Here is a 1,153,433-nt window from a genome sequence, read left to right as displayed (position 1 = left end):
TGCCATTTTATTTATAACAAACATTTTAGGCTCTGAAATGTGATAGAAACAGTCAACAATTCTCTGGTATAGGATAGTAAAATCCCATAAAATTGTGTATGATTATAATTTCTATTAAACTTTTAAATCAATGCATATGATTATTTCTGTTATTCTGCTGATGGGCATGTTATTGGGAATACAACTTCAAAGCTCTGGCCAAGTTTAATTATATTTAACAAAAGTTTGTGTGGGCAGTGTGAAACCTCTTTGGTATGACTCCAAATCCAGAATTAATATCCAGAAGTTAGGTTATTTTTATGTATTTCACATTCATACCAAAGATATTTAAGGTTTGTGAAACTTATTAAAATATTTATATATTTTTTATTGTGTTAATACTGTATATATTTCATCATGTGGTACAAAAAATTATATTTTATATTTTAACAAGTGGAAAAGCCACAAGTTAAAATATATCATCTTTTTAACACAAGATTAAATATGTTTGGTACCTTTGCAGGAACATAACAGTTTAATTTTTATTGCATAAAACAAAAATCTTAAGTCATAGGATTGAAGATTAAAGTCATTCTTCTGCATCATAAGACCCCTTCATAAGTTCACCTAAAAACTACATAATTGAATATTCTTAGAGTACTTCAGCTATAATGGCACAGTGGCCTTCATTTCAGTGGCATATATCAATTTGTCATATTTGGCTAATGCAACATAGGTTTTGCATGCTGTGTACATACCATGCTATCTAGAGTCATGAAACTTGGTGAGACATTGCATTTCGTTAGTAGGTCATTATGGCTCATATTCTACACTGATTTGGGTTTAAGTCTGTGTTTGATGCTTCTAGTATTGGCTGTCATTCAAAGGTTACTCAAATACTGTGACTTTCTCCCAGTAAAATCTTACATCTATCAGTAGCAAATACTAGCTTCAGAGGCAGATTTTAGGAGCAATTTTTTATTTTTTATATTAGCTCATTATAGCACCTTTACCTGGATATCTTAGAAAAGAATGTTTTTTTAAATCTTATCTTTTATGCAATTACAGTAGATAGGTAGTACATATGTCAGCACCATTCTGTGTTACAAGTCTATGCTCTTAAAATAAGTAACAAAAGAATGAAGACAACAAGCTCTGTAAAAATTTAACAAATAGTTTATTTCCCTAGAGTACAAAGTGAAAATGAGGAAAAAGAACTTACAGTATTTTAAATTAAATTCTGAAATAGTCCAAGAATTATAGACCAAGCCCTAATAATAAAAACCCCTGAATAAAACTCAGTTCAAGTCCTGAAGAGATCCAAAACTGAAGGCTATGATGTATCTTTTATAGCCTGCAGAGTGCTGATGTATCAACAGTCTCTTGTTGAATCACAAAAATATTATTCCAGGTTTGAATTCAGTATAAATTCCAGTGAATGTCTTCATCCAAGAATTTTATCAGAGCACTTTTGTATTTCCAGAGAAAATAATCACTTGAATTCAATAATTTGAAGGAAATAAAATTCACCCCAAACTGGTCACAACATAATACAATTTAAAGTGCTAGATGTTAAAGTATAACTTGTGAAATCCTGTCAGAAGATTAAGTAGTTTTCTGCTTGACCTTGGGTCACAATTAGCATTTTCTAAAAACAACCATTACCTAATGGAAAATAACCTAGAATGATCTAATGAGCCTTGTTTATTTACAACACTATAACCTATAAAATTCACTTAGGAATCTCCAAAACCCTAACCCAAATCAACATATTTAATCCTTCTTGTTTACCTGAATAATAATCCTGATAATGAGCTCATACACATAGAAAATACTGAAGCTATTATCAGTTGTTTACATAAATGAAATACAAAAAAGTCAGTCAGGTCAAGCAGAAATGAACTCGGGTTTTGGACAAGGTCAGGTCAAGCATACAGTGTTACGTTACAGTAACATGAATGGAATACAAAAAATTAAAAGTAACAAACAAACAATTAAATATATATAACGACTGGCTATATAGTACCAATTAAAAGTTAATTTTTATACATAGATGCTAATTTAAACACTGTATGGATGTATAATGTGCCATTCATGTTAAACGTGTAATGCAGTGTATGCCAAGCTCATAAGCACTAGTCCTGCAGTTTTTGATTGATTGGCATGGAACTTTATAAAAGTTATGGCCATCACCTGAAGATGAACATACTGACAAATCACTTCACTGTAACTAGTCCTGCAGTTTGTTTTGGAGTATTATATGGAACACTGAAACTTTGCACATATTATGGCTAATCTTGTTGAAGTGCATGACATTTTTTGTGAATGCAACTCCTTGCATTTTTGTGTGGATTGCTGCAAAATTTGGTACATATTATGGTTATCATCATCAGATGTGCACATTCACAAATCATTGCATTTGCATTCTTTTCGAAAGAGTTGTGTACCTTTCGTACCACAGATTGAACTTAATAGGGTAGGGATATATTTATGTGAGTAAAATGCTCACCATTCCACAAGGTAATGTTTATAATGGCCACAGGAGAGTACTGAAAGATTGATAGAGTTAAGCTATGGAATTGTTCGTTATACTCTGGCTTGTACATCATCTTCAAAACTTTCAGTCCAAGAATTTCACTCCTCATGTGCTATGCTTTCTTGAAGATCACATTGGTGACAAAGATGAACACTGGTGTAAGAATCTGTAAAAACTGGAGGCAATCAAACTTTGGATGGGTGAAAGCAAACACTTGCATGTGTCATCAGTGGGGATCAAACCTGGAATCACAGAGGTGCAAGGTGTTGATAACGGCAGCTCGCTGATTCAGTGCTGGCAGAAGAATTTGCCACATGAAACTTGTGATCATTGGCTAGGAGAATGTAGTCACAGGCAAGGAGAACCTATATAAGCTTTTAATTTACCATGAATTTTGTTTGCCTGGTATGTATATAGACCTATTGATGATTTTTACTAAATATACAGATTCTAAAGAAAAGCAATTTTTACTTGTGAATATATGATGAGCATAATTTCAAAAATTGAAAGAAAATTATGCACTGTGCTAGCTTTACATGTATTTGATCATATTGAAGTTCTAGGATTTGACAAGCTGGTTAAAAACAGGGTCTTCTGTGGTAACTGTGTATGATACTATCATCACTGAATAAATCTTCAGTGACAACTCCACTACTCCCAGGTAAATTCATTTATTTTTAGGTGTGTCCATCTTTGTCCTTTTGCTGCAAAATGAAATGAAATTAAAGATCCATCTGAACATTTACCATATATACTCAGAAGTCTGGTCCAGCTTAGACCATGATTTGCACATAACGTACAGGTAGATCAAGGTTTAAGCCGTTTCTTCTGATTAAGTCAAAAACAAACTGCACAGACCCAGATCTGCTTGCACATTATGCAAATGGTCTGTACAGTTTGCAGTTGGACCTGCCTTGAAAGTGAGTATATATGATATTTTTAAGCAAAATCACAAAATAGGATATCCATGAACATAATTATTTGGTTGACTAGTATCGGAGAAAATGCATTTAAAAATGAATATACTGGAATGATATGGATGCGGCAGGGGTTTATCTTCTTGACATGTAGCTCCTTTGTTGTTATCTAATTCTTGGCTTGTAACAGTAAAACAATTCCAAAAAATTAGTACCCACATATATAATTTACAAATTAATTCTTACAATCAAAGAATTTAGTGATAATACGTTTTTTTATCATGTAGAGAATAAACTTGTTGAATAAACTGCTGATAGTTCTAGGAACAAGCATGGCTTTGTAACCAAATAGTAATTTGTAACATATACATGATATATTAGTGTTGTACTAAAGGACAGTCATACTAATCAGTAAAAGTATTTTTTCCTCACTTTTTTCACATTTATATGACGGTTATATACCACACTATTTATATAATGGGTTCTGGAGCCTCAAGTGGTCGAATGTGCTCGCCGTTATGGATCACTGTCATCTCACCCCTGTCTGCCTGGGTTGGAGTCCCAGGCTCAGCTAATTTGGGTACATGAAAAAGCTTTCTAGTAGCTTCCCGTGCATGTGTGGTTTTCCCGCCCATAATTTTTCATTGTTCTTTCCCCACCAATTCTACTATTGTACTGGCGGCAACTTGTGCTGTATAATGGCATTAAATCCATAACAACAATATAATTGATTCTTTTCGTAGCACAATATAATTTTATTAACATTAAAGCACTCCTCCAGTTTGAAGTTTCTAAATGAGGTGATGGCAAAAGGAGCGTCCTGTAAAATTAGGTCAGGTTATGGTGAAGAAAGATGCATTTTGTGAACTAAAAGTGGCATTATTTCCAATTTTGAAATTTATAGCTTCGTCCTTCAGTAAGTAAAAGAAAATATACAAGGAATATTTAGAAAAACATAATGTTAATGAGAAGTTTTAGTCATGTGGAGAAAGACAGATATGATGGATTAAAGGGCAGAAGGCATGATAATAAAGAAAGGGCATTTAGGTTATGGGGTGTGATTACAGTGAGCTCTGTTCTAGTGCAGTCCAGCAGGTGCTGTGTGTCTCACTACAGTGGATTCTCTTGACTGCATCAATTATAATTATTTGGCTCTGATATAAGTAGAGTTGACATTTCAGATTCATTATGCAGTAAAAGGAATATAAACTAAATAGAATCTTGGCTTTATTCAAACTCCAGAAGTTACATGAAAAATGTTCAACTAAAAATAGTTCAGTTGAATGAGGTGGTGTTATGTACATTTATTTTTAACAAACTGATTGTTTGGCTGAAGACTACTGGGAAAAGTTAGAAGGTTCCCATGAACTTTCAATAACTCATTGTAGTTAGGGAAATGTATACTAGTGCGTTGTGAAATCCTTCAAAGGATATGGCCTTTTAGGGTGGTGGCTAGGATAGTAGTTGTATGAGCTTCTATGTGACATCCATAAAAAATAGCGTTACTGTACACTCGTAGGTTAACATACAGGAGCCATTATGGGGCATCGGGTGACATCGTATCTGGAGATACACTGTTACGTTTTTAGAGTTTATCTTAATACGAGTCAGTCTGGGTACGTACAGGAAGGAAATCCCATGTTTAAATCTTCTGAAGGTTAACATTTAGGAGGCACATGGAGGCACAGTGTAAAATCCTTCCAAATACGAAATTACCGTTGTGCCCTGCATTATTCAACTCTTGGGGTCTAATGGGAATTAACATTACGCCATAAGTTAACATGCAGGAGGCACTTGGTGGCACAACAAGAATGATAATGTTAATTTTTAGATACAAGCCAACACACTACATATATTATCCAGCATTTTTTTAATTACAATAAGAATATACACCCTTCCATCCCAAACCCACTTGACGATTATCACCCAACAAACATCTTCCCATCTAGCATCTATTTTTTACATAACAATTCCACATACTTGCCCTACTGTTCAGTGCCAGCTTTTTTATTACTATCATAACACACCGTACAATGCAGCAAACACCATACATGCAAATATAATATCACGCAAGAGTACGAGTGTTTATACACATGTTTATACCCACAAACAAACATACGATACGATCAGACACAAGTACGTACTGAGGTAGGAGCTTTTATACATGCGCTATACTTGCATATATACAAATATGGGTCGACGTGAATTGTAATCTGAAAAGTTTTAGATACTGTCCCATACACCTTGTTTTAATTTAGTATCCAAACACACACACACACACACTATTCATCACTTTTTAATTACTATCCATGCACACACCTTACTATCCAGCACCTTGTTTTCATTACAATGGCAAACATATCCTACTATCCAGTTGACGCTTTTTAATTGTAATCCAACAAACACGCTACTACCCAGCACCCACTTTTAGATTACTATCCCCCACCCACCCACACACTACTATCCAACAAATTAGTATATATATATATATATATATATATATATATATATATATATATATATATATATATATATATATATATATGCGCTTAACTTGCATACATACCAACATACTATCCAACGAAAGAGGTGAGTGTTTATAAACACGCTATACTTGCATGCAAACTATCACATAAGGGTAGGAGTGTTTACATACATACATGCATGCAATGTAATTTTCTAAGTTTTAGATATTCTCTATAACACACACTATTATCCAACACCCACATTTGATTACAATCCAGCAAACACCCTACATCCAGCACATAGGTTTTGATTACAGTCCCACAGATACCCAACTGCCCAGCACCCAGTTTTAATTACAATCCAGCACACACCCTACAGTCAAGCAGATGCCCTACTATCCAACGGAAATGATAGGAGTGTGTATAGACTCGCTCATTACTTACATACATACAAATATATCACGCAAGGGTAGGAGTGTTGTATTTGCACACGCTATACGTACACACACACACACACACACACACATACATACATACAATCACATCACGGGGGTATAGGATGTAAAAGATAATGAATATACGCATACTATCACGCACAAGCAAAAGGTAGTAGTCTTTGTGCATACATACACGTATCACCACGTCAAAGCAAGCGGTAGTGTTTATACTGTATGTTTTTATATACACTACGCCCACAATCAGAAGAAGAGGAAAAGATTTTAACGAAGAGGTAAGAGATATCCCGACGCAAGACTTCTAAACCTTTTATGTAGCACATCGATGTTACACATCGAGACGCAGCAGCAGTTATTACTACCACTACCGAAGTAGCAACGTCAGTATTTTCGTAAGTGTGTGTGTGTGTGTGTGTGTGTGTGTTTTATTTTGCTTTGATTTTTACTATTTACAAATAGCAACAGTCTTTTTTCCGGGTCACCTATGTCTCTTAGAAATGAGATAATATTCGGTGACCCCCAAATCAAATAAAACTAAAATCCCTCCATGATACAATGTGCGAGTGTGCTTGAGTACAATATTCATACTGAAAGAAAGACACTTCCGTTTACTGTGGTATGTTCTTGTGAAAAGCAGAATCACATTCCATCTGTCCCCTTTTTATCAATTTATCCAAAGCGTGAAATGCACGAATGACATTAATTTCCCCTAGGTCAGAAAATGTCTGAATTCCACATCATCACTTAACCCTGGCGGCAAACTCGTTAAGAATAAGTCCACAAAAAGAGTATGTTGAAAACGACAAAAGAGCGAATTAAAAAATCTACTACGCTTTTCAAAGGATCTAACGAACCTATCAACCTCTTCAACAACTTGAAGTGAATAGAATGTAAGAAAACATCACAGCCACAGGATACTGCAACGAGTAGGTCGGTGGTTCTTTCCGGGGTTTTCCGGGTTCTTCCTCCACCATTAATACTGGCCGCCATGTATAGCCTATCGTGCTGAAAAATGGCGTTAAACCCCACAACAACAACAACAACAACTGCAACGAGTAGATCTCCCACAAGTCCCGTACTTCCAACACTTGCATAATTATGGGAGACACTATGCTACCATGGAATTGTTTGGATTTAAAAGTCAATATTACCGAAATAAAATCCTATTCTGAAGGAGCATGATCCACTATAGGTGTGCCTTCAGGCGACCTTTTCAAGTAAAACCATATAGTTAATCTAACAAATTTCATAATGTACAGCACCTTTTCTAGAAACTCAGTACCGCTGTAGGAGTGTCCATCATGATTATTAACGACTCTTCACAGCCACGCTATAATCTCAATACCAGAATAAAAGCTTCAGCTGTTCGAGTTTTCATGCACAAAGCTTTTAAACTTTGGTCAAGATATCTTCCTCCAGACATTCCAGTCAATCAATTTGATTGAACAGATTCCAACACCTTTTTTTCTACTTGTCGAATATAACGGTTACCATATAATTTAGGGCCGCAAATATATCTACGAGAGAGCAAACAAATTAGAAGACTTTGCTATAAAACACAATCTGTGTTCTTTTATTCGCAAATCAGACGCGGACGTATAATATGTTGCAGTATCCTACTAGTTCTTCGATCTGTCCGTCTGCGATCCATCTCTTTTAGTTGGCTTCTCTTGTGAAGCTGGTGACGAAATTAGTGGTAGTGACCACTTTCCATTATATTTCAGGAGTAACACTCCCAAACCTCGAAAGCCAGGCCAGAGATGGAAAATGAATAAAGCAGACTGGGAAACGTTTCTATCCCTCTGTGAATCAAAGTCCTTTTGAGAAATTATACGGTCGGATACTCAGTCTCTGCTAGCATACTCCATAATGATGCTTGAAATACAGTACTAAAAGCATCGGCGATCCTAAACATATCAAGAACCATGGTTTGCAGATATTTGCAAAGATGCCACCAGGGAACCGAAAAAGATCGTTCAAAATTCCAATACCAACCCAAAAGGTGAAAATCTGCAGAAATGCTCTTTATACTGAGCTAAAGCTCGTCATACGAGTCAATAAAGCAAGAGGAAAACATAGAGATATTTAGCATATATTTTGGATCCTCTATTAAATCAGTGCGAAATATGGAATAGATAATCACTGGTTACAAAATAAACACAGCTGTATCAAACACCTAAATGAATCTGATCAATTGGTCACCACCGTAACAGAAATGTCAAATTTGTTGGCCGAAATATTATAAGACAACTCTTTTATAAGGATCTGCTAACGCTGAAGATTACAAAAAAGTTTGCTTTCAGAGAACACTACAAAAATCTCTTGATCAAGCTCATGATAATTCAGGAGGACCAGAACAAATCCAATATCAACATCTGAAACACTGAAACAACACTCGAATCACTAACATTTTCGATAAAAGTTATGAAATTGGTGACTTTCGACCATTATGTCAAAAAGTAATAGTGATACCAGTACCTAAACTGGACCAAACCAATATGCCCCTCAGCCTATCCTCCCATATCATTAGCATGTTGTACTTGAAAAACTATAGAAGAACGATAAACTACAAACCCTTTGGTATCTTTAGTCGAGCAAGCACTATCTGACTTTTAATATATATGTAGACGCCAGAGAAGCAAACAGGTCATCCAGCCAGACTTTTACATTTCATCAGAGAAGTTCACATAAAGAATGAAAAAATTTCTACTTTATAGTACCAATCACTTTTTTCTCGGAAAACGCTGATGACACCAAATTAAACTATGACATCGCGAAGGACCTGTTCCACACTGGTGTAAGGGGCGTATATCTACCTTTATATCTAACTTTAAGAAAGAAAGACTTTTCAGAGTTCAGGTAGAATTCATGACAACCAAAATCCTTTCTGAAAGCTATCCACAGGATATGAATGTACCACAAGACACTATATTTTCTGTCACCCTTTTTAGCACTAAAATTAACATTGAATAAGGAATAAGTAACCAACTTGATTTCTCTAAATTGACGTCAAGTTGGTTACTTATTCCTTATTCCTTATTCCCGATTCAGTAAGGAATAAGTAACCAGTTACCGATTGAATAAGGAATAAGTAACTGGTTCCCGATTCAACTATTTATAAATACATTTGGTTACTGATTCCTTATTCACATCCAGCTGGGTATTCATTGTTTTTTTTATAGTTCCATAACTAATTGGATATAACTTCTTGAAGATTAAAAGCCCTTCAGGCATGCATTAGTGTTATTCTAACCCAGTTAGAGAAATAAGAGTGTTCTTTGCTGCCAGCTATATATAGCTGACTAGAGACAAATCGCGGAATATGTGGAGGAAGGGGTTAAGATATTGATAGGTATACATAAGTACTAATTTGAAATAGGATTAATTAGTTGTTTTAGATGTTGGGGTCGCGTCCTGTTTTGCATGGCGCGAAATATTAGCATTTGTGTTCGAAAGCTTACTAATGGCTCAAGTAAACGTGAAACTACAAAAAACCATACAAGTGTGAAATTGGAGATTTCTCTTATGTGGTCATAATGTGCTTAGAGACGAATTATTTCAAGTATCTACGGGATTAGGAAGCCCTCAGTTGACATCGAATGTTATCTTGAAGTCCTTGGAACCGGGTAAACAAACATACGGGTAGGTGTATGAAACACGCTCTGTGTGAGGCAAATCTAATAATACTTAGTGCGAATTAAACCCGTACCTAAATGATTTCGATTGCAACTTCTGGTGAACAGTTTCTATTCAGGAATCTGTTCGAACATAAGTCAAAGTCATTGAAAGAATTTGTTTAACCTATTTCCAGAAATTGGAGCTACATAAAGGGGGTGGGTGGGTACTGCATAGGGTCGTCCATTAATTATGTCAACAAAATAGGGGGAGGGGTTTTGAAGAAGTTTGACAATTGTTGACATGGGGGAGGGGGGAATTCAAGATAAATTGACGTCAACAATGTTATTTTTTACAAAAAATCAGCCACTATGCCCATTATAACAACTGAGGAACATTTGGCTTCCCTATGGGAAGATGATAGAAGCTAGAATATAAACTCTCGATTTTTTCATGAATTCAAAGTGTTATAGTCAATTTGAAATCTGTTAAACAAGTAAAAAAAAAAATGTATTAAAATTTATTTGTAGACCTTTTAATTTCCATAATTCTATTTTTAGCGTAAAAGCCAGCCGTATAAAATATTGTTAGTTTGTGGGGGGGGGTAGACTTTTATTAGGGGGGTCACTGAAAGTTTGACAGTTGTCGACAAAGGGAGGGGGAGGGGGGTAAAAAATTGCCTAAAAATTGTTGACATAATTAATGGACGTACCCATATGCGGCAAGCATATAATATCTTAATTATACAAGTGGACCAATACGTTTCCTCTTGAAAGAGTTTTGACATGGACTTTTCACTGACATTTTGTCCAACCACGAAATAAGTCCTGATGAATCTAATCGAGAGGAATCAGCAAAAAAAGGGGACAACCTATGGGCACCTGGTATGAAAAAGACGCACAATCTGGATCGATTGAAAAGATTGTTATTATTGAACGCCTAACTAGAATATATCGATTTCAACGCCTCTCTGAGAATATCTAGTTAGGGATCTCTTCCAACTGTATGAAAAGTTTAAAGAAAATTCGTCGACCCGATTTTTGGAATCCGGAGATGAATATATGATAGTTGTAACAAAGTCCATTAGCAGATTACCTCTTCAGTCCATATCTGGTTCCTACAGTACACCAATAAAACGACATTGACATTTATTATTGTACAATAGATTCTAAAGAAAATTAGTCGAGACGATTTCAACGAATTCGTGGCTAAATAAAAGAGATCGAGGACAACACATGCGATCAGAATATTATACCTTACGTATATAGTTGGGCGGGCCTCTACGTCTCCTCTTTAGAGAGTTCTGACAATTGACCTTCCTTGATATTTTATCTCTGTGCGAGTCCATCCACGAAGGAAGTCCTGACGAATATCGTCGATAGGAAACAATGTTGGGTACCAGGTATAAAAAAAACACTAAAATATTCATAGATTGTATCAAACATTTGCGTTAACTGAACCTCTACTAATAACATTTTGATTACAACGCCTCTTGGATATTATGTAAATAACAGAAAGAAAAAGTGGAAGAAAACACGTCGAGCCAATTTCGATAAATTCTCGGCTAGATAAAGTTAGCACAACACATGATGTAAATCCTTTTATTACGCTTACATTTGAGCTAATACGTCTCCTCCAGATACAGTTTTTACACAGACCTATCCTTGATAATGTAATAAATTGAGCATCAACAATTTGCTCTAAATGTTAAGGATTTCATAGATTTAAGTGATCACATAGTTGATTTTGGGAAGTCGGTGTCCTCAGCCCGACTAATTAGCCAACTGCTAGGGCAAAACATCACAGACTGCAGTGTTGATGAGATTCCAGGATGGATGGTTATATTTCAAAGTGAGTGCAGGCCAGAGTACCATAAGTGTCCCTGGAGATGAGTAGTCCCTATTAAAACCTACCATATCTAACAATTATGTGAGTGCATGTGCAGTATTCGTGATGGATGACATGCAAATTGTGCAATAGAGTAATTCAGAGGGGACTGTTCCGTTGTCTAGAGACGTCTTGTGTTGATGTTAAAATGGTAGACATGGTGGAATGTTATAGGTGAAATGTGGCCTAAAAGTTTAATTTGACAGGCCTGAGGAGGTGCAGGTAAAATAGTACCCTGTCTAGGTGATAGAGTTGTATATTTTCATTGCGTGAAAAAATATCGATACTTTGCGGAAATGGAATCAGCAGAAACAGTGCAGCTGTGAAGTTCTCGCGAAAACAGCACAATAAGGGGCGTCATAGGGGGTACCAGGTATGAAAAACAAGCAAATATTAATAAACGGTATCAATAGTTTGTACTCATGGGAACCTTACTTAGAGAATTTTGATTTCAATGTCGCTTATACTGTTTCGAAATAAGGCCCTTTTCTAACAGCAGAAAAAATTTAAAGAAAATTCGTCGAGCAGATTTCGAGAAACTCGCGACTAAATAAAGGAAGTCGAGCAGGTCACATGCCGTAAGATAATATAGATGTGAGCCAATGTGTCCCCACATTATAGTGTCGTGTCTAAACCGTTTCCTTAATCCTCAGTTGGGTTGAATAATTTTACGTCAGATAATTTTGGTCAAGCGGCGGTGATAGTTAACACGTAATGTGATTCAGGTATATGACATAGTCATTTTTTTTTTGCAATTCAGTAGCTCGACATTTCTGATGTACTGGTTTATGTTCGCCAATGCGCTTAGGAGGTCGTTGTGTGTATCTCTCGTGGCGTTGAAGCTGGTCACCGGAATGGCGTACATTCCTTAATCCGACCTGTGTCAATAAACAGCCTCGCAGAAACAAATCCGTCGTCGTCAGCACACCTGACTTCAGGTCGTTATCGAGCGCATTTGCTATCCTTATCGGCCCTTCAGAATTTTGTGAATAAGGTGTAGTAGCCGACACCGTGGGCAATTCGGTGGTACGCGACTATCCCTAAGATCCATAACCATCCTTTATGTCACGCAATTTTTCGAGTTGACAAGGTTGACAGTGCCGGCCTTTGTACAGCTCAGCATGACAGATGTTCCAGTTCGTTACTCACGAAGTGGCCGGATAAGTTTTTTCCAGATGGGAGTTTCGGAGCCGTTTAAAGCTGGTGATGGTGCTCGCCGTCTCCCCATGGGGTTGATGAACTTTAGGGCCACACCAGCTAAAACGCCTAGTGGCGGACATGATTGTAGCTAATTGCACCGCGGTCACCGCCGCCCTTTCAGCAATAGTCAATGACGTGAGACAAGCAAATTTCGAAATCGAAAAAGATACCGACTTCTTTGTGATTTAAGACGGCAAGGAAATTTACTTTGTTGGACACCCGTATGCGAATATCCGTGGCCAATTTTCTAGGTTGCTAGCTTCTCCATATGTTAGAGGATGAGGACTTCAAAATTTCCTTTTGTTGGGCATCTCATGCATGTATGTGTCATGGGTGGACATCAAATCATTTTTGCTGCGGCAGATTGAAAAATAGTTTTCAGTTCTCCACCGCAAAAGAAGGACTGATGTTGTGATCTCCATTTGTTCTTTGTTATACATAACATATATTGAAACCCATATCTCTAGAAATCGGCCCCATAAATTTTCAATAAATTTTTCAAGTGATGGAGCAGATCCATAGACAGAAATTATCCAAGAGGCGCTGATATCAAACTTCTCGCTGTACAGTATTTGTAGGCACAAAATATTCATACAACCGACAGCCATAGAACGTGTTTTTCATATCCGATACCCAGAAATCCCCCCCCCCCATTTCAGTGATTTCTCTCACTTCGTCAAAATTTATTTCGTGGTTTCTACATATTACCAGCCATAAAAACTCAAGAATGGTCAATGTAAAACTCTGTAAAGAGGTATTAATGGGACTATGTATATATATTCGATTTAATCAGACGCCTTTTTCGAAAAGTGTTACTAAAATCTGCTAAAGGTCTGTAACACTCCACTACTGTGGTATCCATAACGACTTTCCCAGTAATCACTTTGTTCTCGATTAATGCAGTTAATATATCTTGTAGGAGTCAAACGTATCCATGTGTACAATCTTTCAAAAGAAAGATCGATCACGGGGTCATTTAGGCGAGAAACGTAGGATCTAGATAAGGATAGAAGAGGCAATGTCCTAGTGGTCATCGTTATAATGATCGTATAATGAGCTCCTTGGGTTTGAAGGGTTGTCATCGCCGGGGGCGGATATGGGAGATAAGCATCCACTTCCTTTAGAAATCTCCCAATGGCTTGCATCTGATAGAGCCTCTGACAACTACATCCAGCTCCAGGCCTTCACAAGTGGCGGAACCTGTTTAAACTGACTGGAGAAGGGATGACAGGCGAACTTCTAGCGCCTCAAAACCAGATGCTTCGGGCAGATGGGGCTCGTTAACCTTGGGTGGTCGCCCATCTAGGAGAAGGTAAACTCCGATTTCAAATCTTCGCTGCCTTGCGATTATACCCTCTCATGGGAAAGGCTAAGGGAGTAACCCTAACAGAAAATCCAGAAACGGAGTCCCTAAGGCGACTTGGCATTGATTTCAGTGTCATCTCGGCAACTCCTGCGACGCAGCTGGTGCCATGACGTATCGGCTTGTCCTTTCCTTTGGATCGATCAGCTGCGTGGAGAGGGGAGATCAGCTGCATGGGCAACAGTTGATTCTCCATATCACCCTCCCCAGGCTTCCGCCCTGGAGAGGACACTTCAACTTCGCTCCACAGCGTCGACACAACACGGGAACAAGCAGTTTACCGGTTATAAGTCACCGCTCGATTGGCTTAGAGCCAGACGCCAGGGGTTGCTTCTGTCGGTGGGAGAGACCAACATGTTTTACTGGACAGCTACCGCCCGCCTCAAACTGGGCAGCCCCCAGCCAATAAGGTGCCGTCCCGCCACAGTTTGCATGCCTTGCTGGGTGCGTAAGGCTTAAGGTATGCGAGTACCTGGCAAGCGGACTGCAACTATTGCACCAAGAAATAACAAAATAAAAATAAAAAAGAAGACTTCAGTCCTCAAGCATGGTACCTGGAATGTCCGGACGATGCTCACTGGGCTTTCAGATGATCTCCAGACAATCAGTGATGTTCGTAAGACTTAAGTCATCAATGACAAACTTGCAAGGCTCCAGGTCGACATTGCCTCACTACAGGAGACACGACTACCAGATTCTGGTTCCCTCAGAGAAAAGAACTACACATTCTTCTGGCAAGGAAAGAGCGCAGATGAAGCCGGAGAGTTTGGTGTTGGATTCGCTGTCGGGAACCCTCTGCTGTGGATGATAGAACCCTGCCAACAAGAAAATGGAAGACTGCTATCCCTCCGCCTCCACACCACAAACGGGCCTGTCAACCTGATCAGCGTTTACGCTCCCACACTAAGATCCTCCACAGATACCAAGGATGAGTTTTATGATGAGTTAAACTCGCTCATCGACAAAATTCCCAAGGAAGAGAACTTGATTTTGCTGAGCAACTTCAATGCTAGGGTGGGTGCCTATCATGACTCTTCGCCTTCCTGTCTTGGCAAGTTTGGCGTTGGGAAGATGAATGACAAACGGCAGCACCTTCTAGAGATGTGCTCGTCCCACGAACTCAGCATTACCAATTCATTCTTTCAGACAAAGCCACAGCACAAAGTGTCATGGAGGCATCCCCGGTCTAAACACTGGCACCAGCTGGACTTGATCATTACATGACGGTCAGCCATGAAGGGTGTGCTTCTTACCCGTACCTTCCACAGTGCTGACTGCGACACCGACCACTCCCTGGTGTGTTGCAAAATGAAGCTTCAGCCAAAGAAGATCCACCGCTCTAGGCAAGAGGGTCAACCAAGCATTGATGTCAGCAAGACATCAAATCCAGACAAGGCTGAGGAATTCACCTATGCTCTTTCCAAGACGTTTGACTCAGAACCCCCCAACGGCAGTGCTAAAGCAAGATGGGATCACATCAGAGAGACTGTATACATCACAGCCACACGGATCTTTGGTAAGAAGAAATCAAAGAACAATGACTGGTTTGAGGCTAACTCTGCCACACTCATGCCAGCCATATAAGAGCGTCGCAGTGCTCACCTGCAATACAAGCGATCCCCCTGCCAGAAGAGACTACAGGCATACAGGTCTACCAGAAGCAAAGTGCAGAGATTAGCAGGGCAGTGTGCCAATGAATACTGGCTTCAGCTCTGTCAGAGTATCCAGTCAGCAGCATATACTGGAAACATCAGAGGCATGTACGATGGCATAAAGAAAGCAATGGGCCCCACGAAGAAACTGACAGCACCACTGAAGTCTGCCACAGGCGGTATCATCCACAACAAGGGCAAGCAGATGGAGCGTTGGGTGGATTACTACTCCGAACTGTACTCCAAAGAGAACCACGTAACCAATGATGCCCTCAAAGCCATTGAAAATGTCCCTCTCATGGCCGAACTGGACGAGAAACCATCTGTAGACGAACTAAAGAAGGCCTTAGAGAAACTGTTCCTACGTAAAGCAACAGAGAAGGATGAAATCACAGCAGAACTCATCAAGTGCGGATGTAGCGTGCTGCTCACACACCTGCTCGACCTCCTACTCTGCTAGTGCTGGGACGAAGATGCAGTGCCTCAGGACATTTGAGACGCTAACATCATAACCCTGTACAAGAACAAGGGCGACAGAAGCGACTGCAACAACTACAGGGGCATATCACTTCTCAGCATCGTGGGTAAAGTTTTCGCACGCGTCATCCTGAACAGACTGCAGACGCTTGCTGACACAGTTTACCCAGAGTCGCAGTGCGGATTCCGCGCAGAGAGGTCCACAATCTACATGATCTTCTCTGTCAGGCTACTGCAGGAAAAATGCAGAGAACAACACAGACCCCTCTTCCAGGCCTTTATAGACGGACTCTTCACAATCCTGGCGAGAACTTGGTTGCCCTCCAAAGCTGCTAAGCATGATTCAGTCCTTCCACGATGACATGAAAGGCACAGTGCAGTATGATGGCTCAACATCAGACCCCTTAGACGTCCGCAGTGGAGTTAAACAGGGCTGTGTCCTTGTCCCCACGCTCTTCGGCATCTTCTTCGCAGTTCTGCCCAAGCACGCCCTTGGGACGTCCACAGAAGGGATTTACCTGCACACACGATCAGACGGCAGATTGTTCAACCTTGCACGACTGAAGGCAAAGAGCATAGTGCGTGAAGTAACCATCAGGGACATACTCTTATTAGACGATGCTGCTCTAGCCACCCACACAGAAGCTGAGCTTCAGCGCCTGATGACCCGCTTTGCTAAAGCATGCGATGAGTTTGGGTTAACCATAAACCTAAAGGAAACTAACGTGATGGTTCAGGACGCGAACCCCCCAAGCATCATCATCAACAACTGCAAACTTGAGGTGGTGCGTCAGTTCATGTACCTCGGCTCTACCATCACCAACAGCCTCTCACTCCAGGTTGTCGCAGAGAGTGTGGAACAACAGCATGCTGACCATGAACACTAAGATTACCGTGTACCGTGCGTGCGTGCGTGCTAAGCACTTTCATATACCCCAGTGAAACCTGGACTCTGTACGCCTCAGAAGAGAAAAGACTGAGCGCCTTTCACATGTGATGCCTACGACGCATACTCGGGATCACCTGGAGCGATCGAGTAACAAAAAACGAGGTGCTCGAGCATGCCAAGATTCTCAGCATGATCACACTCCTCTGCCAACGCCGCATCAGATGGCTGGGCCATGTACGTCGGATGGATGACGGACGGATCCCCAAAGACATTCTTTATTCGGAACTCGCCTCTAGCAAAAAGGTCGATCGGACGGCCACATCGCCGCTTCAAGGATGCCTGTAAGCATGACATGAAAGCCCTTGATATCGATGTCAACACCTGGGAAGAGCTCGCTCTAGACAGATCAAGCTGGCGACATGCTCTGATCACTGGTCTGAAAACCGGAGAGGAAAGCAACGCTTGCCAGCTGATGAAAGACGATCACAGAGGAAGAAGAAGCAGCTCCAACCAACACCAGACGCAACCTTCAAGTACAGCAAGTGCAGCAGGGACTGCCACTCCCGCATTGGACTACTTAGCCACATCAGACGCTGCACAACCACCAACCTGGACATCTCTCATGGTCGCAGTTCCATCGTCTCTCGAGACTAACGGATGCCAACAACAACAATGAGCTCCTTATTTATCGTAATCAGCTCGAAAATTCTCATTTAAATGTTTTCTACTGTTAAAATGGGTCCCTAACTAGATACTGTCCAACAGACACCGAAACCAAAATCCTCTAAGTAAGGGTACAATTAGTACAGTATTGAGATAATCTATGCTCAAGGTGGGTGTTTCATCTTTAGTACCGAAAAAGCGCCTCTTATTTTTCTGATTCGCCTCGAAGAAATTTGTTAATGCATACTTCGTGGGTCGATTCTACATCTATCTATCTATCTATCTATCTATCTATCTATCTATCTATCTATCCATCTATCTATATATGTGCGTGTGTGTCAAAGAAGGGCCCATGTCAAAGATGCTTAAAGAGGGGACGTAAGGGCCCAACTCGATACGTAAAATAAGACATTCTAACGGCATGTGCTGTACCGGCCACATTTCTCTAGCCGAGAATTTCTTGACAGCGGCTCGACATATTATTTTTATGTTTTCCTACTGTTGGAACAGATCCCGAGCTAGGTACTGTCTAAGAGGCGTTGAAATCAAAATCCCCTAAGTAGTCGTCAAATTACTACAGATTATAGATATATTAGATCAGGGTTGTCAAACACGCGACCCGCAAGGCCGTATCCTGTGCCCCGCAAAATGATTGGTGTCACAAGGTGTCATGAGAGATACAAAAATGGTGCGGCCCTTGGGCCATCACAAATCCCCTAATGCGGCTATCATGGTGGTTAGAGTTTGAGATCCCTGTATTAGATGTACATTGAGCGTGTTTTTCAAACCAGGTACTCACAGGGTGCCCCTTAATTCGCTGATTCCTCTCAAACAAATTCGTCGTGGGTCGACGCTGCCCCATAGAGAATAAGTGTCAAAGAAGTGTCTATGTAAAAAATTTATTTAAAAAATCTTCTTAATAAATGCATTGTATCCAACCCCTTGATCTAGCGGACAATTTCGTGAAATCGGTTCAATAAATATTAATCAGACCTTTCCTACAGTTGGAACGGATACATAGCTAGGCATTCCCGAAGAGACGTTGAAATAAATAGTTTATAAGTAGAAGTTCAGTTAGTAAACATATATTGATACAATTGATGCGTGTTTCTCATACTTGCACCCGCAAGATGATCCTTATTTCACAAATTCCTCTTCACGAAATTTATTAGGACTTCCTTGGTAGGTAGACTTCCTCCATTGTAAATAGGGTACGACGTAATGTCTCAACTGTATACATCGAATAAAATCTTCCAACGGTATGTGTTGTATGCGACAAATTCTCTACAAACTTTTCCTTCTGTGGGAACTGATTCCAAACTAGATGAAATCAAAGTCCTCTAAGTCATTTTATAGTTAGATCAAGTTTTAGCTTAATTTGATCCACATTTTGCGTGTTTTTCACAGATGGTACATCCTAAGGCGCCCCTTCATTCGCAGTTTCATCTCCACGAAATTCGTCAGGACTTCCTTCGTAGGTGGACTCGATCTCCTAGAGATAAAATATCCATGGAGGGTTCATGTCAAGACTGTCTAAAGAGTGGATGTAATGTGGCCCACATGTATATAATCTTAACGGCATGTGATCTGCTCGACTTCCTTTCTTTAGTTTCTCGAAATCTGCTTGACTAATTTTCTTTTCCCTTTTTATGCTGTTAGAAAGGGGTCTTATTTCGAAACAGTATAAAAGGCGTCGAAATCAACATCCTCTAAGTAAGGGTCCCATAAGTACAAACCATAGATATAGTTTATACACATTTGCGTGTTATTAATAACCGGTACCCCCTAAGGCGCCCATTATTTTGCTATTTCGTCTTCACGAAATTCGTCAGGACTTCCTTTGTAGGTGGACTCTATTTCCTAGAGATAAAATATCAATGAAGGGTCCATGTCAAAACTCTATAATGGGGGTACATAATTTCCCAATTGTATACGTAATGTAAAATCTTAAGCATAAGATGGTATATATATATATATATATATATATATATATATATATATATATATATATATATATATATATATATATATATACGTCATGTGTGATACCGAACTTCTTTTTCTAACCGAGAAAATCTCAAAATCGGCTGTCGACTTTTTTAAAACTTTTCCTCATGTTGGAAACGATACCAGGTTAGATATAGCTGAAGATGCGTTGAAATCAAATTCCTTTTAGAAGGGGTTTAAATATTACAAATATTTCACGAATCTGTCCACATTGTGCGTGAGTTTTCATACCCAATAACCATAGGAACCCGCCAATTTCGCTGATTCTTATCGACGAAATTCGTCAGGATGTCCTTCTTAGGTTGCTTCTATCCAACAGAGATAAAATCGTAAGGAAGGGTCCCTTTAAAAACTCCTCAAAGAGTGAAGGTAATGTCCCAACTGTATACGTAAAATATAATTTTCTTACGGCAGGCAGTGTACCCAAATCCGTTATACAGCCAAACGTTTCTCAGAATCGGCTCGACTAGTTTTCTATAACATTTTCCCACTGTTGGAGCACTGTTGTTTATATTTGACTTAATTTATATCTTATTTATTTGTCAGCTTTAAAATCTTTTTATTTTTTAATGTCATTATATGTCAAAATAATGTAGTTTCGTTTACTAGGAAATAGTATTTTTTCCAGAAAATAATTTGACCCTGACTCTTCATTTTTGTAAACATAAAGCTGACCTGTTTCTTGACCTTAATTCAAAATTAGCAACAGTCACGTGAACAAGTTATTTTTTATTTTTATTGTGGGAATAATAAGGTTGAGATCGTGGCTGTTTTGGATATATGAACCTCGACTTGTAAATAGCTTTTAGTGAAGTAAACAACTTTTATTCTCGGAGTAACAAGGATACAGGGGCTACGTGATATTTTATATATAAACATGATCAAGTGATCCTCTATTTTGTAATTAGACATTTCCGAAATTGCGCATTACTTAGATTAAATAGTGATGTTTAGAGATCGATCTCACAGTCTGGGCTTAAAAACGCTTGATGTCAAGTCGTTTCCTTCTGTTGTAGCCAGTTTTTTAATTATATGTTAATTTTTCTTCAGATTATTTGGATTCTAAAAGATTAATTCGTTTCTCTGGAAATATTTGTTGTGCTCATACAGAATTCTTGAAATAAGACATTTCGTAAAAATAATTTTGGGTTTTCAAAAACCGGAGGATTATTTCTTGTGTTTCTACAAGGAACTGTAGGCAACAAGATTGAACAGGATACAGCATACGTCATTGCCTTCCATCTTGGATTCTTCGTCGGGACTCGAACTTGAAATCATCAAAACACTTTAGTATTACGACTTCTAAACTTTTATTCGTGGATTATTCTTGGAGTTTGTTTTTTGGCTTTGATTCTTAAAACCGTAAGTTCTTATTCTTTTATTTTTACAGCATTTTCCCAGGGAAATAAATTATTTGTTAAATTTTTCAAAGTTTGTTGTTTTCATTCTTTCTTGCGATACTGTTTATTCGAGCCGAAACATGTAACATAAGAATTAGGGGCTCATCCGGGATTATGAATTTTGGCTAAAATATTTTAGAAAACTTTGTTGTCTTTTTTTTTTTTGAATTCCCTATGTTTTTGAAGTCTTAGTGAAATTGACCAACATTTTCTACAACGTCAACAAAAGTGGAAATCTTTTTTTCAAATCCTACCCAGGAACAATAAGATCTTTTTAAATAAGATGAATTGATTCAACTTTCCAGAAAATACGATATTTCTGAGGTAAAGACTTCCTTAACGAAACAAGAAATAAGAAATATTTTGGTTCAGCTTTTGGCAGAAAAGAATTTTTTGGATAAAAATGCTTTGCTTTCGATCAGTAAGTCTGTATCTGACTCTGAAATAAAAGTGAAGGAATTAGAATTAAAGTACAATATGGAATTGGAGTTGAGGAAGCTGGAGCTTCAGAAAGAAGAAAGACAAAAACAAACGCAAATACAAGCGGGTAAAAAGAGAAAGACAGACAAATGCAGTTACAAGAAAGAACAAATGCAGTTACAATATGAGAGAGAGAGAGAGAGAGAGAGAGAGAGAGAGAGAGAGAGCAAAAACGTGGAAACGTTATGCATAGCCATTCCGATCTATGAACTTACGATTGGCAATGTACAAGGATCTAGGCTTCCGACCTGTCAGACTTCCGATTCCCGATCATCCAAGCTTTGTAAGCTAGGGTTCAGGTAAAGGAAGATAACAAACCTTTACGTAAATTAAAATTACCGGAAGCCATTAGGGATATCTGCCGCGCAGATTTCAGAATGAGCAAAAATGTGACGCGTCTCTACGTGCAAACGCGAAGAAAGCATTATTGGGTACCGTGAGGAAGTATAAGAACGGGCGTTCCTCTAAATTCCTTACTTGAAAAATGTCTAATGTATAGGGAATACTCTACACTTGATAGGAAGTTCTTGCAACTAGTGGTCCCCCATAAATCCAGGTCGCATGTACTCAAGGTCACGCAGGAGTCGAGTATGGCGGGTCATTTAGGCATGAAGAAAACAACAGAGAGGGTATTAAGAGAATTGTATTGGTCTGGTGTCAATAGCGAAGTAGCGCGGTTCTGTCGCTTGTGCGAAGTTTGTCAGAAAACTGTCTCTAAGGGCAGGTTAACTAGAGTACCGTTAAGTCAAATGCCATTGATAGATACTCCGTTTAAATGAGTGGCCGTTGACATTGTGGGACCTATATGTCCAAATACAAATCGGAAAAACCGACACATCTTGACGCTGGTAGATTGCGCTACCAGATACCCCGAAGCCATAGCTTTGCCATCGATTGAAACCGAACGTGTATCCGAAGCGCTCGATGACATGTTCACCAGGGTCGGAGTGCCCGAAGAGGTTCTTACGGATTGTGGCGCTCAATTCACCTCAGATCTCATGGCAGAAATTAGAAGGTTGTTGTCCCTTAAACAGTTGCACACGACACCCTACCACGATATGTGCAATGGGTTGGTCGAGAAATTCAACGGGACGTTGAAGCAAATGTTGCGACGGAAAAAATCTAAAAAAGACCTAATAATGTTTCCTACCTTAAATAAACTCAGCATGTTTTTGTTTCTTCTATGTTTTTTAATTTCATGGTGTTTGTGTTCGTAATGTTATCATTATATATGTTTTTTCTTATCTTGTAGGTGTTGTCTAATGTTGTAAAGATTAGGCGCTATACAAAGTCCTTATTATTATTAGTAGTAGTAGTATGTATGTGGAAAGACCTAAGGATTGGGATAGGTATCTGAACGCAATTCTGTTCGCGTATCGTGAGGTTCCTCATAAAAGCTTTGGCTTCTCCGCGTTTGAACTATTGTACGGTAGGACAGTTCGTGGTCCTATGCGCATTTTACGCGAACTGTGGTCAAACGAAGTCGCGGACGAAGAAGTCGAATGACGCAAGACAAACTCGCGAAATCTAGTCGTAGGTACGCGAAGTACTACAACTGAGGAACGCGGAGTAAAACGTTTGATGTAGGCAATCAAGTGTTCGTACTTCTCCCAACAAATAAAAATAAGCTGCTATTCCAATGGAAGTCAAACAGGTGAAAGGCGAAATTGACTAAATCATTGATGTGGAGGGTAAGTCCAATATATTTCACGCCAATATGTTTAAACTCTACCTAGAAAGACCTAGACAAACAATAGATAAAGGGGTCTTGAATGTAGTATGCATAGCGGTGATACAGGATAAGTCGTGTGACGAATCGGAATCGTCTCCAGTACAGAAATGCCCCTTTAATACCCCACTGACGTAGGGAAAGAAGGTATTGACCAGATCAATGTATGCCCGAATTTATCAGTGGGTCAGCATACACAGATATTGGAGGTTTTGTCCCAATACCCTGACGTGTTTACGGACAAACCGGGCTGTACTGGATTGATTCAACACGAGATCAAGTTGAATACCTCTGAGCCGATCAGGATTGAAGAATATCCAATACCCTTTAATGCGCGGGAGACAATCAACGAAGAAGTGGGGAAAATGTTAAACAAGGAAGTGATCGAACCTTCCAGTTCTCCCTACTCATCCTTTGTTGTGTTAGTCAGAAAGAAAGACGGGAATAACCGTTTCTGCATTGATTTTCGGCAATAGAACAAAATCACCGTGTTCGACGCAGAACTAATGCCAGATATGGAAAGATTTTTTTCGAACTTGGCAGGTCATAAATACATTCCCAAATTAGACCATACCAAGGGATATTGGCAGATACCAATCGCTGTAATGCCCACGAATTAACGGCATTCGCGAATCCGAAAGGTCTTTATCAATTTAAAGTTATGCCTTTCGGTTTAGTCAACGCCGGTGCGTCATGCGTTCGTCTCATGCGCAAACTGTTAAACGGTATGGAAAACGACTACAGTTTTGTAGATGATATCTTTGTTTATACACATACCCATGTATGAACATGTTAAGGTATTACGGGATCTGTTCGATAGACTTCACACTGCAAATCTTATAGCTGAGCCCACCAAATGTAGTATAGGGTATTTTAGCCTAGAGTGTTTGGAACATCTCGTGAGTGGATTCGGTCAGTTGAAACCTCACCCAGATAAAATAGGAGCAATCAAAGATACACCTAGACCAGAAACTAAAAAACAAGTACGATCTTTCCTAGGTTTGATTGGGTTTTACAGGAAATGTGTCCCCAATTTTGCGGCTATTGCCAGCCCATTAACAGACTTGACTAGGAATGGGCAACCGAATAAAGTTCCCTGGGGGGTGTGCCAGGAAAAAGCATTTAATGCTTTAAAACAGAAACTGGTAAGTACACCAATCTTAAAGTTACCATAATTGAACAAAACTTTCGTGCTGAGGACTAATGCGTCCGATACGGGTCTTGGGGCTGTTTTACTACAGGAGCAAGAGGGGATGAAATTGCCCATTGCTTATGCAAGCAGGAAATTGCTCCCTAGGGAGCAAAACTACTCCGTGATTGAGAAGGAGTGCCTAGCCTTAGTATAAGGGATAGTAAAATTCCATACGTACCTTTTCGGGAGAGAGTTTACCTTACAAACGGACCATCAGTCTCTCTTATACTTGAACAAAGCAAAGGTCACCAATGCAAGATTGGTGCGTTGGGCGTTGTCCTTGTAATCGTATAGTTTCCGGATCGAAGCGATTCGAGGATCGGAAAATGTGGGTGCTGATTTTTTAAGTAAGGTGTAATTAGCAGATCATTTTCGTTCAGTATTCAAATTGGAAGTTTTAACAATTATTTATGTTCACATTCCGCGATTTTTCTAAAAGTGTTACCACTTTTTTTAGGTGAGAAGTATTGTCACGGAATTAAATTCTTTTATTTATTGAATACATGTATTCGGGTTTCGTTTTTTGTTACAACGATACCCGAGGATGATTTATGTATATTGTGTCGTATTTCGAAATAGTGAGTTCGGTTCATCCCATGCCGCACGTGCGAAGTGCTCTCGATGGGACGAACCAATGCATATAATGCACAGACTATGTTTGTGTATAAATACTTCACCGTACGTAAGTTTCTTTACAATACGGAATAGTCTTGTCAGCCGGCAGTCTGCTCCAAAAACTTGCACATCTTCAGCCGTCGAGGTATGCAAGTTTATTAATTTCTAGTTTATAACCTATAACTACTGTACTACCACCTTTATTTTTTAATCTTTGCTATGTAGCTTTGGTTTACGCAGTATAATGCACGGGTCTGGGAAATTACCCCCCGGTATATTACCCCCTTCCATTACCCCCCTATCAATTACCCCCCCCCCCCGTATATTACCCCCCTGCCATTACCCCCCCCCCCCATGTAATTGTTATATCCCAAGAGTAAATAATAAATTAAAATAAATTTCAAAAGAATTTATTTTAAATTTTTTTTTTAGTAAATGAATCTCAGCCTTGAAAACATATACTTGTCCTGGAATATTCAATAGTAAAATCATCATATCATAATGTTATATCACCATAAAATATGTTATATTTATAAGATTACAGCTGAATGTTATGTGCAATCCCTAGTAAGTATTCTAAGTGCTCTCTATTAGCAAAGTCATTAACAATGTTCATAATCCGAGCATTGCAGTCACGATATTTCTTTCCATTTGGTTCCGCTGGATGTCCACCAAGTTGCTGAGAAATTATCACGTTCAGGAATGATTGCTCTCCACGTATACTCTGAACTTTATACATGGTAAATATATTTCTGGTGATATATATTTTAAAGAACGTATATATATATATATATATATATATATATATATATATATATATATATATATATATATATATATATATATATATATTAGTTTTTCTGGAGCATGCGCATAGAAATAATTTTTGCTTGAAGTATATTCAATGAGGTAAGCCTTATCAGATTGTATTTGTGTACACTTAATTAGAAACCATTTCTGCTCGAAGTATATTCAGTGAGGTGAAGCCAACACAGTTGTATAGATGGACCACAGATTAAATTGCTAAAATCATTTTTATTGTTGTGAAGGCAATACTCTAATCAGATTGTGTTTGTGTACACTTAATTAGAAAACATTTCTGCTCGAATTTTATTCAGTGAGCTGAAGACAAAACAATAGTATAGATTGAGCACGGATTATCAGATTGTGTTTGTGTACACTTTAAATTCGTCGTATTTGCATTAGTTCGATTTTGTATCTGTATGTCTAAATGATGCTAATGGCAGGGGGTAATATGGGGGGGGGCAATTGATAGGGGGTAATATACGGGGGGGGGGGGTAATTGATGGGGGGGGTAATGGCGGGGGGGGGGTAGTTACAGGGGAGTAATTGACAGGGGGGGAATGCCCTGCTCCCATAATGCACATATTTCTATTCTCGTTTTCTACTTAACAAGGGATTTATATTAGTAAAGAAAAGCTACATTTTCTCAAAAAAAACTGTTTAATATAGTACGATTCTTATCGAGCAAGATTAGGTTTTTTAACCTGTCATTTTGTAATTATTGTGCTGATAATGTAATCTATATAACTTACCGTGTATAACGTCATTACGTTATTATGCCCGTGTCATGTATAGTATACGGTATTGGATATATTTTCAGCTGTCTGTGACTGGAACGTCTGTGACCGAAGTGTCTGTGTCTGTGCATGTGACCGGAGTGTCTGTCTGTGACCGGAGTGTCTGTGTTTGGAGTGACCGGAGTGTCTGATGTTGTGGCGTTCTGTCGTATTGGGGTGGGGTTCTCCCAATATAATTTAATTAAATTAAATTGAAAGTTCCACCCTGGCTCGTTAGGTTAGAAAGTTAAATTAGTGATGACGTAGATTTACAGCTCTGAGCCCCCAGTCAGCAATGCCGACGGTTAAATTATAAAGAACACGAAGATGAAATTCAATCAATAACAATTTAATAAATGTGATAATTTAAAACGATAACTTCCAATCACTCGTCTTTCTCTCGACCAAGTGACAGCCTAATTCATCCCGTGATTACAGTGAGTTCGATTTTTCCCCCTGTCCTTGCATCTACTCATCTATTCCCGCTGATTCTTCCTTCTTTCCGTTCCTCTAACTCCTTCTTTGTCTCTGTTTCCTCTCTACTATCTCCTACAGCTTCGCTCCAGACTTCAACTTCTCCTTTCTTCTCCTTTCCTCCGTCTCTACTATCTCCTCCTCCAATTCGCTCCTAGACTTCAACTTGTCCTGAGTTCTCTCCTTTCTTCTCTTTTCCTCCGTCTCTCTATCTGAGACTACGGGACCAAACTGAAACTGGTCTGCCCCTCAAAGCTTCCTGTGAAAAACCACAAGGCGTTAACAAATGTTTTATCGAACCTCACCTCACACTATAACGACAATTAACCATCAGATAGTTGTCACTGGTTCGGCCACGCATGCATACACAGCGAAATTCCCACACACTTCTTGCAGGGTAAACAATGGCGTAATAACACAGTATCAGCGAATTGTTATACAGACATCAATACATTGCGTCACGTCAGTATATACACATATATATTTAATCTCATCGTACTACAATCTGACAAAATCAGACGCATGTCTGTACATTACAAATATTCAACAATGGCAAAATCTATAATCATATGAACATATGTGTTAGTCTACTATAAAATACCCACATAGTAAATTACAATATTAACTCTTACGACGGCTGGCAAGCTATATAATTCTTTACAAATATCAACTCATTTCTTCAAAATATGCAAACATATTAACAAAACAAAGTAATTCTTCGTACTACGATTCTAGTAATAATAAAGTATACATACGACCTACAATTAAAATGTAGTCGCATTCCACAAAGACCGAACAAATATCTACTGACCCTTTGAAGCTTTCTGTACTTAGACCTTCCCGCTCTAAGATTTTCCCGCCAATAACGAATGGCTATTCGGAGTTACGCTAACCTCTTCTCTGTGTAATTTCTCTCAGCGAACTAACTTTTGCCGGAAAACGCAGGGATATCATTCTACCCAAATCAAGGTCTTCCCCCATCTCGATTCTGATTGGGTGGCGCTGTGCCCCTGTCCAATCGTCTTAGCTGCCAGTTCAACCTGTCTGTCTGTTTGCAGGGGAAAGAAGTTAGGACACTCCCACTTCTTCAGGCAATTTCTTTTGATCTTGGAAACATTTCGACACCTAGGTGATAATTGGCTGTCTGTGACTTTGCAACTCCGATGTCCGGTTCTTCTATTCTAGCCACGACAATCTTACGTAACGGATTAGTGCTAGCCTTCGGCAATGTTCGACATCAAACAATGACCCGTCAGAATTACCTTGATTATACATGTTTCAAACTGGGCTACTCTGGGTCGGGGTAAACATGACACCACCCCACCCCCACGCTTGAGAATAAAATCGGGATTTTATTCCCTCAAAATTACTTCAAATGCAATGGCATTAATACACGAAATAAAGAACAAAATTATCGCGACACTACACACTGAGTGCGAACATGAATATATATATATATATATATATATATATATATATATATATATATATATATATATATATATATATATATATATATATATATATATATATAGCGATCTATACCATTCCAGCGCTCCTGCTCATGAAATCGGCGCCTACGTTCTCAGTTCCATTCACGTATCTGATCTGCATCTGGTATTGTTGTAAGAACAGCGACCATCGCATCAATCGTCCATTCGACAATTTCGCCTGCGCGAGATACGCGAGTGGTTGGTGGTCGGTCTCCAAGATGAACTTCCGCCCGTATAAGTACCGCTCGAACCGTGATATACCGAACACAATTCCGAGGCATTCTCTCTCCGATACGGAGTAGTTCTTCTCGGCAGCTGACAACTTCCGACTGCCGTACGCGACAGGAAAAAGCGTCTCATCGTATTCCTGTAGTAGTACTGCTCCCAGTCCCGTGTCACATGCGTCGGTGCGAAGAACGAAGTCTTTTGCCAGATCCGGTAGACGGACAACTGCGTCGGATGTAAGTCTATCCTTCAGCGTTTGGAAAGCATGCTCACACGCATCTGTCCAAATACCCTTAGTCGGGGCACGTTTCTTGGTTAGGTCAGACAACGGTCCCGCAATCGCGCTGAAATTGGCCACATACCTCCGGTAATACCCTGCCAATCCCAGAAATGACCTCACCTCAGTTTTCGTGGTGGGCCGTGCGGCGTTTCTCAGCTGCTCCACCTTCGACTTCTCTGGGGACAGCGTACCTTGGCTCAGGGTATGTCCCAAATAGTCCAATGTCCGGAACCCTAGGTGACATTTGGAAGGGCGAGCTGTCAATCCCGCCTGACACAGCCGCTCCAAAACGTCAGCTAACAGAGTGAGGTGTTCACCCCACGTCGCTGTGGCTAACAAGAGGTCATCCATGAAGTTGTGGACACCCCTATCGCGCAAGGGTTCCAACAACTTCCGCATCATCCTAGTAAAGACTCTGGGCGCGTTCTGTATCCCGAACGGCATGACCAACCATTGGTAGGTCCCGTCGGGAGTAGCAAAAGCTAGCTTTGCCCTATCCTCCTCCCTTACCGGAATTTGCCAATAGCCCTTGGACAAATCCAGCTTGGAGAAATATTTCGCTTTCGAGACAGAAGCGAAAATATGTTCCGGGTCAGGTAGCATTTCGACTTGAAATTCTGTCACCTGATTTAGCTTCCGGTAGTCGACACAAAACCGATGGGTGCCGTCCTTCTTCTGCACTAGGACTACCGGAGAGCTGTACGGAGAGTCAGCGGGTTCGATCACTCCCAGAGCAATCATCTGCTCGATCTCCTCCCTTACGACTTGTCGTTTTGCGTGGGGCAAGGGGTAGGGTTTCCGCTGGACTGGCCGGTTATCCACCAGCTTTAACCCGAACTCGACAAGCGACGTTCTCCCGGGTATTTCCGTAAGCACATCGGAATACCCGGCCAGCAACGTATCAGTCTCTTCCCGCTGTACCGCAGTCAACATGGGGTCGCACTCCACGTCCGAGGGTGTCTCAGCCCTCGTTAACGGACAGCTCGGAACAGTGTTGGCACCTTCCGTATCGCCTTCGTCGTCCTCGGTGACTATCGTGGCGATAACAAAATCGCTGGCGGTCTCTCTTTCCCGGTATCTCTTAAGGAGATTGGCATGGTACAATTTCTCCTTCGTTGGTAGCCGTATCCGATATGTTTGACCTCCGACCTTCTCGGTGACAACGTATGGACCCCTCCAGGAAACTTGCAACTTGTTGTGTTCTTTGGGCAGCAGTAACAACACCTTGTCCCCTACTTCAAACTGGCGCGGTTTTGCGCGCTTGTTGTAATTCTTCGCCTGACGCGCCTTCGCTCGCTTGAGGTTCTCCTGTGCGAGGGAACAAACTTCCTCCAGTTTGTTGCGCAAGTCCGCAACGTATTGGTAGGTGGTGCGTACCTCCTCCACAGCGTGATCGTCCGTCCACAGTTGTCTCAGTATGGCGATTGGGCCGCGTACGGTCCTCCCGTACAGGAGTTCAAAGGGAGAGAACCCTAAACTCGCTTGAGGTACTTCCCGGTAGGCGAAAAGCATGGCAGGAATATACCGATCCCAATCCTTGGGGCGGCCTTCGCACAGCTTCTTGAGCGTGTTCTTTAGGGTCCCGTTAAACCGTCCGACCAGTCCGTTACATTGAGGGTGATACGGTGTAGTCGTGAGATACTTAATTGACATCAGTCGGTTTACCTCTGCAATCACGCGACTCATGAATTGTGTCCCTTGGTCGGTCAGGATCTCGTCGGGCACTCCAACTCTTGACCAAATCTCAAACAGCGCTTCCGCGACTGTTTCCGAATCAATATTACGCAGCGCAACGGCCTCCGGATAGCGTGTAGCGTAATCTACGACCGTTAAGATATACCGATTTCCGTGCGACGACGCGGGTTTTATCGGTCCGATCAAGTCCATCGCGACGCGTCTAAACGGTTCATCGATAAGGGGTGTACTCCCCAAGGGGACGGGTCGATGATCCGTTTTCGTTGCCATTCTCTGACACTTGTCACAGGAGAGACAGAACCGTTTGACGTCTCCCTGGACCCCTGGCCAGTAGAATCCTTTGACAAGACGGTCACGCGTCTTGGCAATTCCCATGTGTCCACCCATGAGACTCTCGTGCGCGAGTTTCAACACTTCCCCTCGCTTCTCTTTTGGTACGACGACTTGCTTAAAGTGTTCGTTACCATTCCTGGCGTAGCGATACAAGATCCCCTTCTTGTATGCGAACTTCACCCCGACATTTGGAGTTTCTCTCTCCGTCCCTGCTGCAGCGTGTTGGTGCAACTGCGCCAGAGTTGCGTCTTCCTGTTGCAGCTTCCTCAGCTCGGCCGGAAGAACGTTACTCACCGGTGTCGATGTAACTTCCATCGGATTCGCTTTCGTCTGTCGACTCTTGGATTTGGTTTCCACAGCACTCACCGGCATCGGTGTGCAGGTTTCGGGGTTCGGTTGTAGCAACACATAACGACATCCCAGTATGACGTCATGCGACAAACCATCCAAGCATGCAGCTTCAATTTTCCCCTTCACGTACGGTGAATCGAGGTCAATGACAGCCACTGGCAATGAGTCACGCGCGCTGTTCGCGTACTGAACTTCGATTACCTCCCCTGTGTAATCCTCGGGCTTAACGTACTTCTTGTCGACAAGGGCTGGGACGCTACACCCAGTGTCATACAAGATGGTGGCACCTTCTCCGTTGACAGTAGCAGACGCGAGGTTGGCTGGGTTACAGCTTGCCTCCGGCTCGCGCTCCTTCCTAGCGACGGCATTCACCTGGGTCTGCCTGCCCTTGGGACAGTCCCTGGCAATATGCCCCGGGCGCTTGCAGTTGTAACACGTCGGCGGCCCTCGCCGACCTGCAAGTCCCGCTTTCGTGGGTGAGGCCTGTCCAGGTCTATGGTTGGCATCCCTACCTGTAGATCCCCCTCCGACCCTCCCGTCGCCCTGACGGTTACGGACAGCCGGCTCTACCTCAACCACACGGCGCGACTCAGTGGGTCGGGGTCGGTTCGCACCCCCGGAACCTCCACTTTTCGAGTGTGCCTGCTCGTATCGCTCCGCCATGCTAGCGATTTCTTCGAGCGTCCGGTGCTCTCTCTCTGCTAGAAAGACTGTCAACTCGCGACGGTAAGTACTCAGGACATGTTCCTTGAGTATAACCTCGCGTAGCCCGTCGTACGATCGTTCGACTTCGGCCATCTTCATCCACTTCTCAAATAACCCTCGAACACGGGTGTGGAATTGAGAGTGGGTCTCCGTTGCCTTTTTCGCCGAGTCCCGAAAAAGTTTACGATATGTTTCGGCGGTCAGCCGATAATGGCAGAGAAGGGCCTTTTTGAGCGCATTGTAGTCGTCAGCATCGTCTGCAGCTAAGCCGTGGTAGACTTCACGAGCTGCACCTTGCAAAAAAGCTGAGACATTAATCGCCCAATGTTGTTCAGGAATTTTATGAGCGTGAGCGAGTTTCTCAAACTGACCAAGAAAATCGTCGATAGACTCCTCCTTATCGCTGAACCGCGGCATACTTATCTGGACCATTCGGTGGTCGATAAAAGGTCGTCCGGTCCCTCCAGAACTTGTGCTGGCGTCGTCCCTATCATTGTCCCTAGCCGCTAACCTGACCTTCTCCATTTCGAGAGTGTGAGCCAGTCTGGCCAGCTCTAGCTCTTTCTGTGTTTCTCTTTCGGCGGTTATCCTGGCCAGCTCCAGCTCTCTGTCCGCTGCTATCTTGGCCAGCTCCTTCTCCGCTGCTTTTTCTGCCTTCCATTCCTTGATTCTTTCTTCAATAAATGCTGCCAGGCGATCTCCCTCGTAGCCGAGATCTTCCGAACCCATGGCACGGTACTCCTTGATCATTTGCCTTTCTGTAGCCATATTGTTATACTAATAGGAAGTGATACCTTGTCTCGACCTTACTAACAATGGACAGATATTACAAGTTCCCAGCCAAATACTTACCTGTCGACAACAACTAATTTCGTTCAGGTAAGATATTTGCTCGATATTTGCTTCACAATTACTGCAAGTAACTAAAGATCTACCAAACATGCAAATATCAAATATAACAAATACAAGATGAGAAAATCATAAAAATTCAAAATACATAGGATGGAAAATATCTCACACTGTTCACTAATACTTCCTAACAAATAAACTTTTAGGTCGTAAAATAATATTTATGTCTAATTCAAATCCCGGACGGAGCGCCCACTGTGGCGTTCTATCGTATTAGGGTGGGGTTCTCCCAATATAATTTAATTAAATTAAATTGGAAGTTCCACCCTGGCTCGTTAGGTTAGAAAGTTAAATTAGTGATGATGTAGATTTACAGCTCTGAGCCTCCAGTCAGCAATGCCGACGGTTAAATTATAAAGAACACGAAGATGAAATTCAATCAATAACAATTTAATAAATGTGATAATTTAAAACGATAACTTCCAATCACTCGTCTTTCCCTCGACCAAGTGACAGCCTAATTCATCCCGTGATTGCAGTGTGAGTTCGATTTTTCCCCCTGTCCTTGCATCTACTCATCTATTCCCGCTGATTCTTCCTTCTTTCCGTTCCTCTAACTCCTTCTTTGTCTCTGTTTCCTCTCTACTATCTCCTCCAGCATCGCTTCAGACTTCAACTTCTCCTTTCTTCTCCTTTCCTCTGTCTCTACTATCTCCTCCTCCAATTCGCTCCTAGACTTCAACTTGTCCTGAGTTCTCTCCTTTCTTCTCTTTTCCTCCGTCTCTCTATCTGAGACTACGGGACCAAACTGAAACTGGTCTGCCCCTCAAAGCTTCCTGTGAAAAACCACAAGGCGTTAACAAATGTTTTATCGAACCTCACCTTACACTATAACGACAATTAACCATCAGATAGTTGTCACTGGTTCGGCCACGCATGCATACACATCGAAATTCCCACACACTTCTTGCAGGGTAAACAATGGCGTAATAACACAGTATCAGCGAATTGTTATACAGACATCAATACATTGCGTCACGTCAGTATATACACATATATATTTAATCTCATCGTACTACAATCTGACAAAATCAGACGCATGTCTGTACATTACAAATATTCAACAATGGCAAAATCTATAATCATATGAACATATGTGTTAGTCTACTATAAAATACCCACATAGTAAATTACAATATTAACTCTTACGACGGCTGGCGAGCTATATAATTCTTTACAAATATCAATTCATTTCTTCAAAATATGCAAACATATTAATAAAACAAAGTAATTCTTCTTACTCCGATTGTAATAATAATAAAGTATACATACGACCTACAATTAAAATGCAGTCGCATTCCACAAAGACCGAACAAATATCTACTGACCCTTTGAAGCTTTCTGTACTTAGACCTTTCCGCTCTAAGATTTTCCCGCCAATAACGAATGGCTATTCGGAGTTACGCTAACCTCTTCTCTGTGTAATTTCTCTCAGCGAACTAACTTTTGCCGGAAAACGCAGGGATATCATTCTACCCAAATCAAGGTCTCCCCCCATCTCGATTCTGATTGGGTGGCGCTGTGCCCCTGTCCAATCGTCTTAGCTGCCAGTTCAACCTGTTTGTCTGTTTGCAGGGGAAAGAAGTTAGGACACTCCCACTTCTTCAGGCAATTTCTTTTGATCTTGGAAACATTTCGACACCTAGGTGATAATTGGCTGTCTGTGACTTTGCAACTCCGATGTCCGGTTCTTCTATTCTAGCCACAACAATCATTACGTAACGGATTAGTGCTAGCCTTCGGCAATGTTCGACATCAACCAATGACCCGTCAGAATTACCTTGATTATACATGTTTCAAACTGGGCTACTCTGGGTCGGGGTAAACAAGACAGATGTCCGGCATGTCCAGAATGTCTAATGTCCGGAGGGTCTAATGTTCGGAGTGTTCCGAGTGTTTCGAAGTGTTCCGAGTGTCCAGAGTCTGTAGCAGTTGTGAAGCTGAACTGTAGCAGCCGTGGAGCTGAAACAAAGTGTACTGATGACGGAGTGTCTCCATACATGTAATTTGTTAGACGTTGGCTAATTTTGGGGTTCGTAAAACAAAGCGTATCTTTAGGGACTGTACAGATAAGTTGTATATCTGTCCCTCCTTTTTTATCACCATAATTTCGCTACCCGAATGAATGCATTTTACTACTTGAGTAAAATTTTACATCGTTTACTACCTGAGTAAACTATATCCATCGTTTCATTGCCAAATCGTTGTGAACCATTCACCTCTTGTCTTTGTATTTGCTAAATTAATTTTTTTATTTTTCATCAAGTCTGTGCGTTCTTATGTTAATTAAATCCAATATTCGGATTATATATACACGCACATATTCATAATTAATTAATTATTTATTAATTGCTCATGCAAGTCATCCATTATTAAACCTAGTAGTTATATCATCGTCAAAAGTGTTCTGTTGTGAATCCGAAAATCCCACCCGGTTATCTTGTTACACCATGGTGCGCCCTTATTTCGTTGTTTTCTTTCGACGAAATGTCAGGACGTCCTTGGTTAGTGGACTTTATACCCTAGGATTAAAATATCAAAGAAGGGTCCATGTAAAAACCAAAAACAGGGGACGTAATGGCTCAAATGGAAACGTAAGATATAATCTTACAGCATCTAAAGAGTTCTGATTGCTTTATCTAGCCGCGATGTTCTAGAAAATAGGCTGGAAATTTTTTTTTTCTTTCTAATTTTCATACTGTTAGGACGGATCACTACTTTCGTACTGTTCAACAGGCGTTGAGATCAAAATCCTCTAATCAGAAGTTTCAAAATCCTCTAATCAGAAGTTCAGTTAGTACAAACTCTTTGATTCAGTCTATTAATCTGTGCGTGTTTTTCATACCTGGTACCCGTCGGACGCACCTTATATCGCAGTTTGCTATCGACGAAATTCACCAGGACTTCGTTCGAGAGTTGACTCTATCCCCTAGAGATAAAATATAAAAGAAGGTTCCATGTCAAAACGGTATAAAGATATAATGTTCTCACGGCATGTGTCTTACTCGACTTTCATCAAGCAGTAGATTTCTCGTAGTCGTCTCGACGATTTTTTTTTATATGAAAAAAAGCTTTTACGTGTACCTAGTTAGAAGGAAATCAAAATCCTCTTAGCAGGTGTTAAATTAGTACAAACTATCGATGCAGTATATTAATATCTGTGTGTTGTTGTTTTTGTTGGTTTTTTTCGGGGGTGGGGGTGGGGTAATACCAGATACCCATAGGGCGTCCCTTATTATGCTGTTTCCTCTCTACGAAATTCGTAAGGACATTTTTGTGGACGGATCTCTATCCCCTAGAGATAAAATGTCAAAGAAGGTTCTATGTTATAATCTTACTATATGTGTCGTACGAGGCCTCCGTCATCTAGCTGATTTCTCGAAATCGGCTCAACGAAATTTCTCAGGACTTTCGTTACTACACTATCTTGTAGAGATAACATCTCATGAAGGGTCCTCGTCAACTCTCTTTAAAGATGATACATAACGACCAAACTGTATAAGTAAGATAGCGTCTTCTTGCGTCATGTGCTTTACCTGCCCTCCACTCCCATTTATAACCCCAGTTTCTGGAAATCGGTTACAAGTATGCTAAGTTCCCCAGTTCCAATGACTTCAAGACAATATTCAAGTCAACTGAAGGCTTCTTAAACTCGTAAATGCTTCACACAATTCTCCTCTAAGGACATGACGACCACACACGAGAAATCTCCAAGTTCACACTTGTATGTTTTTTTGTGGTTTCCCTTTTACCTGAGTCATTAGTAAGCTTTTCGAACCCGAATACTAATACTTAACGCTATGCAACACAAGACACGACCCAAATGCCAAACACAACTAATTAATCCTATATCAAATTACAAAACACGTATTCCTATCAATATCCTAAACCATTCCTACATATAGTCCGTGATCTGTCTATATTTAGCTTCATATAGCACTCTCCAATCAGGTTAGAATTACACCACTTCATGCCCTAAAAAGCCATCATCTGCATTAACTACGTGGTAACCAATTACACAGTGAATTGGGAATAATGAATAAAAAAATATTTTAAAAAAAACGTGTGAATAAGGAATAAGTATTAAAATGTATGTGAAAATATTTGAATCGGGAATAAGTAACTGGTTACTTATTCCTTATTGAATCGGGAATAAGGAATAAGGAATAAGTAACCAACTTGATTTCTCTAAAATTAACAGCATATTAAAATCACTTAATCCAGGAACTGAATGATCGTTTGACGTCAACGATGTTTGAATCTCCTATAGATCAACGAGCATTTATGCTGTTAAATGTCCACAACAGATATACATTAAAAAAAAGTATTCATATTGTTTAATGTCTATTTGAGTCACCAGGTATGACTCAACAAGTATTCATACGTTTAAATGTCTACTACAGATATGATTCAACAAGAAATCAAACTGATGAACATCAATGACAGATATGTCTCAGTATGTATTCATAATTGATGAACGTCCACGTCAGATTTGCCTCAACAAGTATTCATACCTTTGAACGTCAACCACAGATAAGCCTCAACAAGTATTCACACTGTTAAACTTCAAACACAGATAAGCCTCAAAAAGTATTCATACTGTTGAACGTCAACCACAGATAGCCTCAACAAGTATTCATACTGTTGAACTTCAGTTACAGATAGCCTCAACAAGTATTCATACTGTTGAGTTTCAATTAAAGACATGCATCAGCAAGTATTCATACTGTTGAGTTTCAATTAAAGACATGCATCAACAAGTATTCATACTGTTGAGTTTCAATTAAAGACATGCATCAACAAGTATTCATACTGTTGAGTTTCAATTAAAGACATGCATCAACAAGTATTCATACTGTTGAGTTTCAATTAAAGACATGCATCAACAAATATTCATACTGTTGAGTTTCAATTAAAGACATGCATCAACAAGTATTCATACTGTTGAATTTCAATTAAAGACATGCATCAGCAAGTATTCATACTGTTGAATTTCAATTAAAGACATGCATCAACAAGTATTCATACTGTTGAATTTCAATTAAAGACATGCATCAACAAGTATTCATACTGTTGAATTTCAATTAAAGACATGCATCAACAAATATTCATACTGTTGAATTTCAATTAAAGACATGCATCAACAAATATTCATACAAGTATTCATACTGTTGAGTTTCAATTAAAGACATGCATCAACAAGTATTCATACTGTTGAGTTTTAATTAAAGACATGCATCAACAAGTATTCATACTGTTGAATTTCAATTAAAGACATGCATCAGCAAGTATTCATACTGTTGAATTTCAATTAAAGACATGCATCAACAAGTATTCATACTGTTGAGTTTCAATTAAAGACATGCATCAACAAGTATTCATACTGTTGAGTTTCAATTAAAGACATGCATCAACAAGTATTCATACTGTTGAATTTCAATTAAAGACATGCATCGGCAAGTATTCATACTGTTGAGTTTCAATTAAAGACATGCATCGGCAAGTATTCATACTGTTGAGTTTCAATTAAAGACATGCATCACAAGTATTCATACTGTTGAGTTTCAATTAAAGACATGCATCAACAAGTATTCATACTGTTGAATTTCAATTAAAGACATGCATCAGCAAGTATTCATACTGTTGAATTTCAATTAAAGACATGCATCAACAAATATTCATACTGTTGAGCATCAACTACTTTTAGGCCTCAACCGTTTTTTGTTTTTTTTTGTATGATGTTTTATTTTTTGTGTTTGTTTTGTTGTGTTGCTTAGTTTTTTTTTTGTTAGTTTTTTTGTTTGATTTTTTTTGGGGGGGTGTATCTTTTTTATATAAATGTTCAGAAGAAAAAGGGTTGAACTATTAAAAACTCTTCGTTTGCACGTATGCCAATTACACAGAATTCATGACAACCAAAATCTCGGTTTTGACGGTTGCCTTGTCTGTTATGGAGGAGGAGATTAGGCCTGATTTCTTTTTGGGGGGTAACCATAAGACAAGTTTCTTTCCGTATTGAATACGAGCTGTAAGCAGATTGGGGACCAGACCAGGTCTTACTCTGCTTATACGGGATTCAAACAATCGATTTGTGTGTGTGTGTGTGTGTGTGTGTGTGTGTGTGTGTGTGTGTGTGTGTGAGACAGAGAGAGAGAGAGAGAGAGAGAGAGAGAGGGATTGGGTGGGGTGGGGAAAGGGAATCAAAGACTGGAAAAATGTAGGGCACACACTGAAATGTAGCAAAATTCAAAAGATGAATTCCGCATGCCTTTTGTAATCAGAAATTACTTGCAACTGATAATGCAATTTTATTTTAACGTAACTTTATTGCAGTTTGAAAATCTTAGAAAGCTTTAAGATATAATTTCGCTTATGATGAATTTTGAATTCATTATCTTCGCCACCGATATTTTTTCAACAGACAATTCCTGCATACAATGATCGGTGGACAAAAAAAATATTTCCGTGATAAACAAAGAAAGAGAAACGATTTATACCTCTATGCAGAATGATGTGTTTGTTTTGCGGGGGATCTCAAGTTGCTATGCTTTAAAGACAGACAATTAAAGTTTGAATATTTGTATTTATGGTCAAACATTTTTTACGGACTTGAAATTACTTCGGCCAAGGTTCATACGACAAAGAATTAATCAGTAAATGAAAAATAAACTTTTTTCATCTACTGAAATATTTGTATTATTATATAAAATCGTATAAATTCCTTTTGCTAGCAATTGCATTCTTCGCCACATACTTATGGGGTGTGTTTGAATAAGTATATAATTTACACGCTCAAATGTGCTTTAGAATTAATGAGAAACACCATAAATAACATGTGACGAGAACGTTGGGAATAGCAAGCATCATCATAAGAATTTCTAATTTTGCAGCCTCCCACCACCATATAGTAGTTACAAAATGGATACAGTGTAACATGAAACGAATCTTATCAGATGCATCTGTGTAGATGTTGTGGGCGTTATGAAAGTAAAACATCTTCCCTTTTGCAATACATTCATGTTATTTTTAAATCACGTGATCACCCTGAAGTGTGTTGCTTTCAAAATAAGTTTATCTAAACTTTCGTTATAAAATTCAACTTATCTGCAGTTAAAAAGTCAAAGCAGTGCTAAACACACGCTCAATAATTGCATTTTCCGGGAGAACCAAAGCAATTTATCCCCCCCCCCCCGCAACAAAAGTAGATCGCAACGTCCGACATCGATAGTGAAGTCAGTGTAATATTTGAGCCTTTCTTTCCACGGATGTAAAGAAAATAGAAGATTGTTCTGTTGTCATTCTGTTTAAAAATTCACAAAATGATAGGAAAGCTTGGGTAATATTTGTTTAAGTTGATAATAAATTTTGATTAGTTCTATTCTATCACAATCTTAGACACAGAAGTGTAATTAGTTCTCCAAGGAACGCCTTCAGGGGACCGTAACAAAGAAAACAATTAATCATCTCATTTTGTTTTGGAATAAATTTTGAATAAATTCAACAAGACATCAAAACATGAACAGAATGATAAATGTCAAGATCGTAAGTATTTTGTCCGGTGAAGTACGCTCGTGTATTAATAAGTACATATGACGTCACCTTGAAATTATTCCCTGAAGGCATTCTATGGCAAACAAATTATCCTTCTGCATCTCAAATGGGTCGATCGATAAAGGCGTTGGTTTTAAAAAGGCCATATCATTAAAATATATATATATATCTTTTTAAACAAATTCAAAAGATCTTTGAACTTGGGATACCCTGGAGGTCAAAAAAAAAAAGGATCAGCATCGGAAAAACTTCAAATTATAATTGAAGTTTCCAAAAGCGTTTAAGATGATATCATATGCACATGCTCGTGTCGTTTGGAATCGTTCATGTGTATCATGATCCCGTCTGAATTACACCTCAGTGACTTTCCTATTATAGTGAAGAAAGAAAAAAAACTAGTCTGTCTACATAAAAACGTAATTCTTATCAAATATCCACTGCAGAATGTTTAAGCATTGCACTACGAAAAAAATCTTCTTCTATGCATTACGATTATGTCACTAGAGTTTCAATGTTTGCTGAGAATTGAATAGTGGACCAGAATATAACATCAAATAATTATAAACATTTTAAACTTGATTTGGGTTTTGTTCTCATAAAACATGATATTGGGAAAATGTATATTATCCCCGCTGACCTTTGTGCGAAGGTATCTGAAATGTTCTGAATATTTTATTATATCTTTTTCTTTTCTGTGAACCTGTCAATAAATTTAACACTAATCGACAGACAAAATAACGTTCTTTAAAATGGTATATAGATGCACGTGCAGAACGCCGGATACCTACAAATATATGCGAGTGACTAACACAAGTATATGGCTGTCGTGCAAATATCAGAGAAGGAGAACAAATCTGCTCCTGAGCAACCAGCATACTGTAAAATCTGAGCGCTCTGGGAAATTCTCTCACTGATATCAAGGCGGACTTGGGATAACGTGTACGGTGTAATTCTGTGTCATATCTAGCAGTTTTATCTTGTTTCATCATATTAAAGATGGTCATACATTCATGGAAGATAAACCCCGTGCAGGAAGACCGTTTTATGCGATTGGTGAGCAGAAAGTAACCACTGTGAACATGAGCGATTGATGAAAATGTTCGATACACACTAGAAAATATTTAATTTATCACGGGCATTAATTTGTCAACTGTTTTTAATATACTGATAAATCATTTGAAGTTCAAACGGGTTTGCACAAGATGGGTCCGCATTGGTTGACGGCTGATTTAAAACAGAAATAGTCTTTGGTTTTAATCGCCAAACAGATATTCAAAGGGTCTGCAGAGACGTTTGAACAAGACTATCACAGATGAGGAAACTTGGTTCTACTTCTTTGAACACGACTCAGTGAGAAATTAGTGATGTTTGGATCGAAGAAAACGACCGCAGATCTCAAATTGTTGGACGAAGCTGGACCCTCTCTCTCTCTCTCTCTCTCGGGATCGAGAGAGAGAGAGAGAGAGAGAGAGAGAGAGAGAGAGAGAGAGAGAGAGTTTTATGCGCATTATTTTTCAATCCAAAAGACCGAGTTGTCCAAATACCTGTGCGTAACTCAGCTAATGTCACTGGATATTTGTGTGTTGCCAAAAGATAAGCAACTTCATCCAACCAGCCGTCCGCACACTGATACCCGGAGTATCCATCTATTCCACGACAAAGCATCGGCGCATAAATCCGCCTTCGTAACAGGCTTTCTGAAGGGGTACAGCATCACCAGCAGCAGAGAGGGTGAACAGACCAATTTTGGAAGCGTCCAAAAACCAAAATAAGCCTTCCTACGAACGATCGAAAAATAAAAAAGCGTCGACAGATTTTAAAAAAAAGCATCGACGTTACTGAGAAAATCTCTCCGGGGTTTGTCTAATTAATATTACTTCATTGTCGTTGGTGATTTTTTCTAGCTTATTATGCACGCGTTTTACACAATTACGTCTTCGCCGAGGTCCCCCACCCTCTCTGCTGCTATTCATCCAAATATTTTATGAAGTCCAACACGACATCTTGTTCTAGGATCATGCAACGCTAACATTATAAATCCATGCGGAGTAGCTTGCGCTCGTGAAAAGAAGTTTTTGAATTTAATTATATCCATGTCACCGCTACACCAAGTTTGATGAATATTTCTCATCGTGTGTGTATCAACACCATTAAACACAACTAAAATATTAAAGTTATCTCTGATCACTTTTGGTATTTATGTGTATCGTTGAGTAACATAAATGACATCAGTGTTTTTATGTCTACCTCGAGAAAATATTATAGCTGGATTTGATTGTTTATCCAGTATCACATCATCGTATACAACCAAATTATTAATAAATCCGTCTATGGAATCAACTGATGGTGCTTCATCAATATCGGTTATAAACTCGATAACATCGTTATCTTTATCTATTCGTGCGTTTTCATTAAAATCCTTGAGCACATTATAACATCGTTGATCATCAACTGACGGTGCTACCAAATACAATTTATCCCACTTTAACCATCTCATTAAAAGATTAAGTAACAACTGTGTCTTTCCACTTCCAGATGGTCCTATTATTATCATTCTGATGGAATTTGGTAACGCAGGATGGTGCTTGACAGGTTCTCGTTTTCTTGTCGCTGAAAAATCATCCATGCTGTATAAAATATCCATGGATTTATATTGTGTGAAGTGCAGGACGCGTACCCCGACGGATACACTAACAACTAATAATAGATCAGCGGTTACGGGTAAGCGTACGCCGTGTGGTACAAAGAAGTTTAAATTTATTCCCGGTGATAATTCAGGGACAAAGTCAGCGTTAAATAAAAAAAACAAAAAACAAAAAAAAAAAAAAAAAAAAAAAAACAGGAGGTGATATTGCAGCAAAATTAACAAAGTTACCGGGAACTCCGTGGGCTAAATACCCAGGAGAAAAACATCTACCAGGATATAATTATTGCGGTCCTGGTACTCGACTCGATATCAGGCTTGATAATCAGGATCAACCAAAACCAGGCGAGGAACCAATAAACGCTATTGATAAAGCATGTCATGCTCATGATGTTGCGTATAAAAGCAATGATCTACAACATGGGCATATTGCAGATGTGAAATTAATTCATGCGCTAGATTCTATAAAAAAATAAAAATATCAAAGAAAAATTAGCTAATTGATTAGTAAGATCCTTGATGAAAGGTAAATTAGCACTAGGGGCTGGTAATATATAAAATGGAATCGATTTATTATTCTCCAAGAGGATACTGGAAAGGTAAAGCAGCAATTAGTAAACTTGCTGATGCAGCAGCGGTTAAACATTCTACTGCTAAAGCGTGGTTATCCAAACAGGCAATATGGCAAATTTACCTACCACCACCTAAGCAAATTCACTTTGCACATTTCGATGTTAGTGTTCCTAATGAAGTTCATCAAGCTGATATTCTGTTTTTACCACATGATATTGTACGTAGAAAAACGTACAAATACGCGCTAACCGTTGTTGATGTTGCAAGTAGATATAAAGATGCAGAACCGCTATCAACGAAAACAGCATCTGAGGTAGCCGATGCTTTTAAACGAATTTATCAACGAGGACCATTACGATGGCCACAGCTACTACAGGTTGATCCTGGCAAGGAATTTCTTGGTCCAGTATCATCGCTGATGAAACAACATAATACCAAAATACGACGAGGACATACTGCAATTCATCGTGATCAGGCAATTGTTGAACGATTTAATCGAACACTCGCTGAGCGGTTATTTGGATATCAATACGCGAAGGAATTTATTCAGGATACGAGATCTCGTGAATGGGTGGCAAGATTACCAAGTGTGATAGCAGCGTTAAATAACGAGATCACTCGAACGACCAACATGAAACCTATTCATGCAATTACAAAAAAAAATATACCTACACAACGACGTGTTCTTTCAGCACAACCAGTATTAGGTAATATCACTGTAAGGTATTTATACGAGCCCGGTGAACTCGAAGGTGGTAAAAAAAGAGCGACTGATCCTATTTGGAGTATTACCACACACAAAATATCCACCGTGACAAGATCCTCAGGTAAACCCGCAATCTACAATTAGATTCAACTGCTCCTCAACGTGGATTTGTACGTGAACAATTACAAGTAATTCCCGAGGATACACAATTACCACCGCGATCACTTAACTAGCTCCGTTACCTCGATTACACTCAAGACAGGTCAACATGGTATTTTCCCGTGTATGACCAAGATTGTTATTTTTTCTGTCTAGGGCAAAATTGTCTTGGATCATTTTTCAGATACCGCCATAACATTATACAATTACAACTTGCACACTGATTATTCTGTTGTTGTTTCAGCGCAATGACAACGTCAGTGTCTAGATCTAATTCTCGATTATTTCTTTTATCAGATTGTTTATAACCAGCTAATTATTTTCTTATTATATCACTTTGACATTCGTCAATATCATCACTAATCACTGACTCGTCCAAGACAATTCGTCTCAATTGAGATATTTTTCTAACTCGAGACACTGCGAGATAAACTAAGTTTGACCATTCGATGTGATCATCGACGATCCAAACAACTGTATCAGAGATAGTTAATCCCTGAGATGAATGAATCGTCATCGCGTATCCTAGCGTCCACGGGGATTTATCAGCACGTAGAGTATCTTCAACAACATCAACATCAACTGCGACAATATCATTCAGCACAAGATTCTGTTTCTCGGTCTGTCCTGGTATATCAACATCAATATTCTGCCGCCGTGTATCAGCTGGTCGATAACATAACGGAACTGGCATCGTCGGGAACTTTTCTCGTTGTAACTGAAATAATTCCCGTTGAAGTTTATCACGAATTATCTTTCTACTTGCAACTATTAAATCGGTTGGTCGCCATGTTTGTAGAAAGTCGTTCATGGGTGTTTCTGAAATTATTCCACGCATTACTTCACATTGAATTTTATTCGGTTGTAGTCTGATTAATTTTTTAAACTGTTTCAACGTTGCATCAAGTGCTCTATGATCATCATTCATTTCTTCATAATAATCAACAAATTTCTTTAGCCATCCATGTGGAGATGGTCCAACAAACGGTGGTGGTTGACCGTGATCGCCGCACATTATCATAGCAGTATTTCTTGTTAACAACCAATCTAGAAATGTTTTTAATGTTTCCAACGACACAGTGCATATTTCATCCCAAATGATGATCCTTGGAATGTATTTCTCACCCATCCTTAAAGATGTCCATGTATCACCCTTCCATCGAAAGAAGCTGTGATAAGTACATGACTGTACTCCTCGTTGTTTCATCTCTCGCGCGAGTCTGTGTGTAGGTGTCAGCACGATCATATCTGATTTTTGAAATAGTTCGATCGCTCGAGTGGTTTTACCAGAGCCTCCCAGTCCGTTTATGTATATCGTTTTATATCTAGCTATTGAATCATATACCGATGGTAACAACGAAGTTGTCGATGATATATTTGATCGTTGATTTTTATAATAATCATCTTTGATCGTAATATCTGCTGATTCTGAATAATCAAGGTCATTTTATTTCTTTTTTCTCCATGAACCCCACGGTGCATCATCGTCCGTAAAATCATCCAACAACGTTGCATATTTCTTATCGATGTAGAACGAATCCGTTGCAACCCTAACTGCGGTATCAGGGAATTTATTTATCATAAATAGCAAGTTTATGCTCACGTAGGCCAACATCGATGATCTTAAATGTGTATACTGAGGCGATTCTCCATCCATATAGCTTACAATCGTACCTAATCGTGTTTCATTTGATAAATAAACATCCTCGCGGTTTATAAATATATTTCTCGCTGCTGCATCAGCAACTATAAAATCGTATTCGGTATCATCCAGTATTAATCGTGCGTGACTTTGTTTATGATCATATGCTCCACCTTGAGTAAACTTTCCTATTATTTTTCTTCCAAGATCCTTTGCTGTTTTATCGCTATTATTGAGTTTAATCTCGAGGATTCTAGAAGCTTCTTTGATATCATCCTTGAAAGCATCAGGACGTTTTTCTCTAAATTCTTTAATGACCTCATCGAGACTGATATTTTCCCTCGGTGGTAACCAAACCTCGGTTTGTTTCTTATATGATATAATTGCCTCACTAACCACCAACGATACCAATATCGCACAATCAAGCATATATCGTAATAAAACTATTGGTACCCAGCGTTTTTCTGAGAAATGTCTACCAAACCAAACATAACATATCGTATGAAGATCCATAGCAAACTCGAATGATTCAACACAAGCAAATCCAGTTAGATCAAAATCCGGCAATGGTCCATTTATCGATACTCGCGTCATTTCATGTATTGGATGACCGAACCTTGCAAAATAGTTAGAACAATCTCCGTATCCGAGAAAACTTCCTGGATAACACGCAACCATATCAACAGATATCATATCGTTGTAATTATATTTAGTATTCCACAATCCGCCGTGGCCATACTCGACACAACTTGATTGTATATCCGAAAGAAATTCATTTCGGGTTGGTATCCACGAATTTTTTTCTCTAGCAACATGAGCTGCAACAGATGGAACAGTAAAACAGTTGCTGAGCAACTCATCAATATGTTCTGAATATTTCTGAGCAAGATTTTTCATTTTTTCATGAAGGGATTCTTTATGATATATTTGACCGTTGGGTCGCACAAATTGATCATATTTTTCATCATCTGAGCTCTTAAATAACCACACTGACACAGGATCGTTTTTATTTATTTTGTTAATAAAATCAAACATGTTATCATCATAAAATTTAACAGTTCGATTTCGTGGAAACACTGTTACTGCGCTAGTCTATGCATGCGCGTTATAATCAATAATTTCGATCGAAGCTCCTTTTGATTTATATTTTGATTCATATAATATTTCTCCTGTTATCGTCGCTACGGTTATTGGGAATTTTCATTGTTTTCCTAACTCAGTGACATCTTTGATAGACGCCCCGGTATCTTTAACTGTTTCGCCCCACTCATTTATTATTTTACGTCTTTTATCTGTTAAACCGTTTCCACGGGCCGCGTATGTAAAATGTTCTATTACTCGCCCGGCTACACAATTTATTTTTTAAAATTTCATCGGCGCTAGTTTATCAACGCTAGGTTTTTCATTTATCACATAGATTCCATAAACAACTGCTGTTGCAGGATACGCTCGCTCATAATACGGTTTGTCAATACCGGTCAATAGACCTGGTTTGGAATTTCTACTTAGTATGACAGATTTTTTTATTACCGTGGACGGGATCATATTTGTCACGGATAATCCAGTTATCTGTTTCTGCAAGTATGACAAATTTTATTCTGAAAAGATAACTTCTATCATCGAGCTGCTCAATAATAGCTGCTGCTCTTTTGTCATTCATCGTAGCATCGATGATACCTTTGGCCTTGACTTTGTCATTGCGAATAATCTTGAACGTTGACCAGACATGAGATGCACCATCTGCGTGAAATTCTTTCTTGGCATCGTGAATTTTATTGATCAAACTTTTATTTTTCCGATCAACCAGATCTCGTATCGGCACGTCAGGAGATATCCTGTCGAGGTTGAATTTACTTGTTTTCCAAGGCTTGATTCTGGATAATCTCTCAAACTCATCCATATTATATTTCAGACAAGTATTTAAATAAAAAATATTATATATACAATGTCTCAATGCAAATGGTTGATGATCGGATCATTAACTCGTTGTAATAAATCCTGGAAAAAGGAATTCTGCGGACAACACTTGCAAAACGTTCACCGTGGAAGCTTAGGACCAATACCATGTCTGCGATGTGGTGCTGGAGTACGAGGAAAAATACAGTTGTGTGCGTGTTGTGGTGATAAACGATACAGAGAGCTTAAAAGATATTATGATAAAAAAATAATGACCCTGACAGAGTCAACGACAACGCTATAAAATCCGTGGAGGATTATCTAACTAGGCTTTCAGACAAATTATGATTTAAACAAATGATATTATTGTATAATGGAGCAAAATGAATTTGTCCCACATCCTATAATAACAAACTACGAATCAAATATTGATGGCATGATCAGAAATTGTCAGAAGAAAGTACCAGTTGGTTATATTAATAATCATGGTTATCTATTGTTTACTGCTGGGAAGAAACCTTATCTCTGTCATCGATTTGTGTATGAATGTCACAAGGAGTTGATCAAAGACGGTCTTGTAATCGATCATATTGACGGGAATCCTCAAAATAATTATTTATCCAATCTTCGAGCTGTTACACAGAGCGAGAATAATACACGTGGTAATACTGGGAGATGTAAAACAACCGGAAGGAGGGCGGTAAAATCTACAAACATAGAAACTGGCGAAGAAATTATATTTCAATCAATGAATTTAGCTGCGAAATATTTTAATATTAATCCGCCTTCAGTACAATTTGTCGCGGAAAATATAACCAGATCCACTCTTTCCAAGAAATATAAACAAAGAATCATGTTCCAATATTGTTAATGAGATAAACTATCATCACCACCTTAAATTATATTTATTAGCCATTTATTTAATTATTTATCCTTTTTGGCAAAAAGCCTCACTTTTATACTATTTATTTTTTGACTCATGTGAAAGGGAGATTATTCTCTAAATATATATTTATCCTTAGATTTCTGATTTTTATGATCGTAATTAGTCAAGTAACCATCTACGTCGTAATTAATATCAATAATTATACCAAAGAAAGATATTTATGGTTTTTAGCTTGCAAAATAGAAGAATAAACGTATTTTACGTCGTATAATATAGCGGAGTTATTTTTAGATCTGTTCGGAGAAATCGAGGCATTACACGCAGTTTATATCTTTACAATCTGTTTAGAAACCGCTGTTATAATACATAAATATATAAACCGATCTGTAGGTAAAAACGTTTGATAATGCAGTGGTAGTATGTAAATATATTTTATCAAGGCAGAACACGCTGTTTATATATTTACAATATATTCAGAAACCGCTGTTTTAATACAGAAATATTTACAATCTATTCAGAAACCACTGCAGAAATATATATACCTTACAATCTATTCAAGAACCGTGGTTATAATAATTTCTGAAACATATATTGTCAGATGATTCAATAGCTCAGTTGATAACGTATCTGACCGTGATACTCGTGGTCCCAGGATCGAATCCCATGACTGACAACCGTCGGTGGTTTACGCATATTTGCGATTTTTTATAATTAATTGGGGGGCTCCGCCTGAAGCCTCAAAACTCAACAGAAAAAGACACCCACCCACCACATCACTGGTGGTAGATACATGTTTTGTATCACCCATGGGCTGATTATATGGGTGGGTGTCAAAATCTGTTGAGCGTAGAGAAGGCTCCCCGTATATGTTGTGCCGTCCTTGTCATTCATTCATTGTATATATTCCATGTCATTCATTCATTGTATATATTTCATATATATTTGTACTGTCATTCATTCATTGTATATATTATAAATACTACGTGTTGTGCTGTCCTTAATTAAGATTTCATTCATTGTATATATTTCATGTCATTCATTGTATATATTCTATATATCCCTGAACTTGATAAAAGACTCGAATAGAGGTTCATAGGGGATTATCATTCATTGTATATATTCATCGTAGATGTTGTGCTGTGCCCCTTCCTGAACTTGCTAAAAGACTCGAATAGAGGTTCATAGGGGATTATCATTCATTGTATATATTCCATATATCCCTGAACTTGCTAAAAGACTCGAATAGAGGTTCATAGGGGATATTTTTTTCTTTTAAATATATATATATATACTAAATAATGAACTATGAAAATATCAATGATGTAATTGTTGCTATTAAAAAATTAGAAAAAGACAGTATTAATATATCTGATGAACTGAATCCTGAAAAGATTATTTCTGATTTTGAAATCTTACAAGAACGTAAAAATGATGGTGGTTTTACACTGTCGTCTGAATACAAGTTCATAAAACGAATTCAGGCGGCGATGTTCCGGTCACTAGCTGCAGTAAAAGACTTCGTTCCTCTCTCTCTCTCTGCCGCAGTAGAAAAAATTAGATCGGAGTTATCCCACGAATACGAGGCAAAGAAAACGATTAGTACTCGTATAAGACAATTAAGAAAAATCATGTTAGCGAGTAACTTCGTTACTGGTGAAACGATCCAAGGTAACTTCGTTGGTGAAACGACCGAACACGTGTAATATTATATATTTATTCTGAACTATTATATATTTATTCTGAAATATTATATATTGATTCTGAAATATTATATTTATTCTGAAATATTATATATTTATTCTGAAATATTATATGTTCATTCTGAAATATTTTATTTATTCTGAAATATTATATTTATTCTAAAATATTATATATTTATTCTGAAATATTATATATTTATTCTGAAATATTATATTTATTTTGAAATATTATATTTATTTTGAAATATTATATATTTATTCTGAAATATTTTATTTTTCATAAAATCTGATTGATTTTATTAATTTTAAGTACCAATCACCATATCAATTTCAGAATAAAAAATATTTCATAATAAAATATTTCTGAATAAATATTTAATATTTTTTGTAGTATTTTTTGCAAAACTGATCGATTTATACGATTTTGAGTACCTAAATACCCATCAGAATTAACAAACTGATCGATTTGCATGATTTTGAGTATCAAACACCATATCAATTTCAAAGTAAATACAATATTTCAGAATGAATACAATATTTCTGATAAAATAAAATATTTCTGATAAAATACAATGATTCTGATAAAATAAAATATTTATGATAAAATACAATATTTCTGAAAAATCTACGATAAAGTCTTACGACAGAAATTTTAAGATTTCACATACAGATTGACAATCAATTCCTCCCCACGCAAGTCAATTAATCGTCCTATGTGGTCTGTGAGTTTGAAATTTATTCGTGACAAATACTGATTGTGTGTGCGTAGATAAATAGGATTGGTTGGCTCTTGCACGATCAAATCCCCAGGGGGAACTTGTGGTGTGAACATGTATAAAATGCATCCTTGTTGAGCCCGATTTGATTTTCCGAGATCTTTTTGATAGCTACCATCGATCACATCACAAACTAGATTAACCGCGATCGTTGAGGTTATGTTAACCATTCCCGGGGATACATGTTTGGCGCCGCCATATGGATCATTATTATATCTAAGAACAGTTGCTGGCGGGGCTATTTTTCTCCATGCATCGAGTATTTTAGGAACGTTTTCGTTGATAATTTTGTTTAGTTTATCTTTTGTAAACTTTGGTACTATAAATTCGAGATTACCCGGTCCTTCATACTCTTTTTCTGATATTGTATAATGATTAAGAAATGGTCTTCTAGGACGGGGAAAGGAAAGAGCATGTTTAAGTGCTCTTCAACAAAAATATCATTAATATAATTGAGATCTGGTCCTACTTGATTTAGATGCTGTATTGACTCAATAATTTGTTGTTTTATATCCTCGGAATAATGCTGTAATAACGACAAAAACAGATTTTGTATTTTGTCAATTGATTGTTGGATCTCAGAATTAATAGGATTAGAATACAATCTAAAAACATTCATATAAGTTATATCATCACCGAAATTATAAATCCGATACGCATCACCGGCTCTATTCCATGGACATTTTTCTCTGTATTCTGGAGTTATTGTAAACTTTGTTTAATCTGTGACAAAATCATTTAACCCAGGTTCTGGTGATCCATGATATTCTGGCGCAATATCAGGCCAACCTAGTACGGATCTTATCGTGGACTGATAAAAATCTACAGCATAATCAGGAGAATGTATCTCAACCGCAGAAGATAGCGTCGGCTCATGAACATTAATCGATATTTTTGATTCTTTTCCGGTTATTGATTTTATTCTACGAGCAAATTCCTCATTGATTTGTTCGATCTCATAACTGCCAGTTGGTATTCCAACAACAACCCAGTCAGGTGTTCCATGGGGTTTATTCTTATTAGCAAATACAAGCGAATTATTTGCTGGTGTACCATTAAATGATTTCGATCTGATATTTAGCCAACTATGGTATACTCGTAATTGCGCTAGTGCAATTTCATTTGCGCGAATTGCAGTTGGAAAATTGATACTAAATTCAGGATTAATCGAGCTTACCGAGATCATCGTGGTCTTGTGCGGGGTTGTGTTTGTCACGATCTGCTGGAGTAATTCCGTCATTATTAATACTCGTACCTTTAATACCAGCGCAGTTGTATATTTTAATCATCTCTGAAAACTCAAAATCAGATATAATTCCATCACTGAGACTCGCTGATAACAACGAGGATAACTTCGAGTATGCGACCGTCGCTGTATGTAATCTTATCATGTAATCGGATTTTTCATTCGTGCAAGTGCATATTTTTTTTTGCAACGATATAGAGCACACCCGCAATCGTTATTGATGCTGAAATACAAATAGTTACAGCTACTGGTGCCATCATTGTCACCGCTGATAGTATCACACCGGTTCCAGCAACAACAGCGGATACTGAATAAACGATTACATCAACGATAACTAGTCGTCGTCGATATTTCTTTACTTTTACCGTGTATTGTTCGACTCGATCTTTCAACGCTGCCTGCCATTCACGCGCTTGATTGTACCTATAATGTTGCGATGCAACGTCGATATAGGTACTCGTTATATTTTATACAGTAACCAAATGAGGTGTTTCAGCTAAAAATTCCAAACACCACCAGTAAGATGTTGAGGTTAATTTCTTATCAGCTGCTTCCAGAATAAATATTTCTTCGTTTCCGCTATTTAATACAACAGATACAACCCCGGAAAACTTGTCGGTGGAATGACGCCATGGATACGTTGTAAATATTTCAAATTTTGCAGCACTGAACACAGGCAACCTGTACACGCCAGTGACTGTTGCGGTATATTTGATAGTTTTATTTTGATGCGACCATGTTGCAAATCCCGATGATACTGTGTATACGATGTTAGTAATATGTCCGGGAGTAACCCTGCTGAGAATTTTAATCAAAATGGTTTTATTAACGATCTCAGGAATCTCCGCTACGATGTCTTGCTGTGTCTGTTTAATCGTGTCGATGTTCGTCTTGATATCAACGAGTTTTACGTCAACGACCAACGGATTACCAAAAAGTTCCTCTGCGGTTTTATTAATTTTTCTAAAGTTTCTGCGAAGATTTGTAAACGCGTTTGTGTGAACGTCATACTCGGCCCGCAACGTGGATAATTTACCGTCAACGGTGCCATAGTTGACGTCAACGTACTTTTTTGTTGCGGCATCTTCGTCGGATGTTGGATCTCTTAAAACTACTATCTTATTCCCGTTCATGCTGAGTTCACCCGTCATTGTGTCACCGGTATTTTTCACGCGATTAGCAACACTTGCTGTAATTTGATCTCTGATGGTTGTAAACGATATATTTGAATCCCTGATTCTGCCGCTGTCAGTAAACACAGGGATGTTATCCGTAACTGCACCAAGTACTCGTCGAATTATATCATTCCATTTGATATTGCTGGTTTTTAGTTTACCATGTCGATCCTGAAAAATAACAACCTCATCTGGGTCAACTCCAGCAAGATTCATAATATCAGCGAGTTCATCTTTAGTCGCGTACTTTGACAGATCAATGTCATCGGACTTTTTCCTAACGCGTGAAGAAGATCTTCTTCCGTAAATATCAACCATTATATAAGATCTAAGATCTAAGATCTGTTTAAAACGAATTGGTTGCTTGTATAATCATGCACGACTTTATGTGGTGGTTTAGATGATTTTGATATAGCGTTAAGTACATGAATTACTTCACGGCCACATATTGGCGGATCTGTCATTGTTTGTGGGTAGCGTTGAATACCAAACTTGCGCGTGAAGTGGTGCAACATACTTGATAAATTCAATAGGTGGAGCTAACCCGTATGAATCAAAATAAACGATTCCACGTGGATCAACAGCGTATGATACCCAATGAGTACCAGGTCCTGAATTCGAGTCAAGATTAATGATACCTGTTTCAAGTTTGTTCGGTTGTTTCGGTAATTGATCTCGCATAAAAATACCTCTCAAGTTTTTTTATTTTTAATCGTTTAGCAGCATCAAGTAAATCAAAATTTGATGCTAGAGCATCTAACGAAGTGATCCTGGAAGCCTCAGACCTCTTCCCCAACGAGATCCCGGTAATCTTAGGCCGCGTCCCTTTTTTTGTACCCCTTTCCTGTTGCTTTTTTTAGAGCCATTCCAGCAGCTGTTCCAACAGCACCTAATGCGGATGCTTTTGCTACGGCTGGAGCGGCAGCAGCTATTAACGCTGGAATAGCCGCGAGAAGTGGAAAAATACCGCCTGTTTTAATTGAGTCTTTTACCGCACCCGCAGAGAGATTAAGTTTGACGCATGTCTTTGATTGTTTTGCGCCGTTGAAATGTTTAAGTTGACGTTCTGATAATGATAGTTTATTTTGACCGCCCGTGATCTGATCTCGCTTTAGTGATATTTTCATTCCGCAGTTTTTTGCTGAATTTGATTGAAGGTTTTTAATCCGACCAGGAGTCAGACTGACACTAACGTGATGATATGACATTTTATGATAAATACTTGCCACGCTCCAAATAATGATTAAAGATTTTCCACTGGTGCATCAACGACTCTCATTCGACACTACCACCTTCAAGTAGTATTGCTTTATCACTGAGTATAACCGCGATTGCTCTGTAATCAGCACCACCTGTATTTAACATTGCTTTAAGATGTATATCAACGACAGATTGTTTTGATAGATCAAGATGCTCCAGTGAAAAATAATAAATCGGATACAAAGTTCTGAAATCATGCTGTGATATTTGCAACCCAGTATCAACATTTTGATCACGTTCCATGAATAACATCAATCGATGATATACACGTCCTATATGATTTTGTTCATAATTTAGTTGTATATTCTCTGTTGGTTCTTGTTCTCCGTTTATCCGTAAAGAAATATCTGTGATACCTAGTTGGTCAAATATCATATGAGAGTGAACTTGTGAGCCTAATCAATCATGGCGCTGAAACGCAATAAAAACATGCCGTGGTGCAGAAACACCTTTTTGTGATGCTATATGCCATGTAAACTGACCGTTAACGTCAGTTTGCATACTATCTGTGCTTGTTGTTAACCATGACAACAAGGATTTACCACCTGTGTCCATGAAAGAAATCAACTTTTGTTCTTCTGCGATCGTTGGAGTCATTACCGGCATCCACAACGATAGTTTCGATAATACTACTCTACCAGCATCACCAGCAGGTATCCACAGAGCATCGTTATCATCAATATGCGATAGTGGAATTATACATGAAAAACTTATATTGGCACCTGGCAACATATTTCTACGTGCTGCAAATCCCAGGTTAAAATTTTCATTAGAGCCATGAACCACCGGCCACACATCAGCATCAGCGTTATTGGCAAAATTTCTTGGTCGTCTTATATTATATGGATCGCTTTCAGGGTGATTAGAATTATCTTTTACAAACATCATTGTGGGACCTGCTGATCTTATATAATCATCAGAGTATCTTGCTAGACCAATTATTGTTTTAGCAACGTCGACATCTTTTTGAACTGATTCAATATTTTTTCCATCAATCATATATGTGGCGCTATCAAATAATGCCATGATCCCGTTGTTGACAAAACCAAATTTTTACTTCATTTGCGTAATTAGTATTATCCGTTTTTACAATTGTACCTTCTACCTCAATAAAAGCCTCAGCGGGTAAAAAGTATTTACTTGTGTCATGAACTTGTAGTTCAATTCTTCCTCCACGTTGATCTGGTGTTCGTGCGTCATAAGAATAAAACTGATAATCACGTACCGATTCATATTTAAGGACAGGTGCTTCCATATCATATGCTTCGTCGGATACGCGCTTGAACATTTTATTATAATTATTTCCGTCTAACACGTAGATTACCGCGTTCGGGAAATTCCACTTCGGGAAGTTCCACTTCCTGATATCAAACTTGAAATATTATTTCCCGATTCACCGAGTCCCCGATCTGCTGACGCTGCCAGTTTTTGATTTGCAGCTTGATTTATTATTTTGCTGACATCTGCGGGCATAATTTCAGTACTTGATAATTTTACTGGTTGTTGTTTTCGTCTTATTAATCGTGCTAGTCTATCTTTGATCGCCGAGAACGCTTTACCAGCAACATTGATAATTGCACCAGGAGCTTTTTCACGAACAATATCAATAGCTTTCATTGATAATTGTTTTGCAATAGGCGCTGCTTTTGGGGCTAACCTTGTAAATAATCCCTGAATAACATCACCAAGTCCATCTCCGTAAATTGCTCTATAGATTGGTAATCGTGAGTTTACCGCTCTGACCTGTACGGATTTACGATGATTATTATGTATGATCATCTTATTTTATTTACCATTTATCTAAAAACTAGTCACTGTAATCATCAACAAGTTCATCGATAAGTTCTCGGTAAACACTGATATCCATGATACCACCTTGAAATAATTGCCGACAAATATCAGCTGCTTCATCGGTTATTTCTGGTGAGTTATTTCCGGCACGTTTTCCCCCTATGAGAACTTCTAACCGTGACACATCATTGAGGATATTATTAGGACATAAACCAGAACCTTTTTTATGTTCATCTTGAGGTGTTTTAAATACTAGTGGTTGCATTACCGGATAAAATGATTCAGTGGTGACCGGGTATGTGTCAGGTGAATCACTTCGAAATCCACGTGGTGAATCTTCCGGTGTAAATGTAATTACCGGCGCAGGAATTTTTTTACGTTGTAAAGGTGGAGGAAGTTGATATGAGGGTTCTTGCTGGGAGAGTTGTTCTTGTTCTTGTTGTTTTATTTTCTCTCTGTAAAGTCTTTTTACTTCTTTATCAAGATTTTTGTATTCTGGACCTCTAGCTTGTTTTTTTGTTTCTATATACGCGATATATCCATTTAATAAGATTATCATTATTTACTTTTTCATGACGGGTTTTTAAAATATTAGATTTATTAAATATACCAAATAATATTATTTCGGGTAAATTTTCTCTTTTAGTATTTTTAATATCTTCGACAAACCCTTTCCTAAATTTTGCAATCAATTCTAAGTTTTCTTCTACTGATTCGGGTTCAGGTGTATGTTCTTTTCTCACGTCGGTGACTTCAGTACGAAGTTTTCCAATATCTTCAAGTATTTCTTCACCAACGGGTGGAGGTTGAGCTGCAGCTATATTAGTTGGAAGATCTCGTAAAATCTTTTTTGTTTGTTTGGTTCTTCTTGCTATTTTTTCAGTCTGAGCTGCAGTTTGTTCTAATACTGGAAAATTACCCTTTTTTCTCTTCTCATCATCCTCAATATCTGCCCATATAGTTTTTTCAACAACCTCTGCATCTTTCTTAGTAGCTGCAGTGACGGGTTTAAACAATTTTTTAGTGTCTTCTTCATACTCAACTTGTGATTGTTGCTGCGCTGGTAAGTTTTCTCTAAATGAGTCTCTGACAGGAAGAAATGTTTTGATTGCTTCTAATCGTTCTCGAGCTATCCTTGCAGTATGAGATTCCGGATGTACCATTATTTTAATATAACATAATGATTTAATTATAGCAGCAGAGAGGGTGGGACCTCGGCGAAGACGTAATTGTGTAAAACGCGTGCATAATAAGCTAGAAAAAATCACCAACGACAATGAAGTAATATTAATTAGACAAACCCCGGAGAGATTTTCTCAGTAACGTCAATGCTTTTTTTTAAATCTGTCGACGCTTTTTTATTTTTCGATCGTTCATAGGAAGGCTTATTTTGGTTTTTGGACGCTTCCAAAATTGGTCTGTTCACCCTCTCTGCTGCTTCACCACATCATCCATACAGCATGATTCAGCTCCGAGTGATTTTTGTCCGAATCCCAATATCAAAGACTCGCAGAGGACCAGACGATTTGAAGGCCGCCATGACGTTCGAAGGGCAGTTTTCTACTTAATGAACGACTTCCCCAAGTGACTATAAAACCTCATGTAACTGTCTGAACAAATAAGCCGAGAAAATGCGTAGAGATGCATGGGTATTGCGTCAAAGTGGGTGCAGTAACGTCACTAATAAAGAACTTAGTTATACCACGCATTAATATTCAAAACTTGCTCAATATCCTGCGTACATTGGGATTTTCATTTTAGACCCGGTAACTAAACATTTAATTACATCTAACATGACATAAAAAGAAAGAAAAAAATTACCTGTTTTATTCATTAATTCAAGACAAACTCACTAGTCACTACCAGTACTCACTTGGAGTTACTAGAATTAACTGCGCTAAACAGTCATGCATGTCAAACAAGTTAGCTGCAAACATATTATAATTTTGTAGGCTTGTTTGGTTTAATTTTAAAATAAGTCTGAATGGTTTGTATTGATACATTGGTTGACTGATGTTATGACAAATATATCGACCTATCAAGACGAAGTCACTTCCGGAACCCTCTGCATTAGAAAGTCATAAATCAAATCAGTTTCGTGAATGTTTTGCGTATATTGGTTGTCTGACGTCATGAAAAATATAACGATCTGTCAAGACGAATTCACTCCCGGAACTCATCGCACTTCAGTCATAAATATCAAATCAGTTGTCTGCACACTTTCCACTTGTGTACATCGGTTGTCTGGCAGCATATACAATATAACGATTTATCAGTATAACGAACTGTACATTGAGAATTAGATGAAAGAGGGAATTATTAATGTACTCAAGTTGTGCGCTTCCTGTTGGCATGACAGTACACTACATTAGTCGTTCTCCTCTTTCTACAACTAGAATACACACTTACTAAAATTGTTGAAGCTACGTTAAAAATGTAAATCACACACACACACACACTCCACAAGTCGTATCCTGCAAACATCTGCGTTGACGGATGCCTATATATTACCACGAGTGTCAGCTTAATATAGTTGGAACACCGTTGTTAATGGCGTATTTCCCATTAGGCAGACAAGGCACCTGCATGGGACGGAAAAATTCAGGAAGTATTAAAGTACTCAGAGTATGAAAATCTGTCTCTTTTTAAAAAAAAAAAATTATTATTTTAAGAAATGGAAAAATAAATCATATTTATTTAAATTGTGTCATTAATTAAAGGCGTATAGGTCTTTCGAGGGTCCATTGTTTATTCTTTTGAAGGAAGGGACAGTTGAAACTCGGGCACTGTCTATATGCAGCAAAATCATAAATTGTATTTGTACGAGAGATCCACGGCTGTAGCACTAATTAGCAAATATTCGTTTTCCTCCAGATAGATCTTGGCTCTCTCCGACAGATTGGTATTTTTTTTTCTTGGTTTTACATTCTTATTTATTCTTATATATATAATGAAATACAATATAGAATATAGTTTTCCGTTTTCTTCTGTCTGAATTCAGGTATTCTTCTACAAAATATCTTAAATGCCATAACGGTTTTTAATTTTGTTCATTTTTAGTTTCTGTCCTAATACAGAAAACTTGCTCAAATATTATCAAGTAAAAAAAAGAGTAAAATTGTCAAAAAGTGAAAGTAATAATGCAATGTGCTGTTGTGGTTGTTGCTTTTGGTGGTTACAGAAAAGGCGAGACAAAGTTCTTAAGATTTGAAATTATATCTAACTGCACATTTACATTGTCTCACGAGTAATTTACATTGTATTTACCCACCTGTGCTACTAGATCACAAGGCAAGGGTACATTTATTTAGATGTTGCTGATAGCGCTGAGGTATCGGCTTGGTATAGAATGCGTGTGTTACTTGCATCACTGTTAAAAAGTGAGATTGGTTGTTCTGCAAAACACGCTGTATTCTTGATCCCTACGCATTTTATTTTAAAGCGTTGGGTAAAATTGTAATACCATCAGTCAGTCTATCCATGAGTATGTACCCGCTGTTAGTCCCACTCCTTTAGATGGATATTCAGCAGACTATGCATAGGTTGCCCATATGGTGACCATCTGCGAGAGGGAAATACATTTTGGATTTGTTACCTGGGATCAAAGGTATTGATACAAAATTGCATTACAGTGACATTTTGAAAAATATAGCAGAACTTTTAATATGCATTTCTAGGAGGAGTCCATGTACTATATTTGATTTGTTTGGCCTTACGACGTCTGGGTAACGCTCCTGACACAAAGCGTGGTCTGTGGTGTGTGGCGTCAAAGATGAAATAAAAAGCTTCAGGATTTTCCATGGTGAGACCTGGTCGAGCTTTAGGTTTGTCCCTGCGGTGAGGGTCAAAGGACAAATGGATAAATCTGTACATTACAATGCCATTCTAATTTTGTTTAAAACCAAACTCTCTCTCTCTCTCTCTCTCTCTCTCTCTCTCTCTATATATATATATATATATATATATATATATATATATATATATATATATATATATATATATATATATATATATAAAGCGACATACTTGCATTACGACTTTTGGGTCGCTTCTCTGGGCATGGGTGTGAGTGCGGCGTTGCGGTCGGGGAGGAGGGTAAAAAATAGGCAGTAATAAAGGCTGAGGATTTGCAATGGCGAGTCATTGCAGGTTTTCTTGTATTTTTTTTGTAGGCATTACGTTAAAAACTCAAATGAACACATTTTAGATTATTTTGTCTCTTACGTTGGTGTTATTCATGTCCTAGATTACGATGGTTATTTCTTCACAAATGGATATCAATAGTATTATTACTTCATGCCTCGGGTTGTTTTGTAATTCAAGCGTAGATGGGTAAATTATTTAGCGATATTAATAACTTCATTTAATTACTGTCATCTAATGGAAATTGTCATTGCTTACACATTTGATGTTGCACATGATTATACGTTATTCAATACTTGTATTTCTTTTCAAATATACATATCTTACAAGTCGCACACATGGACATGGAACAATAGCTTCGAAAGATTTTCATTATAACACCTCCTATTATCAAAATGTGTGTGTGTGCGTGTGTGTGTGTGTGTGTGTGTGTGAGAGAGAGAGAGAGAGAGAGAGAGAGAGAGATGGAGGGTTGGGGGTAGTTGTAAGATGGATGCATCACTTAGAACAATTTTTTACTAGCAGTAGAAACATCTGTTCATGTGAAATGTATCTATTAGTGACCTGGCATGGTATAAAAATAGGTGTTTCTCAACTAGTAAAGTTGACAAAACTCGAATGAGACATCATTAAACGTATAAATGGCGCGTATTTATGTTTTCGCATTATCTTGAGGTTTATGGAAAACAAGTAATTCTAATTATTAATTATTATCATCAAGTGTGTCCATTGTTAAAATAGTACGTTACCATGCTGAATTCTTGTCGATTTCGTGATTACATTTACTCTCTCTCTCTCTCTCTCTCTCTCTCGCACACCCAATTAAAGACAAACGGTTTGAAAAACTATATCAAAAATTATTTTGCCGTGTCGTTTGCAGTGTTCGAGTTCATTTAGTGGAAATGCTAAAGAACTACGGGGGTGGTCAGTGTTTACCTCGTGACAGGGACTTGTCTGATGATTGGGCATGATATGTAAGGGTAAAACAATATAGGGTACAATAACACATTTTGTTAATAAACCCTTATGATGTTCTTCAAGACCTCAAGGGTCTCTTCTTTTAGAATTGGAGAATATTTTGTTATTATTAACTATCTGTTTTCTAGGTACATGTATAGGGTACAATAGCCCCACCCCAATTTGAAAAGACATAAACAAAAAAGTAGAAAACCAAATGAGGGCACAAGTAGTGTTTGGTTACCAACGTTCAAACGGTTTGATTATCTTTATATATTTTCCAGAAAGTTTTATTGGGATTTTCTCTCATTTTTTCTAAAACGCAGTCAGAAAAAAATCAAACAAAATAACAACAGAATAAAAAGAAAAATAACTGAAACGGTAGTAACGCCATGTAGGAGAAATCCAAATTCGGATCCATGATGCGGCGCGTATGTTGGGCCTGAATTGGACAAAATTTTAATAATTTTACCCAAACCCCATCCTCCTGAATCACGTGCATTTTTTCCCCCTGTAAAATGGAGGAAATTTATACTTACAGTACTTACCCTTATGTCGTCTGCTTCACAGACCCGCGCTCTACAACAATTAGTAGTGAGCAAAAAAATAATTATTTCTTGAAGAGTTATTTTTACGTTGTGTATAGAAGATTTCTGTGTATACAATTATGATGCATACAATGACGAATACCTTCATCAATAGTACTTACTTCAATCTTCGTGGTAAAACCATATGCTCGGACAGCCAGGAAACGAGGAATTTTAAGCCTAACATATTAAAACCAAAGCTTGTTTATTTGCATTTCCCCCACAAGTCTTTAATTTGAATAGAAGGCTCATACAGACTATATTGGGGGTAATATTTTTGTGTTGTTTTGCTACTCTGCGTAGATCTAACGCCAGGAGATTTGGAAAATTAAGAGAAATAAAACAATTTCACTTGATCATAAAATACAAAAAAGGAGGATGTACTGTAAGGGTCAGAATGGACCACGCCAGAATCTAATACATCTGTGATGTACTGGTAAAGTAACGTTATTGGGTCCGAAAATAAACTTTGGGTCAAAGTCGTTTTACAGAAAACGTAGGAAGTTACAGTCAACCATACCTCGCTTAAATAAATGGTTAGTGCCGCAGAGCTTCTAGAAATTAAAGTAGCCCAGTACACATATGCGACCTGCCGCACGAAAGGGTTTTTATACCGAGTTTAGAAGTGTATCGCATCCCTCCTGTCACTCGCTGAATTCTCCAGCGTACGCAAAATTAATAGTGAAAAATATAATTTGTTTTCCAATATTTTCTCACACTGTGTAGTATATTTATGGTAATACTGCCTTTGATCACGTGACTATGAACTGGTTTAATCACAGCAAGTTAACTGAGTTCCTAATTTCACCCTCTGATTATGTCGACAGGGTTGGCTGACATCATTGTTTGAAGGTTGACGAGGTCGATCCTAATATTTGTAAGCATAAGTAATTCCGAAAGGAGTAAAGGCGTTAAATGACTATAGTTGGAAAGCAGCAGGGAAGTTCTACAGACCAGACTGTTCCAGCAAAATAAAGCCTCCTACGAGAACATTTCCCGTAGAAGCCTCAGATTTCAAAAATAAACCTTCCCACGAAAAACAATTTGCGTAAATTCGACCCCGAGTGCAATTTTTGTGTGCAAAATATATCATTCTGGACAAGGAAAAAACACAACTTTTCGGGGTGGGGGGGTGGGAAATTTATTCTGGTGTCGGTGATGTTTGCAAAGATTGGGCTGCAATTTTATGAATAAATTTGATCGAGACCGATTCGATATCTACTACGCGGATCATGAAGATTAATCGTGATAAAACCATGCGGTGTTGCCTGGGCGCGGCTGAAGAAATTTTTGAATTTGTTTATGTCCATATCGCCGTTACACCATGTTTGGTGAATATTTCTCAACGTGTGAGTATCGACGCCATTGAATACCGATAAGATATTGCAATTGTCCCTAATTACCTTTGGAATTTGCGTATATCGCTGTGTCACGTAAATCACATCGGTGTTCTTGTGTCTGCCACGCGAAAATATCCTAGCCGGGTTGGTCTGCCTATCCAGCATGACATCATCGAATACGACAAGATTATTAACATCGCCATCTAAATTTTCCACTGATGGAGCTTCATTGATGTCTGTGATAAATTCTATCGTGCCTTCGTCGGTATTGTCGCTAAATTCCTTTAATACTTGATAACAACGCTGATCATCAACGGATGGCGCAACCAAATACAATTTGTCCCATTTCAGCCATCGCATAATCAAATTTAACAACAACTGCGTCTTTCCAGAACCAGACGGGCCAATGATTATCATTCTTATCGAATTTGGTAACACCGCATTATGTTTTATTTGCTCGCGTCGCTTCGTGGCGGAAAAATCAATTACATTCATGTTACTAAAATATATGGATCTATATTGTGTTAAGTGTCGCACTCACACAGCTACGTTAAATCCAATCGAAATCGTCACACGCAACAACAGAAATGCAATCGCAGGAGAATGCGAAGTTTGCAAGACACGCAAGTTTAGATTTGTAAAAAAAAAAAGTAGAACCGGAGGAGATATCGCAGCCTCCTTGTCAAATCTACCCGGAACTCCCTGGGCAAAATATCCCGGAGAAAAGCATCTGCCAGGATACAATTACTGTGGACCCGGAACAAGACTCGATATAAGACTCGACGATAATAACCAACCAAAGCAAGGTGAAGATCCAGTAAACGCCATCGATAACGCGTGCTACTATCACGATCTTGCGTATCGTAGTGGGGATTTACAACAACGACATCTCGCTGATATCAGGCTAATTCACGCAATAGATGCGATTCCTAATAAAAATATCAGAGAGAAATTGGCAACTTGGTTGATAAAAGGCGCAATGAAAGGTAAATTAGTATTCGGTGCTGGTAAATAATAATGGAGCAGATATATTATTCTCCGCGAGGATTTTGGCGAGGAAAATCAGCAATTGCCAAACTTGCCAAAGCCGCTAAAGTAAAACAATCCACCGCTGAATCGTGGTTATCGAAACAGGCAGTCTGGCAAATATATCTTCCTCCGCCTAAAAAAATACCGTACGCGAGTTTCTCTGTCAGCGTCCCTAATGAAGTTCATCAGGCTGATTTAATGTTTCTTCCTTACGATACCGTCGACGGAGTCACATACAAGTACGTGTTGACGGTTGTTGATATCGCTAGCAGATACAAGGAAGCAGAACCGTTATCGAATAAAACAGCAGCAGAAATTGCTAAGGCGTTTAGCGAAATTTATTCACGATCCCCGTTGACATGGCCGAAGCTTCTCCAGGTTGATCCAGGTCGAGAATTTCTCGGCGCGGTTACTTCATTGATGAAAAAGAATAATGTTAAAATCCGTCGCGGTATTGTAGGTGTTCATCACAATCAAGCTATCGTCGAAAGATTCAACAAAACACTCGCGGAAAGATTATTCGGATACCAATACGCGCGTGAGTTTATTCAAGATAATCGATCTCATGATTGGGTATCAAGATTGCCTAAGGTAATTAACGCGCTAAATAACGAGACAACTCGAACAATAGCAATGAAACCTGCAATTGCAATTACAAAATCGAATATACCCCTAAAGCGAGATTCTACGATTCCGCCTGTACTAGGTAGCGTCACGGTCAGGTATTTGTATAAAGAAGGCGAAGCTGAAGGAGGCAGAAAAAGAGCAACTGATCCAAACTGGAGCGTCACAACTCACAAAATATCAGCCGTAACAAGATCATCGGGAAGACCAGCAATTTATATCCTAGATTCGCTAGCGCCTCAACGCGGATTTACCAAAGAAGAATTACAAATAATACCGAAAGATACTCAACTACCGCCAGCGTCATTAATGTGATTTACTCGAATTCTACCTAACTGAGATAATTTTCTTACTCTTGACACGGCTAAATATACCAAATTTGACCAGGAAATTCTATCATCGACGATCCAAACTTGGCCATCTACGGTCAATCCCTGCGATGAGTGTATCGTTGTTGCGTATCCTAGTTTCCATGGCGATCTTTCTGCGTTTATCGCGTCATTGACAAGATTAATATCAACGAGAATAATATCATTCAAGACTAAAATCTTTTCCTCTCCGCAGGGCAAAGTAACACTAATATTTTGTTTCCTGGTATCAGCGGGTCTGTAACATAACGGTACCTGCAATGTTGGAAATTTCTCACAATGCAGCTTGAATAACATATCCTGAATAACATCACGAACAATTTTTCTGCTAGCAACGATCAAATGATCGGGATGCCACAAATTTAGAAAAATATCCATCGGAGTCTCGTCGATTATTCTTCTCATCACATCGCATTGAAACTTATTCGGTTGTAATCGAATTATTTTCTTAAATTCAGTCAATAAACTATCATCAGATCTATAATCGGCGTCAATTTCCTCGTAATAATCAACGAAGTTCCTGAGCCATTCATGAGGAGATTCACCATCAATAGGATCAGGCTGACCATGATCGCCGCACATTATCACGGCGGTATTTTTCCCCTCCAGCCAGATCAGGAACGATTTTAGCGTGATTAAATTTACTGTGCAAATTTCATCAAATATTATAATTTTGTTGATATATTTGTTTCCCATGCGAGCTGAATCCCATAATCCACCGCTGTATTTGAAATAACTATGATACGTACTAGAACCAACGCCGCGCTGCCTTATTTCTCGTGCTAATCTGTGAGTTGGAGTCAACACGATCATATCAGATTTCGCAAATAAATTTATCGCTCGCGTTGTTTTACCGCTACCACCAGGACCATTCATGTAAACGAATTTACTGCGTGAAATCGGGTCAAATGCAGATGCAGCCGTCGATGTTTCTTCGCATTTATCTCGATGAAATTTATCGCAATCTTCGACATCGGCGTCCTCACAATAATCTAGGATATCCTCGTTTTTTATTCTCCAAGTTCCCCAAGAGCCATCAGCGATTAATTTTTCCAGCCTGTATTGGTATTTCTTATCGATATAAAACGAATCCGTTGCGACCCTTACCGCGATATCAGAAAATTTATTTATCATCGACAGCAAATTTATACTAACATAAGCTAGCATCGACGACCGCAAATGCGTATACTGCGCTGATTCTCCATCGAGGTAGCTGATTACGGTACCTAACTTCACTCCATCAATGATAATATTCTCTCTGTTGCAGAATATTCCTCGCGATACCGTATCGGCGATAATAAAATCCATCTCGGCATCATTAATAAACAACCTAGCGTGGCGATGTTTATGATCAACGGATCCTCCTTGAGTAAATTTGCCAATTATTTTTCTTCCGATATCCTTCGCGTTTTCACAATCTGTCGGCAACCACACTTCAGTTTGTTTCCTGTATGATATAATTGCCTCGCTCACCGTCAACGATATTAACATTGACGAATCCAGCATATATCTCAACAAAACCGTGGGAACCCATCTGCGCTGCGATAAATGCCGACCGAACCAAATATAACAAATTTTATGTAAATTTTCAGCAAACTCGAATGAAGTTACATAAGCGAATCCTGTCATGACAAATTCAGGTAACGGTCCGTTAATCGCTACCCTTGTCATCTCGCTGGTGGGATGGCCGAATTTAGCAAAATAATCCGCACAATCGCCATATCCAAGGAAACTTCCAGGATAGCACGCGCTCATATCAACGGAGATCATATCTTCGAAATAATACTTGGTATTCCACAATCCGCCATGGCCGTACTCGATACAGCTAAGTTGAATATCAGTGAGAAATTCATTCCTTGTGGGTTTCCACGAATTTCTTTCTCTGGCAGCATGAGCAGCAACAGACGGAACCGTAAAACAATTCGTTAATAACTGATCAGGATTTGACGAATATTTCACCGCGATATTTTTCATTGATTCATGTAATTTTTCGTCACGGTAAATATATCCTCGCGGCAGGATAAACTGATCGTATTTTTCTTCGCTCGAAAATAACCAAACTGATATTGGATCAGACGCGGCTAATATTTTGATATATCTGAACATAGCATCGGAATTGTCCTTTGCAGAATTTCCCACAGGATAAAATTTAACAGCACGATCTCGCGGGAATATCATTACCGACTGCGACCACGCATGTGAATTATGATCAACAATTTCGATTGGTACTCCTCGTGATCTATACGGCGACGAATATAATATTTCTCCCGATAGTGTTTTTACAGTGATAGGAAATTTAAGTTTCTTACTCAACACAGCAACATCGTCAATTGATGCGCCATCAACAACAGTCTTCGCCCATGAGTTAATTTTATCCAACCTCAACTGAGTCAGGCCAGATCCACGTCGTGCGTTTTTCATGTGCTCGATAACACGCTCAGTCACGCAGTTTATCATCGGTGATTCTTTCATCGCAGGTAGATTTTTCATGTCGGGATTATTATTCAGCCGATAAATTCCATAAACAACAGCACTAGAAGGATATGCCCTGGCATAATAAGGACCGTCAATTCCCAATAATAATCCTGGCTTCGAATTTTTATCAAGAATGACGTTTTTCTTACTGCCACGCACGGGATCTCGTTTATCGCGAATACTCCAAGTGTCGTCAGGCATTTGTGCAATAAATTTTATTCCAAAGATAAATCGTTCTTCTTTATGTTCGGATTTTATATGCTCGATTATCTTCTTGGCCCGTTCCAGATTCATCGTAGCATCAACAGAGTTAGTTTTCCATGTCGACCAAACATGAATCGCCCCATCATCGAAAAATTCTTTTTTGGCACGATCAACCTCAGGAATGATATATTCTGCCTCATCAAGATCAAATGCATCCATGATTATATTTTAGACAAATGTTTAAATTATAATGAATAAATGTTCGTGGATAACAATCGGATCAACAAAATCATGCGACAAATCCTGCAGAGGTGATTATTGTGGTGCTCACATATATGCAATTCGACGTGGCAGTAAAGGACCACAGCGATGTTTAGTTTGCCAAGTTGGCACTCGAGGAAAGACCCGATTATGTTTATCCTGTGGAGGGAAAAATTATCGAGAATTACGGAGATATTACGAAAAGAGATCCTCGTCGGTGATAACATGCGAAGAGGATTATATTAATCGATTCAAGGCAAATTATGATTTAGACATATAATTATTATATAATGAACTTGAAATCAATGATTCCTCCAGCAACAATCACACACGAGTTCAGATCTCATCCAACAATTACCAAGTACGAGTCATCATCGGATGGTATCGTTAGGCATATCAAAACGATGAATCGTGTTGGTCATGTTTGTAATTCAGGTTATTTATTATTTACCATCAGAGAAAATAAAAAACAAAGACATGAAGGTTATTTCTGTCACAGATTTGTGTTCGAATGTTTTCATGGACCTATTAGAGATGGGCTTGTTATCGACCACATTGACGGAAATAAACTTAACAACGAACTTTCCAATCTCCGAGCAGTGACTCCGAGTGAAAATTCAAGATTTGGTAATACCGGTGGCATACGGCGACCAGCTAAGGCAGTCAAATCGGTAAATCGAAAAACAGGCGACGAGCTTATATTTGAGTCGATAACAGCCGCTACGAAATATTATAATATTAATCCAGCATCGGTGCATCGTGCGGCAGAAAGAATAATCAACGCGACGTTTTCATATAATTTTGGTGCGTGGATCGAATTTTCCTATATCCCAATAATATTCGATTCGGAAAGTGAAGATTTTGAAGAATAATTGAATATTACAGGATTTATATATGGACGAACAGAATATAAATAACATCATCGAAGCTATCGATGACCTGAGAAAAAAAAATATAAATCTTCCCTCGGAGTTGGACGCGAATAAAATCCGATCCGAATTCGAGACGATTGTTCAGGGAAAACTCGAATATAAATACACGCTGCCGTCAGAGTACAAATTAATAAAAAAGATCCAAATTGCCATGTATCAATCACTTGCGACTGTCAGCGATGATCAAATCGAGGATTTTGTTAAATTATCGACGCTGGTAGAAAAAGCTAGGTTGATTTTATCAGACGAGTATGAGTCGAGAAAAATTACCAGCTCGCGTGTCAGGCAGCTAAAAAAGCTGGTCGATGAAAAAGCGAAAATCGCAGACTCTTGAATCTTGAAGATTTCTGCAACAAAAAAAAAACAAAAATTAAAAAAATATATTAATTTTGAAAATTTCCTTGGTTTTTATTTATTTTTTTGGCCTGTTTTTTTCCGTGGACAGATTTAAGAATCTTTGATTCTATGATCTTACCAGGAGATTGATACTTAGCGTTTCCCCGCGTATATCAAGCAAATGTCCATTTTGATCTGTTAGTTTGAAATTTATCCTCGACAATAATCGATTGTGGCATCGCAGGTAAAACGGATTTACTGGCTCTTTTATTATCAAATAACCCGGAGATGCGCTAGGTGAAAACGAATACAAGATAAATCCCAGCTGTGCTTGATTTGACACAGACGAATCCACGTTGTAGCTGCCCTCGACAACATCCGCGTGAAGATAAATCGCGATAACTTCCGTTATGTTAACGATACCTGGCGAGATATGCCGTCCCTGCCCGGCGGGATCGTTATTGTGTTTGAGAATCGATTCTGATTGTACTTTTTTAGTCCACGCGGCATGTAATTTCGGAAATAACTCATCGATGGTATCAGTGACGGATTTTCTCATTTCATCAGCATCAGAATTGGGAAATTTGAAATTTAGTAGCGTTTCCTCGGTTAATCCAAATACTCTCATGAATTTTTGTTTTTCTCCTGAATTTTTGATCAACTCGAATTTGCTAATAGGAAGAACATAATCGGCAATTGATATATCATCGACTATCGCCCCAATGAACATACCATGATAATATTCAATATCATTCGCGAGTTGATTTAAAATCTTCACGCGTTCGATAATTTCGCTACATGAACCTGATTTATTTAGGATGCATTCATGAAATGATCCCCGCAATAAATTTAATTGTAATTCATGTTCTTGAATAAATTCGTCGAGGGTTCTTCTTACCAAGATACCGTCTATGGGGGCTATTATCCTGTTAATGTTGGTAGCGTCGAAGATTTTCACACCGGGGGGAATTTTAGGAAGAGGCAACCACGAGAGAATTCTTTCGTTAATAAAAGTAAAAGCGAACATTACCAGGTTAAATTTGTGGTTATTCATGAGGTTGATGGCGCTGTGGATCAGAGGCTTGTGTTTGTTATCTTCCCTCCATACTTCGTCGGTGGTAAAATCTGATTTTTTTGGTTCCGGTAGTTCTGGAGGAGCTTCCTCGTGCCAACCTGGAATAATAAAATCTGGTTTTTCTGGTTTTGCTAGAGGTGCGATTTCAGGCCAACCTAGAACTGTCCTAATCGATGACTGGTAAATATCAACAATATACGGTGATTTCACTTCGATTATCGACGACAACGTTGGATCGTGTGCTAATATTTTTATTCCTGGAGTAGCATCGCCGGTTATATTTGATATTCTACTGGTAAATTCCTTACCTAGTTGCTCAATTTCGTAACTGCCTGTTGGTATGCCAACGACGATCCAATCGGGAGTTCCATCGGGGCGGTTTTTATTGGCAAAAACGAGCGAATTATTCGATGATATTTTACCGAATGATGTCGATCTAACATTGGGCCAGCTGTTATAGACACGCAGCTGCGTTAATGCAATTTCCTTGATGCTAATTGGCGTTGGAAAGTTAATGCTAAATTCTGGCTTGGTTGAGCTTAACGATATTAGCGTTGTTGTCAACGGCGTCGTGTTTGTCACGATTTGTGCTAGTTCGGACATTATTGATATTCATTTGTTCAATCTCTGAGTAGATGCTGATCATCGAGGAAAATTCTGGATCGGAGATAACGCCATCGTTGAGACTTTCAGAAAGCAGCGATGATAATTTCGAATACGCGTCATTGACCTTGGTTAGTTTATTCTTGTACAATGATAATTTCTCACTCGTGCACGAGGATATCTTTTTTGCGATGATATTGAGAACACCAGCGATTGTCGTTGTTGACGAGATTATTATCGTTGCAACGATTGGCGCTATCGTTGTTACCGCGGATAAAATTATTCCAGCACCAGCGACTACCGCGGATACCGCGTACACGGCAATATCAATGGTAACTAATCTACGCTGGTATTTTTTTATTTTTGTTTGATATTCGTCTAGGAGTTTTTTTAGCGAATCCTGCCATGACCTCGCCTGATTGTAACGGTAGTCAGATGCGGTCATTTATTAGTATCTACGATAACAATTACGGATTACCAATTGTGTTTATCCCGGAATACCAACTGTTTCCCATCCCGATAAATATTCGAAAATTACAAAATAGGGAATCGGTCCTGTGGTGGTTCTGTCTGGCGGTTCTAGATCGCATACCATATCGCTATCTTTACTTAGCGAAACAATAAAAAATCCAGGATAAAATTCGTGGATTTTACGGTTTTGTCCTTGTATCTTAAATTTTATCTCAGAGATAACATATACTCGATATACGCCAGTAATTGGCACGGTGAAATAAAACCCGATACTGTCTCCAGGGTCCCAAGTATAATTGTATGTCTTAAACACAAATGGCACATTGCAGTTAAGATTTTTTGTTACCACCTGATCCGGCACGTGAAAACGCGCCAATTTTGGAAGATTCAGTGGTGATATTTTTGTGTTAATATCGCTAATTTTTGTAGATGCGTCGAGAAGATCCTCGTTGACTTTTTTTATTTTCTCATCTGTCGATTCACGCGCCGCGTTAAACCCCTTAGTAAATTCGGGAATAACAAGATCGCTGAGTTTATTAATTTCCTCGCTGATTTTTTTGTTGAGATCGTCGATTGATGTTTTCTGACCCATCGAGATATTTACTTTGTTAATTTCGGCAAGAATATTAGTAATTTCCTCGTTGATTTTTTTTATTTTCTCGCTGAGATCGTCATGCGATGATTGATCGGCTTTTTTCTTTGCTAGTTCGTTTGCGGCGGAGGAAGTATCGCTGGATGTTTTTATGTCCTCGTCAAATTTTTTGCTAAATTTAGCTAAGGCATCGTCGAGTTTTTTAAGGTCGTTATTTAGCCTGTTAAATCTTTTTGTCATTCTGTCCTGAAGATCGTCGTGTAATGCTTTATCGGCCTTCAGAAGCAACGTTGCTGATAACTCTTTGTCGGATTTTTCCACATCCGCTATATTGGCCTTCAGGGGTAACTTCGCTATAATATCGGCGATATCAGCAATAGATTTTAATACCATCTCCGATTGGCGAGTAAACTGACTAATGTGATCGCGGTATTCGTCTCGCTTGATTATATCAGTTATTTTGACGTTGCTGGTTTGTAATCTTCCTTCGGTATTTTGAAAAACAGCAACTTCGCCAGGGTCCACCTCTGACAGCGATAGAAGATTGTTAATATCGCTCTTGGTTGCGAACTTTGATAGATCGACGTCAGTCACTTCTGCTTTTTCCTTCCTGTAGATAAATCTACCGTAAATATCAACCATGATATTTATCTATGGCATATTCAAATACAATTTTATGATACGGACCGGATGATTTTGAAATTGCATCGAGGACGTTAATTGATTCAGGGCCGCATATCGGTGGATCCGCTAATGTTTGTGTTGGAAGAGTCGAATACCAAACCGGAAGTCTCAGCGAAGACACATAGTTGATAAATTCGTTTGGTGGTACTAATCCGTACGAATCAAAATAAACAACTTCGCGAGGATTAATCGCGTAGGCAACCCAGTGTGTTCCAGGACCGGTATTTTCATCAAGATTTATTATTCCTGTCTCGGTAGGGTTTGGTTTTTCTGGTAGTTGATCTCGCATAAATACGCCTCTGAAAATTTTTTTTTTTTCTTTGCTTCGCTAAGTAGATCTAAATTTGAATAGGCCGTGCTAATCTTAGGCCGGATCCGTACGGGGGTCGTCTTAGGTAAAGGCCGGATCCGTACGGGGGTCGTCTTAGGTAAAGGCCGTTTCCCTTTTTTTTACGATATCTTCCTCCGGTAATTTTTCGCATTATTGTAGAGCCTAATTCAGAACCTACACCTCCGAGCGCGCCTAATCCTAGTGCCTTTCCAATCACCGGAAGAGCCATTTTCACTAGCCCCAATAGAGGAAGAAATCCGCCTGTTTTGACCATGTCTCTGATGGCGCCTATAGAAAGGCTCACATGAACACCGGAATTTGCTGATTTGGCCTTGGTAAATCGTTCACGTTGACCTTTAGTTAGCGATAGTTTGTTAGGTCCACCCTGAATTTGATCGTTTTTCAGGGTTAATTTCATACCGCATCGCTTTGATATCGCTGATTGGAGTTTTTTCATCTGACCCGGGGTCAGAGTTACACTGACGTGTTCGTATGGCATATTAATAATCGCTTAATCTAAATTTGGAATTTGTCACATATTCTCTACGGGTGCGTCAATAATTCTCATTCTACCACTGATGCCTTCCAGGATCATTGTTCTATCGCCGAGAATCACCGCGATGGCTCTTGCAGCTGCTCCACCTGTGTTAATTCTGGCTTTGAAATGGATATCGACAACGGATTGTTTTACCAGGTCGAGATGTTCCAAGGAGAAGTAATAGATAGGATAGCGAGTATTAAAATCCATCTGTGATATTTGCAATCCTGTATCGATATTTTGATCGCGGCCCATAAAACTTAGTAAGCGATGATATGCACGGGCCGTCGAATAGTTTTCAAAATCAATTGATATTTCCTCGGATGGTTCTTGTTGGCCGTTTATTCTCAATGATACGTTTGTTGCCTCGAATTGATCGAATATCATGTGACTGTGATTTTGATCGTATCTGTTTGCATTTTGAAGGGCAACAAAGATATGTCTAGGTGCCGAAGCGCCCTGTTGTGACGCAATTCGCCAGGTAAATATTCCGTTAATATTAACATCGCAGGAGTCGGTCATCGTTGTCAGCCAGGACATGACGGATTTTCCGCCTTGATTCATGAATGATAATAATTTTTCTTCCTCGAGCATCGATGGAACTATCGCTGGCATCCACAAGGTAAATTTAGTTAGGACAACTTTACCGACATCACCAGGATCTCGCCAGATGGCTTTGTTACTGCCAGCAGCGTCTCGAACGAAAGTTATCGTGTGTTTTGCTCCGTAAATAACTTTTCTGAAATGCCTGCAAAATCCAAAAATATGTGATAACGGAATTGCACAGGAAAATCTTCGTTCATTTCCCTTTAACATAGCTTTTCGCGTGGCAAATCCAAGGTTGTAATTGATATTGGGGCCAAGCACTACAGGGACGTTGGTGGCGTGAGCATTACCAGCGAGATTTTGCGGTCTGCCGATATCATACGGGGAATGTTCAGGGTCATTGGAATTATCCTTGGCGAACATCATACTAGGACCGGCTGACCTGGTAAAATCATCCGAGTATCTCGCTAGGCCTATAATCGTCGTTGCTATATCAACGTTGTCCGTGATTGATTCGATCTCTCTTCCGTCGATCATGTAAGTGGCACTCTTGAATAATGCCATGATACCGTTGTTAACGAATCCAACACCAAAATCTGCATCGTAATTGGTATCATCGTCTTTCACAATTCTCCCAACAACCTCGATATATGCCTCAGATGGAAGAAAATATCTTGTTGTATCGTGGACTTGAATTTCCAAGCGATTAGGTGTATTTGGGTCAACTGCGTCGTACGAGAAATACTGGAAATCCCGCACGGATGTGTCTCTACCTACAGGCTCGTCCATGTCAAACACTTCATTTGACACTTGTGCGAACATTTATTATTACGAATATCATCTAAAACGAAGACCGCTGCCTGAAATGAAGCTTGTATTTGCAACTTCATTTGCTAGATTTGCGTTAGCAACTTCCTTTGCGAGATCATTTATTTTTTTATTTGCTGCGTCGTTTATGGCTTTGCTGATCTCGGGTGGCATTTCACTGGTGCTAGGTAATTTGACGGGTTGTTTTTTACGTGTTAAATTTAATATTTTATTTTTGACAACATTGAAACCTTTGCTGGCCAAATTACCGATACCAGAAACGGCAGTCTCGCCGATCTTTCCTATTGCTTTTGACGCGAATTGCTTGATCGTGGGTCCGATTTTAGGTATTATTCGCGTAACGAGACTTCCAATGATATCGCCGAATCCATTGCCGTGGATATATTTATATACGGGCAATCGAGAGTTTACTACGCGGATCTGTCTGGATCTGCGCTGATGTTTGTGAACAATCATGTTATTTCAATTATGTTGTTTTAATCGATGAGTTCATCAACGAACTCCTTATAAATGTTAGAGTTGATGACGCCACCGCGGAATAATCGCTGACAAATATCTGAGGCCTCGTTGATTATTTCACGGGAGTTATTTCCGGCTCGTTTTCCTCCGATTAATACCTCGAGGCGAGATACGTCGTTGACAACGCTGTCAGGGCAAATGGTATATCCGCTTCCTGACTTTGGTTCTGGAGATTTCGGTGGCAATGGAGGGGGGGAGGAGCGAAAAGACCGACCTTCGTCACCTTGAAAATAACGAGGTCCCAGATTAAAACGACGCCGCCTACCTTCGCGAAGCATATCCTCAGTACTATAAGTACTTGGTACGGGGGGGGGGGAATATTCCGTTCCTACATCTAATACCGTTCTTTTTGCCTCAGGTGATGGTTCTGAAGGGAGGTGGAAGGAAGGGGGGGAAAACTGGGGGATTAATGTATCACTCGCCCTTGTAGATGATGGACTTGTCGGCATCTTTACTGATAATTTGTATTTACCAACATCCGATAAAAATTTTATAAAATTTTCATCAGAATAATCTATTGGTTTTCCTAAACTACCAAAATAAATTATCGCCCGCCAATCAATTTCTTCGACTTTATCAGCAATATCTTTTTTCAAAAATAATCTTTTATTTTCCGGAGAATTATCCGCAGCCATCATAATTCTTGAACCATCGTTACTAAGTAAATACAACATGTTCTTGTTCAAATAATTATCAGCGGATATTCTAGTATCAATTACTGACGAACCATTGTCCGCAGATGGTTTGAATTCGGGTGCAACTATCGGTTCGTCACTCTGATCTTTTTTCCTTCTTGATTTTCTCTCCTTTTTCTGAGGTGGAATTTTTTCTTTTGGTCTAGCTCCTAATTCCTGTGGTTGAATATCTTCTTCCTGTGGTTGAATTATTGGTTCCTGTGGTTGAATATCTTCCTGTGGTATTACTTTTCTCCTTCGTGTTTTAGCTTTTTCTTCCTTCTCCTGTTGTTTTCTTTCCTTCGCTTGCTGTTTTATATCTTCCGCTAGTTGCTTATTATAATTATATCTATCGTCTGCTGCTTCTAAAAATCTTCTAAAAAATGGATCCCTTTCGCTCGCCTGTGTTTTTTCCGCATAAACTTTATATAACATACCATACCAACTATTACGGGTTTTATATTTTCCCCTTCCTATTTCAGTCAAATATTCATTTCGAACACTAAACATATCTTCCGCAAATTGACCAATTCGATCTATGGTATACAGTGTCGAGAGCGGTCGTGATATTATTTCCCATCCCTCATCGGTGAAATTTTCTCTTAAATTCTCGATATTAAACTTCCCTTTTTTTACTCCCGGTTTTCCTACTACGGTTTTTCCCTTACTACCTATTTTATAAGCAATTGCAGGTTGTCGCCCTTGTTGTGCTGCAATTGCTAATCGCTCGGGTAATGTTCGTGATTGTTCCTCAATACCTTTCAACATAGGAAAAATTCCCTTTTTCCTAGTTTCCTGATCTTTTTCGTCACCAAATACAACTTGTTCGATTGTTCCGGTCACTGGCTTCAACCATTTCGACGAAACCTCGGAAATTCCATGTTGTACATCTTCGTAACCACGAACATTTCTCTTAAATAATTGTTTTGTCGGGATGAGCTTCTTTAATGCCGCTAATTGCTCTCGCGCTAATCTAGCAGAATGAGGCTCTCCAACTGTACTAGTTTTTGGACTCATATTATTTTCAACTATATTGTTTTAATGCGAGGTAAAATTAGGATCTGCAGCCCAATCTTTGCAAACATCACCGACACCAGAATAAATTTCCCACCCCCACCCCCACCCCCGAAAAGTTGTGTTTTTTCCTTGTCCAGAATGATATATTTTGCACACAAAAATTGCACTCGGGGTCGAATTTACGCAAATTGTTTTTCGTGGGAAGGTTTATTTTTGAAATCTGAGGCTTCTACGGGAAATGTTCTCGTAGGAGGCTTTATTTTGCTGGAACAGTCTGGTCTGTAGAACTTCCCTGCTGCTGTTGGAATAGTCTATAGTGGCATAACAGCATTAGCTTCAGTCTTTAAAGTCTATTGAGATGTCTAAGAGTGTCAGTGCCAAAACACCAAATTCCAAGCAACCCAAATATCACATGAAATTCAATGATGGCTGGAAACGTGAATTTTCAGAGGTTGTAACTAAGTTTAAAAGAGACATGAATATGCATACCGCTCTTCCTGTAAATCTGATTTTAAAATCTGTTACCGTGGCAAGAACAATAGTACGCATGATACATAACCCAATCTCATCCAAGCATATTAACTGTAATAACAAATATGCCATTACTGAAATAATTTTTCAGATCTAGTCAAACTAATTTTCCCGACTCAGAAATCATACAAAAGTTCTCATGCGAACGGATAAAAATTACTCACACAGTGAATATTTTATTGTTTATAAGAAATTGTAACTTAATTGTATAATAATAATAATAATAATAATAATAATCTACTCTCGTAAATGATCATCTCAGAAAGCGAAGAGCTACGACTGTTTTTTTTGTGTGTGCCAAAGAAGGCATTTTGACACTATAATGAACGACTGCTTACAAAAAGTTATATAAACACTACTCACCTGGATTTTGTCCTTTGTAAGCTTGAATGCAAACTAGATTAAAGTACATGACACTAAATGCCATTGTAATCTCTAATACCTGGGATGAACGAGATCTTTGTCTTAGTCCATAATACTTGTAAGTAACAGTTGTTTTCCGGATTTGATTGTTATTATTAAACAGTGGTGATAGTGATTATAAGACTTAAAACAAATGTGTCAGAGAATTAGGATTACAGTCGCAAAGGGTGTGATGGTATAATGTATGCATTATTGGTGCTTCATATGCTGAATCTTACTGACATTAAAACAACATTAGACCCAGACAGTACCAACCTTCTGCAGATCTGGCAGGCAAGCATCAGTATGAATCTACACACAGGCAGGAAACAATTTAAACTTCTTGGTGATCTCGGTAAAGTGGTACTGACATGGCACAATCCAATGCAGACACTGAAAGGACATTCTGCATTCTGAGGAAACTTCAGGCTGACTCTATAGGAAACCTGGATCCAGTAACAGTACCTCATCTCCTATGTGCTGTGATCAATAAATATAAGGACTACCACCAATATAATTATGCAATGATCCCCTAAAACATGCTAGAAATGTTCATGGTATATATAGGAAAAGTATGAATGACAACAAGCTGATGTGAATCGACTAATTAGACGAGATGATGTACATATTTGAATATTTAAAAAATGCATATTTGTTGAATAGTTGCAATTTTTGTCCATTAAAATAGAAAAAATTGGGTCAATTAAATTAAAAGGAAAAATTTTGAGGTCAAAACTTCAGACCAAATTTTGGAAATCTTCTGAGGTGAACTGTCTTTTCTATCAGATGAATTCCAATATGTACATTCTTTTGAAATGATAATAAAAATGGGAATTTAAGTGTAACCTAACAGTGTTTTATGAAAACTTACTGGTTCTGTGAGTGTCACGAAGTATTGTGACATGCTAAAACTGAGTAAACTATGAAGGTAATTTTGGTGACAATGAAGTTTCTTACATATTGGAGTATTCTATTTTTAAAGGGGAGGGGGTGAAATAGTATATGATTTTATGCATGAAATCAACCTATGTGGTAGCCATACTGGATGTCTGAGGGGCACCATTTTTATTTATGACCATCTGGCCCTTGCGATGAATGTGTATGTAAAGTTTCAAAGTAATCCCGCAAGTATTTTAGGAGTAGCAATAATATGGATAACATGACTTCCCATAAACTCTTCTGGTCTATGACCCGTAGATATATAAATCATATGTTATGCTTTCACCTATATAGTTTCAGTAAATTACCATATATACTCACTTACAAGTCAAGTAAAATGGAAAACAACAAAGATCCTGGTTTGCCATAACACAATGCACCTGCAGATCTGTGTCTATTTTGTTTGTTTTACTGATTACTCCTAAGAAACTGCACAGACCCATATAGGCCAGTGCATTATATAATGGGAGATCTGGGTCTGTGCAGTCTGCAGTTGGACTTATCTTATACCAAGTATATATGGTATGAGAAGTCAGTAGTCACTAAAGTGTCCCAAATTTCAACAGAACATTAATCTTCACATTAAGCATAATAATTCAAAATAATTATATAAAAAAAATGATTGCTTAAAATAAATGGAACTTTCCAACTTGTTTTGTGGATCTTAAATATTCTTGAATACCTCAATAAACATGTATCATTCTTTGCTCGAAAACGTTAGTTGTGAAATGTGATTCCATTTAGTGACAGAGATAAATAAAAATGAGACAAACTTCTATGCCATCTTATTTAATGGTAAATAAGACACGCTTGGTCAGTTTAATTTGGAGAGAGAGAGAAAGAGAGAGAAAGTGTATCAATTCATTTAGCCTATATGTGTAAAGGTTATCCTTAACATTTCTTTTTTCTGGATTACTTTGTCTTAGGTCTAAAGCGCTCTTCGTAACGGATCACTGCCATCTCACCTCTGTCTGCGTAGGTTCTAGTCTCGGATTCGGCCAATGTGGATATGTGAGAAAGCTTGCCAGTAGCTTCTCGTGGGTCGGTAGTTCTTTCCGATGATTTCCCGGGTTCTTCCTCCACCATTAATACCGGCCGCCATGTATAGACTATCGTGTGTTGAAAAATGGCGTTAAACCCTACAACAACAACAACGACTTTATCTTAGATTGCCATTAATGATCTCAATGATTATAACTGCGATTTGAGCAGTCATCCTTGAAATCAATTTGATTTAAGTGTGAGTGTGTGATTTGGATTTTTAACATAGCTTTAACAATTTGTCAGTCATATCACTATGATGTCTGCAGGGTGGCAGTTTATAGTGACGTCTACCACTGGGGCATCATGCCTCAGTCATATAGCATCATGTCCCACCCAGTCACATTATCCTGACACCAAGCCAACCAGTCCTAACACTAACCTCTTAATGCTGAGTGCCTAGCGAGGCAGCTGCTAGTACTTCCAGCATCCAAGGTGGATGCTCTAACAACTAGTCCACCCGAGCAGTCAATCTGATTTAAAACAATCAAATTCAGATCAACAAACAGATGTTGGTACAGAGTGAGAAAGCAAGACAAGCTGTTCACTTAATACTAATACTCTCTGCATGTGCATGTGGGTGTACGTGTGTGTGGTGAGTGTATATAAAGCGATTTTTTAAATAATCACTTAGATCAACAATCAGTTTGTTGCATGGATGTATTTCATGTTACCGACGAGATCTGACCTTTAAGGACTGATCCTGACAAGGATCAGATCCTGTATCATAGATGCAATAACACTATAATACTATTTATTACATATTTCATAATGAGATACTGAAATCTAGTATATATTTCATAATGTTATATTGAAATATATCAGCGGGAAAATTATATCGCCACAGCGGTGATATACAAGTGTGACCCCGCTATAACACGGTGGTTGGTGTCCATAGAACCCGACCGTGTTATAGACCAAACCGTGTTATAACCAATCAGATCCGTTTGCTGAAGAAAATTATGCATTTACCATAAATATAGTCGGGGGAGGGGAATAAAAGCTGGCGCAAAAATATGTGCATTTGATTAAATGAAAATAATCTAATCTGAAAAAACACTTGTATATTAACAACTTACATTTGTGTAGAATAATCCATAATCTGTTAAATACTGTACATTGCATGTAAGAAATCCATGAATTCGCGTATAGATCACGTGTTATAAATTTCAGGTATGACTCACATACCGTTAGAAAACAAATAGCACACATATAGAAAAATTGGTAGTCCTCGTATTGATCTATATCTGATTGTCACGAAACAATTCACTACAACTGTCGCAAAAACCACAAGGCTATATTTATTTACAGTTTACACATACATGTACTTAAATTAGCCCGTCATCTTGCCAAGGTTACCTAGGGAATGAGGCTATTGATAGAAAAATGAAAACGTGAACAAATTAAAAAGTTTAACAAACATCTATGCAAGATACCCGATCTTCAATTAACTTATCGAACAGATACCTGTAGTTTCAAAATACTGGAAATGTATCACTTTGGGAAGTGGAACAATCCATCCGATTTCATTGCTTTTATTTAAATTTGGTGCGACTTCCTTTGTTAATGTGTGTGTGTGTGTGTTATTGAAGTTACCCGCCAAGGACAGCTCAGGAAGACCAAACAGATGTCCGTTTCTCACTGCGGCGGCAACATAAAAAATAACTGTAGAACATTGATAGAGACGGTTTTTTATTTGCTTAGTATTTATGCAGAACAATCGGTGCTTCAAAGGTAATCAGTTTTCTTTGAAGATTCAGCAAAACTTTTTTGTGTACATTTTAAAAACAAAAGGAATTAGCAGTCATTTGGTAGATTGTAGCAGTTACTGTTCCTGCCTTTAAATGTTCGTCGACTGGAGCTAGTCCTGGTAGCATGATTACTGGATAGATAAACAAGTAGATCTCCGTTAGTTTGGGGTGGAGTGGGGGGAATATTTCCGGTAGCAGAGTGATGCTGCCTTCCATGTATGTGTCTGAAATTGTTCTTAAAAAAAAGGTCAACAGGTGTTCTGCTTTGACTGGGATTACTACATAAAATGTGAGTGTTCTGAAGAATTTAGTTTTGAGTGAAAAGAAGATGAAAAATTGTACTTGCCATCCACATACAAAGGTCAGTCTAAATAGATCTATTATTTACCAGTGAACTGCCGATAATCCGACACTACTTCATCCGAAAGATCCATTATGAGATAATGCCTCGTCCAGCTGATCTCCAATACCAGCATGTCAAAAAATATGTTAAAAAATGTGGAGATGTCACAGATACAGTACTCAAACACAACAATGTACAATAACAATGCACTGTTAAGATGGTTTGTGAATATGAACAAAAAGTTTGTTTATCTAACAATAAATAAATTCCAGTGTATTTTATATCAGGTCTGCGGTTTGCTTTCAAGGTGCCTCTGAATTTCATTCCTCTAGATCCAAGGCTGTATGTATCAGTATTAATGGCCAATAATGTCGCAAAAAAACCCAACTCTTCAGATGGTATATTTTGTCGCCAGTAAGGAACATAAATCGTAATTTGTGACATTAGCGAAGCCAGCGTGATCCCTGAATAAACATTTTACAAGTTATTTTTTTGTACTTTTAATAAGAAAAAATCTTTATCCGTGAACGAGAAGAAAAAAAAATGTATATGAAATTGCAAAAGCCATACTGCGTTCGTTTTGAATTAGAATTCATACATGATCTCATTCCCAAACTGATAATAAATATTTTACACATTACTTTTCGTACGTTTAAGATAGAAAACAAAACTTTTCGTGTATGAGAAAAATACATGCATATGAAATTTTGGAAGCCAAGTCAAAATCGTGTAATATCCTAATTCATGTTATAACGGAACGTGCTATAGCAGGGTCACAGTGTACTATGAAAAAATCTTCTGATGTGTAAAAACGTTGTATTGTCATTCATGGCTCTGCCATTTGTCAGAATACACTATTTACACTTTATTCATGAAATGTTTCCTGATATTCAAAATATGTAGAGATCCTCCATGTACTATGGAGTATTTAAAACTAAAAATGACTGAAAAGATGATCTTGGCTGTATTAATACAAGATTAATACCTACACATGTATGTAACAGCATCCTTCCTCAAAGAGGGAGAATATGATTATTATTGAATCAGCAGGTGCTTTGATTTTATATTGTTCTGCTGATTTCCAGAAGGCAAACTAAAGTAAATCTCAACAGTCATGTATATGCCTTTACTGATCTTAAATACTAACTGTTGTTCTAAAATTTAATACTCAAGTTGTTTTACCAAAGTCTATCCATTCCTGATTGTTATTCTAAAATTTAATACTCAAGTTGTTTTACCAAAGTCTATCCATTCCTGATTGTTGTTCTAAAATGTATTACTCAAGTTGTTTTACCAAATTCTATCCATTCCTGATTGTTGAGTGATCAGCATCTACGTTGTCATCACAAAATCTTCAGATGAAAATTATTGATGCTATGGACAAAACGTCTTTATACGCATACAGAGGAAACCAACACAGAGGCCTCATTTTATGGATGTTTTGCTGTATTTAATTTAAGACAATTAAATATACCATTAGAAAGTATTAGAAGACCAAAAACTTAAGGCACAATTACTCGCATTATTTAACAATTCAAAGCATGTTTAATAACAAATTAAATTTACATGCAAGGTATCAGAAGCAGCATTATTTCAAAAATACAAGACAAATATGTTTCTTTACATGTAAAATATGAACTTGCCAACAAAAGTTTTAACATTCTCCCCAAAAATTGTACTAAGATCACATAACAACTGAAGATACTACAATCTCAAAAAATATTGAAAGCATCAAGCCTGCAAAAAATTTGAGAAAAATATTCGTAAACTCTGGATGACCCATTTTGGAGCACATCACACAGGCTCTTTGACTTTGTTGTAAGGTTTAGGACAAATGTAAACAAGAACTATTTTTTGTGGATATTTTATTTGCTTTGACTTTATTGTAAGTTGCATGGACAAATGTAAACAAGAACTATTTTTGTGGATGTTTTACTTGCTTTGATTTTGTTGTAAGGTTTAGGACAAATGTAAACAAGAACTATTTTTTGTGGATGTTTTACTTGCTTTGACTTTGTTGTAAGGTTTAGGACAAATGTAAACAAGAATTATTTTTTGTGGATGTTTTACTTGCTTTGATTTAAAAAAAACAAAAAACTAACATGTCTACTGTGATCTACTTTCCATGAGTCCTTTTGTCAGTCCTCTGAAAGAAATCACATATCAAACTGAATGAATGTAAAATTATTAGATACACTGAACTAAAGCAAAAACTTAATCAAATTTTAAAATGTGTAAAATGTAGATCACAGTGACATACTTTGCTGAAGTGAACAATACTCTCATTTTTGTGACCAAAAATGGCACAGTTTAAGAGAAAGGAAGCAAACTTATGTAGATGCATAAGCAAACAATTACAATGACAATAAGATCCCAACAAGTTTTAATGAGACACTTGTTTCTTGCTTATGTTTTTGGTGAAAAAGAAAAAAGACGAAAGGTAGAAAAATTCATAATTGAATATAATGTAGTTTTCTATATCTGACATATATTAGGAAAATCTAAATTTTTATCTGATCATGGTGCAAAATTTGAGAGTGTCAAAAGATATATGTTAAAGTTTAAGTTTTTGTCAAAACCTAATTTACTGGGGAAAAAATTTGCATATTGTATATGATCAGGTTAGTATTTATACATAAACACTGCTATACATTCAAGCTATCCTCATGAATAAATTTTGATATTTTACCACCATTTGATTTATTTATAACAGTATATATTCACAAGTCAAGTGCACCTGCAAACAACACAGACCATGATCTGACATTGCAAAATGCAACGGCAGATCAGGGTCAAAGTTGTTTCTTCTTCTGTTTACTACAGAGTGTATAGTCCAGATCTGCCAGTGCATTATGTGATGGAAAATCTGGGTCTATGCAGTTTGCAATTGGATTATATTTGTGTGTGAGCAAATATGGTAGCTTTAATAGTTATGTCCTGCAAAAGCTGCAAGAATTTAAACTGCATTCCCTTCAATAGCTTATTCTAATCTGATATAGCCAACAACTTATTCTGATCTGATATTACAACAACTTTTATAATCTAATATTCCAACAACTTATTCTAATCTGATATAGCCAATAATTTATTCTAATCTGATATGGCCAACAACTTATTCTAATCTGATATAGCCAACAACTTATTTCATTCTGATATAGCCAACAACATCTTCTAATCTGATATAGCCAACAGCTTCTAATATGTTATTCCAACAACTTTTTCTGATCTGATATAGCCAACAAGTTATTCTACTCTGATATAGCCAATGACTTATTCTAATCTGATACAGTCAACAACTTATTCTAATCTGATATAGCCAACAACTTATTCTAATCTGATATAGCCAACAACTTATTCTAATCTGATATAGCCAACATCTTCTAATCTGTTATTCCAACAACTTTTTCTAATCTGATATAGCCAACAACTTATTTTAATCTGATATAGCCAACAACTTCTAATCTGTTATTCCAACAACTTTTTCTAATCTGATATAACCAACAACTTTTTCTAATCTGATATAACCAACAACTTATTCTAATCTGATAAAGCCAACAATTTATTCTAATCTGATATTCCAACAACTTATTCTAATCTGGTATAGCCAGTATCTTTATTGTAGCTTCCACCATATATTTAAAGGATTTTACATGTTTTACCTTTATCTTTTATTTATAAACCTTTTACAGAATTGTAACAGCTTTAGTTTTTATATTTTTTCTGGTTATACATCATGTTTTTACATTTATTTGAAAATGTTTTTCTCCCTTAAGATTTTTGTGCCATTCTTCAGTTTTAGTTTTAGAACTTCACTTTTATGGGCTTCACATAGCCACTTTTTTGCTAAGGTGTTGTTAACACTAATAAATTCATCATCATATTCAAGTACTTAGTCCAGTTTTGGTCTGTTTATTTACCACACTTGGTAATCTGGCAGCTTTAAAATGATACTACCTTATGTGTATAGGTCCAAGATTGTAAATATGTAAATTTTCCATCAATTTTCTGATATTTGGTTGTGTATGTTACCTCATAGTAGGTCAAAACAGATGAAATGGGGCAGAAAGACCACGTGCTGTCCACATTTCTCTGTAGAACCACAGTGACTCAGTGGTTAGTGTGTTCAAATTCCAAAAAGTCAGACAAATAAAAATCCACATCCCTTTGCCAATCCTCAGTATGCAGTTTTCAGTTGTACATGCCATACCAACCATTTTGTTTTGTGAGCACATGACAGGTGTGTGAAGAAAAACATAATGGAAATAGCTCCTCAGCATAGTGGTTCCCAACCTTTTCAAGTACCAGGACCCCTTCTTAATTTTACAAAAAAATTTGATGACCCCACATGTTAACAGTTGCACTTTTATGCTCCTTTGGAATAATATATGTCCAGTAGGAGTCTGCAGTCCACAGGTTGAGAGCCACTTCCTTAGCACATTTATATGCCAATATGCATACAGATCAGTGTAGGATTCCCAAATTTCAACCACCCTCTGTTTTGCTTTATTGCTTTAGGCATACATTTTAGCAAAATTGTTTATTTGACACTTTTTCAGAGAGCCACAAAATCAAACTGTACCATTTTCCCAGTTTGCCATTACAGCTGTATTTGTTTGGGAATGCAGCTCCAAGAAAAACATATTTTTCATTGCCACAAATAAAAATCATTCCAGTTTCATGAAAGCATCAGACTTCACCTGGAACTAAATTTTGTACTTTGGTTTATGAAAACGTTCATTCTGGTATTGAACATAAATAATAATAATAATGATAATAATAATAATAATAATAATGAGGACTTTGTATAACGCCTAATCTTTAGAAGCTCTAAGCGCTTTACAATATTAGACAACAATTGAACATAAATAATAATAATAATAATAATAATAATAATAATAATGAGGACTTTGTATAACACCTAATCTTTAGAAGCTCTAAGTGCTTTACAACATTAGACAACACCTATAAGATAAAAAACATATATAATGATATGATTACAAACACAAACACAATGAAATTAGAAAACATAGAAAAAACATGCTGAGAATATTTAAGGTAGGAAACATTAGGTCTTTAAGTTTGTTCTTGCAGTTGAAATAAGTGAGTTTTGACATACATGTTTACACATACCAAAATAAATTTTACAAAACTAGGAATTAAAATTAAGTGTGGCTGAATAAATGTACAGTTTATAAAAGAAAAATCACAGTATATTGTTGGGAAATTTTGTATAAAAGTAAAATTATTTGCATTCTGAGTGATGCAAAGCTTAATTTTGTAGACTTGGGGAGATACAAGATTATTATTTTATAGTTGAAGATAATTCTGACATAGCAAAGCAATTTATTGTGTGTTCACATTATATTTTATCACACTTTTACATTGCAAAGTAAAGTAATAAATAGAGTACTGTACATGACACATTATATGCTTACCCCATAACTAAAATATTTTGTGCAAAAATAATTTTTCTTCCTGTCAGTGACTTTGACTTTTGATTTCAAAATTGATAGGTTTCTTTATTCTGCTACATGCAAGACATCCAAAAAGTATGGTCTAAGTCTGCAACAAAAAACTATGGTCATCGTGTAGAAACCATTTTCATTTTCAGTTACAGTGACCTGGATCTTACACCTTTTGACCCTAAAATCAACTTCTTTCTTACTGCAAGTGTAAACTATCCAAAAAGTATGGTAAATGTAGATAGCAGAGAACTAGATTTATTGTACAAAAAACATTGTTGTGTCCAGTTATAGTGACCTTGCCCTTTAACCTTCTATCCACCCCAAACTGATAGGGATCTTCCAAATCCAAATTGCATCCTATCCAAATAGTCTGGCAACTGTAGATTTTGAGTCATCATGCATAAAACATTTTTCTTTTTCTAGTAGTGTCCTTTATCTTTGACCCTGAAATCATGATGGATCTTTCTTATCAGATATGCAACTTATCCACAAAGTTTTATAACTGTCAATGGTATAAAACTCAAAATATTGTGTGGAAACCAGTCTTTTTTCAGTCACATGGACCTTGACTATTGAGCTTTTCAGCTCCAAATTGATAGGTTTCTTGGTTGCCCCAGGTGCAAGTCATCCACAGTGTTTGGTAACTATAAATGGTGGACAACATGAGTGATTGTGCACATATGAAAAAGTGGTAGCAGACGGGCATCATCATAACAGAGTACACTCTGCCTTATGGCGGGTGTATAAATATTATCAACTTACATTTTTACATTAAAAATTCAAATGTAAAGATTACAAAATCATGTTAAACAGTACAAACCATATCAGATGAAAATGATATTACATACTGTAATTACCCTTTTATAGCACATAACCTATAGCAAACTGCATCCACTCAATGTACCATCCCATAATAGGCTGACATATAAGGGGTCTTTCATGTTTGCTTGGATTATAAGTATAATAGATAGCACATGCATGAGATTGAGTCTGAAATTTAATTTAGCTCTCTATCAGTCAAAAACAATGTTATAAATAGCACGGCGATTGCAATTGGATCCCTTAGATAAATTTCCCGATGTCGTTACACCCGGAGTATCATATTTAGTTTTGAACTGGAGCTTGTGGATCCAAACGTTTCAAGAAAATACAGCCAGATTTACTAGTGTAATAAGCAATAGCAGATCTGGGTCTTCAATTTGAAAAATTGGTGTCATGTTTTACACCACAAAATATGGTTTACGGTATAGTTTCATTAAGCCTGTGTACAACAATGCCACTTAAATGTCCAGGTTCAAGTTCATGTGCATGGGGCCATATAACTTCAAATAAGCACAGCAGAAACTATACATTGCAATTAATTCTAACTGAGGGGAGTATCGACTTTACATTATTTTAAATACAAATTCATAAAAATATTTAAAAATTGCCACTAGCAAATAATCATTGCATTTTGATTAGTGTCTCAAACTTGTCACATATAAAATGAAGTCCAAAACTTTTTTAAGGTACAGTTAAACCTGTCCTAATGGTCACCTTTACTCAGCAGTCATCTGTTCACAATGACCATTCTAATTTCTCCCCAGCAAATTCGCTATATAAATGTCCTGTATGTAACAGTCAACTATTTTATGTGGTCAGCGCCCAGGTGTTTCCTAACCAAGCTATGGTTTTACTCTCTGCTTTAAACCCTCAAAAGAGTGTATCCACATTGATTATTCATTCTATGCAATCTGAATATTTGCTTTATGAAGAACGCATTGTTTTGATAAAGGAATATCATGTGAATTGATGTGCAAACATTTCTTATCTTGCTTGTACTTGTAACTTCAGCCATAATGATAACAATGTTCAGTGCACTGTATTTGTTCAAAAAACAATTTTAAAAGGTGAACTTGTCAACAGTGATCACCTGTGTACAATGACCAGTTTTGCCTTTTCCTATGAGTGGCCACTAGTAGCAGGTTTGACTATTTTAAAACAACCCCCTATAAACATGTGTAAGAAAAAATACACATACTGTTACACCATAATGGTTTATGTAATCAAACCAGTGAACACCACTAATTTTGTAACCATCCACTTTAAAACTAAAATTAATTCAATATTTTATATAAATCTTTTGGGCTTTGTCATTTTTTGGTGAAGATTAGATAACTCAAAATGATGCAAATACTTGTTCTACTGGCAGATGATTCAACATCTGCAACAGCAGATCTGGTGTGTGTGTGTGTGTTTGTGCATGTGTGTGATAATACAGAATACAAAATCACCTTATCTAAATTCACTATGGGAAAGTCTGATGAGTTACAGTAAGGCAGTATGAACAGCAACAGGTTCAAAGTATATAGTAAAGATATAGCACTCTCTCACAATAAGTCCCTTCATTATAACACCATTCCCGTTAAAACATGACTATCATCATGGATCCCCTTACATTATGTACAGTAGAAATGAAATTATATATTTATAAAACTTCATTATAAGACAATCTCACTGTAAGGTCCCTCGTTATAACACTATTCCAGTTAAACATGGCTACAGTCTTGGATCACATTACATCATGTACAGTTGCAGTGAAATTATACATATATAAAATAATTCATTATAATGTGGTCTTGGTATAAGGAAGTAATCTCCTTTGCTCACAATAAGTACTGTAAATACTGTACAATACAAAGTTATTGGATGCATGGATCAGAAGTGCAAAGACCAATTATATTTGCAAATACACAAAAATATGATGCAATTTGAAAAAATATGGCAGCTATGCATCGAGTATGATAATTACAAAATAGATTGTTTTATTAACTTATTGTACATTCAAAACATGAATATTTGAGAGAGAATATACAAACATTTGATAATGACAATGTCACTTAAGATTAGTAATGTGCATGCCAAGCACATATTTAATTATCAACATCATGAAAAAAATCATATCTACTTTTCTTGCTTTTTGTTCTAAATATTTTCTTTACCTGTGTACAACCCAAACCTAACTGCAAGCACAGCAAATACTCATATCTAATGTACCAAAATACATCAGCAGACTGTGATCACCATATTGTATTGAGCCTCTGATCTGGTGACCTGGCACATAACAGTGTAACACATCTGGGTCTTTGCTGACCTGATACATGATAGTGTAACACATCTGTGTCTATGCTGACCTAACACATAATAGTGTAACAGATCTGGGTCTATGTTGACCTGACACATAATAGTGTAACAGATCTGTGTCTATGCTGACCTGATATATAATATTGTAACAGATCAGGGTCTATGCTGACCTGATATATAATAGTGTAACAGATCAGGGTCTATGCTGACCCGATACATAATAGTGTAACAGATCAGGGTCTATGCTGACCCGACACATAATAGTGTAACAGATCAGGGTCTATGCTGACCTGATACATAATAGTGTAACAGATCAGGGTCTATGCTGACCTGATACATAATAGTGTAACAGATTAGGGTCTATGCTGACCTGATACATAATAGTGTAACAGATCAGGGTCTATGCTGACCTGACACATAATAGTGTAACAGATCTGGGTCTATGCTGACCTGATACATAATAGTGTAACAGATCAGAGTCTATGCTGACCTGATATATAAAAGTGTAACACATCTGGGTTTATGTTTCTGCATTTGGCTGACTCCACCATGCACATTAACTACTGTACAATATACAGACCAGTGGATATTTTAATTGATCACGAAGTAAATGAACTTTTTATATTCTAATTGTGCACGCAAAGAAAAGAAAACAAACTCTGCAGCCTCATTAGTTCTAATCTTCATCTCAAAAAGAACAAGAAAAGTATCTCTTCTGCTGTCATTTAATGTCAGTAGTAGATAAGGAATTAAATTTTTTCTACAAAAATGTCTAACAATAAATGCATATATCTTTAGCCTTAGAATATTATTGATTTCATAAAATCACTCATTGCTGGATATAAAAATGTAACACAGTTGTTCACACGCTGGAATGCTTGATATCACTACTGTAAAATGTAAATGGAAAGAAAAACATTGTTTCTGCCAGTGGTGTGATGATTAATACCACAAAATTTGAGGACTTGTCAGTAAAGAAACAAGACCAAGCAATTGATCATAGTCTTCAAAAACCAACTATAAAAAAATAAAGCTTTTTCTTTGGAAAATTTTGTTTTCACACCTCCAATTTTAATGTTTAATGTCTGAGTGCAATGCAACTCAACAAGTTTCTCAGATCAATGAAAGACCAGTTTCTCTACATATTCTAACCAGTTGTTGAATCACCAGTATCAGCCAATGAAAGCTTTCATAACATAGCATTATGACAGTGATACTTCAGTGAATTCAGTGACACACAACATTAATCAGTATGTGAAAATGACACTTTCAACAAAAAATATAGAACATATCTCTTAATAAACTAAACTCCATGCTTAAATGGTTATGTTGAAGTAATCATCAGTCTTCAATTTCAACTGATTCCAACTTTCTATAACAAAAATGTTTTGCCTTTAACTAGTGCAAAGAATCTTAAATATTTAAATAACAATGGCTGATACTTTTGTTTCTGAAAAAGAAAAAATGTAAATTCATTTTCATTTTGTTAAGTAAAGTGTTTATGGAAAATGAAATTTTTTATCGTACTTTTGGAAATGTTTCTATAAAAGTGTTCTAATTAGTTGGCTCTTTAAATTTGTGATTTGAAGCAATCACAAAATCAACAAAAATTGGTACCCAATGAAATATAGTCAATTCACCACACCTCAGTCTGTCTACATTTACGAACTAGTTAATAAGTCCAGCCCAACTGCAAACTGTACAGACCCAGATCTACTGTTGCATAAGGCATTGGTAGATCTGGGTATATGCAGTTTCTTTGGAGTAATCAGCAGAAAAAGACAGACCCTGATCTGTTGACACATTACATGAATGCAGATCAGGGTATGTGTTGTTTGCAGTTGGACGTTACTTATAAATGAGAACATATGGTACTGCAAATTTACACAATTCTAAACTAATTAATTTTAGTAAATTTGTTATTTCAGTATATTATATGTAATGACATACAATTTTAACGAATAACCAATGGGCAAAAATAATTTTTTATTTTACAGTTTTTAGCAGAAAATAGCATTTAAAAAAAACATCTCTTGGTTAAACAGGTATTACTTCTATAAGCTAAAAATTGGCACTGATATTTAGGGTTTACATTATATATTATTAAGTACAATCTGATTCCAAAAATTGTATGTGCATAAAATTTTAGCAAAATTAGTCTCATTTAAATTTTTTCGCTCAAAACAAATGTATGATTTTCAATAATACCTTGCTATTTGCAATCTCAGATGAAGAAAAATGTCTTTAATAAAAATACTGAAATGTTTCATCCAGAACGACTTATACATGGAGCCCCCCTCCCCCCAAAAATTATAGAACAAATTATTGTCTATCCAGCTTGTTTTGATGTAGGTTTTGGAGGAGCAGAAGTGGTAGTGTCCCCTCCTATTTTTACAATTCCACCACCAAATATGACCGCTAGGACGATGGCAACAATTATAATGAAGATCACTATTGCGATGATAATCTTCATTTTCAAGTTCTTCCACCAGTATTTCTTTTTTATTTTGTTTGCAGTCTTTTGAAATGTGGAAGACTGAAAAAGAAATTAAAAAAAAAAATGTAACTTAATTATTAGCACAAAATGAGCTTTATTTACAACATTTACCTAATTAGAGATATGACTAACTACAATGAAATAGAAATGTGTTGATAGAAAACAAATGCGCCAACAAAGAACCTGAAAAACTGATCTAAACTTTAAACTGAACTGGAGGAAAGGACAGATGTGGTTACAAATGTCAGGTGTCTACTGATCTAGCATGAAGAAGAAATCCACAAACCAAATCTGATTCAATGATTTGTTTATAAAGTGACCAACGTGTACCATTTTATAATGTTTCATACAGCATTTATGAAAATAATATAACTTAAATATGTGAAAATTAATCAAGTAGGTTCCAAATATCTCTTCAATTATTGTGATATTAAAAGCTAAAATATAATCAAATACATGTGAGATCAATTATTGTGATATTAAAAGCTAAAATATAAAATCAAATACATGTGAGATCAATATCATGCTAATTTTCGAATTAAACTTGAGAAACGTTTTCACCAAAGTGACTTGTACTGGTATAGATTCATAAGTATGATATCATATCACTTTTTTATCATTTATATATCTCTCTTTTAACCAAATTTCAGAGTTTACACTGAATTTTTGTGGGTGTGTAAACAATGAATCTTCTGAGCTCTTTCTAAATATCTAAAAAATTTCAGTTGGTATTTTATCCTTTTAAAACTTAATTTATACCAACTGTTTTCGATTTCATGAAAACCAACATTTTTTGAACCAGAAATGTGAAGAAATCAATCAGCCATACTGAAATGGGATTGGAAAATATCAGCCTCAAGCTTATCATCTGTTGGCAGCAACTCAATAAAACTGGGGTCTCAGACATGCAGCTCGCAGCCCACATGCAGCCTGCCAAGCTGTATCATGTGGCCTGCCAAATGATTGGCATCACAACATGTCATAAGAGATAACAAAGGTGGTGCGGCCCATGTACCATTGAAAATACCCTTATGTGGCCCTCAGGGTGGTTTGAGTTTGAGACCCCTGCATTAAAACCTTATTCCCACCCTAGAATTATGATCCTATGGGAGGGATTGTCCCATTCCATATTCATAGATTCCATTAATCCAGGCCATGTGTAATTAGATGTTCAAAATATGCATTAATGTCAAAAGCTTTACTACATGATAAGATGTTTCTGTGTTCATAATGAACACTCCATCATTAATAGAGGGATCAAGATTTTTCATAAAAATACAATATCGTTCAGAGAGATCAAGAATTTTCATACTGAACACCCCATCATTCAGAGAGGGATCAAGAGTTTTCATACTAACACCCTATCATTCAGAGAGGGATCAAGAGTTTTCATAATGAACACCCTATCATTCAGAGGGATCAAGAGTTTTCATACTGAACACTCTATCATTCAGAGGGATCAAGAGTTTTCATAATGAACAACCCATGATTCAGAGAGGGATCAAGAGTTTTCATACTGAACACCCTATCATTCAGAGGGATCAAGAGTTTTCATACTGACACCCTATCATTCAGAGGGATCAAGAGTTTTCATACTAACACCCTATCATTCAGAGGGATCAAGAGTTTTCATACTGAACACCCCATGATTCTGAGAGGGATCAAGAGTTTTCATACTGAACACCCCATGATTCAGAGAGGGATCAAGAGTTTTCATACTGAACACCCTATCATTCAGAGGGATCAAGAGTTTTCATACTGAACACCCTATCATTCAGAGGGATCAAGAGTTTTCATAATATACACCCCATGATTCAGAGAGGGATCAAGAGTTTTCATACTGAACACCCTATCATTCAGAGAGGGATCAAGAGTTTTCATACTGAACACCCTATCATTCAGAGAGGGATCAAGAGTTTTCATACTGAACACCCCATCATTCAGAGAGAGATCAAGAGTTTTCATGATGAACACCCCATGATTCAGAGAGGGATCAAGATCTTTCATAATGAACACCCCATCATTCAGAAAGGGATCAAGAATGTCCAGATGATACACATGACAGCCATCCCTCCAAATGAATTTCCAAACTGCACTGTGCATCCAGATCTTGTAATAATTAAGAGTATTACATTCTTATATTGATTGACCTATGTGTTTTACAAAAACTAATCTACTTTATCAGGTGATTTTAACATATATTGTTTTTAAATTGTTAAAAAAAAGCTTAAAATAAATTCTTCTAAGCCAATTCCCTTAACATTCTGACAGCTAGCACCAGTAAAGATTTCCTGAAGTGGGAGCCTTAACATCCACTTTTTAGAGGCATTTTACATTTTTCCTCTGTTTTTTAGTACATGGCACTGATACAATGCTTGAGTTCAATTCAATACAGGGAGAAAAACATATCTAGAATGCTTAGGAAGAGAGGAAGTGACATACATATATCTACATGCTTGGGGTCATTAGAGACAGTGAGAGAAAGACGGACATATATCTAAATGCTTGGGGTCATTAGACACTGAGAAAGAAACATATAACATATCTACATGTTTGAGGTCATTAGATAGAGAGAAAGAGACATACACATATCTACATTTTGAGGTCATTAGACACAGTGAGAAAAAGACACACATATATCAACATGTTTGAGGTCATTAAACATAGAGAAAGAGACATACATATATCTGCATGTTTGAGGTCATTAGACTGAAAGAGACATACATATATCTGAATGTTTTAGGTCATTAGACAGAGAGAATGACACATACACACATAGAGAGTGTGAAGGGGCAAATTTCTGGCAATCTATGAAGAACACATTAGCTGAGACCAGAGAACAATTAATAAGATTTATGTGGACAGGTGCGAATCAAATCGCCATACTGCCATGATCGGTAATGTCTTTTCAAGGGGAGAATTTCATTCTTAATTAAGCATTAATTTATCTAGCACACAGAAGACTGGTGGAATCAAAAGCTAACATTGATTCCATAGTGTAAATGTCAAAATTGAAAGATCACAGAAACACTGTTACTCAAACTACAAGGTCAATTTAACCATGACTTTGGCATCTCTGGAAAAAGGCGGCATAGATAGTTGATTCTGATTGGTTAGGCTAAATAAGGGGCATGTTTCCCCACACTAAATTGCCTAGTTTTAATATCGCCATATCGAAAATTCTAATCAGTCTAAGCTTTTCTGCAAGAGAAAACAAGTGTAGAAGACACAGAGAGTAATTTGGGAGAAAAGCTCTTGTAAAACTGTTGTTGAGAAAAACAGACAAACAAATTTGGCGATAGAAGCGAGGAACGCTGAAAGCTCAAAGGTATTTGTGACAATTCCATGTAATTTGTTGATGCCATATATAATTCTCTGCTGAATTTATTTACTTATATTTGCATGAATTTAATTTCTACATTCGTATATCAATTTGCTTTATGAAGTATAACTGTGTTGAGTTTATGCATAGGAAGTCATACATTAATCTTTAGATAAGTTTGACGAATTGTTTAAATTGTTGTCTTGTTTGCATAGGAATTAGGTTCTAAGAATTTCATACATTACATTAGTTAATATGAGTTACAAGAATCCATGTGAATTCACTGAATTTAGAAAATTTCACGTATGACTACAGTTGACTTAGTAAGCCATGTACTGGATCTCATTCATTCACTTGTGTAAACTGAGGCTGGCTCGGGACCGTTATGCCTCATGTGATGCTAATGTGTGGTGTTAATGCTTGATGAATTAGCCATTAAACTAACTAGGGTCATTATAGGACATGTGGAGCCGACTGATGGCCTTAGCATCTGTTTAGCACAGATAGTAAGATCTGATAATGAGAGGGGGATAATGCAAGCCTGTTATCCTAAACAACAGAAAATTTAGGTTGTCTCTATTTATATTTTTTTAAAGGGAGAAAATAGCTCCTGTGACATATTATTTCAGAGACATATCCTGCGACATATTATTTCTGAGACATATCCTGTGACGTATTAACTCTGAGACATATCCTGAGACATATAGTGAAATGTACTTATCCTGAGATCCAGGTATCTGTGAATCTATGTGTTATGCACATAGTGAGGACTGAAAGCTGAAAGAGGCAAGACTGACAGAAGTCGAAGGAACAGCTACAGTGGAAGTGGAGTGAACGAAGAAACAGGTTATGCAATTGTACAACGCATTGACTTTGATTGTTCACTCGATCCTATGATAAACTAAATCTATCAGTAAACAGATCGGCTACTTTATTTAAATATATTTGTGGGTTTTTTTTGTAACTCAATGAATGTTTTATTTCTAGAAGCAGAATATATTCCTGATGTAATGAATTCTCACAGTTGTTGTATGTAATTGATTAAATTGTTGTTTACATGTATGGGGGCTCATGTTGGTCTGTTCTATATATCTGCTCAGATCTTTATCTATTCCACTTATAAGTTCACTTCTTATATTTATATTTACTCGAAATGGGTAATAACATCGAGGGTGGTCAACTCTAGATAATGAGAACCAAATTAATCAGACACCTTGAAAGAAGGTACAGTCTGCCAACCCACAGATGTCTTTCAAGAAGATGGGAACTGTGTGTAAGGTTTCTACAAAGTGGACCATGGGTACATTTACAGAAAGAAATAGACATACACATATCTAAATAATAATAATAATAATAATAATGAGGACTTTGTATAGCACCTAATCTTTAGAAGCTCTAAGCGCTTTACATTAGACAACACCTATACGAAACATAATAATATTATTACAAAAACAAACAACATGAAATAAGAAAAACATTTTAAAAAATAAATGAGAATCTTTCAGGTAGGAAACATTATTAGGTCTTTAAGTTTGTTCTTGCAGTCGAAATAAGTGAGTTTTGAGAGCCTTCTTGAATGTGATCACTGTGTCTTTGTGTCTAAGTTCAGTGGGCAATTCATTCCACATTGCTGGACCCTGGTATGGAAAAGAACGCTGTCCATATTACTTTGTTTTCATAGTGGGAATAATGAGTATACGATTGTCAGAAGAGGAGCATAAGTATCTTGCTGGTGTGTACACATGAGTGAGGTCAGATAGGTATGTTGGACTAGAGTCCGACAGTGAAATGTAGCACAGAGAACAAATTTTGTGTTTGATTCTGGATCGAATGGATAGCCAGTGTAGGGTACAAAGCAGCGGGGAGGTGTGCTCTGATCGTGGTACTCTAAGTATGATCCGAGCAGCTGTGTTTTGAACTCTTTGAAGTTTCTGGAGTAGATTTTGAGATGAACAAGACAGAATTGAGTTACAATAGTCCAGTCTTGAAAGTACTAATGAACACACAAAATGTTTTAGTGGCATCAACTGAAAGATATTTGCGAATTGAGCTGATGCGTCTCAGCTCAAGATATGCAGCCTTGCATATGTTCATGACATGTTGGTGCAATGTGAGAGTACTGTCCAGAGTAACACCTAGGTTTCATACTGATTGTGTGAATTTAATGTTGGCATTGCTGATATTTATTGTTTGAGGTAAAGGATGTGAATGGGAAAGTCTTTGTGTTGTGATCAGAATGGCCTCAGTTTAATCATCATTCATCTGCAGCTTGTTACAAGTCATCCATGATTTCACATCAGAAATGCACCTCTCTACACCTTGGATGGTAGCATCAACTTCAGTTGGGTGGCTAGATTTGTATATTTGGGTGTCATCGGCGTACAATTGGTGAGACACTGGATGATGATCTATGACACTTGAGAGCGAATGAGTGTACAGAATGAAGAGAACAGGTCCAAGAACAGACCCCTGTGGAACACCACAACATATATCAACTGGGCTGGAGAGTATTCCATTTGCAGACACAATTTGTGTCCTGTTGACCAAGTAGGACTTGAACCACAGTAAGGCTGTATCATGAATGCCAAATACATGCTGGAGACGGTGAAGTAATATATCATGGTCTGTTGTGTCAAATGCTGCAGACAAATCAAGGAGGGTGAGGACTGTAATCTTTCTGCTATCCAACACAGAAAGAATGTCATTAACTACTTTTAGAAGAGTAGTTTCAGTACTGTGGTAAGGGCCATATGCAGATTGTACATTGCTAAAAAGACTTTGAATTTAGATGAGATACAAGCTGGGATAGAACAACCTTATCTAAGATTTTTTAAATGAATGGGAGATTAGAAACTGGGCAGTCCTTTAAATCGTTATGGTCTAGTGTTGGTTTCTTCAGCAGAGGCTTTACAATGGCAGTTTTGAAAAATGATGAGAATTCCCCAGATGAGAGAGAGGTATTAATAACATCAGTTAGTGAAGGCAATACTGGATCTAAGCACTCAAGCAGCAGTGATGTTGGAATTGGATCAAGTTCACATGACTTTGGTGCACTCTTCATCATGACTGTATGTACCGGTTCAAATGCTGCTAATGGTTGCTGCTCAAATTCTGTATCCCAACTGTATGGTGATGATGAGTCAATTGAAATTGTAGTGTCAAGCTTATCTCTAATAGTTTGTACTTTGTCACGGAAAAAATTTGCAAACATGTCCGGAAGGTCGACTGGAGAGAAGGTAGTTGGAAGTGGTGTTGATTTGTTCCTTTACATTAGCTTGTTAGTAATCCTGAAGAGCTCTTTGCAGCTGGAACTTTCCATGATCTTAGTAGTGTAGTGGGCTGATTTCGCTGCATGGACTATATTTGTGACATTCTTCTTAGCGACTTCATAGATTTGCTTATGAATAGTGAGTCTGGTGGAAAGCCAGAGCCTCTCAGCTTTATGGCAGTCTCTTTTAGCAGTGCAAAGCTGGTCCCTAACACTGTTATACCATGGAGAACACTTCTGAATTGATACCTGTACTTGGTAGCTGGGGCATGTTTGTCAAGTAATGTATGCAGACAGTTATCGAGTTGTTCTGCGGTAGGAGGTAAGCAAGTTGTTAGGTTAGCTTGGATGTCGTGCATTAGTTTGGTTCTGTTTATCATACGGAGGTTTCTCTTAGTAGCATATAAAAGTGGAGGGTTAGGGACTGATATGTCAAGATGGCATATAATGCAGAGGTGATCTGATGCAAGGTCATGGGATACCAGGGAGGACCGTAGAATGTTATCATCAGGTCTATGAAGAATCCAGTCTAAAATGTGACCATGTTTATGGGTGGGTTGGTTAACTGGCTGTTTGAGGTTGAAAACAGTAATAGAATCTATGAGTTTTGATGTATTTGAGCTTCCGGGACAGTCAAAGTGAAAGTTGAAAACTCCAAGAATAATCAGGTTGCCACCTATCAAATTTCTATAGTCCAGGAGATTCGGAAACTGTTCCAAAAAGAGAGAGTCAGCCAGCTTGTTTGTTCTTCAAGGAGGAGGGCGGTAATCAGACTGGGGTCAATAGATATGAAAAAACGCAAACATACACATAGCTACAGGCTTGAGGTCATCAGACAGAGAGAAAGAGACATACACATATATACCTGTATGGGGTCATTAGATAAAGAAAGAAAGACATACACATATCTACATATGCATTTCAGTCCAATTCTGCTGAAAGATTGGGTTTAAAATTTTGTAAGAATATGTTAAAGGCCATCAGGTCAAGACATATTCATACGCAAAACAAGTCTTCCATGACTAAGGACAAAACATTAATACTTCTCCCCACTTTTCAAATTGCCCATGCCTCTTCCCACTTTTCAAATTGCCCATGCCTCTTCCCTCTTTTCAAATTGCCCATGCCTCTTCCCTCTTTTCAAATTACCCATGCCTCTTCCCTCTTTTCAAATTATGTAATCAAAATTCAAAGAAATTTTTATTTATAAAAGTTCAATTTAGTGCAGCTAAGAATAGTGAGCATCAGTGAAAACAAATGAATAATTCTAGTCTGAATAATCAATATAAAGAAACCGAATGTCAATATCATCATTGAACACCAAATCAAAAGTGCAAGATTAAATGGGTTTATAATAAAATGTTGGACCTGGCAGAAAATGGTAACAACAATCAACATTCTAGGACAAAAATTCAAATGTCTGATGTTTAAATTGTTATTGTTAATTGTTATTGATACAGAATTTCAGATGTAAATTGCTGTAGATCAGTCATTTGCAGTTGGTATGACTTTAAGAGTTACTCTTGTATTGCTGATACCTTTTCCTTGCAGGTAGCACGTTTAAAAAAACACCACTTAACACATTAACCCCTGAGCCAAACAGCTAGGCAGTCCCCTGCAGCATACTTGCAGAGATCACCTAGAGCAGTGTTAGCCTTTCCAGTGCCTGTATCCCTGAGACTAGCTGACAGCAATTGGCTTGCAGATTTTTATAGAGGGGGCTACTTGCAATTTTTACATGTTTGATAGTTAGCTTTTCTAGAATCTTGCATTCTTTCTATTTATTGGGTAACTAGTTCCAACATATTATTATGTCTTTTACTTAGACTACCTTATGTTCCTAGTATTGGCATTTGTATTTTCCAGGCCTCTGTAATGGGTGAGCCCTAAGATTTCATTTTAGATATTAAAGGAGTTAACATTTTTTATTACGAAGTTTAGACCAGTTTTTGAAGGGATAAAGATTGCTGACCAAAATATTCAGCAAACAAAATGTGAGAATCATTGCCAAGGAGAATTTTATTGTGGTTTACACTCTGAGAATGCATAATCAAATATATAAATTTCAGTTTGATGGTAATAATGAATTTCATTATCATAATATAAATCATAAGATTAGTGTGTGTGATTTGGATTTTTAACATAGCTTTAACAATTTTTCAGTCATATTGATACGATGTCTGCAGTGTGACAATTTATAGTGATGTCTAGCACTTGGTCATCATGCTGCAAACATGTAGCATGATGTCCCACCCAGTCACATTATCCTGACAGCAGGACGACAAGTCCTAACACTAACCTCTTAATGCTGAGCACCAAGCGAGGCAGCTGTTAGTACCATATTTGTAAGTCTTTGGTATGACTTGGCCAGGGATCAAACCCACAACCTTCCACTTCTGAGGTGGATGCTCTAACCACTATGCCACCGGAGCAGTCATCATAAGATTAGAAACAGTAACATAAAATAAACCAAGCATCTTTTCTTTGTAGTAATTTTCTTGCTCTATGCAGTAACTCTAATGACAATAATCAAATTACCCACTATCACAGCATCATGTTCAAGTTTCTTCATAATGCATAAACCATTACAAGTCTCCCTCTGTTAGATGCATATGTGTTGTTCTAGAAGGACCCTTGTGTATTTTTTTTCTATAAACTGAATCACGTGTGTTATTCTGGAAGGACCCATGTGTGTTATCTATAAAAAGATTCGTGTATGTTTTTATATAAATTGAATCATGTGTGTTATTCTATAAATTGAATCATGTGTGTTATTCTATAAATTGAATAATGTGTGTTATTCTATAAATTGAATCATGTGTGTTATTCTAGAAGGACCAATGTGTGTTATTCTATAAACTGAATCATGTGTGTTATTCTAGAAGGACCCATGTGTTATTCTAGAAGGACCCATGTGTTATTCTATAAAATGAACCATGTGTGTTATTCTATAAATTGAATAATGTGTGTTATTCTATAAATTGAATCATGTGTGTTATTCTAGAAGGACCCATGTGTGTTATTCTATAAACTGAATCATGTGTGTTATTCTAGAAGGACCCATGTGTTATTCTATAAAATGAATCATGTGTGTCATTCTAGAAGGACCCATGTGTGTTATTCTATAAATTGAATCATGTGTGTTATTCTAGAAGGACACGTGTGTTATTCTATAAACTGAATTATGTGTGTTATTCTATAAATTGAATCATGTGTGTTATTCTATAAATTGAATAATGTGTGTTATTCTAGAAGGACCCATGTGTTATTCTATAAAATGAATCATGTGTGTTATTCTATAAACTGAATTATGTGTGTTATTCTATAAATTGAATCATGTGTGTTATTCTATAAATTGAATCATGTGTGTTATTCTAGAAGGACCCATGTGTGTTATCCTATAAACTGAATCATGTGTGTTATTCTATAAACTGAATCATGTGTGCTATTCTAGAAGGATCCATGTGTGTTATTCAATAAACTGAATCATATGTGTTATTCTAGAAGGACCCATGTGTGATATTCTATAAACTGAATTATGTGTGTTATTCTAAAAATTGAATCATGTGTGTTATTCTATAAATTGAATAATGTGTGTTATTCTAGAAGGACCCATGCATGTTATCCTATAAACTGAATCATGTGTGTTATTCTATAAACTGAATCATCTGTGCTATTCTACAAGGACCCATGTGTGTTATTCCATAAACTGAATCAATCATATGTGTTATTCTAGAAGGACAAATGTGTGAATTATGTAAACTGAATGATGTGTGTTATTCTAGTAGGACACGTGTGTTGTTCCATAAATTGAATCATATGTGTTATTCTAGAAGGACCCATGTGTGTTGTTCCATAAATTGAATCATATGTGTTATTCTAGAAGGACCCATGTGTGATATTATATAAATTGAATTATGTGTCTGATTCTAGAAGGATGCATGTGTGTTATTCTATAAAATGAATCATGTATGTTATTCTAGTCAATATTTTTTATATTGTCCAGGTGATATACCCTTCATTTTACAGAGATTCTAATACTTATGATGTCTGAAAATATTACAACATACTGAAGTTACTGATGTACAAAAATATGCCAGACTTAGGAATGTAAAAAAAAATCCACCAAAAATTATTTTATTCCAGTAATAACTGAATGTCCTGAATTGTCTACAATCAGGTTGTAATTTGTTTAAAAAACGGGATAGGGTTTCAGTACCACCAATACTGTGATCACCTTCCTGCTTAATCTCTCAACAGGATCTGTCTTTAATTTTAACTTCTGTAGGAGCAGTAGTGGCTCTGATTTTAACATGCCAGACTCAAAACCAAAAGGGTGTGGTTTAAATCTCACCATCAAATTAGCACAGGTCAATTAACATAGTGTGTCCTTGCGCAAGACAAGTTACTACAACTGTGTTCTTGAGCAAGGCAACTTACTACAACTGTGTCCTTGAGCAAGTTACCTTGCTACAACTGTGTATTTGGGCAAGGCACCTTGTTACAACTGTGTTCTTAGGCAAGGCACCTTGCCACAACTGTGTGATTGGGCAAGGCACCTTGCTACAACTGTATCCTTAGGCAAGGCACCTTGCTACAACTGTGTCCTTGGGCAAGGCACCTTGCTACAACTGTATCCTTGGGCAAGGCACCTTGCTACAACTGTGTCCTTGGGCAAGGCACTTAACTCTGATTACCATGGCACTCAATAGCATACTTGTGTTGCTCTGCCATGAAACCAAAACAAACTAACAACACTCTTGCTGTGGTTTGCATGGGTGGTAAAGTGAAGTTGCTCTTCTAACAACTCATTATTTTTTGCATGGATGATAAAGTGAAGATCATCTTTATCAAACCACAAAATGCACATTTGTTGAACATTACTGTTATCAACATGTTCTTTCCATAAAACACCCATGAGTCCTGAATTGCTCAGATCATTAACACATTTTCTTTAACTGGTTATTCATGTTCGAAAAGTAAGTCAAGGGTAGAAAAAGTTTGAAAATCCATGGTTGTTCCTGGGCAACTAGATTTTAAAAATTGGTTGCCCACCAAGATTTCTCTGGTTGCCTGGTAAATTACTGCAACTGCCCCAAGATTGCTGCAATGAAAATCAATCAACAACTTATAGCATACAATGCTGGTAACTCACTATCAGCCTTTCTAATGGAAAAAGTCAAACATGTTGACAGATTTATTTAATATGTTCAAGATCAGCCAATAAAATATTATTTCGTTTTTTTGATGGTGTTTTGTAGTCAGATAAATCAGCTCCCAAAACTATAGAGGTACTGATGGGCAATAACAACACTCAACTGCAGAATAAAATGTTCGTCGCTAGAAAAATAGAAAATTCCATTGTAAGTTTTAACATGATCATTTTTCACAAGATTTTTTGAAGTTGCCCAAATAGACTTTCACACTGGCAAAAAGGGTTGCACAATATTAATTTTTGGTTGTCACTGGCACATGGCAACTGATTTTTCTACACCTTAAAAGTGTTCACATATTTAAGATGTTCATGAAGAAATCTGGGGTGTGCAAAAATGAAACTGTACTGTGAAGAAAGATGAACACTTCTACTTGATGTGTTCAAAAAGTGTTACAATTATAGCATGCAACATTTGTTCAATCTCTAAACAGACAATTATATAGTTCAATAATTTGGGTCAATAATAGCTTGACAAAACAAGAGTAAAAATTACCTGAGCCTGAAGTTCATCAGTTTTGTCAATGAGATCATCAAGTCTTTCCCCTCTTTCAATGACTTTTTCGATGTTCTGGGTCATCACCCCCTTCACCTCATCGACCTGGCTTTGTAGAACTTTTATGTTGTCCTCTTTCTTTGAGTATTTTTCCTACCATAATGGATAAAAACTATTGCATTTTGAACAAAGCACAAAAAATAGTCGCTGGAAAATTTGTCTAAGTTGCCAAAAATAATAGTCCTTAATTAAACATGTAAACTGAGACTGTAAGGTGAGATTAAACAATTCTGCAGTCTGGAAGAGTACCCTCTCCCAAACAGCAGAAGCAATGAAGAGTACTTTTGGGTGGGTTACTGGGAAGAAAAAAAGTACAGCAAAAATCTTCAATAAAGAAAAGGCAGGATACACCAAAAATATCCTGTACAGAAAGGTGATGCGATCTCTTTCAGATGAGTCTTTTATAAGCTTTACATATTTTATCTGTATTTTCATCTGTAGACTCTTTTTCCTTTTAATAAGTTGGAAAAGTTAGATAAAGGTCTAGTGGTATAAATATATTTGTGAGTCTTAAAAGCATGTTGATCGTGAGTGACTGAAGAAGTAAAAACATGCAATGAGTGAAGACACATAAGATTAAAATCTTTTTCAAATTAAATTTGACAGTATTGGAACCAAATTAGCATCTTTTGGCAATATCAGACAAATGTCTTTCATAGAAAGGACAGGTGAATAAAAGTTATTTTTCATGGGGGTGGAAATATTTGGGTATTTCGCAGATTTAGAAAAATCAAAAAGATAAGTTCTGTGCAATATCTCTATTGCTCATTTTTTTAAAAAATAAACTTTTACCCATACGAACATAACAGTGATTTAGACTCACTTGTAATGTAATGATATAACTCCATTTTCTCAGACTAGGTAAAATTTCAACATGACAGAGATATTTTTGTATTGATTATATACGAATTCCTTTATTAAATTTACTTATGTCTTTTTTTTTTTTTTTTTTTTAAACCATTCTCTGTATGAATAATTATTTTACGACTGTAGCATGTTTTTGCAACATATGCAAGTTTCTATGAAAAGGACAGGTTACAAACCAACCATGTTGTTATAAATAGAATTTTTAAGTCATTTATATATAAGACATGACAGGCACCACCATATTGCTTTCAGACAAAAAGAAGAAAATTGGATTGTACACAATGTGCTGTTTACACTGAACTATGTCTCATATTCTGTGATCTGTGTTGCTCTGCTCATATCAATGTGTACAAAATACACTCACATAAATGTAGAAATAATACTCATATCAATGTGTACAAATAACACTCATACCAATGTGTACATAAAAACATTAATATCAATGTGTACAAAATATCATTCATATCAATGTGTACAAAATACACTCACATAAATGTAGAAATATTACTCATATCAATGTGTACAAATAACACTCATACCAATGTGTACATAAAAACATTAATATCAATGTGTACAAAATAGCACTCATATCAATGTGTGCAAAATACACTCATATAAATGTAGAAATAATACACATATCAATGTGTACAAATTACACTCATACCAATGTGTACACAGAAACATTAATATCAATGTGTACAAAAGAGCACTCATATCAATGTGTACAAATAACACTAAAAGATAAACTATTAACCAAATTTTAGTAGATAAAACAAATAATGACTTGTTTCATAGTCTTTATGTACTTTAATCTGGGGAGGTTATTGATCTATTGGCTAAGAAGATAATTGTTTTTATTTATCAACTTAAATGCACCTAGCTCTGTTTATTTGTTTGTTGCACTGTGCAATCCTTTTAATTCTAAGATTGATTGGTGAAATAGAATTAGATGATCAATGACAACCTCAGCAATAATTAAATACAATTTTAAAATAAGTCAGAAAAACTTAAGGCACATAGTTGTAGTGAAGCTGATGTATTCATAGTGGATGAATTCCTGAAGATTATTTGAATTTTTATAGATTAAAAAATATGCATGTTTTTTAATTTCTTGTGCAACACCATTTTATCAGACATAAAACAGATTGCATGTGTCAAAATTGCCATGACAAGAAAATCAATAAACAAATTATATGCATTATACAGAATAAAAGTCAGTATGGGATTCTGAGAGCTATCTATGAAGAGGGTTACCTTTTTCATTCCCCCTGACTTTTCTATATTTAGATGTTCTAGCCATAACTTAATACTGAGGAAGGTAGAAATAAAGGCAACAATGCTTCATACAGTTTTTTGTAACTCTTGTTCAAGAAATAATCTACTATTAGTTCATGATGCATGCTATACATGAAATACTGAATATATAAATTACTTCAATTTCCACTTGTAGGAAGATGACATTGTAACAACCCTTTTGAATGTATAACAAAGTGACTTTCCACTAGGGAGTAAGGTATTATTTGCACCCTAGGAACATTGTCTTCACTTAACATACTGAAACATGGCTGTCATGTTATGACGTTTTTCTTAAGGGTTTTATGACACTGCATATGCAGGCTATTTTTAGGCACGAGGTAGTTATGTGTTGCATCAAATCCACCTATATTTTAACCTGCCCTATTAGTTCACTGGCATGGCAAGACAAACACACAAATTCAAATGTGATGTAGAAAAATCATGAGACAATTTTATAAATTTCTAGAATATCCTCTCCTTTAATCCTAACAGTTCATACATCAGAAAATTACCTAGGTCCACACCATGTAGTGGGTACAATACTTTCAACGTCATTTTATTCTTACTGTTCAATTCTGAAGCAAATACACTGAAATATGACCAATTAAATAAAGTAAAATTAACACATAGCATTCCAAAAAACAGCAAAATAATAATTGCCAAAAATGCTGTTCACCTTTTTAGTACCTTTACATTAAGGTATCCTTTATACTGAAGTGTTGTTTATCTTAAGGTATTTTATATCAGGTATCTTCATACAGGATTTTCCTATACATTATGTCATCCATTATATGGAGTATTATTTAAAGGGGTGGGAGGGCTTTACATTAAGGTATCCATTACAGGAAGATATCCACTATACTGAGGTGTTATAAAGGCAGGCTTGATTGTTATGTTTCTTGATTCCAATGTAGTTTACTTGTATGTGCTGTTTTGTCTCTGTCATGAGTGACCATCCCTTTTATAAGGCCACCTTTAGATTGCAGATGGGTAATCCTAAAAGGGGACACTATATAGTGAAATAAAAGAGATTACTAGTGTTGTTCTAATCATCGATTATAAATGAAACCAATTGGTTCAGCAAACCAATAAGATAATCAACTTTGAAACTCCAACCTTGACTGTGCAGAAAGGGAGATTACTCTGAAGCATTCAACAAAGATTAGTTCTTCCACTTCTTGTGTTTCAGAAGCAAACCAAGAATACCAAATGGCCATAGAAAAAATGTACTAGTTTCGTCAGATTAATGCGTCATTAAATGAAATTCCTCCTGCACATTTATTGACATTTTGAACTCTTGATTAAAGATATAACTGTATAGCAAACAAAAATTAAAAACTTGTTCATAGTAAAAGATCATACAAGATTATCAGTTGTTTAAGTGGAACCAATAATTAATTAAGAAATTCTGACTGATTCCCATCACTTGAGAGTGTTACTAACCATTTCCTGTCTCATAGTATACCCCATGTCTCCATCCAATTCGTGACCTGTAGCTGACACAGCTTTGAGTGCTAGGCCATCATTGTGGAATTTGTCTTTAATCTACAAAACATAAACAGTGTTGATATTTTGTTACAAGTCAATTGATACAAATCCATAATAAAGTAGGAAACATTATCTATCTGTATCAAACACTTAACAGACTAAATGTGATTAATTATAACTTTATAGAAAGTTATGTTTGCTTTCGTACAATTGTTACAACTAGTTGCTAAAGAACTCAAATGATAAATGTGTAAGCTTGTTTTTGAGGGAAATTAGTGGATCACAGTCTCATATTGGAGGATTTGAATAAGTCCATAGTGGTTTTAAATTAGTAACACAAATTCATGTGCTTACCATTTGGTCAGTAATGTCCATTCAGATAGTGATGTATCACTGGTCAATTGAGATAAACACTATTACACTTCACCAAGACAAGAATATGTTTATCATTAATAAATGCATATCTACATGACTGCACTTCCAGCACCAGTAGTCAAAGATTTTTTTAAAGAAATAGACCCAAGGCAAGTAGCTTAAAAAGAATCACTTGCCCTGAATCCAGATACCCAATGCCCAATTCGGACATACAGATACCCAATGCCCAATTCTGACATATTTTTTTTAGTACAAAATGTTGAAACTGCTATAATTTAAATACAAGAAAAAGGAAAGAAATATAAAAATGCTTTAACTCAATTCATTTTTTGTGCCTATTTGACTCTTACATGAGTTTACTTAGGACAAATAAATTGTGTGCAACCTTGTCATCTAAAATTAAAATATGATTTGATTTTGTTAAAAGAAAACTTTTCTCCAGGTCTTGATGTAAACCAGTGCTCAGTAGATTCATTTTCCGAACAATGCAATAAATCTCCCCATCTTTCTTAAACAGAGTTGAAAACAGAAATGATGTTGAGAAGGCATGGCTATGTTTCTGTAGTGATCAGTATAAACAATAGCTTCAAGTTTTGTAATTAGTTCATGTTACAATACTGTGGATGTGTCACAATTATAGAAAACACTCTATATATCAACAAAATCAGCTTTCTTAAGTAAATGGATTAAAATCCAATATAATTATCTCAGTTCTTTTTGGGTGAAAAACACTGTACTGGAAGCTTTATAAGCAATTAATTCTTAAGCATGGCTTAAGTGTCAAACAGTTACAATGTGCTACTTGATATATTTAACTAGTGGTGCATTACCAAGCAAGGGCCAGCTAACTATTATTCATGTAGGACAGCAAAGCACCAATTATCAATAGCCGATTATATATATGGAATACAGAAATAGTACTGTTCCCCATTCGATGGTTAGATCTTTTCACCTTCTACAAAATGTTTAAAGCTTTGATACATTCAACAGGTTACACAGAGGATCCTGTGAGGTGGAGGACGCTACAAATAGAGATCCAGCAGGTCACTGAATATCAATAATTTACCAGCGTCTTTCAAGAACTTCATTATTTAGAATATAGCATTTAGTTGGCACTTACTTATGGTTTCCTTAAGGTAAACCACCTATTTTTTCTTTATGAGTCTGATAGCGAACTCACTAAAATATGGGAGGGCCTGATCTAGATTTGAAGGACACCGGGGTTTAGGCAATCCAATTTTTTAGCTCTGAAATGTTAACATGTTGAAAAAGACTACCATTTCTAGAATTCTCACATCATGTCAATGTCTGCAAGTTACCTGGATGGTGTTGTAATATTCCGACTGTGCCATGCATTAACAGTTCATGCACTTTGCATTTATCTTTATTTTCACATTTTCACATTTGTCTCCTGTAACTGGATGATTTCAACTGCAATTTTGGAAATATTTTTGTAGAGGTGTACAGTATTACTGGTAAATAGTGGGTTTTTGCCAGGTGGTATTTACCACAGTACTTTCCAAAATACCAGTACTTCACCAATTTTTATCAGTAAGGAAGGTACAGAAACTCCTGAGTAATCTAGTTACTGTACATATTTAATGATAATAAAAGTATGTTTTATTTTCTCATGACAAAATAATTTAATTATTTAAAGTGTTACAAAAAAGCTGCATTTGTCACATACTATATTTTAATATTGCAAAAATAATTATATTTATGAACCTTTACTTATATAGTTGTCATGAGTCACTTATGCAAACATTGCTGCCAAATGTTGTGAAGGATATTCTGGCAAATTCCAACATTTGGTATTCTTTTGAATTAAAAAAAGAAACAAATCCAATATTCCATTTTTATTAACATCTGTTAAGTATATGCATTCCTTGATAGGTTTGTGAATCACCCTAAGACTTCAGTTTACTGTTTGAATAGTAGGTGTTTTCTCTAGTCAACTAAATATTTTTTTGGTTTGCTCAGTCAGCTTGTTTGTTTTGTTCACTGGCCATCTCTAATAAACATCATTCTTGGCATCATGCCTATTGTATGAGAAGCATCACTAATGGAACATTATCTTCTTTGTCAACTCTTTCTATATTTTTATGAACAATATCTCTAATGTCAGAATAATGATTATGTCCATACTGGGCATCAACTATAGTGTAAGCTGAACAATGCCACTTTATTTGCAGTGTTTGGATGACAACTTATGCAGCAATTAACACACACATACCAAATTTATCTACTGAAACATAATTTTGGTACACAATGGTATATAGTGCAGTATGTACAGAAATACCAATGATATTTTGCAATACAAAATCTTCTGTGGAACCCAACTCCATTCTTTTCATATCAGTTTTGCAGAAGTCTCTAAGTATACAATACTCATTCATAAGTACTTAGGAGAACTGTATACAAAGACTGATGAAATAATTCAGTGACCACACATGAATCAAATTATTAATGTCATGTTAATAGGTAACACCTGTCATCTGACAAAATTTATGTTTCAACCTGCTTGCAGTACAGTGTACCACTGATAACATGCAATAAAACAACCATATTTATCAAGCCATTGCTTGATGAAGCCCCTCCCCCCACCTTTTAAATTTTGTTGGCATATATTCACACGTGATACCTTTGATAAGCCCAACTCCTATTTTTGTTGTTGACAAATTTCATTATGAGAGAAACAATGCTGCCAATCCCTGTTCTAGGAAACAACACCTTTACCAGTATTTGCACCTGTCTGGCTTTACCTGTAAGGATTAATTGGGGAAAAAAATGATCAAGAAGGTTATTACCTCAGTAAGGTAACCATAACACTTGTTTGATGGAAATGAGGACTTGGCTGTACACATAAATATGATACCATTCTCCACCAAACAGTGCCACTTGTTGCTGGAATAGAAGATAAAAGTCTAACTTTAGCTTGCACAGGAAGAGATTTTACAATAAATGTACAAAAGATTTCTCAACTTAAATGAAGATGTCCAATTAATTGTATGATACATTGCATTAATGGACTTGCTAATTCAGTTACTTAATGAGAGAAAGAGGCAACATTTGTAAAGTTAGATTTGAAAGAAACTTCATTGCACATCATGATTTTCTCACTCAACTGACATTTGAAATTGTGTGGGCTTCATGAACAAAAGGTTTGTATCCTAACCCAATCTTTTTCACAGCATTCCATATGTCTGAAAAAAATGATAAATGTAGCATTTTACAACAATGTCAATAATTAGTACATCTTCAATTCTTAAATTTATTTAAAATAAACATGAATCACTTAAAACATTCTTGATTGTAATTTGTTTTAAAAATGAATTTTGGACACCGATTTCATTGATAAGACAGCTAGTAAAAACAGAAGTCTTTAAGCCAACTTCACAGGGTGCAAAATGTGAAGGTGAACACATGAACAATGTATATTATTTTTGGGCATGTTAACCAAACAATATCAGTCAAGGGTGCACTGTGCACCCAGGTTTTGAAAGCTGCTGGTGCATTGTGCACCCAAGCAAAATAGTTATGTTTGGAACCTTGCATACCCTACAAATACTATACGGAATCACAGGTTCTTGGTTTCAGTGCTACTAATGAAGAACCTGTATTGAGAGTCCATTCCTTCAACCAACAAAATCTCATCTCTCAAGACAAGTGATCTCTCAGTGGAGATCATATCTCAAAATAGCTGATTTGTTTGTGATCTTCAACCAATACAAATAATGCTGTTTAAAAAATTAAAATCATTATGGGCAATTAGTAATAGTGTACTTTTTCCCATACTTTTCCATGTGAATGTAATGACCCTAGCTTGGAGGTAGATATTAAATTACGAGTAGCACAAGAAAGTGCACACCAACCTATTATTGATTTCTAGCACTGGGGCATCATGCCATGTAAGTCCACCCAGTCACATTATCCTGACACCAGGCTGACCAGTCCTAACACTAACCTCTTAATGCTGAACACCAAGCAAGGCAGCTGCTAGTACAATTTCATGTCTTTGGTATGACTCAGCCTGGGTTTGAATGAGCAACCTCTTGCATCTGAGGAGGATGCCCTAACGACTTAGGCCACCAGAGACATCAATTTAACAACATTAAGCCAGACTGGAATTGCAGCAATACTGCTGTACCATTGATGACGATGAGAGCCCAAACTCAAGTTTTAATGGCGAAGTCCTATGCATGTCTGTTGTTACATTATGTAATGGCAGATCTGGGACGATGCTGTTGAAAGTCCTTGCCAGATCTGTTGGCACATTATGTAATGGCAGCTCTGGGACTACACTGTTAGAAGTCCTGTCTGGAACTGGAAGTATATTATATAATGGAAGATCTAGGACTATACTGTTAGAAGTCCTGTTTAGATCTGTTGGTACACTGTATAATGGAAGATCTGGGACTACGATGTTGAAATTATGGTGCAGTTTATAAAGAGCTCTCTGTAGGCATCTGACACTGTAAGTTCTGGACCCTCAGCCTAAAGGAAGTCTAGGTCATGATATGAAAACAAGACAATCTAGTTGAGAATGGAGGAAGGAATTACTGGGTATAGAATTGTTATATTGATGGCAAATTAATACAATCTTGCCATAATAAATATTACTGACTAAAATTATTGTAATCATTTAGTTTCATATATATATTTGTATTGTACACACTACTGTAAATCTGATAATTCTTTATTTAATTTATATATTTTTATTACATTCACTTCTGTAAATATGAGAACTCTTTAATATTTTTTGATGTAATTAATTTTTCTTGTGATGTAAGCCTTTTTATATAACCTATTTAGGAAAATGCATCTCATCTGGATTCTGAGTTTCAGAAAACAGAGGATGCTGAACTAAATACTGAGTGCCTACAGGATGAAGTCTTAAAATAGTGATAGTGCAAAACTCACATTTTAAGGTCATGGATGCATTGAGAGAGTTTGTTTTATGTGATCTTTCTTAATGTAATGGATATTGCTGGACAAATATTAGTAGTCTACGAATCTACATACCCACTTGCTGAGAATGTTTTCTTGCCGTCATTTCTGGTGGGAATGCTTGATATAACAGCTTCAGCTGCTTTTTCATAATCAGATGAAGAGTCGAGGGATTGGCTGCTGAGAATCGTGGATCCCCTCGCAATACAACTGTACAGGATTGTCATCTGAAGAACAGGAAAATACCATAAATCTTATTTTTGTTTCATCAAAGTTTTATAAATATAAAATATTTAACATCTGACATAATATTTACACAAAGTAATAATGGATTTTCAGGTGACTACAAAGAGAATATTTGCTTCAAACAAATGAATAATGGATATATTTCATCAAGCGGGTGAAAAACTTATGAGAAGAAATATATCCATTATACACTTTTAGCAAGCAAATTTTCTTTTTATTTTATATCCAACGTATTGACTAACAAGATGTCCTGCATAACAGATTGCGTTTTATACTCAAACACATTGGCTAGCAAGATGTCCAGTATAATAGAGTGTGTGTGTGTGTGTGTAGGGTTTTGGATTTTTCATGTTGCTTTAACAATTTTCCAGTCATATCGCTACGATGTCTGCAGTGTGGCAGTTTAAAGTGATGTCTAACAATGGCGCATCATGCCACAGACATATAGCATTAAGTCCCACCCAGTCACATTATCCTGACACCAGGCCAACCAGTCCTAACACTAACCTCTTAATGCTGAGTGCCAAGCGAGGCAGCTGCTAGTATCATTTTTATAAGTCTTTGGTATGACTCTGCCAGGGTTCGAACCTGCAACCTCCTGCATCTGAGGCAGATGCTCTAATCACTTTTTGATGCTGCAGATCTCTTACTGGATCCAACATGATGTCAGTGATTTATGATTATTCACACAGAAAATATAAACAGTTACATGAATCTCCTTCCCAATTTAACATAAAATAGCACATTAAGGAAAAAAAAATGTGTACCTTGTTGCCATATTGACCATTCACCCATGTATTCAGAATCTAAGAATTTCAAAGTAATCTTGATATTAACTTGGCAGTGAAATTATTTATTGTATTTCACTCCAGTGAATTATCACAATTATTTTACTTGGAAAATCCAGTAACTCACGGCACAGCATAAAATAATGTATTATCATGATGTCCATGAAAAAAGCCACACAAGCATAAGGTCTCATTGGTAAGGTCAGCTGATACAGAGATATATCATACATGGCATTACTACTCAGTAATAATAATAATAATTATAATATCATACCTGTATTATAAGCAACCCTTTACTATATAATGCCCTTCATTATAACATGGTTCATGTTGTAAATCGAGTATGCACATGGATGCCATTTCATGAAGTGATAGCAAACTTATATTATCATGCATCTCATAACAAGGTATTACTATATGGCTTCTGTGGACTGTGTTATAGTGAAAGGGTATTGCATGTATCATGTACTTCATTATAAGGCATTATACTCTATGGTTTCTATGGACTGTATTATAGTGAGAGGATAGTGTAAGTGTCATGTCCTTTATTTTAAGGCATTATACTCTATGGCTTCTATGGTCTGTGTTATAGTGATAAGGGTAGTGTATGTGTCATGTATTTTATTATGAGGCACTCTCACTATAAGGTGGTATTCTGTATTGCTCCCATGAACAGTATTATAATTTGGGAGTACTGTATTAATCATGTACTTCATTATAAGGTGGTCTCACTATAAAGTGGTATTCTGTATGGCTCCCATGAACAGTATTAATGTTTGGGAGTACTGCATTAATCATGTACTTCATTATAAGGTGGTCTCACTATAAGATGGTATTCTCTATGAGGGAGTACTATATAATGTAATTCGATGGGCCCAGAGTGGTCTAAAGCGCTCTCCGTTATGGATCACTGCCATCTCACTTCTGTCTGCGTGGGTTCGAGTCTAGGATTCGGCCAATGTGGGTATGTGAGAAAGCTTGCCAGCAGCTTCTTGTGGGTCAGTGGTTCTTCCTCCACCATTAATACTGGCCACCATGTATAGCCTATCATGTGCTGAAAAATGGCGTTAAACCCCACAACAACAATATAATGTACTTCAGAAAGGGAGTACTACAATGACGACCCTGTTAATCTGGGGCCCATGACACATTATGACGAATGAGAGTCCTTACTGTGAATTCATTATAATCTGTGTTTTGGCATGCAGACACTTTTAGGAATTAGAAAAAGTGGTCTTTAAAAAAATGGCTTCATAGCATAGATTCATTTCTTTAAACGTAATTTCACTGGGACCTTAACTTTCTATTAAAGCATAAATTCAATCTCTGAAAATACTGGTTTTAAACATGAACCATAAAATCTATTCCAAACAATGTAAAACTCCTTAATTTTGTTAAACCAAGAAAAGTACTAGTAGTGTCTAAGCTTAAGACACTTGATTGGGCAGTTATTAGTCAAGCTTAAGACACTTGATTGGGCAGTTATTAGTCAAGCTTAAGACACTTGACTGGGCAGTTATTAGTCAAGCTTAAGACACTTGACTGGGCAGTTATTAGTCAAGCTTAAGACATTTGATTGGGCAGTTATTAGTCAAGCTTAAGACACTTGATTGGGCAGTTATTAGTCAAGCTTAAGACACTTGATTGGGCAGTTATTAGTCAAGCTTAAGGCACTTGATTGGGCAGTTATTAGTCAAGCTTAAGGCACTTGATTGGGCAGTTATTAGTCAAGCTTAAGGCACTTGATTGGGCAGTTATTAGTCAAGCTTAAGACACTTGATTGGGCAGTTATTAGTCAAGCTTAAGACACTTGATTGGGCAGTTATTAGTCAAGCTTAAGACATTTGATTGGGCAGTTATTAGTCAAGCTTAAGACACTTGATTGGGCAGTTATTAGTCAAGCTTAAGACACTTGACTGGGCAGTTATTAGTCAAGCTTAAGACACTTGACTGGGCAGTTATTAGTCAAGCTTAAGACACTTGACTGGGCAGTTATTAGTCAAGCTTAAGACACTTGACTGGGCAGTTATTAGTCAAGCTTAAGACACTTGATTGGGCAGTTATTAGTCAAGCTTAAGACACTTGACTGGGCAGTTATTAGTCAAGCTTAAGACACTTGACTGGGCAGTTATTAGTCAAGCTTAAGACACTTGATTGGGCAGTTATTAGTCAAGCTTAAGACACTTGATTGGGCAGTTATTAGTCAAGCTTAAGACACTTGATTGGGCAGTTATTAGTCAAGCTTAAGACACTTGATTGGGCAGTTATTAGTCAAGCTTAAGACACTTGACTGGGCAGTTATTAGTCAAGCTTAAGACACTTGACTGGGCAGTTATTAGTCAAGCTTAAGACACTTGACTGGGCAGTTATTAGTCAAGCTTAAGACACTTGACTGGGCAGTTATTAGTCAAGCTTAAGACACTTGATTGGGCAGTTATTAGTCAAGCTTAAGACACTTGATTGGGCAGTTATTAGTCAAGCTTAAGACACTTGACTGGGCAGTTATTAGTCAAGCTTAAGACACTTGACTGGGCAGTTATTAGTCAAGCTTAAGACACTTGACTGGGCAGTTATTAGTCAAGCTTAAAGCTTAAGACACTTGATTGGGCAGTTATTAGTCAAGCTTAAGACACTTGATTGGGCAGTTATTAGTCAAGCTTAAGACACTTGATTGGGCAGTTATTAGTCAAGCTTAAGACACTTGATTGGGCAGTTATTAGTCAAGCTTAAGACACTTGACTGGGCAGTTATTAGTCAAGCTTAAGACACTTGATTGGGCAGTTATTAGTCAAGCTTAAGACACTTGATTGGGCAGTTATTAGTCAAGCTTAAGACACTTGATTGGGCAGTTATTAGTCAAGCTTAAGACACTTGATTGGGCAGTTATTAGTCAAGCTTAAGACACTTGACTGGGCAGTTATTAGTCAAGCTTAAGACACTTGATTGGGCAGTTATTAGTCAAGCTTAAGGCACTTGATTGGGCAGTTATTAGTCAAGCTTAAGACACTTGATTGGGCAGTTATTAGTCAAGCTTAAGACACTTGATTGGGCAGTTATTAGTCAAGCTTAAGACACTTGACTGGGCAGTTATTAGTCAAGCTTAAGACACTTGATTGGGCAGTTATTAGTCAAGCTTAAGACACTTGACTGGGCAGTTATTAGTCAAGCTTAAGCCACTTGATTGGGCAGTTATTAGTCAAGCTTAAGGCACTTGATTGGGCAGTTATTAGTCAAGCTTAAGACACTTGATTGGGCAGTTATTAGTCAAGCTTAAGACACTTGACTGGGCAGTTATTAGTCAAGCTTAAGACACTTGATTGGGCAGTTATTAGTCAAGCTTAAGACACTTGACTGGGCAGTTATTAGTCAAGCTTAAGACACTTGACTGGGCAGTTATTAGTCAAGCTTAATACACTTGATTGGGCAGTTATTAGTCAAGCTTAAGGCACACAGACTGCTAGAGTCTATACTTAAATCAAGACTTGAGTTCAGTTGGTAAAATCTAGACATGAAAATTTAGTATACTTTTAATGTCTCTTGACAAAATGTCCACTCCTTCACTAGTACCCTTCAAGAAATTGCCATATGTGCATGGTGATGGCAAATTTTGCTTTAGGCAAAGACATTAACTACATATAGTCTTTCTCTGTGTGTGTGTGTATATATATATATATATATATATATATATATATATATATATATATATATATATATATATATATATATATGCTTGTGGTGCTCATCAAATAATGTCAAGATGTATTACAATGTACATTACTTGCATTATAGACAATAAAATACATCAACCGCTCCTGTAACCTAGTGATTAGAGCATCTGCCTTGGATACAGGAATTTGTGGGTTTGATCCCCAGCTGAGTCATACCAAAGCTGCTTCACTTGGTGCTCAGCATTAAGAGGATAGTGTTAGGACTGGTCAACCTGGTATCAGGATAATGTGACTGGGTAGGACATCATGCTACATGTTTGCGGTATGATGACCCAGTGCTAGACACCACTATAAACTGCCACACTACAGACATCATAGTGATATGACTGAAAAATTGTTAAAGCTATGTTAAAAATCCAAATCGCACACAAAATACATCAAGTACATAAAATAAATGTTATCTCCGACTGGAAGCAGTTAAATATGGCAAATTTGTCTTTAAAAAAAGAAACTACAAAATTATATTTTGGGTTCAAATGGGTGTTAACATTTGTGTTTAAAAGCTGCAAAATATGATTTGGCGAGACAATTTCTATATTAAAATGTCAATGTATGTAAAATTATTATTAGACTGGTCTGATACCATGGGCCAACAGTAAAAAGAAAGTGGCTGTAAAATTTACCCTTGAAGAATCCCTATAGTAAATAGGGCATGCATCACTTAAAATGATGTTGGAACTATTGATTCATTATCTGCTATTTAAATATGCACAAAAAGATATTACTTTTTAGCAACTATAAATTAGTAATAACTGCAACAAAATACTGCAACTGACCAGGTCACATGACTTTCTAAAATCTAACAATAATACACCAAGAAGATTCTGGCATTATCTATTTCTTGAGATGAAGAATTAGTTGTTGTTGTGGGGTTTAACGCCATTTGTCAGCACACGCTAGGCTATCCATGGCGGCCAGTATTAATGGTGGAGGAAGAACCCAGGAAAACCCCAGGAAGAATCACTGACCCACGAGAAGCTACTGGCAAGCTTTCTCACATACCCACCATTGGCCAAATCCTAGACTCAAACCCATGCAGACAGAGGTGAGATGGCAGTGATCCGTAATGGACAGCGCTTTAGACCACATGGCCACTTGTGAAAAATTAGTAACATTTGTTCAAGACATTTGATGGGAGTGGAAATTTCTAAAAACCTGACTCATTATTGTAAAAGAAATAAAGTGTTGATAAAAAGTAATAAAATAGGTATAGAGACAAGAGAATTTAGTAATACTTAAGGTATGGGAAGTGCAGAAAATTTGATTCATCTTTTGCCCCATTTCTGAAGAGAGTTGTGACTTTAGCAGATGTCCAGTTTTTTTAAAGTGTATTTCATAATGGAGGCAGTGTTTTGATTCACATTTCAGTACTGTCTAAGCCATTATATCTACTGATACTCAATGGATTTCAACAATCTTAGTATATCTTTATTTTGAATGGGTGTTATTTTAAGCCTGGGACCTCTGATCATTTGATAGATACAAACTCGGAGAGTTTCTTTGATATAACATCACTTCAATATTTTCTTTAGAAACACTGACCAAAAAATTAAAGATATTTCCTATTTCTTTGTATCTGTAAAAAAAAAAAAGTATTACCTAGTTTATGTTGATAATGTTTCACACTTTTCGATTGGGTAGTCTCAGAATAGCAATTTAACAGTGCTGCGGCTAGAAAGAAATACAGGGGTGCACCCCTATTTTCCTTCAGTGCTTAACTGTCTGCCCTATGTGCTTCCTTTGCCCATCCCCGTTTTATATGTATTACGCTGAATTTTTATATTTATCTAATGTAGGATGGATACATAAATGTGTCTTTATCTATTTCAATTCACAAAAAGATGGCATTTTACATATAACCATCTGCATGAAGTCCTTTTTATCACAACCCCCCCCCCCCGGCCCCATTTTCTTTACAAAGAGTGCCCGTTTGGTAAGCAAAATTGCCCATATTACTGAAAGTGTCTGCTATGCCACTTTGTTCCTAGAAGTATATGTTCCTTCGAAATCAAAACCGAAGAAAATCCAACAACAAACTTTAATCTGAATGACATTGATAAGCAGTGCTTGATTATCGTGCCGTTGCACGAAACAAATGTATACATGCATGTAATATACTGGTACCAAGCTCGAAATATAAAACTTCCTTCTATAACGATTTTCTCACCTGAGCTGACGACGTTACAGTTCGCTTTCCTTTATGACAAAAATCAACAGTATAGAAGATAGCTCGATGATAGTCTGGTTAAACGAATGGAGTACTTGGTACTTCAGATCATTTCCTCAACATCACAGTAGAGAGAGCGCGACAACAATCAACAACCACTTGGTATGTTATTTGGCACCTGTTACGTATGAACAACAAGGGGGCGTGATCTAGGCCACAGGTACACGTTTTGCCTATTAGTTTCGGATTACTCGGCTGTCTTCACATTGGCGTTACAATTCTTGAGCCGAGTGATACTTCTTGACCAATAAAAAATAAGCTTTCCGACGTATGGCGGCAATGAGGATTAGCAGATGAAATTGTTCGCACGGCTATTAATCGTTGATTTTACCGCAAATGGCTTGAAATTAGATGCCGTGATATGTATTTTTAAAAATGTAAACGTTAATATATTCCGTTGTATAAAAGAGGATTAGTTTTAATACGTTCCTTAAATAGTGCAGATTTATGAACCTATGCACGTGCACTCCAGTTTACCATACCGTCATGATCAGCTTCGACGTTACTTCATCGTTAATAAACGTTTGGTAACTCATAAAGATTGCGTGCACATCGGTAGGACATTACATTTCTAAAATATTATGATCATTATTTGACAGTAATGAAGATATATTTGGCTGCATATAACAGTTAGATCCAAGTCAAAAGCGATAAGAAAAATTTGGGCAAGCCTACCAGTAGCTATGCCCCGGCCAATGTACTCGAAAAAAATTTATTTTCATCGAGTATTCTTTTTTATTGGCCTCACATTATGAAATTATTTTACACCACCATAACCCATACTATGTTATGTCAAGAGGAGATCAAAAGCAAATACATAAAAGCAGCACAAATTTAGAATTTCAGGAACTAAAACTTGGCTATCAGTACACTGCTGTCAGGCATTTCTGTGCACCTAAGGTTTTCATTTCCAATATTGAAGCAAAACGCATACCGAAATCGAGCGATTGACAAAAATAAAATACAGCAATGCTTACTATTTGAAAAGATGCAATTGTCATCAGAATATTCAGTTAAAAATAATATTAATTTTGGACACAGGATACCACCAGCCTGTTTTCCTGACTCGCGATATGTCGGTCTATTCTGCGCATAGCTTTGAAAAGATATAATGTTTATCCATCGGGCTACAGAAATGAAATATATTACTCTGGACTGTTTCTGTCAGCAGTTCAGTCTAGTAATTAGGTCAGGTTTATAGCTAGTTTTACAAAATTCAATGTAAAAATGCCAATAAATGGCAAGAGATATTAAGCAAACTAAACCAATCTTGTAAAAAAGTTAGTAAAGTTCAACATTTTATGAAAAATAAGCCATTATGTGGAAGAGAAACAACAATGAATAGGATGTAATGTGTTTACAACGTCTTGTTGATGGGGAAAAATTACTACAGAATTTAGAAAGACTATACGCCAGGGAATTTGTTGAGAATTTGTGTTCTAGCAGCAAGTACACATGTTGGGTAGTAGACGATTTTGTACGTGTGGGACAACTTCCTGCAAAATTGGAAACTTGGATTAAAATACAGTTTTGTTTTAAGGTACACATTTCCATCTTTTATATAATGTATTTTATTTGTATGATTCTAAAGGATGCCTAGTAAATCAGATTTTCTGAGTTACAGGTTCAAGAAGGTCATGGAGTGGGTCTTCACGTTGCCATTTAGAAATCACATTTTCATGTGCATTTCGAGTTTAAATGTGGGATATTTTTGTACACTTTATGAATATCACTTTTCTTAATTCATGTATGATTGTTCTTTCTGGATACAAAATGGATTTTTGACCCAAAATAGCACGTGATCCAGTGTTTACAAAAATGACGTATCGTTGCGCAGAATTGGCCGACATGGTGGTAGATTTTTCTTCAGCAGAGGGCAGTGGTGACACCTATCCAAAATGAAAATATTTTTATAATACCTTGTACTTAAGAAGATGCTTTGATATTCATCCATTTGATCAAGTGAACATAAATGGGGATGAAAACATCTGATGTACATTTATTTCGGGTAAATTGTTTTGTGTTGTTCATTATAATTTACCATGGTTTGATTTACTAAAAAATTAAAGCATAACCCAGAAAACAATCTTAATATGTGTTACTCTTCATTTGCACAATTTCATCTATCCTTGTACCTGAAAACACACTAAATTAAAAGTGGAGAAAATACTTAATACATCCCCAAGATGATGAAGGCTTAAATCTGTGGTCAAAACTTACTAGGTTGGCAAGAAATCAGCTCAAAAATTCACATCTTTTAAGTTGGCTTATCAGTTCTTTTCAAATCATGTATCAAATAATTGAAAAGTTATGCAAAAGCTCTCATGCATGCTGATTTTGTTTCAAAAGCTTAGATACTTTTGTTGTTTAACAATTCGAAGAGTGTAACAATGACATCATTAACTGTGTCCACAATGTTGGAAATGCATCATCAGGCTTGGATGACAAACCTGATAACTTAATTCAAAACTCAATTTCAGGCAAGGTGCATTAGTAACAATTGTCAAAATCATCTTTTAAAAGGGCATATTGCTTTTTCCAAAAATATATGCTTTGCAGATTAAGAGGATCAAATGCAGTTTGAACATGTCAGCTTTCAGTTACTTGCCTCAAACCTGTGCTAAAATTAGAATTGGGCCAGATACAGAAGATTTGGGGTATTTGCTTTGCATAAATACCCAATATTCTATTCAACAAGCAATCATGTGAGTATAAATTATGGTGAAAAAAACTGTTTTGGAAACCAGGTCCAATGCCATTTTCAAAAATCTGTTTACAGTTATTCACCTTTTGCCTGAGCTTATTTACTTTAAGGTTTTTGTGTCCTTCTTGGGCATTATACCATGTATTTTGGCCATATGAGTTCAGATGAGGACTGCAGATGCTATATATTGTTAATAATTCTGACAAATATGAGTACTAAAATGTATTGATGTAATTGGAAATAGCTATAAATAGTCAATCAGCTAACACCAGAATAAGCAATTTAAATTTTCTGCTTTTTAAAACTTCATCTTAATTTGATGAAGTATAACATATCCAAATTTTATTTTGAATTTACCCACAATGCATGTACTTGTTAAAATACAGGTCATTGTACACAACATCTATGACCTAACCTGACCACTATGGTTTGAATGGATGAAGACTTTTTTGTTTTAAAGACACCTGTACATATGCTTTCATGTACATTTTGTAAAGCGTTGTGACAAAATTATTTGGAAATATTTTCAGGTTGGTCGTTTTCTGGTGAAGTTTTTAAGCCCTGCAGAAAATGAAATTCCATGTTTATGATAATAATAATAATAATAATAACAATTTTATTTAAAGAAGCTTATTTGGTCAACTGACCAATCTTCCATGAGACCTTCTACAATGACATTTGTACAGATATATACATATAATGTACAATATTTACAAGATGGGGTTCTTTAGACAAGAAATGCTGTTAAAAACTCAATAACTGATCTACTGCTACAATAAAATATGTACAAGGTTTCAAGGATAAGTAAATACATGATTCATATGAATAATAGTAGCAAACATGTAAAACATTATAGGTGAGTCCATGATAGCAATCTTGTAAAAAGTAGTAGTGCTGAATAAAACAATATCATAAAAATTATTGTTTCTGTAGATGTTGACTAAGAAGCTTTTTGAAAGCTTGGCATGTGTCAGCTGACTTTAAGGTGGTATGCAGTTCCATAGTTTGGCTCCAGAAAAAGCAAAACTCTTCTTATATAACTCTGAATTTGGTTTAGGTAAATATAACATTTGTTTTACATGACTCTAAGTTCATACATGTGTCCATGTTTAACAAATTAAAAATTACATTTAAGATAATTAGGAGCCAAACCATGTAAGGATTTATAAACTAGTAAACCCTTCTGAAATTATGTTCTCGGCTGAAATGGAAGCCACCTTAGGGTTTTAAAACGATTTTGTTGATGGTATATCTAAATCAGCATCAGGGATAAATTTCAGAAATTTCTAAGAGGCAATTGAGTCCATATTTTACCTGATTGTAAGACTCTTTAGTAGTATTTATTGCAAGACTTATGCAGTCATTCCAGCAGCCCTAGTTTACCTGCTTTACCTGTTGTTTTTTATAGACTCCCTATTTTTCACTATTTTTTGCAGAAATGACTATACTATCCCTACTTCTGTAAATTTGATGTTAATATATAAAAATTGTTATTTTGCTAACTATATAATGAGAGGATTCTGTTTTGCCTTCCAGTTCGTTTCCTCTCAGTAGTTTTTAGCAAATGAAAAGGTTTGCTTTCCAGTTTTATTTAGATTCCTGTCTTCTAATCCCATCTGACTTAAAGTTCCATGAGATGTGATACATACAGTTTGGGAGGAAGGTGAGCTGAAGTTATTTAGAATCACCATATTTCCAAATGCTTGACTATGTGGGGATATCATCTGTAAATTGCATGCACATCAGCACTAAAATTTAATGATTTTAAACCTCAGATGCATAAAGCATGCTAGATACTGAGTATAGCAGCTTTGAATATTGCTTCTTAATTACGAGTAGTTAATGTGCTGATTTTCATAACTTTATTACCATTTCTACCTGCTATTTTAAACCAGTCATATTGATGCTTGTGTATAAAAATGGGTAACTTAACTTCTTTTGACATTTCGAAACAAATCGGTTCTATTTAATGGAGAGGGGGTGAAAAAATAACATACACCCAGAATAATAATAGAACAAGTAAAGAACTTAAGAGGTATAGATGGAAGTAGTTTGCTTTCAGGTAACTGAAAATTATCAAGATATCAATGAGCTTTAGTCACGGTGATTCATCTTCAGAAAAAACAGATTTTGGATTTGCAGCAAATCAGTTCATTGTGGACTTATGCAACAAATCAATTCAGTGTGGAAACAATGGACTTCAACAGAAGATCAATTCAGTGTGGAAGCAATGGACTTAAGCAGCAAATCAATTAAGTATGGAAACTGGACTTAAGCAGCAAATCAATTAAGTATGGAAGCAATGGACTTAAGCTGCAAATCAATTCAGTGTGGAAGCAATGGACTCAAATCAGTTAAGTATGGAAACACTGAACTTAAGCAACAAATCAATTATGTGTGGTAACAATGGACTTAAGCACTAGATCAATTCATTATGGAAACAACAGACTTGAACAGCAAATCAATTCAGTGTGGAAACACTGAAATTTAGCAGCAAATCAATTCAGTGTGGAAACAATGGACTTGAACAACAAATCAATTCAGTGTGGAAACAGTGGACTTTAGCAGCAAATCAGTTCAGTGTGGACTTAAGCAGCAAATGAGCCATGATACTGAAAGATAAAAACATAAGAGATTTCAAAAGTGACATTCAGCAAATTTTCAGACCATAGGGTGATGAAAGTAGCAGATCTGAAGTTTTTTGCATGTCATACATAGTAGCTGGTAGAGATAATTTAGAATGTAGTATCTAGCTGACTTTGCACTAAGCTTGTATGTATTTGCCAACCAGCACTTCTGCATTTCTGTTGTCCTGTCATAATACAGCTTTGTAATACATGTATTTAGGGAAAGTTTGATTATTATGCTGTTGCAAAATAGTTTGTTTCATTTTTTCCATATAAAATTATTTTCAATCCATATTATGCAAATCATTCAGATCATCATATCGTGAATGAGTTTGGTATTGAGACTTTTGTTAACAGTGTTGCCAATTAAAGATGGCTGAAGAGAAAGTTGAATCAGATAGTTGGTTTCATTTCAGGTCAAATTAAGTTTCAAACAGGTTTCTTCAGTTAGTGGCAGTGTGAAGGCTCTTTTAGGGAATATAAATGCTTGATCTTACTGTATTTGTACCATTTGAACACCACTATAGACCTTTTCAATAAGTTAATTACTTCTCTTAGAAAGGGGTGCTGTCATTAATTACGCAACTTCTGGGGGCTGCCTTTATTGACTTTGATTATAAAGTGTTACAATGAACTATTTAAACCGACAATGCTTTGGAAAGGTGTAAAATCCCAGAACTTAAACATTACCTAAGACATCATGGGCAGAATTTTTGTGGGAAAAAGGAAGAACTTTTCAAATGAGCAAAGAGAATTACAGGAATTACAGTGTTTGGCATACAGTATGTTAATTTTGTGTCATCAAATGATCAGAAAATGCAATCATGTGTCATTGTCAATGAATATTTGGACCCGCAATCAGTGTAACGTTCCAAAATTTACAATGACCTTTGCGTTCAGTTTGTCAATGAAGGCAAAAGCGACAGTTGAAGAGTGAAGAAAAAGACATTAATTTTCCTATCTCCTCAGATTGGCTTACAAATATAAAGCTGCTTATCCTGTACTTTTTGTTGCTGTATCTAAATATATAATTTCCGAGAAAAAATATACAAATACATTATTAAAAAATAATTTAGAATTGTGTGTTCTGTCTCATAAGATTCACTTGAAAAATAACTTAGAAAAGAGAAGAAAAAAACTATGACCTTACCTTCACAATATACCCCCACCCACCCCCTGATTAAATTCGAAACATTCATATATAATAGTGGGAGACTTTGTTGTAAATTATTATTTTTCTTCTTGACTCTCCTTTTACTCTTTTCAGGTTGGGTGAAGCCTGCTATTATAGTTCTTTTGTACATTAGACTTCAGTTTCAATGTAATCTTAGAAAGGTAGCATTAATATTTTTTTCAAGTGCAAGGACAATTGGCCATTACTGACAAGAATTTGTTTGATTTTGGGGTTTTGACCTTGAAGCAGCCACCATATATTCAGTGCATTCCATTCGTTTTAGAATTGTGGAATATTATTGTAGAAGAACTTTCTTTTTGAAAGGAATTGTTTCTAAAATATACACAATACATGTATGTGTGCTTAGAGGTGTTTCTTTGTGTGGTCAGTCAGCGTTGATAAGAAAAAGATATGAAGTGATTGTCAAATTAATGACATAAGGTGACATTTTAAATCATGTACAGACTGAGATTTGAATATAAGGTTAAAGAACAATATATACTGAAGAGTTTATATTTTTTATTAAGACTGCAATTGACATGAACATAAATTGTTTAGTAAATTAGTTGTAAATCTGTGTTGTTTGGTATGTAGGTGATTTTAAAAGTCAGAATTATTGTCATAGAAATTTGGAAAGTAATGTCATTATGCATATGGTCATAGCAGACTGTTGTAACACATAGCCTGCAGAAGTAGAATGGCAGTTAACACATGTGCAAAAGATACACAGACGAGTTCCTACCAGGGTGAGACAACACTTATTGAAAAGGCCTTTAAGATTTCATTATTACATGAATTCAGATATGACACAGCCATGTAATTGCAGCGGGCATTTCTTTTGCCTGCATTATGGGAAAGCAAGACACAGCAGTCACATTTCCAACTGGCATCATCCTTTGGGTCATCAATTTGTTAAAACTTGGGTTAAAGTGTTTCATTTGCTTATAGGTTTGCTTGATAGGTTCTTAGCAACCATGGCATGAGTCATTATGAAGGTGTGACACTCGCCCCTTTGACTTGAGGTGAGTGTCAGTCATTAGACACTTGCATTTTGGTTTTCTTTCAAGTTTGCGGGCTTTCTTATATTTCCTAAAGGCTCCAATGGATTTTCTCTTATTTACCATGAATCATTATGAAGCTAAGACAATTTATTCTACGACAAGCTTGCTTGGCACTTTGACATTTGATCAAAGTTATAATCATAAAAATATTTTAAGTTTTCTTTTGTTTCTCAGTTGGTAATATTTCTAAACCCATGTTTGGCTAAGGACATACTTGAGTTAAACCAGTATGAACCTAAGTCAGTTTAGTTGGTGATGTGATTTCTTGCACCTTTGACAGTGGGGTCAAGGTCACTTATATAAAATTTGCCTTAAGGTTTAGGTTAAAGGTTTTTATTTGCATATATTTCCTAAACCTCTTGATGGCTTTTCTTATTACATTCGATGAATCATTTAGAAACCATATATAAAATAATTGAGTCTGACATACTTAAGGTCACATAGATTTACAAAGTTGCATATTTTGCAAGTGTTGCTTTGATCTTGAGCTTGCATGCAGTTCCTGGCCTTGTTTGTATTTGATCCTTATTCACTAATGCTGCTCAAAACATCAGCCAAGCTGAGAAACAAAAATAATTAGTCACCAGTAAGTTTCAGATACCTTTGGCTTACAGACCACAATTAATGTTCTTATAAGTCAGTGACAATTTTTTTTGAGCATGGGGCTATGCTAAGCCAGATTATAACTGGCAGATAGTAAAGTTTTATTTACATGGTGTTTTATTTATTCCACTGCTCCCTTCTCAACTCAATACACATGCATCAAATTTTACATCATTCTCACTATGCTGCAGTTTGTTTCATGGTGAGTTAAGGACCCAAACTGCTGCATTATTGTGGGGTTCCCTTTTAATGTGAGTACACACATATACATATACTTTTGTCAAAAATGTTGCATGTAAAAATGTGGTTAATATTTACAGTATTTCCTTGTATTGTAAACTTGTGTCATTACGATGGAGAATTTATAATCTGTTGTTTGTATTTATTGTCAGCATGATTATTTAAGAAAGCGTGGCATGCATATGTGTATCCTTAAGGAATTAATGTGACTTTTGTGTCTTGCAGCCTGTCCTACACCAACTCCAAACTTTGGGAGATGATACAAGGTGACTGGCGGATGAACACGTTATGGTTAAGTAATTTTAACCATCTGTCTAGGAAGTTAAGATAATGATGCTGGTATTTGATGTGGGTTGTTCTTGAGAGGAATTTAGGGATTAAATAACTAAGAAAGTGTTGTGCTGTGTGGGCAATATTGAATTATTCTGCAGTCACTTCATTAATTGCAACTACAGGTGTAACAGCTATTTTTGTTAGTGTAATGTTGCATGCAGCAAATCATGAATAAGTAAATCATCCCATAACCTGTTGTTTCTCTCCAAGATGGATCTGGCCTTGATATTTAAGCCCCATGTGCAGCTGTTAAGTCATAGGATTAGACCCCATTTTCGATGAATTCTTTTGTGATATGGTAAGTTACAGCTAATATCTGCTTTGTGTTGGATCATGACTAATCAAGTCCACTGCCACATTTTCAGACAGAATAAATTGGGATTCCATTATGTTGGAAACTGTAGTCGTGACCTTGAAACTGAGAGTCTGGCTTGATAATCCTGTCATTGAGAACTCTATATTACTACAGCATTTTTGTTTTTTCTTTACTGGCTTAAAGCTATGTATTGATGTTATACAAAGTTGGTGAATTGTCATGTTAGAATTCTTTCCCCTAGATCACATATTGTACAGTGATGTTTTGGAGTTATCTCCCTTGCACTGTTAAAAAAAAAAAAAAAGTTATTTCATTATCAATTATATTTGTATAGTGTCATAAGCAAATGTTCTTGTACCAAAATTTTGTAGAATTAAATTCATTCTGTTTTTTGGCTTGTCCATTAGATATATTCTTAAAAAAGAGTGTTATTACCAATCAGTAGCCAGCCATGGCTTATCAAATTTTGTTCACATGTCCTACTTTACTTTTCACTTGTCCCAAAAATTTTAAATTTCCAACCTGTTCCAGCTTGGGATAAATCTATTGTTTACTGTAACTGCAAAACATCTTCACTTCTAAGTCAGTAAAATAAAGCCATGCATATCAATCAATCCAGTGTTGCTAAAAAAAATGTCTTTCAGTTGTGTCACATTTGACATTATTTGATGTCATAGATTCCGGCTTATGTCTCATGGGAGAAATAGTTACTTCCTACTCAGTTGCAGTTTTATTATATCCCTCCATTTTCACGTGAATTTTCCTTCTCCCAGTCTACCTTATTACCATCACTGCAAAATTATTTTAGTAAACTCATTTTATCCAGACTGTTTCAGTGGCCTAAGTGGTTAGAGCATCCACTTCAGATGTGGGAGGTCACAGGTATGAACCCTGGCCACGTTATACCGTAGACTTAAAAGTAGTACTAGCAGCTGCCTCACTTGGTGCTCAGCATTAAGAGGTTTGTGTTAGGACTGGTCGACTTGGTGTCAGGATAATGTGACTGGGAGGGACATAATGCAACATGCATGGCATGATGCCCCAGTGCTAGACATCACTGTAAACTGTAATATGCCCCAGGGGCATGAATGACCAGATAAAGGTTTATAAAATGATTAAAGCACGGAAATGTGGACTTGCCAGGCTTTTTAAAATAGGGGGAAAAAATTGTCAGACTTGAAAAATGCATAGTTCAGTACGTTGGGTTGTGAGATTTGTTCAGCCCTGGTAGCATTTAGTGTATCCTTTGATTTCATCCTTTTGAGAATTAAGTATTCTGTTGATACAGTGGCATATATTTCTTATTAGATAGATAGCTTTATTTTGGAGCAATAAAGTACATGAATGTCATTATAATGAAACCAGCTGGAAACATTTTGAGAACAATGGTCTTTCTGGTTGAAGCATACTCAATATGGTGCTGTCCCAAGTGGATTATTGCAACTTCTGGCATAAGAGAAAAAAAATCTGCATGTCATTTAGAATAAACACAATTGCTTATACCGAGCATTGGCTGCAAGGACCATTAATATTAGAAATGATAATCCCTTTAATCATTTCTATTTTACTTTGTTTGGAAACATTATCCCATGAGTGTACACACTGTGAGTAGCAGTTATAATAAGTAAAGACCTTGTACATCACTGCATGCTGGTAATGAGCAGACAGTGGATATGTATGTGACTACATATAATTGTAAAAAATATTGAAATTAAATTGAGTACATAATCAACTGTCTACACTTCCAAGAAACAAAGCAGGGCTTATTGCAACCCCTGAAAAATGCAATTAGTTGTAATAAAAGGCCTTGCATGATATAAAAAATAAATTGGCATGAGAAAATAATGACCTTTTTCAAGGAAAGGACAGCATGGCATGACATTGTGAAATGATCTGGTTATAACACTAATTAAGTTGCCACACTGCCATGAGAAGTTCAGATAAACAGAGACCTCCTTTATGCATCACCTTGTGGTGTTGAGCAGTGGACACTATGACTAGCCTGAGATTTGGGTACAAAAGTATGCCGCTTGTGGTTATAAGAGTTGAGCACAAAAGCAATTCATTTTTGTTAGTGAGACACTAAAAGGTACATTTTTCAACCACCAATAGGCAAGTTGTTTTATAAAAAGGGTCTGGTGGGATGTAAAAATAACAACCTGGTGCAGAAACAAGGTCTGACATGGGAATAAAACAATATGGCTTGATACTGTCCTGAAATGGCCCGTGGAAACAGTAGCAGTGCAAAAATAGGTGAAGATTAAAATTTACTTGCCCTTCATAAAATTATGATTGATTTCACTTAATATAGATTAATCTTGTCATATAATAATGCTGTATATTATACATAATGTTATTTGGAAAAACTTCACACTTTAGGGTAATGATGAAGAATTAGTCCCATATGAAGAATTATTCCCATATGAAATAATTGGTGAACTTATGTCATATCTTATTATATTGGGGTGGGGGCCTAATGGTCTAAAGCAGGGGTGGGCAAACTACGGCCTGCAGGCCGTCACAAGGGCTTTCGTGCGGCAATTATACTGGCTGCCATGTATTGTCTAACAAATAGTGTTAAACAAAAAACAACTACACATATTTTTGGGCAGGTGTCTTGTTCAGGATATAATTCCATATATACTTGCTTATAAGACAAGTCCAACTGCAAACAGCACAAACGAAAATCTGTCATTGTTAAACCCAAAAGAAGAACTTTTTAGCACGTGTCTTGTTCAGGTTATAAGTACCATATACTTGCTTATCAGGTGAGTCCAACTGCAAAAAACCCCCAGCACAAACCAAACTCTGTCATCGCACAATGTGCCAGCAGATCTGGGTCTGTGCATTTCATTAGGAATAATCACTAAAACAAACAACATTGACTCTGATCTGGAGGCAGATCAGAATCTTTGTTGTTTGCAGTTTGACTCGACTTATAAGTGAGTATAGACTGTATGTCCTTATAAAACAAATGCTGTTCTAGTATGGAAAAAATATGAAGCATTACACATATCTATCCATCAATCCTTTCAGCCTTTCTTGTGTCTTTCTGTCATGGTTATGTTTTGGCTCTGGTCAATTAATTGTGCATGCAGGTAAGGTCATGCTTCTTGGGTTCATATTTCTGATGCCTCTTGTAGGATGCAGCACCCTTGAGCCACAAGCAGGTCACTCTGACCTGTTTTTTGCTTCAAAAGTTAGGCTGAGGTTTGTGCAAATTTTTTTCTCATGTGCTTTTGACCCACAAATTTGTGCACTATTGTGTGTGTTGAACATATGTCTGGTTGTTCCTTGGTTGGTTGTGATGACATTTTCAATTCTTGTTTTCACTAGGTCATGCTCAGTAAGTCAGTAACACACAGGCAGTTGATCTGGGTTGTCGTGGGCAGTTGTCAAACCCACAGTCCTTGGATTATGAGTTTGATGGTATATAAACTTAGTTATCTCATTTTGCTCTGATCAAATTTTGAAAATACATCAATATGCGAAGGATACATGGGTCATATTGACATTTGAATGTCATAATAACTTGGCAGTTTTAACATCAGGTGTATATTGTCTTTAGTGCTTTTAATTAAATCTACATTCCTTGCTTCACCGTTCCAGTGGCCTAGTGGTTAGAGTGTCTGCCTCGGATGTGGGAGGTTGCAGGTTTGAACCCCAAGTCATACCAAAGACTTATAAAAATGGTACTAACAGGTGCCTCACTGGGCACTCAGCATTAAGAGGTTAGTGTTAGGACTGATCAGCCTGGTGTCAGGATAATGTGACTGGGTGGGATATCATGCTACATGTCTGCAGCATGATACCCCAGTACTAGACATCATTATAAACTGCCACATTGCAGATGTTGTAGCAATATGACTGCAGAATTGTTAAAGCTACATTAAAAATCCATATCACACACACACACACACACATATTGAAAGCTTTATCCCTGTTCTGTCAGTTCCAGCTGAAGGGATGCATTATTTAGAAAAGAATTCTCTTTTGTTTAGAGGTTCAGTTATTACGTTTTATACTGTTAAATTGCATATCATTAAATCTATCCTATTTCCTGCTCGCTTTTCATTGACAGCAGCGCACTGCCATTGTACGCCACTGGCAATAAATCACTCATATTCTGTTTCACTGTCTGATGGACTTATTATATATTTTATCTACATTTGACTCTTCCAACAGAGGCTATATCAAGATGGAAGGATTGAACATGTCTAACTCTGAACAGTATGTTTGGATTCTCTGTTATTTCCCAAAGAGGCCATGATTAAAAGCATAATTTATCATTCAGTGATAGAGAACTGATGTCATTATGTTAAATTGAAAGTTGGACTCTTTTAGTATTCAGTATAGGACAGAAATAATCAGTCAGTTACTGCACACATTTGTAAGCTTCTGAGACTCGTTTGCATATATAGTGAAATTGGATAGATTTTTTAGCTACTTGCAGATAAGATTGGGTATTGAAAATACTAAAAGAGAAATGTTACATTAAAAGCTTGTCAGAAACATTTAGTTTGGCTTTTTCTGCAAGACTTTTTTGTCTCACATTTTTCTGCAAAAAATGCAACAATGGTGTTACAGTGGAACCCCACTATAAGGCAATAATTGGGGTCTGAAAAATTGGATCGTGTTAATAGCGGGGTTTACAGTATTTTACTTTTTCAGAGAACATTGCATTGGCACATATATGTTTATTCATGTCTATGGTATATGATGAATAGGGTATCAACACCGTTTACTAACGTGCCATCGTGGCATGCATTTCATCCATAATGCATGTAATTCCATTGAAAAATTGTACACAGATTTAAAATATTCAATAGTTTTGTCACAGATCATTCTGTCTGAATTCAACGTCTAATATATAGCATGAACAGAGTATTAACACTGTTTTCTTACGGTCTGATATCGTAACATTGTGGCATGCGGTTAATCCATAATACATGTAATTCCATCGCAACAACTGCATACATGTTTAAACTATTCAGTAATTTTGTCACAGATCATTGTGTGTCTGAATTCAGTCAGAAAAATTAACAACAAAATTAGGTTAAGAAAGACGAAGCACATGTACTTTTCATTATGTTCCAGGGTCTATGAACGGTGTCTGTACAAATTTCATACTGTTAACATTTTCTTATATGCGTTTCCATGTACCTTATCCATTGTAAATTCCCAGTAATTAACACTTGTACGTCATTCATTTGAATGACTACAGCAAGAATAATTAACCAGCAACACATGCTTTCAGCGATCATATAAGTTCTACTTTAGATTTTGTGAAAATCGAAAGAATCATGTGAAAAATACTTTTATAAAGATTTTTAAGCTGAATGCATGTACAATTTCATACCCTTTCAATTTCCAGCTAATAAAATGTACATTATTTAGTGGTCAACTGATTGCGTCTATTAAGACTGCCAAGCCCAGCAAACATATTGGTGGCTTTCATTTTATTATGTTTATTAAACTGTGAGACTCTTTTATCAACCACGACATTGTCTTCTGCTTGGTTGTGTATGCAGTTAAAGAAGAAACACGTCAGCTATTGTTTGAGTAGCAATTGTATACAGAATTAATTGAAGACAACCACAAAGATGACTTACTGGCTTTACTCATGGATCTGTAATAAGTAACATTTCTGATAATGTTTGGCATAACACTTCAAGAACCTGGTGAAATTGTTAAAATTCAGAAGCCATGCCACAATCATATTGTATTTGAATTCATATGTGAACTCTTCCCTCAGATGATAATAAACATTTTACACACTATTTCACGTACTTTAAAAAAAAAGAATCTGGGTATGAGAAAAATACACATGTATTTAAAATTTCAGGAACCATGCTATGATCGTATTATATTCAAATTCATAAATGATCTCTTCCCCAAAATGATAATAAATATTTTATACAATAATTCATGTACTTTTTAAAAAATATTTTTTCATGTGCGAATGAATATATGAAATTTTGGGAGCCACACCACAACTGCATTATATTCAAATTTGTGCTATTGCGGGGCGCATTATAGCTGGATTGCCCTGTATTGTCATTGTGGGTGGCAGCATCAACTAAAGTGTTTTCTGCACTACTACAACAGTAAAAATACTGAAAGGAATATAATTAAGTGAAAGGAATATAATTAAGTTGCTTTACTTTATGTTTAGGGAGTGGGGAATGTTTTTTGCATGAAGTTGAATTCCATTTTCCCCAGAGGATAGTGCCCAGGATTGAGATGTGGAAGCTTTACAGTAATCACCTTTTCCACCCATCTGTCTCACCGTAAGTCCAATGGTAGCAGACCGTTTGTTCATTTGCTACTCATTCAGCATGTTCTGTTGCATTTTGGTATGAACATTGTCTCCTAGACTTAGACGTGCCTTGTATGCATTTTGTCTTATTTAGCTCAATAGGCCATAGGGCCTAGAGTGCTTATGGTATGGCCCTGTGTCTGTCATTCATCTGTCAATACTTGCTTGTTACCACTTGGGAGGCCAAACTTTTTAACACATTTTGATCAAACTTGGAATATTTGAATATTTGGTTGATATGGGTAGCAGATGACAAATATTACAGCTCATCTGTTGGACGTGACCAACAATATTTGGCATTTTGGAAGTGCTTATATACATATATATATATATATATATATATATATATATATATATATATATATATATATATATAAACTCATAAACATGTATGTACACACTCAGCATGGACCAGAATGCCATTTTGTGTCTCCAATGGGCAGCTCATTTGAAAGTAAGTCTGTTAGATGTGAGCAGCAGTCAATAAAGAAAAGAAAGGCATTTTTGGTCACCACATATTAACATTTTTCATTAACTACATTTCCTATACAAGTACATTATATTTATTGAGAGGCCAAGAAGAATAATAAACATAAAAGCTTTACATGGATAAGTCTGTATACTCAAAATATATTTAAAATGGAGATTGAAGAATGGTGAAGAATACATTTACCCTTCAAATGACACTATGCTACTCTTTGTCAAGGACCTGGGAAATATACTTGATACCCTTTCTGTTGTGCGTGAATAGATGTTAGAAAACTGTGTGGCCTGGAGATTTGATTTGAAGATTCTTTGTCAAGGACCCGGGAAATATGCTTGATACCCTTTCTGATGTGCATGAATAGATGTTAGGGAACTGTGTGGCCTGGAGATTTGATTTGAAGATTCTTTGTCAAGGACCCGGGAAATATACTTGATACCCTTTCTGCTGTGCATGAATAAATGTTAGGGAACTGTGTGGCCTGGAGATTTGATTTGAAGATTCTTTGTCAAGGACCCGGGAAATATGCTTGATACCCTTTTTGCTGTGCATGAATAGATGTTAGGGAACTGTGTGGCCTGGAGATTTGATTTGAAGATTCTTTGTCAGGGACCCAGGAGATATACTTGATACCCTTTCTGCTGTGCATGAATAGATGTTAAGGAACTGTGTGGCCTGGAGATTTGAATTGAAGATTCTTTGTCAGGGACCCGGGAAATATACTTGATACCCTTTCTGATGTGCATGAACAGATGTTAGGGAACTGTGTGGCCTGGAGATTTGATTTGATGATTCTTTGTCAGGGACCCGGGAAATATACTTGATACCCTTTCTGCTGTGCATGAATAGATGTTAGAAAACTGTGTGGCCTGGAGATTTGATTTGATGATTCTTTGTCAAGGACCCGGGAAATATACTTGATACCCTTTCTGCTGTGCATGAATAGATGTTAAGGAATTGTGTGGCCTGGAGATTTGATTTGAAGATTCTTTGTCAGGGACCCGGGAAATATACTTGATACCCTTTCTGATGTGCATGAATAGATGTTAGGGAACTGTGTGGCCTGGAGATTTGATTTGATGATTCTTTGTCAAGGACCCGGGAAATATACTTGATACCCTTTCTGCTGTGCATGAATAGATGTTAGGGAACTGTGTGGCCTGGAGATTTGATTTGATGATTCTTTGTCAAGGACCCAGGAAATATACTTGATACCCTTTCTGATGTGCATGAATAGATGTTAAGGAATTGTGTGGCCTGGAGATTTGATTTGAAGATTCTTTGTCAGGGACCCGGGAAATATACTTGATACCCTTTCTGATGTGCATGAATAGATGTTAGGGAACTGTGTGGCCTGGAGATTTGATTTGATGATTCTTTGTCAAGGACCCGGGAAATATACTTGATACCCTTTCTGCTGTGCATGAATAGATGTTAGGGAACTGTGTGGCCTGGAGATTTGATTTGATGATTCTTTGTCAAGGACCCAGGAAATATACTTGATACCCTTTCTGATGTGCATGAATAGATGTTAAGGAATTGTGTGGCCTGGAGATTTGATTTGAAGATTCTTTGTCAGGGACCCGGGAAATATACTTGATACCCTTTCTGATGTGCATGAATAGATGTTAGGGAACTGTGTGGCCTGGAGATTTGATTTGATGATTCTTTGTCAAGGACCCGGGAAATATACTTGATACCCTTTCTGCTGTGCATGAATAGATGTTAGGGAACTGTGTGGCCTGGAGATTTGATTTGATGATTCTTTGTCAAGGACCCGGGAAATATACTTGATACCCTTTCTGCTGTGCATGAATAGATGTTAGGGAACTGTGTGGCCTGGAGATTTGATTTGAAGATGATAATTCCAGCAGACAATGAGAGGCTAACCGGACCCTGCTTGAGAAGTGCATTATACTACCATCATGTCGGCTAACATGTAAGAACATAGTAAACAGTGCATTAACAAGGAATTAGATTTCTCACTAATGTATGTTGTCCATTAAAGACCTGGTTAATGTATCAGAGCACTTGCTTTGGACCTCTGCAGTAGGAGGTTTGTTCCTTCTGTCTGACATGTTAATAAGTATGTTGACATCCATCCCTATGTGACTTTAAGTGTCCGTTGGTCTCTGCTTTCTTTCTGAAATGAAGACCAGACAAACCAGTGCTATATAAATGAAAGGGTAAAGAAATTCTAAGTGAATAGCAACCGGCATGGAAACAAAATGTTATTCTCCTTGTCCTGCCAAGTTGGAATGTGTGAAATTGAAAACTTTCAATTACAGAGAAGAAAAAAAATCTTGTCCTATACTCCATTTTTTAGGATCATTTACTTACTTTATGTTGAGGGCAGAACTTTATACAATATTAGATGCATGTTTGGGGAATTTTTCTAATTAAAATTTTTTATTTTTCTAATAAAAAAAGTTTGGTATAAAAAAATAACACTAAGAACAAATTTCTTTGCAGTACCTCAAAAAAAAATTCATAGCTCATGCACAACACCAATATGGAAAGTTTTTTTAAACTTAGCTTTTTCAAGATAGATATTTTGGGATTATTTTAATTAACCTTCTTTCTGTGTAATTTTGTTTAGAAAATACAAAATATTATCTTTTTAGTTATTATTACAGTTTGATATGAAGTTTATTACTCATTTTACTGAAAGAATAATAAAAAAGAACCTTTTTGAAAAATAATTGAATTTATTTTTCTCACTCTGGAAGGTTTGCAGCAGTATTTTAGTTAAACAGATCAATTCTAGGCATTGATTTAACACAAATGTTCCTGTTCTATTTGGATCCATCAATGCTTGTGCAATTTAATAGAAACTGGATGACCTGTCTCACTCAAATTAAAGTCTCGGAAAATTGTTGTCAAGCAGCATTCTCAGTTCGGTGTTGGTATTGATTATTAAAATGGGTATGGGAATTGATTCGATTGAGACAGCTGTGTTATAACAGCTAATGAAAGTTACCACTATCACACTGGCGAGTCATCTAATTGTATTAGCTCTTGATTGATTTAGTTCCATTTACTGTCAAGCCCGTCAAATAGGGATGTTGAAGCTCAAATGATATATATACAATTGTAAGACATCCCTAAGCCTTGAATTGTTCTGTGACTGGAGTAATCATAACTGATGTAAGATGGAAATTAGTCACAGTCTGTGCAGGCATTTTTGGTTTATGTTCATTACAATATTTCTCCTAAGATAGCACTAGCACAATATTCCTCAAATTTTTTGAAAAGAAAAGTCAAGCTTAAGTAGAAATGAAGTAAACTTTGACAAGTTTGTTTATATTGATGCTGGAAATATTGAACTCTAACAATTTTGTCAACTTGGCTTAGTCAACATTAATGGTTTATGTTCCCACTGGCCATTAATTATGTCCTGTTTTTTGACTATGTAATTGAGTATAGCAGATAGCAGAAACTAATCATTAATTCTAACTGGTGGTAGTACCAAGGATACATTATGAACATTACAATTAGGTTAAAATATTCAATCAGCTGCCACTATTACAAACTATCTTTTTTTGTGTGTATTTTAAAACTAAATGAAAAATTGACACAGTAATCACATCAGATGGTTCTAAATTTAAGGGTCAACACCCACAAGATCGGTGACCTCTGTGGTTTGAATACATGTACACTCTGAAGACATTTATGCATGGAGTCCCCTTTACGTTTAAACCGGTTGTTTCAAATTAGCTTTGAAATATTTTGTACTTTTTTATTCTTTAATGAAGTTCTAGAAACTAACAAAAAAATAGTGTTTGAGTGGCAGTTTATTAAATATTTGTATCTGTCATCAGTTACAATAATGTAATCTAGGTCCTGTTAACAGTTACAATTAATTACATTGTATAGTTCATTTGAACTAATATGGCTAAAATAACTGGTGTAAAGACCAATGTGGGAACATAAAGCTTAATTACTGTGATGTATTTGTACTCCAAACATTATATCTAGTTTTGGGGTTATGAGCTTCGTGTTATAAATGTGTAGAGACTAATGCATCAGTGGGCATATGCTAAATGTGTAGAGAATAATGGGTCAGTGGGCATGTTCTAAATGTGTAGAGACTTAATGGGTCAGTGGGCATGTGCTAAATGTGTAGAGAATAATGGGTCAGTGGGCATGTTCTAAATGTGTAGAGAATAATGGCTCAGTGGACACGTTCTAAATGTGTAGAGAATAATGGGTCAGTGGGCATGTTCTAAATGTGTAGAGAATAATGGGTCAGTGGGCATGTTCTAAATGTGTAGAGAATAATGGCTCAGTGGGCATGTTCTAAATGTGTAGAGAATAATGGGTCAGTGGGCATGTTCTAAATGTGTAGAGAATAATGGGTTAGTGGGCATGTTCTAAATGTGTAGAGAATAATGGGTCAGTGGGCATGTTCTAAATGTGTAGAGACTTAATGGGTCAGTGGGCATGTGCTAAATGTGTAGAGACTAATGCATCAGTGGGCATATGCTAAATGTGTAGAGAATAATGGGTTAGTGGGCATGTTCTAAATGTATAGAGAATAATGGGTCAGTGGGCATGTCCTAAATGTGTAGAGAATAATGGCTCAGTGGACACGTTCTAAATGTGTAGAGAATAATGGGTCAGTGGGCATGTTCTAAATGTGTAGAGAATAATGGGTTAGTGGGCATGTTCTAAATGTGTAGAGAATAATGACTCAGTGGACACATTCTAAATGTGTAGAGAATAATGGGTTTCTGTGCATGTTCTAAATGTGTAGAGAATAATGGGTCTCTGTGCATGTTCTAAAAGTGTAGAAAATAATGGGTCAGTGGGCATGTTCTAAATGTGTAGAGAATAATGGGTCTCTGTGCATGTTCTAAATGTGTAAAGAATAATGGGTCAGTGGGCATGTTCTAAATGTGTAGAGAATAATGGGTCTCTGCATGTTATAAATTTGTTGAGAATAATGGGTCTCTGTGCATGTTCTAAATGTGTAGAGAATAATGGGTCACTGGGCATGCCTTATATACTTTTTCACAAATTTGAGGAGCTCTTGCCATTTGATAGAACCCCACAAACCTAAAATTCACTAAAATGGCCTTTGATTGTAACTGAACTTGTAATTGAAATGAGGCCTGTGGTTGTAGCACTCATCAGAAAATTAGAAATTTCTAAGGATACATTGATACCTAAAGAAAACAAAGATTTGCACAAAAGGCAGTGTCTGTCTATAAAAAAACACATTTGGAGACATTGTTTATTTTGACCTTTCTATAAAGAACCCTGTTTAATGTCAATAGAGTACAGAGATTTTTCCCTCATGTTGTTATTGTTGTTTTTATGAGGTTTAACGTCATTTTTCAACATACATGGCGACCCATATAACTGGTGGAGGCAGAAACTGGGAAAATTCCATGAAGAACCACTGACCCACAGGAAGCCACTGGCAAGATTTCTCATGTACCATATAGACCATGCTCGAGACCTGAACCCATGCAGACAGTGGTGAGATCTCTCATATGTTCGCGCACTGGCTTCCAATTACAATACATCTTGTGCAATGCAGTATTTTTTGTTATTTGAATGTATACAATTTTTTTCTGTCAAATATTGATTTGATACAAGGTAAAATTATGTGATTGACTTGGTGGCATGATAAATAATTCAGAAAATTGAAGACTGAATGGAAGAGCATTTGATTAAGAGTTTTTGTAATTATAAATGGTCCTTGTTTTCTTTTGCAATTTATTTTTTTACACCTTTAGTTCTAATGTTTTTACTATGTTGGAATGTAACATGAATTTGTTTGTTAAATGATTGACAATATAAGAAATGTACTTGTTATCTTTGTCAGTCATAGTATGAGAAATTTGGGCCTTTTGCAGAAAGAAAAATAAAGCAATACAAAATATATATATGTGATAATTTCTTCTCTGCTAATTCTTTAAGTGAAAACAAATGTGTTTCTGGTCAGCTGACTCCTGTTTCTCATTGCCAACCCTAGTACTTGTTTCCTCCATAATCAAAGAAAAACAACTGCAAAAATCTTTATAAATATGAATAATGTTTAAAAGAAATTTAAAAAAATAAACCAATCTGCCTACCCTAATTTTAATACCAGTGCAGTTGGAAACATATGGGGGTGGTGTGGGGGGCTTAAATTAATGAAATCTTGATGAAAAAGAAATAAAGTAAAAACCTCCATTTCAGATAGCCTTCATTACTGTATGCTAGGAGTGAAATATATAAAAGTATTTGTGAACTAGTTTCAATATTTTTTCATAACTGCATTTTCACATATGAAAAATATTACCTTGTGAAGATACATGATTTCATATTATGCTTGATTGTGTGTCGAGACAATTTTTACATGATGCAACAAAAATGACCACTTTGTGAGCTAGAACAAATAAATAGGAACTGCATTACCTTTTGGACATGGAATTTATTTTTTGCTGAACAAATTCTGTTTCATTATAACCATTGATGAACCACTGACCCATGGGAAACTACTGGCAAGCTTTCTCACATGCCCACGTTAGTTGAGTGGAGACTTGAATTTGGTTGTGATTTGTAAAGGTGAGCACCTTAGACTGTCATCTTTGGCCCTAGACTAGGACCAAACTCGTGTGGATGGCTTGTACATGTTATAAAAAGAAGCCTTTTGATTTTGGGGATGAAAGATCAAAGGTTAAGGCATCTCGGAAAGAAGAGAAGTGACTTCCAAACAAGAATTTATGTTCTCGACCATTTACTGTCTCTTATATTTGGGTGACTGCAAGTGCAGCAGGGTAAGAAAGAAGCCTGCTCATTTTTACCTGTGGGGATGTGAATGACATGCTAAATGACAAAACAAATTGCCAACATTTATAAAAATTTGGGGAGGGCATTATTTTCATGGATCTCATACAAATCTAGTAGATTTCTCAAAAGATTTATTTTTTGCCTTTCAGGAAATGTTTTCTTAGGGAATGGAAAAGACAGCCTTACCAAAATGTAACTTCACTCACAAGAAATTTAAAAAGCAAGCTACAGTAAATTTAGAGGACTGCTACATGGATTTGCGGTCATCCAGGTCAGGATTTGTACCTCTATTAACCTTTTATTTTTTAATCCCATTGTTATTTAATAAATTCTCTTTGTCTTCAGTTGCACTTCGTTGATATAAAATTTGATATCAATTGTTATCATTATGGTGAATTGAGTTGTACCTCATTTATCTTGAAGATTACTTAGTGCTTTCAGTTCGAGACGGGAAAATTGGTATTGATTTTAGACTTGAAAGTTACGGAAACATAAGAAGGGTCAGTACTGTCAGTGACTGAGTTTCTGAAAACTTGAGCACCAGTTTGATTTTTGCCTTTTAGCTTGAACAGGAATAAACATCTTTTAACAAAGAAAGCAACTTAGCATGCACCCATCTAAGATGCTGTGATTCTGATATGCTGGCATATAGTGAGCTGGCAGATCAGGGTCCTTCTGTTCTTCTAAATTATTGATCAGGTAATATTTTGCATGTGAGCTGTCTAGAGTACTCAAAGGTGCATTATGTTTTGTCAGTTCATCTAATGTTGTTAGCTCGAAAATATCTGCATGATCGGCATAGTTTCAACCAAATGTTAATGAGATGTTTTGGCATCACGGTCATTCAGTATTTTGTCATAAGCTAAAAGAAATATTAAATTTACTTTTCTCACCACAACCACACCCATTCATTTTTAGAAGAGATAATATTAGAGAACTGCTCAAAGATTGCCTATATTGCATCCCCCAAAAATTAGCACTCCCACAATTTGCAGAAACTTGGGGGTATTATCAATAAAATTACATGACCAATTTGGACAATAGGTCACAGAAAGGGGCATCAGGGCCTTTACATTTTGCACAGATGATACATATCATCAATTAAATATGATTGATTTTGCCTAACAATGGCAAAACCTTGTAAATAAATTGTTTCTTGAGAACCAATTGATGAATTTTAACTCAGAGTTTATCCTAGCATTTTGGTCTTTGGAAACAGGTATTGTTACTAGAAATTTTGAAACCCTGTTGATTACTACTTCATTGAACATATTTACAATGTACAGCCAAATTTGGTTGGAAGTATTGTAGAATTGCTTTTTTGATGCCACTTTAACAACTCAACATGATCAAAATTGCTAATCTTATTATCCAGTCCTTTTATGACTGAACAGAAGCTGAACAATTTTGCTTCAACTTTGTAAAGATGATTTTGATCCAGTTACTGATGCATATTCTATTATCGTAATGACCTTTTTTGTCCCAAGATTTATATGCGTTTTAAAAAATACGGCATTTTTGGTGTCCCAACACTTAAAGATGTTTTAAAAAAGACAAAATTGGCAAGATTGCCACACTGCGCCAGTGACTAGCTTTTGTTCGTTTACTACATCAATCAACTTATAAACTACTATGATTGTTTTTATGCTGTTATTTTGCATGTGCATATTTTCCAATTTTTCCAACATGAAATAAAATAAAGGTTAAAAAAAAACTTCAATAATTCACAGATGCTTACTGTTTACCAGGTGGCCGGGCTATATATAGTGTACACAACAGTACTTAAACGGTGGAAAATGTATATTCTTGTTGATTCCCAAGAAAATTAGATGCATTTTTGTTTTATTCTTCAGTTTTACAAAATCTCATTCTTCCAAATCACATTTAAAAAAGACATCAGTTGATATTTTATTTATTTTGACCCGCATGTTAAAGTGTAGCTGATTTTTCAGCAATATAAGCAATCCACCGAAGTGATGCAAATCATATGAAATGACACAGTTCTTTAATATTTAAGTCGCATAACCAGCAGCCAGTATACATAACTGATCATCATGGATATATTTTAGTTTTGTGTTTTGTTTTACCATAACACAAATTTGTAACTTTCATCACAGTATTCATTTCACCTTTGAATTTGGATTGCTGGCTGTTTTGGCATTTCCTTTGTTTATAATTGGCAGATTTGTCCTTTGTTTTCACACAGAAGACCAGATAATTGTTTAAACTATGAAACTGGTTTGTGGAAAGGTGGATTTTTGTCTGGCAGCAATGCCGATAAACCTTTTGTACTACAACATTAGTCCACACGAACTAACTGTTGTAAAATCTAAAGTGGGTTCAGCAGGATGAGATGCCCAGCATAATAGCAGTACTAAATTGGTTGCCCCCCCCCCCCCCTCCATTTATATTGGACTGACTAACCATTGACTGTCATTGTCAGTTAGTTAAGGTATGAACACTTGTTTGGTTCAGAAACATGTTTACCGCAGCCAAGTAAGCGGGTACTTATTTATGGTCACTTACATCAAAGAAAGCTACGTCCTCATGTTTTATATATTACATTTATTTTAAAAGCATTTTTTCTGAAATTTATTGTATTTTGGAGGGATTATTCAAATTTAGCACAATTGTGTGAGTAATTTTAATCTAAGGGATGTACTTAATTAAGTGCAAGTCAGAATCTTCAACATACATGTGGAGATGCCATGATGTAAACATGCTAACTAAATGCGAGCGGTGAACCAAACGTTATTGTTGTCTGTTCTTGTCATACTGGGAGCACAGTTATAATGAGTTAGGTATTTACATTTTCAAGGCAAATAAAAATGTAATTACTGGTTCATTGATACATTATCCTAATGCAATAATGCTTAAACAAACAATAATAAACTGAAGACAAAAGGGATAGATTACTGATGTAAATGCTTACAGCAACCTGCTAATGTTCAACTCAGAAATAAAGAAACAGAAGAAAATTTAATATATTTATTGACTTTTCAAACAAATGTTGAAGGTGTCCCAAGATTTATAGTACATGAAAAGAATTGCTATAATTTTGTGTCCCAACATTTATTGGTCATACAAAAATTACTTTTGAAAATAATTTAGGGTGTCTCAAGACTTACAGTGTCCCAAGACATAGTCATTACCGTACTGCTTAAAAAAAGAAAGCTTACAGGTAAATTAAAAAGGCGTACAGGTATAAAGTTTATAAAATATTATCTTGGTAATAACTTAAACATGATTGTGTTGGGGTCCACAGATCTTGCTGTATATAGGATACAAAATGTGTTCCCATATGTAATAAGGGTCCTTCATTGATAATATCTCATGCAGTAGTGAATTATCCTTTAGATTTTTTTGATCTTTTTTTTTATAGGGATTTTAATTTTACTATATTTGTTATCAGCCATTCTTCTGTCAAAATAAATCTTGATAGTTTAGTGAAATATTGCATAATACAAATAATAATAAAATAATATCTGACAGATAGCAGAGTGAAATTAAAATGTTGCACACAATTATGAATTTGGAGATGCAGAACTTTGGCACCACAGTGATAAATGTACAGTATATAATCTTGTAATGGTAATAAAATCTGAAACATTTATATTTGCATTGTCCAGACTGTCCTAAATTTGATTTGAATGAAAATGTTGAGGTCTCAGAATTGGAAAATGTGATGCAATAAGCAAACTATGGAATAATTGGAGAATGGTAGATAATCTGGACCAGCAGTCTTGTGTAAGTCTTGTATAATTACTATTTTATGTGTAATTATTTGTACCGTTAGATTTTTTATTCTTTCTTTTGTACCAAGAGCATTAAATTTGGAAGATATGCTTCAGAATCAGCTAAACATGGCATATTGTTCCTATTATTATTTATTCATGCCAGATCATAAAAATTTGTTTGCAAAAGTAAATTAAATTGCCTACTGTTTTTGCTTGAAAAATTTATTTATTCTTTAGCAGCCATATTTATTTTTGTGCTTTTTGGATCAGTTACTTGATCACTTCAGCTAGACTTTTGCTATTCTGTTGACAGTTTACAGTTGTATGACAGAACAATTACAGTTCTCTTCAGTACAGGGTAATGAAGATTGTGTTGAAGTTTGGTTTCCCAAGGATATTTCCTCCCCCTACTCTGTTTACTTTAGTCTATCTGAAAAGACATTGAATATTTACATAGAAATATTACTTATATACAGTTATGATGTATATATATCCATTTCTTTTTCTTTTTTTCTTCTTTTTCATATGCAGTGCATGAAATTTAACATTATTCTTGGCAGTTAAATTTGTTGGTATTGGAACATCTGTGCAGAAAGATGGAGTAAGACTATTAGTGTTAACTATCTGAAGCAAATGTTACATTATTTTTTTATATGCTTATGCTTCTATTTTTATTATGCATACATTGTTCTTTTTTAAAAATAAACTATGCCAAAAATCCTGACAACTTGTTTTCAGTATCATCACAAGTAATGATACATATCTTTTTTTTTTATTTTGATGCTAAAAAATGTAAACTTAACTTTTTCAAAATGATACCTGGTTTTTTAAAATATTAAAGAGCATTACATTTTCGTGTTTGTATCCCTGTCTTCTGTTTATCTGCTTCCCTTACGAGGGATATTAAATTGATTTAGGAACTCTTATTTGTGATAAATGCAATCACTTGTATTGTTGTGGATAGCATCTAGTAATGACAAGATAGGAAAAGGCAATAATTAAATTGTCTTATAAATTTTTGATGCAAAATGTTATTTTTACATCAGTAATTGGTTCACACTAATGTTTTGACTGTATTAGGAGTCCTCACCAAAACACAGTGTAGTTACATAATACTGTTCTAATCATTTCATTATACTCTCAGAAATTTAATGGCTACATCTTTTTCTCCAAAGATTATCAATCATAACTCAAAACTTGTTTTCATAAAAGCTTTTCCTTAAAAAGGGTAAAGATGCAAACAGACATTGTTGGGAGATCCGAAGATTTGTGTCTTCCAGTGAATGTAATTAAGTACAGAGGCAATAGGACTGAAAGTCTGTAATTGTATGGCAAATGATTTCCCAGTCATATGAGGCTCACAGCATGCAAATCAAGTTTCCTGAGAGTATTCTATCAGTTGCTATCCTTCTCATTACATTTATGTGATGCAGATAGTCAAGCCCCTAATTGACTTAGGACTGAATTATTGACAACTAAATCACACTGGTTTTATCTGCTTGTTTTCCCTTGTAGCCAGGAAGTTGCACTGTTGGCAGATAACTGTCCTCTTGGAAAAGATTAGAAGTATCCCAAAACTGTTTATCCTACATTAAGGTAAGATTTTCCAATATTTACATAGTTTTCTGTTATCAGTTGCAGTGTCTATTTACCACAGGTGTATTAAACTGCTGAGAACAAAAAAGTACCTTTGCAAACCAAATGTAAGAAAAAGATGTAATGTTGCATATTTAGCAAAGGTTATTAGCAAAAACATGCAGTTAATATGTTTGCACACTACATCTTATGTGAAAACCAATTACACCATTAAGTGTATATACATTCAACTCTTGTGAGTCTGGCAACAGTTTTATCTATAATCAATTTTGTACTGGATGAATATAAACACAGTTAACAATTTAAGCAGTTCAAAATACAAAATGTGTGTATTGGCCATTACTAGTACTTATAAACTAATACAGTTTTTCAAAAATCGAGGGAGGGATACATATCTATTGCTGTGAAAATAGAGGTGCTGACCTGTCAGATATTTGATGATACATCTGTATTGGAGGAGCTAAAAACTAAAGTGTTTCCAGTGTTAGAAGTCGACCTTAAAATCAAAAATTTAATTTTGACCTTAGAAACCTAAAAAGGTCTAAAAAAGTGGAAGAAAACCTAAATGTTAAAAAAACCGCTAAAAATTTGAAAAAATTATGAATGGCTATATGCCGGCTTCCACATAAGTGCTTTTTTTAATACTTTTTTTTGTTAGGCTAGACTAGTGGTTGAGAAAGCAAACAAATTTTTTAGCACTTTCTAGTAATTGTTTTTTAATTAGTTATTAATTTTCACTTTTATTTTCATTTTATTTAGAAACAAAATTAAAGCATACTTTATTAATTATTTGATAAATAGTATGCTCACCATGAAGATAATCCTATAACCTGTTTGTGTCTTGGACAGCAAAATAAATGTAAAACCTTGAAAAAACTGAAAAAAATCCCTAAAATTTTAAAGTTGAATTTCACTTCTAACCCATTACTTAAAATGTACATGAAAAAGCAATGGCAAGCTTTTGTAGGGTCAAGATGACTTCCAGTAAAGAAAAAAATAAGAGTTAAATTACACTTCTGATCCGGTAATGTGTATTCTGGATATGAATGGAATATGGATAAAATTCTAGAAAGCAAACTTTTGTAACTTTTGGCTGGGTTATTTCAAAAGAAATGTTTTCAGACCACCAACAGAAATTGAGCTCACAAGGTGGCCCTATTTGCTGTAATGGAATTATTATTGCACGTGTTGATTATCTTTCATGTTTTCCTCTTGTTCAGTTGAGTATAGTGAAATCCTGCCTTAGTAGAGACCACATATCTAGGGCATATGTTCATAAAGGACATTTTCCATGGAAATATATAGGACACCTGTCAATTTAGATGAGATTTGGTTATCCCTTGAGTGTCTTTTATAGATGGGTTGCACTGTATTAGCTGATTGTTGATTGCTTGCACTTTGATTAAGAAAGAAGCCTATTGATTTTGGTGAGAAAAGGTCAAAAATCATGGTTAATGTGACTGAAAGAAAAATGTATTCCCCACACTAACTTTATTTGTACATCTCAGACCCAAACTAAAATTTGTGGATGGCATTTAGCTGATTTTGGGATTAAATGGCAATGGTCACTGGGGCTGACAAATTTAAAATTGGTTTCTGCACAACCATGTGCTTTCACAAGAGTAGGTGCATTGTTTGCACATAGGGTGAGAGAGAAGTCTATTGATTTGAGGTTACTGAGACTGAAGGAATTAACAGTGGGCTTCCACATAGTAACTTTCATTCTACATCACAATTCTGGAACTAAACTTTGTGGAAGGTGTGCCCTTGGAGTAAGGTACAGAGGCTATTGATGATGGTCACTGTGACTGTAAATAAGGTTTCTGCACCATAACCATGTAACAAGATAACAGGATTGGATTTCAGATTTATAACAGAACACTTTTGATGGTGATACAAATACAGTGTTTAATGATGAATGACTTGAATGAGAAAAGAATTATGATTAATATGTGCGTGTATAAGATCTAAATATTGGACAAACTAACATAATCCGCAAGAACCTTATAATGCAACAAATGAAAATACAAATAAATGACCTTACACAGTACAAGTACAAGGGTGAATGATTCACTAATTTCACATGATAAAAAAATGAGATAGTAAAAATGAATTCACTCAAAAGTGAAAAATGAGGTATTTTACTCAGTAAAATAATGAAATCAAAGGGACAGATATACAAAATATCTTTTACAATCTCAAAAGACTGGGTATTACAAACCCCCAAATTAGCCCACGGCTAAAAGATTACATGTATGGAGTTGCACAATCTTTCACCAGCACGCTTGGCAACTAATCACACTGGTCAATCATGCAGTCAGTATTCCAGGTAGTCACTGACCACCATTCAGTTCCTTGGTCAATCAAGCAATCAGCACCCACCAATTGGTCATCAATGCTCGATCACCTGCTACTCAACCAGTAACGCTGTTCACTCAGCTTTATGGCTGCTATGGTTCAGCTTTACAGCTGCTATGGTTAACTTATGTGGTTAGCTCTGCAGCTGGTACCACATCGACTCTGATCAGCTGAAAACACATCTAACACGTGTACTATGCATGCATGGGCATATACAATAAAACGTAATGACATTATATATGATAAGCTATACAGATTACATTATCAGCACAATAATTACAAAACAATAAACAGGTTAAGAAGTGAACCTGCCCATGCCCAATAAGAATCCTATGGTACTAAGTGTTTCTTAAAAAGGCAACTTTATATTGCTAATATAAATCTCTTGCTAAGTCACAAACAAGAATAGAAGATATTTGCATTATACCATGTAAGCCAAAGCTACATAGAAAATATACAAAAATAGATGTGGTAGTACAATAGTTATAACATGTACACAATAAATAAATAAATAACTCGCATACCTCTACAGCTGAAGATGTGCAAGTCCTTAAGTAGACTGCTCACTGACAAGACATTCCGTAATGTGAAGATCTTAGGCTTAGGGTGAGGCATTTATACACAGACAATGCAGCCATTCATCGTCTGTGCACTTGAAGCATTCAGTTTTTCCCATCGAAAGCACTTTGAATGTGGGGCATGGGATGGACCTAATTCACTGTTTTAAAATATTGTACAATATACATAAATCACCCTTGGGTATTGTTGTGCACAAAAAATGAAAGCCAGGTACATGTTTTTAATAAATAAAGGGATTTATATAATTCTGTGACACTGCTAGTACCATTTTTATGTTATGACTTGGCCATTGTTTGAACCCACGAGCTCCCGCATCTAAGGCGAATGCTCTAACTGCTTAGGCCACCAGAATTGTCCTGATTTTAATTGTCTTTGCAGTCATGTATCTCTCCATCATAACGCTTACATTTCTGTTGGTTTCCCCAACAGACTGCTTTTTACAGTAAAAACAATACACATATTTTGCATATCATATTAATATATTGTTTAATGAATTTCTGTTCATTTTTAAGATTTTTACTGTGTCTGAATAATTGGAAAATCACACAGCTTATGTTAGATTAATTAGCAAATCAAACAGCTTACATACATTAAATTCAGACATAAAACAACCAGATTCGTTCATATTAGGTAGTTTGAATATGGCTAAAAAGTCCCTTATGTTCTTATTTTTAGTTTTAAGCTGTTAACAAAGTGCAGGTTATAAATGCTTCAGGAAATTCCTGTTGGCAATTGCTAATTTTTCTGTAGCAGTGCAGAGACTCAGCTTCTATTTAAAGTAATTATTTCTGATGCTTTGTTCTGAATATTTGTTTTTTTAATGCCCAAAGTTTAATTTTCATAAGTTCCTGATCTTTTAATCCCGTTCTCCGAGTCCTGCAAGATGCAGTGAATAAGTGTCATGAATGACTTGTTCAGTATTCTAAATCTAGCGAAATTAAACAATCCTTCTTGGATGAAAAAATATGCCTTGGATGAAAACTTTTGATGTATTAGTTGGATAGTGTCCGTTTCTTTGAAATATCCCATATTATCCAGATTTTTTCCCTTTGCAGAGTTATTTCCCTGTTACATTGCTACACTAAGAAGTCTACAGTTTGCTTACTGATTTTAATTTTAATTGATGAGTTGTTATATATTCAGTTAAGAAAATCTTTTGGTTGAATCTTTTTCTGAATAGACTAAAATAAAGCAAATATCATCAATAAACCTAACATGGGAAAATTTGCAGTTTCATAATCCAGTCATTTTGGATCCAGATTACCAAGCATCAGCAAAACCATGATCAAACTTGATGTTAAAATAACAGCTTCCCATATCTGCTGTAACCATAATAGTTTTTAGGAGGTTTAATTTTCTCCCTGTTTTTCCAGAAAATTATTTATTTATATATTTAATGATTTTTTTTTTCTTTATTAGCCAAAGAGTTTAAATACAGATTTGTTCATTTGGCAATATGCACAGTCCAGCTTGAAAGAATGGGCTTACATGGCAGAATTTTCAATTGTATAGTCAATATTCCACAGGTCTCTGAATTTTTTGAAAAATATAAATACTGGTCTTGAATTATTAGGAATAATATAGTAAGAGTCTCTCTGCCTTCACACAGTTTTCCAAATTCATGTTGAACTTCCAAAACTAAACCATAAATTGGTTTTGGAACAGATTGATAATATTACAAATCATTTCATTGTCACATCATCTGCTTTCAGCATGTACTGTACTCAGTCTATGACAGTGGTGACATTTCCCTTATCTACCTCTGTAATAAAGCAGTCAAAAGTTTAGTAAACATATAATTTATTGATCAAATCTGAGATTTTGGAGATAAAAGAAATGGGTCCTGTGTTCATCAAAAGGAAAGTTCCAGAAAGTAAGTTAACAGCTGAGAGATTTGTGCCAGAACATCCCTAAATTTCCAAAGATCTGCAGAGATGATCTTAAACCACTCATTTGCCTATCATTAATTACAGTTACTCTTTGGAAATTTGTTTGCAGCACTAATTGGCTAAATGTGTGAGTACTGTATCTTGGCACCAGGAAAAGATTTGATGTTTCTGAGGTGGCATTTGTTTTGCTGAACACTTGTTAAATTTGAAGTGTAAATTAGATATATCGGTAAGTAATAAGTAGGTAGATGTAGAGTTGTATATTTAAATTTTCCCAAAATAGTACCATGGCATTTGGTTGTGACATTTAAAGCCATGTTAATTAACTATATTGATTCAAGAGTGTAGTTGCACATTGATTATTAATCGTAAATAATTTTAGTTTTTAATAAATTAATTGATGGCATTTACGAATTGACATTTACTATATGACTCTGTGGTTGACTTAAGTTGTGTGGTCAGGTTTCTGTTATAGTTGAGTGTTGATGGTAGTTTACACCCTAACACAACACAGTAAAGAAGAGGTGTTAGAAAAGCTTAGTGAAAAGATGCTATATCTCCCAGTATAGAAGTGCTAACAGGTTTTGTGGTTCCTAATAAAAAAAAAAGTAAGAAAGGGATGGATATTAACAATGAAAGGAGGGTGGAAGAGCAGGTCAAGTGGTTGAATATTTGTTTGATAATCATATTTTGGAATAATTGTCAATAAACAGCTTTTCTAATGAAGTTTACTTTTCAGTATAAATAACTTTTATTTTAAATTTATCCAATCTTTGAAAGATCTTTCTCAAAACCTTACTCCAGTTGGTTTCACTTTAAGCAAACATCATTTGTACTAGTTGTTATGGGTAACTATATGATGTAATATTTTATAATATAGATTTTATTTAAGTCATTTGGGTTAATGACATTTTCTTTTAATTCTTTGATTCTGTGGCCGGACTGTACTGTAAGAAGACTACACGTATGTACTTTCTCCATTTATAAATCAAGGTTATTGACAAGTTCATGTCAACAACTGATTCTGTCAAATTATGCCACAAAATGGTTAAATGGAGTTATTGTCAGCATCATATACAGTGTGACCCTGCTATGACATGGCAGTTAGGAGCCATAGAAACTGACTGTGTTATAGACCAAAATTTTTTATAAGCAAACAAGTCAGTTAGCATAAGAAAATGATGCATGTACCCCAAAAAATGTGCGGGGGGGTAGGTAATAAATGCAGGTGGTAAAATACATGCTTCATCAGCACAGTTACCATCTTAAATCGATGCATGTTAAATGAGAAATACACCTGTCATGAAAACAGAGAAGGCATATATATACGTTATCTTTATCTTTACTTTATTGAGAGAACAACAGATTGGTACATATATGTGAATACTGTTTATATATACATGTCTAATATATAGCATGAATCGAGTATCAACAGCGTGTACTCACCCGCGAATCTCATCATATACATTGAATCCACAATAAAAGTGATTCCATCGAAAATATGCATGCACACAGATTTAAAATAGTCAATAATTTTGTCACAGGTCATATTGGTCTGAATTCAGTGGAAAAACATAGCACAATCACATAATGTTGTTGTTGTGGGGTTTAACGCCATTTTTCAGCACACGATAGGCTATGCATGGCGGCCAGTATTAATGGTGGAGGAAGAACCCTGGAAAACTCCGGGAAGAACCACCGACCCACAAGAAGCTACTGGCAAGCTTTCTCACATACCCACATTGGCGAATCCTACACTCGAACCCACATAGACAGAGGTGAGATGGCAGTGATCCGTAATGGAGAGCGCTTTAGACCACTCGGCCACTTGGGGCCCCATCACATAATGAATAACGAAGCACATTTATTTTTCAGTATGTCCATAGTCGGTAAAAGTCAGTTTGCATTTTAAACCGTCATTGGTAGTGTTCATAAGCATAAACTTTTTCCCTGCAAAAAGAAAACTTTTACAGCACAGTTAATGTGTTCCAGTCATGTTGGAAAATGCAAAAATCCATCAGATTCCGTTACTTTTTATTTAAGTTTGGTACTGACTACCTTTGAAGAAAAGTTCTTTGTTTTTATTGAAGATTGTAGTCGGCTGTCTTTGATGAAAGGTGCATGCGTTATTGAAGTTACCACTAAAGGATAGCTTTAGAGAACCAAACAAATGCCTATTTCTTATTGTGGCGGCAACATTAAATAATTGTATTGTGTGATTGAAACTGATATTTTTCCATCTGTTTAGTATGATTTCATAACAATCGGTGCTTCAAAGGTAATCATTTCCTTTGAAATTTCAGCAAACTATTTTATCTGGGTACATTTGTAAAAAGGAATTGGCCATCACTTGGTCTATTCCAGTTACTTTTCCTCCCTGCCTATTGATGAAACCAATAAGTAAGATGTGTTTTGTTTTTTGTTTTTTTTGTTAAATATGTGGTAGCAGCATGATGCTTTCTTCCACGCATGTATCAGAAATTTAACAAAGGGTCAACAGATGATAGGGATGCAGGTGTTCTGGTCTGATGACAAGGATTATTACAGAAAATGTGAGTGTTTTGAAGGATTTAATTCTGAGTGAAAAGAAGAGGAATTTTACTTACCATCCACATACAAATGTCAGTCTAAGTAAATATATTAATTACTAGCAAGCGGCTGAAAATCCAACATAAGATAGATTACGAGATGATGCCTCATCCGGTTGATCTCCATTACCAGAAATGTCAACAACAAAAATGCGGATATCTCACAACATACAGTACTCATGCTAGATGTCAAGATAAGCGGATTATGATATAACAATGCACTGTTTAGATGGTTTGTCAACATGGACAAAGAAATTGTTTATGAAACAATAGATAAATTTCAGTACATTTTTTTTTCCAGTGTGCGACTTCTTTTCATGGGGCCTCTGAATTTCTCCACTACTAACCAATGTTTGTATATACAAGCTTAAACAGCCAACAGTGTCACCAATAAAAAAATCGCCAGATGGTGAAGCCCTCCATGATCCCAGATTATTTTTTTTACATGTTATTTTTCATACTTTTAAGAAGATAAAACTACCTTTTCATACATGAAAAAATACATATAAAATTTCAGGATCCACGCCTTCATTGTCTTTGTTTATTCATACATGATCTCTTTCCCAAAATGATAAAAAAATTTTATTTACATTTTTGTTATTCCTACTTTTAAGAAAGAAATTCTTTTTTCATGTACAAGAGAAACACATGTATATGAAATTTTGGGTTCTACACCACGACCATGTTATATCCAAATTTGTGTTATAACGGAGCGTGCTATAGTGGGGTCACGCTGTAATTCTAAGAGAATATCTGTACTCTAGAGATGTTGCGCATGCCCTAGCTGCTGTTTAGCTCAATAATAAAATAAAAATGTCAAGTGCTGACTGTTAAAGATATTTCATAATGCAGAATATTTTAAATACCTGGAATCTTTCTAGTGATTTAGAATTGTTAATTTGATGTGTATATAGTGGTTATATAAAGGACTGAAATACATAGTGTTTCATTTTTCAGTTATGGTTCAGTCTTGTTAGAGTGTTTAGAGGATTCAGATTCATTTCTTGAACATTGAAATTGCAGAGTGGTAAACCATTTATTTTAAACAAACTGTGCTTGGTGGATTATTGTGAAAACATTCAAGAAAACAGAGTTTGTTGGGATGCTGAGAAACATTCAAGAACATGGATTTTTACTAATTTCCATGGGATACTGTGAAACTTTCAAGAACATTTGTGATATTCTACTTACACTGGATTGAACTTGAAGTAAAATCTGTTGTATATTAGAATGGTTATTCTCTGCAGTGTTAGAAAATAAGTAGACTTTAACATTGATTAAAAATACACCTCTCTCTCGATAACTCGTGCACAACGTGGTCCAAAAAGATAGACCACACTATAAGCAAGGGCATGAGTTACTGAGGGACCTCACCCTAAAAATCTGCTAGACATCCAGAAAACTGCTTGGTTAAGGGTTTGGGGTAGGAACTGGGCTGTTTAATGACTGAATCCTCATTTTATAATTGTGCTTAGAATAATTTCCAATAATTATCTGGTAAAGATGCTCTTTATTCATAGAATTTTTTTTTTTTTTAAATGGCATCCAGCAAGCAATGCATATCAGATGAAAGGGAAAATAAGCCTCCTGAAAAGTGTTAATAATCAACACAGGAAAAATAAAATGGAATATTCAGATTTTTGTGAATAAAAGCTGGAAGGGACACAGTTACGTTTAATGGACATCACATGCCGATTTGAGTATGACTTGTGGTGGGAAATATGATTGCTGACGTCATGTGAAATGGAAACAGAATTTCCAGGAATTATGTCACGTTGAGAGACAGCAAGAAGCCACTGAGCTGCATAGGGTTTGGAACTAAAATTTGTGCACTGTACTAGTGGTAAATAAAGTCTACACGTACTTTACAAACTTTCAAGTTGAACATGATGTTTACCCTTGCTGCATGTTCCGAATACCAAACTTTTAATTATGTTTTCTAGCTTTACAGTGACATTTTGTTACACCTTACTGAAAACTGGTCAAACTTATGGAAAAGAATCAACTGCCTTACTGAGATGGACTCGTCACGGTTGGCAGGTCTGCAGGATAGCCAAGCATCTGCTGCAAAATGGCATTAAAACACACAAGACAAGACAAGACAAATTGTGACAAGAAAAAACAGACAAGACAGTCAATTAGGCAATTGAAATGAGTTGACTTGACACTAGTTTGACAGTTAGCTCTTATGCAGGTAGAATTTGCTTGCCTTTTATTGCTTTCATTCTGCCCCCTTGTATTGATTTGATACCAAAAATAACTGATGCCATATTCCGATGCAGGTCAGCTATTAGTTAATTATAACAAGCAACCAAAAGTTTGATAAGTCAGAGATGAAAACAGTCATTATTTAATTAGGCTTCCATGGAAATACTTGCAGACACCAATGTGTTGATTGATTGACATTTTTCACATTTCAGTACAAGAGTGCACATTATAATTACATTGAAATGCAAATTAAAAGTTAAAACTGAAACATGAATTTCATTTGACAAGATTTATTTAATTGGTATTTATTTCCCAAGGTATTGTCACTAGTATTCATTACTGACATTTTAATCGATTGTTATTTCATCATATAGTTATACTATTGTAAATATTATTGTCACTAAAAGTTATGAATTTTATATTTTGGTGTCAACATATGAGCACTATCCACTGTTTTTGACATAAAAACAAGTGATATACCAAGGTTTCATTTACCAATTCTGATCAAATTTCTTCACATTAAACAAATAGGGGCCATATCTTATGGTATTTTCTAGAAGAAGAAAAAAAGGGATCCGCACCTGACCTCTTATTCTGTTTACAGAAGATACTCATTGAACAACAGTATTTTGTACTGAAATATTTTGAAATACTGAAATATGTTTTGAAGTGAAAGGTCCTTTATAACATATGTCCTCTGTATAGAGCTTTCTGCTAAGGCAAGTTTCACTATGTTTTTAAAAAAGAGTATTATGTACCACTGCCTTCATAAGCAAAAACAATCTTTTAAATGATCATGGAAAAGATTGTAGCTCTTTGTCAAATAATGCAAAAATATTGTTTCTCACTTGTCCAGGACCAGTAGAACCCTGCACTGTCCAAGCATTGTTCCAACAAATCCATACATTGGAGGCTTGGTTTCAGGTTATGCTGACTTAAGGCAAACATTTGACAAAGATCAAGCTTAAACTGGTGCTCCTCATATTGCATGCTAAATTTGCAGATTTCTGGTAGTGTGTTACAATACCAGTCTCTTGCTATTGAACAACTGACTCCTGCTTGTATCAGTACACTTTTATGACTCCTTTCCAGACATTTACACGATTCGCAGCACATGTTATTCAGCTTACAGTAACAACTAAGAAATATTAAAGATCTGGCAGGCTGTTGCTATTAATATATAAGACAGGTCTGCAGCCAAAAGAGATTTGTCCTGGATCTTGAACCATTGTAACTTTTAGGCCCCAGTCAAGTGTATTTTTCATAAAACTGTTCAAGGTTGAAATTATTGGGCAGAAAAACAATAAGTATAACTTTTTTCATCCAAAAGTCAAATTGTTGTTGTATATGAGCAGTTTCCATTTCACCACTAATTTGTATTTTGACCTTTTGTCCATTTTCTGTCCTTATTGTCTATCTGTTGCCAGAAGTTTGTTTATTGCTGCTAATACACTATTAGAAGGAATGTCATGAAACTTTAAAAAATACATTCATCCCAAGGTTTAGATGGTCCATAATGAAAATCGTGCCACTCTGTCTAGCTGTCATGGTAGCCATCTGGAATTTTGCTACCACTCAGAATCAATGTCATATCAACAATGGGTCTTCACTAAAAGATGTATTATGTCTTGCTAGTTGTTAGTCTTAAGTGAAATTGCTGTCACTAAATGGACATCTAGTGTTGTTATTCCTATGACACCGGAATGGAGGACCCACAGTAGCTCCATTGTAGAGTGTCATACTCATAATGAATACGTTGTAGGTTGGATGCCCACCAAAACCAGTCTGGATTAGCTGCCTCATGTTTTCTTTGGGCAAGGCACTTTGCTCCCATTTCCTCAGCATGATAACAGCCAAAAATGGTTCAAAAGTGCCATTAAAACCAAGAAAACAAAAGCAAACTCTTGGTTGGATGTTTATATCAATATACGGTAATGTTTCTCTAGAAAACTTTTTACGATGTCGTGTTGGTCTTTGATGAAAGTGGTGCTGATCTGACATCAGATGTTTCCACAGCAGCAGCCATCTTGAAATCCTTGCTATTGGAAATCCTGATGAGCAGAAAGTCATACCAGTATGGTGTTTTAACTGGAAAACTTCTTATGGTGACATGTCGGTCTTAAATAAAAATAGTTTTGTTTTGAAATCCAATATGGTTGCCACACCTGTCACCTTGAAAGTCTTATCACTATTTCTCTTAAATCAAAAGCCATATTAACATTCAGTTTTCACCAGAAAACATCTAAGATGTCTTGTTGGTACTAATTGAAAATGGTACCCATCTGATAAACAGTATGGCTGCCAAGGCAGCCATCTTGATAATCTTATTTTTGTGACTCCACATAAATTGTTGGGGATATTGACATGGGATTTTCATGAGAATAATTGTGATACCTAGTTGGTCCATATGCAAATAGTGCTGATCTTACCAGAAGATGGCTGCCACAATAAACATACTGAAAATCTTATTTTCCTGAATGGTTGGTCAAATCAACATAGAGTTTTCAACAACAGTTGTTTTTAGGTGTCAAATTTGTTCTAAATGAAAATGATGCTAATCTTACCACCAGTATGACTGCTACAGTGGCTAATTTGAAAATAGTAAAGCTCAAAAATGTGAGTTTCAATTTCCAGCAGTTAAAAAGAAGAAATGGTCTTGTCTTAAATTTTTGGATATTCCTTTCAGGTAATAGAGCACCAGTCCCTTCAAAGTACTCTTGCTAGTGTCCTTGTTATCATTTCTTTTTGTCAAAATTTTTACTGTTTCTATTCTTCACATTTGACAGGTACATACCCCATTTTACCTTAAACTGTGACATTTTGAAACATTCTTTATTTGAATAAATATAATGCCATATTAGAAGTTCTTCCCACTTTATTTCAATTGGGCCTATTGACTCTACCTTACATTCTTGAGGGAGGAATTATGGCCACTGATTGAGAGCATTCTGGTAGAAATCAACTTAATCATTGATTGCATATCTGGCTATTAATGTCAATATCTCATTGCTGTATTTGACTGCAAAAGCTGTAATCACTTTGTCTTGGAACTGAGGCCTGATTTCAAAAGTCTCTCTATGTAGAAAATCAATAAGACATTTCACCATTGTGATGATCATGGATGGTAATGGACATATAGAAACAGCTATTTGTCTCCTTATGGCATTTGACAAGCATCACTTTTTTAGGATTATCTCCCTTGATTGGCACCTTGTGACTTTGTGAATATCACAGCAGATTGCTTAGAGTGATTTGAAATAGACAACCGTGTGATGCAAAGATTGCTGTTTAACAGAGCTTAGAAAGCTGTACTTGAAATAAGAGACCATGATTGCTGTTATAGTTACTTGCAAGTGTTAAATACTGCTGTTCATTAATATGCTTTTCTTATTAAAAACATGTACATTTTTGGGATTAATGATCCACCCCTTTAATTTTCGATATGGTATGGCCCTCTGTCCATTGTATGTCGTCAGTCATGTTTGTCCATCAACAATACCATTTTACAAGTCTCAAATCCACATTTCTGATCTGATTTTGGTCATGTTGGAATATGGGCGTATATTAAAAATCTTCTACAAGTTTAATAATGATCACGATTCATGGATATTAATGAGGTGGTCTTGTATCGGATTGGTTGTGCTTGTTACCACTTTAAAGACTGTATTTCTGTTCTGTATTTGATCTGACTTGGAATATATGCTTATATCATTAAGATCTTGGATGAGTTCGATGAGTGAGATCTAAGCATTTGAAGGAGGTGGTCTTATATCTGATTGGCTGAGGGTGTTACCCTGTTAAAGGCTGTATTTCTGATCTGAGCTTGTTCAAACTTGAATATTGGCATATGTCATCAAGATGGGCAGAAAGAATGTGTTTGATATGGTGTAGGATTATGTCAAGGCCATATCAAATTAGTTCTTTCCCTCAACTTCGAACAAAGCACTTAAGTGGTTTTTTGTTTATTACATATGTCCATTTTATTCAAACATACTTTTCAATTTTTTAAATGCATATTTGTTAAAAAATGAATTTTGCATTTTGCATTTTACAAAAGATAATGTACAACCCTCTGAAAATTCCCTGTGTGACATACTTAACCAGGGCTAGACTTTGATATATACTGTCCGGTTTTATCATTGGTCTGTCAGCAATGCAGATATGGTGGTTGACCCTTTAATTTTGAATTTTTACAAATGTTGCATGGGAAATAGGAATGGATTTAAACTAGTCACAGGCAAGTGTACTTTTTCCTTTTTTCTCAAATGCAACCACTAAGTGACCATTTTTTCTTAATACCTACCATATATACTCACTTATAAGCTGAATAATTTAGGAAAAAATAAAGGCCTGGAAGAAAGGAGTCAGCTTATCCGCAGGCCAGTGTGTAAACTTGACAGTTTTTAGGTCTTTTTGTTGACTACTGTAATGGCTGTAAATCTTGGGACATGAAACAGTAATTTTTTCCATGTCCTAAGACAGAGGCATGTAAAATAAAAGTAACTTTTTGTGACCCAACAATTATTAAACTGTTTTTAAGTACTATGATTGATTTTGTTATTATTTTGTATGTGTTTATTTTCTGATTTCGCCAACATGAAGTTAAATAAAGGTAAATACAGACTTCATAATTCGCAGGCTGGTTGAGTTTACCAGGGAGACCATGCTGAACTATAATCTACAGTACATACACAGTGCAAAGTGTGCATAGTGTCAGTTAAATCCTTATTCCCAAACATAGATGCAGATTTTGCTTTATTCATTGTTTCGACCAATTGCTTCCTTCCAGATAACATTTCAGCACGTCCTTAATAGCTGTTTCATTCATGTTGAATCACGCGCTCACGAGTTACTAATTTTCAATGATATAAGCGATCCTACAAAATGAGGTAATATTTTAAAAAGGGTACGCACATTTATTTGTACAAGGCACAAAACCATCATAATTTACATGGTCACGAAGAGTGGTAATAATAAAGGCTAAAATTCTCATAGAGATCAAGTAAGCTCAACATCAATCAATTCTAGTTTTGTGTTTTAGCTGAACAAACATAACTTTCCGCACAATGGAAAGCTTGATGTTTCGGTGTCTCCTATGTTGATAGTCGGCGAATTTGTCTTTCGTTCTGCAATGGCAGTACAGGCCTGTTAATCATTAAAACCCTGAAACTGGCTTGTGATAAAATGGAATTTTGACCGGTAACTATACCAGTTTAACATTGGTATGTACGGTATAAAAATGCCAGGCGTTCACTCGTGTTTCTTTTGTGGGAATGGAGCTATATATATTGAAGTTAAACCATTCATAGTGATCTTTCTTGGGATTGAAATTAATTGTGGACAATTTTATCATTGTTTATCTTTTTGTTCTGGTTTATTTTTTATTTTTGTATTATTGTAGAGGTAAAGATAATCATTAATTTACGTGAATAATGTTTAAACATAACATTGTGTTTAGTGAAGAAGTGAATGCTTTATACTAAAATAATTATTTCATCAAAACAATAATTCACAGGTGATACAGCAGAACATGTAGGACTTTTCTTGTTTAGAAGAAATGAAAATCGAAGACATAATGTAATAATCAGGAGTTCTCTGCAAAAATCGGAAGATATTATGAAATTGGGAGGTAGGCTTGGAGAGACCCCAAAAATGGAGTTTTTAGATGCAAAGGTACATAACATTAATGTCTTCCTGGAGAATATGCAGTAGTTTTGAATAATATAGTGGTTAATATTCACATACCAAGACCTTAATGATTTACTCTGCCTTCAGCAGTAGCTATCATTATTAAACAAAGGTTGAGAGTGCTGTCACTAAAAATAGATTTGGCAATAGCATATAATTTCCAGACAATAACTAAAGCATTGCACAAACTATTTAAACGTGTTTGGCTATTGCATTTTGCTAAGGCTCGTATCTTAGTTCATCATCAACCAATTTCATGAAGCTTGGTGCATACTGTATTTACCATATGTCTTGGGACATGATAGAATTAAACCTTTTTTCCTGTCTTAGAACTTATGGTGAAATATTTTTTCACCTAGATCATATGTCCCAAGACTTAAGAAACAAAATAGATTGTATTCAGTGTATGACCACCACTGCATATCACAATAATATAAAATAAATAAAATGTTTATTTGATAATGAAATAGAACAAACTAACCTTGTATTGTTGTCATTTATTCATCTTTTTTGTTCTTCATTAGCAATTTTTTAAAGACCAGAATATATCCACAAACTCTGCATAGCTGATACATACATACATACATACATACATACATACATACATACAAAGCAGGCTGAAACTTTTTGGTTTCTTTTTGCTGGTATTCACAGGAATTTTGAAAATACATTGAAACAGTGGAACAGTTCTTAAAGCAACTAAATCTAGCGTTTTGTGCACAGACATCAATGGCTCAGCATCTTCCAGAAGATTTGGAGGCAAAAAAATCATTCCATGAATTCTTGAACATCAGAAGGGAAGAAGATTATTTCACTGACGATATGAAACTGCATTGTACTTTGATCTCGTTCCTGGATGGACCGTCAATAAAAAGGGGGTTAAAAGTGGGAGAATTCACACGACTTGTGCAGATTTAAAAAATCTAACTTTAGCCCATTGATAATTATTTGCAGCATGAGGGAGCTAAAGAATATTAAGTCACATGGATCATGTATGTGCAGGAGAAGGGTTGAGTTGATGAGGTGATGCAGCTGGATTAAGAGATTTATCTCAAGTACACAGTTCAATAGCTTTTTTCATAAAATTGGAGATTAAGTGGACTTTTTCTGTAATTTTCAAATGATTATAAAGGTGTCTTACAATTTAAAACTAAAAAAACCTGATGTGTCCCAGAACATATAGTGCACAAAATATTACTTTAAAAATTGATTTATGGTGTCCCAACAAATACGGTGTCCCACTATATGCAGTAGATATGGTATATAAAAATATTTGTACTTAAGATTAATTTGGAGTCTGTTTACTTGACATTTATGACCAATATTACTAACAATTTATTTGGCCCTTGGTTTTATATTTGGACAAGAACTGAACTTTAGTATAACTGAATGTTGGGGTGACACTGCATGTTTCGTTTTACCTGGAAAAAAAACTCGGAACAGCATAGTTATTGAGAAATTTTAGGTCAGGAATGAATCTCATATTGGTGTATATTGACCTACGGATTCTGTTGAAACCATTTTACTCTATATATTTTAATGTGAACTCTACATAACTACAAAAAATAGATTAAAACGAATTGACCAATGTTGGTAGTGTATGATGTGCTGTGTTTATGCTATGCACATCTTCATTTAAATTTCTTTGTAAAGTTTCTTTATGTTTAACTTATTTTTCATGAACTTTCAAATGAGGAAAGAGCATACAAATTAAAGTTTTAAAATAAGATTAATGCTTCATATTACAGTAATATCTTTCATTAGCAGCCTTCACTTGGAAGTGAGAAATGTGACTGCTGAAGATGTTGCTGAATTTGGGCTGTTTTAAAAATAATTTATTATTAAGAGACTGATAAAATGTCCCAGAAGACAAGTGATTGCACTGAAGCTTTTTTTCATATGAGAAAGACGTATCTTTATGGAAATACAGCTTGTATTACCCATTAAATATTGTGAATCAGATTCCTTTTTTTCTAAAGAGAACAATCAAACTAGTAATCTTTATATGAGACTAAGCCAGATACTTTCATTAGATGGCAGTGAATCTATTCTTGTCATATCCCATAATGATCTGGATGTTTGACAGTCTTTAAACAATTTTATTGAAAGTTTTTTTCTGTTATAGATTTTTGTGTGTACATCAAAGGAGATGAATGTTGCCTTTAATGACCAACCCACACGAATCATCCAATATGTTTTATTGTTGATAATGGTTATTAGGCTTGGCTTGGCTGTGTTCAACAGACAAATGTAACAAATGTGTTCATGCATATTCTGAGTGTTAAACAGTTTGATATTATCAGTATGCCATGGCTCATGCTTGCTTTGCATGATTGTAACTGTTCATGTCTGCTTCATTACTTGCCTTATAAGAGATATTTATTTTGATCAAAATCTACTCAGATATATGATTGCTTGATAATGTGTCATATGCCATTTATATACCTTGGTTTAAACTCAAGGTCACAGGAAGGTCATATCTGAGTTTTAGCTGAAGACCAAGTGACATTATGGTATGGTTCTTGTATCTTATGCATCAGCATTAGCCATTTTCAAATCTTTCTCAAAAACCAAGAGACGTGCATGGCCCATATATGGAAGACATGATCTTGTTATGAAGACCTTTCAGGTTTGCACCATTGATCTTGATTTGTGATACAATATGACTGCTGTTACTAAAAAAAAACTTCTGAGCAAATACCATTTGCGCGATTGTACACATTTAGACAGCATCCCAGTCTGAAGCCTTTCCATTTTATGAAAATGGTGTCCATCAGACGTCAATTCTGGCCACCATTGCTAAAATTATAAAACATTTAAATGACTTGTTCTCCAAAACAGCTCAGCAGAATTTGAACACATTTCAGGCAGTTTCCTGGCATAAAAGCCTTCTAAACTCATAGATATGTCAGTCTTTATTACAATTTTAAAATCCTTAAATGACTTTGTTACAGACCACTTGAAAAGTTTTACCAGATTTGACAGTGCACAATGTACACCTAATGCCAGTAAAGCATCCTGGCACAAATGCCTTCTGTTTCTCCTTATTTATACAAATCTTGTCAATTTGTCATCAAATATAACCACCCTTACTAGAAATGTTGTGTGGGTTCGAATCTTGGATTCGGCCAATGTATGTATGTGAGAAAGCTTTCCAGTAGCTTCTCATGGGTCGGTGGTTCTTTCTGGGGTTTTCCCAGGCTCTTCCTCCACCATTAATACTGGTCGCCATGTATAGCCTATCGTGTGCTGAAAAATGGCGTTAAACCCTACAACAACAACTAAAAATGTTATTTAATTTGCCTGAGAAAAAAAACTTGAGCCAGCTGATGATATGCAGCATTTCTGTTTTGAAGTTGTAGATCCCTTCAGATTGTATGTATTGCCTGCTTAATTGTATCAGAAGTTATACACTTTGTGTGTACAGTGATGCACATGTCCTATAAATGGCGAACAGTACTGTTACTCTTCTCTGTATTTTGTTGGTTGCCTATCATTACTTTTAACTTGAAAAGCATGAATAATCAAGCAAAAGCTGCCCTGTGGTCTTGCTTAGATGGTAATGCATTGCAGGTTAAATATTCAGAACAGTACCTTTGTGATTTCTTTGACAGTTAATACAGGTTAGGGATTAGTGACTTATAAAATCACAGAATACATTGTTGATCTGAGATCATTACATTTACCTAAATCCATTTAGTTCAAAGGGGTGGTGGCCCGCTGATTCTATTGATATGGAGTGAGTATTTTCTGTAATTATGACACATTCACAGTACTATCACATGAACTGATTATGAATTTGAAGCTACTGTTTTTAATGATGGGTATAAAATAAGATCAGTGCAACTCTTACTACATTTCAGTTTTCAACTCCCTTAGAGAAGCATGGAGATTATAGCAGCATCCCGAAAACAAAATTACAGCAAGTCTCCCAAATTTGTATCCTTAATAAAAGATTGTGATGAAATACAGACTTTACATGGACCTGAAGGCGATAGCTCTGGTAGCGTAAGTGATTGGAGCATCTGCCTCAGATGCAGGAGATAGTGGGTTCGAACTCCAGTTGCTTGGTGCTTAGAATTAAGAGGTTAGTGTTAGGAGTGGTTGGTCTAGTGTCAGGGTAATGTGACTGGGTGGGACATGATTCTACATGTCTGTGCCATGATGCCCTCATGCTAGATATCGCTATAAACTGCAGACATTGTGTCAGCATGACTGAAAAATTATTAAAGGTACATTAAAATCCAAATCACACCCACCCACTTGACCTGAAGGCAAGCCTAAAGACATACAATGAAAAATCACAAGACCAGTGGCATATGCTGCAATGATTCAGAATTTATCACCAGGGCATGCATTGATAGTAACTTTCTTGTCTGAATCCCTCTTCAGTAAAATGTGGATGAAGGTTCAGTTACCAATATTACAAGTATATTCTGGATAGGTTGGGTGTGCCAATAGTAAAAATATGGCTGTCTGGCAAATGAATAAAAAGTTGGGGCAAGTAATTTTTTAAAACAATGAGACTTGCCCTCAGCCTGTGTCTGAAAGTGTTTTCAGTATTGGAGCAATTGAACAATGTTTGGCATCAGGACATGGAGAAAAATGTTGCTTAATGTGAAATATTTTGAGGTGACTAAAAACAAGTCAGTTTAATATGAATTTTGTGTATTTCATTTCCTATTTTAGGTACAGCAACTTCAATGTTGTGTCAAAATATTAGTAAAAATATAGAGCCCTTTTGGGCACATGGAATTTGGTCAGGGCTAGTGGAATTTGAACCAAGTCTTGTGATGTTTTGAAGTCACTTGCCCTGGGCCTGTGATGGAAAAAAAACATTCAATAAGCACAGCACTGCCCCGTGTATGATCTAAGTACCTCTCTGATCATTTAATGGATGCCTATACTGCATGTTCTCTCTTGTTTCATGTCATGTCCATTTGGACATATTCAGTAGGTATATACTTCAGGACTGCTTTGAAGTCTATATTACAACTGTTGCAATATGCTTATGAAATATCATATAAAAAAGTAAAAAACTTTCAAAATAAACTTAAAACTCGAATTTCTTTTCTATAAGAAGATTTTGGAAAAATAAAGTTTGTACACAATTCCAAATAGTCTGTTCATTTACTTTGTTTTAAGTGTACCCATAGAAGTCATGACGTGTATGTAATTTGTGTAGAAGAGCAGATATTCCAAATGTGCCATTTTTATGATGAGGGAAATTTGAAGAGGTTTTAGGATAAAGGAAATAGCTCACCAATGCTCAAAGAATGAGAAGAACAGGCTGAGGAAGGAGGGTAAAGGGTAGAAGATTCAGTCACATCATGGTATGTTCTGACTGCATATGATGTGAAAAGCATGACTTGTGACTCCCAAACACCCTTGATATGTTCATAGATGAAAAAACACAATTTTATGTAATTTTGGTTAAGAGAAAGGGTAAAATGTAAAAAAAAATATTGGCTTGATCATGACCAGCAGCATGTGTGTGTGCGTGTTTATACAGTTGATTGTAACAGGTAATAAAAATACAAGTCTGAGATGGACAGCTACCCTTGCACAGATTAGTTAATTGACAATTGCTAGTGTAATCTTGTGTTAAGAATCCTTTCAGGGGAACCCATTAGGTCAGTGGTTCCCAACCTTTTTGGGCTGTGACCATAACAAATATTTTTTCTGAGTCTCACGACCTATTTCCACATTTTTTAAAGTTTTGTCACCTGAAAAATATTTCTGGCAACCCTCCAGAATGTCCTCAAGAAAAGTGGGCTTCAACCCTAGGGCTGGGAACCACTGCATTAGGTTAATTTGCATAGGTAAAGTATATGAAGTTGAACAACTCAGTTTGTTTAAAGTTAGGTAAATCAAAGAGACACCTGTTGAAGAAAGGAAAGTAATGGTCATATGTAAGCATTATTTATTTATTTAGAGAGCAATGTGTGAAAAAATTGGATTCAACATGATCAGCAGCAAAATTACTTTGAAGTCAGATTGTAGTGTATATATTATCTCAGGAGTTGGAATAGTGTAGAGGTGGGATTCTTTTAACCATTGAAGGCAGAATGTGAAAACATAGCTTTGATTCAGGAAAGAATGAGCCATAATCAATGCAAGCAAAGCCCAGCAATACTTAATTTTGCAGTACTTAATTTTAGATGTTTTGGTTGATGAGTTAACAAGGGGAAGCATTTTATTCTTATTGTCACACGATGAAGCCGGGTTGGGACTGGATTAGTGAAGACACCGAAAGCAACTGCATTAATAAGATGTTTATTTATAAACACAAATTTAAATATTACACCATTATAAACAAAAAGATAAGGAAAATTATAAAGTTCCTAACATGGAACTATCAACAAGTAACTGAACGATAAAAATTTTAAACAAACGTGAATAACGTCCTATCACCGATAAACAAATAAAATTATATGATCAACACCCCAATATAAACAAGGTCTTATTAAACACCAAGGGTGACCAAAGCATCTGATTTATGCACTTATCAGTATAATACTCATTTATTCATCAATCTATCAACTCATCAATTTATCAATTCATCAAGCGATATTGGAATATGTATGAATTTATGAATCTGTCATTCATATAACGATATTGAAATGGGAATGCATATAATTTTGCTCAGATAGCAATAGTGAAAATAACAATAACATGGAACACGTAGTATATATATATATATATATAAAACTATTGTGGCGCCCATTTGACGTCCAAGATGTATCTCCAGTTCACCCTCTCTAGTCAATGGTCAAAGAGCCCCCATGAATGGTTCACCCCTCCCTGTCTGTTGAAGGATCCCTTGAGAGCCCTCACATTCAACACAGACTCGATGGTTGCAAAGCCTTGGTCCCTCACATTGAGAACACCAGTACAATCTTCCAAACCAACGTCACCAGACACAGCATACATGTCACAAGAAACCACACAGAGTTCTGTGACTCCACATCACTAAACCATATACAAGGCAGCTAAAAGTATAACAACTAAACCATGTAGTACATATGACATGGTTAAGTACTTCTGCATTGATAAATGTTGCACATGCGTGCACATGAATTTGTTACCCATTACATTAATCATTCAATGCATGCAGGTTATAATTAAATTCAATCTGTCTGTTCAGTTACAACAAATAGCTAACTCAAACCAGACTATAGTATTTCTAATATCATGGCATTGTATAACCTAGGTATTGACTCTCTGTAGAATTTAGAATAAATTCTAAAATGTCTAATATATGAAACAATTCTGTCTTATAAAATGAATAGTAATAAAGAATACAATCTTAAGTTTCAATGCCTCTACAGCTGAAGATTTGCCCTCGTAAAGAGGTAAGCCTTCTGATAAGACTTGTCATAGTGTAATCTGTTTATAGAGAATTTGCTCTATATGTATACTAGCTGTGACAGATATGCACAGCTAGGTACTTAGGTTTTCACTGCAGGCAATTTGCACATGCAGCATGGGTTGAGTTGCGCTCAGTATTTCGAAATAACTAGAGCCGAAAAAAATAAACCACCCTCGGGTGATGCTGTATGCAGCAACAAAACCCCGAGTACATTTTTGATCACATATACATATTGATATAAATCATACACAGTTCCGTGACACTTATCACCAATTTGACACGTCATTCTGGAGTGTACACAATCTGTCAACATAGTAACAACATCCAGCATCAACAAAATATAAGTGCAGAGTTGAATCTCAAAAGTAAATACTAGTTTTGAACATAGTAATGCAGATGTAGAAAGATCACTTTTATTCTAATAAAAATTCAACAGGACCTTCAGGGATGTTTGAACAACTGTATCACCCAAACTCTGATGAGGGTAAAGATGGATTATAATGAGACTTCCATCAAACCCCTTGTTGAACTATTGAGAGCAATAAAGACTGCATTTAATTAGGACTATTCGACATCCAAGGTGTTTTATTTAAGATCTGTGTTGTGATTATATGTGTACACATGAGTATATATGGTGATATTTGACAGTGCAAAGTCTAGCAACTATTTTATGTTTCAAACTGTAGAGAAAAACAGGTTTAATTTTCTTTTATTAAAATTTGATTCCCTGCCTCCAACCTGAAAACACTTTTTGAGTCTCAAAATTCCCCTAACAGTGTTTAGGAGGTTTGCAGGTATGAAGAAAGTGAATTTAAGATTATCTCTACTCCCATTGTTTTAAATAATATGAATTTGCAGTAACTATTTCAATTTGCCCCTTCTGCTTAAAGTGCCTATATTTATTTCTTTCCTTCCAAACATTTGTAAGCTCATTCTGAATCCATTTTAGTGCAGTATAAGCTATTAAAATCTACAGCAGTGAAATGTCACACTTTTTTATGGATCACTCCAGTGGCCTAGGGGTTTAGAGTGTCTGCCTCAGATGCAGGATGTGGTGGGTTCAAACCCTTGCCAAGGGATATTTTAATACCGTAGTCATTTTGCACAACAGGTTGTCCACACAATAATAACAGCCAATAACAGGATTTACCCAGTGTAATATTTAGTAACCATGTGCTTTCTGTGGATGAATTGGTGCAAATGTTTGGGCACCATTCCGGTGGCCTAGTGGTTAGAGCAGGTCATGGGTACAAATACTGGCTGAGTTATATCAAAGACAGTACAAATGGAACTAACTTTTGCCTTGCTAGGCACTTAGCATGAAAAGATTAGAGTTAGGACTTTTTGACCTGGTGTCAGGATAATGGAACTGGGTTGGAAATGATCTACAAATTGTCTGCAGCATGATGCCCCAGTGTTAGACATCACTATAAACTGCCACACTGCAAACATCATAGATAGTGATATGACTGAAAAATTGTCAAAGCTACTTTAAAAATCAAATCTCTCTCTTTCTCTCACACACATACACACACACACGCACACACACACACTTTATCATTGTTAAAAATAGTGCTATGATTGAAATGTATTTACATTAAAGCTGTAGTTAAATAAATTTAAACTATTTAAATATTTTTTAATGTATTTATATTCATAGGTGACTTTGGTATAGGGCTAGTTTTCAAAATTCAGCAATTATTAACTCTACTGGTAAAACAGAACTTATGGAATGAACAGTTGTGCATCATGCAACATACCTACATCCATTAGCAAAAGTTGATGAAACTTCACACACACACGCATGCACACACACACACACAGTAGCCATCCTGAAAATCTTGTTGCCACTACTTTTCCTGAATGGGGTTGTCATAACAACATGTGGTTTTCAGTAGAGACTTCTTAAGATGTAGAGTGGGTCATTAGTGTAAATGTTTTCCATCTTTTCTTGATGGTTACCAATGCAGCCATCTTGAAAATCTTTTCACAACAGAAAGCCGAATGGATGTGTTTTTACCAGAGGACTTCATATGATGTCTGATTGCTCCTATTTGAAAATGGTTCTGCACAGACATCCAGTATGGCTCCACAGTGGCCATCTTGAAAATCTTGTTATCACTACTCTTCCTGAATGGATGTTTATATCAACATAAGAAGGGTTTTCACATAAGACATTTTTTTTGTCCAGTTGGTCTTAAATGATAATAGTGGTGAAAAGGCAGTCAGTGCAATCTTGAAGATCTTGTTATGGCAACTCATTCAGAATGGAATGATCAGCATGAGTGTTCGACTTTAAGAATTCATCATGTCTTGTTCCAGTTGGTCTTAAATAAAATGTGTGCTGATATGTCAGACAATATAGCCACCATGGCAGACATCTTGAAAATCTTATCACTAACCCTTCTGAAAGGAAGTCAAACTGACATGGTGTTTTAACCAGAATTATTATAATGTCTAGCTGGTTGTAAATGAAAATGGTTTGAACTTCAGTGTCCAATATGGCTACCAAGGTGGCCATCTTGAAAATTGCATTATAACTTCTACTGATTGGATGGTTCTGTCATTAATGGGTTTTCACTAAAAGGCTTTATATAATGTCTAGTTGGTTCTAAATCAAAATGAGGAACCACAGGATGCCATGGGGTCTAAAGTGCTCGCCTTGACTGAGCACTGCCATATCATATCTGTCTGCATGGGTTCAAATCTAGGGCTCGGCTAAAGTGGGTATGTGAGAAAGCATGGCCAATATCTGTGGTTCTTCTAAGGGTGTTCCCAGGATCCTCCTCCACCAGTTATTATAAATTGGCTGCCAAGTATAGCCTATTTTGCACTGAGAAATGGCATTAAACTCGAAACAACAACTGAATTGGAATGGTGCTTATAAAAGTCAGCATTGTCACAACTGCAGCCCTCATGAAAATCATCTTTGTACTACTCCTTAATAGATGGCCATGACAAAAGACCTTTTTATTAAGCCATGTTGGTCCTAAAAGAAAATGTTGCTAATCTGACATCCAATATGGCCACCATAGAAGCAGTCTTGAAAATTTTGTAATTGCTGCTTCTCCTGAATTGAACGTCATATCAGCATAAGGTTTTCCCCAGAAGAGTTTTTATGGTATTTGGTTGGTCTTAAATAAAATGGTGCCAATCTGATATCCAGTATGCTGACTCAGCCAGTGTCTTGAAAGCCTGGAAGGAAATTGATATCAATATTGTTTGTTTGTTTGTTTTTTTCACCAATGGACTTGTGATGTCTAGTTGTCAGGAAATGAAAATGGTGATAATTTTACATCAAGTATTGGCCTCTTTGGGAGTCATCTTGAAATCTTGTCATTGCTACCACTAAATGGAAAGTCATATGAAAGTGGGGTTCTCATCAGAATTAGTCTGATATTTTGAATGAAGATACTGCAGATCTAACTTGGAATATGGCAGCTACAATGAACATAATGAAAATCTTGTCACTAATTCCCCATAACGTATGAAGATATCAGCATGGGATTTGCAGCAAGTCTTCGTAATTGTTCCTCTAGTTGGTCTTAAATGAAATTGGAGTCTGGTTTTCATGCACTATGGCTAATTTCAAAATCTTATTGCTCAAGAATATCAGAGATGGCATCCACACTCTGCATTAAAAAAGAAGAAATGGTGTTATCTGGAATTCCAGGAAATTATTTTTGGACAGTAGAGAACTAGTCCCTTTGAAGGACTTTTAATTTGTTCTAGCTGTTTTAGAATACATGGTGTAGACAACTGAATTTTAATATTCACCTTTTTAATCATAATTATGTTTCTCTGTCAAATAAATTATATTATATTATTGGATAACTTGTTTTGCTACCTCCGGATGTTGGCCTACCAGAAATACAGAAAAACATCTGTCTATATATATTTATATATAGCTATTATACGGACAATGGGAATGAACTCATACAGATTAACTCTCCTTTCTATTAGGTTGGTGGCTGCCATCATACCCATTTTAAAGTAGCTTATGCTTTTGCTGCCATGCTGTAAACATGGCCATCACACAGTCCAGTTAAAAAAATGTTTTACAAAGTCAAAATGTTATTTTACATGGTGCATAAAAGAATTCAGTGAATTTATTTTATATTTTACAATTATTCTACAATTCGCTATTGTCATAAGATTTTGATCGACAATGTTCATTTCACTGGAGACATTTTTGGGTGCTGTACTATCTTCTTCATTACAGAGAAGACAGCCAAGTGGAAGAAATCTGTTACAGGCATATAGGATGGACATGTGTATATGCATAACAAATACTTGGTCCAATAATTTTTGACAAAACAGAACCTGTACATATTGTATCAATGAATGCATTACAAACATTGATTATTGTCCTGGATGATGTAAAAATTCCCTCCACTCCCACCCCCATACATATGCAGGAACAGTGCCAGAACATTCTGCATATGTGTATACAGTAGAAAGCACAGTGAAAACTTGGAATCACATGTAATCATTATGAATTAAAAGGTTTTGTTGTAGCTATGAAGACAACTATTTATAATTTGTAATCTTACTAGAGGTAAGCCTAGGATCCCACCAAGAAGTGAAGGCTTGCAATCAATGTGAGCATTTTGTAATTCCAATAACTAATTGAAAGAAATGGTTCCTCTCAAATGAAATTGAAATACAGTATTAAATACTACTGCAGACTAAACATAAACAAAGTAATAAAAATAGTATGAGGATAATAAGAAAAGAAGATGGATTTGATGTTTGACCAGTGTGGTATAGGATGGACAGTCTGTACCAACCATACCACAACAGGTGGCCAGTTTTTGGGATGCCATTCTGACAGCTGACCAATGCATGCAAATAAGCTATGTATGATTATAATGGTCAGGAGTCTGTTATCTCTGACTGACAAGTTGGCTAACCAGACAGAACTGCATAGTTGGTCTGACATATTAACTATACCTCGGCAGCCCTACAGGACTGCAAGGCATATTCAGAATTAATTGGAGCCAAGATGTTGACTGCTGACTAACTGGTCCAGCCATACAAATGATCTTTGTACATTTACAGTGGCAAGATTCTGTCATCTCTGATTGGCTAGCTGGCCAACTAGTCAACCAGACTGACCATTTCTATGAAATTCTTGCAAACATGCATTACTTATGAAGCAATCCAACTGAGCCAAGCTGCCCATGCAAGACCAGTATTCCATAATGTGATCACTGCTGGTGGCATATCCAAAATGGTGATGCATGCTGTTGATACTTCATCATCATTTCCGATTGATAAAGTTGGTGAAATGGAAATGCAAGAACATGCTTATCCAACAGTGGATTGAAAAAGCCACTATTGGTCATTGTTATTGTTTTTTTCTATTCACTCACTCCTTTTCAGTTCTCCACTTCTTTTAGGGCATCAAATTGAGGTGGTGGAAATGCAGGAGGCACAGGATTTGACTTTAAACTTTCAGTCCAGTCATCTAACTCTGCTTGACCCTGTTATGGAACATACAAGAGAAGGAATTGTTGTCAGAGAATTAGTTGTAGTGGTTTGCAATAATGGCAGGTTTTTCTTTCTTCTCCTGACTAACTGAGTTGAAGGTGGTCATATGCCCCTACTTTCACAGGCAGGAAGTAGGGGAGAGAGGAAAAATGTATCTTTCCTGAGGCATTCCATCAGTCATCAGTAATACAAGGTCAACCATGCCTTCTGGCAACCTACTTTGGGTGCCAGACTACTCCCTTTTAGTCAGATTTGGACCAGCCATTATCTCGCAAAATGATGGGTGATCCAAACTGTTATAGAGGATCTCAAGATTTCACTATTTGAAACCCTCCACTCTGGTCCTCCCTTTATGAAAATTTCCCAAGTGATACCATGTTCAGGATGTCCTCCACAGAAAATATGTACCATTCCTTTATGAGATGCTTCAAAACTCTTCAGTAAGTTTTTGGTGTTTGGTTCACAACATGAAAAACCTTCCCTCATCTGCAGATCAGGGTGGATAATTAATGTGGAGAAGTCAGACCTTATTCTTTCTCAGCATTTTGTTCTTCTATCATTAAAAATTAAAGTATCAAGCCTGGAACATATGCATATGCATCTGTGAACACATAAACATATATAAACTATCATCCTGCATCGAAAAATTCAACTGTGAAAATGATGCAAAATTACAGAAAAGCTGGTGGTATTTAATTTACTGGAACTGTTCAGTTGTCTAAAGATTTCATCCATTTGAGACATCGATTATGAAAAGAAGAAATGCTAGGAGCCTGCCTCATGTAACTTAGGGAATGTTGTTCCATTCCAGTGGACCATTATATTGAAAACATTTTTTAAAGAAGTCCTTCTTTGGCCTTGGTATAATATAATTTTTACTTCTTAAAGACCTTAAATTTGGAGTACCTTCAGCATCTCTTTGGTGAAAGATATTGCTTAGATATATAGGAATGGCTTTTCTGGATACTATATACATCAATCTGGTCTTTCTTAGAAACTTTCTTTCATGTTTTGTTAAAATCTTTATCTTATTAATGGCATCGTGGAAATTGTCAATACACTGATCTAGAATTATATGGCAAGCCCTCTTTTGGAGTCTTAAAAGTGTTATGTTTGAATTAGAGGTATTACCCCAAAATACATTGCAGTAGTCCAGATATGGCTGAATATAATTTTTATAAAAGATGACCCTATACTGAAGAGGAATGTATGTTTTGATTTTCCTCAGTAGCCAAAGATAAGAATTAACCTTTTTTTGAAACATGTTTAATGTGAATAGACCAAGTAAGATTGTTATCTACGAATATACCAAGAATTTTATCATGAGAGGTCATATTAAGGCTCACACTGTCAATAGAACCTGGAGTTTGTCGCTATCTGGTCTTGCTCATTTTTGTTGTGTTGTAACTAGTAGGGCTTTTGTTTTTTCTGTATTTATGATCATGCTGTTTTTCTTGCCCCATACTTTAAGTCTAAAGAGCATCTTGTAAATTATTTTGAAGTACCTTTTTAGTGTTTCCCATCTCAGTCAGTGTAGTATCATCTGCATAGAGGTCAGTTGAAGAAATTGAAGTTCCTATCTTAAGAAGTAAGTCATTGATAAATAGTATGAATAACAGAGGTCCAAGGATAGAGCCTTGTGAAACTCCACAATTAATATTTTTACTTTGAGAAAGTTGACCATTTAAAGATACTTTCTGCACTCTGTCAGTTATGTAATAATAATAATAATAATAATACTTTATTTATAGAGGGTGACTCATTAGTCAAGAGAGTATAACAATGCACATTATATGATGATAGCAATAATTATTGTTTATTTTAACATGTTTAGTATTAAAATACTAAATTCCATTATCTATAAGAAGCACATACATGCTTCTGATATCTCTTCTTAAATGCTCTAATATTTTCAGCAGATTTTACATGTAGTGGAAGCGTGTTCCACAGAACTGTACCTGAGTATTGGAAGCTCTTTTTAAATTGCGCTGTTCTTGGTTTTGGTGCTAGGTTTCCATATGATAATTTGATCTCAACTGGTATTGTGTTGAAAAAATCCTGAAAAAGTCCTGAAAATACTCTGGTGCAGTTCCATGTAGACATTTATATAAAAGAACTGCCTTGTTAAAATCTATCATGTCATATATTGTGAACCATTTGAGTTCCTGTAAATAATGCTTTTGAGGGATGATCAATAGATGCATCTAAAATTATGTGTGCTGCTTGTTTCTGCTTTGCGCAAGTGGTACTTTCTAAATCCTGATTGCACTGTATTAAATAGAGAGTATGTTTCAAAAAAAATTATTGACCTGAATTTCTACATGCTTTTCAAATAAATTTGACAATACAGGTAAAATTGATATTGGTCTGTAATTCCCTGGATCCTCCTTTTCTCCTTTCTTAAAGATAGGTGTAACCTTTACATATTTCATTGTTTCTGGAAAATTACCACTCATTATACTTAAGTTTATGATATGCGTTAGTGACTTTGTTATTACTGGTGCAGCAATTTTAAGAATTTGTGGACCAATCCCATCCAATCCAGAGGATTTATTAATATTCACCTTAATTGGCATATCAGCTTCACTAACAATAGCTCTTGAAAATTAATTATCATCAGGAATTTTAGCTCTTATAAATAATAGAAGAGCATCAAGTTTAGTTGGGATGTTAGTCTGGTTCTGAATACTGTTACTGGAGATGCTTATGAAGAAATTGTTGAACAAAACAATATTTTGTACAGATGTTGCTATATCATCATTTTGCTTAAGTCTAGGGGGAAGAAAACTGTTCCTGGGTGGGTTCACCTCTTTTAGATGCTTCCACAATGTCTTCGTATTCTTACTTTCATCTATAGCCTGTTTATAGTAATTCTCTTTTGCCTTATCTATGAGGTGCTTAGTTTTATTCTTCCACTTTCTATAGCTTTTCATGTCTTTTTGTTGTGGAAATTATCTCTTAGGTGCCTAGCCTGATTGATCTCAGGGGTATTCCACTTGGGTGTAATTTGGTGTTTAACCCTTTTTGTTTTAATTGAGGCATGCTTGTCTAAGGCTGCATTGAACATCCGATACCATTTGTCTAAGGCAGTGTTGATGTCAGCTATATTGCAGACTGATTGGAAGGGTTTGCAAACTAAATCGTTTAAGAACACTTCCTCATCAAACTGTTTAAAGTCCCTGTATTATAGTTCAATGTGTTGACCATTTGTAGATGATTAGGAACATGTCTAGTTATACAGTCTGTGTAGTGGTCACTCAGTGCATACAGTGGCACATTAATTTCACTTATGTTTTCAGGTTTATTAGTATAGACATGTTCAATGATTGTAGTACTTTTATCTGTTACTCTAGTTGGGTGTTAATTATGAGTAAAGTTGTAAGTTTCAAAGTTGCTTATCCATGTTAATGGTGGAGTTTTCATGTAATCAATGTTAAAATCACCTAATATGATAGTTTCAAAATCTTCCGTAATGCCTTTTGAATTTGCACCTCAGATCTATCAATCCAATAAGCTGTGGAACTAGGTGACCTGTAAACTGAGCATAAGAGTATTGGCTTTGATTGGGCAAGGGTTACTTCAATCCAGATACTCTCTACCCCAATAGTCTCTAGATCAACACGTCTGTTATAACTAATGAAACTGTCTACATAGAGAAGAATAATCCCACCCACCATGGATTCCCTATCATTTCTTTCAAAGTCAAACCTCTGTATCATCAGAAAGAAATGTTTCACATAGAATATTGACTGATCCAGTCTGCTGTAATATGAACTTTATCTCATTCAGTTTAGGGAGGATGTGTTGAATATTTAGGTTGATTACTTGCAGACCTCTTTTTAGGAGGCCAAAGACATGACAATTCCAATCAGAGGATTGATTTTCAGACAACTTAGGTAGTATGCAATGTATTTTTTTAAGACTTGACAGATTTCTTTTCATCGCCTTGATTTTTTACATAAACACATGAAGAAGATAACATACAGATCCATCTGTTGTACCATGACCACATGTAGTGGATACATGAGAATGTTCAATATGAGACTGATTTACATATCTACAAGAAGACATTGATATATTAGACACTTGAGGAGCGTCAGAGGGAGAATAACTTTAACAATATCACATAGTTGTTTACATGTTAACAAGTTGCACTTTGTACACAAATCAAATAGTGCCTGAAATCTGTTTATAGAATTATAATTATTACATGGAAAACTATACACATATTCTAACGCATTTTGTTGCTGGATATCTGTTGCATAGGCCTGCACATCATTCCCTTCTACCTATTGGTATGTGCACAACTTTTGCTTATGTCCTAGTTCATTACAAAGATGGCAACTAATCTGTTTTCCATGCAGTGCATTACTGTGTTACATGACTGTGCTCTCCACAATACAAGCAGTTTTCCGACTCATGCCTAACCCCTTTTATAAGACTTATGTACTGGTCTATATACCTAAGAAGCATGGCAGTACCTCTGTTAGACTAGTGGATTCGGTCTTGCTGGTATCATTGTTGGTTCACTTGATTGTCTTTGAGAAGAAAGTCCTATATTGTGGAACAAAGAGTATTTGGAAATTTTTGCACAATGTACTTAGGGTGTCATTTAGTGGAGTCATAAGTACATCCCTTCTTGGCAGTAGACCTGAGATGATTATTTTACATTCTGTGTTTTTGGACCTGATGGCATACAACAAGCTTTCATAATCATCCTCAATGTCCTTTAAATATTGGCCATTACTGTAATTATTGCCACCAATGAGAAGAATTGCAGACTATGATATGGTGACATATCCATTTCAAATATTTTTTCTGCAATATTATTAATAGTTGCACCTCTTTGTTTTTTTTATGTCAGTTTTATATAACCCTCTTGTTCTTACTCCTTTGATTATTGATGATCCTATGAGAAGAGAGTTCAGATACATTGCTTGGACTTCTTGATTTCCATGACTAGACTGACAGAGTTTGGTGACTGCAGTATTTAGTATTTGTATTTAATTAATAGCTTCTTGTTGTGGGTACTTGGTCCAGGTTGTCTTTAGAGCAGTTCCTTCTGTACCTGGTTTTGATGTTGAGTGAGACACATAATTGTCAGTGTTTACAGTATGTGCTTTAACTAATTTCTGGCTCTGCCCATCTAATACCTGTAGAAGAGAGTCATCTTGTTTAATTGGTGTGGTTGCATCTGTTTGTCTGTATAATGATTTTTTTCTAATTGCTGGTTTTGGTATGGTCTGAGTGCCCTGACATGTTCTTGTGTTTTGGTCCTTTGACATGTTTGTGTATCGTGTTGTCTGGGTTTCCTGGCACACTTATTTTGCACCTGGTTTATCCATTTGAACGCTGTGTACACTCTTTGATTTTAGTGCAGAGAGTTCCTGTTTTAACCTATCTATTTGGGCTTGGAGATTACCTATCATTATTGTGCACTGTATGGAGGTGCAAGTCTGGTTATGGGTTCCATGGAACTCAAAGGAATTTGTTGCACCTATCATAAACTGGGGTCCTGGAGTTTCCTCCACATTGATTGCAATCTGGCTTTCTTCATGTAAAGCTGTGTTTAACTGTTAAACTGTAAACCAGTTTAAGGAGTTTTCACTGCATTGATAAAATTTTAGTTTTTCAAGCAAAATTATTTCATGGTCTACAAGATCAAAAGCTTTACAAAAATCAACCATAATTGTGCCTACCATTTCTCCTTGCTCTAATGCTTTCATCCATGTATCAATCAAAGATATAAGTGCATTTCACAGGAGTGATTCTATTGAAAGCCAGACTGATTATAATGGATGAGATCATAAGTGTTCAAATAGTTGAAAAAAGAATCATGTACATGTTTTTCTTGTAATTAGGAGAGACAAGGAAGGATAGAGATGGGTTTGTAGTTATTTACATCATCTTTTTTACCTGCTTTATGCAATGGTGTAACCTTGGCAGTTTTCCATGCTTGTTGAAATTTATTAGACATAATATTTTCATTGCAAATGAAAGCTGTACTCTCAACAATTACTGGTGCAGCTACCTTTAGTAGCCTTGGTCCGATCATATCAAGTCCTGTAGCTTTACAATCATCCATTGTTTATATATAATTCAACACAATTCAGGACTCATATCAGAAATTTCAAACTTTATATTGTTTGGTAGTTTTGTAGCACAAAAAGTTTTTAAATTCCAGATGATCAGATAAAGTTCTGGGTTCTTTAAGTTTTTCAGCAATTTGAATGAAAAAGTCATTGAAAATATTGAGATGACAGTTGGATTATCGGTATTAATGCCCTCATGATTAAGGGAGAATATTTCAGTTTTATGCTTACATTTCCCATCAGCAAACTCTCTAAACACTTTCCATATAGCCTTCGGGTTATTTCTCTTTTCATCCAGCTTGTTTGGCTTGACGGTTCATAAGAGCACTGCTTGCTGTATTTAAGTGAACCAAAAATAACTCTTTGTTACTTTGCCTTTTTTGATATGTCAAGAAAAATTAAAATGCAGGACCTTGTTATATGAGACACATTGGACAATATCCACATCAGCTATGAATGACTGTTCCAGCTGCTGAACTCCATGAGTTGCTGGCCACTTGGCTAAAGGAAGTTATGAAATCTGTATACTCTGTACTTGCACAGTATCAAGTACACTTATGAACATAGCTCTAACTATGAGCAAATTTACCTCTGTGAAATTATCATGAACAATTCATGAACCAGCATAAACTGTTCAAGAATTATTCATGAATTGGGTTCATGAGCCACTCCTGAAAGTTCATGAAAAAGTAGAATATGCATGAACTGAAAATGGCCAATTCATGGAATTTTGAATTCATGAACCTGGGCAATGAGCCTGGACTTGATTATATATTGTCATAATTGAAGACATAGCAGAGTCAGCTGATTGGCATGCCCATTATGCTTTCTCTAGTTTCCATTTGCATGACATGGCCTTGCTAACAAGGGAATTGAATCTTGCTTGGTTAGTGGTAGCTGTACAGACTGTGTCAACTCTCCATTCATGAAAGCACAACCTTTCACCTAAAGATGAATTTGCCACATTCACCAGATTCACCTCGGAAACATTTTATGGTGAGACAGTAATAATAATAATAATAATAATGACTTTATTTAAAGAAGCTCATTTGGTCAAATGACCAATCTTCCATGAGGTCTTTTACAATGACAGTTGTACAAATATATACATATAATGCACTATTTTTACAAGATAAGGTGTCTTTAGACAACAGATGCTGTTAAGAACTCGACAGTTGATCTGCTGCTACAATTAGATCTGTATAAGGCTTCAAGGATGAATACATAAAGGATTCATACAAATAGTAGTAGGGAACATGTGTAAAACATTATAGATGACTACATGATAACAATGTTGTAAAAAGAAGTAGTACTATATTATACAAATTCAAAACTTTTCTGTAGATGGTGACTAAGAAGCTTTTTAAAAGCTTGGCATGTGTCGGCTGACTTTATATAAGGTGGTATGGAATTCCAAAGTTTGGCTCTAGAAAAACAAAACTCTTTTTATAAAACTCTGAATTTTGTTTAGGTAAATATAACTTGTTGTTTGAGATGGATCTTAGTTCATACATATGTACATTTTTAACAAATTTAAATTTACATTTAAGATGATCAGGAGCCAAAGCATGTAAGGATTTATAGACTCATAAACCCTTCTGAAACTGAGTTCTCTGCTGAAATGGAAGCCACTTTAGGGTTTTAAAAAGATTTGTTGATAGTGTATCTCTAAATCAGCATGAAGAATAACTCTAGCTGCTTGTTTTTGAAATTTCAGTTATCTTTCCTGATTTTCTATACCACTATTAACCCAGATAGAACAATATTCTAGGTGTGGCATGATATACACATTGAAAATATCTTTCTTTGTTCTTGAGGGAGATAAGATTTTATTCTATTCAAGAGGTAAAGCAGTCAATTAACTTTTTTAATAACCTTATCAACTTGTATTTACCAGCACAAGATACGGTCTATCATGATGTGAGGTACTTTTTCATTTTCAGACTGTTGTATATCCATTCCTTTTATCATTACTTTGAAATCATTTTTCTCAACTTTTACTCTTGCACAACTACCTATGATCATGGCTTTTGATTTGGCTGCATTTATCCTCATACCACTGTGTTCACACCAGTTATTTATTTATACCAAATCTTTATTTAATTTAGTGCTAATCTCATGGTCTGTTGATCCAATGTTACATAATGTATTATCTGCGAACATGCTGGTGGTGGATAGCTCAATGTGATATGGTAAATCATTGATGTACAGCAGAAAAAGTAATGGTCCTAAGAACTGATCCTTGTGGAACACCTGACTTTATCAGTTTCTTATCTGAACATTTATTTCTAATTGAAACTTGTCTGCCTTCAAGATAGGATCAAAACCAAGTTAAGCTTTCTTGGTTAACTTGATATATGCTGAGCTTTTCCAGCAGGATTTTGTGATTTACAAGGTCCAAACCATTTGAAAGGTCAAGAAACAAATTGTGCCTACAAGGTTGCCTTGATCTACTGTTGTTAACCAATCATCCACTATGTTAGTTAGTGTAGTCTGGCATGAATATTCTTCATGAAAGCCTGATTGTTATGTAGCAAATTAAATGATTCCAGGTAGTTTCTAAATTCATTACAAACATGTCTTTCTAATATCTTTGAAAGTGATTATAAAACTGATATAGGTTTTTAGTTGTTCATATCAGAAAGATCTCCCTTCTTATGTATTGGAGTTACTTTTGCCAGTTTTAGCTTCTTTTGGAAAAATACCTGTGGAAATACTTAGATTGAAGATATACATAAGTGAAGGTTCAATTGAGATGAGAGTTTTAGGAGTTTAGCACTTATATTATCTAGACCTGTTGCTGTTGTGACATCAAGTTGGTGTAATTCATTTCAAATGAATTAAGGTTTATTTTTATGGATTTTGAAGCACTCTTCTTTGCTAAGTTTTGAAGGAATTTGTTCATTTAATTTATCACTGGAGAATCTTTTGAAATCCACAAGCTTTTCATTTATATTCAGACAGTAATCATTGAGTGCATTTGCAATTTCAAGAGGTTTGTGCTTAATATCACCATTTGCATCACTAATACATGTAAATGGCAGGTTATTGACATTTGCCTCTCAAGTCATTGAAGGTTTTCTAGAGTTTTCTAGGATTCTTTTTTGTAATACTATCTGATATTTCATTGGAATAATAAGTTTTCTTTGCCTTTTGAATCACTGACTTGACTCTGTGTCTCCATATTCTGTAATTGTCCATATCTTTTAATTTATGAAATCTATCCCTTGTCTTAATAGCATTCTGTATATCACCTGTAATCCAATTTGGCAGATTTTTTTTCTTGACTCTCTTGAAATGAAAAGGAGCAGGAGTGCTTAGGGTGAGAGTAAACTTATCTATCCAGATGTCAAGAGCATCTCATGGGTCATCAAAACATTCAGTTACTGACCAAGGGACATCTTTCAGTTCTTTAAGGATTATTTGTGAATTGAATCTTATCATTATTCGATACTTGATATATTTATGATTATGAGTTTTACTTTTTCGTTTTATTTTCATGTACAGCATATAGGATAATGATCGCTTGAGGACTGTTGTCAGCATAATATTAGGATAAATATGATCATTATCAATTAGTGTTTCAGATACCTCTGTTATCCTAGTTAGTACATGGACAAGCTGTTGATAATTCAGAAAATTCATGGTCTTAATCCAGCTATGATTCTTTTGATAAAGCAAATTGTAATTATAGTCATCCACTAAACAGACTTTTTTGTTTTCTATGTACAGAGTTTCAAGGTTATTTTGAAATATAGTATACTAAGTATTGTCAGTGTTCGGTGGTCTATAAACACAGCCTAATACAAATGTTTTTTGGACATTATACCTAATTTCTAGCCTGATTAATTCCATATCAATTTCCTCAAGATCATATCAACGTTTGAAAGAAATGCCATCCTTAATGAAAATGATAAGTACACCACCGTTTTGGACAAGTCAGTCTTTTCTTTAAAATCTGTTGTTAGGAATTTTAAGTTCATCATCATGAAAAAGTTCATGTAGGAAGGTTTCACTGAGAGCAAAAATATCAATTACTGACTTATTTCCTGAGAGAAGTAATTTGATTTCATCTAGTTTTGGAAAAAGATAATGGATGTAATTCAGATGGCAGGTTTTGAGACCTTTTTGCTTAAGCACTGATTTTGAAAGAAGACAAAGTTTTGATGGTTTTGAGATGAATGATATGGAGTATCTGAATTAAAAAATTTACTATCAATTTATTAACCATATTTCTCTGAATTTTCTGTTATACATTGTTTTAAATCATGACTATCAACTGTTCCTTCAGAAGATTTTTCAATGACTCTTGAAACATTATCAAGAGACAGTGTCTGGACAAATCTCTTCTCGTGCTAAACTAACATTTAGTGATTATCCTTTAGTAGAGCATTCATTGTATTTGACAAAGAAATCAAATTTCTTAGTAATTGTGTTTCATTGACAACACTTGCCTGATCACATTAATAATAATAATCTGTCCCACCCTTTCCTGCAATGCAAGCATCCTTTAAGGTTTTGCTCAAGTAAAAATGTGTTTTAAACAGGTCATAACAAGGTAATCATGGTATAATGGTAGCCACATAGAGGGTAGCAAGGTGAGTTTACTAGTAAGAGCTGATTCCCTTTGTCCTCATAATATAGAGACCTTTTTCCGTCTTTTTCGGCTGGATTCAGAGGTAGTGAAGGAAGTCATCCTAATGTAATGTAATCAGTTAAGTATTCTTGGATAAACATAATGTACTAAAAAAAATGTGCTTGTGATGTCATTATTGTCATTTTTAGCTCTACTGGTCATAGACCAGAAGAGCTTATGTGATGGTTTGTTGTCTATCCTCCATCTGTTAGCATACATTTTTGTTGCTGCTTCTTATAAACTAATTGGCTGATTGCCATGAATGTTACACACATGTTCAACCCATGGTTTAGTTGGTCCTAAATGGAAAGGGTGCTGCACAGACATCCAGTATTGCCACCACTGACTGTAGTTCTCTTTTTTAGATCTTGTTATTGCTACATTGCTTGATGGAAAGTTGTATTAAGATAGGGTTTTTAAAAGAAGACCTTGCATAATGTCTAGTGGGACCTAAAAGAGAACGATGCCACTGGGACATCCAATATCGCTGCTGTTTTGTGGCCATCTTGAAAATCTTGCTATTGCTACTCCTCATGAATAGATGGTTATATCAACATAGGGTTTTGACTGAAGGACATTTTACTGATCTAATGTGAGCACGGCCACCACAGTGGCCATCTTGAAAATCTTGTTATGGATACTTCTAAAGAATGGATGGTTGCATCAGTATGGGGTTTTATTTACTAAATGGCCTCATAAGGTCTGGCTGGTCCTATATACATGCAACAGAAGCAAGATCTCAAACCAGTAGATTTGCAAATTTTGATCAGTAGATTGGCTTCAGAGAACCAAACAAAGCATACTGTTTGATGCAGAACAGTGTGTGTGTGTGTGTGATTAGGATTTTTAATGTAGCTTTAACAATTTTTCAGTTATATTGCTACAATGTCTGCAGTGTGGCAGTTTATAGTGATGTCCAGCACTGGGGCATCATGCCACAGACATGTAGCATGATGTCTCACCCAGTCACATTATCCTGACACCAGGCCGACCAGTCTTATGCTGAGTGCCAAGCAAGGCAGCTGCAGAACAGTATGTAACTTTCTATCTGATTTTATGATAACAGGTCCACTGTATATGCACATGTAGTAGATCAACAGGTATGTACGAGTGTAGCTAGGCAATTATTCTGGCCATGTATTATGACTCGATGGTCTTTAAAAAAAGTAATAGAAAAGAGTGAGAAGCAACAAGAATTGTAGACTTCAACATATAATTTATTACCCTAGAGTACAAGGTGAAAATGTAAAAATAACTTATAGTGTTGTGAAATAAATTCCAGATAGACCTAGAATTTCTAACACAAAATCCTAATGAATAAAGTTCAGTATAAAGTTATGGGGTATTTCAGATAATTTCCAATGCTGAAGGTGCTGATGTGCCTGTAGTCTTTAATGTTCTAATGTACCCAGGGTCTGAATTGTAATGATGTGCTAACAGTCTTTTGTTGAATCAAGTAATATAATCCAGGGTTTCCATGTTTGAATTTTTGAATTCAGTCAAATTCCCAGAGAATGTCTAATTTCAAGAATATTGTAGAGCACTTAGTATTTCCAGAGGAGAATAATTTGAAATATCATCCCGAATCAAACACTGAACACAACAAATGATTCTGCCTCAAAATCTTATGACACAAATAAATCATTTTTTGAGTAAACAAGATTATAAAGCCCTCTACTTCACCTAAGTAACAATTAGCATTTTCTTAACAAAATATTACTTTTAAAAAAATTCATTTTATAAGATGCTGTTGCTTAAATTATAATAAAGAACATGATCAAGACAATGCTCTTGACTCAGACCAAGATAAATATGTTTACTTCTTTTGATAACAATCCTAATAATAAATCACAGTTCACATAGAAAATATCAGCTAGAGTTATTTACAGAATTAAAAATAAGATCATTGATTCAGGTCAGGTAGACAATCAACTTGATTTTGGACAAGTTCAGCTACAAAATAGAATTTTACATAATGCGAAGCATATAATAAATAAATAATACCCCAGACAATGCAGATTAAATATACATGACACAAGAGAATATCCAAGAAATTTAAAACCTAGTTTTTTTTCTTCATTATGCAAGTTCAGCTGTATGCATCCCTAGCTAGGCCTCTGATTATACTACTGTACTGTGTAGTTTGTACATGTCAAGGTGTGAAATTGACACCTGGTTGGGTTTTATGGCATCAAGATATATACTATGAATTTGATTAGTGCAGTGACTTGCATGGTGAATGCAGCTTGGTGAATGTGATTTATACCCTCAAGATCTTTGATCTCTTTGGTCATGAACATGATACTTTGCCTATTAATTATACCATTATGTTAAGAAGAATTTTGTTTTCATGATATAGTAAAATAGGTAAAACAGGTACAATATAAAGTTTGGGACATAATTTACATCGATTGTTTTCTTATAATACTACATAAACCTGTTTAGTGAAATGGTCAGTTATTAAGTTTTGAGCCAGGTCAGTGGTATTGGCCAATTTTGGTTTATTGATGCCCCTGTTGTTTGAAATTGTATTTGGTTAGTTAAGAGCTGTTGGGAGCAACATTCAGAAAATATTAATAAGACAAAGTAAGGTTTTAAAGGGAATTTAAATAAAATTATTGTCCCTTTGACAATTTTCATAAGTGTAAGAGTCTGTTGTACAAGAAAATTGATACAGTTGTTCCCCATTAGTTCATTATATATTTTTTATAGTCAGAATTATCAATATTTGAATTTGTCAGATAATGTATGATTGCCCCTCATGAAGCACTTACACAGTTCTAATGCAGATGGAGTAATGCAGTAATTTACAAATAGCATGTGATAAAGCTGTTCACAGACTGATTGGAATTTTCAAACTCGAATCATTGACAGTATAATTGATGAAGATGTCATGATGATGATGATGAGTTCATTTGCAGATTTTTTTGAGCTCATTATAGGAATATTCATGTATTGTAAAATATGTAAATAATATAAAATATGTGGGAAGCATGTTTACTTTTTTTGTTGAGAATTGTCCTCAAAAGATGGAAGCTAGGATTGACAAGTGATACATATAAATCATGAAGGAAAACTAATGAGCAATGAGCATACAATTGTTTGTAGATTTGATAAGCACATTAAATTGCTAAGTTTTTATGTATTCATGTTATTAAAAAAAATTATAGCAATAACACTATTAGTAATTTGAATGAAAATTTAAGAGCTGCGGGTGATAATACAGAGAATATTTCTAATATTTTTCTCTTTTTGTGGATAAATGCTGTCATATTGGTTTTTACCAGAGACCTGTGTTTGAAATTTAATTAGTAATCTAAATCCATTCAGCTATCACAACTTTGCCCATCTACCGCTACACAGAAGTTTTGACTTTTTATTAAATCATGTGTATGCTGTTTGTATTTAGTATTTTGTCTGTTTAATGTGTTATGGCTCTATGGTCATAATTTATTTCCTTAGAATTCAAAGTGAGAATTTAAAAGAAACAGTATTGTGATTTAAATCCCAAATAATCCTTAAAGTTATATCGTAAGTCCAAAATGTTAGTGTTCAGAATAAATTCTAGTGGTGTTCTGAACGAATTTTAATCTTGAATGAGCTGATCTACCAATACTCTTGAATGAGCTGATTTAACCATAAGCATGATGCATCACAATGATATAATCCAGAATGTCTTTGAATGAGTCCTCAATAATCCCAAAGCAGTGCTGAAGTTAAAATGTTAATGAGCACTTTGTAATTCCAGTGAATTATTTAGATAAATAATTGCTCAGAAATTAAAACTGAATAAAAATTAAAACTCTCATCATAGATTCCCAAAAGACTGATATTAAGATAAGAATGAAATATTTTGATTAATATAACCTTACATAAAAACTGAAGGCACAATAAGATGACCTGGATGTGGGTCATATGTTCTCTTCCAGAACATGGGTCAAAAGGCTCTCTCAGCATGTTTACAAATATTATCTTAGAGTACATCCCGCAATCATGGAAAAAAGTTAACTATTTAAACATTTGTTTACAAATGATCATTATTTTAAACTATGACCTACAATCATGGGCAAGAAGTTAAGCACACAATGTAGATACACATAATTGAACTATGGTAGATTAATATATTGCTTTATGGTCGTACCAGCCATTAAGTGCATTAAATGTTGGATGAAATGAGAATGTATGGTTTCTCAAGACAGGTTTTACTGTAATTTCATAAGTTGTATAACTTACAAGTTCAAGGAAAGGAGTGTGTGATAGAAAGGGATAAGGATATTAGATTCCTGACTTTTAGGAGCAAGGCAGAGCAGGTGGTCAAATAAACTAATATGGTTTAAGTATCTTTACTGACATGTGTATGTGTGTTATTTGGATTTTTAACGTAGTTTTAAAAATAAAATCAGTCACATCATTATGATTTCTGCAGTGTGGCAGTTGATAGTGATGTCTAGCACTGGGGCATCATGCCACAGACATGTTTTAATACAGGAGCAAAATAAAGCGAGAAACATATAAAGACCTTTACAATGACTGTAGAATTAATTGATTTGGGGAAAAGTTGCTTAACTTAGAGAAAGCAACCTCATTCACATCAGTCATTATGTGTGGTAACTCCAGAGATATAACATAGGGCAGTAACCAGTATGCAAAAGCAAAAGCACGGTGACATGAGATCTCAGTATTAATGTCTTTGTTGGCATTGGGCCAGTTTTCACAATAGATAAACAGGAGCTGCTGTGCATCCATGACGGCTAATCCTTTAAAGGTGGAATGGTTAATTGTTACAGGAATTTTGATGGCACTATGATTGGTGTTTATGACAAGTACAACAATTTTATTTACAGTCTTAAGTATGCAAATTAACCTTATAAGTCTAGTGAAACTGGTAGCTAGACTCCTCATTTCATCTGTTTTTTTGTGCATTTTTCGTTTGAAACTGTTGGCATTCTTGATTAACAAAGGATCAAATGAGAGTTTGTAGTGTTTATATCTGGTTTTATGATACAGTGTTCATGGCAGTGTTGAAACACATATTTGCCAAAAATCATGGTAACTGGTCACATTTAGAAGGTGCATGCTCATGCCAGGACATTTATGTAGTACAATAAAATTTGTTCATGCGTGATGATTTTGAATGTTGTTGTTGTTGTTGTTGTTGTTGTGGGGTTTAACGTCATTTTTCAGCACACGATAAGCTATGCATGGCAGCCAGTATTAATGGTGGAGGAAGAACCCAGGAAAACTCCAGAAAGAACCACTGGCCCACGAGAAGCTACTGGCAAGCTTTCTCATATACCCACATTGGCCGAATCCGAGACTCGAACCCATGCGGACAGAGGTCAGATGGCAGTGATCCATAATGGAGAGCGCTTTAGACCACTTGGCCACTCTGGACCCCGATTTTGAATGTAAATGACAGATGGTGATTCTAGTAGAGATTGCTCAAATTTCATTTTACTATACAAGTGGATCGATGGATGGATTGATTGATGGATATATCAAAACAGCATGCAATTAAACTTTGTGCTGTCTTGAATATCATGGTATTGTCAGGGTAAAGGTTTTTCTGTCTCGAGAATCATTTGTCCTCTGACTTTCACAGAAGGTAGTGGTCATAGTATCAGCATTCCATTCATCTGTCTGCTTGGCCATTGCACTTTTCACATTGTGCAATAACCAATACCATTCAAGATTATGGGATTGAGCTTGATATATACTTGTACATAATCATTAGAAGGTGTGTCTTATGAAATTGAGACTCCATTATTAAGGTAAAGGTCACAACAGGATATGTTCCATTTTTAACATACTTTCCATTACACTTTATAACTTTGAAACTGTTCAAGATTAATGTATGAAACATGTTATACTTGTAAATTGTCAATAAAAGGTATTGTCAGTAAAAGGTAAAATGGTATGTTGCATGCCACACTAAGAGTCCTATTTTCAAGATCAAAGTCATGACTCAGAATTGAAATTTTCCATTACACTTGAAATTCCAATCTGTATAATTTTAGGCCTCTTTGAGATTAAGGGATGAAGGCAGTTGTCATGCATCACATTGGGAGTCCTGTCTTCAAGGTCAAGGTCAGAGACCAATATTTTAGGTTTCAGCAGCATTTCCCTTCCACTTGAGCTGTTTAAGAAAAATGAATGAAATTTGGTATACTTGCATAATGTCACTAGAAGATGTGTTCCACTCCCCTTTTGGGATCCTGTCTTTAAGACCAAGGTCACATATTTATATTTCATTCTTGTTATCTTCTTACAATTTGATTGGGGTTCTATTTGCACTTGTGTTTCTACACTTAATAGCAATTATGTGTCTCTCAGTCAGGGTTAATGTTCAAAGTTAAGGTCACTGATCAATTTCTTTACCTTTTCTGCACACAGGACATGAAAATTGTGTTCTTTCAGTGACTTCCTAGTACCTAAATGGTATTGCTACAAGGGTCACAACCAGACTGATTGTTTAGCATTGGTTACATCACTATGGTAAGTGAGTATACAAAAATCAACTGAATTTACTTGTTTTTGGCTGATATAAACCAAGCAGACAGTATTAGTGTGAGAGGTAACCCGATATTAAATCTGTAAATTATGTCATATGTTTATGTTCATGTGTCTATACAGAATATTAACATTGGTTCTGAACTCTGATATGCATGGGTTATTACTTACTGTATGTGTCCATTTAATGTAACAAATTGGCAGCAAAAGAATATAGCCAAACTCTTGGGAATTAAGTATTTGTTCTTATTTAGTATTAATATTTTTTTCTTCAGGAAACCAAATCCCCTTATCTCCAGAAACAAGAAAAAATTTCAGTCCAAAATTTCAGATTTATTCTGTTATGTTTGTATGTTTATTATCTAAGTGTGATTGATGTTACATTTATTTGTTTGTATAAAAGATCCACAGAATGTTGCTTGTTGTTTTGTTTTTTTAATTTAAATCCCCAGGCTTATTAATAAGGTATGCTGCCATACTTGTGATGCTTTGTTGACATACACTAACAAAATAGTATTCCACAAGTCAGATTCTCAAATTTGATTTTCAGAAACATGACTGTCATTTGGCTTCAATCACATGTCATGATGCCAGAATGACCAGCTAAGTGTTACAGGCTTGAACTGTCCTTACAGGATAGAATTACTATGATAAGAGAGTATGAATCTGTGCCAACACCTACATTGAAATTAACAGAAATTATACCGAGTGTATAAACATGAATTATCATTCATAATTAAAACAGACTTAAAGTAGTTATAAAAGTATCTGATTTGTTAGATTTTTCTTGAGAAACAGCCAAGTTTTTGTTAACTGTTTAGAAAACAAATACACACCTTCCTTAATTTGTGCACTCTTACACACACATACACAAATATTCTGTCTCTCTTTTAAGTCACATAAGCACTTATACAAATACATACTTTTCTGCAAAACCCTTTGTAAAGCAAAAGCTTCACAAGACCAAAAATTGAATTTGGTCCCAAGGTTTGTTGGTAATATAATTGCTTTATTCAGATGATGTTATCAGACATATTATTTTAATGAAGTGAAGATCTGTTCAAGGACATTGAAAGTTAACATTGATGGATGCAGAGGTCAGATGTTAAAAGTGATTGTATCTCAAAGAAAAATGCTTTTTTACAGAATGATGTGTGTTTTAGAGTAAGTTCCGTGGCCAAACTTTGTGGATGGCTTGTACTTAGGATAATAAAGAAATTTATTGATTCTGGGGACTAAAGGATTTGAGGGCATTGTCATTATAAGTCCAACAAGAAAATAATGGCTTCTGCAAAGCAAGTTTTGTTTAGCCCTTCATAACTTGACCAGAGGTCCAGGTCATTGAGGCTTGTTGGTCAATAATCTGCAGTCAGCCATGCAAAGTGTTGGCAGTCGGAACTAGCATCTTGTTTTCTATCCATAGAGCCTACCACATTCCAGTACATCATTTGAATTTTTCATTGTAGTCACATTATGTTGGCTGTGTAAAAGCAGTGTGTGACCTGACAGTGTCACATGATCTTAGGGGTCAAGATATTCAAGCCTTTGTCTGTACAGAAGTGAGACTATAATGGTATTATTTGGCATTAGGCAAGAAATATTGTATGTTGGTTCTTTTCTTATGTTATACTGTTATAGTACAATAAGGCAACTTCATGTCCATTGAATGGGCTCTGGGTGGCTGAGCTGTCTAAGGTGCTTTCCTTTATCGAGTACTGATATCTCCTGTCCACATGGCTTCAAGTTTTGGCTCTGTCAGTGTGGGTATATGGGAAAGCTTGCTAGTAGCTTCCCATAAGTCAGTGGTTCTTCCTGTTTTTCTTCTGCGTTTTTCCTCCACAGAATATGCTGGCTGACATGTATAGCCTATCTTGTATAGAAAAAGGCATTAAAACACAAGCTACAGACAAACATGTCCATCATATAAATGACATGGATTCATAAAATTTGTGTCTTTTATATCAGCAGTACATATTCACAATATTTTACCTTAATGTCTGCTATATGAACATCACACTGTTACAGTTTCATAGATTCCTATTTGTCTGGTTAACAGAACAATTTCATATTTTGTGACCAGAATAATATCATAATCATGTTTATTGACAGAAATTATACTGAGTGTATAAACATACCATATGTATTCGCGTATAAGTGGAGACAAACTAAAAACAATAAATGTCCTGATCTGCTGTAGCATAATGCACCTGCAGATCAGGGCCTATGCAGTTTGTTTTACTGATTGCTCCTAATAAATTGTTATACTGATTGGTCAGAATAAACTGCACAGACCCAGATCTGCCAGCACATGATGTTGAGGCAGATCTGGTCTGTTCTGTTTGCAGTTGGACTTGCGTTATGTGGACTGAATGTGTCAACTAATTGTTGAAAGTATTTGTGTAATCTCTGTTGTGTACCAAGTCAAAATTTGATCGTGTGGCTAGGTTGTGTCAGAATTGCACATGTTAGAGTGGGTTAGTATTCGTTTTCAGACATGTGTATGAGATTGTATTGAAAACAGTCCACTGCCAAACTACAATGGAAGTAGATAATAGCATGAACAAGAAGTAGATGTAAAGAAAATAAATGTCTTCACTCCTTTTTAGACAAAGGTATAATATATTGTTTGGGGCTTTTGTTTAAAATTAGAACAATAACAAGTTTTCTTAATCCAACAAGTGCAGTTTAGCAGAGAAAAGTTGACATTTTTTTTGGTAACATTTAAATGAGCTCATTATAGATGTATATAAATTTCAACAGTTATAATTGATTGTCCACTCACATACATTCTGTCGGGTAGTACATGGTCATATGTCTAATTCAGATTGTATGGGAAAGTCTTAAATCAATAGCCTTTGAGGTTAAAAGTACATCATTTTGAAAACCAGGTAGTTGTTGATTATTTCTGTAAGGGTCTTATGTAAACCTAAACCAGTTAAATTTTCTTTCATAAATTGATCTTTGCCACATGATGCACCTTAATTGTCCATTTTCCTGACTTTGGCTTCCACAGCATAACTTTACCAAAATGTTTTGGATTACTACCAAAGTTAATGTGCAGCTCTATATTGATGACTCCATGACATACGGTAATTAGATTTCCAGTGTTACACAACATAATTCCTAATGGCTTGTTCTTTGATGGTTTCTGCAGCATTAGTTTACAAATTAGTCAGGCACCTTTATGCTGACATAATCCCTTAAATGATAATCATTCAAAAGAGTTATTATCTAAGACTGCCTACTCATCTGTTTTAGGATCTGTATTTAAATTGTCAAGAGTAGGGGTCCTTTCTGATGCACACATTTCCCATGAGTTTTAAATTGTTTGAGCAATAATATATAGTCTTTAAAAGGGATGGGTAATCTTCATTTGATCATCTTCTTCCTCCTCAGCTTGAATCTACAAAATATGTGTGAGATGTGACATACTTGCAGCCATTGAGCTCATTGTTGGGTAGTAGCTGTGCAGGAAGTTTCAATCCAATATTGTCATTATACTGCCAGTTATTTGCAAAGTCCATGAGAAAATAGTACACTTGCTCTCCAATATTGCAGATTGATTCTTACTGTATGTATCCAAATAGTAGTCCATCAGATATAACTTGTATAGTGTAAACAATTAGCCTAGCAAAGAAGATCACTTAATTTCGGAATTTGATTGAGTTTTGGAAAGTTTTTTTTTTTTTTTTCATTGTCAGACTTGAATATTTGTTTTAATGGATTATTGTCATTACAGTTACATTAATGTTAATTGGCAGAATTGCGGGTTATGTGAATTCCACAAAATATATTGTCGAATGGAATGGCATGTATGTGCACTTTTAAGAATTCAGAGCATTCTGTTGATAAATTGTGTCTACATCTTGTGGAGAAATTTTGAAAGATCTGCAAAAGCAGCTAAGATTTTCAATTTGCTGAGAAATCTGCTGGTGTAAATTTACAACAGTCTCCATTCATCAGTTATTCCTTCTGATCTGAAATGCTTGGAGGATAGCTATGAAACTTGACATTTGACAGTGTCATTTTGACCATCTTGTTATTGCAATTTTACTTTATCAATGGTTATAGCAAGTTTGGGTGTTCACTACAGGATATATGTCTAATTGACATTGAGTAAAAATGGTGTCAAATTGACAGCCAACATTGAAAATGTGTGTGTGTGTTTGATTTGGATTTTTAATGTAGCTTTAACAATTTCTCAGTCATATTGCTATGTCTGCAGTGTGGCAGTTTATAGTGATGTCTAGCACTGGGGCATCATGCCGCAGACATATAGCATGATGTCCCACCCAGTCACATTGTCCTGACACGAGGCCAACAAGTCCTAACACTAACCTCTTCATGCTGAGCACCTATTGAGGCAGCTGTTAGTACCATTTTTGTCTTTGGTATGACTCCAACTTCCCTCTGCTGTTAAATCTGAGTAATAATTCCTCAAAAAGTGCAACATAGATTATTCTGGTTTGATTTTTTTAAAATTCTGCTTTGAATGCATTGTCATATCAACAATGCACTTTAACTAAAAGACTTTTTAACTATGGGTGGTCTTGGAAGAAAATGGTAACAGTTTGACCTCCAATGTGGCCCTCACAGTGGTAATTTTGAAAATCTTCTTTTTCAACTTCGTCTTAATGGGTATTTGTAATAACTTGAGTTTTCACAAAACGTTTCTTGTAATAAATAGGTGGTCCTTTTAGACATTGGTACAAGTCATACCTCCAGTGTTTAAAATGTTGCTGTTTCTCATGAGCATATCCTTGTATAGATTTGGGTCCTTGCAAAAAGACTTCTTATGGCATGTAGTTGTCAAAAATAAAAGTGGTGCTGACTAGACTTATAGCATGACTGATTTTGCAGCCATCTTGAAAATCATTATGTCACTATGCATTTTAAAGGGATGTTTTTAACAGTCTGTAATTGGTCATTAATGACAATGATGCAAATTTGAACTTTATGAAGCTGACTGTAGTGAGATTTTTTCCAGGACTTTGAGTTGCTGCTTTTAGAGTCTCAATTATAAAACACAATTTTTTAAAGCATCTTTTTGCCTAGTACATGTATACATAGTTGTGCCTATGTTAAAGTTTTATGCTGATGCAACCTCCGAAATGACTGTCTAGGTTGTCCTTCAGAAAATCTTTGTATGACTTCTTTTCCTAAATGTAGTTCGTTTTATAGGCATATCATTTTTAGGCCATCTTTTTATTGCTTTTCCTTTCCAAAATGAATGGTGACATTGGCATGGGTTTTCGCTATGTATGTATTTTGTTATGAACAAAGGCAGTACGGATCTGACCACCAACATATCAACATTTTTGTGAAGGAGAATGAAAATTAGATATGCTGCACATTGTTGAGTTTATGAACACAGTGACTTGCAAATCATTTTTTATCAGACTTTATATTTTGTATTGCATTCAAGTAAGCAAATTAATACCAGTATTCTGAAATTGATCATAAGGTCAAAACCCTGGAATAAAGTTTTTGTTGTATGATAAATGCAAATAACTATAACTGCATTTTTATCAGACCCAGTTTGTAAATATATCTGAAGAATGCCTTGAATGATGACCATTCAATACACATAGTTTGTGTCCCCATCCCTGGTAGATATAACTCAATTACCATGTGAATATATCTTGACATTGTATGAGACAGTTAAGTTCAGATATAATGATATCATGATCAGGGTCATTAGCTTTGAGAGAGAATTTTGTACTGATTTGTGGTTTAATGTTAACCTGAAGAATTTATTTTCCCAAATTTGGTATATCTGAGTTTTTCAAGAATAGGAGAGATGGTTTCAATACCCTGCATTTACTCAAGTTGTTCAAAACAGTTAGTTACCAAACTTTTGGCTGACTTGCACTTATAATCAGGATGAACCCTATTGATTTTGTGTCAGAAGCTCATAGGTCAAGGGCATTGTGACTGAAGGAAGAAAAATGGGGTTTATGCAGAACGTGATTGCTTGCAGTTGGGTCAGGTAGAAGTCTAATGATATTTGGGTAAGGTAGAAGTCTGTTGATATTTGTGCTAGACAGATGTTTTTGATATTTCTGTAAGGTAGATGTCTTTGATATTTGTGCTAGACAGATGTTTTTGATATTTAGGTAAGGTAGAAGCCTATTTCTATTTGGGTTAGGTAGATGTCTTTGATATTTCAGTAAGGTAGAATAAAGCTGTACCGATTAATTGGCCATACTCATAATCGGGCCGATTATTAGAACAATCTTTATAATTGGTATCGGCAGAAATAATCAGTGCTGATGTAAACAAATTTCCAAAATATAAATTCAGTCGTAACATTCATCTTGACATGGCTTGAATTTTAAATCAGAATTGAATAGTGGAAATTAAGGAATAAACATTTGATTTAGGGGTTAATTGAAAGACAATAGATTCTTTAAATTAAATACTTTTTAACACACTTGCTGTAAACTACCACTGATTGTCAACAAATCATCAATACTATTCTTGTATTCATCCCAATCACAGCAGCCAACCAGCCAATGAGGCCTCGTATGGCTGTTGAACTTCCAGCATACGCATTAGCAGATTAGATAGCTAGCAAAATTTTCAACTGCTATGAAACAATCACTCACTATAGTTAATCTGTTCTTTAGCCAGTACTGCAATGCTGATAATCAACAAATAGCGTTTGCACGCTGAAGCAGCTGAACGGTGACATACAAATATTATACAGCATTGATTTTGGCATGCCAGCGCCAGCAATGTTAACCCGGTATACACCAGCTGCTGAGCTGCTTCAACTCATGATTTGCACTGTGATGCGTTCGTCCATCCAGCCACGTGGACAACTTAGTAGTAACTTACTTGATTTAAAACATTGTTTCAAGAGCGCGAATCGATTGGATTATTAATATTGACTGATTGTACATTATTAAATTTACTACCAAGCCTATGCATAATGTCAAACTCGAAACACTCAAGTTTGGTCTGGAATTACTTCAAAGTAAATGCAATCGACAAGTCCAAAGCAAATTGCAAATTTTGCAAAGCATGCATTTCCAGAGGTGGAAAGGAGTCCAAAAACTATTCGACATCAAATCTTGTCCAGCACTTGTGCTGCAAGCACATCGTTGAACATGACCTGTTTCTTGCAGATAAAAAGAAAAGAATGCTGCGCAGTTAACCTCAGCATCTGCAGCAACTCCTTGTACTCTTGACTATTGATGCCATGCTGGATCGAAAGCTGCCATTTGCATTTGACGACCCAAGAGCTATAAGTTGGCACAAAGCTATTGCAGTGTTCATGGCAGTAGATGTGCAACCATTAGCCGTTGTTTAGACATTGGATTTCGACATCTGATGGCCAAGGCAGAACCGTGCTATAAAATTCCAAGTCGGAAGTAATTTTCCAAATACTTTGATACCTGACATGCATAAGGCAATACAAAGTAAGGTGTGTGATGTAGTTTCTGCCCAATCTGACCTCAGTTTGACCTCTGATGCATGGTCAGACCCATCCATTGGCGTAGCCTTGTTGAGTCTTATGGCACACAGGCTGACAGAAGACTTTCAGCTGAAATAGGTGATTTTAGCAGCAATGCCTCTCGATGAATCATACACAGGAGAATATTTGGTGAGCAAATTTTGTAAGGAATACAACATTCCCAAAACTCATATCCATGTTCTTTTGCATGACGGAGGTACAAACATGGTTAAAGCAATGTGTCTTGCTGAAAATCGACAGCATCAGCTGTTTTGCACACATGCTGCAGCTTGTTGTCAGTGATGGCATTCTGTTGCAGTGAGCTGTCAAAGATGTTTTGGTGATCTCACGATCCATAGTCAGCAAGTTCCAGCATTCTATCCTGGCACAATAGCAGCTCAAAGAGCAGCAGGAAAAAAAGAAACTCATCCAGGATGTCCAGACATGCTGGAATTCTACATACAATATGTTGGTTTCATTATAGCTAATCTCTATGACCTGCCTAGCCTAACAGCCCAACGGTGTGTCTTGATTAGCAATATTGTGGACACGTTACGCCCATTTGTGGACATTACCAAGGATGTAAGTGATAGACAAATATCAGTATCCATCATTCTTCCTGTGCTGAAAATTCTCTGAATGTTGCTGGCTCAAGAGCATGAAGCAAGTCAAGGTATTTAGACAATGTGCCGTGACATGTTGACATCACTGAACACTTGCTTTGCTGACGTTGCCAGCAACAAGAAGTTTCTCTTTTCCACCATCTTGAATCCACGATTCAAACATCGCCTATTCAGTGAAGAATTACTTGTGACCAGATCCAAAGAATGGCTTAGAGCAGAATGCATCATAGTTGCGTCAGCTGATAAGCAGGAGGAACCCCGACCCAAAAAACCAACTGAAACTGAAACAGACGCCACTGGACCATCAATGTCACATCTCTGGGATTTGTTTTCTGTGGCCTGTGCCTAACCTATCTATACCATCAACGAAACAACCCACATGGATGATGCTGTTGACGCTATGCTTGAATTGTAGCTGGTCAGCCCTCTGTTGCTACGAGAAGTAGACATATACGGCTAGTGGAACACTCACAGGTTTCAGTTCCCCATCTTGGCCAAATTAGCTGGACGCTATTTGTCTGCACGAGCTTCAGGCATTCCGAGCAAGCAGCTGTTTAGTGGCATAGGCCAGATTTTTTTGGATCGTCATGGATCGTTACTTGGCGAGAAGGGAGAAATGTTACTGTTGCTTAAATACAACCTACTTCAACTAGGCTTTCAGTATTAGATGCAGCCAGCGCACAGTGATGTCTAACTTTAGTCTTAAAGCATGCATATTTTTAATTTTAAAATATTTTTGGGCCATTGTTATTAACATTTTTTAGTCATTTATTGAAATCTAGTAAATGCGACCTGCATCACTGAATGTAAGTTAAAAGACTAGCTTAATACATTTTCATTCTTTTATATCTTGAATTGGCAAACCATAAGTTTTATCAGTGTTAGTTTTAAGGTTTTGTTATGCTTTGACTCTGTGTATTAGCAATTAAGTAATATCAATATTTTATAATGTTGAAGAGCTTGATTGAATGATAATATAAATATAGGTATGAAGGACAATCATTTTTATATATGATCATTGTGGTACATGTGTGTCAAAGGGTTTTGATCAAAATAACATTGGTTGATGTGGATCTTGTTGATACATCTACCTGTTTTTATGTATCTGTTAATTGTTAATGGGCAGTTAATTACATAGGATTGGACTTAAGGATTGCTTAGATTGGACCATTCTCAATCTTTTTTAATCATGCATGATAATTTTGGAAATTTTGCATGACTAATACATACATCTCCATAGCTCATTTCCACTCTTTCAATTACATTTTTCATTATCTTTACTTTAGAAAGGTAATTCAGTTATTCTTAATACGATTGTAATTGTAACTGTATGAACTTGTATTTGATTGTAATTGTTTCTTATTTCTTTTACCCTGTTCTATATTGGAAACATGATTGGCTGATCAGGTTCATTTATAAACATATGTACAACGTAATGAGCAAAAATTTAAGAAGACACTGCAGTAGTCCATATGAGTGAACAATCTGATAAATCAACCTGCAGAAGCTTAATCTTTTACAGAACATATTTAGAAAAAAATAATAATACTTATTTTCAAAAACTAATGAATAAATAAGCAGAATGGGTTATAATTGGGTCAGTCGAATGATACATGACACTGGTAGTTGTTAGATGGAGTATCGTCCCCTTTCAGTAGTGGCACATCTCCATTTTACTTCTTCTGTTCATGCAGTGATAAACAATGTAACTTGTGGAGAAAGTTAAATTTCTGTAAGAAAAAAAATGCTCCTTGAAACTTGAGTCCATGAAACTCCTTGAAAAGAACTCTTGAACTGTACAAACCAACATATTTTACAAACCAATGCTGTTAAATGCACATGTTTTTCCATACTCATGCTGATTAAATGAGAGGACACTAGTGACATATATCAGGTTCAAGCTGAGTACAAATGAGACCCCTGAATTTTATTGGCAGTCACTAATTTATCAATAATGGAGTGCTGTAAAGCACAAAATATTCACAAGTACAAAATTTGAATCGGCAAATATTGCTGAGATATCTAAAAGGATGAAAATTGTATTTACATTGTATTTATGTTGTTGGCAATATTGTTAAGTAACGTATTACAAAAGCTGCATAAATTTATATAATAAACCTGGTAAACTGACTGGATTTTTGTTTGGGGTGAATATGTAGATGCCTAATGAACTTGAATATGATTGCATGCATGGAGATGACAGTTTTTTGTTTGTTTTTGTTTTACCAGCTATTTTATTACTGAAATAGTAGTGAAATGGCAACTCAAAAATAATTCAAAAGGCTTTGCTAGCTGACTTGATCATTATATTGTGCACACGGGGGACGAAATGATTGACATTTAATAGTCTTATGTGACCTATTGGAAGAATAATTAGTTTTCACAGTAAGGAAGCTTTTACAAGGTAGTGTTTGCTATATTGAATTCATGTTTTAAAGATGAGTTGAGGATGATTCTGAATATCAAAATATAAAGATCAGTGAAACCTGCCTGAAAGGTCACCTTTCTAAAGCAATCAGCAATCTTAAATAGATAACATTGTGAAGGTCACAGAGGCTATAGGCCATATGTTTGCAGAAATAAGCTTCTTTTAAATGGCTACCTGTTTTTAGAGGACACATTTCTTGCTTGCAAGACATGCATTTTTAAGACAATCTCATCTGTAGATGTGAGAACAATGTTTCTTTAATTTTCAGCAGAAAAAGTATTGGTGAAGCCAATATATTGTGTTTACCTCTATTTAATTTACATCTATTTATGAATAGAGTAGACCCTGATTTGTTGCTGCAGTATGTTTTGGTATAACTGGGTACTTTGCTGTTCACAGTTCACTGTGTAGAATACAGTATATAGCTTATACAGTTTCAGATTGCTGACATAATCTGTTTAGGGGTGAACATGTTGGGGATATTTTTGCTGTTGTTATGAATAAGTGTCTATTACTAGCATGGTCAACTTCCTCCTGGTTGCATGCCAGATAAGTGATTTTTTTGCAACAATTTAAAGCAACAACCTGAATTGTAAATTAATGGAGAAAACCAGGTCATGGGAAAAATTTGGTCTAGTACGTAAAGGAATGAGCCTAAATCAGATTGTATTTACAAGATTTTCTGACCACATGCATACACCTTATCAAATAATATTTAACTATCACCTTTATTTCTGATTTGGTTCATTTTTAAGTAGAATCATCAAACTAAATGAATCCGTGCATCTCTATCAGAGCCTTATACGAAAAGGTTATTGTGTCCTACATTTAACATTTTACAGACCTAGTTTTGAATTTTTACATTTGGGTGGACTCTATTCACTATATAAGCTGTTTATCTGTAATTGTGAAACTTAGTGAGGGGATGTATCTTGATGATTGCTACACTCTTGCTACACTGTTCATGCAAGAGTTTTTTTAAACTAGATTTTAATTCCACACCTGTATAAGAAAGTTCACAGTCACATACATTTTGCTGTCTTCGTTTAAAATCTGCATTTAGCCGATGACCACATACATACAATGATACAGTCCTGTGTTAGAAATTATTGTCAGTCCACAGACCAAACACTGACTTATTTATAACAGGGCCCATGAATTTGGCAAAGAGTGGTCTTTCTGGCTGATGACTAATCCAGTGTTTAAACACCATATTTTATCTGGCATAGTGTATATGCAACAAGAGTTGAACCAGGTAAATTATATCGGATCATTCTTTCTCTAATCATTTGAGCAACTGGCTAATCCAGGTATTATATTCAATATTATATTTGAATTTTGAATAGCTGTTTCCAAGCCTGATTTATACAGTATAACTACTCCGAGAATCAGTCCTCTGATTTACAGTTGTATGTAACAGGTCAATTAGTAGTAAAAATAGTGTTTTGTCCTAATACACAAAATAAACTAAGTGAATATTTTAAGAGTAAGTAATTTAAATAATGGATGAATGTGAGCGGGAAGCAGTAATCTTGTATGGAACATACATTTTGGAGAGAACAACATGTATGCATATTCTATGATTTGGTTGAATAGTGGACATAGAATCTATTGATAATAATAATAATAATAATAGTAGTACATTGCATTTAATCAAAAACTGTTTTCAGAAGGTGAACTTGTAAATAGAGGTCATCAGTGTACAGAGGTCACATTTGCCTTTTCTCATTGGTGGCCACATTTGACAAATTTAACTGTGTAATGATACAATGGTGTATTAAGAAAAATCTGAAACCATAAAGGACCCATTTAATATGCACCCAAAATAACCAGTATAATTTTTTCATTAAAACAAAATTTTCTTCAAAAACTGGACAAAAATGGATTATAAACACTAAATTTCCAGTTAGTACTTTGCTATGTTGAGATTGGCTAATAAAATAATAATAATAATAGTAGTACACTGCATTTAATCAAAAAACGTTTTCAGAAGGTGAACTTGTTTATAGAGGTCATTGGTGTACAGAGGTCACATTTGTCTTTCCCATTGGTGGCCACATTTGACAAATTTAACTGTGTAATGATACAATGGTGTATTAAGAGAAATTTGAAACCATAGTGGACCCATTTATAATGCACCAAGAGGAACCAGTAATTTTTTTTTCATTAAAACAGAATATTCTTCAAAAACTGGACAAAAATGGATTATAAACCCTAAATTTTCAGTTAGTACTTTGCTATGTTTAGAGATTCTGTGGAATTGCTTCTTTGTACTTTATGGCCCGTAGTTATTTTATTGTTTATTGTTCTATCACATTTGTCAGCTTTTATGGACGCTTTATTCCTCAATGTCTTCTGAACAAGCTGGAACTCTTAATCTTAATTCTTAGGTTTAAGCACAAACACTATAGGTTACTAAGTCAATATTTTTTTTTATTCACTTCCCTACAAAGGCTGAATATGAGTTGATGGGTTCTAGATATTATTGACTTTCCAGAGTGCCATCATTCCGTACATAATTCTTATTATGTCTTCTGAAGGAAATGCTTATACCCAGTTTGTAATCATTTATCACTTCTTTTGTTGGATTAAAATTTATTTGATGCTGCAAATAATTTATTGCAAGTTTTGTGAGAGATAGATGTCTTATCAGGAGGTTTAAGGATTGTTTGGATGAGAGCATATACTTGCCATCATCAGCAACCAGTAGATCATTTGGATCTGTCTCTTGTTTGCGTCAAATCAATAAGCCTAACAAAACAGATTCTTTCAGAAAATCCATACTGGCAGAAAAGATCCTAAAATTGAATTTATGGATGGCATTTTCTCGGGAATGAAGAGAGCTGACGGCCAAAGCATTTGTATTCAGTGCCTCACTTGCTGAAGCCATCAATTACCAAACATTTATTACTTAATCATGGATACAGATTAAAATCAATGCAATTTGCAATGGCTGGCAATTATGGGGCAAAAGGATTATTTCTGTTAACTTGATTATTGTTTTAGTGTGTGATGCATGGTCTTGGTAACAGAAAATTGTGGGTTATGGAGAGTATTTATTCCTGGCTTTATTTGCCCAATTTTAGTTATCAAAACTGAAATTATATCATTTTCACAATAAATTGGCTTTCTCTCTGGTTTTTTTTCATGTTCCTTACATTTTTTCTGTATTTAAAATAAATGTATTACTCTCTCTCTCTCTCTCTCTCTCTCTCTCAATGCACAATCAATGAAATGTCATCTAGTTAAGCTGTGGCTATTTTCCAGAGGTCATTGTCTTTATAAGCCATGATCAAATCATACAAATTTTGGACACAAAGCTCAACATATTTTTTTCAGTTTTTTCTTCTTCAATGAAAAGAGAATGGAAAAGTCATTTCTTTTTATGTCTTCTTCTTTCACTGCTATTGACATGCACTGTACCTTATGTGTATTATAGTTTGAATGAAAAAGGCAGCAACTATTTCTGTTGTAAAAGTCTTCATTTGTTTATTTAATGAATTATCGGATAAAATGATTACTTTTATTAGTACTGGACCTAGGTACGACCAGTGAATCACAATTTTTATCCAATATGTTTACAAAAACTCTCTTATTTCACAGGTAATTTCAGTGATCATTTATGAATATCAGTAAAAAGTCTGTAGATAACGTGCCTGAAATGTTTAGTTATTACATATATTGTGTATGATATTAAGGGATTCATATATTCTGTGCCACTACCGATAAAAAGTATCTCAGTTACATTCGTTAAATATTGTGTAGCTTTTAATGAAAAGAAACATTTGATAACCTTTATTTTTCCTTCCAGAAACACTTCCAAATTTATTTAATAAGAGGAAAGAAACCCATGATGTAAAAAGAAAATCTGGAGAAATTTGGTTGATCAGATGGTCGGATTTGAACCTGCAAACTTCTGAGCACCTGTCCTGTGCCATAACCACTGAGCTACCACAGATCTTGATGATTTCCATAAGCAGGGTCCAAAAGGAGAGGGACAGACCCTGACATCCATGCTATGTAGATTAACTCCCCTTGTAATACCAAGTAGGTGTATATATTTTAAGAGTTATGCTATGAAAAGATTTTAATTTTGAATATGTGGGCTTTGAACAGATGCTTAGTTACGATTTCGGGCCAAGTCCTCAGGGGGCTGGGGGAAATCCATGGGAGAGTGGCGGATGTATAAACTACTTGTCCCTTTTATAAAGAAAAAGTGATTCTTTATATATGGTCCAAGAAAAAAACGTCAAGCCAACATTGAGACAATGTTGCAAGTACGTCCTATAAACGTTTCTTTCTTCGGTACAATTTTAGTATATGTTCCCACCATCATTGGCAAGCTGACATGTCAGTTGCCTAATTGAGAGATATTCATATATTCCACCATGATTTCACAACTACCAATACTTTGGTACCGGCAAAGATGGAAAAAGTTGGTACAATGCCACATTTTACCTGTACAAATGCCAATTAACTAGTACCATCAATACATGGTTTATCATTTGCATAAATTTGGGAAAATTATGTTGAAAGAAAATGAAATGTATTTCTGACCTTTACATGAGCTGTGATGATACTAGACATCACAAATTATCAGTGGTGTAACCACTAGTAAGAGCTTCCTCTTGCCCTGCCCTCTTTTTTTATAGAGATTTTGACATAAATAAGTTGGAATTTGTTGCCACTCCTTGATGGCAGCATATGATACCCGCTTACAAGTGGGCGTAGATTGGATCATATAGGATGATGATTTATTTTCTCTTTTGCCATCCAGTGGATTTTAAAGACAGAAACTTGATTTATAGTGTATGTTTTTATTTAATATCAGTGTGTTTGTGACTATATGAGTGTTTGCACATGTATATGAATGGTGTTGATATGTGACAATGTAAATATATTAAATGCTTGGGAAAAAACCCCAGACAAGTTAACTTGTTTTTTATTCAGATTTGAATTTCCAATCATTTTCTATGTTTTTTTGTTTTTTTTTCAGATTTGATTTTCCAATCATTTCCCATAGGTGTAGATAGCTTATTCTCAAGTGGATGACTTTGTTTGTGTGGTGACACACACTGCCCCCCACCACCGAAAGCACACTTTTGGGTCTAAAGAAAAACCCCATTGTCTGGGAATAGGGCATTTATGGATATTAGGCCCACATGAGTTGCTTGTTTAGCTTTAAAGCGAGATCATCTTATGGTGCGATCCTGGTTCTCCTCTGTATCATTTGCAAATCGATAAATTGTTGTTTTCATGTTTTTATAATAAAAAAAACTATGAAACCAGTTTCAACTAAGCTTGGCAGACAGCATCCTGGCATGAACATTGAAAGTTCTCCAAATGATACTGATCAGCCATCAAATATATCAAGTGGAATTTGTTTAAAGTTTGATAAATCAGTGATTGGAGTTGCGATAATCAATTTATTACACTTCATTGCTTTGAATGCGAATGTTTAAACCATCTTTATTAAAGATTGTTGGCTACTTCATGATCAGAGCAAAGTTTCTCTGAAGTAGGATTTTATTCCATACATTATAAAATTAAAAATGTTCTATTAGCATTTGGAATGTTAAAAGGTAGGACCAGTGAAACTGTATGAATGTCATTTACGTTTTAAAAGCAAGATATGAATTGAGTAGAGGTCAACAAAACTAAATTTCACATTTCCTGTTTGATGGAGTTTGATTTGGTGAAGTACAGCAGCAAGGGGCAGAAATTTTTACTTTGCACATACTGCAAACACTGTATGAACAGTCATCATTTTGGAATGTACAACAGCCATGGACATAGCAACATCACTCTTTATTGTGGCAGATGCAGAGAGGTCACTTTCAGTGCTGAAAAAATTCAAAACTATTCCACTGTTTAATGGATTTCAAAGACAAACTTTATGTATCTTAAGATAAGATTTATTTAACATTGGATGATTTAAAACAACAATTCAACATAAGCTCTAGTGAACCTTTTACTGGCATAAAAGAAATGAGTTGTTAAAACTTGCATGATTTGCAAGACATAGGAACACAACATAATACACAGATACAGTTGGACACAACACACAGCGCACACTTGAAACATTTGCAAGCAAAAAAAATATTAATAGGCAGTAATTATAAGTGTTTTTAGTGTCTTAATAAATTAAAACAATAATTTAGGATAATTTCCTAAAAAACGAAAGAATCATTGGCAAAAATTTAATGAAGAAGCACCAAACGAGACCTAAAAGAGCATGCTGCAGTACATAAGACCAGGACAGATAAACAAAAACACAAACAAAAGCATTTGCAATGGTCATGATGGTGAGATACGTGTGATGTACTATTTTCAGTCACTATCATTCCAGGAGAGAATTAAAGATCTAAATGAATTAAAACTTGAATGCCCTTAAAAATGATTTGGCAGCTCATTCCCTAGAATGACAGCTGTATATCTAAAACTCAGTAAACATAGACCACATGTTATGTAACTGCATGAGTTACCAAGAGACCAAAAAAAAAATTAAGAAGGAAATGCCGTCCCCACTAGACATTGAGAAAAGGTGGGTGGGTAATGGGATTGTTTAATGGCTGAATACTCATTTTTTAATCACGATGGGAATAATTGTCAGTAAAGAGCTTTTTGTAATGAAGTTCAGGGCTTTTCTATATAAATTACCTTTATTTTCTAGATACAAAAATAGATTGTTAACATCTTTACTCTAGCTGGTTTCAGCAACCATCATGTGCATGGAAAACAGTGTAGAACATCACCGCTTTTTCTTGTTATTGATTCACAGACAAACAAAATTCCTTCTTTTCAAAAATGGGGATATTTATATCATAAAATTACCATCAGCATCAAAACTTTTATTTTACTGTTCAGTAGTAAAATATTGATGCTTTAATTTCATTGCAGGTCATTGTGAAGCTTCAACTCAATCTTCAGAAAATCTCTCCAGAGCGCCAATTCAAAAGTTTTAAGTTTAATATATAATCTCTAAGTCCCTTCTCTTTAATAAACAATTTAAATTATTTGGGGCATAGCTGTGCAAGTAGTTTCACATTTTTTTCATGTTTAAAGCCATATTGCATTCATGATGATTACCATGAATCTGAATAGTCCTATACTAAAGTAGTATTGATGTGCTATCCAATATTGCAACCGTGGCTGCTATTGTTTTTACTACTCTGTGGAAAGTCATGCTGTTAACACCATATGACCTCTTTTTATTGATCTAGTTGGTACTAATTAAAATGGCGCCAATCTGACTTCCAAAATGGTCACTATGGGGGCCTGTTTAGAAATTCTAGTTGTAGCTACTCCTCTAAGAATTGGTTGTTAAAACTGGGTTTTTAAAAAAATAGTTCTTATGAAAACATGGTACTGATCTGACATCCAGTATGGCTCCTATGGCAGCCATCTTTAATATCTTGTTGTTGCTGCTTCTTCAAAATTAATGGTCATGTTCACTTGAGGTTTTTGCCAAAAGATGGTTTTTGATATCTTGTTGTTCCTAAATGAAAAATGATCTTATACCCACTATGGCTGCTACAGTGGCTAATTTGACCATCTTGTTATTTCTCAGAAGTATCTGAGATGGTGTTTAGATTGTTAACAGCAGTTATCAGCAGTTAAAAAAGATATGGTTGTCTTGAATTCTTGTAAATTCTTTTTGGCATACAGAGCATCAGGTCCTGTGACGGACTCTTATTGTTATAGTTACTGCCCCTTTTGTTTTGTTGCTTAATGCAGAGTACTACATAACTACATGAGTGCAACAGCTTCCCCAGTTTTTGAAGAATTGCCATGAAACTTTATAAACATTATGATAACACTTGGAGATGAGCATATAGACCAATCACTTTGCCATTCTTAATTTTAGCTCTCTGCTGCTCATAGACCAGAGGCACCTACGGAATGGCCTGTTGTCCATTGTTTCTTGTCTCTTTCTCTGTTAGTGCAAATTTATTATTATTAAATTTATTATTATTACTCCTCTGAAACTTCTTGTAGGATTGGTGGGACACTTAATACACATTTTTCATGCCAAGGTTTACTTGGTCTTAATGAAAATGATGCTGCAGAGACATCCAGTTTAGCTGCCACTGCAGCCATCTTGAAAATGATGGACAGATTTCCATAATGACATGGGGGTTTCATAAAATGGCATCATATAATGTCTAGTTCGTACTAAATGAAAATCGTGCTGATCTGACATCTTTTGACTTTCAGACAACAATTATTTTCCTTCTTCTTTTTTGTATATCAAGACAGTTAACAGATTGACTTGTGCGAAATAAAAAAAAGTTTGGACCAAAATGTAATTAGGTGACACTGTGCATATCACTGCCTTCATCACAGGGCAGACAGTTTTAATGATCTATACTGTTTTGTAAAACTTTGAAGTTTACCGTTTTATTATCAACAAATGAGGTCAGTTGTGAAACACATCATGGAACTTTTGGTACTATGTTTTGGAATATCTTGTGGTCTAAGGTCATGGGAGTCATCTTTTAAGGTTTTGATAAGGCTATCCCTTCTAAACTGGAAGTCATAGATTTAGGGTTTTCACCAGAGTAGTTCATTTAGTGTCTAGTTGGTCCCAAATGGAAATGATATCTTTCTGATATCCAGTAAGGCTGCCATATCAGCCATCTTGAAAATCTTGTTCTAGCTTCTTTCCTTAAAGGAAAGGCACATTGACATGGGGGTTTTGCAAGAAGACCTGTTGTGATGTCAGGTTGGTAATATTGATCTGGTAGTCCAGGAATTTCATAGATGGTTTCAGCATTTGGAAGTTAGAAACAAGAAGAGGTCTTATTATGGATTCTCAGGAATTCTTTTCAGCCAGTAGAGCATCAGTCCCTTTAAGGGGCTCTTGTTGTTAGAGTTACTACTGAGTTGTAGTTTGCTTAATGCAATGTATCACATGGTTTTATTAGTGTTATTTGTCCCATAGTTTTTGATGGATTGCCCTGAAACTTGAATTTTAAATCCATTACATGAGGATTCACATGTCAAGAAATCAGATTGCTCCTGCAAATGATGTTGGTTGTATTGCCTGTTGCTGTAGCTTGATGTAGAGTATGACACAATCTCATTAACGTGACTAATCCCCCATTTTGTATTGCACTTTGTAATGGACCACTGAATCCTGCAAATATACACATAAAGACACATTTTGTGATCCCACTATTTTAACTGTAGGTAGATGATTGCCGAATTTTGTGAATGCAGGTTCTTAGTGGGTTGTTATGAAACTTAGTATATACTATGGTAGCCATCAGAAGACGTTGACAGATCCTAGTACTTCTACTATTTTTAAAGAGTTGTGTGCCATTTTGACAGTAGATTCACTCCATCGTTTGGTGTGGATGTAATACAGGAGAGGTGGGATTATATTTACATGAGCAAATTTGCTTACCGTTTCTGTTTTGCATTTTTTTTACATCTTTTATGTCATGTCACAGTGTATTTATGTGTATGGTTTGCACAGATCTGGCTATTGTGCCAGTTTAAATTTAAAAGTTAAAATGTAAAGATAAAAAAATGAAGAAATATACTTTGCTTACAAAATTGAAGAATATTTGTTTTCAAGACCAGTTAAGTTTATTTTCTGCATGCAGATTTATGGGCACAGTAGCTAATGTAGAATACTATGAACTTCGCATAGGTGAGCCATGTACATGTAAATGTTGATTATGTGCTGGTTATGAAATCTCCAGACATTATATTCCTGGAAAAGTTAAACATGCTAGAGTAGTGGAATAGAAGCAATAAAAATGTTCACACTGTATATGTCTATATTATGTTATGTTGTAGTTTTTTATTATTATTATTCCAATATTTGATGTAGTGAACGACTTAGTCTGGCATATACACCATGATAGTAAATTCAAGCCACAGTTTTTTTTGTTTGGAAGTCAGAAAAATCTCCTCATGTTGCTTCCAGCTATTGTTAATTGAAAACTCCTAATTTACCGAAAGCCTGGGTTTGTTGTGTGGATCTTCATAATTGAGCTTTCTGGCAACATGTATGTAAATATATATTATGTGTAAATTATACTACAAACAGATTTATTACAGAGAATACAAGATTCTGTTTCATAAGATAGCATTCCATTCCCCAGTACATTTTGTTTTCACACAGAGTATTAATAATGAAAGTAAAATCTTTACTTTTGTGTCAGTAATTACTTAAAAGAGGATGTTTTATGATCTGATGCCAGTTTTGCTTGACTTTGATGACCTTAAATGCCAGAAATTCTATTGCTATATACAGAATTCCCACTGAAAATTCATGTCATCCTTCAAACATTGATTGAAAAATTAAATTTTTTCATTCTGTTATAAGCAAATTTTTACTCAGCTACACATATCCAGGACCATTAGTAATACAATTATTTTTTTAAATGCAATACATAATGCTAATGCATTATCGAAAGGAGATTATTTATTGAAACGTTTGCCATGCTTTGATAGTAGCCTTTTCTTGAGGTTGCCATTTTATACAATAAATGTGTTGAAGCAAAATAAAGAAGGCATAAATACTTCTATCAAGTTTAGTATTTCATAAGTATTTTGATAATAATAATTTAATCTGTCATGAAAATGTGCAAAAACAAAAGTTTAAAGTGACTATTTTAAACATAATAATAATAATAATAATAATAATAATAATAATATTAATAATAATAATAATAATAATAATAATAATATTAATAATAATAATAATAATAATAATAAAGACTTTATTTAGAGAAGGTAACTCAGTGTAACAGAGCTAATCAACCTAGAGGCTTTTTATTTGTTATGTATAGTATACACAACATGAATAATCTGGCTTGACACTAAATAATTAAGTGATTTTAAAAATCAAAGTATCAAGCCTGGAACACATGCACAAGCATCTGTGAACATATAAATATATATAAAATATAAAATATCATCCTGCATCGAAAAATCCAACTGTGAAAATGATGAAAAATTACAGAAAAGCAGTATATATTGTACTAGAACTGTTCAGTTGTCTTAAGATTTCATCCATTTGACACATTGATTATGAATAGAAGAAATGCTAGAAGCCTGACTTATGTCACTGGGAATGTTGTTCCATACCAGTTGACCAGTATATTGAAAACTTTGTTTTAAACAATTCCTTCTTTGACCATGGTAAAATGTAATTTTTACTTCTTATGGACCTTAAATTTGGAGTACCATCAGCATCTCTTTGGTGAAAGATATTGCTTGAATAGTTTGGAATGGCTTTTTTGGATTCTCATACTTGAAGTTTGTTGAGAGCATCTTTTGTAAGTTATTTTCAAGTAACTTTTTGGTTTGGCTTTTCCGGATATTATTCATTGCATGCTGGAAATTGTCTATATATTGATTTAGAATTATATGGCAAGCCATCTTTTGGAGTCTTAACAGTGTTGCTCTGCTTGAATTAGAGTTATTACCCCAAATTACATTACAATAGTCCAGTCATGGCTGAATATAACTTTTATAAAAGATGACCCTATACTGAAGAGGAATATGAATCGACCAAGTAAGATTGTTATCTTATGAATATACGAAGAATTTTATCATGAGAGGTCATATTAAGGCTCACATTGTCAAACAGAACCTGGAGTTTGTTGCTATCTAGCTCGCTTGTTTTTGTTGCAATGTAACTAGTAGGGCTTTCATTTTTTTCTTCTGTATTTATGATCATACTATTTTCTGTATTTATGATGATACTGTTTTCCTTGTACCATACTTGAAGTCTGTTGGGAGCATCTTGTAAGTTATTTTCAAATAACGTTTTGGCTTTACCCATCTCAGACATTGTAGAATGATCTGCATAGAGGTCAGTGCAAAAAATTGAAGTTCCTATTGGAAGAGATAAGTCCTTGATAAATAGAATGAATAACAGAGGTCCAAGGATAGAGCCCTGTGGTAAGATACTTTTTCCACTCAATCGGTTAAGTAAGAAGTAAACCAGATTAAGGAGTTTTCACTGCATTGATAGATTTTTAGTTTTTCAAGCAAAATTTCATGGTCTACAAGATCAAAAGCTTTACAGAAATCAACCATAATCGTGCCTACTATTTCTCATTGATCTAATGCTTTCAGCCATTTATCAATCAAAGATATAAGTGCAATTTCACATGTGTGATTCTGTTAAAAGCCAGCCTGATTATCATGAATAAGATCATAAGTGTTCAACACCAATTCTGGACTTGCATCTGCCTCAGATGCGGGAGGTCATGGGTTCGATCCCCGGCTGAGTCATACCAAAGACTTTAAAAAAATGGTTCTAACAGCTGCCTCGCTTGTCACTCAGCATTAAGAGGTTAGTGTTAGGACTGGTTGGCCTGGTGTCAGGATAATGTGACTGGGTGGGACATCATGCTACATGTCTGCGGCATGATGCCCCAGTGCTAGACATCACTATAAACTGCCATATTGCAGACATCGTAGCGATATGACTGAAATTTGTTTAAAGCTACATTAAAAATCCAAATTACATCACATCACACCAATTGTGGACTCATTTCAGGAATTCCAAACTTTATGTTGTTTGATAGCTTTTTAGCACACAAATGTTTGAGTTCTAGATGATCAGATGAAGTTCTGTGTTCTTTAAGCTTCTCTGCAATTTGAATGAAAAAGTCATTTTAAATATTTGAGATGCCAGTTGGGTTATTAATATAAATGCCCTCATGATTGAGGGTTAAAATTTTAGTTTTACTCTTAATTTCCCTGCACCAAACTTGATAAACTCTTTCCAAATAGCTTTTGGGTTAATTTGGTTTTCATTTTCATCGAGCGCTTTTTTGTAGTGCACTTATTTGGCTTGATGTATCATTTTATTAACTTTATTCCTCCAAACTCTATGTTCAGCTTGATTTCCTACTCATTTTAGGCAGTCTCTTTGCCTTATTGCTTCTAAAATTTCTTGGGAGATCCAGCCTGGCTTTTGGTCTTTCTTTATCCTGTGTGTTTTTAAAGGGGCATGTTTGTTCACTATACTGATGAAAAGATCTGTCCAAGTATCTGAAACATCATCAATATCTTCAAAGATTTGGATTGTATTCCATGGAATCTGTTTCAGATCTTCCAGCAATTTAAAAGTATCAAAGTTTTGTAAAGATCTACAAGTAATGGATTTATGGATATTATTTTTTGTTGATTTGCCCATGACTTTACATGTTAGAAAAATTGCAAAGTGGTCATTATACCAATCTTTGGAACCATTACTTCCAGAACATTTTCTTTTGCATTTGTATAAATATGATCTATAAGTGTTTTGGTGGTAGATGTTACCCTAGTGGGTTCATTTACTAGTTGCTCCATACCTAACGAAGCAATAAAATCCATCCTATTCACTTTTATTTGATCATTGAGAAGGTCTTTATTTATGTCACCTAGAATGTAAAATTCTTTCTCTTCATTTAAAATTGTATCTACTTGAAGTTCAAAATATTCACACCAATCAGCATGTGATGATGGGAGTCTGTACACAAAACCTACTAAGTAGGGCTTAGCTTTTTCTGGAGTGATCTGTAGCCAAATGAATTATATTTCCTGTATTTCTAGGTCTTCCTGTCTTTTAGAAATAGTACCAGTTCTAACATACCCAAGGAGTCCACCATCGCCTGCCATCAAATCCTTTTGATAAGGTTTGTCATAGCCATTGATATAAAATAAATTTTCACCCTGATTTTCTGCCAACATTGTTTCCGAGACTGTCCAAATAAATGGATATTATTATTTGGAGAAGAGGTTAGCAGTAACTTCACTTGATCGATCTTTCCACGAAAACCCTGAATATTTAAAAGACCTATGTGTAAACCCTTACTAGAAACTCCTTAATTCATGAGATTAACATCAATGCTATTAGACATACTCAAGGAGACATTAAAATTATTAAAGCTATGTTCACAATGATCATCGTTACAACTGCTGTATAAAAAATTAGTTTTTCTACAGCTGCATTTTCTACTTTATAATCATAGTATAAATCTGAACTAAATCTGAACTATCAGTCACATTTGAATATGTACAAGTAGCTGGTAAGTTTGCACATTCAGAACGTCTATCAGCAAGGGGATCAAATCTGTTTTGACAAGGGATGCCTGCTGTATATGACAGTCCTTGCTAGATAGATTGTTCCTCCCAGATAAATTTGGAATTTTCTGTATTGACTTATTACTTTTTGCCATCCCCACCAAAGTCTGGTTTTAGAGAGAAGTCAGTTTGATCAAATATTAAGAGTCCAGCATGGACCTTAGTTGATACTTCTGACCACTTTAAAAGATATAAGCCTTTGAAAGCATATTTAATTGATATCACAGATCATAGCTATTGCTTTTACTGGAGTGACATCCATTAGAAGTTCATCAATATAATGGATTGAGAAAATTTCAGCATCTTTGTAATTTATAGATCAATTGCAAAGGTAAATATTTGTACTGGAAATTGTACATTTAGAGATGTTATTATGGTGGCTGGATAGTGTATTTGATAGTGCATGTGATTTTCACCTGTGGATAGTAAGATTTGAATTTTAGTGCCAGAAAGGCATTCAGTGTCAATTGGATACTTGCTGAAAACTGTCAGTTAGGGATATTCATACAGTCATGCAGTTTTGTTTTGGATGCATGTACAAATTAAGAAAAAGGGTTCTTTAATGTTGTCTTTAAGAGCAGGTGTCCCATAAATGTAGAGGTGTAAGGTAAGGCAGGTTTGACAATACAATCCTGCAACTGTTGTATATACTCGCTTATGAGTCAACTCCAACTGCAAACTGCACAGACCCAAATCTGCCATCACATAATGTGCAGGCTGATCTGTGTCTGTGCAATTTGTTATGAGTCATCAGTAGAACAAACAACAGACTGATTTGCAGGTGCAATATGCTATGGCAGGTCAGGATCTTTGTTGTTTGCAGGTTTCCTTGACTTAGAAGTGAGTATAGGTGGTACCATTTGTACTATTTATTCAGAATAGCTTGTTAGAATTGTTTGATGATTAACCTTAAATTTTTATAAAATGCATTTGGAATTATCACATCATTTAAATATAAATACATTTGGCATTATCACTCCATTTCATTTAAATAACACCAATGACAGTGGTTACATTTTCCAGATAATCTTATGCAAAAATAATCTCCAAGCTTGGCATGTGTGAGATTTTCCTTGTGCAGTAGTTGAAGGTCATTGCAAACAAGATCTATTAAGATCAAAGCCACTTAATAAAGTTTTGTCACCCACTCATGCAGGCCCTCCAAGTGGCTGCAAGACCCTATTGCAGACGAGATAAATTTGACAAATTGGGGATGATAAGCAGTTACCATAAGTGTCCTAGTTCTTTGTAATTTCTTAACATTGTGTACAGCTTTTCAGGTAACAGTTACCTTTTGCTGTGTACCGGTAATCAACCACCCTCAGGTGAGCACTCAAACCTGCATTTGCCTATCAGTTGATCTTGAGATGTGGTACTTGTCTCTGGGAGCAAATTCAAACACTGACTGGAAGATTTATGATGTTTGTTTTAATGTAACAGTTTAAATATGTTACTTAATGCATGAACTGTAACCTTTTAAAGAATTTATGAAATAGTTTTAGTTAAAATTGGTATCTAATCATTTTGTTTGAACTTAGATCAGGTTTCAATGTTTGGTATTTGCTTGTCATCAATGGTAATCATTTTTGCAAGACGTGTTTACAAGAATGACTGCTCCAGTGGCCTAGTGGTTAGAGCATATGCCTCAGAAGCTGGAGGTCATGGGTTCGAACCCCAGCTGAGTCATACCAGAGATTTACAAAAATAGTACTAACAGATGCCTCGCTAGGCACTTAGCATTTAGAGGTTAGTGTTAGGACTGGTCAGCCTGGTGTCAGGATAATGTGACTGGATGGGTCATCATGCTACATGTCTATGGCATGGTGCCTCAGTGCTAGACATCACTATAAACTGACACACTGCAGACATTGTAGTGATAATATGACTGAAAAATTTTTAAAGCTACTTTAAAAATCCTAATCACACACTCTAACAAAAATGTTTAAGAGTTATCTCCCTTTGACCTTAGAGAATGATTTTATATATATATATATATATATATATATATATATATATATATATATATATATATATATATAACATATACACCTGACATTTTAACAGAGTGAACTGGCTGTGGAGTTGGTCAACTTGAAATTAATATGAATTTTGTCCTTAGATAGTGAATTTATGTCTTGAATAATTAAAATAGTCTGCCACTTTCTTTCCAGTCTATCTTCTATTTTATAAGATAAAAGTATTACTTATCCAATACTTAATCTGCTTGTTATGCCCCAGCATGACTTTTTTAGGGTATTTAGCATTGCCCTTGCATACCTGCCATAACATGGCATGTCAAGCTAAAACATGACTTTCTACTCCCAACTTCCGTGGTGTGATGAGAAAAATACGATGTTCAGTTATCTTAAAAGAAACCAACCACCTCCATATATGCGAGTAGCATGTATAGATGGCAAAAAGTCCTGGAGCTGATGTAAAAATATCCTTTGGTCATTTTAAATAGCAGCAATTAAAAGGCAGAAGTCAGGTATGAATCACCATTTCACACATTACTTCATTGGTCAGCAAATCCATTCAGATAATGGTCAGTATTTTGAAGACTTCAGTGGGTGAGCATACTGTGCTGATTTACATAGGTAAAGTTCACAAACCAAAACAAGCCATTATATGTAAATCAAAGATATACTGGATTTTACTACAATTTCTTGTCAGATTTTACTGGATATATAAAATACATGGCATGATTATTTAAGCTGTTGGAATAGCATTCAAGAGTGATTCATTTTGAAGGTGATTCACCAACACCAGCAGTGATTTGGAAAGGACTGGAAGCAAGCAGGCTGTGCTGACATCCCAGCCAATTGTATTTGATTCAGTCAATTCATTCTGTGATGAAACTGACCATTCCTGTGGTCTAAGTGGTTAGAGCATCCACCTTGGATACGGTCCGTCTGGGGTTTGAATCCTAGCCAAGTCATACCAAAGACTTATTAAAATTGTACTCGCAGCTGCCTCACTTGATGCTCAGCATTAAGATGCTAATTTTCGGCCTGGTCAGCCTGCATGGTATCAGGTTAATGTGACTGGGTAGAAAATGATGCTAGATGTCTGCATCATGATGCCCCAGTGCTAGACATCACCATAATCTGCCACACTGCCATGCTGCAGACATTGTAGCGATATGACTCAAATATTGTTAAAGCTACATTAAAAGTCCAAATCACACACACTATGATAAAACTTGTTTTATTGGTATAATGCATTTTGCGGAAATTTTGTAGTTCTATTTTTTGGATAAAGTGTATAATTCATATTAAATTTTATTTTCCTGATGTAATTGTTTAAATTGTTATATTTTACATATTGGGGCTCATGTTGTTCTTTTTGATGTGTTTGCTCAGATCTCTGTTGTTCAATTCATTAATTTCATATTTATATGTTATTTGCTTGATCCAGGCAGTAACGCCTTGGTCAGTCATCTCAAGATAATGATAACAAAAGTAACATAACAGGTGGGGGATCATACCATTTCCTCACAATTGTGTCTATCGCAAAAGTGCTTAGCTCCCATTTCCATGGCATGATATAGTCAATAATGTATTGATGGTGCTGTTGAAAACAAATCAACTTACCATCCGTCCAGCCAAACAACCGACCAACCACCAACCAACCATCATTGGTGACATTGATTTTATTTGGAGCACTGAGAATATGGTTTACAGTTTTATGCCTTTTCAGTATTTCTTTCAAATGCTCGTGGGTGCCGATGCACAAATTTATTTTCTGCTGTATAACATTTGAAGGTCCTAATGGCATGAAATTGAATAAAACCAACCTATGGGTTCATATCAAGGAAACTAGAGTCAAGTTTGGTTTTCACCTTTTACCATGCATATTTGAATTCCAGAAGTTTGCCCATGTATCAGTAACCAAGGTAGATTTCGTTTTGGTATGGCCACCCACATTGTCAGGGTTGGAGTCTATTCTAGGACATGTGGATGGAAGGGTCATACTTATTTCTAGAAATTTTGCTAAAATAAATAAATGTATGATAAATAAATGTATACATATTGTGCATCATATTTCAAGCCTTTCCTTTTTTTCTTCATTAAATCCCTTTATTATATAGAAAATAACCCCCTTTTTGAGATGGCAGGGGGGGATTTTCCCTTCATTATTTAATTCTATGACAGACTCTGATGTATTTCTATTTGTGTATTTTAACAGATCACCTGAACTCTACCCATTACTAGGTACATTTTTTCATGCATTATTTAAATTCCTCAGAACTGCTGACAGATTCTCATGTAGGTAAAGTGTGAATCACTTATTCCTATGTTCAGCTGCAAGTTTGTTGGGAGTGGAGTGGTCATACACTCTCATGTTTTAACTTGCTGTAATGCTTCAGATTTTCAACAACTTTTTATTAGTTTTCATCACACACTTGATACTATAAAATTATTATATTACTGTTATACATTTCATTTCTGATTTTTAAATGTTTTGATACAATTTTTAAAGATTTAATATTTAACTAACTATTATTAAATAGAAAAATATTAGGAGTTTTTTATTATGTTTGTAATATGCCTACCTTAAGACAGAGGATATCATGTTATGAAAATGTTAATGGATCCAACCACTGTACATGTCCTTCCCTGTATGTTTTTAAAATGAATTCTTTATTATCCCCGTAATAGGTTGACTGCTGGGTCAGCGAACACCATCCCAGGGTTACCCTAGAATCAAAACATTTCTGGTTATCAATTAATCTAGGGACAATAAATAATACACAAAAAAGGAAAAGACACACACCCTCACATACATGCATGCACACATGCCTATTGCACACAATCTCATTTGACACTAATTAGATAGGCTGACACATGTAACAGTGTATAGGTGATATACACTTCTTGGCAGCATATTTTTCAATGTTCATGAGCATACTGACCTAATTTATCCTCACTGACATTAAGGACGAGACCCCGTACATCTGCATTTTGCTTTAAATTTATAGCTACAATCTCAACACCAAGAATAAACAAATAAGGTGCATGAGTATCCCCTTGATGACATCCTCTTTCAAGACCAAAAAATGATGACATATTTCCATTATTTATAACACAAATTTTTAGAGTTATTACAAAACAGCTTAAATGACTTACAAACAGAATCACCAAAGTTAATAGATTGTGAAGCTTTTTCCACAAAGCTCCATTTAATTGAGAAGAAGGCTTTTTTGAAATCTATTAACAACAATAAACAGTATCTATTTTCATTCTCTGTTTGATCCATAATATCATATAATAGCCTGGTATTTTCTCCAAGGAATCTACCTTTCATAAATCCTTTGATGGAAGAACATTTTAATCCTAGTTGCATTAGCTCCCAAAACTATCTTATAGTCGATATTCAAGAGTGATATAGGTTTCCATTTCTTTAAAAATATCTTGTCTTTGACTTCTTTTGGTAGACATGTGATGACTCCTTAAGTCTGAAAATCTGAATGTTTTCCTATAGTATATCCATAATGTATTGATCTGCATAGAAATCCCATAATATCTTCCAATTTTTTTTAATAGAAATTGAGAGTAAATGAATCTGAGCAAAGACTTTTCCCATTTTCCATCTGTTTTAGAGATGTGCTGTATTTTTTCATTGTAGGTGGACCTTCGCATGATTCTTTTTCCTCTTGACTAAGTTTAATATTGTGATTAAAAAATCTATTTTGAGTTTCTTGAATATCATTAGCATCAAGCTGAGCAGTTTTGCTTTTCTATAATTCCAAGTAGAACTGTTTTGGGGCTTCTAAGATATCTATTTGGTTTCATCATGTAAAATTATTTTCTTTATTGTCTTATTGACATAATTTCATTTTTCAAGATTTAAAAAATAATTAGTACTTTTTTCTCTCTCAACTTTAGATCTTAATATAAACATTTTGTCCTAGATTTCTCTAGTTCTGCTTTATTTTTTCTAAACTTTCCAGCACGTCCCCTTATATGTGATCCGACATTCCCCTGTAAATTTCTAATATTTTCTGTTCAATTTTCTTTAATTTATCCTGTTTCTCTTTTGTTTTCCTAATATAGCAATCTGTAGTTTTCCTTCTGCTTCCTATTTTGTTTTTGCACAGTGACTGGAGTTCTCCACTATCTACCATTACCAATTTGTAAGTAGCTTACATTTTTTGCAAGAGATATCAGTTTTGTTCTCAGAAGGTTAAAGTTCAAGACAACAGGGTTGAAAAGAAGGAAACATGTTTCCACAGAGTAACTTGTAGATAGTTTGACCTATATTTATATAATTTGCATTCTAAACATGAAAAGTATATATTGATTTTGTATTCAGATATCATAGTGATTTTGAGGCATAAAATGGTTTTCACATAATATCTGAAGTTTTTTTTATCACCTTTTACTAAACATTCTGGATAGCTTTCATTGGGATAAGGATGCCTATTTTTTATAGTCATAATATAGAATATCAAGGTCACAGTGACTGAAAAAAGGCAAGAAATGATTTCCACTCAACTATGTTTTGTGCCTCATGTCTTTACTAAACTTTATAAATCACTTGTATATGGAACAGAGAAGCTGCCTAGTGAATTTGGAGTTGAAAGGTGTTACTTATGTTTAATATATATTGTGTACTTGACCTTTCTAATTGAGGATTGAAGTTTGGCCTGCCTATTCTCATGTCTAGTTCATGTCTGTAAGTCATAAGTTGTTTTACAGCTTTTTGAGATTGTGGTCTAGCCTTATTGACAAACTTAAAATGTGCTGGTAGCAAACTTGTGACCCATATCCTGATAATTTTATTGTGTCTTAGATTGTTATATAAGGTTGAGGTAAACAAATTTATTCCTTTCTGTTTTAAAGTTCAGTCTGTGGAATTTATTTTACTGTTTTCAGATATAGTTTGAGAGGAGTCACTTATTTCCTTATTCATTTTAATTGCAAAGTTCTCATTGACTTTTTGGACTAAAATTGTGGTCAAAGTGGGTCCCATTATGTATAGCTGATGTTGGTGACAATTTTTGTGAGTTCTCATTAGTGGGAAGTGAGTCGTAGACCAAAAAAGTTAAGGTTTTGGTTAATGTTTTAAGCAATGTTTTGATTGTGGACTTGACGTGCAGATCTTGGCCTTTTCGTTAATGATTAGCAAAAGTAAAGCAATAGTAAGTACCAAATTAAAGAAATATTGATTAGTAAAGTTGAAAAATAGTGATTAGAAAAAGTAAAGAAATAGTGCTTTTTCACCAAATTACATTTCCACTAGACCGTATATGGATTACACTACTTGCTACATCAAAAATAAAATAAAAATAGAGCAACAAAAAGTTGTTTTTGTCTGTTTTATTATTATCTCTTTAATTCCACTCACATAAATTTGAAAATATTCTTCAAAAGGTGCTCCATAAGAATAGCATAAGAGTAATTTCCTTATTTGCTATTTATAGCTACTGTATATGACCTGTTTCCACGAAAACAAATAGGGTTTCTTCAATAGTGAACTTTGCCTAACAGATTTATTTAAGAGTTTAACATTGTTTTTTCTGAGTTTATCCTGGTATAAACTGTCAGTTGCCAACTCACACAGCAAATAATGCCCAAAGGGCGTTATGTAAGTGCTGTGTGAGTCAGCAACTGACAGTTTATACCACGATAAACTCAGAAAAAACGTTAAACTCTTATAATTGAAATTTCAATTATTCGTTAATTGAAATTTCAATTATTCATTACGTTATTTTGTTTGCATTATTAAAAAACAGAATTCTTAATTGAGCGTAGTAATACATGTTTGGGGTTTTCTGTTACGTAGCTATTCATAGCACTTAGGATTGTCCTGCTCTATCATAATAAGGTCATCATAATACCAGTCCTTCAACCAATGAAAACCAAATTTATTCAATTTTTTTTTTTTTAAATTGTTAGAATGATCTTTTCCTTTAATGCTCTTGCCTGCCTTCACTGGCAGTGTTTATCTTATGCTGTACACGTGACTCTATTTATAGAAGTGGGTATTCTTAGAAAAGTAGTTCTCCTTACAGCTCATGCAGAAATAAATGCAATTCATTTTGATCACGTGGTAACATTCTGACCAATGGAAATGTTACTTTCTTTTACCAGTTACTGGCATTGCAATTATTTTATTGATAAACCAGTTAGTTGGTGAACGAATCTATATTTTTAAAGATAATGGTGCATGACGTTTAAGTGAAATGCTTTATGGTGTGAGTGTTGTATGATGAAAAAAAATGTTAGAACAGATGGATCGTTTCAAACTTCTGTTAAGAATTTTTGACCAGCTGCAGAACTGGTTAGTAGCAAGAATCTGTCTTCTTCATACATGCTGTAATTCTGGCATGTAATATATAGGTTACACTTTTTCATCCAAATTTTGCTTTTTGCCACATATTATAGCAATAATAATGCTTGTACCTTGGGTGGGGTGGGGTTGGGGGTTGGTATGTATGAAATGTAGTGATTAGCAAAAGTAAAGAAATAGCGATTAGCAAAAGTAAAGAAATAGCAATTCACCAAAGTAAATAATGTTAATTAGCAAAAAGAAGAAATAGCAATTAGTAAAAGTAAAGATACCATGATTAGCAGATGTAAAGAATTATCGATTAGCAAAAGTAAAGAAATAGCAATTAGCAAAAGTAAAGATATGATTAGCAAAAGTAAAGAAAAGTAAAGAAAAAGTTATAATAGCTTGTTTGTTTAACAGCAAATTTCAGTTTGATGGGAAAAACAATGATACACATTATATTCACATTCTCCAGCCTTTTCTTTGGGAGTGAGGTTAGTTAATGGTTTAAAATCATATTTGTTTGTGTCAAAGTTGTTGACCTCTCAGGTTGTGATTTTGTCAGTTACTTCAGTGGATAAGTAGTAATGTATACATTTGCATTTACCATGTTTTACATATAGAATTTACATCCCTCTACAAGTATCTTAGAACTACATCCGGTGCAGTGTAGAACACTTCATTCTGCATTGATTTCATTTGAGCAGTGTAGACACTGATATACTGGTGCATTATGTGATGGCAATTCTGAGTCAGCACTGTTCCTGTTAAGGTTGTTAATAGCTGTGCGTGAATATGATGGGTGGGAATTTTATATGGTAGTTAATCTGTCTTGGGAGAATTGGCTTTATATTTTATATTTCATATATTCCATCAATCTCTTTCTTTAAACATCTGTCAATCTTAACCATGTGTTTAGCTATCAAGTCAATAGTATCATTCAGGATCAACACATTATTTCCAAAATGTAAGAGGGAGCTGTGTGTTTATAATGACTGCTATACAGGTTGATAACATTCCAGCAAATGATTGTGTTATCAAGAAGCATGTAGTAACAAGACTGTCAAATTATAATTTTCCTACAAGATAACATACAAACAGAGGGTATATGTATAGATGATAAATAACCAGATAGAGTGTAAGGATTCCAACACCCTGTATTGTCACCTTAACAAAAGTAAATAATCTGTTGTGACCTTGCACTCATCAGTCACGAGTTGTGCTATTCACTTAGGTATCTGTCAGTTTTACCCATGAGAGAGAAAGTTAAACTATTTGTTTTGTTGTCATAACAATTTAACCTTGATATTATTGGCCCACTTTTTAAGCTGAAATGGAAAACTAATGGTGAATATTCAAATTTTTATTGCTACCTAATCAGTGTCAACTATCATTTTGTGAACACAGGTAAGTGTAATTTTACATACACCTCATTGTGTCAAGCCTTTGATAAACAAGCTGAATTGACTATGATGAGTATATTATCTACCTCATTATCACTTTCCTTGAAGATAATTGAACCTTTGAAGAGAGGCTCAATATCAGATATTCATTAGGTTTATCTCAGACAGTACCTGTGCATCACTTCTTTCTTTACCATGATCTGATTAAAGAAAGGAGAAAATGGACTGGAGAAGAAAGTTATTATTCAAGAACTGTATATACATAATTTGAGTATGCTGTTGATTTTATATTATGAAGTATTCTTAAGGCTGACAAAGTATTTAAGACAGTACAAAGATTAATCAGGACTGCTCTGGTGGCATAGTGGTTAGAGCATCCACCTCGGATGCGGGAGGTCATGAGTTCGAACCCCGGCAGAGTCATACCAGAGACTTACAAAAATGGTACTAACAGCTGCCTCGCTTGGCACTCAGCATTAAGAGGTTAGTGTTAGGACTGGTCAGCCTGGTATCAGGATAATGACTGGGTGGGACATCATGCTACATGTCTGCAGAATGATACCCCAGTGCTAGACATCACTATAAACTGTCACTACAGACATCGTAGCGATATGACCAAAAAATTGTTTAAGCTATGTTAAAAATCTAAATCACTCAAACAAACAAACACACGAAGATTAATTATAATGAGACCATTTTTTTTATACATGAATTGATGTTTAGGTAATGTTGTATTTTCACTGGTGTAAACAGGACCTATTAAGACAGGACAAGAAAATAATAATTACTCCTATTCCTCTTTTTTCTTTGTTTGCAAAATCTTTTGTAAAACAGTAAGTTAAGGAGTGAAAAGTTTGAATGATACAAATAATAAATATATTTTTTATGCCCAAGATGTATTTGACTTTAAAGTTTTTGATTTCCATTGATTGGTAATACTGGCACTGTGATGTCCTCCAGATGTTTTCCAACAATGGGAAATCAGCACACATGATTTTGGGGGTAAAATATTACTTGAAGCAGAATAATAATCATTATTCATTTTTTTATTTCAGCTGCATGGTCATTGTCTGACCCTGTGTGTGTTGTGTATTGTGTATTGTATGTGTCATCTGTTGTGTGTCATCCATTTGTCAATAATTGCTAATTACCAGTCTGGAGGTTGTGTTTCAGAATTAATTTCAATCAGAATTGGAAACTAGGAATCAATAAAAATCTTGGACAAATTCAATAAAAGGTCAGATTTATGAACATTAATATGTTGACCTGATTAACTTACCTTGTTACCACTCTAGAGCCATATTTCTGATTTGAATTTTGGCCAAACTTGGAATATACGTTTACATCATTAAGGTCTCAGTTGAGTTTGATAATGAGCAAGATGAGGTGATGTTGTATATGACTGGTTACTTTGTTTACACTCTGGAGGCTGTATGTCTGATTTGATTTTGATCAAACTTGGTATATAGTATTATGTTATTAAAATCTCATTTGAATATGAGTGAGATTCACACATAGTAATGAGGTGATCTTGCATTTGATTCTGAATATGAGTGAGATTCACACATAGTAATGAGGTGATCTTGCATTTGATTCCCTGAGATTATTATCTAAATGGAAACCATATTTTTTATCAGATTTTTTTATGAAACTTGAAGGTCTTTGATTGATATGATCAAGAGTGAGATTCACTTTATATTGGGGTTTGTGCTGAAGCAAGGAACTCAAAGTAATGAGGTTACATTATCTGTCTCACCACGAGGCTCTGCAAATAGTTGGCCTGGTGTCAGTATAATGTGACTGGGTGGGACAACACTATAAACTGCCACACTGCAGACATCATAGTGATATGACTGAAAAATTGTTAAAGCTATGTTAAAATTCCAAATCACACACACACACACACACACACACACACACAACTTTTAACTTCCACTTGACCAGTTTGCACCCAAGTTTACCAGGAGCATTCTGATCCTAGCATCAAGGTCTTTCAAATTTGATTTGTTTATGTCTCATCCAATACTGCATTACAGAACTTCTCAGTGCCCACTCTAAAGAATTGACCAACTTTGAAAGAAATCTTCCTGGAATAGAATGATTAAGATCCATTGGTAATATATATTATTTATGTTTTTTATTGTTTTGAGGGTTTAACACCATTTTCCAGTGCATGATAGACTGGCTATGCATGGCAGCCATTATATTTGGTGAAGGAAGAACCTGGGAAAACTCTGATGAGAACCTCAACCCATGGGAAGTTACTGGCAAGCTTTCTCACATATCCATATTGTCTGACTCAAACTCACACAGATAGAGGTGATATGAGTGATTTAGACTTCCAGGGCCCCATTATTATATACAAATAAACCTTCAAACAAACAAACAAAAATAAAGCAAGTAACAACTCAGACCAGATTTGATAAAGGAGTGAAATGCATTTTTACAAATGATGCCAATCTCACATTAGGGCAATTTAATTTTTTTATAAATGATGCTAGTAACTGTTATCAACTATAGCCACTGTTACTGAAACAAGAGGGGGCCCCGACTGGCTGAGTGGTCTAAAGTGCTCTCCGTTACAGATCACTGCCATCTCACCTCTGTCTGCGTGGGTTCGAGTCTCGGATTCAGCCAATGTGGGCATGTGAGAAAGCTTGCCAGTAGCTTCTCGTGGGTCGGTGGTTCTTTCTTGGGGTTTTCCTGGGTTCTTCCTCCACCATTATTACTGGCTGCCATGTATAACCTATCATGTGCTGAAAAATGGCATTAAACCCTACAGCAACAACAACAACTAAAACAAGAAAAACCTCTAAACTGGTCAGTGTCTCCTTTTTATCTCACCTATGCCAAATGTTGGCTGAATTTTAATTGAAGTCTCAAAAGCCACCATGGACCACCTTTGATTCCAGTATCACTTGTAACATCTCATGAAACATACCACATTTGGCCTTAAACTCTCCAGATTACAATAGTAAGGTAATCATTTAACAGCTTCTTGTGTACAGATGTTAGCTGTCTTAATCTGAATACTCAGCTACACATGATTGTGTCAGTTGTAGCATTGCTGTAACAGTCCACCATTAAATTGGTTCATGCTGTCTTCTGTAATATGCAGATAGATCTTGAACGTTTAAAAATAGTTTGGTTCTTTTCTAACCTTTATCATTCTTAATTTTCAAAAGTGGTAAATTTCAGCTGTAAAATCACATATGTTTACATTTAGTGAAACCATATTTGGGAGGCTATTCTTTGAAAAATCTCATTTAAAATCTCCACAAATTATCTCAAAATCAGATTTATCAAGGTCTTTCTGATATTCAGTTTCAAAATTGGTTAGATTGTCTTTGGGTTATCTCTATTTATAAACATTCAACTTCATCATTTTCAAGATCATGACACCGTTGAATCTGAAATGTAAAGGATAATGCAGCTTCTGCAACTACCCTATCCCTTTTTTCCGACTGGAAACCTTCAATTTCAAGTACATTATTATCAGTAGCTTCACTTGAGATGTATATTCCTTTCTTGACAAAACCAAGTTTTTTAAAATCTTTTGCATCAGATTGGTTTAACACATTAACCCCTAGCAACGACTTTACGGGGTAGGAGGTAGTAGCCTACTGCCGAGCTCTGTAGCGTCATGGTCATGCACGATACACTAAAGTGGGTGGTATTTTAGAAAGGTAGACAGATGTAGCTCTACAATGATACCAAATAATCTGGAATATCTAGTTGTACTACAAAATACAGATATAAAAAAACCTCATTTTTTGGACCCGACTTTTTTCTACCCCAAATTCGCCTGTGGTTGGAATCCGATTTTGTGTCCGGATTTTAGACTTTATGGTCTCAGATGCAAAAAATATGATAATAACATGGGCATTTGGAATAAACAGTGGTCTATATACAAAAATAACAGCTCCGTTGAGCAAAAAAAAAAAATTTCAAATTTTACCAATCTGCTCATGCATGAGTCAAATAGCCAATGAAAATTGATGTTTCTAACACAACTAGGCAGTATGTTATTGAAAGATCACCAGGGATTTGTTGTTTTTGGATCTATTCAGAAATAACTTTAAAAATGTGTTTCCTACTCGATTTTCAGGCAAAAATGGCAGAAACCTCCAGGGGTTAATGTGTTAAAGTGGCATCTAAACAATTGGAGATGCAGTTCATATCATAATCTTGTACACTATGTGCACATTACCTTAAAGACTGTGATGTATTACTAAGGTAGGATTACTGTCTGTTCATATATTTATATTATTTGGATTATCATAAATTCACTGTAAACTTAAGTTCATTGGGACTAAGATTGCTATTTAACTTGAATAACAATTTGTGCGATTACCATTCAGATGAAAAATGTTTCTATTCATTGATGCATTTGTAATAGAACAGCCAACATTCCTCTGAAGGTAGACATGAGAAGCATTCCTTTGCATAAGGCTAGAAGTCATATGAGTTAAAATAACAAAAGCTGTTGTGCTTCGTCAGGTGTTAATGCAGAATCATCATAAAAATGATACAAGCACAAACAATGAAAGAATTGTCTCAAGTTACAGTAGGCATAAACTTGTATATGATATGTGTACCTAAAAATCTGTATTGCGATATTTATCATATATTTTGGGACACATTATTTCTTGGGGCACCATCAATTAATTTTTAAAGTAACTTTATGTGCACTGTATTGTCTGGGACATGATTTTCAGATTCATAAGTTGTGGGACACCTTTTAAGTCATTGGAAAATTACATGTCAGAAAATGCACCCAATCTTAAATTTTTTATAGAAGATATTAAACTGTGTACTTGAAATAAAAGTATTTAGTCCACTATTTAGTCACCTCATTAACCCAACCCTTCTCTTGCACACATACAATCCATCTTTTCAGTGAATGAATATTTTTAGCTTCCACCCACTATGAAAAATTATCATTGGAGGTGACACATCGGCTGCAGAAACTACAATGACTAAGTTTGATTTTTTTTTTCTGCAGCAATCATGCAAATTCTCACACTATTTCCTCCCATCTTATTGACAGTCCATCCAGGAATGAGATCAAAGTACTCTGGAATTTTATCAGCATACATTCTGTTGCTTGAAATATTGATTCATTGTTGAATTTTTTTTCTCAAAATTCCCATGAATACCAGTGAAAAGGAACCAATGTTGGCTTCCCTATGTCATACTACTTTGTGTGTGTGTGTGTGTGTGTGTGTGCACATAAGTGTGTGCATGTGTGCACATTTGAAAGAATCCAAAGTTGGCTTCTGGGGTTGGCTTGCTTTTTAATAAAATAACCTTTATATTGGATATCCTGCCACTTAAGTTCAAACAACAAGTTCATTGCTCACTACCAGTTATGTTTATTCACCATCCAAACTTCTGTTTGATTTTCAGCTTCAATCATAATTGATACAAACAGGTATTGTTGTCTGCAGGATAAATAGTATAGACAACAGTAACTTCCTTTAATAGTACTTTTGTAACCCATGCTAGCAAAATGATTGTGATTTGCACACGCAGTGAAGGTATTTTGAAACAATGATTTTTATTAACCAAGATATAATACACTTTTGGTTAGTTCCTCACCCATTGTCATGCATAAATGGCAGGTACCTTCAAGCAATTAGTTGATATTTCTCACTCCATCTCTCCCCCTCCATCTCCCCCCCTCCATCTCTCCCCCTCCATCTCTCTCTCTCTCACTCTCTCTTATATGTGATTTTGTTGGATGCATTTTTCAGTCTGATAAGATTTTCAAACCTCTTGAGTACAACCATGATTTGTTTCTCTAGATTCATTATGGTATGGATGCATATGCTACATGTTCAAAGTTCATGGTTATATTTTTTCTTTACTAAATTGCTCATAACCAAAGCAAGAGGAATAGGTGTTAACAAGACAAGGGTAGTTTCTTTCAGTTCATTATCAAATAAACATTTGTTTATCTATTTTAACATGCAGTGATGATGATAAGTGGGCACAATTCAACACAAATTTATTTTGTTTCTAAAGTCTTGGGATATATGACCTAGGTGAAAAAAGTTTTACCATAAGTTCTGCCCCAAGATGTACAGTAAATATGATATATGTCTGTGTAATTGTTGAAATTTCATCTAAATGGAAACCATTTTACTCCAGATGACCTCTTTCAATGTTTACAGTTTTGCACATCATTATTTTCATCTCCAAATCACATATCATTACATTGTGGTAAATTTTAGAATAATTTCATTGTTTCTTTTATTAATAAAAAGATAAGTACTATTGTATATGATTAATACTGAAGTGTTCATGGAGATCATTGAGGACATGGCTGACATTGGTGTCAGAATGGGGCAATAAGCCTGATAAAATCTTGACATTTTATATCTTGAACAATTGATTCTGATCTGCCTTCATATATGGATGAAAATGCAGAAAATAATAGATTCTGTTTAGAATTATGTGCATCATTTATGCAGTCAATTGAGTTTTTAAAAAAGTTTCTACAGAAAGCTTCCAACTGACCCAGACTTCTTGACTAACTGCTGTTGGATTTGGCTATTAGCAGAAATTTAGGCCCAGTTTAGAGTATCTGTAATGCTTCACCCACTAATAGTTATTACCTTATGATCTGTATCATTTTGCATTTAATTCTTTTCCAACTATGCAAAATCAATTAAACAAACAAAAATGGACATTTAAAATTACTTAAGCTAGTCCTATTTTGTAAAATTAACTCTTACTCCACAGCTCAAAATGACATAATCACATTGACATCACTTTAACATTGCTTATTACCTGGATAGTAGAGTGCTATGAACCCTGTTAATGGTTGAATTTAAATGTCAAGGTTTAACTTCTGTCTTTTATCTAATAATGAATAAAAAAGTCAAATGCTTTTATGAGTTTAATAATTGCAGTTACAGTTTTGTGAATGAAAATGATGAAGTCAGTGTCAAGTACTGCTTAATGGAATTGTAGCAGCTTTAACGAATTGTAACAGCTTTAACGAATTGAATCTCATGAAAATATGTTCACCTGATACCAATCTGATTCTAAATTTTGACTTTTTTCTTAAACTCTTCAGAATTTGATCAGAATTTGAATAAAAGCAGGAGAGAGATACCAGGTCCACCTAAGCCTCTTGGCCTATTAGCTACGTAAAAATATACATTTTTCATAAAGTTAGGTACAGGACCATCATACTTAAGGTTTGTCATTTTCTCTTTAAATTTCTGTAATCTATCAAAAAAATTCAGATAAATTTGCTGAAGTGTAATCAATACATGCATCATGAGATGTCTAATACATGGACTGCTTGGTAAATTACTATTGGTTGTTTTAATCTACCTAATCCACAAAGTCATCCTTAATGTATTGGAATTAACAGTTCATTTTTTATTGATTAAAGTGTAACAATTTGCAGTATTATAAATTTACATGAGCTAGAATTAATTAAGGAGTTTGTCTTTAGTCAATATACTTAACACTTGAAATGGAGCATCCAGTGCTCTGCATGGTGTAGAAAAGGTGTGGAGATGTTTTAGCTTGAGGAGTTTCTATAAATGACTTTTACCTGTCAGTTTAGTGGGGCTCAGATAGCTGATAATTTATGTATCTCACTGTTGAAGAGCGACTAAGTCCAACACAATCTACTTGTTTAAGTCTTATCAGATATTTACCGATGGGGCTTTAATATTTGCACAATGATAAACTCTACTCAAGCTGGTTATTCTGTAAATAGCTGCGATTTGAAAAGCTATTTGATTTAAAGTACAGTTTCCAAGTACAACAGAAAGCTATGTATTGTGGCAGATATTTTGTAATGACTAAGATCTCCCAATAGTTTCAAGCGTTGTTAGTGATTTGTAATGCGTCTTCACATTGTGTTTTACTGTTCAGCCAGCATTGTACAAGTTTTGATGTGTGCTCTCGACTGTCACAGTTTGAGGGCCTCCTTGAAAAATGTTTAGAGAGGAAACTTGAATCAGACACAAACATTTGTCTGTAACAGTGAGGAAAAACTGGACATTTCCCTGAAGCTAATAAAGAATTTTCTTAATTACATTTATTATACATTTTAGAAATTGTGTAGAAATGACCCAAATAAATCTCCTTGAAGGCATTAACAGAATTATATATATATATATATATATATATATATATATATATATATATATATATATATATATATATATATATATATATAAGTAATTTGTATACCTTTGATTGAACAAAAATTAGGGCTATGTTTAGAAATGATACCATTGACCCAATCACCCACATTCATGTCATGCTTTTCTGTTTAGCAAACTTGTATACTTTTCAGATCCAGATTTCTGTAGTAAATGTTAAGTTCCAATTCTATGATGGATAGAAACACACTCCCATTTGTGGTCTAATCAAAATCCAGTCTCAGATGTTTACATTAACAATATTACCATACTTACAGAATACTTAGGCTTTTTAGCACTGGTTTTATGTCAGCCATGTTTATGTTTTTGAAGAAGGTGGAGAGCTGCTTAGAAAAGAAAATCAGCAGAAGTAAATGGCTGTTACTTCAGTGTCTTTGTTGGCACTCTACAGTTTTGTATTTTGCATAGGGTTAGAATTTGAAAGAAAAAGAATTTCTCTGGCTTTCCTCACTGGTTATACTGGCTATTTAAAAAAGACCTTGTATATCTTAGGTATAAATCAAAGAATCTTTAATTCCCTTTATTTTGGTGTATGATTGGCGGGTGTAATGTGGGTTATAGAGTATACAGCTTGGCCTTACTCAAGCTGTGCACCTTTCAAAAAAGTGCCAGCTCCACTTGGTCATTTTCACTTCCTTAACTTCAGAGGTAAATTGTATCAAAAAGAGATGATAACTTTTTATACATTTTATGTATCGGGTAAATTCATTCATTGCACTTTCAGAAGCTGGTATTGTCTAGTCTGGCAAAATTAATTTTCCCTATTTTAATAGCTGCTACGGATAGTGTATGTTAGACTAATTCAGACTGATTTTTTTAGCACAAGGGAGCAGTCATTTTAGTTAGCAGTGTGCTTAGATCTTGTACAGTTTCCAAAAGTACAATATCCAAAGAAATATCATCCACATTCCATTAATGTAGCATAGAGCTATGCCAACATTCTCTCTATTGTGCATGTTTTAAATGCAAACAACTTCACCTTACATCTGTCACTCTCTCAAAAGTACATAATGACTGGTGAGCGCTCCCATTGCTGTACCAGATATTTTCTGTGAATCACTTATTAGAGTAAAATTATTGGCAAAAACTTGTTTCAAACTCCTACTTGCCATAACAGGGCTTGTCATAGCTAAAACACAATGTTTTACTTCCATATACCCTGACACAGTCGTGTTTCAAAACCTTCAAGAAAAAAAACCCACTTCACTATATAATTCTGACATCTAGCACAGTTAAATAGTACACAGTTCTGACTGGAGCTGATGTAAAACTCTCCCTGTGGCAGTTTAAATAGCGACAATTAAAAGGCATGGTTTTTGGGTATAAACAACCACCATATTACTTAATTGGCTTAGACCAAGCAGGTGGATAAGTGGTTAGAGCATCCAACTCAGATGTGGGTGGTCATGGGTTCGAACCCCAGCTGAGTTTTACCAAAGACTTATAAAAATGGTACTAACAGCTGCCTTGCTAGGTGCACAGCATTAAGAGGCTAGTGTTATGACTGGTTGGCCTGGTGTCAGGATAATGTAACTGGGTGGGACATCATGCTATATGTCTGCAGCATGTTGTCCCAGTGCTTGACATCACTATAAACTGCCACACTGCAGACATTGTAATGATATGATTAAAAAATTGTTAACACATTAACCCCTAGCGAGGACTTAACGGGGCAGGAGGTAGTAGCCTACTGCCAAGCTCTGTAGCATAATGGTCATGCAAGATACACTAAAGTCGGTGGTATTATAAAAAGGTAGACACATGTAGCTCTACAATGATACCAAATAATCTGGAATATCTAGTTGCACTACAAAATACAGATAAAAAAACCTCACTTTTTGGACCCAACTTTTTTGTTGTTGTTGTTGTAGGGTTTAACGCCATTTTTCAGCACACGATAGGCTATACATGGCGGCCAGTATTAATGGTGGAGGAAGAACCCGGGAAATCCCCGAAAAGAACCACCGACCCTTGAGAATCTACTGGCAAGCTTTCTCACATACCCACATTAGCCGAATCCGAGACTCGAACCCATGCAGACAGAGGTGAGATGGCAGTGATCCATAACGGAGAGCGCTTTAGACCACTTGGCCACTTGGGGCCCCCGCCTTTTTTTTACCCAAAATTCACCCGTGGTCGGAATCCAATTGTGTTTCTGGATTTTAGACTTTTTGGTCTCAGATCTAAGGAAAACCAGTATGAACTGCAAACAGACAGATGAGCCTTTGCAAAAAGTAGGATAAGATGGGCATTTGGAATAAAGAATGGTCTCCATTTTAAAATAATGGCTCCGTTTCGCAAAATAAAAAAAAAAATTTTTTAAATACAAAATCCAACTTTTACCCTTCTGCTCATGCGCAAATCAAATAGCCAATGAAAAACGATGTTTCTAACACAAGTAGGCAGTATGTTATTGAAAGATGACCGGGGATTTGGTGTTTTCGAGTCTATTCAGAAATAGCTTTCAAAATGTGTTTCCTACTCGATATTCAGGTGAAAATGACAAAAAGCTCCAGGGGTTAATGTGTTAAAGCTATGTTAAAAATCCAGAATTCACACACAAAGACAATTGACTGACAATATCTTATGTAATGTGTTAAGTCCTTTGAAGACTGCTGTTTGAGCCCATTGTGCTAATTTGCATAGGTAAGATTCATGAAATGAAACAACCCAGTTCATCTTAAGATGTAGGTAAATCAAAGAGATGCTAGATGAATGTTGAAGAACAAATGTTATTACATATGAGTGTCTTAAATGAGATTGTTGAAGCCATCTGTATTATATATTATTGGCAAATTTGTGAACAGTACCAATGTTTCTTTGAGGTTCAGTTTTACTCCATTTATAAAACACAAAGCATGGTTTTTTGTTTTCAGCATTGTTAAAGTGGAATGTATATTTTTGAAGTGATTTAGGAAACAATAAGCTATCAGCAAAGCAAGTAAAGCTCAGCAAAAATAAATATCAGAACTCCTGGTTGACAGAGTTTTTCTTGTTGAAGCATTGCAGCATGGGGAAGAACTTAATTCTTTGCACGTACTGCAAACATACCGATCTAAGTCATTCTGGAGTGGACAACATATGATGAAATGGGAGCACCACCTGTATGAAACATTTGAAAGGCTGAATTGAATGTTCAGATTAGTTCTCTTATTATTATTTGCTATCTTAACTCTGTTAAAATAACAACTGTTAATTGACCTGTTTTTCAGTATGATTTTAGCCATGATATTGATTGAAAGGCAGTAATAAGCACATGTTCTTGTTTGCACAGTTGATTTGCATTGATAAAATGTGAACCCATACTGGACAAAATCATTTATTACTGCTGTATCACTTGTAAAGTCCCCATTAAACTTTAAAATATGTTCCCTCCTCCCCCCTTCCCTTGATTAAATGGTCAGTCTCAAATGTGATGTATATTAAGTTTCTGTGGAGGCAAGCATATCTCTTGATCAGACTGCAGGAGATACAGTTCTAACAATGCTAATAGTATGGCCATCAAGAACAGTTTGGTCCTGACCAGTGTTTGCTCAGTGCCTTCCAGTCTCTAGTGAGTGCATTGATGAACACTAATGATAAGGACACTTGCGTTACCTTCAAACCCTCTATTGAACTATTGACAGTAGCAAATACTGCATCTAGCTAAATCTGTATTTTGCCATCCAATGGATTTTTAAGATAAAAACTTGGTGTATCATTTTAATTTAATGTCATTGTGGTTGTGATTATGTACTGTTTGCACGTACGTGTATGATGATGATATTTGACAGTATCAAGTCTGACAACTATTTTTAATAAATGCATTGAACAAGACAGACAAGTTAATTGTTCTTATTCAGATTTAAATTTCCAATAATTTTCTTTAGGCTCTATGAAAAGGTTGCTTATTGTCAATTATCCATCACCTTTTTGGTTGCACTCGCTACCCCCACCCCACCATCAAAACACATTTTGAGACTCAAAACAAACCTCGAACACTGTTTGGGAAGATGGCTGACATGCAAAATGAATACTACTGCCATCTTGAAATATACCTTTGATTCAGTGCAAGTTTTGTTTATATTTTTGTAACAAGTGATCCAAATGCCCATGACAAAGATGGTAAGTTGACAACAAGACCAAGCAATATAAGTAATAAAAAGGATTACTACACACAAGACTGAGAAAGATCTATTTATCTTGCCTGGTTTTCTTTCTTGGTGCAGCTCTGACTGTTTCAAACATTTTGACCAAATGTTTCAGCTGGGAAAGATTTAAAGTTAATGGATAGTGTGTTTTGGATTTTTAATGTAGCTTTAAAAAATTTCAGTCACATCACTATGATGTCTGCAGTCTTACAGTTTATAGTGATGTCACATTATCCTGACACCAGGCCAACCAGTCCTAACACTAACTTCTTAATGCTGAGGGCCTAGTGAGGCAGCTACTTGTACTATTTTTATAAGTCTTTGGTATGATTCGGCCGGTGTTCAAACCCACGACCTTCTGCATCTGAGGCAGACGCTCTGATCCAAATGCCTATGATATAAGATGCTAAAGTTGAGCGCAAGATTAAGCAATAGTGACCTATACTTTAAACCAGATCGATGTTCTTGATAACAACTCATAAGAACAGCAGCAGAGACAATATTTAAAACACATTTAGCCAAATAAAACATTAAAAGAGTGGGATCCCTAGTTCTACTCATGGTATAAAAAAGTTCAGAAGTGTGGTAAGGGACTTTTTAGTGATCACTGTATGATAATTGAAACTTGCAGACTTGTTGTGAGCAAAAGTTGGCTTTCATCCTTGTTAGGATGTTTGATAACTGTGATAAACCAGACTGAACCACTGTGTTTTTTGGTATTATGCTTTTTTAGTTTTAAAAGCTGTCGGATCAAAATTGATGATAGCATGATTTGTTACACAGTTTTCATGTTCTGAATAACCATTATCTTGCACATCAAGTCTTTTGAGATTTACAGAAATATACATTATAGTTTTTGCAAGTGAACAAATTACATTTTGTTGATAATCGATCGTTTTCAACATTCTTTTCATATGATTATTAAGACACTTTAATATTCGATGATTTTAATCTTGATGCTAGAGAATGACCTTTCCAGTACTAAAAATGTTTGAAACAGAAGGTTGTCTCAGTAGAGGCAGGATAATCAATACATGGTTTACCATTGTAATGTTCTTAAATGTGGCATTGTATTGATCATAATTTGCTTTTTCTTTTGCATAGAATAATTAACCTCCTGTCAAACTTGGTGTTTTAAGTGAATCCTCCTCACAGAAGAGACACATTTTAGTATTCATAAGGTAGTGGTGCAGTAGCTTAGGTTTTTAGGTGCTTTGGTCACTTTTATATTGGCAGATACGGTTGCTGTTACAAAATGGTCCAAAGTGTAAGATTCTGGTCAACATTCTGGGAAATCATTGGAAAATTTACTGGTATCTGAGCACACAATTTATTGAATTGCTTCTAAATTAGATTATAGAAACATGTCTTGTGTTAATGCATTATAACACTGGAAAATGGAGTTATCTCCCTTTGATCTGAAACTAGTCTTAGGTTGAAAAAAGTTCTATTTACATAAATAAGGTGAACAGAACATGGCTTGTACTAATGTTCGTTATTCATTTTATTTAACATATAAATTACTCTTTGATGAAAAATCTTTTCAACAAAATTGTTTTTAATTGTTGGACATGGTATTATGACAGATGTTGCTTCTAATGGATTTAACTAACAAGTTGAAGATGAATTTAGTGGCTTGAAGTTGGTTGTTATTTTCATTAAATGTTTTACATAGTTTGAGCAGAAGATGTTTGTTTTTAACTGTTGTTACTATTACTAATACTATTACAAATAGTACTACTGGTGGTACTTTTACTGCAGTTACTTGTCATCACTTCTTGAAAATCAAAAAAATTTACCTTGTTAATTTATTATATTGTATTTTTAGGGTTCTTTTGTATTTAAACATTACATATTAAACTTATTTATTTTCTGCAAGAGAATTTTCCTGGGAACTCATGTATTTAACCAAATTTGGTATGCTGCTTTATGCTGAGGAGACCTTGCAAGAATTCAATTTCCTGCCATCTGTCATCATTTAGAGGAGTTGTGATGCCTGACTGCCTATCCCTCTAACTTTGGTGTCCATTAACTTTCCCAAAGATTGTTGGACATCAGTCTGATTTGGCATGCAGCTCTCTATTGATGAAACCTTAAATCATTTGATTTCCATTGTTTGATGTCATCATTTACAGCAGTTATGTCCCTGGTTACCATCCTCCTGACATGGTTTCTGCAGCATACCAGGTTCTGTTTGATTTCAGTAATATTTGATGCACAGTTTTATATAGCTGAGACTTTGAATAATTCATTCCAGTGTTCCCCAATAGCATCAGGATTTATGCCCCTTGATTGCACATCTTCTCGCCTTTGGTTTCTACAGTAAAATTTAATCAAAGTTTGTGTTTCATTTCAGTCAGATTTTCTGGGTAGCTTTACTTTGATGAGTTCAGTTTTCAGCAGTCTGTTGCATCATTTACAGGAGTTATGTTCCCAGATAGACAGTCCTGATGGTCTTGCTTTTCCAGAGTGTAATTGTACAAAGTATGGTGTGCTGCTTTACATTGTTGAGACCTGCAATGACCTTAGTTTCAAATGTTCCATTACATCCTTTACAGGAGTTACACCCCTTGTTTGCTTTCTCATAATTTTAGTGGGGCCCCGAGTGGCTGAGTGGTCTAAAGTGCTTTCCGTTACAGATCACTGCCTTCTCACCTGTCTGCATGGGTTCGAGTCTTTGATTCAGCTAATGTGGGTATGTGAGAGAGCTTGCCAGTAGCTTCTCGTGGGTCGATGGTTCTTTGCAGGATTTTCCCGGGTTCTTCCTCCACCATTAATACTGGCCGCCATGTATAGCCTATCGTGTGCTGAAAAATGGTGTTAAACCCTACAACAACAACAACAACATAATTTTAGCTGGGTGAGTTTAATTTTCAGCATTTTACAGCATTGTTTTCAGGAGTTGTGTATTAAAGATTTTAAAAAACATGATATTCAAATTCACTTTTTTTATCTCCTGTTTTAAAAAAAAGAATGTTTTAATTCGTTTCCAAAATGTTCTATAAACATTTAATATTTGTCAGAAAATGTTTACAGGCCAGCAAAATAAACAGTTTAGTTGTAATTCATCTTGGTTGTGTATTAGAGTATGGACATACCTGTGCTACTCCACACCCATGGAATTTTTAACTGCCCTAATCCTTGATTAGTCCCTTACAAATACAACCCCCCTTGGGGCTTGGAAGACAAATAAACCACAATTCCATTTAGTAAGAGGGAGGCAGCAAGGCATTACAGATAAACATTTGCTCAGACAGAAATCACCGGTCATATATGCCCAAGTAAATTTTACGTATTGGCACTTGTCATTTGTCACTTAAAAGCTTCAGCGGTCTTTACTAGCCTATAATTATTTATGGTTCCAGAGTGCACTAAACTAATTTTAATTAGTATGAATGACTTACTGTGATGATAGTTTAAAAAAAGTACAAAAGCAACTTCTTATCTTAGTGATTAGGCTTCTTTGCTGATAAATTTGTCTACACACATACAGGTTAATATTGCTATCACACCAAGTTGGGACAATTGTATTGATTTACATGATTATACTGGAAAACCACTTCTAATGCTTCAAGCTAAATAGACACAAGTGGCTGTACTTAAATAGAAATATATTTGATAGCAGTTGTGTTTGGTATTGTAAGCAGGGGAGATAATCCACTTGTGGCAGGTGAGGAAGATCATATACTTAATATTTAAGTTGACACATTGACCCCTTCAGACACTAAGTATTTGTCAGTAGCTAGAGACAGGGTATTTCAAGGGGAGATAATTTCTGATTTAGTCAAAGAAGTTGTTTGCTTGAAAAGTTTATTGTATGATTTAAATAATTCTCTTTGAGTTAGGCAGGTCCAAGTTGATTATTTAATTTTCTGATTTTTTAAAAATATATTTCTTTAATATATGTGTATCTGTATGTATGTATGTATGTATGTATCTATGTATGTATGTATGTATGTATGTATGTATGTATGTATGTATGTATGTATGTATGTATGTATGTATGTATGTATGAATGTATATGTATATATATATATATATATTTGTTAGCCCATCATCAGTAGGGCATATTATATTACAGTGGTTTATGACCTTCTGTTCATCCATCTATGAGCAACATTTACATATCTGGCTCATAACTTCATAATAGTTGCCGATATTTTCATGAAACTTTGTGCATAATGTATCAGTACCAGATGGTGTATCATGCACAGTGGCCAGGCCCTGTGCAACAAAGTCATGGTCAATGCAGGGGATAATGTAATTCAGTGACTTGTATCATTTTGTGGAATATAACTTTGGACCCTTGGATACATTCTAATGAATCTTCCCCCAAGTATCTATTTTGACTAGACGGTGTGTTGTGTATGATAGTCATGGCCCTTGCTTTCAGATCAAGGTCATGGCAAAGGAAGATGTAATTTTCTGACTTTTATCCTTGTCTGGAGTAAGACATTTGAACTGCTTAAGATACTTTAAATACATTTTTGCTAGTAATATATCATTTTCCACTTGGTTTGTTGTGTACCATAGCCATGCCCCTTACTTCAAGGTTAAGGTCACAATAAAGGAAAATGTAATTATATGACCTGTATACTTGCTAGGAACATAAAGCAATGCACTATCTTAACCTATGACCTCTAATCATATGTGGGTATTGCTTTTGAACCAGTGGATATAGTTTGATGAATCTTTAGCTTATATATCTTTAATTTACAATTTTGTTTCTTTGCTCATCGTCCTCATTCCCTCAAGATCAAAGTCCCAACAAGAGATAGTGCATGTTAGTGGCTTGTTTATTTAGGCTGCCACTTTTTAACCTCTACAAGATTATTATTTTTAATATTACCCAGGTCCACACCTTATACAAAAAGTTGGGCCCTAGCTTTAAGTTTAATGACATTTGTGGGGAAAAGTGCATGAGAAAGATATAATAGTTTGTGGTTCTCTTGTGTAAAATTTCTGTTTCTGCCAGTTACAGAGGAAGTCTTTCTGATGATTAATTGCATGAGTGGGTCTTTCGATATATTGACATATAATTTGCTTATTTGTATGAAACAGAAGAAAGTGCAGATACAATTGAAAACTCTATACAGCACACTCCATGATTGCAATGTCCTTCAGTTTAACTTTATTCCAGGTATAATGTTGTGCATCTCTGGATCCCAAGACCAAAATTAAACCATTGTTAATGTACTTGAATTGGTCAATCAGATGTATGGCAGTATCAACTGAAATAAAACAACATGAACATTAGTTATTACATGTATATCTTTATTTCCTTTTAAAATATTTTTAAATAAGAAAATCAAGGAAGGGCTGTATATGTGGCTTTTACCAGTTTTGCTCATAAGAAGTAGATCTGTATAAGTAATTACTATCAGATTTTAAAGTTGTTTGTGCTTTTTATAAAGAGATTAAATTGGTGTCAATGAAAGGGATAGACTTCCATGAGCATGCAGTAATTTGGTGTAATAAGTTTGACTGGTGTCAGTTTTGCTAAGAATGTGTCTTCTTTCATGTGTAGGCTGAGCCTTGATTCACAGACTGTTTTTCCTTTAAATTGTTGAATTTCATTATATTCTGGTTTTTAAAATCTTGTAAAGTAGCATTTGCTTACATTCTGTTATTAGGGTATTTAGGGACTTTGTCAGCAGTGGTCATGAACATATACTTATTACAATCTTATATCATATTGCAAACAATAAAGCCTTTACCAAGAATCTACTTCACAAATTCTGTTTTGATATTATTCGTACTTCAACACTTTGTATTAAATTGCAGTGTGCCTTGTCCAGCCTCTTTGCAAGTCCAACTATTATAAAGTAATTCTACACTTATGTGTTGATTATGGATTTTCACTCTGTTGTGTTGCAAAACTAGGATATGATGGTATATGCAGTACAGTTTGTAAACACAATATGGACAAATACAACAAAAACCAAAACGTACACAATTTTAGAATGGACTTTTTGTCCAGACCACCATGGTGGAAGATTGACATAATTATTCCATTTTTATGCCCTTCCACATATCTGTCTGCTTACAAGTCTGTCCATCCACACCCAAGATTAACTTTTAAATTGTAAAGATTTTTGTCTGAGGTACAGTTATCTATAGTCTTATTACAATACTTATCTATAGCCAGTTATCTATAGTCTTATTACAATACTTATCTATAGCCAGTTATCTATAGTCTGATTACAATACTTATCTATAGCCAGTTATCTATAGTCTGATTACAATACTTATCTATAGCCAGTTATCTATAGTCTTATTACAATACTTATCTATAGCCATTTATCTATAGTCTTATTACAATACTTATCTATAGTCTTATTACAATACTTATCTATAGTCTTATTACAATACTTATCTATAGCCATTTATCTATAGTCTTATTACAATACTTATCTATAGTCTTATTACAATACTTATCTATAGCCATTTATCTATAGTCTTATTACAATACTTATCTATAGCCAGTTATCTATAGTCTTATTACAATACTTATCTATAGCCATTTATCTATAGTCTTATTACAATACTTATCTATAGTCTTATTACAATACTTATCTATAGTCTTATTACAATACTTATCTATAGCCATTTATCTATAGTCTTATTACAATACTTATCTATAGCCAGTTATCTATAGTCTTATTACAATACTTATCTATAGCCAGTTATCTATAGTCTTATTACAATACTTATCTATAGCCATTTATCTATAGTCTTATTACAATACTTATCTATAGCCAGTTATCTATAGTCTTATTACAATACTTATCTATGGCCATTTATCTATAGTCTGATTACAATACTTATCTATAGCCATTTATCTATAGTCTTATTACAATACTTGGCACATGGACAACTCTTGATGTGTTCAGCAATTTATCAGATGTTCAGGGTTAGCCCCAGACTTAGTCCAGGGCCTCATTCTCACAATCAGACATCTATATATCTCTTCTATTATAGTGCATATGTGGTCATTTGTAGCTTTTTATACTCTTTTCCATCTCATCTCCAAACCAACAGGTTGAATGATCATCCATAATTGTCTTTCTTGGAAGGTGGAAATTTTGAAAACGCACTTCATTGACTGGGATAGCTTCTACTAACCATCTTTGGAATGCCTATGTTTGTTTTTTGTATTTATTGAAATTTGTTTTTGCCCAGATTGTTGATATCACTATCTGGCAATATTTCCAAGCCAGCATTAAATGATACTCAACCAAGTCATCCTTTTCTAACATTTTGACTCCAACTGTGACCTTGCTGTGCTGTAGTTTTAGTGCGTATGAAATTCTGCTGTTTTTGTAAGATTATACAATACAGTTTTTTCTGCACATGAAATATATTTTTGGGTGTTTTATGATTCCAATCAATCATTATTTTTTTTCTTGTGCAAAATCATGTGATGCCTATTCATGGAACTATAAATATAAAATAACTATTTTCTAAAGTTGTCAAGTTATTGTTTATAGTTAAGGTGATTAGAGCAATCATTGATGTAAAATTTTATGGATTATATCTAGTTTGTATCTGAATTGGTCATAGACTGGAAGAATATGTGGCATGGACTGTTATCCATTATCAAACAGTTCATTGGCACAAGTTAATTCCTGCTACTCCTATACTACTTGTAGGAGTTCCTTGAAACATTATACAGAGATTCTTTTCTAGGTCTAGTTGGTCTTAAATGAAACCGGTGCTGCTCTGACATCCAGTAAGTAAAATCATATTGCTGCTCCTCCTGAATGGATGATTATGAAAATAAAAACACAAGTTTCTGGCTTTAAAATCCATTATCAAACTATATTAGATTTCATTTAGCATCCACTTTCCGTTGTCTGGGATTTAGTTACAAGTTACTAGAGTTTAAAGGTCATGCAAGTTTTACTGGTGTTCATCTTTGCACTCATTAGAAAATGGATGATACTGTTGTTCAAACTTCTGATGAAGATCTTGTTGAATTTTTCTGAGCACTGAAAATATTTGATCTGCATTTTCATTGCTGAGAGAGAGTGTCAAACATACAGTGGACACACTGTTTGTTATATCTTGTCATTCCTAGTGGTAGATGACCACTTTGTGTCAAGAACTGAAATAACCTAGCTTAACTTTCTCTGATTACATGTATCATCATGAACCACCAATTAATCTTTGAAAAGGATGACTTCTTTAGTCTTATGCACTGGGCAGTGAAGTACAGTTGCCATTGTTTCTTCTACATTCATCTCTGATTTACAAAAATTTCCAGAGAATTGTGTTTTTTCCACTTTATGTACTTTACCTTTGCAAATAAGTATAATGGGCTCTCCTACACTTTGGCTGAAATGACTAGTGATATAACCACCTATATGTTGTCAAAGGAATTAAGTAATCTGTTAAATTGTGATTGTTTATATCTTACTGCCTTTACTTTTTAATTGCCGCAGTAACAATTAACTGTATAAACAGCTCAAGGGTGACACTACTCCATGAGTATTAAGTGTGAGGCTGTACTAATCTTGATTTTGTACTCTTTATGTCTGCTATTCCATGGTATCAAAAGTAACTATGTTGAGAACCTTTTGAATAACAATTATTGGGAATCGTGTTTTTATAATCATGAATGTGATGGTGGATAGGGTGAAAGCCATATTTTTTGTGCAAGTCACCATGCTATGACAGGTTCAGCAAGATCATGGTAAGGGAAAGTGTAATTATGTGACTTGTATCTGAACAAAAAGTCATTGACATGAAGTTTTCAGCAAGTTCTTGTGATGTGAAAATGGTGCCACTCCAATATTACCAACACAATAGCCGTCCTCAAAATACTGGATGGTTTCCTTGATGTGTCCTTCAGGGCAACTCCCATTTCCACTATATGATATAGTAAATAAATTTCTGAAAGTGCCACAAAGAAAAACAATATTCAGACTATTCCTAAACCATCAGATATCAGACACTGGCATCACTGAAAATTTAAGGTGAACAATTAAAATAATACTTGCTAAAAATTTTGCTGAGATTAAAACTTTGAGATGATCCTGTCAGTGTCATCAGTGGAGTAGGCTTATATAGGACAACAATACAGGTCAGCACCAAAATGAAGTCAGAGGGACAAAGAAAATATTACTGAAAAAAGGAATTTAATTCAGAAAACTATTGTGAAGGTCTTACATAGCAGAGTGGTTGGTTTTAAAGAAGAAATGTAGTAGTGAGATTACAAATCATTTTGCATTCAAAATCAACCATCTTAATGCTTCTGGTAGATCGAAATTGCATTCACTCATGTGTCTAACTTAACTCTGTTCAAATATGCTTAGCACTGTTTGTTGATTAAATTTGTGTCTGTAATTGAAGTAAAAAGTGTGTGATAATGTTAGTTCAACTATGACAACATCCTCTAACTCGTCAAAATGATCCAGTTTCAATAAAACTTGCATCTCTGATCAAATAACAGTTTTGCACATTTTGACTTATCCCCCACCTAACACCTCTATCATATGGAAGAACACACCTAACACCTATATGATATGAAATAAATTAATTTAAAGTGCTCTTTTCTATTCAATTTCATTACTCGCTATGAGACTGCACATATAAATATGATGAAGTACAAAGTGGGGCCTTACATATTTTAATTGATATTACATGCTGTTTATGAAGTACAAAGTGAGGCCTTACCTGTTTTAATTGATATTACATGCTGTTTATGATGAAGTACAAAGTGAGGCCTCACTTGTTTTAATTGATATTACATGCTGTTTATGATGAAGTACAAAGTGAGGCCTTACCTGTTTTAATTGATATTACGTGCTGTTTATGAAGTACAAAGTGAGGCCTTACCTGTTTTAATTGATATTGCATACTGTTTATGATGAAGTGCAAAGTGAGGCCTTACCTGTTTTAATTGATATACATGATGTTTAGCATTCTTTGATGATTTTTAATGTGTTTAAAAAGGACAGTTACAAATGACAGAATTACCTACATAAAAGGAACAGGTGAATAATGACTAAATAATTTATCTGTGGAGATGGATGTAAAGGCTGCTTATGTGTAATCTGTATTAATTTACAAAACAAAGTAGGTTTGTGGCTTGAGTACGGACTAAATGTCAAAAGTGTTAACTGGTCAGCAATGTAAAACTAGGTTCTGTTAAACTGTGAACCTTTTGAGTAGTTCATGAGTTTAGACACTTATCTATCAGGTTACAAATAAAAAGTTGTTGCCGAAAAACTGGTGTAAATTTTAAAAAAAATTCCCATTGCCAAATCATTTAAAAGGCAGTTTCACAATTGTAACATAATCAAAGAAGTCAAAACTAAGGAGATGTGAAAGAAAGATAAAAAGAAAGAAAAAGACAATTGTGGGAGGAGGTAAGTGAATTTTAATTTCCCTTGTTTTAATTACACAAACATATTGACTTTGTAATTTCCGATAATCAAAATTTGTTTTGTAATTAGTCAAAGTGGATGTTATTTTCCATACTGTATCAAGTTCATTTTCATTTCATTTGCTCATTTTCATTCAATTTTACATTATAGATATTTAGCATTTGAAGTATGCAAGTGTAGTTGCTATTTACTATTTTTGTTTTTATGTTAAAATTTATAAATATCACTGATGTAATGAAATTTAAAAAATGACTTTCACGTACAAGAAAATACTTATTATGCCATTTTCTGCAAAGTTTGAAAAGATTATGAAGTAACAAATTTCTGCTGCTTTCAACATATTGGTTTTTGTAAAATGCATTGAACTTTCTGACAAATTTTGATACGGGTCTCTTGCATTATTTACTTGTTTTGTATATGATAAATGGCGTATTACATAGCCTATTGCCCCAAGGTCAGGGTCACAGAAGAGGAACAGTGTAATTATTTTTTATCTTTGTCAAGAGTACAACTTTCAAACCACTGATATTTTGATAAAGAGTTCAGCCAGTGATATATCACGTATAGATGTTTTCATTATAGAATGTATGAAAAGTACAGTTGTCCAAGGTTTTACATATATTTTATATGAATGAAGGTATTTTAATGAAATTAGCATTCTATATACCTTTGTCTCACTAATTCAGTCAAACGCCATGCACAAGGTCAGGTAGTGGTAGTTACATGATTTAAGGCCCTGTAGCACAACACCAGCTATTTGATGCTGATTCAAATTTATATTTAAGCTCTGAAGACATAATTATAAAAAACTGTACAAGAACATAAAGGAAGATTAAAGCCTCAAGAAAATCCCCATAAGCACTGGGTAGTAAATCTGGGATTTAAAGTGTAGGTCTCAGCCCAAAACTATGCTGTTTTGAGTGGGTCATTGAGATCAGCCTTAATATTGGATGGGTGGAGAAGCTAACAAAACAAACAGGGGTTTAGAGTGGCCGAGTGGTTTAAAACACCGTTACAGATCACTGCCCTCTTACCTCTGTCTGCATGGATTCAAGTCTGGGGCTCAGCCAATGTGGGTACGTGAAAAAGTTTGCCAGTAGCTTCTCGTTGGTTGGTGGTTCTTTCCAGGGTTTTCCTGGGTTCTTAACCATTTATGCAACAACAACAACAAAACAAACCTGATCTTGGTCACCCACCCACAAAGGTTAAGATCTGTACTAAATGATAAAAGGTAGTGTCTAACATGTAAATAAAATGAAAGTAGATGAAACATGTGAAATCCTTATTATATACGATCAAAAGTTGTTATATATATAAAAAAATCTTTCACTAGTTGTGCATCATGATAAAGTTTCTTTGTCAAGTTCACATCAAATTAAAGGTCGAAGTCACAGCAAGGGATAATGTACATAAATTTCCTGTTTTCTTGTCCAGGCTTTCACTTGTAAATTCCTACAGAGATTTTGATGACTTTTTTTTCTTTTTCATGTTCTTACCTTGTCATACAATAGTCAAGTCACCTGTTCAAATTTCAGGATCATGTAGGGAAAAGGTGATGAGAGGGGCATATTAAGTGTCATGTGACGATACATATATGAAAGTTTCTTGGTTGCTTTTGCTTTTGCTTTGTCATCAATGAAATTGTTATATCTGTATGCTTCCTTGTGTTGCATAGTAATAGGATGGAAAAAGGACATCAGACTGATAGATTTCAACATTTTGACTAGTAGAGTGGTTCCAATATATTTTTTTTATTGACATAAATTTGATGCAGACCTGTCATCTGTCCTGATTTACCATAGAACATCCTGGATAAATGTGACCCAAAACAAATAATTTTATACCCAAAATATGTATTTTTTGCACATTCTGTGTTTGTTGAATAATGTTTGATCATTTTCAAATTCATCATTTTGGTCAAATCCTGTTGTTTGATATTCTTCATTTCTTTTATCAACAGCTGCTGTTGTGAAGTTGAATGTATTTAGTGTTCAGTTTATTATAATGGATACTTCTTTTTTAATAAGAAATGAAATTTGACAATGAACATTCACCTAAGAAAAAAGTTTAATTTTAAAGTCCACTATAGAAAGGAATGCACTGAGGAATTTACAATTATTTCATCCCGATTTCGTCCACTTCCAAAGAAGATACTTAGGATGTCATTCTTCAGTTCAAAACCACCCCATGAAACCCTGTCATTGATTCAGTTTTCATTTAATTTACAGGTCTGTTCATGAGTATTTAGCAAATCAAAACAAGTGCATTATTTTGTCATAATATGTATTCTCAAGTATGACACTGAAATTATGACTCCAGCACATATTTTCAACTTTTCTGTGCCAGTGTTTCTGTGTGTATGGGATTTGAGTGACTATATGTGTTCTATCTGTATGAAAGCATGAACATTTCTGTGCAGTCTCATGCATGGAAAGATAAGTTTTAGCATTGAGGAATGGTAATCTGTGTTCTGCCGGAAAATTTCCAAAGTCTCTGCAAGTGCTACTTACTCACTTTTGATTCAGTCTCAAACATGGCCTGTAGAGTAGATCAGTTTGTTGCAGAAGAATCGCTGCTTTTTTATTGTGTCTGCATATGTCTAGTGATATAATTTCTTCTTTCATATGTTATCTTCAGATCCTATTTGAATGAAACACACTGTGCAAACTCAGGACCTTTGATACTCACCTGTATAAATGTAAGCTCTGATTTCCAGACATAGCTCAACTTCTTGTAATTTTTCTGAGCAGTTGGGTGTTTTAGTTTCTGGGAGAAAGTGCATGTTGTGTCAGCTTTACATGAATTAACCCCCCCCCCCCAAAGATTATAAGAGCTGCACAAACTGTGTTTCTTTCAAAATCATTTTTGGTTCAGTCTATCCTTTTATCTCACCTCCACCAGATGATGGCTGATTTTTAATCAAAGACTTGAAAACCCTCATGGGCCATTGATCCATTTATAAACTTGTAGCACCTCAGATAACAGCCTGCCTTTGGCTTAAACTTCCAAATTGCAACATAAAATAATTAACCATTTGTGACAGTTCTTAATTAAATTACTTAGCATGGATTATTGCACCAATTGTTACACGGGTGGAACAGTTCTGGTTCCCATTAGACTGGTTCTGGCTGATTTCTGCAATTTGTGAATAAAATGCATAACATGACTCTTTCTTTTTCTGTTTTCGTGTTTAAAAATTTGTTTTTTCAAAAGTGGTAGATATCAGAGGTAAAATGATATGTATGGTAGATGGCCTTTAAATGGTATTTTTGTCCTACTGCTGGTAGAATCATGTACGGATATTAAAAGGTAGAGCTTTTAATTTTTTTTGCTTTACACTTCAGTAGATATGTACATCTTTTTGATGTCTAGGTGATCCTGTACTGCATCACCTTATCTGAGAAATATCAGATCACTGTATAAAAAAGGTTGACTTATTGTTATGGGATTAATGTAATTTTGTCAGCACATTATAGGCTATGCATGGCAGCAAGAGATCTGTTGGAGGTAGAACCCCAGTAAGAACCACTAACATGCGAAAAGCTACTGGCAAGCTTTCTCTCTTACCCATGTTTGCAGACACAATTTTCAAACCCAAGTATGCAGAGGTGAGATGTCAGTGGTCTTTGAAGGCAAGTACATTCAACCACTTGGTCACCTTGGGCTGCAGAAAATCAGGTGTCTGAATAAATATGTACAGCAATATTTACTCTTTTCCCATAGATTCATTTCTTTGAATGGGGAGCATATCCTGTACATAATTGCTGTCACATTAATGAGTATTAAAGCTGTCTTGTTTTCCTTAACTTGTTCATATTGCTACAAGATGAATGTTTGTAAATATAAATATCTAAGGTTGTTTGACCAGGAAATGTGCAGGATCAGGTCTTGCCAAAATAAAGCCAAGTCAGTGTAACTTTGATTGCCTTGGTATGATTTAACCTTTCATATATTTATGTACCTATAAATACCAATCAGTTTATCAATCATTCAAGCCCAATTATACCAACCATAAAGCAAGAGTATGTTATGTTGTGATGTTGCCTGTCTCTCCATTGCAGATTTTGGTAATGCACAGTGACTATTTGTCCACCATCAATAGTAACCAAATTGTATGGATGGCTTATACTTGAGGTATGGAGAAACCAATTGATTTCAGGCTCTCACTACTGATTTTAGAATCATTAAGTCGCAAAGTAATGGCAACTTTGACTGAAAGAATAAAAATGGTTCTGCATAATAAAATTAGTTGTGCATGACACACCTCAACCAGTTTTGATGGCTGGCTTGTACTTAGGCTATGGAAGAAGGCTAATGATTTGGGGATCAAAAGGTCACAAGTCAAGGTCACTGACTGAAAGAAGAGAAATGGTTTCTGCAGTGACATTAGTTCTAAACAACAGAGCTGGCACAGACTTTGTGGATGGAATGTACTTAGGAAAATGAAGAGGCCTATTGATTTTGGGTAAACTGACACTGGTCAGGGTCAAGGTCACAGTGATAAAAAAAATTTGTATTTTATGCAAAACAAAAGTCTGCATTGAGGACTACTGAACTTTGTTGGGCATAAATGGTGCTGTTTGCAGTATTCTTTTTATTTTAGAAGAAATGTTATAATCTTGGTTTACTTTATAGGCTTAACATAATTCATATAATTAGGAGAGACTTTTCTTGTAAAGTTTAAAAAGCATTGGCCCAGAAAATTTAATTTTACAGCTAGTGGTGAATGTTAGGAATGTTGAACCCACAGCCATGCATGATGTCTCTGATATCTGAAATAAAATAATTTCCACATGATTGATGATAATTGTTGTCAGCCAGGTGTTGCAAACTGTCACCAAGTACCATATTTTCTCTCCTATGATGTTTGCCTGTTTGGAAACATAGATTTAACCCAGAAATCATAAAACCTCTGAACTTGATATTTGCTGTTAACCAGCCACAAAGGGCTTTACTATTTTCTAGCACCATATTTGATTGGCTCAGAGTGGAACATGAATCTCCGTTCAAAGTTGTATGACCACCAGGATAGATATGCTATCAGGTAATGGACTGGTCTGCACAGTACATTCTGTGTCTGCAGGTGAACAGCAGTGACCCAGATTAGCAGGCGAATTATGTACTGGCAGAGCTGGGTCTGTATAGACTGCAAGTGTGTTGGGGTTGTACACTAGTCAAACTATATATTACCCTAACAGTCAAATCATTACCTATGATATAGGTAGTCAGACACTTAAGTAAACATGAAATTGATGTATGTGAAATGAAGACAGCAGCTAACTGCAGTTGTAAATTGTTTTATTGACATTTATGTAATGCATTACTTTTGATAGGAAATATATCATCAGTAAATATGTCATCAATACTTGATGATAGATCTGTCTGTTGGTGTTTGTACATTTTGATGCAATACTCTCAAGCAGTTTTTCATTGAAGGCAATGTATTCTAACATGAAAATATATCTTTATTGACATTGTCATTATATAGTGGAGATAAACCAGAGCATTTTAATGGAATGATAAGAGTGAAGTGGTCAAAAGTTTTTCGTCCAGTTTTTCAGATGTACAAATATTTATTGTAAAATATTAATTATATGTTTTTCAATCTTGTGCTTCCTGGGAAAGATAGGAATTTGTGTTTTACTTACCTCAGAAGTGTCATATGCTCTATATGTCATGTCCTCTATATTGTATTGCCATAATCATAAAAAGAACACAAAAGTTGAGGATACAAATTAGTTATAATTTTTATGACATTGATGGTGATTAAAGAGTATAAGCAATAGTGTTTTGTTTTGGCCACTTACATTGGTTTCTTATGTCTTTGTTGTACCAATCTGTAGTCTTGCTTATCTGTGTGAAATAAAGCTTCATATTATATCATATACAGAACAAATATAATTTCACTTTTCTTACCCAAACTTGCTTTCAATGATTTCAGATTTATATGTTAATGAGTGGAATACTTTCAAAATGTTGTATCTTATTGGGATTTTGTAATGTGTCTCAGTAGTATGCATGCTATGTAAGCAATGTTGAACAGAATTCTTAGCATGAACCTAAAGATCAGTTAAGCAAAGTATGTTTGGTTCTTGAATCATCCATCATTATAAAATATGTTGAACAGTTTCAATTTTTTGCTTCCTAGGAAAGATAGGAATTTGTGTTTTACTTATCTCAGAAATGTCATATGCTCTACATGTCATGTCCTCTCTATTGTATTGCCATTTGGATGAGAATATTGTATATGGACACTTTTAATTGGTCAATGTAAGAATCATAATGTAATGCTATCAAAAGGTGTAATCAAGAATTTGGTTTCAGGTGCCAATTTAATGTATTAAGTTCCAGCCAATTTACTTAGTCTAGACTTTTGCAGGAAGTTTTTGTGAATTGCTTTTAAAAGACAAAGATGATATGGGGATGGTTTTATAAAACTTGCTTTATTTAATAATAATGATGATGCTGATGCTGCTGCTGCTGATGATGATGATAATGACTTTGTTTAAAGATGGTAACTCGGTTACAGGAACCCATTTACCCTGAGATCCTCTTTGACACCCTCAATTATATGTCCATTGTGGGTTTGGGGATGTACAGTAGGGCTGATTTGCCCCTAATGTATGTCATAAGAGGTGTCTGATGAGGGCAGGGGCTGCAGTACCTTTGGTGGAGGGCATGCTGGATTCATAACAGAAAGGGTGCAGGTTTGAATCCTACCATTATATCAGCCTGGATCAACTACCATGGTATGTCCTTGGGCAAGGCACTTGACTCCACTTGCCCAAGCACTATTAACCTACATGTGTTGCTGTGTCACAAAACATACAGATACCATATTCTGTAAATAGTGTACATGTATACAGTACCATATGCCATATAAATTCTTGTACACCATGAAGCTATAAAATAATAAATGTATCTAATTTTTTTCACACAAAGAACTTCATCTTCAATGAGATCGTCTTAAGTTTCATACATAAAATGTTCTACTGTGAAGATTTACATTTGCAAAGCGATTGATTTACAGCAAAGAATAATATATTAAAATCATTATTGTTGTTGGGTTTTTATTTATCTTTTTTTAATCATATTTTGATGTGTTAAAATTGAAGAGAGGTTTCCATTTTAAAGGGCTAAGAAAATATATCGAAGTATGATTTAGGTACATCCAACAACAAGGTATTGTTTTGCCAAGCATATTTTAATTGGTGGTTAACTTTGGGTAAGTTCTTACCTGAGGATTGAATTGTGCAACAAAAGATTAAGACATAATAGTCATTGATAATCATGCAGAAAGTTCACTGATCATTTCTTTCTATTATTATTTTATTTTACCATATATTTTAATGTTTCTTATCTGAATCAAGAAGAGAAGTTCATACTTCAAATGGTTTGGGAAAAATATTGATGTATGATCTTAGATAAGTGAAAAAACTATTTTATGTATTGTTTGCTGAGTTTGTTTGGTATAATCCCATATGAAAAGTATAAATATTTCTTTCCTCAGTGAAAAACTAACCTGAAGCATCTATTAGCTTCATCTAAATATTTAGTGATGCATCCAATAATGAATAAAAGAATCAAGAAATAAAGAAATAATCGCCGGTTATAGTTGCACAAAAAGTGCTTTGATCATCATACTTGGAAAGGGCAACTGTTGTGTTAACGGAGAATCTATTCTCATTCGTCACATTGCCCTTTTATGTCTTATTTATCGGCAGGAAAATTTAATGACTGATGCATTTGGTCTGTTGTTGTCATTACAATATCTACTGTTCATTAACAGCACAATATGAGAAATTGTTTTGGATTAGGATTAATGTATTGACTTATTGTGAAAATCAGATAAACTATTAAGTCCATAACACATGAACATCAGTCAGTCATCACATAAATGTATATAAAATATGTTGTGTTGAAAATTCTTATGCGAGAAAGGATGAGAAGAAGTTTCACTATTAAATGCAATAAAATCACAATGTCAGTATTTTACTGATGAAAGAGTACAAAATAACAAACAACTTCATTAGAGATTATATAAAAAGAATACAAATCATATGGCGAATAACAGTCCTTTCAAGTGCACTGGATCCAGCAAGGGATCATGTGTGTCAGGGATTGATTAAGATAAATGCAATAAACTGACGACAAACAGTGCAAAACTAGTATCTAACTAGCATAAGCACTTTTGACTCTCATTGAGTCTTTTTCAAAGGCAAATACAAAACACAGACAAGAAAAACAAATAAAACACAAAATCTGTTGTGTTTGCAAAACTTTACATGGCTGTTTCTACAGGAATTACGCCTTTAAATGTATTATGTTTCAAATAGTTTAATTCAACATGTTGCAGATGCTGGAAAATATTTTTATTTACCTAGAAATTGATGAGCTATACCGACTTCTGTTGTTTTATGTAAATTTATTTAAGCACAAATTCTATCCTGGAAATTTCATTGTTATAGAAGTAATTATAGGCTAATTGGCAAATTTTGAGAATTATTTAAAAGAAAATGTGTCGGCTGCAAAAGATAATTTTATTTGTGCATGGCTATCTTTTTCTAGTCTTCTTGGTTTAAACTGCTTGATTTCAATGTTCTAAGGCGGTGTATCCAGTAAGATTCCTTTTCTTCCCTGGTTTCAGAACTCCAGTTGGGGTTTTGAGCAATTGCAGTAAGTGTTATATCACTGAAAGTGTGGCCAAGGGAGGAGAAGTGTTTTGTGACCGGGTTTCTGTACAGCTTTTTGTCATCCAATCAGATCTGTGAAGGTTGATCCTTTGTGTAGCTTTTCAGTTTCTCCGACATACTGAATTCTACATATCTTACATGAGATGAGATAAGTTGCAATTGAAAAGGGCTCATTGAGAGTCAAAAGTGCTTAGGCTAGATAGATGCTAGTTTGTACTGTTCGAAGTCAGTTTATTGCATTTATATATCTTTCATTATATTATTTATTACACATAGATTATTCTTCATATATTGGTAAAAAGTTTGATACAATAAGCTGAATGCAATGACATTTCTTCTTATGGAATCAGAAAGGCTTTCTTTTGTGTGAATTAAGGTCTTGCTCCAAACTAAATTACAATAGTTCAGATGTGACTGAAAAAAACTTTTATAAAAGATGACCCCATACTGAAAAGGAATGCTTTGATTTTCTCAAGTAGTCAACCTACTGGCCTTAGAGTGCTTTTCAAATTCCGCATAATAATAATAATAATAATAATATTAATGAGGACTTTGTATAGCGCCTAATCTTTAGAAGCTCTAAGCGCTTTACAACATTAGACAACACCTATAAGATAAGAAACATAATATTATTACAAAAACAAACAACATGAAATTAGAAAAACATTAAAAAAACAAAAAACATGCTGAGAATATTTCAGGTACAAACCATTATTAGGTCTTTAAGTTTGTTCTTGCTGTCGAAATAAGTGAGTTTTGAGAGCCTTCTTGAATGTGGTCACTGTGTCTTTGTGTCTAAGTTCAGTGGGCAATTCATTCCACGTTGCTGGGCCCTGGTATGCAAAAGAATGCTGTCCATATGACTTTGTTTTCATAGTGGGAATAATGAGTATACGATTGTCAGAAGAGAAGCGTAAGTATCTTGCTGGTGTGTACTCATGGGTGAGGTCAGATAGGTATCTTGGACTGGAGTCCATTAGTGAAACATAGCACAGAGAACAAATTTTGTGTTTGATTCTGGATCGAATGGATAGCCAGTGTAGGGTACAGAGCAGCGGGGAGGTGTGCTTTGATCGTGCTACTCTAAGTATGATCCAAGCAGCTGTGTTTTGAACTTTTTGAAGTTTCTGGAGTAGATATTGAGATGAACCAGACAGAATTGAGTTACAATAGTCCAGTCTTGAAAGTACTAATGAACACACAAAATGTTTTAGTGGCATCAAATGAAAGATATTTGCGAATTGAGCTGATGCGTCTCAGCTCAAGATATGCAGCCTTGCATATGTTCATGACATGTTGGTGCAATGTGAGAGTACTGTCCAGAGTAACACCTAGGTTTCATACTGATTGTGTGAATTTAATGTTGGTGTTGCTGATATTTATTGTTTGAGGTAAAGGATGTGAATAAGAAAGTCTTTGTGTTGTGATCAGAATGGCCTCAGTTTTATCATCATTCATCTGCAGCTTGTTACAAGTCATCCATGATTTCACATCAGAAACGCACCTCTCTACACCTTGGATGGTAGCATCAACTTCAGTTGAGTGGCTAGATTTGTATATTTGGGTGTCATCAGCATACAATTGGTGAGACACTGGATGATGATCTATGACACTTGAGAGCCACTGAGAGTACAGAATGAAGAGAACAGGTCCAAGAACTGACCCCTGAGAAACACCACAACATAGATCAACTGGGCTGGAGTGTATTCCATTGCAGATACAATTTGTGCCCTGTTGACCAAGTAGGACTTGAACCACAGTAAGACTGTATCATGAATGCCAAATGCATGCTGGAGACGGTGAAGTAATATATCATGGTCTATTGTGTCAAATGCTGCAGACAAATCAAGGAGGGTGAGGACTGTAATCTTTCTGCTATCCAATGTAGAGAGAATGTCATTAACTACTTTTAGAAGAGTTGTTTCAGTACTGTGGCAAGGGCCATATGCAGATTGTACATTGCTAAAAAGACTGTTTGAATTTAGATGAGATACAAACTGGGATAGAACAACCTTTTCTAAGATTTTTGAAATGAATGGGAGATTAGAAACTGGGCGGTAGTTCTTTAAATCATTATGGTCTAGTGTTGGTTTCTTCAGCAGAGGCTTTACGATGGCAGTTTTGAAAAATGATGGGAATTCCCCTGATGAGAGAGAAGTATTAATAACATCAGTTAGTGAAGGACATCACTGGATCTAAACTGACCTACTTAATTATATTTTGGGCTGAATTTTCTATCTCATAATATTTAGACATTTGCTTTCTATGAATGAATTATGTTCCTTAATTTATTTGCCCTATGGTTAAAAAAAAAACAACAAATGGACAATTTAGTGAGGTATTTCCTACACACAGTTATGTCCACCATTACTGCCATTTGACAAGTTCCGTTAAGGTTTCAAACTGATTTAATGAAGAAAATAGACCTAATGCAAACACAGTAGCTAAAATTACCGAAAACTTTGTGTTTACAGACAAATAAATTCACCATCTGATTCAGGTCAAACCAAAACTGAACTAGAAGGCAACTTATAAAGATGCTCTTCGCAGACTTGGAAGTATGGTGGAACAAAAATATTAAGATTATGACAGAAATAAACAAAAGAACTACTAGTTCAGCACAATGATATGAACCTTAATATGACACCTCATTAAAGAGTATTTGTTAAAAAGGCAATATAATATGGTCTATTCCAGAGGTTGGCAACCTGTTAAACATAGTGTACCACTTTTTTTCTGGATTAATTACAAAATCAAGAGCACCTGCCATCAATAAGAGAGTGACACTTAAAACTGAGATTTTTGGCTGCCCTTCACATCTCATGCAAAACCTCTTGACATGCCACCTTTATTCATGTTTTTATTGACTTTTGTTTCTTTTAGACCATTCTGATGGCCTGGTGGCTAGAGCATCGGCCTTGAATGCAGAAGGTCGCAGCCAAGTCATACCAAAGACTTATAAAAATGGCACTAACAGCTGCCATGCTAGGCGCTCAGCATTAAGAAGTTAGTGTTAGAACTGGTTGGTCTGGTTTCAGGATAATGTGACTGGTTAGGACATCATGCTACATGTCTCAGCATGATGCTCTGTGCTAGACATCAGTATAAATTGCCACACTGCAGACGTTGTAGCAATATGACTGAAACATTGTTAAAGCTGTGTTAAGAATCCAAAACACACACATACACACACACACACACACTTTTTTCAAAAAATTGTATATTCATGTTCATTTGACATGATGATTTTCATAATTTGTTGTCATAATGTTTCTTGCAGCAGCTGTAAATGTTTTATATTGCCTCATTGATCAAACCCATACTGTTTTGAGAATATTTTATGTGTTGAAAATGAAACAATTAGTTTTGGTTAAATATTATTTACTAAATGACAAAAGCTAACTAGAATTATAGGTTCTAGCAAACCTATTGGATTACAAACCTGATTTCATTCATTTACATACATGTAATTACAACATGAATTTCTGGTAGAAAAAATTGTCTCTTTCATAACATTACATAGCGTTGTAACATTTCAGCATGGGCTAATTTTCATGGAAACTTGATTTACTAAATTATGCTATAGCCAATCCGTATCTTTGTTGTTTGGACAACTCTGGTGGCCTAGTGGCTAGAGCATCTGCCTCAGATGTGGTAGGTCGTGGGTTTGAACCTTGGCTGAGTCATACCAAAGACTTACAAAAATTTCACTTACAGTTGCCTCGCTTGGTGCTCATCACTAAGAGGTTAGTGTTAGGACTGTTCAGCCTGGTGTTAGGATAATATTAATGTTACAGGGTGGGACATCATGCTACATGTCTGCAGCATGATGCCTTAACGCTAGACATCACTATAAATTGTCACACTGCAGACATCATAGCGATATGACTGTAAAAATGTTAAAGCTACATTAAAAATCCAGATCACACACACACACTTGTTCGTAGCTTGACTAATCTTATAAGGGAGTGCATTTGGTTAGTGCTTTAAGTCATGTTTCAAACACCATATCATTGATATAAACACTCATTAAGAAAACAACCCAAAACTAACAACTTTCCAATCATCAGTAACATGTAACATGGTATGACAGTAACATTACAAGACATTGTACATTTGTTGATTCACAGGGAATATAATTATTAAAATCAAAATACATTGATTGTGGGCCTAATTAATTGGTGGATTTATGTTTCAAATATGAAATGGACTTAATTCAAGATGGTAATCAGAGAAAACACAAAATTATCAGTTTTATAATGGTTTTAATAGATATAACTATTGCCAGCTAAAACTGCATTGTATTATGAATTATTTTATTGCAGTGTATAGAGGATCTCAAACGGGTAATGATTTTAATATTGAATTTATGACACAAGTTGAATAATGTCCAACTTTTGTGAGCCTGAACATTATTCAATGAGTTTGATATATCTAATATTAAATAGTTACCCATTTTAGATTCTGTTTATTTTATAGTTTTTATTTTAAGAGTGAAGGAAATAATTTCATTCATTCTGATTCAGTTGTTGCACTTTGTTGAGCATAGAAAATAGTCCATGGAATTTTTTGTGCTGTTCTATAACTAGTAAAATGTATTATTTTAATTTTACCAAGCATTATTCAAAGAGCAACTGTTCTTCCTAATAAACAGAATATTTAACTCAACATAATTTTTCAACACAGAATGTCTATGCAAGTTCGGTATGTCACATGTTTCAGTTTGCCTGGAGAAATATTTAGTAGTGAGAGTGTGTCACTATCACTTCTAATCATTCAAATTGTTGGATATGAGAAGGGATGATTATGGATGCAGATACTCCAGATTTACAGTAATGTATTTGTGTCCAGATATTTGCATTAATTAATTTGGATCAGTAGATTATAGCAAACACACAAATTTGGAATTGCTTCACATGATAAGAGCTATCTTACATAATAAAGTTGCTGTGGTTGGATAACATTCTTCTTTCATTTTTTTTTAGACCAATTTTTGTCCACTTTATTCTGTGAACAGAGGTGAATTTATTTACTCCTGTAAGTTAACATTTAAAGGATATATTCCATATTATTTGTATACCCCCACCCCTTTCCACATGCACATTATCATTCAACCAATTCCCTTAGTTAGTTGTTTTTCTTCTTCTTGTTTGGTGTTTAATGCCATTTTTCAGTACATGATAATCCATGCATGGCGTAACAAGCCCATGTGGGGTTAAATGGACCATATTCAGACAGATGTGATATTTTTTCTACAATTCCCTTTGGGCAGTTTATTGAAGAAACAAATTGGCCATCAAAATATTATTAGTAATTGTTAAAAACTAATAGTTTTAGTAGGTGGGTAATGAAATTTTGCCATGATCATAACCAATCACTAAAGAGAATACTGTGCAGTAATTTTATCAGCTTATTTGGACCAATCAGAATCGCATAAAGTGATATTTTACACATGGTCATATAAAAAATCCAAAACTGTACATAGTATATGTAAAGTTTACTGACTGTGTGATAAGTGTCAATTTTGAAAATCCATGTAATACCAGCTGTCAACTTGATTTGTTGAGACTGTAAATTTTAATAAAGAACATGTCCATCCAAATGTGTTTCGTCTTGTGTCTTTTGTGTTTAAATTCAAAACACATCCAAAATCACTCATAGCCCTCCTATTCAGCATTGGGCACACTATTTGGCTTTGTTCTTTTTCAATAGTTATTGACTGTCAGCCATGTTTGACTGGTTTTGGTGTCATTCCTTAATATCATGTAATGTTTTGAATAAACAAAGAAAGTGCCATAACCATTCAACTAATAGACAGAGTTAAAATAAAATGTAAGAATTTGTACCAGTTTGAATAAAAATATGCGAGTGTACTGATGCATACTGATATACATCAGTAATGTTACACCACCTTTATTGCATTGGCACATATGCACAATGCTTGTATAGGACTTCAATATCAGCAGTTTAGGTTATACATAAAGAAACATTTTGTATGGATATTTATATAGAACCTGTCCATAATTGCCAAGAGTTGTATTTGACACATCACATAACTTTTTGTTAACACTTCAGCTCAGATGTCACATCTGCAAATATCCGCTAAATATTTTGTACCATGCATGACAGATTATTTAAGGAATCTGCATATTTATTTGTGGAGGACTTAATTTTTAAAATCAAAATAGATTTATGCTTCAGAGAGGTATATCAGTCAAAATTTGTTATCACAACTGACAAAAATAATCACGCATTCTTATTATAGGGAATGGTAATTTCTCTTGCGAATCTGCATGCATGATACTCTTGTGCTTCTGATATTGCTTGTCCATATACCTGCCATATTGCCAGACAGTGTTTTGTTTGGGATGTTTGGAGACTCAAAAGTATGTTTTGTTGATGGTGGGGTAGGGGTGGTCAGTGCATGTGACCCCCCATAAATTGATGTCATCAAAGCTATCTTTTCAAAATAAGCCTCTAGAAATCTGAATAAAATAAATTTACTGTCTAATTTTCTTCAGAGCATTTAATATATTTACAGACTGACACTTGTAGACTTAGCTTTGTCAAATACCAATGCCATGTACCTTTGCAAACATTCACATAATCATAAACCACACTGACATTAAACAAGTACAAACATCAGGTTTGTGTCCTTAAAATCAATTGGATTGTGAAATATATGCTTAAGTTGATGCAGTCTTTGCTGCTCACAATATTCAATAAGGGATTCGAGATAATGCAAGTGTCATTAGTGTTCATCTTTGCATTCATTAGAAACTAGATAGGGTAGTTTGTTCAATTTCCCTACTGGATTCTCATAGAGATTCCTGGTCAGAATTGAGTTGTTTATCATGACCATAATGTCGGCATTGTCAGAACTGTATTTGATCCCACAATTTCCTTGTTTCAGACCTTGCTTGGAGCAAAGATACGGAAGAGAAATTCAACTATGTTGTTTTTTCTTCTGTTTTGTGCCTAATGGAATTGCTCTCAGAAATATGAAGCCTGAGCATATCTGAGAACCATACAAGTCAGTTTTTAAAAAAGATTCTCAGCATTTGAACTTTCACATCTTAAATAATTTTAAGTATTTTGAATCTCTGGAAGCATCTCATGGAATCAGCTTTGTTGTCCGCTAAACTTGGTGGTATTCTACATGAGATGGTCTGTTTTGCACATGTTTGATGTTACTACTTTATGCATCTTCTTGCGTTTTGTATTATTGAATAACAAAAACATGGTTTGGTCTACTTTAATGGCTAGATTACAACTGACAAAAACAGTGAAAACACACCAACTAGTTTCTCACCCAAATATTATCATAAGGCATATAAGGGCTACAACTGAGTGAGAGCCTGGAGCTGACCTTAGGTGACCTCTGTCAGACCATTTGTAGCAACAGGATGTTAATACAGCATATTACCACAACTCCCCCTGAAAACGAGTTTTGTACTTTTCTTTTAAATTCGCATATTCATTCCTTCTTTTCTTTCTAATAAATTTGTAAACATATTCAAAGTTGACAAAGTTATATTTTGCACATGAATATCTATTTCAAATACTTTCTGGTGAGTTGGACAAGTTCTACTAATTGTAGTTAAAATTAAGTTCTAGCCCTGTGACATTGACAATCATTCTTAAACAGCATCATTTTCTGAAATACTGCAAGACAAAACGGGCGCATAGTATGCAAGAATACTCAAGTGAAGAGGAAGAAATATCTTTTGTAGGAACAGTGACAAAGACAAACACAGAAATCAGTGACAAAGAATGATACGTTACTGTGACTTTTCACAAGTAAACATCATTCGAAATCACATTTTTGAAACAATGAACATTGACAACATTGAAGTAAAACCAACCAAGACACAAGCTACTCTGGTGACAAACTTATTGTCATAGGCAAATGCAAATTAAACCGCATGAATTAAGAACTTGATTTTTATATCACAAAAACAAACCAATCGCCTGTTCACAGAAATAAGGACAAAATCATTTTGTGAAAGAATTTCCCAGTGTATTCAAAGGTCTAGGATGCCTGAAACAAAAATATCTTATTGCACTTGACAAAAATGTGAAACCTGTTATAAGTCCTCCATGGAAGGTTCCTGCAGCTTTACTAGAACAACTTAAATCAACTTTGGAAGAGATGAAACAGAAAAATGTAATATGTAAAGTAGATGAACCAACACAATGGGTCAGTTCATTAGTAGCTTTTGAAAAACCCAAGTCGGGGAAAACTATGAATTTGTCTAGATCTAATAAATTTGAATCAAGCTATCAAGCGAGAGCATTATCAACTTTCTATAAGTGAGGATATAACCACAAGGATGGATGAAGCTAAGGTTTTCTCCAAACTAGATGCCAATCATGGTTACTGTCAAATACCCCTGGATGAGGAAAGCCAGGTATTGACAACATTTAACACCCCGTTTGGTAGATATTGCTACCTGAGAATGACTTTTGGTATTAAATCTGCTCAAGAAGTGTTCCAGAAATGCATGGCACAGTGTTTTGAGGACCTGCCTGGGGTGGAGACTGATATAGATGACTTAATTGTTTGAGGAACTTCAAAGGAAGATCATGACGGAAAACTGAAAAATGTTTTAAAGAGATGCCAGGATATAAACCTGACACTGAATGTGGAAAAATGCCAATTTGGACTAACAGAAGTGTTCTACATGGGACACATGCTGACTTCATCAGGTATTAAACCCAACTCAGAAAAAGTAATAGCAATCACAGAAATGCCTGCTCCGACGGACAAGAAAGGAATTGTAAGATTACTTGGTACAGTCAACTATCTAGTGAAATTTATCCCAAATATGTCTACAGTGACAGAGCCAGTCAGAGTACTTTTGAAAAGTGACACTGAATTTGTTTGGGAAACAACACAGAAACATGCATTTGAAGAGATCAAATCTCAAAGAACCTGTGTTGAAATACTTCGATGTTAAGAAGCCTGTCATTGCTAGTTGTGATGCATCAAAATCAGGACTTGGAGCAGTGTTAAGCAGAAACAAGATATTCACAGATCAAAAAAGAACTGCTTGCTGTGTTATTTGGTCTTGAAAGATTTGATCAATATATTTATGGTGGTCAAGTACAAGTTGAGTCAGGTCATAAACCTCTGGAGTCAATCCTCAAGAAACCTCTGTCTGCCACACCGCATAGACTGGAGTCAGTCCTCAAGAAACCTCTATCTGCCACACCGCATAGACTGGAGTCAATCCTCAAGAAACCTCTATCTGCCACACCACATAGACTGGAGTCAATCCTCAAGAAACCTCTATCTGCCACACTGCATAGACTGGAGTCAATCCTCAAGAAACCTCTATCTGCCACACCGCATAGACTGGAGTCAATCCTCAAGAAAAATCTATCTGCCACACTGCATAGACTTCAGAGAATGCTTTTAAGACTACAAAAGTACAGTTTTGACTTCACATATTGTCCAGGAAAAAAGTTCATTGTAGCAGATACATTGTTGAGAGCATACAGACAGACGAACATATCTGATATGAACATGGATATTAAATTGAGTGCACATGATTGTGTCAAACATACAGATTGCAGATACACAGAAGCAATAAAGAATGGATCTAAACATGATAATACAATGACCAAATTACAAGAAATGATTTAAAAGGGATGGTCAAATGATAAACATCTCGTACCTTTTGAAATCAGAAATTTCTGGAACTGCAGAGATGAACTTTCAGAAATGGATGGATTAGTTATAAAAGGAGAGAAGATTGTAATATTGGATGCTCTTCAGAAAGAAATGCTACAAGAGTTGCACACAAGTCATATGGGCATTGAGAAGACAAAGCAAAGAGCAAGAGACATTATGTAGTGGCCTGGCATGAATGCACAAATTGCAGACACAGTATCAAATTGTTCAAAAATAACCATTGTTGTGTACACAACCTACTGGATCATGGGAAATGGTTGGAACAGATTTATTCATGTGGAATAATTACAACTATGTCTAGATAGTAGACTATTGCTCCAGATATTTTGAAGTTGTCAAGTTAAAAAATATATGAGCAAGCACAGTAATCACACACACAAAATCAGTTTTTGAAAGGCATGGAATACCACAAGAAGTAAGGAGTGATAATGGACCACAGTTCTCCTCAAAAGAATATGGTCAGTTTGCAAAAATCGGGGGATTCAAACACACATTACGTCAAGGCCCAAGTATCCACATTCTAATGGTTTAGCAGAGAGAACCATTCAAACTGTCAAAGAAATTCTCAATAAGGCATAGAGAGATGGAAACGATCCATATTTATTGATATTTTAGTATCGAAATACACTAATTGATGATATAGAATGTCCGGCACAAATAGTGATGAGTCAAAGACTTCGATCAACTTTAACTAACACCAACATACAGCTACATCTGCAAGTTATGAAAGAAAGAAACCTAAAGTGGAAACTGTGTGAAAAGAAAAAAGAAAAGAAAATGGCACAACCAAAGAAAGCGGAAACAACATACATGAAAGTCAGACTCCAAATTATTCAACTATGGTAAGTGTGGCAAATTACATACAAAAGATAGGTAGGTATCCAGCCTATGGAAAAACTTGCTACAGGTGTCAGAAAACAGCATCATTTTCTGAAATGTTGCAAAACATAACATGGTGTCAGAAGTGAAAATTTTGGAATAAGTTGGATTTATACCATTAAGAATTATATCTTCATAACAATACCTAAATTTGGATGCACAAGTTTATGTGTTAATTGTGACGTCATGGAAAAAATCAATTACCTACCTGAAATGGACTTTAATTCCCACCATCTAGCAGAAACTTGGAGGAGATGGAAGCAGACTATGCAGTTTTACTTAGATGTTGTGCTTGCAGATAAAGTAGACAAAGAAAAATTCAGTGCTTTTCTATATATTATTGGTCAGGATGGTAGAGACATTTACAACATATTTACATCTGAGGCCAATAAAGCTGAAAAAAATTGATTCACTGATCAAAAAGTTTGAGGATTATTGCAGTCCGAAGCAGAACATTACAGTAGAAAGGCACAGTTTCAATACAAGAATCCAACTAAAGAATGAAACCATTGACCAATATGTAACTGAACTTAAATTGATTGCAAAGAACTGCAAATTTGAAAATCTGCATGATGAAATGAATATGGGTAGAATTGTCTGTGGGATTAATTCTGATAAAGTAAGAGAAAGACTTTTACGAGAAGATCAACTAACATTACAAAAAGCACTGGTTATCTGCAGAGCAGATGAAGAATCAATAAAGCAGATTCAAAATATGCATTAAATGAAGCAGCTGCATGTTTGTGTTGTGAAAAAGAAGAAAAAAGAAAAGAAAATGGCTAGATTACAATTGAATGAGAGCCTGGAGCTGATCTTCGGTGATCTGTAACTGTCAGACCATTTGTAACAACGGAATGTTAATACCATATATTACCACAATTATTATGTGTTTTTTTTGTTGCAAAATTTTGTAACATTAGTTACTTCATACATGATTTCTCTCCTACATACCTTTGTAAGACCTAGAGGCTGTATTTTTTGCCTTCATGGTAAAAACAGTATGTTGTATTTGACAATTTGCATTTATCCAGCTGACATATATTAATCTATGTGTTCTGAGTCAGGTTTCAATTTGTTAATAGACATGTAACTCACTGGTTTGCCTAACTCCTTTGCACTGAGCCAGGTGTTCACACAGTGCTGAGAAGAAAAGCTTGTGACTTTTAAAGCTGTTTGCTGCCCTGTGTAATACAAGCCCCATTTCTCACTAAATTGAATATCAGATTTAATAGAGATGGTTTATTGTACCACCCAGTTTAGTCATACAGAAGTAGTCATCCTTGACTGGAAGCAGAGGAGACGCCTGAGCCTGAGCCTTTAATGTTAGAATACTTGTATTATCATTATCTGGTGTAGACCTTTCAGTGTTGACAGCCATAGCAAGGTAGTATGATGGTTACCAGGCTGTATGTGTCTGCGTGTAGGTCCTTTGTTTGAATTCCATATTCAGGCAGCCTGAATACCAAGGCCATGAGTGACTATAAAATTTAAAGTAAGCTACCAGCTGCTCAATACATTCATATATTTGTCTCCCTACCTATCCATCCTTCTTCTCTTCCTTCTTTCTCATTCACTGAACAATTTACCCACATGCCTAGAAACCTAATTTCCTATCATTATACCTTTCTACCCATGTACCTATTTCTCTCCCATCTGACCTATTCTACAAACTCACTTCCTTTGCCATGTATACTTTAGGAACCAGTCTACCATTTGCTTTCTTTTTATTTTTATGCCTCTGATCTGTCCATTGAGGGGGCATATAGTAAAAACCCATGTCAATCAGAGCCATCCTATCCCATCCCATCCATGCAAATTTCATTTATGCTCAGGAGATTTGTAAGAACTTCATTGGCTGAAATTAAAAGTTTACTGCAGACTTTATGTAAATAATACACTGTCAGAGTCAGTTTTCACAGTTGTGAACCCTGTCCGACTTTGAACTTTGTTCTTCAGTTTCTGCTCAGAAACTACTGTGGAATTACCTGGATTGAAATTATAAAGGATTTCATGTACTGAAATCAAACTTGGAGTAAGGCTTTACATTAAAAAAACCAGGGTCAAATTTGATGTTTACTGTTTACTGGCAAAATTTAGAGAGTTATAGCTCTGTGTAACCTAAACTTTTGCATTTCAGTTTTGATAAGAAAACCTTTGAATGATCGTATGGATTGAAATCGATTTTGCATGAGTCTTTACAATAAGAAAAGCATTGAATGATCGTATGGATTGAAATCTATTTTGCATGAGTCTTTACAATAAGAAAAGCATTGAATGATCGTATGGATTGAAATCGATTTTGCATGAGTCTTTACAATAAGAAAAGCATTGAATGATCGTATGGATTGAAATCGATTTTGCATGAGTCTTTACAATAAGAAAAGCATTGAATGATTGTATGGATTGAAATCGAGTCTTTACAATAAGAAGATCAAAATCAACTTTGATTTTCAATATTTTCTAGCAAATTTGTACAGAATTACAGCCCCATTAATGCTTTTAAACTTTGCTCTTCAGTTTTCACTCAGTATTGAAGGATTTCATGAATTAAAATCAATTTGAGGCTTTACATTAAGAATAGCATGGTCCTGTTTGATTTTCACCTTTTGCCAGAAATTTTTTGCAGTTTCATGGCCTCAGTTTGAATTTGAACTGAGACATTCATTTTCCACTTAATAAGGACTTCATGGTTTGCTACACATACAACACTTGGAGGACTTCATGGTTTGTTTTATGCATCACATTTAAAGGACTTTATGACTTGCAACATGTATCCCATGTGGAGGACTTCATGCTTTGCTTCATGCATCACATTTGTTGGACATCATTGCTTGTAACATGTATCACACTTGGAAGACTTTATGGTTTGGTACGTGCATCCTTTTTTGGAGGACTTCATGGCTTGCAACATGTATCACATTTGGAGGACTTAAATTGGCTTGCTACATGTATCACATTTGGAATGAGGCTTTCTGTTAAGATGACCTAGGTCACATTTTATCTCTGCCAATTTTTGCTGTCTTTTAGGCAAGTTACGGACTGTATTTGACTTAGAATTTTTGTACATTGGTTGCATCATATTAGCGGGGCATCTGTGTCAAATGGAGAAAATTGTGGCTGAGGATTATCATCTGACTGTTCATTTTAGAGAAGATAATGGCCTGAAAGATCTGAAATACAAGGTTCCCACGCTTTTGGGAAATCGGGGAAAAAGTCAGGAGAAATGGAGAGAAAAAAAATCCAACCATGAAAAGTCCTTTAATTTTGCAAATATTGACAAAAGTCTGGCAAAACCCGGGAATTTTCCTCCACAACTTGATGCCATAAAAATTATGTAATTGTGTTGTAACTGAAATGATCGTGAGTTAAATTTTTCGAGTTCTAACCAGCATATTACAAGGTTGCAGTATGGATCATTTGGGTGCTTGCCATAAATATATTTGTTGAGACAATCCAAATGCTCCGTGGTTTAGATTCATCTAATAGACTTTTCTTTTTACAGACAGATCGATATCCGTATCTTTTTTTATATGGAATGTATGAAAACCAGTCTAGCATCACAAGAGGCCAAATGGTTGCGTTAAAAGCATAGCCGTTTAGCGGATGGGCTAGCAAACTTAAATGTTGTTAAATTGATTTATATGTGCATGAAATTGATATGATTTATACCTGCATGAAATCGATATGAAAATTACTTATTTTCTCAGAAATTGCAAATATTAAAATCATTGTGTCTTTAATCTGCTGAAAGACAATAAAACTAATATACGCTGATGAAATTTGAGCTGGTATTAGCGATTTTGATTGCAGGTTGCATGAGCACACAAAATCTCATAACTGTCATTTTCAAATATTGTAGAAAACAATTTAAACGAATGTTGTTAACTGGTTGTAATAAAAATACAAAAACGAAAGAGCACAAAGTTCACTATATTTATTCCGAGACCAACTTCCGGAGTTATGTTGTATCACATGACTACCACATTGACATGTGGTCTCTCACGCAGAGAGAAGCAGGGAACCAGACTACTCTGCTTGGTGAATCAGACTGACAAGTTTCTTGTTCTCGAAATTAATATGTTGAGAATTATATGTTCTTTCTGGCTTTTACAAAATGTATCAGACTTTCATATAATATAAATTTTGTATAACAACATTAAAAAGGAGTTTGTTGTTGATATCACATGACTATTGGACTTCCAATGTCATTGTTTGAGGTTTGTGATGTCATGTGACTATTAACACAAATGGCAATTACCGGGTCAGGTTTCATCTATGCCGAATTTCGTCTAGTCTGTCAGCGGATTAAAGACATAACGATTATTATACTTGCTATTTTTGAGAAAATAAATAGTTTTCCTTTGATTTCTTGCAGGTATAAGTCAATATAACATAGTTTAAATTTGCTAGGCCCGCTGGTAAGCTATCTTACAGTGGCGGCAGATTCCAAATTTTGATACGTACAAATTGGGAGGTATAATAAGACCCTAGTCCTACATGTAGGACCTCAATGCTGATATTTTTTGTGTGTGCATCATAGTACTAAAACAAAAATAACATGTGCTATGTCTTACATTGTAGGACTACTCTGAACCCACACTCCATCCTAAATGTCCAAATGTGAAAAATGGGGTTGGAATATTTTTGGAGGAAACTCAGATTAGAAAAATTTTGAATTTCTGAGCTGAACTTTGGTGCGAAACTATTACACAGTGTCATGTAGCTTGAAGCATTGGTTTCAGATCTTATATAGAACACAGGAGAATGGGACAGTGTTGTCCTTTTTATTATATGTTTTGAAATGATAAGAACTCATGTATCAATATAGGTTTTGGGACTGGTTTATAGAACTACAAGAAAAGTTAATTTTACAGAATATTCAGTCCTTGTGCCCTTTACCTCATGCAAGCATCTTTGGATGCCTCTACTCCATTCACATGGAAGCGCCTTTTGATGCCTCTACTCCATTCACATGTAAGCGCCTTTTGATGCCTGCTCTAAACATATACCATTTTAGGCTGGTTTTCATAGCGCCACCTTCGGGGGAAACCCCTATTAGATACTACATTCATTTCTGCAAATGACAATTATGTCAGATCATGTGGTCACTGTTTATGCTCTGGTCGATATCTGCTATTTAAAGTAACTGGGTCGTAATCTCTACTCTCCAAAATGGAGGTCACGGATTTCATTCAGTACTTATGAAGTTTTCACAATTAGAATCACAACTATGAAAGATTCAATAAAGGCTCTGATATTGATGTAGGCAGCAATTAGTTTTTATAAATTATCCAATTCAGATGACTTAGTGATAAAGACACAGGCGAAAAACTTGTAAATTTTGAGTATTTAAATGGCAGCTACGGTTGGTGACATGGCCTCACTGACATAATGATGAATGAGCTTTCTCAAGATTTTAAAGCACATAAAAAATTCTTCAGTGAAAAATAATTACACAGCTATAACAATCGGACTTTACTCTTAAATTTTTCCACACATAATAGATGTGTACCAAAAATGTAAAACGGTTAAAATTGCTGTTAAATGTACACTACTACATTGCTTAACAGTTAACAGGCAGGCCTATGTGTATGGAGTCGAATAGGTAACAGGTGTTCTATTTTCAGTGTGTTGCACTTTGTAACTATTCTGTATGAGGTAAATATATAATTTTTAAGGTCTTTTGTCAAAATTTTAATCAACCCTTTGGTAAATGTCTTTAAATGATGGAATTTTAACCAAATGGTCAGAGTTTAGGTTGGTTGAAAAATCTTGTTTGAGATTTTATTGGCACACATAAATTCAGGGTTAAACTTTTTTCACTACAAGATAAGATTCTGATACTTTGCATTTATTGTTTTTTTTTTCATACTGTGATAGGAAATGTTTACTTTGTATAACATGCATATATATTGCTCTAGAATCTTTAGAATTAAAGGTTTGAAAGGCAGCAAAACAATTTATGCTCATTATGTTGTTTCCACGTAGCAACATAATGCAGGTCAGCAAAGTAAAGTTAGGATTTGTATTCTGTACATTGAAATGGCTTTAAATGCCAATTTATAGGAATGTAGTCAGATTTGTTTTGTGTGACTCGTTTTGTGGTTTTGTACATGATCATCTTTTCTGAGATATATGTTTTGGAGACTCTGGAAAGATTTGGAAAATGCATGTTTTATAATCCAAAATGTTCTTTAATTCCATTCAGTAATGGTCATATATGATCCTTGAAAAAATTAATTTCATCCTGGAAAAATCCTGGAAAAGACCTGGAAATGTATATTTAGAAAGTGTGGGAACCATGGAAATAGCTAGGGTCCAGAAGGTTAATTTGGTCCAGTGTCACAGGCATCAGTCACTGTAATCTATTAATATCACATATAGTTTATCACATACAGCTACATTAAACTTTCACAAGACTAAATACAGTCTTATCAGATGCATGTCATATAAACTTTGGTTCTTATCACTATCTTGTGGTCAGATAGATCACAGATTAAAATTTGTATTATTATAGTTTCTTCTCATTACTCTTTTGAATATGTTGTGGTGAAAAGAATAACAAGATTGATTTTTGAATCCTGAAATTATCTTCAGTGACTTTTCTTTTGATTAATATCCAATGTTAATGACTGATTCCTAAACCAGTTTTCTTATTGTGTAAATAACAAAATAATTTGGCTTTTGAGAAAGTTGAATATCTTCTTTTCATTTTTCTTTTGATGTTTTGGAGTGTGATGTATTCTATCAAATTTGAATTGACAGATTGAAAATATTGGTTATGCTGATGAGGTAGGTACTTTTAAGTGGCAGGCAGTTAATTCCTTGCACGCCTTTAAAGGGAACCCTTTTATTTTGGGTCAACTTCCATGATATTGACCTGTGGGCAGAACCAAAATAATCAGACCCTCTCATTAACATATCATTTCATGTAAGTTTTTGCTTTGACATTTTTGGCTGTACCCCCCATGTGAATGAATAGGTATAACCTTGTGACATTTGTGCCTGTACTCCATAACCTTGTGACATTTTTGTCTGTAACCCCATTTGAATGAATAGGTATAACCTTGTGACATTTTTGCCTGTACCCACCCATGTGAATGAATAGGTATAACCTTGTGACATTTTGGCCTGTACCCTCATGTGAAGGAATAGGTATAATCTTGTGGTATTTTTGCCTGTACACCCCTCCCCATGTGAAGGAATAGGTATAACCTTGTGACATTTTTGCCTGTACTCCCTTGTAAATGAATAGGTATAATCTTGTGGCATTTTTGCCTGTACCCCCATGTGAATGAATAGGTATAACCTTGGAGAATATTCTGAAATTTAATGAAATGGCTTGAAAATTTTGAAGTTGTGACATTTGAATTTTGTATTGTCTTCATTAATATTTTTTTTCCTTGTTTCTTATCAAACTTTTGTAAGCAAATTTTATGTTGCCTTCGATACCATTGATAAATTTTCTTAATCAGTAATCTTTGTGTGAGAGTTGATATTATTGATAATAAACAGATCTATAGTACAGTGTGACTCTAAACACACTGTATCTGAAGAAAATCTGGCCATTACGGATAGTTTATGGAAACACAATTAAAAGTTCTGTGTAGCTGTCCAGCACAAAAGGACACCTCTCTAATGTGGAGAGAGGAGACTCGTTTTTGTTCCTGATTTCTGTTTTTACTGCACATAAAAGACACATCTGCTGTGAACAGAGGAGACAGTTTGGTTATAAATGACTATTTTTACTGCATAATTATAAAGGACATCTTTGTGAACAGGAGTCTTATTTTTTGTTTAAAACATATCAAGTTTTACTGCACATAAAGGACACCTCTATTGTGAACTGAGGATGCATTCATAGATCCCAGATGTGTCTGTGTTTATTGCCTATTGCCTCTATTTGTTCTGCAGGATACCTCTCCAATGTGAACAAAAGAGTATTATTTTGCTTCTAGATGGTTCTTGTTTTACTGAACACAATGGACACCGTTCTGAGGTGAACTGTGTTGTCTTGTTTCAGTATAGATATGTCCATTTTTTTAATTACTGCACATGAACCTGAGCACCTGTAATGTGAACAGAGAAGTCTTTTTTTCATTCCAGGTGTGTAGTTTTATTGCACATAAGTGACACCTGTCTGGCAAGATCAGAGGAAAATTATTTGATTTCAAATTTGTCAGCTTTTATTGCATGTAAACAGCTTTGCACGTTAAGCATGGGAATGCTGGTTTCTCACAGAGGTTTGTCCTATTTCCCCCGGGTCTTAACCTCAGTGCACCCACCCACCAACCATGGCATGTATTTTCATCAGGAAAAGAGTGAAAATGCACATACAAGTTTTCTTTAGTGGACATCCATCCAGATTTATGCTGGCACTAACAATGGCTAATGTTGCTGAATGTGATACAAGCTGCAATATGGCAACTAATATTCATTTTAAATAAATATGTCTGGTAATGAAAACATTCAGGGATTGTCATAGTTGGCTGACTTGCAATGTAAAATCTTTGATGGCTGGCAGTGTAACATGTTTTTGAGCTTATAGTCACACTACAATTTAATTTATTTATAGGTTTAATTAATAACAGGAGAAACTATATTTATTCAAATACACAGATTGTTATTGAATTAATGATTTATTAATTTAAAAAGACAAATATTCAGAAAAAACTTCAAAAGTAATAAATACTGGTGAAACATTTAAATAAGAGCAAGATTTGGAATGGAAATTCCATGGTGCAGCTCAGTTTAGGTTCAACAAATATTCAAACATATTAGTATTTTGATGAGTTACTTGAGACTGATTAAACATTTATTACAGTAATTGTCCAAGGGATAAGTGGTAGCTCAGTACAGATGACAAAGCTAAAGCAGCAAGGCTGTTAAAGGTTATAAGATTATCTTGTTGGTTTAGCCCTACTAGTGTGTTAAGTATCGGTACCACTGTTTGCCTCTGCTCCTTTGATATGTTGTGTGTTACCCAAATGGGTTTTCTGGCTCCAGATGTGTCCATATTTACTGCATATAAATAGTCCTTTTAATTTGAACATGGGAGATTTATTTTGGTTTAAGATATGTCTAGTTTTACTGCATATAAAGGACACATTGTTTCAAAATAATAATTGTGATTTTTAATATGTGATTTTATTTGTGCACTGGTTGACATAGTTGCTTAAACCTAGATTTGAGGCTCAGTTGAGTTTATTGAACATTTTCATTCCCCATGAATCTTGATGTACAAGTGCATTTACATATTAAACAGTTTATTACACATGGGTAAAAATATATACAGATTCACCATGCATCTAAGAGACACATTCATAAAATAATTACTTGCATATAATCAGAAACTTGCCTTGTCCATTGTCAGATAAAAAAATGGCTCAGAACTCCCAACTAAGCAATGGATTGATTACAACCTGGATGGATTGTATTGTGTATCCAAGATAAATGCTATCTTTACATATACTGTGTTGCTCCTAAAACAATCTGCAGGGGCTGCAAGCGGTATTTAAATCCCATTGTAGTGTGATGAGCCATTGCATCATTCCTCACATGAGTCACAATGCTAATGTTACTGTTCAGGGTTTGGCAATGATCAAACCACTGAGGAGATAGTGGTGAAACAATGTATTAATGCATCAATACTTTTCCCACATTGTTACCAGTATGAACACAAGGCATGAAGATTTTATACATACCCTACAAAAGTGACTTGAATCTAAAGCAGTCATGAATAATTATTAGTTGTTTGCCTTTTTATTCTTGAGAATTCATCTAAGACAGCTGTTGCAGGCTTTAATGCACTCATTTATGTTAGATTTACAGAAGAACTATATTCAACACCGACTTGCTTGTTCAAATTAATACAAGGTTATTTGAACTCGTGTGGTTTGAAATCAACCCCTTCCAACCATTTCCATGCAGATTATTTCATCATGTCAGCATGTTCACCACTGATAGCATATATTGGAGTAAAGGAGACATTCAAGACTTGTTCTTCATGTATAATACTTTACTGATCATTTAATAATGACTTAATAGCTATAGTTCAACATCACAGACTTGGACCAGACATTTTTGAAGGTTTGCATTTGGGTAAGGAAGAAGACTTTTTATTTTGGGATCAAAAGATCTTAGGTCAAGGTCACTGTGACTGAAAGAACAATAATACCTGGACAAAATTGGTCAGGTATTGACTGTGTACTTTCACCAAAGTGTGTGGATGTCTTTTACATTGAGTATGAAAGAAACCTATTGATTTGGAAGTCAAAAGGTCAAAGGTCATGGTCAGTATGGCTGAAAGAATAAGAAAACTTCATATCGACTGAAACAAAGAGCTATAATTTTTTCATTACATGATTTAATGCAAATTTGGAAATTCAGCTTATTTTATTTGAATGAATATGCCATTTTAATTGCATAATGCCATACAAGAACAATATACATTTTGATGTCATTATGGTGCAGTATCATGAATTTTCACAAACTGCATGATGCCAATCATATCAGTCAATAAAAATTGCCTCATAGAAATCATGTGGTTATTGTAATTGTGTGTTAATATTATCAGATCACCCTGATTTTCACATTCTACAAGGACATTTCCAAAATTGTTTGGTACAGTTATTCTGAATTTCTATAAGATATGGCTTTGTGAGACTTCCCAAATTGCACATGGTAATTATATAATTTGTAGAACATTTTAGATGTAGATATTAATACAAGAAAAAGTTACATTTTAATGGGCAGCTGCAAAGAAATTACAAAGGCATACGATAATAGGGTATGTTCTGCATAAATTATTTTTAGCTCTGCATGTCATGTATCAGAAGAATTTATGGGAATACCTGTTGTCCATCGACCATCCAGTAGCACAAGTTTGTTATCATCATTTCTTCCCCATAACTACTTGGAGCATTGCCAATAAACTTTGTATACACATTCATCACAAGGTATAGTAGTAGTTGGTCCTAAATGAAAATGGTGCTTTATGAATATCCAGTATGGCTGCTGTGGCAGTCATATTGTATATCATGTTATTGCTACTGCAGAATGTATGATAATATCAACATGGAGTATTCACTAAAAGACTCCTTTTAATTTGAAGTTGTCATAAATGAAAATGGCAGGAATGTGATGTGTGATATGGCATCTATAGCAGCCGTCTTGAAAATCTTGTGTGCTAGTATTGAACAGAAAGTCATATTGACACGGGGGAGTATTACCATAAGACTTCTTATGATGTCTAGTTGACCTAATGGAAAATGGTACCACTTGGACATCCAGTATGGCATTAACAGTTGCAATCTTCAAAATCTTGTTATTGCAACACCAGGAGATGGTCATAGCTGAATGGGATTTTTGTTGAAGGACTTTCTTCTTGCTTGCTACCCCTCCTGAATGGAAAGTAATATTGATATAGAGTTTTCACCAGAAGTCTGCTTTTGATGTATTGTTGATCTTAGTTGAAAATGGTGTGGCCTGAACATCCACTATGGCTAATCTACAAATCTTGTGACACTTCACTAGAATGGATAGTTGTTTCAGCATGGTTTCTTCATTAAAGGACTTTATATGATGTCTGGTTTGCCCTATATGAAAATGGAAATGGTGCAGATCTGGCAGTCATTATGGCCATCATAGCAGCCAACCTGAAAATCTTGTTGTTCTTCTTTAATGGAAAGTGATATCAATATGGGGGATTTACCAGAAGACTTATGGTATTTAGCTGGTTTTAAGTGAAAATTTTACTAATCTGACATCTGTTGGCTGGCACAGTGGCCATTTTGAAGATCTTATTACTGTTACTCCTTGATAAAAATTACATTGACATTAGGTTTTCACCAGAAGATTTTTTAAGATGTCTACTTGTTTCGAAATGAAAGCAGCGCTAATCTGACATCCAATATGGACACATTGGCAGTCATCTTGAAAATCTTGTTGTGGCTACTGCTTCTAAATAAAGAGTCACATTGACATGATTTTTTTAATCAGAACTGTAATTAAAATACACAGCTCCCATGATAACATGCACACAACAGGGTCCATAAAGATTGCTCTATAAGTGAGGGCATGAGTTCCAAATAATAATAATAATAAAGACTTTATTTAGAGAAGGTAACTCAATTAGTTACAGAACTAATCTACTTTGAGGCCTTCTATCTGTTATGTACAATATATACAGTATATACAAAATGATGTGAAGAGTCTGGCTTGACACTAAATAATTTGGTTAGGGTATGTTATATAAAAAAAGAATACAAGAGTGTGAAGTCATTGGAGGCAGGTGAATGTAGAGCATGGTGGAGTGGCAAGTTAGATTGAATACTCATTTTATAATCGTGTTCAGATTAACTTTGAATAAATACCTTTTAATAATGGTGTAAGTTTTCTTCATAAACTACCTTTAATTTCAGGATAAACTATATAGACAAGATTGTTAAAAACATTCCATATGGTTGCTGTACACTTAACGTAAACTGATGTGTATTATGTAAATGCTTTTCATGTTGAATTGGATACATTCTAGTTTTATTGTTCATTTAAAATTTTAAAAAAAAGATTACTTTTTTCATAGAAATTAATATTCATTTAGAGAAATAACATCAAAACTTGGGTTCATTTTTTATTCACTAGATTGATTGATTGATATATTTAGTTACAGTAGGATGTTGAATAATCAATGGACAAACATTTAATCATTTCCAAATGTGAATTTAACAGGTCGAAAAAATATTGTTTTAAAAAGAGTCAAATGAGAGCATGACAATATTTGCAGTTTGTGACACTTGATAAATATCACTTCACATTGCATGGCCTGATTGACCAAGCATATCTCTCAGAACATAAAATTTTGTTTTATTCTGTGTCAGCATTGGACTCTCCAAAGTCGTCCAAGACTTGACATGAAATAAGGGTCATTATCCACACATTTTGCCATTTTCTCTGCCTTGGCCTTACGTATTGTTCCTGAGATAGGAACAGGTGTACACATCATCTAATTCAATATCATTTGCACTCCATGCCTGTTTTTATTTTAACTCATCATCAAAATCAACATCCTGCAAGTAATCCTGAAATTTCTGCTCATCCTTGATCCAACATTTAAATGTTTTCAGTTCACTTCAAACCTTTAATCTCATTTCACCATTATAAATCATGTCTATGACACAAAGCTTTTCATTCACACCCATGTACACCATTTGCTCAATTCTTTTGCTCTCCATGATCACATTTATAAATGATTTGGATACATTACTGATTAATATACGTACTTTAATGATGTAGATGTAAGATTTGAAACTGTGTTTGGCTGGTCAAATAAAATGGATTGATTTTTGAGACATGATAGTGCTGTGCAGAGGATTAGCATGCCTTTAAACTGAACATGCCACAATTATAATGTTTACATTTTGAAACAGAATTTTAAGATTAAAACATGAATTTCACCTGAAAAAACGTATTTAATTGGTGTTAATTTCTTTCATCGTTTACACCTGTTTGCATTTACCAGAATTTTTTGGACCACTCTTTTGGCCTAGTGGTTAGAGCATCCATCTCGGATGTGGAAGGTCATGTGTTGAATCATTGGCCGAGTCATACCAAAAAATTAGAAAAATGGTACTAACAGCAATTGCTCAGCATTGGTGCTCAGCATTAAGAAGTTAGTGTTAGGACTGGTCAGCCTGGTGTCAGGATAATGTGCATGGGTATGACATGCTATATGTCTGTGACATGATGCCCCAGTGCTAGGCATAACTATGAACTGCCCTACTGCAGACATTGTAACGATATGACTGAAAAATTATTAAAGCTACGTTAAAAATCCCAATCACATGCATGCACACACTAGAATTTTCATTGATCACTATTTCACCATTTATTATTATTTAGTGTATTGAGAAAATATTTTACGTATAATATGTTGGGGGCACTCACCAGTTATAATGTACTTTTGAGAGAGTGACGTATGTAAGGTGAAGTTGTTTGCATTTGAAACAGGCACATTGGAGAGAATGTTGGCATACCTGTACGCTACTTTGATGTAATGTGGCTGACATTTCTTTTGATATTGTACTTATGGAAATTGTACATGATCTAAGCACATTTATTAAAATGACTGCTCCCTTGTGCTACAAAAATCAGCCTGAATTAGTCTAAAGTACACTATCTTTAGCACTTATTAAAAAAGGGAAAATGGATGTTGCCCAACTAGACAATACCGGCTTCTGAATGTGCAATGGAAGAATTTCTACATATATAAAATGTAAAAAATGTTAATGGCTCTTTTTTTACAATTTACCTCTGAAATCCAGGAAGTAAAATTGACCGAATGGAGCTAGCAGTTTTTGAAAGGTGCGCATCTGGAGTAAGGCCAAGCTGTATACTCTGTAACCCATATTATACCCATCAATCATACACCAAAATAAAGGGATTAAAGGTTCTTTGAACAATGCCTAAGATATACAAGGTCTTTTTTAAATAGTGAGTATAACCAGTGAGGAAAGCCGGGGAAATTCTTTTTCTGTAAAATTCGAAACCTATGCAAAATATGAAACTGTATAGTGCCATCGTAACAAAATATGTAGATTGTGAATTGGTTGATTTCGGGGCACTTATCATCATTTTTGACAATAAAATAAGCGACACATCAAGGTTTCATCTACTAATTCTGATTATGATTTTCTTCATATTCAATGGGGGTTGGTTTTTTTTTTTTTTAAATATGAGATCTACCCCCAGCCTCCACATTCTAAGTGGGTTTGCTAGTTATCATTATGTGAGTTATCGTGGGAGCAGTGTACCTACTTGGTTCTAAATGAAACTTTAGCTTTAGCCAGTCTTACCTCAAATGTGGTATTTTAGCACTTGTGCATCATAAGGCACCTCAGTAAAAGATGGGGATGATCATGGATCCCATTTTTTATATAATTGTAGTATGATGTATGAAAGACCTCGATTTAATATGACCTCACCTATAAGGCAATACACTTTCATGGCTCCAATGAACAGCATTAAAGTAAGGGAGTATTTTGTTATGACACCAAATGTATAGCAACATGCCTCAGTATAAAGGCCTCACTTTTTTGACGTTCTGAGCAATATTGTAGTGAGGGAACAATATGGCATGGTCATGTTGGATCATACCCAACTGTATGACTTAACCATAAGCAGCAATATAGTGAGGGAGTATGATACTATGATAACCTTGTTGGAACATACCTCAATATAATGTGGCTCCCAGATCAATATTATAGTGTAGGATTCACTTTTAACAGGTTGCTTCCATGTTTCCTGTGAACAGCATTATGGTGAGGGATAATTGTATTATGAGACAGCCTTGTTGGAACACACCTCAGTATAAAGTAACCTCATTTAAAACAAATCACTTTTATGACTCCCAAGAAAAGCATGTTTATGAGGGAGAATAGTATTATGATACAACCTTGTTGAAACACACCTCAGTATAAAGTAATCTCATTTAAAACAATGCTTTTACAACTCCCATGAAAAGCATTATAGTGACTGAGCACTGTGTAAATGGCAACTTTGTTGGAACATACTTCATTATAAAGTGACACTTACAATAGAGATTACATTTTAATTCCAATGAACTGCATTAAGGTGAGAAACTAATGTTAAAATGGAAAAGAAGATAATTTTCAGGTACGTGGTAATCAGTATTATGGACAGAATTAAAATGTAGACATTTAGCTGAATTTATTTGACTTTGTCAGTTTGAGAACTGCTTTAAGTTGTATTGGCAGAACATTGATTTTTGTTATCGCCATGAAGTATTCACATATAAATACATGTCTCAGTTCACATGTTTCCTTGAATGACCCATTTACCATCCACTATCATGAATTGAAATCAGTTCTGTATTGAATCAAGATAATACCTTGCATAATAAAAACAAATCAAGTCTTTTGAAAATAGTATCGTGGCAGGGAATTTTCCTTTACAGCCAGAAAGACTTTTTAAAAAAAAGGATCAAGGAAGAATTATAGAACCAGGACATAATTATTACCTAAATATTTGTAAATGAGTTTGGAAAGATGTTTTGAATGTATAATTTTCTAATGTAAAAAAGTAATTGTTCTATAAATTGTAGCAATAATTTTCATGAACCTGTTAGTGGTTAATCAATGTAGACCATAAAATAGGAAATCAGATTACAGAGTTTGATAGCCTATATATTATTTGGTAATTGATTCAGTCAATAAGGTGTGGAAATCATTGCACTGGTGGGTGGATTAATCTTCAGACAGAGATTTAATTTTCCCATGACAGCTGTGCACAGGAACTGTTTATGCCCTTTGATCTATTACCTGGTACTGTTGTGTCAAAAGTGTTGTCAGGGTCTGACTTTCATTGCTGAAAGGTCTGACAGTGCTTACAGGTGTGACTTACAGTGCTTACAGGTCTGACTTAACAGTGCTGAAAGGGCAGTTTAGTTTCATATTTCCAATTAAAAAGGTAGTAATGTTTTTGTTCCATGTCACAATGAGCTTGTGTATAAATGATTTGTGTGTGTGTGTGTGTGTGTGTGTGTGTGTAATTTGGATTTTTAACTTAGCTTTAACAATTTTTCAGTTGTAACGCTACCATGTCTGTGGTGTGGCAGTTTAAAGTGATGTCTAGCACTGGGGCATCATACCGCATGCATGTAGCATGATGTCCCACCCAGTCACATTATCCTGACACCAGGCTGACCAGTCCTAACACTAACCTCTTAATGCTGAGTGCCAAGCGAGGCATTCGTTAGTACCATTTTTGTAAGTCTTTGGTATGATTTGGCCGGGGAACGAACTCACAACCTCCCGGATCTGAGGCGGACACTCTAACACTAGGCCACCAGAGCGGTCGATGTTTGTGATGTAAAAAACATCATGCCAAAATCTCGACTTGCATTAGCATTGATAGAAGAAATACCTTCTAGTATCAAAACTATGAAATTATTTATATGGACGACATCTTAAGAGTTTAAGCTTAGTCAGAAATTACATATAGTATAGTACATTGAATTCATGTGAAAGAACATCTACCCATTTGTAAAGGTCACCAGTATACAAAGGTCAGTCAATGCTAGTGTGATACAAAACTTTTATAGACAGGTTTCAACATACATAAATACATCTGTTGAAGTTAGATGGTGTACAGTACACTATATCTAGCTGCCCATATCAAAGGTCAAGGTCATGGCAAGTAAAGTGGTAAATTTGTTACCTGTTTTTGGTATGTGTAGTATTTGAGCTTTTGAGCTATTGAAAAGATTATGGTGAAAATTACATTATGATTAGATGCTGTGTTGCTTGCCATCATTAGGTCCCCCAGCGGAAGGTCTCAGCAAGGGAAAATGCAAATTTGCATCATTGTCACCTAATTTAAACTGACATTTGAACTACCAATGATAGCTTCAAGGTCAGTTACAGTGAGAATCTTCAGATTGGAAATTTTCCTTCTTTTTAAAAAAATGAAGTATATATTAAAAGAATTATTCCTCCAGTAAAATCTACTGCAGCCAAATTCCCAATATTTGCCATTAAATTCTACAAAAGTTACCAAATGCATTACCTCCCTTGACTAAGGCATGTTTTGCTGTTATAGGACACAAGGTACTAATGGTATGGAAGAATGGGAACCAGCCTGGAAATGGGTGAACATAAAATAGAGTATATATGGGTTAGGCTGACCAGGATTGGTTAATAATGTAAGTTATGTTGTAGAAAAAAGAATCTTTTGAGAGCTTATCCTAATTGTAAATGAAAAAAAAAAGAGACATTGTTTTGTTGATGGAATTTCAGTCCTTTAACAGTCTTGAGTTTGGAACACTCATTACTAGAATTAGCACCTGACTCTTTGGTGCAGAATGAAAAACACATGTTTCATACACATGCAGGTCCAGAAAATGTTGCAGCTCATATCCTACTCTCTATACACAGAAGCTGACATCCAGGTTTCATCTATACTGATAAATGTAGGTTTGATCATGAGCAGTCAAAATTTAAAGTTATTGAATTTTTAATATCATGGCATTTGCATAGGTTTACTGTGGGAACTGAATTAGTACTGTGAGTCCTGCAGACAGCCACAGCAATACACAGTGACTCCACATATGCAGGTGCAATTTACTTTACTATAAATGCAATCACATGGTTCTATTTGTGAATAACAAGTAAAATTAATACATTTTATAAACTACAGAGTGACTCTAGGTAGGATATTAAATGCATATTCAGATATATCAACAATTGCCAAGAAGGGGGAGGGGGAACAGTGTGTAGATTCGACTATGTTAGGTGGAGTGTTTAGCACTTTGGTTTTTATCTAAGTGATGCATATATAAACTTTATACAATTTACCATTTATAGAGTAATTACAGTAAGCAGTATGATATTTCCTAGTTGTGTTTTGAAACATAATGATTTAGTTATGATGATTGAGCTCTTTCCACCATGCTTAATGGTGAAGACCTCTTGTGACTTTGCATTCCTCTAATTTCTTTCAGTGAATGTTTTGAAAGTTCATATTTTGCATTTTAATATACTTATATCTACTTAACTTTAGTTTTAAATTATATATCTTCTGGGGGAATTTTAGGTAATTTTTGTCATTTAAATCTCTTTTTCTATAATAATACATGTACATATAGATGGTCACCTTGACCTTTTACTCATTAATTACATAATATGAAAGGCTGGTAATATATTTCAGCATTAAATTGAAAAGTGATAAATGGTGATATTAAAAAAGATGATTCTTGTTAGACAGCTTTATTTTAATATTTTTTTCTTATTTTCTTAAATAAAGCTCAAATATTTAAATGTTGCCTGAAATGCACCATTGGTCTTTAGGTGAAGATGAACTTCCAATATAATGTAATATTCACAAATGTAATCTTTGACAAGCAGGACTATGCACATTGCTTACTTGTGTATTGAACCACTCACTATTCCTAGGACTGTCAAGAAAATCAAGGGTGAATATAGGACACAAGGTACTATAGGTACGGAAGAATGGGAACCAGCCTGGAAATGGGTGAACATAAAATAGAGTATATATGGGTTAGGCTGACCAGGATTGGTTAATAATGTAAGTTATGTTGTAGGAAAAAGAATCTTTTGAGAGCTTATCCTAGCTGTAAGTGAAAAAAATATAGACATTGTTTTATTGATGGAATTTCAGTCCTTTAACAGTCTTGAGTTTGGAACACTCATTAGTAAAATTAGCACCTGACTCTTTTCAAACACATGCAGTTCCAGAAAATGCTGTGGCTCATATCCTTTCCTGTACACAGAAGCTGACATTCAGGTTTCATCTATACTGATAAATATAGGTTTGATCAGGAACACTAAAAAATTTAAAGTTATTGAATTTTTAATATCATGGTGTTTGCATTGGTATATTTTGGTAACTGAATTAGTACTGTGAGTCCTATATGTAATGTCATTCATAAACAAGACATAAGTATATTTATTGCGGACATTTCAAGCAACAATCACATAGTTATTGTAGTATACTGTCACAAATTTTGATGAGAAAAAAATATAGATAAAGGCTATTGTTTTCCGTTTTATTTAAATTTGAAAATAATGATACAAAATATATAGATCTACCAATTATAGAGCATTGAACCTGGAAGTATTGTAATGAGCCTTCTGAGTATGCCTATTCAGATTCTACTCCCAAGCACATTACATGAGATCCAATCATCATAAATCATTTGAAACATTATAAAAGAATGTAGAAAAAATCATTTAGGTTATCATTGGAGGAAAAGGAGAGTGAGAGATTGTTTGTAGTAGTGATTTATGGCACCTCAGCACAGTATAATGCCAACTGAAGGTAAAATTGGAAAAATGTACATATTAAGAATTGGAAAAAACTAAGTAAGATAAACCCTTCCAAAAAAATGTAAACATTAAGTTGAAGATAAGGAAAGGTTAATACGTGAAATCCTTAAAACATGGTCATAATTTAGTACAAATCATATTTCCTCAAAAAATCAGATTTTCTCAAGTTATACATCATTGTGCAGTTTCTTTTTGAGCTGACATTGAAATACATTGGGGTGGAGGATGCTGTGCTCCATAAGAATGTGTTCTGCAGTCAGGGGACACTATGTATGCAATCTGGTTGAGGTTCACCCCACATGAATGAAAGATGACAGAAAGAGTATATATAGACATAAATACATACACACAGAAGAGGACAAATTCTGGAAAAACGATTAATCCTCTTGTATAAGATATAGAAATTTTAACTGCAGATAAGATTTTATTAAGAAGGGGAGATTCTTTTAATTTTTGTCTAAAATGAAAGTTGGAAAAATGTGTTTTTGGTTACTTGTGAGTGCATACTTGTACATTTATTTCCAAGAAATTGTCATTTTGCTGATACTTAGGTGCATGAAAGAAGTTTTTAATTGATTAATTTACTTGGGGTGTTTTTGCATTTTGGAAACATGGAATTTGTATACTGGCCACTTTTTACTCCAAATCTCAAACTTGTCCTACTTCTTGTAATGGTTCAGATGTCCTTGTGCAGTTCGGACTTGTCTGCTTTAGATCTGAGGCCAAAAGTAAAAAATCCAGACACAAATTCTGGTTCTGAAATCTGTACATTTTGCCTAAAAAGGTACTGGTTCACAAAAATTAGGTTTTTCCTGCTGTATGTTGCAATGCTTCTGTCTACTTGTCTGTAATGCCACCCAATTTGGTGTATCATAAATGATGTTGATGGTTCGGAGCATAGCTGTGACATACAGGATTAAACCTTTGCTTTACAGATTTATGATGGAGAAATATGAGCAGTGAATATCAAGTAGAACATGATGATATATTAAGTTAGGAGATATTGGGTTACATTTAAAGGGGGGCAGGTTGCCCCCCTCCCAAGTACTATTTCAAAGAACTGTAGTTTATTTTAAAGAGTTGTTGTAGATACTTTTGACTGAAAAACAGCAAGCATCCAATGTATTTATTTTCATAATTCTTTCCAATAAATATCATCATTTGCTTTCCTTCCACCATGGCTGCCATCTTGAAAATCTTATTACACTCCTCCTGAATGAAAAGTCATATGGACGCAACATTTTTATCAAAGGTTTAATATGATATGTAGTTGGTTCCAAATGAAAATGGTGTTGATCTGACTGGTTGAAAATTGAATAATGGATTCTTCTCCAAGAGTAATGGTTATATTGACATGGAGGTTTCACCAAAAGGCTTCTTGTGATGTTGAGTTGGACCTAATTGAAAATGATGCCTACTGTCTACTATCCAATATGCCACTGTGGCTCCAATCTTAAAGTTATTATTGCTCCTCCTCCTCCTCCTCAATGGAATATGTTACATTTATGTATATTGTTCGCTTGAGGTCTGTGCCTACATAACTTCTGTTATGATTCTTAGAAAAAGATGTATACTTCAATTTGAGTTCAAAACCTGACCTCATTTACAAGTTTGTGGGTTTTTCCATAGAAGATATATTATGTTGCAGGTCAAGTAACAAGAAATTTGGTAAACAGTTATTCATTATTTTTTTAAGAATAGTACGTGGAGTCACTTACTGTTGTGTCCAGATATAATTCGAGAGCAATGAATTATTTAAATTATTCTTTGGAATTATGAAGTGTTTATTATCTTTTTCGACTATACTACTTTGCGATTATGGACTCATTGAAAGACATTCTGGATTATATAATTCTGATACACAAGACATTGAAAACTACTGGAATTCTTTCAGAACATTCTATACTTCTGAACTTGTGATAGAAAGTTTAGGATTATGTGGGATTTAATTCACAATACTGTATGATCCTCTTAACTTTTCACTTTGTAGCTTAGAGAAAGAAATTATTGTTTGTTGCATTTTTGGCTTCACAAATGTCATGCTAATGTGGTATTTACACCAGAAGACTTCTTATAATCTCTAGTTGATTCTAAATTACTGCTAATCTGACCTCCGTTATGGCCTCCATGATGACCATTTTGAAAATCATGCTATTGTTACTTTTAGATGTTTGGCCATATTTATATAGGGTTTTCATCAAAAGCCTTTTTATGATATTTAGTTGGTCTGAAATGAAAATGATGCTGATAAAAAATCCAATATGGCTTTCATATCAGTCAGTTTTCAAATCATGTTATTACTGCTAATTCAAAATTGATGGTTTTGTTCGCATGGAGTTTTCATCAAAAGAATTCTTATGTCCAATATAGTTTCCACAGAGATGAATGTGAAAATCTTGTTATTGCTGAAAAATATCAGAGGTGGTTTTAGCACTCATTAGTTAAAAGAAAGAAACAATGGTCTTGTCTTGTTTGAATTCTTGCTAGTTCTTTTCAGCCATTAAATCATTAATACCTCAAGTGACTCTTGTTCGTTGTAAATCAGCACACAATAGCTGCAACAATCTTTTGTTGAATTGTAATTTATGATTTGCATATATTTCATTGGGTAGAGAATTTACCTGATGACATATGACTAGAATAGGATCTTTCCATTGCAAATTGTTGATGACTATTACGCCAAGGATTTTGCCATGGTTAACCATTTGTAGACCAATTTCATTCAGTTTTAGATTCAAATTTTTGTATTCCAATTGTGCTTTCCTTGTTGAATAGTAATTTCTGTCACGTTAGTTGCTGTTGTTGTTGTTATAGGGTTTAATGTCATTTTCCAGCACAAGACAGGATATACACAGCAGCCAGCATAAATGATGGAGTAAGAACCCGGGAAAACCCCAGAAAGAACCACCGACCCATGAGAAGCTACTGGCAAGCTTTCTCATGTACCCACATTGTGGTGGAGTAAGAACCCGGGAAAACCCTGGAAAGAACCACCGACCCATGAGAAGCTACTGGCAAGCTTTCTCATGTACCCACATTGGTCAAGCCCGAGACAAGAACCTACACAGACAGAGGTGAGTTGGCAGTGATCCGTAACAGTGAGCACTTGTATAGCCTATCTTGTGCTGAAAAATGGCATTAAACCCTACAACAACAACAACAACAACAATCACCACAGTAATTTGCCAATGAGCTGTTATTGCATCATGTTGTGGTGCCTAAGAAAACCATTAATATTTTTTTCCTGGAGTTTGCAAAACCAGTGAAGAATATTACTTGCATTTTGAAGAAAGCAAGTTAAAAACCCTAAACTTAAAAATAAAGTCTTTATTGATTTTAGCTTCATTGCATTTATGTAAGACGAAATTGGGCAGTTTCATAAATGTCACTTGGTTTAAAAATTCCAGTCATTGCATATAAATGCAACTATTTCCAGAAAATGATGCATAACCCTTGCTGTTATTTTAATATGTTGTGTCGACATTAGTGTCTAAATAATGGAGATACAGTAGTCTTGGTTTATCTGTACTTCTAACATTTGAACTGGAATTCTCAAAAATGTAGACAAATTAAGGAAATATATTGGTAACCTAATTTGTATAAAGGTACTTATAGCCAAGATGTAAACAACATTTCTTAATAAAGATTTTATTTAGAGAAGGTAGCTCAGTTAGTTAGAGAACTAATCTACCTTGAGGCTTCTATCTGTTATGTACAATAAATACAGTATATACAACATGATTTGAAGAGTCTGGCTTGACACTAAATAATTACCATACATACGCACGTATAAGCCAAATAGTTTATGAAAAAATAATGGCCTGTAAGAAGGGGGGCGGGTAGGCTTATCCGTGGGCCAGTGTGTAAGCTTGACAGTTTTTAGGTCCTTTTGTTGACAACTGTACTGGCTTTAAATGACAAAACAATAATTTTTTCTGGGTCCTAAGACATAGGCATGTAAAAGAAAGAGTAACTTTCGATGACCCTACAGTTATTATACTGTTATAAAGTACTATGATTGATTTTTTTATATTATTTTGCATGTGTATATTTTTTTATTTCTCCAACACAAAGTTAAATAAACATAAATACAGACTTCATAATTTGCAGGCTGGTTGAGTTTACCCGGGAGACCATGCTGAACTATTTTGTATACTACTTACACAGGGCAATGCATGCATAGCATCACTTAAATCCTTATTCATTCCCAAACATATTAGATGCAGATTTTGCTTTATTCATTGTTTCGACCAAATTGCATCCTTCCATATAACATTTCATCCAGTCCTTAATAGATATTTCATTTATGTTGAATCACACGTTCACGACTTTCTCATTTTCATTGATATAAGCGATCCTACGAATTGAGGTAATATTTTTAAAAAGGTAAGCACATGTAATTGTACAAGGCACCTAATCATCATAATTTACATATTCACAAAGAGTGGTACTATTAAAGGCTTAAATTCTCATATAGATCAACTAAGATCAACATCAATCAATTTTAGTTTCGTGTTTTAGCTGAACAAACGTAACTTTCCACACAATGGATTAGCTTGATGTTTCATCGTCTCCAATGTTGATAGTCGGTGAATTTATCGTCTTGTTTGGCTACAGCAGAACGTGCCAGTTAATCATTAAAACCCTGAAACTGGTTTGTGATAAAAGGGAATTTTGACCGGTAACTATACCAGTACATTGATGTGTAATTACCTTTTATTCAATAATATCAGCACGATTACTGTAGTTTTGTAAAACAGGGTGTAAGGCATACCTATAATGAACCTTTCAAAAGCCAAGTAGGGAGACTGAATAAAGAAAAAAATCTAGAATGGGACCTAAAATCGGTAGGTTTTTCATGGCATTTTTAAAGCCTTGTTTTCACTAAATATTGATTGATCTTCCTGGTTCAACATGTGTGAAATTTGCAGAGAGACTCGCTGTTTCTCCCTGTTATGTGTCCTATTTTCCCCCAGGACATGGTCTATTTTCATATTCTGGTCAGCTGTGGTCAAACTGCACAATAGCTAAAGATTCATCTTAAATAAACAAGCAAGAAAGCCAGTGCAACTAATTAAAAGTTAATTCTTATCCATGCAACTATTTTGTGAAATAATTGCCCCTCCGCCCTAATTCAAAGAAACCACATTCTACACTATTGTGTGTTATGTAAGTGCCAGCAATTGATTGGAAAATAAAGGATTCCCAATTTTATTGAACTAAAGGTACCAAAATTGACAGCCTGATGGTGCCATACATGTGGCAACTATTTTCCCCTCTTTGTACATCTGACCGTATTCCCTTTTTGTCAATTTGTACAGCATTTAGTATTGTTTATTATAAAACATGTATTCTGAATTAGTTTTTTGAGGACACATTTGCTGTGTGGTATGTATTTTCATTCCTTTTTATTTAACGATGGTAATTAACATTGGTGTATATGGTATAAAAATGCAAGTTTCTTTCGTGGGAATGGCACTTTAAGCATGTGCAGTTAAAGCATTCATAGTGATCATTCTTGGGATTGAAATTAATTGTGGATGATTTTATTGCTGTGGTTTACGTGTTTGTTCTGGTTTATTTTTTTATGTTTTTATTATTGTAGAGGTAAAAAATCATTAATTTACGTGAATAATATTTAAACTTAACATTCTATTTAGTGAAGAAGTGAATTCTTTATAGTAAAGTAATTATTTCATCGCAACAATAATTCACAGGTGATACAACAGAACATGTAGGACTTTTCTTGTTTAGAAGAAATGAAAATTGAAGATGTAATGTAATAATCGGGAGTTCTCTACAAAAATCAGAAGATATTATGAAATCGAGAGGTAGGCGTGAAGCGACCATTGGAAGTTTTATTTTCCTCCCAGTGTGAAAGTTGACAGGTATGGTGTAAGGTCGGTTACATCAAAGCAAACTATGACTCAGCTTTTATGGTATCAGCATCAAACTGTGTAGTTTGTGTTGTCATACTGGGATTTCATTTTAATGAGTTAGGTATTTACAATATCAAAGCAAAGTAAAAATGTAATTGATATAAAATGTCCAATGCAATAATGCATAAACAAACAATCGAGTCAAAAGGGAGAGGTAGTGTTATAGCAACTCGCGATTGCTACATTCTTGTCATCGTTCGATCAAATTATACACAAATCTAAATTAGGCAGAAACATTAAGAAAACAGAAAACTAAAATTACTTTTCAACCAAGTTTATACCATTTCTTTTTAACAATCATGCAAGCCAATCTCGAGATAAGTATACAAGTAATTTTTTTAAATATAAGTTTGCCTAAATAAATGTATGTATTTAGAACTTGCCTCGTGCATCTTGAGATGTCTCGGAGTTGTAGGTCGGCTTATACACGGGTCATGCACTTTTTAGTCTTTATACCTGTTCAGATTTGGCTTATATGCGAGTCTACATGGTAAGTGATTTTAAAAACAAAGTATCAAGCCTGTAACATATGCATAGGCATCTGTGAACACATAAACATATATAAAATATAAAATATCATCCTGCATTGAAAAATTCACCTGTGAAAATGATGCAAAATTACAAAAAAGCAGGCAGTATTTATTGTACTAGAACTGTTCAATTGTCTAAAGATTTCAACCATTTGAGACATTGATTATGAAAAGAATAAATGCTAGGAGCCTGTCTTATGTCGCTGGGAATCTTGTTCCATACCAGTGTACCAGTATATTGAAAATTTATTTTTAAACAATTCTTTCTTTGGCCATGATATAATGTAATTTTTTACTTCTCATGGACCTTAAATTTGGAGTACCATCAGCATCTCTTTGGTGAAAGATATTGCTTGAATAGACAGGAATGGCTTCTCTGGATACTTTATACATCAATTTGGCCTTTGTAAGAAATATTCTTTAATGTATTGTTAAAATCTTTATATTATTCACTGCATCCTGGAAACTGTCCATATACTGATCTAGAATTAAATGGCAAGCCCTCTTTTGGAGTCTTAACAGTGTTGTTATGCTTGAATTAGAGGTATTACCCTAAATTACATTGCAATAGTCCAGATATGGCTGAATATAAATTTTATAAAAGATGACCCTCAGCTGAAGAGGAATTCCTTGATCTTCTTGCTGTTAAATTTTTATTATATTCCATTTTTAAATTGAATGATATTCATATATCCAATGTATTGTCCAAAATATGTAGCTTAGATCTGTTTGCATAACAATAAACCTTTGCCTAATGACCACTCTGGATTTTAAAACCATCCTGTTGACATGATAGCAGTCTCAAAGAACTGAAGATGAGAATCAGTATTTTGGAGACCTGTTTACTGAGACCAACTTTGTATTAAGACCACATCTCAGGTCCTTTTTTTGGTCATATTAGAAAGGTTTTACTGCGTTTTCCTCTCAGTGTGATCTTTCTCTTTGAAAAGTTTGAAGTTGCATTCTGTAATGCTAAAGTAAAACCTGTCTTGAAAAACCTCTGCTATCCACCTGTCTTGAGGGACCACCTTCTTGATACATGGATTTCTTTATTATATGGTGTTGTAACTTGCCATGAGAGACCTGTCTTGAGAGATAATTATTATTTGGCACAAAGGATGGTCTTTCAATACAGGTTCTATTGTACTTTATTTCTGTATAGAAGACAATTGTATAACAGTATTCATATGCATTGTGTACTGTGTATTAAAAAGTTGTCATGTAAAGACAGAGTATTATTTCTAAGATAAACCAAGGGGTCCAAGTACAATTACAAAAAAATTCAAAGAGTAGGGGGTTCACTTGTTAAAAACAAAATATGGCACTCATTATAAGCCTGTTCATTTTATCACAGCTGCTGTTAGAGGGCAATCCTGCACTAAAAGGCCCATTATTATAATGTGGTTTCTGTTATATGACAGTCTCTCACTAAAAGGCCCTTTATTATAATGTGGTTTCTGTTATATGACAGTCCCTCACTAAAAGGCCCTTTATTATAATGTGGTTTCTGTTATAAGGCAGTCCCTCACTAAAAGGCCCTTTATTATAACATGGTTTCTGTTATATGACAGTCCCTCACTAAAAAACCCTTTATTATAATGTGGTTTCTTTTATATGACAGTCCCTCACTCAAAAGCCCTTTATTATAATGTGGTTTCTGTATTAAGACAGTCCCTCACTAAAAGGCCCTTTATTATAACATGGTTTCTGTTATATGACAGTCCCTCACTAAAAAACCCTTTATTATAATGTGGTTTCTTTTATATGACAGTCCCTCACTCAAAAGCCCTTTATTATAATGTGGTTTCTGTATTAAGACAGTCCCTCACTGAAAGGCCCTTTATTATAACATGGTTTCTGTTATATGACAGTTCCTCACTAAAAAAAACTTTATTATAATGTGGTTTCTGTTATATGACAGTCCCTCACTCAGAAATCCTTTATTATAATGTGGTTACTTTTATATGACAGTCCCTCACTAAAAAACCCTTTATTATAATGTGGTTTCTGTTATATGACAGTCCCTCACTTAAAAACCCTTTATTATAATGTGGTTTCTGTTATATGACAGTCCTCACTAAAAAAACCTTTATTATAATGTGGTTTCTGTTATATGACAGTCCCTCACTCAAAAGCCCTTTATTATAATGTGGTTTCTGTTACATGACAGTCCCTCACTAAAAACCCTTTATTATAATGTGGTTTCTTTTATATGACAGTCCCTCACTAAAAGGCCCTTTATTATAAAGTGGTTTCTGTTATATGACAGTCCCTCACTAAAAAACCCTTTATTATAATGTGGTTTCTGTTATATGACAGTCACTCACTCAAAAGCCCTTTATTATAATGTGGTTTCTGTATTAAGACAGTCCCTCACTAAAAGGCCCTTTATTATAACATGGTTTCTGTTATATGACAGTTCCTCACTAAAAAACCCTTTATTATAAAGTGGTTTCTGTTATATGACAGTCCCTCACTCAGAAGCCCTTTATTATAATGTGGTTTCTGTTATATGACAGTCCCTCACTTAAAAACCCTTTATTATAATGTGGTTTCTGTTATATGACAGTCCCTCACTCAAAAGCCCTTTATTATAATGTGGTTTCTGTTATATGACAGTCCCTCACTAAAAACCCTTTATTATAATGTGGTTTCTTTTATATGACAGTCCCTCACTAAAAGGCCCTTTATTATAATGTGGTTTCTGTTATATGACAGTCCCTCACTAAAAGGCCGTTTATTATAATGTGGTTTCTGTATTAAGACAGTCCCTCACTAATCTACTTTGAGACATTTTATCTGTTATGTACAATGTAGAGCGTGATCCCTCTATAACATGGTAGTTGGGAGCCATAGAACCCGAACACATTATAGACCGATCTGTGTCATAAGCAACCAGGTCAGTTAGCTGAAGAAAATTATGCATGTATCGGAAGAAAAAAATTGCAGGGAGGGGGTGTAGGTAATAAATGTGGGTGGTAAACTACGTGCTTCATCAGCACAGTTACCATCTTAAATCAATGCATATTAAATGAGAAATACACCTGTAGTGAAAACAGAGAAGACATGTATAATAGTTTACTTTATTTAGAGAACCATGAATGGGTAAATATATATGAATACTGTTTATATATACATGTCAAATGTGTAGCATGAATAGTATCAACACCGTGTACTCACCCACGAACCTCATCATATACATTGAATCCACAATACAAGTGATTCCATTGAAAATATGCACACACACAGCTTTAAAATATTTAATAATTTTGTCACAGGTCATATTGGTATGAATTCAGTGGAAAAATACAGCACAATCACGTAACGAATGATGAAGCACATTTACTTTTCAGTACGTCCCAAGTCGGTAAAAGTTAGTTTGCATTTTAAGCCACCATTGGTAGCGTTCATAAGAATAAACTGTTTCCCTACAAAAAGTAAACTTTCACACCACAGTTAACGTGTTCCAGTCACATTGGAAAATGCAAAAATCCATCAGATTCCATCACTTTCATTTAAGTTTGGTACTGACTTCCTTTGATGAAAAGTTCTTTGTTTGTATTGAAAGATTGTAGTTGGCTTTCTTTGATGAAGGGTGCATGCATTATTAAAGTCACCACTAAAGGACAGTTTTTGAGAACCAAACAAATGCCCATTTCTTATTGCGGTGGCAACATCAAATAATTGTATTGCATGATTGTATTTTTTCCATTTGCTGATTACGTTTTCATAACAGTCGGTGCTTCAAAGGTAATCTGTTTCCTTTGAAATTTCAGCAAACTATTTTATCTGGGTACATTTTTAAAAAGGAATTGGCCATCGTTTGGACTATTCTAGTTACTGTCCCTCCATGCCTATTGAATAAACCAATAAGTAAGATGTAGTTTTAATTTTTTATTTGTTATTTTTTTTACATTTGTGGTAGCAGCATGATGCTGCCTTCCATGCATGTGTCTGAAAATTAACAAAGGGTCAGCGGACGATAGAGATGCAGACATTCTGGTTTCATGACAGGGATTATTACAGAAAATGTGAGTGTTCTGAGGTGTAAATTTAATTCTGAGTGAAAAGAAGAGGAAATGTACTTACCATTTACATACAAATGTCAGTCTTTGTAAATATATTAATTACTAGTGAGCGATTCCTCATTAAAAGGCCCTTTATTATAACATAATTTTTGGTTATAAGACAGTCCCTCTCTAAATTATTTGTTTACGCCTCTTAGCTCTTTCTAAGCATGTCTTGCTATATAGGACTTAGAAGTAACACCCTGTTTTCCTAAATATATGTCTTGTATGTGTTTTCCTGTCCACCTATACAGTGTTTGATGTTTATTTGTTTTAGATAAATAATAATATTAATAGTATATGAATTTGGCAGGGTTGATTTTTGTTTCTTTATCCCATAAGCTTTGGGAATATTACGTACTCCCTTCCCTTTGCCCAGGTTGGCCTTGGGCCTTGTTTCCATTTTCCCTTGGCTTGGAGCTTTGGTCTGTACTCCCCACCCCTTAGAACATTTTGTGCCATGGGTGGGTTTCTGTCCCTTTTCCCATTGGTTGTTAAGAATGCGTAGTGACTTTGCCATAGTCATTTTGTCCTGTGATTGTAGTTTATGTCTATGTTTTGTTGTTTTTGTGTTATTGTGAGGACTAGCGCTATCTTGGTCAAATCATGTATTGGTCTGCATGCCCTATCTATTCCTAGAATGATATTTTGGAATATATAAGGATTTAAGCCGAAAAGGGAAAATAATAATAATATGTCTACTTGTTGTGGTCTGTATTGTGTGTGCTTGTATGCATTTCTGTTTATATTTTACTGTGTTAGTTCCGGTGTCATTTTGAATTGTATTTTGGAAGAGGCTTGTTGTTTTCCTTTTTTCTTTTTCCTATGAGTTTGGATGTAATATTGAAAAATTTGTTGAAGAGTTTAAGTTTGGGATTTGTAGGGTGATTTACTACAGTTGTGGGAGGCTCAAAATTTACGATTCCTTTTGTGATGGCTCAGCTAAGGATGGCCTTTTTGTATTTGAGCTTACCCCTTCAGTTTTCCCTGTATACAGTGTTTGGACAGGTAACGTCAGATAAAGGCTTTTTATTATAATGTGGTTTCTGTATTAAGTCAGTCCTTCACTAAAAGGCCCTTTATTATAACATGGTTAGTTTTATGGTGGTGCTCTGCAGTTTTATATTTTGCATAGGGTTTGATTTTTAAAATAAAAATAAAAATTTCCAGGTTTTCTTCACTGGTTATACTGGTTGTTTAAAAAGACCCCGTATATCTTAGTTCTTGTTAAAAGAACTTTTAATTCCCTTCTTTTTTGGTGTATGATTGATTGGTGTATTTTGGGTTATAGAGTACACAGCTTGGCCTTACTTGTGATGTGCAACCATCAAATAACTGCCATCACAGTTTGGTCATTTTCACTTCCTTAATTGATTCAAAGGTAAATTGGTAGAATAAAATAGCTGATAACTTTTTTCATCGTATTATTGGTAAGTCATTCATTGTACTTTCATAAGCTGATAGTGTCTTGTCTAGCAAAATTTGTTTCCCTATTTTAATAATTGCTAAAGATAATGTACTTTAAGTTAATTCAGGGTTATCTTTTGAACACATGGGAGCAGTCTTTTTGATTGGTTGTGTGCTTAGATTCATGTGTAATTTCCATATGTACAATATCCAGAGAAATTTCAGCCAAAGTACATGAACGTAATAGAGAAATGCCATCAATCTCTTCATTGTGCATGTTGTAAGTTAGAGCTGGGTACTGTGAAAAATGTTGTATTTCTCAATGTACCACAGTATATCACATCTGTAGCTGGGACCAATAATAATTCAGTGTTCTGGGGCAGGAGCCTGAAACATTTTTGTTTAATTCCATCCGACAATATTGGAAAAAATATCTTGCTCCAATTTATAGCAAAATAACATCAGATTTAATCCATGATATTATTAGGAAAATATATTAATTTTCTTGAAAAGAAAATATTTCAGCTCAGAAGCCACTTGCAGCCCCTTCACCCCTATAATTAGATGACCAGTACCTTACAATAGATAAATGTGTTATGTGTATGTTAATTGTTGTATAAATTGCAATCGAAAAGCTGTAATTACAGGGTGATGATTAAGCTTACACTATAGCTGATTATGTGAAAGACAGTTCTGACAGTAGTGATAAAAAATATAGTGTTATTAAAGAACCCTCATTTTTCAAAAGTGTGCATTGATAAAATAGGCAGGCAAACTTTGAGAGGGATAATTGTCAATAAAGTTCTTTTTACAAAGAAAATATTTGTTTTTCTGCACAAATTGCTATATTTTCAAGATGCCCATCATTTGAAAGATTGCTAACATTATTCCAACAGGTTTCAACAAACTTCATGTGTACACAAAAACATTGTGTATTACATCTCTGGGTTGTTTTTTTTGTTGATTCACTTCACAACCAAACAATATTCCTTTTTTAAAAACTTGGGACATTTATTGTTTGAAGCAACTGTCAACATAGAAACTCGCTTTTTTTAATTGTTCTGTTAGTGAAATGTTGATGCCATGATTCCACTGCAAGCAGTAGTGAAATTTCCTCTCATCTTTGAGGAAATCTCAGAGTTGCAATTCAGGAACTTCTAGTTAACTGCAAATCTGAATCAGCTTTTCACAATGAATCATATCTATAAAACAAAGCTTTCCATTTCACTAAGTATTAATTTCGCATGGTTGCCTTGCGAACTTTGATCACATCTGTTAATGAGTTGGCAAATTGAATTTGTTTAATTTTAGTACATACACAATAAAATTTATGACAGTATTCTATTGATCACTTGAAATGAGTTGACCTGACACACAGCTGTGGCCACTAGCTCTCATGCAGGTAGTATTTGCTTGCCTTTTAACTTTTTTTAAATTCCTGCCCCTTTAATTGATACAAAAGGCATAATTAACATGATAATAGAAAGTGGGTCTGCTTTTAATTAAGTGGAATAATGCAAAGAATGCTTATGCAAGTCAGATATCATAAACTTGGTTGGCACTTACCAGTAATTAGGTTCTCATAGCTCTTGGGGTAGATTGACATATTTCACATTTAAATACAAAAGGGTACATGTGTGTTTACATTATTACACTTAGACTGAACTAAAATATGGAATGGAAACACAAATTTCACTTGATGAAACTTATTTTTATTTATTAAAATGCTGCCTCCAGTTGGCATTAGTAATCATTTCGTTGACAGTGTGCTAATAATGTTGTTTTTAAAAAAATGTGACAAAAAATATGACTGTGTGAAAGGGCTAATTTCTGTTGGTCTATGAAAAACACATTAGTTTGGGCCAGAGAACAGTTAATTAGATTTATGGGGTCAGGCGCTTGTTAAGTCGCTATACTACAGTGATTCCAAATGTCTTTTCGGTAGTGGTAGTGATTTGTAACCCTTTACCTCATGCAAGCGCCTTTTGACACCTTTACTCCATTCGCATGGAAGCGCCTTTTGACGCCTCTACTTCATTTGCATGGAAGCGCCTTTTGACGCCTGCTGTAAACATCACCCATTTTAAGTGGGTTTTCATAGCACCACCTTTGGGGAAAACCCCCATTAGATACTACATTAATATCTGCGAATGACAATTACGTCAGATCACGTGGTCACTGTTTATGCTCTGGTCAAAATCTGCTATTTAAAGTAACTGGATGGTAAACTCCCGTCTCCAAAATGTAGGTCACGGATTTTGTTCAGACTTATGAAGTTTTCATGATTAGAATCACAACTATGAAAGCTTCAATAACTTGGGTAAAGGCTCTGATATTGATGTAGGCAGCAATTAGTTTTTATAAATTATCAAATTCAGATGACTTAGTGATGTAGATGCAGACAAAAGACTTGTAAATTTCGAGTATAAGAAATGGCAGCTACAGTTGGTCATGCAGCTTCACTGACTTGATGGTGAACGAGTTCTCTCAAGATTTTAAAGCACATAAAAAATTCTTCAGTGAAAAAAATTACACAGCTATAACAATCAGACTTTGCTCTTAAATTTTTCCACACATAATAGATGTGTACCAAAAATGTAAAATGGTTAAAGTTGCTGTTAAACATAATACATTACATTGCTTAACATTTAACAGGCAGGCCTATGCGTATGGAGTTGAATAGGTAACAGGTGTTCTATTTATAGCACACTGCAATGGGTAACTTTGCTGTATGAGGTAAAGGGTTAAGTGAAGCATTTGTTTACTTAACCATGAGACAGACTATTAGGAACAAGGCTAACTTCGATTTTATAGTGGACTATATTTCATCCTGATTGGTTATGCTAAATAGGGGCATGTTTCCCACATGAAATGTCCTAGCTGTAAATATTCCCTCCATCAAAAAATCTAATTAGTCTAAGCTTTGTTGCAATAGTAAATGTATAGGGGACTCTGAGAGTCAATCTGGAAGAAATTCTCTTGTAAAACATTTGTCTAAGAGACCTGATGTCTGGAAGATCGATGGACACAATTTTGGTGATATAAACAAACAACGCTCGAAAGCAAAAAAATGTATTTGCGTCAAATTCATGAGATTCGTTGATATCAATATAATATTTTGCTTGAATTATTTGATAATCTGTGCATAAATTTAGTTGTTTAAATTTGTATATTAATTCTCTTGGCCACTCCAGTGGCCTAGTGGTTAGAGCATCCTCCTCGGGTACAGAAGGTCGTGGGTTCAATCCCTGGCTGAGTCATACCAAAGATTTACAAAAATGGTACTAACAGCCACCTTGCTTGGCGCTTGGCATTAAGAGGTTAGTGATAGGACTGGTTGGCCTGGTGTCAGGATAATGAGACTGGGTGGGACATTATGCTACATGTCTGCGGCATGATGCCCCAGTGCTAGACATCACTAAAAACTGCCAGACTTGAATGTGTGTATTCTCTGAATATAAGGTACTTAAGCCAGGTAGTGAATTTCATTCATTCATTTGTGTAATTGAGATGAGAGCGGAACTTCTAAGTCTTGTGTGTTAATGCGAAGTGATGAATTAGCCATTAGGAAGTACGTTAATCTTATGAAACTAGGTTTGTTTTGGTCTGCCATGCTTGGGTCGACTAATAGCCTTTGGTATCTGTTTCAATATTGATAGTAAGATCTGATAACGAGAGGGGAGTAATGTTCTATCTCCAGTAGAATAACCGACAGGAAATGTAGATTGTTCTGTTTGTTTTAAAAGGGAAAAATAGAGAGAAAAAAGGTGAAAGGACAGAAAACCGCTACTGTGAAATTAGAGTGAACCAGAGATAAGCAGGTTATGCAATTGTACAAGGCAATGACTTTGATTGTTCACTCGATCATATGATGAACTAATTCTATCAGTAAAACAGATCAGCTATTATTATAAATATATTTGTGTTTTGAAATTCGGTGAAAGATTTATTCCGAAAAGAAGTGTATCTTCCTAATGTATTGTGTTATCACCTTTGTTTATGTAATTGATTAAATTTTGATTTTATTTGTACGGGGGCTCGAGTCATTCTGTTCTATATATTTGCTCAGATCTCTATTTATTCTACCTATAAGTTTACTCGATCCGGGCAACAACACCGAGGGCAATCATCTCCTAGATAACGAGAACTGAATAAAGCAGACACCTTGAAAGAAGGTACAATCCACCAATCAACCCTCACCCTTTACAAACAGAGGGGGCATTTTACAGACTACTTATGAAAACTTGAGAATTTTATCATAATGACTTACATTTCCAGGTACTATCTAGTATTTTTGACAATACAATAAGCAATATATCAAGATTTCAGTTAACAATTCTGATGGCAATTTTCTTCACATTCAACAATTGTGGGTCCGTCTTTGTTTTATTTTTAAGTAAGAAATGTTACCCATACCTGACCCTGAATTATAAGCAGGTTTGCGAGTTGCCAGGGCATGAGTTATTAAGGGAGTGGTGTATCTTCATCAGTCCCTATGATTATGAAAAAAGTGACCATATTCTGTATTGTTAAAATGAAAATATTCATCTTTCAAATGAATTTTGTTTATAAAAAAAACATTATAGAAGAAACATTGACATAATATTTTAGTTTCCTCATATACAAGAATCAGCCCATATAGATCCTCAATGCATCTCTGAGCATCTGATTGCAGAATGTCAATTCTAGATTTACAGTCTTTCTTTTTTGTAACATGGAAAGTAATTGCCTTGGATCTTCTGCCAGCATTTGACCTTTTAGCTGGGCTTTCAGCTCTCAACTAATCACTTTACAACTGATGGCATTTCTGTATTGAACTGAATCTGTTTCCTAATGGCTAAATATAATAAGTCCCCAGACCAGAATGGTAGCTAGGGGAAATAAATAATATTGGTTTCCATGGCAATGAATCTGGAGACAAAATATTAATTGGAGTGTTTGCTTTTTTTTATGCTGTTATTGAAGTCTACTTCTAATCAAAAGAGATTGGTCTGGGCAAACTTAATATTTAAAAGGCATGCTGAGTTGAGTCATAAAAGGCTCAGATGACCTTGTTGAGTGAAAGAAAATGGAAACAGGCACTATAATCGCCATCAAAAATATGCTTTATTTTGAAACCTGTAATCAAGAAGACTGAGGTTTTTATTTTTTATTCATATATTCATACATGCTTGGGCTAATTCATCCAGATTACTTCACACAATTTCATACATTTGTTATGTAGTATTTAACTTTTTGCATTGCAAGTTCGAGGCCAACGCTTTTCCAGTTTTTTTATTTTATTTCCTGACATGTGAAATATGGTTCACCATCAAAGAGTGACACCCTGATTTAGTCTGACATTTGACCTCAAGAAAGGAAGAGGAAAGGAAACAAATTTCCTGGTTAAGAGTTTCCTTACTTATGATATAAAATTTTTTGGGAAACTCAGGAAATGATAAAATAATCTCTAATGGCTATTCTGGTTATGGTGGTTCTTCCGGGGGTTTTCACAGGTTCTTCCTCCACCATTAATACTGGCCGCCATGCATAGCCTATCGTGTGCTGAAAAATGGGTTAAACCCCACAACAACAAGAGCAACAACAACAACAATATTCTAATATACATTTGGTATATCAAATCTTTGTTAAAGATTTGCTTAATAATCTTGTTCTTCGATGTATATGGTAGTTATGGTTGTATTGGCAAACATTATTTAACAGAAATGTTCCACTTGTATGCAAATTAGTCACCAGATAGTTAAAGTTTTCACTCAAGAAATGTCTGATTCTTAGGCTGCTCCATTGGCCGAATTGGTTAGAGCATCCACCTTGGATTTGGGAGGTTGTGGGTTCGAACCCCAGCTGAGTCATAACAAACTTATTAAAAAGATACTAGCAGCTGCCTCACTTGACTCTTAGTGTTAGCACTTGGACTGATCAGGCTGGTGTCACAATAATGTGACTGGGTGGGACATCATGCTACATCACTATAAACTGCCACACTGCAGACATCATATCGATATGACTGAAAAGTTGTTAAAGCTGTGTTAAAGATCCAGACACACACATGCTCTGATTCTTATTGAATCCCAAACAAATTGACATTAGACACCTTTCTGTCAGCATGATCTCAGATGAAGATATCCAGCCCAACAATGTAAGTAACTGTAGTAGGATATTACTTTGCCTTTTTTAACCTGTAATTTTCTGTGTGCAATTTGTGGATCTTTGGAGGAGAATGCGAAAAACAGCATTACCTTACAATTTACGTCCTATTTCTGAACATACAAAGTGTGAAAGTGTGCAAAATGGTAGTGAAATAAATGTGTTGAAAATTTGTAGAAGGACATTGACAAAAATTATAGTTGGTAGGTGATGACAATTATATCAAAATAAAATTCTTTTGAAGTAAAATTTAAGATGGGTGGAAATATTTCAGAATAATTGATTATTTTTTCTTTGTTGATGCAGTGGCACAACAAGTGTCTAGCCATAATGTGCAGCTGGTTTGTATTTTGAATTTTTGCAGCTGTTGGAACACATGAAACCTATGCATATTCATTTGGTAAAAATATCATCTGCATTGACACATAGCTCCAAATACTGTATCATTTTTCAGAACTGTGGAACACTTGAACATTTGATCACTGCTTTGGAATAGCAGACCAGATCTGTGTGTTTTCTTACGATGTCCAAATCACACAATTTCCATTTTTATGACATGTTTGGTTAGTTCCGCTTGAGTAAATATTTATGATGACATGCTATTATCATGGTAACTCTTCCTAACATCTAGGCAGTAATTTGCAAATGATTTCAGATGATTATTCATGAAATTTATGTGACGAGTTCAATGTCAAATATTACATTTGTGTGACAGTACATGTACTAAGATTTATTTGGCCCAAAATATTGTGTTGGACTGGTTTCAAAATTAGGATAGACAGGTCAGTTTTTGTTCTCCTTTATGTTCATGTTCATTAAAAATAACATGGCATTTAAAGTGTTGGCATAATATAAATTGGTATACTGATAATATTTGTATATCAAATTGTAATCCGCCCATGGTGCAATAATACACATATATAACATTCTCGTAACCGTGTGCTATTGATTCTAGATCAGTGATGAATTTCCATACATTAACCATTAGTGACATATGAAAATAATGATAAAAAGTGTTGATAATCCCCATTTTCTGAATGAACTGAATATGTTACACAATTTCGTCACAAACCTTTCTGCTTTCTGTTCACCTGTCCATTCTCATGCATAATGGGAAAAAACTACACAGAAATCTGGAGTGAGAGAGAAAAAGAATTTATGGTGAATGAAAACCTTGAAATTGAACTTGCACCAAGTAACCTACAAGAATATAGTTCATTGTAATGGTATGAGTCCATTTTCTTGGGATGTATCCAAAGTGTTTATGTAATCAATGATGCAAAGTTGCAAGCTCTGTCGACATTATACGGTAAATTTATCAATTACGTGGTACACCATACATTGGTGTATTTGATGTTTTGTTGTTGTTGTTAAATCTATTATAATGTTTTAAAAAATTATTAATTAAATATGAAATGGCTGCCCTCTCTCTCTCTCTCTCTCTCTCTCTGGACCAACGTAGCAAGATATGGAAGAAATTGTATGAAAAGACGAGTGTAGAGGATTTTTTACTGTGACATCCAACAATGTCTCTGTACTTGGGAACGATGGTAAAGGTTAACTAAAACCAACCAAAGGATGAGAGAGACAGAGGCAGAGAGTGTTGGTTAATAATAATAATAATGACTTTATTTAGAGAAGGTACGGTAACTCAGTTACAGAACGAATCTACCTTGAGGCCTTCTATCTGTTATGTACAATATATACAGTGAAATACAACATAATGTGAAGAGTCTGGCTTGACACTAAATAATTAAGTAACTTTAAAATTAAAAGTATCAAGCCTGGAACACATACACCGGCATCTGTGAAAACATAAACATATATAAAGCATAAAATATCATCCTGCATTGAAAAATTCAGCTATGAAAATGATGCAAAATTACAGAAAAGTTAATTAGTTTTAAAGTCAAACCAACCAAAGGTGGAGAGTGAGAGAGTTTAATGGTTTGTAGTACTGTTGTTGAAGCAGAATAATGACTTAGAACTGTACATATATTAAAATATTTTAATTACCTCTTGTTGGTTCGTTATTTCACTTAGATTCTATTCCACATTAATTTCCATGCAACAATATGTGAATGGCTGAGCATTCATCTGAATGGTGTAGCTAACCATGTGTTCATAGTGCTCTACTGTCTTCATTTAAACCATCTTTCATATTTAAACTGTAAGTTACATTGATCTAATCAATGTGAAAAAATAGAAACTGAAGAAAGAAAACAATCAATTTATCAGTATGCAAAGGTGATTGTGAATAGCCACAGAAGGCATAGAAGTACATTTTATAGCAGTCACACTCACCAGCAATGTCAGAATTTCATTCACTTGGTCAATGCATAGCTGCCTGTAGTAAATCTGAACTCTGTTCAAAGGGTGAATATATGTATTTGTATGTAATATAAATAAAATACATATATAGTATGTAAGCTGTATTGATAATACACCACTCATTGTATTCATTTTTCATTTAAAGGAAACTCGGCAAGCCTCGTTTCCTTTTAATGAAATATGTATACATGTTGTGGTTTATTGCTGATACAACAGTGGCCTAGGGTTAGAGCATCAGCCTCGGAATCGGGAGGTTGTGGGTTCGAACCCCGGCCGAATCATATCAAAGACTTAGAAAAATGGTACTAACAGCTGCCTCGCTTGGTGCTCAGCATTAAGAGGTTATTGTTAGGACTGGTCAGCCTGGTGTCAGGATAATGTAACAGGGTGGGACATCATGCTACATGTCTGCGGCATGATGCCCCAGTGCTAGACATCATTATAAACAGCCAAACTGCAGACATCATAATGATATGACTGAAAAATTGTTAAAGCTACGTTAAAAATCCTAATTGCACACACACACACACATATATAGACAGATTGTAACCCCACTATAACATGGTAGTTGGGAGCCATAGAACCGCATTATAGACCAAACTGTGTTATAAGCAACCATGTCATTTAGCTAAAGAAAATGTACCCCCCCCAAAAAAAAAAAAATTGAGGGAGGGGTAGGTAATAAATGCAGGCGGTAAAATATGTGCTTCATCAGCACAGTTACCATCTTAAATTGATGCATATTAAATGAAAAATACACCTGTAGTGAAAACAGAGAAGACATATATAATAGTTTACTTTATTTAGAGATCCACGAATTGGTACATATGCGTGAATCCTGTTTATATATAAATGTCTAATGTGTAGCATGAATAGAGTATCAACACCGTGTACTCGCCCACAAACCTCATCATATACAATGAATCCAAAATATGAGTGTTTCCATTAAAAATGTGCACATACACAGCTTTAAAATATTCAATAATTTTGTAACAGGTCATATTGGTCTGAATTCAGTGGAAAAACATAGCACAATCACGTAATGAATGATGAAGCACATTTACTTTTCAGTACGTTCCAAGTCAGTAAAAGTTAATTTGCGCTTTACGCCACTATTGGTAGCGTTCATAAGCATACACTTTTTCCCTGCAAAAAGGAAACTTTCACAGCACAGTTAACATGTTCCAGTCACTTTGGAAAATGCAAAAATCTATCAGATTCCATCACTTTATTTAAGTTTGGTACTGACTTCCTTTGGAAAAAGTTCTTTGTTGTTATTGAAAGATTGCATTCGGCTTTCTTTGATGAAGAGTGTATGCGCTATTGAAGTCACAGCTAAAAGACAGCTTTGGAGAACCAAACAAATGCCCATTTCTTATTGTGGTGGCAGCATCAAATAGTTGTATTGCATGATTGAGACTGGTATATTTTCCATTTGCAGAGTATGTTTTCATAACAATCGGTGCTTCAAAGGTAATCCATTTCCTTTGAAATTTCGGCAAACTATTGTATCTAGGTACATTTTTAGAAAGGAATTGGCTGTCGTTTGGACTATTCTAGTTACTGTCTCTCCATGCCTATTGAATAAACCAATAAGTAAGATGAATTTTTTTTTTAAATTAAAAAAGGGTCAATGGATGATAGAGATGCAGGTGTTCTGGTGACAGGGATTATTACAGAAAATCTGAGTGTTCTGAAGGATTTAATTCGGAGTGAAAAGAAGAGGAATTTTACTTGCCATCCACATACAATTGTCAGTCTTTGTTAATATATTAATTACCAGTGAGGAAGAAAGATAGATTACGAGACAATGCCTCATCCAGTTGATCTCAGTTACTAGAAATATCAACCACTCAAAACACATTTTTTATTGGGCCTTATGCATAAAAGATTTAAAATAATGCACCATACATCAATATTCATGAAAAAGTTATCATCTTTTATGTCCATTGATCAATTTGTCTGTCTTTTTATACTTTTTGTAACCAGGCTCTTCATCTCTTACATATAATTGGATTCAATTTAGTCACAAGTGATTTTAATGGAGTTATTACCCTTTGTCCATAAAACTAAATCTCCACTACAGCAGATTCCTGCAAGCAGCATGGATATGGACTCATGGAACATGTTCTAATGTAATTAGCCGTGTACATTGTCACATGGACCTGGATGTGCCATTTGTGGGTTTTGTATATTGATAGAATTGTGGCCCTTGATGATTAACTCCATATCTTTACACGAGATTTTGATAATAACTGGCAATGCTCAAGAACCAGTCATCATACTCCAATGCACACTGTCTTGTAATAATAATAATAATAATAATAATAATAATAATAATAATTAATAATAATAATAATAATAATAATAATAATAATAACTTTTTATATTTAAAGAGGGTAACACAATTACATATGAACTAATCTACCTTGAGGCCCACATACAAAGGAATTTATTTATTTTAGTTACATCTCTGAAGCCACTAGATATGATGGGTTTGGAAGAAAGAAATAGAGTGTGCATTTCTAATTTCAACTGGAATACTATTCCAGAGCACTGTTCCAGCATATTGGATTTTAAAAAAAAATAATTCCTTATTTGGTTTGGGGACTGTAGACTGTTTGGTAGAAATGGATCTCAGGTAGGGAGTATTGCCAGGTATTCTATACTGGAATAGTGATTGTAAATATTCAGGAGCACTATTATTAGATATCCTGTACCTTAATTTGGCTTTTCTCAAATGGATTTGGTCATTAATAGGTAACATTCTTAACTTACCAGCTAAATTTTCCTTGCTTTCTTTCTCGTTTGATATTAGCCCAAATGCTCTTTTTTGAAGATGTGCCAGCTTTCCTTGTTTTTGTCATTTGATTGCCCCATACTATATTGCAGTAGTCTAAATAGGTTTTTTTTAAATTGTTATAAAATAGTTTTATGTGCCTTTCAGGGAGAAAATGTCTAATCCTACTGAGAAGACATAAACTTGAATTTACTTTTTTTTTTATACTGATGTTTGATATATTCAGTCCATATATGATAGGTTATTATCTACCAAAACACTATATAGTCTATCATGACAGACCATTTGCAAATTTGCATCCTTCCATGTCAGACAAAGTTCATCACTATCAAGATTTGTCCTTTTGTGATAAGTATGCCATGATACGCAATTTTAGTTTTGTTTGTCAACAATGGATGGAGTAATGGACATTGTCACCTAACTTAATATCTTCATGGGGTGTGTAACCAGAGTGAAACCAGGTGGATGTGGATTAAGTGAAAACACTGAATATTATGCACATGAATGAGATATTTATGATAATAAAGTATGAGAGTCTTTAAAAGATTTGTACCACAAATATCAATGCATCAATCAAATGATTATGAACAAATATAAAAATGAAGGGAAAAAACACAAGAAAAATTCAAGCTATTTAGACTTCGAACTGGGACACAATGTTCATCGTTTGCACGAAGCATTCAATTTCCTTAAGAGATTTAATTGATTAGAGGATCATTATGCATAAATATGCTGTAAACAAAATATTTGCTCAATGTTAGATGTCTAGTATGTATACAAATTTCTCTGGATGATATTACGGTCAAACAGCATATATGAATTACTAACTGATCACATACAACTCATGCAGTTTTGCATTCACCTTGATGCAATGGTGTATTAATACAAGTATTAATACAAGTATAACCAAATGCATTGTTCAGAATTCAGAATTCACATTCGTTAAAAGAATTTGTCCTGGGGATGCTCAACTCTCTTTCTTAGCTGAATGGTTCCTTGGAATTCTTGCTAAGTCAATGTGGAATGCTGATATCTAATGAATATCAAGGTATACCACATCCATGTAGATTTCTCTGGTACTGGCTCTCCAATTTGATGAATGATTCTCCATGTCACACCAATAAACAGTCACCTATCCATGTATGACACCACTACACCACTCCCTCAATAACTCATGCCCTGATAACTTGCTTATAATGCGCGGTCAGGCATGGATCCCATTTTTTAAAACCAGAAAATAACAAATATCTGATTCCTATTTGTTGAACTTGAAGAAAATCTCGATAAAAATTGGTAACGAAAATTTGATATATTGCTCGTTTTATTGTTGAAAATTGTAATCAGCATTAGGAAATATCAACTTTAAAAAGAAGTCATAAATGTTTTTACATTTTCTTTCCAAATGACATTCTTTGTACACCGTAATTAACAATATTCAAGGAAATTTCAATCATTGAAAATGTCACGCCTAGTGGAGGCAGTACTTTAATAAATAAATACTGATTAAATCATTTTTTTATCAATTAAAATTTGTGTTTTAGTTCTGTTTTTTAGTTCCTTTTAAGTGTAATCATCATAAATGCATTGCCTTGTAATTAAACGTAAAATGTGTCAATCTACCATATCAGCTCTGTCTGTGAGCATTTCTCTGATAACCTAATTAAGTGCTGACTGTGTTTTAATAACGGACTACTGGAAGCATTTGTTGTATTGCTGTACTAAATAAAAAGCGGGTCTCCTATTCTATTATCATGTTAATTGCATCTTTTGGATCAAATAAAAGTGGTTGAATAAATAAAAAATTTAAAAGGCGTATAAATCCTACATGCTTAAGAACCAGCGGCCCTGGTCGTACGTTGGGAAAGGGTAACTAAATTATCAGTTCATCAATCGAACACTTATCAATGTTATTGTGTACGTAATCTAATTAAACTGACTTAAATTAACCTACTCAATCATAACTGATTAAACATAGCAAGGCAACCAAGCAAAATGAGTACTTCGTAAAATAAAGAGCTTTGTTTCACAAATACGGACCATTATGGGGAAACGAGTTTCATAGAATTCCTGAATTCACACATAGAGATATCCTCAAGGATGATAAGAAGTTCCAAAGTTACTTGGAATGAAATCACAGCTTCATTATTTTACTAATTGAACAAATCAAAAATTGAATTTCAATGTACACAATTGTCTCTCAAAATGTATTGGGGTTTTTTGTTGATAAAAAGGAATCTTGTTTGTTAGTGTATCAACAGTTAGTCTTGTTCCTTGCTTTGTAGACTCCTTTTTTCACAAAATATTCTAAACACCAGTCCGGGAACCAGACTAGTCAACAACACATATAGCCGTGACATAATTCACAAATGTTTTTGCGTACCCGTGTTGGTTGTTGAAATCGGTTTTGGAATCATGTTATCGATCATTCAGATGTTGGGCATTTGGAAAATACATGTAATTTATACAGAATAACGAACAACTTTATCAGAAAAAGCACTTTACTGACAGCTATTCTTGACACAATTATAAGACGAAGATTCTGTCATTAAATAGCCCAGAACCCCCTCCCCAATCCCACGGTTCTCTGGATGTCTAGCAGATTTTTTGAAGGTCCCTCAGTAACGCGTGCCCTTGCTTATAGTGCAATCTATGTTTTTGGACCCCGATGTGCGAGATTTATTGAGGGAGACATGTATGTTGCCAGCTAAATTGCTCTGTTGCCAAAATGTTGCTTTGCTGCTATGTTACTCTGGTACCAGCTCTGTTGCCCTGTTGTCAACTCTTTTGCCTACTTGCAAGCTATGTTACATTGTTGCCATTTGTTGCACATTTTGCCCAGTTACCAACTATGTTGCTCAATCGCCAACCTTGTTGCCCTGTTGCAACTAAATAAAATAAAGCAAACTAGCTTGTGTACTATTTTGGAATAAACATTGATACTGGATCAATACACTAATAACCATATTCACTGTAAATCTATGGACACTACAACTCTTGGGACACCCTTAATTATTTTCAAAAGTAATTTTTTATGACCTGAAAATTTAGCAATTTTTTTATGCAGTAGATGATGTGGGACACCTTCATTATTTCTTCTACTAATCTATCAATATCTTTTATACAGTGTAACAACAAAATATTGCTTCATGGTTGTTAAGGGACTATCATCATGAATTGTTACATGGAAATATAAGTTAATATAATTTGGGTGAAAAATCAATAAATTTATTTGATATTCCTGTTTTATTATTATTTCTACCTAATTAAGATGTGTATAATTTGATGGATGATAACAAAATTTGAGTATTTGTGGGTTATACATTTATAACATTAATCTCCTGTTTGCCTTTGATTTATTTTTGTTTGTTGATGCATTACTGCATTTCAGTTTTGTATCAGTGCACTAGTAATTATGTTTTTATTTTGCTTGGAAAGTGGAAATACCTAATTCATTAAAACTTAATCCTAGTTTAACAACAATGAAAAACAATAGTATTTGGTTCAACACTTAATTTAGTTAGCATATTTATTAAGATAATGGCATCACTGCATGTGCAATGAACATTTTCACTTGTGCTGAATGAAATACATCCCTCGGATTTGAATCACAGGCACATCTACTAAACTTTCATTTATTTCCAAAATACAGAAAGAAGTTTCAGAAGTTATGCTTCAAAAATAATTGTAAATACTTAAAAACTTAGTTGTTTGCTTTGATGTAAGCGACATACCATTAACACAGTTATGGTAATGGTGCAAATATTATTTAGTGAAAGGCAATTGCTATTCATAGTGCTGACATGTAGACTTGTGCTTACCCCCTATGGCTGTAGTAAGGTTGAGTACCTTTGCACCTCATGAAATATAGACATCTTGCTGTGAACTATCTACAAGGATATTTTGTTTATTAAGGATAAAAATAAAATAAAACTGTACTCTGTATGCATCCATGAAATCCATTACATATAGTTGTTCTCATAGAACATAAAGCTATTTGTTTGGGTACTGTTCCATGAGTTGATGCTGCTTCTGACCAGGATAGCTCTCAGCATGTACAGCTGCCATTTACAATGAATATTTTCTTTTAAACTTTCAAGTGCCTTGTATGTCATCAACACCTGGAAACTTGGAATAATGCCAGCATAGCTCAAGAACCACTGAATATATTATGATGAAGCTTGGTAATGGCATTGTCTCTTAGATCAAGGTCAAGATATTGTTATGTCCCTTGTAAATCAACTTATATCTTTACATGGGATGTTACTTGTAATTAGCATAGTTCAAGAACCATTCAACATGTTCTGATGCAAATTGACTCACAGTTTTTTTTTTAAGGGGTTTGTCATGCTTTCTCTGTTTGCGATAGAGTTATGCCCCCTGTTGATCAGTTTCATATCTTTGTATGGGATGTTCCCAACTCGAGTTCCTCTGTTCAAAGCCCAGTGGAGTCCATGCAGGGCTGTTTTTCATGCACCCATCACCAGTAGGTCCTGTTTGTAAATATATTTAACATATATAAAACCTTTCCAGTAGTTTGTTCATGATATGCAATTATTTTAAACTGGAAACTAGCATTCCATCTGGTGAATCTTTGGGGCTCATTTCATATCAGATTTGAAACATTCATCAAACTACAAGTGTCGAGAAGTACAGTAGAGAATTTTAACTAAGATGACAAAAGTTTGGAAATAGACAAAATGAAGAAAATGTTGAGATTGGACCACATGTTAAAGACTGCATTGATGATATCAGTAATTTAAATTAAAACTAAATTTTCTGATCCAGCACATTGTAATTATGTTGCCTTTTAAAACAAAAATCAGTTTTCATCTTCTAGATTGACAGTAATTGATATTAGTAGAGTAAATATCTGTTGAAACAATATACACTGTATATCAAACTACTGTACTTATTGTTAATTCAGATCTTAAATGTTTATAACCACAGATGTTATTCTTATATTTTCACCCATTAGGCAAAAAGATGTGTGGTTCTGGTTAAATTGAGAAGAAGAAAAATTAGGTATGTTGGTATACATTTTTTTGAGGGGTTGTTTGGTCTGGATTGATTTAAATGAATCACAAACTAGAAAATAAGTGTCATTCACACTATGAATTTAACTTCAGTCAAAGTTAGATCACTATGTTATTTTTTTCCCTTCCACATCCCCCCCTTTTCTCGATGTAGGGTCAGCAGGAAGAAATAGGATCATTCAGGTAATCAGAACCAAACATACTTTTTTATTTAAGTTAATGAAAAAAGGCCACTGTTTGTTACTCTGTGTCATGAGGTGGTGATGATGTGTGATGTCGCCTACTCATTTTGAGTTTTGGTTATCATTCGATCATGGTGTTATTGCCCAGGCTGAGTAAAAGATAAAATATTAAATGAATGGATGAAATAACAGAGATCTGAGCAAAGATAAGAAAAGAGTAACATGTCAGGGCTTTCCTTTCATGATATCAATCAATAATTGGATTCTTTCTGCATCAGATATTGTCTGTTAATATTCAACAGAACTAGCTGTGGTCATTTTGCACCTAATACACTCACAACCTTTAATGTAAATGTATGTCCTTTCTAGCTGCTGTCACATTCCTACTGAGATCTTTACATTATTAAACCGCTCAGATACTATTACTGCCCCGCTGTGACTGGCACACATTCCTCAAATCTCAGTTGAAGAGAATTCACAACTTAATTACACATGAATTAATGGACTTCACTCCTTGTCTTAACAATGTTACTTTGCTAATTATTGCTTCATTGATATAACATTTTCAGACATATAAAAATCAGTCCTCACCATAAATGAGATGAATCATTTTAGACAAATAGGTTACATATTCACTAAATTTGTAGCAAAAGAAATGCATGAAATCTTACACTATGTGATTTCTATTACATACAAACCAAAAATTCTGAACTACTTCATATAACGAAGTATGGTATGACATTCTTAAAACATATGAATCATGTTATATGGATGAATATTTCTGAACTGAATAAATTCAACAATAATTATAAACTTATATCAATGAACACATTGTTTGTAATTGAGACTAAGCTTGCCTTTATCCAAGCCCTTGTTCCTATCATCTGAGAATCCCTTTGTCTCTTTTCTTGATATGGGTCTCTAAGAGTTCCAGACCCCTGTCCCTTGGATGATTTATTTAATGAGAAGAGTACTCTCTGTTGGTCTTGGAGTCCATCAGAATTTTCCCCCTTGGTAGAAGAACTTGCACTGACTAATATTGTGATGGAGGTTATTTTATAACCCTTAATTCCATCTGGGAACACACACTCTCATTTAGCTTAGCCAATTAGGATTACTTCTTTAACTGCCAAACATTTGTATCATGCCCAACAGAAGTTGGAATAATCCTCTCTAGTCCACCTTTATTAATAACTATTCTGGAAAATATCTTTTTATGACACCTATTTCAAATAGCCACAATTTCCTCAAGTTTTCCCATGGATTGTCTCAACTCATTACTTCTATCGACCTTGTGTTAACCTTTTACCACATTGAGTGTATGGCTTTGTACTCGGTTCATATACAGGTACCATAGTTGCACAGTGCAGTGCACTATAAATTGAATGCTTGTTACCTATTTGACTCTATACACATAGGCCTGCCAGTTAACCATTACAGCAGTATAGTACATGTTACATTCAACATTTTAATCAATTTACATTTTTGGTACACATCTATTATGTATAAAAAGATTTAAGAGTAAAATTTGATTGTCATAGTTGTATAATTATTTTTCATGGAAGAATTTTTTATGTGCTTTAAAATCTTGAGAGAACTCGTTCACCATTAAGCCATTGAAGCAGTGTGACCAATCGTAGTTGCCATTTCTCATACTCAAAATTTACCAGTTCTTTGTGTCTACATATTAAATCACCTGAATTTGATAAATTATAAAAACTAAGTGATGCCAACATCAACATCAGAGCCTTTCCTTTATTGAAGCTTTAATGGTCGTGATTGTAATTGTGCAAACTCCAGAAAGTAATGAACGAAATCCCCAGCCTCCATTGTGGAGAGTGGAAAATCCAACCCAGTTACTTTAAATAGCAGATTACTACTTGAGCTTAAACAGTGACCATGATGAAATGGTCATTTATAGCAATGAATGTAGTTTACGATAGAGGGTTTTCAAAGGTGGCACTTTGAAAATCAGCCCAAAATGGCTGATGTTTACAGTGGGCATCCAGATACGCTTTCCTGTGAGAATTGCTTAGAGGCATCAAAACTTGCTTCCATGGGAATAAGGTAGAGGCATCAAAAGGTGCTTCCATGAGAATAGGGTAGAGGCATCCAAAGATGCTTGCATGAGGCAAAGTGTTAACACTACACTTTTATCTGGCTCTTAACCATTAACCAAATGAGTTCTAACTAAAATTCAATTCTTGCCCCAAACAGAGCAGTTCCATCCATCGCAGTCAACAATTTATGGCGAGTCTAACTCGTACATCAAATTTAATGTTTACATGTCATGCTCACCCAACAAAATTATCTCTATAAAATGCTGCATCCTTGCACTCAGGGCAATGCCATATCATGCATGATATCTAAGAAATCAATTTAAACTATTTTTAGCATTTCCTGCACTACTGTGTTTGTATTTGGACAGATTTTGTACATACCAAGGGTAGTATTTGAACATATTTATCATTTGAACTATGAACAGCTTTTGATCAGTTCCTGCTTAGCAGTGACCCCAGTGGACTGCTGACCAATCAGAATGTAAGACATCTGCAAGTCCTTACACAGTCATATGTGTATTGGGCTATGTTTTGGTGATGTTCTGACCAGGAACAACTTTCACTTTATTATTTTGTTGCCCATTTTCTTAACCTTGGATGTAATCATGTAATATCATTATTCCAACCAATTCGTTTTGAAAAAGCATGATCACTAGTGCATGGTGTCATCATATTCAGCCATACAGTTTGAATTGATGGAACAATGGATAGTAGATTGCTATCTTTGTTTCTACACAGTTGCTTTTGTCAAGGACTGGCTAGATTGGAGTTACTGGCCCCTGGCAAGGCACTTTACTCTAGTTGCCTTGCCATGATATAACCTTTATCTCTTGCAGTGCTGTAAAACACCAAGCCAAATGAAAATTGTTTTAATTCATATTATACTACCTTTTAAAAGATCTTCAGAGTCTCAGATATACAGCATGTGCTGTATACAATTTGAAATAATTGACAGGCAGACATCTTGCATATTATATGTTAACGACTTAAAAGATATCTGATGGCATGTTTGGTTATGATTTTCAAAAGAACGATCTTTAGAATGTGTTACATACCAATAAGTGATCTGCCCTTTGACCTGGATTGGTAAGTGTAGACAGACTGTCTGTCTATCAGCTCATGCTTGTGAATGGAAATAGGTAAGAATTATCAGGTTGGAAAATATATATCAGGTAAATAGACAGTAAATATTGTTGTATTATAACTTTTATAGTCTGACCCTTTCCGAGGAAAGTCATTATTTTTCATTTTTCTTATTTCAGCAAGGTGTAGCATAGAATCTGGCATTTTTGAAAATGTCATCAGTGACTGAAAATGGACACACCAGTCTACATTTCAATCAGTATCAAAATTTGCAGTTGTAACAATTGAATTTTAAACATTTTCTTCTCAACTGGTATATTTTGTCCAGAAAGATGGGTCACAGTAATGCTGTTACTCCAACTCTGAGCTAAATGGAATTGTGTTTGTTGAAGTGTTAAGAACTTTCACTTATTGACTGTAGGCTTGGTTGCAGTTTTAATGTTTGACCTGGATTTATCAGTAACTGATTAGTATATTGGAATCTACTTTATGCTGATCAGAGCTTATTTTATTCTTAACATTGACAAGTACTGCAGTGTTAAGTTTGTGTTGGGCAGAGAACCTGTTTTATTGGAATTTAGTTCCAGCATCACATGACTGTCATTACACATATGAAATATACTTCTCTTGTATGTATATAGTTATTTATTTTGATATTGTTTGCTCCCATCATATTCCATGGAGGGGACTACATACATGTGAACCTCCCATATAGGAATATTTAGAGTGTCTCATTTCCTTCCCATCACTCACTCAAATCTCCTGTGTTCACAGAATTATTGGTGATAAATTAATTTTTTTAATTTTTTGTCATATTCTAATTCATTGTAGTATTTTTACTGTATCACTGCTTAAGCTGGGCAAGACTATGTTGTTGATAATTTTTTCCTTTCATCATGTCAGTATGGTCCACCGGCTCCATTATTTGAAGTTTGTTGAGGTGGATTATACTGTGTATGAAAAAACTAATTTGGAAAGGATTAAAGATGTTAATTGATTATGGTTGGGTTACTAAAGACCCATTTAGTATAAAACAATAAACATTACTTTGAATCTGTGCACAGTGTATGTTCTGTTTAGCTGCTTAAAGTTGTTGAGATGAATTAGATTGTGGATAATCAAAAGTGATTTGGACAGGATTGAAGATGTTAATTGATTATGGTTGTTTTGCTGAAGAACTCGAGTGTCATATCACTAGGTTGGTTTGTCTTCGTGTTTAAAATTTGTTGAGATGCCATGGCATGAGAATGTCAAAACACCAAACTATCACTAAGTCCAATGATGGTTGGAAGCAAGAGTTTCACTGGTTGCAGTCATGTTCGAAGGGTAATGAACATGTATGTATTCTGCTCTTCCTGTAAAGCTGATTTTATAGTCTTATGGTGGCACAATGACATCACATGTCATGCAGAAACCCCATCTCATAAAAGCATACTTACCATGACAATAAATATACCATCGCTGAAATCCATGACCATAGAATCTGATTCATATGTTGATAATATTGGAACTGAAACTCTATTTGCAAATTTTTAGCTATAAACATAATCTCTAGTGATTGACCATCTGGAAATCATGTCCAGCATCACATTTTTTTGGTGAAATGTGCATTCGATATGATCAATGACCACATAAAAAAACACGGAGATAAACACCACTGAACTTGATTTAATCCTTTGTAAACATGAATATAAATGAAACAGAAGTGCATGTCACTAACTACCATTGTTGTCCATAATGCCTGGGATGTATCGGATCTTGGTGTAAGTTTATAACACTAGTAAGTGATAATCCTTTTCCTGATTGATTGTCATTATTAAAGAGTGGTGATAGTGATGATAATGTTAGTAACTAAGGTGCCTGCAAATTAGGTTTCAAGTCTCATGGGTGTGATGGTATAGTGTATGCATTCGTGCTTTATGCTAAGAATCTTGCTGACATTCAGACATTATTAGACCCAGATATTAAACAATCTTGAGCTTTTCTGGCAGGCAGTGAGCAGTCTCAGGGCACCCACAGGCTGGAAATTACTTAAATTTCTTGATGGGTTCAGTAGAGTTGTACTGACATTGTTACATTCCAATGAAGACACTAAAAAGTACATTTTCCATTCTGATGGAAATTCTATCTGACTGTAGAGGAAATCTGGATCCAATAACTATATTATCTCCTAATCTCTTTATGAGATGATGTGCATATTTTAATATTCCAATTGTTTTTAATATGTTCAAATTGTTATAATTTTTCTCCATTATTTGAAGTTTGTTGAGGTGGATTATACTGTGTATGAAAAAACTAATTTGGAAAGGATTAAAGATGTTATTTGATTATGGTTGGGTTACTAAAGACCCATTTAGTATAAAACAATAAACATTACTTTGAATCTGTGCACAGTGTATGTTCTGTTTAGCTGCTTAAAGTTGTTGAGATGAATTAGATCGTGGATAATCAAAAGTGATTTGCATGCTAAAAATAGGTAATGAAAATCCTCCCTCTTCTGAGATCAACACTTCGGACCAAATTTTGGAAATCTCCTGATATGTCCTGACCTGACTTGTCTTTTCTGTCACATATATGGAAGTATACTGGTGTGACCCATACCTTTTCATCACATATGTTATAAATCAGTTTCCACTCCATAACTTTTTAAGTTCCCCCAGGATTCAGAGGTTGTATCATGACAAGGCAATTGCAGTAAGGTGTCTTGCTCTGAGACACACCACAGTGGATGTGCTGTCCTGAAGGTGACTTACTCTGAGATACATGACAGTGGATGAGCTGTCCTGAAGTTGTCCTGTGCTGAGACAAACCACAGTGGATGAGCTGTCCTGAGGGTGGCTTGCTCTGAGACACACCACAGTGGATAAGTTGTCCTGCTCTAGGCAGAATTCAGATCTACCTTCTGGTTGTGAGTCTGGTATAGTAACCACTCAACCATTGTGGCTTCCAAAGCCTTTGCTCTGTGTTCCAGTATTAAGTCGACCTAGGTTAAGTTTGATGTCCACCTTATCCCATTCAGACTTTACCAAATCATGACCTGTTTTTGACTGATAACTTTGACCTTAAATGACTTTAAATCCAATTTAATATACAACTTGGCATCTGGAATAGAATAGGTCAGCTTTGATTTTCATCTCTTTTCATGAAACTTTGAATTATGGTCCCTGTTTGATTTTGAAGTTTGCACAGCATCTCAGACTTGCATGATTTTATCACGTAATGTTAAGGAGGGTGGGAATTGGCTTTCAGGAGGTTAAATGTGAGAGACCTGGATTCACCTTCTTTGCAGTTTAAATAAGATGCTTTTAAGGCAAATCATTTAGACCATTTTTAGCATTTGATTTCAAAATTGAATCCAGCAGAAAAATTTCTTGATTTTCCTCTATGCCCCTATGATGGTTCATTCACCATGGGCATTAAGAGTACTTTATATACATTGTCAAAGCTTGTTATGCATAGAAATTTAAATGTTGTTATGTAGTTAATGTCTAAAAAGTAAACAAGTTAATTTTAAAGCACTTATTTCAACAGATCCACTAATATATTTATGTTCTAGACAAGCTGTAAATGTGTACACTGCATTATTGGCAATGAGATTGCCAATTTTTCTTGGGAATGTCTGGTATTTCTAGACTGTGTAAAGTTTATTACCTATTATTACATGATGTCTGCAGATTGTTTTCCTATGAGAATTCCATGAAGGAAGTATTGCTTGAATGTTAATTTATCACCATAATGTACATGGTCCTCTCAGGATTTTATGTTACAGCATCTTCACCTAACTCAGTAGGTTCCATGTTTTCTTCCACTCAGTATAAAAATAGAAAATCTTATTAGAGGTTAATTTTAAGCAGTATGCTGTTTCAAGTGTTATGAGCACAATTCCTGATTGGATCTAAATCTTTTCAGTTGTAGCACCAGAATTACCTGCTATTTTTCCCCACTGGCTGCTAAGGAGAATACTTTAGATCTGTTTATGTTCTAGTCAGATTTACCTCCCCTGTAAATAGATGCTTACAGTCTTGTAGGACTCGCAGTACTAAATCAGTTCCCATAGTAAACCTATGCAAACACCATGATATTAAAAGTTCAATAACTTAACATTTTTTAGTGCTCATGATCAAACCTATATTTATCAGTATAGATGAAACCTGAATGTCAGCTTCTGTGCAGAGGAAAGGATATGAGCCGTGGCATTTTCTGGACCTGCATGTGTTTGAAATATGTGCTTTCAATTCTGCACCAAGGAGTCAGGTGCTAATTTTAGTAATGAGTGTTCCAAACTTAAGACTGTTAAAGGACTGAAATTCTATCAATAAAACAATGTCTATATTTTTTTCACTTACAACTAGGATAAGCTCTCAAAAGATTCTTTTTCCTAAAACATAACTTATATTATTAACCAATCCTGGTCAGCATAACCCATATATACTCTATTTTATGTTCACCCATTTCCAGGCTGGTTCCCATTTTTCCATACAATTAGTACTATGTGTCCTGTAGTCGCCCTTCTGAATTTTTTTATATATATTTAGATTGCAGAAAACAAATACTGATATTTACCTATGGGGGGAGTTCACATCTTAGTAGCTCTTGAGGAGTGCGGACTTGGCACTCCCTACACTTACTGAGGTGGTTCCAAAGCAGTCAACAGTTTTAAAAAATAGTATCTAAATTGTTTTGTACTCAACCTTTTTAGAACAATACATTATGGTAAAATGATTCACCTGTGCCATGTATCAATATAATTAACGATATACATTCTGCAATATCGATACACACATAAACATGATGATCTTCCTGTCTTTGAAAGGTAGATGGTTCCCTTTCGTGTATATTGACATTCTTGGTCGTATTTGTAGAATGCACTGATTTCAGATAGACATATAGTTATTGTATATTTATATGCTATTCTCATTGAGGACATGATAACAAAAATACTTTCCAACAGACTACCTGTTGGTTGTTGGTGAGTTTTATTCATTGTTTTAGGCCATTTAATGGTGGCTCCATTAACTCACTTTAGCCACCAGGCCCTTTGTTTTGCACAGCATGAATACTTTGAAAACATCTTATTACCAATTTATTTTTAATTAGGCTCAGTATTCTGTCCTTTCTACATTTAATTTTGAAATACCGTTGAAATGGAGATTGACCATCAAGCCATCTATTTTTGTCCATCCAATATGTAAATCTGACTTGTATTTAACACCATCTTCAGACTCAAAAATCACTCACTGGTATCTCTATTACCACTTTCCCAGCTCCAAGAATCCGATATACTTCATAAGTTTGAAAATTACTGTCATCATCACTACCATCAGCTAGTATTGAACCACGCTGGGAATCGGACATTCAGGGTTTTCTTTGTGGTCTCTATTTAAATATGCATTTGTGAAACTTCCTTCATGGAAGGTTCAAACTTAGTTATAATAATGCTGTTTCCATTTAGTTTAAAAACCATTCTTGTCATGCTTGAATTACCCATATGTGTGAACAGTTACCTACCCAAAAAGCAGATGCTATGACAAGATTGGTTAAATAAAAATTGTATACTTTGCTGAGCACATTTTCACATGTGGGACATTCAACTAATTTGTGCATCACTGTTCTCAAAGTTGGTGAATTTGTAAAAAAATTTAAGAGCATATCTGTTTAAATATTTTACATATCAATTACATGTAATGACTTCTGCATGAAGTTTCTCTGTTGCTTTGCCAAATGCTTCCTGTTTATCATGCAGGGAATAAGCTACATTTCTGATTGGTGGTTATTCTTCTAACTTGGACTGGAACAAGCAATAACCACTAATGAGAATTAAGTGTAACGTTTCACTGTGTGACACACCGGTAGAGTAGCTTTCAAATCGACCAAAGTAGACATGACACAATTCAATGTAAAAGCTTCACATAAAAGTGGTTATAAAGTTATGAGTAAAATACTTCATTATACACATCGAACATGTTTAGAATGTATCATATATGTTGAAAATGCTGCTGGGTTATGGATAGTTAGAATGGAATGGGTGGGGGACAGATTATGAACCGTGTCATTTTGTGGTAATTTATTGATGGTGAGTGAGTATTCTCAATAGTCTTTCTCATTTTTACTAATCAAAATGAGTACCTCTGACTGCAGATCTTGTTTCAGAGGAATTCTAATTTTAAAGAATAGTAAGGCAAACTAATCATAATTATTCATGACTGCTGAAGACTAAAATAATTTGCATGTGTTAAGTATCATATTGTATCGATTCTCCACCTCTTGTATTGATACATGTATCGTTACAGCAAATGTATTGATGCATCAATATATTGATGAATCGTGTCACCCACACAAACATGTAGAATTGTTAGTAACCTGATTTTCTACGACGTTTTTAATTTCAAAGTCTATCTGGTATTTAGATTTTATGTGTGTTTTTGGTTTAAGTAGGACTAAGTCATCAGTGGTGTCTGTTGCCAGTACCATTTCCATAACTATCTTGAATAGGTCATTGAGCCTGTTGAACCCACTTTGTTGTTGAAGGCTATGGAGTTGCAGAACCTGTAGGTTACTGACTACACAACCTTCATCAAGAGATGTATAATCCTTTTTAAAAAATCATAGAGCTTTGCACAGAGTCTGTTCAATAGATTGTATATCTTTGGCATGGTAGGGATTCTATGTAGATGAGCCATACTTGAGTATTGATCAGACCAAAGATATATGTGCCGTCTTCCTACTCTTGCCAGGGAAGTTCTTTAAATTTAATTTTAAGAACCCTGATGTAGAGTTGGTTTATGGTAGATGTTGTGGATAATGTGTGCCTCATTGAAGATCCTCTGAGATGAAGACCCCCAGGTATGAATTTGTATGTATCTTTCGTAGAATGGTGATCTTTTTTGGGTAAGATTTCATAGATTTGTTCCTAATGCTGAGTATGTAGTATTTCTTAGCTTTAAGTTGCATGCCCCATATTGATGCCTACTTTTCCAATTCAGTAAGGTCATTTTGAGGAATCTCATGATCTTGGATAGTTTTGATGGTTCTGTAGAGTATAAAATTATCTGCAAAGAGTCTAACTTGTGAGGAGATGCACTCTGGCAGGTCATTTATGTGGCACAGGAACAATAGGGGCCCAAGTACTATGCCCTGAGATACACCATTCTGCTGTAATGCTCTTCAAGTATTCTTCTTCAGAGATGACGTCCATGACTCGGTCTCCTAGGAAGGAGAATAGCCGCTTGTTGAGTTGTCTCTGTACTCTGTTGCAGTCTATTTTATGAAGAAGTTTTGTTGTGAGGGACTGTTTCAAAAGCTTTAGAAAAGTCTAAGATTGCAACACCAGCTTGTTGTTTTAGGTTAAAGGATTTAGGAGATTGTGTAAAGTGACCAGTAGTTTTAGTTCAGTAGAAGAGCCTGATCGAAAGCCATGAGTTAGTTTGGTATGGATTCTGTGTATGTTGAAGTGTCTCATCATTTGGTTACAAATGATTTCAAGTATTTTACATGACACACATCTTATGGATACCAGTCTGTAATTTTCTGCTAAGTTTCTATCACCCTTCTTGAAGACAAGGGAGATGTGGGCATTTCTCCAGTCATGTGATAGCATGATTGTGTCCAGTGAGAAATGAAAGATGTAGGATAGACCATTAGAAAGTTCATCTGCACACTGTTTCAGTCCACAATAACCATGTCATGATCTGAAATCCTAGGATCACCAATAGATGATTTGACCAGCGATGGATTAGTAGTGAATACAAGGTCAAGAAGCTTATCATTACGAGTAGGTTCCTTGTGAATTTGTACAGGGTTGAATTCACTCATAGTGTTTACTAGGTGTTGTTGGATGTTCCGATCTTTGACGTTGTAGTCACCAGAGACAGTGAATCACATTTTATGTCTGGGCAGTTGAAGTCTCTGCAGAGTATTAAATGCCTTGGTTTAGATGCATTTAAGAGTCTAATTTAATCAGTGAGTTTATCAACAGTAGTAAGTCGAAAGTGCCAACATATAGTATCTGTTTGGATTTTAGTGACATTTTGACATTTTCAATTTAACAGTCTGTAATAAAATCAATACATTCTGTGGATGTTATATTTGTCTGGACAGCTATAAATAGTTCTCCTTGAGTGCTCATGTCATTTCTGAAGATGTAATTTTCAGAAAAAATTCAGATTTTTTAAATGACATTTCCTTGTGGAGTTTTACCTGGTTTGATGCGTTTGAGCCTCGATTCAGTTCCAGATATGATGTGGGGCTTTGTGTAATGATTGGTGATTTAAATTCAGAGTTGCTTTCTTTAACGCTTCTGCAATCGATGTTCAAGATATGCAAGTTTTGTTTACTTGGCCGATCTGTGATAGGGTTTGTATCACTTGTATTGAAGTTGCTGATGGGCATCTGATATTTGGGCTTTTTCCTGAGGATGTATAAAATTTTGGTCTTTAGGGCTTCTGGTGTGTAGTGGGCTGAATACAGCTGAATGGAGTCAGTAGTAGAGTCAATAGAAGTAAGTGGTAAAATGGAGTTAGACATCTGTAGCTTGTAGCTACAGAAGGTGATCTATCACAGTTCACAAATGCATCATTTCCAGACAACACTCCATCGTTCTAGCACTCTGTTATCTTCTGAGTACATTGATAAATGCAAGCTTTGATGCCATAAATCCATCACAGGCAATTGCTTCTTGAGACCAGTTAACAGTATACTCTCCGATTGCACAGGGCCAGACAGTTTTGTACTTTCTGGGGGTCCTGGGTTTAGTTCAGTATCACCAGACAGTGTTAGCAATAAAAGTACTTTACATGTTGATGGTGTAGTTATTTTGCTATAACTAGCCAAATGGTTCCTCAGTATGTTTACATTTGCAGAAAGGTCCATGGAGAGTAAGTATCCTGCATGGATCAATGACTATAACCCTTGTGTAAAACACTAGAGGACATATGAAAAGTAAGAAGCTAAGTTTTTAAGTTGCTATAAAATCTGTTTTGTTGTGATTATTTGAAATTTTAGATATGGTCGCCATGATGTTTTGGTGGGTGCGTTATGGCACCAGGCAATATATTGTTAGGTAAGTTAGACTTACTTGGTTTGTGAATATTTTTATAAAAGCTGTGTCACAGAAGAGGTATTTGGGTATACTGTTTACACCAAACAATTTTACTTTAATTTAAAGTTCTCTGCTAATATCTCAAGTAATTTATTGAGCTGATCTAAACATGACTGTTATGTCCACCATTTTGATTCTTCTTCTGTGTATTATTATTGATAGGAACATCTTAATTGTGATAAATTATTAGTTATGACCACAGAATTTCATGTTTTTCTTGTATTAGGGTCCTGACTTGATCAGTATTCTTTGAATTCGACCAAATCCTACTGATTGAGGAGCATTATACAAGGGATGGGCAGATAATTTGCTATTCATAGCACTCTTTGAAAATTTAATGTTGAATATTCTCCAGCAGAAAGCCTTAATTGTATAAACTTAATGTGCATTGTTTCATTTTCTTCAATCACTCTTGGTGGCCACTTGTCACTTTTGATCTAGTCAAGCAGCTGAGATTTAGAGGGCAGGGCTACAATACACATATTTTTATGGTTGACTTGTAGTGAAGTTTAATATACTAGTGGATTATGCCCCGACCTCTATCTTGTTGAAACCATAAAATAAAAAATATAATAACTTACATACCTTTACTGTAACTTATATATACCATAATTAACAAGTCCCCAAATCAAAGATAATTTGCATTTTTTTTTAAGAGTAATTTTTTAATCATAGCAAAAACTTGACTAAGAATGTTTGACTGATTGTGAATGGATGATTTGAATTGATGTTATATAGAGCTCTCTATTGTTATAAAGCATAGCACCACTGTGGACTACATGAGAAGAATCATAACGTAAAACAATATTGGTTAAAGAAAAATATAATACTTGGTGATTATCATTTTTTAATTTTCAAAGCAAATTATTCTTCCTGCTATTCCACAATTGGCATTTAATGCTGTATTTTGTGGTCCAGTACATTCAATGTTTCCACTATAATGCAGTTCAGTACATGATGATGTCTGCAGTTCTATACTCCAGATAGCGTTTTATAATGCGGGAGAGATCTGTATATATTAAAACTGGCCAAGATGATAGACCATCACTTAACTACACAGCTTTGGAGACAAGGTCAACATCTGTGAAATTATTGTATAATAAATCAAACAGTCTGACTTGAGAATGGACAGTGGTCAACCCATATGTTGAATAAACTGCTTGACTGACAGCTAATGGTAGCTAGGGTGAATTTGTCATTTTGTTGTACATGTACACAAATTGTGCAGTATTTTGAAGATGCTTGGTCCACCTAAAATTATCTGATATTTTATGGAATCAGTTTCTCACATACATTTCTGATGGGAGGGAAATTAGAAGGATGATATACATTGATTTCAAAGGAAGTAATGATTGAAAGTCCATGATGTCATTTGATGAATTTCTATGGTCAATGACTTCAAGAGGAACTTAATTTAGAGGGTAGACTAAAAGAAACTTTGATCTAAGATATAGCCTTTTTCAAGACCCTTTACATTTTACTATCTTCGGCAAGCTTTAGCCAGTGTATCATCTACTAATTGGCACAGAGCATCCAAAGTATTTCTGTTTTCTGGATTTATCTTTTGTTTATTTGTTTTTCTTAGCAGCAGACATGTGGTCTAGTAATCAGAATATACAGTTTCTTGAAATGTTTCCAGAGTTCTTACTAGTTTATGGTCCTAATTGGCAAAGAAGTAGTCAGAATCTGCCAACCAGGTGGAATAATTATCTTCACTGTCCATTAATTACTTTCTTGTGGTGGTTAATATGAGTAAATAGATTTGCAGGAAGAGTTGCCTACCTTGCCTATAGTTTTCACAAATCTTGTGTCGCTTATGATATCTGGCAAAACATAGGGACCACTTGGTCATCAGTGGTGAAGAAGCTACATTGATCAGTCATCTATCTGAATTGGTATTTTGGGCAGGTGTTGAAAACATCGTCTAGTGTTTCCGCTGTTGGACAATAAGGACAGTTTGTGGTTTGGTTTATTTCTTTTTTGAGATGTTTTCCAAAACTGCTTCTTAGTAAAGTTTTTCCTCTTTTTAACCTATTAATAATGCATAGGTCAGTGGTTTCCTTGTCTTTAGGTGTCATGATGGTTCTGTTGACCTCTTTTTGCAGTTGGAATAAATGTCTGCCCTTGTTGGTATTTTCACAGAGTTGCTGCCATTTCTTGTTTAACTCCCAGCACTTAATGAATGAATGATAAAAAATTAAAGTCGCCTATGCACCGGGTGCTTTTATGACTGGTTAAGTCTCGAATGTCGAGATTCTTAATTAGTCGGAACTGTAGGAATGGTGCCGCTACAGTTCCATGTTTATGTGTGAGTGTGACACTTCTTAATTGGTCTGTCTGGACGTGGCAAAAGTGGAAAGAAATTTAGGATCGGCTCTCAAGCCCAAACAAACAATTTCCAATCTGCCAACTAATAAGAGCGTTTTATTAAATTCAGTTGGCATTTCCAGTCATAGTTAACACCAAATATTCTCAGCTAAAAGAATTAAGTTATTAGTTGTGAATTCAGCCCGCAATTGGATTTATTCAATCTTGGTTGCATATTACAAGTTAAATTTCTAAAAGAGTATTAAACTACCAATCAAATTTGAGTTAGTATATCAAACCATACAAGGTTTCAACTTCCAATCAAATTCGAGTTTACATACCTGATACCACCAAGCTAGAAAACCAACCAAAAGATTCAACTGCCAATCAGATTCAGGTTTACAAACTTGCTTCCTCCAAGTAAGTGTACGAACCAATATTTTCAACTGCCAATCAGATTTAGTTTTACTTAGTTATTTCAGTTAACATAATATACCAAGCATGCATTAATAGCCCTAAAATGCCAGGACGTATTTTATTTCAGATAAAGTCCAGTTGTGCTAATGGATAATAAATAAACCAAATAATGTGTAAGCTACTTGTGCAATTCTGCAAATTGCTTGAGTTTCAGAATTTTCCTATACTTTGACTGTTTGAAAAAATTCTAATACATAGTGTACATTGTAAATTCCCTAAGATTTGTATTTATTGATATGTCTAAGCGACTTAAAAATTTTTATAGTAACTATTAGTTGTAATAAGTTGTTAATTTTGAGGCGGTGGATAAAGGATCAGATCAGTGCATTGGTATTATCGAGTGGTAATTCCAAGCCAAAGTGGAATCACTTTGTTAATAGGCAACTTGGAGCCCTGAGAAGGGCTATTTTGGCAGGCTAGCTGAAAGTTCCCCTGTGGTCTACTGTTTATTTAATTTTCGCTGCACTTCTCTTGTCGTGTTTGATTGTATCTGGGAAGTGGTAGCCATGTATCATTGACACGTAGTTTGCCGCTTCCACAAGCAGGTAGACTGGATATTGCCTATAAGCATTCTCATAGTATTGAGAGAGAATTCTTACACCGTAGAACCATTCTGCCAGTCGGGGTCTGTTGGTGTCTAGTGTTCGCCAGGCTAGGTATTTTACGGCATTGACAAAGTGCCCTGCCTTTCTTACATCATCTAGTGCTGGTTCTAGTCCCATCTCTTTACACTGTTTTAGTTCTGGGTCAGTTTCCTCTTCTTATACTCCTGTTTCTTCCTCCATTTCTTCTTTCATTTCTTCTTCACTAGAGGAAGACATTTCCAAGTCAGCTACCAGTGTGTCATGTGGGATTTAATGCCTTTGTGATTTAACTGGGGTGTGAGTAACTTTGCTCGCATATGTCTGTAGTGTCTTCATTATTTGTGCGATGGAGTCATTGATCGATTTATCCTGGGCAGCCAGATTGCTAGGACTGTTCCCTGTATTTATTGTTGGTCCTGCTGACTGCTGGGTTTTGTTTTGGTGGTTCATAGTGGGTAGGCTGCTAGTCTGGGTCTGCGGAGTCAACTCTCCCTCTGTTGCTGCCATCTTCCTTTGTTGTTATTATCCCAAATTAGGAGCAGGGTTGTACATTTTTCCTGCACTCTAAGGCTCGAGCCTGAGGCTACTATCAGGCTGAGAGCCCTTAGTGCACTCATTGTTGGAGCAGGAATAATTTCCGTCACTAGCTCCATTTCTAACGTGTGGTTGTTCGCTGCTTCTGTTCGCTCCCTGGCTTTTTAAACAATACTAGCGGATCTCAGAAAGAGCATTCTCTGAAGACCTATTCTAGAACTAAACTTCTGGTCTGATTATATTAGGTGCAGACCCTTTATCTAACTCTAATCTACATATCAAAATGCACAGAATCTAAATTATGTACTCCAAAATAAAGCCATATATGTACTCTCCATACACACTCTTTTCCCACTGATACTGTATGTTAGAATTTCCAAAAATATTATATTAAGTAGGAAGTTACTTTATCCTTATGAGCAAATTAATTCAAAATTAAACTATAACTACCCAACTCTGTTTTAAGCATTTTATACCTACTAAAAGAGATTCAAATTTCCCTTCAACTGGTCACTAATTTTATTGTTTAAGTATTAAGACAAACTTGCTTTAATTGATTTTAATTAGCTTTACAAACACATCATCCAACACCTTTGTTTCAATTTCTCAGCACTGTGACTTGACACCATAGCATTTGAATAGCTGCTGATAACATTATATTGACCCCAAATCTCTGCCTCTAAATCTAACAGTGACTGTAGAGTTACTCCTCTGTCATAGACATACTGTTATTAAATTTATGGAGAGAATTTAGAAAATTTATACACAAATATATCTTCTCTTCTAAAACGTAGATAAATACCATAGCACCTGAAATAACTAAATTTAGCCCTATAATACCCCTTTGAAGGATTTTATGTGTTGATACCAATTTGGTTTGAGATTTTATACTAACAAGACCTAGATCAAGTTTGATTTTCAAGTTTTTCTTGGTTCCCTTTGAAGGATCTAAATGGTTGCATCCAAATTTGGTAAAGGGCTTTACATTAACAAGACTTGGGTCTGTTTTGATTTGAACCATTTTCCAGCTTCAATATTTTATAAAGTTGTGACCTCTGTTTAGCCTCGAACTCTTCGCTTTCATTTCTGCTAAAGGACATTTGAAGGACATGGATTGAAACCAAATTTGTAAGATGGCATAGGTTGGTCTTAACTTTTTCGGGGATAGTTTTGCTGAAAATCTAGAAAGTAGACTAGAGCTGAAAGAAATCACCGAACATTCAAGTCAACCCTTTTCTGTGACTATTTGAATAGACAGTTGTTATTGGAATATCTAGTTACCTGGCAAGTTTGGCAGCAATTTTGCACAAGGAAGTGTTTTCATTTAAATTATGCTGTGTTGAATCGGTTTAGAAGGGAACAACTTAAAACCAGTTAAATCGCCTGTAATTAAAATGCCCACTTGCATGATAATGAAAAAGACAAACTTCTTAATAGTCAAATTTCTCACAGCATTGCCATATTCATTGTCATTGATGCACTCGTAGAAAGATAACTTAATGTGGCAGATTGATGATGATCATTGTATTGAATAGGGGTCATATAAAAGTCCACAAACTTAATACATATCGATCAGATAAAGCTGTGAAAAGTGTGAAGTGTTGTCGGACGTTCATTCCATGAAGAGGAGTTGTCAATCACAGATACCATTATCACCCTACATCATGCAATGATCTTGCCATAGAAAGTCAACTTGAATGTATTTCCACCTTTGGTCTTTTATTCCATTTTATAAATCATTACACATCTATGGAATTACTAATATGCTTATGGAATTACCAATCTGCTTAAAATCTGAAACTATCCATTTCTTTTTTTTCCTTAAAAGTCGACAGCTCCGGTGGCCTAGTGGTTAGAGAGTCTGCCTTGGATGTGTGAGGTTGTGGGTTTGATCCCCGGTTGAGTCATATGAAAGACTTGCAAAAATGGTACTAACAGCTGCCTCACTTGGCACTCGGCATTAAGAGGTTAGTGTTAGGACTTGTTGGCTTTGTGTCAGGATAATGTGACTGGGTGGGACATCATGTTACATGTCTGCGGCATGATGCCCCAGTGCTAGACATCAATATAAACTGTCACACTGCAGACATCATAGTGATATGACTGAAAAACTGTTAAGCTAAGTTTAAAATCCAAATCACATACACACCTTAAAAATCCACGATGTAGACATAGCATTAAGATATACATGAGCCAGATGATATTGGAACAGAATCATATTTGTTGCAGGGAACAAGGTCTTTGCTATTATTATAAAGCTTCTCACTGTCTGTTTCAGCTGTGCATTAGTACAAAGCCATAATTATTAACATATGGTCTAATCTATGGAGCAGTTCTTTAATTTGTTTTTTTCCTTTTTCAAAATGATTTAACTGTTTTGTTGGCAATCCATCATCATCCATGAAGCCAAATGGTCTAATTCCAAACTCTGTTGAGTCAAGGTGCTAGTTCTCTCGTAACTTGCCCTCACTGAGGTTACATTATACTCGAGGTCATTTTGCACTTGTTGTAATGTACATTTTACATACATGATAAGATCAATATATATTTATGTGTTTCAGTTGAAATATTAAATCTTATGGCTGTGAAGAAACTTCCAATATCTGATTTGGGTATTTTACAGTCTGTCTTAAGGCTGGTTCTGTCTGACATGTCTCTCATATATGACCAATTATAGAGACATGTGATCAACATATCCACATTAAATTAAGTTGGCTGCATGTCTATGTGTGATCGATCCAGTTGCCTAGTGGTTAGAGTATCTGCCTCAGATGTGAAAGGTTGTGGGTTCAGTCCCTGGCTGAGTCATACCAAAGACTTATAAAAATGGTACTAACAGCTGCCTCGCTCTTGGCACTCAACATTAAGAGGTTAGTTTTAGGACTGGTCGGCCTGGTGTCAGAATAATGTGACAGGGTGGGACATCATGCTACATATCTGCGGCATTATGCCCCAGTGCTAGACATCACTATAAACTAACACATTGCAGACATCGTAGCGATATGACTGAAATGTTTTTAAAGCTACATAAAAAATCAAAATCACACACACACACACATGTCCATGTGATTTTAATTGTGTACAAATCACTTCTCAGAGAATATTTTAAATAATCTCCATATTTAACTGAACAGGTATTGCCCATCTTTTCCATCAGTACTAAAAGAATGTTTATTGTGGTATTGAGCTTGAAAAAAAAAACAGACAATAACACCAATATTTTAGTCATAATCATTTCTAAAAAGATTACTATGGACACCCAAAATGTGAACTCATTGGATTTAAATACCAGTACTCAAAGTGTTTTAACTTGGTGTTGAGTGTGCGTGTTTCTTTGTGTGCATGTGGGTGGGTGGGTCCCAGTAAAAAGCAAAGTAAATGAAGATGATGGTTTTATTACCTCTGTTAAAATGGGGTAATATTTAAAATCTATCTGAATATTCTAGTGTTCATTCAACTTTAATTTACACCCTGATCTGATATATATATATATATATATATATATATATATATATATATATATATATATATATATATATATATATATATATATATATATATATATATATATGGGTGGGACATCATGCTACATGTCTGAGGCATGATGCCCCAGTGCTAGGCATCACTATAAACTGCCACACTGCAGACATCTTAGCAAAATGACTGATTTTTTTTTAAAGCTATGTTAAAAATCCATATCACACACATATACTCATACAAGCATAATATATGGTTAGTGTTGTTGATCGGAGTTTTAATTGTCAAATTAAGCTAGTGCTAATGTGTCAGATAGATGCTGTTACTGATGGGCCACTCACTATCACTAGAAAAGATATTAATAAGCACTATATTATCACAGGTACAGTGTTAAGCTTGATGGACATTCCCCTTTAATCATTGCTATACAATATATTATACATAACCATTGACAAGTCATGTCTGATTGCAAACTGTTTAGACCCAGATTTGCCATTGCAAAGCACTGGCAGATCTTGGTCCAGTCTTTTTGCTAGTAGTAATCAGACAAGTGATATAGATTCTGATCTGCCAGTGTGTTATGTGATGGCAGATCAGGGTCTGTGTTTTTAGCAGTTTGACCAGACTTACAAGTGAGTATAGCAAGTTTACAAATGCAAATGGGAATAATTAACTTCATAATTTTATCAACCAATTTATTATACAATTCTCAGTATATACTTAATATTCTCCAGGATATTATTTGTGTATTAATCAAACGAAGTGAATTTTTGTGTGTGGTGTGATTTGCCAATGAATAGACATGTTTATCTCTTATGAGGATAAGTTAATTCCAAGTTATTCACCTATGACAGGTGGTGGTCAGTCATGATTGTACCATGAGTCAGTAAGGGACCATGTATGCTTGCTTTTATGTTGGGTGTGGCTAACTGCAAACATAGACCCTGATCTGCCATCACATAATGCAACAGCAAATCAGGGTCTATTTTGTTTAACTTATTGATTGCTAAAAAAAACTGCATTGACTCAGATCTGCCAATACATTATGTGATGACTGACCTGGGTCCATGCAGTTTACATTTACTTTTGACATTTTTAATAAAAGAGTATATACCGGTACTGTATTGTGTTTATATAGACTGTGGCTAAGATTCCCCAGGTTGCCTTTCAGATGGTTTTCTTATGTGGTGTGATTGAATATGTCCATGAACACAGTGCATATAGGTTTGGTATACCATAAATATTCACATACATGTTTCCTCTACAAACAAGACAGACCTTTATCAGTTGGTGTGAAATGCAAAAATTGATAATGTTCTTTTATTGACATATCAGTAATAAGAGAATGATGGTCTCCTAATTTTATACCAGCAGGTATGGGTTTATGCCACTATCAAAACCTAATTGGTTAGTCCTATATTTAAATTACTGTATTCTGAAAGAAATGGTCCAGGCTATTTTGTTTGTTACTTTAGGCTTCAATTGATTGGGTCATCCTGCAGTGAGAACAAAAACCACCTAGATGTAAAGAGGAAAGTAATTCAGTGAAGATGATGATATTGTACCCTAAAAGTTCAGTTCAGAGATATTGTTCAAATAAAATGATTTGATGTGATAGGGAACTTTTGGTAGGCGTACTAATTCTTTAGTTTGTTTCATTTTTTGTGTGGAAACTACATGGATGCAACAACTGTTACTATGAAAGTTACTTTTCCATTATTCTTGCAGCCCTTTGATGCAGGTGTTTCCAACTCTCAAACAAGAAAAGGTTGGCCTAATATGGTCGCTGTTAAATGGAACTACATGTACTGAAATGGAAGTAATGGATCCTGTTTCCTAAATCTTTGATTTTATTATTGAGATAGTTTTTGTAACAAATCTTAATTTTATATCCTTAATCTAACCAAATAATAACAATAATAATAATAATCTTCCACAAAGCCTATGTGAACTAGATATACCCTACTTCTGTAAACCATTCAGAAGTTGATAAAATCAGTACATTGTTACAAACAAGTTCTATCTTATTAAACTATGTTGATTTGATAGTAAAATCATTAATTGGTAAGTTTCTATAGTTAAAATCTGAGTATGCAAATTCATTTCAGTTTTTTTTTGGTATACTGGTCATAGACCAGAGGAGATTATGGGATGGAATTTTGTCCATCTATCCATCCATAGGTTTGTTATTGTTACTGCACATAAACTATTTGGAGGATTACAATAAAACTTTAAACACACATTTATCCTAAGGTCTGATTGGTCCAAATTGAAAATGGTGCCACTCAGACATACAGTGTTGTTGCCATAGAATCCATCTTAAAAGTCTTGTCACTACTTTTCCGGAACAGATAACCATATAAAGTCTTATAATGTCCTAGTGTCTGGACCCTCAGAGTTCTTGTCGTGACACAAATCATGACAACGGTAGAGGTTCTCAATGCTTATCACGACATATCTTTTCAAGTTTGTGAGTGTTTACACATTGGAGCACTTTGGCATGACACGAATAGTTGTCGAATCAAATTTAAGTCATACATGGGACCCTGGAACAAGCATCCTGTAGTTTTAACCTTGTAATCAAAAAATTTTTACAAGTACTTGTTAAATTATGGACTAGCCAGAAAACCCCATATGGTTTTCTCCAATACGGTTCATTTTCAGATGACAATTTCATTTGATAAATGCTGACTGATGATAGCAGTGAATTTGAATGTTTTTTAAATATATCAGATTATTGGAGCTCAGGGAAAGTGTTACTGGAAATACCAGTGAGTGATTTTGAGTCCCAAAATGATTTTGAATATAAGTCCAGTGTACATTCCTGATGGACAAAAACAGATGGCATGCCTGTCAAGTCACTATTCAGTGGTATTTCAAAATAAAATTAAGAAATGGTGAGTACCTAGCTTAAATAAAATAGGGGAAATTTAAAAGTAGGGTTTAGTTTTCATTTCGTTTCTGAAACAATTCAGCACTGAGGGATCTTTTGTTGCAAAACATTATAGCACTTAAAGGGTTAAAGAAAATGGTGACATCTTATATCCATTATTGCTACTACTATGGTCATCTTGAAAATCTTATTGCTCAAGAATTTCAGAGAAGGTAGTAAGTAGTACAGTAGTTAAAAAGAAGAGACTGTCTTATCTTGGATTCTCTGAAAATATTTTCAGCAGGTGGAGCAGGGATAGTTGCTTGTTTTTATCACAATATCACTGAAAAATATCATTGACATTGAATCTAAAAGAAGACAGCAAGTTGTGTTTAAACCATGATCATTGTTAAGGCAAAACAAGGTCTGGAATGCTTGGCATAGACCTACATTGTCAAAAGTATACTGTACGTTTCCAAGAATTAATATTTACTGCAACATATACAAGATCCATTTTTAAGACTGATTTAACCCTCGGAGTTAAGTACCATCAGGACACCAGACATGGTGGTAAATCATAATGTTAAAAGGGAGGTTTAGCAGCTGATGTCATCCCATGCAGCATGTTGGATGAAGAGAAGAGCGTGCATTGCAGCGTTTATTTTCATGCAGGCTTGTGGGATGTGCATGTGGTATTATTACTTTGAGTACCGGCATGTTGAATCACCATCTTTAGCTGTACAGGTGATAAACCAGAAGAGCTTATGGGATGGTTAGCCAAAAATTGTCTGTCATCTCTCAATCTCTTCTTTTGTTTGTCCAATGTCCATCCATCTTTTAGCATAAATTTGTATCACTACTTCTCCTGCAATGGGGGCCCCAAGTGGCCGAGTGGTCTAAAGCGCTTTCCGTTATGGATCACTGCCATCTCACCTCAGTCTGCATGGGTTCGAGTCGAGGATTCGGCTAATGTGGGTATGTGAGAAAGCTTGCCAGTAGCTTCTTGTGGGTTGGTGGTTCTTCCTGGGTTTTTTCCGGGTTCTTCCTCCATCATTAATACTGGCTGCCATGCATAGCCTATAGTGTGCTGAAAAATGGCATTAAACCCCACAACAACAACAACAGTCTTCTGCAGTGAAACTTTACACATATATTTTCCAAGATTTAGTTGGTTCTCAAGATGGCCACCATAGTAGCCTTTTTGAAAATCTTAGTATCACTACTTCTCCTGTGTGAATGCTAATATCAACACTCAAGACATCGTATGGTGTATAGTTGGTTGTACATAAAAATAATGTCAATCTGAAATCCAGTATGGCCAACATAGCATTAATCTTGAAAATCTTGGTATCAATGCTTTTCCTAAACCAATGATCATATTGACATGGGGTTTTCACAAGAAGACTACTTATAATGTTTAGTAGGTACTAAATGAAATGGTGCCACTTGGCAATCCATTATAGCCAACTCAGCAACAACTTGAAACTCTCGTTATTGCCACTCTTCCTAACGGAAGGTCATGTCAAAATTCGGTTTTCATTTGAAGACTTTTTATCATGTCTTGTTGGTCCTAAACAAAAATAGTGCACATCAGTATGATCCATATGGCAGTCATCTTGAAAATCTTGTTACTGTTATCCCTCCTGAACAGAAAGCCATACTGACATTAGGTTTTCACCATAAGTCTCCTTATGATGTCGAGTTTGTCCATAAATAGTGGTGATTTGACAAGTATTCTTGCATTCAGTGTCACTGCCACAAAGGCTACTTTGAAACTCGTTATTGCTCAAAAGTATCGGAGATGGTTTCAACACTTCAAAAAAAGAAACAATCTTATCTTGAATTCCAGAACTTATTTTTGACCATGATATCAAGCAGTGTTTATGACCACCAAGTCTTTTATGTACAAATAAATATATCTTGAATGGTATCTGTAGAACTTGGTCTTTGTACTTGGATGGTATTTGTATGCAGGTTGTCTTTATTGCACATTTGACTACTGTAAGGGTTTGTATTCTCTTCATTCTGACTCATTCTAACCCAGTATCAGAGAAATAGATTTTCAAAATCATATACTGGTTTTCAAAGGAATTTTAAATTGTATTCAGTTGTTGATTCTGCCTGACAATCATATAGTAGATGATGAGAATGGAAAATCAGAGGCCTTGTAGGAGGAACCATTGCATATACAATTGCAGGGGATTTAATATTGGACCTATGGGTACAAGGCATATTGCTTAGTTTTCCAGGTTTTCATAGCTATTGCATATCATCTCGGATGCCTGGTCCTGCTGGTAGCACAGAAATAACACATATACTTGCCTATAAGTCAGTACAAACTGCAAACACCATTGATCTGCCTGCAAATTATTCAGTAGCAGATCTGGGTATTTTCAGTTTGCTATTGGACTCCACTTATAAGTGAGTATATTTGGCATGTAGTATTTCTCCGATGATAACTCTAGGGAGCAAACCTAAACAGTTCTTCAGAAGTAGTCGGGTGAGCTATTTATCAAAGATGTCCTTAGTGAATGTTTGACAGAATTCTTGTAAAAGTTGGAATGTTTTTATAATATGACATGGGCTTGTCATTAGATAAATATTGATATTGTATCTAATCATGAAATAGTTCCTACTCATTGTAGCCATGTGACAGCTCAGTAATGTCAGATCAGGAGATTTATAAAATTTGATGACATGATTTAACTTCATATCAGGATGATTATCTTATTACAAATTAAGTGTTCAAAATAAGAAATATGACAATCATTAAACAGATTTCCACATATATTAAATATGATTAGGTAATGAACAATAAACATACATGCTGTTCTGTTGCACTGATAAAACAAATTTCATCATATAATCAAGTGACGGATCAAACTCAAATTGACGGCATGTCAATATCCAGTCCTTTCCAAATCACTGTTGGTGATAGGTCGGAGTTGCCATATTTCTTTTCCTTCTATCTTTCTTCCTCCTTGAGTCATCAGCTGTCATGGTTGTAGACTGAGCTCTTTTTCACTCTTTGCCATTCAGCTATGGATCTATTGTCCTTCAAATAAAATGTATCACCCAACCTAAGTATGTGTCAGGTTTTTCCCTTCTTGGATTGACCTACATGTATATTCCCACACTTCTTACTCAGATATTGTTTATCATAATTCAACAGAACTAAGCTATGGTTAGTTAGCAACCTGATACTGATAAACAAACTAGTTATCATTGTGAATTTATGTCTTTTTAGCGGTGACTCAGATTAGCGGTGACTATGATATAACTAGACCTCTTTGATGAATATTTCACCACATTGTGGGCTATAAATCACCAGCTAAATGATATCAGTTGACACACATTGAATTTAAAATGAATAAATTCAACTAATAGTTACAAACTTGCATGAGTGATCATATTGTATGCAACTGAGATAATACCATTTTGCCTTGCAGAGCCCTCACTTGCTTATCATCGAAACTTCCCTCTGTCACTTTTCTGGTTCTGAGTCTCTCATATTTCCAGATTCTTTGGACAGTTTATAATGGGAGAACACTTCCTACTCCCCTGGAGTCAAGTTCTTGTTTTGGCAGAAAAACTTGAAAATTTAAAATATTGTTGTTTATAATTAAACCATGAAAATTCATCTGGGGAATCCCCCCCCCCCCATTTAGCTCCATCAGCCAGGATGAACTTTCTCAGACTGCCAGAATTTTAACACTCCCATCAATGTCAGAATAACTCTCTCTATACTGCCTTTATTAATAACCATTCTGGAAGATATCTTTTTATGGCACCTGATTCAAATGGCTATAAATTTCCAAAACTTTTGGCTCTAGTTTGTCTTAGCTTTGTCATTTTCTGCTACATGACCTTATATTAACATCTCTGTGTCACCATTATCAAATGGACTCTAATTAAAATTTAATTAAGCCTCCAAACAAGAGAGGTTAACCATTACAAGTTACCAAGTTATTTTGAGCCTAGTTCACACGTCGGTCTTAATGTTTATGTGTCATACTGACCACGACAGAATGTACTGCAAAAAATATCTACCAAATTTTGCACCATTACAGTGTTTGTGTGTGTGTGTGTGTGTGTATATATATATATATATATATATATATATATATATATATATATATATATATATATATATATAGAGAGAGAGAGAGAGAGAGAGAGAGAGAGAGAGAGATCTTCAACATGGATACTGATAGGGCAATTAAAGCTCTGACAAAACTATATCCGCTTGCAAAAAAGGGCTTGCAGACTCACCCTTGATAATATTATCATCATCCCAAATGAAATTAAAAAAAAGTTAAAGTTGGTGAACAAATATTTTTGAGAAGCCTAGACCTCCATAACCTATTTTATGCTAGAAAACAAGGAAACACTCCCAATTTAAGATCAATTTCAGCTAACCACTTTTCAATCCCAAAACTAAATAAAGAACTCTTTAACAAAAGATTTCAATGTCCAGGATCACTAATTTGGAATGGAATCCCAAAGGAAATTAGAGAAAGTACATATGTAAATTCAGTGGATGAAAAGTGGAATCTGTTCAATTTGACAAAAAGATTACAACTTAAAGTATAAATTAGCAAACCTTCCACTTTGTTGATGCTCCAGTGGCCTAAGTGGTTAGGGCATCTGCCTTGGATGCAGGAGGCTGTGCATTCAAACCCTGGCCAAGTCATACCAAAGACATTTTAAAATGGTACTAGTAGTTGCCTCACTTGGCATTCAGCATTAAGAGATTAGTTATAGGATTAGTCGGCTTAGTGACAGGATAATGTGACTGGGTGGGACATCATGCTACATGTCTTTGGCATCTCCAGTTCTAGACATCACTATAAACTGTCACACTGAAGACATTGTTGCAGTATGATGGTAAATTGTTAAAGTTGACACCAGTCCTAACACTAACCACTTAATGCTGAGTGCTTAGTGAGGCAGCTGTTAGTACCAGTTTGATGTCTTTGGTATGACTTGGCTGGAGTTCTAGTCCATGACCTCTTGCATCTGAGGCAGACACTCTAACCACTTAGGTCACTTGAGTGGTCTAAATAGAATGAATAAAAGAGGTCTGCTGGTTTGAATCTTGTGGTATTTCACAATTAATATTTTTACTTTCTGGAAGGTGAGTATTTAGAAATACATTTTGCACTCTATCAGTTAAGTAAGAACTAAACCATGTTAGGGAGTTTCCATTACATTGATAGACTTTTAGTTTTTCAAGCAAAACTACATGGTCTACAAGATCAAAAGCGTTAGGAAAATCAACCATAATAGTGTAAACCATTTCTCCTATATCTACTGAGTTCAGATTTGCATGAATGATTATGCTAGCGAAAGCCAGAATGATTTTCATCAGTAAGATTTTAAATGTTCAAACATTTCATAAAAGAACCATGTGCATGGTTTTCTAGTAAGTTAGAAAGACAAGTAAGTATAGAGATAGGTCTGTAATCTATAGCTATTTACATTATCTTTTGCAATGGAGTAACTTTGGCAGGTTTCCGGATTTGTGGAAATTTATTAGACCTATTCCTGTTCTGTTATCTTTTGTCGGATGGACATGACTGACCTATGAAGGATGGAAGAAATGCCCTTCATCCCCACAGTGTACCTAAAGAATTGCAGAAATCTATCAGGGTGGGCATGCCTTGATCCCTGAGAAGTATGTGATCTGTCTCACATGGGGTAGAGAGACATATTACCACTGATGAATTGCAGCACTGTGTCAAGGTCAATGGCCCCGTGAAAGTGCCAGCATCCAGATTACACATCCCAGAGAAGGGAAAGAGCAATATCACTCTTCATTATCCAATGAAAGCCTCCCACCCAACCCAAGCTGGCCCTCCATTGTCTGACCAATAAATGGGATCAGATCAGCATCCATCCCCCCTTTTGTATCTTCCCTTGCAGTTTCTGTGGGATATGGGGACATCTCTTTCTAGGAAGCAAATTTTTCTTTTCATTAATGGCACAATAGGTACCATTGCCTTGGCCTCAAAGCATGTCAGATAAAGCATTTGCAGACATAGACCTTTGTTTATGTGGAGCCATTCCTCATGTGTCAGACAATTGAGATGGGATGAGAAGCATTCCCATCCCCCAAAAAAGTCAGCAAGTAAGGGCAATCTTCCCTTTCCCCAGTTGGAAGGGTGAAGAGCATTGACTCTCCTCCTAAAATGCTTGCTACTAGGGGCAGTTCCACCAGACCCAATGTGGATTTATGGGAAGAGGATATTCTTTCTCTCAAGAGTCTCTTTCTCATCAGAGTATAATTGGATTGGCCAGTCCCATCTCCCATCATAAGTAGGAGGAGGATAACCACCTTTCAGTTTTGGTTGACTCAACCAAATTCACTGAGGAACCAGCTGAGATGGTCTTTCCTCTCCTGTTGGATTCCCTTCCTCCAGAGGATTCGTGTGCAAAGACTTGTGATATGGAAGACAAAGCATTCTCTCCAGGTTGGAGAGACTCTAAGGGGCTGCATCACAACCTGATCTTTTATTCCCTCATTTGATCATGATTAAAGACACAAGGAATTGGCCAGGCAACATAAAGGGTGGTCTCTTTCTCCCTCAACACTGCACCGCTGTATTAGCATTTAAGTTTCAGGGCTGACTCAACTGCTTCACTTTGTAAGTCCCCAGCCTTGGAAGCTAGGGTGGGTGGGTTGTAAATGGGAATTATGATGGGGAGTGGACTCCGCTTCCAGTCAAGATGGGCAGCCTCCATCAACCTGCAAGATGCATAAATTCACATTACACAGAAAGTACCTGGAGTTTCACCAGGACTGGGATGTTTTCCAATTAATATTAGATAATGGAATAGTAGATAATGGAATTTAGTATTTTATTACATTAAAATTAACAGTACTTACTGTTATCTTTCATATAATGCATATTATTGCACTCTTCTTAAGAGGGCCTCAAGGTAGAAGAGTCCTTGGCTAAATGAGCCACCCTCTGTAAATAAAGTATTATTATTATTATTATGTTTATTATTCCTGGTTCACATTGACCTGATTAGGAATCATTCCAGAGAATATGAAGCAAATTATTTCTCATGATCTTACGTGGAAATGAATTTTATCACCAACCTTGGGCAAGTTTGTGTTCACTGGACAGCAGACCAAGACCTTGTTGTCAAGTCACCTATATATATCCCTATTAGCTATCTTGAACTCTAAACATATCTGATTGCCTATTGAGAACAGTAATTGTGTTCTCTCCAGTTTCTCCTGTGAGCTGGAAACCACACAACTCATTTTGACTCCGATTCCTCTTGGGTCAGAATTTGATTACCACTTGCACTAGTAACCATATAGGGACTGGTTTTGGGCTGGAGTTCAAATGCATGCCCCTGAACCCCAATCCTGTCCATTCACAGATTCAGAATTGGGGCACTCGCTTGAATCCAGCAGGGATTGTGAAGAAGCTACCCTTCACATAAATTGGAAATGAGGGCAGTAATTTTAGCACTACAGGGTGTGTGTCATCCAGATAAGGAGTTGATCTGTGATGGTCTACTCTGACAATGTCTTGGTAGTAGTGTATACTGGGTATCAAGGAGGCACATGTGCTCCTTCTCTCTGTGTAGACGTTTGAATTCACTCATTGGGCAGCCTCCCATGTTCTCCATATTCTGGGCAAGACTGACAGTCTGTCCAGGAGAAGCAAAGTTGTTCTGATGGAATGGTATCTGCACCAATCTGTAACAGAGTTTCTGTTCTGACTGTCAATAGACCCTTGGTGGATTTGGTTGTAACAAGACTGAACAAAAGTACCCCAGTTTGGTCTCTCCAGTCCCAGATCTGATGGTCTGTGCAATGGATGTCTTCAGTGTAAAAAATGAGACCATCTGCTTGTTTACACTTTCTCACCTTCCAGATTGATTCCACGAGTGCTTCTCAGAGTTGGGACCGTCACTGCTCAGTTTATTTTGATAACTCCTCTATGGCCCCAATGATTGTGGTTCATCAGTTTACTCAACCTCTTGGTAGACCAACTCAGGTCATTACCTCATCGGAGAGACCTGCTGTCATAGTCCTGCTGATCTCTTCTCCACAATGGATTCTCCAACTTCATGCTTGATTCATCTCAAGGGATCTATCTGCCAGGACAAGTTTTCAAGCAAGGTTGCCGACTGCATCATTCAGACCAGCAAATGGTCTGTGTCCAAGGTCTATGATGCAAAGTGGAGAATCTTTTCTGATTGGTGCAGTAGGAAATGTATTGATTTCCACCAGCCCTTTTCTGGACACACTGGCAGACTGCTTCTCTTCCTGTTTAAAGATGGAGAATGCTAGTTTTCTGCTGTTAAGGACTATAGGCCAACTCTAACCAATATGTTGGATCAGACCCACATCTTTCTGATCTTATGAAATATTTTTAGTTGCAGAGACCAGTATCTCTCTCACTAATGCATAAATGGAATCTCTAGTGTGTATTGTGGACTTTGTCAAAACCCCATATGAACCACTGGTTGAAGCTTCCTTCAAGAACCTTTACCTTTAGACTGTTTCCTGCTCTCCTTGGCATCTGTGAGAAGGAGTGAGTTTCATGCCATTGTTTTCAAAAATGTATTTATAGTTGAACATAAATTTTGAGTCTATTTCTCTCTTTTGTCAGCTGGGTTCTTTTGGTACATAACCAGGAACATTTGGAAGCTCCACTCCCTTTGGAGATCCCCAGTCTCAGTCATACCTGTGCTGGTGATGATCAAGGTAGAATTCTGTGGCCATTTAGAGGATTACAGTTTTATCTGGCTGCATCAGAAAAGAGAAGAAGGATAAGAAGTGTTTGTTCCTTCCTATCAAGAGCTCCACTGTTATCTAGGTATCCACTATTTCCAGGTGGATTGACCTCACAATCAAAAAGCACTTATCCATTACTCGCTGAAAGGGACCTTTCATTTATGACAATTAAAGCCCATACAGCCAGCGCTATTGCTATTTCTGTTTTTATAATTTGTCAATTTTATGAGAACAGTATGTTGGTAGTTGTACATTAGTTTCCCTTCATTTTACCTTCTGTCTTTGCAGCACAAAGGCATATGCATTATTTTTTTGCCCTATAGTTAATGGCACAAAAAGTGGTCCAACTTGGATTAGTGGGAACCCATATTGTAAGGGCCAGTATACTAATTTTATACTAACATTTGGGGCAAGCAGCCACTCTCTGAGCTGCAAATTTAGCAATGCAGAAGTGGCAGGTAAGGTATTACTGCTATTAAAATGTAGCATTTTGGGTGATAAAACTAATTTTAATAATGTGATATTTACCTGTTAATACTGCAAGATTCCAGCTCCAACCCCACTTTTGATGACCCAAGCATTGTTTGGGTTTGAGTGAAGGAGGAGGAATAGCTTGTATGGTCATCAGACTGGTTCTGGGTTCTCTGTGTTGTTCTTATAATGATAGGTTGGAAATTCTTGATCATATACCTTTGTCAGATGCTTTTGGATGTCTTCCACATTATGTAACAAAGAAACCTATCAATTTTGGGCTAAAAATGAAAGATCAAGGTCATATTTTTCCTGGAAGAAAAGTGTTTTTTGCATAATAACTTTAGTTCTAAACCCCATACCTTGCTCAGAGTTTGTGGAGGACATACACTTAAGTTATATTAGAGGCCTGTTTAATCAGGGGCCAAAAGATTAAAGATCATTGTGACTGAAGAGAAATTTGATTATGATTAAGTGATTTTCAAAAAGGAATATAAAAGTAAAATGGAAATAATCCCAGCTCAGGTTTCAATATATGCTGAATATAGATTTGTATTATTGCACAGCTGAAACTGTGTAGCAAGTTCTATTGTAATTGCAAACTTCTCAACCCCAACAGTTTAAATTATTTTATTCCAAAGTAATGTCAACTGGCCCATGTACATCATAGTGACACAGAGCTAATGTCAGCATTATTGACTTCTTAAAAAACAAAGGAAAGGATAGTACCAGATTTTAAGCATACTGGTAATTCTATTGCTGTACAATACCTTCAAAACTTGAATAAAAGACCAAAAATGGAAATATATTAGAGTCAAGTTTACAAGGTAAGGGAGTGTGGGTGGTATAGGTATGCCAGATTGACAACAACTGCTCCTGACAAAATGAATGTATGACAGGATTTAAGAATTTTTTTTAGGTCTGTTTTATTGATATGTAAAGGCTTTATTGACTTTATATGACCCCTATTTGTTCTTTATCAACTTGGTGTAGTATACATGTTATCATTTCAAGAGCACCTGAATGACAATGAATAGATATAGCGATGTTGTGAGCTATGTGATTATTTCAATTTTTGATGATTACCTTGTGAGTTGGGCTTTGAACTTCAAGTGATTTATCAGGTCTAAAGTTGTTTCATCATAAACTAATTCAACATTTTGTAGTTCACATTTCATCTTGTTTGTTTGTTTTATATATGCTTTCAGTTTGGCTAGGTAAAAAATGAATATTCATATGCTAATAATCTGTTTGAATATTAACAAAAAAAGTATTCAGAATAAAATATTTGGTTATTCATTTCAGCTCTAATATCATTTATCACATTGGGAGTTCCATTTTCATACTAAATGTTATATTTGAGAATAATGTCTCCTTCGTGTTTTGCTCTGCCATAGAAAACCAAGCCAAACTTGTTTTTAACAATTCTTTTAGACAGGTTTCATGAAATATTTGGTATATTTAAGTGCAGCTGCATCAGATTTTCTCTCTGGGACTAACTTTCCACTCACTAAGACTTGAAGAGTCATGAAATTGCCTATTAAGCATCAATTTCCTGTAGTCTACTCAGTTTTCTTGCTCCATTATTTGCTGTTCTTAAATTTACAGGTTGAAGTCACATATCCATAGCAACTTAATCAAACAAAATCCCCTGTGAAACAAAGTCTGTAAAACTGATGCATTTGCTTTGCTTTATACTGAAATTCATTTGCATCATTGATTCTTTCTTTATTTGATTTTCCACAGAAAACTGACAGTTAGGACTCCTACTCAATATTTTTGCAGCCCAGAGATTTGAAAGCCAGCAGAATCGGTAGATAAATTATCATTATGATCATACATAATTGATACCTGTGCAAAACTGCTTCTCAGAATTCAGATTCAGTTTGGATTTTTTTTTTTTGTACCAATTAACAGTAGCATTGTAGGATAGTAAAGAACACCAGTCTAGAGCCAATTAATTATTCTGCATTCCATAATGGAGCACTGGGTTAATCAAAGCAAGTTTCTGACTTTATTTGCAACATACATTAGACAACATCACTAGGGAATATTGCACTGAAGCCAACAAGAATTTTCCTGCCTGTTGTAACTATTTCTGAAGTAGCAGCCAAAAGATACTAGATGCATCAGTGTGAGTAATTGAACCTCATTTAGATCTGCTGGGCTTGTGAGGTTGATTTGAAGGTGGTGATAAACCATTGATCCATCAGGCACTTGTTTTAAAATGTCTCGCCTGGGACATGGCTCAGCACTAAATGAATTGAAAGAATTCAAAATAATCTTGATAAATGGATAATTCAAGCCCATTGTAATTATTGGGTGTAAGGGGAGAAAGGTTTTCCATGTCATCTTCATTTGATGGGACAAATTCAGGCTTTGCACAGCTATGGTCCAAATTGTTTGCTGGTAGTAGAGTAAACACTTCTATATTGTGTTATTACATTTGCCCAGTGTCACCTAATTTAGTAATATATACAGCTGCAGTAAACTACTGTGATCAGTTAATCAGTACAGAAAACCTCCACAATTATTCATGGGATTTATATTCATGTTAATAATTGATTATATTTCTTTGGTTAAATGCTATTGTGCAACTATATTTATTTCAGTTAAGAATAGTTTTGGTGCAGATTTCAATGTCTGCATTAATTTCCAAAAATGTTATGCTTATGAAAATGCAGTACCTGTATATTTCAGAGGTCATTAGATGATTTAGAGTAGACATTGTGATAAATTCTTTCCAAGATAAAAATGGCAGTTTATTTTCACTTTCAGGTAGGTTCTTTATTTCTGTATATATGGCTTAGAATCATCCACTTGAAGGGCAATTTATGCCAGTGACAGTTTATGACATTAGCATTCCATTGCATTATTTCTGTCTTGATAAGACCAAAGGAACAGTCTTCTTCAGTTTTTAGCTCACCTGGACATCAGCCCAGGTGAATTTGTGGTATGTCCCTATGTCAGGTGTGTCCCTTCCAAAATGCGTTGTTGGTCAGCATTGCTGTCTTTTTTAATTCTGATTACAAAAATGCTAAGCCAGTTTGAATCAAACTTATTAAGAATGTTTCCAAGGAAAAGCTATACTAAAATTATGTTTGGGGTGCTGCCCTAGCAATTAAGTGGCTTCCATGGTAACCTGAATTGAAAACATTTTTGACTCCTTCAGAATGGCATGGTCAGTTGTGAACAGACTTGACAGGAATATTTGTTAGCACATGATCGTCATATTTGTGTCTGGGTAACTCCCCAGGCAACTAAATGGCTTCTTTAGCAAACTGTTGGAAAACCAGTTTTTAAACTTAATGAGACTGAGCAAATCTTGATTAAATATGATAGAAATGCTTTTAGAGCATACTATATCAAAACTGTGTCTCACATAGCTCTGGTAGCAATGGTCTAGCTTCAAAAGCATTTATAAGGAAAACCTGTTCTCAACCTCTTTTCAGAATTGTTTCACTCAGACAGTGCAAATGTTTTCTTAGGTCCATGCTCTGTCAGACTTTTGTGTTTGGTGCCATCCCTAGCATGGATGTGGCTTCTTTAGTAACTGGTTGGAAAATCAGATTTCTACTTTAAAATGGATGTGCCAGATTTGATTAAACTTGCTTGGTTGGAGTCAGGGACGTCATTTCAGTTTCTTTCGGGGGGAGGGGGGGCAAAACTTGATTCATGCAAATATCAACACACTGGGTCAAGCTGAATAACAGATTAGAGAGATAGTAATAGCAGAGACGTCATTTCAATTTTTGGGGGGTCAAACTTGACGGGCTTGTTCATTTTCATATATCTAAGGCTACAGCAATTTTACAGCACCCTGCCCCCCGCCCCCCCCCCCAATAGAAGTCCCTGGTTGGAATGTTTCTTTGGCAGGTGTTGCTTCTCTAGTAACAGCTTGACTTAAATTGCAAGCATATTGAAAACCTATTTTCAAATTTTTCTCCAGAACAGTTAAGCCAAGATTTACCAAATTTGGTAGGAATATTTCTTAGGAGATTCTCTATAAAATATTTGTTTGGGGTGGTTCCCCTAACAACAGTGTGGCTTCCTTATCAACCAGATATGGAATACCTATTATAGCCTATTCTATTGAGCAGCTGAAACTATATTGTTGAAACTTAGTTGGAATGTTGATAGGATATGCACAGGGCTGTATAGAGTGATCACAGGCACTGGGGTGAGAAACACAAGGGCCTCTCCTAATTATTGTTCAAACAAAATATTTCTTTTATAAAATTAAAAATTGTTGTTTTGGCCTGGTGCCCCAGGGATATATCCCTGGTTGCCACCCCCTCTTGTTGGCCCTTGATATGTGTTATCAAAATTTTGTTCAGGATGGTCCATTAGTAATGGTAACAGCAATCATATGGAAAACCTATGGTATGCTTCTTCTCCAGAAGAGCAAAACCAATTTCTGTAAAACATGGACTGGTTTTTAGAACATGCTGTCAAAATGTTATATTAGGGTAGCTTGTTATAGCAACAACATGCTTTCCTTAACAACCAAGTTTAACTTCTCCATAATTGCCAGTTACTTTTGATAAGACTTGGTCTAGGTGTCCCTTAGTACATGCTCTGTCAAAATTGTGTTGTGGCTCCCTCAGCAATGTTTTTGGCTTCCACATCAAACATACAAAATCTATTGCAGCTTCTTAAGAATGGCCCTACTAGTTTTTATCCAACTTGATATGAATATTTCTCAGGACAAGGTCAGTCAAACTTTTTATCTTCCATCAAGTGACTATAATTTCTAATACATAAAAAGGATTGTTTGGAGTGACTTTCTGTTCAGAACTAACTTATCATATCAGACCAGATATGATAGGCTGAGTCCTTGCATGAACACCTTTCACATTCATACTAAAGATTCCAGTACACCATCTGGTTCATCTGAAGTTGCTTAAAGTAGGACATATATGTAAACAAAATGTCAGATGCCATCAATTTAAGCACAATAGCTGGAAATTACCCTGACATGAGTCTCTTTCAAGCCAAGGCACCTACCTCATTACATTTGCAAAGTTGACAAATGTATGATGGGTGAGCAAAGTCAGGCCCACTTGGGCCTCTCAGTGAAAAGTGGGAGTGAAATTTGCCAAAGTTGAGTGAGTGTAATGGATGGACTTGTCATCAAGCATGGGGTTTTAATGGGAGATGTACAGTTATTTATGTAATCTTTAATGGAAATCTTGAGCAATGCAAAAGAATCTGCAGTATTCATGAGCATCGCTTCTTAGGGATTATCATTGTGACATGAAATGCTTCTTACAGTAGACTCATAATCATCTGAACTGATAGAAAGTTATTAAATTTTTGGTGTAGCCAAATCAACAATATGGTCCCCAAACATTTCCACAATGTACCAATACAGATTCATCTCTTCTAATGTCCATTTATTTGAACCTATCCTGTGCTCCTGATGATTTTAAATAATTGAAGTTATACTATTTCTTTGAAAATCCAGCATTAGTTGGAATCTTCACTGTTTTCAGCCAACTCCTTTGCATGGAAAACTATACCAGTTATCCCCAAATCTTTACATTAATTTGAAAAACAATACTTGAAGGGGTAAGTAAGTAATGATGTATGTTATACTTTGAAATTAAAGCATGTGGGCAAACAATTAAGTGGTTAGATTGTGTAAAATGAAGATGCAGCCCTACCTCTCCACCAACCTCCACCCCCTCCAAAATAAAAATTAACAGCAGATTTTATAGTGTTGGTGTACCCAGGAATGTTCAATTAGGATATTAGGTTTTAAAAAATGCATTCTTTATCATGCTTTGTTAATTTAGAATTAACGTTGGTCATAATTTTCGAAATATTTACGCTTGATCCTTTGTTAAATTTGATGGAAATTTGAGATGCTCATTATATTGCATCAAGGTTCTTTTAATTTTAGATTTGCAAATTGTTTTTATTTTTGAGAGGGAAAGGGGAACATTATGTGACTAGTGGACAGTTTGTAATTATTTCATGGTATGAAACAAAAGGTGATGACATATCTGTAGACCATTGTATGGCAGGTCTTTTTATCTTCAAAATGATCTAGCTTACCTGCAGCCATTTGTGTCCGAATTTAGAGATTTTCCTAAAGTCTTTTTTCTTGGGGCGTTGAAATTGGGAAAATTTGATGCAATCAATTGAATTAGGAAATTTTCCTGGACAAAAGAATAATGTTTCCTTGGGTTTATTTTTGTTTGTTAGATGATTTTTGTCTGGTAAAGTTACAAATATTTGACTATGTATATGATTTAAATATTTCCCTTTCTTTGACTGAATTGAGAAATTTCTTATTAACATTGGGAAAATAGATATAATTTTTGCATTGCGAATGAGGCTAATATTTGACCTCAAAATTAATGTAGGAAAATCGGTAGAGTTGTAATAAATGATGTATTTTACACATGTATAATCCTCAAAAAATGTGCAGACAATATGGACCAAGAATATCAGGTGTTGTGTAACATCTTGTCAGATCTATGGTGTCAGCTTGAAATTACAATTAGAATAAGCAGAACAGTTGAAATCTATACAATTGCATTGGGGCACCCAGGTGGCTGAGTGATCTAAGGTACTTTCCTTTACAGATCACTGATATCTCACCTCTGTCCGCATGGATTCGTGTCTGGGCTAGGTCTATGTGAGTATATTAGAAGTCTTGCCAATAGCTTTCTGTGGGTCAGTGTTTCTTCCTGGAATTTTCCTAGGTTCTGCCACCACCAAAAGGTCTGGCCACCATGTACAATCTATCATGTGCTGAAAAAAATGGTGATAAAATCCACAAAAGCAAACAAGTTCATGGAGTTTTGAGAGTTCCTAATCTAAACAGGATGATGGATCTTTGTACATGAACATGGAATGCAAAATTCCATATCATTGTGCAAATATATTTCTTACTTCACATTTCAACATCTATTTTTATGGTACAAATAGAAAGTAATTTTTATTTGAAACTGGTCCAGTGAAGAAACATTACTATGATGCACCACCTTAGAAACTCATGGATTTTGTTTTGAGGAAAGCAGTTTATTTAACAAACCTTTGATCATATACTTTAATATTTTTTGGTTTTTACCATTATATTTTATTTGACTGAGTTATAACATCTTTAACTTTTATATTTTATCTTGGAGTACTTCATTTTTCTTTTTGTTTGGATGGGTTTATCTTCCTAAAAGTTCTATAAAAAAATTTTAATACATTTTTTAAACTTTGCTTTTAATTGACACCATATAGAAGTTATTGTGCTGTTAAACACTAATAGATACACGGCGTTTGAAACTGAGCAAAGTACGATATACAAGTAGTCTTATTAGACTAGTAATAATCTGAAGACTGTCCATCCAGCTGTACATAATCACATCTACTAAACTGTTTGGTGGAAATTAGCCAACATTGTACATAGTTTGCCAATGTGATAACTATTTGTAGGAGATTCAAATAGTTTTTGACCAAACATTAAACATGGCAAAAGGGTTTATTATATATATGTAATATGTAATGGATTTGGGGTTATGACCCCTGGGACAAGGTCAGTGATAAGTTGGTGGTGAGGGATATATGCAGTAAACGCATGGGGATTAGTGATTATCAATAATGGAAGTAGCTCTAATTTGACATGACATTAAAGCAATGAGTTTAAAAATGTTTGTTTCAAGCAAGTGTTGGCCAATTCTAATGTGTGTATTTGTTTTTTTTATATAAAGTTTGCTGGAGAATCTATGTATATATATATATATATATATATATATATATATATATATATATATATATATATATATATATATATATATATATATATATATATATATATATATATATATATATATATATATATATATATATATGAAAACCTGTGTCACTTACATGATAAATGTTTTTTTCCCCAGTAAACTCAATCTAATTATTATCTGATTTGGATCACTGAAAAGCCTTGCTGATTTAGATATACAGTGGGCTTCTGATATATCATACCTTCACTGATGTAATGTCTTGATTGGAAATGTGTTTGCCTTTGGTATGCAGTCTAATTGATTGGCACATATTAGATTTCCTATTTTTACCTGTTGCATAATGTGGTGACCAATTTTGGTCTGATCTGGTGGCCTAAAATCACAGATAGAGCATAATAGTGTTGACCCTGTTCTGCTGGGACAAAGATGCAGTGAAAGATATGGGTCTATAATGTTTGCTGCTTGCTTGCTAGGAATGTATAGTGTTCATTTGAAATCTTGATTCAGCATGTAATTTTTATTTTCTTGCAGTAAGGCTATGTATTTTATGTTACGATATCTGGACATTCATCCATCTGTTCCCTGTTTTGATTCCCAACAGTAAATTTACTTATCCACAATCTGCTGTTATTGAACCTTGAGGGAAGGAAAATGCTTATTTATTTGGTGATCACAGGGTCAAACATCAAGGTCACTGACTGAAAGAATAAAAATAGTTTCTGCACAACATCATTAGTAATATAGCTCAGACTGTGACCAAAATTTGTGGATGGTGTGCACTTGAAAAAAAAGAATGTTATTAATTTGGGGTTTAAAAAATATTAGAAGGTCAAGACCACATGATCTTGGTTTACAAAAGTCAATGGTCAAGACCACTTGATCTGAAAGAATTGAAATTAAACCTGCATGATAAACTCACAGACCAGGACTAAACTCTTGGATGACTTGTAGATGGAAGACATAAGAATCCTATTTTGGTTCAAGAGGTTAAAGATCAAGGTCACAGGGTGAAAAATGATTTTTTAAAGTTCCTGACCATTTATTATTGCCCAAGTTTGCGCATGGTTTACATATTGTATATGAAAAAAAACTATTGATTTGGGGTTCAAAAGGTCAGTGGTCAAGGTCACATTGACTGAAAGAAGAAAAATGTTTTTTTTACATAATAACTTTAGGTCAAGACCATGTATTTTGACCAAAGCTTGACCTTGACCTTTAACCTTTTGATCCAAAATCAATAGACTTCTTCCTTTACTTCCAATTTCAAGCTATCCACAAATATTGGTCGGGGTAGATGGTATGCTTGCTATAGTGTGGAAACAGATCAATATACAGATGGATCAATGGACAGTATCACAACACTGTACACTCCTTTTTTGGCCTGCATAGAGGTAATATTTAAAGAAAAATTTGTGTGATATGATTTGCACAGATATGGTGCTGAGCTTTTCTGTCTTAACAAAACTGAGTACTGGTAACACTTATTTTGATAATGAGACATTATAAGTTTTTTTGCTAAATGACATAGCAAACTATTTCTTCATATATTCAACACTTCATTCAATTTACTTAACACCTGATTAGCCTGAAGTTCCATAAATGTGTGTGACAAGCAAAGTTGCTATTTTTTTCCCTCTTATTTCAAGTAATTAAGACAACCTGAAAGTATCATTCATGCAATTTCTGATCAAAGGATCCACTTAAACAGGTGTAACAGATATACTTAGAGCAAATGCTATGATTTGCAGGATAAAATGTTTATAATGGGCACACAGTAAAAGAAAAAATCTAAATATTATTAAGGAAATAACCAGATAACACTAACATTAATCATAGTGTAATGTAACCTAATTCCTAGGTGTAAGCTGACCTTGAGGTGCACTTAGTGAAATCCATCATGACAGCATTCAAATTCACAGTTTTGCCAACATGTGCAGGAACACCATTGACACACAGGGACACCAGTGGCACACAGGGACACCATTGACACACAGGGACACCAGTGGCACACAGGGACACCATTGACACACAGGGACACCATTGACACACAGGAACACCATTGACACACAGGGACACCAGTGGCACACAGGGACACCATTGACACACAGGGACACCATTGACACACAGGGACACCAGTGGCATAGCAAGGTTACCATCATGATGCATCTTCCCCATGTCTCTATTAAGACATAAGTATGGATGACTAGAGATTACTGACCAAATGGGTCTCAGTGACACAGATGTTTGGTCAAGGCTAGCAGTCTGAAACTAAATGTACTGTACAGGAAACATTGTTTTCTTATTAGACTTGCCATGATCATTGCCTTGAATCTTTAGACCATACACTCTATAGTTTCTGTTTTATATTTTTTTCTTACTATAACTGCAAGCCATCCACAAAGTTTGGTCAAGGGACTTACTCTCAAACAAGCATAGTCTGAGACACTGATCCTTGACATTTCTATAATTGCTGGAGCCCCAAGTGACTGAGTGGTCTAAAGTGCTCATTGTTACAGATCACTGCCATCTCACCTCTGTCTTTGTGGGTTCAAGTCTCAGGCTCAACCAGTGTGGGTACATGAGAATGCATGTTTCTCGTGGGTTCAGGTCTCGGGCTCGACCAATGTGGGTACTTGAGAATGCATGCTTCTCGTGGATCGGTGGTTCTTTCCAGGGCTTTCTCTGGTTCTTACTCCATCGTTTATACTGGCTGCCATGTGTAAAGTCACCCTCTTAATAAGAGGGGTGGTTAATTGGATTTGGCTGGCATTATCTAGGGAATGACCTCCCTCGATTTTATAGCCCAGTGTGAGTGGATAGATAGAATATCAACAGAGAACTGAGGAAGAATATTGGGAAGAAATAATGCAAAACAAGCCCCCATTGACAAGAAAAATAACAAAAATTAATCAATAACAAATAATAGCGGCAACTCCAATTCAACTTATGTCAACAGAATTTAATAGCAGTGTCTAATTTAGATTTATTTCATCATAATAACAAGTGGTAAAAAGAGCACAGTGTCCACGGCTGATTGCATTACCTTCCTCTCTTGACCAGTGTATCACATCTTCCTATTATCTAGTCTTCCTATTCTGAATGCTTCATCTCTTCCTGGACTTCCTAGCTTTTTATTTTGAACATGTCATCTATTTCCAGACTTCCGACTTCCATCTTCAGACTGACCTGCCTCTCCCAGAAAGCTGTTTCCTTAAATGACAAAATTACCCCCAAATCTCTATAGGTATCACTTCCTATACATACATAAAATTCCCTCACTTACTGTACTCAGAAGCATAACTACCGGTAGCTATCCAAACAAAAATTCACAAAATTATAGCTCACAGCAATCCCTAACCTACACAGTTATTTAAACATTACAAAATCAGATATAAATATGTGATTATCATTAACTCATGATAACCAGTATGGTCCTAACAGACAAAGGAAATTAGTTCATATAACTCTATGAAATCCTTAATGTATGAAAATTTGGATAGCTATTAATATAGCTATTCAAGTCCAGTGTGGCAGTAATTGTTGATGAACAAACTCCAAAATAATTTCTCCCCTGTATCACCCTCAGTTATCTAAATAGCTTTCAGCTGATCATCACATTTGATTATGTTGTTCTGCCAGTACACACACTGACAGACACACATGGCAAATGTTATTATTCTGCTTTTGCAGGTGGGGTAAGAATTTAAATGTGAAAGCTAGTTCATTATAAAACACAGTAATACTTACACAGTATAAAGTCATAGCGAGTGAAAGCAAGTTAGATCATATTTTTTAAAACTATTGGTTATTCTTTAAAATAATGTATGGTGTAACCAAGACAAGTTTTTGTGAGAATGGTGTGTGGTGTGCTGTTCAGTTACAGCATCTTGGAAATGGGAACAAAATCTGTTTCTTTCATCAAACTTAACACATTAACCCCTGGTGACGAGTTTACGTGGCAGGAGGTAATAGCCTACTGCCAAGTTCTGTAGCATCAAGGTCATGTATGAGACACTAAAGTGGGTAGTATTATAGAAAGGTTGACAGATGTAGCTCTACAATGATACCAAATAATCTGGAATTTCTAGTTGCACTACAAAATACAGAGGGATAAACCTCATTGTTTGGACCCAATTTTTTTCTACCCAAAATTCACCAGTGGTCAGAATATGATTTTGTGTCCGGATCGTAGACTTTTTGGTCTCTGATCTAAGGCAGACTGGTATGAACTGCAAGCAGACAGATGAACCTTTGCAAAAGGTAGGATAAGATGGGCATTTGGAATAAAGAGTGGTCTTGATACGAAAATAATGTGTCCGTTAAGCAAAAAAATAAATAAAAAAGAACTTTTACCCTTCTGCTCATGCACGAGCCAAATAGCCAATGAAAAACAATGTTTCTAACACAACTAGGCAGTGTGTTATTGGAAGATCACCTGGAAGTTGGTGTTTTAGGATGTATTCAGAAATGGCTTTCAAAATGTGTTTCCTTCTTGAATTTCAGACAAAAACTATAAAAACCTCCAGGGGTTAATGTGTTAACAAAATCCCTGATGTTAGAAAGTAGATCAAAGTTGCAACAAGTAACATGCACTGATTGATGATCTGAAATAAGGCTGATGATTGAAGTGAATCTGTTTTGTGTAACTGAATTGGCTTTACTTTAAAAGAGATGTACAGAATATATTGACATGTACAGTTTCATGGCTCATTTAGGCACTGTATTTAATACGAGGTTGCTTAACAAACTTTTATCACTGCTTTATCAAAATTGAAACAGGGCAGATGCAATTTCAATGACTTTTCATGATTTTGATGTCATGGGGATGGGGTTGGTATGATTGGAATTTAAGACCCAGCCAAGAGTTTGTGTAGTTGCACCAATGTTGTTCATGGTGGCAAAATCTGAAAATGGGATCCAAAAACCCAGGACAAATTGTACACAGTCGTGTGTCCCCTTCTCCCCATCTAAATCTGCTTTTGAATTGTTATAAATTTATGTGCTTTTTTGTGGAGTACAATATTTCTAAATTGTGATAATGTACTATCATTCACTTGAATGTTTACAATAATGAAATACAGGAAAAAAGAGCAGACAAGGTTTGTCACAAACCATGTCTAGTTAATGTTATCTTATACAGATTTCTTTCTTCACAGTCTGTGCAGTCAGCAAGATAGACAAAAGAAAAAATGCTCAAGCCAAACCTCCTGCTGTGGGATCAGTAGCACTCTATTAAATGATTCACAAACATGCACAATTTGTCTTGGATGTTAAAAGAGATTTATTTATCACTTGAAGGGTCCTTTATCAACATTGTGTCTGGTTTCAGCCAGTAAAGGCAGGTATTTTGTTACAGATAGCTTAATAATTGTCAGCCTTACTGAAAGTTTTTATACCTTACTGAAAATGTAAACAATTACTACCCTATTTAATTGCTTATAAGATGAGCTCAGCTGCAAACTGCATAGACCTAGATCTGCAGTTGCATAATGTGTTGGCTGATCAGGGTCTCTGCAGTTTATTAGGAGTAATCAGTACAACAAACAAAATAGACCCTGGTCTACAGGCATTATGCTTCGGCAGATAAGGATCTTTGTTTTTACAGTTTGAGTTGACTTAAAAGCAGATATATATGGTAGTATATGTTGATCAGAATAGGACATTTTCTTTTGTTCAGTATTGGTACTTATCAGATATCTGTGAGAGGCCATTGTGACTCGTGTCTGTGTGTGCGTGTGTGTATGATTTGGATTTTTAATGTATCTTTATAAAAAAAATTGTCATTTCCCTACGATGTCCAGTTCTAACAGTAACCTCTTAATGCTGTGTGCCTTATGAGGCAGCTGCTAGTACCATTTTTATGTCTTTGGTATGATTCAGTTGGGGTTCGCACCCATGACCTCTCCCACATCCAAGATGGATGCTCCAACCGCTTAGGTCACTGGAGTTGCGGACACTTGCTGATATCAGTTTTGATCCATGAAAATACTGTATATCATCTTATTTCAGCTTCATTAAATTTTGACTAATTAAGGTAAATACATGGTGAAGTCTATACAAATTAATAATTAAAATTGACCCTACCTTGCTTCAGTTTCTGCAGTGGAATATCTTTTCCCTATTTCAGTTTTCACACTTATTTAAAAAAAAAAGATTACATGTATGAAACTTACCTGATTTTGTAGTAATTTGTACATGTATGTTTTGTGTGTGTGGGTGTGTGTAACAGTGCAAAATTTTGTAGAGATAATTTTGCTTTACATTCTGTTGTGGTCAGCATGACATGTAACCATTAAGTTTGTTGTATGGTCTAGAATTACCATAAATTTGATAACGGTCCAACAAATAGGTCAGTGTAAGGTCATGAAGTGGTCAATGACAGGAGCCTCGACAAACCAGAGCTGAAGTTAGGAGAACTTGGGCCATTGAAACAGGTGTTGTAAAATGATATTTTCCTGAATGGTTATTAATAAAGGTAGGCTAGAGAAGATTATTCTGACTTCAATGGGAGTGATAAAACTTTTTGGAGAAAATCATCCTGATTGGAAAAGTTAAATGAGGATGTATGTTTCCCAGATGAAATTCAAGGTTTTAAAGTAATCTCCCTGACGATATTAGTCGTCAGAGTTTTTCTGCTGAAAGGGGAAGCTTGAAAATTTGTGAGGCCCAAAATTAAAGAAGAGACAGAAGTTATTCTCTGATGATAAGTGAGTGAGGGCTCGAGAAGGTGCAGTATTATACGTTGATGTAAGTTTGTAATTATTTGTTGAATTTATTAATTATAAATTAAGAAATAAATTTTTCCTTGAGTTCAATAGTTATTGTGTGCATGTTTTTTTGGTCTCAAATATTATATGACTCGTGTATTATTTGAATGAGTTCAGATTTAGTTGTTTTTTATGTAATAGAAATCATGTATCATAAAGGTTTCGTGCATTTCTTGCAAGAAGTAAATTATCTGTCTTTAATGATTTATATCATGTTTGCTGAGAATTGATAAGTAGAAACTTTTTATTATATTTTTAAAACAGTATTATGAATTTAAAATCCACTTCTCCAGGGCTGTTTCTTCATCCATGTACAAAAATTAGTTAAGAGTTAGATTGTAAAAAAAATGACCAGCCTTTTTTGGCAAATAATCAGTTTGCTGTTATGTATGACACAGCTCTAGAATTGGGCAAACATCTGTTATTGTAGAAGTGTTTTGACAGAAACGTTATTTCAACTGAAAACACTGCTTTTTTGTGGTCACAGGTAGTGATAGAAACCTAATTAGGGTGAACTGTTTGTTTTGGGGGGATTTTTGAATGAAAATTTGTTGAGGAAGAAAGATACAGAATATATTGGTCAAGTGATTTAAAAGTGTGAAACCAGGCAGTATCATTAGGAGTTTTGCAGGTACTTTTCATTCCAAATGTTATTCCAAGTGATGTGTTGTGATTTGTATTTTTAACGTAGCTTTAACAATTTTTCAGTCATATCGCTACGATGTCTGCAGTGTGGCAGTTTATAGTGATGTCTAGCACTGGGGCATCATGCCGCAGACATGTGGCATGATGTCCCACCCAGTCACATTATCCTGACACCAGGCCGACCAGTCCTAACACTAACCTCTTAATGCCGAGCGCCAAGCGAGGCAGCTGTTAGTACCGTTTTTGTAAGTCTGGTATGACTCGGCCAGGGATCGAACCCATGACCTCCCACATCCGAGGCGGACGCTTTAACCACTAGGCCATCGGAGCGGTGTTATTCCAAGCATATTTAAATGTTGACAATGTAGCCATTGCCAAAATATGTCTAGGGGGCTAGAGATGATTTCTTGGCTTTAGTTATTCCAAGCATATTTAAAGCAAAGAAATCATCTCTAGCCCCCTAGACATATTTTGGCAATGGCTACATTGTCAACATTTGAGATGATAACATGGAAAAAGGAAAGAGAGATTGAGAAAAGAGAATATTGAGAAATAACAGTCTTCTTTCATAGAGTACAGGAATTACAATTAAAAGCAAATTGAACTTTTGCTTAACCAGCTGACATGGGAAAAGAAAGCAGCAAATGTCAAATAAAGTATGCTATGTTGTTAGAGGTAACAGGAGGTAGGCTATAAAGTATGCTATGTTGTTAGAGGTAACAGGAGGTAGGCTTAAAAATGGGGTGGGAATCTCTTTTTTTTATCTTGGTTAACTTGAGTGTATTCTGAAAGAGTTATTTACAAATAGTTGTGACCAAAGGTAGGTATCTTTTTGCCTTGCATGATATAAAGGTTAGAATAGCAAGCTGAGATTGCACTGGTGCTGTGGAATATTAATGCACCGTATTTTCACAATTCTTTTCAGCAATTCTGTTATTAAAGTCGAGGTCAGTTATTCCCTGCTGATAACTGTATTGGCTATAGATATATTATTGTTATTTCAGTGCTTAAATTTCAGTGCATTCACTGTTCATGCCACGGCTAAACATCAACTACTTGTGCTAGATCTCCACCTATTTGAGATGTATGTTTCTTTTCCATGCATATATCAGGGTGAGTTAATGCTTGATCCAAGTTTAGTGGTGTTAGAATTTTAATATGCAGTAATATGTAATATAATTGTATATGACCAGCAGATGGGGGGGGGGGTAAGGTGTAAAGATTTAAATGTGCCAACAAATCAGGGTCCACATTCTTTCTTTTTGTCATTTCAGAGGTTCAGTGCAAGTGCATGATCTGTCAGTATATTATGTGATCACTCATCTAGGCCAGTGCTGTGAGTGCTAGTATGCAATCTATCAGTGTATTATGCACTCACTCATCTAGGCCAGTGCTGTGAGTGCTAGTATGCAATCTATCAGTGTATTATGAGGTCACACATCTGGGCCAGTGTTGTGTTTGCTAGTGTTCAATCCATCAGTATATTGTGAAATCACATATTTGGGCCTGTGCTGTGTGTGCTAGTGTTCAATCAATCAGTGTATTATGAGACCACATATTTGGGTCATGCTGTGAGTGCTAGTGTGTGTAAGAAGAAGAGCCAGGTTGGGGTCAAATTATTGCAATGAAGACACTAAGAATGATAAACGAAAATACGATGTTTATTTATAGATGATTAAAGATAGAAAAATCCTACACCCAAATTTGTGTGCATATATTCCAAGACTCGATTTTTAACACAATCACTGAATGGTAATAAATGAAATGAAATTAAACAAAAATTAAGCACTAAAGGAAACAACAATTAATCAACAATGATACGTGAATTTCAAAACAATATGGCTTCACTCAAATAGTGATAACTGGTTTCATATTATGACTGACATGTTTTCACTCAAATAGTGATAAATGATTTAATATAAATTGGGATGTATATCTTGCAGTATCCAATTCATAACCACAAGGTATTTCCAGCCAGACCACTCTGCTGGATGGTCAAGGAGCCACCATGAATGGTCCACCCATCACGGTTTGCCTAAGGATCTATAGTAAATCTTGATCTCTGCAGACCTGTTGGTCCTGAAGCTTTGGTCCTTCACCTTGAGAAAACCACTGTCTTCCTCAGGGCTAACATCACCACCAACAGCAGCACACCGGGTATATGCCAACCCAAATTAGCACCATGGGTAAAACAACACCTTCAGTACAGTGCAAACACAAAAATACAGCAAAGCTCTGTCACTATCACTCTTTTACTCCATCATTCCTTCACTCCTTTAAACCCTTCACCCCATTTATCTGAAAATATAATATCTAAATCCGTGTAATACAATACCAGTGACACAGTCATGTATAACATGCAATGACATACGTGCCACATACATGTAAGTGGAGTTGATCATTTTATAAAATTATATCATCAGGACTGCCGTATAAGATTATCATAATAATCAGGTTCATATGTGAACCTGTATCTGACAAGAATCTTATAGAACTTGAAGTAACATCCTTTCGTCCCTCAATTCATGCTACATTAATGTGAATACAGTCCTTCTGTTCAGTTATATACTGACGGACTTGAAAACAGACTAAAATAAAACCTTACATTGCATTGCACAGTTTGGAACTATCAAAAATGAAGAATAAATATTAGAACAATAAAACAATTCTATCCTAAAATACAGATAGAAAAATACTATTCACATACCTCTACAGCTGGAGATATTGCTCCTTAAAGTGGACTGCTTACTGACAACACTTTCCATAATGTGAAGCTTGAATGTACCATGAGCCTATATGTACACTAGCAATGTAGCAATGCACAGCCTGTGCACTCAAGGGAAATCAGTTTTTCCATTGTAGCACTTAGCTTGTGCAGCATGGAGTAAACCAACTTACTACATCAATATAATGTATGATATAGATAAACCATCCTCAGTAAATACAGTACACAGAAGTGAAACCTGAGTACATTCTATTCCAAATATTCATGAACAATAAATATACACAATTCTGTGACAGTGTGAAATCTATCAATATACTGATATTAAGAGATCACATATTTGGGCCAGTGCTGTGAGTGCAAGTGTGCAATCTATCAGTGTATTATGAAATCACATATTTGTGCCAGTTCTGTGAGTGATAGTGTGCATTCTATCAGTGTATTGAGATCCCATATTTGGACCAGTGCTGTGTGTGCTAGTGCTCAATCTATCAATATATTATGACATCATATATTTCGACCATTCCTTGAGTGCTAGTGTGCAATCTGTCTGTATTATGAAATCACAGCTTTGGGCCTTTGCTGTGAGTGCTAGGTGCAGTCTATTGGTGTGTTATGAGATAACAGATTTGAACCAGTGTTGTCAGTGCCTGTGTGTAGTCTGTTAGTATATTATGAAAATATTATGAGATCACATATCTGGTCAGTGCTGTGAGTGCTAGTATGCAATCTATCAGTGTACTATGCAGTCACAGATCTGGGCCTTTTCTGTCATTGCCAGTGTGCAGTCTATCAGCATATTATGTGATCACAGATTTGGGCCTTTTCTGTCAGTGCCAGTGTGTAGTCTATCAGTATATTATGTGATCACAGATTTTGGCCTTTGCTGTTAGTGCCAGTAGCAGTCTATGTGATCACAGATTTGGGCCTTTTCTATCAGTGCCAGTGTGTAGTTTATCAGTGTACCTTGCAATCACAGATCTGGGCCTTTTCTGTCAGTGCCAGTGTGCAGTCTATCAGTATATTATGTGATCACAGATTTGGGCCTTTTCTGTCAGTGCCAGTGTGCAGTCTATCAGTATATTATGTGATCACAGATTTGGGCCGTTGTTGTTCACAGTTGAATTGCAGGTTTTATACAAGTAACTTTGGTAAATTACTACTTTTTATTGGTAGTGAACCAATTATTTCTTTTTTGTGTAAATTTCTTTCCCATTTTTAAAATGTCTTTCCATTAAATAATATTTATGTGATATAATTGCACACAACAGACAATTACTACAGATTATTGCCTGATGCAGTAATGTGTATTTTCAACTATTCAGGACATAAATGAGCCTGACTTCAAGCACCCCACTGAAACTGATCTGTTTGCAGACAGATGACAATTCTTGTTTTTCAGTAAGCCTTAGCTAAATTAGGTAATAAAACATTTATTTTATGACAGTGTTGGTTTTTAACAACCAGGTGTTCCATTGCCCTCAGCCTATGGCTTTAGGAAGATGAACACCTGCTTGTCCATAGCACCTCCAGGCAAATAGTTTAGTCTGTTCCCAGCATAGCAATTAAAATAACCTTGCAATATTATGGATTGAAAATTCACTTGCACAACTCGAAATGGCAAGTGAAAATTATTGCTACTTGTATACCACTTGGAATATTGTCATGAAACTTTACACACACATGATCCCATTGTCTAGTAATTTCAACAAAAAATGTTGCCAATCTGTTTTCCAGTGTGGCCACCACAGTAAAAATCTGGTAAATATCATATGATGCTTCTCCTCCCAAATGAAAATGGTGCTGATCTAATGTCCAGTATGGCTACCACAGTGATCATCAGCAAAATATTACACTGTTCCTTTTGAATGGATAGTCACATTGACATGAGCTTTTTGCTCAGACAAAACGTCTTGTGATGTCTAATTGGTCCTAAATGAAAATGGTGCCATTCAGACATTCATAATGCCTGATGCAATTACCATCCTGATGTTCTTATCACTGTGTCTACTGACTGATATATCACATCAATATGGTGTTTTCTCTGAAAACCTTCTTACAATGACTGGTTGGATGTAAATGAAAATGGTGCCCAACCAATGGCCAATATGTAAATCTTATCATCACTGTTTGTGCTAGATCGCTGGTCATATTGACATTGTGTTTTCTTCCAAAGACTTCTTATGAAAAAAACTTCTAATGATGTCAGGTTTATACTAAATTGAAATGGTGCCAGTCTGATATCAATTATGGCCATCATGGCACCCATCTTGAAAATTGTATTGTTACTCTTCATTAAGAGAAAGTCCTATCAACATAGGACTTCCACTAGAAGACTTCTTATGATGCCTTGTTGGTCTTAAATGAAAATGATGGCAAGCTGACATCTCGTATGTTCATCACAGCAGCCAGTTTGAAAATCATTTTATTGCTGCAGAATGTCAGAGATGGTTTCAGCACTCCGCAGTTAAAAGGTAAAAACATTCTAAAATTGGATTCCTGGACAGTCCTTTTAGCCTTAGAGTGACTCTTATTTTACTAACATTACAGAAAATGTATTTTGAGACACAATGATATTGGGGGGATAAAATTGGGAGTCCAAAACTGTGTTTTTAAAGTGACACTTGTTTTGGTAGGTATATAAGTACTTTTTATGGATATAATTCACCCTCGTTTGTCCTGATATTGTTTTCAGCTAATTATTGTTCTTATAACTGAGCATGTGCTTACTTCACAGAACATTTCCTCAAGGGGTCAGGCAGGATAAGTGATTTTTAAAGCTACACCCTATGACATAAATTAATGAAAATTTGTGTTTTGAGGAAGGATATTTTATTTTCTTCAAAAAGGTGGATCATTGTTCATTTAAATTCATTGTTTGTAGCAACTATGAAATTCATAGAAATTGGTACATGTGCACTCACTTATAAGTAGGGTCCAACTGCAGGCATTATAGAACCTGATGTGCCATTAGCATAATGTGCTGACAGATCAGTTTTGTTTGTTCATTGATTACTGCTCCGATATACATCTTCCATTGCATTATGTGATCACAGATATGGATCTATGCAGTTTGCAGTTGTCTCTGACTTTTACATGGGTACACATGGTACCCAACACATAATGGTTAAGTCATAGTATTTTAAGTAGCTGCTTTGTATCCACCCGTTCATTGTAATCTTAAACTTTAAGGATGTGTCTAATCTGTTACAATAGTAATAGGATTGTGTACTATATTGTTGCTGGGGGCTGGGCTCCAACATTTCTTTTTGTGTGTGTTTTCTAAGTCAATTATGATTCACTTGGAAGCTATTTGAATGGTTACTATGGGGTAGTTTAAATGTATACATATTTTTTTTCTCAGAAATGTGAAAATTATGCTGACCAGTAACTGTATTTTAACAAAATTGTATGTTATCTTACTGCAAGTCTTTGTCAATATTGTTTCAGTTTTTTAAAGGAAATAGGTTACCATGTATACTTGCATATCAGTCAAGTCAAACTGCAAACAATAAAGATTCTGATATACCCTAGAATAATGTGGCTGAAGATCAGGGTGTCTCTTGTTTGTTCTACTGATCACTCCTAACAAACTGCACAGACCTAGGAAGTTTGCAGTTGGAATCATCTTATAGGTGAGTATATACAATATACAGGTGGGCTATTCTAGGAATTGACTGAGATAGAACATGTCTAATTATCAAATTTGTGTTTATAATTACCAATTATTTACTGCAAATGGTTGGCATAGTTACTTCCAGGGTAGTGTGAACAATATAAAAATATGTTCGAAGCACTTTGAAATCAAGCAGACCATGATTATGTTTAATACAAAATTTATGTCACTTGCATTAAGTCTCCTGATGTTGTTTTGATTTTCTAGCAAAGATAAATAGGTCAAACCAGTGGGCTTCTCAAGGGTATGGAAGAAGTAGGACATGCCTAATTACTAAAAATAAAAATAATGGGCAGCAATAAATGAGCTTAAATTGAACAGTTTTTATCCAAAAAGGTAAATAAAGAACGATGAACTGAAATTATTAGATTAAATGTTTAATAATGATAAATAGATGAATTGTTGCATTGCTTGCCATTACAAACAGTGTTTCAGTTTAACCACTGAAGAGCTCCAAAAGTTAGAGGTCATTCAGAATAAAAGTCTCCATTAAGAAGGAATTTGATAATTATACACATATTTCAGCTATGCTAAACGAATGTTTTTGCACACTGTAAATTGAAAGAAAATTCTTGCATATTTTGTGCTTGAATAATTTTTATGAACCAAATTAATATGTTACTAAGCACAACATATGTTTGCCCCAATTGACTTCTGACCTGATCAAAAGGGATGTCACTTGTATCTACCTTCTTAGAAATGTTTGTCTATTATAATTATTGTTAAAGTTTATGAATGAATTCTATATTTCATACATCTCCTTGGGAAGCTCTGTCGAACTTTCACCTTTTCTGTGTTTGATTTTTTCAACACAATAATTAGGTTATAAAATGGTATGTGTCTGATAGGTATGCGATAGCCCTTGTGTTAGTATGCTTTTCTATGCTATTTTTGTATTCTGAAGAGAGCACTGGTCATAGTCTGAACCATTTCATAAACGAAAGGTTACGAACATTTCTCCTAAATAACATTAAATGATCAGAATGGTATTTTCAATACTGCATCTCTCTTTTTTTGTTGTGGACATTGCAAACATCATGGTCATTAATTTGCTGGTTTGAAAGTTTCATTTGTGACTCAGTAAACTTGTCCACAGTGTTTGCTTTATCATATCTGCTTTCAATAGATGTAACAGCTGATTTAGTTCATCTACAAACAAATCTAATAAAGTGAAACCTAAAGCCTACTACATGATTTGTTTACAAAGTAGTTCCTAATACACTATACTGTTTTTAGGCTTATATGACGTTCATGTACATACAATGTGAAGTTGTTCAGTATCATAGAATACTGCACGATTCTGACTGTAAAGTTAACACAGAAAAAAGGAGTATATAAAAATAGGGGTTTGTGAAAGGGTATGACTGAATAAGAACAGAACTTGTCACTCAGAATGAAAGGAAATGAGTGAAATGTGAACAAAGGTTCACTGGAGATAAAATGAACTAAAACTGAATGAATTGCAACTGATATTGAACATGTGAATTGAAAATGAATTAGAAGGGACATAAAAAATATTATCAGTGATAAATATGAATGACATAACTAGACATTTTAGTAAATATCATTGCACCCCAGTGAGCTGTAAATCACTAACTGGACTATCTCGGTTACAAGGTGTATAATTCTCAGTTGAAAAGAAATTCACAACTTAATTACATAAATGAATTGATGGACTTCATGCCTTGTCTTAACTACATTAATTACAAGCTAGCAATTCACTAGCATAACATTTCCAGACATAGTAAAATCAATCCTAGCCAGCGTGATTCATATCATTTATGACCAATAAATTCACACATTCTCAGCGTAAAATTCCTATTACAAGCAAATGAGTAAATTTGAGCAGTTCTCTCAAAATTCATATCAAGGTTATATCATATGACATTCATACAATAAATGAGTCATATAACATTCAACACAAAGGAATGCAAACAATTAACTTCCGAACTCAAGGAAAATTGAAGTATGAATTAAAATGAATACATACAATAAATAATTGCAAACTTATAACATTGATTGTATTTTATGCAATTGAGACAAACCTTGTGCTTTCTGAGACTCACTTTCTTTACTATGAATCTGAATCTCTTGTTTCCTTTATGTCCTATGTCTCCCAACTTCAGACACCCATCCCTTAAAAAATTTATAGCAAAAAATATTTGTTATTTCCTTTTGTTTAGAAGTTCTAGCCTTCCTACAGAAACATTGACTACTGTCACTAGGGAAATTACTTCATACATTGAATTTCATCTGGGAAACATGCACACTCATTTAATTTAGGCAATCAGGATTAACTTTATATAACCACCAACATTGTTTAACATGCCCATTGAAGTTATAACGATTCTCTCTATTCTGCCTTTATTAATTATTTCTGGTGAAATTCATTTTATAACACTTTTTTCCAAATGGCACAAATTGTTTCTGGATTGTCTTCACTTTGATATTTTCCACTACTTAACCCCAAGTTAGCATTGCCTTTTTATGTCAGATTGTTATCCCAGTGGGTTCTAATTAAAATTCAGTCACGCCACCAAACAAGAACATCACATCCATTGCAGGCTTGCGATTTAATGCAGGCCTAGCCTATATGTCACAGTTAATTGTTATGTCTCACACTGTTTGCAGCAAGATTGACTCGTGCATGTGTTGCATTTTTTAAAATCAAACTTCTTTTACAAGCAAGATGGTCAGTTTTTGAGGGTTGATATATTGAAATTGAAAAGGTACCTCCTGAATAACTCTGGCTGATCATAGTTGAATGGCCCCATGTGTCCAACTAAACCCAGTTCAAATGTTTTTTGTTTATTTTATAATTTCAGAATAACTATTGCCAACTAATCAAGAGGGTAAAATCTTTATCATAATAATAAATACATTTATGACATTGATCAAATAATGATATTGCATGTCATTATATTTTTGTAGAAAACTAACTCACTGAACCATTTCCATCACCTGTGTCATGGCCTTTTCTAGCAAACTGCATTACTTTTCACAAGATTGCACATGAGAACGTTATGATAACAAAAGAAACCAGGAGGTGAAGCTTTACCTGCTTGTATATCATGTGCTGTTTTGGATTCATTGATGATTTGTAATGAGCAAGGTGTTATTTGAAGAATAAAGATATATTTTAAAATAAAAATATTAAAAGTATATGAAGTGTTTTTTTCTCATAACAATTTTGATAACTTGTGAATTATGCATTTAAATTATTTTATGAAAACAAAATCAATTACATGTTACAGAGAAATAAGTTACAGTGCTAAAGCAAGAAACAGGACTGTTAAAATTGAATAAGTTCCTGACTAAATGAATAATAACTAAATAATACAGCCATTAAGAAAGGTGTAAAGGTCTTGTGAGTAATTTGTGTAATGTTTTAAAAACTCCATAACTGTTGGGTGTGGTGGTTGCAAACTTTGTATTGTTTACTGAAATGTTAAGATTTTAAATTACATGCTTTTTTTTAAAACCCTTTTATTGTGTTGATTTTTCCACACTACTTTTTACTGAATTTAGAAACAATTGTCCGCAGTGATGCTGTATATTATCATTTGATTACTTGTTGTCTGTTGGTCTACATGATTACTTCCCTTGTGATATATAGAGATCTCATGGTACTGAAACTCCATTAGTCATTCATTAAAGAAAGAAATCAACATTTGCTGACAGAGGAAAATTGTCCCACTTTAGTTTCTGTGATTTTTATCTTTGCCTAGCATTAAAATGTTTATATAATGTTTTGTTCATATTATATTTTATTTACCATTGCATAAAGAATTACCACATGTCAGAACATAATGAAAACATGTTGCATACTTTCTTTAAATTATCTTTTAAATTTATTCCAAGTATTTTTTCTTATAAAAGGTAATCTCAAAATCATGATAAAATTACTTGTTTTCGGGGGACTATTAGATTAATATCTTGTCTCGTTATGCTGTCATTTTGTACAATAACTCTCGATGTATAATTACTCTCATATGTAACCCATAGGTTAGATTCAAGGTAGATGCATTTGGAGATGATAGTGTTATATGGAATTTCTTTGCATGTTATCTCCAGGGTGATTTAGTTTTTGCAGTGTAATAGGAACAAATAAAGCCAGCAGTTTGTTGAGATGACTAGAGGATCCCATGTTTAATGCATGAAGCAGGTACAGTAAAACATCAATAATATGCCATGACAGAATATATGTACCTAATATGCAATGATATTTTGATAAACCCATATATGGATCAAGTAAAACCAGTCTTGTCTTGACCAGATAACAATGTACATGTGATTGGTATCACAAATGAAGTTGACAGAATGTCAACTGATAATTTTCATTTCATTGATAATTATGGCAAACCTGTCGACAAAGAGAGGTGTACAGGGGGTAGGCCTCCTAGTATATAAAAAATTGCACAATTGCAAATAAAAGGATTGATCTTGCAGAATAAGTTGAATAAATATGGATTCAGATCACCCCGAGAAAAGTCAAAACCCATTATGTGGGTTTTATGTATAAGCCTCCAACTTCAAATGTTGACTGGAACAAACATTTTAAATTTAAAATAGAAGTTATAAATAAAGAGAAACAATATTGCACATAAGGTGACATAAATAGTGAACTCCTTACAGAACAAATAAAGAAACACTGGATGGATTTTGTTAAACCTTTTGGGATTTTATATTTGGTTATTGAAACCACTGGAGTAGCAGCTACTTCAAAAGCACTTATAGACCATATATTCACAAATACCCAACAAATGTTTCAAATGTTTTGGTAAAAGAAATGGTTTGAGAGGTGATTGTGTAATTTAAGAAAAAAAGCAATGTTGTGTAAAAGTATGCCCATCACTGCATCACAAATAGGTATTGTACAGATTTCATTAATGATTCTGGTGATGTTTTAAGCACTTGGTCAGATCTTTTTATGGAAGTTGCCAATAAACCTTTGATGATGTATCCTATGGTTTATAGTATGCATTGAATTCAAAAGTATATATGTTTATGAAAACACAGGATTGTACATGGTAGGCAAAAGAGTTCTTAAGGCTGCTATATCTGTTGTTGCTGATATTGTTACCTTTTGTATGCAGTCAGTTTGCAAACAAAACACTTTTATTAATCTTGGAAAGCTACCAGTGTAATAGCACTCTTTAGAGCTGAAACAAAGAAAACTTTAAAACCAGCATTACTCCTCACCTGTTTCCAAATTAATAGAAAAGCATGTGCATAGTTCTTTTTGGGAATGATCTTAACACTTGCAATCTAATGCAGGAAAATCAATCTGGCTTTCTTAAACATAATTCATGTGAAACTGCACTTGTGTCCATGATTAACAAATTTCTAAAAACCTTAGATGTGGAAAGTTAGTAGGTACTGTAATGATTGATTTTCAAGACTCTTTGTAGATCATGAAATTCTTATTCTGATGTTAAAAATTGATAAACTGATCAGTATAGTGAAGATACTCATAACACTGGTCAACAGTGAAATCATTACTGACTTGAAAAGGCCCTAATCTGTAGTATTTTGGTGTGCCGAACACGAATATAACCGTGAAAAATTTGTATTGGCTCTCGTTTTGAAGATATTCATATACCTCATTTTCTATGTTTCACTGTGTAAATTTCTCCAGTAGGACTGCAGCAACATCCGGAATAATGATGTAACATTGCATAATACCATCATGCTCACATCATCCACAGTTGATTGCATCATTTTCTGATGCAATGCAATACTAATGCCATGCAGCTGCTGAAGTAAGTTGACGTCAGCAGTGTACTATACATGTGTAGGCCTATTATACTAATGCCAGGCGGCTGCTGAAGCTGACGTAAGCAGTGTACTATATAAAGCCCAATCAGATAGGTTCAGCATTTAAAATATTTTAGACGTTGTGCGAGACAGTTCAAGCTACTGTTAAATAAAACTTATTATTTTATCCATTTACGTACAATAAAGAACAGTAATGCCTCGAAAGTGTGTTAATACCGCGGACAATTTTTGCTATATTTGTGGGGAAGTGACATTTGCCAACCAGAAGAAAAGTATCAATTCTCAAGTGAAGAAGGCATATCATCTTTACTTCGGATGCAAGGTTGGTGACCAAGACAAGCCTTGGGCTCCGCATATATGCTGTGCTACATGTACAACACAGCTTTCACAGTGGTTGAATTGCAAAAGGTCATCAATGCCGTTTGCAGTCCCAATGGTGTGGAGAGAGCCAAGCAACCACCTAAATGACTGTTACTTCTGCTTGGTTCCTCCTCTTTCCGGCGGAATAACGAAGCGAAAGAAGTCGAGAATAGTCTACCCAAACATTCCGTCTGCATTGAGACCAGTTCCACATGGTGAGTGACTTCCTATTCCAGAACCTCCAGCAGAATATTCTCTTGATTCATCTGACGAAGACAAAGGTGAGTCGACCTGTTCTTCTCCTGGTCCATCAGCATGCAGTGATCCAGATTTTCACTGTGGTGCATCATCAACCCCACACAGAATAACACAGGAAGAACTAAATGACCTGATTCGTGATTTGGACTTATCAAAGAACAAGGCAGAATTGCTAGGATCAAGACTCCAACAATGGAATCTTCTAGAAGAAGATGTCACAATTACTGCATATCGAAAGCGCCACCAGCAATTGGAGCCTTTCTTCAGAAAGGAAAGTAATCTGATATTCTGTTTCGATATTGAGGGCCTCATGAATGCTTTTAAAATCACTCATGACCCACAAGAATGGAGACTATTTGTGGACTCTTCGAAACTGAGTCTCAAGGCTGTGCTTTTGCACAATGGAAACATTCTTCCATCTATTCCAGTAGCGTATGCTGTCCACATGAAAGAGACATACGATAACTTAAGGCAGCTACTGAATTCCATTGAGTATAACAAGTACAGCTGGCACCTCTGTGGTGATTTGAAGGTAGTTGCCCTTTTAATGGGACTGCAGCAAGGATATACAAAATACATGTGTTTCTTATGCGAGTGGGATAGCCGAGCAAGGGAAATGCACTACATGAGGAAGGAATGGACTCACAGGCAGAATGTAGCCATTGGAGAGAAGAATATCCAACACCCAGCTCTGGTTGAGGCTCAGAAAATCTTGCTACCACCCCTTCACATCAAACTAGGTTTGATGAAGAACTTCGTGAAAGCCATTGACCGGACTTTGCCAGCATTCCGATACCTGCATGAAAAATTCCCTCGACTCAGCGAAGCAAAGATTAAAGAGGGAGTTTTTGTGGGTCCTCAGATTCGAGAGCTTTTCAAAGATGACCGGTTCAACAACTTGCTGGAAGGTGACGCGAAACAAGCATGGAATGCTTTTCGCCTAGTTTCTACAAACTTCCTCGGAAATGTTAGGGCAGAAAACTATAAGGAACTAGTAGAAGACATGTTGATGAAGTATAAGAAACTTGGCTGCAATATGTCTCTAAAGATTCACTTCCTTCATTCCCATTTGGATTTCTTTCCTAGCAACTGTGGTATTGTTAGTGATGAACACGGCGAACGTTTTCATCAAGATATCGCAACAATGGAACAAAGATACCAGGGAAAATGGTCCACTACAATGCTGGCTGACTACTGCTGGACACTCCTCAGAGATGCTCCCGAACAGCTGTACAAGAGACAGGCGAAGAAATCTAAGATGTAGTCAATGACTTGATTTTTTATAGGTAGGCTATTACAGTTGACCTTTTACTATTGGAATGCATTTCGTTATGTAAACATTAATTTCTTGCAGATTACAAAAAAACTAGAGCCAATTTTGCAATTTGACTGTCATATTCGTGTTCAGCACATAAAAATTGATAAGAATTGACTAATTTTATTTCAGTAACATGACTTTTGTAAAAATTTGTTGTCCAGTGTAATTGATTCATATTCTATTTTACATTCTGAAGCAATAGATCTCAATAGGTAGTATGACATGGACACATCAGAAAGTACAACCGTAAGTTGTGGAGTACCATAGGGTCCTTTCTTAGGGCTCATGCAAATTTTTGTCAATTCATCAATGTTCCACCCAGAAAATAGGAGATGCAGATTTGTCAAATAATGTGAAATATTGATGAAATTTTCTTGTCTAGTGCTGAAATCAATCAACTTTTAACTTGAGAAAACTGTAATCAACAGACTCCATATACGGTGCATAGAAAAACGTATGATCCTCAGTACAGACAAAACAAAAGTGCAATTCATAACCACATGGCAGAATAGAGCAAGATTTCCAACCGATATGCTGCATGTTCTCCATGATAACATCATTTTGAAAAATTACATGGTTAGATAAAAATTCTTGGCGTGTTTCATCATATAATTGTACAGAAGCATGCAGGCATAATGATCTTTTGAATTTGTTTTAAAAAAATGCCAATCCACCATCAACTATGGCCGGTGTTACTTAAAGTAGAAAAACTATTTAGGGGCCTCTTGTCAACAACCACTAAAAAGAATTTGACCACATTTGGCTGAAAGCATTGTGATTTATAAAAGCATTTCATAATAGGACAAATGATGCTGATGTGCCATTAAATATGGCAGAAGATCCTCCCAATAAGAAATCTTGAAAAACATTTTTACAGAAAACAAGTGCTGACTCTTGACCAATGGTTCTTGTATTTGGCATTTTGGCTGTTATGTTGGTTTCAGCCAATTGAGCAATCTAGGACCCACTTAGCCCTCTTGTTATTATTTGCCTGTCTCTCACTATGTATGTTTATATATGTGCAATAGAGATCACCCTTAAAAGGTCATTATTATTAAAATATTGTTATATGCTGGCTGATAAGATGAGCCCACAACCATTAAAACTTTGTGGATGATATTTTAATGGTCATTGACCAGAAGAGCTTATGGGGATGACTGCAGTCCCATATCCTTCTAGGAAAAGATTTTTGTCATTACTCCTCCTAAACTACTTGGAGGAATGCCATGAAATTTTATACATCAGTTCATCCTAAGGTCTAGTTGATCCTAATGAAAACGGTTCTATTTGCACATTCACTGTGGCATCCACACTGGCCAGCTTGAAAATCTTACCAACATGCCTCCTGAACAGATTGTCATATCAACATGGGTTTTTACTAAAAGACTTCTCATAATCTCTTGTTGGTCATATATGAACATTGGGACAATTTTAACCATTGAAGAGCTCCAAAAGTTAGATCCTAAGAATCTTGAAAATCTTGTAATCATATTACTACTCCTGTGGGTCATATTGGCATTAGCTTTCTCACCAAGAGATTTCTTATGATATCTAGTTGGTCCTTATTGATGCCAGTCTTGTATCCAGCAATACCAACACTTTGGCCATATTGAAATCTTAATGTCATTCCTCCAGTATGGATGGTCATATTGACATGGGGTATAAATCAAAAGATTTATGATGCCTATGGGGTCCTAGTGAAAATGGTTTTTATCTTATATCAGATATGGCCACCACGGCAGCTACCTTTAGAATCTTATTAATACAGAAGAATATGAGATATGGTTTCAATAATGAGACTGCAGTTAGAAAGAAACAGTTTTATCACTTTTCACTGAAATGATTCTTTAGATGCCCAGTTCGACCTAAATGAAAATGCTGTTGATCTGGTTTCTGATATGGCTACAGATAGTGGCCATCTTGAAAATGTTATGGCTACTCCTCCTCAGTGAAAAGTAATTACCATGGGATTTTCATCAGAAGACATCACAAGATGTCTAGATCTTCATAATGGTGTTGCTTAGACTCCCAAAATGGCTGCTGAACTGGCCATCTTGATAATAATGACTTCAAGAAGCATCATATCATCATCGGGTTTTCGCTTAAAGACTTTGTTATCATGTCTAGTTAGTCAAAAATAAAAATTGTACCAGTCTAACTTCCAATATGGCTGGTACAATGGGTATCTTGAAAAATTTTTGATTACTTCACTAGATGAATGGTCATATAAACATTAACGCTTTCACAGAAAAGGTTAGTCCTAAAAGCGTCAATCTGACATGCATTATGGCAACAATAGCAGCCACCTTGAAAATCTTGTTACTTCTAGAAAATAGAAAGTCATATCCACATGTGTTTCCATGTGGGTTGATTTTAAATGATGTCCAGATTGAATGAAAATGGTTCAATCAGGTATTCACAGCAGCAAGTAATTTGAAAATGTAGTATATCGGTGATGGTTTCAACACATGGTAGTTAAAAACATGAAATGGTCTTAACTTGAATTTCTAGAAATTCTTTCTGCCCAGTAGAACATTAGTCTTTTCAAAGGACTTTAGTTCTTGTGACACCTAGTAGGCACAGTATGAAAATGGTGCAAAGTTTACATCCAATATGGTGGCCACAATGGCCATATTGAAAATCATGTTATCACTACTGAATGAAAGCAATATTGACATGACGTTTTTACCAAAAGACTTCTAATAATGTCTAATTGGTCTTAAAAATGAAAATGGCACTGATCTGACATCCAGCATGGCCACTACAGTGGCCAGCTTGAACATTTTTATATTTGTAAAGAATATCAACATTATGGCTTCAGCACTTGGCATTTAAAACAAAGAAAGGTCTTATCATGAATTTTTGTAAATTCTCTTTTGGAGAACAGAGCATGAGTTCCTTAAAGGGACTTTTGTCTTTATAAAGATATTCATGCTGCTGCTGGTTATAGTCACATGGAGTGTCTTAAAGATTTGTCCTCTGGTCGTTTAATAAGGAAGGATTTTAAATGTTTAATGAGCATAGTTTTTATTTGGAACAATATCTGGGAATACACCCCTTACATCATGTTTCAACACACTCGATGATATTCAACTTTTAATGAATACAGATAAAACTTGCAGTTGTTTATCATCATTATCGGTACAGTGTTATTAGGACAGTATGAAAGAGTAGAGATATTGCCACCGAATACCATAAACTGCATGTCTGCCATTGTTCAACCTTACCAAGTACTGTTGGTTAAAAGTTATTAATAACTAGTAAATGAATGACAGCATGTTGTTCAGTTGCCAAAGGTCAATTAGCAAGAGCTTGACTTTGGCAGTTGAATGAGAAGCCAGTCATCTACATAGTCTGATTAAGATTTGTTAATAATAATTAATGTTACAGTTACACTTGTAGCAAAGCAGCTGTGTATAATATTTTCTTGTGAGCACATAGCTTAAAGGGGGTATGGTGGTGGTAATTAAGTGTAGCCGAAACTTGAGCAGTTGTACATTTTGGAAAAAACATTGTATTTTCAATTACATGCAAACTGAGAGAAGGCAAATGTTCAACATAGTCCAAGGGCTTCAATTTGTTATGTTATCGATGTAAAATAATTGAAACACAACATACATTCAACAATGGTTCCATTGTAGTTTTATTTGTCTTTTTTGAAGTAAAGCAGTTGATTTAATAAACTGGTCTCCATGTTATTTTAACTGTTCAGTAGGTGTAATGTATTCATTATAGCGTATCTAACTTAGTGGGACTGTGCAAATGCTGATGCAAAAAAGAGGGATATCACTTCTAGACAAGCCCCAGTTTCAAAAGCTGGACTCCAGGCAACCTTTTATTAACATTATTAATTGATACTCTGCTGTTAATAGCACAGTGTTTTACACTGGTGATTACAGAACAATGAAACAGTAAAATTTATAATTTTAATCTCTATGTGTCATAGACAAGAAGAGATTATGGGATTGTGTCTGATGTGTAGTCTGTTCATCTGTCTGTGAGCTCCAGTATGTTATGATTACTTTTCCTAAGCTACTTGCTGGTCTGGCTTGAAACTTACACACATGTTGATCCTTTGATATAGTTAGTCCAAAGTGAAAATTGTACCACTCATAAATGACCATCACATTGATTATCTTGTAAATCTTGTTTTATTTGTAACCCTTCAGAATGTGTGAACATAGCAACAGTTTTCACCAGCAGACTATTTAATAATGTTTAAAATGAAAATGGTGCTGTTTAGACATACAGTGTGGATACCACAGTGGATCTCTTTAAATTCTTGCTATTGCTACTTTTGAATAGATGATCATCTCAACATGTGGTTTTGACCAGAGACTTATTATGATGTCTAGTTGATCCTTAATGAAGCTGGTGTGGATCCAGTGTCCACAATTGCAACCCTCTTGAAAATCTTGTTATCTCTGCTCAGAAATGGAAAGTCAGATTGACATAGGACTTTTATCAAAATACCTCTAGTAATGTCTATTTGGTGTTAAATGGAAATGGTGCTGCTTGGACAGTTGTTATAACTAACACAGTGGCTATTTTGAATTTCTTGCACTTAACTCGCTTCTTGAATAGAAAGTCTTATCATCATGAAGTTTTCAATAAAAGATTTCTTGGAATATCTAGTTGCTCCTAAATGACTGGTGCCAATCTGACATATAATTACTTAGCAACCATCTGGAAAACCTTGTTATTGCTACTCCTCTTGAACAGGTCAAAGTTCATCTTCACTAGCCAAGGTTTCGATATGTTAATCCTATCTACATCTTGGTGGATGGAGCAGATAATTTAGTGCTTTGTCCTAGTGACATCTATTGGGTTTCATGAGTTGCCTCCCTTAATATGTAATGCCATCTAACCAATAGCTTGTAGCAGTAGCGCATACATTGGCTGATAATGGTGGAGGTAATTGACTTAAGAAAGATACTTAGTTGAACATCCAGATTAAGACTACATACCAGAGAGAAGCCATTGCAAGTATATTTGAGTTAAAGGTATTTGTACAAACATGAACTGGAAGTGGAAAATTGCTTATATATGAGTTCATTTAAGTTGTGTGATCCCTTTGTCTCGATCATGTAGGAACAGTGTTCAACTGTGAGCAACATAATTTTGATTGAATGCAGTAGCTTGCTGCCACATCCAATGAAATTTACAGACCCGAAGCACAGAAAAATCTGCTCAATACTAACCAAGGTGTAAATAAGGTTATTCTATCAGAATCATGGCTAGTGAAGATGCAAGATGGTCAAAGTTATGGCAAATGAAAGTTTAATTCTGTGAATTGTATCTTTATCTGAAGTATAACTTTTTTACCAATATAGATATTTTAGTCTGTAGTGAATTATATAACATGCATAGATTGCTTGTTTTATACTTGAGATACTTCCCATGCCTTCAGGTCAAGGTCATGGCAAGGAAAATGTAATTTATTGATGTGGATCCTTGTTCAGGGCAAAACTTCTGAATCACATGAGTCACCTACCATTGTCAGGCTTCAAGATGAATGTTATGGCAAGGGAAATATAAATTATTGACCTCTATCCATTATTGGGTTTAACTTGATGAAAATATGAAGTTATGCACATGAAACTTTAACCTTTTCTTGATTGGAGAGTTTCTGTTATTCAGTTGTACAGTTTAATGTCTCAAGATAGGGTAACAACAAGGGATAATGCAGGTCAGTGACGTGTCTCTTTATTGAGGTCATGATAGACCAAAAAAGCTAATGGGATGGGCATTATTATCCAGTTTTTTCAATTAGCTCAAGTTGTTGCTGTTACTCCTCATAAGCTACTTGGAGGAATGCCATAAAGTTTTACATATTCAGTTATCCCTAGGTCAAATTGAGCCTAAACAAAAACTGTGCCAGTCTGATGTCTAACATGGCCACCATGCCAGCCATCTTGAATATCTGGTTATTTATTGTTACTTATTGTGAATGAAATGACATATTGACATAAGGTTTTCACTGAAATACTTTGTATGATGTCTTGTTAGTCTTAAATGAAAATGGTCTGATATCCATGGTGTCCATCTTGAAAGTCTTGTTATCACTACTCCTTCTGAATGGATTGTTATATCTACATGGGACTTTTGCCAATTTGAATAATTTTGATATCTAGCTTGGTCTTAAATGAAAATGTTGCCAATCTTCCATCCAGTATGGCCATCACTGTGGACAGCATGAAAATCCTGCTGTATTTGCATGATTTCAGTGAAAGGTCTTCTAATCATTTAACTGCATCAAAAGTTTTCTTATGATGTCTTGTTGGTGCTCAATGACAATGGTGCTATAAAAGTATCTTGTTATTGTTTGAGAATATCGGAGATGATTTCAGTATTCAGCTGTTCAAAAGAAGTAGCAGTCAGGTCTTGAATTCCTGGAAATATTTTCAGCCATTAGAGTGCAGGGTTCAAACAGATACTTGAAACTTCAAGAATGCCATATATTTAGGATGGTACTGTCAAGGCCTTAAAAGTGCTTGAAAACTAACATGTCCTTCAGTTTGAATGTCACTTGCCCAATTTTCAGGATTTTTTGCAGTCTGGTCAAGTACTTCATGTTTTAGAGGAAGGTTGAATGTCACATTCAGTTTTCTGGATTATTTGGCACTAGCTTGTTGAGTCCTTCACATTTTAGAGGAAGGTTGAATGTCACATTCAGTTTTCTGGAACATTTGCAGTTAGGTTGAGTTTTGACATAGATTGAAACATAAACATCCAGATTCTAAGTTTCACATCAGGTCCAGTCTATGAAAACAGATTCATAATTGAGCCATCATTTGTTATTTTTGCTGTTTTAGAAGTATACAAAGAAAACCCAAGAATTTAATACTGTCTTCTGATAAGTGATGAAAATTAGGTCCTTGAAAATTATCTTGTGTGTTTGGGAAAGTCTTAACAAGTTCTGGCATTTTATACTTTTATAGCTGTTTGAAAACTTGGAGTATCAGCCCATACAAATATTTTAATGAACCTGAACTCAGGTCCCCAACTTTTCATACAGTAGGCACTAGCTCAGTAGATAAGGTCAGCAGTAGAACAAAAGTTCATGAGCTTGACATGTCCTGTGATGTTTTTGGCATTATTTTTGTAAGATCTGTATGAAGCAACATGTCATATTTAATAATTAATTGACTTCCAGGTCTTTTGTCTAACATCTTCACATTTTACAGCAAAGATGAGTTTGTGTTGAATATCTTGTGTCTAATGGTCCAACTTTTTTGTCAGCAATGAAAAAATGCAGTTTGGATAGCAGCAAATTTACATGTCTGTCCAATGAACATTTTGAGTTCCTGGAGAAGATACGCCCTGTCAGTTGAAGTTTATTGAGAACCCTTTGTTATTGTATAAAACTATCAGTTGAAAATAAAAGCATATTTTTATCTTGGATTGTCTTTTTAAAATTGAGAAAAATCTGCATTATGAACTCCAGTAGTATTTTCTGTTTCAGGGATTACTTCATTTTCAATGAGTTCTGTAGCAGAGTGGCATAAAAACAAGGGGAAGGACGCATATATTGTACCACTCTACCCAGACGACATACAGAATTAAAGCATATTAGCTGGTTGGTATTTTTTTCTAAACTTGGATGAGATTCATAAAGTAAATTAGCCTCTATACAAAAGTGCTACAAGATTTAAGTGGTGAGCTGTTAGTTCAGTGTTAAAAATGGATATTGGAGGGCAGGTTACTAAGAAAATAATAAATTATTTGTATATGCCAGACAACTTTTATTCAGAAGATCCTCAGCATTTTTGAGCAGAATTGATTTCTTCTATAGTTTTGCACTTAAAATACTAAAATAAATGTGCATGCATTAAAGAGTGTTGTAGAAGATTATGACAGCTTATAAAGTAGATCTCTCTTACTGATTTAGGCATAGGATCGCTCCAGTGGACTAGTGGTTAGACGTCCACTTTGGATGCAGGAGGTCATAGCAAAGATTTTTAAAATTGGTACTAACAGCTGCCTCGCTAGGTGCTCAGCTATAAGAGGTTAGTGTTAGGATTGGTTGGCCTGATGTCAGGATAATGTGACTGGGTTGGACATCATGCTACAGGGGCCCCGAGTGGCCGAGTGGTCTAAAATGTTCTCTGCTACGGATTACTGCCATCTCACCTCTGTCTGCATGGGTTCGAGTCTCGGATTCAGCCAATGTGGGTATGTGAGAAAGCTTGCCAGTAGCTTCACGTGGGTTGGTGGTTCTTTCCGTGGTTTTCCTGGGTTCTTCCTCCACCATTAATACTGGCCACCATGTACAGCCTATCATGTGCTGAAAAATGGCATTATACACTACAACAACAACAACAACATCATGCTACATGTCTGTGGCATGATGCCAGTGCTTGACATTACTATGAACTGCCACACTGCAGACATTGTAGCAATATGACTGAAAAATTATTAAAGCTACATTAAAAATCCAAATCTCTCTCACACACACACACACACACACACACACACACACACACATTTAGCCATAAATAGCAAAATGATGACAAAAGTGTAACAAAATAAATTGTGATTAAACTTCTGATATAATGTCCAACAGTATGGTAATTGGTATATTTTCAAGAACAAATATTTTCCTAAGCAAAATAATAAATACTTGAAAACTTTGTTCTGATATTCTCTTGAGACAGTTTTCATTTTATGAGAAATTCTTTTTTATGATTAAGATGATTCATTAGTAAAAACAAATCATATTCTTGGAAAGTTTGCTAATTTACATAAATTCAGATAAAACATGGTTATGTCATGTCATGATTCCAAGTTTTTGTCATAGACGACCAATGTTTACAGATACATCTGTAAACATCAGCCAGGCAAATAGAAAAATAATTCAGTAAAGTTTCCAGTTACAATTTTCATCAAGCATAGACAACCTGCATCCTTAATAAATTGGCAGGTAGTAAAATTATTATTATACCTTTGAGTGACATTTTGTGTTTTTCTTGACCCATCTGACACTTATGCATTCATCCAAGTTTTAATCAATCTCACATTATAGAAAACTCCTGATTTATGTGTATTCAGCTTACTCAGTTCTTGCATTTACCTGAATTGACATAAAAGCAGATAATTACTCACCAAGATATGCATCAGTAACATATATAAACAAACATACAGCACAGTTTCCCAAGCAGAAACTGCCATATTTGTATGTGTTTGAATAGGATGAAAAGTTAACTCCCCATTGATGGATGTATTGAAGATTTTATCCATTTTGTATTTTTTGTGTTATTTCTTATATTGTTACTGAATAGATATGTTTTCAAATTTTGGGGGATAGTATAATAAAGAATTGGCTAAAAAAGATTTATTTTTTGGCACCTCTCGTGTCATTTATGTGAGGTCTATGGAATGCTAACCCTCACTTTTTAAATATATCCTGTGGGAATATTCACTTCGAGTGATGTGAATTTTAAGTTTTTCAGGAATGCATCGTAGATGTAAATCAGAGTTAGATGTAAATCAGAGGTTTACTGTACTGTTTATTTGGTATATAATGTCATCGGCAGTTATGGATCCCAACTGCCATGTTTTAGCAGGGTTCCTCTGTGTATATATATGTACACTGAGATCTAGCTGGTGTGTTTGGGGCTTGCCCATGCATTGCCATTCCTCATTCTTGCACTACTGTTTATATAACTGCCATACCGTTGATAAAAATTTTGAAAGTGCAATGCATGAGTCGATCAGCTAAATCTAGACATAAACCATGACAATAAAGTTTATTCAAGTGATTACTGGAAAATGACAAATAAACTGGAAATGAGATCATTGTTGGATCTATGCTGTAATTTTTTTTACACAATGCATTTTAATGAAATCACAAGGCATAAAACAGTAATCTGTCTTGAAAATTGCTTGGCTTCTGTTGAATCATGGTCTCTTTCACTGAGCATGTAAAGTGCAGAGAGGTGTCAAAATAATTTCCAAAAATGAAAATCTTTGTTAAAACTGCTAATTTAATGACATTTCTTTTAAATGTTTATCAGTTTTAGAGTCAAACTCAAAGAGATTCAGTCCTATGTGTTATGAGTCTATGCTTTTAAAATAAGTAACAGAAAAGAGTGTAAAATTCAATAAATAATTTATTTTCCCAGAATACAGAACTGTATTGCGAATTAAATCCCAAAATAATCCTAGAATGATAGACACAAGTCCAAAGAATTTAAAGTTCTGAATAAACTTTAGTAGTAAGTTCAATTCTGAAGTGTTGATGTGTCTGCAATGACCTGTATAATGCTGATGTGCCAAAAGTCTTTTGTTGAAACACAGTAATATGATTCCAGGTTTGAATTCACTATAAATCCCAGTGAAAGTCTCTGTCCAAGAATATTACTTTTTTAATGAGCACTCTGTTTTTCCAGAGAAAATTAACTTAAATTGAAAAGTTTGAAGAAATAAATTCATGACCAAATGAATACTGAACACAACAATAATACAGATTGATTCTGCTAGATCTTAAGTATGAATGACTATTTCTTCCAGTAACAAGATTATGTAGTCTTCTGCTTGACCTCAGGTCACAATTAACATTTTCTATTTTCAAAAATCCTTTAAATAATGGAAAATAACCTTCTAGAAAATTCTTAGTGTTTACCCAAAAAAATGTTTGCTATAATTAGCAGTCTGTTACTAAAATTATAATATATAACCTGAACAATGTCAGGTACACCAGGTAAATTGTACAGGAATCTATTCCCCAATAACCTCGACCCAGACCCAAATAGACATATTTACTTATATTAATCCTGATAATAAACCCATTAACATGGAGAATATTTTAGCTGTGTATTGTTTATGGAATAAAATAAAAAATCAATAATTCAGATCAAGTAGAAAATACACTTGGTTTTGGACAAGGTTAAATCCAGCATACAATGTTACATTACAATAACATGAAAATAAATTAATAAACTTAACTAATCAACAATGCAAATTAAATATACATATGAAAAAAAGTATGAGTCAAAAGAGGAATATTTAAAAAAAAAGTCTATAATATTATTACTGTATTACCAAAAGTAGAATTATTGACTTTAAATAAATAGAATGGAGGAATCTGTTGTGAATCCTCATATTAGCATCTGCTTCTGCCAATTTTTCATTTCCGTTGCATAGAAATATTGTTGCTTGTCGCAAACTAAGAGCACAAATGCCATTGTACTGGCAATTTTTGTGTATTTTACCTTTGACCCTCTCCCAGAGCCCCCATTGAAGGGGCAAAACTTCATTCCTCTTGCAGATTGTTCTATTATGGACAATCTGTCTGCAGAATTTGATGAATTGCTGTCCAGTGGTTTTGATGGAGCTGGAGTTATAGATCGGGAGGCAGATGAATGGACAGACTGTGGGTATTACCATATCCTGGATGCTAAACTTGCAAGATAATAACATAACACTCAAATGCTATGTTTCAGATGTACAGTATATACTTATAAATCACATCAAACTGCAAACAACAAAGATCCATAGCATGATGTGCCTGCAGATCAGGTTCTGTGGTGTTTGTTCTACTGATTACTTCATAACAAATTGCACAGACCTAGATCGCATTACATGATGGCAGGTCTGAGTCTCTGCAGTTTACAGTTGGACTTGACTTGTAAGTGAGTACATATGGTATTAATCATTATATAATCATAGCATAAGAAACGGATAAACATGGTAAATATAAATGAACTATTCTTTCAAACAGCATTTTTGATTGGTTGAATATTAGCAATGATAATATCATGGATTGTATCCGATAAATTGGGTTTATTTTCTTTTTCATTCCTCAATCCACAGTGCAATCACTAATTTCTCGGTTGTAAGCTAACTTCATAATTGTCTTGTCAGGGGTGTCTCTAGTAAATTGTGTGTTGATCATGATGACACATATAACATTGAAATGTCACATTTAGGTTTTTTTATTTTGTGCACAATCTTGAATCATGTCCATGTTTTGTTGGTGTTTGTTTTGCTATTTGTACAATCTGAGTTGTGAGTTCTGGTAAATTATTTACAAAGTTAGGCTAATAATAATAATAATAATAATAATAATAATAATAATAATAACAATAATAAATGTGATTTGAAAGATCACTGCTTTGGAAGACCACCTGTCATGATAGACCACATTTTTTATGTACAAAACAATTATTATACTGTAGAACCTGTCTTGAATGACCACCCCTTCTGCCAAAAAATATTGTCTCTCAAGACAAGTGGTCTCATAACAGGTCATAACTGTTTTTACTGTACAAAATGTGTTAGCCTCGAATGACAGACCACCTGTCCTTAAAGATTACTTACTGTTACTAGAGGTGGTGGTCTTTAAACATGTTTCTATGTAATAACAAGAAGAAACAGAAAAAGACAAATTGGGAAGATATAATTTGAATCTACAAATTTAATTGTTATAATCTAAAAAAGTAGGAAGAAAATTTTGCAACAAAGAATTTTTTTGTGTGTTATGAAGTTCATTAATACACATTTCTAACATGCATATTTTACCTTTTTAAGAAATTTGGCAATTTGTTGGCTTTCATCATTGTCACAGGGACATTTTATTGGTAAAATAGCTTACAGTTTATTTAGGTTTATAAATCTTTAAAAAAAATTGTGCAATGATTTTTGAATTAAATTCAGAAAGCATATTATTAATTAGTATTTTATGCAATGTAAAGAAAGAACAGCTAGTTCTTCAATTTCCTGATGAATCTCAGCATGTTTACTGAGAAATTATCAGCTTCAATTAAAGATCCTGCAGTTAAAGTCAGATCTTGAAATTTACTCTACACCGTCACTATCAATATTTTTACTGTCACTGTAGTCGAGGTAATCATCTACTAATCTCTTCAAGCTTGAGTGCTCTATTGGGGACATTCAAGTGCCCTCGCTGCCAGACAGAATCTCAGATCTGTTCTGCTTTGTTCACCATTTCTATGCCAGCAAAGTCTGTGCCCTTTCAACTGTTTATGTCTGTTTAGAATACACCAGTAAATTTACTTCTAGCATTTACCTGTTCACTTTTTTCTCCAAATCAAATCTTTCCTCAACACCTCTCTCTAAATTTACTTTGTTATTGTACCACATTTCAATTGAATGTAATAAATTCAATTTGACATAGCATCAGCGTTACATGACTAGCATTGTGTGAGATAGCAGCTCCACTGTATTGGCTGAATCGCTGGCTTTTATAGAATTGTAATTCATTGAAAATTATGCCATTTGAAAGAGACTTATTGATTTCCGCTGATGATAATTTGGGCTCAGAGAAAGTTGCCGGTCGTTTTTTGATAGCTATTGGATTGAATATCTTGTTGCTAAATTAATGTACTTAAGAGTTAGTTGGACTAAAAATATTTGCATTTATTTGTGACATCCTAGGTGGTGAGCTGCCGGGACGGAGGAGAAAAAGAGGATAATACAGGAGATTAGGAAACATTTACACACATTTCAACAGAAAGCGAGAGTGAACTACAAAAGTGACCAATTGAGAAGTGCTTCTCTCTGTCATATTATCAGCTAATCAGGTAGGCAGTGCTTCTTTGCATTGACAGTGTGGTAGTTTGATCAGATTTGTGAGCGAGTTAGTGGGGGTGATCATCTAAATTGAGTGGAATGGAATGGTTTGATGGCCTTTGTGTAGACAGCTAGTGGAGATTTTGTAACCTGACTCCAGAAAGGTAGTAATCTGACTACAGAAAGGTGTTTGGGCTCCTCATCATCACTGCATTATTTGGAGGTCAGGTGATAGGATAACCAGCTAGTCTTACCCCAACTTAATATCCGATCACAGTGATAAACAGCAGCTCAATAGTTTGCAGTGGAATTGAGGACAACCGTCATACTACTAAGCATGTACTACCGGTAGTTGTCAATCTTTTTATTCTTTGACAAATCATAGGCTCTTCATTCAAGGCACTTTAACTTTTTATAGAAGAGTTGACAACATTGTTTTGATTTGTTTGCAGTATATCAATTACATCCCTGCTGGTGTGGGGAGAATTTTTAATGCTACTTCTTAGGCATGATTGTGTGAGGAGAAAAGGCTACAATGCCACTATCTCATAACTGACATAAGAAGAAGCAGCCGAAAACTGAAAACTGAAACTGGCGAGTTAATAGCTTGAATAACTTGTACAAAGGATTACAAATTTCCATGCTACGGGGTTTGATTAATCATAAAACCACAGTGACTGCTGTCTAGTGTTGCCTTCTGCTCACAGGTAAAACCTTTTGTATTAGTTGTGTTAAAGCAGACATAAAACAAACAGTTATGTTAAGCAGACAGTAAAGTGTACTGTACATAGGTATACAGTTACATTATTGGCATAGTATGGTTGTTTGATATGCTCATTATTATCCATCTTTTCTCTGAGTGATATGTGCATGATGCTTACATGGTAATATCTGTGGTAGGCACACTTAATTACAGATGTCATTGATATGTTGATTTATGTCTCGATGTTATACAGCTCATTCACATGAAAATGATATACTCGTTACCAGTTGGGATTAGTGGAAGAAGAATTATAGCCCTGTAGTCAAATACTTGTCTCTACAGAAATACGACTATGAAGACTTAACATTTATTAATGATAGTATGACTTTTTTTTGTATACATGTGAAATTGTATATATTGAAACCTTCTATAAAGGATACTTGGGGACTTTACATTTTATCCTTTTTGGACCGGTGTCCATTATGTAGAGGTTCATTGTGTACAAGTGAAAAAGGGGCTCTTAATTTGTATTGTTCTTTAACATGAAATGTACAAGTCTTATTTCCACATGCATTGGTTGGCCAGGTATCGCATGTGTGTGGTTATGCATTTTGGATGTCTCAAAAATCAAAACTAAAACATGGTCAAAAATATTTTAGATATGTAGTTGTGAAATGAGATACCAAATCATTGTACAGGAGAGCTCAATTTCACTTTTGATCCCTAATTTTATCAGGGAATGGTAAAGTGTACACATGCATGGATGCATGCATGCACGCACACACACACACACACACGCACGCACGCACGCGAGAGGACAGTTGATACCTGTGTCTCCATTTGTTATTGTTTGAATAATTATAACACATTTTCTTTGTTTGTGTTTTTAATATATTATCTTGACTTGTTTCTAATTTTCACTGTGCTTCCCTTCAGGATACCTAGAAACAAAAGTTTATGGTATTGTCTTGGTTGGCCTCACTCAGTTATTTTTTTTAAAAACTTTCTTGTTAAGGTGCTTTGCTTAATCACACTTTCACTTTGTGATATCTGAGTTGTTTCTTATTATCCCCACAATACATCTGCCATAAAGCAGGTTATACATTGTCATGATGTTGTCCATCTGTCTGTCTGACTGTTACCAATCTGGTTTTTGTACATAGTAACTCAAGTAGTCCATACTTTGTAGTTACTAAACTTTGTGGATGTCTTGCAGTTTGGATCAGAAAGAATCTGCCTTTTGATTTCAGGATGATTAGTTCTTAGGTCAAGGTCACTGACTATAAAAAAATTGGTGTCAGCACATTGACTTTAGTTCAACATCATGTACATGTTTCAAGCTTTGTGGATGGTTTGCACTTGGGGTAAGGAAGAAGCTTATTAATTTTGGAGTGAAAAAGTCAAAGGTCACTTTGTCTGACAGAAAAGTAGGTTTTTTGGATAGTAATTTAAGTCCACTGACCAATGTTTGTGGAGAGCTTGCACTTCTGATATGGAAAAGGCTTAATTTATTTGGGGGTCAAAATATCAAAGGTCAGGGTCATTGTGATTCAAACAAATATAGGTTTTGCTCAGTAACTTTTGTTGTAGAATTAGTTCCTTTGCCAAACTCTCAAGATAGTTTGTGCTTAAGCTAGCAAAGTATTGTAGATTCTGGGTCTAAAGGTCAGAGGTCATGATCATGGTATGACTAATAAGAAAATGATAATTTCTGCACATTCAGTTTAGTTCAAGACTGATGAACTTGAACAAAGGTCAAAGTATTTGAGACCTCTTGGTCAGTAATCTTCCCATTCAACCTTAGCATACTAGTGCCTTCACAGAAAACAATTAACCACAGGGTGGGCATATAATGTGCAGTTCATGTTATCATGTTTGAAAAGGGGTGGGCTACCTTGCTTATGTGTACATACATCAGTCAATCGATCCATTAGCAATGTCATTTATGTTCTACTACATTGTTGAAGGGACAGACTTAAAACTTGGGGATGAGGGTTGTCTGTGGATGGGCACAGTGGCTTTAAAATTGGCTGTATGGACACCCCTGTCGGTGGGGCAAATGGGTTGGGATAGTTTGTTTAAATTATAACTTTTTAAGTATTATAGGTAAAGATCAGAAACTTGACATGTGTTGTTGTCAAGGCTTTAACATGTTTAATGGGGTGTTAGATTATGTCTATGTATTGCCCTAGGGAAAGGGAATACTGCCTTTGTGCTGCAACTTGGAAACTGCTGAGATCCCCACCCTATAACTGTATACTGGCTTGAAGGACATGCAAAGATGAAATCAGACATGACAACCAATTCAGACAGTAGGCCATGCCTCTGGGGTTGATTACACAGCTGAAGTTCAAATCCAACAGAGGTGTATTTATCTCAGAAGATATTGAAGATATTTTTGCAATGCTTTGTGCTGATGATGTTGCTAATTGTGCTGATATAGTTAAGCTAATTCAGAACAAAAAATGACATTGAACATTTCTGTAATAGAACTGGCATGATGGTCAGTCTTAATAAAACTAAAATCATCATTTTCAGAAATGTGTGATATCTGAAGCAAAAGGAGGTATGTTTCTTTTTATAGAAAGTCATACTGAGTCTGTGCCTTATTACAAGTACATGGGCCTATTTTTCACCCGAAAGTTGATTTGGATAAAGATAGGTAGATACTAAACTTCAAGGATTTTGAATTATTAAAAATAATTTGGCTGTTTTAGTGTAGAGCATGCTTTTAACATTTTTGATTCTGTAATAAAACCAATTGCTTTGAAGATATGAATTTAGCAGAGATATTCAAATTGTACGGCACAGCTTTTGCAAACAGTATTTAGATTTCTTAAGACTATCAATAATACAATTTTCTTAGGTGAGTGCATACCCATTTTGTACTTCATATTTCTGCAATGTATTAAATACTGGTTGAAGGTTGTAAGAATGCCTTCAACTTGCTACCAACAACAACGTTATTAGTGCTGAAAAGATTAGATGAAAATAACCATGTTGTCTGGGCTACCAAAGTTAAAGAAATGTTATTTCACTTCTATTTTGGGTATGTTTGGCTTAATCAAGATGTTGGAGATAAAAAAAAAGATTTTTCTCAGTATTTTGGGAAAGAGTTGAGTATTAGACATTCCAAAACTGGCACAGTGATATTAACAATTCACATAAATGTGTGTATTATAGCATGTATAAAACCTAATTAGAGCTGGGAAAATAACTCTCATATGGATTATCATATTTTCTTAGGAAGTTACTTGCTAAATTAAGGTGCTTAGTGCATACACTGAAAATAGAGACAGGTAGGCATAGCAGGATTGAGAGAAATAACAGGTATTGTGAATAAGCTGGAAAAGTAATGTCGATTTGGTAGAAAATAAATTCCATATTGTTTGTGTTTGTCAAGCTTATGGCCATTTATGAAAGAAATACTTTAATGAGGTTTATTATCTCTATCCATCTGTAGAAAAATTTGTATCCCTCATGAGTCATAGTAATATATTAATTGTAAGAAATCTTTCTTACACTATCAGTTTAGCTTTTAGTCTTAGACAATCTTTGATAACTTAAATGAATGGTGATTAATATACATATTTATAAAATAATGCACCAATCATGGAACATTATGTATGTATACTCACGATGAACACCATAATTAACTTCTTTACACCATGGCACACAGTATATTTACTTGTATTGTATTTTGTGATATGGGCTTTTACTATTACTACTGAGACTAATACCACTACCACTTTTACTATTACTACTGAGACTACTACCACTACCACTATTACTATCATTACTGAGACTACTACTACTACCACTTTTACTATTGCTACTGAGACTACTACTACTACCACTTTTACTATTGCTACTGAGACTACTACCACTACCACTTTTACTATTGCTACTGAGACTACTACCACTACCACTTTTACTATTGCTACTGAGACTACTACCACTACCACTTTTACTATTGCTACTGAGACTACTACCACTACCACTTTTACTATTGCTACTGAGACTACTACCACTACCACTTTTACTATTACTACTGAGACTACTACCACTACCACTATTACTATCATTACTGAGACTACTACTACTACCACTATTACTATTACTACTGAGACCACTACCACTTTTACTATTACTACTGAGACCACTACCACTTTTACTATTACTACTGAGACCACTACCACTTGTGACCACTTTTACTATTGCTACTGAGACTACTACCACTACCACTTTTGCTATTTCTACTGAGACTACTACCACTACCACTTTTGCTATTACTAATACTAGTACTGCTACTAATATTACTACTTCTGCTACTACTACTATTACTGCTGAGACTACTACCACTACCACTATTACTATTACTACTGAGACTACTACCACTTGTGACCACTTTTACTATTGCTACTGAGACTACTACCACTACCACTTTTACTATTACTACTGAGACTACTACCACTACCACTTTTACTATTACTACTGAGACCACTACCACTTTTACTATTACTACTGAGACCACTACCACTTGTGACCACTTTTACTATTACTACTGAGACTACTACCACTACCACTGTTACTATTACTACTGAGACTACTACCACTACCACTTTTACTATTACTACTGAGACCACTACCACTTTTACTATTACTACTGAGACTACTACCACTTGTGACCACTTTTACTATTGCTACTGAGACTACTACCACTACCACTTTTACTATTACTACTGAGACTACTACCACTACCACTTTTACTATTACTACTGAGACCACTACCACTTTTACTATTACTACTGAGACCACTACCACTTGTGACCACTTTTACTATTGCTACTGAGACTACTACCACTACCACTTTTGCTATTACTACTGAGACTACTACCACTACCACTTTTGCTATTACTAATACTAGTACTGCTACTAATATTACTACTTCTGCTACTACTACTATTACTGCTGAGACTACTACCACTACCACTATTACTATTACTACTGAGACCACTACCACTTTTACTATTACTACTGAGACTACTACCACTTGTGACCACTATTACTATTACTACTGAGACTACTACCACTTGTGACCACTTTTACTATTACTACTGAGACTACTACCACTACCACTTTTACTATTACTACTGAGACTACTACCACTACCACTATTACTATCATTACTGAGACTACTACTACTACCACTATTACTATTACTACTGAGACCACTACCACTTTTACTATTACTACTGAGACCACTACCACTTTTACTATTACTACTGAGACCACTACCACTTGTGACCACTTTTACTATTGCTACTGAGACTACTACCACTGCCACTTTTACTATTACTACTGAGACTACTACCACTACCACTTTTACTATTACTACAGAGACTACTACCACTACCACTTTTGCTATTACTACTGAGACTACTACTACTACCACTTTTGCTATTACTAATACTAGTACTGCTACTAATATTACTACTTCTGCTACTACTACTATTACTGCTGAGACTACTACCACTACCACTATTACTATTACTACTGAAACCACTACCACTTTTACTATTACTACTGAGACTACTACCACTACCACTTTTACTATTACTAATGAGACTACTACCACTACCACTTTTACTATTATTACTGAGACTACTACTACTACCACTTTTACTATTACTACTGAGACCACTACCACTTTTACTATTACTACAGAGACTACTACCACTTTTACTATTACTACAGAGACTACTACCACTACCACTTTTACTATTACTACAGAGACTACTACCACTACCACTTTTACTATTGCTACAGAGACTACTACCACTGCCACTTTTACTATTACTACTGAGACTACTACCACTACCACTTTTGCTATTACTAATACTAGTACTGCTACTAATATTACTACTTCTGCTACTACTACTATTACTACTGCTCCTACCATTACTACCATTATGACTGCCACTACTATTGCTAGTACTGATACTACTATCACTACTTCTGCCATAACTACCATTACTACTACTACTACCATTACTACCACTATGATGATTACTATTACTAGTCCTGATACTACTATTACTACTTCTGCTACTACTACTATTACTACTACTACTACCATTACTACTTCTATTACTACTACTATTACTGCCACAACAACTGTTTTACTAGTACTGTTACTATTATTATTATTACTTCAACTACTATGAATATTTCTACTACTGTTACTGCTACTATTACTGCAATTACTACTACTCTGAACCTTGGTAAGAAAATAAGATAACTACTTCAAGTAGCCTTGTTGGTGAAAATTATTTAAGAAATATTTCATGAGATGTATTAATTCCCATAGGATATGGTGAGGGAAATAAATGTTACAAATGACATATATTAATCTTTACAGGTCAATCAGTGCACAAGATAAACTAGAAATAGGAAAATGGGGCATATTATATAATATAGTCTAAATATTAGTCTGTTGGTCTAAAATGGATTTCAAACAAGCAGCCCATGGTGTTATTTCCAGCAGTTGTGAAGATGGATATAGCTGTAACATCACTAAATCAAATACTAGCCTCTTGACAGTATTTTCCTACCAATATTTGCTGTAGGTGTACAGTTCATCTTGGAACTGTTACAGAATCACACAGAACAATGCTGTTAAACCATATAGCAAATACCAATAAACCTGTCATAAGAAAAAAGTGGTCTCTAAATACGGGTGGTCTCCTAACAAGTTTGTGCAGGAGAATCCGTTTTCATGTTCAAATTCAAGTGGGTATGAGAAGGAGAAATACCCATAGTAACTGTACATACATATTGTTCTTGATTGATAGTTTTTGTTAAAATTATTAGAGGCATCATATAAAAAACCCAAATTATATGCACTAAAGCTGGATCATCATAAACATGTAGATTTTTATTGAAGATTCACATGTAGTCTATTTCTATAAGATTTACACACTTAACTATTAGGTAACATTTATCCTATCAGTAAATTTTGATGTTAGTTATGGTAATACATACTTGATAATTTATTTACAGCAAAAAGTCCAAGTCAACTGTGAAATAAATTAAAAAATGGATAAACTTGATAAACAAAAGGATGGCACCAATGCATGAAGGGGAACTGATGACAGTAACTCTAAACGAAGCATGTTGGACCTTGTGTGGGTTTTAATATCAATAGCATCAATAAAAGAGTATAAATGCTGTTACAATAACTTGAGAACTAAATCAAGCATGAAATGCAAATAACTTATGAGAAAAAGACAAGAAGATCACATTCACACAAGTCATTACCTATTATTTCTTGTCAGACCTATCATGCTACAGTGAAATCAGGATGAGTAGATCTCATGATGATATATGTAGGTTTTCAAAACACATAACCAGAAAAGGCAAACTGTTGCACTGACTATGGAAGTCCTTGATTGTTGATCTTTTAAAGTTGGAATGGTTAATTGTAATAGTGACTTTGACCACATTGGCTCTGCAGTGGTGACCGTGACTCTTACTCAGAGCTGGTTTAGTATGTGGCGTTCAGTTTTACTGAATAGATCAAATGGAAATTGTGATAAAAGTCAACTTTCCCACTTTTTTTGTGTGCATCTTGAATCAGAATAACTTTCACTCACCCGCAGACTCTACTCAACATTGGTAGTTACAAAGAATTCATTACAAGTCTAGTGTTTATTTCTTGTTTTGCGATATGGTCATTCATTATTTTGTAAGATGGTCATTCATTGTAGGGTGGAAAATTTGATTTGCATCATGGTTGCAGGTGGTTGCTGACATCACTGTATTCATATAGTAAACTAGATCAATGCACTTTGATTGCGGTTGCTCATTGCAAAAGCTGCTCAATTAAGATTTCACTATAGTGATGATGGATTCAGGTTATGGAAATACATAAGAAAACATCCGATTTGTGCTTTAAAAATCTATTGCAGGGATTTACCAATCCACTTGCCCAACTCCCAGGGCAAGCTCAGATTTGGTTCAGGTAAGCTTAGATGCAAGGCACTACTAGCCCATGGGCAGGTCCAAAAAAATTGAGAGAACGATACAGAATATAAGAAATTTTATTAAATGTTGGTGGTGTGAGTAAAGAAAAGTAAACTCTGTGCAAGTTAGTTTACTGACAAGCGATGGTGTTCAGTTTCTAATGCTTTATGTTTTTGCAAGTTTTATACCCTGCAATCTTGCCACAATTCACATAAGACCTTTATTTAATATTTATATGTAGTGCATTCTTCTTCTGTATACAGGTACTTGGCTACAGTTTCTTTTATCTGTTATGTGTCGTTTCCATCTTTTAATCAATATCAAGTTCACATTTTGTTTTTTATAAAAAGTTGTACCTATCCTTTTATCTTTCTACACCGCTCCCTCGATAACTCGTACCCTGATAACTTGCTAACATGCTTATAACGCAGTGTCAGGCATGGATCCCATTTTTAAAACCCGAAAATACCCCCAAAAATTATCCCTATTTATTGAATTTGAAGAAAATCGCGATCAAAACTGGTAATGGAAACTTTGATGTATCGCTTGTTTTATCATTGAAAATGGTAGATAGGACCTGGAAATTTTAATCAACACTATGAAATATCAAATTTCAAAATAACTCGTACAATTTTTTACATTTTCTTTCCAAACAACATTCTTAGTACACCGTAATTGTTTTGTCAATTGAAATTTGTGTTCTAGTTCCATCTTTTAGTTCCTTTTAAGTGTAATTGTCATAAGTACAATGTGTCTCTTGTAATTAAACCTAAAATGCATCAATCTACCATAACAGACATGTCCACGAGCGTTTCTCTGAGAACCTAATTAAGTGCCAACCGTGTTTTGATAACTGACTTGAGGAAGTGTTTGTTGTATTGTTGCACTGAATTAAAAGCTGGCCTACTTTATTTTATCACGTTAATTATGTCATTTGAATATAAAAAAAAGGAGGTGGAATAAAAGCAAAGTTAAAAGGCAAAAAAATTGGACTAACTTAAAATCTAGCGGCCTCAGTCGTATGTCGGGGAACTCACTTCATTTGATCAATTGAACACTGTAATAAATGTTATTGTGTATGTAACAGAAACTATCTTAAATTAACCGACTGTTTCATAACTGTGATCAAAGATAACAAGACAGCAAAGCGAAAAGAATACTTCGTAAAATAAAGAGCTTGACTTCACAGATACGGACCATTGTGGGCAAGCCAGTTTCAGAGAATTCTTGAATTGGCATTTAGAGATATCCTCAGGGATGATAAGAAATTTCATTATTACTTCCAATGAAATCACGACATTAACATTGTACTAATTGAACAATAAAAAATTGAATTTCGACTTAGACATGTCACGAAATGTCGCGTGTTTTTGATAAAAAAGGAATCTTGTTTGGTGGTGTATCAACAGTTAGTCTAGTTCCCAAATTGTGGACTACCGATTTGGGAAGATACTATTAAATACCACTTCGGGAACCAGACTCATCAAGAAAACAAAAAGCAGTGATGTAATACACAGATTTTTCACATAAACGTGATGGTTGTTCAAACCAGTTGGAACGATCTTTCATATCTTGGATATTTTGAGAGAAAAAAAATGTTATTTAAACAGAATAACAAACAACTTCATTAGAAAAAGCGCATTATTAAAAATCATTATTGATGTGATTGCAAAATGAGGATTCAGTTATTAAACAGCCCAGTCCCCTAACGCCGCCCCCCCCCCCCCAGTTTTCTTGATGTCAAAGCGATATTTTTTCTCAATTTTTGAAGGTCCCACATGTTGGGATATTATGTTTTAGGCAAGCTCAAATTTTGCAGATTCAATTTCAGTATTCGAGTCAGCTTGCCACAGAGCAAGCTAACTTTTAGACAATTTGTAAATCCCTGTATTGCTTGTCACTACATAAGATAACTATAAATGATTCATCATGCAGACTTGAAATTTTGTCGAGATACTGCCTAGATACCTATTTTTTCATATAAAATAATGTTTAAATTAATTTTGTACCTTCTAACAACTATCATAACTTCAGGTGACCTTTATGTAAGTGTCATTATTGTTCGTCTTTGTACTTGTTAGAGACAGGACAGTACTACTGCTCAAACATAACTGAAGGCCTTTTTGAATTTTGAAAATCTTCTTTCTGCATCAGCTTTGCTGTTGGGGATTGTGACACATCCTATGGCCACACTAGATTAAATGTAAAGTCTTTGTTTTCGTGAAGGTAGATGATAGTTTCCCATGTCATGTGTTTTACAGTACATGCAAAGAACAAAATGCTCTCACATGCTACTGTGCATCAACCAGGAGTTGTTAAATTTAGTTTGGCTGGACTTTGCTTTCTTCACAGAAGTCTCATCTGCATCTGGACATTTTGCTTTAAAAAATGAATCACACCTCCACCCTATTCCCGCAACTAAAATAATATTGTTTTGCATTTTATTTATTGAGGAAAATCCAATGTGGCATCAGTTGATGGATGAGGGTACAAAAACGAGAAAAACCTTAACTCCTGGTACATGGCCCTATTGGGGCTAAGGATAGACCCAGAAATCCATACTGACTGCACAGAGTAACTCGTCTTTTTCATGCCAAATGGCTTGGAGAAATACAGGGTACAAAATGACTTATCATTGTTATGCAGAGAAAGTGACCATATATATTGTCATTTATGGTCAAGGAAAGAAAATAAATCATATTAAAATTAATGCAGCAACTATGTGTGGTATTTTTATGCCTGCTCCACTTTTAATACATGTGTGAATTTACATTCACATGATGATAAATGTGAACTTAGAGCTGAGCAATATCACATCCATTTGGGCCTCTTGTTTCTGGTTGGAGTTTTTTTAGACAACAAAGCTAATAATAAAGACAATATCACTGCTAAAGCAAGACTAAAGTGTATGGGCCCATTTTCATATTTTCCCAAAATATCTGTTCAAAAATTTGATCAATGAGTATTTAGGTATGGACCAAATTAGTTATGTAAATGGATTTGGTCAGAAAGAATAATACAAAAAATTGTCCATACCATCTTGGATAAAAGCAGAAAGTTCATATGAACCTAATTCTAACTTTAAACTTCTTGTGGCAAAAGCTGTATAGGTGCACTTTTTCAGGACACTTTGGTCCAAACCAGATTTCTAATATGTAAATAGAGTTTGTGACACCTATGAAGTATAGAACTAAATTGAACATGTCAAATTGTATGGTCTGGACAATTTTTGTCAAGCCCAGGTTAGTGGGAAGTGAGACCCATCAGTCATTATTCTGGCGCCAGCAGTGTTGGTTATTTGTTTTGGTTTTGTTTAAAGGTTTTCAGTAATTCTTTGATCAGTGCAGGAGCTGGTCTTGTCTTTATATGAAGGGGCCTATATCTAAATATCAGCGGTGATCTTTCCATTTGTTCCATGAGTTCTCCAATTTCTTCTATTTTAATTGTTAGTGTACAAAAGTCTTTTCTTTCATACAATAGTTATCACTTGATGTAAACTCTTTTCAGTTAATATCGTCATCAGCAATATTTGATACCATTGATGTTTTTATCTATTGATATTAGTGGGTGTATGACAATTTAAATAAATTATTTGTATTTCAATTCAAACTTTAGAAAAGCTGTATTAATAGATTGTGTACAAAACAAGCTTCTATCCATGTGTACATTAGTAGTAATATGTGGGCTGATTTTGTCCCAGTATAACTTCTTAATGATATGGTGAGTTTAGTATAACTTTTAAAGCATCAGTTGCCAGCTTGGCATCCACACAGGTAAATTTATGATTATTAAGTCATAGCAGGTTTTGTTGATGACCTTCCTAGAGTGGAGTTGTTGTTGTTGTTGTTGTGGGGTTTAATGCCATTTTTCAGCACACGATAGGCTATACATGGCGGCCAGTATTAATGGTGGAGGAAGAATCCGGGAAAACCCCGGAAAGAACCACCGACCTATGAGAAGCTACTGGCGAGCTTTCTCACATACCCACATTTGCCTAGAATGGAGTCTAATATGGTTTTATTCCAAATTCCCAGTTGTAATAAATGGTCTCCTTTTAGCTCCAAGAGGACCATATTTACATCAGACAGTTCCTTTTTAAATTGTTCAAAAATGATTTCACTTAGCCCCATCCACACTCATGTGCATACAAAATTATTTCCTAATTGGATAAAAACCACTTAGTTTACAGCACAGTTACAACATAATCTAAGCTCAAAGTTAGAATGTATTCTCTATATTTTAGTCGAGTTGATGGGACCTTTTCAGTCTGTGGTACCTTGTGTGGGACCATGTCAGTCTGGGATCACAGAAGCTTGACCTATTACATGCTACTTCGCCGTCACTTGTGCCAGATAGAAACTGGTAGACCTGCTATTGGTCATAGATAAATTAGGTCACCATGTGCTAGCCTAGATAAGATTGCTCAGCATGGTGGAACTCTCCTTTTTGCAGATGTGTTTTGTTATGGTTTACCTTTCTAGAATCCATGATGTATCTGTGTGGTTATAAAAATATAGTACTTTTTATGTCCCTATTGACTGCAGCAAGGGCATCTTGATTGGGTCCTATCCATCCAGAGAAGATTGTTAGCAATATTGCACAAAATCCTTTCAAAATAGACAAATTAAATATAGCAAGTATATTTATATGCATATGTAGAGTAAATGATTTTACTTTCAAGCTATCATAAATATTTAAAAAATATTTAACATTTTTTTGAAAACATTTTTTTATTAGGACGATTTTTTGACAAAATCCTTGTCAGCGTGGTTAAGCACAAAATCCTTTCAAAATAGACAAATTAAATATAGCAAGTATATTTATATGCATATGTAGAGTAAATGATTTTACTTTCAAGCTATCATAAATATTTAAAAAATATTTAACATTTTTTTGAAAACATTTTTTTATTAGGACGATTTTTTGACAAAATCCTTGTCAGCGTGGTTAAGCAACATTACATTACATAATTCGACAGATATTTTTGTTTGCTTACATAGATGACCTGATTAGATTTACATGCCATTACAGCAATTTTCAATATTTTATAGATTTACGTGCCATTACAGCAATTTTCAATATTTTATGCATTTATATTTTTTTCTTCAGTGAAAATCTTGTTAGGAAGATAGAGCCAAACCACTTGAGAGAAATAAATGCAGTGTGGTAGTCATGTTTTTATGCATATAGAAATGCAAATAAACTGATTAGGTTGTCATACCTTTATAGCAATTTTTAAATTTCTATGGATTTTTGAACTTGTGAATTTTGACCTGCAGTGCAGATATATGTTTTACAAACAGAAATCTCAGTTGTTCTTCAAATTTAATGTTGGGTGCTTAACCAAGTTAAATTCCGTCTTCAACATCAGTGATATACTAAAGAAAAACATTAATATAAAAAAATAGTTTCTTTTAGTTGCAAATAGCCAATTCCTGTTTTTATGCTGAAATCAATGTTCATGTTTTGCTTGTCTGGTATGTTAAATTTTTGAGGGTGTAAATATCTACCATATATCAAGCTGATATGGTTCCCTGGTTGTTGATCTTAGGTGTGACTGATGTTTGAGTGAATACAGCAGAGAAGCCAGTCATGAGGTATAAGAGTCAGTTTTTTCACCTTATTATGTTTCTCTGATTAGGCATGAAATTGTCAGATTACACACAGAGGTTGGAATGTTCATACATCCTACAATATAGCTTGGCCCCATATTTGCACTTACAAGAATCTAATCATGTGAAATGACACTGTATATAGTTATCATCCAAGTATAATGGCTGTAGACATAATTTTTTACCACACTCATAACATTTCTGAAGGTAGTTATTTCTTTATCAGTCATTTCTGAATCATGATATTGTAATAGTAAATGTGCTGCTGCATTGTTGTGACACTATTTATCAGAACAATACAATTGTATGCAAGTATTAGTGAGGGTAACTAATAACAGTAAAAGTTTGATAATCTGGAAGTATGAGAAGACTTGGAGTTTGGCAGATGATTAGAAGTCTGAAAAACTGATATTTTATGCACAATAAATTGTGAATTCTGGGGATATTACCAGAATTCTAGATAAACAGTATATTTGTATATTTAACACAAACTAAGCACACATAGTTTTTTGAATATGTCAAAATTATGGAAAGCAGTTTAATTTTAAACCTGTAGTCCAGTGTTTAGGTATATTATCTCCTCTTCACCCCCACCTAGCCCACCAACTAAAGAGCACTTAACATTATATTGTCATGCATTTTATTAACAGAAACTGTGATAGAGAAAAGTTCCAGACATTTTGTGAAAGCTTGCCATAATAGTACTTAATAATGGTGATAACAGGTATTAATTCAAGTAGAGCTACAGTACATGCAATGCTGATTATGGATTGCCCACTCAGCAATATGGAAGTGGATCCAGGGGGGCAAGGAATTAAGTGTCCACTATGAAAATTGGATGACATTTTGTTTGGTGGATGTCCACTAAGCTTAGTGAACATCCACTCAATCTAGTGGAACTCTGCCATGGATTTGATTGTAGCCAGAGAGGGTTTTATGGTTCCCTTAATTCATTGTTTTGGATTCGCTCTGTGGGTCAGCATATTTTACAAACTGATGGAAGCAATCCCGAAGCAGTGAACCCAACCATGCTAGGTGTCAACTTCACATCTTTACCTGCACAAACTATAGAGCAGTACCATTGTAGAAAAAAATAAAAGGTTTAATTTCTTGAATATCCTCCCACCCTAGTTAGAGATACGTACAGGTGAACATGTGCATTGTAGAAGAAAATAAAAGGTTTAATTTCTTGAATATCCTCCCACCCTTATCCATGAGGGAGAGTAAATCAGAAATTGCACAAATGCAGTGTGCATCCTTGTTGATCGGCTAGTGTGCTTGTGGCTGATGGTGTATACACATGCAGAAATTTACATACTGTTCTGCATCAAGTGGTAATTTCGATGTTCTATCTCAGTAAATGCTATTTGATAAAATTGCTTGTTGTACTGGTTATTAATTTTTCAGTTCTTTTTAGTTTAAATACTGTTGCTAAGGCCCAATAGAGCAAATTATTGAAAGCAGTCATAGTTCAAATACATAATTAAAAGTGCCATCTTGTCACAAACACATAAGACATTCATTTAATATAGTTATCATTTATTCCATTTGTCCTTCAGATTAGATTTGAAACAAGTTTATATCACATAAACAGAGTAAATACATTTATCAAGTTGAATAAATGTCAGAGACATGATAATTGCTTAAAAAGAAGCTGAACTTTGACACTAAATAATTGTGACCAATAGCGATTACAATTGAATGCTTCACTATTTATAGCTTACATGTATACTGTATTTTCGTGTATATTAGATGCACCCAATTATAAGATGCACCCATATATAAGACGCGGGTTTTGATGATTTGTGTAAAAAATATTTTAAATAAGACGCCCATGAATATAAGATGCACTCGGCCTCGCCATCTGCCGAACTGAGCAAACCCTATATTGACTGCAGATGACACAGCGTTGATTTTTTATAACTTATAAGTTACTTATGGTATTGATCTGTATCTAATATTATTTTGTTAAGTGCTATTACATTATTGTTCCAGTGAAGTTTAATAAAATCTTTTGAATAATTCTATGTGTTGTTTTGTTCAAATATGTACTGGTAAACATCCGTTTTCAACCACAAGTGGCTACCGGTACTTTCCTTTGTCATAAACGCAGATATCTCCAATGTTTCGATCACTCACCTGATGTAAACAAGGCTTCATTGACTGTTTTGGCTGGAGTTCAAAGAATTGTTTGAGGCAGGGCCGCAGTGGTTATCGTTTGATCTTATCTTCCTTAAGTCCGCTAGGCCTAGGCTTCAGCGGCTGGGGTTAGTATATACCATTATATAAGGTATACGTGGGATCAATCTCTTGTTATAAATAAATGAGTGATCAATCTGTTGAGTATTTATAAAATTTATAAAATTTCCATGATGACGAAGTGAAAATCATATACGGATGATTTTAAATTAGACGTCATCAAGTTTGCCAAGGAGCATGGCAACAGAGCTGCTGGAAGAGAATTTAGTTGCAGTGAGAAGAATGTATGTGATTGGAAGTTGAAGAAAGAGGAGCTTAAGAAGATGAATCCAAGGAAATGAGCTCGTAGAGGTAGAAAGGCAAGATGGCTGAACTTGGAAGAAAATCTTGCCAGTTGGGTACGTTTGCAATGTGAAAGTAACTGTGCAGTTTCAACGATATGGATCAAACTCAAGGCTCAAATTATTGTATCAGAAATGAAGATCATTGACTTTCATGGCAGTGCGAAGTGGGTGTACAAGTTTATGAAACGGAACAACCTTGCAGTCTTGGCATGTACAACTGTTGGAGAAGCTTCCAGACGATTGGGAGAATAAATTGGATGTTTTCAACACCTTTGTTCAGAAGGAAATAACTGAACTGAAGTTGGCAGATGATGACATCATCAACATGGATGAGGTTCCAATGTCATTCCATATTCCAGCTAGCAGATCAGTGTCAGAGAAAGGAGTAAAGACAGTAGCGGTTGATACCATGGGACACGAATGAACGAACTTAACTGTTGTGTTGGCCTGCACAGCTGCAGGAGGAAAACTGAAACCCATGATCATCTTTAAAAGGATAACCATGCCCAGAGAAACTTTGCTAGCTGGAGTTGTTGTTGTTTGCAATAAAAAAGGCTGGATGAATACAGAGGTGATGCAGACCTGGATGGATAAGTGCTTCAGAACAAGAAGAGGCAGATTTTTAAAGAAGCAATCTCTTCTGATTTTCGACGCAATGGCTGCCCTTAAGGAGACAACTGTGCAGAAACACATCAACAGTGCTGGAGCCCACATAGCCATTATACCACGTGGTCAGACTTGTAAGCTCCAGCCCTTGGATGTTGCCGTCAATCATCCATTTAAGACTTTTGTTCATGAGGAATGGGATTGTTGGATGACTAGCGGTAAGCACACCTTCACGCCAGCTGGTTGACGTCGTGCAGCATACGTAGAGGTGTGTAATTGGGTTCTCCGGGCATGGGAGAAAGTGAAAACAACAACAGTCATCAATGGCTGATGTGGAATAATTCCAGAATCTGCCTCTGATATCAGTTCTTTGGACAACTCCTCGGCTGCATCTGATACCACTGCATGATGCCAATGAGGATCGATTAGCAGCGGCTATGAAGGTATTTGGCGACGAGAGTGAATTCGATGAAAGTTTTGATGGATTTGAAGCAGAAACTGATGACAATGAAGATGAATAGATTGATTTTAAATCAAGACAAACAGTATTTTTAGTAAATGTTTATTATATATAAATTGTTGACTGAGTTTTCGTTTGTGTAAAAAAATAATTTGATAAGACGCCCACAAATATAAGACGCATTTAGGGTGCGGGGTAAGTAAAATTTTATATAAGATGCGTCTTATATACGTGAAAATACGGTAATGAAATACAAAGGATATCAAGACCTTTATGTCATAATTCTTTCAAGTTTATTTGGCAGGAATAATATGGCATTGTATATTAACATACTACAAAAAAATATAGATGAGCTGACCTAGAAAATATTCTTCTTAACTTTATCATTTGGCTTGGAAAATGACATTGAGTTTTGAAAGTATGACAATTTCTTTAAGATGCAGAGTTCATCTACACTGTTGAAGTGAATTTAATGAACAAGGTTACTTTTGTTCATCACTTTTTTGTGTGAATCGATCATCAGGCATGAATTGAGGAGTGATATTCTTACTTTGAAATTCGCTACACTTGTTAACAATAGCAAGACTGGAAACTGTTAAGCTTTGATATTATTTGTTTTCAAAAGAAACATTAACTTCTGAATAAAATTTGTTTCTTGTTCTCATAGAACCAACCAAGAAACTAATGAGACATTAAGTGAAAATTGAACTTTGGACTCAAAATAATGATTTAGAAATGCTATGATATTAAGTTGCGATATTTTCACACAAAAAAATGGTTTAGAATAGTATATAAAACAAATCATTTAAAGATTTTCCCCCCATTAATCTTTCAATAACATAACATGGAATAGAAATCTGTATCAGCAAAACTTAGTAGTATGTTTAATGGATAGTCTACTATGCTAAAATGAGTTATTATATGCAAAATTGAGAGAGAGAGAGAGAGAGAGAGAGATGGAGTTTATGCATAACAACTTTAAATTGACATAACCCGTAAATTATTTTGCTGACTTACACAATGACTTTGATCATTCAGGGGTATGCAGTTTTGAATGTACTTCAACAATCTTCATTTCGTAATTTTGTTGACTGACAAAATATAGAAAGTTTTGATACCACTCTTTATTCAGAATAAGTAAGCAAGTAAATTGCTGCTTAGAAGTAGATCTCTTTTATGAATTTAAAAAAGAATTTATCTGATTCACTGGGTTATTAACCTGCTATTATTGTGCTTTTCTTATTTTCTTATCATGTCTAGTTTGGTTCTGTAGTCCAGTTTGGTCATAACTAACATAAGTGAACTAATGGCTTCAGAAATTAACAAATTAAAAGTTGAATGAACCAGCATTGCTGCTATGGATAAAGTGAACACCTTGACTGTATTTGTGACAACTGTAGCATTAATATGAAGGTTCACAACAAAACATGAAATAATTGGGATTTACAATGTCTAAGGCCAAAACCTGTTCCACCTCAACATCAGGGTGGATAAAAACGTTCTACCAGGGATACCCATTTAAAGCCATTAAAATATGAAGCCATGTATTAATGGTTAGCAGAGCAATTAGAGATAGATTTTATTGCCTTGGGATTCACATGGCTTATGAATTTCAGGCAATACACTGTATTGTTGACAGAGATGATGTATTCCGCTTATGGTAATACATTACAAAATTAAACAAAAAAGAACAAAGAAAAGCAGGTTATAAATAAAATGAAATTCTTCCTATATGAAACTAAATCCTCACCAATATTCAAAACTAGATTTGTTAATTGTGACTTAAATACAGTCATGTCTACTGCAGATAGATACTATTTCACAAGTAAGTTTGCATAATAGTATGCATTTCTGTTCAGCTTCAGAAGATGGCGATAATATGATGGTTGTCCAGGAGAAATTAACTGCAATATGGATAAAACATTTTTCCACCTCTGCACTTGCTAATTGTCCCCACCAATTTTTATGTGCCATATGCATGTTTAGCTTCAGGTATTTAAACTTGGATTGTTATTGCTTTTAATTCTACTTGGGATTCCAGCTTGCTCATGTGACTTTAAACTTACTTTTGTTGCTGAATAACGCAATGCTGTTTTTGAGATTCTTTTACTGTAATTTCACATGATTTGCTAAACCCTGTTGTATGTCTTCTTTGGTGACAACATGTTTTATCTGCACTGTTGCTAATTTCTTAAAAAGCATAATCAAATAAAATGTAACAAGTCTGTAAGTAAACTGATACAAATAAGACAACATTCACTTGACATCCAGGAACAGTTTTACATTATTTGTCATGTGTATTGGAAAGCTGTACCAATGAAATCATACATGCATCAACTAAACCTAAACGTAATACAAGTTTATCTCCTACTGAAACTATTTAGGATGTTATATTTTTTCATTACTTTCACCTGTTCGTTTGGTAATATAAAACTTGTTTGATGACCAAACTTAGAATCATAAGTATATTTGTTTGAACTGCTGGCAAAATAATAAAGCTGCATGTGCTTTATAGAGACTGCATACAAAGAGTAGGTCTGTGGTACAGGTAGATGTGTCAGATTCTTGTGAAAAACGCACTGCATGGATATGTGTATTTGGTGTGGATGTAATACACAGAGGCTGGTATAGAGGTTGTATTTTTGATAGCGCTGTATATAGTTTGTTGTTTGGGAACAAGTTAAGTAAACAGTTTAAAAGTGACTTGGGGGATGACCCACCCCCACCCCCAAAAAACCCAAACAAACATCACAACATTTCTCAGATTATTTATTTTAATAATAGACTAAATAGTCCATGCAATGTTACAAATTGCTTCAAAGTCATTATTTCCTGTTGTATGATCACACTAACAAATGTATGTGTGATTTCTTTTTGTTTCTTTAAAAGCCAAACCTATCTAAGTCTCTTATGGTTATTACGGGCCCTGAGTGGCCAAGTGGTCTAAAGCAGTCTCTGTTATGGATCACTGCCATCTCACCTCTGTGTGCCTAGGTTCGAGTCTTGGATTCGGCCTATGTGGGTATGTGAGAATGTTTGCCAGTAGCTTCTCGAGGGTCAGTAGTTCTTACTGGGGTTTTCCTGGGTTCTTCCTCTACCATTAATACTGGCCTCCATGTATAGCCTATCATGTGCTGAAAAATGGCGTAAAACCCTACAACAACAACAACAACAACAGTTATTAAAATGACAGTATCATTAAACTCTGACATTATCATATATACTTGCTTATAAGTTATGTCAAACTGCAAACAACAAAGATCATGATCTGCCATAGCATAATGCACCAGCAGATCAGGGTCTATGTTGATTATTCTACTGATTACTCCTAACAAACTGCGTTATGTGATGGCAGATCTGAGTCTGTGCAGTTTACAGTCGGTCTTGTCTTATAAGTGAGTATATACAGATTGTGAAGCACCTAAATATTCTCATTGGATTCTTTGGTGAGAAATATATCTTTCATCACTTGCACTATACACATGTCAATACATTTTACTGGGTGAGTCTTTAAATATTAAATTGCATAGTGTACATATTTAAAAAAAAAATAGCATTCTGCACTATCTAACAAAGCCCATCATATAGGTAAGTTGCACAAAATATAGTGGACATCACCTACATCAATTACACTGCTGTGACTTTCCAATCCATCCACTGCATGATTGGCCACTTTATCTGATGTGTGATGGACATCAACATGGATTGGATGGATCAATCTCCACCATAGATTTTCCATAATAGGCAGTTTGTGTACTGCATCTAATCAAGTTCATCTAACTTGATCTTTATCACCAAGACATTTGACAATTACTAAAAGTCTTAATTAAGGTCTTGATGATTAAGACATAATCTGGAATTGTAAGTTTGTTTTTGTACAGTGGTAACATAATGCCTGTCAAATTTTTGAAAAATGCAAATTAGTTTCAAATTGGGGGAGAAAAATGCAGAATTCATTGAAATCTTATCTTGAGTTATTGTTCTCGGTTCAACCGTGAAATCAATAAATGTGGATGACCAGAATCAGAATTGTCAGTGTTTTACTGTATTGGTATGTGTTACAAGCAAGCCTGTATTATACTGGGATCATTCGTACCCCGCACAATCTTTAAGTATATATGATGATGTGAAACCAAATAATACTTGCTTCTTGCCATCCCAAAAATGCAATAAAAAGTAAAATAAAATTGGCAAGAAATTAAATAACTAAATTTAGTGTGATTCAATCTGTGCCCCACCGATGTTCAATCTGTGTGTATGTGTGTGTGTATATATATACACACACACACACAATCCAAAGTGAGACTAATTTGTAGTTTGATAAGCTGAAGGTTTCGTGAAGTCTTCCTTTGGACTTGTACACTCTTTTTATTCACAAGTACAGGTACCGGTAACTTTATATTTACTTGATACAGTCAACTTCTAAGGTACAGTAGATAGACAGTTATGTAGTAATACAGTGCACAAACAATAAGACAATTATGTAGTAATACAATGCACAAACAATAATTTAGTACAGACCATGACATAGTATGTGCTGGATCTTTGACCTAATTTGCAGATTATACAAATCTTTATTGTGTTAATTGTTAATCATTATTGTTATTTGGTTTGTAATATATACTACAGTGTTGGTGCAGAACAAGAGATATTTAGAATTAATATTTTTTGGATCAAAGTTTTTTTTATAGTGTTGGAGATTTAACCCAATTACTTAAACATCAAATAAAATCTGATGCTTATACTTAAGTCGAAAGGGATAAAAGGAATGTAATATTACAGATTTTACAGCTAGTTGTTGATTGATTTTTTTTACTATCCTTATTTTGTGCAGTTCATAGTTTTTCATGTTGGTTCTAGACCATATGTTTGACAATTTTTATTGGCATTTGTCTCCTACCACCATCATCCAAATTTCATTACCACTACACTACATTTTTATAACTTACTGATATATATTACATAAAGCATTAGTTATAATATATTGATGTCCATGGGATCTTTTGAAACTGTTCTGCAAGCAAGGGCACCTTGTACTCAAGTGTGCTAAAAGCAGCTCTGTGTCATAATGAGGTATGTTGTATATTAAAACAAAAAAATGATACATTTATAGAAATGAAACCACAAATAATAATTCATTCTTGTCTGCAAAGAATTAAAATGTGATGAAAAAAAGAAAAACAATCATCAAGCTAAAATTAAGCTATTTGATTTAATGGGATACCAGTCCCTCCCTTACTATTGTATATGAGGAGCAGTGTTGTTTTTTATTTAAAAAAATTATAGAGTTTTTAAGGTGAGGGACCATTGCAAAATGTTAGCAAGTAAAGGTTGTACAAAATTCAATTTCATGAATATGATGGACATTGCAACTGGGCAACATGTTTGACATTATATTATTGCCAATAAATATCTTTATGCTATCATAAGAAAGTGGTAGTTCGATAAACAGAAATTGACAAATTGAATTTAGTCATGCATTTGTGAAAATTAAGCTTCATTGATGTCTGGAATGTTTCTTAGGTGGCGCTCTACAGTTTCATATCTTGCATAGTGTTAGAATTTTAAAGAAAATTAATTTCCCCAGCTTTCCTCACTGGTTATACTGACTATTTAAAAAAGACCTTGTTTATCTTATGAATAGTTCAAAGAACCTTTAATTCCCTTTATTTTGTTATATGATCGATGGGTGTACTATAGGTTATAGAGTATACAGCTTGGCCTTACTCCAGATGTGCACCTTTCAAAAAAGTGCCAGCTCCACTTTGTCATTTTCACTTCCTTAACTTCAGAGGTAAATTGTATCAAAAAGAGATGATAACTTTTTTGACATTTTATGTATCGGGTAAATTCATTCATTGCACTTTCAGAAGCTGGTATTGTCTAGTCGGGCAAAATTCATTTTCCCTATTTTAATAGCTGCTACAGATAGTGTACTTTAGACTAATCCAGGCTGATTTTTGAGCATAAGGGAGCAGTCATTTTAGTTAGCAGTGTGCTTAGATCATTTACAATTTCCAAAAGTACAATATATAATGAAATGTCAGCCACATTTCATTAAAGTAGCAATGAGGTATGCCAACATTCTTTCCACTGTGCATGTTTTAAATGCAAACAACTTCACCTTACATCTGTCACTCTCTCAAAATTACATAATAACTGGTGAGTGCCTCCTTAGGGATTCTGTTCTGATGGGAACACTATTGCCAAATTTTGACAAGAAACGATTGTTCAGTTTGTGCTTCTATCATTTGGGAAATGAAGTGTTTCTCTTTCAGTTTTGTCATTTATGTCTATATTATGTGAATTAATATTTTATGTTTATATCAAACTATTACAGACTATTGGCACATCAGCACTCTAGTTTGCACTTCATTCCGAACACCAATGAAACTCATTTGGAATATTTGTTACTTTTGAACTTTGACAGAACAATTAGGATTGTTTAGGATTTCATTCACCAGAATGTAAGTTATTTTTAATTTTTAACTTTGTATTCTAAGGAAATAAATTATTTGTTGAATTTTAAAACAACTTTTTCCCTCTTTTCTGTTATGTAGTTTAAGATCATAGTGTCATAACAGTTTTGTTGATGCCCAATTTGAAACAGAACTCTCTGTGGGAAAAGTTGAACATTCAAAACGTAGTTGTTATTAATTGTGTATTATTTTTCATCATGCACATATATGTATTAGTACGAAACAAAATCATAATGATCAGAAGGATGTTGCTCCTAAATGTCTATTTTCAACAAAATCGTAACTTGGAAATTCTGTCATCATATACAAGAAAGTTGCTCAAGGATTTATTTATTATCCACTACCAACATTATATTAGGGTTGTCTAGAAAGGCCTTTGTCTTCATGACTGTCTAGCCATCACACTTTTTGTTTCTGAAACATAACTCCAGAATCACTCAAGATATCTCTATGAAACATTGTACACTGGTTCAAGTCACAAGTTTTATTATAAAGGTATTTAAAAAAATTTCCACTGATATTTCCATCCATTCATCCACTATCCACACTTTTGATTCCAGAGGAAAACTCTTGAACCATTTAGATATCTCTAAGAAATTTGGTATACTTGTTAGGCTAGTGGTGTATATGCCTTTTGCTGTTGTAGATCATTCGTTTCAATGTTTGCAATATTTTTTTCCATTTGTCTATTTATAATTCATCCATCATACACTTTTTCTGGAGCTTTACCTTCAAACCATTTAAAGTGTCTCCAAAATACGGTACACATATAAAAATGGTTGTTCTGAAGTGCCTTTTTCTGTTTACAATTCTCAGGTTGCATTATTTTTTGTTTTTGACCATTTGTTTGTCCATCTGTCCATCCACACTTTAATTTCACTATTTAAGATATCTGCGTGATTCATATATTAAGTTAGTGGTATGAACATGACTTGTTCTATTCACAGTTCAAATATGTTTTGAGATTTTTTTCCATTTCTCTATTCATGTCCATAATTCATACTTTTATTTCTGGATCAAAACTTGTGATGCCTATCCCATCATGATGCATTTCCCTTGTAAATATGAATATTGTATAGTATAGAAATTCTTAACAGATTCTTGTGTTTTCTAATATGCATTCTGACTGGTCCTGGACTGGGGATGAATACTACTCCATCTTAAGTTTGGCAAGGATTGGGGGCAGAATGCCGGTGTTAAAAGAGTTGTTTTGTTTTCAGTTCATCATGCCTTTAGTTACCTAATATCACCTGAACTCTCTGAGGTCTCTTCATAAAACGTATCTATCTTGACTAGACATAGACATTGACATAGACATTGTATCTTGTAATAAAATGGACTCTTTCTGTCATGACTAGACAGTGTGTCCTGCAATAAAATGGACTCTGTCATGATTAGACATTGTGTCATGTTATAAAATGGACAGTGTCATGACTAACATTGTGTCATATTATAAAATGGACTTTGTCGATCATGTCTTGACATTGTCATATAATAAAATGGACTTTGTCTATCATGACAAGAAATAGTGTCCTGTAGTAAATGGACTGTGTTTATTATGACTAGACATTGTGTCCTGTAGTAAATGGACTCTGTTTATCATGACTAGACATTGTGTCCTGTGGTAAATGGACTATGTTTATCATGACTAGACATTGTGTACTGTAGTAAATGGACTTTTGTCTATCATGACTAGATATTGTGTCCTGCAATAAAATAGACTCTGTCATGACTAGACATTGTGTCCTGTGATAAAATGGGCAGTCTATCATGACTAGACATTGTGTCCTGTGATAAAATGGACTTTGTCTATCATGACAAGAAAGTGTCCTGTAGTAAATGGGCTCTGTTTATCATGACTAGACATTGTGTCCTGTAGTAAATCGACTCTATCATGACTAGACATTGTTTCCTGTAGTAAATAGTCTCTATCATGACTAGACATTGTGTCTTGTAGTAAAATGAACAATATCATGACATTCAGATCAGCATTTTTTATGAGTTTTCATCATTTATATTGCAAGTCATGTCAACATTGGTAAAAGTTACTTGGCTCCCATGTCCTTTTCAGTGTAGCCAGTAATATATTAAAAGTGATGCTAAACATTGTTTTAAAAAAACGACACACACAAGAACTGGCTATCCACCTGTCTGGTCATCTTTTACACTCTTCCTCTGTTAATATCTCCTGAATCGTTTGAGATATCTTCATGAAAGGTGGTGTGTATCTGAATCATGAAGTTTGTGTCCCAAATCAGATTTGTCTTTTTTAGATTCTTTCTTTCAGAATTAACTGTTTTAAAAAATGTGTTCATGCTTGATATATCTCCATAACAGTTTTGATATCTTTGTGAAGTTTGATATTTTATGTGTCATGACATGCATCTTGAAAAAGAATGGGCTCAGTCTTATCATCATATGAAGTTATACCTGTGTTTTAGCTCTAGTGGTCATAAATCATATCAGCATATGGTTTTCACCAGAAGACTTCTTGTGATCTCTACTTGGTCCTAAATGAAAATGGTGCTGATCTGACAGCCAATATAGCCACCATGGCAGACATCTTGAAAATCTTATTGTTGCTATATATCCTGAATAGAGTGTCATATCAGCGTCAGGTTGTCACCAAAAGTATTTTTTTAATGATTTATAGTTGGTTCCAAATGAAAACGGTTTATATCTGATACCTAACATTGTCTCCATGGCAGCCATCTTGAAAATCTTATCATTGCTACTCCTCCAGAATGGAAAGTCTTGTTGACCAGAAAACTTTGTATGATGTCTGGTTGGTCATAAATGATAAGGGTGTCAGTCTGATGTCCAGTGAGGCAACTGTGTTGACAATCTTCAATATCTTTTATTGCCACTCCTCCCAAACTGATGGTCATTTTGACAGGGTTTTCACCAAAAGACTTGTGATTTTGAGTCCTAAATGAATGTGGCCAATATTACATCCAGTATACAATGGCCATCTGAAAATATTGCTATTGCTGTTTCTCCTGAATGGATAGTCACAATGGGATAAGTAATCTGAAAATATCTTTGTTGGCTTTGTCACTCTGCAGTTAAATAATAGAAATGGTCTTATCTTGGATTCCTGGAATTTCTATTCAGCCAGTTGAGAAATGGCTATTTAGGGTACTCTTGTTTTTCACAAAGAATGTCTGTCCAGTTTTCACCATTATACTCTTGAGAGTTCATATCTTCAGAACCTTTTGACAAAACTGTATTTTCATGAAACTTGGTATGCAGTGTATCATGGGAAGAGCTTATGTCGTATACAAGATTGGCGTTCTTGTTCCATAAATAGTCCCTTGATTCTGACATGTAGGTTGAGCATGCATTTTTCATCATATCAGTTTTCTGCATCATAATATTGATGAGAGTTTTTAATGCATTCAAATTGTTCAAAACAATTTTAAGCATTTAGTCCAAAGTTTTCAGTGCATGCTGTTTCTGCTGTAATTGCAGTCCATGTTTTGTGATTGTATGTTCGATCGGTATAAACTGTGATATTTGATTATGTTCTTGATGTTTTTCCTTATTTAAAGTAATGGTTCTTGATCACTATGTGAACACTCGATAAAACAGAGCCATGAAATTGAATGCACCTTGAATTAGTCTTGATCACTGAGCCATTTGAGGCATTTAGAAAGACATCATTAACATCTTGGTGATAAGGGTTCAGTCTGGAATAGTAAGTTTTTGCTTTGCGGTGTACACAAAATATCCCATTGAATTTCAGAAATTGCAATGAATTCCAATCCAGGGAATAAAATACCAAATTTTTTAAATCTTTATCTATAGCATATGGTATAGATCCTGTTGGACTTTCGATCAAGTTTTAGCAGCTTGAAATTGGTTGCATATTGTGAAGAACAAAATTGGTATTATTTGCTAGATGTTTGAAACTATTTCGATTGGATCTTTTTCAGAATGTTAAATGGAGAAACAACAGATTTATCTGTTAATGAGAATCAATAATACCTGATTCATACTGCCTTTGGTTCTAATGCTAGTGGTATTCCATGTATCTATGCTGTACAATGAATGCCTCATATGAAGAGTTACAGTAGATCCTCACTTGAAAAACCACACCTGTTATGAGATATCTAATATGGCTTGGCTAGACCAACATGGATTCCAGTATTATTAAGGTGACATGTTTGGCACACCATAGTATTTTTGTAAGTGTACTTTTTCCTTGCATCGCATGATGCCTACATTGCTTGCCCAGCACGTGCGTAATAAATGTTACCACACATGACTGTATTATACATGCATACATACATACATACATACATACATACATATACACACACACACAGAGTCAGCTCCACTTAAAATGCATATCTCTTAATTGCATAGATCGCTTAAGTACATAGCAAAAATATGGTCCCATTTTATATTGTAAATATACCTGAATTCCGCTTAAATGCATACTCCGTTTATATGCATAGCTCGGGTCCGGTTCCGAGGCTATGCATATAAATGGAGTTGACCTGTATATATATATATATATACACACATTACTTAGGGATCTTGATGGGGACAGCCATTAAAGGTAAGCTCTTTGTACATTTTGCTGTCGGGGCGGGATTGCCATCATGTTTTGCCTAGTTCAAGCCAACAAGTTGGGTGAGTTGTATTCTTTTTAGTTCAAATTAATGTTCAGTTTCGCAAAACACGTTCAATGTTATAATATAGGCTTGCATTGTTTTGGCATACTTTTAGTTTAATTCACCAATAGTGTATGGCTTGTGTAATTTGGTAGTGAGAGATGGTACGTTTCAGATTATTGACAGGGATATTAACATATATGCAGTACTCCTGTTTGTAGGTTATTTTGTCGCTATTATAACTAATGTTGAAGATGTTTGTATATATATTAGAGTTTTAGCATATCATATTTTTTTTTATTTAGCCAATCAATGGTATGTCATTCGTACATTACAGAAAGTCATACATAAGGAAATATTTCAGGTGTGTTGATACTGGTTCGATCAAAACGCTCAGATGTTATTAATTTGAATGATAATCAGAAAGCAGATTATTTGGATAGTTGTTTTCTGGTATTCAGCTGACTAGGTGTGGATGACTAGGTGTGGATGACCAGGTGTGGATAACTAGGTGTGGATAACTGGGTGCAGGCTAACTAGATGTAGCTAGAGACTGCTGTAGTAAGGAGAGATGAAAGACGTGTGGGCATGGAAGGCCTGGGTGGTTAAAGTGACCAAGCCAGGGAAAGCGGGTCAAGAGCATCATATGAAATGTCAAGTAAACATTGGCCATATGTATGAGAAATGTCAATGAAGTGTTTGACTGTAAAGAGAAATGTCAGTAGAGTGGTTGACTGTAGAGACTAGAGGCACGCTAGTGTTTTACTATCTTAGACAACGTTACAGAGTCATTGAATATTCCGAATAATTTTTTATTTGTTCTTCATTGTTTTCCATTGGTCTATACTATGTACTCTTTTATTTATTTCAGTGTCCTGTTTCTTTATTTTATAATCATTTGTACGAGGGGATAATACATTTTTTCATTGTCACTCACATACGCGTTTGTTATTTCTTAAATCCCATTCAGTCTCAAAAGGGTGATAGCTCGATTATGTTACAACACCTTCTGCCAAAAAATTATAGTTTCTCAATACAGGTGGTCTCTAATAACAGGTCATACCACTATATAATCAATAAATCTGTAAATTGAGAATATGGTCTTTCAAGACAGGTGGTCTCACATAGCAGTGGTCTTTCAAGACAGGTTTTACTGTATTGTATGAAGTCTCCATGGATAAATTCTTTTGTTCCCAGTATTCAGTAATAATTGATTCCTTAACTACATGACTGCTGTTTGTGTTCTTTATATATCATAAACAACAAATAAAACCCCATCAAGGTTTAAATAAGGGATTTACAATTTAATTTCTTTGTTCTTGTTTAAATAATCTTCATCCGCATGCATTTTGCACTGACTAATTGTCATGAGATAATTTAAATAGTGACTGTTAATGGATGAAGAATGTATTTTGTTGCTGAATTATTTTCACAGGGGTGTGTACCTAAATTGTAGTTCAAAACTAAATTTGATATAAATAATGTTGAGTATACATTTTTGTGATTATATGTCAAAAAGACACTGAATTTACAAACTGAAAGGAAGTTAATGACCTATAAATATTATGATTGAAAACATTTGTTTTCCTTATTGAAAGTAGGCTACAAACATGTCTAGTTCTTTTATACAGCTGTTCGTAGTGCAAAAACAGCAGTTGGCTGTAATTGTTACACAGTAAATTGACAGCTGAAATATTTGATTGAATTTTACGGAGATTGCTACATTTTTTAAAGTTCTGCTCATCCTAATAAAACTTTGTAATACAATAGGAGTAGTTCCACTAAGAGGATTAACTTGTGTGTGCCATATTGGTTGAATTTCCAGAAATAACACCAATGTAATGATGAGAAACGAATTTTATTTATACCCTATTTTATGCTATATCAGCATATATACTACCTGTTCTTGCCTATCATACAACTATGGTTTAATTTTGTTTCCTCGTATGATCATTACTCAGTAAAATTAATTTAACTTTTTATTCTGAACAAATTAATGCATAGATCATTCGATTAAAAATATCATACGTTTTAGGTCATTTCTAAATAAAAGTATCTTAAACTGTAACGTGTTCTTACCCACACAAACTGTTTTTGTCTACTTTGACAGTGCTGTGATATTATCATTGTTTTGTTTTTATGCTTTTATAATTAATTATCTTTGTCAGGACAGTGTTGTGTCGGGATGTACCAATGATCTTAAAGTAACTTAGTAACTTCAATCAGTGAGTGTCCAGATTTTCACAAACTCATGGATATGAAAATAAACGAAGGTTAAATCAATGTTATCCATGGAAAAAATGCATTTGCTACACTTAATTTATTGCTAATAAATTTTTTCCTAAATGCATACATTTATTTACATCGCCATTAAAAAGACATATACAATAAAATAAGTGTCCTTTGTCATTTCCCCAATAAAATAAGTGTCCTTTGTCACTTCCCATTGTTTGTCTCCTACCGTGCATATGTAAATTCAATGCGTGCTTCCCCATGCAAAACTATATAAACAAGAATTCATTGTAAGTCATGCCAGCTTTTACAGAATGAGTATTAACATTTTTAGTAAAGAAGAGTTGACATAAACGTTTTGAACAATAATGAGAAAAAAATGGGCTTTTTATGCTAAGGGACTATTTTGAAGTTTTATTTTAGTTGTACGATTGATTAATTTGCAAACAGTTGGAAAAGGTTAGTAACACTTCTAGTTCTTAGAAAATGATTCATTTTAAATACATGCATGTAATTTCCAAGATCAAGTTGTTCATAATTATGACTGATTTAGAAAAGATGAATCCATTTGTACTTTGATCATGAACTGTTGTTATCCAACAACGTAGATTGCCATTGTTTCACTGTATTTCTCTGTTCAGCTTTCCCTGAATGACTTGTGAACAACAGGATCTAAAATTATTCACTGCAGCGTTAATGAGGGTGTGATTTACCAAGAGACCAAAACATTTATTTGTTGGGGTTTTTTTGGGTGGGGTAGGGTGGGATAGTGCCATTTTTCATCACACAGTACGCTGTACATGGCAACTAGTATAGCTTGTGTAGGAAGAATCTGGGAAAACACCAGTAAGAACCACTGACCCATGGGAAGCTGCTGGCAAGCTTTCTCACATAACCACATTGTCCAAACTCAAGACTTGGACCCACACAGACAGAGGTGAAATGGCACTGACTGGGGTGGGTGGCAGGTTATGTGGTTAAGTTCTTATAAGTATGTTGGGAATAATTGTTAATGACTAGCTTTTTGCAATGACGTTCTTCATGCTTTTGTGTTGAAATTACCTTTATTTGCTCCAAGTTGTTTTGACACATCACAGTGTACCAGCAAAAAACATTGTATATTGCATCACTGCATTTTTCATGTGAAACCATTCTAGTGGTAATGTAGATTCATAATAAAACAAGATTATTTTTTTAAAAAGTGATATTTATTTACAGAAATGATGTCAAAGCTACATTTATAAAACATTGTTAATAAAGTACTGATGCTGTCATTTTCACTGTAAGTTGTAGTGAAATTCCTACTCTATCCATTAGCAAATTTTTGGAACTTGCTTCTCCATATTGAACACATCATTGAGATTGTCATGTCTGAAAACAAGCAGGCATTCACATTTATGATGATCACATTGAAAATGAACTATAAGATAAAAATGAAACACAAATTTCACTTGACAACACTTAATTATTTATTTCATCAGCAGGCACTATAGCTACTGCTGTTTTAATTGAAAGATATTTCATGGTGTATTGCTACTCCAATCCCATGATAACTCGCACCTGGATAACTTGTGAACCCACTTTACACTCAGTTAAAAGCAGATCTGCTTAGTATTATCATATTAGTTATGTCTTTTGTATAAAATCAAAAAAAAAGAGAATGGAAAAATTATAAAAGACAAAAATTATAAAGGACAAAAGACATTCAGATACTACCTGCATAAGAGCTAGAGGTCATGGTCATGTGTCAGGTCAACTCATTTCAATTGACCACTCAAATACTGTTATAAATTTTAATTTTTAAATAACAATTAAAGTATCTTAAATTATCATTGTTATTTATGAGTTAGATCTTAGGTAGCAATGCAACCAAGCGAAGGTGTACCCGGTGAATTCTAAGCTTTGTTTGATAGATATTGTTCATTAGGGAGAAGTGAGTTCCAAAGATTTGCTAAGTGTTGAGCAGAAGATTAACTATTACTTGCATTGAAATCACTGCATCATTATTTCATTAATAAAACAATATAAGTTTCAATGTTGACAGTTCTTTTAATAAAGTAAACGTCTCAACTCTTAAGAAAAGGAGTCTTGTTTTGTGCAGCAAAAAGCAGCGACATGTTACACAGTGTTTTACAGAAACACAATAAGGTACACATGTACATAATGTATTGAAACCTCGTGTTTTTTAAATTCAAGATCCTTCGTAGAATGCTTATCTTGAAAATAAAGGGAATTTCTAATAAGAAAGGTTTATCACCTTTGTGCAGATGAAATTTGTTTATATTAGGAATTAAATTGGATTATCTTTTTTTAATAGAAAGTCAAAATATAACATGAGATTTTACTCATTAAAAGAAAGAAATACCATCTATCCTATGTGCTGATAAAGTTCACATGTACTTAGATAATTTAGCAAATTTAAAATAGTTCAGCTGCACATTGAGGTCTCAGCAGTAAAATAATATTGTGGTTGTAAAGACCATCTCCTAGCAAAAAACCAGGTTATTGGATTTTATGTTTTCATCCATCTGTCCATCCAATACAATTATGCTTTTTCAGTAATACTTAAAAACCATGAGTGAAAAATTGCTGACTTTTTATACCTTTCTAAGAGCGGTAGAAGGTGTGCCCTATACCAGATTTATTGTCCAACTTTTATGGCCATAGATCAACACTTTAGAATTTTTTTTTGCTGTTATTTGTTTCTCCTCCATATCTTGGAAACTATTTGGTAGATGGATTACATTACATTTCATACTCTGATGGATCTTGGATAAACTGTATGGTGTGTTGATACAACTTTCATGAGCATTTCTTCATAGTTTAGGACAAATGTTACCTTCCTTTTTTAGCTGGTGTCTAGAAAGTGGTGCAGATCTGTTTTACTACCCCTAATGTTGATGTCCACATAAGAATTTACATCTGTACATGTAAAAGCATTTTCACATGTACAACCTCACAGCATCTCAATAATTCTTTCTTTCTTAATTCCTTGTCAATAGTTGGGTGTAGATTTCTTGGCACTAACATGAGTAGGGTCAAATGGTCTAACTTGGTAAATAAAGGACTCCATTCATGGTTAAGTTTTATGTATTTTGATCATGACCATAGATTTTCATGCATCCTTTGTACATACAGTTGTGTGAAGAAATTATGAAGTTTGACAAGGTGATGTGTCTCACTAAGTACTATATCCTTATTACAAAAGTAGGTCCATGTGACCCATGTTTAATAGTTCACTACTAACATCGATTCAGTTTTATGTTTTAATTAAATTTCTGTGACATTTTTGTTCATATTAAATTCATAAACATTGATGATTGCATCTCTTGAAGTACCACATCCATAATAGAATAAAAGATGGTAACTGACATATAATGTGCATTTTATTAACTTTGGAAGAGTTTAGATATTTAGCTAGTTTTTCATGCAGTATACATACTAATCCTGTCTTGATAACATATGTACTACTAATGCATCATGATACATACTACTAATGCATCATGATGAGTCCTACTAATACTTCATGATGAGTCCTACTAACACATCATGATCAGTAATATTAATGCATCATGATGAGTACTGTTAATGCATCATATGAGTACTACTAATGCATCATGAGTAGTACTAACAACACATCATTATAGGTTCTACAAATTCATCAGGATAGATACTATGAATGCATCATGATATATACTACTCATGCATCATGATATATACTACTCATGCATCATGAGGACTACTAATGCATCATAATAAGTAGTAATTATGGATCATGTTAAATGCTACTCATGCATCATGATAAATACTACTAATGCATCATAATGAGTACTACTAATGGATCATGATAAGTACTAATAACACATCATGATATGTTATATTAATGCATCATGATAGGTTCAACTAATGCAGCCTAATGAATACAGTGTACTACTAATGCATCAGGATAGGTTCTACTATTGTATCATGATGAGTACCACCAATGCATTGTAAGTACTATTAACAAATCATGATGAGTACTAATGCATGATGATGATTATTACTAATACATAATGATGCATACTACTAATACATTATGAGAACAGTGTACTACTAATGCATCTGTTACACGGGGGGAGTGAATGTCCCTCCGTATTTGGTTTTCGTTATCTAGGGGTTGACCGCCTTCGATGTTATTGCCCGGTTTGAGTAAATATAAATATAAGGGGTGAAACTTATAGGTGGAATAGATAGAGATCTGAGCAGGTATATAGAACAAACCAACACGAGCCCCTGTACATGTAAACAAACAATTTAATCAATTACATACAAACACTGTGAAAATTCGTTATATCAGGAATGTACTCTGCTTTTAGAAATTTAACTTTCACCAAAATACAAAGAAAACGCAAATAGATCTAAATAAGATAGTCGATCTGTTACTGATAGATTTAGTTCATCATAGGATCAAGTGAACAATCGAAGTCAACGTCTTGTACGATTTCATAACCTGCTCGTCCTCAGTCTGTTTTTGTTTCCTCTGTCGCTGTTCAGACTCTTGGATCTCAAGATGATACTTTCTACCACCCGACTCAGGACACTCTCAAAATACTTCTTCAGAAATTAATACGTCGCAGGGTTGCGTCACAGGATTATATGTCTCACTGCACTCTTCTCTATGCTTCTCCGTATAGGTCTCAGAATAACATCACTCATTCGTTCATACGTCTCTGGAGCTATTTTCTCCCTTTTAAATAAATATAAATAGAGACAACCTAAATTTCCCGTTATTTATGAAATGGTTAATTCTTCATTATTCTCCCTCGTTATCAGATTTCACTATCAGTGCTAAACAGACGCTAAGGCTATCAATCGACTCCACATGTCCTATAATGACCCTAGTTAGTCAAATGGCTAATTCGTTACGCCTTGACCTTACACATTACCACATACACATAAATAAATAAATAGGATCCATCACGTCAATCAATTACTAGATCATTTCCGTCAATACACACTTATTCTTAATCATACGTGAAATCTTCTAAATTCGGCGAATTCACACGGATTCTTGAAATCATATTAACTAATGTAATGCATTAAATTCTTAGAACATCATTCTTATGCAAACAAGATGACAAATTCAAATAATTCGTCAAACTTATCTAAAGAAGATTAATGTACAACTTCCTATGCATAAACTCAACACAGTTATACTTCATAAAGCAAATTATTACACGAATGTAGAAAAAAAGATTCATGCAGATACAAATAAATAACTTCAGCAAAGCATTATATATGGCATCAACAAATTACATGGAATTGTCACACTACCTTTGCTGTCACGTTTCTCCCCCTAATCGGTAGATTAGTTCATCAGTTCCTTTCGACAATCGTCCCCTTTTTTTTGGACAACAGTTTTTACGGAAATTTCTTGCAAATTTCCGGAGTCATAACCTTTGGGTCTCATCTTGTAGGAAAAGCTTAGACTGATTAAAATTCGATGCAGGCAATATTAAAACCTATGAAATTTTGTGTTGGAACACGCCCTCTCATTTAACGTACCAATCAGAATCAAATATCTCTGCCGCCTTTTTTTTTTCCGAGGCGCCAAAGTCAGGGTCAACTTGACCCTGGTAGTTTGAGTAACAGAGTTTCTACATTCTCTCAATTGTGACAACTTGACCATGAAAATGAAGTTTTCCTCGTCCTAAATTGTCCGCCTGGCTGCTGTATAAACAAATGTTTAATTAGGAACAGAATTCTCCCTCTAAAGGGCATTACCATACACGGTAGTATGGCGATATGATACGCGCTTGTCTCCATAAATCTAATTAATGGTTGTCTGGTCTCAGCTAATGTATTCTTGTTAGATCGACATAAAATTTGCCACTTCACAGCATCATGATGAGTACTACAAATTCGTCATGATGAGTACTACTAATGCATCATGTTAAGTACTACTAATGCACCATGATAAATACTACTAATGCATCATGATAGGTTATACTAATGCATCATAATAGGTTCTACTAATGCATTATGATAGGTTCTACTAATGCATCATAATAGGTTATACTAATGCATTATGATAGGTTCTACTAATACGTCATAATAGGTTCTACTAATGCATTATGATAGGTTCTACTAATTCATCATGATGAGCACTACTAATGCATCATGATGAGCACTACTAATGCATCATAATAATTTCTACTAATCCATTATGATATGTACTAACAATGCATAATGATATATACTACTAATACAATATTAGAACAGTGTACTACAAATTCATCATGATGAGTACTACTAATGCATCATGATGAGTACTACTAATGCATCATGATATGTTCTAATGCATCATGTTAAGTACTACTAATGCACCATGATAAATACTAATAATGCATCATGATATATACTACTAATGCATCATGATAGGTTATACTAATGCATCATAATAGGTTGTACTAATGCATCATAGTAGGTTCTGCTAATGCATCATGATAGGTTCTACTAATGCATCATAGTAGGTTCTACTAATGCATTATGATAGGTTCTACTAATTCATCATGATGAGCACTACTAATGCATCATGATGAGCACCACTAATGCATCATAATAATTTCTACTAATCCATTATATGTACTAATAATGCATAATGATATATACTAATAATGCATCATGATAAATACTAATAATGCATCATGATAAATACTAATAATGCATCATGATAAATGCTAATAATGCATCATAATAGGTTCTACTAATGCATCATGATATGTACTACTAATGTATCATGATAGGTTCTACTAATGCATCATAATAGGTTCTACTAATGCATCATAATAGGTTCTACTAATGCATCATAATAGGTTCTACTAGTGCATTGTGATAGGTTCTACTAATGCATTATGATAGGTACTACTAATGCATTATGATGAGCACTACTAATGCATCATAATAGGTTCTACTAATGCATTATGATATGTTGTTGTTGTTGTTGTTGTTGTAGGGTTTAATGCCATTTTTCAGCACAAGATAGGCTATACATGGTGGCCAGTATAAATTATGGAGGAAGAACCCAGGAAAACCCAGGAAAGAACCACCGACTCATGAGAAGCTAATTTGCAAGCTTTCTCACATAACTACATTAGCCGACTTCAAGACTCAAACCCATGCAGACAGAGGTGAGATGGCAATGATCCATAATTTTGAGCACATTAGACCACTGGGCCACTTAGGGCCCCCATCATGATAGGCACTAATAACACATCATGATAGGCTCTAATAACACATCATGATAGGCACTAATAACACATCATGATAGGTACTAATAACACATCTTTGTAAGTTCTAATGCATCATGTAAGTACTACTAATGCAACAGGATAGCTACTAGTAATGCATCATGATGAGTACAGTGTACTACTAACGCATCATCATCAGTACAATGTACTACTAATGCATCATGATAAGTACTAATAATGCAACAGGATAGGTAATACTAACGCATCAGGATAGGTACTACACCCTCATTGCAAAAACAGGTATCCTGCAAATATTTTATTCTTAAGTGACTTTTTCAAATTATGTGTTTTAAGTTATTTCTTAGGCACAGCTGATAGTAGACACAAACTTGATGATTGGATGTATTAATATTAGTACCACACCATTTCAGCAGACAAAATCACTGTGTCCTATATTCATTCTTTAATTGAGTTTGGTTTAGATTTTGCATTTATTTCTAGAGCTTAGATGTGAAAAAATTGGTTCTCATGTAATTATATACAAAAAAACCATAGCATCATATAATTATATACAAGACCATAACATCATGTAATTATATGCAAAATGATAGCATCATGTAATTATATGCAAAACCATAGCATCATGTAATTATATGCAAAACCATAGCATCATGTAATTATATACAAAACCATAGCATCATGTAATTGTATGCAAAACAATAGCATCATGTAATTATATGCAAAACCATAGCATCATGTAATTATATAAAAAACCATAGCATCATGTAATTGTATGTAAAACCATAGCATCATGTAATTATATACAAAACCATAGCATCATGTAATTGTATGCAAAACCATAGCATCATGTAATTGTATGCAAAACCATAGCATCATGTAATTATATGCAAAACAATAGCATCCTGTAATTATATGCAAAACCATAACATCATATAATTATATACAAGACCATAACATCATGTAATTATATGCAAAATGATAGCATCATGTAATTATATGCAAAACCATAACATCATGTAATTATTTACAAAACCATAACATCATGTAATTATATGCAAAACCATAACATCATGTAATTATATGCAAAACCATAGCATCATGTAATTGTATGCAAAACCATAGCATCATGTAAGTATATGCAAAATGATAGCATCATGTAATTATATGCAAAACCATAACATCATGTAATTATTTACAAAACCATAACATTATGTAATTATATGCAAAATGATAGCATCATGTAATTATATGCAAAACCATAACATCATGTAATTATTTACAAAACCATAGCATCATGTAATTATATGCAAAACCATAACATCATGTAATTGTATGCAAAACCATAGCATCATGTAATTGTATGCAAAACCATAGCATCATGTAATTATATACAAAACCATAGCATCATGTAATTGTATGCAAAACCATAGCATCATGTAATTGTATGCAAAACCATAGCATCATGTAATTGTATGCAAAACCATAGCATCATGTAATTATATACAAAACCATAACATCATGTAATTGTATGCAAAACCATAGCATCATGTAATTGTATGCAAAACCATAGCATCATGTAATTGTATGCAAAACCATAGCATCATGTAATTATATGCAAAACCATAACATCATGTAATTATATACAAAACCATAACATCATGTAATTATATACAAGACCATAACATCATGTAATTATATACAAGACCATAACATCATGTAATTATATACAAAACCATGCCATCATATTCAAATACATATTCTTTTTTTTTGTTCTGAATAAAACGTATTCCCGAGCCCTTTTTCTAATTTTGTTTTTGTCCATTGTTTCATTTTACTCAGCCTGGATGAACAGTATCTTTTCAAATTTTTCAAAACTGCAGAATAATTCATGGGCCATGGCAAACAAAATTGACCATATTATTTCATTGCATCAGCTTTTAAAAACTATTCATGTAAACTGGCACAGGATTAGGGTGTGGCGTGGAATCTTTTGAAGTGGAACAGTGTTGTTTTAATGTCACTTTGAACACATTATTGGCTATATCATGCTGAGAGGAAATGGAAGGTAAGTGCCTTTGCCAAGGAAACACAGGAGCTGACCCTAGCTGGCCTGGGCAGGTACTGAACTATTAACCCATGGATTACAAGTTTGACACTGCCAGTTGTGTTTCTGTGGCTACATTTTGAAGTTTAAGGCAGCAACCATTTCATCTTGGATGAGATATGTTAATAATAAAAACAAATTCTGTAATTCCTTTGCTGGGATAAAAGTATATTTGCTCCTCCTGTCTGTCAATATATTCCATATTGTTCAATGAAAAAAATGTCAGTCTAAATTCAAGAATGCCATAATACAAAAATAATTCCAGCTTCAAAGAAAAGTCAGACCCTCCCCCACAAAAAATAAAATGCTTGGCACCTGAAGACAGAAAGGGCTGATAACAAGTGAAGATCACTACTAGAGGATGTTTGAGTTTTGCAAATACCATTTTAAAGAATTACACATGTGGCCTCAGAGTTTGAGGTCTAGTCACTTAACTTTGCTACTGAGCTATTTAGATAATTTGTTGATTTGTGTGTTGGATGGGTGATCTTCTTGGGCACATAGGGTTTGTAATTTCTTAAGATCTGTGATTGACTACATATTGACTGCTCACAGGGAAGATGTGAAATTTGCCAGGGATTTTAAATTGTTTGATTTCAACATTCCACTGAGCTTATCCTGCTGTGCTGGTGAATGGAAGACAGCAAAGGACAAAAACTGGGCAGGACAGTTTTCGGTGATAGGGGAGGGAACTAGTTGCTTATCAGACACATCTGTTGATTAATGTTCCTTAGTGAAGTGAGATTGTGTGTCGTATATCCACATATAGAGCTTGCTTACATCAATTAGTTTTCTTCAAAATGTATACATGTATATGGGTTCAACAGGGGACATCATTTTAATTTTATTGTGATCAAAAGAGCTTTGGGTAAGGTCTAGGGGCTGGAAGAGAGTACCATTTAGTATAAAATCATGACTTTAAATTTTTAATATTTGGTGGACATTTATTATGAAATATTGATACATTAAAATTAATAAAACTTTCAGAAATTTATGATTTGTGTCAAACCCGCATTACCTGGAAATGAAACAGAACAGTTACTTTTATGAAGGTGGCTGTAGGAAAGGTGGCATTAGTTTCATCATCAGCATCTAATCTTTGGGTAATGTTTTTCATCTTCATATATTTTTTAACCTCTATGATAGATTCTTGTCATACATGAGATGAATCACTCTGAAGCTGAGAGAATTAATTCCTCTTACTTTGGAGTCAAGGTCTCTGTCATAGAAAATTTGCATTAAATGAGGCTCTGGATACTTCTTCCATTCACATGTCTCTGGAAATGGACGAGTGAGTTGCAAGAGAGTTACTCATCATTGTCAACTTGATGCTAGATACAGTAAATTTCTTCACTATACTACCTACCCTCTGACCTCTCCGGTGGCCTAGTGATCAGAGCAGCCTCCTTGGATATGGGAAGTCATGGATTCGAACCATGGCCAAGTCATGCCAAATACTTATACAAATGGTACTAATAGCTGCCTTGCTAGGCACTCAGCATTAAGAGTTTAGTGTTTGGACTGGTCAGTCTGGTGTTAGGATAATGTGACTGGGTGGGACATCATGTTATATGTCTGCAGCTAGACATCACTATAAACTGCCACACTGCAGACATCATAGCGATATGACTGAAAATTATTTAAAGCTACATTAAAAGTTCAAATTAATTTACAATTGATGCAAACTAATGTTAAGCAATAATGAACTTGTGTCCTTGTTAAGGGCAGAAAATCCAGATTTATTCTCAGGGTGCAATATCTACATCCACTCAGCTCAGGGATGAGCAAGTACTGGTTAATTTAGCAGAGCCAGTTTTTACCTGGTAAAGCTTAGAGGACAAGTGCTTGTCCTGAGCCCTGCCTAAAGGATTGGTTAAATCTTTTCATTTGCTTTAGTTCTCCAATGTCTACAATTACCAGACTTTCTTTGTGGGGGAGGGTTGGGAAGGTCACTGATTGGGGTAGTAAAGCTCAAAGGTCAAGGTTACTGTGTCTGAAAGAAAAATAAAATTGGACCCTACAACAGTTGGAGTTGCAATTTGGATAAGGAAGAAGCTTATTAATTTTGAGTTTCTAAATGTCAAGGTAACTGACTGAAAGAAGAAAAGTGTTTTCTGCACAATAATGTTCGATGTTTATCACTACTGATAAAGTTTTGTTTGAAGTCCATGGTTACAAGCTACAGTTTTATATACAGTGTTATTGTTGTTGTTGTGGGGTTTAAAGCTATTTTTCAGGACATGATAGGCTATGCATGGCGACCAGTATTAAAGGTGGAGGACGAACCCAGGAAAACCCCTGACCCATGAGAAGCAATTGGCAAGCTTTCTAACATACCCACTTTGGCCGAATCCTAGACTCGAACCCACACAGACAGAGATGAGATATCAGTGATCCATAGCGGAGAGCGCTTTAGACCACTCAGCCACTCAGGGCCCATTTATGTACAGTGTCTATGTGTATAAAACATAGATAATAGCATAGACCCAGAATCTACAATTACACAATGTATTCTCCATCTCTGTTTGTCTGTCTGTGTGTGTGTCTCTCTCTCTCTCCCTGTGTTGTTAAAAAAATTTACATTAATTATTTGTTCATAAAGTCAGTAGAGTTGAAGCTTTATTTTCCAAGACTTATTTATATCTTGCAACATCTGTTCTCGACCTGAATCAGAAATCAAATAGTTTGCCTCACCGAGACCATTTAATTATATTTTATTGTTAAGAAATATAGTTATAAAATGCAAGATGATACTTTACATGTTATGATACTGGAAAACCTTTGATTTTAAATGTCAAGAAATGTTGCTGAAATAAATTGCTAAAAGTTACAGCATTACAAGTTGAGAAAAATATATTGACATGCAGTCATAAAAAGAAATGACTTCCCTTGAATAACCAGACTTTTGCACTTTACATGTAGTTCGACTGAATGAAAAAAATTGATATTTTAAGCAGAGAATAAAAGCATTGAACACTCTGTAAACAAATTGGAAGAATAATTGAATCTTTATGGTTGGTGATATATGTTTATATTGAAATAATCCTGTCTTTATGAATCTGAGAAGGGTTGGTGGTAGGGATGTGTAAAAATTGCATACTTTTTACTGTATATACTAACTGTTAGATCCAATGCAAATGTCACGGACCCAGATTACATAGTATATTTACAGATATGAACATACGCAGTTTTTTAGGACTGATCAGTAGAACAAACCCTTTTCTTCTGGCACATTATGCAATGGCAGATGGGGGGTCATGTTGATTGCAGTTTCACTTAACACGTACACAACAAGTGTATGCAGTAATCAGAAAGAGTTTAATATGATGGAATGCAGAATTCCTTAATTTATGTTACAGAACATACTGAATTAAATTTCTTTATTTTTCTAAATGGTTACAACTTTTATGGGAGTTCAGTGGTCCTTTCACTATAAAGTCAGTCATTGTACTGTTCCCGCCTTTATAATACTTAGATCATAATTATTTTTTATGATGTTGTTTTGATGCTGCTTTGTGATTCATTTCACTTCATTTTAGTGAGAAATAGAACAAGGAAAACTCATGTGGTTTTCCAAGGCTGGGGTACATTTCTGTAGGTTCTTGTGGAACGGTGATTCTTTCCAAGGTTTTCCTGGGGTTTTCTGGTTCATTTATTTCATGTTGGAAACTGTAAACCATAGATGGTAACTCATTTGATAACCATGGATGTCACATTTTCTTAACAAAAAGTAGTTCTTTCGCTTGTGTGAAAGTACAGCTTCACTATCACCTAATATTGTTCAATACTGGAAAATATTGAATAGTAACAAAGATTATTATTAAAGGAAAGGTTCAAAGTATATCATAAAGCATGTATTTTTGGGTAGATCATTTACACTTACTGTCAGTTTTATCTTTTGTGATGGATATCAACTGTCAGTTTTATTCTTTGTGATGGATATTTCTGCAGAAATATTTTTGTAAATGTGTATTTAGTTTTATCATAGAATTATTTGTGCTATTAAAAAATTGTAGGAAGAAGTGCAGTCTGGGATAGAACACATTGACTGTTTAGGGAAGGTGGCTAATAAAAGAGATAACTACAGTAACATTTATCAAAACTGGACACTGTGGGAACTCAAAATTGGGGCCAGTTTTTAGAGATAGTCAATATAACAAGGTTTCAAAGTTCAGTAAAATTGTCTTTTTTGAAGCAAAATCTGGCTAGTGAGTTTAGGAAGCCAGTTTATAGAAAGGACAATTTAGAGTAAGTTTCATTGTACATGTTACAAATTTGACAAACAATTGGCTGCATAGGAGACATGATAGCTTGAGAGAGCTGACCATAATGGAAAGATTGAACTGTAATTGTATTATATTAGACACTATTTAAATGACCATTTGTAAAAGAATGGGTTGCTTGGAGTTGCTGCTGAGAAGGCTTGGACTTCAAACTTGCTATCTCTCATCTGTTCTTTCTTTCTAATTATCTTAGATGGCACATGTAGATTAGTAGCGTAGAACATTATTGTTTATATAAGTCAAGGTAAATAATTTTTTGGAATATCTGTTCTGGAAAGCAAAACAAAGGGATGTCTATGCTTAAGTACCTACCGTGCTCCTTTCAACAGCTGTTTATGGGAGGCTTAAAAGTAAGCAGTGTTACCAGCGACATCATCTCATACTGTGGTATATGCCTTATCCTGTGCCTTAAGCAAGACTGTAACATGTCAAAAGTGAGATCACCTCATGCTGAGTCATATATCAGATACAAAAGAGAGATCATCTCATACTATGTCATAGATGAGGTACTAAACTGGTACTGCAGATATCATAAGTATGGTGACCTAATACTGATGTCATAATATGTCATAAGTGATATCATCTTTAAGTGTTCATACCATGTCATAAATGAGGTCACCTTATGCTAGTCTTACTATGTCATAAATTAGTTCACACTGTTGAAATACTGTGGCATGTTGCTTGCACTGCACCATAGCTGAGTTGCCACTTTGTATGCGGGTCATACCATCTGGTAAGTGATGTCACCATATACTGAGGTATGGTTTCTTATACTGAACAGTGAGGTCAGCTTTTGCTGAGGTCTTAAAATGTCATAAGTGAGGTCACCTCATATATGAAGCAAGGTTACATTATTCCGAGAGAGGAAAAAAGGGTATTAAATCATGATGTGAAAATGTTTCTTGATTTGTCTTCAAGAGCCTGGAGGTACAAACTGAAATGAAATACATTAGGTTGTCATTATAGAACAAAATCACACCAGTTTTATGGAATCTATGATCACACTGGCAGTATGAGAGGGTCAGCAGTATAATGAGAGACATTGTAGTGAGGGGCCACTAAAGTTATTTTTTCAATTCATGTGAATGAACATTTGTAATAGCAAGGATAGAAAAGTTTCACAGAAGATGGTCTCTGCATGAGGTATGGCCCTGTTAATGGGTTAATTCATTTTTTATATGAATGGCAAAGTATGGCTTAGTCACTCATATTTTGTAGAGAAAGATGTGATCTCTGAGAGATCACTCAACTTGCTGACACTTTCTGATTGATTTCCTTGTCTGCTTCCATTGTTTTTGTTTGCAGTGCAGGAATTTTCTACACAGACAGCAAAAGTGTGCTCAATGTTTATTTTTGTTTGTGAAATAATGGACATGAATTAATCCTGATCTGGGAATTCCTGTCCCTTCCTCCTTCCATCCTAATTCAAGGATAGATCCTGCTCCCCCTCCTCCCCATGTCAAATAGACAGCAGCACTTCATACTGTTAGGGTAAAAAGCAATAGTTGTATTCTCTGATAGATATGTTTCTTCTTTCCAGGAGGCAATGACATGTCTAGTCAGCCTGCCTGTTGGGTGTTGGGATAGGGTTGCAACCTTCCAAGGGAGCACCATTTTATTGCTGTTAAGGCTGCGTGTTTGACACATTCATTAAATACACCTCTCCATGCATATTCTTGCATGTGCTCCATTTAACCTAAGAGTCTTTTGTGCCTCCTGGCATTACTGTTAGGCAGTTAATGTGTTTCATATGGAACACACTGTGTAAGTGACTGGAACCAGCATCTCGGATGCATCAGGGATTTATTCAGCTTTAAGTAAGTAGAAATGCATAGGTGTTACTAGATGCTACAGATATAAAGGAATGCTGTTTATTTATTATCTTTTTTTCTGTTTCCTTGTAAACCTGTATTCTATCAGTAATCAATCTTACTGTTGTTGCTGCTGCAGTGACTTGATTGTTGTATAGAGCAAACTGGTTGTATATCTATGTTGTCACATCATTATAGTTCTTGATAGTTAATACAGATGATAGCATGCCTGTAAATCAGTCTGTTGGAAGATTATTTGCAGTTATATTGCTGCCAGCATAAGTAATCATGGAGATTGGCTAATTGTAAAACTGATTTTGCAAACCTGAGCATTATCATTATAGCAGATTTACTTTGAACTTCTGGCCTTTGATATGGGTGGTTATTAGCCTTTGATGGTGAGGGATCAGTCAGCATGGATTTGGTGTAAACACTTAGGAAATGATAATATTTACACATTCTGCCAGTTTCTTGCAGTTGATGTGTTAATTATATGTGTTCAATAAGATTTAGTTAGTAGGCTCAGATTTTATTCCTATTTTAAATCATTATACTAAAAATATCAATGCTGTGATGTTGACACTCAATTACCATTAAAGAATAAAAACTAAGGTATGCATATGAAATTCTAATTTGAGACATATTATAAAACAAAGGTGGATCTTTTGGATGCCATTAATTTAAAAAAAATGAGTGAACTTTAAATTATTCAGTTGTATCAGCTTGAGACTGTGAAAATACATCTTGTCAAAGTTGATCACCTTTTATCAAAAGAAAAATCCTTCCAAGATCTCCAATTGTTAGAATCTAATTTGCCAACACTTATAGTACCTTTTTGGAAAGATAAAAATAATTAAATTAACATTCGCAAAATATGACCACTATACAATATTATAAAGAACAGAAACCAGGGAAGTTTAGAAATCCTATTTTTTTTTATAGCTTCACTCGTCATAGACCAGATGAACTTATGGGATAGTCTTTTGTCCATCATTATTGTCTGTCTGTCTGTTAGGCCAAGTTTCTTAATACTACTTCTCCTATACTACTTAAAGCATTGCCATAAAAGTTTACGCACATTCTGGTCTGTCGTCCATCATCCACCTATCCATTATCTCAAGTTTGTTATTGCCACTCCTCATAAACTACTTGGAGGATTCCTTGACACACATATTAATCCCCTGTTCTAGTTGATCCTAAATGAGCATGGTGGTGCTCGGACATCCAAAATGGCTACCATGGTAGAAAATCTTATTTCTCCTCAAGAATGGATGGTGATATAAAGATGGAGTTTACACTAAAAGACTTTTTGTGATGTCTAGTTGGTCTTAAATGAAAATTCAACTGATCTGCCATCCTATGTGGCCCACACAGCAGCCATCTTAAAAATCTTGGAATTGCTGCTCCTCCTGAATGGATGGTCATCCAAACATGGAATTTTCACTAAAACACCTCTTATGATGTCTGGTTCATCCTCAAAAAAAAAATGGTGCCATATGATATCTAATATGGCCTCCACAGTGGCCATCTTGAAAATTTTGTTATTGCTAATTCTCTTGAATCGATATTTATATCAGCTGGGGTTTTGACTGAAAGATATCTGATGTCAGGTTGGTGCTAAATTAAAATGATGATGATCTGAGGTCTATTATGACACCAGTGCAGCCACTTACAGCTACTCCTCCTGAGCAAAAGTTATGTTGACATTTTGTTTTGATCAGAAATATTCTTATATAGTTGTTCCTAAATTGAAATGGTGCCACAAAGACATCCAGAATGGCCACCACAGTAATCGTCTTGAAAATCTTTCACTATTTCTCCCGAGTGAATGAGCACATCAACACAGGGTTTTTGTTGTAAGACTTATGATATCTGGTTGTAAATGAAAATGGTGGCAGTCTGACCTCCAATATGGATACCACTATGACCATCAAGAAAATTTTACCTTTGCTCTTTCTCCTAGATGGCTGGACATTGTGTTGTCACTGAAACACTTCTTATGATGTCTAGATGGTCCTAAATGGTAGTGGTGCAAATCTGATATCCAGTATGGCCACCATGCCATCCATCTTGAAAATCTTGCTATTGCTATTCCTCCAAAAGAGGAGGTAATTTTGACTTAGGGCTTTTTTCAGAAGAGTCCCTACAGTGTCTATCTGGGCTAAATGATAATGCTGTAACTCTTTGTACATCTACTCCCCCCCTGGATGGATGGTCCTATTGACATGGAGCATGGAGTTTTCATCAAAAGACTTAAGCTGCCTAAATGGTCATAAATAATAAAGGTGCAGATCTGACATTTAATATGTCCACCATTGCTGCCATCTTGAAAATATTGTTATCACTACTTCTCCAAAACGGAAAGTCCTATCAACATGGAGTTTGCACCAGAAGACTTTTTATTGTGTGTTGTTTCTAAATGAAAATAATGCAGCTTGGACATCCTATATGGCCACTGCAGTAGCTATCTTGAAATTTTTGTTATTGCTACTTCTTAATGGATGTTAGATTGACATGGAGTTTTCACCAAAAGTTTTCTAGGTTATCAAGTTCATCCTAAATTAAAATGGTACCAGTCAAACATACAAGATTACTACCACATTGCCCATCTTGAAAATCCTGCTGTAGTTTCTTCTCCTGAATGGATGGTTACATAAATTTGAGATTTTGACAAATAACTTCTTACAATGCCTTGTTGGTTCTTAAAAAACAATGGTGTTGATCTTACATCAAATATGGCTGCCATGATTGCCATCTTGTATGTTTAACAGGTACCATTTTAATTTAGGATGAACTTGATAACCCAGAAAACTCACTTGAGAATAAGGGAAATAGTTTCTACACTGCATAAAAAGAAGAAATGGTCTTATCTTGGTATTTGGGAAATTATTTTCTTTCATTAGAGCATCAGTCCCTTCAAAGGGCTCTTGTTTAATTATTATTATTAATTTGTAATGATTGTTATACCAGGAAGGGTACACATGTTTGGTTAGGAAAAAAATAAAAATAAAAACAACAGTAAATATGAAGGATCAGGCTCAGAACTTGTAAGGATATTCAGCCCAAATTTCAAAAACATCATTTTGTTGTTTGTCAGTACAGCAATGGCAATGGTAGGTGCATAGTTTTTATCTGTATCCATGTGACAGTTTCTCTGTACATGGTTAGGTTTTGCATTTAGGTCAGCTTTCAGGCACTTTGGTAGGGCATCTATATTCCATTAACATATTTCTAATTCATTAAAGGATAATGTTTGAAAGTAATTCTCATTGATATGTTTATTGCACCTCAATATCCTCTGTATGATAGAATTATTAAGTAAACAAATTCAAATCAGTTTACAGTTATAAAGAGCTGGAAAATGAATGAAAAGTAGGTAAGATTTATTTTGCAACTTTCTACACTTGGAATAGGCCTAAATAATACACACACACCCCATTGCATCATTTTGCTGATTCCATTTATGTTTTGAGTGGTAGGCCTAAGCTATGAAACTGTTATGATAAGATCAAAAAATTAGTCATTTCAGTTGATATTTCTGAACTTTTCCAAATCCAGCATTATTGATGAAAAATGAGATAAGCATTAAAGTATTATAACCTACATGTTGTATTCATATAAATATCACAATATGTGATGTGGTACTAATAGTTTTAAATTTTAAGAAAATGAGCACGTAAAACTTATATTAAGCAATAGAAATATGATCAACTTTTTTTCATCAGGGACATTCTCAGTCATCCAGTAAAATGATCTTTTATTGAAGAATTAGGGTCCACTATATCAAAACTGTGTTGAAGTTCCAGAAGAAAAATCAGTCAAGAATGTAAAAATTGGATTTATGGGAAATGTGATTACATAGGGATATTTTTGACTCCACAATGCAGAAAGTTAATTTTGGTCAATACCATCTAACACTAACTGAACACTAACTGTACCTTTTGGATAAATAAAATACATCTGTCAACAAGCTGACAGTTTTGACTGCTTCTGGTGGCAGAATGCACCCTGCAAGTTGGACTAGAGGAAACTAATTTAAGTCTGTGATTGATATTATTATGTAAACTGTAGCAGTGAAGGGATGGCTTTTGTCATGTAATCAGTGTACAACTTACATCTAGTGTATTTTGTTGGAGTGGCAGTTGTAGATAAATAACAAGTAACAGTCCATTTAAAATGAAAATGAGATACTAAAAAAGTCTGATCTAAAACTGAAAATTTAGCTGGGAAATTCTCACCTCTGTTTGGAAGAAAAGGGGGAATTTTCTAAATATAGAATGGATTTATTGAAGGAAAAAAATGGAAATTGAATATATAATGGGGGATTTTCACTTATGGTTGACTATTGGCTGCAAACATGCATCCTGGAATAGACCTTGTACTCTCCTCTTTGCAGCCAAGATTATTCATGATAATGATTTAAGATTCTTTTCATTTCCATTATATATGTAAAAAAACAATTAATTTAAACTTTTTTAAGAAAAGCATAAAGTTTTTATTTTAGACTATGGTAAAAGAGTCACTGAAATATGTTCAATTCTTTTAAAGTAGGTGGATGATTGAAAAAGACTTAATTGTAAAACTCTTTTTGCATTTTATTTCTCACCATTTGTGTCACTAATTACTCCACTTGGGAAGTTACAAAATTAATACTGCTTCAGACTGGGGGTCTTAGTTTATGCTGCACTACACTAAATATAGATGAGTTGTTGATTTCTACTTAAGCCTCTTGTTAGATTATGAAGTTAGTTATCAGTTACAGAGAGATGAATTGATTTGATTGGAGTAAACCTCTGGTTTCTACTCCATTAGCATGGCTGCTTCAGAGGGCATGAATTTCTCTGTGGTCATTATAACTGATGCACTGACTGCATAATTGGAGTAAATGCAGAAATTTATCCACAGACTGTGACCTTTAACTGCATATGATAGCAAACAGCACCTTGTGGGTTGGTCTTGAGGAAAGCAATTGAAGCTGCTGATTAAGGGTAATTTACATCAATTGGTGTCAGTAGTGGGTTAGCTCAGATCTTGTTTTCAAATATTTATGTTAACAAAGCTGAGCTAGCTAATGCTGGTGTACACGTTGTGGCTATCAGGCTCTCAGGGAGCCATCTTACAGGCAAGTGCTTCCAAGTGATAAGATCAGTTTCCTGCAGATAGCTGCAATTGATTGATGAAGTGTGTGAGATGTAACAATAAAAGACCATTGCAGGGGCTTGTGATAGTCTTGTTCAGGGCTGTTTAGAGAAGGATAAATAATTCATATTAAATGTAACTGGGAAAACCAGATTTCTTATGAATCCAATTGTCATGTCAGTGCTACTAGGCCACAGTCTCTCATGCAGTGCTTGTTGTGTCATTAAAACCATGGAAGGAACCTTTTCGGTTTTGTGTGAAAGAGAATATGTGGGGAAAATGACTTGTCAAATACTAAAATATATTTCTCTGTTTATGTATCATGTTAAAAGATCATAAAACAAGCATCACATCTGTTTTGTTATCTCAGCCAAATGTCTAAATGTTACAGTTTGGTGCTTCTGTTTTTGTCATGAAGGAAATTCACACTGAAAGAATATGCATTAGAGTTTAGAGGTGTGTCTATGTTTGTGTGTGTTACAAGAATATGCATTAGAGTTTAGAGGTGTGTCTGTGTTTGTGTGTGTTACAAGAATATGCATTAGAGTTTAGAGGTGTGTCTGTGTTTGTGTGTGTTACAAGAATTTGTATAATATATATGCTGAACGTTTGTTATTTAATCAGATGTATAAATTGATGAAAAATGAGTCAAACATGCAGCATTGAATATATTTTATTTATATTACATGGAAATGGACATATTTCCAGTGGAGTTAAGATTGACTAACTAAAGAAACTGTTTTGAGGGAGGGAGTGAACTCTACTCATCCCTGTCAAGTGTGTCTACTATAAAATGTAGTTCTGCAGTGATTGCAGCTATTCACAGCCCCATCGGAAATTGACATCGTTTATTTTTATTTTGTTTCCTTATTGATTAAATGAAAGACATTTATGATTTAAGCATTAAGGTTGGTTGAAAGGAACAAAGCATGGCAATGAAAAGAATCCTATTATCTGTCCTTCTTTCTCTCTATCTCTCTCTCTTAATTCTTTGCAAAGAGTAAATACAGTTATTCCGACACTGATGAGTATGTTGAACTGAGTGGGGAATACAGACTAAGCAAAATAAAGAACAAACAAGAGTTAATTCAGACATTTGAATTTAATTTCAGTGGATTTAAGTCATTATTTTGCTTTATTTACTGATCACTGCCAATGTGGGTATGTGAAAAAGTTTGCCTATAACTTTCCGTGGGTCAGTGGTTCTTAGTGGTATTTTCCCAGATTCTTCCTCTACCAGTTACACTGGCTGCCATGTATAGTCTCACTTTTACCAACATAGGTATAGAAACATCATTGCATGCTACAGGCAAAAACCAGCAATGTTTTGTTTTCACCCATATTTTGCAAAAGTGTGGGGGAGAGAGAGAGAAGGTGGGGACTGATAATAAGATTCTTTTTATTGTCAATCTTTCTTTTGCTCTGTTGGTTGATTTGCCTGTCAGTTTTACCATCATTGATCCAGTCTGTAATGCACAGAGAGAGAGAGCGTGTGTGTGTGTGTGTGTGATTTGGATTTTTAATGTAGTTTTAACAGTTTTTCAGTCATATTGCTACGATGTCCGCAGTGTGGTAGTTTATAGTGATGTCTAGCATTGGGGCATCATGCCACAGAATTGTAGCATGACATCCCACTCAGTCACATTATCCTGACACTAGGCTGACCAGCCCTAATACTAACGTCTTAATGTTGAGTGCCAAGCAAGGCAGCTGCTAGTGCCATTTTTTATAAGTCTTTAGTATGACTAGGCTTCGAACTGGCAACCTCCCATATCCGAGGTGGTCACTCTAACCACTTAGGCCACTGGAATGTAGAGAGGCAGAGAGAGAAGAGAGAGAGTTCCTGATTAATTGAAGTAAGACTGAGCTGTCAATTGTCCAACCAACACAGTGAGAAAGACAGAGATGGGGAGTGGGGCCTTCGGATATTTTAATATTGAAAAAATGAGTTTTTAGAAGCTTTTTACTTAATTGAGTGGTCTAAAGTGCTCACTTTACCAGTTACTGCCGTTTTACTTCTGTCAGTATGGGTTTGAGTCTCGGGCTTGGCAATGTGGTTCTGTGAGAAGTCTAGTGTGTGCTGGAAACAGCATTAAACCCACAACAATAACAATAATCAAAAAGCAAAAACAAACAGTTTTTATGTGCCACCTAACCAATAGATTTACAATAGAACCCTCTCATCTCAAAAGGCTTTAGCAACTTTGTATTATTGGTATAATGTAATACTGTAGAATAATCCAGTGGAAATCGTACACATGCCATTATAAAATCTCAGGTTCCAGTAGGTTACATGTAGTTTGAAGTCCAAGGTATTCATCCAGGTCAATTTGTTTTTCTCTCGTTCTCTTCATTTATGTGTTCTTACCCTTATGGCATCAGAGAAAGGGAAAGTGCATGGGATTTCAATGAAACATGTGAACCAGATCTAATACATTTGTTAAATTGGGAAAAATTATAAATTTTTTCTCTTGTTATTTTCTTATTTCAATAATGATTAATAAGTAGAAATTGATCACTGATCTGGAGGTTGTTAGTGCTATCAGCTACTGTTGAAACCATGATTATTTGCATATTCAAATGATGATGAATTTGATATACCTACAGTGTGTGTGTGTGTGTGTGTGTTTGTGTGTGTGTGTGTGTGTGTGTGTGTGTGTGTGTGTGTGTGTGTGTGTGTGTGTGTGTGTGTGTGTGTGTGTGTGTGTGTGTGTGTGTGTGTGTATATATATATACAAGAAAAACATTTTTCAGAAACGTTGTATTATAAGGAAGTTTTAATTTGGATAGTACCGATCACTTTCAGTATTTTCGGTCATTAGGAGACACCAGCCTTTTAAATGATAGCTGTGATGGAAGAATCAATAATATGAAAACCTATTGATTTGTTTTCTTTACAATCTTGACTTAGAAATTAATGCATGGTTGTTGTAGCAGTGTTCCACCTTATTTGAGCTGTCACAGGAAGATTGTATGTACCTCAGTCCTCGAATAAATGATCAGGATATGGGGGTTTATTCAGTTTGGGGAGATACTGGCAGTCTGGTGGAAGAATGTTCCTAGACTCTTTATGTGCAACACTGACTGTTATAATATTATTAAAATAATAGTTGACAGGTTACAAAAGCTGAAATACAGTACATGCAATATTGATTATTGTCAGCTCAGTGTATTGGATGTGGACACATGGGGCAAGGGATTAATTGTCCATTATGAATGGTGGATGTCCACATTATCAGATGAATATCCACTAACTTGGGTGAATATCCACTCCATTTAGTGGACCTGCATCATATATTTTATTACAGCTGAGTTTACTGTATTTACCTATCGTGTTGGCAACATAATAAAACAGATCCAGAAACCCTGATACCATAAACCTGACCAGGGCAGGTATCATTTTCACACCTGTAACTGTGCAAACTATACAGTAGTACCCTTGTGTGTTGTATTTATCAGTGGCTTGGCTAGGGATACACACAGATAAATATATGTAATGGAGAAAAAAGTAAAAGATTTAAAATTTCTTGAATAACCTCCCACCGCTGTCCATGATGGAGAATACACAAGTAGAAATGTACATATTGTTGTGGATCAAGTGGCAATTTTGATGTTCTTTCTCAATAAATGATATTTGATAACAGTACTTGTTGGACTGTTTATCAACTTATCATAGTTTCTATTTAGGTTCCATGAAATTCCCAAGGTCCACATCTTTTCACAAATATATAAGATGCAAGATAGGTACTGTACCATATAGTATTGTGCATATATTTCACTCATCTAAGCTCATAAGGGCTTCATTACATTTTTTAAATTTTCACACTGCATTCAACAATAGGGAGACCCTTATTTTCTCAACAATAATAATTTTAGCTAAATGATTATCCCTCCCTTTTGTGCAGACATCACACTAATATGTATTTGCTGATAGTTATGAATAATTGCATCATATGTTCTTTTTTGCTTTTTAATACAGTTCAGTAGTCACTTTTTGCTGCAGTATAAAATATTAATAAATGATGTAGTGTCTTCTTAAGAGTAGAAATTGCTAAAGGTTTTCAGCTAATACCTCCTAAACATGACATAATGTTTAGTCCTTTTCATGGTCAGAAGGTGTTGATATGCCTGTGGTGGCCTGTGTCATGGTGATGTACCAAGAGTCTGGATGGATCACAATAATACATTCCAAGAACAAATCTTGACTCTAGATTTCAGTACAAATTCAAATTTCCATTTCCAAGAATGTTATTTTTGAAGAGTACTTTGTATTTCCAGAGAAGAATCACTTGAATTAAATAATTTGAATTTAAAAACAATAATACTATCAATTCTGCTAAGATCTTAAAGCATGAATAAATAATGTTTTCCAGTAACAAGATTCACATCAGGTCACAATTAGCATTTTTTATAATAAAAATATTACCTAATGGAAAATAACCTTCTAGAATGATCATAATGTTTAATAGATAAAATCTCAGCTATAATTAGAAGGTCTGTTACTAAAATTCTAATATAGAATATGTAATATGTTAGGTAGGCCAAGTATATTGCAATAACCTAGACCCAGGCCAAATAAATATGTTTGCTTCTATTAATAATGATCCTAATATTAAACCCATAAACACAGAATATTTTAGCTATGTACTAGTTTACAGAATTTAAAAAAAAATATTCAGGTCAAGTAGAAAATGAACTTGATTTTGGACAAGATCTAGTCCAACATATAATGTTATATTACAGTAGCATACAATGAAGTAAACAGTGCAAATTAATTATACAAAACAGTACTTATATCATTATCAACCTTGGCCTCAGGTTGATATTAGCCTCTGTGCTCCATAAAATCTCATATTGCATTCATCTGAGTGCCATAATTGTATAATATTTGTTTTAAAATGAGAGACACCGGGTTCACATTCTGAGTCATTCAATAGGTAACTTTTTTAACATGAAGAATCAGTAGGCACATCAGCACAGGAAGTTGTTGTTGTTGTAGGTTTTAATGCCATTTTTCAGCACAGGATAGGCTATACATGGCAGCTAGTATAAATGGTGGAGGAAGAACCCGGGAAAACCCTGGAAATAACCACCGACCCACGAGAAGCAGCACAGGAAGTATTGTCAGTGATTGCCTTTTTAAATGTGCATTAGAGCATGGAATACTTCCACACATTCCCTCAGCTGTATTGTCATATGGTATTTTTTAATTATTACAGTCATATGTTGGAGAAGATAGTACCTGTTTTCTTATGTTTATTTTTATTGTTTGGGTTTTGTTTTATTTTTTGCAGGTTCATTTTCTTTTACTGTCAACAGATATATTATCATTTGTAATATTTCTCTTGCTTTCCTTATTGTACAGCACATGATTTTCACAGTCACCAGTAATCAAGATAATACTGGTGGCATTTTCTCATCGATCAAAAGTGAAGCTTACTCTCATGTAGGGCAGTAGTGGACTTCCATAGATGAGCAGCCAATTTAGATCTTATTTGGGACATAAATTGCTCTAGAGTGAGGCCTTTCAGAAAGAGTGAATAAATGAAACACTTAAAAAGGTAATATCATAAAGGCATTCTTATCCCTCAATATTACACACGTGATCCTGTTTCCCAGGCCAATCGCAATAACTTTAGCGAGTATCCTGTGCATCATCAAAACCAAACATCATTTTGATTTTATAAAAAAATTAATTGCCATTATTAGATTTATCTGACAACAAAAGTCAATAATTATACTGTAAATTATTTCCTAAATATAACTTTCTTTGGCTGTTTGACTATTTAACAATGTGGTTACAGGATGGAAAGAAAGAGAAATCTAAGTTTTTGCTAAAAGAAAATATGCCAAAGGATGACCCAACAGACTTGGCAAATGAACTGTATCCTGCATCCCCACTTAGAGAAGAAATGGGTATTTAAAGGAAATTTATTCAAACATTGATAGAAATTGTACACCAAATCCAGATACCATATCATTGTCATATTTTCAGGTAATTCATTTATTAGTTTTTAATATTTTCAATCAAAATATTAGAGAAAAATATTAACCAGTAGAAACAGCAGAAAATCAGGTGAAAAATTGAAAGCTGATGTGATTTCATTTGGGAGAATATTTTAGCACTTATGAATTGTCCATCACAGTGTCTGAAAAAGCTATGTTTTTGTGGAAAAAAATCAGTACTTGTTGTTCTTGGTCTGCTTTAAGGAGGCTGCATAAGTTGGTATATCAATTAAGAAAGGATTTGGAAATACGATTTTAAGAAGGAAACGTGGTTTGACCCAAGAAAAGGTTATAAATGAATAATCTTTGATATGACTTGTGATATTTTGTAATGTCCCAAAGTGCAGACACACCTTTCCCCTTAATTGGCTATTGTAAAATGTAATGATATGCATAATAATAAACACAGCAATATAGACAGGCTTTACACTGTTTTGTATATCCAGAGTTAAATTAAAATCCACATTGGAACCAACAAATACAATGGGGGGGAGCACAAAACTCACTGTAGATCAAGTTTGTCATGAAATGTGTTTTTTTATTAAAAAAATTAAAACATTGAGTGTGATTCAGATGAATGATCATTTTAAGTTGCATGCATGAAATTACGAGAACAGTCAATGAGGTGTCCCTCATATTCTTTGCGTTACACTGCTGTCAGGCAGTTGCTTGTACCATGCATTGTTCTCTATGTGCTTCAAGAATGTGAGACAACTAATACTGCTATTATTGATGCTTTTTGTATACATTGATGGTATATTGCCAGCAAGAGGGAAAAAAATTTTTGGTTACCTAAAATGAAATCTTTTCAAAATGAAAAAAAAAATATTGTTTTCTCTTAATCTTGCTGGCAGTTTTATGTCACCATCTACAGACCTGCCAACCCTAACAAGACCTTCTCAGTAAGGCAGCTAATTGTTTCTATAAGTTGGGCCCATTTTCAGTAAGGTGTAACAAACTTTCTTGTACTGCTATATTCAAGCTGGCAAACGTGCCTTTAAAAGTCTATAAGTATCATTCAGGACTAATGCAGCAACAGTAAACAATGTTTTCAACTCAGTTGTTTTCGTCAGGTTTACTTGAACCTTAACTACCTCCAGTAGAGTTTCACAAACTTATTTCCAAACCCTATGGAGCTCAGTGGATTCTTCATATCTCTCAACCTGACATAATCCTTTTAAAAAAAAATTTCATGCAGGCCATGGCGATGGCAATATTCTTTTCTGCCATGTGACAAACTCAAATCAATACATGATGTTCATTAAACTTAATTGCTGTCTTTCCGACCTTTTCCCCAGCAGTATTAATATTCCTTTTTATTCTTCTCTTTTATTGAAAGTTTTTAAGAGGCTTATTATCCCTTTCGTCCTGTCATAACACTTGTTACATGCCAGCTTTATCATGCAGACTTTTAGCATTACAAAATACATGCAGTTTAAAACATAAGAGGTACTCAGGTAAAGTTAGTCTCATTCACTGACCAATTCCATTGCATTTAAAATGAAAAACAGATCCAAATCAAACGCTGACAAGTCAGTATCTGGATTTTATTGCAAACAATCATATTTGTGTAATTTGGGCTTTCTTTCCACAGGTCCATATTTTAAGGGTCATTTCTGTTAGACTTATGGCAAAAACATAAGGGTTGGCTGGTCTGCATTTGTATGGTTTAGGGAAAGTAAAATTATTATTATTCAGTGCAGTATATTTTCATATAAATTTGGTTTAGACAATGATTTTACCCTTTGTTAATCAGAATGATACATAATAACTATGTTTTGTCTGTCTTTATTTATTTTATCCATTGTACCAAGTCATTAAATTAGGATGAATGGATCAGTGTCTTTGTATATATTCAATTAACAAGGACAATCTTGGATGATGCAGATTCCAAGATGCAGATAAGCAAAATCCTGTCTAGAAAAAAATACTCATTCTAACAACAAAATAATGATTCACATGACAGGTGGTCTCTGAGTTAAAATCATGACATTGTATTACAGAATTGATCTAGTCATGACAGCGTATCTCCCAATACATTAGTTCTTCATGTTACCAACTTTCATGTGTTATGTCCCCTTTAATGTTTTTTGCAGCATCTTGGAGTCGGAGTTCGATATCTGCCCTGGCCAGCCTGTATCAGCTGCCCTTGTTTCCTTGGAAAAGGGTACTTAACTCCCATATCCTTAGCATGGTATAGCCAGCCTTGTATTAAAAGTGCCATTAAACAACAATAACAACAACAAACACATCCTTCTGATTTATGGGGGTATGAAGCTTAGCATGCTAAACATAAAGTGAAAATGTGCTAGTATGTATCAAATCCTACCATTGATTCAGCCTTGTTTGGTTGTATTGTGTGTCCCTAGCAAAGCACATTACTGTAAAATATATGTGTTGCATTATAAAATACTAAAGCAAATGAAATCTTAATCTTTTCCTCTTTGTATTTTATAGGTTTTCCACACTGTATTGCAAAGCTGATGACCCAGCTCACAATTGTTGCATAACTTAAAGGTAACACACACATACACACATATACTCTCTTTGTCTGTCTGTCTGTATGTCTATCTGTCTTTGTCTCTGTCTGTCTGTCTCTCTCTCCAATCATGTATTTTTTTATTTTTTTTAAGTTATGTTCCAGATTGATACTTGACTTATGTAGCCAACCAAAACAGCATTCTGTACAAAGTGCCCTTGCAGATCAATTGTTTCTGTCAATTGACCAATCAGAAAATGGAGAGCTTCTTACTTGACGAGTTTGGCTTTCAGTATTATGAATTTCATGATGTCCACATGCCTTAACTTGAAAGGAAAATGTGTCTGAAGGGTTTGAATTGGAGAAATTCACATATGACGTGTCATTCTCCACAGGGGCTGCTCTTGCCAGCTCTCTTCTTAGCTCCGTGGTTCCAAGCCTTCTGACCCTCAGGTTAATGATTGGTGACAGGGAATTTGTATTTTTAAAATCTATTTCATTAGTGTTCCTTTCAATTGTCTACTTGATCATATACTTTCCATAGAGATATGCCAAGAGAAATAATACACACTACATCAGTTTTACTGAGTATTTTGAAGATTTCACTGTTTATTTTGTTGTTAGATTTGTTTCTCTTTCACAAAATTAATGAACCTTAATTTTTTGCTTTATTAATTTTGGTCCATTTGGTACTGAGATAGTTTTGCAATGAATTTATGCATTGCAGATTAGGGTTGATGGCAGGTTATTTATGTTCAGTTTAGCCAGTTCTCTGTTGTTGAAAAGTAATGTTGTATCCATCTGGACAAAAGTATATGGGCTGTACTTTTAAAATCCTTTAGAAAACTTTGAAAAGTTAATTAAGATAACAGTGATACAATGACATGCATGAAATATGTATTGATAGTTTTATATATTTTTGTGGAAGAAAACATTGTTGTCCCATTATATATACATCCAAACTGCCAATCCAAAAGATAGTTCTTTCAGGGAAGAGAATACAAATATTGACCATTTTAGCAGGGCATTCCATGAAAATTGAAAGGTCAGCTGAAAAGTTTTTAAAATTTCTGAGTGGTTTCACTAAAACTTCAGGCTACTATAAAATATCTAACTGTATTTGGATTTATTGATTGTTTTGTCTTCAAACATGTCATTTATTAAGACTCCAGACTTGTTTAACTATTTCAGAAGTCATAAATGCATAATTTGACTGGGTTGTCTCTGTGTCAGGCAGTGCAACCAAGTTTCTTTCTTCTTGTTGGGGGATCCATTTTTATCTTTATTGTTGAGGTGCTTAATTAAGGTTCCTTAACACATTAACCCCTGGAGCTTTTTGTCATTTTTGCCTGAAAATCGAGTAGGAAACACATTTTGAAAGCTATTTCTGAATAGACTCGAAAACACCAAATCCCTGGTCATCTTTCAATAACATACTGCCTACTTGTGTTAGAAACATTGTTTTTCATTGGCTATTTGACTCGCGTATGAGCAAAAGGATAAAGGATTTTGTATAATTAAAAAAAATTAATATCATTTTTGCTAAACGGAGCCATTTTTTTTGTGTGGAGACCACTCTTTATTCCAAATGCCGGGGCCCCGAGTGGTGAGTGGTCTAAAGCGCTCTTTGTTACGGATCACTGCCATCTCACCTCTGTCTGCGGTGGTTTGAGTCTAAGATTCAGCCAATGTGGGTATGTGAGAAAGCTTGCCAGTAGATTCTCGTGGGTCAGTGGTTCTTTCCGGGGTTTTCCCGGGTTCTTCCTCCACCATTAATACTGGCCGCCATGTATAGCCTATCATGTGCTGAAAAATGGCGTTAAACCCCACAACAACAACAACAATAACAATTCCAAATGCCCATCTTATCCTACTTTTTTAAAGGCTCATCTGTCTGTTTGCAGTTCATACTGGTTTGCCTTAGATCTGAGACCAAAAAGTCTAAAATCCAAACACAAAATCGGATTCCGACCATGGGCGAATTTTGTAGTGCAACTAGATATTCCAGATTATTTGGTATCATTGTAGAGCTACATCTGTCTACCTTTCTATAATACCACCCACTTTAGTGTATCTTGCATGACCATGACACTACAGAGCTCAGCAGTAGGCTACTACCTCCTGCCCCGTTAAGTCGTTGCTAGGGGTTATTGTGCTAACCTGCATGGGTTGTTCAGTAGTGTTGCATTGCATGACCACCTCGCAACATACAGTGAAGGGAGGTAACACCAGCATAGTTGGTAAACATCCAACTCTTGATACTACCAAGTGACTTTAACACAATTGTAAACATCTGTTAAAAAAAAAACCAGTAGATTTGTTAGTAGGTAAAGTTGTATATTTAGTTGATGATGGCTTGCCACAGCTGTTATATTCGACCAAGATTTATTAAATGTTTAGATCAAGTTGATGATAGTGTAATGTATTGTTAGCCTATTAGGCAAAAAAGTGGCCAGGACTGACTTTTAGTTAAATTTCTGTTCAATATTTTAAGGATTGTACCAGTTTTGTAGCATACCCTTGCTGGAAAGGTTGAAAAAGGCTAAAACTATACTTGTTCAGAATATTTCCCTTCTTACAACAAATATCAGTTTTCATTTAGGAGTACTTCAAAGTCTAATGCAAAACTTCCTTGGTTACAGTGTATTTTTTATAGTGAACATCTGGCTTGTAGATGATGAGTGAAAATGCCAATAAAGTTGATATTTGTTCATCTGTTTCTACAGTAGGTGGCACAGCTTAATTTAGTCATGCCTGGTTTTCATCAACAGAACTGGAGTATGGAGTTGAAATCTAGAATCCATCAATCAGGCCTCTTTGTACCAACTTGTCCAGAATCCATCAATCAGGCCTTATTTCTGCCATCTTGTCTAGAATCCATCAATCAGTCCTCATTCTGCCAGTTTGTCTAGAATCCATCAATCAGGCCTCATTTCTGCCATCTTGTCTAGAATCCATCAATCAGGCCTCATTTCTGCCAGTTTGTCTAGAATCCATCAATCAGGCCTCATTTCTGCCAGTTTGTCTAGAATCCATCAATCAGACCTCATTTCTGTGTTTGTCTTCTTTTGGATATTTTTCCACATGCAAAGTATACAAGATTTCAAACAGCAAAGATCCAGATCACATAATGCACATGCAGATATAGGTCTACACTGTTTGTTTACAATCACATGAAGAAATAAACAGTATTGATCATGATCTGAAGGCACATTATGCTATCACAGATCTAGGTCTTTGTTGTACAGTTTTGCCCTTATTAAGCTGTTGTAAATACAGTACAGTAAGTCATGATTTGTGCCTTTTGATTGGTCAGACTTAGATTTCATTCATTAAGGTACATTGACTTTAAATTGAAGTGTAGACTAAAATTATGTGATCTAAGCTTATTATGATGATATAGTTGAATCTGTCTACAGTAGTCACCCTTGGGAAAATGCCTTTGTAGACAGGTGACCTCTGAAGGCAGGTTAAGCTCTCAAACTTGTTTCATGACAAATGCATGTACTGTGCACTAAATAGCAGTAGCATTATTATTAGTAGTTGTATCATTATTATTATTTTGCATGTGTTATTGTTATCAGTAGTATAATGCTATCAAGATACATGTAATTAGTGTAGCTAATTAGCAACAGGAAAAACGACAAAATAAGAAAATAAAAAGTTCCACTCAAGATTTCGGTATCTTCGCTCTAATCCCTCATGGACAATACATCATCACTGATTCTCCTGTCATTGTCACATGTGTCATAGTTTTGATCAATTTTTATCAGTTTCCTTAATTGCATACAACTTTTACCTATGATTAGGAAACAAGGGACTGACCTTTTGTTTGGCCAACTGGTGTAATTAGGCATGAAAACAGGTGTTCACAGGTCAAACAATTGATGGATTAAACAGTTGCTCAAACTGACCAAGCTCAAAAGACAGTTGACTTTTATGAGAGACCTTTGATGATTAGCAAATAAAACAAATTTTCTGTGGCTATTGATTCATGTATTGTATCTTTATATATCGTGCCTTGCTTATCAAACAAAAGAAGTTTAATTTACATACTTAGGGCAGTCTCTTCTTATATTCTCCAGTGACTGCTAAAGGCAGAGTGAAATGCAGATTACATGACATTTATATTAGAAATTTGCCAGTAGGAAATTAGAATGTCCGTTGAGACCAGGTGACCACTGAACTCAGGTAACCGTTAGGACAGGTTTGACTGTATTAAATAAGGAAATGTAATGGCTGTCAGATCACCTGCTGGATGAAGTAGATCAGATATTGCTTTTTGTTTAAATCTGAAGGTTACAAAAATAGGGTTAAGTCAATAATTGTTAGATATTACTTTTGTTGTCTGGAAGGCTTTTTGACATCTTTTTTACATCTGTCAACAGTGACACCAGAATTTCTCTACTGTTAGTTACCACATCGCTGCTATTGATCAGTTCATTTACATATGAATAGTGACCCACTAGACTGTACAAAGTGAACAGTTCAGTTGCCAATCTCTGTTTTATGTGTCGCTGCTAACAATGAGTAATGTGGGATGATCTGATCTAATGTTGACCAGAAACATAGTCAAAAAGATATGGATGAGTTGAAAATAATGCTTGGATTTGAAAATGGGGAAGGGGGGGGTCCAGGACACAAACAATTGTAAGTTCCAGTCCAAAATCATGAATCCCTTGCCTTTTACAATGTAAGTCATCATTGGAAAAACATTCTTAGCTAGAGTTACGAGTTTAAATTTTTGTCAAAATCCTTCAGGAATATAACTATCAGAAACACTCAAGCTACATTAAAATTCCAAATCACACGCATACCAAAACGCATGCACATATTTATAAGAGTTTGTTCTTTTTCATTTCTGGTTGGCACAAGTATCACAAGTATCCACACCAGCTCTTAGTTTTTGAATTTACCTTCCTTGAATAATTCTCTCCCTCTAAAACACATTTTGAAGCTGCACCCTTTTCAGTCTGTCTGTCTGTTCACGCTACTTGTAAACATCACTCTAACAGGTAATTTGATGCCATTTGGTATTTGCCTATTAGACGTAGATTTTTCAGGTCAAGTTGTTGCCTTCAGATCTTGGTAACCAGCATGACTTGGAAACCATTGAACATAGTCTGATGCAATTTAGTGTGTACATTCTCTACTATTTAGACATGCTGATACAATTTAGTGTGTAAATTCTCTACTATTTAGACATGTTTTTATTTATGGGTGCTTGTTTTATCAGCAGCATTTTTAATACAGATATGGACCTTAACACATTAACCCCTGGAGCTTTTTGTCATTTTCACCTGAAAATCAAGTAGGAAACACATTTTGAAAGTTATTTTTGAATAGACTCGAAAACGCCAAATCCCTGGTCATTTTCAATAACATACTGCCTACTTGTGTTAGAAACATCGTTTTTCATTGGCTATTTGACTCGCGCATGAGCAGAAGGGTAAAAGTTGGATTTTTTTTAAATTATATTTTTTTAATATATTTTTTTGCTAAACAGAGCCATTATTTTTGTATGGAGACCACTCTTTATTCCAGATGCCCATCTTATCCTACTTTTTGCAAAGGCTCATCTGTTTGCAGTTCATACTGGTTTGCCTTAGATCTGAGACCAAAAAGCCTAAAATCCGGACACAAAATCGGATTCCGACCACGGGCAAATTTTGGGTAAAAAAAGTCGGGTCCAAAAAATGAGGTTTTTTATCTGTATTTTGTAGTGCAACTAGATATTCCAGGTTATTTGGTATCATTGTAGAGCTACATCTGTCTACCTTTCTATAATACCACCCACTTTAGTGTATCATGCATGACCATTATGCTACAGAGCTCGGCAGTAGGCTACTACCTCCTACCCCGTTAAGTCATCGCTAGGGGTTAATGTGTTAACAATTAATGTAATATCTTAACATGGGATGTTGCTTTTAACTGGCATAGCTCAAAAAATCCTACATTATGTTCTTGTGTACCCAGAACAGATTACACAGTTTCTTTTATAAATTAAACATCTTTAGATGGCTTTACAGGAAGATGATTACAAAATACACTGCACATTAATGCAAGAGCTGAACATTTATTACTGTACTTGATTCTTCTTCAATGTACCAGATAACCAAAGGTTACCATTTGAAACTGAAAGTTCATTCACTTGGACATTTCCATGTACCCTATGATTTTAACTGTTACATTCAAGAGATTAACCATATCCATGCAAGGCATTGCCATTTGCCCACCCCCACCCCACCCCCACTCTGTGCAATATATTGTGTAGTTGTTGTTTAATAAGTCTTGTATCTGTTGAATTGTTCATTATTGGGGCTGTTGTGATTTTAAGTTTGACACTGCTGATTCTACTGTATTTTCCATTAAGACCAATGAGACCAAGATCCACCATCACATATTGTACTGTTGGATCAGGAGCTATGCCATTCTTTCTCTTTCAAGTGAAGAGAGCTGACTGTGACCTGACAGCATGTTATGCAAAGACATTTTATGTTGACAGTATTATCAGTTAGGTAGACATAGCATACTTAACCTAATCAGATGATAAGTCCCCGTGGTTTTTATCTTTTTTATCATTACATTTGCATGCAACATCAAGCAGTTTAAGATGAAGCGTAACATTTTTAATGGATTTTAGGGTGTTTTGGAGATTACAGAATTCCTAATGTTAAAATTTCCTTTTCATGTTGTTAGAATTGCTTTATATACAGAACTACTTGCATTTCACCAATACCCTTTTAAGAACTTGCATTTCACCAATACCCTTTTAAGAACTTTCTGAAGAAGCATGGACACAAATGAAGAACAAGAACTTAATTTCCAAAGCTTGATTAAATGTTCTAATTTAATAAACATTGAGAAAGTTGGTAAATTTTTGATGAAGCTGAAATTCATTGTCCTTAGCAATCAGATGTTCACCCCAGTTTCAAACAGCTTGAGAATGGACAGGGAACACAAAAAGTGATGAGATAGACAAGGGAATCACAAGTGCCTGTATCAATTATATTTTTCAGTTTATTAATCACAGTTCTTATTAATTATGAATTGAAGCACTGTGTCAAAAGATGCTGATATTTAATTATCTCTTTCATTATATGGCTTGCTGTGCCAGAAATAACTGATTGTGCTCCATGTGAAATCAATGGTGAAACATCGTCCACAGGGACAATAGGAAGTCGATCTTGGAAAGTGCAGTCAGCATACACTGTACTGTATACCACAAATTCTACAAATTGTAACATTTCCAAGTTCTAAAGAGGTTTTATAATTTAAGTAAGTACTATTCAAGGTCATTGATGTAAAAAAATTCAGAAATATGAAATTTTCACAATTTTTATCGAACATTATGTGTCGATTAAAAATCATTCTCCAGTGAAATTTTCTCCAAATTACCCAAATTTTCCAGATGCAGATACATGTAATGAATAGTGAAGTTGTCCAAAATTAGTGATGGCATTACCTCCCTTTATTAAGGATTACTGGTAGTTAGTTGTTAGTGTGACATCATATTTTTAATTGCATGGTTTACGAAAATGACAATTTTTTGTACAACATATAGTTTCAAGCTGTGATCAAAAGCAGAAGACGGTTCTGTTTTCCTTTTTTGCTTTCTAGAGAAAGATAGGTACAGAAAATAGGGATTGTAATGTCGCCTTCTTAGTAAGAGGGGTGGTTAATTGGATTTGGCTGGCGTTATCTAGAGGATGACCTCCCTCAATATTATAGCCCTACGGGAGTGAAAGAAGAATAGAATTTCATCAGAGAACTGAGCAAGAATACTGGGAAGAAATAAAACAATACGAGCACCTTTTGACAAGAAAATAACAAATTTAATCAGAACAAATTGATAACAGCAATTCCAATTCAAGTTCGGTTAGAATTTAACCCTTTACCTCATGCAAGCGTCTTTGGACGCCTCTACTCCATTCGCATGGAAGCATCTTTTGATGCCTCTACACCATTCGCATGGAAGCGCTTTTTGATGCCTGCTGTAAACGTCAGCCATTTTGAGCCGGTTTTCATAGCACCACCTTCGAGGAAAACCCCCTATTAGATACTACATTCATTTCTGCGAATGACAATTACGTCAGATCATATGGTCACTGTTTATGCACTGGTTGATATCTGCTATTTAAAGTAACTGGGTCGTAATCTCCACTCTCCAAAATGGCAGTCGCAGATTTTATTCAGTACTTACGAAGTTTTCACAATTAGAATCACAACTATGAAAGATTCAATAACTTAGGTAAAGGCTCAGATTTTGATATAGGCAGCAATTAGTTTTTATAAATTATAAAATTCAGATGACTTAGTGATGTAGACGCAGATGAAAAACTTGTAAATTTCGAGTATGAGAAATGGCAGCTATGGTTGGTCACATGCCTCACTGACATGACAGTGAACGAGTTATCTCAAAATTTTAAAGCACAATAAAAATTCCTCCGTGAAAAATAATTACACAGCTATAACAATCGGACTTTACTCTTAAATTTTTCCACATATAATAGATGTGTACCAAAAATGTAAAATGGTTAAAATTGCTGTTAAACGTAACATACACTACATTGCTTAACAGTTAACAGGCAGGCCTATGCGTATGGAGTCGAATAGGTAACAGGTGTTCTATTTATAGCACGCTGCACTTTGTAACTATGCTCTATGAGGTAAAGGTTTAACAGGTGTGTCTACTTTGGATTTATTTCATCATCAAGAGCGCAATGCCCATGACCGATTTGCATCACCTTCCTGTCTGGACCGTATCAATGTCTCCTAATTCATCCTTCCTAAGCTCTGTGCTTTGCCCCTTCATAGACTTCCTGGTCCTTTTATTCTGACCTCATCCTTCTTTCTTTCCCCGTACTTCTGTCTTCAGACTGTCTCGTCTTTCTGTCAGAAAGCTGTTCCTTAAAGGACAAAATTACCCCATAATTCTGTATACCCCACTCTCTAGAGATACATACAATTCGCGTACGTTATAAATTCTGACTTAGTACGGTAGGACATTCACTTTGCTTTCCAGCGGCAGGTCTTAAATTACATTATTATTTTACATATGCTACTACATGTTCGATTACTATTGCATGAAATTCACAAAATGTAACTCACTGCATTCCTTAACTTACAGGATTATTCAAGCATTACAAAATCAGATATAATTAGGTAAGTATCGTTAACTCATGATATCTGTATTATCCTAACAAACAAAGGAAGTTATTTCATGTAACCCTATGAAATCCTACACATATGAACATTTGGATCGCATGCGATCAACTCTACCAATGAACTAATAACTGTACAATTAAAAGGTAAATTGCATAACATTTCTAGCATCAACACTTTCCATGAAATTGAATAAAACAAATTGCATAACAAATCTAGCATCAACACATTTCTATGAATTGAATAAACAATACATAATATGGAAACCTAGTCATAGAAACACATTTGTATAAAACAAACAATCAAATAATAGGATATTACGTGAAACTAGAATTGTGTACCTTATTGCTGTTCTCTTCAGAACTTGTGCCTCCTAGCACTAAACATGTCTTTCTTTTCACAAAACGAACACCTTGTCCCTTCCTTGTTTCACAAGTAAAGCACTAATCTCTTTATGCTTCCCATGGAGTAAAAACTAAGTTTCCTCTTCTAGGAAATTTTCAGACTAAAGAATTTCGACTAAGGTCGTCACTTTAAAGTCTGATTGCTCTAAAGTGTACGCCCTAATTTATTCTGCCCAATCATAGGCAGCAGTCCCTAATTTTTCCCAAAGAAATAATTCCTTTCATCATGTTTAGACAGCTCGGAATCTGTGAACGACAGTGTGAGACAATTTCCCTTTGAGAAAATGATAAGTGGACATAGGTTCCTACCAAGCAGTTAGGGTTGGTAGCTCAAATGCTTACTTTCTAAGGACTGTTAAGATACCCCGGTCAATTTCACTGAGCCGGAATGGTGTCCCTTTGAAGTTTACACTGACATGGGGGGGGGAGATGAATGAAAAAAGGACGAAGTGACCCTTCACAATGACTTTTCTGGTTTAAATGCGATAAACTTTTAATGCTCAATGCATTCAACCTTAAACTTTTCTGTAATTCAAAATTCAACACTTCACAGGGATATACCAATTATAATGTTGAGACCAGGAAGTAGTTTGAAAATCTTTCCAAGTAGGCACTACTGTTTCATTTTATTTTTTACAAACCTGCCATCAGCAATCTAATCATAATCCTTCCGAGCTTTGAACAAAGAATTTTTTAATATCATTCCAGCAGTCCCCTTGAAAAATGAGAGGTGGAAAGAGAAAAGAAGAAGAGTATTGAAAAATAATTCCTATTCATTTGATGCAGAAATTTATACTCTAAATGCATATGTTCATTACAACTTTGCTTTATGATTAAGAAATAAGAGCAGCAGGTGTCATGCATGACATAATGAAATATTATGTTTGGAGATACAGGATTATATTTAAAAGGGGTGGGCATCCTCCAATTACCATTTTAAAGAAATGCAATTTATTCTCAGAAGAGTTATTGTTGATAATTTTGATTTAAAATATGGATCAGATATATTTCTTTTCTCAATGTTGCATATATAATATAAAAGTGGAAAAATGTGAATCCTGGCTCACTGTCTGACTGTTATCTAAACATGGATAATTTTAATTAAAAATGACATTATTCTATAGTTAATGTATATTTTTCATGTGTGTGAAAGCACTTTTGCACATAAAAGGTCTCTCTTCATTCAGACTCCAATGTTACTGACATACCTTTCAGCAAGAACTGCTTATGCACTTTCTTTTTTATTATTTGTTCCTTTAATCACCGAGGAGCTAAACATTTTTGTTTTCTAAAATAAATAGCCATACTTATCTGATGGAAATTAGTTTCTGGTAAATTTTTTTCAATCTCCAGTTCATTCGGTATTTTTAAAAAGCCATAACAAATTTAAAATGTTTGATGTCAGCATCACTCATTCTTTTTCCTGCAAATTTAAGCACAGATATGTGACACATTCAAGCATAGATATGTGACACTAGCATTATTTTTGTCTGCTGAGAAAATCATTGCTCAGACTTGAGATGTGTTTAATTGTTTGATGGCTAAATGCTTCAAACTCTCAAGGCTATAATCTATATACATTTTATGCTGCAACATTTTGATTGATTGTAAATCTACCAGTGGCTCATGTTGGAAGAGATTTTGCAAGAAAATTCAAGATCATTATTTTCAAGTCGAGTCAGACTGGTCTATTGTGATATTTTTTGTAAAAAAAAATTTCTATTGATACCCATATTGACTCTTAAGTGTAGCGTTAGTCATTTAAATATTTTTTAATTTCCATGGGAACACTGGTCATTTCATAACCTATTAAAGTTCAATCTCAACACCTTTACGTTTTTTAATTTTCTGATTAACAAGTTCATCGTGCAGACAATATCTGTACCAATTTTTGTGAGGATCATACTTTTCAGTACATAAGTTAATAAATTATTCACTAGAAATTTTTAACAGCAAAGATGGAGTTTTAATATCAGTAACCTGTCTTAAAAGACCACACCTTCTGTCAAAAATAATTGTCTCCACAGACATTTAGTCTCTCATGACTGGTCATAACACTATATAACCAATAAATCTGTGCAAGGAGAATCTGGTCTCTCAAGTCAGGTGGTCTTTCATGACAGTGGTCCCACAAGACAGGTTTTACTGTACCATACCTGTTGCTATTGAATAGCTGGTACTTTTTCAGGCAGAAAATAACCTGATCATAGGATAAAAAATTTTCCTCCCAGTAGGATGAACCAGAAGATTCCAGAACACTGGATGACCTCTTGGAAACCCCATATATTCTTGCTTATGTGATTTGCTCCTTCCTTCAGTTATTTTGGTCAGCATGCTGTAATGTCTATATTGTTTATATTAGGGATTTGCTGTTGATTTGTGGGTCAACAAACAAATTTACTATTTCTTTTTGTGCATATTCCTCATAAATGTTGGGATTATATCTCTGACTGGGATTTACCTCAAAGATCTCATAAGGGTGATCAGCATTTGTTTTGTACACGTGTACAGCATGGCATTTCAAAATTGAATTTATATATATATATATATATATATATATATATATATATATATATATATATATATATATATATATATATATATATATATATATATAATATATCTGGGTGGGACATCATGCTTCATGTCTGCAGCATGATGCCCCAGTGCTAGACATCACTATAAACTGCCACATTGCCAACATCGTAGCGATATGACTGAAAAATTGTTAAAGCTACATTAAAAATCCAAATTACATCACATCACATAAAAATTTAATTTTAACCCATTACAGTTAGTTAGTGTTTCAAATTTGGTTGTACATTTCTCTAGCTATGGGTAGGTATTTTCTTTAATCATCTCTCACCTTGCATATAATGGGATCCTATGAGTCAACTTACAAATGCCAGATTTGGGAAGGGTATTGGATCACCAACCAATCCCTACATATTATCTTTCTAAATCCCTACAGGATATGGGGCCTTCCACTGCAGGGAAGCAATTGGTCTTTTTGCTACCTGCCTCACCTCCCTCTGGCCACATGGATTGCAGTTCAACAATCTTCCGTCTGGTTTTGGACCTTCTTAAGACAGTACCTCTAAGGAGAAGGCTAAAGTAACAGCACAGGTTCTGTTCTACACAACAGCCCACATAATCTCCACCTTCATGCTTGGCTCATCTCAAACAGTCTTTCTGCAAAGACAAGTTTTCTATCAAATTTGACAAGTTTATTAGGAGAGGATCAATGTCTAAAGATGTATGATGCCAGTGAAGAATGTTTGTGATTGCTTTAGTTGAAAGGAAGTAAATCAAACCTGTCCTTATATGAGTGCAGTGGCTGATTTTCTTCTCTTTTCACAGAGAAACAATGCATGGTTTCTACTATTAAGGGCTATTGAGCAGCCATTTTCAACACTCTCAAGTTTTCAAAAGGCCTGGTGATCAGGACAGATTGTCACTTAGCAGATCTGATAAGGTATTTGAGCTTCAAAGACCAGCATCTTGCTCTCTAATGCCTAATGAAATCTTTCTTGTGTCTTGCAGTATCCTAGTAAACTCTCCTATGAACATTTGGGTGAAGCTTCCTTCAAGAACCTTACCCTCGAGATGATTTTCTTGCTCACCTTAATGTCTGTGAGACAAAGGAGTGAACTTCATGCCCTACCCATAGAGCAGGGCTGTGTCAGGTTCAGTGGGAATTATGAATCTGTTTTTCTCCTTTGCCAACCAGGTTTCTTTTTTAAAGCAAAAAACATCTTCCATCAGTTGCTCCACTCCAGCTGAGATCCTCTGTCTCATCCTTATTTGTGATGGAGACTATCAAAAAAGACTTTTACATCCTGTAAGGGCCTTATAGGTTTTTTGGGCAGTCTCTGAAAGGAGAAGGAAGGGATGGAAGCATCGTTTTCTCCCTCTTAAAGGTTCATCTGATTTTTTAGCTTCAACCATTTCTAGTTGGATTGCATTAATAATGAAGCGAGCCTACCAGTCCCATATTCATAGGGACCTGTATTTCATGAAAATTAAAGCCATGAAGTTCAACCTATGGCTGCATCATGGACATGTCAAACTTGTTTTCATTTTTGGAGGATGTGATGAAGCTCACATTTTGGCATTCTTTTACCTTTGTTATTAACTCATTAGAGTGAAGGCATTTTCTCACTGTGCCCAATCGTTGACACTCAGAAGGTAGCCCTTGCAGATTCTATCGCTCACTGTCTCTTTCTCTTAAATGAAGGCGAGTATTCCTTGAGTTTGTATTTTCATTGCCAGTTGTGAGATGATATGTCATAAAATTTGAAGAGCATATTATTAAAAATTAAAATATAGTTAATTTTGAAATGTTCATTTCATATTTTTTAGAATCAGTTATTGGTATTCTGTGCTTGTTAACTACAATCCCTGCTCTTCTGTTTTGTGTAGGAGTTCATTATGCACATATTTATATGTACCTGCACCCAGTGATATGGCTAAAAGGTCTGTATGACAGTGTCACCACACTGTATCAAAACCACTGGACTAAAAATCTGTTATTCACATTTCAAACCAGATTTTGGTTATGAGAGATTAGACAGAGAGCTGGTGAGGTATTATTGCACACAAACAAACCAGAAGCTTGTAGACAAAGTATTATTCTATAGGGGTAGGAAACAAGCTTTTCATGTTAAGAGTATATTGTCCAAGAGATAATCTTTTACCTCAGAAGTGTAACTGTTTTAGATATTTATCATTCTAGACTGCACTACTATTTCTATTATTTAAGCAATAGCTGAAAATTTATGGGATGATCTGAAACCAGCCATCCCTTATAGTCTATTGTGCTGCTCCTGGGGAAACTCTGGCCCCATCATCTTAGATTAATTCTATGAAATAATATTATATTTTGTGAAGAAATATTATAAATTTCAAGAAAAAATGTCATACGAATCGATTCCACTAGAGTTTTGGGCAGTGAAAGAATGTGATCAATTGTTATAGCTCAGACTGAACTGGGCATATGACTATGAAAGAAAGTTAATACATTTTTAAAAAAATCAGCCTCCACCTTTTTCATACCAGAAGCACTTGCAGCTTCATTGAATGAAAATAAAATTTACCAACACAAGTTTTCATCTGTATAGTATGCAGATAAACTGGCGTCAATTTAGCTTTGTTAATAGCAAATACTGTAAAATCTGGCACATATCATATTCTGTATATACTCTCGCCCAGAGTCAGGTCCAGCTGCAAACTGCATAGACCCTGATCTGTCTTCTGGGTCTATGCAGTTTGATAGGAGTTGTGAGTGTAACATACAACATTGACTATGATCTGCTGGTTCATTGTGTGGCACTAGATCAGTGTCTGTATTGTTAACAGATAGACATGACTTAGAAGTAAGTATATATGATATGCTTTTTTTCTTCATCAGATTTCTTAAGTTTACATACACTTATTTTCCAACAAGTTTTTCTGTTTAGTAATATACTTTTCAGTATTCATGTTCCTTGATCAGATTCACAGCTTCTGGCATGCAGATGGTTAAGACACAATCAGAATAAGGTTAATGGACAAATAATGATGGTGATTACAAAATAAGGAAAAGAACAATAATTTGAAAAGCATATTTAATATTTTAAAAAGAAAAACATAGTTGGTAGCTTAGTATTATTATATATCATCACTATACACATCCAATATGTGCAAACACATAATCAAAACCACACCAACAGTAAATAAAAAACGTTGGCCACCTAAAACTATTCACTAGTCCCAAATTTATGCTTGCCTTTTACAACACTGTCTGAGTAAAGCACCATGCTATGAAAGTTATAAAGAAATCTAACAAGCTTTGGATATAGACTAAGTGGCAGTGAAATGCTTAAAACAAATACCCCATTTCGTGAAATATACTGTATGCATGAAAATTATAGAGAAGCTCTGTTATATTGTCCCCACAAGGAAATGTATAAATAAACAAAGTTATGATTTCATGAAACAAAGTTGCCTCTTTTTATTTGATTAGTTACAAGTATGCAACTATAGTTGTCTGAATAATTTGAAAGGATGCATGAAGCTATTATAAGCAGTGATACATTTTAAATGAAAATGCGCAGTATCACTATGGAACCTAACAATATTCAGGGTGTGCCATGTTAGAAAAACAGTCTGTATCTGGTTTTATGCAAGCTGATACTTACTTTCGTGGACATAATTCTGTTTCGCATGATGAGAGTCCATCTCACATTACAGATTTGTATATTTGTAACATTTAGAAAAATGTGGAAATAAAAAATATAGAAACTAATATAATTAAAAAAAATATGTTTTAAAGTTCATAATTTCACTGATTGATTAACTGAAGAAAATTTAAAAACTATTAGTTGTTAATGCTTCATTTGAAGCTGTTTGTTTTGTGTTATTTACTTGGATGTTTTATATAAATATCAACATGTTTTATGCATACATGTAATGAGTGTGTTTATTTTTACATGTATAAATAATGTCAGAATATAATATCCCATCAGTGAGTGCTTCATTTTGAAATTTGATGATTTTGTTGGATAAAGTGAGATCATTATTTTCATGCATTGCAAAACTGGCCTGTTGAGATCTGTTAAAAGATAATGAAATATCTTTTCATTAATCAAAACACATCCTTGAAAACTCATTCACAAATTCATTATTCTGTCATTAACTTGACATTACATTTGATCTAGACCTAAATATATCACAGCACTATGAACTCTGGGATAGATTGGATGCAAAATGGCTGGGACTTCTGTCTCATACTAAACAATTAAAAATAATTGTTCTTTATACAACGTTAATAATAATAAGTCAGATTAAGGTCACTGCTGTGCATTACTGTAAGTAGATTAAACAGTGATAGATCCTGATAAGACAGTACTTTGAGTTTGTAGGTATTTTATTCATTCTCCTCACAAGTGAATACGTTGTCGTGGTGATATCACATTTGGAATCCTTTATACACTATGCATATAGATAAGAATATTAAAAAAATGCAAAATGAGTCTTATAAGATGCATTTTTTTTCTTAGCAGGACGATGTCTTCTGATTTTACACAAAATCATTTTCCCATATTTAAGGAATCATATCTGCATTTAGGGAAATTGATGGAAGTAGCTAAATAATTTGGACATCTCTCATTTTCATATTGTATTGTCATTTATCTCAACATGTTGCAAATACCAGAGGCATTTTGGAAAGAAAATGAAATCAGTAGATGTGAGAATAGGTCAGGTCATGGATTAGGTGGATGTAACAATGCATAATGACCTCATGCCTAAAAAAAAGCCTGCAGTGTCTTAAATCCTTTCCAGAGAGAAATTATCATATTGAGTATTTTAAAGTCATTCTATTCTACAACTGAAAGGGTGGTTACAATCTCTCTCTATAAGTTGAAATAAAAATAAACTTATTATTTAGGCTACCATCCTGTAATACATACACAAAAGATCATTTCTTAGAGCATAACAGTCAGACATTAAGTATGAATTTTTGTCAAGCTAATAAATGGCGTATAAAACTACGATGAAATCAAGCTTTAGAATTTTTCTAATAATGGACAGGCAGACCTGAGTTTATCTAAATACATTTTCTCACTCAGTCAAATTTAAAAAAAAAGGAAATTATTCATCATCAACTGATAGCAAAGTATTTCTGGAATCATTCTGTGGAAATGTTACCTTCATGTGTACCTGCCTCTGTATTAAGTTTATGGCTAGAACATCCAGATGTATAGAAGTCCACAGGAATGAAAAAGGTAATCCTCTGCATAGATATTTGTCAGTATCCCATAATGACTTGTATACTTTATAATACATATATTTTGTTGAATGTTTTACCTTTTTATGCCAGTTTTGATACATATAAGTTTTTTAATATCTGAAAAGTTAACATATGGAAAGTTTTCGATTTCACCAGTCAGTTGGGTAATTAAAAGGAATGCACATTAAACTAGATGAAAAGGGGATGAAAGAATGATAAAACAAATAATAAATTAATGTAATTAAGATTGACAATAAGATAATAATTTACACATTGATGATAATAATTACAAGAGGATAATAAAGAACAATAACATTTTGCACAATGGACAATCTAATAGAAATGAAATCAGGAATAGAAATACAAGATTCAAACTATAACAGTGAATGGACGAGTGAGGGTTGCATTTACTGCCTTATTAGACCAAACAATAAAACAAGTGTCATCTGTTTTGATAAATCACAAATCTCCCCAAATCAGAGGACCTGAAGACTTTAACACAAGTTATTTTATTTTATCAACTGAATCTATTTTATATTTAATCTTTGAATGTTATTATGTACACATTGATATGAGTGTTATTTTGTACACAATGATATGAGTGCAGTTTTGTAAACATTGATATGCGTTATTTTGTACACATTGATATGAGTGCTATTTTGTACACATTGATATGAGCATAGCAACAATTTCACCAAGTACAAAACGTAAAACAATTAGAATTAGCAAAGCATGTTTAAATACACTAAGTATATAAGCATAAAGTGGATATAAAATGCATTCCCTGAATAAATTCTAGTGCATGTATTTCATTATTTACAATGAAAACTGCCGTTTCAGACTGTATGTAACGTCGCCCTCATAGTAAGAGGGGTGGTTAATTGGGTTTGGCTGGCATTATCTAGAGGATAACCTCCCTCGATATTATAGCCTGGCGGGAGCAAAAAAAGAATGGAATTTCAACAGAGAACTGAGTGAGAATACTGGGAAGAAATAAAGCAACACGAGCCCCCTTTTGACAAGAAAATAACAAATTTAATCAGAACAAATTAATAACAGCAATTCCAATGCAAGTTAGATTAGATCAGTAGAATTTAACAGGTGTGTCTAATTTGGATTTATTTCATAACGAGAGGTGAAAAGAGCTCAGTGTCCATGATTGATTTGCATCACCTTCCTGTCTGACCATATATCAACATCTCCTAGTTCATCCTTCCTAAACTCTCTGCTTTGCCCCATCATGGACTTCCTGGTCCCTTTATTCTGACCTCGTCCTTACTTTCCCCGTACTTCTGTCTCCAGACTGTCTCATCTTTCTGTCAGAAAGCTGTTCCTTAAAGGACAAAATTACCCCATAATTCTGTATACCCAGTCTCTAGAGGTACATACAATTCACTTACGTTGTTCAGAGCATGTTGCATCCACACACTGCATAAATTCTGACTTAGTACGGTTGGACATTGACCTTGCTTTCCAGTGGCAAGTCTTAAATTACTGTATTATTTTACATATGTTACTACATGATAACTATATCATCCTGACAAACAAAGGAAGTTATTTCATATAACCCTATGAAATCCTACACATATGAACGTTTGGATCGCATGCGATCAACTCTACCAATGAACTAATAACTGTACAATTAAAAGGTAGATTGCATAATAATTCTAGCATCAACACTTTCCATGAAATTGAATAAAAAAAATTGCATAACAACTCAAGCATCAACACATCTCCATGAATTGAATAAACGATACATAATATGGAAACCTAGTCATAGCAAACACATTTGCATAAAACAAATAATCAAATAATAGAATATTACGTGAAACTAAAATTGCGTACCTTAACTGTTCTCTTTCAGAACTTGTGCGTCCTAGCACTAAACATGTGTTTCTTTTTACAAGACGACCACCTGGTCCCTTTTCTTGTTTCACAAGGAAAGCACTAATCTCCTTATGCTTCCCCAAGGAGTCAACTAAGTTTCCTCTTCTAGAAAATTTCAGACTAAAGAATTTCGACTAAGGTTCTCACTTTAAAGTCTGATTGCTCTAAAGTGTACACTCTGTTCTGCCCAATCATAGGCAGCGGTCCGTAATTTTTCCCAAAGAAATAATTCCTTTCATCAAGTTTTGACAGCTCAGAATCTGTGAACAATATTGTGTGACAATTTCCCTTTGAAAAAATGATAAGTGGACATAGGTTCCTACCAAGTGGTTAGGGTTGGTAGCTCAAATGTTTACTTTCTAAGGACTGTGTTAAGATACCTCAGTCAGTTTCATTGGGTTGGAATGCTGTCCCTTTGCAGTTTACACTGACGTGGGGGGAGATGAATGAAGAATGGTCGAAGTGACCATTCACAAAGATTTTCTGGCGTAAATGCAATAACATTTTAATGCTCAATTCATTCAACTTTAAAATTTTCTGTAATTCAAAATTCGACACTTCACACTGTAGTCATGTGTTTTTCTTGTAAAAAATATAGTACTTGTATTTTTGTTTGGAAAACATTTAGATTTGTTGTTTTTATATAATTGGGAATGTACTCCCAGTACATTCCATAGAAAAGCGCCAGAGAGTAAGCAAATAATTTTGTTAAAGTATTTGTTTTTCTAAAATGAGTTTTGCTGTGATCATTTGTAATTGATCTCATTTTAGGTCCAAGGTTTTGTTCTTCTGACTTAAAATGAGATATTCCATGCAGATATTGAGGTCACAGTTCATTCTTTATTTTGAACTTTAATACGGACTTTTGGTTAGCTAATCGGTATTAAAATTTCAGCAATTTCAATTTATAGAATAGAATTCTGGATTTTGTATAAAATAGTAAATTTAGGATAATTCTTGCTGCCCTCTTTCAAAGTTTGTGGATTGTTTCAATCCTTTTTATCCCAACTTGTGCAGCAGTATTCCAGAAGAAGAAGAACGAATGGAATTGTTAAATAATTTCCAATAGTTGTAGATAACAAAATAAAACAACTCTGTTCCAAATGATGTAAATGATGTTCATCATAGACAATCTCTCAGTACACCATCTATATGCTCGGTTACTGCCAGAAATTGCAAAATTCTCGACCAACACAAAAACGGCATGCAATCAAGAGCATTTTTCAGTACTTGGGTCATACAGTTTTGGAGATGCATTTCAAATGAATCAAACAAGCCTCCTCCATTTTGAAACATTTATTTGCTGGATAAAATAATAATTTATATATCTTGTTAAATCCTCTTGCTTCCATGGCTTGTCATTGGGGAAGGCAGTATACAGCATGGTGTGTCACTTTGCAAGGCAATACACTGCATTGTATGTCACTTTGCAAGGTAATATACTACATAGTTTATCACTTTGCAAGGCATTATACTCCATGGTGTGTCAATGGTCAAGGCAATATGCTTCCATGGTGTGACATTAGTGAAGAAAATATAATCCATGGCATGTCATTGGGCAAGACATTATATTGCTTGGTGTGTCACTGGGCAAGGGAATGTAATTCATGGTGTGTTACTGGGTAAGGCAGTACACTTCATGGTGTGTCATTGGGCAAGGCAATGTGCTACAGTTGCCTTGCCAAAGAACCTACTTGTGTTGATGTGCCATAAAACTTCCAACTAAAGTGAAGATCCAGTTTTCGAAATGTATTTTAGTAATGTCTATGCAGGTGTCATGTATATACTTATTTTGAGAGAGTGAGAGAGTACATGCATGAGAATATTTTGCAGTTATGATGGATAATTCTTTGTGATTTGTGAATTTTATGCATAGTAGAGGGCCTCAAGGGATATAGCTGTATATAATAATAGAGTTATCCTCAATAAAAAATTGTATTATTATTATTGTTATTATTATTATTATTATTATTATTATTATTAATGTGTTTGCATGAAATTTTGGGTAGAAAAATAGGCATAGACCCTGATTTGTTGTAGAATAATGTGTCAGATCTAGATTGATGTAATATTTGATTTTATACCAAACAGTATGTTAAATTACACCAAGCAGATTCCCTCAGAAGACATTGTTACAAACAGCTGCTCAGTAATTTTCTGAAATTTCCAATTTATGTTATGTTGGAAAAACTGGAGAGATATTTTGGATAATGCTGCATCAAGTGTCATGGGAGGTATTTGCAACAGAATTTAATTGAAAAGTTTCTTTCTGCACCATTTGTACAAAAGTTGTCACTTAATTTTTGCTAACATGGGAATATGCTTGGTTATAAAATGCAGGTATTAGCAGATTCTGTTTCCTGAAATATGCTCATGCCCCAGAAATTTGACAAAGTTTCAAGAAATTGCACAAGAATTTATTGAATCTATTTATTACATGATAGTTGTAGGGATAATTGCTTCCATTGGCATTTATATGTATTGATAATGCATCTGTGCTAGAAATCCAAGACATGACCAGACAGTTTGTTCTTTGCCTGTTTGATTAGAACCACTTGTGTATTCTTGACAAGTGATATGTATTTCCAAATTAAAAAGTCATTTCTTCTGTGGAAGACTAAACTATGTATTTTTAAGTTTCCAAAGTTACTTGGAAACTACTTTCAGTCAAGATTGTAAGGGTAAATTTTTTTTGGGTAACATTCAGAGTTATATGTTAGGCATTTTGTGATGATTGTTTACTGAAGGGTACATGTATATACCTATTTGATGTATACTGACATTAAATTACATGTATAATGAATAATAAAAGAGGATATGGGATCCGTATTAGAGAGGAGGAGGATGTCATTTTTGTTAGTGATTTTCCTTGCAGTGTAGTTCTTTGAGAAGTTCTTGCTGTTTGTGTTTGAATTCAGAGTATTTGTCAGTATCAACAGTTCTTTAAATCATCTAAATATTAATTTATGATTGCTGTATTTTTGCTTTAGAAAAATGACATAATTTTCCTTTATTTTTAAAAGAAAATTCAATCCTTTTTCCAAAATATTCCTGTCTTATTATTGTTACTTCTACTGAATGGAGGGTCTTAAAGGTCTTGTTTAACTGAAACACTTGTTACGATGTCTATCTGGTCCAAAATGAAAATGATGGTGATTGTATGTGTGTGTGTGTGTGTTTTTAGGATTTTTAACATAGCTTTAACAATTTTTCAGTCAAGTCGTTACGATGTCTGCAGTGTGGCAGTTTATAGTGATATCTAGCACTGGGGCATCATGCCGCAGACACATAGCCTGATGTCCCACCCAGTCACATTATCCTGACACCAGGCCGACCAGCCCTAACACTAACCTCTTAATGCTGAGTGCCAAGCGAGGCAGCTGTAAATACCATCTCTGTAAGTCTTTGGTATGACTCAGCTGGGGTTCAAACCCACAACCTCCTGCTTCTGAGGCGGACGCTCTAACCACGGGGCCACCTGAGCGGTATGGCTTAATTTACAATCATGAATCATGGTTTATCCATCTTGGAAGGTACTGCTTACCACGTATAAAAGTAGGTCTTAGTGACTTTACAGTATTTGGAGGTTGTGCATAGTTGAGCAGGCAAGACGACATTCTCCTGATGTTTTGTTTAAAATTTGTTTGGAATATCCTCCATCTGTCCATCTTTTATCTGTTATCTTCTTCAAAATTCCCTGGGTGGTACAACTTCTGGGTTTCTCAGGGAGGGGGTCAAAAATCAGATGAACATTTTAAGAAAATAATAATGACATTTTCAAATATTTCCTGACTGAACTGTATATACAGTCCTTGGAAAAATACATCATAGAAGGGACCCTGAGTGACCAAGTGGTTTAAAGAGCAGGTCTTTATAGATCATTCACACCTCACCTTTGTCTGCATGGGTTCGAGTCTCAGGTTCAGCGAACATGGGTATGTGAGAAAGTTTGCCTCTAGCTGGGATGGTGTTTCTTCCTCAGGGTTTTCCTGGGTTCTTCCACGAAATATACTTGCTGCAATGTATAGCCTGTCATGTGGAGAAATATAGCATTAGCCAGACAAACAATAACAACATGTCATAGAGACCTTCACCTAATTTACCGTAATCTTTAAAGCTTCTATAACTGAATTCTGCATAAAAGTGGTACAGTAATGAACTTCAGAAATGCAGTACAGATTTTAGCAGAGCTAGTAAAGTCTATAGTTTTATAACTGATGGGTAGGGCTTGAAATTGTAGGTGGCACATTATACATGATCTTCAATTAGTCAAGGAGGTGAAATCTTGGGTATCTTCCTGTAGGAAAGAAGGGTAAAAATCAGGACATCTAACTGTTGATCTTGTTGTGCACAGAACTGTGAATGAAAAGTCTGGATAATTTGTATATAGATATTTGAAGTTTTATTATATTTATAGGAAAGACAAACTTCAGCACTTAGTCATGCATTGCACTGCCCCAGGTTAAATTTCAATACTTTAAAATGCTTTCTTGTTAGACATGCTACTGAACATTTTTTAAAAATAGAATAATTGTATCGACTGAGTATGAAGGGTTGCTTGAGGGAGACATTGAAAATAGTTTTGCTAATATTATCTACTGCCACTACATGTAATTCCAAATGATAGCTTATCGATAAAAGACTTTGAAAAGATTTTTGCTTATATACAATAGCTCTTGAAAATCTTGACGTAAATGCTCAGAGCCCTACATTTTTTAAATAGTTTTTTTTTATAGAATTTTCAGGCTAGAGACATTATTTCTTTGACTGTGAAAGATATTTGAATAATGCCAGGTATTTAGAATTCCTTTGTTTAAATGTAGTTATTCTGTACTGAATTGTCATTCGTGAATCACTGTGACTTGAAGGACAAATCTCGCTATTTTATCAGCTAAACATCCTAAGTGTAACTGTAATCATCATGTACATCATGAATCACGATTGTGATTGCATGAAAATACAAGTAATTTTAAATAAGACCAACTGATACAAATTAAGATTAAACTTTCTGTGCTAAAATCTTTGAAAAGACTTCAAAGAAAACAAGTTTGTTGAATATGTGTGATAAGTCAATATTATTTCAGTATTCAAATAAACCAGACTTGACTGCTTCTGTTGTGTTGGATTATTCAATAATATTGCTATCAAGTGTTTAAGCTATAGATTAAATTTTCATTCATCTGAAGGGGGTTTTGTTGGCATTTGCTTGCAAGGATATTGCCTTTGTCATGATATGTAGGTTAGACAAAATATTTACTTTCATTGGCAATTTTTCTTGAGAATGGTTAATTCTTTGCTACTATTTGTGTAGGGAGAGCACTGAACTCTTGAAAACTTATTTATTGGCCGGGAGTATTATATGGATAAATAGACTGCTCTGATTTTAGCTTTTCAGTCATCATAGAGGTCAAAATATCATAATTTCATAACTTCGTTTCTTTAGGGGTACTTATGGAGCTTATGAAAATGTGACAGTGATCTGACTGTCTCAACTCATGTATTGACTGTGAACACCAAACACATGTTGCCATTGATAGAAAAACTCGGTCAGGTCCCAGCCCAACCTGTTTATACCTTGTGTGTCACCTTTATATCGACCTGAATGTATGTACATCCAAAACCTTCTTATAATTACTTTCACTGTTTTTAGTCCTCAAAATGGCATAGAGAGCTTGTCACCATAAACTTGTGACATAAATGCTATAAATTTATGTGAGCATTTTTTGTATTTATCTGAAAAAAATAGTTGACAGTTGACCCTTTACCTATACTTGTACTTTCTTTAGAAAATAAAATGAATCCATTTTCATTAAACTCATCAAAAGATAGAAACTTTATAGATGCTGTTATTTAAAAATGATGATATTTGGCATCAATAGTCACTAAATCTGTTCTCCAATATATGGCTGATGGGCCAGAACTGGCCCGCCAAAGGTTTCTGTCTGGCACACCAATCTTTTACGACTTGTGCCTAACTACTGCATTATCTGTACTAAATTTGCTTACATGCATCATGGGTGAAAACAACATTGCAATGTGGACTCTTGCACAGAAAGGTTGGACACCCCTGAATAAGCGAGATGAAAAAGATGTTAATCAAAGAATTAATAAATTGATGACATACGATGATTATGACTAATCGTTAGCAAAGAAAATGAAATTAGACCTTTTTTAATGGCTACCACCATATTAAGGAGATCTCCTGATATAGGATAACATTAAAAAAAATTATGAGTTAAACCAAATAATAACCTTCATGTGAAGGACACCTGTCCTTAAAGGACTAAATATGGTGGTCACTTTGGTGTCCCCTATATACAGGTTTAAATAATATTCCTTTGAGTTTCACAATACTTACATGTTGACATTTTTCCCAGACGTGAACTTTTACAGAAAGCGAGAGCACTTAGGGTGATATATAGCATCAAAAAAGTTTGGTGGATATTTCGAGTTTCTTAAAAAGGAATGAAGGGTGAGGGTGCGGGGGCAATGCTGCTGTTAAAGGTTATTCATTTAGACCAGGCTTAAAATGGCTTAATATCCTCCTTCAGTGTCTGTATCTTGTTTCAATGTAATTTACATTTTCTGAATGAAGACCAGTGTGTGAAATATGAGAAATCAATAAGACAATTCCCTGGGCTTTTTAGAGGGATAAATACCATATTAATATCAGCATAGGAATGAAATGGATAATGGGTGAATAAATCACATAAAAAACAGTGTTACTAGCTGATGACAGTAATGAGATCATACCATAGTTATCTGCATATGGATGTTTGAATTAACAAATGAAGTGATAGCACTGTAGAAAGTGAAGGGACGACTTAATTTGATTGGTAAGACATTAGGTTTGGTTTGTTTTGATTTTGTGGGGTTTGATGCGATTTTTCAGAGCATGATAGACTATACATGACAGCTAGTATATTTGGTGGAGGAAGAAACTGGGAAGAACGTTTGACCCAGGGGAAGTTACAGGGAAGAACATTTGACCCAGGGGAAGTTACTAGCAATCTTTCTCACATACCCATGCTGACCATGAGCCAATGTGGACAGAGGTGAGATGTCAATGATCTGTAGAGGTTAGCACCTTAGACCACCGAACCAGCCAAGGCCCCTAAACACATTTGGCTTAAAACCATTCAGTGCATTTAGCCTATAAAGAACACTATAGTGACCATAGATTAGTATTCTTTTTAGTGACTTTATGTATGTAAGTTAAATTAAGAAAAATGACCCATAGATGTAGCAGTTTGAGAGTTTTAGGAGAACACAGGCTTTTGCTTTGTCATACCTTCCATAGCATAGTGTGTCAGAAGGTAACAAAAAACTTGGGCTCCAAAAATCACCAACATGGCTGTGTTTAGAAAGAGAAAAAAAACCAACACTTTTCACTAATCTTGGCAACAAAGAAACCAAACTTGAGAGGGAGAGAGAGGGACCAAGCTCTCTTTACCATCACAAGATACAATCCTATGCCACCACAAAAGAGACCTTTACCACCACAAAATACAGTCCTATACCACCACAAGATAAGTCCTATATCACCATAGCTGCCAACCCTCACAATTTTGGCATGAATTTCATGACTTTTTCAGCGATTCATGGATTCATGCTGCATGCAAAAAAATTCACAAATTCCACAATTCTTAATTATTTTAAATCTTTAATAAAATAACCAATTTTATGTTAAGCGCTAGTTGTGGTATCAGCAGTTACCATAACGGTCCAGTACTGCTAGTCACGATATTAGTGGAACTATAGCTGATTGGTACAGTTGGCCTGGTAGCAGGCATTTTAGCATATTTTAATCTATATGTATAAGAGTAGTTTTACAAATGCTTTTGAGAGAAACTGGGACCTAACCAGCACTACATCTTAAAAATGTCTTCACCAACAAGGAAAAAGAAATGTATTGCACAAAAAGTGAAGTTTAGTTTGGAATATACCAAAAATTGGTTGTGCATTCTGCCATCAGACACAGATATATATCATGCTTTTTGCATGCAGTGTGCCACAAATTTTAGCATCAGGCATGGTGGCAGAGACGATGTGAGGAAGCACATTGGTAGTAAAAAGCACATAGAGGTTTGGAAAATTAAGAACTCGCAGCAGATTTCAGCTGTCAATGGAAGACCTGCAAGCTACCAATGCCAAAGCTATGTTTGTGAGTTTCCTTGTTGAAAACAATCTACCTTCAGCTGGAGACCATGCTAAACATTTGTTCTGACAAATATTGCCAGACACGAAGATCGCTTCATGAATTCGTGTCACAATTCACTCATTTTTATCCCTATTTTCACTAATTGTGAGCCTGGAGGGTTGGCAGCTATGTACCACCACAAGATACAGAATCCTTTACCACCACAAAATACAGTCCTATACCACCACAAGATACAGTCATGACCTGTAGCCTGCATAAACAGTAAACAATCCTATTTGGTGCTCTTAATACAACTTACCTATGGGCAATTTTGATTTTCATAGAGGCAATTAAAAGGTAAGGCAGTCAGTCAGATATAAACAACCACCATTTAACAGACTTCTTAATTGGGTGACAATAGCTAGGATGATTGTGTGTAAAGTCATAAGAGGATTGCTGTGGTGGTGCTATTCAGACCCTTTTTTTTGTATAGGTAAAGTATACTAAGTGGAACAAAATTCATTATAAGTTAGGTAAATCAGAGATGTGTGCTGTAGAACAAGTTGTTTTGTTTCATTGTTTTGAATGAAAATGTTTTAGCTGTCTTTATCGAAGGTTATTGGCAAGTTAATGATCAGTGGCAGTGATTCTGTGAAGCTGCATTTTATTCTTTATGACAGAAAATGCTAAACACAACTGCTTGAACAGTCAGAATATTGTAGATGTTTGATTAATTTTTTAAGGCAATTTTAATTAATTTTTTGATGCAGCATTATCCAAAATATCTCTCCAGTTTTTCCAACATAACTTTTGGTCTCCTGGTTGATGGACTTTGACTTTTTTAAGCATAGCATCAAGATAGAACACTTTATTCTTTGCACATAATGGTACTTGGGTTCCTTTGCGGGTGTATCAAAAAGGAATATCTAGCCTTCTCATTTTGGTTCAGTCTTTTCAGACGAATATAAGGCTCAAAGACTAACAGGGTCCAGAGCCTATCCATAGGAGGGAGTGGAGTGGTGTGATGGGAGGGAGGAGCAGCACCCTCTTCAAGCCTGTATGGCAGAGTGTGAGGCAATTCCTCTCACAAGGAGCAGTTCCTTTTCCAAACCCAAAGGGGGGATAGTGATATATAACCCCACCCACCCCATAGAGAAGATCAGCACCTTCACCAGGTCCTTAGCTTGGTACTTTGCTATCTTTTTTCAGCTGCTATCTTTAGCCTGCAGAAGGAGAAAACACTGTCCCCAACTGTGCTTCAGCCACAGGCTCTCTACTAACTCCCTTTTCCAATGTCTGGTTGAGAACAACAATGTTTTTTTTTGGGGGGGGGGGTCACAAAAGGAAGTTGTTGATATCTGTTTTAGGAATATCTTCCTCTGACAAGCAGAATTGGTTGCATTTAAAGGAAGAAGTGCAGTCATTCCAGGAAGGGCACAGTAGAGAGGGTATTAAGTATCCTCAAGTATTTTGATGACTGGATGGTTCACAAGGATCTCTAAAGGCACCTCCTCATTCATCATTGAAGGATGTTAATGCAGGCCATGGTTTGGTGATCATATGACCTTCTCCTCCTACATTTGTTCCAAGGTGCATCTGAACTTAGGCATATATTCTTTAGAGCCTTTAACTGTGGCACAAAACATGGCTGAACTTGCAAGATTCTATCTCATGCAGTGGACGTTCCTACATTGTGTATTCCAGTTCTTAAGGCCCTTAGTCTTCCACTGCACTGGCAAATTAAGCTATGCAGTACCAATGAGTAAAATATTACTGGTATTAAACTATAGTTTGGGGGTGGTAAAATTAATTTTTATTATATAATACTTTCCAGTCTGTATTTTCAGGTTTTCAACCTCTCAGCAGGGGTCCTGGGTGGCCAAGTTCTGTAAGGTGCTTGACTTTATCAAATAATTATATTTTACCTCTTTCCTCAAGGGTTCAAGTTTTGGGTTTCAGTCAATGTAGATATGTGAGAAAGCTTGTCAATAGTTTCATGTGGGTTGGTGGTTCTTATAAGGTTTTAGACCTTTCGCAAAAAAAGGGTTTAATAAAAAAATTTAATCTTGCTTTGATGATCATTACTGCTATCATTTTATTTATTAAGAATAATTTGTAACCAAATAGCACATGGTCATGCGACATTGATATTTTAACACCCTTAGAGGTGGGAGCCAATCCTCCATTTTAGAGCACTCCAACAATTGAGCAATGTATTGTGTACTGTCCTCTTTTTGCCTTTCTCAGCTTGAACTCGTTACTTAAATAGTGCATATTATCAGGTCCACATAATTACTTTGGGGTCACACAATGTCTTATGATATTGGGAAAAAGTGTGTGTTTGTGTGATTTGGATTTTAATGTAGCTTTAGCAATTTTTCAGTCATATTGCTACAATGTCTGAAGTGTTGCAGTTTTTATTGTGATGTTTAGCAATGTGGCATCACGACACTTGGATTACTAGTCCAACACTACTGAGCTACTGAACCCACAACACTTGGATTACTAGTCCAACACTACTGAGCTACTGAACCCATGACACTTGCATTTCTTGTCCAAAACTACTGAGCTACTGAACCCACGACACTTGGATTACTAGTCCAACATTACTGAATTAGTACTGAACCCACAACAACTGGATTAATAGTCCAACACTACTGAATTAGTTCTGAACCCATGACACTTGGATTACTAGTCCAACACTACTGAGCTACTGAATCCACAACACTTGGGTTACTGCTCCAACACTACGGAATGAGTACTGAACCCACGACACTTGGATTACTAGTCCAACACTACTGAGCTACTGAACCCACAACACATGGATTGCTAGTACAACACTACTGAGCAACTGAACCCACGACACTTGGATTACTTGTCCAAAACTACTGAGCTACTGAACCCATGACACTTGGATTACTAGTCCAACATTACTGAATTAGTACCCCGAGTGGCCGAGTGGTCTAAAGCACTCACCGTTCCGGATCACTGCCATCTCACCTCTGTCTGCGTGGGTTCGAGTCCAAGGCTCGGCTAGCGTGGGTACGTGGGAAAGCCTGCCAGTAGCTTCTCATGGGTCGGTGGTTCTTCCCTGGGTTTTCCAGGGTTCTTCCTCCACCAGTTATACTGGCCACCATGTATAGCCTATCTTGTGCTGAAAAATGGCGTTAAACCCTAGAACAACAACAACAACAACAACTGAATTAGTACTGAACCCACAACAACTGGATTACTAGTCCAACACTACTGAAATACTGAAGTTTTTCAGTATGAATAAAGTATATTAGCTTGCTTGAATCATTAGGAGAAAAATATTTACGTCAGTATCCACATTTGTTCATCAGTCAGCATGCCACACCCACCTATGGTAAAAAAATGCACAGACCAGAGAATATTTGCAGCACAAGCAGCTATGGAAAAACAACAACAATAACAATAATAATTCTTTAATTAATACGGGTAGCTCAGTTTGAATACAAATGCATATAGGCTTTTGAAATCCTCAGCTTTCTAACAGTCCACATGCATGTATCTTGCTGTGTCAGAAAAAGAAAGTTTCTTTAGTAATAACACCACTTAAGCTGATATGGTAGTATCATCAGCAGATAAGCTTGTGTTTGTGTACTCTTTCCATAGAAGAAGGCCATTTATGAAGATAAAAAAGCAATGGGCCTAAAATAGACCCCTGTGGAACATAGTGCTTTAATTTCTATTGAGTTAGATTGTACATTTTCCATGCCAACTCATTGTATCCTGTCACATAGATAGGATGAGAACTAGATTATTGCATTAGTGTCAAGTTTATTGCAATTTTAATTCAGATAAAACATCACAATTGACTGAATCAGAAGTTTCCTGAAGTCTAGAAATCAACATATTTTGTTCTCCCTGTTTATGTCCAGTAATTAATAGTTCATAGTTTTAGTTAAATCAGCTTTGCATGAATGACCCTTGTGAATCTTTGATTATTATTCTTTGTGAAAGAGTGAGAATATATTGAAATATTCATATTCTTCATTAACAGTCAGTTTCTCAAACATTTTAAATAATGTAGGAATAATAGAAATGGGCCTTTGGTTTCTTGCTCATAATATTCTCTGTGTCATTTGACTGCAGTGAAAAAGCAATTTTTGATAATTTACTCCAGTGATTTATCAAAATTATTCTCTCGAAAAAATTCTTCTAATTCATGGAATTGCATTTACTAGCTAAGGCTTATGAAGCACAGAGATCTGTATTCTATATGTGTAAGTGTTACACAATAAGGCATTACATGTATGCCATAAAGAGCATAGAGGCCATTGGTAAAATTACACAATAAGGCATCACATGTATGCCATAAAGAGCATAGAGGCCATTGGAAAAATAATAATAATAATAATAATAATAATAATAATAATTATGGCTCTATTTAAAGAAGAAGCTAATTTTGGTCATCTAACCAATCTTCCTAGAAACCCTCTGCATTTACATGTATACAAATATATGATATAAAGTTTGTACAAGATGAGGCATCTTTAGACAGCCAATGCTGTTATACACAATAAAATAGATACACTGCTACAAGAAAATATGCACAAGGCTTTAAAGATGAGTACATAGAGGATTGATGCAAAGATTCTTAGTAAACCTGTATTAAACATTATAGGTGAATACTTGAAATAAAAATGTTTTAAAAAGTAGTAGTACTGAATTTTCACAAAATCTGACAAATGATTGTTTCTGTAGATGTTGAATAAGAAACTTTTCAAAGGCTTCCATGATTCAGCTGACTTTATATAGAGTGGTATGGAATTCCAGTTTGGCTCCAGAAAAAGCAAATGGATCCATGTTAGGCAGGCAGTTGAACATTTCAAGTGGATAAGCAAGTATACAGGACATACAGATGGTATGGTCACATGAAATTAAGTCCCCATGTTGTCATCCAGGCTACCTGTAGGTAGTATAGTTGTTAGTGGACACACATAGAACTCTCAGAAAGTATAGCAATTCCTTATTTTCTAAGAAGAGTTGACAAATAGGAACTTTAATTAATGCCGGAAGTTCTAATGCATCAAGGTTTTGTTTTGTGGGTTTAACTTTGAGGCCGGTATATTGAGTGAAGGAATAGCCCTGCAGCCCTGGAAGAATCACTGACTTGTAGGTAGCTGCTGGCAGGCTTTCTCACACACACATCTTAGTTGGTCTGAGACACAAGCTCACATGGATAGAGGTGAGATGTCTGTGATCTGTAATGTTGAGTGTTTTAGACCATTCAGCAGCCCAGGGCCCAATGTTGAATATGAAATATAAGTTGAAGGGCATCAAAAAAGGATCATTTAGTTACGTCAGTCATGATGCCGTAGGCTTTCATAATTTAAAAACCCTGTCCATCCTCCTCTCCACCACCTGTGTGGGTTCTTATGGTTGGGGTGGGGTGCTCCCAATATTTTATTTAAATTATTATAGAGGTCCCACCCAGGCTTAATTTTGGTTGGAAGTTAAATTAGTGATTAATAGATGTAAAGCTCCAAGCCCCCAGTCAGCAATGCTGACAGTTAAATGATTGAATGTACAAAAAAAGTGAAATTCAACGAATAACAATTTAATAACAATTCAATAGTCAAATGATTTCACAAGTACTCTCCTTCCACTCGACCATGTAATAGCCTATTGCATCACTTGATTAGTAGTGTCAGATAGATTTCTATCTGTCCTTGTATTATACTCATCTGTGTATTCTTCTTCCTCCCAACTTTCTCCAAATTCCTTCTCCTCCTCAACATCTCTATGCTCCCCCTCCTTTTCCACTTTCTCCTCCTCAACTCCTTTTCCTCCTCCATTCACCTTCTGTACACCTTCTCTCCACTGACTAGACTTTGGTTGACTCTGACTGTTCTACTAGTCTTACTTCCGTCTCCACCTCTTGGAGACTTGGGACTCAACTGAACCGGAAGTTCCATCCCCTAAAAAGCTTCCTGTGAAAACACAAGGATGGTACAATATTTTTCCTTAGCCCTCTCATCTCACACTACACCCAGCCTATCATCAGATAACGACTATTAAATTTCTTCGGTCATGCATTCATTCACATCGAAATACTCATGTTCTTGTATGGTAAAACAACGTGGTAATAAAAGCATGGTATCAATTAGATCTCATACATACATCAATAAATTGTGTCACATCAGTACATATTCCTAATACCATTATACTAAACAATATCACAACAATCAGATGCATTTCTTTACATTACAACTCATACAAAGTACACAAATGCTCTGATATATCCATACTTCCATAGTAACTAATTTTACACACTTCAACCATTTTCCAAATTCACAATTCAAGCATGTGTAAATTCTAACATAGCACATGAATAAATGTACTGTTTTACTATGAAGTAACCTAACAGCAAATTACAACATTAATTCTGACCACAAGCTAACAATCTACATAATTATCTACATAATACTCAAGCCCATTTCTCAAATACGCATGTAAATGAAACTCTTCAAATTCTATATACTGAACAATGCTAGTAATTAAGTATACATACTCCAAATAATTACAATTACAATGCCATAATATTATGCAAAAATCAAGCAAATAACTCACTGACCTTTTTGAAGCTTTGTCTTTCCTTAGAGTTTGTTTCGAAGTTTTACCCCCAAATTATGAGTGGCTTTCTCTGAGTAATCCTATTTACTCAGCAATCTTCCCAGGAGAACTACTGACCTTTTATGAAGGTTATAATTCTGATCTAAATTGTAAGCACATCCTCTATCTCAATTCTGATTGGATATCACTGTGGACCGGTCCAGTCGAACTTAGCAGATAGTGTCCCTTTTGCTGTCTGTCAGAGTGGGGACAGATGAGAACACGCCTCGTTCACTCCCCACAGGCTTCCATCTAATCTTAGGACTAAGCTGTAATACATAGGTGAAAAGTCGTGTGATCTAACGCCTGTGCAGATTCAATATTCTGGTCTTCTGGCTGGTGACAGTAAACTTACGTAAGAGCTTAACTTTAGACTGTGGCAATGTTTAGACATCAAACACATGGCTGCAGCAATTATACGTCTTATTACCTGGGCTTAGCAAATGTGAAACCACCCCAACCCATAAATTTCATATAATACCATAGGCATTCATAACTGAAATCACTGTCCTTATTATATTTTATATGATGACATAGGCTTTCATAATTAAAATCACTGCCCCACCTTCCTTCCATTACAGATTAATGTGAAAAATGGATTACATACAAATAGATTTCAGATAGCCCATGTCTTCTAAAAGAATTGCTTTTAAAGCATAAAATCATCATATACTGGTATGCAAGATAAATTTCTTTCACCTATTTTATAACATGTTACACAATTACATTTTATGTAAATATTAATGCAAAAGGAAGGATGATCCAAAGAATGTCAGACACCTGTTTCTAGAGGAGGTAGGTTGGATAGAAACTCCAGCCTTTGTTTGTCGTACCATATTTAATGTAATACATGAATTGTGGACCTGTTTATGCAAGCTTAAATCTTGCCCTAAAAATAATACAGACTTATTAGTCATATACAGTACCCTTGTTATGTAGGGTTCCTGGGTGACCAGGTAGTCTAAGGGACCTGTCTTTGCAGATCATTCATATTACACCTATGTCCACACGGGTTAGAGTCTTAGCTCAACCAACATGGGTATGTGAGCAACTTGCCATTTGCTTCCAGCGGGTCAGTGGTTCTTCCTGGGGTTTTCCTCTACCCAATATACTGGCCGCCACCAAACCCTATCATTTATATATACATGCTTGGAAAGTTAGCTCCCATTGTTCCGAGTGGTCTAAAGCGCTCTTCGTTATGGATCACTGCCATCTCACCTCTGTCTGTGGCAGTTCGAGTCTAAGATTCAGCCAATGTGGGCATGTGCGAAAGCTTGCCAGTAGCTTCTCGTGGGTCGGTGGTTCTTTCCGGGGTTTTCCGGGTTCTTCCTCCACCATTAATACTGGCCACCATGTATAGCCTATCATGCTGAAAAATGGCGTTAAACCCCACAACAACAACAACAACAACAACAAAGCTCCCATAGTGTATGCTGGGAGCTTTCCAGTGAGGAGAGGAGATACATATTCTCTGTTCCAATATGGTTATGCTGAAAGAAACTCTTGCATGATCTGTTTTCGAGACTGTTTTAATTCACACAATTAATTATAACAAAGACACTATTCATGCATGGTATTAAGGTGCAAGATGACCATGATGTTCATACAGGTTTTAGCTGTTTCATTTTTCTCATGATTCTCAAAAGCAGCTGGCATTTTATAATCTGCTTTTGTGTGAAGTTGAATCATACTTTGACAGTTGCTTGATATTCATTTGGAATCATTTATTTGACATTAGCTTCCAGAAGCACTTGCTCAAAATCAGCATTGCAAGAGAACTTCCAAATTAATTACTCATTATGTTTTGGTTAAAGTTTCCCCCATTGTCAGTAACACTGAGCTTAACTGGGCTTAATTTACCCTCCCTCAGACAGATGCACTTGAATAGGTCTATCAACAATTGCCTATCTTTCTAACAGATGTATCATAATATTTATGTTCAGCAGGAATGTGTTTCCCTCTCTCTCTTTCTCTTTCTTATTTCTACAGTTGTTGCTGCTGCTGCAGGTTTAGAGGGCAAAATTTTTCTCTGAGATCTCTTTCAGCTGTCATTCCAGAAACTACCATAGTAATTCGTTTGTTGGTTACTATATGAAGTTCAAGTTTGAACTTTAGTGTAGTGTTTATTTACATGCAAAAAGTTGAAAATATAGACTTTTCTAGTAAACCTGCCTAGTAAACAGCACTTCCCTAGTAAACAGCACCAGACTGACTTTCAGAATTGTTTTATTTCAGTTGTAGAATTGTTATATGTGCCCCATTACAGATCATGTAGACTTATCCAAGCATGATTAACAGTTGTTATATGTGTTCCATTACAGATCATTTTGGCTTCATCCAAGCATGATTACCAGTTGTTGTATTTGTTCCATTACAGATCATGTTGGCTTCATCCAAGCATGATTACCAGTTGTTGTATGTACCCCTTTAAAGATCTTGTTGGCCTCTTTCAAGCATGATTAACAGTCTTTTTGTAAGATAGGTACACCTAGTTTATCAGTCTGATTAATAAGTTGGAGTCAAATTGTTTATTCCTTGTTTTCATAAATGTGAAAGCTGTAGTCTGATTGTTGAATCAAATAGTCAACACAACATGCCTCGAACTGGTGTCCATCAGCTTTCCATTGTGTTGCAGATCTTAATTGTAATCAGATTGGATAGTTTACAAGCTAGCTTCCTACCCATATATAAAATATGGCCATTGACGGAGAGTTAAACAGACAGGGAGGTCAATCAGATAGAAACACATAGACTTACGTATAGAAAAGATAGACAGACATATTTTGTTAGGTTAGGATATACTTAACAAAGGGACCGATATGTATTAATGGACATTGTTGTTCACAACAAAAAATATGTGCTGTAATTAAACTGATCATATGAAATATAATTGTGCATCTTTTAAGGCCTAAATTTTGGTCAAGGAAGATCTCTTGCAAGCCTAATAAGAATGTGCTGGTAGATTAGGGTCTATTTTGCTAGCTTTACTCATTAGTTCTAACAAATTGCAAAGACCAGGGTCTGCTGCAGCATTATGGGTTAGCAGATTTAGACCTGTATAGTTTGCAGTTAGATCTGACTTTATCATTTATTGTCTGGTCTTTTTTTTATTCTCTTGTATCCATTTTTTTAAAACTTTTGTCATATACCAGCTAGTTTTGATAATAAAATACACTTTTGCATTTTTAAATTATTTGAGTAACAAGAAATTCTAAATGTCATACTGAATTGTGAGAACAACATGAAATTCATCATATGTTAACATGAAACTAAGAAGTTAGAGATGTATTGGGATATTTTTGTTTCGGGACTTACATGGAATGTATCACATACCCATTTAACCTTATATTACTGATCCAGCATTTGGTACAGATCTTCTGTCAATATTTCTGTATCAGTGACTTGGATTGGGACTGTTTTGCTGTTTTCTTTGATGTCTCTATATCAATATTCTTCAACACACTGAATTGAACAATTATAAATCCCAATTTATTTTCAGTTTCATTCACATTAGAAAACTAAAAATGTTTACAATGCATTAGAGAGGGGATATATAACAAATACAAAACAGCCATTGTGTTTTGTCTTGAGAATAGAAGCTCAGTGTGCTAGACTTGCATCCAAAAGGGTATCATGGCCTGAATCCTATCATCTGATGGTCCTGGTTCAGTTACCATAGCTACCACTTTACTCCAATTGCCCTGGCACTACTACTTTGTTCCAATTGCCCTGGCACTATTACTTTATTCCATTTGCCCTGGCACTATTTCTTTACTCCAGTTGCCTTGGCACTATTGCTTACTCCAATTGCCCTGGCACTATTACTTTACTCCAGTTGGCCTGGCACTATTACTTTACTCCAATTGCCATGGCACTATTACTTGCTCCAATTGCCATGGAACTAACTAACCTAATCATGTTGCTGTGCCATAAAACACCAAACTAACCAAATCAGAGTAGGGGGAATGATCTTGTGTGATATGGCTTATGAATACATAACAGCATCAACATATTGCTATGCCATATTGGACTCGTTTTCACTGACTCAGAACAAAATGCATAAGTAGCCTAATGTATACATAATACTGTGACATTGGTGGTGATAGACATCCCCAATGAGTAAGTTTGTACCTATAATTTTAACTACAGGTGCCATACTCAAAAATGCAGGGCCATATTATCCAAAAGGCACAGAAGGCACTGTGCCTAGGGCCTATGAAAACATGTTACAGAAAAGTGTAAATACCAAGAAGCAGTTCATGTCAATGTCAATTATTTTATTAGGGCCTACAAGGACATTGCTACAGTCATGCTATAATGTCTTGAGCACATGAGCTATTTTCAATAACATCACTCAAACTTTGCTCTAAGGTAGAACATCTGAGATTAATCTTACAGATGATATGTGCAGCACATATTTTTGACTCACTTACATAGGCATTTGGTGTTATGTGTATCTCTTTTCTTCTGACAGAGGTGTTAATATAGATTTGTGTTGAAGTTTCATTGAAAAGGTTTGTAAGGTAGACAGGGGCTTTATAAATCATGGCACTGATGAGGGGAACACTTGTCACATTTTTACTGATGTTGAAAGACTAAAATTTAAGTTTCTAATTTTAGAAAAGAAAAAGATATTGGAGCCTCAAGTCTGTTCCAACGCTTTGATTTTCATCTGCAGAGCAATTTCATCAATTAAGAAAGCAAAGAAGACATTTAATTGTACTGAATTGTAGCACTTGTTCAGTCTGTAATTAAACTTGTTTTATACTCTTGCAGGAATATCAACAGACATTGGATATGAATGGCATTTGAATCTGGTCTGCAGAGCAGATTGAGGCATGCCAAGCAATACTAGCATGCCTGTTAAAACAAACTTGTACTTTCATGTTCACTTAGCAAGTCTGCTTTTGTGGAAACAGCTGAAGGCTGACTGACTGTAGTACCACCATGAAAGACATGTTTATTTCTTCTCTCAGTAACTCTTACAACTCTTAATACATATAACATAGCTCTGTCATCTCCAAATGTTGCAGTGTGTGTGATCTGTCATGTTAGCATTGGATTGTTCATCTGCCTTTGATCTGTCATCTCATTGCAAGATGATTGCAGCATTGAGCATGTGATAAGTAATTTAAAGCACAACACTGAATAGTGCTATATCTGTCATTAAAGCGAATGTTTCATATATGTACAGTATAATCTGTCATTGTTTTCACTGAAAATGTAATGTCAAGATTCTGCAAAGGATCTATACACATGGTTAATACAATTTAGCAGGTTACATGTATTTACCTATATGTTCAGTGCTTGCTGCTAAAAAATACTTGTCTCATATGATTGACATAGGCTATTTTCTTTTTGAATTGTATAATTATTGTAATTACATTTGGACTTGTTTTAGCCTCATTCATTGACATTATCTATTTATCCAAAATAGCATGGACTATATTGTTGTACCTTCTAATTTCTCTTGAAACTGCTTTGGCAGAAGATAATAATAATAAAGACTTTATTTAGAGAAGGTAACTCAGTTAGTTACAGAACTAATCTACCTTGAGGCCTTCTATCTGTTATGTAAAATATATACAGTATATACAACATGATGTGAAGAATCTGGCTCGACACTAAATAATTTTGTGATTTTAAAAATCAATGTATCAAGCCTGGAACATATGCACAGGCATCTGTGAACATATAAACATATATAAAATATCTTTCAGCATTGAAAATTCAACTGTGAAAATGATGCAAAATTACAGAAAAGCAGGCAGTATTTATTGTTCCTGAACTGTTCAATTGTCTAAAGATTTCATCCATTAGAGACATTGATTATGAAAAGAAGAAATGCTAGGAGCCTGCCTTATGTCACTGGGAATGTTGTTCCATCCCAGTGGACCAGTATTTTGAAAACTTTTTTTAAACAATTCCTTCTTTGGCCTTGGTATAATGTAATTTTTACTTCTTATGGACCTTAAATTTGGAGTACCATCAGCATCTCTTTGGTGATAGATATTGCTTAGATATACAGGAATGGCTCTTCTGAATACTTTATACATAATTTGGCCTTTCTAAGAACATGTGTTGTTAAAATCTTTACATTATTCATTGGGGGCCCAGAGTGGCCGAGTGGTCTAAAGTGCTTTTCATTATGGATCACTGCCATCTCACCTCTGTCTGTGTGGGTTCAAATCTCGGATTCGGCTAATGTGGGTATGTGAGAAAGCTTGCTAGTAGCTTCTCATGGGTCGGTGGTTCTTTCCGGGGTTTTCCCGGGTTCTTCCTCCACCATTAATATTGGCCACCATGTGTAGCCTATCTTGTGCTGAAAAATGGCATTAAACCCTACAAGAATACATTATTCATTGCATCCATGAAATTGTCCTACATTGATCTAGAATTAAATGGCAAGCCCTCTTTTGGAGTCTTAAAAGTGTTGTTATGTTTGAATTTGAAGTATTATCCCAAATTGCATTACAATAGTCCAGATATGGCTGAATATAATCTTTATACTGAAGAGGAATGTATCTTTAGATTTTCATCAGTAGCCAAAGATAATAATGAACCTTTTATGAAACATGTTTAATGTGAATAGACCAAGTAAGATTGTTATCTACGAATACAACAAGAATTTTATCATGAGAGGTCATATTAAGGCCCACATTGTCAAATAGAACCTGGAGTTTATCGCTCATTTTTGTTGTGTTGTAACTAGTAGGGCTTTCGTTTTATCTGCATTTATGATCATACTGTTTTCCTTGCATCATATTTGAAGTCTGTTGAGAGCATCTTGTAAGTTATTTTCAAGTACTGTTTTGGTTTTACTGATCTCAGACAGTGTACTATCATCTGCATAGAGGTCAGTGCAAAAAATTGAAGTTCCAATTTTAAGAGGTAAGTCATTGATAAATAGATTGAATAACAGACATCCAAGGATAGTGCCCTGTGGTACTCCACAGTTAATATTTTTACTTTGAGAAAAGTTGACCATTTAAAGATACTTTTTTGCACTCTATCAGTTAAATAAGAAGTACACCAGTTTAGAGAGTTTTCACTGCATCAATAGATTTTTAGTTTTTCAAGCAAAATTTCATGGTCTACAAGATCAAAAACTTCACATAGTGATCTCTTTGGTGGCTATATACATGTCTGGTTGTATATCCATCTGCATGATGAATTAATCTTAACATTAAACATTATTTTACATTCCCTTTATTTCAGTTCAGTTTTGTCCTGTCCATTTCTAATTCAGAATATTGTTTCAGTACATACTTATCTTTTTATCTAAGTGAATAAATGCCTTCATTATTGAAGCTCATTGATACAGAAAAGATTTTTCAAAATAAAGTTCTGAAAATTGTAAGCTCATAAAACGTGATCTTTCATAACAGCGGTCTTTCAAGACAAGTGGTCTTTCATAACAGTTGTCTCTCAAGACAGGTGGTCTTTAATTTTTGTCTCAAGACAGGAGTCTTTCATAGCAGTTGGCTTTCAAGACAGGTGGTCTTTCATAGCGGTTGTCTCTCAAGACAGGAGGTCTTTCAAAGCTAAGTTGTCTCGCAAGACAGGTGGTCTTTCAAAGCAATTGTCTCTCAAGACAGATGGTCTTTCACAGCTGTTGTCTCTCAAGATAGGTGGTCTTTCATAGCAGTTGTCTTGCAAGACAGGTGGTTTTTCATAGCAGTTGTCCTGCAAGTCATTTGGCCTTTCATAGTTGTGATCTCAAGTCAAGTTATACCATATTAGCAAGCTAACCAATCATGTGATGTGTCACTCATGACAGCATGGAAATGAACATTAGATTATCCATGTGCTGCAATCGGAACAATTTCAATCTTTTGTTACATTTTATCTTTGCAAATTTTACATGGATAGTGAAAATATTTTTTTTAAATGTGGAGGCAGTTTACATTCTATCAAAGGATGCTAAAAATAATTGTTTGCAAACTGATCTTAAGGAAGAAATTAATGTGTCATATATGGATAAGAGCATGAAAACTATGCATGTTTGGTTTCATTTAAATTTCAGGCCAATAAGTAATTAAAAAAAACATTGCTGAGAAAGATTTTTGTTATTTTAATATCTTTTTAGATTGGGTGCTGATGTTGGCCGATAAATCAGCCCTTCACCCGTGATGACATTGATTTTCAGGTGAGGGGCTGATATCACCTATTCATTAAAAGCTGCAATTATCTGCATCAAAATTTGGCTGTACACATTGGTGTACATGTTATACACTTACCAGTGTTTCTTGTGGCTGTACAGCTACCATCAGCTGTAGAGTTCTTTTGGTGACATGTACATTATATTTCTGGAGCATATCATATGTTTGGTGACTTGTAAATCCACCTGGAATAGCACAATTATCTGTGGCCATTTTGAATTTCATGCTTGATATGGCTGTTACCAATTACTGGTATGTGTCTAAAGTGGATGCAGGTTTGTTCTGGAATGATTTGCATGCAGCAAAATTGCACATTTTAATGAACAGGTCACATCAGGCGTAGATATTGTCCATCACTATCAACACAGGTTTTGGGAGGGGGATGTGTATTTATCAGACTAGTACTGACAGAGAAACCCAGTCTGAAATCTTAAATTGGAATACGAAAGTAAAGCAACATTAGTTTGGTGCAAACTCATAAGACAAGAAATGGTTCTAAAAAACATATACTGGTATGCGCTAGTATTATGAGAACCTGGATTTTCAGAGAGTAAGTTAAGCATTGGTGAGGTTACATGTAGTTTAATTTTTGTCACTTGATTAAAGGTGAAACTTGGATCAACATAAAATTTTATTTTTCCAAATCAGTAATTTAAATAAATGACATATTCATTAGCAACATTAATGTTAATCTTGGTCTTCCATAGCAGTTGTGTCTCTTGACAATCATAAACAAAATTAAAAGAGCAGAACCAATACAAAAATATAATTATAAAAATTTTAAGTCACAGACACATGATTGTTTTGAAAGTCTTGCTGAACACTAAGTAAATTTCTTCAGTTTTGATCAGCTGCACATGACATCATTTTTTTCTTCATAAAATGTTCAGTCTTGTTTTATTGATTGCATAATTTTTGGTACACAAGCACTATAAGGATGGATAAGCCACAAACAAGGTTATATGATACACAAGCATAAAATTGATTGCCTATTTCAACACTTTTAAAGTGAGGAGTCAAAATTTTGAATAAAAGATTTGATTAAATATGAACTTATCATCCACTCTCTTCACCTTGTCAAAACACTCAATTTCACACCTCATCTACCTGGATGGAAAGGGTTTTAGGTATGCAATTTAAATTTCAACTTCACCATTAAAATATACCAGTAAATTATAAAATAGAAAATTACTCAATATAACTATTGTCAACAGCAAATAGATTGTAAAGTAATAAATAACTCGTTCTTTTGTTGGTTGTCAGTCAATTTTTCCAATCACTTAAATGTGAGTCAATTATCATACTGCAGACAGGAAATAAAAAGTTATTTATTTCTCACATAAAATGCTCCAGAGAGAATATTTCCTTTTGTTACTATTTTTCTAGCAGGAATGCAAATTGTAAAAGTATTTCTGAATGAAAGAAAAGCCTCTTAATAAATATATTACTTAAACTAATAAAACGGTAAATTTACTGTGATGGTTCTGACGATATTTGATACCAAACTCTGGAATGTTGCTAGCTGAATCTGGTACAGAATTACATTCTGTGCAAAATTTAAATAACCAACTTTCACAATGTGGGCATTTATATTAATTTCCATTATTATTTCTATTGATGTACATTTGAAAAAGTTTTGAAAGTTTCAGAAAATCTGTATACCCTCAAATTACAAATATTTTCCAATGATAAATCCAGGAATCACCTAGTTAGGAATTGGCTAATTGCATAATAGCCCTGATATTAGTAACTCTGGCTCAAGCTGAAATGGGGAAATGTCCACATAATTTTTTTAAAACAAACATTCAACTTTGAGATAATTTTGGGAGTTCAGAACTTCATGCCATCAAAAGCTGCAGAAATGTAGAAAATCAAAGAGGCAGGAATTTTTAACAATTTTAAATTTACAATCATTTCTTGATAAATTATATATTGGTGTGCAATCAACATGTATGGTCTGCTTTAATCTTAATCAAATAATTGTTTCTTAAACAAGATTGTTCTAAAAATATCAAGAATGCATTTTATTTTCCCTTACACTAGAAATGTGTTCAGAGAACAAAGATAAAATTCTATCCCTAAATCACTGAAGGGACCTATGATAGAAGGCGATTGTCTTGCAATGACAGAAGAAGGATGGAAAATAGATGAGGTTCATACTACATGCTACTTCCTGTTTAATTGAAATATCAAAAAAGGAAAATTAAAATAATAACCTATATAGCCTCAGTTATATGGTTTGGATGGGTCACAACCTTCTCTTAGCTAGCTTTTATAGATTCCAATTCATTTTGAATGTAAAGGCTTCAAATATTTGGAAAACATACAAGAGAAGCTGTGTTATAAATACAGTTCCATGTTCATGTTATAAATACAATTCCATGTTCATGTTATAAATACAGTTCCATGTTCATGTTATAAATACAATTCCATGTTTTATTCCAAGTCAGGAGCAAAATCTTGATTGGTATGGCAGATGAATATGTGTCAGCCTGATGACCACAATGTATCCCTACACCATATCAGACTCAGTCTTTCTGAAGTCTGAGTCTCAGAACAAAACATGTAATAGATATGTAGTCATGTAACTGTATTTGTTTAGAAAAAATTAAACAAGGGCAGTAAGAGCTATGAATAACACTAGTGTGACAAAGCAATGCCTTTGAAAATAAAAATGATATCATGAAACTTCTAAAAAAAAATCTCAATCTTAAAATATTTTACAAAACTTTCAAGGACCTTGAAAACATTTTCAGGAAATCAAACCTTTTCATGATTTCTGTAAATACAATGTATTTGGTATACCTGTACATGGTGGGCCTCATCACTACTAAATATATACTCCCTTATGAGTAGACCTAAACTGCAAACAGCACAGACTCAGATCTGCCATCACATAATGCACTGGAAGACCTTGGTCTATGCAGTTTGTCAGGAGTAATCAGCTGGCACATTATGTGATGGTAGATCAGTGTATATGTTGTTTGCAGTTGGATGTGACCTACAAGTGAGTACATGCGGTATCTCATCAAAGGTGTGTTTTTTCCCTCCAAACAGCTATCTACAACATATTTGTCTCTTGCTAATGAGTAAGAAAGCAGATAGTCGGGCCTCCATTGTGAGAAACATTTTAGCAAGTGCTTGTTGAGAGGGACTTGGGCAGAAATTGGTAGCTCAGCAGACAGACTGAGAACCCTATCATTACTGTTAAGCAGGCGCATAATTTGAGTGCTGCAAGGTATCTGGGCTGATCAGAAGATACTGTGGGTCAATTTTAGCTGGTTGGAATAGACACTGGTGTATTTAGTTTGACTTGTCCCACACAGACTGTTGTGTGTAGACAAGTTGTTATGACTATCCCACAGAGACTATTGTTTGTAGACAAGTTATGACTATCCCAGACAGACTATTGCGTGTAGACAAGTTGTTGTGACTATCCCACACAGAATCTTTTAAAAGTGATACTAATGTGTGTAAACAAGTTGTTATGACTACCCTAACCAGTCAGTCAGTCAGTAAACAACATCATTCAAACGATTAAATACCCAAAATACAACCAAAAAAAACACAGTGGAACATAGAGAGAAAATAGTGAAATAAATAATGTAATGAATTATAAATAAATATAAATAACTTTAAAATTTGCTCAACAAGTACACCCTGCTCCCTCCCATGTCCAACCCCTACCCTGATGATGGTGATTGAGCCTAGTCAAAAAAGGTGTGTAACTTCCAAAACTAGTCTTAGTACATTGATTATTAACATAGATATCTAAAGATAATGATGATTATATGTACAAAGTTTCACAGCAATCCAGGTAAAAATGCAAGGGTAGTTGCATTAATGATATTGTATCATAAATTACATCCAGCTGTTAGCAGAATGGGAAATAACTCTTACAGAAACTGATGGTGCACAGTGATCTGTCAGTATGTGCACCGCAACTCTTTTCTTTCTGAAAAAGTTTCTCATTCCAAAGTTTTTGAATTTTATTTTACAACAGGCAAAATTTAAAGTTGTTCAAGTTTTTTCCCCAGAACATTCTTGAGATAGAATCATGATCAATGGCTTTGTGAGCACAGCATCACAGTCATACTGTCTGTCTAAAAAGCACATTTCCATTTGAATTTGAAAGTAGCTCCCATCAGGGAACTGAATAGATTTTAGTTCAGTTCTGGTTGACTTGTTGTGTTTATACCTTCTGTTAAAAATCTGAAACTATCTTAATACATGTATGTAAATCTCAAACTATAAAGTATATACTTCTACAGTATCGTAATTTTTTTAAATAATACCAAAATGATATCCAAATATGATTTTTAAAGCTTAAATATGTGTTGGCAAACAAAACATTGATTAGTATCCCAGTAAATAAATAAATAAAGACACAGTGACCCTTTCTGAAATGTCAATCTTCCTTCCTTTGCATCTGCATATTGCATTTACCTATAGCAAATGGGAGGCTGTCGGCCAGCTCTTATGGGAACTGATCTCATAGTGGGTACTTTATCAATCAAGGATACCAAAAGGAGAACAGTTCCCAGGGAAAAGACAATATTAGATCCATAATTTGTCTGGTACAGTAACTTTGAACTGAAATAACTAGAAACAATATTGTTTTGATGTTGCTTAAAATTGGTAAGCTTTCTTTTATTTCCAAATTAAACTGAAAACAATTTCATGATATTTGACTCACCTGGCTATGAGATCAAGAGAGCTTATATTACCCTGAGTCTTGCATGCTTTGCCCATCATGTGCCATGCTATATACATTATGCACATCTATCAAATTTGTTTTTGTTTTCAGCATACATGTATTCTCAAATACCATTGGACCATTTTCAGCAAAGATAAATTACAATGCATTGAGTCCTTAAAAGTTTATACTGGGACACCGAGTGGCTGAGTAGTCTAAAGCATTCACTGTTATGGATCACTGATATCTCACCTATGTCTTTGTGGGTTTGAGTCTCAGGTGTGGCCAGTGTGGGTATGTGAGAAAGCTTGCCAGTAGCTTCTCATGGGTCAATGGTTTTTTGGGGGGTTCTTCTTCCACCATTAATAGTGGCCACCATGTGTAGCCTATCTTGTGCTTAAAAATGGCATTAGACCCTACAACAACAACAACAACAAAGTTTGCACTGATGATACTGATCTTCATTCCATCATAGCCATTGTTGATACAAATATAAAGCCTTTTAACAAGTTTCTGTCATAAAAACACCTAGCAGAGTTGGACCAAATTATAAAGTATGTATTCCAACATAAATAGCTTTCATTCTGATATCCCCACCATGAGATGGAACATATTATGGTTATTATGTTTGTTCATCCTTCCATCGGTCTATATATATGTTGCTAAAAAAATCTGCACAATAACGCAACACAAAATAATACATAATAAATCTAAGGTTACCAAACTCTTGGGATAATTTGTACATGGGTGAGGAAAAACCCTAATTTCAGCATTGAATGGTCAAAGGTCCAGGTCACTGTGACTGAAAGAAGAAACTTGTGTCCATACAATAACTGCATTTTCCACCATATAACAGTCATCAAACTGGGTAATTAAAACACCTAGATTTTTTTTATCACTAATTGAAGTTCAAAGTCACTGTGATTAAGAAAACAAATGGTCTTTGCACAGGAACATTAGTTCTGTATCACAGACCTCAACCAAAACTTCGTATATGGCTTGCATTTGGGTACGGATCAGTCATTGATTTGGGATTAAGGTCAAAGATTAAGATAATTCTCTTGGGCTGAAATAATATTAAAAAAGGAAAACACACAATAAGATTAGTTCAACATAGCATACCTAAAGGAACTTTTGTGGTTGGTTTGCACTTGCAGTAGGGAGGAAGCCTGTTTATTTGGGTGTCCCAAGGTCAAGGTTACAGTGTAGTAAAAAGAAGAAAAATGTTTCCTGCTCAAAAACATTAATTCTACATCACAGAATAGGACCAAACTTTCTGGATGTTTTATACTTGGGGTGGGGGAAGAAGTTTATCAATCTGGGAGTGAAAAGGTCAGAAGTCAAGGTTACCATGATTGAAGAAAGAAATTTATTTTTTGCCAAACAATTTCAGCATATTTTAAGGACCTTTAAATATAGTTTGGTTATCAAAATTTCCACTGAAGGTGAACTTGTTTACAGATTATGATGATCCACTATTCTGTATGGCCGCCACTAACAAAATGATAAAATCCTCTTTAAATGACTCTCTCTCTCTCATAGACCTTTTAGATTTGACCAGATTTGATGGAAAGTATCCTGACATGAAAACCCTTAAAATCTGTATGCTTTCGTTCAGTATGGCTATTGGAAAAAGTGACAATGAAAACTTGTATATCTTTTCAAAAACTGCTGCACCAAATTTGACAAAGCATTTTGGCTTAAAAGCCATTTAAATTTAAACCATTGATCCTGTTATTCTCTCCAGTATGGCTTATGATCCAAAACAATCCTTAAAATAATTTCTTCCAAAAAAATGCACACAGACACGCACAACATAATTCAATGAAATTAGATAGAAAGCATCTTTGCATGAAATCTGTTTAATTTGAAATACATTATGCCAAGCCACTATCAATTATGGCCACTATTAAGAAAAGTATTAAACCTTTTAAGCGACTTACTTCAAAACCACTCCACAGATTTTGACCCATTTTAATAAAAGCAACCTTGTATGAGGACATTTGAAATTTTACAATTGAGACCAATCCACTACCCAATATGACCATTGTTACAAAAAAACAAGAACGTTTTTAAATGATTTGACAGAACTTTTCTAAATTTTCAGAAAGCATCCTGATTTGAAAGCCTTTCAGTTTGATACAAATGATTCTAATCTGCCATTTGATATAGTTAAAGATATTGAAAGCTGATAAACCTTCAAAGAACCTGTTTAATAGCCATTCAATAGAAATTGAAGAAAGAAATATACCATACATGTACAGATTTAATAGCCATTCAATAGAAATTGAAGAAAGAAATTTACCATACATGTACAGATTTATTAGCCATTTGCCATCACATTTGGCTGTTAGACAGAACCCATCCAGGGAAGTCTTGCTGACCCTGTAGGCCCCTTATGCAAATGAGCATGGAGGTGGCCTGAAACATTTCAGAAAGCACTGTTCAATGGGGTTGCAATTCCATTAAAATCTACAGTGCATATGATGCAAATAAACTGTCCAAATTTTTTACGTTTTCTTGTTTTGGTTGAAGTTTTAAGAAGTTAAGATGCACCTGAGCTAAATCTCCTACCTTTGTGCACTAGCTTTGAACTAATAGTACACTAGAATATTTTGGTTTATAATGATCTCAGTTCAAATAATAGTGCACTCCCAAGTATAAATATAGTGCACTAGAAGTGCACATTGTATTAGGTTTTGCCAGGCACCAGTGCATCTCATAGTTGTGAGGGAGTTGTATTTGCTCAATTGGTACAGCATAAGGCTAATAATCCAAGGGTTGCAGGGTCAATGCCCACCAAGGCTGCATCATTTTGCCCTCCCAGGGTATGTGTGTGTGTGTGTGTGTGTGTGAGGTAGGCGCTTTGTTCCCATTTCCATGGTATAATGTAGTGGGCTATTTAAAGACAGCTCCAATATTTTTTGCATGACAGGGTTTTGAATGTGGAAACCCAAGGCTGAGGGGACAAGAAAACATTGAGAAAATCTGCAGCTACTACTGTCTAGTCACTTGCTGTTGCAAGTGACAAAAGAAATAAAGGTACAGATTAATGTTGTAGATTTTTGTGTAATGTGTTATGTTCATTTCAGCGGAATAACAGACCTGTCATATTGAGGCACAGGAGATGTGAAGTTACTTAGGCATTTTATCAGTGATTAGGGACCTTGCAGTCATCACCTCTACATGAAATTACATGTGTCACTGCTACTTTTATGTAATTGTAACTAATTTGTTTTTTCCTCATATGTCTCTGGAAAGTGACCTGAGAGTAAATAAACCCATTTTTCCTGTTATGGAGCTTACATTGGAATAATAAATAAGTGAATCAGCAGTATCAGTGCTTCTCAGCAATATCAGTAGGCCAATTAGACAATAAACTTTAAACTTTTGATGCCTTATGTAGCAAGCTGTTTTTGAAAGACATTCCAAAGGTATGTAATTTTTACTATACACTTGTCTTCAGTTGGACATATTGTGTTGTAGCATTGTTTATGTGTCTGTCTGTTAATATTTTGCTTGTCCAGGCCTTAAATTGTAATGGTTGGTGAGATTTTAAAAAAACTTTGCCAAAGTATATATAGTGGCTAGAGTGGCTAGGTCATGTGCTGCATGCCAAAGTCATTCTACCATGCCTCAAGATCAAGGTCATGGAAAGGGAAAATGGAATTCACTGACTTGTATCCTTGTCATGGTGTCTTATCTTAATACCTATCGATATTTTAATGACACTTTAGCCAATCAGACTCCATGTATAAGAAGGTTAGTTGTGAACCTAAGGAAGCCTCCCTCCCTTGAGGTCAAAGCTCATGGTACTGAAGAATGTAATTCTTTAATTTGTGTCCTTGTTTGGATTATAAGGTTTGAATCACTGAAGATATTCTGATAAAACTTCAACCAGTTATATATCATCTATGCCATAGCCATGCCACCTACATGAAGGTTAAAATCACAACAAAGGAAATCATAAATCAGTGACTGCTGTCCATTTATCAGTACAGTTTTTGATCCAATGATGATATTTGAATTAAATTTAATTTAACCTGTTATATATTTTCAGTTGGCAGTGCCTTGCATATTTTTTCTTATTCCATACTTCAAGGTCAAGGTCATCATGAGAATAATTAAAGTTATTGGCCAGTTTGCTTGTCCATGGTGTCTTATCTTAATACCTATCGATATGTTGATGAACGTTTATCCAGGTCTACACCTCATTATACCTTAGTCACGTTTCTAGATCAGAGGTCAAGGTCATTAATAGGGAAATAGTCATGAGATGATAGTATCATGCAGTTTGCAGTACTTTTATGCACTTATGCTTATGGTTATGTCCTTTGTAGAAAGTTTGTATACCCTCCCATTTAGGTAGAGGCCATAATGTAAAAAAAAAAAAATGATTTCGAAAGATAACATCAAATCAGGGTTTAAGCCATTCGTTTTGAAATAAACTAGAAAAATGGTAATATTGTTGATATATTAGAAATGGGTCTATGCCACATACAATCAAAGGCGAATCCAACATATTTTATATGGAGGGTATTTTTTATAAGTGTGGATAGCTTGGCTTAAATAGGCAAATTTCTCAATTTTTTTCAGTATAGAAAATAAACAAATCACATTTTACAAGTTTGTTTAGCACCCCTGAACCCCCTCTACCCTGATTTCCTTTCTCAAAATCACAACATAATATTATTAATCTGTTTTTTCTTTCAGTGAGTATGTTTGGTACTTTGATTCACTGATCATCCTTTTTTCCTATTTAACACCTTGCTTATAACCCCTGGGTAGCAAATGGGGCACTCTCTTCATCCTCACCCCTGTTTGTCAGATGACAACCAACAAGGCACCTGCAGATAAAGACTTGCTTAGTTCTCCAGTACAGGGGTGCCAGGTTGAACCAAACACAACAGGGTGGAGATGAAAATTTGGAGCATTTCAATCATATGCTGAGAAGATAAAACCTTTCAAAGCCAAGATAATTGACATTGAAAGCTAGAAGATCTCTTTACCATGGTTGAACTGTAGCACACTTTATTGTGCATTCTTTACCAGGGGTTTAACCCATTATAGAAAATGAATGAGCTCTTCCATTCATCTCTACCTATTGTAGACTGCCTTTTCAGAGATATAGTTGCAAAACATTGGTGATCACTTCACCTGATAAGCCACACATGTTAGTTGCAATACAGTAACACAATTGCTCAGCAGCAGATTACAGGTATTTACACTTAATGGATCTGGTAGTTAGGAGTGTGATCTATTGTGGAGCAGACGACTTTCTGCCTTGGCCAAGGGATGTAATTCTTGATAGACTCAAGCAGTATGTGTTCTGAGAAATCTTTCAGCAAGAAGCAATGGCTCTGAATTGGATTCATAGCAGGTGATATGATTGATTGATGTGATTTTTTTTTAGTAGATATTCAAGAATGAAAATGAGTATTAGCTCTGATGTACAATCATTCCAAAGGAAAGTATGTGCTATTGGAAAGGGAGATAACTAACTTCTTCTTTTGTATGAGATTATTTTGCAGTGATTTTTTGATTTGTACATATACAAACATTTTAAGAGTTATGTTTTTAAAGAGAAGTAGTTCCCATTTCTTACATATTCTCTTGTTTGTGAATGTCTTATGTGTTGAATACAGTAGTTGTCAACTAGATCACAATGGGGAAATAATCACTGTTTTCTTTTCCCTTTTTAGTTTGACCTGGTTATGCAGACAACTCATTTGTTTATACAATGATTGCTTATATGATGATTGCAAATGGGGTCTGGGTCCATCGTTTTTTTTAAAAAGAAAATAGAACAATAGGCAAATAATTTTTCAAGATTAAATTTCTAAAATTGGAAGCTGCTTATTTTGACCATTTTGGGCACCCTTCTCCTCATAAAGAAGTCCCTGTCCTGAACACAGTGATATTTTGTAATTAAATCTTTTAATACAACATTCTTGTCTTAATGAACACCTTCTGTGGATGGCCAAAAAGATCATTTTGACTTACAAACCTCTTTATTATAAATGATTTGCATGTACATCCATATCTGTGAAATAATAATCAGCAAGATCAGGGTTTGTGCTGTATGTTCAACTTTTAAATTGATGTGAATAGAAGAGACACTGATATTTTGGTGCATTAGTCAATGGCAGATCTGGGTCTACAATTTTCACAATTATGTACACTTTATACATTGATATATGGTACATGATGGACCAAACTCTAAATGTGTTTTGTCTTTCTGGAGCTCAGTATATACCAGAACAAGACATATTTGTTTTATTGGGTTTGTTTGCATTTTGCAGCACAGCTACACTTTGAACGTTATATGTTAAGGCTAGTGGTGTAATATGTTAAGACTAGTGGTGTAATATGTTAAGACTAGTGGTGTAATATGTTAAGGCTAGTGGTGTAATATGTTAAGGCTAGTGGTGTAATATGTTAAGACTAGTTGTGTAATATGTTAAGGCTAGTGGTGTAATATGTTAAGGCTAGTGGTGTAATATGTTAAGACTAGTGGTGTAATATGTTAAGGCTAGTGGTGTAATATGTTAAGACTAGTGGTGTAATATGTTAAGACTAGTGGTGTAATATGTTAAGACTAGTGGTGTAATATGTTAAGACTAGTGGTGTAATATGTTAAGGCTAGTGGTGTAATATGTTAAGGCTAGTGGTGTAATATGTTAAGACTAGTGGTGTAATATGTTAAGGCTAGTGGTGTAATATGTTAAGGCTAGTGGTGTAATATGTTAAGGCTAGTGGTGTAAAGCCCATTGCCCAAAGACACATCATTGATCCAATGGTGGGAATTGAACTCCCACCATACTGGTAACGTGCCCAACACAATAGCACCGGGCTTTCTCAGACTGAGATGTACTGTCACAGTATCATCTTCTGTTGATATTAAACAGGTGTCCTTTATATCAGATACATTTTTAAAGGGATTTTAATTGTGGATTCAGACATGTGGACACTATTAAGTATGTTTAAAAGGAGATTTCTTTGTGAATTGTAAAGGTGTTCTGTTATTAACAGCATTCCATTGGATGATTGTGTTCTTTATGTCCAGTTATCACTTTTTATTGTATACATCACAAAGGGTTTACTTTTTATCCATCACTTAAGGTGGAAAAAATTTTAAAAAGAAAATTTTACCAGAGTTTATAAATAAATAGTGTATTTACCCATTTATAAGTGGTGCAGACATCACTGATTCATATCTGCCATTGTATAATACACAAATGAATCCGTACTGTTTTCTTGAAGCCATGAGGAGAATGAATAGCCAAGACCCTCACTCTGTGATAAATCTTGATCTACATTTCAATGTGTATTATACCAAAAGGCTAATATAGTACATTTCAGAAAGTCAAGAAAAGTGTGTCATGGGGTATAGATGTATTCAAAAAGAACTTGAACATGACCCAATATCATCTGTTTCAACATCATAAAATCATCGTTTTTTTTTTAGTGGTCATGGAACAACTTTCAGTCACTTCCTTGATCAGTTTGCAATTCATATTTTTTCTTAAATTTTGAACAAATACTTGTATATAAATATACTCCTCCTGTAATGATTGCAACAATGACATGAAGCAACATGTGTTTCAACACATAATTTGCTGTTAGCTGACTGGTTAATCTCTGTATGCTGGTAGGCTTGCTGTTATTTATGGAAACTAATAGAAAGCTCAACAAATCTCTGTTATTGGAGTCATTTGTTTCTTCATTAGGATTGACTCTACAATTTACCTAAATACTTTACACATATAGCTTATACAAGCTCAGTAATCACAGTGGATAGTGCAATGTCTATATGCTGACAGCTTATTAAAGACAGCTTTTAACAAAATACATGTACATGGACAAGTTTAATTGACCAACAAAGTTTACACTCACATTGACATTTTCATTTGTATGAACCTTGAATCATTCTATGCCATCCATTATTGAGAATTTAGTTTTTACCTGAATTGAAAAGGAAAGATACACAATAATTTAAATCTTGTAATGTTTGCTCAATCTGATTTGAAAACATTGAGGGTAGAATGATATTACTTGTTCAATACTGGACTGGTACCAGGTCATCTCTTGTTTCTTGGTAACAAGTCTACCCTTTTGAGAGAGAGATGTGTTGCACAGTATAAGATTTACTTAACTTTTAAAAACTAGTGAAATGCAAGCTTATCTTTATCAACAAGAAGCTCTAAGTCGGAAGCTTTTTCTTTGTCCAGAAGAGACCACATGCAAAGATAGGACCTATTTGAAGAGATAAATGTTAAAATAAACTGTATAGACTTATACTACAGGGTAAAGTCAAAAGGTGAAGATCATTAATTTTGTCCTCAAATAGTTTGTCAGTTTACAAAATGACTTTAGGATGAACTCAGCTCACCTTAAGTTTTAATTCTTCAAGGAGATATCCCTAATTGTAAAATTGTAAAGTAGGTTTGCATACCTGTACTACAAGACCAATAGCAAAATACTAGTGATCAGTTTAGATAATTTAGAAGTTGGGTCAATATGACTTGAGAATTTGTCCAAAATAGGTGTTATGAAGATTTGTCTTCATTGAGTTAGATCATTAGAAATTGTGTATGTAATGTATGATGCAAAAATATGGTGCTTAATAATTTCTATTGCTAAGATTGAAAATGACCAATGATCCTTCTTTTAAAAGGAAAGGTTACAAAAAATATAAGATTTTGGCAGAAGACTTTTTAAAAAAAGTCACCTCTTTTTCTTATTAATCATAATCTAAAAATGTATTAATAATTACATATTTTTACAGAAATATTGGTCTTCACTACTTTGTTTAAAATACTGGAAATATAATTTTTTTTATTGTATTATTTAAGGAAGGTTGGTAATTGGTAAAAAAATTGTCTTAATAAATATAAAGAGATTTAAGTTCTGGAATTCGCATATTTTTAAAAAAGATTTTCCAAAGAAATGTGGACATCATTAACCAAAATGATGTGTTTTGTTGCAGTTTTAATTACACTTTATTCTGGTTGATTAATTTACCTAATAAGTAAGTCCTTATATAAGAATAGATTTAGTGTATGTAATTGTATGTAATTGTATGTAATTGATCTATTGGAAAAGAAACTGAATTGATAAGGTCTTCCAGTAGTGTGGACACTCCATTGCACACAGGCAAAAATGATCATATTTCAGGGTCAGACCAGATGATTAGCCCATTAACCCCTGGAGGTTTTTGTCATTTTTGCCTGTATTGCAATGTTTTTTGTTTTTTTTTGCTGTACATATAAAATTTGTGAGACAGGTCTCATTTTAGCAGCAGCTTTGGCAGCAACAACATAAATAATGTTAAAGTCTTTGTGAGTTAGATACACGGGAAAGATGTACCAAGACATGAATGTAGTTGAAACCCTGGGTTCTACAGGACACCTGTATAAAATTAGATATGGGTGGGATGTATGTAAATGTTCACTTGATAAGAAAGTGATAATCTGGATATTAGGGAATGAAGTTTGGATAAATGAGGTTCTGTTGCGCAAACACGAGTGTCAGATAGAACTAGTTCACTTTGAGTCATAGTATATTTGCCAACACTTTTGATACATAGTATATTGGCTAGCACTTTTGATGCATAGTATATTTGCCAACACTTTCGATACATAGTATATTTGCCAACACTTTTGATACATAGTATATTGGCTAACACTTTTGATGCATAGTATATTTGCCAACACTTTTGATACATAGTATATTTGCCAACACTTTTGATATATAGTATATTTGCCAACACTTTTGATGCATAGTATATTTGCCAACACTTTTGAATGGTTTGGTTTAATTTAGTGTCAGCATCACAAGTGGGCTTTTTAGTGCAGGGCAGTGGGAATGAAGTGCCATGCCCAGGGTCACTCTATGAAAGGTGACCTGGTTTGATCTGTTGGCAGGATTTGAACCCCACACTTTTGATAATGAGTATTTTGACAGAGAAATCATGTAATCAGAGATGAGTGGGGGTGGGTGGGTGTCAATCATTGCTTGATTTGGTGCTATAGAAAGAAATTGAACGAAAACATATTTATTGGTCCAGGGTGATGTCAGTTTTGTTTTCTCTTACATTTTAAGATTGTCACCTGTTGTTGACATGACAGTGTAATCATTGAAAATTTGTACTGAAAGTCATATTGTAAACTCTTACATTTCCATCATTTGGTTGGGTTGGTGAACTGTGACCAGTCATATACATCACAACAACTAATGGTCATGGGAGTCACTAGTCAATGATGATATCAAATCTTTTTGTGTAGTGGAAAGCCTGATGAGATGCATTTTGAAATCTGAGAAAAAAAATTACAATCCTGTCAATAAACCATTTTTCTGGATATTGCTGATGCCATTATGATGACCCTAGATATGGGTGTTAAAATCCCAAATGTCCAGGAGAAATTCGGCTCATTGGCAAGCATGTCATGCACATATCATTTTCTATTTCTAATTGTGTTAATTATGTTAAAGAGTATTTTATTTCTTGAAAATTTTCAATTTATTTATTAAAAATAAAATAAAAACAATCTCTGAAATTTATACACAATTGAAAAAGGAAAATCATTGAAAAGGAAGATAATCTGTCTTGTCTTTTCTTCACTACTTGCCTTTTTGCTTAGTAATTCTTGTCTCAGCAGAACGTATTCTAAAATATATTATTGACAGACCAATTTACTTCAGGGTAAAGTAACAGTAGGACACTTAAAGCACATGATCAATAAAAGTGAAATCTGGCTTACAAATTCAGCTTATAGATTATCACACAGGTAACATGTGTACAGATCAAATACCTGTTGTGTTCAGAGAACTATTCATTATGGGGATATTTAGTTCTTAATAAAAATCAGTGTCATTGCTATTAATGTACATGGGTCAGGTTGTTACTCTGTGAAAAATGTGGCTGAAATTCTATTTACAAGAGGTATGTTCATTATAAACTAGCTTTAAAAATTTCAAAATTTATTTGTAATTATCCAATATATAGATATATCCTCATCTCTCTGTAAATTATTTCCAATCCTGAAACTCACATTCTTGGCAGAGATAATGAGAATTTTAAGTATCTGGTACTTTAAAATCTGTTTTAAGTACTCTATTCTTAAAAATAAGTTCAGAGCTTGCACATTTTCTACTCCCTTTAATACGGAACTCAATTAAGCTAAATCTTATTGACCAATGAAATTATTTTCTTGAGCTGAAGATGGCTTTGCAAAAACTTTGCTTTACTAACTACCAATTTGCAATCTGCTGCATGGCAGGGGAGTTCGCAAACTGTTTTCTGCATGGCATGGGTATTTGTAGTCTGTTTACTGCATAGCAGGGGTATTTGCAATCAGTTTGATGCATGGCTAGGGTGTTTGCAATCTGTTTGCTGCATTGCAGGGGTGTTTGTAATCTGTTTGCTGCATGACAGGGGTGTTTGCAAACTGTTTGCTGCATGGCATGGGTATTTGTAATCTGTTTGCTGCATGGCAGGAGTGTTTGTAATCTGTTTGCTGCATTGCAGGGGTGTTTGTAATCTGTTTGCTGCATGGCAGGGGTGTTTGCAATCGGTTTGATGCATGGCAGGGGTCTTTGCAATCTGTTTGCTGCATTGCAGGATTGTTTGTAATCTGTTTGCTGCATGGCAGGGGTGTTTGTAATCTATTTCCTGCATGGCAGGGGTGTTTGTAATCTGTTTGCTGCATGACAGGGGTGTTTGCAAACTGTTTGCTGCATGGCATGGGTATTTGTAATCTGTTTGCTGAATGGCAGGGGTGTTTGTAATCTGTTTGCTGCATTGCAGGAGTGTTTGCAATCTGTTTGCAGCATGGCAGGGGTACTTGCAATCTGTTTGCTGTATGGCAGGGGGTACTTGCAATCTGTTTGCTGCATGGCAGGGTTGTTTGTAATCTATTTGCTGCATGGCAGGGGTGCTTGCATGAACAACAACAAAATGTGGTTTCTTGAATTCTATAGTGAAACTTTCCCTTACCCAGCATCCTCTACAGATTGGCCTAATGGTTTGGTCCCCGGTAAACCATTTTTTTTAACTGATAAAATTACTTTACGCAGGCATCTTTAAAATAGGCAGAATTCACGGTCCAAACAGAATGTTTGGTTTAAGGAAGTTTGACTCTATTTCAGTTAAATGTGCCCTCTGACTGCTTGATCTCTCACAGAATCTGTGCTGATGTGAACTTACCTTTCAAGACTGTAGTTTACCATAAAGTCCTAGCAAAATATTAAATTTTTGGCCATTTGGAGTTGCTTGAAAATCCATAAAGTTTACCATAGCATCATATCAAGAAGCTGCTTGAATGTGCATCAAGTTTACAATCAAGTCCTATCAATATGTTCAATTTTTGTTTATTGTGAGTTATTTGAAAGTCCATTGTGTTTAACTTGATGTCCAATCAAGATGTTCATTTTTTTAAAGCTATTTTGAGTTGCTTGAAAGTCCATTAATGGTAAAATTGTGCTTGAACTTTAGATTACTGAAGTTGTAGAATTTTTTACACCAAGTAGTATACTTTGCAAGGACAGTGACTCTAAATTCTTAAGCATTTTATGAACTTGAACTAAAACTCAAAGTTAGCAAGTTATCTTCCCATAATTTTACTCAGGGCAGTGACTCTAAATTCTCAAGCATTTTATGAACTTGAACTACAGCTCAAAGTGACAAAGTTATCTTACCATAGTTTTACTCAGCATATATCATAGAACTTTGAAAACCAGAAGGCTGTGGACTTTTCTTAAAATGTTTGACAATCCGTCATGAGTTTCTGAGTGTCCCAGACAAGAGACTATATGCCACGACTGTGCCAGTAGTGATGCAGAGTAGTTAAGCAATTGATATAGTATGTATCAAAAGTTTTACTGTTGTTAGAATGATTAATTTTCAAAATTATTACTACTTTCATATCTCTCTGTGTGCTGTATTTTGCACTACACGTATTTACTCCAAATACATACCAGAGATTGAGATTTTGTGTTGGAACTCAAATTGTACCCTAAAAGTTGTTAAGAAGACAGGAACTGACCCAAGTTAAATTGTATCTGTCTATGGGTTTGAAGCACACTGTTAAAGTGCTTCTCTCTTATCATTGAAAAGTTACATAAGACTCTCGTATCTTTTATTTAGTGAGTTTTACCCATCATTGGAGCCCCAAGTGGAGCATGCGAACGTGATCCTGGGCCACTGTGATGCCATGGGTCCCGAGTTGGGACCCAACCCCCAAGCCCCTGTCACCTTGACTGACATGGAGAGGCATGTTCAGCAGACCAATGACAGGCTACATTGTATTAAACAGGTAACACAGATGCATTTAAACTTTGTTATGTAGATATATGGTGATTTTGGTACCAAATGGGGTTTAAAAATATATAATTTTTGGCCAGAGAGATAAAGGTTTTGAAATTTGTTTGTGCCCATATCTGCAATACACTTATACCAGGGACTGAATATACAGCACAGGGATTGGAAACTCATTTAGGACACATGGTACTAATGGTATGGAAAAATGGGAACCAGCCTGGAAATGGGTGCATATAAAATAGAGTATATATGGGTTAGGCTGACCAGGATTGGTTAATAATGTAAGTTATGTTGTAGGAAAAAGAATCTTTTGAGAAAGTGAAAAAAGATTGAGATATTGTTTTATTGATGGAATTTCAGTCCTTTAACAGTCTTGAGTTTGGAACACTCATTACTAAAATTAGCACCGAACTGTTTGGTGCGGATTTGAAAGCACATGTTTCAAACACTTGCAGGTCCAGAATATGCCGTGGCTGATATCCTTTCCTCTACACAGAAGCTGACATCCAGGTTTCATCTATACTGATAAATATAGGTTTGATCATAAACATTTAAAAAAAATTTAAGTTATTGAATTTTTAATATCATGGTGTTTGCATAGGTTTACTTTGGGAACTGAATTAGTACCGTGAGTCCTTTATGCTGCTAGATATCCCCTTTTGATATGCAAATGAGATTCCCAGTGGTCAGTTGAGCAGGAAGACCAAAGGCAAAGCAGGGGTGAAATTTACCCTTTGTTATGGACCTAGCTAGAACACCAGAATGGCTGTTAGTCCAGGTGAGCTTATGGTGATTTGGTTCTTTGTCTGTCATGCATTGTCCATTGCCTGTTCACAATTGTCATTTACAGCTTCTTCTGTACAAGCTGCTAGACCAATGATCTAGGATTTTATAATGAGAATTTGGCAACAAGGCTTTTATCAATGATTCACTGGATGCTGATCCCTCATACAGTATGACCACCATTATTAAAAATAGAACTTTCAAACAACTTAATCACAAAAAACACACAGCAGAATTCAACCAAAATTAATAAAAGCATCCAGGTCTTTAATATTTGTTTAAATCATGTCAATTCATCATCATATATGGCCACTTTTACTAAAAAATATAACTGCTTTCAACACTTTTTCTGATAAGCTGCTCGACAGAATTTGACAGAAAGCATGTTGAATTAATAGACTTTCAGATTTATACAGCTGATGCCGATCTAGCATCAGGTATGACCAGAAGGTGCTGAGCAGATTTTGACACAAATCTTTCTGGTTTAAAAGACGTTCAGATTTATACAACTGATTTATACAACTGATGCTAATCAAGCATCAGGTATGGCTAGAAACTGCTGAGCAGAATTTGACCATATTTGATAAAAAGCATTCTGGTTTTAAAGGCTTCAAATTTATAAAGATGATACTGATTTACTATCAAATTTGGCTTCCATTAATAAAAGTAGAAAGTCATTTAAATGACTTGTCAAAAGCTACTCAACAGAATTTGACTAAATTTGACAGACCTCATCCAGATAAAAAGGGCTTTTAACATAATACAAATGATTAAAATCTGCCGTCAAGTATGGTTAATGTAAAAAAAAATAAAGAGGTTTAAATCTAAAAAGAAATGCATGCCAGAATTTGACCAATTTTCAGATAAGTAAATGAAAAAATATATTAAGTTCAAATCAGTACCAGTGCATTTTTCAGTGTACTAGGTGTATAAAATTGTAAACTCATATTTTTGCATCTAATTTTTTTCAAACATTTTGCTTCATTTTCCAATTAAATTACTTCAGTCTCTAACATCTTTTATCATAAAGGAATACCTATATTTTCTATGCTAATTGCAAAATATGAATGAGCTTTTCTGGCTTTTTCAATAAGTCCACCTTGTTGTCTTACAGGGTACTGTGGATCTCATTTGCATGACAGTAGGGTGTGAGTAATATTTTTTGTGGGCTAGATATGGAATTTCTAATCCCCACCCCCACCCTGTATGTTGGTTTATGTATTTTAAAAAGGTTGCCAATATCTGAAATAATTTTTTTTAAATTTACTAATTATTATTTACTTTGTTTAAATTTCACATAATTTTAACATCTTTACCTTTTATGTTTCATCTTGTAGTACTTCATGCTTGTAATTTTTTGGGAAGGATTTATCATTCTAAAGTTTATATGCAAATTTCTTTTCACTTCCTTTGAACTTTAAAACAGCACCTTGTTGCCATTATTGTGCTGATGTGTTGCAAATGCTAATACATACCCTGTATGTTAGTTGGAAGCCAGGGTAGCTCAGTTGGTAGAGTGTTGGACTTATAATCCAAAGGTGACAGGTATAATACCTGCCCCAGCCAGCTGTGGTTTTGCTGGGTTGGTGTCTCATAGGAAAGGCACTTTACTCCCATTTCATCACCATGTATAGACATTGCATACTGTGTTAAAAGTGCCATTAAAACTAGCCAACCAACCAGCTGTACCTTATTGTCATCTTGTACATACAAGCCTTGTTTGAAAAAACATGTTGTTTTGATGGACTTTTTGCTCATTTGGACTAATGGTAAAATTCAGTGTATTTCTACCCCCGTTTTGGTGGAAGTAATAACCATTGACCTTTAACAGCTTTTATTGTGACTAGCTGATTAACAATAGGTCAGTGCCAGGACATACTTACAAAACACTGAAGGAGAATGCTGGATGTATGTATTGCACAGGTACCTGGGCTTCCTTAAGGTGTACATCAGGTGTTTTACAGGCATGAATACAGTTGGACACTGTAGGTGACTTTCATCTGCCAATGGATGGTAGATTACTAGAGGAAAATATTTTGTCCAGTTGTCAGAAGTTTTGAAAAATATTACCTTGTATCATTTATGCTAGGTTACATACTTGTCGGAAATGTACAAAAATCTTTTTTAAAGTAAAGTTTTATCCAGGAATTAGTATCATTATTCATTATATATTCCCGTCATTTTTCTTCATTTTGTATGGAATCCAGTGCATTGGTTATAAGTTTAGGTACACCATGATTAACTTCAGTCACTTAAAAAATCAGCATAGAATATGTAGCATTTTCTGAAAATAGTTGCATGTGAATAAAATGATGTAAATTTTTAGTGCAGGTAACTTTTCTGGAACTGGCAGAATTACACCTCTTTGCTTAGTCATCTTATGCCACCGCCAAAATACTGGACTTGATAAGCATTTTAAATTTTGTTTGGGGTTTGGCGCTGTTTTTTTTGTTCAGTTGAAGTAACAGTCTTCACAGGTCAGCAAATATCAGTATTTTGGGGACTAGAGTTGGATATGATAACAAATAATGGACTGAATTAGGCTTGTAATGCCTGTCAAAACATGTTCATTTATAGTGTCCCTCCACTATTGAATGATATCGAGATCTTAAAGCCTTATATTTGATATTTAGCAAAGAACCATTGTCTGTGTATTTGGAGCAGGAATAAGAGATTTATATATCTGATTTTGTAAAAAAAGAAATTGTCTGGATGTTTTGCCCTTTCTCAGTTTAATAAGTAATACTTCTGACTTACCTGTCTACAGTACCTGCTGTACATGCTGAATACACATTAACTGTTAGAAGTCAAGGATATTTCCCTTACTGAAAATAGAGAAGGAATTTGATGACTTTTAACAATAGGCCTTATTGGCAAAATATTTGTTCAAAGACCAAAAATTTAAAAAAAGTCTTTCTTCAAATTTCATATTAACATACTGAACACAGTGGAAAACATCTCTAACTAGCTAAAAGTTGAATTTGTATAGGTCTGAGTAGGAACCATATGCACTATAGTAACATCCTCATATGGGGTTAATGTTTAAGATTATGGAGTTATTGTGCAAGAAATAACTCTTTGAACATAAGTAAGATTTCAAGTACCAATTGTATGAGGTGCAATTTTAGGAGTTACCTACAGTATTTGCTTTACTGTATATATTGATTTCCCATTAACTCCTCAAAAAATGAATAAAGATGTTGATATAAGTTGGCAAAAAGCTTAATTACACCTGGCAAGTCCAGAACAACAAAGCAACAGAACAAGGAAAGAAGTTAAAGTCAGTGGGATCAACCTAGGTAAATAATATTTTTCATGAAATATTTCATCAGTTTCTCCTTCATTGTTATGTGTCAGTATTCATCAGTTACAAACATGATAAAATCATGTACATGTATGTAGATAGTACAAGTATTAAATGAAATACTTGTGTCGCATTAACACACCAATTATTTACATTTTTTCTTTTCTAACTATAATATGCATGTATAGATTGTATGCTCCTGAGGACCTGGTGGAAGATTTGTCAGTATTTGCCTACCGGTAAATGAATTGAAACCTTCGAGAATAAAGTATGATTATCATATCACTAAGCACTCCGTAGCTTCTCCTTACCTTGTCAGCGGTGACCAAACCAAGTAATTCCATAATGTAACACAGCTCATCTTGAGGGAACACAAATGGACAAGGTCTGACAAGCTTGACTAAGATATAGAAAATGAACAGTTTTGATAATGCAAGGTCTATTTCTTGGTTTTAGCTCAAATTCTGACATATGCTTGCTTGAAATTAAAGCCACTTCTGGAAATTTTGTTCGGTTGAGAAAGATTTTTGTGTGCAGATGAATATGGGTGGGACTTAATAGCACAGAGTGGAATCACTACCACATTTTCTGTATAGCTTTGGACACATTTACAGACACCAAAATTCACAAATTTGTTTATGGACAAAATAATTTTTTCACACCTAATTTTTTGTTCATTTGTTTTCAAAGAATTTTATTTTTGCATTCATGGTTTTTCAGTCAGTTTTAGTTCTACACTGATAAAACAAGAGAGTTGGACAATACTACTGTCAGAAATGTGAGAAATGTTCTTCGGAAAAATCAGCATCAAGTTACATGTATGATGCATATTATAGAATACTGGAAGAATCTTGTTACTCCGTCCTAATAAATTACATGTAAACATTGGATTTTCCTAAATGAAAATGGTGCTGATCTAGCATTCAATATGCCTGTCATGGCAGCCATCTAAAAAAAAATCTTGTTAATACTACACCTATTGCATGGAACAATCATATCAATATGAGATGTTTTTTCCCCAGAAGACTTCTTATGATGGTCTAGTTGGTCCTAAATGCAGATGGTTCACCATGGCTTTTTGTTGCTGCTCCTCCTGAATGGACTAATATGGTCATGTGAGAAAGCTTGCCAGAAGCTTTCTATGGATTGATGGTCTTCATCCACAAAATATAATGACAGCCATATATAGCCTGTTGTGTGCTGAAAATGACTTTAAAGCCCACAAAACTGAAAGCAAACAAGCAAATTCTGTTGACTCTCAAAATAAAAAAGCATTTATTGCTCAGAATGTTAGTTTTACTGAAATTTCACGTGTATCAATCATGAATGACTTTTTTTCATTGGAAAAATTTAACTACCAGAGTATTGATGAAATCATAAATTGATCAGTATTTGTTAACTCTCAAACCCATTTATATTAATGCATCAATCATTCCCTAAACTGTTTGACATTTTATAGCACTTGAACCACCAATTTTAACCAACACAGCATTTGACATTTGATAAAGAACAAGAATAAAGCTGGAATTGGAAACTGTCTTGATGACATCATTAATCTATTATTCTGCAGCTGTATTCAACATGTGCTTGATGTGTTTTGTCTTAGAGTGTATTTCATCTTTTAATGAAATTCAGCAAGGATTGGTATAATGGCAAAGACTTGAGCTGTAACTCTGACTACCAGTAATACTGATACCATATATGGTTTTACTAATATGTATGTAAATCTCTCTTTACATACCTACAATTTTACCTATTACCAGAGCAGAGATAGTTACACCTATTTATTAGCAAAGGACAGAACATCAAAATAAATGAATCTGTATTATTGTTTGAGTATATATACGGAAGATATGACAATTATTTGAAAAATTGAAGTTTAAACCATTCTGATTATTATGTTTATACATAGTGCCAGTCAGAAAGGTGATAGGCATCAGACATGAAATATATTGAGATTTTTGTGTGCTTGTTATAAGCTAATGATTTTACACATTTTTTAGTGTTAATTTTGGTTGTAGGTACATAGGTTTCAGGGAATGTTAGAGTTTGATTGACATATGGTGATTGGTTAATTGATGGATCACCAAGTTCAGTGAGTCAGTTACCTGCTGTCAGTCGGTTATTTTCAACTCTGAACTATTTACTATCACAAGGGTGAATCATAATGTAATCACATAAGGAGTTCTAATTTTGTCAACCCTTTGGGCAGCTTGGTTAGGCATGCAGGTAATTTTCTAAATTAAAAATAATTGAAATTGTAATAAATTCACTTCTGTCCATTTTTTTCTCACTTTTTAACTTAAACTTCTGTTCATTCTTGAGTGAAAATAAAAAATACAACTTTATTTGGTTTATGCTGCTGAAGAAGTATGAATATCATGGGTTTGTTAACAGAATCTCATGTACCTTTGTTGCTATACCATTTGGGATCTATGATAATGGAATTATTTATGTAGAAGTATTATTTTCAGTGATAGTCATCTAACTTAATTTTCATAAGCATAGATGCAATTCATTCATACTCCTTTCCAAGTGAAATGTCAGACTGAGACTAACTGCATTGTTATGTTATCAAGCTGTTAACTCCCACTATATGTGTCTCAAGAGACAGGATCACCTTGGATGCTATTTCCATGAGAGAACTTGCTCCCTGGCCTTTAGTCAACAGTATTGTTCTATATTAGCCATCATTTTTCATAATTTTCTTCAGTTCCTTTTGAGAGAAAAATAATTCTGGGTAAAAAAATTTTTTATAATTTTAATCTAATGAATTATAATTTTAGTATAATTCTTAAGTATAGATATTTTAAACTCGTAATATAAAATATAGTACTTGTGCAAAAAATGAAAGGCAAATGCATGTATGAGTTTAGCTGGCCTGGTTATAGACTGGAAGAGATTGTGGGAAGGTATGTTGTCTGTAATCTGTTATCCAGTATCTGTCCATCTGTTAGCACAAGTCTTTTATTGCCATTCCTCCTAAACTACTTAGAGGATTGCCTTGAAACTTGACACACACATTCATCCCATGGTCTAATTTGTCCTAAATCAAAATGGTGCAACTCAGGTGTCAAATATAGCCACCACAGTGGCCATCTTAAAACTCTTGTTATTGCTACTCCTCCTGAATGGATGTTCATATCAATATGGGGGTTTTCACCAAAAGACATCTTATGATGTCTAGATGGATGGTCATGTCAATATGGGATTTTCACCAAAAGACTTCTTATGATGTCTAGATGGATGGTCATGTCAATATGGGGGTTTTCACCAAAAGACATCTTATGATGTCTAGATGGATGGTCATGTCAATATGGGGTTTTCACCAAAAGACTTCTTATGATATCTAGATGGATGGTCATGTCAATATGGGGGTTTTCACCAAAAGACATCTTATGATGTCTAGATGGATGGTCATGTCAATATGGGGTTTTCACCAAAAGACATCTTATGATGTATAGATGGATGGTCATGTCAGTATGGGGTTTTCACCAAAAGACATCTTATGATGTCTAGATGGATGGTCATGTCAATATGGGGTTTTCACCAAAAGACTTCTTATGGTGTCGAAATGGTCATAAATTAAATGGTGCCAGTCTGATATCCAAAATGCCCACATGGCAACCATATTGAATATCTTGTTAATCCTACCCTTCTTGAATGAATGGCCAAATCAATATGGGCTTTTCGCTAAAAGACTTCTCATGATGTCTAGTTAGTTTCAAATAACAGTAAGCTAATTTAATGTCCAGTATGGCCACCACACCAGCCCTCTTGTTAATCTTATTATTGATTCTCCTAAATTGATGGTCATATAAACACTGGGTCTTCAGTAAAAGACTTCTTATAATGTCTAATTTGGCCTAATGAAAATGATGCATCCAATATGGCTGCCATGGCAGACATATTGAAAATCTTGTGAAGGCTACTTCTCTTGGATGGATGGTCCCATCAAAAAGGGGTTTTCACTGAATGACATATTAAGATGACTGGTTAGTGATAAATAAAATGGTGTCAATTGGACATCTTATGTGGCCACCACAGGAGGCATCTTGAAAATCTTGTTGTTGCTACCCTACTCCTCCTGAAGGGATGGCCATAACAGTATTGGGTTTTCAGTAAAAGACTTCCCATGGTGTCTGTTTGGACCTAAATGAAATTGGCACTGATCTGACAGCCAGTGTGGCCATCATGGTAGCCATCTTGAAGATCTTGTTATCACACGTCTGCTTGAATAGAAAAATCATACTGAAATGGATTTTTTCACCAAAAGACTTCTTATGATGTAAATGGAAATGGTGCCAAGCTGACCTCCAATTTGTGTACCACAGCAGCTAATGATTTAAAATGTTATTGCTGAATAACAGAGTTGGATTTGACACTTGACATTTGAAAAGGAAGAAATGGTTTTATTTAGAATTACAGGAAAATCTTTTTCCCCACCGGTTCCTTTGAGGTACTGTTGTTACAAAATCATGAGGGTATTTTTGTTTTTAATATCCTCTGCTTTAAGCCCTTCCAACAGATATTCTTTTTTTTTCTTTGTTCATTTTAGTACAGGTATTGCAGTTGAAAAGAAACATTCAGAGTTATCAGTTAACCAGAGAAGCACATACAATCAAACTTGTCCAAGCAGTCACCTTTACTCAGTGGTCACCTGTTCCCAATGGCCATTCTACCTTCCCCTGAGCAAATTTCTTACAAAAATGTCATGTATTTAATGGCCACCTGTCTTAAGGAGTCACTGGCTTGTATCTACAGTGACCACTCAGTCTATACAAACTAAAGTTGTACTTCATAAAGAAGGGATTGTTTAGATCACATAATATCATGTCAATCAGTATGCAGGTGTTTCTTATCTGGCTTGTGCATCAGTCATGTTGACAAAGTAACTCAGAGGTGTCAAAATGTCTAATTCAAAAGTGAGGCAGCTTTTATCATTAGGGTAGAGCATCGAAGTAGTTCATTTGTTGGATGGTGGAAAAGTTGTGTTATAACAGCAGAAATGAAAGTCACCTTTTATGCCCATGTGACATGTATAGTTCCATATCTTCATCTATTTGCCTGTGAAGCGAAAAGTTAATGTTGGAGAAGAGACAGGAATTCCATCACTTTTCATCATGGTCAGGTGTAGGGTCAGCGTCATTCAGTATTTCAAACTTGTCTGTAAGGGCAAAGATTTAGTTCATGGGTCTCAGAGAATAGCCATATATGGATTCTTTGGATTTCATATTTATCACAGGCTTCTCACAAATGCTGGCTTTTGATCTCTGGGACTTGAGCAACTGGCAAAGCCTGATGCTATTTTTAAAGTGTGAAATGCAGTTTTCAAGATTAACTCGTACAAGTTGTCTGACAAAGTAAGACTGTCCTCGGTTTTATAGACAATGTGTAAGCAAAGCTGTTGATCATTATTGAAACTGTTGTTATGTTTTGCTGCATAAAACAAAGATCAGTGATATTTTAAGTTAGTGATGATTTTATTATAGGATGAATTAAAGTGAGCAAGATACAGTAACCTTGTGTGAAACATAAATTTGTAAGTGAGTAACATGTATGCATATTTTATGATTTTGTTGAATAGTGCACATAATCTTGATCAAATAATAATGATAGTAGTAATAATAATAATAATAATAATAATAATAACTGCTGTAATGTATAATAATAATAATAATAATAATAATAATAATAATAATAATAATAATAATAATAATAACAATAATAATAATAATAACAACAACAACAATAATAATGATAATAATAATTGTTGTAATGTATAATAATAATAATAATGTTGATGATGATAGCAACAACAACAATAATGATAATAATAATTGCTGTAATGTATAATAATAATAATAATAATAATGAAGATATTATGATGATGACATTTGCTATGTGGTATTGTGGTCTGGCCCTGAATTGATTGTGAGTTTTACATTGGCTGTTCATCAATAATCACTTGATAGCACTCAAACATTGATATTTCTGATTTGATTTCAGTCATGCTTCACCTTGAAACATGATTTGATATCACAATCTTGGACATGTTCTACAGTGAATGAGTTCTATTTCTGTTAATGAGGTGGTTTTACATGTGATTGGCTGAGTTTGTTGTCACTCTGGAAGCTGTAGTAGGGACTTTTATATGATTTAACTGTTTTCCAATTTTCTAGTCTTGTACATAGTCATGTTGAATAGAATCCACATCTTCCAAAACAATACAAGCAGAATCTTTACAGCACACTCACCCCATGACCTTATGGACAGTAATCATTTGGTTTAACAGGTCTAGCTCTGTGGTCTATGTTAGTGAGAACAGGCATTTGTGTTTATGCAAATTAATTAAATGATTATTTACAGGACTTACAGTTAGTTTTAGATTTTGAAAATGCTGATGGTATTAGAGAAAAGATAGTGGATTAAGCTTCTCTAATTAGCAAGAGTATCTTATATATAGATTTTAAAGAAATAGATATTTTATACTTGAACTCTGACAATCTTGCCAACCCTTACACTTAAACTACATTTATTTAACATTTATATTTTGAGGAAGAGCTTGAAAGTGAGTGTGAGTCTGATCAGATCTATTATAATCATTTATAGGTTTTCAAATCAACTTCTAGACAACTCATTAGTGAGATATCAGATGTTTAGTTTAATGTAGGAAACACAGATCTGTGTATCAGAAACAATCAAGCCAGTTATAGAAATATGATATCAGGATGTCTCCTGTGAAGTCCTCTAGGCTGATATATATATAGATACAGAAATGGTTAGAGAGAGCTTTTAAATTTGAATTAAATATGTAACCTAGATGTTTGTTTGTTGGCTCTACCAGCAAATTCCCCAATGTAACTGTTACCTACCCTACACCAGCCACAACAAAGCCATAAAATTTTATTTTGATCAAACTTAAAATGCAAGGTTATAGGATCTAGGTCTTGCATGAGTTCTGTAATGTGTGGGATCGATGAATATATGGTCTTGCAGATCTTGGATGAGTACAATTATGAGCAAGATCCATGCATTAATGAGGTCACATCCATTCATATTAATGAGGTCACATCCATGTATATTAATGAGGTCACATTGCAGTAAAACTTTTAACAACTTTGGCAAAACTTTTTTTATATTCATACTTTTATCCAATTTGGTAAATATGCTTGCATAATTAGGAAATATAATGTATTTTGTTATGAACAAGATCTTTGGATATTAATGAAGCAATCTTGCATTATGATTGGCAGAGGTTATTATCATTTGAGAGATTGATATCATATCTCTTATGAAGGTTTTATTTTACCACTCTAGAGATCTTTTTTTTTTATTAATTAGGAATTTGTTGAAATTGGGTAAAAATAGGTCTGTGTCATTGTTTGCAATAATTCGAGTTGTCGATCATTTATAGTTTCATGACTTTATGGACAGCTTACACTTGAGTTAAGGAAGAATCCTATTCATTTCAGAGTTAAAATGTCGAAGGTTAAGATCACTTACTGAAGGAATAAAAATAGTTTCTGCAAAATAACTTGAGTTTTCCACCATTGGTTACCAAACTTTCTGGGTGTCCTGTGCTTGTTTAAAAGAAACCTATTAATTGGGATATATCAAAAGGTCAAGGTCACTGTTGATGATAGAAGAAAACTGCTTACTGCATCATAAAATGAGCTCTGTGTCACAGACGTTGAACAGTATTGTGTGGATCTAAAAGTTAAAGGTTATGGGCATGGTAAATCTATTGAGAAAATAATAATTTCTGCACAGTACATTAAGCCCAAGATTGCAAATCTTCACCATAGGTCTAGGTCATTGAAATACATTGGCTAGTAATTTCCAGAGTGAACAATGTCCTGCTAGTGCCTACAAGGAAGCTTACTAAACACAGCCCTGGTGAAAATTGTGCTATACTTAGTACTTGTGCTTTTTCTGTAGATGTATTTTCCATCCTTGAATTTGCTTTCAGTTAGAGTGGATATGTTTCAGGAACTACCACTTGTATTTAAAAAATCTAGATCTTTGAAATGGGCCTGGATTCACCAAGCACAATTTGTGCAAGAAATCTGTTGATTTTCCTTGCATGATGTCAAGATCAGAAACCACACTTACCTTGGAATTGGCTAATCTTCATTCAGGTTTTTCTAAAATTGCAGACAAAATATTTTTCTCTGTCAATTTCGTAACAGTTTTTCTGCCCTGCTCTGTGGTTTTACTGGGTTGTTTTAGGTTTTGATTTATTAAGCAATTCAGGTCAATGTAAATGAAATTATGTATCAAAATGTTGAACCAGAAAATACCACACTGACACATTCCAGGGCCTATATTTCCACCACTACCATAACTATATTCACCATTGCAAATACTACTACCACTTTCAACCACACCAACAATAGTATCACAACAATGTTGATTTGTTTTTAAAAACTGTAACTTTTTCCTGACTTCTGTCCCATGGCTGACATACATTAACAACATTGGAGCAAATGTACAGCCAGCCCTATGAGTGTCTTTGAGAAAGGCACTTGACATCCAATTCTTGGCATGAATGAAAGAGTTGTTAAAACTAAAAAAGCACAAATCAACTTACATTTTAACTTATCAGCACTTAGCAATACTTGTAAAGCAACTGTATTTTGGGTGATAGTATATTTTGACTTATGAATCACAGTATGTGTTTTTCTAATGGAAAACAAAACAACTTATTCTATGTAAATTAAACAAGCACATTATATGCTGGATGAGCATTGCATAGAAAATAAATATGAAAACTACACAATCAGATAGCATGAAGTATACAAGGCATGATACAGACAATTTCTTGTAGATGACCTCTTAATCACCTTGTGATTCCTGCACTTTCAAGTTTACTAACAGTCTCCGGCAATAGTTTTATGAACTTTTATTTGGTTCTTATCAAATTAAAATAAACTACATAGGTAGGAGAAAAGGTAACGCTTCTATTATTAACATTTTTGGTATTACGCCAATTGGACAGCTTTCATAAAACTTCTGTAGGACATAATCTCTCTGTTTTTAACCACAAAGTGCTCCATGATAATCAGGGACCAGGCCTGATGTCACTTGAAAAATTGTAATAGAAATCTGATGTACTTTTGATTTTCAAATTTTTGGAATTTTATGAAGGCCCTACAAAATATAAAAAAAATAGCAGTCCTTAAACTTAATTTACTGGCTAGCAGTATAAAGTGAACATTGTTTTAATCATTGTTTTGGGTTTGAATATCACTTGGTAATTACTCTTGATTCATTGTCTTGGGTTTGATTGTCATTTGGTAATTACTCTTGATTCATTGTTTTGGCTTTGATTGTCACTTGGTAATTACTCTTGATTCATTGTATTCGCTTTGATTGTCACTTGGTAATTACTCTTGATTCATTGTCTTGGCTTTGATTATTGCTTGACACCTATTATTTATTCATTGTCTTGACTTTGATTGTCACTTGGTAATTACTCTTGATTCATTGTCTTGGCTTTGATTGTCACTTGGTAATTACTCTTGATTCATTGTCTTGGCTTTGAGTATTGCTTGATACCTACTCTTGATTCATTGTCTTAGCTTTGATTATCACTTAATAAGTAGTCTTGATTCATTGTCTTGGCTTTGATTGTCACTTGCTAATGACTCTTGATTTATTGTCTTGGCTTTGATTGTCACTTTATAATTAGTCTTGATTCATTTTCTTAGCTTTGATTATCACATTATGATTAGTCTTGATTCATTGTCTTGGCTTGGAGTATCACTTGGTAATTACATTTGATTCATTGTCTTGGCTTTGATTGTCACTTGGTAATTACTCATGATTTATTACCTTGGCTTTGAGTATTGCTCGATAATTACTCTTGAGTCATTATCTTGGCTTTGATAAGCTTGTTACCTACTCTTGTTTCATTGTTAGCTTTGATTATCACTTTATAATTATTCTTGATTCACTGTCTTGGCTTGGAGTATGACTTGGTAATTACTTTTGATTCATTGTCTTGGCTTTGAGTATCATTTGGTAATTACTTTTGATTCATTGTCTTGGCTTGGAATATCATTAGTTAAATACTCTTGATTCTTTATAAAGTGTAATGCCAATTGAGATTTTAAAAGACATTTAAAGAAAGTAAAAACTTACTTGTTGAATTTTTAAGATTTAGAACAAAACAAGTGAGGTACATACATGATTCTTGTTTTCCAATTAACATTTTTCACATTTTTCACATGTCTATAAAACATTTGTTGAAATTACTAGCATAAATTATGAAAATGATTTAACAAAGATTATTCTGATATTTCAGATGAATTTGATCTTCAGTAAAGTCAGATTTAGTCACATAACATTGTATTCTTGGTGTATTTTAGTCAACAATTTCACACTTCTCCTGTTCCTGTATTGCATTATTCAGATTCTGTTTCCATGGTAATAGTGTGTAACTAATAAGCTGGAGTGTATCTGCTTTTTCAGATGCTGGTATCCTATTTCTATGGATATTTCAGGCATTTTTAATGCATCTCAATTTTGCATACATCATATGTACCATGCATGCATGGAATAGTGATCATGGACAGTAAATTACTATGTTTTATTGGCACTTTAGGGTGGTACAGTGTTCTGGTTGCATTTGTCAATTTGTATTGTGGCAAAGCCTCAAAGAAAGACCAAAAACAACTTGATCGTTGATAGATAGAAAATTAAACATGCTCAGGAAGATAATGATAAGAATGAAATAATACTTGCTTACAAGTTGAGTCCAACTGCAAACATAGATAAAGATCTGAAATGGAATAATGTGCTGGCAGATCTGGATATGTGTGGTTTTTTAGGACAAACAACATTGACCCTGATCTACTGGCACACTACAAATTAGAGTCTATGTTGTTTGCAATTGGACTTGACTTAGGAACAAGTATAAATAGTAGATAGTATTTTCTGCATTCTAATTGGTTTGGTTTTGTGGGGTTTAACAAAGGTTTTGGAAATTTCTTATAAATTGTCAAGGAATGGCTAATTTTGTAATTTATGTGCAAGGTTGATGCACAAATGATTAAATATGCAAGGAATATTCAAATTTGGTGACATAATCAAGCTTCATCACAAGAGAGGCTTTGGATGGTGGCCAGTACATTTGATGGAGGAAGAACCCAGAGAAAACCCTGGGAAGAACAACCGACTCACTGGAAGATACTGGTAAGCCTTCTCACATACTCATTTTGGTTGAACCGAGACTCAAACTCACATGGCAGAAGTTAGATGCACGTAATTTGTAAATGAGAGCACCTTAAACCACTAGGCCACTTGGGCCCCAGTATTTTTTGGTGTATATCAGTAACACCTATTTAACTGCAAATGGGTTAAACTCCAGTCTGTTGATGCAGTAATAGACAAGGCTTGATACTGTTCATTCCACCCATGGTTTCAAGTCATCAGTTAGACAGTGATGTGCCAGTACATTACCATATTTATCCGATGATAAGCCCATGTCTGATGATAAGGCCATATTGATTTTTTAAAGTACAAATGTGTACTGAAGGTATCTTTTCTTGATAATAAGACCATCTCCTTCTTTTTGACAAAATAGATTAGACTGGCATATAGTTCTTATAGTGGTAGAAATACTGCTTATCATACTACATCAAGATCCCAGTCTGTGCTGTTTACAGATAGGTTGCATTGTACAGAGAAAAATATGAAGCTGGACAGAAACAGTTGTTAAAACCATTACAACAATATATGTACTAGGAAAACATGCTCTATGATTTATGCAGGCAAGCACAGAAATTTCTTCAGATTTCTATATTTCACTATCCCTTCAGTCTTTGAATGAAAAATATTTTTTTAAGGATTTTAATGCATGTAGGAGTTAAAAATGTAATTTGCTGTTGGTCAGAGGTCTGTTATTATTATTATTATTATTATTATTATTATTATTATTATTATCATTTTCTGAAAACTTTTCATGTGATTTATTGGTCATACTGATTAATGAATTGAACGTTTTTTTAAATGAGCTGGAAAACTGCAAAACTGAAAATGTATTAAAATTTTTATTTCATCCATGTTCTTTGCAGAAGTGTTCAAGACCTAGAAGAAATTTGTAATTTTTTCTAAATTCTCTGTGGTCATTTTTTGTTTCCCTTATGACAAATGTCAAATTAAGGGCATGCCAGTAAATTGATTTTGGATTTTGGTCAATTATTGGTTGTTTTAACCATCAGAACAAAACACTATGATTTCATTCATCAATTACACCAACATCATTTTGTTTGTAAATTATTTATGGATTGAAAATAACACTTTATTTTGTATTAAAAGAACCAACAATTTTTTAAATGCAGGTGAATATTTACTGTTTGATTGGTAACTTAGTACATGTAGCTTCCATTCTTAGGTATTTTGATAAAATAAGCTAACCACGAGGAAAAAAATGTTTTATGTACTTCATTTTATTATATGCCCATCTTAAGTCAGACATATTTTACCATGGTCTTTTGCCCATCCTTCAATGAATTGATATGTCACTTAACGTTTATTTTTATGTCCAGATCACAACTTTGCAATTCATGGCAAAAATGTATGAAACTTACCAGAACAACAATAATAACAACAATAATATCAACAATTACATTTATTAGAGAAGGAATTCAGTTAGTTACTAGAACTATTCCACCTTGAGGCCTTTTTTTAGCTAGTTTGAAAATCAAACAAAGTTATAAGCTCATGATGACTATATGGTGTCTTGCATGCCGTATAGTCAAGTCTCCAGGTCAAAGGTCAGTGACATATCAAGTAAAATAAAGAAAAAGCAAGTTAATGGAATGATTCCTTGTCCAAGCTATAACTTTTGAAGTACTAAGGATATTTCAAGTAAAAGTTACCTAAATACACATTATGACTAGGTGGTTGTAATCACCACAGCCTTACTCACTGCCTCAAGGTCAAAATCATGGTTAGAGAAAATGTAAATAAGTCACTTGCATCCCTATTCATAGCATATCTTTTTAACCTCTGTGGATATTTCAGTAACTTTGGCAACATATATGCTGTTACTAGATGGAGACTTGCAAATCACAGCCATGTCCTTTGTCCTAAGGTCAAAGCAAGGGAAATTGTAAATCTGTGACTTGCATCCTTGATTTATATTGCATGACTAGATGTAATGTCACATGTAACAGCCATGCCCATTTCTCAAGGTACAGATCAAGGTCACATCAAAAGAAAATAAACTTTATGGCTGGTCTTTGTTAGGTTTCTAATGAATCTTGTATAATCATGATGGGAAAATTTAACTGTGTAATATTTAGTCAGTGTCATTCATGAAACATTTTAATGAAACCTAAAAGAATTTCAATATGTTAGTAGCGGCATGCCCTTCAAGACAGTTGTTTGCTCTCTACATTCAAGATAGGTGTATCATGCCATATGCAGTGTTCTTGTTTATGGACAGAGTAAAGGATTGAAATGACCAATTAATCATTAATGATCAGCTCATTTTCAGAAGCTAATTTTCAGTTACATGAGAAACCTGCTATAATATGGTAGTTGTGATGTGTAGACTGTATCAAAGCAACAAACTGCAATATGACAAGAATGAGCAAAAATTACACAAGACCATGTATAATGGAGGGGGGGATTTTTAAAAATCCAGTAAAGCATATAGTAAGAATTTGAATATCCTTCAATATGTATAAAAATCAGTGATTAAGATTAGTGAAAATTAATGCCATCATCAAGATTGTACCCAGTGGGTATAGTATTTGCCTGGTACTATTTCTGAAATTAAACATCAAAGATGGTATATGTCTGGTTGTCTGATGTATGGATATATCTGGTATACCCTTAATGAGCAGGTTCGTCAGTCATCTTTTGAAAGAGGTGCATCATAAATTTAGACTTACACTGTTGCTGCAGAAATGCTACCATTATCATAAGATTGCAGAAGATTGATCAGACAGTGACCCAGACAAACCATAATTAAGTGGCATCAGCGTGTTTTCTTGTACCTGCATGCTGCAGTTAAGTAGTGCTGATTGTGTGGTTTTGCATCTCTCTCTCTTCTCTCTCTCTCTCTCTATTAATATATATATATATATATATATATATATATATATATATATATATATATATATATATATATATATATATATATATATATATATATATATATATATAAAATGGTTGGGTCCCCGAGTGGTCTAAAACACTCTCCGTTATGGATCACTGCCATCTCACCTCCATCTGCACCGGTTTGAGTCTCGATTCAGCCAATGTGGGTATGTGAGAAAGCTTGCCGGTAGCTTCTCGTGGGTAAGTGGTTCTTTCCAGGGTTTTCCCGGGTTCTTTCTCCACCATTAATATTGGCCACCATGTATAGCCTAATGTGTGCTTAAAAATGGCGTTAAACCCCACAACAACAACATATATAATGGACATTGGTTACAGGAGTTCTCAAATATCATTATATCAACTTGTCCTGGATTTATTTCTCCATTAATTTACCAATTAAACACCTTCATGACGTAAAATTAAAGGTTTAAACACATTATAGCCACAAAAGACAAGATCATGTGTGAAAGGTGATATCCAAGATATCTAAAACTCTAAATGAACGGTTGCCCTAGGGTTTATACCCCAGATGTTCCATTGGTTTCTGTCACTGTGTTTGAACAGAATATGTAAATCTTTGGCCCCAGTTAATAATAATAATAATAATAATAATAAAACCTTTATTGTCTTAGTGTCACTCAAGTAGTTAAAATAGAGACCCTCTATTATATAACAATAAAATACAGGCCAATAAAAGTATGTTCACACATACACACACACATCAACACACACAAGCAAATACACAGTATATAAAGAACTATTCACATAAATGCTACATTGCTACAGAAATTAAAATGAAGCAATGAAGGTTGGTAGTGTGACATGCACTTTAATATGTCCACCATTTTTTTAATTTTTTTTTAATCTTATGATTTCATCTTCTCTTCCTTCTACAATAAGTGTATTGGAGCTGATTTAATATCGTATGGAATTTTATTCCAATCAAGTGCACCTGAAAATTAAACCTATTTTTGAATAGCTCCTTTTTTGCCTTGTGTACTTTTAAATTCTGCCCATTTAATGATCTTATATTTGGGGTACCAGTAGATTCTCTTTCCTGGAAAATTGTGTTTACGCAAGTGGTGGATGATTTTGTAATAAACATCTTATACATTAGTTTGACCTTTCTCAGAAATATTCTTTCATATAATAGTAATGTTTGAACATTTTCTGTTTGCTGATCAAAAGTTATTTTACATTCTCTTTGCTGGAGTCTGGAAATTTTTGTCGCATTTGAAGCAGTTGTGTTCCCCTAAATTAAATTACAGTAGTCAAAGAGAAAATGATACAAGCAAGAACAGTTCATTATTATTATCATCTCTATAAAGACTTATCTGGGGACATGATCAAATCAAAATTCACCATCCTACTTTACCAGAAATGTCCATTAATTAGGTGCTAAGCATTTCTGAAGGAGTATGTCATCTTGTTGTTAATTATTCATTATTTTTGTTAAATTAGTAGAGTGGAACAAAATACTGTTGTTGGGTGAAATTCTTTAGTATAGTTTTCTGAAAGAATTTAAAAAAAATAAATAATTAGTTTGAAAATCAGTTAATCAAGAAAGGATAATACTAACACTACACAATCAATGAATCAGGGACTTAAATTTCTGGTACATTGAATAGGTGTAACAAAGTTTTCTTTTTTGTTACCAATTGTTATATCTCATTTGAGTGTTTTTATAGTAAATTTCACAAATCTATGGTGGTCACCTTGATTTTCAGGGGGAAAAATTGTCTGGCAAGAGCCATTAGAATTTCATCATTATTATTATTAATAATAGTTAGAACTTATCCAGTCTTTTTCAACCAGACACCAGAAAAATCTTGACCATTCAGGGTATGGTACAGTGCTTAATTGAATTCTGTTTCTAAAAGAATGTATTTCGATAATTCTTTGTTGATGTAAAACTGTTTAAAAATCACCCCAACAGACTAACATTTATTGTTTATGGGATACATCAGTATATTTCAAGCCTGAAAGTATTATGTGGCCAAATTGCTTGGGAAACACTAAAGTAAGGAATCACCTCATCTCATTAACCAAATTGCCTGGGAAACACTAAAGTAAGGAATCACCTCATCTCATTAACCAAATTGCCTGGGAAACACTGAAGTAAGGAATCACCTCATCTCATTTACCAAATTGCCTGGGAAACACTGAAGTAAGGAATCACCTCATCTCATTAACCAAATTGCCTGGGAAACACTAAAGTAAGGAACCACCTCATCTCATTAACCAAATTGCCTGGGAAACACTGAAGTAAGGAATCACCTCATCTCATTAACCAAATTGCCTGGGAAACACTGATGTAAGGAATCACCTCATCTCATTAACCAAATTGCCTGGGAAACACTGATGTAAGGAATCACCTCATCTCATTAACCAAATTGCCTGGGAAACACTGATGTAAGGAATCACCTCATCTCATTAACCAAATTGCCTGGGAAACACTGATGTAAGGAATCACCTCATCTCATTAACCAAATTGCCTGGGAAACACTGATGTAAGGAATCATCTCATTGCATTAACCAAAGAAATCACTTATCCAAAATTTGGGAAAGCCTCATTCTTTTATTGCCAGAAGAAAAAAAACTTATCTTTTTCATGGAGTCACTTGATAGCCTGGTTTAATAATATAGTGTACTTGCATTTATCTGGAAAATCATTTATCTAGATTAATTTCTATTAAGTTTGATATTAACATTAGACTTTACTAAATTTTGCACTTTTTTTCCAGAATACTGGCAGCTAATTTGATGTGGGCTGAATATTTCCTATGCAAATCATGAAATACTGTATTAATGTTTCCCAGTGTTAATAAACTGATTACAGTGACCTACAAGTACTTTTTTTCTCCAGTAACAGCCTTTTTTAGTTTTTTGTCAAAAAGAAAAACTGTGAGCTCATCATGCATTCTTTTATTGCCTGTCTATAAATGCAGCTTAAAGAAATTCATGGAAAAGAATGCAGAGGAAGCTGTAAACATGTATTTATAGTTCAGTTAGATTTATGTAATATTACAAATCTCTTTGTGTAAACCTCACCTGACCTGGCAAATGTCTACTGCTTGAGAGTTTTCATATAAATAACAAGTATGGCAGGATGTAGGAGGGTCACTAAGTGGAAATCTTCAACTATTTGTTGCATGAATTTGTTTTATGCTGAGCTTAGAGGCTGCTGATTTATTTTTGTAATTGAAGATGAAAAGCACATGTTATACACAGAGGTTCGGAATGATGATTTTCCTTGCCAATTGCTTGCTAAAAATGGGGTTTTTGTCGTAAATACCTGAATAAATCCTGTATTTTAACTTAATCACTTAGATATGGTTTTATTCAACTTTGTTTTTTATTGTCTCTACATTGTTGATTTTGAAATTTATGAAAATTGTTAAAAGTTACAATTTAGAAAGGTTATAACTACTTTTGAAATGAGGAGGAAATTGTCTTGCTGAATGACTTGGATAACTGAGCTAGATTAAAAACACAAACACCAATTTTTACAGTGGATAATAGAAGTCAGAATATGTCAATTCAGGAAGATTTGTGTTCCTTAATTAAAACATTGTGAAATACTGCACACAGGTTTGAAATTAACTATTAAAACAAATTATTTCTATATCAATAATGAAAATACCATTAGAGGAAATATACAATAGGGTTATCAACATTGATATGTATGGTAAATCTGTGCTTCCTATAAAAAGGGGTGTTTATTCTGTTATTATCTAGCTAGAGCTAATTTACTGTTATTCTTAACTACATTTCATCATATAATTATATGAAAGATAAGTGTTTTTTTCTCAGAAGTGTGCTGGTATGCAGTTGTTCCTTGCCAAATTTTTGCCATTAAGTAGAACGAGATTTGAGATAGATAAAAATCAGTGATTGGTGATGTAAAACACAGATCATTAAATGTTGCTGTATTTAAGAAAAACAATGTTCCTTCTGATCCATGCATACAAGTTTAACGGAATTTTATACCGTAGTTGCCCACTTATAAGTCCATGCTTTCTGTACTTAAAAGTTGGCCCTAGATAAGGGGTGAACTCTCAAGGTTGGGATATAATGGTAGAAATACAGTTCTGGCCTGTGACAAGGTGAACACATTGATTGTGTGATGGCCTCTCTCTAGAGAGGCTCACAACACGAAAACCACTGTATTAATATTATGAGAGTTGGATTATTTATTTTATTGATAAATATGGTTCTATATGTGGTAGAGTAAGAAGAGAATCATCATAAAGAAAGATGATAACAGCAAAGAGATGAACCATATTTATGTACAATGCATATTCATTTGCAATCATTGTAGACTTCAATCTGCTGCTTTTCCAGCAGATCACAGTTCGTGCTGTTTGTCTCTTTTTCATTTAAAGTGAACAGCTATACACTGATCTTCAGGCACATAGTATTTCATAGCAGAGTTTGATAGGCATTGTTCATACTTGGGTGTCAGGTAGACACAGGTATCTACAGTATGGTTCAATATTCAAGAGCTACTTTAATGTAAAGGCAGGTTGAACCTTGAAATGAACTGATGCAAGAAGGACATTTTAATTTGGATTTTTATATGCTTTTGTGGATGGGGGTGGGGTGCATGACTGGCTTTTGTGGAGGGGTTGGGGTGCATGACAGTGGATTTTGCTTCCGGTCTTTTGTATTTTCTAAATTCTGGTAACTGGCTAGTGCATGCTCAAAGTATTATTAATGGGTATTCCATGGATGGGTGTTACCATGTATGATAGTCAGTAATGACATCATAGGCTGTCTCAGGTCTCCAGTTCATTAGATCTAGAAAAACTGTGAGAGAGAGAGTTCAGTTTTTAGTATATGGAATAGCAAAAAAATGAAAAGGTAGACATTGAAAATTGCTTGTATGTTTTGTTACACCCAGTTTATGAACAGTGAACTAAAACTTAATGAACGATGAAATAAAACGTAAAATTGTGCAAGAATAAAATTTTAAAAAGCACTTGAAAATCAAGATTACAATTAGAAAGAGAGGATAGACTTTTTTTTAATTGATTCAGCGAATGACATGTAATAATGGACACTGGAAATTCCTTTGAAAATTTGTTGTATTTATCATGCCATACCATAAATGAACAATGGAGGAAACATACTACAAAAAAAACAAAAAAACAAAATAGCAATTGAAAGAAATCCAGATAGAAACCACTAACCTTAACAATTGCTTGATGAATGAAATCCATAAATATACCTCAGGTGTGATATAGTACAGCTGCCCGTATTCGTTTAACATACTTTAGCAATTTGCAGGTATAAATTCTGCCATCTTTTTATCAGATAAGAAAAGGAGATATTTACTTAAGTCAAGTAACTATGAACATACTGCAGTGGTTTATTATCAGTATCGGATGTTTCTGCACAATTAATATTTTTCCCTATTATTAGGATGGAACCCATAAGTACCCCTATGAATTGTCAATACAAAGTTTATACAATATTGTATAATACAATTTAACTATTTTCAAACAGATTTCATATTTCCCAATCCCAGAAAGACAGCTTAACTTATATACAACTTATGGGCTGGGGGTTGGGTAGTTTGTACAAAGCCATCCATAATCTCCACCAGCAAACTTTTTGACTCCTCTCCACTTTACCAAAAACTTCGCCAGCTACTTTATTTCTTATTGAAACCCCTGAAGAGTATATTAAACCTATCAAATGTACCAGTAATTAATATATTGACTACACAAATTCTGATTTTGTTATATCTGCATTGCAAACACAGCAGTTAAAACACCAACTCCAGAAACAAAAATGGAGGTCAGTTTTCCCCACCGCAACCCCAAGCCAAGCTTTTGAACAGTTTCGTTGAAAATTATTTTCTTCCTCCTAAACTTCAAAGTATTATGCTGTGATGTGCATCCATCTGTCCATCTCTCTGTTACATGTTTTCTTTCTGCACATTAACTTGAGTTTGCACAATCTAGCAGTTGTCAGGCTTTGTGGATGTTGCCCCATTGGGTTAAGAACCTTGTTGATTTAGAAGTCAAAAACTCAAAGCTCATGGTATTAGACTGCCCCCCCCCCCAAATGGTTTCTGTTCCATAACTCAAGTTGTCCACCATCTAAACTTACCAAACTTTGTGTGTGGCTTTTATTTAGGTAAGGAAGATCCCTATTGATTTTGGGATTATAAGAAGGTCACAGAGACTGCAAGAAGAAAAATGGTTTTTGTACAATGATATTACTTCTTCATCAGGTAGCAATAAAGATTGTCAAACAATTAGCCATGTAATTTATTTAGTACTAAGTTATGGATAAGTTGTCCCAAAGTATATCCATCATTTTTTGCAAAAGAAGGCATGAATGTATGTCCACCTCTGTTACCCCAAGCGGAACATCAGCTGTGTGCAGAAAAACTTTGTGCCATTTGGTTTTGAGATTAAGTTTAAGGTCACAGTTGTTACAGATGGCTCTCCAGTGAGCACCTGCTTGTGAATTTTTGCAGGTAATTTTTATTAATTTTTCATATCTTGCTCTTGCTGGATAAACCATTACTATGGCATTTCATAATTTCATTTGGTATTCACATAGAGCTGTTTGATTTTAGTTTTTACTCACTGTTGGAGAGTGGATGGATATGAAAAAATATATGTATTGACGATTGCATTATGGCTTACAGGGGTGGATTTTTATCCAATATGGTGCAGGCACATGGATATTGGCCAAAACTGTTTATTGCTACCTGACACATGGACCAGACTATGTCTGTGGCTTGTCCTTGGGATAAGAATCATGTCTTTCACTGAGGGGTTAAAAAAATTCAGGTCAAGGTCACCAAAAGAAGAAACTAGTTTTCACACAATAACATTAGTTCTACATCACAGACTTGGACCAAGCTTTGTAGATGACTTGAACCTAGGACAAGGAAAAAATCTATTTATATTTAGGTCAGTGGGTGACAGAGGAAAAGTGGTTTTTGCATGATAACTTTATTCTTTTAGAGTTGTGGAGGGCATGCAAATAAGTTTTGGAACAGGTCTGTTGATTTTGGGATCAAAATGTCAAGGATATCAATGAAAAGTGGGTTTTGCAGAATAACCTTGGTTCTCAAGTTAGTTCATTGACCAAACTGGATGACTTGTTCTTGGATAATGAAGAAACCTACAGAGTGTGTGGTCTGAAGGTCAGAGGTCAAAATCATATTAAGACTGATGAGAAAAGGATGTTTTTTGCTTATTAAATTTACTGTGTTAAGTGCCTGCATGAAGAACTATTAAACATTGCATAGGTGTATAATGTGCCATTCAAGGTACTCTTTTTGCCTCATGGAAACATTTTAATTTTTGAAAATAATTGCACAGTAAAAAGTTCTCAATAAATTTATGTATGCAGTTCACCCATTCTGAGAGAAGAGAGCCAAAATAGCAAATTTCCCTTGGCAAGGAAATTAAAAAATATAATAGAAATAGTTATCTACCCATGATTAAAAGTGAAAGTCGATTTTGTTTTTTTTTTTAAAACGAATTGTATATGATTACAATTAAAGACAAACATGCCACTTTTTTGAGACAAGTTCTTTTTGCAAAAATAATTTTTCATCTAAAACAAAAAATGCACTTCTTTTCTAAGGCTACATCTCAAAATAACATGACTTAGGCACTTTGTAATACAGTTGTTGTGTTTTCTAGCAATATTTGATGAATTTGTGAAAGAGACCTAAATGCCTGGGATATGCACATGTTCTTTAAAGTCACATGAGGCCAAATTGATATTAATATCAGGTATGTGTGTACTCTTTAAAAGCATAAGTAACTCACCATGTCCAAATTACAGAACACCACTCATCTTCTCTTTTTTGCCCAAAAAGTAAAATAATAATATAATACCCAACTTGATCAAACAAACATAAAGATTTGCAAATGTAAAAACTGTGTTGCTGGATAGTGTTGTATTTGGGCCAATGTTTGTCCTATTTTACAAAATATGATATCGTGACTGTCTGCTACTAAGTAGAGTACAACTGTTTGTTTAGGCGTCTCGATTGCAAACATTTAAGCTATTGCAGAGTGTATTGATGCCTGTTCTTTTCAGGTAAAGTGAATACAAAGAATATAATATGAATATCAGAGTCTAAACTTTTCAAAGGTAACCAATATCTTTGACTTGAATGAGCTAAAATACCCATGGATTGATAAAGAATTGCTGTTTTTTTTTTAATGTCTGTATGCTCACCTTTGTGATTTCATTATTTGTAGTGTTTCCAAGATGTAGCTTTGTGTTACTTTCATAGCACCGGATGGTGTTAAATTCTTATGTTTGTTCCTTTGTTTTCCTGTATAGTTTTCTTGCTTTTGAGGAGACTTTATCACTAACCTGGCTTTTGAATATTCTTTTGCTTTCTCCTTGCTGTTGCACTTTTTCATTAGGTTCTTTATTTCAGCCACAATATCCCTTGACCATCTTTTAGCACAAGTTTATACATAATTTGCTGTGTTTCTAAAGGCAATTTTTACAATGAAACATTGGTTATCCTGGCATTCATAACCCCTTATAACTTCATAAGCATCAAGATCTACATTCATTTCTTCCTGTATACTTTAATCATAAAGTCCCTCTATCACATTCAACAGCTCATGCTTGCTTTGATATTGATTCTTTTACTGTGAGCTTTTTAGCATGTATCCCAGTACTGATGACATGTATGTATCTACTGGTAATACACAGTGGACTTGGGCACAACCATTTTGATAAGCATGATACCTCTTACATGCCCAACCATTTTTTATGCCCTTTAGGTAGTGGGAGTTAAGTAGGTAGGCAGGTAGCCAATTATACGTTAACATTGAACATATTACAAAGATTAGAAGTTTAAAATAATCAGAGAAAAAAAATCTGATATTTTATGCTTAAAAAGGGGCTAACTTTATGTTGTCAGGTTCACTTTAGTTTGAACTTATTTTTGGCATGATCTTTGATGTTTGCAATGGCTGCTGGAAAGTACTTTAAGTAGAGGTGAGTTATGTAATGAAGGATTACGCTCTAGTTGATTACTAGTCCAAAAGATATAGACCATTTGTGTTTTGTTTTTTTATACCATCATCACTCATGTCAAATAAGATTAATGGCCGATATTTACTTTACAAAAAGTAAATATCTTGAGCAGATGCATGTAGATGTATAAATAAAATTTTGTATCACGTTTTCAGACAGATCTGTGAATTCATTACTCCAAAAATTTCATTTCCAAAAATATTATGTATATTAAATAACTCACTGGAAACCCACAAAAAAGCTTCTCAGGAATTTCACATTTTCATAACTATTGCTGGTAAATTAATTTAAGAGAGTGTTAAATTAAGAGTGATGGAGATAAAAAGAAATAACTACAGTGACGTAGCTCACAGTGTGTTCTGTTTTCATTGGTTGGTAATATGAAAATGTATTATTTTAAGCTACTTTTCAAAACATTTACTGTAGAATTCAAGAATTTCTTTACAGCTTTATTATCTCAGAGATATAGCACCAAAAATAAGGAATAAAATAAATATTGTATGAGGAAATAATGGTTGATCATATAAATATTTTTAGAAAGTAGCACCTTGGGAAGAAATGAACTCCAGATGACCTATGTAAAAGAAATACAATTCATATTGTGTTCAGCTATTTGCAGAACATAAAGTTTGCATGTACTTCTAAATTTAGGATATAAAAATTACTATTTACTATCTACTTAGTGAACCAAATGTATGCCTTTCTGCAATATTTGCTTGTATCAAAATTAATATTTGTAATTTGATTCTGGGCTACAAACCATTCCAAAAACTAGCTCAGTTGACATTGAAGTTCTCATAAATATCCAATCTATTTCTTGTGAATAATGGATTTGTGTTGTGTGAAAAAAGTTTTTTTGGGGGGGATTGCAAATATGGTAAGCAACAGTCATGTCATTATAATTTTCTGTCTTAAATGACTAAACATTTATTTCTGTTGATATTCATTTATCACTCTTAGTCCCTGACTTGCTCAGGTTCTTTTTGGGGGGGTCAATTAAGTGCAGATGACCTTCACTTTAATCTACCAGGGTGACACATATTTATGCCTGCTTGTTTGAGAATGAGCATATTACTAAATGTTTGTGCAGGCAGCTGATTTTAAAAGCAATTACAAATTATTTTTCTACCCCTTGAAGAACTTCTTCAAAATAAAGTATACTACTCCTTTGAAGTTAATGCACCAATTGAACATTAACAACGTAAGTCGGATTGAAGGAGAGTTGATCATTTTGACACATGTATGCACTCCAAACTACTCACCAGATATGTTTTAGCATTGTCAGAATAAAAATAAATGTGAAAACAGGTAAAGGGTTTGTCCCTGAAAATGTGCTTCTGTTTTTATGTTGAAAAATGATTTTACACTGATATAAAAAGTTAAGATTTTTCTACATCACAGTTTTTGAATTGATTTCAGTGGTGGAAGGGTTGTTATTCAATTTTTACTGAAGGTTTTGTAAAATGATACATGAGATGATCAGAAAAAAGTTAATTTAAAATATTTAAATGTTGCCTTGGACACCATAAGAATCACTTGGAAAGTTGTAAGTCAAGTGTTGAACAAGTTTTTACATTCAATACAGGAATTGAAGAAATGAGTCTGAAATTCTTATCATGGTTCTTGCTACTTTACTAATGTACATCTTACTTTGATTGGCTGTGACAGCTAATAGACACTTGCATCTTACTTTGATTGGCTGTGATCACTAATAGTCACTTCAATCTTACTTTGATTGGCTGTGACAGCTAATAGACACTTGCATCTTACTTTGATTGGCTGTGACCGCTAGTAGACACTTGCATCTTACTTTGATTGGCTGTGATTGCTAATAGTCACTTCTATCTTACTATGATTGGCTGTGATCGCTAATAGTCACTTCAATCTTACTATGATTGGCTGTGACTGTTAATAGACACTTCCATCTTACTTTGATTGGCTGTGATCGCTAATAGTCACTTCTATCTTACTATGATTGGCTGTGACCACTAATAGACACTTCCATCTGCCTTTGATTGGCTGTGACAGCTAATAGACACTTGCATCTTACTTTGATTGCCTGTGACCGCTAATAGACACTTGCATCTTACTTCGATTGGCTGTGATCGCTAATAGTCACTTCTATCTTACTATGATTGGCTGTGATCGCTAATAGTCACTTCTATCTTACTATGATTGGCTGTGACTGTTAATAGACACTTCCATCTTACTTTGATTGGCTGTGATTGCTAATAGTCACTTCTATCTTACTATGATTGGCTGTGACCACTAATAGACACTTCCATCTGCCTTTGATTGGCTGTGACAGCTAATAGACACTTGCATCTTACTTTGATTGCCTGTGACCGCTAATAGACACTTGCATCTTACTTTGATTGGCTGTGATCACTAATAGTCACTTCTATCTTACTATGATTGGCTGTGACCACTAATAGACACTTCCATCTTACTTTGATTGGCTGTGACTGCTAATAGACACTTCCATCTGACTTTGATAGGCTGTGATCGCTAATAGACACTTCCATCTGACTTTGATTGATTTTGGCCCCTAATAGACATTTCTAACTTGCTTTGATAGACTGTGGCCCCTAACAGACACTTCCATCTTACTTTTATAGACTGACCACTAATAGACACTTCCATCTTTGATAACCTGTGACTACTAAGAGACACTTCCATCTTACTTTGATATGCTGTGGCCACTAACAGACAGATCCATTTTACTTTTATAGATTGTGGCCACTAAGAGACACTTCAATCTTACTTTTATAGACTGTGGCCACAAACAGATACTTTCATTTCATGGTTCATTTCATTATACAGAGTAAGCTTTGAATCAGCAGACACTTGTTTATTATGTATAGAATGAGTTACCACCATTACTGTTATACTCTATTTCTTGAACCCTTCTCAATAGCCTTCTCGCCATTGCATCTGTCCATTCATCTTCCTATTTTTCCATTTGCCCATCCACTTATTTAGTAGCATTTGGTTCGTACAAGATAACTTTACTGAGAAGTTTTGGATTTTAAGCAAATATTGTGTAAACATTTTTATTGATGGGATATAGATTTCATTGTCTGACCAACTGTGTCATCACTCAGAAGTATTTAACAGAGCTCCTGATTGTTTTTTAAAAAAAGTTTGAAACAAATTTCCCTTAAAAAAAAATATTTTGAAAACCCTGATTCCGTCAGTGGTGCAGTGGATATACAAAGCATACAAATTGCATTAGATTTCTTTGTTGTTTGTTTTTTTTATTGACTTTCACCTTAGTAACACTTTATTAGCAAGGCTTAATTTGTTTCCAGGCCATCACAGACTTTGGTTTTTAACCAACCTTTGGTGTTTTAAAAGGTGTAAAATGTATAAATGTGCTATTGCCAAAACATTTTTAATTCCATATGATTTCTGTCAATATAATCATGCAGTAATGATAATTTCAAATACTTCTGTGCCATTCAGATTTCAATTGATGTGCTTTGACAGTATAATTAGTAAGATCCATTAATATGAAAGAAAAACAAAACATTATTGATATTAACTGACAAATGGGCATTGAAAAGCCATACAAAAGTTTGTTCATCAAGCATTGTGGAAGGAAATGTTTATTGTTGCCAAATGTTCTATTGACAATGCTTATTTTGGCATTCAGCTTGGATAACTGATGGAAGAATCCATGAAATGATATAATTCTTCCTGTATGTTACTGTAATATTATTAGAATTCCTATATTCTTCCTATAATTTTGGGATGTGTTCCATTTCCCTACATTTGTTTGTATTAAAATTAGCTTGACATCCTTTGCATTGCCACACTAATTTTTGTTTTGTTTTTAAGAGCTGTTCCACTTTGTTTATATTGTGGATGTTCTGTTTGCATGATGATAAAAGGTTATTGCTCTTTTCAAGGTAGACCACACATCATTGAAACTGACAGGAGAGGGGCATACGTGTCCTTCAGACACATATCTAGTTGATACTCAGATTTATGAATACACCACAGATAGTAAAAAAGATTGTATTGTCTTCATAGATTAAGTTTTTGGTCATGGCAAATAAAGTTGGTAGGATTACTTATTGGCACCCAATGAATAAATGTAAATTAAGTGCTTAGTTCAGAAATATTTATCATAAAATTCTATATGCTTGCTTTCAAATCTTCTGGTCACCAAAATATTGCTTCTACTTGTCTAGACCTATCAACTTAGTTTGGTTTAACAGTCATCTATGCATCACTGATGACTTCTTTGTCATATCTGAAAACAATTTGGAAATTCTTTAAATAATATACAATGAAACTCAGATTCCAATCCTAGGCCCTATAATACATAATCTCTCTCTCACACATTAGAGAAAGACAGATTTTTTTAACATCTGCAAAAATCTCAGTAAACCAAACCTTTCAAAACCAGAACAATTGGATCCCAAGGATTGTCAGTTTCAAGGGGTTTCATGGTACTTTGACATAATTGTTTAATGAACTTTAAATTAGCACTACCATAATCAAGTTGTATAAAACTGTAACAAATTTAGTGACGTTGCCCAATTTTCAATAATGTTTTGTAAATTGAAATGGATTTAAATTACAGTATTGGTTAATTTGGGTTTTTTTATTATTATTATTTCAGCACCTGTCTAACCCTGCTGCATTCCAGAGTGCTGCAAGAGAACTGTTGGAATGGTGTTCAGATCCACGTGCCTTCCAGAAGTCATTTGAAAACTCCCTCATTGCCTGCCTAACAGTAAGTCAAATTCATTCTTATTTGAATAAAACTGACATGCCTGTATGGATAAGTTTGGAATATTTTGATCAAGGTCAAAAAGGAAAATAGCTGTTTCCAGTTTCCCAACCATTTAATTTTTTATGATACTTTTTGTCAACGTTAAAAGTAGCATGAATATTTTATGGTTGTGACAAAGAATGAATCTAGTTTAACTTTTTAGTTCTAGTTGAGACTTTACATGCCATAGCCATTAATTGAAGGATCTCTTCAGCATCCATGATCTACACAGTGTGATCAAACTATAAAATGGCTATTGGCCATGCTTGTGACATCTGTAGTCAGCATTATTTCTGGTTAGCAAAATCACACAGAGCACAGCTTAAAAATATCAGTAAGCCTAACACTCTGATCCTCTCTAAATCTAGACCTGGCCCCTCCTGTATTCTATTTGAGTTACTGATCTGACTTTTCAATGAAAGTCTCATCTAAATTGCCTGAAATAAAAAAAAATTAAAAAAACGTGAGCACACTAATGAAAAGCAACATTATCATTTGATGTTCCTGAAAGACTGGTAATTTTTTTTATATTATCCATTTGTAGCTCCCTCCATCTTATGAAAATTGCTTAATCCTATCACAAGCTTTGCATATAAAGTGAAGCACATGACCAATGAATTGGGAACAGTACTACTTCTGTTCTTCATATTTCATTGGTTGCCCATAATGAGCACTTTCATTTTCTGCATGAATAATGAGTGAGGTGTCTGTTGCTAACACTGACTTAGTAATTCATCACTGGTTAACTATATCAAGTGTTACTAAAGCATCCATTTGGTAATTAAGCTAAGCTATTAGTGACTTCTTACAGCCTATAATACAAGGTTTGTCACCTGAAAAGAACTGAGATAATTGCACCATATTTTAATTCATGTAGTTCAAAGAGTTGGGAGCCGTAAGTTCTGTTGATATACAGAGTAACTCTTTTCTATAACTTTGACACACCCATAGTACTGTAACAAAATCTAATTTTTTCACTGACTGATATTAAATAAAGACCAGTGCTTCTCCATCTTCATCACTGTTTTCAGCCTTTGTTGAGAAAACATTTGGGGATTTTTTTTTAAGTGTTCAGAAAATGAAACTGCTGAGTACTAGTTTACACCCAGACCTGGAGAAGACATTGCTTTTATGAAATGAAATCAAATTTTAATAGACAAGATTGCATGCAATTTTGAATGAACTATTTTTAGAGGTAAATACAAACAGAAAATTACTGAATTTAAAGCATGTTTATATTTCTTATTGAAAGTATTGCAGGTTTTTTAACATGGAGTCAAAATGTAGTAAAATATATGACCATGTAGAGTAATTGGATTTTAAGTCAGGATAAGTGATTTCTTTTTAAAACCTTTGGCCCTGGGTCTTTGTTTGAAACCACCATCCCCCCAAAAAACTGCAGTCTAAACTATTTCATTAGGTCTATATAGACCATTTAATATTCTAGGAGCTGACTTAAGAATACCACTACCTATTGTCAGATTATAAAGAACATCAGCTTCAAAGTACATAAACCTGGTTTCTCTGCCACAGATTACCATTCATCAGTGCCCCCCCACAACGAATCATAATCCTTGTGTCCATCCTTCTGTTGTTACATCTGTCATGTAATTTTGTGAATATAGCTATTACTGCATTTATTTTTCCATTCTTGTCTGATTTGCAGGTGAATGTATTGCATGACAAATCTTGTCAATGCAACCAGTCTCAAAATTCACATTCTGTCCAAGTAAATAATATACAAAGCAACAGACCACTCTGGCGGCATAAGTGGTTAGAGCAAACACCTTGGATGCAGGAGGTTGCAGGTTCAAATCCTGGCCAAGTCATAACAAAGACTTACAAAAATGGTACTAGCAGCTGCCTTGCTTAGTACTCAACATTAAGAAGTTAGTTTTAGGACTGGTTTGCCTAGTGTCCAGATAATGTCATTGGATGGGACATGATGCTACATGTGTGCGGCTTGATGCCCCAGTGCTAGGCATCACTATAATCTCCCAGACTGCAGACATTGTAGTGATATGACTGAATATTTTTTTAAAGCTACGTTAAAAATCCAAATCACACACACAAAAACAAAGCAACAGAGAAGCTTTGCGTAAAAGTGGTTACAACTTTTCAGTAAAGTATTTGATTCATAAATATAGAACCTGGAATGTTTCCTTTACATTTAATACATTTTATACGATGCATGTATTTGACTGATCATTTAAGAACTATATTTACATTAAGTTTCTCTATTGCTTCCCATCTTTTCTACTTGGATAGACTTTGAGGGTTATAATTCAGATATGTCACACAGTGAAATATATCACATTCAGTTCTGATTGGTGGTCATTGTTTGTTCAAGTCCAAAGTAAAACACTGGCCAATAATCAGAACTAACTGTAGCTGATTCACTGCATGACACTCCAGAAATATTGAAATCCAAACTCTGTCAACATAGATACAGAGTAACAGAGAAACTTAGTGCAAAAGTGACTATTAAATGACCTGTAAAGTGCTTGAATTGTACATGGGGAATAGGTTTGGAATGTCTCATTTTACACTGATATATGTAATCACTGACTGAACATGCCAACAGGATTTCTAAAAGATTTATTTTAGAATCTGCAAAGGGGGAAGATTCAAGAATTGTTTGAGTTATAGTCACCTTGTTAATTTGTAAAAGGGATTTATGTGTTGTCAATAATTTCCTTTTTCGCTGATGGAAGTGAATGTCTGTGGCCACAGCAGTTGTTTTGCAGGAAGTAGTGTGAAGGATGTAGTTGTTAGTCATCTACACTCTCACCCTCAGACTTCTTTTGGATAAGATCTCCTTTGCACGAGGAAATCACACTTTTTCTTTGTTTTTGAAGAGAACACCAAAATACCTTCTAAATTTCATTGAATATATGAAATTAGCAATAAACTGTTTTAAAAGCATTTATACCGTGCAAAAGCTGAGATGAGTCCTGCACCTGATCAAATGAAACAGCATAAAATGTCATAAAAGGTGGAATAAAAGTCAGTGACACCTAACAGGTAGTCTGTTTTGCAAGTATGTTTTTTAATTTTGTAAAGGATGAGAAAGATGAATAATCTCTGTAATCTGCATACTGGAAATATAACATTGCCTATAAAACAGCACCACTGATAGACCTTCTAAAGATGAAAAGACCAGTAAATTCATGTGTATTGATTCAAAGGCTGTGTATAAAGAGTCATGTTGATGTGTATTATTTTGCAAATATTTGTGCAACTGCGATATTTATAATTTGGACTTGCAATTGGATGCAATGTGTGACAGAAATCAGTGAACTATCCATCCTATCAATAATTTATGTCATTAACAGTTTTGCTTCATTTTGTGACTATCTGTCTGAGATTAAGAGCTGAAACTTGTTATAGTTTTTATTGGTCACCATTATAAAGTGAGTCATATGCCTCACTTGGGGCTCTGTCTTGAAGTTGAAAGGCATGGCTCCTTGTTTTATGTTTTCCTTTATACTTCCACTTAATAACTTTCATGCTGTTCTTTTAGGTTAAAGGATGAAACTTGGTTACAAGTTCATCATTGTTAGTAGGTGTGTTGTTTACCATAATCTACAGGGTAAAGGTCACAGTCTAATATTTGAAGTTGTCTGTCACACTTTGGTTTCTGCTTTACAACCTTAAAAACACTGAAGATTGAGGGATGAAACTTGTTTACTTGTATATCATTATTAGAAGGTGTGTCACACATCACACTGGTGTCTTCTCTTCAAACTCAGGATCATGGATCAAAAATAATATGCGTTGTCTGTCACACTTTCCTTTCTGCTCAAATAACTTGAGAGTCTTTTGAGATTAAGGGATCAAACTTGGTATAATTATAAATTATCACTTTAAGGTGTCATGTACCACATTTAGGGTTCTGTCTTCAAGGTCAAGGTCAACTCATTATTTTATTTTTCTGCCACTTTCCTTTTTGATCAATAACTTTGGAGCTGTATGAGATTTAAGAATGAAACCTGATATACTGATATATCATCCCTCAGATGTGTGTTACACAACATTGGGGGACCTATCTTCAAGGTCAAGGTTACAGGTCAGTATCTAATTTTTTCATCACTCTTTGATTTCTCTTCTGCATAATTTAGAGCAGTTTGTCATGTTGGTGGTCATTCTTTAAAATGTTCAGTTTCTTTCTACTCATTAATGCTAGAGCCAGTAGAGATTTAGGAGTTAAAGATAAAGAATTATACAGTGAAATATCACTATACAATCTATCTCATTCCAGTACTCTTATAAATATCCATATAATGAGTTATAAAGTGGAATATCAGTATACTTGCTGTCTTATTCCAGTATTCTTTAAACGTCAATATAATGAGTTATACAATGGAATATCACTATACAAGCTATCTCATTCCAGTACTCTCATGAACATCAATATAACAAGTTATACAGTGGAATATCAGTGTACACACTATCTCATTCCAGTATTCTTATACACATCGATATAACAAGTTATACAGTGGAATATCAGTATACAAGCTATATTGTTCCAGTTTTCTAATAAACATCAATGTAATAAGTTATAAGTGGAATATCAGTATACAAGCTATCTTATTCCAGTACTCTTATAAACATCAATGTAATAAGTTATACAGTGGAATATCAGTATACAAGCTATCTCATTCCATTATTCATATAAACATTAATAGCAATCATAAATCCCATTGTTCTGGATGAATTTATTTGTGAAACTGTTACCTAATTGATGTTACATAATATTAGTTTTTATTTTATTGCAATCATTCATACTTCCTAGTTACATGTAAAGTTGCTTTAGTTCAGTATATGTGTATTTTTACTAGTGTTATTAATGCATGTGGTTGCTGAAGCATGATGTAGTAAAGTAAAGTGCTATACCACTGGTTGGTTGTTAACAGCACTTTCAATGCATTATTCCCTATATCATGTCAAGGAGATGGGCTTTAGGTGTCAGGGAAATGGTTATTAAGTGTCAGGGAAATGGGTGTTAAGTGTCAGGGAAATGGGTATTAAGTGTCAGGGAAATGGGTATTAAGTGTCAGGGAAATGGGATATAAGTGCCTTGACCAGGCAGACACAGAGACAACCAGCTCTGCAGACCCTTGGATTAACAAGTCCACTGATCTACAAACTAAACTACCATGACTCACTGGAGTTCAAATTTGCACACACCTATTCAGTCTTTATAAATGTGTATGGAAGTTTTTCTTGTTATCTAATTACTTCTGTCCAAATTCATTTGCAGTATATATTTATTGTGCTAGGAATTTAGGTATTATTTCTCCATCAATAGCAGGTACATATAATTTTTGTAAAGAAAAGATTTGTTTTAAATTTATTCTTGCCAATAATAAAGATAAATGACTTTTTGGTTTTTGACAAATGCCATTCATTTTCACCAGAATATTTCTGCTTGTTGGAAAGGTCACATGTGTCATTGTGTACCTCTTTACTACCAAAATCTTGGCTTAAGAGATTCATTTAGACCTAATTTCTCAACATTCTTAAATTTCTCTCACAGAGTTATTCATCTAAATTTGATGCACTTTCTCATGAATAAGGGCAAGTTTTATCCCAGATCCCTCATAAATCTGTGTGCCTTTTAATTTGCCCTGACATTTTGCACAAAGAAAAAAACTGTTTTCTGGCGAGATAAAAGAGTCAGAATCCAGTCCAAAGTCCCATGGAGGGGTGGATCAGAAATGTTCATTTCAGCTGTTCACTGAAAATATGTGCATGATAAGAACTGGGAAGTGCATGCAGAAGTATCAAATTTGAGAATGGCAGAAAGTAGTTAACACAGTATTTATACAAGGCTTAAGTTGTCTTGATTAACTGCCTGATAATCTTAAGTCCCCTCTCACTGAAAGAGGACTGCACTAACACAGAGCTATTATGGGCAGATTTAATACATTAGATTAAAATGTCTGGATTTTTATTATATTTACTTCATAATTCAGTACAAAAAGTTCTTTCTTGCTACTTATTTGCAGCAGATTATTTCAAACTGACAAAATTTCATACACTTTAACAAACTTGTGTGTGTGTGTGTGTGTAATTACAATTTTTAACATAGCTTTAAAACAATTTCAGTCATATCGCTATGATGTCTGCAGTGTGGCAGTTCATAGTGATGTCTAGCACTGGGGCATCATACCACAGACATGTGAAATGATGTCCCACCCAGTCACATTATCCTGACACCAGGCCGACCAGTCCTAACACTAACTTCTTAATACTGAGTGCCTAACAAGGCAGCTGTTAGTACCATTTTTGTAAGTCTTTGGTATGTCTCAGCCGGTGTTCATACCTACAACCTCCCACTTCCGAGGCGGATGCTCTAACCACTAGGCCACTGGAGCGGTCAACAGACTTGTTACTCCAGTCATCATACAATGTTGCAGAGACACTGACAAATTGTATATAATCATATTACCAAATGAGTTATTTCTAATGACTATATTATTTAAATTAGGCAGGTTCTTTATAGTCTGATTAATATACTGTCAGACAAAGCGGGTTTAGTATAGTCTGGGTAATACACTGTCAAACAAAGCAGGTTTAGTATAGTCTGGGTAACATCCTGGAAAATGAGACAGTTTTAGTATAGTCTGGTAACATCCTGGAAAATGAGACAGTTCTAGTATAGTCTGGTAATATACTTGAAAAAGAGTCACTTTCAGTATAGTCTGGTAACATACTGGAAAAAGAGTCAGTTTCAGTAGTCTCAGTAACATCCTGTAAATATGTCTGGGTAGCATCCTGTTAGTATAGTCTGGGTAATATACTGGGAAATGAGGCAGTTTCAGCATAGTCCAAGTAAATTACTGGGAAATCTCACCATCCTGTGTCACATCTGGATGACTTCAGGCTTTTCTGCATTGTCTTTAAATCACAACCAATTGAAATTGTTGATTGAGGTGTTTGAAACAATCAGTGCTACCCAGACAATAAAAACAGCTGAGATAAATTCCTGTAACTTTTGTGCCTCCAACCTTATAGCTGTATATTCCAACTTTGCATTTATCTATTCCTTCCTTACATTGGTTTACTCCATTCATACATTGGTTTACTCCAGGCTTACATTGGTTTCCTCCAAGCTGACATCAATGTACTCCATCCTTACCTTGGTTTACTCCAACCTTACCTTGTAGTACTCCAACCTTTCATTGGTTTACTCCACCTTTACATTGGTTTACTCCAACCTTTCATTGGTTTACTCCATCTTTACATTGGTTTATACCATCCTTACCTTGGTTTACTCCATCCTTGTATTGGTTTACTCCAACCTTTCATTGGTTTACTCCAAACACATTGGTTTACTGCATCCTTACAATGGTTTATTCCATCCATACATGAATTTTCTCCAACATTCCGTTGGTTTACTCCAGCCTTATATTGGTTTACTCCAGCCTTTTCCATGGTTTACTCCATTCTTACATTGGTTTACTCCAAACTTAGTTGGTTTACTCCATCCTTACATTGGTTTACTCCAAACTTACATCAATGTACTCCATCCTTACCTTGGTTTACTCCAACCTTACCTTGTATTACTCCAACCTTTCATTGGTTTACTCCACCTTTACATTGGTTTACTCCAACCTTTCATTGGTTTACTCCATCTTTACATTGGTTTATACCATCCTTACCTTGGTTTACTCCATCCTTGCATTGGTTTACTCCAACCTTTCATTGGTTTACTCCAAACTTACATTGGTTTACTGCATCCTTACATTGGTTTACTCCATCCTTACATTGGTGTACTCCAACCTTACACTGGTTTACTCCATCCTTACGATGGTTTATTCCATCCATACATGAATTTTCTCCAACATTCCGTTGGTTTACTCCAGCCGTATATTGGTTGACTCCAGCCTTTTCCATGGTTTACTCCATTCTTACATTGGTTTACTCCATCCTTACATTGGTTTACTCCAAACTTACATTGGTTTACTCCATCCTTTTCCATGGTTTCGAACCATACCAACTTGATAGGTAGCAAATTAGACAGGCAACCACAAGGTTCAAACTCTGCCCAGACCACAGACCAGGCTGAGTCAGTCAATCATCATGATGTCTGTTTGGGCAAGTCGCTCTACTCCAGTTGATTCAACACTATATGACCTTTCATGGCCATTAGCCACCAATCAATCTATATCCATGGTTCCTTGTAAAATTTTGAACCTCAGTGATTCAAAAATGATATGAAGCTTTGTTTGTAAAAAGAAGGAGGGGGTAACAAATGCAGTAATGCTTCATGACCACTTGCGTATCGAAACAGGACTGTCCCATGATTACTCTCTTTACTCGCTTATAAGTTGAGTCAAACTGCAAACAATATTGATATTACATAATGTGCCAGCAGATAACAGTTTTTGTATTTTGTTCTCCAGAATACTCCACACAAACTGCATAGATCCAGATCTGCCAGCATATCATGTGCTGGCAGATTTTGGTTTGTGCAGTTTGCATTTGTTCTAGCCTTATAAGCTAGCATATATGGTATTGTTGAATAAACTTTAAGGGAAAATACTCAAATGCTCACTCTTCAAAATGATCAAATAATGGCTTCTGGCTGGCTAAATACTAGGGATTACACTGATGATAAAAGTATGGGACATTATTGCAGCATTTAAAATTGATTAGCTTGTTGAACTTATCTTATTGTTGTAAATCATCTCCCTATACACTGAAAATGGATGTAAAGCAAATTCTTACAGCATAATGCCTCCAGACCATACACTGAATTAATATACCTAAATTTTTTTTGTCTATGTGTCTTTTCTTGTATCAGTCACTAATTTCTTGTTATGAGCATGAAATTGGAATTAAACAGTTAAAATTGAACAATATTTTAACTTAAAGTTGGATAGTTTGTCAGAAGGTTAGATGTTTTAGTGACCATTTTTTAATGCCAGTATTATGAATGGGTTGCCATGCATTTAAGGGGCACTGGGCAGTTGAGTGGTCTAAGATGCTCATCTTTACAGAACACTCACATATCTAACCTCTGTCTGTTTGAGTCTGAGTCTGGGCTCAACCAGGGTGAGTATATGAGAAAGCTTTCTGTGAGTTGGCAATTTTGATTGGATCTTCCCAAGGTCTTCCTCTACCAGATATCCTGGGCACCATACAGATCTTTTCATGTGCTGAAAATTGCATTAATCCCACATAACAAACAAACCATGCATTCCGCCTAGAAGCAAAACTAAAGACAGTATTTTGCAGGATTACAGAAACTCTGTGCATCATGAACAAAAAACCCAGAAAAGATGATGTTTTCTCATCAAGAAAGAGCTTGTGTACAATTTTTAGCTAACTCTGTTAGTTAAAATTGATTTCAGAAAAATGGGGAACGCTTTGCCCACTAGCATCTCTGTTTCTTTGAGATCTTTTTTCAATCAAAAATCTAAACTGAAAGAGCACTTGTTAGTAAAGGGGTGAACATTTCATGAAAATTGGATAGGAGTTGTTGAAATTATAGGTGACCAACCAGGTACATGTCCAACTAATTAATAAGTTATAAACAGTATTAAAAGTCTCATAGGTGACAGCTATGGCACCTGCAAACCAATTAATAAGTTACACAGTAAAAGCCATTTTGGTGACCAACTGGACACAATGACTTGTCCAGCCTCTCGATATGTAGTAAAAGCCTCGAAGATGACCAACTAGACACCCATCCAACCAATTAATAAGTTACATAGTAAAAGCATTTTAGGTGACCAAGTGGACACATATCCAACCACTCAGTATGTTATATACTAATAGCCTTGAAGATTACCAACTAGACACCCATCCAACCAATTAATAAGTTACATAGTAAAAGCCTTTTTGGTGACCAAGTGGACACATATCCAACCACTCAGTATGTTATATACTAATAGCCTTGAAGATTACCAACTAGACACCCATCCAACCAATTAATAAGTTACATAGTAAAAGCCTTTTTGGTGACCAAGTGGACACATATCCAACCACTCAGTATGTTATATACTAATAGCCTTGAAGATTACCAACTAGACACCCATCCAACCAATTAATAAGTTACATAGTAAAAGCCTTTTTGGTGACCAAGTGGACACATATCCAACCACTCAGTATGTTATATACTAATAGCCTTGAAGATTACCAACTAGACACCCATCCAACCAATTAATAAGTTACATAGTAAAAGCCTTTTTGGTGACCAAGTGGACACATATCCAACCACTCAGTATGTTATATACTAATAGCCTTGAAGATTACCAACTAGACACCCATCCAACCAATTAATAAGTTACATAGTAAAAGCCTTTTTGGTGACCAACTGGACACATATCCAGCCACTCAGTATGTTATATAGTAATAGCCTTGAACATCACCAACTAGACACCCATCCAACCAATTACATATACTAAATTACCTTGCAAAATTCTTTTAGGTGACCAACTGGAAACATATCAACCACTCGATATGTTATGTAGTTAAAGCCTCGAAGATGACCAACTAGACACCCATCCAACCAATTACATAGAAGAAATTACCTTGCAAAGGCCTTTTAGGTGACCAACTGGACACATATCCAACCACTCAATATGTTATATAGTAAAAGCTTCAAAGGTAGCTGGCTGAGCACCTGTCCAACCACTTGATCAAACTGTACACACATACACTCACACTGAGAGATCAAATATAGTTTTGTAAACATTCCTATCTAGCCAAGTGATTAGATAAGTGCGAGGGCCATTGACATGTCTATTTTGCAACAGCTGATTTAGAAATATTGTGCTAATCCCACAAGTCAAATTATTTGCACTATATGCTGCATCTTTCAGATTTTTATATAGATTTTAGGTATGTTTTATTATTTTGCGGAGCTGGTCAGACACATTTATGTATACAGTTTCCTTATGTACAGTCTTGCCATTTTATTGGAGCAGGTCATGTGTGTGTCTGTGAGACCTGAATTTTGAATGTAGCTTTAAAATATTTTAAGTCATATTGCTACGATGTCTGCATTGTGACAGTTTATAGTGATGTCTAGCACTGGGGCATTATGGCACAGACGTGTAGCATGATGTCCCACCCAGACACATTATCCAGACACGACGCTGACCATTCCTAACACTAACCTCCTAATGCTGAGCACCAAGCAAGGCAGCTGGAAATACCATTTATCTCAGTCTTCGGTATAACTCCATTGGGGCTCAAACCCGCAAACCCCTGCATTCGAGGCAGATGCTCTTACCACTTAGGCCACTGAGTGGGGGGTCCTTGGAAGAGGGCAGGCACTTTTATGTATACAGTTACCTGATTTATAATCTTTCCATAAAAATGTTTTTTTTAATGTCCATTCCTGTATGGTACAGTATTCCACCATTATAAAGCACTCATTGTAATGCAAGTCCAGATATTATGCCATACTGCTATGGACCCATGACAAATATCATACCAGTGTATAACAATTAAGGGATGAATAATACCAGGGTGAAACTTAGTCTTATATCTTCATTTCCTTTCTCAAAACACCATTATTTAAAAATTATGATCGTGCACACTATACAACAGTTATGTATATTATGTTATTTTTAATTATATTCCTGCTCTGTAATTATTGCATTACTTTGTATTGTGTGGTTTATTGAATAACACAGTCGGTGGTGATGGACCCAACTACTGCATTATAATGAGTCAGAGCTGTATTTGGGATCATCTTGAAAAAAAGATAATACTGTCATAAAGAAACAGTACTTTCACAAAAGGGGGCCTGGTTGGCTGAGTGTTCTAAAGCTCCGGCCTTTACTGATCAGTGCCATCTCACCTCATCAACATGGGTTCAAATATGGGGCTTGTCCAATATGGGTCTTTGAAAGCTTGCCAGTAGCTTTCTTTGAATTGGTGGTTCTTCTCATGGTTATTCTGGGTTCTTCCTCCACCATATATACTTGCTGCCATGTATAGCCCTATCATGAGCACAAACAAATGTTGTTAAACCCCACAAAAAAAGAACAACTATCACAAAACTTATAATCCTCTCCCACACATGTATCAATTACTTGAAGGTATAGCTATAATAACAGAACAAAAAATCTACAAAATCATATCATTAAGAATTGAAAGAATTCTAAAATTTTCTTTCAAGAAAGAAAAAGTAATCTTGTAAATTGATATCTTTATAACTGATAATGCACAGTTATCACATGTATTGCACAATTGTGAAATTTTGAGGGCAATTACTGACCTGAATAAGATGCAATCTATCAATTTTTCTCATGCCAACGTCATTGTTGTAGTTGTTTAAGTTTTGATTTGTCTTGATTTACTCAATAAAACATGACAAGTTTGTATTTCGATAGTTTTCACAAGAAGCAATCTTTTTAGTTTTGACAGGTCTTGATAAATAGAAAATGATATGGTCCCTAGTCTATTTAGGTTAACAGATGTTATCAATATATTTGAGACTTGATGATCAATAAGTTTTAATCAAATTATACCAGTTATTAAAGCAATTATGCTGTTCTCTGATAAGTGTCATTTAATCAGGTAGAATGCCAAGTTGAACTTGTTTCAAGTTACATCTGTAAAGATAATAAACATCGAACCAATATATGTATTTGATCCCTTTATGAAATTAGTTTTTGGAACAAAGTTTCTAATATAGGAGTGTAGAGTTCTTAAAGGTATTTTGTTTTTCTTCCAATACATGAATTTCATTGACATATGATGCCACATAGTTTCCAGAGTACTGAGCTGTAGAGATCTTCACAAATATATTTTCAGTAATGATATAATTTCATATTGGCCTTGTCATTGTGTAAATTTACTCAAAACATTGATAGACTTATTGACAATAATTTTCCAAACCATAATCATTTAACTTAAATACTCTTTCCTGCACAAGATTTAGTTATAGTTGGAGGCGCTGAAAAGTCGAATACCTTGCAAGCCAAGATAACTGTTCAAATCAAACTTTTCCATTGAAGGATAGATGTTTTGGTCTCTGGTCCTGAGTGACTGAATCTTTTGTCTTTTGATTTTTGTGGCACACAAGATAGTGGATTCCATTACCAACATTATTTTAATCATCTTTAGCCATTTAAGGTTTTGGTTAAAGTTTGTTCATTTGCATATTTCTCGTCATGCTTTACATGACTAATTTTGAAGTTAAGATTGATTAATTCTACGTATTCACATAATCACTCGCCCCATCTACATTTAGGTCAAGGTCACAATCATAGAAAAACTGTGTTCACATTTTGGTTGTAGATTTTACATTTGCTCATATTTTCTAAATGTAATGATGGATTCTCATCATGCATGGCATGAATCATTACCAAGCTTTAGCAGTTCATTGTACAACCTGCTCACTATGGCAGCACTAGTTTGTTAAGGTTTTGGTTAAAGTTTTTTCATTTGATCATGTTTTCTAAGAACCCCTTGATTGATTCTTATCATACTTGGGATGAATTGTGAATTTTTGTTCATTCATGACACACTTGCTAAGGGGCCCTGAGTGGTCTAAAGCTCTCATCATTGTGGATCACTGCCATCTTACCTCTGTCTGCGTGGGTTTCGAGTCTCTGGCTCGGCCAATGTAGGTACTTGAGAAAGCTTGCCAGTAGCTTCTCGTGGGTCAGTGGTTCTTTTTCCAAAGTTCTTCCTCCACTGTTTATACTGGCCACCATGTATAGCTTATCTTGTGCCGAAAAATGGCATTAAACCCTATAACAACAGCAACAACACACTTGCTTACACCTGTGACCTTATATTAAAGGTCACAGAGAAAATTTATGTTAAGATTTTTCATTTGTTTGTAATTCCTAAACCTATAAAATAATTTACATCTTTTTTAAGCCAATTGTACATACCATCTGTACTTGCTTATAAGGCGAACCCAATTGCAAACAACATTGATCATTATCTTCCACAGCGTAATGCACCTGCAGATGAGGGTCTGTGTTGTTTGTTCTACTTATTACTCCTTACAAAGTGCATAGATCCTGATCTGCTGTTGCACTGTGCAATGACAGACCTGGGTCTGTGCAGTTTCCAGTTGGACTTGTCTTATAAGTAAATACATATGGTATATTTTTGCCTCTTTAACCTTGGAGTAAAAAGAAATTCTGTTAAGGTTTTGGTTAAAAATTTATATTTATTTTGCTTATATTTTCTAAACCTAATGATGTTGTATCTCATCATGCTTGGCATGAATCATTGTGAAGCTAAGATAATATTCTGTGAGATGTTCACCCACCCCATTTACCTTGAGGTCACATCCAGTCATAAAAGCTCTGCATTGAGGTTTCGATTTAAGTTTTCATTTGCTTATGCTTTCTCAACCCTTTGATGGATTCTTATATATGACACACTCATTCACCCCACTTACCTTGAATTCAAGGTCACAGCCATAAAAAATGTGTATTAAAGTTTCGGTAATGTTGTATCAAATGCTTCTACTTCCTAAACCCCATGATGGATCTTCCTCATTCTTGGACTGAATATGGGTCCCAGGTGGCTGATTGGTCTAAGACACTCATCTTTTCAGACCACTCACACTTCTCGCCACTGTTCCTTGTGAATTAAGTCTTGGCTTACCTAACCTGAGTATGTAAGAAAGTTTGCCATTATCTTCTCGTGGGTAACTGGTTCTTGCCAGAGTCTTTGTAGGTTCTTCTCCACCACATATACTGGCTGCCATGTGTAGCCTATCATGTACTGGAAAATGGCATTAACCTCACAAAACCAAACCTTGGGTTGAATCATTCTGAAATTTGGATAATTCATTTCTGTGTCACATGTGCTTGCCCCCCTTTGACTTTTGGATCAGGGTCACAGTTGTGAAAAATTTGTGTAACCCATGATTGCATTTTATATTTTTTGGATAAATTATTATAACCTTGGGATTAATGTCACATTTAGCAGTCATGCTATAGTATGGCTTTACATGTGGACTTTGGTCCACTTGTTTCTTTATCTTTATTTTTCTTGTACTTCTGACAGACATCTAGATATCTCTGAACTGCATATCATTATTACATTAGAAATACAATGTACCATACCATCTCAGTTATCTGGTATTGTAAGTGATATTGCTATACTCGAATTAATGAATAGGAATAATATAAAAATCTTTTGTTGTATAAAAAGGTCTTTTTAATGACTTTCTGTAAGAACAGTCATAAGTTTCATAGCTGCAGACAAATTTGCTTTGTTATGGGAAGCTAAAAATAGTTGGGTTTTTTAGTTTGAACAATGGAGAATTTTTTATGTTCAGAAATAAGTATGTCATTAGTGAAAACATCTTGGCATCAGTATTAATTGTGAATTGGTTATAGATATTGTGACTGCATATGAACTATACAATTGAAGCTATGGTTTCATGCAACAACAAAAAATCTGTTTTAAACCTTGGACTGGGTCACATATCTGTTGAAAGAATCCAGTCATGACTGGTCCACATTAGTATTGATCTGTGCATTGTCCAACTCAACACAGATAACATTTTGGTGTATGTTTCTTTAAAGTCAATCTGTCCAGGTCATCCATCCATTCATCCATGCATTTATCTGTGTATTGTACCCATTTGTCCTCTTTTTTTTCTTCTTCCATTCATCAAGTAATAATTCCCCCATGTAACTTAAGTTAAGTGACATTCTTCTCAGCATGATCAATAATACAATTATAAAAGGTTTGCAAGTTTTCTGAATTAATTCTTCATTTACATGCCAAGATCAAAGTCAGTTAAAGGAAATTAACATAGGGTTAGAAAGGCTTTCATTCATGTCAGCAAATTAAGTGACATTGTATAATTGAAAGAATCCATTATCTTACTTCTGATTCTCCCATAGTAATAAAGAGAGAATATTAAAGTGCCCTGTGGAGATAATTTTCTTATACCATATGACTTTGAAATCAAAAAATTCTATTTATGTCTCATACTGAAAGTTTCATGTAATTGTTATTAGGAAAAAATAGAATTTTCTCCACCAACAAACATATTGTCTTTTTTTCTTACTATTTGATACATGCGTCGTTATCATTATTTAAGTGCATAGTTTTGTTTTGATTATGAACGATTAATATCAGATACACTGAAATATCTAAAAACGGAAACCCTGAATTCAAATCGTGTTTTAATTCCAAAATTTAATTCTTTTTCTTAATTAATTTCAGTAAACTGTAACTTTGTGAACTGAAATCCTTTTAGTCTGCGACCAAAGTGTATTTTTCTCCCAGATGTCAATTTTACACCGAAATGAGCAATGTAAAACCAAAACTTGATCGGAGCATGTTGTGAGCCAGTCTGTCAGTAAAACCCAAAATAAACTTCTATCAATTCAATGAAATCCTAATTATCACATCTTTGTTTAGAAGACTGATTGGTTATTGATGTTTTTATTCCAACATATGAGCATTTACTCTTGTATGAGAAGATGCCTGATCACAACTAATTTATAGGTAAAATAGTAAACTTCAAAACTGTTAGCCTTATTGCAGTAAGCCCTTTGAAGCCAAATTTTTAATTTGTTCTAAGGGACAGGATTCACCACAAAGGACTGATTCTCTATAAATATTGAAGTATTTTGCTTATTTATGTACCATTTGCGTGCAGTTTTATTTTATATATTTTAATGTTTATAAAAAAATCACAGCATGAATGTATATCAGTTTGGAATTTTTCATGAGTCCCATGACTCCAGCCAGAAATTGTATCCTGTGCAAGTGCCAAGTGTTGCAGATTTAGCCATTAAATGTTGATGATAATGTTGTTCTTTGATAATGGTGCCATTGAGTTTCTGCACAGAGGAAAAGTAAGGTCATTTGCCAGTTGGCTAACACAGGTTGCTAGGATTGGAAAGAAAGAAAAAATGTTGATTAAGTAATGAGTTATAAATAAATTTGTCATGCTTTCCATGTGTGTGTGTGTGTGTGTGTGTATACATATATATATATATATATATATATATATATATATATATATATATATATGGCCTTTGCCATGCAACATCATGAACTTGTTACAAGATGTATTTATTGAATTCATCAGATGATGCAAACAATCTCGTATGTAACTTTGAGACATCATTACAAGCTCTAGCATATTGCAAACTTAAAACCAAATAAGAAAATAGTTAACTTGTTATATCAAGGTAAACCTTTCAGCAATCTCATATTTTTTAAACTTGTATGAATCTGTGGAATTTTGCCCATTTTGCAGCTCTGTCATCGCACATCATCAGGCATTTAATTGTGCAGGGTCTGGCACTCAGCTGGTAGGCAATTTTGTTTTATCACAGCTCTTAAACCATTGAGAGGATGTCATGGAAACTTCACATACACATGTTGAGGATTTGTTGATCCTAAGGGAAAAAGTTGCCCCCCTTGGCAACCATTATGGTCACCATGGCAGCCATCTTGCAAATCTTTGTTATTACAACATCTTAAAAAAAAGATGGTAAAATTTAAATGTGGTTCTTATACCAAAGCAAGATATAATGGGTACTAAGTAATAATGGTGCCCCCCCCCCCATGACATCTAATATAGTCACCATGGCAGTCATCTTGAAAATCTTTGCTATCACTATCTTGAACAAATGGGGATCTCACCAGAAAACATTTTACAAGATGTACCAGTAGTTAGTCCTAAGTGAAAATGTTGTTGTGGGGTTTAACGCCATTTTTCATCACATGATAGGCTATGCATGGCAGCCAGTATTAATGGTGGAGGAAGAACCCGGGAAGAACCACCGACTCTCTCTAATGGACTTTAATATTGAAAGATAATAGATCTGAAGTCAGTTGAAGTCAATAATTGATCACAGACTATTAACAGAAATCAAATTGATATGCAGTGCTCACAGATTCTTGCAGTAGTAAAGTTGGAGCTGCTTCCCTTATAAGATTAGAACAAGCATGCTCCAACAAACTGTAGCTTCATCGCTGGAATTACACTCATAAACTGCAGGAGTAAACTTGTCAGTTAGTTTCCATTGGTTATTGTCCCAAGGTAATTATGTTATATGTTACTTCATTAAGCAGTAAAGGACAGTTGCATTATGGTCCCAAAACACTACATCCAGGTCACAAATACAAAAACTAACCGAAAAATTTAGAAAGACTAAAGACAAAAATACTTTTGTTATATTGAAACTTTCAAGTTTATTTTCAAATGTATCACTGCACATTCTGTGGAACAATCTGCAGATAATGCAAAAGCAATAAGTTGTTTATGGTGTGCAGTTTTGCCAAAAATGTAGGGTCCTGTTCATTCTGTTGTTTACTGAGCATTACTTTACAGGTGTCACAATGATATTGGCACCTTCTGTGTATTTTAATCAGCTGGTGATAAATTACTATGTTAAATGGCATGTGTTTTCATGTCAAATGACCATTAAATTTTAACCACTGTCACAAAAATATTGCTTAGCTGCTAAGTAAGTAAGTAAGTATATAGGTTCTTATTGAAAAGGTAATGGACATTATCATGAATGACAGTCAGTTGACTCTTTTCAAGTCTGAGTGTCATCTGCAATGTTTAACATGAAACCCCAAAAAAGTTAATTAATTTCTTAAGACACTTTGTAAGCTTATATCTATTCATTGCAGTGTTGGAACCATGCATTCCCCAACATATTTCTCTTGATCACTATTTTGTCTTATATAATGTTACTTACTGTCGAAATATTTTTCGTGAAAGATAATCTGACCAAAATATATGATTTCTTATTAAAATTCGTAGAAGAATTTCATGCTGTCAGTCTCAGATTAATGACATGTGAACAATAAAATGAGCAGTTGATCTAGATTCATTTACAAAGTTTTAGTGCGACTTTTAGAAGTAAAGTTAATAGGAGTCACACCATCTCCACAGTGTAATGAGGTTCGCAAGTAATCAGGACATGCTAAATTGAGTTAGCAGTAAATGAAAATAATGCTGGTCTGACATCCAACATGGCAAACAGTATCCATCTTAGAAATCTTGTTATCACTACCCAGTACTCCTCTTGAAAGAATAGTGGCACTGAACTTGACCACTCTTGCTTCATTTAGCTTGTGGACATAGTGACTTGTACATACATAATACATTTTGACCAGAGTTTGTACTTTTTTTATACACAAGTTGATATTCTCTACAGTGATAATGATTTCAGGGTAGGATATCTTGACTCTAGTTTCTTTATGATGGCTTGTGAACATGATAAAACAAACTAGTATAAATGAATTATTTATGAAACACAGTATTTGGATATATTAGGAAGAATATTTTCAATTATGCAAATTAAATAACTTATAGTTTCATGAAAAATATTATTTACGGTTAAAACCAAACTTGGCAAAGTGGGTACTTCTTAATTGTATCTGAGTCCAAGTTCAGTGATATCCAATTCAGTGTCAGAGGCCATGACAAAGAGGGGGCCTTATGTGACTGAGTGATCTAAGGCACTCACCTTTACAAACTACTTAGATCTCAACTCCATCCACGTGTGGTTTAAGCCTTGGCTCAACCACCACAGTTATGTAAGAAAGCTTGTCAGCTTCTTTCCATATGTGTGTTGTTTGTTCTGGGGTCTCTCTGCACCAAATATACTAGTTACTGCATATAGCCTATTGTGTGCTAAAAAATTGTATTAAGTCCCACAAAACCATATCATACAAAACCATGACAAAGATTTTTGTTCTGCACTTGTCTTGTGAAGATGTTAACTCAGTTTCATAAGAAAATAATGTTTTTACCAATTTAGGTACATTGGTGTTTCCCAGGAATATCTCAGATAATACCAGTAATCATAGGAATTAAAATAGATAAAAGGTGGGAGAAAAAAACTTACTGGAAATTCCTGCAAAGTCTTTTTAACCAATACAGTGTCACATCCCTTAATTGACACTTGCACCCTTATTGCCACCCCATATAAAATGATGCATTGTATCTTAAGGCGCTTAGATTACAGTCTTCAGATATAAGTGGTCACCCTGATGCCAGCAAAATAAAAATCTGTACATCCATCTGGTATGTACTGGTATAGAACAACCACTATCTGGAAGTCAACCTTTGGTCCTGCAGGGTCTGATGAGATAGCTGATTCCATATCCTGCCTTTTGAGTAGATGATGCTATCAGTGTGAAAAGTGAGTTTGTCTAGTGAAACCAGTCTGCAGTCATTTCAAAGAAACAACTTGATATTTAATCTCATTGTTGCACTAATTTTTTTCACTGCTGTGCACATCTCATAAACATCTAAGTCATAAAACATTAGATATTTATATTGATAATAAATGCTAAATTTCTGCTTGATTAAGGCATTCAGAATTATGATTCCTGTATTTTGTATCCTGTCCCCATGGGCTCAGGTTAGATGAACAGGTCCAGTGCACTCCTTAATGTCATAAGAATCTACCAATAAAGCGACCTTTCTGCCTGGGATGTATACCTTGATCATGTAATACTGTATTTTCTGCATGTTTTGAAATAGCAAATAATAATCACTTGTCTCAAAACATACAAAAATATTTAATTCAGTATCTGAAAACAAATGAATGAATAATACCACCCCAAGCAATAAAAAACCCAATACAAAGCTATCCTGTAAAGTCACACAGCAAAGAAACATTGCTTCACTTGTAATCATTGAAAACCAACATTGCTTGCCTTGTTTCATCTTATATATTTCAGTCCACAAGAATATGCAAGCATCTTTAAAACCACAACTTCACATGTGTAGCAAAAGAATCCACCATTTTAATCTCATACCCTTATGTGCCATCAATCAAAATATGCTCCATTTGGATGCATAGTTTTTCGTTAAATAAAAACAGAATGAATATAGATATGAGAGGATGAATCTTGATCGTAATTGTCCAGGTATTTAAATCAGCAGTTTATTTCATTGTGTTACAGATTGGGAGCTTAGCTGGTAGAGCACTAGACTAGTAATCCAAATGTCATGCGTTTGATACCTGCCCTGCCCAGACCAGCTGCTTCAATGTGTCCTTGAGAAAGGCACATAGTTACCATTTCCTTTACAAAATACAGCCAATAATGTGTTAAAACACCGAATCTTTTGTACTACACTTTTTTTCTTTTCAAAACTGTATTATTATCTGCCCCTGAAACTAATTCCTATAAACATTACTGGGTGCAGGTTTTAGCATATCTGCAATGGAAATTTACAAGCTGAAGACCAACTTGACAGTTCTAGTAAAGTCATTCATTGCTTATCATTCAAGTAAATACAGTACAACTTTGAATAGTCTAAAAAGATGCTGGCCCATAACTTATTTGTGCAGGTTTTTGAGGATGCAGGCTAGAAAAAGTCTTTTCACAAGGATTGAACAAGCTATTCAAGTGTCAATGATTAGATGAGAGATTTGAGTGATTGCTGTTTTACTGTGGCTGATGTGACGGGTCCTCAAGGGACTGTCTAATGGCCAGTTATACAGGAAGATCAATACGAATCTCATATTTAAAATGGAATTGTCAGGACAACAGTTTTCTAATCTTGAATTTTGCCAGCTACCATATCTATCTATATATCTATCTATATGTAACATGAACCTAACTGCAAACTACATAGATCCTGATCTATTTGCAAATAATGTACCATCATAAGTAACAATTTGAACAAACTGCATAGACCATGATCGTATGATCTGTTTGCACATATGTAATGTACCAGCAAAGTAACCAGGGTTTACACTATTTGCATGAGGTCATAAGTAGAACAAACAACAGGACCCTGATCTGTTTGCACATGATGTGCCAGTTTATAATCAGTATTTGCACTGATTTATATGAAATAGTAAATAGAAAAAATGGCATATACCCTGAACTTTTTGCAAATTATATTCCAGCAGATAATCAGGGTCTATAATGGTTTGCATGAAATGGTTAGAACAATGGCATATATACATTTTACAAACACATTATATAACAAAAACATGAGTTCACTTAAGTAGGTTGCAGGAAGTAGGAATATATCAAAGTGGCCAACTTACTTACTTAATGAATGTTACATCATTTGCATCAAGGCTGTACTGGGAATATTGTAGACAGAAATGAAATATAAGTAAATATGTCTTCTTTCAAAATATGTTGAGAATAGCTTAAATTGGGAGACATTGAGACACACAAATACTTCAGTAGGATAAATATTCAGTGTTAAGTGCTTTTGCAGAAATGTTTTATTACCATATATATATATATATATATATATATATATATATATATATATATATATATATATATATATATATATATATATATATATATATATATATATATATATTATAAGACGAGTCCAACTGCAAACTGTATGGACAAGATCTGCTGTTGCATAATGCTCTTGCAGATCTGGTTCTGTGTAGTTTGTTAGGAGTAAGCAATAGAAGAACTGGCAACAAAGACCCTAATCTGCAGGTGCATTATGATAATGGCAGATCAGGATCTTTATTGTTTGCAATTTGACTCAAGTTATAAGCGAGTAGATAAGGTAAGCACACATTGATTAAAAATAATATAATCTAGTATTGTTCCACATCTTGGCATGGGATGTATTAATTTGGAAGGAATTTTAGCCATTTTGTTGTAAATGTATGCAACATCATATATGAGAATGTACATTTTATTTGTTGAAGTATGTGACATACTGCTGCTATACTATACTTGTCGGTGTAGGTGGGCTTTTTGTCAAGCACTTACAGTTTGGTAAGAAGGTGTTAATTGCAGACTGGTACAGAATTATATTGTTGTATGCATATTTTATCTATGCCTAAAGAGCTTAAAAGCTGGCATGCATATTTATGAGCCATAATGATGTCTTAAGTAGTGTAGTAGGATTCTTAATGGGATCTGTATCTAGGGAATTTTGGGAATAACTTTATATGTGAGACAATTGTCACTTACAGTTTACTCAAGTCAGATTAATAGTCGGTTGGTGTGTAAAGGAAGAAACTTGCAATAGTACTAACTTGTTTAAGCCTGGTCATGCAGATGCATATGTGGAAAAGTAGGTCACTGCCTCTTTGCAAAAGTAAGTTGTCTTTAGAAAGCAAATTCTTGTACCTCCTCAGCAATTCAATTAATTCTTTAAGTAGATCACATTAGATACTTCTGCCTCAGATGGCCTAGTAGTTAGAGGATCTGCCTCAGATACAGGAGGTTGCGAGGTTGAACCCCAGCTGAGTCATACCAAAGATTTATAAAAAAATATTACTAACATCTGCCTTTCTAGGCACTCAGCATTAAGAGGTTAGAGTTAGGACTGGTCGGCCTAGTGTCAGGATAATATTACTGTGTGGGACATATGCTACATGTCTGCGGCTATGATAGGCTATACATGGCGACCAGTATAAACTGCCACACTGCTGACATCATAGTGATATGACTGAATTTTTTTTACAGCTATGTTAAAAATCCAAATCACACACAACACACTTACTTGTGCCCCCCCGCCACTTAAACTTTTCAAAACAATATTCTTTCATTCTTTCTTTCTTTCCAGATTAAACTGTGAATTAATGTAAATATGTCAGGTTTTCAGGCACTTTGGAAAAGTAATGCAGCTTTATTATTAGTTGCATGATTTGTTAGTGACCCAATATGCAGTGATTCCAAGTCAGTAAGAAACTTACCAAGAAGGAATCTTGTGCATACCAATTTACCAGAATGCAAAGAATTTACCCTACCAATGATCTTAACAATCATTTTACAGATTATTTCCTATCATTTTCAAGTGGAAGTATGGCTAGTAAATGTCGAACAAATTCATGACGAAATGTCATTTGTGATGTGACATCACAATGACTAGGTATTTTTCCTGCTGACCATGATACGTTCTCACACCAGGTCTTCACGCTACTCACTTTGACCAATGAGAAAGCAAGAAATTTGTGGTGTGGTATATGAAACTACAATGTATATTGAAAAGTCTTCAATGCAATTTAATTGATCATCTATTTACAGTATGTTAACAACTTTAAAAGTCTATATTTTGATGAATATGGGAGACGTATTTACTGAGGGACAGTAGGACCAAAGGCAGTTATCTTTTTGGACCATTAACATATCACATCTATCACAATGGTTCGAGTCTCGTCTTTGTCATCATGGGTATATACGAAAACGTGCCAGTAGTTTCCCAGTGGTTCTTCCAAGAGTTTTTCCCAGGTTCTTCTTCTGCCAAATATACTGGCAGCCATGTACAGCCTATCATGTACTGACAAATAAAATAGTGTTAAACCCACAAAACCTAACCAAACACTTTCATGTGTGCAAGATACAGGAAATGGTTTTTTGTTGTAACAGTTTTTACTCACATATGGTGCAGGAACAGCCCATAAAATATCTATTTGCCATATAAATTTGCAAACAAGTTGAGTCCAACTGAAAACAACATAAACCCTGCTCTGCCAGTGCATTATGTGATGGCAGATTTGGGTCTGCACAGTTTGCAGTTTGACGTGTCCTTCATTTGAGTAGTTATGATAGTGTATTGTTGTTGTTGTAGGCTTTAACATCATTTTTCGGCACATGATAGGCTATACATGGCGACCAGAATAAACAGTGGAGGAAGAACCACTGACCCACAAGAAGCTGCTGGCAAGATTTCTCAAGTACCCTTATTGGCCGACTTGAGACTCGAGCCCACGCAGACAGAGGTGAGATGGCAGTGATCCATAGCAGTGAGTGCTTTAGACCACTCGGGGCCACCTGTAGTGTATTGTAGTAACCAAGCTATTTCTGTCAAATCACAACAGGAATCCTGTTTGATTTGCCTGTAAACAAGTTTTGGCAACTTGCATAAGTGCTTTTGAAAATATGCAGCCATGTTTTCCATTATATAACATACACAATATTGCAGACAGTTAAGATCCAGATTTACTGTCACTTAATGTTCTGGCAGATCGGGGTTTGATATTGAGAGATCTGTGATACTGGAGGAAGGAGTTGCATTGATTTAGGATGAGCACAACAGAAACAGGAAAATTTCTACCATAACAGTTTTAGAGGATGGTACCTATCCTACTAAGGTCAGATAAGAGGTTTTGGTGGTCTTCTCAAGTTCAGGTCATTTTCATTTACTTGGATTTTATTTATTACCTAACACAAACAGATGTGTGTGTGTGTGTGTGTGTGTCAAAAGCTGTGGAATTATGTGCTGGGTTTATTATGTGCTTAAGATAGCAAAACATTATTTTAAGTAAGTTATTTGTTATTTCTTTTGGATATTTCTCAGAATGCTTCTTTTGATGCAAACCCTCAAAAAGTTAAGAAAATTCTGCAGTGTTTAATAAAATTACGTAATGTAGTCTGCTGCTTTTTTGTAAGCAACTTTTCTGTGTTGCCACAGAAAAATCATGACCAGACTGCACAAATCCAGATTTGCTATAGCATAATGCACCAGCAGATCTTGGGTTATGTATATTTGTCAGGTGTAATCAGTAAAACCAACACTGTAGATCCTGACCTGCCAGTGCATTGTGAAACAGCAGGACTGGGTCTGGTTTTTTTATAGATGGACTTGTCTTATAGGCATGTATACGTGGTAAGCACTTTGCAGTTCACATCCACATAGAAAGCTATATATATGGTAAGATAATTGTGCAGGAAAATCAAATCAGTTCCAAAGCCAATCACACAATGGAAAGATTAGCATGATGCCAGTGATCAGGAGACTAGGAGAAATTAAATACCACTGTTATTAAGGAATGCATTAGCACTGCATTTCCTGATGGAAGAGGGAACCATTCTTAACAGAAACACTTCATATCTGTGATTGCAAAACAAAATAAAAGACACACCCTTGATAAACATCATGTTTTTGAAATTTGTAGAGCAATGGCAGGACAGGAAATTACCATATATACCATACAAACTTCTTCATAAGTTGGGTCCAACTGCAACAACATAGATCCTGATTAGCCATTGCATACTGCACCAGCAGATCATGGTTTATGTGGCTTGTTCTACTTATTACTCCTTACAAAATGCAGAGACTCAGATCTGCTGGCACATTATGGATCTTTATAGTTTGTAGTTTGCACATGACCTATAAGCAAGTACATATGGTATTTTATCATAAATTAGCTAACAAACATTACTATTAAAAAGTAAATACACATTTTTAGATAATTCAGTCTTGTCTGCTCATTATTCAGCTTTATACATAATTATATTCATGAATATATGTGGTTTTGAAAATTTGAAGTTGTATAACTGGTATATTGTCATAATGGAATCTTATTGACCTTACAATTTGGTATGGCCCCCAAAAAATCTGCATTTCTGGTCAGCCAACTGTCCCAGTTTCTCACTCACAACACTAGCATTTTTCCCCCGTGATAAAAAAAATCACATTAAAAATATATATATAATGTTTAAAAATAAAAACAGACCTTCCTACCCTAATTTTAAAAGCAGTAAAATAGGAAACAAACATTTTTTTGCTTGCCTAATGGGGCATGTGTGGCCAATCGGTCTAAGGCGTTTGCCCTTGCAATCACTCGCACATTTCACTTCTGTCTGTGCAAGTTCAAGACTTGGATCAACCAGTGTGTGTACATGAGTTAAGTTGCCAGTAGCTTCCTGTGGATTGTCGCTTTTTTTTGGGGTCTTCGCAGATTCTTCCTTTACCAAATAAAATGGTCACCAATGTATAGTCTGTAATGTGCTGAAAGATTATGTTAAACCTCACAAAACCAAACCCAAAAAAAATGCTTGGTAACAATGCAGTTCAATTCACTTTGTAAGTGAATATACATGGTAGTCCATGTCCACAACTTTGAATCCTTGTCTTGTACTAATATATTGCATCTTAAAGGGCTCATGTTCATTAAGGATATTACTTATATTTGATAAAATATTCATTAAGAAAGGTATCAGTAATGAAGAAAATGTAGTGATCCCTCTTTAATGTGGCCACCCTTTTGTCATGCAACGGCAGCATTATTAAAGAGGTAGGATGTGATAATGAAGCGTGATAGTTAATTAATGGACTGTTATGGGGCTGAGCAAGGTTTCTTCTGGTTGGTAATAGTGATGGCCTCACAGGAGGGGTTACCATTGTATTGTTTTTATTCTAAAATTGTTTCAAGTCATTTGGAGAATCATCTCATGTTAGTAATGAAGTGCGAGTAGCATCATGTTCAAATGAATTAGTTGCCAAAAGACATCGTTCCACATTTGTACAGAAGAATTTTAAATTGCAAGATAACATTCTCAGTATTGTATTTACAAATATCATGCCTCTTATACATGCTGTTGTTAATAGTGCTTACTATATCTGATTTTGTTGATACAAAAGTGCTCCAGTTAGAAACAGAAATGTAAATTTCTGTCATACACTTTATGCCAGTATGATATGATATGAGTTGTCATAAAGATTCTGTTAACATTAGAATATAAGATGCATCAGTTTTGAAACAGCTGAATACTTATAAAAAACAAAAAGAAATAAAACACTAGCCATTCTTTTACGTCTGACATAATATAAATTATAGTGAAACCTGCACTAGCGTATACCTTCAATAAAAGTACTGTATATACTCACTTTACGTTGGATCCAACTGCAAACTGCACAGACCCAGATCTGATATCACATAAAGTGCTGGCAGATATGGGCGTGTGCAATGTGTCATGACTGATCAGTAAAACAACATAAACCCTGATCTGCTAGTGCATTATATGATATCAGATATGGGTTTATGGTGTTTTGCAGTTGGACCCAACTTATAGGTGAGTTTGTGTGTCATATAGATATGACATGAATGGCAGCACAAACAAACCGCCTTTTCTTAAGTTTTATTATATATTGACCTGCATATTAAGGATACCTGTCCTTGGAGAATAATAAGGGTTTTTTACAGACAGTTTTTGCTCTATACACTTATTCAGAAACTGAAAATAATTGTCAGAATACCATTTCATGGATTACTAATCTGAGGTCCACATTAATTATCTATAATTAATAATCTTATCCTCATGATAATCTTATCCCCTTAGTAATTATCTTATCCTCATCATTAGAAAAGAAAAAAAAAATGACCATGGTTTCATCTGAAATTAAGTCTTAATAATAAATTAATGAACAAAATGTAATAATGAATATGAATTATTTATTTTAAAAAATGCCATAGCTATTGTTACTTACACAGGAGTGCTGAAGATTGGTTTTAAAAAAATGGGCAAAAATTGCAGACAAATACTTAAAAATGAGATCTACTTACATGTACAAGTTGATCTGACAGGCACTTTTATAGGTTATTGTCCTTGAGACCTCTAGAATTCCTAGTGCACTTGTTTTCGTCAACATGTCAGATAAAGCATTGCTAGATAGAGTTATCATTAGAAATGTTACCTTTCAAGATGTTTTTAACTTCCATAAATGTATAACTTGTATTTCTTTGGTAAATTGAAATGTCAACAGGTCACGACCTTGTATTTGTGTCCATCAGATGTCTTTTATGTCAGAGAGCTTGATTTTACTAAAGCATTTCAGTTGAATGAATTGCATGTAATATATACAATACCATATATATCCATGTACAATTCATATCCAACTGCAGACATCGTAGACCAAGATCTACTGTCATATAATGCACCAGAAAAGCTGGGTCTATGCAGTTTGATAGGAGTAATAAAAAGAAAAAAGCAGCATAGACCTTCATCTGCTGGCACATTATGCAACAGCAGATCAGGGTCTATTTGTTTTGTTTGCAGTTGGACCTGACTTTAAAGTGAATATATTATTTTTACTTTTAATTTTGCCATAAGAACGGTCTATGACTATAACATTTTATGTGCTATCAAAATCTGAATAAGAATTTTACGCTAACAGGCTGCTCACATTATACGTTATCTAAGAATTGGTGAATTGGTGAAGTGCTAGTATCCAGCCATTCACTGTATACAGCAGGATGTAGGAAACAGAACAAAATGGCTGGTTCGAAACCTTTTTTCATCAGGCATCAAGATTACAAAGAATTCTCACTCAAACTCAACATTTTGACATCTTAGTGGTCAGTGATTTGACTTTAGCTGATAAGATGTGTGTGTCTGTGTGTGATTTAGATTTTTAATGTAGCTTTGACAATTTTCCAGTCATATCGCTACGATGTCTGCAGTGTGGCAGTTTAAAGTGATGTCTAGCACTGGGGCATGATGTCCCACCCAGTCAAATTATCCTGATACCAGGCCGACCAGTCCTAACACCAACCTCTAAATGCTGAGCGCCAAGCGAGGTGGATACTTTTGCCACTAGGCCTGATAAGATGTAAAACTGATGGTGACAGTGTTTTGGAAATTTGGAAAATTTGGCCAATATTTTCAGGGAGCTTTACAGCCAAATAAAAGTGCCTAATATTGTCTCTGATTGATTTTCAACAGCCAAATAAAAATTCCTAATAAAGTCTGGGATTGATTTTCAACAGCAAAGTAAAGATCCCAATAAAGTCTGGGATTGATTTTCAACAGCAGAATAAAAATACCTAACAATTATGTGATTGTATTTTTCCTCCGTAACATAAGAAGGGTTACTTACTGTCACAACTTTAACTTCCGTTCCTAGAATTAAACTTGATTAATTATGTAAGAACAGTTGATGGTTTGTAAAGGGACTAACGGTTGTATGTGAACATAGAACACAATTAATTTTACCAAATATTCTCTATATTTGTTTCTCAGTACTGAACTTTCCACTGTGTGACAATCAATACAAATCACGGTGAAGTTCTTGTCAAAGTTTCACCTGCATTTTTTTGAAAGGCTGGACTGTAAACAAACCAACATGCAGTGGAACACAGATTTCAATTCTGGATCATCACTACAACCTTATTACTTACTATACACTGTTGCTGAAACATACACAGACAACAATACCATAAGCTTATATTCTAAAGAATAAACAATTGCCTTTAAATCCATACAAAGAATGCCTAAATCTAACTCTCGTATCAACACCAAAAGGAGACAGGAAAAAATGCTCTAAAAATAGACTGCGACTACATTCGTGGGTATTGAACTTGAACTATTAATTGTGACCTGATTCCTGACAGGCCCAATTTTGTATGGTCAATTTTAGTCAAACTTTTATATTTGCATGCCACATCTATCTCAACTTTATACATGAAGTCTTTTGGAATTTCCTTGCAGACATGTGACAGCTGACAGAAAGTGTGTAGTGCTGGTATTCCACAGTGTGCAAGTTATGGTCCAAGTGTTCTTGAGTTATTGTTGTAGGGTTTAACGCCATTTTTCAGCACACAATAGGCTATACATGGCGGCCAGTATTAATGGTGGAGGAAGAATCCAGGAAAACCCCGGAAAGAACCAATGACCCACGAGAAGCTACTGGCAAGCTTTCTCACATACCCACATTAGCCGAATCCGAGACTCGAACCCACGCAGACAGAGGTGAAAGTGTTCTTGAGAAACCAAAACTAAATTTGCTGTGTCTTCCTTAATTATAGGAATTTTTCAACACAGCAAAAAACCTAATTATAGTACATGATAAAGCCTGCCTGAAACTAAAATTGAAATTTAAACATGTTGATCCATTAAATTTTAATGGAAATTTAAATAAACAGTTAAATTTTAAAAACTACATTTTATTGAAATATTTAATTTTCATACAATTTATAAAATTCAATTTGACATATTTTAGACAGCAAAGTTGACTAATGAATGGTATTGAAAACAAATGGTAGTTTGAGTCTGTACAGCTGAAAACATTTTTCCCGGGGATAGTGAAGCACCATAGCTCACCAGTGATTTTGGCAGCAAATTGCAATATGCCTAGATTTTGGCAGCAACTTGTAATATGCCTGTCCAGATGCATATAGATGTACACACTAAAGAAACAATGACAGGTATTATGTTCCACATTTATTATGTCAGGTACTTTGGCAGTTATTTTTATAACTAATAGCGCACTCAAATTTAAAGTTTTGACGGGACCACTATCATGCTTAATAGCAAAAATGCATTCCATTTCAATGTTGATGACTACAAAAGGCAACAACGTGATAGGAAAATACAATTTCAGGGATGCTTTACCTTATTGAACAATGGTGCGAATCTTTCTGGTGAAAATTTAAGCCATGTCTTTGAGATGCTGTATATCAGTGTGCTGATAGGAACTAATCTTGGTCACTTATGGGAGTACACTGCACATGCCCATATAAAACCTTGCTATCATCACTGGACTACTGGAGAGCTCCATACTGATCCAACTCTAACAGTTTGTTCCAGATACCAGGCTAGACCTGAAACGATATAACATGTTTCACTTAGTTCTAGAAAACAGCAAGATGTAGGTAAATGAAGTTTAAATGTGTTAGATATGGTGATTTCAAAATAACATTCAGGTTGAAAACATGGGAAAAAAAAGTAAACTTGACAGAGTGACACTCAACAGTGTGAAGCAATGGGCATGTATTAAAGTGATAAATGCACCCTAAATATATATGAGGTTTCTAAAAGCATATTTAGTCATTTACAGGTTAAATAACTAATCAGGTCGAGTATGTATCATAAAGTTTAAGGCAATGTTGGAACGGTGAGGTTTGATCATTAGTGCAAACATTAGTACATACCACTATACAGGAAAGTCAAGTGACAATGTACTAAATTAAAATATATTACTATTAGCAATCTTATTCATGAGGAAAATAATAATTTTGGATATTGCAAGTGAACACAGCCAAATGTGGCCATGGATCAACTATAGGTACCAATAGATACCTAATATCATCAACTGAATGTGAAATTCTGATCCCCACAACTTGTAAACAAGGCATTTGCATATGTGAGACAATGTACTTATTAAAAATCACATGTGCAAACATAATTCAAATGATCTTTGTGAACATTTTTAGTGTATTTTTAAGAGTGTTGGTTACCAGTTATTATTAGCTCAATGATTCAGTGGAATCAGATATCAGCTGATTCTACAATACTGCACTCTGTCAAAGTACTAAATTGAAATATGTTACCATACATAAGCATATTCATGATGAAAATAACATTTTGGGATATTTGAAGTGCACACAGCCAGAACTTTGTCTTACAGATTCACTATAGGTACAATGTCTGCCTATATGATGTACTGAGTGTCAACTTTTGATCCCAAACATTCTAAAATATATGGATATTTGTTCAAGTGTGATATGTAACCATATTAAGGTCAGTTGTACAAAGATAAATTCAAATAATGTTTGAATATTTCTTATGTAATCGTTAAAGTGCCAGTTAAAACATATTAGTAATTAATAATGCATAAAGCCAAATGGATCATTAGAATTCCTATAACATCATATAGGCCACAATGCTGCACTGCACCAATCAATATCTTAACCAAACTGAACAATAAAATGGGATGCATTTTGTGTTCAACTTACGTCATTTTGCTGTTTTCTTACATCCAAGGGTAAATATACCTAGGTAAAGCATATTTTATCCCTTTGACTTGTATTTCATTCTCTGACAGTTTAAAATGATTTAGTAGAGAACTTGAGTAGGTTCTAGTATAAAGTTGTCATCTCTGTCCTCTCACTAAATACCTTATAACTATGTTTATAAACAATTACTGAAAGATATACAAGCAGATATGTGTTAATCAGGAAGTCACCCCATCATAAACACATAAATTAACTGTTTGGACCCCTAATAAATGAATGACCTAAAGGCACAATAATAAAATAGAATTTTGTCTTCTTCTATTTTAAATGAAGATCTCATTTTGACGTACAAAGATATTTTCTCTGACAAAATTTGACAAATATCCATCACTGGAGCTTGTATATAGTGTAGGAATATATACATGCTGATATCTTTTAATATCATTCCCAGTAAATATTATATATATGCATTTTGGGGGGAAATTTAAATTTTATTTAAAATAAAAATTAATTTTTAATTTGTAATTGCATTCTTATATATTCAAAGTCAATATACATAACATTAAAATTTCATGTGTCAATCATTAATAATAAAGATGTTATACTAATTTAAAATTTACTCTTATACTTCACTGACAGGATATAGAACGCAATTGATTTTACTATATGTTCTCTACATTTGTTTCTCAGTACTGAACTTTTCACTGTGTGACAATGCAAAAAATATGTTAATCTAAAACCTTCAAAGATGACTTCACAAAGTTCTTATCAAAGGTTCACCTGCATTTTTTTGAAAGGCAGGACTGTAAACAAACTAACATGCAGTGGAACAAGATTTCAATTCTGGATCATCACCAAGACCTTAATACTCACTATACACTGTCACCGAAAAACACACACCATAAGCTCATATTCTAAAGAATAAACAATTGCCTTTAAATCCATACCAAGAGTGCTTAAATCTAACTCTTGTATCACCAACAAAAGGAGACAGGAAAAAATGCTCTAAAAATAGACTGTGACTACATTCGTGGGTACTGAACCGGAACTATTAATTGTGACCTGATTCCATATACAGTAATATGCACAGTGACTTGCACAGATTAAGTGACTAGTTTGTGACTGGCACCAAACATTTCACAGCTCTGTATTTATTAACCTTTAGTGTATTTAACATGTCATGTACACTATTAGGGATATTGATCTGCAGATCACAAGGTTAAAATGGTCAGCCAGTTGACCCATCAAAAGATATTTTATAAATTTTTTCAGCCAGTTGACCCATCAAAAGACATTTTATAAATTGTATCTCTTCACTGTTATCCTTTGTAATATGTGTAGACAGATCAAACCCAGTTGTTTTCCAGAGTTTAATAGAATTCATGGTAACATCACTGCTTAGTCACTGCTGAAAAGTTTAACAAAAGCAGGAAAATAATAGAAAAGTTGTAGCAAGATGTATTGTTGTACATGTTATATCGGCTCCAGGTGTCAGAGTTCAGTTAGTGGGGACTTGGACAAACAACCCCATTACAGATAAAATGCTATAGTGGCTAAGAGGTCACCTGTATTCATTGCTTATAAAGGGCTTTGTAAGTGACTATTCACTTATAGATCACTTAATACGTGACAAATAGGTGAATGATTAGGATTTTATGTGTACATGTACATATGTAATTAGGCATTTCAATTATAAATGAAATATTTTTTCACTTATAAGCGAAATGTAGATTACTCACTTACTACACTTGTATGTGAGATAAAAACAAATTCCCATCAAATTCAATGAATATGGGCTTTGAAATTACTGCTACACACACATCCCTCTCTCTTTCTTTCTCCCAGCTTGACAGGAAAATAGTGTCCTTGCATAAATACAAGTTGTAGTTTTATAGAACATATTCATGTAAATGGTTGACAGGAAGTTCTGACCTTATGAAAAATGTCATGCACTTGTATTTAAATCACAAGGTTATTTTTAAATGATTCCAACACATTAGCCTGCTGCTTGGGGTCACCACATTTGAAACAGTTTGATCAATGTCAAACTTTTAGCAGAAATAAAACAAAGTGACAACCATAAACATAATTGTTTCCCCGAGTAAAAAATAAAATTTTCATTTGTACATTCATTTTGAGCAGAGTCCAACATCATCAAGTAGTCCGTTCAACTGAAATTGAAAGCAGATTTTCTACTCGCTAGTGGCAGTGTAGTTCTCTTTCAGAATCTGATGGCAATTCTACTTGAGCTGGTAAATGAAGACTGTTTAAAATTTGGTAGTTCAGAATGCAAATCCTAGGATATTTATGTATACTTCATGACTTGTTGTTGTTGTTGTTGTAGGGTTTAACACCATTTTTCATCACAAGATAGGCTATACATGGTGGCCAGTATTAATGGTGGAGGAAGAACTCGGGGAAAACCCCGGAAATTCCGGATCACTGCCATCTCACTTTATGTCTGCATGGGTTCGAGTCTCAGGCTCGGCCAATGTAGGTACATGAGAAAGCATGCCAGTAGTTTTCATGGGTCAGTGGTTCTTCCGGTTTTTTTCCAGGGTTCTTCCTTCACCAGTTAAACTGCCTGCCATGTATAGCCTATCTTGTGCTGAAAAATGGTGTTAAACCCCACAACAACAACGACTCTAGCTTTGATACACATCCAACAAAGTTTTATTTCAACGTTATTTGAGTTTTTTTATCTTAAAATGTTTGTTGAAATGTTTTCTTTTAAAAATTGTTTTTAATGTGACTTAGTCAAATTGATAAATCTGATAGGAAGTTGTGAATTGTGGAGTAAAAAGTCATAGTAGGACCTTTACTGAAATTAGTTTTTTGCAGCAAACCTTGGACTTAAAATTGTTTTTGCAATGTACTTTTGGTTAGAAAATGACAGTAACCATGAATTTACAGTTCACTCATACTCTATTGATGAAGTCTTATATGACCTGACTTGTATTGTCACTTATGCATGAAATATAAGTCAAGCGTGAAGGAATTTTTTTCTCACTTATACTGTAATTATACAAATATTCATTACGTATGTAAAATACATGCAAGTAACTTATATCTAACCTACAAGTCTCTTTTAAGTCAAGCACTTATAAAGTCCAAATAAGGGGTAGTACAAAGGTAAGTGAATAAAAGTGTCATCTGGCATGCACTGTAATTGGTCAGCTGCCCACTGTGATTGTTTATAAGTAGTAATAGATTGACAGTTTCAATAGATCAATTAATGTATGTCTATATGTCAGGCAAATACCTATGGCTTGCAAACGTTGAGGCATCATGTGACATACAGTTGCACTGGAAAGCTTGTCAGATATTTATGTTTTATGTTCATTACCTTGCTCACTGTCAAAAATTAAAGTCACCATAACTTTATGCTTGATTTCCATTACCTTGCTAGCTGCCAAAAATTAATGAAGATCATCTTAACTCCAACATTTTGCAGCCATTTTTCATAAAGTTTCAAGCAGACACTAAAACATCAACATGATTTGACATACCACTTCAACTAGTACTCTTCTGGAATGGAAAGTCATAGTAACATGGGGTTTTCACTGAAAGACTTTTTATAATGTAAAGTTACAGTCATATTGACATGGGGTTTCAACCATGAGACTTCTTGTCTTGTCTAGTTGGTCCTAAATGAAAATGGTACTGCTCACGCATCCAGTATGCTTACCTCAGGGATCTGTAGAATCTTCTTGTCACTATTTCTTCTGAATGAATGGTCATGTCAGCATGGGTTTTTCACTGAAAAACTTCTTTTATTTTAAGCTGGTAATAAATGAAAATGGTGCCAGTCAGACCTCAAATAAGGTCACCACAGTGGCCATCCTGAAAATCTGTTATGGTTACTTGTCCTATATTGATTAGTCATATCAACATGGTGTGCTAAATTCAACAAAAGACTTCTTACAATGTCTAGTTGATCCTAAATGGAAATTGCATGAACCTGATATTCAATATTGCCACCATGGCAGAAATCTTGGAAAAATTGTTATTATTACTCCTTCAAAACAGAATGATATATTACATGGGGTTTTCACTGGAACACTTCTTGTTATGACATGTTGGTCCAAAATTAAAATGGTATGGTCTTATGTTTAATATAACCACCATTGTAGCCATCTTGAAAATCTTGTTATTGCTACTCTTAAATGGAATGTTATTTTGAAACGGGCTTTTTGTCTCATCTCTTATGATATCTGGTTTGTCTGAAATGAAAATGATGCAAATTGACACTCAGTATGTACACAATTGTCACCATCTTGAAAACATTATTTCTTCTCCTCCCAAAGGAATAGCTATATCAACATGGGATAGGCGCCAGTAGACTTATTAGGGTATCTGTTTGGTTAATATTAAATTTGTGTATTAAAAAAATTAACTTTGGAGAAAAAAGTTTTTTTCAGAATCAAACTAACCAGAGACTGAGTTATTTAAAAATCAAAAAGAAAAGGAGATGAATTTATTAGAACAAACCAATTTGCAGTTTCCAACGTTTATGATATATGATAATATTATTTGAGACAATTATGAGTGAAATTAATTTGGAAACAGTTTTCCTGCATATTAGTCCAATTGTCAGCATCTGAAAACCAGATTCTCAGTGTTTGGCTTGCAAAGTTGTAGATATGCATCATCCTTCCACCCAAATTAATTTTGTTTGCTTCTGCTTGAAAATATTTTGTTCTCATGTAATTACTTTGAATTTTTTTGTAATGCCTTCGTATAGTCTATCTTGTTAATCCAATTTCATTTGCTCTAATATGACATTATGAACGTGAATTATTTATAAAATGTGATTAAACATTTTAGTTTTAATTATAAAATTTATGTTTGATTAAGGAAACTAAACTATAATTATTAACTGGTCCAGAAACTCACAGGATGTGGATGGTGAATGGTTATGGTTGATGGGGAGTGGAGGGTTAAGGCCATACGCATAATCTGTTGGTTGACTAAGACCAGTCTTCCAGACTATAATCCAATTACACGTGTACTCTGATTACTTCAGCAATAACAGCAGAAGCATTCAGGCCCATGTCTGCTTAATTGAATCCCACCAACTGAAAATTTCAGACGTTTCATTATTTTACTGTACAACCCCACCCCAGCATTGGCATCGGCACAGAAAAAGTATATGTATACAGACACCCTGACCATATTGCAACTATTCTTCCTCATTTCTTTGTCTTAGGTCACAGTTTAATGTGTGTTTTGTAGCAGCTCTCCCCTGGGGATGGGATTAAGGGGATGAACAGTGTACCCATAGTAGTTGTAGAATTTATTGGTAGAGTTTTTGGATGTTGTTCATACTGTTATATACTTGGATCATGGATCTTGAGAGTTTGCATCTTGATATAATGTCAGTAATCACAGTGACCCATATTTCATGATTCAGTGACTTTGGTTATATTTTGTTGAACAACTATATTTCAGGCCCTGTTCATGCTTAAATCATCCAACTAGATTTTTGTATGCATCTCTATTAGTACCACATGTTTAGAACAAAATAAGGTCACTGTGACCTAAAGTACACAATTTAATGGCATAGGTTCAGGCTGTATACTGCTATTCCTAGATTCATATAACTTTGTGAGGGGATGCATCATTATAAGTACTACCCCCACATCACAAAAGTATTTTGCCTTGTGCCCATGATCATCAAATAGGTTTTTGTACCCTGTGTACTTCCTGGCATACATAGAATTGTGAAACTTGACAAATACTACAGTCTTGTCACAAAATTAGGTCACTGTGACCCATATTTAACTTTTTTCATTTTCAGTCTTAGTTGCATCAATAAGGGTATGTGAGCAAGCTTGCCAGTTGTTCTCCTTGGTGTTGTCCCTAAGTTCTTCCTCCACCGGATATACTGGCTGCCATGTAGAGCCAATGATGTGCTGAAAAATGGAATAAAACCCACAAAACCAAACCAAACATGCGGAGAGCAGATAATTCAAAAGCAAAATTATCTACCATACTCTTATATTATTATATTACATTCACAAACCTTTTTATGTTTTCTTTTTGTAAAAATGAATAATACAGAAATTGACTTGTCATCTTATCTTTTATTGTCCTGTCTTGTCTCATCTCATCTCACCTGGTCTCACCTCATCTTAATATTTATTTATTTTAAAATATTGTATAAACGTGGCCAGTTATATTTAAATTATCCTCAAAAAGATAAGATGAACAATATAAGATGAAGCAATAAACTGTAATTTATAAGTATCATGTATGCCAGGTGAAATTCTATATATCAAGGCAGTAACACCAAATATGTGACAATATCTGTATAATTATGATTCTTTTTTTAATTAAAAAATCTAATTTTGAATGGCATTCAATTCATAAAGACTTTATGCTTGCATACATGTCATAGTCCTGGAAGAGTTTTCAGTTGATTGATCAATTTCTTGATTGGTATTGAGCAACATTTGCACATGAAAGACTTCAGTGCCTTGGCCTAGAGATGCTTACACCATGCATCCGACCCAGTGTGCCTAGGCCTTTCTAAGAGGTGCATACACGATGCATCTGACCCAGTGTGCCTAGGCCTAGAGATGCATACACCATGTGTCTGACTCAGAGTGCCTAGGCCTAGAGATGCATACACCATGTGTCTGACCCAGAGTGCCAAAGCCTTTCTAAGAGGTGCATACACCATGCATCTGACCCAGTGTGCCTAGGCCTAGAGATGCATACACCATGCATCTGACCCAGAATGCCTAGGTCTAGAGATGCATACACCATGCATCTGTTTCAGTGTGCCTTTCTAAGAGGTGCATACACCATGCATCTGACAAGGAAAGCCTAAGCCTAGAAGTGCATCCACAATGCATCTGACCCCGAGTACCTAAGCCTTTCTAAGAGGTGCATACACCATGCATCTGACCCAGTGAGCCTAGGCCTAGAGATGCATATACCATGCATCTGACCCAGTGTGCCTAGGCCTAGAGATGCATACACCATGCATCTGACCCAGAATGCCTCGGCCTAGAGATGCATACACCATGCATCTGATCCAGAATGCCTAGGCCTAGAGGTGCATACACCATGCATCTGACCCAGTGTGCCTAGGCCTAGAGGTGCATACACCATGCATCTGGCCCAGTGTACCTAGGTCTAGAGATGCATACACCATGCATCTGACCCAGTGTACCTAGGTCTAGAGATGCATACACCATGCATCTGACCCAGTGTACATAGGTCTAGAGATGTATGCACCATGCATCTGGCCCAGATTGGGCTGATTGGTGCTTGGACCTGCAACCCACTGAATGTGAGTATGGCACATTTACCACTACACGACTGTACCTCCCTGGAGAATATAACAGTATTATGGATATTTCTTTATTTCTATATTTTCATAAATTATGTGTAACAAATAAGGAAATTCTTAATCAGCTTTGGGAAGATGTAGTTTCTCACAGCTGGAATCTGAATGTGGGATAATATGTGCATGGTTCATGAGAATTTGAATTACAGGAAACAACTTTATAAACATCTCAATTGGTACTATACCAGGCAGTTCTGTTTTCATGAAAACTTTTAATACAACAAAACACATTTTGTTGAAACAAATCTTGTCATTCAACAGATTTGTTTAAATTAGTTTTAATGCATCTTATCTATGAAATTCCATTTTTAAAATCCTTGTATTTTATTACCATGATCTTTTCCATCAATTCACACAGATAAAGATGATTTTTTTCTTCAGGCACTTTAGAATGCATATTTTAGTTATGTATCACTGCCTTATGACTGAAGATTGTCGACTTTTTAGGATACAAAGAACATGATAATTTGCCTCCTTGAAAGGTCTTGTATTTTAATTTACTTATTTATTTTTTTGTAAACTGTAAAATTGAATTTGAGTGTACACTAAAGTTCAGTACTTTCATGAATATGCAGGGCCTGGCCCCATATTCACACAACTCATCTTGAATCCCATTCAAACTCAAATATTGCTCCTTTGGTATAATTTGTGAAACTTTCACAAAACAAACTGCATATGTTTTAACAATATTACCAATAGAAGCTGACCTTCAAAGCTCAAGCATGTAAATTATTTCTCTCATTATTATGCATTCAGAACTTAGTTTGAGTGTACAATCAAGTTGTGGAGTTTTTTTCTTAATAAAGTCACCTTTGACTTTAAACTTTTTCAGCAAAAAATAAAAACTTGATCCAGAACCCTCCCTCCTATCAAATATTTTATTTAGAGTAGACCTACAGCTTCAAAATGTTATCACTCCAAACTCTTTTAGGTCGATAGATGCAATTTTGTGTCTTTAAGGTAGTCGCCTTCTTCCATGGCCAGTTGTGTCATCACAGTTCATGATAGACACAGGCTGGTGGTATTAGATAAAAGAACAAAAATGCAGCTTCAAATAATGTAGATATCTAAACACATTAATAAATACAATTGAAAAAATATAGTTTTCAGACCAGATTTTCTTTAGCCAAAAATCAGTGCAACGACCAGAGCTTTTGTCCAGAATTTAGTCTTCCTCTTGTTTGATCTGCGGACCTGAGTATACTCAAGACAAACTGTCAGCAAAGATTAGGTAAATTTGACATCTGGAATAAAAAGGGGTAAGTAGGAAAAAGTTACGGTCCAATAAGCTCCCCCAATCCAAATTTCACCCATTTGCTCATGAAATTTTAACAGCCAATAAAAAAAACAACTCTTAGATATCTAAGCAACTGTGGATATGAAGGTCTGACATGCTTGGATTCATTTGGAATAAACAAGAAAACTTTCTCCTTTAACCCCATTGGAAGTGAAAATGAAAATAAGTTCCTGGCTTTGATGAGTTACTACATGGACCCTATTTATGACAAATCAAAACATTCGGTGATCTGGCTATCTTCTAATTAAAGTTACAGACTGTCAATCTTTTGGAACTTTGAGTTTGCTTTATTTGTTCAGAAGGTTTCAAGAATGTATAACCTAGATGAAGCAACTGCAAAATAACAATTTTCTCATTTAGGACGTAGGTTTGGTAAAGTAAATATGAGATTGTGTTTATTTCCAAACAAGGACTAAGGGAGACAAATCTGCATATTTTTCATTATCTTGAATTGTAATACTGTGGCAGGTAATGTGTATTTAAATAATCAATGATACACTAAATTGATTTATCCAGGTAACACAGCCATTAGATTCCATACAAGTATTCAGATCTCTGTGATTTATTAGACTGAATTACATTAGATTGTTTATATTTTGGATACCTGTCTTTTTCTGACTTATTGGCTGTCTATCATTTTGTCTTTTCAACCTGTCACATATGGCTTTATAAACTTAGTGACTTTTTAATAGGTTGATACAGTGATTTATCAACCCTAGAAAAGTGATACTTACAGAGATCATAAGCTGTTTTTTAGTGGTAAATAAATACTTGTATCAGCTCAAATCTAAAGTCCTTCATTGTATTATCATATCACTTTTAGTTTTCAACATTTTCCCCATGTTAATAGCTTTCAGGAAACACTAGATAAAGTTTAGTGTATAGCTAATAAAATTGCATAACAAAGCTGAAGTAGATAGGGAACTTTAAATGATTTTATAAAAGATGTTATAATTAATTTAAAATGGTTGGAATGATAGTTGTACAATAATAAGTTAAATTAAAACTAAGATAAAACAGTAGATGTTAAGTTTTTTTCCATGATACCTTTCAGTTCTATTACATTAATTTGCAAGAAGGTAAGTGTAGGCAAAAGGAAGGGTATGCAAATGGACAGGTGGCTGGAAAGAGGGATATGTGGATAGACAAATGAAAAAACCTTCTGTTACTTATAAGTGACATTTAATATATACTCAAGCATAACTTTTGACTCTAAACAGAAAAAATTATGTAACATGTCCCACTTGTGACTTCATTGGTGGAGCAATTGGAATAAATCATCAGAAGAACCATTTGGAAACTAATAGAACCATCACCTGTAAGGATAATATATTGTTTTTGCAAATACATTTTCTCATGATTTGACCATTTGGTTACTAGAAAAGTCTTATAGTAGATTTTTTTCATAGTCTGTTTGATATGTTGTTAATATGAAGCTTTAGTCATAAATAGAGACTTCTTTATTGAATACAATGATGCAAATTGATTTTGTTCCTCATTAATGATACTAAAGGCATACTGTGACCATCCCAATCTATAACATTAAACAATCATTATCTGACAACCATTAATAATTTATAGAATTCAGCATTGCAAAGGAATGGTTTTGGTTTTAATGCAGCTTTGCTTTTTGTATCGTACAAAATTTGCATATGTGACAAATGTAAAATGTGACAGTGACAACAAAACTGACCATAGAGAACCGTGGCAATCATATATAATATTCAGGTAGATAATAATCTATCATGGACTGAACATATCAAACATATCAGTCAAAAAGTCAATTCAAGTTGATGGCTTCTCAGTAGGATAAGAAATTTTCTCCCTGAAAGGAAAAGAAAACTATTTTAAAACAGTTACATACAACCCCATTTAGACTACTGTATGGGGTAATTCAAATGATAAAAACATAGCAAAGCTGGTACATCTTCAAAAAAGAGCATTTGGGCTCATATCAATCCAGAAAGAAAGCAAGGAAAATTTAGCTGGCAAGTTAAATATATTACCTATTAAATACTGAATCCATTTGAGAAAAGCCAAATTAATGTATAGGATATCCAATAATAGTGCTCCTGAATATTTATAATCATTATTCCAGTATAGGCTACCTAGCAATACTCCACTCCTGTGATCCATGATCTCAAACCAAATAAGGAATTATTTTTAAAAAAAGTTTCCAATACTCTGGAAGTTTGCTCTGGAATAGTATTCCAGTTGAGATTAGAAATGCCCACTATTTCCTTCTTCCAAACCCAATATATCTAGTGGCTTCAGAGATGCAGCTAAAATAAATAAATTCCTTTGTATGAGGGCCTCAAGGTAGATTAGTTCTCGGCTAATTGTGTTTTCCTCTTTAAATAAAGTCATTATTATACATCATAGCAATGATTGATCCATATGAGAACCAATTTGCAGTTACATATAATGTTCAGATCATAGCAATAATCCATGTGAGAACCATTGCAGTTAAGACATAATATTCAGATCACAGCAATGATCCATGTGAGAACTATGGCAATTATATATAATAGTCAGATCATAGGAGTAATCCATGTAAGTATCAATGGCAATTATATATAATACACTGTATTCAGATCATAGCAATAATCCATGTGAGAACCATGTTATTCTATGCCAAGTCTTGTACACCATAATATGGTGCACATGTATCTCACTATTGTGAGAATGGCACCACCAGCATCAGTGTTATTCTGTGCCAAGACTTGTACACTGTAACATGGTATCAGTGTTATTCTGTGCCAAGACTTATACACTGTAACATGGTATCAGTGTTATTCTGTGCCAAGACTTATGCACTGTAACATGGTATCAGTGTTATTCTGTGCAAAGACTGTACACTGTAACATGGTGCACTTGTATCTTACTCTCTTGACAATGGCACCAGCAGCAACAGTATTATTCTATGCCAAATCTTGTACACTGTAACTTGGTGCTCATGTATATCACTTTAGCAACAGCATCAGCAATGTCAGTGTTATTTTGTGCTAAATTTTGTACACCATAACATGGTACACATTGCTAATGAGAGACACTCTTTCTTTTTTTACTAAAACTTACCACATATAAAGCTTGTAAAACAAGAGGTCACATGTTCATGAAACTTTTAAGCATCAAACTGCACCATAAGTTCTGCCTTCAGTTTAAAATCGAGATCTCCAACATGATGGAGACCTGACAAACAACAATAAGAGGTCATGTTCTGGTGACCTATTGATTCACTAAAAAAATACAGCTTTCACATTTAAAATAGTGAACACTTTAATTCAGAACGTATTGTCTCTAATGATAACTCTTAAGACAAAATGCAACAATTATTCTGATACCTTTGTTAAATTATTTGGTTACGGGTGACAGTCAGATCTACTTGTTATAAATAGACCTATATTTTGTTAGATTGCAATTTCTGTGTGTGAAAATTGTCATGTTCTGTTACTTTGATTAGAATAAAGTCAGGATCAGCTTATGTCTACTTGCTCACCGAATTTCATTTGCGAATTTGTGTGGATTTTAGTTTAAGCTGAATTTGCTCTGACAAAATTTTTGAGAATATGGGACCTTGATTTTAATGAAGTGATCTTTATTCCAAAAGTAAATTTAGTGAAGCTTATCAGTACCAGATGCATCCAGATGACCTTGACACATTCTGTCTGATGAAAAGATTTTTCAATAATTTTATTTTATTTTCATGTGTATCAAAATATACAAATATATTTTGAAGGTGCAGTGAGTGTACATTCCAAAGATTTCATTGCATGTTTTAATATCCATACAACCTGATTAAAATCAAGATCTCTAACAAAATGGAGAATTGACTGGACACCAAGGGTTTCTTTTTTCTTGCCTTTCAATTCACTAATCAGCTTTCAAATTTATGAAAGTGAGAACTTCATTTAAAATGTAGCTTCTAACAATAACTCCACCTATTATGAACTACAATGATTTATCCAATAAATTATTAAAAATAAGTTGACTGGGAATTCCTAAAAGGATGACCGAGCTTGAACCGTTACTGGTGCCTTCATAATCTACGTAGATGTTGATTTTAATCAAATTAAATATGTGTCTTGAAAGGACTTGTTGCCCCAAATCTTTTTCATACATGGGACTCCATTTACAAGAACAATGGTAGATTGTCTGAACTATTTGAAGGGATAAATCTGAATCAAGTACAGTAATACAAACAAAATGTGCAAGTGTTTTTAATTATAAATCCCCCTCCATGTTAAGCATAACAGATGAGTAATATTGAGACATGTATTTAAGTGAAACTGTATCCTTAATATACATTATTTTTAATTAGCATACATGCATGCTAAAGCTACTCAATTATGTTCAGTTATCAGTCCCTTAATTGACATTCCAGATCCATCAGCATCTTGAATTTTATGTTCTTTTCATAAGTGAAGCTAATTGACAGATGAACATATTAGCCTTGATTGTATTGGGAAAACATATGAAGCTCCAACATTGCTCGTCAATTAATTAAAAAACAGATTAATTATTGAGCTGTATAGGGAGATTAGAACTGGATAAAAAAATTAAGTCAGTTCAGCTTTGATCTGCGTCTTCGTGATGATTTTTAACTTGCATTTGAAAACCAAACTCCTCTATTTTATCAACTTTTCCTTTCTCACCTTTCAATTGTATTAGCCAGAAAAGAATTAAGAGTCTCAAATTAATTTTATTTCCTGAGGCTGGCCTGCAAATTAAATTGCAGAAGTGGTTGTTTCTTCCAGGCTGTACTTAATTTAGAACCATAGATAACAATATAACGAGATAAAAAAGGTATCCTTATAGGCAGTAAAATCTCGGCTCCCTCCTCCATGAAATTTGAATGATCTTTTACTAAAGAGAATTGGAATGGACAAAAATAATGAAGGCGGTTATTATGAAATAGGAATAGAAACACATTTGACTTTTCCCTTGTATCTGATCCTTGGTAAACTGTTATTGTAATAAAAGGCATATCACAATATTGATATGTTATTTTAAGATGCCTTTTAACAAAATAGCTTCACTCCAACCAAACAAGTGGTTGACCTAAACATACATAAAGTTAATTTATTGAGGCTAGCACTGGCAAAACAAACAGCTCTGTTTCTCTTATCCAAGTATATGCTATTTTATATCAATAAGGTAATTAGGGTGGGAAGAATTGCCCTTAACTCAACCCCTCCTGTTTACAAGTTGATATGTCTCACTAGAAACCAGAACTACTGTATGTATCTACTTGTATGTACTCCTAATATGTCAGTATTACTGGCCCAGACTTTTCCAGTAGTGTGTGTGTGTGTGATTTGGATTTTTATTGTAGCTTTAACAAGTTTTCAGTTATAGTGCTACAGTGTCTGCAAAGTGACAGTTTATAGTGATGTCCAGCACTGGGGCATCATGCCACAGACATGTAGCATGATATCCCAACCAGTCACATTATCCTGACACCAGGCCAACCAGTCCTAACACTAACATCCTAATGCTGAGCACCAAGCGAGGCAGCTGTTAGTACCATTTTTGTAAGTCTTTGGTATGACTCGGACGTGGTTCGAACCCACAACCTTCGCTTCCAAGGCGGATGCTCTAACCACTAGGCCACACTATTCCAGTAGAACAGTTCTATACCCTCATCCATTACTTCCCCTTTTATTTAACAGGAAACATAGGACAGATCACACAACACATGGACAACATTGTGTTGTCTTTCATTGTCAATGTTACAGCTGGAAGTTAATGAATTGATTTGCAGTGTAATTTTTAAAAAGTATCCATTTATAAGGAGTGAAACTACCACTAACCTACCAAATCTTACCATTTATGTTTAAATAAAGATTGGTTAAACGTGATAGATTGTTTCATATTCAGGCACATTGACCACAACATTTCTTTTTCTTCCTGTAGATCACATGGGGGAGACAATGACAGGCTTTTAATATCTTTCCTGCTGAATAGAATATTGTTAGCATAAGGTGTCACAAATGCTGGTATATACAGTACATGCACACTTGTCATGTCACTTGTGCTGGTAATTAATTTAGAGAATTTGGGTTGCTGCTGAGCTGTGCATTAGTTACATAAAGGCCCATGAGTGGTTAAAGGGAGATAATCTGTATACTCGGTGTTTAACAAGCTGTAGTCAGATAGACTATCAGGGGGTTATTGATAGAAGGCAAATAAGTGGTGTTATCTATGCTAATATAGCCAAGTGTCCTACAATGTTTTGTAGCAGTTCATTTATATAGAGGCTGTATAACTGATTTGCTGGGGCTCTATTGGAGTGGTCTGAGCATTTTACAAGCTTATTATGCTACTACTAATAGCAATAAGAACAGCAGTGATAGTAATCATAATGTCAGTGATAACAATGACAATGAAAATAATAATGATATCCTTTGTTTTCATGTGACATCATCAAGCTTGTGCACTTTCATGTCCACCACTTGATTCCCTTGCCATGAAGATTGCCCCTAGCAGTGTTCTTCCCAGAAAAGTATGACAACAGGTCTGGTTTTGTAAGGACCAATACATTACGTCCTGCTGGGCATGCAAACCATTGCATCAAATAAACATGAGAATGAAGTTGTGACTTTTCCCTTTTTTCTTTAAATAAAACAACATTGAAATTTCAACCATCTTTGTTATTATTTCATGAACAAATATATCCATCAATAAACAGATGCATAAACAAATGGAAACACAAACAAGTATAAACATGGAATGATATTCATTTTTCATGGGCTTAAATCAATCTGTTTTGGTTATTGTTCTATTGAAAAAGCCAATTGTTAATATAAAATTTAATAGTTTTAAACCATTTCAAGAATACTCGGTTTTGATATTCGTCAAGTCATGTTCTGTTAGGCACACATTTCATTTTAATACACTGAAGATCAAACAACAACCTTGAACAGTTTCTCACTTTCATGCAACATCCTCCTCCATCCATTATCATCTCCACCACAAATACAATATTTGAATGTACTAACTAAAATTGGTTTGTCTACTGTCTTTGACAAAAGCATTTTCTATCACCAAAAATATTTAAGTTATAGCATAATACACATGTTATGAAATTTTAATTCAATAACATTTTGCATCTCAAAACTCATTGTCTGGAAACACTATTAAAGTCGGCAAACATGGGGACAAAATGCAAAATAATTTTTTAAAAAAAGGCAATATTGTTTGCTTCTTAGAATTAACTGCATTCATGTTTGGTAGTATTTAATATCCAGGTAACTCCACATATGATGTTGATTGCTGAACTTACTGCTTTAGCGAAAGATTGGTTAATATAATATTTAACCCATAATCAATTCTGTTCCACAAAAACAAAATGCATGTTTTTTTATATGTGCAGATGTGCAATAATCACACATCACCTAATAGGTATTGCCCAAATCGTATTGTTCACAATTATATTACATATTTGCTGTTTGTGTTATGCCAATCTAATATTTATAATGCATTTGTTGTATACATCTTTGTTAAACATCCTTAGAAATTCAGGGTAGCACTTCTGTAGACTATAACTTCTGTCTTGTATATAGTCATTTTGGAGCAATATTTACCTGGGTCAGGAACCTCAGAATGACAATATACAAGATAGTTGGGGGCATCAGAATGGTTAAATACAAGACAGCTGGGTATCTCAAAATGGCTATATACAAGACAGTTGGGTACATTAAAATGGCTGTATTCCAGACAGTTGTGTATACAGCCTCAACCCACCTTTCAAGATTCTGTTTTCATCTTGGACAAGCCTCAACATTCCAATCATTGAATACTGGATAACGCATCTATAATCAGTAAAACCAATTAAGTTGCTGGTATAGCATTTTCAGTACAAACAATAACAGAAAAGCATCTTGAAAGGTAAAAATTAAGAAAAGCAATGTCGAAAAGTGAATGAAAATTAACATTTCTTACAGTAGAAATGATCATACCTGAGATGAATGGAATTTTTGTAGGTTCCTCAAGGATACTATAATATGTCCCCTATTCCAATGAAAAATGTCTCAGACTTCTTAAGAATTCCCAATTTTAGCGATTTACTGAAAATATTCTTCCATGTTGGTCTCATTTTTGTTCCAGAACGATTGGTCCAGGCAAAATGCTTTGTGCTTCCTTAACTCTAACACAAAAGTGTCTTGTGACATTATATTAGAGGCTTAATGTAAGTCATGATGAACTTTCTTGTTCAAAGGATGTACATTCTTTTCTTATTCTACTGTCTCCTCTCTCTCTCACTATCTCATCTTGAATTACAGTCTAATGGTATTGAAAAATGATAGTCTTAGTCTATCTAGTTAAGTTTGGAAATTTCTAGGATTTCCAAGATGCAGATGTTGTATGTCCACTTTCTTGACGCAACAACTTAAAGTTAAACTCATAACATTTTTAATCCTTTTCAATTTTATTATCATCAGTTATCCAGACTGTTCCCCAAAACTTCTGTTTGTCTTTTGAGTTCTATAGTTGTCATCAGTTGTCCAAGAACCCAATATCTTTTAATATTTTTTGGCTGCTCAGTTTCTAAGCTGTTGCATTATGTTCCACAGGTTTTTAGAATTATTGTATAAGCACAGGAAGAAATTAGGATTTTGATCAATTCATTTGCATCAGTGTTTATTGTGGCTGGTGATTCAAGAAAAGGCAGAGAGGCAAAAAGTTCTTTAAATGCAATATTGATCAGTCTGAGAAAAACCGTATGAGAAAATTGTCAAAAAATATTTCAAGTTTGCTCCCCGCAGAAACTAGAGCAGATAGTAGATTTGCAAAATGAAGATCCTTATTTATATTTTTTTTTTAAAAATGGAAGCAGTTAATTACTTCTAAAATAACCTAGTAGTTGTTGTTGTAGGGTTTAATGCCATTTTTCAGCACAAGATATGCCATACATGGTAGCCAGTATAGATGATGGAAAAAGAATCCGGGAAAACCCTTGGAAGAACCGCTGACCCACGGGAAGCTACTGGTAAGCTTTCTCATGTGCCCACATTGGCCGAGCCTGAGACTCGAACCTATGCAGACAGAGGTGAGATAGTAGTGATATGTAACGGTGAGGGCCCCTTAAAAAAAAAAAAAACTGGTGCTGTTTGAGACTGATATAATGAAGCTAGGATATGGGGGAAAAAAAGTGCAATGTTGTAATTAAACTGTGAAGGAAAGCAATTTAATCCAGACTAATGCAGATTCTTCAAGCATTATAAACCTCCTGTCTTTGTAGCCTGAAAATCTTCTTTTTACAATGTATTTGCCTGCAGGATATCTATCCACTCCTTTGGAGCCTCACCTTTGTATTGATTTATGAGCTGCTGGTAGTGTGAGTTATACATCCCCTCTTACAAAGACATTGTTTGTCTGCTATTGCTCTCTAATCTGTTAGTCTCTCCTATCAGTGTTTCATTAACAAGATTTGGTTTCTCTGCCATTTTAGCCTCAGCCTTCCCCCTTCACTTTAAACCATTGTTATTGCCTGCCTGCTCCACTGTGTTTGCCCTTGCACACTAGATGGTAAAGAAAGTACCATATGTATTCCTTTATCAAAGCAGCCATAGCAGAAAGGATGCCTTGAGATTACAATAACAAAAATCTTACCCTATCACTTTGTTTCATTAGACATTTATTTGATGTTGGTCAATCAAATGCTAGAAATCTGAATCACATCAGAGTTTTTGCATGCACTTGGTTATATAATCTTGAAGCATTTCTATCACATTTCTTCCATCATAAAAAAAAATGTGTTCTTCAACCAAAGTCCAGCACATTTTGTTTCCAGAAATTATTATGGCGGCCATATATTTGTGAAATTTAATATAAAGATTATTTAAAGGAGATATAACAAGGTCCGACAAAAGTACTGGAAAATATCTAAATTGACATACCCTACTTAAAATGGCAATGAATTTTCCCCGTCAGTTGCCTGATGGGCAAGTGCTGATTCAGAGCTGACAAGTGTTTCTTTAATGAAAAGAATTCAGTGTTCAGATTATTCATGACTTTGTCCACTGAAATTCCTTGCCATGTGCCTTAAGTTTCTTTATGATTTGTTTTGATCAAGCTCATACAGGAGTTTCACTTTCACTGTTAATTACTAACAAATACCAGTGGGAGAGCACAGACAATCTGATTAAAATCAGATCTGCACTGTATAACATGAAGATCTGAAATCATCTGTTTAAGGGTCATATTCTGGTGACCTATGTTATTACCATAATCGCTAATTTTATCAGCCAATCAGAAGAAGTCTTGCATCTTCATGTTTGGGAGACTGAGCAGTATGGCTGAAGAGCATCAATTTATTGCTGAATGATTTAATTACCTTTCCAATTTCAGAAAGCTATACTTTACACTGGCTAATTCAAAGGTCGCCAGAACATGACCCCTAAGTGGTCGCTGTAAGATCTTCACATAGGTTAGTTAATCTGATTTGAATCAGATTGAGAACACAGACTGATCACAGTTTATAATTACTTGCAACTGGTGCTAACTGAATAGGACCACTCCAATGGCCTAGTGGTTAGAGTGTCCACCTCAGATGCGGGAGTTCGTGGGTTTGAACCTGGATGAGTCATACCAAAGACTTACAAAAATGGTACTAACAGCTGCCTCGCTTGGCATTCAGCATCAAGAGGTTGGTGTTAGGACTGGTTGGCCTGGTGTCAGGATAATGTGACTGGGTGGGACATTCTACATGCTACATGTCTGTGGCATGATGCCCCAGTGCTAGACATCACTATAATCTGCCACACTGGACATTGTAGCGATAGGACTGAAAAATTATTAAAAGCTACGTTAAAAATCCTAATCACACACACACATGCTAACTGAATATGTCCTGAAAAGCAGCCTTTCACGCTCTCGAATTTAGGTTGTACTTTAAGCAAGTAAAAAATTCTGATAGAACATACACTAGCTTACAAAGAATACACTAGCTTACAAAGAATACACTAGCTGACAGAACATACTCTTGCTGACAGAACATACACTAGCTGACAGAACATACTCTAGCTGACAGAGCATACACTAGCTAACAAAGAATACACTACTAGCTGACAGAACATACACTAGCTGACAAAGCATACACTAGCTGACATTGCATACATTAGCTGAAAGAGCACAAAAAATGTGTCTATTTCAGAGAGTAATATCTAATTGCAGGGGTTGACCCAGTAGGTAGTGAGATCAATAACATCAGTCATAGCTTATGCAGTGCAACTGGAATACCCCTTGTGGTTCAGCATGGATGCAGTCATTAGTTTACTTGTACACTTTAAGAAATGTTATGTAGTACCACCAAGTTTAGCTGTTTCAAGTTGTTGATTTGCTAACAGACTGAATAGCTGCTGTTATTCATGTATATTGTGCTTTCTCCTTCGAAGAATTGCTCATATACATAATTATAACAAAACGCTGACGACATTAGAGTATTTACCACCAGTTGCACCATAGATAGCTGATTGTCAGGGGAGTTTGTTAAACAAGAGTATTTACAGTACATTTAGGTAGCTAGTTATCTGGGCAGGTTGTTGAGCACCAGCATGTTCAAAGCATTTATCAGCAAACTGTCAGGCAGGTTATTGAACACCAACAAGCATATCCAAAACATTCAGAAAGCATGTTATATAGGTAGGTTATTGAACACGAACAAGCATATCCAAAACATTCAGAAAGCATGTTTTATGGACAGATTATTGAACACCAATAAGCATATCCAAAACATTCAGAAAGCATGTTATTTGGGCAGATTATTAAACACCAACAAGCATATCCAAAATATTCAGAAAGCATGTTATATGGGTAGACTATTGAACACAAACAAGCATATCCAAAACATTCAGAAAGCATGTTATTTGGGCAGATTATTGAACACCAACAAGCATATCCAAAATGTTCAGAAAGCATGTTACATTGGCAGATTACTGAACACCAACATATCGAAAGCATTTAGTAATCAATCCAGAAAACTGTTATTTTGCTTTTTTTGATAGAAGACCATGTTGGTCCATGTTCAATACACATCTGTGTATAGTGTGGCAGAGCCAGATCTGCTGACACAAAACACAATGACAGCTTTGTGTAGGGGGGAATCCAGATCAGCTGACACAAAACACATTGACAGATTTGTATTGGGAAATCCAGATCTACTGACACAAAACACAATGACAGCTTTGTGGGGGGTGTCCAGATCTGCTGACACACAACACAAAGACAGCTTTATTTAGGGGAATCCATATCTGCTGACACAAAACACAGTGACAGATTTGTGTAGGAGAAATTCATATCTGCTGACACATTATGCAATGACAAATTTGTGTAGGGAGAATCCAGATGTGCTGACACAAAACACAGTGACAAATCTGTGTTAAGGGAGTAACATTATATGATAACAGATTTGAATCAGCCATGTTTGTAAAGTCATATATGTATACTGTGGTAAATAAGGTAACTGCAAAACTACTGGTATCACTAGCTGAAGTGGCAACATGGCCATAGCATATGTTGATACAGGAGAATCTCTAGGGATAAACTCTGCACTGGAATCAATACATTTAGCTATTGCTCTTTGCTTTAAGAAGGTGTGCACCTTGTAATTCAAGTTTTGACACGTCCATCATATTAATGATTGTCAGAGGTCTCCATCATTGTTATTATCATCAATAAATGGCTAAATTTTAAAATATAAGTTATTTTATTGATTTCCCCATAAAAATTGTTCAGCAACCTTTAATACCTTTTGCTTATTGTACTAATTAATGAGTGGTCTGTACCTCAGTAAAGTAAAAACTACTGTATTTTTTATAATGTATATACGGTTATCAGTCCAGTTAAGCTTTTTTTAAATACTGTATCATTGGTACTGAATCTTTCAACTTAATTATAGTTCGCAGTTAATGAGAACCAATTATATTGCGATTTCATCTAATTGAATATGCATATGCCTGCATGAAGGAATCCATCTGTCTGTTACCAATTCAATATCTGCATTTAACTAAAGTTGTCCACCAGTTTTACTGTTACCAAACATTGTGGATGGCCTGCACTTGATGTGAGGAAGAATCCTTTATCTTTGAGGTCAAAAGCTTACAGGTCAAGGTCATTATTACTAAAGAAAGAAAAACGGTCTCCACACAATGGGTCAATTTTTCTACAATCTGCATGTGGTAAAGAAGAAGCCTAATGATTTGGGAGCTAGAAGGCAAAAGGTTATGGTCATTGTGACTGAAAGAATAAAAATGGATTGTACAAATAACTAGTTCTACATCATATGCCTCAAATGCCTGGACCAAACTTTGTGGAATACTTGCAGTTCGGATTAGGAAGAAATCTACTGATTGGGGACCAAAGGTCAAGGTTACTGACTGAATGAATAAATATGGTTTCTGCACAATAACAACAGTTTTGCATCTTGTGCATGGACCAGACTTTGTGTATAGCTTGCACTTGGCGAATAATAATATTTTGGGGTGAAAAGGTCAAAGGTCACTGGTAGAAAGCATAAAAATGGTTTTAAGCCATAACATTTGTTCTACGTCACAGATCTGGACCAAACTTAGTAGATGGCTTGCACTTAGGATAAGGAAGAAATGAGTCTCACTTGGGGTCAAAAGGTCAAAGATCAAGGTCACTTTGACTGAAGAAAATTGGTTTTTGCACATAGATTTCAATCTTCTACATAGAGGACTGTTAAGCATGGGATGGGCATAATGTGCCATTGAGGGTATTTGTGTCTTTATGAGCCATTATGACAGTGTTGATCAGACATCCCTCAGTACAAGGTTCCATCTTTTATAAGGCAGATCGCCCTATTGACCCAGCATTACAAAGAGATGGAACCATACTCTCAAAAGCACATCAGCTAAAGGTGGCCATGTAGGTGGGGGATACTAGAGTACCAGAACAATGTTTTGTTTGTTTTTATTAGTTTGAACAGCTTTATTGGTTATGTCATGCCAAGAAAATGGGAGTTATTTGCCTTCCAAAAGGAAACAAAAGGGCAGCCAACCTAGGCTGTCTATGGCTGGTATCAAACCTGTGACTGTTCGATTATGAATTTGACATTCTGCCAATTCAGCTACCATGACTTCCAAGTACCAGATGAACCACCAACTTCTGCTGGGTGGTCACTAACCTTTGCATGCGCCATCACTGGGATTTAATCCAATGACTCAATGATTGAACCTTTTTCCACAGAGGTGCAAGACATGCATGTTGCCTTGGTCCTGAATTTGACTTGTTCATATTTATACTACCTTGTATTATTGCATTTGATGGTTCCTGTCTGTGTAACAAGCACTTATATTTGCATCATATATCTAATTTTGTCTTCTCTTTCTTCATGATGATCTAATTAAGAGCTTCTGTCTGGGAGAAGGCAAAGATACAATGCAACAGGGAAGCTTATCCTGATTTGGGCTGCTATTTATTCCTGTTTAATTTGAGTGTTGGCATTCTTAAGCTTCCTGGAACAGCAGCAGACACAAACTACAGTGCTCAGAAATAAGTCAGACAGCTAATAGCTTCCAAGGAGAGATTGGGTCACATGATAAAGTAAAGGTTTGTCCAATCTAAATATTGTGAATCCTTTAGCATGCAGCATCATTTTGTGCCAAATATCCTGCTTAACAATATGTAGAAATATTCATCCTTCCAAAGTGACTGTGTTTACTTGTTAGTTATTTCCCTTTGCCTCCCTCTTGGAATCTAAGTTTGTCAGTACAGTTGGCATTTCTCATGTAAATACCAATTCTTCTTCAGACTTATTATTTAATTTAAAAGCAGCAGGAGAAAGGAGGATTGTTCTGTTGTAGAATCAGTTCATTTACTTTGCTGGAATTGTGACCTAGAATGTGCACTTTTTCAGAAATGAGTCAGTGGTAAGGACTTTGTATTTGAAAAACAAGGATTTAAATTTTGTCATGTATCTAAGGTCTTTACACCTTTTTGAGCTTTAATTCTTAAAAACACAAAAAACAGTAATCATAAGATTTATAGAATATGCATTTTTTCCTGTCATTTCTGAATTATATATTACATTTTGATGCAGTTAGCAAAATATTAGTTGGAGTTTGACTGTTACAGATAGATTGCTATGCAGTTGTTTTCTGTTAACAGGATTCATTGTGTGTTATTTTGCCTTGATTATGAAATAAATAACACTGTTATAGTAGACAGGTTGCCAAACATTCTGTTGACTTAGCTCTACTGGTCATGGTCCAGGAGAGCTTATGGGAATGGTCTGCTATCTGACATCTGTCTATTCATTAGCACATGTGTGTTATTGCTACTCCTTCTAAGCTCCTTAAATGATTGCCACAAAACTTTACAAACACAAAAGGTACTGCTTGTACATCAGGCATGGCTTCCAACACAGCCATCTTGAAATTCTTGTCATCAATAATCAATGAATGACCATATCAAAATGGGGTTTCACTAGGCATCCTAAACAAAAATGGTGCCAATTTGACATCCAACATGGCTGCCACACCATCTATCTTGAAAATCTAGTTACAGTGGAACCCCGCTATAACGCGCCCCGCCATAACGCGAATTCGGATATAACGCGGTCGTAGCATGGCTCCCGAAATTTCGTATATTCATTCACACATGAAAAAAAAAATTTGGAGAAAAGTAAAAAAAACAAAACAAGAAATTAACTTCATTTTGGGCATGAGATTAGTTGTGACTTTTAAAATAATATGATCGTGGCATGGTTCCTGAAATTTAAATTCATTTACGTGTATTTTTATCGGACTGTGAAAATATTTGTTTAACGTACGAGAAATAGTGTGTAAAACGTTTATTATAATTTGGTGGAAGAATTCGCGTATGACTTTTAATAATAAACGATCGGAACTTAACAATTTATCCAGGTTCTTTAAGTGATTTTGGAGAAGTGATCGTGTATGAATTCTAAAATAATACGATATATATAACGTACGAGAAATAGTGTGTACAACGCTTGGCTTCTGAAATTTATCAATTTGAACAGGTTGTGGTGAAGCTCCATATTCTACTCTAGAAGAGAAAACTGGTTTCATTAGGTTTTTGAATTGTTAAGCCGAAGTAAACATTATCGGAAGTGTTACTTATTACGGATCCATGAGTAAAGCCAGTAAATCGTCTTTGTGATTGTCTTCCATGAAATCTGTATACAGTCGTTGCTCAAACAATAGCCGACATGGGCTTCTTATTTAACTGCAATCACAGCCAAGCAGCAGACAAAGCTGTGGTTGATACAAGAGTCGCACAATTTAATAAACATCAAAGGACGAAAGCCGCCAACATGTGTGCTGTGCTTGGCGGTGTGATCAAACAACAAACAGTTGAAAGTAAATAATATCCAATACAGACACCGTATGTAGACCCGGGAATAGCTGCATGCAATGACCGTACGATATCAGACGGCAAGTAAATGGTTTCAATATTTTGTTCATCCTATATTTTACACGACGAATTCAGACTATTACAAAATTATTGAATATTTTAAATCTGTACGATTTTCAATGAAATTACATCCATTATGGATGAACTGCATGCCACGACGGCACGGTAGCATACGGTGTTGATACACTTTTCATGATATAGCGATAGTCTGGTATTATCGGTCAATCTGTATTATCGTTCAAACAAATAAAAATTAGTAAATGTTTTTAATGCACAGTAATAACCTATAAATATATTAACCATCGATTATTTTGAATATATCTTAATTAATGCATTCCAGTTAATATTCATCTGATGATAAGCCGACTTTTGATCATTGCACATGTATACACGTATATGTTCTCGGAAAAAAAGTTAAATATTGTAAAACCCCGCATTAACGCGACCCCGCTTTTAACGCGATCCGATTTTATGGACCCCGATCATCGCGTTGTAGCGGGGTTCCACTGTATTAGTATTGCTGCTGAATGGATGGTCATATCAACAGGATGTTTCCACTAAAAGACTTTTTTCTATGTTTAGTTGGTCCTCAGTGAAAATGGTTCCACTCATAAATCCAGTATGGTTGCCACACCAATCATCTGGAAAATCTTGTCACTACTATTAATGAATGAAAAGTACTATTGCCATTAGGTTTTCTCCAGAAGACTTCTTATGATGTCTAGTTAGTCCGAAAATGGGGCCACTTAACATCCAGTATTATCCGCCACAGCAGCCATCTGGATCCTAAATGAAGATAGTGCTACTCAGCAATCCAGTATGTTAACCACAGCGGTTGTCTTGAAGAATTTGTTAACACTACTACTTCGGACTGAATCATCATATGATCATAGGTTTTTCACTGAAAGACTTCCAATAATGTCTAGCTATGCCAATCAGATTTCCTAAATTACTGCCACAATGGTCATTTTGACAATCTTGTTATCGCCACTTCTCTTAGATGAGTAGTCATATTGATGTATTATACTTTCACCAAAACAGGGCCCTGCAAAGCACTTACCTTTACTGATCAGTGTCATCACACCTATGTTCATGTGGGTTCAAGTCTCTGGCTGGACAAATGTGAATATTCGAGAAAGTTTGCCAGTAGCTTTCTATGGGTCGAGGGTTTTTACTGGGATTTTACTGGGTTCTTCTTCCAACAGCTATACTGGCCATAATGTATAGCCTGTCTTGTACTGAAAAATGGTGTTAAACCCAACAACAACAACAGCAACAACGACTTTAACCAAAAGACTTATTATATTTAGTTGGTCCTAATTGGAAATGTTGTCAATATGATATCCAATATGGCCACCATGATAGTAATCTTTAAAAATATTTGTATTATTACTTGTCCCAAACGAGTCCTATCAACATGGGATTTCCACCAGAAAACTTCTTACGATGTCTTGTTGGTCCTAAATAAATATGGTGCAAATCTGACATCCAGTATGTTCACCAGAATAGCTAAATTGAACATTTGGTTATTGCTAAAGAATATCAATGATGGTTTATTTACTCAGTAGTTAAAAGGAAGAAGTGATCTTAATTGAACTCCTAGAAATTCTTTTCTGCCAGTAGAGTGTCATTTCTTAATTAGGGACTCATGTTAATTCATTGCGTCCAATATCTGTTGTTTTCAAGTGATTTGTTTGTGCAGCTCAAATTATTTATTGTTACTGTCACTGGTTTATATGGACTATTTGAGATTTCTTTTAATTTACAATATATATATATATGTGTGTGTGTGTGTGTGTGTGTGTGTGTGTGTATGTATATATAGACAGACAGACAGAGAGAGTGGCTGTAATATTTCATTTTACTGTATTGAACAGAAATCATTGGCAGCAGCTTTTGCACTCAAAAATTTTCTCTGCTGATCTTGAAAGAATCCCTCTGAGATATTCAAAGGATTGTATTTGGTATAAATCTGTTTCTAAAGGCCTAGAGGAGACAAATGAATATTGTGTAAAGAATTGTTACACTTTAGCAAAGGACAGTGACCTATAAATGTTTACACAGAATCTCTAATTCGTCTTCTTTGTGTTTTGTTACACATACTATGGTTTGGATTTCACAAAGTCAAGTGAGTTTGCTATTTTAATATTTTCCTCAATACATCAGCGACCATTAATCACTTGAGACTAACAATGTTGCATTGTGTGCAGTGACAAATCTGACAGAAACTTGCTCTGACTTGTAGAATAGAGTTTTGTAAAACAGCAGATGATTTTGATCAATAAAGTGGAGAATGGGGACCAGATATTTACTGTAATTGCTGTTATGAACCATCAGTCAATGTGAATTGTGTACACGGTAACTAAGGAGTCCAACGCTACTCACAACAGCACCGATTTCTACTGTAGTTACCCGCATAAGGGCATAAACAGCTGCAAGTAATTTTTGTTGATGGAGCAGGATCTACACTCACACTTTAAGTCATATGTTGATTGAAAAGGTGGACCCTGATCAGCTGGAGTATTAATACAAAAGCAGATCTGGGTCTGTGCTGTTCATTGATGGGTATGCATATATGGGTGGATACAGTTATTGTAAACGCTATATAACCAATAAGTGTCATCTGAGTCCCTTTTTTGTAGGAATCAATTTGTTTTGTACTATTTTTAATATACAGCTGTACTTGAGATTCCATGCTTGGTGATATAGACCGTTAGTTATTGCATTGCTAAGGGTTTTCATAACAATAATTATAACTGATTTTTTTCTGAGAAGTCATCAGGGTTTAAATAAAATAAAACTGTTAACTTTAGTAAAATATGTTGGAAATAATGAGTTCATAATTTTTCTTTATGGACAGTTGTCCTTTATAGTGAGGTATGTACTGAGGTAAGTGTCAGCTTAAATGGTCTAATAATCTTCATTTTGCCTTTGGTCTTTAAGTGTGTACAATTTAGAAAGCTGACATTATTAATAGGTAGTTAGTAATTGCTTCACAAATAATGAATTAATTGGGCACAAAAGTAAGAGACAGTGGAATTTTGCTTACATGCATAAAAAGTAATGACAATTCTCAAGCATGCATTTTATTTAATGTTCAAACTCTAGATGCAACAAGCTTCTTCTTATGCAACTTCAAACAAAGTGACCGCTCCGGTGGCCTAAGTGGTTAGAGCATCCACCTTGGATGCAGGAGTTTGCGGTTGAAACCCTGGTAGAGTCATACCAGAGACTTATAAAAATGGTACTTGCAGCTGCCTCACTAGGTGCTCAGCATTAAGAGGTTAGTGTTAGAACTGGTTGACTTAATGTGAGGATAATGTGACTAGGTGGGACATAATGCTACTTGTCTGCTAGACATCACAATAAACTGACACTCTGCAGACATAAAAGCAGTATGACTGAAAATTTTGTAAAGCTGCATTAAAATCCAAATCACACACACACACACAAAACAAAGCACGAAGCTAAAAAATATAAGTGAGGTGCATCTTGTTTTGTGTAGCAACCAGTACAATCACTTAAATATTTTTTTCATGAAGGCTTGCATTGTTTGGATATCAAAATATTGCTACAGAAATAAGCACCTATTTATAGTTTTGAAATTTCCAAGTGGTCATCCTTAACTTTATGTAGATTTAACTATTGCCAGAGATGACCACTGTATGGTATATTGGAAAAATTATGACCAAGTTTATAGCTTTATATGTGGGTCCCTCACTAGCTCCCAGCTATATTAACTGGTAACCATTGAGGTGCTGCCCCCCACCCATACTGAGGTTATGGAATACAACTTATATCAAAGGAAAGAGCTTCCGTCATTAGCTGTGCCTTTTTCCTCTCTCACTGTCATTTTTACACTTCATGATTTTTGGGGTTCCCTCTCTCATTTGGTTTACCCTCAGTCACTGACATCTTAAGAGTTTGGTATGTAGGGTGTGTACCATATACAGTATAGAATGTAGGCAAAATATGACATTCATTGGTAACCCTATTTACTTAACATAATTTATATGAAAGAAACCTTGTTTTCTTAATATAATTTGTATGAAATAATGGTAAGAATATAGCTTTAGTATCAAATAAGTTATTAGTAAATGATTCTACAATTTATTGATGCATTTCCAGCAAGTCTTCAGGTTCAAATGAGTGTTCTTGATGTTTTTGTTTTATGGCACATCAACACAGGCAGGTTATTTATTACTGAGGCATTTGGATTAAAGTACCTTGCACTAGATCATACCATGATTGCTGAATGGTAGGATTCAAACCCACACCCTTTTGGTGATGTGTACATCCCTGCTTACTGCCGAGCCATTGTAATGCCTGCCTCCATTAGACACCTATTGTGACATGCAAGAAAATGCATTCAGCCAACTCTTCCAGAAAAACGTTCCAATGGGAATATTACAAACGAATTGAAATGCAGGTTAGAAATCGGTGATCTGCAGTTTATAAACTTTATTAGTACCATAACACCGGTCTTGTTACTGTTGCAGGGATTTCCCGGAACTGAAATTTGGTCCACTTCAAGAGCCATTGACCCACTTGTCTATATGAAACAATACAAAATTGAAGAAATTTTTTTTTCCTGTCATTCCACACAAATTAGGAGGCATGAAGAAAATTTGATGGAGTGTGCAACTGTTAATGTTTGACTCGATTCAAAACAAAGATCATATTGAATAAGTGGTCCAGTTCATAGAATAATTCATTAAAACTATATTGCAAATTACCCAGCCCAGAAATTAGACATTTGAATAGTGTGCTTCAATTCAAAACTAAAAATAACTTATAAGGCAAAATATAGTCTAAACATTTGCCCCCACCCCCACCCCAACCAAGTCTTTGCCCAGGATCCACGTGGGGGCATAGGTGGACCCTTTGATCCCCAGTATGCTTTTTAGTATTTAAGTCTTTCCCAATTGTCACCGATGAAGATGTGTATTTATTTTATTTCAAATAAAGTATGGTTGGCTCAGAGTTAATTTCATGTTAAGTACATTATTCTTGAGTGGAACATCTGATGAAACTCATGATAAATGCAAAGAATGTGTCAGACATTGTCTTAACATGAGCAGCATATCTACAGATATGTCTTGAAATCAACATCCATTAGCTCAAACCTGTTTGGACTGGATATTAATTGCATATAAGAAGACCTCTAACCTTGAAGTTTCTAACCCCCAACTGCTTTCAATGATGCTAAAAATTTGGAAATGATTATTTGCCTGATTATCAACTTTACAGGAATTACTTAAAACATGATTCTCAGTATGACGCATTTATCACATATGAATGCTTCCCTGTAAAATCAGTTCTAATGCAAGGGAGATTACCTAGATTACAATCCAAGGAATGTAATTGGAAATAAGATGTTCCTTACAGGACTCACGGTAGTAATGGTATGGAAAAATGGAAACCAGTCTGGAAATGGGTGAACATAAATTAGAGTATATATGGGTTTGGCTTGCCAGGATTGGTTGATAATGAAAGTTAGATTCTAGTAAAAATACTCTTTTTGAGGGCTTATCCTAGTTATAACTGAAAATAAAACAAAGACATTGTTTTATTGATGGAATTCCATTTCTTAAACAGACTTTGACTTTGAAACACTCATTACTGAAATTAGCACCTGACTCCTTGTTGCAAAATTGAAAACACGTGTTTCAAACAGACATAGAGTCAGAAAATGCTATGGCTCATGTGACTTTGTCTGCACAAAAGCTGTCATCCAGGATGCATCTCTACTTATAAATGTTGGTTTGAACGTGAGCACTCAGAAATTTATTATTGAATCATTATTATCATGGTGTTTGCTTAGGTTTACTATGGGAACTGAATTAGTAAAATTAGTCCTACAAGAACAAGAAAGTGCATATGTCTCTAGGCAGTTGATTTATTGCGGCAAGTAATGGACAAAGCTTGTGTAGGCCAGAGGAATTCCAACCATTCTTTATCAGCAAGATACTAGTAGTTCAGTCTGACCACCACCACCAGATTATAAAAGAGAAATGAACTTAATTGAAAGTGACAGTGGAAAAGACAATCTGCTGCTGCAAATCAATATCTAGCACTGTAACCAAAGCTTGTTTGCAGTACAGTGCTGTTAAAAGCAGGCCTGATTGATATGTTGGGGAAAAAACCTGACACTTCTGAATTGCTGAGCAATGATGTTACTTAGGCCAAGAGTGAATTAGCTGTTGATGCAGTGATTAACAATGTTCTGAAGGTTTCAGGGAAATGGCAACTCTGTTGACTGATACAATGCTGTCACTTTTAGTAAAGAACATCAGCAGGGGAGGTCACTCTGTTGCAAAATGAATAGAAATTGTAGCCCATCCTTACATCAAAAGAGGTAATCTGTAGATTTTAATATTGAAGGGAATTTACTACAGTTGAGAGAATAATAATGTCCACAGAGGTTCATTAAATGGCAATTCTGAGACAAAACCCAGGACTATCACAATGGGTAATCATTATGGGCAACCAACATTTCTGGGATTTGGGGTTCTGGGAGTTTGCTTATCATATTAATTTATTCTGTATTTTACTTTAATAAACATACAATTTCTTCATTAAAATACCTATGCTTTCTTGAATGTTAATACACTTTAAAAATAAAGTTTGCTGCTGTTTTTTTCCAAATGGGGGGGGACACCCATGGCAATGCTTGCCCAATGTGCCATTTCATCCAGTACAAACATGTGATGGCCCTACTAGCTAAACAGATGAGAGAGCTTTGACTTGAAGGAATGAACACCAGCGGAGGGGGGGGGGGGGGCACTCTATCATGAAATGATTATCATTTCCAAACTTCACTTCATAAAAGGTGGTTTGTACTATTTGATAATATGTGTATTGTTAAACACTAGAAGGTGGTTAGCACATATTTTCGTCTCACTCAGCAGTTTTAATACTTAGAAAACCTCTTTAAACTGGTTACCTCTATAAAGTAAGAAATTTTTCTGGTTTCAATATTGTCAGTTTATGGAAGTTTCACTATATTTTTATCAATACAGAACCTGAATAGATTTATACACATGCATGGAGTTCCTGACCTAGATTGATTTTTATTGTGATCCTGATATGTTTTTATTCAAATAGCTGGAGTTATTTGTTGAAATCAAATGTATGTCAAGCATATGAAAATGTAATTACAAGTTACCTGCTTAATGTAATATGTATTTCACTCTGCCCTTGCAAATATATGTAAAACTTGGAGCATATATTATTTGGACAAAGTGTGATTGCTTCAGAGAATTCTAACTTTTGTAGAAAGCCATAGTTGCTCAGCAGTCAGTGTGCTTGAGTCGTAGTCATGTTGCAGCTTAAAAAGTCTACCTAGAGAAGATTGGGTAAACTGCTAAGGAATGTAGCTTCCTTTGCCATAACATTAATTTATGTCATATGTTAATATGTGAGCACAAACAATCATTACATATAACCTTGACTGTTCAACGACTATGTAGAAGTGAAATGTACAGCAAAAATATTTACACTATTTTACCAGTTATATCTTTATTGTTTTCACAGGTTGTTAGTCAGGTGTCTGCTCAGCCTGGATTTGACCTTGACCTTGGGTACAGGTTACTAGCCGTATGTGCAGCTCACAGGGAAAAACTCACACCCAAGTCATCAGGTAAGTTGGCTGTCTTCTGTGCTTTGATTAAAAAGATAAAGTTAAACTTGCCTGTATGGGACACTCAAGGGACAGGAAAATTCTTTATTATAAATGGTCCCTTTTATGAAGAAGTCTCCTGACAAGGACCGGCATTTCATGTATGCCATGCCACTAAAACTTGCCAACTGACTTAATTTGGTATTCTTATTAGGAAATAAAGACCTGGTAAAAGGAAAGTTAAAACTTTTATATTTATTTACAATGATCAGTCTTTTTTTAAAGCAGTTAGAGACAAAATCATCATTGTCTGTCCACCTCCTACAGCTTCACTTTTTACAAAATTAAAGGATGATTTTAATTTGTAATACCTGTAGGTTTCCTACATATATTAATCAAGAGAGGTTTTAATAAATAGTGATTCAGATTTTTCTGATGAAGATGGATTTTAGCTATTACTTTTTCTGGTTATGTGAAATGAGAGACCCTAAAACCATGAAGACTGTTTTCTGCATCAAAAATTATTATATGATATGTACTTATATGCTTCCTCTGTTAACATCTGAACGGTCAGTGACAGGGCTTAATGCTTGGTACATTGTTAATACCAGTTTTAAACAAAGAGCTCAGAAACAGATGCAACCTATCATTTGTTCTGCATCTTAAGAATGTTTAGATATAGAAAAAAGCTGGGTACAGTTTTACTGCCTGGCGATAATTGTAAGGCCTGCAGATAGTCATAAAGGCCTGAAAATATTGAAAGTCCTGAAGATAGTTCTAAGGTTTCAAAGTTTATTATAAAGCCTGAAGATAGTTGTAATACCTGAAATATTTGTAAGGTCTGAATATAGTTGTAAGGTCTGAAGATATATGTAAGGCCTGAAGATAAGTGTAAGGTCTGAAGATAGGTGTAAGGCCTGAATATATTTGTAAGGTCTGAAGATAGGTGTAAGATCTGGAGATAAATCTAAGGTCTGAAGTTAGGTGTAAGGTCTGGAGATAGGTGTAATGTCTGAAGAAAAGTGTAAGGTCTGAAGATAGGTGTAAGGCCTAAAGATAGCTGTAAGGCCTGAAGATAATGTAAAGCCTTAAGAGATACATAGTTAGTTAAAATATTTGCTTACTTTCAGTAAAATGTATACATCACTTTCTCTACACCAAAGCATCAGAAAATAACTGATTGGTAAATGAGTTTTTAAAGACTTGAAAAGTCAATAACCGTGAATCCTCAAATACTAATTAAGCCAAGGTAGCCTCATTTACGTTAATGTAGAAATTAGCCTGCTGTATTATGTGATAAACTTTGCATAGTCTTATACATAACAAGTTTTACCTGTGCTAAAATAACATAAGTGTATAGTACCATTCTAAAATAATTGGTGGGTCACCGATTCATATCTGGAAGGCACATGAAGGACTGAAAAAAATGTGTAATATTAATTAGGAAATAACAAAACTGAATTAGCCATTTACAAATTATATATATATATTTTAATACTGTAAAGCCTTAACAGAAAATGACTAACTTTTTGGTTGCACTTAATAGTTTCAGTATAACTATCATTTAGCCATTGAAACACACCAGTAAAATCATTAAAATGGCCTCATTTCCTGTTTTGAAATTAAGATGCATTATTTCAGATGCACACATCATTTTGCTTTTCATTCTTTGAGAAAAAAAAGTATGAGAAAAGACTGCATCATTGCTAGCTGTATCATACTCCATGCACAGAGAGAATAAATATTTAGGACCAAATGGAAAAGTTAAACAAGGTTTGAACTGGGGAGGCTGCCTAGCATTGGGATTGTAGATTCCTCCAGATCATATTCCATCCTCATTATGATCAAGTTTTCAATCCTTGCTGAGAAAAGCCAAGCCAGTAAAACTATCTCTCTTACAAACAATTCGTAAAAAAAAACTGAAGTTTAAAAATATATACAGAATGCAACCCTCCATTATGTCACCTCAGTTAGACAATAACCTCTGATAACCACAGTTGTTAGTCCCCTTCCTGCTTTTTTAAGAATTTTTTTTCTCCAAGATATGCCATCTCTCTTAACCATTCACCTAAGCTAAAGAATATTTATCTGTTTGCTGCATTAAGTGATTGTTGTCTACTGTTATTTTATAAATTAGACCTTCGTACATATCTAAATATTATATCAATTAAGATGAGTTATATATCTATTATTATATCAATTAGAACTATGTACATAATCTATTCTGTCAGTCAGAGACCCATTTACATAATCTATTCTGTCAGTCAGAGACCCATTTACATATTTAAATATTCTATCAATTAGACCCATGTGCACATATAATTATTCTTTCAATTAGACCCATGTACACATCTAATTATTCCATCAAATTAGACCCATATACACATATGATTATTCTATCAGTTAGACACATGTATATATCTAATAATTCTATCAGTGAGACTATGTACACATCTAATTATTGCATCAGTTAGACCCATTTACATATTTAAATATTCTATCAATCAGACTCATGTACACATGATTATTTTATCAGTTAGACCCATGTATATATCTAAGTATTCTATCAACTAGACACATGTACATATCTAATTATCCCATCAGTTAGACCATTTACATATTTAAATATTCTATCAGTTAGATCCATGCACACATATGATTATTTTATCAGTTAGACCCCTGTATATATCTAATTATTCTTTCAGTTAGACCCATGTACACGTCTAATTATTCCATCAGTTAGACCCATGTACACATGATAATTCTATCAGTTAGACCCATGTATATATCTAATTATTCTATCAATTAGACCCATGTACACATCTCATTATTCCATCAGTTAGACCATTTACATGTTTAAATATTCTATCAATTAGACCCATGTATATATCTAATTATTCTATCAATTAGACCCATGTACACATATGATTATTCTATCAGTTAGACCCATGTATATATCTAATTATTCTCTCAGCTAGACTCATGTACATATCTAATTATTATATCAATTAGACCCCTGTATATATCTAACTATTCTATCAATTAGACCCACATACATATCTAATAATTCTCTCAATTTGACACATGTATATATCTAATTTTCTATCATTTTGACCCATGTACATATCTAGTTATTCTATCAATTAGACCCATGTACATGTCCAATGAATCTATCAATTTGACCAATGTACATATCTAATTTTTCTATTAATTTGACCCATGTACATACCTAATTTTTATATCAGTCTGACTTGTGTACATATCTAATTATTACATCAGTTTGCCCATGTACGTATTTAATTATTAGATCAGTTTGCCCATTTACATATCTAATTATTACATCAGTTTGCCCATGTACATATCTAATTATTACATCAGTTTGCCTCATGTACATATCTAATTACATCAGTTTGCCCATGTTCATATCTAATTATTATGACAGTTAGACCCATGTACATGTGTAATTATTATGCCAGTTTGACCTGTTTACATGTGTAATTATTATGTCAGTTTGACCTGTGTACATGTGTAATTATTATGTCAGTTAGACCCATGTACATGTGTAATTATTATGTCAGTTTGACCTGTGTACATGTGTAATTATTATGTCAGTTAGACCCATGTACATATGTAATTATTCTATCAATTTAGACCCATGCACATCATTTACTTTAAATGCTGAGCCAGACTAATTCTTCTGCATCTGCCTCTGCTAACAGAATATAACCAGACGAATTCAAGATGGTAGCCAAGTTAGAATTGTTTTGTGTGCCAAATGCATTAATTCATCTGTAATTTATCTAAGAACCTATTACATATGCCGGTGCACAGTAGTTCCTGTAACTGTTTTGACAGACAGTCTTTTGCAACCTTTTAATTTGTTTCAAAACAGAGTCATGCACCTGTCGCATGCGAAATACAGGAAATTCTATTCAGGGAACTTGAATTTCTTTAATCGTTTTGAGAAATGTTCTCAATCTTTACAGCTTAAGAAAACCATATGGAACCTAAAAGAAAGCTGTCTTTTTTTGGAGCATACCATTTCATGGCTGAAAGCAAATTAGCTGTAATAAAGTATAATATTAATTAGTAGGTTGACTGTGATCTGGATCTCTCTCAGAAAAAAAAATATGCAATTGTTTGTCTGGTTGCCATACTGTACTGGTTTCTCTTCCACCTTACACCCAGCTAAAGTCAGATATAGTAATATGTTTATATTTTTATAATCCATGTTGTTATTACACAAGGCCATACTCAAATTAAACAGCCGCATTTTGTAAAGTAGACAAAGCACCACCCCTGTTAGAGAGGATACAAGTATTGCATTTACTTAAAAGTTTAAGGTAGTTCCCGGGAAGCATACATGTGGCAACATGTATGTGGATTATTATAGTGCACGTATTTTACTATATTTATAATGGACGAAAACTGGATTGCTGTGACTTACTTTTAGGGTTTATTGAATATGGTTTCAAATGCTAACTTAAGCCACGGAAGTTTGGATACCATGCAATAACGTCCATAGTAACAGCTCATCTTCAGAGAAGACGAGGGTAGAGAGTGATCATGTTTCTAGTTCAGTTATTTGCTAAGAACGTGGCTGTGTACTTTTACCTGCAGCCAGGCACGTCTATGAGAACATAGTGTAATGCTGGCTGTTGTCTTTATTCTACTCATTTTTCGTGTGAATTTTTTAGCTAGATTTTTGTCTCGCCTGTTTTAGTGTAGGCAACAGCCGAGACACATGTATGACTGTTTCTATTTGCAACAGCAGCGGTTGAGTGTGTGTGTGTGTGACTTTGATTTTTAACGTAGCTTTTAAAAAAATTAGTCATATCGCTACGATGTCTGCAGTGTGGCAGTTTATAGTGATGTCTTGCACTGGGGCATCATGCTGCAGACATGTAGCATAATGTCCCACCCAGTCACATTATCCTGACACCAGGCCGACCAGCCCTAACACTAACCTCTTAATGTTGAACGCCAAGCGAGGCAGCTGTTAGTACCATTTTTGTAAGTCTTTGGTATGACTCGGCCGGTGATCGAACCCACATCCTACCGCATCCGAGGCGGACGCTCTAACCACTAGGCCACCGGAGCGGTTCACAGCAGCGGTTGATTTGTTTGGCTAAAATGATTACGAATGGATAGAAGTCTCTAAATCCCAGGGGGAAATATTTTGTTGGACTGAATATCAAGAAGATCTGACCCTCATAATTATGCACCTCCCATTGACCCTCAGGCAAAGTAAAGTTCCTTAGAAAATCTTTGCAAAGTGTTCAACGTAAATGATCATGTATGTTCACATGTACCAACACTTGGGAGGCATAGATGTAATATTTGGACTGTAGAATAAAGAAATTATGCCTTTCATATGCGTGTGTATATATGTGTGTGTATATATATATATATATATATATATATATATATATATATATATATATATATATATATATATATATATGTGTGTGTGTGTGTGTGTGTGTGTGTGTGTGCGCACTATAATAAAAACGAAAAATGTAATCTTTACCAGGAAGGGACGGAGGTGATTCATGTAATTCTTTTTTTGTTTGTTTTTTTGTTTAAATAATAAGACGTGGGGAGGGAGCAGGAGTCATCTCTGGTGTTTGGGCTATGCCCACGACCAATGGCCTCGGAGATGATATCTCTCCCCCAACTGTCTCATTTACTCTGCCATCTTTGATAACTTTCATCCAGGAAAGCAAATTTATGTAATTTACGTGGCGATGGGTAATGCAGAGTCTGCGCAAATTATACTATTCTATAAAGAATTTTTTTCTCAGAACACAATTTACAAGAAAAATCTTGTAAATGGAATCAAATTCACTTTTACTTTCCCACAAAACAGTTGCATTGGACAAAAAAAAACATCAGATAATTAATTTTGTCAGTAATATAATCTGTGTGTATTTAATGCAAAGTCTTGACATTTCCGTGCATTAGAAAAACGACTTATTTCACTTAAAACAAACAGCGATCAAAGTGGGAGTATTACAAGGCCATAAAACTTGTAATGATAAATACAGGTATAAAGAAAGTATCTTGAAGATGGATCGCCACGTGGGAACGATGTGTTTTTTAAGACGAAGATAATAGACACATTTGCTACCGACACTCCATTACGTGGTGATTGTATGTCATTATGCATTCATCAGTTTTTATGTAGAGTTTCCGTTGACATATTGTTCAGCACTTTTTGCTACCTGTGCTTTTTATTAACAAAGGAACAAAGTTGTTTTCCAATTGCCCATCAGTTAGATATAACGAGACAGACGGGAGCAAATTAGGACAAGCCCGCGCCGCAATTATCATTAGAACGCTTCTCATGTTGCCATTCACGATTCCTGAAATTGATGCAAATTTAAATTTGTATCATCCCTGTTACCACGTTGTAAGTGTATTATAACGATATATACTTACCTATGATAAGTCCACATGCATTGAGTGTCCTTAAACATATATAATTACATGAAATGTAATAGAAGTGGAGAAAATAGCATGATCTCAGTGGATTTTCTTTTTCTTCATCTTCTTCTTTGGCAACCTGTGTAAAGTTATTTGTGGCATTGAGAAAAACGTGGTTGGATATCTAACGTTTAAAAAACAAGTTGTAAGGTGTGGCGGGAGAATATTTCTTTAAATAAACAGATGGTGCTTTCTAATTTAACCACTAGTACTTGTAATTTGAGGAAATTTCTAGAGCTTGTTGTAAATATTCTGATAAAAGTCATGTTTGGTTCAGGATGGCATTAGACTTGAATAAAGATAGTATTTTACAGAAGACTGCCAACTGCAGATGAGAGATTAAAACTGTTTAACTATACGTACATTTAAATTCTGTATTTGATTTTCAGCGAGATCTGTTTAATTGGACCATGCCCCACAATACTTGTTCTTGTGGTCTATTCCAGCACACCCGAAGTTCAGCTGTGCAAAAAAAAAAACACCCCCCCCCCCCGCAAATCTCCTATATGAGGAGAATGCACCGCCCATTGATTTTTTTTACCTATCAACAGAGCTATTCTTTCAGATCGGGGGGAGGGGGAGGGACTGCTCTTTGCAAAAAGCAGTGGGGATATACAATTGATTCCTAGTGGTGACAAGAAATGTTGGATTTTTGAAACATTTTAACAAAAATTGAAGCTCTCAACGATATATAACAATCCTCATAACTGATTAAGCTGCCTTCTATAATATCTTTTTTGTAGTTAAATATAATCTTTCTTTGCGTTTCATGTACTTATCAGCAACTTGCTTTATAACCCTCTTCGCCTTTAGTTAGTACTGTCCGATAGTGTTAACCAGTTTTTAGTACTGTCCGATAGTGTTGACCACATTTTTTATGTTAGCAAATAATTTAAACAGCAACTTTAACCAGTTTTCAGTGATTTTGTTTATTTTGTAGTCAGCATAATGTATGTATGTATGTATGTATGTATGTACGTATGTATGTATGTATGTATGTATGTATGTATGTATGTATGTTTGTATGTATGTATGTATGTATGTATGACTTCACTGATATAAATTTTATGACTTTTGAAACCCATTTAATCGTACTAATTTTTCCCTGGGAAAAATCAACCAATAATACTTTTAAAAGATGGATCGTTCATATACATTATGAGATCAGCCTTTCTCTATGTAATAATCACCAATGGCAAACCAAGGGGTATTGTAGGACACAATAAAGCATTTGCTTTCTGTTGTTTTGTTTTTTTTTTTTGTTTTTTTTAATTGTCCATTTGAACGCGGAAAGAGAAACCACAATAAAGGAAAGAAAATTGCTTAACAAATCTAAATTATACAAATAGTATTTGGTGGTTAAGTGGTGCGATGTTGTAATAAGAGAGGTACTTTTGTGTGAAATGACGACATTATTCATTCTAGTTGTAATCACCATTTAAAAAAAATCATCCATATGAATCGTTCTGAGTGTTAGATATGGTGATTATTCTTTGTCACTACCGTATTTTGTTTACAATCAAACAATTCTGAAAAGACGAATTTATTTGTTGCATAATTTATCATAGCATATTGTCAACTTTAAAGAGATAATAACAAAAAGATTATTAATGATATTTGTTGTTGTTGTTGTTGTGGGGTTTAACGCCATTTTTCAGCACACGATAGGCTATACATGGCGGCCAGTATTAATGGTGGAGGAAGAACCCAGGAAAACCCCGGAAAGAACCACCGACCCACGAGAAGCTACTGGCAAGCTTTCTCACATACCCACATTGGCTGAATCTTAGACTCGAACCGCCGCAGACAGAGGTGAGATGGCAGTGATCCGTAACGAAGAGCGCTTTAGACCACTCGGCCACTCGGGGCCCCGATTAATGATATTTGTATTTATTATTAATGATATCTATAGTGTGAGGTACATTACAGATATGTATGTATGTATGTATGTATGTATGTATGTATGTATGTATGTATTAATAGACTGAACAGCACTTTCCCCTGGCTATAACACCAATTAAAAGTTAAGTTACCAACATGTAAATGTGAAACTCGCAACCAAAATTTTAAAAAGAACACTTTAGGAAGATAAACCCTTTCAAAAAAGCATAAAGCATATAGCCCTGCGAGAGAAAAAAATTAAATGTAAAGATATTAAAATGGTTATATATATTTCACGGAAAATATACTGATAACAAATATAAAATCCTTAAAAGATAGGATCAATATTTGTTTCAAAAGTCGAAGATTTTCTGTAGCGATGAATTATGAAAAGAAATTTTTTGTCTTATTGGGTGGAAGTTAATACACTCGACAAGAATGTATTCCACTCTCAGCGGACACTGGCACTGTATGCATTGCGATCAGGGTTCACCTTTCAGGAGGTATGCGCAAACGGCACCATACCGTATCTACTCTGCTGAGCTTCTGAAGGAGCAGTCCTACAATATAAGACATAGCACATGTTGGGTTTGTTTTAGTCTTACTATCCAAATAACGGCCTTGTATAGCGTGTTCCGATGTCAACGACATCGGAACGAGTAGTCAAAGTTTCAGGAATATCTCACACATTTGGCAGCATATATCGAGACTCTTCCACTAATTTATGTGTAATTAATATACTTACTGTGCTGTCTTTATCCTGGCGGAATGAAAATATGACACGCATTTTCATGTTCCGTTGACATACATTTGAATTTGTTGCAGTGCGATGGTAGTCGATGTATGCCGAAGTAGGTTTAAGTAGGTTCATGTGGCGGATATGTTTCTTGAACGATACGAAACGTTGCTTTACAGTTCCAATAGGCATAATATATTTTTTATTCTTTTCGTTAAAGAATAATATTTCAAATTAATCCGATTTCGGCATTCCTGGCTTTCATCGCTTTCTAGTCAACTGAAACGTAGGCCAACGAAACTTGAAAACAGTTCCATTTCTTTTGTGAAAATTTGAATTTATTTAAGAAAAGACATCAGAGTAAGTAGAGTCTAACTAAAACATTATGACTCTACTTTGTAGAAAAGCGCCGTTATTTTAGTTGCCAGTTGTGTGAGATATTCCTGAAAATCTGACTTTCGTTACGATGCTAGTCGACATGAAAACACACTACACAGCGCTGTTAGTTAAGCTGTAAGACTCTGACGCCCAAAACATAAATATCAGCGTCGAGGTCTTACATGTAGGACTACAGAAGGAGGGGATCAGTGTCACTCTCCAATGATGGGTTGGTGTTAAGATTCTAGTTTGTGTAGTAATTGTTCTACATATGTTACCAAGTGCATAGAACATGCTGAATCGCCATTTTGATCCATTCAGCCTGAAGGTGTTGGGACCCTTTCCTCACCCTTAATACCGAAATGACAAGAGAGCCAACAATACACACTAACTTTTTTTGTCTTCTTCAGATTTAGTGGGCAAATCATGTTTCTGTATGATTTGGGATTTGAACGGGTTGTCCGATGAGAAGAATGTTGATTATTTGACATTTTTACGAAAGGTCACTTATACCTAGCAACCATACACTTTCGTTGAGATGATTTTTTATATATTTAATAGCTGTCAATCACTGTAGATATTAATTTACGCACAAGTGCTATTTTATTACCTTTGCGACAGGCAGTAGAAAATGTGCGAAGAAAGTAGGTTGACAGGTAAAATGCAATTTGGCCAGGTAAATTTTTGGGCAAAAGAGTTTTTAACAGTATGTTACAGTTGTGTAAAGTATGTTCCGAATATCACATTTCGATTTGAAAAAAATATTTATAACACTATCATGGTCTCTTGTACATAGAACTCACTAAACTACGAACAATTATAAACTCAGATCCATTCTCACATAATGCGCCGTCTAGCCAAGATCGACCATGTTCGTTGTAAATACAGTATAATAGTTATCAAAGTAATGCAAATCAGTGTCTTATATTTTATAAAATCAGTTAAAGGAGAACGTTGTTGCTCCATTTTGTGTTCTTGGTTGCACAGCAAGGTTTTTCAGCTTGCACGTTGTTATGTCGTAAATGCTGGCTAATAAAACCGGAGAAACCAGAACATCGGGAAGATAGCTCTGCAACTCATTTCAGCTTGTATTGCATGGAATTTTGTTTTTCCAATAATTTGAAAATGGAAGCATTAATGTGCCATATATTATTGGAGTGATTGTCAAGCACTTAAGTATTTTATCAAGTTTTACAGAAGCTGTTATTCATAAATTTTCCACTATTTAGTTTGTTGCGTAGAACGTGACCTACTCGAAGCTAACTTATAGAAATAAAAAGGTACAGTTTTATCTAGTTTTAATCTGAGTCATTGTCTGCTGGACAGAATAAAATGTGAACGTTGTCAACCAAGCACGAGCATCGAGCGTGTTCGATATTATACATGTCACTAAATTCGTGCTAATGATTCACCTTTCGAACCGCATATACCCGTGAATAACGTCCACCCTTATTCCAAAATCATAGACATATATATATGTCATCGTGCGCTTGCTGTTTGGGGTGTTCACTACTCATTTGAATTTACAAGGAGATTTAACAGTGCAGACCATGCTGTGCCGGCGGAATATACAAAATTAGATCTGGATCAGATCTGACCGGTGCGCATTATAGACAAGAAAAATAATGTGTATTTCTGTTCTTGATACATATTTAGTTCCTCATGATCAATTTTTACGGTCACATTGACGTATATTGAGCTCATGTTTTGACTGTGACTTCATGGTTTGACAACTAAATTTACCCTTGCCCTTTCATTACTGATTTATTCATGTGTACACTGTGACCTAACCACAGTGATGACTTAATCATGCCAGCTATTCAAGCTATTCTAATCAAGTCTCCGGCAGAATTGAAGAGTGCCTTTGAAGAACAGATAAAAGAGACATCTGTACTTATATATATGCAAAGATATTTATTTACTCATTTTGACACATAGGCCATATATTTTGGAAGCCAGGCGTTTTCGGCAAGATTTGGGGGTAGATGTGAAAGAATCGATTCGAAATCGCTTCTGTCGCTACTGATTTTAGTTTCTTCCGTACAGGCAGAGCTATTGCATTGTTCCGAGTCGGCGTCAGCACTAATATAAATGCACATTTCTTCCTGGGCTCTGGACAACAGTTTGGTGTGGGTTTGATATCAACCCCTGGGGCCCTGGCTAAGGAGGCTACGTTTATAATAAATATACATTAGTTGTGCATTATTTTTTTAATAAGTTTTTTCTTTTTAGTTTAGTTTTTAGCTCTATTGGACGTAGACTGAAAGAACTCAGGGGCAGGTGTATTTATCCGTCGTCCATCAAAATCTTGTTATCACTACTCATAAATGGATGTTCGTTTCAACATTGGATTTTCACTGAAAGACTGTCTTGCTATGTTTAGCGTGACTATGTTTTCTGCATGATAAATCATATTTTCAGTGGATACTGGAGACTGATAAAACATGGTAGATGCGAGTTATGCAAAGACTGATAAATCATATTTTGAACGGTCACTGGAGACCGATAAAACATGGTAGATGCAAGTTATGTAAAGACTGATTGCATTCTGGATAAAGAAATTAAGACTCTCCGATTATTTCAAACTTAACTGCGTGTGCATTATTTTGTGTGCGAGTTGACATCTGCAGAAAGATTTGGGCGTGGCAGTAGTAACAGGAACAATATTTGGCGTTATGTGGATGCAGGGTCCAGATTTAAAAAATAGCTTTTTCTGGATAATCAATACAGTCTTGAAAATGATAGTATGTCAGAACCAGAAAGAAAAGTGGATTAAACCATACAAAACTTATCGGTTACTTTTTTTTTAAACATTGATCTTTTAATTGGCAACACGGGGAAAACCGAAATGAGATTACATTATGCCAATTACAAGACACGCTCGGACCATTCACCAGGAAAATTTTAAGAACTGTACGATATGAACTAGGACTGCAAAATAAAGTATTTTACTTAAGTCATCCATGTGTTTTCCCTTTTCCGCATAGTGGTGTTATTCACAAGTATATCAAAATTTCCCTTCAGCTCCTGTAACCAGACAAAAACCAGCAATAATAACTTCGTTTATCCACGGATATGTCTTTAGCTATGTACACAAAAATTTAAACAAACATTTAAAAAAAAAAAAAAAAGCAGTTAGCCACAAACGCTTGGAAATATAGCTGTCTGTTTAGATGATTATCACAGTGCGACCAGACGTTATTTTAAAAAATATATTTATTTTATTTTGTTGTACTCTTTGTTTGTTTGTTTGTTTGTTTTTGTAGGATTTAACGCCATTTTTCAGCACACGATAGGCTATACATGGCGGTCAGTATTAATGGTGGAGGAAGAACCCGGGAAAACCCCAGAAATAACCACCGACCCACGAGAAGCTACTGGCAAGCTTTCTCACATACCCACATTGGCTGAATCCGAGACTCGAACCCACGCAGACAGAGGTGTGATGGCAGTGATCCGTAACGGACAGCGCTTTAGACCACTTGGCCACTTGTTGTACTCTAGTGGTTATGTAATAGAATGCACACACTGTGCTCAAAGTTCTCTCCAGCATGGAAATTTGTGTCCTTTTCCCCTTGTCTCCTACCCCCACCTCTACCCCTCCCCCCCCCCCGCCATAATTTGGAAATTTGTATAAATGTTGCCGACATGGTACTTTACAAGAAATGGTAAATGTAAATGCGATGGATGGTTCACCGCTCAGATCACTTCGTTTCTCTTAGAATAGAACATGTTCACCTGCACCTGGTAACGTGCCTAACTCGTTATTATGGAGTATAGACTAAAAAATCTGTGTTACCAAAACATCGCCTATTAGTAATCCTTTCAGGAATGTGCAAAATAACTAAGGTTTTTGTGTAAGAGTTATTTTTGGTTTTTAACACACTTTTCGCTTCATTATAGATATCGTTTTCACACTACTAACTCGGACTGACATTTTGGGTGGGGTAGTATTGCATTTATATTATATGAGAAACTTGATTTCTTTGATCCCCTCATTTATATTTTGATTACATCATTTAATCTTGTATACTGAATTCTTCAGTGGACTATCGACATACCAACATTTTAACTCTGCGTATATATATGGTTATGTTGTTGTTGTTGTGGGGTTTAACGCCATTTTTCAAAACACGATAGGCTATGCATGGCGGCCAGTATTAATGGTGGAGGAAGAACCTGGGAAGAATCACCGACCCACGAGAAGCTACTGGCAAGCTTTCTCACATACCCACATTGGCCGAATCCTAGACTCGAACCCTCGCAGACAGAGGTGAGGTGGCAGTGATCCGTAACGGAGAGCGCTTTCGACCACTCGGGCCCGATATGGTTATGTAATTGAATATATATATATATATATATATATATATATATATATATATATATATATATATATATATATATATATATATATATATTAATGTGTGTTAAACACTATACCTATCCCCATCTGAATTTTCAGGTGTGCTTTCGTTTTTGAAAATTAGTTTTCTGGTTTTCATTGGGAGCAGTACGTTATTGTCGGTCGACCAATGAGAGGGCAGTATTCCATTCAGTGCATTGCACTTGCATATTAAATGGGCGCAATCATGATCGTATCCAGTCTTTCTCCAAAACTAATCAACAGGATTTTATAAAAATTTTACAGAAAGCATTCAGACATATAAACCTTTCGATAATAAAAAGAATGCTGATCCGCTTTCCAGTATGGCCGCCGATGTTAAAAATAGAAAACTCTTGAAATGAAATCTTTCTTCTCAAAAACCACTGAATAAAACTTAATAGAGTGCAATTCCCAATCCGCTGTTAAACATGGTCTGTGTTACTATAAATGGCTAAACCTTTAAATAAATAACTTCTGAAAAACTGCTCAACAAAATTTGATCAAATGTGTCAGAAAACATTATGGCTTAAACACCTTTAACGATTTTTTAAATGATGACCATATGATATGAGAAAGAAAAAAAAAACGAACTCCGTAACCAAGAATGCAAAATCCCGTCATCGACATGTACAAAGGCACTAAATAGAATTTGACCAAAGTTAACAAAGCATTTTGGCACGAAGTCCGGTAAAGTTGATGCAAATGATGACATTCTATACAATTGATTGTTATCAACCGTCAGATATGGCTGCTGTTCATAAAATTACAAAAGTTTTCAGTAACAGAATTTGACCAATTAAAGTCGGACAGAAAGTATCTTAGATTTCAGCGCCTTACTAATAATTGAAAAAAAAATGTATTCATCCGACAAAAAGTTTTTAATCTGCTGAACACAATTTGACCAGCTTTGACACATAGCATCCTGGCATTGGGCCTTTTAGTGTCGGACAAATGATGCTGAGATGCGGTCAAATATCGGATGAATATACAAAAACGAGAAACATTAAGACTTTTTTGTTTTTATAACACATGTAATCAACAACACTTTAAATTTAAATAAAAGCAATACTGGTCCAGAGTTCTTGGTCAGTTGCTATGGCAGATGTCAGTCAAGTGAGCTAGCTCAGGACAAATTGGGACTCGTGTTTGGGATTCTGAGATTATTTGCGCTTCCTCTGATATTTAGAACGAAGCAAGTCGTGGTTTGTTTTTTAAAGCCCACTGTCAGCATGTTTATTTCTCCACGGAATACACGATCTGGGTGTAGGAAACATTTGGCTAACTATAGAGAAATTGCTTTCCAAACATGTAGTTCTTTTTTTCGCAGGAATTTTATCATGACGTCATTATTAATGGCTCGGTATGTTTCATTTTCATTGATCTGCTAAACAGTTATTTAGATGAAAATTACAGTAGGTCGCAACATAAGATGAAGAAAGTACTTAATATTTTTGAATGCCCCATTTTCAATAAAATGCTGTCTTATTATAGAATTTACTTGTCAAAAATAGAATAAATATAGTTCAATCCGTTATACATTACATGTATCATTGATGTCCCAAACATAGTGTCGCATCATTATTTGGACATATGTTTGTTCTTTCAACGGAACGAGGTGAGATTTTATTAACACGAGCTAAACTCAATTTGTTTTATATATTTCTAATTTTAAAGACGTGAATTTAGTTTCATTGATGCCATGCAAAGGAATAAAAGTGTTCCATTGTTCTGATTAACCAGTTATCTCGTCGTACAATTTTCATGGAGTTGTTGGCAGACATGTAAACGGTGAAAAAAAAAAATAACCATGGACCTACAGTATTCAGTCACCAATCTCAAAGGAATAAAATAATCATATGTAACTTTTAAAAGTAGGAATTGAATTATTTGTGTAATTCTTTTTAATCCATTTGCCTCAGATATCGGATTATGGGTTTTGAGTTAGGTTTTATGAACTTTAGGAAAGGCTATGGTTAGCTTCTTTCTTTACAATCTTAATGATAGAACAAATGTTTGGAAGAAGAAGAAAAAAAAACAGCTGAGAAATTATATTTAACATTTTGTCGTGTATTAGAACGAGGATCACAGTATATTGTGCTCTAAGGTTTAAATGGTTTAATTTGGCAGAATTTAATAAACCACAAAACCGTGCAGACATAAGTGCATTTTGATGCATGTGTCCTCACGCCTCGGCTTTATATAGCGGTAGAACGTCATCTGTTACGTCATAAGGTGATATTGCACATGTGTAGTGTCAAAAAATACCGGATGGGTTTATCAAATACCATATTATGGCGTCATGTAATAATGCACGAAAAATGTTTTAATAATCGAGTAAGACAGCAAAGTTTATTTATCAGCTCCAGTAGGTCCAGATAATTCGAGACATAATATGCTTTTGAAAGAATGCATCTATTTATTGACGTTTATCCTGTGCCTCTTGTACGTTGATGTAATACGCAATATTTTATAGATGTAATTTTACATTTTTCGTGCCAGCTGATAAAATTAGCCTGCTCGAGTCTGCCAAGTCGGATGCAAAGAGACAGCTTAAGTAGTTTGATTAGCTACCTGTGCATTTAGCACCTTGTGGAACTGGTGGATAAGTGTCTGCGTGATGTCATTTCGATTGCTGCCGCGACTGAAATCACAGAGTACACCTTTGCTTACATTCTTTCAGTTCATAAGGCACTAGGGATTTGTTGTTACAACAAATAAATAAATTTGTGAAAATTAATGTTAACCAGGAATACAGTTGCACACACACACACACACACACACACATTTCTGTTTTTGATCTTGCCAAAGATTTATTTTTTGATTTTACCCAGGCCAAGAAACTAATTTGTTTTGGGGCGTGTTTTGGTTCGTTGTTCCTGTTTCTTCTTTTAGCTTAAATGGATCGATTGTTAGTGGTTGTTGCAGCCAAAATCTTTTACAAAAATAAGGAATTTATCTGAGTTATGTAACTAGCTAAACTCTAATTTACAAGAGACTAGACGTTGCTTGAAGCAGATGGTATTGCTTAAATATATACACTCAAAATAATCATGTACGAAGCCACTCGCTTGGTTTCATGGGTTCTGTCCCAGTACCGCTACGCCGGTATTCAAGGTCTGTGCTAAGAATGAACTAGCAGGAGATATTCTATAGAATGCTGTCTCATCTGCTTCATGTACAACATCCAGAAACTTGCCTTACCCACTTCAGCCCAAAGAAGTGGCCCATTACTAACCACAACTTTCTATGTATGGGTTCAAACGTAAGTGATAATAGTGAATGAACATATTTTCTAGATCACACACGCAAAAAATGTCGACATTTAAATTCAAAATGAAAATATTCATTCAGTGGCGTCACTCGGGTTGGTGTCACCCAGTGCGGTAGCTCATGGTGTCACCCCCATGGTCCTCCTTTCGTAACAGACCATACAGAATCCTTAGTAATGTCATTTTGGTGTCACCCCCTCTGATGGTGTCAACCGGTGCAGTCCGCACCCCCCGCATCCCCCTAGCGACGCCACTGCTGTGCCTGCTAGTCATGTATTTAACTATGATCGGTTATCCGCTTTGAAATCCGACTAGACCGATCAGTGTATGCTCTGTAAAATTTGCAATTTTTCATTTTGGTGTCACCCGGTGCGGTCCGCACCCCCCTAGCGACGCCACTGTATTCAGTGGAATATGAAATGTGAGTATACTCGAAACCTGATTGATGTATTCATCTTAGAAGAGGCTGCCCATTACAAATGCAGTTCAGGTCTCGGTTACCTACTATTCACGCTTAAGTGGTCATGGTTTTGCAAATATATCTGATTATGACTCAGTAGGTACAGATATGAAACAATAATGTATTTATCTAAAGGGTACTTAAAAACTTCATCTACTACAAACCATCGAAAAATGTGGTCCAAGTTATCAGTATGTTTATATTTCAAATCTCCTACCCGGAACGTACAGATAGGTGGAAGTGACGTACGACCGAGTCATAAAAAGTGAGCTAAATGCAAGAACATTACGGATTCTCTGCAGTGTGAAATGTAGTTTGGTCACTGTGGTGGATATGCTACGCATCTTCCAGGAATAATAGAAATATTAGGTTTCATTAGTGTACATTCAACAATGTGTGAAAAATTGAGCTAAATATGTATAACTAGGATCTTAACGCATGTGCTGACAACTCTAGGAAACGTGGTACCTACAAGACCGTCCATTCTGTTGGGAGGCACCTTTAAAATTGACAAGTTACTTAGATTCCACTTGCATGCAGTGTCCTCAAACTATTTGTAGGCAATATGTGTGTTCACAGGGACAGTGATTGTGATTGTGATTTGGATTTTTAACGTAGCTTTAACAATTTTTCAGTCATATTGCTACGATGTCTTCAGTGTGGCAGTTTATAGTGATGTCCAGCACGGGGGCATCATGCCGCAGACATATAGCACGATGTCCCACCCAGTCACATTGTCCTGACACCAGGCCGACCAGTCCTAAAACTAACCTCTTAATGCTGAGCGCCAAGCGAGGCAGCTATTACAGTACCATTTTTGTAAGTCTTTGGTATGACTCGGCCGGGGATCGAACCCACGACCTCCCGCATCCGAGGTGGACGCTCTAACCACTAGGCCACCGGAGCGGTTGTTCACAGGGACATAAAACTGTGCTAAAAGAACTGGATGAATTCGTATTGTGCCAAATTGTTTGATCCTTTGAAGCGAAACTAAGAATGTATGTGGGTTGTTTTTGTACTTTCCTCAACAACTAAAAAAATCTAGAATACAATAGATTAAATTTGTTTGGCAGCGACCCATATGCTTGACACAAAGTACCCAAGAAAATGCAATGAAATGCGCAGTTCGATACGCAAAGGAGAGAATTGAGGACTAACAAAATCCGTTAACCTATCTCATATGTTCTCTAATACTTAGTCTTAATATATGTAATTAAGTATGTTTACAATCTGATTAAAGTCACATCTCCACTCTCCTACATAGGCAGGGTAGAATATCAGATATCCACTGTCCGAAATAGGCAGGGTAGAATATCAGATATCCAATGTCCTACATAGGCAGGGTAGAATATTAGATATCCAATGCCCTACATAGGCAGAGTAGAATATCAGATATCCAATGTGCTACATAGGCAGGGTAGAATATCAGATATCCAGTGTCCTACATAGGCAGGGTAGAATATCAGATATCCAATGTCCTTCATATGCAGGGTAGAATATCAGATATCCAATGTCCTACATAGGCAGGGTAGAAAATCAGATATCCAATGCCCTACATAGGCAGGGTAGAAAATCAGATATCCAATGTCCTACATGGGCAGGGTTGAAAATCAGATATCCAATGCCCCACATAGGCAGGGTAGAAAATCAGATATCCAATGCCCTACATAGGCAGGGTAGAAAATCAGATATCCAATGCCCTACATAGGCAGGGTAGAAAATCAGATATCCAATGCCCTACATAGGCAGGGTAGAATATCAGATATCCAATGTCCTACATAGGCAGGGTAGAAAATCAGATACCCAATGTTCTACATAGGCAGGGTAGAATATCAGATATCCAATGTCCTACATAGGCAGGGTAGAAAATCAGATATCTGATAGAGGGGCTTCAAAGAAACTTGGATGATTTTGTTACGCCCCTTGACCGTGAGTCTGTTTACTAAAGAAGTCATGGTCATATACTTCAAGTAATATGTATTCTGAAATATACGTGAATGTCCATCACTTCACTTTCGGTCAACTTCAGCGTGAATGCAATTAGATCGTGTTACTTTAGTGATATTTGTTATTTCACTGAGCCAGTTTTTTTTTTTCCAACATCGGTATCAATCGCTACGCCTCTGTGTAACCCAACAAATATGCAATCGGAACGACCTTTGCCCTTTCCGTAAAGTCGTTTCTATACGATACACGTACAATATTATGGTAAATAAACAGATTAGTTGGAGAAAAAAAATATACGAAATTGTATTTTCCGAATGATCCTGAAAGAGGTATTCCTTTTTTATATACATAATGCACAATAGTCGCGAAAGTGAGCATACAGGAAGTGTAGTGATAGACTTGTGCTTAAGTGTACAAGACGCGAAGCAATGGATAAACTCTGATTAAAAGTGGCCTTTCAAAATCAGTAAAATACATAAATGGTACATGGGGTAAAGGTGTGGAATATCATCTTTACGGTGGTATAAGTTACCAGTGACTAAATGCGCAGATAGTATCGAAAAATTAGGAGTCATGGGGAGGTCAAATTGTGACCTGAGAGAGTTCGTTACGTTGTGTTATTGGGAAGGGTGCTACCATTTATTTCTCCCTGAGTCAAGTGCCTGAGAGTTAAACCCATAACAACCAACCAAGCAGTTATATCCAATCTATTATATACGAATATGAGAAAGACGGACCAATGAGGAAGCTCTCATCCCATCAAGAAATAAAAATAGCCACAAAACACACACATCTAATCTAATCTGATGTCTGTAGAAGCTTGCGGGATGCTTAAAGGTGGCAGTGAAAGGGATATTACAGCCAAGTGGACGAGATGGGAGAGGTGGCATTCGCTTTATACCTGTAGTTTCTGAGAAGTGTGTTAAATTATACCTGTATTAAGTTTGAGACTATTTTTAAGAAGATGAGATCACTGAATTTGCGACTTTGAACTTGTCATAGAAACTACAAAATCTGAACAAGTAAAACACATATGCCTGCATGAATATAAAACTATTAATACAGCTAGCTGTACGAGTTTCGAAAACCTCTTGACAGCTTTTATGAAAATTGTATGTGTTGAAATGTAAATGGAAAGTCGTGTGATGAAGATCTTCTGTGTTAAGTGATTTTTTACTTTAATTTCCAAAAGGTGTTTTGCTTACAGGATAGTTATTTATATCTTAAGCTGAGAGGAGTCCATGTTTTTCTCAGCTGAAGATGAAACACAACAGGAGGTCATTTGATTAACGCATTTTGTTAAGAATGGAAAATTGATTCATCGGCTATTCTTTCTTTATTGCTCATTCCGTACGACTTTGCAAACAATTCACAGAATTTAATGCAATAGTAGTGTTGACCGCGCTGAATTTAGCTGGTCCAGTTAATCATTTGGTGCTGTAAATCTTGCCGTTGTACTGAAAGAAAATGATACGGGTAGAAAATGTAATTCATGTTGGGGAGAACATGCATGTAGACAATTACATGGTTATATATTTTTGTACTGTCTGTAAATGTAGCGTTCTTAAACCTTTAAAGAGCGCCAGTGAGACTTGTGGTTTATCTTTATCAAGGTGTTGACAGATTGGCTGCCCGATTCATTAGCAGATGGTACCTGACCGCTCAGTCGTCAGCTTGCATTGACCTTTGACCTCACCCTCAACGTTTTTAACGAGCAAATTCTTTGTCTGCTGAAAACCTTTGACAGAAAAATTGCGCATATTTTATGAGGACCTGAACGCGAGACGCTTTATCCTTTCTCACGAATTGGTAATTATATAAAAATGGAGGGTGGTGGACTTAATATTATTTTTTTTCTCTGAAAAAGGCGCATTAAAGTTTGTGTTGGCCTGTTGTTTTAAATCGTACCGCCTATAAATAAATAATATCTTATGATATCTTGCAAAAATCCAGAAAAATATAAATAGTAATTTACTAAACAACTCTTTCATCTCAAAACAGCGCACAGTCTTCGCTTTTCATTTTCACTTTGTAAAAATATTAATTCAATATCGATTCTTTAATACGGTAGACATGTCTAAGTGTGTCATTGTTTGCATTGGTGTTTTCTCCGATTTACCCAGTGTACTGACTGATCCGAATGAATTCATTATGTTGCAGTCGGCATTGTGACTTATTAAAATCTATGACAATGAACCGATGACTCGAACAGAAATATAGCAAGCTTCCTCAGAAACGTTCATCACTTTATATAGCACGAAGACGATCCCAAATTGTCTCCACGTGTTTTGACGTACATCCCAAATTACTGTAGTGCATATGCATTTTGAATATAGATTTTATTGTGTTTTTGGTTAGGTTTTTTTTTTCGGGTGATAGTCAGTATATATAGTTTCTTTCATTTTGTGTTTATGATACGAAAAGTAACTTTGTTTTAATTGCATCATTTCCCCCGATTTCCATTACCGTCCTAGCATTTCCCCGATGTGTCTTCGACATTGTTTCATCTCCAAATGAGGAAAAATAAACAAATTGAGCGAAGTGGTCGTTTTAATGAGCTTCCATGCACATCGATCGATTGTATGTAGCTGTATGAAGTGTTATTGTTGTGATTATTGTACATGGCAAGCAGCGGCAGAATATCAACAGAACACGTCCACTTTTGACTTAACTAACAATCTGGGTCATGCTTTGGGCTCTTAATGCACAATGATGCATTACCGTATTACCCTAAAAAAAAATTCAAGCGCAATCAAACAGTGTATAGTTCTGGGGGCTCGCAAACATGCGGCGCGTGGAATTATTTCCTCCGGTCCACAACGACACCCGGAATTTGTAAAAGAATTAATAATGCAAATATGTTTTCTTCAATGATTCGGCCCACTAGTCAATATACTAGTCCTCCTGTGGCCCTCGTGGTGATTTGAGTTTGAGACCGCTGATATAGTTAGATCCGTTTAACATGCGGTCTCGTGTCGCCCTGTGTCTCTAACGCGGTTCACATATCAAATAAGAACGCTGGGTTCATGCGGAAGTTGAAAGTTTTAACTTCGGAAAAAGTTTCGGTTTCATCCGGTATGACGCGCACTATCTGTACATGTACCTCTGTAGAATTTTAACCTGTTAGATTTTGACTCCAGCAAGGGACTGATACTGCTTCACACTTGTCTCAAATTTATCTGGGTCATTAGGAAGACATTATTCTTATCCGATGCGCAAGCTGTCGACAGTGCCTTGAATTGGATCCAAAGAAGCTTATTTTGAATGCAGCAAAAGCTACGTACTTTGTATATTGCCGTTTACACAGTATTGCTGAGCCAACACTGCTTTACTCAGTGACGTGTCTACCACAATACAAGTATTAATTTTTTAAAGTCCAGATATCATGAAGGATGCATTTATAATAATATTTGAAAACTATCATATTTACTTAGTTAAGTATCTTATTTCTGTAAAAATAGCTTTAGTCATAGTAAATTAATAGATTTTTTAAAATGTATATGGTCTGTCCCCCTCTTAAGGCGATCAGTTTTGCGTGTGTGCAAACGAGTGTCCGTTATCCTTGAATTCCTTCAGTGGCCACCCTAGTAGCTAGAAACAAATACAAATAGTTACTGCAAAAAACAATTTCATTTATCTGCACAGAGGACTGTTAAACATTGGGTATGTTGTGCCGTTTACAGTACCCTTGTTTTAATAATGGTTTTATCGTCATAATTCTACAAGACAAAGCGGGTTAGTCTTGTTCTTCCAACTTGGCCTTGGTCCTCAACAAATATGGTATTCTGTATTGGCGGTTTTTATGAAATCGTACCTCGTTTGGTACTTTGGGCTGTTCTGTACATAAATATTAACACACATCTTATAAGCCCATGTTTGCTGATAGGCAAGACTTTACCTACTTGGCCAAGTCCACCATCCCACTTCTGACAGTATTTATAATGTGCCCTGCCACAATCCACGTGCTTTTAAAGGCGTTTGTTTTTAAGGCAGTGTCATTGACATTCACTTATGAAGTCGTAGTGAGTAATGTTGAATTCTGCTATCATTCTAAATAACTTCACAATATATATATATTTTTTTAAAATTAATTTACAAAAAAAAAAAACAACATTAGTATGACCCGGTATAAATAAAAGAATATTCTTCATTAGTATTTATTAAAAAGACCTGAAAATATGCCATCTTTGCGAGTATTTTGCGAATATACCATTAAAAGTATTGAGCAAATTTCCTTCCATGTGAGTACAGATGTAAGATTATTCTTCCCACAGAAGCGCAGTTAATATTGCTTTTAGTTTAATTGGATACCTTGAGCATCACATGTTTGTCTCCTGCGACGTCATAACGCTGTTTATTATGCCATGAAGGGATAGTTGAATATGAAACATAAGTATCAAGTATGAGTAAAAGAAAGGTCACATACATGTGAAAAAATTAAAGATCTTTACCTTTTTATGTTTTATTTGTACATATGTTTGGAAGTATTTATTATCTCAATTTTATAAATAAATTTTAATATGCCAGAAATTACTGTTGTGCTGTTAAACCCTGCACGTGCACACATGCCATCATGCGACTATTTTGAATGATGAGTTTTCCTTCAGCCTTACTCAATATGGTATTGTTCAATGACACTGCTTTATTTTACATTTTACTGAGATATCCCTTCTAGAGCCCCAGCGAGTAGAGCTGCCTCGTGTTAATTATTTGAAATATGTCTTCATTGGGCCGATAGCCCGCTCTCTGATTTCCTTTATCTGGTTTAAATCATTATGTTGATAGCACTGCAGATATGACTAATACAACATCACCCCGTCCTAACAAACACAGTATAAACCCAGCCACTGTACCTTTACGTGATGGATCAGCAATCACCCAGAAAAACTTGATAGGTATAGACGATTTGTTGATAGTGTCGTGCAGAATTACTCTTGCGTTGTATACTGATTGTTCCTGCTATGAGCAGATTGTTTGCTTCACATGAAAGGGACGAGTTGATTGATATGTGAGTTGAGAAGTTAGCAGGTTTGCATTCTTGTAAGATTTCAAGAGCATTAATGTTTACGCTGTATAGCTTGTCATGGTGTAAATACCAAAAGTAAAGAGTTGCAGAAGGGGCATACAGGAGCAAATTCGAATAGCTTTTTTTACAACTAAGAGACTGTCAATCAACCTATCAGTGCGAGGTACTTTAATTGCGCATGAAGGTCATATATCGTTTTGGACGGGCACCTGTCAATCAATAGCTCAGCGCGCGTGGCACAAGGGAGACAACTCCCAAGTTTTTGTTGCAGACGATCCAAAGGGAGGTAAACTTTCAGTTGTCTTCTCAGCACTTAATGATATGTACAACCTCCTCTGGGAAATCGAGTGAAAGTTGATTTCTAGTGTTGATCAGATTACATTAAACAATGTCAAGCCAGAAAAGAGGTTTCGACATGGTGAGTTTTGTATAAACCTGATGGAATATTCTCTTTCAGCTTATCTTGATATTCCCTAAATCGGGCCTCATGGTGTTAAGATACACCACAGAAACACGGTTTGTTGGTTCAATTGAATGTTAAAAGTCTGTCAAATAGAGGAAACGGGGCTATTACGTTTGTAGCAATGATACGAGGAGAATAAAGAGCACGTGCCGAGGAATAAAGAACCGCAGCGTCGTGGCTCTGGGGCTCCAAGAGGTTTGTAGGTATTGAACGCCAGTTAGTGCACATTGTTGGCTATATCATGCCGAGGAAATGGGAACTTAGCGCCCTAAGAGGGATAGGCATAAGTTGCAGTTCTAAAGATAGGAAAGTGTTTTGTTCAAGGTAGACAGTGCCTTTACGAAATTACTAAAGTTGCAATCTTTTTCGCACAATAAAAGATTGTTACCATTTTTTAAATTAAGAAAGCCTATAATTTCCCCCAAATAAAAAATACACAATTTATTATTATTATTATTATTATTATTATTATTATTATTATTTTAATTTCGTTATAATCATCATACACGTGAGAACACGTTTTAATATTTCTCCTTTTATTCAAGTCATAACGGCTAATGGGATATTAACTATAAAAAAAAGGCTGACTATACATCCCCGTTTTTGTTTGTACCCCCCTATCGATTTCAGTATTGAAAACGTTTAATGTGATAAAAAGTGCACATAACTAAGTCAAAGGAATCACTGATTTATAATTTCTGACTGAATTTAACCAGAATGGCTTTAATACTGGTATCCCTGCACCTTTCATGCTTAACGGACTTTCCATACTAACACGGCGCCATATTGCGTACACTATGGACAAGTTTTTTTCTCCATCAGACAACATAATGACGTAGTTCAGCCTGTTCGGTAACTGCCGGATAATTCCGTAAATTACCATTACGTTGAGAGTTTGGAATTATATGCCTTTGCAAACATGGACATAGAAATAAAACCGCTTGTTAAATCCACGTGAAAAACAAATATGTTGTTGTCATTCTTTTCCTTTGCTTGAATCGACATTATAAATATCGGAAGCAGGCGACATATGTATGTACATCTGTAGTCGTGCACACACCCTAATGCTAGAAATGAACTTGTCCAGGAACTGGAAATGGAGCTCGAGCATGTCTGTCTATTATTATATTGAAAACTTTCGTTTAGCGTGAAACGCGCAGAAGATAACGGTGTTAGATTAGAAATTTTAAATCAATGAACGAATTGACTAAGTTACTTGCACTTTTTATCACATTAAAGGTTTTCATTATTGAAATCGGTAGAGGGTACAAACAGATTGGGATTTATAGTCAGACTATAACAGTACTTTTGACTAACCGTTATTGGATGGGTGGGGTGGTAATCTTTTTGGGTAAAATCCTATTCTCCTTGAAAATATAAAATGAATTTCCTGGTTGGGAAGACCCTCCATCCACCTACATCGTAAGAGAGGTAATTTGTGGTATAGCATAGTGGCCTGTGCATGTAGGTGAAAAATGTACCGTGTTGACTAGAACATAAGAATTACGTAAAGTGTCTTCTCCTCTTGCTAACAACGTCAGAAAGCAGAATTTCACGCCTGTTCAACAATTACGGGAATCTTTCTGCTCTAAAGAAAATGCACGTGTTGTTTCTCTTTTCCCTTAGCTATTTTATTTATTTTATTTCTCTTTTTTCCCAAACCAAACACTAAAATATAGCGGAGTCTTCAAGCGCTTTCTTTCAATTTCACTTCAGAATTAGGACAACGACATCACTCTTCGTTATACATTTGGTGTGTGTACTTTATCAGGCAATTGGTTACTATACACTCAACTGCGTGCACTATGTCACGGAATGAAGCGTGCAGTGTACTGTTCAGACTATCTTGCTTATTTAGTTAATTATTGATCTGATTAAATTGAAATCTGCCATCCACAACCAGGAGTCGGATCTGTTGTATATAATGCTAAACAATACAGGTGCTCGTCTCAACCTAACTTCGGTTTATGGAGTATAACAATCGGGAACTTAGCATTACCTTTCCGGAGAGTGTGTGTGTGATTTGGATTTTTAACGTAGCTTTAACAATTTTTCAGTCATATCGCTACGATGTTTGCAGTTTGACAGTTTATAGTGATGTCTAGCACTGGAGCATCATGCCGCAAACATGTAGCATGATGTCCCACCCAATCACATTATCCTGACACCAGGCCGACCAGTCCTAATATTAACCTCTTAATGCTGAGGCAGCTGCATGTACCATTTTTGTAAGTCTTTGCTATGACTCGGCCGGGGATCGAACCCACGACCTCCCGCATTCAAGGCGGACGCTCTAACCACCTTTCCGGAGAGAAAAACAGCTACATATACGCATTGTAAAAGTTTTCAGGCCCAAAAGTTAGCCGGTTGTTGTTTGAACAATTTTTTTATAAGCATTAAAAGTAACAATGATATTTTTATTTATTTATATCTCTGCCTCTGAGGTGGGTATTTAGGAGTTCTCGTGTCAGTCAGTATGGCACACAGTTCATTACCAGATTTTTGTGGGGGTGTGTGGGGGTGGGGGTGCAATAAAATTAACTAAATATTATTGTGATCACATGAGGATGCGCATATCCATAATAGCTATTGTCCTTTTTTGTAGCTGAATGCAATGTATGACATAATTTCGTTTGCGCAACCACTATACTTTTTGGTGGATTGCCATGACACATGGTAAATATAGCCATCATCCGAAGATGCGCATAGCCACAAGTTACATTCACTTGTTACTTTTATAAACGTTATTGCGCTTTTTGACGCACAGTTGGTTCACATGTATGACAAAATCTTATGAACTCAAATATCATCAACTTTTCCAGTGGATTGTCGTGAAACTTAGTAAATATTACGGTCATCATCTGAAGCATTTTGACAAATGACCTTGCTCCCGCAAATTTTGTTAGAGGTATTGATCTTTTTGTATTACATTTGAATGCTCTGTATAAACAATCTTGTTAGCGTAACTGGTCCTGCACTTTTAAATGGATAAACTTAGTAAATATTAAGATAGTCACATTAAGATGCCCCACTACACTACTTGCGTATATCGTCATGTCACAGTGTCTTTTAAGTTTTTGTAAGAGTTATTGGCCTTATGACCTGCAACTAAATGCAGTCTATACATAACATAACCTTGTGATCGCAGCTAGTCTTACATATTACAGTGAATCTCAATGGTTTTTTATAATTATGATCAACATCTAAAAATGAGCATATGGACTAATCAATGTACTGCAATGTTTGTTAGAATTATTGTCTTTTGCCTCTGTCATCCATCCGAATGCAGCGTAAGAAAGAATCTCGTGAAAACAACTTGTCTTACAGTTTTTATTGATGGTTATGAAACTTTGTACGTATTATTGTTTTCTTTAATGCCAGTATTGATAAATATTTATCATCCCCAAATGTTTTCCGAGCTATTGCCATTTTGGATTCGATTGTTGTTATACTTGCTACACAATGTGGTCGTCATCAGAAGACGAGTTATATCCTTTCCTTTACTATAGGCTTAAGTCTCTGATTGGGGGTAGGATGGGATGCGAGAGTGGCGTCGGTTCATTTACGTGAGCACATTATTATATCTCTAGTTTTACTTTGCTTTTTGCACAGAAGATTTGTTGAAGTTGAATGTATTTCCTGTCAGAAAAAGCACGTTTTATGAACTCGAGAGTCATTCTTGGAACCATATATTGATTCGTCAAATTTATAAAGGGCAACACCATATGATTTAACATTGCAGTGTATTAGGTGATGAAGATGACTTTCTTAAACGAAACGAAACGTTGCCTACAGTTCAAAGAAGCATAATATATTTTTTGTCTTTTCGTTAAAGAAAACTATGTCAACTTAACCCAGTTACGGCATTTTCGGCTTTTATCGCTTTCCAGCCAACTGAAATGAAGGCCAACAAAACTTGAAAACTGGTCCATTTCTTTTGCGAGAAATTGAATTTATTAGAGAAAATATATCAGAGTAAGTAGAGTCTCACTAAAACATTATGACTTTCCTTTGTAGAAAAGCGTCGTTATTTTAGTTGCCAGTTGTATGAGATATTCCTGAAAATTGGACTTTCGTTACGATGTTAGTCGAGATTAAAACACGCTACACAGCGCCGTTAGGTAAGCTGTAAGACTCTGACGCCAAAAACTTAAATACCTGCGTCGAACTCTTACATGTAGGACTATGAGCGTTTTTACGAGTTTAAAGTGTTTATCTCGTGACCTTTCCAGTCTATGCCCAAATCAAGGAAATTATTTATTTTCGAAATTGCGAATTGGAGAATAAACACCAAAAGCGACAAGATTAAACCTGATGTATTAAACACGTAACTTCACCATTTGCATTCGTAATGTGTGCGTATATGGCTAAAGGTGAAGATGACACTACTTTGTAATATTACGACTCTTAGTAGTAAGCTAACATGATCTGTCTCTATCCCCACCCCCAATTTATCTGCGAGTGGGACTATGTATGTGTTTGAATTATGACCCATGATCAATACTCGCAATTCGATAGCAAGAGTAGGCGGAGGGAGAGGGTGGCTTTTTAACCGTCGATAATGAATTTATACATGTAGACTCCTATATTTCTGACAAGAAGATTTGATGTATTATTAATGGTTTTCAAAAACAGATATCCCACACAATAGACCATCCCCCATGAATATGACAAATATTCATTACGGTTGTGTACATGTACAAAAAAAAAAAAAAAAAAACCATTTTTAATTTTTGAACGTTATTTGTGGAAGATTTATTCGACATCGGCTTGCGCAACTTTATGACTTAAATCTCGTTTCTTCCTGTTCGAATGTTGCTTTTATTGACGGGTTGGGATGAGATGGAATCATAACACTCTGTATTAGTACAGTAGTCCATTATACCCTTGCTCAGAATTGTTCTAGTATGTGCCAAAGCATCAGTAAATGTTAGATGGCTGGCTCAAACTTCGTAATATATGTACGTCCGTCTCTGTGTCAATATGTATGTGTGTATGAATGTATTGAAGGAGCAAAACACCTGTATAGATTATATTTAGTCCTATCTCATTTTGAAATGGTTATGGTCGTAATGTGAACTTAAATTATTCTTTTACTGTCTGTATGTACAAGGAGTGTACACTATTACAAGAACTAAGCTTTATAAAATGGTATAGTATTTATTACAAAAGAAAAAAATGCTTCAAATTCAGTGTCACATAAACATCTGTATCCTTTCCATTGCGCGAGCATATGATCCTTTCATCAAATTTATTTCATAAGGGGTGTTACTAATGGTAGTTGATTGAAGCTGAAGTAATTTAAGTTTCATCGTTAATTTTTCAGAATAATGTCAATAAAAAAAGAAACCGAGAGAATTGCATTGAGTATGCCATCAAGTTTACACTGAACTGATAATACTTGTCAGAAAAAACGACAAATGCTCAAATACGTTCCTAGTTTTAATATATGCGGCTGCCCTTTATTAACATGACGAGTCTTATGATAACAATTTATGATTAAAGAATGACCTTCCAATTCATACATGTGCTGAGAAAAAGCAATATTTCTCGGGGGGTGGGGGAATAGGTAAGACTTTAACTTGAAAAAGTTTGTTATGTAAATACTATTTACTTCTAAAAGTACAGGCAACAATGCATATATATATATATATATATATATATATATATATATATATATATATATATATATATATATATATATATTCAGTACAAGGGTTTAGCTAATTTTCGTTAGAAATGTTAGAAGAAGAAAAAAAAACGGCCAGCAACATCGACAACAACTACCAAATGTTGTTTAGGCAAACGGTATGCAAGGCCAGTCACCTCTCGTGTACAACCTTGATCAGAGTGGATGCGAGTGCCCTACAGCTGTAGCATTAGTAAACGCGCTGTCAGTTATAATTGATTTAATAATCTTTATTCATAATGTGAAATAGGTGGATGAAGATGTTCATATACAGAAATTTAATTTCCTTCATACAAAATAAATGTTCGTTCTTGTCGAACCCGCCTTGGCGAAAGCTGGGCACATCGATAGCTTTGGCGTAGGGGCCCCCGAGTGGCCGAGTGGTCTAAAGCGCTCTCCGTTACGGTTCACTGCCATCTCACCTCTGTGAGTGGGTTCGAGTCTCAGGTTCAGCCAATGTGGGTATGTGAGAAAGCTTGACAGTAGCTTCTCGTGGGTCGGTGGTTCTTACCGGGGTTTTCCCGGGTTCTTCCTCCACCATTAATACTGGCCGCCATGTATGGTCTAACGTGTGCTGAAAAATGGCGTTAACCCCTAAAGCAGCTTTGACGTAAGTGTACGTGTCCTCCATCAGTCCTTCTTTACTCTAGATTAAGGTCAATGCTATAGCTTTTAAAAAGTTATGTTCACCGTTAAAGTTGCTAATTTGCAGCCAAATAAAAGACGGGATTGACAATAAGAGATTGTTTATTTATTCATTGACTTTATACCTTTAAACGTATTAGAAATCGCATTAAACTTTATTACGACGATTCCGAGTGAGTTAATGGTCGATAGTGCTATTAAAACTGAATTTTACTATTTCTGATTCAGTGTACTATGAAAACACACCTGTATTTGATTAAAGATAGTAATTTATGAGGTTTATGCAATACCTTATAATTTTGTATGTGTATAGTTATTATATAAAATACGTGATGTGTCGTGTCATCATGCATCAGAAGTATTACTTATCCTCTGCATAATTATCAATTTAACGCGTTTTCTTTTCTTTTCTTTCTTTTTCTAAGTGCTGGTTACAGACTTATTATGCTAAACAAGTATGTCTTAAATTTATTTAACGCATTGTTTATTTTATTTTATGATGTGTTTGTTTTATTTTATGACATAAATTCAGGTATCAAAATTACGGTATGTTTAAATACACCAATGTTTTGAGTGCTGCAACCGTAAATGATGCATGCATATACTCGGACGACTGGTCGGCTCCTAATGCCGGCTAGCCATTAGTTGTTTTTTTTTTAAAGGACTATAGAGACTAAAATGTATCTGCCATGAAAGAGATGAGGCGTTCTTAAATCTGTGATTTTATGGCAGTTCAATGAAAACTCGTAGAATGGAGCACGTGTAGATTGTGTTTTCCGAGAGCAGCGGTGGTTCAGTGTTCGAGTTGTACTCGTAACCAGAATGTCGATGGTTAGATTCCCACCACCGAACCTACAACCATGGTATGTCCTTGGGCATGCGCTTTTACTGCAATTGCTTCAGCACAATAAAATATTCAAAGTGTTGATGTGCCGTAAAACATCCACAACTAAAAGCTTATAAATCCCACTTGTCACATTACAGAGAATTCAATTTGCAGTCACGCAGGTCCAGGAGAACCGTGGTTTATTCCTCCGCAGCTACCTCTCGTTATCCTTTTTGTAGCGTTTCAATTATTTAAAAGGTCGTTCTGTTGACGTTACTACAGATTTAATATGATTAAAGTCAGATATCCCGAGTCATAATTTGTTACTAACGATAACTCTCCCGAAGGCGAAATGCAACGCTTTATCTGATAGGCTAATGCATATGTGCTGACAGGGAATTCCAAAGGTCACCAAAACATTAACAGTAACAGTGTCAGTCAGATTTCCATGTAGGACTCTGGTGCTCCAATTTTAATCAGGTTGCTGAGGTTCAAGCTATTATGTATGCGAGCATTTATAGATGTCTGAATTTAGGAACAGTCGTGGTTCAAGATTCGACCGAGTGAATGGAGAATTGTTTATATCATGTAATATACTCCCGCACTGAGAACTACTGTTTGTTCAAGTGACATTCTATGTCTGTTTGTTCTTTGCCCCGCCCCCCCCCCCCTCCGGTGCTTGCCAGATTTTTGTCTTGTCGCATTTTTGTAAATCAAAACAAATTTTTGAGTACAGGTGTTAGATCCATGTACAAGACAAACATTTTGCAAGAGTGAAAAACAAATGTGGTAAAGATTGACCAATATTCGTAAACAGAAGTAGAATGTAACTCGTTTCGTACTTATCTGGATCGCATTTTGTTTTCTTCAACTCATAGAATAGTCAAAAGTAGCATGTCATTATTTCCTTTCTCCAGTGGCCACCCTCGTCAAGAGCAAATATTCCTATGTTCAAAAGTTGTTAAGCTTATCCGAGTTTCACTCTGCGGTTGTTTACTCGTGCTAAATAAGTGAGGTATTTTTGTCGGACAGAGGCTGAGGTAAAGCAGAGATGTGCGTGACCAGTGTCTAGCCATTTAGATACTAGTGATTTATAAGCAATAACAAGGTGATATGAATGCTTGTTACATTTTAAATAGTAATTGAAACATTTTATCGTATTAGGAGCATGCATCTAACGGTACAAGCTATTAAAGCTTCTGGTTCGTCGACTGCAACGTTTGATCGAATTAAATTTCTCGGCGTAATTAAGTACTCAATTTGTTTACACTATATGTCAAACGTTACAGCTTTTGGCAGATACCTACATCCTAGTCAAACAACGCTCGTGGATATGTCAAGGGGGCGAAGCGGTTCTTTGTGTTGATTAAAGGTAACATTTCTCCTGCAGCTTGTATCATAGGCCCGGTAACATATCTAAAATACTTGAAAACTAGTTTGGGCCAAATTCTCGAATATCATTTCTAACAACATGTTCAGGCAAGCACCAGTGATGTCTAAGTTTTATGTAAATAAGACAAATAAAAACCTCTATATAGCACTCAGTTGCTCGTCTACATAGTTTACTGATTTCTTGGCAGCGATAGGCATTTTTTATACTGTGCTAAATTAGGATGCACTCTTTATACGATAGAAGACCTGTGGCACAATGATATAATTTAGGTTGAAGAACTATGTCGCAGTAATATAATTTAGGTTGCTTATGTTCTTCATAAACTAAAGAAACAAAAATAACTGAGAAAGGATAAAAACGTTAAACGTAAATCTATGCCAACAACAGTTGGGAAATATTGAGAGAGAGAGAGAGAGAGAGAGAGAGAGAGAGAGAACAAAACTGGAGTTTAGTAATCAAAATTCTTTGCCCCTTTGCTTTTGGACTCGAATGACAATTTTTTCCTCGCTTCCAAGTTAGTAACCTGTTTGTAAGGTTCATTTAAAATAATTGATAGCATAATTTAATAACTGTTTCAAGGAATTGAGAATGCACACAGATTGATATGATTGTTTCTTGTCAAAAACAGGGCACCCAAATGTGTGCGTGTGTGTGATTTGGATTTTTAACGTAGCTTTAACAATTTTAAGTCCAGTTTATAGTGATGTTTAGCACTGGGGCATCATGTCGCAGACATGTAGCGTGATGTCCCACCCAGTCACATTATCCTGATAACAGGCCGACCAGTCCTAACGCTAATCTCGTAATGCTGAGCGCCAAGCGAGGAAGCTGTTAGTACCATTTTTGTAAGTCTTTGGTATGACTCGGTCGGGGATCGAACCCACGATTTCCCGCATCCGAGGCGGACGCTCTAACCACTAGGCAACCGGAGCGGTGCACCCATATGTGGAAAATAATGCTTGTCTAGAATGAACTTAAAAATATTGCATCCCTGCACAAATAGTGAAAATATCTGGAATATACAAAGTTGTAGTATAATAAGGTACCGACAGTAATATAAATATGACTAAGAGTTTACTTTCTGGATCTTTTGCGTTCTGTTGTTGTACTCAGCAAGTGTCGTTTTGACTGAATCACCTCGGTACAGTTGTGGCTTTATGGTATGACTAATTGTGTTTGGATCTTTTGTCAGTAGTTAGGACTAATGCACTTGTTGCTGCTTACGTTTCCTGAATAAGCATTCGATTTTATTTGATATAAAATAATGGGTAGTGGATGAGTCTAGATTATTCCTGGTAAAGAGTATATTGCGAATTAGCGATGTTAGAACATGAAAAATGAGGCTGTAATACATTATCTGTAAACACCTCTACCTCTCCGTACCAAGAGTCGTTTGAACCGCAGGGTATAGAATGGGCCAACAATTGACAAGCATTTACTGTTTAAAAAAGAAATATGTCCAAACAGTACGTCATAAAAGGTGCATGCATGTAGCAGAAGACAGATATCCCCAGAATTCATTTCACAATCTACTCTAAGCATCACCAGTATATATATATATATATATATATATATATATATATATATATATATATATATATATATATATATATATATATACTTCATTTAACGACCGCTCCTAATGGTTATAGCGTCCGCCTCGGATGCGGGAGGTCGCGGCTTCGAACCCCGGCCTCTCTGACTGGTCAGCATTGTGTTAGGATAATGTGACTAGGTGTCTGCGGCATGATGCCCCAGTGCTAGACATCAATCTAAACTGTCACACTGCAGACCATGTTGCGATATGACTGAAAAAGTTGTAAAAGCTACGTTAAAAATCCAGATCACACACACACACACACACCTTCATTAAATTGAGCAGTATAGAATAAATTTGTGCATTTCTTAGCCCAGTCTACAGGTAGTAGATCAGTCCACGAAAACGCCTTGTTGTATATCTGCCAGCTTATCAACTGTTTCGGATGTTATACATTATTACCGCTAAATACTGGCCACGGGCTAAACAAGCAACAACGGCAGGAGACCCAATGGGCAAGATATCGCTCCCTGGATTACATAACTTAATAATTTACTATTTACTACCCAGGCTTATACTGCATGGCATGAACGTAACCATATCGAAACTATCTCCCAAACTACATTCATGTTGATCTAAACTGTCTTACTAGTGTGGTAAAAGCTATTTCCAAAGATAAAAGTATAATTGATATGTCTTTGCTCATAATCGAGCTATTCCAAGATCTGGATGAGAAATAGATAGCTCCTTATAGTGTAATAAACTCGACCAGTTAACTAAATGCAAGGTCATCTCATTAATGTGCGCAGACCTCAATATTATAGAAATCTGCTTAGGACCATGACAATTAACACAACTTAATAAAGTACCTAGAGAAGACGAGACTGAACTTGAATGAAACCGTGTTTACTGTTTCCCATCCATGAAATGAATTCAATTAAAGGTTTTCTCCCTTTTTTCACGCTTGTAATTGAAACAGATTTAACGTCCGTGCAAAGCATGAACCAGCAGGAAGCGTTTTGCCTGCTTAGATGGCAGATAATTCGAACTTACGGTCAGTTTTGCAAAAAAGTAGGTCATTACATCCACATTTTACTTGTTATGGGTACTGTAAATAGTGAGAACACACATCAGGTTTCCTATCGTCGTGCATGCCCTGACGGGCGAAAACGACGTTAATCCAAATAGTCAGTCTGGTTTCCAGACAATGCATGCAATAACGTCATGGCAAATGTGCAATATATAAATTCATCATCATCATCATCATTCTCTCTCTCTCTCTCTCTCTCTCTCTCTCTCTCTCTCTCTCTCTCAGTGGAGCATGAAAAGTACATGTGTGTCATTTCTGGTGTACAGACTAGTACATTCTGCCTGAAGCGATTTCGAATGTGAACGCCCAACAAATTTCAGGACTATAACATTGACTTCGCTTTTCGTAATCAATTTAGTACTGAGGTTTAGCTCCGAGATTCGACTTAGTATGCGTATATCAATTTTGACTAACTGTCCCACCTTAACGAAATACCAACCCGCTTTCACACGTTAATGCTGGACATGGTCATGACCGCACGCACTTAATATGCAAGTACAACGCAATGAATACTGCCCTCTATTTGACTGACTCAAATGACTTAATGCGCCATTTTCAGTAGACCATTAAGAGTGATATTTAGAGCGGTATTAAAGTCAGCCAATCAGATACAAGATTACATCTTATATTTGCATAAATGTTTACTCGCTATCAAAGTTATCTGTTGTATATTGATAATATAAGCCTCTAGGTTTGATCAGAATCTGATAAGAAACGTAGTTGCTAGAGCTTTATATTGCTCAGCTAATCGTATACAAGATACATCATTAATATGCTCGGGTCTCACTCATCACGGTCATTACCAATCGGATAAGATCACGTCAATAAATATGCTTGGATTTCACAGCTAATCGTACAGTATTTCAATAAATATGCTTGGATCTCGCTCACCACTGTCATCAGCCAATCGTATACAAGATCACGTCAATAAAAATGCTTGGATCTCGCTCATCACGGTCATCGACCAATCGGATAAGATCACGTCAATAAATGTGTTTGGATTTCGCAGCTAATCGTACAGTATTTCAATAAATATTCTTGGATCTCGCTCACCACTGTCATCAGCCAATTGTATACAAGATCATGTCAGTAAATATGATTGGATCTCGCTCATCACGGTCATCAACCAATCGTATAGAAGATCTCGTCTTTAAATATGTTTGGATCTGGCTCAATATCACACTCAATACCGATCTTGATGATATAAGCACATTTACAAAGTTTGATTAAATCCTTTCACACGTACAGTCTCTGGAGCTGTAAAAATCATCAGCCAGTCAGATGCAAAATCACCTCATTAATAAGCATTCATTTCACCAGAGACACGTATAATTATTTATCTGGTCACACTCATCAAAAGATTCGTTAACATTTACGTAATATCCTCTTCAAGTTAAATTTGATTAAAATCCGGTTCTAACATCTTCTGAAGAAAAGAAAAAACACATAAAAGTAATGTTGTAAAAATAAATGTAAGATACGAAACCAAACCTGACCTCTGGGAAAGGTCACAATTGTTTGGGGCAGGAAGGGTAAGGAAAGCCGACCAACAGGTAAAATACCTAAAGGGAGGTAAGTACGTAAGCAGAAACCCTTGGGCCATGACAACTTGGTACATTTAAGACATGTGTAGGAACCTCGAAACTTTGTTAAACTTTATAATTATAAACGTTCGGGTATCTTGAAAATACGAGGGGAAACCTTCTAAAGCTATAACCACCCATGTATGCGAAGAAAGACTGGGAGGAATCTACAAATAACTTCTTATGAGTGGTAAAAAGATAAGCAGACTAGATGCAGATCACGTCATTAATATGCGCAGATCTTGCGTACAATAAATACCATAAATAAATTGACGACGTTAGCCATTTTGCCAAGTTTGATGAAAATCATGCAGGAGGTAGAGTCACTAATATGCATGTTTTTCTCTCACAATCTGCTAATTTAAGATCTTGATTATTTTAGTCCATTTGCCCAGCTCATTCCAAAACGGGGCCAGAAATAGTCTTAGGAGTGGTAACAAGCTAAGTCAACCAGAGGCATGATCATCGCATTAGTATCTGTAGATCACGTTCATTATGAAATTCTTACTAGATCTTGGTCGAGTGAGCTTATATTTCAGGTTTAATCAAAACAGGATCAGAAGTATGGCCTTCAGAAAGACAACAAGCACAGTCAGTCACTGCAATAAGATGCACGCGTGTCACTCATTGAATTCCGCCAATCAGAAGCAATATTACCCCGTAAATGTGTGGATCTAGCGCATGCGATATCTTGATGATATAAGGATATATTCCAACTTCGATTCAAATAAATCAGAAATATATATTCTCGTATGGTAAGAAACTCAGCCAATCAGATTCAAGATGACCTTAGTAATATGCGTCGATCTCGCTTATTTTTTATCGAAGACGTCCTGAGCTCTTTGGGATATAGACCCATATTCAGAGTTTTATCAAAATCGGGCCAGAATGTGTTTTCAGAATGGTAACAAGTTCATCCATTGAGATACAGGATCACCTCTCTAAGAAATGCGAATCTCTCATTTTCGAAATCATCCTGTAGCTTGATGATATGGGCACATACTTAAAAGTTTCATCAAATTCGGAACACGGCATCTAGACCGGTAAGAAGCAAATGATGACGGACTAGAGACAGAAAGAAAGCGCATGAAGCTCAAAATAAAATACGTATCAGTTACTGGGACATGATTATAACCTATGAATGTAGTATATTTGTCATCAACGTCCACATGCGGGGTTGGGGAGTGGGGGGTCGGGGAATCATCATCCCTTTCCAAAGCTCGCTCATCTTGGATAAATTTTGACTTGGAACTTTTTAGTTTTCCCACTGTAACTTCCGAGGTGCTGTAATTTGATATTAGGCCTTACTTTGAATAGAGCTAGATCAGATAGATTTTCAAATTTTGTCGGCATGACATTACAGAATTACGCTCCTCGTTTGACTTGGCACTTTACCCTATAGGCTCCAATTCCACATTCCACAGTGGAAGTGGGGGAGGGGGCATCCGTTTTGTGTGCTCATAAATGGATGATAAGTCATTAGTGTTTATCTCATTGATATTCTTAGTTGTATTGCTAGTACAAAAAATAATTGGAGACAAACTTGCAGAATGAAAACGTTTTAACAAACATGAAAATGCTTTCATCGTTGAATTTTTATTTTTTTAATTTCTGGTAATTGTGTCAATCAAAACTGTTAAAGCTTATTGTTAAGTACCTTTATTGAAAAGGTAAGTGCATATGACATTTTAAGGTGTTTCTACACAGCTTGAAATTAGTAAATGAAATTAGTATAATGGTACGAGACTGACTGCGTTTTTGTGTGTGTGTGTGGTTCTTTTTTATGTGACCTTTTCTGCGTACATATAAAAGAATGTATTCCATTAAACTTTGATATTTTCTTACCGAATGCTTGCTGATGAACTGATGTGTCGTATGATTGCTTCAGGAATAATCTTTTACATTTAAAACCGTAAAACTAAGCCAGTTAAATAATATTAGATGTACAAGATCAAGGCTTGTGTTTCACGCTTGTTATCACCACAGTAAAGTAAATACTGATTTTACAAATTGGAACGATTCATTATCACGCATTACTGATTCAAATAAGGGTGTGAATTGGAGAAAGCGCGATTAAAAACGGTATAACTAGTGAGTGATATAGGTACAAGAGATCCTTCACTTATTCAACAGAGCAAGATCACAATTTTTGACGTCAAATGATTTTAGTACACTGTCGCTAAGCTACACCAGCATAAACAACACGTGCTGAAGAAGGTCAAACGAAGTAACAAAAACAAAAACAAAAATAAAAAGTATTACCTTCCAAAAACACATGAAGGCTCCGCTATATTTTGTTCATTGTTTGGATTTAGAAGGTAAAAAATATAAATACCTCGGTTGGGTGGGGAAGTAGAAGGAAATCGGATTCAGATAATCTGCGTAGAGAGTAGTGTTCTTTTTATTGTTGAGCAAATGCGTTATCACGCTGATGCGATTCCTATGCTTTAGAACTTGCAGATCCTGAGATGAAGATACATTGACCTAATTTTAATGTTCTAGTAAACGCGGTACATATTTCACCTACATGCACTGGTGGACAGATCATTACTGCCGCAAGCTGCTACTTTACATCCGGTTGAAGTAAATCGTACCTGCGTGATAAAATTCGTTCTGTGCAGATAAAACGAATTAATCCCACTTAGAACCATACTAATACATGCGACTTTTTAAAATCTCCGTGAGTGCAACACAGATTAACATCATACCGACTTGCAAATGCAAGCATCTTTGCTTTACAAAAATACACATGTTACAAATTAGTTTTGCATAAGTGTTAGATTCTCACCTTCTTAGCTAAGTGTAATTGTTCTTAGAAAATTCCCGAAAGCCTCGCCACACAGACACGAAACAATAATTTAGAATTGCACCATTATTTATTTTTGTTGTGGGTTTAACGGCACTTTCAGCACACAATTGGTTATACATGGCGACCAGTATGCCTGTGACGGGACGAACCCTGGAAATCGCAGGTAAGAACTACCGACCCACAAGATGTTACTGGCAAACTTGTTCACATACCCGCGCTGACGAGCCTTAAACACAGACCGAGATGGCAGTGTTGGGTGAAGGCCAGTGTTTTGGACCACTCGACCAACTGCGGCTCTTGCACCGGTATTTAAGTTTGTCACTTGGGTCAATGACTTGTGCTTTCTTAGATTTCTGGTACATGTATGGACTGACCATAATGTATGGACCGATCATTTATTTTGCGAGTAAATTGGAGGATTGTGATTTAAAAAATAGTTTTTACAGGATACTGCGGCCCCTAAGATAGCTTGAAAAATATTCTTACTCAGATTTTTGTAAACATCTTTGAGAAAGAAAAAAAAAAAGGGAATTACGTCGAGGTAAAATAAAGAAAAAAGTCCTGGATCGAAAATTATTTTGCCCTTCAATCCTCATAAGATTAAACAGCCAGTCTCTTGCATAAAACGAATGAAATACCTTCCGAAATGAATACACTCCGCAGGCCTTGACGCGCAGCAACACTTTACCCACGTCATCAACATTTACATTGAAAAATTCGCATTGGAACAAAACACCACCTGCTTGATTGAAAGCACATGATTTACAATTTCATAAATAGGCACAATTTGCTGCAATGTATGAATATAACCAGAAACTTTAACATCCTTTGCATATTAATTCCCATGCTCGTTTTCAATACGGAGTAAAAGTTGTTGCAGTTGTTACAGTTGGTCTCATTTTATAGCATATTTTAAAAGACAAAGACCTCGTACAGTTAGCTTGTTATTATTATTACAGTAAAACCTACTGTAGTCGTCACCTCTGTATAGCAACCAATTAATTATACTTAAGGTTGGGTATATCATTGGGGCATATATAGAGGATCTTATTTTCACCCGGTGTTAAAACCGAGACAGTATATCCATGAGTGAAAATAGTGTCGTCTTTTTGTCACACAAGATGAAATATATCCCGTATTAACACTTAAGATTTCTTTTTATTATATATACCAGTGGGTTTTTTCTTTCTTTCTGAAACAAAGCTTTTAACATTAAACTTGCTTCTTTAAACATATTCCTCCTTGTCAAGCGTTGTAGAGTAGGCTCGATGCGTTCTCGCTGCGTATCATAAGAGGCGACTGAGTGGGGGCAATCTGTTGGCCGTGGGCTACGACCAGTGTCGAGGGATGAAAGCATCCTGGTAGTTGAGTAAACAGGAGACTCATGATTGGCTCCTCAATGCAGAACACTACATAGAACCATGTTTTGTACTAGACGACTGGTCGGTATGGACCCGGTCTCGACCATCTGGTTAGACTTGAAACGTTCACTCGCGACGCTTTTACCAAGAAAGTACATTTAGTAGCTGTTTTCATCTATTTTTAAAAGCCCCATGGTACAGTATGGAAGTACGGAATGGCCTGCACGATCTGGATCTACAAGGCCGTCTTTCCACTTTTATATCGAACTTTCTTTCAAATAAATTGTACGAGTGGGCTTCACCTTCTCTTGATATGTATGAGCCATGGATGGTTGTGCCACAGGGGAATATTGTATCTGTCACGCATTTTAACATACAAATTAATAACATTACCAAGGGTTTGGCTGCATGTATGGATTGCTCCCTATATCTTGATGATTTTCTAATATTGTATCGATAGGAACACGTACATACAAAACAAAAAAAAACAATAAATAAGACAATTGTAACAGAATGAAAAATAGTCCTAATTGGGCCACAGCCAGTGGTTTAAAATTCTCAAAATCAAACATAGGACTCATGCATTTTTGTCATCTACAAAGAAACATGATTATAAACTCTCGCTGGACGTAACACATTTATCAGATGACGAGGAAACAAAGGTTTTATGTATTATCTTCAACAGAAAGCTCATCTCTATTCCTCACATTAAGAAATTGAGAGCTAAATGCTTAAAAGCTCTTGATCTACTCAGAGTAGCAACGCACACTGTCTTGGGTTCTGATAGAAAATTTGTTCTGAAACAAATATAATCTGTATTAGATCCAGACTGGACAACTGTTGTGTTCTAAACTTTATGGTTCAACCAGAAAGTCATATTTAAAGAAACTTGACAATATTCACCCTCAAGCAATACGCCTCGCTTTGGTAGCGTCCAGGACATCCCGATATGGAAGTCTTTTGGCTGAAGTGAATGGGCCAGTGACCTCTTATCACATCGCAGAGAAATTATCTTTATATTATGCCCAAATTGTTGGACCCAGCCCATTAAACCGTGCTGCTGTGTCTGTTTTCCAATCCAAATGCAAAACACTACCACCACCAACAGCAACAAAAACAATGCCATTTCTATCTTTGGTACTTTCCAGCCTTGTTTATGTAACACTTCTTCTTAAACAACCCAAAGGACTTTTTACACTACATAAGGACAACAATCCGAGAGAGATCTTTCCATTTTTCATGACTCTTACAAAGAGCGTCTCTCCAAGTTTAATACCTACTTATTCATGCAGTTACATGGACCGCTCAAAGGATAGCGAAAAGGCTGCTGGGACCGTCATTAGCGGAAATCACACTACAAAAATAACTTGCCAGTTGGCGCATCGATATTTTTAGCCGATACCAGGCGACAGAGCTTGCCCTAAAGTATATTGAAACCAAACATACTTTAAACTCTATCATCTTCTCCAATTCATTGTAAGTATTTCACTCACCACACTGTGGGAAGTTGGGAAACCCATTATTAGCCAGTATTCTCATGAAACATACCGAGCTTTGTGTCTCTCACAATATAATATACTGTTGGTCACCCATTCATGTCAGAACTAAAGGTAATGAAAATATAGTCCGCGCTTTTCAAATAAAATACGATACACTGTTTTTAATCCCGGTATTAGCAAAACAAGACCTATTTATTAAGTGGCAATCATTGTGGTATGATGCTGTCAATAACAAGCTCCATATGATCAACCTTAGGCGTATGGCCTCCTTCCTTCAGATTCATCCGCAGGGACCAGGTAGTCATTACAAGATTTAGAAATGGTCATAACCACTCGACCGTGTTAAAGGGCGATGACACACTTGAGTATGTTTTTAGCAACGAGCCGTTCACCGTGAAACAGCTTATGTTAGATTGTTTTGATCTCCAGCCTACACGCACGCGATCGTTACTACAGCATTCAGCACACGGAGGAACATTTTGATATGGTAAAGGTGTCTCGCATATTAATTTTCTTGAAGGAAGGTAACATTTATTCTAAAATATTGCTTGTGTGCAGCCTTATTTCCTTAGAGTATTGTAACCATCATGTCTACTCTTAATCACCCTAATTTATCTTTTATTATCGAATTACCCTTTCTACACGCTGTTTACATCACCCGTTGATCGGGCACCTACATATATTATCCTCGCCATCTCATCGTTGTATTTTTGTACTCCTATCACTCTTTGATAATAAACCTTTTCTGATACATGCATTTTTATCATATCACTTTGTTTGTGGCGCTATATAGCCTTCAAAGGTTATTATAAAAAATAGCGTTTACCTAATCTCTTGCAATAAATGACTAATTAATATATATATATATATATATATATATATATATATATATATATATATATATATATATATATATATATATATATATATATATATATATAATTGTCAAGTTAGGTAATTATAACAATTAATAATTTATTTTGAGCTCGATAACTTGATAGCTAATGGATTAATATATGTGCTAAGGTGAACAAGATGGATTTACTGCCAAGGTGATTCAAAAATGTGATTACTGACCATAGTATGTTTGTCCCCGGTTGCATGCTTTAATAACAGTAGTATCTATGAAGCAACAAAGAATACAAACCTTTACAATTAGATTAACTGTCTCCTCTGGACAATGCAAAGATATCATTAAGAAGAAAAAACCCCAAATATTTCCTTCAACCGGTTTATTATGCACTGACAAATGATTTACTGCAGTAATCCGTGTGTAGTGCTACAGCGAAAGCAGGGTGAGAACTCGAGTCCGGTGTATTGACAATAGCACACCATGTAAAGTTAAAAAAGAAACCAGCAGCTTTTCCTTTCTTTTTCTTTTTTGAATTGTTACAATATTTTACTAGTTCCAGCCACAATGTCATGTTTGATCCAGCCAGGCAGCATACCGCGTTTTAAAGGGAAAATCTGGGCTAAATTATAAGTATATGCACTTATTCAATAGCCCACATTTTTGTTTATAATGTTTGAGCACCTTTTGCTCCGCATCTTCGTGTGAGAAATCCATTACGTCCGTTACCTTATTCATACGGTCAGTTTAGTTGTATTCAGCTCGGCCCCGGTCCACCGGATTATAAGAGAGATAGAGAGAAAAATTTTTAAAGAATGAAAAGCATTATCCACAGATTTCATTTAATACAATTCATAATGCTTACGATCATTAAATAAAGTCTATCACGTGTTGTGAAAGAAGTGTGGAGGCAGTTCATCTATGTCAAACATTAGTCTGTATTCCATCAGTGTGCTGATTGAGTGTTTTGAAATTTATCCCAAAGAGTGTGTCGTAGACTTGCTCGCACTAACTAATAAAAACAAACCAAATTCACACATAAAATAGCGTGTTTACAGTTTCCCTGTTTACATTAATTTATCTGTTTCTCGGTTTCTTATATCCTTTGTCCTTTTGCTGCATCTTGATTCAAAAGGATGGTTCGTTTTAAGTCTGTGTAACAGTTTGAAAAAATCAGAATTTCCAAAATGTAGAAGACTATATATTTGAACAAATTTCTAAGGTTCAACCAGATTTGTTTATTTAGCGTTTTAACATTTTGAACTTGTTTGCTTTTAGATTTGTGATCGAAAATATAAAAAATCGCCTCAAGTGTGTCAGCTGATACGTACTCTCCAATTTTATATATCCCAGTCAATTTTCAAGTTTTATAATCTCTGTTTAGGCCTTTGTCCACAATAATTGTGTATGAATGAATAAATAAAAAAGTAAATGTATAACAAATTTACAAAAATCTTTAATATGACCGAATAAAATGCCCTCGATGACACCTTCTGCAAAAACTGGTACAATTAGCAGAGATCGCCACTCATCCCTAATGAAGATAGAGTACTAAGACGAACTCCCTGCTATCTTAACATGCATTCGAGTCAGGTGGCTTCATGTGTGGCCTATCTTAACATGCATTCTAGCCAGGTGGCTTCATGTGCGGCCTATCTTAAGCTGAAAATGGCGTTACACCGATAAAAATCAAACCAAATCCACTATGCTTCGGCCTTGAGGGCATCTTCAAATAATGTGGTTTTGTACATCAGTTGCATTAGCAGTTTGTGAGTATGTCTCCTCATCGAACTGCTTGCTTTACGTTGTCAATAAACTCCAGACATAGGAGGTAGATTTAAGTTGCGGTCTAATCAAGGCTTTGCGCGTATTCCATCTTCTTTAGTTTTCATGTTACTTCAGAGAACACTGCCATCTCACCTCTGTCTGCGTAGGTTCGAGTCTCGGATTCGGCCAATGTGGGTATGTGAGAAAGCTTGCCAGTAGCTTCTCGAGGGTCGGTGGTTCTTTCCGGGGTATTCTCGGGTTCTTCCTCCACCATTAATACTGGCCGCCATGTATAACCTATCGTGTGCTGAAAAATGGCGTTAATCCCTACAACAACAACAACAACTTCAGAGAAAGCCGAGCATTTTATTAACAGAGCAACATATTCTTGAGATATGGTGGTTCCAGTTCAAGCCCCAGCTGATGTCTACACAAAGGTATTTTAGCATGATCTGCAGCTGCCAAGTTCTCACCATGTATGACTATGTGCATGTTGTTAACGTTTGATATAGTCTGAATTACTAGCGACATTTGTTTTTGACCGATCTTTAGGAATTTGTTTTGTATCTCAGGATTAATGTTTTACATTAGGTTGTTGATGCTTGGTAGAAATTGGATGGAACCCAACATAGAACCTTGCGGTACTCCTGATGCTATTGGTATCTCAGGAGAGCCTTCACCTTAAAGTATTGCTGACTACGTCCTTTCAGGAAGGGTTCATCCTTTTCATTGTTATATTCCTGGTGTGCCGTTGTGACGTAACTGAAAGAGTGAGGGATTTAATTCAGTCAATCATATGGTATCTGTGTAGAGCCAATTTAGCGCTGTCCTGTGATATTCAGATTTCAGCCTTTATAATCATTATCTCATTTGCAAATATTTTGAAAATTGGCACAAAAGTATAAAATTAAATAGGGACTCATCGAAATATCGCGAAAATAGTTGAAAACCCGATTTCGCCGTTAACATTGTTCAGAAGATGCTTCAGGGAATATAACTTCGTAGAGAAGTGATCTCTGACAAGTTGAACCTGTTGGACCAAAAGAAAAAAAATAGATTTTTTTTCTTCATAATTTGCATGCCTAATATTTCATACAGTTTCCATTTATTAAAGTAACAAAATGCTCTTTTTTCTTGCTAACAATGTAACTCCAGTTGGAACATAGATTCAAGCATTGCATGTCATTAATCGGTCGTAAATCTTGTTTGTATGCATGTTAATTACATTTAATTTATATATTTTTAACGATAGTAACACATAATAGCCATGAAAAATAATTATACAATCATTTTCAGTGTTTCACTCCTAATTATATAATATTTAGAAAATATATTTAGAAAAATTTTCTTATACATAACGGCAGTTTCTTCGGGTCACTATTGGGACCATTTTAGACCAGTTTGACTAATTATTAATTCTATTAATTGCTTCCTTTTTTCACCGACGTAGAAACATTAAAATAGTCGATATAAAATGACTAAAATCATCTGATGAAACTATATAACAGTACAAACGTAAACTTAAGAGATAACATTTACCAATATATGAATATAGAGTCAGGAAAACTTCAGATGCTCTTTTGCAGAAAATGGGAAACGTCCAATCGCATTTTACCCATGCGCTTTCCAAAACGCATTCACATAGTACAGCTCTAGATGAACACATATGCCATTAGAAGGATGTACGATAAAGTCTTTATGGCAAAATAAATGCAGCAGTGAAATGAAACTTGATGATGAACGCTTTGCAGTCTTTGATGCTCAGTCAAACCATGATATTGTCAATAGTGTTTTGTTGCCTAATGAACTTCGTTCCACCCTCCCCGCGAATATTCGCTTTTAAGTCTTGTCCAGCTGCAGACGATATTACAAAACGTACTTGTTTTTCCGTTATGCTTTTTTTCTTACCGAGTATTGATGTCTCAACCACAAACAACGGAAGCCCAGGAATCACGCAGCCTTCAAAACTCGCAGAAAAGACATAAGGCATCTTTATCAGTTAATGCTCGGCAACAAAACCTGCCGATTATGATATAGCAAGGATACTAGTGTGTTTCATTTTGGAGAGTGACAAGCAGTATTTGACATGCTCCAATTCCTGCAATAATTACCTTTCAGACGGTTGAGTAACTTTCTTTCTGCGACGACACCAACAGAAACGTTATTTGTACTTTTGCCAGATGTAGCCTAATTTATCATGAATTTTGGAAATTTCTTTGCTCAGATTTTAGTGTTAGATTAAACCAAACATTTTGCCTTCATATTTTAATGTGAGTTAAACCTAATACGTTGCTATGGCCAATGATGGTAAATAGGAGATAACGATCTTTTGCACAAAATGAATTTTGGGATCGTGATGAAAACCTTAGTGATTAAACGCTTCGCCGCGTTGTTCCACAACTGATGTTATAGAATACATTTGTTTCATCTTTCACCATTCACCTCATAAAGGTTTTCGACCTGTCACATTGACACACTTTGTTGTTGATCCAGTATCATTGTATGGATACAATCATGTGATTAGAAAATCATTTATACGATAAGTCATAAATTGAGGGGTTTTTTTAATGAATTACTGCATTACCAGTCTCAGCGGTCAGTACTACTCACAATGGTGGTGTCTGTATCTTGAGGATCGCTTATACAAATTACATATATCTCGACTCTGCCCGCGTGTGTTTGAGTCTCTGCTTGGCTAACGCGATTATGTGAGAAAGCTTGCCATGAGCTTCCCGAGGGTCGGTGGTTCTTCAGGAACCTGCTTCTTCTTGTACCAAATATACTTTCCGCCATGCATAACCTGTTATGTGCTGAAAAAAATGGCGTTAAAGCCACATAGCCAACCTACCATTAGATTTTCTTGGTCTCGGTAGAAAGGAGAGAAAATAAAACGTTACACAGTACTGTGATACTTGCAGTAATATCATGCGTTCATGTGTAAATTTAAGCTACCTCATACGAGTTTTATTGGAGAATAAAGCTCGTAATCAAATAATCCGGTTGACCTAAGAAAGCCAGGGCGTTTCTTTGGGATATTTGTCAGCTAAAAGAATGAATATAAAACCTAGAATCAACACTGGCGTGTTAACTGCTATTCATATTTCTTTGATTTTGAGATTCGCCCTGTCTTGGCAGTAGCAGACATTTTTCAGTGTCGTAATATTTTGTGTACTGCGCACTACACGGACTTTATCGAGTAGGACAAATTACGATGAACAAATATTGACCTCAGGCAGTGAACCAGTTTCGAGTTGAAAATCGTTTATATTCAATAGAGTTACCGTACAAAATGTAACCTGCCAACGTTGCAAGAAATTTTGAAATCTAAAATGACCATAATTTCAGATTATGTTACTCACAAAAATGTGTAATAATCCTGTTTTGATGTAATAAATCTTAAATGTTTGCTGTTTTTTGAAGTTCAGATATCATTAAGTAGAGGTCATGTGTAAAAACAAAATACACCCGATGGTATAGACTATGCCTAGTATTGTCTGGTAACCGAAATTCGTTCTTCATACTAAAATACGCAAAACTAAATTATATAAAAATATGTGGAGCTCAGTGGGCATGTATGTAGAGCTTAGTGTGTGTATGTTTTCACTCCATAGGGTTTTATTAGTGCTGAAATTAACATCTTTTCCCGGTCACTGGGAATGTGTCTATTATGAAATTTGTACCAAGAAAACAATATCTTCACTGTAAATTTTGCCATAAAAGATTTTGCCTGATCTTATTGAACATGTCCGATGCCATATTTCTGATTCAGTTTTTATCAAATTTGGAGAATTAGAAAGATCCACGGATGGTATTCGGTTAATCTTGCCAATAATCTGCTGAGCTTGTATACCCAGCTGAACGCGATATTACTGAAAGAATTTTTAGATCTTCGCATATAAGTGCGGTGATTTAACATCTGATTGGCTGCTTGTATACGCAGCTGAACGCGATATTGCTGAAAGAATTTTAGATCTTCGCATATAACTGCGGTGATCTAACATCTGATTGGCTGCTTGTATACCCTGCTGAACGCGATATTACTGAAATAATTTTAGATCGTTGCATATAACTACGGTGATCTAACATCTAATTGGCTGAGCGTGTTACCAATGTGAAGGCCGCGTTTCTGATCAGACTTGGAATACGTGCTTATGTCGTTAAATATCAGACTCGGACGAGTTCGATAATTAGCCAGAGCCACGCATGGTAATGGGGTGATATTGCCCATGATTTGGTGAGCTTGTAAACTAGCTGGATGCAATATTTCTGACCCATTTGGATCAGAAATTAAATATGAGTTTCAGTCATGAAGAACTTGTAAAGAGGATTCGATAATGCGTGAAATCCACGCATATTAATGGTGTAATCTTACATCGGATTCACTGAGCTTATAACCACTCTGCAAGCCATAACTGTGATCCAGATTTGGCTTATGTAATCAAGATGTTTGTTTTTGTTTATGCTGAGTTGCTTACCACTTAAATTATTTGTAACCCGCGTTTAATCAAACTTGGCAAATAGGCTAATATCGAAATGTTGGATGATTTTTATTATCACCGAAACTGATGCATATATTTATCAAATGGTCTTGCATCTAGCATACTTATAATTTTCTATTAACTCAGAAGAGAATGGATTTTGAAAAGAACTTTGATCAAACGTTGCCGTCACTATCAAGAACTGGAACTTGTCATATAGCTTTATAAAATCAAGATAACGAATTAATTTGATTAAGAGCAAGATTATTTAAGAGGTAATGTTGCATCTAGATTAGTATCACTCTAGAGACCGATTTCCAGTCCGAGTGTGCGCCACCTTAAGCCCGTATAATCCTTGTTATGGACAGGTTCTGTAATAAGCTAGATAGCACATTTTTAATGATACATTGCCGCTGATTGAATAATCTTACTACTTATTTTGATCCAGAGACTTTAGATTTCTTATCCAGTTTCTATATCTACGTTTATATCATCAAGATCTTGGACAGCTTCGATTATAAGCACAAGTCCGTGCATATTAGTTGTGTCATTAAATGTAGAACACTTATTTATCAGAATATAATAAGCTAGGTAAAATGAAAACCATATAAAGTTCTGGGAACAGTTTATCTTGGTTGTTTTCTTTCAATACTATATAAACCTGATAAGTGAAAAGGTAAATTGTTAACTTGTGTACGCCAGGTGAGAGAGATCAGGCCAGTTTGGACTTCTGGTTCGTGCATGGCGAACAACATGTGTTCCCACTCTCTCGATAATCTTTTACATTTGTAGATGTCCAGCAGTAACACTATAGAGGGTTAAATACATGCTAAATAAAGAAGCAGCATTTTCAGATTCCCTCACTCAGCTTATTTTTAATGAAATGTACACCAGTAAAAATGAGAAACCTTATTGCACATTTACACAGACTAGTTATCTAGCCTACAAAGTTTTGATACATTTCTAATACAAGTTCTTTAATGACATGTGATGATGAAATTAAATTCACAAGATACTAGTTTTGTTCAAATTTCCCCATAAGTGGGCCAGAGGAAAAAGTAAAACAACTATGGCGCGTCTAATGTTGTAAAGCGCTTAGAGCTTCTAAAGATAAGGCGTTATACAAAGTCCTCATTATTATTATTATTATTATTATCTATACAAGCTACATGTCTATCCTGCAATATTTAAAGAAAATCATCAAACCAATGCATAAAAAGAAGCGATAACGAACCACATTCACAAATACCGCTTTTTTGTTATTTTCTCAAAATGGCTTCCCAAAATGAAGCTGGAAAAAGGTGTAACCAATTTATGCATCTTCCACATATAAAAGCATACGAAGTTTTAATAGTCATTTGACCGATGTGGAAGATTAACCTTTAATGAACAGTTTTCGAAAGAGAGATACTCCATAGTGGGCAAGATGACAAAAACTGTGATCTTGTTGCGCATATACATGTCACACGCAGATGGCAACGTTTCAATAAAATCCCCCAGCCATTATAGGAGGAAAGTGGTCTGAATTCTTAAAAATGCCTATTTCTCTGACACTTTTTCGGAAAAATACTGCAAAAAAATACGTTTTGGATGAAAACTCAAAGATTATTGCGTTTTTGCATCAAATAGATACTACAAACATTTATTAAAATCTTCCAGGTGGAATTTGAAGAGAGGCTATGGTAAACTTTATGTCGGACATACAGATAGACTGACAGCCAGACCCACGGGTGCAACATCAGTATTCCCGTTCTTTGCAGAAGGGCGGGGATTATTATTATTTTTTAAAAGTGTCGATTCTGGATGCAAAAGGTCAGAGGTCACGGTCTTAGCAACATACTGGTTTCTGTAAAGCAAGGTTAATTTATGACTTCTTACCTTGACCAAAGCTTCAGGTCATAGAGACCTATTTATCTCCAGAGTGAACCATGCGCTGCTAGTACCATATGGGATGCTGATAGCTGCATACAGTTAAAATGAAGTGTCATATTACCGTGTATAGAAACGATCCAAAGTTCTGGAGGCCCACGATGAGAGTATATTGAGGATTTTTAAACACGAGGATTGGCATATAATTGCCGTTCATTGTACTCCGGCTACGCATATTCTGACTTGCCTTGAATTTGCGCAACAAAAGATGCGTAAGTTTGTAGCTATAGCCATCTTCAAGGTCTTTTCACATTTATATTTATTGTTATCTTCGCAAGTTTTGCACTTTGTGCAAGCAGTTTACGTGTATTCTGTTAATACATCTGCGACTGTTACATTTTCCTACAGAAAAAGAGTATATTTCCCCCAGTTTCTATTATCAGTCAATAATAACTGGAAAAGTAAGTCTTGGGGAATAAGTCACTTTCCATTTTTTCTCTGTAGAGTAGAAGTTCGATACATGAAGAAAACATTATTTCAAAAACGCGATGATAACTCCCCATTGAAATTGGATCCTTTTCTAATCTGATAACTAAAGCGAGTTCGCGAAATTGAATTGTCAGTCACAATCCTAACTTCAGAGTAAAGTGTTTCTTTCATCTTTTATCTATATTTCCTTAGTTTTACACTATTCACATTAGAATTCTGTCGTATGCTTTCGTGACCTTAATATCTATCTAACTTGGATAAGAACAACTGTAATATGGCATAGCCCTGTTTTGTTCATGGACATTACTGTTTTCAACTTCCCCAAAACAGCTAGGTTAATTTTAAATTAAACTTGGTAGGAACTGTAAGTCCTCCGAATATTTTTAGATAAGCCCTACCAATATTTTGTTCTGGGTAGCTTTCATAACAAAGATTTGCCTCTACTATCAACTGAAATGGAAAACCTATTTTCGGCGTATTTTCCAGAAAGGTTTAATCAATCTTTATCAGTGTTAGTAGAAATGCTTATTGGAGCATGCTCTTTAAAAAATTATATTTAGGGTGACTCTCGTAGCAACAGCCTACGAAATTCGATCAAAATTGTTAGGACATGCTCTAGCAACATTGTTTTAGGGTGGCTTCCTTAGCAACCTAGTAGAAAACTTAATGTCCACTTTTGAACGGCTGGGCTAATTTCAGTAAAACTTTATTGGAATGTTAGGACATGCTGTAAGAAAACTTTGTATAGGGTGCATTCCCGAGCAACGGCGATGCTTCCAAAACAATTAGTTGGATAAACTATTTTCAACTTCTTTTCTTTAACGACTTAGCTAGTTGCGTTGCTTCTATTTCAGTCTTATGAAAAATATATTGTTAACGTTGACTCCATAATGACACGTTCTTACCAAACTTCGTAGGAGTGTTTTTTGGGTTGGTTGCCCAACGTACCGTTGATTCCTTAGCAACCAGTTTCGATCAAGCTTGGTGTGTATGTTTCTGAGAGCATGTGGTTCCCTAGCAACGGCTTCGTTTCATGGCAACCGGGTTAAAAATCTATCAATTATAGCGTGTGTGTGTGTGTGTGTGTGATTTGGATTTTTAACGTAGCTTTAACAATTTTTCAGTCATATCGCTACGATGTCTGCATTGTGACAGTTTATAGTGATGTCTAGCACTGGGGCATCATGCCGCAGACATGTAGCACGATGTCCCACCCAGTCACATTATCCTGACACCAGGCCGACCAGTCCTAACACTAGCCTCTTAATGCTGAGCGCCAAGCGAGGCAGCTGTTAGTACAATTTTTGTAAGTCTTTGGTATGACTGGGCCGGGGTTGGAACCCACGACCTATCGCATCCGAGACGTACGCTCTAACTACTAGGCCACCGGAGCTCATATATGCAAAAGTATTATATAACGATTTTGTCTCCAAAACTGCCTTACCGTGTCAGACCAGATGTGATCGGCAGAGCCCGTACGTGAACACATTTTGCGTTCATACAAAATATTGCCAATACAGCATATTGTCCTTTGAAGTTATTTAAAATAGAAACACATTTAAACATATTTTCAGATACCACTAGTTTCTACCACATAACTGGAAAATAACCTGACATGGTTTGGTTGTTTTTCATCATAAAGCTCATGCCTTGCTATTGCCACTGTGCTCGACGCGATCTAATGTTAACAAAAAAAGCAATAACCTGAAGAAAAAATATACTGAGTGAGAAAATTTCGTTAGATCACCACGAGCCATTCTGACACAGACACTGTCTGTCATACTATAAAAGTCTCTTTCATAGTAAGATAGACAGGGACCTATGTCAGAACGGGTCTTGGCTGTAATCTGAGGTAATTATGTCACTAGGTATGATTTTTTCCTCTTCTGATTATTGCTTTTTTTTAAAACATCAAGCTCGCGTGGAGTACCTGTGGCTGTTGTTGTATTTGCCTTTTTTTAACCAGTGTCAGTTGAGTTAAAGCATGTTCTTTTATTTTTCCTTCACTGCGTTAAACAAAACCGAGCGCAAACTAGCATCGTTTTACTTTAACAAAATTGTATTTTTTTTAAATAAGTGTAACTTGTTTCGATTTACACTTTCTGTGTCCGCCATTGTGTTCTACATCCCGATAGAGAAATGAGCCTACTGCGCTTATATAAATAGTACTATATATAGCAAGTCACTGGTTGTCGATTAATGCTATATATGACTTAAGAATTTTCCTTCAAGCACCTTTCTTAAACCGTTGATCGGGAATTTTTAATCTTTGTTTAGGACCTTCTTGCCGGTAAAGAGCCACAGGCGTACAAAATGCAGCAAAGCGTTTAATCTGAGTTACAAAGACATTGTTCAGCTACCGGCCCTCACCGGTTGCAAATAATCTCAGTTTGTGATAGCAATTATCAGGGATTTTGTTCAAATGTTTTGACTGAACTATTGTCATTTCGTAAGTTCAATGGAATTCTGTCTCATTGAAAACCACTGATCTGATAAGTTACTAAAGAAGCAAAAATCTTCGGAGGACTTTCAGTTTCTACCAAGCAGAATAACAATACATACATAATGTATCTCTAGGAAATACTCAATGACATGTGCATTTTGTACACTTGGAAATTAAAGCTGACATTCTTATTTCACGTCACTATATAGATTTTCTTTTTAATCGTCCACTTCCTGATCCTGTATAGTTAGTATGTGTTTAAAGAGCAGGAACATATTATATTTATATATGGCAAAGAAATAGGTTGGGCAGTGGTTTTATTGTCCCTTTAACAAGTACTAGATATAAGTGGGATTTTGTGTGGTAAATACTGTATTTATTACGAGGAAGTATAACGTATTTTGGGATGGTTTCTTTTCCTAAACAAAACCACAAAAATCATTGGCCGACTAGGACGGTCAGATTTGAACTGTATTAGTGTATTATGTGACGACGCCAAGAACACAAATATTCAGCATGAGTGTGCTCATTTGCATAATTGTTGAGAGCTGAGTAAGGAGGTCGACTTAAATGATATTTTTGCTTGGAATTTGTGCATTCAGATTTAGATGTCCGTGTGATAGTACAAGGTTCGGATCCCAATTAAACTGATTAAATGTTCAGTTAATGTGTGTGTGTGTGTGTGTGTGTGTGTGTGTGTGTGTGTGATTTTTAATGTTTAACGTATCTTTAACAATTTTTCAGTCATATTGCTACGATTTCTGCAATGTGGCAGTTTATAGTGATATCTAGCACTGAGGCATCATGCCGCAGATATGTAATAAGATGTCCAGTCCAGTCACATTATCTTGACACCAGGCCAACCAGTCCTAACACTAACCTCTTAATGCCGAGCGCCAAGCGAGACAGCTGCTTTGTAACATTTTAAAAAGTCATTGGTATGACTCGGCCGGGGTTCGAACCCGCTCCCTCCCGCATCATAGGCTGAAGCTCTATCCAATAGGCCATCAGAGCGGTCTATGTCTATAATTACGTTTTCGGCACCTCAGCACAACTTGACAATATGGTAGCAACCGAAGACAAAGTTATAGAAATGTAAAAATGAACTGCATAAAACTTCCTTTGCGAAGACAAACTCCTCCAGTTAAGCTTATATGTTAGATACCAAAATTTTCTTCATGGAAACATGTCACGGTTTACTTTTTTATTATTAAAAAACACAACTTATAATAAAAACTCAAAATCACCCACCCACGCCCCGTCATCGTCATTATTCGTGTTGTTTTTTTTTTTTTGTGGGGGTTCTAATTGTCACTAAAATTATCAAATAGAGTAATTGATTTCATTCAATTGACTGGGCACTTCCGATGTAAAGTACAGATTCTATTACGTTATGAAAAAGATTTCGGGTTAGATTGGCGGGCAGGATCGTCTGCATGGGTGTATCCCAATTCTTTGCACGATATAGCTAGTAATGTTAAAAGTGCCGTTAAAACCAATCTTTTTTGTGGTCAGTCTTGTATAATTGGCTTTTTTCGTAGTTGGAGTATTGTATTAAATAATCAGTCGAAATATTAGCCTATAATTTGGACTAAATCACTAATATTTTTAAATAATGTATTTGACTATTGTATTTGTCATATTTTTTTCATGGACAAACTTCATCCTTGTCTAAGAAATCAATTACATACCACAAACTAGTTGGCTTTGAATTTTGCCGCACCTACTCTTTTGTAAGTAGGCATAATTTTAGTTCAAGTATGTAGAGTGTTACATTGTGATAATAGGTTAGAATTTATAGGATATTGTTGCTATCATATCAAAGACCTTGAGGATAACTGGTCATTTAATTAGGGATAACAGATCGCCCGATGATAAATATCGCTAGACATCACTATAAACCGGCACTCTACAGATGTCATAGCGTATGACAACTTGTTAAAGCTGCGTTAAAAATCCACACATATACTGACATACTGTACTGACAGTTTAATAAATATTGAATTTGTGCATGCTTGTTCTAAATCTGCCATCTAGGTATTTACTTCGCAACGAAGAATAACTTCCAGAATCAGTGATGAAGAACTTACTGTTCATCTTAGAGTACCTTTCACGCTCTGTGTTAAAAAATTAGCAGAATGTTATCTCTTCTGTTGACCGATTTCTGTGTGCTAATTAGGCGATGTTCGTAATGTTAAAACAAGTTTTAGAAATTTGTGTCTTGTAACCAAATTTAAATATTCCATATATCCGAACTTGAAAGACAAATGTGCTGATAATCTAGATGTTTTTTTATTCGTGTATCCTTTATGCAAGTTTTGAACCAACGTTGCTGGCATGGGATATATAAATACCGTTGCATTGCCAACAGCGTAACTGGATGGCCCAAGCTTCGCCAATTTTATATCAGTTAGTAACTGTCATAAGAAAAATGACAAACTTTTCTTCACACGATAATCTTCTAAATCAGTCATCACACTGTAGGCAGTAAAAAGTATTTTATAAGATTATCAGAATTGACTTTAAGCCAGTATTTCAAATACCATAATAAACATTTTCCATCGATACATTGTACCCCATTTTACCATAAACAGTATTATTTTGGGGTACTTTTCCTCACTCGTACGAATTTTTCTTCAGAAAAACATTTTGTGTAATATTTCGATCGATCTTGACCTTGGCACCTTTATTAAAAAATTTGAATAAATAAAATGTAAAATAATCTGCGTACTATTTTTGGAGACATGTTACAAAATTTCGACAAGTATTTGTCCAAAGGAAAAAAAAACTTTACAAAGCCCGTCCAGATAGTCGATACTGCGCTTCATTAAACACGCCATCCCAGGGAAAACACTGCCAAGAAAAACAAACTTAATGACTATTTCTATCTCCAGTCCCGTATAAAAGGATTTTTCACAATCTGGTATTATTGCATTCCTTCGAAGCACTATAATTTTCGTCTTGTTTGTTTTACTGGGGGGGGGGGGGGAGGCATTTGTCACAAAACTTACCAAGAGCATCTAGCTTTCGTTTTGGATCAAAATGATTAAACATTCTGGATTACTCCAATTCATCGCATAAATTCCTCCAAGAAAATATCTAACTCAGCTTTTAACATTTTAATCTATAGAGAATGTATATTTTTGCGGTTTCCCCATGTTATACTAAGTTTTAACAGTTTGTTCTTTAATATATCGCTTTGTGCAATGTAATGAAACTCATTTGTAAAATCGATAAAAGTGTAGTAGAGTTTCTTTGTTGACTTATGACATTGAGTAAATAAACTAATAATTATAAATATTACACAGTAATAGATGTATTTTCACATAAATGTTTTCCTTTTGCTTCACACTCAGCGTCTGACAAATAAGATGTATACATATTTGTATGTGTGTGCGTTCAAGGAGCTGTTTCTCTTTGTAATTTTTTTTATCGGCATTTCGTCAGAACATTCCTATCAGATTTTTGTCTGATAATTGACAGATATGCACGAGAATCTCTTCATGTAATCTTGATATTTGCTGGTATATTATGTTTTCTTGTTTTAATAAATTTCTCTTGCATTTAATGTTATAACTGACAAAATATATAAAGACTGTAGTTTTGTTTTTGCTCATGGAAACATTTTCGAGTTTTAGCTTCCCTGGCCGTTAGGCAAAGTGAGCTTATTGTCTGGCTCTGATGTTCTTCATACGTCGCCCGTCATCCGATGTTGAAGAGTTGCTGGTTACCAATCGGAATTTCTTATACAATTTTGATGAAACTCGGGAATATGGACTTATATCATAACATTCTTAGATCAGTTCGATAATGAGTGAAATCCGTGCATACGAATGAGGTGATATTGAATCTCCTTGACTGAGGTTGTTTCTACTCTGATGGCTGTATTTCTGACTCAGTTTGTATCAAATTTTGAATGCAGACTTATTACGGGGTCCTGGACCCATGCTTTTCGAGCAAAGTTCATTTTTTCTTCTGTATATGATTTACCGTGAAACTGCGTGCATAGATACTTCAGGAACACTTTAAACGCTTTTTTATAATTTTTATGGAGACCTTTAAATTTTGCAAACCAGTTACAGTATATGTAGCAAAATGTTGGTCACATACATGCAAGTTTTTTTACTTTTTTTAATTTCAGTTCGAAAATGATGGAACCAAATTTGAACGAATTGCAACCGAAATATGCGTAAAGGAAAGTAAATCGATTATTAAATTCGATTTTGTAAAATGCTGAGTTATAACTAGAGTAAAAAGAAAACACCAGATGATAAAACGAAAGCTTTCTTTATGTAACACCGCTCCGGTGGCCTAGTGCTTAGAGCGTCCGCCTCGGATGCTGGAGGTCGTGGGTTCCATCCCCGGCCGAGTCATACTAAAGACTTACAAAAAACTGGTACTAACAGCTGTCTCGCTTGTCGTTCAGCATTAAGAGTTTAGTGTTAGGACTGGTTGGCCTGGTGTCAGGATAATGTGACTGGGTGGGATATCATGCTACATGTCTGCGGCATGATGCACAGTGCTAGACAACACTATAAACTGCCACACTGCAGACATCGTAGTTATATGACTGAAAAATTGTTAAAGCTACGTTACAAATCCAAATCACACACATGACCTCCCTCGATTGTATAGCCCGGTGCGAGTGGATAGATAGAATATCAACAGAGAATTGAGCAAGACTATTGGGAAGAAATAATGCAATACGAGCTCCCGTATACAAGAAAAATAACAAAATTTAATCAATAACAATTAATGGCGGCAACTCCAATTCAGTCAAAGTTATGTCAACATAATTTAATATCAGTACCTAATTTGGAACCGCTCCGGTGGCCTAGTGGTTAGAGCGTCCGCCTCGGATGCGGGAGGTCGTGGGTTCGGTCCCCGGGCGAGTCATACCAGTGACTTAAAAAAAATGGTACTAACAGCTGGCTCGCTTGGCGCTCAGCATTAAGAGGTTAGGACAGTGTTAGGACTGGTCGGCCTGGTGTCAGGATAATGTGACTGGGTGGGACATCATGCTACATGTCTGCGGCATGATGCCCCAGTGCTAGACATCACTATAAACTGGCACATTGCAGACATCGTAGCGATATGACTGAAAAATTGTTAAAGCTACGTTAAAAATCAAAATCACATCACACATCACGTCTAATTTGGATATATTTCATCATAATAACGAGTGGTAAAAAGAGCGCAACCTTCCTCTCGTGACCCGTGTATTATGTCTTCCTATTCTCACTCTTCTGAACGTTTCATCTCTTTTGGACTTCTTCGTCTTTTATTCTGAATAAGTCATCTATTTCCGGACTTCCGTTTTCGGACTGTCCTGTTTCTCCCAGAAAGCCGTTTTCTTAAAGGACAAAACTACCTCATAAATCTCTATACGTATCACTTTTTATACGTACATAAAATTTCCTCACTTATGTTACTCAGAGCACAACTAGCTATCCGAACACTATAAATTCTATCACTGAACTAGTAAATGTAAAATTAAAGAGATAAATTGCATAACAATTCTTCCATCAGCAGCTTTCCATGAAATTGAATAAACGATACATAATATGAATCCTAATCATATCAAAGACATTTGCATAAAACAAACAATAAAAAATAGAAAATTAAGTGAACACTTCAGATTTCGTACCTTAATGCTGTTCTCTTTCAGAAATTGTGCGTCATAGCACTAAAACTTATCTTTTTCTTACAAGACAGCACTTGGTGCCCCTTTCTTGTTTAACGAGGAAAGCACTATTCTTTTTAGGCTTCCTCGCAGCCAAACTTCTCCTCTCACAGGAGTTTCGTACAAAAGAATTTCGACCAAGGTCGTCACTTTAAATACACATTACTTCCAAAGTGTAGGCCTTAACTTACTCTGCCCAATCTTACGCAGTGGTTCCTAAATTTTTCACAAGATAATCATTTCTTCCGTCAGATTTTGGACAGCCTAGAATATCTGAACTACGTTGCATATCAAGTTCCCTTTGAAAATGATACTTTGACATGGGTTCAAACGGTTATGGTTGGTAACTCAAATGTTTACTTTCTCAGGACAGCGTTGCAATGTCCTGGTCAAATCTCAATCAGTCGTAGATGCTTGTCTTTCAAGCTTAACACATACATGGGGGGGGGGAGAAAAGAAGAAAGGTCGAAGTGACCTTTCACAGAGACCTTTTTCTGGCTTAAATGTGATAAAATTTTAATTCTCGCTGCATTCAACTTTAGGGTTCAATACTATTCAAAATCTGACACTTTACGCTTTAGCCATTCTCTGTATTCAACGTTTACTTGTCTACTTTCAATTTTGTTTCAAAGATAATTTGACGGGGGTGGGGGTCGGAAAGGATATAAAAATAATGAGGACTTTGTATAGCGCCTAATCTTTAGAAGCTCTAAGCGCTTTACAACATTAGACAACTATAAGATAAAAAAACATATAATAATATTATTACAAAAATAAACACCATGAAATTAGAAAAACATTTTAAAAAATTTAAAAAAAGCATGCTGAGAATATTTCAGGTAGGAAACATTATTAGGTCTTTAAGTTTGTATATGACTGAAGAAAACGCATGGTCGCCGAAAACGATAGCAAATGAACGAATATTCACCAGGAATGAATTAAAATGCAAAATTGTTACTAACACTTTAAATTGGCAGAGTTTGTTCAACTACTCTGGAGACTAGTTTCATAAAATACTGTTAAAACTTGGTTAATTTGACTTAACGTTATGAAGATCTTGGTTGTCTATGATAATAAGTTCAGTTCCCGTATATCAAGGACGTGACCATTCATCTGTTTGTCAGAACGAGTTAACACTCCCGCAACTTTACTTTCGACCAGAGTCTGATCGAACTTATTGTATATTATCAAAATGTTGGATGAGTTTGATTAGAAGCAAGATTTATGCATATTAAAGAGGTATTATGGAATCTGATTGGTTTAGCCTGCTAACACATTGGAGACCACATTCGTCTCGGTTTTTGCAATACCTTGATTAATCATCCGTATTATCACTGTTGTAGACAGGTTCTGTAATAAGTGAGATCTGAGCATAATTATGAGATACAGTGGGTGAACTTATTACCTTCTAATTCTAGAGACTATTTCTCATCCATTTTATGTTAAATTTGGTTATTCGGTTTATATCATTGCTGGATGACTTTCAATACGAACTAGAGACTATTTATGTTAATTAAACCTTTCTCTTTAGGGAGAATTTTTAAAACAATTTGTATCAAAATATATAAAGTGAGATGGACATGTTATAAAGTTTGGGGAGTTCGTTTCGTGATCTTACACATCTGCTTTGTGTGTCCTTAGAAGTTGAGGTAGATGGGTGATATCAGACCCACTTGTAATTCTTCTATTTGATTAACGTGGTTTTGTGGTTGATTTGTCGTGCATAATCCCAACAAGCGCGCTCAGGGAATTCCCAAAGAGCGACCCCACTTATACATGGGGACCTTTGCAAGCTGGACACTGGTGTTGTCACGTGACGAAAACCTCTCCAGTTGATAATGATGAGAATGATCTGGGGTCCTGTTCTTATATTTTGCAGTTATTACAACGAAATTATTTGTCATATCATATTAGAAAATTGGAAAACAAATATAAAACAACGATTTTATGGGAGAAAAATCGTAAAAATCTTTATTTTTGTTAGCAAATTATCCATCTTTGTAACTAAATGTTTGCATTGAAAAATGTTTCTACGATGTGGGATAGTGTTTCCGAAATTTCGCAAGAATCGCATTTGTTCCAGAGTGCTGAATTGAGACGTAGTTCAGTGCGATAAAGTCAAGACGATTTCAATAGTGTAGATATCTGCATAGTATGTAGGTCACGGACTGGCTCGCTACAGGAACATGCCCTTAGCTGTTGACCTTTTCTCTTCTTGTAACATTGATTTATTTTATGGACAGCCTGTGTAAGTGGGCTTAATACATTGGTCAGCTTGACATGTAAGCTGTCGATTGGACGCATGGGCATTAGCCAAGTTTCATGATGGCTGCTGGTCAGCAAGTGACCGCCAGCGCAGTTAACTCCAGACAAATTAAAGCCTGTACTTATTATCTTAAACAAAGATACATCCTACATCATATCCCAACACCTAGTTCTCAGACAACTTTAAACTAATGTGAAAAAAAAAATAGTTCGAAGGTCTTGTACTCAAAATTCGAAGATCATGGACTCTTGAAGGCTCAGCTGTGTTTGCTAGTGTCCCTGTAATGGAGCACTGAATATGTGGACTTCATCCTACATATATGGACGTCCAATTAAACTTGCACATGTTGTAACCAAAATCGGAATCTGGTTAGCAGAACGGTGCAAAGCGAGTACATTACCGCGGTTGCTTAGTGGTTAATATGATAAATTTGCAAACCAAATGTCTCTTGTTTAAGTCATACGAGGTTAAGTCGTGGTATGCTGCGGTATTGTCTCAGGGTGAGGCACTTTATTTCTGTTGCTTTAGTATTAAACATAAACAAACAAAAACAATACTTGGATATCACTACTCTATGGCTATACTCACACGAGATTTCACCAGAAAGACATGTTATGTCTCGCTGGTCCTAAATGAAAACAGTGACGATCCTAAATCCAACATAACCGCCTATGCAGCCATCCTGAATATTGCGCTATTGCTCAAGAATATCAGAGAGGGTTTAACTACTAAGCAGTCATATATAATAACAATCTTATCTTGGATTTCTGAAGAACTTTTCGGCTAGTAAATAATTAGTTCCTTCCAGGGACTCGTGTTACAGTTTAGACATTTTAAAATGCGCATGGCTCTATCAGTGGTTAAACTCAGAATTTCACACGATGTAAATTCTGTAGAAATTAATTTAGAGTACACCGAGCAGACTGTAAATATTTTTTATCCGTGTGCTATGTTATCAGTAGTGTGCGTTTAAATATTCCGCTTGAAAACTATATATAATGCGTAATTCTACAATTTCTCAGTGGAGTCACAGCGCCACCGATTTGTCGAGAAAATCAAAAACTTATTGTTATATGGCTGAATACTACATTTAAAGTTTCAATATATACCTGTTCACTCTTCAAACAGAACATTTTAAACTCTGTTTATGTCAGTGAAAGTGCTGAAAATGTTATTTCTTAATCTACTTAAAGACAGAATTTCAAGTTTTATACACCATTCGGGGTGGGAGTGGAGGGGGGTGGACTGGGTAGAGGAGTAGTTTAAGGCGCTCGCCTTTTACAGATAACTGACATCTCACCTCTGTGCGCGTGGGTTCGAGTCTTGGTTCAGTATGTGAGAAAGCCTGCCAGTAGCTTCCCGTGGGTCGGTGGTTCTTTCAGAGGATTTGTCTGGGTTCTTGCTCGACCAGTTATACTGTCGTATGCTTAAAAAAAAAAAATGGCGCTAAAACCCACAAAACCCCAAAGCTAAACCTTCTAGGGCCCAGCTTAAATACTGCCTAATACGTTAAGTTTTCCGTTTATCTGACGAATTGTGCATCAGACTGTTTAGTCACGTGATCGCTTGATGAGCCTGGTAAGTTTCAAAGTCTGGTGTGCCACAAAATATGCCATCAACTTGTAAATTTATGATCAGGATCGAGCATTGATTCAGTCAAAAAATCTTGTGCATTCCAGCGTTTGTGACCACATTAGTGCAGTCAACACTTTTCATGAGATGGAATCGGTACTTTTTATAAAGTGGTCTCATATGAAATTTATGAAATTTGCCATATTTTTCAAATTTGTTCTCTTGGTCGGCCTACTGTATACATGTATGTGGCTTGTCAATATTAGTATTCACATTAAAAAAAAAAAAAAAAAACATTTGCATCAATGCTTCATTGTTTGATAATAGACGTTTAGATGTCCAACACAGTTTCAACACATTTACAGAGTTATTGTCCTTTGGCGATTTGGCATAAACTAATAGTATATGAGCATATATTGCTTCTTTTCATTCATTCATTTCCATGTTATGCACTGGCGGCGGAGCATAATAGGGAGGTTAGTTGTCAACTTCTCGTTTATAACTAAATGTTGTTGTTGTTGTTGTTGTTATAGGGTTTAACGCCATTTTTCAGCACAAGATAGGCTATACATGGCGGCCAGTATTAATGGTGGAGGAAGAACCGGGAAAACCCCGGAAAGAACCACCGACCCACGAGAAGCTACCGGCAAGCTTTCTCACATATCCACATTTGCCGAGCCCGAGACTCGAACCCACGCAGTAACTAAATGTAACTATGACGTAATTGCCTTCACTTTACATCTGAATTCAAGCTTAGTTCGGGAAATGGGAAAAGCAGAATCGATAGATATCATAATTCCGGTTTTTCTCGAGATAAAGGAAAGTTATGTAAGGGGAAAATTGCAATTGTTTACATATATTTTTCTTACTGAAATAAAAGTTTTAAGCGTGTGCCAAAAGTATTCACTTCCGGATGTGTAGTCACTTGACTACAATGCAATCCGGACTATGCCGGTTGGTGGTGGTTTTAGTCTATCAGGAAGTATTTGCTCGAGGGCAAATTACATCAGTATCTTACGTATGTTAATATAGTATACATGATAAGTACGAGATTACGTTGTTTGTTCTCGTTTCTGACATTGGGTTTATTAAATCACTAAACTTTCAGGATATGCAAACAAGCAATATTTTTTGAACAGTTGGTGATTAGATGGTTTCTTGTGGAAATTGTGTTATTGATTTATACTTAATTGACTTACCGACTCCTCCAGCACAGTGACCTATGAACTTTTCAAAATTAACGGTTTTCGTCTGACAATTTGTATACATGGGCACCCGCAGCATAGCTCAAGGGGAGGGGGTCACGCTACCCCTGGAAATGAATATATATATATATATATATATATATATATATATATATATATATATATATATATATATATATATATATATATATATATATATATATATATATATTCCGACAAGTTTAGTCATGCAGATTAAAAATATGTCACAAGATTATGTTCAAAATGGTTGGTAATTATTAGCTTTAGTTTCAGACTGCTTACACACGGAACTACGCAACTAACTCCAGGCCGTGACTCACTGATCCCCTCCCCCTCTGCAAAAATCCTGCGGGCGCCCATGCTTGTATATATACTACTATAGCACTGCGGATCATATGCAGACTTTTTTAAAGTCAGAATTAGAAAAGCTATGGCACTATGAATATGTGTATATTATATTGGAGAAATTGCACATTCGGATGCACCATAACTGATTGCGACGGGACTCTTAGTTGCTAAGCAGTCAGGCTCTGCAAGGATCACTGTTAAGTGGCTATTGATAGACTGTATCAACTGTAGTTCAGTTGATAGAAACAATGATAGCAAAGAACACATACATACCTAGATACATACATAGATACAGTCATACACACACACACACACACACACACACACACAAATACATGCATACATACGTACGCACTCATTCATGCACCGCACGTCTGATATAAATCAAAATGATTTTTTTATATACAATTTGTGACAATCTACCCGTGTGTGTGTGTGTGTGTGTGTGTGATTTGGATTTTTAACGTAGCTTTATCAATTTTTCAGTCATATCGCTACGATGTCTGCAGTGTGGCAATTTAAAGTGATGTCTAGCACTGGGGCATCATGCCGCAGACATGTAGCATGATGTCCCACCCAGTCACATTATCCTGAAACCAGGCCGACCAGTCCGAACACTAACCTCTTAATGATGAGCTCCAAGCGAGGCAGCTGTTAGTACCATTTTTGTAAGTCTTTGGTGTGACTCGGCCGGGGATCGAACCCACGACTTCCCACATCCGAGGTGGATGCTCTAACCACTATGCCGCCGGAGCGGTCGTTTCAATGACTTAAAACCAGTCTTTATTTGCCAGGAGCTTTGATGGAGAATGTTACTGAGTTGTGATGCACTCTAAAAAGATAACCTAATGACAAACAGCTCATCATCTTGCGCGTACTTATAAAACTAAAATAAAAATTGGGGTATTTTATGTTTAGATGAACTGACAGATATGTACGGTGACAGTGAAACATATATGAATATTCAAACTTTCTTCAAGGCTTGCTCGCTATGTATGCACAGACTTGTTTGCTTGTTATACGTCTTCCGTCAGACGTACAAGTACTATCAGTTATGATTTCCTACACGAGATGAAGATGCATTTTCCAGTATGTATATATGTATGGATGGATGCATGTATGTATGCATGTATTTACGTACGTACGTACGTGTATATATATATATAAATATTTCATAACTTATTGTTAATAACCGTTTTACAGAATTTGACCATATTCGATAAAAAGTGACCTTGCTTGCCAGATTTATAAAAAATTTATATCCCACTAAGAAATATGGCTGCCGATACAGAAAGTGTAAACGTTAGAAGAAAACAAATAGTTACACATGTTATCTGTTTACAAAGACACCCCCACCCACCCATTTCCAAAACCACGGCTGAAAAGAATTTCACCAACTTTAATCCAGATCGTACAGGGGCATTGGGACCTTACATCATTAAACAAATTATGCTGATATGCGATTAAATATGAATGAATGATGCAGAACCTAGGGAAACGTTTGGACATTTTTAAACATCATGTACAATCGACAGCACTAAAGACATTTACAAAGTTAGCGTCCACCATGCAGGCAGGCAGACAGACACGTTTGTGTTTAGAAGGTTTATCATTTTTCATTTATTGCAATTTTTACATGTACATTTTTAGAAGTTTCAATTTTCTTTATGTAGCCAGGATTGTGCTAAAGGGCCGTCAAACCATCCTTACACATGTATGTATAATATTCCTGACGTAGAACAAGACGGTTTTGTTTGATTAAATCTTTGGTAAGTGACAATGATTTAAGACAAATATTTTATCGTACCGCTTTACTTCGTATGACGTCACGATATGATACCGTTATCCGTTGTGATGTCCTGGCGCGACATTTTACTATTGAACATAGCGAAATCATTCCGTGGGCTACAACATCCCATGTTTGTTTGTTTGCCTTGTGACAAATAATTGCATATTGCCTCTAGTTTTACTGAGACAAGGTTTCTAAAGGTGGAGAAACAATATCGTGCGATATACGCACTTGTTAGCATTATACACAACTTACAAGGTATTGTTTTCTCCGAGATCCGTTACGGCTTGTACACCCCTATACTGTTTTGTAGGATGTCTTTGGAACAGCTGTTGTTTTTGCGAAAAATATTTGTATATAAAAGGTCTGGCACAATACACATGCTATGAAATTTTAAATCCGTAACTGATATTTTATCCCGGATATCATTGTCCGGAGATACCCTTTCAAGATGACCATCTTGTGGAACACCAAACGAATGTAAAGAACCCCTAAAAACATTTCTGTTTCATAGTACTAGTAGTAGCATGTATGACTGCGATTCATCTTCACTATTCCGTCTCTCTACATAAGTCAGAGAAATTCCAGCTTTATTTTGTCTTTCGTGCTATAGGGGAACTTAATACAAAGTATAATTAATGCATCATTTCGATGAAGTAAATATTCTTATCGACGATTAAATTAGATTTATATCTCGAATATTCGTGATGTTGACAAAGGTTTTTTTTGGGGGGGGGGATGGTGGGGCAAGGTGCGTGTGTGTTGCATTGTGGGTATTTGCGTACACTCGTGACGTCTGTGAAAACAACACATTGGACCAATAAAAATAGTGAGAAAAAAACTGTAAATTAGAAGATATTAAAAGTTATAATACAATATATCTTTCTAGTCGCTCTTCGTAGGTTCGAACCCCGGCGAATCTTACAAAGCTTGGCGCTAGCATTAAGAGGTTAGTGTTAGGACTGGTCGGCCTTGTATCAGGATAATGTGACTGGTGGGACATGATGCTACAGGTCTACGGCATGATGCCCTAATGCTAGACAACTGTCACACTGCAGACATCGTGACGATATGACTGAAAATTTGTTAAAGCTACGTTAAAATCCAAATCACACACACCTTTGTAATCTGTCGAACAAAAAGTTAGAATTTGATGTAATCATACCAAAGAACTGTTAAGAGATAGTTCAAATTTTATTAGATGTGCTTAGTTAGCATCATTGTCTCTAGTTATATTTATTTGCTTTTTTTATTTTGTTATGTTTTGTCGTTTTTTGATAATGGTGTTGTGGATCATGAAACTTATTATTATTATTATTATTGGGGCCCCGAGTGGTCTAAAGCGCTCTCCGTTACGGTCACTGCCATCTCACCTCTGTCTGCGTGGGTTCGAGTCTCGGATTCAGCCAATGTGGGTAAGTGAGAAAGCTTGCCGGTAGCTTCTCGTGGGTCGGTGATTCTTTCCGGAGTTTTCCCGGGTTCTTCCTCCACCACTAATACTGGCCGCCATGTATAGCCTATCATGTGCTGAAAAATGGCATTAAACCCCACAACAACAACATTATTATTATTATTACATTATTATTATTATTATTATTATTATTATTATTATTTTGTTGTTGTTGATACAACTGGTACATGTACTACACCTTATGTAAGTGCCACATAGTTTTTGTAACAGATTGAACTTTTGAAATATTGGCAAGCCTTAATTCACCTATAGTGACATTGTGTTCGTAACTATTTTTGCAAGACACACTTTGGGGGTAATTGCTTTTGTTAAACAAAATTTTCTACCGCCCTGGATCGGTTAACTTGACTGACTTGCCTAACATTCTTAAAGTGGCTCACAAAAGCCGCATGTTAACAGCTGAATGAAATCGGGTCATTTATACCAGATAAAAGCTGCAACGAAGAATATATCTTTTAAATGGCCGAATAAACAGATTTGTTGAGTCGAATAAACGTCTTGATAGATTGTTAACGTATCAAGTGGTGTCGTATTGAGTGCTAATGTAAAAAGTAAGGCGGCAAATTAAATGGGGTATCAGTAGTGTTATTACAGATCGGCAAATTAACCGGGTACTTGTCGATGTTATAACATATCAGATTATAAAATATGAGTCTTTCTGGTGTAAAGGATTCGAACATATCAAAGTATGTTGTCTCTCGTGAACTCAGTGCGAACTTTTACATTTGAAGAATCGAGTGCATTTCTTGTTCATCATAAATAAAACGGAAGCCAGTTTTGTTATTTAACAACCATGTTTTTGACAGTCTTTTGCGAGAAGGCAACACAATTCTTGCTAATATTTTAAAGTTTACCAGGCATTTCTTGTGCATGTATGAACACAAGTAATACCTAAACAAACAGGTGGTTTCGTCAGTTGGTTTTTAACGGCACATTCAACACTATGGATATATTCATGTCGAGAAAACGAGAGCCAAGTGCGTTTCCTCAGAACACCCAATTTTACTCATTTATGAGATAAAAATTTTGGTTGAGCTTTTAAATTTTGTAACAAGTTGATGAATGAATCAATCTTACGTTGGTAAATAGGGAATTTGCACGTGGTATTTAGTGGAAACTACCTAGGTGTCTGAACATTATTGAAAAACGATGCCCCAGATTCATGATTCACACATAACCTGGCTTGAGATTCGTCAACAATCCATTCCGAGATCTGTTGCGAAGAAATATTTAAAGATGGAACTAAGTTGCCTAGCTATGGAATTTCGATAAACAAGGAGTCACTGGCGTTGATTGTAAGCTGTTTAAGCCTGGCAATTCACAAATATACAGAAGATTTGAATCATTGCCCTAATCTAACTACATCCCCATTAAGACGAAAGTTAAAACTACTTTGAAGGTAAACAAAAGTCTTTCGGTCTTTTATGTATTTGTTGTCATTAATTATCACAAATTTAGAAGTAGTGACGCAGGTGAGAAAGGATTTTCTTCTTCTTAAATCATAGTTTCATTCTTAATATTCTTTTTAACGGTACAAATGTCTAATTATGTAATTTTGTTAACTGTATATTTTGACGTGTAGAGGAGCATCTGTATACGTTGACTATCTAAATGGGTTACTTACGGCTGCGATTTGTCAATTACAGCGAAACTTCGATGCTTCGAACATCAATCATTATATATATATATATATATATATATATATATATATATATATATATATATATATATATATATATATATATATATAGATAGATAGATAGATAGATAGATTTGCAACAGCGGATTTCTCTTTGTTATGTTTTGATTTGCTTTTTGTATGTCTTTTTCAATCATATGCAGACAGTTTCTTTGGAGAGACAAGTCTAAATTGTTTATCGCGAATATCCCGCCTTTTATCACCGGAGGGAGGAAGGGCGGGGCAACACACGAGCCACGTTTTGATGTACAACTAGGTCGTTTTGCCACACATTGGGAAAGGAGAATTGGTTCTTTGGTTTAAACAACGCTTTAAAAACAATTAAGATTATATCGTGCGGAGAAAATGGGAGCAAAGTGCCTTTCCCAGGACACACCAAGCAAGTCGACCCAAGCTGGTCTGGATGGGAATCGAACCATTAGCCATTGGATTACGAGTTCGACACTCAAGAAACTGCGCAGTCGCGGCTGCCACAGGTAAAGAAACTGACCCAGTACTCTCAGACCTGTGTCAGCACAAAAATTGAACTATGACTCGCAATTGCACATGTCATAAAAAGTTACCAGCATTTAATTGCCATTAAGGTTCACGCAGGCTCACACAGTCATGGGCTTAATCTTGATAGCAGAGGGCCATTCAGCTGGGGTGGGTGGGTGTTATATTACCATGGACAAAAACTATTCAAATTTTTGGGGCTTGTACTAAAAGCGTATATAGAGATAAGAATAAAAAAAAAGACTCATTTGTGATTCTAGCCTTGCTACAAGCATTGTTTTTGTTTTCTTGTTTTTTTTTTTTCTTTTTAGCGGCCTTGATGTATCCATGGGCAGCACATTTCACTTCCCTAGGCACGATAATCTTTATGTGTTTATGTGCCGTCCGAAACGAAAAGAAAAGAAATCATTCATTGTTACAGAGTCCTCAAGGTGCACGTTTAGATTCTATATAATATCGTAAGATATATATCGTAAGACTTTGAAGTCATTGATGAAACGAAATTTCGGAATGAAATAATTGTTTTACATTCTTACATGATCGTGCCTTTTCCAGCTGGTTTGACGTCAAACTCGTATTTCGTGCTCCGGCAAACGTTGATACAAAGCGAATATGGTATTACCTCTACACAATAGTTCTCAGCGTATTATCATCTTTAACATAAGAGTCTGAGACATTTTAAAATAGATCAGGGATACATTAAGATTTTAAATATAGCTAGGTGGGGAAGAACATGGATCGCATTTCACAGTACGAATGGCATAAAGCCATAATGAATACAAATCTATATCAACCCATCTTCGCTAGCCAAGGTTACCATAACCCTATCTACCGATAGGGTTATCTATGAGGAGCCGTAGCGGACAAAAGCTGGTCCAATCAGAACGTTGCCGTTGAAATTTTATTGTCGTGTATCCAGAATTCCAATATCACGTGTTGTATAAAAAAAATGCTTGTCCTTAAAGTTCCATTTTGTAGGTAGAGATTTTAGATTGTATCTGATGAATTTAACAGTAGTGGTAGAAAGTTGTATTTTCTATGTCGATGTTTTAGATTGTGTCGTTTGAATTACACGGCGGTGGTTGAAAATTCAATATTATAGTCGAGAATTCCTCATTTATATATTGGTTCAAAGAGTTTATGTTGAAAGTTTCATTTCATATGTTGAGTATTTAGAGTTCATATGTTGAATTACACAGCGCTGGTTGAAAATTCTATGTCCAATGTCCAATGTCGAGTTTTTAGATTGTATCTTCTGAATTACACGGCGGTTGTTGAAATTTTAAAGTCATATGTCGAGAGCTTCATTTTAACATGTTGAATCACATTGATTGTGCTAAAAATTCCATTTCGTATGTTGAGTTTCTAGATTGTATCTGTTAAATTACACAGCGGTGATTGGACATTGTATTGTACTTGTCAGAATTGTTATTTTTATATTGTGAAATGATTTGTTGGTGTTAAAAGTAATATTACACAATGTCCACTTTAACAATTCAAAATAATATCGAGTATTAAGATACATCATTTGTGTATTAAATGATGAAGTGCCATTACATTTCATGCAGTTACAGTTTGAAAGTTACAATTCACAGATCGAGTATTATTATGAATTTCTTTGCTAGAGGTCGCTCTCGTGAACGGACCTAGTCTGGTTCCCTGCTTGGTATGCTCCTTGCGTTTCATTCCACTATACTGCAACGGAGGGAGCATTCTGAGCAGAGAACCAGACTAGAACGGACCGCGCTATTTTTAAACGAGGCCGCTTCTCGTTGCTGTGAAATTCAACAGATGAAATCTAAATACTTGCCATATGAAATGGAACTTTCAAACAGTTACATTCAACGTGGGAATTAGGGATTCTCGACATATTATATTGAAATTTCAACTACCGCTGTGTAATTCAAAATATGCACTGTAAAACGTTGACATAGGAAATAGAACTTTAAACCACCACTGTATAATTCAACGTATAAAATCTAAAATCTCGATCTAGAAAATGGAACTTTAAGGACATGCAATTTAATCCAAAACGTGATATTGGATTTCTCGAATACGACATCGAAATTTCAATGGTAACTTTCTCATTGGACCAGCTTTTGTCCGCTACGGCGCCTCATAGTTATCGGAACCTTGGCTAGCGAAGATGACTTCAGCCACAAGCTACCAAAACAAATCTGTATCAAGAGGCCATCCAGCAATGTTATCTTCCTGAGCTTTCCGTAAATACAAACTGTCACAGACTTTCGTAATATATTCGGGAACGACAACTCTCTCTCTCTCTCTCTCTCTCTCTCTCTCTCTCACACACACACACACAGACACACACACACTCGATATCTTACGCACACGCGCACAAAATCACACTTAAATCATCTACTACTATTAGTTTCATACATTTGGAACTGTCTGCCCGTGTGTCACATGTTTGTTTCTGCACAATAACGACCTTGATTGATAATAATTTAAATCAAATTTGGCGTGCATCTAGATATAGACGAGATACCGGTTTACTTCGATTGCAGATTTCTACCGCATCGATTTAGCAGAGTTATAACCCCTTGTTTCTTTAGAACCATCCACTTCGCTTCCGCACAGTTACTCTCCTAATTATGATTAAATTTTGACCACATTTTATATGCAGCATGAGACTGACGTGACCTTTACTAAATTACATTCGCTCTGCTCTACAGTTTTGTTTGGCAGAGTTATAGCCACTTATTGTCAGTCCTATCAACTTTTGTTTTGCACAGTAACTCCCATGATTAGTAATGGATTTGACCAACTTGATATGCTGCTTGATATTAACTAGTTAATTTTTTGCCGAGTTCGGGTGTGAGCCTTCTGTATCATTGTTTATTAGAGTTATAGGCCCTAATTGTCAAACCCCCTCCTTTTTCCCGCGCAGTAAATCCATTGGCTAATTTTGGAATTCAAGTGAATTTTTTTAGACTGCTTTTGACAGTGATGAGATATTTGCTGAGTTTGAAGATTCATCCAATTTCATTTCTGCAAAGTACAAATCCGGATTATTATTAGATTTTAACCAAATTACGAATGCCGCTTGATACGTAATAGACCTGGTATGAGTTATAGTTCCTGATTGTCAAACCCTCGCATATTTTGTTTCCATGCAATAACCCCCTTAATGGCTGTGTTCGATCGCCAGCCTTTTACGTCATCGTTTAACAGACATATGGCCTTAACGTTTCACCACTCACCCACCCTACCCGAGTTTTATCTCCCATATTGTCGGACCCACCCACCTTTGCTTCCGCACATCAGCCCTTTAATGACAATTCGACTTCTACCAAATTTGATACGCAGCTTGATGTTCTTTTTTTTTCTTCTTTTTTTTTTAAAAGTCTTGTCTGTGTTCAGTTGTCAGTGCTCTTAATCATTTAGCAGAGTAATATCCCCAGACTGACAGACCCACTTGCGCTGGTTTCCGCATAATAATTCCCTAATTTATTATTGGATTTCAACCAAAGTTGGTACGCGTGTTGATTTTCACGTCCTTCAAGAAATACTGACTGCTCCAGTGGCCTAAGTAGTTGGAGCGTCCGCCTCATATGCGGGAGGTCGCGGATTCGAACCTTGGCCGAGTCATACCAAAGACTTATAGAACTGGTAAATGCAGCTGCCTCGCTAGGCGCTCAGCATTAAGAGGTTAGTATTAGGACTGGTCGGCCTGGTGTGAGGATAAAGTGACTGGGTGGGACATGATGCTGCATGATGTCCCAGTGCTAGACATCACTATAAACAGCCACACTGCAGACATCGTAGCGATATGACGGAAAAATTGTTAAAGCTACGTTAAAAATCCAAAATCACACACACACACACACACGCTGACACCATGCATCCGTTCTTGTATACATTGTGTCTCACTCTTATTCAAATTTCGACAATGTGTTTCAATAATTTTAAATATATTGCTTTATCTTTTAATGCACATTTTACAGAACTGTTACATCTTTATGTTTTATAAGTTATCATCTTGTGTACCTGTGATTATAATTTTTTAGATGGTTTTATCTCCCTACATGTTTGTGCGATCATTTTGTTTTATACTTTGAATTGTACCTTTAGTTAGCATTGTATAGTCACTATGTGTTGAGGTGCCGTTAAACACCACATACATACGTACATACATGCATGCATGCATGCATACATGTTGTTGTTGTTGTTATGGGGTTTAACGCCATTTTTCAGCACACGATAGGCTGTGCATGGCGGCCAGTATTAATGGTGGAGGAAGAACCCGCATACATACATACATACATACATACAGCTGCCTCGCTTGGCGCTCAGTATTAAGAGGTTAGTGTTAGGACTGGTCGGCCTGGTGTCAGGATAATTTGACTGGGTGGGACATGATGCTACATGTCTGCGGCACGCGAGACATTACTGTAAACTGTTACACTGGAGACATCGTATTAGTATGACTGAAAAATTGTTAAAGCTACGTTAAAAATCCAAATCACACACACACACACACACACACACACACACATCTTGTCGATTGTCAGCAGTCTGCAGCGATTTGAGGAGTTATGGCCCTTGGTTTCACTCCCACCCACTTTGGTTTCCGCACGATAAACAATAATTTCCGTAATTATTATCTGACCTGCACCAGATTGTATAGTCAGTTTGCAATTGATGAGACCCTAGCTGTGTTTGTCGTTATTCTTCATCGTCATTTAGCGGAGGTATTATTGACGGACCCGTTCGCATTTCAGCGTAACAGCCTTGTTATTTATGAACGGATTTCATCCAAAAGACAGTTTGATGTTAATGTGGCTATCAGTATTGTTATTGTAGAAATAATTAAGTTGATTTTAATTGCTTTTCAGCTAGATTTGGTATGTAATTTGATGAGAACCCAATTGAGTTTAATAGCTGTCAGCATTGTAGGTCATTTTGCAGAATTTCAGCCCCTGATTGTCAGACCAACTCACTTTAATTTTAGTACATGAATGACACTCTTACTGGATTGTAAACATTTAGTGTGCAGCTATCAATGAAACCTCGGTTAAGTCTTTATTACTTGGATAAATATGTTCAGCTTGCAAAGTCATGTTTTAGCGAAGTCATGGCTTATGATTGGCAAACTCAACGACTTTCCTCTATGCACATTAACTTCCTTGGTATGCAACTTTATCTTGATGATACCCTGACTTCGCTGGAAGTTTTCAAAATTAGGTCAACAACATCATTTAGCGTAGTTGTGGCCCTTTATTGTTGGTCCCACCCACTTTGTTTTCACGCAATAATCCCTTAATTATTATTGGATTCCATTAAAATGTTATATGGAGCTTGTACTGATAAACTTCAGTGCAATTTGATTGTAGCTGTATAAATCACTGCAACCTCATCACTCATGTCCCTAGTTCGTTAATTGCGTCACCGTTGTCACCTAACCCTTTCCTCTGAACAACGACATTCCTCAAGGTCCAAAGAAATGCGGGGACAACACTTGATGAAATTTGCCGCGTTTTTATTATTTTTTTTCTTCATCTTTTTACCGAGGTCGGAAATCAAATGAACCGGACAACATTACTTGGTTTTTAAACATTTTTATTTCGAAGCTGTGATATAGGACCCGTTTGCTTGTTTAAATCGGTCGGGCTAACTTAGGTCCGAGCCGAATTATTTGGTATGTACATTTTGGCCCCGTCACCTATGGATCACCCCTGATGTTTTACATATAATGAATTTTATTCGGACTAAATTTTCCTGAGAAAAACATGGAACGCCTACATAAATTTCGTGCTGTGACAACAAAATTGTTACCGTTCCGGTGGCCTAAATGTTAGAGCGTCCGCCTCGGATGCGGGAAATCGCGGGTTCGAACCGTGGCCGAGTCATACCAAAGACTTAAAAAAATAAAAAATAGCGCTTACAGCTGCCTCGCTTGGCGTTAGCATTAACAGGTTATTGTTAGGACTGGTCGGCGTGGTATCAGGATAATGTGACTGGGTGGGATATTATGCTACATGTCTGCGGCACGCTAGACATCACTATAAACTGTTACACTGCAGACATCCTAGCAATATGACTGAAAAATTTTTAAAGCTGCGTTAAAAGTCTAAAACACACACACACACACACACACACACACACACACGTTACACCCGTTAATTCTTGTTCGGGTGTATTAATAATCTGAGTTATTATTTTTTTTTAAGAAAAACGGATTCATTTTTACGATTAGTTAAAACTAAAGTCACCAAAACCTTGGTGATGAGGGTGGGTAGAACCTAATCATACTTTAAGTCACTCCAAGAACTCCACCCCGAGCAGTTTCTTCGATATTCTGGTTCTCTGCACTATGTAGGTCCATATCAAAGCACATCTATACACACACATATATATACATACACAGAGAGAGAGAGAGAGGGAGAGACTTTTCCTGTTCTTGATATTTGAATTGTCCAACCATTCCATGTACGACACGCTTCGTACCATCTCAACTTTTTTTCTTCTTTTTAATGCAAGAGCTTTGGTTATAAATAGCAATAAACGGAAGGTAATTAACAGCAAGTCAGCTTGAAATTGACTTTTAATCAATATATTTTAATCGAGTTTCTTGGAAACGCATGAAGTGTGCCGTGTTAAATATTAATATCGTCGTATGCCATCTCGACTCCTCAGCACCCAAGAGGATTACACAATAAAGTTAATCTGTTATGTTTCATGTTTCGATTGTGTCAGTGTTGTTCTTTTAATTTAGCTGACATATACATTTAGAAATAGTATCGTCGGATTCCACGATTAACGCATTTGTATATAATTTTCTCCGACAATTTAAAGACTGGTTATCTTCAAAAGTTTTTCCTATGAACATCGAGCTCTTTGATCTGGATAAAATTTACAGTATATCATATCTGGCTTTGGTACTCAGTTGGTGGAAGACAATTGAACCAATCACATGTACATTAAGTAATCAAGCTAATGAATCTAAACTATTACGATAATGTTTCTTCTCACAACTGGGCTCCACACCTGAGCTACCCACTGTAAATTTCCCGGCATGCAGGTTTTCTAACTCAACTGCGTAAATGAGATATGTGACCAAATCGAGGAAAACAGAAGGTTCTTGGAGATCGTTATTAAAATTAGGTCCCGTTAATAAGCCTGATCTCCGGACAACACGTTTCTACTGAGAACAATAAATATTGATTAATATACCAGAGCTGAGCTATCCGGCTGCAGAATTTACCGTCAACGCTTTCTCAATCAAGGATTGATTTTCCATTAGGACAGAAGTTAACTTCATAATAACGTTCTAGCTTCGGGATGACACCAGCTATGGCTGCTTAGGAAATGACAGCCAGAAGAGGTTGTCCTTACTCCTAGTGGAGAAGCTAATATGTGATTCTTTTGCCGTATTTCCCAAACTATTGGTCGCCATTAAGTCTATGAGTTCTAGCCTTGAACATGTGAATTGAAAAGAGAGACGTTGCATGGAAGTATTTTAAAATGTGAAAGGTCTGTACCAGTTATCTATAATAAAGATATATAGTGAATTAAAACGGGTTTATGAAACATTAATTCTCAACAAAATTGCTTAAAATTTCATAAACGCAAAGCTAAACCAAGCTGTGGTGGACGTACGGACGGACTGGGATAAGACCTTGCCCTACCACTGTCGTGCTGATGTCATTCAATACTCCGTCGCACCGTCTTGAACTAGTTACCAGATAAAGCCTCAGTTTTTACTGCAGAACGAACAGTCATAATAAAATCTTTGAATTAAACTGGTATCTCTCCCAAAAGAAATTTCATTATTTTGGATCGTCGTTCCGCATTGAAAAGCCTTGGAAAACCGTAAATCTGAAATATCCTAGATACTACAGAAAAAAAGTTATGCTAGTCTAATCCTTGGAGAAGCTGTATGTACTGTTGGGTAAGGAAAGGGCTAATAAAGCAGCCAATGTTACCCTGCAGGCACCAGTTTCAGCATAGAAGATTCCATATTCTGACTAAAAAATATGGTATAATCAGTACGTTCATGATATTTTGGCAAAATATGTGGAATGAAAACCTCACGTACAAGCTTTGGAACATCATGTACACTTACTAAAGAGGGGCATCCCTTGTTTACAGCAAATAACAGGTGGAGATGCCAGTTGCTCATCGGACACACATACCTGAATATCAGAATTCCTTGAAGAGTGAACTTCGACGAGAGTGCATACCGTGCCAGAGTCAGCCGACAGTGGGACACATTCGTGTCGAGGTTGTTGACTTACTCAGTGAGACAGAAATATTTTGATGTGAACTGGATCAAGAAACTGATAATAATTTACCACCCGACATTGTCTTGGACATTTAGGGGAATTAAGTTCATATTTTTTAAAAATTGACCATATGTTTTACGGATTCTTAATGTGTTCTCTTTTATATTTAATGTTATGTACATTTTACAGAATTTTAACATATTTACGTTATATAATTTATCTTGTTGTACTTACATCTGCTATACATGTTATATCTTCCTAAAGTTTTTGTGCAGGTATTCATTTACGTTTTTCTTTTAGCTCTTAGTCTTTCACAAATAGAGCTTTTAGGATGTATGTTGTCCATTATCCGTCCGTCCGTTATTGCAAGTTTATTACCGCTACTCCTTATAAACCATTTAAAGAATTACCATAAAACCTTACAAACACATTCATCCCTTGGCCTAATTGATCCTAGCGAAAATTCAGTTGTCCAATATGACCGCGACAACGGCCGTTTAAAAAAAATAATCTTGTCGCTGCTTCTCCGGAACGGATAACCATATTCACATGGAGTTTTGGCCAGAAAATTTCTTACGATTTCTAGTTGGACATGAGTGAAAATGGTTCATATTTAACAACGAGATATGGCCGCCTTTTGGGCCATCTTGAAATCTTGTTATCGTCATTCCTTCTGAAAGGATGGCCATATCAACATGGGGTTTTCACTGATGTCTAATTGCTTGTAAATGAAAATGGAGCCAGATTTGACATCAAACATGACTGCCACAGCAGCCATTTTGAAACGTATGTTATCTCTACTTCTCGCGAACAGAAGGTCAAACTGACATGGGGCTTTCGCCAGAAGTCTTTCCTACGGTGTCTCGTCATAGCGGCTTCTCCTAGATGGCTGGTCATATCAAAATTGTGCTTTCACCAAAAGTCTTCTCATGTTGTCTGGTTGATCCTAAGTAGAAATGTTACTAAAAACAATTTAAAATCTTGTTATCGTTACTTAAGAATTAGTATGGACAGTCATATAAGTATGGAGTATTCACCAGAAGACGTCTTATGTTTTACCATCTGATCAGCGCGGGTCATCTATCGCGTTGTGTCCTTTGGCAAGGCAGTTTGCTACTTTTTTCACCGCAGTCAGTAACTTCGTTGTGTTCATGTGCATTTTAAAAGTCGTATTATCAATGCTTTCTCTTAAATGAAGAGTCAGTTTGGCATGAGTTTTTCATTAGAATAGTTCTTTTGGTAAGTAGCTGGTTCTATTTAAAAATGATGCACACTTTCCATCAGTATAACCATCGTGATAACCATCTAGAAAATGTTACTTATATTCCTTCCACACGGAAGACCATCTCAACATGGGTTTTCAAAGATTAACTTCTTATGATAAATGGTTTGTACTAAATGAAAATGGCGCCAATCGTACCTCCACATACGGCTGACACAAGGGCCATCTTGCAAATCTTGTCATTACTTCACCAGAACGGGTGGTCGTACTGACATGAGGTTTCTCACTAGAAAGATTTCTAATGTTGTTTACTTGGTACTATATCAACATGGTGCCGAGTTGACATCCAAAATGGTCACTACATTAGCTAAGCTAAAAATTATATGATTATTGAAGAATATCGAATATGCTTTCAACCCTCAGCAGTTAATGGAACGAAATTGTCTTATCTTCAATTCTAGGAAATTTTTGACGGCAATTAGAGCTTATGAGGATAAAAACTATACTATTGTAGGAGGTGATGTTCAAATATAAACAAAATGCTGTCAATAAAAAAAATATTTAAAAAAATATGATCGATTCTATGCATGCTGAAATAAATGCGACCATCCAGTTGCTTAATTAAGCATTCGCAGGCGAGACAAAAGAATAATATGTGATTGCCGTTCATTAGCGGGTAGTTTGATGCTGATTGCAGGTATTTAGTTCCACCAATCGCAGATATTGTGATCATTTATTTCCAAATTATTTTTCATAAAGCTCTTTCTGATAACTTGAAGAACACTTTTCTATTCAGGGAACGCCATCATTCGGAAGAGAGAGTAACTTGAGGAATGTAGGTTTTGTTTTTAATGAAACGGCTAATGTAACGTCCGCTTATGACTGAAAAAGTATGTCTGCAACCTGCAAACATTTTGAAAACTTGATACATTCGCTGGGTATCGTGTGCTATCCAGGTCCAGAAATACGTTAAAGTTACACGCGCGTAAACTTTGCTTCCAAATTCTTTTTCACAAGTTGGACAAGTTTTGTTTATTTGACATAAAAAAGAGCTTAGACATTAAAATATATTCTCGTTTTGAACTATGTGCTGTATTTTACGTGTAAATTCTTTTTTTTTATTTTTAAATTTGGTACCGCCATCTTTCAGCACTAATTACGGATGAAATATCGGTATACACACCATTGTTTCAAGTTGGTTACTGATATAGTAAGCCTACCTTCAATAAGCGTAATCGTAATACACAATATCTGATTTTATTGTAAACAAAGTGTTAATACCTGATAAGAAAAAGATTTTGCCCAATTTCGTTTTTCATAGGTGAAAGTTTTATTTTGTAAATTTATTTTAGGTTGTCCTGACAGTTTTTTTTTTTATAAAAATGCATTTGCTTATAAACGAGGAAATTCAGAGTAAGCCTTGTCTTGCTATCGCTGTAAATATTGTTTACATTTAAATATCCTGCCCGTTTGTTCTTGATTTAGGTGACAGTTGTGAGTGGTTGAAAATGTCACAAAGACTATACACATGAGTTCATGAAATTACTGTAGCGAACGATTTTTCTAATCAATGTTTGCGTGTGTGTGTGTATATATATATATATATATATATATATATATATATATATATATATATATATATATATAATGAAAATTAAGCGTTCATAAGTTTCTTTTAAAATTAGTGTCACTTTTTAATATTTCTCTTCCCTATCCTTGAATCTTTTACAGGAAAGAATCTTATTTTTCCCTAACATAATTCGAATTTTAAATATCTGTTGTTTCTTCAAATGCATTGTGAATATGTATTATTTTTTCATCAATTGGATTTAGTTTTTTTAATACTATATATCAGAGTTTGTAAAATCTCTTCTTTTATAAGAATTAGGTATTAAAAATACCTTAAAAATAAATATATTGGGCAATACTTTTAGTAAGCCCGTTTTTTAAATTTAGAAAAACAACTAATCTTTAAATTGAAATAAGGTGCTGGCCATTTAATTTTAGACGGAGGGGATTTTGTGATTAAAAATGCACAGCAATCCCCCCAACCCCCAACCCCAACAAATTTCCTAATTTGTGGAAAAGGTAATATTGTCTTTGAAATTAGCTGAAAAATAATGATTACCCTGAGATCAAAGAACAAAAAGTGTCATAAAGAGTAAATAAAATTGCGCTCGCTTCCTTCCGGTAATTACTTCGCAAATTTTTCTTCTTTTTTTATTTAAATCTGTTTAAAAATTTTTTTGATAATGCAGTTTATATCTATATTGTGCAAGCACTGACAATCTCGGGTCTTTTAGCTGTGGGATACAATGTATATATGTAGATTATATGTAACTTGTCTGTTTAACCTTTTTATTTTATATCAGTATAGGTAAACATGGCTCAAACGTGATGGTCTTTGCGTACCTGTAACAATGATTTCGCTATTCGTCCCATTCACAGTCCGTGGCTAAAAATAGCTCGCACTTGCACGAATGGGCCATTTGGTTTCAACACAAACTGTGTATAGAGCTATTATGTGTGCTCGCACCGGGGCCGCTGTAAACTATGCATATTCATGAGACGGCGGAGCTTGGCTATTGTATGAAGTGCTGAATTGAGCGATTTACCGAGCATAGCGTAAATTGTCGAGAGAGGCACGCCGGGCTTTGTTCGCTCATAGCTGTGAAAAATCAACAATATTTCTTGAAAGTCGACATCCGTTGTTAATCAGAAGTGCTGTTTATGAAGACGTCATGACAAACACAATAAGGGTAAGTCAATTTATATCACTGAGTGATGGACACAGACAGTATGCAACTGTTGATAGTGGATAACATTACTGTCTACATTATCGAAGTTATTAGGTGTCACGCTGAGTTTGTTACTGTCAGACACAGGCGATAAATCTCAAACCAATCAGTGCTACTGTCGCAAATGTTTATTTTCCTTGAGTAGAAAACAGCCACAGTAGCACATCTTTTTATTGTTTACATCTCGGTAGCAACTTGGAGTTGCTATATAAAGTTAAGTTTCCCTCGCTTTCGACGCACGGGAAATGATCACTCACTGACCGCAGCATAACATCCGATGACTTCCGAAATAGGAGGCTGTTTACTTGGCTAATTTCACTTGTCATTCACAAATATTTGTTTACACGATAGTGTTGTGTGTAGCATATTTAGATACAGTGTTAGGTTTATGCGCAGTGTGTGTGTGTGTGTGTGTGTGTGTTATTCGGCGATAATGCTTTATTACAACATATTACAGTATATATTAGGTTAAAGCTTGTATCCAGTGTGTAAATAACACACATGTAGAATGAAAATGGTCGAACCGTTACGCTCGCTAGGTCAATTGAAAATCACCCAGACGTGACAACAATAGACCGATTGGCGAGAAAATCTATTGAGGTGATTTTAAAATAAACTCCACAGAGCCCGACGACAAAAGGACACAGGGATTGACCCTTGTAGAGACCAACCACTACATGTATATATTGGGGAAAGGAAAAAAAGGTAACAGGCCACTTCCTGATAATATCTCGACAATGGTACTAATGATATGATGAGTCGATTCTACACAACAGATTATGCGGGATTAACTTTGCAATTTTTTGTAACACTGTTGATATGACTCTGATGAAAAGTTTGCAAAGTGTATTTAATTTAATGAATTTTACTTAGAGTAAAATATATTATTTTCTGCCTTGCAACTTAACTTATTGGCTTGAACTTTTTATTCAAGTATGAAACCAAGCTATTGTACATAAACTTTATAGAAAACAAATATAGACATTAGTCAGCTTATGACCTTTAAAATATAAAATCACAAGCATACTTTCATGCTAAAGTATTAAAACAGTTAACAAATATATAAACTTAACTTTTTAGGCCCAAATTTTTTTTGAAACTTAATTTTTATCATGCTGTTTGTTTTATGGATCAAAAGGATATAAAAATATTTGAAGAGTTTAAAAATTTTTCAGTAAGTTTTATTTTTCACTGATAGAGTATTTTTTGCAAGCTAATAAGAATCATTGCAGTATTTAATAAGAGATTTTTTCCTTCTCATTGAATGTCAAGTTTATAATACTACAAATATTACCTTTAACATGCCTTCAACATTTGTATGTTTTACTTAACCTTTTATAAGTGAAATATGTTTGATAATTAACATTAAAGGTGGGGTTTTTGTGCATGATGAAATCAGGCCTTTTTTTCTTGATCCCATGACAAAGGACTGCTTCAGCTTATTGTGGTCAATGACTTAATGTTTTTGTTAAGCACATCCCAGTTTTTAAATTAAAGTTAAAACCAACCAAGGGTATCAGTTGCATATTAAGAATATTAATTAGACACTTGATCATTAACATCAAAATGCAGTCTTAAACTTAATAATTTCATAAAAGGTCAAGACTGATACTTTACCTCCAGATGTAAAATATGTCCTATATGTTTACACATACTATAGCTTGTCAATCAAAGCTCCATTCTGCACCCATCCATCAGGAAGCCACTGTAGGTCAGTGGTCAAGGTATTACACTTCTGACCAGAACAGTGCCAGTTCATTTCCCACCATAAGATCAAACTGGATGGGCAACCATCAAATGTCCTTGGGCAAGTACTTGAATCTACTTGCCCTGGCATAGTATAACCTTCAAAGTGTTGCTGTGTCATAAAATTACAAGGACTCAACCAATCGATCCAACACACCTATCAATTCCAGTATCATGGTGATAATGTGGAGATCACAAATCAAGGTACTCTGCACCTGAAATCAATGTTGCAGATAGAATCCCAAAGTGAAGAGGACATTTTTGTCTTCCACACTCCACATCTGGTGGACACAAAACATTTCTGAGGGACAAAGGAAAATAGTACTACATAATGCATTAACAGTGCTATAAAAATCAGATAATCTTGCCTAAGTAACAGTTTATTTTGGTACATCACCTTTGTGGTATACACAGTGCTTTCATATATTTTCAGTGGAGACTTGAATTATTGCAACGAGTTTTACCAAGTGCTCAAATCAGGCAGGAAAACAGCAGTTTTTAATATCTGATTAACCTGAAATGAGATGCACCATGGAATTTTCCATTCCAGGTCTTGGTCCCATTTAACTTGACTGTACTCTCGGTATCTGCATAAATTTAGTCTCTTTTATAATTATTTCAGACTGAAAATAAATTAAATCTTCCTCACCATAGGGGTGACTTTAACCTGGAAAATTTGTTATAGTAATGATTACCAAACACTTAATAACTTGACCACATACCTGGAATGTCTTTATTGCCAGATACAGTGTATATTGTTTTAAAATAGATATTCACTGCCAACTTCAAGTTTGTGTCACCTTTCTTGACTGCGACCATTGCTAGCTCCAACAGTGACATGGATGGATATCCACAAATGAAAAGTTGTTGGCTTATATTTAAGTTCATTACTGAAGAAAAAGTGTATGGGGGTGGGTGGGGTTTGTACAGGGTCAAAATCTGGGGGATATAAGACAAAAATTGCAAGAAATCCATGTACCTGAATATATGTATTAATTTGATAAAGATATTAACTGGTGATATAACTAGGTTCTGACTAAAACACAAGTTTACATTAGTAGCCCAAATTTTTTAATACTAATCTTCATTTTTGCAGCACTTGGAATGTAAAATTTAGCATTCATCTTGGAGAATTAGAAATTATTGACTGGGCTACAACTAATCTTAAATGTTTTAGTGTGTTATGGTATGAAGGCAGCTTTCTTTTGTCTGATCATTCCATGTTTTAATTAATGCTAACTTGTGACTTGGTAAAAGCATCCTACATTTTTCTGCCGGTACCTTTTCTGTTGCCCCACCCTGTGATATATATCTGGTATCCCACTTAAGCTTGTGCCCTAACTATTATCAAGTCAAGCAGTGCTAAGGAGATGAACAAACATTGTTATATAACCCTGATTTTTTTTCCAAGAAAGAAAATTGTAATGGGAATAACAAGAAGATCAGTGTTTTTTTTTTAAGCCATCCTATAAATTCACTAAAAAATTATTATGTGCTTTCCCAGATCTGACAAAAATTAAAACTATTGTTCCATTCCACATTTATCAAGCCATATTAGATTAATTAAGTTGTGATGTGTGTTTGTGTGTGTGTGTGTGTTTTTGGGGGTTGAAAGAAAATGCAATAGTTGAAATAATGATACATGATCTGATTACCATCAGTTCAGAATGTTTACATCTTTAGTGTGGCAGTGGGACCTCAAAATTTAGTGTTGGTTCTTTATAGAAAACTTGATTTTTAACTAATGACTTCAATCCACCCAATTTCGTCATTTTAACCTGTGCCTTTTAAGGAATGTTGGAACCAAGTAATTCATCTTTGTCTTTAGGTGACTGCTTAATACACATTATTGCCATATGAGCTCAAACTCACTGCTGTCAGATTCCAGGGCTCAAAATGAACTCTTTCATTGCTAGAAGAATTTTGTAAGCTTTGATATTTTATACTGAAAATGTTTTGCAATGTACATAATTTTGTAGCCTCCATTTATTTTCAATGGATAAACATTTCTGTTTTATGTGCCATTACAAACCCGTAGACATATACTGTTGTAAGACAGTAAGTTTCAGAAAAACAAGTAGACAAACACTCACAGTACATGAAATAGTTTATGTAATTAAAGATTCAGCGCTCAAATACAGTATCTTTAATTTAAACTTCATAAAAAGTGAAGTGAAAATGTTTTTGCCAAATGGGTACAAGAATGTACACATGCTTGAAATGTTAGAAATCTCTTTTTATTTTTTTAAAATAAAAATAAGAGAAATAAACAGTGTAGCTTCAAGGCATCTTATTTAAGGCAGTTGGTTCTGTTTCAAATCAGTCCATAGCATACTTTTTATTAAAAAAAACCACAAATTCAGCTGTCAAGAAAAGTCTTTAAAAGGATTGCAGAATTGCTACATGCTATTTTGTTTGTAAATTATATTGCTGTTTTTAAAAAAAATTGAAGTTTAAAATAAAATCGTAGAGAAATGACCATGTGATTAACCATATTTGTTTTGTTAAAGAAAATTAACTGCATGTTAATCGACTTTAGCCTTTAGCTACTGTCACTCTTCAGCCAATCAGAATGGCACACAATTTTGAAAAACTCTACCCCTTGTTTGCCTTGGATATACTTTCATAAGGAAAATTGCATTACAGTTAAGTATTTTATGAGAAAAGCAATTAGAATTTAGTTTGTGTGGCTGTTGATATCGGCTAACAACTTTGTGATTTATTCTTGATTTGCTTCTGGTTTCATGAACAGGCATCACAACATCGCTTCTTTCAGTAGTAAGACTGAATCATCCCAATCATAAATATCAGCACTGACATTTTGTATTGTATGATTAGTTTTTACTTAATGCTAAAAAATTTAAAAATGTGATTGGCTTTAGAATCTTACAGATTAATAGTCCACACACAACATTTTGTGTTTCCCTGTGTTACAACTATAGATTTATCTGTCCTTCCTCCCTTCCAGTTTATGTTTGAATTCATCAGAAGTGCAAGAAACATTAAGTTAGTTTAAAGTATGGTACAGCTTCCACATTCACTTCTGACATTATAGCGAGGGATTTAAAACATGCAGGTGATGGAACAAAAGACTTGAAAACCAAGGGTGGTGGGTTCAGTACCCATCCTGACCAGCTTGGGTCAGCTCCCTTTGTGTATCGTTGTGATAGGGGCTTGGCTTCCACTTTGTCTGCATGATAAAGCCAATGACGTGTTTAAAGTGTTTTGAAAGCAAACACCTCCTCCCCAACCCCCACTGCACTTCACCACATACTCTAGATTTTTGTTTTTGTTATTCTTAATAACTGGGTAAGAGGGTACATTGTACATATAAACATAACCATGACTACATTTAAAATGTCTCTGTCAAACAGCATGTAACCAGTTTTGTTTAGAAAATTGGACAAAATCAATAAGTACTGCCCTTCCCCAATGAAATATGTGGTTGATAAAGGTAACATTTCTTTATTGTAAGTATAGATCATACTAAATTGCACAAATACATGTCAAATCAGGTAGAGCAGAGTTCGGTTACAAACAAAATGACAGAACTGGTATCACATTTCCTCCAAGTTGAGTGGCAACAGGAAAGGACCAGAGGCTTAAAAATGGAACAAGTCCATGTTATTTTGGCTTTGTCATAATAATGTAAATATATGAAATATACAATAAAAATAAATAATTGATATGTTTATATTTAATAACAATTTAGAATTGTCATTCATATTCCAAATATTTTAATTATATATATATATATATATATATATATATATATATATATATATATATATATGCATCTGCAAACAGCACAGACCCAGATCTGCCATCACATAATGCACAGGCAGATTTGGGTCTGTGCAACTTGTGAAGAGTAATCAGTATAACAAGCAACATAGACCCTGATCTGCAGGAGCATTATGCTATGGCAGATTAGGATCATTGTTGTTTGCAGTTGGACTCAAACTTCTGTGCAAATTATGTATCTTAATGTAATCTATGGTATTCCATATAAACTTTAGACTAAAAAATAAAAGGTTTAACAATGAAAATTCTGAAATAAATTTGTTGGGGGGAAGAAACAGATTTTGATTCTTGTTTCAGTTTTGGGTCATATTCCCAGCAGACTGGGAAAATATTTGGTTAGTGTTCTCATTTTGGCTCTTAGGTGTGAAAACTTGCTTTACCCCGACATCAAAGCATTTGTATGCTTCAGTGTTAAACAGAAGTATACTTCTTTGTTCATGTCAACAAAATGTTTAAAATTTTTTGGTCATAATATTATATACATCTGGCTGTAGACACACAGTTATAGAGGATCAGCTGTTATTACTTGCAACCACACACAGTCATCAGACTACATTTCTATCTTTTTTTTAAGGAATTTGGTAAATTATTTACAGTACCAATTACTTGCTACACTAAAAGTGTGGCTGAGAGGTTTAGGGTGTTGGCTTCCATAAATATATTTCATAAAAGCTGGCTTTGATTTCATTCCTGGCTGAATAAAAGTGCTTGTGCGCTGATTTTGTTTTCTAAGGTTTTCCCCGTGTTGCTACATGCTCTATATAAAGGATATACATTCATTTTTTTTTGTTCTCAGCATTAAACAAATATATTACTTGCTTCTTTTTGTGAATGACTTAATTGATCTCAAGCCTTTAGGTGTATTAAATGACATTTACTAGTTAAAGCATGTGAATTTTGGTGAACTGTTTTTTTTAAACCCTTATTTTATCAAGAAAGTTACTCTTTATAAATTTTATGATTTTCAGTACTCTAAACTCAGCAACCATTTACCATTTTCAATCTGCAGAGGAAGTAAAAGAAAAGAATTATCATAATGTCTATACCTACTTGCTTATAAATTAAGTCCAACTGCAAACTGCACAAACCCATATCTACCATCACATAATGTGCTGGCAGATCTTTGTCTATGTAGTTTGTTAGGAGTAATCAGTACAACAAACAGCATAGACTCTGATCTATAGGCACATTATGGAACAGGAGATCAGGATCATTGTTGTTTGCAGTTTGACTTATAAATGAGTATATGCGGTAGATTTGCTAGTCCATCTTCAAGCAACATAGATCCTGAATCTGCAATCACATAATATGCTGGCAGATTAGTGCCTACCAGGGTTGCCCCACTGATTGTTCCTAACAAACTGCAAAGACCCAGATCATGCATTATGCAGTGGCACAATTGGGTCTGTGCAGTTTGCATCTGGACTGAACTTCATGGTGAGCATGTATGGTACCTGGATGCCATCTATCTGCCTTCTTCATTGCATTTTTTGTCAACAATTTGTTAGCTGTGTGTATTTTGTGTCATTTAAAACTGGATGAAAAGTTAATAGATTTGATCAAATTATCTGTTCTTAAAATAATGTCATATTTTTACCTGTAATTCAGAGGGTGTCAAAATGCTGTCAAATTACTCAAGTAAGCACTTTATAGTTTGTAATATAAATCTTGCTTAGAGCCAACAAGTCAATAACTTGGTAATTGACATACGAGTTGTCAAAGGGAGTGTTGAAAATGCAGCAGTATTACAGGGATGAAATTCTTGGATTTACTAATAATTGATCTACTATACATAGCAAACACTGTACCATGTTTCACAGTAACCTCTATCTCTGTCAAGTCCTACCAGCAAGCTCAGTTTTCTTGATCCACATAATTGCCCTATTCCTCTCAGGCTGTTAGATAGTGTTAGAACAGCAACAAGTCCCTATTATCAATATGCGGCTTATTGTTTGAGGGCACAGTGATATTGGCAGTAGTAATAATAAAGCTATGTCAATCAATATTCATAATATAGGCATGTCAATTATTGCTTGGTTCATATGTTGTTCGTAAGCAGCGCTAAAATATACTGTTTCTTACCAGAGTAATTAAGTCAGTTCTGCTAATTAAATTAGTTGTCAGTTATTTAAATGATCATTCAGGTACATGTACGCAGTTGGCCTTTAACAGAGGTTTATGTTGCAGAAATTAAATATGAGGAACTATGTACAGATTTACTAGTGATTGGTCCTGTAAATGAAATTGGACACTATGGTAACTTAACTGACTCTTTTATAGATTTTTATGCTGATGTATTTCATTGAGTTATAAATGCTATTAGGGTGAAAAATAAGCTTTTCGTGTTAGTCTGGCTTTCTTTTATTACACCCCCTACCCCCACACACACACACCCACACACCCACCCACGCACATAATTAAGGGGCAATAATTGATTTTGGCCTACAAGGCAAGGATGATGAGAGGAGGAGAATCGTGTCAAAATGTAAATATTGGGCTGCTGACATGAAATCTCACTAGTCAAAAAATTGTTTTTATTTCTGTATGTATTAATGACAGTCCTCTGATTCATTAGCTTAAATTGCAATATTTGTGCAATATATGCTGGTCTCGCCTGCGTAAGCTGTTCACATTACATTCCTAGTGCCTGTCTAAGGAGATATGTAGCATTCTGTCAGTTATGTGTATAAGCGAGATCACTTGACAATTTTGCTTTTACAGTCAAAAGGTAACTTTTATTTATTAAAAAAAGATTCATATTGTTTTGGCAAATATTTAAGATGCAATAGATTTAAAAGACAGCCTGGTGTGGATATTGGTAGAGACTCTTCAAGCAACAAGATATGAGAAGCATGATAGGAATAAAGGTGTGGTTTTCTGTATCACTGCTGGCAGAGCATGGACTTGGGATGATATCTAGGTGAATATCTCGCTAATGTTATTAGTATTATTGACATGTTATTGATGTAAAATCTAGAAGTAAACATCGTGTTTACTTTGAAACATATTGTTATTGTATAGCTATGTTGGACATCTTTTAAAGGGCAGGTTCACAATAAGATACAATGAATTGGGTTAAGTGGCTACAAAATATGCAACAACACAACAAAAAAATTAACATCCATATAGGGGAAAATTGGTATGCATGTGACTTTTTAGTAAAATGAACAGGAATGACCAGAGATTATAGTTTCATTCTGAGTCAGACATGCATAAAGAGAGTTTTTACTGCATCTTTGATGGACCTGAATCCAACTACCTATCAGTTGATGTACCACTGACCACTGCTAACACTAATTGGGTTCAGTTAGTGTTGCATCTTGAGTGGGCCGGGGTGGGTGGGTAAGGTCATTGTTGCTCCAAAACGTAAGAAATCAACCTGTTGATGTGGTTTTCACTGTCACCAGACCGACATTGTACCCCTGTTCAATTAAATGATACATTTTCACATCACTGCAAAGACAACTTATTTTGGGTTGCATCTTTTGTTAACCTGTGGATGATTTTCAGATCAAATACGACATCACTAAAAAAAAGCAAAAGTTGACAAGAACTGGCTGTAGTCCATTACAAAGCATTACACATCAGGTTGATTCCCTGATGATACTGACACAATTCGTTAAGCTACATTATTTACTATTGAAAAACAAGTTTGTTAACATAACTTGTAAACTATTGTAGTTTCTTATTATCTCCATTAAATCCTATACTACCTGCATATCTAGGCAGTAGGTCGGATTGCACTGCTAGTTTATTTCCTCGTTCATATATATATATATAGAGAGAGAGAGAGAGAGAGTAATCTGCCATGAAAGACCACTGCTGTGTGAGACCACCTGTTTAGAGACCACATTCTCAATGCACAAATGTATTGATTATATAGCATTGTGACCTGTTATGAGAGACCATAATTTTTTGGCAAAAGAGACAGCCTTTCAAGACGGGTTTTACTGTATATATGCACACAGACACCAGAGCAAATTATTATCATAATGATCCCATGGATGGTTTACCAAATTTATCAGATACACCAGAATTCACCAAATAGGTATCTTACAAACTGAATTAGTCATTGAAAGGTATAACAAACAAAATAATCACTGTCATTGTCTTACATTTAAATAGTAGTGACCTATACATTCGGCCTCGCACGTAGATGATATTTCTTACACGATGATCAAGCACGTAGATGATATTTCTTACACGATGATCAAGCACATAGATGATATTTCTTACATGATGATCAAGCACGTAGATGATATTTCTTACACGATGATCAAGCACGTAGATGATATTTCTTACATCATGATCAAGCACGTAGATGATATTTCTTACATGGTGATCAGTATATTTGGTGGAGGAAGAACCATTTAGCCACAGGAAGATACTGGCAAGCTTTCTCATATACCCACTTTGGTTTGGTCAAGACGTGAACCCATGCAGACACTGGTGAGATGTCTGTGATTGGTAAAGGAAGTGCCTTGGAACACTCGGCCACTGGGGCAAATTTGGGTGGGGAAAGGAGTGGTGGAGTTCTAATTACTTGTGATATTCATTCCTTTGTTTTACGGTTCTTAAAGCATATACATGTACTTAGAACATACTACATGAGTCCATACAGTGGAAGCAAGTGTTTTTAGCAGAATTGTTGTATAATTCAGGATTAGACCAATTTTTTGTCAAGAGTACACAGGCTATCAGAGTCCTGGATAGATACTTCCACAATGCTGAATTTAAGTTGCCCATTCAGCTACAGAATACAAATAGAACTGAAGAATTGACTTGTTCAACTTCTTTTTTGTTCAAAACATTACCATGAAATTTTTACAATGGAATGGGCTAATGAATTTAGGGGATGGATGCTACATTTGCTCAGTATGCCAAAGGGAGGGGGGGGGGTGTTCTTTGGAAAAGTACTATTGCCTCAGCATGATGTAGCATTCACGTGTTGCTGCGCCTTAAAACAGCAAATGAAGAAACATTTCTTGGTGACATTTCTACCTCTCTTAAATTTTGAAATTTGTCACATCCTGTGTTTTTGCATTATCGGTTTAATATAGAATAGTTTAATAGCTCTGTTTCATTCTGAATCAAATGTATTAACAAACTTGGACAGCCATGTGATTGCATTATTCAAATACAAACACTGGCATTGTAAAGATAGTCACATAAAGAGAGTCATTGTTTGAATAGCATTACTGTATTGGTCTGTGTAAAACAAACACCATAATGTGACAAGATCTACCATCAGAGACGAGTGTGAAATTTGTTCTGCCAGTATTTTCAAGTATTATAGAAGGACATATTAAGTTTGGTGGCAAACAATATTAATTGTCAGACCTGCTTAAAAAGTTACCTGTAGTGGGGAATGACCTGTGTTAAATGGCCACTTTTTTCAAGATCCCTTGCACCACTTTACCTGTCTTTCAAGGCTTATTTTGTCATTTCATAGAGGTGACTACTTGGAGTAGTTCAACTCTATCACAAAAATACCACATTTACCCATGTAAAACAAATATCTAAAAGAGCTCAAATGGACAGTGAACAACATTTTTACAAGCATATTTACAATGTTATTTCAAAATTTAAGCATCAACACTCTAATGCTGACTTTTAAAATTACTGTATATCTATCCTTAACAGGAAATATGTTTCATATGATGCTTAACATGCAGATGTGTTAAGGGAAACCTGAAAGATAAAACATCTTTTTTGACCAAATGTAGCAAGGGATGGATCTATGGGACAATCTGTTGCCAAAGTTTTACAGTTTAAGTTACAGACAGAATAGATCATAGAACATGTTGTAATATTAAATTGTTTAGTTGGTCTTAGAGCAGAAGAAACTTAGTGATGGCCAGTTGTTCATTATCCATTGGTTCATCAGCACAGACTTGTTATCATTACTGTACCTAAACTACATGCCATGAAACCATGTGCACACATTCATCTGTGGGTATAGTTGATCCTGAATGAAAATGGTGCCACTTGGGTATCTAATGCAGCCACCACATCTTGAAACTTTTGTTATCAATACTCTTAAATTGGCGAGTAACTCAACATGGGGTTTTAAGTAAGACTTTTTACAGACTGGTTGGCTGCTCATCTAAATATACTGATATTTAGTGTGGCTACAAAGGCAACCATCAAAAAAATCTTGTTACTGTTACTCATCTTGAAAGTCATATCAACATTGGGTTTTGTATGGTGTCTAGTCAGAGCTAAATGACAATAGTGCTAATCTGATCTCCAATACAACTTCCATGTGGCAATCTTGTGGCTACTTTTCCTAGATATCAAAGATTGATTGCCATGGAGTTACCACCAGATCTCTTCTCTCAGTGTCAGTTTGCTCATGTATGAAAATGGTATCAATCCGACATCCAAAATGGTGACTATTGGCAGCTATCTTGAGAATCTGGTTAATGATACATCTCGTAAACAAAAGGTCATATTGACATTGGGTTTTCATCAGAAGTCTCCTGATGATATCAGGTTGTTCTTTAATAAAAACTGTGGCAATCTGATATCCAACATGGCCACAGTGGTGGCCATCTTGCTTTTCCTTATAAATGGATGGTCATATTGACACTCTTGTGATGTCTAGTTGGTCCTAAATGAAAACATGTCCATCTTAAAACCAAAACTGCCAACATAGGGGCCATCATGTAAATCTTTTTATAGCACAAGAATAATAGAGATGCTTTCAACATTTTGCAGTTGAAAGAAAGAAAAGGTCTTGTCTTGATTTCATAGAAATTCTTTTGAGCATTTAGTGTCAGTCCTTTTAAGAGACTCTTGTTTTGTTATGTTAAACAGATTAGTTGCTTAAATATTCATAATATTTTCAAGTGATAATTTTTTGTGTGGGCTTAACCACCATTTTTAGGGGCCCTGAGTGGCTGAGTGGTCTAAAGCGCTCTCCGTTACGGATCTCTGCCATCTCATCTCTGCCTGCATAGGTTCAAGTCTTGGATGCGGCCAATGTGGGTATGTGAGAAAGCTTGCCAGTAGCTTCTAGTGGGTTGGTGGTTCTTTCTGGGGTTTTCCCAGGTTCTTCCTCCGCCATTAATACTGGCCACCATGTATAGTCTATCGTGTGCTGAAAAATGGCATTAAACCCTACAAAAGCAGCAACAACAACAACAACAACCATTTCTTGAGCAATACATGGTACCCAGTATACCTGGTTGAGGAAGAACCTCAGAAAATCTTGGGGAAAACCACCAAACCCCAGGGGGCTACTGGCAATCATTCTCACATACCCATGTTAGCTGAACCTGAGATTTGAACTCTTGCAGACAGAGGTGAGATGCCAGTGACCTGTAATGGGGAACATCTTAGACCACTTGGCCACCCGGAGCCTCCTGATAGTAAATAGTGTTGGCAGATGTAATTTTCGTTTTCAATTTGTCTGTGTTGAATGCATTAAGTTTTAAAATGTTAAAAGTCACACCGCAGCAGCGGTTAGGTAGCTGGTGTTGTGCAAGTTTGTCAGTTCTTATCTTCATCAGTAGAGTTCTCTGTCTTGCCATGGTGAAGTTTCATATGTTGGTTTGTTTCAAACATTGGTGGGGCAGTGGTGTCCATATTCACATTTCTAATCTTTATTTCTTTTTCTTTTTTATAGTTGTTTGCTCTTAATTTAGGTGGCATTGACAAGATTTTCCTTTTCTGTGTGTCCGTCTGGTAATAGATCCTATCACAGTGATGTCCAACCTTTTTGACACCATTGGCCACTGAAAAATGTTTTTCTTGAAGCTGAGGGCCGCAGCAGAAAACTGAAAAGCAACTACTATATAGCTGCTCGAGCACTGGCGGGCCATTTAAAATCAACCCATGGGCCGCGGGTTGGACAGTACTGTCCCATCATATGTTGCCACCTGCCCAGCAATTTTCAGAGCGGAGCAACATTTTACAAGTTGTTGTTTGTTCCAATACATGCTAGCCAGTAGTTTCAATGGCCCTTTTACCAGAATAGAGATGATCACTCCTATTTACTTAGATGGCACTTCATACAAAGTCCAAGTATTTATTTTAATAATTAGCCATATATCAATTAGTGCTGATATTGAGAATGTACAAAATATTTTATGAAAAACAGTTGCAAAATGTTGATGTCATAACTATTTGAATGTTTTTTATAATCATACCTACTAAATGTTCTCTTAAGTCAAATTGAACTGCAAAAAAACATTGTTAGTTCTACTGATTACTCCTAGCAAAGTTCAAAGACCCTGGTCTGGCAGTGCATTATGTAATGGCAGTCTGTGCAGTTGTACTTGACTTGTAAATGAGTATAGGCAGTTCACGTCACCTTACAATTTGTAATTGCATTGTATATCTGGATGTTCCAAGACGCCTTTTTTTGTGCTGAATGTTGTTTGCTCAGTTGTTGTACAATTAGGAATGCGTTTATTTACACTTTCTCGACTTGTGCAAATAAGAGTTAAAGACAATTTAGTGAGATGATCTGTTTCGTTGAAAAGCAAGTTAACCTAATAATCTATTCTGTTATACTCTAGTTTATATGTATGGATTGGTCTCAACTCGAGCTGACATTACATGCACGCAGGTACAGTAATTGGTTAGGATTCTATAACAGCTATACACCCGAAGATATACCCTTAACAAGACCGTGTATCTATTACACACTATATCATTATCAACAAATGATATGGAACAGGTAAAGGACAACAATAATGGCATTGTTGCCTACTTGGATGTTATCAGAGATTGTGGTAAAGATCCCAGTTACTTCAGTTAATGCCTATAAATAACAAGACAGCTGAATGACACAAATTATCAGATAATGTGTATTACTGATCAAAGGGGAGGGATTAAGGGCTTTTATAATTTGGTATATATTTCACCTGACTTCTTCAAGAAAGTGGAGATTATGTTATCCTGTCTGTCCATATGTGTGTACAAGCATACAAAATTAATCTCATGCAGTTCATCCTACACCATTTGATATTCAGACCTCACTATTGGAAGATAATTGGGGGTGGTATGCAGATCTGTACATTAGTTTGGGAAAATTGGATCCATCCCCTGATTGCAATCTAGAGGGGAGGGGTGACACCTATGTTATATATGTGTAGTATAGATGGGGGTACTGAGAAAATAGTGGGGATAATGCATTGCTGTTTTGCTGCAGACTATTCACATCCGTTTACTACATCATTATCTTCCTCCTTTCGCATCTGTCATTTCTGCCTTGTATAATATAAATGTGTGATATTGATTCCTGAAATATTTTACCAATAATACCACTTTGTTAAAAAACTATCTGCACTTAATTCATATGTCCTAAAATAAGTACACTGTCCTCTTTATGTAGTACATCACAGGTGCAATAAAGGTAAATTTCTAATTTAGGGGGAGATTGACATGAGTGTTCCCTATGAATGGCAACATTGAAGGAAAGGTTACCCAGATGAAATCACAATACTTTCACCTACAGACAATTGGAGACAAAGATTGGCTTTGTAGCTTGAAAATGAAAGTTCAAGATTAGGTTTCTACCTTAAGGGAATATTCAAAATAATTACAGAATTGATTTACAGAAAATGACAATTCATTTATATTTTTATTTGTATTGAATGACACATGATACTAACATATTACCTGATAAATAGGGTGAAAAGGCTTTGAAAGTTTTGGATGGTAGCTGCAGTTAATGCAAAAAATGTAAATTGTGCTGTCAGTCAGACCTGTCCATATAATGGGTCAAAATGCTCATAATAACTAGATTCAATCAGTTCTCAAATGTTTTCTGTATATCCATAGCATAGCAAGACACACCCATCAACCACAACACGTAATTATTGCCCCCCCCCCCCAAAGTTGTTTGATGGAAATTTTAAACCCTGCAGTGGAAAGGGGAGGGGTTGCTTGGGCAGCTGCTATGCCACTGCTATATAGTGGTCACCAGGTCAGCATGGTCATTGGGCAGTAGCTGTGCATTGATGTATAGTGGTCACCAGGTCAGCGAGTTCACTGGATCATTGTTAATTATCACAAATACCTCAAAGGTTTCTGTATGTAACATAAAAGTTCATGTTTATGTATTAATTGGCATAAATCCATAAATTCAATATCCTCATGCTTTAACTGGGGGGGGGGGTATGTGTGATATCCTCCATCTGTCCTTTCATTTGGTTTTGCTGTTTGGGTGGGTGGGTGTTTCATGCCTCTGCAACCCATGAAGGCTATTTAGTGCCAATACAGTTACATGAATTGCAGTAATATTCCTTGGCCATGCATAACATCACTATAGCCACACATGACCAGTGGGTTCTGGGGGTGGGGGTATTAAAGGTTGGATTTAAACCCGCACCCTTCTTCTTGTTAGTATGTCATGCGTACCACTGAGTAAAGATTTTGTACATAAATTATAATCATTTTAATGTCATTGTTTCAGTGTGGTATGTACAGAGGGTTGTAGCATAGTGATAAAACTCGTACACCCCACCATAATTTCTTGTATTTTGTGATGCCCCATTTTTTCCAGTAGCTTCTCCTGTCCAGATCACTATTTTATCCCTATACCATGTTACTCACAGTGTACAGTCCAGAATCAACTTTTAGTATGTGTTGGTATTGTGTGTCAAGTTTCTCAGAAATGTACAAAAACGAAATGTTTGCCATTTTCATATTCTCGTGGGAATACTGCATGTCTGTTAGATTACACCTGATAATGGCTCATTCTTCTGTGATATTAATGAACCCCAGTAAACCAAAACCCCACTCAAAACTGAAATATTAATTTGGTTCTTTGTGATTTCGGCCTAGAGAAGTTTCACTTTATTTGAATTCAATGTTATAAATATCTACTGGTATTTTTTGGGCCCCAGGTGGCTGAGTGGTCTAAAGTGCTCACCTTTACAGATCACTTGCACATCTCACCTCTGTTGGCCCGAGTTCAGTTCTCAGCTTGACCAGCTATAAGTATATGAGAAAACTCGACATCAGCTTCCCAGGTCAGTGGTTCTTTCTTGGGTCTTACAGAGATTTTCATCTACCAAAATGGCTGCAATGTCCAGCATAATTTGTGCTGGAAAAAAATGGTGATATACCCCTCCCCCTACATTTTATTTTACAGAGTTTTTGACTTCCATTGTGAAGTTGTATGATTCCTAATTTGAGAGTTCTGTAGTTTTCAAAAGTGTAGATTTTGGCAGGGTGGTGCATACTTACTGATTATGACGCTGGGGAAACAACTTTACTTTTGATCCTTTTTAAGCTAACTGTATAGATGCAAAATGTATATTTCCATACCAGATTCATTACAAATCGAGGGGAAAACTAATCTAGTTCCTCTAAATGCATAAATTATTTTTCTTGCCTTACCATGACACTAGCAGGTCCCTTATTACCCATGTCCATCTCAAAGTTGCTGAAAAGTAGTCAGACTGCAAACAGTAAAGATCCTGATCTGCCATAGCATATTGCACCTGCAGATCAGGGTCTGTCTTCTTTGTTCTACTAATTACTACTAAAAATAACTGCACCAACCCAGATCTGTTGATGCATTGTGTGATGGCAGATATGGGTCTGTGGAGTTTGCAGCTGGACTCGTCTTGTTTTTTCATTTAAGACTGCATTAAACACTGTCGGCATCCCTTTCTAGTTGGATTACTATTAAATTACAGTTAACATGACCGCTCTCCTTGGTTATGAACATGGCAGTAATATATACATAACTATTTTTCATAATATATATTATCATCTGTCAGTCTTGTTTGCAAAAGATGATAAGATTGTTTTTAATATGCAGTATCAGTCTCGGGAAGAAAAGAATCAATATTGTGTACAAACTCTTAATGAATCCATGAATTAACAGATTTGCCAGACAAAATTGATAGCAAGATAACAATGAAATGTCTATGTAATTAACTGAGAACTACTGTACCATATAAACTCTATTTTGATCCCGCTGCAGAGTGTATATACCCATATCTGCCATTGGATAATGCACCTACAGAATTGGGTCTATACAGTTTGTTATCCTTTATTAGTAAAACAAGTAATATAGACCATGGTGTATCAGCACATTATATGACATCATATGGAGGTCTTTGTTGTTTTTAGTTGGCTCTGACTTGTGCAGGTGTTTATATGGTATGCTGTATGGTCACCACTATAAACCTATAATTAATCTACCTATCACAGAGACGTTTAGTTTTCCTTAGTGTGCCCTTCATAAATAGGACAGGTACAGGGCTTGGGTTAAATTTCTTACCTGGAATGTTGCCAATATTGTTTTATTTTCCAAAGTGATTCCCCGATTCACACAATACAGGGAGCGTGTACTGAGACACCTTTAGCTTTCAATACATGTATTCTTCTCTCTTGTCTTTCTAAAACTTCTTAGTCATGTGGGATTGTATATATATATATATATATATATATATATATATATATATATATATATATATATATATATAAAATACTTTTTACTCTGAACTGAATATTGTACTTGAATCAGGAGGTACTATACACTTAATAAACTTGTATACTTTTCAGAGTTAGTACAACCAACACTATTGAATTTCGTAGTACACACTGTTCTCTGTGCCGTCTTGGTCATGTATTGGCTTCATGATTTACTGTACAGTATGTAACATTTAAATTTTGCAAACATTAGGATAATCTTAAAAGTCCAGTTTTGTGAATATATCTACATGATAGGGCAGTAAGCTAGAAAGTCCATTATAAAATCTATCATAAAAAGATGTATTAACGTGGCCACATTAGGCTTATTTTCTTTTTTAAAAATATGGGACCATACCAGCGGCAGGTTTGCGCTATTTATTCTCAAGGACCACAAAAAGGAACAAGCATTTTAGGGGTGGGATGGAATTTATGTAGAAAAAAATGTTAAAAACAATATTCTTTATCAGATTTACAGAAAAATATTATATTATATCCATTATGTTAATTAAAAAAGAATTATCCTGAAGGAAAGGAACAGAAAAAAAAAACATGACTTGAAACAAAATATCAGCCCCCACCCCAATAGATAAATGGCCAGTCCTTGAGAAAAGAATGTGAAATATTTAAGAGCCACTTTGTATTTAAAAAACTATATTTAAAAACCCTCTAACAACAGTTTATATTTTCTTTATAAACTGCTGCTTTTTTAAATGGCATTGCAAATTTTATTAACAAAAAAAAATGCTAGCATATTTATAAGCATTCATTTTAAAAGTTTGAGCCATGTGGATTGCATCATTTTTACAAATTGGTCTGGTAATTTTCACTATTTTATAGTTTTCAAAATTATGCTAGAGTGTATTATATTCAGACCAAACACATATTCACACAACCCACTTTGCTATATTACAATGTATGAAACAAGAGTACCTAGAATGGACTGACACTCTGCAGATTGAAAAGAATTTCCAGGCAGCCATATTGGATTTACGACTGGCACCATTATCGTTTTGGACCAACTAGACAATCAAATGGATGTGTAAAGTTTCAGGACAAGCCTCCAAGTAGTTTAGGAGGAGTAACAATAACAAGCTTGTGCTAACAGTGTGACGGACGACGAAGAACAGATAATCTCCAAGCTTTTCTAGTCTTTGTCCATTAGAGCTAAAAATTACACCGTGCCTTTAAAGTGTATTCACTATTGAAATTGTGTAATTTATGGAAAATTTAGATTTGCTTTTTACAAAATAACTTGGCAGTAAAATCGTAAACGTACGACAGTTACATAATGTTCTGTGAAGAGTTACTTTACTAAGGGAGGCAACTTATCTTTTCCTCAATGCATCAATCATTTCTGAAAAAAAGAAGTCAAGAATGTGTTAAATAATTAATGTGTTAGAAAAACATTAGTATCCGATGATTATTTAACTTGACAGTAAAATGTGGCTAGGAAATAAACGCATACCAGCTTTTGGACATATTGGCTTTAAAGGCTAACAATGTTGAAACATCAGTTTAAATTGTTTTGATTACCACAGACTGCTTTCCATTGTCAACATGTTATATCTGCCTTGAGAGTTTGCATAGTTTTGCTGATTGTATACAAGCAGATAGATTGCTGTTTTCCACTTATAGTTCCCAGATTTGGGGCTCTTTATCCAGTTAGTTCCCGGGAGATTGTATTTAATCACCCAGACTGAGTGTAACTCTATCTTCGGCACTGCTCTCTTGGCTTGTACGCTTCGCTATAGACTGCACTTTATAGAACTTGCTAATTGGGGCTCCAAAGGGGAGGGGTGTCATGGAATTTAGTACCTTAAGTAAATTGTTTTATTGCTTAAAACCTTGAACACACAAGTTTCCTTATTAGATAGACGTAACCGCACTAATATAGGTTTCATTACTTTTTTTTTCAGTCTAAATTGTTATGCATGCATATGTTGCAGATTGTGCACAAAGATGGTAGATGGTTGATTATCGGCAGTTGTTATAAATAGTCAATACTTTAAATAGAGGCCAGGACGAAGTTCCACCAGAACTATGTGCCATGATATGGAGAAAATACTCATCTTGTACCATGGCATATAGATACAGTTGGCATGTTATAAACATGATAATCCCAATTTGTTGGTTGTTTTTTTTTTTTTTAAAAAAAAATACCTTTTGCAGTTATTTAAGACATTTTTAATTTGTTTCAGAGACAATGCAGGCTTAATATAAATGTTTCATTTGATAACAAAATGATTACTCTTTTTTTTATTAGCATCGAACCAACCTAATGTACCCCCATGCCGTTCAAATCCAGACATTGTTTACTGATGATGAATCCAGCGCATACAAACAAGATTCACTTGAAATAACTTCTGTTTCTACCTTAAAATACCCATTATTTTGCCACAGGGATCAAAATCCTTCAGTTCACTCATATCTTAGTCTCAGTTTGATTTAGTTTTTTTTTTTAAATTTCAGATTTAACAGAAATTAAAAATGAAGCGCTGAAAATCTCTCCAAAGTCAAAAATATTTTTGTTTTTCTTGATCAGTTTTAATTAAAGATACTGGAACAGTAGTTGATAACGTCATTATGCAAATGAAAGAATGTTGACTTCAGTTGATTTCTTTTTTTAATAAAAAAAAATCATTTCTGTTTTGAACCTTTTCACGAATTCAGCTCTTGAACTTCAGTGAGAACGGAAACGAAAAGACTGAAGTTTCTTTTTCCTTTAGGGACCCTGAGTGGCCGAGTGGTCGCTCACCGCAATCACTGCCATCTCACCTCCTCTGTCTGCGTGGGTTCGAGTCTCGGATTCGACCAATGTGGGCATGTGAGAAAGCTTGCCAGTAGCTTCTCGGGGATCGGTGGTTCTTCTGGGGTTTTCCCGGGTTCTTCCTCCACCATTTGTACTGGCCGCCATGTATAACCTATCTTCTGCCGAGAAATGGCGTTAAACCCTACAACAACCTTTTCCTTTAGATTTTTTTCAGACTGTTGATATGGAGACAAAGCTTAAATAGTACAAGTTGTCATATTTTCTCTTCGGAACTATACAGTTCATAAGAAGAAGATGGATAGGTCAAGTCCAACTACAAATAACATAGACCCTCATCTGCAGATGCATAATGCACTGGCAGATCAGGGTCTGTGTTTGTTCCATTGATTACTCCTTACAAGCTGCATATGTCCATAAATGTGAAGGCAGACATGGATCTATCAAGTTTGCATTGTGATTTTACATTTAAGTGGTTAATACGGTGTTGTTGTTATTGTTTATTTAATCTTTCTTATAACAGATGGTGAAGATCTGCCATGTTAAACCTAATGCATCTTTGAGCTAGTTCGATGACACCAATATAAAAGGATCTGATGCTTATATTCTTACTAATGAGATAAATCAAATTGAATTCAAATTGAAAAACCTGCTACAGTTCTTTGTGCTTGCATTTTGTTAACAGCTCCTTTAGTCAATCTAGCAGTCAATCTGTCCCCCAGTCTCTCTTGTTAGTTTGTCAATCAATTATATAAAACCATGATCATTGCAAATATTTATTACTGGGCGAAAGAAAGAGGTTATTAATCTCCTCCCTTGGGCCCTGGAACTAGCATGACATGGATTACAGCTCAGATGGGCATGGCTGGAACAGTTAAGAGCCCCACACAATAAACGGACTATGAACTTACTATTGCTATTATGTGAAATTTAAGCTCTAGGTTGAAGTAAAATACAGGAACAATTTGTATCCCTGATTGATAGTCTTAGCAAAACCAAATATTACGGCCTTACTCTTCATATTTGTAATACATCCCTAACTACAGCAAGGTGCCCAAATCATTAGTCAATATCATCTCCACACTTGTGACAGATTCTCTCTGTTTGGTTTAACATTATGCCCTTGCAGTGGTTGACAACAGACTTGTAACTATGGGGAAACACATGACACGGTACAGTTGCATATAATAACAGTAGCTTCTGATGGTCAATAATTAGTTGTAATTCGTGCAGAAATTACTTGGTTTGATCTTGACTGGCACATTTGATTTAGCAGCCATTCAAGGTTTGCATGGAATTCCAAGTCTGAAAACAGCTAAACAGGGATATACGTTAATCTTGTGTCTAATGTACACCCACCTTATAACAATTTCGACTCCATCTGTTATCACATTCTGTGCCATACGGTTGGAGTGTACATTCTTTGCATAAGTCCATGTAATGTGTGTAGACACTAATTTGCAAGGATATGGCAGATCTGAATCTATGCAGTCAGCATTTCAGTATTTGTTACCTACCATACAGATATATACGGTATTGGGTTCTGACTGCCTTGTTCAATTACAATATGATGTTTCTACTTTGGATTGTAAATTGATTTTTCCAGCATATAGGAGGGCATGTTTATAATGAAGGGTTTTCCTTGTGCCACTGATATCAATAATACCATGACCACATCATTATCAGTTGCCTCCCTTGTTTACTCCGTTGGATTAAGTGCGTGGTACTCCATTACCAGTGTCTACCAGTTATTCATTGCAGAACACTGGCTTCTATGTAAACGGCATTTACATGTATGTTGTTGCTTGGTTTAAATTGGGATTGCAGTTTCAAACATTTTAGTCAATTAACATGTCAGAAGTCATATTATCAGGTCAACAAAATTTAAAATTATTTGTATTGCACATATTTTTTTGTTGAAGTTGTATTTCTAGTTTTGTGTTTGTTTAACAAGTCAAAAGTGTCCTTTTCATTTCTTCGAAATAAAAAATATAAAACATCCCATCATGCAGTACAGAGTCAGAACTGGTGGCAGTATTTTTGTTTTTTGAATTTTTTCCCCATGCTTTATGACATGGGCAAATAACGGAATAATTTGTCAAGCTCACCTTAGTGAAATCAGTACATTAAAGTCCTGGTATTGTCATCTTCACACTAAAGATGTTGGTTTGAAGGTCATTATTTGACATGCAGGCCCATGCACTGTTGATGTGACCAATAGGTGGACCTGCTGGGCAATGAAAGACTGAGACATGGGCGCAGGTGAAAATGGTCGTTGCACTCTGTATCTACTGTTTCATTGGCCCGGAATTGATATAAAACTGCTGGATTAAAAAAAAATAAATAATGCCTTTTTACGATTTATCCCGATCACCAATCATAAGATATAAACACAAAAAATGGGGGGGGGGTCATTACCCCCCTATGCATCTGAAACGCTGATGTTTGGCATCACATTTTTATAAGAAAACTGCATTAAATCAGTACAGCAGTTGTTTGTTACATCAATACTTTACTTAAACATTCACTTTTAATTAGCTCTCAATTAGTTTGATTTTAAGTTGTATGCTTAATAGTGGATATTCATTGCATGATACACATGCACATAAATGATTTACGACTTTCACAAGTTTCGGGGATGATACCACGCCACTTCCACAACTGCAGGAGTAATATATGACTCGATTATGAGCTGTCCTTTTTTTTGTTGAAACAATGAACAAATATTTCAAATAAAAATAGTTGGACCTGCCTTTACCCCACAGGTATACATGTACATGTTAATCTGTAACCTTACAACTGCGTATATAAAAAATGTTTGGCTTGAAAGGACAGATTTGTTTTTTTATAATGATTTACTATCTTGTATAAACAGGTTTTAATTTTTATAGAAAAATGTAGACCTCTGAAAACTATGAACTGGCAGTCCAGGTATCAGCAGCTGATGCATACCAAGAGAGCTACCTCTCCGGTGGCCTAGTGGTTAGAGCATCCACCTCGGATGCGGGAGGTCTTGGGTTCAATCCCCGGTCGAGTCATACCAAAGACTTACAACAATGGTACTAACAGCTGCCGCGCTTGACGTTCAGCATTAAGAGGTTAGTGTTAGGACTGGTTGGTCTGATGTCAGGATAATATGACTGGGTGGGACATCATGTTACATGTCTGCAGCATGATGCCCCAGTGCTAGACATCACTATAAACTGTCACACTGCAGACATTGTAGTGATATGACTGAAAAATTGTTAAAGCTACGTTAAAAATCCAAATCACACACACACGCACACCAAGAGAGCTGACAACCAAACATATGGTAACTAGGGAGCACTTTATATCAAAAGATGATGGATAGGTGTGGTTTTCCTAAGATGTCATTTAACCTTGACAGTCTAGTCATAAACTTTGCAATGAATGACATGTATATAAAAATCCCAGACTTATTTTCCTGTTTTAATTAACAGAAGTACTCTGGGAAAATTGTTGCTGAAGTATGTTTTAAACTTTTATCTGGATAGATAGATTGCTGCCTTAAAACAACATGCTATAGTTTTGACAGTATTGATTTTTTTTAATGGCAAAAATTAAATGAATATTTAATTTTTTGGTGGGGAGGGTGGGGGGAAAGGCATGAGTTTTTACTGAGGTGCGATATTTTGCTAGGATCATTTTACCTCCAGATAATTTATTTTCATTAAGCTAGGATGGATATAGTAGTGGAGTTCTTTATGCTAAATTGGAGCAATAAAATTTTTTTCCAAGCTTTTTAAGAGCTGGAATTTTGTTTTAAAAAATATAATGGTTACCTCCTGCCTCCCCCCCCACCCATTTAAGTATTTGGTCTGTAATATCTATTGAAATTACAGTACCTCTCACCAAAGATTAACTCCATTAGTCTGAGTTGAATTATCTTCATTTATCAGCCATTGGCACAAATACTCCAATGTGCACACAGTGTACGAATTAATTACAGCACAATATATCTGTTAGAGGTCAGGTTGGAAAGGCAGAAGTGTAAAACGGAAATGAAGAGTAGCACTGGAACCATGATTTGAAATACCAGTTAATGTATCTCTTTGTCAAATTCTGCATGAATAACTCTCTAAATGCAACAGTGTTGTTGTAGACTGAGTGTTAGGTGTATTTGTTTCATTGTTTTTAATATGCACCCCCAGTTGGGTAGGCCTACTTTTACACCTTTTCAAACCATTACATTTTATTTCTTATGATTATTTCTGATTCTTATTATATATAAATGTATTAATATTACCGTAGTAATGCATCAGTGTGCACAATTTTGATTTGATTAGCGAGAATAACTCAGTTGCAAGAACAAGGGGTAAATGAAGCAACAAGTGCTTTTAGTGGGACCATCACTGAATAGACTCTTTTTCTGACAAGTCAGCTGAAGAACTATGCATCTTTATGTGTGCATGTTTAACTAGGAAAAGTGGTTATGTTTTGTGCATAGTGTGCTTAAAATTAACGAAAATGGCGTTCTTATTTTAACCAGCCCCATAAGTTTAATTTCAGACTGATCATTCATTTTGGCCCCTATAGGCCAATCGTGTTGCTGATCTTGCATCATTGCATTGGCCAGCTCAAACAAGGCAATGGTATTTTTGGATCCAACAATTTCTGTTAAAGGGAATTTCCATTTTGTGAAAAAAATAGATTAGTAGAATTGAGTTAGAGGTCATGATGCTCTTGATTGACCAGCCTTAATATTTATACACCCTTCTTGGTCATTGCACCATGTGGCCATATGACTGAACATTAGCACAGCAGAAACTACACATTGTAATTACTTTTAACTGATAGCAGTACATAGATTACATTATTTTTGTTGCTTCTGGGTTGAACGCCATTACTCAGGGCAAGATAGGCTATATTTGGCAGCCAATATAACTCGTAGAGGAAGAACCTAGGAAAACCCTGTTAAAAACCACCAACCCATGGAAAGCTACTGGCAGCTTTCTCACATACCCACACTGGCGAGTTGGAGATTCAAACCCACGTGGACAGAGGTGAGATGGCAATGAAAAGTAAAGGCTAGTGCTTTAGACCACTTGGCCACCTGGGCCCCACATTATTGGAATTATAAATAGATATCAGTAGTCAATCAGCAAACACTACAACATTGTTTTTCATTTTTCAAAAATTTATTTAACATTGACCAAGTTGTAAAGGTTCATGTTTAGCTTTGAAATAACCCCCTCAACATGTACTAGTAAAGTTCAGGTCACTCATCCCTAACATCAGTGACCACTATGGTTTGAATAAATGAACACTATGGTGTGAATTATATATATATATATATATATATATATATATATATATATATATATATATATATATATATATATATATATATATATAGCAGTTGTTTGTAAATAATTTGTACTGTTTTGACTTTCTAATGAAAATTTAAAAACTTTAAGTAGAAGCTGGCTAATTAGTCTTGCCCATTTGTATTGCAATATTGTAATCTAGGTACTCACTTAACAGTAATTGCAGTGGATAGTTTCTGCTGTGCTTATTTGAAATCTGATGGACAAAATATATATAGTATAATTATCAGGTAAACCTTAAGCTAACTTGGCAGCTAAGTTAGACAGGAAATAACTTTTGCTTTAGGTTTGATCATGCCCATGATACCATTAAACAAAAACTTTGATGCCTTTCCTAAGTGTAAATTGAAGCCACCATGGCCACACTAATCATCCAACACTTGTACAACCTTTGTGATCTCTGGCCTTCCTGTGCAAGTCTTCAGAGTTGTTTCTTATCTCCTGCTGTTACAGTAATATTAAACTGCCCAAGGATTATGCAATGGGCCTCTCTTTCTCACTGACCCTCTCCTGTTTGCTGGTCAACCATGACACACAACTGTCCCTCAGTTCAACTGGTACACAGACCAGATTTTTATGCACAACTACAGAGTGACAGATACATATAGTGCTGCACACTCCAATCACATCTTGGTTAAATATTTGGTGTAGGTCATTTCAGCCCTTCTGTTCCACATCATTGTTTTACAAAAAGATAGTTTTTGGCCAGTTAGGGCATGTTATGGTCTGTTGTCTGTCATGCATAACCCATTCACACTTGAATACTGCTAAAAATGTATGTCATGCATAACCCATTTACACTTTTATAGTGCTAAAAACGTCTATCATGCATAACCCATTCACACTTGTTGTATACTAATAAAAATGTCTGTGGCCTAATGGTTAGAGCATCCGCCTTGGATACGGGAGGTCATGGGTTCGATCCCCAGCCGAGTCATACCAAAGACTTACAGAAATGGTATTTACAGCTGTCTCGCTTGGCACTCAGCATTAAGAAGTTAGTGTTAGGACTGGTCGGCCTGGTGTCATGATAATGTAACTGGGTGGGACATCATGCTACATGTCTGTGGCATGATGCCCCAGTGCTAGACATCACTAAACTTTCACACTGTAGACATCTTAGTGATATGACAGAAACATTTTTAAAGCTATGTTAAAAATCCAGATACAAGTAGTTTAAATTAAAAAAATGCATTTCGACAAAAAAAATGTGTCTCAGTACTAATGGTTTGTCAGTTGATTCGATGCCACATATATACAGCTAGTTACAAGAGATGGATATTAGATACTTAATATCTGTGTTCCTCTTGCACATTTTCGATTTAAAAGTGAAATGTTTACAGGGATTTTTCACTTTGGGATCGTCCCATCTATTTTAAAAGATAAATTGATGATATAATTTATAAATAAAGGGGGCCCCGAGTGGTCTAAAGCGCTCTCCGTCACTGATCACTGCCATCTCACCTCTGTCTGCATGGGTTCGAGTCTCGGGCTTGGCCAGTGTGGATATGTGAGAAAGCTTGCTGGTAGCTTCTCGTGGGTCATTGGTTCTTTCCGGGGTTTTCCCGAGTTTCTTCCTCCACCATTAATACTGGCCGCCATGTATAGCCTATCGTGTGCTGAAAAATGGTGTTAAACCCTACAACAATATAAATAAAGAATTGTAGTACAGATTTTTTATTCCAAAATTGTTGTATATGTATTAAACATCTGAACCTTGTTTGTTACAAGTGCTATCTTAACAGTAGTGTCCCATTTCCAAAGATTTGTGGCATGAACAACATATGGTACACCAGAGTAATTGATAAGGGGAATGATGCCAAGTAATATATACTCACATTAAAAATAAGAAGCAAAAATTACGAAAATTTTTAGTCCAGATTTATGACCTTCTGCCATTAAATGTAAAATAGACTGGTCCAAACTAGGCACTGGCGTATATTTTGAAGTGGAAGCCCCAAGTGGCTGAGTGGTCTAGAGCGCTTTCCATTACAGTTCACTGCCATCTCACCACTGTCTGCATGGGTTCGAGTCTCGGATTCGGCTAATGTGGGTATGTGAGATAGCTTGCCAGTAGCTTCTCGTGGGTCGGTGGTTCTTTCCAGGGTTTTCTCAGGTTCTTCCTCCACCATTAATACTGGCATGTATAGCCTATTGTGTGCTGAAAAATGGCGTTAAACCCTACAACAACTACAACAACAACATATTTGAAGCTAAAAGATGCCAGGACATGAAACTGACAAGTCCAGTTGGCGCCAAAGAGAGTCAGATTTTTCAGCCATCTTCAAGTGAAAAGGCTGATGAAAAATGTCTTTTATACATTTAAGCGTCTTGCAAAACTATAATCTTTGTGACATAGATGTATTTGGATGCAATGAAAATAAACTTGTTTCCATTTCAGGCAAAAATAGAAAGAATCTCCAGGGGGAAATGAGAACATAGGACTGATTGGGATGATTCAAAACGTTTATTTATAAGATTATTTTCAAAAATCAAATCTATACTCCCACTGCTTCCCAGCTGAGGGTAGAGCAGGCACAAGAACAATTTGTAGACAGTGTGATTATTAGATGTGTTATATTTATGCCATAGGACACATCCCATGCAGACAGATAGATCCAGATCTGTCATTGTATAATGGATTAACAGATCTATCTCAAATGCTGCAATCAAAATCAGAAATAAAACAACAATTTCATATTCCCTGATATGCCAGTACCATAATTTTACAACAGACAAAGGTCTACACTGTCTGTGCTTGGATCAGTGTTACTTTATACAGTGTTTGAAAAGTCAGGTCCATTTGTAAACTTCATATACCCTGATCTGCTGCCACGTAATGCACTGGCAGTTCAGTGTCGGTGTTGTTGGTTTTACTGCTTAATTTTAACAGACTCTGAGTGAATATATACAGACACATTATACAATGCCAGGTCTTGATCTGTGCTATGAGCAAATACACAAAGACAAATATGATTGTTTTAAGAAATGACTGACTCTTGTTTGAAATTCCCATGTGATGTAAAGCAAGTTCATATGACATAATCAAGGTTTGGTTTGATGTATTAGGGCACAGCAACACAAGTATGTTTCTTGTTAATGTCAAAAGGCAATTGGAAGAAAGAACCTTTCTCATGAAAGCCAACCCAAACTGATCCAAGGGTTGGATTCGAACCACACCCTTTCAGCCTTGATTCTAGCACTCTAATCTCTGGACCACTATGGCTTTCACCTCCATTAGTCATCCCTTTACAACATGCAGGAGAGTGCACTGGGCCAATTCTACATCTGTGCCCCCAGGGGGTGTTTCAATAAGTACATGATACATATAGAAAACACTTGTTGCATTAGACATTTTTGACACAGTTAACTGATACAAAGAAATAAGTTAACAGATAATATAAAGAAATTAATATTATAATAATACAGGGAAATAGGTCTCAACAGATGTATCCATACTAGTGACACTGTCTAAATAGCATTTTTATGTCTTTTATGAATTCTTTTATGATCACTGTAACCATTTTTAAAAGATATGTCAGAAAAGAACAAATCGTGTGGTCTTTTGCACTAATATATACAGGTTTTAATCATAATAGTTAACCATCTATCATCCAATAGTCCCTCCAGGTGGAACCATTATAGTACCTTGTAAACTGCATTTACTTTATATTTAATGTAAAATGTAATTATTCTTTTCCTTTTCCCAATTATGTATATATATATAGACACACACACATATACACCAGATGGAAACCTGATCTATTTGCCATCACAGTACCCAAAAATAGTGACAGAAAGGAAATATATATGTTTGTCATTTTATAGGATGAGTTGTGCCCATCCCCCACCCCTTTTTTGTTTTTTGTTTTACTGTTCCAGATTGTTTCTTACCTTCTATTTCATTGAGGACTCATATTTGTCTTTGATTAAAACTTGCTTTAAGCCAAAAGACTGATAGGCTTTCATTAAATTCAGAATCAGTTAGGTGATAAGTTTCAACACAAAACTGCACACAAAGAGCCAAGATTCCTATTTTTGACCTCTGAGAAGAGCAAATAGGAGTGTGCTGGCAATTTCTAAAAATAGATTGGGGAAATCATGTAGCAATATTGAGCAATTTATCTGGTATAACTACTCTTCTCAAATGACACCTTCATGTATCACAAGGTAAGAACTATTTATAACAGGTTTGTGTAGCAATAAAATACAGTTACTAGGTAGGTAATTTATATTTGAGAGTTGAAGAGTTAGGTGGCTAAATTTAAGGTAAGGTGTTCGCTGATCAGATATAATATAATAGTGAAATGGATTACTTGCCCCCATGCATCCATCATTTGATATAGTACAAGTAGTATATATAGAATGGGGCACATGCATTTGCCATTGTAACCCTTTGAGTGTGCGGATTACTTGCCCCCTTGCATCTATCATTTGATATAATACAAGTTTTTATAGAGAATGGGGCAAAAACATCTGTCATTTTAACCCCTTCATTGTGCTGATTTCATGCCCCCATATTTCCATTGTTTGATTCAGTAAAAGTTGTATATAGAGAATGGGGCACAAGCATTAGCCATTCTAACCCTTTTAGTGTACATGGCTTTTTTAAATGTGGCTAACATGTTTCCTTAATTTCATCTTGTTTTGATACCAACCTTGTTAGCATCTAAAACAAGTTGGAATAACTGAAATGTTGGGCTTATTTGCATTTTAATAAAAGTTGGTAGGCTTATTTGTATTACACTGAATTTTGGTAGGCTTATTTGTATGATAATGATATTTGGTGAGTTTATTTGTATTATATGTAGATGACCAGTTTAGACCACCAGGCCATTTAATCTATTTCTGAAGCCTTAATCATTTTTGGACTATTTGATGAAAATCTTGTAGCTTGTTTAAACCAAAACCACTTAATGGAAACAAACAAAATTGGTATGCATTTTTGTTTACATATTTAGATGACCTGAATAAATTTTCATACAATTTTAGCGATATTTTAAGTTTTCAAATGTTAAAGTTTGTTAAAATTTGTATTCTTGTATTTGTTTGACTTCGTGTCCAAAGATTTTTGGTCTGCAGTGTTATATAAGCCCACATCTAGTTTGACAAGTGTGGAGCTGGACTTGACCATTGCAAGAAGCTGTCAGGAAAAAAAGTCAAACAGAAGTTGTGTTAGGGTTGGGCCTATAAAGAGGAGAATGACATAGTAGTTAGTAGATTTAATAGGTAATGAGTGAGTATCTTAGATTGAAAAATATTCTGGTTGTTGTTACTCCAACAAATAATAGCGATAACAATAGTTTATTGATAGAAGTTAGCCCACCCTTTTTATTGATGTAAAGTAAATTTCATGTTTTTGTTGTTGTTGGTTTTAAAGGCACTTTTTAACATATTGGTTTTATCATGATGAGGAAATGGAAGCTAAGTGACTTTTCCATAGGACACACCATGGCTTCTGACCCAGGTTGGCTGTGGCTGGTATTTGAAACTCTGATCTTACCGTGGCTCCCCAAAGACAAATTGAAACAAAAACTTTGAACATTATAAAAATATAATAAGCTAGAAGGAATATAACTTTTACACAAGTTTGAACTAAGTAAGGTTAACACAGCAAGATGGTTGTTGTCTTTCTAAATAGTTGATCTTGTGTCACAAACTTGCACCTGATGTCAACTAGTGCATAGACAATTTATGTACATTTTTCATTTATGCTTTTAAAGACTGTTGTTTGAATTCTTGTTAATTTTCTTTAGTCTCTTCATAAAGATAAGGTGTATCACTTACAACTACACCTGTTAATTAAAACATTATTGAATCCATACAGTTCACCATTTCATTTTATTGCAATTGATACTGCATGGAAGTATGTTGAAGATTTTCGTGGAGATATTTTGGTGCAACTCGATTAGCATACTTGAATAAAAAGACTTCTTTTTGAAGATCAACCCTTTGGTGTGCTCTTTGCCATTTAAGTTTGGAGATGCAATGACAATGGCATGTGCCGCATGTCTTTATAGTCCTTAAATCCTTTCTGGTTGTGATGTGGTCCAGTTTCCCTATACCACAGCATCCACAATTGGGAATATAGGCACATATGTATAATAATAGTAAAAAAGTGTCATACACTCTCTGCATGAGGTTTGAATAATAAATTGAACAACTTTCATCCAAATTCAGTGTTTTTTACTATTGTTCAATAGAACAATTTATGATTATGTTTCACAAAACTGATTTCTTTTGTCACTGGCAAAATGACAAACTGAAAAGACTCTTAATGAAGGCACTTGATTTATTTATTTATGCTTAAAGGTACATCAGCACTTGAAAGAGGCAATTAATGAAATAGAAATTAATTCCTGTCATGTTGGATATTTGTGTTTTGGGCCCAGGAATATTTGTAAAGGGCAACTACTGCTAGAGGAACCATTTTGCCATGGGATGCTCCCCATCATGATGTTGTGACTGAGAAGGTATTAGGCTTCAAAAAAGAGTGTATATATATATATATATATATATATATATATATATATATATATATATATATGCCTTTGTCTTTTAAGGATTTGAGCCTTTTAAACTTTGTTTTCATTTTGTATGCACTTTTTGGCATATCTAAATTTCCTAGGCACAATATAGTTGGGATTGTGCTGATGTGCCATTAACACACACACATCCATACATACATACACACACACACGCACAAAGATACATACATATATATGCACACACACACACACACACACACATATACATACATACATACACACATACATACATAGTTGCAGGGAGATTATAAGAAAAATGTTTTGACTTCCTGACCATACATTTGGGTGCAATCATTCATTTTATGATTCACTATTGAAAAACACTGTGGATTATGTTGAAAATGTGGACCTGGATAGCTGTGAACAACAGAAATAAAGGTTTTAGCCATTCTGTTGAGCTCAATAACTAATGGACTGACTGATCCTCTCAGTTATGCCCCCTGGAGACCCACTTCGTTACCAATACATTACAGATAATTAAGTCATCTTTACAAAGCAACAAGCTCTGAAAAAATTCCTTGAATTTATAACATTTGGTAGAATGTTTCTCATTACTCCACCACAAGTCCAAAAATTATCTTACACATGCCATTGTGATACAACTGGTAGATCAAATAATCTGGCTTTTTATATAATTACACCAATTGTCTAATTTGGTGTCTAATTTCTTTGGTAATGAAATAGTCATTGCTAATGGTAACATTCTTTTACACAGAATTCAAACAAATTTAGAATGCATCTATCTCTTCCATGAAAAGGCATTTGAATTTTTGGTGAGGAATATGATCCAAAAATATTTTAAAAACTTGAAAACTGAACTAAAAAGATAAGCAGTACTTAAAATGTATGAGTACCTGACCATTTTGTAAGATGTTCATGGACAAATAAGTGACACTAAATCAGAATTACTAATACTGTAGATTGTCCTGTTGTAAAAACTCTTACCTAATTTCACATCACTATTGAAAGATCAATGTGGTATGCTTAACTGCAAATACTACCCTATTTGGTTTAAGAATCTCAGCAGAATATGATACTATAAATATATGTTCAGTTTCTTATTTGTATTCTATATCAGAATAGAAATCTTGTCAAATAACAAATTATATTCCATGCTTATTTTAAATATCTTTATTTCTCAACAAAAGCAAAAAAAAATCAACTAATGAAAACAAATTAATGCAGCCTGAATTAAGAAGAACAGACTTATTGTATGTATGTTTCAATTTCATCGTGTTCCTAAAATATACAGTCAAAATGCTTTATGGCCACCAAACCCCAGGGAACTGTATTTTCATTTGTCTATGTTGTTATGTCTCTGTATGTTTATTAGGTTTTTTTTAAAAGGACGCTCTGCAGTATAACAGTATTGGAACCTATGCATTTGCATTCTCTAATTGTAGATATGTTAAGGACAGTCTGTAGGACAATAAACTACAAATTCGCACCGAAATAATGGAAATGAGGAAACTTCATGACACTGAAATAGACAGCGCTGGTGGCGTAGTGGTGTGAGCATCTGCCTCAGATGCAAGATGTCATGGGTTTGATCCATGGCCAAGACATACCAAAGACTTACAAAAATGATAATAACAGCTGCCTCACTTGGGGCTCAGCATTAAGAGGTTAGTATTAGGACTGGTCGGCCTGGTGTCAGGATAATGTGACTGGGTCATGCTACATGTCTGCGTCATGATGCCTCAGTGCTAGACATCACTATAAACTGCCACACTGCAGACATCGTAGCGATATGACTTAAAAATTGTTAAAGCTATGTTAAAAATCAAAATCGCATCACACACACTGACACCGAAATAAGACAATATCATTAAAATAACATTGGTACATACACAGGTTTTACTGCTCTAAATGTGATCATAATAAGAATAATAATAATAATAATGAGGACTTTGTATAGCGCCTAATCTTTAGAAGCTCTAAGCGCTTTACAACATTAGACAACACCTATAAGATAAAAAACATAATAATATTATTTCAAAAACAAACACCATGAAATTAGAAAAAACATTAAAAAAATGATATAAAAAACATGCTGAGAATATTTCAGGCAGGAAACATTATTAGATCTTTAAGTTTGTTCTTGCAGGCGAAATAAGTGATCATCCACATGGTAGGGCCATGTTGTATGTAATAGATGTCATCTGTACCCACTTCTAAGTAAAGTCAGACTGTAAACAACAACAATCCTGATCTATTGTAGCGTAATGTGCCTGCAGATCAGGGTCTCCCTTGTTATATTGATTGCTCTCTACAAACTGCAGAGATCAAGATACGCTGGTGAATTATGTGACAGCAGATCTGTTCTGTGCAGTTTGCAGTTGGACTGGTCTTATAAGCAAGTATATACAGTAGTTGTTCAAGGGTGTAGATGGATTTTGGTATACAAAATGGATTTGTTGTAGGATTAGGCTGTTGGATAAATATTTTACTGAGTACATACAGATGGACAGACAAATATACTGCTAATAGTACATGCAAGTGATATCAAGACATTGGTGTAGACAGGGATAAGAAATAGCTTCATGCACAACAGGAAATTGAAAAGCATGAGGAAACAATCAGTCCATAATAATCAGCAGTTTTTTTTACCACACTATCGTCTTAAAATGGCATTTAAAAAAGATAAGGTTATGTACATCAGGGAGATTGTGTTTAGATACTTTTTTGCATATATGAACAAATGGGTAGAAACTGTGCTTAATAGATTTGCATAATATGGGTAGTCATTGCATCCAACATAACGCTGTTATTCTGATTGAAGCAGTGGCCCGAAATAGTGTGGGAAACAACACACAAAGTTCAAGATTTGATTTTATTATCAAATATTTTTTTATATATTTCATTTGGATCTTGAGAAAAGTATTGTTAGGATGCCTGTGCTGGAGACAACATCATTGACGTGTTGAAATACTTGCTGCTTTCAATTGTCTTGCAGAAAGAAATATTCCTCCTTTCCCCTCAACCACTACTCCACTTTTCATTTGAATCAGTATCACTCCTATCTTTGGTTAATCTTCTTCATGAAATTATTAATTCTAGAACTGAATTTGCTGAAATGTTGAAGTTCATCAAGTTAATGTTGAAGAGTCTGACATTAATGTTTAAGTCATATGGTTAAAGGAGTCCTCAGATTAATGTTAAACAGTCATTAGGTTAACGTTAAAGGAGTCCTCAGATTAATGTTAAACAGTCATTAGGTTAACGTTAAAGGAGTCCTCAGATTAATGTTAAACAGTCATTAGGTTAACGTTAAAGGAGTCCTCAGATTAATGTTAAACAGTCATTAGGTTAATGTTAAAGGAATCCTCAGATTAAAATTTAAAGAGTCATCATGTTAATGATAAAGAGTCCTCAGATTAATGTTAAAAGGTCATAAGATTAATGTTAAAAAGTCATAAGGTTAATGTTAAAGGAATCCTCAGATTAATGTTAAACAGTCATCAGGTTAGTGTTAAAGGAATCCTCAGATTAAAACTTAAAGAGTCATCATGTTAATGATAAAGAGTCCTTAGATTAATGTCAAAAAGTCAGCAGGTTATGGTAAAGAGTCAGGTATTGTCAAAAAGTAATCAGGTTAATGTTAAAGAGTCTGGTTAATGGTAAAAAGTTAATCAGGTTAATGTTGAAGAGTCACCAGGACACCAGATTCGTGTTAAAGAGTCTTCAGGTTCATCTTAAAGAGTCATGTGGTATATTATTTGGTGGTTTGATTTGGCTTGGTTTTGTGTTCAGCAGCACATTACTGTATGAAAGGTTATATTCCCGCCAAGGCGATATAGCCCACAGTAGCCTGGTCTTGATACATACCAGCAAGCTAACTACTGAACCTTTAACTATCCATCATAGGGAACTTGAAAAACAAATTGCTATTACCATATATGGTGATACCTCTCTTGAGAGACAACTGCTCTGAGAGATCACCTGTTTTTAGAGACCAGGATCTCCATGCACAGATTTATTGATTATATAGTGTTATGACCTGTTATAATAAACCACCTGTCTTGAGAGACCATTATTGTTTGGCAGAAGGGTGGTCTTTCAAGACAAGTTCTACTGTATTACCCAGTAAAATAAACAGACCTAGCTTGTTTTAAGATGTAATATATAGGACAAGTTTGGTAAATTTCTTTGTTAGCCACATTAATAAAAGCATCAGTTTAGGTGCAGGTGTCCTTCAGAGTGCCAATATTGGTCTTGTTATTTTCAGCATGGGTTACAAAATATACCAAGACATAATTGGTATGTTTTATTTTTAATAGTAAGAATGGTTATTTTGTTGGAGGTAAATAGGTTGCTTTTCTTTTATGGCACTTTACTGAAATCTAGGCATGAGCAAAATGTATTTTACAGCCTTCAAACATTTGTTTTTTTGCATTTTATCTGTGAGGGAGAAATTAACCATACCACTCTAAATTGTGTAAGAGTGAGATCAGACATCTGTATGTTGAAAATTCACCACAAGTATGGTATACAGGTCTATGTAGGTAAAAGTTACGATCTCATGTGAAGTACATGTATATGAAGCTATTATAGTGTTGCTTCCCTTTTTCACATTACCACAACTTCCAGCAGAAGGTGAAATATAATACAGGAAATTAAAGATTGGTTAGTTGGTTTTTAACAGCAATTTTAACACATTGGCATAGAAAGGACACCAGGTAGCCAGTCCAGGCTGGCATGGTGGGTATCAAACTTGCAACTCAAGTAACAGGAGTTGGATGCTTCACCATCTGAGCTATGATGACTTCCAAAACACTGGAAAGTAGTGGTGGTAGTGGCAATAGCTAATAGTAAAAAAAAACTACACCATGGTAATGCATGCAGAAGCAGAGCAATTATGACTGGGGAAATTATTGTTTATTGATTAGTTTCTTCTATAAGCAGTATAATAGTAAAATCTAGTTAATTGTAAAATTATGGTACAGTGTAAAAATTTACATTCTAAGTCAAGAAACGGCAGTCAGTTTCCAACATCTGCGTCATCAACAGTTTTTATTTTGGTTAAAGTTTTGGCAATGCTTTTCTCATTAATTCGACATGCAGTCCCTGACCATGTTTATAATACATGCATTGCTTTCGTGTTTATAATACATGCATTGCTTTCGTGTTTATAATACATGCATTGCTATCGTGTTTATAATACATGCATTGCTTTCGTGTTTATAATACATGCATTGCTTTTGTGTTTATAATACATGCATTGCTTTCGTGTTTATAATACATGCATTACTTTCGTGTTTATAATACATGCATTGCTTTCGTGTTTATAATACATGCATTGCTTTCGTGTTTATAATACATGCATTGCTTTCGTGTTTATAATACATGCATTGCTTTCGTGTTTATAATACATGCATTGCTTTCGTGTTTATAATACATGCATTACTTTCATGTTTATAATACATGCATTGCTATCATGTTTATAATACATGCATTGCTTTCGTGTTTATAATACATGCATTGCTTTCATGTTTATAATACATGCATTGCTTTCATGTTTATAATACATGCATTGCTATCATGTTTATAATACATGCATTGCTATCATGTTTATAATACATGCATTGCTATCATGTTTATAATACATGCATTGCTATCATGTTTATAATACATGCATTGCTTTCGTGTTTATAATACATGCATTGCTATCATGTTTATAATACATGCATTGCTTTCGTGTTTATAATACATGCATTACTTTCATGTTTATAATACATGCATTGCTATCATGTTTATAATACATGCATTGCTTTCGTGTTTATAATACATGCATTGCTATCATGTTTATAATACATGCATTGCTTTCATGTTTATAATACATGCATTGCTATCATGTTTATAATACATGCATTGCTATCATGTTTATAATACATGCATTGCTTTCGTGTTTATAATACATGCATTGCTTTCGTGTTTATAATACATGCATTACTTTCATGTTTATAATACATGCATTGCTTTCGTGTTTATAATACATGCATTGCTTTCGTGTTTATAATACATGCATTGCTTTCGTGTTTATAATACATGCATTGCTTTCATGTTTATAATACATGCATTGCTTTCATGTTTATAATACATGCATTGCTATCATGTTTATAATACATGCATTGCTATCATGTTTATAATACATGCATTGCTATCATGTTTATAATACATGCATTGCTATCATGTTTATAATACATGCATTGCTTTCGTGTTTATAATACATGCATTGCTATCATGTTTATAATACATGCATTGCTTTCGTGTTTATAATACATGCATTACTTTCATGTTTATAATACATGCATTGCTATCATGTTTATAATACATGCATTGCTTTCGTGTTTATAATACATGCATTGCTATCATGTTTATAATACATGCATTGCTTTCATGTTTATAATACATGCATTGCTATCATGTTTATAATACATGCATTGCTATCATGTTTATAATACATGCATTGCTTTCGTGTTTATAATACATGCATTGCTATCATGTTTATAATACATGCATTGCTATCATGTTTATAATACATGCATTGCTTTCATGTTTATAATACTTGCATTGCTTTCGTGTTTATAATGGATGTATTGTTTTCATAACAATACAATTTTCAGTGCAGAAAGTTAGTTTTTTTTCTCCCTCTCATCTGCTTAAGATTTGGAGGGGGTCTTTTAAGCTTTCAATATGCATCTAAACGGCTGCCAGAAAATGTCTACTGAAACTGTTAATTTGAGATAAAATTGTTATTTTATTCTTGAAAGCTAGGAAATGTTTACCAAGAGCAAGGCAGACGTTATGATCTGATATTTTATAAATAATATTCTTGGAATAAAAGTGCAGTTTCTGATCCTCAGCTTTCACTACACTATTAATGTTCTGTATCTATACAGTTTATGTACCCTGTGTACATAATTTAGGCTAATACAACCAGTTCACTCTGATTCACTCTGATTGATTATACTGTGTATGAACTGATGTAGGCATGTCTGTCTACTGAGAGGTTGGAACATATTTATTTGCTTTTCATAACTGTAGAAAATCTGCAAAAACTAGTGTAAAATATAGATAAAAAAGTATGGAATATTTTGTATCTCTAGTATTTTCAATTTTTTGTTTAAAAGATTTATTTGCAGAGTAGAAAAATGCTAATAAGGTACCTTGATAATAGAGGCATTGAAAAATGTAGGCATGAGCAACTTTTGAAAGATTTTCCCAGAGTTTGATTTAAATGAATAACATTCAGTGTTTCTTCCCCACTTCACCCCAATGCTTCCTCTATCCCACCCCCTTCAGCATGAAATATCTCATAAGAAAAGTGTTCTTTACAGTTAAATAGTTAAATTTATGCTTTAGAAATGCTTAAAATGTTGGAAATTGCCCCTACCAGAGGCATCCATAACATAGCCCTCATGCTGTCTTGTTAACACTCCCCCTAAATAATACTCCTGGATCCACCCACAACTTTTTTTGTGGTAATGCATGCACTTTTGAATCTTCAGGTGTTTGTATACTTGAGATGTTTCATTTTGAGACCCAAGCTTGATTTGTTTCTCGATTTGGAAACATTCACTGTTGATTGTTATTGCTTTACTAGGCAAGCATGGTTTTGCAAATGATTCAGCTTTATTTAGATGTATTTACATGCAAGAAAATAAAACTTTTTTGCAATGACCACTTTGATGGCATAGTGGTTAGAGCATCGATCAGGGATGCAGGAGGTTGTGAGTTCAAACCCTGGTCGAGTCATACCAAAGAATTTAAAAATTGGTGTTAGGATAATGTGACTGTGTGAGACATCATGCTACATGTCTGTGGCATGATGTTCCAGTGCTGGACATCACTGTAAACTGCAGACATCATAGCAATATGACTGAAATATTGTTAAAGCTTCATTAAAAATCCAAATAACACACACACACACATGTGGGTTTTGTTTGGTGGTTTATGGCATAGCAACACAACTTGGCTATTTAATCTCAAGGCAAGTGAAGTGATGTACCTTGCTCAAGGACATACCTTAGTACCCAACTTGGGCTGATCTGATGGCAGGATTTTGATGTACACTTTTTCAGTCAACAGTCCAGCATGTTAACCACTCTGTCACCTTTGATCATTGCTCCAGAAGTATGTTATAAGCTGTTTAGCACTCATTGCCACTTCAGGTTAATATAAATTGCATTATTTCATACACTATTTAGTGTATGCATGGTTTTTGTTTTTATATATTTTTTTTTTTTACTTTTATGAAAGTTCTAAATTATTTGACTCTTAGATTTATCAGTATATAAAATAACAGTCTCCTCTAGATTGATCAGTAATTAGAATCCAGACTCCTCTAGATTCATCCGTAATTAGAATCCAGACTCCTTGATTCGTCAGCAGTTAGAATCCAGACTCCTATAGGTTCATCAGTAATTAGAATCTAGACTCTTAGATTCATCAGTAATTAGATTCTAGATACATCAGTAATTAGAATCTAGACTCCTAGATATATCAGTAATTAGAATCCAGACTCCTAGATTCATCAGTAATTAGAATCCAGACTCATAGATTCATCAGTAATTAGAATCCAGACTCTAGGTTCATCAGTAGTTAGAATCCAGACTCTTCTAGATTCATCAGTAATTAGAATCAAGAGTCTATGCACTACATGGAATCTTTTTTTGTGCCTGAGTTGCTCCAGATAAATTTTTAAAAATACCATTTAAATATGCTATTTGAAATTTGATGCAAGCTTCCAGTATTCCTTAAATACTGTTGTACTGTCCTCTTATTGTCTGTCAGATGAAAGGGCCATTTAAGTAGGATACCCAGTAAATATGTTGAATCTGAATTGTGGTTTAGGTTTATCAGCGGGATATCTTTCAAGATCCAATTATATCAATGTGCAAGCTGAAACATGGGGCAGCACTTCAAACATAAACAATCCCAGCAGAACCTGCATAGAAATCTGACCCATGTTTGACCTGCTGCTACAAAAGAAAGAGCTGGTTAGAGCTGCCTTCGTTTAGCTTGTTAGTCACACCAAATAGCAAGTCAGAACACAGCATGGTAGACAAAGCTGTTGAGGGGCTATCTCAAAAATCAGCTCCCACAATTAAGAGCAGTACCAGTAGGAAGTAACTCTGGAACATGGCATTTAGTTATTCCCTGCAACTTGAGTAGCTCAGATCACAATTATATTTTCTATAATGTCCCTACATTTATTTACCACTACTGAACTTTCATTGTGTACAGATTCTAATAAACTGTATGTTGATCTAAAGTATCATTATAATATGGACTCCCAGTGAAGTTCTTGTTTGGTTTAACTTGTATTTGTTTGGAGAGGCTGGACTGTTAACCAAACAATGTGCATTGGATCACAGAATTCACTTCCCATCCATCAGTAGTGCTTCATTATTCACTGCATTATCACTAAAATACACAGACTGCACATTAATGATCATATTCTAAAGATGAACAGTTACCTTTAAATCAATTTTTGAAAAATGCCTAAATCTTAACTTATGTATCACCACCAAAATGGGAGAGGAAAACTTGCTCAAAAAATAGTCAAAGACTACATTCATGGGTACTGACCTAAGTAATAATTTTGACCAAATTCCACAAGACACACTAATATGGGATCATGTGCTCTATTTATCTGTGATTAAAGTAAACAGGAAAAATAATATTTTTTGACTCTCTATATGTTGCAAACTTTTGTCTTACATTTGGATAATAGAGGGCCATTGTATGAGGCAAAGCACTGTACGACGGCCAAGCTAGTTTCCACTAAGAAGAGATCTCCTAACTGGGACATGATACAGCCATGGCCTTCTTATCAGGACCCTAATATAACTTGGCATAGGTGGGGAAAACCTATTGCAATAGGCTGTCTACAAAAGGATGAGTGAGCAGAAACCACTTTTTCATAACATTAGTATGTGCAAACATATGGACATATCAAATGCCAAAATTTGGCCTTTAGCAGTCAGATCAGATAATGAGCTGTGATTGCTCAGTTGGTAGAGCATATAATCCAATGGTCAAGGGTTTGATACCTGCACAGGACAGCCAGTATCTCTTGCCTGGGTGGGTTGGAGGATGTGTGTGTAGACTCCCGTTTTACTTCAGCATGATACAGTGAATAATATGTTAAAAGTTCTATTAAAAGCAACAAAGATTTTGTTTTGACCTTGAAAACAGAATAAATAAAAATGATTGAAAAGATTGCACAAAGTTTTGTCCATTGTTATCATAATAATAATAATAATAATGAGGACTTTGTATAGTGCCTAATCTTTAGAAGCTCTAGGCTCTAGGCGCTTTACATCATTAGGCAACACATATAACATAAAAAACATAATGGTATGATTATAAAAACAAACTCCATGAAATTAGAAAACATAAAAAACAATGCTGAAAATATTTAAGGTAGGAAACATTATTAGGTCTTTAAGTTTGTTCTTGTAGTCGAAATAAGTGAGTTTTAAGAGCACTCTTGAATGTAATCACTGTGTCTTTGTGTCGAGTTCAGTGGGCAATTAATTCCACGTTGCTGGGCCCTGGTATGCAAAAGAACGCTGTCCATATGACTTTGTTTTCTTAGTGGGAATAATGAGTATATGATTGTCAGAAGAGGAGCGCAAGTATCATGCTGGTGTATACACATGGGTGAGGTCGGATAGGTATGTTGGACTGGAGTCCGTCAGTGAAACGTAGCACAGAGAACAAATTTTTTGTTTGATTCTGGATCAAATGGATAGCCATTGTAGGTACAGAGCAGTGTCATCTTAGATTTTTGTAAGGAACTTTGTGCATGCATAAGAGGTTTAAGAAACTTTATTCAATAAAACTAGGCAAGTATTCCTCAGCTCTACTCTGTTAATTTGCCATCCAGGTAATTATGCAAATAATCAATCTTGTGATAATGGTATGTAGTGTGTCAAAGGCATACAAAAATGATTCTGCATGTCAGCATTAATATTATTATATGTGTATCATAATGCATTAAAAGTGTAGAAGATAAATTATGGGAAATATTGTTCAGTTTTGAGCAATAAATTACATTTCCCAAAGTTGATATTACACTTTGGAGTTGCAGAGCTCTTTATAACTGTAAGATACCATGTATAGATAAATGACAAATGGCATTTTGTATAGGGTCATCTTGCCTGTCTGACTGCTACATGTTTGTTAATGTCCCTATGCATTTGTATCATGTTTTGTAAAAATTGTGTCCATCCATCCATCCTTTTCACTCTTGTCCATATCCCTGGCTGGCACATGGTCTAAATCACTTGCCTTTACAGATCACCGACAATCTCACCTATGTCCACATAGGTTCGAGTCTTAGGCTTGGTCAACATGGGTAAGTGAAGAATCTTGACAATAGCTTCCTCCACCAAATATACTGGCTGCCATGTATAGATTATCACATGCTAAAAAATGGCATTTAACCCATAATAACCAACTGACAACACATGTCCAGTTAAAATCTCCTGAACTAAGTCGGATAATTTCGTTAAACTTTGTGCATTTGTATCTTGAAAAGAACTCCCAATATTCAACATTTAGATTTGTACTTTTAGATCTCTCTGTCTATTTTGGTTCTAAATGTTTGGGGGGGACTTGATATCTTGTGCAAAGTATTCATAAGCATGGAATTATGGGCAGATCTACCATATGTACTCACTTGTAAGCCGAGTTCAACTGCAAGCTGCAAAGACCCAGATCTGACATCACATAATGCGCCATCATTTCTGGGTCTCTTCAGTTTTTTCCTACTTAATCAGTAGAATAATCAAAATAGATCCTGATCTGCAGTTACATTATGCTAATGCAGATCATGATCTTTGTTGTTTGCCGTTTGACTTGAATCATAAGCAAGTATAAATGGTAGTGTATTTTGTTTGTTAGTAGCTTTATTTACTAATGTCTTCCATGCTTGTTTTCTTCATGCACATGTCATTTTTATGCCATGGTTAAGGGGTTTCATCATCATTTTAGGCAAATTGCTTAATGACATAATTTCCAGAACTCTCAATTTTTCTGTTTCAGGTCTGTTGTCTATGTGGTGTGAAGAGTTAGGGAGGCTGTTATTGTTACGACACCAGAAAAATCGACAGCCAGATTCGAAAACTCCCGATATGCACCCGCAGATTCAGAAACCCATGCCACCCATGCCAGGGTAAGTACATTTTTATATGAATTCCCTTGGTTCGGAAAATTACACATTTTCAGACATGGAATAATGTAAGTAAGTAGTACTATCAATGGGTTCTGCAGTATACACAAGGAAATAGTGAAAGGACTTGCAGTTCCATGATAAATGTGATGGAGACTTTTTTGTCTCAGTGTCTGTTGTTGCTCATTTTTAGCTAAACTGGTCTTAGAACAAAAGAGCCCACAAGATGGTCTGTCATCCTTTGTCCATATGTCTGTTTACACAAGTTATTGCTACTCTTCCAAAGCTACTTGGTAGATTGCCTTTAAACTTTACACAAACACACACACACATTTATCCCATATTCTAGTTGGTCCTAAATGAAAATGGTGTTATTTGGACATCCAGTATGACCACCACAGTGATCATCTTGAAAATCTTGTTATCACTATTGAATGGAAAGTCATATTGACATGTGCTTTTTACTAATGACTTCTTATGATGTCTTGTTGGTCCTATATGAACATTGTAACAATATGGTCACCAAATCAAATATGTCAGACTATTTTGAAAACATTTTTTCTCTACTCTAATGGATGATTCTATCAACATGGGCTTTCATGAATAGACTTCTTATGATACCTTGTTGGTCATAATATTAGTATCATATTCATCATTTGTTATCGTTACAGCATCTAGCTGATGTTTATTTGTAGAAATATTTATGTCAAACTCAGTGACAATCGTTTTTTTTTTGTTCCTACACTTACACATGAATTTTCCTTCTTCCAGTCTTTCTGATTTATCTTTCTTGTGAAAATAATTTATTAAACTTATTTTATCCACATAATTAATATCAACTTGATTGACAACTACTTCCAAAAGTTATCATAGTATACAATTTGCTGTTTAAAAATGAACGGACAGTTCTTTAATTAGTGTAATTGTTTTGCATCAAGTGCAATATTGCACTTGGAAGTTAATCATTTAAAATTTAAAGAATCATCACTAACATTTAATCAGTTCATAAAGGGAACCAACACTAATGTCAGTAAAGTGACTTTCATTAATTTAATTGGATTGACTCACTGTATTAAAATTAAAGGGTGAGTCATTTATAAGGATCTGTTATGAGTAAACACAGTACAGCAAAGCCATTTAAAATACTGCTAATAAATCATACTGGTTTTGTTTCATTTGGCATGTTTTGACTGGGCAGTAGTTTGGTCAGTTAGGTCAGAATCAAGTCAAGCAGGAACAAAATGTGCACACATGTAAATTATCAGCGACCACTGGTACGTGTGATACAGGATGTAAGTAAATACATGGAAAGGGGTAGAATAAATCATTCAGTATGCATGGAGAGCATGAATGGTCAAATTAAGGTAGACAAAGTGATTATGGCATGAATATAAGGACTTGCCCAACAGTTCTATAATTTGGAAAAGAAGCATTAATCCTGAACCCCAGTGGCTTACATTTTTTTACTGGCCTTACTTCGAAAATGAAGTCCTGGATGTTGGACTGTGGTATTTGCTAAGTCCTATTTACTTGGTCGTAAATGAAAATGGTGTTGATGTGACATCCAGTATGTCCACCATGGTGGCCATCTTGAAAATTGTGTTATTCCTACTTCTGTTAAACAAATGGTCATATTCTTGATGGATCTCTATGTTCTAATGATGTCTTGTATGAAAATGATGCCGATCTTGCATCCAGTATGGTTGCTGCAATAACCAATTTGAAAAGCTTGTTGCTTAGAAATGTTACCCATGTTTTTAACGTTTAGCAATAAGAAAAAAGAAATGGTCTTATCTTGAATTCCTAGTTGTTCTTTTTAGCCAGTTGAGCATCAGATCATGAGAGGGACTTTTGTTATATGCCTGCCATAAGGTGGTGCTTATTTTGTTGGATGTGTTTTTATGTCTGCAGGTATACAACCTTTTTCATTTTCATTTCTCCACAATAACTAGAGTTGTATATGATCTACAGTTACCATATTTTGAGCATGGCTTGGATAGCATGCACATTGTGTTAGGATGAACCCTGTCAATTTTGGGGTAAAAAGTGCAAAGGTCAAGGTCACTTGAAGAATAATAGTTTTTGTGCAATAAGTGAATTTCTCCACTTCTACAGTTACCATACTTTGTTGATGCATTGTACTTGAGGTAAAGAAAAACCCTATCATTTTGGGTCAAAATGTGAAATTTTAATGTCTGTGACCTAAAGAAGATACATTCTTTCTGCACATTGAGGGGCTCCAAGTGGCCAGGTGGTCTAAAGTGCTGACCTTAACTGAACACTGCCTTCACTCCTGAGTCCTTTGTCTCTAGTTTGACTAATGTGGGTAAGTGAGAAAACTTGCCAGTAGCTTCTCATAGTTGTTTCTTGTGTATCAGTTGATGATGGTGCTAATATTTATTACTGAGCACTTTTGTAGATAAAACAGTGGTCAGATTTTTTTACCAGATGTCACGTGTAGTGACAGTGCATATCAAGAAATTGGCATTTTAACTGACTTTGAGCACCATATTTTTAAGCAAAAATCCTGGCTATATTCAAGCTAGGACGAGGCATTGGCCTAAGTTATCTCCTCCAATATATATACTTGTAGTTTGCCCATCCTTGTTTGATGATGTTATAATGAGATAATGCCATGAAGGTTGATTTCTCTAAGAAGTTTGATGCATTCTGTTCAATTTACCAGATCTTTCAAAAACCAAAGTCATAATGGAGAGAATTGCTTATTGTTAGAATAGCATGACTATACTTGAAGCTCCTTATGACCAAATAAAACGTGTTATGGGTTGTTATCTAGCCTCGTGGATTTTGTAGAACTAATTTTATAATGAAAATTTTGGATTCTGAATTATACTGTTGAAAATCAAGGAAATAAAAAAAAATTGCGATACAGTTTTGAATAGTACATGTAGCTTTCTTTGTGGACACAGGTAGGGAATAAAATACTCCAGCACCAATATGAATCAGTGGTTCATAGAATATAGTCTTAATGTGAAAAATTGACATTATAGTCATACCATATATACTTGCTTAAAAGATGATTCCAACTGCATACTGCACAGACCCAGATCTGCAGGTGCATAATGTGCCTGCAGATCTGTGTCTGTGCAGTTTGTAAAGAATAATCATTGGAATAAACAAAAGAAACTCTGATCTGCAGGTGCATTATACTATGGCAGATCAGAAGCTATATTGTTTGCTGTTGGACTCAACTTAAGTGTGTATATATATGGTAAAATACAAATTTATAAATTGACAGCGAATTGATAAAGTTGATGGAGTATCTCATGAAGTTTTTTTCTCTGCCATTTCAGTGCCATTACCCATAATTCATTATGAATTACTCAATAGGTAAATGATAGTCATACAGTATTTTCTTCATTTAAGTAGCATCGCTGGTGATTTTCCTGCATGGAAATGAAATTCTCATTGGAAAATCATACAAAACCTTTTATATGTGGCATAATCATTGCCAGAATGGAGGACAAAGTATAAATTTCAGGGATCATTGTAGGATCATTGTATTGATTCATGCTGTGCTCTGAAAATAGCAGGGTTGAATAATATGCATAAATGTATCAGCAAATAATATTTGCAACATTGCATTGATAGTAGGCACATACCAGCTTTCATGTATTGAGACTTTGCATCCATCTGTTTAGTAAAAATGCCTAGCGTCATGTTTAAATATGGCATGTGCTGGTATTTTTAACTTGACTCCATTGCCTTGAGATTTTACTATTTATACTTAATTTAGCAATGTGACTCTCACCCGAAACACTTGAGACAATGACACAGAAGATGAAGAGCACAATAGGTGCTTCACATCAAGTATATTTTACGAAGTATCAACATTATGCATAATTGTTTATGTTTTATAGTTTATATCTACCAAAGCCTTACTTGCACACTTTGTTTTAAATTTTTAGTCTGTACCATGCTGTATTTCAGCCATACAAAACAGCGTAGATGTCTATGGTTTTTGTCCAGCAACACGTCCAAGTTATTGTAATATGAATATGATGGTTCCATGGAATGAAGTGCTTAGTTTCAGTATCATTATGATGAGACAACTTTTTGTTTATGCAGCCAGATTGGATGGTTGGTTTTAATTGGAACTTTTTACTTGACTATGTCATGCTGAGGAATCGGGGGAACTAAGTGTCTTTCATACCGACATTCCAAGGTAGCTGACTTAGGCTGACCCAAGCCGGTATCAGTCTCATAGTCATTGGATTACATGTCCAGTGCTCTACCAACTGAGGAACACCAAGTAGATTGGAGTACTATAATACTAATACTAAAATTTCAAATTTTGTACAAGAAATCTGACTTTCAAAAACATGCATACAACACCATTATTGATATTTATATCAAATATTTGAAACAAAAATATCCCCAAGTTTAATAGGATCTTTCCAGTGATATAGACATACATTTAATTTTTTTTTTTTCCAGTGCACTCTATCATTGTCAACAATGTCACCAGCTTTCAGCTAACTGAGGGCAAGTCAGAACTGCCTGGCATATCAGTGTATGAGCTTTAGAAGTAGTAATATTATGTATAAGTTTTATGGGAATCCAGCAACTTATGTGAAATACACATGATATTAAGAACTTGGATACAGAATCTTGCCATAAATGTGACATATTTTGAAGAAGAGATACCTTTGTCTTACCTTACACAGGAGAGACAAAAAACTATTTAAATCGCATTGCCTGGTTACAAATTATATTGATTCACATGCCTGTGAAAGTTCTGTCTTTGCTTATCATGATAAAGAAGTTTTAACCTGATACAGGTAAATTCGACTGAATATAAAGTTCTCAATTTTACTGCATGATATAAAGATAATAGCACCACATGAAGAAATTTCTACACACTGAAAGGACAAAAATACATCATATAAAGAAGTTTGCAGAAAAGAATATCATATATAGAAGTTTGTAAATTAATTAAAGTTTTCATCTTAAGAAAGTTCTAGCATTCCATACTCTTGTAACATAACAGTTAATGTTTCAGGATTTGTATATGGTTCTTCAGGAAACCTGTCGGAAAAGCGCATCATTTGGAGAGTTGATAACTCTAACTTCACCTTTCTTAGTAACCACATACTCTGTAATTATAACATACCATATTTAATTTGTTCTACAATTATCATGAAATATGTAAACATTTTGAGCTTTTGGCATGTTGATCCCTAATCTTTGTATGAAATACATTATTTTTATAGTAACGAATATAATGTTATACATCATAATATATGTTCTCAAGCAGTAATGCATCAGATTGTATTTCATTATGAATGGATCACCAATTAAGGTAAGTTTGTACTTGTTTGCTATACATACAGCAATAACTATTATGGACAAACCAGTTTGAAAGTAATAGACCATGAAAGTAGGTCGTATGGAACCATCCCCAGTAAAGTTTGTTGTAACTTGCATGTCATAATAGATCTTCCCAGACAGTAGAAAGAATGTCCAGTCTGATCTGGCTAGGAGGAAGAAAAGAACTGGCAGCCAACACAGATGGGCAGGTGTCTGAGCTACACAGTCACCCTGCCATCTGGAGGGTGTACAGAGATAAGGGTCAAAACACAAGGGAAAAATGGAAACTGATGGGAACTTGGCTGATGAACTGTTGAAGGGCAGTACAACTGCATATCAACAGAGAACACATTTAGTGTGCAGTAATTAGTAGTTTTCATTCATGGCTTACAGGTATTTCCCTGTTTACCATGCTTATAAAATTCTGAAGATAGTTGACCTGCACCTGACATTACATAATCTACCATTTTGAGCAGGGTTTACACATAGTGTGTGCAAACATAAACAGAAGGAATTACATTGACCTTGAATTTCTGGTACATGATTTGATGGCATATCTGGGTTTTGATTTATGCATTTTACACAAGCATATAGTTTAATGTTATATCTACTGATAGATACATTCTTAGTCAACAAGTTTAGCAAAGTCAAAAGCTGGATGCAGTATCATGCAAATTTTGAACATTTGGTTGAATATTAGTGTTGCAAGACTTTGTATGGCTTGACATAAATTGGTTTACAGTTTGTGATGATATTTTCCAACTATTTTGTAAGGTTATGATGCCTTTTTCTGGATGCCAATGAAGATATGAAATGCATACACTACTTTTTATACCTGTAACTATTTATACACTTTGTAGTCATGTATGCTTTGAGATGGTTGTAACAAGTAAAATTTAATATGAAACATAAGAAAGAAGATACCTTTTGGATTTGATATGTATACACAGTTTTTCACTTAACTAGACAGCCTATCACATGCAAAGACATTACCATATATACTTGCTGATAAGATGGTCCCAACTGCAAACCCCAACCGAGGTCTGCAGACACATTATGCACCAGCAGATCTGGATCTGTGCAGTTTTTTTAGGAGTAATCAGTAGAACAAACAACATAGACCCTGATCTGAAGGCGCATTATGATACTGCAGATCAGAATTTATGTTGTTTGCAGTTAGACTCGACGTATATGCGAGTAGATATATGGTTGTCTTTCTTGTTTTAACTGAAACAGAAAGTGGTGTAGCTTTTAAGTGCCTGGTATCTTGCAATTCATCATGGAAAATCAAAGTACCATTATGGCAGTAGGAGTTGTATAAATTTCACAAGCAATATTATGAAATATTAAACAACTTTTCAGGAGGTTTTTTGTTTTGATAATGAAAAGAGGATTTGCTATTCATTAATGGCAAATTTTCCACCCAAAAGTGTACCGCTTTTAACTAGAAGGGGCAGAAGATGAGGAGTTTGACTAAACCCATCCCACTCCAAACCCTTATTGACCTTATACTACTGTATATTATGGATGATTTTTAGCTTTGTGTATCATGTATCAATCAGACTAAAGCAATTTGCATAGACCCTTTTAGGGTCTTTTTAGTCATAGATGAGCTAAGCTTACTAAAAATAGTACAAGTGCTGTTGTCAGTTGACACATTTCAAACTTTTCAGCATATAGGGTGACTTCTCATTAATCAAATGAAATCAGAAAAGTAAACTAACACGGTGAGATTGTAGACTTTGAAATTGTCCTTTAAGGAACATAGTCAAACTTGTACTGCATATAGGGTCACTTCTGTCATTAATCTTTCAAAAAGCTATAAAAATTGTACAATTGCAAGAATTCAGACTGTCCATATCCCATGGATCAGGCTTTTGATGTAGTTAATGATATACATTATTAGAATTTAGAATTGCTGCATTTAACCTTTGGTGGGTCTGAATCTCCTGTATTAAAGAACTCTGCAGCGTTTATTGACATGCAGATTTACTTCATTTTAGATGATAAATGTGACAAGAAAAAGTATTCAGAAAATACAGCTTACCTTTAGGGTTTTCATAAATTTTTTGTTGTCAACATTTTTTATATACTTTTAGATGCCTGTAGATAACAAGTTATTATTTTTGCATTAGTGATTCTGGTGTGAAAATGATTTTTTTCATGCTAAGTTTCAAAGACAATCCTTCCATGTCAGAACTCAATGGTCATTTTTGAATTTTTCTGCATCAGTTCTGTTGCTTTCAGTCTTTGACCTTTCAGGGTTTTTTTTATCTCTACTGGTCATAGACCAGAAAATCTTATGGGATGGTCTGTTAGCAGTTGTCCCCAATTCCTCCAAGTCAGTCAGTCATTGATACATGTAAGGGAGTGGTTTGTGAGTCTTTGTATGGTAATAGTGTTTGCACATTCCCAGTTGAATTCTTTGGAAGTATGATCCAAGAAATCTCCTGTTATTATTATTTGTTATTGATCTTTCGTAGAAGATTGGATACATTGTAAGGCCTGAGTTAAACTTGTTGATTGAAGAGCATAGTATTTGCTGTGGGAAAAAAATGATGTGCTGGGTTATTGATTATGTCACCATAATTAATCATTTATAAATGATGTCCAAGCTGCATAGACTCCAGTCTGTCATCGTATATTGTTCTGGTGAATCTGTGTCTGTGCAGTTTGTTAGGATTAATAAATAGAACCAACAATAAATCGGGGTCTATTTTGTTTGTAGCTGGACTCAACCTTACGAGTGTACATGGTGGCAGGAAATCTGCTTATTATGGGTTGTGACATTCAGAGTAATAAAATTAATGAGAACTGGATTGAGAGGATTAATCAGAACCATCTAATCAGAACTATATAAGGTCATTGCCATAAAAAAATAGGTATATCGAAAATAATGTTTGATATTGTATATTCCCATTGTGCTGCATCTGTGAAAGCAATATCTGCTGATTAAAGCCAAAAACAAAAATATTCCAATTTGCAAAAATGGATCAAATTGTAGAAAGTTTCCTTACCCATGTGATTCATTTTTTTTCTGACGTATGTACTGATAACATGTACACTGTAACCTTTAATAGACACTGTAACAGATACCTATCCATAGAAAACAATTATGAACCCATTTTCTTAATTTTTTGTAATCATATTACCTTTTATACTTCCCACAAAACTATGTAGTTGCTTAAGTGCTGTTTATAGACAAGTCTGCTTGCACATAAAATATCACCATGATTTATTCAAAATCTTAGCTTGTTTGTTTTTAATAATTCTCACAGGAAATTAGTTTTCCATGTAAAAAAAAATGCTTAGGTAAGTGATGTTGAATGGCGCATCAGCACATAAAAGACTATTAAGTACCAAGCAGTTGAGTTCCTTGCCTGAGGATGCACCATGGCAGCCAGGCTGGTCTTTGCAGGATCTGAACCAACTATACTTGCTGATGGTTGTTGTTGTTGTCATAGAGTTTAGCGTCATTTTTCAGCAAATGGAGTCCCAACAGGGGTCTAAGTATGAATAATTGACCAGTGTCTTTCGAGAACTTCAAAATTGATAATGCTGCATTTTATCAGCGGTCTCCAGGTTTCTTTCAGGCAAATTAGATAAGACTTTTGCTGGACAGGTCCAATGTGTAGTAACTGTTAGGATACAGTTGGGGCATGATCCGAAGTCTGATCAGCATTTGGCTATTCGCTCTTTTTACTTCTAATGGTTAAAACATGAAACATTTAAAAGAAATCATTATATTTAAGATTTTAGAAGTAATTTTCAGTGCAATACAGATGTCAGCAGTTTTCCTGCCAAAGCAGATAATAGAGAGAAAATTTGTTATTAACTGAGTGACCATCTTGGTTTCACTTTCACCAGCAAAAATTAAATTAATTAGAGCTTCCACTTAAAAGGACTGAAACAACATTTGAACGGTATAGAGGCGATTTTGTTCCATGACCCCGAATATCTAATACTAAAATAGATGTGCAGAAAATGGTATGACACTGTTACAAAAGTTAATGTGGTTCATTGACAAGATGAGAAAGCACTAGTATTTTTGCTGCTGTGAAAACTTTACCAGAAATTGAACATTAGAGCTCCATTACGGTATTATGTGCATGAATATGATTTATTTCATCAAGAATATATTTGGATGACTTGTGAGTTCTTCTGAATCCATTGGCATGAAGATGAAAAATTTAATTGTTATTTCATTGATAGTATACAAAATAATGATTTATGTCATTGTTTTTAAAGTATATAATTATATGATAAATAGGTTATGAATTTGTACAGATAAAAGCATGCATGGACTCGCTCTGGAAGACATCTGACTCACCATCACCAAGACAATTTGTCCACACAAATATATTCTGCACAAATTCAGTAACTGATACAAATGTGAAGGGAATACATGGTATATGCTCTTTACAGAAAAAAAATCAGTAGAGTGAACTGTGTAGACCCCAGTTTGATGGCACATGTAACAGCAGATCTGGGCAGGGTCCACCAAATCTTGTGCCCTGAGACACAGACCAGTATAATGATGCATCTTGGCTACTGTATCATCACATTTAAATCTAGTAGCCCAGTGGAATGTCACCATGTGATAAAATAATTGGTCTTAGTTTGTTTTAAAGACTTTTGTACACAAAATACTTTGCAAAGATATTAATTGCTAATAACACAATATATAATGGATGGCTTGTTTTTATCTAATAGTTTCAGTTTTAAGTGCCTTTTTGCCCTTAAAATTTAAGTTGGGTTACCAAATTCATTTCCAGTATGGTTCACTGGGCTAACATCTGATTTTAAAATCTGTTTGACCCTGGCAGATCTGGGTCTAGACTGTTGAAAGTTCATTGGACTGTGGGGGCATATAAACAGAGTAAATTGTTTCTTCCACTGGTTATCAGTGTCTTGTTAATATGGCTGATTGTCCCTTGCGCTTCTTATCTCTGTTGCACTGTCAAGATAGGTATATTAGGAAGGGATCACCTGAAGGCAGGTAGAAGATTCAGATTCAGCCAGTATATGAGACTTATTGGCAGGGGCATTTTGTTGATATTTAGCAAGTATAAAAATGACATGAATTTCTCCATAAAGAAATTGCCGAAAAGGACAACATCAACCTTGTTTCCTTGCATTTGACTGGTATTTAAACTTACCCCAAAAATACAGATATTAATAATTTGGCTAAGGAATTGGTGGAACAGAATCAAAAGGCCAATGAACAGTATGAAGCCCAAAATGAGAAACAGTTTTGTGATTTACCTGTAGATGCATCATCACCTCCAGAGGTAGATTTAGATTAAACTTGATTAATCTTGAATGTGCATGTTTTGGCAACTTGTAACATGTACCTGGGATAGCCAGAATAGTAACAAGAGGGATCAGTTTTACATAATTTCTTGTACCCTCAGGGATATTTAGGTTTGGTTACAAAAACTATCCGTCCCCTTGTACTTGGTAACTTCTACATGAAGTTGGCTAACATTTATCTGCATTGTATTGTTAGTGTTACCTTGATGTACTCACCTATCAGTTGTAACCAACTGCAAATGGCACAGACCCAGATCTGCCATCACATATTGTGCCAGCAGATGTGGTTCTGTGCAGTTTGTTAGGCGCATTATGCTATGGCAGATCAGGATCTTTATAGTTAACAATGTGACTCAACTTGTAAGCTAGTATAGACAGTAGTGGATTATTCACAAAATGAGAAGCCTAGTTGAATCACGGAAACTGAAGAAAAAACCATTGTGTTTCATTTGAAGATGATTACCAACATTTTTACTAGAACATAGGACTACCAAATTAAGAAAAGAAATACTGGAGAATTCCCTCATTTTACTTTGTATACATACATACATACATACATACATGCATACAGACATACAGGCAGACACACACACACACACACACACACACTATAAAATAATCAAGAAACTTTTCAAAACAGGATCAAAGCCTTCGACAGAAATGTATACAGTGAAAGGTCAATACTAACACACTGGAATTTTTTATGCGGCTGATGACTATTTTCATTTTATATTTCATAGTTATAGAAATATATCAATGGAAGAAAAATAATGCTGACACCATGACAATATTACTTTTAGAACTAATATACTTTTTTTTCCCATTTAGGAAATTTATCTGCCTTTGTGTATGTTATTCCAACCTCTACTTCCATATTTAGGCCCATTTCATTTGTCTTTTTCTGCTCATTCTCTCTCTCCTTCTGTCCCTCTCTTTCCACTTCAGGATGTGTAGATCTTAAAATGTGTCATCTGTACAACCTCTAGTGTACATTCATGTAATCATTTAGTTGTCATCAAGAAATGACTAAAATGAACTACTAATAGCAAAATGTTGACTGTAAGTGTTAACTTACTTGTACTTAGTTTTCAATATGAATCATAGAAACTCTCGGTGACTGAACTACATGACCTGTTTGTATGTGTCACACATACATTATTGTATACTTAATGAGACAGTACACATTCTTTAGAAGAAGAAAAAAAAAACTTGTGATATAGTAATAAAATCAGAGTAGCAATTTAACTCGCACCTCAGTCGTTTTTAGAAACAATAGATAAATCAGGCTCAGGCATTGATTAGTGTTGCTTGTGAAGCCAAAATTTAGTGACAATCAAAAGGCAGCATTGGTAACCAAATTAAACTGCAATCTTGCCAAGGCCACACAAAACTTCACATTTGAATGTACAAATGAACAACAACAAAAACTAACAAACAAAAATCCTTGCAAATAAGTTCACAAAGATTAATATCTGTTGTTTAAAACTGTTCTGTGATGTCTCTACATTACCCCATCCCAACAGTACCAATCCATGCATGAAATGTATTAACAAAAATAAAAATTGAATCATTCTTATATGAATGCGGTCATTTTATCAATGAAGACAATTTGAAGCATGATACCTGTACGTACAAGCTAAATTTGTAAAGTGTTGTTGAACAAAATTTATTGTAAAATTTAGAACTTTTTTTATATCAATGTAGTAATGCAGCTTTTAACCATATTTGCACGGAATAGATATAATGCATGCAAATCGATGTTTTTTCTCTCCATTAAACAGTATATAATAATAAAAAGAAATTTTACATTTTTTTTGTAAATCTTTTCTCTGTACATATCTCCATCGACAACTTGTACATAATGGGGTAAAAACAGCAACAAATGGAGCTCACAGAATAAGTGAGGCTGTGAGTTGCTGAGGAACCTCTGAAAAATTAGGATGGGGGGAAACATCAATGTTGTGTGTTGGTGGGGGAATGGGATCAATGTTTTTGAATACTTTTTTAATAATAATATTGGTAACAGTTGTCAATAAACAGTTTTGTCTAATGAAGTTCTTTGCTTTCTTGTATAAATTTTCTTTATTTTTAATATATCCAGTAATGGAAAAGCTTTTAAAACTCGTGTGGTTTCAAGATGCATGTACCATTGAAAACGTGTATTATTAGATCACTACTTTTTGCATGTGATTGTAGATACATTCTAGTGTTACTCTAGATAAAAATAAAACAAGATTTAGCATTTAGAAAACAAATTGAAAGTTGTTTAGCGAAAGCAGCAGTGTTGAATCTTGATTTTTAAATAATTGTTAGATTAGTAAATTACAGTGATTTGATTGCAAGTTATAGTGAAATTTGTGTTCATGCTTGAGTTACCTCTGTGTGTCATTTTGTAAATTTTAAGTTCACTATAAACTTGGGAACTTGCTCCTCCTTAACAAATTCTGTCTGTGAAACAGCTATTTCATGTACCTAGTTCACCTTTCACTTGGTTCGTTTGCTACCATTGATCACATTTGCAAATAAGTATGATAAACTACTGGATAATGGTAGATACTTTAATTATGTTACATGTTCTTAGTGGGGCCCTGGGTGGCCTAGTAGTCTAAACTGCTTGCCTTTGACTGATTACTGCCTTGTCACCTCTGTCCATAGGGACCCCGAGTGGTCTAAAGCGCTCATCATTACGGATCACTGCCATCTCACCTGTCTGCATGGGTTCGAGTTGCGGGGTCTGCCTATGTTGGTATGTGAGAAAGCTTGCATGTAGCTTCTCGTGGGTCGGTGGTTCTTTCCGGGGTTTTCCCGGGTTGTTCCTCCACCATTAATACTGGCTGCTATGTATAGCCTATCATGTGCTGAAAAATGGCGTTAAACCCTACAACAACCTCTATCCATGTGGGTTCAAGACTTGCCAGTAGCTTTTTGTGTATCACTGGTTCTTCCTGGGTTTTTCCTCCACCAGTCCAAATGGCTGCTTTATATAACCTGTCTTGTGCTAAAAATGTCATTAAGTACTTCATTAGGTTCTCATGGAAACATTCAAAGACAAATGTTTTGATCAATTGACACTTCTCACCTTTAAATACAAGAGGGCATCCCACTTGATAAAACTTGGTTAGTTGGTATTTATGCCTTAAAGTCTTACCTGTAGCAGGCCATAGGCACCTGCCAAAAATGTGTTCCTATTGTACTGGATTAAAATTTAGAGAAGGTAGGGTCTGTTTTTTTGTTTTTTTGTTTTTTTTAATTTAAAATTTCTTTTAAAACTTAATATAGATTGTAATGACTAGTATATATGATGTACTAAGTGTTTCAAGCACTGGGTAAAACTGGTTCAGTTACATGAACAAATCAATTTTGGGATATGTTCAATTTCTTTTCTTTTTACTCTTGGTGGAAAAAAGTGTTAGGGTCAGATGAAAAACAGGAAAGATTGGCTACCAGAAACACTCATATTCTACTTTTTGGTTTTACTAACAATTAATTGTCAAAATTTAAATGTTTATGGTAAATTACAGTGTACTGAGAGAGAAAAAAATTAATACAGAAAATGTTGATGTTTTTGGCACATCAGCACTGTAAGGCTATATAAGCACTACAAAAAATTGTTGTGATAAAGATTTCTGTATCGAAAAGCTTTATTACCAAAGAGCGATAAAAGTATAGTACAAAAATACAGCAATGGGATGATAATATATAAAAGATCCCAATCAATGGTGAATGTCAGTGGTGTGTATAAAGAGTAATTAGATAATAAAATATGTAAATTAGGGTGATTAACAGCACACATTATTGGTTAAAACTACCCAGATGAAATGGGGTTGTATATTAGCTATGTTTTAGAATAAATTTTGAGTTCCTTCATGTGCTGAACATTGTAGCAAGGACATAATAAAATATGACTTCATATTAGAAGTTGAAAATTTCATTATGTTGATTTAAATTAGCCACCCTTTTCAACTGTGAAATTATCAATATATCAAGATTTGATTTACTAACTTTTATTTCACAATCTGCGAAAGGTCTCTGATACTTTTTGGTGCATTTTTAAAGAAATGGGATTCTCACCTGGCTTCACATTATAAGTGTGTCTGTGAGTTGTTAAAGTGCACTGTAGCATTAGGGAGCAGTGTATTTCAAGAACCATGTTTTTTTAATATGATTGTTGCATTGGTGATGATATATCTCTGTATTTCCTTTTGGTCGCTATTTAATATCATCATTGATACTAAGGAAGTATTATAGTATGAAACTATCTCCCTGTGTATCCTATGAAGGAAATTAAGTTTTGCACAGTATAAACCTTTCTTGGAGGCCCATACATTATTATTTAGGACCAGCAAGACAGCATAAAATTTCTTCAAGTTAAGATGACCATCGGTTCGGGAGAAGTAGTATTATCAACTAGTGACCACTGGGTAAACTACCATCTACTTTTCCAGAACAGATGCCTGCTTTTACAATACTGTATCTTTTTTTTTAAATACTGTTGCATGGACTGGTACTTATAATATGACTGGCCAGCACATTATGTGATGACAGTGCTGGTTCTGTGCAGTTTATTATCATCACTGAAATTGAGATTTTGATTTGTCTGTTAAATTTATTTGGCTTGAAATAATGCACTATAAATTGTTTTCACGCTCCCTGTGTGATTGCCTATCAAATAAGGTCTGATTTATATCAGGAATTTTTTTTATATAAAAAAAATACGGTGCAATTGATGTGAAATTGTGAACAGCTGTTGAGACTGTAAGGCACAGATGAGTTGTACAACTAGAAGTTAAATCAGTATAGGAAGTGTTTGATCATTTGCATTTAATTAATGATTATGCTGATTGTAGGTCATTCTTAAAACTAGAACAATGTTATGGAAAAAGGAAAATGCCCTTTACTTATATGAATTGGCCATGAAGGGTCTGAACTGACTACTGACTATTGTTGTATATTCATAAGTCATACATGGGATTACATAGGACTCGATAGCCAGTTGCCTCAATGAAATCAATCCCAGGCTGTGAATTATTGATACTTTCTTTTGCACAGGGGCTTCAAACTGCTACATAATCAAGTCATTTTGATGTCTGTTTATTTCAAGACCTGCCAGTCCAGGATCTTCAGAAAGATGATTGTGTATAGTCATGCTAATATATATGTATGCAATTAAACAGCCTAAATAAATAATATCAGAAAGATGATTGTGTATAGTCATGCTAATATATATGTATGTATTTATACAGCCTAAGTAATTTTAGATAGATCTCATTATGTAGGTTTCACAACAACAGATTTTGTAAATGTCACTTGTCAAGTGACAGAATGACTTGCAACAGCCCGTCAGAGGAATAATGCATTTCTAACAGCTGACTAGTAGAGAAACTGCTCCTAGTCACTTTGCTTTTATGATTTTATTGGCATATTTTCTGATAATAATGAATTGTTGCAGTTTGTAAGTAAGAAACTTGTCGGAACCACTAAGAATTTTAACACATTAACCCATGGTGACGAGTTTAAATGGCAGGAGGTAGTAGCCTACTACTGAGCTCTGTATTGTCAAGGTCATGTATGATACACTAAAGTGGGTGGTATTATAGAAAGGTAGACAGATGTAGCTCTACAATGATACCAAATAATCTGGAATTTCTTGTTGCACTACAAAATACAGAAGGAATAACCTCATTCTTTGGACCTGATTTATTTCTACCCAAAATTTGCCCAAGGCTGGAATCTAATTTTGTGACCGGATTTTTGGTCTCAGATCTAAGGCAGACTAGTATGAACTGCAAAAAGTAGGATAAGATGAGCATTTGGAATAACGAGTGGTCTCAGTACGATAATAATGGGTCCATTAAGCAAACAAAGAAGAAAAAAGAACAACTTTTACCCTTCTGCTCATGTGCGAGTCAAATAGCCAATGAAAAACGATGTTTCTAACACAACTAGACAGTTATGTTATTGGAAGATCACCTGGAAGTTGGTGTTTTAGGATGTATTCAGAAATAGTTTTCAAAAATGTGTTTCCTACTCAAATTTCAGACGAAAATGACAAAAACCTCCAGGGGTTAATGTGTTAAGAAAACTTGTTTTCAAAAATGTGTGTGTGTGTGATTTGGATTTTTAACGTAGCTTTAAAAAATTTCATTCTTATCGCTACGATGTCTGCAGTGTGACAGTTTATAGTGATGTCTAGCACTGGGACATCATGCTGCAGACGTGTAGCATAATGTCCCACCTATGCACATTATCCTGACACCAGGCTGACCAGTCCTAACACTAACCTCTTAATGCTGAGTACCAAGCAAGGCAGCTGTTAGTACCATTTTTGTAAGTCTTTGGTATGACTTAGCCAGGGATCGAACCCACGATCTGCCGCTTCTGAGGTGGACGCTCTAACCACTAGGCCACTGGAGCAGTTCTTCAGAAATATAAGGGTGTTCTTAAACATGATCTACATGAAGAAACAAACTTGTATATAAGAAAATTTTGCATTAGATGGTTTTAGATGATGTCACTGAGATAATGCCTGGTGCTACAACCACAAAATGTAATAATGCCAGAAGCCCCCAAATATGGATAAAGAAAGACCTATTTACATGAGCTTAAATAATTTCATTCTTCCCTTCTTAAATGCCAACTATGCATTCAGCTTGTCCTAAAATTGTCATGGCACTTGTAATGTTAAAACTACTGACAACTTGTCCCGTGGTTTATTCTTGCATGCTCCAACTTTCCAGCCAGTTCTGATTACACTCTTTTAGCAATTCGTTTTAAACATTTTATTACTTTTCATGAAAAAATTTCATTTTCCTAAAGAATATTCTAACAATTATTGTTTGAGGAAAAAAAGAATAAAGAACAAGTTTATGCCAACAATGACACAGGTGACAGTTGCACTTGATTGTTCAAAGCCAATCACCCCTCAAGGGTTGTACAAACTTCTCAACACTTATTTGGAGTGAGAATATTATCATGTGCCTAGAGCTGCATCACGATACGACCACTTTTGCACAAGATCATTCCTGTAATATCACGACAGCAACAAGGCATTCTCAACAAAGCACACTGACAACAGGTGCCTGACCAAGAGTCCATGCCAAGGTTACAGTCTGCAGAAAATTCCTTTTTTTGCTTTCCAAATAACATTACTTATAGACTGCTATTTATATCTAATAAACTTGTCATCAATTGAAATGCTGGGGACATAGCTGTTTATGGTAAACATGCTGCAATATCAGTCAACTAGAAATGGTTTGTCAATGGCCTTGGCTGTTATCTAACATTTGTACCATATTTTTGATGGTGTTATTTGATAATGTGACAAATAATAACCTTGTGGGTTAGGATCTCTGGTGTTTGACTGAAGTCATAATTAGATGATACTTTTTAATCTAGATCATTATGCAGCAGAAGGTTCCTGTCTGTGATGTATCATATATGGTTCAAAGTAGTTCATGGCTCAGTTGAATCAAAAGCTTGATTTTTGTGTCATCTGTGAAAGCTGGCTATCACATCACATGTCAATCTTCACTGCAGATATAAAGTTATGATTTTTAAAAACTGTAATTGTTTTGTTGACCTTTGAATTAGCCAGTGGAAATGCAGCTTTTAAATATCTGAAAGTGAATCAAATCGTGCGGAACACATTCATGCTCTTCATCCACAGTGCTTAGTCTCCAAATGCAAAGATATTAGACTTCATTTGATTGGTTGATACAATTGGTGATTATGATAATAAAATAGGTTACCAGAACATGACTAATCAGTTGCTGTCATATCTTCATGTATAACAGTGGAGATCTGCTTTTAATCAGATTGTGCAATTGGTCGTTCTTCATTGTATCTATTTGCAATCTGTGTATGGCAGTTGCTTGTTTAGTGATAAAAGTTCAAAATGTTAGTATGCCAATAGAATATGATATGCATGTGTAACAGAATCATCAGATATACTTTTGAACAGTTTGTATGTCACATTTTCTTTAACAAAGCTGAAAGTGCCATTTACCACCACAAATTGACTGAAATGAATGATTGACTGAAATTGACTGAAATGGTCATTTACCACCACAAATTCGCTGAAATGAATAACATGGTCATTTACCACCACAAATTTACTGAAATCAATGATAACAAACAAATGGTCATTTACCACTGAAATGAATGATAACTTTGTTCATGTGCAGTCCATGATTATACAGTTTTACCTTATGACAAATGTCACTGATGAAATATATTTCATTAATTATGCATTTTTGTCATAAATCTTTGTCTTATTTGGAAATGTTTTCTGGATTGATGTCATCTTTGTAAAGCAATTTTCATCTTGTTTATCAATGCAAGTTACACTCTAGGTAATGTTTGCTAAGATTTGACCTACATTAGGTTGAAATTTCTGTCATAAAATGTGAGTCTTCACAGGTAGGCAGTTTGGGGTTGGGGGGACATAGTCTAATACCATACATTAATGTACACAGGTACAACTGTAGATATCATGGAGTGTGACTCAATGATATATGCTTAAGAGTTCATTGGCATGTAAAAGTTGGATGTTAAAAAAAAAAAAAAACTCATCTAAATGTTGCTATCAATATTTTAGTATTCTTGATTACCAGATCTTTACATCCGTTGCTTTCTGACGCGTATGTTTAACAGACCCAGGTTTTGATTGCTGTGACTTGGATTTGTGATGGTGATCTTTCAGGTGGGTATATACAACTGGTGGTTAGATAGGCCCAGTTTCCTGTATGGGCATATTCTTTGCCAAGTCACAGGTGAGCTGGCATAAAGTACTGTCTTACCTTTTCCTAAATATGTGTATATATGTGTATATATCAATTTCCAGAATTCGTGCCTTGAAGGTCAGTGTGCTAAACATGCCACCAAAATGGTAGAGTGTTCAAATCCTACCGTTGTATCTGCCCAGGTTGACTACTGTGGTGTGTCTGTGTGAAAGGCACTTTACTCAGTAATCCACTTGTATTTCTTTGCCATAAACATCAAACCAATCCAAAATTTGTGATCCCAAAAAGGCATTGAGATTTTAACAACTGCTCTTTGTTATAAACTGTTTTTATTTTATTTTAATGAATTTGAAAATGATTTCACATTCTTGTTGTTTTGTTATTTAAATTAAAAAAAACAGTCATCTTTGCAATTTTCAAAACTTTAAACACCACTTATATAACCTTTGTTGTGCTGATATGCCATTAAACTGTATAGATACATTCTGTAATCTTTTTGTAGCAGCTTTTATTTCTGTTCATAATTGATCATTTTCATTAAAAAAATGTTTTGCTTATGCAAATTTCTAGGAGACCTCAAAAACTTCTTGCCACTTCAACAAGAATATTTCAGATTGATTACAGTCTACATGAATTGTAAGCTATAGACAAGGTGCATTTGAAATACAATCACAGTTACCTCAATTAAATCTCAGATGATGTGTGTATATGGCTCATTTTAAAGGATCCTGTTGAACTATTTCCAAGTAAAACCTTTAATTTTTCACCCACTGAAGGCGCTGTCATCAATAGTTTTGTTGAGGTTTGGGTTGCAAGTTTTATATTTGAAAGATCGTTTGACATTTTCATAAAACTATTTATCTGAGAAAAGAAAATGACTGAAACAACTTAGGCCATTGTATCATGGTGTGCATTCCTATGTGATGAAGTAAAAGTTTAGATACAACAAGTAATGAATCAGTTATCCAAACACATCAGGAGAAATGGATTTTGTCCACATGGTTATTTTTCTGGATAACTCTTACAGTTATACAGAAGAAATTTTGTATATGGGTTCAGTCCATGTGTCTTTATGATCCAAACATCATGATAATTGTTCTCTATATCCATGTTCTTCAGTATAGGGTACATATGGAAGCGATTTTTGTCTGTCTGATAAAATAACTTTTTGCATATAGTGAAACATAGGTCATCCAAATAAAGTCACTTTGACACTTGCCATCACACAAATACTTTACTAAATTTGATATTAGGTCTTTTATGTCAGAAAACTGAAGGAAAAAAAATGGATCTAAATGGAATTGTCTGCATTTTGCAAATTTACCTTTTTTTTTAGTACTATCAGGTGTGGAAAAGTCACCAATATGTGTGGTAGCCCACCTGTTTCATTGATAAACATGTCCATTTAACATGCATTGAAAAAGCATGTGTATATGGCTAAAACTGTAAGGTAGCAAGTTTCCCAAAAACAAATAGAGAAACACTCCATGAACACAAACATTTATGTAATTATGTTTGTTTTTTTTTTGTTGTTGTGGCTTTTAGCATTCAGCACTCAGATATCTGTAAATTTAAACTTCCCAAACAATTTGGTCAAATTGTTTTTGTCCTGTAGGTACAAGAAAGTATGCATGCTTGAAACATTAGAAATCTGTTTTTAGTTTTTGCTAAATAAATCAAACAAATAAATAGTATACTTTAAAACAAATGAAAATAAAAAAACGTTATGTCTGAATCAAAAAACCCATTACAGTGTACAGCTTGGTTTCTTTATGATCCATCAGTATCATAACTATGCACCGGTAAAAAAAAAGTCTTTACAAATACAAATTCTTCAAGTTTCCAGAATAGTGTTCAAAGAAATTAGAGCACTGCTAAATGCTATTTCATTTTTATTGGTGTACAAATAAAATCTGAGAACATTTTGCCAAATGTGATGAGCCATTTTCATTTTGTTTAAGAAAAGTAAACTACGTGTCAAGTCAGGGGTCTGCAACCTATGGCATGCTTGCCACAATGTGGCATGTCAAGGGTTTTTTTGTTGCACGCGAAGGGCAGCCAGAAATCTTGATTTTAACAGTGTTACTCTCTTACTGGTGGCACTTGCTCGTTCATTTTTTAATTAGTTCGGATAAAAGTGGCACGCTATGTAAAATAGGTTGCCGACCCCTGTGTTAAGTGACTTGTCATTCCTCAGCTACGGCCATCTTCAGCCATCTGAAATGGCGCAAACAGAGTTTGAAAAACACAACCACTTTTTTGTGCTTCTCTATACTTTTGTATGAAAAAAGGCATTAGATTAAGTATATTACATCTAAAGCAGTTAGACTTTAGTTAGTACAACTGTGTAAATTTGGGCAGTCAACTATGCAAGATATTAAAAATTTGGCTTCTTTTGGAGGGAAGGGTTGACTGACTGGGAAATCATCATAGTACCGCTTATTCAAGCAGTATGATTTTGACTCTAGGCTTTTTATTCAGTTAAAAAGAAAGTAGTGTTATCTAGTTGATCGATTGATTGGAGTTTAATAGCACATTAACACAGAACAGACTATCCTGTACTGAGGTATATTAAGACAGGGCAGATTTAACTAATGTGCCATCTAACACACAACAGATTATACTGTTAATTACAGGGTAGATTATACTGTACCAAGCCTATTAATAATTGACATGATACTGTAGTGAGACACATTAACATGTGATAGATTATGCTGTACTGTCCCAATTAACACATGCCATATTATATGCTATTTGTGGACATTAACATGACAGATTATAATGTAGAGCTTTATTAATTACAGGGCAGATTATAATGTGCCAGACCAATTAATACATGACATATACTGTGCTGAGGCACATTAATACATGACAGATTATACTGTACTTGTGCACATTAACATGACAGATTATACTGTAGAGGTCTATTAATTACAGTACAGATTATACTGTACCAAGCCAATTAATACATGACCTATAATACTGTACTGAGGCACATTAACACAGGACAGATCATGCTGTACTGAGGCAAGTAACACAGGACAGATTATACTGTACTGAGACAATTAACACAGAACAGAATATACTGTACTGAGGAAATTAACACAGGACAGATTATACTGTACTGAAACAAGTAACACAGGACATATATTACTGTACTGAGGCAATTAACACAGGGCAGATTATACTGTACTGAACCACAATTTTTTACAATAGTGATACAAACTTAGAGCTCCTTTTTGTTGTTGTTGTGGTTGTTGTGGGCTTAACACAATACACGGCAACCAGTGTAACTGGTGGAGGAAGAACTCTGCAAAATCCTTGTAAAAAACACTGACCCATAGGCACATCATTTTTTGTGTTTAAAAAAAAGATCTTGGTGCAACTGAAACATAGTTTTTGTAACAATATTATGACAAATACGTTCAATTTTGCCTTTGATGGATTCCATCCATTAATTTAGCATATGGTTTGGTGTCTACTGACAACTGTTTAGAAAAGTTTTTGTTCGTAATAACAATGCCTTCATACTTTTAAGCTGTAAAAGGCCAGTCAAAATATGTAAAGGGACATAATTCAAATTATAATCCTGGACAGAATTGTTGAGTCAGATAGGTTATCCCCCTTATATAGTTTGTATGTATCACTTGAAACAACATTGTCCTGCCAATAGAAATGCTCATTAAGGGGATTTTGCTCAAGTATTTTCTCTGAACATTGTATGACTTTTTTTAATCAATTATCTTTTTAGAGATACAGAGGGGAAAACAACAAAATTACATTGCAATCATTTTGAGGAATATTTATGGGCTTTTTTTATATTCAGATCATCAAAATGAAACATGCTTATCAATAACTAGGCAACACGTTCATCACTTGGATTCTGTGTAGTATTACTTTAGCTCTACAAGACAGGTGTATTCTCATTTCTTTGGTTGAATTTAATATCTTTAGACAAAAGTTGTAGTTTATATAGTGTTACCATTATTCCCAGTCAGAAGTGTTGTATTTAAAATCTCTTCTTCGCTAACATCGGTCTGCGAGACGAATTTCTGTTTTATCATACGAAAGAGTAAAATTGATAACAATACCAAAATATACATTCTGCCGTTTGTCGAGTTAGTACTTCTGTGTTAAACAGTTTCCCATTTTGTGTAATCTGATTTTCTTATTTTTACACCTATTTTCTTTTAATAATGGACGCGTTTACACGTTTGATATGGGTAAGATGTATTGTATAATGCTAGAAAAATGATACGCTTACCACAATGATAGTGCTCCCAATTTTTTTTTAACTAGACAGGTAATTGTGCGTTTATTGAATCTTGACAGTACAATTAAAGCTCCCATTCAGGTGAGATAGAATTAATTACAAATATTATCACCGATAGCCTTCCAGGTTGACCCAGATGGAAGTGCTGTATGCTGCATTTTACTGTGAGTTTGCCCACATGGGAGTTGCTCTTTGTTCTGCCCCTTGTGCTTTGAAGTTCAACACCCCAATTTATACATGTGCATTTGAAATGCTCCATAAAACCGAGTCAACCCAATTGCTATATATCTTTGGAACTAAGGTGTAAATACAATACATATGTTAGAAGGATAGACTAGTGTTCCAGTCTCTATATACAAATTCAGTGACAAATTTGTTGCCAATAACAAACTATTGGGGGCCACAAATACAGAGCAGTCAGTCATTTTGCCAGCCTTAGACAATGCGTGTAGGCCGTCTGATCTGATCATGTGACCAACTACCTCACTAGCTCGCACAAGGCTTGACTGGTTCTCCCGATCATAAAACAGCCAGTTAGTGAATGCATGTATCTAGTTATTGTCCGAGATAATATCATGGAGAATAAAGAGTGAGAGTGTTAGGATAGACAGAAAGGGAAAGCGTTTAAAAAAGGAGACTCTAGGAGCAGAGTTTTCTGAATTCCTTATGGATTGGACTCATTTGGCAGGTCAATTAGCAACAGATATTCAAATATCAGTGAAGACCGGAACAGAAAGGTAAATTTATAGCCTGTATCTGTCTTGATTAGTGGTTGGTAACTGGTTTAATGTTAAACTGATTCCCCCCCCCCCTCTCTCTCTCAACACACACACACATTACGTTTAGATTACGTGTTTTAAAAATAATGGATGTACGTCATGAAGTACTTATAAAACTAGTAATGTCTGTTTTGTCAAAAGGTATGTCGATCGCTTAAACACTTGACTGTCACTGTTCATGTACAGTGTAATTAGAAATCAGCCGGAGTTCTGTCACTCCATATGAGAATTGATTTACAGTAATGTCAGTAACCCACACACGCGAGAAACGGACTGCTATTTATGATCAAGTGATACATCGATAACCTCTTTACAAAACTTATAAGAATTAATAGCACTGAAGTAACGTTAAATACATGTGGTTCAGCGGGAACGATTTTTACCTTCTGATCTTGTTTCACCCCAAAGATTCAGTGATACACTAGTACCTGGAAATGTGATACCAGTTATATAACTAGAAGTTTCAGTTTTTCTTCATTGACATGTATAATGCGTTGATACTAGATATTAAACATATCTAATCAATTGCGATCATGCACCGCCAGTCAGTTTCAGTTATTGAGATCTTGTAATTTGGAAAGGATACATTTTTATTAACAAGTCCAGAAGCTGACCAGATATGAAGCCAACCAGTTCACTTACACAAGTGACTTATACCCATTTTGACTTGCTTATTCTTGTCAAATTTCTTTCAGAATACTTTTTTATACGTCAAACTAACATGTCAGCAAAATAAAGATTGCATTAAAGGTTAACGTGGACAGATGAGTAAAATTATTACCACTGTACGTGATGTCGTGCCATGCTATATTTGCACACTCCACCCACCTGAAACGTACTACAAACCTGACATGTATACATATCACGAGACCTTTTACCCTATATGTGTGACCTAATCATTGAGGCATCTATACCGTTCACCTTACGAAAAATCTTGAATTAATTTGTTTATGTGAGTCATTCAATGTTTTCTTATATATTTAGATACATTTAATATAAATATTTAATTAAAAAGGTCATTAACGAGAATAATTCAGTCTTAATATAAATACTGTCAGATCATGGATACTGGTATTTATTTTCACGTATTCAGATTAATTTAACCACTGTGACAGAAATATTACCATTGTTTTGAGTGTGCTTGGGATGGAGGGAATTGACTTGAATGTAAGTGAGTTTCCAGTAAAACTTGAAGAGCAAAGGGTGGTTGAAAGTCTTCTAAAAATGGTATGAGCAGCTGTCTCGCTTTGCGCTCAGCATTAAGAAGTTAGTGTTAGTACTTGTCAGCTGGTGTCAGGATAATGTGACTGGGTGGGACATGATGCCACATGTCTGTGGCATGATGCCTCAGTGCTGGACATCACTATAAACCCACACTGAAGACACTGTAGCAATATGACCAAATTTTTTGTAAAGCTATGTTAAAAATCCAAGTCACACACACACACACAAAAAGGTGGTTGAACTGACATTTTTGCAAGAGTTAAAATGTGAAGATTAGAACTTACAATCATTAACCTTAGAATCATGAGATTGACTATAAGAAAAATTTGTTTGCAAATATCGACAAACACAAAGTGCCAAAGTTTTGAGTAATACACAGTTATAACATAACATAAAAACAAGGAAACCCAGTAGAAAATTGGAACATCACATATTAAATTGAAATGCAGTATTTATAAATCTCCACATAAAATTGTTTGGAAATCTCATTGATTTAGGGTTACTTCATGAAAAGAATTACTTTCTTCACAGTTTTTGCAATCCATATAATTTCTAAACTTTCGCATTGGACCAGTCACCATTCTTCGGATCAGATTAGATGTCGATCAGATGACCTTGTTTTAGATTTGTTTTCTCAACAGTGGCAAACGAAATTTTCACTTGAGTATCTTTTGCACTGTGTGCGAAACAAAAATTCCATCATTATTCAGAAAATTTACAATCTAAGAAAACTCCTCCATGCATTTTGGTGGAGTGTCTTGTCTTTGTTTTGCACTGCGGTGTTCATTTTTGCTCTGGGTCAGTTTTGTGCTGATATTTCCCTGAGAAATAAATCTTAACTATTCCTCTGACCCATTGTATTTGATGTAATATTTGAATTTAAAAATCAAATTTGATATAATATGATGACATACAGCCAATAATGGAATAAAGTGCACTGTGTAACAGCAGTGTTACAAATAATAAGACCTGAAAAATGTCCTATATACCAGGAACACAATCACTTATCTAGAGAATCAATTGAAGTTAATAATTAAAAATTATTTTGAAAGCATGACTGCACAGTGAAAGGAATGTTTGGTGCCAGTAATTCTCTTTGATTTCCAACTGCCATTTTTAATTTCTAGTTGTCACAGCTGATCTTGCATCTTACTCTGTAATGAAGTTTTAAATTCCAGTTATTTCAGTGTAACTCAAACAATCCATTTATCTTCTCAAACAAAAGGTTGAAGTTGAGGTCTGTGTAAATTATTGGACAATTTCTTGCAGCCCTGACAACTTAACTTTAAAGCAAGCATGCCATCCATAATGCTTTTGGTGTAATCATTATGCTTTTTTTTATCTCACATAATTACGTCTTAATTTGCCTCTGCATAGATTACACCTTTTTGGTATAAAAAAAATGAAGCAAAAAAGATGTTTGTCATTTTTAATATCATGTCTTTTGTCCCAAACCATATAAATTTAAAAGTATTATTCATCTAAAAAAAAAGAAGAGTAAGAGTATGTTTGTCTATCATAGACTTCCAGGTACTTTCCTTATTTTCTATATATAGCAGCTACACAAGACACATTTCCAAAAAGACAGTTGGTGTTCCTTCAGTTTGAAAACATCTCAGGGTTCATTATATTTTGATAGTACATGCATATTTAGGTTGCTGAACAGTCTATACTTGAAAAAAACATGGTGTGAGATGTTAAATAGAACAGGCATTAACGTTATGATTCTTGGTTGTTATATGACTGAGAAATATTAAAGGGGAGGGGAGGGATTTGTTTCAACTTCAAAGCATGGATAAAAAAAGGAACAGGTACTAGTATTTTACAGATTGAAAAAGAAGAATATGAGAGTGACAATGCAGCATTCAGACCAAGCACATCATTATGCTGAGTGCAATATTTGAGAACTTGACTGAACAATCATGATGAGAAAGTTAGACATTTACACTTGTTAAAGTGAGTGTTGTACATAAATAATTTTTCAGTACATTTTGTGTTTTTATAATGGTACTAATCCACATGGATTTTGTTGCAGATTCAGGTTAGTTGCAAAAATAAATGTACATTTTTCAGTTTCCTGTAATTATGGAATATAATGTATAGATTAATTAGACTTTTTAGGCTCAGATTAAGTTTTCCTGCCACTTCCATTGGTAATAATTATATATATATACTTGGGGGTGGGGGTGGCAGGAATGCTTGTGGACAATGGTAACTGACTAGCAGGGCAGGCAGGTGCATAAACTTGGTCATTCCAAAAACAAGAAGGTCAGAGTTTATGATATAGTACTGATTACAGTATTTGAGCTTGAGGCAGAATTCCAAGAGTCAAACTGACATAAGTGGGTGGAAAGCATTCACATAAGTTTTGGGTCAAATATGAAGTCCATACCACCAAACCCAGAATACAGTCAGAGGGAAACCCAGTAACTAGATAGTATTAATATAATCAAAGGCAAGTTAAATCTTTCATTAGAGCATCTGACTTATAATCCTAGGGTTGTGGGTTCGGGACTTACCAAGGACAGCATTGTTTGGTGTCTTCTTTGTTGCCAAAAATGGTACTTAACTCCAATTTCCTTGCATGATATAACTAAGAGCAGTTGCCAACTCAGATTTTTCATTGGCTCAGCTCACAGGGCATGATTATAGAAGGGTTAACTAGCCCTGTTGGACCTGGAGCTGTCAGTATTAACTGTTTTGTCATGGAGATCAGTGGAACAGCCAGGCCAGCAGTTTCATAGGCCCTGAATAGTTACAGAGCTCTTGTTTCAGGATGGAAATGCATGTCCGGAACTAAATTTCTTAAAATGTGAGAGCCTGTGTCATGGAAAACTGACCAAATTTGGAACATGGAAGTCCAGTACAGAAAAAATAGTTAAAGAGTCTCAAAGCAAGCATGATAATATTTCATGTTCTGCAAACCTCTTTACATCCTTTGGAACATAATTTTAGTATCCTATAAGATAAATCATTGCATCTTGTATTCAATAAAGCTGTTGTTAATAACTATATTTTGTGGATGGTGGTGGAATTTGGTTACGTTTTCTTTCATTAGTGGCAGTGTTTTATTATGATTGTCACAGAACATGACATCGTATCAGCACCTTTCAGATATGCATATTGATGTTTTAATATGGGTTTTAATCAGATTGCGATTTCTTTGGTCCTATTCCTCATTCATCGGAAGAATCCTGCTTATTGATATCAAAATTCAGTGCAGTGATTAGTCAGATTTTTTCGTATAATTGGATCAACGGTTTAATGATGAAGACTTTTATTATTAAGTACATATAGAGCTTAATGTTATTCCAGTGAAGAACTGGAAAGACTGGTTTTATCTAATGAAGAAATCGGTGAATATGTTGTCAGAGAAAATGTTTAACATGACAGCTGGACTGTCATACAGAAGATAACACATCTTTTTAGTTCATTAACCTAAAGGATAAAAAAAATCTCAGTTGTGTGTTCAACAGAAATAAATTTAGTCACTCCCATTGGATCTGCTTACTCTGCATAAGTGGTGGTACAAGAATTTTCTCCTGCAGGATATCATTTTGAGAAGAAATGGTTCATTTTGCTCCTATATGGCTAAAGAAATGTCGAAAACATGGAGCTTTATCTTAAAAAATTATACTGATCAGAACAGATTTGGTCAAAAAGTATTCTCTCTTAGGGACCTTGCACTAATGAACTAACAATAGTGCTGATGAGCCATCATGTACGGATGAAAACCGGAGATTATTTGAAACATGTTTTCATAATGTGTAATCAAGAATTTCAAATGAATGCATCCTACTCAGTCTAATTAAAATCAGTGTTCCACTGCCCTATGTGAAGATCTGACAGTGGCCTCTTAGGTGTTATATGCCGTTGTCCTTCGAATTAGCCAGTGGAAGTGCAGTTGTAAAAAAATTGATGAGTCAGATTGGACAGCACATTGATGCTCTTTGGCCATACTTGCATCTCAGTCTGCCAAACACAAAGATGCAAGACTTTATCTGATTGGCTGATAAAATTAGTGATTATAGTAATAACATTGCTTATCAGAAGAACGCAACCCCTAATTGGTCTGTCTCAGATTTTCAGGTATGACATGAAGATCTGATTTTAATCAGATATATGACCTACTGACCCTGATTTCTTGGTCTGTTGCCACGGATTAGTGTTTTAGAGAAGTGAGTGATCTAAACCCACAGTGGCCTCTTGTTTTGAATTCATGTTACTAACAGGGATGCTTAATAGGTAAAATCGTACATGTTTTCAACTGTTGCTTATTGTGTTTGGGAAGTATTGATGTTTTGTAGGAGTGGAGGATATGCATATTTGCAAATACAGAACTGTAATGATTGTATAGATGGAAAAATATCAAGGTGTGACAGCTGTGATCAAAACATTGCAGTATTTGACTATTCAGAATGCTTACAGTAGCAGAATTGGTGATGGCAATTTAAATTGGTTTACGCTGTTTAATGTACATGTAAGAACAAATCTGTTGTTTCATTATCTGCAAGCAGAACAGGGTCAACAGGTTTATTCTAATTCTCCCCAAGCTTTTGAAAGAAAAAAGATGTGAAAGATGTTCTACTCTGCCCATCAGTGCATGTGTTTTAAATGGCAACAACTACCACTAGACCCTTTCAGAATGGGACTTGACATTTTTGGGGATATGATCAGGGGTGGTCTGCAGTTGAGAATAATTTTGGGGAGGTTTTGGAGGAATGGGGTGATTTGGACCAGTACTCTGGTTGTAGAGCTGTGTTAGTTGATGGTTATGGGACAGGAAAAAATATGCATGTTTATACATGTGGGGTTAGTGATAACTGAGAACAGCATCAAGATGCTGCATTTTTCCAGCTGATGTCTATTATTTTGTAGGAAATCATGGTAGATCATTATCTTCTGGACCATTATGATAATGCCGATCAGGGTTCACTTTCAGCAGTCTGATTAAAATAGATATCCTGCAAGTAATAATGGCAGGTACCGATAGAAGTTCTGTTAACTTCTGGAATTCCAGGTCGTTATTTTTTGTAACCTGTCAAGCAATGCATATCTTGTTGTGGAAAGTTGTCATGATATGTTACCAAATTTTTTTTCTTCCTATAAATATGAAGCTGCAATTTGATTGGTGAATTGAAAGGTCAGCAGAGCATGATCTTATATCATTATCAAATCTCCATTATGGAAGGGATCTCATTTTAATTTGCTTTTCTTTTCACATTCTTGTGTTGCAGGTAATACTTGCCATTAATAATAGTTGATCTGTTTTGTTACAGCAATTAACCTAGTTGGCATTGTTATAATTTCAACCAGTATTTGTAGGCATCATTGATACCTTTGGCAGGAAATACCATGGCCTTTTGCAATTTACCTGTATATAAGGATTACAGCTAGTAAATGATTAATTGCAGTATTTACTTGTATTAGATCTACATACCATGGCTAATTGGTGCACTGACCACTGTCTTAAACCACATCAGCTCCAATGATTAATAAAGGCTGGGCACATAGTGACCATAGTGATAGGGGATTAGGTGAGATATATATATATATATATATATATATATATATATATATATATATATATATATATATATATATATGTACAAGAGCCCCAGGGAGTTTCTTTTTCATTATAGTGGGAGAAATGTAACCTGTTAATGTGAAGCATTGTTTATGACCTAGTCTTGACAATAAGCACAGGTAAGAAAATTTGCCTGGAGCTACAAGAGGGATCAGCCTTTTAATTTGCAAGATGCTACAAACAAAACTACCAGTCCTCTAGAACAGCACAGGTACATCATACAGCAAATATAGATTATATATGTACAGAACAAAATTCAGTATAGGATTTGCAAGGAAGCAAATTGTTGAACACCTCTGTGACATCTATCAGTATCTGATAATAGACATGGTGACATTGGTTTATTAACTGGCCCATATCTTAAACATCATTCAAAAGGACATAATGCACAGTTTGCATTCAATTTACAGGTTAGTGTACGTTTTGTTTGTCTATTATACATTAATTCTGGTGACATTTACTTGACATGATGTCAGACTTTCTCTGTTGCATATTTCCAAGCTTTATGTGATGCAGTGGACTCTAGTATATGTTTACCTTTATTAGTACCAGTTATTTGACTGATTTTAAAACTGGACAGAATTAAAGCATAGTTAATTCAAAAATGCCACAGTACATGAACAAAGAACCAGGTTTTTTGTGGTATTTCTAATAATACAATACCACTAAAGTTTCTTTTTGAGCCTTATTTTGTTTTGTTGAAATCCTCCAAGAAAAATGTAAAGTTAATTGGTAACCCTGCCATTCATCAGATTTTAGATAGGACAATGAACTTTATTACCCATATTAAGCTGACATCATCTCATCTAGTAGTACGTTCAAGACTAGCCAATATCGACAATTCAGTCTACTATCTATTTTTATTTAAGCACTAAAAACAGTATGAATAACATCAGCTTAACAATTTATTCAAAAATTAATGATTCTAAAAGGCTATAATCTGGGAGTAAGACAACAATACATCACATCCATGTTGGACTTCACCGGTGTTTTGATAGCACTACATATGTTCTGACCTTGTTACCCATAGAGACAACCCATGCATTGTTCTGAACGGGCCATTTTTTGTGTGCCAGAATACACAAGTATTAATGTACTGTTCCCTTGATAACTCACAAACCCACCAATAATGTAGGGTCATGCGTGGATCCCATTTGTTTTTACTTTATCTGTCATCAGGCACGGCCATTGTTATAAAAATATATTAAAAAATTTAATGTTTTATATGACCTATCAGGCACTGCTTATCAAAGCTGGACCGACTTGAACAACACTCACAGTCAGCAACTTTTACCAAATTTGTGGGAAAGTATTCTGGCATAAATAATACAGATTTATATAAAATGATTTGTGTTTATGGAGTTTTAAAGAAAAATAATTTAAACACAGCTTTAGCAATTTTAGACATGTCACCGCAATGTCTGCATTGTGGCATTTTATAGTGATGTCTACCACTGGAGCATCAAGCAGTAGATATGTAGCATCATGTCCAACCCATTCACATTATCCTGACGCTAGGCCTGTTAGTCCTAGCACTAAAATCTTAATGCTGAGTGCCAAACAAGGCAGCTGCTAGTACCATTTATATGTCTTTGGTATGACTTGGCTGAGGTTCAAACTTGTCACACAAGAAAAAAAACACTTAACAAAATATTACCAGCTCTGAGGAGGTATCCTAGCATATCTGACCAACAACATTGATCTGCCAGTAAATATAGAAGACATTACAAAAACTTGAGAAACCTTTATACAGTATTGTTTTAATAACATGCAGTCAGTGTGTAGGAAATTTCAACAGAACACATCCTAATGATAAAGGTTTTCAGGTCAACTACTCATGCACTTGACTCTATATAGGTAGAGGAGTGATGTCAGCCCCACTTGGGTCTCTTGTGTTTGCTTTGTTTTTGTTTTTATTTGACAACTGTAGCAAAGAAGTGCAGATTTTAATTTCTCATTTGTGATTTCAATGTTAACTTCAACCTTTTTTCTTATTTTTTTAAAGACACCACTTTGGTGGTTGCTTGGTGCTAAATATGCTGGACAAGAGGCATTAATAGTTATAATTGTTACCAAGTCATGAATTGATGACCCCTAAGCTTTGCTTGGCTATGACAAGTATGCAATTGTATGTTTATGCCAGAGATTTGGAGGTTAAACAGACCAGCTACATATGTGCAGCTCAGAAATAAATACCACTAAGCTAATCCTACTCAAATACATTACCACTCCACTTGCAACACGCCAGTGATTGGCATCACCCACAATATTAACTTCAGATTATGTCTTCCCATATGGCATTAAATATACCACTGCAATCAGTAAATTATTCCAAAATGTATTATTATATAAATGAAAGTATTGACATGTGTAAGTATTATTCATAATCAACAATAAGTGCAGAGTTTAGTAGGTTCAACTTTAATGGGAATGTATATGGTACCCAAGTCATGTAGGTCAGTTGGCAACATGCATGATACACATGTATTATAGTTAATCAGACTGTTTTGCTCACTAGTCTATCTTCACTGTGTACTAGCCTATCTTGACTGTGTACCAAGAAGCTTTATTTTTGAACATCACTTAGCAAGATCAAGAAATTCACACACATTTTATTAATGCTTGTGCATGTTCAGTTTTTAATGGTATCTCGAAATGATAATAGCGATATGGTTCTGATATCATAATGGTAGTTGTACAGTGCTGTAGTGGTTGCCTGTATGTAACTGAAACTTCTGTGAAGAGGATTGTTCAGAAACTTTAATGAATTCGTAAAAATTTATTCTGTTTTCCCAGCAGGTCCATTGGGGTTGTCTAATTCTATTTTTTCATTAGGGAGAGGACCAAAATTGTTTCTGGTTTTGACTGAAGTTCTTTTTAAAAAATACTGAAATATTGTGATCCACAACTTTATTAGCTTCAGCTTGATGTGAGTTTGTTTAGTTTTACTGTATTTTTATGGCTATAGTGATATTGGTGTCTGTCCACCCATTTATCTGTCTATAGTATTGTTTTTGTAGTATAAAAAAAAAACCTCCCCCAATTTTGATGCCTTTGGTAATTTTTCTCAGACCTTGGGGTTAACCATGGAGGCTACAAGTTTTGGGAAGGTCAGAGTCAATGGAGCTAAAAATTCTGATTGTCTTCACTGCATAACAAGTCTTTTTTTTTACCAGATTTGCTTCAAACTTGATACATTAGATAGACTACATTTGGCAGCAACAGTTCACTACTGATTCAGAGGCAAAGAGATGAAAGGTCCAGATGACAGGCAGAAAGTGTCATTTTGGTTTCTACATGATGAGGTTGCTTTCCACCCAGTTTTAATCAACTTTGTCATTACATTATACTTGAGAAAGACATTGCTGCTGAATCTGTGATTGATAGTTCAGTGGTCAAGGACACCTGATTTGTAATTACAAAAATATCTAAGTTCAATATATGTAATGGCTTCTGTAATTGGCTGTATCAACCATAATAGCTATTTTTTATTTTTACGTTGCAAAAGAACTGTGTTAAATGTCCGATAAAGGGAAATACTGAGCTAAGGAAACATTTATGCCTATGATTAAAGAAAAGTCTCTCAGAATGAACACAGCTCTTGATCAAACACATTATCACTTAATGCTATGGCTGTCCATTTTGTGATTTCCTGACACCAGGAACTAGTTTGGTTTGTCAGACAAGTTACTAACAACATGCGTTTAGACCACTATAATGTAGGCTTGGTTATATATATTTCCTCCAGCATTACATTGTTATTTTTTCCTGGTACCATTACCTTTCAAATCAGCATTTTTCTGCTTTAATACTTTGATTTATTATGACATTTTGGGGATTTTTATTTTCTTATTGGACTTTCAAAGGTTCATTCAAGTAAGGTTGATGTTAAGAGTATGGTACATCAATCAGAAATGCAATGTAAACAAAACTGTACCAGAAAATAAAATTTGGGACTAATTGTTTGCTTTAATTATGAGAAAGGCTCAGAAGAAGTAGACTGGTTTTTGCAGCATGATGATTTACAATAAACAGTTTACTCAACAGAGATCTAGTTTATTTGGGATATTGTGTTCCCTTTATTTTCTCTACATGCATAGTTTCAGGGTTTGCACCAGAAAATATTATTTTAAAAATGAAACCAATTTGAAACAGAATACCTGTTCTTAACAGAAAATAATAGTTTGCTCCTGTAATATCGTTCTCCAGTCAGAAATGGATTTTTCTAGTCTTGCTTGCAAAGATACTCAAGACACTATAAGCTACACAGGAGAAGTGGGTCCTCTGAAAGGTTGGTTTGTGGAAAATTTTTTTTTTTAAATATTTAACAACATGAAGGAAAACAAAAACTTGGGTGATTTGTAATTAGGAGTTTTTAAAAATATTTTTCTTAGACATATTCAGCTGTCATCATTACATGGGCAAAGTAAGCGAGTAACTTGGAGATATGCAGATACGTTAGACTGATGTGCATGGTAGTTGTTCTTGTCTTATTGAGTTGTTGCTAAATGGTAGTTGTTCTTGTCTTATTGAGTTGTTGCTAAATGGTAGTTGTTCTTGTCTTATTGAGTTGTTGCTAAATGGTAGTTCTTGTCCTATTGAGTTGTTGCTAAATGGTAGTTGTTCTTGTCCTATTGAATTGTTGCTAAATGGTAGTTGTTCTTGTCCTATTGAGTTGTTGCTAAATGGTAGTTGTTCTTGTCCTATTGAGTTGTTGCTAAATGGTAGTTGTTCTTGTCCTATTGAGTTGTTGCTAAATGGTAGTTGCTCTTGTCCTATTGAGTTGTTGCTAAATGGTAGTTGTTCTTGTCCTATTGAGTTGTTGCTAAATGATAGTTGTTCTTGTCCTATTGAGTTATTGCTAAATGGTAGTTGTTTTTGGAGTGTAGTACTATTTGCAAAAGTTTATCATGGTGATCACTAACCTTTTTATATAGTCATAAAATTGTAGACCGCTCTGGTGGCCTAGTGGTTAGAGCATCTGCCTCAGATTTGGGAGGTTGCAGGTTCAAACCCAGGCTGAGTCATACCAAAGACTAAAACTGGTACTAACAGCTGCCTCGCCAAGCACACAGCATTAAGAGGTTAGTGTTAGGACTGGTCAGCCTGGTGTCGGGATAATATGACTGGGTGAGACATTATGTTACATCACTATAAACTGCCTGACTGCAGACATCATAGCGATAAGACTGAAAAATTGTTTAAGCTACGTTAAAAATCCAAAACACACACACTTTCAAAACTATATGTCTGTTCAGATTTGAAATCATGACCAGTATTTTCACTTTTCCAGTTCCATTGATATTCTTTTCATGCATTTACATGTAGCAGTTTCCTATATCTTCTCTGTTTGATCACAAAATCTGTTGCGTATATTCCCCTGTGTCACATATTTTAGTAACCATAAAAAACAAATTTTCCATGTAATGACCTATTGTTCTTGCTAAAGTGACTATGCCAAGGTTTTGGATTATGTACTGTCAAAGTTGGGTTCCTGACTTCTAAGCAAAAGGGCACAGGTCAAAATCAGACCATTGGGTCAGAGAATGTGATGTGTCCTCAGGCAAAGCTCTACTTCAATTGCCTTGGCACTAAATAAGCTACTGGTATTGCAGTACCATAAAGCACCGTAGAAAACCAAAATTTTCCCCTATTGAATTGGTTTTTAATGCAGGATAATGCTTTACATGTCTACTTTTGTTGTCAACTCGGCCTTAATAGAGCTTGTCATGTCAGTCACGTTGCATCGGAATACACATCATGCCTTCCACAACCATGGTTAGCAGAAGGTTTTAGAAACAGGCACATTTTTATGAAACTAATCAGAAACTGCTCAACATATTTGACCAAAATTGACAAAGCATGCCAGCGCCATGTGCATTTAGGTTAAACAAATGAGGTTGATTCATTGTCAGAAATTGTCACTGTTACTAAAAAGTAAAAAAAGATTATTCAAAATAATTCCTTTAACACGACTTCCCAAAATTTGACCAGACTTGTTGGGGCTAGTTTGCACAGTTGATTCCAGGTCGCCAAGTTGTAAGATGTGACCAGTGGAAGCAACCATTTTTCACGCCTGGATAAAGATGCGTGTCTAAAGGTGCTATCCCACTCCCCCTATGTTGTTTGGGGAAGCAAGTGGATCTGAACCACACTCATGAATTTGTGATGAATCCCTGGTTGCCAGTTGGAAATTGTATTGCTTAGTTAAATTTGTTTCCATTTATTTGGTTTAAGAAGAAAATCTGAAAAGTGAACACAGATTTTGGTGCAGATTGTAAAGATAGTATTGTAGACTGAAAAAAACAGTAAGATAATATAGTAAAGGAATATACATCCCAAAACTCCACTCCTAAATGGCAGCCAGTTTTTTTTTTTTAAAACTCCATATATCAGTGGAGTCAGTTTATTTTCATTATCATCTCAGGCCCAACACATTTTTGCATTACTTGGTAAACAGGTGAATGAAGATTTCAGCTGTGAACCCTATTAGCTTTGCATCAGTCTTCTCTTATTTGCAGGTTTTAGTAGGGTTAAGGGATGAGTGTGTGCTTTGATAAGTAGGGCAGTATGCAGCACTAAACTTAAACATTACAGGAAATTCTCCATTAAGTTGCAAAGCAAAATCCAGGGAATATAATATAACAGCTAACTTCAGTATTAATTTTAAAGTGAATCACTTTCTGTCTGTTTGATGACTTCCTTGACTGATCATATTTTACTAATTGCTTTGATGAAGGCATAGACATTTAGTAATGATTTATTCCATTTAAGATGATGAGATCAACATCATTTTGAATATCTTCATTATAGTTTGTGGTATTGATTTCATTGCAACTTGTATTTCAACACTTTGTTGTTCAGTTTTTTTGTGTGTGTGTTTAATTTTCATTAATGTCTGTTTTAGGATCATTTTTGTTTATCATGCGATTATCAAATGCTTTTGTTTCAGTGATCCAAATGCGGCTTGGGCAGCAGGTAACCCAGCGGGTGGTCCCCAGCAGTCCCTCTCCGTGGTAACCACAGTGTGGGGGATGTCTCAAGCTCCACAGAACGGCCCCTATGCACACAATACGCAGTCAGGCTACACCAATTCTTCTATGTCAGGCAACAACTACACACAGCCACCTCAGGCTTTCCCAAGCAGCCAGCTGCAGAAGCCAGCTTACAACCCAGTGCAAAATGCAACACTGTACAGAAGAGACTCTGGGTCCTATCAAAGGCCAAGGTAAAAATGTTACGGACAGTCTTATTTTGTAATACAGTGCAGTATGCTTTAGCAACAAGTTTTACCAGTCACGTTCAGTTGTCACCATCTGGTATAGCACTTTGACCAGTGTCCATTTGGATTTTTTGGTCCAAAATACCTTGGCACTTGTTTTTGTTTCCCTGTCTAGAATGACCACACCACTTGTATGGCTAGCATTATGAAAAGTCAGATTTACCCCTCACAGATGCATATTGGATTTTACAGATGGAAGTGTTACGAATATTTGTTGATTCCTATATTTACCAAACTGATCTTTGTTCCAACGTAACTATAAATTGCTTAACTTGAATCCATACAGGGTTATCCCTACTGCAGTGTGTTCCTTAGATGTCAGGTTTTGTCACTCTGATTTTTCCTGGCTATTATAAACATGATGATAAAATTTAGCCACTGAAAAGCACAGTAATCCACTCAAATCTGAATGACACCCCACCATTTTAAAGATAAAATGTGGTATTTTAGTATCTTTTTCAAAAATAACAAAATGTATTTCAGTGGGTACTAGGATATTCTTTTGTTGCCTGCAACACTAATACTTTTTTTCACCTGGAATTTGTTCTTTGTGTATAAGTCCAAAGTCTACTGAAACCTCAGTTGTATAAAACATTATTTCAATGCATATTGTATATCTTTTTACACTAATAAATACATGACACAAAATCATATATGCTTTTTAAATTCCTTGTTTTCTAGTTTGTAAGTTGTTACTGAAATAAAAACGCTATTTTAAATATTGTTTAATCGCCATCAAAATAATTCAGAGACATTCATTTTTGCAGTGGATACCCACCCACCCCTAATACACCTGGGTCAAATACCCCAATGTCTGGTGCTCCAAATGACTACCATGCCCCACCAGGAGCCCTGTCTGCAGCAGCCTTAGTAGCTGCAGCTGCCACAGCAACAGCTACAGCCACAGCAACTGCCAGTATGGTAGCACTTCAGGAACAGCAGAATCAGCAGCAGCAACAACAGCAGCAAATGAACATGCAGATGAACATGAACAATCAGTATGCACCACAGATGCAGGTGAGTGGTCAGGTGATGCTGACATTGAATGCAAGGCAGTGAGTCATTGTTTTTGCAGCATGCATGTCATCATTTTCGTAGCACAAGTATTTAGATTTCTGACATGTATCCATCCGCTCCAGGGTGCCGGGGCAAAGCATTACACAAGTGCTCTTGCCAGCCAATTGTCACTGTAAAGCCATCTGTCAGTTTTTGCAATTTTCATGTTCAACATTGAACATGTTTTAACCATCATGGTGTGCTGGACCAAATCATGCACAGAAACCATAATGGCTTCGTAAAGGTCTGTTTTTTTTTTCTACTTTAGAGGTGTTATGAGTAGGAAATCAAGAATGCCACTTTAGTAGATGATTACGAAATAGTAAATTGAAAACTCCATAGATTCAAGAACACAGAACTCTTGGAAAAAGTGCTGGTGTTGTGAGAGGCAGCCATTAGTATGTTTTAATCAGTTAGTGCAGAACTTACACAGCGTTGCACCTTGAGCCGGCCTAGGGTATATTTACCAATCCCAATGTGTCAGTGTACTCCGAAATTTGGCATATTCCCATAATTTGATCATTGTAGTGGGACAGTGATACATAAAATGTCCCCATGAGAGTTCAGCCAAGCCGCAACATCAGTGATGTGTAGGCCAGGTGTAGGTACAAATCTTTTAAGCTGTGGTACATTAATCTAATCTAATACATTACAAGAAGTCACAAGTTTGTAGTAGACATGGAGTTTTGAAACTATTTAAAGTAATTTGTATTAATGAAAATATTTCTCATGAAAAAAATTATGTGATAAAAAAATTAAGCATCAGAGCTGGATACCATGAAAAATTGTACATTGCAGTGTACCACAATATTTCTGAACATATCGGGATTCAGAACATGGTGTACTGCAGTTGTATTTGTGATGAACAATTTCATGTTTTGAGGCACGGTCCTTGCAACTTTTCTTAAAAAATTTCCTTCAGTCAGTAGCTGGAGAAAAAAAGTTAGCTCTGATGTATGTTTATAGAAAAATATCACCATATTATATCCCTTAAATAATTACCCCCCAAATTATCTTGAAGGAGAAAAAAATCACAGCATTCAAAAGAAAACTTCACCCCTTACCACCAAAAATTAATATATAATAAAAGCAGCACCTATAGTAGATGGATGTTCTTCTTGTGTGTTAATTTTTGTGTAAATTGTAATCTAAAAGCTGGGACATGAAGCTTACACAATAGCTGACATCCTGTGAAAGACATTTTATTTTCTCTGATTAGGCATGTCCTATATCATGCTGTACCTTTGTAAAGCTTGCTGTTATGACCTAGTAATCTTGGTGAGCAGTACGTTAAGAGAGCAAAAGACTTGAGTACACTTGAATTGGAATGTCAGAAATGGAGTTATTTGTCTTATTTTAATTTGTCTTTTTTGAAAAATACAAGTTTGTAATAACTGCCTTCAGTAAAGCAGTAGATACAATGCTAGCTATGCCAAATAATTCACAGTAAATCTTAGATATGTTAAAATAAATTTTAAAATACGTAGAAAATAATTGAGATCTCCCAGTAAATAAAACTTGCTGTCCTGCTGAAGAGGAATACATTTTTTTTCTCTTGATTGTTCAGGCACTCAGTATTAGTCAAATTCAACCTCCCACATTTGACCACTTTCAAGAAGAGCCATTTTAAGTCATTACTGTCATTACTATAAGCTATAATTACTGATTATAAGTAATGTTCAATTACATATAACACCTACATCTGCCAGCACATCATGGCAGATCTAGGTCTATCAAGTTTGCAGTTAGTACTACACAAGGATATACACTACATAAAAAGCAAATGTATTTTTAGGTCAGTACAGACATGGAACCCTTGAAAAATCTAAGCTTACATTTGAACTTCAGATTTCATGCCAGTCAATCACAAAGGACTTTTGTAATGCCACTTTTAATTTCATACTCAATCTCCAACTTCATTTTATGTTCTCTAGGCCAGATCATTATTTTGTGATCTATAGGCCAGATCATTATTTTACGATCTCCAGGTCAGATCATTATTTTACAATCTCTTGCCAGATCAACATTTCATGATCTCAGCTGTATCATCATCTGATAATACCAACTTTTTGAGACCTGTCTGATGATATTGATGGGGATTGTACTGGACCTGTACAAATTGTTATTTGCCTATTAAATGCTTTTAAAAGATGTATGATACATACTCGCTTGTATGTTGAGTCCAGCTGCACATACCCAGATCTGCTGTTGCATAATACACAGGCATATCTGGGTCTATGAGTTAGGAGTAATCAGCAGAAAAATGAAACCATGGTCAACTGGTGCATTATATGTTGTTGCTTCATGTAGGTGCCCAATTTTGTATATCATGAAGAAATTAAGGAATTGGAAAATATAAGTATTTGTTGTGCAAGCAATTTAATTGGAATGGTTTACTGCAGATATAATATTAATTAATAGAATTAAACTTTCTGAGCAGATGTGTACATTTTGTAATGAAACTAGAGAAACTTTGTTGCGACTTCTCTCCAAGGGTACCTTGGCATTTTTTTTTTAGAACCTGACTTTTAATCAGTAGATTGCTGCTGTGCCTTTAAATACTAATACATGCATATATACATTTAATGCACTTACGTACGTGACAGTTTAGATTTATTTGAACTTGCTTCTTTCTATACATGTGAAAGTTACGTTGATATGAAACCAGATGCTTTCATTTTAGGTGTATGGAAATCACCAAAAAAACTGACAATTCTCCACTAGAGTCACAAACATTTTACCATATTTACTGAAGTAGTGTGAAACATTATGTGAGGGTTTATTTTTCTTGTTTAAATAGCATTTTTTAAACTATTGGGAAATGGGAACTAAGGCCTTTTTCATGGATGGCTTGAGCAGGTGTCGAACCCTCAGGCTCTTCGATTACAGGTCTTACACTCAACTAACTGGCTTGCATTTGGATTTTTGTTTAACTCATCAATCCTGCCTGTTGTTGTGGTTTGTTTACAGCATTCATTGGCTGATCCCATCTCCAGTTGTGGTGAATGTGTGTTAGATGCAACGTCTCTGATTGGTTAAAAATGTTTTTTTCTCCAAGAATCAGATCAATATTAAACCAATCAGAAATGTTTCTTGGGTTTGATCTCGAACATATTGAGCAAGCAGAGGAAAGATATGTTCGGCAGTTGGATATTTTGCGAGATAGATTTGATGATTTTGTGTATAGTGTATAAATAAGTTGTGAAAGACTTGGACAAATAGGAAAAAAATACATCACTGTGTAGACAAATTCAATTGGAATAATTGGTGAAAATTTCATTGATTTTTATTGGATGCAAGAAAAGAAATTAAGGTAAGAGTGAATGCATGTGCATGATGTTTACAAAATTTCCCAAACAGGTAAAAACTTTCTGGGGCACAAGGAGCTAGACACAGCTTAGTGCTGCTGGGGCATAGCAGCAGTGATACTGATAACAGGTCTGGGACTGAATGAGTATGGCCATATAGATCTTATTTAAGTTAAGTAGATATGTAAGGAAATTTCAGTTTGAGATCATATTATGTCTTGTATATACTAGTACTTTTGAAAATGTGTTTGCAGATTCTGAAATGGTATAAATACTGATGACAGTTTTAATGCCTTTAGAATAAAAATTTCTCATTGAAATTAGATCCACCAGTAGTGAATGGCTTACAAAATACAGTACAGTGTTTTTGACAAGTAATGTCAGTAGATCCTTTTTATATGGAAGTGGTTGGTGCAGAGCACTGATAGTAATACAGTTTATCTTGTATCCATTGAGATTAGGTCTCCCCATACCTTCAGGGCATTTTCAGCTCAGTAAATGTCATCCTTCATACCATGACCTGATGTAAAATCACTGTGCCTGCCAAAGGCCATTACCATTCTCTTTAGCACACCTATGCTTGTTAAAGGAGTGGCTTGTTCTTGGTCAGCTGGGGAATGGGAGGTAACTCACTTTTAGTTGTCCATGTAAGGGAAGTAATTTGGTTAACTTGGCTAAGGCCTCCACATTAATATATCTTTTAATACATCTTTAATAATAAAATGTTGATTAATTTATTACAGGGTAGACTTAAATGTTTATTGCCTTGTGTGCAGAAAAATTGAAGGTTATTAAATTAAAACACTTGCTGGATATATCTTCTCAGATTTTATGTCCCATCATGACTAGTGCAATGTCATTTAGTGTTACCCATTTTTTTTACACGTGTTTTGTTTTGCATTAAGGTCACTCAGGTGAGACACACGTAATTGATAAACTCATTTTTAATTCTATTTTACCCCCATCTTCCATTGATTTTGCCCTAATGTTTTTAAGAAATCATTTAGTTTGGAAAAATGATTCAGATTTTTAACAAAACTCGGATTTTCAACACAGTGTTAGAATTGAAAAAATTTATACCAGTTGGAGCTTAAACATTACATCCTTTGTGAGTTAGATGTCTGCACACAGGATGAAATTTACCAGGAAACTAAATGCATATTAGTTGTAAAATATTTGTGATATAAGAATTTTTTAATTTAATGGATTGACAGAGCTAAGCACAGAGCTGCACATGAATGGCTCAAGTACAAAAAGTCATAAGGTAACTGCCAAATACTAATTCATCATTCTCTCCATCTTTCAGATGCAAGGTCAGCAGCCTCCTTACAACAGTCAGTACCCAGGGATGCAGCAAAGACAACCTGGGCCAATGTCTATGGGTCAGGGACCAGGACCAGGGCCTGGACCAGGACCAATAAAGTCAGGAGCTGGTATGGCCAGCATCTACAGGAGCCGTAACTCGGTCCAGCCATACCCCAACCCACAACAAATCATGCAGCAAAAACGAGGGCCACAGATGGCACAATATCCTAATGGCACCCAGGTATTAGCATGTTTCTATTGCTCTGTGTATAATTCAGTGTAGCTGAGCAAGATAACACATCTAACTTGTCAGTTTGGAAAATTTCTCTCCTGTGCAACCAGAGAATATAATAGGTTTGCATGTTTTCACCCAAAACATATGACACAGAATGCAGTCATCTGTTTTATGTGCAGTCCCGAAAAAGGATAGGAATGACACAAGAGTGCATCATTATTGCATGAATTGCTATGTTTATATGGCCACATTTATGCACCTTGTCCATAAAAAATATACTGCAAACACATTTGTATGTAGAATAATGCTTATCAGTACTTTAATTATCATTTGCAACAATATTTTTACTTCACTATTTTTGTTCCAGTACATAACCTTGCTTTTATTCCCTTACAGTATGGTGGCCCACAGGGTCCATATATGAATCATCAGTACCCTCCTAAACCCCAGTATCCAACTCAGCAACCTCTTCCTTCTCCAACATATGTTGGCCCACAGCCAACCATGCGTCCCAATGGCCAGACACCACAGTACGTGAACCAGTTTCCACCCAGCCGTCAAGCGCCACAAGGGCAGCCAGCATATGGACAGTTTAGCCCTAGTCCAACACAGCAAAATTTTCAGGTATTTGTAGAATTTATTGTGATTATAGTAGAAAATGGGGATATCATAGAAGAATTCTTGTAAAATTCATTTGTTATTTGTGTTTCCTTTTTCCGGATATTAGTTAACATGTTGGAATATGTGATATCTGTTTATAATTTGAAAAGTTACTCATCTTGTATGTCCTTTTAATTACCTAATACCAATACTTTGTTAAACTTGTCATCACTTAATCAGATTTTTCATTTACACTTGTGCATGTTGTAGCTCGAGTATTTATTCTTTGCACTTTCAACATATTGAGACGCATGGATTTTAGTATAGGAATTCTTTCTCTTACAAAAGAAAATATCTTGTGACTATATTAAGTTGAATATCTTTGCATTTATTTAAACTAAAATAGTCATAAGAATTTAATAAGCAAGTTTTTAGGCCTACCCATGAAATATGAAATGTTTTGTTCACAGTAGTTCCTATTATTACACTTTTCCCTGTTAGCTGTGCTAATTCTGATTTTTCCATTGCTCCATACCTTGTTTGACTATCTCAAACTTTCTGTCTTGGTCATTTTTTTTATACATAAATTGGAATAGGGTTGGATGGGGGGAAAAAGAAAGAAATAGAAACAGTCCATGAAGAAGTTGTTTTTTATTGTTGTTATTATTATTATTACAGCAAGCACAGAATATGAACTACCCTCATTCCCCCTTGCCAGGCAACCCCACCCCACCTATGACACCCAGCAATGTACCACCATACCCAGGTGATATAAAGCCATATGTTGGGGAGTACAAACCCACTATGGTGCCAAAGAAAGGTAGGTTATCAGCGGTTTTGATCTCTGTTTAATTCAAGATATTGCAAATTATCTGAGAGATATAAAACTTCTTTAGTGTTCCTTTTTATGACATTTCTAATTCTTTTAAATAGAATTCCTTTAAAAGCTCCGACTTATAAATAGGATTATTTAATATGGATATACATGTAATTGTTATTCCTTAATATTTTATAGTTGGGTCAGATTTTGTTGTTTTTCTTGTAAACAAATTAAAAAAATTAACATGATTAGTTTGGGGGGGATATGTTGAAATGCCACTTGCCTGATTCGAACATGAAATGTGGTGTAATCTTTCTTTCATTGAATTACGTAGTAAAGTCCATCTGTTTTATGATGAGAGAGTGACAAATGTTAACTTGATGCAAAAATATCTGTACTTTTAGTAATGAGTTACCATATTTGTATTAACTATCATATATAACTATATTTGTCAATGCAGATCCAGATGAGTTACGTTTGACGTTCCCTGTCCGAGATGGTGTTGTACTTCCCCCATTTAGATTAGAACACAATCTAGCTGTTAGCAATCATGTCTTCCATCTGCGGGAATCAGTGTACCAGACACTTATGTGGAGGTTTGTAAAATTGACTTCATTAGGGTAGATTTATTGTTTAGTTGTATGTTTCTGAGGATTCTAGAAGGATCCTCAGAATCATACACAGACATTCAAACTCTTATTATTTAATTTCTTTTCAAAGAGTATTACATAATTGGATTATCCCACAACAAGCTGGTGGTAGAAACTTTGTACCATTTCAACTCTGACTTTACATGACTCGCTGACTCGTCCACTCCTAGTGTGCTATCTTGACACTATTCACATCATTCGACTAGGCTTTACCATACTTTTTGGTACATATGTGCCAGCTATTGTGCTTTTGGCATTTTCGTTGTTCTGTTTTTCACTGAATTACATAATCCACTCAACAGTTTATGGATTACACATTTTTGGTACATTTTGTTTTTGAAATTAGAAAGTAAGGTAATAAAAAGTTTGTCCTTTTGTTAATTTAAACCTATTTGTTTAATCCCATACAAATAAATTTGAAAATTGCTTGACCATTGTAGACTGACATGTTTTCATTAGACTCTGTGCTTGACCATCATAGATCTAGGTGCTTTCATTAGGCAATAATTTTTTTAAATAATATTTATTCTCAGTATTTATATGTTAAGATGGGAACAAATAAATTTAATTAGCCAAAATGATGATTTTTGTGAAATGTTGTCATCAGTAGGAAATAAATCTTGAAAAATGGAGAATTGTCAAACACAGTGGGACATTAAAAAGAAGGGAAGAGTCTTCAAAACAAGATTTCTTCAGACATCTTTCTTTCTTCTCATAGGTCAGACTTGGAGTTGCAGTTGAAGTGTTTCCATCATGAAGACAGACAGATGAACACCAACTGGCCAGCATCTGTGACAGTCAGTGTGAATGCAACACCTCTCAGCATCTTGCGTGGAGAAAACAAAACATCTCACAAACCATTATACCTCAAAAATGTCTGTCGGCCAGGCAGGAACACCATTCAGATCACAGTCACCGCCTGTTGTTGTGTAAGTACAAGTAATGACAGGGTTGATTTTGACTTTTACACTTTGAATTTTACAAAATATTGATATTTACAGTAACTTTTGTTAATAAAGCAAACAGTATAACATGCACATTTGTTTTTTTTACCTGTACAGGTATTTTCTTAATAGTCCACTGTATATTAATTGAACTGTATTGACAAGATAATTTTGAAAGCAAAGGCAATGAAATTTTGTGTAACATGCTAATTTGAAATTGTATATGATTCTGTTTGTTCTCCTTAGAAAAAACTTAACACTTTTCCTGAGCCCCATATATATATATATATATATATATATATATATATATATATATATATATATATATATATATATATATGTATGTATGTATGTATGTGTATGTATATATATATATATATATATATATATATATATATATATATATATATATATATATATAGTATGCCTAGTGTACAACTTATTTGGTATTATTTTTTCTTTCAGTCACACTTATTTGTGCTACAGTTGGTACATAGGCCCAGTGTGCGGTCAGTACTTCAGGGATTGTTGCGCAAACGTTTGCTGCCTGCTGAACACTGCATCACCAAAAGTAAGTTAAGTTGTACACAGCAGTTTGGAATTTTAATGAAAAAGGAAGCAGAGGTGAAAAACCGACAATATCACTTTGAGATGTTGATGTGCTTTAGAATTTAGTGCTCAGCATTTTCATAAATTATTAAAACTTGCAAAATATAGTAGTTGTATAAAAAGATGTACAAGATTCCTGGATGTATTTGGGGTCAGCAAAGTAGCTCGACTCTGTGTGATAGAGAGTTGCTGATAATTAAGAACCTTTCATGTGCATTTTATTATTCAGATGGCATTTTGTAATATAAAAAACAAACTCTGTCCAAACTACTGTTCAAGCTGGACATGAGATACAATCCATATCAATAGTTGTAAAAGAACCTGCAAAAGTTGTGAGAAAGAATAGCTTTATTCTAAAGCATGAAAAGTCCTTAAATTTTAAACATTGGTCAAAGCTAGAAAGAATTTTCAGTTTCCACTTGATGACAGAAAATATACTTGATTGATTCATTGCCTAATGATTGCGAATTTAAATTTGCTGAGATTTTACTGGAATTTTTGGAGGTTGCAGAACTTTTCAGATAAGTTGTTTAATAGATCATCTGGGTCTTCTAAACCTATTTATGTTTTCAGTCCAAGTTCTCAGGTGATTGAATTACTCAAGTAGTCATGTTACATCTTTATCAATGCCATATCAACATCATGTTTTATTTTGGTATGTTGAAATTATGAATACTGTTTTTGTGTCACTGTGTGTAAACATCGCTACAATGTGTGATTGTGGTGAGTGCAAGAGAAGTAACATTAAAAATTATTTATAGTGATAAATCTTTGCTTATTTGGTACTTTGCACTGGGGATACAGTGTTAAACATTACCATCAATAGTTACCTTCACCTCTTCCAACGTGCTGTTGCAGTGAATTTTACTCTTAGACCTTGCTAAATTCTGTTGCAATTATTCCGGTAATAAAATTTTGGGGGAATTTTTCACACCTAGTCTTGTGACTCCTATCTCACATTATTTGTAATTTTTGGTGCAGTTTATTTTCAGATCTCCTTTCACAATATATCCGAAAAAAGGATATCGTGTGTTGTTTAAACCAAAATTAGTTACATAAAACTTGTATCCAATATTCCATTGTACAAGTATGTGATATGAAGCGTTCGAATAGGGGAATGGTGCCAAATTTCAGCAAAAACATGTTGTTGAGGCTGCAATTTTAGGTTCTACAACAGCTCTAGTGAAGGAATAATAGAAAAATGTTATATTTTTAAAAAACTTGTAATAGAATTTCATCCAACAGGAAACTGCCAAAATGGTTGTTTCAAATCAATATTTTGAACTTTGAACATTGCATGAAAAGTACAAGTAAAGTATCATAAAATACACTGTCCTTATCATTGATTATTCTTAAGAGATATATTTTTTTAATATTTTTTAGTCAAAAGAAATTTCACAAACGTGTCCAGTAATAATACATTAAATGGAGAGGATGGAGTGGAACAAACAGCAATAAAAGTTTCCTTAAAATGTCCAATAACCTTCAGGCGGATAACACTACCTGCCAGGGGGCATGACTGTAAGCATGTGCAGGTAAGATATTTTTATATTTTGTTAGAGATTTTTTAAAAATTGCAAGCTGTTCTAATGCATTCAGTTCATTTCTAATGGAATATAGTTTGTAAAGTCAATTTCAATTAAAAGTCAGTTTCAATTATATAAAAAAATCCATTCAAATCCAAATATCTTCAAAACAAAAAATAGATAATATAGGTATAAACCTCAGTAAAACAGTATCAGGCATGAGTCTTCCCATTTTTTTTAACGTACCCCACCTTTTGTGTTGGGTGGGAAATGTTATTTTGATTTTGTTGTTAATCTGTTCATAATTGTCTGACCATCTTGATGTCCACATCCATCCTGAACGGCTTTTGATAAAAGATTGCACAAAACCACATGACACAAACAAATAAACTGAAGTATATTTGTGTGCATGTTTTCCATTTTTGTGATGCTTTTTTAACACAGCACTTTTTTATTATTAAAGCAAACATATCATTTATTGGTGATAACCTTGTTAGCAGAATTAAGCAAAAGTCACTTGAGATAGACAAATGAAATTTAGTAGGTATGATAATTGTATTTATTTGTGACTGGCCTAATTAGATTTTCTGGACATTTAATTAATTTTCACATTATTGTATGTATTTTGGGAGTATTTCAAACATTTTATAAAATCATTTTTTGTAAAAATGGGCCAAAGCTGCTTTAGGTAGATGAATGAAATTTGTTTGTTATGTTTGTATGCATATATAGATGGCCTTATTAGATTTTCAGGCCATTCTAAAAGTTTTTAATTTATTTTTACATGTTTTGAAACTTTTTTTGGACTGCGTTGGACATGTTTTACCAATACAATATACTTTTCTGCTGGTTGTAGACTGGTCATGTCCAAATATGTTTCTTAAAAAAAAAATGAAGGAAATGTTTTAATTTTACATTTATGTTGATTGTTTTGCTCAATTCTCAGTACGACTTTGTTATTTTAGTGCTTCGACCTTGAATCATATCTTCAGCTGAACTGTGAGCGAGGTCAGTGGAGATGCCCAGTCTGCAAGTAAGTACTAGTTTCTTTTCTGAGAACTTGTGAGTATTACATACCCATTTCATTCTATTTTTGTTTGATCAGTTGTTGCATTTTGATGTTTCAGTCTATTTTTCTGTTTCACTAAAAAAAAACCACTCACTTGTTTTATTGAGGCATTTTTGAAAACATTTATGTGACAATATGCTTCAATACACCAAGTCAGATTTATGTTAATCATTTTTTTATTCCATTCATAGCATATTGTGGAAAATATATGTAATATACAAAGCTGCATTTTGTGTTTTCATCCAAGTTGGGGAAAGAATTTGTTAGACATATTGTATTAATGTATTTAGGAAACTCTTTGACATGGACACAATATACAATTGTACTGCCATGTTCAAAAATACAGCCTGGGCATGCAGATTTGTGGATAGCGCAAAATTTGTACAAATTTATGCACTTTGAGGGCAGCCAAACATGAGAACTCACGCAAATTAGCTTAAAGTTGCACATATAAAAACAGTCTCTGCACAGGATATTATTATCATTATTATAATTGTTAATTTTTTTCCTAACTGCTAACACCAAATGTGCTTGTTGCGATGTGTTGTGCAGATAGTAGAGGTCAGTTAGTGGTTGACTCAATTTCTGTCTTTTTTTTTAGTAAGCAACAATTTACACAGCTGAGTTCTTTGACTTGAAATGAATGGTTGTTACACTTAAAGTGTTTCTTGGGACATTTCTTGCAGCCAGTAGAGTTTTTTTAGCACTTGTCACGACTTTTGTCTTTTTTCAAGTTGGCAGCAATTTATGCACCTGGGTTGTTTGACTTTACATGAATGGTTGTTAACTAAATTTAATTGGCTCATTGAAACAGTCATTTCAGCCTTGCAGCGAGGAAGCTGTACAATTACATTTAAAATTTGGGCATCCTTGAAAACCCAGACTGGGTGATTCCCAACATTGTTCATCATCCATTAACCATTTCATTTGGTCATAATGGGTGATGATGGTGATAATGTGTCAATGTATATTAGGTTATTGAAGGTGGGAATGTGTTAATGGAAATACCAGTTTGAGATTTTTAACTTGAAAATGATGAATAGAAGTCCAATGTACGTGCTGGATGTACAAAAACAGATGGAATGCCAGTCAACCCCTTTCATGTGGAAAAGGCAAAATGTTTAGCCTAATTAAAATACAGGCAATTTAAAGATTGTATGCAATGTTAATTTTTCTCAATTTAGCCATGTATATGACTGTAAGGGTTAAAATAAATTGAATCTGAATCAAATTGTAAATAAAGAGATATTTTTTTATCAAAATACCCGTGTGAACAAACAAACTATGTCGTTGATGGATGTGAAGCTGTAAAACAGCATTATGAAACAGACAAGAAATCTGAAATAGTAGTCAGTAAATCATTGATTCAGGAAAGTGAAACTTTGTCAAGCTTGTTTTTGTTTAAAAAATTGGGAGAGAAGAGGCCCAATGAGGTGCAGAAGATTGTACATAACAACTATAAAGAACATTATACCAACTTATTTAAGCTTTATAAACTAGCTCTGTATGTACCCCTTGAGACATTTGACTTAACTAAATATTAGCACAAAACAGTATTCATGTATAGATAGATAAGGAATAGATTTAGCTTGGAAAGAACAAATTTTAGAATTTGGATTAACCTCGTTACTTTATTGCATTTAGATAGACTTGGGTATTAATGTTGCAATAAAACAGTTCTTTCAGAAATTGGTTTCAGTGAATGAATTAAGTAGTTTTCAGTTTGCTTTTCTGATTAGTTGCAATCAAACAGTTGCATCAAATTGTTGAAGTTGCTGACATGAATTAATGGACTTGTTTTCATTGGACAGCAAACCAGCTTTACTTGAGGGATTAGAGATTGACCAATACATTTGGGGGATCCTGACTAATTTGGCAAGCACTGAATTTGAGGAGGTGACTATAGACCCCACGGCCAGCTGGAAACCTGTCCCTATCAAGACCATTAAAGAAGAAGATACTGGAGGTAGGTATTTTATTAACCAAATTTGAAACCAGTCAAATGGAAAATGTTTAAGATACAGGTGGTATAGGTATTTTATCAATCAATTTAAAACCAAACTTTTATAAAATTTAAGTCACAGGTCTCAGACCACCCTGAGGGTTGCATGAGGGCATTTTCAGTGGCCCAAGGGCCACACCACTTTTGTTATCTCTCAGGCTGCATGTTTGTAATCCCTGATTTAAGTATATATTCTTCATCTGGGAGGTAGAATCTGAATGGAAACTTTACATTAGCAAGGATTCTTTCATTCAGTATGTAGTGAATATTAAAAAGATTAGAGGATAGCATCAGGGAGCAATTTTTCACATGTACATTTTAAATATGCCTAGCTATGTCCCTGCTAACTACCATGATATTGTTCATTATATTTTTCCCATAGGTGAACCATGTGCTGCGGGAAGGTGGGTGAAAGCAATGTCTCCATCCAGTATGCAGCTTCCCACAATGAACTCCTGGGACATGGGGCCCCAGCATTCACCATATCCAATGAGGCCCTCTTCACAAGGTGAGACAATTTGATTTGCTAACATTGCAGAAGAATCTGTTTTATAATTCTTAAAGGGTATTTCTATCTTATCCATTGTTCATTCCAGAAATAAAAATAGTGGAGCCCAACAGCCCCTTCCAGATCATAGCTCGGGGTTCTTTAGTTTGTGCACGAGAAACCATTCACATCTAGAATTTAATAACGATATTTGAGTCTACATATTTTTCCTCCCAGTACACTACTTTCGTATAAATGCAGCACCGATTTGCTGATGATTTTGTCTTCTCTTTGCATTTTTTGTCATTGATCCACCATGTGCTCAAAATTGGGTGTAAAATGAGTATGATGCTATTATCAACCAATGAAATTGATTGTCTTGTTAATCTTACGCATCGAGTGCACTCTATTCAATTAACATGGGATGCGCTTAAGTCTTAATTCTGCTGTAACCAACTTCAGTCTTTATTTTGTTGGGCCTTTTTTTATGCACCCTATGGGGGTCAGACAGACCTTTCATGAACCAAAACTGGAGAAAAAAAAAGATTTTTGGCAGAGTCAAGAATGAACCCAGCATGCCTTTGAATGGCGAGGCATAGGTACAGCTTTACCAATGGGAAACACATGTACAGTTTTTCATTTGAGAGAAATGTTTAAAATTTTCCAGTGAGAAATATGGGTACAGCTTTTTCAATGAGAGACATAGTTACAACTTTTTTAAATGAGAGACACACATACAGCTTTTCCAATTACTACAGGGAAACAAGATCACCAAAACTATGTTAATGTTCCCATGGTAAACTCTGAAAATCTTCCACATGGATCACCAATAAGCCATTTTAAATGGCATTTGTTAATTGGTCAGTTCATGACTAATTTGGCAATGTTTTCTGTTTTTCAGGTCCTCCATTTTCAGGTAGCTATGGACCAGGAGGGGAAGGACCTGGGGTTTACCCCTCTGGCGGGGGAGATTTTTCAGGACCTCTGTCACATTTGCCACCTGGAGGAGTGGGAGGGGATATGAACTCCTTAAACAGTGTAAACTCCATGAACTCAATGAATTCAATGAACTCTGGTGATATGATGAATAAACAAATGAATCCACATGGCCAGTTTCTGCAGTCTTCAGATCCAAATGTGTTATCACATCAACCAAGTTCCATGAACAATCATTTACCTCCATCTAGCCAGTCACAAGCCATGAACAATTGCACATCATCCAATGGAAGCCATCCTCTCAATCATCATCAGGTGCAGTCATCTGGTGGCAATCTGTCTACATCAGGAGCAGACGATCTGAACTTTGATCCAACAGCAATCATAGATGGGGATCCCTCAGCACCAGGGATAGAGGTAAGGGTCATATTAAAGTGTCTGCAGTTATGATCCCATTCAAATTACACATTGTACTAAATGTCATCATGCTTTGAATTTGTAACAGTTGACACAATTCTGACAAAAATGCAAGATCTTGAATGATAGATGGATGAGACGTTGTACAGATGGTAAAAATTGAGGTACTCGTTAATTGGAAATCTTTGTTGATCACATAATTTCCGTTAAATGATTTCATGATTTGTTTAAGGACAAGTCAGTAACAAGTATCTAGTTAACAGTTGACAAAGCAGTCTATTTTCTTTTACCCATATTATGATAATCTGTTTTTAAAAATTGAGTTCTGACCTATTTAAATTTTCAATACTAGGTTGACTCAGTTTGATCAACAGAATGCATGTATAATTAAACATAGTTTTGGTGTTTATGATTTATTTGTATTTTATTATTTCTCATTATACATATTCTTTACTATTACCTTGTTGCTAATTTAAAATGACTTTTTTGAAACTTGCATATTGCATGTTGGAGAAAAGAAATAGATTTCTTGTTTCTTATTTACATGTATTTTCTTACTGCACTGTATAAATCCCTGAAGATCTATACTTTGTTACTAATTACTTATTGTTATTTTTTTTTTTACAGCTCACCAGTTTGGATAACCTTGGTGATCCCATTGAGCTGTTATCTTATCTGGGTCCACCTGAAGGAGGGGATAACTCTGGGCAAAATGGCAGCAATGGAACTGGCAATACAAATACTGGCAGCAATGCTAACAACAGCAGTGCAAACAATAATAATGATGATATATTGGCGTTTTTTGAAGCGTGAATGGAATAAACCAAAATATTCATCATTCTAGGCCAGTTCGAGATGAAGGGTCTCATTGATACATTGTGAATTTTGATTTGGATGGTTGTTACTGCAATAAATACTTATTTGTGATCAAGTGAGACTTCATTGGCAGTAGATCTGCAATTTTTGTGAAATTATTTTATATTCACAGCACCAGATTTATCATGACATGGACCTCATCAGCTATCATCACCATGGTAACAATATGGTCATTTACATTGTCATCAGTACCCATAAAATCATCCCGCTTCATGATAGATAGTTGAGGAAACATTATGATGATGTTAATTCATGGACAAATTCACATTTGGGTCAAGGAACAGAATGTGGCAATTATTTCGCAAAGAAAGGTCAGGGACCTTCATGGATAGTGTGTGAGTCACAGACCTACAGATAGATGGATGTGAACTCTTCTCTAAGAGTACATGTATGACATATGTCTAATAATATTGACAGGGAGCAGTCATTTACATTTGTCTAATAACATTGACAGGGAGCAGTCATTACATGCAGATGGAATAACCCTAATGTATTTAACCCTTTACCTCATAGAGTGTATGGCTTTTTAGCCCTTCAATATACGTGTAGCAAAGTTACCCAGTGCAGTGTGCTATAAATAGAACACCTGTTACCTATTTGACTCCATACACATAAGACTGCCTGTTAAGTGTTAAGCAGTGTAGTATATGTGATGTTTTAATTTTAATAATTTTACAATTTTGGTACACACATATTACGTATGGAAAGACTTAAAAGTAAAATCCAATCGTTATAGGTGTATAATTATTTTTCATGGAAGAATTTCTTATGTGCTTTAAATTCTTGACAGAACTCATTCATCATTCACCGTCAAGTCAGTGAAGGCTCGTGGCCAACCATAGTTGACATTTCTCATAATCGAAATGTACAAGTTCTTTGTGTCTGCATCACTAAATCTGTTGAATTTGATAATTTATAAAAACTAATTGCTGCTTACATTAATATCAGAGGGGTTATTGTAAGTTATTAAAGCTTTCAAATCGTGAAAATTCTAGTAAGTACTGAATGAAATCTGCAGCCTCCATTTTGGAGTGGAGAAAATTTAACCCAGTTACTTTAAAAAGCACATTTTGACCAGATCTTAAACAGCAACCACATGATCTGATGTAATGGTCATTCATACCAACGAATGTAGTATCTAATAGGGGGTTTTCCCAAAAGAAGGAGCTTCCATGAGAATGGTGTTGAGGTGCTTACATGTGACTCGGGTAGAGGCATCAAAAGGCGCTTGCATGAGAATGGAGTTGAGGCGTCCAAAGGCGCTTGTATGAGGTAAAGGGTTAAATATTCAGTGAGCCGGTTGATTAAGTGCCACTGATTTTACAGAATAATGTCATTATTTTATTTAGTCATATCTTCACATTTAGACCCTGATAGGGTCTTGTATATTAATAACACTTGTATTTCTTAAAACAAAGGACATGTCACAAAATGATACACCAATTTGTACAAAAATTTATTATTAATATAAATTTGAATTTGATTTCTAAGAGGCAGCATATTGTTTATGGATGTGAAGGAGCATATTTACTGGTACATAATTCACACTCGTCTAAAAACGGCCTAGGCCCAGACCCAAATATGGAACAACAGATCTGAGTCTATGCCGTTTGTTGAGGCCACTTGAGTAAATATGACAGTATAATTTATTTATACAATGGTCTTCAAGCCATGCCCTCATCTCGTCACCTCAGATATCATTATTCCAGCATATTCCATGTTCTCAGATTGTTCGTCGGATCTTGAGACTAGTAGATGTCTGTATGATGACAAGTTATCGTATTGCAGTAAAATAGATTTGTAAGTTAAAAGACATAATTGAGTGTACCATTACTTGCAAATATTGTTGCACAAACACAATGACTTTTCACCGTTTCTGGAATAGGTTTAAATTTAAACTAATTTCAAGATATATTAGTGATATGAAATATGCAATTACATACAAGTTCTTAATGCAAATTCTAAAGAAAGGTAACTTGGGGGAAAAGAGAAAATTATTTTATGAACAAATGCTTGATATCTAAAACATAACCAGTCTTTGGTAAATATCCGAAAAGATAGCACTTTCCATACCTGAAAGTATTTGTTTTAGTTGCCTATCTTTTCGGACATGCATTAGACACAACACATATGAAAAATTAAAGTTTACTGTTGGGAATTTAAGTATTTCATAATGTTTGTTAGCAAAAGATGAACATTTTGATTTTTTTAAGATAAATGCTTGATTCTTACCGTTAAAATTTGCTCAGGCAATGTAATTAGCATCAGTATTTTTCTCTTATACTATTGGATAGCAATAATAAGACCAGTTTTTGCCATGGCCATGCAGTTTTTGTGAAAGGCTTCATACTTTATAACTTTACAAGTCTCTTAATGGTCACAAGTGGGATTACAAACTATTACTACTAAACATTCAGTGTCTTAGTCTTAATTAGCTGGCTTCCAAATTGGAAATTAAACTTTTATGCCAAAGATAAATTGTCTATACTTATAAACACAGTTTTAATAATCATAATTTTTGTGTAATAAATCAAAAATGTATAACAGTTGCAAAAGTTGAATAAAGTTGGTATCCATAAGAAAAGAAATTACATTGTTATATATTTGGTTGAAAATTTAAAAAGTCTTCAAGTTGCAATATCAGAACTACCATTTGATTAATTATAGTGCAGTGATGCATAGTTAAAGCATAACAAATTATCCTTGAGTGCACTATGACAATGATGTATCCATACAAAAATACATGTATGTTTAGTATTGGCACAGTCCACATCCCAGCATCAGTAGAGCAACCAATGATTTGCCTAAGATTGTTTCCAAAGAAATTATAAATGCAGTAAATAGATATAATTTACTAAGTTCTCTACCACAATAAAGGTTTAGAACAGTTTACACTTTTGTCAGCATTAATAAATCAGTTTGCCTGCCATCTACTGCACTTTTGTCAAAGATGGGAACCATTTTCCTTGCCTCATTTATTTATAAAAAGGCCAAAAAAAATTTATTTGCAACAATTGTCATGACTTTTACTGTTGTTATTTATATCTTTAAGATTTTTAATTTAAAAGAGTATGCATTAACTGAAGCAAAGTTTCATTTTTATTTTGAACACAGCAATTTTATGACATGTTCATTAGTTTTTGTTTATTATCACACAGTTGCCATGATAACAGTGTTGTATAAAGAGGTGCACATGTTGTGCATGGTGTCAGCTGTTTATTATGTTATTTATATTGTAAAATAGATGTACAGATTTTGTGTTTACAACAAATGTTTCTTTGTATTTTTAGAAGAAAATTCAATTAGTTAGAAATATAACTTGTAAATATATTTAAGGTGATTTTTTTTCTCATAGTATTAGCTCTTGACCCAAATGACCTTGAATACTTTAGCAAACATTGACATGCATTTACCATGGAGTTACTTTGAAAGTCATTTATAGCACCGATCTGAATTTGCAAGACAAACTATAATCCAAGGTATATCCAAAATATTTTCAGTAGCATAAAGTTTACTTCCAGAGTAAAGAAAGAGAGCCAAAAGTTGTAATTGTTACTTCAGTTTTATATCTCGGCTCTGGAAATATAAGGGGTTGAGTATGGACACCACATTTAAAAAAAAGTAATTTGCATAGCTTGTAATTATGAATATGTAGAAAATGGAAAATATAAGAAACCACTAAATCTAAAAGCTTTGATGAAATTTTGCTTTGCAAGCATGAAACAAAATTGTGTTATTTAAGTTCAGATTCCTGAAGGGTCATTAATAATTTAATTTTCTGAAAAATCTGATTGCTGTCTGCAGAGAATAGTCATTAATATTTCATAAATATATAATCAAAACCAAATCTTGCATATTTGAATTTGGGGAGTTCTGTTCAATATTTGAAACTTGAACGATTTGCGAAATATTTAGATACAATTTCTTTACAAAGAGTTAAGCAATAACAGCTGAAAAAATTACTGTGGTTATAATGACAAGCAGAAAAGAAAGCCATGGAATAGAATTGTAAAAAAATATAACATTTAATTTTGTTGATGCTTTTTTTTTTTTTTTACAGTTAAAGTTGACTTAACATCTAGATAAATATGCCATCAATAAAAGTGGTACATCTGCCTTTGTTCTACTGCATTTAGCATAAAAAATTAAACATGGGTGTTACCTGTACAGCTTCTAGTACTTCAGACATTGTGTTTGACCTCCACTTCAAACAGGACAATAAAACGTAGGACTGCTACTCTAAAAAAATCAGTCACCTGCCAGGCACAAACAATTGCAGGTTTGCCCTGTATTTGTGATAGGTGGCTATAAGTATTACATAGCAAGTCACCATTTTTGTTTTCAAGAAAAAAGATCTGTATTGATCAGTTAGTTAATAAGTTAGGGTTGGGAAAGAAATATTGGTTATGAAATCTGAAATTTAAAATTTCATTTAATTACCTTTAAGAGGCTTGGAATTTGCACAAAATAAATTAGCCTATAATGACATTAATTAATTGCAGAATGGCTCAGTAATGATCCAGAAAGTCGTACATTCTTTGAATCTGTTCAGCATGATAATGTCATCTTGTTGAGACATGTTGACATTGCAGCATGGGAACATTCACAATCTTTTTTATCGTTCTTTCTGGTATTAAGTTAATTTTGATGTTTTCTAAGCCATGCTGAATTGATCATTCTAGTGGCCAAATATGTTTTATCTTTGGTAGATTATGTTTCAGATGATAGTCTGATAAAAAGTAAATGCATTCATTGGATTGAGGATGGATTATGATTTAGTTTTTTTTTTGCTGTCTCCAAAATCGACAATTTTGTTTAGCTCTATACTGAATTTGCATGACAGGGCCAGCTTGAAATGTGTAGACTCACACTATAAACTACTGTAAGTCCCAAAACTTTTATGAACTTAATTAAAATCTTTATAAAACAAAATTAATTTTGAAGAATTTTTAAGGCCAATAGCAACGATGATGAGATATGCAAGCAGGGTTTAAAAAAAAAAGTTTCTTAATAAAGCCAAATTAAGATTATAATGTAGTATAACTAACTTTGATGGGGTACCAATTTTCGTGGATTTCTTTGTTGCCCAGAACCACACTTTTAAGACACAATAAAAATTAGCAGTATATGGTAAGGCCTTTTGATAAATTTATATTGTTTTTGTTTTTGAAGTGTGATTAAAAAATAATAAGCTTTTAAACATTTATTTTCACCTTTAAAAATTATGATGCATTTTATTTTGTTTGAATGAACACGTATCTGTACTGTATCCAGTATGTTGCAAGATAAAGAAGAATAGACTTGAATAGAAAGTAGCAAAAACATATGGTATTCAAACAATCTTAATAATGAAAATGAAAGAAAGAAAGAGAAATTGTACTATAATTTAAAGTTTGATTTGAGTCTTCTTTCAATCAGTGTCAAAAACTTAAAATTCTCATGAAAGCATGTCTCATTTTATCCATGCATGTTTAATCCCAGTGAACAGCATGGCTGTAAACTAATGCAACTATTGGGTAAGGCACAATGACCTTGAAATACTAGGTATATACACTTATTATGGCTTATTATTAATGATCACACTTAAACGATTTTCGGACAAAACCACTGTATCAACATCAAGTTGCTCAAATTGGCTAGTACCGTGTACACACAAAGTTTGTTGTTAAATAATCTTGAAATTTTTTAATTAAACAAGTCCAGCATTCTCAAAGCCACAGATAATTAGGTTCGATCTATCACTCAGTTTTGTGTAACCCACAGTTGTCCATTCAGCTAAAGATTGTTTTATTTGATGATTTGTTCAGTAAAGTCTAATGGTTGAACTTCGCTCTTACATGAGGTAGACTAAAACAGAGGAGTCATTCCATTGTTTTTGGGTGTTTTTTTGTTTTTCTTTCAGTTTGGTTTTTCAGACTTTGATGGGCTCTGGTCACATGTTTGTTTCTCATGTGGAATGATATTATCCAAATTTGTTTATTTTTTCCATTCTTAAGCCATTATGTAAATGCCATGGCCTATAGAAAGTGATGGTGCAACATTATGGACTTGGTTTTAAGGAACAGATCATACACGCATACTTAAATAAGCAGCAATTAGTAGCTTAGTGATGTTTGTTACATCGGCTGCCTTTGATCTAGAGTGTAAATGAATGATTTTGACAGGTGCTTAATTTGTGCTGATACAGGTGCTAGTACTGTTTTAACCTTTTAAGTGACTAATTTATTGTCCTCAAATTTTTGTTCTTTTTGTAGTTTTTATTTGAGGTTTTTGTTGAGGTTAATCCTTAAAATCAAGACAACAAATTTAAGTACCCATGAAAATGTCTTTTTTTTTTTTTCTTCCTTCAAAGCCACGAAAATTGAGACCCACAACAATAAATAATACTACATTTGATGTGAAACTTAAATTTAGCAACTCAAAATAAGTGTGTAAACTAAGTTTCAAGATGTTCCCTAAAATTTGTTTGTGCCAATAACAATTATTATCCCTTTGTAAAGGATATGCTGTATATATGCTGGGCTATCTAATTTAAATGTATCTGTACCATGCATTCTGGTAGCCCAGTCTCTGTAGCATATTATCGATCAGAAAACCCACCCATCCCTGCTGAGAATGTACCAAATTAATTAGAAGATTTACGTGAATATATTATGATGTACAGTATGTAAATATGGGCCTAGAGTTGTATAATCCTGACAATGTAGAACATGATCAGCAGGTGCACTGTACTCTGCAGGTCTGCTTCTATGCTCTATTCACCGTTTGGCCTTGCCATGTAAAACAGGTTTCACTTGACAATACTAACTCAGATTTGACATCCTGTAATGTGATGTCATACCCAGATCGATACTATTTGGATATGAAAATATGTCAAACCCAAACTTTCTATAGGAGCCTTCAGATTTCTAAGCAGTATTGTATGTACAGTATATTATTACCCTGTATAACTACACAACATTTTATTAATATGCTATTTATTTCAGTTACTGTAAAAGCTAACATTTATTTATGAAATGTAAGCAATAACTGCAACATCATGTGTTTGTTGCCAGTCAAAATCATATCTATTTATTGTGATCTGTACTGATTTATGTGCACTGACTGGCACACTGAAGATTGCAACTGATCTGTTGATGCATTATGAACAGGATCTGAAATTAGGTACCAGTCGTTAATTAGCAGTATGTTCATGTTTTAACATAAAAATCAATGAATTTAAACTTGTTCAGTCTTGTAAGAGATATTTTTATGGTTTTTACATATGAATTTAACATTTGCAGAGAAAATTTAAGGTTTTTTTTAATGACTTTTTAAAAATAATGTTCGGTATTTCCCCGATTTATATCTTGTCCTGTTTTGAAAGAAGGTGCCTCCAGAAGTTGTTCAGATTTGTCTCCGATTTAGTTTATGTTTACAGTATATTAACTGATGAAAATAGTTACGTTGCTCCCATTGAGTGGAGTTTGAAGCTGATTAATTTCAAAGATTCCTTTTCTGATATTCTTCTGAAGGCAATAATCCCATTTTGTAATTTTACACGTGTATACGAGGCATATAGTTTTTGTAAAGGGAAGATGCAAACTTTATATTGTGCAATAATGATAGACCAAAAAAATACATATTATTTGATTCATACATGGAAATTTACATTTTGCAAGTTTGCAATTTTGCTGAGCATATTTTAAAGAATATGTTGAGTATAGGGCAATACATTTAAAAAAATGCAATCGCCTTCTATCATTGTACAAGATATTAGAATCCTGATGTTTCTTGCACTTATAATAAGAAAATAATGGTAAAATAATAAGCTGGCATTTTAATTTCACTTTCTTGCACATGACAGCAGTTTTACTCATCTCTGTTGGTAGAATGGATACGATTTTGAAGTATTCTTAAGTTGTTGTGGATTTAATGCCATTTAGTGATTTATTGCGTCATGTAACAAGTTGTATAGATCAGTTGCAATGTTTAATGTTGCAATTTACTGCACACTTAAAATAGCATCTCTTCCAGTCGGGCAGTAAAATTTACTTGGCAACTGTTTCTCTGTAAATTATTAGAAGCTACTCTACACAATTCATGTATATAGCGGGGTCAAGGTCAGAGGTTGCCAAATATCTGTCTCCACCCACCCCCAGACAATACAGATATTCACGTATCATGCACACGTAATGTTAGTACTTCCAAGCTTTTAAGTTTTTATTGAGAATTGTAAGGGAAAAGTTTCAAACATGAAAGGTTTAGCAAATTGTCAAAGATGTATTTGTACATGACATCTGGATGGATGTAATTGAATGTAAAATAGACATGGAAAAGGACGCATTTCTTCATTTTATCAAAATGACAAAATATTGACTCGATTTCATGCTCCTCTGCGCAGAGGTCAGCATGCTGGGCTCTTGATCTTCAGATCAGCCGATGTTGGCTGCTTTGCTGTGTCCTCAGACAAATCATTTTACAATTGCATTGGCACTAAATCATTTGTTCCTTTTCTGTCCAGCCATGTCTTTTAAGCAATTGGTTTCATTGTTGCAATATGTAGAAATACAATATTACATGAAAATGTTCATCTTACATACATAACACATAATACATTCTGTCATGACCCTGGTGACCTTTGACCTAGCCTTTCGACCAATCATATGTATAAAATCCTTGCATCTTGTGCAATCACATGCATGTTTGTTGTCATGACAACATGATCCCTTGCACCAAATATGAACTTTAGTCCCTTACATGTGATCATTATTTATCTAATAAAATTTAAATCTAATGTATCTTGTTGTCTTTATTTATGTATCGGATTTCATGGCTTTGACACCACCATCATTTTAAGAAATAATGGTTTAATCTTTAACCATAGGAAATTGAAGTTTTCACTTCATATTGATCAGACAGAAAGTTCTAGAACTTGTAATACTGGCATTAACACAGGTGGAAGAACTGGAGAATCAGAAAGAAACCATAAACAAGCAGCATATGCACTTGTGTGTATTTTAAGTACAACCGTATGTGTTGAAAATTAGATAAAACTAAGACTGACATCAACCTATTAGCCAAATACAGAAGATGGTAGGCAAGAAATATAGATCATAATTATTCTTTCTGTAGAAATGTTTTCCAATGCTGTTGATTGCGTACTTTGTGAAAACAACTGTTTCAAGATTTCTCAGTTTTGGCACCTTATCCACATTTGATGGCACATCAGCACGGTATTGAAAGGCTGTAATGCCAGGATGCATTCATTGGGTCCAGTATTTTCTTTTGTAGTATTTTTCTTTAATAAGTAAAGTTTGATTAACATAATTTATTTAAATTAGAATGTTATAAAAGCTAGAATGATTTGTTTCTTTTCTAGATTTTATTTTTTAATTTGGTCAAGTTCTGTCAGGTTATTTATGGGCTTTTTCTTCTTCTGTTTTCTGTAACAGCAGCCATATTGAGAGTGGATCAACATTGCCTTTAACAAATTCAAAAGCTCATTGTTTCAAGATTATTTTTGTCAAATATGATCCAGTTCCCTTCTATGTGGTTTTTGAGAAGAAACCATTTAAAGGATTTTCTATTTTTTGCAATGGTTGCTATATATGATGGCATATTGGCATTTTTAGTATAGAAGTGAAAAGCCTTCATATCCGTATGCTGTTTGCCAAATTTGCTTTAAATTGGTTTTGAGAGAATGTTATACCCATACACTGTCTGCCAAATTTGCTTGAAGTTGGTTTTGAGAAAAGTTAATACCTATATGCCATCTACCAAAGTTGCTTGAAATCGGTTTTTGAGAAAAGTTGTACCTATGTACCATCTACCAAATTTGCTTGAAATTGGTTTTTGAGAAAAGTTGACAAATTAGCAATTTTTTTATGGAGAAATGACAAATACTGTAACTAAAGAATTCAGGATCAGCATCACTAGTATATACCAAATTTTAGAGATTTGAAACCGTTTTGGAGTTTTGCCCCCAGAAAAGAATGTGTGGATAATGGGTGGCATGTATGTAGTAGCATTTTACAACACTTAAGCACAATACCGGTGTTTACTAAAGGTACAGCCACAAAAATGTAAAAGTGAATTGCACACAAGTTTAGGAAGATAAACCCTCCAAAGTAAATGTATTTTTGAGTATATTAAAACATAAAATGGAAAGATGCTAAACTTCTGGAAGTTACGAAGGCATTTAAAATGTTGAAACTTGGAACATCAAAAAGCACATATGGACCACTAGTAAATTTCCAATTTTGGAGTTGTGCTCTGGGAATAAAAGTGACAGACAGAACCCATTTTATTCCCTGCCAACTTGATTGAAAAATGTTTATACAATTTTAACAAGTCAAGAACAGAGCCATGAAAGAAAAAGATCAGATCCCTTCAGAACTACTTTTGACCAGCCATAAATCAACCATAACAGGTTTTTCATTAGAATTCAAGTGCAAGGTTACTATTTGTATCCCAGTGAAAGAAATCACTTGCCACATGTTTTACTTGATGTATTTTATAAGAGGGATACATGATTTTCCACCTGCCAAATTCTATTAATAGCACTTATTTAACAAACAGAACGTTTCTATACATTTGTCATGACCAAATTTGGGAATATTTAGAAAGTTTCACAGTGCGTATCGACCAATAAATCAAACTGTAAATCAACTTGCCAGTAAACATTTGGGGGTTGGGGTTGGATTGTTTAGAACTTTAAACTATGTTGCAATATCCTTTTCTAAATAAGTTAAAAATGCCACTATTTCACAAAAAATCATCCTCAGAGGTAAAAAAAACAGGAAGTCTCTAAACTATAAAAAAAATTTCCATGTCAATGTGAGCCTGCTCATAATGTCATTCAACAAAGAGCGATTCGAGTTGGCCCAAGACAGCTGCCTGGTACCCAGTGTTAGTGCCCCATAAAAGACTGGTCCAGTGATAAAGAGATCCAACAGACAAGCAGACTTCGGATCTATCAGAGTGAGATTACTGCCCTTTCCTGTCATCAGGAGGACACAACTAGCTTATATCACTCACCAGCACTAGGCCTGCCTTGAGGTGGCACTGCTTATCGATGCCAGAAAGGTACAACTTGCTCTCAAGACACTTTCCTCCCAGGGGAGGGGCCAAGGATGGCACTGACAGCATTGGACCAAACCTCAGGGATCCTTGGTTTTTTTTGGCAATACATGAACCATGGAGATCACTTCTTGTTACTGCCGCACAGGGGATCTGACTTCCCTAAAAAGGAAAGGAATCCAGACCCCTCTTGAGAAAGGTGGAAGGGCATCTTTTGATGAAAAGGTGGAAATATTGCCTTTGCTCTTCCCATTAATGGTGTATTGGCTTTCTGCCATTCTCACACTTGATCTGTCTAGACTACATACATGTACATGAATAGGACATCTGTCTATGCATGAACAACCAGCACACAATAGGCAGGCAGTGTGTGCATCACACCCAACTTTTTTGTATACATGCTTACTCGTATTAATCTCCAAAAAATAAGACAAAAAATTGTTTAAACGATACAAAATAACTAGGAACCAAACAAGGACAGCTAATTCTTACCCAAACACCATTTACTTTCAAGGGATTAACAATGAAAAAAAACACCACCTGCTAAGCAAGGTCAAAAATAAAATAAAAAATAAGCAAAAATAACACAAAAACGCTCAAATAATGCAAACATATCAGATTGGTCTAAATAATGCTTTGAGCTGACAATGGTGAATTCTTTGACACGTTCCTCACAAAAGGCCCAAGGAAAATGGAGATTATTCAATATGTTGGCTATGACTCAATCAGATTAAAATTTGATCTCAACTGTCCTACATGAAGATACGACATTGACCTTTTAGGGGTCATGTAATAGAGACCTTTGAATAAGATAAAGGAAATGTAGCTCTCAAAAGTCTGAAAGTGAATCAAATGGTTCAGCATATACATTGATGCTCTTCAGCTAACACTGCTCAGTCTCCCAAACCTAACGATATAAGACTTCATCTGACTGGCTGATAAAGTTAGTAATTATGGTAAAAACACAAGCCACCAGGACACAATCCCTATGTGGTCACTGTTTAATTTTCAAATAGTATAGAGGAGATCACATTTGATCAGATTGGGATATCAGACTGGCATAATTTCCCGTGAATCACACGCAGCCAAATAAGGTGCCAGTAACAAGTTCCTATAGCCATGTTATATACAACTAGCTTCCCACCTGTCCTTTTGATGTCGGCTTTCACTATCATAACATAAGCCAGCTGGCCAGCTGTGTACACATCGCTTTGACACTCACTGTTCGCAAGGCTGACACTTGCAACATTTATGAAGCGAATAATTAGCATTAGGGTCCAGCATATACATGTTGCAATCTGGCTATTGTTCCTTACTTATAACATGACAACCAACAAGAGTTGCTTTTCTGGGTTGTTTCATTTCCATCACTGACCGGACCATTGAGAATACAAAGTTCAGTTTGTTTGAGTTTGTACAATTAATGCAATTAAAATATTACATGGATACAACCTTAATAATATTGCTTCATACTGGTACTTTACATCATGCCCAGGATTACATGCATCAAGGATACTACACTAGAAATATAAAAGTTTAGCTGTGGTTCAAGTTTAACAGTCAAACCTATTGTAGTGATCCCCTCTACATAGTGGTCACCTGTTTATAAAGGTAAAGTACAATGAGTTCCATTTACAAATCTGTAACTACATTGTGTTCCTCTATTGCAATCAATGTGACATCCTTTCTGAAATTAGTGACAATAAGGCAAATGCAAGCATGCTACCCAACTATACAGATACCCTGTAAACATGGCAAACTTTTAAAAACTCATTGGAAGTTTGTTCACAATGCATGGACAAACTTCCAGGGGCAATAACTCAAATTGAAAGGAGGTGTGAATACAAAATTTAATTTGACTTGCATCCCCTTTATATTAAGGCCTATCTCAAATCTGACCTTTTACAATCCAATCTTTCAAAACTTCATATAAAGGTTTATCTCATATCAGGCCTTGTTCAATCCAGTTTTTCAAAACTTTATATAAAGGTTTATCTCGTATCAGGCCTTGTTCAATCCAGTTTTTCAAAACTTATGAAACATAAATGAAATTCATAATGTAAGGGTCAACTTGAAAGTCAAATGGGGCAAACAGTCTGGTCAAATTTGAGCCAAAAAAGTTAAAATCAAACTTACCTATGTCTTCTTAATAGTCGACCTTGTATCAATTTTGTCAATCCATTAGACCTATGAAACGCATTTGTTAAAAAAAATATATCAGTGTGCAGGATATGTGGAAATGAACATGAATAACACCAGATGCATCCAACAGAGATTACTGAAGGGGCATTTCAAAACTTTTTATAATGGTTTTTCATGTAGTTACATTGTAAGTAACGCATATTTTAAAATATGAATCAACCCATTAGTGACACATGTACAAGCTCTTCTTAAATGCTAACATGGAAACTGTGCCAAATAAAGCATCTTCACCTTCATTTTATTTAATGTAAATTTTCAAAAGTGTTTTTACTTGTTATATATTTTTATTCTCAAAGAAGTCATATAAGTACAATACCATTCTTCTTAAGTATCAATAGGGTTCATACACTTCCACCCAAGTGAAATGAAGGATATTTCCTGGATTTTCCACTGCCTTAAAAATGAATTTCCTTGTCCACAAATATGCCGTAATAAAGTCTTTACATCAATAAATTGTATGTTGTTCAATTTAGATATGCTCATATTGCCATGGAGACCATGCCAAGTGAATGCCTTACACTAGAATATAAAGCAATCACTGAATATGCCAAGTTGGAAGGCCTATGCATCTGACGAGCCTGGCATTCTCAGGGTTGGAAACAGTCCCACAAAGAAAGGAGTTCCTGATCTTGACATAGTGGTCATGGCCCTGCATTGGTTTCCTTGTGGGAGTTTGGGGCTAGGCTGATTCCATGTTTCCATCAGTGTCTCCAGTCTCAGGGTAACATTATCCAGTTTGGTCTCAAGGTCATCAACGTTGTATTGTAACTCCTCTTCATCAGTGATGGACTCTGGAAAACAATTTTAAAAATACTTACAAACTAGCTTTAACCCAGTTTCTAAACCATCTGACACCAAACTTCATGATACTATTGTGTTATGATGATATCATGGTGCTGGTGACAAAAATTAACAGTGGATCTATGATTTATTTGATGGCAGAAAGATGTTAACAATTGCTTGTGCATGTAAAGAGGATGACATGTTGAAGATGTTTTGTGTTTGAAATCTAAAACTAAATTACCGAATATGATTCCATAATGTACTATAAATCCATGTCTAAGTTATCCTGCACGATTCCATATAATATAATAAATCCAGTTCTAAGTTACACTACATGATTCCATACTGTACTTTTTCTTTAAAATTCTAACCCTATGCAAAATACAAAACTGTAGAGTGCCGCCTTAATACAAATATTAACATTTATGCAAATTTTTTCTTCTTTTCATATCATTATGTATGATGATGTTCTGAACAAAATGGTACATTAACATTGATTTTATCCATGAAAATAAGCTAATTATGCTTATTTTGCTCTTGCTTACATAACATGCCTTGAGGCAGTATTGTGTGAGTAATGACCTTAATTATGGGGAAATTAGAAGTCTTAGAATATAGGAATGAAGTCAACTTAAATTTAAAACTGTTACATTAAGTAAAAGAAATATAAAGTAAAAATGTCTCTTTTCATTTATTTGCAATGAAATTAAAAAAATAATAATGACCAAGCAATTCACTTTCTTCCATATTAAACAATTAGCAAATATTTTGACCTTTGACCTTCATGAACCACATCTGTTCCATCCCCTTTTAAACTTTAAAATTTATTGGTGAAATGTCAAGAATAATAATGGCAAATTTCATGTTCCTGTCTTTCAGCAGTATGAAATCATGCACTATAAATGCAGATCTAAGTTATCCTGCATGATTCCATACCATACTATAAATCCAGATCTAAGTTATCCTGCATGACTCCATACTGCACTACAAATCTAGATCTAAGTTACCTTGCATGATTACATACTGCAGTATAAATCTAGATCTAAGTTACCCTGCATGACTCCATACCATACTATTAGTATAGATCTAAGTTACCCTGCATGATTCCATACTGCACTACAAATCTAGATCTAAGTTACCCTGCATGATTCCATACCATACTATAAATCCAGATCTAAGTTATCCTGCATGACTCCATACTGCACTACAAATCTAGATCTAAGTTACCCTGCATGATTCCATACTGCAGTATAAATCTAGATCTAAGTTACCCTGCATGACTCCATACCATACTATTAATATAGATCTAAGTACCCTGCATGATTCCATACTGCACACCAAATCCAGATCTAAGTTACCCTGTATGACCCCATACTGCACTACAAGTTCACAGTAATTTGACATATTTTTAACAACAAAAGAAAAGAAGCAGAGAGGGTGTACAGACCACTTGCTGGAAGGTCCATTTCTTGAAAAATAAAGCTTCCTACGAAAAATGAAAATAAGAAGTCAATAACGTCAAACCGAAGCCTCTAACAAAAACCGAGAGCTTCTCTAATTGGGTTAGTTTATTTTGTTACTTTATCTTTGTCGTTCGTGTTTTTCAAAAGAGTGTACATGATCAGTATATGTTGTTATGATTGGTATCTTACTCCGGTAACAATGAACTTAATTTGATATTTGTTTTCAGCGTTTCGTCTCTTCGTAAGTTCGTTCTTGTATCTATGTTCATAAATGTTATTTTTTATTTGAGGTGAAACTATATCCGCCTCTTCTACAGTGACGCAATTGGTCGGGTAAAAATCATCATTTGATAACAAGCAAAAAATTAAATTTAAAGTTTCCTTCACGCCGGTTCTAAATGACAGTAAAAATAAAGTTTGTGAGGAAGGAACAGTGCGTTTCAATACTTACTTCCCTTTTCTACAGCAATTGCTGTACACGCAGACGCCTCATATAAGCGTTCGCTAGACATGCGCATCTGAAGCAACAAGACAAGTGCTACCAAGTTTATATAAGTACATTCAATGACCCTGTGTAATATTTTGAAAAAGATAAGATGAATTGAATATTCGATATCGACTTAACGACTACATAACGATATCGGAATCTTTGCGCAGTGTTCATCGTAATTCATTAGTTCAGGACATACACTACATATCAACATAGGAGTCAGAGACTTCCCTTTGTATGTATCAACAATGTTTAAATCTTTTCCTGTGCATCACATAGCATCTCGATTTTTCTCTTTTTTATCGTTTTTTGCCCCCATTATTTATTTTCAATATCTTGCTTATACCATGTATTTAGGAGGTTTGTTTATTATATATGCCATCGATCTCAAACATTTTTAGTAGAAAGCATTTTTTTTTTCATTGCAAAGGTGATATCAAGTACATAAAAGGTTCTAGCAGATTCCAATTGCTTTCTTTGCAAGAAATATATAGGTAAGTCCGGTATCAGAAGAGAAATTGTATTATTTTATGATAGAAAGAATTACCATTTTATCATAATATATGTCTCCAAATTGAAACCAAACGTTATCGACAGTTTAAAAATAGTTATGGTGAGACGAAAATGGTTTTTTGCAAAACGTTTCTAGCAAAATTGTCTTTGAGTCGGAATAACTAATGTTAAAAAAAAACATCCGAATATAAGTCACTGACATTTAATTATTTAAAATCCTGCGGAACCAACCAGTACTAACAACAATAAAAAACGTATTTAAGAAAGTGAATGGGTGCCTGATTGGCTGAAATTAAGTACAGGAAAATAAGTATTGACGTACATGTACATATTTCGGGAAACCTAACATATGGATAAATGTTAAGCAATGGTAGCCTTGAATCTAAAACTACTTTAATGTTATCGCCGTCGTCGCCTAGGTATTACAACATGTGAACGAGGACATTCTATCAGGCCAAATTTTAACAGTAGGCAACTGGACCTCAAGAAAAGCTTCGCAGTATATAATTTTCGTCATTTTAAAAGTTTCCTCACGGGTAAATCATACATACGACGCAAGCTTCCTTTGCCGGTTCAACCGTAACAGCCTGTGATTTGACAAAGTATCAACACTGCGATATACGGGACTTTAAATAGTTGTCTGTGAAGAGTTAGGATCTTTTTACATGCCTATGCTCTCTTCATCACGCATACACAATTAGTAGTGTGCACCTTTTCGGCATACCTCGGTAAATGCAATTCAAAATTGTTACCGGGATTAAACTGACAAGATTTTTATTTGACACTTACAGGAACTGTAATTCGACGTGTTCCTCCACCGACAAGCGAGACAAAATCTTCCAGCGACAATGCGTGAACTAAGTGCACAAAAGCCGGAACAACTATTGCTTCAACACAAATTATGCAGGGAGCAGTGGTTCGTGGGTACCATGCGTGCAGATGCGGCTGTCTGTCTGACGAAACCATGCAAGCACCAAGACCGAATGACAGCTGTAAAGAAAATGTAGGCCTCGATACAACAATTTGCAGCAGCAGTAACACTTGGGCAGCAGAGAGGGTGAACAGACCTTTTGCTAGAACGTCATTTTTGGAAAATAAAGCTTCCTACGAAAACGAAAAAAAAAAAAAATAAGGTCAATAATGCCAAACCGAAGCCTCTAACTTTACCGAGAGTTTCTCTAATTGGGTTAGTTTATTTTATTATTTTATGTTTGTCATTAGTGTTTTTTAAAAACTATGCTCGTTTTGTTTACCCACCGGATGTTTCATTGAGGTAGCACCCTCTCTGCTGCTATACTTAAATCATTATTATATCAACCAAATATTTTATCAATACATACACTATATCTTGTTCTGGGATCGTGTAAATTTATTGTTATAAATCCGTGCGGAGCAGATTGTGCTTTTGAAAAGAAATGTTTGAACTTAATCATGTCCATATCCATGTCTACACCAAGTCTGATGAATATTTCGCAGAGTATGTGTATCGACTCCTTTAAACACAACTAAAATATTACAATTATCTCAGATCACTTTAGGTATTTGTGTCTATCGTTGAATAACATAAATCAGATCAGTATTTTTATGCCTACCTCGAGAAAATATCCGAGCTGGATTTGTTTGTTTGTCCATCATTACGTCGTCGTATACTACGAGATTATTAGAAAATCCATCAAGGTCGTCTACGGATGGTGCTTCATCGATATCAGTTATAAAATTAATAATGTAATCGCCATCTTCATTTAACAATTTTGCATTTTTATTAAAATATTTAAGTACGTCATAACATCTCTGATCATCAACTGACGGAGCTACTAAATATAACTTGTCCCACTTGAGCCATCCCATTATAAAATTAGGTAATAATTCCGTTTTACCAGACCCAGTTGGACCTATTGTTATCACTCTAATAGAATTTGGTAATGCTGAAAATGTTTTTCTGGCTCTTGTTTTCGTGTCGCTGAGAAATTAATTTCATCCATGTTGTAGAAATATAATAAATAATATGAATCTATATTGTGTTCGATGTACAGCATCCACCCCCACAAGTGGATTAACAACAATAATAAGAAAAATAAAAAGCGTGCACTTATAGGTAAATGTGTAAAATGTGGTACAAGTAAATATAAATTTATTTCTAATAATAAAATTGGTGGTGATATCGCTACTTCATTAGAAAAATTGCCAGGAACTCCATGGGGTAAATACCCAGGAGAAAAACATCTTCCTGGATATAACTATTGTGGTTCTGGAACCCGACTTGATATCCGACTTGATGAGCGAGATTAACCAAGACCTGGTGAATATCCAATAAACGCGATTGATAAAGCATGTCACGCTCATGATGTAGCTTATAAAAGTAAAGATTTAGAACAACGACATATTGCGTACGTAAAATTAATTGATGCATTATATTGTATAAAAAATAAATCTTTCAGAGAATCATTAGCTAATTGGTTCGTAAGATCTGCGATGAAAGGTAAATTTTTATTCGGAGCCGGTAATTAATCAACCGATTATTATAAAATAATGGAATCGATTTATTATAGCCCAAAAGGATATTGGAAAGGTAGAGCAGCGATTAGTAAACTGGCTGATGCAGCAAACGTTACACTTTCTATTGCTGCAAAATGGTTAGCACGACAGGCAATATGGCAAATTACCTACCACCACCTAAACGAATTTATCATGCTAACTTTGATGTCAGCAATCCTAATGAAGTTCATCAAGCAGATATTTTATTTGTACCACATGATGCTATTAAACTTGGAAGACGTCAATTAACAGACAAAGTGGGTTGCAAGATTACCAAGTGTGATAAATGCATTAAATAATGAAATTACTCGAACAACTGCCATGAAACCCGTTAATGCGATTACAAAATAAAATACATACCAATGCTAGGACATGAATGCTCAAAACAACCAGTATTAGGTAATGTTACTGTCAGGTATTTATATGGACCCGGTGAACTTGAAGGTGGTAAAAAAAGAGCTACTGATCCTATTTGGAGTATTACAACACATACAATTTCTAGCGTGGTAAGGTCCACAGGTAGACCTGCAGTCTACCGATTAGATTCAACTGCTCCTCAACGTGGATTCGTACGCAAGCAATTACAAGTAATTCATGAAGACACAGAATTACCACCGCATTTACGTTTGTAAACTAGCACCTCGACGTCGATTACTCTCAAGACAGGTCAGCACTACATTTTCGCGTTTATGACCAAAATTACTATTAATTCTGTCTAAAGTAAAATGTCTTGGATTATTATTTGAATTCTACCACAACATTACTGTAATACAGCCCGCACAAGGATTATTCTTTCGTTGTTTCAATGTCATGATAAGTTCAGCATCGAAATCAAAGTCGCACTTATTTTTTTTTGTCACATTGTTTATAACTGATTTTTTTCTTACTATATCATTGTCAATAACATCGCTATTACCAGTAGTTTCTGTAAAGTCTATGACAATTCTCCGCAGCTGAGATATTCTTCTGGCTCGAGATACTGCGAGATAAACAAAGTTTGACCATTCGATACGATCATCGACGATCCAAACATTTGTATCAGAGATGGTTAATCATTGTGATGAATGAATCGTCATTGCGTATCCTAGCGTCCATGGAGTTTTGTCCATAGTTAACGCGTTCTCAGTAACACTGACGGGAACTAAAACAATATCATTTAATACAAGATGTTGTTTTTCTGACGATCCTGGTATATCAACGTCGATATTCTCTCGTCGCGTATCTGCTGGTCGATAACACAGTGGTAAGGGTAGAGTTGAAATTTTTTCTTTATGTAAGATAAATAATTTTGTTGAAGTGTATCGTGAACTATCTTTCTACTTGCAACTATCAAATCATTGGTCTCCATAAATTCCACAAATTATTAATAGGAGTTTCTGAAATTATTTCACGCATTATTTCACATTGAATTTTATTCGGTTGTGGCCAGATTAATTTCTTAAACTCTCTTAATTCTGGATCAAGTACTCTATGATCATCAGTTATTTCTTCATAATAATCTACAAAATTCATCAGTCATCCATGTGGAGACAATCCAACAAAGGGCGGTGGTTGACCATGATCGCTACACATTATTACAGCTGTATTCTTCAATAAGAGCCAATCAATAAATATCTTTAAGGTTTCTAATGAAAAGGGCATATTTCATCTCAAACAATAATCATTGGAATATATTTGTCTCCCATTCGTTCAGGAGTCTATTTATCTCCCTTCCATCGAAAGAATTTATGATAAGTGCATGATCTAATATTTCTTTCTCTCATTTCTCATGCGAGTCTGTGTGTAGGTATTAATACAATTATGTCAAAATTCCTATAAAATTAAATCACACGAGTTGTTTTATCAGAACTTCCAGGCCTATTGAGATAAACTGTTTTATGTCTAGATACAGGATCATATACCGATGGTGCAGATGATAATTTTGATATTTGATTCTTTTTGTGGCAGTAAACACCCTTACTTTCAACGTCGGCGGATTCAGAATAATTAAATATATTTTCTTGTTTTATTCTCCTTTCACCCCACAAAGCATAAGTGCCGATATGTAGTTGTTCTAACAATCCTGTATTCTTGTTGATATAAAAATGAATCCGTAGCGACTCTGACAGCAAACTCAGAAACGTTATTTATCATCGATAACAGATTTATCGAAACGTACGCGAGCATTGAAGATCTTAAATGAGTAAACTGAGGTGACTAACCATCAATATAACTCACAATTGTACCTAATTTAGTTCCGTCTGAAAAAATAACATTACTTCGACTTATAAACGTATTTTTATTCGTTGTATTAGCAATTAAAAAATCTAGTTCAGCATCGCCTATAATCAATCTTGTACAATGTCGTTTATGATCATACGATTCTCCTTGGGTGAATTTACCGATTATTTTTCTACCAAGATCTTTTGCGATTTTATTTTCAAAATCAGTTATATCGGGATTTTCATCATCGGAATATTTCTTTTGTTGTGGTAACCAAACTTCTTTCTGCGGACGATATGATTATAATTGCTTCACTTACTATTAACAATACTAGTAGTTTTACATCGAGCATATATCGTAATAATACTATTGGTGCCAACGTTTTATCTGAAAAATGTTTGCCAAACCAGACATAACAAATCGGATGAAGATTTTCAGCAAACTTAAATGACTTGATACAAGCAAATCGAGTAAAATTAAAATCGGGTAATGTCCAGTTTCTTGATTCTCTGGTTATTTCGTGCGTTGGATGTCCAAATCGCTCGAAATACGTAGAACACTCTCCCATTCCAAGAAAACTTCCCAGATAACATGCAACCATATCAACTGAAATAACATCTCTATAAAGGTATTTATTATTCCATAATCCACCGTGTCTGTATTCGATACAGCGGCGTTGTATTGCTTCAAGAAAATCCAATCGTGTTTGTTTCCACGAATTTTTGTCTCTAGCAAAATGAGCAGCGACTGACGGAACGGTAAAACAATTACGCAGTAATTGTTCAGGATGGTCATGTGTATATTTCAAGGCAAGATTTTTCATTTCTTAATGGAAAGATTATGTACGATAAATAACGCTATTAGGCCATACAAACTGATCATAATTTCCATTATCTGAACTTTGAAACAGCCACACGGATACATGATCTTTTTTTATTATTTCGTTAATAAAATCAAATATATCTCCTCGGTAACCTATAACAGTTCGATTTCGTGGAAATATTCTTACTGCATTAGTCTACGCATGCGCATTATGATCAAAAATTTCAATCGAAGTTCGTTTCGATATTTTTTTTTTATTCGTATAAAATCTCTCCGGTTATCGTTCTTATAGTTATCGGTAATTTTAATTTCTTTCCTAATTCAGCGACGTTTTTGACAGATGCTCCGATGTCTTTAACTATTTCTCCCCACTCGTTTATTATTTTATGTCATTTATTAGTTAAGCCGTTTTCACGTATCTTGTTTTTAAAATGTTCCGTTACTCGTTCGGCTACACAATTTATTTTTGAAAATTTCATCGGTTTTAGATTATTAACGCTGGGTTTATCAATTATCAGATAAAGTCCATAAATAAATGCGGTTGCAGGATACGCTCTTTCATAATGCGGTTTGTCAATACCAGTCAGCATTTCTGGTTTGGAATTTTTACTTAATACGGCAATTTTTTCATTATGAAGGACAGGGTCACGTTTCTCACTGATAATCGAATTATTATTGTCTGTTTCTGCTAATGCAATAAACTTTACTCTGAAAAAATATCTTCGATTATCGAGATAATTAATAATCGTTGCCACTCGTGTGTCGTTCATTGTAGCATCGATAACACCATTGGTGTTGCGTATGATTTCAAATGTTCACCATACATAAGATGCACCATCCTTGCTAAATTCTTTCTTGGCGTCATGAATAAAATTAATCAAACTTTTATTCGTCGGATCAGCCAGAGCTCGCATCGGAAAGTCGGGGGATATTCTCGCAAGATTAAATTTATCTCTAAAAGGCTTTATCTTAATCTCTGTTAATTCGTTCATATTATAATTAAGACAAGTATATATTTAAATTGAATCATTGTATATATATATATATATATATATATATATATATATATATATATATATATATATATATATATATATATATATATATATATAATGAGTCAAACAATAAATAAATGTAGGTGGCTTATGATAGGTTCTACAACTTCCTGTGACAAATCTTGTGTAAACGAATTCTGCGGATATCATTTACAAAGTGTACGGAGAGGGAGTATAGGACCTAAGCCGTGTTTGAGATGTGGTATTAAAGTTAGAGGAAAAACACAGTTATGTGTGGAACGTGGTGGTAAGAAATACAGAGCTCAAAAGACATTTTGATAAAAAATTAACTGCGACAATAACAATAATGTTATAAGAAACGCTGAAGACTATATGGCAAGATTTAAAAAAAAAATAATTTAGGCAAATAATCATTGAAACAAATTATATTATTATACAAGTGGAATAGAAAGAATTTGTGAGAGATCCTGTCATCAAAGGTTATAAAACATCCCGTGATGGTGTAAACAGAAAGTGTCCACTAACAAAACCAGTCGGTTTTGTTACTAATATTGGTTATCTAATGTTTGGTTTTAATGGAAAGAAAAAGTATTACTCTCATAAATTTATTTTCGAATTGAAACATTCGAAAATAAATTTATGAGAGTAATGCTTTTCTTTCCATCAACACCAAACGGATTAATCGAGAAAGGTCTTGTGATCGATCATGTTGATGGAGACAAGAAAAATAATAATTTATGTGATTTCCGAGCTATCACACAAAGTCAGATTTGTAGATTTGGAAATACTGGCTGTAATGGTAAGAGTACAAGATCAGTTGTATCATTAATTACAGAGACTGGCGAAGAAAAAATATTTGAATCAATAAACGCAGCCGGTAAATATTTCGATATTTGCAGGTCTTCAATACATTATGTCGCAAATACTATAACCAGATCTGCTTTCTCCAAGAAATATAAACAAAAAATTACATTTCAGTATTATTGAAGTGAAACTCTGTCAAGCGAAGATATGTCCGGTAGTGCTGGCTATTACTATTATATTAGTTTTTATTTAATTTATTTTTTTTCGGTGTTATTATACTCATTGTTATAATAATTATTGTTAGAACAGTTATTTGATTATTCTGAGACGTATACCGCCGATGTGGAAACTTTCTAAAAATACAATATATTATATGATTTTAGAAGTTTCCACAGTCGTGAAGTGTGTTTTGGGTATTTTGTTGGTCTAAAATAATCGGGATAGAACAATTATCTGATCAATCTAAAGCTTTTATCGTTGGCGTGACAAGTATGTAAATTTTACTATAACACAGGATTACTGAAGAGAGATAACTCTGTGAGGTAAAAGATAGAGCGATTAAAGAGTAACATCGCTTCTATTTTATAATAATATTCGAGTATGAATAAAGCATTCCTTATATAAATCCTTATATATTCCAAAATCTTATTTTAGGAATAGATAGGGCATCCAGACCAATACATGATTCGACAAAGACAGCGCCAGTGCTCACAATAACACACACACACACACACACACACAAAAACAAAAAAACAAAAACATAAACTACAATCACAGGACAAAATGACTCTGGCAAAGTCACTACGCGTTATTGACAACTAATGGGAAAAGGGACAGAAACCTACCCATGGCACAAAATGTTCTAAGGGGTGGGGAGTACAGACCAAAGCTCAAAGCCATGGGAAAATGGAAAAAGGCCCAAGGCCAACCCGGGCCAAAGGAAAGGAGTACGTCATTTTCCCAAAGCTTATGGGATAAAGAAACTAAAACAATATGATGAGCAAAACAAAAAGCAACCCTACCAAATTCATATATTAGTTATATTATTATTTATCTAAAACAAATACACATCAAACACTGTATGGGTGGACAGGGAAACACATACAAGAAACACGTATTTAGAAAAACAGGGTGTCACTTCTAAGTCATAAATAGCTAGACATGATATGAAAGGGCGAAGAAAGGGCGAAGAAGTGTCAACACACTATAATTTAGAGGAAAAAGGAAGGTAAACAGTGGATCAGGAGGGAGTGGAAACCAGCTGGGAAGCCGAACCCTTTGGTAAGCTCTTTCCAATCTTTCTCTGTATTCTACCGGTGACAACATTGCCACTAAAATAGCACAACCCCTTTAAGTACAGGAAAACAATGCTTCAGATCTTATCGCAACACACACACACACACACACACACACACACACACACACCACCACCACCACCACCACCACCACCACCACATTGCAAGTTTCACCGTATATCAGTACAATTAAGCATACTGTGTTCATTCCTACAAGATGAACAGCGAAGAGGTATGCAAGCAATGCTGATCCAAGCACGCTTTCACCGAAACGGAAGAAGGCAGACTTTTCACCGCAGAAAGATGGGATTATGTCGAAGCGATAGATCTGTCCTAAGTCCATGTGGCGGAAAGACCGGCATCCCCCGAAATTTTTGGGGCACTAGCCGCCAGGAGAGTAACCCTTGAAAATATCGATTTCATAACAAATATAGGAACAGGGATCCTATTCATCTATCCTAAAAACAAAACAAAGCTAATTCATTTCGAGAGTTTTACTGTAAAAGGAATGACAGCCCTGATTACAATACCACCACCCATAACTAGGCTCACAAGACGGAAACACATTGAAATCCACATTACCAGATACCCCAATGAGTTTCCGATGGAATTCTTTAAGGAGGGCATAGGGACCAGACTGGGTATTTGGACGTATAAGATCACATATGAGACTTTGCAGGGGTTCCCGACAGTGAAGACGGGCAAGAGAACTATGCAAATTGATGCTGCAGACGTGGACAAAGTATCGGAGGTTTTTAAAATGCATGGGTTCATGGTACACTTGTGGTACCCATGATGCAACGTAACACGCCCGTCTCGCTTGCGGAAAAAACGGACACGTCCGAAGAGAATGTCGAGAAACAAATAGACCAGCTACATATGCGGCGGCGGTGGCGACCACTGATGACATAATTGGACAAATCTCCGACGATGATGATGACTCAGACCACGAACCGGAACAGGAAACTGAAAAAGCAAACCATCCCCAGCCCCCAGCAACTCCAACAACAGAAAAAGAAACCATACAAAATGATGAAGAAATAGTTCTAGAAGATAAACACGATACTCCGCAAACCGAAAAAGGAAACTGTGACCGAAACAGATTACCAAACTGTAGAACTACGAAGCAAAAGAAAGAACAGGAAAAACATGCAATTTAATGAAACCAAGAAAATAAAGAAAAAAAAAAAAAAGAAAAAAACATGACAAGGAACAACAAAGGAAAAACAACCTATGTCAGACCCCAGCAAAAACACCAAAAGCAACCTCACACGAAATCGGTGCGCAACAACCAGCAAAACTCACATGCCCGCCCAGAAACAAGAAGCAGCACCAACAACAAGAAGCAGCACTGTCAACCAAGCACATAAGACAACAATCACCCAAGTATGGACCACCAAAACACTACACCGACAAAATACAATACAATAACTAAAACACCAACTAAAATCCATAACCGCTAACAAACCACCACACACAACTAATACCACAACTCATAATGCAGAATAAACACTCCTTAACCCTTCTATACCTTTTCTATGGAAAGGAGCGAGCATTCTGTCTCTAAACTGTAATGGACTAAACCACGATAAAGCAAACAAACTCGCGAAAAATTTGCATATTATCCTATTACAGGAAATACACGACATAAACATTCAAGTAATACAATACCTGGAAAACAATTTGGATGCTACACTCATAGCAAAAAAAGATCCAATTAACCCAAGATCAGGAGTAGCTTTTATATTAAACCAGAACATAAAAAATAATAAATGGAAATACCCGACACACTAAAAGGTAGGATATTACACATTTATATTAACAACATACACGTAATTAACATATATGCACCGGGAGATAAATCACATAGAAGACACTACTATAAAATCCTACAAGAATACCTAAGAAAGGAATGTCTGAATTTGATAAGGAATTTGCCACCACCTTATCCAACCTGATAAAGGAAAACTCACGAACGGACACGTACAGATTCAAAAATCCAAAAGGGAATCAATTTACATATCACTACACAAACGATAGTAGTGAATAGGGTCACTTTAGCCTCAATGGGAATTAGCATTACAGACCCCCCTTGGGTCGTTTTAGCCTCAATGGAAATTTAACATGGAGAAAAATCGTGGGTCGATTTGGCCTCAAGGGGAATTTAACATGGGAAATAGTCTTGGGTCACTTTAGCCTCAAGGGGAATTGAACATGAAGAAAAACCCTGGGTCACTTTAGCCTCAAGGGGAATTGAACATGGGGGAATAAAGTGTGGGTCTATTTAGGGACAAGGGGGAATTGAACATGGGATTTTTTGTTTTAAAAAATTTTTTTTTTAAAAAAAAGGGGTAGGCAATTGAAAAGTCATTCTCTTTTCGAGAAATATGGGTGGCCCTGAAAAGGGCCTTTGGGTTTTCTTCTTCTTCTAACTCCTTAACTTCTTCCACCATCCTCTTATTTTTTCCATCATTCCTTTCTTCTTTTCTGTTTCCGGCATCCAGTCCGGGTGACCCATGGCTCGGAACTTCTCTTGGATTTTCATCCAGTTAGCGTTTAGTTTCTCTAGTTCTTCCTTTTTCTTTCTATTTTCTTCTTCTTTTCTTTCCTTTGACCACTTTTCTTTGATCTTCTTGACCTCTTCGGTCAGCACATTTCTCATTACTTCTTCGGCTTTCTTAAGCTTGTCTAAGCCCCACTTCACAAAAGACCAATCTGTCCATTCTAGAATGTCTTCTAAAAAACACCTTACACTCGTCACATAAACTATCGCTTCTTTCAACTTACCCACTTTCACATACGGTGGGTTAATTAAACCTCTGATTCTCTTCTCCTCATCCTCTATCATTTCTTTTACAATATCGATGGCTAAGTGGAGGCTGATTACTTGTCTTGAGACGAAGTCTTTTGTCACTGCATGCCTCCATTCCTGTTCAAGCCTTTCTGCTACATTCAATCCATCCACCATCCAATACCAACTTCCCATAAGGTTGTTGTACAAAGCTGAAGCTGCTGGCATCTTCTTGTTTGCTTATTCCGTAGAATGGGCTCCAATGGCAAGCACTGTTAGTTTTATACTTAAAGCGCGGACGTGATTGAAAACATCCCCCTAAGACATAAAATTGATATTACCTAGATCATGACCAAAACAACGCGCGGACGTGAATGAAAACATCCCCCTATTTTCTCATTTCGTATAATAAAACCCAGACTATACTCTCCACATACGCTAAGAAACAATAAATAAACCCATAATCTACTATTCACACAAACTTACGCGAGCAGTTACAAACACAAACACAAACACAAACACACATACACTCACACTATGAAAAAAGAGTTAGTGTTTATATTCACACTACTCTACCTACACACACACACACACACGTTGGCAAATTGATAGTTATTTCTTTTCTAGGGTATTGGGTAGCCCTGAAAAGGGCTGTTGGTTTTTTTTGAACTCCAGATGCACCTATTTAATGATGGCACCTTCCTGGCCTGGCGCCACACACACATCTTCTTCCCCAGTCTCCTTTCACCTTTCTTCTTGGGAGTGCAGAGGCGGGATGATTGGCTTCAGCACCCCAATCCTCTCTGGTATCTTGTAAGTCATCCTCTCTCCTATTTTCTTTTCCTCCTCTTCCCTCTCTCTTCTCTCCTCCTCTTCCTTCTTTATTCTTGCCTCTACTACTATGGCTTCCGCGGATAGTTCATTTACTATGCGCCTGGCATATTCCAGGTGCATCTGGAGTTCTAGCAGTTTCACAATTCTGGTGTTCATTCTTCTGGTGGTGTTGATCAATCAACAAGGGTAGCTAGACTGCCGAGCGAGTTTCAATTTATACTGAAAGCGCGGACGTGATGGAAAACATCCCCCTAAAAACATAAAATTGATCTTACCTAGATCATGACCAAAAAAAAACAACGCGCGGACCTAAAAGAAACACTCACTCACTTTTTATGCTACCCATTACTATTGTAAAAAATTTTCATTAATCACTTCAATAGACTATTCACATACGCAAAGCAATCCAATCTAACCTCAAATCTACACCTCAAACACCAAAAAAGACATCATTTTAATCTACTATCCACACCAACGTACGTGAGCACTTACAAACACACAATCTTATACACAAACACATACCCTCACATTTTTTTAAAAAATTGTTAGTGTTTATATTCACACTACTCTACCTACACACATTGGCAAATTGATGGTTATTTCTTTTCTTGAGTATTGGGCAGCCCTGAAAAGGGCTTTTTTTTTGTTTTTTTGCTATGGCAATCTTTTTTAGTTTCTAAGAATGCGATGTCCTCTGAGGATAGACTTTCTGGCAATAGGTCTGCTTCTTCGGAAAGAGAAGAAGAACTCTTTGGTGTCGATACGACAATCGACAAAGCCTCCGTCAGCTTCAGGTTGCTGCTGCTGCTGTTGTTGTTGTTGCTGTTGCTGCTGCTGCTGCTGTTGTCTTTGAAGTCTGTACTTCTCTGTCCATTCTTCTTTCTCCCTGTTCACTTCTTCTCTGAAGAGCTCTTCTATCAGGTCTTCAGTGACTTTTAACATTCTCACATTCTCTATCTCTTCTGGCTTCGGTATCAGACTGTGTCTGACCCTATGCAAATTCACGTAGGCTTCGTTGAGCGTAGCTAGTTTGGAGCACATCTTCGTAGGAGGATGAGTCGACAATGGATGGTTAGACTGGAAACAACCCCGGTTCTTAAAGTCAAAGCGCGGACGTGAAGGAAAACATCCCCCACACGGATTTCGAGTCGCAACGTTCAATGAGTGTCATGAGAGGGATAGTAAGAAATTAAAGAGCATCAATCAAACATTCTTATAGCTAAACAAAAGACAAAGGCATTTTTTTTAAAACACAACATTTTTTTATTCAAAAATCACTTAACACTAACCAACAACAACTCTAACATTTTTAACAATAATCCAACATGATAACATCAAACATTTTTTTCTTCAAAAAAATGACAAACATTTTTCTCAATTCACACTCTACTTTAAACAGGGCTGACAACGTTGTGAATGAAATTGTGATTTCCACTGTTGGAAATCATTAGGCCATTGATGGACACTACGTTTCCTAGCTTGAGACAAAAGATAAGCATAATGGTCACAAAACCATCGATCTACTTTCACATCGTTTCTAGAAGAAGAACGAGGATCAAAATGAGTCACTAAATGTTCTAAGGAATAGCCCAGGCTGCGATGATGCAGAAAATACACACAGTACTGTCCACACACCAAGGAATCTGTGCCTTGTAATTTCACATTATTGAATCGGGTGGTTTGAGCATTTCTTCTCATAAAGTCGATGATATCGTCTTCCAAAGGGGGCAATCCGTACGAATCGAAATATTCCACACATCCTTCTTGAGGAAAGTAGACGGCTACCCAGTGGGTTCCTGGGAGATGACTGTCGTCCGTGTTGATCACGTAAACTAGATGGTCTTTAGGTTTGCGATGAGGGAGTTCATCTTTAGCACAGACGACAGGATTCCAAGAAGCCGTATACGAACTGTGGTTCAAAAGGTAATAAAGTTCCCAGGTATCCATTTGTGTGTTGTTTTTTTCTTCTTCACAGGTAATAATAAGTCGTCAATTCGATCCTGACTTTTTGCTTGAAAATGTCTGACAAATAACCGTTTCTTCGTTTCGTCTCCTCACTTTGATTCAGGACAGCTTCGATGCGATCGATCTCTTGAGTGGTTAATGGTGGACAAGAATGTTCACGCAAGTCTTTATACCACTGGTGCAACACGTCTTCGTCCGAGATGAGACTCCAAGCCTCGTCCAGATACTCGTCCAATTTTTCTTCTTGACTCAACATCAGGCATGTGTCGTGTTGAATTTGACTGGGATGATCGTTTTGACAGCCATAGCAATCTTTCTTGATCAATTCCGTCATTTTTTCGACCAAGTGTTTGGCAAAACAGCAGACTAAATGGGCTTCTTGTTCTGGCCATCTCGACTTCATCATGATATCTTCTTCGTCTTTGTCTTGGGATTCTTCTTCCACGGTCTCCTCACATTCCATCTCCAAAGTTTCTCCACTAGGTAAAGAGGGATAACAGTCTTCCATGGTTTCTAGTAATCTAGAATGACTTCTCTCAAACTGTTGATTTCTATGGTATTATCGAATTCTGCATACAGGATGACGTTCACCGTTACATCAGGGTCTCGGTTTGTAAACTGAATTTCCACACGAATCTGGCCAGATTTTATAGGGTGGAAATGTCCCTCGTCGCTGCCTTGGTCTGGAGTGAAATCGAAAGCCCACAAAGCGTAGCCTCCTGCATAATCATCGTACGTAATGCCGTGACTGGTATTGGTTCCTAACTGTCCGGTGGCTTCGTACAAGGACAAGTACGATCTCAAGTAATTCTTCTTGGTAAAGTCAGGTTCGAAAGGTCTGGTACACAAGGTCTTGCCATCGCGACTGACTTCGATTTTGGACACGCCAAAGTGTTGAAAGTAGAAAGGATTTTTAGCGATAGCTCCGTTGAAGGCTTCATTCTCGACGATACCAACGATCAAACGTTTGGGTAGCTGTCCTTGGAACAGATGATCTTCGATCATGGATCGTTGCCCCTTGGGAATGGTGAAGGTTTTCACTTCCACGCGTCGTATGGGATATTTGGCGGTCGTTCTGCTCAACGTCTAACTGATGTCGTTTCCTACTTTAGGTAACACTTCCACACGTCGTACGTAGAGTCTGGCTTCTTGGATTTTGGTTTTGTACTCGTCAGTATTAGCCAATAAATGGAAAGCGGTACTGCTCCGATTCAGTCTCAGGCGGACATCCACTTCATTCAGCAAATATTTCTCTTGCAACCACTTGTCCAAATGCAAACGATCCATCAGTTCTAAACTTGTGTCCACTCCCGTGATTCTCTTTCTTCGTTCTGGAAATCCATCATTGTTGTCTTTCTTTTCATCAGTTTCCAATATTTCAAACTTGGTAGGTTCGTCAGCTTCCCATACCACACAGGCATTGAGATGAGTATTCTTGGCATCTATTCCGTACGTCAAGAGATTTTCCAGGTAGGCACGATAAGGGTAAGTATCCATGCTGCTACTGACTAGTTTGTTATTCAAGTACAAGTCTACTCCACTGAACAAGGAATGCATGAAATTGTTGACGGGAGCTACTGCTTCAGTGTCTATATCAGTTCCAGTCTTATCTAGAACTTTGACTTTCAGGTACAAGTAACTGCTATTCAGATCGATGTAATCTTCGGGCTGTCCTTTAATATCAAACTCGATGGGAGCGGAATCGGTCAGTGAGGAGACGGGGTGAAATTCCACCCATTGGGATTCTTGCATCGTCATCATCGTAGGGGGCATGGCAAACAGGTCCAGTTCCGACTTGGAACAAGCGCAAGATTCTCGGTGCATCATTTTTTTTCTGTGTCTCAATAATCGAAAACGTCTAAGTCTCGAACGGTTCTTCTTTTCTTGATCTTTCTCGCTTGAAGTCTGGTGAAAGGGTGTTTTCTTCGTCGTCTCTTTCCGCCTTGTCCTTGCTGAATGCCTGACTCGGTAGCGTGCAGGACATTTATAGGTGTGTCTCGTCGGCCCAAAAGGTCTTTGCCTGTTTGCAGCAAGACATTTTTGCCTGCCCTCATGAAGGCTTCTTTAGGGTTTTGTTTGTCGATGATGACATTTTGGAGAAATTCTTTGCCTTGCGTCAGTGCCGCATCTTTCAAGGCGTGCAATCCGCGTGTCACCATCGGTTTCAACACCGGGGCCACCGAACGAAAGGCCGATTTTAACATATCTCCTAAACCGTGTCCTCGCTGTCGTGCAACCCCTCGGTACACTGGATACATGATTTACGAGTCGTGAGAAAACCGTTTTCGAAAATGGAGTTTCACCGTGACTTTTCCTTTGGTGAATGGAATATTTTGTCCCAAATCTCCTTTTATAGCAATGTTGACCGTGTCCAAATAAGACTTGCTGACAGGCAAATAGTGAGGATGGACAAATTCGCGGTGAACGTGGTAAGTGTTTCCACCTTCCTCGTCAGTGGCCGTGGCAGAATTTACTTTGAAAGGAATGACAGTCAGTAATGGTACGGAGGTGTGTCCCACCACGTTGTACTCCACCACATCGGAGTACACGAACATCAAATTCAGTCCTTGGTTCAGTTCTTCCGGGAAACGAAAATACCTCGCAAAATGCATGTCGTTGTCAATCTCTGCCATTTTAATTTTTTTGGTCTGCTTATCCGTGACCATACTGAGGTCTCCACCCAAAATGTCATACAATCCAGGGCAAAATTTAATACGTATACTTCTATCCTCACTATCAAATTTGATGAGTAGACGATGAGACTGTTTGTGGTACTCGATGGTGACACGTTTTTTTGCTGTGGTCAGAACTTTGTCAAAGGTTGCATAGAATTTGTCAGCGATGGCCTCCACCAGATGTTGACCACTAAAATAATGGAATGAGTTAATTTTAAAGTGATAAACGAAAAGAGGAGGAGAAGAGTCACTGCTGCTGCGGGGTAATAGGTCCTTTGCAAGATGTGAGTTATGTTGAGGACTGCCCGTCATGGTTTGCTGCAGTGCTGGGTCGAAAATTTCGACGTAAAAAGTGTTTTGAGTTTCAGTGATGTTTTTGATTTGTGTCGGGTGAATCATTTCTACCAAAGCCACTTCCCAATGGGCTTCGTGATCTAAGGGGATGGCCTGAGGTAATTTGGCCGTGTAACAGCACAACGTGTTGTGGGGAAACACCTCCATGGAACTGTCGCTGGGTAAGGTTAAGTAAAATTGGTTTTGGTGACTCATAATTCCAGAGTTCTGTGGCTGTCCGAGGGGTTACTGGACGTCATAGGCGTGTCTCCGCTCAAAATGGGGTTCTGGTTGTGGTTGGAGTGGTGACTGGCACTAGCACTGGATACAAGGTTCCCGTGGTTCCCGTTGGAAGAGAATTTCAGGGAGGGATTAGGAAGCAGGTAACCGATGCAGCTGCTCAATAAAATGGTCCACAATTGTTTGTCTCCTTGTTGCAAACTCAAATTGGCAATGGCTGCCCCGATGACACAATACACCACGAAGATTTGGCAGAAAAAGACGATTTGCGTTTTAGGCACACGTTCTCCACACCACACCCACAAGGGTTGTTTTTGTAAATCTTGCACAGAAGAACTAGGTGAAGGAGGAGTGGTCGACGTAGCTGCGTCTGTGTGAAAGGGCATGATGGTCACTTCTTTTTATAGTCGATGACTTGCGAAGCGTCGATCCAAGAATCAAAACTGGGTGGATATCCTTTCCAACGTACTTTGACTTCTTTGACACGTCGTTTGCCCACTTTACGGGTTCTGCGTTCGAGAATGCTTTCGATGTCGTACACGTCGTCTTCTTTTTTGGTGACACGTTGTAACTCGGGCAAATAAAACGTTCCTTTGAGAACTTCTCCGTTCATGTCTTCCAATTTATAGACGGCAGGATGACGACCATGCACTCGTCCAGTGACGCGAAACAATTCGGTCGTCCAGTTAGGTAAGTAACCTTTGTCAAAAGTGCGTTTGGTTTTGCCAATGCACACCCAATCTCCTAGGGCCAACTCTCCACTTTTCTTGGGGACAGCCCTCGTCGGGGACGTACCAAACAGGCGCTCAAACACCAACACTTCGTTGTCGGGAGTCACGTCTTGCGGGGCACGTCCGATGCTTCGATGGTAAGATTGGTTGTACGCGGTAAGATGTCGATGTACTTCAGAGTGTGGTGATGCGTAAAATATTTCCACATGCGTTCTTTCAAAGTGCGTTGAAAACGTTCCACGATGCTGGCTTTGGTTTCGGGATTCTCGGTGGTAAAAAAATGAATGTCACGTTTCTTTAATTCTTTTTGGAAAGCTTGGTTCAGAAATTCGGTGCCTTTGTCCGTTTGCCATCGAAGAGGGTGACGACCACTTTGTTTCAAAACCCGTTGCAGGGCTCGCACTAACTCGCTGCTCGATTTGGAAGTCAAGGGCACGACCCAGGCAAATTTGGAAAAGACGTCGATGACACAGAACAAATATTTGTAGCCACGATTATAGCTGGCCAAATGAGAGACATCGGCTAAATCGGCTTGCCATTCATGATCAATGCCTTCCACTCGGGTGCGACTTCTGGCAAACTTGCGTCGAATGGGTTTGTGTAAAGTGTAGGTAGCTTGTTCTTGTAACCATCGTTGCACTTGAGGTAAACGGAGACTTTTCAGTCGCGTTTTGGCAGCACGATACAATTTTTGAACTCCTGCGTAACCTGCAGGATGCGAGGGATCGTAGTAAATGCCGGCTAAGACTTTTTCCATTTTTTATTTTTTTGTGTTGATTGGTGTGTTAATAAGACACCCACTCTTGGAGGATGCTACTCTTTTTCTCTTGGGGTATTTTCTTGGATTGCAATGCTCTGCGTGTGCGACCGGCAATAGGTGTCGAAGAGGAGGATGTCTGAGCGGGGGATATCGGTTCTTGTTTCACGTCTGTCTTCACTTCTGTCTTCACTTTCTTTTTCTCTTGTGATGAAGAAGGGGTGGCCATCATCTTTTTAATCCATCCAATTCTGGAGGTAGGTGGTGTTGTTAACTTGCGTACTTTTTCTGGTGAAGTTTGAAACCCTTCTTCTTCTTCTTCTTCTTTTCCTTTTTCTGTCTTGGTCACTGGTACTGGTGGTACTGGTACTGGTACTGGTGATGGTGCTGGACTTTTCATCAAGGTCTTAAAATCTTTCAGAGTGGGTAGAGCTGTTTCGTCTAAAGCTTTCTGGTGAAAGAGTTGCAGTCGTTGCAAAAGTTGACCGTACTTTTGCGATTTTTCTGTTTCAGACAAATCTTGGCGATCCATCAAGGACTGCAATTCGTGTTGTAACTGGGACATCTCGCTCAAATTGGGATTGGGAGGTAAATGCGGGGTACGTTGTTCTTGCCACCGATGGTATTCCATCCATCGTTTGTAAGGTACTAAAGCTAGTTTTCGTCCTTCCATTGGGTTGTCAGGGGTCGATTCTGAGATCTTGGGACTTCCGAAGGCCTTTTTATCTTGCTCCCACCAGTCCTCCCAACATGGTTCCCAAGACTCGTTTCAGTATGGGGCCTAACAAGAGGGGAAAAATGCCTCCACGTTGGACCAACATCTTCTTCTTTTGACGAATGGGAATTTTCTTTTGAACCATTTGGCGAAGAACGTGACGATGTTTGCTTAAGCATTGTTTCTGGTGTTTGGACAAAGGGATAGTGCCTTTCAAGACGTTCAAACAACATTCGCACACGGTATCGATGACCTCTTTGGAGGCCGATTGAATGAGTTTTTTTCGTAGAGGTGGAGAAGCTTTGGACAGGATAGATAACATGTCCCCATGTTTGACTAAACGTGGTGGTAGTCCTTTCCTTTTCTTTCCTTGGGGTTTTCTGGAGGGTGACATCTTTGAGTCTTCAGGAGCAACAAAAAACACTGATACCCCGACTTGGTCACAGGCCTTTTTTATACTGGAACGCGTCGCCACTGATTGTCTTTACGTCGTATCAGTTTGAGGACAGGCATGACACATCGTGCAGGGGTACGTAACGGACTAAATCGAGCCAGTTCTTGCTTGGACAAATCCAGTAAACTTTGTAACATGCCCGATCTTTCTTGAACTTTGATTTTGGGAGAAGGTACTTTGTGAGCAGCAGCCACTGCCGCTAAATTGGAGGGTCCTGCCACTGGGGAAGTTCTTTTTGGGGTCATCAACGGAGAAGTTCTTGGTGTGATCAACGTCTCCAAGTACTCTTCAGTTCTTGGTGTCATCAACGGAGAAGTGGATGAACGTGAGGATGCCGGAGACGCAGTCACTGCCGTGGCAGGTCGTGGTTTGCGAGTGTAAAGTTGCGTCCTGGCCGAAGTGCCTCTCTTGCGACTAGTTTTCTTCTGTGGACTTTTCTTTTTCTGGGGACTTTTTCTCTGTTTCTTTTTCTGGGGGCTTCTTTTGTTTTTCCGGGGTGGTGTCTGGTCAGAGGAGGGTCCCGCCACTGGAGAAGTTCTCCTTGGGGACCTGGTCTTTTTCTTTTTCTTCTTGGGGCTTCGTTGGACTTTTTTCTTGGGGATAACTTTGGGGGCATTAGGATCCCATCTTAAGAGAGAGCGAATGATGACCCCTCCTAGAGTACCGCTCCCTCCAGGTTTCAAAATGATTTGTTTTTTGGTTTGAGTGTCGATGCGGGGATCGGCCAGTTGGACCAAAGCGACTTTGTTTCGATCGAAAAAGCGTTTGGTTTGATGAGGAATCTGAATGATTCCTTGGAGTATTTGACGTGCCGTCACCGTGAACCATCGTAAGACTTCTTTGAGACTAGCTTCTAAGACACGGGCTCGTGTTTGTGGATCTTTTTCTCGACTGATGCCATACAAGGCACGAATCAATTTGACGGGAAGATGCGACTGAAGGGACGTCATGTTGACGTTGTGTGAGACAGACGAAAAAGGGTCTGAGGTTTTTATAGATTTTTTATGTGGAGTGAAATTAAGTCGAGGACGGAGACGTGTACAGGACAGGCCCTCCGTCTTGGCACCAGTGGTGAAACAAGTGGGTACGAAATCGCAAATCCTCGGGGGTTGTAGGTTTCAAATCGACGAGTAAATATGCGTGTGGTGTTTGAGTGGCATCGTCGTACGCCTGAGTTAGCCAAGGCATTCCTAACCGTTTGGCTAAGACTTGCACTTGCGATTTATCTCGAGGGCTTTTAAACAAGACCACGTAATGCGCATTGAGACTGATGGTGCGATGGGCTTTATTTAATTGATACAAATTTTGGGTGATGTAAACGACACTGGCATTACGGTGATGCCCTTTGCGCGTGAACCACAGTTTAATTTCTTCTTCGTCTTCTCCTAACATGTCGTCGAAAATGACCAAATGGGTTTGACGGGAGTCAGAGACGATGCCGTCGTCTTCTTTAGGAATGCCTTCCACAAACACGATGGAATCGCCTTGACTTTCTCGCAAGAGGCTGTACGCCGATTGCCACTCTTTGTAACACCACACGATCCGCTGAGGTGGCCGATCGATCAAATGATGTTTATGTTCGATCAAACGTTTGACGAATTCGGTTTTGCCTGAACCGCTAGGTCCAGCAATGAGCATGTTAAAGGGATGGCGAGGATACAAAGCCTCCCAACTGGCACGATCTAAGTGTTCGTCGATGACTTTGACAGTAGAGGAAGAGGGAGCAGAGACAGCAGAGGTAGCCATAGTGTGAGAAATGTCACTTGTGACACGAAAACAAACAAGACAAGAGTTTATATACTTTTTCAGAACACGTTTATTGAATGTTTCAAACATGAATACGAAAGACAAAAATACATAAAAGCCAAAGGCTTAAGTACAAGGATAAAAGGCACATGATAACCATTAACGTGGAATAAACACAAGTGTCTGTACAACAACATGTTTTGGGTAATGTTCTAACCAGTTCTATAGTAGGGGGTAAGGTCACACAAGTGTCCTCCCGAAAGGGTCTTTCAGGCCTGTCCACGACAGTCCCGTCCTGGGTGACGGGTTCTTCTGGCACCGTCACTAACACGGGTTGAAAAGTAACTTTTTTCCTTGAACAACTGTCGTGCATACTGGGCCACTTCTTGGGTCCAAGCCTCAAAATCCCATTCTTTCCAGGCACGGACATCTGTCCAATGGGGATGTAAGTCACAAGCTACACACACATTGTCATACACGTCTTGGGTAGCTAAAAGTTGACGAATCTTTTTTTCCCGTAGAGGTCGAGAAGTATCCAGATGAAACCGCAAGGCTTTGAGCAAAAGGAGTTTTTCGTGACCATTTAAGGCCATTGAGGGTGGTAAGTACTGATCGTAAAGAGTCCACAAGGAATCGGCTAGTAAACGAAATCCCAGAAAACAAGTCACTAAGACACACACCACTTGTCGTCCCAAATTGAATGGATACAGCTCTTGTAATAATCGATGGTAATGATCCACGGTTTGAATATGGTCATTGAGTTCCTTCCACGGAATCTGTTGGATTACATGCGATAAAAGTCGTGGCATGGCAGCCTGTTTTTATAGTCTCTTTGTTTCGGAAACAATACACGTACTTTCTAGCCAGACATCTTCGTTCTCCAGTAGGGAATCTAAATGTTGCATACTGTAACCGAAACGTCAGACTTTGTTTAGAAGTTTCCTCTTCCGCTAAGTAGATTCCACGTAAAATATGTCTGTAATCCTTTACCTTGTCTTCCTCAATGTGTTGTACTAGGTGAATCTCGAAGTAACCAAAAATGATCAACACGTGGATCATCGGGGGCTTGGAAGTATTGAACAAGGTCTGACCACTGAAACAATTTCTGACGAATCAGTTCTCTTATACCATTCAGGTACCAGTGGTTAAAGATCTGGTGACGTAACGGATGCAACTGTTCTTTACGTTTGACTTGTATTTTGACCAGCTCTCGGTAAATGCGTTCTCTCAACTCCAGAGGCAAAGCACGAATGTTCTCTTGTAAAGTATCCATGAATAGGTCATGCTAAATCCTCTTTGGTCTGACACAAGACATGTACTGTTTGCACAGACATGGTTTCAATTCATTGTCGAATCTAAATCGTTTAGTTACTAATTTACATGTTACAATTCGTTCAGAAGTTTCCTCTTTCACCAAGTTGACATTGTGTTCGAGATGTTGGTAATTGGTTAACTCTTCCTCTGGAATTCGATGCAGTACGTTTACAATGTAGTAGATAGAATCGTCAACACCAAACCATTCCTTTCTAAAACCAGGGGGTCGTTGATCAATGTCTGTCCAATGGAACACTTTCAACTCAATCAGTCCTTGTATAGCCTGAAGGTACCAGTGGTTCAAACACCGGTGACGTAACGGATGCAATTGTTCTTTACGTTTCACTTGTATTTTGACCAGCTCTCGGTAAATGCGTTCTCTCAACTCCACAGGCAAAGCACGAATGTTCTCTTGTAAAGTATCCATGAACAGATTATATGGTAAGTTACTTCAATGTCTTGGTCCCACTAAGGGTAAGTAATGACAATTCGGTGACCATCGAGCATGTTCTACGTAGGCCGAATCTTGCGGTTCCCAGTAATGAAGTGACACACCGCAACTGAAGCACTTGACTTTATCTCCTTCGCCCAAGTAGAAAAATCCAGCTCTGGCTAATTCTTCGGGGGTCGGTCCTCGTAGATACTTAGGCCATTTTCCTTTGAACGATTGAAGACGATTTTCAAAGTTGCAGTATTCCGACAAACGCACAGGGAACGAATATTCGTCTTTCACAGGTTCGTTTCGATGAGGGTTGGGTGACATGGACAGGAGTTTGCTCAGGGCTGGATGACATCCGTAGGGGGGTAGACGTGAAGGTGAACATTCCCCTTTAAAACGAATCCCAGTAAAATGTCCAAGAGGACGAGCGGCATCACTTTCGCATCCCTCAGGTTTGACACGCACAGCATCACTTTCCATGATAGGGGCAGTGAGAACAAAGTTCCCATGATGCTTTACGGCATCGCTAAGGTCACAACGTTCAGCATCGTACCCATCGCAAGGCTCACAATCGCATTCCACTTCCGAAGCCTCACACTTGAATTGTGCCTTTCTAAACAACTTGTTCTGTGTTTCTCTGAAAGTATTCATCTTGTTCGCTCGGTCTTGGTAGTCACAATGATCTTGACCATAGCCCCCTTTTTATACTAGTCGCAATGCAGTCTCCAGCTTGTACATCTTTCCTTTTTTATGTTTTTTATGTCTTGTTCTGGAAGGTACCGTCTCTAAGGTACCGTCAACATTGTACCGTAGTGTGATGGGCGGAAAGGCCATATAAAGGTAAGGGCAGTGCGGAGACCATCGAGTATGTTCCAGAATAGCTGAATCTTTATAGATACAAAGATCCATTCGTAACTTCAGTCCGCAAGCGAAACACTGTACCTCGTATCCCAATCCTGACTCAGGTCCCAAGTAGACAAATCCTGTTCTAGCTAAAACATGCGAAGAAGGTAATCCTTCCCTATCCGTAGGCCATTTCTGAAACGTGTCCAATCGACGGGCACAATCACAATAGTCAGGTAAGAAGACTGGAAAATGGTAGGGTTTGAACTTGGAGTTCTCATCGGGTTTCTCACTCGATTCTTGCTGTGGCGAAGTCATCCTTCTAGCGTGTGACTATCCTCTTACAACCAATGTTTTATACCAACGTGTCCATACGGTAAGGTGAAATGATTGGGAAGTCGAACTCGCTTCTGGTACACGATTTGATAGACTTTTTCCAAGGGCCGACTGACGATGTGATGAGTGGGTAAACGTACAATCTTGTTGGGTTGATAGGTGGTCACTTTAAAGTTTCCATCCTCTCCGGATTGCAAGGCTTCTTTCAATACCCCAAAGTTGACCACTCGACTGGTACGATAATTCAGAGTCAGTCCTTTCACTTTGCACGTCGTGTGCACTTCTCCTTGTTTGTCCCGGTATTCGTAGCCGTAATTTTTGGGACCGCCACTGACGAAACTTAGAATCTTGTCGTCGGGATGCTCGTCTGTCCAGGCTCCTAAACGGTCTCCTTCGATGTCAGGGTGCTGTTGACTCGGGTGATGGATGTAAATGCAGCTGTCCGTGTCAAAGTACAGGACGCGTTCCCCTAACAGTTCTAAAGCTTCGTACAATTTTAAGCGAGCATGAGCTGTCACGTAAGCCGCAATGATGACATTTCCAAAAGGGTCGTCTTGTACAAAGTCCAGATCTTCTTCGTAATTGACCAAGATCAAATCCTCGCGAACGACGTCCACGTGTTTCATGTATTTGGTTTTGTCGTGAATCATCTGGAAGTAGCGGAAAGGTTCTGTCAAATATTCCGTCTTGGGTAAACACGGTCGTTGTGCCATTTTACTCCACAAGCAATTTAACATCACTTTTGGCAAACGATCGCCTGCCTTCGTGGTCTAAAGTGATGCCTTCTTGTTCATAGTATTTCTCATTGAATTGTATTTAGTCTTCGGGAGTGTGACACCAGGACGGATAGCCGCTGGCTTCTTGTTTCAGTTTCAAAAAGGCATCCACGTAGTCGGCGAAAATGCCTTTCTGACTGGGATCACCCTTGTGGTATTGTTGTGTCTTGGGAAAGTGGCAAATTTCGTACACTTCTAACAGTTGGTATCCCATGTCCAGAGCTTTGAACAATTCTACGCTGACCCAGGTTCCCGTCAAGGCACGTTCTTCCTGGGTGTGATGGCAAGGCTGGTCTTTGTTGCACGTTTCGGCACAAGTACGGCACAATGGAAACATCAGTTTGCCTTGACAATGGTGAGGTAAGACGGGATGGTATAGGTTCGTGGGAGGCAAAACTTTACACTTGATCAAGCCTTCGTATTGTCGAATGTTTTTCAGGTCGATGTGTTCCGTCAGCAATTGTGGGTGCCCTACAGGAAAGCGACAATATTTGCACACGTAGGGATACAGCGAACACACGTCCAAGTATTTGATTTCTTCTCCTTTCTCTTCGTCGGCTTGGTACAGCAAACAGGTGGCATTGGTCCTTCCTCCGTACAAACTATCCCTCGGGTTCAGCGGGTCCATGAACTGGTAACTTTCCACGAGACATTTAAACTCGGGATCGGTTTTCATACGGTGATCGTACTCGTGTTCCCACATTTCCACCACTTGGTATCCTTCCTGTTCCAACTTTAGACGCCGCTGACATGTGTCCTGGTACAAGTCTTCCATGGTTCGTTGTAAAAACTGATTTTTAGTGCTACGGTCAGGGTAACAGACGGGACATCCGTGAAATAAGCAACCGTTAAACTCGTACACGATCTTGGGGTTTTCTAAGTCCCAGCCATCGACCGAATACGTTCCGATGGTCTTTTCACCCCCTCCGTTGCGGGCATGCTGAATCCACTTGTCTTCCTTGTCGCACAAGTAATGTAACCAACGTAGGGCTTTGACCGAGTATTGACGTTTGACAAAGTGGGTCGTTTGAGGGCTGATGACAGCCACGGTGTTTTCAGGCATGAATCGTTGTCGATACACTAAGGAACACGCTTTGGCAATGGTGCAAGCTTCTTTCAAAGGATCGACCCCTCCGTGTTCCATGAACAGTTCTCGAAATTTTCCACAGCAACGCCGTAAAATGTCCACGTCGGAACGACAATACTTTAGCATTTCTTCCTGAAAGTCGAAAGGGTCCGAGGCGTGAGCCTGGTACCAAGCGTAGAAAGCTTCTTGTTGTTCGGTACGCATGTTGTCGGGGTCGTAATAGTGAGCCTCAGGTAAATGGGGTAGAACGGCGTGTTGATTGGCTTCCGTATTGAAAAAGTGTGGAAAGTACCCTTTAGCCATTTCTGTCATTGCAAACGTTTTAGGCATTCGACTCAAAGGCATGGCCAAATAGCTCATCGAATCTTTAAACTGTACTTGTCCCACTTGCATGAAAATGATTTTGGCTCCGTTCAAAGTCACTTTAGGACGCTCGGTGCCTTGTTCCGTATAGTATCTCAAAAGAAACTGTCCATCGTATCCGGAGAAATTGTGAGCCATCACCATGGCATGACGATGACAATCTCCGTAACGTTCGATGTCCTCTTGGCTCCACGTCTTGTCGATGGGGTCTAAGACCCATTGTGCAAAATCGGCTAACGTGTTCGGTCCCCGAAAGATTTTTTCACGCCCTCCAGGAATCTTGCTGCAGTGAGGGCAATGACTGAAGATAGGTTCTTGAATGCACTTCTCGCACGCTCGATGAGCCACGCAGAAATTAGGAATGTGAATGCCAGTCTCTTGCATGCATTCGAAATCGAAAAAGATGAAATTGCATTTCTTCTTGTGACCGTCCTCTTTCTCTAGTGGGGGTTGGTATTTTTGCACGTAGCATTGGTGTTCCAAGTCCACGATGTGGTGACAAATGTGACATTTTTTCTTTCCTCGACATACGTGTGCCTTGGCAGCATTGGTACATATGCCTTGTCCACAGGTAGGGCACAATCTCAGGAGTTGACAAGCACATTTCTTCTGTGAACTTTGTGTTTTCAAATGTTGTTGGTAACAGGTAGGGCTGACAAACGTGCGCAGACAAGTTGAACAAGGCACTGGTCCTTCGCTCAGACAGGGTGGAGAGGCCAAACATCCTGGGCATTTCATTCCACAATGTTTGTGTTGCTCTCGATTATTATAACCACGGTCACATTTCTCACAATAATAAATATATCCCAGGAATCCAGTGATAGTGGTAATGGTATCGAAATGGTCATCGTGATAATAAACATGAATGTATTTTCCGTCCTTAAAGTCTTGGCCTCGAAACAACAGAGGTCCGCGCACTTCTTGAGGGTGCACTTTCAAGGTGTATCGTGGAGCTAGGGCATCTTGCAATTTTTTCATCTCAGGAATGCCACAGGGTGTGTCTTTGGACAGGCCAGCTTGTTGCAACAGGAGTTCTGCTTCGTTTCGTTGTTTGGCTCGGTCCGATTGTCGAATAGTTTTCCAGGGTCTTTTCCATTCTTCCGTATCGTTCTTGTTGGCATAGGTTCGTCCCACCACGATGGCACGGGCTAAACACATCTGGTCCTGAGGGTTGTTAATTTGGACGAGACTCTTTTTGGTGATGCGAAGGTCGTCCACCAATAACATCTTTCTGCGTCCAGTCCCTTGAGGAGGAGATACGTGGGTCATGTCCAGTGTGGCTTTTCCATCGGTGATGTCAAACTGGTGATTAGATTGTTGTATGTGTTGAATCTTGTCCATGACTTTGGAAGCGGTCAATTCTGCAGGGGTGCTAAACTCGATCCAAACAGGGGATTTCAAACCGTCGTGTTGTATGGAAAGTCTCAAGCGATCGTCTTCTTTGGGTTGACATTGTCGCTTGAGTGCAGTGAGCAAAGAATCCCACACCCCAGTGATAAACACTTCTGCTCTCTCCAACGGCACTTCAGCCTTGAAATCTTTAAACTTCACCGTGTATTTGTAAGCCGTGGTTCTAAATTTTCTAGAGGAGCGCTTTTCCGTCTCTCGAATGGAATAGTATTTTTCAGGGTTGACTAGGGGTGGTGAACTTGGTTTAGAGGTTTCAAATTCTGGTTCACTCATGTCCTCTTCAAAATCACTGGCATGAATTTGTGCCAAGATTTCAGCTCTGGTACGAGGCGATAGATCACGTTTCTGCCTCTTACTTTCTTCTTCTTTCTTCTCAAATGAATAGGATCGTTTCATCTTGAGTGCAAAACGTCAAATGACTCAAGTTTAAACACCATAGACTAATTTATAGTCATGGCAGACCAGCGTATATAAAAGGGTGTGTGTCTTGTCCTTTCACTATTCATTTCACTCTCAAGCCGAGCACAACGATGGAAGAGACTAGCCAAATCGAACGTTTCATCAGAGCTTTGCGAGGGGTCATTAGAAAATTCTCTTCAGACCAGCCCACGGACTACTCTCCTTCCTTTCGAGATAAAAGTCAAGATACTTGCTATATCTGTCAGAAGAAAGGGCATTGGTCTTCAGAGTGTCCAGACCGTCAAAAAAGAAAAAAAGGGGCTAAAAAAGACAAAAGTCAAGATACCTGTTATTATTGTAAAGAAAAAGGACATTGGTCTCCAGATTGCCCAAAAAAGAAACAAGAGGAGTCAGAAGAAAAGAGGAATTCTTCAGAAGAAGAGAGGGATTTTTCAGAGGAAGAAAACAGACAGGTGAAGAAAAAGAAACAGGAGAAGAAAAGAAGAAGGGAAGAAAGTGAGGAGGAAGAAGAGGAAAAGCCTGTGACGGTGAAGAAATTTAAAAAACAGAGAGACTAAATAAGGAGGAAGAAGAAGTCAATGAACTTTTTTTTAAAGTGTTATGATGTGAATTGTGAATTGGATTGTAACAATGGATAAAAGAATAAATTAATTATATAAGGTAAGTGTCTTTGAGTTTTGATTTTAAAATAAGAACGTACACTCACGCACTCATACACAGACACGTACTATATGGGGTAAAATGGGCTGTTTATTATTTTTTTTGAGTTATTGGCAAATTGAAAGGCTATCTCTTTTCGAGAAATGTGGGTGGCCCTGAAAAGGGCCTTTTTTTGGTGTAGGGGTGAGTTTAAGCAATCAACTTTAACTGCCTTAAGCCTTTGCCACGGCCAAGGCCTACTTCTGGACTGCGTAATGTTGATGATGATTGGGTTGAAATCACTAAGGGTGGTACGACAGGCTTAGTCACAGGGTTAACGTGTTTAGCTCGGGAAGGTCTTATTCTCTTCGGTCGTAATAAAGAAGTCTGATACATTTGTTTCAGACTTCTTAACTCCGCTAAAATGTCCAACAGTACCGTGACCGTTTGATTTTCACCCTCTTGTTTCTTTGCTGATACTTCTTCTTGCTGTTGTTGCTGTTGTTTTTTTCTTACCTCTTCTTCTTGCTGCTGCTGTAGGAGAAAAGCTTGTTCCGCTTCCTTTTGTCGTTGTATAAATTTCTCCAATTCTTTCTTTCTGTCTCTGTCTAAAATTCTCCACTTGCGGTAATGAAGAAGGTAACGAAGGTTCCGGAACAAATTCTTGCGAGGTAAGAAAATCCACAAAATCCCAATTCACCTCTTCTGAAAGTAAGTCCGGGTTCCCTTGGGCAGTCTCCCCTGCTGGTGCACCCCAATGGATCGTTTTCTGAGTTTCCGTCATGTTGAATCACTGTCGCATAGATTGACTGCACACAAGCGCTAACGAATCTATATAGACCACGTGACGTCACAGACTGCTCTCTTCGGATTGGATGCGAGCTGACTGAATTTTGTAACGCGTGTTCGGATTGGTGAATGAACTCAATCCGTTTCAATCCTTCCTCTACCTATAAATAAGCGCAGTTCACTGCATTGATTCACCTGTTCTCGTCGCTTCAAGATGTGGACCACAGTCGAATCATCCACCCTTGTGTCTTCCATGATGTTTAGGACGGACATGCTCATGTATGTCCGGTCCAAGTGGACCGTTGTCGACAAGTCAGACACCAGTCTGTGGATACGAAGAGTGTATGTAGAAAGACAAGGTTGCCTCAAGAGGACACTGATTTATGGCCCTCGAGTAAGACGCAGCTTGAGGACAAGAAGATGCCGCAGATGCCCTTTATGTTAATGGATACATTAACATAAACCCAAAGGCCCTTTTCAGGGCCACCCATATTTCTCGAAAAGAGAATGACTTTTCAATTGCCTACCCCTTTTTTAAAAAAATTTAAAAAAAAAAAAGTCCCATGTTCAATTCCCCCTTGTCCCTAAATAGACCCACACTTTATTCCCCCATGTTCAATTCCCCTTGAGGCTAAAGTGACCCAGGGTTTTTCTTCATGTTCAATTCCCCTTGAGGCTAAAGTGACCCAAGACTATTTCCCATGTTAAATTCCCCTTGAGGCTAAAACGACCCACGATTTTTCTCCATGTTAAATTTCCATTGAGGCTAAAACGACCCAAGGGGGGTCTGTAATGCTAATTCCCATTGAGGCTAAAGTGACCCTATTCACTACTAACGATGGAGCCTCTAAACTAGACATAATGTATGTAAATGACAAAATCAGGAAAATATCATAGACTCTGAAATCCTACCTTTTAAACTAGCAGACCATAATGGTAATAAAACCCGAAACCCACACAAGTGGGGAAGGAGACAATGGAAATTCAACAATCAGTTGCTGCAGTTGGAAGCATATCAGCAGGAAATTGCTCATAGTTTGACCAACCACGATAATACTACAATAATATAATAGAGGAATGGGAACACAAAAAGGACATTAAAAGAATCTCCCAATCGTATGCACTCTCCTTAGCAAAAGACAAAATGTACATTGAGAGAGAATGTCATTACATTATCCACCACCCACAATCCACAAACGAAGATATACAAACGACACAAAGCGTCCTACAAACACTAAAAGTAAAAGAAGAAATTGGAAATAGACTCAGAGCGGGTAAATTTCACTACATTTACAAAGAAGGGAGGCACCTATATAGAAAAAAGGAAATTAGAAGAGGGTTGGAACGAAGTATCACAGAAATAAAAGAAGGAGAAAAAGTCCTAAATCATAAACAGAAATACTAGACTATATACATATATTTGATGCAAATCTATACCAATCACAAAAAATACCAACATCAAATATAACATATTACATGGAAAATGTAAACGTTTTGAAACTAAGCCAGGAGAACACAGAACTATTGGAAGAACCCATCACGGAACAAGGAATAATAAATGCAATCTACCAACTAAACAAGGATAAATCCCCTGGACTAGACGGCCTAACCGTTCAATTCTATAAGACTTTCCAAAAACTACTAGCACAATTATTCTGTAAGATCTTCAAGGAAATCTTCAAACAAAAGGAGATGTCCCCAAGCATGGAACAAGGACTAATCACGCTAATTTACAAAAACAAAGGGAAGGCAATTGAATTTACAAACTGGCGACCAATCACTCTGCTGAACACAGATTATAAAGTACTAAGCAAAATACAATGTCGTTTAGCAAACTAGGGGTTCATATATATATATATATATATATATATATATATATATATATATATATATATATATATATATATATATATATATATATATATATATATATATATATATATATATATATATATATATATATATATATATATATATTATGAAAATATTAATGATATTATTTCTGCAATAAGAAATATAAAAAAGACGGCATAAAAATTCACTTTGATCCAGAAAAATTAATTTGTGGTTTTGAATCACTGCAAACACGGAAATTTGAAGATAGATATATATTACCAGTGGAATATAGATTCATAAATATTTTACTGCAGGCTATGTTCCAATCTTTGACTAGTGTAAAAGATACGGAAGTTAAAATATTCGTATCCCTCTCAAGCGTGATCGAAAAAATTAGATCAGAATTAGGTCTCGAATACGAAACTAGGAAATTATTATTACGCGCGTGAGGCAGTTAAAAAAGTTTGTCATATCGTGAAAGCGAAAGTGCTGTCATTGACTGTAGCCATAGCGTTACTTGTGAAAGTAGTGACGAAAGTGAAAATAGTAAAGAGGATTTTGAAAGTATTGACAACGTCACTGATGAAAATGAAAGTTACGGCAACGGTTAATTATCCTCAGACTTTTATTCTACCCGAGAAAACAAATATGTTATAATACATTTGTTTTGACAATCATGGATTATTATGTAATTATTTTTTTCTTCTTCTGCTCTTGATGATATTTTCATTATTTTAGTAATATTTACCCCATCAATTTAATGAAATTGACTAATAATCTGAAACATTTATATGTAATATACCCATCAATTTAATGAAATTGACTAATAATCTGATTATTGGTAAATACTGGAATGTTATCCGTAATATCACCGAGAACTCTGCGAACTATGTCATTCCATTTGGTATTATTCGTCTTTAAAACACTGTATATATCCTGAAAAATAACAACTCCATCTATGTCAACTCCAGAGAGGTTCATAATATTGGCAAGTTCATCTTTTAACAAATCAATATCATCTTTTTTTTCTTGTCTTTGATAGAAGAAGATCTTCCGTAAATATCAACCTTTATACTTTAAAATCTGTTTAACACGATTAGTGACTACTTGTATAATCGTGCATATTGGCGGATCAGTTAGTGTTTGTGTTGGCAACGATGAATGCCAAAATGGAATAATCTTGGCGTATATTAAAAATTCTATTGGCGGAGGAAGCCCATATGAATCAAAATAAATATAACCGCGTGGATCAAATGCGTATGCAGCCCAATGAGTACCAGGATCAGAACTATTATCAAGATCAATAATTCCTGTTTCAACATTGTTTGGCTGTTTTGGTAATTGATCACGCATAAAACAACTCTGAAATCTTTTATATTTAATTTTTTAGCAGGATCAAGTAAATCAAAATTTGACATTGGACGGATTAACGAATTGTTTCTGGAAGTCTCAGACTTTTTCGCATCGATAAGTGGTTCCTGGTATTCTTAGACCCCTCCCCTATTTTATTTTCCATCCGGTTATTTCTTCAGTTAGCTTCTTACCAGCATGTCCAGCAACACCACTTGTAACACCAAGTGCAACTGTTTTTGCAATGTTTGGAGCTGCAGCAGCTATTAACGCTGGTAAAGCTTCAAAAAGTGGAAATATACCACCTGTTTTAATCAAGTTTTTAACCGCACCAACAGAAAGATTGAGTCTTACGCATGTTTTTGATTGTTTAGCGTCATTGAAATGTTTAAGTTGACGAACAGTCAGATATAGTTTATTTTGCCCGCCTTTATTTGATCTTTTTTAATGATATTTTTAATCCAAATTTCTTTGCTAAATTTGATTGAAGTCTTTTAGTTCGACCAGGAGTCAGAGTAACGTTAACATGATGATACGACATATATAAATATCATGAGTGATTTAATTACATGTTTTCTACTGGAGCATCAACAGCTCTCATTCATCCACTAGTACCTTCAAGTAACATTGCTTTGTCGCTGAGTATAACTGCAATTACTCTGTAATTAGTATTAAGGGGGTTTACACGAGCTCGAAAATGAATATCAACAACAGATTGCTTAGATAAATCAAGATGTTACAATGGAAAGTAATAAATCGGATATAATGCTGAGACATTTGCAAACCAGTATCTACATTTTGATCACGTCCAAGAAATTTCATTTAACTAATTATTATCGTCTAAAACAAAGACCGCTTCCTGCTATTAAACTTCCTGTTACTTTTTTCTCTTTTTCTGACTGGGGTATATTAGCCAACTCTGTTAGTCTTTTTTTATCTACAGCTTGAGTCATTATTTTAGTCATATTTGCAGGCATAACTTCAGTGCTGGGTAATTGTACTGGTTGTGGTTTCCTTCGTTATAATCGAACTAATCTTGCTTTTATTGATGAAAATGTTTTTCCAGCAAGATTACCAACAGAACGTAATGCTTTATCTCGAATAACGTCAATAACTTTCGTTCCTATTTGTTTTGCAATCAGCATTGCTTTTGGAGCCATTCTCCTATATAAACCTTGAATAAAATCACCAAATCCATCTCCGTAAATTATTATGTAAGTTGGTAATCGTGAATTTACTACCCTAACCATAATCCGTCTACGATGAGAATTGTGTATAATCATTTTTTAATTACACGTTGAATAATTAGTTGTTTTTCAGTCACTGTGATAAGCATCAGTGATTTTATTAATGAGAGAATGATAAATGTCTTGATCCATAACACCGCCTGTGAATAATCTTTGACAAATATCAGATGTTTCATTAATAATTTCTGGAGAATTATTTCCTGCACGTTTTCCTCCGATCAGAATTTCTAAGCGAACAACATCAGCGGGAAGACTGTCAGGTCAAGTTCCTAATCCACTTCATCCTGGTGCAGTCAAAGGAAAACCACTTCTACAGATACATCGTAACATTCTTCTTCTTCCTCAATACGAGCTGGGCTGAATAGTGATTTTCCTGGCGATAATATATCTCCAGGTACTGGTACTATTCTAGCCTCTTCGACGTGTTTCTCAAAACTTGAAAATTCATCCTTACATTTACCAGTGATTCCAGGTATACCACGATACTTTCGAAATACAAAAGGAACCCAATTCTTTTCAGAAACACTGGCGGTAGTTCGATCTAATAATTTATCACGATCTCGATATCCTGTAGCGACAACCGCTATAGTTCTCTCTTGAAGTAGTCTACGACCTTCTTCGGTAAATCGGGCTGTTGGTTTTGGTTTTAGTTTTGGGTGTGGCACAAGATCCCTTACATCGCCGACCTCCTCATAGACTTTGTCAACACTATCAAGTACTTGTTGTATTTCTGCTTGTAACTGTGGCTGAGCTATATCTATTTCAGCTGCAAGGTCTTGTAGAATATTTTTGTTTTCTTAGTTCTTTCTGCTATTTTCCCAGTTGCTTTAGCGGTTCACTCCAATGTGGGAAGAAGATCTTTGGTAGCCTTTGTGACATGTTTAAACAATTGTTCTGTACCCTCTGCAAATTCAACTTGTGCTTCTTGGCGTTCTTGCAGTTTTTGTCTAAAGGAATCACGAACAGGCAAAAACCTTTTGATCGCTTCTAATCTTTCTCTAGCTAATCTAGCTGTATAAGATTCAGCAACAGGTGCCATTATTGATATAATAATGATTTAATTATAGCAGCAGAGAAGGTGCGACCTCAATGAAACGTCCCACGGTAAACGAAAACACATACAAATTTAGAAAAACACTAACGACAAAAAAGTAACAAACAAACTAACCCAATCAGAGAAACTCTCACTAAAGTTAGAGGCTTTGGTTTGGCGTTATTGACCTTACTTTATTCGTTTTAGTAGGAATCTTTATTTTTACAAAAATAAAGTTCTAGCAAAAGGTCTGTTCACCCTCTCTGCAGCTACTTGGGATGTTTATTGTTTCAATAACGTCTAGAAAGTTTTGTAAGCTATTCAGGTCAACGAGGATCCTAGAGAGAAAACATCGACTGAATGTGAAATTAGCTTTTCAGAAAAAGAGAGTTCAAACATTTTGTTAACCAGAATCTTCACAGATGATTGCTTTCTCTTATGCAATGTATAATATCAGAAGCAATGACAAATTCTACCATTTGCTATCAAACCTTTTAAATTATGATTGAAAGTAACTGTTGTAGCTTTCTCGGTTAAACAACAGTGACCTATATTTCCGACAAGCAAGTTGCTTTTTGATCAGATACACCGTTTGAAACCTTGAACACTCTTTAAGTCAAGTAGAATGATATACAGCTTCTCGAAGACTAAAACATATATTGCACCTAATACATACATAAGTATATATATCTCCCTGTAGACTACTACACATCTGTTATGCATAAGTACGTAGACTACGATCTATCTCTGACACATAACCACAAATGAAACCTTTACATTCATTATATAAACCAGTATTTTAGTCCTTTTTTTAGGGAGGGGGTCACAACCTCAAAAACGAGCACAAATATAACATGATGCTCAAATTAATGAATTCTAACACGAACGCTGACTCTAAAACATTTACTAATGCTATGGCTTTATGGCTTGAGATATATAATACTAATGTTAATTTCGTCAAGTTATTTAACACTATTACATAAAATATGCAATCCATTTTATTTCAGTCACAAAAGAAAGAAATGTAGGTTGCTAATGTCCATTTTTGTTTTAAGAATTGATTTGAAACTATAATGTGAAATAGTACTTTATGATAGTTAAAAACAATTACTGCTTTGATAGTATTATTGGATTTAGGATGACCATAATTGGTACAGTTAACTGAAGCAGGACAAGTATGAAAAGGGGGTTATAAGCAGAGTTCCATATGTTTCCATCAAATAAGCTTTATTTCGTCCTGAAAACCTTTCTGTGTTGACTCTAAAGTTGTCAGGCCACCACGCTAAAATGTTTTGGCTACAATAATATCAGTTCCATGTGAAAACACATCTAGAGACAACTTCTTTTATTATACACTCACAATAAAAATGATTGCTTAATTCATACAGAAAATAGCTCGATAAAGCCACTTTTAGCTTTCTACTAAACAAACTAAAAATACATCTACAAATGTGATTTATAGTGACCTTATGCGAGTGTGTTTGCACCATCAATGCAGAATCTTTTATCATCAAAATTAGTCAATCATTGCTTATAAATTTTATCTGTTTGAATTTGATGACGGGATGATCTTATTGTTGACATCTCAGCAATATGATTGCTTTCTTCACCAAATAATATTTGACGGAATAATTCATGAGTACAATTTCTTTTAACAACAACTTTGTTTTAGCACCTTTTGCTTTCATCATGCTGTTCTTTGTGTTTAAAGATAACACTGAATACATCTTGCTACATAGTCCAACAAATTCGATAATCGGTTCGAAACAGAATTCGTCTTTCATCTTACCAATTACCATTTTTTTGGTCGGTTCATGAAATCCAGTATCTTTTCCAACAGTGATAAATCAAATTCCTCTCTGTTGTTATAAATATCCTGATATAAATCATCATTAACACAATCAGCTCCATCAATCTCATACGCAAGAGAATCAGTGTCCGTGAACAACAATATCACATTTGACCATTTATTGTTTACAAATCTATAGTGAAAGTCATACATCAACCACTTTGAGATTTCTAATACAGATGCATCGACATATATAGGCTTGTTGACAGCTAAATTCGTTTTATGTTTTTTTAACCATAACAAGATTTTTACTGATATGTCTCTCTAGAGAACTTTTATGAGGCAACTAATTTATTGCATCGTTTTTTATTATTAACTATTTCAATATCAACTTTGTTACGAATATTTTCCATCGTTTTTCCAAATACTGAATTGTTCATCAGCTCGAAAAAGTCATTTTCAAAATCTGTTTTAGCCACAGTCCGAGTATCAATATTACATTTAATATAATCAGCCATCCAACGCGATTGTTTTAATTTTAAGATTCGATGATTTTATGTGATAATCAAACCATTGTCAACTGCTTGTTTGAGCAAACTGTAACGGCAAATATAATTTCTTTTACTTAACAAATTCGGTACTAATTTTTCTACTGAACACGGTTTTCGTCGGCGGTGTGATAACTGTTCTTTTGATAACAGGGAATCAGGTTTATCATTTTTTCATCCATGAAAGGATAGCCATTATGTAACTCACGTAACGAATCAGGATACTCTGCATCAACTTCAACAAAATAAGTCAAATCTGAGTTGGAAAGATCTACAGTTACATCTTTTGTAATTGTTAGAAAATTGCTTACAGATACCTATCCAATACAAACAGTTGGCATTCCTTCTGACATAGCCCAATCATAGAGATTGTATTTATCGAAATACAAAATATACTTAGTCGGCTTCGTGGAATCGTAATCATGTAAATATTTATTATTAGCACAGGATGTTTTTTTTTGTCACGACGCAAACTCCACCTCTTATTCCTTTCTCAATAAAATAATATATGTCAGCATCAGATATCAGTCCCAAATCCGCTTTAGTTAGCTTAAATAATGCATCCTAAGTGAAACCTGGTGATGAGAAATACAAGCAAGGATCTAATTTATATATGGTTATACTTGTTTTGCGAAAACTCTGAAATACATCATCGAACAATAATACGTCCTGAATCAAACATAAATCTAGGTAATCACCAATAGTCCTACAATTGAATATGTTCCAGACACTATTAGCGTGACCATATTCCTCATCGGTTATATATTCAACCGACAGAGATGAGTAAAGTTTCTTATGGCTTGGTAGTGATGTTTCATTAAGGCGCTCGAAACTATCTAGATAATCATATGGAAAGATGCCTTTCTGTTTCATTAATTCAGCTCGCTCACCTAAATGCCTCGTCAGTGATGTAAAATCCTTACAGTTTTTCACCAGTGAGTCCAAGGAAGAATTCATAAATTCCAGTGGTCAATGGATTCATCGGGACTGGATTTGAAAGTCGTCTAAATATTTTATCTGCTTCCATGAAAAGATTTTTTTTTAACAGCGAAACAGTTGGTTGTTCATCTTTACTTGTACGTTGATATAATTTAACAGGTTCTGATAATGCAGGGCTAACTTTATAAGCAACTGATACCGGAATGTGCTTATGGGTATGCAGTTATTCGCGACCCACCAGTATTAATTTCTTCTGGAATTAACTCCTGAATGGACTAAAAATCATGCATAATTGTGAAATGAATCATAAACTTTTGTATGTGCTTTGTGAATTTGAAAATTGTATCTTTTTCTTCTGGCATTGTTACACGCTGTTGATGAATACAATAATTATTGTACTTTAGGAGAAGCGATTAATCTTTAAAACCCTGGGGTTGTCTGGATGGTAGGTCAGGATAAATGGTATCCTTTCAGCCTTTTCGTTCTCTCTACATTTTAGTAGGTCATTGCGTCAAACATAACTTTGGTCACTATTTTAATTATGTACACAATTACTTGCACTGTAATATTTGCACAACTGACCTAGAAATTCTATCTTTTTTCTTTCTCTATCTTCAGTCGATGTCGTAAGGGGTAGACTGGTTTATCCACATTTAATTTTACAATCTCATCAAAAACTTTAATAATACAGAACCCTGTGTTTCCATCCATAGTCTTTCTGACAAGAAATTGAACCCCTTTTCTACATGCGTAAGAACACATCACACACACACACACATATATATATATATATATATATATATATATATATATATATATATATATATATATATATATATATATATATATATATATATATATATATATATATATATATATATATATATATAAAATTTGGTTTTGATGAAGAAGGAATTATAAAAAGAATGTATCAATTTGTTTCAATAAGCATGAACCATTCTAATACAACGAACGTTCTAGATGTCTGGATGATTCCGTAGCGTAATGAAAATTCCATCTGCATTCAATGTTGTTATTAGAGTTCCTAACGGTAAATTGCTCCTCGTGAAACAAGAAATGCAAAGTAATTGACGGGACCTTTAATTCATTTGTATTTTAAGTTCACTTCTCAAATTTGTAGATGTAGAATAATTTCTTTTCTGATTTTATTTATAACATATCGTTAGGACTTGACTCCTGTATAATTTTTCTCTAGGTTTGACCAATGGGATTGAAACAGTTGGTCAAAGTTTGAGTGTAAGAAACCGATATTGGGTCGAAGCGTGTCTTGGGTCGAAAAGATTACTGCGACTTAATGTTTGACGATCGTTTTCCCCACTTATTTCCTTTTTCAGTCGGAGTTATTTTGTTTCGAAACTATCTAACTAGTCTGAAAAGCAATAATGAGCTCAATTTCCAATAACTAAGACCCAAATGTTCTACAGTGTTGTTTTCAAAGTTGGGGTGGGTGGGGGTGGGGGGTTGTATATGGCTAATGTAAAAAGGTACATTATGTTGAAGGCCAAATTTGTGCGTCAGTTACGGTGAAAATAAGTTTATATCTTTCTATAGTCTTGCTGATAAAGAAATATATTGATATTTGTTCTTGAACTAGCGTGTCTTCCTTATAAACATGCAGAAATAATATCAAATATTGTTAAGATAGAAACTTCTCAAGTCTAAATATCGCACATATATCTTATTAGCTCCCCTAGCAGGTAAAATTCACTGAAGGCAAAGGAAAAAGGGCGTCGTCTCGATTCCGATTCATAACGTGTATTTCATTTTTTGAGAATTATGTCAAGCGAGTATGTTTGTTACTTCTCCGTTATTAGTGGCATTTTAATTTACTATTTTACAGAGTGTGCAATAACGTATTCTTCAGTGTATCTACGGGCCATTTTGCATCTGTCGTATTTGTAAAAATGTGAGTCTCTGAACCTAGACAAAAACCTGTTGAATTCTTAGTAGCGGGCCAAAGGGTTTGTGCTCCATGCGTGTATAATGTTCACCTTTAGAAGATATGTTCCCATTATAATAGTGTCAGATATAGGCACATACTATTCATTACACCAGATTGGCCCATTTACATGTTAATATATGACTTTGATGGTGGCTATAAAACCAGTACACGTATTAGTCCTCCAATACAACAGTTGGAACATGATGTTTAATTGGTTAAACATGCAATGTAAATACGCTGCCTCATTCTAAACAGTTTTTCGGTGGCAGAAAAGAGATTTCACATAATTTGTAAACAACTTAAATTTCAAATATTTTTTCAGTACCTTTAGTCAATCTCTAATTGTTTACAACAGCAGTTTGTGCTCGCTGACGTATAAACGGGGGAATAAAAGTGTAGGATTTATAAACTTCAATAATTTAAATAATTGGCAATTCATAAAGGATACGGCATATGAGACTTTACGAAATAAAAATTAAGATTTTTTTTATACAAAGAGTATCTGAAAACCATTTAAGTATTATATACATTCTGACAAGGAAAATGATCTATTTGAAGCTAATCTACAATAGAATTATCCTGTTGCATTAGTATTTTCCCCGATTCACTAAAATGGCAGGTACGTATTCAAGTATATGCATGGTACAAAATCAAAAAGGAAATTGTAACACTTATTAAAGCTACATTTTACAAGGTTACGTGATATGCGCAAACGTCACATGTGCAGACAATACGCTAATTGGTCGGCAAGATCGACTAGCAAATAAAGTGCACTCAGCTTCAACCATTGCAGATACACTTGACACTTTTGAAAATAGTCATATATGATACATCAATATTCATTCTTCATTATGCCAGCATTTAAATTAAATACAAATATTCGTACTAAGTTGAGGCTTGGTGTATTTTATAAGTTTCGATATTAAATCTTTATATTTGTAGTGATCAATTGTGGAAATAGTCAAGCCTCTCAGCAAGACAATCTAACCATATGGACACAGGTAAATACTTATAAAAGTTTAGCATACATCACGGAAAGTCAATTAAGCATACTTTCAGGATCAACTAAGAGCAATGTTTAATAAAGACACATCAGACATACATACGGGCAGGCAGATTCAAAGAGTCAAAGAAATCATAGTATTATCGAAAGCATGTTTTCCTTTAGAACAATTTTCGACTGAAAGATTGTCAAGTGAACTAAATATGCTAATGAAATATCTTCTATACAGAACTTGGCTCTAGTTTACATTTCGGTATCCACCGCTTAGTATAGCCAGCATGAAAATCGTGTATATATTTTTGTTTGGTTAGTTTATAATTTTCCAACCTTTTGTGCTTAAGCAAATCACAAACCTGAAACCCGTAAAGCTTCCGATTTTGTGCGTGTTGTATTTATCAAAAACACTATGTTGCTACAACCCAAGGAAAGAAACCGACAGAACATTGACCTTTCATTTCTTGCAGTCATGGCACTTCATCAGCATCAAATCGACAACTGATTGATGCCTTGGGAATATTTGAACACTGGTCGCACTTTTTGTTTTTTGATTGCACCTAGATCGATGTAAAGCTTTTGCAAATCACATATTTAGGTGAATTCGATAATCAAGAAATTGTGACCAGGTTTTGTGATTTATGGCCTACATTTGTCTGAAAATAGCCATTCGAACGGTGTGCCAGCAACCAAGTGTGCTAATACTGCTTCACTCAAATATTCGTTCAATTTTCATCTTTACAAGATCGTAGATTCAGTCATCTGCTTATTTAGTCTTTTTTTCAATAGCTTTGATCGTCGAATTTCTAGCAACGTAACAGACTTTAAACAATTTAGGCTATATCATCGTTTTTACATTTTAAAAAAAAATCAAACTATATGTCAAGCTCTTTCCTCAAACAGTTTAAAATAACCTTGCGGTTAGCATGCTGTTTTAAATAATGGGTCTCGATCAACGTATAACGGACTTATCTATAAAATACTCCGGCAACACCGATTTGGATTATAATAATCTATGGGGAATCATTTATAGGATGTCCGACCAGTGCTATTATCCACCAATTTTGTTTTAATTTTATGCAAATATATTGCCCTTCATCATCCTAAAATACACCACTGAATTGTGAACATTTAAAGAATTACTCTTTTAATAATTATAACCAAGTTTCACAGTGAATTGGCAATTTAATAAGATCTTGGATAAATTGCTAGATTAAACACTATTTGATAAATTGTGCCGAGTTTCTTCCAGTAAGTGACTTAGCACACTCAGATGATGAAAGCTGTTGATGCTGCTGGCAATTTTATATCAACAATAGCAAAACAAACTAGCAATCTCGTAAATACTGAGTTAAATGTAAAATATCAACGCATACGATTATATATATATATATATATATATATATATATATATATATATATATATATTGTTTATTTTGTTTGGCTGTGTCATTGTATCCTAGAGCAATTGAAGGTTATTGTACTGTATTATCTCATAATCTTAACCATTGCTGAGGGCATCGAGCGCACCGCCTTCGAATAATTCAAACCGATTCTGCTGATTTCCCGCTTTTTAAGCAAGTCATAAGCGTTTGTTTCGTCCTTTCCTTGTGCTTTCAGAAAGGCACATGTCTCCTATCATCACGTGGATAGTATGATCAACAGCTTGTCACATCGAAGTAATTCTTGGGGGTTTCTTTTTTGTTTCCTATTTTTGAGTTGTTATCATGAATTAAAGTACGGATACTCGAGTTTAGGGTATGAAAAACGGATATTGGCTATTGAGATTGAAACAGGATGTCGCCTCATTAAAAATGAAATTTGAGCTCACATTCCAATTCTACATTTCTGTTCATGTCAAGATGCTTATAAAGTATCAAAAAGTTACAAAAATAAACGGAAACAAATAATAAACTTGACCCATTTAAACTCTTTTATTAGTCGAACAGAAAAACACAAGGAGATTTAGTTACTAGCCTTACGACCCTATAGGCCTGTTCGAAAACGGTTGTTACGTCCCTTGACTTATTAATTCCTCTAATTTACCATGATGTAACGCTCTTCCGGCGAACAAATGTATATGCTGCGATCGAGGCCAAAAAAGCAAACGTAATATAATGTGTGTATGTATCTTATTAATCACGCCTTCATTTGATATCAGTTTATAAGGTCTCATCAGTCTAAATCGATCTATGTCAACAAAAAAAATGTGTTAAAAAGCAAAAACAATTTTAACGCCTTCCCATACGAACGCTACCGACCTTGGTACATGCGTCTACCCATGCCGTTTTGGGATGGTGTCTCGATGCTAATACTATGGATCTGAAACTTAAAACTCAAGATATACAACAGTATATAATATGTGTACATATCTTATTAAGTACGTCTTCATTTGTCTGCCCGTGCGCCTAAGAAAAAAATAACAGAAAATTTTAAAGTCAATTTTTTTCCCTTTAATTTCAGACTTTGTATTGCGTTTGGGTTCTCTACACATCTTTACATAACTATGAGCATAAATATGCCAGCAGCTATTACAGGGTGACTTAAAAAATCCTTGCACTTAGCCAAACGCCGAGCCCACTGAGTTGACTTGAAACGGGCAAATAAATTTGCATTAGATACTCTAAAAAAACACACGTCACTTGCTTGACATTAAAATCTAGTACTTTCAAATTCTAATCTTTAATGTTAACTGATTATATGAGTTATGAACATCTTATGATGAAAAGCACCATTAATAGTGTAAAAAATGATGCTCTTGTCACTCATTTAATAATACAAAGTTAAACGAAATTCCTTAATACTTCTACATAATATGAATTCACTTCATTTCAAAGCATCTTTAAAAGCCTTTGCTGACTCCTTTCTAAACATACTCCCGCAGCAAACATCTACACAAACTGTGGAAGTTTATAGTGATGTCTAACACTGGGGTATCATGCCGCAGACATGTAGCATCATGTCACATTATCCTGACACCAGGCCGATCATTCCTAACACTAACCTCTTAATGCTGAGCGCCTAGCGAGGCAGCTCTTAATACCATTTTTTAAGTCTTTGATATGACTCGGTTTGCGTTCGAACCCACGACCTCCCGCATCCGAAGCGGGCTTTCTAACCACTAAGCCACCGGAGCGGTCAGCTTTAAATACTAGTTCTGTTATTTATCATCGTTAAAAGACAAGAGAGAAGACATACAGTTTATCACTCAAGAGAACTGAAAAACAAGGATGGGTATCAGGGCGAAAAATAATCAATAGATTTGTTAGATTTTTCGCGGCAAGGAAAGGACAAGTGGATTTAAATCACTGTAATAACCTGACAAAATGTCCATAATTGATTTTATTTTAAAAGTTTTTATATATCTTGTATAAAAATATCTCTGTATTTAAAAATATTGTGGGGTTTTTTTTGGTCATATTTATCGCGTGCGTGAGGTGTAGAATGCGGAAAATGTGAAAATGTGCAGTTCATTTGAATGCATTTATACAAATAAAACTATCCCTCCCTTAGTCATGAAATAAGATGAAACTTTCAAGACGTTTTCCTTATTTGATAAGTTGAAATCTCTGAGAATCTGATGTTTCAGTCGTGCGGAATACGCTGATTTTAAATAAAATGATCTGATTCTAATGCAGACACTACGTTAATGCTCTGTTCAATCTTGCATATAAAATCAGTGTTTGAAATCGTCTGCTACTGATTGTTTATTTATAGTTTGTATTATGGTCATGCCGTATCCAGTATATATCGACTGCAATACATAGTGTGAAATTAACAGTTATTTTTGTTAAAAGATAGGCTTGTGTTAAATTTATTTTAAAAAAAAGCTCAAATTTTACCAAACGTCAGCGTCTATTAAGTCCTCAGAAACTAACAGCGCATTCAATATTACGTTAAAGATACTATCTGACACACGCCGCTCCGGTGGCCTAGCGGTTAGAGCGTCCACCTCGGATGTGGGAGGTCGTGGGTTCGATCCCCGGCCGAGACAAACCAAAGACTTACAAAAATGATACTAACAGCTACCTTGCTTGGCGCTCAGCGAAAGGAGCGAAAAAATGAATGCAAAATGAGCAACTTAAATCTTGTGCCATTTTCGTCGGCACACAATTTTAGAGGGTCACTTCACACTAGCAATAACTGCCATTTTTGTTTCTTTAAGCAAAATTGGCGTTCAATATTCGAGTGATATTTGTATGTGTGAATAGTTTTCTCTTGCTGTTTCTGGTTACAATTTGAGGCAATTCCTAAACGCAAATCATAACCGGAATATTTGGATGAGAGGAACTAAATATAGAAAAGGCACATTGTGGAATGATGCTCACAGCAATTAAAAAGAAGCAGTCAATTATGCTAATTTTGACTAAAATGGTTAAAATGAAATTATGCTGAGGAAATATAATGTGTGTATTTTGTATTACCTTGCCATATTTAGTTGCATTTGTATATTAATATTACACTCTTCTATGATTTAAAATTAGCACTCAGGGAAATATGATAATTATATGCATAGCATGAGTCACACAAATTGGCTATGAAATCAGCGCTGAATCTAGTAAAATAAAATGCAGTTTTCATTAGTATCAGTCTCCATTTGTTTTAATTTTATGACTTCTTATAGTATCTAGCTTTAAAAAAATTGTCCGAAGACGCGATTTAAAATAGACATACTCTGTGAGCTACCGGGACATTGTAAAATTTAGCACAACCTATTGAGTGCAGCCATTTTGAAAGAAACAGCTATGGAAGGAAAACAATATTGTACAATTTGTTTACTTCTAGCGGTACGATGTTCATAAAATCTAACGTGTTTAAAAAAAATAAAAAAATAAAAAAAAGATGATCCAAGTTTTGAACATATATTTATTACTCTTAGGAACCTCACCAGGCCATTTATTGTTTATTCACAGTAAATAGTCTACAGTTAAATATGGTCGGCCGCACAGGTAAAACTAGACACTAATGTATCAAACGGTAACTGTTCCAGCCCAATCGTGAATCTGTTTATTTTTTTAAATACAATATCCAATTTGTTTCAGTCTAAAGCAGGGCCAGATTATCAATTAAGCACACTAAGCACGTGCTTAAGGCACCAGCTAAACAGCGGCACCAGTAAATATTCAAATTAACCTTTTTTTTTTTAGCTTCTAATATTTGGGGAAGGGTGAGTTTCACATTTTGTAGGAAAGGGGGTAGGGTGGGGGCAACAAAATATTTCAGTGATTATGGTCATGGAAGGTCTTAATCCGGAACTGGTCTTAAGATTGTCCAATGTAAACGCCAGAAAATCCACTGAAGAATTGCAAATAATTTTCTGACTCCGTACACGTGCCAGATGGGTGTCCTGTCATCTCTACCCAAACCCTCTCCTGCTTTTGTAAATAGACAATTGTTGTAACGGCAGCGCATGACCAAGTCGAACTTCCGGCATATGTGAAGTCAACCGCTTGTCCTTCTTTCATGACGAAGACACTAACTTCTTTCGTTGGCGGTGTACAGGTGTTCACTGAGAACTGGTAGATTCCTGTAAAAGGCGCCTTGAAATTCCCGTTTTCAACGTCATAAGCCTCCCCTAGGTTGAGAAGAACTGTGCCAAAAATCACTGGTCTACCAGTGGCCGAATTACTAATGTCGTTGGTAAGTTTGGCTGAGAAAGCAACGCCTGTTGAAAAGAATGCTAATGATTAGTAGGTAAGATTTAAGGAGTTATCTTAACATAGTCAGGTTAAAGGTCAAAAGGCATTCTGTGTTCAATAAAAAAGTTGCTGAGCCATGAAACCATATAAGAAATTTATAGAGGATAAATATATGGATATATTTTAAGGGTGAAATTGGCCTGCTTAATTATTGTTCTATTATAGTATACAACAGGGTATATGGTAGAGTAGTCAAAATAGCATAATTTCATCTGAAAACAATGAAATCTCCATAAAAAAGAAACGACTCTGTATTCCCCCCTCCCCCCTCTAGCAACATTGAAATATTACGTAGGTACTCAAAATAAGTTTCAATTGAGAAGCCGCTAAGTGGAGTGGATTGCACACTCCTGAGATAGAAGTGCACTTAAAGAAAACAGCAAGTCAAACTATGCACGAGAGAGAGAGAGAGAGAGAGAGAGAGAGAGCGTGATTCAGCTAGTGCAGGGGTGGGCAAACTACGGCCCGGGGGCCGCCAAGGGTTTTCATGCGGCTCAGGAACAAGTCATCATTCGCACTGACTCTGTTTATGTTACTCTGTTTATCAAATAAATGTGCTTCTTTTCAAGTTTAAGTTTTCAAATATTAACAACATATTAACAACTGAAAATTAATTATGATGTTGTTTAGAAAAACCTTTTGTTTTTGCTATTTCAAATATTAATTATTTTACTTAATGAACTATGCGGCCCGCGACAAGGTGTAAATTTGTGTATGCGGCACTTGCACTGGAAAGTTTGCCCACCTCTGAACTAGTGGGATAAATGTGAAAAGTTTGACAGCTGGCACTTCCTCTGTCCTGATTCGCCTTTAACTTAATAAATAGCTTTTAAATGAAGAATGACCTAGAGGTAATTTGTTAGTATGACCAAATGTGTACTTGTAAACACGGATTTCGTGACCTTAAATATGTTCCTATTTGCAGGTTATAACATGTGCGGTTTGGTCAGGACAAGAAGAAAGTTATCCTGAATCCCTGATTAATGCCATTTTGATTTGAAGGCTTTAGTTTGATTGCAAAATTATTTCAGTGGAATAAAAACGCTTTTTATGAGTATTCAAACTACACCAAAACCAAAGTATTGACTTTGCGCTTACGCAACAATAATCGCATTCTTCACAACATAGTCCAAATACCACGTCTGTTTGTAGGCCCCTTCAAAGGTTGAGAGACGCCCGGGCCCACTTCGAGAGTTTGAGGTCCTTAGGCCCTGGTTGTATTGAAATTTAGAATACCAAAAATTAGCCCTTATAATTTAACATATAAAGATCAAAATACAAATCAGTAAACAACGAAGTATATTTATTATTTTCAGAATTGTTTACTTGAAAAACGCCTTTCGAGTCCCCTTAGGGGTTGAGGCGTGGGCCTCATGCCCCCCTCCCCCTCCGTACTGGCCCTGCATATTTGTAACGAATTCAAATATATTGGGAGTATTTTTCTTCTGGAACAGAAAATTATTTTAAATCTAAGAAATGTTATGTGAAACATGTCATAAAACAACGCATCTTTTATACAAAATTATATTTTTCAATGTCCCTATTATTTCGCACGACAGAGTCGCTTACCTAGACTCCTATTTTTACCTTTGACCATATTTCGGTGAAACGTCTACAGTTACTTTCCACAAGAAAGAACTAAGTCAAAACTTATGAAATTATCTAAATTTGTGAAAATCTTTATGGGTGTATCTGTGTGGCTGAGGGAGACAACACATTTCCTTGTAAGAAGGATAGTTTAGGATTATTTAATTCTTTAAAATAATATTTTAATATTTGTCCCTCTCTTATACTGTCTTTTTCTTTTTATGATGTTCCATCTTTAATCTAAATTTGTTAATCGAGTGACAAAATCGAAAGAACAAACTTGTTATTTTCACTTCTTTACGATATTTCCAATATTTGCTCATTAGTATTAATCTTGAATTGACGCATATACAATACCAATTTGTACGATTTCGTTCTATCGCAACCTGTCTTTAATGTGTGTGTGTGATTTGGATTTTTAACGTAGCTTTAACAATTTTTCAGTCATATCGCTTCGATGAATGCAGTGTGGCAGTTTATAGTGATGTCTAGCACTGGGACATCATGCCGCAGACATGTAGCATGATGTCCCATCCAGCCTACCCAGTCACACGATCCTGACACCGCTGCTAGTATAATTTTTTTTTACAAGGTATTTGTATGACTTGGCCAGCAGACGCTCTAACCGTGAGGCCTTCGGAGAGGTCAAACTGTCTTTAATGACAACTGTGAGATAATGATTACGTGCTAAAGTTTCATTCTGGCATTGCTTAACACAATACTTCTATTTTATGTATTAAATTTAATGTGCTTATGAGAAAGGGTCAACTCCCTCTCTCTCCGCCACCCTCAATTTTATTTGTGTTTTTGCATATACCATCCGTGAGTGACCTTAGAATTATTACATGAATCAAGCTTTGTCGTTTTGTGTTCTCATCGATTCTCTTCTCATTCGCCAGCCCAAGTCATGCGGGTGTTAAATATGAGGCCCCGTAGCGGACAAAAGCTGGTACAATGCGAAAGTTGCAGTTGAAATTTCGATGTCGTATGTTGAGAAATCCAATATCGCGTATTTGATCAGATTGCATGTCCTCAAAGTTCCATTTTCTAGATCGAGATTTTATATTTTATATATTGAATTATACAATGGTGGTTTAAAGTTCTATTTCCTATATCGACGTTTTACAGCGTATATTTTGAATTACACAACGGTGGGTGAAATTTCAATATCATATGTCGAGAATCCTCAATTCAAACGTTGTATGCAACTGTTTGTAATGAAAGTTCCATTTCACATGGCGAATATTTAGATTTCATCTGCTGAATCTCACAGCAACGAGAAGCAGCCTTCTTGTTTAAAAATAACTGTTCACGAGAGCGACTTCTAGCGAAGAAATTCGACCTGTGAATGGTAACTTTCAAACTAAATAAATTAAATGTAATGGCGCCTCATAATTGAATACACGAATGATGTATTTTAATACTCGATATTATTTTGAATTGTTAAAGTGGACATTGTGTAATATTACTTTTAACACTAACACATTATTTCACCATATAAAAATAAAAATTCTGACAAGCACAACAAAATGTCTAATCACCGCTGTCTAATTTCAATCTAAAAACTCAACATACGAAATAAAAACTCAACATACGAAGTGGAACTTTCAGCACAGTCAACGTGATTCAACATGTTAAATTGAAACTCTCGACATATAACATTAAAATTTCAACAACCGCATTGTAATTCAGAACATACAATCTAAAATTTGACATTGGGCATCGAATTTTCAGTCAGCGCCGTGTAATTCAGAAGATGAAATTTAAATACTCAGCATATGAAAGGGATCTTTCAACATAAACTCTTTGAACTAATACGTAAATTAGGAATTCTTGAGGTATGCCATTGAAATTTCAACCATCGCCGTGTAATTCAAACGACACAATCTAAAACATCGACATAGAAAATATGACTTTCAACCACTACTGTTTAATTCAACAGATACAATCTAAAATCTCGACCTAGAAAATGGAACTTTAAAAACACACATTTTTGTTACATCACGTGAAATTGGAATTCTGGACATATGACATTACAATTTCAATGGCAACGTTCTGATTGGACCAGCTACGGCGCCTCATAGTTATGCATGTATTAATGACCGTTCGACAGTAAGATTTCCGTACCAGCCAGTGTTTAGACACACGCACTTTGTTTTTTTTTTTTTAAAAAAGCTTTGAAATTGTTATTCATTGTCGTGAGACACAATAGACGAAACTTGTATCGTATGTAAGGTTCACAGAAATTCCGATCATACAAGCATGATATTTGCTATTTTAGAACTGAAAGTATGATAATTATGTCGAATTTGCATCTCCAGTAGAAATTGTCTGAATGTTTGCCGGAAGAAATACAAAACGACATTATATTCAGAGTGGATGTAATCAGTGAATTTTTTTCTGCGAGAAATTTCTTGCGATGTTTGAGTAACCCAAAACAAATCATTTGAAGAATTGTTCAAATTAAATACTATTTGTTTATTCGTTTTAAATATATTTCTTCCTTAAGGTCTGAAATTCGCTGTACGTGAAAGCATGAGCTGTGTTGATTATGTGATTATGGTTAAATATTTTTACATGTAGTTAGCTTTTAACACACCACAAGAGTGATATACAATCGTGATATTAAATATTTTTAGCTGTAGTTAGCTTTTACGACATCACAAGAGGGATATACAATCGTGATATTAAATATTTTTAGCCGTAGTTTGCTTTAACGACATCACAAGAGAGATATACAATCGTGATATTAAATATTCTAAGCTGTAGTTAGCTTTTACGACATCAAAAGAGTTATATACAAGGGAGAATTGGCGACGACAACAACAACAACAAAAACTATGGATTAAGGTGACTGAAGCAATTTCGATCTTATGGATGAAATTGACAACAATGTTAGAGAATTTTATATATATATATATATATATATATATATATATATATATATATATATATATATATATATATATATATATATATTTTGAAACTATAAGAGGCAAAAATAAAGATTTGATAATGGTTTGAAGTTGAATACATTACCTTTTTTATATTGTCTTTATTCATTAGCAGCAGGGAGGGTGAACAGACCAATTTAGGAGCAAGTCTTCTTTAAAAATAAAGCTTATACGAAAAAAAGTAAATGAAAATACAAGGTCAATAACTTCAAACTGAAGCCTCTAACTGACCGAGATTTTTTCTCTAATTGGGTTAGCTGATTTTGTTAATTTATCTTTGTCGCTCGTGTTTTTCAAATTGTGTGTGTTTGTTTACCCGTCGAACGCTCATTTTTGCTCGCACCCTCCCTGCTTCTGTAGTGTGTGAGTAATTAAATCATTATTATATCAAAAATGGAATCTCACACAGCTGGATTAGCTCGAGAGCGACTAGAGGCAGTTAAGACATGTATCCCTGTTCGTGATGCTGTCAAGCAGCAACTACAAGCGCGTCAGGAGTCTCAGGTGGAATATGCAGAAGGTACAGAACAGTTATTTGAACCAATTGTCGAACCAAAAAAATAATTGTTACAGCAACTGAGGCGGCTTCAAAAGCTCTTGTCTTGAGACATTACCTGTCGATATTTTTGGCGTCTTCAAGCATCTGAACCACCATTCCAGCAACCTCCTCAACCACAGTCTGACGTTCAACCACAACCTCTGCCAAGAGTCAGAACTAACATTACAGATAAATTCACGCCTGAAGGTATTGCCGCTATCAAAGAAACAAACCAAGTATTTAATATTGCCGCGTTTGGATCTCATGATAGAGATAAGTATGTAAAACCCGAATATATTAAAACTCTAAAAGCTGCCGATTGGGTCAGGGATATATAAATATCGCATCTCTACTTATACTCCGCACATCAGATCTGAATAAGATATTCATAGTTTTGATCTCTTCAACAATACAGTATATGAGTATATTGAACAAGTAAAGCAAGAAAGGAAACAAGAAGAAGAACGTAAGCAGCAACTTGAAAAAGCAAAACCAGAAAGGAAATCAGCCTCAAAAGCATGGAAGAAAAAAGCAGATAAAACAACAAGTGAGGAAGAAGGAGCAACTGGAAGTGGTCTTGTTACTCGAGGAAGTGGTCTTATTACTCCATGTCCCAATCATGTCCTTGCTGATGTTGAACGATTAGAAATTCTGATTGGCGGAAAACGAGCCGGTAATAATTCCCCAGAAATTATTAATGAAGCAGCTGATATTTGTCAACGATTATTTACAGGCGGTATCGTGGATATTAATGTTTATCGGTCTCTCATCGATGAAATCGTTGATGATTGACACAGTGATTGAGGGTATCCAATTAGATCAGTGACAAGAAAATAAGATGATTATACATAATGCTCAACATGGACCGATTATGGTCTGGGTGACTAATTCGCGATTTCCAACCTGTAAAGCGATCTCCGGTGATGGACTCGGTGATGTTGTTCGGGGTCTATTTAGAAAAACAGCCCCAAATGCAACACCGATTGCAAAACAATTATCAATGAAAGCTATTGACGTTGTTTGTGATAAAGGATTCGTGCTGTTGGTGATGCTGCTAGTAAAGCATTCGCAGCAATCAAGGATAGACTAGCACGATTGTTATGACGAAAACCACAGCCAGTGAAATTGTCCAGTACTGGAGTTATGCCTTCAAATGTCAGTAAAGTAATAAATCAAGCTGCAAATAAAACACTAGCAGAGTTGGCTGGTACACCACTATCAGAAAAAGAAAAAAATATAACTGCTAGTCTGATGGCAGGAAGTGGTCTTCGTGTTAGACGATATCAATTATAATAAAATGTTCAAAAGTAAATTTGATCCAGCATTTGACGTCGATGCGCCAGTTCTAAAAGATGAATATGTGCGCGATTATCAGTTATATTCTTGTGACGGACGAAAGCTAAATCAGCATGGAAGAATAGAACTGCAAGTTCAGGATACAAGCAGATATTTCTTATCCGCTGAAGCATTTAATGAAGTAGAGGGTTGACTTTTACAAGCAGATGGTACATGAATCAGAATTGGTGATTGATCTGGTTTTGTTAACAATGGTATTATTGCGTTATTAAAAAGTGCTCTATACATGATTGACGGAAGACCCATTGAATCATGCCTGAAAAACGTCGATTTTGCTACGACGATACTTGGCCTCGCAAGATACAGCGATGATTACTCGAGATCAGCTGGTCCGTCAGTGGTGTTTGCAAAGGTTACAACTGATCATCCAGAAGATAGAAACATAAATACAGGTAACGCAAGAAACGCTGCAGGGGATGGACCTACCGATGCGATGATAGCAACGAACGATGAATTCAGCTTAGGATTTGCGGCAAGTTGATCAATGTTAAATAATGAAGAAGAGTTTTCATGTGTGATTCCACTATCACATATATTTGGATTTTGTATACATGTCAGAAAGGTTATTTTCAGAGCCAAGCATACAGTTGTACTTGTTAGAAAGGACAACGACAATGATACAGTATGGCGACCCGACGCAGTTGGTGCGTGTATAGTAAGACCTAGAAAACTTTCGTTGTGGATGCAAGTAATGACTCCAATAATATCTGAAGAAGAACGTCCAGTCTTTTTATGAGTCAAGGTGGTAATTCAACATTGTCATGGCTGACGATGACAACAGACAGTATTTCAAGTGAAGTTGCTGGTTTATTTACATGGCAGAGAGCATCACAGCAGAGTGTTTCTGCACCGCGACATATATTTATCGCATTTAAGGAAAATGCAGGAGAAAACACAAAAACACGAAATCCAATGGTATTTGACACGCTTGGAGTTAGTGAAGTTTCTTTAAGGATAAATGGGCATCAGGAACCGTCCGAAGAAGTATTACTGAGTTTCGATCACAATCATGTAGCACGTGCTTATCATCGGTTGATGACATTTATGGGGCGTGATCAGAATGTTGATTCTGGTTTGCAAATATCTCAGCGTGATTACGTTTCTTTGGAACATTTAGACTTACTCAGGCAATCTGGCGTTGATATACACTTCCGAGCTCGTGTAGCATGATCACCACCAATAATACATGGTCCATCAGTTATTTCTGGTGGTTACAACGTAATCGCTGTTATGCTCTTAGACGAAACAATGCTACTTGAAGGTGTTGGTTGACGAATGAGAGTTATTGATGCCCCAGTGGAAAACATGTAATTAAATCGCTCATGATATTATGTCATATCATCATGTTAGTGTTACTCTCACCCCTGGTCAGATTAAAAAACTCCAATGCAAATCAGCAAAGAACTGTGCAATAAAAATATCACTAAAAAAGAACAAATCAAAAGTGTTCAAAATAAACGATCATTGTTAGAACGTCAACTCAGGCACTTCAATAAAGTTAAAGAATAAAAAAACGGTGTTAAACTTAATCTTTCTGCGGATGCCATTAAAGACGCAGTCAAGGCGGGTGGTATATTTTCACTTCTTGCAGCTATGCCAACATTAAAAGCCGCTTCAGCCTCAGCTGTTGCAAAAGCAGCTGCACTTGGTGCTGTTGGACCTGCTGCTGGGATGGCATTAAAGAAAGCAACAGGAAAAGGAATAAAGCCTTCTAAAAAAAGGGAAAGGGTATAAAACTACAAGGAACTCCCACTCGTGGTACGGAAAAGGTCTGAGACTTACCAGGACACTTCGTTAGACGCAAATCGTCTCCTTCCTATGTCAAATTTTGATTTATTTGATGCTGCTAAGTGATTAAATATAAAAAAACTTCACAGGTGTTTTTATGCGTGATGATTTACCAAAACAACCAAACCGTGTTGAAGCCGGTACCAATAATCTCGATGGAAGTTCTGGTCCAGGTACTCACTGGGTTGCATACGCGACTGATCCACGTGGAATTATTTATTTCATTTGAATACGTTGGCGACACCAAAAGAATTTTTTAAGTATGCCGGCAGAGTGCAATGCACCCATCTTCAAAACACTCCCGTCTGGTATTCAACATTACCAACACAGGCAATAACCGATCCGCCAATATGTGGCAGTGAAGTAATTCCTGTACTCGACGCTGTGCCAAGGTCGCTTACACCACCTCATAAAGTCGTGCACGGGTATACAAGTAGACTGAATAACCGTCCACCGTCATTTTAAACAGATCTTAAAGTATAATGGTAGATATTTACGGAAGATCTTTTCGCAGTAAAACTCAGCAAGGCGACTTATCTAAATATGGAACCCTTGATTAGGTCAATGATGAACTCACTAATCTTTTGAGTCTCGCAAATGTGGACCAAAATGAAGTCGTTGTTTTTCAGTATAAGCAAGGACGATTAAAGACGAGCAATATTCCGTTGACAGATATTATTCTGCGGGTTCCAGATGCGACCAAAGAAAACTTAGTTGTTTACTAAAATCGGCAAAGTTAAAAACTCGGAGGAATCAGTCTTAACACTCATGGGAGAGATTACTGGACGCATCAGAAGCATTGGAGATATTATATATGGCGATCTCAATATGAGTAAAAACAATTAGTAACGTGAGACAACCAAAATCAGACGACGATGTTGTAACAAAAAGATACGTAACGAGGAACAACAACACGATCAGAACTGAGATCAGTAAATGTGTTCCCATAGCCGGTGATACAATGACTGCCAATCTCAACATGGCTAGTAATACCATTGCTTATTTGAGATAACCATTAATAGACGATGAAGCTGCAACGAAGAGATACGTGGACAACATCAACATTTTGATGAAGACATCATTACTGACAACCAATAATGGATTGACCACATTTAGATCTGAATATTCTAATCATGTTCAATCGTTTATAAATTGTCGCAAACAAATAAACGGAATTGTTCATTGTTTCTTTGGAAAGCAGACATTGATCAGTATTAAACTCTCTTACATCAAAAAGATCACCGACAGTGTAGTATACAGCAGAATCTGGATCAACATTATGGTAACCACTCAATAAATCGATTAAATATCGCGCTGAGGTTACCGGTATTTACAGGTTCTCAGTACTCGGTACTGCGATGTTTATGATATCCATCACAATACCACGGCGTTATCCAATTAACGAGTTTACTGGGTGTCTATTAGTTATGTTGGATCAAAACGACGAGGGAACATTCGTAGTGGAACCTGAAGAAAATGCAACCCCGTGTTGTAGTATTGGTGTCTTGAATTAGTCACTAAATTACCACCTACTTAAAATATAATGAACTCCCCAATCGACATGCAGCATTACATATACAATCAAGCATGTGAGTGGCAAATCAAACTGAAAAATATCGTTGACGAGTATACAGTAAAAGTAAAAAAATATCGCAGACGTGTAGTTATCATTGACATAATCGTGTATTCAACGTCTGCTGTTTTCGCTGGAACCGGCGTATTGCTATCAACAATAACAATGACATAGCCAGCAGTTGTAACAATTTGTGTTTCAGCTGCAAAAACAATTGCTGGTATTCTTAATATCATCGCAAAAAAATCTACGTGCAGCAAAAAAAAATTGCACGATTATACAATAAAGTTTTACACAGCTACGCTAGCATACTCGAAACTATCTTCGTTGATATTATTAGGCCTTAGCGATGGAATAATATCAGATCCTGAGTTTATAGAAATGATTAAGATTTACAACGAGGCTATGACTATCAGAATCTACGTCCAATAAAAAATCTGGATTTAGAATCAGGATTTAACAATAATATTGTCATCGCAAGAAGAACCACATCAGATCGTCGTTAATACAACTCCGTCAAAAGCCACGATGATATCAGCAAGCTCAACCTCCTGAGTTTAGCGTCAACTTTCCGACTACAATTCCAGCGAAAGAAATAGGACTGGCACAATTACGAGGATATCATAGTTGGCCAAATATTAAATCAAGTTCATTTGTTGGATTGCCAGCAAATAATTCACTGGCATTTGCGTATAAACATAAGCCAGATGGAACCACCGATTGGGAAGTTGTTGGTATTCCCACAGGTAGTTATCTATTCCAACAAATCAATGAGTTCCAAAGCAGAATTACGGAAAGAGGATCTAAAATTGCTATTGATGTTCACGAACCAACTTTATCAGTCGCGATAGAAATAAGCTCGTCAGATTCTAGTGTTGATGTATATCAATCATCGATCAGATCTGTATTAGGATGGCATGAAATACCGCCTGTTTATCGAGGACCAAAACCAAAACGTGATGAATTTTTCGCGGACAATAAAAGATTTATAAATACTCCAGAATTTCGAAAAATTATCACAAGGTCATATAAAACAAAAATATTATTTTGGTACTGATGAATATGTTTATTTTTAAAAGTTTGATGGTAAACGTCTTTTTAATACGAGAACGCCATTATATATTTATGATGATAATAGAAAACCGATCGTCGACGAAACACTTATCAAATCATTTTCCGAAGCAATTAAGTCTGAGCATCAACAAATAATCAGCAAGCTGCGACATTTATTTTCTTGTATTATACAATATAACAACGGTGATATAAAACAACGTATCATTAAAACGATACAACATATAAATCAGGTTGCATTAGATCTCAAGCATGTTAATAAAATTATTGTTGGAACAGTATGAAGCTGGTTATTGTACCATCGACTTTTTCCCACTCCCACGCACAACAATACTAAAGGATTTATTTGTGAACCACGATAATATTACTAAGGAATATCTACAAATATTTGTATTTACCGGATTTCACGATGACGAACTAACAAAATCAGTCAAATATCTTATCGATGAAAATTTTCCAAAAGTACTTTGAGGCATGGAAAAAATAGCCACACCAGCAACTATTCTCAAATATAAAAATGATCCATATGGTGGAGGTCGTCATATTTCGCCTGGTATTGTTAACATAACATCAACGATCGCACTCAGTCTTGTATTTGATGCAACTGATGGCAGCTATCAAGCAGATCTTGAAAAATCCAGTCAGGCTCAGCAGTCATATATTTTATCTACATTAACACCTAAGTTACCTCCAGGGTATTTGTTCGAACAAGAACCCATTAATCCGGTTTATCTGCGATGTCATAATCCGCTATTATCAAGGATGCCTTTTAAGCTTACTGACCAAACCAGACACTTGCTTGATTTGAGTTATGAAGTTTTGAATTTAAATATGTATGTAAAATCAAAGATCAACATGTTTTGTAGAGGATTTGGTAACTTCCGTTTCTGAGTCGAAGTTGCCGTTTTACAAATAATTATTTCTTAATTTAATAAAAGGGATATTATATAATGTATCAACACGTAAGAGATTTTATATACAACAAATAGATACTTGAAATATTCGTCAGAACAATATTTTATACTCTCCAGGACAATATTGACACTATCCACCCTTGACAAAATCAAGGTAGAACAATTTAGTGTTAATATAATTATTGAAGAATACTACATGAACTACAGCGAGAAAATATTATTACTAGTATGTGCGATGGAGATCAGATTCTGAATTATGCACATTCTTGCATTGAATTTGATCATCTTCAAAAATATTATCTGATTCGGAATGAATATTATCTTTGAAAATTCAGGGCAGATGAAAAAAATATGATTTTATCATTGAATCTGATTAAGAATAAAAATAGAATTTAATCAAATTGATGGGTAAATTACCAACATTAAATCGGATTATTAGTCAAAGTCATTAACAATGGTATATTTAACTGAGTTTATCATTGATTTTATAATGTTTTATCGTTATTAATATTATTTCAGATTAATGGTTAATTTCATCAAATTGATGGGTATATTACCCAAACTAAATCAGATTATCAAATGATTTCATAAAATTGATGAGCTAAATAATACTCAAAATAATAAAAATCTCATCAAAAACAGAAAAATTGCATAGTAATAGTAATTTCACCCTTGACTTTGTCAAGGAACAAATAAATATATGGAAAGCAGAATTTATTTTTACTGATTCTTGTCCAGATTTTAGATGAATGGTGCTCAACCTTGACAAAGTTAAGGCAGTCAGATTTTATAATTTGATGGGGTAAATGGTACTCGAAGTAGTGAAAATCCTACTGAAAAACAGAAAATTACAAAATAAATATAATCCGAATAAAAATAAATCCGAATCTTAATTAATATTATCAGAATAAATATAATCCGAATAAAAATAAAACTGAATCTGAATAAATATTATCAGAACAAATATTATTATCAGAAAACATATTATTTTTAGAATACATATTATTATCAGAATAAATATTATCAGAAATTTTTTTATCAGAATAGTTATTAGTATCAAGATAAATATTATCAGAATAAGTTTAATCTTCACTGATTATTGAATTTGCTGGAGTTATTAGTACTCAAAATTGTGATCATCGATGACATTTCATAATTTCATGGGGTAAATGATATTGAAAATTATGAAAATCATTCAGATTTTATAATATGTTGGGGTGAATGTTACTAAAAAATAATAATTGGAGGACCGATTTCATAATTTGTTGGGATAAATGTTACTAAATATAATAATTATAGAACGGATTTCATAATTTGTTGGGGTGAATGTTACTAAAAATAATAATTATAGAACTGATTTTATAATGTGTTGGGGTGAATGTTACTAAAATAATAATTATAGAACTGATTTCATAATTTGTTGGGGTGAATGTTACTAAAAAATAATAATTATACAACTGATTTCATAATGTGTTGGGGTGAATGTTACTAAAAATAATCATTATAGTACTGAATCACAATAAATATTATCAGAAAAATAAAGGATACTGTTCCTTCAGAAACCAATAAATAACATTATTCATCAGTAAATAACAATTATTTATAAGATAAAGGTCCTACCTCAACCTGACAGAGTTACATCCCTTGACTTAATCCAGTGACTTTGTCATTGACGTTGAATTCTGTCTTACAATAGAGTTATATTCTCAAGTAAGATAGCTTTGTATTTCTTTGAAAATACCGATTTGGTTACATTATATACAACACAATGGGAAAACATTAACCAAAAATAATTTATTTATAAGCCAATACTATTGTAAAATACAGGCGAGATTAATCGCTCTATCTTTTACACTACATAGTTATCTCCCTTTATCAAGAGTGTTCAGGGGGCGCTCAAAGGTGAAGTTCTTTTGCATTTAAAACATGCACAGTAGAGAGAATGTTGGCATACCTCTATGCTACTTTAATGTAATATTTCTGACATTTCTTTGAATATTGTACTTTTGGAAATTGTACATGATCTGAGCTACCTGCTAACTAAAATGCCTTCTCAATTAGGTTAAAGAAATCAGCCTGAATTAGTCTAAAGTACACTATCCGTAGCAGCTGTTAAAATAGAGAAAATGAATTTTGCCAGAATGGATACTACCAGTTTCTGAAAGTACAATGAATGAATTAACAAATATATAAAATGTATTAAAAATTTTTTTGTCGCCTCTTTTTTTAGATAAAATTTACCTCTGAAGTTCAGGAAGTTTAAATGACCAAGTGGAGCTAGCACTTTTTTGAAAGGTGCACATCTGGAGTAAGGCCAATCTGTATACTCTATAACCCATATTACACCCATCAATCATATACCATAATAAAGGGAATTAAAGGTTCTTTCAACTATACCTAAGATATACAAGGTCTTTTTTAAATAGCTAGTATTACCAGTGAGGAAAGCCGGAGAAATTATTTTTCTCAAAAATTCTAGCCCTATGCAAAATACGAAACTGTAGAGCGCCACCTTATATCTAGCAATGGGAGATACTAAAATATTATTTTGTATTGAAATTTCTTCGAAAATGCTGATTTGGTTATATTATCTGCGACGCGTTGAACCGAAGGTATGAAAATACCAAAATATTTGCCAGCTGTATTCATTGATTGAAATATTATTTCTTCACCAGTCTCCACATTCACAGATTTAATAACCCTCCTTGCAATTATTTTGTGCATACCAGTTTCATCAAATTTGAAATTTTGACTTTGTGTAATGGCTTGTAAATTACTCAAGGAATTATCTTTAGGATCTGAATTAATTTGATCGATCACAGGACTCTTTTTGATTAATCCGTGAAAAACTCGTACACGAATTTATGAGAGTTTTCCTTTTTCTTCCCATGAACATCAGACGTGAGATAACCAGTAGCATTAACAAAACCGACTAGTTTATTTACTCGACAGTTCCTGATTACACCCGTTTCGAGATGCTTCATAATCCTTGATGATGGGATGTTTTACAAAGTCATATTGCTACATTTATATAATAATATTTTTGTCTAAAACACATTTTGAAATCTGGCGAGATAGTCTTCGGCGTTTTTGATGAACTTACCAGTACCGGCGTTAGTATTTTTTATCATAATATCGTTTAAGTTCTCCGTCTTTTTTGCCACCACATCGCACACACAACTGCATTTCTCTTCTAACTCCAACATCACACTTCACACGGTTTTTGTCCTGGACTCCCTCTTCGCACGCTTCATATGTGAAGTTCACATAATTCGTTTATACAAGTTTTGTTACAAAGAGTTGTAGAACCTATCATTAGCCATTTACAGTTATTCTTTGTTTGAATCATTATATATATATATATATATATATATATATATATATATATATATATATATATATATATATATATATATATATATATATATATATATATATATATATATATATTTGTCCTTATTATAATATGGAAGAGTTTGAGAGATTATCTACAATCGAACCTTCTAAAGCTAGGTTCGATCTCAACAGAGGAAACCCTGACTTGCGGAGCCGAGCTCTGATTGATCCGAGGAATAAAACTCTGACTAAAAGTATTCATGACGCCAAGAAAGAATTTCACGACGATGGTGCAGCTCATGTGTTTTCAACATTCATGCGACACTGACAGGTATTGTTGATGCTACAATGAATGACCAACGAGCAGCGACGATTAATAATTATCTCGATAATCAGAGATATCTTTTAGAATAAAATTTATTGCAGTGGTAGATACCGCGGAACACGTTACTTGGATTATTCTTGACAATTGTTACCATGTCCGCCTTCACACTGGAAATATTGTTACGTTAAATAAAAGTTCCAAACCAGGAATATTGACTGGTATTGATAAACCATATTATGGAATAGCGAATAATGTGACTACAGTTATTTTGCAATACATCCGCTGAATAATAACCATAGCGCTCATGATCTCAAACTAATGTAATTTTCGAAAATAAATTATGAAGCCGAGTAAATTAAGAACATTTCACAAACGCGATACTTGGAAACGGTTTAACGGATCTTAGACGTAAAAAAATAAATGAGTGGGCAACATCGGTTAAGGATACCGAAGGGTCTATCAAAGATGTTGCTGAACTGGACAAAAAAAGAAAATTTCCAATAATAGTTTTAAAAAATAACCGGAGAGATCTTGTACGAATCGAAATATGAATCAAAAGGACCTCCGAGAAATATTATTGATCACAATGCGCATGCGTGGACATCAGCGTTGACAATATTTCCACGAGATCGAACTATCAAGTTTTATAACGGTGATATGTTTGATTTTTACTAGAAATATCGGTTAAAGTTATCCTGTATCTTTGTTGCTGTTTCAAAGTTCGGATGATGGAAACTATGATACGTTTGTATGGCCTAATGGAGATATTTATCGTACAGAATCTTTCCATAAAGAAATGAAAACTCTTGCGCTAAAATATACACATGGCAATTCTGAAAAATTACTGAGTAATTGTTTCACCATTCCATCAGTTGCTGATCATTTTGCTCAGAAGGAAAATTCATGGAAACCAGCACGTTTGGAATTTCTTGAATATGTCCAGCGCAGTTGTATTGCACATAGACACCGTAGATTGTGGAATACTAAATACGATTATAAGGATGTTATCTCGGTTGATATGGTTGCATGCTATCATGGAAGTTTTCTTGGAATGGGAGAATGTTCGAAATAGTTTAAGAGATTTGGACATCCAACACACGAGATGACCAGATTTGCGATAAACAGATCTTTACCAGATTTGGACTTCACTGAATTTGCTTGTATCGAGCCATTCGAATTTGCTAAAGACCTCCACATGATATGTTATGTCTTGTTTGGCAAACGCAATTCGGAGAAGACGTGGACTCCAATAGTTTTATAACAATATATGCTTGTTGTAAAAATATTGATATCGTTGATTGTTAGTGAAGGAATTATATCATATTGTCCGAGAAACAAGTTTGGTTACCACAAGAAAAGAAATATTCTGTTGATGAAAATCCTGATATAACTGATTTTGAGGACAAAATCACAAAGGATCTTGGCTGAAAAATAATTGGCAAATTTTCCCAAGAAGGATCATATAATCATAAATGACATTGTACAAGATTAATTATAGATGATGCTGAATTAGATTTTATAATTGCTGATAATTACGAAGAAAAATACGTTTATAGGTCGAAGAAATGTTACTTTATCGGACGAAACTAAATTCGGTACGGTTGTGAGTTACACTGATGGTGAGTCACCGCAGTTTAATTATTTCACATCTTCAGTGCTTGCTTATGTTTCGATAAATCTATTATCGATGACAAATAGATTTTCTAATACCACAGACATAGTCGCCACAGATTCATTTTATATCGACAAGAAACATGCAGATATGTTAAAACAGCTACATATTAGCGCTGATGCATCATGGGGCGAATGGAGAATAAAAGAAGAAAATATACTTAGTTATTCTTAAGGTGACGCTCTACAGTTTCGTATTTTGCATAGGGTTGGGATTTTAAAGAAAAAGAATTTCCCTGACTTTCCTCACTGGTTATACTGGCTATTAAAAAAAAGACCTTGCATATCTTAGGTATAATTCAAAGAACCTTTAATTCCCTTTATTATGGTATATGACTGATGGGTGTAATATGGGTTATGGAATATACAGCTTGGCCTTACTCCAGATGTGCAGTTTTCAAAACAGTGCTAGCTCCATTTGGTCATTTTCACTTCCTGAACTTCAGAGATAAATTGTATAAAAAGAGCCGATAACTTTTTTTAACATTTTATATATTTGGTAATTCATTCATTGCACTTTCATAAGCTGGTATTGTCTAGTCTGGCAAAATTTATTTTCCCTATTTTAAAAGCTGCTATGGATAGTGTACTTTAGACTAATTCAGGCTGATTTTTTAGCACAAGGGAGCATTCATTTTAGTTAGCAGTGTGTTTAAATCATGTACAATTTCCAACAGTACAATATCGAAAGAAATATCATCCACATTACAATAATGTAGCATAGAGGTATGCCACCATTCTCTCCATTATGCATGTTTTAAATGCAAACAACTTCACCTTACATACATCAATCTCTCAAAAGAACATAATAACTGGTGAGCGCCCCCTAATCTGCCGACGTTGAAATCAAGGATATTTATTAAAAAAATAATCAAATATCAAAATTGTCATCAGCACCATCGGTATCTGATCATGTGACCAGATATAAGACTGTTTATCTTAATGGACTGCGGGGTTCTGGTAAAACAACACTTGTGATCGAATTATTTCATGGACTTGATAAAATTGGGTTAACCCCTACACATAGACTCGCCGGAGAAATGAACGAAAGAGGAGTTAAATCGCATACTTATGACAGCTTTTTCCGATGGAAGAGAGAGAGAGAGAGAGAGAGAGAGAGAGATACGTGGACTCCAGAACGAATGGGTGAAAAACATATTCCAAAGATTATTATCAGGGGTGAAATATGTATAGTATCGTTAAAGATATTATAATTATTTCTTGATTGGTTGTTGACAAAAATACTGCTGTGATAATGTGTGGTGATCATCGTCAACCGCCACCTTGTGTTGGATTGTCTCCGCATGAATGGCTAACGTTTGAAGAGTATTATGAGGAGATAACTAATGATCATAGAGTGCTTGATCCAGAATTCAGAGAGCTTAAGAAATTATTCAAACCACAACTAAATAAAATTCAGTGTGAAATTTTGCGTGAGACAACTTCTGAAACTCCCATGAACAAAAGTTTTGGAATTTATGGAGACCAGATGATTTGATACTTGCAAGTAGAAAGATAGTTCGTGATACACTTCAACAACAATTATTTTTGTTACATAAAGTAAAGTTTTCAAATCTACCAGTGCCATTGTGTTATCGACCAGCATATACTGGACGGCAAAATATCGAAGTTGAAATTCTAGGCTCCTTAACAGAGTCAAGGAAACAAAATCTTATATTGTTTTCGTTCCTGTCAGTGTTGTTGAGAGCACGTTAACGATGGACAAAACTCCATATACGTTAGAATACGCTATAAGGATTTATTCGTCACAAGGATTTCTAATACTAATATTTGGAATGTTGATAATCTTACTAAATGGTCAAACTTAATTTATCCAGCAGTGTCTCGAGTCAGAAGCATATCTCAGCTGCGAATGGTTATCGTCGATTTCACAGAAAATAATAATCAAACTGCTAACAATGGCTGCGATGTAATAACAAAATTAGCTAGTTATAAGCAGTGTGATAAAAAAATAAACTCGACTTTGATCTCGATGCTGAATTTATCATGAACTGAAACAACGAAAGAATAATCATTGTGCAAACTGTAACACAGTAATGTTGTGGCAATATTCAAATAATAATCCAAGACAGTTTAACTTAGATAGAATTAATAGTAGTCTTGGTCACACACGCGAAAATGTGATGCTGATCTGTCTTGAATGTAATCGAAGTCGAGGCGCTAGTTCACAAAAGTGAATGCGGTGGTAATGGTGTGTCTTCAGGAATTACTTGTAATTGTTCACGTTCAAATCCACGCTGAGGAGCAGCTGAATCTAGTCTGTATATTGCAGGTCTACCCGTGGATCTTACCACGCTTGACATGTTATGTGTCGTCACACTCCAGACTGGATCAGTCGCTCTTTTTTACCATCTTCAAGTTTACCAGTTCATATAAATACATCACAGTCACATTGTCTAGTAATGGTTGTTTTGAAAAGTCATGTCATTTTATTGGTATATTTGTTTGTGATCGCATTGGTAGGTTTCATAGAAATCGCACGAGTAATTTCAATATTTCACGCAGCTATCATATTTGGTGGTCATGCAACCCATTCACGAGATCTCTTGTCTTTCAAAATTATTTCCTTTGCATATTGATATCCAAACAATCTCTCAGCAAGTGTTCGATTAAATCGTTCAACAATTGCCTGATCGCGATGAATTGCGGTATGTCCTTGCCTTATTTTGACGTTATGTCTTTTCATCAGAGATGATACTGCTTCAAGAAATTACTTGCCAGGATAAACCTGTAGCAACTGTGGCCATCGTAGACCACCTTGTGGTCCGGGTCTTCGCTGATAAATTCGTTCAAAAGCAGATGCAACTTCAGTTGCTGTTTTAGTTTATAGTGTTTATGCTTTTTTTATATCTACTTGCAACATCACCGACAGTCAACGCGTATTTGTATGTAAGGGATTGACGTTTACCAGTTCCAGTAGTATCGTGTGGTAAAAACAAAATATCTGTTTGATGAACTTCATTTGGAGTGCTCACATCAAAATGTGCATACTGAATTTGTTTAGATGGTGGTAGGTAAAATTGCCATATTACCTGTCGTGCTAACCAATTTTCAGCAACAAAACATAGGACATTTGCTGCATCCGCAACTTTACTAATCGCTGCTCTATCCCGCCAATATCCTCTTGGGGTATAATAAATCGATTCCATTATAATAATAATAATAATAATAATAATAAGCGATTGATTAATTACCGGCCCCTAACACTAATTTACCTTTCCTCGCAGATTTTACAAAGGAAGCTAGCAAGTTTTTCTCTGAGAGATTTTTAAAATTTTTTTATGGAATTTAACGAGTGAATCAACTTCACATCTGCAATATGTCGTTGTTGTAAATCCTTATTTTTATACGCTACATCATGAACGTGACATGCTTGATCAATAGCATTTATTGGATACTCTCCATGTCTTGGTTGATCTCGTTCGTCAAGTCGGATATCAAGTCGGGTTCCAGGACCACACTAATTATATCCAGGAAGATGATTTTCTCCTGGATAATTAGCCCATGGAGCTCCTGGCAATTTTCATGATAAAGCGGCGATATCGCCACCAGATACTTTGTGTCCGGAGATAAATTTGTATTTGCTTGTACCACATTTTACACACTTACCTGTAAGTGCATGCTTTTGATTTTTTGTTATTATTATTGTTAATCCACTGGTAGATGTGGATGCTCTGCATCGAACACAATATAGATTCATATTATTTATTATATTTGTACAACATGGATGTCATTGATATCTCAGCTACACGAAAACAAAAGCCAGTAAAACATCATCTAGCACCACCAAATTCTTTCAGAGCAATTATCATAGGTCCATCTGGCTCTGGTGTGACGCACTTGTCAGTGGCGTCACTCGGGTTGGTGTCACCCAGTGCGGTAGCTCATCGTGTCACCCCCATGGTCCTCCTTCCGTAACAGACCATACAGAATCCTTAGTAATGTCATTTTGGTGTCACCCCCTCTGATGGTGTCACCCGGTGCAATCCGCACCCCCCGTATCCCCCTAGCGACGCCACTGCTGTGCCTGCTAGTCATGGATTTAACTATGATCGGTTATCCGTTTATGAAATCCGACTAGACCGAGCAGTGTGTGCTCTGTAAAATTTGCAATTTTTCATTTTGCTGTCACCCCTCTGAGATGGTGTCACCCGGTGCGGTCCGCACCCCCCGCACACCCTAGCGACGCCACTGGCACTTGTTGTTGAATCTGATACTGAGATGGCTCCAGTGGGATACGTTATATTTAGTGGCACCATGTGTAGATGATCAGAGATGCTACGATGTGCTTAAAGATTTTAATGAAAACGCAAAATTGTTGGATGAAGATGGCAATGATATAGATTTTATCACCGATATTGATGAACCCGCATTTGTGGATGACCTCGATGGATTTATTTATAATCTCGTAGTATACGATGATATGATGCTGGACAAACAATCAAATCCAGCTCGGATATTTTCTCGAGGCAGACACAAAAGTGATTTATGTTACTCAACGATATACACAAACACCGAAAGTGATCAAAGATACCTGCATTATTTTAGTTGTGTTTAATGGAGTCGATACACATAGCGAACTATTCATCAGACTTTGTCTTCAGGAGATATGGACATGACTAAGTTTATAAAAAAAAAATTCAAAAGCGCAATCTAGCCCACACGGATTTATAACAATAAATTTGCATGATCATCTGTCACGATATCATATAGGTCTTGATAAATTTTTTGGGCTAGCAGCAGAGAGGGTGAACAGACCATAAAATTCCGACAAAACAAATAAAACAAACAAATAAAATCATCTCGTAGAAAGGTCAAGATTTTTACAAATGAACTTTTCCTTGAGATGTTTTATTTCTGTAATGACCGATTGTACTAATAAAACCTCAGTTCGAAATAGTAGCTGAAAAAATAAAGTACTCTACGTGTTTATTTATTTTTGTTTATTTTTTTGACGACCAACGTTGGTAGGTACCCTCTCTGCTGCTATTAATTTACCACCATACCAAGTTTGATGAATATTTTTCAACGCGTTCTCGCTGTCGTTTTTCCTCATCTGTTTCATCTTCATCTGTTTCATCTTTATTTGTTCTATGTTTCAAGTAATATTCAAGTTCTGATGGTGGTTTTTCTATTTTTGGATTTATGTTCTTTCTGTGTTTATAATATATCATCAAACTTCTGTATCGATCTCCACCGCAATTTTTGCAAATCTGATATAATCCTCTAACGCCGTTGTTTTCAACACAACTTCGTGGACCAGCATGAAGGTTTTTCTTTATGTTTTTTACAATATTCTCCACGACACCTTTTGCTGCATTTATCTGTTGTTCCTTGACGTAACCACACACAGTTGTTCATTATATTAATGATATCAGTTTAATTTTATCATCACCTTGTTATAATAATTAAATCATTATGTTATAATAAAATGGTACGTCCGGAATCTTATACTGCAAGGATAGCTCGAGAACGATTAGAAGCAATTAAAAAATTTCTTCCTGTTAGAGATTCATTTAGAAAAAATCTACAAGCGCAGCAAGAAGCTCAAGTTGAGTACGAAGAAGAAACTAAAAAACTGTTTAAGCCCGTCACTGCAGCTACTGAGAAAGTTACAACAGTCATCAAAGAAGATCTTCTTCCGGTATCAAAACAAACTGCGGTGCAGACTGAAAAAATAGCAAGAAGAACTAAACAGACAAAAAAGATTTTACGAGATCTTCCACCTGGCATAGCTGCGGCTCAACCTCCACCTGTCGGTGAGGAAATTGAAAAACTTCGTACTGAAGTCGCCGACGTGAGAAAAAAACATACATCTGAATCCAAACCAGTAGAAGAAAACTCAGAATTGATTGCAAGATTTAACGAAGGGGTTGTTGATGATATTATAAATACTAAAAGAGAAAAATTACCTGAGATGATATTATTTGGTATATTTAATAAATCTAGTATTTTAAAACCACGTCATGAAAAAGTAAATGATGATAATTTCATTAAATGGATATATCGCGTATATTACAACAAAAAACAAGCTAGAGGTCCAGAATACGAAAGTCTTCATGAAGAAGTAAAAAGACTTTATAAAGAGAGAATAAAACAACTAGGACAAGAACAACCCTCCCAGCGGAAACTTCCTCCACATTTACGTAAAATTTCCGCGCCGGAAATGACATTTACACCGACAGATTCACCACATGGATTTCGAAGAAGTGACTCCCCGGTCTTCGCTGAAGTACTTTCTCCGGTAATGCAACCACCAGTATTTAAAACACCTCAAGATGAACCTAAAACAGGATCTGGTTTATGTCCTGATAATATCCTCAATGACGTGTCACGGTTAGAGGTTCTCATGGGAGGAAAACGCGCCGGAAATAATTCACCAGAAATAACCAATGAAGCAGCTGATATTTGCCAGCGATTATTTCGCGGCGGCATCATGGATATCGGCGTTTACCGAGAACTTATTGATGAGCTCGTTGATGATTAGTCACCGCGATTAGATAAATGGTAAATAAAATAAGATGATTGTGCATGATAATCATCGTAAACCCGCACAGGTCAGAGCGGTAAACTCACGATTACCAATCTATAGTGTTATTTACGGAGATGGACTTGGTGATGTCATTCGGGGATTATTCACAAGGATAGCTCCAAAAGCAGCACCCGTTGCAAAACAATTATTGATGAAAGCTATCGATATTGTTCGTGATAAAGCGCCTGGTGCAATTGTCAATGTTGCTGGTAAGACGTTCTCGGCGATCAAAGATAGACTAGCACGATTATTGCGACGAAAACAACAACCACCAGTGAAACTGGCAAGTACTGAGGTGATGCCTGCAGATGTCAGTAAAATAATAAATCAAGCTGCAAATCAAAAACTAGCGGAATTATCTGAAAAAGCGGAAAAAATATAACAGCAAATTTAATAGCAGGAAGTGGTCTTCGTCGACGATGATCATCATTTGGAAAAATGATAATTATAATAAAATGTCTAAACGTATATCCGACCCAGTATTTGATATGGAGGCACCTGTCCTTAAGTATGAATCTGTACGTGATTATCAATTTCATTCCTATGACGCAAGACTACCAAATCAGCGGGGAAGAATCGAATTACAGGTTCATGATACAAGTAGATATTTCTTGCCCGCTGAAGCGTTTATTGAAGTAGAAGGTAGACTTGTAACGAATGTTGTAGCTAATACGCCATATGGTGCCAATTTGCGTGTTGGTTTTGTCAACAACGGGATTATGGCGTTGTTTGATAGCGCCACATACATGATTGATGGAAAAAATATTGAATCAGTTCAGAAGGATGTTGATGTTGCCACAACAATAATTGGTCTAGCGAGATATTCTGACGACTTTACAAGATCAGCTGGTCCAACAATGATGTTTGCCAAGGATATTACTAACCACGCTGATTATGTTCAGTATACCAAAATGCGAACACCACAAAATACTGCAGTTAATCCACAACCAGTTGATTTTGAGCACGCAGACAGACCAGGTGCTGATTTTGATATTATAGGAAGCGTTAATGCGACTTACAACCTGGGATTTGCAACACGCCGAGCAGCGCTGTCGGGAGATAATAGAAATTTTTCGTGTGCAATTCCATTATCTCACATCTTTGGATTTTGCAGAAATGTTAGAAAGGTCATCTTTGGAGCTAAACACACAATTGTGCTCGTAAGAAAAGGTGATGATAATGATGCAATCTGGCGAGGTGCTGGTGTTGCTGATGGTAAAGTAAATATATCAAAACTTTCATTGTGGATGCCAGTAATGACTCCATCTATTACTGAGGAACAAAAATTACTATCTTTTATGGATCAAGGCGGTAAATCATTGCTATCATGGTTAACAGTAACCACAGATGCTGCTCAAAGCAATATTAATGGTTTATTTACATGGCATATAGCATCACAACAGGGTGTTTCTGCACCACGACATATTTTTATTGCGCTGCAAGATATTGACCGGATAAATAATCAAGAACATTCACATATGATATTTGATAACCTTGGAGTCAATGAAGTTTCCTTACGGATAAATGGACATCAAGAACCAACAGAAAATATACAACTAAATTATGCACAAAATCATGTAGCGGGCGCATATCATCGTTTAATGTCATTCATGGGACGTGATCAAAATATAGATACCGGTTTGCAAATATCACAATTAGATTTTACAGGTCTATATCCGATTTATTATTTTTCACTAGAACATCTTGATTTATCCAAACAATCTGTTGTTGATATACACTTTCGAGCTCATGTTACTGACCCACCAGGTGGTGGTGCCTTCTACAGAGCAATCGCGGTTATACTTAGCGATAAAGCCATGTTACTTGAAGTTGGTAGTGGTCGAATGAGAGTTGTTGATGCACCAGTGGAAAATCTTTAATTATTCAGAAAAAATATTATTTATATAAAAATGTCGTATAGTCATGTTAATGTTACTCTGACTCCCGGTCAGGTAAAAAAGCTTCAATCAAAAACCGCCAACAAATGCGGAACTAAAATATCACTAAAACGAGATCAGATTAGTGGTGGTCCAAACAAATTATCATTGACAAATAATCAGATTAAACATTTCAATAAAGCCCTGGAATCAAAAACTGGAGTTCAATTTCATCTTTCCCCGAGCGCCATCAAAGACATGGTTAAAATAGGTGGTATATTTCCACTTCTCGCGGCCATTCCGGCATTAATAGCTGCAGCTGCTCCAGCTGTAGCAAAAGCAGCCGCGTTAGGTGCTGTTGGAACAGCTGCTGAAATGGCACTAAAGAAAGCAACAGGGCAAGGATACAAAAAAAAGGGACGCGGCTTAAGATTGCCAGGATCTCGTTGGGGGAGAGGCCTAAGGCTTCCAGGATCACTTCGTTAGACGTTCCAGCATCAAATTTTGATTTACTTAATGCTGCTAAAAAATTAAAAATATCCGCCTTTAGAGGTGTTTTTATGCGAGATCAATTACCGAAACAACCAAACAAACTCGAAACAGGTATTATTAATCTTGACGAACGTTCCGGACCCGGTACTCATTGGGTATCATACGCGGTTGGTCCACGTGGAATTGTTTATTTTGATTCGTACGGGTTAGCTCCACCTGTTGAATTTATCAAGTATGTCGCACCACTTCACGCAACAACCAGAGTTTGGTATTCAACGCTACCCACACAAACAATGACAGATCCGCCAATATGCGGCCGTGAAGTAATTAATGTACTCTACGCTATATCAAAATCATCCAAACCACCACATAAAGTTGTGCATGATTACACAAGTAACCGATTTGTTGCGCGTAAAGCGTTTTAAACAACGGGTCTTATTATAATGGTTGACATCTACGGAAGATCTTCTACTAGTAAGAAAATAAAATCCGACGTTGATCTGTCAAAGTATGCGACTAAAGATGACCTTGCTGATATCATGAACCTGGCTGGAGTTGACCCAGATGAAGTTGTTATTTTTCAAGATCGATATGGTAAACTAAAAACCAGCAATATCAAATGGAATGATATAGTCCGGCGAGTACTCGGTGCAGTTACGGATAATATTCCCGTGTTTACTGACAGCGGCAAAATCAGAGATTCAAGTATATCGTTTGCAACAATTAGAGATGAAATTGCAAAAAGTGTTGCTAATCGCGTGAGAAACACCGGTGACACAATGACAGGTGAACTCAGCATGAACGGAAATAAAATAGTAGTTTTAAGAGATCCAACATCTGAAGAAGACGCAGCAACAAAAAAATACGTTGACAACGTGGATGGAAAACTATCCACGTTACGGGCCGAATATGATGTTCACGCAGGCGCGTTTACAAGACTTCGAAGAAATTTTCAAAAAACCGATGATGCCATAGATAAATTCTTCGGTACTCCACACGCCATTGACATGAAACTCGTTGATATCAAAACTAACCTAGACACGATCAAACGAACACAGCAAGACATCGTAGCGGGAATTCCTGAGATTATCAATAAAACCAATTTGATTAAAATTTCAGCTGGAATAACTCCCGGGCATATCACAAACATCGTATGCACGGTATCATCGGGATTTGCAACATGGTCACAGCAAAATAATACTATCAAATATACCGCAACAGTCACTGGCGTGTACAGGATGTCTGTGTTTAGTGCTGCAAAATTTGAAATATTTACAACGTTTCCATGGCGTCATTCCACCGACAGGTTTTCCGGGGTTGTATCTGTTATATTAAATAGGGAACCGAAGAAATATTTATTCTGGAAGCAGCTGATAAGAAATTAACCGCAACATCCTTCTGGTGGTGTTTGGAATTTGTAGCTGAAACACCTCAATTGGTTACTGCATAAAAATATATATGGACGGTGCACAATACAGGTACAATCAAGCACGTGAATGGCAGGCGGCGCTAAAAGATCAAGTCGATCAATATACAGTAAAAGTAAAAAAATATCGACGACGATTGGTTATCGTTGATGTGATTGTTTATTCAGTATCCGCTGTTGTTGCTGGAACCGGTGTAATATTATCAGCGTTGACAACGATGGCACCAGTAGCTGTAACTATCTGTATTTCAGCAGCAACAACTATTGCAGGTGTGCTTAATATCATCACAAAAAAATATGTACTTGCACGAACGAAAAATTATCCAATTACATAATAAAATTACATACAGCGACGGTAGCATACTCGAAATTATCCTCGTTGTTATCAGCGAGTCTCAGTGATGGAATTATATCTGATTTCGAATTTTCAATGATAACCAAAATATACGACGAAGGTATCGGTATTAAAGATACAAGTATCAATAATGACAGAATTACTCCAGCAGATCGTGACCAACACAACTCCGCCAAAGATAACGATGATCTCGGTAAGTTCAATTAATCCTGAATTTAGTGTTAATTTTCCTACTGCAATTCCAGTAAAAGAAATAGCACTAGCACAATTACGAGTATATTACAGCTGGCCAAATATCAGATCAAAATCATTTCATGGTATACCAGCAAATAATTCGCTTGTATTTGTTAGTAAAGATAAACCCGATGGAACACCTGACTGGGTTGTTGTTGGAATACCAACTGGCAGTTACGAGATTGAAGAGATCAATGAGGAATTTCAACGTAGAATAAAATCAATAACGGGAAAAGAAGCAAAAATATCAATTAATGTTCATGAACCGACCCTGTCCTCGACGGTTGAAATACATTCTCCCGATTACGTCGTTGATATTTATCAATCTTCAATCAGATCCGTACTAGGCTGGCCTGAAATTCCCCCGGTGTATGAAGGACTACCAGAACCAACTCAGGATGATTTTACATCATCGAAAAGTTTTCATCATAATATTAAAATGAATTATACAAGTTTCTGGTGGAATATAGAAAAACGTGTATGGGATAAACGGGATCAATTTCATGTCAATAATATTGGTGAGTACTATTGGCTCTTACACAACGTTGATGGTGGTAATTCATTTTACGATATAAATATCAATAATGTCATTAATATCATAAATTCAGATCACGAAGAACAACTGGTTAATTTACGTGATAGTTTTCATGAATATTTGTCTGATTTGACATCTACGCGTGAAGAAATTATTAAACGAGTGGAAATTTTAAATCATATAGCTGATACTATTGAATATTTTCATAATAGAATCATAAACCTGGTTTTTGAATCATCTGGCGATTATAAAAGATTTTTCGCAACCAAGTACAAAATATCCGAAGCTGACATTGTAACATTTAAATTTCCTGATTATAATCCGGATAAATTAAGAAAATCTGTCAATGATGTCATTGATGAGTTTTTTCCTAAAATACTCGATGCATGGAGAAAACTAGCACCATATCCAACCGATCTTAGATATGATAATGATCCACATGGCGGCGGAAGACACGTATCTCCGGGAATCGTTAATATAACACCGACGGTCGCGGTCAATCTGGTTTGTGACGTAATCGATGGCAGCTATCAAATAGATCTCGGAAGATCAAATCAGGCTCAACAAGGATACATCCTGTACACGTTCACACCACAAGTTCCCCCTGGAAGTTTAATCGTGCAAGAACCAACTAATCCTGTGTATTTACGGTGTCACAATAATATGTTAACACGAATCAATTTTAAACTCACAGACTACCTTAATCGCTTAATTGACATACGTGGAGAAGAACTTGTGATAAATCTGTATGTGAAATCGTAGATCTTTATGTAATGGAGGGTTTTTACACACGAGGATTTCTTAACAGTTAGAAGAACATTTGTAACAGAGATCAGACTCAAATTCGATCAACTTAAAAAAATAAATAAAACAATATTTTATTATTACTGGCACAAATTTGTGTTTGGTACAAATTAATCGGCCTTGCAAAAAAAAATATTTTTTTTTTCTGAAAATTTGATCATTTTACACTACACGTGGTCAGCGTTGACAGGGACCCCAGTTACCAAAACTTTCATTATCACCAGTAACGAAGTTACCCTGGATCGTTTCACCAGTAACGAAGTTACCCTGGATCGTTTCACCAGTAACGAAGTTACTCTGGATCGTTTCACCAGTAACGAAGTTACTCTCTGACATAATTTTTCTTAATTGTCTTATACGAGTACTAATCGTTTTCTTTGCCTCATACTCGTGGGATAATAACGATTTAATTCTTTCTACGGCGGCAGAGAGAGGAACGAACTCCTTCACATGATCATCTTCTACGGTAGCTAGCGACTGAAACATTGCCGCCTGAATCCGCTTCATGAGCTTGTATTCAGATGATAGTGTGTGTGTCCCCTGGGTTTTACGTTCTTGTAAAATCTCAAAGTCAGAAACTATTTTTTCAGGATTAAGTTCATCAGATATATTAATTCCATCTTTTTTCAATTTTTTAATAGCAACAATTACATCATTGATATTTTCATGGTTCATTATATAATATATAAATCTTTAAAATAAAAAAAAATATCCCTAGAACCCCTATCGAGTGTTTAGCGAGTTCGTCGGGATGTTTCAAGGACAGCACAACCAAGAACTCGTAGCTTGCCACCGCAATCTACCAAGTTCATTAGGCAAATATTCCCTCTACGAGAGCCCCTAACCCGCCAAACAACGGTCTAGAAGGCCCAAGAGGGAGGACGGCACAATCCTCATTAAACTCGTAGCTTGCCACCGCAATCTACCAAGTTTAGAGGATATACACATAACATATAACTTAACTAAGGACGGCACAATCCTCATTAAACTCGTAGCTTGCCACCGCAATCTACCAAGTTTAGAGGATATACACATAACATATAACTAAGGACGGCACAATCCTCATTAAACTCGTAGCTTGCCACCGCAATCTACCAAGTTTAGAGGATATACACATAACATATAACTAAGGAAATGGATATATACAATGAAATGGATATATACAATGAAATGGTTATATACAATGAATGAAGAGCCCCTATCGAGTGTATTAGCGAGCTCAGATTATGAATGAAGAGCCCCTATCGAGTGTATTAGCGAGCTCAGATTATGCATTGGACGGTACAAACATATAACTTAATTAAGGACAGTACCAACATATACGCTCAGCAAAAATCCCACCCACAATAATTAATCCAGTGGGTGATACGAAAATATGTATCAACCACAAGTCAATATTGTGGTTGAATTTTGCTGAGCGGGGGGTTTTGCGGTTCCCCCATTATTATAAAAATCGCAATTATGCGCACACCACCGACAAATTGTCAGCCATGGGGATTCGATCCTGGACCGCGAGCGTCACAGTCCAATACCATATTGATTGAGCTATCAAACCTTGTTACGAACATATGTTTCGGAAGTTAATATATAGCCAAGGAACCAATATTTACACTAAAACAGCGGTTTCTGAATAATAACAGTTTCTGTATTTATAACAACAGTTTCTGAATATAAAACAGCGTTTTTCCTAAGCAGACTGCGAATCAATAATAACAGTGGCATGAACACACCTGCAGATCGATTTATACCATGACAACGGTTTCTGTTCTGTACCTGTATTACAACTTCCCTGCTGATCAATAACATTATCATGATTTCTCGTAATGTTGTATGATGGGAAATATTTAAAAACCATAAATAATACTTCTACGAGTAATTAATTACGATGTAATTAGTTAAACTAATTACGATCATAAAAAATAAAAAATCTACGAAGAAAACTATATATTACAAAGTAATCTCCCTTTTATATAATCAAAAATTCAGTAGTATACAATCAGACAGTACTGGACCCCCTCAAATAATGATATAATTCAATGTGGTGATGATAATTATTGATACTGAAAGGTAATTTTCTGTTTATATTTTTTCGAGAAAGTAGATCTGGTTATATTTTCTGCGACGTATTTTACCACACGCGAGTCAATATCAAAATATTTAGCAGCTGAATACATTGAACGAAATATAACTTTTTCGCCAGTTTCTGTGTTTGTGGAAATTACCGCCCTCTTTCCGATTGTCTTACATCTTCCTGTATTACCACATGCAGAGTTCACGCTTCGTGTGACAACTCGAAGGTTGTGCAGGGAGTTATTTTGAGGATCCCCGTCAATATGATCAATAACAAGACCGTCTTTGATCACTCCGAAGAAACATTCGTAGATGAAACGATGACAATGATATCTTTTCTTTCCAACTGTAAATCTAAGATAGCCAGTATTAGAAACAACGCCAACTGGTCTCTTCAACTTGCAGTGTCTGATGATACCATTAATATTTGATTCATAGTTTGTTATGACAGGATGTGGGACAAATTTATTTTGCTCCATTATAATATTATTTGTTTAAATCATTGTTTGTCTGAAATCTTGATATATAATCCTCCACGGATTTTATAGCGTTTTCACCGCTATTATTTTTTTTGTCATAATATCTTTTAAGTTCTCTGAACCGTTTTCCGCCGCACTTTCCACATAATTCTGTTTTTTCTCGCACTCCAATACCACACCGCAGACATGGTATTGGTCCTAGACTTCCTCGTCGTATGTTTTGTGAGTGCATCCAACAAAATTCCTTTCTGCAGGATTTGTTGCATCGATTTACTGAGCCGATCATCAACCATCTGCATTGAGACATTGTATATATAATATTTTTTATTTTAAATATTTGTTTTAATTATATGAACGAGTTTGAGAGATTATCCCAAACTAGGCCTGTTAAATATAAATTCAACCTCGACAGATTATCTCCAGACTTACCAGTGCGAGATTTGGTTGATCCGAAAAATAAAAGTCTGATCTCGAAAATTCACGACGCCAAGAAAGAATTTTACACGGATGGTGCATCTCATACATGGTCAACGTTCAAGATTATACGCAACACTGGCAAAGTCAGTGTCGACTCTGTCACGGACGCCACAATGAACGACAAGCGAGCGGCAACTATCATTAACTACATTGCTGAATACGAGGGCAATCAAAAATATTTCTTCAGAGTAAAATTTATTGTATTAACAGAAACAGGTAGTTGGATTATCCGTGACAAATATGATCCTGTCCTTGGCAATAATAAAACTGTCATATTAAGTAAAAATTCCAGACCGGGTCTACTGACGGGTATTGACAAACCGTATTATGAGCGAGCGTATCCTGTAACAGCGGTTATTTATGGAATCTATGAGATAAATAAAAAACCCAACGTTGATAAACTAGCGCCGATGAAATTTTCAAGGTTAAATTGTGTAGCCGAGCGAGTAATAGAACACTTTACAAACGCGATGCGTGGAAATGGATTAACTGATTTAAGGCGTGAGAAAATAAACTCGTGGGCTGATTCAGTTAAGGATACCGGTGCTACAATAAAAGATGTTGCTGAGTTTGGAAAAATATTAAAATTTCCAATAACCGTAGCGACAATAACGGGAGAAGTACTGTACCAATCGAAATATAAATCGAAAGGAGCTCCAATAAATAGTATCGATCATAACGCGCACGCATGGACTAACGCAGTAACAATATTTCCACGTGATCGAACTGTTAGATTTTACCCCACAGATAATTCTGGGGGAGGTATGTTTGATTTTATTAAAGAAATAAGTAAAACCGATCCTGTATCGGTATGGTTATTTAAAAGTAATGAAGAAGGTGAATTTGATCAGTTTGTTAGACCAAATGGTGAAATATATCGAACAGAATCTCTCCATGACGAGATGAAAAATCTCGCGACGTTTTTACAGTGCAAGCATGCGGAAAATACTGACAAATTACTAACTAATTGTTTTACCGTTCCATCTGTTGCGGCTCATTTCGCCAGAGAAAGAAATTCATGGAAACCAACACGATTTGATTTACTCGAGGACGTACGCGCAAGTTGCGTCGAATACGGACATGGCGGATTATGGAATACCAAATACAATTACAATGATGTTATTTCGGTTGATATGGTTGCATGTTATCCAGGAAGTTTTCTGGGATACGGAGATTGTTCTGTGTACTTTGAAAGATTTGGTCACCCAACAAACGAGATGACGCGAGTGGCAATTAATGGACCATTACCTGATTTTGATCTGACTAGATTCGCCTGTATTGAATCATTCGAGTTTAACGAAAATCTTCACAAGATTTGTTATGTTTGGTTTGGTAGACATTTTTGTGAAAAACGTTGGGCACCTATAGTTTTGTTACGATATATGCTAGATTGTATGATACTGACATCGTTGGTGGTCAGTGAGGCAATTATATCATATCATGCACAGACCAAAGTTTAGTTGCCCATGTCAGATTCTGAAGTTATTAGCGAGTTTAAGGAAAAATGTCCTGATGTTTCCGAAGATGATATTCCTAATAAACTCAAAACCGCAAAAGATCTCGGTAGAAAAATTATAGGTAAATTTACTCAAGGTGGTGCATATGATTATAAAAGACATCACGCACGATTAATTTTAGATGATGCCGAGTACGATTTTATAATCGCTGATACAACAGCGAAAAATATATTTGTAAATCGAGAAAGTGTTTATTTATCCGACGGAACAAAATTAGGTACGATCGTTAGTTACATAAATGACGTATCCCCACAATATACTCATCTAAGATCTTCCATGTTGGCTTATGTTTCTATAAATTTATTATCGATGATTAATAGATTTCCTGAGACCGCAGTCAGAGTCGCAACAGATTCGTTTTATATTTCGAGTAAATTTTTAGAATCTGTTATGAAATTTACAAGTAATGATGAACGATGGGGTTCGTGGAGAATAAAAAAGGAACTATTACACAATTATGCAGAATCAGCAGATGTTCCAATGAGAGATTTTTATCGTAAGGGTAATAAAATATCAGAAATGTCGAAAGCACCATCGTTGAGTGATCCAATAACCAGATATAAGACAGTATATCTAAATGGACCTGGTGGATGCGGCAAAACAACTCGAACGATTAATGTTTTTAGAAATTCAGATATAATCGTGCTGACACCCACACATAGACTTGCACGTGAGATGAAACAGCGGCAAGTACAATCGTGTACGTATCATAGTTTCTTTCGGTGGCGCGGAGATACATGGACTCCTAAACGGATGGGAGAAAAATATATACCTAAAATAATTATTTGGGATGAGATATGCACGGTCTCATTGGATACATTAAAAAAGTTTCTTGATTGGTTGTTGACGAAAAATACCGCTATAATAATGTGTGGCGATCATGGTCAACCGCCGCCTTTTGTTGGACCATCTCCACATGATTGGTTAAAAAATTTCGTTGATTATTACGAAGAAATAGATGATGATCATAGAGCTCTTGATGCAAATTTGAAGGAGTTTAAAAAATTAATCAGATTACAATCAAACAAAATTCAGTGTGAAATAATACGTGGAGTGATCTCAGAGACCTCAATGAGTGATTTTTTGAAATTATGGAGACCCACCGATTTGATCGTAGCAAGTAGAAAAATAATCAGAGACGTTTTACAACAGCAGTTATTTCAACTACATAAAGAAAAATATTCAGAATTACCCGTACCGTTATGTTATAGACCATCAGATACACGAAAACAGAATATTAATGTTGATATTCCAGGACAGACTGAAAAACAAAATCTCGTATTAAATGATATTGTCGCCGTTGATATCAGTGTGGTCGAAGATGCAATACACGCTGACAAATCTCCATGGGTGTTGGGATACGCTATGACGATCCACTCGTCTCAGGGATTAACTATTTCTGATACACGAGTCTGGATTGTAGACGATCACATCGAGTGGTCAAATTTAGTTTATTTAGCGGTATCGAGGGTCAGAAATATATCTCAATTACGTAGAATTATAATTCCTGAAATCGTTGATAAATTTAACATCATCGATGATGATATAATAAGAAAAAAATTAATCGGATACAAACAATCTGATAAAAAAAATAAACGTGACTTTGATCTTGATGTTGAATTTATTATTGAGTTAAAACAGCAGCAGAATAATCATTGCGCAAGTTGTAATTGTATAATGTTATGGCGGTATTCGAGTAATGATTCAAGACAATTTACCGTAGATAGAAAAGATAATAGTCGCGGTCATACACGAGAAAATACCATGTTAACCTGTCTTGAGTGTAATCGACGTAGAGGCGCCAGCGCCTTGGGTGCTAGTTAAGTGATCGAAATCACTGAAGTGATTTTGGCGGTAGTTGTGTATCCGTGGGAATTATTTGTAGTTGTTCACGTGTAAATCCACGCTGAGGAGCAGCCGAATCTAATCTGTAGATTGCAGGTCTACCTGAGGATCTTGTCACGGTAGATATTTTGTGTGTGGTAACACTCCAAATAGGATCAGTTGCTCTTCGTTTACCACCTTCAAGTTCACCAGGCTCATATAAATATCTAACTGTAACATCACCTAATATGTTTTGTTTTTCAACATCTTTTCGTTGTGTTGGTATATTTTTTTTTGTAATTGCATTAATGGGTTTCATGTTGGTTGTTCGTGTGATCTCATTATTTAATGCAGCTATCACGCTTGGTAATCTTGCAACCCATTCGCGAGATCTTTTATCCTGAATAAATTCCCTCGCGTATTGATATCCAAATAACCGCTCGGCAAGTGTTCGATTAAATCGCTCAACAATTGCTTGATCACGGTGAATTGCAGTATGACCTCGTCGTATTTTGGTATTATGTCGTTTCATCAGCGATGATACTGGACCAAGAAATTCCTTACCAGGATCAACCTGTAGTAGCTGTGGCCATCGCAGACCACCTTGTGGTCCGAGTCCTCGTTGATAAATTCGTTCAAACGCATCGGCTACTTCAGATGATGTTTTCGCTGATAGCGGCTCTGCTTCTTTGTATCTACTTGCAACATCAACTACGGTTAACGCGTATTTGTACGTTTTTCTACGCACAGTATCATGCGGTGAAAACAGAATATCAGCTTGATGAACTTCATTAGGAACACTGACATCGAAATACGCGTACTGAATTCGTTTCGGTGATGGTAGATAAATTTGCCATATTGCTTGTTTGGATAACCACGCTTTAGCAGTAGAATGTTTAACCGCTGCTGCATCAGCGAGTTTACCAATTGCTGCTTTGCCTCTCCAGTATCCTCTTGGTGAATAATAAATTAATTCCATTATTAATTACCAGCCCCAAGCGCTAATTTACCTTTCATCGAGGATCTTACTAACCAATTAGCTAATGATTCTCTAATATTTTTATTTTTTATAGAATTTAATGCACGAATTAATTTCACATCTGCAATATGCCTATGTTGTAGATTTTGACTTTTATAAGCTACATCATGAGCATGACAAGCTCGATCAATAGCGTTTATTGGTTCCTCGCCTGGTTTTGGTTGATCTTGATTATCGAGCCTGATATCAAGTCTGGTACCAGGACCGCAATAATTATATCCCGGTAGATGTTTTTCTCCACTGTATTTAGCCCATGGAGTACCTGGAAACTTTGACATCAAATTAGCAATATCACCACCGCGTTTATTAGGTAAAAATGAAAATTTCTTTCTACCGCATATAGAACATTTTCCACCGTACGCTATTTTTTTATTTTTTGTTGTAACCGTAGCTAAATCAGTAGTTGGAGTTTTAACTTTACAGCGTAAGCAATATAAATTCATGTTATAATATATATGGATATAATTGATTTCTCAGCAACTCGGCAACGAAAGCCAGTTAAGCATCATCCTGCGCTACCGAACTCCATCAGAATGATTATCATAGGACCATCTGGATCGGGTAAGACGCAATTATTACTTAATCTGATAATGAGATGGTTGAAATGGGATAAATTGTATTTAGTAGCACCATCCGCTGATGATCAGCGATGTTATGATGTACTTAAAGATTTCAATGAAAACGCGCGATTACTGGATGAAGGTAATGATGTTATAGAGTTTATAACCGATATTGATGAAGCACCATCCGTAGATTCCATAGACGGATTTATTAATAATTTAGTTGTATACGACGATGTGATGCTAGATAAACAATCAAATCCAGCCAGAATATTTTCCCGAGGTAGACATAAAAATACAGACGTGATCTATGTTACTCAACGATATACACAAATTCCGAAGGTGATCAGAGACAACTGCAACATTTTAGTTGTGTTTAATGGCGTAGACACACACACACTTAGAAATATTCATCAAACTTGGTGTGGTGGTGACATGGATATAATTAATTTCAAAAATTTCTTCTCACGAGCGCAAGCTACCCCACATGGATTTATAACAATAAATTTACATGATCCAAGAACAAGATATCGTGTGGGTCTTGATAAAATATTTGGGTAACAGGGATGATGATAAAATTAAATTTAATTAAAAAAATAATGAACAACTGTGCGTGGCTGCGTCAAGGAACAACAGATAAATGTAATAAAAAATGCCGTGGAGAATATTGCAAGAAACATAATTATCTTATAAAGAAAAACCTTCATGCTGGTCCACGAAGTTGTGTTGAAAACAACGGCGTTAGAGGATTATATCAGATTTGCAAAAATTGCGGTGGAGATCGATACAGAAGTTTGATGATATATTATAAACACAGAAAGAACATAAATCCAAAAATAGAAAAACCACCATCAGAACTTGAATATTACTTGAAACATAGAACAAATAAAGATGAAACAGATGAAGATGAAAAAGATGAAGAAAAACGACAGCGAGAACGCGTTGAAAAATATTCATCAAATTTGGTATGGTGGTAAATTAATAGCAGCAGAGAGGGTACCTACCAACGTTGGTCGTCAAAAAAATAAACAAAAATAAATAAACACGTAGAGTACTTTATTTTTTCAGCTACTATTTCGAACTGAGGTTTTATTAGTACAATCGGTCATTACAGAAATAAAACATCTCAAGGAAAAGTTCATTTGTAAAAATCTTGACCTTTCTACGAGATGATTTTATTTGTTTGTTTTATTTGTTTTGTCGGAATTTTATGGTCTGTTCACCCTCTCTGCTGCTGGGCTAAAACAACAACAGCAGCAGGGAGGGTGCGACCAAAAATGAGTGTCCGACGCGTTAACAGACACGAACGACAAAGATAAAGTAACGAAATGAGCTAACCCAATTAGAGTGTGTGTGTGTGTGTGTCTGTGTGTGTGTGTGTGTGTGTGATTTGGATTTTTAACGTAGCTTTAACAATTTTTCAGTCATATCGCTACGATGTCTGCAGTGTGACAGTTTATAGTGATGTCTAGCACTGGGGCATCATGCCGCAGACATGCACCCAGTCACATTATCCTAACACCAGGCCGACCAGTCCTAACACTAACCTCTTAATACTGAGCGCAAAGCGAGGCAGCTGTTAGTACCATTTTTGTAAGTCTTTGGTATGACTCGGTTGGGGATCGAAGCGGACGCTCTAACCACCAGGCCACCGGAGAAAATCTCGATCATTTAGAGGATTCATTTTTTTATGTTATTTACCTTCTATTTTCATTTTTTTGTGGGACGTTTTAGTTTCAAAGAAGACTTGCTCCAAAATTGGTCTGTTCACCCCCCAATGCTGCTTCATTACAAATACATCATAAGGAATGTATTACAGTGGAAGATTAACATTTCTTTGAATTTCGAAAATATATGCAGGACTTTTTTTTCTTCAGCTGATTAGGAAAATGTTTTCTCGAAAAGTCAGTTCTAAGAATAATGTATGGTCTTTATGTACTTTGTTATAACTGAAATATAACTGAAACATTTAAAACAATTCACAATAGGTGAAAAAATGTTCATCAAATAATTTCCTTCAATAAAGAAGGCTGTGCAGATATTAATATAATATGTCTGAAACAAAGATAATAGTGTTATCAACTGACCTTTCGTATGCTTGTTGATCTCGTCTTTGACTCTAGCGAATCCAGGAACGATCTCATGAAGAGAAGAATCCTCACCGGTACTCTTGTCGCTATAAGCGACCTTTATGAGCATCGGAAGAAGGAACAGGATAACAACGGACACATTCATGGTAGGTGCTTGAATGAATATTTAGCAGCGGTAGACTTTTGTACCTGACACACTCAATGAATTAAGTATATAACACAAATGCGACAGAGCAGTTTAAAGTGTTTAAATTGGAAAATGATTCTGATGTTGTAAAGTTCTTGTTTAAGTGTTTACTATACCATCATGTCAATCAGCTTTAGTTAGCACCGCCTTGTGTCAGTAAGCGGACCCAATTTTGGGGGTTAAGCTCACGCCTCGCGCTTATTATTACAGAAGGCCAAATCAAATACGACGTTTTATTGGCTGGATTTCTGTCAACATTTGAAGATAAATCCTTTCCAAGTGTGCAAAATTTTTATTTAGGATTTCGATACTTTTTAGAGGATTAGGTGAAAGTATAGTAAGGTAATGATAATGGTCGGTGCTAAAAAGAGGTACCGAGACTACTTTTTTAATTTGCATGTGCACACTATGCGTCAATCATATTAGTCCATGACATGTTGCGTTCTAAGACGGCAACTTCTGACAAAACTTCAACATAAGTACCATAGTCGGACCGTTGATGCTTTTGCTATTTCGTATGAAAACGTTATTGCACACACAAACACGCAACAAATCAACATTGAATAATCAAAATATGTTGTTGTTAGTCCTGTTGTTGCTTAAATTGCACAACAGCTTTAAAGCTAAGCAAGGACACTTCATTTGAATTGTGCATGAAAAACAATTTATTTTTTTACCGGTTACTGATGATCGGTATCTTTGAAGGCGGAAACTGGGAAATAGTGGCACACTTTATATAGACTGGTTTTCATTTTACAATGCTTTTGTTTTGGTGAGGTTAAGGGGTTAAATCAATTTCTCAGCGTAAGATAGGTTATATATTGCGGCCAGTATAACTGGTGAAGGAAGAACATGAGAAAACCTCGGTAAGAACCACCGAACCACGGGAAGCTGCCGGCAGCTTTCTCACGTACCCACATTGGCCGCGCCTGAGACTCGGACCCACGCGGACAGAGGTGAGATGGCAGTGATAAGTAAAGGTGAGCGCATTAGACGAATCAGCCTATAGTAGCTACCGGTGTTTTGTTTCTTGTTTAAAATTATTTCCTGTCTAAGACGTAACGGGATACAGTGTGTGATTTTTCGCTCACCGAGGAATGTATTGTCGATTATTGACGTGTTTTGTAGAAAACAGTTTTGATTTCATTTGTATCATATAATTCTTCAAGGATCATTATGGATAGAAGGCATTATTTCACTTCATATAGGAATATGATGAGAGGTTGTCGTTTTTATTCTTGCTGATGGTTTGGGGTTTTTTTTTGCATGAAAATATGACGATTCCAATTTATTTAAGTATTCGCTTATAAGTTGAGTCCAACGACAAATAACATAGGCATAGGTCACGTTGCCAATTGCGCCAGCAGTGCAGGGTCTGTGCTGTTTGTTCTAGTGAGTACTGCTAACAAACTGCATAAACTCAGATCGCCAGAATTGCGCTGTTTTTAGTTGGTCTAGACATATAAGCGAGTGCATACGGTAATTCGTTTCATGGATCTTTTCGGTATATTTTAACAATTCTTCTTCCTGTTGTTTACAGTAACATTGAATTACTGGACACGTCTACGTGCCATATATTACCCTTCAGTACATTTTTTAAATCAAAAACTTTCAGCTAATATTACCTGATCGAAGCCTGGCCGATTCATACCAAAGACATACAAAAAAGTACCAACAGCTGCCTCGCTAGGAGCTCAGCATTAAGAGGTTAGTGTAAGGACTGGTCGGCCTGATGTCAGGATAAATATTCAACCTCTTTGATACCATTCTTTCCGTTACGATGTTTAATATCTAGTTAATTTTTTTAAAAAACTGCATCCTGCTTCAATACAGCTAAGGAAGGCAAAAGTAACCGAGTCGCTTAGCCGAGAAACTGTATACAAGACAAGACTAGTTTCGTTTATTGTTTCATTTTTAGTGTGGTACATTAACACGTGAAAGGTTACATTATGCTGTAGCAATGCTTTGCCTAGAGACACCTCACGGCAGGTGATCCGCACTGGTCTGGGCAGGGTTCGAATTCGCGATTTCCTGGTCGTACGTCCAGCACACTAAACACCGAACCACGTAGAACCAGTTCATATTTCGTACTTTATATCAACCCTTTACCTACCGTAGTCGTTTCACACAAAGACTTCTGAACTGAGCGCTTTTGGTATCCCAACTGATAATCTCGGAAAGTGTGATATCCGCATCTGTGAAACACTGCTTCAGAATGAACAACGTTAGGACTCATTCGAGCGGGAGGGGGCACATTTCTCGGTGGTTTCAAATGAAGAGCTTAAACTCACTATAATTTATTCTAAAATACAAGTTATTAATGAAAGCTTGATTATTCAATACTAATTTTCCCTCCTCAAACTTTACGACCATTTTACATTAAATTGTCTATTTAATAGAATTACTATAATAATTCATCAATAGAAAAATGTAGAAATGTCCAAAATTACATTGCCAGAACACAAAATAGCTTTAATAAAATCGCCAAAATCAATTATCCGAGACATATACAATACTCAAACAATACGTCTACTAGACATTATCATGTAAGTTCTGTAAATTCAAGGCTTTATTTTGTGTTTATTGTTTACGTTTGTCTACTTTGTAATTGCCTTCATCAAGTTCGTAGAGTCGAAATCATTTAGGCTAATGAAAATCTAACTTTGCACAGTTATTTGTTAGTATTATGCAAAAGAGATAGGGAAAACAAACGAAGTTGATGCCTCTGTGAAAGTGTGCTCCTAATGCAAATACTATTAACGGCAAGATAAATGGCTTTAGTTACAACCCTTTTTAGCCCTTTAACTTTCTTTGATGTATCTACAAGCTGGTGTTATCATTCTACACTAAATAAATTTGTGCAGGGGTTCTAATAATAATGAACGAACAAAACTAATTTTGCACATCCAATTTTTAAATTTGAGCGATATCAAACATATACTGCGTGTCAGGACATCTTCGGAAATTGAAATTTCGCTTATACTTTGAAAACACATTCACAGGCGTAATTGAAACTTCAGGCAAGAAGTCACGTCTGAACGGTTTTATATTAAGCATTATAAATTTACTCGGCTGACAAGACACTATTAATATATACATGTAAACCCTACTACTTTCTTATCAGCCGATTTATAGGCATGAGAAGGTCGGCTGAACCCTACTTAAAGTCTCACTGGATAGTTTCGTAGTTTGACACAGGTAGAAGGCATGAACCGAATTATCACAAGCCTAGCATTTATAAATTCACACAGAAGCTAAATCTTAATGTAGTTGAGATTTACTTCGAGTTAGGCTTGGAAATGGGTTGGCTTATTGGTGACTGCCTGTCACAGTTAGACGAGCATTGGAGATCAAATGCGTAACTTTGGCTGCAAATGAGCCGCCGACTTGGCTTACTATTTACATGTGTCTGCTACAGAGGTAAATATCTAAAAGTCTAGGTGGTTGAGGGGGTGATGAAAAGTATGCTAATTTGTTTTTTTGTACTAGTGAACTTTATTTATGCATAAGGCACATACTGATGCTTTTAGCTGCCTTGTCACAGGAAAATATCCAGAATAGCTCTTTGCTGTCAAAAATGAATGTAAAATTATGGGGTTGGTGGCAGTGTTGGTTCAGTATAAAAACCATCAGTTGCATTAGGAATTAACCTGATTGCTGCAGTCAAAATCTCACATGTATGCTTTCTACAAAAATCATTAGTTTGTTTTTATTTGTATCTTCAGTGTAAAATTATTCTCATTTTTCTGCAATAGGTCATTGTCGGATGAAAATTCACCAGATAAACTGTCCAGTGAGACCTTAAGGAATATAATTCTTATCACTAATATCACAAAGCTCCAGGAGTTGTCTACCTTATAGCCTCCCCAACTACCTGACTGTAGGCGGTTGCTGCAGTTATATTACGTGTTTTAGTTTCAGATGAATATAACTGTAGCATAGTCAGACATAAAATAATGTACCACATCTGCAAAACAAGAGAGCAAGAGAGTTCAACAGGTGATTTACAAAACAACGATTCAAAACGTCACATTTCCCGTGCTCGTGAGACCATTAACCGTGTTTCCCCATTTAGATATGTTGACATTTACATAAATGTTTAACACGGTGTGAGAAGGCTTATTGGAAATTGGACAAGTGTGAACGCAAAAAATCTAGACTAGGCAGCTACCACCCACTCCCAGTTTGTACGCCACCTCCAATGATTTTACAAGTTAAAGACATTAAGGATATTTAAAAAAATGCACAAAACGTAGTCATTTATCATTTTATAATTTCTCATCTGATTACTGTATCGATAAACTCCAGAACATTCCGTAAATTTCTGTAAGTTTGGGAGTTAATCCTTTGAATCAACTTTTATAAGATGCTCCTTTGTATTTTGTTTATTTTTAAAATAGAAGAAATATTAAACCTTCATTTTGCTAATAGTGAATCCATGCGACACCGTTTATACTGCTGAAAATGCTTTGTTTTAGGAACCGGAAAAGGACAGCGAGCAGTCTGGTTGTTTACATCAGATGCTTCCATTTGGTTTGAAATGCACATGTTACGGGCCTCGTGGTGACAATCAGGTTAGAAATTATAACTTGATGAATGAACCCATTGAGCTACGTGCACCTTTTATATCCTTTTTGCTTTTCGTCTTTAGAATGGCGGGGTGGGGTGGGGTACAAACTGCTGGAGTGTAGGCGAATACTGTATCATCGACGATGTTAGTCAATGTGCCGAGTTGTACGTCACCCCCCCCCCCCCCCCCCCACACACACACACACAACTCGGGCGCTGATGTGAAGCGACCAACCAATAACTGCTGTTCAGGGAGAAATTTCCTGTAAGCTGTGAGGGAATGATGCCACTTCCACAGATTTTACAATCTACCGGCCTATGAAATTGGATTCCCAATATAGACCGGGTACCAGCGAAAACATCTGTTGGGTAAGAGGGGCTTGAGTGGTAGTAACAGAAAATCCACGGACCAGGCTACCTCCAAAGGTTATGGACATTTACCAACTTTTCCGAAATATTAGTGTTTCTCTTTCCAAAAAGTCCTCTGAATTTTAATAAGAATTTAAAGCTGAGCAAAGCTACTAGCGTATAGGAAGAAAAAGAAATATTTTTTAACCTGATCCAGTGATACATTCATTTAGTTTTCAAGAACGTGAAAGTACCTTATTGCACCAGAATCTCCATAATGTCATTCAGTGTCATTAGGTACATTATATACACCTGATGTCACACAATGTAAGTCACTTATCTGCTGCTTCTTTTTTTGTTATTGGTTTTAGTGTCAGATTAATAATTTGAAATTCATCTCAAGTTCAGCTACCAGCCTTTTCCACATCTAGAACTAGTCCTGTCAATGATGTGACTTAACGAGTACGAGTTTCTTGGTCTAAAGCAAAGATACTAATTAATGGCTTCTCTTCAAATTCTGGACAATTTGGGGTTGCCAGCAAAAATCTGCATGGAATGTCTATGATATCTGAATTTATTAATATTTTGGGGTTTTTTTTATATCTCAGTTTCCAAACTGTCTTAAAAGGTGTGTATGTCATGTTTCTAGATTTTAAACAAATTAATAATGATACATCAACACCAAAGGTATTTGAAATTCTAAGTTTCTCTTGCACCTGTGAGATCTGAAAAAAAGCATTTAACAGAATTGATCAAAAGCATTTTAAATGGTCTCACTTTAATTGTCACAAACAGAAAAGCTGTAATGGAATGGAAGTTATAAGAGAAACTTCTTATTTAGAATAACACAACAACACCCATTTTTATAAAATGAACTGTCTTCTAGTCCCCAGCAAATTATGTGACACAGCAAAATTTAGCCTTGCCGATCAAACTTGTTTTAAATCAGCTTCAACAACAACAACAGGCTTTCTTCAATTTTATCTTAATAGATACCATCAAACTATGAACTTAGTTTTTGCCCCTAAGTCTAAGTATAATTATGAAAAAGGCATAGACGTTAAGGGTTTCTGCATGTAACAGATATCCAAGGCAACATGGCCATCCATGGATACCACAAGAAGACAAGAGGCCCAAGTGGATATAAAATTGCTTATGTGGCTGAAATCTACCTAAAAACGAAATGCAAGAGGCAGCCATATATGTTCATTGATCAGCACAATTTGTACTTAGGTGTGACAGGTGGGTCAGTTAAATGTTATATATCATTTGGATATGTGTGCATTCCCAAAGTGCTCAAGCAGGCTAACATACGATTAAAATGTCTTTATAAAATGAAATTATATTTCTGGTTTTTAATTATGCAGGTTGGATGTGTTTTAATTTATAAAAGCACAAAAATGACAGCTAAATAAGGGCAGTAAATACTAGAAAACAGAAGATATACTGGGCTTCCTCGATTGAGGCATTCATGTGGGAACAACTGACTATTCCTGGACATCACAACGACAAAAGTACTGAAATAAACATATGAACCTTGAAGATGATCCAAAGCATGGCAATGTGACCATTCCTTGACATCACAACAATAACAATAATGAAGTAAATATATCAACATTGAAAGTGAGTCAAAACATACATGTAAGACTAATTTAGACTACTAGATTTTTACTGAGTGAAAATTACTGTTCAAAAACACATAAAGTAATCATCAAATTTAAAGCAGAAGGAGAGGGTGCCAGATAATTTGGTTTCCATGACAACATAATCACCCCTGAGCTGTACAGCAGACAAGTTTTTGTGGTACATATGTCAGTCTCTTCATTGATGTGTTGGACTCAATGGCAAACCTAATGTTCCCAGATTACTGCTGCTGAAGTATCAGAATCCAATAGTAGAGGAAACATTACAGCAATTATATCTATGTGCAAGTTTTAAAAATACTGTCTATACAAGTATTTCCACAGAAATATTTTATTTTTTCCTTTAAAGAGTATCTGTTTTTGTACAATAATTTAAGTATGACTATGATTTCAAGTTTATTATACAGAATGGGCCCCATGGAATGCAAAGTCACTGTACAACGTTTTTGACAACAAGCAAACACTCTCATCACACAATAGCAATCACTGAATATGCCAAGTTGGAAGGCCTATGCATCTGATGAGCCTGGCATTCTCAGGGTTGGAAACAATCCCGTGAAGAAAGGAGTTCCTGATCTTGACATAGGGGTAATGGCCCTGCATTGGTTTCGCTGTGGAAGTTTGGGGCTAGGCTGATTCCAGGTTTCCATCAGTGTCTCCAGTCTCAGGGTAACATTATCCAGTTTGGTCTCAAGGTCATCAATGTTGTATTGTAGCTCCTCTTCATCAGTGATGAACTCTAGAAAACAATTTTAAAAATACTTACAAACTAGCTTTAACCAGTTTCCAAACCATTTGACACCAAACTTCATGATACCATTGTGCTATGATGACATCATGGTGCTGGTGACAAAAATTAACAGTGGATCTATGATTTATTTGATGGCAGCAAGATGTTAACAATTGCTTGTGCATGTAAAGAGGATGACATGTTGAAGATGTTTTGTGTTTGAAGTCTAAAACTAAATTACCCTGCATGATTCCATAATGTACTATAAATCCATGTCTAAGTTACCCTGCAGGATTCCATATTATACACTAAATCCAGTTCTAAGTTGCACTGCACCTTTTCTTTAAAATTCTAATTTTATCCAAAATACAAAAAACTGTAGAGTGCCACCTTAATACAAATATGAACATTTATGCAAATTTTTTCTTCTTTTCATATCATTATGTATGATGATGCTCTGAACAAAATGGTACATTAATATTGATGTTATACATGAAAATAAGCTAGTTATGCTTATTTAGCTCTTGCTTACATAATATGCCATGAGGTTTGTGTGAGTAGTGACCTTAATTATGGGGAAATTAGAAGTCTTAGAATATAGGAATGAAGTCAACTTAAATTTAAAACTGTTACATTAAGTAAAAGAAATATATAGTGAAAATGTTTCTTTTCATTTATTTGCAATGAAATTAAAAAAATGAATAATGACCAAGCAATTCACTTTCTTCCATATTAAACGATAAGCAAATATTTTTACCTTTGACCTTCATGAACTGCATCTGTTCCATCCCTTTTCAAACTGTAAAATTTATTGGTGATATCTCAAGAATAATTACTACAAGTTTCATGTTCCTGTCTTTCAGCAGTATGAAATCATGCACTATAAATCCAGATCTAAGTTGCCCTGCATGACTCCATACCATACTATAAATCCAGATCAAAGTTATCCTGCATGACACCATACTGCACTATAAATCCAGATCTAAGTTACCCTGCATGATACCATACTGCACTATAAATCCAGATCTAAGTTACCCTGCATGATACCGTACTGCACTATAAATCCAGATCTATGTTACCCTGCATGACACCATACTGCACTATAAATCCAGATCTAAGTTACCCTGCATGATTCCATACTGCACTATAAATCCAGATCTAAGTTACCCTGCATGATTCCATACTGCAATATAAATCTAGATCTAAGTTACCTTGCATGACTCCATACTGGACTATAAATCCAGATCTAAGTTACCCTGCATGATACCGTACTGCAATATAAATCTAGATCTAAGTTACCCTGCATGATTCCATACTGCACCTTAAATCCAGATCTAAGTTACCCTGCATGACTCCATACTGCACTATAAATCCAGATCTAAGTTACCCTGCATGATTCCATACTGCACTATAAATCCAGATCTAAGTTACCCTGCATGATACCATACTGCAATATAAATCTAGATCTAAGTTACCCTGCATGATTCCATACTGCACCTTAAATCCAGATCTAAGTTACCCTGCATGACTCCATACTGCACTATAAATCCAGATCTAACTTACCCTGCATGACACCATACTGCACTATAAATCTAGATCTAAGTTACCCTGCATGATTCCATACTGCAATATAAATCCAGATCTAAGTTACCCTGCATGATTCCATACTGCACCTTAAATCCAGATCTAAGTTACCCTGCATGATTCCATACTGCACTATAAATCTAGACCTAAGTTACCCTGCATGATTCCATACTGCAATATAAATCCAGATCTAAGTTACCCTTCATGACTCCATACTGCACTATAAATCCAGATCTAAGTTACCCTGCATGATTCCATACTGCACTATAAATCTAGATCTAAGTTACCCTGCATGATACCATACTGCAATATAAATCTAGATCTAAGTTACCCTGCATGACTCCATACTGCACTATAAATCTAGATCTAAGTTACCCTGCATGATTCCATACTGCACTATAAATCTAGATCTAAGTTACCCTGCATGATACCATACTGCAATATAAATCTAGATCTAAGTTACCCTGCATGATTCCATACTGCACTTTAAATCCAGATCTAAGTTACCCTGCATGACTCCATACTGCACTATAAATCTAGAACTAAGTTACCCTGCATGACTCCATACTGCACTATAAATGCAGCTCTAAGTTACCCTGCATGACTCCATACTGCACTATAAATCTAGATCTAAGTTACCCTGCATGACTCCATACTGCACTATAAATGCAGCTCTAAGTTACCCTGCATGACTCCATACTGCACTACAAATCCAGATCTAAGTTACCCTGCATGATACCATACTGCAATATAAATCTAGATCTAAGTTACCTTGCATGACTCCTTACTGCACTATAAATCTAGATCTAAGTTACCCTGCATGACTCCTTACTGCACTATAAATGCAGCTCTAGGTTACCCTGCATGACTCCATACTGCACTACAAATCCAGATCTAAGTTACCCTGCATGACTCCTTACTGCACTATAAATCTAGATCTAAGTTACCCTGCATGATTCCATACTGCACTATAAATGCAGCTCTAAGTTACCCTGCATGACTCCATACTGCACTATAAATCCAGATCTAAGTTACCCTGCATGATACCATACTGCAATATAAATCTAGATCTAAGTTACCCTGCATGATACCATACTGCAATATAAATCTAGATCTAAGTTACCCTGCATGACTCCATACTGCACTATAAATCCAGATCTAAGTTACCCTGCATGATTCCATACTGCACTATAAATCCAGATCTAAGTTACCCTGCATGATACCATACTGCACTATAAATCTAGATCTAAGTTACCCTGCATGATTCCATACTGCACCTTAAATCCAGATCTAAGTTACCCTGCATGACTCCATACTGCACTATAAATCCAGATCTAAATTACCCTGCATGACACCATACTGCACTATAAATCTAGATCTAAGTTACCCTGCATGATTCCATACTGCACCTTAAATCCAGATCTAAGTTACCCTGCATGACTCCATACTGCACTATAAATCTAGAACTAAGTTACCCTGCATGATTCCATACTGCACTATAAATGCAGCTCTAAGTTACCCTGCATGACTCCATACTGCACTATAAATCTAGATCTAAGTTACCCTGCATGATTCAATACTGCACTATAAATGCAGATCTAAGTTACCCTGCATGATTCCATACTGCACTATAAATGCAGCTCTAAGTTACCCTGCATGACTCCATACTGCACTACAAATCCAGATCTAAGTTACCCTGCATGACTCCATACTGCACTATAAATCTAGATCTAAGTTACCCTGCATGATTCCATACTGCACCTTAAATCCAGATCTAAGTTACCCTGCATGACTCCATACTGCACTATAAATCCAGATCTAAGTTACCCTGCATGACTCCATACTGCACTATAAATCCAGATCTAAGTTACCTTGCATGATTCCATACTGCACTATAAATCTAGATATATGTTACCCTGCATGATTCCATACCATACTATAACTCCATATCTAAGTCACCCTCTGTGTTTCCACACTGTACTGTAAATCTATATCTAAAAAGGGTTTTTAAATTCGCTATAATCCTAGTGGGTTCCTTAATTAATTAGGTCATTCCAAAAGGTTCCATAAAATCAGTCCAGTTTTGACATATTTGTTTGTTTATTACATCCTTGTTCCGTCATCATTCACATATGGTGTAGAACTGAAATGTTACCAAAATCAATCATAGAAATCATAATCACTATTTATTTCACTAAAAGTGACAGATGCTTGACCAAAACCAATTAACCTGAACACCACTATCTTTCATTACATTTTCCTCATGGTTCAGCTAAGGGTAATTTTCACAAGAACTTGAATTTCAACATGAATATGCCATTGATAGGCAATGGTGTCAATAAACTATTTTATATGCCAATGATTGGCAATGGAGTCTTATTTTCAATTTATATGCCAGTGATGGGCAATGGAGTCTTATTTACTATTTAATATGCCATTGATTGGCAGTAGAATCTTATTTACTATTTAATATACCATTCATTGGCAATGGAGCCTTATTTACTATTTAATATGCCGCTATCTTATTTACTATTTAATATACCATTCATTGGCAATGGAGTCTTATTTACTATTTAATATGCCACTGATGGGCCATGGAGTCTTATTTACTATTTTATATGCCACTGATGGGCAGTGGAGTCTTATTTACTATTTTATATGCCACTGATGGGCAATGGATGGAGTCTTATTTACTATTTAATAAGCCAATGATAGGCAGTAGAATCTTATTTACTATTTCATATACCATTCATTGGCAATGGAGTCTTATTTACTATTTAATATGCCACTGAGGGCAATGTCATCTTATTTACTATTTATTACACCACTGATGGGCAATGGAGTCTTATTTACTATTTCATATGCCACTGATGGGTAATGGAGTCTTTTACTGTTTAACATGCCTTTGATAGGCACTGGAACCTTATATACTGTTTAATATGCTACTATTAGGCAATGGATTCTTATTTACTATTTATTATGCCACTGATGGGCAATGGAGTCTTATTTACTATTTATGATGTCATTGATAAGCAATGGAGTCCTATACTGTGTAAAATGCCATTGATAGGCAACAAGTCTTATATACTACTTAATAGATCAATGATATGCAATGTGGTCTTATTTACTATTTATTATGCCATTTATAGGCAGTGGAGTTTAATTTACTATTTATTATCCCACTGATAAGCAATGGAGTCTTATTTACTATTTATTATGCCACTAATAGACAATGGAGTCTTACATACTATTAATTATGCCATTTATAGGCGATTGAGTCATATATTTATTATGCCTTTGATAGGCAATGGAGTCTTATATACTATTTAGTCTGCCATTGATAGTCGATTGTATCATATACACTATTTATTATGCCACGATTGGCAATGGAGTCTTATATACTATTTATTATGCCATTGATAGGCAGTTGAGTCTTATATACTATTTATTATGCCACTGATAGGCAGTGGAGTCTTATATACTAATTATTATGGGGCCCCAAGTGGCTGAGTGGTCTAAAGCGCTCTCCGTTATGGATCACTGCCATCTCACCTCTGTCTGCATGGGTTCAAGTCTAGGATTCGGCCAATATGGGTATGTGAGAAAGCTTGCCAGTAGCTTCTCATGGGTCAGTGGTTCTTCCCGGGGTTTTCCCAGGTTCTTCCTCCACCATTAATACTGGCCGCCATGCATAGCCTATCATGTGCTGAAAAATGGTATTAAACCCCACAACAACAACAATACTATTTATTATGCCATTGACAGGCAATGGAGTCTTATATACTTCATTTGTAGATACTCTTTTTATTAGGTCTTTCATCTATAATAATAATATAAACATAATAATAATAATAATAATAATGCTTTATTTATAGAGAGTAACTCATTAGTCAATGACTATTCTCCCTTGAGGCCCTCTTAAGGAGTGTATAACAATGCACATTATTATAAAGATAGCAATAATTACTGTTTATTTTAACATGTTTAGTATTAAAATACTAAATTCCATTATCTATTAGAAGCACATACATGCTCATGATATCTCATCTTAAATACTCTAATATTTTTAGCAGATTTTACATGAAGTGGAAGCTTGTTCCACAGAACTCTACCAGAGTATTGGAAGCTCTTTTTAAATTGCTCAGTTCTTGGTTTTGGTGCTAGAAGGTTTCCATGTGATATTGATCTCAGCTGGTATTGTGTTGAAAAAGGCCTGAATACGTTCTGAAGATACTCTTGTGCCATTCCATGTAGACATTATATAAAAGAACCGCCTTATGAAAATCTAACCTGTCATATTGTGAACCATTTGAGTTCTGTAAATAATGCTTTTGAGGGATGATCAATAGATGCATCTAAAATTATGTGTGCTGCTCATTTCTGAAGTTTATAAAGCCTGTCAAGCTCAGATTTAGCAGTTTCCCCATACATTTGAACAATAATCCATTGTTGGAAGAATATATGACTTGTAGTATAGATTTTGAGTTTCCATAGGTAAATATTTCTTGATTCTGCTGAGTAGGGCAATTTTGGATGACAGTTTTACAAAGGTTATCAATATGGTCATTCCATAATAAATTATTATCTATGGTCACACCTACAAGCTTTCCATGTTTGACATTTTCTGATTGATGATTATTTATTGCAAGAGATAGTTCTGGGTTCCCTGACCTGTGTAACTTTTGTAATGTCCCCAAAATCGTATGTTTTGTTTTACCTTCATGGCTTTGAGCGGCCATGAAAACTGCTTCCCCACAAAAAAGTAAATTCATATTGTACCATATTTATTCACTTATCAGTCAAATCCTACTGCAAACTGGAGAGACCCAGAACTGCTACCGCATAATGAGCTGGCAGATCTGGGTCTATCCAGTTTGTTAGGAGTAATCAGTAGAACAAAGAACATAGATCCTGATATGCTGGGACATTATGTAATGGCAGATCAGATTCTATAGTGTTTGCAGTTGGATTTGATTTATTAGCAACATTATATTGTAAAGCTCTTCCAGAACTGGAGATACAGGAGATGGATCTGAAAGCATTTAATTTATGAGAGTTTAGGGTAATCCAGATTAATCTAAATTTGATTTAGGCAAGTCAGCTTACAAATTGTTGGGTAAAGATAATTCAATGAAGAAATTACTTCTTCTCACCACCCACTCACATTTTGGAATAGATGCAACATTTACGATTTTATAGAAAATCCTATTCTAAAAAAATAGTTAACATGCCTTGGCTGAGAAGACCTGTAATGTACCAGCCCAAAAAATATGCTATCACTGGAATTTACGATTATAAAGCATACGGCCAAAAATTATTTGTTTTTATCTCATTACCCAGAAGATTTTGTTCTACATTGGTAGGCAGGTGCGATTCTTGTTTGCCTGCTACATGATATTAAATAATTTCATATTCATACAGACATTTCATCAGAAAGTTCAAGCACTTTTCCAAGGGATCTTCAAGAAAAAAGAAATAATTTTCAAACACTATAATTAACTTCCTTTTAGACTTAGTATGAAGTCTGATTATGGCATATTGAGTCCACAAAATTTCAGATAAAAGTATTTTCAATCTTTGGTAGAAATGTTTTTTGTTGAACTAGGCCTAGGTGAAAAGACTACTTGAGTGTGTTTAACATTGTTGTCCATGGAGCTGAAGATGTAGTTACCTGATCTGTATTAATTTTGGGGTTAGCTGTCTTATTTGCCAAAAGTTTGTAAGACTGTCATGAGTTTTGCACGTTTAAGCAAAACAATATTCTAAATTCAATTTCAGTATAAATATTCCATTCTTTCTTCACTTTTCACTCTTACAAATGGGACTTTAGAGGACTTTAATTAATTTATCCATCAATTTTTTTTTCTCACTCTTGCCATAGGACTTAGAGGACTTTCACTCATTATCTATTTGTTTTCTTTTGACAAACACAACACATAGCTCCTGTTTATTACTCAGCCTCAAAATCAAAAATAGCAAACAACCAATCTATCCAGAAGTGTTACTGAATAGGCAAGCAACTAACAGGGAAGTACAATTCAAGGAAAATTGAGTTTATGACTTTTTTGTAATAAAACATATTTTTTGTTCTTCATAATTACATCAATAAATCATGTTGTAGAATGGAACGCATCTACTTTGAAATGCAAGCATGTATTACGAAACATATATTCAGATGGATACCTCGGGTACCGTTTCGCATTTTGACAACACTTTTAAATTCAAGCATGGATTATGAAACATATTCAAGCAGTAAAAAGCTTTTTGGAGCTTACCTAAAATTTATGGATTTTTTCAAGGTAACACCCCAAAATTCTGACACTACTAAAAGATTTAGCAATCATAAACATTCATACTGATCCAAGGTCTGTGTTACAATGACTGATTCATGCTCATTTATAAAAAAGAAGACCAAATGTACTAAAATCATACATACCAGTAATATTTGCATGCCCTACATTCCAGCACTTTAATAAATTCCGCATTATATTTAGAAGATTTTCCCTTTTCTTCAAATGGAGGGGTTGTACCCCCAAAAACGTTTGGTCCAGGGATAGACCCCCTGAATTATATGAAAAAGTTGTGCAATTTTTAACAGACAATTCGAGGACAGCAGCAAAGAATTTTTAAGCATAGCGTTTCTTCTTACCTTTCAAATATTTCCTCCTCACATTTCTAAAGATCTTGTCAAAGTCAATCCCTGTCCAGGCTTTAAAGCGATCCCACATAAAGGAAACTATCTCGTACTCATTAGACTGTTTTGAAATGTCCTTTCTGGCAATGACGAAGGATTCATTCATTATCGTGATGAACATGTTGGTTAGGACAAAAACAATAAAAAGGATAAAAGAAAAGACAAATATCGGTCCAAAGACAAGGTTAATATGTTGGAGGGTCAGAAAGTCAAAGCCACCAATAATAAATGTTAAAAGTGATTCAAATGTACTGATCATGCTGCTGAAGTCTTCCATTTTGGATCCAAACATCATATAAGCCCATGAAGCATATGCAATCATGAAGAAGGTGAAGACGACTGAGAATCCAGACAGTTCCTTTGCTGATAATTGGAGGGTGGTTGCCAACAGTGACATACGACGGTTGAAACGGAATAAATGGATCAGCTTCAGAATTGAAAGAAATATTGTGAAGGCCAGAAAGATTCCAAACAACTCATCCCATGTCGCAATCCTCTGGAAACTGTGGAACTTTGCTGTGAAAAGAAAACAATTGTATTGCAGGCAGTGTATGATACACCCTTCTTAAAACCATTCCCTTTCTAATGACATTAACTTTCCATTAGGGACTTAACTAACATATGTGGACTGGGTAAAAATTTCATCAAAATATCTGCAGGGTTAAAATGTAAAAGCCTGGATAAAGAAACAAGGCACTAACTTATTTATCCCTGGTTTTGACCTTGACCTTGAGACAGGATATGTTGGACTATATATATATATATATATATATATATATATATATATATATATATATATATATATAACTGGCAAAATTGCTATACTGAAATATCTTCAGTGGGTGAAAAGCTATATAGTTACATACATAGAGGTCACTTGACCTTGAGACAGGAGGCAAGACCCAATGTCTAGTCATGATTTATAACCAGTCTAAGTTTCATTACATTAAGGATGTTAAAAAGTTACATCTAAAAACGATAGAGGTTACTGATTACTGTTTTCATTGCCTAGACCTTGACCTTCCTGTAGTCTTGACCTTGACTCTTTCTAGCCATGATATACTGTATAACTGACTAAAGTTTCATTAAATATATAAAGTTGATCAAAAGTTATACTCAGACAAGAACACAAGAATATTCTTTTTCCTGTGACTACAATCGCCCACCAATTCATAACAAAAATCAGTACTGACCCTGATCTGCCCTTGATATAAAATATTATTACAACAACTAGAGACCCTATTCTGGCTTGGAAATCGTACAAACTCTGAGGTTATTTCAGTCAAGATTTTGTGTCATCAAATCAAAAAAGGTCTCGACTTTTGTGACATCAGTTTAGACTGAGGTCAGTGATCTTTGATTTCCTGGGCTGAGACTAAACTGTTCACAGTTGGATGCCCATTATCCACATTTAATAACTTATTGCATACATATGTGTATGATTTATTATAATTTCCAAGTATGTATATATTAAGATGGATGCTATGGTACCTCAGTTAATGGAGCATCAGACTCATAAATCCAAAGGTCTTGGGGTTCAATACCCACCCAGATCAGACTGGGACAGCTACCTCTGTGTGTCCTTGGAAAAAAGCACTTAGCTCCCACTTCCTCTGCATGATAATAGTCAATAATATGTTAAAAGTGTCATTAAAACAAATAATTTTTTTCTTTCAATACCCCATGTTTAGATGAGGTGCTCTGTACATGAAAAGGCCATGGTATCCAATGATGCTTATTTTGTTCAAATAAAATTTTCCATACTGGGTAGCACAATGAATTGCCCATGACATCTAGTCATAAAATTTAATTTTAAAATGATTCATATAGTCTCCAAATATCCATTTGGTTCCTATGGCAACAAAAAGCATCATGCTGCATAAACTGTTGAGACAGTGGAGAAAATTTTACCTCTGAGTTTAGTGACTTTCTGAACTGTATATCTTGTCAGTGCATGCCTCATGAGGTACATCACGACGGAAACCAGAGACCCACATAGCGATGACAGCTCCATACAGTTCCAGAAACTCGTGAAGTACATTCTTCCCTCTTGTCTAAATGATTTGATTTCCCGTCCCAGAAAATATAGCACACAAGCAAGGGCAGACAACTCACACAGAATTACAAAGACACCATATCCTCCAAGATAGGAAAACAATCGGAATGTGTTGACTCGAACCTCAGGTATAAATGATCCTGTTGTTGGCATTTCCAGTACAATGAAAACAGTAGTAAACAAGTTAATATTTGGGTTGTAGACAGTGAACTCAACAAAGATGACTCTGGTATATCTATCAATCCAGGAACTTTTCTCTAATGTGGCTAGCATGTCCTGAACATTACTTTTCTTGCCAAGTAAATCAGCGACATATCCACCACCGTGATATACCCCTCTCTGTCCTGCATAAGGGATCCCCTCAACATCTATCATGGACCAATATTTCCAAGGATAATTTGGGATCTTGCTGATATCCTGTAAGGGGCTTAAAGGCTTCCAGTTTTCATCATATGTTGTTTCATCATCAAGACCAAAACCCCAGTCCACGCTACAAGTCTCAATGAAGAGATTCATCACAGGTGGACATCGACACTCCTCTGAAGAAAATAAATATTTTGAGTTTAATTTTATTGGACCTGTGCTTGTAAAACATACAGACCCACCCCTCTGCAGCCAAACAAGTCAAAGTCCTGATTTTTAAATCTATTTTTTATTTATTTAAAAAACCCCTGCTCTAGTGGCAGAAAAACCTAATCAGATATTCCAAATACACATATGAATATACTTATAATTTTCTCTAAGTGGCTGGAGTGTCTGCCATGAATCCAGGAATATGTGGGTTCAGAACCCCAGCTGAGTAATAAAAAAAACTTATAAAAATGGTACTAGCAGCTGCCTCACTTTTTACTCAGCATTAAGAGGTTAGTGTTAGGAATGGTTGACCTGGTGTGAGGATTATGTAACAGGGTGGGACATGATGCTACATGTCTGTGGCATGATGCCCCAGTGCTAGACATCACTATAAACTGCCACACAACAGACATCATAACAATATGACTAAAATTGTTAAAGCTATGTTAAAAATCCAAGAACACTGTATGTCAAGTTGTTTTGCATAACTGTGCAGACAAGATTTTCAACAGCACAAAATCTAGATCAAGAAAATTCACAAATTTACTTAAAACTAGAGACCCAACTGGGTCATATATCACTTACAAGTTTTTATAAGCCATTAAAATATTGAGGCAGTCAAGAGACAAAACTTTATCATCATTCATCTGGGACCTATTTGAGGAATTTGGTTGCCATCTAACAAAAGATATATATGCTGTAGTGTTAAAAAAAATAACATTTGGATGCATGTATATTCTAATATGGTCCGGGGCCATACCTCTGTAACATATTGTCACAAATTTCCAATTTTATACATGCAAAGCTGTGTGTTAGATTACGCAGTAATGCTATCTAGAGAAAACATAGCTGACTGCTCCAGTGGCCTAGTGGTTATAGTGTCCGTCTTAGATGTGGGAGGTCGTGGGTTCGATCCACGGCTGAGTCATAACAAAGACTTACAAAAATGGTACTAACAGCTGCCTCGCTTGGCACTCAGCATTAAGAAGTTAGTGTTAGGACTGGTCGGCCTGGTGTCAGGATAATGTGACTCGGTGGGACATGATGCTGCATGTCTGCGGCATGATGCCCCAGTGCTAGACATCACTATAAACTGCCACACTGCAGACATCGTAGCGATATGACTGAACAATTGTTAAAGCTAAGTTAAAAATCCAAATCACATCACATCACAGAAAACAGAGCTTATATTAAAAAAAATTGAACAATAACAGCTGAAATCAATATTTTCACCTGTAAAATGCACTAAAGTTTGCATAAAAGTTATACTGGGTTGCCTTGAAATTCGTATGCCTCCTACCTGCCCCATTTCATGATGGTACATATCCTGAAATTAACACTTTCCTGAAGTACCTTTTACCATATATACTCATTTATAAGCAACATTCAATATTATGAGCAAGCAGATCTGTGTCTGTAGAGTTTGTTGAGAGTAATCAGTAAAAACAAACAATGAAGACCCTAATCTGTCAGTGCATTATATGATGGCAGATCACTGTCTATGTTGTTATCAGATGGAATCAATTTTTGTATCAGAATATACAGTAAATAATAACCAATTAAGTGAATTCAAAATTTTGTTCATGGGTTGCTAGTTATTGTGGCTTTCGTTGTTGCTACAAAACAAAACATAAAAACTCAGTAACGGTAATTATTCGGAAACAACAGGACTCCTTCTTTGATCCTCAACAATGATCCTAGAGTGAATCACTATGACCCCTTTTATGTTCCACAAATTTAAGTATCAGTGAAATGCCATTTTTACTAATAATACATAAACATAAATGAATCAGTAGTAAATAAAATCTTTGAAAGGCATTTAATACTGTCATGATAACAGGGTATTTTCCATGACTGAAATGATGGCTTCTGATATTACCTTGCCGTACTCTTTGTTGACGCAGTCTGACAGGCCCAACACGATAGGCAACCTCACTACCAATCATTCTTTGTTCAGTATCCCCAGATGACTGGCCGTTGTACAGGTTAGACAAGTATAGGCTGGGGACCAAAACACTGTTCATCCACTGCCAGAATCCAGATGCAGTGTTGACCTACAAGAGATAAAGTGACAGTCCCAAGTACAGATAATATCTAACAGGTCCTGACAGTCCCAAGTACAATTAATACCTAACATGTCCAGACAGTCCCAAACACAATTAATATCCAACAGGTGCAGACAGTCCCAGGTACAATTCATATCTAACAGATCCAGATAGTCCTAGGTACAATTCATATCTAACAGGTCTAGACAGTCCCAGGTACAATTCATATCTAACAGGTCCAGACAGTCCCAGGTACAATTAATATCTACCAGGTCCAGACAGTCCCAGGTACAATTCATATCTAACAAGTCCAGACAATCCCAGGTACAATTCATATCTAACAGATCTAGACAGTCCAAATTACAGTTCATATCTAACAGGTCCAGACAGTCCCAGGTACAATTCATATCTAACAGGTCTAGACAGTCCAAAGTACAATTCATATCTAACAGGTCTAGACAGTCCCAGGTACAATTCATATCTAACAGGTCTAGACAGTCCAAGGTACAATTCATATCTAACAGGTCTAGACAGTTCAAAGTACAACTAATATCTGACAGGTTAGACAGTTCAAAGTACAATTCATATCTGACAGGTCCAGACAGTCCCAGGTACAACTAATATCTGACAGGTCCATTAGCCATAATGAGCAACTCCTTATCTATTCATAGATGTTCCTGACATTGCAGCTTAATTTGTGACATAACCAATGTGATATTATGCTGGTCTATTATCAAAACATGTGGTAAGTTAGGAATTAAAATTATAGATACATAGGAATTAAAATTTTAGATACATAGGATTTAAAATTATAGATACATAGGAATTAAAATTATAGATACATAAGAATTAAAATTATAGATACATAGGAATTAAAATTATAGATACATAGGATTTAAAATTATAGATACATAGGAATTAAAATTATAGATACATAGGATTTAAAATTATAGATACATAGGAATTAAAATTATAGATACATAGGAATTAAAATTTTAGATGCACAGATAAAATAAAGAATAAAATTTCTTCAAAATGAACTTATGTCCAGATGAATAAAAGAATTAAAAAAAGTTGTTAACCCATGACTTGAATAATGAAGACTAAATCTGGCTTGTAATAAAGTAATGGTGGATGACTGATGGCAGTAAAGGAAGGAGGAGGAGGGGGGAGAGACAGCTAACCCAACTGTGAACCAAAAGGTCACAATGGATTTTTTTTTTTACTGTAGGTTTGGTAGGGTGGGAGGAGAAATGCAGATATCATAAATCCATGAAGCTGAGAACAGAACATTGTCAAACTCAAGATAAGCAATGGTCTCCAGTAAACTAAACAAATGAACTCATATAGAATAGAATGTGACACTAACCTTTTGCAAGTCATACTGACTGGACATGAGCAAATTACGGATTGCCTCCCCAGTGCGGAATGAGTTTGAATCTCGGTTGTGACTGGCCACCAATATTAAAAGAGCAAGATACAGCATGTAGAAAAAGATCTCTCTCAAGATCCGATGCATTTTTAATTCATTCAGGCGTTTTTCCCTTGCCTTTGCAAGTTCTTCTAGATTAGGTGGCTCAATATGCAGTGAGGGGCGCAGGGCTACAAAAAATATAAGATGCCTTACCACATTACACTCACATCTGTTAAATTTTAAAGTCACATCATAAAAAATGAGTGTGGAAATCACATCTTGCAATATCAGTCTCTGCAACAACTTACATTAGACAAAAATATGGACTTTAATATTGCAAAGCATGTTCTTCACTACTGTCTTAACCAAACTGAGACTTCAGTATTGCAAAGAATGTTCTTCACTATTGTTCTAACAAAAAATGGGACTTTAATATTGCAAAGCATGTTCTTCACTATTGTCCTAACACAAAATGGGACTTTAATGTTGCAAAGAATGTTCTTCACTATTGTTCTAACAAAAAATGGGACTTTAATATTGCAGAGCATGTTCTTCACTATTGTCCTAACACAAAATGGGACTTTAATGTTGCAAAGAATGTTCTTCACTATTGTTCTAACAAAAAATGGATCTTTAATATTACAAAGCATGCTCTCTACTATTGTCCTAACAAAAAAGGGACTTTAATATTGCAAAGCATGTTCTTCACTATTGTTCTAACAAAAAAATGGGACTTGAATATTGCAAAGCATCTTCATCACTATTGTTCTAAAAAAATGGGACTTTAATATTGCAAAGCATGTTCTTCACTATTGTTCTAACAAAATGGGACTTTAATGTTGCAAAGCATGTTACTATTGTTCTAACAAAAACTGGGACTTTAATATTGCAAAATATGTTCTATGTAATTTTCATAAACAATGAGACTTTAATATTGCAAAGCATGTTTTTCACTATTGGTCTAACAAAAATGGAACTTAAGTATTGCAAAGCATGTTCCTCACTATTGTCTAACCAAAATGGGACCTTAATATTGCAAAGCATGTTCTTCCCTATTGTTCTAACAAAAACTGGAACTTAAATATTGCAAAGCATGTTCTTCACTATTGTTCTAACAAAAAATGGGACTTCAATATTGCAAAGCATATTCTTCACTATTGTACTAACTACAATGGGACTTTAATATTGCAAAGCATGTTCTTCACTATTGTTCTAACAAAAAATGGGACTTTAATATTGCAAAGCATGTTCTTCACTATTGTTCTAACAAAAAATGGGACTTCAGTATTGCAAAGTATGTTCTTCACTATTGTCCTAACCAAAATGGGACTTTAATATTGCAAAGCATGTTCTTCACTATTGTTCTAACAAAAAATAGGACTTTATTATTGCAAAGCATGTTATTCACTATTGTTCTAACAAAAAATGGGACTTTAATATTGCAAAGCATGTTCTTCGCTATTGTTCTAACAAAAAAATGGGACTTTATTTAGCAAAGCATGTTCTACACAATTGTTTTAAAAAGCAAATATGAATGAAAATCTGTGCCCATTAAAAAAATAGTGCCAGCGTTTTGATCTGTGACCTTGACCTTGAATATATGACCAAAATTGTGATGACTTGTATATCTTCTAGTAGAGGTAAAAAGTGTTTCATATCTATTTCTTGAACGAGGACAGAGGTGTAAAACTGAAAATGCAGACCTTTTGCCTTGACCTTGTAAACAGGACCCCAAATGTGGTACACAACACACCCTCTTGTGATGGTAGATAAGTAAATCAATATATCTATATTGCAAAATGTTACAGATTGGAATAGAAAATGTGACAGACAGACAGACAGACAGACAAATGAATGAACTAATTAACAAAGAAACTGATGGATGGACAAATGGAAAAGCAGACCTGTTAAACACACACAGATGTTAATGACCAAAGAATGCATGAGAGGTTCCACCTCAGCATTACCAAGCAAGAGACTGGTCTTTGAAGACCAAAATACCTTATCAGTTTTGAAAGACGAAGGGTGAACCCTATTTTGGAACCCACAGAGAACTTGTGAATATTAGAGATTTGGTATTATTAAATGTTAATTCAGATTTTTATTTGATTCCTCCAAAACAAGACCGCTTGTTAACTGTTACGATAAGGATGGGTGATAATCTCCATTACTCTAACTGATTAGTGACAGCTGCGGTCTTTAAGTGAGCCATCAGCATAGTCAACAGTCGCAGGTTTTCAAGCCCTGTGTACATCCCACTGCCATATTTTTATTGCCAACAGTACATCATAACATCATGGGATATACTCATACAGCATCTCTATGAAAAGGTCAGCTAGTAAAACTGATAGGTTGAATTGTAACCTATATTTTTGTGAAACTAGTAAAATCATATCTTGAGTAAACAGCTCATGTCTCCTGCTTTTCTAGCACGAGCTCCAATAATATGACCAGTCGCAGGGCCATGAATCATAACGACACTACTAGATATTGCTGCAATGAAAAGGGCAAAACTAGCAAGCAATGCTCATCAAAATTACTGTGTTGCTGCCCCATGACATGAGCTCCAATAACATGCCCAATCGCAGGGCCATGAATCATATCGACACTGGATTTTGCTGAAGTGTTTTCAACAAGAACAAAACTCTTTTGTTCATCTATAACCCTGCATGGCTGGCCATAGTTTCTGGCAAAAATTCCACACAAGTTTGGTTTTTATATGTGCAGAGCTTCATTCACCATTACGGCATTTTGGTAGCAGCACTGACCAGCACACAGAAACTTTGTTGCAGGAAGGAATCAATTCACACTTAGAACAAAATAAAAGTAACAATGCAATCCAAGTCCAAATGTCTTTTACAGGAGTCTTGAAACATGATGGGACACTGAACTAATAGAAGAACTACAAAAAATGTCCCTGAGTGGCCGAGTGGTCTAAAGCGCTCTCCGTTACGGATCACTGCCATCTCACCTCTGTCTGCGGCGGTTCGAGTCTAGGATTCGGCCAATGTGGGTATGTGAGAAAGCTTGCCAGTAGCTTCTCGTGGGTCGGTGGTTCTTTCTGGGGTTTTCCCGGGTTCTTCCTCCACCATTAATACTGGCCGCCATGTATAGCCTATCGTGTGCTGAAAAATGGCGTTAAGCCCCAAAACAACAACAACAACAACAACAACAACAAAAAATGTCATTAGCAGTTAAAACCATGAACTGACCATCACTTTAGACTTGCATACTGACCAGTCACATGATCTCTATGTCTTGTGGGGTCCCTTAGGGTATGGAAGGTTCAATGAAATGGATGGACAAACATATAGATATATGAAGAGTGTAATAAAATATTCAACACCCTTTTCTAAAGGAGATGGGACAAAAATCTTGTATTTGACCTAACTTACCCTGTGTAGGAGGTCTCACCACAATTTCTTCATCAGATTTAGGTCTCAACAGAGCAGGGTCTCTTTCTTCCTCATCCTCCTCTTCCTCCTCTGGCTTCTTAAGGATGGCAGCCACAAAGATGACCAACAAGATAATCTGAAAGTAACACATTGAAGGATAATGGAGTGATAAAAGTGTTGTACCTAGGTTTACTTGAGAGAGAGTTAAATTGAAATGACCTTTCAAGCCTATTGGTAAGCATGGCAAAGACATACATTTTCTCTTGAAAGACCAATTTTTTTTGTCACATTTTATCAAAAAGCTGAATGGGTTAAAAAGCGCCACCATTGTAATGTCTTCCAGTTATTCCTTGTATTATTTTCCCTATGTCCTGCACAAAGACCAAACATGGTCATGTAACAGAAACTGACAATGTTGTTAATTAGAATCACTATTCTACGTAAAATACAATTTTGGTAGTACTACTGAAAAACCCCCATGCAAGATTAGCTTTAGGATGTTGTTGACAATTATTCAAACATAGCAACTATATTTTTCCTCAAATGGCTTAGTATTTATCTCTACTGAACCCATATTTTATTCTTAATATAATACAAAACAATGGACACAACAAGATCTGTGTACATTTCAGTTCAGTATACCAGGCTTCAACCCAACAAAATGGAATACACAAATGTCTGCATTTGCACATGTGCAGTCCTGTAATGTAATGTTCTGAAAGTGACTATTTTTTTACTTAGGCATTTTAATGAATCGTTTTCCACTAAGGTAACAGATTTTATTTTTTTCTATGAAAACACTGGATTGTATTATTTTCTATGAAAACACTGGATTGTATTATTTTCTATGAAAATATTGGATTGTATTATTTTCTATGAAAACATTGGATTGTATTTTTTTCTAAGAAAGCCTTGGATTGTATCAGCTAAATATTATATATCGTGGATTTCAAGTAAATGAACAATGATTATTCGGTATTTTCTTTATAGGGGAAAAATACAGACTTTAGGTACAGCAATATATATATATATATATATATATATATATATATATATATATATATATATATATATATATATATATATATATAATGTTCCTTGCATTAAAATCACTACTGAATTTTGTTTAATGTATCATGTTTTGTGATCGAGTCTAATGCTATGGTTTATATCCAGTAATTCTCATGGGTCGGTGGTTCTTCCCTGGGTTTTCCAGGGTTCTTCCTTCACCAGTTATACTGGCTGCCATGTATTGCCTATCTTGTGCTGAAAAATGGCGTTAAACCCTAGAACAACAACATATCCAGTAATCAGTGTCTTAAACTTTGTTCCAGCCCAGGTAGGGGTAATTAGTGTTTTAGCCTTTTTGTTCCATCCCAGGTACAGATAATTAGTGTCTTATACTTAGCTCCATCCCAGGTAGGGGTAAATAGTGTGTTAGCCTTTGTTCCAGGGGTAATAAGTGCTCTTTATGATGAGTGCCACTGGTCTAACAAATCTGAATGAATGACAGACTGACATCAATTGAAAATAGATATTTTGTATGATACTACCACGATTATTCAGTGATTTTTATTATGAGAATGGTAGCTCTATTTGAGAAACACATACAGCTACATGCATGTAGACTGGATGGTTTCTATTAATGTGTCCCATTTATATAAAGTGCAATACATTCATGATATAAACAAAATTCAGGTTCTGACTGTAGCATAATCCTTTGAAAGGTCATATTGCCATGTCAGTTTTATTCAACCATATTGTTAGTATGTGTTGTTTATGGTATTAATCTGGTCAACCATAGCTAGTACAAATGGTAGGGTCTAGTCGAGTTTTTCTAAAAGATAATCTGTTGGACTATTCGATTTTTGCTAACAGCTAATCTATTGTACTATTGGATATTTGCTAGCAGCTAATCTGTTGGACTATTGGATTTTTGCTAGCAGCTACTCTGTTGTACTGTTAGATTTTTGCTAGCAGCTAATCTGTTGGACTATTAATTTTTTGCAAATAACTAATCTTTTGGACTATTGGATTTTTGCTAGCAGCTAATCTGTTGGACTATTGGATTTTTGTTAGCAGATAATTTGTTGGACCATTTAATTTTTGCTAACAGTTAATCTGTTTGACTATTGGATTTTTGCTAGCAGCTAATCTGTTGGACTATTGGATCTTTGCTAATAGCTAATCTGTTGGACTATTAGAATTTTGCTAACAGCTAATCTGTTGGACTAGTGATAAATAGAAAACAAAAAAAAAAGAAATGGGAACAATCTTGTCTGTTCAATCAGAGTAACCAACTGTAAAAAACAACAAACATTCATAATGAAATTCCAGCTCATGTTGCAGTATATCAGCAACTATGCTCTTGCTCATCATGCTCATCAGCCTTTGACTTTTGTATATAAACATGATGGCCTATGTCTTTATGATCATATTATGTTACATGAGATCTGATTGGCAACTGACGATGGTTACCAACACAAGCTATGTTTTGTATCTTGTGATTGTAACAAAAGGAATCTATCTTTAAAATGGATCAAGAATTACAATTTACCCTGATAAATGACAAATCATTTATAGGAATAACATTTTAATATTTCCCCATTTTAAAGACATAATGTTGGATTTCTGGACAACAATGGGGAGATGTATCCAACAGAACATACCACAAATTTCAGGGTAATAGCTTCCTAGGAACTATTAAGTTCTCCTGGCACTAATAATTTTGTAACCATACTAGACCCTGGGCTACTGGACAAATTTGGCACTCATCAATCACAGTACAATACAGCAACACATGGAGGTTATCTAGTGTTGAAGAAAATGACTTGCCCAGAGGTACACCATGGTAGCCAATCTGGGCTAATCCAATTCAAACCCACACCTTTTGGTCTGGCAATCTGAAAACTGAGTTACTGTGGCTCCTCTGCAACCATATAATACATCCAGACATCTCTTAAATCTCTTCATTCTTAACAGCAAAATCAAATCTGGTAAATTCTTGCTATGAAAGACTTGTTCTTACCTTAAATGGTTGAATGACAAATACAGACTCTGTTATGGAGAGAATCATGGAAGTGAGCCAGGCCATGGACTTTTCACGCCCCCATTCCATGCTATACAGGAAAGTCAAAAAGGCTGATACTCCTGAGGAGAAAAACACCAGAAACCAGGCAATGTACACACACCAGAATGGCAAAGTCCTTGTTTTCTTTCTCTTCATTCCTGACATGGGAGACATGGCCCTACTGTTGGGACGTATCAGCATATCATCAGAATGGTGTGATGTAAAGCTAAATGCCGTCTCCTCAGAATGTGATGGACTTGGTAATTCCCTCTGCTCTTTCTCAAAGAGTTGCTTAAACTGTTGTTTAGCATCCAAGACAGATTGTGCAACCTGTGGTTGTGGAACTTGTAGAGATGGAAATATAAATCTCTTTGACATATATGGGGACTGAATTCTTTTTCTCACAACTCTTGGAAACCTTGGTACTTCTAAATATGGTGAAATGGATCTTTTTCCTGGTTCAAGTGAAATGGATTCCTCCTCTTCTTCTTCTTCTTCTTCTTCTATTGAATTCTTCCAAGAAGTAAATGTAGGTCTTTTGATTGAGCCAGGGAAAAATGCTGGCTGTATCTTTTGTGGAACTTTCAGAATGACAGAACTCGATCTCTTCAGTTGATCAGATGGGGGATGTGGAGATACTGGAACATCTAGACATGGATACTCTGACAAACTTCTGGCTGATTGCAGAGAGTCAGGAGATTCTGAAGATGGAACTTCATCTTCAAAATCGTCATCATCATCTGAATCAAAGTCATCTTCTCCATCGGTGGGCTTTGTACCCATTGCCATAACTTTCGTCTGAGAATTTAAAATCAATGTCAGGTTCATCTGAAACTTAGATAACATGGACACATGCTTTTCAACAAGAAATGCATTTTCAACAAAATTCTGTTTTGGAACACTTCTTCTAAATATCTGGTCAATTGCAATATTTACTGGTAGTACTATAAGGCTGCAGACAATACTGATATAGCCTTCATGCAGTGTAAACTTAAAAGGTCCAAGAATAAATGCCTGTGCATTCTCCACTCTTTCCTCTGCCAGAAAGAACATGGCACTGGCAAGCATTGTTGTCATCAGTAATGACAAAATGCAAGACAGGCGCTGTACTCGTGTAAAACTGCTACGATGTGGACGAGAGAATATTGATATCCATAAATGTGAGTCGGTGAGCTTTTTCTTGGTGCTTGAGAAAAATATGTTGTTAAAGTTGGTCAAATCTTCATGACTGGCTACTGGAAGAAGACGGTCTACCATCCCATCATCCTCTTCAACAGCCAACCAACGTTTACATAGAAATACAAACCTGCAGAGAGAAAGAGATGGACAGGATAACACAGACATGATTATATGTACGATACAGTGGATTCTGTTTTAAATTCTACAAGAAGGCCAGAACCTGATCCATGTCAAATCCACAATGAAAGCATTGCTGAAATACTTTCATCCAAACATCAATAAACTGTTGATGCAACCAATGGAACAGAGACTCCTATGTCTCACTTCCCATAAACATGGGCTCATCAAGAAAGTTATAAGCCTGAATATGAAGAAAATTGCTTTGAATTATTATTTCATTGAACCATTCATACCCTAAGGGACCCCACAAGATGATGCAAGTCAAAAGTGATAGTAAGCTCATGGTTTTAGCTTCTAACAAAGTTTTTGAAGTTTTTCCATTATGTTCCCAATAGTTCTGCATAAAACGACACCAGGTCTCAATCATACATAATGCAAATGTGTCTTCCCAATCAAATGATACCATGGACATGAAAGTACATAAACATGTTTTGATAGACATTTATTTAGAATATATTTTTTGAACAAAAATTACACACTGTTGCAACAATTCATGACATGCAGGTAATCTGGGTTTGAAATATTGCAAGATTCTTGATTTGTTTTACAAGAATCTCACAGTTCCAAAGCCTGATAGCAACAATGGTACACCTTAGCAACTACTGTCATTCTTCAATTCATCAGCCTACTCATCTTTACACATTATACAGCAATCAAATAAATCCTCACATGTATACGTAATACATTTTACCCTTAGATAATAGCTTGATGTTTTATGAATAGATTTCCTTTATGTAAATTACATACAAGTTTGAATAAACTATTAATTTTAAAAATAGTTCTTTAAATTCATGATCAGAGGTAAACTATGTTTTGCATGCAAAATGTGCCATATTGTACATGACTTTCAACAACAACTCCACAGAATGTTACATCTTGCTTGCTCTGCCAAGGCATATTCCAAGCAACCAGCTAAGTCACTGAAAAATAAATACTAGGTCACTGTGACCTTGTGCCTGTTATGATCAGTACCCTCCACCAATATTTTCACCCATAAAGTTATATGACATTGCATGTTGCAGGCTAAATACTTAAATTTCTTTTTGATGACTATACAAAAATTGATAACAACATCTCATCTATTTGTTACAAGCATATACCATAGTAATATATAATCTTTATATTGTTGATTAAGATGAAATATTAAACAATACACAATCATAACGCTGTTGATTAAAACAGGGATACCACTAGAAAGTGATATATATGTAACTTTTGGTCAATACATTTGCCAGACAACACAGACTTACACTTCTCCAGTCTGGAGATCTGTAACAACAATCTTACTGAGGTACCATCCCTGGTGTTTCCCATCCCCCGAATTATCATGCCACACTCTCAGGTACACCAGAGGTCCAAGAGGTTCAGGGACACTCATGACGTACTGGTTTACTGACCCTCGATACAACTGCTGAAAACAGAAATGCATACAACATTTGATAGATTGTGCATTGATAACTATAGTTACTATGAGCTCTACATAAATGTGTCTGACAGTTTACCATGACAACCAATTGCTCTCTCAAGAAAGCAGGTAAACCATGCTTACAAGGGATATCAAGAACACTACATGTTGGCAGGTCAGCCATGCTTACAAGGGGTATCAAGAACACTACATGTTGGCAGGTCAGCCATGCTTACAAGGGGTATCAAGAACACTACATCTTGGCAGGTAAACCATGCATACAAGGGTTATCAAGAACACTACATCTTGCATGTGAACATCATCATGATGTATGTAACTACTGAAAACTTCAACAAAAATAAATCTCAACATTGTTAGCATTGTTGCTGCAATCTTCACTAACCAGTGGTAAGCAATCTATTTCACTCCACAATAACTTTTGGCAAATGTAAATAGCAGTGTAACTGTACTGCAATATGACTGGATGAAGCTGAAAATATTAATCCAGTAAGATGACAGACTATAAATAGCAAGGAAGATAGTGTGGATTAGAGTCAGCTCCATAAACAATGATATTGCATGCATGTTAGAGCCATAGCATGTAGACATTAGTCAAGTCACCTTACTGAGCACCTAACAGTCTTAGTGATGAACACTCATTGGTCAATTGATTTTGATGAGATCAGGCTCCAGTCAAGATCGAATGGTCAAAGATCACTCATAGAAAATGTGAAGAAGAGAAGATGAAATTATCAGCAAAAAGTGCTACTACAATTATTAACAAATCTGCATACAGGTAGAAAAAATGTACACTTAAATATCCAAACTAAATCGAGGAATTCAAACATCAGCATAATAGAGGGGGCTTGTGATGGGGAGGCACTTAGGTCAAGAATTCATTAATTTCTTTATAAATTATATACTCTGAATTGGTCAGACTAAAGCAGTTTTCTACAATTTATTTGTCCATAAAATAACCATGATCTGAACAATATTTTAGTGGACAGGGAAAATAGAAAACTTCTACAGTCTGACAATCAAGGTTGCATCTAAGACTTAGTAAATTTGGACAATGTCCTTACTTCAAGTTAAAAAAAGAGGGCAAATCTGGAAAATATGCATTGTGGTGATGTATGAACTGCCATACTCTAGCTATACACTGGTTTTATGTTGTAGCAGTTTATGAATTGCCTTAGACTAGCTACAATGATTTTATGTTGTAGTGATTTATACACTGATTTTATGTTGTAGTGATTTATGAACTGCCATAATCTAGCCACCATGGTTTTTTGATGAAGTGATTTATGAACTGTCATAAACTAACTACTCTGTTTTTATGTTGTAGCAATTTATGAACTGCCATAGACTAGCCATACACTGGTTTTAAGCCGTAGCCATTCAGCCATATACTAGCCATACTGATTTTATGCCATAGCCATTCAGCCATAAGCTAGCCACTCTGGTTTTATGCTGTAGCCATTCAGCCATAAACTAGCCACTCTGGTTTTATGCTGCAGCCATTCAGCCATAAACTAGCCATACTGATTTTATGCTGTAGCCATTCAGCCATAAGCAAGCCACTCTGGTTCTATGCTGTAGCCATTCAGCAATAAACTAGCCACACTCAGGTTTTGTGCTGTAGCCATTCAGCCATAAACTAGCCACTCTGGTTTTTATAATGTAGCCATTCAGCCATGAACTAGCCACACTGGTTTTATGCTATAGCCATTCAGCCATAAACTAGCCACTCTGGTTTTATGCTGTAGCCATTCAGCCATAAACTAGCCACACTGGTTTTTATAATGTAGCCATTCAACCATAAACTAGCCACACTGGTTTTATGCTGTAGCCATTCAGCAATAAACTAGCCACACTCAGGTTTTGTGCTGTAGCCATTCAGCCATAAACTAGCCACTCTGGTTTTTATAATGTAGCCATTCAACCATAAAATAGCCACACTGGTTTTATGCTGTAGCCATTCAACCATAAACTAGTCACACTCCGGTTTTATGCTGTAGCCATCAGCAGTAAACTAGCCACACTGGTTTTGTGCTGTAGCCATTCAGCAATTAGTTAGCCATGCTGGTATAGACACTGAAATAATAGTAGTACAAGAAAAAGTACACAAAGCCATACATTTTAAAGTAATTTTGGATAATTTCAACCCTTAGCTATATAAAAATGTACAGCAATCCATACATTTTAAAGTACTTTTGGATAACTTCAACCCTTAGCTATGTGTGTGTGTTGGATTTTCAAGATAGCTTTACCAATTTTTCAGTCATATCACTACGATTTCTGCAGTGTGGCAGTATATAGTGATGTTTAGCACTGTGGCATCATGCCGCAGACATATAACATGATGTCCCACCCAGTCACATTATCCTGACACCAGACTGACCAGTCCTAACACCAACTTCTTAATTCTGAGCACCTAGCAAGGCAGCTGTTAGTATCATTTTTATTAGTCTTTGGTATGATTTGGCTAGCCCTTAGCTATGTAACAATTTACACCAATCCATACATTTTAAAGTAATTTTGGATTGCTTCAACCCTTAGCTGTGTAAAAATGTACACCAATCCATACATTTTACAGTAATGTTGGATTGCTTCAATCCTTATCTATGTAAAAATGTACACTAATCCATATATTTTACAGTTATTTTGGATTGCTTCATTCCTTAGTTGTGTAAAAAGTAACTGAAGAAAATAAAAACACAGCCTGTATATTATATTAGATGGGAGAGGGGGACGAGAGAGGGAGAGCAGAAAATAACTGGCTTCAACGATGCAGTTACCAACTCAAACTCACGCATATTAAACAAGAAATACTTGCAACAGTGATTACATATTTATAATTCATTTTCTGGCAGACAGCCATGCATTGGTGAACACATGTATAAAAAAATTCTGCAACTTAAGTGTAAATAGTTAGAATACTTGTGCCCACCAGCCATTATCATTGTATACATAAGAAATCCTCTGAAAATGTGCACTGAGAAGCATAATCTCTGATATTTCTCTGCTTGATTCCAAATCCAAATATTTATTATGTTTCTAATACACTCCATCTAACTTATGAAGCACTATGTATCCAAAAACATTTTAGAGGGACTGAATTTTGACCAACAATAAAACACATAAATCGGACATTGGGAGTTTCAAAAAAGAACTTGTATTTAGGCCAGAAAAATAAATTAAATTAAATTCCTACACAAGGCCAATGGTACTGACATCATAATTAGATGAACAATTCCACATGTACTGTCTCAGTCAAGTTTAGAAGTAAACCAATCAATTTTATAGGTAAAAAGTGATGAAAACACAAAAACAGAAAAAGGAAATTAAATAAGCTCTTTATTTGTTGAAACTTATATTGATAAGTATGACTTTGCACTACTACAGAGCAAAAACAGGGATCAGTATGATTTATCATAACAGTAGATCAATCCATCATTACAACATAAACATTATGGTTCTGTTCCAATCTGTATTCAATAACATTACATGTGTATTTGTAATTAAAAATTTATGAATAAATTGAGACAAACAGTTTTATTAAAATTTTTATCATGTATAATGCACAATTTTTTAATATATTATACCTTGATATATTATTGACGAATGTTCAGTATTTCATCAGAACTCAAATTATATAATAAAAATGTATGGTGTGCATAATACTTATATAAATAAATAAGAATTTTATAAATAATTAATGATTTAAATAATTTAATGAATTATTAAACTTTTTTTATGATATTAGTTTATACTTTCACTATTTAAGTTATTCTGCAAATTAGAATAATATAAAAATATTCTTAAATAATTGCGAAAAGGGGACATAATTCAAATTCCAGTCTTAACATAGTTGAAGAACACAATACATTATATTTATAAAAAAAATGATTCATGAATGTTGCATAGGGTATTGGAATTTAGACCTTTTGGATATACCATATTAAGACGGTGAATCCAACAGGTTTCCTTTAGCAGATGTTCCATCTCAGCATCAGCTATAACAACAGGTTGAGAGGAGAAATCTTGCAAAGTATGGGAACTGTTATTAAAATGTGTGGCAACATGAGATGAAAATGATTGATTGATATAATTTATTATGTCTGATCTATTTTTCTTCAAGAATGCAACACATCTTGACAAATTATTAAATCTGCATCTTGCCATATTATTAAATCTACATCTTGCCATATTGTTAAATCCACATCTTGCCAAATTATTAAATCCACATCTTGCCATATTGTTAAATCCACATCTTGCCATATCGTTAAATCCACATCTTGCCATATTATTAAATCTACATCTTGCCATATTGTTAAAGCCACATCTTGCCAAATTATTAAATCTGCATCTTGCCATATTGTTAAATCCACATCTTGCCAAATTATTAAATCCAAATCTTGCCATATTATTAAATCCACATTTTGCCATATTCTTAAATCCACATCTTGCCATGTTATTAAATCCACATCTTGCAGAATTATTAAATCAAACTCTTGTTTATTTGGCTGTAAAGCTCCACACTAATTCAAGAAATTAAACTGTACAAGTTTGGAAGTTAAGCCATGCCTGTGTTATATCCAAATTTGTGTTAAAAACAAAGCATGTTAAGGTGGGGGTTTAGCCGTGCTCCAACATTTTAAAAGTTATTAACCTTATTCTTGAAGGTACTCTTGATAGTGTAGGTTCATCTTTAAGGTCAAGGAAACACTTTTGATGGCATAAGGTTAACTTTAAGTTTAAGGACACACTCTTGATGGTGTAGGGTCATCTTTAAGGTCAAGGAAACACAGTATCTTTAAGATCAAAGAAACATTCTTGATGGTGTAGGGTCATCTTCAAGGTCAAGGAAACACTCTTAGTGATGTAGGGTCATCTTTTTTAAGGTCCAGGAAACACTTGATGATGTGGGGTAATCTTTTTTAAGGTCAAGGAAACACTCTTGATGATGTAAGGTCATCTCTTTAAGGTCAAGGAAACTCTCTTGATGATGTAGGGTCATCTTTTTAAGGTCAAGGAAACACTCTTGATGATGTAGGGTCATCTTTTTAAGGTCAAAGAAACCACAGAACCAGGATAAAAACACCCATCCATGTATCAGAACCCAGGATCAAACCCATTAATACAGAAGTGCAAAGTGAACCCAAGAACAATGCACTAATCTGAAGTCATAAACACTTGATTACCTTACATCCTTTCTCGTCCTTCAAAAGTCTTACTCCAGTGTCTGCATAATCTCCAGAAAGGACAAAGCTAACATTTGATTTGGTCCCTGCCCCTCTCCGCATTCCTGTGACAACTGTGAGTTGATAGTAGTACTGGTCAGTTGTCACATTATCCGCCAATGGAGTCACACCCCACTAAAAAAAGTCAATTACCTAAGTTAAAGAACACCAATTAAAAATCTACGGACATATTTAACTGACCTTCCAAGTCAGACATTTTCCAATGTGATAAAAATGTGTCCCATTAGCTGATCTATATAATACTATGCAGAGATTACATGGAAAGACTTTATTAGAGTGGTAGCTGCTAAAAGAATGCAAATGGAATCTTCTGACCAATTGATCTAAACAGAATTCAGTCCAAATGACTAGTGAGTAAAGTTAATTTGCGAAGAAAATAAATTTTATTTCTGTTTTTGTTCATTCTTTCCCACTTGATTAGTAATGGAGTAGTACTTACCTAGAGACTTAAACATCATTTCTTATAATATGTGAACTGACTAATGCTTTGATCAAGGTTAAATGCACATCAGCATATGAAAGACTAATCAGTGCCAAAGCTATAGGAGCAAAGAGCATATTGATTAAATGCCACAGATCATTAGCAAAGAGAAAATAACATGCTTCAATATCAACTTTTATTGTGTACTTTAATACACATATTTCATGCAGGAGGGAGTTGCAGTAGCTCAGCTGGTAGAGCATTAGACTCCTAATCTAAGGGCTGTGGGTTCAATACCCACCAAAGACAGTATGAGTATTCTGACGTGGCATGTCCTTGGGCACTTGGCTCCTATTTCCTTTGCATGATATATCCAATAATGAATTAAAAGTGCCATTAAATAAATTAACAGATAGGCAAAATAATGAGAGGTCAATTTGCATCCAAAGTTGATATATTTTCCAGATTTTGGGGCCTCTTGGATTCCAGTGTTATGCGTAACACTAAAATAAGTAACAAGGCTGACCTTTACTTGCACACTCAACAGAGTAAACAAGCATGAAACAGACTTCCAATAAACAAACAAAATTAAAATGAAAAAAATAAAAGTATCATGGATAAATAGTTTCTAGATAAAGTACTGCATCATAATATATGTTGCACTACTTGCATCAATAACAGAGTTATCAAGTAAGTCTGCAATTAATTCCACCGATTGTCACAAAATGAAAAAGTGTGTGTGTGCGATTTGGATTTTTAACGTAGTTTTAAAAAGAATTCAGTCAATTCGCTATGCTGTCTGTATGGCATTTTTTGTGATGTCTAGCACTTGGCATCATGCCACACACATGTAGCATGATGTCCCACCCAGTCACATTATCCTGACACCAGGATAACCAGTTCTAACATGAACCTCTTGATGCTGAGCACCAAGCAAGTCTTTGGTATGACTCGGCCAGGGTTTGAACCCACAACCTCTTGTATCCGAGGTAGATGCTTGAACCACTTAGGAAACTGAAGCAGTACCAAAAAAAAAAACGTTTTTCCTTTATCATTAAAACTCAAAGATTGCTTTATTTAGAAAGCTGCTTAATCAAGAGTTGTGGATCATATCAACCGTTTTTATTACAGCAACACTTTAATCCATGTGATAATTGGTATAATCAAAGCAGTTTCACACCCACACAGTTGACTAATCAATCACTGTCTTATGACTATGGTCAAATATTTCCAAGTTTTCATTCCAACTCAAACAGTTTATTTTAGAACTCATCAAGTAAAAATGAAATCCTGCTTGGAGTCTGAAAATGTATGCACTATTTAAAGTTATTAAAAAAAGTGTTGGTAAAAAATATTAAAATTTTAGGAATATCATTCAATCATGAAGGCAACAAGCTGGCCTTTGAAATTTGTATTATTTATCATCTTTATACTCTGTCTTCTTTGGCAAAGAAATAGTACTGACTAACATTTTTGACATGAATGATGACTTTATGATCATTGTACTGGACAGTGTTTCTATTAGATACATGAATCATGGTTTTATGGTCAATATATCGGAAAATCTTTCTCTTGGATACCAGAATGATGGTTTTATGGTCATTGTACTAGAAAGTGTTTCTATTGGATACATGAATCATGGTTTTATGGTCAATGTACTGGAAAGTGATTCTATTGGATACATGAATCATGGTTTTATGGTCATTGTACTGGAAAGTGTTTCTGTTGGATACATGAATCATGGTTTTATGGTCAATGTACTGAAAAGTGATTCTATGGGATACATGAATCATGGTTTTATGGTCAATGTACTGGAAAGTGATTCTATTGGATACATGAATCATGGTTTTATGGTCATTGTACTGGAAAGTGTTTCTGTTGGATACATGAATCATGGTTTTATGGTCAATGTACTGAAAAGTGATTCTATGGGATACATGAATCATGGTTTTATGGTCACTGTACTGGAAAGTGTTTCTATTGGATACATGAATCATGGTTTTATGGTCATTGTACTGGAAAGTGTTTCTATTGGATACATGAATCATGGTTTTATGGTCAATGTACTGGAAAGTGATTCTATTGGACACATGAAAGTATGCAGTCAAACTTTTGGAGGTCTTTATGGAATATTAAAGGCAGCAGCTTTCCAGGCAACCTTGAATTTACAAAACCAAACTGTCATCATTCATCAGATAAATGGTTGAATCTTACAATGAACTTTTCTCATTGAGATAGAAAACTGTCATTCAAACCAGTCTTATTTTACAAAATGAAAAGCAGAAAAGATAGTTTTTAAATTTGTCAAAAGGTTGTGGGTTAACTCAGTAACCCCTGCCAATGAGTTTACATTGCAGGAGGTAGTAGCCTACTACCAAGCTCTGTAGCATCATGGTCATGTATGATACACTAAGGTGGATGGTATTATAGAAAGGTAGACAGATGTAGCTCTACAATGATAACAAATAATCTGGAAGTTCTAGTTCCACTACAAAATACAAAGGGAAAAACCTCATTTTTTGGACCCAGTTTTTTCCACCCAAAATTTGCCCATGGTCTGAATCTGATTTTGTGTCCAGATTTTAGACTTTTTGGTCTCAGATCTATTTAAGGCAGACCAGATTGAACTGCAAACAGACAGATGAACCTTTGTAAAAAGTAGGATAAGATGGGCATTTGGAATAAAGAGTGGTCTCGATATGACAATAATGGGTCCGTTAAGCACAAAAAAAAGAAGAAAAAAAGAACTCCAGCGTTTACCCTTCTGCTAATGCACGAGTGAAATAGCCAATGAAAAATAATGTTTCTAACACAACTAGGCATTAGGTTATTGGAAAATTACCTGGAAGTTGAGGTATCAGGATGTATTCAGAAATGTGTTAAACATGTTTTTCAACTAACCACAAATTTGTACCATTCTTCTGCAACTTTATTTATTTCATTATGATTCAAACAAATTTTTGATGAATTATTGCTGAATGAATGAATGAATGAATCAATCAATCAATCAATTAATGTATTCATTCATTTGTTTATTCATGTTATTTCATTCACTTGTTTATTTATGACCTTGTTCATTCTATAGGATTCACTGTAACAATGCTACATGCTGTAATATCATGCAAAATTGCACAATTGGGGGCAGTAGTGGCAAAGGGAGATAATAGCAAAGGGAGATAATATTACCAATGAAGTCTATTAAAACTTCCCAGACCCACTCATTGTAAGTTCAGAAAGCTAATTACTTCAAAACAACTGGGTCTATATATCAACCTACCCTTTCTATGTCCTGTTTATCCTTGTGACGAGTGTAGATCAGTCCAATGATGTAAAGGAACATAATAACACAAAGCATTGTCAGGACAGCATAGTTGTCTCGGATCTTTTGGTCTAAGTTGTTGAACACAGTTCGGAAGTTGATCGTGTTGGGTGGCACAAAAAATTCTGCTCCAAATGAGGTCAGGTGGTTGCAGATACACCTTGTAAAGTACGAATTGGACACGGGGCTTACCTGGAATGTAAACCATGGACTTGAATTATTTCCTACCCAGAACTTGCAATAAAATTTAATATATATTAAATACATTGGTCCTTCATTGTACAACTTCATACTCCACCATCCCATCCCCGAGTAAACATCTGTCCATCATATAATGCAGCTACAGTCATGGATTTCACAATATTGTCACCTTTGCTTTAGAATTGCTATTTATAATACCAAACTAGTAACATCAAATGCAAATGTATTGTGTTGGAGGATCCAGTAAATCTTCCACTTACTGGATGTCATCAAGCCTTCATTTGGTGATGTCAAGCACACAGAAGAGCCAATAATGCATTTAACATAATTACAGACTGAACTACGTTTTAGGGTGCTTTAAAAATGGCAGCCACATGCAATGCAAATGTTGTGAAATTGCTCACTGACAACACTGAATGCAACATTTAGATATATGAACAGCTTATCATTGTTTACTGCCTGTAAACATGTACAAAACTGATAACTATGTAAACATATATATGCATGTGTCTGTCAGTGACATGGAAACTGCCAATTCCCATTAAATGAAGTATTTTCACATCTCTGCTTAAGATGAACTGTTAGTACAATTTTTCATTTAGTTATTTTCTTAAAGTATGGATGCATTTCAAATTGCATGTGGCATCACTAGGAAACAGCAGAGGTAGATTAGAATTGGTTGAAAAATGCATTACACAACATTACATATTAGGTTGATTTATTCATAACATCAAATTTTCTTTTCTTTAAACTAACTTATTAAACCTTGGAAAAACATACTTGTTAACGGAACCTTTGATGAGTAGCATTTAATTTTGAGGAAACACCATTTTGCTTCAAGTTTTTATGCCATTGCAGGTACTTATCATCTCTTCAGACCACCTAAAAATAATCTTATGCACACGTCCAGTTGCATTATTGATTTTTCATCATGTACATACATTTTTAGTAGTAAAAAACAACATCATGCCAATCCTATGGATTCCTAGCCTAAAAATCATTAAAGACGTCTTTAAAACTGAATCATTTGATAATAAAAGGCAAAAGGTACAGAGCACATGAAACAATCACAAGCTGAGCAACATGGAACAAGCACATTGTCAATGGTTTACATATAAACATCTGTCAGCTCAAAGCCTAATGTGAGGAAAGTACAAGTTTTGTGTTGTTTTGATTAAACAGCATAGGTTTGGTTATTGCATACCAAGTACACATTTAGAATTTCAAGCAAATGTTGCAGAGTTAGATGACACAGTTGATTTGATGGGCTGACAGTCAAATTTAATGTCTCAAGATGGTGAAGTGGTTTTTGATTTTTAAAAACCAGACACTGAATAGTCCCTTAAAGACTTTAAAATGACAAAATATCCAATATTATTCTGGAAGTTTTAATAAACAAAATGGTATGGTGTTATGGTATGATATATTTAGTGCTTGAGACAAACCTGCACAATGATTACCACCAATATGATTTACTTTTCTTCATCATAATTTTAAAACAATATTTCTTCAATTTTTAGGAACCAACTTACATCACATCCATCTGTCTTCCACTGCTCAATGTTCTCATTCCAGTAGAAACAGCCAGAAGTCACAAAACTGATGGTGTAGTTGCTAGGCAACCGAGACTTATCCATATTCTCTGACATATAATCAAAATATTCAGAAAGGTCATCTAGAGGATTTGTTGTGTTGTCAACTGCAAAGAAAAAATTAATTTAAAGTTCCCTTAAGCCTTAAACTTTATTCATTTCATTGTGACCGCAAAAGAAATTGTAATGAATAACACACTCTTGAAGTCTCTGATGTTCATAAGAGAGTATTCTAGTATGCAGGCAACTTTAGATTTCATTAATTTTAATTAATTTTAAATGGGCTCCCACTCACTTCACAGTATTTCTCAGCCAAATTATTATATCTATATACATTTTTATTTGGGGTACATGGTGGGTGTTACATCCATAAATTAGTAATATTAATTATGTGGAAAACTGATCATGATGGCAGAAAACCAATCACTCACCATATTCACTGATTCCAATATAATAAAGTCCTGTGCCAAACTGCTGGATAAAACTGACAGGAATATGGACTGTGTACTTCTTTTCATCTTCAATTTTTTCCCTCATATTCTCTTTAATGCTGCTGAAATTTAGGGGTACAGTCTTGGGTATTACCTCAATTAGATCATAGTCATTTTCTGATGGATATCTGCCAAAAGTCACATAGACGATGAAAGACGCATTGGTGCTTGTAGGTTTAATTACAACATTCACAGAACTGTAGTTGGAGCGAACACGAAATAAATGATACTTCATGGTCTGATTGTCTGCATAGTCCCCATCAACATACAGCACTCGTATGGTAGATGGGTCAACACGGACATCGATTTCTATTGGCTCGGAGATCTCATGCACTGATATTTTTCCTCCAGTATCATTGAAGAGATCCAAAGTGATTACTGGTGTGCTGATGAACTTGGCACTATTGTCCCAGACAAAGGGATTTGAGTTAAAACTTTTGACCTATTAAACAAGAGTAAACAATTATAAAGACAATATAAGGAGGTAACAAGTCATCAAAAAAGTTAAATTAAAGTTAAGTTAAAATAAGTATAGTAAATCCACAATTTATGAATATATTGCATTCCTGATAAATTTCACATGTCAAATTCGCATGACTCAAATCCATCAATGGAGACCAAGTGTTCAACCTCGTCGAACACATTAAAAAAAGTCAGTTCCTGCTTGGGAACCCATGCTGCATATTCATGTATACCCATGCTGCATGTTCATGTATATACACAAATCATACACATCTTAGGGTGTATTTTTGCTTGGGTGTTGATATAAATTTATGCAAATGCAAGATTGTAGTAAGTAGAAAACGCGTAAATCTGGAGTTTACTGTATGTGTAAGCATGTAGCGATAAATGTTTCATTCAGTGAAATTTATCACTTCAAATGGAGAAGATAAATACAAAAATTAAATCACTTTTGACCATATAACATATTTTTCTTTTCTTCCCATTTGAAAACTCATAAGTAAAATTATTGTAAATTTACGTATTTTAGAGTCTTTAAAAGAGGAGGAATTTTGTAAATGCAGCTCATTTGTAACAAAAGGTTACAAAGATGAATCTAATGTTTCACTGTGCTTTTTCCAGCATTTTCACAGCAGGAGCAAATTACTACTCTCACATTTTCATAAATCAGGATTTTCAAAATATTAAGGGTCATAGTAAAGATACAACCTTGAATCTTTTATGCCCATTACAGGTGCAGCAGCAGCCATCATGTGTTACAACAACAATGCTATGACACATGGTTTACAACTGAATGTAACAGCAGAGGCATAGCCATAACAAGAGTCCCTAGAAGGGACTGATGCTGTACTGGGAGAAAAGAATTTCCAAGAATTCAAGATAAGTCAATTTCTTCTTAACTGTTAAGTGTTGAAACCATGTATGATATTCTTCAGTGATAACAAGATTTTCAAAATAGCTGCTGTTTTACATATACTGAATGCCAGCTTAGCACTATTTTCATTTAGGATATTACAAGTGTTTTGGTTCCCGGGTTCTTCCTCCACCATTAATACTGGCCGCCATGTATAGCCTATCGCGTGCTGAAAAATGGCGTTAAACCCCACAACAACAACAACAACAACAAGTGTTTTGGTGAAAACCCCATGTCACAATGACCAATCATTCAGGAGGAGTTGTGACAAAAAGATTTTTAAGACGGTCAACATGGCAGCAATATTGGCTGTATCACTGTCACGATTTTCATTTCAGACTTTGTGAAATCCTCATGTCACAATAACCACCCATTCAAGAGGAGTAGTGACCACAAGATTTACACGATGGTCACCATGGCAGCTACTGGTATACTGGATATGCAGGTGGCACCATTTTTTCATTTAGGACCAACAAGGCAACATAAAAAGTATATTGGTGGAAACCACATGTTACTGTAGCAATTGATTTGGAGAGGAACCAAGATAACATATTTTCAAGATGTGACTTTCTATTCAGGAGGAGAAGCAATAAAAACATTTTCAAGTTGGCTGCCATACTAGATATCAGATCACCCATTTAAGATGAAATAGACATCATATGAAGTCTTCTTGTGAAAACCCCATGTCAATATGACTTTCTGTTCATGAAGAAATAGTTTCCATGGAAGCCATGGACATCAGATTGGCACCATGTTCATTTACAACCAGCTAGACATCATTAGAAGTCCTTTTTAATGAAAACCATATGTTGATATGACCATCTATTAGGGAGCAGTGATAACAAGAATTTAAAGATGGCTGTCATGGTGACCATATTAGACTTTCAATTAGTTCCATTTGCATTTGGGATCAACCAGATATTATAGGAAGTCTTTCAGTGGAAACCCCATGTTGATGACCATCCATGAAGGGGTAGCAGTAACAAGATTTTCAAGATGGCCATATTGGAAGTCTAACTGGCACTATTTTCATTTGGGACAAACCAAACATCATAAGAGTCTTTCAGTAAAAACCCTATGCTGATATGACATTCCAGAAAAGTAGTGATAACAAGATCTTCAAGATCGCTGAAACATTTGACATCAGATCAGCACCATTTTCACTTAATACCAGCTAGACATCATAAGAAATCTTTCTGTGTGAAAGCCCAATGTTGATTACTTCTATCTATTCAGGAGGAGAAACAATGACACGATTTTCAAGACAGAAACTCTCATGACCATAATGGATGTATGAGCAGTGCCATTTTCAGCTAGGACAAAATAGACCATGAGATGAATGTGTTTGTAAGGTTTCAATGCAATCTTCCAAGAAGTTTAGGAGAAGCAGTGATAACAAGCTTATGCTAATGGATGACTAGATGTAGGATGACAGATGATGGACAACAGACCATATATGTAGGAATGACAGATGTAGAATAGATGTAGGATGACAGATGCTGGACAACAGACCATCTCATAAGTTCTTCTAGTTTATGACCAATAGATCCAAAAAAGGAGAAATTTTGATTTCAACATTTTACAATCTCATAAAGCACAGTTTTTTAAAATCAGAAGTTAGATAAAGAGTCTCATTCTTCAAATGTAAAATGTTGGGCAAGTAAGTGCTTGATATTTGAACTATGTCTAAAAATCAAGCAGTTACATGATCAGCATCAGCTATTAATAATAATGAAGGTGGTGGGTTTTGTTGATATGATGGCAAATCGATTGTGTAAGACAATCACACACTTTCTCAGATTATTTAAATTCATTAGGCTTTTGCAGAATCATGCAGCCTGGAGAAAATACTTGATTCAAAACATTTTCACAAATGAGTTTTATTCCTAAAGCAACACAAATATAATGCTAGTGACAATTTTATTATGTACAGTATTGCTTCTGGCTTACACTAAAATCTATGAATGACCCTGTATTATTGCCCAGCTGCATTGAATCTTTGGAAGGAAGCTGGAACATGCCGAGTTTAGTTTCCAGAAGAATAGCATCAATCTTTTTCAGCTCCTCCCTCTTTGCAATTATGGACATTGTCTGTGTGTTCATGACAATGGGAGTCTGTCCTGGCGTCTGCTTCTTAAACAGTGACATAATGATTCTGTCTGCCACATCAAAAGCTTGATGTGCAATTGTTCTGGCCTGTTTAGAAAACAATAATTACATAATTATCTAAGAATTTATAACTATTTTGAATGGAAGGAAAAGAACATTATAAATGAATTTTGAACATGTTTACATCATGTATATGCTGGATGGACCAGCTGAATAACAATGACAATAGATATTGCGAATCACACATTGTACTAACAATCTGGTGAATAACTTGTCACCTTTCCTAATACAGTCAAACCATATACAACAGCATGGGAAAAGGCAAAAGTGGCCTGTGCAGGCAGGTGACTACTAAAGGCAGGATCAGCTCTCAAACTTGGTTTATGTCAAATTTATGTGTGCATTAGTAAATACCCATCTCTGCTTGCCATTTAATGTCTTATAAAACAAATCTAATAATTTAAATATACTCCCATCAAAACAAGAAAACAACTGTGTACATGCACTCATTTCTCTCTCACTCTGTCTCCCTCTCTGTCTGTCTGTCTGTCTGTCTGTCTGTCTGTCTGTCTGTCTCTGTCTCTCTCTCTCATGCAAACACTTTTATCACATTATCATTCAAAAGTGGTGTACACACTTTAAGCAGCTGATGGATTAAGCGGTTGCTCAAGCTCACAGAGATCAAATGACAGTTGGATTTTGTTTGTGATCTTTGATGATTAGGGAATGAATAGAAGCTCCCTGAGCTATTTTTAGTAAACCTAAACCATACGGGATATCACTAGTACAGTGTACCTCTACTCAAAGATTGTATCTTTTTTCATCGGCGATAACTTTCATTCAAAATAATAGATAACATTTAACAGATTTTATTCTCTCCTGAAAAGAAAAGCAAAAACATCTTGCTTTCAAAGCAACATATTGACACCTTTGAGTTTCACTGGACTGCAGTAAGTATGACTGAAATTTGAAACATTTAAACATCAATTCACACAACATGCCTTTATATATTCCATGCCTTGCCCATCAAACAAAAGAAGTTTAATTTGCATACTTGGATCAGTCACTGCTGATTTGCTTCAGTGACCATGGAAGGCAGGGTGAATCCACTGCTTGGTTAAGAAACACATGGCTGCTGACCACCAAAGACTAGAAACCACTAATTATACCGGTTCGACATTTATATGTCAAAATTGGTAGGGGGGGGGGGAATTAAAATTGCCATTGTGACCAGGTGACTACAGATCTCAGGTTACTGTTAGGACAGGTTTGACTGTCTATGCAATAAATTATGTTTAAAACCAAACAACAATCTGGTCCATTGGCATAAAAGAAAACTTGTACACACATTTATTTGTTGTTCAGTTCCAACCTTTTGTCCTGTCTGGTTATCTGTTTGTACTGGTTCTTCCACCTTACTATCCAAACTGGTCTGCTTCACATTCGTTCCCACATTTAAATCTGTGTCACTCAGCTGCTGATAAGATTCCTGTGTGTTCTGCTCTTTGATCTGTTCAGCTGTCTTTATGGTTGCAGCAAGAATAATGTTCCCTAGACTGGCCAACAGGTCTATGAGGAAATGTCAGTAAAATTTCCATACGATTATTACATTTTCTTCAGTTATTATCAAATAGTTCAAAAGGCTGCATACATAATGTGTCTCTCTAAGCTCAGTCAAAACATTATATTCTAAGCAGATTTTTTAAAATGATTCACACCTTAAATCAGTTTGGCAATCTGTGAACTAATGTGCTTTTATGTGAATTGCCTACAGGCAAACGTACCTAGAGACATGAACAAACGATTACCATCTAGTGTTGCTTTGACAAATTTTGATGCTTGACAAGAAAAGCACATTATGAATTCATAGATGTGACAGAAGGTAGCTTTAATAAATGAAAGTTTGCATGGAATGAGAAAGATTTTCAAGTTCTTTACAATTCTGTTAAACAAGATGGTCAACATTTACCTCCAGCTGCAGTTATTTCCTGGCCAATACTATCTGAACGTGATTCATCTATCATATTTGTATATTGGTCTGCTACTCTTTTCATCACTGACATGGTCGTATTCTGAAAAATGATTATCAGTATTATTCATTATCTATTGATCAATCAGTGATTATGTCCACTCTGTATCTTTCATTATGTATTGATCAATTACTGTAAACATCCAGTTTTTAACATTCATTATATATTGATAAGTGGCTGCAAATTTCCACTCTGTATCATTCATTATGTATTGATATGTGATTGTAAATGTCCACTCAGCATCATTCATTATGTACTGATTGATGACTTTAAAAATGTCCACTCTGTATCTTTCATTATGTACTGATCAATGACTGTAAATGTCCACTCAGTAAAATTCATTATGTATTGACTGATGATTGTAAACGTCCAGTCAGTGTCATTCATTATGTATTGATTGATGACTGTAAATGTCCAGTCAGTATCATACAATACATCATTGTCAGTATCAATGACAATAAATGTCCAGTCAGTATCATACAATACATATTGGTCAATGACAATAAATGTCCAGTCAGTATCATACAATACCTATTGGTCACTGACAATAAATGTCCAGTCAGTATCATACAATACGTATTGGTCAATGGCAAAAAATGTCCAGTCAGTATCATACAATATGTATTAGTCAATGACAATAAATCTCCATTTAGTATCATACAATACTTATTGGTCAATGACAATAAATGTCCAGTCAGTATCATACAATATGTATTGGTCAATGACAACAAATGTCCAGTCAGTATCATACAATACGTATTGGTCAATGACAATAAATGTCCAGTCAGTATCATACAATACATATTGGTCAATGACAATAAATGTCCAGTCAGTATCATACAATACATATTGGTCAATGACAATAAATGTCCAGTCAGTATCATACAATATGTATTGGTCAATGACAATAAATGTCCAGTCAGTATCATAAAATATATATTGGTCAATAAATGTCCAGTCAGTATCATACAGTACATATTGGTCAATAAATGTCCAGTTGGTATCATACAATATGTATTGGTCAATAAATGTCCACTCTTTCATATTCTGAATCTAAATGAACTACAACAGTAATCTGCACATAAAATTCTTGTTTTTTGTGAAGATATAGGGCGGTGATTACACAACAGTTTGACTTTGTGTTCCAAGGTTCAATACCCTATTCTGTCCAGTGTTAGGACATGTGTTCATCAATTTTTGCTGAAAGATTTTTTAAAGTTTCTTTGATATCAGAAGCTAGCAGGGACAACATTAAGCCACACATCTATGTCTCAGTCATTCTCTCACTCAATTGAGACCAGTTGTTTTGACCAATGTACCTAAAATGTATTCCTAATGGCCAGTATTTTGTTTAAGTGGACACATTGTTACACCTTTTGGCCATCTCCTATAAATTCCATAGTTGCTGCTTTACCATATATAGACATGGCTACTAACAACAGTGAATCAAAGTATTGTGAATTACTGCTTTTGCTATGGACTCAATGCCATTTTCAGCACACAATAGCCTATAAATGGAGGCCAGCATAACTGGCAATGGTAGAGCCCAGGAAGAACCACCAACCCACAGGAAGCTCTTTGCAACCTTTCTCACATACTCACATTGGCTGAGCCTGAGGCTAATGAACTCATGCACACAGTTGAGATGGCAATGATTGGTAAAGGCAATGACTGGTAAAGGTAAATGCTTTAGAACAATCATCCACTTTATATACTTTATTTCCTCTGTTTTCTTATCATTTCCACATATTTCAATTATGTATACATGTGATTTCATTGGGCAATGACAAGCATTGAGCATTAGCGGAATGATGTAACCAAATTATCAGTAAACTGTCTTGCTCATCTACTGTTATCAGTTTAGGCATTAAAACTGTCGCAAGAATCACCGGTAATTAACTTTTCTGACTTGAAAATTGAAATGCTGACTCATTAACATGTGATATCACTATTAAAAAAAAAGAATATGGTGTTTGGTTAATCAATCAGATTTATAGCGACCTTGTCTGCATCATGGCATTGCCACATGCACATTGCAGATTTTAACTGGTTGTAACTGAAGAATACCAATTGGTTTTTAATCATCGGCACCACTGCACTAAACTTCAGTAATATCTCAAAAATATGATACAGAAGTCTCAGAAAGAATGCTCTGAAAATAATTGCAATAATGGCGCAGTATTGGTTGGCTTTTGATGTAAGGGACCTTTAGATAGGCATATGTTTAATCAGCTATAGTAATGGTGATAGTATTCATGTTATAGAACAAAGTAGTACTGCTATAGTAATGGTGATAGTATTTATGTTGTAGAATAGAGGAGTACTGCTATAGTAATGGTGATAGTATTTATGTTGTAGAACAAAGTAGTACTGCTATAGTAATGGTGATAGTATTTATGTTGTAGAACAAAGGAGTACTGCTATAGTAATGGTGATAGTATTTATGTTGTAGAACAAAGGAGTACTGCTATAGTAATGGTGATAGTATTTATGTTGTAGAACAAATTAGTACTGCTATAGTAATGGTGATAGTATTTATGTTGTAGAACAAAGGAGTACTGCTATAGTAATGGTGATAGTATTTATGTTGTAGAATAGAGGAGTACTGCTATAGTAATGGTGATAGTATTTATGTTGTAGAACAAAGTAGTACTGCTATAGTAATGGTGATAGTATTTATGTTGTAGAACAAAGGAGTACTGCTATAGTAATGGTGATAGTATTTATGTTGTAGAACAAAGGAGTACTGCTATAGTAATGGTGATAGTATTTATGTTGTAGAACAAAGTAGTACTGCTATAGTAATGGTGATAGTATTTATGTTGTAGAACAAAGTAGTACTGCTATAGTAATGGTGATAGTATTTATGTTGTAGAACAAAGGAGTACTGCTATAGTAATGGTGATAGTATTTATGTTGTAGAACAAAGGAGTACTGCTATAGTAATGGTGATAGTATTTATGTTGTAGAACAAAGTAGTACTGCTATAGTAATGGTGATAGTATTTATGTTGTAGAACAAAGGAGTACTGCTATAGTAATGGTGATAGTATTTATGTTGTAGAACAAAGTAGTACTGCTATAGTAAAGGTGATAGTATTTATGTTGTAGAACAAAGGAGTACTGCTATAGTAATGGTGATAGTATTTATGTTGTAGAACAAAGTAGTACTGCTATAGTAATGGTGATAGTATTTATGTTGTAGAACAAAGGAGTACTGGTGCTGCCTTCCAACAAAATTCACTTTACCCAACAATTAACTGGCCTGGAATCTGTCTCAGAAAACAAAAGACAAATACACCAATTATAATCAAAAGGAGATACAAATAATGAAAAATCAGAATGCCAAAATCAGAGGTGGAATGAAACATAAAATTATAATGGATAATTGATAATCTAGATAGACTTTATGCAGTACTTTAACCTGTTATGGTAATTCTTTAATGTATAAATGAGTTACGTGAATATATGCTGTTATGTGCCTATTCATTCTAAACATACATCTTTTCATGTAGATTACATCACTCTATAGGGTTACTTAGATCAATGAAAAACTTTTCAACAAGTGAAACAAAGTAAATAAAACTGTAATGGATGTATAGCTAAAATATGATCTGAAAGAATGTGATTTAGTTAAAAAAAGAGTTTATAAAGCAGTATCTGCATCTAATATATCTTTTATGAATAAACAGGTATACAGGTGATGATATGCACTGCATAGGTACTGTATAATTTAATACAGGTCTCCCTGTGTAGTCCAAGCAGTCCATGAATTGTGACATCTTTATTTACCTTTATGTATTTCATGCTGGAGAAATCAGAAAATATTCACATGCAAATTAAATAGCATCATAGCACTCTGCAGTTTATAACATATTTTTGAAATGGTAATTGAATACGGATTGGCATTTATCAATCTTGCAAATTTTGTTTTTATAAGTGCTGGGACACTGAAAATTTTATACTTTTTATGTGCATACATATCTTGGGACACAAAAAATTATTTTTCCCTCCCCAGATTTACCATCATTACCATACTTCTCTAATATTATTTTCTACATTTTCTTTTTTATATGCCAATTATTAAAGAATATTATTTAACATTTGAAACATTATTTGACAATTTATTGTTATTTTCTTTTAAAAACATTTTCTACTATTGTTTTAAGTATTGTCATTAATGGGGAGCTAAATGGAGATAATGTCAGGTCCAATCATATACCTAAATTAAATGCATATTCTGGCATAATTTGTACATGAAAGGCACTTGAAATAAATCTTGTTACTAATTTTGGTATGACAATAAAGGTTATTACTATTTTTAGTACTGCAAACTATATTTGGTAATGCTGAATGGATACAGTGCCACAAACACTGAGGATCTGAAATCCCTCCAGACCCAAAATGTTCTTTAACAATTGAAAAGTCATTGTCATAAGCACACAATCAAGCATTAAACAACTTTTAAATTACAAAGTGACCTGTACCTTTAATTAGTGATTTCTCAATAATCAGTTTCAAGCACAGTAGTGACAACTTAGCTACTCTGATGTCTGCATAGGCTCCAGAGAAGAATTTCACATTATGCACAGGTTTCATCATTTAAAGAAATGATATTTCCTTGAATGTGCTTGAATTTATAATTTTTTTTATAAAAAGAAAAATGATTTATGTCCAAGGGAAGGTTTAAAAAACATAATTTTCTTTATTTAGATATCTGAATGATGGGGGTTAATCTGGGTTTTAGAGTAAACAGCTAGGCATTATTTCTGATTTGCATCTCACAGAAGACTGCTAGCTCTGCATTGCTACTTTCACTTCCTGAACTTCTGAGGTAAATTACAAGAAGAGTCCCAAGTGGAACTGATATGACATATCTGCCTATATAGCAAACCTGCTGATCATTTTGCTAAGCATCCTAATGTAGTATTTATAAGCACAACCTAGGCAAACTATCTTCAAAACTTTATATCATGTTGATTTTGCCTTTTTAACTTTATCCGGATGAAACAAATTTCAACTGTGATATCACATTATGCATATGCAAGTCTCTTGTTTATAATCAAAGTTACCCAAGGATCTTGATTATATAAACCAATATTTACCAAGTTCTAAAGCAAGCTCAGCCAATCACAGGCAAAGTATCTCATTAATATAGTCTACATTTCAAGTTTGATCAAATCTGATGAAAAATATGGCTTCAAGAATCGCAACAAGCTCTGCACATCCAATGCAAGTTTACTCATTAATATGCATAGATCCAGTTCACTTTTGATATTGTCCAATTTTTGTAGTTTGATAATAAATGTTAGCTGCTGCTGCTAGTATATTTGTTCCTTAAGTTTTGCCTAGGCTTGCTTCAAAGGTATGAAGTGCTGACACACTGCAAGAAAATATAGTTAGGAAATGTGAAATGTGATGTGGGGGATTGATATATAGTACAGACCTTGCAGCAATTGTTCAATAATAAGGATTTTGATAAACAAAGAAGATAAGCTTTTACATATCCTTTGTCCAGTGCCTTGTTACTTTGGGGTGTTTAAACACCTGGGAAAACATAATGACCCAACAAGCTCAGTTCGCAGCACATGTATTGATTATCCAAAAAAGAAAGAATATTTAAACTAAACATAGTTACCTGTGAATTAAGTTTAGTCAGCAACACTGGTTTTGACTGTCTGACAAAGAAACTGTAAAAACTGAAACTGTTGAGCCTTTAACTTTATTATTTTGACACTGTAATGGATAAACAAAATCAAAGATAATTTGATGTAATTATGTTTGAGATATTCCATGACCTTAGTATGGCTGGTCAAAGTACATGCCAGTCAAAACCTTTGGTGTATACATGTATGTATGTATGTATGTATGTATGTATGTATGTATGTATGTATGTATGTATGTATGTATGTATGTATGTATTCTTATGTATATTTGATTTCATTTATATTTGATTTGATTTAATTGTTCATTTGTTTTAAAATTTTTTATTCCATTACATGTTATGGTAATGTAATTTTGTTTACTGGAATTTAACATTTTCCAGAAATTAGTTTGACCTGTTTTTTTCATAAACACCTATTATTAGAACTTTATATCTTAATGCTGACCTAGTTCCTGACCTTGATTCAGAATTAGTAAGAGTTGGAGTAAACAATTTCTTTTTTTTAATTGTGGGATTATAAGATGGAATTGAGGTTGTACTGGTCTACATGACTTTGGACATGTGAATAGTCTCTATTTAGAAATTTTTGTTTTACCAGAATTGTGCAGTAGTCAGATTTAATAGTGATGTATTAAGAAATAATTTTGGTTGGGTTTTTAAACACTTAGACATCAAGGTGTTTATTTTTGTTGTGACCAGTTGGAGTTAAATTTAAATTTTTCTTTAAATTGTTTGGATTCTTAGAGATTAAATTCTTTTCCCTGGGAATATTTAAGTGCTCATACAGAATTCTTGGACAAAGACATTTATTTAAATTTTGTTTGGAAATCAAAACTGAAATATTATTTTTTGTGGCTCAATGAAGAACTGTAGACACATCAGTACTATACTGGTTACAGTATACATCATTGCCTTCCATTTTGGATTTTTATCTGGACTTGAACTCCAGTTCACTAGAATATTTTATTACTAGGACCTCTAATTTTTAATTCTTGGACTATTCTTGGATTATTTTTAGATTTGATTCTAAAAACGGTAAGTTCTATTTTTCATTTTTACCTTGTTTCTAGGGAAATAAATTATTTGTTAAATTTTACAAAGCTTGTTGTCTTCACATTTTTACTTGTTACTGTTTATGACAGCCTAAACACGTAACAGTATGTATGTATGTATGCATGTATGTATGTATGTATGTATATATGTATGTACGTATGTATGTATCTATGTATGTATGTTTAATTTGCATAGTGTGTTTAGCTTTTGTCGATGATTGTAAATTGTAAGGGTCATTAAATTATAACATACTACCTGGCTAACTTTTTTCCATGATTGTAGATTATACTTTAATATAATGATCATTTGTAAATAACATGTTTACATAGATTTGAGTTCAGGACCTTGATTTTTCCCAGAGAAATTCTATTGTCTACCTGATTTTTGTCATGATGTTTACTTGAATTTACCAGTTGGGTATTTTCTAGAAGCAAACTTGCTTATGAATTTGATGGGAAAATGACCCATATCTTCGGCATTTTGTTGTGTCATAGGTCATATGATAGTCTGTATATAATGGACTTGGTTGGCAATTATTTATTCCTATTTTAATATCAGTCTAGTGGAATCACTTTTAGTTGCTTTAGATATAATTTGAGAGGAATCATTTATTTAAATTATTCATTGGAATTGCAAGTTAACACAGCAGCTTCATAATGCACCATGTACAATTCCATTATGTATGCAACACCTGTGCAAAGTTTCAAGGAAATGAACTGAAAACTGAAGTAGCTGATTTCTCAACCAAATGATCATGAGTCACCAGAAAAATGACCATACTTTTTCAAAATATCATTCACATGATCATAATGCATTGAACACATTTCTCTGTAATGGCTGTGCAAACCTTTAAAGCAAGGCACTGAAAACCAAGGGAGTTGATTTATAGGTGTTCTAATACTCAATGCATGGAAAGGCTTACAGACAGAAGAATGGACTAATGCATTATATCTTGGTCACCACCAACTTTTTGGAAGGGGTTTAATGTAGCTTCAGAATGTCATTTTGTATACAACACAAATTACAATGGATGAAGTCTTTAAAATATGCATGTTACATGAAAATTGCATTCAAAAGGGTTTACCACTTGAATTGCTTATAGCTGCATCTGACTTTGTAAGATTGATATACTTTCTTCAAACAAGACTTTAAAAAAATTAGCTAAGGTTTTTATTTCAAACAAATAGAAAAAAAAATGAAGACGATAAACACAAATACATAAATGAGTGAAGAACAAATAACTGAATAAATAATGAAAACTGGCCAAGGGGAGCCTGTGGAGTCCATTTCCAATTTATTATCCAAATCTAACAAGGATGGAATAAAATGGTATTAGAATAAAAGGAAATTTAAAAAAAACTTTAAGATTGAGGCCAATAAGTAGTCAGACAGACGCACATATTCCAAAATGGTTGCTTTGTTCAGAACCATCAAGGTGAGGTCAATAAACATGAACCCAAAAATGATGTATGATGTATGTGACTTTTTAAAAAACATTGACAAAGAATCTTGAAACTGTTTCCTAGGAAGCAAATGTTGCTCAGTTGGCAGAACATCAGATTCATAATCCAAGGGTTGCAAGTTCGATATCCACCCAGGCCAATCTGGGTCAGCTGACTCAGTGTCCTTACCAAAGACATTTAGTTCCCATTTCCACAGCATGATACAGTCAATAATGTGTTATCAACTGCCATTAAAACCTAAATTCTTTTAAAATAACAATTCACATCATTTCTGTCGGCAACACCAAAACTGGTGCCATCATTCTTTCCTGAAAAGTGACATCTCTCATACATTGTACTGATGCAGATGAGCTAATAAATAAACACAATGATTGTAATTACCTGTGATTCTTCAGAAATCTCATCCACCTTATCAGTGATGACCTTGAAGGCCATTGCCGTCTGCTGCAGGGCATCCATTGTGTGAGTCTGAGTCTGGGCCAGCTGATTCACTATCATTGTGCGTAACTGCAGGTCAAGGACAACAACATAGTGCATTAAGTGCAAGAATAAAAGTGAATGTATTTTTAAATAAGAAAGATCACTTGTAGAATTACACTGTTACCATGGAAGCATATTACCTACCTTATTCATCACACTACATGTATATGCATGACCTTTACTGCTATTTGTGACAACATGCTGGGGTATTGTTTGAAAATTCTACTGGCATCAGGATCACTGGATATGCTTGTGTGACAGAATTCACCAGACTCCTCAAACTTGAATACTTCTTCATTTGTAAACATAATATTTGTAAAAGATCTAGTGGATAAACTATCCATATTTAACATAATTCTTCATTTGAATATATTGTTACTGTAAATGCTCTTGTATGTCCATATACTGAGCTAGTAATCAAAGCTTTGACACTAGCAAGTACTGCCACTGTGGAGTTTCAAGAATGTTGACAAACTTAAAAAAGTAAAACATCAATCAACTCAATACTGTGAATTCATTACTTTTCGGGGGTTCTGAGTTTTGTGGATTTTTATTGTTACAGCAAATTATGAATTAAAAGACCATACAAAAAATAATACCATACATACTCGTTAATAACACAAGTCCAACTGCAAATCACAAGACCCAGGTCTGTCATTGCATAATGCACCAGCAGATCTGGGTCTGTGCAGTTTGTTAGGAGTAATCAGTAGTACAAACAACTTAGACTCTGACCTGCAGGTGCATCATGCTATAGTAGATCTGTACCTTTGTTGTTTACAGTTTGACTCAACTTATAAGTGGGTATATACAGTAGTGTTCATTTATCAATCTTTGAAGTTAACTACCAGATACCAACTAAAATGTCATTTCTCAGCAAACCACCACCCAAAGAAATATGAATTCACAGTAATCTTCATTACCAGGATGACTTGCTCAGTCCCAATATAAAAGTTGTCTTTGTGCCTGTACACTCCAAAACATGAAGTAATAAACAATACACACCAATCATTTTGGCCCATACTGCTGTTCTGCTTTACTTTAATTATACACAATGTTCAGTGAATTTCTGTCTTACATCCATTGCAGTGAGATCACCAGATGTATTCATTGATGAAATGTGATGATGATCTTCAGGATAAAATTGTGGAGTTACTGGGTAGATGAGCAAATATAGAAAGTAAATAAGTTTAATTGTTTCTGCCTCAAAGGGCATTGAAGCAACAGTACAGAGAAGGGGAAAACTTGATTGGTGATCTGGACACCAGAAATAAAACCTTGATTAATATAGATGAAATAAAATAAACACACCTGTGTGTACCCTAACATGGTTCATGCTTGTACCTCAGACCACTCTGGTGGCCTAAGTGGTAAGAGTGTCTGCCTTGGTAATGGGAGGTCGCAGGTTCAAACCCCAGCCAAGACATACCAAAGACTTATCAAAATGGTACTAGCAGCTGCCTTGCCTGGCACTCAGCATTTAAGAGGTTCATGTTAGGACTGGCTGGTCTGGTGTCAGGATAATGTTACTGGGTGGGACATCATGCTACATGTTTGTGTCATGATGCCACAGTGCTAGACATCACTATAAACTGCCACACTGCAGACATTGTAGTGATATGACTGGAAAATTCTTAAACCTATGTTAAAAATCACACACACACACAAACATACACACATACACACACACACATTCTTGTAAAACCTACGAAACAGGATCATATGATTTTTACCATGAAAACAGGGACATTTTTATTTTAACAAATTATGGACAATAAAGATCTTTTTTACTTTGCATTTGATATATACATGTCATTTGTAATTGACTTGTGGTTGATTTCCAAGACAAAATGTGTCAGAATCTTTACCATCAGAACAGGACACACAAATATACAGTGTTAGAAATTATACAATCAAATATGGGACATTCAATAAGTATGTGTTTTGATTCTAAATAAGGATCAATTCAATTTAAATACTGCAGTAATCTCACCTGATACACATAGTTCCCATCCATATTAACAGACTAAATTGAAATTATCATGTTGAATTTTTATATTATGTTTCTTGTATATAGAAGTAAAAATGTACATCCAGGAGTTCGAAGAAACTGAATTGCCAGAATTGTGTGAAAATACCGAGTCCCTTTTTCTAAAATGAAAGAATCAAGTAACTGCATATCAATCTTCAGTTAAAATAATTTTACTGGCAAGACTATGGTTTAGAATTTAAAATGTCCCACAAAATAAGACATTTTTAACTTTTGTGTACTAAAATTTGCCACTTTAGTGCAATCTCCTTCATTAATAAGCCAATGCATGATAAGATCTCTTCAATATGAAACACACCAAAGATTATTTTTTATGATGGCATGGTTTAGTTTTAATGAGCTCAGGTCAGAGCCGTATAAGTGTCCCTGGAGTCAAATAGTCCCTATTAAAATCTAATTGTGTGGATTGATTGTGTGACTCCATGTGCAGTATTTATGACAGAGACTGGTAAATCGTACAGTGGAATAATTGAGAAGGGACTGTCCCGTTATCTGGAGATGCCTTTACAGGCAAAATGAGGCTTATAAACATGATTTGACTGACTTAAGGTAGCATAGGAAAAATAGTTCCCGGTATTTGATGTTTGAGTTGAGACTTGTATTTTAGGGTAGTTAAGTACTATCGCTATGTTGCGGAAATGTAATAAGGAGAAACCATGCGTTTGTGAGGTTGGCAGGCAAATGTGAAGTTGTGATGCAAATGTGTAGTTATGATATTGGTGATCATGCATTAATTAGAGGAAAATTATTATACTCTGTTTCATTCATTCACTAAAGAGCCCACCCACATGTAACAGTATTAATGTTCTGCCTTTTGTTTAGTGGAGAGCCATTTGTGAAGTTAAAGTTGTGTATTTGTGGTCAATGATTGATTAGAGAAAAATTGTTTGATGACTTTTGTCATCAGTCCTTAGAAATAGGGCAAAACAAGGGACTTACATCCAGAAAGAAAGCAAGCTAGCAAGAAGGCAGAAAGACAGACAGAAGGAACAGAGCCAAAAGAGAAAGAGAGACAGAGAGAATATGAAAAGGTACTGACTAAACAAGGAAAGAATGAGAAATATTTATAATTTACCTCGGAGTCAAACAAAATGTATCTGATTGTTTTGTTTCACATTATTTTTACTTCAGCCAGCATGCACATTTATAAGATACATTGAGAAACACTAAATATGAGTATGAAAACTTGTATTTTCAGTGTCGTGGCTGGAGCCATTTACAAAACTTCTTTTTATTTCCTATTGGCTCAAGCTTAACTTGTCAGATTTAACTCTAGTACGGTTAATTGGAGGAAAGAAATGGTATTATGTTTTGGTTACCATGTGAACTGTTCATTATTACGCTTCTAACCACATTTGAATGAACTAAAATCGATGCTGACATTTTCCAGTGTATTTCTTATCCAAATCTGAATGGCTCAGAGTTAAATAGGAGATAAAATATACGAGCACAGATGAATGGCTTGAATTTCTTGCCCATCATAAAAACCATGTATAAAATCTGCATGAAATCTTTTATTAAGTTTTCTTGTGTTCCCGATCTAATTTGGCAAAATGTGTTATGAACATTGGACTACCCATTAATAAACATGTATATTGATATTGTTGATATTGCTCTCTGTGTTAAAAAATAAAATGTATCATATATATTTGTCTATATTTACATAAATGATTTAAATCCTGTTAGATTGATGCCGTCTTTGATGAGTAATTTGAAAGCAAAGTGTGCAAGCTGCAGCAAAACAGTGTGAATGGGGACACAGTTTTCCATCTGATACACATGAGGCTTTGAGTGAGTGGGACATATTTATTGTTGTGTATAGCATGATACCTAAAAAAAGGGGACTATTTAACGTTTGTATCATTAAGTATGGTCTTGGCATTACATTTAAGCTGAAAATACGAAATGGGGACATCTCTGCTTTGAGGTGTGTATCTGGTCTGTTGGTGTGTATTTACACTGATGTCCTTGTTCTACACTGTTTACACACACACACACACACACACACACACACACACACACACACACACAACCTCAGACTTTTACTATATAGAGCAGGACTAATGAAGTCCTTACAATACTGTAACATAACCTTAAAGATAGGACCAAAAATGTTGAATGCAACAAATCTACTGGTGACAGAATATATGTATATCAAATTTTTGTCACAAATATTTTCCTATGACCTTGACCATGAAGACAGTCCCACTAATATGGCATGTGACACTCTTATACCCAGTTTCATCCATTTATTTCAAAAGGTTTTGAAGGTATAGTGGAAAGGCAAGTGTGATGGAAAATGTGCAATAGTGACCTGTGACTCTGACCTTTAAGACACGTTCCCAATACCAATAAGGTCTGAAATACCTTGTAGAGCTGTGGTTTCAAAAATAGCAAAACAATGGTGATTTTTTTACCACACATTTTTTGGGGGGAATCACTGCCTACAATTCCAGACTTAAAAAAGTTAATTATTGACTTTAGTTTGTTAGCATAAAAACTCTTTTTTCTTATTGTTCTAATGATTCTTTCACCTGGCAACTTGCATTTTCTGATATATATATATATATATATATATATATATATATATATATATATATATATATATATATATATATATATAGTTTAACAGTTATGAACAAGAGAAATTCATTTAATTCAAAGAGCTACAGACAAAATGCAATGACTCAATGAAAATGAATCTGATAATTCAGCATTATTTTGTTCATTTACTATAAGATCATAATGAACAAATCAGAGATTTCAATTATCAATAGGAATTTATACATATTTCACATTCTCAATCAAGGAAAGATGGTCCAGCTTTAGTTGTTACACCAACACCATTTCACGTTATGGATGCAAAAGAACACCCCTACAGTAATGTTGCCCCCTGGACCACTGGAATGAGGTTTTGACCCTCTGCCAACCCTCTGCCAACCCCTCAACACTCCCTGCTATACTTCTGCAACTTCTCTGCTACTCAATTTGTTATTTAAATCTCTATTGATGATGAAATATAATAACACAAAACTTCATCCCCTGGTCTCAGTTAAAGAATGGAAAGAGAAAATGTGCTGAAAAACTTGCAACTGGGCCATAACCCTGACCTTGAACATAGCTGCCCCCCCCCCAATAAATCATGACAAACTTTCTTGTGACCATATGCAAGTACACCACATTGCAGTCTCTTAATTTCAAACAGCTCCAGCATTATATGAAAAGAAACTGCAATGAAAATTTTACAATATTTAGCAGTGACCTTGATCTTGAAGGTAGGATATCACATGTAATATGTCACCCCTTCTAATACTGATATGTTTTTTATAATTATGTTTCTCTGAAAATATTTACCCAATCACTTTAACAATAGGAATTAATCTCTTCTACCTATGAATCCAGCCCTCCCTGAGACATGACAAAAATCTTTCAATCTGTAAGTCATGCAAACAAAGGGAAATAACTCAAACAGATCAATTCCTCTCATTCCAGCAAGGTGGTTACATGTATCCCAGATGAAACTAGTTCAAGCTTGAACAACATCTGCATCAGGATGCTCTTATCTACGGTAATGGGAATGAGGGATAGATAGTAAAGTAACTGGATAAATATTTTCTGAGAAATATAATTTAATAAACAAATTCCTTTATCTGTCAAATACATTAGCCAATCTGATTAGCAATTGGAGATAAGGTAAAAGGAGGAGGAAATGCTGAAGCATCCAACCTTTACCCACTTCACCCTTTGGGAGCATGATGACTGATCTACTAAAATGATGAACTTCTCCAAACATGTGGTTAGCACAATCAACGATTATGTGTTTATTCTTGTGTGAGAACATTCACTGTGGGATTGTGCACCTGGCAATCGCCGTACATTCTAAAGTTGTTGGGGTAAATCCAGTGAAAGCTACAAGGTCATGTCTGGAGCTGAGGTTGTAATATCACCAACAGGGCATGGTAACTACCTGGGCAGCTGATAGTGGCCTGAGAACATTCAGCTCTTGCAAGTCCATATCACACAAATACAGACTGGAGACAGTAGACTGGGCATGCCAGCCAGCTGACTCCACAATGTTTCTTGAACTGATCCATGGGCAGTGCATGTAGCTGAAACACCCTGCATGCTGAAGCTAGCACTATCAAGTAGAAAGTCTTATATGGTAACTGTTTCAATGAGGTGGAAGACAAGTGCTCAGACTTAGATGTCTTGAGCTGCATCAAGACCCAGAAGACGTTCCATTATGGGAACAGGCATAGTTAGCATAGGCTGGATAAGTCAAAATTGGCCAGGTTGAAAAGGTCATAGTTGCAGCAAAAACTGTCTCATCCATGATGTCTGAACATGTCTGAGATCATGGAACTGTATTCCTTGATTGTGAATGGGTTACTTTCTTTTCTTGAAAGAGGAAAGAAAAAGAAATTAGCAATTTGGTGGATGGAGACAGAGAAAACTTGTTTCCCCCAGTAGAACTTTAAAATGGACAGTCATCCAGCTATCATGGTCACCTCCAGAATCAAAGCACTGAAATCCTTTGTGCACAAGGTATCCCTGACAAGAGTCAGGCATAGAGAAGTAGTTTCCCTAGACATACATCAAATACTGAGCAGCATCAGGTTGCTACATTTATTTGGGGTACATCTGTTGCCTAACTGACCAGATCATTGATCCAGGATTTATCCCATCAGAAAGGGGCAGTCAAACTATTTGCATGCCATAACCCTCATTTTCTGGATTAAATTCAATATTATAACTGCTTGAGGGAAAATGCATATGGACATATTCCATCATAGCTGACTGAAAGGGTGTCAACATCCCATGCCTTTGGGTCTGGGAATACAGAGATTAAGGTGGGTAGTTTTTTGTTCCATCTTGTCATCAGACATCCCCATAGGTTGCAGACTCTGTGGAAGATGGACCAATGGGGAGGCTACTCCAAATGAAGCAGTTTGCCTCTCCTTGTGAATGAGTCATCTAGCACATTGAGCCTGCCCAGGATGTGTTGGATCTGTATATTTATATAGTATGGGCACACCAGTGAAGGTACTCCCATGCCATAATGCAACTGTTCAGTGATCTTGTTTAAAGAGGTAGCTCACTATGACCAAACTCTCAGACATTATGAGGACCATTTTCTTTCAAATGCATTCCACCCAAGAATGGGAAGCATTGAGAATAGACTTTTTTTTCAAGGAGACAGATGCAAAAAGCCATCCCTAGCCAAGTCGACTTGCCACTGACCTTCAAAAAGTCCAGCAGCAAGTGTGGCCCCCAGCACAACAAACCGCCATCTGAACGAATTGCTATTTCCAGTTGTGGGTCTTCCAAAGGTATTCCTGCCACTAGCCACTCCTTGTCTTGCCAATTAAGCAGGAAATGTTTGAGCTTTGAATAAAATCATAAACTAGTTATCAAAATGACCTGAGATCAGGCACCAATGTGCTAAAAGAGCCATCTAGGTGCACATAAAGACAAACCCAAGTAAAACTGGTCTGCTGCCACACTGAGAAGGTTAAGTAGATTATGAAACTTGCTAATGTGTAAATTAACTTCCTGGACAATGCCTTCTCCAACATATTAATAATACTTTCAATGGGAGGAAGATGAACCAGGCTGCTAAGAGTTAGAAACTCCAGATGAACAAAATGTTGGAACAGGACAAGATTCTACTTCTCCACAATGACTATCCACACTAAAGCTGTGACTGAGGTAGAAAAGGCTGTTCATATTCTAAGTAAGTCCATGTCACTGTGGAGGAGGACATCATCAAGTGGGATATTGTGCAGTCCAATATTAAAAATGGGAAGGGACTGCAGTGTCATTGCAAGGTGCAGTATTTTTAAAAAAGAAATTAGAAGTGCATCTATTTACATCAAGCTGAGGTTACAAGATGCCTTTAGGGCATTTGCCGTCATGTGGTAAGCAGCCATATTAATTATCTTGGCATCATGGCATACCAATTCCCAGGTGTGATCACTTTGTGCTGTCCTGGCTAGGTGAAACTACATACATCAGGTTGAGTAGGGAACAAGTCAACATGACATTCCTTATCAACTCAGAGATGGTGTCAATCCTTTGTCTGTTAACTTTATAACTGGGTGGATCAGACATTGTGGTAATATCATTATCTGAAGCATCTGATTTGTAATGGGAGTGTTGCAGGCAAACTACTCACCGAAAAGATGGCCCTTGAAGTACCAGGATCACACATTTATCCAAGAGACAACTGGTAATTTCTGCAATTCTTGATGACTGTAATAAAATTCTGATGGACTAATGTTCATCATTGTCATCATCATCAATGTTTACCAGGGCCAAGACCCTATACCCAATATTGACTGCCCATTGAGGAGAGCATTCTGATGGAGGCTCAATTCTGTATATTTCTTAAATTCCAATCTTAAAATTAAAATCTGTCCTTTTCATAGTTGGGTTCAGGCAAGTCCGTGTTATCCCTTCATGAACAGGGCAACTGTCCTTATCCTGTATGCTCTGCATCCAAAGGTACAGAATTCTGCACAGCAATGATGACATCAGATCATGACCATGCATAACAAAGTCCAGTATGGAGCATGATTCTGTCAGGTAATGTCAGTCAAGCACTGTCAGTTGGGATGGTGGACCAGATGGCTGGCTGGCTGGTTTTAAATGTGAAGTCAATTTGCCATATCAGGGTCATCTGCTGGGCATTGTTACTGTTGGAACTGCTGAATGACATGTTGTTTGCCAATCCGAGATGACAGATTCACAACCACTGAAACCATACATTGATTGCCTGTTCCATTTATTTAGCAGCTGGGATGGCACACTGTGAATGGTATATGATCTGCAGATCAGTCCAACCAGCAAAGTCGGAAGGTAATCCTGCATGTCTGGCTTCAAATTTTCTAATTCCCTGCCAGGGGAGGGTGGCAGGGATAGGGACTTGTGCCCACTGGCATGTCAGTTTTAGTTAAAAATGGTCATAATTTCTTCTAAATAACTTGCAACCATTCTAGACAACAGAGCATCCTGTGTTGTGAGCATCATATGTGATTCCATTTTCATTTGGGTGGAATCACGTGACATGACTTCGACTGGATCTTAAATGATGATCATCACAGTCACTGTTTTAGTTATTTTTATGGGAGGTGGAGACAGAAACTCAATGTCCCCCATAAAACTGTTCAACAATTCTGAATTTAGATGAATGCATAGTACTTCATGTTCAAAGATTTAGAACATGCCCTTTTTTCATAGCTCTTCATATTTTCAAGTCACTGGACATATTATCTTCCTTGACCAAAGTGAACACACACAACATAGGCATAAGAAGGAGCATTAAATGCTGGCCAGGCACATCACCTATTTGTCCTCCACAAATTTAAAAAATGCCTACACTTGATTGGCATCTATGTAATTAAAGAGAAAAGAAGAAAAATACCACAAAGAAGTGCAAGCAACAAATATACAATTTGTTAAAATACCAAAACTCATGTTACCAAGACAACCTATGAAGTGCTAAATAAACCAAATTTTCATAGCACAATATATTACACCTGTGGAAACTTCAATGTTACTAACTGATTTCACAAGGACAATAAAATGAACTGTAAAATATTGCATAAGCACAAATAAATCCACAGGAAAAAATACAAATACTGTATACACCAGGTATTTATTTGTTTTGACTTGCTATACCAATGAAATTCAATGATAGATGGTCAAAATTTAATATGCATTGCATTGTGTTCCCTTAGGAAATGTTTGAAGTTGCAAGCAAATGCTTAAAATGGTTACATCTTGGATATGTGTTTTTATCTTTCAGAATGGGCTGTTAATTTGATCAGGTAATGTATTTGATAGAAAAATATAATTATGCATAATCTTCATCATTCATGGTTTCTTGATTAGACTACTAATTAATTATTTTAGCTACAAACCACTGTCCTTTTTCTTTTATCGTCTTCCTCTGCTTGCTTCCTCTTCACCAACTCTTCAGGACTGACGGTTGTTGTTGCAACACTTGTCATAGTAGCTCTGGTTGTCACATTAATGGTTGAAACAGGTAATAAGGAAGTAAAATTTTTAACTATCTCAGTGATATTGGAAGAGGAACTAGGAACAGGGGTAACTGTGGTCATAGTTGTTGTCTTTGTAGTGGTGGTGGTAGCTATCATAGAAACCTGAGTAAAGTAAAAGATGAAAGTTTAAGTTGCTATCAGAGGTGTCATCTTTTTCAGCTTGTACTGACACATACTTATTTGTGGAACATTTAAAATTTCAACCAGGCTTGAATACCTCCATATCTTAAAGAGTTCCCTTAACTAATAAAGGCTCCCTAAAAAAAATATAATTTTTATCATTGTAACTAGTTGTTTTATTTGTCATTTGAATTCAAAGTTGACCATGACATCACTAACTGGTTTGGCTTTTGTGTCCATGTAAGTATCTGATGAGGCCAATTTGTGCTCTTAACTGTCTGTGACACACTGGACAGGAGATGATGCTTGGTTATTGCTTCAGTTCCAAGATTTACATTGGATCGTCTATCGCTTGAACAAATGGACAATGGATACATTCTTCTACTGCTGGCATATAGTTTGTTGATTCCACATTGATTGGAGGAGTTAAGTCACTTTCCAAGCCATATATGTGCCTCAGGTTTTATACTTCTGCTGGTATAGCACTCAGTCTAGGTACTTTGCCATTTGACAGCAAGTCAATAGTTTTCTCAGTTTCAGTCACAGCTGGAGGATCAGCAACCAATGTGATTGTTAATCAAGGATGTTACTGACTTTGTCTGTGAGCAGTGTTGAGCCATTAGAAGATGTTCCTGTTGACTGTGGCCCTTGGATTGTCTTTGAAGCATCACAAAAATTTCTCATGTCATTCCTGTCTGCATAGGACTGAATCTCATCTTCCTTGCTGCTCCACCATGAATCCTTGGACTCTCTGATTATCATTGTACAGTCCTCTTGCTGTTTTTAAAGGTTGCCTTCTTAGATAAAGAAGTGCTGTAATTTTGGAGTCAGTGTTTCTCATTCAGTGGTCTTGTATGTCGGCACTGTTCTCATCAAACCAGTCTTGATGTTTACATGTGGTGGAACCAAAGGTTTTGGATGCAGAAAAGTACACAGAGGCTCTAAAAGATGGAAAGTTTTACCCAATGTTCTCGAAGTTCACATGAATTGTTACTTAAGTTGGCTCCACCGTTCTTCAACAAATGCCGGTTTTACATTCTCCTGTTTCTATTTCGAGACACTGAGCTTTTTTGGGTTGCTTTTTGACCATGTGATCATCTGTTAGGATGATGTTAAGCTCGGAAAGACCAGTCCTTAATTCTGAACTTTTCATGGCCTTGGTCACTAGGATATCCTGCTGGTTTGATGTTGCTCTTCTTGACTTTGGCTTTGACTTTTCAAGAAGAAAATTCAGGCAGCTCCTACTTAAGTGAGTTGTCCCTCCTAAGCTAGTTGAGTTTCACTCAGGGCTGCTATCTGGATGTTGAATCTGGCCAGTTCTCTAACAACAAGAGTTGCTCTTCTCTTTGATCTATCTGGATGTTGAATCTGGCCAGTTCTCTAACAACAAGAGTTGCTCTTCTCTTTGATCTATCTGATATTCAGTCCATTAGTGTGCACACATTCCAGGCACCAATGATAAGTGGCATCATCTTCTTGTGTGATTTGTGAGCACTAAGTTTGGATCCATTATCAGCCAAAATATACTGTCTTTGTGAAGCTGGCAATGATTAGGAAACTGCTTCTGGCCCTGTTTCTTACTATGAAGGTGAGCATTGTGATGCTAAATAGGGATGCTGCTTCAATCCAGTGAAAAGTGACCCTATGCCATGAACCACCTGTGTGCAGGTCTGCAGCTGCACCTCCAGTATATCCACACCTACTGATTTTCTGCTTGTCCACTGCCATAGGACTTGATGGCATCTGGTAGAGGGGAGGTGGATGGTGTCATATTCTGCACATAAGTTGGATTTTCATACTAGCTGACTAAATGAACTCAGCACCTAGTTGAACCCTGCACCATCTATATCAAACAATGGATGATGCAGGACTACAATACCTTGTGTGTATCTCCATTTTATATTTGATCATGGTCATATAGGTGCATTTACTCATTTTAAATTAAATATAAATTGCTGTTCTAAAATTTAATACTAGTATCATTTGACCAAAGTGTATTAAATCCTATATGTTGAATACTATTTACCTTATATGTCATCGTCCAGACAAAAATTATTGATCACTACGGACTTTTATAAATGTGGCCAAGTACAAAACTGGGTCAAGAAAATAGGATATTGGATCTAATCATATCAAATAACAAGTTAGTACAATTTTATTTCAATAGGTACATCTTTCATTGTGACATCACAGTATACAATATTCAATGATTCTTTATGAACTGGATCACACCTAAGCAAGTCCAAAAATGTCCATGTATTTTAACACAGAATCTGACATACATATTTTTCAGGAAATGAATATAATGACCTTCAAGGAATCTGGATTTGTGAGGATTGAAAATAAAGTGAATAACCACAATTTAAAGGTATATATATAAGTTAATCAAATTTTAAAAAGTTACTCCTATGGAAACAGTCGGTACTGTACACCTACATGACCAGTATGACTTATATTTGAGGCCCAACAGTTGATCAGAGTGTTCTGTGATTCATCCATTGCTTTTAATTTTCCTGTCAATAATTCATCACAACTTCAAAATCATCAGCTTGACAAGTAATGGTTTCATTTTTCGTAACCACATAGGTGTTTAAACATACTGCATTACAATAAAATTAAGTACCTCAGTGAAACAGCTGAAAATACTAAAATTACTGCATGCAGCATCATTGTAGAAATAAGACCACCATCTTGAAATGAAGCCCACACTTTTGAAATGCAGCCCATACATTGGAAATGCAGCCCATACATTGGAAATGCAGCCCATACATTGGAAATGCAGCCCATACTTTTGCGAAAATTTCAGTAGAAAGTAAGGAGCTGTGTAATAACCGACACAGAATTTTACCTGTCAAAATGCTCTACATACTTGGCGTAAAGTAATGGACATAAATGTGCTTTCCCAATCTCACCTGTACTAATAATGGATTTATCACCACCCAAGGATGACTGAAATTAGCACTGACTGGCCTGTTATCAAGATGTCTGATGGACTGAAAAACAGATAGGCATATCCTAGACTTATATTAGAGCCAATTACTGAGGCCAAATCCATAACAAATGTCAGACCACCTGAAACCACCACCCCAACTCAACTGTTCAGTTTGAAACTACCTTCTTCCCCAAAACATGTCTAGAGCCATGCCTAACACAGACAGAAAGACTGACAAATATATATTAAGCTTACATTCATGTTGATGAGTGATGCCACAGCCACAAACCACTGTTTGACCTCCTGGTCCTTTCCAGACTGTAACATGTTCTGGATTATGTTGCTGTCCCCTGATGTCATGTTTATCATAAGGTCCAAATTATCTGTACCAGCTGGCTTCACCTGAATGGGAAAATTAATTATGATATAAAAAAATAGATCTTACATGTACATTCTTACCTAATCATTCAGTTTTAACCAATTGTACGTAAGTAATTTGTGGTGTGAACTAGTTTCAAGTATCTGAACTCCATGTGACAGTTTTTTATATATATAAAAGAAAATGTTCTCTGGTAAACAATATATTTAGTCACTGATTATATATATAAACAATCATCCAAGGTTTGCCAAGTTCAATAAACTGCACAGAATCTCAACCCCTGCGATTAATCATTGCATTCCAAATTTGCTCATATATTGTAGAAAATATCTTAATACATGTAGTATGCATTGTATGATCCCTATAATGGTAAAGATACCACCTTTTTGGTTCACAGTCTGAACACTATTAGTACCATATGCAGGGAGTAGTGCCATCTATTTTGAGCTTGTAGTTGTTTAAGTAATGTACAAAGTTTTACAAACTGGGAAAACTTTATATGTATATAAGGGCTACAAAGGTGACCAGTCTAGGTACAATAAACTTTTATACCTATCTAGGTAGTATAAACTTTTATACCTATCAATAGCATACCTATCCGGGTAGTCTATACCAAATACCTATCAACAGTATACCCATCCAGGTATAATATACCATTTTACCTATCAACAGTATACCTATCCAGCTAGTATATACCTTAATACCTATCTATAGTATAACTATCTAGGTTGTCTATACCTTAAAACCTATCAACAGTATACCTATCCAGGTAGTATATACCTCAATATCTATCAACATTATACCTATCCAGGTAGTATATACCTTAATACCTATCAATAGTATACATGTCTAGGTAGTATATACCTTACTACATATCAGTAGTATACCTATCCAGGTAGTATATACCTTAATACCTATCAAAAGTATACCTATCCAGGTATTACTCTACAGGTAGTATATACCTTAATACCAATCAACAGTATATCTATCCAGGTAGTATATACCTTTTTACCTATCAACAGTAAACTTATCCAGGTAGTATATACCTTACTAACTATCAACAGTATACCTATCGACGTAGTATATACCTTAATAATTATAAAAAGTATAACTATCCAGGTAGTCTAAACCTTAATACCTATCAATATTAAAACTATCTGGGTAGTCTACCTTAATATCTATCAACAGTGTACCTATACAGGTAGTATATACCTTTGTACCTATCAATACTATACCCATAAAGGTAGTCTATACTTAATACCTATCAATAGTATAACTATGCTGGTAGTCTATACCTTAATACCTATCTATAGTATAACCATCTAGGTAGTATATACCTTAATACCTATCCACAGTATACTTATTTAGGAAGTCTATACCTTAATATCTGTCAAGAGTACACCTATCCAGGTAGTCTATTCCTTAATACCTGTCTATAGTACACCTATCCATGTAGTATATACCTTAATACCTGTCAAGTGTATACCTATCCAGGTAGAATATACCTTAATACCTGTCAATAGTATACATGTCTAGGTAGTATATACCTTACTACATATCAGTAGTATACCTATCCAGGTAGTATATACCTTAATACCTATCAAAAGTATACCTATCCAGGTATTACTCTACAGGTAGTATATACCTTAATACCTATCAACAGTATATCTATCCAGGTAGTACTATCCAGGTAGTAAATACCTTTTTACCTATCAAAAGTAAACTTATCCAGGTAGTATATACCTTTATACCTATCAGTACTATAATTATACCCATAAAGGTAGTCTATACTTAATACCTATCAATAGTATAACTATGCTGGTAGTCTATACCTTAATACAAAACTATAGTATTGTTTAAGTAACGTACAAAGTTTTACAAACTGGGACAACTTTATATGTATATAAGTGCTACAAAGGTGACCAGTCTAGGTACAATAAACTTTTATACCTATCTAGGTAGTATAAACTTTTATATTTATCAATAGTATACCTATCAACAGTATAAACAATAACTATCTAGGTAGTATATACCTTAATACCTATCTACATTATACTTATTTAGGAAGTCTATACCTTAATATCTGTCAAGAGTACACCTATCCAGGTAGTCTATTCCTTAATACCTATCTATAGTACACCTATCCATGTAGTATATACCTTAATACCTGTCAACTGTATACCTATCCAGGTGGAATATACCTTAATACCTGTCAATAGTATACCTATCCAGGTAGTATATACCTTAATACCTATCAATAGTATACCTATCCAGGTAGTCTATACCTTAATACCTGTCAATAGTATACTTTTCTAGGTAGTATATACCTTAATACCTATCACTAGTATACCTATCCAGATAGTATATACTTTAATACCAGTCAATAGTATACCTATCCAGGTAGTCTACACCTTAATACCTGTTGATAGTATACTTTTCTGGGTAGTATATGCCTTAATACCTATCTATATTATACTCATACATTATATATATCTTGATACTATACCTATGTTATACACATCTAAGCAGTATATACTTTTAGTAAAATCAAGTATGTTATAACATATTTTTTAAAACAAAATTCCAACTGGTATTAATTATTTTTTTATAGATATTTCATGAATTATACAAGATATCTTATAAAATTTATATAATAGCTCATACATATTTTAAATGATATCTTCTAAAATGTTTATCACATAACACAGCTTGTATGTTTTACAAGATATTGCTAGAATAAATGACATAACTGATTAAGTACATAAGATATACATTTATCGACAGTTTTAATCTAGATATCTCATAAATTTTATAACATATTTCATAAATTTTATCACATATCTCATACATTTTATAACATATCTTATATACTTTTTAAGGTATCTTGATTAAAATTGTATTTCAGATATCTTATAAGTATATAAGTTATCTTATAAATTATGTAAGGTGTCTTACATATTTTATAAGATATTTTATATATTTTACAAGATATCTAGTTTTTGGAATAAATAATAACTTGGCTTGACATATACACCAATATAAATAAGTTTTTGTTGGTATGAATTGCAATATTAAGAAAAAAAGAAGTAAGAACTATTTTATTGCAAATATTTGTCTGATCTCCCTTCTTTTGATAGCATCAAGTATCCACCATATTTTTCTTCAAAATCTGGGGCCCCAGGGTCTAAGGCACCAGCCTTAACAGATCAAAGACATCTCACCTCTGTCTGTGTGGGTTTGAGTCTCAGCTTGGCCAATATGAGAAAGCATGCCAGTAACTTCCTGTGGGTCAGTCACAGGTTCTTCATGGGGCTTTCCCAGATTCTTCCCCCACCAAAATACAATGGCTGCCATGCACAGCCAGTCATGTGCTGAAAAATGGAATTAAACCCACAAAACCACAAATCACCTCTTTTAAAATCCATGCCAATGACTCTAAAGTCATTAATCATTTTTGTTGTGGTAATTTGTTTTCTCCAAATGTGTATTTGGGCACCAAATGAAGTAATTTAATGTTTTCAGAAAGCCAAAACAAACTGGGTTTTTTACCATCCAAAAACATGAAGAAAATACAATATCCACAATTCAGAGTCAAAGTATTATAAATAAAGAGTGATTTGTCCAGTTCATTAGCCTTACACTATATAATACAAAATTAATTGATAAACTGATGTTGCATTCTTACCTGAACAGTCAGGTTAGTTTCAACATACTCCCCAACAGAATTGGCAATTGTAACCACCACATTATGCATGTAGTTAAACTCCTCAGCTCCCAGAGGGAACTGGGTGTCAGGAGTGAACGGGTCAGTCCCATAGTACAGCAGTTGATCATAGTTACTCCCTTGAGGTGATGTCCAAAATCGGTACAACAATCCCTCCCCTCTGGCCTCCTCCTCCCCAGGATTCAACCAATCTGAGCAGAGTATCTGAAACTGAGTCTGGATCGCATATCCTGAAATGATTAAGTCAGGCAAACATTTCTTTCTACTGGTAACTCAAATACTCCAGACATTTATGAAGCAGACCCGAAAGTTATAAATAAAAACCTTGAATAAAAATGAAACTTTGAGGCACACAAATTTTAATTATTGATACTTTCCTGTTATTATTACATTTCTTTTATTTTTATTTGTGCTAGTCCCCAGTCCAAGGTGAATTCCCCTCCTCCAGTTAGTAATGTAATTGGAGGCTCTGAAGAATATTAACATAGTCCCAGTCCAATGACTTTGTCACTTGCATCATTTGGAATATCTTTCTTAATTGACTTGAACAAAGACTGAAAGAACATCAGTTTAGTTTGATACTTTATGGTACAGCAACACAAGTAGGTTATTTAGTGACAAGGCAGTTGAAGTAAAGTGCCTTTCCCAAGGACACACCAAGGTAGATGACTCAGGCTGGCCTGATGGTAGGATTTGAACCAGTACCCTTCTGGTCATGACTGTGGCATGTTAACTACTATGCTGCCATTGCTCCCATGAAAAGGACATCAAAGTGGGAAGGGAAAAGGGAATTTGGTAATAACTAGGTTAATTGCCCATCCTGGGACAGGAATTAAGAGAAAAAGTATTTTTAAAAATTCAAAGGTAAAAGGAGATTTAGGATCATGCCACGAGTTTCAAACTCGGACCTCTTGTCAGACCTGCCAACCCTAACAAGGCTGTCTCAGGTAATATTCTCATGGGAAGTCTCAATCAAAGGTTCAAAAGGTAGTTTAGACTATAGACATAGAAGACATGAAATGTTCCACCTAGGCATTAACAACCAAGAGTCTGGTCTTTGAAGTTCGAAGTATCTGATCAGTTTTAAAAGCTGCAGGTCCAACCCTATGAAAGAGACCATAGAGAATTTAGCAGTATTGGATAGGACTGCTCAACAGTATTTAATGCTGGATGCAGAACAATCTTTAACTTCAAAAATAAAGAGAAGAACACCTGCAACTGCGTCCAAAGAAAGGCACATCAGTTTTTGTGCTTCCTATTGCACCAATTACTAAATACTCTCCACTTGGCATTATAAACCCTGGAAGTCAACTGACTTCCAGCTGAGTGATGCAGTCTGCAACCTTGCTTGAAAATTGATCTTGGCAGACAGATTATTTGATACAAACCAGTACTGGTGGAGAATCTGTGGTTTTTTGTGCAGAATGGACCCTCTGTGCTGCAATAGCAGATCTCCAATCAGCAGTAAATCACTTGGGTCATTCACCAACAGGTTGAGGAGATTGGTGAATGATGATTGATGAACTATGTTGGGGCAATGGTGGTGGTGGTGGTGGTGGGGGGCAACACAATGAGCCAGGGCATAGAAGTACATGTCTCTGCCTGGACAGGCTGTCAGGCAGAATATTTCTCTTGCTTGGAATGTGGCAGACTCTGACAGCTATCCCACTGAAACTGTTTACCTGAGACAGTATAGCTTAGAAGTTCCAGACTTTCAAACAAAGAGATGAGGCATCAGGTCACATTTCTAGGCTACTGATATGCTGGAGAGATACCTGCTAAAACCACAAGCCCTGAAGGATTACCCTCTCTAGTTCTGACCAGCCCTAGCTCTAATCTGAGGTGCTGCTCTACAAGAAAGAGTGAAGTTCTGGGGCATGTATCAGAAGTATGGCCAGAAACCATTCCTGATTTAGTCACCAACTCAGATGGTAACAAAATTTGGATCCCAAAAGAATCTGAGCTTAAACTGAGTCCTTGTGGAGTCTCCAGTTTGTTAGCAGCAGAAATAGGAGATGTCCCATATGAAGACTTCTCTGAAAAATTATTAATTGAAATTCTGAAGAGTCAGATCTGACTTCTCCTAATTATGGATTATTCAAAGATAAAACACATGATTAAGCAATTGCTGAATTACAAGATAATTGGCAACCCCTAACAATTTTAAGTGGTGAGATGCTTCCATGACCCTGGTAAAGGCTCAGGGTGAGAAAACTAGGCTAAAGAGAAGGGCCTGAAACTGAAAAACCTCTTTGCCTGGACAATACTGGATAAAATTTCCACCAGATGGGAAGATGGCAATGTGACAGTAAGCATTTTGGAGGTCCAATGAGGCTGCCAAATTGTTTGCCTTATAATAATCCTCACCAAGACTCACCCTGAAGCACTCTTTCACAATAAATTTGATTAATGGAGAAAGGTGAAATTCTCTCTCCTTCTTTGAAACCAGGAAAATCTGGGAATAGAATCCTGGAGTGTTTATTTCCCTCTCTACTGCTTTCGTCTTTGGATGTATGTGTAACTTTTTCAATAGGGATTCCAATAATTTTAAGTTTTATAGTTCCATTCTAGGGTCTTACCTACATGTTTCAGAACTGACCTGGTACATTGAGCTCTAAAGACCACTTTACTGCCATGGTGAAATTTCTGTTTTCTTTTGCTTGTTATCCATCCTCTTTATGAACCTCTGACTGAATCTTCCAGATTGCCACCTCTGTGCTTATATGCCATAAAACACTTTCAGATCTTTATCCTCAGAACAGTGTTCCTTACCTCCCTAGTATTGGTGAGGCAGTGTGAATGCATGCCATGTCAGTGGAAATGAGTTATTTACAGTTCAGTAGTAACTAAGATTAAGTCTCTCTTTTGGGGTTTCAGGCCCAGAATCAGCTATTTTTGGTAGCTACTGATCCTACTGAAATCGCCAGTCTTAGTTGTATCATTGCAGGTCATGACCAACATTAGTTGTATCATTGCAGGTCATGACCAACATTAGTTGTATCACTGCCGGTCATGACCAACATTAGTTGTATCATTGCCGGTCATGACCAACATTAGTTGTATCATTGCCGGTCATGACCAACATTAGTTGTATCATTGCCGGTCATGACCAACATAGATTCCTTTACTTGAGCTTTATCTTTCTGTTTCTGTTTGTTTAAGTCAAAAGAGAAAAGAAAGACTTAAAACCATCTTTTTCTCCCTCTTAAAGGCTGTACTCATATTTTGGAAGCAACCATCTTGAATTGTAAGTTCCATCAAAAGAGCCCTTTAGTTTCTTACTGAGAATTCTTTCATGAGACTCAAGGCCCATGTGGCTGAGGTAGCCTTTTTGAATTATCAGTCTTTGGAAGGTGTCATGAAATCACCTTCTGGTGATATCGCTCCACTTTACTCTCATTTTATCTTTGATCAGTGTTGCACCAGAGAGGGCATGTATGTTTGGAGACTGAAATTGTCAAGCCATATTCCAGTCCAAAGAAGAACATCCTACTGACAAAATGGCAGGTTCACTTTGACATTTTATCTTTGGCCATCAGTCTTCCATTGGGCTGTAGTTATTTTCATGAGTAAACCCTCCTACCTCCCCTTCAATCATGGAAATCTGTAATAACCAGCCAAAAAATCTGTAATTTGGGACCAATATTTGTTATTTTCAAGGTACAAATCTGTAATACAGTCTTAATTATTTAATTTAAAAATAGAATTTATAAACACCTTGGTAAGGATCACCAGACCCTTAGATAAACAAGGAAAAGGAAGAATCACTTTAAAATAATGGTAATTTTTTTGTTGCAGATCTGACATTCATCTTGTACTGAATATTATTATACTTATTTCCATATGGTAGCTGAAAAAATTGAAAGTTTGTAAAAAGGGATAATCTGCCTCTGTCACAGCATCAATGTGACGTCTTCTTACTACTTAAGAACCTTATCAATGTTTGTTGTTCTGGTGGGGGCCTGTTGTTTTCTAATGTGTTTTGATGACTTATGTGTATACACATCATACCTTCTACTGGCACTGATGTTAATCAATCAATCAATCAATCAATCAATCACCCTTTTGTGATGCTATATACAATACATGACTAGTCTTTTGTGTAACCAGTTCTGAACATATGAAGGACTTTTCTTGTCTGAGGGTGGCCACCCTTGTTTCACTCTGCACCACTGCCACCAAATAATTGGTTTTGAAAAACAATATGATTTTTTAAGTTTGCTCTGACTCCATGTTTGTGTCCACCAATTCTGCTCCAGCATGTACAGTGGTAAAGAAAGAAAAAGAGTTAACATAACACTGAAGAAACAAATCCGATACATCTTTAAAGTTGTGGTTAATGAGCAATACTAATTTGGGGTGGGTGGGTGGGGCATTTGATTACATGGCTCTATGTGAGCAAGTGTTCTCATAAATATCAAGTAGATGTTGTTCATCCTTTGAGTTCAATGATGACCATGACATTACTAATTGGTTTGGTTTCTGTGAACATGCGAGTGACTGATGAGGCCAATTTGTGCTCTGAACTGTCTGTGTTGCTTGTGATTCTGCATTGCCCCTGAAATTCTATGCAGTTTAAAATCTGTAGCTCCAGTATGGATGGGACTATACCAGGTGGAGCAATTCTGTGCAAGAAATTCCCAAGACTCTGGGTCAATGTTGAAATGTTTCAAGGATGACATGAAGGAATCTTTGAAACATTTCTTATGACCACCCTGAGATTACTTTCTCTCCTTCAGCACACCATGGAAAATCTTCTTTGGTAGTCACTCTTCTGACATCCTGGTGATATTGTCTGCCCATCTTATCTGTGATTTCATCAGCAGAATGTGGATGCTTACTTGGAATGCTTTTGTATGTGAGAACCCAAGTGTCTGGGACCCTGTCCTACCATCTTTTTTTTTGGATCAGTTTCCTCATGCAGCCTATGTGAAAATGGCTCAGCTTCTTGTAAGTATACAGACCAGGTTTTGCAAGCATACGGCAGGGTTGGTAACATTATGGAATTGTGGACCTTCAGTTTTGTTTCCAGATAGATGCATCTGTGATCCCACACATTTGCACATAGTCTGCCAAATGCCACACTTGCTTTGGCGATTCTGGCATTAGTTTCATCATTGATGTGGATCTCATGTGACACCATGATGTCAAGATAGGTGAACGTGTCTACTGCAGGAAGAGTTTGGCCATTTACTGCAATGGTAGGTTCTAGGTAGGCTTTTCCTGGTGCAGTTTGGTGCATCACCTGCCTTCTTCACACTGAATGTGAGACAGAAATTGTGGAAAGCAGAAGAGAAATGGTCCATATTTGATCATATGGCAGCCTCAGATTTAGCATGTAGGGAACAGTCATCAGCAATAGGAACTTGTAAATTGGCCTTTGCCTGTAACCTCCTCAAATTGAAGAGCTTGCCATCATTCTGGAATCTGATGTCAATCACAGTGTCAGTTATGGATGGTATCGGTAAGCATGACAGAGAAATCTTATAGAAGATGGTTGGAGTCAACACTCAGCCTTGTATGACTTCATTGGTGACTGGAAATGTTTCAGACGACTAACCATTGTCCACAGCATTAGTGAGCATGCCATCATGGAATTGTTGAATCATTACGATGAATTGCTCTGGAGAGCCAAATTTTGCCAGGATCTACCAGAGACTTCCATGACTGACTCTGTCAAAGGTTTTGTCAGGTCAATGAATGTCATGTACAGGTTGGACTTCTTTCCTGGCATTTCTCTTGGAGTTCATGAGCTGCAAACACCATGTTTCTGGTGCTTCATCCATTTCTTAAGCCACATTGACACTCAGGCCAAAGCAAATTCAGCAGAATTCTGGCTGGCTACTGACAGCAATTAGCTGCCCCAATGGTTATTGCAGGATTGTCTGTTGTCTTTCAGTTCATACAAGCAGACAATAGATGATTCCTTCTACTCATGGAGTATAATTCCCTGAGTACACATTGACTGGAAGAGTTCAGTCAGATTATATGCAATGTGTAATTTTCTGCTGGTATAGCATCTACTCCAGGTGTGTATCCATTTAACAGCAGATCACTTGCTTTCTTGGTTTCAGTCAGCTCTGAAGGATCAGTAAAGTGATGTGTTGATTTCCTTTTGGGGCAGTTGATCAATTTTCCTCCTCACTAATAAATGATTGTAGACTAAGGATGTTGTTGAAGTGTTCTGTTTATCTTCATAGTCTGCACAGGATGGAATCACATTAGTCTTGTTGCTGAGTCATGAGTCTTGCAGCCCTCTGAGTTTGCATTGGACAGTCATTGTCATGTTGCTGAAGGCTGCCTTCTTGGATAATGAAATGCTGTAATCCAACAGGATTTTGTAGCTGATGATTCTCACTGAATAGTCTCTGTATGTCATTCTCATCAAACCAATCTTGATGTTTATATGTGGTAGGACTGAAGGCTTTTTGATGCAGAACAGTACACAGTCTCTGAAGAATACCCCATTTTCCTTGACATTCTTACTGCTCGCATCAATTATTTTTAGTTGGATGGAAACTTCTTCAACAAATGTCTGTTTTACATTCTCCTGTTTCAATTTGAAGACATTAAGCTTTTTGGGTAATTTTTTGTGTTGTGGTCATCTGCTAGGCTGAATCTGGATATTGAGGTTGGAGACTATGATCCTGTGGTCATTCCAGCATACTGCACTTCTCATGGCCTTCATGACTCTCACATCCTGCTTGTCTCTTCTATTGAGGATATCATAGTCAACGTGATGCCAGTTCTTGCAGCATGGGTGCATCCAAGATGTTTTGTAGCAGTTTTCAAATGTCATGGAACATATTAAACTTGAACCAAGATCACAGTTTATACTGATCAAACATGCCATCATACAACATGGACTCTGTTTACAGTGGAAGCAATAATCTAACTGTAGTAAAATTCTCCGTGTAAATTAAGCAAACATGATGTTTATCTAAAGGATCAGACATCACATCCCCAAACTAGCTTAACCATTTCTCAAAATTCATAATTTTGACTTGGATCATTATGCATCAAAGAGGACAAAATTCATAAAAATTACAGAAATTCTAAAGGGATGTCATGTATGGAAGTGGGTGACTTTCATACCCAAGAAAGAATTATCAATCTCTTTTATATCAGAGCTGGCATGTGGGAGCTAGTGAGTTCTTGAAAATCAAGAAGTGTCATAGGCCCCTCTTGGGAAAAGAGGTGGTACACCAGTGGCAAAGATAAAGAAGCAGGTCTCTTCTTTCTAGCCCAATAGACATTCCCATACCTCATAAGGTCAACAACAAAAAAAACCAATAGGGCAACTGTCTATTTGTACACTTGCAATACATGCTAAGCAGGTGTGTGTGTGTGTGTGTGTGTGTGTGTGTGTGTGTGTGTGTGTGTGTGAGTAGGCCCATTCAGCCTTTTAATGACTGTATTTATCCACACCCTGAAGCATCATTAATTGCAAGAAATAAAACATTTAACTTGAACAAAAATTTGGTAGGAAATACTTTTACATCAGTTACTAATAAAGGCATGACCCCCCCCCAGTTTTGCTTGTAAGACATTAAAAAAAAACAATTCAATGAAAGGGACACAGATACACCAGTATCATGCAAGGATTGGACAGAAAATAATAACAAATACAACACAAAAGAGAATATAATTAAAGGTGTGTGTGTTTGCGTGTGTGATTTGGATTTTTAATGTAGCTATAACAATTTTTCAGTCACATCGCTATGATGCCTGCAGTGTGGCAGTTTATAGTGATGTCTAGCACTGGGGCATCATGCCGCAGGCATGTAACATGATGTCCCACCCAGTCACATTATCCTGACACCAGGCTGACCAGTCCTAACACTAACCTCTTAATGCTGAGTGCCAAGTGAGGCAGTTGCTAATACCATTTGTATAAGTCTCTGGTATGACTTGGCTGGTGTTTGAACCTACAATATCCTGCATCTGAGATGATTGCTCTAACCAGTTAGGCCACATGAGCGGTCATAATTAAAGGTAGAAATTTTAATGAGCAGATTTAAATCATGAAAAATTGAGCACCCATGAGAAATGTGGAAGTGCATAAACTTCATGGAAAAGAAGAAGAATATTTTGACTGTTGGGAGTGGACTCGGGTATCTGACTGGGATCACATGGTTTATTCCAGACCCTCAATTACTCACTGGTAGAATAACCTTCTTGAACTTAATACTGGGACAAGTACATGGAAAATATAAAGCAACAAAATAGTAGCAGATAATGTATTACTGCCATAAAAATGGTATGGTGAAACCAAATTGGGGTTCTTAATAGAGGTGGATGGTCCAATAAGCAACGCTGCGAACCAGTTTCTTTTTGTGGAGTGGATCCATGCATTGTCTATTAGGTCCAATCATAAGTCTGAAAGGAAGGAGAGAGTGTGACTCACTAGGGCCAGCTGCCTTCATCCTTAGGGAGTGTGATGGGGTTGGTAGAATTCATACTCATTTGGCTGCCTGATTTATGAATGAAGGGTGAAGAGTTTTAAAGGGGGTCTGCTGAGACCCCAACTTAAAACGTTTAGACTTTGGATAACTAGATCTCTGGTTGGGAATACTTTTTAGCCAGTTAAGCAGCCAACAAATGGTGTTGTTGATTCCTGAGATTTTGGGATGCCATGGTAGGGATTAAGCCACCCCAAAAAAAGAACATACAGCAATCTGATGTCTTAGTCACTTCATCATTCACAATATCATCCTTCTTTTCCTTTGATTTCATGCAGTTATCGTGTCTTCCTGCACTCAAATATTTATACTAAATACATCTAATTTGCTATAATTTCCTTCAATCACATCTATTTCAATTTTTTCTATTTCAATCATATCTTTTCTGTGTTACTGATATTTTCTTTCCAGTCCTTGCATTCTTTTCTATCTGTCTGTGTTCCCATTTGTCATTTTGAAGCTTAAATTCTATGTTTCTTTTATGTTCATAATAAGAAATGAGAGAACAATAATCCATACATATTGTTGTGAGATAAGAAATGAGAGAACAATAATCCATACATATTGGTGTGAGATACAAAATGAGAGAACAATAATCCATACATATTGTTGTGAGATAAGAAATGAGAGAACAATAATCCATACATATTGTTGTGAGATACAAAATGAGAGAACAATAAGCCATACATATTATTCTGAGATAAGAAATGAGAGAACAATAATCCATACATATTGTTGTGAGATAAGAAATGAGAGAACAATAATCCATACATATTGTTGTGAGATAAGAAATGAGAGAACAATAATCCATTCATATTGTTGTGAGATAAGAAATGAGAGAACAACAATCCATGCATATTGTTATGAGATAAGAAATCCCACCTTTGTTCACTACTTTGTCCAAGGTACTCCAACTTGCTCTAAACCATCAGCTGACCTGTATAGTTTTATGAAAATGGGGACATCAAAAGAGAAGGGCCTGAGGCAACTTGGAGCTTACATATGTCCACCAAAATTTTAGAATTTGCATACTGTCTTCACTCTCATGACAAGACATGACAATTCCTTCTTATCTCCCTCCATGGAGAATAGGACATAATGGCTGTGGATACACTATCCTATTTCCTCTCAAAGGATGGTGGAAGGGAAATGGATTAACCCATCATTCCCTCCCCATGGAGAAGAGGATTAACTTCCTTCCACAGAAACTGACAGTGTCCTTCCCATTCTGAAGCAGACAATTTCTGTACCATAGAAAGAATCTCAGCAGGTAACTTCTTCTTATCCTTATAGGAACAGTGGTTTTCAGCCAAGTCCCACACCTTGTTTGATCAAAGGTAGCAAAAAGGACATATGTGTGTGCATGTGCATGAAGTACATGCCAATCTGCGTATTCCAAACAGCCTTTAATATGGCTGCATTTATCACAGCCTGTGAGGCATATGGTCACAATGCTGAACAGAAACAAAATAAAACAATAACCAGAACAAGATAAGGGTTGGTAACACTGATTACTAAGAGGGATAAAAAAATGCAAGATGAATGTGAGAATTACTCAGTGTCCAACCAAAAGAAAGACTGTATTCCAAATTATGGAACTTGATGGAGGTATCAGACTGGAAATCATTTTGCTTTTTATTCTAGACCTCCAATTACTTGAGGAGGAAATGATCACCTTAGACTGTGACTAGAATGGTTTACAGCTATATAGATGACCAGCATAATACATGATCTGTAAATCCAGCTCCACTAATTGTAAGGAAATGGAGATAAATGTGGACATTTAAGTAGGCAGAACAATTACCTTCAGTTGAAAAACTATCAAATGCAAATATGGCCACATGTATCTGCAGAAGAAGAGTAATGCTTTTAGCAGTGACTTTGAAGCCAGGCAAGGTGTACAAGATGGTTTAGCAGATTAGTGAATCTAATGACTGGTCTGAGGTTGAAGCAGATGATGAATGTTGATATTTCTGTCAGAAAGGTGTTAAAATAACCTTATCCTTTTTATAATTATTCTTTAATCTGCCTTTATTAAAACTTTCACTTTTTGCCATCTTCTACCTGTAATTCCCCACTCAACTGACTTCTACCATCTTCTACCTTAATTGCCCATTCAATTGATTTCTGCCATCTTCTACCTGTAAATTCCCCACTCAACGGATTTTACCATCTTCTACCTGTAATTCCCCACTCAACTGATTTCTACCATCTTCTACCTGTAATTCCCCACTCCTTCACTTTTTGCCATCTTCTACCTGTAATTCCCCACTCAACTGATTTTTAACATCTTCTACCCATAATTCCACACTCCTTCACTTTTTGCCATCTTCTACCTATAATTCCCCACTCAACTGATTTCTACCATCTTCTACCTGTAATTCCCCACTCCTTCACTTTTTGACATCTTCTACCTGTAATTCCCCACTCAACTAACATCTTCTACCCATAATTCCACACTCCTTCACTTTTTGCCATCTTCTACCTGTAATTCCCCACTCAAATGATTTCTACCATCTTCTACCTGTAATTCCCCACTCCTTCACTTTTTGCCATCTTCTACCTGTAATTCCCCACTCCTTCACTTTTTGCCACCTGTAATTCTCCACTCAACTGATTTCTACCATCTTCTACCCATAATTCCCCACTCCTTCACTTTTTGCCATCTTCTACCTGTAATTCCCCACTCAATTGATTTCTACCATCTTCTACCCGTAATTCCCCACTCCTTCACTTTTTGCCATCTTCTACCTGTAATTCCCCACTCAACTGATTTCTACCATCTTCTACCTGTAATTCCCCACTCCTTCACTTTTTGCCATCTTCTACCTGTAATTCCCCACTCAATTGATTTCTACCATCTTCTACCCATAATTCCCCACTCCTTCACTTTTTGCCATCTTCTACCTGTAATTCTCCATTCAACTGATTTCTACCATCTTCTACCCATAATTCCCCACTCCTTCACTTTTTGCCATCTTCTACCTGTAATTCCTCACTCAACTGATTTATACCATCTTCTACCTGTAATTCCCCACTCACTGATTTCTGCTCTCAATATTTAAGATGTCTAAATTATTAAGGATTGGCAACCTGTAAGCTGAAATGGCCACTAAAATTTTAAAATAGGTCACCTTATGGTAATACTAAGGTTAGATAGCTGCCTATAGCGCTGTTTGCATAAACAAGTAGAGCTAATACAAAAAGAAATATTAGGAACCTTGTGAGGACATACCTGTCTCAGGCTCTATTTTGCATTTCCCACCATAAGGAGGAAGATTGGTGATGAACTTATATTCAGTGAAGGTGGGTGTATAGCCATACATCACTGCATCTAAACGGAGTTTGTAGAGACGTCCTCCAATAAGAGTCCTTGGTTTGAAGACAATTCCCACACCACTAATATCTGAACAAACAATAATTTTGAACTTTTATTTGTTTAGTTATTTCAAATTGTATATTTCTTTTTTATATTAGGTAAATGTTTAGCAATAAAGTAACTCAAAAAGAGGCCACCTATTTGTGAAGAAACAAAATCTAATCCTATCTTTTAAAACAAATACCTTTTTTGTTTAAAGTATGCTTGTGTGTTCCAAAATCAAGTACATTTTGTTTTAAATATCAGATTATGCCATTCTGAGAAAAATTATATTCAAGAGAATCTCCATATTTCTATCAGTGATGTAACATAACTGATAATTTTGGTAAATGTCATGCAGTTAAAATTCATCATAAGAAGCCCATATGGACAAACAGTCTCCCCCTTTAAGTGTATTTACAAACAATAAGAGTTAGCTAACCTACTCTTCTTTGGAACTCTCCACTTTGGAGGTTCATTAATTCTCCCAATGGATTTGAGTTCAAGGCCAAATCTTATTTATGAACTTAGAATGTTCTAGAAATGAACATGTTTACAATTTGATGGCATTTTCATTTGAAATGACCACATCCAGGACCTTTTATTGTGTCTTAGATGAAGTAAAATTAGTACATGAAAAGATAAGGTCAGCAAAATTATTCATTCCTATCTTAAGTTCAGTCCATGTAATTATATAATGGTGTGTTCAGATATAATTTGAGAAGATTTATTCATTCAATTATTCATTGGAATTACAAAGTGCTCATTGGCTTTTTGGACTAAAACACTACTCTGGGATTATTGAGTATTCATTCAAAGAAATGCTGGATTTCATCGAATCTTTCAGACCCAGTTACATCAATGTGATACAGCAAGACTACTTGTACATCAGAACTTTCAAGACTATTGGAATTGATTCGGAACATTCTATACTTCTGGATTTGTAATAGAGCATTTAGGATTATCTGGGATTTAATTCACAATAATCTAAGTGTCTTTTGAATTTTCACTTTGTATTCTAGAAAAATAAATTGTTTGCTAATTTTACTTAAATTATTGGTTTCACTTCTTTCTGTTACATAGTTTAAGATCATTGATAACAGCTTATTAAGCCATGTGATGATTTTATTGCAAATACAGAACAAATATACCAGCTGATATATCATTTAAAATTGGCCAGTTTTGTGAAAAGATTGAATATCTGTTTATGTTTTAAACTTAAATTTTCTGTTTTAAATATAAAAAACAGCAGGTTTAGTCATCTTTAGTAACCATTAGTATGTTGCCATTGTTATCATTAATGTCATCATTTTCATCCTTATCTTAATCCTTCTTATCCTCAGCATGAGTCTGTCTTCCTGATATGCAAGCCTGTTTATCTGATAAGCAAGCCTATCTATCTGGTATGCAAGTGTGTCTACCTGATATGCAAGCCTATCTATCTGGTATGCAAGTCTGTCTATCTAATATGCAAGCCTATCTAGCTGATATGCAAGTCTCTCTGATATGCAAGCCTATCTAGCTGATTGTGCAAGCCTGTCTATCTAACATGCAAGTCTGTCTATCTCAGGGGTGGGCAAACTATGGCCTGTAGGCTGCATGCCAAGGGCTTTCATGTGGCCCGCCAAGGGTTTTCATGTGGCCTAGGAACAAGTCATCATTCGCACTGACTCTGTTTATGTTACTCTGTTTATCAAATAAATGTGCTTCTTTTGAAGTTTAAGTTTAAGTTTTCAAATATTAACAACATATTAACAACTGAAAATTAATTAAGATGTTATTTAGAAAAACCTTTTGTTTTTGCTATTTCAAATAATAATTATTTTACTTAATCAACTATGCGGCCCGCGACAAGGTGTAAATTTGTGTATGCGGAACTTGCACTAGAAAGTTTGCCCACCTCTGGTCTATCTGATATGCAAGCCTGTCTATCTGATATGCAAGTCTCTCTATCTTATATGCAAGCCTATCTATCTGATATGCAAGTGTGTCTGATATGCAAGTGTATCTATCTGATATGCAAGTGTATCTATCTAATATGCAAGTCTATCTGATATGCAAGTCTGTCTATCTGATATGCAAGGCTATCTATATGATTGTGCAAGCCTGTCTATCTAACATGCAAGTCTGTCTATCTGATATGCAAGTCTGTCTATCTGATATAAAAGTCTGTCTATCTGATTTGCAAGTCTGCCTATCTGATATGCAAGCCTGTCTTCCTGACATGCAAGTCTGTCTGCCTCATATGCAAGTCTATCTGATATGCACGCCTGTCTACCTGATATGCAAGTCTGTCTATCTGATATACAAGCCTGTTTATCTGACTAGGGTTTGCAACACATCATCTAATCCCAATGTATGCTACAGTAACCTTTCATTTAAATATATCTAACAATTCTAATGTTGAGTAAACTGTGGCGCATTTTAAAGCAAAAATCAAATTGTGCTCAATGAACATAAATGCCCCAGCATCCCTGTTTCATGCAACACTCTAGTCCAATGTATAAATGAAACTAACATAAATGGAAATTGAGGTGTGAAATATATATTATCTTGACTTAATTTGGTGAGGCTGCATTGTACTCACTAAGAAGCATTGATTCACAAAGTCGCACACCTAATAATGACTGAAAAATTTAGTTAAATGCAAAACTTTAGTCACTAAGACATGATTTATAGGTCACTGCAACCCGCTTTGGTATGATAGTGATGTACTCAGCAAAACCTTATATACATACAAATTTGCATCACTCTGTAGCAAATAATGCATGAGAAACAGGGGCATACAGATAAAACTTAATTTAAAGTCACTGAAACATGTACTGTAGGTTACAATGACCAAGTTCTAATGGGGTTTCATTGATGTTATTGAGATATTTATTGTTACTGTTGAATCTACATACTAAACTGCAGTCTCTGTAGCCAATAATGCCACAGATACTGACCCAAATGCAAAACTTAATCAAAGTCACTTAAATGTGATATATAGATCAGTGACCTACTTTTGATGAGATGATGTAATGACCAATACACATCTTCATACCAAGTTGCATAAATAAGGCTGCAATGCTTACCAAATTTCTGTACATGCATATGGTTTACAATAACCAGAATGATGCCATTTAATCATAAAAATTAAAAACCCAACATCCCATACATGCCAGTTAGACTTAATGAACAATATTGTGCTATTAAAACATGCATGCCATACCATGCTCAACTTCTGATTGTTTCATCTGCTACATGTCTTTTACCATTTATTACAGGATTCTCTATGTAAACTATGTTTTTGTTGAATATATCCTGCTATTTAGGTTAAAAAAAGTCACTAGGAACATTCTGATATTGTTTCCTACTGTTACATACACATATTTGATGAAGCAAACAGATAATGCAACGAGACATACTGTGTGGACATGTATATGGGATGCCTCGGTAGGAACTACAATAATTAAGAAACCATATGAAGGCTAAAATATTACTAATCAAAGATTCTGTTAACAAAGATCTTTCTAATAGGTAAATAATGTTGTTTAAATAAAATGTTATCAGCATTATCAATGAATCAACCTGATATGTAGATTTTTGTAATGTGTAAATCAACCTGATATGTAATATGTGTAATGTGTAAATCAACCTGATGTGTAATGTTGTGTAATGTGTAAATCAATCTGATGTGTAATGTTGTGTAATGTGTACTAGAACTGATCCTCATCATCTTTTCCTTTTCTCATGATATACAGTGACCACTATTCATCTTAATACAAAGTTATATGATTCTGTGACGACAAATGCCTGGGAAACTGATGTAAATGCAAAACTAAAGAGGTCGCTAGAACATCAAATATAGGTTACAGTGATCTAATTATGGTAAGATTGAAGTTGCACTCCCCAAGACATATCTTCAAGCCATGCTGCATGACTCTGTGCCAAACAATGTTTTAGAAACGTACCTCAATGCAAAACTTCACAAAAAGTTGCAGGAGTAAGAAGTTAGGTCACACTGTCCTACTTTTGGTTGCTGTGTGTGGTACTCACCAAACTACATCTGCATACCAAGATCCAGAGCTCTGTGACTTGAAATGTCAGACACTGACCAAAGCACAAAACTAAACCATGAGGTCACAGACAAAGGGACAAGGGTAACAATACATACCTCTTCTACATTCTAAATTGACACCTTTATATTGACAGGAGCAGGAATTGTTCAAGGGAGATAACTTACTAGTAGCTAGAAGGGATTGTAGGTTTGGCACCAAGTCAAATTGCACAGAGTCCTTTCCCTGTAAATACAAAGACCAGAGATACTTGATATTGTCCAAGGGGTGACAGACTGTGCAGTTACTGACCACACCAAACTCTGATGAAGGGTTCACCTTGCTGCGACAATTCACCACACATCTGCAATAGACAATAAAGTTATTTGTAATATTGCAAACTATACTATAAATATGTTCATGGAATAAAGATGCCCAACCAGCATCTGAAAACTAACCTAAATATGGAATTTAAAGAGAAGAATGGACACACACACACACACACACACACACAAACACACACACACACACACACACACACACACACACACACACACACACATATTTGGTGGATATCAAGGAGTTGCGTATGGAATTGTGTACCGAGGACATTTGTTCTGGCAATGTTAGAGCAAAAAGAAATACTGTTTGAGGCAGTAAATTAATAGCAAATGGTGATGTACCAAGGAGGGAACTGTATTATCAGTTCTAAGGAATATGAAATTTAGCAATGCAAGCTAGGACATACACATTTACACAAATATTTTGTATAATCCATACAAACTAAGGATGCACACTATTCGACAAAAATCATGGAGACCATGGACATTGGTACATTATGACCAACAAGGACATATTTGCACATCTAATCCAGTCTTAACAATCAGTACGACTGCTCAGGTGGTAGTGGTTAGAGCATTTGCCTTGGATGCAGGAGGTTGTGGGTTTGAACCAAGGCAGAATCATAACAAAGACATGACAATGGTACTAACAGCTGCCTTGCTAGGTTCTCAGCATTAGGAGGTTAGTGTTATGAATAGTCAGCCTGGTGTAAAAATAATGTGACTGTGTGGGACATGATGCTACATGTCTGGGGCGTAATGCCCCAATGATTGACATAACTATAAACTGTCACACTGCAGACACCGTGGTGATATGACTGAAAAATTGTTAAAGTTACGTTAAAATCAAATCTAAATCACATACTAGTATTAAGTAACTGTAATTTCCATAAAGGTTTTGTCTACAACTGTTCTTTAGAGTAATTACATTATTTTTTGAATATATATCTTGTTGTTATTGACTGACTGATGAATTTATTGATTGACTGATTGTCCTGCAATTAGACTTTAGTATGACATAACACATTTCGGACTAAGCCACCGCTTTGGAGATCTTTTTGTAATAAATTTGGAGTATGCACATTTGGTTATAGCACCCTGTTTTAAAGAATTCTTAGATTTGTGTGATTACTTGTTTGATTACTGAAACTGGATACAATGGAAATATTCCTTAGCCCAAAATAATTAGCCATTTAATAGGAGCAAATGTCATGGAAGTGAAGTGTTAGTGAGTTTCCATGATGCTATGGTTGACTTTTAGTGAATTCAGGTCAAAACCGCATGGGTGTCCCTGGAGTAATATAGTCCCTATTAAAACCTAATGGTGTACATTGGTGGTGTGACTGCAGTGGCAGTATTTACGGCAGGAGATTGGTAAATTACACAAAGGAATAAACAAGAAGGGATTCAGCAGATACCGTTTATGTCGCCATGGTGGTAAATGTGATGCAGTTGTACTGGTGAAATATGCCTTGAAACCATGAATTGACTGGCCTAAGGTGGTGCAGTAAAAATAGTTCCCTGTGTTAGAGGATAGTTGTATAGTTTCTATGGCGTGAACTGCTGATGGTACAGAAAGTTGATGAAGAGAAACCATGCAGATGTGCGGTTGATAGATATTTGGCAAATTTTTAGATCTGTGGTCTTGCACTGATTAGCAAAAATTTTATGTATAGCATGAACATGCCGGGCTTTCTAATTTATAACTGAAGTTGTATAGAAGTCTTTGGAAATTTGGGGTAAACTTATGACTTCTAGTGGAATCATACCAGGGTTTGACACCCCTCAGTCAAGCAAATACCCCTGGCTTAAAGCATTTATGGCAGGAAACTCGTCTTATCAGCAATGACTATTTGCTTTTTGACAAAATAAAGTAATATTTTCGTTGCATAATATGCATACGGATCTTCTCTCTCTCTCACTCTCTCTCTCTCGGGATGTGCAGATGTAAAGTTGAAAATAAGAACAAATGTTTGTGTCACCCATATTGTGTATTTCATGGAGACTTTTCATTTTTCAAGTCACTTTGGTTGAATAAATCGATGATGCATACAAATTTATTTATGTTGTATTCTGTATAGTGTTTTATCTCAACCTCAACACAAAGAATAATGATAGACTAAAACATCGATAACAACAACAACAACAACTTATCTATGTTAACTGAATTGAAACCTCCTAAATAGATTTAAAGTTCAGTAATTGCAGAAGTGAAGAACATAGTTCTATGAGAGTAGATGTATGCATAGATTTAGTGGATGGGGATAATTGTCTAATACCATTTTACAAACAGTTTATCCTGTTTTATTGTTTTGGAGCCATGAATGAACAAGAATATACTTTAATGGTACAACACTCTCTTGGTTCACCTTCCCAATCACTTAGTTTATACATTTGCTAATTCAAGGTACCACGTAAAGGTGTTTTGTATCGCTGATTGGAAGTTTTAAACAGTTTTTTTCCTGCATCGCCTTCTGTATTAAACATACTGAAAAAAGACTAAATGAGTAAGAATATTCAGTCTAATGCAGCTCTAAATAAATGTTCTGTCAAGTTATAAATACAAGTTGGTCCAGTAGAACATCCTGAGCATTTTGGCTATTGTTAAAAACCTTTTAAATTTGGGAAGGCAATATAGATTGACGCCTTGTTTTTACATGTTGTGTGTTGTTTTAATAAGACTTCATTTACAACAGAACTATCGATACAAATGTAATTCTTGATATGTTCAGCAAAGTTATCCAATCACCAACTGAAGCAAGTACATGTATATACATTTAAAAGAACATTGAATGCATTCAACAGTTTATGATTGCTTGCATGTTTAGTCACAGGTCTTAAGAGCATGATAATGAAAAACATATTGCTGAAATTAAATGTTTCATTCTGGGACTGATTATCTTGATGATAAATGTTTGACCACTGTATAATATATTTATCTTTCTATATATTTACTTAAGTTCTGTGCATGTAACTTCCAAATTTGGTTAGTGATAATTCGATTTCACCTTAACGGAATTTTTCATTTGATTCACATCTGTTAATTCTCTCCTGTTTGAATACTAAGTAGGCAAATGATGAAATAGGGGTGGATATAGCTCATTTAATAATCATAAAATAAATTTTGCATATCAAGGATGTCTTTTCAATATCTTTATGTGTGTAAAATCATGCCACAAACAGGACATTTTAACTTTACAGATCAGTCAGATAATTAGCTATTTCGATACAACTCTAGAATGAATTCATGCATATTTTTTAAAATAATGTTTTCCAATTTCATGGTGTTTGTTTTTGTAATCATTATATGTTTTTTATCTTATAGGTGATGTCTAATTTTGTAAAGCGCTTAGAGCTTTTAAAGATTAGGCACTATACAAATTCCTCATTATTATTATTATTATTATTATTTTCAAGCATTTTGATGTACTTCTTTCGTACATGTCATAGATTTATTTGCCTGTATTGGACGTGTATGGTATGAATGTATCATGAGTTTCCCAACGCTATTGTCTCACATGCATGAAATATTAATAAAAAATATCAAGGACTGTTATATGCACCAGCTTATCTTCTTATAGTTTAGCTCAGTAGTTGGTATCTGATGCTTGGATCTAAAGGGAGATAATATGTTTTTGCAATGTGTAATTTGATAGTGGAGAGCTCTCTACAAGTTTTCCACCAGGCAATAGGGGACATGGTTTTGGGCATGTGTATCACTGACTTTGGAAGAAAGATACACTCCAAAATCACGAACAAGTACCAAGCGTGTAAATGGGGACCTTCCTACAAATCATGATTTTATGTTATTCTAGGCTAAAATAGTTGGTAGAGGAAAGATTTTGCCATTTTTCCAACTGAGGACATCCTCGGTTGGAGGTGTGTCCTTAGTACATTGGTATGTAACCTCATTAATGTCCTCAGTTTACACCAAATACAAATGCACACACACACACACACACATGCATGCACACATGCATGCATGCACACACACACACACACACACACACACACACACACACACACACACACACATTGCAATAATAGAACACTATGTTGCACCAGGCATACTGTTGGTAAAGCAGTATCAACATATTGAATGTCCTTACAGCAGATTATTGTAGTCATTGTAAAATTAATAAGAGGCACAAATATTTCTTGATTTTAATTTCAGCAATTAGCAGTTTATTGTCATGGATTGCAAATATTTAATAATTTTAATTTCAAAAATTTGCAGTTTATTGTCATGGATTGCAAAGATTTAATAATTTTAATTTCAGCAATTAGCAATTTATTGTCATGGATTGCAAATATTTAATAACTTTAATTTCAGCAATTAGCAGTTTATTGTCATGGATTGCAAATATTTAATAATTTTCATTTCAGCAATTAGCAGTTTATTGTCATGGATTGCAAATATTTAATAATTTTCATTTCAGCAATGTAGCAGTTTATTGACATGGATTGCACATATTTGATAATTTTAATTTCACCAATTTAGCAATTTATTGTCATGGATTGCAAATATGTAATAATTTTAATTTCACCAATTAGCAGTTTATTGTAATGGATTGCAAATATTTAATAATTTTAATTTCAGCAATGTAGCAGTTTATTGTCATGGATTGCAAATATTTGATAATTTTAATTTCACCAATTAGCAGTTTATTGTCATGGATTGCAAATATTTAATAATTTTAATTTCACCAATTAGCAGTTTATTGTCATGGATTGCAAAGATTTAATAATTTTAATTTCAGCAATTTAGCAGTTTATTGACATGGATTGCAAATATTTGATAATTTTAAATTCACCAATTAGCAGTTTATTGTAATTGATTGCAAATATGTAATAATTTTAATTTCAGCAATCTACAGTTTATTATCTTTTTTGAAGATTTCAGAATGTACAGATCTAGAACAAAACTATTCAAAATGTAAAGATTTTATGTTTAAAATATTGTTTACCTGTTTTTTCTGTTGATATACATGAAATTATAGTTAACAGAGAAACAGTCAAGAAGTCAAGACATTAATTTCTTGCAAATGCAGTGAAAAATTCTACTGACTGGGATAAAAGCCTGGTAATGAAGAATTTTGGTGAAATTCTGCAATTTACAGAATATCTTACCTCAAAAAGAAATCTGGAGGGTCTCCAAGCACAATCTGAATGGACTGCTCAAAAACTGTTTTTCTGTCTCCTTTGTAGAGAATCAGATGAAAAATGTTTGTCGAGTTTGGTTGCAATAGAAGTGAAGAGAGTTCAAAGAGCCCATCAGATACAGGAAGTTTCCCAATCCCTGTTCCAAAACATCCTCCTTCTCTTGTTAAGTTATACATTTCATCAACAGTTGGAATGGTGATTTCATGTATCACTGATTCAGAAAATTGCTCCCACTCCTGTCGACACCACCATTCATAAAAAAGGTCAGATTTATTGGTAACATCTACATCTGGGTCATATGACTCATCTTGAGCATTAAGGGTGAATGTTTTACCATAACCCACTGCTCTGGCGTTACCTCCCTTTATTTTTGCAACAAGTGGTGAAGGAATTACTCTCAGGTATTGATAATCTTCAGAATACAAACCAGGAATTCCAGCCATGGAAACATTTATGACAATTTTAAACAGACCAATATCAAGTGTTCTTGGTCGGAAGTAAATTTTCAATCTATCTGTCTGTGCAATATCTGCATTGAATTCTTGATAGGAAATGTCCAGATAAGTCAGGCCTTGGACCAATCTAAATATTTTCCACTTGTATTCTGCACTTTTGGTGACTGTACAGTTGATAACAGCTGTACTCTCCAAACTTACCCAATCAGAGAATAGTGTTGTCACTGGATTGTCTATAACCTGACCACCTCCAATAAAATGGACTACGGGATAGAAGCAGCTGATTCCAGTTATGAGAACAATATTTGTAATAGAGGCTGTTGAGACTTTATTAAAGCCATTAACAGTAACAGTGAAAGTGCCATTCTTTTGGTACATATGGGAATGTGTCAGCACGATGGATCCATTCCATTCTCTATATGTATATCCTGTATTTCCAGCCTCTTGCATGCAGGAGTACCCTCCATAGAGTACAGGTATGGAATTGTCTCCGAAGTTCCAGAGTAGACAAGAGTTAGTACCAACTCGGGACAAGCTGAGGGTCAAATTTAACATGAGATATGCTTCAGTTGGACCGTTGTTTCTCAGTGAATACAGCTGAATAGTCTGATACACTTCAATTGTAAAATTTTTCTGCTGCCAATACAGAGAATTTGAGGCATTTACAGTAACTGTAAATGTTCCAGGATTTCTATATTTATAAAAAACTGTTGAATTTCTTGTTGAAACATTCTGTCCATTGCCAAAATCTATCATGTACATGACGTCATTCCCACTGAGGACTGAACAATTCAGCACAAGATTACGCTCAAGTGGAAAAATATTACCACTATCCCCATGGCCAAAATTTTGTGTTTTATTAATGTCACTCGGATAGTAAAATCTGCTCAATGTCAGCCCCTTGATTTCTTCTAAAACCCCAATTGTTATGTTTGTAGTAATTTGAGAGACCAAATTTTTCGCAGTAAATTTAAGACCATAAAAATCAGGAAATCCATAGGTATAGGTGTCATTTATGATGTAATCAAAATAAATCTGGGAAGGAAGCACGCCTGTTCTTGGTAAATCATTTCCAAATATATATTCATAGCTGACATGAGACCCTCCCCCAACATGAAACTTGAAATTTACAGTGCCAGCAACTGGAATGTACAGTTTATCACTTTCTATATATACTCCAGACACAACAGACTGAAGAACTGTCCAGGCTTGAAAGACTTGATAGGATAACTTATTACTACAATTGACAGATACTTTAACTTCCTCCAAAAATCCGGATGCATTAACATGGATTAATAAGAGCTTTATATTGGAGATATTCTGAGTGAACTGTGTTGTTTTCCACTGCTCATTAAGGAAGATGTCACATGTCACTGAAGTTGGGGCTGTCGACACATTCTTTGGATAGGTTATGTTCAGAGAAATTACACTGGGTGGAATAGCTATGTATGGATCCACTCTGGCAACTAAATCTTTAACTGGATTCTGTACAAAAATTGTGTAAGGCAGTGCATAAGCTATGTTACTTTTAACATTTTTAGCATTAACAGTAACATTATATTCTGCTGGCCTTTCATAGGCTATTGGCATGATGTATATGTAAGACCCACGACGAGTATTGTTCAGTAGAACCATTTCTTTATTCCCGTTTCCACTGTTTATTTCAAGAGTGATATTTGAACCAGTTGCAGTTGAAATGATCAATGTGATAACATCATTTGGTTTTAAAACTGTTGGTGTAGCAGACACCTCTAGTCCTGTTATCAGCTCCTCTACAAAGAAACTCTTAGTCAAGGTGACCCAGCTGACAAGGTTAGAAAGGTTGGCAATAACAGTAAACTCCCCTAGCCCATATTCATGTCTTGTTGTGAAGACATTGGTAGAATTGAAATGGTCAAGATAAGAAAATGAAGACAGGCCATCACCAAAATTCCAAGTCAGATGGACATTGTTGAACATCAAGCTGGTTGAATTGGGCATAATCATCAGGTTAAGGTCACCAGAATACACACGGTCAAGTTCAGTGCTGTTCAAAGTCAGAGACATTGCCACAAGATTGTGCTGCACAATCATATTCATGGATGCAGAGTCATTGCTTATGTTATTGGAAACAAATAAAATCACAGTAAAATTGCCAGTAGTATTATAACTGCAACGAAAAAAGAAAGATTAAGAAACGTTTTAACATAAAGTTTTTTGGGGAGGGAGGAAAGGGTATAAAGAAATTCTATTTATGCAATTATACATGCATTAACATAATGCATCATGCAAACAAATTGATTTTTACTGATCCGGAATTTTTTCAAGGCAAGAGAAATATTTTGGCAGACAGCTTGTCCAGACACATGAAAGAGTTGTCTACAATGTGTAATCTCAAAAAGTTCAAAAGAAAAACAAAGCTTATCTTCCTTATTTCCCCATATGATATTATCTGGTAGTTTACACTGGAAAATACATTGTCATTATCATTAAACATTAGCATCAGTAGTAATCTTTGACACCTGACTCACAAACATAACTCATCTTTGTGGTAAATTTTACTGTCAGATCTTGGTAATACATACAAATCTACATACTGCTGGGGCAATTTGTAATGCATAATCCTGCAATCTGGGCATATTTGACAATGGTTTTATTAAATATACAGCTATAATCAGATTACATTGAAAGTATATGTTTGGGCACCAACCAGTTGTAAGTGGGTGACCAATGTATCAGGTACTTTAATATCACAGTGCTAGTAAATGTCAAGGAGATGAAGGAGCCAAGCAGGTGAATTAAATAAACCCTGTAACTGGAGGAGGAAACCATGGGTGAGTAACCACAATGAATATATGAAATGTTTTAAAATAATGCAAAATATATGTGATAACACACAACTAACCAATGTATAATATTACAGTGCTAGTAAATATCAAGCTCTACTTATCCAAATTTGTTAAATTTACTTCTAAATAGGAAGAATATTAATGTGGTCAAATTTTCAGCAATAATTCTCCGCAAATAAAATTTATAACTTGGTTATAGCTTTTACAAGAAATTTGGTCTTCTTTTAACCTTTTACTTGTGCATAATTAATTATGCAAAGAAATTTTGATACATTACTGGACCATGTGTGCACCAGAGAGGTGGTCAGTTCTTCAGCCTAGAGGCTTACATTGTATTTATTAGTGAATTTCCATACATGTTTTTCCTTGGTAAAACAATTGGTGTGCTTTAGCCCTAGTTTGGTTGCTTTATGCTGACTTTAAGATGTTTTCCTAGTGGCTTTAGTTAGTTTGCCTGGGCAACAAGAGTGATGAGGTGTCTTGCCTAACAACATAACACTGTAGCCCACTTGGGCAAGTCTGTGAATTGAATCTGTTACTCCTGGACAGGAATCCAGCATGCTAATCAATGGTACTTTACAAAGTAGTCTTATAAATCTATTAACAAATGCTTATCAGCTTAAAGTGTAATTTGTTATATAATTATTTTATATTTTTCTTTAGTTTTAATTATTGATCATTCAATATAACCCTTAATGTGTATTATTTAATTTTAATTACTTCTTCTATTCAAATATATGCATCTTGTATTTTAAAAATAAAACTCTTCACCAAGGATAATTCCAAACATGTGATTCTAAACATTCCTTTATCTTTGGTAACTTCCTTTGCTTTACTCTCACAAGATATCTGAGTCAGTAGAATACTTTCTACTTGTATTTCTTCAGTTGCTTTTGATTGCCTTTATTATCAAAGTTATCGCTTCAAGATTCCTTAAGTTTTGTAAATATAATTCATATTTAATGGTACATTAGCATTATCTGTCCTAAAATGAAACATGCTGACATCCCTCCAGACAGCAGTGGGTTTTTTGGAAAACTCAAAATGTGGGTTTTGTGATCTCAAAGAATAAATGTGCAACTAAGCCAAATATGTGATGTTCTACAATTGACAATAATCTATTTAGTCATACAAGCCAATACAAAATGATTGGAAATTCAAAACGTTAATAAAAGAAATGAAATACCTGTTCTCTTTGAAGAATTTAATACATTTTCAAATAAAACCAGCTGGCAGACCTGGTATTTTTATAAACCATCACACACACCCCACACACATTAAGAAAACTAGGTGTTCATGGAACATCTATGCCTGAAATGGCTTAAGCACAAAGCAATGACACTGTGATGGCTGGACAGAAAAAAAGTACTGACTCGGGTAATTCTATATGCCCTACAAGAATGTACTGACAAGGGAAATACTAAATGCCCTACAAGAATATATTGACAAGGGAAATACTTTATGCCCTACAAAAATATACTGACAAGGGAAATACTATAAGCCGTACAAGAATATACAGACAAGGATAACACTACATGTCCTACAAGAATGTACTGGCAAGGATAACACTATATGTCCTACAAGAATGTACTGACAAGGATAACACTACATGTCCTACAAGAATGTACTGGCAAGGATAACACTATATGTCCTACAAGAATATACAGACAAGGATAACACTACATGTCCTACAAGAATGTACTGGCAAGGATAACACTATATGTCCTACAAGAATGTACTAACAAGGATAACACTATATGTTCTACAAGAATGTACTGACAAAGTATAACACTTTGTGTCCTACAAGAATGTACTGGCAAGGATAACACTATATGTCCTACAATAATGAACTGACAAGGATAACACTTTGTGTCCTACAAGAATGTATTGACATGGATAACACTATATGTTCTACAAGAATGTACTGACAAAGATAACACTTTGTGTCCTACAAGAATGTATTGACATGGATAACACTATATGTTCTACAAGAATGTATTGGCATGGATAACGCTACATGTTCTACAAGAATATAATGACAAAGGATAACACTTTGTGTCCTACAAGAATCTATTGGCATGGATAACACTACATGTTCTACAAGAATGTACTGACAAGATTAACACTATATGCCTTACAGCTGTGATAGTGAGGCATAAAAATACTGTTTCTGTCTTTAAAAACTCCTGTCAACCAACATCAGAATTTAGTCAGCATCCTTTTACAGTCGTCTATGTTTGAGAGTGGAGTACATCATTAACTTCTAAATGCAAACTTTAATGCTCTAAAAAGTTCATTAGAGGGGTTGAATGTGAAGCAAGTTTCATTAATGTTAATCACTGTACACATTAGAGACAGGATGGTATTGTTGTTCAACTTCCCTTAAGATCTTGTTAAATAAATTTTTCTGGGCAATGAAAATAATCTTTCTGCATCTGCATGGTTGTTATGGAGTTTCAAACATGCATCTTAACTTAACAACCAAACTACCAAACTAATAAAGCAATTCTTTTTTGTGATTACATGTATGGAGTAAAATCCAATTTCAAAGTTAAACTTTAACAAAGATGACTTCAACTGTCTCATACTTCTGTTTCCTCCTAGGAGTGCTAATGATTCCAAATTTTGCAGAATTATTATGATATTTTGTGTACAAATTCTGCAAGCGGAATTTACAAAATTTCAGAAACTCAAAATTTGGGGGATGAAATATTAAACAGGAGTCTTCTGTGTTCACACAGGTAGAAAGAAAAGCACTTCAGCACCAATATGATCCACTGGTAGATTGAATACATTTTCTGAGTGTGAAAAAAGTGAATATATATTACAAGAAACCAGTCCTGGAATTGGAGGAACTGATACACCATTTATTCTAACTGAATGCTTTTTATTACTGTTTACATGCAGGCTCAGAGGAAGATGCCGTATGATTTTATAGAAGTTTTGGACTTTTAACGATTGTGTTGTCCATTCGATATGAGCTGTCTAGATTCCCCAAAATTAATACTAGGATTCTTGATATTGATGGAGGACTGGCATCATGTAAATAAAGCATCATCTAAATTAATCTGAAAGACTTTCATGTCAGGATTCTTTTGTTAAATTTTAGGGGTTGGGATCATCTGAACAAATTTTAATAAGGATAATGACAGGATGCTTTCCTTAAAATTTTTGTCAAATTGAGCAATCTTTTCAAAAAAAGTTTTTAATGGCGATCGTGAATGGGGACATGAGATGAAATGAAATATATGAAAAAGTCTGTTCTGCAATGTACAGTAACAAAATAATCAGGTTCAAATACCTACCTATGAGAAAAATTGTAAGGCATCCTAAATGCAAGTTGATCAGGATTCCAAGCCATTGCAGTAATTCCATCACCATACTGAATCTTGTAGTTAACATGGGAGCCTCTTTCCAAGGTTGCTGTAAAGGTCACGGTCTTTCCCAGGGCAAAAGCAGGCTTATTTGCCATGATCTTCAACCCTTTGATGGGGTCCTGATTTGCTTCACTTATCACTGAAAGCAGAGTTGACCAAAAGTGGATAGGCAAGTGACCCCGTTTGTCAAGCCTGCCTTCTTTTACAATGTAATCTAAACAAACAGTAAGCTTAATTTATGGTATAAATAGACATACTGACAGACAGACAGACAGACACACACACACACACAAACATTTAAGAAATTACTATATCAAACATCTGCCAAAGCAGCTTGATTAAAGGCAAGAATCAATTCAAGAATGGTTAATATTTTCTTATTACATAAAGAAGCATAAAAGAAAAAAGCATGATCTTAATACAGTACCCAAGATGTTTTTGCTCAATCATGCACACAAGGTTTCTTTGTCAAAAACAGATAAGACTATCATAAATGATTTCTTATGATATCACCATGTCAAGTTATTTTTGCAGAACCCATTTTTCTTTTTTCAGTCTCATTGACCTTAATCTTTGACCTATTGACCCAAAAATTAATTTGAATAGGTGCCTTGGTTGTCTCAAAAACAAATCATCCACAAAGTCTGGTGATAGTTTGTGGAATAAGACTTGAAAACCATTTTCCTTCTTGACCTATGACCTCAATCTCTAGATCTTTAAACCCCAAACTCAACATGTCTTCCTTGCCTCAAATGCAAGCCACCTAAAAAGTGTTGTCCAGGCATGTTGTACAAAACTTAAGCAGTTTTGGAAAAACAATTTTCCTTTTTTTTATGAGCTAGAACAATTTGACCTTAACATGAATAGGTGATCTTGTCTCAAATGCAAGCCATCCACAGAGGCTACTCAGAGTGAGTGATAAACAACTGAAGATATTATGTGTAAATAATTTTTCTTACAGTCACTGTGTCCTTGACCTTTGACCTTTGGATCCCAAAATCAGTTAGTGTCTTTCTTATCTGAAGGGAAATCATTCAAAACATTTGATCAAGGTATCTGGTATACAAGTACATTGAATGTGTAGAAACAGTTTGCCTTCTTTCATTCCCAGTGACCTGGATCTTTCACCTTCTGAGCCTGAAATTGATAGGTTTATTTCTTGCCTCAAAAGGCTGTTGACTTGCAAAGATTGGCAATGGAAGATGATGAAGAACTAGAATAGATGGATGGTTGGACATCATGATAAAATACCTCATGCCTTATGGTGGGCATACAAAAATATGTTGAAAATGGAAAAACTTCTGTTAAGAGCTGATAATATAATCATGCTAATATCTTGCCTTGATCCACACACAAGCCCATATTCCCTCATGACTAAACACACATCACCAAAAACTGATGCTACTCAATCAGTGTTATATGCACTCATATGTAGCAGTAACACTTGCACAATGACCTAGTAATTAATTCTCATCTATCTACACAGTCATTCCAGATTCCTTGGAAAGAAATCAAGGTATATAGAATTAATTATAGAGAACCATAAATATACACCAGACAGAATGGAAAGTGCTATCCCTGGATTTTACAGAAGAATGCTTGATAATAGTAGCAGAATTAAATTTTTTTAATACAAATAATACTATCATACAGGTTAGAGAATTTTTAATTCGCACTCTATGGAGATTTTGGTGATGCGTGCTTAGTCATAAGGGAATATGGGCTCGTGTGTGCAGGCAAAGTGATAGGTGCCGTTTACCCATGGACCTGGGTTTGAATCTCTGTTGAGTACAAATAGATATTATATATATATATATATATATATATATATATATATATATATATATATATATATATATATATATATATATATATATATATATATATATATGCCTATTAAATTTACCTTGTCTTACTCAAGTGGCAATGCTTTCCAAGCTAATAATAGAATAGTAGTTTTGGTCAGTAATATCCAAAAAATTCAAAGATGTTTTTCATTTAATCTAAAAATTAAGAGGGATATGAAGGGACAAAAAGTAGAAAATTTCTTTGTAAAATAACTATAATGAAACAAAAAGTCAACTCATTTACATATGCCTAATAAACAATGAATGCCAAATTTCAATTCTTTCTCAAATAGATTTTGTTAACTAGTACTAACAAGGCTTATATTAAAAAATTGTTCAAATTGTTAATGTGTCAAAAAATATGGAAAAATTGCTGTAATGGTCTGAAACTTTAGCCAGCTCATCTACATAATAAAATAAATAAAGCCACAAAATTCCATTTGTCTGTCTTGTCATTTTTGTTTAATCATGCTTACACAGTTTTTGTCCAAACAATTTAAAAATCTTTTACAAAATGGAAAATGTGCTCAATGTTCAAACCTAATGAGGTCATTTACATATTAATATAAAGAATCATACTAAATTTCATTGCCTACTTCACTTAGTTTTTGTGTAGTCATGCTTACTAGTTTTGGGCCAAAAGTTCAAACATATGTTAACAAAATTGACTGGGTGGGACATCATGTTATCTGTCTGTAGCATGATGTTCCAGTGTTAGACATCACTATAAACTGCCACACTGCAGACATCATAGCAATTTAACTGAAAAATTGTTACAGTTATGTTAAAAATTCAATACACACACACTCCATCAGGGTTGGAGTGGGTGGGGGTTGGAGATAAAATTAATTGGATCACTTGAAAATCAAATAAGGTTACCTCATGATGACTATCATAAAGTTTGTTGTTTCATTAATCTATATTAATTAGTTTTGTTTTACTACTGTATTTTAAACAAAAAAGTATGGATTATCTGATGTGCAGAGACATGAACAGACAGCAGCAGAACAATATCCCCCCTTCTGCTATACAAATGGTCCACCCCAAAAGTGGGAGGTCGTGGGTTTGAACACCAGCTGAGTCATACCAAAGACTTACAAAAATAGTACTAACAGCTGCCTCGCTAGGTGCTCAGCATTTAAGAGGTTAGTGTTAGGATTGGTTGGCTTGGTGTCAGGATAATGTGACTGGGTGGGGCATCATGCTACATGTCTGTGGCATGATGCTCCAGTGCTAGACATCACTTTACACTGCCACAATGCAGACATCATAGTGATATGACTGGAACATTGTTAATGCTACATTAAAAAAATCCGAACAACACAACACAATAACACATACAAATGGGACATAAAAACAAAAGAACATTACTATAAAATATAATTACAACTTTTTATTTATCAAGTTCCATAACTAAAGAAGTTATTTGTTTTTCTTGTCGAATATAAAGCTTTCTCAAAAAGACAATAAGATAAATGCTGTCTTGATCTATTATGTCTTTGTAAAGAGCAAAAGCTCATAAAATCAATCACAAAACTTCTTTTTAAAAAAGCTTTACTTTCCTAATGAGGAATCTGACCAAGAGCTAAACTGAACATAAAAGGCTTACCAGCACATGTGCGCCCAGGCTTATTTGGATCAGGTGAGATATCCAGGTATCCCAAAATACATGTACAGTTGTAGGAGCCGACAGTGTTGGTACAATTGGCATACACAGAACACTCATTCCACTCTCTCTGTTGACACTCATCTACATCTGGTGACAAGAAAATCAGCGTTTGTACATTACAATATTAAACAAAACTGTATGTAAAAAATCATCCACACATTAACTCTCAACAAAATATACAAATATATTTTTACCTCCACATCATATATTTGGAATATACTATATAAATAACCCCAAGTGGCCGAATGGTCTAAAGCGCTCACCGTTATGGATCACTGCCATCTCACCTCTGTCTGAGTGAGTTCGAGTCTCAGGCTCGGTTTAAACGTAGGTATGTGAGAAAGCCTGTCAGTAGCTTCTCATGGGTCAGTGGTTCTTCCCGGGATTTTCCAGGGTTCTTCCTCTACCAGTTATACTGGCTGCCATGTATAGCCTATCTTGTGCTGAAAAATGGCATTAAACCCTACAACAACAACAATAACAACATAAATAACCAGGTTCTGCTCTCCTATCAAGAAACCAAGTTTTGCATACTTTGTATAAAAATAATCATATGTACAACCAAGTTTTGCATACTTTGTATAAAAATAATCATACGTACAACCAAGTTTTGCATACTTTGTATAAAAATAATCATATGTACAACCAAGTTTTGCATACTTTGTATAAAAATAATCATACGTACAACCAAGTTTTGCATACTTTGTATAAAAATAATCATATGTACAGTGGATTATTAATGATATGCTATACATGTATAGCAATCTATTTATGAGAAGAAGAAATTCTGATTACATTATCTCCTTGTGATTTGACCTTTAAAGAGTATAATCAGGGGAAAATTTTCATTCTTGCATCAAACAAAGCTTGCCAAACTCCTTGACTGGACCCAATCAGGGCACACATAAATTACTAGAGTCATATTCCTGGACTTTTCTCTAATGAAAGGCAAATTTTCCTGGACCACACATTTCATACCATATGCAGATACACACACTTTCCATTGTTAAAAATACAACACAAATGAATTAGGTACATATACACAATGGAAATGACCACATATACACAATAGAATTGACCACATAAACACAATGGAATTGATTACATACATATACACAGAGGAATCAACCTTGAAAATAGTGATGCATTGGCATCTTTTGTACAAATTTGAAAGCCTTTTAAGCCAGGATGCTTTCTGTAATACATTTGGTCAAATAGACCAGTGAGTCATTTTTGAAAGTAAGTCATTGGAATTATTTTTCTATTGTTAGTATCTGTGGTTATATTTGATGACAGATCAATGTCATTTGCAAATATTTGAAACGTCTTCATCACAGGAGGCATTTTGTTAAGATTGCTCAAAGTCTATGCAGTGGTTTTGCAGAAGTCATTTCGAGCTTTTTCACTTTTTATTAATGGCAGCCATATTTGATGGTGGATTGGCATCATTTATACCAATCTGAAAGATCTTCATACCAAAATGCTGTCATTTTTTTATCAAATTGTACTGAAAGGTTCTGCATAAGTCATTTTCAAATTTGCTAGTTTTAGTATTGGTGGACATAGCTGATCACGAATCTGCATAATTTATATAAAATGAAATGGTACTCTAGCCAGTATATATCCTTTCAAATATGATCAAATTCTGTTTTGAGAGGTTGAGAAAAAGGTGTTCTATTTTCAGTAATTGCAGCATTATTTGATTCTGGATCAGCAATATTTGTATAAATTAAAAAGTCTTCAAGATAATTTCTGTACAATATTATCAAATACTTTTAAGCTGTACAGGAGATGAAATCATTTAAAGGTCTACCTTTGTTTTTGAAACAGGATCCATATTCAGGGCAGATTGACATCAGATGGCTACATTTTAAATCCCTCTATGCCTGGAAGGTTTCTGTCAAATTTCGTTGAGTAGTTTTTGAGAAACCATTTAATGATACATGTATTTCAATTTTTTTTAACTAATGACATATCAAAATTATTTGTAAAAACATAAAAAGTCGTCATGCCAGGATGCTTTCTATCATGTTTTATCAACTTCTGTTCAATGGTTTTGGAGAACTAGTCATTTAAAGATGTTCTATTTATAGTACCAGCAGCCATATTTGATGGTGGATCAGCATCATTTGCAAATATTCAACAGATCTTCATGACAGATGCTGGTCAAATTCTATCGTACAGTTTTTGAGATGTTATTTTAATGGTTTTTCTTTTTTTTAGTAACAATGGCCATACTTGATAGCAGATCAACATTTTTTTTACATATCTCAAAGCCCTCAAAGATCAACATTCTTGTTACATATCTCAAAGCCCTCTATGCCCCAATGTCACAGATCAACATTCTTCTTACATATCTCAAAGATCAACATTATTGTTACATATCTCAAAGCCCTCTATGTCACAATTCTTTTGTCAGTTTTTTTCTCAAATTGTGAAAAGCATTTTTAAATAAGAAGTAATTTAAAGGTTTTTGATGTCAGATCACCATCATTTGTAAAAACTAATTGTGTCAAGAATGATCAAATTCTATTAACAACTTTGAAGAAGTCATTTCTTTTAAATAAAAGTTTGAATCAGCAGTTATTTTAAGTAACTGTTTCCATTTTTGACTCTATTTGTATAAATCTGAAAACGTTTGCTCCTAGGATTCTTCTGGCAAATTTGATTAAGCTCTGTTCTGCAGTTTTTTAGAAGTCATTTAAACAGATCTTACAACAGCAGCCATATTTGATAGCAGATTGGCATCACCTGGATAGAAAAGAAAGCTACTTATGCCAGAATCCCCTGTGCCATATTTAGTCTAATTTTGGTCAGGTGTTTTATTATTATAAGTTTTAAAAAAATAATTGTTGAAAGAAAATTTGACAGATGATGAATGATTGACACTGGACCATTGAATAAGCTTTTTTGGCCATAGTGCTCCATGAATTAATAATACTTATCCCATACACCATGATAAAATGGCTAAGTTTAATAAATTTTAGCAAATTCTTGTTCTTACCAAAACTGTGTGATCTTAAAATTGTGTAATTCAAAATATACTCTTGATTTGAAATAATGTACCCACAAGATAAACATGTTGCAAAATTACAGTATGACAAAATATGACACCACAACTACAAGCACAACTAGGACAGTTGTCTTCTTATCTAATAAAAAAAATGAGACAAAACATTTTGTTTTTAAAAAATGACCTGTGACATAAGTCTGAGTCAAGTCCACAAGCAGACCAATAGATTGATACAAGGTGGCATTTGCGGACAGTGCAGCCTGCAGCTGGCTATCTGTGACAGGTGATGAAATGTTGTAGTAAATATATCCATCAATGACAAGACTCCCTGCAGAGATGTTGTATACCCTCTGACCTAAATAACCCTTGCCAAGACTGGTAGAATTCAAAATGACAAGTATCTGAAATCACAGAAATAAATAATACTGAAATGATGTACCATATATATATACTCACTTATAAGTCAAGTCCAACTGCAAACTGTACACATGTATAATGCACTGGCAGATCTGGCTCTAATTTAAAAAAAAACATGATCTGCTCACACATATGCAGCAACAGATCTAGGTCTTTGGACTTGACAGAGTGTATATATATATATATATATATATATATATATATATATATATATATATATATATATATATATATATATATATATATATATATATAAAGTATGCATACTTAAAACAAGAAAGTTTTTAAAAAAATCATCAATGAGTCTGACATTCTATCATACTAAACATCTAAAATCTATTTTAAGCAAATTATGTAAATGCAAGCATACATAACCCACCTCTGTTAGGATATAAAATGTTTCTTTTTTTATAGATAAGTCCACTTATTTATAAATGCTTCATGTTTATTTCTAGAGAAATAAAAGAACTTATCAGTGATAAATCAGAATACCATCTACAGTATGTGTTGACTTTTTTTAATCGATGTATGAATGGGGATTGTGTAAGTTTATCTATGAATATGTGCATCTTTTGATAAGTGCATAAATGAGGATTATGTAAGTTTATCTACAAATATGTAAATCTTTTGATAAATGTATGAACGAGGATCGTGTAAGTTTATCTATGAATATGTGCATCTTTTGATAAGTGCATAAACAAGGATTATGTAACATCTGACATCTGATCTGACATGTGAGATCACTGCATTTTGTTGTTGACACTTCTGGTAGCTGAGATCAACCAGCTGAGGCACTATCTCATATGGATCATTTTGATGAAACAGTGTCAGACAATAAGCCGCTTGCAGTAATTAATATATTTCTTTAGACTGACATTTGTATGTAGATGGTAAGTAAAATTCCTAATCTATTAACTACATAATTACAAACACTTACATAATAATCCCTTAAACCTTTATAGAATTCACTGAAGCTACTTTCATAAAGCTTGCTTTCAGCCATGTATTTTCTTGTTTTTTACCTACTGTAAATGTTATCATCTGATTTTTTGTTTCTTACAGATGATAATCAATGTCAGCAACATCAAGCCTTTATGAATCTGATCAGCAATTGCTAAAAAATAAAAGTGAAATCTTCATCAGGTGGGTGCTTTGCATGAACAACATAGATTAAAGTGTCTGAAGTACTCCTGTATAGTTAGTCAGGTTCCCTGACATACTCCACTGAATCTACTATGAAAACTCAGACTGGGACACCAAGTCTAATTGGGGTAAAACAATATAGCACAAACCACATTACAATATTACTGCAATATACCAATCCTGAATACAGTGTGTATTGTGATACATTAAATTTCTATGACAGCAAGATATTCAGACACTGACATGTTTCAAATGAAATAAAGACTACAAAGTCAAATCAGTCTTTATCAATAATTCAAGAAGTTTTTTTGCTAAAAATTAGTCACAACAAATATTGTTATTCCACTCTTTAAACAATATCAGTCATATTTTTTTTCAGAGTGTCTACATGTGGCAATGTCTCTTTGATACACAAACCACCTAGATATCTAAGAAGCCAACAGGGAATGTAGCCATACATTGAAACAATAATAAAGAGATCAAAAATGTCAGAGAAAAATCATAAAAATGCTTGGCAATTTTTAGAAGTCGATCGGTAATCTTAGCAAATAAAATAGTTTATAACAAGTCAGTAATAAAAGGTTTCCTTGAATATCCATTTGATCTAATTTGGAATTCTAATACATGTATGGATGAACAGCCAGTTGCCATTTTGTTTCATGTTCTATTTCTATTTATTTCTCAGTTATAATATAGTATTGCTTAGCAAAAGTTAAAATATCACCTCATTCTTTTATTCCCAAAAATTAATTCTTAGAAAGAATTGCTTGTATTTTATTTAGCTCAGTGAAAATTCTGGCAAATGAAGGGGTTTTGCATTCTGGGTAAGGAATGCATGAATTTTCAAATTGTAATGTCAAAATTTCATCAATTTCAGCATACAACATAATGTGCTGGCAGATCTGGGTTTGTACAATTTGTTAGGAGTAATCAGTAGAACAAACAAGATAGACCCTTATCTGTAGATGCAATATGCTATGGGAGATCAAGATTTTCTTTGTTCGCAGTTTGACTCAACTTATAAGTGAGTATGTATTGTATGGTAATTGATTAGATCATTTTACTTCAATATTTGGGAGAAGACTAAAAGCAGAAATAGCTACACAAGTAAATAAGTATTAGATGGTAAACTAATCTTAAATAAACAGTCTCTTCTGTGAACACTTATAACTGAAAAAAGTTATATTTTCAACTAGAATCATGAAGTTTACACATTCTCATAAAAAATGTACATGTGATGCATTGATACAAAAAATCTTCTATTATGTACAGAAATATTAACAAATATATGAATTATAAGTGAACTTGAAATGCTGGCTAAACATTGGCACAGCATTCTACAAGTATACCATGTGTGTAGCCATTATCTACCCAATTTCCAGCCTCCTGGTTTGCATCGAAAATGTTCATGATCAAATGCAGGAAATATCCAACCTTTTCCATGGCAACACATGCATTTTCCTGCCTCTCATTTCATGAAAAGGTGGCAGAATATCCAAATACTTTTGCCAATTCTATGGAGCGTATCTCCATGGAAACAACCTGGAAACTGCATGGAAATATACATCCAGGAAGCAACATCCCATGTAGAGATACAAAGTTGATCAACAAGGGCCATAATTCTAAATTAGAGCTGACAACACAAAACCTACAAAAGACACATACAGATCTGCAAGACTATGTTCAAATCAAAGTGCATCAGAATATCATGAAGGTTCTTAAGCTAAGCTGCCTACAAAAAAATATTCCATATAAAGATATGGCAAGGGCAATAACTCCATCCAGAATGGAGTAGACAAAGAAAAACCCCAGATCTAAGAAAAACTGTTTGTTCTGAATTCCTGCTGAATATATTATATGGTTCTGGAACTAAGAACATTCCAAGTTTCGATGTGAGGATGAGAATACACTTGACAAGGGGCATAATTCTTTTCAAAATTGGAGGAGACATGAATAAACCAATAAAAAGCACACAAATGTAAGTGTATGAGATCATTTTCATATCAAACTGCATCAAAAACATCTTGATGTGTTCTTGATCTACTCCCATGACAATGAACATCCCATATGAAGGTATGAAGTTAATTGTCAAGGGCCATAACTATATCCAAAATGAAGTTGATAAGACAAAACTCTTTTTATGGCACACCTAACTCTGTCAGGCAATGTTCATACCAAACTGCATCAGAATAAATTGAACCATTCTTGAGCTATGCCAGTTACAAGGATATACTGTAGTGGAGATTCAAAAGTGTCAGAGAAAGGAAATAATTATATCAAATGTGGACCTGAAAAGACAAAATTTTGAAAAGACATGTCTAAGAGTAACAGGTAATTCACATAACAAATGGCATCCAATTATGTGTAAGGGTTGCAGGGCTCTAAACGGCAGACATATCGACAGGTGGATGGACAGACAGAAATAGTGATTACCACAAGGCTCCTAGATCACATTCTGGCACCCTAAGTACAATTCCAAAGCTTGCACTGCATGTTGTTTCTTTGAAATTTAAAGAAAATAATAGGTAGATATAGATATACTTAATACACCACTCCCTCGATAACTTGCATGCTGATAACTCACGAACCTGCTTATAATGCAGGGTCAGGCATTCATCCCATTTTGAAATCAGAAAATACTCCAAAACTGATCCCTAGTTGTTGAACTTGAAGAAAATCATGATCAAAATTGGTAATGGAAATTTTGATACATCGCTCGTTACCATCGAAAACAGTAAATAATAAGGGCCTGAAAATTTTAATCAACATTATGAAATATCAACTTTAAAAAGAAGTCATAAAATTTGCAACATTTTCTTTTCAAAGGACATTCTTAGTACACAGCAATTAATGATATTCAAGGAAATTTTGATCAATGAAAATATCACTTATGCCTAGTAGAGGCAGTACTTTAATGAATAGATAGCAATGAATTATTTTTTTATTAGTTGAAATTTGTGCTCTAGTTCCATCTTGTAATTAAACATAAAACATGTCCATCTATCATAACAGCTATGTCTGCGAGCATTTCTCTGAGAATCTAATTAAGTGCTGACCGTGTTTTGATATCGGACTAGTGGAAGCATGTTGTATTGTGGCACTAAATAAAAAACAAGCCTCCATTTCTATTATCATATGAATTACATCTTTTGAATCAAAGGAGGTGGAATTAAAAACAAGTTAAAAGGCATATAAATTCTACATGCTTAAGAACCAGCAGCCTCAGACGTACGTTGGGTAACTCATTTTAGTCGAACAATCGTACACTGTTATATATGTTATTGTGAATGTAATCTAATTAAACTACCTTAAATTAACCTACTCAATCATAACTGATTAAAGATAGCAAGGCAACCAAGCGAAATGAGTACTTCATAAAATAAAGAGCTTTGTTCAACATATACTTACAATTGTCCTGGGGAAAACAAGTTTCAGAGAATTCCCGAATTCACACATAGAGATATCCTCAAGGATGATAAGAAGTTTCACTGTTACTTGCAATGAAATCACAGCATCAATATCGTACTAATTGAACAATTAAAAAATTGAGTTTTGACATTGATGATGGTCTCATGAAATGTTGCATTTTTTTCATAAAAAGGAATCTTGCTTGGTAGTGTATCAACAGTTAGTCTGGTTTCCTGCTTGGAAGATGCTTTTTTTTGGAAAACACTACCCACAACACTCCTGGAACCAGACTAATCAACAAAACAAAAAGCCGTGACATAATATACAAATGTTTTTGTGCACCATGTTGGTTGTTGAAACCAGTTGGAATCAAGTTATCAATCTTTCAGATGTTGGACATTTTAAAAATAAATGTAATTTATACAGAATAACGAACAACTTCATCAGAATAAGCACTTTATTGACAATTGTTCTCGACGTGATTGTAAAACAAGGATTCAGTCATTAAACAGCCCCGTCCCCCCCCACCAAACCCCACAGTTCTCTGGATGTCTAGCGGAATTTTTGGAGGTCCCTTGGTAACTCACACCCTCACTTATAGTGCGGTCTATGTTTTTGGACCCTGATGTGCGTGAGTTATCGAGGGAGAGCTGTATATATTTAATTTTACACCAGATCCTTTATTTATGAACATCAGATTCCTTTATTGAAATCATTAAAGATACTCACAGCAGAATAGAATCTATCCGTGAAATGTGTAGTATTCACTGAACTTTGATTATCATAGACTGCTGAGTGAAACAACTCCACTCCATCAAGATGTGTAACTCTGGCATACACTTTAAAGACTCTGGACTCTGTATTGATAAAGACACAATGTTTGAGCAATAATTCCATTAACAACTGTAAATAAATGAAATAAGGTCAAGCAAGAAATATCATTTGTAAGTGTAATATATCGCTATCCTCCGTTATTAGGCACTTAAATGAAGATACAAACCCATTGTCAGGATAGCTACCCGGCCACACAAATGGCCAGTTTCAAAGCTACAACCACTTGTGTAGACTACCTCTGGACTGGTTGGTTGTTTCCTTGGTTTTAATAGAACTTTAAATACATTATTGGATATATCATGCAAAGGAAATGGGAACAAAGTGCCTCTCCCCAAGGACACAGTGAAGAAACTGACCCAAGCCGGAATGAGCCGGTATCAAACTCATGACCTTTGGATTGTGAATCTCATGCTCTGCCAAAAGAGTTACCATGGTTCCCTTGGAATGAACATCATTTCCAGCTAGCTCACCAAATTTACAGACCAGCTGTCACCAGCTAGTGTGACACTTCAAACAGCTAGAATGAGTCATTCTATGCAGACTAGGTTTATTTTTAGATCATGTGCATACACATTATATTTCATTTGCCAACTAAATTGGCATTATGAGCTCAAAATTCTACCATACATATAAAACTGTAGTTATGAGCTCAAAATTCTACCATACATATAAAACTGTAGTTATGAGCTCAAAATTCTACCATACATATAAAACTGTAGTTATGAGCTCAAAATTCTACCATACATATACAACTGTAGTTATGAGCCAAAAATTCTACACTGACTTTAATTTTTCATGTTTGTATTAGCATACAACAAAGTTGTATTGGACTGAAAATGACAGAGGCAAAGAGTTAGAATTTACTCTGTTCATCTTTATATTTACTTTACTTGTTCAATTACTTGCTGTCTCATATATTTATTTATTACTTATCTATTAATATTTTTAAGTATGAAATATAGAGACTTATTGAAAAAATATTTTTCATATTTTTTCATTCCTTTATTTTCACATGTGAAAAATATATCATTATATTTTTACATGTAAAAATATAAGATTTCCCATCATGACATGTGATGGTTTGATTGTGTGCCTATAAAGTTGTACCTGCAAACAACGAAAAGAAGTACCTTGTGAGCTAGAACAAATAAATAGATTTCAGACCTGGAAATTAATCTTTGATAAAGAAATATGACCAGACACCATTTGGGTCCCTCTGAAGTTAGTTCCCCTTACAAAATGACAAAAATGTAATTTACTGCAACAGATTAGGTCAACCCAATCGTACAGCTTTCTTAAATCATGTATATTTATATGATCAACCTATAAAACTGAGGTGAATTTACAAAAAGGGGGTGGGGGTGAGCATGTTGCACTGAAGAGAGGTGAGTTTAATCTTTTAAACTTCAAGTCTGGAATAAGTTTGGTATATAATAAAAAGAAAATATTCTTTTCTACATTAATACTGGATATAATTCAATGTGTGGTATCAAAAGGTATATATTTTAACTCCTGGCTTTACCACTCATTAAAATATCATGTTTTTTGTACCTCAAAATGAAATATATCTGGTATTAATGTAGGAAAAGAAAATATCATCTATTTATTTATTCATACAAATAACATATTACATGTATTCTGAAGCTACTTGATATGAAATATATCTGGTATTAATGTAGGAAAAGAAAATATCATCTATTTATTTATTCATACAAAGAACATATTAAATGTATTCTGAGGCTACTTGATATGAAATATGGCTGAGCATGGCTTATACACTGGATTTTTAAAAATTAATTTCCAAACTGCACAAGCCAAGCAATGGACAAATGTCTGTGATGATTATGATAATTTTTTGAAACAGTGGCTGTCTTAAGACTGGATAGACATAGTTGGATACATGGTACACAATACAGTTTCAGTGCAATCCAACATAGATGGGAATTACATCTGGAATCAAGCTGACTAATTATATGTATTACATGTACACAACAACTATGTGCTTTGCTTCTTTGACTAAAATGACAATATGAAATACATGATCCAGAAATAAGTGTATGATTAACACTTCCATTCAAATTTGCTGCATTTGTTTTAAATTTTCAGTACTCATTTCCACCAAAACATACATTTAAATTCTGCATCAGTTTTATACATGAACAGTCTGGAATAGTGATGTGGTGGACTGGAATGTGGATTTGTTGATGTGGATACCATCAGAAAAAAATTACAAACAGGAAGTCTGTTTGCTTATGGCTTGCAATGATGGAGCATGCCTGGGATGTGGTGGACTGGAATGTGGATTTAATGATGAGGATACCATCAGGAAAAAATTGCAAACAGGAAGTCTGTTTGCTTATGGCTTGCAATGATGGAGCATGCCTGAGATGTGGTGGACTGGAATGTGGATTTAATGATGAGGATACCATCAGGAAAAATAATCACAAACAGGAAGACAGTTTCTAGATAACATGTGTCAAGGTTGAATGGCATTCATTAGCAGTCCTGATGGGGCCAAATCCCATTCAATTAGAAGGACAGCAGGAGGTGGGCACATGTCCTGCCATCCTTCCAAGTGAAATGGACTTTGGCCCCTTCAGAAGTCCAGATATGATGACACCCATGCTGATCATGATGTCCAGCAGTAAAATCTTCAGCAAGATGCCAGACATGAACTTAAAGTGGATGCTTCTCATTTGCTGAAAGGTACACCTTATCATCTAAGACTCTGATAAAAGGTACACCTTATCATCTAAGACTCTGATAAAAGGTACACCTTTCATCTAAGACTCTGATAAATGGTACACCTTATCATCTAAGACTCTGATAAATGGATATGATAACTAATGTTCAGCTTGAACTGGAGATAGCAAGGTAATTGGATGGGGGTCGCAGGATCCAGCAAAGTAGGGTGTGATGGTTCATGGTCGCAATGTGAAGACCTACATGTTGAAGAGATTCTCAAACAATAATTAAAATGGAAAGAGGAAACTCAAACCTAAAGGTTTTGAACCACCCCTACAGCACTGGGGACAGATCACCATGTTCCATGATGAACTTGGGTGCCCAGTAATGTAGTTTGATTGAATTACGATCTTGAAAAGAAACATATGTGAGGTTCTGGCCTGAAGGAAATTAACAGTTCTCTTTTAAGAGTGTATCCTCCAGAGAAAGCCATGGGTCATCAGTGAAGGATGTTACCCATTCCATGTTGATGGCAAGGACTCTTCCTGGCAGGTTTGGACAAAGCATGGCCAGGTACCAGTCTGTGTTCTGAAATGGGACTGGGTATACCAGGTAGCTGAGATCCTGAAATTCTAATGGTTCTAGCCAACCCTTTTGAGGGTAAAATGTAATATAAAAACATTCAAATATGGTATAAAAAGCTGTAATGAAAAGAAAACCATGATATACTTAATTATTAAACACAATGGAAAGCACAATGCTAGAAACCCAACAACTTCATGTGTCAATTTTATACCTCTACCTGTACAAACTATATGGTAGTAATGTTGATTATGGCATTTATCAGTGGCCTAGCTAGGGATCCACAAAAATGAATGTGCATTATGTAATGTAACAAATAAACACCATGCTTTAAATGCAAGCTGAAGCCAGATTGTTCTGAGTGAAAATCACAGACTTAGAGTAACCATGGAGTAACAGCCAGCAGTATAAACATATATCATGATCAATAAAATGAAACCTTGCTATAACCAAAAAAGTAACATAAGTGATCAAAATGCAAATGAATTATGTATTTACAAGTCTCCAATCATGCTTCCAAACATAAAATTTAGTAGTAACTGTTAAATAATAGCATTTGGCATTGTCTTCTATCCAAGGGAAGACCACTCTTGTCTGACATCTACCGTGGCAAGCAAATGACCATTTAGTTTTCTTGCTACCAAAACAAACCCGAAAGACACAGCAAATATCTGTATTAGCTAGGATTTTGGAAGGTCATGGATGTTATCCTAACATATGATGAAGAAAGGTATATAAAGCAGAAAACAAATATGATTTATCAACAAATGGATTTTGTACAGATTGACAGACAGGCACATCAATATCTTTATTCCCCCATATTACATACTGAGGGTATAACAAATGTCATTTTACTGGGCCATTGATATATCATTTGGCTGGGCCTTTGCTATGACATTTGGCTGGGCCTTTGATATGTCATTTGACTGAACCTTTGATATATCATTTGGCTGGACCTTTGAGATATCATTTTGCTTGGCATATGATGTCATTTGGCTGGGCTTTTGATATGTCATTTTGTTAGGCCTTCAATATGTCATTTTGCTGGGCCATTGATATGCCATTTTGTTGGACCTTTGATATGTCATTTGGCTGGGCCTTTGATATATCATTTGGCTGGGCATTTGATATGCCATTTGGCTGGGCTTTGATTTGTCATTTGGCTGGGCCTAAGATATGTCATTTTGCTGGGCCATCAATATGTCATTTGGCTGGGCATTTAATTCATCCTTTGCCAAAAAGAAGAACCAGTTTTCAATCATTCTTCACCGATAAATGTAAATGGAACAGTTTTCAACACTGTATACTACTCAGCAGGTATTAGCATTCTTTATGTGTGATCATTAAAAATACATCCCATCAAGGTTTTCAAACATGATGAAACAATTTTCCATTTTGTCCAAAGAGAATGCTAAAGTAGTCTTTGTTTTCCACACAAATGGCAGAAATGATGGTAACCAAAGTAAATGGCTTGTCATTCCCTAGGCATTCTATCTTTGGAAATAATGATATATATAATTAATAATTAACTTGAAAATCATTAGAGTACATTTGATTCGTATTTATTGATAATGCAATTAAAGAGTTCAAGGGATGCAATCTATTTTCTACCAAGGACAAGGTAAAGGATAATTTATGCCATTCTCACTGACTGGCAATTACATACAAAGAGTGCTCAATATGCTCAAAATAGAACTATGTTCACTGACTGGCAATTATATGTAAACAGCAGTCAATATGCTCAAAATAGACGTATACTCACTTAGTGCAAGTATGTACAATGAATCAATATACTCAAAATAGAAGTATGCTCACTGACTGGCAATTACATACAAATAGTGGTCAATATGCTCAAAACCCAAGTATACACCTTGACTGAAAGTATGTACAGTGAGTCAATATGCTCAAAACCCAAGTATACACCTTGACTGAAAGTATGTACAGTGAGTCAATATGCTCAAAACCCAAGTATACACCTTGACTGAAAGTATGTACAGTGAGTCAATATGCTCAAAACCCAAGTATACACCTTGACTGAAAGTATGTACAGTAGTCAATATGCTCAAAACAGAAGCATGCTCACTTACTGGCAAGTACATACAATGAGTCAATATGATCAACTCAGAAGGGTAAGGAGCATTCATGTTTCAAATTACAGAGCAGAGCAGATTAAAACAGATATGCATATATTTTGTTTTCACTCAGGGAAAATGGAATAGATTGACATATTTAAATTACTCATTTGGATTGCATGATATATTCTTGTAATTTTTCCATATTTTATAGTATATAGGTCCTTTTGAATTCTCATCTAGACAGTGTGGTGTAGTGTAAAATATCTGCAAGACAATTGTAAAATATTTTCAGCTCTTTCACATCATAAAATGGTAATTTTGTATGAGCAGAAAATGTTAATGGTTGTCACCACTAAAATATAAACTCCTTTATTTAAAATCAGCAAATGAAACTTGCAAAACTGTAAAACTATATTTTCAGACAAAATCAATAAATAATAAAAAAAATAACAACAATACAGTTATTTGTCTGCCTAAGAAAGGAAACAAAAATACAAAATATCTATTCTTAAATATATTTCAGTTATTTTTAACTTACCTATACAGTTCATGGGTCCTGCTTGGTAATAACCATTGTGACACAAACACTTAAAAATTCCAGGCAAATTCAAACAGTCTGAATTGGCAGGACATGGAGAGGTAACAGCAGAACATTCATCTTCATCTGCAATAAATATAAAATGGAACACATTCATTTGACACACCATCCTTTTCTTTCCATTCATCAGATACTGTAAGTCACATTAAATTCATGGGTATTAAATTTTGAAGTTTGGTTAGAAAATGCATTTTTATGGGTACATCATTTCATCGATTTGTCACTTGAGAAATAAACAAGAGTCTCCTGAGGGGACTGATGCTTAACTGGGCAAAAAGACTGTCCAATCATTCAAGATAAGACAATTCCATCCTTTTAATTGTCAAGTACTGAAACCATCTATAATAATCTTCAGCAATAACAAAAGATTTTCAGATTAGCTGCTGTGGTGCACATACTGGATATCAACTTGGCAAAATTTTCATTTAGGACAAAAAGACATCATTAGATATTCTTGTGAAACCCCATGTCATAATGATTATCCATTCATTGATCAGCTAAATCATTTAATACTAATACTTAGGATGAATATGGGGATATAAATCAAACAAGATGTAAACAATCTTCTGCATGCATGTATATAGCTGTTATGTATATTTAATTTATATTATTTATTAGCTTTTCCTAATGATTTTATGATATATACATTTGTATTTTGTACTTGTCTTTGTCTAAAATTAAGTTCACTATGCACCTGATTAGGGACATGTATTTATAAATATAATACATAGCTAATATTTTTCTTATTTATTTGTTCAAATTATTATTCACTGGAAATAAAAAGTGCTTATCAATAATATTCTTGGACATAAACATCTGAAAATGCCTAATGGTTCCCAAAGTCAAGTTATAAGTTCCTCTGTACATTCATTTTCATATTTTTGCTTTTTTATTTCCATCTTTCACTTCACTCAATATTTCATTTTTTTTCTAATTTCCATATGCATATTAGTTCAACTAATTTATAATTACTCCAAAGATTATTAACAGTTAATCAGAATTTGTATATACCTAAACATGTCCCAGACTCTTCCTTTACAAAACCATCCATACAGTCACAGTGATAGCTGCCAGCAGTGTTGATGCAGTCCTCAAAATGCCCACAAGGGTGTGAGAGGCACTCATCTACATCTGGAAAATGAACAAACACAAATCCCTGAACTATTCAAAGTTCCAATTTATATCCTTCATGCTAATGAATTTAGACTGAATGTTATAGTAAATGTACACATGGATTACGTCCCTTTACAAGTCTCAGATGGTAATTTATAAAAACATCCAAATGTTAAATAGCTGTTTATAAAATGTGGAAATAGAACATCTCTAACTTTCTCATACAACAAAAACTGTAAATAAAAATGTTGTAAGATATGTGGGTCTTTCTCCACATAAAAGTAATGTTCACTCTTAAAATTTAATCTTTATCAAAATGTCCCTATAGATTTCATAAATGATTACACATACATGGTAAAATGTAGACGTGGATCAATTTCAGTGACAACCTTATCTGAACTGGGTGGTAAAGAAAAACAAAAAAACATACAGCTAAGATTGTTGATAATGTTTCACAGGTGAACTAGGACTTTTAAACATTATAACCAAGAAATATTACAAGTACGTGTATATCCAAATGCATCAATTATTTTTCAAAACGTTTATGTACCTTTGGATATAGACAACATTGGCTATACAGTTAGTAAACAATTTATACTGGTATAATTGTTGTCAAAACTCTTTTACATAATGATAATAACATCTTCAAACAATATATATTTGTATAAGTACATGCTATCATGAACATAATGATAAACTGATAGATTTTACCATCCAGTGAATGAGTCAACATATATGTACACGTACAAGTTAGTGCATAAAACAAAATCACTTTCAAGAGAAAAGGTTTGTTAAGCAACTTAACAACTAGTAAATTAGTTCTTGATTTATTTGGATGGAAAGAAATTTTCATCAGTCAACTGTTTTCCATTAATATGAGATTAATCAAAGAATATCAGGTGTGTGACACTGAGCTTGTCCAAATTGATAATTAGAACCTCACTGGCTACTGGAAAAACAGTTGGTAGGTAGTCTAAAGTCCAATATGCTAACTAGAACCTCACTGGCTCCTGGTACAACAATTGGTAGGTACAGTCTAAAGTCCAATATGCTAACTAGAACCTCATTGAATCCTAGTACAACAGTTGGTAGGTACAGTCTAAAGTCCAATATGCTAACTAGAACCTCATTGAATCCTGGTACAACAATTGGTAGGTACAGTCTAAAGTCCAAAATGTTAACTAGAACCTCATTGAATCCTAGTACAACAGTTGGTAGGTACAGTCTAATGTCCAAAATGTTAACTAGAACCTCACTGAATCCTAGTACAACAGTTGGTAGGTATAGTCTAAAGTCCAATATGCTAACTAGAACCTCATTGAATCCTAGTACAACAGTTGGTAGGTACAGTCTAGTGTCCAATATGCTAACTAGAACCTCAGTGGCTCCTAGTACAATGGTTGGTAGGTACAGTCTAGTGTCCAATATGCTAACTAGAATCTCAATGACTCCTGGTACAACAGCTGGTAGGTACAGTCTAAATTCCAATATGGTAACTAGAACCTCAATGACTCCTGGTACAACAGTTGGTAGGTACAGTCTAAAGTCCAATATGCTAACTAGAACCTCATTGAATCCTGGTACAACAGTTGGTAGGTACAGTCTAAAGTCCAATATGCCAACTTGAACCTCACTTTCTCCTAGTACATCAGTTGGTAGGTACAGTCTAAAGTCCAATATGCTAACTTGAACCTGCTGGCTTCTGGTACAATGGCTGCTACTGAATCATTGTCATCCTAGTCTCTTTTAGTAGCAGAGATATCAGCTACTTCCTGGTGATCACTAATTCCACAAACAATACCTCAATACATGTAATTGATATCACAGATGTGCCACCATCACTATCAGAATTAACATACATCACTATCAGAATTAACATAATCCAAGAAATCAACCTCCTTGTTTGCTGGCAGACTCAAGTTGATGTAATGTGTCACTCACCATAGAAAGGGGAACTCTGTTTGAACAACAAAAAAAAACTCTTAACAAAACAACTTGCAACACAATCTGTGGAAACATCACACCAGGCATGATCAATTGAATGCTGACAATACATTCATTTCACACTCATTTTTCATGACATACAGCTTCTATTTCTCATATTAGTATTTGTAGCTTTGTGTTTAACACATTAACCCCTAGCTACGACTTAATGGGGCAGGAGGTAGTAGCCTACTGCTGAGCTCTGTAGCGTCATGGTCATGTATGATACACTAAAGTGGGTGGTATTATAGAAAAGTAGACAGATGTAGCTCTACAATGATACCAAATAATCTGGAATATCTAGTTGCACTACAAAATACAGATACAAAAAACTCATTTTTTTGGACCCAACCTTTTTCTACCAATATTTCACCTGTGGTTAGAATCTGTTTTTGTGTCTGGATTTTAGACTTTTTGGTCTCATATCTAAGGCAAACCGGTATGAACTGCAAACAGACAGATGAGCCTTTGCAAAAAGTAGGATAAGATGAGCATTTGAAATAAACAGTGGTCTTGATACAAAAAAAATGGCTCCATTTAGCAAAAAAAAAAAAAAAAAAAAAAGGACTCAAACTTTTACCCTTCTGCTCATGCACGAGTAAAATAGCCAATGAAAAATGATGTTTCTAACACAACTAGACAGTATGTTATTGAAAGATCACTGGGGATTTAGTGTTTTTGGATCTATTCAGAAATAGTTTTCCAAATGTGTTTCCTACTCGATTTTCAGGTGAAAATGGCAAAAACCTCCCGGGGTTAATGTACTGAATCATTGTCATCCTAGTCTCTTTTAGTAGCAGAGATAGTGTTAAACAGTGCATATTGATGACGTCACCAAATCTGAATATTCCTTGCATATTTAATCACTTGTGCATCAACATTACACATAAATTATAAATTTAGCAATTCCTTGATGATTTTTAAACAAAAATTCTTGTTAAAGGGACATTTTTTCTTCTTTTTCTGACTAGTGAATTTTCAGCCATTTTCACAAGTCAGAATTGAAAATGAACATGAGAGTACTTTACTTCCAGCTGAACTCAATTAGTCATCATACGGTGTAGAACTATAGAAAAAGGATAACTTCTAAATTATTTAGTCAAAAAAAGTACACAGAAAAAAATTATATTCATCCTTTAATTGCAATGAATCAGCAGCCCTATGTTTTAAAGTATGTCAAAAAACTGCTATAATGGCATGATAATCTAGTCAGGTTATCTTCATATGTCAACAGACATCAATGCTAAATTTTATTTCTTTAAATTGAATGTATTTTACAAAACTGTTAACAAGGTATTTGTCCTAAAATTTCAAAACATGCAAAACCAAGAATCCATCAAAGTGGATGATGCTCAAATGTCCAAAATGAATTTCCAGAAAATCAAGATACATATACGACCATTTCTTCCTTCTGAATGCTGAACTGAAACCACCTCTGATATTCTCGAGTGACAAAATTTCAAATTAGCCACTGTGGCAGCCATATTGGATGTAACATTGGCACCATTTTGGGAAGAAGGTGTGTGTAAAGTTTCATGGCAATTCCACTGGTAGTTTAGGAGGAGAAGCAATAACAAATGCGCTAATGGACAGATAGATACTGAAAATAGAGAATTATGGACAAAAGACAACATGCCATCTAACAAATGTATTCTTGTCTATGACCAGTGAAGTTAAAAAGGTGTGTGTGTGTGTGATTTGGATTTTTAATATAGCTTTAAAATAATTTCAGTCATATCGATACAATGTCTGCAGTGTGGCAGTTTACAGTGATGTCTAGCACTGGGGCAACATGCTGCAGCCATATAGCATCATAACCCACCCAGTCACATTATCCTGACACCAGGCTGAACAGTCCTAACACTAACCTCTTAATGTTGAGCGCTGAATGAGGCAGCTGTTAGCACCATTTTTATAAGTCTTTGGTATGACTCGGCTGGGGTTTGAACCCATGACCTCCCGTATCTGAGGCAGACACTCTAACCACTAGGTCACTACGTAGTAGTCCTAAGCTAAAAAGGAATAATTAACATAATGGTCTGCAGATGTAATGAGCATATCTACATAAAAATGCAAATAAGATTAATTAATTCATCTACATGTAGTATTTTTGCTTAATCATTTTTACAAGGTTTTTGTCAAAATAATAACTTTAAAAAGTTTTTCAATCTGAGCCAAAAAATACACAAATTAATTAAATGACTTGAAATCTAATTTGGGAATCTAAATATCAAACAGAATATTCTACAGAATGCCAAGTGTGTTTTGCTTAATCCTGCTTCAAAGATATTCGTCAAAACTGTCCAAGTCTTAAAAGTATAAGGAAATTGAATAATTGCCAGAAAATCTAAGGTCTTCTTAAAATAATACAAGTAGGCATTCCAATTTATGCAGTGTACCTCAAGTAATCTTTGGCTTAATATTCTTACAATGCTTATAAAAAATTTAAATCCAAAATTTTTTGTTGTTGAAAATATAGAAAATAAGGTCACAGTCATCAAAACATAATGAAGACTTAGAATCCATCCAAGGTATCTAGGTGCCAAATTTGCTCCGGTTAGTGCTAAAATAAATACCTGATTTTATTATCTGGATATCTATAACCTGTATATGATTTGTATTCAAATAGTTGTTGTGATTTCAACAAAAAATACTTTCTACTGTTATCAATCTGGGTTGGATCAGATGCCACAAAGCCAAAATCTTTTATAAATTCTTGAAATAATTGTGACCAATCTCACTTGTATATTGACTTGTTCTCCATGTCACGAAATTAAAAATCTACATATTCCTTCTGTGATAACATTAGAATGGATGAAATATTTTTACAATATGATAACAAAAGAGTAGAAGAAATTTGTATGAAAACCAGATTTCTTTTGCTGAAATACAGAACCCATTCTTTCCTGATGGAAGCCACAATTGTTGTATCTACCTAATTAGTGACAGCAAATGAAAACAGTGAATGCATGGGATGACAATTTGAAAGGTATTCTCAAAACCATTTTTATATCGGTGAAACATATATAACAGCAAATTCATCTTCATTTTTACCCATCTTCCTTCGACAGAAACACATTTGGAAATGGCCACTTTCCATGGAACTTACACAATATGATACCATTCCATATATGGTTTGAAACTGTCCCCATGTACTATATACCTAGTATCCTTGACGGAACCTTTATGTATAGGCAATACACTTTTGACACTTTATTTTAACATGACAGACATTACATGTACCTTTGGTGTAAATGGTGGCTAAGTGAGTACAAAAGAATTGTTTGGACACATGTCTTCGATAATACCTTTGGGGACTTGGACTTGGCTTTACGTTTTTATCAGGTTTTTATTGTTCATCCATGTTAAAATCAATTGGCATATTCTAGAAAAGATATTCATGAAAATTGTGTACATCTGACCCAGTTAATACTTCAACTAATTTCAACATCTTTATGAAAATCTACATCAGAAAACGGAATGTTATTGTTGGAAGAGACATTTTTCGCACAAATTCTTTCAGTTTTCAACATTCTTTTTATGTTCTTAGCAGATAAGTTGCAAAATTAAACAGTACTGTCATGAAAATCACCTTGTACCACTGACATTTGAAACACAGGCATGACTTGACATGATACCACAAATGAATATTGATGATTTAAAATTTTCTAGCGACTTGCATTTGTATTTCTCCCAAATATCTTTGTCAGAATTTTATCAGTTAAGCAATACAAATCCAGTAAAGACAACCAAAGCCAAAAGCTCTGAAAGAATTTTTGTCTTAGTGGTCATTTGTGCAGTTCCCCAAATATATATAATTTAGCTGGTTGGAAAGGTACCATTTGAGATTCACATGTATAACTTTATACAATGACCAACTTGAGAGTGCCACAGCTTCCAAATATTCCAGTAATTTAACCCAATATGCTAATTTATGATCAGATAAATTATGACATTTAATGTATTTTTTCTGCAACTGATCTTTCTAGGTTCCTTCTGAAAATTCCAGGCTTTTCCCTGACTCTGACCAATATTTCCAAAAATATAGGGGAAGGAAGCCATTCTAATTCCTAACCATTCCAACTTTTCCCACAGTAGTGTGGAAATCATGTAGATAATCATAAAACAGGATGACACCAAACAAAATGAATTTTCCTTTTCTTTAATCATTGAATTAGAAATTTAAGAACAAAATTAAAACCTGTGCATATTCCTGTGAGTCCCTTGCTGTATCCAATTACACAGGTACAGTTGTATCCACCACCAAAGTTCTCACATGTCGAATGGGCCAGGCAAGGACTGGATAGACATTCATTGATATCTGCAAATTGGAAGAATTTACAATAAGGATTACACTAAAATTAAAGAATGTCACAAACATGAGGATAACATATAACAACAAAGAAGGCCAGTGCCTGCACAATGAACCCATGATCATAGCATTGCTGTAAAATGCCTGACATTGACACCAAGGTAAAAAGGGTGAGCAAGAATGTGGAGGAATGGATTATCTTAGTTCCCTAATGGTTCATCCAATGTATGAACAAGACTGATCAAGGAGTTTTGGAAAATATATTCAAATGAAAATACTGTAACTAAAATGGTAATACAAAGTTACAAAACTACTGTAACCAAAATGGTAACACACATTTACCATGTGATTTTCACTCAGAGATCAAAGAGATGCATAAGCATAAATTTTCTAAACTTCATAATGATTTGTTACAAGTATATATAAAAAAAATCCATCAAATGATTTAGGAAGTATATGCAAATGAAAAAATCATAACCAAAACCTTTCTGCCAATTTTCGGACTGTGACCTTAACCCCAAGGTCAAAGGGGTAAATGTGCTTATCAGTGATTGTATTGTCTTAGCTTCATAATGATCAATACCAAATATGATGAAAATATATAAAGGGGTTTAAGAAATGCATTCAAATAAAAAACACCAGATCCAAAACTCTAATGTAAATGTTCTATGATGGGGGCATTGTCCAGAAGGTAAAAGGGGTCAAAGAGCATGTTATAAAAATAATTGTCTTGGCTTCATAATGATTCATGCCAAGAGGCTCACAAAAAATGAAGCAATTTAACCAAAACCTAACTTGCTCCTGCTGATGATGCTGGAAAATTGATTGCTAAGTCACACTTGCCACTAACATAGGCTCAACAATGTGCCCCACATTTCAACATAACAGCCCAGCTGCATCTTGAGGCATGTTTTAACCAATGCTATAAACCCAACTATTTTAAATTAAGTTTAATAATAAAATTGGGACCCCAAGTGGCTGAGTGGTCTAAAGCACTCTCTGTTACGGATCACTGCCATCTCACCTCTGTCTGCATGGGTTTGAGTCTCACATTCGGCATTTGTATGTGAGAAAGCTTGCCAGTAGCTTCTTGAGGGCTCGGTGGTTCTTTCTGGGGATTTCCCAGGTTCTTACTCCACCATTAATACTGGCCGCCATGTATAGCCTATTGTGTGCTGAAAAATGGCATTAAATAACAACAACAACAAACAACAATAATAAAATTAGCCAAAAAAGTGTTTACAGAATAAAATATGTTCACTTTACACTGAAATATCCTATGTACCATATTAACAGAATTACAAACTTTAACCAAAAATCAAATGTTCTGTTTTTGTGACCTTGACAACAAAATCAAAGGGATGAGCAACTGTGTTAATTTGCTTCAGTTAGAACTCTCAAGCATGAACAGAATGCATAGCGGTGTTAATAAAATGAAAACAAATGAACAACTATAATGAGTCCTGAATTTATTTTGTGTGTGACCTAAACATCACAGTTAAAGGGTCAAGCAAGCATGTCAAAAAATTAACTGTTTCAGCTTTGTGGTAAGGCATTAGAAGTATGAGCTGGATCTGATTTAGGAAGCACTTGAAAACTTTTAACCAAAATTGTATTAACACTTGAAAACTTTTAACCAAAATTTTAATAACATTTGATACCACCATCAGCATCAGAAAGTCACTGATATATCTTTTTTTAATAAACCAGACCCCCAAAAAAACATATAAAGATCATGCAACTTACCAACAGAAGGATATATGATAATTCCATAAGATAATTTTAATTTATATCTTTTACTCGAATAAAGATAAGTAAGCAAAACTATTTGTAAATTTCTCTCTGGAGTTTAAAATAAATTTTAATGTTTCTTGACTTACCTTTATACAAAGTCAAGTTTCTTGTTCTTTAGAGACAATTTTGTTATGAATTTGAATTCAAAGGTTTGTCATGAATTTCAACTCTATAGTTTCTCACCTTGGCAAACTTGGTTGATCATGTGATACCCCTCATTACATGTACAAGTGTAACTGCCAAATGTGTTGGTACAGTTGGCATGACCAGAGCATGGACTGTTCAAACATTCATCAACATCTGTAACAAAGGGTGTAGAAAATATAATTTTATGAGCTTTGTGAAGTACTGTAAGGTCAGTAAACCCCCTTATCATTTATCACAGGATATTTATAAAATAACAAAGTATTGGGGACAGAACTAATAATGGGTTGGGTTAGGTGTATTCCTTAAGGTATGTATGTTCTTTAAGATACTTTTTAATAAACACTATTTATTGATTAGTTCACAGCATTCACATTCTTACCAACCACTAACGTGAAGATTTATTAGGACATTAGCATTGCTCTTCTAAAATTAGATGAATTAAGATCAATTCAAAGCTATCTCAGTTACCATTGAGGGCACAATACAGGTACAATTTGATAAATATTGTCAGGTAAACCTATCACACGTTTGCTTTCTTGTTTTTTTAGGAATAAGTACTGTATATACTCACTTATAAGTCAAGTCAAACTGCAAACAACAAAGATCCTAAAGATCAGGGTCTATGCTGTTTGTTGTACTGATTATTCCTAACAAACTACAAAGACAAAGATCTGCCAGCACATTATGTGACAGCAGATATGGGTCTGTGCAGTTTGCAGTTGGACTCAACTTATAAGTGAGTATACACAGTATACAAGAAATATTATACTTTGCTCTTCATGGTATTGTAAATATTGCATTGACCACATTAAAAAGACTTGATATCAACTTCACAGGCAAAAAAAACCTTAAAACTAAAATGTATATTACCTAAACAGGTGTTGTTTTCTTTATAATATCCATCTTGACAGGTACAGGTGTAACTCCCCAGCATGTTGGTACAACTGGCATGCACTGGACAAATCTGGCTGAGGCTACACTCATCAATGTCTGGGACAAGTACAACAGGAAAGGTCAGGGCCAATCTAAACTTTATTTATTTCCAACAAGTTCTATCAACTTAAATAAGCTATTGACATTTAACACAATGACGTGATGTGTCCTTTGATAAAGTGAACATGAGAAATGTGGTAAACACAACTGATTAGATGGGAAACCATATACTCTTCAACCTTCCAGAAAAAGGATCAAACATCACACTGTAGAGGTGCATAGTGAACACATAATCCATGCCCCATTTTCAGAAAACAATCATTTTAAAAAGCAATATCTTTTTTAAATTAAAATTATTTTGTGTTCCAAATATCCATTTTGCAAATCATGGTATTTTGTCTTCTTTAGTTTGCAGCAATATATGTAAGTTGTCATGTCTTATTAAGTTTAAATTTGTAGTATCATTACATGGTTAAACTTTTAACTGGATGAAAAGTTTCCCACTATAAATTATAGTATCATTAAGCAGTTAAAATTTTAACCAGCTGAAAAGTTTCCCAAAATAATTTGTAGTATCATTAAGCAGTTAAAATTTTAACCAGATGAAAAGTTTCCCACTATAATTTGTAGTATCATTAAGTAGTTAAAATTTTAACCAGATGAAAAGTTTCCCAGTATATTTTGTAGCATCATTATACAGTTAAAATTTTAACCAGAAGAGTTTCCCACTATAATTTGTAGTATCATTAACCAGATGAAAGGTTTCCCAGTAAAATTTGTAGTATCATTAACCAGATGAAAAGTTTCCCAATATAATTTGTAGTATCATTATGCTGTCAAAATTCCAACCAGATGAAATGGTTCCCAATATAATTTGTAGTATCATTAGGCAGTTAAAATTTTAACCAGATGAAACGTTTCCCAATATAGTTTGTAGTATCATTATGCAGTTAAAACTTCAACCAGATGAAAAGTTTCCCAATATAATTTGTAGTATCATTATGCAGTTAAAACTTTAACCAGATGAAACGTTTCCCAATATAATTTGTAGTATCATTATGCAGTTAAAACTTTAACCAGATGAAAAGTTTCCCAATATAATTTGTAGTATCATTAACCAGATGAAAAGTTTCCCAATATAATTTGTAGTATCATTATGCAGTTAAAATTTCAACCAGATGAAATGGTTCCCATAATAATTTGTAGCATCATTAAGCAGTTAAAATTTCAACCAGATGAAATGGTTACCATAATAATTTGTAGCATCATTAACCAGATGAAAAAATTCCCAATATAATTTGTAGTATCATTATGCAGTTAAAATTGTAACCAGATGAAAATTTTCCCAACATAATTTGCAGTATCATTAACTAGATGTATGTCCATGGTCATGACAGGCTAGTGTTGGCAATATGTGACAATTCATGTTCATGACAGGCTAGTGCTGGTAATATATGACAAATACATGATTATCATAGGCTAGTGCTGGTAATATATGACAAATACATGATTATCATAGGCTAGTGCTGGTAATAGATGACAAATACATGATTATCATAGGCTAGTGTTGGTAATATGTGACAAGTCCATGGTCATAACAGACTATTGTTGGTAATACTTGACAAGTCATTGGTCATGAATGGCTAGTGTTGGTAATTTGTGACAAGTCCATGTTCATGACAGGCTAGTGTTGGTAATATATGACAAGTTCATAGTCATGACAGACTAGTATTTTCTAGTAATATATGACAAGTCCATGGTCATGACAGTCTATTGCTAGTAATATATGACAAATCCATGATCATCATATTCTAGTATTGGTAATATGTGACAAGTCCATGGTCATGACTGGCTAGTTTTGGTAATATGTGACAAGTCATTGGTCATGACAGGCTAGTGTTGGTAATATGTGACATGTCATTGGTTATGACAGGCTAGTGTTGATAATATGTGACAAATCCATTGTCATCATAGGCTAGTGTTGGTAATATGTGATAAGTCCATGATCATGACAGGCTAATAGTGCTGGTAATACATAACAAGTTCATGGTCATGACAGGCTAGTGCTGGTAATATATGACAAATCCATGATCATTATAGGCTAGTCTTGGTAAAATGTGACAAGTCCATGGTCATGACAGGCTATTGTCAGTAATATATGACAAGTCCATGGTCAAAAAGGATCAGCCCCCAACCTCTGACTACCATAAATATCAGGCCCTCATGGATGGATAAATGGATGCATACCAGTATGTGTGTACTGTATGAACAAAAACTGTCATACATTTAATTAATTTAGTTTTTTTGGATAGGCTGTGAAAAAAAGTTGAGGGCATGAAAAATTACATGAGTTATGTTACCCAGTGACTGCCGTGAAAATGTTCTTGATATATTTGTATGCATATGTAATCTCTAGATGAAAAGTACAACATTGCCATATTTTCCCAAAACAGCTGTTGAAAGGCAAAATTTCAAGTCAGACTGAGGCCATAACTCTGTTATACATTATGAGAAAATAGAAGCAGTTGAACTTGGTTTCTTAATGAAACAGTTTGCTGCAAACCAACTTTCAACTCATTAAGTCCTTCAAAGGATGTGACAGATGCAAATGGATTGGTCCCTTTCGTCAGTAAGGGAATAAAGTCTAACACTATACTTACAGTTAACATTAAATTCCAAATTACAGATATAAAAAAATATTGTCATCTATTATCTATCATTTGCTCATACCTGATAAACAACTTACCTGTACACAATCCTGACATTTCACTAAAGCCTGGCATGCATGAACATCTGTAGCTGCCATCAGTATTCGTACAGTTTGCATGAAGCTGACACACATTTATCTCTTGTGCACATTCATTTTTATCTGAAATTAAAAAGAATAATACAAGATATTTTTGGTCCAATAAATGAACTTAATTGGTCCAATGAATGACTTTACTTGGTCCAATGAATGACTTTACTTGGTCCAATGACCTTACTTGTCCAGTGAATGACCTTACTTAGTCCATTGACCTTACTTGGTCCAATGACCTTACTTGGCCCAATTAATGACTTTACTTGACCTTACTTGGTGAATGAATGACTTTACTAGGTCCAATGAATGACCTTACTAGGTCTAATGAATGACCTTACTAGGTCCAATGAATGACCTTATTAGACCCAATGAATGACCTTACTAGGTCCAATGAATGACCTTACTAGGTCCAATGAATGACCTTATTAGACCCAATGAATGACCTTACTAGGTCCAATGAATGACCTTACTAGGTCCAATGAATGATCTTATTAGACCCAATGAATGACCTTACTAGGTCCAATGAATGACCTTACTAGGTCCAATGAATGACCTTATTAGACCCAATGAATGACCTTACTAGGTCCAATGAATGACCTTACTAGGTCCAATGAATGACCTTACTAGGTCCAATGAATGACCTTACTAGGCCCAGTGAATCACCTTAGCCCTCAATAAGTTTTACAATGATCTTAAAACCAAAATAAGCATAAACAAACATTAAGAGAAAGTACAAGAGAGTAATGTACAATTAGTCTCTTGGAAAGAACAAGAGAGTTTTGTACAGTTGGCAGCTAAGAATATTACCCTTTCATTGCTAAATGAATTACATAAAAATGCTTTATTAATGTTTAAAAGGACAACAAATCAAGATGGCTACACTTAAAATCCAATTCAAATCTGGTGCTTTAAAACAATGTGTCAGAATCAAAACAACAATGTCATGTTTGAAATAACAAACTTGGAAGGCAATGTCTCAAATAATGTCTGGTTAAATGAAATAGCATCTATTCTCAATGAATTTCCCAACAGGTTCATAGATTTGTTATGCTGGCCATTAATCCAGTAAACAGTTCTTGTCCTGGAACTCAGATAATCACCTTGAATTTGTTAAGACTTTATGATCTTAAAATATGTAGCAGAAAGAAGTGAAACCAACAAGTTTAGTAAAACTGACAAATAATTCATTTCTCTAAGTTACAATGTGAAAATTCAAAAGACACTATTGTGTTGTGAATTAAATCCCAAATAATTCTACGTTTGATTTATTGCAAGTTCAAAATTATATAATTTTCCAAACATTAATTCCAATAATCTTGAATGTCCTTATGTACCACAATGATGTAATCCAGAATGTCTTTCAGTTCTCAATAATCTCAAAGTAGTGTTTTAGTCCAAAAAGTCAATAAGCTCTTTGTAATTCCAGTGAATAATTTAAATAAATAATTCTTCTAAAATTATATCTGAATATAAGTACAAACTCTGATCATATTCCAAAAACTGATATGAAACAGAAATTAATAATTTTACCAGACCTCTTATATAGAATGTCACCTGATCTATGATGCAAGAGAATGTTCTGGAAAAATAATCATTTCTAGTGGAAAGAATTCACTAACTCGTCAACAAGATCAGATGTTGAACTTAATTTTAGTAAACATCTTCTTACTTCTTAAAATCATAACAAAAGTCTGGTACACAATATGAATTAATTATTCATACCTACTTTATGTCATAAAATTTTAAGTCCTTATTAATGTTTTATCTTTACCTATGCAAAGCAGTCCTTGCATCTGGTATCCAGGCTTACAAGTGCAGTAATAGCTACCAACACCGTTACGACACACTGCATTCTGTGGGCATATACTAGCTGTACACTCATCTATGTCTAAATAATGATAATAATAATAATAATAATAATAATAATAATAATAATAATTATTATAATAAATGTCTTGAAAAACTTATCCTTGTGTCATAGTTCTCTTATTTAATTCCATATATTACTAGCATACATGGATATAGGAAGGAGTATTTTGTAGGTCACACCTTGCAACTTGTTACATAGAATAATTACTTATGTGTTACTAATAATAATAATAATAATAATAATAATTATAATAAATGTCTTGAAAAACTTATCCTTGTGTCATAGTTCTCTTATTTAATTCCATATATTACTAGCATACATGGATATAGGAAGGAGTATTTTGTAGGTCACACCTTGCAACTTGTTACATAGAATAATTACTTATGTATTATTAAAAGTATGAATGGCATACTGAAATTTCATTGAAAGTGCATCACAGTTACCCAGTTTTGGTTTCTTGATGTGTAAAGTTGCTAAGATGGATCCATATACACAACTCCCACATTTATTTGACCAAACTATTTGCATACCCCAAAATAACATATTTTTAATGTTAAAATGTTAGCTTATCTTTTGATATTATTGTAGAATACAAGAAAGATTTGTGAACATATTGACAGGTAAACATTCATACATGACTGTGTAGTTTTGTATTTGATGACCGGTATTGAGAGCACTGTGCAATCAATCTCAGTTACAACAACACTACTGGATTCATTTTGACAATGGTTGAGAATTGAATGGTCCTTGAACGAAATGGCACACACTAATTAAGAGACAAAATGTTCCCCAGCTAGTTATAATACATGAAAGGTGCCAACATCACAATGACATCCAGGAATAGGGTCAACCTAATTTCTTTTTAAAACTACACATCATAGTGATCTCCTAAGAAGTTCTTTTGACTAACATATAAATTATTCTTCAAAATCTGCACTTATATACTTGAAACTAAATTCTTAGGTAGTAATGAAATGCACATAGTTTTGTTGTTTCTCTTTTCTTGGCAATTTTTGTTCTTGACCCAGATGTACTATTCTGAGACCATGTGACTGCTCCATGCCAACTGTGTTTATTAGTGCAAAAAACATGGAGTTGTGCTCAGTCACTGCCATGTGCTGTGAACAAAAACAATGCATGATGACATTTAGGCTAATTCTCTTATGAAATCAAACCAGTGCAAACATATTGATGGATGCAGTTTCAGTGGTTTACAGTGCAATTCTAGTCATCAGGCAATGTGTTTGCTTATTATGGATACATGTCTATTGATACTGAAAGGAAAGCAACTTTATCTTTCCAAGATATGAATTTGTGAAAAATGCATCTCATTTTGATTTGTATTTAAAGTCTATAATAAACTGATTGACTTTAATGATTTTTCTGAAGACTTATTTTTGATTAATGTTAAAATCATTATACAAATATTTGTGTATGACAAAAGAGATGTTATTATTTTGATGTATTATCAAAAGTTGATTGAATTACCTCAACGATTTCATCCATCTGTTAACCCTAATTTGAGTCTCCTTCATTATAGGTAGCCATCAGACAGTGATCTCCCTTTGATACCCATATTGGTGCAAAATCATGTGAATATTTCAGTTACTACTGGAGCAAAACATGCATTTTCTCTAAGTTGGATATAACTGCTGGAAAACTGGAAGGGTGTAACCATATTATGTTCTGGTAAGTATTATCAAAGAAAAGATTTTACTCAAACAATTGGTTTCTTCTAGACACATGCAACCTAATCATAATACCTTAGGAGAACAGGTAAGAGGTGGAGGGAGTTACATCCTATTACCCCAGAGAGGCCATCTCTGGTCCTCTAAGGTATGTGATGTGGCTTCTAGATTGAGAACCCAGCTGGTGAATCACCTCCATGTGCTGAAATGCTGCTTTAGAAAAAGGGAACATATTTCACTCTCACAAATCCAGCGGAAATCGTCATGCTGTATCCTTATGAAGCCACCAAAACAATAGTTTAAGGCAACCTGTTGCACTGCGGTGATAATTCCCACCAGGTCTAATTGAGCCACATGGAATAAAATGTATCCGAGGTAGAAGTTAAAGTCATCTCCATCACCCATCCTGTGACTTGTATGTCTGCCAGGGAATAGTTTCACTTAAATGCAATGCTTATTTTGACTGCCATAACATTATGAGCTGAAACGCATAATAAGTTCATTTAATTTTGGTTTAATTCTCTGTTTGCAGAACAGATAACCCACCATTACCCAGCATAATAAAGCCTGCGCTGCGATATTGTCCTCTCATTATTTCAGTGTTAAGAATAGAATGGATCTCTGTCTTTGTACCAACTAATGGTTCTTTTCAGGTACCACTTCAAAGCTCTCATTAAGTACTGTAGGTAAACTTTGAGAGGAGAGATGATGGCTAGAAAGAGGTTTCATAACAAGAGTCTGGATGCTCATGAGCAGGAGCCTATTCTTGGCAATTAAAGCAGGAGTCAACTATCCATCCCATCAGACCTGTCAATAGTAAGGTCAACTGATAATGCATGTATTTTGCTGATTCTGCCTGATGTAGGTAAAGTACAAAGGGTGTACCAATAAGGCCTCAAGATTGATTCCAGCTGTGCTTTATTCAGCCAGGGTAGAACCCATGTCAGATTTCACTTTGGGCACTGTGCCAATGCCTTTGGTTGTGTGAAATCATAATTTGACAAATTGGAAAGGTTTTTAATTTGTTCTATATCCTCTCTTACATGATTTTGAAGCAATGTAAAATATTATGGAAAGGTAGCATTTAATCATGATTGGAGCTCACTGTTTGTTCTTGAAGGCTTGTTTAATATTTATCCAGATATGCTGGTTTAACAGCTCTGAGTTTGGATAAACACCTACAGTTGTGATTACTTGAGCAGAATAGGAAATATTTTTATTTTCCTTGGGGTTGCTGCGGTCATTTATCTATGATTTTTCCTTCTTGTCCTTCTTGAGTGGAGAAATCAGGATGATGTGACAGTCCAAGTCTCTTGCTTTTTGTAGCATTTTTGGAATCAGTAATTATTTACATTCATGCCATTCCAATGTATGCCCATGCCATCCAATGTATGCCCATGCCATCCAATGTATGCTCATGCCATCCAATGTATGCCCATGCCATCCAATGTATGCCCATGCCATCCAATGTATGCCCATGCCTTTGGATATAAAACTGATGAGGCAAAGGCTGCAAGATTTGCATTCCACTTTGTCATAAATAGATCCACTAGTAGTCGATCCCTGCAGATACATACACAACTGAAACTGAGGAATGATGCAAACATTCTGTTTGTGTAGTTGATTCTTTTGTGATAGAGTGTCTGCTAATACATTTACTCAGCCTGAAATATGTTGAACTGATATGTGGATTTGTCATTTACAAGCCCATCTTAGAAAATCACAAGAATTCAGAGGTGTGGGAATTTCTTTCACCCTTGTTTTCTGATATAATTTACCACAATGGAGTTGTCAGAGAGAATGAGATCTGTTCTGTATTTTCAAGTTTTAATACCATTTGCTCAGCACATGATATCATATACATAGCAGCCAGTATATCCAGTGAGCAAGAGCCCAGGAAGAACATCCAGCCCAAGGGAAGATATTGGAAAGTATCTCATATACCCACACTGGCTTAGCTGAGACTGGAACCCACACTGACAGAGAGGTGTGATGTAAGTGATCTGTAAAGATAAGTGCCTTAGACCACTCTACCCCGCAGTCAGGATGAGAATGCCCTTTCCAAGTACTTTCTTTAGCCACCAATTATATACAAATGTCATTTCTTGTTGTAAGGAGGCTGTCATGGACAGAAACTGGGGTCAGAATGCCCCCCTTCTCTCCTTTCTGCTTCTTGTTCACATTTGTTCTGAGAAATGTGGCCTAACAAATATAGGAAAAGTAGGACTGCTTCCCTGATTTTAGTATCCAAGAGACATTATTTCTATCCTTTTGATTGCTTCCCAGAAAATATCTCACAGTCTTGATGGCTGTATTTGTGGGAGATTTGTTTGATATACCGGTAAACTCTTTTCTGCCATTAAAACCAATTCCAAAATGGAGCCTCCTCCCACAACATTCTGGACCAATTGTTGTGTCATTAAAGTAATACCAGTCCATTCATACTAAGAAGGCTTTTGACATTCCTTGGCCTGAAATGTCTCTGTCTACTGCAGGGATTTCTATTTAATGCACCAGTGTTTTATAAAATATCTTACAAAACTTTAATAGAAGGTGTCACTGCAAGAAGTCCATTGACATTAGGGTCCTGCAGTAGTTTGTATAAGGCAACCCAATAAGTCAGTCAATAAACCAGACTGTGGCAGCAGTTTGAATGCCAGATGGTCTATCTTCATTAAAATATAAGCAAATAATCTCTTGACTGAGCTGTTGATGGAGAATAAGGTGATGGACAAAATTCTGGTAGCAAACAAGCAAAAGATTTCTTTGACTGGTGTCCAGAAAGCAGCCTTCTATTGATATCATTAAGTTTAGCAAAGAAGAGCTTGTGAGCATGCTTCATCATCTCTAGAAGAATGTGGCAACATTGATGCCTCTTGTACATCTGAGATTTAGTTGGTGAAGATTATCTAAACTGGTGTTCAGCCACATTAATAGTCTGTCATATGGTAACTTCCAGATGATCACTAAACAAGTCCTCAATTTGAGTGGTATGGGTCACATGAGTACTGAGGCACTGAACTGGGTTAGGGTGCCTTGAGTGTCTTCTGGCACTATAGTGGGTTGGATGAACTATTAGAGTGCTGTTGTCCTGAAGTCAGACAGACATACTGGCCAAAGGCATTCCCTCCTTTGACCTTAAGGGTAACATCGACTGTAGTGCTGACCTGCTGCGATCAGACATGTATGGCAGAGTGAAATTATCAAGGAAGAGTGCCATATTTTCTTTCAAGATAATGTCCAGTTCTTTATGTTGGGATGGTTAAAGGACATTTGATCCACAAAACTGGTAATTACTTGCATTACCTGAGTTGGCTTGATTTGGTCTCAGTCTCAGTCATATGTAGCCAGTAGAGAACCCATGCAGTATCAGGCCTACTGGTCCCACCAAAAATATATTGTCAAGTTGATGTGGTGAGGGTTGAGCTGGGGTGGTAACTGTCACTGAAACGGATATCCTAGATTGCTTCTTGGCTGGTGAGCCTTCTAAAGTATAATACTCATCCAAAAGTAAATCATTGACCAAAGTAAAGTCAGCAGGAATTCTAATGGCATCCTCATCTAGTGCACCTCTGTATACCCTTTCTCTGTACACCCTTTCTTTGTACACCCTTTCTGTTTTGATTGCACTCCCACTACTAAGGTCCATTGACTTTTTGTGCAGCCTGTGTTTCTAGAGTGGCAACACACTGGAGTTAAACTGGCACAAAATGTTTCATTCATACCCTTCCACTGTTCACACTGCTTGCACTTTGTCTTGCCCATAGTCTAAAATCTGTAATGAAAAACTGAGCAGACACTATTATGCAGGTGTAGCCAGCCATATGTCCTGCATTAGGAACTCAAAGAGTGGACATTAGTGGGATAATACTATAATGTGGAAAGCTTCCCATAACAAAGGGTCCATATGGCATCTTATACAGGTAGAGCTAATAATGCATTGTTTCCAATAAATACAAGATGGCTTATTATAGAAATTATATGGTGTAAACTTAGACCCAAGATACTGACTATACAGGTAAATATTTTGAGGCTTTGCTTTTAATAGCTATGAAATGGATTCTATGACTATAAATTATATATACAAAACTTACCTATATGTATCTGACCAATGTGGAAATTATACAGCAATGCACATGGACAAAAAACAAGCTGCAACCGTGAGTTTTACATAGCATAAATATTACAAGAAAGTATAGCTATTTATCATACAGCAAAAGTCCCAAGGTGAGAGGACACAATAGCAACCCATGCAGTTAAACACAGAAGAGTGCCTATATTTAAGACAAAGTTACACTTCTACAATAGATACAAAAAATGTATAAAAGAAAGGAGCAAGAAAAAAATTGGAAATATAGATGGAGTATACTTCCCTTTGAAAAGAGGCAAGCACTCCTCTAACTTGCTCTAATATTGGATATCTTACCAAATTCCTGAAGATGGTTTGCAAGGTCTCTTAACGGAACAGAGTGTGCTGCTTGACACAAATGGATGTAGTAACTGAAGTATGCCCAAGTATTAAGGGGAGATCACTCTGTCTGATGGCCACTTAATGTGGGCAGACAGCTTTTAGCTTCCATAGCAAATGTTTAGTCTTGAGGGCTGGATTGGCAAGAAAGTGGATGTACTTATGATTGTGAAATGTATTTGAAGAAAAAACAGGTGTATAAAGTGTGATAAGGGTTAGTCTTATAGTGTTAATATGGTCTGATGTACAAAGTAACAAGTCAAACAGTTAAATAGTCACAGTGAAAATGGTAAAGTTTTGTTGCTGTGGGTCATGTAGTATCCAATATATAAGCTACACAAAATTTCTTTTAAAAAGTTGTTAATTCATGAAAAATAGATCACAGTGACCTACTCTTGATTAAATGCAGTGGATCTTATAAAGACATCTACATGCAATGTTTGACATGTGTTGATAATAAAGTGGCAAAGATAATGGCTAATTTCTTTGCCACATTTATTTGACCTTGTTTTGCTTCAATGTGTATGGATACACACCAACACTGCAAGCTTGGTTAAGTAAAACAGGTACTATATTTTGATTGCATGTCAAAGAAAATCTCTACAACTTCACCAGAAAAGGTCACAGTGAGATCTGTGTCTGTGCAGTTTGCAGTTGGACCTGTCTCATAAGCAAGTATAAATGGTATCACATATGAGATGCACAATGTTAAGTCCTCAACCAACCTTTGTCAAGGAGACAAGAATAATTAAAATGAACAGCAGCGTTAATGAGATACACGTTTTACAGTGTACCCATGCTGGTTATTAAATTTTGTATTAATGAATATGGTGTTAACCATAAACTGTTTTAAACTGACATTGTAAAATTGTTTTTACAGTTTTTAACACTAACTTTTATTGAACTGGTGAGGCAACAAAATTTACAAAAAATCTGGCTTCTATACTAGTCCATACATTAACATATTTGATACTATACCCAAGAAAATGATGACACCTGCAAATTTAAAATACAGCATTTTTTTTACAATAGACAGAGAGATATGCAGGTAACATTAGAGAAATATGCAGATAACAATAGACAGAGTGATATGCAGATAACAATAAACAGAGAGATATGCAGATAAAAAAAGCAAACAAAAACAAACTGATATGAACTTTATTGAAAGTGAAGGAAATTATAACAGATTATTCTGAAAATTCAAATAAGAAATAAGCAGTACCCCTGCAGAGTACTCCAACTTGTTGAAAGCCTTCCCGACAGTTGCAATGGTAGCTACCATAAGTGTTGTTACAAATGGAATATGGTGGGCAGGAATCAACTATAGTGCATTCATCAAGGTCTGAAAATTAAATAAACACATCTCTAAATAATGAATTAATTCATTCAGATATTTTAAAATGTTGTTCATCTTCTCTCTCTCTCTCTCAAAGACCACTCTATTGGTTTAGTGGTTACAGCATCCTCTTCTGATGCAGGAGATTGTGGGTTCGAACCTTGGCCAGGTTATACCAAAGACTTATAAAATGGTACTAAAAGCTGCCTCACTAGATGCTGAACATTAAGAGTTTAGTGTTAGGACTGATCGGCCTGGTTACAGGATATTGTGACTGGGTGGGACATCATGCTACATGTTCTGTGGCATGATTCCCCAGTGCTAGACATCATTATAAACTGTCACACTGCAGTGCTCCAGTGTTAGACATGCCACACTTCAGACATTGTAGTGATAAGACTTTTTATTTTTTAAAGCTACATTAAAAATCCATATGATACACACACCCACACACTCTCTCATAGACACAACAGTCACCCTCAGGCAGAGTGGACTATGCTTTATTACATTCTCTTTTTTATAATACCAATCATCAGGCATTACCAGTGTTTATATAACTGTAATGTCTCACACATCTGACCTTACATGAAATAATGATTGAAATGATTGATTGCAGATGAAATTATTTAAGAAAATTCAAATGAAAGTTTGATTCAGCATTTGAAATTACCTGCACAGATACCAGACTGGTTGACAAAGCCAACATCACAGACACATTTGTAGTAACCAGCCAGATTTACACAGGAGGCATGGACTGGACACAAAGATGAATTTCCTGCACATTCATTCACATCTGAAAATTGTGCAGCAGCCATCTAATAACTTTATTTAAAATCATTCTGGTTTTCTATTTACATCAATATTAATATGAAACTGCAGTTCAAATGCTGAAGAAAAAAATTCTGCTTTAATTTATATATTCCTGTTAGATTTATCATATATATTGTTTTGTCTAGTTTTTCAAGAAAAATGGTTCTAAGGTCTCCTGAGTCGAATTTATGTGGCCCTTGCAACTTTCGGGGGACCCTGCTATTTACCATAAATATTGTTTCTTTTATCACCACAATTATGAATATTAATAGCAAATTCCTTTTAAATAATGCATTGGTTTCATAAGAGTTTGTCTCTTTCATGCTAAATTATTGCGAATTTTCTCATGACAACAAGATAATTAATGAAAAACACTAAAGCCTTTGCCATTCAGGTTTCTATATAACCAACATGATGCTGATTTTAATCTTCATGTACACTCAGTTCTAGACAAATCAGACTTGGGTAATAACCACAAGCTTGTTGATAACAAGAACTGGCAAGATTAAATATCTCATTACAAGCCTGAGGGCATGGAGATGACATGTGCTGTATAGAAAGAAACCAAATATAAATATTTCACAGCATAAATTTGTGAATTGCATTTATGCAGCAGATTTTTCAACTGGTCCTGGATATGCAGGCAATATATAAAGTTTATCAATTTGTCCTGGATATGCAGGCAATATATAAAGTTTATCAACTTGTCCTGGGCATGCAGGCAATATATAAAGTTTATCAGCTTGTCATGGGCATGCAGGCTATATATAACGTTTTTCAACTTGTCCCAGAAATGCAGGCTATAAATAAAGCTTTTCAGCTTGTCCTGGACATGCAGGCTATAAATAAAGCTTTTCAGCTTGTCCTGGGCATGCAGGCTATATATAAAGTTTTTCTACTTGTCCCAGAAATACAGGCTATATATAAAGTTTATCAATTTGTCCTGGATATGCAGGCAATATATAAAGTTTATCAAATTGTCCTGGGCATGCAGGCAATATATAAAGTTTATCAGCTTGTCCTGGGCATGCAGGCTACATATAAAGTTTTTCAACTTGTCCCAGAAATACAGGCTATAAAAAAAAGCTTTTCAGCTTGTCCTGGGCATGCAGGCTATATATAAAGTTTTTCTACTTGTCCCAGAAATACAGGCTATATATAAAGTTTATCAATTTGTCCTGGGCATGCAGGTGTTATACATACACACACACACACACACACACACACACACACACACATATATATATATATATATATATATATATATATATATATATATATATATATATATATATATATATTCATATTCATAGTTTTTCAACTTTTCCTGGACATGCAGGCTATAAATAAAGCTTTTGAACTTGTCCTGGGCATGCAGGCTATATTGAAAGTTTTTCAACTTGTCATAGATATGCAGGCTATATATAAAGCTAATGTCCCAGTAATGCAGGATAAATATAAAGCTTGTCAACATGTTTTGGATATGTAGCCTATATATAACGCTTTACACTTAAACAGCTAAATGTGAAATTTAAGAGCATTAAAGAGGAACTTCATTTTTAAAACATTTTTTGTGGCACAAGTATCAGGACAATCTCCACGAAAACTACATTTCAGTTTCTAGAAATGAAAGCTAGATTCAAAATCCTTCAACGGTCATTTGAGCTTTAAATCATTATCTGTACAAGCAACATCAAAGCCTGGACTGACAATGACTTTATGAAGGACAATCCCTTACTTTTTGAGAAAGACAGAATTAATAAGGGGGATTTGACAGGTTCTGAAATGGCAGCTATTCAAAAACTTGTCATCAACACATTTTAAGGTAATTTCTTTGGTCAGAAGTTCTTTTCTAAATTCCTGATTATTTTATTCACTGTGTCTTAGTGATTGTTTAAACAAAAATAGGGTAGCTATGACCTAATTGGATTTAAACTGGATCTTACTAGATATGAAAAACATGAAAGGAACTGTGGACATGAGTTGTATGCAGAAATTTTGTACAGAAAGAGTTATTTGAATCAAGGTTAGACCATACCCAAGCAAAGTGATCCACTCATGTGATAGCCTTGATTACAGCTGCAGTAATAACTTCCCTCTGTGTTGCCACAAATGCCATTGATTGGACAAGGACTGTTCAAACATTCATTTATATCTATAAATAAAATGTATCACATCAAGTACCATATATGCTAGCGTATGAGTCCAACTAAAACCTGCACAGACTCAGATCTGCCATTGCATAATGTGTCTACAGATCTGGGTCTGTGAAGTTTTGTTACTAGTAATCAGTACAACAAACATCATGTACCCTAATTAGCAGGCACATTATGCTATGGCCAATTAGAATCTTTAGTGTTTACAGCTTGACTTGACTTATAAGCCAGTATATTCAATACTGTTATATGATTTTTAAATTATATTCAAATGGTAATATACTTTTTTAGTTATTATCTACCTTACCTCAGAGCTGGGAAATTGCACTGTCTGGGAGCAAAGAGAATACCTAAAAGTCATTGCTGGACAAGAATAACTTGATATTATTCATCAGTCATTTTACACATTTTCAAATTATCAATATCTTAATTTTATTTATAAAACATTTTACGTATTTTCAAATTATAAATAATTTTATTTTATTTTTCAGGAATATTACATATTTCCAAATTATACATATTATACAAGCATTGGGTGAGTGCAATAACTTTTATAAAAATTCTCATTTTGGTCATGTTAAAAAGTATTCATCACTCCGTTGGCATAGTGGTTAGAGCATCCGCTTTGGACACGGGTGGTCATGGGTTTGAACCCCAGCTGAGTCACACCAATGACTTATAAAAATGGTACTAACAGCTGCCTCACTAGGCCCTCAGCATTAAGAGGTTAGTGTTAGGACTGGTCAGCCTGGTGTCAGGATAATGTGACTGGGTGGGATATCATGTTACATGTCTGTGACATAATGCCCCAGTACAAGACACAACTATAAACTGCCACACTGCAGACATCATAGCGATATGACTGAAAAATGTCTAACTTAAGGCTATGTTAAAAATCCAAATCACACATGCACATACAAACACACACACACATTTTTTTCATTCCCATCATTGCACGCTAAGAAAGCCACTGCCTACAATTTTCCCAGATAGCTATTTAATTTTATTAAATATATTGGTTACTGCATTTTATTTTATTTCTTTGCCCATTGTAAATAAAAGACTTATGCTGTGATTACCCAAAAAATTAAAATTATTAATGTGATTTGACTGCACATTTTATTAGGTACAACTTAGCTTTATATAATATCAAATCTCTGTAGTAGAAAGCCAGCATTTAAGCCAAATAAAATGACTCTACAGAACCGACCAGTAGATATGCAAAGAAGTCTAATGGCTCAATGTTACAGTTGCCATGCTTACATTTTTAAAAAAAATGAAATGATGCCATTTAATCAAAATGATTAGAAGCTCAACTTTTCCTCCCGATTTACCTGTTAGGTTTCCTCCCTATCTACCTGTTAGGTTTCCTCCCTATCTACCTGTTAGGTTTCCTCCCTATCTGCCTGTTAGGCTTACTCAACCGCATACAGCTATTATCATGTGCCACCTCATTCAACTCTTTATTGTTTCAGTTGTTGTACATCTTTTATCTTCTTATCATGACAAGATTCAGTTATTAAAGACATGTTGTTTTTAATACATCTCACAGTTTCAGTAAAACATCCCTACAATAGTCATGATATAGTTTCCGGCTTTTACATATATGCACATGATGAAAAAATAGATACTGCAACGTGACACACTGCCTGCACATGTGCATGGGATGCTTTTGTAGATAGGCTTACAAACTTGAAATATTATTTCTTTAATAATAAAATGTTACTAATCAAATACTATCTTAACAAACATAAGTTTAAAAGGCAAATAATGTAGTTTAAAGACATTTTTATCAGCATTAACAGTAAGCCAGCCTAATATGTAATGTGTGCTACAACCAAAATTTCATAAACTTCCACTTTTTTCCCACTGATGCAGCATTCAAATTGAAGTTCATACATACTTGAAGGAAAGAGTTAACAGAAAAGTCATACTAAACTGCCCTCTAAAGCAGAGACGTCAAAGCAGAAGAATTTAATTGCAATGAGCAGTTCCTGCATCAATGATAGCAAAAATGCAAATTTATTTACATGTTTACCAATTTTTGTAAATGTTTACCATCAGTAAATTAAACTAAGCCATTTACAATTGTAAGCATTTAAAGTCAGTGAATTCAACTAAGCCATTTACAATGGTAAACGTTTAAAGTCATTAAATTTAACTAAGCCATTTACAAGTGTAAACATTTAAAGTCATTAAATTAAACTGAGCCATTTACAAGTGTAAATGTTTAAAGTCATTAAATTCAACTAAGCCATTTACAAGTGTAAACATTTAAATTCATTAAATTAAACTGAACCATTTACAAGTGTAAATGTTTAAAGTCATTAAATTCAACTAAGCCATTTACAAGTGTAAACATTTAAAGTCATTAAATTTAACTAAGCCATTTACAAGTGTAAGCATTTAAAGTCATTGAATTCAAATATGCCATTTACAAGTGTAAACGTTTAAAGTCATTAAATTAAACTGAGCCATTTACAAGTGTAAATGTTTAAAGTCATTAAATTTAACTAAGCCATTTACAAGTGTAAGCATTTAAAGTCATTGAATTCAAATATACCATTTACAAATGTAAACGTTTAAAGTCATTAAATTAAACTGAGCCATTTACAAGTGTAAATGTTTAAAGTCATTAAATTCAACTAAGCCATTTGCAAGTGTATACATTTAAAGTCATTGAATTCAACGAAGCCATTTACATGTGAAAATGTTTAAAGTCATTAAATTTAACTAAGCCATTTACAAGTGTAAACATTTAAAGTCATTAAATTTAACTAAGCCATTTACAACGTTAAGCATTTAAAGTCATTAAATTTAACTAAGCAATTTACAAGTGTAAATGTTTAAAGTCATTAAATTCAACTAAGCCATTCACAAGTGTAAATGTTTAAAGTCATTGAATTCAAATATGCCATTTACAAGTGTAAACATTAAAAGTCACTGAATTCAAATATGCCATTTACAATGGTAAATGTCTAAAGTCATTAAATTAAACTAAGCCATTTACAAGTGTAAGCATTTAAAGTCATTGAATTCAACTATGCCATTTACAAATGTAAACGTTTAAAGTCATTAAATTTAACTATGCCATTACAAGTGTCAACATTTAGAGTCATTAAATTTAGCTATGCCTTGTACAAGTGTAAAACCCAGTCTTACTCATAACACTAATACAGCAGATTAAAAAAACTTTAATTTTAAATTTTTTCCTTTATTTTTTAAAAAGCAGTATCTATTTATCTTTTGCACAACTAGTGACTAACTGAACATGTGCAAACAAAGTGGTAAACACTTACCCCCACACTGACCGTTGTCCAGTTTTTGAAAGCCCTGATTACAGGTACAAATGTAGCTGCCATATGTGTTGTTGCAGTAGGCATGATTCGCACAGACAGATGGACTCACCTGACATTCATCAACATCTGTAAAGAAAGGACACTAGCAGGATAACATTTTATGAAACCAATAATGCTTTAAAGGTTAAATTTATTGTTTGACAAAAGTTTTAACTTTTTCCTTTTTGTTTATTAAATGTTGACTTGGCTTGCTTTATCTCTTTTAAAATTTGCTGTAATTTACTGTACAAAGATTGGCTTGCAAGTCTATTGTAATTTAAGGTAAAAGTCCAAAAATAAAATGTTTGAAGCTCTGTTGTCACTAAAATTGCTTGAAACAGGTAGAAAAGTATTTAGTGAATACAGTATTATCTTTATTTGATTAGAAGCTCCAAGTGTCAGACAGATGGGATTTGTGAACTCCTCTTGAAATGTCCATGAACTTGACCTTAGCTTCCCACTGTCAGTACAACTAAATGGTAAATATTTGCTGGCATGCTGTCAAATTATGTAGACTTGTTTATAAAAATTATTTTCTTCAAAGAGCGTTTTTTTTTATAACAGTCGCCATATTTGATAACAGATCAACATCATTTTGTACAAAACTGTAAAACCTTCATGCCGGAGTGATGTGTCTAATTTGGTTAAATTCTGTTGATTAGTGTTTAATTTGTCAATTCAAGGCTTTTCTACTGTTTGTAAGAAGCAGCCACGTCAGAGCAGCATCATTTGTATAAAAAGCAAAATAAAAAAATAATTTAAAAAAAATCCCAAATTTTATTTACATTTTGGTTCAATTAGATCATACAGTACTAAACAGTTTTTTGTTTAAAGGATTATTTTAAAGTGGTGGCAATATTTGATGGTGGATTACAATCATTTTGTACACACTTGAAATAGCTTTATACCAAGATGTTTTCTCTCAAATTTGAGCAAATTCATTCAAGCTTTTTGAGAAGTTAGAGATTCTCTACTTTTAGTACAAGTTGCGATATCTTTTGCGCATCAGCATCATTTGTACCCAAGACTAACATACAAGGGGACAGAAAACTCCAGAACATGCCGCCAAGTATCACATTCCCTATTGCTATGCAAATGAGGTTCTCAGTGCACTGGAAAATAAGATAGCGGATTTGTTGCAAAAACTACAGTTGATCATGAACATTAACGAAGAATCAAGGAATGTTTATGTTGCCATAAATCAGTTTAATTAGGCATTCAATAAGCGGCGGTGAATGAAGCATACCTTAAGATCTAGTGAAAAATTAGAGTAGACAAAACCACCATATCACCGCCTCTGGTGAGCTATTAAAGCTACCGGTGATACTTTTTCATTTGAAAAATTATAGTGCTAATATATACCAACATGCATGGAAGAGAAGAAAAAGCTGCAAAAATCAATTCTGTGAAGTTCACCCACAGAGACTTCGCAAAGGAGGCATATACGCTTGTACCGGGTGCAGGGTAGGAGTGACGGCGAGATACGCCTGCTGTACTCAATGCTAGGATAGAACTGTGCGAGCGTGGGCATACTGGAAGAAATTACGGAAGAAAGAGAGTATTATTAACGAAGAATTTCATCAATTAGCTGATTGAGTGGTAACATTTCACAGGTAATTAGTTTTATGTAGAATTTTTTAGCAGTAAAGTTTACCCGTCAACAATGCCCAAAATGCAAGGGTGTTGCAAAGAATGTATGTAAAACTCATAAGAAAAACCATAACACCACACCAAAGAAACCGCGAAGAACTGAGATTAGGCCTACAGGAGGAGCGAGTTGGCAGACTTTCTGTGTCGTATCGTGCTAAAATATTTACTATGCTTTACTGTTTTGGAAGTTCCAACCCGCAGTGCAAAAAATGTTTTTGCTTGGTATTTGCTAACCAGCAGTGAAAGACTGACCTCGAGAACAGCACACGATATTTGCAAGAATGACGCCTTGTTTAATTCCTAGATTTTGTGTCCAAAGGCTTAACGCTTTGATGATAACAGCCTTTGCTGCATCTTTAACGACTAGGTGGCCAAGGTCGGCTGATTTATTTCTTAATAAGTGCTTCTCATTCATCGTATACGCAACCTCGAGGCCGTCGAATACTGCTCTGTTGTTGGTTACAACATCAGTAACGTTTGTACTTGTGCAGCTTTCGACGTCAGTTGAAATATCGGTTTTGACTTGGGCTCCAGATTCGCACTTACCGACGTTTGGAAATGATATGTTCTTACTGTTTCTTTAGAAGTGCTGGTAGGTTATCATACAAGCTGCAATTGACACTATTACCAGGTCTTACCTAAAGTAGAGGTAGCAGCTGTATTTGGACTGCATGTGCGGATCATCCTTTAAATCCCTACCAAAGTTCTCGCAGTTATCTACGGACAATTAGTGGCTTACTGTTGCGGTGTATAGGCCAAACGAGACGACCCTAGTGAACTTCTCATTTTAGTCCCTAGTTTAGTCTTGTATATGGCATATATTTTTGAAACCTTTTCATCTTTCATTAAATTGAGGCCCTCAACTGTAAGACGCCAGCTTATATAATTTTTTGACATTCCATAAACCAATAATTCAGACAGCGGTCACATGGATGGGTAGACGTTTCACTGGAACCAGCAGTTTCAGCTGTTTCCATCTTTCCAACATTGCACATCATCATCCTGGTATTCCCCAGCAGCTTCTGCTGGCTTGGCTTCCAGTCCGTTTAGTATCTCCTCAGTATCAAGATCACTAATATATTCTGCCATGGCTGTTGTAAAGTTCTATATATGGTTCACTGAACACCTGGCTCAGAGTAGGACGTATGGGCTACATGTGTTATGACATGGCTGGCAGCACGCGAAGAAAGTACACTATAAAACCTCTGTAATACAAGTAACTACAGGTCGCTTAAAGCGGATAAACCAGTAAGACACTGACCAGTCTGTGCAGAGAAGGGGCTTGCTAAAACTCTCCTTATTAAGAGACGTACATGCCTCCACTTGACACTATACTAATATATTTTTACTCAGAGTGTCACTGAAAGAGTCCTCGTCTTCGTAGTATAAATGGGCTATCCATCAGTTTTACTTGCGGAAATCACGGGCATCGTTGTTTACGTCGGTGTTATGAACCACATACTGATGGCGACTGACATACGTGAGCTTAGTAAGGGCGGTTTCCTTATGTCAGACACCAGAAAGAAAGGCACATTCGTTGAGGAGAAAAGTGTCATAACCCTCAAAATTAACCGCCTCATTTGGTTTTTCTTTTCTGCTAAGGACCTATGTCCTACCGTATATACTATTGAGGCAAATGGTTCGACAGATGATATGTAATTGAAGTTGCCCTTAAATGATGATTCAAGCAGATTGCAGACAAACATACTTTTTTCACAACCATGGCGGCTAACGATCATGACACAGTATGACTGGAAGTTATATAAAAAAATCGCTAATGTCTACACGATTGTTACGACATGGCTGACATAAACATGCCATTTCGTTTGTTGAGTTGCGTGTCCATCATGATGTACATAGACGCATTCAACACGCCTGTCACTTGGACTGGTAGGTTGTTTTTTCTTCTTCAATAGGCAGCATTACAAACTCTCTCGCATTTTCAGTGCACCTTCCTGACCCATCGAGGGATTAGTCTTCCACTGACCTCATATCAATGACGAGGGTGAACTTCTTTTGTATGATTCTCCAATATCCATGGATAACAGCCGTATGTCCTGGATATATTCTCTTGCCATTATTTTAGCACCTTTTCCCACGTTGATATTATGTCTGTCCCTGAGTACAGTCATGGTTTGGGCCACCCTCAATGATTACCAACACTTTGTTGATATTGGTGTTGTAAAAATGTGTTAGCGGTTAGTATATGGTCGTCGAAGAGTATGACTATCATCGAATTCATACTTTTCGCTGGTGAGTTTAGGTTAATGTTCCACATAATGCTGCTCTTTTTTAGTACCACCGTACCCAATGACTATGAAACGTCATTTATCAAGCCTCCTGACAAAGGTTATTAATAACAGATTTCTGAATTGGAAAACTGCCTGAATAAACCTTCGAGGTAAAGAGCTGTTAGCAGGAAAAATGAACTTTATATCAAAATGATAGATGCTTCCTTTAAGGTCAATGGCATAAATAAAAGGCCTGTCTAAACCAACTGTGCAGATTCCAGCTCTAAACTTGAACTCCGGAGGTATGATGTCGAATATAAGAGGACGGGAGTTATTTAGCCGTACAACCTTTCCTATCTAGCAAGTAAACTTAGCTACAGCATATATAAAAAACTAAGCATGCAACTACCACAACCGAAAGTAGGAGGAAAGACCGCAAAAAACTATTAAATGTACAAAGTGAGATCCGAATAAAAGAAGCTACAGGTTTGATGTCAGTTCACGAGTTACTAGCTGCTGTGCTATCAGAGGTCACATCATAGGAACCTAACAGCCTCCCGATGCAACACTTCAGTGGATGCGTGATGAGCTTATAAATAGCGTCTTAAAGCTTGCAGATCTCGATAACCACACTGCCACACGAAAAAGAAAACTGCCTATGGTGGAAAACGACATGAGCCTGCCTAATGAGGAAAGAGATAGGACGAGCCAAGAGATACGAGATTGCATTAAAAACGTAGAAGACAACGTGTGCTACGAGTAGAGGGTGCCAGCACTATGCAAGAAACACTCCATACCTAGTTTAGTCAGATCAGGGGGACTAAACTATAATCCACCATGAGACATATTATTAGCCCAGAGGCTGAGAACACTCTTCTGCGAACAGGACATCAGAGTTGCCTCAGTTCTCAAAGTGCTTGGGTTCATCATTAAAAAACTGTACTTGCAGTAATAGGAACCACTGGCAAAGGCAGCACGCTGTCAGCCCCAGCCCCAACGCTAGAAGATAAAATGGTGGCAGCGCTGCTTGGAATTATTGGGGGCATTGTGTTTTTTAGCTGAGGACCGCTAGCGATGACAACAGCTGGCTGGCCAAAGATATTGCTTAGAATCAAACAGAGGCAACTACCAAGGACATAATCTGCCTCCCGTTTGGCCTGTCCTAACAGTAACTGGTATTAATTTAACAGATTGGGTCTGCATTGCAAGAAACTGTTTTTGCACACTAAAGGCTTTTCCTAACCCCAAAATCGAGGCAAGCATTTGAGTTTGTGAGCCCATGACTAGTCAAATGTTCATTAAAACACTTTCGTTACGATGCGCTATATCGGCTTGGATAAAGCCTTGTGACTTCTCCAGTATAAAATACACAAAGCCATTTTGCACACCACTGTCCTAAAGTAAACTGTATTTCTCTGAATTCTCAAACACATACTTACTGGAGTTACATACACCACCTTGGATTGGCCGATAACCGTGGTCAGGACTACCAATGCCTTACTTTCACTTGTCTGCTGCCTACAGTCCAAGGTTTCAGTGTTTAATCAACACTGAAATCACTGCAAAGCTTTCATAGGTGTTCATGTCAGTGCTGTCTTCAAACATGTCCCACCCTGTTTGGCTAGGAAGGGAGCACTGGATCAGGGAAACTTTTACACGTGGTAGTAAACATGAAACTAGTAAAAGCTGAGTACCATCTCAGAAAGCTTCATTCCAGCTATCAGGTGGTCTTGAGTGCTAATGCCATAAAGTGGTGTACCAAACGGCAAAGTTAAGTTGATTTTACCGAAACTTCATCTCACCATCTGTCATTCTTAGGAATTATCCGTCCACACCACCAGGCCGCAACATACCTGCTGATTATGTCAATACACCTGCTCCAGAATGAGGGAGATTAATGGACTCTACTGTATTTAGTGAAACAACTTGGGAATTCCTACAATTCTCCTCAGACTTAAAACAATTACGTTTTATGGTAAGTTTATGATACCACTAACATTTAATTTTTCTTATCTGCAGAATTCAAATAACAAAATGTTAGTACTAAATGCTAAGTAGCAAGACAAATTATCAGAACTCTAAAATTTATGAAGAAACTTTGAGATGATACATATTCCGTGAGATTGGACCAGATTCACAGGTGCACCATCATAATGGGTCTGCAATTATCGGGAAGCATTAGGTCCCTTAGTTCTGAATTTAACCAAGCATAACTTATGTTGACGGAAGTAAAACTTTCCGTGGAGGCACAAACCGCATTTGTTCCAACTTTTGATTGTGCCCGAGTGACTAATCTTTGAGATGGCAGAGCTGATTGTAGAATCTGGTTCGAATATGTAGATTTTAAAATCGCGCTGGGTCACCAAAATGATCCTTCTACGGATCGTATGATTTATAGATTTAATCTCCCATACGCCTCTGGGAAGTCTATTAAAATTTCAGGTACATTTTCGACCGCCTTCTGACGAAAACACAAGCGAGTTTTTTTTTTTTTTTTTGCAGGGAGGCCCCAAAATGACCGTGATCAAATATAAGGCCAATACTGATACCTTCGCAACGAAACTAGTGCTATCTCGAGCACGATACCTTCTCGGTAATTTTTCGGCAAGAGAAAATCACGTATAAATCTGGTTTTGTTGATGAAATTGCAATCATCGAGGAGGCGCTTGTTTGTTTTTTTGTTTGTTTGTTGCAACAACACGCTGCATCGCGACATTGATTTTAAGTAACATGGGAAGATCCTCAGAGCTCATCATCGTTGCCCGCGCGTTCAACATATTCGTTTTCGATGTCTTCAATGAGTGCGTGCATTACCGAGCGAAACTGCACCGAATCAATAATCTCGTCGGTGGTCAAGTGTTGACAAATCAACGCGACCTCATTTATGACTTTTGGCACGTTACTGCCAGCGAATTGACCCCACGAGTGATTCTAGACGATCCACGAGTTCACTGATCTGTAGCTGATCTACAGGCACACATTTAAAATTTTAACTTCTCCGCTTTCCCAATCAATATTTCACCAAGATCTTTTCCTACAGGATGTTGTTAGTTTTTGGCGGAAAGTCTTGTCTTTGTACGTATATGTTCCACAACTATTTGCCTTCATCAGAGTCCACGGTCATAAATTCATTATAAGTGTTTTTAAAAAGATACCTCTTATCACGGGAAATTTTTGTTTTCCCAGTAAACACCTTTAATACCAGGCGATTCGACGGCAATGTTTGTACCATATACCTTCGCTAATATTTTAAAAGATGGGTTCTTTCTAACTGTTGGGTCTGTAAAGAACGGCACACATTGGGATGTTAAGGATCCATTATTGATATTCTTCTCAAACGAACTGAGGTGTATTTCCATCAATGCCTTGGTGTTTTTAGCAGTGAAATATTCTTAAATGCTTTTGTGACATTTTCACCGAGTACCTAGGCACCTATTGCGACAATCGAACCGGGCTCCTCATGCGTACTCAGCATCTAGGTGGTGGTTTTCGCCATTATCTTCTTCTGTTACGCGGTTTCCACGGTCATGGATGCCATCTTTTTCTTGTTGGTTTGAGCGAACGTTTTTCGAAGCACGCTTTAATGTCTTCCCGTGCGGATTATAACAAATGTAACAATTTATACGTTAGCAAACATTTTTTATAATTGTAAAGAAGTTCCAAGTGTTCAAGGGCAGCTTTGTGGTGTCGGTCAGCAACCTGTGCTATAGCATCGCTGGCTTACTTCGTTATTGTGCATGTATATCATGATTATTAATTTATTTTGTTCAAACCCGCTCGATAGCTTCCCCCCGGTGGCGAGGCCGCTTCGCTATCCACCAAAAAGTCAATACATGGGTCTAAATTGACCCGAGCAAACATTCCCAAAATAATCTCACGAAATATCAACGGTGCACCAGGTCCAATGAATGTTTGCAAGATCATGCGCATCAAAATATCATCAGCTTGTTGCCATTGTACCGGATCACTTTAGGCACGTGTGCATATTGTTGGGTCACATAGGTCACGCCAGTGTTTTTTGTGCAGCCACAGGAAAATATTCTCGCGGGGTTGTCTTGCTGTTTACACATCTGATTGGGACGCGTAATGGTAGAGTTGAAATCGCGTCCGATGTTTAGTAGAGACGTTAATGTTTGTGAGAATCTCCGGTTAAGGATCGTCAAGATCTGTTGGGTCAAGATCTATTGGGTCCAGATCGAGACAAAACTAGGCTATGATACAGCTAACAAAGTACCCAGGGCAACGTGTTCACGAGTAATCTTCAATCGATCATTAATTCCGGCCGCAAGGTTGCTCACGAGATTGTCCAGACTGGAATGCAGGAACTGCAGAGAGTCAATAAAATGTAACTGGCCCGGCAAAAAGTCATGTATTTTTTCATATTGTTTAGGACAACACTTATTGTTACGCTCGATGCTGTTGATATTCCTCGCATAATAAAGTGACCATCATACACGCCGCCCATGATAATACTCGGTAACAGACTCACATGGCCGATAAAGCTGATTCCGCCACTTGACTCTGATACCACATTCGCTGGTCGTTTCAATATCTGGTATGTCTTTGCTGAACTTTTCTCTGAATACGCAGTCTTCACTAGTCAATTGAATGTGTTAAATGAGTGGCTCTGTTAACCTCAGCGATTTAAAGTTTTCTTGTACAGTATTGTTACAAGTAAACATGTTTGGTACTAATAATTATCTGAATATTTAGTAAAAAACGATAGAGAAATATTATCTATTTATCCTGTTGTTTACAAAATAAATGTCACTGGTCAGATACAACATTAACTTGACTTTAGACAGTTCAAGTGCAAAATACAGATGTACATACCATATAATCATTAAGATAAACCAATAAATAATAAAAAATCAAATATTCATAAAGATATCATACATGTGCCGTTCTGGTGTTTGATTATCTTCACCAAGTTTTCATTCTGCTCGTTCCAACTCAATTAATCAAATGCTCTTGTTAGTGTTTCAGAAATAAATAACATTCTTTTGTGCTTTTTTAGACAAAATGATAAAAAATTTCAGGCTCAATAGTAATGATTTTAAAAAAAATTTTTTACAATAGAACACGGTTCTGGTAATTTGAATAATACAATAGCCGCAGTTGTTAATAATAATTTATAGGTCAAACTGTGTTTTTTTATAGCATTATTTAATAGCCCACTATATTTCTTCAATTGTGAATCAGTTATGCATTGTCTGTGTACATCAATATGTCTGTCTGTGAGCTCACAGCACTGATGCTCAGAACCCACTCTTTCTAAATCACCACAAACAATGATATCACGTGTAGATATTCTTACCTTTAAAACTGTGTTGCAAAAGTGAAGGCGAATTGCTTCAGCGATATCTCATTTTTCAAATACTAATGGTCCATAAAGCATTTAAAATGCAACTAAAGTTCCATTGTTCAAGAAAGCTTTCTAACTTTTCTTGAACTTGGAAGAGAACTTTCCTGTCATATAGGAACGCTACTACACTTTGAGGAACTCTATGAGTGATGCACACATTAATTTCTTATGACAAATACTTTTCTGTATGAAAATGTACTTTGTTTGAAATTATGAAGCAATAATTAAAGGTTTGAATTTGACGTAAGTGATATGTTCTTTTAGAGGGTAGCGGGGACATTAGAATATTATGAAAACCTTGAAAATATGACAGTTACTTTTGTCGATAAAGAAAATATATAACAAATGGAAATAACTTTTCAAATTAATCAAGCTATCTTACCATTAATAGTTATCATGGAAAACATTGAAAGAAATGAATTTATTTCCCGCTATATGCAATAAACGTACCTTTTGATCATAAATAAAATATTTCTCACCTAGCGAAATTATTGTCCAGGTACAGTATGTCTCAGAAATCAAGAGATTGATTTTAAAGAGAAGGTACGATGATATCACAGTTATGTCAAAATCTTTCCGCATAGGATGAAGCCGGAAAAGACTAAATGTTTAAGCACAACTCACCCATGCAACCGCTTCCTGTGTATTTGAGTCCAGGCGAACACACGCAGCTATAGCCAGCAACAGCATCATAAGCACTAACACATGTGGCTCCACCATGACAAGGCAAATTCTCGCATGGATCTATAACTGCAATGGCAAATGTTTACAAATCATTGGCACGTCATTGTCATTATTCAATATTAATTTTTTAAAAGTAACTAACATGTATATACTATAGGTATTAGCAGTGTAGTTCAGTAATTAATTATTGAAGTTATCAAGTAAGTAATTGATTACGTGAAATATAAATTGTAATTATTATCAATCCTGCAAAAATGAAACCAGTAATTGTAACTGATTACAAATTCTTGAAAATTAATACATATTTATAATTACTTTTAAATTACAATTAATAATTATAATAATTTGTTTTGGTCTAGTTATACATTTTAAAAACTGTTCTGTCGCAAAAATTGTTTTGCAGTATTGTTTTCAATGTGTTACATTGAACTCTTAAAACAAAATTACCAAAATATTTGTATTATTATTAGTTTTATATTAAAAATGAGAGATCCAGTAAATTGCGTTAAAACATATTAACTGCAGATGGTTAGTAGAAGAACTGCACACAGTTTTGGGAGGTCTATAAAATTGAAAAGTATGCTTCTTAATTTTGAGTTTGTACAGGTGACATACCGATCGTTACTTAGAAACACTTTTACAGAACTATTATGGATTTAGAACATTGTATAAGAGCGTTATATGTTACTGATACTGATATGGCTGTAACCTGTGACACCTTGATCAGCCGATCCACTGTCATACACTGAAAGAGAAACACAATCTGTCAATCTTCGTTATCGATTAGCACACTATTATTACAAACATCAATTTGATTAAATCAGTTTTTAAGGTACGCGTTACTCTAAAATATACGGCGTTGATTGAATTAGCTAGTGTCCCAATCTGGCCTTGAATTTATCAAATCGTCCTTGTAAAGAAGAGACATACACTTTGCTAGGCATCAGTCTTTAGAAGTCTTACCTCCACACAAGTAAGTAATTTACAGACTCCACAGATATGTTTTTATGGGACCAGTATGATCACCAAAGCAACGATATGAACTGGAATTGCATGGTACAGAGCGACAATTAACCACAAGTCATCATACTCAAGTGCCAATAGCGTGTAAAAAACTTTATATTTTCATTTTGAAGCAAACGTTCACAATAAAATTCTTAATTTGAAAGAAATTAGTAGGTGGAGCCTGGTCGATAGGTTAGTTGACTAATCGTCGGAACCGAGGTGACCACGCCTACACATTAGCATAGCATTTTCAGTAAGACAGTTGTTTATTTTACAATTTGTACTCTACTGTTAAAGAGGAAGTTTCATTTGATAGTGAAAATTTAAAGCAAAGTGAATAAAAACATAAAGTTACTGCAAATTTAATTGATACATGTTGTACAGTGAAAAGTGTATAGGTGTCTAACCATTCGGCCAACACGCGTCGTCTTAGTCGCATAAGCTAAACACGAAAGGTGTTATTATATAATGGTTCATATTTTACCGGAAAACAAGATTGGCCAAGGGCCCATAGGAATTTGGAAAACGCAACAACTGACTGTCCTCTGGTTTCGGTGGTGTGTGGTGATTTGTTAATTCAAGAATGGTGGTTTCCTCCAGTTTCACTGATTCTCTCTACCTCAATGATTTCAAACACCGCTTTCCTGGTTGTCCAGAGTATTCTTGTTCAACTGTTAGAACTTGTAAGATCTACGTATAATTAGTGGATTGGAAATGAACTGGGGATCTAGTGTATGTGTTGGGCTGAAATGCATATCATTCGTTGAGGGATGCTAATTTTTTTCCTCCATCAACATATCAAAGAAAGTCATTCAACACAGTGTATACTCTTCAACAAGGAGTGTACTTACCGACAAAATACGTCTCATTTCGGCTGATAGTGTACTGTGTGCTGGTCATCGCGTCATATCCTCCATGAAAAATCAAAGTTAGGTTGTCTGGATGGTACCCAGTTCCCGACAGCTTGATTTTAAAGTCCACTATCACACTGCCCGGACTACAAATAAAAAGTTAGATAAAGAGTTGATGTTTACAATCTTAACCTTGTTTCCTTGAGAGAGAGAGAGAGAGTGATAGTAGCTGCCTTTATCCGTTATTTCGGTCATTGTGTTCCATTCCATGACCACTCCCCTGAACTCCTATTTGGCCGCACTCTATGGAACACAGATTTATTTGCATTAAGGTCGCAAGCAGAAGAATCCAAGCCGTAGTGGTAATGAATATACACATATGGAAAGCAAATTTGGTTCCACTATAATTAAAATTTCTTGATTTTCAACAACTATAAAATTTCTTGATTTTCAAAAAGTACTTATGAGACGAAATCATCAAACAAGCCACTAATACGACAGTTTTCTGTTTTGTGTGAGGGTTGTTATGGTTGGGGTGGGGTACTCCCAATATTTTATTTAAACTATTACAGAAGTCCCACCCAGACTCGATTTTGGTTGGAAGTTAAACTAGTGAAAGATAGATGTAAAGCTCCGAGCCCCCAGTCAGCAATGCAGATTGTTAAATGGTTAAATATACAAAAAAGGTCGAATTTCAATGAATAACAATTTAATAACAATTCAATAATCAAATGATTCACATTCACAATTAAACTCCTTCCACTAGACCCTTTAATAGCCTATTGCATCACTTGATTATCTGTTTGAGATCGATTTCGACCTTTCCTTGCAGTCTACTCATATGTGGTATTGATCTTTCTCCTATTTTTCCCAAGTCCTTCTCCTCTTCCTCCCCGATTTTCTCCAAATTCCTTCTCCTCCTCATTGACTTCTCTATACTCCTTCTTCTCCTTATCCACTTTCTCCTCCAGACTCTTTTTCCTCCTCCTCCACATTCTCTCCACAGACTAGACTTCCGTCGACCTCGACTGTTTCAACTAGTCTCACTTTCGTCTCCAACTCTTGAAAATTCGGGCCTCAATCGAACTCGAAGTTCTGTGTCGCCTAAAAAGCTTTCTGTGAAAACACAAATACGGTACAATATTTTTCTTTAGCACTCTCATCTTATGCTATCCTATCATCAGATAACGGCTATTAAAATCCTTGGATCACGAATTCAATCACATCGAGATACCCACACGTTCTAGTATTGTAAAACAAACGTCATAATACATCTATAGTTATTGGCTATTGCATTTGTATGGGAAAATATGAACGAGTTTTTCGGATGGAAGCACTGCACGACATTGGGAGTGCAGTATATCCTACCGACAAAACGAGTTCATATTTTCCCATACAAATGAAGTAACCTTTTTATTATATGCTCATTTTATAATTCTACCTAAGTCTTAAATATGTAAACAGAAATACACTACCGGAAACAAAGTAACTGAATGTATGCCGTATTCCAGACTATATACACATACGCAGATTCATCATCGCACAACGAGAACGTTATTAATGCACACATAACTCCGCCCAGATAAATTTGAACTTAGTCTCGCGCAAGACATAACTTTCGAAAGAAAATGGCGTTTTGGTCTACTCAAAATTGAAATTTTGAGTCATATTGTGAGTGAATGCGCATTGTAACAACTTTTTCATTTGATCTGAAATGAATAGAGTTTGTTAGTTTTGTTGTTTCTACGAAATTTCGTGATTATGGACTGGATTTATCTATAGCAATTCTACATGAACTACATCGAATTTCAGTGGCGACGGAGCAGCTTGTTGACACCTGCAAGTGTGTTTCTATTCTGTTATTGAATGTTTAAAATCATAATATGGGAAAATATGAAACCTTCAATTTTGATTATAAAAAGACGCTATGGAATATAATGTTGATTTCATTCTGAGTGCAGTAAGGAGGATGTATTTGCACTTGGAATATACTCGAAATTACGATACAATTTAGAAATGTGTAATCAAGCTTGAGAATCCATGACATGGCTCATGTAACACGGATTTGTAGAACTAAGAAAGTACTTATTGAGGAAATTCAGGATGTAAAACTGTAAGTATATATTTTGCCACTCTTATTACCAGCTAAAGAAGACAGTTGATGCATTGTCACTTGCATGTTATTTCTAGGTATCCAGCAATTTTATGCAATCTGGCGTTTATCGCCCGCCTGTATCCGAAACATTGTATCCAAAAGGTCAACGCGGAATGTAGCGAAGCAGCTGGTATGTGGCAGTCCACGAAACATCTGCTTTAGTTCAGTGTACATGATTTCTTTACAAATCAAAATAGCTGGCGTATGCGTTCATTCTTTGTTTACAGTAGAAAGTAGTTCTTTTATGAGCGTAATATTAAGTACGCGCGAGTTCATCATCGTAAAATACTGAATGATTCTGACAATGCAAAGTTAACAGAGAAAAACTCGAGCAAATAATAATAGCTAATCTTACATACTTCAACCATTTTACAAATTCACAATTCAAGCATTTGTAAATTCTAGCATAACACATTAATATATGCACTAGTTTAGTACGAAGTAACATAATAGCGAATTCAAATATTAATTCTGACCACAAGCTAGCAATCTACACAATTCTCTACGTAACACTCAAGCCCATTTCTCAAATACGTATGTAAATGAAACACTACATAGGTAATTCTACATACTAAACGATGCTAGTAATTAACTATGCATACTACAAATAATTACAATTATTAATCCGTAATATTCTGCAAAATCGAGTAAATAACTTACCGACCTTTTCGAAGCTTTGTCTTTCCTTAGAATCTACCTCTCTAAGTTTTACCGCCAAATTACGAGTGGTTCTCTCGGAGTAACCCTATTGCTCAGCAATCTTCCCAGGCGAAACTAACTTCGTTTACGATTTATGAAAGTTACAATTCGGCCTTCATTGTAATCACACACTCTATCTCAATTCCTATTGGATATCGCTGTGACACGATCCAATCAAACTTGGCGGACAATGTCCCTCTCATTGTCTGTCAACGTGGGTACGGAGAAGAACACGCCTCGTTCACCCCGCGGGCTTCCCTCTGATTTCAGTACTAAGCTATATCACACGTGTGAGATACGGCAAGCCTTTATCAAACGATGCGAGCGGTCGTCTTCACCAACTCAAGATTCCGTTCTCTGGCGGGTCACGGTAACATTGAGTAAGAGTTTAACACTAGCCTGCGGCAATCTTTAGATATGAAACACATGGTCGTAGTAATATTTCCAAGACAGTAGATTATAGCTTATACATGACTTTATATATGGGGCTTAGCAAACGCGACGCTTTGTGTTATCGATGTTTTCTTTGAGTTGTTGTTTTTTTTAATCAGGAGTCAAAGCAATTGTTTCTCTTCTCGTGTAATTTATAATAAAAGTAACATTTTGTCAGCTATCTTCCAGTATGTCCGATGATCACAATTTATGGAGAAGGATCCATAAGTTGACACACTCTAACACACTTAAAGGCCACTGGCCACCTATATTGTACAAATGTGTGGTATTATTATAGTCATAAAAAACGCATATGTTATGTATGCACACCATACAAATGTTTAATTAGACTTAAAAGATTGATTGTGGGACTAAAGGGTTCCTTCTTTTTCCAAAAGACCCTATTTACCACAAAAAAGTGGATTGAAGCTGTGGGATCGAATAGGGTGACGGATGGGAAAGTCCTAAATCCTCCTAAATCCTGTAGAAAGCTCTATGTTGCATATGAGAAAAGGGATAGAAAGAGCGAAAGTAAAATATATAAAATGAAGGATTACAGTATAGTAAAGTTACTGCAGATGTAAAATATTAACATTTCAAATAATCATAATACTTTTTTGAACATGCAGAGTTTAGACTTTGATCAAACTCTTTATTTAGCATTAGTATAACCAATATGAACTCAAAAATGATTTAAAAAAAAGAAATATGAAGTAATACGTCTGTATCAATTATGATTATATATCGCAAACAAATAGAAGCCAGAGTGATTAATAAACACAACCGGCAGCGAGGAATAAACTCTTTGCTTAACCGTACCGACGTGATATCAAATACAAAGGTTATTTTTATTAAAAAGCAGGCCAACCCCGGAAACTGACTTTGAATTCTTTTAAGTGTGCCGATTTTATTTATGAAGTCGGCCGACAAAAGGAAGCCAACTTTGGTTCCTTTTGAATTCTTGTATGTGTGCCGATTTCTTGTTTTTTTTTTTTTTAAAGTCGGCCGACATAGGGAAACCAGCATTGATAACTTTTTACCTGTAATAGCAGGATTTTTTAAAATAAAAAGAAACAATGGAACAGTTTTGAAAGCGACACAGTCTAGTGCGTCGTGCACTTATATCGATATACGACTAAACAGTAAATTAGATTTTAATAGTTTCATCTAAATGTTCCCTATCCATAGTTTAAAGTGCTTTTTTTGACAACAAGAAGCATGTACTTTGTCTTGTGGGGGTAAATATATGTTATTTCCGGTTGGTGTCCTCTATAGGTGGGAAATCGTAGCTAAGGGAAGTAAGAACTTTGTATACTTCTATTTCAAGTAATTAAATTATTATTTATTCTTTACACTTGATAACTTTTTTGTGCTAGTATGATTACTTTTAATCATGCAATGCAAATCTGATGTAAAAACAAAAATGGCTTATTATGGCCAGTGTCCTTTAACGATCAAACTAACCATTTGCTTCTTAGCACCAAGCAAAATTGCTTATTTTTATTCCATATGTCAAACAAATAGCCTCATATTAACTTCATAAGTTTTTTCTTTCAAACCCACATAATATTTCTTGTGTCAAACGCACCTGATAGACATAATCTGAACCCCCTTCAATGTGTCAGACGACACCCACTGGTGGAAGGACTCTAAAATCTGAAAAATAAAAATAAAAATAACAATAAAAAAATAATCACAGTATGACTCAGACATTGTTAAATATATCAAAGTAACTATTAGTCTTCAGGCCGTGTTTAAACATACAACCCTCAATCGCTATTCACTTGTCATATAGACGGAAAATTAACAAAAACTCTTGTCCGGTTCAAACGTATTCTTTCGACAGGAAAATTGAACACAACTGAGTGAATTTTATTACCAGGAAATGTGATTTTTTGTTTCATTTTTGTATTTGTAAATCGCCATCAATATCGAGCAAAATTATTTGTAATTTAAAGCGTGCTGAACGTTTTAGTTTGCTTAAGGACAATCTCGAGATAAGGTCTTTTTGATACTTGAAATGAAGGGCATAGTTTCCAAAGACACCTACGCGATATAAGTTTAATTTCATATCCACTTCTATGGCGATCTTTATTTCATCTCAAAATGCAGAAGTGGTCACATATTTTGGAGCAAACCGATGCATGCAATAAATTTTCGTATATCTAGACACAGATGTTTGAATATTACACTTATTCTTTAGTCATTTTTCTTATAGACATCATTTGAAAGCTTTAGACGCACCTACCTCCGTTTTAGAATGAAAAGAAATATAAGGTATAATACTGAAAAATTGAATTACCCATTGTTGGAGGGCTTTGATTAGGTCTGTGTAGGCTTTTGAGGATTTGTTGGCGTATTCTGGTTTCCATTCGAGATTGACTATCTTAATGTGCCCATTCATCAACATAAACGCTGGTTCCGGTTTCGGAATAAGGGTTGTTTCTGGGGTAACGCTTGTTGTGCTGGGAAAAGGTGATGCAGATGTGGAGACTGTTCTGATGCTAGTAGAAAATATCGATGAGGTTGAACCAGGAGTAGCGACTGTTGCAGTTGTTGGGATTGCAACTGTTGGTCCTGCTGTTTGTGTTGTTGATGATGGAGTAGCAGTGGTTGTTGTTGCCGTTCTTGTTCCTACCACATCAGTTGTTGATGACAGGTCAATACTTGCAGATGTTTTTGACACTGATATTTCAGTCGTTTTATTAGATGAAGGCGTCATTGTCGTCTTTGTCTGAGAGACCGTGGAGGTCACTGTTTTTGTGTCCAAGTCAGTGGTCTCAGCTGAAGTAGCTGTTGTGTTTGAAGTTGTCAGAATGCTTGTGGATGATGTCATTAGAGCACCAACAGTTGTTGCTGAAATATTCCTGTTTGAAGTCGGCGAAACACTGATAGTTGTTGTCTCTATCGCAGGCTGCTTAGTCGTTGTTAACTCTGATGTTGTTATTACTGCTGTTTCTGCTTCTTCTGTAAACGACCTCGTTTGGATCGAAGGCTTTGAGCTTGTTGAAAGATCCAGATCAGTAGCTGAAGTCACGGTAGACTCCTGACTCTTTGAAGAGGTCGATATCGTAGTTGTATCGGTGGAGTCTGGTACTGTTGTTGACTTTGTCGTTGAAGGTGATGAGATACGTAGAGGCGTATTAACATTTAATTCCGTTGATTCAGCGGTATAAGAAGTGTTGATATCAGTGGATGTAATTATCGAGCTTGAAGTTGTTGAATATGATGTTGATAATTGATAAGCAGTTGTTGCACTTATCTTCTCAGTTGCAAAGGCCGTTGTTAAACTTGGAGTTCCATCTGATATGGTCGTCGCTTTAGAGGTAGTTGTTTGGCTTACATGTGGTGTCGACTGAAGACTGACCATTGAGGTTACCTGTTCATCTTCCGCTTTTGTAATTGTTGAATTAGATGTCTCATTTGATTTAGCAGATGTTTCAGCAGGTAGTGTATATGAAGCAGGTGATGAAGATTGATAACTACCAGTCATTTGCAACATATCTGCCGTTATAGTGGATTTAGTTGTCTGGTTCAATGCAGATGTCTGGCTGGTACTTAAAGTAGACGTTGTCCCTGATGTAGATTGATAACTACCAGTCGTTTCCACCGATTCTGTAGAGTCAGGAGTCTCGTTCGATGAATTAGGTGACTTTGTACCTACAGTAGACGTTGTACGTGATAGGTATTGATAGCCTCCATCAGTTTGCATTGAATCTGTTGTTACTGTATAACCAGGAGTCTCATTCAATGAAGTTGGTGACTTTGTACTTAAAGAAGACATTGCCGGTGATGTAGATTCATCTCCACCAGTGGTTTGCACCGATTCTGTTGTTACTGTATAACCAAGAGTTTCATTCAATGAAGTTGGTGACTTTGTACTTAAAGAAGACATTGTCGGTGATGTAGATTCATCTCCACCTGTGGTTTGCACTGATTCTGTTGTTACTGTATAACCAGGAGTCTCATTCACTGAAGTTGGTGACCTTGTACTTAAAGAAGACATTGTCGGTGATGTAGATGCATCTCCTCGAGTGGTTTGCACCGATTCTGTTGTTACTGTATAACCAAGAGTTTCATTCAATAAAGTTGGTGACCTTGTACTTAAAGAAGACATTGCTGGTGATGTAGATTCATCTCCACCAGTAATTTGCACCGATTCTGTTGTTACTGTATAACCAAGAGTTTCATTCAATGAAGTTGGTGACTTTGTACTTAAAGAATACATTGCCGGTGATGTAGATTCATCTCCACCAGTAATTTGCACCGATTCTGTTGTTACTGTATAACCAAGAGTTTCATTCAATGAAGTTGGTGACTTTGTACTTAAAGAAGACATTGCTGGTGATGTAGATTCATCTCCACCAGTAATTTGCACCGATTCTGTTGTTACTTTATAACCAAGAGTTTCATTCACTGAAGTTGGTGACTTTGTACTTAAAGAAAACACTGCCGGTGATGTAGATTCATCTCCACCAGTGATTTGCACCGATTCTGTTTTTACTGTATAACCATGAATCTCATTCAATGAAGTTGGTGACTTTGTACTTAAAGAAGACATTGCCGGTGATGTAGATTTATCTCCTCCTGTGGTTTGCACCGATTCTTTTGTTACTGTATAACCAAGAGTTTCATTTAATGAAGTTGGTGACTTTGTACTTAAAGAAGACGTTGTCGGTGATGTAGACTCATCTCCTCCAGTGGTTTTTACCGATTCTGTTGTTACTGTATAACCAGGAGTCTCACTCACTGAAGTTGGTGACTTTGTACTTAAAGAAGACATTGCCGGTGATGTAGATTCATCTCCTCCAGTGGTTTGCACCGATTCTTTTGTTGCTGTATAACCAGGAGTCTCATTCAATGAAGTTGGTGACTTTGTACTTAAAGAATACATTGCCGGTGATGTAGATTCATCTCCACCAGTAATTTGCACCGATTCTGTTGTTACTGTATAACCAAGAGTTTCATTCAATGAAGTTGGTGACTTTGTACTTGAAGAAGACATTGCCGATGATGTAGATTCATCTCCTCCAGTGGTTTGCACCGATTCTGTTGTTACTGTATAACCAAGAGTTTCATTCAATGATGTTGGTGACTTTGTACTTAAAGAAGACATTATCGGTGATGTAGATTCATCTCCACCAGTGGTTTGCATCGATTCTGTTTTTACTGTATAACCATGAGTCTCATTCAATGAAGTTGGTGACTTTGTACTTGAAGAAGACATTGCCGGTGATGTAGATTCATCTCCTCCAGTGGTTTGCACCGATTCTGTTGTTACTGTATAACCAAGAGTTTCATTCAATGATGTTGGTGACTTTGTACTTAAAGAAGACATTATCGGTGATGTAGATTCATCTCCACCAGTGGTTTGCATCGATTCTGTTTTTACTGTATAACCATGAGTCTCATTCACTGAAGTTGGTGACTTTGTACTTAAAGAAGACATTGCCGGTGATGTAGATTCATCTCCACCAGTGGTTTGCACCGATTCTGTTGTTAATGTATAATCAAGAGTTTCATTCAATGAAGTTGGCGACTTTGTAATTAAAGAAGACATTGTCGGTGATGTAGATTCATCTCCTCGAGTGGTTTGCACCGATTCTGTTGTTACTGTATAACCAAGAGTTTCATTCAATGAAGTTGGTGACTTTGTACTTAAAGAAAACATTGTCGGTGATGTAGATTCATCTCCTCCAGTGGTTTGCACCGATTCTGTTGTTACTGTATAACCAGGAGACTCATTCACTGAAGTTGGTGACTTTGTACTTAAAGAAGACATTGTCGGTGATGTAGATTCATCTCCACCAGTGGTTTGCACTGATTCTGTTATTACTGTATAACCATGAGTCTCAGTCAATGAAGTTGGCGACTTTGTACTTAAAGAAGACATTGCCGGTGATGTAGATTCATCTCCACCAGTGGTTTGCACCGATTCTGTTGTTACTGTATAACCAAGAGTTTCATTCAATGAAGTTGGCGACTTTGTACTTAAAGAAGACATTGTCGGTGATGTAGATTCATCTCCTCGAGTGGTTTGCACCGATTCTGTTGTTACTGTATAACCAAGAGTTTCATTCAATGAAGTTGGTGACTTTGTACTTAAAGAAAACATTGTCGGTGATGTAGATTCATCTCCTCGAGTGGTTTGCACCGATTCTGTTGTTACTGTATAACCAGGAGTCTCATTCACTGAAGTTGGTGACTTTGTACTTAAAGAAGACATTGCCGGTGATGTAGATTCATCTCCACCAGTGGTTTGCACCGATTCTGTTGTTACTGTATAACCAAGAGTTTCATTCAATGAAGTTGGCGACTTTGTAATTAAAGAAGACATTGTCGGTGATGTAGATTCATCTCCTCGAGTGGTTTGCACCGATTCTGTTGTTACTGTATAACCAAGAGTTTCATTCAATGAAGTTGGAGACTTTGTACTTAAAGAAGACATTGTCGGTGATGTAGATTCATCTCCTCGAGTGGTTTGCACTGATTCTGTTGTTACTGTATAACCAAGAGTTTCATTCAATGAAGTTGGTGACTTTGTACTTAAAGAAAACATTGTCGGTGATGTAGATTCATCTCCTCCAGTGGTTTGCACCGATTCTGTTGTTACTGTATAACCAGGAGTCTCATTCACTGAAGTTGGTGACTTTGTACTTATAGAAGACATTGCCGGTGATGTAGATTCATCTCCACCAGTGGTTTGCACCGATTCTGTTGTTACTGTATAACCAAGAGTTTCATTCAATGAAGTTGGTGACTTTGTACTTAAAGAAAACATTGTCGGTGATGTAGATTCATCTCCTCGAGTGGTTTGCACCGATTCTGTTGTTACTGTATAACCAGGAGTCTCATTCACTGAAGTTGGTGACTTTGTACTTAAAGAAGACATTGCCGGTGATGTAGATTCATCTCCACCAGTGGTTTGCACCGATTCTGTTTTTTCTGTATAACCAAGAGTTTCATTGAATGATATTGGTGACTTTGTACTTAAAGTAGACATCGCCAGTGATGTAGATTCATCTCCACCTGTGTTTTGCAGTGATTCTCTTGTTACTGTATAACGTGGGGTCTCATTCAATGAAGCTGGCGACATTGTACTTAAAGTAGACATCGTCGGTAATGTAGATGCATCTCCACCAGTGGTTTGCACCGATTCTGTTTTTTCTGTATAACCAAGAGTTTCATTCAATGATATTGGTGACTTTGTACTTAAAGAAGACATTGCCGATGATGTAGATTCATCTCCATCTGTGATCTGCAGTGATTCTGTTGTTGCTGTATAACCGAGAGTTTCATACGTTGAAGTTGGTGACTTTGTAGTCAACGTAAACGTGGTCGGTGATGTAGATTGATAATCCCCAGCAGTTTGCATAGAATCTTTTGTTGTTGTAGAATCGGGAATCTGGTTCGATGAAGTTGCCTGGATTGTACTTAAAGTAGACGTAGCTGATGATGCAGATTGATATCCATCAGTCGTATCTATAAAATCTACTGTTATTGCAGAGCCAGGAGTCTCATTCGATGACGTTGGCGACTGTGTACCTAACGTAGACGTTGCTGGTGACTTTGACTGATAACTTCCATCAGTTTGAATATACTCTGTTGGTATTGTAGAATCAGGAATCTGGTTCGATGCAATTGCCGGATTTGTACTTAAAGTCGACGTCGAAGCTGATGTAAATTGAAAGTCAGCATTGATCTGCACTGATTTTATTGTTACTGTAGAGCCAGGAGTTTGGTTTGATGAAATTTCTGGCATTGTACTCAAGGTAGACGTTGCAGACGATGTCGATTGATAGCTTCCAGCTATTTCAATCGAATCTGTTGTTAATGTTGAGTTAGGGATATGGTAGGATGATGTTGCTGGCTTTATGGTGAAAACAGACGTGTCACGTGTTGTAGATTCATAATCGCCAACAGTTTGCATTGAATATGTTGTTCTTGTAGAGCCAATAATCTGATTTGATGAAGGTGCCGGGCTCGTGTTTAAAGTAGACGTAGTTGGTAATGTAGATTGATATTCACTAGTGATTTGCTCCAAATCTGTTGTCATTGTAGAGCCAAATGTCTCATTCGATGAAGTTGGTGACTTGGTACTTAAAGGAGACGTTGCAGGTGATGTAGATTGATAACCTGTAGCAGTTTGCACCAACTCTGTTGTTATTGTAGAGTCATGCGTCTTGTTCGATGAAGTTGCCGGGCTTGTGGTTAACGTAGATGTAGCCGGTGATGCAGATTGAATGTCATCAACGGTGTGATTAGAATTTGTTGTTATTGTAGAGCCAAGAGCTTCAATCGATGAAGTTGCTGTTTTTGTACTTAAAGAAGACGTTGCCAGTGATGTAGATTGATACCCACCAATGGTTTGCTCCGTATATGTTGTTACTGTAGAGCCAGAAGTCTCATCCAATGAAGCTGCTGCCTTTGTATTTGAAGCAGACGTTGCAGTTTGCACCGACTCTGTTGTTACTGTTGCACCATAAATCTGGTTCAATGACGTTTCCGAGCTAATACTCAAAGTAGACTTTTCCACTGATGTAGATGGATATCCACTAGTACTTTGCACCGTATCTGTTGTTACTGTAGTCTCATTCGATGAAGATGGGGACTTTGTATCTAAAGTAGGCATTGCCAGCGATGTAGATTGATAAGCTTCTGCAGTTTTCACCGGATCTGTTATTGTAGATCCAGAAGTCTCATTCGATGAAGATGGGGTCGTTGTATCTAAAGTAGACGTTGCATGTGATGTAGATTGATAAACTGCCGCAGTTTCTATCGAATATGTTATCGTAGAGCCAGGAATTTCAATTGATGAAGTTCCTGGCGTTGTAGTTAATGTAGACGTTGTTGGTGATGTAGATTGATAATTTCCAGTAGTATGATTATAATCTGTTGTTACTGTAGAGCCAGAAGTCTGTTTCCATGCAGTTCCTGTAATTATACTTAAAGTAGACGTTTCAGCTGATGTAGATTGATGGCTACCAGCAGTTTGTTCTGATTCCGCTACTACTGTAGAGGCAGGGGTTTGATTCGATGGTGTTGCAGGCTTTGTACTTAAGGTAGACGTTGCAGGTGATGAAGTTTGATAAACTTCAGCTGTTTCTATAGAATCGTTTGTTGTTGTCGAGCCAGGAGTCTGAATCGATGAAGTTGTCGGGCTCGCACTTAATGAAGAGACTTCTAGTGATGTAGATTGATATCCACCGGTGTTCTGCGCCGAATCTGTTGTTACTGTAGTGTCAGGAGTCTGGATCGATGAAGTTGTTGACTGTATCGTGATAGTATCAGTTGCACGTGTTGTAGATTGAAAACCTCCAACAGTTTGCACCGAATATGGTGTTCCTGTAGAGCTAATAGTCTGATTTGATGACGGTTCCGGGCTTGTGATTAAAGTAGAAGTTGCAGGTAATGTAGATTGAGATCCACCAGTGGTTAGTTCCAAAGCTGTTGTTACTGTGGAGCTAAGAGTTTCATTCGATGAAGTTGAAGACTCTGTATTCAAAGAAGGCATTGTAGGTGATGTAGATTGATAACCCCCAGTAGTTTGCACCCAATTTGTTGTTGTAGAGCCAGAAGTCTGGTTCGATGAAGTTGCCGGGCTTGTGCTTAAAGTAGATGTATCTGGTGATGTAGGTTGATAGCCATCGTTGATGTGCTCATAATTTGATGTTATTGTAAAGCCCGTAGACTCATTTGATGCCGTTACTGTCTTTGTACTTAAAGTAGACGTTTCCAGTGATGTAGATTGATAGCCATCAGTGGTTTGCTCAGAATCTGTTGTTATTGTTGAGTCAGTTGTATGGTTCGATGAAGCTGTCAGGCTTGTATTTAAAGACGTTGCAATTGTTGCAGATGTAAAGCCAACAGTGGCTTGCACATGATCTGTTGTTGCTGTAGAATCAGGAGTTTTATTCAATGTAGCTGCTAGCATTGAATTTGACGTAGACGTTGCAGGTGATTTAGATTCGTAATCATTAGCAGTTTGTACCGAATCTGTTATTATATACTTAGGAGTTTCGTGGGATATAATCGCAGAGCTTGTACTTAAAGAAGACACCGACGTTGACGTAGGTTCATAACCACCAGTGGTCTGCACCGAATCGGTTGTTACCGTAGCATCAAGAGTCTCATTCAATGAAGTTGCTGGTTTAATATTTAAGGTAGACGCTGTCGGTAATGTAGATTGATAACCCCCAACGGTTTGCTCCGAATCTTTTGTTATTGTAGAAACAATAGTCTGGTTCGATGCAGTTGACGAGCTTGTACTTAAAGTAGCCGCTAACGCTGATGTAGATTGATAACCACCAATGATCTGCACCGAATCTGTTGCTATTGTAGAGACAGTAATCTCATTCGATGACGTTGATGGCCTTGTACTTAAGTTAGAAATTGCCGGTGATGTAGGTTGATAACTTTCAGCAGTTTGCGCTGAAACTGTTGCTATTGTAGAGTCAAGGGTCTGTTTCGATGAAGTTGGCAGGCTTGTACTTAAAGCAGACATTGTCGGTAACGCGGATTGATAATCTCCCTCAGTTGTCACGTAATCTGTTGTTTTTAGAGAGCCAGTAGTCTCATTTGATGAAATTGCCGGGCTTGTAGCTAAAGTAGACGTTGCCGATGATGTTGATTGGTATCCACCATTCTGCACCGAATCTGTTGTTATTGTAGCGCCTGAAGTCTCATTTAATGTAGTTACTGGGTTTGTAATATAAGTAGATGTCTGTGGTGTTGTTGAGGACATAGTAGTTGTTGTTTGCGAAGTTTCTGATATTATTTCAGTCGAACTTGGGCTCGTAATTGACTGTGACGTTGCCTGTAATGTTAATAAGGAGACGGCAGTGTTTGTTTCCACAATATCGGCAGCTTTATCTTTTGAACTAACATTTGCAATCGATGTAGTTGTTGGACTTATTGTAGTTGGAAGTATTTGTGACGTTGATTGAGGTATATCTGTATTTGTTTGCACTGCGTCAGTTGTGGCATGGTTTGCAATTGTTGTAGAACTTGTCCGTACTATTGTTGATGAAGTCACTACTGATGTTGCCTTGGCTGCTTCCGTTGTCTCTTTCACTACTGATGTTGCATTGGCTGCTTCCGTTGTCTCCTTGACTGAGATGACAGTTGATGGGGCTGCCTGTGATGTCACTGGATGTGTGGCAGCTGTAGCTGTATCTCTGTCTTCTAATTTTGTAGTTGAAGTTGGTACACCAGTCGATGGTGTAAGTGAGTTTAATGTCGTTGTAGAAGTGGTATATGAGTTTGATGGAGCATTGTCAGTCGTTCCAACTGAATCTTCTTTGAAGCTAGTAGTCGAAATGGTAGACACAAGACCAGAAATTGTTGTAAACATTACCTGGGAGGTAGAAATATTGGTATTTATTGCTTGCTTAGCTTCTATTGTTGCTTGGCTTGCAGTTGTTACAGAGGATGTGTATGATATTGACGAAGGACTTGCTTTTGATTTCGCATCGTCTGTTGCTGATGTTGCTAAGACTGTAGTAGAGAAGGACGTTATTCTTGGAATTAAAGTTGTTTTAGGCGTTGCCGGTGAAGTTGGTTGATCAGGGCTTGTTGATTGAACAATCTCGACTGTCGTTGCGTTTGTGCTAGAGGTCACAGTGGATGTAGTAGAAGTACTTAATGCTGCTGCTGGAGAGGCTGGCCCTGATAATAGAGGACCATGTGTTGTTTCTTGTACAGCTTCAACAGTCGTTGGGGACGAGTTGGAAGTTTCAGTTCCTATATTTGTCGGGCTTAGAGCTGTGGAAAATGTTTGCAATGTTGATGATGGACCAGCACTTATTGATGTTTGTTTAGCCTCGCCAATCTCTGAATTTAAGTTGGAATCTGACAATGAAGTGGTGGCAGTTGTTGTCTCTGATTTTGACACACGATCAGTGTTTGTTATCTGAGTAACTTCTGCAAGTGACTTGGTAGAACTAGGAATCGCAATTGATGCTGTTAAGGAGCCAGAGTTCGTCGATGTACTATCAGGTGCAGTTGTTTGAATTACATTGGATGTTTTAGTGGTTGAGACAGGAGTTGAAATCGAAGAAGTCGCTTGCATTATAGTTGTTGTGCTTAACACAAAGTTTACTTGTGAATCTGACGAAGAATCAGACGTTATTGTTTGTAAAGCTTCAGAGTTTGAAGTTGAAACAGGAATATTGAATGATGTTGCTGTTGTATTTGATGTAACAGATATTGTATGTGATGTTGTTATAGAATCAGACGTTGTTGACAGTTCAGTTGTTTTGTCGTTTGAGCTTTGGTTTGGAATTAAGTTATTTGATGGGCTTGAAGTTGTTGTAGAGGATGTCTCCATTGTTTCTGCCAGTTCGGTTATTTCTTTAGTTGAGCTAGGAGTCACAAGTGACGTAAGTATTTGGCTTGAGGACTTTGTGGATATTTCCCTGGATGTTGAAGAAAGATCATAATTAATTTGTACAGTTTTGTTAGTTTCTGTATTTGATGTTGCAGACGTCGACGACGCTAACAGAGAGACAGCAGTTGTTTTACTCACATTATCAGCTGCTGTTGTTACAGTCGAATTCATATTCATATTTGATGAAGTGACTAGATTTGAGTCTGTTGTAAAGGCTGTATCTACCGTTAATGGTAAACTGGCATTTGTTGTTGATGTTGTTGTTGTTTTTGTTACAGCTTCACTTATGCCCGGACTTGTAGTTGTCGCAGAAGCTGTCGGTGATGTTGATGAAACAGCACTGGTCGTTGCTTCTACAAATGAGTTTGTTAATGTTGAAGCTTCTACTGAGGTGGAATTTGCACTAACAGTAGCGTTTTCGCTGGATGTTACTGTAAATATTGTTTCTGCTGTTGAAGGCGTCTCAGCAGTTGTTGAATGCAATATGTCAGTTGTCACTAAGGAGCTAAGTGTTTCAAGTGGTATAATAGCTGGCTCTGCTGTTGTGGTTGGTGTTGTATCTGCTGTTAAAGAAAGACTAGTCGTTGTTGGCGTTAACACAGTTTCATTACTCGCTGGGCCTAAAGTTGTTAAGGAGATAGTTTGCGATACCGTTTGTCCAGCTTCATTTAGTTCTGTACTTGTGCTGACAATCCTATTTGTGGTTACATTTGAAAGAGTTGTTTGTCTTGGAAATATTGTTGTAGATGTTGCTTGTGAATTTGATGGAAATCCCACAGTAGTGTGTTGTACTTCTTCAGAAAATATTGTGGTAGAACTAGCAGTTGAACTTGCTGTAGTTGTTGTGCTTAAACGTGATGAAGACGATGCCGGTAATTTGGAGATTATACTAACAGTTGTAACATGCTCTTCGTCGTTTGTTGTTGTGGTTGAGCCGGAAGATTCGAGTGATACGGTAGCCAGGTTTGCTGTTGTCACTGATGTCGACGAAGGTGCATCCGTGATTGTTGTTTGTACAACATCGTTAATTATTTGGCTTAAAGTTATTCCAGAAGTTGCTTGTGATGACAGGCTTTCTGTTGTTTCAGATTTTGGCTCTACGTCTAATACTGTTGACGTTGTAGAATCTTCAATTGTAGTTAATGGTTTCGTCGAAAGCTCTGATTTTGTTAGTAACTCGGTAGCGGTGCCTGTTGTTTTTGTGGTTGCTGTAGTTTCAAAGTCTGAAATTATTGATGATGTTGATACTGTAGTTGACACTTGTGGATGATGTGAAGTGGTAGATTCCGTTGCCACGGGAACAAGTTTGCCTGAGGTGGCATTGTTTATTATCGACGTTGTTGTAGTGTCTGCAACACTTAAAGACTCTGTGCCTTCAGAATTTAATCCTGTAGTTGCAATTGCAATGTTCTGTTGAGTAGGTGACACATATGCAACCCCCACTGATGCTGTGTCCTTAGCAGTGGTGGGAAATGTTGTTTTTGATGCAGTACTAGATGACATCGTAATTGCTGATATTTCTTTGGTATTAGAAGAAGTAATTTCGTTTGAGGATGTGACTGCCGCAGTTGCAATAGTATCTGTTTGTAGTTCAAGTGTAGTTTTAGCTGCAGTTTGAGTTGATTCAGGTTTAACCTTCTCGCTGGAACTTGTTTCTGTTGAAAGAATGATTTCAGCAACTGCAGAAGTTGTTTCCTGTATATCTTTAGAAGTAGTTTTCAAAGAACTAGTTTCTAAAGTTGTTGTATATGAAGCTTCAGTGGATGTTATTTCTTGCTTATCTGTGGAGGAACTGCCTATAGTTATAGCTGTTTGATCTGTGGTTTTAACTTCAGCAGGACTTGTATCTGAAGTAGACGCATGTGTTGCCCCTACAGAAGGGGTGGATGACAAAGTTGTAAATGTGGATCTGACAGAATGTAACTGTGGTTGAGTTGCATCTGAAACAGTCAAGGATGTCATGGCGATTGAGTATGCTTCTGTTGATATATTGGGTTTAGTTTCAGCTGATGATGGTAGTGCAGTTGTAGAAGTGGTTTCTCGAAAACCTACACTTTGTGTAATTGTAGATGTAGTGGAACCAACTCCCGTTTCATTTGCAGTTGTGATGCCACCAGACTCGTTGTCTTGTACCGTTGTGGATATTATCTCAGCAGATATTGGTTCGAGCAACGTGGTTGATGTAATTGCAGAGGTTGTTTTAAGTGATGTACTATGCCCTATCGGCATTTCTGATGTGTTTGATTTAGGTGAATTCATAAACATCGACGTGGTTGGTGTTATTTCTTGAACGCCTGTCGTTTGTATCCCTGTTGATGTCATTTCATTTAGAAGTGTGATTGTTATTTTAGCAGAATTTGTTTCTGATGGACTTGTAACTCTAGCAGACGATGTTTCTGGTTCTGTCCTAGACGTAGTATCGACAGAAGTTGCAGATGTTGCATTTGTTAATTCTGAACTTGGAGACGCTGTTACTGGTGCTAATGTTGATGGCGTGAAAGGTTTTGTCCCCGAAGCGTTTGCGAGTGTACTTTCGTTGGATGATGCGACAGATTCGGTTTCTAATTTGTAACTCAGAGAAGTTGTGTCTGTGTCACTTTTAGATGTCGATTCGTGAGAGGATGTTGCCATGACTGTTGATAAAGAGCCAACTGAGGGCGCGATTTGTGTAGTTGAAGATATATTGTGATCAGGAGTATTAGTTGTTGCACTGGATGGTGCTGCTGTCGATATGGTTCGAACGGAATCCATTTCTGTTGCAGGACTTTTTGAACCTTCAAACCACACCGTAGTTGATTGATTTGCGATTGTTACCGATTTTGCATCGTTTCCATTTGCAGGCGAAGAAGTTATCTCAGATGAAGTTGAAGTAAAGGTTGTAGAAGTTTCCAATGATGTTAAAGACATACTCTCTTCAGTATGATTTGTATTGGATGTAGATAAAGTATTGGACAAAAGTGTCACTGATGTAGTCGAAGGCGCCGGCATAGCAGCATTTGTTTCTTGTTCAGCCGTAATTTCAGTGAAAGGATGCATTTCTGAAGTAGTATTTGCTGTCATTACTGCTGATGAAGTTTCCAGCAAACTGGTTACTGAATGTTTCGTTGAAATCGTTAATGTTCTAGCTGTCACCCCCATAGTACTTGGCTCGACTGATGTGTTTGATGCCATCCCGACGAAAGATGTTTGTTCAGTTAAGGAATTCACCTCCGTTGAAACACTATATGGTGTCTGTGTAGAAGTAATCGTAGCTGCTGCGGTAAGTGGCGCTTCAGTAGACTCAGAAGTTGCTGATGCCACCAGATCAACCACTGCAAAATATACATGAGACATTATTTTCCACGTTTAATTTTGCAATATCAAGTTGACTCTCTGGCTTGCTTATCTGATTTCATACATTATATTCAAATTTGGTTTATTTTTGTCGTACCTATAGATAACGATAATTGCACACACACACACACACACACACACACACACACACACACACACACACACATATATATATATATCACTGATATACCACGAGACTTTACATTTTTCATTAAAAGGAAACGAGGCTTTCCGAGCATACTTTTAGTGAAAAATTAGTACATCGAGTGATATATCATGCTATACGTATAGTTTATTTATATCAATACAAATACACATACTTGCATTTCCAATACAGTTGGCTACAAGCAGCTGTGTATTGACGGAATGAATGAACTCTGCACAGCCCTGTTCAGTGTGTTCGCTACAATATGTTGTTCGTAACCTTTTGCGAATAATCGCAGTCTCCTTTTGCAAACTGATAAGTTGCATCTTGTAATTTTTTAACTTCTTTTTCTTGTGCATTGTTTAAATAAATAAAAGACTCACTTATGATTTAAATAAGAAAATGTTTAAATGAAGAAAGAGCACTACAAACACAGTCTGGTTAACTATTTTAACACTGAATGCGCTGGCTATCACATAGCGGCTAGCATATTTAAATGCGTTGGAAATATAAACTAAGCGAAATGAGGAACCGGCAAGAGGTAATTCAAGCATTTAAATGTATTTACAGTTCATCTATGTCATTATTATAATTTAATTAACATTGCTACAAGCCATAACATTGTTTATATCATCCATTACTAATTTTCCTATTTCCCATGTTTTGTATGACTACATTTTCCCATCATTCATAGGTCCAGGGACATCATCACATAACACAGACGAAAATTCGCCACGCTCGACTTTTAACGGATTTTAGCTGGTATCTTTCTACGAAGAGAGAGAGAGAGAGAGAGACAGAGAGCACTGTTGTGGTGGGGCTAGAGAGACTTTACATAGACATTTATTCATTGCCCATTCCTGTTTCTTGAATGGTTGATTAGTTTGCTGCTTTACCATCCCACACAATTATACAGAACGGTTAGGCAGGGTAGAGCGTACTTCGGATATTGTAATATTGAATACGTTTATAGACCCTTATTAATAAGTTTCATAAAACATGAAGAAAGAAATAAAAAGAAAGAAAGCATTAAACAGATTGCAATATGTGTATTCTATAAATGTACCTTATAAATCTTGACGTTTGTAACTTTATATCATTGGTACACTATTAAAATCTCACGGAGCACTTACGAAGTCCCATATTATTGTAGGTTACTTAGTGTAAGTTCAGCTTTCCTTTTCTTTCGTTCCACATCTCCTTTTTATCTCTCTTATTCACGAGAGAGGGGGAGGGGGATTTCGATGAAATTCTGCACCAAGTTTAATTCATTTAGAAGACGGGAATTATTATTTTTATCGTTATTTTATTATAACGCTAATGATAATCAATGGAAATTCACAACAGATTTAGGGAATATAGAAGCGATAGCCTACTGTTGAACTATAACCTACTGTTGAAACAATAGGTATATATGTGTATAAAGCGCCATGGGAGGACAACAATTTGATATACCAATGGTATTGGTATATGAAATTGATTTATACCATTACTTTAAAACCCATGTTATTTTTAATGCGCGTGTTATATATATATATATATATATATATATATATATATATATATATATATATATATATATATATATATATATATATATATATAATTTAAATAATTATTTTAATTGTTTCTCGCTTATTTGGAGAATTTTCATTGGTAAAGGACGTTGTCAAATATCAATAAACTATCAATTAGCTTCCCTCCAATTTAAGTAAAAGAAATCATAATTTATAGTATATGTGTCAGTGTTGCCGTAATAATTTATCTCCATTTTTAATCTTGGTTGCTGCAAAGATGATGTAGCGCTTTGCATTTAGCTAAATAATTATGAAATCATTTTGTACTACAATAATTGGGTAGATGCGATTTTTTAAATTTATTTTCATATCACTATACAAGAGTTTCATTTCTGCCATAAATCATAATAGCTAGTTTAGGGATCGAAAGAGAAGGGTACCTACACACGTTTAACAGAGAAGGGTACCTACACACGTTTAACAGAGAAGGGTACCTACACACGTTTAACAGAGAAGGGTACCTACACACGTTTAACAGAGAAGGGTACCTACACACGTTTAACAATGCTATACACATAGACAAGTCTAAGAATGAATTGTATTATATTCTACGTTACAAGAAAATATTAATTTCCCTGGTCATTTCTTGCACAGTTTATTAGAACGAGATCTATGTCATCCATTTTCTCAAAAATATATAAAGATTTCGAAAGATTCTAAACTGATGACGAGAAATGCATGATGCATTTAACTTCCGTTAAATATATATATATATATATATATATATATATATATATATATATATATATATATATATATATATATATATATATATATATATACATACATACATACATATATAGACTGAAAAATTACTTGTACATTGTACGTTTAGTATCTGAAATGTTTTATACCACATTTCTATCTTTTTTGTCAGAGTCACTTTGAGCTACTTCTGAAATTGCAGAAATTACACAAGACAATGGAACGGTTGTGAAATAGATCAGGACATAACTTTATAGTCGTACCCTGTGATTCTTCTGCACTGGTTGACTTCGACGTAGTGGAAGTTGTAATGTCTGGTGTAGAATTTGAAGACAATCCTGACGCGGCTGAACTCTGTGTTGTGAAACTAGTTGGCGATTCTGTTGATACGGCCTCTTGGTTTCCTGGAGTCAATGTAGACATAGCTGCCTCTGTTATAAACGTTGTTGATGTCTTTTCCATTGCACTTGCTGCGTGTGTTGTAGAAGTAATTCTGGATTCCACAAACGTTGTGATATACTGTGAAGATGTCGTGAACAATGTTTCTATTGTATTATGTAATACGGAATTGGAACTCGATTCTTGCGTAATACCAGTAAGCTCTCTAGTAGAGAGTGTACCGGGTGATTGTGTTGCAGTCATACTACCTTGTGTAAAACTTGGTGGGGTGTCGCTGTTCTCGTTTGCTTGTGAGACGGTAGTGGACAATTCTGTTACACTTTTATCTTGTAAGGAAGAAAGGATAGAATATGAATCTGTAGTAGCCTGTAGTTTATGTGGCGAAGAATGCAAACCGTTTGTAGCTGCGTGTACTGTCATGGAATCTGATGACGTTGTAGCCTGCTGTACAGAAGACATTTGACTTGGTTCTGTTGCATTTGTCGCTTTTTGTGTTAGGTCACTTTGAAGTGATTCCATGGAAGTTGCATCGCCCAAATAATGCGTAGTAGATGTTATTGTGCTTTGTGATGCCGATGTAGAAGCAGATTCTGTTGTTGAATATGTCTCAAAAGAAAATGTTGTTTGAAGATCATGAAGTGAAGAAGTTGAGTTGTTGGCTGCGGGAGTTGTGTTCTGTGGTAAAGATATATTAGAAGTTACTTCTGTTGAAGTAGAATCGACTTGTAATGTACTTGTATCAGAAGGAGAATTATTTATATACTGAGTCTGCGACGTGGTACCAAAAGACGTTGATTCTGAGATTGTTTCACCTCCTTCTATTGTACCTGAAGGAAACTCTTCGGTTGGTATACTTTTGGATGTGGTTTTTGTACTCGGATATAGCTCATCACTCGTATTACCGTTATATGTGGATGCAATGAGTGACATATTAGTAATAGTCGAAATCTCCTGTACATTATTACCAGAAGATGATGTTGCACTTTCAGCAAATGAAGTTAAACGTAGAGATGACTCCGTGACTTTAGCCATGTAGGTTTTAGTACTATCCGATGATAACTCTGTGCCAGTCGTCACATGTGAATCAGTTTTGCTAGTCTGTGATTGTGCAGAAATATCAGTTTGTGATACTGTGGATGGAGACGATGAAACATCTTCTGTAGTTACGGTCCGTGATGTGGATGAAGGGGAATTTAAATCCGCGGTTTTTGAAACTTCTGATGTAGTTACATCTGATGGCAGCGTCGTATTTGATTCAGTATTGGATATCAGGAAGCTTGACGATGATTCTACAAAAGTGTTAGTGCGTGATATGGAAGAATCCGACGGTGATAAGTTCGTTGTCTCATGCTGTGATACAGTTGTACTAGAAGGTGATCCTTTTGTATTCAGTGTACTTGTACTGAGACGAGACTGCACACTTGTTGTATATAAGGAGGATTCTATGTCATCCGAGACAGATGTAGAAGCCGTGGCAGTAGTAGTAGCAGCAGACGTTGAAGTCGTAGCTGAATCCGAATGCGCTGTGGTTGTAAGCAGTGATTCTTTGGTAGTTATATCCTTTGACAAAGTTGAATCAGGTGAAGATTGCACGAACATGCTATAGTGAGACGTAGTTTTATCAGATATTATAGTATTTTCTGTTTCAACAGGTAATGTTGCTGAACCAGACGATGCTTCTGAAAACGTTTCAGTTTCTGTATTAGCTGTACCGGATGTTGTTTCTGTTGTTATGCCATCATATAATGTACTAGTGGTAGTCGCAATGGATGTCTCTGATAAATTTAAACTAGAAGGTGATGTTGCACTTTCAGCATATGATGTTATACGTGGAGATGGTTGCGTAACTTTTACTATGTGGGATGCAGTTCTTTCCGAGGAGCCATTCGTTACCTGTGAATCATATGTGCTAGACTGTGATGGTGTGAAAATATCAGCTTGTGATACAGTCGAGGCAGACAATGATTCTTCTGTAGTTACAGCATTTGATGTATCTGACGTGGAATTTAAATCCGCGGGTTTTGAAACTTCTGATGTAGTGACATCTGATGGTAACGTGGTATTAGATTTAGTATTTAATATCGGGAAGCTGGACGATGATTCTACAAAAGAGTTAGCACGTGAAGTGGAAGAGTCCAAAGGTGATACGTTTGTTGTCTCATGCTGTGAAATAGTTGTACTAGAAGTTGATGCTTTTGTATTCAGTGTCCTTGTACTGATATGAGACTGCGCACTTGTTGTATATAAGGAGAAATCTATGTCGTCTGAGACAGATGTAGAAGCCGTCGCAGTAGTAGCAGCAGCAGACGTTGAAGTCGAAGCTGAATCCGAATGCGATGCTGTTGTAAGCATTGATTCTTTGGTAGTTATATCTTTCGACAAAATTGTAGCAGGTGAGGATTGCACAAACATGCTATAGTGAGACGTAATTTTATCATAAAGTGCATTCGTTTTTGTTTCAACAGGTGATATTGGTAAACTAGATGATGCTTCTGAAAAAGTTTCAGTTTCTGTATTAGCTGTATAGGATTTTGTTTCTGTTGTTATACCGTCATGTAATGTACTCGTAGTAAAACGTAGTTTTGTGGCACTCGCAATAGACGTTGTTATAATTGGATATGTCTCTGCGACCGTACTAGCTTTAGATGTCGTTGCAATGGGTGACAAATCAGCAGTAGCACCATGTAGAGATGGTTCCGTAACTTTTGCACTGTATGATATAGTTTTATCTGAGGATAACTCGGAGCCTGTCGTTACCTGTTTATCAGATATACTAGAGTGTGATGGTGTGAAAATATCAGCTGGTGATACTGTGTTATCAGACGATGATTCTTCTGTAGCTACAACTTGTGGTGTAGTTAAAGGGAGATTTAAATCCGCGGTTTTTGGAACTTCTGATGTAGTTACATTTGATGGTAACGTCGTATTAGATTCAATATTTGACATCGGGAAGCTGGACGATGATTCTACAAAAGTGTTAGTACGTGATATAGAAGAGTCCGATGGTGATATATTTGTTGTCTCATGCTGTGACGTAGTTGTACTAGAGGGTGATTCTTTTGTATTCAATGTCCTTGTACTGATATGAGACTGCACATTTGTCGCATATAAGGAGGAATCTGTGTCATCCCAGACAGATGTAGTAGTCGTGGCAGTAGTAGCATCAGCAGAAGCTGAAGTCATAGCAATATCATAATGCGATGCGTTTGTAAGCTGTGATTCTTTGGTAGTTATATCCTTCGACAAAATTGTAGCAGGTGAAGATTGCACAAAAATGCTATAGTGAGACGTAGTTTTATCATAAAGTGTATTCGTTTTTGTTTCAACAGGTAATGTTGCTAAGCCTGTTGATGCTTCTGATAAAGTTTCAGTTTCTGTATTAGCCGTTTCGGATGTTGTTTCTGTTGTTATATCGCCATGTAATGTACTCTTAATAACAAGTCGTTCGGTGATAGTCGCAGCAGACGTTGTTGTGTTAGTCTCCGATGTAGTGAAAATAGATAATGACCCCGTTATATTTTCTAGGTGTGACATCTCTTTGATTGATGAAGGTTCCGATGTAATTATAGCGTCAGATGAAATAGATAAAATTTCCGTGACTCGTTCAGTCTGTGTCGTCGTTGAAAACACACTTTCGGTTTCCGATAAGTTCAGTTTAGTTTTTGTTGTTGTGGTGGAGGGCGCTTCTGCGTACGCACCCTCTGTATTACTTAAAGAGGAGAACGCGAGCTGTAATACTGTGGACGGTTCTTGTGTTTTCAAAGCTGGCAAAAGTGTGGCTTTTGTCGATGTTGTGAGCAGTTCTGCTGACGAAGATGAATTTTCAAGTTTTTGAAAATCCAAATTCTGTGTTGTCGTATCAGTTGCTGTCGTTTCAGCAAGTGAACTAGACGTTGAAGATATTTCAGTTTCATTTGGTGTGTTGACAATCAGTGTTTCTGTAGTTTCAAGTTGGTTTGATAAGTTTGGCGTTGCTGTGGGTGATGTTCCTTTTTTAGAACCAGCTGTGGTTGTAAGTGAGACTGTTGATGTTTGATCACGCATCGCATCTTGTTCAGTGAGAGCTGAGGACACTGAAGGACAGAGAAAGGAAATTTCAAATTCAATTCACATCGTTTAGTACTCTACTCTTATACGTAAAATGTCGAGGGTGTGAGGAAGCATATTCTTACGTAATGCTCAACGGATATACTGTGCTATCTAATTAATTAACTTTAACTTTTATGTTTTTGCTAAAACCATTAATAAGAGCTGATTGATCCAGAACTTAAAAACCATGCTGTTGACAATATTTCCTTTCTCTGTCTCATATCATACTGCAAATTTCTAACAGGCCGTAAGAGGGCGTGTAAAATCTCGTGTCAACAGCGATTAATTTTCATTTACAGTAATTTTGCAAACTTTGCGTCTTCATCCTTCTACAAAGCGTCACTTAATGACATAAAGATGACGATATATTCCAGGTATACCGTACGATAGTTTTCTTTCGTAGTCCTTCGCACAGTGCTAAACGAGAGAGAGAGAGAGAGAGAGAGAGAGATTTTGGTTAAATACGTCCTTATTGACGTCGATTCTTGTAGCTACCTTTGCAAGTTCATTTCAGTGTATGACATGTATCACAATTAATTATTTCCCAAACAAATATTCAGAACAACATTTATTATTGATAAATGGCAATTCCACATTTTGAAACCCACATTACATAATTTTACATCGATTATTATATCCTCTACTTGTATTGTAAAGCATGAACAATCTAACACCATTGAAAAAATTGTTTCAGTAGTAATCGTATAATAGTTATCGTATAACTCATCCTTGCCACTTATTTTGTGTTTTTATGGTTGGAAATCTCTGAATCAGTAAGACAGACACATGTTTTGTGTTCAGTAATTATTATTTGAATTCTTTCCGTCATGCTGGAATATCTTTTTAGATAGGTGGTAGACATTATAATGTGAGGAATAGAGATGTTCCAGAATTAAATCTAAATCGAAAACTTTTGAACCAACTTTGAAAAGAAGAGAAACAAAATACATCTTACAGAGGAGTGATTGATTAGAGGTATGTATGTATGTATGTATGTATGTATGTATGTATGTATGTATGTATGTATGTATGTATGTATGTATGTATCATGTTCTAATATATACATAAAAAAGGTACGATCGCATACTAACCTTGATTTTTTTTTCTGTTAAACAAAATACATCTAGGAATTAAAAATCATAGTTGAATTTTACGTTTTTTTTAATGTGTGGGTCCACTACAAATAATAGAACTGCAGTCTGAGAATTGGATAAACACATAATGTTATAACAGTGCAATCACGATTGAATTGGTCTGATAATTGCTTACTTATAGATTGTTATGACAATGCAGTCACTGCTGAATGAATCTGAGAATTACAGACTCACATAATGTTATCACAGTGCATTTACTGCTGAGTGAATGAGAATTGCATATTCACGGATATTACTTTGGATAATAATATATTCTGTTACAGGATTACAGCTTTTTATTATATATTTTTATCGTGGATACATTTTTGATGGACGGATCTACAACTATAGCATGTATAGTTTGTTCCATGTTTATAAACAAAGACAACAATCGAACACTTTTATGTAGTTTTTCTTCCGACTCTGGTCTGAATGTAAAAAATACTGGGCGTCGTTTTCCATGCATAGTATGTATCATCATGAATATGAATGAAGTTGCTATTTCGCTTTATTGTGTGGTTATACGATTCTAGGTCTTAAACCAACAAGTTTAGTAAAATGAACAAAACATTTATATCTCTAAGTTATAAAGTGAAAATTTAACCGACACGTACAGTATTGTGAGTTAAATCCCAATTAATCCTAAATGTCTTATCACAAGTTCAAAAGTATAGAATGCTCCGAATGAATTCCAATAGATTTGAACGTTCTGATTTACTACAATAATGCAATCCTGAATGACTTTGAATTAGTTCGCAGTAATTCCAAAATAATGTGTTACTCAAAGGTCAGTTAGCTTTAAGTAATTCCAATCAATAGTTTAAACAAATAATTCTCTCGAGTTATATATGATCACAGTTGCAAACTCTGATCATTGATTCCCATAGACTGATATAAAACAGGAATGAATTAGTTGTGTTAGGGAGGGTGTGTGATATAATATGTGATACCACCACCTATTATTGTGCTTTGGTTATCGTTATCTAGGAGATGATCGACCATGGTGTTATTGCCTGGGTCGAGTAATTAATAACATAAAATATGAAACTAATCGATAGAATAGCAGAAGTCTAAGCAAAGACACAGAATAGTACAACACGAAACCCGTTTGTAAAATATAAAAATATGTTCAATTACGTAAACAAAATGAAACTGGACATGACATTTGAATAATACACTTTCTCTTAAAAATTGAAATACAAAATTTATGCGAAATGCAGTTAGCCGCTCTATTATACCGATTAAACAAATTTCATCACAGACTCCAGTGACTGGTCGAACTCAAATTGCCGATTGCTTCCTGTTCTTTCCAAATCATTGTTAGTCACAGGTCAGCGTTGTCGTATTTCTTTTCCTTCTCTTTTTCTCTCTCAGCCCAACCTCTTCAGGTCCTCGGTCGTTACTTGGTTGCAGTCTTTTCCCACTAATGGGTGCACAGGTACAGAGCTATTTTTTTCTGTGTGCCTTTCCGACATTAACTATTTCTGTTCAGCCGAATCTCTGTGTGCCCCTCAACTTACTAGGAAGCGTTCTTAAAGTAGTTGATTCTGTCAACTATTTTTGTGTGAAAACGGCATTTTCCTCCGCGTTGCTGATGTCGCAAAACCCGCTTTGCAACTTAGATTATGTCAGTATCGTTTTAAAATATATCATCTGCAAAATTCATCACCTCATTTGAAACATTGTTTGAACTCAACCATTCCAAGTTTTCTACATGTTATACCCGCAAATTTCAATGAGAACGGGAGGTAAAGAATTGGTTTGCAAAGAACTAAGACAAATTCTACATCTCCATATTTAGAAACTAACATGTCTGAGAATAAGCGCGTGGCCTGTAATTACTGACCTAAGTATCGACTCATGTCAGAAGGGTGTTTGAATGGGACTCCTAAATCAGTGGCTCCCAACCCCTGGGTTGCGACCCAAATCAGATCGCGAGTACGTTCTGGAGAGTCGCCAGGAATTTTGTCAGGCATGGCAATACTTATCAAAATATAGAAAATGGGTCTTGAGTCTCAGAATTTTTTTTATTTAGGGTCGCTGTTAAAAAAGGTTGCGAATCGGGCCATAAATCATGATACGGGGGAATAAAGCTAAACCCACCCCACCTCATACCCTGCTAGATCACACCTTAAAAACTATTAAGATTCTTACCCTATTACTGTGCATAAACTTGCTGTGTGCGCATCAACAACTTCAGAACTTAGTTGGGCAGCTAACTTTGTCTCATGGGTTCGGTGTTTGACCCTGCGCAATGATGTGTGTTTCGCACTCTAGTATGACAATATTGATACCCAACAATTCCGCCAGTGTATTCAATTCGCTAAGCCTTGTATACTGACATATTAAAAATCAACTTAAGATTGTATTGGATTCCATCGTCAATTTGTGATTTCTTCGACTGTTTTATTAAGTTTTGTTTTTGTTTTTGTGCCGTTTGACGTATCAATTCCGGCTTACTTTTTTGTAGCTTTTGAAACCGCCGGTGTTTTTTCTTCTTTCTCCAGTGCATTCGTCCTTCTAGCCCGTCCAGTTGGATTGCTGTGTTCTACTTGCTTTAGTCTGCCGTTCAAGCTGATGTGGTAATCGTAGCATTACTGAAAATTCTTCATGAATTATTGATACTTTACTTGTTGTTTTGACTGATCGAATTGTCGATGACAGTATTCAAATTGTGTCGACATGTACAGTAAAGCGATAGCGATGCTGTAATTTATGGAAGCCCCGAGAGGCCGGGTGTTTCAATACATGCATCAATCTCTGGAACGACCTGTCCACTTTATCCTTAATTTGTTGCTTTATTTGTAACTGTGCGCTTCTTCACGTCCTAAGTTTGAAACCAGTCGATCACTAGAAAGGGGAAGGTATCCTTATTTAGATTTGAATTGTGAAACAAGTATAATTTAGTCACCTAATTGTAACAATCAGTGTGTCAATATAAAAACACCTACAGGTCAACTTCGTGGTATACCGCCTACTAATAGTACACTTATTAGCTCCACTACAGACAATTAACACTGAAAGGTGGTCAGTTAGGTGATAAGTTTCACCTCTCAGTCAGTGTGTCAGGTACTTAATGGTGTCTAACAGCCATTCAAATCACGAGGAAGAAGACATTTCATTTTCTTGATCACAGTCGAATTTAGACTGAATACAAGTAGTAAATGCTCCTTTTTACAGTGGGACATGAACCCTACATTGTAATTTTTTTTCAATGCTATATTGCAGTCTGTAGCTTTTGTCGTCTAAACATTCTCCTGAAATAGATTATATTCCTTTGTACGCGAGTCAAGCTTTTTTTTAATTATATATTAATACTGCTCGTGATGGAAAGTATACGAATGACATTCTGCAACAGGACTTTGCCAGGAAGGTGATTGTGAAAAGACCTTGTTTTGTTATAGTAGCTCCGATTAAAAAAATATTCACTATTCCATAACATGAACGCGTTGTTTTTAAAATAAATGGAATAAACCCGTAGCTGCTATCATCCATCGTACACATTTTTATGTGTGGTATTTTAAACCAGTTTGGTATATAAATAAATCTTTGCAATGAATTTGGGAAATATCTTGCACATCTACTATTGTATGAATTTTGGTGGATTAGGAAAACGTCAATATTAAGCAGGCAGAACTTATCCTAACCCTATTGACAACTTTTATATAAAAAAAAGATGGTTAACAATAACAGTGTAAAGCATGAACAAGTTGTGCGCATGTGCAGACTTGCTAAATTTCGTCAAAAATATCCGTATGTGATCTGATTTATGTAAGGTGCTGGTGACTACTACTATTACTACTACTACTACTAATAATAATACACATATTGCGCCAAGCCATCTTTAAAATAAATACCAACTTTTTTAAAATAAATACCAAACTTTATATTAAAAAAAATATTTTTTTAATTAAATTGCTATTTTTAAATACGTTTGAAGATTATTGATGTGATTTAAATATGAAAAAACAACAAAATATGATGTTGAAAAAATTGGACATGAGCTAAAAAGTAAGACACCAAAATAAGCTCTCTATAACGATAAGAAGAAAAATCAACCAGAATATTTTATAACTTTAACTCAGATTAAAAATTGACTGATTATCAAGCACATGTACTTTTAAATTTATATTTCATGAACGATAAAATGTTTTATTTTCCAGAATTTATTTTCGTCAGACCTTGAACCATTCAGAGCGGATTCTGTCGTATCAAAATACATTATTTAAGGCGGTGCTTTGAACACACACACACACACACACACACACACACACACACACACACTACATATGCAGATATATGCAAATGCCAGTTGATCTGTAATGGTAACCCCGCCTTTTCACCACAGGTGAGCCGTCCTTTTAACAGTCGATCACATATACGGTCAATATTTCCATAATCTCTCCCAGGATTATGCACGGCACATTTTTTTTAACCTTTGTTGCCAGCTACGTCACAATCTGCACATCAAATATGACAACACAAGGTAACACTTAGTGTTTTTTGAAAAACATATCCCCCCGAAAAAGTAATAATAGCAGACAACATATAATGTCATGGAGTTGTTTATGAGATAGTGCAAGACATATCTGAATGCTCTCCCAACCTCATTCACTGCTGTATCATTATCCACGAAGTAATTTAGTCCCATTTTGAAAAGCCCCCCTACCCCCAATCCCCAAAACAACAAAAGTTCAAAAGTTACAAAGCACCCCCCAACCCCAACCCCCCAAAGCACGGTATTCCACTTTCTTTCTTTCTTATTGTTGTTGAGAGCTGGTGGATAGTATAGGCAATGTAATGCAGATCGAGGAACTCGCAGACACATTAAAAATTGCCTTTTCTCAATAGAGAATTAACGTTAAATCAAAATTGTACTCCATTTGTTATGCTGAACGCTGGATTCACGATTTGGATATGCAAGAGGGTGAAAATTTAAAATTACCTTGTATTGAAGTTGCATTCGGGTCCATAGTAAGATTTTGCGATGCCAACTTTTCTGAGAGTTCATTCTCCAGAACACTTTGCGCATCATTCAGAGTCTGGTTGTTGGTTGCCGACGCATTTAGTGTTAGTGTGAAATTGAAAATTATGCTTCCTTGCCTGAAACGAATTACAAGGTTCAACTTTTCATATATTTTTCATGATAGAGTTGTGATACAAATGCCAAATCGGAAGTCCAATATAAAAACGAAAGCTATATTTGATTCAAGCAGCAGACGACCTAAGTACTCTTTCTCTCTCTCTCATATATATATATATATATATATATATATATATATATATATATATATATATATATATATACATACACACAAATACAAAGTATGCATACATATGGAATCTGGATTTTAAAAAATGCTTACATATGATAAACTACGCATTCAACGTATCCGCCTTTTGCAGTTAAGACTTATAATTGCGTGTATACTTTTCATTAAATTATAACTCGTTATAGTAAGTCCACATTCATTGCCCAAATTTTCCCAACCCGTATATATACATACTGGAAAAGTTAGCTTCCTTCCGGTATATATCTGTTATGAGCTCTTTGGAAGTACATTCTCTCACCCACCTTAGTCGCACATTGATATTTTTTTAATCGATTTAACCCGAAAAGTTAAGATGTTAGGAGCCGCCTAGCAAGCGTAGTAAAAACGTTCCAGAAATTACATTGTTCCATGCGAGTTTTATCAGCTGATTTCAACCGGTCAGGGTTGAGACACGTATCTTTAAAGTGAAGCGTTTTGCTAAATGTTAATTTGTTGCAAAGAATGGGCGTGTTTACTTATTAAGTCCTAGAAGGCTATTGCATCGAATACGGTATTTGTTTTGAAGCAGACGAAGGAATAGATGATAGGGTATTGTACATTTATAAAGTAGGTAAACTTAATTATTATAGAAGTGCAAACACTTTATTCATATGTACGCTTAACATTTTACGTAATGAAAAACACATTGTTTCGGTTATTCTGTCTGTCTGGCTCATTATGTTGTTAAGGCTTTGTAAACTGCCCTGTAACCATACCAGCAAACAAAACCTCATCCATACTAGCAATATATGATCAGCCTTCCATTTTCCAAAGAAGTGAAAATATAACTTACCGAAATGAATGAATCTGGACTCCAATGAATCCAGCAATTTTTGGGGCAAATACTTCATGGAGCTGAAAAAAGACAGAGGTTACAAACAGACCGAGTGTTTTGTATATATGTTTATATATCAAATGAAAACTTTCCTAAATATACCATCAGTGTCGTTACGTATGAAGCGAATATGTGCAACACAATCAATACTAATGATCAAGTAAGCTTAAAATACTGTACAGACAAGAATAATTATTAAATTTGGAACCATATTCCCCTTTTAGCTTTCTATGATTAGAGTTCCAAGGTTGTGGAGAAAAAGAAAGAAAAAAGAAAAAGAGGAAAAGCAGTACCCTCTACAATCCACTGGATCTAGACAAAACAGCTATAGTAAACTGTTCTTGGGCTGCAATTTGCTACCTGTGGTAAAGTTGGTATCATGAGGAGTGGGGGGGGGGGAACTTTGGTTCCAGCTAGGTCCTAAGTTCAACACTGTGTTATTTCTTTGCTAGTAATAAATTCTGTCATAACTAAATTTTGTGTCAAAATGACTTAACAGTCAAGTATACTGATCGAGTGACCCACTACAGTCAGCGCCTCAGCTACGTAGCAAAAATGTGTAAATTATATCTGGTACTCTACATTTGTTCCAGTGAATAAAACTGAGTGAAAATTAGTTGATCAGTTTCCAGCTCAAAACATTTGTATAAGAATGGATTGACTGATTGATCCATAGTAATGTCACCAATGCAAGACCCATTTCTACGTCATCCTAACAAGACCAATTGTATTGTCATCCCTGTAAGGCCCATAGCTACGATATCCTTACAAGGCCCATGGTAATATATCCTTGCAAGGCCCATAGCTACATTATCTTTACAAGGTCCATATCAACGTCATCTTTACAAGGCCCATAACAAAGTCATATTTACACTGCCCATAACAATCTCATCATTGCTAGGCCATAGCATAGTATTCATTCTTACAAGACCCAAAGTAATGTCATCCCTGTAAGGTCCATAGCTACGTCATCCTTACAAGCCCCATAGTAATGTCATCCCTGTAAGGCCCATACCTACGTCATCCTTACAATATCCATAGTAATCTCACCACTGTAAGGTCCATTTCTACGTCATCCTTAAAAGACCCATAGTAATGTCATCCCTGTAAAGTCCATAGCTACGATATCCTTACAAGGCCCATAACAATGTATCCTTGCAAGGCCCATAGCTGCGTCATCTTTACAAGACCCATAGTAATGTCATCCCTTAAGGGCCATATCTCTGTCATTTTATAAGACCCATAGTAATGTCATCCTTGCATGGCCCATAGCAACATCATCATTGCAAGGCCCCTTAGCAAAGTCATTTGAAATGATTATATTTTTAGAGAAAAGGAAAGGAGAAGGAACATACATAGAGCCTAAACATTTCTTCCAATTCCTTGTATACGGTGGTGTTTGGATTATGCAGATCATCGTGCCATTCTAGCCCCTCCATGACTCTAACGATTCCCGTTATTCCTATTTGGGGACATTCTTCCGGGACACTCCGTCTCGAGCGGACCAGCGGTCCCGTATCAAAAACTTCCATTAATTCATTTGATGAATCAGAGACCTTTTGCTTCTCATTGTCATAATTTTCAAAGTATGTACTTTGATTGTCCTCATTCATCCCTTGGTCCTCATTTACAAGGTCATCTTCTGATGCCTCTTTGGTGTGATGGGACATATCTCCCACCGTAACCTGCCCGGAGACGACATCTCTAAATGAGTTGGACGAATGAACAGTATGTTTTCCAATGTCAGTGTCGCTCAAATGTATAGTATCTACAATACATAAATAGTAGAATCACGATAATATTTAAATAAACAAATTGCATCTTAATTATGTCTAATATGTTTCAAAAATGCAAATATGTTTAAATAAAAATCAAATAAGGACTGTGTTTTTTTATACATCTTATGAAAATTTAATAATCAAGTTGAAGTCCAACAAATATAAACTAACTCTGACTTAACGGTGATTTTTTTAGTTATTGATTATGGCCTTATACAATTGTATTGCCGCCCATGATGTGATGAGTGTCAGTGAACAAATTGTAAAAATTTAAAGACTTCACAAATCTTCTGCTGTACAAGTACAGTATGACCCGTAGAACTGCGAAACGAACTAAGAGGATCTTCTCTCATGTTAAGTGCTTGTGTTGTTTTCGGACAAGCCATCACTTTAAATTCATTACATTGATTACTGAAACTAGCCTCTGTCAAAATTTAATAAAGCAAATTATGCAATTAAAGATCTTCTCTCATGTTAAGTGCTTGTGTTGTTTTCGGACAAGCCATCAGTTTAAATTCATAACATTGATTACTGAAAATAGGCTCTGTCAAAATTTAATAAAGCAAATTATGCAATTAAAGACCTAGTCACAAAGTTTATTTTACAGACATTATGCATCGTCTCCTGTGGCCGAATTTCAGGCATGAATCATATCGACAAAAATACCTGACAGTCTCGATTACATAGTCAACGTCATTCGTCATTATATTTGCGAGAATCATGCATCAACAGATTTATTTTAAGCATTATTTAACCTCAGGAAAATAATAACTTCCGAATTGGAGATACAAATTATTTTAGGGTTCGAGTCTAATTGTCGAACCACGATTTCGCACGAAGAGGATCAGGATGTTGGCAAATTAGATGTTAAAGCGTGTAGCCTGTACTCTATGCTCCGTAAGTTCACAAACCGTACCTTTTCTCAATTTCACAAATGGGCATAAAATTTACACCCTAATAATAACTATAAAAACACAGTTCTTGATCTTCCCAGAATATCGTTTTCTGTCGATTAAATAAATAACACCATTCATAATATACTATTTTAAAGAATATTATGGACCAGTTCAACAAAAATCTTTTAGTAAAATAACTATACCATATTTATCAGGTTGCAGAGTTATTCGCATGTAAAATTAGATAATATCGTCTTCTGGATTTGCACAATGCAACTGAATCATAGCTTTTACACGAGTTATCTGTGCATTAATATAGGCTGCGTAACAGGTATTTTTTACTTAAAAGTAAAACATTTTTTATGATTTCACTACCAGATCACAGGGTTGGGTGGGTAGGTGCTGATGGTTGTGAAAACCCATACTGAAGATAATAGTTAACGACTTAAGCATTGCAAATATTCTTTATTCTTTGAAAACGATCCATCATCAGCAGAAATTCTCAAAATACATTTTTTACGCGAATTTTGAGTTTAAAAAATGAAAAGCTGCTCATAAAATGAATTGGATTTTGTCAAATACATTTCCTTTACTGATCTACATATTTTAAATATGCTACTTTATCTGTGATCAAGGAAGACTGAGGTGAACAGTATCTAACTATCCCTTCATGTGCAATAGGTTACGACTTTGTACGATTCCTTAAATAACGTTTTTTTCTGAAGCTAAGTAAAAACAATTCTGGTTTAGTTGGGCAACTTAGCGGACAGATGGAACCATTGATTTTAACGTCGAAACATGCCGTTGTCAGATGGAACTATTGATTGTAACATTGAAACATGCCGTTGTCAGATGGAACCATTGATTTTAACGTCGAAACATGCCCTTGTCAGATGGAATCATTGATTTTAACCTGAAACATACCGTTGTCAGATGAAACTATTGATTTTAAAGTTGAAACGTACAGTTGTCAGATCGAACCATTTATCTTAACCTTGAAACTTGCCGTTGTCAGATCGAATCATCAATTTTGAAGTTGAAACATGCCATTGTCAAAAGAAACCATTAATGTTAAAGTTGAAAGATGACGTTGTCAGATTGGACAATTGGTTTTAAAGTTGAAAGATGACGTTGTCAGATTGGACAATTGGTTTTAAAGTTGAAAGATGACGTTGTCAGATCTGATTCATGTTAGTGATAGGAGTATATGTCTAGTCAGTTAATTAATTTTCAGACGTAATATTTCAGATAACTATTACACGCCGTCCACTTACAAAAAAGTTTCAAAATTGCTATAACAGTATGAAATTCTAATCAAATCATGCATATATGTACACACTTGTCCGCTAAAATTTAATTTGTCTTCCTCAATTGTTCTTTGCTTTCTTACACTAGACGTTTTTGATACTCTTTTGATTAAACGTTTGAAGTCCAATAAGTATTAAAAACGTGTGAAGCAAGTTAAACGTTACTGTATTGGTTTGAAAACATAATTATATCATCGAAATAGGAATTCATATATCCTTCCCAAATTTTATTTGTCTACTGAAGTGATTTTTTATATATTAATCGTGCTGACAAAATTTCACCAAGTCTAATTCCAATAATTTAAAAATTGTAAAACAAATATTGAAAACATGCAGGAATGCTTTGAAAATCCAAATCGTCATATACATAAGCATAAAAATATGCCTGCCAAATTTCTTTTATTTTTAAGTTGAGTGGTTTTTGCAGTCTTATAAGGAATCTTCTCAGACGTGCGGACAAACTAACGAAAACAACAAAATCAAGACGCATCCGCTAAACAGAAATGGAAGAAGTTAGAACAGTCTTGAAACGTGTTTGAGAGAACTTTTTTGATATCCTGTTGACCATTTTTAGGTATCGAATACGCCCAAAGCTTCTAAAAGATCACATGGAATTGTACCAGTAAAGAGCTCTATAAGAATCAATATCTGCTTTAAATATAATTATGAATATGTCAAGGTCAAACATTTCTTGCATGATGAGGATAGTATCGACTAGATACAATTCAGAACATTTTCTAGCTGGATGTCCCAGATTCCATTCAGATATTAAACATGTTTTATTTGGTGAGTTGATGTCATACGCTTTTTGGGGAAGCTCTTTTAATGTACATTTAATTACATGGTGAAACATTTGTAACGATTTAAATTTCAGTGAATATTTAAAACTTAGGAAAACATGATAAATTCTTTTCAATTTAAAAAGAAGATGTTTGTCCCCATGGCGGGAAAAAAACATGTCTAAAATTTTTTAAGCTCTAACCCCACAACATTGTCATAACTATTTCAAATGGCATAACAATTAATTAGGTCATCCATCTTCCCCATTGAACGCAACTATTAAATTGTGTTAGTAAAGTTCTCAAATAATGGTTCTAACACGATTTGGAATCAACACTGTATGTCCAAAATGTGGGTATAGCTATAAAAAAATACAACATTCAGGTTTTCTGTACATAGCTAGGACCATAATGACGCTGACCTGGTTTTTCACTTAAAATGACTATGTTGAATAAGTCACAGAATAAAAGTTGAAATTAAATAAATCACTTAAAAGGCGTAAAACTGTAACCATATTGTTCGCATGATCACCAAATTTGTTTTTATCTATTTTAAGTGGATTTTGCTACAGCGCAAATAGGATAAAATAACATAAAATGGACAAATAAATACGCCTTCGCTATATTTGTAATGGAAAAAAATCAACAACAACAAAGAAACAAACAAACAAACTTGATAATCAAGCATTTGCTGTTGACAAGAGGAAAGTTATGAAGTCAGTTTTCGTGCATTGTCCTAAACTTAATCGTAACCTGTCCAACTGTGGTCAGTTTTGTTCCAGTTGCTACCAGTAACGCTTTCTTTTCTCCGTCTTGCACATTTTGTTTCTCATCTTGCGATCACACAAGGTTTGTGCATATTTGGACTTAGGACGCGGCCAAGAAATCCACAAGTGTCCATTTGTACGGTTTAAAAAAATGGAAGCTTTGTTTGAAGTTATAAGATTATTATGTTCATTGCTTATATTTTTTAATTATTATTATTATTATTATTATTATTATTATTATTATTATTATTATTATCATTATTTCTATTATTATTATTATTATTATTATTATTATTATTATTATTATTATTAATCGCAGTAGTAGTAGTAGTCGTCGTAGAAATTAGTAGTATTTGTTGTCATAGTAGTAGTAGTAGTAGTAAAAGAAGGTCAAAATTCGAGATTTAGTTAGTGGGTCGAAATCTTCAACCCGTGACTTCAGTTTATTGTTACACAAAGACGAATATCAGAACATGTTTTTTTTTTCTTCTTCATTTTGTCACGTTAGCAAACATTTTCTATATTTTCGAAAAAAATGTAATATTTCTCTATCGTGAACTTATAATACGGTGAAGAATGTTAGATAAATACAATTCTCATAAAAATGTTTTTATTTCTAAGACGCCTGGACTTTCAGCTCAGTTTCGAAGATATTTCTATTTAAGAAAATGCATTTATTTTACGTAATATTCTTTGTGTGAGTGTGTATGTATATATGTGTGTAAATATATTCAAATACATTTTAACATTAATGAAATTTGGAGGAATATAGGCAGCAACTTAATTTCCAAAACAAAACAACAACGAAATATTGTTTTCTTACAAGTTTTCTTTTAAGGATGAAGCAATATTCACATATCATTTAATTTTATCCAACCATACACAACTCGTTTGCGTCACCTTTTGTTTTGTTAACCTCAACATTAAAGAAATTAAAGAACAATTAATTGATGAAAATAATTCCAGCGTCCAATCGTTGATTGTATATTCAGATATTGTCAAGCGAAATTCGGTAGATTACAATCTATACTCCAAGCGGAAATTGCATCTTCATCATTGGATACATTGAAAATATATCAACTTCACGGATCGATTCATTCATAAATTATATAAATGTATAGATATTTATTGTAAAAACTAAAGAGGACAAGACATAAGTAATGGTCCGACTAAAGTCTTGTTATGTTTATAAACTCCTTGAAATTTGCAGTTTATACGTAAATCATTACTACACATGAAGGATTTGAATGTAATAACATTTGAAATAATTTACTCTTCATCTCACGATTCTTATAAGTTCTCATTCTTAGAAATTAACAAATACATTTTCAACTCCAAAGGTTTATTGCACATTCAAGTAAGTAGCCTGTTAAACATCTCTTAATATTTTCAGGAGATTAGTAATTAAATGATTACGAAAATACATGCTAAGAATATTTGTAAAAAAGTTTGACCTGATGAAACAATATCTTGAGAATTAAAGGTAGTAACATATTTTTAATAAGAAAGAAGAAAGAAAAAAAAAGAAAAATAGAAAGAAAGCATAACAAAACTTACCTAAGGAAACTTTGTTAGCAGCAATAAACATGAAAACGATGTAATAAATACACATTTTTCTGGCAGTCTTATCTGCACACGTTGTTTCCCGGGTATGTCATTCATTAGTGTACCGCTTGTGCGGCTATTAGCCTTTTTCTAGAAGTTTGAATTCAGTGCAACTGATGCTTTGGTGGGCTTGACGTAAGCCAATCCATCTGAGGCCTCATTAAGGGAGTCGATTGTTTTAAGTCTGCAACAATGGATTCAACACACGAACATTTTTATACAACGACTTATGTTCTGATTTTAGTACATAATATATTTTCCTCTTGATATATATATATATATATATATATATATATATATATATATATATATATATATATATATATATATATATATATATAATCGTTTCAAACGTCAGCTGTGAAGTGTCTGTAATTAGAAATAAGTTACGTAAGGATTAAAGAAAGAGGTAAGGTAACAAATTTAGAAAAGAAAACTAATTAAGTTTCAGGTCCTATTTTTCAGCGGATGTACTTGTTGCCAACTATTATACAAGGGAACATTAAAGAAACGTGTATGACCACGATCGCGCAAGCAAAAATAATGTCTTAGTCCCTTTACTCTCCCTCAGATTTACTTAAATTGCTTCATCAATATATATTTGCTCCCTCAGAAAATTAAATATTATTGATTACAATCAATGCAATTGGGGAAATGATAGCCGAGCATTACGTGACACACGGCGATATCGAGTCGATATTTGCAGGAGAGGTGTAAACAAAAGCTTTGCACCTGCTCGGGCTGATTGAGAGGCGATTGTTTATTTCCGGTTCTAGACAGGTAACTTTACATCACAGTGGTCGATACAACAACGCAAAAGAAAAATTTAGGGCGATGCCATTTCGATCAGGTTTCTTTTAAAGACATATCTGTATCGGTACCAAACGCAGCAGTATAATTTCAGTATAAGTGGTAGACGTGCAAAACAAGGACGCAAATATACGCGTAGAGAGGGGTATAAATGTATTTCAGAGACAGCTCTTATTTTTCATTGTCTTCAGCGAATCTTAAAGACACACTGTAGCGCTCCATGTTATCGTTCACTGCCGAGTTTTGCTACGAAAATATAACTTCGTCATTTCTTACTATATGAAAACCAAACTTTTATATTTTTCTTTTTATCACCGCATGTATTTATCAAAATCGCCAATCTATATCAAAATATGCATACACATGTATGAAGTTTTGCAAAAGAAAAATATTTTTATTTGATACAAAATAATAAGTAAGAATATTTTTAGTAATATCTTATCTTCCCATCACAGACGAGTCTTCTGCTGCATGAGAGTAATTACGCAATCATCACGCGCTTTAGGCTTTGAATAAGCATGCGTTCCATATTTATTCAGAAAAGTCAGAAAGGAGAAAAATAATTTCAACACCTTTTGTGCAAAGTATCATAGACACAGTAGCAACGTTTTCCCCATTATTTGTACTCAGAAAATGAAACTGTTACGTGCAAAATTTGGAAAAAGCATTAGTTCACCTTCCCAAGGTCACGTGTATAACAACATTGTCTCTCGTGCGAAGAAATGTCAATCTTAATAGGAAATAATATCTACAGTATAACCTAATTTATTCAAATTTATCATGATCCTCCTCTCTCTTTCTCTCTGCCACTCCTCTCTCTCTCTCTCTCTCTCTCTCTCTCTCTCTCTCTCTCACACACACACACACACACGCACATACACACATGTGTTGAAATTTTCCTATCACTCGCCAGTGTATATATGATGCGCATACTTTCATTGTCTCATTCATGTGTATGTGTGATACAGTTTTTCCGTGTGGGATTAAAAGAATACTTCACGGCCATTAGTGTACAGTAGGAAATTTCCACCTGAGGGTCAAAATGTTAAGTCAGAAACGGGCTGATGCTTTGACTGTTGTCTGACTAGCACTTTTTCGTTAGTTAGAAAATAAATGTTATCACCAAGCTCCTTAAGAAACTAGACTAGATAGTGGCCGTCTGACCATGTTAGCCCAGTTTTACTTTCCTGATAAAACAATACTTTGATTTAACATAATATTGTGCGCTAGCTTTTAATCGGTTATTTTATGTAGCTGAGTAATTATTGAATTATCATATAATATCTTATAGGAATACAAGACGTTCTGCAAACTTCGCTTTGCATGAAAATCATTTTATGTTCACGGTCTTACGCAAGGAAATTTCTTAACGAACTGTACTAATACAACTTAATTAGAGTTAGCTTTTGCAAATTCCAATAATTCTAATTTTACATAGGAGTTAGAGGTTTATCAGATTAATCCATATTGAGGACATCGATGGATTTGTAGAGGTATTTACTTAACTTGTGTGTGTGTGTGTGTTTTGGGTTTTCAACTTAGTTTTAACAATTTGAGTCATATTGATATGATGTCAGCAGCGTGGCAGTTATAGTGATGTCTTGCACTGTGGCATCATGCCACAGACATGTGGAATCATGTCTAATCCGGTCGCATTATCCTGACACCACGCCGATCAGTCACCACTTAATGCTGAACGCCATGCTAGTAGCATTATTTTTTATACGTCTTTGGCATGACTCTATCGGGACTCGAATCCGCGACCTTCACATCCGAAGCGGACGCTCTAACCACTTAGGCCACCGGAGTGAGTGCTGTTTTTAATTACATCTGTTAAAAGTTTTCACTATATCTGATGAAGGCATTCTTCAATGTCGTCGGCTTGTACTTTAAATTTGATATATAAATGAAATGTCTATCACCAATTAACGTTTTTATTCGTCAAAATTTTCCTTTATGGTCGTGTTTGTTATGTATTGAGAAAAGGATATTTCTGATAGCATCATTTTCTGTTTAAATGACCGTTGATTCTTAATCTCTTGAACTAAAGGCACCATCTTCCATTTGATACACAATACCTAAATGTTTAAATTCTAACAGCTATTTGAATATACCACGTTTATGTATATTGGACCGGTGTCCGATACGATGGGCCTATTTCTTCCCTGAAAAGCTGAAATCTTTTCCATTATGTAGCAAAGCTATCTGCATCGAGGCGTATTCCTCTGTTGAATTCAGTTAAATTTATTTTATTGACAATTCTTTCAACGGGATTGGACAGCGGTCAAAGTTTCGTTGTCTCATTTTTTCCAAACACAACATTCACTTTTAAAACAAAGATATTTGCATACAATATGTTAATGGATGAATCACTTATTATGTATAATTTTATAGCATTATAAATCGTTCGTTTCGTACCTACGTATCAGCCATGATCATATAGACAAAATAGGAATATTTATTTAAAAAAATAATGTTACGTGCTTGGTGCTCAGCATTAAGAGGTTAGTGTTAGGACTGGTCGGCCTTTTGTTAGGATAATGTGACTGGGTGAGACATGATTCCACATGTCTGCGGCATGATGCCATAGTGCTAGACATCACTATAAACCGAGGCAGCCGACTATGGCTGGCCTAGGCAGGTATCATCTCTTGGTCTACGTTTCTGACGCTCGACCAACTGAGCAGCCGCGGCATGCAGAATGACTAAAATGAAAGAGATATGTTTTTAATGCTTGTATTTGCTTCATTCCTAGGGTAATCTGAAAGAGTTGAAACTGAATAACGGTACCTCTGAAGTTACGCTTGCACCCAGTTTAATTAGTCACTGGAACTTGTTAGTTTTACTGTACTTTCATTTCATTATTTAATCGAATCATGAAAGCGTGTTTTCTGCACAATTATGTCGCTTTTCCATATTAAACAACAAATCCAGAAGATCACAGGATGTGAAGAAATGCTTGAAAATCAAGGTTATTAGTCTTCGTTCATGAAACAATACAAACGAATAAGCTTTCAATTTATTTGCTTGGCCTCTATACATTTAAGTTATTTATGGGCAAGGATATATAAAGGGTAATTAAATAAGTCTGTTATAAAAATTGTCCGCAGAACGAAAGCATAAACCCGTCATCAGTTAATGTTTTATTAAACCTGTTCATTCGACGTTTTGAAGATTTGCTCAAACTTAAAAGAGACGGAACATTTCCCGCCTCATTTTATTTCATTTCTAAAAGGGGTATTTCCTCCAGGCAGGTGCGCCAAATTTGATCAGTCTCCAGTGAGATGGATTTTGTTTTCGAGCGAAATATTGTAGTAAATTTAGAGTATGTGCACTTGGTTATAGCGCCCCGTTTTAAGCAATTCTTAGATTCGTGTGAGTACTTGTGTGATTATTGGAATTCTGCACCATGGAAATATTCCTGGCCCGAACTAATGAGCTAATTATTAGGAGAAAACGTCACGGAGTGAAGTGTTAGTGTGTTTCCATGATGTCCTGGTTCACTAGTAGTGAATTCCGACCAAAACCGAATGAATGTCCCTGTCGCAAAATAGTCCATATTAAAATCTAGTGGTATGCATTGGTAGCGTGACTGCAAGGACAGTACTTAAGTATTAAACCGGTAAATTACACAAGGGAATAAATAAAAAGGGACTTGGCAGACACCGTTTATGTCGCCATGTGGGCGAATATGGTGCAGTTATATCGGCGAAATGTGCCTGGAAAGCATACATTGACTGGCCTAAGGTGGCGGAGTTAAAATAGTTCCCATTGTTAGGGAGTACTCATATATGTTCTAATGCGTGAACGGTTGGTGGTACGGAAACATAATGAAGCCAAAACACGCAGATGTACGGTTGATAGATAGTTGGCAGTTTGGTTTATCTGCGGTCTTGCATTAATCAGAGGAAACTTTAGGTATAGAATGGACACGTCGGGCTTTCTAATTTACAACTGAGGTTGTATGGAAGTCTTTGGAAAGTCGGGGTAAACTTATGACTTCTAGCGAGAATCGCGCCAGGGTTTGACTGGTGATCGTTTTGTTTTCACTGTGCTATAAAATTTAACATTTGAATGTACACATGCGTGGCTAGTTTATTCCTGAAGTACTTTTTAATTCAGCTTACACGTACATTAGTATATACAGGACACATAAAATCATCGTCAATATCATGGTTGTCACATGGCATACAATATCTTTCACTTATATTGATTACATGGTTTCGAAAGTTTAAATTCTGAAATGATGAGAAGTCGGGAGGCAGACTTTTAACAAAACTGATCTATGTTTGTGGTTACAAAAACTATCTAAATACTTTTCGAGACCAAAGTTAGTTTTGGTATATTTCTAAAGAGATAGTTTATCAGAATTTTGTAATTTATTAGTTCAGTCTAATATCCTGTGTACAATAGATTTAAATAAACTTGGACAAATGAACAGAATCGGGGAAACATCCAAACTTCAACAAACCCAAATCTCTTATGGGAATTTTTTTATAGTAGTGTGACCCAGCTAATATATTATTTGAGTCACTTTCAATAAATAATTATCAATAATGATGTTCAAAATAATATAACTAGTTTGATGACCACCAACTAGTTTGATAACCACCAACTAATTTGATGACCACCAACTTTTGCACTTTGATGTACTTACAATGATCATATCTTCATCTTATTTTAAAATCGACGACTTGGATGCAAATGATCTAAGGGGTTTTCTACCTTGATTTTAAACTTTTCTGTAAATTTATTGATTCGATGCACCACTGAATCTGTCTTGCAAAGAAGAATATGTCCTACAGTGTACCTCTGACTTCAGTTGCTTATTTTGTTTGTTTATGCTCTTTCATTGTTGTTTTGGTCACTATGATAGTATCAGATACATGTTTAACTTACACAATTAGTTACGTACCAATGTAATCATGATTGAATACTGTAGCTAGTATTAGCTTAGAGAGAGTTCAGGGTGGACATTTCCCTGGCATATATCAAAACACTGAAGTAGTTAAGTGGGCCACTATACGTACAATGGAAATTAGCATTACGGAGACCCCTGGGCGAATATACGTACAATGGAAATTTAACATGGCGAAAAATCGTGGGTTAATATACGTACAAGGGGAATTAACATGGGAAAAAATTGTGGGCCGATATACGTACAAGGGGAATTTAACATGGGGAATAGAGTTTGGGGGTTGTTTAGGGACAAAGGGAAATTGAATATGGGATTTTTTTTTTTTTTAAATTTTTTTTAAAAAGGGGTAGGCAATGGAAAGGCTATCTCTTTTCGAGAAATATGGCTGGCCCTGAAAAGGGCCTTTGGGTTTATGTTAATGTATTCATTAACATAAATGGTACCGCATTGGTCTTCTTCTTGTCCTTAGGCTACGTCTCACTGTCGGTCCGTAAATCAGCACTCTTTTCAGGCATCGTTGTCTTTCAACGTAGATCCTACGTATCCACAGGCTGGTGTTTGTCCTGTGGACAACGGTCCACTTGGATCGGACATACATGAGCATGTCCGTCCTAAACATCATGGAAGACACAAGGGTGGATGACTCAATGAGCGGGTACAAACACAAACACACAAACTCAAACACACAAACACATACGCTAAGAAACAATAAACAAAATCCATAATCTACTATCCACACAATCGTACGTGAGCGGTTACAAAACCCAAACTATACTCTCCACATACGCTAAGAAACAATAAACAAACCCATAATCTACTATCCACACAATCGTACGTGAGCGGGTACAAACACAAACACAAACACACAAACACATACGCTAAGAAACAATAAACAAAATCCATAATCTACTATCCACACAATCGTACGTGAGCGGTTACAAAACCCAAACTATACTCTCCACATACGCTAAGAAACAATAAACAAAATCCATAATCTACTATCCACACAATCGTACGTGAGCAGTTACAAACACAAACACACAAACACATACCCTCGCACTATGAAAAAAGAGTTAGTGTTTATAATCACACTACTCTACCTACACACACACACACACACACACACACACACACACGCACACATTGGCAAATCGATCGTTATTTCTTTTCTAGAGTATTGGGTAGCCCTTAAAAGGGCTGTTTTTTTTTGAACTCCAGATGCACCTATCTAATGGTTGCACCTTCCTGGCCTGGCACCACACACGCATCTTCTTCCCCAGTCTCCTTTCACCTTTCTTCTGGGCAGCGCAGAGGGAGGATGATTCGCTTCAACACCCCAATCCTCTGTCTCGGGAATATTGTACGACATCCTCTCTTCTAGTTTCTTTTCCTCCTCTTCCCTCTGTCTTCTCTCCTCCTCTTCGTTCTTCATTCTTTCCTCTTCTACTATAGCCTCCGCGGCCAGTTCATTTAACAGGCGCCTGACATATTCCAGATGTATCTGGAGTTCAAGAAGTTTGCTTATTCTGCTATTCATTCTTGTGTTGAACAATCAACAAGGGTAGCTAGACTGCCCAGCGAGTTTCAATTTATAGTGAAAGCGCGGACGTGATGGAAAACATCCCCCTAAAAACATAAAATTGATCTTACCTACATCATGACCAAAAAACAACAACGCGCGGACCTAAAAGAAACACTCACTCACTTTTTATGCTACCCATCACTATTTTAAAAATTTTTTATAAATCACTTCAATAGACTATCCACATACTCAAAGCAATCCAATCTAACCCCAAATTTACACCTCAAACACCAAAAAAAGACATCATTTTAATCTACTATCCATACCAACTTACTTAACCACTTACAAACACAAACACACAAACACATACCCTCACATTTTTTTAAAAAAGAGTTAGTGTTTATTTTCACACTACTCTACCTACACACATTGGCAAATGGATTGTTATTTCTTTTCTAGAGTATTGGGTAGCCCTGAAAAGGGCTGTTTTTTTGTTTGCTATGGCATTCTTTTTTAGTTTCTAAGAATGCGATGTCCTCTGAGGATAGACTTTCTGGCGATAGGTCTGCTTCTTCGAAAAGAGAAGAAGAACTCTTTGGTGTCGATACGACAATCGACAAAGCCTCTGTCAGCTTCAGGTTGCTGCTGCTGTTGTTGTTGTTGCTGCTGTCTCTGAAGTCTGTACTTCTCCGTCCATTCTTCTTTCTCCCTGTTCATTTCTTCTCTGAAGAGCTCTTCTATCAGGTCTTCAGTGATTTTTAACATTCTCACATTCTCTATTTCTTCTGGCTTCGGTATCAGACTGTGTCTGACCCTATGCAAATTCACGTAGGCTTCGTTGAGTTTAGCTAGTTTGGAACACATCTTCTTAGGAGGATGAGTCGACAATGGATGGTTAGACTGGAAACAACCCCGGTTCTTAAAGTCAAAGCGCGGACGTGAAGGACAACATCCCCCACACGGTTTTCGAGCCGCAACGTTCAGTGAGTGTCATGCGAGGGATAGTAAGAAATGAAAGAGCATCAATCCAACATTCTTATAGCTAAACAAACCACAAAGGCATTTTTTTCAAAACACAACATTTTTTATTCAAAAATCACTTAACACTAAACAACAACTCTAACATTTTTAACAATAATCCAACATGATAACATCAAACAATTTTTTTCAAAACACAACATTTTTTTATTCAAAAATCACTTAACACTAAACAACAACTCTAACATTTTTAACAATAATCCAACATCATAACATCAAACAATTTTTTTCAAAACACAACATTTTTTCCACAGTCTCCTCACATTCCATCTTTAAAGTTTCTCCACTAGGTAAAGAGGGATAACAGTCTTCCATGGTTTCTAGTAATCTAGGATGACTTCTCTCAAACTGTTGATTTCTATGGTATTATCGAATTCTGCATACAGGATGACGTTCACCGTTTCATCAGGGTCTCGGTCTTTAAACTGAATTTCCACACGAATCTGGCCGGATTTTATAGGGTGGAAATGTCCCTCGTCGCTGCCTTGGTCTGGAGTGAAATCGAAAGCCCACAATGCGTAGCCTCCTGCATAATCCTCGTACGTAATACCGTGACTGGTATTGGTTCCTAACTGTCCGGTGGCTTCGTACAGGGACAAGTACGATCTCAAGTAATTCTTCTTGGTAAAGTCAGGTTCGAAAGGTCGGGTACACAAGGTCTTGCCATCGCGACTGACTTCGATTTTGGACACGCCAAAGTGTTGAAAGTAGAAAGGATTTTTTTCGGCAGCTCTGTTGAAGGCTGTATTCTCGACGATACCAACGATCAAACGCTTGGGTAACTGTCCTTGGAACAGATGATCTTCGATCATGGATCGCTGTCCCTTGGGAATGGTGAAGGTTTTCACTTCCACGCGTCGTATGGGATACTTGGCAGTCGTTCTGCTCAACGTCTGACTGATGTCGTTTCCCACTTTAGGTAACACTTCCACACGGCGTACGTAGAGTCTGGCTTCTAGGATTTTGGTTTTGTAACCGTCACTATCAGCCATCAAATGGAAAGCGGCACTGCTACGATTCAGTCTCAGGCGGACATCCACCCCGTTCAGCAAATACTTTTCTTGCAACCACATGTCCAAATGCAAACGATCCATCAGTTCTAAACTTGTGTCGGCTCCCGTGATTCTCTTTCTTCGTTCTACAAATCCATCATTGTTGTCTTTCTTTTCATCAGTTTCCAATATTTCAAACTTGGTAGGTTCGTCAGCTTCCCATACCACACAGGCATTGAGATGAGTGTTCTTGGCATCTATTCCGTACGTCAAGAGATTTTCCAGGTAGGCACGATAAGGGTAAGTATCCATGCTGCTACTGACCAGTTTGTTATTCAAGTACAAGTCCACTCCACTGAACAAGGAATGCATGAAATTGTTGACGGGAGCTACTGCTTCATCGTCTATAGCACCTCCAGTCTTATCTAGAATTTTGACTTTCAGGTACAAGTAACTGTCATTCAGATCGATGTAATCTTCGGGCTGTCCTTTGATTTCAAACTCGATGGGAGCGGAATCGGTCAGTGAGGAGACGGGGTGAAATTCCACCCACTGGGATTCTTGCATCGTCATCATCGTGGGGGGCATGGCAAACAGATCCAGTTCCGTCTTGGAACAAGCGCAAGATTCTCGGTGCATCATTTTTTGTCTCTTTTCTCAATAATCGAAAACGTCTAAGTCTCGAACGGTTCTTCTTTTCTTGGCCTTTCTCGCTTGAAGTCTGGTGAAAGGGTGTTTTCTTCGTCGTCTCTTTCTGCCTTGTCCTTGCTGAATGCCTGACTCGGTAGCGTGCAGGGCATTTATAGGTGTTTCTCGTTGGCCTAAAATGTCTTTGCCCGTTTGCAGCAAGACATTTTTGCCTGCCCTCATGAAGGCTTCTTTAGGGTTTTGTTTGTCGATGATGACATTTTGGAGAAATTCTTTGCCTTGCGTCAGTGCCGCATCTTTCAAGGCGTGCAATCCGCGTGTCACCATCGGTTTCAACACCGGGGCCACCGAACGAAAGACCGATTTTAACATATCTCCTAAGCCGTGTCCTCGCTGTCGAGCAGCCCCTCGGTACACTGGATACATGACTTACGAATCGTGAGAAAACCGTTTTCGAAAATGGAGTTTCACCGTGACTTTTCCTTTGGTGAATGGAATATTTTGTCCCAAATCTCCTTTTATAGTAATGTTGACCGTGTCCAAATACGACTTACTGACAGGCAAATAGTGAGGATGGACAAATTCGCGGTGGACGTGGTAAGTGTTTCCACCTTCCTCGTCAGTGTTCGTGGCAGAATCCACTTTGAAAGGAATGACACGCAGTAACGGTACGGAGGTGTGTCCCACCACGTTATACTCCACCACATCGGAGTACACAAACATCAAATTCAGTCCTTGGTTCAGTTCTACCGGGGCACGAAATAACTTGCTAAAAGACTCGTTGTCGTAAACGATGGGTAATTCGCTTTTCTTCATCATGCTCATTCTCAGGTTCATGTCTCCACCCAACATGTCATACAATTCAGGACAAAATAAAATGGACAGGATTTTACTCCGTTCAAATTTCATTAAGAAGCGACGAGCTGTTTTGTGGTACTCCATGGTGACACTTTTGTTAACATGCTCCAAAGCTTTCAGAAACACGGCATTAAACCTGGAGGCTATGGTGCTGACCAAATGTTGACCACTAAAATAATAGCCTCGGGAAATGAACAAGTGATAGGTGGTGTACTTTTGTGTACGGGTTTTCTTGTCATATTTGACATTGCTATCCATCCACTATTGCAATTGTTCGTCATGAACTTCCACATCAAAAAAATTTTGATTGGGAAGGACATTGAGGACTTGGGTCGGGTGAATCATTTCTACTAAAGCCACTTCCCAATGGGCTTCGTGATCTAAGGGGATGGCTTGAGGTAATTTGGCCGTGTAACAGCACAACGTGTTCTTGGGAAACACCTCCATGGAACTGTCACTGGGTAAGGTTAAGTAAAATTGGTTTTGGTGACTCATAATTCCAGAGTTCTGTGGCTGTCCGAGGGGTTACTGGACGTCAGAGGCGTGTCTCCGCCCAAAATGGGGTTCTGGTTGTGGTTGGAGTGGTGACTGGCACTGGCACTGGACACAAGGTTCCCGTGGTTCCCGTTCGAGGTGAATTTCAGGGAGGGATTAGGAAGCAGGTAACCGATGCAACTGCTCAATAAAATGGTCCACAATTGTTTGTCTCCTTGTTGCAAACTCAAATTGGCGATGGCTGCCCCGATGACACAATACACCACGAAGATTTGGCAGAAAAAGACGATTTGCGTTTTAGGCACACGTTCTCCACACCACACCCACAAGGGTTGTTTTTGTAAATCTTGCACAGAAGAACTAGGGGAAGGAGGAGTGGTCGACGTAGCTGCGTCTGTGTGAAAAGGCATGATGATCACTTCTTTTTATAGTCGATGACTTGCGAAGCGTCGATCCAAGAATCAAAACTGGGTGGATATCCTTTCCAACGTACTTTGACTTCTTTGACACGTCGTTTGCCCACTTTACGGGTTCTGCGTTCGAGAATGCTTTCGATGTCGTACACGTCGTCTTCTTTTTTGGTGACACGTTGTAACTCGGGCAAATAAAACGTTCATTTGAGCACTTCTCCGTTCATGTCTTCCAATTTATAGACGGCAGGATGACGGCCATGCACTCGTCCAGTGACGCGAAACAATTCGGTCGTCCAGTTAGGTAAGTAACCTTTGTCGAAAGTGCGTTTGGTTTTGCCAATGCGCACCCAATCTCCTACGGCCAACTCTCCACTTTTCTTGGGGACAGCCCTCGTCGGGGACGTACCAAACAGGCGCTCAAACACCAACACTTCGTTGTCGGGAGTCACGTCTTGCGGGGCACGTCCAATGCTTCGATGGTAAGATTGGTTGTACGCTTGCACCAGGTGCGGTAAGATGTCGATGTACTTCAGAGTGTGGTGATGCGTAAAATATTTCCACATGCGTTCTTTCAAAGTGCGTTGAAAACGTTCCACGATGCTGGCTTTGGTTTCGGGATTCTCGGTGGTAAAAAAATGAATGTCACGTTTCTTTAATTCTTTTTGGAAAGCTTGGTTCAGAAATTCTGTGCCTTTGTCCGTTTGCCATCGAAGAGGGTGACGACCGCTTTGTCTCAGCACTCGTTGCAGGGCTCGCACTAACTCGCTGCTCGATTTGGAAGTCAAGGGTACGACCCAAGCAAATTTGGAAAAGACATCGATGACACAAAACAAATATTTGTAGCCACGATTGTAGCTGGCCAAATGAGAGACATCGGCTAAATCGGCTTGCCATTGATGATAGATGCCTTCCACTCGGGTGCGACTTCTGGCAAACTTGCGTCGAATGGGTTTGTGTAAAGTGTAGGTAGCTTGTTCTTGTAACCATCGTTGCACTTGAGGTAAACGGAGACTTTTCAGTCGAGTTTTGGCAGCACGATACAATTTTTGAACTCCTGCGTAACCTGCAGGATGGGAGGGATCGTAGTAAATGCTGGCTAAGACTTTTTCCATTTTTTGTGTTGGTTGGTGTGTTAATAAGGCACCCACCCTTGGAGGATGCTACTCTTTTTCTCTTGGGGTATTTTCTTGGATTGCAATGCTTTGCGTGTGCGACCGGCAATAGGTGTTGAAGAGGAGGAGGATGTCTGAGCGGGGGATATCGGTTCTTGTTTCACTTCTGTCTTCACTTCTGTCTTCACTTTCTTTTTCTCTTGTGAGGAAGAAGGGGTGGTCATCATCTTTTTAATCCATCCAATTCTGGAGGTAGGTGGTGTTGTTAACTTGCGTACTTTTTCTGGTGGAGTTTGAAACCCTTCTTCTTCTTCTTCTTTTCCTTTTTCTGTCTTGGTCACTGGTACTGGTACTGGTGATGGTGCTGGACTTTTCATCAAGGTCTTAAAATCTTTCAGAGTGGGTAGAGCTGTTTCGTCTAAAGCTTTCTGGTGAAAGAGTTGCAGTCGTTGCAAGAGTTGACCGTACTTTTGCGATTTTTCTGTTTCGGACAAATCTTGGCGATCCATCAAGGACTGCAGTTCGTGTTGTAACTGGGACATCTCGCTCAGATGGGGATTGGGAGGTAAATGCGGGGTGTGTTGTTCTTGCCACCGATGGTATTCCATCCATCGTTTGTAAGGCACTAAAGCTAGTTTTCGTCCTTCCATGGGATTGTCAGCGGTCGATTCTGAGATCTTGGAACTTCCGAGGCCTTTTTATCTTGCTCCCACCAGTCCTCCCAACATGGTTCCCAAGACTCCTTTCAGTATGGGGCCTAACAAGAGAGGTAAAATACCTCCACGTTGCACTAACATCTTCTTTTTTTGACGAATGGGAATTTTCTTTTGAACCATTTGGCGAAGAACGTGACGATGTTTGCCTAAGCATTGTTTCTGGTGTTTGGACAAAGGGATCGTGCCTTTCAAAACGTTCAAACAACATTCGCACACGGTATCGATGACCTCTTTGGAGGCTGTTTGAATGAGTTTTTTTCGTAGGGGTGGAGAAGCTTTGGACAGGACAGATAACATGTCCCCATGTTTGGCTAAACGTGGTGGCAGTCCTTTCCTTTTCTTTCCTTGGGGTTTTCTGGAGGGTGACATCTTTGAGTCTTCAGGAGCACCAAAAAACACTGATACCCGACTTGGTCACAGGCCTTTTTTATACTGGAACGCGTCGCCACTGATTGTCTTTACGTCGTATCAGTTTGAGGACAGGCATGACACGTCGTGCAGGGGTACGTAACGGACTAAATCGAGCCAGTTCTTGCTTGGACAAATCCAGTAAACTTTGTAACATGCCCGATCTTTCTTGAACTTTGATTTTGGGAGAAGGTACTTTGTGAGCAGCAGCCACTGCCACTAAATTTGGAAGGTCCTGCCACTGGGGAAGTTCTTTTGGGGGTCATCAACGGAGAAGTTCTTGGTGTGATCAACGTCTCCAAGTACTCTTCAGTTCTGGGTGTCATTAACGGAGAAGTGGACAAACGTGAAGCTGCCGGAGACGCAGTCACCGCCGTGGCAGGTCGTGGTTTGCGAGTGTAAGGTTGCATCCTGGCCGAAGTGCCTCTCTTGCGACTAGTTTTCTGTGGACTTTTCTTTTTCTGGGGGCTTCTTTTCTTTTTCCGGGGTGGTGGTGGTGTCTGGTCAGAGGAGGGTCCTGCCACTGGAGAAGTTCTCCTTGGGGACCTGGTCTTTTTCTTCTTGGGGCTTCGTTGGACTTTTGTCTTGGGTATAACTTTGGGGGCATTAGGATCCCATCTTAAGAGTGAGCGAATGATGACCCCTCCTAGAGTACCGCTCCCTCCAGGTTTCAAAATGATTTGTTTTTTGGTTTGAGTGTCGATGCGGGGATCGGCCAGGTGGACCAAAGCGACTTTGTTTCGATCGAAAAAGCGTTTGGTTTGATGAGGAATCTGAATGATTCCTTGGAGTAATTGACGTGCCGTCACCGTGAACCATCGTAAGACTTCTTTGAGACTAGCTTCTAAGACACGAGCTCGTGTTTGTGGATCTTTTTCTCGACTGATGCCATACAAGGCACGAATCAATTTGACGGGAAGATGCGACTGAAGGGACGTCATGTTCGCACTGAGAGTGAGACAGACGAAAAAGGGTCTGAGGTTTTTATAGATTTTTTTATGTGGAGTGAAATGAAGTCGAGGACGGAGACGTGTACAGGACAGGCCCTCCGTCTTGGCACCAGTGGTGAAACAAGTGGGTACGAAATCGCAAATCCTCGGGAGTCGTAGGTTTCAAATCGACGAGTAAATAGGCGTGTGGAGTTTGAGTGGCATCGTCGTACGCCTGAGTCAGCCAAGGCGTTCCTAACTGTTTGGCTAAGACTTGCACTTGCGATTTATCTCGAGGGCTTTTAAACAAGACCACGTAATGCGGATTGAGACTGATGGTGCGATGGGCTTTACTTTGTTGAAACAAATTTTGGGTGATGTAAACGACACTGGCATTACGGTGATGCCCTTTGCGCGTGAACCACAGTTTAATTTCTTCTTCGTCTTCTCCTAACATGTCGTCGAAAATGACCAAATGGGTTAGACGGGAGTCAGAGACGATGCCATCGTCTTCTTTAGGAATGCCTTCCACAAACACGATGGAATCGCCTTGACTTTCTCGCAAGAGGCTGTACGCCGATTGCCACTCTTTGTAACACCACACGATTCGTTGAGGGGGTCGATCGATCAAATGATGTTTATGTTCGATCAAACGTTTGACGAATTCGGTTTTGCCTGAACCGCTAGGTCCAGCAATGAGCATGTTAAAGGGATGGCGAAGATACAAAGCCTCCCAACTGGCACGATCTAAGTGTTCGTCGATGACTTTGACAGTAGAGGAAGAGGGAGCAGAGACAGCAGAGATAGCCATGGTGTGAGAAATGTCACTGGTGACACGAAAAACAAACATGACAAGAGTTTATATACTTTTTCAGAACACGTTTATTGAATGTTTTTTTCAAACATGAATACGAAAGACAAAAATACATAAAAGCCAAAGGCTTAAGTACAAGAATAAAAGGCACATGATAACCATGAACGTGGAATAAACACAAGTGTCTGTACAACATGTTTTGGGTAAAGTTCTAACCAGTTCTATGGTAGGGTAAGGTCACACAAGTGTCCTTCCGAAAGGGTCTTTCAGGCCTGTCCACGACAGTCCCGTCCTGGGTGACGGGTTCTTCTGGCACCGTCACTAACACAGGTTGAAAAGTAACTTTTTTCCTTGAATAACTCTCGTGCATACTGGGCCACCTCTTGTGTCCAAGCCTCAAAACCCTGGTCTCGTTGATGTCCAACATTTGACTCCTAACCAGTCTGGTTTCTTCTTCGTCAACGACATGGTAAGTTACTTCAATGAACAATGAACTATCGATCTTGCCTAGGGTTCCTTTTTATATACAGACCAATACCGACGTGACCGTACGGTAAGGTGAAGTGATTGGGAAGTCGCACTCGCTTCTGGTATACAATTTGATAGACTTTTTCCAAGGGTCGACTGACGATGTGGTGAGTGGGTAAACGTACAATCTTGTTCGGTTGATAGGTGGTCACTTTAAAGTTTCCATCCTCTCCCGATTGCAAGGCTTCTTTCAATACCCCAAAGTTGACCACTCGACTAGTACGATGATTCAGAGTCAGTCCTTTCACTTTGCACGTCTTGTGCACTTCTCCTTGTTTGTCCCGGTATTCGTAGCCGTAATTTTTGGGACCACCACTGACGAAACTTAGAATCTTGTCGTCGGGATGCTCGTCTGTCCAGGCTCCTAAACGGTCTCCTTCGATGTCAGGGTGCTGTTGAATCGGGTGATGGATGTAAATGCAACTGCCCGTGTCAAAGTACAGGACGCGTTCTTCTAACAGTTCTAAAGCTTCGTACAATTTTAAGCGAGCATGAGCTGTCACGTAAGCCGCAATGATGACATTTCTAAAAGGGTCGTCTTGTACAAAGTCCAGATCTTCTTCGTAATTGACCAAGATCAAATCCTCTCGAACGACGTCCACGTGTTTCATGTATTTGGTTTTGTCGTGAATTATCTGGAAGTAGCGGGAAGGTTCTGTCAAATATTCCGTCTTGGGTAAACACGGTCGTTGTGCCATTTTACCCCACAAGCAATTTAACATCACTTTGGCAAACGATCGCCTGCCTTCGTTTTTTTCGATGTGGTCTAAAGAGATGCCTTCTTGTGCATAGTATTTCTCTTTGAATTGTATTTGGTCTTCGGGAGTGTGACACCAGGACGGATAGCCGCTAGCTTCTTGTTTCAGTTTCAAAAAGGCATCCACGTAGTCGGCGAAAATGCCTTTCTGAGTAGGGTCACCCTTGTGGTACTGTTGTGTCTTGGGAAAGTGGCAAATTTCGTACACTTCTAACAGTTGGTATCCCATGTCCAGAGCTTTGAACAATTCTACGCTGACCCAGGTTCCCGTCAAGGCACGTTCTTCCTGGCTGTGATGGCAAGGTTGGTCCTGGTTGCACGTTTCGGCACAAGTACGGCACAAGGGAAACATCAGTTTGCCTTGACAATGGTGAGGTAAGACGGGATGGTATAGGTTCGTGGGAGGCAAAACTTTACACTTGATCAAGCCTTCGTATTGTCGAATGTTTTTCAGATCGATGTGTTCCGTCAACAATTGCGGGTGCCCTACAGGAAAGCGACAATATTTGCACACGTAGGGATACAGCGAACACACGTCCAAGTATTTGATTTCTTCTCCTTTCTCTTCGTCGGCTTGGTACAGCAAACAGGTGGCATTGGTCCTTCCTCCGTACAAACTATCCCTCGGGTTCAGCGGGTCCATGAACTGGTAACTTTCCACGAGGCGTTTAAACTCGGGATCGGTTTTCAAACGGTGATCGTACTCGTGTTCCCACATTTCCACCACTTGGTATCCTTGCTGTTCTAACTTTAGGCGTCGCTGACAAGTGTCCTGGTACAAGTCTTCCATGGTTCGTTGCAAAAACTGATTTTTAGTGTCACGGTCAGGGTAGCAGACGGGACATCCGTGAAATAAGCAACCGTTAAACTCGTACACGATCTTGGGGTTTTCTAAGTCCCAGCCATCGACCGAATACGTTCCGATGGTCTTTTCGCCTCCTCCGTTGCGGGCATGCTGAATCCATTTGTCTTCCTTGTCGCACAAGTAATGTAACCAACGTAGGGCTTTGACCGAGTATTGACGCTTGACATAGTGGGTCGTTTGAGGACTGATGACAGCCACGGTGTTTTCAGGCATGAATCGTTGGCGGTACACTAAGGAACACGCTTTGGCAATGGTGCAAGCTTCTTTCAAAGGATCGACCCCTCCGTGTTCCATGAACAGTTCTCGAAATTTTCCACAGCAACGCCGTAAAATGTCCACGTCGGAACGACAATACTTTAACATTTCTTCCTGAATGTCGAAGGGGTCAGAGGCATGAGCCTGGTACCAAGCGTAGAAAGCTTCTCGTTGTTCGGTACGCATGTTGTCGGGATCGTAATAGTGAGCCTCAGGCAAATGGGGTAGAACGGCATGTTGATTGGCTTCCGTATTGAAAAAGTGTGGAAAGTACCCTTTAGCCATTTCTGTCATTCCAAACATTTTAGGCATTCGACTCAAAGGCATGGCCAAGTAACTCATCGAATCTTTAAACTGTACTTGTCCCACTTGCATGAAAATGATTTTGGCTCCGTTCAAAATCACTTTAGGACGTTCGGTGCCATGTTCCGTATAGTATCTGAGAAGAAACTGTCCATCGTATCCGGAGAAATTGTGAGCCATCACCGTGGCATGACGATGACAATCTCCGTAACGTTCGATGTCCTCTTGGCTCCACGTCTTGTCGATGGGGTCTAAGACCCATCGGGCAAAATCGGCTAACGTGTTTGGTCCCCGAAAGATTTTTTCACGTCCTCCAGGAATCTTGCTGCAGTGAGGGCAATGACTGAAGATAGGTTCTTGAATGCACTTCTCGCACGCTCGATGAGCCACGCAGAAATTAGGGATGTGAATGCCGGTCTCTTGCATGCATTCGAAATCGAAAAAGATGAAATTGCCTTTCTTCTTGTGACCGTCCTCTTTCTCTGGTGGGGGTTGGTATTTTTGCACGTAGCATTGGTGTTCCAAGTCCACGATGTGGTGACAAATGTGACATTTTTTCTTTCCTCAACATACGTGTGCCTTGGCATTGTTGGTACGTATGCCTTGTCTACACGTAGGGCACAATCTCAGGAGCTGACAAGCACATTTCTTCTGTGAACCTTGTGTTTTCAAATGTTGTTGGTAACAGGTAGGGCTGACAAACGTGCGCAGACAAGTCGAACAAGGCACTGGTTCTTCGCTCAGACAGGGTGGAGAGGCCAAACATCCTGGGCATTTCATTCCACAATGCTTGTGTTGCTCTCGATTATTATAACCATAGTCACATTTCTCACAGTAATATCTGTATCCCAGGAATCCGGTGATACTGGTAATGGTATCGAAATGGTCATCGTGATGATAGACATGAATGTATTTTCCGTCCTTAAAGTTTTGGCCTCGAAACAACAGAGTTCCACGCATTTCTTGAGGGTGCACTTTCAAGGTGTAGCGTGGAGCTAGGGCATCTTGCAATTTTTGCATCTCAGGAATGCCACAGGGTGTGTCTTTGGACAGGCCAGCTTGTTGCAACAGGAGTTCTGCTTCGTTTCGTTGTTTGGCTCGATCGGATCGTTGAATAGTGTTCCAGGTTCTTTTCCATTGTGTCGTGTCGTTCTTGTTGGCATAGGTTCGTCCCACCACGATGGCACGGGCTAAACACATCTGGTCATGAGGATTGTGAATTTGGACAAGACTACGCTTAATGCTGCGAAGCTCGTTCACCAATAACATCTTTTTGCGTCCTGTCCCTTGAGGAAGAGAGACGTGGGCCATTTTCAGTGTGGCTTTACCATCGGTGATGTCAAACTGGTCATTAGATTGTTGTACGTGTTGAATCTTGTCCATGATTTTGGAAGGGGTTAGTTCTGCAGGTCTGCTAAACTGGATCCAAACAGGGGATTTCAAACCGTCGTGATCTATGGATAGTGTCAAGCGATCGTCTTCTTTGGGTTGACATTGTCGCTTGAGTGCGGTGAGCAAAGAATCCCACATCTCGGTGATGAACCCTTCTGCTTTCTCCAAGGGTACGTCGGCCTTGAAATCTTTAAACTTCACCGTGTAGGTGTAAGCCGTGGTTCTAAATTTTCTAGAGGAGCGCTTTTCCGTCTCTCGAATGGAATAGTATTTTTCAGGGTTGACTAAGGGTGACGAACTTGGTTTAGAGGTTTCAAATTCTGGTTCACTCATGTCCTCTTCAAAATCACTGGCATGAATTTGTGCCAAGATTTCAGCCCTGGTACGAGGCGATAGATCACGTTTCTGCCTCTTACTTTCTTCTTCTTCTTTCTTCTCGAATGAATGGGATCGTTTCATCTTGAGTGCAAAACGTCAAATGACTCAAGTTTAAACACCATAGACTAATTTATAGTCTTGGCAAACCAGTGTATATAAAAAGGGTGTGTGTCTTGTCCTTTCACTATTCATTTCACTCTCAAGCCGAGCACAACGATGGAAGAGACTACCCAGATGGAACGTTTTGTCAGAGCTTTGCGAGGGGTCATTAGAAAATTCTCTTCAGACCAGCCGACGGACTACTCTCCTTCCTTTCGAGATAAAAGTCAAGATACTTGCTATATCTGTCAGAAGAAAGGGCATTGGTCTTCAGAGTGTCCAGACCGTCAAAAAAGAACAAAAACAGGGACTAAAAGAGACAAAAGTCAAGATACCTGTTATTATTGTAAAGAAAAAGGACATTGGTCTCCAGATTGCCCAAAAAAGAAACAAGAGGAGTCAGAAGAAAAGAAGGATTCTTCAGAAGAAGAGAGGGATTCATCGGAAGAAGAGAGGGATTCTTCAGAGGAAGAAGAGGAAGAAAGAAGACAATTCTATTTAAAAGAAGCAAAGAAACAGGAGAAGAAAAGAAGAAGGGAAGAAAATGAGGAAAAAACGGTGAAGAAATTCAAAAAAACAGAGAGACTAAACAAGGAGAAAGAAGAAGTCAATGAACTTTTAATTAAAGTGTTCTGTGGTGAATTGTGAATTGGATTGTAAAAAAGTGGATAAAAGAATACATGAATGATATAAGGTAAGTGTCTTTGAGTTTTGATTTTAAAATAAGAAGCTACACTCACGCACTCATACACAGACACGTACTATAAGGGTAAAATGGGTGGGGTTTATTTTTGAGTTATTGGCAAATTGAAATTGTATTTCTTTTCGAGAAATGTGGGTGGCCCTGAAAAGGGCCTTTTTATTTTGGTGTAGGGGTGAGTTTAACCAATCAACTTTAACTGCCTTAAGCCTTTGCCACGGCCAAGGCCTACTTCTGATGATTGGGTTGAAATCACTAAGGGTGGTACGACAGGCTTAGTCACAGGGTTGGCGTGTTTAGCTCGGGAAGGTCGTATTCTCTTCGGTCGTGATAAAGAAGTCTGATACATTTGTTTCAGACTTCTTAACTCCGCTAAAATGTCCAACAGTACCGTAGCCGTTTGATTTTCACCCTCTTGTTTCTTTGCTGCTACTTCTTCTTGCTGTTGTTGCTGTTGTTTTTTCTTACCTCTTCTTGTTGCTGTTGCTGTTGCTGTAGGAGAAAAGCTTGTTCCGCTTCCTTTTGTCGTTGCATAAATTTCTCCAATTCTTCTTTCTGTCTCTGTCTAAAATTCTCCACTTGCGGTAATGAAGAAGGTAACGAAGGTTCCGGAACAAATTCTTGCGAGGTAAGAAAATCCACAAAATCCCAATGTACCTCTTCTGAAAGTAAGTCCGGGTTCCCTTGGGCAGTCTCTCCTGCTGGTGCACCCCAATGGATCGTTTTCTGAGTTTCCGTCATGTTGAATCACTGTCGCATAGATTGACTGCACACAAGCGCTAACGAATCTATATAAACCACGTGACGTCACAGACTGCTCTCTTCGGATTGGATGCGAGCTGACTGAATTTTGTAACGCGTGTTCGGATTGGTGAATGAATTCAATCCGTTTCAATCCTTCCTGTACCTATAAATAAGCGCAGTTCACTGCATTGATTCACTTGTTCTCGTCGCTTCAAGATGTGGATCGATGTGCAATCTTCTACGCTTGTGTCTTCCATGATGTTCCGGACGGACATGCTCATGTATGTCCGATCCAAGTGGACCGTTGTCCACAGGACAAACACCAGCCTGTGGATACGTAGGATCTACGTTGAAAGACAAGGATGCCTGAAAAGAGTGCTGATTTACGGACCAACAGTGAGACGTAGCCTAAGGACAAGAAGAAGACCAATGCGGTACCATTTATGTTAATGAATACATTAACATAAACCCAAAGGCCCTTTTCAGGGCCAGCCATATTTCTCGAAAAGAGATAGCCTTTCCATTGCCTACCCCTTTTTAAAAAAAATTTAAAAAAAAAAAAAATCCCATATTCAATTTCCCTTTGTCCCTAAACAACCCCCAAACTCTATTCCCCATGTTAAATTCCCCTTGTACGTATATCGGCCCACAATTTTTTCCCATGTTAATTCCCCTTGTACGTATATTAACCCACGATTTTTCGCCATGTTAAATTTCCATTGTACGTATATTCGCCCAGGGGTCTCTGTAATGCTAATTTCCATTGTACGTATAGTGGCCCACTTAACTACTCACTGATGTTTTCTTAATTGATACATATTTTATTCCTAATCTATATGTTGTATTTAGAAGCACTCTCTCTCTCTGTTGATCACAAATATGGCGCATGTTATATGTGAAAAAATTATATTTGAGCACTAAAATGGATAGCTCAAAAATTAAACAACTATTTGCCGACTGTTGGGGACTTGCCGATTTTAGAAAACTAAGTCTTGTCTTTGATTATCTTAGAAGACAATAATGCCATATATATTGCTTACAAGATGCTCATTTTACAGAGGATAACATTTCATATATTAACAATAGGGTTATGAATGTACTTCAAATTGTTACGGGTCAAACTCACAAAGAGTTTGTATTCTATTCCACAACAACTTTGAATATGATATAAAATAATGTTAGAAAGATCCTGATGGTAACATGATTGCATTATATATTAAAATTGGTGAAAGGAACTTTTCTTTAATTAATGTACATAGACCAAGCAATGACTGTCCAGAAGTTTACAATAATATAAATGATATTATATATGAATATGAAAATGATATACTACTATTATATGTGGGGATTTAACTTAGTTCAAGATCCATGATTAGAGTAACATAATTATAGAAATATTAATAACACTAATAATAGGAATGCATTATTAAATATGAAAGAACTTTTGGTCTCGTTAGAGGATTAAATCCAGGATTAAAAAGATATACATTTAAGAAACATTCCTTTAAAACAAGCTAGATTAGATTTCTTTCTTTTGACTGAATCTCTTATGCCAATGGAACCAAAGTTTAAATCTGACCACTCCATGATAATATTGCATTTGAATTAAAATAATTTCGTAATAGGTAAAGGTTTGTGGAAATTTATAACAGTTTCTTGGTTGATAAAAAGTGTATCAATGAAATAAAAAATTGCAAGAAAAGAATACAATTACAATATGCTTCAACTGATGTGTCGAATTCAGATCTAAGATTTATTTTATCAGTTTCATTATTTCTAGATACATTGCTGGGAAAACCATTTTATATGCAACATGTAAATCCAAACAAGAAAAAGAAATTGTACAACACATACAGTCCTTAGGATCGTTGAATAGGTACTTATAATTTAGAATATTGGATTCTATGAAAAAAGCTTGAAAGTATCAGAAAATACAAGTTTCATTGAATTATTATTAGATCCAGAGTAAAGTGGGTAAAGAGGGCGAGAAACCAACAAAATACTTTTGCCATCTAGAAAGTAGAAACTATGTGAATAAAATAATTACAAAACTAATAAAAGATGAAAATGAAATTATTACTAATCAGTTTGATATTCTAAGGGAAGTTAAAGGATATTATAATAATCTATACAAATAGGTAAATGAGGTAGAATATATATATATATTTAGGGTTCCTTCTAAAAAAAACGATGCAATTCCTAAGTTTACCCAACAGCAACCGTCAAGGTTAGAAAAATATGAAAAATAGCAAATTTGTAGTTAGAACAATTAATGAAGCATACGAAACTGGATCATTCTAAACTGTTTCGAGACAAGGTATTATAACTTGCATACCAAAGGAGGATAAACCAGAACAGTACTTGAGAAACTGGCGCCCAATATCTCCACTAAAGTCGAATACAAATTGGTGTCAGGATGATTGCCAAAATAATTAAGGCAGTATTCAATAAAATAATATCTGAAATCAAATTAGTTTTTTAAACCGAATATATATTGGTGAAAATACAGTGATCGTATATGATATTAGGCACATAATGTGCTGGATTTAGGACAAATGAGGCCCTGTGCTAGTTAAGTTATGAGGCCCTTACTTGGGCCCTGAAAGAGGTAGGCCCGGTAGGCCTACACAGGTAGTCAGGCATACATACTCAGGGCCCCGAAAGAGGTAGGCCCAGTAGGCCTACACAGGTAGTCAGGCATACATACTCAGGGCCCTGAAAGAGGTAGGCCCAGTAGGCCTACACAGGTAGTCAGGCATACATACTCAGGGCCCTGAAAGAGGTAGGCTTGGCAGGCCTACACAGGTAGTCAGGCATACATACTCAGGGCCCTGAAAGAGGTAGGCCCGGTAGACCTACACAGGTAGTCAGGCATACATACTCAGGGCCCTGAAAGAGGTAGGCCTGGTAGGCCTACACAGGTAGTCAGGCATACATACTCAGGGCCCTGAAAGAGGTAGGCCCGGTAGGCCTACACAGGTAGTCAGGCATACATACTCAGGGCCCTGAAAGAGGTAGGCCCGGTAGGCCTACACAGGTAGTCAGGCATACATACTCAGGGCCCTGAAAGAGGTAGGCCCGGTAGACCTACACAGGTAGTCAGGCATACATACTCTGGGCCCTGAAAGAGGTAGGCCCGGTAGGCCTACACAGGTAGTCAGGCATACATACTCAGGAAGTTTAGGACGTTTTGACTTTTGAAAAACATTTGAAAAATTCATCGTAAAATGTTTTTGGGCCAGGAAGATGCCCCCCCCCCCCCGGCCAACGGGGCCCTGTGCTTAACACACCTAAGCACAATGGTAAATCCGGTACTGGGCACGTTGCAGAAGAGTTACAAATTCCCGTAATACTATTATTAATCGATTTCATGAACATTTATTCATAGTGTTCTAATTTTTTAAATTTTGGACCAAGTATAAAGTACTGGGCTAAAGTTTGTTTTGTAATATCTAATTGGCAGTTATACAAAACGGCTTTCTTTCAGAGTTTTTCAAACTTACCAGGGATGTAGATTTATTGATCCAATATCCACATATATCTTCTTAATATGTGAAAAAGTTGTCCATACTACTAAAGATTAATAAAAATATTTTAAAAAATTCAAGCTAAAGGAAACAGAATATATACTGTCACAGTTTGCAGATGACAGTTCTTTAAGGCTTGATGACTCTTTTGAATTTCTGAAATCCTCTATCGAAGTTTTAAACTTCTTTGCAATCTTCAATTGCTCTAACTCCTGGACTAACTCGTTTGGTATCCGTTGTTATGTTATAATCTAAACTGTTTATATCTTTTCTTACATGTTATAGTCTGATAGGTACGTATCGATCCTATCGCTTGCAGAGTATTCTCGACTTGCGAAGTATTGATGTGCTTTGTGTTTATCATACTTGATGTTTAAATTTTGACAAGGCACTAACTTTGTTGTTGTCATTATTTTTATTACTGAGATATTTTATGTAAAAGCATTCCGTGTTTTATCGAATCATCTTCGGTTTAAAAAAGCTTCATCGGTCCATCTTAATTTGTATGTAAATAGAGGAAGAGTTTAAAGATTCACGATAAGAAGATTTATTTATAAACTACATTTCAGGAAATAAAGTGTCTCTATTTAGTACTCGACTAGGATTATTAGTAGATTGTTCTTGCTCGGTATCCGTGGTACTTGATATTGCCAGGTCTGTTTGGGGTTGGAGAAGTGGTAGTGTTGTGTGTGTGTGTGTGTGTGTGTGTGTGTGGAATCGTTTTACCTGCATGGTCACTAATAACGAAAGGTAGTACCACTGCCAGTCTATTTGTACATTTTATTACGCAAATTAGAATATCGGATGTCTCTTTTTTAATTTAAATTCTGTAAACCCCCCCCCCTCGTTTGCCAGCTTTTAGCTAGTCTTGTTTAAAACGTTCATCGAAGTATTTTCAAAGTTTACACTGCGTTAATCTCTTTGTTGTATTGAAGTTGCCTGGTCAGGGACTTTGTCAAACATGTCGACGTTTAGTTTGTTTGTCTATCATTTATTTGCAAAAATATTACATGACATTAATTCAACATATTTCGATGTCATTTCACCAAGGACGCGTGTTTTGAGAAATTAGACTCATTTGGAAGTAGCATTAAAGCATGAGATTTTGATTTGTTTTGAAATAATTTATTCAGCATTTATTTGTATTTTGCTACCTTCTTCATCCTCAAAGTACACATATTTCAGGATGATGGCAGATGCGCTTAATACCGATAAAGTTAGATCTAATTTAAAAGTTAACTAATACCACAATAATTTATGGCACCATTCCTTCATTTATTTTGCATTTCCTGGTAGTTTTCAGTTAGTAAATAATTAGGTATTATGTATTTTAATGAATGTATAAATAACAAAATTAATTTCATGCATATTATTCTGAAATATGATTGGATGCACAGGTCCATCATGCTCAAATATAATACAAATTATTGGTTTTTTAACAGTGATTTTAGCTTGTAGAACAAACGTGTTTTACTCCAGTATGGATATATTTAGATCACGATATGAAAATAACAACAATAATGAGCTTTTATTTTGATCAGTACATTATTTTATTGAGCTGTGAAAAATATAAACTGGCTAACGCGAAGCATCAACTAATGTATTTCACAACCAAATCAGAGCAATTTACTGAACTTTAGAAAACCCCATCACTGTACAGTATCTGATTGATATTTCAGTGGCTCTTGTGTCTGCAAAAGATTGAATACAGTTTTCTTCATTTATTCCAAATCATTCGACGTTTCCCTAGTTATTTCTTTGTAAGTTCAGTCATTGTGCTAATAAGAGACTAATTCTTGCTTGTCTTTTTCCATTTCGAAAATTACAGAGCTTTGATCAACGTAGTATTTGCTTTATTATAGATAAGTAAATAATGGCAAAGTTGAAGACTTTACATTTGAGAATTCCGTGTCTTATCCTAATGATGACGAGGATAAAATCACAACAGGCGTGTGATCCAACGGACAGTTCGCTAACTTGACGGCAAAGGTTTTCAATTTACTCACAACAGAGATAGGATATGAAAGCTTTCAATATAACACACACACACACACACACACACACACCCCATCCATCCGTCCGTCCATCCATCCATCCATCCATACATACATACATAAATCCATCCATCCATCCATGCACGCACACACGCACGCACACACACACACACACACACACACACACACACACACACACATACATACATACATACATAGAAATGTATTCCAAGTAACCTTAAACCTCTGAAATTCACATTCAAAACAACTACCGATCGCTATACTAACTGATGAAGCTGTGTATTCACAGTTAGTGGTATTTTTTGATCAGTCAGTACTAATCTATGTTGACTTGAGGTGATAATTTTACTAGTCAGTACTAGCTGTTTATTTACATGATGTAATGTTTGTTCTCAGTACTAGCTGTGTATTGACAACAAAATGATATTCTCTATTAGTCGGAACTACCTGTATATTGACATAAGGATATTTTTTATTAGTCAGTACTAGCTGTAAAGTGACCTGAGGTAATATTTCTTATTAGTGTGTACTAGCTGTGTATTGACATGAGGTGCTAGTTATAATTAGTAAGTACTAGCTGTGTACCGATATGTGGTGATATTTTTGATTAGTCAGTTCAGTTGTGTATTGACATAAGCTGTGTATTGACATGAAGTAATAGTTCTTATTAGTGTGTACTGTCTGTTTATTGAAACGACGTGCTATCTTTGCTTAATCATTACTACCTCTGTCTTTACATACATGAGGTGATATTTTTTATTAGTCAGAACTAGCTTTCGCAAAGCAGACGCATAGCTTCTTTGCATAATCTGCAACATATACGCGTATGATAATAGACGGTTCTGAACCAAAGACACAAGTTCACACACATCTAATATATACCTGATCTTCATTCAAACAGCTATCTAACAAGTTTTTTTTTTCCAGCCAAGACAAGTGGACATCATGAAAATCATTATTTTGAACACCCCCTTAAAGTGTTAAAAGCTTCATAAGTCTGCCGACTCCGCTTTCTGCAGGGCAGCAACTACCTTCATAGGTCTGCCGACTCCGCTTTCTGCAGGGCAGCAACTACCTTCATCGGTCTGCCGAATCCGCTTTCTGCAGGGCAGCAACTACCTTCATAGGTCAGCCGATTCCTCTTTCTGCAGGGCAGCAACTACCTTCATAGGTCTGCCGTTTACGCTTTCTACAGGGCAGCAACTACCTTCATAGGTCTGCCTATTCCGCTTTCTGCAGGGCAGCAACTACCTTCATAGGTCTGCCGACTCCGCTTTCTGCAGGGCAGCAACTACCTTCATAGGTCAGCCGATTCCGCTTTCTGCAGGGCAGCAACTACCTTCATAGGTCAGCCGATTCCGCTTTCTGCAGGGCAGCAACTACCTTCATAGATCTGCCGATTCCGCTTTCTGCAGGGCAGCAACTACCTTCATAGGTCAGCCGATTCTGCTTTCTGCAGGGCAGCAACTACCTTCATAGGTCAGCCGACTCCGCTCTCTGCAGGGCAGGAACTAGTTCATTCACAATAGGAGACCTGTTTAAACACTGTTTCAGCTTACTACATGTACATAAAGTCGACGTGGCGAGGCGTAGATCGACGACCCTTGGCAAACTACGGAGATGGTGTGTACCTTTTTAGTCAATGAAGTTTTCAAATTTAAATATCAAAATGAATTAAAATAAAATGCGTACTTTGTCAAATAAAAAATAAGTTGATTTGATTAAAATCGTGATGCATGTTAGATGTTAGTACTTAACAACTATTATTAATTTTTGTGATTATTTATCTTTCCATATAATTTTCCCCATCCGTATTGATACAATGTTTCCTCCAGAAATGAAACTTCGAAGATGTATTATATTTTAACATCATGCGATTACGCAATAAATATATTTTAATACTTCTATTGCACAAGAAACGACTGAAATTACTTTCACAAATAATTAGAAAATACATATGGAAATGCATGCATTGAATTAAGGTAAATTGACAGGGCTAATAATAGCTTAAGTTTTAATTTTAAAAAAAAACATTTTGGAGTACTTACTGACAAGAACCTCAAATGTTTCAAGATCATTACTCATATAAGAATTTTTATACAAATAATTCATATGTGTAAAATATTGTTGTCAGTTAGGAACATATGCATATTAGCTTCTTCATCGGTATAAGTGTACGCATTATGTTATTGAATAATAAATGAAAGGCTTCTAATTAATACCAACTTATGAAAGGCTTCTAATTAATACCAACTTATGAAAGGCTTCTAATTAATACCAACTTATAATAAGTAGATCTGACAGTCACCGTCACCGATAAAGGTTCATGTTCGGTGACCTTCGGAATTTTCGGTCCACTTAGTTTTAGTAACCTCTCAGATGAAGCATTTGATATGTAGCTCGAGAGGCAACTAAGGTACTAACAAGGATGTAGTTTTTATAAAAATCATATCCAGTCCCATATTGATTATTGTAACATGATTTGAGGAAATTGTTCTGAAAGAAACTCAGTGAAGATTTTCACACTTCAAATAAATGGTCTTGAGATGTATGTAGGATGAACCAGTAACAAATCTTACATAAACAATGAATACTTTGAATACACTAAATATTACAGAAAAATATTCATAAAAAGTCTAAGGCATCTTATTATTCAAAGAATAAGTTTGATATTTAATTAAACCCGCCTGCTACACTAACATATTTTAATAATGTGTTTGCATGTAAATGCTGATTTTGTCAGAGAGAAAGAGGGACAGATAATAAACATGAAATTACGTTGTCTTTATATGAGTGATAATACTTGGCAAATTTCGTACATTACAAAGGGCTTCAAGCTGCATAAGTTGTACTAAACTAGCTGAGTACCTCTTAATGAAAGGGAATAATAATAATAATAATAATAATAATAATAATAATAATAATTATTATTATTATTATTAGTAGTAGTAGTAGTAGTAGTTATTATTATTATTATTATTATTATTATTATCAGTTACACACACAAGCCAAAGGTGGCCCGCTTGTTATGTACACCAATCAAAGACCCACTTGGGGCAATTACTGGTAGTTTTCTTTGACATCTTGGACACAAGATAACATTTGTCCTGTACGTACGTATTAGGCAGTGAAGTTATCTGATTATCCAGGTCCTTGGTTAAACAATGTTTGGCAGCAAGATTAATATAAATATACATTCATAATTTAACTGATTTACACAGTCTGCAAACATATAAAGTATATATACTGTTGTCAGTCAGGAACATATGCACGCTTGCTTGTTCATCGGTATAAGTGTACGCATTATGCTATTGAACAATAAATGAAAGGCTTCTAATTAATACCAAATTATGAAAGGCTTCTAATTAATACCAACTTATGAAAGGCTTCTAATTAATACCAACTTATGAAAGGCTTCTAATTAATACCAACTTATGAAAGGCTTCTAATTAATACCAACTTATGAAAGGCTTCTAATTAATACCAACTTATGAAAGGCTTCTAATTAATACCAACTTATGAAAGGCTTCTAACTGAGTCCAACCTTTAATAAGTAGATCTGACAGTCACCGTCACCGATAAAGGTTCATGTTCGGTGACCTTTGGAATTTTCGGTCCACTTAGTTTTAGTAACTTCTCATATAAAGCATTTGATTTGAAGCAAATTAGAATACAGTTGATATGACAGAAAACTTGTTAAAATCTGTTAAAAATCCTAATCACACACACACACACACACACACACACACACACACACAGAATACAGTTAATACCTTTTGAAATGTATAATTTCTCTATATAATAAATATATCAAATCTGATATCTTTTGCGGTGAAAATGCATACAATTTCGTGTCCATTATGTAATTATAATTTTTTCCCCAATCCGTATTGCCGAATCAGATAGCTAAAATTCTAACTCTACGAACACTAAAGAACACGGTTTTTTCTTTATTTTTCTTTTCTTTACAATGAAACAGATGAGTTATCTAGAAATCAATGTAGAGTCAGTAAATATCTCACACGCTTTACAAAGCCACTTCATATCACAACTCAGACGTCCAAATGATCCAACGCTTAATAGAGAAAAGAAACAAACTGTCATCGGGGGATTCACCGGGTGCCGCTAAGAATTAGGTGTGTTTAAAGATACCATATACACTTAATCATGTTAAACAGGGTCGGGCTAGTGAAGAATTTAATTAAAATTTTCACCTGTGCAGTATTCTTTTTTTGTCTGCGATTAAACTGGTAGCACGGCTGAACCGATGAGTGGACAACACTGTTCATCTTTTATATGCCCTTAGCGGTTTTTCGGCCACGGTGAAAAACTTCCTAACTATAAGCACTCTTTTCGACATTTTCCACTTAGATTTCCTGTTTTCGACAAGAGGAAACGACAGATCAGTAAGAATTTTATTTTCAGGCATGCAGAATAAAACTCAACGGACATGATTATTCAATCATTATCGTTTCCTTAAAAGAAATCGAAGAAATTGTTTTTGCTGTTGCTGTAGGGTTTAACGCCATTTTTCAGCGCAAGATAGGCTATACACCAGTATGGTGGAGGAAGAACTCGGGAAAACCCCGGAAAGAACCACCAACCCACGAGAAGCTGCTGGCAAGCTTGCTCACGCACCCACATTGGCCGAACCCGAGACCCGAACCCATGCAGATAGAGGTGAGATGGCAGTGATCCGTGACGGTGAGCGCTTTAGACCGCTCGGCCAGAAACGGAAGAAATAAGAGAGAGAGAGAGAGAGAGAGAGAGAGAGAGAGAGAGAGAGAGAGAGAGAGAGAAACTTGAAATAGAAATCTGATTAAAACAAAATTGAAAAGTAAAATGAAAGAAAATATAATTTCGACATAAAATTGAAAAAGAAAGCAAATTTGAAAAATGAAATTGAAAATCAAAATTAAGAAATAAAAACTTAATTAGTTTGAAATGGAAAATAGATATTTATAATCTCGAAAAATGAATTTTAATACTACATTTGAAAATGGAAAAAAATGAAATACTAATATGAGGATTAAAATATGAAAATTAAAATAGTAGGTTTGAAATTGACTATTGAAATAGTAAATTTGAAAATGAAACTTTAGAACATTTAAATTTTTAAATCTAGAAAATAAAAATGAAGATTTAGAAAAATGAAATTTGAAGAATAAATTTGAACATGAAAATGAAAATGAAATAGGAAAATTAAAATAATAAATTTTAAAATAAATTTGAAATGAAATAGTTCAAATGAAAATTAAAAAAATTAAACTTGGAAATAAAAATTTCAGTGAGTTGACTTCTAAAACACGTTCAAAATTAGCGTGAACTTTGAAATTTATCTTAAAACGACATTCTCTACGATAGAAAATGTAAAAAAATGTTTTTCATCATCTAAATATAACAGACGTCGGTACTGTCAGCATACAAGTACTAGAGAATGGACCTATTTTAGTAGCTCCAATACAAAATAAATGTTTTCTCTACTTTATAACAATGACTGCAAATCAACTGATGTGATTTATTTGATAACCTATAAAAATAATGTCAAATGCAGTATCCTTTTTAAATATATAATTTCATGTATGACTTCTTGCTTCTACATTACTATTTCACTGATTTAGATTTCGTTAGAGACGTGTTTCTTTTTTATCCTGTTATACATATAAAATTGTTATATCTATCTATCTATCTATCTATCTATCTATCTATCTATATATATATATATATATATATATATATATATATATATATATATATATATATATATATATATATATATATATATATATATATATATATATATATATATATATATATATATATATATATATATATATAAGAAGAAACTCAGCTTCGTCTTCTCTGTACCGCACGCAGCTTTGAGTGCGTCAAAAATCTGCGTATTGTGAAGTTGTTTCATATTTCAAGGGGTCGGAGGTCAGAGACGGATGGCAAATTTTCACGATAAATACAATTTAAACGGTGTTTTGCTTAGGATCCCCACGCACTCACAAATACGTACACACATGCCAAAACGAATTTAACAGTGACTGTGCAAAGAAGGTCGGTTTGGGACCAGATATCTAATATCGCTATGGAATCCACTGTTGCACATCACCTTGAGATATATTTCTAAGACCACGGTTGTTTCACTCTATAAATGAGATGGAAGCGTCATCCTTTTAATGTTAATGGTGACAATAATACACACTCTCCACAGGCAACATTGTCCCAGCGAGACTGAGACTCAATTAATGCACCGTGTACATAATTGATGAAGTCTCCGCCATTCTTCGTCGTCGTCAATGGCAACACATCTATCAATGTGGCTGCTGAGATTGCGGTCCTCCGTTAAGATTATTATCTTAGAGACATTTTCATTTGATTTGCAGCAACAAAGATCATATAATTCATAGACAATGATCTGCTGAAGGCGTGATAAGAGAACTATTGAGTTTTATGTCAGTTTAATTGTGTTTTGAAATTGGACCATAGTACACTTCTCTATGCTTGACAGACAAAACAACCATCCCGGAAATGATAAAGGAAATGGTTCAGGGGGTTTAATGTTAAGAGTTTGCATGACACAGAGTTACCGGGACGACCGCACCAGGGGCTTTAGTAGTTGGAGCGTCCGCCTAAGATGAGGAAGAACGCGGGTTCGAACCCCAGCCAAGGCATACCAAAGACTTATAAAAATGGTGCTACAGCTGTGATTGAGTAAGAAATGTAGCTATATGTCTGCGGCATAATGCCCCAGTGCTAGACATCACTGTAAACTGTCACAATGCAGACATCGAGACATCGTAGAGATTTGACTGAAAATTCTGAATGCTACGTTCAAAATCCAAATCTCTCTCTCTCTCTCTCTCTCTCTCTCTCTCTCTCTCTCTCATATGGAAAATTAAATGCAATAATATACAGGAAATAAAAGAAGAGATAAGATAGAAAACAGCTGCAGAAATGGTGGAGGCAGAGAAAGAATGATCAATTTAAACCTAGATTATTCTCCCTTTATCGTGTATGTGTTTGATTCGGATTTTTTATGTAGCTTTAACAGTGGTGCAGTCATATCGCTACGATGTCTGTTCTCTCTCTCTCTCTCTCTCTCTCTCTCTGAGCCCAACACCCAAGCTATCTGTGATTGTCTCAGTGCACTGCAAGATATGCAACGTTTATGCATTAAAACCGGTGTCATTATAACGACACAGACCTTACTTGCCCAACGGTAGATTGAAGTGGATGCTATAACATATACAATTTCAACAATTACTTGCAAGAGAAATATACATACAGCACACTTTTGAATCAAAGTCTCGTTCGTAAAGTCTCACGTGACGAGTCTTCTTAAAGAAGTCTGAAGAAATAAACAACCGTTTAGCCTCTGCAAATAAAGAATGGTACAATGATTAATATGATTGACTATTGGAATATGAACCATAATAGACTATTGGACTATGTATCAAATTTGACTATTAGAATATGCATAAAAATAGACTTGTTGAATATGCACCAAAATAACCTCCTGGTTATTAAAAATGTGACATCTTACCTTCAGAACGAAATAGCCATCAAATGTAAGTCTTGATTCTTTAATCTGCTTTTTATCTTCAGCGCTGATCAAAACAATGAAATTAAAATATAAATTAGACCAGTACAGTATCTATTTGTAGATAGTTTTACTTTATTCCATCATATTGTGTTCAACAGTGTGAAAGAGAGTCTGTCAAAAAAGTCTTGACAGTAGTAGTCAACCGTGACTTAAAACGTCTACAAAGATAAACATACTGAATGTGGGTATGAGGATATAATTTAACGGTTGCTTTACGCTCATTTCGCAAGTGCAACTGCACGGATGTCCAATATTGTTTTTAAAATATTTTAACTTATTTTTAAAAGAAAATTTGTTGATTTTAATACACGGTGATGTATTGTTGCTATTAGGATTTTGCACCTGTTCCTAATGTCTCTGCCTCAGCTGTCCTCAAGTCGACATATAGTTTTTACACAATAATTTTTTTGTTTGGATCAAGCCACTAAATAGTTTTACACAACGGTCATCAGCTTGTGTCAAGCCAATTCTTAGTTTTACACAACAGTCATCAGCTTGTGTCAAGCCAATCTTTAGTTTTACACAACAGTCATCAGCTTGTATCAAGCCGATTCTTAGTTTTACACAACAGTCATCAGCTTGTGTCAAGCCGATCCTTAGTCTTACACAACAGTCATCAGCTTGTGTCAAGCCGATCCTTAGTTTTACACAACAGTGATCAGCTTGTGTCAAGCCGATGCTTGTTTTTAAACAACGGTCATCAGCTTGTGTCAAGCCGATGCTTAGTTTTACACAACGGTCATATAAAACTGATACAGTTTTACACAACTGGTCATCATGTGACACTTATCAATTTCATTTTGAACATTTAAATTGCTCGAGAAACAAAAGGAAAACCTGGAACATCACGTAAAATTAAAATAGAGATACAATGTATCTAAATGCCCGTTCCAGCTAAACTATTAAATGAAAATGTAAGTTGAAAATAGCATACACCTACTATACAGGTGTGATAATTACCATCTATTTAATACTGTGATGTTCATCCAAATACCAGCCATTTAATTGAGCTATACGGGTTTATGACAATAGCTGAGCACAAAACTATTAACTATAAATAACATACATAACAATTCCATCAAAGACGTGATGAATTTGTTTACTAGATATTTACACGATATAAAAGTCATAGAAAACAATTTTATACAAGGCAGATGCACGTGCCTAAATAAAAAAACACACAATAGAAACAAACTACAATCAATCATTAGCAACATCCCCAACTTACTAATAATATCAAATTTTCTTATGTTTGTTGATGGCGGGATCAATGGATGGATGGGTGGGCAGACAGACGGACAGACAGACAGAAATTTAGATAGATAGATAGATAGATAAATAGATAGATAGATAGGAAGGTAGGTAAGTAGGTAGGTAGGTAGGTAAGTAGGTAGGTAGGTAGGTAGAATAGATAGATAGATAGATAGGTAGGTAGGTAATGGTTTTACGTGCTTATGCTCTTAATAAACAGTGACAAGAAAATAGTGAAGACAACAAGCTTTGTACAATCCAAAAATAATCCAAAAATTAAAAATTAGAAGTCCTGATAATAAAATGTTCTAATGAATTCGAGTTCGGGTCTCTACGAAAATCCAGAATGAAAGGCGATGACATATACTGTAGTCAGTATAGCACTGATGTGTCAATAGTGCTTTGCTGATCCACAACCAATAATATTCCTGTATCTTAATTCCGAATAAAATTTTAATAAAAGTGTTTGTCCTATAATTATGTATAAGCACTCAGATATTTTCTAGGGAAAAGAATTAATCTCTTAGAATCCAAATAATCTGAAGAAAAATTAAAATGTAACTCCAACTGGTCACAAAAGAAAACAAAACACCTTTCAGTGTCAAAGGTATAATGCCCAACTGGCTGGTTCATTTCAAGAAAACTATTATACAGTCTAAGTAAGACGAAAAATAGATACCTGTATGAAGGTTACGTGGTCACCTTCTAGAAACAGATCGAAGCTTCAAATGCTTAAAATCACGTACTCCCAGTCAGCCTCGATTTCACTCTTATCAATCCCACATTACAAATGAATACAAATGTTGTTTACTTGATTCTCAATCTAGCTCAGAAACTAGGTCAGCTTTTAGATACAAAGTTCTATTTTTAGGTGGTTATGACAAAACAGTCAGGTCAAACTAATTTCTGGAAAATTTTAAATTCCAATAAACAAAATTACATTTACTTAAACATCGAATGGAATAAAACAAAATTTAAAACTTACAAACAAACAATTAAATTAAATCAAATATCAATTAAATCAAATATACATAACACTTTCCCTCATGAAGAAAAAGAAACATTTATTTGATAAAGCTTTCTTTGTACCATAAATTAATTATACATGAGGCACAAAAAAAGAACTTTTATGAATTATACATTTCTATGCACGGGAAAGTGCATTTGCTATTAAATTATCTTTTCCCTGGATCAAAGATCCTTGTCTCTAACTATGTGTACCTATTGCTTGAAGACAATCAAATTAAATCAAATATAAATTAAATCGAATATATATAACAATGGACACAGCGATTCAGTTTTGTTTGCACTGGACAAGACCTGATCAACAAATATTACATCTTTTATAGAAACGTGTGAACGTTTGCAAAGTTTGATGAAGGTTGATAATAACGGATTTAAAGTGACAGAAGAAAGAAGAAAAAACAGACATACAGACATCCACAGATAGACACATACATACCTATCTATGTAGACATATACAGACGAACTGACGGATTGACGAAAGAAAAACGTAGATTAGAAAAATCACCTTCAGAGTAACTCATGGTTAAAGAGAGTGAAAGAGTTCACGCTCCCTTAAAAACAGCGTTACCCTTAACAGTGTGGATTTCGAATAAATTATTGAGGAGAGCTGATAGGTGCATTTGTTTGCAGTAAGAATGTTGGACTCCATGAGTTTTTGGTGGAACTAACTTTATTGAAATTATTTGAGACAATGAATTACAGCCTATATATAGAAATGGCTCTACAAACACTTGTAATTTAAATGTAAGAAATACATATAAAATTACAATATTCCTTCAACATTAACAATTTTATTCAATTTTGAAATATCAGTCTTTTAGAATACAATGTAAACTATTAAATATCCAATAAATTAACGATAGCCAAAGTGTGAAAAAATTCAAAATTTTAGACTAATAAAACAATTTTGTTGTTGGAAAGTAGTTTACTAAGTGTTTGACCTAAAATACCAAAATAGTATGTTATAACTTAAAGAATATTTTCTTTCTAAATCACTTATTATTAAGCATGAAGTTTGTAGTGAACTCCTCTTTACAATAATCAAAAGCGTCCGATTCGGATGCGGGAGGTCGTGGGTTCGATCCCCGAACGAGTCATACCAAAGACTTACAAAAATGGTACTAACAGCTGCCTCGCTTGGTGTGCAGCATTAAGAGGTTAGTGTTAGGACTGGTCGGCCTGGTGTCAAGATAACGTGTCTAGGTGGGACATCATGATACATGTCTGCGGCATGATTTCTCTTTGCAAGACATCACTATAAACTGCCCCACTGCGGACATCGTAGCGATATGACTGAAAAATTGTTAAAGCTATGTTAAAAATCCAAATCACACACACACACACACACACACACACACACACACACACACTAATCAATACTATGATTACAAATAAATATAAAATCTTAACACAATTTATCTTCCCAATACATTATAATAAAAGTGTATTAAAGAATACAAAAATGTTGCAAACGCGTCTATCTCAGATTGAAATGCTACCCAAAACACACCACCTTAACGTCTTAAAACAATACAATTCTATATACCCTTGATAAATTCTTACAAATACAGTTTCTTACGTGTGCAAAAGATGGACTCGGCGAGTTCTTGGAGAGACTGGCCTGGCAGAGCCGCATCTCGCTTATGCGCGATTGGGGCCGTACTCTCAAAACCAAATTATGACATACGTTTTGATGCTCGCTAATCTTGTAATTGCTGATTAAACTTTTCAATTTCCGCCTGAACTCAAAGAATCCACAAACTTTCTACTGTCTGTTCACTGGGTTTGTAAACGTCATTACACAAAAATCTGCTACAACAGGCTTTATTCATGAAACACATGAGCTTTATCTAATACAGCCAGCAGAATGAAATTTTGCTTGCTCAACACACCTTGTATTAATGTTACCGAGTCTAAATTTGCTGATTCAGAATATAAGAATAAATGCGTTGTGTAATGCGATTTTTTAAAATTTTTATTTTTTAAACTTCCCGTATAAAAATCACAATATTTACTTAAATAATGCATATTTGCATTTCAAGAATTAAAAAAATGATTTTAATACAATTTGATAAAAAAATTCAATAATAATAATAATAATAATAATCCGTCTGTGCTCCTCTATTGGTTTCGCACTTTTAAACACGATTAAAACCTTAAAGAAAAGAGTATTCAGCGGGTGTTCTTCACTGGTAATCCTTGTATTAAGATGTTACGAGTCTATGCTCTTAAAAAAGTAACAGATAAGAGCAAAGACAACAAACCTTGTAAAATTTAACAAATAACATATTTCCCATAAAAACTAAGTTAAAAATAAGAAAAAAGAAATAACGGTCTTACGAATTAAACCCAAAAATAATCCAAGAATTAAAGAACACAAGTCCTATCGATGAAAAGTTCCAAGTGAATCACAAATCCAAAATGGAAAGCGATGACGTCTGTAATATCCTTCAAAGTGCAGGTGTGTCAAGAGTCTTTTGTTGAATCACAAACAATATTATTCCAGTTTTTTAATTCTGTACAATTTCCAGGGAATGACTTTGTCTAAGAATTATCAGAGCACTTTTGTCATTCCAGGGAAAACAGTCAGTTGAAATTCAATTATTCGAAGAAGATAAAAATTCAGCACAAACTGGACACAACAAAAAACAACTTAACGTCTCAAATGTTAAGGCATGAGTGATAGAATTCTCATCATAACATCAGTTATAAGACTAACTACAGCGCAAAACAGATTGCCAGAGTGGGGTCAAGGGTTCATACTTCCAGAAGGAATAGACGTTTGTTTATCAATTAACAAATGCTTGATGTCACATAGTCCATGTATGACATTGACTCAACTTAATGATTCTTACTCTGAGAAGGATAATAGAAAAAGTTTTTAAAAAAGTGTTTACGAAAACTGTCATTGATTGTGAAAGAATGTTAGCTACTAGATACAGTGTTTCTACTATTAGTTGTGTACATCGAAAAATAAATAAACGAAATCAGTCAGGACAAGCCGAACTGAACTCTATTTCTGGACAGTGTCAAATCCAGTAAACAATATTACATTACAATATCATGTAATGGAATAATAAAAAAAAATTCAAAACTAACAAACAAATAATTAAATTACATATACATAACATAAGAAAATAACTGTTTATATCCGAGGATCGTTAAAAGAACGTATAAGTTTGTTAATTTTTTTAATATCTGAATGATGGGGATTTATTTAGATTTTTGAAAGTACACCGTTCGCCTTGCGTCTCCTGCGCATCTCATATAAGGTTACTAGCCTTGCACTGCTATTTTAATTCCATGAATTCCTAAACTAAATTAGTTTGAAAATATGAGGTAATACAATTTTCTAAATATTTGAAAATTTCATAGGTGCACATTAAAAATACCAATGCTTACATTGTGAAAATTCATTGCTATATTTGAAGAACTGGCAGATTTGGTTTAATTTGTGCTACTTCAAGCTCCGTTTCTTTTGGAAATGAATTTCAATCACGGCGTGAGAGCAATATTATAGAATGTGCGGAAAGGTACATAACTGTAACGACCACATTCTTCGTTTGATGTTCTTACTCTTTTTAGAGTTAATTTTCTTGGCCTTGAAGACTTTCCTTGCACATGCGAGAGAGAGAGAGAGAGAGAGAGAGAGAGAGAGAGAGAGAGAGAGAGAGAGAGAGAGAGAGAACAGACACCGTAGCGATGTGACTGCAAAATTGTTAAAACTACATTAAAAATCTGAATCAAACACATACACGATAAAGGGAGAATAATCTGGGTTTAAAGTGATCATTTTTTCTCTGCCTCCACCATTTCTGCAGCTTATCTCTTCTTTTATTTCCTGTATATTATTGCATTTCATTTGCCATATGTATGTATGTATGTATGTATGTATGTATGTATGTATGTATGTGTATATATATATATATATATATATATATATATATATATATATATATATATATATATATATATATATATATATATATATATATATATATATATATATATATATATATATATATATATATATATATATGTATATATATATATATATATATATGGTTTTAAAATTGTTTGCTATTCTTTAACAAAATTTACTCTTCATAGGTTTAGATGATTGGTTGATGGAACTATAATTTGACAAAAGTTCAGCATTTATGGTTCGGTTACATTCGTCTGCCGCTGTCCACGTCACATTTGGTACATTTAAAAAAATCAAAATCTTAACGATTTTTATTAGAAACTCCATTTCAGTCAGCAGAAGTAATTTACATATAGCCTAATTAGATGATATTGTATAAAAACAATTTTTCGCTTTTCCTTTCATGAAACGGCCAAGATAGAGTAATTAAAATTATTGATTCTAATTCCTCGCCTCAGGTTCTCTTCCGAGACATTTATTCGAAGTTTATGATGAGAAGTCTAATAAAACGGTCTATTTCTTCAAAAACCTGTTATTGTATTTGTACAACAATAAATCACCTAACAATCAGCACTCGTGTGCAAATTGATAGAGTGAACAGAATATATGGTAACTGTACACGTGTCAGTATTTGAAGCCGAACATTCGGGTGTCCACGAGCTATGATTCTAACAGAGAAATACATAAAACAGTATGAGAAACTTATTGATCATAAATGAATACTTAATATTTATATGGCCAAGAAATCAATTTTCTAAAACACTTGTTTGATTTTGCCAGCGTTTCTCAAATTCCCTCTCCCTCGCCCCGCAAAAAAAAAATAAAAAATGAAAAAAATGGTGACAATTTCAAAGCTGTATGGTCCAATTTATTTTGTTCTCTGACACAACTTACAAAGGTTTATTGTTATTTATTTATGGGATGACCTGTCACATTTTAGACTAAAACTGTTATGGATTGAAAGAAAAATAGTAAGCAAAGGCAAACAATAACAACGACCCTCCCAGTGAGTAGATCGTAAAAGTAAAATATTCAATTTCCCATTTTTTGCCCATCGGAACAACAATGATCCTTCCGATAATATTTTCCAATTAAGATATTGCTCGCGAGCACTTGCAACTTTTAAAGCCTTCTCGATAGCGGGAAATTTCCTCAAGCGTAATACGGTGGATACATATATGCTCATATTCAGGGCCGTAGAGAGCGATCACGGGTCCTGGGGAAAGAAACATCCGGGCCTCTCCTAGTTCTTGTTCAAACAAAATTTTTCTTTAATAATATTAAAAAGTGTTGTACGGCCCGGGCCCCTTTACGGGCCAGGCCCCCGAGGATATATCCCCGGTAGCCCCCCCCCCTTGTCGGCCCTGCTCATATTTAATTACTTCGCCGTAAACCCCGTCATCGATTAATATCTTGGGTCTTTCCAATGAAACAAAGTGAACAATATGGCCTTTTTTAAACAATACAGACACTTTTGAGTCATGTTTGAAATAATTCCATTATGACGAGACATCATGTCTTTTTCTTTGGTAGAAAGGCTCTGGATATTACGAGGTATTTGTAATGTTTGCGGAAAGGTAAGAGATGTTGATAGTATACGGGAACACTCTGCTGACGAAAAAATGACACTTTGGAGACATAGCGAATTTAACATTATGCCGCCATTTTGAAAATATTACCCTACTACGACATAGCGAATTTAATGTTAGTAACACCATAGGTTTAAATTTGTAGGTCAATTTGAAACCTATGGAATTTTAATTTGGACTAACATTTCATGGAATAAATTAGGTCACTGTGACGTTGACGGGATTTTAACGTGGGTTGCCATTTTTGGATTCCGATGGGACTTTTGATGTTAAAAACGTATATAGGATTGCAATTGAAAGCTGGTATAGCGGCTATGAGAATTTAACACGAGCTGCTATTAGTAAGGAATAAACTGGGTATATATATACGACAACAAAGGCTGACAGTGTATTAATAAATTGAACGACATGGGATCTATTGGGAATTTAACATTGTGGGTAACTGGAGGGGGGGGGAGAGGGAATCTAACACACCTACTGCCAATCCAAAAAGCATCATTACTAGCCTGGTGATATTTGGGCCTCCATAGAATTAATGAAAGTTCAAGTAACCAGGCGAAATCAGAATGGTGTTTTTTTTTAATCATGCTTCTCATAGTTCATGTTCCTTTATATCGTTGCTATATGCTGTTTTGAACCTCGAGTCAATTGCACGACAGTCCATCGTCGCCTCGCATTAGTATCCGAGCATATTGTCTGTATCCTACCTTAATTCGCTAATCACAGATTAAAAAATCAAACGAGGTATTACAAAATTAGCATTTCTACAAACATATGAGAGTATACGCCCATCGGCATGCTCATTCACACAAACATACATATGCATATATGCATTCATAGCTACACATTCACATATAACCATCACAATATATACATATATATATTTGTATGCTTAGCCATACGTTTCTAATAACATATTATGACTGTAATAACTGTGTGCACAATGACCATCTATTGTCTACTCTTCCCATGTACAGTTTCTACAGCGAAATATATTTTTCTAAATTGAAGTTAAAAGTATCAATCTTTTTGAACTGTGGCAAACTTTTAAAACACGACGACAACGATGACCATTGTGATGATGTTAGTGTTGCTATTATAACAAAATTGATTATTATTATTATTATTATTATTATTATTATTATTATTATTCTGCATTTTTTCTTGTAATTTTCTTACGAAAGTGTTAAGTTTATTGAGCCAAAGCTGCGTTGCTTTCTCTCTTATCAGTTTCAATAGCTAGGTCATGGGCCCACGTCTTCCTGTGCAATAATCACGTATTTTTTCGTTACTTATTTTGTCAATGTAACATTTGGTTCGTAGTGTCCATTGACAGGTGCTGTAAAGTGGTGGTGAAGTAAACCACACAAAACCCACTCAACATGTGCTATATCTTGACTGAAAGATGAAAGTTTTGTAAACCCCTGTATACAGGAGTAATTAGTCTAAACATATTTTATTGTCACAGTAATTACAGTGGGATAGGGTACAAGTTCTAACAAGTTAAATTAGCCCTCTCCGTACATAATGAATGTATTACAACATATTCAACGGTGAATAATAATGAAAAAGGATGTGTGAGAGAGAGAGAGAGAGAGAGAGAGAGAGAGAGAGAGACAGACAGAAAGACAGAGAAGAAGAAGAAGAAGAAAAGCACAATGACAGCATTATGTATTTGCATCCATGTTGTGGAATTCTATCTATTTCGTTTGCATCGCCCTTTCCCCAAGGTTGTAAATCCAAGCTAACAACTGGCTGGATATGGCACTGAGAGTACATTTCTCACCAGCTTGGTTCCTTATTGACTATACTTGCATGAGCGAATAAGAAATACACGGTGATTTCAATCCCACCACAGGAACAAAAAGGGGTGTCAACAAACCGAACACGGTACAGGAGTAATTCAAACTTGCTTAAATAAATAGATCGTAATTTCTGACCAATCAAATGGCAGAATTTTTCAACAGTTAAGTTTGACTTTCATTCGTTTTTGTCTGTAGTTTTCGACACCAAAGACTCAACATATTTGTAAACACAAAACGCGCCATTCTGTTATTCCAATCGATTTGATCCAACAATGAAGAGAAAGCTCTATCATGTAAGGACCAGTAGTGCCTGGGATTTCAGATTCAGGGCACCGAACGTTTTCTATTGGTGTTTTTAGGATATTTGTTATTTGTATATTTTAATTGATAACTATACAAGAAAAACAAAATATAGTGGCGTCCTTACATCCGGGTACTTTTAAGCAATGTCTCATTGAGCTGAAATAATGTTTATTATCTTCTGTTGCAGTACTGCTCGTACTGTATACTTATAACCGCCAGTCCCACCCACCCCGATAAAAACACGTTGTAAAGGTACATTTAAAGGTTATATTCTCCACAAATGTAAACACGCACAAAGATATTCATTAAATAATTGAGTTTTGTGTCAAAATCATGGTCCGTACATCGTTAAAGACTGAGTCGTTCACCGGGTCGAACGAGGCCGTTTTTGTAAGGAATAACAGAAACAATAGTCTTTTCACGTCAGGATAAACCCGCCTGTACACAAATTGTGACATGGAGATAATAGGAAGGGTAGATTGTGATAAAATGTTGTGTATGAGTGATAAGATGTAGGTACAAATGAAGGTTACTTGAGAAAGCCCATTCAAATGTGAAGTTTGCGATAAACGGTTTAGTTGGAGTGTTGAGTTCAAGTTGCATACGAGGATGAATACTGCACACAAACATTAAAATATGAAGTTTGTGACGAATACAAGTTTAGTCGGAGTAGAAATCTGAAGGCGCACTTGAGGAAACATTCAGTTTATAATGGTGAAAATTGAGTGTATATGGATATCTTAAAGTATACATTTGTTGGAAAGCCAATTATATGGCAGGCAATGTTATAATGTGTCAATCGTCCGTTAATATGTATAATTCATGACACATACTTTGAATTAGCTAGGATCTATAGTAAAAAAAACTGAGTGAATGAGAGCATATACACATATCTTGAATTATTTTAAGATAAGAGATTAGACGTTAATATACCAAACATGGTGATGATGATGATGATGATGATGATGATGATAATGATGACGAGGATAATAATAATAATAATAATAATAATAATAATAATGACAATAATAATAATAATAGTAAAAAGATGATGATGACTACTACAATGATGATGATGATGATTATTATTATTATCATTATTATTATTATTATTATTATTATTATTATTATTATTATTATTAAAGTATTTGTCATGAGGAAAGATTGTGTCAAATTGGTAAAGTTAACATCGAAAATGAATTCCATTTTATTAATGCTTGTCCGCTATTTGGAGAAATACGAAGAAAATATTTACCCACTTTTGTATATAAAAATCCAACTTTAGAAAAATGTAGGTCTTTTATACACAATTATACAAGAAAAAAATATGATGACTAATTTAGCAATGTTTACTTTAAAAGCCTTAAAGATTACAGAAACCGTTTTATCAACGACTCCTGCTTCCAAACACTTTAGACTTGTTCCATGCAAGTTTTATGGTTACCTTAAATTAGTTTGTGTGATTACTGTGTAGTATTATCTTGTATCTCACCAAATTCGAAAAATGCAAAAATGAGTACTTTCATGTATATTACTTCTAATATTTACGATGTTCTTTTGTTACGCACTGTAACATCTTTTTGTACTGCATACTATATGGATATGTATCATGGGTAAGTGGCCTGTATTACAAATAAACACTATTATTATTATTATTATTATTCCAAATGTCCTGAGAGGACAAGGGTAATTCGCCTTTTCCCCCACCTCTTTGGTCATAAGTTCGATCCTGATTTTGTTTTTGTAAGAGTACATGCTCACGCATCCAATGACCTTTTTTTTTGCAGATTCCCTCTACCCCAAAAACCATACTAAAATTAAATCACCAACTGAAACGTCGAGTGAAGTTTGAATAATGCGTTAGAGCTCGTCTGTGAATGATTGTTGTTAGCAACAACAACGACGACAACAATAGCAACAACAACAACAACCACAACAAGTATGTATGTATGTATGTATGTATGTATGTATGTATGTATGTATGTAATTCCCACGATCACCAAAAAATGCCCGTTATATTCCCTTTATTCTTAAAATGGTAGTCTATGTTGAATTCGTGTTACCGACGTACACGATGCTTTTAACAGTAAATTCACGATAATTCCCATTGGAAAACACAATGTTAAATACCCATTCGACGAAATACTAACTAATTTATTCAGTTAAATTATTGTTAGAGCCATGTACGCCCAATTCACTGATTAAAATGGCAGCCCATCTTACTTTACTGTAGGGCCCCAAGTAACTCAGAATGTTAAACATATGAGTGTTTTAACATTAAATTGTCCTAGTGCACAAAATGTACCACAATGCAGTTCTGTTTGTCGTTTTATATTATGATCCCCTTGTGCCCAGAGTGGCACACAATGTTGGTCATGTGGACATTTTCACATTACGATCGTATAGCTTTCTAGAATGACATATTTATTAAAACCCCATGGACATTAGTAACACCAAATTCTCTATGTATCCAAAGTGCCACACAATGATAAACTAATTGTCATTGGTAACATAATATCCCCATGTATCCTACCGCTGCTAAGAATGTAGAGCGCTCAGGTGACCTATTATTTAGAGCGTCCTCATCGGATGCGGGAGGTTGCGGGTTCGAACCCAGGCCGAGTCATACCAAAGATATAAAAGTGGTACTAACAGCTGAATCGCTGTGGCCATCAGCATTAAAAAGGTTAGTGTTAGAACAGGTCGGCCTGGTGTCAGGATAATGTGATTGGGTGGGACATGAGGCTACATGTCTGTGTCATGATGCCCCCAGTGCTAGCCATCACTATATGTCACACTGCCAACATCGTTACGATGTGACTGAAAAATTGTTAAAGCTACAATAAAAAGTCAAATCACACACACACACACACACACACACACACACTTGTGCCCAAAGTGTCGTACAATGTTAACCCTATCGAACTTATTAACATTAAATTTCCTTTGCACCCAGACTGCCATCTAACTTTAACCGTATGGGCTTTTAAAGATTAAATTTCCCGTGTCCCCACGGAGTCATAGTTTCACAGCAGAGTTGTAATGTTAAATTGTCCTTGTCCACTAAGTTCCATTTGATTCCTACCGTGTTTCCTTTTACTATTGATGTTCAAACTTTTGCCTTCTTGTATACGGATCATTTCCGGGTGTCGCGATACCCTAGATTACTTTAAAATCCCAGTTTCACTTTTAAATTTAAGCTGTATAATCTTTGTATACTTCTCTTTAATTTCTTTAATTTAACAAAATTGTATTTTGCTTCGCTTATTCACTTGCACCGCGATCGTACTGCCTGTATTTAAATCGATGAATAATTTACCAAAGAAGTCTTTGAAAAATCTTTTATAGAAAAAGCAAACAAAAGAACAAATCGACATTCAGAGAAACTATAGCGTATTTAGTAAACATTCTACTCTCTGAGTTCAGGTAAGTTCAGAGGAGGCCCTAAATAAACTGTCAGCCACTGGAATCTCCTCCCCAAATCTGGAGCCCGATTTAACTTGGCGCCCTAGGCAACCGCCTAGTTCGCTTATATGGACGGGCCTCCATTCTATGACACACTAAGACAGTTTTCAGTCGTTAAAAGCAAATTGAATTCTCTACAATTGATGGCTTAAACAATCACTGACGCACCAATTAAACAATACGAAACGATAAATTTCGTTGACTGTAAATTCTCAGTATTTTTTGTTTGATGAAAATTCTCTAGTTTGAAGCAGTGTAATGTCAGACACCCCTATTTTAGACCTAACTCCTTTACTCCGCCATTTAAGCAAGGATAATAACCAGAAATGAGTCAACCATATTATTTATCTTCCTGATATCACCAAACCTATAAAAGCTTGGTTAGGAAACAATACTAAAAACTATTAATATAGTTATAACTTGGGGACTTTATTTGACATCCACCCGCTCCTCTACCTGTATATGGATGAGAGAGTCATAAATATTAGTACTCATGGAGGAAATTTCCATACGAATAAAAAAACGATAAAATTTTGGGTGGAAATACAGTTATGTATGGCATAACATACCGAAAGACGGAAGGACTCAAATTTGCCACACTTCTGACAATTTTCTTTCGTTGCGAATTTATTGGTGGAAGTGTGTGATGTAGAGGCATGACATGAGGCCATGTAGAGGCATGACATGAGGCCATGTAGAGGCATGACATGAGGCCATGTTGAGACATGACATGAGGCCATGTAGAGGCATGACATGAGGCCATGTAGAGACATGACATGAGGCCATGTTGAGACATGACATGAGGCAATGTAGAGGCATGACATGAGGCCATTTGGTCTGTTCGAAACATGTAAGGTCCAAATGACATAAAGTCTCGAATCTCTCAATATTTCTCGGTATTGCCTCTGCAGGAAACTCGTGAGAGTTAAACTTGTTGCACAGTTTGTTATCAAGCCGGTATGAATTGATAAAGAGTCAGTAGAAAATTGTCCTTGGCTCTCTCGCACTCTGAGCCCAGGTAAATTTTCTATGGACACAGCATCATTCAATCCCAGGTCATTAACAAGCTATGTAATGAATAACCTCGCCGTAAGAAGAGTGTAAGGTAATTTTAAAAATTTCAACAAAAACAACAAGTGGTCTAAAAAGTGAAATATGACATTTTTTTATATATGGTGGGTGGTTTTACAATGCTTGATGCATTTACAACAACGACACTCAACAGCAGCCATATTAACAACAACACTATATTAAAATTAGTCTGTTTTGAGTTACAACTCAGAATTTCATATGGAAAGAAAAATGATTAGGGAAGAAAGAATGGCAAGAAGGAAAGAAGGGTCAAAAGATCCCACGAAAGTGAAAATATACTGTTCGAAATATACTGTCCAAATAACTCAAATACTAGTAACTGTGATCCAGGAAAAATTAAATGTTACTATACTATTTGCTTACCCATATCCCCTGAAAATGTGTACCCCCAACCCCTGTCGTTTTAACAAATGAAATCATCAAGCATATATATACCGTGTCCGAGTGGTCTAAAGCGCTCTCCGTTACGGATCACTGCCATCTAACCTCTGTCTGCGTGGGTTCGAGTCTCGGATTCGGCAAATGTGGGTATGTGAGAAAGCTTGCCAGTAGCTTTTCGTGGGTCGGTGGTTCTTTCTGGGGTTTTCCCGGGTTTTTCCTCCACCATTAATACTGGCCGCCATGCATAACTTATCGTGTGCTGAAAAATGGCGTTAAACCCTACAACAACAACAACAAAAACAGCATTTACAATTTGCAATCTGACTTTCACCAGGGAGTATCTAACAATGTCGCCTTGTTGTCATTTAAAGTCAAACGGAAGTTTTCAGTGTAGGCAACTGACTGTCCATTTTCGATTCCTGAAAAAGTCCATATTTCAGTGAAGGGGTGATATCCGTTGGACCACACATTCATAGACGGTAAAACTGTTTTGTCTGCATCCAATATTTGAAATGTCTCGTTTTAATATTTTAAAAGATATTGAACAAAATAAAAAGGGCAAGCTGTTAACTTTTATGATCATAGATTTAAATTCATGTACTTCACAAAGTGACGCAAATCTTCAGAATCATTCGTGGCTTATTGAAGACGATGCTTATAACACTCTAGCTGGCCTAAAAAATAGGCTCGCCCACGCAAACATTGCAGCCGTGATTTTACCGTTTAAAAATCGACTTGAACTGCAAACAAGATGATAATGTTAAATACCCCATGGCCATAATGAACTTAGAAGTTATACATTGATGAATATAAAGATTACGTTTTGTGCATAATGTTATATCCGTGATACTTTTTGCTTTCAAAATCGGTAGAGGAGTTCAAGCTACTGGGGTGGAGTATACGAATAATATATATTAGGATTGAAGATTTCTAGGACTCGCCATATTTATTATAGAAATTGAAAGGAGCCCAAGGATTGTTTGTATTTGGGTACTAGATTAACTCAAGAAATCTATACTACAAAGCATAAATGTGTTGATGAGTTGTTAACAGTTTACAATCATAACAGAAGCTCAGAATGAGAGCACAAATAAGAAGCTGTAATAAATGAGACAGAACAAATAATATATATTTATATATATTGGAAAAAGACATCATGCGCAGAAGTAACAAACAATAATTTAAAAAATCAAAGACAAAAAACTTAATAAATTTTCTACAAACAATAATTTTGAAGCCTTTATTTCTAAATATGCATATTTTTAAAGTACTTTGTACTGGTAACATGAAACGATTTCGCTTATTTCCAACTGGGATCAATTCAGCAACTTGAAAATTTATTATTTGTATTTAATATCGGGAATGATAATATCTGTACCAGAGAAAAGTGTTGATGATCAATTACAGTTATAAGTTAAATACAACACCATTCGCCGGCAGCTCTTGCTCAACACTTCAGGCTTTTCTGGAGAGACTAAAATTATTCAATAATGG

The 1,153,433-nt window shown here is 35.4% G+C and overlaps 6 protein-coding genes, 3 long non-coding RNA genes and 1 other non-coding gene across 15 annotated transcripts in view; 3 read left to right on the top strand and 7 right to left on the bottom strand.

Annotated features, from left to right (window-relative positions):
- Window positions 1-83,293: 83,293 nt before the first annotated feature.
- LOC149803410 (uncharacterized) lies at window positions 83,294-123,275 on the bottom strand. Its single transcript, XM_089953108.1, has 6 exons — window positions 123,058-123,275; window positions 116,204-116,355; window positions 113,989-114,085; window positions 110,762-110,863; window positions 107,096-107,248; window positions 83,294-94,836 (listed from the first exon to the last, which is right to left on the bottom strand). The coding sequence occupies exons 2-6, from the start codon at window positions 116,353-116,355 to the stop codon at window positions 94,630-94,632; spliced, it is 711 nt and encodes a 236-aa protein (XP_089809234.1). The 5' UTR covers window positions 123,058-123,275; the 3' UTR covers window positions 83,294-94,629.
- Window positions 123,276-143,740: 20,465 nt separating this feature from the next.
- On the top strand, window positions 143,741-151,094 carry LOC149803409 (uncharacterized). Its single transcript, XR_016419959.1, has 3 exons — window positions 143,741-144,462; window positions 145,911-146,032; window positions 151,014-151,094. It is a non-coding gene; the product is annotated as an uncharacterized LOC149803409 (long non-coding RNA).
- Window positions 151,095-396,186: 245,092 nt separating this feature from the next.
- LOC149803406 (zinc finger MIZ domain-containing protein 1-like) lies at window positions 396,187-806,379 on the top strand. Of its 4 annotated transcripts, XM_089953103.1 has the most exons (20): window positions 396,187-396,303; window positions 455,926-455,985; window positions 515,959-516,127; window positions 548,001-548,114; window positions 613,138-613,243; window positions 742,107-742,236; window positions 780,434-780,709; window positions 781,531-781,780; window positions 786,434-786,673; window positions 787,064-787,291; window positions 787,946-788,087; window positions 788,548-788,683; window positions 789,456-789,666; window positions 790,147-790,252; window positions 791,674-791,825; window positions 792,782-792,849; window positions 794,697-794,851; window positions 795,270-795,395; window positions 796,276-796,727; window positions 797,355-806,379. In XM_089953103.1, exons 3-20 carry the CDS (start codon window positions 516,026-516,028, stop codon window positions 797,538-797,540), a joined length of 3,180 nt encoding a protein of 1,059 aa, XP_089809229.1. In that variant the 5' UTR covers window positions 396,187-396,303; window positions 455,926-455,985; window positions 515,959-516,025; the 3' UTR covers window positions 797,541-806,379. The 4 variants fall into 4 exon arrangements, with proteins under 4 accessions (XP_089809229.1, XP_089809228.1, XP_089809230.1 ...); XM_089953102.1 differs by lacking the exons at window positions 396,187-396,303; window positions 455,926-455,985 and adding an exon at window positions 508,001-508,191; XM_089953104.1 differs by lacking the exons at window positions 396,187-396,303; window positions 455,926-455,985; window positions 515,959-516,127; window positions 548,001-548,114; window positions 613,138-613,243 and adding an exon at window positions 697,194-697,356.
- Window positions 486,745-519,781, bottom strand: LOC149803408 (uncharacterized). Its single transcript, XR_016420215.1, has 3 exons — window positions 519,673-519,781; window positions 489,916-490,222; window positions 486,745-489,271 (listed from the first exon to the last, which is right to left on the bottom strand). It is a non-coding gene; the product is annotated as an uncharacterized LOC149803408 (long non-coding RNA).
- On the bottom strand, window positions 590,369-646,345 carry LOC149803407 (uncharacterized). Of its 2 annotated transcripts, none has more exons than XR_016420214.1 (3): window positions 646,255-646,345; window positions 609,828-609,944; window positions 590,369-591,022 (listed from the first exon to the last, which is right to left on the bottom strand). It is a non-coding gene; the product is annotated as an uncharacterized LOC149803407 (long non-coding RNA). The 2 variants fall into 2 exon arrangements; XR_016420213.1 differs by lacking the exon at window positions 646,255-646,345 and adding an exon at window positions 613,112-613,258.
- A 4,524-nt stretch (window positions 806,380-810,903) lies between the features above and the next one.
- On the bottom strand, window positions 810,904-901,636 carry LOC149803405 (heavy metal-binding protein HIP-like). Of its 2 annotated transcripts, none has more exons than XM_089953107.1 (2): window positions 901,290-901,636; window positions 810,904-811,657 (listed from the first exon to the last, which is right to left on the bottom strand). In XM_089953107.1, exons 1-2 carry the CDS (start codon window positions 901,435-901,437, stop codon window positions 811,428-811,430), a joined length of 378 nt encoding a protein of 125 aa, XP_089809233.1. In that variant the 5' UTR covers window positions 901,438-901,636; the 3' UTR covers window positions 810,904-811,427. The 2 variants fall into 2 exon arrangements, with proteins under 2 accessions (XP_089809233.1, XP_089809232.1); XM_089953106.1 differs by lacking the exon at window positions 810,904-811,657 and adding an exon at window positions 860,997-861,813 and having other exon boundaries at window positions 901,290-901,609.
- A 6,086-nt stretch (window positions 901,637-907,722) lies between these two features.
- Window positions 907,723-1,012,647, bottom strand: LOC149803403 (polycystin-1-like protein 2). Its single transcript, XM_089953925.1, has 26 exons — window positions 1,012,576-1,012,647; window positions 1,009,829-1,010,045; window positions 1,006,572-1,006,718; window positions 1,003,044-1,003,254; window positions 996,423-999,059; window positions 991,140-991,315; window positions 986,792-986,962; window positions 975,056-975,324; window positions 971,247-971,393; window positions 967,799-968,041; window positions 957,728-957,853; window positions 949,106-949,208; window positions 948,509-948,705; window positions 946,978-947,223; window positions 943,593-944,094; window positions 943,102-943,268; window positions 941,327-941,560; window positions 937,569-937,742; window positions 932,210-932,370; window positions 929,559-930,906; window positions 926,531-926,666; window positions 923,091-923,323; window positions 921,556-921,730; window positions 918,959-919,642; window positions 917,003-917,563; window positions 907,723-908,778 (listed from the first exon to the last, which is right to left on the bottom strand). Exons 1-26 carry the CDS (start codon window positions 1,012,645-1,012,647, stop codon window positions 908,549-908,551), a joined length of 9,567 nt encoding a protein of 3,188 aa, XP_089810051.1. The 3' UTR covers window positions 907,723-908,548.
- Trnar-ccu (transfer RNA arginine (anticodon CCU)) lies at window positions 938,289-938,358 on the top strand. The gene has a single exon. It is a non-coding gene; the product is annotated as a tRNA-Arg (tRNA).
- Window positions 1,012,648-1,020,997: 8,350 nt separating the features above from the next.
- On the bottom strand, window positions 1,020,998-1,031,753 carry LOC149803402 (uncharacterized). The gene is made up of 5 exons (XM_089951405.1): window positions 1,031,606-1,031,753; window positions 1,030,772-1,030,888; window positions 1,028,684-1,028,803; window positions 1,022,398-1,022,517; window positions 1,020,998-1,021,452 (listed from the first exon to the last, which is right to left on the bottom strand). Exons 1-5 carry the CDS (start codon window positions 1,031,667-1,031,669, stop codon window positions 1,021,262-1,021,264), a joined length of 612 nt encoding a protein of 203 aa, XP_089807531.1. The 5' UTR covers window positions 1,031,670-1,031,753; the 3' UTR covers window positions 1,020,998-1,021,261.
- Window positions 1,031,754-1,153,165: 121,412 nt separating this feature from the next.
- LOC149803401 (uncharacterized) overlaps window positions 1,153,166-1,153,433 on the bottom strand; it is a 2,128-nt gene continuing 1,860 nt past the window's right edge. Inside the window, exon 1 of the mRNA XM_089951404.1 lies at window positions 1,153,166-1,153,433. This exon is cut by the window's right edge and continues 1,860 nt beyond it. The gene's annotated coding sequence lies outside the window, so the exon portion shown is untranslated.

The sequence above is a fragment of the Sinohyriopsis cumingii genome, chromosome 3, assembly GCF_028554795.1.
Source record: "Sinohyriopsis cumingii isolate HCF-2022 chromosome 3, ASM2855479v2, whole genome shotgun sequence".
NCBI lineage: Eukaryota > Metazoa > Mollusca > Bivalvia > Unionida > Unionidae > Sinohyriopsis > Sinohyriopsis cumingii.
Note: the sequence above shows the minus strand (reverse complement) of the source record. Positions and strands in the feature narration are given on the sequence as shown.

Coding starts and splice junctions, on each gene's coding strand:
- LOC149803410 (XM_089953108.1), bottom strand. CDS start 116,355: ATGACAATCCTGTACAGTTGTATTGCGAGGGGATCCACGATTCTCAGC. Junction 114,086..116,203: donor AAAACATTCTCAGCAAGTGG/GTATGTAGATTC, acceptor CTTCTATTCCAG/CAACAAGTGGCACTGTTTGG. Junction 94,837..107,095: donor CTGATGAACTTCAGGCTCAG/GTAATTTTTACT, acceptor TTTCTTTTTCAG/TCTTCCACATTTCAAAAGAC.
- LOC149803406 (XM_089953102.1), top strand. CDS start 508,166: ATGGCTCTGAATTGGATTCATAGCAG. Junction 548,115..613,137: donor CCCTCATTGCCTGCCTAACA/GTAAGTCAAATT, acceptor TTGTTTTCACAG/GTTGTTAGTCAGGTGTCTGC. Junction 742,237..780,433: donor CCCATGCCACCCATGCCAGG/GTAAGTACATTT, acceptor CTTTTGTTTCAG/TGATCCAAATGCGGCTTGGG.
- LOC149803405 (XM_089953106.1), bottom strand. CDS start 901,437: ATGAATGTGTCCGTTGTTATCCTGTTCCTTCTTCCGATGCTCATAAAG. Junction 861,814..901,289: donor GATCAACAAGCATACGAAAG/GTCAGTTGATAA, acceptor TCTTTTCAACAG/GCGTTGCTTTCTCAGCCAAA.
- LOC149803403 (XM_089953925.1), bottom strand. CDS start 1,012,647: ATGGAAAAGGTTGGATATTTCCTGCATTTGATCATGAACATTTTCGAT. Junction 986,963..991,139: donor ACAATCCCTTCTAGCTACTA/GTAAGTTATCTC, acceptor TTGTTTGTTCAG/ATATTAGTGGTGTGGGAATT. Junction 949,209..957,727: donor AGATTTCTGAAGAATCACAG/GTAATTACAATC, acceptor ATCATTTTTCAG/AATACGACCATGTCAGTGAT.
- LOC149803402 (XM_089951405.1), bottom strand. CDS start 1,031,669: ATGCTGGGGAGTTACACCTGTACCTGTCAAGATGGATATTATAAAGAA. Junction 1,030,889..1,031,605: donor AGAAAACAACACCTGTTTAG/GTAATATACATT, acceptor CCTTTGTTACAG/ATGTTGATGAATGTTTGAAC. Junction 1,028,804..1,030,771: donor GATCAACCAAGTTTGCCAAG/GTGAGAAACTAT, acceptor TCCAATTTGCAG/ATATCAATGAATGTCTATCC.